Below are 1,153,433 nucleotides of genomic sequence, written 5' to 3' on the forward strand. Positions count from 1 at the left end.
CCGGCGTAGAAATATGCTGCCGTGCGCATCAGACACACTTTTGCACCACACTGCAAGGGTGTCTTTGTGAGTTCAGCAGTGGTTTTGTACTGGAAGGGATCCCTTCCAGTACAGAATACAATGCTTAGACTAACTTGAAACCTTTTCCCACTTTGGCACAAAAGCCACATATTTGTCCCTCAATCCTCATAAATTCTTTCAGGGGTTGATTATGCTGGGGAATTTGAGGTTAGAAAGAGGTTAGAAAGAGTATGGAGAACTCGAGTTTAGAAAGAGTCCACGTGCTAAGCAGCAATGATTAGGAATATGATAGAATCTTCATTAATAATACTTGAATAAGTTAAAACACGGATAGTGACTTTTCACAAATAAAAGATGGAGTTTTTTTAGAAAATCCAAGAAGTCTATACACGTTGAAAAATAAGGAGGATGGGAGCACACTGCCTGACATCCCAGCACTCAATTTGCCCCAATGCATCATGGTAAACATAGTGCATGATAACACTTACTTCAGTGGTAGTCTTTCATTTTTCACCCTTGTTAGTGCAGCCTGTGCTGTATAACTCTAGACGCATGTTTCTGGATCCATTCCTTCATCAGTAAAGAGCAACAAGTTATTTTGGGGGTGCTAAGAATACTTCCTAAAGTCTTCTCAGGTCTCTGTACCACTCACTGGGTGCAGGTGAATCAACACAAGCTCATCAGCTCAAGGGAGCCTTTTCAAACAGAAGGAGGGTGAGAGCACACTGCCTCACATCCCAACACTCAATTTGCCCAAAAGGCTTTATGGTAAACGCAATGCATGATAACACTTACTTTAGCAGTCTTTAATTGTTCTTCTTATGTCTATGTACAGGTCTATGTACCACGCATTGGGTGTGTATGTGTGTATGTATGTGTGTGTGTGTGTGTATATATATATATTTTTTTTTAAATATATATATTTTTTATATATATATATATATTTTATATATATAATAAATATATATATATATTTATATCAATATCAAAACAATCACCTTTTAGGCTTAGAGTGCTGCATAATTGATTGCAAAAATTAAGCTTTCTAGCTCAGTATGGATGGCACTGTGCTAATCCTTATTATGCTTAAAATCTTTGCTTAAAAAACAGACATTTGAGGTGAGCAGATTCAGAGTGTTGCTGGTTGGGTAGGCTGCTCTATACGGGAGCTTTTCTTCACCTAAACTTAGGAACTACCCAGAGTTCTCTTCTTCTTTTTTGCATAACGTATACACCGCTCTAAGCCTGAAAGAGTATTGTTTTGACTTATACTGAGTTCTCCCTTGTGTCTGGTCTAAGCTAAACCTCTCTGAAGAGGTATAATGATAGGGAAACTACCTGGAGTTCTCTGCTTCTTCTGAAGGTCAGGACTACATTTCCCATAATGTACTAGACCAATTACTTTTCAGCAATTTCTTCAGCAGGCTCGATGGCCAGTGATTCTTTGGGTCCCGGACTGCGCTTCTTGCCTGCAGGCTGCAGGGTACTGGTACCTCTAGTCCAAGGGAGCTCTGGATTTGCCTTTGGCTTGCAGAGGTGTTCTTCTTTCCTTTGGAACTGGGCTCTGGTCCAGGACAAGGTGCAATCGTGCAGTTGCAGGGTGATTGCAACAGGTTCAGTCTTTGGTACCTTTTCTTTGTGCAGGTCCTAAAGTCCCAGACTCTGGTCTCTTCTTTGCCCTTTGGTTGCAAGGCGATCAGATCTGAAGTACTGGTGCCTGAGGGGCCCTTAAAACCTAGATTTATGGGGGTCATGGGTGTGGGAGCTAGTAGCCAATAGTATACCAGCCCTAGTGGCTAATCTGCCCCCAAGGTGACCACATCATGTGGACTGTGGCACCTTTTCTGCCCAGAAGCCTTTATTCTGCCACTTTTTAAATTGGCTACACAGACCAGGTAGTGTAAATAAAAGGACCGCCTGTTACTGATAGACGTTCCTAGGATAGGGAGAATACAATCGTTCCTTAAGAGTTCCTAGGCAACTACTTAGTCAAGGACGTGGTAGACCATCAACCCACGATGATAGCTATCAACTCAATGTACCACTAAGAAATTATGAAAAGTACATTTTATTTAGTAAAAAGCTGTGGTTAAAAATAGCTACAAAAATACATGACTTCATGGGGTTCAATTTCAATCAACACTGAATATAGATAAATAAACAATACAATAAAACACAATGTCTGACAAACAAAATCATGAAACTATATTACAATAAACATAATGAAGCTATCGATGCCTTGATAGGAAAGAAATACCTCATCTCAATATGTAAAAACATATCACAAAAGACATGAAGACAATACAATTAATGGAATACAAAAACACAATATTGGTCAATAAAAACCATGCAATGTTGTTTCTTCAATGTATCGACACACGTTTCGGCAAACTTTTCGCCTTATTCAGGAAAACCATATTGAAAGTTATATGCCTTAAAGGTCGGGAAAGATATACTTCAAGGCAGATAGCTTGAGAGCATCCAGCCGTGCCAGGAAAATGAATGTCTTGAAATGATACAAACAGAGTGAGCCTTTTTGATTAGACGAATGACCGCAAAGAATGGGTTTTTATAGATGTCTGATCCAATAGGTTAACAGCGAACACTGGGTCATGATCTACAAACTTTAGAATGTTTGTGTATGTGGCGTGGTAGTTAGAACCCCATAAAAGAGCAACATGCGAGAATACCCGTGGGCTGGGTGCCTCAACGGGTGCGTGAATCCGTGAATGATGTTTCGGGAAAGGCACTCACACGTTGATGCTAATTTGAAGACTCCCCTGTCTCTTCTTGGTTAAAAATAGTTCACTGAATATAAATCGAAAAAGACTACTCTTTTATGGTGTTCTAACTACGACGTGCGTGGAAATCCAGGATGCGTCGGCGATCGATGCGGCAGCATCGAGCGGAGCTACGTAGGTTTCTTCAGCCAGGATCCCTCAATGCGTTGGTTCTTGCAGCAGCAACAGGCACTGCGTCAGTTTTGGCAGCGGTGCACTGATGCATGGAGATTTTTCGCGCACAGCTGTACTGCGTTCGGAAAAACAGCCGCAAGAAGAGCGATTCATTGCTTTTCTTGTAGTTGTGCTGCTTTTCCAGCTCCCAACAGCAGCAACAACCTCCAGAGGCCCAGCAGAGTCACAGGCACCTCTTGGCAGGTCAGAAATCCCAGCAAGGAAGTTCAAGGGAGTTAGGGGTGAAGTATTTGTGTCCCATAGACTTCAGAACAGGAGGCAAGCTCTACTCAAGCCATAAGAGATCTTCCTCAAGCCGGGGGACACAGCACACAGCAAAGTGCTTGTCCTTTCCTTGGTAGAAATAGCTACTCCAGGCCAACCCCAGACATCACACAGCAAAGGGGCAGTACTCCTCCTGTAGTTTCTCCAGCTCTTCTCCTTGCAAAGGTTCCTCTTAATTCCAGAAGTAGTGTAAAGTTCAGGGGTCTTAGGTCTAACACTTATACCACAAAATGTCTTTGTTTTCCTTGTGCAAGGGTCTCTGAGCCCAGTCCAAACCAATTCTGTCCTCACTGGTGCAGCATGACCGCAGGGGGTGGAGACAGCATTGTGCAAAGGAGACAGGCCCTATTCAGGTGCAAGGTAATGTCCTTCCACCACTCTAAATGCAGAGCAGGCCTATTCAGGTGCTACTGAAACCTCCTCCCATCATTCTGAATGCAGCCCAGTTCTATTCAGCCCAGCCCTGACTCATTCAGGAAAGGAAAGACACTCATCAAACCCCCCCTCACCCCGGTGGCTGTCTGAGAGAATGCACCTTCGCAGCCCCTGTCACTCCAAAACCAGACAGTCAATATACAAACAGGCAGAGGCACACAGAATGGTTAAATAGAGAAAAGGCCTACTTTCTAAAAGTGGCATTTTCAAACACACAATTTAAAAACCATCTTTACTAAAAGATGTGTTATAAAATTCTGAGTTCAGAGAGCCTAAACTTTATTTCTCAATCTTGTCCCAATGGGAAGTTATACTTGTAAGATGTTACAAAGCATTTCCCACTCTACCCTATCTTTCACATACACTGCACCCTGCCCACAGGGGCACCTTTGGCCTACCATATGGCACTGATCAGCAGTAGTAAAGTGCCCAGAGTCTCTAAACCAACAACACCAGGTCAGGAAAAATAGGAGGAAGAAGCAAAAAGTTTGGGGATAACCCTTCAAAAAGGGCCAAGTACAATAAGGTATTTTCTTTCTTAGCCATCCTGTGTGCCTCTGCTGGGTTTGTGGATTGATTGTCTGGCTTTGGAGTGACAGTGTTGGGGATGTGCATTCTCTCCAGACAGCCACTGGGGGGGTCGAGGTGTGTCCTGTCTTTCCTGGATGAGTCAGGGCTGGGCTGAATAGACCTGGGCTGCATTTAGAGTAGTGGGAGGAGATTTCCTTGCACCTGAATAGGCCTGGTCTGCCTTGAACATTGCTGTCTCCACCTCCTGCCAGAAAGCTGGGCCAGAGAGGACAGAACTGGTTTGGACTAAGCACAGACACTCTCTGCCTGAGAGAACAAAAGAATTTTGAGTATAAATATTGGGCCCCAGACCCCAGAACTTAAGAACTCGCGGAAATCAAGTAAGCTGCCAAAAAGAAGAGCTGGAAGAACTGCCAGGTGGAGTACTACCCCTTTGCTGTGTTGTTGCTTTGCTGGGTTGGCCTGCAGTTGATGCTCCTGCCTTGGGCAGTAAAAGGACTGGACTGAACTTTCTTTACTTGTGCAACTACCGAGCCGCTGCATGCAACGTGACCTGTGGTGACCGCACTCCGCACCGCCTTGCTTCACTTCACCATCCTGGTCTCACCGACGCCGGTGCTGCACGCGACTTCCGTGACCACATCGTGAATTGGGGCACCGCTTGTAAGTCTCACAATGCACCGCCCCATCCCACACCGCTGTCCAGACCGACCGATGCCAGCTCTCTGCAACTGGCTCTGTCACCTGCACAGTGATCTGTCAGCACCACAACGAGCACTGCCTTCACTTCGCACTGCAGCCCATGGCCTCTCCGACGCCATTGGACGACCATCACCGAGCTGCTGCCTGCACCACGACTTGAGGGCATTGCATGTTGCACTGCTACGTTTCGCATCACAACCGTGACATTTGCCACGACCGGCCCGCACCAACGTGTTGGCTGCAACATAGAAGGTACTGTTTACGAGTCTGTCGACGCCCCTGACCAACGTGGTCAGACAGAACTTTTGGATTCTGTTGTTTACAGCACCTCAGTAGCCCCAGATGGAGCTACTGATTCGGAAGAACTGTGTTTTCAAGTTATTTTTGTAAACCTGAAGTATTCTTGCAAAATGCATATTTTTAAGTAACTGTGTGTTGGATTGTTATCGTTTTGGTCTTGTTTTGGATAAATAAAAATATTGGATATTTTTCTAAACTGGTGTGGTGTCCTTTTATAGTGTTTTCACCATATTACTGTTGGTTATTTGCAAATGCTTTACAGACTGCCTTTGAGATAAGCCTGACTGCTCGTGCCAAGCTACCAAGGAGGTGAGCCTGAATTATTTTAGGAGGGTAACTCCCTTATTCTAACTAGAAAGAAGGGTCCCTACTTGGAGAAAGGTGCAAACCATTGCCAACTAGAGACCCCATTTCTAACACTGGGACATTAAAATACTGCTCATGCCAGGAAAAGACAACCAGGTGGAAACTCTGTTTGTGGCTTTTTGGCATGCGGTAACTTTAGAAGTGTACATTGTGAATAGGAATGGTCTTAGTCTTTTGTCAGAAAGTTTGAATTGGCATGTACTTCTATAAATCTCTCCTTACACTTCCCTAGATTCCTCCTAATTTGTATTAAGTATTTCCCATTTTCCAGCCACTCCCACTTTTATCAAAAGGGTTTGATTTTGAGTTTATCTCCTTAAATGTGCTATTTATCTCAGTTGATAAAATCTAAAATTCCCGGATTCTGAATTTATCGGGTGCAATAAATAGCAACTCTTGTGAGGATTTCAGTACTAACAGGTGGATTTTGATGCTTACTTTCATGTTGAAATTATTCTATTGCGCGGTAGCAAGCCAGTATATTTCATTGTGGGGTTTTCATATGATTGAAGTTCTAATCCCAGTCAGTTTATTCTGGGAACCATACCTGAATTTGATGCATCTTATTCTATTTCTGTATAAAATTTCACTTACTTCAAATTGGACGCCACAGTTGCTGTACATTTTACTGCAACACAATCAGAAGGTCTCTGATGGCTGCCAAGTTCTCACATTGCTTATGTGTGTGATTTTTTTTGTTTTTCGTGAAATTAGGAGTGGCATTCTATTGCTAAATCTGTGACACTTTCTCATGAATAAAACTAAACAATGGAGCTTGCAAAAGGATGCCACGCCACCATTGACCACCTGCACCCCAGCCCGGGCCCTTGCGATATTCATGATCTTTGAGTCATCAGTTAAGTTCTATCTTTCCCTGTATTGAGTTGTCTCACCTGCACCAACAATCAAGTGCTGCCCAGGGACTGTCTGCCAGGCTGAGCCAGGGCATCTTTTGGACGGTCATAGGTGCCACCGGGTGGTGCTGATTAAAGCCTGAGGTGGAGAGGCTACACCTGGCCTGCCAGGCCTGGCTTCAGACACTGCTCTAGTAGTAGTGCAGCTGAGAGCTCTACACTAGTCCTCTAGCTTACTGAAAACCACTAACTGCATGGCACTCCCTCACACTTCTTCATTCATCACCAGTTAACCGCAAAGACAACAGCTTTCTAACCACACACCCTAAGTGGTGTAGCATGCTGCTCATGGAGGCAAGTGCTTCAACGTCCCAAATGGGGGTAGTAAGTGCAGTGCTTAATTTGTAAAATACTAAGTGCCAGGGCTCTGACCAGGTGGCCACTGCAGCTTGCATCATCCATCGCCCTTGTCATTGCTGCCAAAACAACTACTAACCATCTATCTTGCCTGCAAGTGCGACAGTTCAGATTATTCCAGGTTCCCAAAGCTAAAGGAATAGCTGGGGAGGCAAGTATTAGCAATTTTAATCTATATTGTATTCTTAAACAACCATTGTTATGCTAATCTCTAAAGTAGATGAGCAGCGCCACCATGTGGTAGATTGTTCTATGTATGGTGTTGACAAATAGGTGCCAATGCCGAGCATTGGAAACCAATTAAGTGCCGGTGCTTAGCACCAGAAAGCACCGGCTCAAATTATGCACTGAGTAAGTGCTATGTAATTGTTGCAATACAATACAAAAAACAGTTACAGTAAATGTTGTTCTTTTCAGCCAAGTGTCTGATCACACACCCACGCTCAATGGCTTGACTGAGCTCAGGATCACAGTTCCCATACACCAAAGAAAGAGACCATGTTACAATAGTTGCATTTCCAAATCTCTACAACAGAAGTTGCTAGGGACACGTTTAACTAAAGCTTACAAAAAATGAACAGCATCCATTTGCTTTTTCAGTACAATCAATGACTAGATAAATATGAACACTTCTTTGCGTATTTAAAAAAATAAATGCATTCTATTTCCCCAGGGGCATTTAAAACTGAAGAAAATGTGTACTTCAGAAAGCAAATACTTTTCCAAGAAGGCTGTCATGTTTATACATTTCCATATCTTATTTATAGTGCCAATTCTGTGACTATACACTTAACGGGCTAAAAATGACTATTTAACAGGAGGCTTATGCAACCCCTTGTGCTGTAAAAGAGTTTATTAATCGTAAACTTGTACATCGTGGTCAGATTTTTCAAAACATTGAATACTTTTTAAACAGTACAAAGATTACCTCACCGTGAATATGTGTGATATGTGCCCAAAATATGTTTCACACCAATTGTAAATGCCCTTAACGTGCACACAGATCGCATTTCGTTCCAACCCTTTAAAGAAATGCACGCCTCTTAGAACTTTTCTGGTGGTAGAAGCATAAACCAACCTGTTACTCTTGGCTTTATTCCAATTAAAACAAAGTGTCTGCTGTTATTTCTCTGTTGTGAAACCAAAGGTTGTTCTTCAAGAGATAGATTGTCACTCGTTCTTGCTGCTGGGACCGACATGGCATTATGCCGCTTGAAGAAATTTGGAGAATGAAGTGAAAAGTTGACCCTCAGCAGCAATATCTCTAGCAAGGACCCTGTCAGGCTGAAGATGTAGGGGGCATGGCCCGCTTGCACGACTCAAGACGCAGGTAGAGGATTGGCTGTTAGCCCAAGAAAGACAACCTCCTGCAGCCAGCACAACTCCTCCACTGTGTGGGCACCACTGAGGGAATCGTGCACAAGTTCTACTCACGGGCTACTCATTGATTGGCTGTGGGTGCGTAAGTAATGAAACAAAGCTGCCGCCATCCATTTCTGTGTCTTTCAGTGGAGTCACTCATCTCCTGCATGCAGTCACCATGGGTGGTACCTGCTGTGTTGTGTTGAAGAGGTAATGGCACGCCCGGCAACCGGCTTATGGTGATTGAGGAGTTACGGGCCTCGAGGGTAAATAACGACACGGCAGTCGGGTGGCTGGTTTCACTGGTTGCGACGTCGTAGACCTTACTGGCTTACGTGCGCGTGTGACCCTCTTTTATTTACTTGGGGTCACATGACTCCCACATTGCGCGCCTGTTGCATCACAGGCGCAACACAACATTCATCCCCAACAAACAAGAAAAACAACAACACTAATCAACAGTCTGAGCTGACCTACAGCTCCTTGCATAAAGTGCTTACTCTGCGAGGTTTAGCAAGTATAACATAAAACAATCTTACATAAGGTAGTCCTTCAATCGGCAGGATGGTGCTGGGTTACCCCGGAGGTGATGCTGAGATAGTCCCCTGCTCTGGGAGTCACGATCTCTGGACTCCAAGGTCTCTTCGCCGGGCTGGGTCTCAGGACAGCGATCCAAGTTATCCAGCGCCACGTCTGAGGTGCCTGGACCCGGGCTCGACGCAGGACTCATCGACTCCCAGATGTCTCCTGTGACCGGCGCATCTGCTACTCCACTGGAGCTGGCCTCCGCCACAGGTGTGGTCTGGGAACCACGTTCAGACTGGGATGGTGAGGGTCCCGACCATTCTGGATGATACTTCTTGAAGTGTGACACATTTCGAGTTATGGTTTCTCTTCCTCGCCTGGCAACAATCCGGGTTCCCTTGACATGGACTACAGTTCACGGGTTCTTTTCATATGTCAACCTGAACTTGCCGCTTGTGATTCGATTCTTGAGAAGTACTTCATCGCCTCTTCGCAACTGGGGTACCTGGGCCCTCCGTCTGCGACTGACCTGTGCATGTGTCTTGCATCACCGGGCATCAATCTTTGGGTCGTCCAGGGCCTCCGGCTGCCACTCAGGGTGATGGGGAATCGAGTCAGTGACTACCCGCCCCATCAGAAGATGGGCTGGGGCTACACCGGTGGTGGTGTAGGGTGTTTGGCGATAACTCCTCAGAAATGTAAAAATGGCCAACTCAATAGACTGTCCTTTGTCATGCACAATCCGGATTACCTTATTCAAGGTCCGCATGAATCTCTCTGCCTCGCCATTTGCTTGAGGCCCCCTGGATGTGATTCTTCGGTGGTGAATGCTGAGAGACTTCAAATACGAGGCGAATTCTTGCTCTTGGACGGGGGGACCGTTATCTGTCCTTAATTCTTGTATGAGGCCATGCGTGGCCATTATCTTTTCAAGTTTTGGTATTACCTCCACGGTACTGGGCGCCGATATGATCTCAACTTCGGGGTACTTGGAGTGGTCATCAATAGCCACAAACGTGTGGCGTCCGTCAGGAAGGCTACCGAAGTCCAGGCTGACCCGGGACCACAGAGTTGACGGCCGGGGTTCTACCATGATCGTGGCCGGTCGAGGTATCTCCCCCTTCACTTGATAGGCCGCACATGACCGGACAGTGGCTTTCACAAGTTTGTCCATCAGCGGGAACCACACCTTGGTTCGGAGTCTGGACTTAGTTTTGACGATGCCCTGATGTCCGACGTGTGCCAGATGGACAACCTGCTCGGTTAGCGACGTCGGGATTACCAGCCTGTGTCATCTTAGGAGGCACCCAGTGTCATCTTTGGTCAGCTCCTCGCCTTGTGCCAGTTGCCACTCTGTAGAGCTGCTCTGGCTCGTTGTAGGCATTCGTCCTTGCTGGTGGCCTCACGGAGGCTGTTCATGGAAGGGGGAATCGGACAGGAGTGAGCAGTGACGCACCTAATGTATTCTTCCGTGTCGGTCGCGTCCTCCATCTCTCGGACCGTGGCGGCTCGGGGGTGTCGAGATAAGTAGTCAGCCGGATTCCGAGAGCTGGGCTGATACGCCACTTTGCAATTGTAATTTTGGAGCTGCAGCATCCACTTCTCGATTCGAGGCGGAGGTTTAGTGGAGGTCCCCGAGAAGAGTGCTACTAGTGGCTTGTGGTCCGTTGCTACCACAAATGGTTTTCCATAAATGTATAAGTGTAAATGGCGGCACCCCCAATGAATTGCTATGGCTTCTTTCTCAATTTGGGAGTATCGTAGCTCCGTCTCGGTGAGTGATCGGCTAGCAAAAGCCACGGGGGCCCTGCCTCCTCCTGGCTCCGTCTCTGCAGCAGCACTGCCCCATGGCTCATGGGGCCCGTATCCACTGCGACCAGCGTTAGCTTCCTGGGGTCAAAGAATGCAAGTGTGGTGGCATCAGAAAAGGCCTCTTTAATCTCCTCGAACGCCTTGGCTTTGTCAGAGCCCCATTTCCAGGGGGTGGACTCCTTGGTGAGCTAGCTCAGTGGTAGGGTCAGGTTGGCAACATCCCGGATGAAGCTCCTGCAGTAGTGCACCATACCGAGGAAGCTGCGGACCTCGTTGACATTGGTGGAGGCGACGGCATCCTTTATGTCTCTGACCTTTTCGGGGTCCGGGTTGACTCCGTCCCTGGAAAACGTGTACCCAAAGAACTGTAGCTTCCTTCGCAGGAACTCACATTTCTCCCTGTGTAGGGTAAGACCTGCCTCCCGCAATCGTCGGAGCACCTGTGTGAGGCGAGTTTTATGTTCGGGAATGGTTTTTGCATGTACAATGATGTCGTCACTGACATTGATGACGCCAGGGAAGTCTGCAATGAGTTCCTGTATGATGTTTCGGAACACTTCCGCTGCGCTGGACACTCCAAATCTCAATCAGGTATATCTCCAGAGCCCCACATGTGTCGAAAAGGTTATGATGTTGCAAGATGCCTCATCTAGCACCAACTGATGGTATCCTGACCTCAGGTCTAGTTTGGAAAACCAGCAGACTCCGGCCATTTCCCCGATGAGGTCGTCTATCGTGGGGGTGATGTGGCGTTCTCTCTTGATGGCAACATTGAGAAGCCTCATATCAACACAGATCCTTACCGCGCCTGGCTTTCAGGTGACTACAATCGGGGATACCCACGGGGTGGGGCCTGTCACTTTCTCGATTATACCAGCGGCCTCCAATTTCTTGAGCTCTTCCTCGACCAGGGGACGCAGGTGGAAGGCTATCCGCCGGTGCCGCAGGGCCACTGGTTGGACAGTGGGGTCAATGTAGAGGTGTATTTCCTTCCCTTTGAAACATCCGATCCCTTGAAATACTTCAGAGAATTCCATTAGAAGATGTTGGACGGACTCCTGGTGGACCCCAAAGGCGAATGTCACTATTCCCAGGTCCTCAGCGGCTCTGCACCCCAAGAGCATTCCTTGACCATCTTCGGTAACATAGACGTTGGTGGTGATAGAATGGGTACCGTGCGATATGGATGTTCGGAATCGTCCTCGTATCTTCAAGGGTGTGTTTTGACCATAAGCGAACACGGTGATGGTCGAGGGGTGTAGAACTGACATCGGATCTATGGTGCGGTGTAGGGTTGACGCCATGATGTTGATGGTTGCGCCGGTGTCGACCACGGCTTTGACGTCTTGAGACCCTACCCGGATGCTGCACTGGGGCAAGCGTCGCACCTTCCGGGTCATGGTGTCGATCATGTGGACTTTGTGCACCACCCGCTCTTCCTCTTCGTCGTCGTCCATGTTGCTGTGTCCTCTTTCTTCTTCGGGCAAAGCATTTACCACTTAGCGGGGTTTGCGGTATCCTTTGGACCTGCAGACTTTTTCGAAGTGATTAAACCGTCCGCACCCTGAGCATCTCTTGCCTTTGGCGGGGCATTCCGCCGCTGGATGAGGCGAGCCTATGCAATATCCACAGGTTTTGGGTTGCCCTGATGTGGATGTCCCGGGTCCCTTCTTAGCCCACCTCGTCGTGGGTTTAGTCGTTACAGTGTTCACTGGCTCGGCCTTCACAGGTACTTGCAGAGCTGCTTCCATGTGCGCCACTCGCGCTTTTGATAATTCTTTGGTCCGCCCTAGGATCAGTATGTCCGCGAGGGACTTACCGGATTCTTCAAGTATCCATTCCCGGAGCTTGGTAGAGGCACAACCTTGAATTATCTGTCTCCTAATTTCTTCCGTTTCATCTGGGAAACCGCAAGTTGACGCTAGGTTTTTAAGCCTGGCATGGTACGTATCTAGCGATTCTTCTGGGATCTGGCACGCTTGCCTGAATATGAACCTTTCATAGTCTTGATTGGCCATAGGTTCAAAATGTCCGTTGAGGGCGTTTATCAGTGTGTGGTGGTTCTTGGGCGTGGCTTCAACTATAGTCTTAGCGATATTATGGATGTCTTTGCCCCGCAGATGCAACAGCATTGCTCTTTTCTGGTCCTTATGGACCTTGGTGGCCTCAAAGAATATGAGTAGGCGATCCACCCAGTCCTTCCATTTGGGTGCCAGCGATGAGGGTGGCCCCTCAACAATGAACGGCTATATGGGGGGTATCGTGGCCATATCCACCGCCTTGACTGATAGCTACGTCGGTTTGTTTTTCCTGGAGGCGGTGTGGTTTTTGTTTTTTTGTTATTGGTTTTGCCAATGCTTCGTGAATACACACCACTTGCCTGGGCTCCCAGCAATCAGTTCAGCCACTGCTGGCTGTGCACCCCTCCTTCGCTGGGCCAGGGCCTGTGTTTGCTGTTCCTGTTTGCTGGTGGGTGTTGGGGTCTGCACCCCTCCTGCTGAGATGCTCACTCCCCCTGGGCTCTGCTATGTGCCTCAAGCGTGTGCACTCTTCCTTATCCCCTTGTCTTGCCAGTCCGGCTTTGCCTCCAGGGGGGTACAGTGGCCTGATCCTCCGTGTGCAGCCAAAGCGCTTGGAGTAGGGGCCTGCAGCACATGGCCGGTAGGCCAGAGCCTCACGCGTAGCTCACAATGAGCAGGGGAGGGGCAGCGCAACCGCGTCTCACCTCCAGGGCTCGCGCTGATGAGGACGCGCCTCTCCGCTTGTCGTGCCGAGTTGCAGGTGCACCAGGGGTCACGCCATCGTCGGGACAACAGCGACCACACGCTGGGGCACAAGCGCCACGGGCCGATGGCAGCGCTCGTGGCCACCACACCAGCGTCCACTGACCAGCGAGGGCACGCCCACCCTCGTCACCAGTTGTTGTGTTGCCGAGGCAATGGCACGCCCGGCAACCGGCTTATGGTGATTGAGGAGTTACGGGCCTCGAGGGTAAGTAACGACACAGGAGTCGGTGACTGGTTTCACTAGTTGCGACTTCGTAGCCCTTACTGGCTTACGTACGCGCGCGACCCTCTTTTATTTACTTGTGGTCACATGACTCCCATGTGGCGCGCCTGTTCCGTCACAGGCGCAACACAACACTTCTGTACCGGAAAACAAAGAGCAAAGGTGCTGCCCAGATGCCTGTGTGCTGCAGCCTGTCTGACAGCTGACTGTGCTGTTTATGTATGTTTCACTCTGCTGAGAGAGCAAGTGGTCTAGGTACACTCATTAAACTTAGAGGCCGGGCTCCGGCTCAATCTGAAGCCCCAGGGCAGACCACTGTGACTGTACGCATACACTGAAGGTGACCAGTATGATGATTTGTGACACGGTGAGACAATTAAATTGTCAGAGACGGGCTGTAGAGCAAGGCAATGTTAACTCTCTGGCAGGCTGCTTGGTATGGTTATTAATGGATCTGAGGTTGAATTTGTGCCTCGCCGTGGTGAGATCCCAGGGGCGCTCTAATGCTTGACTAATGCATTTTAGTGCTGTGATGCAGACACCAGAGCTAAAATGTGTTAGTCTAACCCCTGATGCGTGGTACTTGGCAAAGCTGTCTTCATAGCTGCCGAGGTTTCAGATAGCTATCTGTGACATTTTCATAATTTCAGATTATGAATCACATTTCAAAGACTACGAGTGACACTTTCTTGCTAGCAAAATCAAGCAATGAAGAAGAGGGAAACATATAAATAACAAAAATTACACACATTTGAGCAACGAGAAACTCTAAGAAGATCTTAAAATTGCTGTAAAGCACCAGAAATGGAAGGGCACTTTGAGTCACTCACACCCAGGCAGCCAGGGTGCTGTAGTATTATTTCTCAACCCTCATAAAAATGTCCCCGCAGCCAAGCAGTCCGCCCGGTCGGTGTGCCAGCCCCAGCCCTGCAGCCAGCGGCACAGATGCCAAAGTCAACACACACACACAACTGCCGGACAGCCGTGCGACAGCCCAGGCAATGATTGAGGGGCAAGCCTCAGGCTGTGGCACATTTAGCTGGTTATATATTTATAAGGAACAGTGGTCCCATTCAAAAAGAGTAGATAAAATACCGCAATTAGTCCAATGAAAAATTGGGTTTATGTATAAAGTCATTGCAAAGAATATTAGTCAATACGAAACAATAAAATGACAACCATTTCTAAACTCCTCAATACTTATTATTCAAATGTTGGAGTATGAAATGCTCAACTGACTTTTTGTTACTGCTTATTTACCTGCACTAAAAAGTCACCTTTTAAGTCACTTGCCTGGGTTCTGGAAATCAGGTGATTTCCCTTTTACCCTGCCACAGCAAAAAAACTCACTCACTGTTTTGTTATCTTTTTTGTTTACTATTGTTTCGTATTGACTAATATTCTTTGCATTGACTTTATACATAAACCCAATTTTTCATTGGACTAATTGCGGTATTTTATTTACTCTTTTTGAATGGGACCACTGTTCCTTATAAATATGTACCTACCCTTGGTCCCGTCTGACTCCTAGGGTCTGCTTGTCTCTTACCTCGTACATTTAGCTGGTGGCAGCCTGAGAGTGAGCCAGGGCACTGTTTACGTCAACCGGCTTGCGAAAAATACAGTGTGAGTGCTAGAATCATGAGACTGAGGGTGTGACTGCAGAACTTCAAGTTCATCTAACACAGAGCAGTCAGCTGATTGACCGCACGCTAATCGGCTATAAAGCAAATTTTTGAGGAGTCAGTGAGAGATTAACAGAGAGGCACACTGTCTGAGACTCACTTAAATTTAGTTTTCCGGCTGCCTGCCTCCTCATCAGAGTCCTGGCCGCAACTCCGCCTGCAAAAGAGCCACCCGGGCATTCAGACTGAGCATCAGCTGCATAGTGTGTGCTCTGGGCTCCAGCGGCTGCTGTGGTCCATGGGGTTGGGTCTGGCGGTCGCATGGATGATCATTCATTGTTAAAATTTAACCATGTGGTGGTGTGAGCAGCACTGCCATTACCGCAGCCTCACAAACTTTATCCAGCTGCAGCCACCCGTTTGCTGTGCCGCAGGCGGCAGACGCCCTGCGCCTACTAAAGTCACTGTGTCACTCTGACTCACAACCTTCGTTGGCTTATGTTTTGGTATTAGCGATTGGGCACTGCCTCTGAGTAAGTCAGAATAAAAAAAATTCTAGCTTACGCGTCAAGAATTTTCAATTCTATTAACGACACGGAGGCGAGGATTATGCTTCTCTTTCTTTACTGAAGCAAATACAACAGCCAATTAAACTTTAAACTACGTAACCCGGAACCTCATCTCCCGGGTCTCATTGACCCTGATCAAGTGGGTTTTTTTCGTCACCGTTAGGGTGCAGACAACATCTGCTGGATGGCCCATCTAGTGGAGAAAGAGTGATTCAGAAATATCCCTGCCTGTCTGGTGTCCCTCGACGCAGAAAAGGCATTTGATCGCGTGGACTGGGGCTTTCTTAGGGCGGTCCTCCATAAGTTGGTCTGGGACCTGGGATAATCTCTAAACTGATGGCTCCATATGCAAAGCCCACCACTCGCATTCATTTTAATGGACATTGTAGGAGAGTAGGGTCTGCTATCCTATGGTCACCCCAAATTTTTGCTTTTTGCTTCACTGGTTTTTGACATATTGAGGCTGTGGGCCTGCCAATCAGACCCCCAGCCTGCTGTTCTCTCTACTAAATTAAAACTATGCACCCTAGGTGCATAACCAATTGGAAGTGGATCACCCTGTCAGCCCCTGTACCAGTGTACACTAGGTACCCAGGGCATTGGTGTACCCAAGGCCTGCCAGGGGCTGAAGCATGTATTATGCCACCCCAGGCTTGGCCTAACAATCTGACACAACTGGCTGATCACTCAGCTGGGGTAAGTTGGTGTAATCACCTCTTACTTAGGTGTAGTATACCTATACCTAACCTTAAATGGGACACCTGGTAACCTATAAGTCACTCCTATGGCAGGCCTTAACAATCCTGAAGGCAGAGTGCTTGGTTCCATGTGAGATGGTGCTCTGGCATGAGCTGAGCCTGTCTGCAGTGGTCGGAACAACTTCCTTCTACTGTTTCCAGATATCGTCATACCATATACTCTTAAGTGCATTATGAACCTCGCGGTTAAATGCTATCTTTGGTTTGGCTTTATCAAAACATGTCGAGTAAGGTGTCATACGAATTGGAATACTAACCCCTCGCCAATTCTGGCGACGGGGTTAGCATTCCACCCTTCTAGAGGGACACGACATGTACAGTACCTGAAACCCGGGTAAAATCAGACATAGCCTCAGCTCCACAAAATGGATGCTGCCACCACAGACACAAGTCTGCCCTCCTGCTGCTGGGAGTCCTTCCAGCTTGGGAGGTGTGGACAAAGGGTTTCCTGCCAGGGGAGGTGCATGCACCACCCCAGACAGGATTTTGTGTATTGGTCAGGTAGGGCTTGAAAGAAACCAGACATGCCTGTGGCTCACAAGGAGCCTCGGTGCATATGCCAGTTCAAACCGGTCCTGGGGCACACCAGTCCCGGGCCTGAGGCGAGCTGGACAAAGGATTGGGGGTGTATCCACCCCCCTTCCTGGTCCCACCCATAGGGAGGGACCTAGCAGGTAGTCCGGCCCCTAGAATCCGCTTAAAGGTAGGAGCTGTGTCCTAAGACTTCAGACATCCTGGAATCAACTTAACACTAAGAAGAAGACGGGAACTTCGACGCTCTGCCGCACAGAGGACTGAAGCCAATCTCCCCTGTGGTCAGGGAGTGACCACCTTGCTAACGCAAGCACCATCCAGCGAATCAACGTCTGCTTTGCCGCCGCCTCCCGCCGGAGCCCGAGCCCAGAGACTGACAAGACCTGGACCTCCAGACCTCTCACCGCCCGATCCACAGTCCCTGAAAAGAGGAGACCCGTGGAGGCACCGAGACACGTGGAGCCAGCCATCTTGGAACGACTACGACAAGCTGACAAGTGCAACAACCAAGGCTCCCTCCAAGTTGTGCTTTGGGATCTGAGAAGCCCAACTCTCGAGCAGCATCTGCACCAAAGGTGAGCCCTCCAGCATCTCCACGATCTGCGTGGGGCCCTTCTGCATTTTGCCACTCGACGCGCCTAACCGGTTGCTGGCCCGCTGGCTAGTAGCCATCTTGGCGACGAACTTTACAAAATACACCGCTGGTCTGGTTGCTCCAGACTGGCCCTTGCTCCCCTCCAAAGGAGCAGTCCTTTTGACCTTGCTGGTCAGAACCATCAGCTTATTTCATCTCCTACAACAATTGCTTTTGCCAAGGCTTGTTTGCTTCGATCAAGTCGCCGACACTGCCGACAGCGAGAGCCTGCGTGGGACAGCTCGTGAACTGACTCCTGGACGTCGTCGACCTCCAGGGACCACGTGGCTGCAGAGACAAGCTACACCTTTCTTCCTGTTTGCACCCGACATTGCCTGGTACCCACCTGGTGCCACGCTGGTCACTGGCTAGTGACTGTGAACACTGTCCCCTCTGCTTACAGGTCTTCAACATCTCCGATCCACTCTTGGATCCACTGCATCTCTCCCGGACCGACCGCCTGCAGCATCTTTGTCTTCAAGCTCCACGGAACACATAGAAGAAACCCGACGCACTTCGAGGCCTATGCACCCGCTTCCTGTGGGTGAGGTAAAGCTGGCACACCTGTGCCCAAGTGTAGTATTACATCTCTAGTGCCTGTGTTCCAAATCTTGAGTTCCTAGTCCATCCGGAAGATCCTCTTTGCAGTAACTTTGTACTTTTTACGCACCCATTGAAACCTATGGGAGCACGCGTGTGACTATTTGCTCTGCACACGCCACCCGTGGACCTCCTGGTCACTAACTGAAGTTAGCTCCTTGTAGGCCCAGCGATTCTAGAGGCCCTAGGCCTTTTCCCTTTTCTGTTCGTGGTACTTATACCACTATTTTAGTATATGGTTTGAGCGGCCACCAGGGCCTATCCATATAAAGTGCAACTTCTGTGTATTCTACTGTAATCTTGTTTGACGATTTGTGCTCCTGTGCTCATAAAGAGACTAGGGGTTACTTTGAGAAATAAATACATATATATTTTGAATATATATCTGTGTGGTGTCCTTTCATTGGTATAAAAGGGGGTTACATTTGGTAAAACAGCTGGCTTAACACGCTTCACGAGTTTAGCCTCAAAGACTGCTTAGCCTACGCTACCACTAGGGCAGCTAGTCCGAAAAGGTTGACTTACAACCACACCATAAGGGTTGCTTGGCATGGTACAAGGTGATCACTTTAACTAGTGAGCATCATATACCAGGCCAACTTCTCACATTGGTGAGCAGCGGTTGGATTTGAGCTTGCTGTGTTTTACCATTGTAATCTCTTGGTTACCAATTGAAAGATCACATAGGTACCTGTAGGTACATATAAAACAAGATTAGATATACATAAGTTCTACTGAACTTAGTTGTTGTAGAGCAAAGGGAGTAGCACACCCTGACTACAACTACTAGATAGGTTTAGTAGGTAAACCCAAGTGTAGGTAGATTGCAACACATCCACCCACACTTAAGAGCAATGGCCGGGGCAGAGGGGTCCACTGTACCCATCTCTGTTGAGAGTGACCCCCAGAGGGCACCATCCAGCTTTGCTACCCTTAACCAGAATGAGCTCAGGCATTTGGCAACTCTTAGAGGCCTTAAACAGCCCAAGAACCCTACCTCTGCTGAGCTCAGAGAACTCTTGCAAAATGATGAGAATCAGAGAGAACTCAGGAAAGCTTCCCAGTTAGCCCCCTTAGGGTCAGGAACAGGAGGCCCCCCTTCTGAAGATGCTACAGAGGTACCCAGTTCCAATAGCCATCCCTTAGATGAGAATCATACTACAGGGGAGGAAAGTGGTGAGGATACAGAAAGTAGTGAGGATGAAGGGAGAACTAGCCCAGTGCCAAGTGTTATACTTGGCCCAGCTAAACTAAGGCTATTGGGGATTGACAGTGGGTTTACCCCATTGGATCTCCCCAGTGGACTTAACACAGGGCTTGGGAGGCAAAGGAATCGCTCAGGTGACTCCAATGCTTCCCATGGCTCTAGAGGCTCTCAAGGTCACTCCAGGAAAAGGATGACCACCCCTCAGAGGAGGGAACATGAGGCCAGAATGCAGGAAGCCCAGCTGAGGATCAGGAAACAGGAGCTAGAGGTAGCCCTGATGGAAGAAAAACTGAACAAGGCTAGGCAACCTAGAGAGAGTGGGTCTATACCCACTGGTGGCAGCATTGTCCCTAAGGACAAAGATAGGGTCTTTGATAATAGGAACCTGTCTAAGGTTGTGCCCCCCTACAAAAGTGGGGATGACATCCACAAATGGATAACTGCTCTTGAGAGAGCCTGCAAAGTACAGCAGGTTCCTGAAGACCAGTGGGCAGCAATCCTCTGGCTCTCCTTTGAAGGAAGAGGCAGAGACAGACTCCTCACTGTTAGAGAAGAGGATGTCAGAAATTACAGAGTCCTGAAGAGTGTTCTGGTAGATGGGTTAGGCTTAACCACTGAACAGTACAGGTTAATGTTCAGAGACACCCAAAAGACACAGACTCAGGACTGGTCTGAATATGTTGAATGTGCCACTAAGGCTTTGGAGGGTTGGTTGCTGGGAAGTAAGGTATCTGATTTTACAGGATTGTATAATTTGATGATGAGAGAACAGATTTTAAATAACTGTCAAAACCAGCAACTGCATCAACACTTGGTTGACTCTGATCTGATCTCTCCCCAAGAATTGGGAAAGAAGGCAGACAAATGGGTCAGAACCAGGGTTAAGCAAAAGAACCAGAACCAGGGCCAAGGGGGTGATAAGAAGAAAACAGACCAAAAGGGTGGAGATCAGAAATCTAAAGACCAGAAGTCTTCAACAGGGCCCCAAACTACTGCTAAGGAGGGTGGGTCCCAACAACAGTCCAAAAAGAAGAAAGAAGGTCAAAAGAAACCCTGGTGCAATCATTGCAAAAATACAACTCACTGGACTAGTGATTGCAAAAAGGGTGGAGCCCCCAACACTGTTGCCCCTAAGGCACCTGCTCCCAGTACTACTGTTAGCAGTGTTGGTCCCCAGACAAAGGGTGTAGTGGGAATCACTATGGGATCTGAAGGAGATTCTGACTTAGACAGAACCCTGACACAGGCAGTCTTGATCTGTGATGGGGACATTGATTTGTCCCTGACTGTGAGCCCCAGTAACCTGGGCAAGTACAGACAGACTCCTTTAATTAATGACAAAGTGGCTCAAGCCTACAGGGACACATGTGCCAGTGTCACTATGGTGACACCAGGCTTTGTGGACCCTGGACAGTACATACCAGGTGAGAACTACCTGGTGACCAATGCCAGCAATGCCACTACTTCACATAGTGTGGCAGTTGTTAACTTCTCATGGGGAGGGGTAACTGGCCTCAAAAGGGTTGTGGTTAGTGCAGACCTCCCAGTAGAATGTTTGTTGGGCAATGACCTAGAGAGTTCTCTATGGTCAGAAGTGGAGTACAGGACTCATGCAGAGATGTTAGGTATATCATCACATGTCCTTGCTGTGACCAGGTCACAGGCCAAAAAGTGCCTCACTGAACCTCAGGTCTTGGATCCTGGAACAATGGACCAAGCACCTACCAAGAAGAAGAACAGGAGGGTCAAGGCTGTGCCTTCCCCCCGCCTCAGAGTGATGATCAGCCTTCCCAGGAAGCTGATCTAGAGGACCCTGAAGGAACTGTCCCTGAAGAGCTTGAACCTGATCAGGTTGAGTTTCTGGGGACAGGGGGACCTTCAAGGGCTGACTTGAGGCAGGCTCAGTTATCCTGTCCCTCTCTTGAACCCCTCAGACAGCTGGCTGCTGCTGAGGCTGCTGGGAATGCTCAAGGTACCCATAAAGTGTATTGGGATGAAGGGCTCCTTTATTCAGAGGCTAGAGACCCCAAGCCTGGTGCTACCAGGAGGTTGGTTATACCTCTGCAATTTAGGGGCTTCCTTCTTACCTTGGCCCATGATATTCCTTTAGCAGGACACTTAGGCCAGAATAAGACTTGGGACAGGCTTGTCCCTCACTTTCACTGGCCTCATATGAATGAAGATACAAAGGAGTTTTGTCGCTCCTGTGTGACCTGCCAAGCCAGTGGCAAATCAGGTGGCACAACAAAGGCCCCCCTAATACCACTACCTGTGGTGGGGGTCCCCTTTGAAAGAGTGGGAATAGATATAGTGGGTCCCATGGATCCTCCCACTGCATCTGGGCACAGATTTATACTGGTGGTAGTGGATCATGCCACCAGGTATCCAGAGGCAATTCCCCTTAGGACCACTACAGCTCCTGTTGTGGCCAGGGCCCTGCTGGGAGAGTTCTCCAGAGTGGGGTTTCCTAAGGAGGTAGTATCTGACAGAGATACCAACTTTATGTCAGGATACTTGACAGCTATGTGGAAGGAATGTGGTGTCAACTACAAGTTCACCACCCCTTATCACCCACAATGCAATGGGCTTGTTGAGAGATTCAACAAGACCCTAAAGGGTATGATCAAAGGATTACCTGAAAAGCTCAGGCGAAGATGGGACATCCTTCTACCCTGCCTTCTGTTTGCTTACAGAGAGGTCCCACAAAAAGGAGTTGGCTACAGCCCCTTTGAATTGTTGTTTGGGCACCCTGTAAGAGGCCCACTGTGTTTGGTGAAGGAAGGATGGGAGTTACCTCTCAAAAAGCCTAAGCTAGACATAGTGGACTATGTACTTGGTCTCCGCTCCAGGATGGCTGAGTATATGGAGAAGGCATCCAAAACCTTGAGGCAAGCCAGGCCTTACAGAAAGCTTGGCATGACCAAAAGGCTGTCTTGGTTGAGTTTCAGCCAGGACAGAAGGTATGGGTGTTGGAGCCAGTGGCCCCAGCAGCACTCCAAGACAAATGGTCTGGACCCCATACAATCCTGGAAAAGAAGGGAGAGGTCACCTACTTGGTCGACCTAGGAACTCCCAGGAGTCCCCACAGGGTACTCCATGTTAACAGGCTTAAAGCATATGTTGACAGGGCAGACATGGGCTTGCTCATGGCTACAGATGAGGGACAGGAGGAAGAGAGTGACCCTCTCCCAGACCTGTTGTCTCAGAACCCTGAAGATGGCTCAGTTGAAGGAGTGACCCTTGGAGGCAACCTCACTGCCCATCAGCAGACTGAATGTAGACAGGTTCTACAATCATTTTCACATATGTTTTCCTTGATACCTAGTCAAACTGACTGGTTTACCCATGTGGTGGACACTGGTGACAGTCTGCCTGTAAAGAACAAGCTTTACAGACAACCTGACCACGTCAGGGACTGTATAAAGGCTGAGGTACATAAAATGCTGGAATTAGGTGTCATTGAACCCTCAGAGAGCCCCTGGGCTAGCCCAGTGGTTCTGGTCCCCAAACCTCACACCAAAGATGGCAAGAGAGAGATGAGGTTCTGTGTGGACTACAGGGGTCTCAATGCTGTCACCAGGACAGATGCACACCCTATTCCAAGGGCAGATGAGCTCATAGACAAACTAGCTTCTGCAAAGTTTTTGAGCACATTTGACTTAACAGCTGGCTATTGGCAAATCAGATTAGCTGAGGAGTCTAAGGCCAAAACAGCATTCTCAACCCCAGGTGGGCACTACCAGTTTGTGGTGATGCCCTTTGGTCTGAAGAATGCACCTGCCACCTTCCAAAGGCTGGTGAACCAAGTCCTTACTGGGTTGGATGACTTTTGCGCAGCATATCTTGATGACATTGCTGTCTTTAGCTCCACCTGGGAGGATCACCTGATCCACCTGAAGAAGGCTCTTGAGGCTCTGCAAAGGGCAGGCCTCACTATCAAGGCTACCAAGTGCCAGATAGGGCAGAGTAAGGTTGTATATTTGGGCCACCTTGTAGGTGGAGGCCAAGTTCAACCACTGGAGAGTAAGATACAATCCATCAAGGACTGGTCCCCTCCAACCACCCAGACTCAAGTTCGAGCTTTCTTGGGCTTGACTGGGTACTACAGGAAGTTTGTTAAGAACTATGGGTCCATTGTGACTCCTCTTAATGATCTGACATCCAAGAAGATGCCCAAAAAGGTTCAGTGGACAGTAAGCTGTCAAAAGGCATTTGATGACCTGAAGGAGGCCATGTGCTCTGCACCTATCCTGAAAAGTCCTGACTACTCCAAAGAGTTTATTGTCCAAACAGATGCTTCTGAGTTGGGTGTGGGAGCTGTGCTGTCACAACTTAATGTAGATGGTCAAGACCAACCCATTGCTTTTATTAGCAGAAGGTTGACCCCCAGAGTGAAGAATTGGTCAGCTATTGAGAGGGAGGCCTTTGCTGTGGTGTGGGCCCTGAAGAAGCTGAGGCCATACTTGTTTGGCACTCACTTCAAGATTCAGACCGACCATAAGCCCCTCTTGTGGCTAAATCAGATGAAGGGTGAAAACCCCAAACTGCTTAGGTGGTCCATTTCCCTACAGGGGATGGACTTTACAGTGGAGCACCGGCCAGGTACTGACCATGGGAATGCAGATGGTCTCTCCAGGTACTTCCACTTAGGACATGAAGACGAGACTGGTCAAGGCTAGTTTAATGTCCCAGCGTTTTGGGGGGGGGGGGTTGTGTAGGAGAGTAGGGTCTGCTATCCTATGGTCACCCCAAATTTTTGCTTTTTGCTTCACTGGTTTTTGACATATTGAGGCTGTGGGCCTGCCAATCAGACTCCCAGCCTGCTGTTCTCTCTACTAAATTAAAACTATGCACCCTAGGTGCATAACCAATTGGAAGTGGATCACCCTGTCAGCCCCTGTACCAGTGTACACTAGGTACCCAGGGCATTGGTGTACCCACGGCCTGCCAGGGGCTGAAGCATGTATTATGCCACCCCAGGCTTGGCCTAACAATCTGACACAACTGGCTGATCACTCAGCTGGGGTAAGTTGGTGTAATCACCTTTTACTTAGGTGTAGTATACCTATACCTAACCTTAAATGGGACACCTGGTAACCTATAAGTCACTCCTATGGCAGGCCTTAACAATCCTGAAGGCAGAGTGCTTGGTTCCATGTGAGATGGTGCTCTGGCATGAGCTGAGCCTGTCTGCAGTGGTCGGAACAACTTCCTTCTACTGTTTCCAGATATCGTCATACCATATACTCTTAAGTGCATTATGAACCTCGCGGTTAAATGCTATCTTTGGTTTGGCTTTATCAAAACATGTCGAGTAAGGTGTCATACGAATTGGAATACTAACCCCTCACCAATTCTGGCGACGGGGTTAGCATTCCACCCTTCTAGAGGGACACGACATGTACAGTACCTGAAACCCGGGTAAAATCAGACATAGCCTCAGCTCCACAAAATGGATGCTGCCACCACAGACACAAGTCTGCCCTCCTGCTGCTGGGAGTCCTTCCAGCTTGGGAGGTGTGGACAAAGGGTTTCCTGCCAGGGGAGGTGCATGCACCACCCCAGACAGGATTTTGTGTATTGGTCAGGTAGGGCTTGAAAGAAACCAGACATGCCTGTGGCTCACAAGGAGCCTCGGTGCATATGCCAGTTCAAACCGGTCCTGGGGCACACCAGTCCCGGGCCTGGGGCGAGCTGGACAAAGGATTGGGGGTGTATCCACCCCCCTTCCTGGTCCCACCCATAGGGAGGGACCTAGCAGGTAGTCCAGCCCCTAGAATCCGCTTAAAGGTAAGAGCTGTGTCCTAAGACTTCAGACATCCTGGAATCAACTTAACACTAAGAAGAAGACGGGGGAGGAGCCAAGATGGCGACCGAGACGGCAGCGTAGATTCCCGGCTCCGTGAGCCTCCGCACCCCGCACGGATATCCTGCAAGAGATCCTTCTTCTGCACCACGAGAATGTGTCCGTAAGTGAACGTGGCAACCGACCGCGTGACTCCGAGGTCTCTGACTGCCACACACCCGGAGAAATCAGCGATCGAATTTTGCGGCCCGTGCGGTCCCGAAGCCGGGACCTCGAGTGGGCACCTTGGCCGGGTGGCAGTTGAACAACAGCGGCCTGTGGTGCCTGGGTGGAGCCGGTCCACCGGAGTGGAGCCCCCCTCGGCCTGCATTTTGCCGTGGCCGCTCCCCTCTACTGAGCGCTGCGGACTGAGGACATGCCCGGGTGTACGATTTCCGGATTCTGTGGCGTTTGCCCCTGCCTTTGTTGGTGAGCTGCCTGGGCGCCGTCCCTGGCCCGCCTTGATCCTTGCGGGCTGCTCCCGGCTTTTTGCGGGAGATGGTCCGTGGCGGAGGCGACTGTTGCCTGTGACCGCGCAACGGCTGGATCTGTGCCTGTCCCGGGATCTCTGTCTCCAGCGACGTGGCCCTCGAGGCGTTGTTCCCTTGGTCCTGGCCCCTATATGCGTCGGGCCTTCCCAGCGGCCATCTTGTCATTATGCAGCCGGCCATCCTGTCCGCTGGGACGCAGCGGGACTGGGGGTGTGTGACTTTCGGGAGTGTGGCGGAGCGATCGGAGGGAGCCGCTCTGGGATATGGCGACCTCCTGGAGGCCCTGGGTGCCCTTCATTACTCCTTCGCTCATGGCGCCGGGGTCCTGGGGGGGAAGCTAGATGGTGTGGTAACAGCGTTGGGACAGTGGCGGCATGCTGGTCCACGGATACGCAGTGGCTTTCCACACTGCCCACAAGAGAAAGATGTTGTGGCCCCCCCCGCGCTTAGTGTACAGCCGGACACTTCGGACCATATGCTACCGTGGGATCGGCCAACGGTGAACTTGATCTGCTCCGGAGGTATTGGACCTGCGCGGAAGATGGTGGCCTTGTCCCGTGCGCGGTCTCTGGCGGCCCAGGGACACTTACAGCACCGTGTATCTCATTTGGCTGCTCCGGCCTCTCAGGTCCTTGTGGGCAGTGCAGATCCTCGGGCAACACTGGAAAAGATGCCCCTCCATGAAGCGGTCTGTTCGGATGCCAAGAGACTTCCACCCCACCTGTGTGCGGCGTTTCCCAATTGTTTTTGGACACTTCTATACCTTGGGACATTGGACATGGTGCTGGGTCAAGGGGCAGGTATGGGCAGAATCGCAAAAAGTGGTCAAGGCTGAGGCTGATCCTTCGAGGGGGGTCACTTCATAGATAGGCGGACTCATGGTTGTGCGCTCCCGGGGTCATTCGAACAGTTGGTGTGTAATGCCTCCCATCCCCCCCCCCCTCCCCTATTTTTGTTGATATAATCGGCTTGGTGCCGCTGCTTGTTTGTTGGGGGGAGACCTCACCGTGCGGGAGGGAGAAGCCGGGGATATGTTTTGATGGCCCTCCTCCAACTTATTATGTTCTCTCCGCCCACCCGTCTGGGTGGGCCCTTTCTCACTCTCTTTTTCCCTGTCTCTTCTATATTTCGGGTCTAGTTCCAGGGCGACAGGCACACTGCTGGGGGGTGGGGCCATACTCATTTGCAGAGGTGCAGGGTGGGGGGATGGGGGAGGGGACTCTTTCGTCTTTATCTTCTTTTCCATGGCCTCCTTTTTCTCCACTGTCTCTTTTTGCCTTTTTTTCTGGGATCAGTGCGATACACCACCCTGCTTGTGAATCGTTTGCTTTTCATGTGTGCCACAGTTTCTGGGGGGTTCGCTGGGCTTTAGGTACGGGGACCAGTAGGCGCAACTCTCTTTGATGTCTTTCCCCATCCGTACTTTCTTGCGCCTGCACCATCGCCTAACTGTATTGCTGCTAATTGTTTGTCTCTTATCCTGGCCCTTCTCACTGTTGGTAAATTGTTTGGCACCTGATCCTATTCTTTTGTTTCATCATAAAATGAAAAACCTTCTCTTTCCTGGTGCCCTACCTGCGCGGCTTATTGGCCGGACTATATTGAACTTAAGACTTCGCTCTCCGAGGTGCCGCCTGTGTTGACATTCGCTTTTTATTATCCTGATTATTTAGCGGCCGGCCCCGGGGGGTTGTAGGCCCATACATGTAAATGTTTGAAACATCAATAAAGGTTTTTCAAAAAAAAAAAAAAAAAAAAAAAAAGAAGAAGACGGGAACTTCGACGCTCTGCCGCACAGAGGACTGAAGCCAATCTCCCCTGTGGTCAGGGAGTGACCACCTTGCTAACGCAAGCACCATCCAGCGAATCAACGTCTGCTTTGCCGCCGCCTCCCGCCGGAGCCCGAGCCCAGAGACTGACAAGACCTGGACCTCCAGACCTCTCACCGCCCGATCCACAGTCCCTGAAAAGAGGAGACCCGTGGAGGCACCGAGACACGTGGAGCCAGCCATCTTGGAACGACTACGACAAGCTGACAAGTGCAACAACCGAGGCTCCCTCCAAGTTGTGCTTTGGGATCTGAGAAGCCCAACTCTCGAGCAGCATCTGCACCAAAGGTGAGCCCTCCAGCATCTCCACGATCTGCGTGGGGCCCTTCTGCATTTTGCCACTCGACGTGCCTAACCGGTTGCTGGCCCGCTGGCTAGTAGCCATCTTGGCGACGAACTTTACGAAATACACTGCTGGTCTGGTTGCTCTAGACTGGCCCTTGCTCCCCTCCAAAGGAGCAGTCCTTCTGACCTTGCTGGTCAGAACCATCAGCTTATTTCATCTCCTACAACAATTGCTTTTGCCAAGGCTTGTTTGCTTCGATCAAGTCGCCGACACCGCCGACAGCGAGAGCCTGTGTGGGACAGCTCGTGAACCGACTCCTGGACGTCGTCAACCTCCAGGGACCACGTGGCTGCAGAGACAAGCTACACCTTTCTTCCTGTTTGCACCCGACATTGCCTGGTACCCACCTGGTGCCACGCTGGTCACTGGCTAGTGACTGTGAACACTGTCCCCTCTGCTTACAGGTCTTCAACATCTCCGATCCACTCTTGGATCCACTGCATCTCTCCCGGACCGACCGCCTGCAGCATCTTTGTCTTCAAGCTCCACGGAACAGATAGAAGAAACCCGACGCACTTCGAGGCCTATGCACCCGCTTCCTGTGGGTGAGGTAAAGCTGGCACACCTGTGCCCAAGTGTAGTATTACATCTCTAGTGCCTGTGTTCCAAATCTTGAGTTCCTAGTCCATCCGGAAGATCCTCTTTGCAGTAACTTTGTACTTTTTACGCACCCATTGAAACCTATGGGAGCACGCGTGTGACTATTTGCTCTGCACACGCCACCCGTGGACCTCCTGGTCACTAACTGAAGTTAGCTCCTTGTAGGCCCAGCGATTCTAGAGGCCCTAGGCCTTTTCCCTTTTCTGTTCGTGGTACTTATACCACTATTTTAGTATGTGGTTTGAGCGGCCACCAGGGCCTATCCATATAAAGTGCAACTTCTGTGTATTCTACTGTAATCTTGTTTGACGATTTGTGCTCCTGTGCTCATAAAGAGACTAGGGGTTACTTTGAGAAATAAATACATATATATTTTGAATATATATCTGTGTGGTGTCCTTTCATTGGTATAAAAGGGGGTTACATTTGGTAAAACAGCTGGCTTAACACGCTTCACGAGTTTAGCCTAAAAGACTGCTTAGCCTACGCTACCACTAGGGCAGCTAGTCCGAAAAGGTTGACTTACAACCACACCATAAGGGTTGCTTGGCATGGTACAAGGTGATCACTTTAACTAGTGAGCATCATATACCAGGCCAACTTCTCACAGACATCTTATGGCCCCTATTCCTATCCACCGCGGCACTAGACAGGGGTTCCCGCTCTCCCCCTTACTATTTGCACTCGTGGTGGAGCCCCTGGCTATTGCTATACGTCGCGATCAGGATATACGGGGTATTCCCATGGTTGGCTATGAGCATAAAGCCTCTTTTTTCACTTATGATCTCCTCTTATCCCTGTCCTCCCCACCAACCTCCCTTCCTGCAGTGGCTACACTCCTGGGGTCCTTCGAAGCCTCCTGCTATCGGATCAATCTTGCTAAATCCCACACCCTTAATCTTACACTTTCGGCCTAAGAAGCCCAGGAACTGCGGGACTCGATTCCGGTGCAGTGGACTGATGTGACGATTCGATACCTGGGCCTGGATCTGACTCCTACACTTTTGTCTTGGACTTCATCTAATTGGCCCAGGTATAGGAAATCCATACGAGAGGAAATGCATAGATGGAAAGGACTTCCCCTGGCATGGTTAGAACGAATCAACACCATTAAAATGTCTCTTCTTCCTAAAATTCTCTAACTTTTTCAAACCCTCCCCACCCCCATACCACAAGCGGATATCCTGGCACTGCAGCGGGACTTTACCAAATTTATATGGGGGAAATCTCGTCCTCGCTTCTTTAATAAGATCCTTATACTTCCCAGAAACCGGGGTGGTCTTGCCTGCCCCAATCTGTTGGAATACTATTGGGCCTGTCACCTTCGGTTTATATCAGAATGGATAGTTCGTGAAAGCGAGAAGCATTGGTACCACTTGGACAGGGCGGTATCCTGTAGACCCTTATGGGATCTAGCTTGGCTCCAGCGTGGAGCTCGCCCCTGCAGCACTTACATAGCTAATCCTACGAGAACGGTCTTGGAGATCTGGGATGGACTGACAGTACCCCGGGGCCTCACGGCGTTACCCTCCCCCAACACATCTCTAATGCATAACCCTATGTTTCCCCCGCCTTAGAACCTCAGGCTTTTGATGCATGGACAGTAGAGGGACGGCGAGTTATCCAGGACTTTTTTCAGGGCACCGCCCTCCATACGTTTGAACAATGCAGACAAACCTTTCACCTCTCAGAAGGCACACGTATGCAATATTGCCAGTTGCGGCATTGGCTTAGCTCCCCGACATAAGTCCAGGAGGCTAGTTGACAACTCACCCCCTTTGAATTTTTGGCTCGTAGGTTTGAGGGGTCAAAGGGTCTGAATTCTAAAACCTATTCTGTTTTACAACACTCACAACAACCCACGTCCCATGGCTATCAGACACGTTGGGCCTCAGACCTGGACGAGGACATCCTCCCTGTGGGGTGGCCCCACCTCTATAGGGACATCCCTAAGGTTTACCGCAGTACACCACAGTGCGAATCAGCCTACAAACTGATGACACGATGGTACAATACCCCCACTCGCCTCCATCAGATGTTCCCAAACTCCCCTTCGCTATGCTGGAGGTGCCAGAGCGATAGAGGGGACTTTCTGCGCATTTGGTGGTCTTGCCCCGGTCTCACGGTATTTTAGAAGGAGGTCCTCAGTCACATTAAAGAAGTGGTAGGTTTCCCAGTACCTTCTACCCCGTCATTGGCGATTTTGGGCATTAAACCAGGCACGTTGAAAGCCATGACTAACGTGGAATGCATCTGATCCTCCATCTACTAGAAGCGGCTAGACAGTCCATAGCCTTATGTTGGAAGAGGCCCCACCCTCCCCCCCATTGTCTCTTGGTTTCTTCGGTTGTGGGATGTCCTGGCCTTAGAATTACTTACAGCCCTTATTAACCACACGGACACACGATTAAAGCGCATTTGGCAGCCACTTATACACCACCTCACCAAGACTGAGCACTCCCGACTGGTACCCCACAAACTGCACGCCCTACAGCTGTTCGAAGATCCCTTGTAGCCTTTCTCTCGGGGTCAGAAACCTGAATCCCCGGAACGACCCACTTGAAATAGCAGGCAGGTCTTTTTGCCCCCTGGAACCCCTCACGGCCCTCAATTTGAGCCCTAGCTCCCCACAGCGCATCCGGCATCTACACATATGTTTATCAGGTATATCAGGAATACAATTAAGTGCATTATGAGATTTAACAAATGAGATTTGGCGTTGGGGTTGTGTCAAAAAAGTAGCGCAATCCCAACGCAAAATCTGGGCCTCAACGAATACATTCATTTTTTTAAAACCCTGCCACAAAGAAATTGGCAACAAGGAGAAGCATGGTAGTAGATCTGTTATGCTTAATTGGTTGCAAAGTCTACATTTTTAAGTATTTGTTTGGGTTAAGGCATCTGGTGTGAAGGTGCCCAGTAAATCTCAGGGAATAGAAATAATGGTGAGATAACTGGAATGTAACACATTTGTCTCATGTAACTCATCTTGTACATTGATTTACTCATGTAAATGATTAATTCTCAATGTATAATGTGCATGTTAAGTAAAGAGCTCTGACACCCTGCATTGGGTTGCATCGCGCTAGCAAAGAAATAAAAGAGTGCTATTTAAATTGTTATTTGTGTAAATACTGGGACAGACCAACCCATCTGACATTCTTACAGTGCATGCATCTATTATATACAGGAGCTGAACAAAGGCAAAAAGCTGTTTCTCTTAAGAACCTGTGAAGAGATAGGCTGTGTGCCTTTGTTTCCCCTCTGTGGCATTTAAATTTAAATGTAAGGTACCAGGCCGCGTCCAGTCAGGATATTAAAACAAAAGGAGGCCTGATGGCCCCTTAAGTTCGGGCCAGCTGGAGGTGTAAAAAAGCCTCCTCCCTGCCTGCACCTTGCTGCTGGCAATCGAAAGCAGACAAGGTGCAGGCCTTGCTGAATGTGTCCCGGTGTCTGAAAATGACACCGGGACAAGTTCATCATATTTCTGTGGGGCCCAAGTTCTTGGCAGGAGGATGGCGTCCACCCTGTGAAAAGAGTGGGTGGACGCCGTGTACCTGCGTGTACCCCCGACTCGTGCCCTGCCCGGAAGGACATCCCCTTTCTACGTATGCACCAATCATCATACCCCCCAAAGGTATAAATGTCTCTGGCCCCGATGTCCGTCCTCTTTGCGAAACCAACATTTAGTCGTTTAACTCGAACCCATGAACTTGAACTCCGTCAACTAACTTCATCAACTTGAACCGGAACTTCCATAAAGATGTTTCTTCACATAACTTCGACAGCAATCCTTCTTAAGCCTTCAGGTCGCTTTCTTTTGATCTCCTGAAAAGAGAACAAAAGCCGTAATACACCATTCCTTGTGTAAATTTCAAATATTATAACATGGGCGAGTAAACCAACAATATCTTATACATGTATTCCCTTTAAAAAACATATTAGTCATAAAGCATTTAACATACGCTGACCAAAACAAATCTAGAGTGGGATAATCCTTGCCTCCGTGTCCTTAATAGAACTGAACATTCTTGACGCGTAAGCTAGAATTTTTTTTATTCTATCTTCGTCCACGGAGGCTTCGTATTATGCTTATTTAAAGTTGAGCCACCACCGTAGTTGCTACATCAACAATTGGTTTATGATAAAACATTTTGAAAGTTGACTCAGACAACCAATCTGCCGCAGTCATAATGTCCTCTAAACGATAACCAGTAGAAAAGCTTTAGAAGTCATTGCTCCCTGTTAGAAATGGGATTTCTGGTTGGCTAGGGCTAGCGCCTAAGCCAGGCAGAAACCACCACTCTAGTCAGGGCAAGGGAGTTACACGCTGAAGATAACCCCTGCTCACTCCCTTGGTAGCTTGGTACAAGCAGTCAGGCTTATCCCAGAGGCAATGTGTAAAGCGTTTGCGCAACACACACACAGCAGCAACACACTAGGCACACCACAAAAGAAACTCTACACAAGGTTATATATAAAAATGGCCTTTGTATTATCCAAAACACATTAGAATAGTAATCACACAATATACACTGTGCCAACTGGCACTAGGCAATATTTACAGGGGATTATATACACATGACAGGGCCAATTGGGCCACTGTCAGAACCATCACAAGGCACAAATAGTGAACACAACCAGTAACTACTGGCAAAACACTGTACTCAGCATTATATACTGCAACATAAATCATATTATGCAATCAGCATCACATTAGGCGTAAAACACCATATGCGCCAACCTCTTAAGCATAACCACATTAGGCAATAATATCCTCACCAGAATAAACACATTATGCAATAACCTCATACGCAGAAATCACATTAGAGGCATAAATCAGGGTGCATAAATCACATCTATCATAGGCACCACATAAATCACATTAGGGCCTGGCGCCGTACCAACCTAACACTGACCCCTTGGCCAACTGGCCTTCTCAGAGGGCTCAAATGCCCTATGTCCCAAATGTCAGGGCTGGCTGCCATTGCAACAGAATCAAAAGTGCGCAATTGCACTGGCACCATTGTGCCTCCTGGGTCCCCACTGGGACTCCTCAAAATGCTCTGGCCTAAACGTTGCAGCTGCCGCAAATTGCGGTGCAGCTGTAAAGGTAACTGTGGGCATTGGCACTCACTGTGCCCTCTGGGCCCCCACCGGGGCTCTGCCAACCAATGTAGCCAAACGTTGCAGCTGCCCGCTATGGCGGCACAGCTGTGAGCACAAATTGAAAAGGGGCACTGGCACTTCTGTGCCCTCTGGCCCCTACTGGGGCCCTACAAACAATGTGCAACCAAACGTTGGAGCGGCCTGCTCTCCTGCGGGCCTGCTCAGAAAATAGGCCCCGGCAATGTGCCTCGATCTGCACCAATGCTGCTAGCTGGGAGCAACACTCACCGGGTCTGCTGGAGGACTCTGTTCCTCTCTAAGCTGGTCACGGCAGCCTGAGGAGCCCGCGAGGCTCCCCCTTCCCTTTGCCTTCACCCGGTCCCTCCCCTGGGACACGAGACTTCGAAGGAGAGCCCGGGAGGCTCCGGATGGCTCCAGCGGCGGGCGTGACTTCGTTTTCCTGCTCCGTCGGACGGCTCTTTAAGCCCCGTCTACAGTCAGGCGGACTCTGCCTGGCTCCCGGGTCGGGCCGGCAGCTCCTTTCTCGGCCGCAATGCCGGGTGGGCACCCGCTTGACAATACTCACATAAGCGAGGTGGGCACCCGCCAACAACACCAAACACGGGGTGGGCACCTGCTAGAAACCACCACAATGCGGGGTGGGCACCCACTGTCAGAAATATGCAAAAAGCGGGGTGGGCTCCCGCTCCGCTTGGCAGAATGTGGGGGAATCTCCACGTCGGGATTCCCTCCAAATAGGCGGTAGCTCCGCGCTGCGAAGCCCAAGCTCTTTTTAGAAAGAAAAGCAGAGTGCTCTCAACTGGCTTAAAGTCCTTTAGAGGGGAAGGGGGGCAAAGCTGGGCCCAGGCAGGCCAGCACACAGGGCCCTCCAGCAGAGAGGCAGTATCTCATGGTGGTTCCTCCTGAGACCCAGCAGCAGCAAGCCCCCCAAGCACGGGGGAATTGGAGCCCTTTGTTTACCAGGCTCCTCTTCCCCTTTGTCAGGTGGGGGCTCGTCATCAGACACACCACAGGGGGCGGAGCCAGCATTCACTAGGGCAGGCACAATCCTATTGAGGGTCAGGGGACTACCCCTCCCACTACTCCAAATGCAGATGTCCCATTCAGCCTAGTGCTGATTCACCCTGCCCCTCCTGGAAAGACACACCTCACCAGCCCCTGTCACTCAAAAGCCAGACATGCAATTCACATCAGGCAGGCAGACACATAGCACACAGAAATGTCAACATCTAAGAGTGGTATTTCTAAAATAGCTATGTTAAATCTGCGCACACCATTGTGCAGCATTTATCATTACCATTCTAAATATACTAAACTTGACCACGCTGCTCCTCTCATAACAGGAATTACCACTGAAACACTTATCAGGGAGTCCCCAATGCATTCCTATGAGAGGGCAGCCTCACAGTAGTGAGAAACCAAAATGGCTGTTTGTCACGACCAGGACATGTCACACACTTAAGGTACATGTCCTACCTTTGACCTACAATGCACCCTGCGCATAGGGCTAGCTAGGGCCTTCCTTGGGGGTGACTGATATGCAGAAAAAGGTGGGGTCACAGATATGGCACACACTTTAGGTGCCACGTCACAGCGGCAGTAACACTGCGCGCACAGATCCTGCAATGGCAGAGGCCTTAGATAGGTTTGAAAGGCTACTTTGGTGGGTGGCGCAATCAGCGCTGCAAGCCCAACAGTAGCATTTAATTTACCAGCCCTGGATATATGATATACCACTTTACAAGGGACTGACAGGTAAATTAAATAGGCCAAACAGGTGTAGACCAATCTTACCATATGTAACACAGAGAGCACACACACTTTACAATGGACAGCAGTGCTAAAGTGCCCAGAGTCCTAAAACCACCAACACCGTGTCAGAAAAAAGGCTAGGAGAAAGGCAAAAAAGTTTAGGGATGACCCTGCAAAAAAGGACCAAGTCCAACACCCCCCTTACAGAATGGGTGCCAAATGCCCCGGTATCAATACCTGCTCGATTCACCAACCAAGTAACCCATCTAGCCAAAGCAGCTGAAGTGACTGGGTTGAAAGGTCTCTGCAAGGAAATCAACAATTGACCCACTACATCAGTCCTAAATTCCCTAGTACAATCCTCATAACATTTCAAACACTGTACCACAAGATAACTTGCTATGGTGTGGAAAGGCAGGATACGAAATACATTTAGAATTTGTCTTAGTTCTTTTTTAAATTGTAAAGGAAACTCCCAAAGGAGTAAATACTCTACCTGCAAGGTCCAATGTTCGCAAGTCTGACACCCGTCTACAGGATATTAAACACAACAGTGATGTAAACTTTGCAGATAACTGCTTGCGAGATAATCTATCATTTGGGGGCCAATTTCTAAGAAACCTCAAAACCACATTAACGTCCCACAGAGTGGAATATCTGGGCTTTGGAAGGTTCACCAATCTAATGCCCCTTACGACCTTACAGACCAATGGATGTTGCCCCACCGGTTTACCATCCACTTGGGGATGTCCTGCGGAGATCGCAAATGGAAATTGTTTACCATCCAATAAGCCATACCTGAGCTCGTCAATTCTGACAAAAAATTAACGATCATATGTATTCCGGATCCCACGGGATCCCCTTGCCGTTCACACCACCAACTAACCCATCTATGCCAAGCTGACTCATATCGTTTAGGCGAAGCGGGGGCCCCGGACTGTGACAAGAAAAACAGTGCTTCTTGCGAAACTCCTGGCATTTGCCAGCGTCTCCTGAAAGTCTCCATACCATGAGTGACAACTGTTCCTGCACCACTAGTGGATGGGGAAGACCCAGGGGGTCCACAAGCATCTCTGGAAATGACAGTAGACGTATTGCGGAGCACAAGACAAGGCTAGAGTCACTGGAAACCAAGCCTGTGCTCTTTAGCATGGTGAAATCAGTATCACCTCTTCCGTTTGCCTGCGGATCTGCGCTAATACCCTCAGTATCATGTCGAACGGGGGTAAGGCATATAGCGCACTCGTCGTCCACGATTGAAGGAATGCGTCCGAGTTGATCGCCAGCAGATATGGTCGCCAACTGTAGAATTGAGGAAGTTGAGAATTTAGCCTGGACGCAAACAAGTCTATTAAACATGGACCCCATTTGTTGTTCAGGGCTCTGAATAGTCTGGAATGTAACCTAAAATCGCTGGAGTCCCTCAGGAACTGGGAGTTCCAATTTGCCACCACATTGGATTTACCCGGAATGTACTCCGCCATCACCGATATGTGGTGAAGGAGACAATAATGCCAAAAGTCTTTGGCTATCTCCACTAATAGTTGAGATCTCGTGCCACCCAGGCAATTGATGCATCTCACTGCCGACACATTGTCCATCCTCAGGAGAATATAGCAACTCGCCTTCCACGGGGAAAGTGTTCGGATTGCAAATGAACCCGCTAGTAACTCTAAACAATTGATATGGAGTTTCAGCTCCTCTGATGACCATCTGCCCCCCGTTTCAACTGACCCGCAATGGGTTCCCCAGCCCCAGGACCTCTGGCATTGACGCGAAAATGGCCTTGCCATTCCACGTGTCCATGTGTTCCAACCACCAGTTGATCTCCGTCTTGGCTTCCAAGCAGAGCAGGATCTGTTCCGCATAACTCAGACCCTTGCGTAAATGCAAGATTTTTTGTCTCTGAAGTGCTCGATAATGAAGGGGTCCCGGGAATATTGCCTGAATTGACGACGCTAAAAGACCCACCAATCGAGCTAAAGTCCTCAAGGATATATTCGGAGAGGCAAGTGCCACAATCGAGTTCACCTGAAAACCCAGAAATTCAATCAATTGTGCCGGTATTAGGATAGATTTGTCTGCATTGATGTTGAATCCCAACTCCTGTAGGAGTCGGATCGTCCAAACTAGATGAAGACATACTGTATTCGCACTCTATGCCATGATGAGGATATATAATGAGTCTGACCCCTCTCTCTCTCAGGTATTGAACCACAGGTTTGAGCAACTTGGTGAAACACCAAGGAGCGGACGAGAGTCCGAATGGCATTCCCGAAAATTAGAACCATCGGTTTCTCCATTGAAATTGTAGGAATCTCCGATGTGGAGGGGAAATGGGCACTACCAGATAAGCGTCTTTTCTAAGAGATGGTCTCTAATAAGTGTATGCCCTCCATCTTGAAGTGACGATACACTACCCAAGAGTTGAATTCTCTGTGATTTAACACCAGTCTGAAACCTTGATCCTTCTTTGGCACGAGAAAAATTGTGTTGACAAAGCCGTGAGGATGTGGAGTCGTTTCCATTATTGCTCCTTTCGCTATTAATGTATTCACCTCTTTGTCTATGAAAGACATTTCTACATTGGAAAAATGTAGAGGAGACGGGACGTGTGCTTGTTGAGGGGAGGAGTGAAACCCTATCTAAAAACCCCGTACCGTCTGAAGTACCCTGGGGTTAGGCGTTAGATTATCCCACTTGTGTAGAAATAAAGCAATCCGACCTCCCACCATAACATCCCTTGCTTGCACCAGATTTAACTGATTAGGAGTTAACTCCTTGGTTGTTCTGTCCCTTGTATCCTCCTCTATTCTGCCTTCCTCTGCCACCCCGCTGGCGATTTGGGTTGAAGTTGGAGCGCTGGGCTCCACCTCGGCCACGTTGTTCGAATCCTCTAGAGGCCTGGTTAAAACCTTGGCCGGTCGCTCGACCCCTGACGTTTCCGGCCCTGTTAAAAAGGCCAGTATGAAAGACATTTTTAATGTTGGCCTGAACTTTGTCTAAGGCCGAGAAGGTTGCCACATACCTTCCTAATTCCTTCACAAATTTATCTCCAAATAAACAGCCATTTGCTAGAGTTCCGGCATCAGTCGTGGCCATGTTTGTCAGTTGCAGATCAATTTGCATCAAAAAGGATCTCCTCCTTTCTGTTGAAAGGGCACAGATTGCGATGCCTAGGAAACATAAAGCCCTCTGAGCCCATTTTAGAATTTCCGTGGGGTCTAGTGGTGTCTGTGAATCTTTAGCCATCACCGCTGCATCGAGAATCTTGGTGAGTTGTCCTGAGATGTCAAGCAGTTTGTCCTGACAACCCTTCCACGCTCTATCTAGGCCCTTCTTGGGGTCCTTTGAAAACTTCTTCAATACAGGTAAGTGAATTTATTTGTTTTACATTAAGTTGTCACTATTATTTTATTTGGGGGGATGGAGGCATGGGGGCAATTTGGAGGGGGTGGGGGGCTGGCTAACTCTGCTCCACTGCGGAGTCGGAGATTCTTTCCCTAATCCGCGTTCTCAGCGGAGCGTGGAGTAGTGAAATCTTCCAACACGAGGTCTGCCCGCGCCTACAGTAAATACTGCCCATCTCGGAATTCCTTCACCTGCGAAAACGTGTTAGGCAGGGTTTGAAAACTCTAACAAATTTCGAATCAGGGAATAAGTGGGAGATCTCTTTGTAGAAAAGATAGAATAGATTGACATTTCCAATGGTAGGTTTGTGAATTTGATGGCAAGCCCGGAGGCTCATGTTATGCTTTTCTAATCTTGCTTTATATGAATAGCAGCCAAGATAAGGAACACAAACTACAGTTCCCAGCAGGCCAAGCGAGAAACTGGCCAATGGGCAACAAAAGAATCAACAGTGTCAGCCAATGAACAGGCAGTCTAGGATATAATGAAGGGTCAGACTGCGAACAGCCCTCTTTTCTTGCTGCTCACAGTCAAGATAAGTACCCTTTCATTATCTCCTTGTGCTATTTATAACGTTGGTATTTTATGCTTAATTGTTATTATATCGCTGAATTTAGTGGGCGCGCTGCGCTTTTATTCACCTTGTAGCTCTTTCGAGCGTCTTCCTTTTCCCGCCTTCACCGCTTCAGTTTATCTCCTCACGTGTCACCTGTGCCTCGCGGCGGCCATTTCCAGCGCTTCCTCACAGTGCGCTCTTCCCGCTGGCCGCTCCGCTCATTCTGTCGTCTCCTCAGCATCTGAACTTGGTTCCCGCCCCTGGAAGGGGTTTTTCCTCGACTCCCAGTCAGGTTTTCCTGGTGTTTGTATACGCTCCCAAGGAAGGGCTTCTTGCTGCACAGTTTTAACCCCTTGTTGTCTGGTTTTTCAGCGTGCTGAACATGGAAATAGATAGCTCTCAGAGCTCTGAATTTAATAATGAGGAAGGGGAGGCATTTAAGACAGATTTAAATACTTTCATTGATAATTCTGTTGAACATGCAGTTGAGGCTTTCTAGAAGCGTTTTTCTAAAGATATGGAAAACTCAGGGGCGTAACACAGGCATCCGTATCCCCCCGGTGCAGGGGGCCCCCAAGCTCCAGTAGGCCCCCTCAGCACTGCACTTCGGCCGAGGAGCTCCTGAAAGAGTCCGGAGGGGGCCCCTCCACGTACCTTGCAGGGGGGCCCCCTCAATTATCGTTACGCCACTAGGAAAACTCCTTACTGTCATTAATGTCCAAAACTTTGGCCCAGTCTGTGGGGGATAGCAGAAAAAGAAAATTGGTACCTTCCAGCTCTAAAAATGTTTCTGTTACTGCGTCACATGGATTGTAAGAGGTTTCCTCTCGCAAGGTTGAGGACTTGGCGCCTCCCAGGCTTCCTGTCAAGGAGGGGTTAACTCTCTCTTTTACCAAACGAAAAGCTAAATTAAAACATGATGAGGTACCTGAGAAACTGGTAATTTCTCATATTTTGGACACTGACGACAATTTGGGTGACGCTGATGATAATTTTGATGATCTTGATGCCCATGATCCTTGTTCTCCTCCTAAGAAATCAAAGACTGATCCTTTTTCTTTTGACCCTATTCTGGATTCTGATGGTACCCCTATGTTTGATCCCGCCACTATCCGCCATCCTAATTCTACCGAATGGTTTCCTCTTTCCCATGTTGGCGAGTATATTTCCGCCAGAATGCGTTTGCCTTTAGATAAGTCTGTTAGATCCAAATTAAAATCAGAGTCTCCCAAACCTTCTCTTACTTCTAACGTTGCTACAACTCCTACCATTGACCAGCCTCTATTGACTTTCTTTTGCAAGTTCGGAAAAGATCCATGCAAGGGTGTGGATAAGGCTTGGTCCACTTGCCAAGACAAATTGTTGGATGGGGTCGGTCCTTTGGCCCGTATTTTCGACCTGGCTGAGTCTGCCTGATTGGACGGCACAGATCTTGATCCCCAAGACGTTTCTCTATGGGTGCAGAGGGCCTTTTGTCTGTTAGGCAATGCCAATTCGGCCATCACACTTGAACGTCGCAAAGGCCTCCTAATCAAACCGGAACCCAAATTAGCCAATTTAGCCTCATTGGATCCCGGTATCAAAGCCGATGGTCTCCTGCTCGGAGATTCTCCTGTCAAGGATCTAAGTAAATTTGTTTCTACGTTTGCATCCATCGACAAGGCCCAGCAGTCGATCAAGAAGGTGTTTTCCCCATGTGTTTTTGGAAGGGCCAGCAGAGGCAGGAGTCGCTTTGCCAGCCGTTCCTCCCACAATCAAGGCTCCAGAGGTTCCTTCAATTCCAACAACAACTACCAAGAATTCAAGCCCAAGTTCTATCCACAAAGGGGAAGAGGTTTCTGTGGCCATGGCCAGAAAAACTACAGAAACAATTACCAACAAGGTAAGTCTTCCAGTTCCACCTCCTGTGGGGGGTTGTCTAAAGCTTTTTCTTCCAAAATGGCGGTCTCTGACTGCAGACCCTTGGGTCCTCAATTCCATCCAAGGCTATCTTATACAATTCTACGCTCCTCCTTTCCAGACAGTTTTTCCTCCTCCTCTTGCCTTCTCAAAAGAAATGACAAATCTCATCTCACTAGAGGTTCAGTCTCTGCTCCAAAAGTACGCTATCCAAGTGGTGCCCCTAGATCCTTCAGGTTTCCTAAGCTCCAACTTTCTAGTTCAAAAGAAAACCAAAAAGATGCGTCTGGTCATAAACCTCAAATGGTTCAACCAGTTTGTGGTCTATCGCCACTTCAAAATGGAGACCATCATTCATCTCAGAGATTCTCTTCGTTTGAACGAGTGGATGGTCAGAATAGATCTCCAGGACGCATATCTCACGGTTTCTATTCACCTTTCTCACAGGAAATTTCTTCAATTTCAATGGTTAGGAGTGTCTTACCATTTTTGTTCTCTCCCCTTCGGACTGTCTTCAGCCCCACGGTGTTTCACCAAGATCATGAAACCAGTAGGGATTTATTTGAGGTCCCTCGGTATCCGTTAGATCATTTATCTCGACGACATCCTATTGATGCATCCGGGCAGACTAACTCTGCTATCACACTTACGTATTACTCAGTCTCTTCTTTCTGACTTGGGTTTCCCTCTAAAGCCTGAAAAGTCTATGCTGGTTCCTTCCCAAAAAATCGATTTTCTAGGCTTTCTGGTCGACTCCTTCACTGGTTCCCTTCATCTTCCCCAAGCTAAGGTTTCCACAATAAAGTAAGAGATTTCCCAAGTTCTCAGAAACAACTCCATTTCTCTCAGATCTCTTGCAAGAGTTGTTGGCCCGCTTTCTGCTTCTATCCAGGCTATCTTTCCCGGTCCTCTCCGCTATCGGGCCCTTCAGCGCTTAAAAATTCGACATCTTCATCGAGGCCTGGCATATTCCGACCTCATTTCAAGAATCCCGATCGGAACTTCAGTGGTGGATAGACTATTTAGATGCCTGGAACGGCAGAACCATCTTCGCCTCAGTCCCAGATCTTAATTAGAGTCTGATGCAAGCTTGACAGGTTGGGGCGCCCGATGTGGCATGATTTCGACTGGAGGTACGTGGTCTCTAGAGGAGTCGAGATTGCACATAAACTGTTTAGAGATGCTTGCAGGCTCCTTTGCGATCAGAAGCCTTGCCAAAAACAAGGTGTGTTGTTCTATCCTTCTTCACATGGACAATATTTCTGCAGTGCGCTACATCAACCATCTCGGTGGCACAAAGTCCAAACCCCTGGCGGTGTTAGCAAAATGCCTATGGGAGTTTTGCCTCCTCAACAAGATCTCGCTCAAAGCAGAATACCTTCCAGGCAACCTCAATTCCATAGCAGACTGGCACTCTTGTTATCTACGAGACTCCAGCGACTGGAAGCTTCTTCCATCCGTTTTACACTCTCTCTTTCGAAAGTGGGGCCCTTTGCATATCGACCTCTTTGCTTCTCGTCTCAATTCTCAACTTCCACGGGTCTTCAGTTGGCGGCCGGATCCTTCGGCCCTTGTGACAGACACCTTTCTCCAGGACTGGTCTTCTCAGCTCCATTACGCATTACCTCCTTTTCTTATGATCAGCAGAGTGCTAGCTCAAGCATCTCGGCAACTAGCCTCCCTGATTCTAGTAGCTCCCTTCTGGCAATCCCAGGTATGGTTCCCATCTCTTCTGGAGATGGCGATGGATTTCCAGGTCCTCCTTACCTCTTTCAACAATCTTCTCTTGAATCCCTCGGGACTTCCTCACCCTCTGATTCTAGACAATTCTCTGACTCTGTCCGCTTGGAAGATCACAGGCCGATCCCATCTGACAATGTCATTTTGCAAGAAGCTTCTCTCTTCATCAGCAGGGCCTGGGCCCCAGGAACGACTAAAGCTTACAAGTCAGCTTGGTCTTTATGGGCAAGCTGGTGTCTGGGAAAAAGTGTTGATCCCTTTTCAGCACCTTTAACTTACATTGTCATTTTCTTGGCCTCCGAGGCCTGCTCAGGTAAGTCCTATAGGACAGTCAACCTCTGCCATTTCCCTCAATCATTCGCCGATTGATGGTAAACCAGTTGGTGAGAACACCCTTATTTGTCGCCTCCTCTAGGGTGTTAAATTTTCCAAACCGCCTTTAGCTAAATACTCAAGACTGTGGGATGTGAACTTGGTTCTTAAGCTTTTTGTCGATTGGCCGGACAATGCCGATCTTTCCTTAAAAATCCTTTCTGCTAAGCTTACCATGCTCTTATGTCTGGTTTCCATTAAACGTGTTTCCGACTTCAAAGTCATGGATGTGTCCTTGCTGGAGCGAGGTTTTCCCTAAGAACTGTATACCTCCTCCATTTCATCATTTTGAACTAACATGAAAAATTGATTAACATTAATAGTAATAATTGTTTGCTGTGTTTAATTAATCAACATTACTAATTAGAAAATACACGTGGGAAACGCATTTGCATGGCTTGATTGATACGTAAACTAATTTCGTACGCATACTAATGGCAGATACTTAGAATTTGCATGTTATATGTTACTTTTGTGATGTGATTTGTGAATCGTGCTTTAAATTGTGAGTATAAACTGCAATGCGTGTTGCTTTTGCTAGATAAATACACACACATAGAGGGGTTAGTGAGGGAATAACATTTTAATAGTCATTTCCATGTATTAATTACGTTTTATGTTTCTTTGCTTAAGTTGACCTTTCTGGAGTGGCCACAAAATGGCTGCCATCCCTATTCTGACGCCCCGACAAGACACAGAAGTGACTGAGTGAAGTGCGCCTGCGCTAAAAGATGAGCAACAATAACCTCGTCCTGACCCCAGGCAGACTGTATCCGTGAAGGACATCCTGGGAGGAGTGCCAAGCATCAAACAAAGGACTTACTTAAACTATGTACTGTTATAATTGATGACACTAAGGACACAACCCCGCATGGGAATCAACATGCCCTGAATGGACTAGAAACTGTTGCTAATTTACTCACAAATTGAGAGGCTGCATCTAATGCAACATTTAATGTATGAGAATCAGGAAGAATGATCCTGGTTTAACCAATTAAATTTGTTCTGAAAAATGTATTGAAACATTTTGTCGATAAAATTTACTATAAAAGTAGACTAGAGAGGGTAGGACATTATTCTATTCTATTCCATTGCGAGCCCACCTTCATTTTACCAGATTGCCCGACGTTAGTCTGACGGAGAGGACGGTGACACTGCTGGACAGCTGCTTACCAGAGACTCTGATGGACTGATCAGATGCCCTATTAACTTACGAACTGATTCTTTGATTTATGGGCATAGAGACGAAAGATCTGAATTTGACATAGAGGACGCCATTTAGCCAGATTCGGTAAATATGCAAACCAAAATATTGAATGCTATATGATTTCCTTATGCTATAATTAGATAAACATATTATTCATTTAAATAACTGTGTCGGGTTATTATTTGAAGTATTTCAATGTATATTGTTTAGAAGAATTAAGTGTTGCTATTCCCAGCAACTAGCTGATCCATGGCCAATAGTATGGGAGGAACTGCTAGGTTATAATGTATTGAGATCCTGGTGAGGTAGGGAGGTATAGGGAAACTTGTCGTCACTCATCAGGTGATTGGTGCACTCTTCATCCTATTTCCAGCGCATGGAATAAAGAAAGAAACTCCCCTCTCTCTCTCTCTCTCTCTCTCTCTCTCTCGGACCATTGATACTGAAAGTAGAATGAATGATTGGTGTTATGGGCCCCACCAGTGAATGAGTGAATGAAATGTGGTCCGGTCTGTAGCGAGGGGATTTGTGGTATTCAGCGCTGGAGCAGTTTTCTTGGTAGCAGAATGATGGTTAGCTATTGTTTTGGGTTTAGCGACGATTGCTTGTAAATAGCTTATTGATTATTGATTGGTATTGATTTATGTACTAACACTCTATGTTGAGTTGTGTCAAGTTATATGTTGTTTGCATGACTTCTGGGATGTAGGAAGTCGGAAGTTTAACAGTTCCGTAGTAGAGCAGAGGCAGATGCTGCTCTCAGGAAAGACGGGATTGTTATAGCCCTGTAGGCACACAGGGGAAACGTGTGACAAGTGAAGTTGCACGGCGCATTGTCTGGGTTCGATTCGGTGACATCGTCGTGTGTTGCCAATAGAGAAATTTTCTGTGTGGAAGAAGTGTGTATGATAGCGAAGGTTACCTGTGAAATTTTGGTCTTTAAGTATCAGGAAACCAATTGGCATACCGATAACGCTTATCACTGAAAAGGTAGCAGGTGTTCTCTGAGCTTGGTAGAAGGACAAAGTAGAGGGAAGCGCTGCATTGTTAACGAGTGTCATAATTCTGTAGTAAGACAGACTGTTCGCTGTTCTCGGGAAAGACTGGATTCTGAGTGTATGTACTACATATTCTTGTATAAACGAGTGTGAATGAAAAGGCATTTGGGTTGATTGCGAAACTCTAGGTTATTTCTAAAATACCAGAGAAACAATTGGCTAATGCTTGCTAGAAGGGTGAAGTAGAGGGATGTGCTACTTTATCAACGGAAGTAACTATTCCGTAGTAGGCCAATTGTAAGCGCTGCTCTCGGGACAGACGGAATTCTTGTGAGATAGGTCTTTTTGCTGTTCTTTGGTTAGCGATGCAGACAATGGAGATGTTTTAGTGTTGTTACTAATCGAATCATAAAAGTTACAGTAAAAGTTCACGGAGCGGTCTTGTAAAGGAGGGGTAGACGAAAGCAGAGCAGAGCGAGCTGCTGCAGCGGCTGCTGATGTCAGAACGACCACGCTGGGATTGGATAGTAGGTTAGAGACGTAAAACGCTCCGGATTGGTGCGTTCGTGTAAAGCCGCTCTAGGAGTGGAAGAAATACAGTGTGACGTAAACGCTCCCTGATTGGTGCGTTAGTGTGAGTCGCGCTGAGACTGGAGGATTGGGATAGTGACGTAGATACTCTGATTGGTGCGTTAGTAAGAGTCGCGCTGTGAGTGGACAGAATAGCGGTACTATTGTAAAAGGACTAAACAGGACACAGAAAATGAGAAAATGTTTTACCAACCACCAGAAAAGAAGAAATCGTGGTTTGGGAAAATTAAAAGATGGTTCAAGAAAGATAAAGTAGTTGACACTAGGGAAGGACAGTTACTTCTACCACTGAAAACCCCCGCATCTGCAATGATTGCGAAATATGGGTATCATACTTGTATTTGGTTAGACAATTGGGTAAAATACACCAAGGACGAAGGAGTCCTGGCGTTTCCAGAACATGGTTCCTTTAATTTGGCTGTTTTGAGAAACCTCCGAGACAAAATGATGAACTTAGAACCGAGACCTAGACCGACGCAGTTTGAGGCATTGACGGAATGGGAAGATGAAATGCATGAACGAGAGAAACAGAGAAGTGGTAGGGGTTACCGATATATGTTCGGTAGATCATACGGACATGAGACACGTGACGACAGGATGAAAAGGTGGCGGAATGCAAGTATGACTGATGGTCTGTATCCCGTGAGAATGATAGGAGAAAATGAAGGGAGAAAGTGTACTGAGAAAAGGCGGAATACGGATTCGAGTGGGTATGGGGTGAATGAATCAGAAGATGATGTTCTTGATGAAGTGTTTTACAAAAACCCACCACCGTATCGACCAGAACTAGAGGCATTGACACCAAGTGCCCCAATGAGAGAAACATTACGAATAATTAAAACAGAGACCATGTCACCAGAACTAGGGAAAAGTAACTCTGCAAGAGAGATAGAAAAACAGACAGGAAGTAGGGTAAATGATGAGAATTCAGTAGAACTGGCCAAAACGACCCTAGAATTAACCGAGAAAATAAGAGAATTGACCAAGAATCTAGAAGCTGTAACAGTTCCAGTAACGATAGGTCCAGTAATGCCCATATTTGAGAAACAGAAAGATACTGAACATTGTTTGACAGTGCCGTACAGAAGCCAAAATACAATTGAAAATACTGAACGGAGTAAAATTGACAATCCATGGAGACCGACAATGAATATGTTTGAACCGAATGTTTCAACTAATCTATTTGTAAATCAGATTTATGTTGAAAAGAGCACAATGTCAATGGAAACAGTATTAGAACCACAAAAGGCCCCAGAACAAAATAATGTAAACAATTCAGTGGGACCTTCGGTAGATGAGTTAAACGAATAGATCAGAGAGTTACAGAAAAAGGATCAAGAATTCCAGTCAATAGATGTGGCAAATTTACGAATGGTATTGGAAGAATTAATAGTAGGAACAGTAATAGTAATAGTAATCCAGAAGCATGGAAGATTGAGGAGACCGATTGCATATTACTCATCAATGCTTAACCCAGTAGCTGTAGGCTTACCTGGATGTCTGAAAGCAGTGGCTGCAACATGTCGAAGTTTGGAGCAGAGTGAAGGAATCGTGATGGGATATCCTTTGAAAGTGTTTGTACCTCATGATGTGGCGATTCTTTTAACAAGGAGTCGTACTCAGTATATGACACATAGTCGGCTGACTAAGTATGAGAAAGTCATATTAGGTGCAACGAATGTGAGCCTTGCAAGATGTGTGAATGTGAATCCAGCAATGTTGTTACCTGATGGTGAGAATGTGGAAGTAAGAGATGAAGCAGATCATGATTGTTTGGATGTGCTTGAGTATTGTACGAAACCACGACCAGACATTAGAGATGTACCTTTGGCAGAAAATGATTAAGCAATGTTTGTTGATGGGTCATGTTTGAGAACAGAAGAAGGAGTGCAGCATATGCAGTGTGTACGGTTTCCACAGTAATGGAAGCATCCTATTTGAAAGGAGTGAAATCTGCCCAAGTAGCAGAGTTAGTGCCTCTGACTCGAGCATGCAAAATTGAGAAATGTGTGAGAGTGACTGTGATAACTGACAGCCAGTATGGCTTCGGAGTTGTCCACGATTTTGGCCAGTTGTGGCTGCAAAGAGGTTTCCTAACCTCAAGTGGAACTCCTATAAAGAATGCTGAAGTGGTTGGAAAGTTGATTGAGGGGATACAGCTGCCTAAACAATTGGCTGTGGTGAAATGTGCTGCCCATAACCAAGGGGAGGATTATGTTACTGTCGGCAATCGTTATGCCAATGACATGGCACAGTACTGTGCTAGAAATCATCATTCAGTCAATCGGGCAAAGGAGAAAGAAATGACTTCCTATTCCTTAATGTTTACTAACGTTGTAGGGACATGGGAAGAAGTGGGGCAATTGCAGGAGGAAGCAGGAGATGAGGAAACAAGGCAGTGGGTAAAAGCAGGATGTGCACCAGGGGAAAAGGATCATGTGTGGGTCTATCGAGATGGAAGACCAGTCATGCCTGATAGCATGTTGTCTACCATGGCACGGATGTATCATGGCCAGGGACACATAGGGAGAGATGCTATGATCAGGTCGTTTAAGCAGACCTGGTACAACCCAAAATTCAGAATTATATCAGAGAGCCTATGTCAAAGATGTTTAATTTGTCAGCAGTACAATCCTGGGAGAAAGACAGTGGTGAGCCTGGGAACTATAGGCCGAGAAGGAGGGCCTTTTACCAGAATGCAAATAGATTTTATTGAGATGCCAACATGTAACAGATTGAGGTATGTTCTGGTCATAGTCTGCCTATTCTCCAGGTGGGTTGAAGCATACCCGACAAGGAGAAATGATGGATTGACAGTAGCAAAGCTGCTTTTGAGGGAATTCATCCCCAGGTTCGGGTTCCCAGTGACCCTTGAATCAGACAGAGGAGGGCACTTCTATAATGAGATTGTAAAATTGGTCAGTGAAGCATTGAATGTACAACAGAAACTGCACTGTGCCTACCGACCAGAGGCTTCTGGTGTGGTTGAGCAAATGAATGGTACAATCTCGAACAGAATTGGGAAAATGTGTTTAGCCACAGGAATGAAATGGCCTGATGTCTTGCCTCTAGTTTTGATGACCATACGTACAACCCCAGATAGAACTACAGGGCTAAGTCCTCATGAAATAATCATGGGACGTGCAATGAGGTATGCTTACCATACCAGTCAACAAGCTGATGACAATTTCTGATGACATGGTGTTGGAGTACTGTAAAGGCCTGGCTGACGCAGTTAATTCTGTGTTTCATCAAGTTGGAGCGGATGCCACCACCCTTGAAAAGTAGCAAGCCCATGATCTAAGCCCAGGAGATTGGGTGAAGATAAAGGTCCACAGAAGAAGAAACTGTTTGGTTCCCAGGTGGGGAAAACCAAGACAAGTCATTCTGACTACGACGACAGCTGTGAAGTGTGCTGGACTGAAAAAACTGGATCCATGCCAGCCATACTTTGAGAATACCAAATCCGGTGGATTGCAAGGAGAAAGAGTACTAAGACGAATCAGAGTCAAGTACTGAATCAGATCACGAAGAACCAAAAACACGTGAAGATCCTGAAAGGGGGGAAAACGAACCAAAGCAGATTCTGGTCCCCAGAAGTGTCTCTCTGAGAAGAAGATTGCAGATTTCTGACAGCTCAGATTCTGAAGACGAGCAGAGAAAGAAAGGTCCCAGCAAAGAACCTAAAAAGAAAGAAGGAAAAGACAAAGAAGAGGCAGTGAAAGAAAGAAAAAAAGAACAAATTCCAGATGAAAATTCAAGAGAAATTCCACCTGAACTAATAGATTTGAATGAGGAAGGGACAGTTACAGAGAGAGAGGGACAGATTGCGGAAGACCCCCGAGGAGGTGTAGGGAACTGCAACATCCAGCTAGGTGAAGGGACAAGTAGTCCGCAGGAAGATTGCGTGCCAGAGATCCGAGGAGGGAAAGAAGTAGGGAAATCAGAACAGGTGGTTGATAAAGAAACTGGTGAAAAAGAAAAGCAAGTTGGGACAGAATCAGAAGAGAGTGGGTACGAAATACCTGAAGGTCGAGTTCTGAGAAAGAGAGCTTGGAGAGAAGAAAAGAATGAAAAGAATGTCAAAGAAAGTAATTTGAGAAAAACAGTAAAACCAGAAGTTTGGCCGAACAAAGTTAAAAGACTAAGATATCGACTATCTCGAGTGAAATCACCAAGAGCTGAACAGGTGAATGAAGTCACGAGTCAGGAAAAATCAAAGGAGAAAGAAACAGTTGTAACAAAAGAATCCGGAAGAACAAGAAAACCTAACCAGAAGTATAAGTCGCCGGAATGGACGGATGTGGCCCTGCCTGAAGAATCCCAAGAGGCAGATAGTCAAGGAAATCCAGAGGAGGCTTTACTGAAAGTGGTTAAAGAAGAAGAAGAATCAGAAATGCTGAGAGTTCTCTTGTCCGACATTGGAGAAGAAGAAGTGGAGATTCAGGAAATTCTGTATCCTGATTGGGTGAAGGAGGCAAAGGACGATGAGATGCCAAACTGAATAATCAAAGAAGCTGTTGATGTGGAGAACAATAATAAAAGAGAAAAAGTAGAAAACTAGTAAACTAAGTAGAAGCTTAGAAGCTTTGGGGTAGAAACTGGTCACCAAGTAGAAGAGGCTAAGTCAAAAGACAGAGTCTATTTTAGAAAATGGCTAACACAGATGGTAGTAAAAGTAGATGTACATTCATGAAAAGATGGTGTAAAACATGTTGCTGTTGTACAGGATTATTAATGCTTTTATGGAGCATCCTAGCTCTTGTAATTTCATTTAAAGTCACAATAGATACAATAGAAGGAAATGGTCAAAACAAAACTAATATAGGTAAACTTTCAAAGGTAATACCGACTGTAGAAACAAACATTCATTTGCATAAAGATAGGTCTATTAACGATTTTTCTAAAAATGTATTTTCAAAATTATTGTATGAATATGTAAAGACTATGGATGTAAGGGACTGCTACGTCTGCATGCAGTTACCTGCTTCTGTGGCAGAGGGAGTGACTTATCATCATCTTCCAGCTACTTATGGAATAACATGTAGTGTAATAGCTTGTTTGTATTATGAGATTGGGAAATTAGAGTATTATTTTTCAGATGTAGATAACATTTTTGCATTAGTGCCTGCTAATAATAAGTTGAATAAGATAAGACCTGCAAAGGTTTTAGGTCAATTTTTCCTAGAGACTAGTGAACTAACATTAGAAGCTGTGTTTAAATATAATTTGACATGCAGTTTGCAGAAAGAAGAAAATACATTTTTGAATATGGTTGAGGAAAGAAGGCATAAGATGCACAAAAATGCATCAGAAGGAAAGGTTGAGAAAACAGCTTGGGACATAGAAATGGAGAAACACTTGACAAAAGGAGAGTCAACACCAACAATAGCTTTAGATAGGCCTCAGAAAGGAAAACTTTGTATAAGAAGGAATCAAACTGCATATGATAACTTGTTTTTAGGAAATAGTGAGTGCCATGATACATACCGAATCATGGGTGGATGGGGATTCAAAGGTGGAAGAGATCCAGTATTTCCTGGAATATATTTTATCTGTGGGAACAGGGCATATTATTGTTTGCCAGACCATTGGTATGGCACATGTTATGTAGGCCTGGTATTTCCAAAAATCTTTCACATGGACAGAGAAGAAGGTGTAAATAGTTTAAATAGTCATTTAGCGCGAAGAAAGAGAGAATCTTGGGCAGAAATTGTGGGTGACATCTTTTGTGCATTGATACTGGCAGTGGGAATAACTCTGAATGCAAATAAAATTAGAAGATTATCTACAGTAGTGGATCGCTTGTCAACAAGCACTGCTCATGGATTCTTATTGGTTAATACTGAAATGGTTGCCATGCGTGCTATGGTGATGCAAAATCGACTTGTCCTTGACATTCTTTTGGCAAAAGAGGGTGGAGTCTGTGGAATGCTGAAAGTTCAACATTGTTGCACTTACATTCCAGACGAAAGTAAAGATCTAAAAGTTTACATTAAAAATATTACTGAATTGCACGATGAACTTGTACCACTGGAGGTTGAAGATGTATGGACAAGAATGGGAAAGAAAATAGCTGCTATTAAAAATGTCTTAGTTAAAATAGGTAGCACTGTTATAGGTAAAATTCTATTTCCATTAAGATGTGTGATAGTTGCAGTTTTAGTGATAAAATTAGGATGTATGTGTTGCAGGAAAAAGAAAACAAATAATAAAAAGAGATAAACTTAAGAGAAAAGGGAAAGATCCAGAAAATGATTTTGAAGAGATATCCTTAGATGAGTGGAAAGACAAAATGTATGAGAAGGTAAAAAGAGACGAATATGAAGAAACTGAATTTTAAGCTATGAGTAAGAAGTCATTTCAAGTTTCCGTAAAAGAATACTAAATTTGGGTGTTTTGTGGTGATAAAACCACCAAAGGGGGGATTGCTGGAGCGAGGTTTTCCCTAAGAACTGTATACCTCCTCCATTTCATCATTTTGAACTAACATGAATAATTGATTAACATTAATAGTAATAATTGTTTGCCGTGTTTAATTAATCAACATTACTAATTAGAAAATACACGTGGGAAACGCATTTGCATGGCTTGATTGATACGTAAACTAATTTTGTACGCATACTAATGGCAGATACTTAGAATTTGCATGTTTTATGTTGCTTTTGTGATGTGATTTGTGAATCGTGCTTTAAATTGTGAGTATAAACTGCAATGCGTGTTGCTTTTGCTAGATAAATACACACACATAGAGGGGTTAGTGAGGGGATAACATTTTAATAGTCATTTCCATGTATTAATTACGTTTTATGTTTCTTTGCTTAAGTTGACCTTTCTGGAGTGGCCACAAAATGGCTGCCATCCCTATTCTGACACCCCGTCAAGACACAGAAGTCACTGAGTGAAGTGCGCCCGCGCTAAAAGATGAGCAACAATAACCTCGTCCTGACCCCAGGCAGACTGTATCCGTGAAGGACATCCTGGGAGGAGTGCCAAGCATCAAACAAAGGACTTACTTAAACTATGAACTGTTATAATTGATGACACTAAGGACACAACCCTGCATGGGAATCAACATGCCCTGAATAGACTAGAAACTGTTGCTAATTTACTCACAAATTGAGAGGCTGCATCTAATGCAACATTTAATGTATGAGAATCAGGAAGAATGATCCTGGTTTAACCAATTAAATTTGTTCTGAAACATGTATTGAAACATTTTGTCGATAAAATTTACTATAAAAGTAGACTAGAGAGGGTAGGACATTATTCTATTCTATTCCATTGCGAGCCCACCTTCATTTTACCAGATTGCCCGACGTTATGCTGACGGAGAGGACGATGACACTGCTGGACAGCTGCTTACCAGAGACTCTGATGGACTGATCAGATGCCCTATTAACTTACGAACTGATTCTTTGATTTATGGGCATAGAGATGAAAGATCTGAATTTGACATAGAGGACGCCATTTAGCCAGATTAGGTAAATATGCAAACCAAAATATTGAATGCTATATGATTTCCTTATGCTATAATTAGATAAACATATTATTCATTTAAAGAACTGTGTCGGGTTATTATTTGAAGTATTTCAATGTATATTGTTTAGAAGAATTAAGGGTTGCTATTCCCAGCAACTAGCTGATCCATGGCCAATAATATGGGAGGAACTGCTAGGTTATAATGTATTGAGATCCTGGTGAGGTAGGGAGGTATAGGGAAACTTGTTGTTACTCATCAGGTGATTGGTGCACTCTTCCTCCCATTTCCAGCGCATGGAATACCGAAAGAAACTCCCCTCTCTCTCTCTCTCTCTCTCTCTCTCGGACCATTGATACTGAAAGTAGAATGAATGATTGGTGTTATGGGCCCCACCAGTGAATGAGTGAATGAAATGTGGTCCGTTCTGTAGCGAGGGGATTTGTGGTATTCAGCGCTGGAGCATCCTCTCATCAATTCACTCCTTCTGGTGTATTATTTCATATTAATAGACGTACAAAATCTAATTTGAATTCTGTTTTTTATCCTTACTTTCCTGACCAACCTAAATTGTGTGTAGGTCTATGCCTCAAAGTTTACGAACAACGTACTTTTGATCTCAGAACTTCCTCCCATTCCCAACTCCTTATTTCTTTTCGTAAACCTCACAACCCTGTCTCTTCTGCTACCCTTGCCCGCTGGGTTCGTTGGGTCATGTCACTTGCTGGCATTGACGTTTCTGTCTTTGGGGCCCATTCTGCCAGGGGAGCCATGGCTTCCAAAGCCTTTTGGGCTGGCTCCCGGTTGGAGGACATTCTGAGATCAGCGGATTGGTCTAATGATAAAGTTTTTCGTATTTTTTATTGTAAACCCGTGATTTCTGCTGTGTCTTCTGTTATTAATATGCTTTGAACAAGAATAATATGAGCCTCCGGTCTTGCCATAAAATAAAGATTTTCCTAACAAGTTATGACGGAAAGTCTTTATGTTATTAAAGACACGGAGGCGAGTATTATCCCACCTCAACACTTCTAACTTGTGTTTGTTTCCCTCCCTACAGGGACTCCAGCCTTACCACCGGCTTCCTCATGATATTCCACGGTGTCCTCGCGGAATGATGCTCCTCTGCTTGGTGTGTTTCCTCTGGTTCTACGGATCCTGTTGCTGATGACATCACCAGGACCTCTCTGATGGACTTTGGTCAAGATTTGTTTGCTTGGACTTTGGCTTTATGCATTGCTTTTGCTATTATTCCTCTCATCATGAACTTTTCTTAACTTGCTCGCCCAAGAAAAGAGGGCTGTTCGCAGTCTGACACTTCATTATATCCTAGACTGTCTGTTCATTGGCTGACACTGTTGATTCTTTTGTTGCCCATTGGCCAGTTTCTCGCTGGCCTGCTGGGAACTGTAGTTTGTGTTTGTTATCTTGGCTGCTCTTCATATAAAGCAAGATTAAAAATTTGCAAACATTCGTGACAAGAATTTTCAATTCTATTAAGGACAAGGAGGCGAGGATTATGCTTTCTCATTTCTTTATTAGAAATGCCCAGCAGCCAATCAGAACCGTTTATGAAACGAAAAAACTACAGTACCCATGAGTACCCGGGTACCACGTGACCAACCATAGAGTCTCTCATATAAAAGGTACAACAGGAGAAAGTACGTCCTCTTTCTTTGGTGAGGAGCAGTTCACAGGAAAAAACATGAAATCCAATGGAAAATGAAGCATGCCAGGAAACAAAGTCCATCAGCCACAGTCGGTGATCATCCTGACGCTAGAAACAAAGCAAACGCCGAACAGAGGAAGGCAACAGATGATCCAAGCGGAGTAAGCAGGATAAACAGTAGAATCACTATTTCGGGTCAGAACCTGAAAAGAAAGTACAGCCGTAATACTCATCCAATAAAGAGAGTGAAGGCAATAAAAGGGAAGGGTAAACAGAGAGAAAATCAATGCATTGCTATAAATCAAATGCAACTGTGACAATGATAAACATGAGAATCAAACATAACTTTGGGTGGGATAATCCTCGCCTCCTTGTCCTTAATAGAATTGAAAATTCTTGTCACGAATGTTTGCAAATTTTTAATTCTATGTCAGGACAGGAGGCTCCGATTATGCTTGTTCAAAGCTGATCCACCACTACAGAAGCAATATGTTCGATAGGCTTGTAATAAAAGGTCTTGAACATAGAGTCAGAAGACCAATCTGCGGTTTTCATGATGTCCAGTAATGAAACACCCATCGAGAACGCTTTAGAGGCCATGGCCCCGCGAGCCGAGTGAGCACCAAAAATGGAAACATCAATTCCAGCCTCAGACAAGAGCCATCTAACCCAGCGAGCTAATGTAGCAGGAGTAACAGGACGAAAAGGTTTTTGCAAGGCAATAAGAAGTTGACCCTGTGTATCAGAACGTAAAGGGGCAGTACATACCTCGTAATCCTTGACACATTGAACAACGCAAAGGTTGGGGTGATGAGGAAAGGAAGGATAAGTAACCGAAGAGGTAGCAGTCTTGGTGCGTTTAGAGATTAGAAAAGTGACACCCTCAGGTGTAAATCTGCGACCTGCCAAGTCTAACGCCCGCACGTCAGACACTCGTTTGCAAGAAACGAGACATAACAGCATAGTCAATTTAGCAGAGAGTTGCTTGCGAGAAAGTAAAGAATTAGAAGGCCAAGCCTCCAAAAATCTCAAAACAATGGAGACATCCCAAAGCGAGACATATTTAGGGCACGGAGGATTCGCTAAACGAATGCCCTTAAGCAATTTGGAAATTAAGGGATGTTCACCCGCCGGTTTACCATTAATGGGAACATGGGCGGCAGAGATGGCGGAACGGAAGTTGTTGACCGTACGATAAGCCAAACCAGAAGAAGCGAGAGAAGCTAGAAAATTAATAATCAGAGCCACATCTGCTGAAGCGGGATCAACTTCCCGCTGAACACACCAGTCACACCAACGTTTCCATGAGGCTCTATATCTTTTGTGAGTACTGGGAGACCAGGCGTCACTGATGAATTTGGAAGCGTCGCATGAAAGGCCTGGGAGCGACCAGCGATCCCCGAAACTCGGCACGCCAACAGTAGGAGATTGCCGGATAGAACCAGGGGATGCGGATCGCCTAGGGGATCCAGCAACAGATTCCACCTCTGGGGAAGAAGGAACGGAACCGCACAACACATCTCCAGAAGGTCTGGGAACCATGGTTGAGCTCTCCACAGCGGAACAATGAGAATTAGCTCCGTTTGAAAACGTTTCGAGTAGGCCAGAACCCTGGGAATCAACATGAACGGGGGAAAGGCGTAACACAGAGTGGACGGCCAAGTCTGAAGAAATGCATCTGTGGCCAGGGCTTTCGGATCCGGCCTCCAGCTGAAGAATAGAGGGAGTTGAGTATTTAGGCGAGACGCAAACAGATCCAGGTGACATTGACCCCAAGTCCGACGGAGAATGCGGAAAATGCGCGGGTGAAGGCGCCAATCGCTGAAGTCGCGAAGATGGCGAGAGTTCCAGTCCGCAATCTGATTGCGGCAACCGGGAAGATATTCGGCAATAACTGTGATCTTCTGTTGAAGACAGAAGTGCCAAAAATCCTTGGCGATCTCCGCCAAAATCTTGGATCGTGTTCCCCCCAACTTGTTGACATACCAGACCGCTGAAACGTTGTCCATGCGGAGAAGAATACAACAATTGGTCTGATGAGGGGAGAAGCACCGAATCGCAAAAGACCCCGCTAGAAGTTCTAGGCAATTGATGTGAAGAGAGAGTTCCTGGGGGGACCAGCGACCCCCGGTGGAGATGGGACTGCACCGGGCTCCCCAACCCCAAAGACTGGCATCGGATTCTATCACCAGATCCGGAGCGGAGCCGAACAGGGCTCGTCCATTCCAGGCCTCCATGTGGTCCAACCACCATTGCATCTCGCTCTTCGCATCCTCGGAAAGAGGAATCAGATCTGAATAGCGAAGACCTTTTTGGAGATGACGAATCTTCAATCTCTGAAGTGCTCTGTAATGCAGCGGACCTGGGAATATCGCCTGAATGGAGGACGCCAGTAGACCGACTACACGTGCTAACGACCTCAACGACACAATCTGTCTGGAAAGAACAGACCTCAATTCTCTCTTGATGTACCGAATCTTTTGGTATGGTAGTAATAGTTGACAGGATAGGGAATTCACTTGAAAACCCAGAAATTCGATTACTTGAGTAGGATTCAAGATAGACTTCTGCGGATTGACTAGGAAACCCAGGGATTGCAAAAGGTCGATAGACCATTCCAGGTGTGTTAATACTGTGAGGGGTTTGTCCGCCATGAGAAGAATGTCGTCGAGATAGATTATCAGGCGGACACCCCGAGCACGCAGACATTCCACTACGGGCCTCAGAAGTTTCGTGAAGCACCAGGGTGCTGACGAGAGGCCGAATGGGAGAACCGTGTATTCGTACCAAATCCCCTGCCAACTGAATTGAAGAAAACGACGATGAGGCTCGTAAATGGGAATGGAAAGATAGGCATCCTTGAGGTCGAGCCGAACCATCCAGTCCCCCTCGCGAAGAAGATCGCGCAAAAGATGGATCCCTTCCATTTTGAAGTGTCTGTAAACTACACTTCCGTTGAAATCCTTCAAGTTGAGGACCAGACGATTGCCACCCCCTTTTTTCTGAACCAAGAAAACATTGCTGATGAACCCGTGAGGGTGGGGGACAGTTGACCTGATTGCCCCTTTGGCGAGAAGGGATTCTATCTCTGCCGAAATAAACTTTTGGTCCTGAAGGGAAAAATGGAGAGGAGTTGGGGGGAGGGATTGATGTTGGGTCTGATAGAATTCTATTTTGAAACCTTGAACAGTTTGCAGAACCCAAGCATCGTTGGAGATTTGACGCCAGTTCTGGAGAAAAAAACGTATTCTGCCCCCCAGAACCACCTCGGAAAAAGAAATCAAACTCACCTGAGGTATTAGAGTCTTGGTAAGCACCTTGGTTGCCACCGGAACGGCCTTTCCGGAATTGACCTCTCCCTTTTCGGGAAGGATAGAAATTCGAGCGGGAGTTGTAGCCGGAGTCCTGACCTCCGCCTCTCTGGGACTGATAACCTCTCTGGGAGGGGTTATTGGAGCCACGGCCGAACGAGCGTCCCCTATGTCGTCCGGCCCTGGCAAAAACCGGACGAAGTGCACGCTTGATGGAAGCTTGCGCCTTATCCAAACCGCTGAAGGTTGCAACAAATTTAGTGAGTTCCTTAAGGAACGGTTGGCCGAATAACAGACCTTGAGCCACCGGACCAGACTCGGAAGTAGAGAGTTCCGCCAATTTGGGATCAATCTTTAGAAGAATAGAGCGGCGGCGCTCACTTGAAATGGCACAATTTGCGTTGCCCAACTGGCAAATAGCCCTCTGAGCCCATTCTATGAGTTCATCTGGATCCACAAGGGATTCTGCTTCCTTGGCCTGAAATCCGAGATCTAGGATCTTGGTGAGGGGTCCCATTAAATCCAACATTTTATCTTGACAGGACCGCCAAGATCTGTCCAGACCCTTTTTAGGATCCTTAGCAAATTTTTTCAGATAGGAAAGCATTGTGGGGTCAATTTCAGGAGTGTCTGCCAGGTGATCTGCAAGATCCGGGCGAGGGCACTCGGAGCGGAGGCGAGCCCTAACATCCTTTTCAAAAGGTTGACGGATGTGCGCCTGGACATATTCAGCTACCGCAGGAGAAGGAAGCCATGAAGATGAATGGGGGTGATATATCTCCGAAGGTTCAAAGGTTAGGACTTGCGGGTGAGTAGGAGCGTCTACGTAATGCTCCTTGCGAGCCTTCTTGCGTGGTGGAGGGACATCCTGGTCAGAAGAGGAAGAAGGAGGACCGTCAGTGTCAGTATGACAGCCTGCCGAGGTAGAAGCGCCTACCAAAGGAATAGAGGAAGCCTTTTCTGAGGCTAGAGATTTAGCCAAACGTTTAAAATCCGCCCTATGTGGATTTATTGGTGATTTGGAAGAACGAGAAGAAGGCAACCAACCTTGCTGCTTGGCATATTGCGTCAAATGACGCTTCAGCGGATTAATAGCGTGGACCAGGGCTTTGTTAACGGAGTGCTGAACTCCTTGGTCCAATGCTTCTACTAAATCCTGCTCAAGGAAACTTGAGCTTTCATCCTCAAAGGAGTAATCATCCTCATCAAAATAATCCTCCATTTTACTTAGCTTCACTGGAAAAGTGAAAGTAATGCCCACAAAATGACACTTTAATGTCAATAAATATTACAATGCCAAAGGCACAATTCAGGGGGAGTGAAAAACCCCACAGCAAGCCAGTTAAAGGACAGAAAAAAAGCTGACCAAAAAATAAATAAATTAATTAATTGTGGAGGGAGGGCTTGCTGAGTCACTCTAGGCAGAGCCTATGCGTAATTGTACAGCCCTAGGCCTTTAAACAGCAAAGGGCGTCGATGGGGCTGAAGAGAAGCTGAGGCAGTGGGCAGCGGTGTGAAGAACAACCGATTCTTGAGCTCCGTGTGAGAACACGCTTTGTAAACAAAGAAAATGGCCGCCGCGCATGCGCGGAAACGGCCGCCTCAGATTCGAAATAAACAGAGAAGCACGAGCGCTAGCGCGAGCTTCTCAGCCCCTGTACTCCCACTCCACTAAACTCGGACACCGACGCTCGAGCGAGCGTCACGCCCTAGGGAGGTGAGACCACGCTCCCTGCATGTGCGCCGCGCGAAGCGGAGCAGAAAAAATAAATGAACCGCGTGAGACAGCGCGCAACAATGTATCAGTAATAAAGTACAAATTGCAAGCAAGCGCGTCCCAACAGTAGTGCACAGACAATAATGCAACAATGTAACATGAGTAAGAAGAAAAAGGCACTTAACTGGCTGCGGAGCAGCAAAGAAAGAGGCCGTACTTTCTCCTGTTGTACCTTTTATATGAGAGACTCTATGGTTGGTCACGTGGTACCCGGGTACTCATGGGTACTGTAGTTTTTTCGTTTCATAAACGGTTCTGATTGGCTGCTGGGCATTTCTAATAAAGAAATGAGAAAGCATAATCGGAGCCTCCTGTCCTGACATAGAATTAGAAAAGCATAGTACTAGCCTCCGTGTCTTTAATAAAATTAAGACTTTCCACCATAACTTATTAGGGAAATCTACATTGCATTTTGAAGTTAGTCTATTTTACATATTACAAAATGTAGCTTGCCAATCAAGCCCACAGAATTCAATGCTTCAAGGTAGCTGGCTACTCACTCATTTAGGAGGCAAGAAAGTTTACATTTTTCTAATTAAAAGGTTTGTAAATCGAGGCATCACACCCTCGATACAGAATTATGTCAGCGGTTCTTTAAATAAACAGCAATGATTTGGAAACCTTTATTCTAGTGTAGTAATTATATAAATAACATTCCTCTTTAAAGATGGCCGCCAAGGTTGTTCCCCGCTAAGATGGCTAAATTGGCTGACTCCTTTTGTCCGTCTTCAATCTCTACGAATAGCCCAGCCTAAGAAAAAGAAGCAGCCAATCACCGGCCTCGCCTGCAAATACCAACAAATGTTCGCGTGGGTGCGCTGCAGCAGGAAGTGTTCCCGCAAGTGCTGAGCTAGTTCCTGGGTGCGGACTGAGTTCAGGCCCATCAGAGACGCACTGACCATCTTGAAGAGAGTTTGCCCTGTGGATAAGCAGACAACTTGTGAGGAGTGCTTGATCCTCCAATAGAGTTTGCCCCCCAAAAGCACTGAACCATGGTCATATTTCCCCCACTGTGGATGGGGTGAGGCTGCATTGGGTGCGCCAGGACTGGCAGGACCGGGTCATGTCCCGCGGTTAACGCTGCTGTGCGGAGGAGGTCTGGGCGGCCTGCAAGGTACAGCGGCCTCGGCGCCCTCCCCAGCCCGGCAGTGCTGGCATAGGATGACCGGCGGCAGGCACTGCACAGGGGGTGGGGAGGAGCCGGCTCGGGAGCTCTTCGAGGCTTGTCGCACGGGGGACCTCGAGAGAGTCCAGAGGCTTCTGGGGACCGATAATGTAAACAGCCGGGACACTGCAGGACGCCGTTCCAGTCCACTGCATTTCGCGGCAGGTGAGGGATCTTGTATGCATGTGGGCGTTTGAATTTTAGGGCGAACTGTGTCCTTCATCCTTGTCAACTGTTTTCATCAGCTGATAAAAGGGTCGCTTAAAATCAGAGGGCACAGCACACGAAATCTTTAACCGTTCAGTACATGCCTGCATTCATTCAGTTCCTATTTTTGGCATCGGTTCTACCCAAGGCATAGCATGCTACCACCTCTATACACTTACCCCAGGGCATGTCATCCACAACTCTATTGTTTTTATGGTTATTTGCGGTACATTCTAGTAGCTTCCCGTCCGCTGTTCTGTGTTTTACTTCATCCGCTAATGGACGTGTTTTGCTTCGACCATAGTCTCGTACATTAGATACCACCAAGGTTTGCCCTTTTACAATGTTTTATATTGTTTCAGGCCCTTTTCAATGTTTTATATTGTTTCAGGTCTTTTTCATGTTTCCCTGTTTTTTTAGGTCTCGCCTAGGCAGCGCGCATGCGCTGCTCTAGGAGGTGACCTTTAGAAAATGGTCAGCTCTTTCAAGCACTCGTGCTTGTGCTGGCATCCACCTTGCGGGAGCGAGCAGCGGCGCGCGTGCTAATTGAAAACAGATGGCACGAGTGAGCAGTAGCGCCATCTGTTTTCAATTATCATGCACGCGCCTCGCGTTAATTGTAAACAGATGGCGATCGAGCTTTCACTTTTGCGGTCCCGCTTGCAGTGGCGTTCTTGAAATGTCCACTTTCCTGTCTTGTCCTGAGCTCCCGGACCAGTATGCTCCGAGGTGCTCCTGGCGGTCGTGCTTTCACTTTTGCGGCCCCGCTTGCAGTGGCGTGCTTGAAATGTCCACTTTCCTGCCTTGTCCTGAGCTTTCTGAACGGCATACTCCGAGGTGCTCCTGGCGGTCACGCTTTCACTTTTGTGGTCCCGCTTGCAGTGGTGTATTTGATCTGCCATTGAACCTCCAAGACACAGCTCGCCTGGCAGTCTTCTCCTCATGAATGGTCAGTATTGTAGGTGAGTTGTGCAGAATTTATTAAGCGCCAATGTGGCATTCGTGGTGTGAAGCAGACACAGTGGGAACATATTGTCTATTTTAAATGCATCTAGTTATTCATTTGTGAGTGTCTCGTAAGTGCTGCCTTGTCCCTTTCCTGCGCTTCACTCTTCCTCCTCCTCCTCTGTAGTTTTATCTCAGCAAAGGCTGGTGCCTCCGTCTATGCCCCTGCAGATATGTATATTGGATGTCTTGTCTAGAGTGGTGTTATGTTCCTCTTAAACCGTACTTGTGCAGCTCAAACCTGTCTGGGACCGTCTCTGTGGATACACCTGTCTCCCATCCCCATCTCTGCCAGTCTGTTCACTGTGTCTCTGCCTGTCGCCATCCTGTAAGAACTAAACACACACACTGTCCCCTCTTTTCTACGACACCCCCTCTACTAGTCTCCTGTCTCGTAGCACAAACAATGTAGCCATGGCAGATTGTCTCCTGCATGTACCATAATTCTCTCTCTCTCTCTCACATCCGTCGGTGCCTCAATACTCAGGCTGTCTGTCTAATTCTTATTCGCCGCCCCCCACCCCTCCTCCGCCGTCAGTGCCTTTTGTTTCTCATGCTATATGTCTAATGTTCTCTCTCTCTCCCTCTCTCCCCGTCCCACTCCAGCCCTATACACGTGCACCCACCCACCCACTTACATCCCACTCCGGCCATATACGCTTACATACATATACACACACTGACGCATGCGCACACCCATATAGGCCTGCAGACACTGTGGCACGAACAGGCTCCGGACTCGTACAAAGAATATACCCCTACATTCAGACACATAAAGACACAAATACGTGCACGCACTCAAACACACCTGCAACATATGTACACATATACACACAAAAACCCACATATCACACCGGTATGCTCACACATACAGTATATGCACACAAACATATACACACTAGGGCATTAAAACCTCCTTGGGAATGCATTCTGCCTATTACTTACAGTTGGCTTCATGTTTTGTAATTCACAGTTGCTTACTTTTTGTTTGCTGGCTTTATTTATTTTAGGCTGTCCAGCATCTAGCATCTTTGTCCCACCAATGGCGCATAGCCTGTTTATAATGTGCTGCATAACTAAACACTTATAAGGTCCCAAAGGCGAGACCTATTGGCAATGCCAGTGCTTGTCTTATTTAGCACAAGACAGTGCTAGCACCCAATGGCTTGCAGGTTGTGATTGTCTCCTTTTTGATTAGTGCGCGTTTATTTATGATGATACAGAATACAAACTTAAGGTAAATAGTGTAGCATGTTCTTTAGGTGCCATTAATTTTACCATGTTAGTATGTCACATTAACGTAAATAATATCTAGCTATCATTAACCACATGTTTTGTGCGCTCGGATTCAATTCACTTGTTATCTCCGTTCAGAGTTCATGCGAACAAACCCTGATATAAATAGTCAATTTTTTGCTACTCAGTCTGGTTCTCATTATAAGCGAGGTAAGAAAAGATTGGAACCTAATAATTAATTATAACTTTACTGTGTAACAAGTGATTTAGAACTTATAATCGGCCCACGTTTCTTGTTTTGATTGCGGGCCGTGGTTTAAGGTTTTAAATCATGTTTTCAGCTTCTTTTGATTTCACGAGCCAACTACTTTTTTCTGTGCCTTACTTTTGCGTCTGCTCAGGTTACAGAAGTTCAAATGTAACAAGGTGTTAGAAAAACCCCACTCCCACACCGGAAAGGGTGGTGGTAACGGGGTCTCTCCAGACATACACAGTGGTAGCTTGGCTCGAGTGGTCAGGGGTCAGGCACCGTGTTAAGCATACGTCATACCCACACAATAACCATGCGTGCATCCGTTCCAAAAACAACACTACACCTTAAAAAATTATGAAAATATCTCTGTGTTTATCTTCTTTTCTCTTAGTTGCTGATTAAATAAATAATAATACAATCACAGAACACAAGGCTTCTCCTTAAAAAGTGCAGGTCAAATAAATAGTAACACTTTACAGGTGCAATAAATAGGTTCAGGTCAAATAAATACTGTGAGGGAATAAATACTGTGCAGGAATAAGTTAGCTCAGGACAATAAATACATTACAGGAATAATTTAGATAAATACAATAAATACAGTACCCTCAATAAATAATACCAGCCAACAATGACATTTGTAAAATCAGATCACATTTAAAATACTATGGGCTGATTTGGCCCAGTCACAGCTTGTGGTTAGGTGGATGGCCTGAGGGTGTCTCACCTAGCTTGGGTAAGGCTGAGGCTAAAACTGAGGTAGATCAAGGGTAATCTAGGGATCTGGCTCTCCCAAACTACACAACCCCTCACACAGGTCACTGTATCAGTCTCAGTCCACCCCTGGCACTTCCAGGCTGGTTCTAACACCTCTTTATCCCTTAGGATGGTCTCTTAGAGCTCCACAGGGCCTTAGGCGCCCTCTATTCCACTTACTGCCCTTTTTATGAAGCTCCGACGCCGCTGGAGTCGAGTCGACGCCGTGAGGCGGCTCCGGTTCGATGTCGGCGGCCTCGGCGCAATGTCAGTTCTTGACTACGTCGATAGGCGGCTCCGGTTCGATGTTGGCGGCCTCGGCTCGATGTCGATCTCCGATTCGATGACGTCGGGCAGTCTTGGCTCGATGACGACTTCGAGCGGCTCCGGTTCGATGACGTCGGCTGGCCTTGGCTCGATGTCGACTTCCGTCGGCTCCGGAGTGCGATCTCCACTCCTGACCTCCGGTGCTCCTCTCCTCGGGTTCCGGCGACTCCGGAGTGCGACCTCCACTCCCGACCTCCGGCACGATTCTCTTCAGGTTCCGGCGACTCCGGAGTGCGATCTCCACTCCCGACCTCCGGCACGCTTCACCTCGGTCTCCGGCGACTCCGGAGGGCGGACTTCACTCCCCCGTCGACGCCGCTCACTTGACCTCAGGTGTCTTCCTCCTCGACCTCTGGTACTCTCCACGACCTCCGTCGGCGCCCTCTCTTGACCTCTGGCGGCTCCGGGTACGACGTCTACTTTCCAGTCAGCGCCGCTTCTCCACCTCGGGCTCCAGGTCTCAGGCTTCTCGACGTCGGACTCCAGGGAAACCAATAAACAGGTCAGATTCTTGCTTTTCTTTACTTCTAAGGCCTGTTCCTGCTGTCCAGGTCCTTAAGATGGTTTTTCTTGCTTTTTCCCATACAGGGCTCCAGGCTGGGCTCAGTCAGTAGGGACTAGTATCAAGGGTGGGTTTATGGACCCCACTCCAGGCACAAGTTTCCACCCCTGCTGCCTCACTCCTTCCTCCTTCAGGTTTCTGCTGCTCTCTCTTCACCAGTCAGGTGCCAACTGCCAGCTCCAACTGTCAACTCTGGCTTTAGCTTCCCAACATTCTAAACCGCCTCCAACTGTCACAGGGTTCCAGAATGTTGCAGAAGGTTCTAGTAGGTTCCAGTGGGTTCTTGCTGATGTCACAGGTGGCCACCATTTTGTGCTCCAGGCCCTCAGACAGAAGTTCCAGGGGTAGATAAAATGGCTCCCTGAATCTGCATCAATACGAAAAAGTCTGGTGGTTCCCAAAAAGGAAAAATACTAACAGGGTTTGAGGCAAAAGTGGGACAAAATAAATAATGATGAGGAGGGACTACCCAAAGGGCTGACAGGTCTAACACAAGGTAAGTTTTAGAGTAGGGAAGATTTGGGCATCTTTTATCCATGCTTTAGGATTTGTCCATCCCAGTCTCGCACGAGAGAGATTTTGTTTGTGAAATTAATGATTCCTATCCATATGTCAAATATTTGCATAAGAGACCAGATCTGTTCATTCTCCTGACTTCAGAACTGCCCAAAGTGTGTTCTACAATTTTTCACAGCCAGGATTGAGAACTACGTACTGTCTCTTCATGGTGGCACATTATATATGTGGCTCTATAGCATAGTGGAAAGGTTGTAAGATAACCATCTGATTGCCTGGTAAATTCAGCATGTCTTGCAATATTTCAAACCATAAAATTGACCCAAATGTGTATCCCTCATCGTAAATGCCTTGCAGGTTTGCCATTTGTCAAATTGGGACATGGTAAACTAAATGGATAATACATTTCCTCCTCCCACTCGCATGTGTACGCGGCATTTATATCTGCCTCTTCCAAGACATTCTGAAGGTAAACTGTTAAAGGCTCGACTGCAAAAAGAGGATAAAAAATGTTGAAAGGATGAAAACCATTTCAGCATCTTTGACCAGATACTGCATGGAGCTAATCAATCTGAAGGAGTCTGACTTCTCAGGATTATCTTTGAAAATTGTGTTTTCGATTCCCTCCATTCTAAAGAGCAAGAAATTCAAACATACGTTGGGTCACTGTGGTGGTCTGTATGTTTCTTTGTTGCCACTTTGCTGATTTTCTTTTCCCTTGTAAGCCCCTTTACTATGCAATTTTTTTTTCATTACTTTCTCCACTGTCTTCTGCAGGCACAGACTTCTATTTTTTCGTGCTCAGTGGTTCATACTTTGAACAGCACATGCTTCTCGATCCTCTCCTTTTACCCCAAAGCACTCATCTCCTTTGGTGCATAAATTAACATTGACATTTAATGACCAAGGGATATGTTGACGTGCAATATGAGTTATCTTGTAGCCTACCTGAGCAGAATGAATACATACTACTGTTCGGAAGGGGATGCGTGCTCTGCTGTGGCAAATTTATGTTTCTGATGCTCTTTATCTTATGACTTTCTCAAGCACTAGTGCGAGCAGGTTCTAAATACCCAAAGGCTAGAGTCAATGTTCAGTCTGAAGCATGCAGTATAAAAACACTCATCTTAATGTCTAGGAGTACTGGACAATCTTTTAGAACTATCGTTTTCTCGTGCCCTTTTATCAGTGGTAGCTTGTGTCATTTGAAAGGGGTGGGCCGTAAAAGTTGAGTACAAGCGTTGTGTCACAAGCATAACCATGACACACTATCAAATGATTCCCAGCAACACCATTAACTAATTGCATGATACTCTAATAACCAGTTTTTCAGGGCATTATTTGCATATTCCGTGAGACAATATTATCAAGTTTTCTAAGACACTATCACCCAATTTCTTGAGACGCTTTTAACCAATTCTATTAGGATCTATTAACCAGTTCCGTGAGGCAATGTTAACCAATTTCTTGAGACCCTATTCACCATCTCCATGTAGTACTATTAGCTAGTTCCCTAGAACACTATTAATAAGTTCCTTGAGAATCACTATTATGCAGTATTATCTATTAACCAGTTCCCTGCGACACTATTAACCTGTATCTAGAGGTACTATTAATCAAGTATGTGGCACAAAATATGCCAGTCTGTTAACTAGTTCAGACTCTATTAACCAGTTTCCTAAGACACGGTTAATTCTCTCAAAACACAATTGAAAAGCTGTTAACCAGTTCCCTGCGAGCTGTTATCCAGCTTTATGGGACACCATTAACTAGATTCACAAGGTACAATTAATCAGCAAAACGAGACTTCATTAACCAGTTCAGTGATACACTTTTAACTGGTTCCCTGAGAGACTATTAACCATCTCCATGACACACTATTGAACAAGTCTGTGACACAGATTTTTTTTTAATGTTATTTTTTATTTTGTATGTTTTATAAAGCGCTAGCTAGACCCGAGGGCATGAGAGCGCTTTACATGATCATAAAGAACATAGTATAATTAAGTTGCTTACCATGTGATGCAAGACATATTAGATTCTATAACACATATACAAAGAATAATCATCTCTATAAGATATTAACCAGCTCCATGAGATACTATTAACAAGCTCTGAGATAGTGTTCGCCAGTTCCATGATGCGACTGAAATCAACCAAACTGATTTGAAATTCTAATATATTGGTTGCAAATGTCTTTTGGAAGGGTCCAATTGCAGGGCATGGTGTTTTTACAACTTGCTATATATGTCCGTAAGAAAAACAATGGAATGCCAATAGGTACTTATGTCTGGTTCCTAGATGCAAATGGGCTGTTTTTCCATATCCGTTATTAAAATTTCCAAAATTCCATCTATGCTACCAAGTAGATCATACTAATGGAAACCCTGTGTAACTCGAATTTCCTCCAAGGATCTCTACCCTATGCTCCGAGATTAGGTGTGGATAATATAAATGTAACAAAATAGCATAGCCTTTAGGTGAGTAACTCTCCAAGCTTCAATGGATAGGGACAAAGGTGACTTTGGCACCCTAAGCAAAACACAGAGCAGACAGGCCGAGAGTGACTGTTGCTGTAAGGCAGTCAGGTGACTGTATGCCTAGAGAGAGTCAGAGCCTATGTGAGACAGGCAGAGACTGCTGAGACAGGCAGATGACTGCACTCCTGGAGAAAGACGCACACTGTGACCAGCAAGAGACAGGTCGGGAATGACTCAGCTTTGTGACAGGCAGGTGACTGCACTCGTGGAGGTGGACACACTGAGACAAGAAAGAAACAGGCACTGTCTATGTGAAACAGGCAGAGACTGCTGAGACAGGCAGGTTGCCGCACTCTTGGAGGCGGACACACTGTAATAGTTGACATGTTAGTCATCGCGCGATGCTTATGAAATGTTGCAATGTTATTTGTATTCCTTTAAATGTGTGGCTCGTGCATTGAGCGTCCACCGGGTTATGATTCGAAGACAACAGATCAGTTGCCGTTCGTTCATTTACCTGGGAGGACGCTCCGTGTGTTGGGTGGAGTCATTTCCCAATAAACTCGATCAATACTTCTCCTGGTTTATGCCTAATTCTTCAGCTGGCAATGAGCGACTCCACTCACATACCCATGCACAAGAAGGGCTTCAAGAATTTCATCGACGTACCTGATGCTACCCTCACCAACGTCTGGAACGGAGATTCACAAGCTTTACGGTGGATCAAGTTCCCTGATCACCTTCGATCATCCAAGGGTGAGATAATTGCGAGGTACGTGACTTCTTATTTCGTCTGAATGGAGCACCCAGCTGGCCCGTGCTCTCTCTCCTCACTGCAATCTCCGCCTCGAGCGCTCCCATCGTCCCTCAGCGCATCAACGTCCTCAAGTGACGCGACGCCATCTTTGAATGGAACGTTCTCACTAAATCTACGGCGATTCAAGCAGCGAGTTTAAATCCACAGGTCGGATTAATCAGAGTCAGATTTACTTTCAGCGACGCGCACGCTACATTTCACTTGGCATTATTCAAGCTTGTCCCTAATAAGTAAAAAAAAAAAAAAGACCAGCACATCTAAGAAGCTAACAGCACGTCAAGCTTTATTTCAGCGATGTGCACGCTGTAACTAAATACTTTATACACCTTTTTCTGCATTTTATGCCAACACCATCAGTCTATACAGTGATTTACATTTTGATACAGCCATTCATCTACCAAGTTCAGATGGATACATTTTACAATTCAATTTACTCTGTCATAATTTATCTTCTGTGATTCACACACTCTTATTAATAAGATCTGTAAGCCATTATTAATTTCACTGTTATTATTGCTGTTATGGTTGATATTATTGCTTGTGATTTATTATGGCTTATGTACAACAAATAACACAACCTCCCCCATTCCTGAGTAAACCAGGTAGTCCACCGATTATTTGCTCTGAATGGTACAGACTATTCGAAAATCGTTTAGTAGCCATCGATGCTGTAGATTATACATCTGCTCGCAAATTTGCTTTGCTGTTCGGATGCCTTGGTCAAGCTTCCCAAAGGATTTTCGATAGTATTGTACCTGTTCCACCTCCTGCATCTAATTCCGGCGACAGTCAATGGAACGTTTATTTGGAAGCTGTTGCTCGCCTTATAAAACTGTTTTCTGGTGAACCAAATATTATGCTGGAGCGACATAAATTTTACAAAAGGAAACGGGGAGAAGAAGAAAAGGTAGAGGAATACATATCTGCACTAAGAGAATTGGCTACAACTTGTGGTTTCGGACCACTGACGGACAATTATATTAGAGATCAATTTGTTTTTAATTGTGCTTCACGAAAAATTAGGTAAAGAATTCTAAGCTGTAAAAACCCTTCTCTGTCTGAAGTTACTGAGCTGGCTCTGAGTATCGAGCGTTCTGTTATCTCCAGCAAAGTCATGCAAGAGACGCCGAAAACCGGCATTAACCTCCTAGCATTCTCCAGATGTAGAACAAGATAACTCTATTTGTGCTGTAAATGTCAAAGGTAGAAATGTAAAATTTAATCAAAAGAAACAATTGTTATTCTGTTACAGATGTGGGTCTAAAAACCATATTGGGAATTTTCCGAGTTGTCCTGCCATTGGTAAACGCTGCGTTATTTGCAAGAAAATTGGGCATTTTCAGGGAGTATGCAGGAATGCTAGTAAACCTCTCAATGTAAACAGTATCAATAATGTTATAGATACATGCAGCAATTCCCTGAGTAATGTGGTAGTTACACTAGACTGCGGTAGTGAGTCAAATTGCATAAGAGGCCCATTGTGCTCTGCTATAATGGATAATATTCCCCTTCAGGTAATGGCAGATTCCGGCTCACCTATCACGATTTTGAGGGACACAACCTTTTATGAATTGTGGAACAAACAAGTTAAGTTGTCGCAATCTGATGTGAATCCTAAAGCATTTGGGGAAAAAGATATCAACATGATTGGATATTTTACTGGTATTGTACAATGTCTCGGGAGAGAGACTGAGACAAAGATTTACGTTGCAGAAAAAGGGAAAAATATAATTGGGTGGAAGGACTTGGCACGTGTGGGACTATATTTGGTCCCTGGGGACGAGAATCCAATTAAAGTAGGAGATTTACCTGTGTGTAACATTGAATGTTCCGTACCCGAGACTGACAACGAGACAGTAAAAAAAATAGTTTCAGAATTCAAGTCCGTGTTCAGTGATAAAGTTGGCCTGGTTAAAGGTATAGAACACCGTATCAGGTTAACACCTGGTGCTCAACCAGTTTCACACAAAGTGCGTTCTGTTGCATTGAGTGTCAAAGAGGAGTTGAAATGCACTTTACAAAGCCTGTGTGACCAAGGTATTATCGAGGCTACTGATTCTTCGCCATGGGTGGCTCACATCGTAGTTGCACGAAAAAAATCTGGCGAGATTAGACTCTGTGCCGACTTGCGCGCACTAAATAAAAATATAATTGTGGATTGCCACCCACTGCCTAAGATTCACGAGTTATTAGCGAACCTCGGAGGGGCCAGATGGTTTTCTTTGATAGATTTAAGTTCGGCTTACCATCAGGTCGCTTTGAAGACAGACTCTCAAGAGTTAACGACATTAGTGACCCCTTTCGGGGCATACACATTTTTACGCCTCCCGTTTGGCCTTGCGTCCGCTGGCAGCGTGTTCCAGAAGCTTATGGAGACTTTGTTCCATGATATTAGTGGGGTCCAAGCTTATTTGGATGATATTTTAATCTTTATGAAATCCTTGAATGAACATAACATTTTGGAAAAAGTACTTTCTATTTTGAGGTCTAAAAACATGACTGTACATACTGACAAGTGTATGTTTGCCGTAGAAGTATTGTATTATTTAGGACACACCATATCAAAACATGGAATTACAACTAAGTTTTCCATTATTAGAGCTATTGAGGATGCTAAGCCCCCTACTGATAAAGATGCATTACGGTCATTTCTAGGACTAGCTGAGTATTACACGAGGTTTGTACCTTGCTATGCTCAAGCAGTCGAACCTTTACGCTTGTTGCTAAGGAAGGGACAAAGTATCAAGTGGTCTGTTGAGTTAGACAACATTTTTGAGGATGTTAAAAAGATAGTGGTTTCAGCCCAAGCCTTGCACGCTTTCAGCGATGACTGTCCCTCTTGTATAACAGTCGACGCCAGTATTCACAGACTCGGCGCAATCCTTAGCCAGAGAGTTGAGGGTCAGGAACAAACTGTGGCGTTCGCCTTGAGGTCCCTAAAGTCATTTGAACAACAGTACAGCACTATTGAGAGGGAAGCCCTGGCATGTGTGTGGGCTGTGCATAAATTCAGGATGTATATTTGGGGATGCAAATTCGAGCTGGTTACAGATCATAAACCTCTTGTTTATATTTTTAACAAAGTGAATTCTCTTAGCATGTCCGCAAGGTTGATGAGATTGGTGTCTAAACTTCAAGAGTTTTGTTTCGAGATCAAGTGCATCCAGGGTGGCAAAAACCTCCGTGCTGACTGTTTGTCTAGGTTGTTGATGCACAAAGATGATGAAGAGGATTCTTTTTCTGAAGAATTTGAATGTGTGGCATTTGTGGATGCAGTTCAAGAATATAATTCGGTTTTGTCTGAAACCGGTTTTGTCTGAAACCGATTGGAAGTCAGCATGCGGAAATTATGTGATTTTGCAAAAAGTAATGGAGTATACCACTCATTACTGGCCTGATGCCAGGTGTTCGGTAGGGGAATTGCGTGTGTTTGCTCAGGTTTCCGATGAACTTTCAGTTGAGAACAAAATTGGCCGACGCGGAGACAAGTTTGTCCCTCCCACTTCCCTACGACCTACAATTATTAATGAGGCACCCCTGGGACATTTAGGTGTGACTAAAACCATAATGAAAATTAAACAACACTACTGGTGGCCATCGTTAGATTCGCAAGTTAAAAGAACAATTGATAACTGCCCTGTGTGTCTTTTGTCAGATAAACATTGGCGTACCATCAAAACCCCTTTACATCCTACTGAATTTCCATGTGCACCGTGGGAAAAAATCGGTCTCGAATTTTCAGATCCTTATTCAGTACTCGACCAGGATAGGAAATACGCTATATTAGCTGTAGACTATTTTTCAAAGTGGATGTACCACAGTTTTGTGAAATCTCCTGACACTGAATCAACGATTTCGTTTTTAAGTGAGATTTTTTCTTTAGAGGGATTCCCTAAAGCGATCGTCCAGATAATGGTACACACTTTGTGTCGGAGAGGATGCGTACATTTTTAAAAGACTCCAACATTAAACACATGAAAGTCACTCTATATTCCCCCACATCTAATGGTTTGGTGGAGAGAGGGAATACGGTGTGAAAAGAAGGTGTTCAAATTGCACTTGCTTCTGGTATGAAAGTTGAAGATTTTGTCAATCAAAAAATTTGGAACTATAATACCTCCCCTCATTGTACTACTGGGGTACCTCCTTTCACTTTATTAAGGGGTAGAGAGGCACACACTGTTCTTTTCCCTTCCTGGCTACAGGATATATCTGGTGAAAATAAAGTCAATCTTAAAGAAATTACTGAGAGAGTGAATGCGAAACAAATCCAGATGAAAGCAGAATTCGATAAATGTAATTTCCAGAACAAGGATGTTCTGGTTGGAGACTGGATCTAAATTAAAAAAACAAACCTAGTTAAAAAGGGGAATCGAATTTTTTTTTACTCCTGAGCAGGCATTTAAGGTTAGTAAGGGAGCTGCTTTTATTGGAAATAAAGGTTGGTGGAATAAAAGACATCTTGTCAAAGTGTCTCCACATCAAGTGAAAATTGTGCACGATAGCCACAAAAATATTGAGGATGATTTGGATTGGGAACAATGGTTAGATTCCAGAAATAAACCCGTGGGAATGAGGTCATCTATTCTTACGTAAAATGTTAACCCAGTTTCATGCGTCAACGCCCAGTCTATTGTTAAGTCATCATCCTGTAATCCTAGTACCAGTACTTCAAGAGGTCGGATTATTAGAACCCCAAAGAAATTTGATGGATTTATTAGATATTAAGTATTTTTAGTACAAGTTATTCTGTATAGTTTTATGCTCACAGTATTTTATTTTATGTAAAGGGGGAAGGTGGTGTAATAGTTGACATGTTAGTCATCGCGCGGTTAGGGCGCGATGCTTATGAAATTTTGGAATGTTATTTGTATTCCTTTAAATGTGTGGCTCATGCATGGAACGTCCACTGGGTTATGATTCGAAGACAACAGATCAGTTGCCATTCGTTCATTTACCTGGGAGGACGCTCCGTGTGTTGGGTGGAGTCATTTCCCAATAAACTCAAGGATCAATACTTCTCCTGGTTTATGCCTAATTCTTCAAACACTAAAACAAGCCAGAGATGGGCACACCCTGTGGGAGATAATGCAGAGAGTAGCTTCTGCTGTGAGACAGACAGTAACTGGAGACTGACGCACACTGAGACAGGCACAGCCTACGAGAGACAGACCAAGACTGCTGAGAGAGGCAGGTGACTGCACACCTAGAGACAGACACACATTGAGACAGACCAAGACTGCTGAGGCAGACAGGTGATTGTACACCTGGAGACGGACACACACTGAGGCAGTCACAGCCTATGAGAGACAGACCAAGACTGCTGACAAAGGCAGGTAAAGTGCAGCTCAGCAAGAGGTGGACATGCTCTACCCTGTAGACAGGCACATGATAAACTCTGCAGCAAGAGACCTACACAGGGTGCACTCTGCACAGACTGACAGATAAACACTGAAACAAGAAATAGACCTAAGATGTGCAGTACATCAAGCAACAGAACCAGTCACCTCACAGAGAGCCACAGGACTTCTAAAGATGTGCACTTCAGAGAGAGACAAAGTATTGACATTAGAGCAAGACACTGCCAGAAGGAATGCCCTACCAAAAGAGACCGACACAGGCTGTACACTGCTGAAACAGACACAGGCTGAGCACTGCAGAAAGACCACCAGCTAAACACCGCACCAAGCAGACACAGGCTGCTCCTGCAGACACAGGCAAAGGATACGAATTACATCAAGAGTCAAACACAGGTCGTGTTCTGCAGAGAGACACTGGATATACTGTGAGAGACATTAGAAGTGCAGCAAAAGAGACTGGTACAGGCTGCCACGCTAAAGAAAGACATGAGACGTGCTCGCAGAGATAGACATGGGGTGACCACTACAATGAGACACAGGCATAGGATGTCCACTTTCAAAAGAGAACCATGCAGGATGTGCTCGAGGTGAACTAGAGGTTCGAGAGAACAAAAACAAACAAGTATTGGCATAGCCAATAGGTCTCGCCTTTGGGACCTTTATAAGTGTTTAGCCATGCAACAGTTGCATACCTAAATACTTATAAGGTCCCAAAAGCGAGACCTATTGGCTATGCCAAACATCAAAGCGGCCGCTGCATTAGGTTGCCTGATAATGAGATAAAAAACTGCACCCAGATACGGCTGGGTCAATAAAGTGCAAAGTACCATTTTCCGACCTTTTAAAGCTGCTTATTAAGGCCCTGTGAATTTAAGATGTTAGTGCTAGAGTGAAGCCATTTGAACCTATCACTGGAATTACACAACAATATAGAAGTATTTTTTAAGTTATACCTCTACCCTAGTGAAGTAAAATATTGATTAATCATTAATAGCGGTATCAATACATGGTGCCCTGTATATAATGCTTTACTAAGTTAATGACCCCAGTTAAAGCTTACTATGACAGGACGATTGGTTATTGTATGTTTGAAAGCTGATTTAATAATGTTCTTGGTGCCGACATGGACGGGAAACAGCCACTACAACGCAGGCATCACATCGCGATGCCATTACATCGCGGTCGTTACTACGCAATGCCATTACTACGCAAGTCATTACATCGACTTGCATTAGATGGCGTGCTAACATTAGAAATAGTATAGTTTACTATTCCAACACCTTCCCTACTGTTATGTAGGCTGGAGTTGGAATAGTAAATTATACGCTTCTAATGTCGGCGCACCATCTACTGCAAGTCGATGTATTGACTTGCGTAATAATGGCTTTGCGTGGTAACAACGCAGTTGTTGTAACGACCGCTTTGTAATGGCACGTGTTGTGATGACTCGCGTTGTAACAAGTCCTATTCACAGGGACCATAGCACTTTATTCATGCAACAGATTTACCCCTTCACAGCACGATATTACCCCCCACCTCCCAATCCTAAGCCCTTTTTTAGCTATTTGGGGTTGTTCGCTCAGGTCGATTGTGGGGGGTTTGGGAAAAATGGGGAAAGGGTGCTGCAGAAGAAAGCTTTCCCCCCCCCCCCCCCCCCCCCCCCCCCCCCCCCAGTTTTGGCATTTTACTGGGTGCCCAGTGCAGAGTCCGCTTAAAAAGGTAAAAAGAAAAACTGCGCTTATGAACACGCATTAGTGCCCCCTCAAACTGTACACTTTTTTGGCCCTTCCCAGTCACTTGGCCCACCCACTCAAGTGTGGTATCATTCTAATCTTAAGACCGGGGGGGGGTGGGGTGGGGTGGGGTGGGGGTGTATCGCTGGGTGGTAGGAAATTTGTGCCGGCTTGATGATCCCACTCAGAAATGTAAGGAAAATGTGATTTTATTTTTAGCTAATTTGAGGTTTGCTGGGGATTCTGGGTGAGAAAACTGGGGTATCCACGCAAGTCACACCTCTCTGGACTCCGCTGGGTGTCTAGTTTTCAGAAATGTCTAGATTTGATAGGTTGTCCTAGATGGCTACCGAGCCCGGGACCAAAAACACAGATGACCCCCTTGCAAACAAGGTCGTTTTGCAATAAATCATTTTTATGTCTCCACAATACATTTTGAGCCCTTCCTTCTGGTGGGCACTTGGCCCACCCAAACAAGTGAGGTAGCATTTTTATTGGGAGTTCTGGGGGAAAATTGGGTGGTAGTGAATGTGTCGTTTCTTTCTGAGTCTGGGAGAAAATTGCCCAGCAATGCAAGGAAAATGTTTGATTTTAGTCACATTTTGAGGTTTTCAGGGCATCGCGGGTAAGAAAACGTGTTGGGAATCCTTGAGACGCACCCCAGCTTGTACTCCTCTGGCTGTCTGGTTTATGAAAATATCTAAAGTGGGTAGATTTTCCCTAGAGACAATGTACAACGTTGCAGAGAAAGACAGAAAATACACATTTTAGTGATGACCATCTAGTCCTCCAGTACACACACATACAGGTTGGATTTGGCATGAGGGTGAGTGAAAGGTTCAAAATGTATATTTAATTGAAAAGAGATTTCACAAAAATTAAATACACTGTTAATAATTGAAAGATCATAAACGGAACCAATGACTCACAGCTTATGAGCTGGAAAGCCACAACATGATACCAACCTCTCTACAGCCATTCACACACCTTTCATACGTAGGCCTATTCACAGTGCCAGCCGCGGGCCCAGCACATTGCAACACTCACATGAACAGACAGCGCCATTCAAGGGCCCATCACTTTCATACGCCCACATGACAAATGCATCCAAAAAGAACAATTCATGGACAGAATGCAGAACAATGTCATACATTCACCCCAGTACAGCGAGCTGGGCCTAAATCCATCGTTTTTCTGCTCACCATGCCATTTCAGTTTGAACTCAGCCATACACAAATCAGTCTTGACCCTGTGCCTCATGGGAACAGTCCATCCTGAACATCCCGGCCAGGTCCTCCCTGGACTGGAAACAAGCATCCTAGGACCGGTTTCGGGGTTTCACCCCTCATCGGCCAGGATAGCTTGACTTCAGTGGCATGGAGAGTACGGGACCCACTTTATTTGCATATAGCTATGTCTGAACTTGAGTGACGAAGCGAGTTAAAGAATGATGATGGATTCAACCCAGATCTGGGTGTGAGTGTCCGTCCTTCATCTCCTTGTTTTCACATGAGACACAGCAATCGAGTGTGTGCACTGGCGTTTGCCTATCAGTGTGTGTAGTGACCAGCTGCAAGTCATTACCCGCACACCCCCAGCCAAATGCCAGCTCACACACCGCCAGACAAGCGCCAGCTCACACACCACCAGCCAAGCGCCAGCTCATGTACACCTCAAGCCAAGTGCCAGCTCACGCACACCTCAAGCCAAACGCCAGCTCATGCACACCCGCTAGCCAAGGGCCAGCTCGCGCACACCCGCTAGCCAAGGGCCAGCTCGCGCACACCCGCTAGCCAAGGGCCAGCTCGCGCACACCCGCTAGCCAAGGGCCAGCTCGCGCACACCCGCTAGCCAAGGGCCAGCTCGCGCACACCCGCAAGCCAAGTGCCAGCTCGCGCACACCACCAGCCACTCGCCAGTCCACAAACATCGCCAGTATTATAGAGGGGGTGGGGGGGGGGGCACTGCCTAGCCTGGGTTTTGGAGACCGAGAAGTCATGATACGCATGCTGCGCCAATCCCTCAAAGGCCTTGGTTGGAAATGTCATTATTGTTAGATTTTCAAAGCTCCTCTTGATTCATGCTTAACCCCTGACACACCCCTTAGCACTTGGCTCCCTCTTGCTTTTGTGGGCAACAACGTCCTGGGTATCGAAGGGGTTCAGTTTATTGTCTCCAGTGAGTTAGATGACCTTCTAAGCCAGCATTTGCTCTATTTCCGGAGAGGTCAGAGTTGTTACTGTGGCCTCTCGTTCACTTTTGTATGGATTAAACTTGAATTCTATAAACGTCATGTCGGAAGATGTAATGTGTGCAAGCTCTCTTATTTCTTTTAGTAGCTTTATGATTTGTTCCTCTGGTTCCTCTGTTTAAAATGTAGAACACCCCTATTGAAGTGTAATTGGGAATTAGTGGAAGTTTGTTGGCCAAAAGGCCCATTGTTGCTGTTTGCAACTCAAAGGGATTTTATCCTTGAGAGAACATGAACTTGAACTTGCTGGCCTTCGCCTGGCAGACGATGTTGCACCTGCTTTTGGGCCCACAGTGGTATTTAATCTTTTATGATTCAATATTTCTCCACCCCTTTTCCATGACAGGCTGATTTTGCTGCTCCTCCCTGTCGAATGATCTAAACTGGGAATGCTCCTTGAAATTTTCCAGGTGTTTATCTTGGTGTATTTTTATCCTGTTGTATTATTGAGACAATACAACTGTCTGTTCACCTTAGTGCTGTGTTATGTCTGTTGAATGACTGGGCTAAGTTTTTTTTGTCGATGCGCCGTGTTCCGTACTTCCAAGCTTAAAGCAGTCCCTGTCCCTTGTGCATCCTGCTGTTTTTGTTTAATTTGGGTTCATCTTTTTTTGCTTCCTCAGCATCAGAGACCGCCAAGTTTCTGTGCTGAGAAAATATCTGCAATATGTTGTTTTGTTGTGCCACTTTACCTTTCTTGCATGATTTATTTTTCCCTTTTTGTAGGCACATGGAGTCTTCCTTCCAGTATCAGCTGTGGCTTGCTGTGAGGAACTTGCATCACTGATGTTCGCCAGCTGTCCCCTTACTAGGGGGCAATGGGGTTCGGAGTGGCTGGCACTATGAATTTCTCACTTGTCAGCAATTAATTTATGGTGTTTCTTTTGTGTCATATTTTAGGACCCTAAGCCTTTCAAGTGGTCTTGCACTACTTGCTGCTTGTGACCTAACTTCCAGCAAGCTGTCCTTATGGACTGAGGCGAGAACTTGGACCTTATCCCCTAGAATTGCGCACTGACGTGACTTACTGAGTATAATTGTGATTTTGGGCTCTCTAAATCAGCTTCTTGTCCATATCCACTATGTGTAGTGCCAAGATGTTAAGGTGATCCACCTGAAGTTCCTGTTTATCGGCTTGATGGTGAATTGCCGTGGATATTGCATCCATGGTTGACAGGAGCGCCTCCCCACATGCCGGCTGGGACCCCCAGGTCTGTTGTTTCTGAAGTTTCTTCTCCTATTATATTTATATTTGAAGCCGTTATCACTCTACCTGGTTCCACTGGGTCGGTGGAGGAGGCCACCGCTTGCAGAGATCTCTTGATTGAACTTAAGGGGGGCTTGTTGTCAAAGGTGAATTTGTCTGTGGCCATTGAGCTACTGCTGCGTGCAAGGAATGGACTTAAACTGTCTTTATTAGTGTCCATTTGACTTCCTTGTCCCTTGCAGAGGGGTTATTGGTTACACCAGCAGGTTTTTGATCTGAAATATGCTGGCTTTATGCGTAATTGATGCTATTTTTGAAAGTTCAATTAGGATTTGGTCCTGTCAATCGGGGAGATCCGGTGGTGTCTAGTGAAGAACTTTAACTGAGACAGTCCCAGATACTGAGGTTTAGGGGTTAGAATGACTATTGTGCTGGCTTTATGAACTTCTTCCCATGTTATGCCTGGCGTCGCTGGTACAAAACTTTGAGGCCTTGCGCCGGAGTCAGACTCCCCTTGTCTACATCCTTTCACTATGAGGATGCTTCCACTCTCTGCTGTGCTTACCATGTTTGCTGGCACTGGGTATATGCTGGTTATTGAGGGATTTGCTTTTTCAGAATTTTTGGAAGTTAGAAAGGCAGCGATTTTGTTGTACCCCTTTTTTTATGTGGCTGTAGTTTTTACCCTTTTTTGGAATCTGCTGTAGGGGGTGGGAGGGAGAGAGGGGTATTTCAAGTTTGTAACGTCATCCAGACATATGACAGAGTCCTGCTCAGGGGATCTTAACCTTGTTCTCTTTAACAACTTATTTCCTCCCCAGTCCTGGGGCACCCCTAGTTTTTCCGGACCGCAACGAAGTTCCTTGTAATCACTGTATTCGCAATTACTGGTGCCTGGGTTTTTCCTGGTTGGGGCATCTCCTTGCAAGACTGGTAATAGCTGGGTTTTTGTATGTCCTTCCTTGCAGTTGGTGGGTTTGAGCAGGTCCAAGGGTGGCGATTGCGCTCTCTGTGCTGGGGCCCCCTTCTTCCGGAAGGTCACCTGTCAGCCTAGACCACCTTTAGCTGTGTGAACAATTCAGGGAGGCACTAGCGGTTCCCTGCTACCCACAGTACCGGTTATTGGCGCTTCTTACTTATTTGTAGCTCTCCTGCTTGCCGGTGTCGCAGACGAGCCTTAATTGGCTTTTCAGGGCGTCTTTCCGGGCATATTTCAAGACTGCAGGATGAACCAGTTGTGGCTGCTTGACTTCTTCCACGTGCAACAAATAGCCCTTTGTAGTGTGAATAATGAGGGAGGCGAGACAGAGATGTGGTTAACTCTCAGCCGTTTATTGATTACATCCACAGTTACGGCCCACGAGGAGCAGCGGGAGACACAACCGCCGGCTCGCGTCCTCGCGCTCTTTCTCGTCCCCCGAACCGCCCCCTGACGTCACAGCCATCCTCGACACCGGATTGGCCAGTGACGTCAGGCGGCGTCCAGATGGAAATAGGACTACGGGGTTTGCCCTGGCAGACTAGTACGTTACTTCACGTACAACATCTCCCTTTCTTAACAAAATAGAGAACTATCATAACAATCATCTCATAACAAAATCTTCGAACCTTTTCGGCGCCCTGATATGCCTAGTAGGTCTGCGGGGAGTGACATGCAGGTTGGTCCCCCCCGCCGCGGTTGCCCGTACCACCTTGGCTTGCACTCATCACATTATGACTGTCACTCCTCACTGACATGGGGCTGCTGTCATCATGGCCTTCGACATCCCCTAGGCCGTGGCACGTACTCACAACATCCTCAGTGGTCCCGTCATTGTCTTCTTGAACCTGCCACTCGTACATGCTATCATCGCTCTCGGTCTCATGCACCTGGCTGCCTCTCATGATGATTTCCTCTTGACCTGCCTTGAGCCTGACAATGTCGTCCTTGCTACGCCATCCCCCTCCTTCCAAACAGACAGCTCCCTTAGTCACTCCTTGCACACGTGCAGGGGTCTGGAAAACAGACTCTCCCTTCAACACTTTGGTTGGTTTCTTCACCAACACCCAATCCCCCTGCGCTACCTCTTTAACTTTGGCTCCATTCACCCTATCAGCATACCGCTTGTTGCTCTCCTGTTTAGCCACAATTCTTTCTTTGACCCTCAACCTCTCATCGGTCACATCTTTAGGTTCCTCCCTCATGTCATACCACCTATCAAGTTTGGGGGTAAGCTCACTCATACAAAGACCCTCTTCAGCTCCTTGATCACTCGTTCAGTGGTAACCTCCCTGACGAACTTGTAGTGGATCCATTTGGAAAAGTAATCCGGGAGGACAATGAGATGTCTGCAGTCAGGCAGCAGGGTAAACGGGCCCGCGATGTCAATAGCGACCTTGATCCATGGGCCGGCAGGAATGTCCACCAGCTGCAGCGTACTTTTCGCCGTCTTCCAGTGCTTGTCGGCCCTCAAGCATGGTCCGCATCGGTCGATAAAACTGCCGACATCGCCGCACATCCCTGGCCACCAGTAGTATTGTTTAAGTTCCTTGTGGCGGTAGCGCCCGGGTGACCCTTGTGAGCTAACCGGATTAGTTTATCTCTCAACCCTTCCGGCGGCACAAACAGCTCATGCCTTTTCACGAAGCCGCCCTCGATGGAGAGTTCGGGGCTAACCTGCTGGAAACTCCTGAGCGCACCGTTCAAGTTCCGGATCGGGGGCCAACGAGCCATTATATGATCCATCACCCTACGCATAGTCATGTCGTTCTCTTGGGCCGCCATCCACTCCTCCTCCGAAATGGATCCTTCGCAAATGGCCGTAGCGTCCACCAGCGCCACCACGCACTCCGTGTCATCCATGGATCCGTCCCCCTCGCCGTTGACCGGCAAGCGCGACAAGCAATCCGCCCTGCAATTGAGGCCGCCCTTGATGTGTCTAATGACGAAATGATACCCCTGCAGCCTGGACATCAGCCGCAGAAGCCTCGAGCTGGCCTTCCCGTTGCCGCGGCCTTCGCCGTCCATCATGTAGATTAAAGGCTTGTGGTCCGTGACCAGTTCGAACTCCATGCCCCACAGATAGTTCCTCAGTTTTTCCACGGCCCATACACATGCGAGCGTCTCCCTCTCGATGGTGCTGTAATACTTCTCGGCGTCACTCAGTGACCGGGAAATGAAAGCAACCGTGTTCTCCGTCTTCCCGTGGAACTGGCAAAACACCGCACCGATACCCTTGGCGCTTGCGTCGACTGTGATCACATTCCGGAATGCCCTGTTGTATGGCTGTAGCACGGGAGCTGCCACGATGGCCTGCTTGACGGCATCAAAAGCATCTTGTTGGGCATGCGCCCACGTGAATTTTTCGTTCTTCCTCAGTAGCTTCCTTAGGGGCTCCACGATGGTCGCATATCCCTGCATGAATTTGGAGTAGTATTCGCTGAGCCCCAGGAATGATCGTAGAGCGTCTTTGTCTCCGGGACACGGGGCATCACGTATGGCCTTCACCAAATCATCTTTAGGCGCAATGCCCTCCGCGGTCAGCACGTGCCCCAAGTAGTCGATCCTGCCCTCCATGAACTTGCACTTGTCCTTGGAGACTGTCATCCCTTTGTCGTGCAGTACCCCCAGCACTTCTTCCAGCAGCTCCAGGTGCTCCTCTTCACCCGCCGTGTGGACTAGAATGTCGTCCTGGAAGGCTTCAACACCCTTCATGTCGCCGAAGAGCAGATCCATCAACCTTTGGAAGACACCGGAAGCTGAGGCGAGGCCGAACGGAAGACGGACGTACCTGTACGCTCCGAACGGGGTCACAAAGGTGGTAAGTGCCTTGGACTCCTCCGTGAGGCATACCTGGTGGTATGCGGATTTCAGGTCTATCAAGGTGAAAAACCGCGACCCAGATGTAGAAGACAGGATCTCTTGGATGTTGGGCAGAGGGTGGCAGTTCACCAGAATGTTTCTGTTCAAAGATCGCAGGTCCACACACAGCCGAATGTCCCCTGACCTCTTCTTCTTGGACACCACGATTGCGGACACCCACTCTGATGCGCCTGCTTCCTCTATCACTCCCTCCGACTTCAACCTATCTAGAACAGCCTTTAGCTCCCCCCTGACAGAGAGGGGAACTGACCTGACCTTGTGTTTTATTGGCACGGCATCCTCCTTCAATCTAATGGCGTGCACGAATCCTCTCACACACCCTACTTTGTTTTCAAAAACAGATTCAAATTTGCCGATGACCTCAGCCAAACCCTCAGGCAAGTCATCCGGCTGCACGTAGCTGACCCAATCATCCCTCAGAACTATGGGATCGTCCGCCCCCGGGACTAGCATCACCCCCAGCTTGGCCAGATCCTTCCACCCCACCAGGCTCCTCCCTTTCTCAGCCACATAGATCTTCGTTCTCACTGTTCGCCCCCTGAAGGTGAGGGAGTCCCAGAAGTACCCCATCATCTCTGTCTTGCTCCCCAAAAGCCTTCGGATTCACATCCGTCTCATGCAATTTCACACCTTGCCACTTCAACTCATACGTGGTGTCTGAAATCAGGGTAATGGGGGAACCAGAATCGGCCGTAAATGGCAGCTCAACTGCACCAATCAGGACAGAGCCAATAGGCCCTTCACTCTACCATCTTCCGCATCAATGGACAATACAATGTCCGCATCTGTATCAGCATCGCAGTCGCTCACCGAGCTCACTTTCATGCCCCCACCAGGTCTCCTGGCTTTGCATACTGCCGCGAAGTGGCCCACTTTCCTGCACTTAGAACAACTTTTGGACAGCGCTGGGCATGCCCTGCTATCCGCCAGGTGGTCCCTCGACCCACATCTCAAACAAGCGAGAGGCTTCCTGCCCCCCCCTTTCTCGCTCGCCACCCTGTCTGGGGTTTTAGATGCACCTCTATGTTTGTCCTGCACAAAGAACACATTAGAAGCCTGACTCGTGCTCGCAAGTTCTTTTGTGGACACCATGGAACGTTCAACGGCCTTCGCAATGGCCACCACATCCTTCAGCGACTGGTTCCTGCAAGAAAGCAACCGTTCCTGCACCTTCTTGGAATGGCAGTAGAACACCACCTGGTCCCTGAGGTAAGTATCAGTCATCTCCGCGAATTCAGTCTTGTGCCAAAACACGTAGACAGGCAATATACTCCTCGATAGTCTCACCCTCCTCCTGCTTCCGCAATGCGAATTTATGGCGCCCCACCATGATATTACCCTCCTCAGAGTATTGCAGTTCGAGCCGCTTAACCGCCTCCTGGTACACATCCAGAGGGGCAAGGGCCCCCGGAGGGTCCGCATAGACGGGCAAGCTGTCAAAAACCTCCTGGCCTGCCTTCCCCAACAGTCCGAATAGAAGCGACTTCTTGCGTGCAGCGATATATCCCTCGCCATCAATGGAGACGATGTAATTCTCAAATGCGCGCAGCCACCCCTTCCACTTCATACATGGCTTACCAGGGGAGTCCAGAAAGAGGGGCGGCACACATATGTTGATGGGTTGCGCCATCGCAGGCGAGCAGGCACACGTGGGACAGTGGCGCAGATCCTGGACAGTCCCCACCAAGCTCGGAAGGACACCCCGGTCGCAGGGAGGCAGGAGTACGACGCAGCAGCAAGCAACGCAGCCTCAGGGGATCGGAAGCAGCTAGGACCAGCAGAGACAGCGCTCCCTCCACAGCAGCTCACCAGTGCAGCTCACGGGGTCGTCTGGGCAGAACAGCACCTCAGTACAGCAGGCAGCACCAAACAGCACACCAGGTTCCACCAGCAGGGCCACGCGTGCAGGAGGCCAGGGCAGGCAGCAGCAATCACCAGCGTGGGATCTGGAGCACAGGAACCAGCGAGGAGAGATCAGCGTGTCTCCTCAGCACATCGGGACATCAGGCATCAAGGGAATCACTCGCGGGCCGTAACGACGTTTTTAACCCTCGTCGCCATTTGTAGTGTGAATAATGAGGGAGGCGAGACAGAGATGTGGTTAACTCTCAGCCGTTTATTGATTACATCCACAGTTACGGCCCACGAGGAGCAGCGGGAGACACAACCGCCGGCTCGCGTCCTCGCGCTCTTTCTCGTCCCCCGAACCGCCCCTGACGTCACAGCCATCCTCGACACCGGATTGGCCAGTGACGTCAGGCGGCGTCCAGATGGAAATAGTACTACGGGGTTTGCCCTGGCAGACTAGTACGTTACTTCACGTACAACACCCTTGTGCTCCTTGCTCTGTGTCTGGCTGATTGTAAGGCTTCTTATAATGGTAGGTGACCCCTAATTGTGCGTCCCTGGAGCCAGTAGCCCATAGTCACACAATATTGTCCTGCTGTTGCTGGGAGAACAGACTGAAGGCTTATGGGGGGCATAAAAAAATGTGCTACTAAATCTCGCTTAAAGCAGGAGCGAGGCTGCTTGCACCTTCTAGGCAGAACTCTGCGCGCACAGGAGCCGCTTCAGCCTAACGCTGCCTGCCTTCATGCAGTGCCAGAGGTCTGCGACCTATTACTGTCATACCTCTTGCAGCCTCAACCCTCGGTGCCTCTCCCGTTTCGTCGCTGTTCCGAATGGAGCAGACAAGAAGTGCAGCGGCTGCGGTGCAGGCCAAGCTGTGACGGGCAAGCGGGGCGATGCTGCGCAGTTTTCACCACAGAAGCGAACGGGTTCCCTATGTTTACTAGCCCAGCCTCGTACGGGGGCCTTTACACACCTTATGATATATAGGTATTCCGCACCGAGGATAAACTCTAGCTACTCTGTTCATCCAATATTTATGGACCCACAGTTGTGCGAGGAACATTTACAGGATGGCCTCACACACCATCCAGGTGTCAGGCTTAATCATCGGCCATCCCACGTTCGCCAAAGAATCCTCTAATGGCAAACATGTAGCCTTTGTGCAAGTAGTAATAAAAATGTGAATTAACATTTTTGCTAAGTTGCTTCAAATAACCTGAATTATTGGGCCATATCTCTTTACACTTTTACTGGTTTTAATGGTGCGTATATACATTTATATACTCTCTCTTCTTTCTCCCTTCTTGATCGCTTTGGAAATCCGAAGGCTGGCGAGACATATAAAGCTGCCTCTAGGCCAGAACTAATAATGAGGCGAAGAAATGCATCGTGAGGAGAGTTGGAGCAGTGACTGCTCGTGTGCATGGTGCCAAATGTTTAGATACGAGATGATACCTGGGCTGGGGCACTTCCAACGAGAAGGTGCCGCCTGATACAATGTGTTGGAATTGTGTAATAGTATATACCAATGTTAGAATTAATTTGAACCGTTAGAGAGAGGAAAAATTGGCTCCGCATTTCTCGCAACAAAGCCAAGCTGAATCTTGAACAGATGTAGATGTTCAAAACAGAGATGCCCATAAAGTTTGTTGTATTTGAAAGTAAAGAAGTAAGAGTTTGAGTTTTGCAGTTTGCTAGTTTGATGCTCCTCAGGAGCACTTCATTTGCAAGACATTAACCGTAGCTATTTTTATTACAAGGTGAAAACCATTTGTAAGACTCTGAGGCCTAAAGTCTGTGAGTTTATGTGGGTTAAGTGTGACGGCGTTTAATGTGCTGAGGATTTGGTTTAGTATACTGAAACACAGTACAGAAATATTTAGACCGCTTAAGATACATAGGAGGAAACTACAGGTTAGGTGGCTCCATTTAAAGATACTAGTGATGGCTGTGTCTAAATAGGTGAGGAAGGTGCAAGTTTCATTAAAACGAAACCACTTCTAGCACATGAACTATGTTACGTAGATATAATATAAAAGGGGATGAATACAGCGATAGCTAGTGCAGGAGGGAATATGGTGAAAAAGGATTGATGCTGTTGCTTTTTTTTGTGCGTTGATTTTCATTATGTAGCTGATTCAATTTCAGAACAGCCTTGAATTTAGAGAGAAACGGCACATCTAGTGCTTAATTTGAGCCGGTGGTTTCCGGTGCTCAGCACCGGCACTTAATGATCAACCCTGGCGCTTTTCCTTAGAACCAGTTAAGGGCATGTTCATTTATGGTAGGCACGGAGAGATTAACAGATTTGCCCAGAATCACTGGATGTTTAGTGGATGCCGAGACTTGAAACTGGTTCCCCAACTCTGAAGTCTGTATCTCTGGCCATTACGTCTCATCCTCTCCCCAGTTTCCTGGTGAGTAGTTGGTTGTGTTTTAGGCAGTGCTAACAGGCGATAAGGGCTGGTGCAAGCTGCCTCCTGACGAGAGCTCCGGCACTTATTATTTTTTTTACAAATTAACCACTGGGCGCATCCCTCAGTTTTTTCCTGTGTGAGGGATCTCAACGGAGATGAGGTATACAATGGTCTGATATCTGAATTTTTAAATATTACGATTGTAACAGTATCATTTTGTGCAGTTCGTACAGCAGGAAAGGTCGAGAGTGGGCTGAATGCACTGGCAGGTCTTATAAGTCATTGTATGGAATTGGTGAAATCATTTTTGTCAAATTTAAAAGTTTGACTGGCTTAAATAGGAAATGAGGGGGATCATGCTGATGTTGAGCAACTGTTCTGGCTGCTAGTTTTGATAAAACCCACTTCAGCCATATGTATGAGCCAAAGACAACACTGAGATTTCTCACAGAGGAGGATAGAATTAGTCTTGAACACTTCTAGGGAACTGAAGGAATGGACACTAAAAAGTAGACTTTATCAGTTTTTATGAGTACAATATGAGTTGGGCTCCCGGTTTTATGGTATTCCTTTTTTTTTTTTTAACATTTCGTCTGTATTGATCTATTTTTTTTGTCATATTATCTGTATATATCCGCATTTATTTTTGTCCAAGCAAAAGACGCTGCAGCTAGTATTTTTCCACATTTATTTAAATCAACAATGGCACGGTTGTCATAGGTTTAGCTATATTTATGTTTCCACCAAATTGGGTAAACAAAATGTATTCATCTGAAAACTTTGCCATTGTCGTACAAGCACATGCGCATTTCAAGAGACTTTGAGGACATTGAGGCTCTTTCTGGTTTGTAAATCAAATGAAGACCACTGAAAACCTGTTCAATATTTGCTGATGATACTGGAATCTGTTTTTAGAGACACTGGTCCCTTTCAAAAACAAATATATGGTAGTGTTATACAGAACTATATTGCGACCTGTGTACGTTTTTTCCAAATGGCCAAATATGTTTATTAAACAAATAATCCAAAAGAAAAACAACGTATAATTAAAGTGCAGTGGGTAAGAGTGAGGTTGGAAATCGCCAGATTTCCAGACCTCAGGCGTTTGCATCCATAGTGACTTCACATACATATTTACAACAGTCACAATTGTAAAAAAATAATCTTATGCTCCACATGAACCCTCAGAAAGCATATTTGAGTCAAGATGTGGTTGTCGACGACGTTTCGATCCTGGCTAGAATGGGGGAATCATCATCATCAGGATAGCAAAATATATGCTTGAGATTAGCAAGGAGTAGCAGTCGCTCTTGCCTGAAGAGGGGCAGTCCGAGGAAGGGCCAAGTCCAATATTAATGACCCCAACCAATTAAAACAACTACAGCATGAATTAAGGCATATTGGTCAATAACCCTTGCCAGGTGTAGCGGTCAAGTAATAGGGAACCAAGTATTGATATACGCTCCAATGTCACTTTACAGCAAGTCCCAAACCAAAATGTAAGGGAAGCCTATGTCACACGATGGGGAAATACCACGGTGGTGCTGGGATGTGCCTTCTGCCACAGAAGTACGGGAGTGCCAAGGGCATATCCCAGCACCATCCTGGTATTTTTCCATGAAAAAGCTAGCAAGGAGGGCATACTTTGAAGGGCTGAGGTTTATATAATAAAAGAGAAAGGAGGGTGATGACTGCTTTGTGTCCAGATTGTGGGACATTTTAGATCTAAAATAGAAGACCGCATGAGCAGAGAATGTAAAGTTTTTTTAATAGTTTTTCCAAGGAATTCGGAAAGAGTTGAAGATTGGGCTGTTGGTAGGTCTGAAGTTCAAGGGAGGGCATGGGCTGCTTGAAGTAGGGATGTGCAATGTCAAGAACAGTTGTAAGGGCTTTTAAGGGTAGTTTGTTTTACAACTGTTCCAGGGTTCATTATTTTATCGACCTGCTTGTCCATGGGTGGTAAGAGTGAAAGCGCAAGGGAGTTGGGAAAGTTGAATGCTCCGTAGATAGCGTTGTTGAAAAGCCATAGGTCGTGCATTTAAGAGGCTGCATGTCATTAAGTATTTGGTTCATGTATATAGGGACCTCATCAAGTGATTGTTTTGAGTGTTGGTAAGAGCATTGGCTGGCACAGCGGGGGTGCAGAGGTACCTTTGCGGTACTGGATATAATAACATGGTCCAATGGGAGTGAGTGAGTGAGCGAGCTATGGAGGCAGTGAAGGGTCTGAGGTCATGGGTGTTGCAGTGTAAATTATATTGAAAGCAGTAGGAGTATTAGAGAGGAGTTGGAAGGCCAAGGCATTTTGTTGGTTAGATTTTGTATCTGTTTAATGTAGTCTTATCCATACACAGACCCATTTATGAACTCAGCCTTCCAGATATTGGTTCACTCTCGAATTTAGAGACTTGCTGATCCACACAATTACCCACACTGTAATGAAAATTGTATTTTTTTTTATCCTGGACATTCCCCTGCTTAAACCATTAATCAAAGTGCTGAACTTGCATGATTCTTATGACACACGTTTGGTGTTATATTAATATGTTCTGCGCGCAGTGTGATAATCATGCCTACATGATTATATTTGCAAAATCTCATCTAAAAGCTTCCAACTCTACTTCAGCTCATTATCAATTCCTAGGAGTTTCTAGAAGATTAACTATATGTCTAAATTTTTGTAATTCATAGAACAGTCGTGTACAGTGACAATAATAGAAAGGGCATTAGGCCACTTGGTTAGTTCTTTCCACGAAGAGTTCTTTACAACAATATATGTTTTCAAAGTTGAGCACAGAAAGGGAAGGCGAGAGGAAAGTCTTCACACCAGGCCACACTGGGGCAGGTCATAGTCACATTCCCGGTTCGTAGTGAAGACTATTGCAACAGGAGGCACTTGGCCTTCGTGACCTGAGTTATCAGTGCACACGGTCTCATGAGACGAAAATAAGAGTCCTTGCTACACAGAACTTCTTTGTTCAAATCGGTATGAAAGAGTGTACCATCTTTGAAACTTATAAGCCGTTTTATTTTCTGTTTTGCTAGAATTTTCAGTTGGATAGTGAGTGTTTTTTGAAGTAGCAGAAAGTGTAGAAATGGTGTGGATTACCAACAGCAGTCATGCTCCAGTTGTGTAGGAAATGGGACTTTTTTGCATGGTCGACCCAGATTTTTCTGCATTTGCTGGCCTCCACTTTTCTGTGCTAGCTTGAGAACTGTGTGCAATTTACTGCTGCTTACCAGTAGTAAAGTGCCTGTGATCTTCCTTTAAACATGGCTAAATTGGCTTATTCCTTCTTGGTATATTTAACTAGCCTAGAAGTGTTGCATATCATGGGATTCTGGCTCAGGTCCACGAGGCTGTGCTTCGCTGCCCTCGGGTACATGGACTGAGTTGAGTGCACTGTCACTTGAGCGTGGGAGTCCAGGTAATTGTAACCGCACACAACCCACTGAGTACACCTGCTGGTGTAGTATCAGTGCTTTCTGGGATACCGACAGCCCTGTAAAGGGTTCATAGACTCTGTGGTAATTAAACCCAAATTTTGTTCTTTAGAATGGCGCACTCAAGCACTGCCCTGAGAAAAGACATTATATACATTTAAGTGTTAAGTTTCATCAATCTCATTCTATTGTTAGTACATGAGTGATAACCACACAGAACATAATTAAAACAGCACTTCTGGATGTTGCTAGCAGCACGAATAAAATTAACACTTCTAACATAATTAGAATGTTCCTAGCAGCCTAAAGACTACTTCTGTGAGAGCATGAAGTAGTTAACTTGCCTCTAGAATTTCTTGTGGCCCAGTGCACTGCAAACACTCACATTGAATCCGCTATGGTTGTCAGATTTCAACCAGGAGAGAGCCTTCCCTGGGAAGAAAAGTAAACGATTCGCTGGGCTCGGCTCCTCACATCTCTGTATCGACTAATGGCATAAGAGTGGGTGCTACAGCGGTTGCTCGTGGTGACCTGATACAAAGACCTCTCAAATTCAGTTGTCAATGCATGGGATTTATATAGGGTTTGCCACTGGTTTTTTGCCTACATTGGGGGACTTTCCAGTAATCCGAGACATAACCGGTCTGAACCAGCATGGTGAAAATCAGTCCATTCCAACTACATGTTTATTTCACTTGTTTAATTTCAGACCTTGGAACGTAGATTTTGTGTAGCTTGTAGCAGACCCGTCACCTTATGGGACAGCAAAGCCTTATTTAGATGAATTGACACATTCACAAGTTCTTTGTAAGATAATGAGATGCTGAATGTGGACCAAAGGCAGACAGACTAATTTAAAATGATCAAAATGCGACTGAAATCCCTAGTATATGGTGTGCAAAGCGTATGCAGGAGCCTGGAATTTGAATGACTTGTGGCCTGCAGCACCCATTGTGAGATCCACTGCCGTGGGAATGCAAGCATGGCTTCAGGCCTACCCTGTGTAGCTTGACTGTTGCAATGTAAATATGCATTGTGACTTGTCAAACCCTTTGTGACTGGTTAAAAAAAACCTTTTAGGCCGAGCCTAGCAGCGCTCATGTGCTGCTCTGCAAGGCATGCTGTATCTGGTTGGGGTGCTTAGACCATGCCCACTGCTTACCACTTGTTGCTCCTTGTGCCGTTCTGCATTCTTTTCTTATTATTGGTCAAACGGATGCTCTTTGGCTAGCCTTTAGGTGTTTTTTTTTTTCTTCTCTGCGGTGACTCCCCCTCTTACATTCCCCTTACACCGTGATTGTATATTTAGTTAGTTTGTTTGGCACACTCTTTGTTTCGCTGCATCAGTCCCATGTTGTGAACACAGCTTCAACATGGTTTTGCCTGCACAGCACCTCCAGCACGTTGGATAGTATATAGCCTTAAATTGTCTGACTCGATTAATCCATAGGGTAGTTCAAGCTTTTCCTGTGCGTTCGCTTGTAGTTTTACCGTTATGTCTACTGCCTGTTCCAGTGTTTTTTTTTTTTTTATTTAACCAATTTGTTCATTCTTTTTAACCTTGCTTGCTTCTTAAATGGAATGTGTACAACAAAACTACAACAACCCAACAAAGTGTTGAAAAGAGGAAAAAATTGGGATGTTGGTTGTGTCATATGTCTTGGGGTCAATCGATAACTGGAAAGTCATTTGTGAATGCGCCTTCAGATAGTTGCAGCTCCGGAAACTGCACCTGCGTAGTTTGTGTTGTGACGTTCTAATAATGGTCCCCTTGTTGAATCTAATCATGCGAGCTTGAACAACCCAGTTTGTGCTAACCGAGAGGGGTTCTTATGTAAATAAGAGTTGCATAGCTGCCGAGGTTTCAGATTGCTATGTGTTATAATTTCAATGTAATTCTGAGTGACATTTCAACAACTATGAGTGACACTTTCTCGCGAGCAAAATCAAGCAATGAAGATGAGGAAAAACAATTAGCAGAAATTCCACCCCTCCCGCCTCCTTTTAAATTCACAAGGGACTATTTTAAAACACTGAAAAGTTTGCTGTCATTACACATTTAATTTGGAATCTTATCAACGGTTAATACAGGCAGAGCAATCTATTTGAATTGCACTGCTGCGAGTATGTTTTTTGTAATATTGTCAGAGCTGAAGTTAGTGATTAAAAAATACTTCCATTGCTAAAGCTTGCTTTTATTTCCTCTGCAACGAGTGGTTTAGCATTTCAAATACCCCCTTAATCAATAACACTGTTCACCAAAAGGTGGTATCGTCCCTTTGTGCACATTACTATTAATGTTGTAAATTAACAATATGTCAGAAGACATGAATTATCAGACTTGAGCAGCCAACAAGTGGCCTCTTTTTACAACAGGGCACCGGAGGCAGTCGGATCTTTTGAGATCTTGCCTCAGCAGAGATGACCATAAAAGCTTGTCTGCTCTCCCAATGGTCACCATGAGAACAGCCCTCAAACTGGCCAAACACAAGGAGTGGCATTTCACAGCTGTCTGACAGAGGGGGTGAAGTAGTATATGCTGAAAACTAGGGTGTACTCGCGGAGGAGTCAATTGCCAGTCAACACTATGTACATAGTGTTCGTGGTGACAGGCTCACGGTCTGCACTCATTCACCTGAAACGCACAATTTACATTCTTCAATGTATATGCAGTCAGACAACAATCTGTGCATCGACCTCTACACATCTGAGTTTATTGACGAATGTGCACTCGTGCTTCTGGCATTGCCCCATGTGAGAATACCATGAAACCTGCAGTGCACCCACTCTGTATCTTATGAACATTGTGAGAAAGTGCCATCTTTCTTGCATGGTATGCCCCCACTTTTGCTGAATGTACTTTGACTGAGTGTGCCCTGGACTCCTGCCAATCGGGTGCCCAGGGCCTATGTTCCTTCCCTAAAACAAACAAAACCCCAAATTGGCAAACCCTGGCCACATGTCAGCCCCTGGTAAATGGTACCCTAGATACCCAGGGCCTTGTGACCAGGGAAGGCCTCGAAGGGCTGCAGCACTCATTGTGCCACCCTTAGAGGCCCTGTACCCTTTATACACACACACACACACTGCCTTGCAGGCTGAGTGTTTGGGTGCAAGACAAAAACAAAGCCGACATGACACACATCCCTGTGTGCCATGCCCTTCACTGCCATGACATGCATCAGCCACCCCTCTAGCTGGGTGCCTTATGCCAATGGTGTGGGCACAGGAGCAGGAGCCCTGTGCCCCTACAGTACCCAGGTCCATTCCTGAGCACTGTCAGTGCAGTGCTGCCATTTAAGAGTACTTGGTGCTGAGAGCTCGTCAAACACTAACTCCACAGCACCATAATGGCAACACTGAAGACTGAGAAGTTTGGTATCAAACTTCTCAGCACATTAAACCCACACTGATGCCAGTGTGGGATTTAATGTACCAAGCACCCCAGAGGGCATCTTGGAGATGCCCTCTTACAACTAACCTACAATCTACGTCTGCTCTGAGGCTGCCACACAGCAGACAGGTTGCTGGACCCCTGTGTGGGAGAGCCCCTGCTCTCCTGGGCCTGCAACAATGCACATCCTGGGCGAGGTGCTAAATCTCCTTCCCCAGGATGGGCAGGGGGAAGCTTCAAAGGCATGCCGCCTCTGTGAGCTTCCCCAGGCCACTGCAACCCCCCACTCTGGCGGGAAGCTTGGCCGGAAACCCCAAATAAGGACAGGGGATGTGCCAGCCTGCCAACACCACCCCTCAGGTGGGGGATGCGAGGTGAAGCACAACTCCGGGCTCTCGCCATCTTGAAGATGGGAAGCCCTACCCTTTCAGGACTAGGCTACTGCCCCCCCTCCCACAGGAGAGAGGCAGGATAGGGGTGTACCCACCCCTGGACAGGGACCCATTGGTCCCTGTCCTTCACCTACCTCTAACACCTCTAAATCTAGTATTTAGGGGCAACCTGAACCTTCCTTCCCCAGATTCCAGATTCCAAAATACAAAGAAGAGCAAGAAGAAAGAAGACCTGCCCTGCAGCTGTTAAGAAGAGGAAGACACCAACTGCTTTGGCCCCAGCCCTACCGGCCTGTCGACCCTCGAACCTGCTCCTGCTTCAACCCGGCATCTCTTGTGGCCAGCAACCTCACAAACCCCAGAGGACCTGGCTACCTTTTGGCTCTAAGCCCCTGGGACTTCTATGAGTAGAGGCTCTACTCAAAACCTACCTCTAATCCCTGGCAGTAGCCTGGAACCGCGAGCCCAGCACACTCTGCACCAGCCAAGCCTGGCCTGTGCCGGAGTGAACAAAGACCACGAGGATGACCCCACGGCGACTGTGACCCCGAGTCCGGCACCCAAGGACCTCCCTCGACACTCCTGAAGACGCCTGCAGCCTCAGAACAAGGTGCCCCCCCCCCTACCGCGATCAACAGTGGGTAAGATTTCCCGACACCAAAAGGCACCCCTGCACGCGGTGCCCCGCAGCCCCCTGTGCCCAATCCCGGGGTACCTACCTATCCTCCAACTACCCAACTTACCTCGAAGTGGTGGTGGCACCTGAAGAATCCTTGTCCTCGAGTTTGCAGTCTTTTTCTAAACCGAAGATTTCCCATTGAAATCAATTGAGCGCCCGAAGGCTCAAAAGCACCATGCACCCAGCTGCCCGAGTGGCCCTGGCAGCGCAACCTCTACACCTACCTACTTACCCACTTGCCCTGAGTAAGTGACCAGGAGCCCAGCTCCCACAGCCGCGTGGCTTGTTAGTCAGCAGCCACCAACCAAGGGCCCCCTATCCCTCACAGGATAACATTGGGCCTAACTCTCTCTGCACCCGGCCGCCCTAGAGTCGCTGAGGGTGAACCAACTGTACCTACCTGACCCTGGGGGACCCCTGAGTCTATGCCCAGAACCTCAACTCTGCCAGTCGAGTACTTGCCTTTAAACCAATAGCTCTATTTTCTTCATAGGGTAACATTGACTGGCTCTTTCCTGAAATTTCCTCTAAGTGTGGACTTTTCAAATCTTAAAATATTCACCAAAAATCAGCCGAGTAATAAACGAAAATACTCACCTGCTCTTAGGTGAGCTCCCAGTGCTGGATCTTGGTGCCCAGCACTGACTCTGAAAAATACTTACAACTGTACTTACCCGTAACCCAATTTTCTTCCATAGGAAATCATTGACTGTTTTTCTGTGAGATTTGTTTTTCTGTGAGATTTCTTCTAAGTGTCAATTTCTGCAATCTTTAAATATTCTTTAAAAATCGTATAATATCTGAAAACGTAATTACTTACCTGTTTTGGATAAAGGTCCCAGTACTGAGTCTAGGCACCCAGTACTGGATTACAAAAGTAACGAGAACATACTGTACCTGCAATTTGAATTTTCTTCCATAGGGAATCATTGATTGTTTTCTTTGAAATATTTTCTAAGTGTCAAATTTTGAAATAGTTAAATATTGTTTAAAAATCATCATAGTAATTAAGTCTACTTTCATCACTTGATTCTAAGTACTGACCCAGGACTGAATCTAGGATCCAGTCCTGGAATTCTAAAAGTAATCTGTTGCAAATAACTTGAAAATTCCATTGAGCTCAATGCATTTTTGTGTTTAAAATAGAGTTGCCTATTGCAAGCACTTGTAACTGTTTACAAAAGTCAATTGCATATTGCAAAAGTATTTATATAAAACATCTCATTCTGAGAAAGTATATTTTAAACCCAACTGTTGGTTCTAAAATAAAACAAGCATATATTTTTTTATATATAAACCATTGGCCTAGAGTTCAGTTATTGAGTGTGTGAGACCATTTGCTGACTGAGGGTGTACAACAAATGCTTTACACTGTCCTCTGATACTGCCTTACTGCTCGACCAAGCTACCACTTTAGAGAGTAAGGTTATATCTAACTTTAGCCTCTGTCAAACCCTTGGGGACTGTGGACTCTGTACACCCTGTACCTATTAAGGAACCGTATATACAGTGCCACTTTCTCACAAACATGCACCTGAAAATCTGACATCACCTGTACCACAATACACACGCATGGTTATCTAAATGTGCACTTGCATACCTCTGAGCCAGCATTCCCACAAGTCGCCACCAAGGCAAACCACTAGCACGCAACCTCAGGGCATTGAATTTGGGCAAGACAGCCTCAGACTGCGGTACACTCTAAAGGTCACAGCCCACAGGCTGCAGCCTCGAGCCAGAGCAAAATTAAGATAGCAGTAAGTAACCGGCAGCTGAAAACACACTGCCGCTAAAAATGTAAATTTGCAGATGATTGACACTTGGCTGACAGTCTCAAATGTGACACTTACTTGCGAGGCAAGCCATTCTGTTTATGGTCCGGCCGCCGCCTCCTCAGACTCCTGGCCTCTCCAATGTCTCACTGCACTCCGTCAGCAAACATGTATGGACGGTGCGCTGACCCCGCCTGGGCACGATGAGACTCTGGCTCAGCAGCTGCTGTACAGTGGGCACCAGCAGCCGCCGCGGGTGGTCCATGGCTGAGGGTGAGTTTTGCGGTCACTGGGTCTCCATTGGTTTGAATTTACCGCCACGCTGCGGAGCGAACAACACTGCCCATGATTTGCAGGTGAGTGCCTGGCTGTGAGCCAGTAGCAGCGACTGCTGAGAGGGTGCCCCCCCTAATTATTGACAGCAGTGAGTGTGTGTCAAACTAAGCTGTGCGGCAGGAATAATATAGTAGCCTGGAGCCAGGCACGATTGTTACATTCTAGCCAAGCGCTCTCTGCCATCAGAGCTGAGAGCAGATGGTGATTAACTATTTATAAACTAGAGCCCAGCAGCTGCTGGCACTGGCAGCACGTCTCTCTGGCAGCAGAGCTGTGCACAGACCCCGCCGGTGGCGCGAGCTGGTGAGTCGGCAAAATGCGTGACAATGCGTGAGTCACACCTGATGCGTGATACGTGGCAGGACTGGAGTTGTGCTGACTGATGTCTATATGGGTCCTGTATAGCGGTAACTTAATATGCTGGATCCGTTTTCCTTTCTTGCTGCTCTCACCGATAAATGAATTTATTGAAGTTACCTATTTTAAGTCAATCGCATAGGCATGCCAGGGGATTCATCACGGTGCTCCAGCCTACTAGTACAGTGCAGAATAAACTGTGGATTACAAATAACGCACGTAACTCATTACAGCCTAGTATAAAAGGTGAAATTGACAAACTGATTTACAATCGGATTCTTGAAACGTTTACGATTATTTTCACTACACTTAAAGGCGGATATTTCACATTGTCAGGTACTTGGCCCTGAGGACATCCAGGCCTTTGCAGTGAATCATAAACATTTGACACAAGGGCCCAAAGCGCTCAGCCCCTCCCGGAGTGCATTGTATGTGCTCGACTTTGTAGAGCGTAAGTCAGTTTGTATGGACCACACAACTACAACAACGCAACGAAGTGTGGAATAAACATGAAAAAATTGGGAGGTTGGTTGTGTCATGCGTCAATTAATAACTGGGAAGTCATTTGTGAACGTGCAACTTTCAGAAACTGTGCATGCATATTTGTGCAGTAATTGGAGAGCACCGAGACCCCTTCTTACTGAGACCTGTCATAGGTTCCCGTACTCAGACACTGCTGTGCCTCTTCTGTCGTCCAGCGATCCTTACAGGGTTAAGAAAATATTGTACTGTCTGACAAGTTTATACACAGTCACATGTAGCGCTCCTCTATAATCATGGGCGATACTCACCCCCTTACCTGGCATCCACCTGGCCCATGCTGCGTGGATCTGGCGCTCAAAGTAACATTTACTTCTTATCAAAATATTTTGCCAAGGCATCGAAATTGCTAATCTCTGCTGAAATGTACATTTAGTTCAGTTAATTTGTGTTGAATTTAGTTTTCTTCTTATGTTTTTTTTTAATTTTTTTTTAAATCTTTTATTGCCCTCACTTGCTTACTGAACCTTAACTCTGCACTAACCCTCATCCTAATTTTAACTGTGTCCTGCTGTTTAACTTAACTCCAACTCTCTCCCTGGCCCTAAAGTTTTAACTATTGGCGTTGCAAATAATAATGAAGCACAAATAGCTCATACTTTAAGTTATGTGAGACCTATTGCATCGCGGATGCTTGGTAAATGTAGTAAGTCATCTCCTTGTATGATTTGTAGCCACCGCTTTCATCTGAGTCAGTTTCCACTTTTTGCTTTTCCACTGTCACTTCAGTTTTCTCTAGTGCTGCTTCAGACTCTGTGTGTTCCCTTACAGCTTGACTGGTCCTCTTCTGTGGACTTTTGACCATTGCTGGCATATCTTCTTGAAGAGAAGCTGTTTTATCAGGGGGACACAGGACCATACGTGTGTGAGTCATGCACCCAATTTGGAAGGCCACCACATTTCACAACAGTCTTTGCCAGGATCCTTTGGAACAGGCCTTTCCCTTTCACAGCATCTCTCAGATCAAAGTTTTGGCACCATTCATTATGTAGATCTTGTGTAGCAGCTGCAATCTGGTGAGAAACTGCATGCTCCACATCAGTCAGACCTTTACAGCAATGGCTAGTCTTTTCAGCTGTGTTTTTCACAAGTGCATTTGCTTGTCTATTTTCAAGCCAATTCAGTGATGCTGAAACAGTGTTTTGCAAAGTGTAACTCTGTACTGTCTTTGTGTTGCTTTATTATGCTTGAAATATCAGGGAGATGGCTACAATCCAATGCTTGTCTAATCTGTGGTTCTGCACACATCATCTTTGAAACCACATTATGATCTGATTTCAGAGAAACTGGCAATCTATACCTGGGCATCAGTTTTTGCATTAACACATTTGCTACTATGCAGTTGTCACTTTTCTCAAAAACGGGTCTGATACAACCCTGTTGTTCTGCTTCTGAAACCATTTCTTGAGCCTCTATTAATTCACCTGTGAAGATTCCATTGAACATATATTGAACAGAACACAATTTTGTGCAGCTGAATTAGCATTTCTTTCTCCCATGACAACAGTGACTCCCATTTGAGCAACTATACTGCATGTTATAGTAAGGGCAATCAATTTTGAATGTTGGGCTGAGGTAACTACTGAAAGCCGTGAAGCTTTGACAACATAATGTATAGGAAGCACAGCATGTGCTGCTCTTAATGTGTCATTGTTACCTTTCAAATATGGGCCATCTACAAAATGGACATTGTTGGGCTGAATCAGACGTTCATCCTTAAAGTCTGATATTGGCTTTATGCATATTTTCATGACATCTAGACCCTCCTATTCAGTTTCATTGATGTTGGGGTCAAAGGTCATTGGGAAATGCATACAGACCCTTGAACACATTCTTGTTTTTGAACAGGCACTGAGAGAGAGAGCAGCCCTCCCTCTCACTGCAAATTGGTGTATTTTCTTTTAAATAAACTTTCATTCCTAGTGTCGGGGCGCAACACTTTTTCTCTTTCAACTCTAAGAATGCTCTTGTGCAATTGTTCAGATCAGACACATCCTTGTGTGTCGGCCTCAGTAAAGGCTTAGCCACTAGGGAAAGGTTTAGTTACCACTCGCTACAGCAGCTAACCATTCCCAAAAACTTCCTGACTTCTTTCTGAATTTGAGGTGGATTCATCTGGTGAATTATTTCCACTCTCTCTGGTGACACCTTTCTACCTCCCTTTCCAATTATGTGTCCCAGACATTCATCTCCTTCTTGACAGTACTCCTGACTGTTCTCATGTAATGGCACTGTGACATGTACTTGACAAAAATCAATAACAGTAAGCCATTCTTCAGCACATGGAATGTTAAAAAATATATTGGCTGGTTTCGGTACCACAGGACAACATGGAAGAGTTATGCTATAAATCTCCTGCACTAATCTGTTCTTTTCATTTAATTTCTGGGAACCTGTGATCAGACAGTTGCATAAACGTTTAATCAATTCCATTAAAAATATTTTACTCAGTTTATCTTCAACTATGGGTAAACTTTCTGCAACTGATGGTGTTCTTGAATACATGTCATCTGATTCTAATTTGAATAAGACATGTTCTACACATTTTATTAATCAGACCTCTTTCTCTGTGAACTCCCTTACTTCTGTGTTTATTATTTCTTTCAAATCAGAAGGTAATTTTTCAACTGTCTTTTCTGAAAACCATGCTACAGGTATCTCTTGTTGGGTCATTTTAAAAGTACATCCTCATCAGGAATCTGATAATTAACCTCCTCTGGTGTACAGTAATTTGTGCTGTTCAATTTCCAAAACAATTGTTTTCCTGGCAGGCCTGAGTCACAAACAACAAATTGTTAACTTTCCTCAATGGGCCTATTTTTGGTGCAAATTCTTCTAAAACTGGGTTTTGAATTTTTTTGTTTAAAACTCCTTCAACTAAGTCTGGATCTTCCACTGCTTTCACAATGGACTTGGTAAATTCAAAATTGTTGGGGTAAAACTCCCATTTTGAAATGCAGCAACCTGTTGAACTGGGTCCTGATTTTGCTTCTGGAAATAATTCACATTTGCTCTGTACAACTGATTTAAAATAATTTGAGCATTTTCCATATTTTGTGGGACCATTTGGGCTTGAAAAACTCCTGCCATAGGTAATTGTTTCTGAACTGACATTTGCATTTGCTTGGCTGACACATCTTGCACCTGCATTTCTCTCTGTCCTTGCACATTTCCAACTGCTGCATCATGTTTAAATTAAAATTTCTTCTTCCAATACTCAAATCTGTTATAAAGATGAAGAAAGAATATTTTTTCCAGCAGTGCAACATCCATACCTGAATTTGTACGAACCAAAACACCTTTACTTCCATTCTGTGTTCTTTTAACCCAATTAACATCCTTTGCTGGCACTCTGCCCTTCAGGAAAGTAATCACTGCTACGTTTTACTCCATAATAGGAAATGATGGTGCATTCATGCAAACCCTTGTTATTGTCTCCTCACCTGGCCTTTGCACAACAGCTTTATATTCAAACCACAATTCAGTCTGCATGGCAATGTCAAAGAACATTTCCAAATTAATGCACAACTCTTAAATTTTCAACAAATCCTTCAAATTGTGGGTACCACAGCATAGGTTTGTCCCTCAATTGTGGGAATGTGTTCAGAAATGCTGCAAGTTCACCTTTGTTCCGTGGCACATGAACATGCACTTCTCCCATCTTTTTTCTTAATGAGTAAGCAAAAGCTTCTCCCTCATCCGGTTTATTATTTTCCCCAACAAGGTCTGGTGGTTTCTATTCTTCTCATGTTTTCTTGCTTTCTTGCCCACTTGTCTCCTAATTTCTCGAACCCATTGCATTTGAAAATATATTTTATTATTTCTGCAATGTGCAATTGCATTCCTGAAGCATGCATGGTCTCATTTGCCTCATCATTCATATGTACCCTGAAATTTTTCTGAAATGGAAAACTTCCTGAAACATAAATTTCATAATTTGTACCCAAATCAGTCAGTCTATCATGTGTAGTTACTGCACATGTAGCGGTTTCCTTACTCAGGGAAATGAATTCTTTCTCCTGACACTGGTTCACATGTTCATGATTTAAACCGCAGGGACTCTTAATTTGTTCATGTTCAAATGTTGATTTTAAAACACTAAACTGTTTCTCTTTTTCAGGCTCTGGGTTAATTTGTTCCACCATGCTCTCTATCTTTTTAAGCACTGCTGCTTCCTCAAAGCAGGTTTGAAAAATCCCTTCTTCAAATATATTCATTTTATCCTGGGCTATTGGTGTTGTAAAGACCATTTCTCCCTCACCTTTCAGTGTTTGGACTGTCTGAGGTAATTTCTGTTCAATAATCTGTGAATTCTGAGTTTCTGAAATAAACACTGACATAGTGACTCCTTCTGTAGCTCTTTGAACCTTTTGAATAGGGGCCATATTAATTGGGACAGTCCTCATTTTTCTAGACATTGCCTGTGCATCTGCAGTTTGTAACATTTGGACTGAATCAGTCACATTTGAAGCAGTAACACCTGGAGGTATCCCTGTCAGTGCTGAATCAATAGGTAGTGGGTCAATCTGAAATGTCTGCACAGTTATCTCAATCTATCTTTCTCTCTGTTTAACAGAAGCAGTAGCCACTGTAGTACTTACTAGTACACTATTTTTAATGGGAACCACATAGTGGCAGACACTCCGTTAACAATGCAGCCATTATTTCATCCCCTGAATCCCTATTTTTATGAAGCTTTTTGTCATCATTAATTCCCTTCTCCTGTATGTGGTGCTTTACCTTTTTATCCTCACTTGCTTTGTCTCTTTGCTGTCTTTTCCCACATGTTTAAAGCCCAAATTGTGCAGCTCTAGATGGTGTCTTTATGTCACATACCACTTCCCTTAATTTGTCAATAATTTGTAATTCAAAAGTACCATCTTTTGGAAACCTCAAAGGACCTTCAATTTCAGTAATCTTGCACCATTGGTGAACCCACATACATGAATGTTGTCCCAAATTGGTAAACATAAAATGCACAGGTGTTCCTTCAGGAGCATCACCAATTAAAAACAAATTTTTCACTTTACCTCCCAACAGTTTCTTTAAATCTTCAAACGTTTTCATTTCTGCAATAGTTGAATGCAATTTCTTTTCTCCAATGCTGTCAGTTTCAATTTCAGTCAGTTTAACTCCTACTACTGACCCTCCACAAAATCTTACTGAAATATTTTTCTGAGTTTTCTTAATCAAAATTCTGTTAATAACAACATAAAAATATTCGCTACTTTGTCTGTTCCACTAAACCAAGGATAGATTTCTTTTCACTGCGAGTAACACTTTCCGCTTACTTCTCACAAAATAAGAACTTCTGTTTACTCTTCAAACACTGCGAGTAAATCCCTTCCGCTTACCCTTCACTTAAGCTCAGAATAACCTGCTACTCATTTAGTGTTACCCTTTCTAGGTGATATAACACTAAAGTTTCACCAGCAAACTCTTTGCTATCAATCACTCTCACTTTTACACAGAAAATAGTCCCTAATTTAACACTGCCAGCCCTGCATAGCTTCTCAGTGTTATTCTATCAGACAAGTAACCTCAGAGCAGTGTGGCTTCCATTTACCACCTGCTATTCCTTTCCTGGGAATTTCCAGGTATCACTGTAACTGTGCTTCCAGACAACATAAAACAAGACACTAACTTTTCATGTTAAGAACATATAATCAATAATCAAAAATTCTGTGCTATGAAATTACCAATATAATCAATGAAACCATCAAGTAAAAAATGAGCAAAATTTTCATCAACAGTCAAAACCCTTACTACTTTTTCCAACACTTCAAAAACAAAACATACCTTCTAGCACATTAACAACGTTTCACAACCCTATTGATACTCACTCCACTCCAGCAATCGCCTTCTTGCATCACCTTCCAGTACTTCTTTGCCAGTCCTCAGGTTCTGAGCATTGGAATCAGGACTTTCTTATGAGAATCTGGACATTTATCTAACTTGGGCAATTATTTTACTTCTCTCCCAAGGTCAATGGACCATTAGTCGAATAGTTGATGGTGATATTAATAATCCTTAATCACCAAACTAATCGATAATGACCATCCTCTTGCTACCAAAAACTGATCCAGCGGTAATTTCACGGTAATTTCTCAATGCAAAACCTCATTTACTTCTAATTTACCGCTGTAAAGGTGTTGGACCCTTGCCACCGTGTATTACCTTCAGGAGACTTTACATAAACATGAAAAATCAAAAATGCTATTAATATTTAAGCCAATAAAGAGTTGTGAGTATTTTAAAGGGTTTTATTTTCTAGTTAAAAGTTAAAGTTCTCTGACCCTTTATTCATTAGTCAAATATCAATCAGGTTACAGAATTGAAAATAGGAAAATAGAATTAATACAGAACATATTATAGACTGTATACAAGGCATTCCATAAAGGAAGAGAATGAGGCATCAAATGTATGTCCGCATTCTTTAAAGAGTTCAGGAAAATATAATTCAAAAGTGAATTTTGCAAGTCTAATCAATAATTAATAATTGGCAAAAATCTCCCATAAAGAGAAATAAATGCACAAGACAAATCTTTTCAAAACTAGTTAGGTTGTCAAAGCATAAACTTAGAGTTTTAGCATCTAAATCCAAACCTTTTCTATCAGCTGCGCACTCTGCCCTGGTCTGTTCAATCTGACTCTCTGTGCTTCACAGAGAGAGACAGCCCGCCCTTCACAAGACCACAGAGGAATGTGATCTGCCTTGCCAAAAATATGACGTGCAAGGACTCTCTGGAAAAAAATATCCGCAAGAACCCCCACCTCCCTCTGTCTCTCCTCGGACGCAATCTCCTCCCAGGCTCCACCCGTGACATTCACATACCTAACCCATATGATGTCTGGTCTCCTCTGCTCCCTATCCTCTCCACGCCTATCTCTTCTAGTCCTAAAGCCCTAAGCTGACCACCCCCTATGGGGTCATTATTTATACTCTAATTCTTGGCTGACTACACTAATAATGTTGCAGTTTCTGTAGAACCTCGCACTGTGATTGGTTAGCATAGGTGACGTGAGGGTCTCACCAGCCTGTTCTCTTTGCAAAACCGATTTTAACAAAGGAAGCGTTAATGCTTAATACAATCCTATATTTCACCATCAATAATTCTACAAATATGCACTATTAAGGCCGAAACATTTATCAGTCCATTTCTTCCTTCCTTTCACATCCCACAAACACTGGTACATTGGCATGATAACAAGAATGTATAGTTCACTGTGGCCTTGACCGATGTGTCTTCACTTGAGGCACTTGGCAGTATGTTGCTGGTTCTGCGCATGCTTTTCTCATTCAGCACAATTCTCAGCCATGCTGGATTCCCAGGCAGCCATTTTATGGTCGGCCAAAAACAAAACCAACACAAAAGAGTATTAATTTATGAAATAAAAACCCTATTATGTTTACCTTTCCCCATACTAGTACATTGTATTAGTTATTACCTAGCAAAAGCTATTAATTTAAAGCAGCCTTTCTATTATTTGTGCACAACATGCAAAAATGTACAATATAGCATAAACATGCACCAGTGCAAATTTTCAAAGCGCAAGCTGTTAATGCATCAACATGATCTAATGTTTTAGATAGCTTTTCATGCAAAATGCTTTTTCCCCACGTGTAGTGCATGGTTGATTGATTAATACACATTATAAAAAGATGTTATGAACGGAGTATGCATTGTCTAAATATGCAACAAAGCCAAAGTCTCTTGAGACGGAAACAGGGAGTGTAGATTATGAGGGAAAGGAGCTGAGAGGAGAGAACACATTCCATTTTATCTTTAAAGCAAAAAAGGAAACTGCAATCACAAGTTTCTCTACACTGCAAAAAGACATGTTAATTCAGCACAAGCATTTCAGAGAAAGCATTTTGACCAGGCCTCATTTCATGTCTTTTACTTTTCATGTACCAAAAGTGCCCCTTTTAAAAAACATTTGACTAGGCCTCCTTTCATATTTCATGTGCCATGTGTTTTCACTTGCACCAAAATCTGCATGCCAATTTAAATGCAGTCTGTCTGAAACACAAAACGGAGCAATGCTTAATCTTGAGAAATCTAGCTCTATCATTTGTTCATTGCTACTTGTCGCTGTGTTCCTTGTCTGTCTATATCCTGTTGTTTTCCCAAAGCTGCGTTGCCGTTTTTTCTCCCCTAACTTGATAGTTTAGAGAGGTTGTTCCATGGAGACATAGCATAAATAGTGTGTTCTCATTTGTGCACGTCTTTGTTTGCTGCTTTAGACTTTGTGTCTTTGTCGTTACTCGTGTCTATCTTGACACACCACCAATGTACAACTGAAATGGACAAATTAGGCGTCTGCTGAAATGTTCTCCTTCTGTGTATCTTGTGACTGTGTAGAATCTTACCATTCACAGAACTCCCACCTGTTCAAGCCAAAACCTAGGAATCCTCTTTCCTGCTTAGTGCTTCTGTACTTTAGAAGGGGTCTTTTCTTTCAGATTTACTTCATTACTGACTGACTTTGTTTAACAAAACAAGCTGCTGCTAATGGGTATGTTTTCTTTAAAGTCTAACTTCCAAAAAACGCGAAATATTATCCAGCATCTCAATAATGCTCTGTGATTCTACTTCGTGCAAATATCCATGAAAATATCATGTTGCAGAACCCACTGTGAGGGTGTGGAACAGAAGCTACATAAATCCAACTTCATCGTGAATTTCGGGTTGTGTGTCAGTATTTCTCTTAACTTACAAGTATGCTTCCTGAATATGCTAATTTTGTAGGCCCATTTCTAATCTGTTTTGGTTTTTCATCTTCAATACTGTCAATATTTTATACTTTTTGCCCTGTTATGTCTTATTTTTCACAATGAAACACATTCTTAGTAGTCCTATAAAGTTGATCTTGTTCATTATGTTTATTTTCTACCAGGGTTTGGACGAAAGGATGTAGTCGAGTGCCTTCTTCAGGCTGGTGGAAATGTCCATGCAAGAGATGATGGTGGCCTTGTTCCTCTGCACAATGCCTGCTCTTTTGGTCATGCAGAAGTTGTGACCCTCCTTTTGCGACGTGGTGCGAATCCAAATGCACGTGATAATTGGAACTATACCCCTCTCCATGAGTCTGCTATTAAAGGAAAGATTGACGTCTGCATAGGTATTCCCTTTTTGTCCATTTTATCTTTAATTACAAAATTCTTACTTTATAACAGTTATTCTGGTGAATAAAACAATTGGGACCATTCATTTATTGACCACATCTACTTAATAGCTTTTTCATTTTGATTAAATTGTAATTTTTCAGAGTGATTATAACAACTCTGGTGTTTCGTTTTCCTCTGTTAAAACTAGGGTCGAAAATCGGGATTGCCAACCATAAATAAACTGACTTTGAACTAGCAAAAAGCATGACTGATTTACATAATTGAATTAGTCAACAACTTCAGCAGATGTTTATCAAACAGCTATGTTAATGCCTTGTTTTGGCAGTTATGAATTTATCAACAGTATTTTAATTTTATTTTTTTTAAATTCTGAATTGGAAAAACTCTGCACTGAACATCTGACACAGATTTTTTTTTTTAATGTGTTGCAGTGGTTAAATATATCAGTTGATAGCGACTGAGTGAATGAAAATGTGCACAGCACAATAATCTGCTTTTTGATCCTGTAGTATAACAAGATGTTCTTCCAAATGCACAGTGTGCGGATCCATTTTAATTTCACTATACAAGTACCCTTATTCAATGATTGATCCGAAGTGCTCTCAGTTCATGTGAGGTTAACCATATTTCATCTTTTTTGTAGTGCTGTTGCAGCATGGAGCTGATCCAATGATCCGCAATACAGATGGAAAGACTGCATTGGACTTATCAGACCCTTCTACAATACCAGTGTTGACAGGTGAACATATCTTTCGTTTTTACATTTTGAGTGCATAAGTGGGACTTTCACATCTTTCTTTAGTTTTCCAGATTGTAACTATTATGACGTATGTGATATACTTTTCAGTGAAAATAGCAAACCATTTGGTACTCTTGAGATCCATTGGTTTGTGCCAAAACATATATGCTTTTAGGGGGCAGTAGGTCCTTAGTCTGAGCATGTGTTTATAGTGATTGGATCAACATTGTTTGTGTTTTCATAGTCACCGTTTTTATGCACACAAACATTGTATGTGCCTTATTGTTGCAGGGGAATGCTTTAAAATTATGCCTTTAAGGGTGCCAGTGGTGACTGACTTATGTGGAATTTTACTTTTGTACTGAATACAATGTGTATAGTGTTTCGTTTTTTGGTTTAGTAATTGTTTTAATTGTTGAGTTTAATTTGAGGAGAATACAATCCTACCTGTTCATGATCTGTTAATGGTATTGAGTAAGATATATATGAAAATAAATAGAAAATGTTGTGTTTTAATAACAAATGTTAAATGTCCTTTTTAAATGCATATAAATCAATGGGTTTACCTTCTAATAGCTGTAAAAAGGATTGTAGGGTGAATATTGTATAAGTTAGGCAGGGTTTTCATGAGGCTTAGGAAGACTATTAAAATAGTGCATCTTTGCCTAAACTTGCTAGAGATTTGTTACCCTACAAAAGACCTGTCAAATGGCATTTGTTAAGTTCATCAGTCTTTTTCCAGCTGCTATTGTGAAAGCAACTAAGCCGATGGCTTTACCCCAAACCACCTGCTAAGTTTGTGACTAGCATTGACATGCAAATGCAAGCTATTTGTGGACTCCTTGCTCAGCTTTGAGATGCTATGTGCACGGTCTAGTTTGCCAGCATGAAGGAATGATCCGGAATACAATGACCATTGTACTAGCAGAGGCATCTCTGGCCCATATTTCTTCTCTACATTGGCTGAGCATGCCTGGTCAGGATAGGTTCAGCCAGGGTGGATAGAAGTCTGTGAACTGGGTGAGACAAGTGGAAGTGGTCTCCTGAGCCTGTTGCCATGCTACCTTGTAGTGAATGCTTCAGTAGACCAAGCGAGTAGCTCTTGAGTCCAGCCCTGTGGCAGGTCACGAAGGAAGCTCTAAGGAGCCACTTAGTACTAATTATCTTCCTCCGGTTCCTACAGCATGCCCAACACCAGGTGCACCATCTCTCCTTCCCTGTCCCTTGAATCCTATTGGGGCAAAGCAGAGCAGCTAGTCACATTGGGGGCCAAAACACACCAGCGAGGGAAAACCCACATTACTCTCAGATATAGGGGTCCGAACGTAGGCATTTAGTTATGTGTATTGTGTATGAGAGTGCATATATGTGACTGAGCATTTGTGGTCCTGCAGGTTTATTTTTACATGGTGAGGATTCTGTGGCATCTCATGCATTGATTGAACATTGTCATGCATGTAGATATAACCTGACTTTTGACCTCTGTCTCTGAATTAAAAAATGTTTTGTCAAAATACAAAACAAGTTTAAAGGCATCCTTAATGCTTCTCCACTTAGTGAGTGAACAGAACATCTGTTTGTCAGCTTGCAAGTAGGCCATAAGCCTAGCTTGTTCTGAAAATCTGACTCGCCACCCCATAGCGAGTGGGCGAGTAGATTTGTTCAGTCTTGAATACTATTACATTTATGAGCTAGATAAGTGACTTTTTGTGTCCATTTTCATAATTCAGTGGTGAAAGCTTTTGTATTGGTTTTATTGCTTCATCTTTTTTTAATGCAGTTTATGATCCTGCATCATTTATCGTCCTTCTGCGTTTATTTTTATGCACTTTGATTAATCTCTAATAATTGAGTAACAAAGATTGATTATGAGTCTGTATTATCCAGTCGTGCATGCTCCAAATAAAACTGTCTTGCAGCATATTAATGTTACAAGGGATAGTTCAGATCATAGAGATAGTTCTAATAAAACTTTGGAGAAAATGTTTGTTTGCTATGGGAGTATAGGCCAAAATTCTAATTGTTATATCTGGTTCAGAAGGTGTTACTTATCTACATATTCCTCTTTCCTATGGCGTGGCATGTATTGTTGCATGTCTATTCTTTTGAGTCAGGACTTACCTAAAGAATTTAAAGTGGATTATGAATTTCCTTAAGACAAACTGCCTGAAATGGATAATTTGGTTCCTGCTAATGAATTTAACAGAACTATTATGCTCTAGAGTCAATATTATTAATACTGATGAAAAGAGTGTGTGTAAATTGATTATTGCAGAGGAAACGTTATTAAAGAATTTATTGAGATTAGAGTGAAAAGTAATAGGAATACTGCTGAAGGAATCGAGATTCAATTTTAGGAAGAATCTGGAATTTGTTATAGAAGTCCACAGATGCATCCTAGACTTGGGCTTGCTCAAGAGAAGACTTAGATGTGTGATGCAAGAGAAACGTGATGAAGGGCATGTTTCAGTAATGATTGCAACAAGTGAGTGTAGATATAATTATATATTTGATAGAGATATGTTGGGGGTGATCCAATATTGAGAGGTATTAATCACATTTGCAGTAAACCTGCTTATTTTAACATTACAAGTAACTGGGTAGGTAAATCCTACTTGACACTAGTTTTCCTAAAGTAGACCAAACTAATAATTTGAGTGCGTCTTAAGAGAGTGAAACATGTTTTTAATTAACTGCTTATTTGGGGTGTTGATCCCCCCCCTCCCCCCCCCCCCGTTCCCCTTGGTGTGGCATTAAATAATGTGAAAATTGGACAGTTGTCTACTTAAGTGTGTACTTAAAGTCCAGCAGTGTTGTACATGAAAACAGCATTAAAATTAATAAATATATTGATAATATGACTCCTAGTGCCTATGAACTTAACTTTGGGAGAGACTGGTTATGGTAAACAGGTGGTTTATGGTTTAGTAATATTGGGAAGGGAATTGTGACGATGGTGAATGGTTTGACGTTGGGTGATGGCTTGCTAAAGAAGATATTAACATTAATAATAATTCTTGTTCCAAGTCTAATTTAAACATTTTTAGAAGGTATCTGTTTTAAGAGTTCCTAAATGTGGTTGAGGAAAGAAGATGATGGCTAGAAAAAGAGAGATCGAAATTAGTATGATGAGATGAAAGTCTTGGAGACCACAAAGCTGAAGAAACCAAGAATGATTGAGGATGTGTTGTAGTGTAATCCTTGATAGCTCTGTTTAAGTTAGCTTAACTAGGCGGTGTTTGGCATTACTGGGCCTCAGTCTGTTTGCACTGACTTGCACTCTTCATTTATAGACTAAAAGTATTTCTTTTATTTTCTTTGTTTTGAATATGCTTTCACCTTCACGTCTCTAGCTGGTGTTCTTTTCTGTTAAAAAAAATAATTGAAATAGATTTCTTTTTCATGATGCCACAGAAGTTACTCACTAAATGCATTACATTGTGTTCCTTGAGAAGGGAACTGTTCAGGAGATGTGCTGTGCAAGTAGCAATTTTTACGGCCTGTCCAGATCACAACTGTACTTCAAAATTTTTTAACGTTTTATTGTATTTTGTTAACTTCAATCATACAATTTCATTTCTGTTGTTTGTAGGGTAGAGTGGTGAATTATAATTCATAATGTAGATGTTTTCTAAATATTTATTTTTCCAGGTAACTCAATTTCTCCAATGGTGTTTGGTTCATATCATGCAACTTTGAAGTACAGCACTATAATGGTTGAATCTCACCATGTCGAGTGTGCGGCTTTTCACTGTCTGAAATCTATAAATTATGCCCTTTCTGGGATATGTGCACAACTATTCTTTTCTTTTAAACCAAACCGTATCTATGCGAGGCTGTTATCTGACTCTGTACTTGACTTTTTGCTTACTGTCTTGAAGGTAGAGTCCACGTTGGTCTTTCAGCTGAATATACTTTGAGACTTTTCTTGCTTTTTGAACTGTGCAGTCTATGCTAGTCTATTTAGTTTATACTTAGACTTTTTGCTCTTTCCTTGGAAACAGTATTAACGTTGGTCATCTTGATGGTTTATACCTAGACATTCCTTGAACTGAGGAAATTTATGGTATTCCTTCGTTCAACTACATTTTGGTTTGGCTATTTATTTGCTGTGGTGGAAAACCTAATTTCATGACCTCTCGCAATTGGCATTATTTGATGCATTATAGATGCTGATTTAAATTTTACTAATAACATTTTTGCCTTCTGTAATGATTTCTAAATATTAATAATACTTTGTTTTTGACTTAGTGTATTGTCCTGTGAAGGTTTTCTCTATTGGCAAAAGGCCACCTTCCTGTGAGACTCACATGACCTGATATTGCGAATCACCCTTTTTAATTTATTAGTTAAAAGCTTTGACAACTGGATTTGTGAATTCAAACGTTTGACATTCATAACCACAATTGTAAGCACTTTGAACATCTTTGTAGTTCTGCATGTTCTCATTAAACTTTCACCCTTCTGAGTCTGTCCTCTAATGGCGGTGCAGGTTGCTTAGTCTCTGGAATCTATATAAATTATTGTTAAAACTTGCACCTAAAACTATGGCTTTGTCAGTGCTTGTTCTAATAACCTTTGTAATTTGTCTGACTGAGCAAAAGAGGGTGTTAGTGTGTGTAACTTCAGCATAGGAGTTCATTTTAGTAAAGTCATAATTATCTCTTTCAGGTGAATACAAGAAGGATGAAGTCTTAGAGTGTGCCAGGTAAACAACATGCCACATAAACTGCTTCATAAATGTGTACAGTCTTTTAACACCATACTTGGGCCACAAAATGATGGTGATGAGTGAAAGTCCTTTATTAGGAATATCATTTTTTTTTTTAAAGGCAATCTCAATACATGGAAAATTGTACCAGCAAATGTTCAGTTTTGTATAAAAGTAATCTCTTAGCTGTGGTGCCTATAATGGAATGGGATTGTCTCTTGAAGCCAGAGTTCCTACTCAGTACTGTACTGTATGGAGACAATCTGAGACTATCCAGAAGCCAGTGAATTCCAGAATATATTGGTGCATGGAAAAGCCAGTAAATTGCAAACTATTTTGGTGCATGATCTTGCAAGAGCTAAATAATGCCATATTAAACCAAATTATGTTGTGTTTGTTTTGCAACTCTGTCTTGGCTTAGAGAATACTTGTGTCTGTCTTCTAATTGTTTTTTAGCCACACCACTGATACAGTACTACCCGAAAGACTCCTTTTTTAGACGAAGTGGCCCTTTTTGTGTGCCAACATAGTAAATTAATTTAGCAATTGACTCAGTATTAGATTGATTGCAGGAAAAAAATTTAATTAAAAAAAGAAGTGAAAGTAATTGCAAACATGAAAATATCAAAATGTAGATTTTGTCAAATATTTACCACTACATTTGCGAACTCTTCATCTGCATACATTAACCCTAACTTATAACTCCATGCCTAAACATAATTTAACCATAACTCCATACCATACTCGAATGCTAATTTTATCACCAGTGCTAATACGAACTTCAACTCCAGCCATAAGCACAGCACCATCCTTTATAGTGTGGCTTACACCATCTCTTGTTCTAACCATAACACAACCCCTAAGGTTTACCAATCCCTTTACCCATCTCTAACTCTTCCTCAAATCCTAATGTTAGCCCATACATTACTCTCAACTGATGCACCCTACATTCTCTCATACCATACCTTAACTAACTGCTCATTAAACCAAGATGTCTCCCTCAACTTTGCTTTAACTCTTATCCTGGGACAAACTTTTTTTCTATTATCTTTTTTTCAATCTAATCTTCTAGTTTCCTTTTTAGGTCAAGCCTAGGCGGTGCGCATGTGCTGTCTTCTAGACATGCTGTATCTCCTCTGTGGGCCTTGTTCTTGCCCTTTGTTTCTCATTGGTTCCTTGTTTCCCTCGTATGATCTTGCTTTTCTATGGTCTCTTTGTTGTCTTACTTCAAAATGGAGCCTGCCCCTGTTACATGTGGTCTTACTCGTTTGTTTATTGTTTGTGTGATACACTATTTTTCTTCTTTTGGCCTGTTCATCATTATGGCCGCACCTCCCGCTCCGTCGCTTGCTGCACCCCTCCTCGTCCCTCACTCCACCTGCCACGTTACTTTAGCACTGCGTCAAACCTTGTCACTTGACTAGTGCCATAAAAGCTTCACGTAAACACTACTTTGTTCCCGGATGGCACACTTTATCTTTTATCATTGCGTCCGCTCCTCCCGCTCTGTTGCTTGTTTAATAACTGGAGTTATTGTCCAGTTGATGTCAGCGCCGAGTGTCTAGTTTGCTGAGCTATTGGCCGGCTTATGAATTTGTGCCCAAACTCTATTAAGTGCTGACTAGCTCTAGCTTGGAACCATTGGGAGCTGGTTACCTGGGCTGTCCGCTGGGTAAATCCCACATGTCGGGGTCTTGATAGCTCCCTTACGGCGGATACACAAGCTGCTTCATGCCCCTCAGCTTCTGCTTTTATGAACCCACATAGTTCCTCTCTAAAAATATACATGTGCTGTTATTCCCTTGGGAGTGGCGCTACACATTGCCTTCTAACCGTGCCCCCTATGCCTTTTAATTTTCTAAAATTGCACCCTTAATTAAGACACCTTTTAACATATTCTTTTAAAGTTATTTCCCCTCCCGGGCTATGGGTGAGCTGTTAGGGAAGTTGGATACGCTAATACGCTGTTTTTATGTTAAAGTTCATGCACACTCTCAGTTTCAACAAAAAAAAAGGGAAACCCTTTTCCTATGTACTGTGAATCAAAAAAAACAATCGTTAACTTCTCTGGGAAGGTGTGGCACCTTTTTTATTCCTCTGTAAAGCAAGCGCTTCTTCTGGCTTCCACTGCTACGAGAAGGTAAAATACCCATCATGGAGGCTTTTTGTAATTTGTAACCATTTGGTGACACTGTCCCATAAACTGAAATGACTATATGCTTCAAATAATGGGAGGGGCTAATCCTGGTCACAAAAATTGTTCTTTTGATCAACTTATTGAATTTGAGTATTGAGTCTGCCATGCTGGTTATTTTACTGTGATATAAGAATCCACACAGACCTCTCCAGCAGGCCACATCGCTATCTTCCCACCTACAGTGCACCACGTTACATGACAGAGTGTCCATACCAGGAGTTATTGACACCCTTACTCTCTCTAGAAAGCCACTTCACTCTGACACAGATCCATTTGCAGGACACTTGGAGTTGGGGAGGATGACAGGCTTCTCGGGAATGTTGTACAGTGTGACAGACGACATGCGACTTGCATTCTCAGTCCTGGGACCAGATCCTCTGCTTACTTCAATAAAAGCTTAGCTCAAACTTCTATAAAGTACAGATACCAAAAGTGCATCAGCAGTGCAAGCGTCTGACTCACAAACACTGCACCACACGCACGGGCGCACCACATCTTTCAGCAGTGCAAGCACCTGTCTCACAAACTCACCACACACGCATGGACGCACCACATCTGCTTCAGTAGTGCAAGCGTCCTCGCATGGACAACAGATGCCACTAAGGCATCAGTAGTGTAGGCGACACACGTGCATGAGCGGTGCAAGCTTTCTCATGTGTGTCTCTTGCACAGGCATCACTAATGCAAGCATCTCTCTAAATCACACATACCTTGTTCCTCTTATCACTTGGGTATTTGCGGTGCAAGCTTTCTTCCATGGATGACAGGTACCCCTTACTTGGGTATCAGTAGTGCAACTTTGGAAGTGTCTCTCTCGATCATTTGTTCTTTGTCCCTCTTACCACCACGTAGACTTCAGCAATGGAAGGTTCCTTTCCTCATACAGAGCTAGTACCACACTAGTGGTAGCAAATCAAGCCACAAATATGCAGAAAGAGAGAGACCACAGTTAATACTTGGGCTTCGGCTATATCCATCTGCAGTGGAAGCTTCCCTTAGACGTGTTGTCGTTTGTCATCCCACAGTAGCAAATATGGTATTGAGGGGTTTAAAGTTGATCAGTTGGTCAAAATTGTAATGTCTTTGATGGTCAAAGGACTCGTGCTATCAGTTCTGCTTCCCCTGGCATTGTGGCGCCTCGACATCCATGGCAGTAGCAGGGCAAGTGTCTTTCTTACACAGACATTAGAGCCAAGGCATCAGCAGTGCAATCACAAATAAACTCCACACTACACAATTCCACCCCACACAATTCCAGAACTAACCATTCCAATCCAGCCCACATAATTCCACTCCACACCACATAAATCCACTTCACTCCAAACCAAAACACATGGGTGAAAGACATTGACATTTACAACGCCGGTAGCTCTAACTCTCGCAGTTGCAAGACCTATTGGCATTGCCAATACTTGTTTTGTTTCTACTCTTGTTAGTCTCCATTTTCAATTGTTTTTTTTTTTTAAAGACAGTTTCTGACCAGCCAGTGGTCGAGTGAGTGGATTTGACTCTAGAGAGGATGTCGGAGGTGGTGTACAGTGGGTATCATAGTAGGTAGTGCTGGCTTTTATTTCCTTTAGTTTTGGGGCCCTTCAGGGGAGTTGTTTTCTTCTTTGGATGGACAATTGGATCTGTAGTCCATTTGATCTCCTAGGTGAAGAGGGTGATTTAGGACTTGAAAAAGTGTGTAAGAATTTGGTACTATAAAATATACCATACAAACATACCCGCTAGAGTTTTGCAAACTATACTTCTCAAAAGTAATTGATTTGATAGACATCTAGCCACAGATTCCCTTGCCTTTGAATGTCCCAGGCAACAGACTGGATCTGGAATATTTTCCTTTGAGTAATACCCCACGCATTGATAGGTGGCATTGGTTGGCTCCACATGACGTAGTCTCTACCGTTGACACGTCCGCATCACCTATATAGTCGCCACCTCGGTGCGCTGACGTCGGCTATTTTCTTTCCATGACAGCCAGCGCAGATCTGTGAGAGAGCTACCCTCTGTCACTTTTTGACATGCTTTTTCTGACTTTAGTCGAGCATTTTTGGTGTGTAGGTTTTTCAAGCATTTCAAAAAGAACGTCTGGATTTAAACCATACAGCGCCTGCCACTGTGCCAGATCCACACTTTGTCTTTGGTGTCTGGAACAAAACCATGACTCAAAGTTGTGCTCCGACTGCCGGTCCATGGGTCCAAAAGCTTTGCGGGAGCATATCCCTTAAGCTAATAGTGGCTCGGTGCTTGGCACCGCAACGTTCGCCCTGGAGATCTCATTCTCAGTCCTACTCGAGAGAAAGGTCCGGCCGCTGCTTTGGAAGTGCTAAGTTCTCGCCCTCCCACTCAAAGTCATCAGATAGGTCAGGTAAGAGGCATAAGAAACACAAGACGTCCAAGCAGGCTTCCACTTCTTGCCGGTCTGTCGGATGACATGACAGAGGAGTCTCATGCCTAGTTCTGTGGATCCTGAACCTGGGTTGACTCCTCGCTTCCCTGTCTTCCCAGGAGACGGAGCGACCCCCGCCCAACTCAAAGAATTTTATGTCACCATGTGCCTCATATTTGGGTGGCCTGACCCTGCCCGCGCGCCTTCGGGCCCCAGAGGCTCAGAGGAGTCTCCATCGGGTTCTGCAATGCCCCCTCTTGGATCTAGTGGTGGATCCATACTGGCGCCGGTTGCTCCACTGTGACCTTATCTGGCGTCGACCCGCGGCAAGAGATTCCTGAAACCACCGGCTATCGTGTGGTACCAGCCAGCCCCATTCTATTCCCCGATGACCCGAAGCCAGATCAGTGCCTACCGACACCGATCCCATTACCAACAGCACCCTTAGGTCCTGGGTCAGTTCCTTAGCCTTATTTTTTAAGGGCTAGGAATGGAGGAAGATAAAGAGGGGTCTCTGGATCCTTTACAAGACCAGCCAGAGCAAAAAATAGACTGGTATAAGGATTTGGGTGAGGCCAATGGATTGGACACCTCTCTAGATTCTGGTCTGCTTTCACCCCCTACTGTGGCTACAGAAGAGGAAGCTTCCTACGTTATAGCGGTCCTGGACCTTCAACTCTCTTCTGTTGCAGTCAAGACAAACATTGTGATGAAGTTCCTGAAGCCGGGTGTCTGCCTTCAGAACCCCTCCTGCCTTTCAATGAGGCCTTGACTGATGTCCTACCCGAAACCTGGTCTGAATAGGACAATTGCCTGCTGCCATCGCCCTTCACCGGGCAACCCAAATGTTCTCACTAGCCAACCTACCCTGAGAGCTTGGTGGTCCAAGCTTCTACGTCGTTCCCTTCCCCATCGCAGGGTTCGTTCCCTTCCCCACCCACGGACAGGGAATCCAAGAGGCTGGGTAGTTGGACAAGTAGATCTTTTCTTCCTCCATTCTTGCGTGCGGTTGGTGAAAACCGCATGCCTATTGGGCCATGACTCCCACTCCCTGTGTGAAACGGTTGTGCAAGTGCGGTCACAGGTCCCGGAGAGGCCCAGGCCAACTTCTCCCAAGCAGTATCAAACTCGAGAGATGTCGCAAAGTTCGTCCTTTGTTGTGGGCTTGACACCACCGACTCTCAGGGCAGAGCGATTTCGACGACTGTGGCCGTTCAGTGCCACACCTAGCTGAGAACTTCTGGCTTTTCTGGGGATGTTCAGGCTTCCCTCATTGACATGCCCTTTGATGGCACCTGGAGACAAAGCAGACATGGCCCTAAAGCTCTTTAAAGACGCACGGGCTATGGCAGAGTTATTGGGCCTCTCAGTGGCCACATGTTCCCTGTCTGCTTATTACCTCTTTCGTGGCTATGGAAGGGACTTGCAGCCGCATCTGCCATACCCCGGCCACAAGACTGCACAAATTTAGCAATCTCTGTGCGGCCTTTGGCTGGGCAGCCAGAGGTCGGGTCAGCCCCTCCCACCCGCACCCTCAGGCTTCAAGCCCTTCTATTATGGTCCCTCAAGATCATTAGAGGCCAGTTGGCAGCAGGATCAGCCATCTGCTCCACCTCTGGCAAAAAATCACGTCAACAGGTGGGTTCTTCAGATAGTCTGAAGGGGCTACTCCCTCCAGTCCGAGACTACCCCTCCCTCCATGTCACCAACTTACGAACAGCTGACGGAGGATCACTTGACCCTGCTTCATGAGGAAGTCCTGCCTCTCTTGGCCATGGGAGCCATAGAGAGGGTTCTGCGCCAGATGTTGGCTGTGGTTGCTATTCCCACTACTTTCTGGTTCCAAAGAAGGAAAAGGGCCTGCATCCTATCCTATCCTAGATCTGTGAGCCCTAAACTATTTCCTCAAAAAGGAAAAGTTCAAGATGCTCACTCTGGCTCAAGTCTTGTCTTTCCTAGACCCGGGAGACTGGATGGTAGTGTTGGGCTTGCAGGTTGTCTATTTTCACATTCCCTTCCTGCTCATCAGCGCTACCTGCAGTTTTCAGTAGTCCTGAGTAATTTCCGTTCAAGGTGCTCCCCTTTTGGCCTTGCAAGCGCCCCTCAATGGTCCCAAGGGGATGCTGGTGGTCGCGGCTCATCTGCCCAGATCAGGGTTGCTAGTCATCCTCCATCTCCGCAACTGGTTGTTGAAGACAGGTTCGCCTCAGGCTGTCATTTCCCACCTCCAGACTACAGCCAACCTCCTGCATTCACTGAGCAGCTAGATCAGCATGCTGAAGTCACAACTGCCCCCCCCCTCTCAGACACTCCCTTTCATCGGACTTCTTGAGGATACAGGGTTATTTTGGGCTTCTCCTCCCGAATGGCGAGCCCAAGATATTCAGTCTATGATACAGATGTTTCAGCCTCTGGTCTTACTTGAAGGTGTAGTGTTCTTCCATGCCTCTGGTCCAGATATACTTCATTCATCCTTTTAAAAAAAAAACAGCTTGCTTAAAATGAAGGAATGATAAATGGTTGGGTTCCTTTTGTTTATATATTTTTTTTTTTCCCCTTCTTTCTTCCTTCAAATTTTAGTATAGTCAGACCGGGTTCATCGTTTCTTGCATCCCTCTTCTCTGCTTTATTCCTACTTATTAATTGGTGCTTTGATATCTAGTGGTCACATGCTGTATGAAAAAAAAAAAATTATGAAGATGATCCTCTCTATACTGCAGCAATACGAATGACTGGTTCTCAGAACTGGTGGTACGACTCTGGCCATTTTATTCTTTAGTCAGTTCAGTTCATAAGGCTTTATTCGGAGCTTAACACAAAGTCCATAAAAGCACATACATTACATTTAAAAAACATCATTAAACTCAAACAAAAAAGATAGACCCTAAAGAAACATTCCTTAATGCAACATGGTCTAACAAGCAATTAAAATACAGTTGAATGACAATTAAAACATAATACTAGGCCTTGCCTTAATGGCTTGGAGAAGAAATGTAGCAGTAAAAAAGCAGACATCGGGTGAGGGGTTAAATAACAATTTCATGGTGTCTTTAACTGTCCTAACTCCATATTTCTTAACTGGTTTTAAAAAGGCTATACGAAGGTTGCCATAGAGTGAGCAGAACAATAGAAGGTGCAAAGTGCTTTGTACGGTAGTATAATCACAAGGGCAGGGGCCAATCGGGTGCTTTTTGATATTTGGGAACGCCACTAAATGGTGAACGATCCCAAAACGTAATCTGGTCAGAACGAATCGATGGGAAGGTCTAGTTACAAAGCTCAAATACGGTTGATAGCCTATTAAATTGCAACAACTTCCGTAGAGCATACAAGTGGTAAGGTTACTACTGGCCCTCTCACGCCGCTCAGACTTTTGGGTCATAAAAACAGATTTCATCTCGCTTTTGGTCAAACTAGAGGCGGCATGATTATCCTCAAATAGGTTAAGACCATAAATCTCCATAAAACTGCTCGTGACAAAATTAACCCATGGAATCTTTAGATGGTTATCTGTCGTAAAACAATCCTTAATAATATCTCTGTTTAAGGAGGTCTCTTCCTTTATCCAAATTGCACGCCACAACAGAAGTGGTCTAAGGGCAGCAGAATCTGAGAGATGTTGGATTCCGAACTCCCTGTGCACCAAATCCGTGGAAGCTGAAGTGGGTAAACATAATAATCTTTTTAGGAAGAGATTTTCCTCCACCTGTAGACTCCCAGTCGAAACGTGCCCCCAAACACCTGCTCCATAAAGGGCAATTGAAATACACCTCATCTGGTAGATTTTCAACATATCTCTAAGCCGCTTATCCCCAATTTTGGAAGCGAACGTAAACACCCCGTGGGCACATTTCGCCATCCCAGCCCTAACATGGGTGATTTCACTGGACCAACTACCTGTCTTGGAAAAGGTTATACCTAGATAGTTAAAAGTGTCAACCGTTTGGACCTTATGCCCTTCGATAAAGTAAGAATGCGGTTTTTTGCGGCCCATCCCACATTCCATAACAAAGGTTTTTGATTTGTTAATCATCAGCTTCCTTTCCTTAATGAACAGAGAAAACCTGTCCATAAGGCGTTGTAGGCCGATGGGGGTCCTAGAAAGAAGAACGGCATCGTCCGCATAAAGTAAAACAGGAGCATGAAAATCAAGAATTTTTGGTGCGTCTGCCACAACAGTCTTTAAAACAGAGTCAACCTCATTAATAAAAAGTGTAAAAAGTAGGGGGGCGAGCACACACCCCTGTCTGATACCACGCCTAATGAGAAACTTTGGGGTGCGCTCCCCTCCAGGGCCGTATCGAACACTTGAGCTAAGGTTAGCATATAACCTAGCCAGAAAATAAACAATGCCCTCCGGTGCCCCCATTTCAAGTAATTTCTCCCATAGGATCTTGTGGTTTACCATATCGAAGGCACTGCTTAAATCTGCAAAGCAGAGAAAGAGGGAGCCTTTCTTGGCCTTCGTATATTTCCCTATGAGTAGTTCTAGGTTGAGGCACTGTTCTACTGTCCCTCGTCCCTTCCTAAAACCGTATTGGGAATTTGCCAGAATGTTGTTCGATTCGGCCCATTCTTCTAATCTGACAAGAAGCACCCGGCTCATAATTTTCACGGAGGAATCTAAGAGGGAGATCGGACGGTAATTCTTAGCATCCCTTCTCTCCCCCTTTTTATAAATAGGAATAATAATAGATTCCTCCCAGGTATGCGGGACGCCGTAACGGACAGCTGCATTAAATACTTTGGTTAATAGCGGGCCCCATATTTCAGGTTCTTTTTTATAGACGTCTATGGGCACCCCATCAGGTCCCTGGGCCTTCCCTCCTTTACTAGTAGAGATACAATCCTGAACTTCGGATAAGGATATATCTAAGGAAATGATGGGCCAAATACCTTCCCCTGCCTCCGGAGGTGTAGCTGAATCAAAAATCAGGGAAAAGTGAGAGACCCAACTCTCCGCGCTAACGTTTGCCGTCAATACAGGTATCTCCTCGTTCTTTAAGAAGGGACAATTGACTGTCACCCAAAATAGAGAGGAATCTGATGTTTCAGCAGCCTGATCAAGCTTGTCCCATGCCTCTTGTCTTAATTCAACCTTTCTGTTGGTAACTGCAGCCTGGTAGGTGGCTCTAAGCTCCCTGATCAGGATTTTATCCCTTGGTTTGGCTGCCAGAGCCTCTTTTAGGCCCTTCAGGGCGAAGGTGCTAGCATGATCAAACCACCCCCTTTGCCGGCATGACTTACCCTTAGGAGGCTTGGTAAGTTTAGATTCAATACTGAGGTTAATTTTAATAAACTTGTGCATGATAGCATCAGTTAAATCTCTGCTCTCTATAATAAAAACGATTTCGTTAACACAATTGGTAATAATGGAGTTGGACAGGATATCCGCCTTATCCACCTTCCACCTGATTCTGGTTCCATTGGGTCGATGTGGTTCGATATTAACTACTATATTAGGTTTAGGGCCGTAATTTTCCCTCCATAGGACGGCCTCCATAGTCAGGCAGTTGTGATCACTAATTAGATTATCCACTACCAGGGGGGCTGTACACCATGGGTTGAGGCTAGAAGAAATACAAATGAAGTCGATAACAGTGTTAGCATTTCGACCCGTAAAAGTAGGGACGATTTCGCCAATAGGTCATCAGAATTTTGTTTAATGATTCACCATAGGGATTATGGGGAAAATGAGGGACGCCCACCCCCCTACAATTTACAAAACCACAGACCCTATTTGCAGAAAATGGACAAACAGAAGTATTAAAATCCCCTAGCCAGATAAAATCAAAGACAATATCATTTCCAGTGACAATGTTTGCCAGAGCAGACTCTAAGGCGAACACTACCTGTTGCCTAGTATTATCAAATACATTATTGTAAAAATTGATTAAAAGGATATTTCTATCCGGCTCCTGACAAAGCCATAGGATCTGGGAGTGGGCCCCAATCAAAACATATTTCTTTACAGTAAGTGGTACTTCCACTGAGATCAATGTCAAGAGTCCCCCCTTGGCTCTTCCCGAGTTGGAAGCCACGGCAGGCAAATGGTAAGAAACGAAACCATTATAATTGATGGGGTCCACACTCCAGGTTTCCTGAAAACATAAAATGTTAAAAAGATTGATAAAATCAAACCAACCTAAACAAGCGTCCTTATGTAAGAGTCCCACAACATTCCAGCAGGCAATTGAGCACGGGCCACAGTTGGCTGGAGGTGTAGGCTTATTTAGTACTGACCGATCCCTATCATCGGGGACCTGACTTACAGACTCACAATCCACTGGGGAATCAATAGGACTACCACAAATACCTACGATACTAGTAGGGTAGATAGGATCAGGAACCCCAGGGACCAGACTACGCCTCCCCTTCCCCAGGGAAGCGTTCTCAAATCCAGTATCAGCTAAAAGGGGAACCAGTCAGTCGTTGCAATCAAGCCCACTCAGGGGCTCGAATCTATTGAACATAGGGATAGTAGGGCCGGCACAGACGTTCCGGTCGCTTTGCCTCCACCGGTGACACTCGGCATCAGATTGAGTAACATGATCTCTATAAAAATACCCAAGAGGGCGTAGAGAAATACCTTGGTCACTTGTAGGAAGAGATGCGGCTTTAATCAATACAGTGGAGGTAAGTTGTGGGTTCCGGAAGTTAATGACAATACAGTCTCCATCACAAGTCTTACGGGATTTGCCAACCCAATTGGTTCTTCTAGTGCTTAAAATATCCCTTGATAGAGCTACAGGGAAGCCACACCATCTATGGAGCCAGTCCACAGTCTTATTCTTTAATGACGTGTGAGATTCGCCAAAGCCATAATTACTACCGGACTCTCTAACTGGGGGAACGTTTGTCAGAACTGCCACGAAAGGTGAACATGTCGGTGGCAAATCCGGTTGAGGGCTACTAAGACTGTTAGCGTTTACATTGGGGCCCAACTGTTTTCCTATTACTGGATCAAAGGGTGGATTAATGGGACCCGTCCGCTTAGGGAGAGTATTGGGGACAGCGGAAGGGACTTCACAAACATTCCCAGTACAAAAATTAGAATTTATGCTACCTGCCGTTAAAGGAATTGAGTTAGTAGTAATAGGGATAACCTCTGCCGGTTCTTGTTCATTATCATTAGTTTTTGCTACAGTACCAGCCTTCATAAGTGAGTCCAGTAAACCTCCCAATCTGCCTACTTCATCTGTAAGTGTTGCGAGTTTAGTCAAAAGGGGTTTAACCAATAAATCAAGCTTGACATCTATGGCGTTAATCATGAAGTCAAGTTGCTCATTATCTAAAGTGATCTTAGTACCATCCAATGATGCTGATTTGTCTCGTTGAATATTGGATATTATGGGGTCAGCTCTCTTGGTGGGGCGGTTCCCTCCTCGTTTAGGCTGTGTAATTTTACTATAGTTCCTGCCTGAACGTAATAATCTTTGTGGCCTTGGGGCCGTCAAGCAAGGAGTAGGTGAAGCTGCTTGGCCAGAATCCGCATCATTCGGAGGGCCAGGGGTATCACTAGCCACGCTTGTGATATCCTTTGGAACACCCAATATCGAACAATCTATAGGATCTGGAGAAATAGTAACGTCTTGGTTGGTACTAGACTGAAGGACCAGTTGGTTGAGCAGGGGGGGGGGGGGGGGGGACTCGTGCATTGTGGCCCTGAGCGTCCTAGAGACTTCCTACGTTCATGGTTGATTTTGTCAACCATCTTGACCAAATAATTATCCAGAGTGCTGGGCACAGCAGCAGGTTTAGTTTTAAGCATTGTGACTGGGCCTGGCCTATAACAAATCCTCACAGCAAACTGAAACCGCAGAAAGCGGGAAAATATTAACTTACAATAGACCAGTATGCAGCCCCCTCCTTCCCCCTCCTGTCCCGGACTGTCTCAGACTGTCCGCCCTTTGTCCGGGCTTCGTCCGGCGCGTCCCGCACGCGTATCGCGTAGCGGTTATCAGTGAGACTTTAATAGGATGAGTGGGCGGGGAAGCACAGATGTTGCGCCGCAGGGGCTGGTGGGTGACTGAGTCCCGTAAGGCTTTCCTTTCCTTTCTCCTCTCTACTTGCTCCTCACTGGCGGTGATAAGGGCCCCTCCTGGGGCGACAAGCTGCAGGCAAAGACAGCGTCCTTGGGTGAAGCAACGCAGCGGGACCTCTTTAGTCGGCTAGAAATAGGATGACACTGGGACAACAAACCTGTGCCAAAACCCACTGTTGGAGGTGAAGGATCTTGTTGTTAATCAAGCCTGCCCACATCAATCCGGCACCAGTGTATTTGAAGTCAAGTCTGAAAAAGAGAGGAGAAAGAAGTGCATGGTGTATTTGTTAATTCTCTTCTGATACCTGTGTATGTCCATATATTAACCATTCATTATATTTAACCGTTGCTGCCAGGATTTATTTTAATGACACTTACAAATTGAGCCATGTTTTATTGAATTTCCCTCACTCAGTGCTTTTAACACATGGAAGCTGCCAATAGTGGATATTATTTGGAGGCAGGCTAGCCATTTTGAAAATGATTATTTAATTGAAAACACAACATTTTATTTTTCAAGACTCATTGCAAAAATATTGCCATTAGAAGTTGAGTAGCTGCACAGAAATGCAGTATGTTTTATTGTGGAATGGGAGAGGCATTTGTAAAATGTTTTTAGTTTCTGCTTGTGTTAAAGGCACATTTGATTGTTCTCCAAAAGACCAATACCTAGCTCTCCTTCGGGAGACTTCTATTTTGGTACAATAAATGTTTATATTGAAATACTGAAAAGGGCATGTTATTGTTTTGTAGAAGTGGAAATGAAGAAAACCTTAAGGCGCTTCTTACCCCTCTAAATGTCAACTGCCATGCCAACGATGGAAGAAAGGTATGGTACTTTCATAGATGTGTGTAAATGACACAATAATGTATATTCACTTACCAGGGTTTCTTGGTGAATTATGTCCATCGTGAGGTGGAGCCTTTGAGGTATGATCTTTGTGACAATATATGCTGCTGTTTTACCATAAAGGCAGCTTGCATTTTTCCTGCTTGCCTGTATGTCATGTCCTTCACACTCAGCATTATCATTTGCTTCTTATCCTAGAGTTTAAGTAGATTTAGCACTAGTGATCTTGCCAGGGCAACTAAAGGATTGATGTAAGTTCATCCCCGGATGAAAGCTCTCCCTCAAATGCTTTGAGACACCATAAACTCCATAGATATTATGCATGAAGACCTTCACAAGGCCCCCTGACTGAGGATTTGTGTTGACCCAAGGCACCTGGACTACTCAAAAGCGAAGATATCTTTGCAAACTAGCTGCCCCTGTGGAACAAATCATAGACGAGAACTCCTGAAAGTTGAGTTGCAACCACACAATTCTATATCTTCACTGGTGAACTTGGATTGTCCAAAGCCATACTCCTCGGGTACTTCTATAAGCCTGCTCCATTCGGAGATGGTCGGCTTACATTAACAGCCCTCTTATGAAGCATGGCCCAGTTGGATGTAGCTGGCTGGCCTGATTCTTAAACAGTTTGAAACCCCTTTCCAGCTTAATCCACCCCTGCTATTTGCTTTACTGACCTAGTTAAAATGACCAAGAGAACTGATCTAAAGAGGTTTACCTTGGGAGCACGTTGATCCTAGATTGTGTTCCAGACATAGATAAAGTGAAGGTTTATGATTGAATTAAAATATATCCTCATTTTCACAACATCCTTTAATCTGGTTTCAGTCTTGATCATTTTTATTCCTGAGCTGTTTTTGTTCAGTTCAAAGATTGCACCAAAGCAGTGGAGTCCAATTGGTAAGCATGCACTATTACATTCCACTACGTTTGTCCAAAGCAAACATTTCTACTTGGCCATCTAGAAAATATGCTACGCTTTGTATGTCTGAAAGATATTTTCTTACACTGCCCAAAATAGCAGCCATCATGTATGTGCTAAAGCAGAAAATGTATACTGTGAACATGTTGTTCTTGTTGGGAAGACCAGATTTAAGGTGTTTTCTTCAGAAGCATGATGCTCAGTTTTACTCATTCTAGCAATTAGCAGGCATTGCCCACAGGTCTTGTCCAGTGAAAGATCACTTTGTAAATGTGGCCAAAAAAACCACAATTGACATCAAGATTAGTGCAGGAAATCCTGCCCCTCAGAGTAACCTTGCCACAGAGGGAAAAAATGAGGAAAAGTTGTAGGACGCTGGCTCTGTATATACTATACCAAAATGAGGTATGGTGTGCAGAGAGCCCAGTGGAACCCAATAGATATGCATAAATAAAAGTAGATAGCACCTTACTCTCTATTTGTGGTAGAGTGGGCGAGCAGTAAGGGTTTATCAGAGGGTAGTGTTAAGCGTTTGTTGTACACACTCAATCAGCAAATTATGTCACACACTCAAAGACTGAACTCAGACCAATTTGTTTGTATAAAAAATATTATTTAGTTATTTTATTTCTAGAGCCGAGCAAGGCCTGATACAGGTAAGTGAAAAATGTTTTGCAAAATCTTATGCAATGTTTTACAATTGAATGCAGTTTCAAATGCAGTTGATTGCAATGCAGGTAAGTCAAAATTACGTTTTAGTTACTTTACAAATTACTTTGGACGTTACTTTTCATATTACTTTTTAAGTAACTTTTTCTACTCCGTGTGATATGCCTAGATATCTCACTGGGACATTTCCTAGAGAAAAGGTAAGGAAATCCGTTTTTGTGCGGTTCTTCAGGTTTTCAGACAAATTAACTCAACACAGAACATTTTCCAAGGAAAAACAGTTAATGTATTCCTATTGAGAGAAATGAGGTAAGTACTTTGTTGTGGGAGTTGGTATTCTGGGGTTAGAACCATGGTTCCCCCAGGGTCAAGGATGCACTCTTGAAACACCCTGAGCGGCGCCAGGGCGGCCTGGTGCAGAGTGCTGAGGCCCAATGTTATCCAATTGGGGATGTGGGCCTCCAACTGCTGGCCGCTCATGAGCAGGCTGCAGAGTTGTGGGATCAAAGCTAGAGACAGCTAGAGTCCTGGGTGTGGTGTCCAGACTTCTGACAGTTGAAACACCATATTCTGTTGGGATCCCAACTCTTACCTTGGTACCCTGGTTTAGTTTGTGAGGTGTCTTTGGGCCCACCCTCCTGGTCAGGTTTTTGGGGGGCTACCTGGGACTCCTTACTTTTACCCACAAGGGGTTCACTCTCTTTCTTCTGGGGAGGCTTTGGGACCCCTTTGTTTTGGTCACTCCCAGTGGACGTCCTAGTCACCCTAGTCCTGACCCAGTGGTCTGCCTTTTTTCCCAATTCCTGGGGCGAAATTAGACCCAGGTCTACCAAATGCTGATGCAACTTTTCATTTGTGCAGTTACTTAATATATGTTCCTTCATGAATAAATTGTACAATCCAGTACAATCCTGCACACCATGTCCAGCTAACCAATCATCCAGTGTCTTTACTGAGAAGTCTACAAAGTCAATCCAGGACTGGGTCTGGGTTTTGTGAGCCCCCCTGAATCTAATTCTATACTCCTCAGTAGTGAATCCAAATCCCTCAATCAGAGCCCTCCGCATGAGGTCATAGGATCCTGCCTCTGGCCCAGAGAGGGTCAGAAGCCTGTCTCTGCAGTTACCAGAGAACAGTTCCCACATGAGTGCCCCCCAGAGAGGTTTCTTTACTCTTATTTCACAAGCCCTCTCAAAGGCTGTGAACCATTTGGTGATGTCATCACCTTCCTCAAACTTGGGGACAATCGCTCTGGGGATTTTAGGTTTAGAAGTTTCCTCCCTATCCTTGTTTTTATTGTTGCTGCCACCATTAATGGGTGCTAAACCCATCTCTCTCCTTTCTTTTTCTAGAGCCAGGAACCTGGACTCTAGCTCTACTCTGCTCTACTCTTTTGGCCAGCCTTGCTAAAAGGCTGTCCTCTTCACTGGTGGGTCCCCCAGTGTTCTCACTGGTACCAGAGCCACCTGTGTAGTCTCTAGGTGCCCAGATGCTAATCCTTGGATTGGAGGGTATGGGTGCCCTCTCCTCCCTAGGGAATAGTATGGGGGGGGGGGGGGGGTTATTGTCAACCTCCCATGCTTCCCCTTCCTCATCTGACAGGTCATCACCATGTTCAGATGGGTGGTCCTTAGCATACTCAGCCAAGAGCTCCTGAAGCCTTAGTTTGGTTGGATGCAGACCCATTGGTAAATTTTTAAGTTTGCATAAGGACCTCAATTCCTTGAAAGACAAGTGTAAGTAAGGTGTGAGGTCGAGCTCCTCCACCAGGTCCATGTTATTATTGTCACTAACAGCTGGGTTTGTTTGAGACATTCTAACCTGACAGTTCTAATCCTCTACCCTGACTATAGTGACTTTTATTTTTCTAAAATTCTAATGGGACTTAAGCAAGGCCCTAGCAAGACTTTTAGTAATTTTGGAAAAGACCAATCAGAATTCTTAAGGCAATTTTTAAGAGTTCTGTCGTGTGATCAGATGGTAACCAAGTAGTCCAACAAATGCAAGTTTGTATCCCACCGCTGATCCACCAATGTGAGAAAGTGGCTCTGTATATACTGTTCCCTAATAGGTACAGAGTCCACAGTCCCCCAGGGTTTGACAGAGGTTAAAGTTGGATATAACCTTACTCTCTAAAGTGGTAGCTTGGTCGAGCAGTAAGGCAGTACCAGAGGACAGTGTAAAGCATTTGTTGTACACACTCAGTCAGCAAATGGTCTCACACACTCAATAACTGAACTCTAGGCCAATGATTTATATATAAAAAAAATGTTTGTTTTATTTTAGAACCAACACTTGGATTTAAAATATACTTTCTCAGCATGAGATGTTTCATATAAATACTTTTGCAATATGCAATTGGCTTTTGTAAACAGTTACAAGTGGTTGCAATAGGCAACTCTATTTTAAACACAACAATGCATTGAGCTCAATGATAAATTCAAGTTATTTGTAACAGATTACTTTTTAAATTTACTTTTGTAATTCCAGGACTGGATCCTAGATTCAGTCTTGGGTAAGTATTCAGAATCAAGTGATGAAAGTCGACTTAAGTACTGTAATGATTTTTAAACAATATTTAGCTATTTTTAAAAGTTGACACTTAGAAAATATTTCAGAGAAAACAGTCAATGATTCCCTATGGAAGAAAATGCAGGTTACAGGTTCAGTATGTTCTCGTTACTTTTGTAATCCAGTACTGGGTGCCTAGACTCAGTATTGGGACCTTTATCCAAAACAGGTAAGTAATTACGTTTTCAGATATTATGCGATTTTTGAAGAATATTTAAAGATTGCAGAAATCGACACTTAAAAGAAATTTCACAGTCAATGGTTTCCTATGGAAGAAAATTGAGTTAAGGGTAAGTATAGTTGTAGAGATTTTTCAGAGTCAGTGCTGGGCACCAAGATCCAGCACTGGGAGCTCACCTAAGAGCAGGTGAGTAAATTCGTTTTTGTCACTCGGCTGATTTTTGGTGAATATTTGAAGATTTGAAAAGTCCACACTTAGAAGAAATTTTAGGAAAAAGCCAGTCAATGTTACCCTATGAGGAAAATAGAGTTTGCGGTTTAAGGGTAAGTACTCGACTGGCAGAGTTGAGGTTCTGGGCATAGACTCAGGGGTCTCACAGGGTCAGGTAGGTACAGTTGGTTCACCCTCAGCGACTCTAGGGCGGCCGGGTGCAGAGAGTTAGGCCCAATGTTATCCTATCAGGGATAGGCGGGCCTTGTTTGGTGGCTGCTGACTGGCAAGCCACGCGGCTGTGGGAGCTGGGCTCCTGGTCACTTACTCAGGGCAAGTGGGGAAGTAGGTAGGTGTAGAGTTTTCACTGCCAGGGCCACTCGGGCGGCTGGGTGCAGAGTGATTTTGAACCTTCGGGCGCTCAATGGATTTCAATGGGTAATCTCCGGTTTGGAAAAAGACTGCAAGCTCGGGGTCGAGGACCCTTCAGGTGCCACCACCACATCGAGAGAAGTTGGGTAGTTGGAGGATAGGTAGGTACCCCGGGATTGGACACAGGGGCGTGGGGCGCCGGGTGCAGGGGTGCCTTTTGTTGTTGGAAAATCTTACCCTCTGTTGATCGCGGTTGGGGTGGCACACTGTTCTGAGGCTGCAGGCTTCTTCAGGATTGTCGAGGGGGGTCCTTGGGTGCCGGACTCGGGGTCACAGTCGCCGTGGGGTCGTCCTCGTGGGTTTAGTTCACTCCGGCACCGGCCAGGCTTGGCTGGTGCAGAGTGGGCTGGGATCGTGGTTGTTCCGGGCTTCTGCCAGGGGTGAAAGGTAGGTTTTGAGTAGAGCCTCTACTCATGGGAGTCCCAGGGGATCAGAGTTCAAAGGAAGCCAGGTCCTCCGGGGATTCTGAGGTTGCTGGCCACAAGAGATGCCGGGTTTGGAGCAGGAGCAGGTTCGAGGTCGACAGGCCGGTAGGGCTGGGGCCAAAGCAGTTGGTGTCTCCCTTTCCCTAGCAGCTGCAGGGCAGGTCTTTTCTTCTTGCTCTTCTTGTAATTTCGGAATCTGGAATCTAGGGAAGGAAGCTTCAGGGTGCCCCTAAATACTAGATTTAGGGGCGTTACAGGTAGGTGAAGGGCCTACCCTGTCCTGGGGTGGGTACACCCCCTATCCTGCCTCTCTCCTGTGGGAGGGGGGCAGGAGCCTAGTCCTGATTGGGCAGGGCATCCCAGCTTCAAGACGGCGAGAGCCCGGAGATATGCTTCACCTCGCCTACCCCACCTGAGGGGTGGTGTTGGCAGGCTGGCACATCCCCTGTCCTTATTTGGGGTTTCTGGCCAAGCTTCCCGCCAGAGTGGGGGGTTGCAGTGGCCTGGGGAAGCTCACAGAGGCGGAATGCCTTTGAAGCTTCCCCCTGCCCATCCTGGGGGAGGAGATTTAGCACCTCGCCCAGGATGTGCATTGTTGCAGACCCAGGAGAGCAGGGGCTCTCCTACCCAGGGGTCCAGCAACATGTCTGCTGTGTGGCAGCATAGGCAGCCTCAGAACAGACGTGGATTGTAGGTTTAGGATTCAGGGGGCCTCTCTAAGATGCCCTCTGTGGTGCTTTGTACATTAAATCACACACTGGCATCAGTGTGGATTTAATGTGCTGAGCAGTTTGATACCAAACTTCTCAGTCTTCAGTGCTGCCATTATGGTGCTGTGGAGTTCATGTTTGACCAGCTCCCAGCACCATATTCTCTTAGCTGGCAGTACTGCACTTACAGGACCCAGGAATGGACCTGGGTACTGTAGGGGCACAGGGCTCCTGCCTCTGTGTCCACACCACTGGCATAGGGCACCCAGCTAGAAGGATGGCTGATGTATGCCAGGGCAGTGTAGGTTGTGGGCATGGCACACAGGGATGTGTGCCATGTCGACTCTCTGTTTTGTCTTGTATTCAGACATCCAGCCTGGAAAAGCAGTGTGTTAGGGTACAGGGCCTCTAAGGGTGGCACAATGAGTGCTGCAGTCCTTAGAGGCCTTCCCTGATCAAAAGGCCCTGGGTACCTAGGGTACCATTTACCAGGGGCTGACATGTGGCCAGGGTTTGCCAATTTGGGTTTTGGCTGTTAGGCAGTTTTTAGGGAAGGAACACAGGTCCTGGGCACCTGATTGGCAGGAGCCCAGGGCACAACAAGGAAAAGTGCATCAGCTATTAGGCAAAAAAGGGGGGGTTACTGCAACAGAAACCCACTTTCTTACACCCTTCCCCCCCCCCCCCCCGCCCCCCCCCCACAAGAGAGGTGGGGTTGGCTAAGGTGGGCTTCATCACTTGGTCCACCTGCTGTTTCTCCCACCGAAAGTGGTGGTCAGCACCGGTGGGGTCAGCTATAAGCCTGGGAAGCTCACAAAGGCGGCAAGACTTTGAAGCTTCCCCTTTGTGGACCCTGCCCATCCTGGGGGAGAAGGCTTGGTATCTCGTCCCAGGATGTGCATTGTTTCAGATCTGCTAGAGCAGCGGGCTCTCGAACCAGGGGTCCATAAACATGTCTGGTGGTGGCAGCTGATGAGCAGCCACTCAGCCTGGACAATAGTGTAAAGTCGTTTTTCAGGGGGCATCTCTAAAATGCCCTCTGTGTGCTTTTTTCATTAAATCCCACACTGGCATCAATGGGGGTTTAATGTGCTGAAAAGTTTGATACCAAACTTCCCAGTTTAAAAAAAAAAAAGCCATTATGGTAGTGTGGAGTTCGTGCTGACAAACTCCCAGCACCAAATACTCTTAATGGCATTTTTGCACTTACAATGTCTAAGAATTGGCTTAGACCCTGTAGGGGTACAGGGCTCATGCACCTGTACCCTCACCACTGGTATAGTGCACCCAGCTAGAGGGGTGGCGGATCTATGCCAGGGCAGTGCGTTGTAGGCATGGCACACAGGGATGTGTGCCATGTCGACTCTTCACTTTATCCTTCACCAAAACACGCAGCCTGCAAAGGCAGTGTGTGTGTGTAAAGGTACAGGGCCTCTAAGGGTGGCACAATAAGTACTGCAGCCCTTAGAGGCCTTCCCTGCTAAGAGTGCCCTTGGCACCTGTGGTACCCTTTACAAGGGACTGACCGGTGGCCAAAAAGTGCCAATTGGGTTCTGTTTTAAATGCAGTTTAGGGAAAGAACATAGGCCTTGGGTACCTGTTTGGGATGTTTAAGCCCCCCTCGACTAGTATGGCAGCATCAGTAGTCTTTAGGACGGGTTCTTGGTGCTTGTTAAGTGTGTATGTATTTGCCAGGGTACAGGGGAAGGTGCTAAGTCATATTATATATGCGAGCAGTCATCCTTTGTTTTCAGTTACTTTAGCCACTATATCCCCCATAAAACCCCTTGAGAAAAGGATAGATACCCCCCCCTCCATCATGCTTAGAGCAGTTGGAGGACCATAGCTGGCGGGGTAACAAGCAGGATTGCATACAGTGAACGTCTTTAAACAATAAATGTGCCTCCTGGAGAAGACAAATATCGCTACTTGGGCCTTGCATATCGTTTAGTAGGATTATTGAGGCCTCTTACTTTGTCCTGGAACTCAAAAGAACAAGCCTCCGTCAGTCAGAAGTGTGCTAAGTCAGGGCAAGTAGAAGATTAGGGAGAGATGTGGACAATATTTGAACCAGGCAGGAAAAGCTTTAACAGGACCAAGAGCAAAGGTGTTCCAGTCAGACAACGTAAAGTGAAGATATAATAACCCCACAAACAGATTGCAAGCAATAACATCACAGTCAAAACAATTATTTGTAAAAGTCCAATTACATTGGTGATCTGCATAACTGACTAGGTCAGGAGTGGAGAGGAAGAAGCCAGATCTCCCTTGGTGATATGACGCCATCGGGCGGTGGGATGGCTCCTCAGTTTGGAAGATGTGCCGGGTTATCAAAAGTAAGCAAGTAGTGAGCAACCAATGTGGGACGTTGTCAGGTGGTCATGCTTCCCGTACCTGATGACAGTCTATTCAGGACAGCTCGAAACTCCTGAGCATGTTATGGTCGGCATGGGCAGGGGTGCCGTCTGAGTTACCCTACTTTCTGTCATGCCAAAGCCCTTGTCGGGGAGCCAGAGTTAGCAAGGTGAGGGAGACTCTGCTGGTTGGCCCAGCACATGGCAAGCTTCTTTCAGTGACTGAAGTTTGTGGAGCTGTCTCTCACAACAAAAGATCAGCCTGAAGGGAGGTCCCTAGCCATAGGACACCTCCATAGAGCACAAAAAAATCAGTCACTGGTTTGAGCATCTCTATGGTGCTGAAGGTTCAGAAGCGGGTGTCTTGGAATTTCTGGAAGAGACCTATCGTGTGGCCACTAAAACTGATGTGTTTGGATCTGGCAGCTCCCAGGATGACCTCTTTTACCTGGAAAACATGGACGCCAGCTAGGATGTTCGATGACTTGGCTACAGGTCCCCTGATCCGGCGAACCATATGGACTCTATCCAGCGGCAGGTCCGCATCATCTTCCCAGTCTAGGATGTGACGAAAAAGTGCCTGCGTGTATTATTTAATGTTGGCGCCTTCTGCCCCCGATGGGGGCCCCCCTGTATCAAATGTTATTACTGCAAGATCTGTTTTCAAGGTCCTCCACTTGGAACCTTAAGTAGTCCTGTTGATCATGGAGGTGTATGATGTCTTGTCACAGTATCTCCACTTCCTGCCACTGTGAGGTATTGGTGTCCTCCAATGTAGAGACAAGATCTCCGAGTGAGGTCAGGTCTTGGCACAGTTCAAGCAGGTCTTACAAGAGGTCCTTTTTTTAAGGGCCTAGAGATCCACCTTCAGGGAGTTGAAGAGCTAGGCTAAAAATCCCTCCGTTACCGGGGCTTGATCGGCATCCGACAATCCTTCTGACTCTGGGCAAGGACGTGGCATCTAGCTTTCAAGCCCTCATTGACCCAGAGCTGGATGAAGAGCGGGTGAGCATATCCCTGACTGGACCCTCTTTCCCTTGGAAGACGCCATCACGAGGGCAGAGTGAGTAGGCCGGGAAAAGGCTAGGATTGTATGACTGCGTGCAGCTTGGAGTGGTGCGGAGTGAAGGGTGGTATCAGGGTGGTCCGCAGTTAGTGTTGGAAGTAGGAGGGGGTCAAGGCTCCCCGTCAACAGCTGGGGCCAGGAGCCAAAGTGGGCGAGTGTTGTAGCAGGCTCCAAGTCAAATGCTGGGTATTTTTTAAATGAAAACTGTTCTTATAGAGGTCTCTAAGGTTGACGCACAATCAGATCTTAACATTCGCTTTCCGTGCAACTACCAAAGGTTCAACCCAATCAAAGGATTCAATCTGTTCAATCTTGCCAGCCTTTTCCAGGTTGTTTAGCTCTGCAATTACTTAATCTTTTACTGCTAAGGGAATATTACGAACTTTGTGCACTGTTGGCCATGCATCATCCATAAGTATGATTTTATGCACAAACTCCTTCAACTCACCTACTTCACCCATAAATACGATAAGAAAATCTTTAGTAATCCTTTCTGTAAAGTCATACTCGTTCTCCATAACTAAAATGGGCTCTGGACTATTTGGGTTAAGTTAAATTACCAACTTTCCTTAGTCCCACCATCCTAATACAGAAGGACTATGCTCAGAGAGACACAGTTGCCACAGCAGATCTGTCTTTGAATTCAAAGTTTAACTTAGGAAACCTTAGTAATTTGAAGGGTTCTCCTGTAAACGTGTAGCAATTCATTGCCCACTTTGTCTTTAAATAAATCGTACCAAACCTGTTTGTTAATAATGGCTTAAGGTGAACCAGAGTCCACAATCCATTTAACGTTCACCCTACCAGCAACAATCTCATTCACAGGTTTCTTCCTACGTTGAGCACAGATCTCAAGAACCCCCTCATGCTCATGAATACTCAGAATTGTGCATGTTCTTTCTCTGACTGAGAATGTTCATCCTATAGACATGAGTTATCCACTATACATTTCACACGCCTAGCAAAGTGCCCTTTTACATTGCATTTAGAACATTTCTGGTGCAGAGGTGGGCACCTTTTGTCTTGTGCTAAGTGATTGAAGCTACCACAACTGTAACATCTTCCCTTTAAGTCTCCCATTCTGCGCACCCCCAAATGTACTTTGTGGTGGTTTCTTTCTTTTTAGTATGCTCTAGATTTGATTTTACTTCAGTTCTTTTAGCGATTGCTTACTGCATTCCCAGCACCTTCTTCATTGCTAGCAGATATAATAGCTTTATCACATCTAGAAGTAAGCTCAGCCTTGCTTGCAATAGAAATAACTTCCTTTAAGGTGGAATCGCCCTGAACCCATAATCTATCTTTAACGCGGAAACTGAGGCAATGCATCATGACCTGATCTCGAATCAGTCATCATAAATGCCAAACATGCATGTCACAGCAAGTTTTTTTTAGTGCTGGCACATAATGTTCAATTTTCTCTCTGCTACCTTGTTTCCTATGGAAAATATTGTAACAGTCTATAGCAATACACACAGTAGGTAAAAAAAATGCATCCATATCTTCCAGGGCATGAGAAAATACATCATCCGACCTAGGTTTTTTTTCTATACGGCTGTATACTTGTAGTGCCTCAGGTCCCAGACAATGAATACAAATCTCCTTTTTTTTTTTTTTTTTTTTTTTTTCTCTCTGGTGTGAACTCCACCTCATCGAAAGTAGGCTAATAGTTACTAAAACACTCTCCATACCTCCCATTTCATAAAAGGTTCACCTTCAGTTATCATAAATAGTTTAAGCGAGGGAAGATTCAATGTGGACATATTAACTAAGACTGGTAACCAGAAAGCAATTAATATACAACGTCCCTAAGCATAGGATCGATAATAGTGCTTCTAAAAAAACCCAAAAAAACTGCAGACCACAGTGGATGCACAGCGTATCCACGTAATTCGTAAAATCTGGAGTTGCACAAAATATTCTTTCTCAAAGATTTGTATTGGTAATTTGCAGTTGTATCTACTCTAATGTAATGTTATCCAAAATGGCTCCCCTGTTGCAGGTAGCTGCATCCAGTATGGTCCATGAAAGGCAGGTCAGTCCTAGCGCCGCTGGTGCACATAGCTGCATTCAATAATATCAATGAAGGATTCCAAATCAAACCAAGGCTGCCGCAGTTCATTTGGTCTTTCCCCTTTACAATACTCGCTGGGCAATCCTAGCTTGGATACCTGAACCAATCCAGAGCTGGTGGAAGAATGACACACGCAATGTGCACCCAGTGGGTCACGCAAGGACCACCAGGCACACAAAGGAGCATGGGTACACGCCCCAAAGTTTTCTTGAGCACAAAATGTTTCCCTATGTGTAGGGAAAACAAACTTACCAGGTGCCGAAGACCAGCGGGCTGCACTGCAATCAGTGAAGGCACGTCCCGAAACACCAGAAAGAATGCTTCTGCTCCTCCAAGGCGTCACTCGCAGACAGAGGTGGCGAAAGCAATCCAGCATCATGTGTGAGGGCTTGATTAGAATAGTCGGCTTGTCGCCACGTTTGTTATGTTGTTTCTCAAATAATGCTTAAACAAGTTGTGTGGATGGTTCGAAGATGTATTCATAAACTCATGCCCCGTACATTCGTGCTCCGCCTTCCAGCTCCATATGCTCTTTCCATCTGACCCCGAATCAGAGCGTTGCAACCTAGTACACGGAACACGTTCAGTAATACACAACAATAGCCGCATATTTTGGCGTATTTTGCGTTCCTTCATTCGATTTGAGCAATCGGCATACTATTGGTGCAGGCGGACACACAAAGTCCGCACCCCACAATTCAACTCCCAAAAAAGCTCTTATCCACGGTGGAACCCTCATACTTATCAAAACTAGAACATTGTTGAGAGCTCCATTGAGGACAGTGAAGTGACTAGAGGGCGAATAATGGCTTCTGCTCCAACATTCCAATGATTGTCTTTTCTGTATCTCCCTCTTTAATTTAGAAAATTCAACTTTTCTGCCTTGGGCTATACCTCTTGTTAGAAGACCTCTACCTTGTTATAGGCCCTTGCCAATTGCTCAGGCCTATAGCTCTGGTTTATGGCCTTTAATCACTGTTTATAGTCCTTGGCAGTGGGCTATAATGATAAACTAATAACCAAAGGTCATCAGAAATCCTTGTCTACTTGATCTCACAGTTTAAAAGCGATCATTTGCACGTTTTCCATGTTGGCCATTTAACAAAACCATGATTCGGTTTTTAGACTACTTCATTAGTACCCAGAACTATTTCTAGGTTCATATAAACATGTGACCAGCTACTTTGCAGAATCCTAACTTGTACTTTGAGTAGTTCACCCCTCCCATATGTGTTTGTAAAGTGTTTTGTGTAATGTCTTTTCTTTTTATTATTCCAAGAAGCTCTAGACATGATTTGTTTGCTTGAGCTACTTCACTGACGTTGTACATATTAAAATGAATGCATATGGTTCACTGTGAACTGATTAACTCATTTCCAGAAATGTATGCCAAAGGTATGTGCAGTGTGGTGACCATCATTACCTATTAACTTTGGACGAAGAGACTAACTGGAATTGCTGATACTCAGTCATCAGATTACACACAGTTGTAGAGCAAATGCATGAATCTAGTGTGCTATCTTAACATATTCTGAAGTGGAGCATGCATTTCCTTTTATTCAACTTTTCTTATGTTAATTGTTTCCCCTTTGAACCATTATCCATGGGAGCAGTATTCATAGTAGCAGGGTTACTGTGATGGACAGGATTTCTCACACTATCCTGATGTGAATTGTTACGTTAGCCACATTTATAATGTGAGCTTGCATCTAGAAGGACCTGTGGGCAATGCCTGCTAATTGCTACTTAAGTGAGGCACTTGACTTGTCAACATAAGCAACAATTATCCACTTTCTTTTTCTGCTTAGCAAGCATGTGATGGTTGCAGTTTCGTGCTATGTAAAAAAACCTCTTGTAACAGATATACAAAGATTAACACTTTTCCCAGATGACAAAGTAGTAATGTCTGATGTGGGACAAGTGAAATACTCTCCACTTAATCATGCAGTCTTTGATTTGTATAAAAACAAAGCTGAGGAACACAAATAATTGAGACCTGACATAAGAGCCGTTAGGGTTAACTGTGTTTCCAAACATTCTTGTTTTTTGTTCCAATTGTAGTTTAACTTTGTTTTTACCCCAGATATGTCTATAATCTAATAAAAAATACATTTGCTACCCAAAAGAAATCCTGTCGTCCCATTTCTTCAACTCAGAGGAACTTCTAATCTGGTGTTGAGATCCATTCGAGCCTCCCCGAAACTGATAAAATTTGCTCATGTCCTGAAAAAAAAGATTTCTATGTTGACATATTATCTACTAATTATTTTCTTCACAGTCAACTCCACTGCATTTGGCAGCAGGGTACAACCGTGTTAAAGTTGTGAAGCAACTCCTGCAGCATGGAGCCGACGTCCATGCCAAGGACAAAGGGTAAGATCTTTCACTTTTGATCAGCATTCTGTGAACGTAGTATGTAAAATCAATATTGCAGATAATTGCTTGTTTACCAGTTCTTCCCTAAATCTCACATTGATTTCAGTATGTGTTTAGTTGGATGCTTTCATTTTTCTGGAAAGGCTACTTGGATGGACAAGCTTGTTCCAGGAACCTTGGCATCATTGATTACATCTCGGTGTTTGTCGGCTCAAATGATTCATAAAGGTTTCCATTATTCTGAGTCGGTCTCCTCATTTTATTAATGTTTTCAGCCTTGCTTACTTTGTTTTAAGCTACTTTGTCTGCAGTTAACCTCACTTTGCTTTCTCCTCCACTAAATATTTTTTTCTCTACCCTCAAATATTGGCTTTTTTACATTTTGGCAGTGATTATCTGAGTTTGTAACTTTTTGCTGAGTTGACTAAGTTGAGCATTCTTTATTCAACATGCTGATGGAACAAGGAAAATACAATCTACGTGACAAAAAGTTAGACGTGAAGGATTACAGATGATTCACAAATGCTACTTATTTCACTCGAGGGGCACAACTAGAAAAAATCTGTAGCAAAGTAGTTTGAAGTCTAATATAGCCTTCGAGCCCGATGTAGCGGGCTCTACCGGCCATTACAGGCCTGCTCCAGCGTTAACGACCTGATCCGAAGGCGAGGGCCTTAAACAAGGGAGCGGGCCTTTTAATAGCCAGTCGGGGCCCATTACGGAGGGCTCTAAGGCTATTAGAACATTCTGCCCCTAGAGGGCAGAATGTTCTAATTTGTAAAACAAAGGCCTCACTGAGCCCAAGTGGGTAAAATCCCCTCAGGCTTCATGAGGCCTTCATTCACAGCAACAGCTGTGAACAAGGATTGAAATGCTGATTTCGGGCTTCTACCAGCCATTAGAAACCCGGGGATCTCCATTGTTGTCAGTGGAACACTCAACATTCTAATGTTCTAATAGGCCTCAAAACACCTAGACCCACCTACAACCTCCCCTCATCAAAGGGCCTTCCCTCCTTCTGCACACCTTTCTCTGCCAGACCATACAGTGAACCCTCAAATGAGCACCTCTCCCAATCTGCTCAGACAATTACCTGCCCACTTCCTTGTTAACACTATGGTTATCTTCTTTAATGACAGAGCTGCTGTCAAAGATGCTGTCAACATCCATAATCCTATTGTAACAGTCATTCGTCACCCCTGGTCCCACATCCAACTATTCTTACCCCTTGAGGCACAGTTTTCTAAATTAACTCTCCCATCTTTCTTCAATATCCCTCTAAAATGATGCTACATTATCTTCATGAACAGATGTTCCTCATGGGAAAGAGTTGTGGGCTTAGATCCATAAATCCCATATTGCTTGTAAAAAAAAATGTAGGGCTTGCTGAATAAGTCTTTCAAATCTTTAATCTGTGAAGCGTCTCTTCTGATGCTTGTACAATCATGTTCTATTTGTTATTTGTCCAGAATCCTGACATGGGACATAAACCGTAACCAGATAATGTCATAGTCCTATCATGCTCTTAATCAGTTTTCTCTGCCAGCCAAATTAAATGCAAAAAATTGTATTTAGCTTTACCTACACACAAGTACCATCATATGCCTTGGATTACCTATATTAAATTACCACCACTCTCCTGGAAGAGGGCACTTCCCTCACAAGGAGACAAGCTAAAGCAAGTGTAAATAATCTGATATCCGAATGTGTTATCTTAACTCTCATTTGCTAACAGTAGGGTATTTAAAACTGGCAATGCCTCAGAGGAGCACAAAGGCTTAGGGGCCTGTGTGCTCCTGTTTGATTGTCCTGTCAGCCATGGCCAAAATGTTTTGCCTTTTTTTTAATCTATTTTCTACACATCACAAATAAGCAAAAAAGGCAGAATGTGCTTTACCACCTTCAGTGCTGTCACTATTGCTAACTTTTTTTTTTTTTTTGGCAGTGTCTTTTTGTTACTGACCTTTATTATGGTGTACGTTAGACTGTTGTTAAAAATGATGTTGGAAGCTCCAGCATTACCCCCTGAAGATCTAATCACATCATATCGTCATTGATGCTCCATCAGGCAAGTAGAGGGTCAAAAGTGCCTCTCCAAATCACTGTTACCAAACAATCTGACCAGACACCTATCTACTTCTATAATCTACAAACATTTTCGAGGAAGGTCCCCACAGCTTTAAATTTGAATCCCTCAAAAGTGCTTATCTTTCATTTTGGGTAGGGAGGACTTGTTATATACATGCTTAAAGGCTCACCTCTCCCATGAAGCGTAAAGAAAGTACACAGACTGGACTTGGATGTGTTTTATAGCATATGTGGCTGTAGATACACATGCTCTACATACTCTTGCCATCTACTGTTGGGCTATGAATGTTTGAAATTGTTTTTCTTCAAAGAAAGCTTTTGAGAAACAAAATGTTCGAGGCATATGAGCTACAGATCACACACTGTGCATGGATCGCCATCTGGTGTTGGGCCCGGATGTTTGGACTTTGTTGTTGGATTGGAATAAGTCTTTGGAAGTCACAAGATAAGTGACTCCTCCTTTGGACAATAGTGCTCATGGGCATCGACTCCATCTACAGATTGTTTTTTTCCGCCATCGGGATCGGATGTGTTCATCGCGCTCCAGTTCGATGTTACCTTTCGGCACGCAATCCTTCACCCATTCTTCGGTATTGTTTCGATCGTGTTTCCCATTCGACGCGCATCTCTCAACTTGAATTCTTCGATTCCGGTCATCGATGCAGGCCTTCGGGCCTAGCTGCGCCATTAGGCCTTTGGCTCATGGAAAGGACTCCTTTCAAAAGTGTCCTCAATGTGGATCCAAGTTTCCACATGCCGAGCTTCACGAGGTGTGTAACCTCTGCCTTTCGCCCGAGCATGAGGCCAACGACTGTCCAGCTTGTGCCTCTTTCCGCTCCAAGAAAACCATTCGGGATCGTCGAGCTCGAAGAAGCATGGCTCGATCATCAACATCGATACCGGACGATATCTCCCAAGAAGGCATCAATGTACCGGAGCAGATCGAAGAGGGCAACATTAGCGCCTCCGACACCGATATCGAAGACATCACTCCAGGGCAGCAGGTCGTAAGTACTGATGTTGACCCCCCCCCCCCACATCAATTCACAAGAAGGCTTCGGACACACCTTCGCGCCTTGGTGCACACCGGGACAAAACGTCCCATGCCCCTCCTTCAGGCTTGGCAAAGAAGTCAATACATAAGCCTTCAGGCCACTCTGGATCGAGTCAGCCTACCGTCGATACCGAAACCCCATCCCCGGCACCAAAGAAGAAACCACTGTCTTCATCCGCACCGACACATGGATCCACATCGGCGCCTTCGCCACCGAAATCCGCTGGTACGGACATCTCGGCTCCGAAAAAATCATCGAACCAACCAAACAACCGGTTCCAAAGACCACTGAGGCTCAGTCTTCCAACCCCCCAAAAAAAGATCGGAACAAAACAAACAACCGGCTCCGAAGACCACTGGCACTCAATCTTTGGATCCGAAAAAATCATCGGAACCAAAGAAACAACCAGTCTCGAAGACCCCAACAGAACCCAGGAAAACTCCCGATTCCAATCCTAAGGAGCAGAAAACCACTCCAAAACTTGTGCCACACAAACAATCGGACCCGAAAAAATCGGCACCGAAACACACTCCTAGGAGGAGCTTTTTCGGCCTGATCCAACCCAAAAAACTCTTGAAATAGACCCAAAGATAGGTCATCTTATACTTAGTCCTTCCAGGAAAAGGAAAATGAACAAACCTGTACCAGCTCCACGCCCAAAGAAGAGAAACATTGCCTCTTCTCCTTTTGAGAAATCCTTCTCCACCTCCTCCTCCACACCACATCTCTCCTATCCCATCTCCAGTACCCTCACAATCTCCTCCACCACAGGATGATGACACCTCTGGGGAGGAAGGGGATCATGACCCTTTAGGGGAACCTAGTCGCCCTAATACCCCAGAGTACCCATGGGACGATTATGGCACACCAGATGTTCCTAATGCACCACAAGATATCTACCCATCTAGACCATCCCCTCCAGAGGACACTATAGGGTTCACTCAGCTCATACACCGAGCTGCAGAATACCACGGTGTGAATTTGCACATAGACCCTGTAGAGGAAGATTTCCTCATGGACACTTTTGCACCATCTCAAAGGTCCACTTCCATTCTCCCAATGTTAAAAGGGGTAATCAAACACGCTCCTGAAGTGTTTAATGATCCTGTAAGGGCCAGAGTCATTAACCCCAGGGTAGAAAAGAAGTACAAGTCTGCCCCAGCTGACCCTGTTTATATTAAACGGCAACTACCCTTGGATTCCTTAGTAGTCTCCAACGCCAGGAAAAGGGCTAACTCCCAAACCACAGACAATGCTCCACCTCCTGATAAGGACACATCTGGTAAAAGAACAACGTCCCAAGCAGCCAACATATGGAGAATTGCCAACACACAGGCTTGGCTGGCTAGGTACGATAGGGTACACTATGACGAGCTACAGACCCTACTACAACACCTTCCAGATCAATATAAAAAAAGGGCCAATGATCTCATCCAGGAAGGCAAGCTCATAACTAATACCTCCATTCGTTGCGCTCTGGATGCTGCAGACACAGCATCCTGAGCTATTCATACCAGTGTCCTTTAACGCAGACCTGCGTGGCTACGCATTTCGGGCTTCAAACCTGAAGTTCAAACTACCATATTAAACCAACCATTTGACCAGGAACACTTATTTGGGCCTAGTGTAGATTCATCTTTGGAGAAGATGAAAAAAGATACTGACACTGCCAAATCAATGGGAGCTTTGCAATCGCAAGCTCCCAGAAGTTCCTTTTGTCGCTCCTCTTATAGGGGCGCCTCTAGAGGCTTTACCACTGACAACCCCTCCACTTCCTACAAGATTTCCACCCAGACCTCATCTACCAGAGGCTATTACAGAGGAGGCTACAGGGGCAATAACTACAAGGGTAGAGTCAAAACTATCAATACTCGCACTGCCTCCACCCCAAACAATGACTTCCCTCCACTCCGCCCTGACCACTCTACTCCAGTCGGGGGAAGATTGTTACAGTTCCTACCTGTCGAACACCATTACCACGGACAGGTGGGTGAGACAAATCATCCAATCCAGTTATTACCTAGAACTCCCTTCAACTCCCCCAAACATACCACCCAAACAGCATCCAATGTCAACATAGCACTTAACGCTCTTAAAACAAGAGGTGCTTTCCCTCCTACAAAAACATGCATTAGAACCAGTTCCCCTGCATCACCAGAACACAGGGGTTTACTCCCTGTACTTTCTCATTCCAAAGAAGGACGGAAACCTGAGACCTATCTTGGACCTCAGACCAGTAAACCTCTACGTACAATCAGACCACTTTCATATTACTCTTCAACAGGTCTTTCCTCTACTCAAACAAGGCGACTTCCTTGCCACCTTCGATATCAAGGACGCCTACTTCCACATTCCCAATCACCCTGCTCACAAAACATATCTCCGGTATGTAGTAGACGGTCAGCGTTACCAGTTCAAGGTTCTCCTTTTCGGAGTCACCACAGCACCCAGAGTCTTCACAAAATGTCTGGCAGTGGTAGCAGCCCACTTAAGAAGACAACAAATTCATGTCTTCCCATATTTGGACGACTGGCTCATAAAAGCCAAGTTGCATACCCAGTGTGTAAATCACACACACACCACAATCCAACTACTTCACAACTTAGGGTTTACGATAAACCTCACAAAGTCTCACCTCCAACCATCCCACATCCAACAATATCGAGGTGTCACAATAGACACCTCAAAAGGCCTTGCATATCCCAGTCCAGCCAGTATAGCAAGCATGCAAACCCTTATAACAAAATTCCAGCCGCAACACTCACTTCCAGCTCGAGTGTTCATGCAACTAATAGGGATGATGGCCTCTTGTATATTCATAGTACCTCATGCAAGACTCCAGATGCGCCCCTTACAGGAATGCTTGGCATGTCAGTGGAACCAAGGTCAGCTAACAGATCTGGTATTGGTGAACGGCCGCACACATTGTTCTCTGCAGTGGTGGAACACCCAAAACCTTTCCAAAGGGCGACCGTTCCTAGAGCTGGTTCCACAGATTGTGCTAACAGCAGACGCATCACTAGCAGGGGAGCTCATCTACTTCATCACACCATACAGGGCACATGGACACCTCAGCAAAAGCTACTCCACATCTACCATTTGGAGTTACTAGCAATCTTTCCAGAAGCAGATATCCGGCAATGCTGTCTTAGTCTGCACGGACAATATGACAGCAATGTACTATTTACAAAAACGGGGGGGGATGCACTCTCTGCAGCTCTCAACTAGCACAGAGCATATGGAGGTGGGCTATTCCTCAAAACATATTCCTTTTAGCTCAGCATCTTCCAGGAATTCAAAATCACATCGCAGATCTGTTAAGTCGTCAGACACAACAGATTCACGAGTGGGAACTTCATCCACAAGTTCTTCAACCGTTTTTCCAAATGTGGGGGGGCAGCCAGAGATAGATCTCTTCGCCACACATTACAACACAAAATGTCCAAGCTTCGCCGGCAGATATCCACACCCATTGTCCAAAGGCAATGCGATATGGATGAATTGGTCAGGCAGATTTGCGTACGCTTTTCCACCTCTCCCACTCATTCCATTAGTGGTGTGCAAGCTACAACAACAGTCACTAACACTGATCCTAGTTGCTCCAACATGGGCCAGACAAACCTGGTACACAACATTGCTGGAACTATCAGTAGTCCCACACCAAAAACTACACCTCTCCCCACAGCTCTTAACACAGAACCATGGAGAGACATCTATATCCAGCACAGCTCAACCTGGCGATCTGGCTCCTGAAGTCCTAGAATTTGGCTACCTCAATCTTCCACCTGATTGTATGAACGTTATCAACAAGGCTAGGCAGCCCGCCACTAGAGCCTGCTATGCAGCCAAGTGGAAAAGATTTGTTATATACTGTAACAGCACCACCATCACTCCTTTAGATGCCTCCACTCAACACATATGTTACCTGCTGCGTCTTCGAAGATGTAATCTAGCATACACATCAATTAGATTTCATCTCGCTGCCATAGCAGCTTACCTACAAAATAGACAACATCAGTCATTGTTCAGGGTACCTGCCATTAAAGCATTTATGGAAGGCCTCAAAAGAATAAATCCTCTGAGGGTACCACCCTCGCCAGTGTGGAATCTAAACATCATCCTCACAAGACTAATGGGTCCCCCATTCAAACCTTTCCGTAAATGCGAGCTACAATTTCTTAAATGGAAAGTCGCTTTCTTTGTGGCCATTACATGTCTTGGAAGAGTCAGTGAGCTACAGGCACTAATTATTCAAGAACCATTTTTACAACTCCATCATAACAAAGTGGTTCTCAGGACAAATTCCTTCCTAAAGTTCTCTCCTTTCCATCTCAACCAATCTGTTGAGTTGCCAGTGTTCTTCTTGCAACAACAAACGTTAGCAGAAAGAGCTCTTCATTCACTAGGCATAAAAAGAGCACTCCTTTACTATATTGACAGAACAAAACCTTTTCGCAAAACAAAACAACTTTTTGTATCCTTTTCACCACCACATAAAGGCAATCCCATATCAAAGTCTGGGATTGCAAGTTGGATTGTCAAATGTATACAAATTTGCTATCACAGAGCAAAATGTACACTATCTATTCTCCCTGAAGCCCACTCTACCCGTAAAATAGGGGCTTCAATGGCATTTTTAGGGAACATTCCCTTAGATGATATCTGCAAAGCAGCTACATGGTCTACACCGCACACATTCACAAAACACTATTGTGTGGAAGTGCATGCAAAACAACAAGCTAGTGTAGGCCAGGGTGTACTTAAAACACTATTTTAAAGTACTGCAACAGATATTGGTGGTCTCCGCTAAGGAGGAGTACTGCTATGCAATCTATGCACAGTGTGTGATCTGCAGCTCATATGCCTCGAACGGAAAATTCTGCTTACCAGCATGCATCTGTTCTTGGCATGTGGAGCAGCAGATTCACACACACCCACCCGCCTTCCCGGCTACCTTTTATCTGTTCTAGTATTATCTTAATTAGATACAACATACATGGACATCTATTTCTGTTTATTAAAAAACTCCATTTCCCTTTTTGCCAAAAAAACAATCTGAAGATGGAGTCGATGCCCATGCGCACTATTGTCAAAGGAGGAGTCCCCCTATCTCGTGACTTCCAAAGACTTATTCCAATACAACAACAAAGTGCAAACATCCGGGCCCAACACCAGATGGCGATCTATGCACAGTGTGTGAATCTGCAGCTCTACATGCCAGGAACAGATGCAGACTGGTAAGTAGCATTTTCCATCTCCAATGACTCCTCTGGTAGTGAACATGCATGGGCACCGACTCCATTGTTAGATAATTTTTTCTACCATTGGTTTGGGACGTATATCAACATTGCTTCTGGTCTCGATGCATTTGTTGCTGAATACAGTGGTCCCGGAATCTATGGCTTCCTTCCTGTAGCCAAGAAGAGTTCTACTCCAACCTTTATCTGTTTCCTTTTCTCAGCTTGACCCGCTCTGGGTATCGTCACCGAAGGCTGGGCCTCCCAGTCCCCAGGGCGCTCCTGCACTTAGGAGCCCTGTACCTTCCTTATCTACTCTGGAGAATGAAGAGGCATAGAGGGTGATGGAACGGACACCCTTCAAGAGATGCCTGTATTGCTACTGAAAGTGTTTATGGCCGACCTCCATGCCATCTGTTGTTTGTGCCTCTCCCCAGAGCATGACCACACCTCCTGTGACTCCTACTCATCACTCAGAAGCAAGAAGACCCTTAGCAGTTGTGAGATGGGGGCTGGGCGCACAACAAAAGATCGCTCATTGTCTTAGACTCCAGACCTCTTGAAGCGGACCCATTCACGGCTAAAGAGGAGCCACCCGACTTAATGGCCCATCAACCCAGCCCAAAAATCATCTTTACTGATTCCTGTGAACTGTAATAGGAGGAAGTCCAAGAGGACCCAGAGTCACTTGAAGGTTGCCAGTCTACCTCAGTTGATTCCCCAGACCTCACACCAAATCCTTGCTGAAACACGTGAGGATAGTTGACACGGAAACTTACACCCAGACATCAAAAACACATAAGCAGTCGCACATCGAGGCCAAGAAAATCTCCCTTGAGGGTTGGGGGTTGAGCCCCACGCACAAATCACCACCGCTACCAACCTAGGGCTCCGGTCAGCACCTAGACAAGGTGTTGGAGCCAAGTCAGGATCCAGTCAAAAGACTTGACCCCCATCAGTCCATGAGCACACATCCACACTGAGAAGCCAAAAGGTGCAATCTGTGCTGAAATCCGTGTCTGCTTCAAGACCATCCACACGAGACTCTGATGAGAAGACTCCCCATTTATAAACTCCAACAGTAGCTCGATGAGAGACAGTGATTCATCATTACCACACAGACAAGAGCTCTGCCCCTGGAAAGACTTTGCCTAAAAGCAGAGACTTGCCTGTGAGGACACTCCACAACTGGACATTACTCTACAACTGGTGTTTGCCAAGCGAATAAAGGGCAAGACTGCTGGCCCTTCAACCCCTGCTCCAACCTCCACCGTCACGTTATTCACCTTCTCAGGGGTCACCAGAATCTCATTCTGATTGCTGCAGCCCTAGTCTGTACTCTGCAGCGGAGTACTTTGGGGTGCCCATCTACTTGCACCCCACTGATGACACTTGGGACGACTAGGAGTTGTAGTCCGAGAGGACCCAGACCTAGAGCACGCCCCTGTTGTGGCTTCCCCTCCGAACGATACCACTGTATCTTCCATTTTGCAACTGCCTCTCCGAAGGTAGATATGCATGTCACCCCGGACATCAATGACTTTCTGGTGGAGGCGCCATACGGAACGGAGTGTTGCTTATTGTTTTTCCCTATGTTGAAGGGCATGGTGAGGTGTTACCCAGAGATTTTCTGCAAGCCAATGAAATCCCCGGTGGTAACACCCAGCAATTAAAAATTGTTCAATCCGTGTAACATCTGATCCCCTGTATATCCGAGGTCATGTTCACCCAGGCTCCCTGGTGGTTTCCACTGCCCGAAAGAAAGCAGCAGCCCAAGCAACAGGTGATGTGCAACCTGATAAGGAGAGCAAGCACACTGATGTTGCTGGCAAAAGAATAGCTGTTGGTTCTGCTACACACTGGTGCATTCCAAATTCTTTGGACTTCCTCCAGCTACAACAGGTCCCAGTGGGAAGGAACGGAGACCTTGTTCCAACTTCTCCCCGAGCAATATCGTAAGAGAGTAAAAGAGATGGTTGAAGAGGGGAAAGCTAGATCTAACACCACTATACAGTGTGCACTGAAGTCAACTGATATGGCTGCCAGAGGAGGAAACCTCTCTAAGTCTTTCCTGCCATGTCTGGCGGCATATTTATGGCTTTAAGCTAGAGGTCCGCCAACATTTTATCTACCTGCCATTTGATGTAGAGCAACCTTTAGGCCCACAATTTGAGATGTTGGAAAAGAAGAATGCAGATACCACCAAGGTCATGGATGCCCTTGAAGTACCATCACTAGGGGCTGTTCTTGAAGACAGCACACAAGGGGCAGGGCCAATACTACTTTCCTTGACTCGATGCAGTTACCCCAATGACAGTAGCCAGGCCTGTTACTAACTAGGAGGTAGAGGATACACAGGCGGCATCTTCAGAGGTAATATCTTCAAGGATTGAGACAGAAGCACTGCCTCAAGGGTAGCCTCTGCCTCCAAACATTGACTTGCCCTGCATCCTCCAAATCACACTACACATGTCAGTGGGAAGTTTCAAGGATTTCCTTGCTCCTGGGAGGGAATCACTAGAGTTCGAGGCATGTGGGCTGCTGAATTCATATCTGTGCATAGATCGCCGCCTAGTGTTGGGTCCGGATGTTTGCACGTTGTTGTCCTGGAAGAGTCTTCGAAGTATCCTTGGATAGGTGACTCCTCCCCTGGACTACAGTGCGCATGGGCATCCTCTCCATCCTCAGATTGTTTTTTTCCGCCATTGGGTTCGGATGTGCTTATCTTGACTCAAGTTAGGAAAAACTTTTTCCAGGCCAAAAGGCCTTTAGTTCGCGTCTGTACTGTTCCCGATCGGTATCGATAGTATCTTTGTTAGTTTACTAACTTCCAGAACCAACTTTTTCGCATCTTGCCCGACCATCGACCTGACATCGACGATGGAATCGAGGACACCATTCAAGCGGTGTCTGGTATGCAATGCGAAATATCCCCACATCGACGTCCATCCGGTGTGCAACAAATGCCTTTCACCGGATCACGACGAATCTACATGCATGGCCTGTGCCCGATTTCGATCCAAGAAGACTCTCCGGAATTGACGAGCGGCGAGACTCGAGGCGCAGCAAGCGGCACCGGCCCCGGCCGACATCTTCAGCGCCGAGACCGAAGATGTCGAAGAAGTGGAGAACCTACCCTCCAGTCCCGCTTCCGAACATGACTCCGGATCGGAAGACGTCGACGAAACACTCTTTCGCAGAGATGAAGACGACACCGAGGTAGGAGACTACAATGAGGCCTTAGGGGCCGAAGAGAGTAGCTCCGGTGACGAGCAAGGCCTACCCGTACAGACTGAGGAAATCCCAGTGCAACAGTCTATGGCTCCGGTCGAGGGATCGCCTTCGGGCCTTACCCAAGACCTATCCCGCAGTTCTTCGGCCCCGCCCTCGGGCCCGGCCTCGGACATTCAGCGGCAGCCATTAATGCCCAAACCGGCTGGTTTCCCTTCTTCGAAACCGAAACCAAAAGCTGTATTGGTTCAACTGAAACTGAAACCGAAAGTAGCGCTGGTCGGATCGAGGCCCACCACACCTTCGACGCCAGCAAAACCCGTCTGCACCGAGCGCACCAAACGAGACTTCGGTGCCGAGCTTGAAGCGGCCGATGTCGGAGTCGACAGAAGGAAAAAGACCTTCGGTGCCACCAAACCTACTCGGCTCCCGGCACCGACGCACTCTGCTCCGACCCCAAAGGTCAAACTGCCTGCTGCGTCTCACACCGCCTCAACGGCACCACCAAAGCCACACTCATCGAAGACGTCGACGCCCATTACCGCCCCTCGACTCGATGTCTCACCGGCGCCGAAAAAAATCCACGCCCACACCTACTGAACCGGTCGGCGCGAAGAAATCGATGGCGCTCCAGGTGCGACCCGTTGCGACGCAACGCGCCAAAACCAAAACGGTCCTTCAGGACACGTCTGGCTCCGAGCCGATAAAAGCTCCAACAGCCTCTTCGGCACCAGCCAACATTACTTTTGGCCTGCCACCATCCACAGCCCCAAAACTATTCCAAATCAGGACACGGGTCACCCACACCACGATTACTCCTGCCGAACGCTCTCCTGCGGAGACGTCTCCATCACATCTCATCGACGCCGACACCGGCAGGATGATAATCCACAAACGGAGAATAACTTCGGAGCCAGCTTTGGACTCCTTCCGGATCCCGCTCAAAAGAAAGCTGCCAGTGGCGTCAGAACCAGTTCTTTATGAACCTCTCCATTCCCCCTACCGGGATCCACAGTCCTTCTCTCCCACACACTCCGACACGGAGGCTTTGGAGGACTACATGTGTGACCAAGTCCCCTACCCCGGAGACATGGACCTTGAAGGCCAACAGGACCCTGATCAAGCTTGGGATGACCCTGTAGACTCTGGTGCACCTCTGGATGCACAGGACCCGCAACTCTATGGAGCAAAAACATCTCCCACAGAGGACACTGCAGCGTTCAGCGCTCTAATTGAACGGGCTGCGGCCAATCATGGGGTGCAACTTCACTCTGACACCGCCGAGGACGACTTTCTCATGGATACTTTTGCATCCTCAGAAAGGAACATTAAGACTCTGCCCATGTTAAAGGGGGTCCTCAAACCAGCAAAGGACATCTTCAAGGAACCCACCAGGGCAAGAGTGATAAACCCCAGGATCGACAAGAAATACAGATCAGCGCCTGGGGACCCTACTTACATTAGAGGCCAATTACCTCTGGATTGCATTGTCGTTGCGAATGCTCGCAAGAGAGCACACTCGCAAACAGTTGATGCTCCTCCCCCGGACAAAGAGTCCAAGGTGCTAGAGACCTCTGGCAAACATGTTGCCGCCCAGGCAGCTAATATATGGCGCATTGCCAATACTCAAGCGCTCCTCGCTCGCTACGATCGAGCGCACTACGACACATTAGAGCAACTACTCCAACATCTCCCTGACCAATACAAAGAAGGTGCATAGATCCTCATCAGGGAGGGACAACTGCTCACAAATGCATCCATTAAGTGTGCACTGGATGCCGCGGATACAGCTGCCAGAGCCATAAACACTAGCGTCATGTTGCGACGACACGCCTGGTTGCGAATCTCCGGATTCAAACCGGAGGTACAAAATAACATCCTCAACCAACCTGTCAACCCCGACTACTTATTCGGGCCGGAGGTTGACACCACCCTAGAGAAAATAAAAAAGGACACGGACACTGCAAAGTCCATGGGGGCCCTACAGACGCAGTCCTTTCGGAGCGGCTCCTTTCGTCGCCCCGGAAATAGAGGAGCAGGTAGAGGACAGGGGTCACAGCAAACATACAACAAGGGCAACACACAAAACACCTACGATAAAAACACCCGGGGTGGATATCGTGGCTCCAGCACAAAGGGCAGAGGACGCGGTTACGGCAACACCAGGTCCTCCCCCAAGAACAAGCAGTGACGCCCTCTCCCTTCCTCCCGACCACATAACACCTGTCGGGGGAAGGCTACAAAGGTTCCTGTCCACGTGGAACTCCATCACCACGGACAGGTGGGTCAAAGATATTGTCAAATACGGTTACTGTCTAGAACTAACCTCCACTCCACCCACAATACCTCCAAAAAACCGTCCTATGTCCTCAGAGCACTTAACGCTCTTACAGCAGGAGGTGCAAAGTATGCTTCTAAAAGGCGCAATAGAGGTCGTACCCGTCCACGAGCAAGGTACGGGGGTGTACTCCCTGTACTTTTTTAATACCGAAAAAGGACGGGTCACTCAGACCTATATTAGACCTGAGACCCCTGAACCAATACATTCTTTCCGAGCATTTTCACATGCTCACTCTACAGCAAGTCCTCCCGCTGCTCAAGCAGGGAGACTTTCTGGCCACACTGGACCTCAAGGATGCGTATTTCCACATACCCATTCACCCCTCACACAAGAAATACCTCAGGTTCACTGTTCAAGGGCAGCACTACCAATTCCAAGTCCTTCCCTTCGGCGTGACAACAGCACCCAGGGTGTTCACAAAGTGCCTAGCTACTGTGGCGGCACATCTACGGAGGCAGCACATACACGTCTACCCTTACCTGGACGACTGGCTCGTTCAAGCGAAGTCAGCCCAGCAATGTGCCAGCCACGTGTCCCGCACCATTCACCTCCTTCACAGTCTGGGGTTCTCACTAAATTACCCAAAATCCCATCTCCAGCCCGCACACGTACAACAGTACCTAGGTGCGACTATAGACACTCTGGCGGCCACAGCTCAGCCAAATTTAGTGAGAATCAACAGCATGCAAATGCTGATTTCCAAGTTCAAACCACAACACTCCCTGCCAGCGCGAGTGTTCATGCAGTTGATAGGCATGATGGCCTCCTGCATCTTCATAGTCCCACACGCGAGACTACATATGCGCCCGCTTCAGGAGTGCTTAGCACGTCAGTGGAATCAGGCTCAAGGACAGTTGAAAGACCTAGTGTTGGTGAGCGGTCGGGCATACAACTCTCTGCATTGGTGGAATCCACAAAACCGTTGCAAGGGCCGACCGTTCCAAGAGCCTGTCCCACAGATAATACTGACGGCGGACGCGTCTCTCCAGGGATGGGGAGCTCATGTACTCCATTACACAGTGCAGGGACTATGGACACAACAACAAAAGAAGATGCACATCAACCTTCTAGAGCTGATGGCAATCTTCCTCGCTATGAAAGCATTCAAAGTACACTTGTGCAACAAAGTCGTGTTGATCCGGACGGACAACATGACTGCCATGTACTACATACAGAAGCAGGGAGGAACACACTCTCCACAGTTGTCTCATCTGGCTCAGAGCATGTGGAAGTGGGCCATTTAGAGGAACATGTTCCTCATGGCAGAACACCTCCCCGGCAAGGACAACCAGATGGCGGATCTGCTCAGCAGTCACAGCCACCAGATGCACGAGTGGGAGTTACACCCATCAGTACTCCAACCGTACTTCCAGCAGTGGGGTCATCCAGAGATGGACCTATTCGCGACAAGCGAAAACGCAAAATGCCAAAGCTTTGCCGCCAGGTTCCCACATCCGCAGTCGCAGGGCAATGCGATATGGATGAACTGGTCCGGCAGATTTGCGTACGCTTTTCCCCCAGCACCACTGATACCGCTGGTGGCACGCAAACTCAGACAACACTCACTGACACTCGTCCTGGTTGCTCCAACGTGGGCACGCCAGCCGTGGTACACCACCTTTCTCGAACTTTCCGTGGTGCCGCATCAAAGGCTGCGGGTCAAACCCGAGCATTTGACGCAGAACCATGGAGAGATTCAGTACCCAGATCCGCAACAGCTGAACCTGGCAATCTGGCTCCTGAAGTCCTAGAGTTTGGCTACCTAAACCTGCCACCTGACTGTATGGACATCATTAAGGAGGCCAGGAGACCCACTACCAGAGCTTGCTATGCAGCCAAATGGAAGAGGTTCGTCATTTATTGTAATAATAATGACATTAACCCGCTAGACGCATCCATCCAAAACATTATTTGTTACCTATTACACCTATACCGATGCAATCTGGCGTACACCTCTATACGTGTCCATTTGACCGCAATATCAGCCGATCTACAAACCAGGCAGCACCTCTCTATTCAGAGTGCCTGCCATCAAAGCATTCTTGGAAGGACTCAAACGAGTCATTCCACCTAGCCACCCACCAGCCCCAATGTGGAACCTCAACTTGGTCCTCACACGCCTGATGGGTCCACCCTTTGAACCTCTACACTCATGCGAGATTCAATTCCTTACCTGGAAAGTAGCTTTCCTAGTAGCGATAACTTCTTTACGAAGAGTTAGTGAACTCCAGGCACTAACCGTCCAAGAGCCATTTATACAGGTTCACGCCAACAGGGTCGTACTACGTACCAACCCCAAATTCATGCCCAAGGTGGTATCTCAGTTCCACATGAATCAAACTATTGAACTGCCTGTTTTCTTTCAAAACCCACAAACTGTCGCAGAAAGGGCACTCCATACACTAGATGTAAAAACGGCCTTCATGTATTATATCGACAGGACCAAACCCTTTAGGAAAACAAATCAACTTTTCGTTGCCTTTGCCCCACACCACAAAGGTAACGCTATCTCCAAAGCAGGTATAGCCAGATGGATCGTTAAATGTATTCAAATTTGCTATCAAAAGGCTAAACGCACTTTAACGATTCCCCCACGAGCCCACTCAACACGTAAGTTAGGGGCCTCCATGGCTTTCCTAGGAAACATTCCTTTGCATGACATATGTAGAGCAGCCACCTGGTCCTCTACACATACATTTACCAAACACTATTGTGTAGATGTGCAATCAAAACAGCAGGCAGCTGTAGGACAGGCTGTTCTCAAAACTCTTTTTCAGACCGCTGCAGCTGGCACTGGTAGCCGCTGCTAATAAGAGGGCACTGCTATATATTCTATGCACAGATATGAATTCAGCAGCCCACATGCCTCGAACTGAATGTGCTACTTACCAGTATGCATCTGTTCTTGGCATGTAGGGCTGCTGACATTCATATCGCCCTCCCTCCTCCCCGGCGCCTGTAGCAGCTGCAGCTCTCAGAATTACTGTAAAGCATGGTCATCACTTTCTGTATCTACTCCATCACTGCCACAATGGCGAAAAACAATCTGAGGATGGAGAGGATGCCCATGCGCACTGTAGTCCAGGGGAGGAGTCACCTATCCCAGGATACTTCGAAGACTCTTCCAGGACAACAACGTGCAAACATCCAGACCCAACACTAGGCGGTGATCTATGCACAGATATGAATGTCAGCAGCCCTACATGCCAAGAACAGATGCATACTGGTAAGTAGCATATTCAAACCAGTGGGTTCTGTCCTTTGTCGAGCACGGCTACTGCCTCGCGCTCACCTCATCCCCCCACCAAAAATCCCACCTGCATACACATCCTCATCCCAGAACACCTCGCCCTACTACAAAAAGAGGTCCAGGCACTCCTTCGCAAAGGGGCCATAGGACCAGTGCTATCTCAACACCAGGTCAAAGGCTCCTACTCTCTCTGCAGACCCAGTTCCACAAGAAACCATCATCACAGACGCATCACTTGCTGGGGGGTGGGGGCACTCATCTTTGACATGACAGTCCATGGTCTCTGGCCACCTCATCAACGGGATTTCCACACCAACCATTTGGGAGTTTTAGCCATTCACCTACCTTGCCGTTCCTCAAAGACATTCAGGGCACAACAGACCTCCATGTTTTACCCCCCCCGCCCCCCCCCCCCCCCCCCAACCTTCAGCATTAAGGACTCCGATTTAGACCATTGCACTATCTACTGGCTAGCTACTGCCCAGAAAAATACTGTTTTACAGTTGATTCAGAGCATGTGCATCTACAATTACACAAGCTACAAACAGATTGTTATTTACCCTGTATGCCTCTGTTTGTTGGATGTAAAGCTGTTGATTCACTTGAGACCAATTTCCTCCCCCGAAGCCAGTGTTTGCTACAGATATCTTAAACCTATACAATTATTCATACAACACACACAGTCACTATTCATTCTTACTCACAACTCTATATCTACTCTCACCTGCTGTGCGAAAAATAATGTTAGCGTGGTGTCTATACCCACTACCAGAGGATGAGTCACGGATACCTTGTTACTTGAAAGGCATCTTTGAAGAAAAGCAAGTTGCAGCAGTCTCAACCCAAAATTAGATGGCAGGAATTGCAAAGCATGTGAATCTATGCTGTACATGAAACGGACAGATGGGAACAGGATAAGTAACATAATACGTTTTATTCTTCTATTGCATCCAAAATCCCTTGCTTAATGAGTTCTCTGGATAACCTTCTGGGTGCTCTAGTGCTGTACAAAAATATTGAATAAAAAAATAGATAAATACGTTATGCTTTCACAAATGTTAACATCTCTGATACCCAGTGCTGCATCATGGGCACCTAAACTCTAACTTCCTTTGTTCCACTCAATGGTGATCACCTAACATCCTTTACCTCTCATGACATATACATGGCCTCCAGTTTGTAAGTGTGATATTTTGCTATGGCTTCTTACTTTATTATTGTAACTCCCACCATGATATTCAACAGGGTATTTGTTTTGCTTTATTACTCGTTTTTCTTGAACATCGTCTTCCACTTAAAACGCAGTATTGTTGCAAACTGAGTAAATGTTGCCACTGTTAACAGTGCATACATCTTTTTTTTTTTTTTTAAAGGACACATGACTAAAATGAATCCTAATTGCTCAAGAATTGTAAATAGTAAAATGTAGAAAATGATCACAGCAGAGACACCGAAAATACTTTTCTTGCTTAGGTACCCCTTGCAATACAGTGTATGATTTAGTGTGCTAATTTCCATTAAGCGTTTACTGTAGTTTTGGTTTATGGTAATTACAACATCTGCATTTGCAAGCACCAGAACACTTATTTGTTGTGATGTTTTCATTTTTGTTTTTCAGGGATTTAGTTCCTCTGCACAATGCATGTTCCTACGGCCATTATGAAGTAACAGAACTTCTTTTGCAGGTCTGTCAGTTCATTTTCAATTCAGAAAATGTTGGGTGAGGTTATGAGGTTTCTTTGCTTTAAAAGAACGTAGGTCTGAGGGCTGCTCTTAAGTTATTCTTCTAGTCATATTAGTGGCAGTTCTGCTTAATTCCTCCCTCTTCGAAGCCTTATCTTTGCCTTCCTCGTTAGGGACATAAGTGGCAGACGGCATAGGCTGGAGACCTGGATTTGAAATCTGGTTTCCCTACTTTACTGCCTTCTCAGTTTTATTTTTCTGCCTGCCAAAACTTGGGAGCATTTGGGGATAATTGGGTTCACCCATTGTATATACAAACAAACCTCATAAGTCCATGAAAAGAGTGCTGGTAAAACCTTTGCTCTAGACACCGTGGTTAGCCTGCAATGACATGTATCATTTTTGCCTATAATTGTTTTGTTAGGTAATGGATTGTGAGATATGAATGTTTTCTTTTCAGCATGGTGCATGTGTAAATGCCATGGACCTTTGGCAGTTTACTCCATTGCATGAAGCAGCGTCTAAAAACAGAGTGGAAGTGTGCGGTCTCCTATTAAGCCGCGGTGCTGATCCAACCCTACTCAACTGCCATAACAAAAGTGCCATAGATTTGGCTCCCACTGCTGAATTAAAGGAGCAAATGCCATGTGAGTAAAATAGTTGAAATTAAACTATAGTGATTATTGTTTCTAATGAAATAGAGAGTGCTAACTAAAATTGAAGCGAACAACTTGGCTTGGCCTGGAATTCCCAATATTGTTTTGTCCAGTCTCATATGTTAAAGCCTGTTTTTTCCTGCTTGGAATATCAACAAAAGATGAGATGCTAGATCAGTTGGAATGACAATATTTAAAGATAGAATTGTCTTGGATGTTAATTTGATTCATTTTGGTCATATGTCTAATCTGTCAACACCCTGGCAGGAGGACGGCAGAGTAATCGAATGAGCAGACAGATGCAAAACCATAAAACAGGATTAGATTCTTCAGAAATATGATCTTCAGAAATAGATTACGTTTTTTTAATAGACGAAAACTCATACAGCCATGTTAAAGCTAAGGGGCACATCTTACATAAGGTGTTTTAAGTAATGGTGTTTGAGCTACCTACTGACAGTGAAGATTGACGTGACCTATTGGTTATATACTGAAAAACGAACCCAAACTGTTGACACGTTAACAGAGAACCTGTTTGGAGAGGATGACTTTGTGAATTGGTGGTATATGGCTTGTGCAGGCTTGGCTTCATAGTAATCGCTTACTGCCTGAGAACCGAAAATTTTGTAACCAATATTAAGGTTTATTTTGGTGAATAGCATTCTAGGTAGTGCATACAGTCTTGCATACCGAACGACAGTCGAAGATACAACCTATGGGCATAAGGACAGATATGATGTACTGAAATCTTTTTGCAGACTGGCTTATGGAGTGTTGCTTTCAGGGGAATTAGCAAGGTTTAGGCTGGCCATTCTGTATAGTATTGCTGTAATCTATATGTTAAAGGAATGTGGCTTCAGTTGCCAACTTAATGTATTTTTTGGGGAAAATGACTTTGGGGTACTGTTGGAAGCTGTATCTTTATGTGATATATCCATAATCTGATATACCGTGTAGAGTCCAGGGGTTCCCTTATAAATGGACTGGGGCTTGCTCTAGCAATCCCAAGGTGCTCTAATAGGGGTAATGTGGTTGAGCAGCCTTAGGCTTAACAGAGAGGAGCGCAAGACATCTGCAAATACACACAATTATGTAATAATGACGCACACGACTCAAGAAGGAGATCCACGCTAATTTTTAAAAATAGCAAGTATCTATATATATGTTGAGGCATCATAGAAAAATCGTTCAGGTAAGTACGTTTTTAATTATGAATTCTTTGCAGTTCAAAATGAGGACACTGACATTTTTGAGTTCTGCAATGTTATACTGTGGAAGGAAGAACAAGTTTTGCAAATGGGTATAGTGCAGCAGCTTACGGGAACAGTCTCCAGGAGTTAAGGTGAGTGGTGGGCAGGGTCCAAGACCGCATCATCAGTACACCACCAGCGGCACGAGGGCGGCCATGTGCAGGCTGCAAAACCTAGGATGCTTGTTTCCAGTCCAGGGAGGACCTGGCTTGGCAGTTCGGGCTGGACTGTTCCCATGGGGCACAGGGTCAAGACTGATTTGCATATGGCTGGGTTCAAACTGGAATGGCATGGTGAGCAAAAAAACGATGGATTTAGGCCCAGATCTCTGTACTGGGGAGAATGTATGACATTGTTCTGCATTCTGTCCATCAATTGTTGTTTTTGCATTTGTCACCCCGAGTGGGAAGGGTATGCTCAGACGTGAGTCCCTTGCTCTCCATGCCACTGGAATCAAGCTATCCTGGCTGACGAGGGCTGAAAGCCCGAAACCGGTCCTAGGATGCTTGTTTCCAGTCCAGGGAGGACCTGGCTTGGCAGTTCGGGCTGGACTGTTCCCATGGGGCACAGGGTCAAGACTGATTTGCATATGGCTGGGTTCAAACTGGAATGGCATGGTGAGCAAAAAAACGATGGATTTAGGCCCAGATCTCTGTACTGGGGAGAATGTATGACATTGTTCTGCATTCTGTCCATCAATTGTTGTTTTTGCATTTGTCACCCCGAGTGGGAAGGGTATGCTCAGACGTGAGTCCCTTGCTCTCCATGCCACTGGAATCAAGCTATCCTGGCTGACGAGGGCTGAAAGCCCGAAACCGGTCCTAGGATGCTTGTTTCCAGTCCAGGGAGGACCTGGCTTGGCAGTTCGGGCTGGACTGTTCCCATGGGGCACAGGGTCAAGACTGATTTGCATATGGCTGGGTTCAAACTGGAATGGCATGGTGAGCAAAAAAACGATGGATTTAGGCCCAGATCTCTGTACTGGGGAGAATGTATGACATTGTTCTGCATTCTGTCCATCAATTGTTGTTTTTGCATTTGTCACCCCGAGTGGGAAGGGTATGCTCAGACGTGAGTCCCTTGCTCTCCATGCCACTGGAATCAAGCTATCCTGGCTGACGAGGGCTGAAAGCCCGAAACCGGTCCTAGGATGCTTGTTTCCAGTCCAGGGAGGACCTGGCTTGGCAGTTCGGGCTGGACTGTTCCCATGGGGCACAGGGTCAAGACTGATTTGCATATGGCTGGGTTCAAACTGGAATGGCATGGTGAGCAAAAAAACGATGGATTTAGGCCCAGATCTCTGTACTGGGGAGAATGTATGACATTGTTCTGCATTCTGTCCATCAATTGTTGTTTTTGCATTTGTCACCCCGAGTGGGAAGGGTATGCTCAGACGTGAGTCCCTTGCTCTCCATGCCACTGGAATCAAGCTATCCTGGCTGACGAGGGCTGAAAGCCCGAAACCGGTCCTAGGATGCTTGTTTCCAGTCCAGGGAGGACCTGGCTTGGCAGTTCGGGCTGGACTGTTCCCATGGGGCACAGGGTCAAGACTGATTTGCATATGGCTGGGTTCAAACTGGAATGGCATGGTGAGCAAAAAAACGATGGATTTAGGCCCAGATCTCTGTACTGGGGAGAATGTATGACATTGTTCTGCATTCTGTCCATCAATTGTTGTTTTTGCATTTGTCACCCCGAGTGGGAAGGGTATGCTCAGACGTGAGTCCCTTGCTCTCCATGCCACTGGAATCAAGCTATCCTGGCTGACGAGGGCTGAAAGCCCGAAACCGGTCCTAGGATGCTTGTTTCCAGTCCAGGGAGGACCTGGCTTGGCAGTTCGGGCTGGACTGTTCCCATGGGGCACAGGGTCAAGACTGATTTGCATATGGCTGGGTTCAAACTGGAATGGCATGGTGAGCAAAAAAACGATGGATTTAGGCCCAGATCTCTGTACTGGGGAGAATGTATGACATTGTTCTGCATTCTGTCCATCAATTGTTGTTTTTGCATTTGTCACCCCGAGTGGGAAGGGTATGCTCAGACGTGAGTCCCTTGCTCTCCATGCCACTGGAATCAAGCTATCCTGGCTGACGAGGGCTGAAAGCCCGAAACCGGTCCTAGGATGCTTGTTTCTAGTCCAGGGAGGACCTGGCTTGGCAGTTCGGGCTGGACTGTTCCCATGGGGCACAGGGTCAAGACTGATTTGCATATGGCTGGGTTCAAACTGGAATGGCATGGTGAGCAAAAAAACGATGGATTTAGGCCCAGATCTCTGTACTGGGGAGAATGTATGACATTGTTCTGCATTCTGTCCATCAATTGTTGTTTTTGCATTTGTCACCCCGAGTGGGAAGGGTATGCTCAGACGTGAGTCCCTTGCTCTCCATGCCACTGGAATCAAGCTATCCTGGCTGACGAGGGCTGAAAGCCCGAAACCGGTCCTAGGATGCTTGTTTCCAGTCCAGGGAGGACCTGGCTTGGCAGTTCGGGCTGGACTGTTCCCATGGGGCACAGGGTCAAGACTGATTTGCATATGGCTGGGTTCAAACTGGAATGGCATGGTGAGCAAAAAAACGATGGATTTAGGCCCAGATCTCTGTACTGGGGAGAATGTATGACATTGTTCTGCATTCTGTCCATCAATTGTTGTTTTTGCATTTGTCACCCCGAGTGGGAAGGGTATGCTCAGACGTGAGTCCCTTGCTCTCCATGCCACTGGAATCAAGCTATCCTGGCTGACGAGGGCTGAAAGCCCGAAACCGGTCCTAGGATGCTTGTTTCCAGTCCAGGGAGGACCTGGCTTGGCAGTTCGGGCTGGACTGTTCCCATGGGGCACAGGGTCAAGACTGATTTGCATATGGCTGGGTTCAAACTGGAATGGCATGGTGAGCAAAAAAACGATGGATTTAGGCCCAGATCTCTGTACTGGGGAGAATGTATGACATTGTTCTGCATTCTGTCCATCAATTGTTGTTTTTGCGGCTGCAAAACCGCGGCAGGTGCCCAATGTTATTCTATGGAGATTGGTCTCTGTGAAAGGAGGCTACAGGCTCTGGTTAGGTGGCCAGTCGGGGTGAACAAACAGCGGGACTCTGGCCTCTCGATGCTCGGGGACGTAGAGACACCTTTGGTCCTCTTCTCCACAACCCAGGGGCGACGGGTGCAGAGGTGTCCTTAGGTGTTAGGTTTTTCCTTACCGAAACAGTCGCAGTTGAAGGGGCCTGCATGCAGAGGCTGCAGGTGACCTCTGAGGCTCCGCGAGGGATGAAACCACCATGAACTCGGGCTCTGGAATGCTGAGGGAACTTGTTGGCAACATTGGCCCACTTCAACTTTGGCTTGAGCGACTGGTGCAGTGGTGGCTTTAGGTGGCCGGTTTTGGCGGTTCCAGAGCGCTTCAAGTCCTTTCTTTCGGAGTTGCTGTGAGATGCAGGGAACAGTTCTGCTGTCCCATGGGAGGTCTTGGTTCTTTATAGAAGGTAGGCAGTCCTCCCAAGTTTCTGGCGTCAACACTTTCAGAACGAGTCGACTTTGGTGCAGTGTTTGACGAGAGATGCAGAGAGGCCGGCGGGGCTGGTGCCAGGTCAGCTGCTTTTTCTTTCTTCTCTGCTTTTGCTGCTCTTTGGTGTCTTTTCTCTTCGTAGCTCATCGGGATCTGCTTCTCTGGTGCCAGAGACTCTCCTAAATACTGAATTTAGGGGCGTTAGAAGAGTGTAGGGTAGTAGCCAATGAGCTACTGTACCTTGGGGTCACTATGCCCCCTATATGACCACTTCACGTGGGAAGTGGGCATAACCCTGTCCTAGAGTTCCTAAGTATGCCATCACAAAGATGGCTACTTTTGAAAAATTGTGTCTACCTCAGTGTAGTCCAGCTTAGGGTTGGTAGTTGCCTGTAGATGGCACGCCTACCTGATTAGCCAAATGTTCTGCCTGTCCAGGTGCCAAGGGGATCCTGGGCAAAGGGAGGGGGGCGGCTTCCTTTCCTGTGAGGGGAGCCAGACTTGCATTCCAAAGGCAGCAGCTCTTTGAAGCTTGCTGGCGTGGGGAGGCTAATCAGCAGGTCATCCTGTGGGGGTGAGGAGCAGGTGCTTACACCCTGTTCCTGTACAGGCTTTTGTTCTGGGCCTCCTGAAAGCAGAGGCTGTCGCCCTAGGAGATCAGAACAGTGTTTCGATGGCAGGCTGGCCGAAACCAGTCAGCGAGCACAACAGAGGCTGTTAGGTTTTCAGGGGCCACCTCTAAGGTGCCCTGAGAGAAAGTGCCATCTTGCATGGTATGCCCCCACTTTTTGCTGAATGAGTGTGCCCTGGACTCCTGCCAATCAGGTGCCCAGGGCCTATGTTCCTTCCCTAAAACCCAAATTGGTAAACCCTGGCCACATGTCAGCCCCTGGTAAATGGTACCCAGGGCCTTGTGACCAGGGAATGCCTCTAAGGGCTGCAACGCTTATTGTGCCACCCTTAGAGACCCTGTACCCTAACACAAACGCACTGCCCTTGCAGGCTGAGTGTCTGGGTACAGGACAAAACCGAGTCGACATGGCACATATCCCTGTGTACCATGCCCACAACATACACTGCCCTGGCATACATCAGCCACCCCTCTAGCTTGGTGCCCTATGCCAGTGGTGTGGGCACAGGAGCATGAGCCTTGTGCCCCCACAGTACCCAGGTCGATTCCTGGGCACTGTAAGTGCAGTGCTGCCATTTAAAAGTATATGGTGCTAGGAGCTCGTCAAACACGAACTCCACAGCTCCACTGAAGACTGAAGTTTGGTATCAAACTTCTCAGCACATTAAACCCGCACTGATGCCAGTGCAGGATTTAATGTACAATGCACGACAGAGGGCATCTTAGAGATGCCCCCTGAACCGAACCTACAATCCACGTCTGGTCTGAGGGGCTACCTAGGCTGCCACACAGCAGACATGTTGCTGGACTCCTGGGTAGAGAGCCATCCGCTCAACTGGGCCTGCAACAATGCACATCCTGGGCGAGGTGCTAGGTCTCCTCCCCCAGGATGGGCAGGGGAAGCTTCAAAGGCATGCCGCCTTTGTGAGCTTCTCCAGGCCACTTGCTGTACTCAGCAACTGGCCCCTACCGGTTCTAAACCCCCACTCTGGTGGGAAGACTGGCCGGAAACCCCAAGGAAGGACAGGGGGTGTGCCAGCCTCTGCAAACCCCACCCCTCAGGTGGGGGAGGCGAGGTGAAACACATCCCGGGCTCTCGCCATCTTGAAGATGGGGAGCCCTGCCCAATCAGGACTAGGCTACTGCCCCCCTCCCACAGGAGAGTGGCAGGATAGGGGGTGTACCCACCCCAGGACAGGGACCCAGTGGTCCCTGCCCTTTACCTACCTGTAACGCCCCTAAATGTAATATTTAGGGGCACCCTGAGCCTTCCTTCCTCAGATTCCAGATTCCAAAACGGCAAAGAAGATCAACAAGAAAGAAGACCTGCCGTGCAGCTGCTAAGAAGAGGAAGACACCAACTGCTTTGGCCCCAGCCCTCCCGGCCTGTCGACCCTCGAACCTGCTAAATCCCGGCACCTCCTGTGGCCAGCAACCTCACAAACCCCGGAGGACCTGGCTACCTTGTGACTGAGTATCTGGGACTCCCACGAGCAGTGGCTCCGCTCAAAGCAAGTATCTAACCCCTGGCATCAGCCAGGAACCGTGAACCCTGCACACTCTGCACCCGCCAAGCCTGGCCTGTGCTGGAGTGGACAAAGACCCCGAGGACGTCTCCCCGGCGACTGTGACCCCGAATCTGGCACCCAAGGACCCACCTTGACGCTCCTGACGATGCCTGCAGCCTCAGAACCAGGGACCACCCCAACCTCGATCAACAGAGGGTAAGATTTCCCAACACCAAAAGATACCCCGGCACCCTGCGGCCCCCTGTGCCTGACTCCTGGGTACCTACTTATTCTCCAACTACCCAACTTACCTCTCGAAGTGGTGGTGGCACCTGAAGAATCTTCGTCCCCGAGCTTGCAGCCTTTGTTCGTCCTTGAGCTTTTCCATTGCAATCCATTGAGCACCCGAAGGCTCAAAAGCACCCTGCACCCAGCCACCCGAGTGGCCCTGGCAGTGCAACTTCTACTCCTACCTACTTCCCCATTTGCCCAGAGCAAGTGACCTGGAGCCCAGCTCCCACAGCCGCGTGGCCTGCTAGTCAGCAGCCACCAACCAAAGGCCCCCTGCCTCCCATAGGATAACATTGGGCCTAACTCACTCTGCACCCGGCTGCCCCTGTGCAGCTGAGGGTGTAACAACTGTACTTACCTGACCCTGGGAGACCCCTGAGTCTATGCCAAGAACCTTCACTCTGCCAGTCGAGTACTTACCCAAAAGCCGATAATTCACTTTTCTTCCATAGGGTAACATTGACCGGCTTCGGAAATTTCTTCAAAGTGTGGAGTTTCTAAACTTTAAAATATTCACCTAAAATCAACCGAGTAACGGAAATACTCACCTGCTATTAGGATAGATCCCAGTGCTGGATATTGGTGCCCAGCACTGACCCCGAAAAGTACTTACGACCGTACTTACCACTAACTCAATTTTCTTCCATAGGAAACCATTGACTGTTTTTCTGGGAAATTTCTTCTAAGTGTCGATTTTTGCGAACTACAAATATTCTTTAAAAATCGTACCAACTGTGAAAATGTAATTACTTACCTGTTTTAGATAGATGTCCCAGTACTGAGCCTAGGAGCCCAGGAGCCCAGCGCTGGATTACAAAAGTAACGGGAACATACTTTACCCGTAACTTGAATTTTCTTCCATAGGAAACCATTGACTGTTTTTCTGTGAACTTTCTTCTAAGTGTCGATTTTGCAAACTTGTATATATTCGTTAAAAAGCCCCTGTATAACTTAAACGCAGTTTCTCAACTGCTTACAGGTGGTACACTCGTGCTGGATCCAGGATCCAACACTGACCTAGAAAAAGTAACCATAACCCTACTTACCTGCTAAGTGAATATCCTTCCGTAGGATAACATTGGTAATTTGATTAGAAAAAGTTTCTAAGTGTCAACTTTTAAAATAGCAAAATATTGCTTAAAAATCACAACAGTAACTAAAACTTATTTACTCACTTGATTCCAAGAACTGTCCCAGGACTGAATCTAGGATCCAGTCCTGGAGTTAGAAAAGTAATCCTGAAAGTAATCAATTGCATATAACTTAAAATTCCAATTGAGCTCAATGTATTATTGTGTTTGAAATTGTGTTGCCTATTGCAACAAACTGTAACTATTGCATTCCAAGTCAATTGCCTTTTGTAAAGTATTTAACTAAAGCATCTCATTCTGAGAAACTATATTTTGATACCTATTGTTGGTTCTAAAATAAAACAACCATATATTTTTATATACAAACCATTGGCCTAGAGTTCAGCTGAGTGTGTACAACTAATGCTTTACACTGTCCTCTGGTACTGCCTTACTGCTCGACGAAGCTACCACTTTAGACAGTAAGGTTATATCTAACTTTAGCCTCTGCCAAACCTCTGGGGGCTGTGGACTCTGTACACACTGTACCTATTTGGGAACAGTATATACAGAGCCACTTTTCTACATGCCCTCTATGTGCATGTATTGGTAAATCCGTCACTAGAATCAGTGTGAGTTTATCAATACGAGATGTTTGATACCAAACATCCCTGTTTTCAGTCCTCATGTAGCTGGGGAACTAGTTTTCACCAGTGTCCAGCACGTTTTAAAATGGGTTCCCTGTCCATTTGCACTGGCGTTAATAGGATTGACCATTACAGGGGCATATTTGCTCATGCAGGTATGCCCTCGCATTGTAATATCCAGCACACTACCTTAGGGATATCAGGCCTGCTGTAGGGATGGCTTACAAATATAACATGCAGTGTTAGGGGACATGGCCCTCGTGGATGTGTAACATGTCGACTTGCATTTTTATCTGCACCAGACACAGCCTACCGAGAACCTTGGTAGGCTCAGGGGCGTCCGGATGCAGAGGAGCTTTTCAGCTTCAGGTGCCCCATTGGTTTCAGTGGAAGCGGTACTGGGAAAAACAGGCAGCAAGCTGGGACTGGGGGGGCAGTCTGGCCAAACCCTCAGGTAGGCTCGGTCCTAGAGATGCTCTGGCACGTAGGTACACCATCTTTCAACTTCTCCTCGGGCTGTGGGGCTCTGGTGCAGTGTTGTTTTTAGGCATCGGGTCCGTGCTTCTGGAGACACTTGTGGCTGAGGGGGCCTGCACAAAGGAACTGCGACTGGGCGTCTAATCTGGGCAAACCTGAGGTGGACTTTGAGTCTGGAGGGTCTCAGGACTTCGCTGGCAACTTTGGCCCACTTAAACCCGGGCTGGAGGTGCAGTAGTGCTTTTCAGTTTTCGGCAGTCCGGATTCCTCTTGGTTCGTCTTGGGTACCTGCAGGGAAGTAGATCCGCTACTCCACAGGAGATGCTGGTTGCTCCTTAAAGTGGTAGCAGGCCTCAGGAGGCAGAGCAGCAACATATTGAGTTGTCTTTGGCACAATTGTGTGGAGAGTTGACACCAAGTCAGTTGCTGTTCCTCAGTTCTTGTTCTTCGTTGTCGTCCTTCTTAGGTCGACAAATTCTGCTTTCCTGTTGCCAGGGACTCCCCTAATTACTAGACTTGGTGAGGAGAGTGAAGGGTGGTAGCCAATTGGCTACTTACACTTGGGGTCACTACACCCCCCGTATGACCACTTCTTGTGGTATGTGGGCATAACCCTGTCCCAAAGTTCCTAAATATGCCATCAGCAAGATGGTGCAATTGTCCAAAAGAGGGGCACATCAGGCGACTCACCGTAGGGGTGTGACTGGCCTGGTAGTGCACCACGCCTCCCTGTATATCTAATTTCCCACCTGTCCGGGAGCTAATGTTTGCCCAGGGCAGGGTTGGTATTTCCCCTGTCTGGTGAAGCAGTAGCAACATATCAAAGGTGGCACAGGCCTTTGAAGCCTTCCGCTTTGATATGCCGTTTACTTAGCCATCCTGCTTCGAAGAGGTGACAACACCTCCAGCCAGAACAAGCATTGTTTCTGCCCTCAAAAAGCATAGACTCTCTCCTAAAGGGGGTCAGAAACCTGTCTGTGGTGGCAGGCTGGTCGACACCAGTCAGCCAGCACACTAGAGGCTGGTAGATTTTCAGTGGGCACCTCCAAGGTGCCCTCTAGTTACATGTACTAATAAATCCACCACTGGAATAAGTGAGGTTACATTAATACAAGGTGTATGATGCCAAACACCATACATTTCAGTGAAGCCATCATGTAGCTGGGAAACTCGTTTTTACCATTGTCCAGCACATGTACATAAAATGGCTTCCCTGTTCACTTGTGATATCTAAGAATTGACTTGGACATGACGGGGCATATTTGCTATTGCCTATATGTCCACATGTGTAGTATAGTGCACCCAGCCTTAGTGTTGTAAGGCCTACCTATAATACATGCAGTGTCTGAAGTCATAGCACACAGGGATGTGTGCCATGTCGTATTTCACTTTTATCTGCACCAAGACCCGCAGCTTGCAATGGCGGTCTGCATGAGTTAGATGAGGGCCCCTTAGGGTGGCACAATACATGCTGCAGCCCTTAGGGACACTCTTTAGTACCCATGCTTTGGGTACTTGATGTACCATTTACTAGAGACTTACAGGAGGTCTAAAGGTATGGCCAATTGAGGGACCAATTGTACAGTTTTTAGGGAATGAGATCTGGCACTGGGGACCTGGATAACAGGAACCCATAGCACTTCTGTCAAAATTGCATCCGGTTCCAGGCAAAAAGTGGGGGTGGCCAGGTCTGTGAGAAAGAGCCTCTTTTGCATGGTTAGTCCCCCACTTTTTGCCTGGTTTTGATGTGGTTTCAGATGTAGTGCACAGGGTCCCTGCCAACCAGCTACAATGTGGCAGTGCTCCTTCCCTAAACAGACTCCCAATTGGTACTTCTGCTCCCTGTAAGTCCCTGGTAACTATACCCTGGGTACCTAGCACCTGAGAACTGAAGAGGTTCCCTTGGGACCCCCCACCTTACTGAGACAATGCCACTGCCCTTGCAACCTGCATGCCCCTGTGAGGGACAAAAACGACAAAGTCGACATGGCTAACACTGCCTGGCAGCATAGGTACGTCACCCCTCTAGCAGGCCTAACAGCCCTAAGACAGAGTGCACTAGATATTTGGGTTTCTCTGCTATCTCGTATGCAGATGATACCCAGATTGTGGTCTCAGTGACAGGTTCTCCAGACGATACAGCGGCACAGTTCCATACCTGTCTTCGCCTGGTGGGGGACTGGATGTCCTCTAATTGTCCGAAGCTGAATGCTTGTAAGACTGAAGTCTTACCTTTTGGCAACCACACAAACTTTTGGGCCCTTGCTCTGTGGCCCTCAGAGTTGGGTTCGCTACCCAATCCAAAAAACAAGGTAAAAAACCTGGGTGTCACATTTGACTCCATGCTCTCCTTTGAGGGCCATGTTAATCAGGTCACATTTGCCTCTTTCTACACTCTGAAAATATTGAGAAGGATTCTTCCATTCATTCCAGTTGATCTCAGAAAATTACTGGTTTCAGCTCTTGTTTTAGCCAGGGCGACTTTGTCGAAACTCGACTTAAAGGTCGTCTACTGCCATATTCCAACCCATCCTGCTCCTCGCAAATTTCTCAGATTTGTGGTAGTGGGTCAACATTACCAGTTCAAGGTTCTCCCGTTCGGAGTCACCTCTGCCCCCAGAGTCTTCACAAAGTGTCTGGCGGTAGTCGCTGCTCACCTAAGAAGACAACACATCCATGTCTTTCCTTACTTGGGCCGACTGGCTCATCAAAGCCAGCACATATCCAAAATGTCGCCAGCATACCCACAGAACAATTATGTTACTACGTCGACTGGGGTTCACAGTCAATGTGCTAAAATCACATCTCCAACTTGCAACTACTCAAAACTATCTAGGAGCCACCCTAAATGGAAAAAAGGCTCTGGCTTTTCCCATCACAGCCAGAATTCACAAGATTCAGGCTCTAGTTCTCCTGTTTTAATCCAATCACTCGCTTCCAGCGCGGGTGTATATGCAACTACTATGAATGTTGGCATCTTGCATTATGATTGTTCCCCATGCCAGGCTCCACATGCGTCACCTTCAAGAATGTTTAGCGAGTCAGTGGAACCAATCACAGGGTCTGTTAAACGATCTAGTGTTGGTAAATGGCCGTACTCCCCGCTCTCTGCAGTGGTGGAACACACAAAATGTATCTAAAGGACGGTCCTTTATAGACCCGGTTCCACAGACAGTACTAACAGCGGACGCATCCCTCACTGGTTGGGGAGTTCATCTTCAGCACCACACAGTGCAAGGCCTATGGAGCCCATGGCATAAGTTGCTCCTCATCAAACATTTAGAGCTGCTTGCAATCTTTCTAGCTCTCAAGGCATGTCAAACACGCCTGGTTGGCAAAGCCATGTACTACATACAAAAACGGAGGACACACACTCTCCAACAGTCCCACTTAGCCCAGGACATTTGGAAGTGGGCCATTTACCACAAAATCTGGCTCCTAGCGGAACACCTCCCAGGAGTGAACAACCAGATTGCAGACCTCCACTGCAGACAGAGGCAGCAAGTACACGAGTGGGAACTTCACCCTCAGGTTCTCCTCCCATACTTTCACAGTTGGGGGCAATCACGTCGCTAAGGAGAGTGAGTGAACTACAGGCACTAACCATAGAAGAACCATTTTCCCAACTGCATAGGGATAAAGTGGTTCTGCGCACAAACCCTAAATTTCTACATAAAGTAGTCTCAGCATTTCACATAAATCAGTCGGTAGAATTATCAGTTTTCTTCCCTCAACCTGATTCTTTTGCAGAAAGAGCTCTACACACCCTAGATGTCAGACGAGCACTCTTATACTACATCGAAAGAACACAATCATTTCGATAGACCAAACAACTTTTTGTTGCTTTTGCACCACCGCATAAGGGCAATTCTATCTTTAAATCCGGTATGGCAAGGTGGAGTGTTAAATGTATTGAAACCTGTTATGCAAAAGCAAAGAGAACTTTAACTATACCCCCTAGAGCGCATTCCACTCGTAAGATAGGGGCTACTATGGCTTCCTTAGGAAACATTCCCATAGTGGACATTTGCAAAACTGCAACATGGTCTACACCGCACACATTCACAAAACACTACTGTGTAGATGTGTTAGTGAGACAACAAGCTAATGTGGGCCAAGCAGTACTAGTACTTAAAACACTATACCAGACAACTCCAACAGCTACAGGTTAGCCACCGCTTTGGGAGATTACTGCTATATAGTCTATGCAAAGCATGTGATCTACAGCTCACATGCCTCGAATGGATAACGTTACTTTCCCAGTAAATGTCTGTTTTTGGCATGTACAGCTGTAGATTCACATGTGCCCACCCGCCTCCCCGGGTACCTGTAGCTGCTGCAGTTCTCTTTAGTATATATACATACTCTTTCTAAGGCCATTCTCAGCCTCTGTGGGAAAACAATCTAACAATGGAGTCGATGCCCATACGCAGTATCACCGAAGGGAGGAATCCTCGTGACTGGAAAAGACTTCTTCGAAGAAAAACAAACTGCAAACATCTGGACCCAACACTAGATGGCAGGAGTATGCAAAGCATGTGAATCTACAGCTTTACATGCCAAGAACAAACGTTTACTGGGTAAGTAACTTTATCCTTTTTAAGTGTTGATTTTTGAAAGTGAAAATGATTTTTAATTAAAAACTTACTTACCTTATTACAAAGACCCATGTCTTTTAAAATAAAATACAAACCAAGTATAATTTCATATAATTGGTCTGGATCTCCTTCTTGCGTCGTGTGTCCATTATTGATCATGTGTGTGCAATAAATGTCTTACACTCTTCTGTTAAACCTACGGCTGCTCGCTCACACTACCACTAATAGACCACTTTGGATTTTACATTGAGCCCTGTACAGTTTTGGGGAACCCCTGAACTCTGTGCCCTGTATTACCACCTAGTGATATCGCATACAGAGCCAGCTTCCTACAATATCAAAAAAAGAGCACTTTCCTACAGAACTAAAGACCGCAATATCAAGATATGCTGCACTAAAAATCCCAGCAGCAGCCAGGACTTTGTTCACCAGCCTTTGGAAGGTGGCAGGGGCTTTCTTCAAAGGGTATCAGAGTAAACTAGTAATCCCCATCTGAAGTGGACAATGCTGACTTCTCTTTTGCTCCATGGGTCGATCCAAACTGCCAGTACTCTGATGTCAAATCAAAAGTACTGAGAAATTTGGCTGCCCCTATCCTGCCAATGAGCTCACCTGCTCCTGGAATGTGGTGTGAATCTATCTTAGTGACAGCATTGAGGCATCTGTAGTCCACATAAAACCTCCGCTCTGGTTGTCCTCCCAGAGGTTTGGGAACTAAGACCACTGGACTGGCCCAGGGATTCTCAGAAGGTTCAATCACCCCTAGTTCCAGCATAATGCTGATTTCAGCTCTGATTCTTCAATTTACTTGGTTGGACTGTCTATATATTTTGTTTTTGACTGGTAGGTTGTCCCTACTAGTTTTTCTGACCAGGGATTAAAGAAAAGAGCCCAGCATATTGCCTTAGTACTTGGCTGCAGTCAATTTGCTGTTGGGCAACAAGGGTGTCTGAGACGACAACTCCCTCAACAGATGCATCTTGAGGGTTGTTGGCGAGGGGGTAAAACGTAGAAAGGAAGAGCTGTTTCATTATTCAGAATCTTCTCTGGAAAGAAATGTATTGTGTATCAGTCTTTGCTTGAATTATCAAAGTTTGTTTTCTGAGTAGCTTGATCATATTCATTGCCTATGAGGAGCGTAAGCAAGTCTTAACTTCCAAAGGCAATTTATCCTTGTTCCATGCTTATTTGAATTGACTTTGTTCATTTTTGCCTTTCTAGATGAATTCAAGGGTCACTCTTTGCTGCGCGCTGCAAGAGATGCAGATATAGTTCGCATCAAAAAAATTCTTACGTTGGATATTGTGAACTTTAAAAGTCCACAGACTCATGAGACCGCATTGGTAAGCATTCACCTGACTGTATTTTTCTACCTTAGTTTCTTCTATTCTGTGGAAAAGAATCAGTCTGTTGTAGCTTTTAAATAGCTGATATACCTTGACATACAACAAAGATTCAGTCTCTTCACACTGCGTTTGTTGATAGGGGGATGCCCTATTATCAGTAAATCATTGTCCATTGCACTAAGTAAAGTAACCAGCCATTAATTTGAGAAGCTGGGTGGACTGGGGCTCTGTTCTGGTTCTGGTTGTGGGTGGTACTCTATGACCGCTTGAACTTTGCTTTGCTCCTCCCATGTAGAATGATTGTTTTGTTGCCATCCGACATTGCTGATGATGACAGTCTCCGCTATTATAACTCATAACAAAGTGATATTGCATTTAATCGAGTACTTCTCAATAGACTGACCGGATGTGGTGAGACTTACTGCTTCAAACAGGTCAACATGGCACGAGAGTCTGTGGTGTTTGGAGGAGACTGAGGAACCGTTGCCTCTACTTCAAGCAATGAGGTGCTAATCTCCCTGCCCTACTAGACTGGCAGTAATCGTAGAGTACATCGTAACTCTTTGCTCATGAGCAAGGCCCTGGTGGCTACAGGTCTTAGTGTCTTTGTGAGTTGGAAGTCAATCCCTTGTCTCTTGTACAGGCTTCATCCATGTTTTCGTCGGCAAGAAGTGATGGCCACTTGTAGATGGTGGGTGTGGGATGTGGGAAGACTACTCCATACTCTATTCCCTATATACTACCCAGAATGTGTCCTGTGCTGTACAAGATGTCATTTGAGGCTCCCATCTCCTCACATACATGATGTGAAGGTATTCGTCCTACTGTGGTGGCAGTTCAGTAGATGGAGGGGGCTTTAGGGGACTTGATTCTCACCTGCCACTGCTTTAGCTCCTGTTCCTTGCTATAAGATCCACCACCTTGCCTGTGATTGACAATCTGATAGTTATGCTCCATACGGAGACTTTTGAATATATTAAAAACACAATGCCTTGTGAAAAAGATGATTCAATAACTCTGCTGATACAAATGCTCAGAACAAATTGAATTAAATGGACAAAGAACAAGTTACAAAGTCCTTTAGTTTATAAAGAATAAGCTGTCTGAAGTCATCAAATGAAACCTTTACACTTGATTTAAAAGTAAACTAATTTAGCGTATGCATGGCCTTAATTCACATATCCAAGAAGGATATATAAGCTACAGATAGAGATTGATATGACCAGTTCCAACTGCTATTTCACCAATCCCAGATCCGTAATAGAAGAATATTGTAGTTGGTTACAAGCAGCAGTTGGTACTTACTTTAATTATTGTAAAGGGCTGAAATGACACTTGTCTAGTCCACCTCTGTTTCGCTAGTATAGTTTTATCTACTGCAGGTGTTTGCAATATTCAGGCATATAAAGTCAGTGAAGCATCCTTCTAGGCGCCCTAGGGCTATATTGCTTCACTTGCCCTTTCCAAGTTTCTCAGCACACAAAGGAAAAGATAATTACCTCAGCGAACCAGTGCCAGCCACTATTTGCCACCAAAAACTTCTGTTTGGTAACCTGTGGTGAACCCGGTCACCTTGCTGTAGGGTACTTGGGATCTGGTTGTAGTCACATGCACCATGTTGGGCATCTTGCTGCTCGTGCTGAGTTCTTTGGGGTAATAATATAATACAATGTGTGTCTTCCTACACCAACGCTTCCGAAGTCAGCAGTTAACCATTGTTTGCTCTCTCATAATGTACCATTACTGCATTTGGACGTGGTTCCTGTCTGTGGAGAGTATTGCAAAAAGGGTCCTCTAAGCAGAGCTCAGAAGGAAGTGGTTGTCTCGAAAGATTCAGCAACACAGTAGATCAACTTGCATTTTTTTAAATAGACTGTGCCAATGGAATTCTTATTTTATTCTGGCTGCACCCAGGAAGTACAAGAAAGGAGTACGTTTTGCAATGAATCCAGAACCCTGCCAGGAACAACCTGCATGAAGTATGCTTTAAGTCCCACTTACATTGTGGAAGTGGAGTACACTTATTTACATGTCTCGGACAATAAAAAAGAGTGAATACACTCAGTTGGTGAGCTCCCACATGAAAACAACTATCTATTCACCCACATTCTAAACAGCTGGAAGACAGTGCTTTAGTTGACATAGACATTGAATCAGGTTAATTGAGTTCTCTTCCAGGGGATCCTCATCAATAGTCATAAGCATTAGAATATTCCCGCCCATGTGCGGGATCCCGGAAACAGTATATTATATGTGCCCCACATATATATATCCATACATATATACCTATATGTATACACAAGCAATTGCAGCCCCTAAACCCTAGAGCTGAACCATGCTGTAAGTAATTTCCACTACACATAAGAAAATAGCATTATAAACATGAGAAACAACATTATAACTTGTTTGGAAACTGTTTTAATGCTTAGAAAACAGCAGAAATTCTTAGAAAACACTGAAAGCATAGGAAGCTCCCAGGCTGCATTGCAAATACCCAGTCTAAAAAGACTGAAAAGCTAACTCATAGCTGCATAGCAAAAAACTGACACCGTGCCTTTAAGGCACACCTGACCCCCACCTTCCCATCATGCCTCAGGGGTGGCAGTTAGGTCAGTTGTTCTTTGCGGAGACTGAAAAGTCATGGCACAAAGAAAAATAATAACCTCTGAAAACTAACACACCTTTGCCCGGGGAGGCGGGAGGGTTGCTTATGACTTTGATGAGGATACCCCTGGAAGAGAACTAGGATTACAGGTAAGTAACTAATCCTTCTCTTCCAGGGGATCCTCATCAATAGTCATAAGCATTAGAATAGAATAGCGAGCCTCACCTCATCCCCCTGCGGGCAAAGGAAAGAAAAACAGAGAAGGAGCATAATGCTCAGATAGCTCAGCTACCCAAACAGGTTCCTCAAGGAGGCTTGGCCTACTTGGGCATCCGCCCTGGAATCGGATTCGAGGCAGTAGTGCCTGGTAAAGGTGTGGACCGATTTCCAAGTGGCCGCCTTGCAGACCTCTGCCATTGGAACGTCATGCAAGAAAGCTACTGTGGCCGCTTTCCCCCTAGTAGAATGAGCCTTAGGGGCCTTTTCGCCAGCTGGTAGGCTAGGGTAATGCAGGAAACAATCCATCTGGAAATGGATCGTTTAGCCGCTGGGAAGCCTGTTCTCATGGCGCCATAGTTGACAAACAGCTGATCCGTCTTCCTAATGCTTCTGGTACTGGCCAGATAGAATTTAAGTACCCTCTTGAGGTCTAAGGAGTGGAGCGACCGCTCAGCCGGGGTCGCTGGATTCGGGAAGAAGGATGGCAGAGAAATGGACTGATTAATATGAAAATCAGACACTACCTTAGGGAGAAAGGATGGATGTGCCCTTAAGACCACTTTGTGCTGGTGAAAAACTGTGTACGGTTCTTTAGTACACAGAGCCTGGATTTCGCTTACTCTGCGTGCCGATGTAATGGCTACCAGAAAAGCGACCTTCCATGACAGATGCTGTAAAGAAGATTTGTGGATCGGCTCAAAAGGTGGGCCCATCAACTTGGATAACACTAAGTTCAACTCCCACGGAGGCGAAGGGTTTCGAACAGGGGGGTAAACTTTTTTCAACCCCTGCAAGAAGTCCTTGACCACCTGCATCTGGAAAAAAGAAGGTTGACTTGGAGACCTCCTGTAAGCTGTAATGGCAGACAAATGGACCCTGATGGATGCATACTTCAAGCCTGATCTAGCTAAGTGAAGGAGGTACGGAAGGATGACGTCCTCCTGCCCCTTTGTAGGATCATGGTGATTCTCCCTACACCAAATGAAGAACCTCTTCCACTTAAACGCATAAGACGCTCTTGTGGAGGGTCGCTTCGCTTCCTTGAGAATATGCATGCAGTCAGGCGGTAGACCTAAATGTCCGTATTGCAGGACCTCAGGAGCCATGCTGTTAAGTTCAGTGAGGGAAGGTTGGGATGCAGAATCCTCCCGCCCATCTTGGACAGCAAGTCCGGCCTGCAAGGCAGCCGCCTGTGAGGTCGAACTGAGAGATGAAGAAGGTCCGGGTACCACCACTGGCGCGGCCAGTCCGGAGCTATGAGGATCATCTTCATGTCGGATCTGAGCAGCTTGGATACCACCTTCGGAATCAGAGGCAGGGGTGGAAAGGCGTAGGCAAATGTCCCTGACCAGTCCATCAAAAGAGCATTCCCCCTGGTCCCTGGATGGTGGAATCTGGACGCGAAGGCGTGGCATTTTGAATTTTCGTCGTCTGCAAACAGATCGATGTCTGGACGACCCCACCAACGGAACAGGTCCGCCACCACGTCGTCGTGCAGCACCCAGTCGGGCTGATCTTCGAAGTGCCTGCTGAGTGCGTCTGCCTTGATATTCAACTCCCCTGGAAGGTGTACTGCCACCACCGAGAGGTTCCGGGCGAGCAGCCAGTGCCAGATCGCCTGCGCCTCCAGGGAGAGGGGGCGTGACCGAGTCCCGCCCTGTTTGTTCAGGTAAAACATGGTCGTGGTGTTGTCGGTCTGCACCAGGACTGAGTCGGTCTCGATTGCTGGGAGGAACGCCTTTAGAGCAAGGTGGACTGCTCGAAGCTCTAGCATATTTATGTGGTAGCCCTGTTCTTTTGCAGACCACTGACCTTGTATTTGGAGGCACCCCATGTGGGCCCCCCATCCTTGTAGCGATGCGTCTGTCACCACCGATTGCACCGGAAGTGGCTGGTGAAACGGGACTCCCACCAACAGATTGTCCTGACGAGTCCACCATGCTAGGGAAGATTTCGCTACCTGGGAGAGAGAGATTCGATCTCCCCAACGGCCTGTGGACTGATCCCATTGGTCCTCCAGAGCCTGCTGCAAAGGTCTCATTCGCAGTCTGGCGTGGGGAATTAGAAAAATGCAGGACGCCATGGAACCATTACTTACAGCATGGTTCAGCTCTAGGGTTTAGGGGCTGCAATTGCTTGTGTATACATATAGGTATATATGTATGGATATATATATGTGGGGCACATATAATATACTGTTTCCGGGATCCCGCACATGGGCGGGAATATTCTAATGCTTATGACTTTGATGAGGATACCCCTGGAAGAGAACTAGGATTACAGGTAAGTAACTAATCCTTACTGAATACCTTTCCTTTGCCTTTTCTCTGCTGCTCCAGCTAGAAATTAAGGTTTGCTTGGCCAGTATGATATGTTACTTATAGTATGCACTTCTAGATAAATACGCGTTCGCTATACCAATAGGTCTGGCTTATAGATGAAAGTGCTTCCTCGGCCAGTGATGGGTGAAGGCATTCAATTCAATAAGTCATCATACATGCACTCACTCATCTTGAATCATTCAACCACTGACTTATTCTCGCACTCACCCATTGGTACAATCACAAACTCACACAAACTGAACAGCATGTGCCAGATAAATTAAAACAAACGTAGAAAAAGAAAACCTGCTGCGTCCTAAACATAGCGATACCACTGGATTCAAGATAGCCTGGCTGACGAGGGTTATGAACCCGAAACCGGTCCCAGGATGCTTGTTTCCGGTCCAGGGAAGACATGGCTTGGCAGTTCGGGTTGGACTGTTCCCATGAGGCACAGGGTCAGACTGATTTGCATATGGCCATGTCTGAACTGGGGTGGTGGAGTGAGCTAAAGAATGATGATGATTAAACCCAGATCAGTTGACTGGGGGTGAGTGTTTGATTTGCTCAAGCGCTTCGTCCATCATCCCCTTTAGTATCGCTGCGTCCTAAACATGACAGGCATGTGTTTGCAATAACATATAAAATTAAACATAGTTGCAAGTGACCATATTGCAGTGCTAGTTTAGATGGTGTTTGTAAGAAGCTGGCTATTTATATACCATACCAAAAAGATGTATGCTCTGTAAAGAGTCCAGGTATCCCTTATGAGTGCACAGGAGCTTCCTCTAGTAATCCCAAAATGCTCCATCCAGGGTAGTGTGGTCGAGCAGCCTTAGGCTTATTGGAGAAGAGTGTTAGACATTAGTTGCGCACACAGTCAATAAATGATGCACACTCTCAAAAAGGAGATCCACACCAATTTGGAAAAATATTGGGTATCTTTATATACATTTTGAATCCAAGAACTTCGTTGTCAGGTAAGACATTGTTCATAATAGACTTTTTACAGTTTTCGCACAGTTAACCAACAGTTCTTTTTTTACGCGTAATGCTTTCCTATAGGAGAAAGAACATTTACAGCATACATATACTTGCAAGGCATTTCCGTGGGATCCCTTTCGGTTGTGAGGTGGTGGGGGGCAAGGACCAGAGTTCCAAAAGCAGATTGTCCATGTCTGTCCTAGTGAGTCGGGATGCAGAAATGCTGGAGGGGTTGGTAGCCTCTCACGCTACGCAGTAGAAGGGAAGGGGGGCCACCTGGATATAGGTTGCAAGGCAGGACTTTGGGCCAAGTCTGTGAGCTCCCAATGGGAGGCTTGGGTCGTGAGGGACCTGGGAGCAAAGGGGAGCAGTCAGCTTCTTCAGGCCTGGGCGGCTCGGGTGCAGTGTTTGTGGTTGTAGAAAGTTGGCTCTGTATATGTTATACCAAAATTAGGTATAGTGTGCACAGACTCCAGTGGAACCCCAGAGGTAGGCAGAGGTAAACGTAGATAGCACATTACTCTCTATTTGTGGTAGTGTGGGAGAGCAGTAAGGATTTATCAGAGGGTAGTGTTAAGCATTTGTTGTACACACTCAGTCAGCAAATGATGTCACACACTCTGACTGAACTCAGACCAATTTGTTTTGTAAAAATATTAAGTAATTTTATTTCTAGAACCAAGCCAAGCCTGGCACAGGTACGTGAAAAAAATGCTTTGCAAAATCTTATGCAATGTTTTATAACTGAATGCAGGTTCAAATTCAGTTGTTTGAAATGCAGGTAAGTCAAATGCTTAACACTACCCTCTGATAAAGCCTTACTGCCCGCCCACACTACCACAAAACAGCACTCCACCGAAGAAGAAGTATGTTTCAAAGTGCCTTGTTAAACAAACACATTGTTTGGCTGTCTGCTTTGATACCACTCCCAACACGTTTCCGCTCCTCTTATGAGCCTTGATCACAGCAAGTCTGCTCATTAAAGACAACCACGAGTTATAAAGTCTACTTGATTAGTTGATTGCTCAGTCTTCCGGTCATTCTTAAAGCATGCGCACCTGCAATAATTAATATTTCAATCCTCATGCAGCGTTGTATTAAATCATTGCTAATGCTGCAGTTTAGCGACTCGTGGTATCGCAGCAGACTGCCCAACAATGGGCCCCATTTTAATGTCTGTGTGACCGCCACCGACAGGCCATCGGTTGCTGTCCATCCGACATCCAGGCCATCTGTCTCACCGCCGCATTTCGATGAGGACGGTCACACTGCAGCAGTCTGGGAGACAGACCGCTGCCTCTGATGGGCTCAAGGAGCTCGTCGGGCGGTAGTCGGACACTAATCCTCACAATGGAGGCTTTGCCTGCACAGGCATAGTCCTAGTGATTAGGATGTTGTTACAAATAAATGAAAGATACGTAGTCCAGTGATGTAGTTCAGGATCACAGCTTTATTCTTCAGATAGGATCCATATTAAGTTCATGTTAGGCCTTAATCAATGTCCAGCAATGCCCCACCAGGAGCAGCCTCCCTGCTGCTCAGCCCTTCCACCAACTGATCCCTTCTCCCCTCTCAAACACTCTCAACATTCCGATGACATCACATAGACTGAGCAGCAAAGCAAGGACAGCAACAGAGAGGATGCATCAATCACTTACTAGATCATAACACATCCCCCCCCCCCCCTCATCAAATTTGTCAAAATACAAACATGCAAGATCAATGTACTTGCATGCAATAAGACTAATTAAATAAAATGTGCGTTGATAGAGATACACACATACAAAAATCAATGAGCTTCAAGAATAACACGAAGCTTCAGAACATAACACTGAAAGGGGTAAACTTACAACCCCTGACAGGCAAATCAGAAAGCTAAAAGATAAGAGATTTCCACACGTGCGCACCTGTGATGCACAGACCAACACCTCACCCGAGGTAACCAATTCAAGGGTACAACCAGACCTGTAAATCTGAGAAGCCTCAAAATAAGGAGTCTTCTTACATGCGCACCCTTAACACACAGACCAAGACCTCACACGAGGTAACCACCAATTCAAGGATAAAACCAGACGGGTAAGTCTGAGAAGCTTCGAAAGAAGAAGTCTTCTTATGTGCCCACCCGTAACGCACAGACCAAACACCTCGCATGTGGCAAACTTAATAAAAGACGTACACTAACAAGACCAGGGACACCACACTCTCTCTCTCTCCCTCAATTTATACAGATACAAAACAAGGACACTACACTCTTTCCCCCGCTCTCATACTCCATTACAATACGCACGCACAACTGTGCAGTATACACTTGCAGGACTTGGGAGATAACAACACCCCTTCAGCATAAACTGGAGAACTTTGGATACTACCTACGTAATCCCTTTACTGCACACACTTGCAGGTCTTGCGCCTTATACTGCCGATGACATACATATGATAGCATACACTCGTCACTTTGAATACTTTTACCACAACATAGTAAAGCTTCATAGGCATGGGACACAATAACAGATGAATAAGTATGGCATTTAGACATTGAATCTAAAACATAGACTTCACATATGAGAAGTTTAACAAAACAGTCAAAATGACCGGTGAGCGACTTCTCACCCGAGGGTCATCATCCAAACAGCTTGAGAATTGTAATTTTTTCCTTGCGCTACCCCGATTGAGTCACAAAATACGTTCCTCCAATGTTGTCGCTAAAGAAGAATGCCAACGCGCTCTCCGGCGCTACCAAGCTCCTGGGTGTAGGCGCATGGAACATGGTTGGCGAAATGAACTACGGAAAACGCAGCCAATCTCAAAATGGCGGCATGCCATGACACGCCGCGCCGGATGGCTCACAGCCGCAACGTGCTTCAAAGTCCCAGCAAGCATCACAGTGGACGAAAAGGGAGAGTACGTCACAGAGAAAATTCCATGAGTGACGAGAAACATGCATGCGATCCAAACCTTCTCCCAGGTAAGCGCGTCTCTTACTTGTCACAGGCTCCTTTTGAAATTTAAAATGAAGGCTTCGGTTAGGCAACGATGCAGCATCGGGACATAAAGGCAAAGTACAAATCCATTTCAAATAACATCTGCACGTCAAGTCTCACAGTGTGAACAAACACAACAACGCAGCAAAATCCAGTCCCAGCGCATCTCCCAGTGATATCACAACAGTAGATCCAACAGGGAGGAAAGAATCTAGGCATTTCCCTCACCCAAGTCCAATTTATGAATTTTTGCGGGAGGGAGACAAAATTATGTGCACAGCGGACTGACAATGGAAAGCAGCAGTTGAAAGACACCTCCAATTTAGCAGGAATTGGCACTCCAGCAAAGGCAACACAATGCAGGCCACAGGAGGCCACAGCAGGCCAAAGTTGCGAAAAACAGGCAGGCAAGCAAGAACTGGCACCTTAGATCACTGGTAAAACGTTCCTAAAATCCAACAGGTAGCAGGAAACAACCCAAATCCAAATGTAGAGTACTCACTAGTACACGCAAATAATGTCCAGGTTATAGATAATGTTCCCTGTCAACATGTTACAGGACAGGAACAGTTCAGCAAAGACAGGCAGACTTCAAGACAATGAAGGAAAGTCTAAGACAAACTGGCACTTACTGGTTGGGGTGACCGATGAAATGGTCACTGGTGGGGCATTAGCGGTGCCAGGTGTCTGTTCAAATCCACAGGTTGTAGTTTCTTCAGTTTTAAAAGTCCAATCTCCATTAAAGTAGCACGCAGGTTCTTAAAATCGTCGCTAGTGTTACAAATAAATGAAAGATGCGTAGTCCAGTGATGTAGTTCAGGATCACAGCTTTATTCTTCAGATAGGATCCATATTAAGCTCATGTTAGGCCTTAATGTCCAGCAATGCCCCACCAGGAGCAGCCTCCCTGCTGCTCAGCCCTTCCACCAACTGATCCCTTCTCCCCACTCAAACACTCAACATTCCGATGACATCACATAGACTGAGCAGCAAAGCAAGGACAGCAACAGAGAGGATGCATCAATCACTTACTAGATCATAACAGATGTCTATTTCCCACAGCATTTTCATGGCGGTCCCACCGCCTTTAAAAGGCTGTCGCAAAGGGACTTTGGGGGCCCTAAGCAGGGCCCCGTCCCCCGTGGGCCACTGCTAAGTAGCCAGGGGAGCACAAGTGGGGTCTCCCAAACATCCATGCAGCGTGTGCTGGGCACCACATGGTGCCTGGCACATGCTACATGGATGTTTGAAAACATGCCTTATTCTACTTTCTTGTGCTGCAGCCCTTTTCTGTGCTGCAGCACAAGTTGCAGTAGAAAAATGCCGTTTCTGACCGCCTACACGGTGGTCTTATCCAAAAATGGCAGGTGGGACCACGGACTACTTGTCGGGTGGTCGCAAACTCGCTGCAATGTAATGAGGCCCTATGTGTTTGTTTAATAAAGTGCTTTAAAACCTTGGAAGCAGGCTTCGACGTAAATACTCATTTGGTGGAGTGATCTATCTCCTTCTATCTCGGGGGTAATTGACACTAAAAGCCTTGCCTGCAAGGTAATCTGTGAGATTTCATGTAACAAGATACATGTCTGCTGGCTTAACATGGTAGAGTAACAATCCACCCATAAAGGCTTATTGGCCTTAATATATGTATTTCATAATTTAAAAAAATGAGTCTAATTGCCTTTATTGTAACTTTCATAAAAACAGATCATAACTATGGCATCTGGCATAACTTTGTCTAGTGAACCAGCTAGGCCTATAGCCTTTAACATTGACATGTCATCATAACCAACTCAGACCTACTGTATTGAGCATAGGATTTCCCACAAGGCCACCATCTGGTACACAGTAATACAAGTGCAAATATGTACAAGATTACAGTTATCAAATCATAAAAAACTCCTTATATGGCTTTAAAAGGATTATCACATTGCAAATCTTCTATTACCCACAGTTGGTTAAAGTAGACCAGCAACACCAAAACCTTTGCCTATTATTGTAATCTTTGAGATTTCATTTAACATAATACTTGGCTAGAGGGTGTGGCCACAGAGTATTACCAATTCACCACTAAAAGTCTATATTGCCTTTTTCACACATGCTTTTCACAATAAGTCCGGTCTATTGGCTTACTTTAAAATTTTCATTATAAACCTCAGAAATCTGACTTAACTTTTACCAAATGAACCAATAAGGCCACTGTTTTTTTCATTGGTTTGACACCATAGCCAGCACAGGCCTTTGAAGTGCACATGCGCCAGCAACCATCATGCATACAGTTATACAATTACAAATGCATGCAACATTGCAGTTGGAAAAATCCATTTACAACTCCTCTATAAAGGCAGATGATCACAATGTAACTCCTCTATGCCCAGGGTTTGTCACAGGGCATGACCACCACCCTTTTTTTTACTATCATAATAGAAGATTTCCTGTAACAAAATCCCTTTCTTCAGACTGTAAAACATGCGTGAAAACCATCCACTGTCAATTAAAGGCTCAGTGGCTTTCACAAATTCTTTTCACAATAACTAAACCAAGCCTACTGCTTTTGTCAAAACTTTTTATTTTAAGGCAATCAGACTTACGCTTCAGACATTACTTTTTATCAGTGAACTTATCAGATCTGTACCCTTTATCATTTGCTTTACCATACCCAAATCTGGCCTAGTGTATTGAGCTTAAGGTTTTTAACAAGGCATCTATCAGGCATACCTTCATAAAATTAGAAGTTTAAATAAGATTATTGTTGGCAAACAAAATACGCAATCTCGAATTTGGGTTTAACAAGGATTATCACAGTGCAAATCTGTCAGGCTGGGTAACCAATGCTAAAACCATTGCCTACTACACTAAACTGTGAGATTTCATTTAACAAAATACCTCTCAACAGATTTTAATAAAGTAATAATCCACCCTTAAATGCCCATTACCTTTAACATTTAATTTTCAAAATAAATAAACCAGACCCACTGACTTTGTTTTAACTTTTTGTAAAAAAACAGATTAACGTGTAGCCTTGGCCATTGGCTTGCCATCATAACCATAAATGCTGTACTGTATTGAGCATAAGCGTTACCACATGGTAACCAGAGAAGTACAAACACCATAGTTTTCTAGGAGAAGATTTTGAATAGAATCACAGTGGCATTTGTGTGGAGTTTAAAGGCAAGGTCCCTTCTTTTCAATGGCATGTGTGTGCATGAAATGAAAAACAGAATGGCTTTGCTTGATAAATGTCCTGGCTTGATCAGCTGGTTAAGCAAATGCTTACAGCTGGTTGGCGAGTCAGCACCCTTTCTATGGAGCACACAGCTTTTGACTAATCAAAGCATGTATTCTCATGACCCAGCGGCAGGGTGCAGCCACAGTGCCTCTGTCCTGGAAGGTCTGTTTTTTTCACATAAGATCTGGAGACAGCTGCGCTATAACGCCATACCCAATGAGGATGCTGTGTCAAAAATCCGTTATTAAGGGAAATTGGAACAAAGTGTTGACATATGCACTTTTCTCTCTTCTTCTGACCTTGGCCAACATGTTGGTTTATCTGCATTAAAGCCGATAAAGGAAATGCCGTAATTTTGTGGGAGTAAAGCAGAGAACATGTGGTGCAAAGAGGGTTCTTTAAATCGTGTCACACTTTCTCCACTTCCCTCCAATTTATGGCTTTTGAAATGACTTCAATGTTTTTTTTCCAGCCACATTTATTTAATGCCTGCACTAAGATGTGGTTACCAGTCAAACACATTTAATGGAAGCAGGAATGAGGCGTGAGCCGGGAGCCCGAAGTAGCGTGTAGCGCGCTGTCATTGTGCTCATTATTTTTAATTTATTCGCCGCTGCAATCTAACATTGTGTGTTTTTAAAATTTAAATTTACTGGCTGGTGTATCGGAGCATATCGCGGGGAGGGTACCGGGCTGCTGTTAGGCGGTAACGGTAGTGAAAGGCTGCAGGAAAAGGGTAGCTGCCATCTTGGGGGGAGTGCTGGTCGGCGGGACAGTTGTTGGCACCGGAGCAGTTAAATGAAGGCACTGCTGCGCCCGAAGGCGTGCCTAAGTCATGCCCGTCTGCGCCCGTCCGCCCCCGACAGTCGCCAGTTGCCAGTCCCCCTGCCCGTATTCCCGCTGATTTAATCAGTTACTCGCGAGTGGAGCTTTTGTCTTTGGATACTAAATGCTCTTCGGCACACTGGGCGCCCCAGGACAGCTCCATCAACTGTAAGCTTTGTTTAATTCAGCTGCCATGGGTGGACTGGGCCCCCTGTCCTTCAGATGTTGTGGAGTTCAAGTTCCTTAGCTTGAATTGCCGGTCGCTTGTGAAACACCATGCTGAGGTGTTTGATCTGTTAGTAGATGAGACTCCGGACGACTTATTCCTAACAGAGACATGGCTTACGCAGGATTCGGTGGCTGAGCCCTGGCTGGCCCTTCCTCAGGGCTATGTGTTGAAGGCAGTTAATCGGGGCGGGGGGCGCGGGGGCGGTATCGCAGTGATTGTTAAGGATGTTTATACCTGCAGCCTTAGCAAAGAGAATATTGCGGATTGTGAAAGCGCATTGTTTAAAATTATGCTGAAATACAACTTCACCATGTCCGGTCTTCTAATCTACCAGCCTCCTGGCCCTGCTATTGGTTTTAGGGAAGACCTCCTGAGCAAAGTTGCGTTATACGCAAGTAGGGCTGCGAATTTTACCATCCTAGCGGATCTCAATTTCTATCTTGAGAACTATGAGAAAGCCGAGATTTCTAGTTTTTTGGCTGACTTGGAGGCCTTCCAGTTGGTGCAATGTGTCCTTGAGGGCACGCATGTGGTAGGGCATCTGCTGGATCCTATATTTTCTAACTTAAGTTCTTTCGCCGGCCCCACAGGTGTGAACTGACCATTTTTTGATCCCATTCTTGCTGCAATTGCAGGGAAAAGCTGCCCCTCTCTGCCCAGCCCCAGTTCTGAAACGTCCCTGGCACAAACTGGATTTGGGTTTGCTCTCTGGTTGCCTGTCTAGCCATAGGCCCCAGCTACCTTTAGACGTGGATCTAGCGATATCACGATTCCATGAATGGGTGCTATTGGGTTTTGATACCTGTATTCCAGCTAGATTGGGAGCGAAGAGTCGAGGGCCATCCAACCCCTGGTTTGACAACGTATTAATCACAGCTAAAAAGGGCTGCAAGCAGCTTGAACGTGCTTGGAGACGCTCTTATGAGGCCACAGCAAAAATTGAATATCGGGCAGCCATTAAGCAGTACCACAGGCTTATTCGGAAATCACGAGCAGAGTATGTGGCCAATAAAATCTTGGCTAGCACTAATCCTGCTAAGACTATTTTCTCCCTGCTCAAGGGTATGAAAAATGCGGTTACATCTGCGGCCTCCCCGATTTCTTCAAACCTTCAGTGTAATGAGTTGGCTCATTACTTTGTGAACAAAGTTGAGCGGATCTATCTCAATTTGCCTGCGGGGGACCTGCTTGCTAAGGTGGAGGTACTGGGGCCCTTGGGTCCCACGGCGGGTAACAGCTTGCTATCCTTTCCTCCCCTGTCACCTATGGAATATGAGGCACTTTGCCTGAAAATCAAGTCAGGCTTTTTGGCGGATCCTCTGATCTCCCCCTGGGATATTGACCTGGTCAACCTGTCCCTGGCATCTGCAGTTGTACCCAGGGCATGGAAACATGCTAAAGTCCTTCCGTTACTCAGAAAACACTCCTTGGATCCTGCGGAATCAGGCAATTACCGGCCAATTTGCCAGCTGCCTTTTCTGGTAAAGGTGGCGGAATCGTACGTCAACTCCGCCCTTTCCGAGTACATCGAAAAGAATGCCATTCTGGAGTTTTCTCAGCATGGCTTTCGAGTTCGTCATGGGACTGAGTCCGCATTACTGGCAGTGACGGAAGCTATCAGGGCTAGCCTGGACGGCGGTGATTCTGCGGCCTTGGTCCTTTTGGACCCAAGTGCCGCATTTGATACCATCTCCCATGCGATCTTATTAACTCGTCTTCAGGAAATTGGCATCGGGGATGCGGCCCAGGGTTGGTTTCGTTCCTTCTTAGAGGGGAGGTCCTTTCAAGTGTCCGTGCCACCATTCCACTCACAGGAGTTTGCTCTGCATCAGGGGGTACCGCAGGGCTCAGTTTTGAGCCCTCTCCTGTTTAATATCTATGTTCACTCCCTGGCTGCAGTAGCAAAAGATAGGGGGCTGTCACTGGTGTTGTACGCCGACGACACCCAATTGGTGATCACCTTCTCTAAGAATTGTGGCGACAATCTGGTTAAGTTCAAGGGTGACCTCTTAGCGGTGGCAGACTGGATGGCGGCCAACTGCTTGCAGCTAAATGCTAGCAAGTCTGAGATTTTACTGTTCGGGAAGGACCGCGAGTTATGGTCTGAAACCCGCCCCCATACCCAAGGAGGTTGTGAAGAACTTGGGGGTGTGGCTCGATCAGGGTCTGACTTTCGACCCTCAATCCAAAGCAGTGGCAGGGGTGTGTTTTGGGCTCTTGCGTGGTTTAAAACCTTAGGTGGGCTTTTTCCCTCCCAAGGTGCGACAAACAATTGTCCAGGCCTCCATTTTGTCCAGATTGGACTATGGGAACGCCATTTATTTGGGCGCTAATAAGGCCAGCATCAAGCGCCTGCAAAGGGTTCAGAATGCTGCTGCGCGTTTGTTAGTAGCACTCCCAAAGTCCTACTCAGTTGCTCATATACTCCCCAAGCTGCACTGGTTGCCCGTCGAAAAACTCATTCAGTTTAAGGCTCTCTGTGTGTCGCACAAGATCTTGACTCATCAGGCCCCATTGGGGCTGTCCAACTTGCTTTAGTTTTATGTACCTCGGCGCCAACTGAGATCGGCTGACCGTGCGCTGTTCTGTATTCCCTGTGTTTTGAAAGCCAGAGCAGGCAGTCGCTCCTTTCGTAGTTTGGCGGCAAAACTCTGGAATTCATTGCCTGTCCCTATCCGAGTAATCCAGAATCATCTGGCCTTCCGTAAAGCCATAAAAACCTGGCTCTTTCCCGGTCTTCTGTGCTAACATCCTATTTCTTTCTTCTTGGCGTTTGTCTTAGGGCTGGGTCGCGCTATGACGCCCCGTCGCTGGGGCAGCCATGTGCTATACAAATCTGACTAATAATAATAATAATGTGCCTTTGCCTTTCATCCTCAAAATGACTTTGTATAAAGACAATTGTTAAGCAAAAATGTAATCCCATCACCTTTATCCTTGCTGCAACCCTTTTCCCCATCCATGTTACACCAATGGTTAATAAGTCAAATGCACAACATTGTCTGTAATTGGTATGTCCACTTTGCACTCTTTGGTCTCTGTGGTTGAATGCGTGGTGCAAGGCAAGTTGATCTCTCCTTACAGTAATGTTACTTAAATACGTTCTTGTGGCTCCTATTAGCAACTATAAAGGATCAAAAAATCCAAACAAACTGGCACGGTTGCGCGATAAGTTAAAAGCTTACCATTGAACATGCTGCCATCTAAAGATCACAAGTTCAAATCCCTGTAAGACCCTACTTTCTTTCGAGTTAAATAGAATCTCAATTTATATCTGGGCTAGTCTGTATTAAGGAGCTGTATCTCCAAATAAATCTGAGAACAAAAAAATGTGGGTTCTCAATTAGTAAGTCTGTATATTGTGCGAGTCCATTATCTCTTAATGTTATTCTGAAGTGAAATAGGCTAAGTATAATGGTTCTAGGTTAGGGGCGTTATGAATCTCTCCACCCCTCAATCTGCGCCCCCATAGTAACTTGAGCGAGATGAGTGCCACAGGCTAGATATGTGTGACATTCAAATTGTTTATGCCTCAATTGATTTTGATAGGAAATACTGATGTCCAAATAAAAGCTCATGAATACCACTGAAAGAGGATAGTAAGATTAAACAGAAGGTGGGAAATTGATGGAAAGAACACAAGTGTGGTGGGAGGAGCGGATAGATGATGAGCAGAGGGAAATGTGGCTTGATGGAAGAGTGGAGAGAAGGAAGATTAGATGGATGGTAACTGAAACGTGGGGTTCGGACTCAGCAGGCCCTGATTTGGTTAACGCTCTCCCTGACGGCTATGCCATGGTAAGACAGGATAGAGAGGCCCGTAAAGGGGGGGGGAATAGGTATTATTTATAAGAACGCCTTTACCTGTCGCATGGAGTCTCTTCCTTCTCCCTATAATTCCTTTCAGGCCATGTTCTTTTCCCTTAGCTCCTCTCCCATAGAAAATTTCTCTGGTATTCTTATTTACAGACCCCCAGGTTCCAGATCCTCGTTTGGCTCCGACCTTCTGGAAGCTATAGAGCCTTTTCTAAATAGGCCCTCCCTTACTATTCTTGGGGATTTCAATTTCCACTTGGAAAATAGTAATTCTAGTGATACGCTATTCCTCGTGGATCTGCTGGCCTCCCTCAATCTTTTTCAAAAGGTATTATCTCCTACCCATGCTGCCGGCCATACGCTAGATGGAGTCTTTACGAATGACCCTAGATTGGAGTTGGGTCCTTCCTTTCCCCTCTCTTGGTCCGATCATAACGCAGTTTCTATGGAATTCACTCCTTGTGCCTCTCTCGCCCCTAGAAAAGATATAAACTGTTGGGTGCAGAAGAGGAGCTTCCGGGGGTTGACTGATCAATCCCTGGGTCCCCTCATTGCCAATATCAAGTCTCTTCCCTTTCAGGATATCGACTCTTCGGCACGGGAGCTTGCGAGCACTATCGCAAAGGCAGTGGACACTCTTGCCCCCCTCAAATCTCTATATTGTGCCAAGAAACGCCTCTCACCGCCCTGGTACTCCGACTCTCTCAGAGTTCAGAGGCAGGCATGTAGGAGGCAAGAAAGGCTCTGGAGAGCACAACCCGATGCGGAAGGTCGGACTAAGCATAGAAATCTCCTTAAGAGCTATAAAGCGGCGGTGCTGGTTGAAAAGCAATCTTATTTCTCTAACCTCACTTCCTCTCTTACTTCCCCTGGAGACCTGTTTAAAATTGTAGACACCTTATCCCTTGTCCATCACCCAGACCTCATAGTCCCTTCACAAGAACTCTGTGATCAGATTTCTTCCTTTTTCCACACCAAAATTTTAGACATTTACACAGCCATCCAGACGGACAATTTGACTCGGGCCTTCTCTCCTGATTCGGGGAATACTACTCTCCCTATCGAAACCTACCCCAGTTTCCCCCTTCTCACAGCCAAGGACCTTGATAAACTCTTGGATTCTCTTAGGTCAGGCTCTCCTCTTGACCCCTGTCCGCTCAAAGCCTTAAACTGTAGGGCAACTCTAATCCCCCCCCTGTTGGCAGTTATGAACAGGGCTATATCCAGTGGTGCTTTTCCAGCCTCCTGGAAAACAGCTATTGTAAAGCCCCTCTTAATAAAGGCCACTTTGGACCCTGGGACTTTAAAGAACTTCCGTTCCATCTCCCTTCTCCCTGCCCCGGCCAAGATGTTGGAGGCTCATCTGAATTTCCATCTCAGCGCCTTTCTTGATAAAACCTGCCTGCTTGATCCATCTCAGCACGGTTTCAGAAAGGCGCATAGTACTGAGTCAGCTCTTACAGTGGTGGTCAATAATATCCGCGCTAAGGTCGACAGGAGTCAGACCACCCTTCTGATCCTGCTCGACCTTACAGCCGCGTTTGACACCCTGTCCCCCACTATCTTGGCCTCCCGTCTCAGTGAGATGGGGGTGGAGGGTCTGGCTCTTCGTCTCCTTACCTCCTTTCTTAACAACAGGGAGCAAAGGGTTGAATTGGGTGACTTCCTCTCCACCGCCAAGCCTTTGCAGTGCGGGGTCCCTCAGGGCTCTTCTTTGAGCCCTACACTTTTCAACATTTATGTGGCCCCACTCGCTAGGCTTGTCAGGTCCTTTGGACTGGAAGTACTCTCGTACGCCGATGACACCCAAATCATGGTCTCCCTGTCACAATCTGTTGGGTCCACGGCCCTAAACTTTAGGAACTGTATGGGGGCCGTGGCAGGTTGGATGACGTCAAACTTCCTAAAGTTGAATGGGGAGAAGACTGAGATCCTTGTGTTCGGGGGAAACAAGGAGGTTTGGTCAGCGGATTGGTGGCCATCGACTCTGGGAGTATGCCCCCAGCCATCCCCCGTTGCCCGAAATCTGGGAGTCCTATTTGACACCTCACTTGCCTTTGATAAGCAAGTGAATAGGACCGTTTCCACCTGCTGTGGGGTCCTAAGGGTGCTGAGAAAGCTCACCCATTACCTCACCCCTGACGCCCGGAAACAAGTCTCGGTTGCCCTCCTATCTCCGCGCTTGGACTACTGCAACGCCCTTTATCTTGGGATGAGCAACAAACTGGTTCATCGGCTGCAAGTGGTCCAGAACGCGGCAGCAAGGATTGTCGTTAATGCCCCTAGACGCTCCTCAGGAACTGCGATCAGGAAACATCTTCATTGGCTCCCGGTGCATGCCAGAATAAAATTAAAAACCTTGATCATCATCCACCGGGCTCTTCATGACGCAGGGGCCGAGGGCATTAGGTCTCTGCTGTCGTACTACACCCCAGGTAGGGCCCTGCGATCCGCCAGTCAGAAGCTGCTAACCGTCCCACGCATTGCGAAAGCAAGGTGGGGGGGCAGGGCCTTCCTCGCTCTTGCCCCCAGACTTTGGAACGAGCTTCCCCTTGATCTCCGGAATCAGGAATCTCTTACTCTGTTTCGCAGAGGCCTTAAAACTTTGCTTTTCTCTGAAGCTTACCCTTAATGCTTCTTCCTCTCCTTATCTTGGATCTGGCTGATTGCTTTCCATCATTTGCGCCTTGACGCCTTCGGGCAAAGTAGCGCATTATAAATTCCCTATCAATCAAGAAAGGAGGAAAAAGACATACAAAGTTATGGAAGGTTAAATTAAGGGGTAAAGTGCATTTTTTGGCCACATTATCAGAATTTCTTCCAGGGGACCAAGTTCCCCAATAAATTCCTGGCCTGCCTGCCTCATTTGCTCTCAGAGAGTTGTTGGGCATATTGTTCATAGTGGAGGGGGGGGGGGGGTGTAATTATTCTGGCTACTTTGTTCTCCGGTATTCACCTTTAGGTTTCTGTGATGCTATACAGATAACCATTCTTATTTCAAATTTCATTGAAGTGATAGCCCAAAAATCTTTGTCAGCGACAATTCCACTAATTTCATGTAGAAGGCTTAAAATTCCCTCCTTGATTTTGGCTTTGTAAGTTTAGTGACTTTCCATTACAGATCGTGAAGCTTGGGCATAGGGAGCCTAGGTTTCTGTGATACAAACTCTGTAACTTCCAACTGATTTACTCTCATTTTACCATCAGTGACTCGATCTTACATGCCCTTGAATTCTTTCTATACCTGCACAAAAGTAAGGATTCAAGTATTCGTGTCTGGATTGTCTTTCTTCGCTTCATGATCATTTCCATGCTTCTGTTTGGATCTACCTTTTCTTTCGCGGGTGAGTGATGGTTCTTCAATGCTCTTTATAGGCTCTGTTTTTTCTTATCTTTGTTCTTCGTGTATGCCACACCTCGTTTAAAAAAAAATTAATATGTTCTGTGCGGCACGCTCAAAATAATGATCTTTGGGTGTGCTCTGGAAAGCTGGTGCTGATCACATTTTAGATTAGAAGAATACCACAGTAGAATAGTGACTAGTCTCCTGCCTCCAAGAAAGGCAGGAGATGTATCAACTCACTTTTGGGGTTGTTAGCGGCCCTTGGGAGCCCTTGGGACATTAGCGTCTACTTTTCCTTGGACAGACCTAAAACACGGACTGCCAGAGATTGATGGGCATAGAGTGAAGTTGATCCATTTAATAGTACAAATACATCCTTTGCTACAAGATGTGATTCAGTTTGATGCTCAGGGAGCTTAAAGTGTGTTATGGCCTTTGGTAAACACCTGACTTTGGTTATGGTAACTGTTAATAAGATTAATCGCTTGAACATGATATGAGATGTTGTGTACCCTGAGAGTACTGCTCCACAATGGTTGCCGTAGTCCTTGTGAATGCAGTAAATGACATAGGTCTACATAGTATTGTGCATTTAATTTGGATACCTAGTCAGACCCTGCAGATTATGGTCTCTGCCCTTAGAGAGGAAGGCAAGGCAAACATGAACTCAGGTTCTTTGAGGATGTAATCCTATGCCTGGAGAGTTATCAGTGGCATAAGCAAGCTCTGGGGAAGAGAAATGATGCTGGAACTCAGAAGGTCCTTTGATGCTTCACGGACTTTAGGGTCCAAAGGCATACCTTCCAAAAAGGTTATATTGTTGTACAAGGCAAGTTTCTACCATGGATGAAGAGTTAAGACCGCGTTTGTGTGGCGATGATTGGGCAGTGGCTTCCAGGCCAGAGCACTCCTAACAGAAGCAGACTGGCTCTTTTTATCCAGTAATTGCTACTGATTCCTTGATGCTTGAACCCTTGAGGACTCCCTTCCCTGAGTGACACAAACGGCTAGCGAAAAAGGGGGGGGGGGAGGGAAAAAGCAGGAGTCTAAGTTGGGGGCAGGATTGTGTGCCAGTTTTGTTAGGTGAGCCAGGAGCAGGGCAGCCACTCTGCTGTTTTGCACTATATCCATACCGCAGCCCATTTCTTACTTTGTTTTTAGCTAACATGTCTGAAGTGGGACTTTTGCAGTGGGCAGATCTTTCTTAACTTCTAAGTAGCAGTTCATCCGCAAGATGGGGATTTATTCAAATGATCCTTTTGCAAAACTATTTGCTTGTTCTAAACATAAGTAGTCATTTTTAGCAGCATGATGTTGAAGTCCTAAATATCAGCAATGTTTGTGAGCCATTTCACACAAAATGATTTGTTTGCCATCTGTTTATAGTAAGATACTGATGTTTTCTGAAGTCTCTATCTATTTGAAATGTTAAACATTGGGAAGGGTTACCTTGATGAGCCTAGCGAAGCTGTGCTCTTTCCCTGAACTCTCTACCTAATTATTTAGTTATGAGTCTGGTTAGTCTGCTCTGTGTGCTTCGGAAAGAGGAATATAAAATGTTATATGGGTACATTCTGAAAAAAGTGCACAGGTTTCTTCAAGATAAGTGATTTAGAAAACAAGCCTCTTAGTGTGAATACTTGATATGTGCGGTGTTAACGCTGTCATGCCTTGACTAGATATATTCTATCTTATTTTTTATTTTTTTTTAAATATATTTTATTAGAAACCGTTAGCACACAATAAAAGACATACAAGGGCCTACAACCACCAGGGCCGGCCGCTATAGAGCCCGAGGGCCCGCAGTGTAACGCCATACATTCAAATGAACCAGCGGCAAAGCACCCGGCAGTCCGTAGGCACCTATAACAGGCCATGGCCATAGGCCAGGAGCAGTTTAAAACAACAGTTTCATTTTTTATTAAACATAAAACACACTCAAGGCAATGAGAGTCCGAGATAGCAGCGTGCTCTTCCCAGGACGGGGAATAACATAAAGTGTCCAAAGCGATTCTAGTCCAGAAGCGGGGAAGGGGGGGCGATGGGAAAACAAAGCATGGAACACACCTCACACCCTCCCGCAGAATGCGCGGCTAGGGGGGTCAAAGCAATATCGACCTCTAATGGCAAAGGCGGGGTGCAGATACGGCCTCGATATGAATTCCACGGACCCCATACTCTACTCCATTTCCCTGGCTTACCTCTCGCCACATACACCGTCTTTTCCATAAACATACACCAGTCCATATTCTCCTTCCATACCTCAATCATGGGCGGCCTCGGGGAGCCCCATAACTGCGCAATGTTACGCTTAGCCACCATGTACCCCAAGGTCACCCACTGCGTCTGTGCCGCAGTACAATCATTCGGTTCCCAAACATTCAACAAACACCTCCTAGCCTCTGGCAACAGGGCCACGTGTGTGACCTCCTCCATAACAGTGTGGACATCGTTCCAAAATCGCACAACCTCCGAACATTCCCACAAGATATGAAGAAAGGTGCCCGGTAGGCCACATCCACGCTTACACAGTCCATCCGTCGAATAACCCATACGCAGCAAACCGGGCCCCGTGACATACACTCTATGAAGGATCTTCAGCTGAACAAACCGTAAGCGGGCCGGGATCGCTACCTCCTTCGGGGAGGCCACCGCCGACACCCAGTCCTCATCATCCAGCTCTAAGCCATCGCCCGTCCATGCCTCCCTCAGACGGAGCAGCAAGTCCGCACGATCGTTGATGAGTTTCTTGTAAATCAGAGAAATAGTGTTGTCGGGCACGTAGCCATCCAACACTCTATCCTCCAGTGGGGAATACTCTGGGATGGCAGCAGCGTCCGGAAAAACCGAACACAGCGCATGGTGGACTTGAGCATACCGGAAGTACTCTCTATCGTTCAATTTATATTCCATTTTAAGCATTTCAAACGTTTTGAAAGCTCCCTTCACCCAAAGATCACCCACCTTACATATACCAATCATGTCCCATTTCTCAAAACCTTTCGATCGCCACAAACAGCCCAACCGCCCAGAGGCATACAGCGGCGTCGCCCGAGTCAAGCGATCCTTCCACCCCATCGCGGCATTCGCCGCGTGCCACACACGCACCGCCACCCGCGTGGGTCCCGTCAGCCGCGTGTCCGGGGTCACCGAGTACAGCGCCCTATTATAATCCCCACCCGGGAGCAGGAATTTATCCATCTCGAACGCCGGGTTTAAGGCAGGACCATATATCCCGTGGTTCATCGCCGCCAACTGAGACGCCCAATAATATCGTTTGATATCGGGGAGGGCGACCCCCCCCCCCATCGTACCAAGGGAGCGTCAACTTGGCGAGAGCAATCTGCGGCCGCCCATCCCAAAACAGTTGGCGCTGAAGACCCTCAACCTCCCGGAAATAGCGGGCCGGCACGACATCAAGAGTATTTTGCAAAGCATACAAAAAGCGAGGCAGCGACATCATTTTAAACAATGCCGCCCGTCCAAGCGGCGAAAGCGGAAGTCGTCGCCATCTTGCGACGTCGGCCTTCAGTCGCTGGAGGGGAGGGAGAAGGTTTCGCTCATAGCGGACCGCGGGATCCAGTGAGATAAAGATTCCCAAATATTTGAACCCCAGGGTAGCAATCTGAACAGGGCAATCTTGCGGCAGGAGGGGGGCGTCCCCCGAGAGGACATAGACGCACGACTTGGCCCAGTTGATGACCAGGCCAGAGTTGCGGCCAAAGGAATTCAATACGTCCACCAATACCATTAGCGACTGTCGGGGGGGAAGTGAGATACAGAAGGATGTCGTCCGCGTAAAGGGAGACACGGTCTTCGAACTCCGGCGTCCATCTAATGCCTCGCAACGACGGCTCCCAACGCAACCAGGCGGCGAGAGGCTCCAAAGAAAGCGCAAAGAGAAGGGGTGATAGCGGACATCCCTGTTGCGTACCCCTCCCCAGTGCGAAGGGAGCCGACACCCTACCATTCACCACCACCTGAGCCAATGGGTCAGCGTATAGCAATTTTACCCAACCAATAAAATCAGGGCCGAACCCAAATTTCGCCAAAACGGACCAAATATATGGCCACTCCAAAGTGTCGAACGCCATAGTAGCATCTAAAGGTGCCAAGATGGCCGGCTCCCGTATAAACTCTCTATCTTATTTTAATGCCTTAAATTGCTTCCTATAATTATGTGAAATGGCAAACGCACAGTAATGGGTTAATTCCAAGTTATTTTTATCATCTGATTGACCCACTTCCAATAAACTGGTCTCAAGGGGAACATATTGCAAAAGCTACTCCATTCCACAATGTGCTGTCTGAAATTGAAAGGGTTTACCCAAGCAATGAACTGCTGTAGCTGCAGCTTCTTTAAAGAAAGGCACTTCATTGTAGACAGTCAAATGACTGAGACTATCTAATAGTCTAAGGAGATGAGTTGTGTCTGTTTCTCTGTCTCCTAGTTGGCACAGTCTTTAAGCAGATAACTGTAATGTTTCAATATAGTCCCATGAAAGCTAGCTTTATTTGTATACATCTTTGCATTTATTTTCCCAGTCCTCCTGAAATTGAGAGAAGGCGTTGATTCTGATCTTCATGGGAGTATTTGTAAAACCTTCATTTTTTACCGTATATTAGCAAGGCAACAACCTTGTCAGACTGTATTCTGTAATTTATAACCTACATCTATCCTGTAATTTGTCCATACTAATGGTATTTTAAAAATTGTAACCACGGCAAGCCCTTTTTGTTTAGAGAAAGAACTTAAAAGTACTCTAATAAAAAAAAACTCTCAAAACATTCTGCATTAGATGTATATGAAAATATGAAGTTATAGTAATGAGAGGCGCCCTTGCGTCTTAAGTGATTGAGACCCTTTTCAAGCCTGAATACCCTTAAAATAGTACTTGGTAACCATGTGACATACACAGGAAAAACTTAAGGGTGTCTTATGTAAGCGGAATCCCCTTGCAATTTTTTTTTTTTTAAAGAAAAATCTTGAGCACTGTGAAAACTGCTAAAGCACACTATATAGTGCTGCTACAGGACGCTGTAAGACTAACTCACTTTGATCAATGGATTGATTCTGTTCATATACGTGAAGAACTGTCTCTGTGGTAAAGTAAAGTACTGCATTATGAAAGGTAAAGTATCACTTCCATTTTATGTATAAAAATTGACTCTGCAACATTTCTTTAAATTCTGTTGGCCCTTTAAAGCTTGTGATATTCATTTTTCTACTGTTGACCTTAAAATGCTAAATGGTTTGGTTGTTGATGCATGTTACTAGATTTGGGAGCACTAAAACAGATATCGATGTTCATGCAACACAATTATTTATTTCTAGCACTGTGCAGCTGCTTCAATGTGTTCCAAGAGAAAGCTCGTGTGTGAATTACTTTTACGAAAAGGAGCAAATGTTAACGAGCAGATGAGAGAGTAAGCCTTCCATTTTTTATTGGTGTTTCCCATTTTTCTCCATGTTTCAAATGGAAGCACAAAGTACATTTACGTTTCTTTCTGTTTATTCTAGTCTCCAGACTCCTCTCCATGTAGCATCTGACAGCGCACGTGATGATGTTGTGGACTTGCTTGTGAAGCATGAGGCTAAGGTACGAGTAGCCACAAGTACTTTAACAGTCTTCCTTTCCACAACCGACTGATGTGTGAAGGTTGGAGTGCTCACTTAGACATACTCATCTAGATGGCCCAAAAAGGCAATAGCTTTCATCCCGGGGGACAGTTTGAGACTATAGAATAGCAATGTGTGTAAGAAAGGCTAGTGACCTACAAGGTAGTAATAAAATTGGTCTTGAGGAAATGCTTTTGATGCAATATGTTTTATAGTCAGGTCTGTTTGGTCATCGTTTTCTCAGAAACATGTTAAAAGCAGTTGTTTTCATAGCGTTTACCTTATTCTGCTGTAAAAAGTCAGGAGTTATGTTTTTGTAAGTGTTACAAATCTTGCTCACTTGGTTGAAACAGTTTACCCGGTGTTGAGTTGAAAGACCTCACACAGTTTTCACTGTTGTGTACCCTGAAAACTTGAATTAAAGCTAAAGACAAAGGTTTAAACACCTGTGAAAATAAAATAAAATCCAGTGAAACTTTTCTCAATTTTTAGGGTTGACCTATAGATACAAGAACTGTTCATTAAAGCAAACTTATACAAACTTCAACATTCTGTTCCCTAGGCATTCTGACTTAACCCTTCTCTGCTTTAGATGTTTATTAAAGTGAGTGTGAATTCGATTGTTTTATAAATAACTAAACACTGCAGAAGTTATTTTGGGGGAGGGTAATTGGGCACTTTAAAAGCACCTGCTACTTATAGATCTGACTCTTGTTCCATTACAAAGGTTCAAAGCATTTCTGAATAGCCCTGACACAGGTACATTCATATGTAGAGTTTGCCATTGAATCCAGTATTGCATTACATCATCAGTATGTTAAGTTCTTGTCAATTTTGTTTCAGGTCAATGCACTGGACAGTCTTGGACAGACACCGTTACACAGAGCTGCACTTTCTGGCCATCTTCAGATCTGCCGATTGCTATTCAATGCTGGTGCTGATCCATCTATAGTATCACTGCAAGGCTTGACTCCTCTGCAAATGGGGGATGCAAGCGTACATCAAATACTGCAAGGTATTTTACGCTCTAGGGTTCATGGTTTACAATAGAAATAGTCCCTTTAGATATTTCCATTTCCTAACTCATAGAAGTGTTTTATAAGGACAAAAATAGTACATTAAAATTCGGTTTTAGATCATTCTTTTATTTTAGATGTGCCAAACGAAAACTTTGTATGTCCTATTGTCTCCCTCCTTCCCATTACTTTTTCCTATGCTCTTGATGCTGAAAATAATTTTTGGTCCTCCCCCCTGTAAAATCTGCAATCTGCCATAATTGATGTCCTTGCTTTCCTTCGAGAGGATGTGTTGTGTAACTTGAGATTTCTGTGTGTTTTGTGCTATGAGACTTAGCATGGTCAGAGGTGTAAGGAGAAGACCTGTATATAGGCCTGCACATTATTGTGGTTCCTCTTCAGATTGCCTTCATCCTTTGGGGTCTTGACAGCCTGCATGCATTTCCTTTGTCTCTTGGTCTAAACCTATGGCCGTCTGTTGTGCTGGAGGAATATCTACATCCCTTTCTCTTCTAACCAGTTTCCCTCACTGAGTCTAAACCCACCCTCTCTTCCCTTTCGTGGGAATTTACCTCACAACCAGGAAACCTTAGCTGAGGCTCGCTGGGCCCAGTATACAAAAATACTTGACTAGTTTGGTCCAGGGTGTCTTCTACCTATATACAGAGCTGAAAGGTGTTTTCTTCTGATTTGCGGAAGAATCAACATGTTTAAGAAAGTTTGCAATTTGCTTGACTTTGGCTTCCCTGTGCGGCGCCTCTCAAGCTTTTAGCTAGCACTAGATCTGGACTTTAAAGAAACTGTGTGCCAGCCCAGAGATTTGTTCACTATAAGCTTTGATGACTTTCTCCTCCTCCAAGAACTCTAAACAAGCACGAGGAACTGGAGCCATCCGACACTTGTGACCTGGAAGGAGGAGCTGAACTGCCCAGCATGAAGAGTGAAGCTGTTCTCAAGCCAGGAGGATCCAACCGCACCACAAGGCCATATTATGATATAAAAATAATACTATTATAACTTAAGGTCATGCTCACTGAATGTCCCTGAAAGAAGAACCAAGTAGGCCTTGCAGACCAGCTTTCTGACATAGACTTAGAATCTGAAGAGAACCACAAAGTGCAAGGAGCCGGAGAAAGGCTTCCAAGATTTTGTGAGTGGTGTGTTCCCTACCTTCCATAAACCAACTCGACTTGGGAGGTGGAGGAGCGTTCCCGGTGTCTTGTTTTAGAGCCTCAGAAAAACCAGTGAGATTTTCCCCTTCAGACCCCTAGGCTGGGTACAAGGGTCATTTTGCCCTAGTTGGTTGAAAAAGTGCTGTTAGAGATGTGCTGTTAATGCTCTTGTACTTTATTCGTAAATTCCACTGCCCTGTTGACATCTGGTACCTGAAAATCTCTGTGTGCTCCCTCCCTCAAAACCATAAACTTTTTACAATAGACATATCCTTACAGTTGTGTTCTAAGCAACTAATATGAATTTGTAATTGGTAGAGTCCCAGAGTGCCCAATCGGAACACAAACGGTACTGTTTTTTCTCATGTTGATTTTAATGTTACATTTTTTTTTCCCCTCCAACAGCAGGTGTTGTGTCATGCACGTCAGATAATGATAAACTTTTGCTGGAATCTGCCAAAATTGGTGACCTCGAAGTGGTAAAAGTAAGTGCCTTATTTTATTTTTGCATCTGCTCTTTCTGCGTATATGGATTCATCATTATGTGTAACCAGTTCACAAATTATTTCTGAACTGATTCTTTTATAGCGCTGTGCTTTCTGGAGCTTTAATATAACAGCTGGCTTTTAACTACATTTTATGTTTAGAAAAAAACTGGCAGTAGGTCCTCCAATCACTGCTAAATACAAGTGGAATAAAGTAATTTAAACACTCAAATTGAAACATATTCTGCCATGGTATTTGATTAAAAAGGAGAAATGTAACAAAAAAAATAAATGGGACTGTTGGAACGGGAAATAAAGACCAGCATTTCTAGCTACAACAATGACATAAAACAGTGGATCTCTCAATTTAAATAATTTGGTGTTCGGTATATTACTATAGGAAACTGAGTTTCTGACAGTTTCCTTGGATCTTTTGTTTTGAATGTTCACCAGTACCCTTTTGTGTAATGCTTTTATCCCTGCTTTCAATGTGAGAGCTCTTTGGTGTTACTTCAGAGCTGTATGCAGAAGATGTAAGACTAGCCATGTGCCACAGAACAATTAATCTGTATTAGACTATTTGGACCAGATAGTTGGATACAAGACATTCAAGATACCATTCATAGTGCAAAACTTGGATCTTTTGTACTAAGTTGAGGTTTTTGAGTCTGTGCATGCCATTATGAGCAGGACACATGATTACCATCCCCCTCATTCCATTTGGAGTTGATCTCCCTTATTTCCTCATGGCCAACATGATAGTAATAACACAGAAGGGACAGGATCCATGGTTGAGCTGCCTATTTTCTAGTGGTTGAATGCCTCGCAGGTACTGAAGCTACTGTGATTCTAGATATGGAGGAGATTGCATCCTTATGATCAAGCAAAGGACCATCCTGCAGGAAGTGAAAAAGGTTGAGTTCCCCTAAGCACATTGTCAAAACTTTCACTTAACAAATACTGAGTTGGCACAGGAAAAGGCACATATGTAGCAAGGCAAAGCATTAAAGCGATCAGCCCTTTTGGTTTGTAGTTACTAATGCAGAATGACCTGCAGCAGACTATTCTCTCTCCCCAATTAGATCCTGCAGTTTCATAATTTGGACATTCACTGTTAATTTCGGACAGCAATATTCAAGCACCCTAGTGGTGCAAGTAGTCTACCTTGGCAGTACTCGCCCCGCACAAATCACCTCAACTGATTGTATGTTATTCAAAGTTAACTCCATGGAAAATATCTCAGAAATGAAGTTTAATCAAGAGTGTACAGCCTAATTGGGTCCTCTGGCAACTCTGCCAATGTTTGTCATCTTTCCTGGCCTCAGTCCCGTAATTGTCTTCTTGAGTGCCAATATTGTGGCTGTTAAACTCATTTCAGTTCCAAAATAAATGGTACAATTTAAATTCAAGTCCATCAAATCCCTATTGATGCCCCATTGAATTTAATGTCACAAATAACTTGACGCTCAGTGGCCATTTATCAAAACTGCCCAGTCTTAAGAAGTGCAGGTTGGCTGAGCCCAGGCAGTATCCAGATACTGGGACCTATAGTGATGGCAGTCATGGTGATGTTAAGTATCTGCACTCTACCTGAAAGTGCTCCAAGCGCAATACATTAAGACTCCAGCCACTTTGCCGTAAAATGAGGACATCTTTTCTGTGGTAGTATCATCTACTTGATACCTATTTCTGCTCTCCATAAGGTTCATAGTGTACTCTACAGGCTCAGTTACTCCAAGGACACTATTTCAAAGACTTTCACAGGAAATCAGGTGGAGAGCACCCAAGGAGGACTCTGCGTTTCTGTCTAAGAAACATCACTGCGCAGATCATCCTGTACAGAATTTACAAGGTTGATTATTCTCTAGTATTGGGATATATTTTCTAGATTTGCATGCTTGAATCATCCCCCGTCGGTGAGATGGGAGTCCCACTGTACATTTAAAAGCATTGTAATCATCATAGCTTACAATGGCATTAAGACATTGAATTTAACAGCTTATCCATTTCATGTAAAAAGAACCAAACTCCAGGTAATCAGGCGACCACACCTTTAGAACACTCCCACCAGAGGCCTCTTACCTCAGATTTTTTCTCACGTCGTGGGAGAGGGAGTCTCCCTGACCTCCTCTCAGTTTGTCTGATTTGGTTATTTCCTGTTTGCTTCAGTTGTGTTCCAGTATGTCAGAACTTGTGAAGACAGGTCTCTTTAGACCTTGTGGGATCTGCAATAAGAAAAGGCTTCACTCGGAAGGTGCCCATAGAGAGTGTATTTATTGCCTTCACCCCACCCAGAAGGTGAGAGACTGTAAAATCTGCAGGACCCTTTCCACAAAAACTCTCAAAGATTGTGAGGGAAGACATTTGATCTGTCTACTGAAATAAAAATAAAAAACTGCTGCCGTTCCTGAGCAAGAGTGTAGTGGTTTTTCTACTTCCTCACAAACATCCAGGAAGAGAGAGAGAGGCCATCTCATTAGTCCCCCTCAGAGGCTCATAAAAGCCTTAAAAAAGACCCACCCTAGATCTTAAAAAGGCTCTTATGAAGAAAAGAGAAAAACTGCTTCTTCAGACTCCAAATCTGAGCCTTCTACTCCATCTGTAGCCCTTCTGTTAAATCCTAGATCCTTGTTGTAGAAAAGTGGGGTTTTGTTGCAGTAACCCCCCCACTTTTTGCCAGAACTACTGATGCACTTTGACTTGATGTGCCCTGGGTCCCTGCCATTCAGGCTCCCAGGGTTTGTTCATTCCCCAAAACTGTACCAAACCCAATTGGCACTCTCTGGCCACAGGTCAGCCCCTGGTAAATGGTACCACATGTACCCAGGGCACTGTGACCAGAGAAGGCCTCTAAGGGCTGCAGCACTTATTGTGCCGCCCTTAGAGGTCCTGTACCTTTACACTCACTGAAGGAAACTGGCTCTATATATACTACACCAAAATGAGATGTAGTGTGTATACAGTCCAAGTGAACCCAGAGGTAGGCAGAGGTTAAAGTTGGATACAACCTTACTCTCTATTTGTGGTAGAGTGGTCAAGCAGTAAGGCCGTATCAGAGGACAGTGTTGAGCATTTGATGTACACACTCAGTAAGCAAATGAATTTGCACACTCAATAACTGAACTCTAGGCCAATTGTGTTTGTATAAAAATATATACTGTTGTATTATTTTAAGAACCAAGCAAGCCTGGCACAAGTAAGCATTAAATACTTTTGAGTAATAAGTTATTGGATATAGAACAGTTTGAAAATGCAATAGAAATTGTACTTTGTTTGATTCACAGGGAATGCAGTATGTTGCAACATTTTGCAAATACAGTACATTGGAATGAATAGGCTTTTTCAGTAAATTGCAGGTAAGTTACTTTTCTTGTTACTTTTCAAACTCAGTGCTGAATACTTACATTCAGCACTGGGACATTTCCTGGAAACCGCTAAGTAAATAAGTTTTGGTTATTTGTGCGATTTTTAAAGAATATTTTTAGATTTCAAAACTCCACACTTTGCCCTGTTTTTTTCAGTGGAGATTCTCCGGTTTGCAAAAGCACTGCAGGCAGGGAGACTAAGGACTTCAGGGTGCGATCACCACTTCGAGAGGTAAGTTAGGAAGTTAAGGGTTGGTTAGGCACCTTTGGTTTGGGCACACAAGGCCGTGGGGCGTCGGGTGCAGTGGTGCCTTTTAGGGTTGGATCTTCTTACCAGCTTCGGGTCGCGGTCCGGGGGGGCCTTCTGGATTTAGGCTGCAGGTGTCGGATGGAGGCTTGAGGCAGGTCAGGGGCTGCCGGATCTCGGGTGAGGATCGCCGGGGGGACCTCCTCGTTGTGTTTTTCCACTGGAGCTTGGGCCGGGTTCGGTGCACAGTGGGCTGGATTCGCAGTCTCTGACTGCTGCCAGAGGTTGCAGTTGAACAAATTTGGTTTTCACGGGAGAAGCAGTCTTTGGAAGTGAAGGCAGGCAGGTCACCTGGGGTTTTTGAGGTTGATGGCTGCCGGACACACCGGAATTTCGCAGGAGCAGGTTCGAGGGAAAACAGGCCGGTAGGGCTGGGGCCAAGTCAGTGGGCTTCTTCCTCTTGTTAGCTAGCTGCACGGCTGTTCGGTCCTTCTTCTTTTCTTCTTGTTGTTTCTGGATCTGAGGAAGCAAGGTTCAGGGTGCCCCCAAAATACTAGATTTAGGGGTGTTACAGGAAGGTAAGGGCAGGGACCAATGGGTCCCTTCCCTGGGGTGGGTACACCCCGTATCGTGCCATCCTCCAGTGGCAGGGGGGCAGGAGCCTGTCCCTAGTTGGCTAGGTCCCCCCATCCTCAAGATGGCAGGGACTCAGAGTTGTGCTTAACCTCGCCCACCTGAGGGGTGGAGTTGGCAGAGGTGGGCACACCTCTTTCACTCACTTGTTTTTCCCGCCGGTTCTCCCGCCCAAAGTGGGGGGTAGAACCAGTGGGGACCAGTTGCTGAAAGCAGCAAATGGTCTGGGGAGGCTCAATAAGGCGGCATGTCTTTGAAGCTTCCCCCTCGTGAAGCCTGCCCTTTGTGGGGGAGGAGGCTTGGCACCTCGCCCCAGGATGTGCATTGTTTCAGGCCCCCGAGAGCAACAGGCTCTCGACCCAGGGGTCCAGAAACGTGTTTGTTTGTGGCAGCCTAAGCAGCCACTCAGTCAGGTCACTAGGAGTTGGTCGAGTTTCAGGGGGCATCTCTAAGATGCCCTCTGTTGTACATTTTACATTAAATCCCACATTGGCATCAGTGTGGGTTTAATGTGCTGAGAAGTTTGATACCAAACTTCCCAGACTTCAGTGTAGCCATTATGGTGTTGTGGAGTTCGCAATGACAAATTCCCAGCACCATATACTCTTAATGGCAGCACTGCACTTACAGTGCCCAGGAATGGACGTGGGCACTGTATGGGTACAGGGCTCATGCACCTGTACCCTCACCACTGGCATAGGGTACCCAGCTAGAGGGGTGACTGATGTATGCCAGGGCAGTGGTTTATGGGCATGGCACACAGGAATGTGTGCCATGTCGTCTCGTCTCTTTGTTCTGCACCAAGACACGCAGCCTGCAAAGGCAGTGTGTGAGTGTCAGGGTACAGGACCTCTAAGGGTGGCACAATACGTGCTGCAGCCCTTAGAGGCCTTCTCTGGTTACAGTGCCCTGGGTACCTGTGGTACTATTTACCAGGGGCTGACTTGTGGCCAGAGATGCCGATTGGTTTAGGCTTCAATGCCGTTTTAGGGAAGCATCATAGTCCCTGGGTACCTGATAAACAGGAGCCCAGGGCACACTCAGTCAAAGAACATCAGCAATTCAGCAAAAAGGGGGGCATACCATGCAAAATAGAGGGCACTTTCTCACACTCGCACACTGCCTGTGCAGGCTGCGTGTTTTGGTGCAGAACAAAGTGAAGAGCCGACATGGCACACATCCCCGTGTTCCATGCCTACAGCCACCCTTCTAGCTGGGTGCACTATACCAGTGGTGAGGGTACAGGTGCATGAGTCCTGTACCCCTACAGTGTCTAAGTCCATTCTTAGACACTGTAAGTCCAGTGCTGCCATTAAGAGTATATGGTGCTGGGAGCCTGTCATTATAAACTCCACAGCACCATAATGGCTATGCTGAAAACTGAGAAGTTTGGTATCAAACTTCTCAGCACATTAAACCCACACTGATACCAGTGGGAGATTTAATGAAAAATGCACATAGATGGCATCTTAGAGATGCCCCCTGAAAAACTACCAGCCTCTGCTGGGTTCCCTGACTGGTACACACCAGCCTACCACCATGAGACAGGTTTCTGGACCCCTAGGGTGGGAGCCTTCGCTCCCTGAGCCCAGAAACAAAGCCTTTCCTGGGCAGAGGTTTTCACACCTCCCCCAGGCCAGGATGAGCCATCTGTGGCAGGGGAACTTCAAAGGCCTGGCAGCCTTTGTAATGCGACCCCCAGCCTCTCCTGCCATCAGGAGCAGACCCCCCTTCCTGTCTCCCCTCCTTTTTAGCTAGAAGACGGGCGGGAAAAACTAGCCAGCCCAGAAGGTGTGCCCACCTCTTCCAACTACACCCCTCAGGTGGGGGAGGCGAGGTGAAGCCCTCTTCAGTGCTAGCCATCTTGCAGATGGCAGGCACTCCCTAATCAGGATAAGGAATTATGCTCACTCCCCCACGTGGGATGAGCACACCCAGGGTGAAGTCACCCTAAGGTCAGTAGCCCATCGAGACCCCTTAAAACGCCCCCTAAATACAGTATTTAGGGGGCAGCCCTGAACCAACAAAGCAGATTCCCGCAACCTAAGAAGAAAAAGGACGAAAGAAGACGTCCAGCAGAGTAGACTGCAGAGAACAACTGACTTAGCCCCAACCCTACTGGCCCGTCTGCAGTTTCCAGAGATCCTGCGCCAAAAATAGTCTTGTGCTGCAGCCAGCGACCTCCAGAACTCCTGGGAGGACTGACTGCCTTCAACAAAGACCGGATCTCCTGTGAACAACAGCCCTGTTCAAAAGAAACTCCGAAAACAGACTGAGGCTGCTGAGGATAAAGAAACCCGACGCCTTGAACTACCACTGCACCCGTTGTCTACAGCCCGAGTTCGAGTGGCCCACCGGTCCAAGCGAGGTCCCCTAGCACTCCAGAGTCAGAGACCACCGTGGGTTTACCCCTCCAGGACTCCCCCCACGTCGCCTGCAGCCTCTGCACGGACCCCCCCCCCCCCCAACCGCGAGTGGCCCAGTAAGTGAAATCCGACCTCAAGACACCCCTGCATCCAGCCGCCCTGCGCCCTGGAGAAAAGAACCAGAGTTACACCTACGTTCCGGAGCCCTCCAACGTAGCTGCCCAGTCTGGACCAAGCCTGCAGCTGAAAACCAAAACCGAAAATCCCCATTGCAAACAGGACACCCGACGCGAAAACCGCACTCTGCACACGGCCACCCCAGCGCCGCTGAGGGTGCACCTTTTTGTGCTGGCTTGTTTCTCCATTTGTCCTGAGCTAAAGTCCAAGAGCTTTTCTTCGACAGGCAAGTGGCCTGCTAGTCAGCAGCCATCAACCGGAGGCCCCCAATCCTCCATTTGATAATATTGGGCCTTAGCACTCTGCACCCCGCTGCCCTAGTGCCACTGAGGGTTTAACAAGAGTGCAATATTGACCCTGCGGGACCCCTGAGTCTACCCCCAGAACCTTCACTCCCACTAGCAATTACTTACCTCAAAACTGATAACCATATTTTCCTCCATAGGATAACATTGACTGTTTTTTTTGGAAAAGTTTCTAAGTGTGGAGTTTGAAAACCTAAAGAAATTCTTTAAAATTACACTGTTTAACAAAATCGATTTTACTTACCTGTTTGCAGGAAATATCCCAGAGTAGTATCCAGGCATACTACTCTGAGTAAGAAAAGCAATCCAAAAAGTAACTTACCTGGTATTGTACTGAAAATCCCTTTCAAAACTATGTACTGTATTTACAAATCATTGCATTCCTCAAACAATATTGTAAGTCAAATCAAAGTACATTTACTATTGCACTCCAAACTGTTTGCAAACTGCATTACTACTGTTAACTATTGCATACCTGTGCCAGGCTTGCTTGGTTCTAGAAAATAAAATAACTAAAATAATACTTTTGTGCAAAAACAATTGGTCTGAAGTTCAGTCTATCAGTGTGTGAATTCATTTGCTGAGAACAACAAATGCTTAACACTGTCCTCTGATACTGCTCAACCACACTGCCACAAATCGAGAGTAAGGTTCTATCTAACTTCTACCTCTGCCTACCTTTGGGGTTCCACTGGACTCTGTGCACACTATGCCTCACTTTGGTATAGTATATACAGAATATAATTCTCTCTAGGCCTAGGTCTTTAGAAGGTATAATGGTCATCAAAATGTGGTTCAAAACCCTATCACTTAAGGTATTTTCTACTCCCCATGTTTCCAAATTTTGAGGTAGTCACCAAAGAATACGCCACCTTCAATTTTTAATTAATAGAAGATTTTACTTCAATCAGTCTCCCCAATGAGCCTCACGGTGTAAGTACTCATGTAAAGTACACCAGATGTTTCTCTAATCAGTTGGTTAATGAAAGAAACGTGAGGAAAAAATGTGAAAGAGACGTGATGGCACCTCACGTGCGCAACACCAATTGAGCCTGCTGATTGGTACTCATCAGCTCTGCCCACTCTTATCATCATCGGTAGCCATCACGCTCCAAAATAATAAACAAAGTGTCCACACTATAAACCCAGAAGAAATTAATGTAGGTAAGTAGTGCGACTGAATAGTGAAAAATAAAAAATGAAAAAGATGCACCCTCTATAGGTTCAAACTTTATTCTTCCTTAGAAGTGCACCCAGTTCAAAATTTAAAAAGGTTGCTAAATATGCATACCATTATGATGTGCCAACATGTTTCATCGCCAAGTGTATTTGTGGCGATTTTGTCAGGGCAACTACAGTCGCTTGGCACACGTCAGGGACACTTCTTAGTGTTTCATTCGGGGGCTGCCAAAAGTAAAAGACACACACAACTTAACTATTACCACAACCCATTCTACATGGATAAAAAAGTATCTCTCGCTTAAATCCATCAATTACCCTTGTGGAGCCATAGCCTCGCGTACCGGCTCATTCATGAAGGTCACCCAAAGGCTCCTTGTGTGAGTCCTCGTGGTGGTTCAGCATTCAGCCGTAATGCCAATCTATAGGTAGTGTAATTTCAATATACTCAGACATCTATTTTTTATATACTCTTAGCAGCAAACTAGCATCTCACACTAATGCACCGAGCCCCTTGTTTTTGCTGATCTCTTGTTTCTCTACATATTTGTCAGCGCTATACTGGGATAAATTCTTACGCAATGATATGTAATCACACATGAACCACTATACCCCATTACTGCTAAAGCACCATCAACCAGGCAACGAGAGGCTGTTTTTATAAAAGATAACTTCTGGCCCCATTCTCTCAAGATTTTCTCGATGTTGTTCCCATGGGTAGATAGCTAACATACACGGGATCAGTCTCAATATCATGCAAGACCCCTTTCCTCTCACTCAACACCTCCTTACCACCCAAAGCCTCACGGAGCTCCTTATCTCCGCCGGTCGAGTGTGTTGTGTTCCCGCGTCCGCTTATATTCCCTTCCCGTGACCGCTAATCGGCTCGCAGGATAAGTATAAGCGCCATTTTGGATTGGGGAGGTATTTGATACGGGATCGAGTTTAAGCACTTGTACGTGCCGATCAGATATATACAGAGCCAGCTTCCTACACTTGTCTGAACCAGTTTTAAAAAAAACACAAACTAACTGGAAAATCCTTACCAACGCCGTCAAAACCATAGTCGATGGTACCTACAACTAAGATTTCGACGATGGCGGGCATAGCGTCAGAGTCTGCTGTTGACTTTCACCATCCCGCCGACTACCTCGTCCACTAAAGTATCCGCATCGACGAAGACCACCTTGTCGTCTAAGACCACCTCATTGACGAGAACTGTTCCTACACCATCCGCAAAGACCTCCTCATCGATATAACAACTTGCAGAGAAGTCTTCCTCCTCATCTAAATTAAAGCAAAAGAAGCCACATATGCTGATTTTGACTGCACCATCATCACTACTGTCGACGAATGCGTTGACAAGACCTTTATTTGGTATTCGTCCTGAATGTATATCACCTAACAAGGTGTCTCCACTACCACCCAGACACTTGCACAGATCGGAACCGAAAAAGTCGGCGCCAAAGCCACTTTCGGACAATGAGGAACTTTTTCGCCCGGATCCCACGCAAAAAAGGATTTATATCGATCCAAAAACCAGACCTGTCACAGCTGTGCCATACAAGAAAAGGAAGCTGGACACAACACCTCCTCCAGCTACCGTAAAGAAGAAGGACTTTGCCACCTCACCCATTCGTCCTTCCTCTCCTATATTACCTCTCATCCCACACCCCTGCCCCCACCTCCTTCCCCTCTATCTCCTTCACATACACCACCTCCACAGGATGATGATGATGATTTAGGGGGAGACCCAGATGATCCTACTGATCCTCATGATCCTTTTACACTCCCGGACACGGCACCCTTAGACGACTGGGCTTTCCCTTTACCTGACCTTCCTGATCCCACTACATACCCTTCCAAACCCTCCCCTCCTGATGACCATTTAGGGTTTGGACAACTCATAAACAGGGCGGCACTGTTCCATGGCGTTACCATGCACACAGATACACCTGAAGAGGACTTTCTCCTCGACACCTTTGAGCAGTCGCAAAAATCTGTTCAGATCTTGCCCATGATTAAGGGAGTGATAAAGCACGCCACTGAGGATTTTAAGGACCCTGTTAGAGCTAGGGTTCTTAACCCCCGAATAGAAAAAAAAAATATAGACCGGCCCCGCAGGATCCCGCGTACATCAAAGCGCAGCTCCCTCTAGACTCTTTAGTCGTGTCAAATGCAAGGAAGCGGGCTAACTCCCAAACAGGAGACACACCGCCCCCCTAAACTCTCGGAGGCCTCGGGGGAAAAAGGGTTGCCGCCCAAGCTGCTAACCACTGGTGTATTGCCAACACACAAGCCCTTTTGGCTCAATATGATAGGGCTCATTATGACCAGCTAGAGGATCTTTTGCAACACCTGCCTGATCAGTACAAATCCCAGGCCAATGACCTCATTCAAGAGGGAAAGCTAATATCAAATGCCTCAATCAAATGTGCAATAGACGCAGCGGACACCGCCTCTAGGGCAGTCAACACAAGCGTGTTACTTAGAAGCCACGCATGGCTACGTATTTCCGGCTTTAAGCCGGAAGTACAATCAACCATTCTTGCTCAACCCTTTAATCGGGAGCAACAATTTGGACCCGCAGTCGACGCTGCACTAGAAAAGATGAAGAAAGATAATGAGACTGCCAAATCAATGGGAGCATTTCAGTCTACACAACCCCGAGGCTCCTTTCGACGCTCCTTTTACAGGGGAGCCTCCAAAAATGTGGGAACAGACACCTCTTCCACTTTCAAAACCTCTGGACAAATATCCCCTAACGGAGGATATTTTAGAGGAGGATACAGGGGAAACCATACCAGAGGACGGGGCAACACCAACACCCGCACCTCTCCAGCCACTAAACAGAGACTTACCTCCACTCCCCCCAGACCATTCCACTCCGGTCGGGGGAAGACTCCAACAGTTCCTACCTGTCTGGGATTCCATCACAACAGACAAGTGGGTAAGACAAATTATCCAGTTTGGCTACTGCCTCGAACTCACAAACACCCCCCCCAAACATACCACCCAAACATCGTCCAAAGTCACCACACCATCTCACGCTCCTCAAACAGGAAATTCATTCTTTGCTTCAAAAACACGCAATAGAACCAGTCCACTCCAACATCAGGGTGCAGGAGTATATTCTCTATACTTCCTCATTCCCAAAAAGGAAGGGACTTTAAGACCCATACTCGACCCCAGGCTACTAAACCAATACATACAATCAGATCACTTCCATATGATCACTCTCCAACAAGTCCTCCCACTACTTCAACAGGGCGACTTCCTTGCCACATTGGACCTAAAGTACGCATACTTTCACATCCCTATGCATCCCGCTCACAGGAAATATCTACGATTTGTGGTTGACGGGCAACACTATCAGTTCACAGTTCTCCCATTCGGAGTGACAACCGCACCCAGGGTATTCACCAAATGCTTAGCAGTTGTGGCAGCGCATCTCAGGAGACCACAAATCCATGTCTTCCCCTATCTCGACGATTGGCTCATAAAAGCCAATACTTTCGACAAATGCGTTCTCCACACTCACCGCACTATTCAAACCCTACACGACTTGGGATTCACCATCAACTATCCCAAATCTCAACTGCAACCCTCCCACATGCATCAATATCTGGGAGCCACCATAAATACATCCAAGGCCATAGCTTATCCCAGCACAGCCAGGATAGCCAACATACAAAATCTCATCTCAAAATTTCAAACGCAACACTCTCTTCCAGCAAGAGTGTTTATGCAACTGTTAGGCATGATGGCGTCATGCATCTCCATCGTACCCCACGCATGACTTCAAATGCGGCCCTTGCCAGAATGTCTAGCACAACAGTGGAACCAGGCTCACGGACAACTTACTGATCTGGTGTTGGTGGACAGTCGCTCACTTCGTTCACTAAAATGGTGGAACACCATCAACCTGTCCAAAGGGCGGCCGTTCTTAAAGCCTCTTCCACAAGTAGTGCTGAACACCGACGCATCTCTGACGGGGTGGAGAGCCCACCTCCTTCAATACACCACTCAGGGCAGATGGACCACTCAACACAAACTGCTCCATATCAATCACCTCGAACTCCTAGCGGTGCTCCTAGCACTAAAATCCTTTCAAGTACATCTAAAGAACAAAACTGTCCTCATCCGCACAGACAATATGACGACAATGTATTACATACAGAAACAGGGGGGGACACATTCTCTCCAACTGTCCCGACTTGCACAGCAAATCTGGAGATGGGCAATTCCCCAAAACATCTACCTGCTAGCGCAACACCTTCCAGGCGTTCACAACCAGTTTGCCTATCTCCTAAGTCGCCAGACACAGCAAATCCACGAATAGGAATTACACCCCAAAGTCCTATTCCCATTCTTCCAAAAATGGGGCCAACCAGACATAGATCTGTTCGCCACTCACGAAAACACAAAATGCCCAACCTTCGCCGCCAGGTTTCCACAGTCGAAGGGCAATGCAATATGGATGAACTGGTCAGGCAGATTTGCATACGCTTTTCCGCCTCTCCCACTCATTCCATTTGTGGTACGCAAGCTGAAACAACAGTCGCTAAAACTGAGCCTAGTAGCTCCCACTTGGGCACGTCAACCCTGGTTCACCACACTTCTAGAACTATCGCTAGTTCCACATCAAAAATTGCGCCTCTCCCCGGCTCTATTAACCCAGAGCCATGGAGAAATCAGACACCCAGATCCTCAGACACTGAACTTGGCAATCTGGCTCCTGAAGTCTTGGAGTTCGGTTACCTCAACCTCCCACCGGACTGTATGAATATCATAAAAGAAGCTAGAAGACCTACCACTAAAGCGTGTTATGCAGCAAAATGGAAAAGATTTGCCATTTACTGCGCTAACAATGACATACGTCCACTAGATGCTTCCATCCAAAACATTATTTGCTATTTACTACACTTGCAAAGATGCAATTTAGCGTATTCCTCCATACGTCTACACCTAGCGGCCTTAGCAGCCTACTTGCAAAATAGACAACACCTGTCCCTCTTTAAGGTACCAGCCATCAAAGCATTTATGGAAGTTCTTAAAAGGATTATCCCTCCAAGATTATCACCTTCCCCAGTGTGGAATCTCAATATTGTTCTCACAAGGCTCATGGGTCCTCCATTTGAACCTATGCATAAATGCGAACTGCAGTTCCTAACATGGAAAGCGGCTTTCCGTATTGCAATCACATCCCTACGGAGAGTAAGTGAGATACAAGCCTTAACTCTTGAAGAATCATTCTTACAACTACATCGTAACAAAGTGGTTCTTAGGACAAACCCGAAATTCCTCCCTAAAGTCATTTCCCCTTTCCATCTTAACCAATCAGTCGAGCTACCAGTCTTCTTCCCTAATCCAGACTCAGTAGCTGAGAGAGCCCTTCATACCTTAGATGTTAAAAGAGCCTTGCTTTATTACATCGACAGAACCAAACCTTTTCCCAAAACCAAACAGCTGTTTGTTGCTTTCACTCCACCACATAAAGGCAACCCCATTTCCAAATCAGGTATAGCCAGGTGGATAGTTAAATGTATCCAAATATGTTACCAAAAAGCTAAACGCACTCTTACAGTTCCCCCTCGAGCGCACTCCACGCGTAAAATAGGGGCTTCCATGGCATTCTTAGGGAACATTCCCTTAGAAGATATTTGCAAAGCAGCCACATGGTCTACCACACACACCTTCACTAAACATTACTGTGTTGATGTGCAATCCAAACAACAAGCTTCAGTAGGCCAAGCTGTCCTAAAAACTCTATTCCAAACTGCTGCAACGGATACAGGTGACCACCGCTAGGGGAGACACTGCTATATAGTCTATCCTAAGTGTGTGATCTGCAGCTCATATGCCTCGAACGGAAAATGCTACTTACCAGTATGCATCTGTTCTTGGCATGTAGAGCTGCAGAGCCACACATGGCCACCCGCCTCCCTGGGACCTGTATCCGTTCCAGCATTGTCTTAATTAGACACTACACATGGACATCCTTTCTCTTTATTTCTTATACACTCCATCATTTCCCATCATGGCGAAAAACAATCTGAGGATGGAGTGGATGCCCATGCGCACTGTTGTCCAGAGGAGGAGTCCCCTATCTCGTGACCAAAGGCTCCTTCCGAAGACAAAAACAACCTGCAATCATCCGAGCCCAACACCAGATGGCGATCTTATCCTAAGTGTGTGGCTCTGCAGCTCTACATGCCAAGAACAGATGCATACTGGTAAGTAGCATATTCCTTTTATACAAACAAATTGGTCTGAGTTCAGTCTTTGAGTGTGTAACATAATTTCTTGCCTGAGTGTGTACAATAAATGCTTAACACTACCCTCTGATAAAGCCTAACTGCTCGCCCACACTATCACAAATAGAGAGTAAGGTACTTATGTACTTCTACCTCTACTTTGGTATAGTGTATACAGAGCCAGCTTCTTACACCATCCAGCCGCGAGAGACTCCAGCACCCGATCTGACGCCAATTGAGACCACTGTACCAAGCCCCACTGCTCGAGGAGAAGTGGACCAATTGTTTCCCTGAATGCCCGTGGATCTCACGGGTCGAGCCCCCCTGTAAGTTCCCCGGCCTGGCACCCCCAGCTTGCAGCCTCTTTCTGACTGGATCGTTCTTCCATTGAAGTGAGTTGGACGCCCAACGCCATAACACATCTCTGCACCTGGATGCCCCAGAGCCTCCCGAGGTCACCTGTTGGTGTGGCCTTGGACCTTGCCCCATGCTCACCTTAAGTCCTGAAGAACAGTCCTTTAAGCTGCTGCTAAGTGCCCCAATGCACTACATGTTTTCCCCCATACAATAACATTACTGCACCCAGAAATTGCAACTTTTGAAAACTGTAAAATTCAGAACTAGAAAAGTAGTTACTTTATTCAGATTTTTGTATCTAAATTCATATAAAAAGTATGTTATTTTTATAAATTGGTGTCGTATTTCTTTATTGCATTTATGTACCAATAAATGCTTAGCACTAACCTCTGATATGTCTAACTGCTTGCCAACACTACCTCAAAGAGAGCATTTGGGGTATTGTTTGTGCCTCTATAATTCCGTTGGGGTTTGCTTGGACTCTTTACTCAGTGTGCCTCTTTTTGAGCCGCTATATAAAGATCCAGCTTCCTATACTCGTAACCTTCCCCCAGGTCATTTTAAGATGACAGTTGGAAAGATAGAAAAAAGAGATCTTTTAGGCTCTCCTCGGCTTGACTTCATGTCTATTGTAAAGTCTCCAATACACCTATGCTCTGACTGACTCTTATTTGAAGCCAGAGCTGGTGGATATTCCTCCACCGCTTGAGCCTCCTCTGGCACCTCCCAACGCCATCCACCGCTCCAGTGCCACTGCTGCCAGTGCTGCTTGCAGTCTGGGCTACCCTCCATTTCTGGCACCCTGGGCCGATCTACCTTTATTTCCCCACACCACTCTGGAGATGTTCTGGGATGTATCGACCTCCCCTGGATCACTGTTAGTCCTCATGGAATTGATTGGGATCTGCATTTGGGGTTGAGTCAGCTGTATCCTCTGGTCTCGAAGCATTCCCATATTTCCACTAGGCAATCTCTAGGTGCCATACAGAGTTGTGCTGACACCAGTGCCATCACTGGTTGCCCCTACAGTGTCCTCTACACCTGGAGCACTGCCTCCTTCTACAGCAACACGTATGCCTCCTCAGGACCCTCCATTGGCACTCGTCCAAATGGAGAACTTCGCTCTAAAAATACCATGACCATGCCCTGTTCCAGGTTTAAGAGACTAAAATGGGGAGGCAGTTGTTTTACCACCGAAGCCCCAGCCCTGTGGAACAGCCTACCTATAAACATCAAGGCAGCTCCAACACTGTTGGGCTTCAGGAAGCTAATAAAAACCTTGCTTTTCAATTCTTAGGTGCATAATTACTCTCAGCACCTAATACCCTCACCTGAGTGCCACTCAAACAGCGCTGAGACACCTATGGGTATTCGAGCGCTTTAGAAACATTTTAACATAACATAAAATTGTCATCCAAAAGAGAGACACAAAGGTAAATTGACGAGGGAAGATTCAAGAAGGATCGTGCTGGTTGTCTCCGCTGTTATTGGCAGACCGAACACAATCTTTTAAAAAAACGTCTAATTCAGACCCATTGCAGATGCCCAAGAGGGTGACAGCAGCAAGAAAGCTCCGCTACTGCCACAACGCCACCTCTCCTCTGACCCAGCAGCTACGTAGCACTACAAAATGCCAGTGGTCTTGACACGTCTCCTGACATTGACCCAAGACCAGGTCCAGCTTTGAAAGAGATATCATTATTCTCTGCTGTCCTCAGAAAGGTTGCTGATGTACTTGAGTTGCCTCATCTCACTATGAATTTGAAATCGTATATCCTCAACAAGGTGCTCCGGTCCGATTCCACCATAACAGAACCATTGCTTCCATTCAACGAGGCCCAGAAGGAGCTTATAATAGATACCTGGGGGAACCATCTTCTGCACCCACAGCAATTTAAACAGTGGCTAAACTTTACAGATGAGCTTTAGGCTATCTGGCGTTCTTCTCTGTCCACACTGCACTAGAGTTTTGTAGTGCAGGCCTCTTCCTGCCACAAAACAGCATCCAGGTTCCTTCCTGACCCACCTGCCTGACAGAGAATACAAATAGGTGATAGTAGAGAATGTTTTTCTCGGCCCATAGCGTGGTTACCATCACTTTGCTAACTTCCTTATTGAACAGTGTACCCAACCCTTGTAGGCTTTAGCAACCATAATTGGGCCCAGTCTACCAAATAACCTTAAAGGCCATTATGAGATGAGAAGGTTGTCGACGACCTCCAAAATGGCTCCAGGCATATTAATAACCAGAGAATGGGTTCCTCTGCAGCCCTGGGCATACATGCCTAGCTGCAGTCTACTGGTTTCTCTGAGGATGTCCAAGCCACACTAATGGACATGCCTGTTGACCGATTGCCATTCTTTGGAGACAAGGCAGACATGGCCTTAGAGCAATTCAAGGGTGTTAAAACCATGACCCGATTGTTGGGTCTCCAGTTCCCTGCCAGAGATTACACCCAGGGCTGGAAATATCCATAAAGTGGCAGAACTGCACACGTTGGAGTTCAATCCTTGCTGCCTGCTTGACCAGATTGTGTCTCCCTAGGAAATTAATTTTCTTTTTCCATGATGATCACATTTGAGAGTGCTTTCAATTCATCCAGTTTTGTATGTATGCTGCACGAAAACCTTACTGTATATGCTTAACCAGTGTACATTGTTCACATGAAAACTGAACAACCAACTTGTCACTTGGTTCCCTCATGGCCTTTTTGTCTCTTGGCCCATGTGTGTAGGCTATTTGCATGACACAGGTTTTGATAGCTCTTCATGTGCTTTGCCACTTATATTTAAGCCTGACTCCTGGCTCAGCCTTTGCTTAGATCTCCCTGTTTATTTGCTGACTTGCCCACTTCTAAGTGGATGTCTTTTTTCGGATCCACATGGCATCTGCAAACGGTGTCTTGGACCTGATCATGATGCTGCCGCCTGCGATTGATGTTCCTTGTTCTACCCCACTGCGTAAGACAGTGGGAGGCCAAGTTATTGTTTGTCAAAGGAGATGGCAAACCACTCCCTTTCTACTGGTATGTCTCCTGAACAGGAATGATTTCACACAAGTTCTTTCCACAAAAAACATAAAAAGTAAGGGTGAGTAATACTCTTGATGTAAATTTCTCATTCCTGAGACTGTACTTGCACTGGCCTTCCACAACACCATGCTCTACTTCATTCCCTAAGTCAATTCTGAAGCGCCAAAAGATTTGGTTGTGCTTTAATTTGTAGAACGCATGGCTACCCAACACAAGGTTCCCAGCCCAGTAGGCAAACTGTTGCAAAACTAATCCAGAATAGTGAACAGCCAGATCTTACACGATGAAAAACAATTCTTCAATTATTTTATAAAGAAGATTCACTGGTGGAAAGTCACAGCCTTAGATGGAGAGAATTCCAGTGCTCCGAGACCTAAGAGTAGAAGGAACATCCTCCGTCTCTGGATTCCACAACTCTGGGTGTCAAGGCCAATATACAATTGTAGGGCTTCAGTGTTCTTGTAGAGGTGTAGGATTTAATCAGCTGTCTCACTCAAGAAGATAGGGCTTGTATTGGAGAAGGGACCAAAAGGTGACCCACACAACTTCAAATTGCATGTGCTTTCCAACAGGGAATCAGTGGAGATCAGTCTGAGTGGAGGATGACTGTCCTGTGGGGTTTCGTACAAGGAGACGTGCAGCCACATTTTATATGATCTGCAGTTCAGTTATAACAAGGCCCGAGTAACACCTAAATAGAGAGCATTTCTGTAGTACAGGTGATAAGTAATCATCTCCTGTACCAATATTTTCTGTGTGGATGGGAGAAAGAGTCCATAAGATGTTCCTCAAAGTCACCACAAGGCTGAAACAGTAAACTGATAGTTTCCTGAAGTGGTGTTCAAAGGACGGCTTGTAATCAAACCAGACCCCCTTTTTTATAATGTCTACTTTCGCTGGGGAACTTGCTGGGGAACAGGCCAAGAGTGTCTTGCCACCAGGCCAAAGTACAAAACTAGATTGTTGCCTTTCTTTTCTTAGCTGCCTAGCGCTATTGCCCTAGTCCATAGATAGTGAAATGACCAGCTGAGCGTCGTCTATATAGGAAACCAGGGTAAAGCCGAAAGGTTGCACAATATCAGCTACATAGACATTCAAAAGCGCTTAGCTTAATGAGAATATCGATGAAACCGGCATGCCAGTGGGAAGGTATTGGAATAGAGGGGCTTCTTGTAGACTTAGAGACATCGCTCTTGAAAGAATGAGTCAAGCCAGACTGGTATTTCTGCCGACATGGAGTCTACCTAAAAAAATCTTAAGAGACAGAGTAAAAAGTCAGCACTCAAATCAAGAAAGGTTATAACCACTGTTAAAGGTACCTCTCAGTTCTTCTGACAAAGCGAGTCGTGCCGACTCTGTGCTTTAGTGACAGCGAAACCCGACTGACAGAAATGAAGATTATCCTCTTCAATGCAATCTGGTAGTCGATGATTAATATGTCTCTCTAGGGTCTTAGTAGGTAGAGAGAGGAGAGAAATTGGTTGATAGTTTTCCGGAGATGTCTAGGCTCATGGTTTTTTCAGGAGTGGTTTTGCCACCGCATGTTTTTACTCATTGAGGAGCACTGCTGTGGAAACTAAGAGATTAGGATGATCTCTTGGGGCTGGGTAAATAACAGATGCAGCCTTCTTGATGGCGTGAGGTGGAGTGGGTCCAGGGAAGGCAGGGAGGGGGAGAAGGTATGCTTTTGGCCCTCCCCAAGGGTAGACTTGTTCTTTTGGGTTTGGTGGCTCCGACCCTGATTCTTTCTGGCTCCATGCCTCCCCAGGATCTGGCCTTGCGCCTATAATAGTCACAGATAGAACCATACCGCCGGTTAACTTTGGAGCTGGTCTCGCCAGCGTGTCAGATTCATGTTTGACACCGCCATCGAAGCCTGTTGAAATTATTTAGATGCATAGAAGTTAAGAGCTTGCCTTGAGAAACAGTTTCTTCCTAGTGCCTAGACATTTGCCCAGATCAAGGAGTTATGCAGTCCTGACAACATAACCATGCTGTATGAGCATTAAGGGTGCACAAAAGATGCAGATTCTGAGGACGACAATCTACATCCTCCTTACTCTGGTGCAGACCTTTGTCCTTACTGTGATGTAGGTACACTTGCAAAGGAGACATCCCTTACATTTCTGGGCCCCGATAGAAGACATGGCCTCCTTTACCCCAATAATATTTAGAATTTTGGAAACCTTGCCCTCTGAGGAACCAAACACCAACATTTTGTTAGAAATCTTGCAAACTACTCGGTTATATGCAGAGCCCTTCCGCCCTTCCTCCCATTTTTCTTTTGCTTTTAGTTTTGTATAGCGCAAACTAGACCCGAAGGTATTGGAGCACTTTACATGAGCACCAGTTAAGTTACAGACACATTCATTTTTGTTGGGCACAGGGAGATCAAGTGATTTGCCCAGAATCTCAGGATGTTGAGCATCCCTGCCGAGACTCGAACCTGGTTCCCCCCAGCTCTGAGGACGACCGCCCTTGCCATTGGGCCATATCCTCTCCCCTAACAAGGTGCTGCAATAAATGTCTTGGCGTCTTAGTAAAAGCCCCTTTGGGCCCAGCAGTTTAAAGACTAATGGTTCAACTCCATAGGAAAGCAAATTTTGTCCTCTTATCTGGCACTAGAGACCATGTTAGTTTAGGCTTTTTTTCCCATACTGAACCCCAATGCCTGTTCTATGGCTGCTTTAAACTGGGGTAAACTGGACGCTATGGAATAGAAGGCTTTTGCATCAGGCAGTCTCACTCTTCTTCCAGCGAATGCCACATGCCTGCTAGATGCTGTGCCCAAGCCTTATTAAAATTGGCCAAGCTGACATCTGTTGGCCTATGAACCATATAACCACTATTTTCTCTTCTCGAGTCAGTGACTATTTGGGTGCTTCAAAGTTAAACCTGAAGTGCGGCTTGGATCCCATTCATACTGTAACCTCGTCCATGGGCACAACTGTTACACAGGGCATGCGCTCCACTGACTATTCTTGGAGATGTCCAGCACTGTGATGGACAAGATCTTGAATGGCAAGTGACTTTTCAGAGAGAAGGCCAAACTCCTTCCTTCAGTACTCAAGAAAAACAAGTCTGTGCTCCCTGCCCCACCCCCGAACAGCCCCTCCTTCCCCCACTGGAACTGGCATTATCAGCACAGTTCCAACAGCAATACAAGCTTCCATCTTCCAGTCTGTCCTGCTCGGAGGTGTAAACTGAGCTTCACCATTGGGTCTCAGCACTGCCAGTTCACAGTATTGCAGTCCAAGCTGACTATCATGCCTCATTTTTAGGACTCGCCTGGTGTTAGCAGTGCGCATGCACTCCTCTCGCCATGCAAGGGCTTCTTGGAATCAATACGGATTCTGAAGTGTTCAGAGACTGTGAGAAAGTGCCCTCTTTCTTGCATGGTATGCCCCCACTTTTTGCTGAATTGCTGATGTTCTTTGACTGAGTGTGCCCTGGGCTCCTGCTAATCCGGTACCCAGGGCATATGTTCCTTCCCTAAAACTGCATTGAGGCCTAAACCCAATTGGCATCTCTGGCCACATGTCCGCCCCTGGTAAATGTTACCACAGGTACCCAGGGCACTGTGACCAGAGAAGGCCTCTAAGGGCTGCAGCACGTATTGTGCCACCCTCAGAGACCCTGTACCCTGACACTCATACACTGCCTTTGCACACTTAGAGCTTTGGTGCAGAACAAAGTGAAGAGTCGACATGGTACACATCTGTGTGCCGTGCCCACAAACCACTGCCCTGGCATACGTCAGCCACCCCTCTAGCTGGGTGCCCTATGCCAGTGGTGAGGGTATGGTGCATGAGCCCTGTACCCCTACAGTGCCCAAGTCCATTCCTGGGGACTGCAAGTGCAGTGCAGCCATTAAGAGTTTATGGTGCTGGGAGTTTGTCATTATGAACTCCACAACACCATAATGGCTACACTGAAGACTGAGAAGTTTAGTATCAAACTTCTCAGCACATTAAACCCACACTGATGCCAGTATGGGATTTAATGTAAAATGCACAACAGAGGGCATCTTAGAGATGCCCCCTGAAATCCGACCAACTACTAGTGACCTGACTGAGTGGCTGCGTAGGCTGCCACCACCAGACATGTTTCTGGACCCCTGGGTCGAGAGCCTGCTGCTCTTGGGGGACCTGAAACAATACACATCCTGGGACGAGGTGCCAAGCCTCCTCCCCCAGGATGGGCAGGGTTCACGAAGGAGAAGCTTCAAAGGCATGCCGCCTTTGTAAGCCTCTCCAGACCATTTGCTGCTTTCAGCAACTGGTCCCCACTGATTCTACCCCCCACTTTGGTCGGGAGAACCGGTGGGAAAAACAAGTGAGGAAGGGAGGTGTGCCCACCTCTGCCAGCTCCACCCCTCAGGTGGGGAGGCGAGGTGAAGCACAACCTTGAGTCCCCGCCATCTTGAGGATGGGGGACCCGGCCAACCAGGGACAGGCTCCTGCCCCCCTCCCACAGGAGAGTTGCAGAATAGGGGGTGTACCCACCCCAGGGAAGGGACCCATTGGTCCCTGCCCTTTACCTACTGTAACGCCCCTAAATGTATTTAGGGGGCACCCTGAACCTTGCTTCCTCAGATTAGAAACCACAAGAAAAGTAGATGAGAAGGACCGACGAGCCGTGTAGAGCTAACAAGAGGACGACACCCACTGACTTGGCCCCAGCCCTGTAGGCCTGTCTCCCCTCGAACCTGCTCCTGCGAAATCCTGGCGTGTCCTGCAGCCAGCAACCTCACAAACCCCAGAGGACCTACCTGCCTTCACTTCAAGGACTCTATCTCCCGAGAACACCGAACATATTTAAACTTTAGCTTCTGGTGCCAGCCAGAAACCGCGAATCCAGCACACACTGCAATCGCCGACCCCGGCCCGAGCGAACCAACACCACGAGGAGGTCCCCCTGGCGATCCTGACCCGAGATCCGGCGACCCCTGACCTTCCTCAAGCCTCCAGACGACGCCTGCAGCCTCAAACCCCACGGCCTTGTGTGCCCAAACCAGCTGTGCCTAACCAACCCATGACATCCCAACTTACCCCTCGAAGTGGTGGTCGCACCCAAAAGGTCTTCATCCCCGAGCCTGCAGCCTTTCTTCAAACCAGAGGATCTCCATAGAAAACCAAAGGGCACCCGATATCGAAATCGCCCTCTGCATCCGGCCGCCCCAGTGTCGCTGAGGGTGCACTTTTGGTGCCTACTTGTTTCCCCCTTTGCCCTGACCTAAACCCAAGGAGCTTTGCTCCCACAGCCGTGTGGCCTTCTAGCCAGCAGCCATCAACCAGAGACCCCCTATCCTCCATAGGATAACATTGGGCCGCAACACTCTGCACCCGGCCGCCTTAGTGCCACTGAGGGTGCAACAGTGCATAACTGACCCTGGGGGACCCCTGAGTCCTCCATACTTAATGCTGGCTCACGATTGAAAAGTAGGCTTCTTAGTCCCTCCTTGTTACTGCCCTGTCCACTTTTGGCCCCGCCCACCGGGATTGGATCTCTCACTTGCGGCGTTAGTATCCTTCATTTGCTGAGACGCACTATATTTTTCGCACAACGCCGACAGCTTGTTTCCCCCAGACACAGGCTTTATGGCACTCCGCAGCATTGTTCCTGCTCTTCGGTGGTGTTTTTTTCCCTTTGCGCTTTGCCTGCTAGAGTTGATGTGTTCTGTGCTGGTTATGTTGTGCTTTGTGCAGCGTTTCCTCTGCAAATGATCCTGTTTTTTGATGCCTGTTTTGCTTCAGATGTTCTATGATGGTGGCGTGTTTCGTGCTGTCTTACTCAGCGGTTATTTCTTGTGCCTGCTGCTGGCTTTACTACATTCTGCGAGCACACGTTTCTCCCTGTGCATGTTCCTTGGTTACTGGCTGCTTGTTCTCTCTGCCTAGTAATCTCCCTGAGGATGGGGCTCAGTGGGGGTGGATTGAGACCCAGCTTCGGTAGGGTAGCCATAGCTAGTGCAAAGTGGGGTGGTTAGTGTCTGGGATGGGAAGGCGGGGCGAGGCATGCTCCGTAAGCAGCTCCAGGCATCTGCTGACCTAGATTGCCTAGTTCCCGAGGCGCTAATCTTTGAGCACATACACCCTAAGAAATCAGATTTGACTGCCGTCTTCAATATCTCTATTTAGTTCAGAGTGCCGCGAGACCATACAAATGGTATCAGGGCGCTATCAATTCTGGTGACCTCTCTAGTTGGGCATCGAAAAGGTTAGAAAAGCGATATACCAGATTCATTTCAATATAGTCCATACCAGATTCATTTCAATAGTCTTGAAACAAACCGACACAATATTCAAAGGCAGAGAAAACAATGTACCCCCGCAGAAGAAAAGCTCCCTCTTGCATTTAAACGTGGAAAATCACACAGCTAATTGCAAAAACCACGCAGTGCTTCATTCTGCACACTAAAGCAACAGCACATTTTACAAACCATCTGCATTCCGCACTGGCCACATATAGTTCTCTGGAAGTAACATAAGGTGGCATGTGCTCAAACAAAGGTGCCCCTGGCGCCAACAGAGCGTTGCTTCCCTGTTAACCCTTTCGGACGTTGATGCTTGATATTTTACAAACATTAGGACCTTCGCAATGACCAAGCAGCTTTGCACAACCCACTTTACATGTTCGAGGTCCCATTCCAGCATGATAAAATCATGTAAACTTCAGCAGACCAGTCTAAAAGCATCACTTGATACCGAGACACGCGATACTAACTCGAGTGACCCGCAGAAAAAAACATCTCGACGAACCCACTGTGTATACTGGAATAAACAGATGTGTCGTCAGTCACTCACAATTTTGCATGCTCCGTTATCTACTCTAGACTCCAAATTTGGTTGTGTGGACAGCTTGAAACTTACTTGAGAATTAAGCGCGATCAACTGGACTAACATGCATCGCCTATTAGACCTATTAGCTTGGCCAATCTTTTATAGCCATCTTGTACAGCATCACGGGTGCTGTGCGTCATGTCTATAATAAAACAAGCATTGAAAATGCAACAGGTCTTGCCTTTGAAAAGTTAGCCATTTGCTTTGCTAATGGTATTGTATAGCAAAGCAAATGGCTTTAACTTAATAAAAGGTGTGGCCTATTGCATTTTCAATGCTTGTTTTCAAATGTTTTTGCAATGTTGTGCCTTCACTGAGATGGCGGGATTGTGTGTTTCTGTACTTGGATGGCTGATTCAGATGAGGTCCTTGGCACTAGTTAAGGGGTATCTTGAGCACACAATGATTTCTCTGCACAACATGTGCTTTACCAACAGCGCCCAAATGTCCCACCTCCTTCCAACTCATAGATGGACTTCCATAGGTTTGATCTTAGTGATAACCGATGTAAACAAAATAAAATATGTACTCAATTTTTCATTTTTAAAGTATAATCCTTTACAAACTGTAAACATTTATTTTTATGCTTCCTGTCCACAGAAACTATGTAATGCTCAAAGTGTAAACTGCAGGGATATCGAAGGACGTCAGTCCACACCACTTCACTTTGCAGCTGGCTATAACAGAGTGTCTGTTGTAGAATATCTTCTTCAGAATGGAGCTGATGTACATGCAAAAGATAAAGGGTGAGCATGAAACATGTTTCAGTGGTTTGATAAAGAAAATTGATATGGCTGTTTGATATAACCTTTTTATAGGTATGGGTTGTTAATATTTTGTGACCTTTGTTGTTAAAGTACATCAACTCTTAATATTTAATCTTGAAAAACAGCAGTAATTTTGAGTTTGTGATAGAAAAGTTATGTAATGCCTCTCTGCCTAAGAAGGGATGCAAACATACTATTTACTATAATTGGTTGCTTTGATTGTTGCTTCATAACACTTATAACGACATCAGAATGCTGTGATTCAAACTACATAACACCTTAATACATTGACATTATAGCTTAAGAATTTGAATAGGTGTACAACAGTTTCTCCAAGAGCATACGTTTAAGTTACCACAAGCTGAAAGCTGCCCAAGTCATCAGGACCAAGTAATGAAACCTTGGATACACTTGAACTCCCAATAGAAGTGACTGCATTAATTTTTTAGGTGACATTGGAATGAGCATGCAGATGACTTACTGTTTAGCACGTGCCCCAATGGTCATTTATAAAACGCACAGTTTTCTTGGTTGAGAAGTATCAATGGCTTGTAATGTTCCTATAGACTAAAGGTTTCAGTAGCGATGTTCAGCTGTCGATTTCCAACTTGTGGAATTAATGACACATAGCTGATCCTGGATGATCCAAAATGTGCACTTAAAGAAGCAATAGCTCTAGGATGTACCTCTAGATTGATCTCTTGCTTTAGAGGAAGTGTTATTCTCTTTTTAAATCCTGGTTGGTATTACCCCAATCCAACAGCAAATCATTAACTGTGTCTTTGGTTCCGCAATCTGCAGTTTCCTTCAGAGTGTGACAACGTTCCTTAGTGGAACTGCTAGCATTCCCAATCTCCTTTTTAGCTTTAAAATCTCCCCATCAGTCTTCAATTTCTTATTGAGAGCTAATTTATTTTCTCTTCTTGATCCTTCTCGTATCCCCCCCTCTATCTGGCCTTCATTTTTGGTGAGCTTTACTTGGGTTATTAATTGAACTTTTCAATCTTTTATGTCTCTAAGAAAGTGTTATCAAAGGGTAAAATGTCTCCACCAGGCACTGTTATGCCACCCCATCTTTTCTACAGCCCTGTTTTTGTCTGTCAATTTTGATAAAGGAGTTACTGAATCCTTACTTCGGAGGCCATAGGCTCTTTCCCTTTTCACTAATAATTAACAGTCTATCACAATTATCTGACCACTCTACTCTACTCTAATTTTTTAAACCGTACAAACTTAATCAGGATGTTAAAACCCAGTCCATAATATGTCATTATTGTATATTTGTAATATTCCTCTTTGCAATCAAGTTTATTTAGAGAATTCCAGACAATTGCTGGCAGTGGAAGCAACTGCATCCCCTCTTTTTGGAACCATAAATGGAATTCCCCTAATGCCATGATTTTTTTCTTTTTTTTTTGCCGTTTTATATAGCGGAAACTCAACCCGAATGTATTGGAGCTCTTTACATGAACACCAGTTACATTATACAAGGACACATTCATTTTTGTAGGTGCTGAGATGTTATGTGATTGCTCATAATTACAGGATTTTGAGTCGAGCGGAGACTCGAACCTGCTTCCCCAGTTCCAAACTCATCAGCTCTGGCCGTTAATGCCACACCTTACGCAACTCCGAGCCAAATCCTACTCTGCCTCCACAAGGTTGTGTCTTGATGCTGTACTGATGCACTCTGCCTCAGTTCATTCTGATTCAGACAGAATTATGCCTCTGTCTTGAAGTCACAGTCCATCGCTTCACAAGGTTTCAGTCTGACCAGAGCCAACCAGCCCTTGGGTATGACATGGGGATGAGGGGGGAGTACTTGTTTCAACATTAGGAGGATGGAAATTTGTATCTGGATTTCCAAATTGCCAGTGAATCGGACACTTGACCTGCCATTTGATTGTGTTCTTCCCTGAACCACCGACAAAAGAGTGCAATCTGGCATGTGGCAGAGGTTTTGGGCTTGCAATTGCCCATTATGGAAGTCTAACTGAAGTTTTCCAACCTGGACAAACTTAATTGTAGCCTTTACTCTCATTTATTGAGGACCTGACTTACACTCCTATGGGCCCCTGGGCTAAGCCCTTTTCATGCTAACCAATAAACAGGTTGCCAGATGCCACAGATCAAAGCCAGGCCACCCTTATTTTTGACTCCATCCCATCCCCCAGAGTTTGGTTCTTTAATCTTACACCAAAAGGGTGAATCCTAATTATTTCCCCCACGACTATTCTGCACCCCTCACAACCCCCCCAACACACTTTGGGAAATAGATGTTGTCCTCGGCCGTACTATTCGGTCAGTCCAATGCAAGTTGCTTGCTGGCAATATACACCAATGCCTTGCCAAGAAGACCGGATTGGCATTGGAATGGTTTAACAAAAGTCTGGCCATGTTCCATTCCCTAAGCCTTTCTACTCCCGTGAGAGTGTATCCTAACCAGTTTTGCCCCTTCTTGAGGAGACTGCAGAGGATTGGTGTACCTTTCGAGCCAGGGTCACTGCCACCCCAGTTAGTATGGTCTTGGGTGGGGATTACAGAGACAACACTCGGGTCATCAAGGATAATAAACTTTGCAGTCCCCTGCTCCTCCATCTGCCTCCAAGCTGCTTTAGTCTGCCCTTGGTGGCACACGACTATCCTGTAAAAGGTAGGATTGGTTACTTTCTCCAGGAAAGCAAAATATCACATCAAGATTTTTCAACAAGCCACATTCAATTCTGACCATCTCTCAGTGGTGAACTTGTACATTTTGCTCCAAGAAGTGCAGGCTCTTTTGGCCAAAGTAGCCATAGAGAGGAGTCTGGCCCAAGAATTGGAGACTGGCTATTATTCCTGTTATTTTCTCGTGCCGAAAGACTGCGGCCTTCATCCCATTTTAAATCTCTAGCCTTTTAATGCCTATTTGCGAAAGAACACATTTAAGATGCCTATGCTGGCCCAGGGTCTATCTGCCCTGGATTCAGGCAACTGGATGGCAGCTTTCATGTACCCTTCCAGCAGTTCCACAAACGGTACTTGCGATTCAAAATGAACCATGAGCATTTTCAATTTTCTGTGCTCCCCTTGGGCTTTATTGGTGCCACTTGAGTGGTGGTCGCAATACACTTTTGGAAGTCAAAAGATACCAGTTTTCCCCCCCTACCTCTACTGGATATTGAAGATGGGCTTGACACAATTAGTTGTAAACCATTTCCAGATGATGTCAAACCTGTTCAGGTCTCAGTGGGCCCAGCCTCAGGAAACCTATCTAAGTTCATCCATGTTTCGAAGGACACTGCAAAAGACCTCAATGGTGGCTCAACCACAATTCGACCTAGTGGCAGACCCCCTCTGCTTTACCCCACCCAGAGCTAATGGTGGTCACATATGTATCACTCTTGTAATGCAGACGATTTGGGGGGAATTGGGTATTAGAGGTTTCTGATCTCCTCGGGAGACTCATCTTCCCGTCAGCGTGTTGGAGTTATGCCATTCCTACGGACCTGAAGGCCTTCCTATCGCCAATCAAGGCAAGGGTAGTTCAGGTTCTCACAGTCTATAAACAACAAGGGTGCATGGTGGTTCTAGTGTCGTGAGGCGCTCTGCCTCTGGAGTAGCCTGGCGCAACTAGGCATTTCCCTAGTCATGAACACCTGGTAGGATCTTTGAACACCAAGGCGAATTAACTCCGCCTTCCACTCCTGGCGGACCACAAACAGTAATTACACTCTGAGGTGTCCAGGATATCTTTTAGCAATAAGGAGAACTGTTGCTAGATCTTTTCGCCACCGCAGTGAATGAGCAATGTCAAAGCTTTTTGTGCACTGGACTTTTCCTCCTAGAAGGCTTTCTCACAGAGCTACATTCCTGATGAAGTAGAGCATGGAAATCCTGTACACCTTCCCAATACTATTTCTCCTGACAGTGTTCTGAAGATCAGGAGTGACCATCCCCAATTCCTCCTAGTGGCTCTGGATTGGGCCATGAGAGTGCTGTTCCAGGAACCTTTTGGCATGAGCATTTGTTCTATCAGGTTACTGCTTTGGGAGGGCCTCCTGTCATAATAGCATAGCAGATTCTGCACTCAAACCTGCACAGTCTGCTCCTCCAAGGTGTAAATTGGGCATTAGCAGTTGACTTTATTCGATCTTCCTCCAGAAATTGTGGATTTTGTCCTGGCTGCTAGGTGTCCTTCTACTAAGACTTTTCACCAGGCGCTGGGATTTGTTTGAAGCCTGGTGTGGCACCCACAATGCTGATCCATTGAATATCCTTATCGTTCTGTCTCTGACCCCAGAAGAACATGTATTTGCCACCGTTATCTGTCTGCCATTTCGGCCTTTTTACATTTACTGGAGCAACCATCCATGTTCTAATGACCTGTTGTGATGAGATTTTTAAATGTTTAACTAATTTATATCCTTAAAATAATTTGTGATCCCACAGTGGGGATCTTAATTTGGTTCTCACTTTTGTCAGGATTTTCATTTGAACCCATGCACAGCTGTCAATTAAATCACCTGGCTTTGACACATTGTTCACATTGGCTTTGGCTTATTGCATGAGTAAAAACCAAGCTTTCTCGTTGCAGTCACCTTATACCACCTCCTTTCCAGCCAATGGTACTGTGGATCTAGAATTCTAGATGGTCTTTTTGCCTAAGTTTGTTACTGCTTTTCATGTGTGACAGTCCATCACTCTAGCAATGTTCTTTGATTCGCCCCACCATTCAAAGACGAAGAGACACTACATCAACTAGATCCTTGACGAGCTTTTGGTTTCTACATTGTCACACCTAAGACTACCAGGTGGACGATGGACTCTTTGTAGGGTTATCTAGGACAAAGAAAGGCAAAGCCGTGCAGAAACACTCTGTCAATGTGGATAGTCCTGTGCAGCAAGATGTACTACATGCTGGCCTAGAGGCAGCCCCCTCAAGTTTGAGAGCCCCTTCCACCAGAGCCAAGGCTGCTGTCATTCTATTGGCATGCAGAGTGCCTGTACTTGATATCTGCCAGGCTGGGATGTGGGTTTCTGTGCACGTGCTCACAAAGAACCTCTGCCTTGACAGTCCGGTCTGCCGAGAAGAGCATTTCACTTGTTAGATTCAGCAGGATTTTTTGATTTGAACCATTCCAGACACACCACCCTGGTATTTACTTCTTTGGTATCTATTCTAATGAAGAGGAATCTGCGTTTAGACATATCTACCAGAATAACAAGTTAGTTGCTTTCAGTAATGCTCGTTCTAGTGGGTACTCTGTCTAACCTCAGATTCCTCATCGCTTTCCTATCTCCCTGGTCTGCGGAATGGTCTCCTTTGCAATCGAAAAAGACCCCAGTGTAGGAGTCTGCACACTTGTATTGAATGATTCTTGTTGGGCTTTGCATCTGAAGGTGCAGGTAGTCAAGAAAGAAACTGATGTCTGTGCGCAGGAGTGGCATTTATATGAGGCTCATTTTGTCACTTCCTGGGCTGAAAGTCAGTGTGGAGTCACATAGCGCTACTACCAGCGAGCGAGATCAATGTTTTGAAATGTTCCGGATCCAGTCAGCTGCCTTCAGATGTTCTAAAGGTCAGGAAGCTATGGTTAGAAATATTATCAACTGAAAGGAGTGTTACCGAAGGTAAGCAACTTGTTCGCTACGGTCACACACTACCCGTTAGCACAAAATGTTTTGCATTGTCACGATTAAATCTCAACTCTAACATAAACCGTTCAAACAGCTCACTCATCTACTGTTCCTCGGGTGGAAACAAGTAACCTGCTACTACAATGGTTCTTAACCTGTGTGCTGGAGACCCCCCTGGGGTCCCCAGCTTCTGCTTAGGTATTCCGTTACTACTTACAAATTTGAAACATAATAGTAGCTTCATAAAGTGTATGTAAATAAAGAAGAAACATTTCAAATTAAAACATTGTAATTGTCCTCCGATTGATTTGTGGGAGCAGTGCAAGTGTAGACTATATTATGGACAATCAGTGGTCTCAGTTGACTTTAGAATAGCCTCAACCTTCTCATTTAAGAGTACATTTAGATGGTTTTATTTGTTTGTGAGTTAAATAAAAAATTTGATAGTTTGTGTTGTTTGATCAGTGCTTGTTTCTCTATTTTGTTTGAAACCGCCAAAGTGCTTAAGCCGGTGTTAGTGACTTTCAGTAATGCATGGGGGGGGGGGGGGGGGGACGACCCCAGTTTCCCAAAATGATTAAGTGGAGGTCCACAAAAGTCGGAGGATTAAGAACCACTGTGCTAGTACCTCCAGTGCCCAAACTGGCCTGAAGAATCTGCGCATATATTCTTTTGACCTGTTGTCCAAGATTCATGTGATAAATGTGCCAGTCAGTGTTGTGGTGTTAAAGTTAAGCTGAGACACCACCAGCATGTGTCGAGGAAGCTTTGGTGCTTGCAGCTTGGGTTTTTCCTCTGGCTCAGAATCGCACTCACCACCTAAACAAGCGTGGGTGCTTACCCCTGATTGTAACTGAGAGGACTTATATCCTGGTTCAGGCCTCTACACATATGTGCTCTTGTTTATCTTTCTTGGGGACTGCTGATTGCATTCTGGTTTGTCCTAGTGACTGAATGTTTCTTGGTGCTCAGTATACACAGCGGAACTGACTAGAACCATCTATCCACTGGGTTACACCATTCTGCTTAAACTGAGGAGACACTTTGTGGACTGCAGGTCCTCACCCTTGCAGAGTGGTGAGGCCCAGCTCCTTCCTTGGTGTGGTGGCGAATGTCTTTGGCTTGTCCTATCTCTGCTCATGAGCAATGTCTACCTTGTACAAGGTCATCTCTAATACTCCTCCTTAGCAGACAAAATGCTCTGTTCTTTGAAGTAGGGTCCTGGCAGTCCCTCCAGCCGTTCTTCCTTGATTTTCTTAGGTTTTTTGTCCCAACCTTGGCATGGAGAGTTGGTGGTGAATACTGTAGGAAAGTGACCCTTTTGGCTTGGTTACTCCCACTTTTTGTCTGATATTTGATGCCATTTTGACAGAGTGCACTGGGCTCCTGCTATCCAAGTCCCCAGTGCCAGATCTCTTTCCCCAAAACTGTACAATTGTTCCCTCAGTTGTCAATTGTATGATGCCTGCTCTCTATATAGTGTACTAAAAAGAAGTACACTGTGCAGAGAGTCCAGTGGGTCCCCAATTGGCTTACAGAGTCTAAAGTAGATAATACTAACGCACTCATTTGCGGTAGTGTGGACGAGCAGTTAGGCTTATCAGAGGTTAGTGCTATGCATTTGTTGCACTGTTTTCAAAAGCAATCCGTACATGTAATTAAAGCTTTTAAAGTTGTGCGCCTTTACGCTCCATGCAATCCTATGCAAGGAAAAGTCGGAGATGCATAAAGGTAGGTGCAGTCTGTTTTGGGGGTTTACAGTCTGGGTTCAGAGTTGTAGTGGGCCAAGATCCAAAATACTACCAGCAGTTCTTCTTGAACCGCCTGGTCCTACCGGGAGCAGGGTGCTGGTGAAGTTGGTAGCTAGCGTGCTGTGGTGAAGAGGGGCACCCAAAAACTGGTAAACAGGAGGACTTGAGGGCAAGTCTGAGAGCTCTCAAACTGGTGCGTGCATCACAAGGGGTCTTGGAGCAAGGGGGCATATCCGATTCGTCGGGGCCCAGGAAAGGGGTCTCTAGTGCAGAGTGGTTAGGTCTGCTGGGCTGGGTGCGGACAGATGCTCCTCGCGGTCAGGAAGAAACAGCTGGCAGGGTCCAAATCAAGGCAGCTGGGCCACTCACGAAGGGGTCTCGGTGATGCTGACGTTCCTCAACGGCTGACCGGTCGTGGTGCAGTGGGCATCCGGACTAGACTCTGTGTTGGTGTTTGGTGCAGGGCGTCCAGTACCCCGGGGGTCCTGGTGCCTTCGCGCTCGGTAGGGAGACGGATCTGACCCTCCATAGCACTTCTGGTCATCTGCGGCGTTGGTTGGTTTGGGGAACCGGAGGAATCTGAAAAGGCGAGTCCAGACTATCTGGCCCCCCCTCAGGGTGATGCTGACTGAATGTGGGCACACCTCCTAATTTTACTAATTTTCTTGCCTGTCTTGCCACCAAAAGTGGGAGCCGGACAGGGGCATGGGTCGCACAACAAAGGCGACCGGGCCTTTGAAGCTTCCTGCCTTGGAATGCACATTCTACGTGAAGGAGGTGGGAACACCTCCGCCCAGAGCAGGTTTTGCTCCTGGCCTGAGAGTGTGAAGACTCGCACCTTAGGTCAGAAACCTGTCTATGGTGTTTGACTGGTTTAGACCTGACAGTCAACACACTAGTAATCACAAGGTTTTCATGGGGCATATCGAAGGTGCCCTTTGGATGCATTGCTTAATAAATCTGCCAATGGCATCAGTGTGTATTTATCAAGATCAGGTGTTTGGTACCAAGCACCTCGGGCACAGTGAAACCATCATGTAACCAGGGACACTCGTAACCACGAGTGTCCAGCCCATGTACTCGTCATGGAATCCCTGTGCTCTTGTAATATCTAAGGTTTTGCTTAGATATCAACGGGACACATCCACTCACGCAGATATTCCACACATTTGTTATAGTGCCCCCTGCCTGAAGGCCTGCCGTAGGGGGTTACTTACCTATACCACATGGAGTGCTTTGCTGGCTTGGCACGCAGGGGGGTGTGCCATGTCAAATTAGTTTTTCGCTGCACCAAGACACGCAGGCTTCGATGGCAGTTTGTGTGAGCTTGGTAATTGGCCCCTTCGAGGCACAATTCTTGCTGCATCCCATAGGGTCCTCTTTATTTCCAAGGCCCTAGGTACCAGAGGTACCAGTTACTAGGGACTTTCAGGGATCCTAAAGGGGTGCCAATTGTGAATGCACACTGGTACTGGGAACTCAGTACACTTTCAGTCAAACTCGCACCAGATACCAGGCGCAAAAAGAAGGGGCACTTTCCCACAGCCATACCTTTAGCACCCCTGTAAGTCCCTAGTAAATGGCACCACTATTACTCAGGACATGGGCACTAAAGAGGGTCCCTAAGGGCTGCAACATGTATTGTGCCACCCTAAGGGACCCCTCTCCTAACTTGTGGAGACTGCCACTGTAGGCTGCATGTCTTGGTGCAGATAACAGTGCAAACACAACTTGGCAACCATCCCTGTGTACTTGGCTACAGTCACTGCATGCAGTATAGGTAAGCCAACCCTACTGCAGGCTTGCAGCCTTAAGGCAGGATGCACTATGCTACATACGTGGACATGTCTGCATGAGCAGATATGCCCCAGTGATGTCTAAATCTTTTCTTGGATGTCACAAGTGAGCAGAAAAGCCATTTTAAGTAAATGTGCTGCACACTGGTAAAAACAAGTTCCACATCTATATGATAGCATCACTGAAATCTATAGTTTTTGGTATCAAAATCCTTGTATTAATAAACCCTCACTGATTGTAGTGGTGGATTTAAAAATACATGTACCCAGAGGGCACCTTAGAGATGCCCCCGAAAACCTACCAGCCTCTAGTGTGCGGGCTGATTGGTGTAGACCAGCATGCCACCACAGATGAGCTTTTTGAACCCCTGTAGGTGAGAGCCTCCGCTCTCTGGGGGGGTGCTAGGTGGCGCGCTAGCGGAATGGCCGTCACGGAGTGAGGCTCCCGCGATTCAGTGCTAAAAATCCTTTATTTATCCTGGTTCCTGGCAGTCAATTGTTCTTCCCTTCTGGGCTCCTGAGGTCCGATGTTGCCTACTTGCCCCTCATTGGAAACGGCACGAGGCTGGAGATCGGCGGAGCGGTGAGCGGACGGCAGGCGGGCGGTACATGATGGGAGTGCAGCCGCCCGGAGCTCTTGAGGCCCTCACCGAGATGAGGGCAGCGCCCTGACTGCCGGTAAGCGGAGGAGAACTCGGCGGGGGACTGCCCCAGTGGAGGGGGCTTCGGTGTTGGGCGCCACTGTGCAGCAATTGCCCTGGGCGGCAGCGGGGGCCTGCAGGAGGTGTTTGAAGGGCAAGAACGGAGAGTGACTCCTCACAATGCTGGGGCAGCCTGGAAGCCACTGAGTGTGGGGAACATAGACTGGAGTGACCTGCTGGCCATGGCAGGATGGTCCTTACGCTCTGGTTGGAATATGGCATACCTATTGGGACAGTAGCAGCTTAATTTGCCGTCATTCACGCCTGAGACTTTTCTGATTGATTGCTTCCTAGAGGTGTCCGGTGCGCAGCAGCACAAAGTGCCTTACGTTAACACTGGGGGCTGTCGGGTCTCTCTACTCCTTGGTTGCAGGTAGAAGTGCACACTACTGGCACCTGTGACTTCTGTGTCTTGCGCCGGACTGCTTTACCCCTACAGCGGTGGGTGCCAATGCTGCAATGGGGAAGGGAGATACACGCCAACCAAACTTATCTTTTGAAGGCAGAAAGCACGTGCGGCAGCAACAGGCGGAAGCTGCGGCTGAATTGGATGCACCGCCGATGGGGTCACCGGACACTACTGGGGCTGCAGTGGAGTCGGTCCTCTCTGAGGTGCGGCAGGGTTTTGCCACCATGGCGGACAAAATGGACACATTAGCGTCGCAAATTGGAAAGTCACGAAACGCGCATAACGGAGACAGAGCACAGAATCTCAGGAGTTGAAGACACCACTACTCGGGTGCAGGGTACGACGGCGCAGTTAGACAAGCTCCTGAAAATAATTGCGGCTAAGAAAAAGGACTTAGAGGCGCGCAGTCGGAGGAATAATATTCGCGTCTTGGGTATACCAGAGAGTACCCAGACCAGCAGGCTTGAGGAATACGTTGAGAAACTGTTGGTGGCAGTAGTAGGTCCGGACTTGTTGTCACCCCACTTTATTGTGGAAAGGGCTCATCGCTCGCTCGGGCCGCGTCCTCCTCCTGGTGGCACCCCTCGGCCCATTATTGCACGCCTGTTGAATTACAGGGATAGGGATGTAGCGCTGCGGGTTGCCCGGGGAAAAAAAGGAGCTGCATTACAACGCAGTGTCCTTCGCGATGTTTCCGCATTTCACTGCGCAGGTTCCGGAAGAGCGTCGCAAGTTCACCTCTGTTAAACCGAAACTGCGACAGGCGCAAATAGACTATGCATTACTGTATCCTGCTCGTCTGCGCATCACGCATCAGGGGATACAAACATTCTGCACCAAGCCCCAACAGGCGGAGGAATTTTTAAAGCAGTCGCCTGTAAAAGGAGGATCATCGTCGGCAACCACCTCGGATGTGGAGTGATCAGAGTTGTGGTAGGAGGTTCGCAGTTGGTGAAAGGGGGTTTCCCGCCCCCTTTCCTGTCCTGGGTCCAGCTCTTGTATCGCCAGCCCACGGTCCAGATATTGATAAATGGTCACTCTTCTCGGTCGTTCACCATCTCTAGAGGTACTCGGCAGGGCTGCCCCTTATCCCCCCCTCTTATTCGCCATTGCGATAGAGCCCCTGGCCTCCCAGTACGGTTGGGAGTACTTTTCAGGGTCAGTGCTGGGCACCAAGATCCAGCACTGGGGATCTCTCCTAATAGCTGGTGAGTATTTCCGTTTTCGTTACTCGGTTGATTTTAGGTGAATATTTTAAAGTTTAGAAACTCCACACTTTGAAGACATTTCAGAAGAAGCCAGTCAATGTTACCCTATGGAAGAAAAAAGTGAGTTATCGGCTTTTGGGTAAGTACTCGACTGGCAGAGTTAAGGTCCTGGGCACAGACTCGGGGGGGGGGGGGGGGGGGGGTCTCTCAGGGTCAGGTAAGTACAGTTGTTACACCCTCGGCGGCGCAGGGGCGACCGGGTGCAGAGTGAGATAGGCCCAATGTTATCCTATGGGAGACAGGGGGGGCCTTGATTGGTGGCTGTTGACTAGCAGGCCACACGGCTGTGGGAGCTGGGCTCCTGGTCACTTGCTCAGGGCAAATGGGGAAGTAGGTCGGAGTAGAAGTTGCACTGCCAGGGCCACTCGGGCGGCTGTGTGCAGGGTGCTTTTGAGCCTTCGGGCGCTCAATGGATTTCAATGGGAAAGCTCAAGGACGAACAAAGGCTGCAAGCTCGGGGACGAAGATTCTTCAGGTGTGCTCACCACTTCGAGAGGTAAGTTGGGTAGTTGGAGGATAGGTAGGTACCCAGGAGTCGGGCACAGGGGGGCGCTGGGTGCAGGGGTGCCTTTTGGTGTTGGGAAATCTTACCCTCTGTTGATCGCGGTAGGGGGATTCCCTGGTTCTGAGGCTGCAGGCGTAGTCTGGAGCATTGAGGTGGGTCCTTGGGTGCCGGATTCGGGGTCACGGTCGCGGGGGGGACGTCCTCTGGGTCTTTCTCCACTCCACTCCAGCCCAAGCCAGGCTTGGCGGGTGCAGAGTGTGCAGGGTTCGCAGTTCCGGGCTGGTGCCAGGGGTTAGATACTTGTTTTGAGCAGAGCCACTGCTCGTGGGAGTCCCAGGTGCTCAGAGTCGCAAGGTAGCCAGGTCCTCTGGGGTTTGTGAGGTTGCTGGTCACAGGAGGTGCCGGGATTTAGCAGGAGCAGGTTCGAGGGTCGACAGGCCGGTAGGGCTGGGGCCAAAGCAGTTGGTGTCTTCCTCTTCTTTGCAGCTGCACGGCAGGTCTTCTTTCTTCTTGATCTTCTTTGCTGTTTTAGAATCTGGAATCTGAGGAAGGAAGGTTCAGGGTGCCCCTAAATACTCAATTTAGGGGCGTTTACAGGTAGGTAAAGGTCAGGGACCACTGGGTCCCTGTCCTGGGGTGGGTACACCCCCTATCCTGCCACTCTCCTGTGGAAGGGGGGCAGTGGCCTAGGCCTGATTGGGTAGGGCTCCCCATCTTCAAGATGGCGAGGGCCCGGAGATGTGCTTCACCTCGCCTCCCCCACCTGGGGTGGTGTTGGCAGAGCTGGCACATCCCCTGTCCTTACTTGGAGTTTCCGAACAGTCTTCCTGCCAGAGTGGGGGTCAGAACCGGTGGGGGCCAGTTGCTGAGTACAGCAAGTGGCCTGGAGAAGCTCACAAAGGCAGCATGCCTTTGAATCTTCCCCCTGCCCATCCTGGGGGAGGAGACCTAGCACCTCGCCCAGGATGTGCATTGTTGCAGGCCCAGGAGAGCGGGGGCTCTCCACCCAGGGGTCCAGCAACATGTCTGCTGTGTGGCAGCCTAGGCAGCCTCTCAGACAAGACGTGGATTGTAGGTTAGGTTTCAGGGGACATCTCCAAGATGCCCTCTGTAGTACATGGTACATTAAATCCCACACTGGCATCCGTGCGGGTTTAATGTGCTGAGAAGTTTGATACCAAACTTCTCAGTCTTCAGTGTTGCCATCATGGTGCTGGGGAGTTCGTGTTTGACGAGCTCCCAGCACCATATACTCTTAAATGGCAGCACTGCACTTACAGTGCCCAGGAATGGACCTGGGTACTGTAGGGGCACAGGGCTCATGCTCCTGTGCCCACACCACTGGCATAGTGCACCCAGCTAGAGGCATGACTGATGTATGCCAGGGCAGTGTAGGTTGTGGGCATGGCACACAGGGATGTGTGCCATGTCGACTCTTTGGTTTGTCTTGCACCCAGACACTCAGCCTGCAAGGGCAGTGTGTTTGTGTTCGGGTACAGGGCCTCTAAGTGTGGCAGAACAAGTGCTTCAGCCCCTAGAGGCCTTCTCTGGTCACAAGGCCCTGGGTACCTAGGGTACCATTTACCAGGGGCTGACATGTGGCCAGGGTTTGCCAATTTGGGTTTTAGATTTTAGGGAAGGAACATAGGCCCTGGGCACCTGATTGGCAGGAGTCCAGGGCACACTCAGTCAAAGTACATTCAGCAATTCAGCGAAAAGTGGTGGCATACCATGAAAGAAAGATGGTACTTCCTCACACTGTGCCACCCTTGATATGTGAATAAGGCTTCCCCAGACAGGGGAAATGCCAACCCCCTGCCCTGGGCCCATTTGACACCAGGACAGGCGGGAAATTAGACTTGCATGGAGGCGTGCTTCACTGCCAGGCCAGACACACCCCTATGGTGATCTGCCTGATGTACCCCTTTAGGACAATTCCACCATCTTGGTGATGGCAGAATTAGGAACTCTAGGACAGGGTTATGTCTACTTCCCACAGTAAGTGGCCATTTAAGGGGTGTAGTTACCCCAAGTATAAGTAGTCAATTGGCCACCACCCTTTACTCTCCCTAACTCCCCTTAATTTAGTATTTATGGGAGCCCCTGGCACCAGAAAAGTAGATTCTAGTGACCTAAGGAGGACACTGGAGAGCCGTGAAAAGCAAAAACTGAGGAGCAGCAACTGACCTGGCGCCAACCCTGCTGGCCTGCTTGCTGTCCCCAACAGTTGCACTAAAGATGACTCATTCTGCATCTGCTTTGCCTCAAAGCCTGGGAGGACTGCTAGTACTTCAAGAAGCAACCAGGATCTCATGTGGACTAGCGGAGCTGCAACCCTGCAGGCACCCAAGAACTGCGTGAACTCCGGATCTCCAAAAACCTGACACTAGAAAGCACCACTGCACCCGTGCCCCCCTGCCCGAGTCGAAGTGTGCCAATGGTGCCAGTGAGGTCCTGAGACCCTCGAGTCAAACCCCAGATTGGGTTTACCCAGACTGGTGTCCTAGTCGCCGCCTGCAGCCTCTTTGTGTGCAGGCGCCCTCTATCGCAAGTATCTCCTGCAATGAAAACCAGACGCCTCAAAACACCACTGCACCCCCAAGCCCTACATCTCGAAGGGAAGTAGACCAAAGGTGACCCTACGTGCTAGAGCATCGTGAGGCCTGAGTCCCTCCTGTTCGTTCAGCCGGACTGACCCCTCCGTCCCTATGAACAGCCTCTTTGTCCCAGGAACGTTTCTCTTTGAAATCAACGTGGCACTCAATGCCGAAATGCACCTCTGCACCGAGATGTCCCCGAGCCTCTTGAGGTGACCTGTTGGTGCTGCCTTGGACTTTGCCCCGTACTTACCTTAACTCCAGAAGATTGGTCCTGTAAGTTGCTGCTAAGTACCGTATGCAGTATATGTATTTTTTCCTCATAGGATAACATTCCAACAGAAGAGACGATGCAAATATATTTAGCAGTTTTGAAGAAAACCGGTATCTTAAAAAGTACTTACCCAATAACCGATGGCACAAATGATATAAAAATGTTATTTTTCTACATTGTTGTGGATCTCCTTATTGTGGGGGCGTGTTTGTGCGCGCGTGTGTGAATGAATCATTTATTGGCTACGTGCATGTAACAAATATCTAAATTTCCTTCTTTATAAGCCTAATACTGCTCGACCACACTACCACAAAAAGAGCACTTTGGAATTGTTAAAGGAAGCCCTGCTCACTAGTAAGTGATACCTGGACTGTCTACACAATATACCTCTTTTTGGTATGTTCTATAAAGAACCATTTTCCTACAAATACTCCAACCCTGGACTTCAGTTTAACTTGTGGACTAGCGTGGGGATCCCATATTCTGCCAGAGAAATCTTGGGATACTGGCTGGATGTTTCTGCTCCCATCTTTATACTAAACTTGCAGTATTCCAACAGATCAGAGACAGATTTGGGGCATTACCAGCCTTTTTGCTTATTCCAGTTAGACTAGTCCAGCCAAATTCTTACAAAATGCTAGCGGGCAGTTGGGATTTAAGTGGGAGTCTTCTGACTGTAGGGGCCCAAAACAAGGGTATAAACAAAAAGGGTGGTTGTCCACATAATTATCTGTTAACCTGTGGGGATATTCCTTCTAATTATCAATGGACCAAAAAAGGGCAATTGAAACTCCCTAAGTTTCAAAGGGCCATTCGTTCTCCTCTCTTGCACACTTTAAAGTCTGAAGCACTACAAAGGATTTCTGTAGTGTCCAGGAGGTGACCTGCAATTAACATGTGCTGTCTTGGCTCTGTTCAACCATCCATTTTAGATAACATATGAATGTAGCACATTCAGAACTGATTTCATTACAAGACCGGAGGCTGCATTATGTAATAACTTTTATTGCTGCCCAAGACATGCAGCCCTTTAAAGTGTTACAATTACATCACAAATAAAAACTTTCCAGACAGCATAACAAAGGGCCATGGTAACCGATTTATCTTCCTCTTTTATTTGCTGCTCACTGGACAGTTAAGTATAACCTCTTCCGATCTCCTATACTTGTCTTTTGAGTAATTTATAAAAACTAACCTACTTTTTTTCAGATTCTTTGGAAGGTAGGTTAGTGTTACGATGCGTCTTCTAAGGTATGTTATGTCACTGACCTGTATAACCATCTTGGTATATTCCCCCGTATCACCCCTATTGTGAATGGTTTGTTCCAAGTCCCTGAAGGGGACCTTAGAATGTTGGTGACACAGAAGGAATGCTGGTGGAGAGAGGAGTCAGGAATAAAGGATTCTACACTTACCTTCTGGAGTCTTCGTCTTTGTATCCCTGGCGACGATCTGTGTAAGGGGACAGATGTACCCTGCTCCTCCTCTTCTGCTAGCCACTCCACCAGCTGTTCATGCAGAAGAAATACGTCGTTATCTGGTGAGGTGTCTCTTCTCATCGCTATATTGTGACTTTAAGTCGTATCCTGTGCCTGGGAATTCTTCAATGCGATGGTGATCTTCACTGCGATGAAGTATCTGCTTGCTACCGTCTTTGAGGATTTCAGCTAATCTGCACAGGCCTTTAGCGATGCAGTGGTTGGTGTGAGGCAATATGAGGCAAAGTATCCGTCATTCATGACGTCTGTCAGAAGTTTGTCGTCTGGCTCTGGTATTGGGCATCGTTCCGGTGGTTGATTGTGAGCAATCTCGTCATTCCTCATCTCCGGACGGACTATCTTCGGTTCCTGTCAGGAAAGCTTCTGATGCTTCTTCGCTTGGAACTTGCCTCAGCGAGTGCTTCCTGCGCACCAGCCGCTGCGAGACACAACGCCTCCGAGTGTCAGCGCTCTGTTGCTAGGTTTCGCCTCAGTGAGCGTTTCCTGTACACCAGCTGCTGTTGGCAGGACGCCACCGACGCTTCTGAACTTCGCCCAGTGAGTGCTTCCTGCGCATCAGCTGCTGTGGTCCGAAGGTCGGGAAGGTAATTCTTCATATTTTCGGAGATACGCACTCCATAGCGTGTCAAGTTAATTTTTCGGTGACACGCACACCATTATAGACTGTCAGAAAAGTTTGTTTTAACAGCATTTTAGGTAATTTTCGCCTCTGACACTTCACTCGATCTGCAGTTGAATTTTCACCTCAGTATTTCTTCACATGTCATGCGGAGATACGCACTCCATAGCGTGTCAGGTTAATTTTTATCGGTGACACGCACACCGTTATAGACTGTCAAAATTTATTTCAGCAGCATCTCAGGTAATTTTCGCCTCTGACACTTCACCGATCTGCAGTTGAATTTTCACCTCACTAGTGCTCATGCGCACCTGCTGGGGGGCCAAAAGTGATGAGGTATTTCTATGAGCAGCGCACTCCTCAGCGTGTCGGCTGATGTTATCGGTGACACGCACACCTTAAGTTAATGCAATTTTCTTCAAGTTGAGTATTAATATAGCTTAATTTCACTAATTGTAGGGCGTTCCACCTCACATATAACTCCTGGTTGTATGAGTTGGCAGTAATATTTGTAAGGCTACAGTATACACACTCTTATGATTTGACTCGCCACTATTATCTGTTCTTAATGTTCAAGATATCACTTAAGCTTGTATGTGTATCGTTTACACTTGACGATTGTGTGCTGTTCAATTTTAACCTATATATATGTATTTAAGGCACAAGATCGGTTATGCTCATTTAAAACTCATTTAAGCATTATTGTGTACAACGCAATTGTCTTTCTCATCATTTAGGTGTACCTTACAAATTACAGCTAGTACATTGCTATCTCTTCCATTATGGCAGCTGCAAGCATGTTGCAACCAGCGCCATTCCTGAATGAAATTGGAGAACCTACTATTCCATGGGAAGATTGGGAGAAGGTATTTGAGTCATATCTGGTAGCAATAGGAGGGGAAAAATTCAGTGCTTTCAGAAAACAGCACATATTACTACACAACTTGGGTTCAAGTGGAAGGAAAATATTTGAATCCCTACCGGAACCTGAGGTAGAGGAAGATGATGAAGATGCCTATGAAACATCGTTGTCTAAGTTGCGAAATCACTTTGGGGACAAAATTAATATAGTCTTGGAGAGGCACAAATCTTTCAGTAGGGGACAGGGCAAGCAAGAGAATGTGTCCACTTATATTGCTTTTCTCAGAGGTCTCAGCAAACTTTGTGCTTTCAATGATCTAAGTGACTCGTTAATCAGAGACCAATTGGTACGCTGTACTAACAGTAAAGAAATACAGAGGAAATTGTTGGAGAAACAACCAGATCTTCTGCAAGCAATTAAAATTGCAAAATCAATTGAACATACAGCAATTTGTATAAAAGATTAATTCATCAGTCTAGTGATAGGATATCAGAGATAGCCAATCTAGATGAAGAATCAGACGTGTACAAGATTAAAAACGAACCATCCAAAGAGAATGACAATTGGCGTACTCAGACAGCAAACTCGGAGAATTCTAAACTTAAATGCTATCGTTGCGTAAGCAACAATCATTTGGCGAATGATCTCAACTGTCAAGCCAGACACGCTTGGTGTAGAAAATGCAACAAGAAAGGGCATCTAGCAATGGTTTGTGGGTGCTTCCCGAAGAAGAAGGGGGGGATGTCAAGTCATTGAAGATAGAACGCAGGTTAAGAAAATTGTTTTACAAGTTAATGAGGTTACAATTCAGGAGCAGCAAGGCTACCCTGTATGTGATGTTTCTTTTGATGGGAAAAGTGTCAAAATGTTTGCAGACTCGTGCTCGCCTTTCACTCTGGTGAACTTCTCAGATTTCCAATCTGTCTTAGGAAGAGGGCAGGACAAACTGGAAAAGCAGACATAGCCCCCAGTGGCTATAACAAAGACCCCATACCTATGAAAGGAATGTTTAAATCTCTTATTTCTTTCAAAGGCCGTGGGACGGTAGGGAAGTTTACGTTGTAGAGAATGGGTCAAACTTATTAGGATGGCAACATCAAAGAGAGCTGGGAATTAAGTTAGACCCGAATAACCCAGAACAAGTGTTGGTGATAAATCCTTCAAGTTTAAGCGAACACATTGCAAGTGAATTTCCAGAAGTCTTTTCAGAGAACTTAGGTTTGCTTAAAGAATTTCAACACAAGATTCAATTGAAACAAAATGCTAAACCAGTAGTCCACAAAACTAGACCTATTCCACATCTTATGTGGGAACCGCTGAGAAAAGAGCTAGACAGGTTGGAGAAACTTAACATCATTCAACCTGTTGACTGTTCTGAGTGGGTCGCCCCCATTGTTATTGCTAAGAAGGGTCATAGTCCAGACCTTCGCATGTGCATTGATTTACGGGATCTAAATAATAACATACTGGTAGAGAGACATCCTTTAACCCGCATCCACGAGATGTTAAGCACCATGGGTGAAGCGATTTGTTTCAGCGTTCTGGATCTCTCCATGGCGTACCGTCAAGTGGAGTTACATCCGGACTCTAAGAAACTCACTGCCTTCACCACACCCATGGACACCTTCATGTTCTGCAGCATGCCGTTCGGATTGGCCTCTGCGGCAGGGGTATTTCAGAGAATTATGCAACATATTTTAAAAGGGGTGCCAAACGCTTTGCTTTCAGGATGATATCCTAATTTATGGTGCCAATGTGGAAGAACACACCATTTTAAGACAAGTCCACTTAGGTAAGCCTATCAACCTAGGCTACACTTTTGACTTTTTTACCCCGTAACAGGTAGTTCACTGACACCCTCCTAATGTATGGTTGGGTTCTCTTTCCCTCTCCTTTCACTACTTTTTTCCCGATTTATTTCAAACTCTATCGAGTTCTTTTCACATTGTCACCGCGCCCGCATTCATGGAGCGAATGGACAATAATTATCCACTTAATACTATCCCTGTGTACAATCAGACTGACCCAACCTCCGATTGCCTCACAACGCTCAAGTATAACCTTATTTTTTTATTTAAAAATACCTCATCTCGTTAACTCGTTTTTCCCGGCAATACGCGCTGCTCCACCGGCTTTCCCCAAGGTGACCCGCTCACAAAAATGAGCGGTGTCAACGTCACCGACCCCCTCCCCTTGGGACCCGCAAAGCCCAAATTAGAGCCTGTGAGAGGGGCTATTTCGGCTCATGCTGTGCGTCTCCATGGCAACACATAGCACAGAGCCACCGGACAAGCTGAGCACTTTTAAGGACTTTTAAAAGAATTAAAGTCCTTGGTAAGACTGTAATAAATATTTATACATTTCTAACACAAGGAATTTAATTACAAACCTTAGGGACAATAACCAGTCCATACAAAAAAAAAGGGAAATGTCTCAAAATAATATAGAGGCTACTAGCGAGACACCCCTTACAGAGAACTCTCTTATGAGTCTCTTTGAGAGACAGTTAAAATCATCTTTAAAGGAAGCGGAAGAAGCAGATCTTATTAAAAGGAAAAGGGACGTCCCTGAAGATGACAAGATAGCTTCTTCAGAGGAGGAGGATCCACTCCCTAAAAAAGGCGGTAAGGTCTTAAAGTCGAAACATCTTGAACCTTTGCGCTACAAGTGATCAGGTCCTATCCATTGGTAGCCTTTGCGCTACAAATGAACCAGGTTTCCCGAGCGGCACACAGAGAATGATCGACCTTCATGGCGCAAAGAGTGCAGGTGTCCCTCGCGGCACACAGACCAGGAGTCGTTCGTGGCACAAGAGACATCATTCCCTTTGACGATGATGACTATTTGTCCCCAATTGATGACATTGAGGAGGCTGATAAGTACGTTTTCGATCCTTTTGAAAAATGTGATGATCTACTCGATAAGGACTTAGATCAACCCACCACCTCCAAGTCCATTAAGGACCCATCAGGAATGGAGATGTTAACCTCTCAAAATTCACCCATCCTAGAGGATCTGACTGATGGCCCCTAGACTACGTAGCAACATTTATTAAGGTTTGGATCAGGAAACCCCTTGAGAGGGACTCACGAAAGCTAATGAGGTCCGAATATCCTAGACCCTTCTTAGACAACAAGGCAGGCGTGACCCCCTACCTAGATCCAGAGTTATTGACCTTCCTTTTCAAAACTGGAAGTGATCCTCGTAAAGGACTTGAACACTGCCTTAAGCAGAGTCAAGATAAGTTACTGGACACGTTAGGCCCTCTTGCCAGAATTCTAGACCTTGCTGAAGAGTCCTCCATGAATGGTACTCCAGTTGACACTGAGCTCCTAAGAGGATGGAGTCAACATGCCCTATGCCTCCTCGGCAATGCAAATGCTAGTCTTGCGTCCGAAAGGCGAAGGGGCATTCTAATGCGAATGAACCCCAAATTAGGGGACCTGGCTAATAAAGACATTGAGGGAGACCCGAATGGGCTACTCTTCGGCGAGTCCTTTATTAAGATACTTAGCAAATAAGTTTCCACCTTCTCTGCATTCAATAAGGCCCAAAGTAATATGAGACAAATGTTCGAGGGTAGATTTTTTGGAAGGGGTGACCGGGCAGGACCGGCAGCCTGCCGAGGATACAACAGGTCCTCCTGCTATCAACAGACCCATCGTGGCTATGGAAGATACTTCTCGGGGAACAATTCTTTCTTCCCTCAGAGGGGCCGCAGCTACCGCACTCGAGGAGGTGGAAACAACCAATGAAGATTCCAAGGTCAAGGAAATCAAGGTAAGGACACTTCCTTTTGGTTCTTCCCTCCCAAGGGTAGGGGGAAGGCTCGCTACTTTCAGCCAAATTTGGTTATCAATAACGAACGATGCCTAGGTACTGGAAACTGTAAAAGGTTTCAAAATAGACTTCATTACTATTCCTTACCAGACCTCACTTCCCAGAGAACTTACTCTAGGCCAAGAACAATCCGCGCTGGTCGACGAAGAGGTACGTCAAATGCTAGCCAAAGGGGCAATTTACATTGTCTCAAACACTGGCCCCGGTTTTGTGAGTACAATTTTTCTCGTGAAGAAAAAAGACCAGGGTTGGCGTCCCGTAATAAATCTAAAGCTTCTGACCTCTTTTCTTGTGTACAGACACTTCAAGATGGAAGGTATCCATCTTCTCAGGGACATCCTCCAGGAGAAAGATTGGCTCATAAAGCTAGATCTCAAGGACGCATATTTTACAATCCCTATGGATACGGAATCTCAAATATCTAAGGTTTTTATGGAGGGGCGTAACCTACCAATTTCTTTGTCTTCCCTTCGGTCTCTCCTCGGCACCTTGGTGTTTCACCAAGATCCTGAGACCTGTTGTGGCCTCCATAAGGAGAAGAGGAGCCTGATTGATTATCTACCTGGACGATATCTTACTGATGTCTCAAAGCCAGGAGGAACTACTAATCCACATGAAATGGACTGTGGACCTTCAAGAGAGTTTAGGATTCATCATCAACATAGAAAAAATCTGTCATGACTCCTTCACAAAATCTGGAGTTCCTAGGTTTTCAAGTAAACACATCTTCAGCCTTGTTGCAACTTCCTCTAAAAGAATTATCAAAGATAAAGAAGGAAGTTTCTTATGTTTTATCCAATGACTTGGTGAGCTTGAGAGAACTAGCAAGAGTAGTAGGACTCTTATCCTCATCCATTCAAGCGATTTCACCAGGACCCCTTCACTACAAAGCTTTACAGAGACTAAAATCCTCGGGGCTGAAGAAAGGTCTTTGGTACTCGGACTACATTCCCCTGTCTCCGGAGGCTCGAGACGACCTCCTTTGGTGGCAGAACAACCTAGACAGTTGGAATGGGGAAAGCGATATTCGGAAATACTCCGGATCACATCTTGGAATCCGACGCGAGAAATTTAGGCTGGGGGGCCAGATTAGGAATGTTAGAAATAGGTGGGAAATGGTCCCAAGAGGAACTTACTTTACATATAAATTGTTTAGAGATGATGGTGAGCTTGAACGCCCTAATGAGTTTCAAATCAACTCTGAAAAACAGTGTAGTCCTGATCAAACTGGACACTTTTACGGCCGTCTCTTACATAAACCATTTGGGAGGAGCAAGATTAAGGATTCTGGCAGATCTAGCCAAGAAGATCTGGTACTTTTGCTGGAGTCAGAAAATAATTCTCAGAGTAGAATTCATTCCAGGCCATCCAAACACAAGGGCGGATTTGAATTCAAGATTCCTGAGAGACTCGAGCGATTGGAAACTGAATCCTTTAGTCTTCCAGAGAATTCAATACCTATGGGGCCCATTCGAATTAGATCTTTTCGCCAGCAGACTGACCTTCCAGATAGATTGATTTTTCAACTGGAGACCAGACCCCTTAGCAATTGCGGTGGATGCACTTCTCCAACCTTGGAACATACTGAGTTGTTATGCCTTTCCTCCTTTCGCTCTAATACAGAGTTCTTTTAAAAGTTCGAACGGAGCGTTGCCGCATTATTCTAATTACTCCCTTTTGGAATTCCCAAATTTGGTTCCCAGGTGTGATGGAATTTGCGATGGAGGTTCCACGTCTTATTCCAGTGAGTTTAGATCTCCTTCAGGGTCCAGAAGGAGAAATACATCCTCTTCTTTGAGAAGGAAACCCTAACCCTCTTGCCTGGAAGATTTCAGGGGTTCAAGAAGATACTTAGGCCTTTCAGGAGAGGCTATAAGCCTATTGGATGAGTCATGGGCTCCGGGAACAAGGAGAGATCAACCGGTGCATGGAAAAAATGGTGTAGTTGGTGCCTGGAATGGGATATGGATCCCGTGGAAGCACCTGTAGTAGAAGTAGCAATCTTCTTAGCGGACCTTTTTAATTCAGGACTATGTTATAGAACAGTGAATTGTTTTACAGATCAGCAATTTCTGCTGGGCATTCTTTGTTAAATGACTTTTCTATTGGTACCGATCCCTTAATTCGTAGAGTGATGAAGGGAATAAGACTTTAAGGTCCCCCTAAACTAAATATAATTCCTTATGGAACGTAAACCTTATTTTTGGTCTTTTTTCATCCAGGCAAGATAACTGTTTCCTTACAAGGAAACAGTTATCCATTAAACTAGCTACATTACTTTGTCTTGTATCTTTTAGAAGAGTGTCTGATGTTAAGGCGTTCGAGATGTGCAACAGGATTTATTCCCCGGATGGAGTGTTGTTCGAAATATGGAAAAGGACCAAGACCATGTCTGAGAACATTTTCTAACCTTATTTTTTAGATTTTCCCCAAACTGTGTGGTTAATTGCATGAAAGTATATGAACAGAAAATGAGTATTTTTAGACCTAGAAATGAAAACCAATTACTATTTTCTTTTGTTCAACCCTATAAGGCAGTCTCTTATGCTACAATTTCGAGATGGGTCAGAACAGTGATGTTTGAAGCGGGGATAGATTTATCCAAGTTTGGCGCACTCTCTTACTGTGGTGCGATGGCCTGTAAAGTATTTTGGGGTGAAGGATCCCTTTCTGGTATTCTTAAAGCAGCAGATTGGTCAAATGCTTCAACTTTTGTTAAATTTGATCTTAAACCTGTAGAACGTGTAAGTAATATTGCATTGAAAAGCTTTAAACTTGCATAATGTAACCTCCGGTCTTGTAATGAAATGACGATTCTCCAATTATCATACAGAGAGAATCTTGATTTCATTAACGGAGGCTGACATTATCCTTCCCACCACTCCCTGGTGGATGGTTTGTTAAGGAATGTTTTTATTATTAAATGTTTATTCTTGTTGTTAATTCCTTTTTGTCTTTAGTCTTTAATCTATTGGTCTTATCCGGGAACAAGTATTACTTATCCCCCTTTTTCCTTTCAGATTCGGCTTCCATGTAAGGTTTCATAATACCGTTTAATATGGAAGAAGTTGAACCTACAGTTACTTTACCCTCGCAGCTCTAGGAGGAAGATAATAGGTTACCATGGCACTTTGTTATGCTGTCTGAAATGTTTTTATTTGTGATGTAATTGATGCACTTTAAAGGGCTGCATGTCTTGGACAGCAATAAACGTTATTGCATAATGTCAGCCTCTGTTGTCTTTAATGAAATCAAGATTCTTTCTGTATGATAATTGGAGAATCGTCATTCTAGTGTGGCAATGACCGCATGAATCATACACTCCATCCACATCCTTTGATTACGCAGATATGTTTACACGTGACATCCGCGTTCAACATAGATTGGTGGGGGAATGACCAGATTTCAGAGGACTGGTAGACTAATTTGAAAAAGGTGGGATAGCCAGTAGGTGATTCTCCCTAGCATACAGGTAAGAAGGCTTTCCTTGCCATTATAAAATGCATCACTGCCACCACCGTTGGTCTTCTATAGCCCTGCAAACTGACAGTAGTCATTCTGAATGAGGAGGGTGCATCTGGGGTGTCCCTCCAGACCACCGAGCCCTGCTCTTGGGCTAGATCAGTACCTCCCTTGCACACTTGTGATGGTTGTGTGCTCTGAAGCCATTGTTAAAAACCTACAGCTTGCTGTGATGAATTCAAGGCACAGGCACACGCTGTTGGAGGGCACGAGAAAGGTCTATACCATCCAGCCTACCGTCAACAGGAAGTATCTTACAAGAAAATTAGAAATACATTGGAAAGACATTTAGAAAGAAAAGCTAAAACCATCACTTGCAGTACAATGCAAGATTGGTTTGTGGTATGCCATTCAGTCTATTACAAACTTTATTCAACTTTTTGGGTAAAAGCCAAAGAGAAGGTCAATTTTTTTTTTTTGGATGGAGGGATTGTGTGAGAGATGGAGAAAGAGTTTTATGGACTTGTAGTTTTCTTGTCATATTCTTTTAGCGGTGAACCGATGCAAGAATTTCATTCATGTGTGATAAACAAAACTTCAATTGTAATAGTTTGTAATTCTGTATTCTATTTTCATTCTAGGGGTCTTGTCCCTTTACACAATGCATGTTCCTATGGCCACTATGAAGTAACGGAAATGCTAGTCAAGCATGGCGCCGTTGTAAATGTTTCTGATTTATGGAAGTTCACACCATTGCATGAAGCCGCAGCGAAAGGAAAATATGAAATATGCAGGCTTCTCTTAAAGGTATGCAAAATATATTATGAATATTACATACAGTTCATGCCTGTTCATTTGCAAAATTAAATTGTATGGATAGTCTTAATCATATAGCTGCTGCTTATGATCTAGACACAAAAAAATAATTACGTCTGTGAACCTACAGCTCGTTTCTTCTCTAGTTTTGGATCTTTTTTTTTTTTTTTTTTTTTCTCATTTTTTATTAAATATAAAACACACTCAAGGCAATGAGAGTCCGAAATAGCAGCGTGCTCTTCCCAGGACGGGGAATAACATACAGTGTCCAAAGCAGTATTTGTCCGGAAGCGGTAGAGGGGGGCAACGGGAAAACAAAGCATGGAACACACCTCACACCCTCCAGCAGAATGCGTGGCTAGGGGGTCAAAGCAATATCGACCTCTAATGGCAGAGGCGGGGTGCAGATACGGCCTTGATATAAATTCCATGGACCCCATACCCTAGTCCATTTCTCTGGCTTGCCTCTCGGCACATACACCGTCTTTTCCCTAAACATACACCAGTCCATATTCTCCTTCCATACCTCTATCGTGGGCGGCCTCGGGGAGCCCCATAACTGTGCAATGTTACGCTTAGCCACCATGTACCCCCAGGTCACCCACTGCGTCTGTGCCGCAGTACAATCATTCGGTTCCCAGACATTCAACAAACACCTCCTAGCCTCTGGCAACAGGGCAACGCGCGTGACCTCCTCCATAACGGTGTGGACACCGTTCCAAAATCACACCACCTCCGAACATTCCCACAAGATATGAAGAAAGATGCCCGGCAGGCCACATCCACGCTTACACAGTCCATCCATCGAATAACCCATACGCAGCAATCCGGGCCCCGTGACATACACTCTATGAAGGATCTTCAGCTGTACAAACTGTAAGCGGGCCGGGATCGCCACCTCCTTCGGGGAGGCCACCGCCGATACCCAGTCCTCTTCATCCAGTTCCAAGCCATCGCCCGTCCATGCCTCCCTCAGACGGAGCAGCAAGTCCGCACGATCATTAATGAGTTTCTTATAAATCAGGGAAATAGTGCTGTCGGGCACGTAGCCATCCAACACTCTATCCTCCAGTGGGGAATACTCGGGGATAGCAGCAGCGTCCGGAAAAACCGAACACAGCGCATGGTAGACTTGAGCATACCGGAAGTACTCTATCGTTTAATTTATATTCAATTTTGAGCATTTCAAACGTTTTGAAAGATCCCTTCGCCCACAGATCACCCACCTTACATATACCAATCATAACCCATTTCTCGAAGCCTTTCGATCTCCACAAACAGCCCAACTGCCCAGAGGCATACAACGGCGTCGCCCGAGTCAATCGATCCCTCCACCCCATCGCAGCATTCGCCGCGTGCCACACACGTACCGCCACCCGCGTGGGTTCCGTCAACCGCGTGTCCGGGGTCACCGAGTACAGCGCCCTATTATAGTCCCCACCCGGGAGCAGGAATTTATCCATCTCGAAGGCCGGGTTTAAGGCAGGACCATATATCCCGTGGTTCACCGCCGCCAATTGAGACGCCCAATAGTATCATTTAATATCGGGGAGGGCGACCCCCCCCCCCCCCATCGTACCAAGGGAGCGTCAACTTGGCGAGAGCAATCCGCGGCCGCCCGTCCCAAAACAGTTGGCGCTGAAGACCCTCCACCTCCCGGAAATAACGGGCCGGCACGACATCAAGAGTATTTTGCAAAGCGTACAAAAAGCGAGGCAGCGACATTTTAAACAATGCCGCCCGTCCGAGGGGCGAAAGCGGTAGTCGTCGCCATCTCGCGACGTTGGCCTTCAATCGCTGGAGGGGAGGGAGAAGGTTTCGCTCATAGCGGACCGCGGGATCCAGTGAGATAAAGATTCCCAAATATTTGAACCCCAGGGTAGCAATCTGAACAGGGCAATCCCGCGGCAGGAGGGGGGCATCCCCCGAGAGGACGTAGACGCACGACTTGGCCCAGTTGATGACCAGGCCGGAGTTGCGGCCAAAGGAATTCAGTACGTCCACCAATACAATTAGCGACTGTCGGGGAGAAGTGAGATACAGAAGGATGTCATCCGCGTAAAGGGAGACACGGTCTTCGAACTCCGGCGTCCATCTAATGCCTCGCAACGACGGCTCCCAACGCAACCAGGCGGCGAGAGGCTCCAAAGAAAGTGCAAAGAGAAGGGGTGATAACGGACATCCCTGCCGCGTACCTCTCCCCAGTGCGAAGGGAGCCGACACCCTACCATTTACCACCACCTGAGCCAGTGGGTCAGCGTATAGTAATTTTACCCAACCAATAAACTCCGGGCCGAACCCAAATTTCGCCAACACGGCCCAAATATATGGCCACTCCAAAGTGTCGAACGCCATAGTAGCATCTAAAGATGCCAAGATGGCCGGCTCACGTATAAATTCCGCTCTAGCAAGCACGCCGTGCAACCGCCTCCAATTTAGAGCGGTATTCCGATGGGGTATAAAACCGGACTGATCCTGATGAATCAAGTCGCCCACGACCCGAACCAGTCGGTTAGCCAACACCTTAGCCAGAATTTTGGGTTCTGCGTTCAACAGCGAAATGGGCCTATAGGAAGCGCAGCGATCTCGCGGCTTCCCCTCTTTGTGTATCACAACTATGGTGGCGAGGCGTTGGTCAGGGGGGAGGAAGCCCGCCGCACGTGCCGCCAAAAACATGTCTCGAAGATACGGCGCTATCTTATCAGGACGCAACTTATATAGTTCGATGGGAAGACCATTAGGACCCACCGCTTTACCCGATGCAATCGAGCGAGTGGCCAGAGCGATCTCATCTGACGACAACTTCGCCTCCATCAATACTGCATCAACCTCCGATAGGGTTGGCAATGCAATGTCTCTAAGCAACCGATGAGAATCCTCCTCCGAACGCACAGAAACCGGAGAGTATACCCCGCGGAAATGAGCCGCGAAGCAGTCAACGATCTCAACCGGGTCAGTCACACGCACTCCATCCCTCCTCTCCACGACGGGCACCACCCTGCTAGCTCTCTCCTTCTTATCCAACCAAGCAATCAGCTTTCCAGCCTTATCCCCCACATCATACAGTCGCCCTTGCTGCTCTCTACTCATCCCTTTAGCAGCTTCCGTGACTAGCGCTCTATAATCTGATTGTTTGAGGCTGAGAACGTGCAATTTCTCATCAGTAACTCCACGCTCCAAGTCCTCCTCCATTTCAGCTTCCAGGCGAACCACCTCTGCTCTCTCGCACCTCTTGGTATGGGAGATAAGGGACAAGGCCTGCCCAGCCACTTTATAAGCCTCCCATAGGGAGACGGCCGACGACACCGACCCCACATTATCAGTGAAGTAGTGATCAGTGGACTTGACCAGCTCCGCGCGGATCTTAGGGTTACGAAGATACCAGGGGCTAATGGGTGCCACTCTCCCCTCTGCCCCAGGGACAACCCTCAGTTGCAACCATATAGGGGAATGGTCAGAAATACCTCGGGCTAAATGACGCACCTCCCCAATCATCCCAGCTTGGATCGCCGGCATAAGCATGTAGTCAAGTCTCGAGAGACTCCCATGGGCCCCCGAGTGAAAGGTATATTGCGCCTGTCCCGGGTGCATCAATCTCCAGCAATCTACAAGTCCCAAAGTGTCCAAGAAACCCCCCAACCAGGCCTGAGCCCTAGGGAGATCCCTGGGGGGGTGACGGTCCTCCAACCCGGAGACAACGGCATTAAAGTCACCACCCAACACCAGAACCCCCCCAGGGAGTCCCAGGACCAAACGCCCCAGATCAGCAAATGTAGCAGTCTGTAACCCCGGAGGCACATACACAGCCACGAGCGAAATAGTCCTGCCCTCCCATCTCCCCACCAGTGCCACATATCGCCCCCTATCATCGTGAAGCACCTCGTCCACTTCCAACGGGAGAGAGGCCCTAACCAGAATGCCCACTCCCCTAGAGCCAGAAGTGAAACCAGAGTGAGCGGCAAGGCGATAGCCCCTCCTATTTAGGGCCTGGAAGGAGTTCCCAATCAAATGTGTCTCCTGCAGGAAAACAATGTCGGGCGAAATCCGCTTCAAGAACTGCAACACCACCCTGCGCTTGATCCTGTCCCCCAGTCCATTCACATTCCACGAAAGGATTCTCAATCCCCTACCCCCCATCCCACTCCCGCACATGATACCCACATCCCGGAGAGCACAACCCGGAGAAGTCAGCAGAAAACTTCACATTGCCTTGCAAAACAAAAAAACAACAATCCCCAACAACCCCCCTCCCCCACAGTCCCAGAACCACAACTCCCCCCTCCCTACACCCCTGCTTGAGCCCAAACAGCCCCCCCCAACTTGCAGTGTGCCTGTCGCCCTGACATATACCACAAAAAAAAACCCAAAAGGAGGAAAAGACCCCAATAAGCTCCCCACAACCCCCAGGCATTTGAAGGGCATGGTATGCCAAATTAGAGTGCAATTGAGCCAAGGTACAAAACATCGCCAGTCTAGTCTATCGCCAGGAACCAAGTCCTAGTCCTGCTCCACCACATCCCGTCCGCTCTCCGCCGTCCGACTGTCTCGATCCTGTCCCCGCGGCAGGGCATCCAACCAGTCTCCAACCGCCTCCGGCCGGTCAAAAAAGTGGGAACGACCCTGGACCTCAACCCGCAACCTCGCCGGGAATAACATCGCATATTTCAGCTCCATGTCCCTCAAGCGCCGTTTGACACCCAAAAATCCCAGCCGTTGTTTCTGGACCGCTTGCGTGAAGTCCGGATAAAAGCTGACATTGGAGTTCTAAAACTTCAGCGGCCCGGCCACCCTCGACGCCTGAAGGATAGCATCTCTATCCCGAAAGTTAAAAAGTCGGGCGATTATAGGCCGCGGGGGAGCACCCACTTTGGGCGCACCACCCGGAATCCTGTGGGCCCGCTCCACAGCAAAGAACTTGCTCAATCCCTTGGGCGCGAGACGATTGATCACCAGATCCTCCACAAAAAGATCAGCAGCAGATTCCTCCGATCTTTCCGGCACTCCGATGATACGAACATTGTTCCGTCTAGCCCTGCTTTCAGAGTCCTCAAGTCGACGCTCCGTCTGGTCACTGGCAAGCCGCAACCTACGGACCTCCGTCTGCAGGGCGGCCACATCCACAGTTAGGCTCTACGCCGCTTGAGTCAAGGAGTCGACCCGCTCGTTGGTTTTGGACAGGTCTGCCCTGACCAAATTCACATCGATCAGGACCAAGTTATGAGCCAGGGTATCAAACCGCTGACCCACAGCAGCCTTCATCTCCTCAATGGCGCCCATGACGTCCTGCAGGGTCAATTCTGACGATGGGCCCGAGACCTCTTTAGACCTCTCAGGCGATTTATGCAAGCCACTGGGGGATCCCTTTAGCTGCGCATAACGATCCATGTTGTTGGCCTGAGTATAGGATCCCCTCCGGGTTGACTTGGGTTTCGACTTGTCTCCGTCTAGTCTCGCCGCCATCGTCCGGAGGCCACCAAGGTTGGCACCCGCCAGGGACAGGGACCAGTTGGCTAATTCAATCGAACACTGCAATCGCAGACAGGAAGTCCGTGTATAGTCCGAGAATCAGGCCAGACACTCCGCCGTCCGCGCTCCTCTGAAACACCAAGGTCCCTCAGCCGATCTCAAAACACAGACTTGAAAACGAAAGTGAAAGTGCGGGGTACGTGGCAAGTCAAGCCCAGCATGCCGCTGTTGTTCACTTCGTACCCGGGCACCTCACCAACTCGAGATCGGGACCTAGGCAATAGCAGGCCGCAAACTTCGGAGGGCAACCATTCGGGTTCCCGGCGTCCGATCTGAATTTGGAAAACGGGTGGCACCTCAGCGCGAATGCATCAGCAAAAGCCCGTCAAATTTACCAGGATTTAGTCAGGATAGACGTGGGAGGTTGCGGAGGCCCTCTAGAGCCGTAAGCCTACGCGGCCATCTTGGTTGCGCGCTAGGCTCCTCCCCCTAGTTTTGGATCTTTGATAAACAGACCTGCTTGAATCATCCTGTGTCGTCGAGCTGGAAGTCCTGGTACTTTTACATATGAAACTAAACAGCAGTATTAATTTGTCTTCAAGCAAACAGGAGTATTCATTTATTAGTGCGTTAACCTTATTGAAACTACTTCAACATCAGGAAGGTCAAAGAATCTGCTCAGCACAGCACTTCTCCAAGAGGGAGCAATACCTCAAATGTCTACTGCATATAGTATTTTGGGCGTGCTTGCAGAGTTCCTTTCAGATAAGATTGTTTTTACATATCCTACCTCCTACCATGCTTTAGTCTTTTTTTACTCAAAAGAATTGTTTCTGATGGGTACTTATATTTGGAAATTTCTCATCTGTACAATATGCCCAGGCACCCGACTGGATCCGCAGATTTTTGTAGCAGTGCTTCTATGTGCCGATAAATTGTGTAGCACAGCTCTGTAGTCTCTCCATACTGTCGTAGAAGGGACGCAGTGAGCGTTGACTTCTGTTCTTTTCTTTCTGTGCCTTTCAACACGGATCCAGAATTTTGCTCCCAACTTTGTTGGTCATCCAGTGACTTCTGACGTCTTCAACTGTGTGCTCAGTAAGGATGTCTCCACTGAAACAGGATTCAAGCCATGCTGACACTGCAAAAAGCAGTTGTCAGTCGTTAATCTGCACAAGGTGTGTTTGTTGTGCTTGAGCTCCAGCCAAGACCCTTAAAGTTGTCTGGCAAGTGCGCCCTTAAGCATACAAACTCCATTCTGGAGTGGGAAGCCAATTGAAACAAACATCATGCTCAAAGTCACAATCCAGGTCACCATCCCAGTCTGGAGCCCGCTTCTGTCAAAATTTCACTTACTGGTTGAAGTGTGCCATAAAATCTAGTGATGAGCACGGTCTTGCCAAGCAAGACTCTACCTCATCCTCCCAGTCAAAGCCTACTGTGAAGGTGCAAGTGTGCCAAGCTAGAGTTTACACTCCTCCTCTGTCACCCGTATCTGACCCTTTTTCCGGTATTTGTCTTGGTGCGCCCTGAATTTCCTGAGCCTTCTTTGAACCATCAGCAAATAGCGGCCTCCAAAGTGGCTATGCCGCATCTCTTCAGTAGGATTCAGGCTGCCTCAGTGTGGCTACGGATTCTGCCCCCTTGAGACCCACTACACAGTCCACACCGACACCAGTTCTGGTCTCTACACTTTCACCTTGGCCAAGCTGGATCCTGTGTGCCAACGACAACATTGAAACAAGCATTGGCATAGCCAATAGGTCTCGCTTTTGGGACCTTATAAGTATTTAGTTATGCAGCACAATATCTTTGGTGCAACAACATCAACCGTTGCATGGCTAAACACTTATAAGGTCCCAAAGGCGAGACCTATTGGCTATGCACTATGGCCTATGCAAACAAAAAAAAAAAACTGGAGCATTTTTATGTATTTAATTATTTTCAACACAGTGTTTACTAAAATAGAACCTTTGAACATTATTTGGTGCTTTATTATTTTCGTGAACTGGTTCTGCGCCACGTGGACAGTTCTTTTGATTTTCAGTATTCTTAGGAAAGAAACATCTGCTGTTACCTGCAGCTCTACTTTACTTTAATTTCACCTTTCGAATAAACACGACGTGCTAGTCTGGTTGCTGCGTGAATGTTTCTAATGGTGGCTGCACGGCATTTGGGCCATTCACACATACTATCTGTGCTGTTGAGCAGCCAAGCAGAAAAACTATATCACATCCTGTTGTGACCGTCTGTGTGATTTATGGCTGATCTTGGGCTACAGTGATGCGGTGGCATCTCTGCAGGATTATGAGCTGCTCTTGAAGGAGGGTGTGTTGCTTTCACTGAGAACCAGGTGTCACAAACGGCAGCCCTCAGGCTGTTGCCCTGAGCAAACTGTGCTGGAGTTCAGTGACTTAAATAGAATAAATTCCCAGAAAAAAACAAGCATTTGCAATGCAATAGGTCTTGCATTAGTAAAAGTTTGAGCTATTGGCGATGCAAATAATAATGCAACGCCAATAGCTCTAATTTTCAGTAATGCGAGACCGATTGCATTGCAAATGCTTGTTTATACTTACAATCTCCATAACTCACTGAAATGGCATCACTATAGTGAGCCATGGCCCATCATTCATATGAACTGTGAAAGCGTTGGGATCTGTGAGTTTGAAATGAGATGCACACGGGTTGGCATCGAAGTAGTTCTGCTAGTGGTAGTGCCAGGAGGTTTACTACCCCTAGCACGAAGAGTAACACTAATCCCTGCTGGATTAAAGCATTTATTATCATGGCACTAGCAGCAGAATGACTCGTAGTATTGATAAGTGTATTAGCAATGCTTGTAGACGTACTTGGATTAGAACCACTAGCCATCTTTTTACAAGTAGTTGTACTTGTAGTACTGCTAGGAGCTGCAGTAGTTCTACTAATTTATTAGTAGTAGACGTAGCATTACTGTCAGTAATATAGCAAATAATAGTATAGACTTTGAAGTGCTTGTTTTAGTATGAGCAACTCTACTACTAATACTACCAATTAACCGCTTCAGTGCCCATGACGAGATGGTCTCGTCATGGAGTGCGGTTGCGCTGTGCCCATGACGAGACTATCTCGTCATGAGCCCCGCCCGCTAATGCAACGGCCGGCACAGGGCGGGGAAAGGGCGTGGCACTGAAGGGGTTAAGAGTGCTAAAAGTTACAATACCAGCAATACTTCCATTACAAGAAGCCGTCCTGTAGGTGGTAATGGCACTATCAGTAGCACTTTTACTGACACTAGAAAAGAAGTAATAGTAAATACAGCTTGAGGAGTATAGAAATGCAAGTGCAGAAGTAGCATCATTACTTGCAGCTGTAATCATACGAATGTGCTATTAGTAGTAGATTTACTAATTCTGGTGGTAATATTAATAGTAGTAAGGGACTTTATACTATCCATTAAAGTGTTAGAATATCTAGCGTAAGCAGTATCACTGGAATCTGAGTCACAGAGATCAGAGCGCGACTAGTACAACCACTAGTAGCAGATACTGCTGGTACCACCATTACTCACAGCAGTACTAGGAGTGAAAGTAACTACACTGGAGTTATAGTTTATTTAGTGAACACCTCTCCCCTCCACATGTTCAAGCAAGTGGCGCCAAGAACTGCAACTCCGACACCACAAGAAGAAAAAAAACACAGCAGAACAGACACACCCACGTTTTAATTACAAGCTAACATGAACAGAGAGTGAGCATGAATAACATACTTTGAACATATGTCATGTTGCTGGTGGCTGCTGCACGTGAGATGAGCCAAGTCTTAATCATGATTGATTCTGCAGTGCGAGGACACCCGTAAGGAGAGCAGGGTTAAGAATGGCAGTTACTCACACACTGCACAATACCAGTTACTCACACACTGCACAATACCAGTTACTCACACACTGCACAATACTAGTTACTCACACACTGCACAATACCAGTTACTCACACACTGCGCAATAGTCTGCATTTGTTGATTAGGGTCAGTTTTGATCTAATTGTGCAGTAAACAGCTAACATTAAAATGTAAACCTAGTCACCTCCTGAACAGCTCTTGTGAGAAAGTGGCTCTGTATATACTGTTCCTTAATAGGTACAGGGTGTACAGAGTTCACAGACTCCAAGGGTTTAACAGAGGTTAAAGTTGGATATAACCTTACTCTCCAAAGTGGTAGCCTGGTCGTGCAGTAAGGCAGTATCAGAGGACGTGTAAAGCATTTGTTGTACACACTCAGTCAGCAAATAGTTCCACACACTCAATAACTGAACTCTAGGCCAATGGTTTGTATATAAAAAATATATGCTTGTTTTATTTTAGAACCAACACTTGGAATTAAAATATACTTTCTCGACAGGAGATGTTTCATAAAAATACTTTTGTATATGCAATAGACTTTTTAGTAAACAGTTACAAATAGTTGCAGTAGGCAACTCTATTTCTAAACACAATACATTGAGCTCAATGCTAAATTCAAATTATATGCAACAGATTACTTTTTAGATTACTTTTGTAATTCCAGGCTTGGATCCTAGATCCACTTCTGGGTCAGTTCTCAGAATCAGCTGTTGAAAGTCGACTTTGGTACTGTAGTGATTTTTAACTAATATTTAGCTATTTAAGTGAGCACTTAGAAAATATTTCAGAGCAAACAATCAATGATTCCCTATGGAAGGAAATATAGGTTACAGGTACAGTAGGTTATCGTTACTTTTGTAATCCAGTACTGGGTGGCTAGACTCAGTACTGGGACATTTATCCAAAACAGGTAAGTAATTACGTTTTCAGATGTTATACGATTTTTGAGGAATATTTAGAAATTGCAGAAATCAACACTTACAAGAAATTTCATAGAAAAGCAGTCAATGGTTTCCTATGGAAGAAAAATGAGTTAAAGGTAAGTATAGTTGTGGGCACCAAGATCCAGCACTGCGAGCTCACCTAAGAGCAGGTGAGTAAATTCGTTTTTGGTACTCGGCTGATTTTTGGTGAATATTTTGAGTTTTGAAAAGTTCACACTTAGAAGAATTTCCAAGAAAAAGCCAGTCAATGTTACCCTATGAGGAAAATGAAGTTAGCGGTTTAAGGGTAAGTTCTCGACTGGCAGAGTTGAAGTTCTGGGCATAGACTCAGGGGTCTCCCAGTGTCGGGTAGGTACAGTCAGTTCACCCTCAGCGGTTTCAGGACGGCCGGGTGCAGAGAGAGTTAGGCCCAATGTTAGCCTATGAGGAATAGGGGCGCCTGGTTTGGTGGCTGCTGACTAGCAGGCCACGCGGCTGTGTAGTATACACAGAGCAAGCTTTATACAGAGTCTGGTTGCACTTTTGAGATCTCCTACTGCAAAATGGGCCTGAAGTGGGCAAACAACTGTTAGGTCTCGCTAAGCCAGCGAATGCGCTGCTCTGCGAGAAATTTAGTGAGTGGCTTTTGAAAGTGCTACCAGAGGCTTTTGCTGGCCTCATGCTTGCGTTCACGCGCGCAGCCGCCATGTGGGTTTCTGTAAAGGCTCGTTAAGCCTTGCGTGCCTCTCTCCGCCTTGTTTTATTTACTTTTTGCACGCGCACACACACACAACTCCTGGTCGCGGCCGAACTTCTTGCTCGCAATAACTTTCGCGTGCACCATTTGCTTGTTTTTAAAAAGGCTTCTGTCAGACTTTATGGCCCTGTCAGATCACTTTAAAGTTTAAACCCATCCTTTTACATGACATAGTTCAGTGGTTCATAGTTCTAATTTATTCAAAAACTTCCTTTCAGCCGCCCGCAAGCTAGACACGAGCAGTCGCTCTCCCAGCAGCCCCCAGGTGGCAGCAGACATTGCGAGATGCAGCGCGGGTGTGTGGAAATGGGGGCTGGCTGTCAGGCTTCCGTAGGTGGCAGGGACGCAGAGCAGCGCTGCTCTACAGCTCACCGAGAACGACCGTCAGTCCTCAAATCATTCATTAAGATATGGGCGTGTGACGTAACTAATTGCAGATTGAGAGTGGTGCCCTGCTATACAGTATGTGTAGGTGCAGGTATGCTGTGCATGCACACCACACAGGGATGTGAAGCACAACATGCATATATGTACAGGTATGCTGCTGACATGCGCATCACATAGGGATGTGAAGCGCAGTACTTACAATCACAGCATACATGTATGTACAGGCATGCTGCTGGTATATGCAGCACATAGGGATGGAAATCATGGAACTGACAATCACAGCATACATGTATGCACAGGCATGCTACTGACATGCGCAGCACATAGGCATGTGAAGCGCAGTACTGACAATCACAGCATACATGTATGTACAGGCGTGCTGCTGACCTGCGCACCAAACAGGAATAGGGAGCATGGCCCTCGATCACAACATACATGTATGCACAGGTATGCTGCTGACATGCACAGCACATACAGATGAGTACAATGGTATCAATTAGAGCAATGGGGATTGGATGCTTAGTCTGTCAATCACAACTTTAAGAAATATGCAGGCGTCGCACTATGATGAAGAACCTGCAGGCAGTGTGAGTCAAGGAAGGGCATGAGGAGAGTGTACAGTACTGCAAATCACAGCCTGGCGGTGTGTGCAGGTGCACTGGCATCAACCTTGGATGCGCCAGAGTACACAGCTACCAATCACAGCACAGCTACTGCTTGGGAGAGTGTGCATGTACCGCACTCATAGACACATCATGGGATCTGCTCACACACCAGACACCACCCTGTCAATCCCAGCCTGGCGGTGTGTGCAGGTGCACTGGCGTCAACCATGGATGCGCCAGAGTACACAGCCACCAATCACAGCACATAAGGGTGTTGAGACACATACTGCTGCCACAACTTGGGAGAGTGTGCATGTAACGCTCTCACAGATCTGCTCACACCGCTCTTTCAATCACAGCTGGTAGGAACTGTCAATCACACATTAGAGGGCAGAGCTGTAAGAAAGTGCCATCTTTCTTGCATGGTATGACCCCAATTTTTGCTGAATTGCTGAATGTACTTTGACTGAGTGTGCCCTGGACTCCTGACAATCAGGTGCCCAGGGCCTATGTTCCTTCCTTAAACCACACAAACTCCAAATTGGCAAACCCTGGCCACATGTCAGCCCCTAGTAAATGGTACCCTAGGTACCCAGGGCCTTGTGACCATGGAAGGCCCCTAAGGGCTGCAGCACTCATTGTGCCACCCTTAGGGGTCCTGTACCCTTACACACACACGCTGCCTTTGCAGGCTGGGTGTCTGGGTGCAATACGAAACAAAGTCGACATGGCACACATTCCTGTGTGCCATGCCATCACCTACACTGCCATGGCATACATCAGCCACCCCTCTAGCTGGGTGCCTTATGCCAATGGTGTGGGCGCAGGAGCCCTGTGCCCCTACAGTACCCAGGTCCATTCCTGAGCACTGTAAGTGCAGTGCTGCCATTTAAGAGTACATGGTACTGAGAGCTCGTCAAACACGAACTCCACAGCACCATAATGGCAACACTGAAGACTGAGAAGTTTGGTATCAAACTTCTCAGCACATTAAACCCACACTGATGCCAGTGTGGGATTTAATGTACCAAGCACACCCGAGGGCATCTTAGAGATGCCCCCTTAAACCTAACCTACAATCGACGTCTGCTGCCTAGGCTGCCACACAGCAAACATGTTGCTGGACCCCTGGGTGGGAGAGCCCCTGCTCTCCTGGGCCTGCAACAATGCACATCCTAGGCGAGGTGCTAAATCTCCTCCCCAAGGATGGGCAGGGGGAAGCTTCAAAGGCATGCCGCCTCTGTGAGCTTCCCCAGACCACTGCAACCCCCCACTCTGGCGGGAAGCTTGGCCGGAAACCCCAAATAAGGACAGGAGATGTGCCAGCCTGCCAACCCCACCCCTCAGGTGGGGGAGGTGAGGTGAAGCACATCTCCGGGCTCTCGCCACCTTGAAGATGGGAAGCCCTACCCTATCAGGACTAGGCTACTGCCCCCCTCCCACAGGAGAGAGGCAGGATAGGGGGTGTACCCACCCCAGGACAGGGACCCATTGGTCCCTGCCCTTCACCTACGTGCAACGCCCCTAAATCTAGTATTTAGGGGCACCCTGAACCTTCCTTCCCCAGATTCCAGATTCCAAAATACAAAAGAGCAAGAAGAAAGAAGACCTGCCCTGCAGCTGCTAAGAAGAGGAGGACACCAACTGCTTTGGCCCTAGCCCTACCGGCCTGTTGACCCTCGAACCTGCTCCTGCTCCAACCCGGCATCTCTTGTGGCCAGCAACCTCACAAGCCCCGGAGGACCTGGCTAGCTTTTGGCTCTAAGCCCCTGGGACTCCCATGAGTAGAGACTCTACTCAAAACCTACCTCTAATCCCTGGCAGCAGCCCGGAACCGCGAACCCAGCACACTCTGCACCAGCCAAGCCTGGCCAGTGCCGGAGTGAACAAAGACCACGAGGACGACCCCACGGCGACTGTGACCCCGAGTCCGGCACCCAAGGACCTCCCTCGACACTCCTGAAGAAGCCTGCAGCCTCAGAACAAGGAGCCCCCCTACCGCGATCAACAGAGGGTAAGATTTCCTGACACCAAAAGGCACCCCTGCACGCGGCGCCCCGTGGCCCCCTGTGCCCAATCCTGGGGTACCTACCGATCCTCCAACTACCCAACTTACCTCGCAAAGTGGTGGTGGCACCTGAAGAATCCTCGTCCTCGAGCTTGCAGTCTTTTTCTAAACCGGAGAATTCCCATTGAAATCAATTAAGCGCCCGAAGGCTCAAAAGCAACCTCTACACCTACCTACTTCCCCACTTGCCCTGAATAAGTGACCAGGAGCCCAGCTCCCACAGCCGCATGGCTTGCTAGTCAGCAGCCACCAGCCAAGGCCCCCCTATCCCTCATAGGATGACATTGGGCCTAACTCCCTCTGCACCCGGCCGCCCTAGAGTCGCTGAGGGTGAACCAACTGTACCTACCTGACCCTGGGGACCCCTGAGTCTATGCCCAGAACCTCAACTCTGCCAGTCGAGTACTTGCCTTTAAACCGATAACTCTGTTTGAGGCATATGAGCTGCAAATTACACACTTTTGCACTTTTGCATAGATCGCCGTCTGGTGTTGGGCCCGGATGTTTGCAGTTTGTTTTTCCTCTTGGAAAGTCTTTGGAAGTGACGAGGTTGGTGACTCCTCCTTTGGATCGTATTGCGCATGGGCTTCGGCTCTATCCTCAGATTGTTATTTTCCGCCGTCGGGCTCGGATGTAATCTTCGATCTCCGGTTCTGAACAGTTTCCAGTTCGACGATCGAAGCGTAATCCTCACCCCAAATCGCGGTATTGTTTCGATCGCGATCTCCTCAGTCAACGCACCTTCTCATCGGCAAAGCTTTGGTTCCAATCGTCGTCGACGGCGGCCTTCGGGCCTACCCAAGCTCCGGTCCCGGCTGATGGAAAGAGCTCCATTCAAGAAGTGCCTTTGATGTGGGTCCAAATTCCCCCACACCGATCTTCATGAGGTATGCAACCTCTGCCTCTCCCCTGAACACGAGGCTCGAGACTGTCCGGCCTGTAAGTCTTTCCGATCGAAAAACACTATTCAGGACCGAAGAGCCAGAAGACACATGGCACACTCCTCGACCTCCGTTCCAGTCGATATCTTCGGAGACGACATCGAAGATCAGGGACAGCAGCGCACCGAAGAGGACCTCGTCAGTGCTTCCGAGGCCGACGAGTCAGATGTGGAAGACATCACTCTGGCGCAGAGGGTCGTGAGTACTATACCCCCCCCCCCCCCCCCCCCCACACCCGCGCCAACACCCAAAATGGCTTCGGTCACACCTTCGCCTCCAGGCCTAAGCAAGTCCAGAGACACTGCTTCACACACCCCACCTTCGGGCCTGGTGAAGAAGCCAAGTAAGCCTTCCGGCGGCTCCGGCTTGAGCCAGCCTACCAGCGGTGCCGAGAAACGTACTTCAGCACCGAAAAAGAAACCGGCCTCTACCTCGACATCTAGCTCCGCACCGAAGCCCTCGGGGTCGAAACCCAGCTCTTCCGTACCCCACGCCATCTTCGGTACCAACCAAACCCCATAAGGCCCTCGGCACCGGCACTTCCAAGCCGAAGCCCATCTTGGCGCCGACCAAGAAATCGGAGGGTCACAAGTCTGGTGCTAAGCAAACTGGCACGGACAAGCCTAAAAAGACATCGGCCCGACGCCTTCGGCGCCGACGGACCAAACACTTTCATAGGAACTATTTACACCGGATCCCTTGCAAAAAACTCTCACCAAGGATCCAATAACTGGACATCTGTCACTCTCTTCCAAAAAGAGACATTTGGATAAACCGGCACCGGCTCCGCCTCCACCTCCAAAGAGGAAGGACTCTGCTACCTCAGAATACCTTCCCCACCTCCTCCACCTCCGCCCCCTCCGCTTTCTCTACCCCCACCTCATCGCTCTCCGACCCGGTCTCCAGACGATGATGATCAGGGGGACCCATATCAGGATATAGGGGATGTGCCCCAAGACCCCACCCCTACAGGATCCCCAGACCCATGGGACGACTACAATAACCCAGATATCCCCGACGTCCCACAAGATGACCTTTACCCTTCCAGGCCATCTCCACCGGAAGACTCATTAGGGTTCCACCATCTACTTCAAAGGGCGGCACACTATCACGGGGTAGACTTGCACACTGACCCAGTGGAGGAGGATTTCCTCCTCGACACATTTGATACCACACATAGGTCTACCTCCATATTACCTATGCTTAAGGGGGTGGTAAAGCATGCGCCAGAGGTTTTTTAAAGACCCATTCTGATGGATACATCTGCCAGTGGATTCCTCACCTTGTGAATATCCCCTGCGCCAGCATTCCACGGAACTTTTCTTCCCCAGCATTCCACGTCGACGTGGGCGACGTCACAATACATCGGCTCCGCACGCGACTCCGTGCGACGTCATCGGAGCCATAAGAAGCCCACGTCGGCGTGATGGCGTCAGTTCCCTTTTTTCCGCGCCGTCGACGCGCAACGGTTTTTTCCCAGTGCTCTCTAGATACTTTGTAGTCTAGTGGTGTATTCTTGTTAAAATCGGTATGTCTTCGACGAGGAAGTCGGGCTTTAAGCCCTGTAGGGAGTGCGGAGGCCTGATGTCCATGACGGATCCGCATCAGAATTGTTTATGGTGTCTCTCCTCTGATCATGATGTGGATGAGTGCGGGTGCTGTAGGAGCATGAATCCTAAAGCACTGAAGGAGAGGAAGACCAAACTCTTCATGAAGAAGATCGGTGAGGAGAAGAGAGGGAGGAAAAAGGAGAAGTCCAGGCGGGAGTCTTCGACTTCGAGGTCGTCGAAGTCGAAGAAGCACCATAAGAAGAGGAAGCATTCTTCTCGGCGTCGGTCCTCGAAGTCTAAGAGGTCGAGGTCGGCTTCGCCTCGTCGACGTCAGAGCAAGGTCTTGTCTCCTTCGCCTTCTCCGGATAAGTCTTCGAAGTCTCCCTCTCCGAAGCGGACTCTGGCTCGTTCCCCGACGCCGTCGCCGGCGCCGTCCAAGGCTTCGACTCCGGGTCGGGTGGAATCTGATGTGGAGCAGGAGCAGGAAGAGTCTGTCCCGGTGCCTGATGACTCCGCTGTTCCGGAGGAGGATTCGGAGGAGCCGACGCCGGTGGCTCCACAGGAGGATACAGGGGCAGTTCCTTATCCCCAATTCCCGGCTCCAGGTACGGATCCTTCGGGATTTCTGAATGCCATGTATGGCATTTTTCAGAGAGCATCCTTCCCATCCGGAGCACCAGCAGGTCCCGTGGGTCCGATGGCATTTTCTCTGGGAGTGCCGCAGCAATACGCTCAGGCTCCTTTTCTGCCTTTTATGCCGATGGCGCCTTCTTGGCAGTTTCCGGCGCCGGTTGGGAATCCGGCTCGACCTCGGATGGATGGTCAATCTTCGGAGCCTTCTTTGACGCCGAGGCCGGCTCCATCGACGCCGCATCCGGCGCCGTCGACTCCACCTGTAGCGCCTCCGACGCCGATGCCTTTGGCTCCACCGACGCCGCGTACGACGTCGACTACGCCGGCTCCCCGGAATCGATCGAGGCGTGAGGCCCAAAGGGTTTTGGAGGAGGAAAGATTTCGTGCTGAGGTGGAAGAAGGTGAGGTCGACTCTTCTTCGGATGAGTTTGGAGGTATAGAGGTAGCAAGTGGTTTGGATACCACCCCGGAGTGGGAGCATGCTTCTTCAAGGTCTTCTCCACCACAGGAATTGGCGCCCTACCATGTTGTGATCAAGAAGGCCGCGGAGTTGTTAGATCTGCAGCTGCCCTCTGTGGAGTACAAGTCCAATCTGCTCACAGAGGTGTTGCACTCCCCGACGTCGGCTTCGGAGCCTTTGCTACCTTTCAATGAGGCTCTCTTGGAACCAGTGTTGGAGGTGTGGAAGAAGCCTCTATCAGCTCCAGCAGTTTGCAGGCAGGTGGCAAGGAGATACAGGGTTGCGCCAGGAGACCCGGATTTTTTATCCGCGCATCCTTCTCCGGAGAGCCTAGTGGTGCAGGCTTCATGTTCTAAACATGCTTCGGGTGCTTTCCCCCAATCTCCTGCTGATAGGGAGTCAAAGAAAGTTGATCAGGCGGCCAAAAAGTCTTTCTCCTCAGGAAGTATGGCGTTGAAGTCATCAAATGCTACGTGCTTGCTGGGGCGTTATGTTCATGCCCTGATGGACTCTATAAAAACTCTGGCCCCTAAGTTACCTGAGGGGGATAAGTCGTCCTTCATGGAGGTTGTGGCGGACACTCAGGCAGCTGCCAGGCAGGTGATCCAGTCTGGGCTGGATACGGCGGACTCTGTGGCGAGGATTATGGGGTCGTCCATTGCCGCAAGGAGACAAGCTTGGCTCCGTTCCTCAGGGTTTTCTGCAGATGTCCAGGCCACGCTGGTGGATCTGCCCTTTGATGGACAAAAGTTGTTTGGGGAGAAGGCAGATTCTGCTCTTCAATGTTTTAAGGACAGTAGGTTAACGGCGAAGTCCTTGGGTCTGCAGGTTCCTGTGAGAGGTTCAACTTTCCGTAAGGCTAGGGGATTCGGAAGGTCATCCTTTCGCTCCTTCTGACAGCCACAACAACAGCAGCAACAACAGCAGCAAAATCCCCTCTATCGTTCCTATAGAGGAAAGCAAAGGGGTCGGAGAGGTTCTGGTCGTAACCCCTCTTCTTCCTCCTCCTCCTCTGCTCCAAATGAGGCTTCAGGGAAGCAGCCCTAGATCCCCCATCCCGGATCATGTAAGACCTGTGGGGGGTCGGGTGTCCTACTTTCTACGGGGTTGGAAATCTGTTACAACCGACCTTTGGGTTTTGAACCTCGTAGAGACTGGGTACGCCCTTCCCTTTCGGGAGTTTCCTCCCCCTTACCCTCCTTGCCAAGGTTATTGCTCGGAGGACCACCTGCTTCTCCTGCAGAAAGAAGTTCAAGCTTTGTTTCAGAAGGGCGCAATAGAGGTGGTTCCGGAGCAGGAAAGGGGTCAGGGATGCTACTCCCGGTATTTCCTGATCCCCAAGAAGGACGGCAGATTGCGTCCGATTCTGGACCTCAGAATCTTGAATTTTTACCTGAGACAGGAGAAGTTCAAGATGCTGACCCTTGCGCAGGTTCTTCAAGCGTTGCAGCAAGGAGACTGGATGGTGTCGCTCGACTTGCAGGACGCGTACTTCCATGTCCCAATCCTGAAGTCGCACAGGAAGTATCTCCGTTTTACGGTTGGGTCGCAGCATTATCAGTTTGCGGTCCTCCCGTTTGGTCTTACTACTGCACCTCGAGTCTTCACAAAGGTGATGGCAGTGGTGGCTGCTCATCTCAGGAGGTCGGGGATTCCGGTTTTCCCCTACCTGGACGACTGGCTTCTGAAGGCAGAGTCCCCAGAGATGGTGCAGCGTCATCTGCAGGTGACAACTCAGCTGTTATTCGACTTGGGTTTTTCGATCAATGTGCCCAAGTCTCACCTGGTGCCCTCTCAACGCAACCTGTTTATAGGGGCAGTACTGGACACTACTGTGTGTCGAGCATTCCCTCCTCCTCAAAGGATTCTCGACATTCAGGAGATGGTCCCTTTATTCCACAGTGGAGCGGTTGTTCCAGTTCTGAAGGTCCTTCGCCTGCTCGGTCTATTCGCTTCCTGCATTCTGTTGGTCAACCATGCACGCTGGCACATGAGGGCGCTCCAGTGGTGCCTCCGCAAGCAGTGGTATCAGCACAACGGGGATCTCGGGGAGTCGATCAAGATCTCCGGAGAAGCTGCAGCGGATCTGTCTTGGTGGAGCGTGGAGGGCAATCTGTCCCAAGGAAAGCCTTTCCATCTACCTCCATCGGTGGCCACAGTGATAACGGATGCCTCCACCCTAGGGTGGGGGGCTCATCTGGGGGATCTGGAGATCAAGGGTCTTTGGTCTCCAGAGGAGAGGTTGTTTCATATCAACCTTCTGGAATTGCGGGCGATTCGTTTGGCACTCAAGGCCTTTCTCCCTTCCCTTCGCGGTCAGTCAGTTCAAGTCCTGACGGACAACACGACCGCGATGTGGTATATAAACAAACAGGGAGGGGTAGGGTCTCTTTGTCTCTGCAGAGAGGCCCTGCGGCTGTGGTCCTGGGCTCAGGACCATCGGATTTGTCTGATGGCAAATCATCTGGCCGGGGTGCTGAACGTGCGTGCGGACAGTCTCAGTCGGCAGTTCTCCGCCGACCACGAGTGGAGGCTCCATCCGGAGGTGGTTCGTCACGTCTTTCGGACGTGGGGGACTCCTTGGGTGGACCTGTTTGCCACCCGAGAAAACGCGCACTGCCCGTCATTCTGCAGTCTCCAGTATCCGATGCAGGGGGCGTTGGGGGACGCGTTTCAGTTGAGTTGGAGCTCACGACTCCTTTACGCGTTTCCTCCCATACCCTTGATTCCTCGGGTTCTGAGGAAGATTCGCCAAGACCGGGCCCAAGTCATATTGGTCGCCCCGGACTGGCCAAGAAGGGTGTGGTACACGGATCTTCTCCACCTCTCCTCGTGCCCTCCGCTCCGTCTCCCTCTGAGGGCAGACCTCCTCTCGCAGTCGGAGGGGCAGGTTCTACACCCCCACCTCCAGAGCTTACACCTTCATGCCTGGAGATTGAACGGGGCAACCTGAGTTCCTTCTCTCTCCCACCTGATGTGGTGGACGTTATTTTATCGGCCAGGCGACACTCCACCAAGTCCATATACTCCTACAGGTGGTCTAAGTTTGTAAAGTGGTGTGGAGAGAGGTCCATTGACCCTTTAAAGGCTCATCTTTCTGATGTGCTTCAGTTTGCTCTTTCCTTGGCTCAGCAGGGCTGTGCGGTGGCCACGGTTAGGGGCTACCTTTCGGCCTTGTCGGCATTTCTGTGCCTTCCAGATCAACCTTCGTTATTTAAATCTCCGGTTGTTCTGAGGTTCATCAAGGGCCTTACAAACATGTTTCCTCCCACTCCATTTGTAATGCCTCAGTGGGACCTTAATCTTGTCTTAACCTTTTTAATGGGGTCCCCATTTGAGCCTCTTCATAATTGTCCTTTGAGGCTGTTGTCCTTTAAGGTGGTCTTTCTTGTAGCCATAACCTCGGCAAGGAGGGTAAGTGAGCTTCAAGCTCTTAGTTCCAAACCTCCTTTTCTTACCTTACATGCTGAAAGGATGGTTCTCAGGACCAGGGCTGCTTTCCTGCCAAAAGTTGTTACTCCTTTCCATTTGGGGCAGTCTATTACCCTCCCTGTTTTTTATCCACCCCCTCATCCTTCCAAAGAAGAAGAAAGACTCCATCGCCTTGACCCGAAGAGGGCTATGAGTTTTTATTTGGACAGGACCAAGGACTTTCGTGTTGATGACCAGCTTTTTATTGGCTACGTTGGTCGTTCTAAAGGTAGAGCGGTGCACAAGCGCACGCTGTCAAGGTGGATTATACTGACCATCAAGATCTGCTACGCCTTGGCTGGTAAGACTCCTCCTGAGGGTATTCGTGCTCACTCTACTAGAGCTAAGTCTTCAACATCTGCTCTGGCCCGGGGTGTTCCTGTGGCAGATATTTGTAAGGCCGCGACTTGGGCCTCCCTCCATACTTTCGCAAAGCATTATTGCTTGGACTCTGAGATGAGGAGGGAGGGCCACTTCGCGCGCTCTGTCTTGCAAGACTTTCTGGTATAGGAAGGTGGACACCCTCCTCCGGGAGTGGGGACTGCTGTGGGAATCTATTCACAAGGTGAGGAATCCACTGGCAGATGTATCCATCAGAAGAACAAGTTACTTACCTTCGGTAACGCTTTTTCTGGTGGATACAGTATCTGCCTGTGGATTCCTCACCAACCCACCCGCCTCCCCGTTGTCCACCTTTTGTATACCATGAAATTGGTCTTGTTTGAAATGCTTATATTTTCTCTTGTACATTTGTAGGTAATGCTTGTTTGATTAGCATTCCTTTGTTTTGTATGCTATGTATATGTATTGGTTTTTCTATATACTGTGTATACTTGGGGTTGTCGTTGGTTCACCTGTTCGCCTCGAAGGCACGGAAAAAATGGGTGGAACTGACGTCATCACGCCGACGTAGGCTTCTTATGGCTCCGATGACGTCGCACGGAGTCGCGTGCGGAGCCGATGTATTGTGACGTCGCCCACGTCGACGTGGAATGCTGGGGAAGAAAAGTTCCGTGGAATGTTGGCGCAGGGGATATTCACAAGGTGAGGAATCCACAGGCAGATACTGTATCCACCAGAAAAAGCGTTACCGAAGGTAAGTAACTTGTTCGTTAGGGCCAGGGTCATTAACCCACGCATAGACAAAAAATACAAAGCTGCCACCACAGATCCCTCCTATATCAAAGGGCCAGCGCCACTAGATTCCCTAGTGGTTTCCACTGCACGAAAAAGAACAAATTCCCAGGCGTAGGGTGAAGCACCACCACCTGACAAAGAGTCAAAGCTACTGGACGCATCAGGAAAGCTCACTGCGTCACCGGCAGCCAATATATGGCGTATCACCAACACCCAAGCGCTATTGGCCAGATATGATAGGGCACATTATGATGTATTAGAAAAGATAATGCACCACATCCCTGAAAAATATAAAACTAGGGCCAATGAATTAGTTCAAGAGGGTAAGACAATCACTAACACCTCTATACGCTGTGCCTTAGATGCAGCAGACACAGCCTCCAGGGCCATGAATACTAGCGTCCTCCTCCGTCGCCATGCTTGGCTAAGAATATCAGGATTTAAACCAGAGGTACAAGCCTGTATCCTTAATCATCCCTTTGACCAGGAACACCTATTCGGCTCAAAGGTAGATGAGGCCCTCGAAAAAGTGAAGAAGGACACGGATACGGCGAAGTCCATGGGAGCCCTACAGTCACACCCTCCTAGGCGCTCTTTTCGCCGCTCTTCCTTTCGGAGTACATCTAGAGGCTACTCCTCAGATAACGCGTCCACTTCCTACAAATCCCCCACTCAGTCCACCTTCACAAGGGATTATCAAAGAGGCGGCTATAGGGGCAACAATAATAAAGGCAGAGGCAAAACAAATACCACCCGCTCTGCCACACCGCCTACCCATTGTCCCCCCCCCCCCCGCTCCCTCCAGACCATCCCACTCCGGTCGGGGGCAGATTTCAAAATTTCCTTCTTGTCTGGGAGACCATCACCTCAGACAAATGGGTGACCCAAATTATTCGGTCAGGATACTGCCTGGAATTAACATCTACACCCCCAAACATTCCACCCAGGCAACGCCCAATGTCACAAGAACATTCCACATTACTAAAGCAGGAGGTAATCTCCCTCCTACAAAAACAGGCAATAGAACACGTTCCCGTCAATCAACAAAATTTAGGGGTCTACTCCCTATATTTTCCAATACCAAAAAGGGACGAGACTCTCCCACCTATTCTAGATCTCCGGCCCCTAAACATATACATACACTCAGACCATTTTCACATGGTAACGCTTCAGCAGGTACTTCCGCTCCTCTCTCAGACTGACTTTCTCACCACACTGGACTTGAGAGACGCATACTTCCACATTCCAGTACACCATGCTCACAGAAAGTACCTCAGATTTGTAGTGGACGGACAACACTACCAGTTCAATGTGCTCCCATTCGGAGACACAACAGCACCATGGGTATTCACCAAGTGCCTAGCGGTAGTGGCGGCACACCTCAGAAGACAGCCCATTCACGTCTTCCCATACTTGGACGACTGGCTGATAAAAGCCACTTCATACAACCAATGTGTACACCACACCGCCACCACAATCCAACTACTTCACCAACTAGGCTTCACGGTGAACCACCAAAAGACCCAGCTAACACCATCCCACATAAAACAATACCTCGGTGCCTCCATAGACACCTCAAAAGCAATTGCCTACCCCAATCCGGCCAGGATTGCAAGCATTCAGGCTTTGCGACAAAAATTCGTACTTCAACACTCCCTTCCAGCAAGAGTGTTTATGCAACTGATAGGGATGATGGCCTCTTGCATTTTCATAGTGCCTCACGCAAGACTCCAGATGCGTCCACTCCAAGAGTGCTTAGCACGCCAATGGAACCAGGCCCAGGGGCAACTGACAGATCTGGTGTTGGTAGACAGTCGCACCCATCGCTCTCTGCAGTGGTGGAACACCATAAACCTTTCCAGAGGTCGACCGTTCCTGGACCCGGTTCCCCAAATAATACTAACAACGGACGCATCGCTCTCCGGCTGGGGAGCTCACCTATTATACCTCACAGTGCAGGGCACATGAACGCCTCAACAAACGTTACTCCATATCAACCATCTGGAGTTACTAGCAATCTTTCTAGCTCTAAAATCCTTTCAACCACGGATTTCAGGCAAGGCAGTCCTCATTCGCACAGACAACATGACTGCCATGTATTATATTCAAAACCAAGGCGGCACACACTCTCCACAGCTCTCTCAATTACAGAGCATATGGAGAGGGGCAATTCCCCACAAAATCTTTCTCCTAGCTCAACATGTTCCAGGAGTCCAAAACACCATGGCGGATCTGCTCAGCAGACAGACACAACAGATCCACGAGTGGGAACTTCACCCGCAGGTTCTTCATCCGTTCTTTCAAATGTGGGGGCATCCACAGATAGACCTCTTCGCCACCCACGAAAATAAAAAATGCCCAAGCTTCGCCGCCAGATACCCACACCCATTGTCCAAAGGAAATGCGATGTGGATGAACTGGTCAGGCAAATTTGCGTACGCTTTTCCACCTCTCCCACTCATTATATTAGTGGTGCGAAAGCTACAACAGCATTCCCTCACACTGATCCTAGTAGCTCCAACATGGGCCAGACAACCGTGGTACACCACGCTGCTGGAACTCTCGGTAGTACCACACAAAAAGCTACACCTCTCACCATGCCTCCTAACCCAGAACCATGGAGAGATCAGGCACCCGGACCCAGCTCAGCTCATCCTTGCGATCTAGCTCCTGAAATCCTAGAATTCGGATACCTAAACCTTCCCCCTGACTGTATGAACGTCATCAAAGAAGCTAGACGCCCTACCACTAGAGCCTGCTACGCTGCCAAGTGGAAAAGATTTGTTGTCTATTGCCATAACACAATCAATCCTCTAGACATGTCTATACAACACATCATATGCTACTTACTCCACCTACCAAGGTGTAATCTAGCCTATACCTCCATTTGGCTACACCTCGCAGCAATTGCAGCTTACCTACAAAACAGGCAGCACCTATCACTTTTCAGAGTACCTGCCATTAAAGCCTTCATGGAAGGCCTCAAAAGAATAATTCCCCCCCAGAGCACCACCCTCACCTGTGTGGAACTTAAATATCGTTCTCACAAGGCTAATGGGGCCTCCCTTCGAACCTTTACATAAAGGCGAACTGCAATTCCTCACATGGAAAACAGCTTTCCTTGTAGCCATCACTTCCCTTAGAAGGGGCAGTGAGATACAAGCACTTACCATAGAAGAACCTTTTCTTCAAATGCACCAGAACAAGGTTGTTCTCCGTACCAACCCAAAATTCCTACCTAAAGTCATTTCCCCTTTTCACCTAAACCAATCTGTAGAGTTACCAGTATTTTTCTCGCAACCTCAGACCGTTGCAGAAAGGGCTCTGCACACGCTAGATGTCAAACAAGCCTTACTTTACTATATCCAAAGAACACAACCTTTCAGAAAGACCAAACAACTGTTAGGGCAACCCCATCTCAAAATCAGGGATAGCTAGGTGGATTGTAAAATGCATCCAGATTTGCTACCACAAAGCAAAACGAACGCTATCCGTTCCCCCTAAAGCCCATTCTACACGGAAGATGGGGGCTTCCATGGCTTTTCTAGGGAACATCCCATTAGATCTCTGCAAAGCAGCTACATGGTCAACACCGCACACTTTCACTAAACACTATTGTGTAGATGTGCAAACCAAGCAACAAGCTAGTGTGGGCCAGGCTGTACTAAAATGTGTAATCTGCAGCTCATATGCCTCGAACGGAATATGCTACTTACCAGTATGCATCTGTTCTTGGCATGTAGAGCTGCAGATCTACACACGGGGCTACCTGTAAGAGTCTATCTTATTTAGATACAACACACATGGGTTTCTTCACTGTTACTACGCTCCATCTTTCCCTGCTGGAGAAAAACAATCTGAGGATGGAGCCGAAGCCCATGCGCAATACGATCCAAAGGAGGAGTCACCGACCTCGTGACTTCCAAAGACTTTGCAAGAGGAAAAACAAACTGCAAACATCCGGGTCCAACACCAGATGGCGATCTATGCAAAAGTGTGTAGATCTGCAGCTCTACATGCCAAGAACAGATGGATACTGGTAAGTAGCATATTTCTTTCTCCATAGGGTAACATTGACTGGCTTTTCCTTAAATTTCTTCTAAGTGTGGACTTTTCAAATCTTAAAATATTCGCCAAAAATCAGGCGAGTAACGAAAACAAACATACTCACCTGCTCTTAGGTGAACTCCTAGTGCTGGATCTTGGTGCCCAGCACGGAGTCAGAAAAATACTTACAACTGTACTTACCAGTAACCTAATTTTCTCCCATAGGAAATCATTGACTGTTTTTCTGTGAAATTTCTTCTAAGTGTCAATTTCTGCAATCTTTAAATATTCTTTAAAAATCGTATAATATCTGAAAACTTAATTACTTACCTGTTTTGGAGAAAGGTCCCAGTACTGAGTCTAGGCACCCAGTACTGGATTACAAAAGTAACGCGAACATACTGTACCTGCAACTTGAATTTTCTTCCATAGAAAATCATTGACTGTTTTCTTTGAAATATTAATGTGTCAACTTTTAAAATAGCTAAATATTGTTTAAAAATCGTCACAGTAATTAAGTCGACTTTCATCACTTGATTCGAAGTACTGACCCAGGACTGAATCTAGGATCCAGTCCTGGAATTCCAAAAGTAATCCTAAAAGTAATCTGTTGCAAATATCTTGAAATTTCCATTGAGCTCAATGCATTGTTGTTTAAAATAGAGTTGCCTATTGCAACCACTTGTAACTGTTTACAAAAGTCAATTGCATATTGCAAAAGTATTTATATAAAGCATCTCATTCTGAGAAAGTATATTTTAAATCCAATTGTTGGTTCTAAAATAAAACAAGCATATATGTTTTTATATATAAACCATTGGCCTAGAGTTCAGTTATTGAGTGTGTTAGACCATTTGCTGACTGAGTGTGTACAACAAATGCTTTACACTGTCCTCTGATACTGCCTTACTGCTCGACCAAGCTACCACTTTAGAGAGTAAGGTTATATCTAACTTTAACCTCTGTCAACCCTGGGGGACTGTGGACTCTGTACACCCTGTACCTATTAAGGAACAGTATATACAGAGCAACTTTCTCACAGACCTGAGCTGGTCATCTCTGCTCTCTTCGAGCCAATGCACAGCTGTTATTTTGACTCGAAATGCACTCTTGTTCAGTGCAATTACGTCAGCATCTCGAGCAAGTGACGTGTAGGCACTTTCGATACAACTCCATACACAACCATCTTTGCAAACAAATAGGAACTGAGGACCAGGGTTCTTTTACCACAGTTTGTCACTCCCTTCCACACCGGCAGGTCAATTACTCTGCCAGTTATATATTTTTTTTAACTACTCCTCACCCCTCTAAAGAGAAGGAGAGACTCCATCAACTGGACCCTAATAAAGTTTTGAACCTTTGCATCGACTGCACAAAAGATCATTGCATGGATGATCTGCTCTTTGTCTTTGGCAAAGAAGGGAAGGCTGTGCAATAGAGACCCGATGAAGGGAGATTGTCCTCTTTGTCAAAATCTACTATGCACTGGTCAAGAAACAATAGCCTGAGATCCCAATCCACCAGGGCCATTACAGCACTGGCGTGAGAGTTGCCTATTTTACACATCTGCTGGCCTACAATGTGGCATATGTGTATACATTTACAAAGCACCACTGGCTTGACAGGTCGGGTGGGAAGGGCTTTTTTGCCAGTTGGGTTCTACTTTTTACTTTTCGGTCATGGTCCGTTTATCAAACCCACCAGGTTGGGAGGTATCTCTATGGTAACTTTTTTTAAATCTGCATTCAAAATATCTATCAGAGGAACAAGTTACTTACCTTCAGTAATTCAGTTTCTGGTGGATACTCTTATTTAACAGCATATTTCCCACCATCTCCTGCCTCCCTGTTCTGAGGAGCGACCTCTTACATATCAAATGGTAAATGGTCCCAAGTTGTAATGCATCACTTTGTCCTGACTAACTACACAGAAGGAGGTAGTTGGTAAAACTGACATCAGCACTTTGTCATTTCTGGGGTAGGTCGAATCCACCTCGGTGCTGGACAACACCAGCTTCTGAAGCTGGAGCAGTGCTGCAAAATCTCCTTGCCCAGTCTGGGGTCCATTCTAAAGATGAAGAACATGCAGTTGGAGTATACACAAGAAAGACAGTTACTAAGTGTAAGTAACTTGTTCTTTAGCGTTCTCGATCCTGGAAATCCTGAGGTGCACTATGGCTGAATCTTTCATAGAGAAGAAATCTTTTCAGCCTTTCTGTTTCATGTTCTCTCAAGATCTACTCTGACTCTTATAAAGAGTTCCTCAATTGCTTAAACCCGGAGTACTAGATGAAAAAAATGCAATTTATGTTGGAAATTCTCAGCCAAGACCCTCATCGATAAGGATAAGTAGTGAGTTTAGGCCCTTACTGGAGTCACTCCTAAGGATGCCCTTTCCATTAAGGAGGAGTTTGAGGGGTGCTCTTCCTGCATCCTCCAAGAAGGTATAAAAAAGTAAATCTAATTTGGAAACTTTTAAAGCCAAAGTTTCTGAAAATGATTGTTCGAGGCATATGAGCTGCAGATTACACACTTTTGCATAGTTCGCCATCTGGTGTTGGGCCCGGATGTTTGCAGTTTGTTTTTCCTCTTGGAAAGTCTTTGGCAGTCACGAGGTCGGTGACTCCTCCCTTGGTTGGTAGTGCGCATGAGCTTCGGCTCCATCCTCAGATTGTTTTTTTCCGCCATCAGGCTCGGATGTAATACTTCGCGCTCCGGTTCCGAATATTCCAGTTCGACGATCGAAGCGGAATCCTCGCTCTCCGCGGTATTGTTCAGATCCTGATCTCCTCAATCACCTTCTTCTTTGACACACCTTCGATTCCAGTCATCGACGGCGGCCTTCGGGCCTATCCAGGCTCCGGTCCCGGCTGATGGAAAGAACTCCATTCAAGAAGTGCCCTCGATGTGGGTCCAAATTCCCCCACACCGATCTTCATGAGGTATGCAACCTCTGCCTCTCCCCTCAACACGAGGCTCGAGACTGTCCCGCATGCAAGTCTTTTAGATCCAAAAAGACTATTCGAGATCGAAGAGCCAGACGGAAAATGAACCACTCCTCGACTTCTGTTCCAGTCGACATCTTCGGGGACGACGTCGAAGCTCCGGGACAGCAGCACACCGAATAGGACCTAGTCAGTGCTTCCGAAGCCGACGACTCGGATGTGGAGGACATCACCCCGGCGCAGAGGGTCGTGAGTGAAATACCCCCTCCCACACCCACGCCGACACCCAAAACGGCTTCGGTCACGCCTTCGCCTCCGGGCCTTGGCGAGACCAAAGACACTGCTTCGAACACCCCACCTTCGGGCCCGGTGAAGAAGCCTAATAAGCCTTCCGGCGGCTCGGGCTCGAGCCAGCCTGCCAGCGGTGCCGATAAACACACTTTGGCAGAAAAGATCGGCCTCTACCTCGACACCGAGCTCCGCACCAAAGCCCTCAGTGTCGAAACCCAGCCTCTCGGTGCCGACCAAACATCAGAAGACCCTCGGCACCGACACTCCCGCGCCGAAGCCTATCTCGGCACCGACCAAAAAATCGGAGGTTCCAAAAAAGCACGACACAGACAAGCCTAAAAAGCAATCGGCCCCGAAAAACTTCGGTGCCGACCGAACAGCCAGTGTCGCAAGAACTATCTACACCGGATCCTTTACAAGAGACACTTACCAAGGATCCAAAAACTGGACATTTGGCACTGTCTTCTAGAAAGAGACATTTGGACAAACCAGCTCCACCTCCAAATTGGAAAGACTGTGCTACCTCCCCTTTCATAGTGCCTTCCCCACCCCCTCCACCCTCTCCACCTCCGCCTTCTCCACCCCTGCCTCATCGCTCTCCGACCCCGTCTCCAGACCATGATGATCAGGGGGACCCATACTACGACCCAGCAGATGTGCCACAAGACCCCACCCCTACAGGATCCCCAGACCCATGGGATGATTATAATAATCCAGACATTCCAGATGTCCCACAAGATGACCTTTATCCATCCAGGCCATCTCCACCAGAAGACTCATTAGGTTTTCACCACCTACTTCAGAGGGCGGCACATTACCACGGGGTAGAGCTACACACTGACCCAGTAGAGGAAGATTTCCTCTTAGACACTGCACATAGGTCTACTTCTATACTACCTATGCTCAAAGGGGTAATGAAACATGCGCCAGAGGTTTTTAAAGACCCAGTCAGGGCTAGGGTCCTCAACCCACGCATAGAGAAGAAGTATAAAGCTGCCCCCAAAGATCCTGCCTACATCAAGGGGCCAGCGCCACTGGATTCCCTAGTGGTATCCACTGCACGGAAGAGGTCAAATTCCCAGGCGTCAGGCGAAGCACCACCACCTGACAAGAGTCAAAGCTCCTGGACGCGTCAGGAAAACGCACTGCGTCACAGGCAGCCAATATATGGCGTATCGCCAACACTCAAGCGCTATTGGCCAGATACGACAGAGCGCATTATGATGAACTAGAAACCATCATGCACCATCTCCCAGAAAAATACAAAAATAGGGCCAATGAATTAATTCAAGAGGGTAAGACCATAACTAACACCTCTATACGCTGTGACTTAGATGCAGCAGACACAGCCTCCAGGGCAATTAACACTAGTGTCCTCCTCCGTCGCCACGCTTGGCTGAGAGTTTCAGGTTTTAAACCTGAAGTGCAAGCCTCCATATTAAACCATCCATTTGATCAAGAACATTTATTCGGTCCAAAGGTAGATGAGGCCCTTGAGAAGATGGAGAAAGACACAGATACGGCGAAATCTATGGGAGCCCTACAGTCACACCCTCCTAGGCGCTCCTTTCGCCGCTCTTCTTTTCGGGGCACGGGCAGAGGCTACTCCTCAGATTGCGCATCCACGTCCTACAAATCCCCTCCTCAGTCCACCTTCACAAGAGGTTATCAAAGAGGCGGCTATAGAGGCAATAACAAAGGCAGAGGCAAAACAAATACCGCCCGCTCTGCCACACTGCCTACCAAATGACTTTCCCCTGCTCCCTCCAGACCATCCCACTCCGGTCGGGGGCAGACTACAACATTTCCTTCACGTCTGGGAGTCCATCACATCAGACAAATGGGTGACCCAAATTATTCGTTCAGGGTACTGCCTAGAACTCACATCTACCCCCCCAACATTCCACCCAGGCAACGCCCAATGTCACAAGAACATTCCACGTTACTAAAACAGGAGGTTATCTCCCTCCTACAAAAACGGGTGATAGAACAAGTCCCCCTCCCCATCAGCCAAATGTAGGGGTCTACTCCCTATATTTTCTGATACCAAAAAGAGACGAGACTGTACGACCTATCTTAGATCTCCGGCCTCTAAACACATACATAAATTCGGACCATTTTCACATGGTAACACTTCAGCAGGTACTTCCGCTCCTCTTCCAGAACGACTTTCTCACCACACTGGACTTGAAAGACGCATACTTTCACATTCCGGTACACCATGCCCACAGAAAGTACCTCAGATTTGTAGTGGACGGGCAACACTACCAGTTTAAGGTGCTCCCATTCGGGGTCACAACAGCACCAAGGGTATTCACAGAGTGCCTAGCGGTAGTGGCGGCACATCTCAGAAGACAGCACATTCACGTCTTCCCATATTTGGACAACTGGCTGATAAAAGCCGCGTCCTACAACCAATGTGTACACCACACCGCCACTACAATCCAACTACTTCACCAACTAGGCTTCACGGTGAACCACCAAAAGTCCCAGCTAACACCATCCCACATAAAGCAATACCTCGGTGCCACCATAGAAACCTCAAAAGCCATAGCCTACCCCAATCCAGGTAGGAATGCAAGCATTCAGGCTTTGCGTCAGAAATTCATACCTCAACACTCCCTCCCAGCAAGAGTGTTTATGCAACTGATAGGGATGATGGCCTCTTGCAGTTTCATAGTGCCTCATGCAAGACTCCAGATGCGTCCACTCCAAGAGTGCTTAGCTCGCCAATGGAACCAGGCCCAGGGGCAACTGACAGATCTGGTGTTGGTAGACAGTCGCACCCATCGCTCTCTGCAGTGGTGGAACACCACAAATCTTTCCAGAGGTCGACCGTTCCTGGACCCGGTTCCCCAAATAATACTAACAACGGACGCATCGCTCTCCGGCTGGGGAGCTCATCTACTACACCTCACAGTGCAGGACACCTGGACGCCGCAACAAAAGTTACCCCACATCAACCATCTGGAGTTACTGGCAATCTTTCTAGCCCTAAAATCCTTTCACACACAGATTTTAGGCAAGGCCGTCCTTATTCGCACAGACAACATGACCGCCATGTACTACATTCAAAAACAAGGCGGCACACACTCTCCACAGCTCTCTCGACTAGCACAGAGCATATGGAGATGGGCAATTCCACACAATCTTTCTCCTAGCCCAGCATGTCCCAGGAGTCCAAAACACATTGGCAGATCTGCTCAGCAGACAGACGCAGCAGATCCACGAGTGGGAACTTCACCCGCAGGTTCTTTACCCGTTCTTTCAGAAGTGGGGGCATCCACACATAGACCTATTCGCCACCCACGAAAACAAAAAATGCCCAAGCTTCGCCGCCAGATACCCACACCCATTGTCCAAAGGCAATGCGATATGGATGAACTGGTCAGGCAAATTTGCGTACGCCTTTCCACCTCTCCCACTAATTCCATTAGTGGTGCGAAAGCTACAACAGCACTCCCTCACACTGATTCTAGTAGCTCCAACATGGGCCAGACAACCGTGGTACACCACGCTGCTGGAACTCTCGGTAGTGCCACACCAAATGTTGCACCTCTCACCATGCCTCCTAACCCAGAACCATGGAGAGATCAGACACCCGGACCCAGCTCAGCTCAACCTTGCGATCTGGCTCCTGAGATCCTAGAATTCGGATACCTTAACCTTCCCCCTGACTGTATGAACGTCGTCAGAGAAGCTAGACGCCCTACCACTAGAGCCTGCTACGCTGCCAAGTGAAAAAGATTTGTTGTTTATTGCCATAACAACACAATCAACCCTCTAGACGCATCCATACAGCATATCATATGCTACTTACTCCATCTACAAAGATGTAACCTAGCATATACATCCATTCGGCTACACCTCGCAGCAATTGCCGCTTACCTACAAAACAGACAGCACTTATCACTTTTCAGAGTGCCGGCCATTAAAGCCTTCATGGAAGGCCTAAAACGAATAATTCCTCCCAGAGTGCCACCCTCACCTGTGTGGAACTTCAATATAGTTCTCACAAGGCTAATGGGACCGCCTTTCGAACCTCTGCATACATGCGAACTGCAATTCCTCGCATGGAAAACAGCTTTCCTTGTAGCCATCACCTCCCTTAGAAGGGACAGTGAGATACAAGCACTTACTATACAAGAACCTTTTCTCCAAATGCACCCGAACAAGGTTGTCCTCCGTACCAACCCAAAATTCCTACCCAAAGTCATCTCACCCTTTCATCTAAACCAATCGGTAGAATTACCGGTTTTCTTCTCGCAACCTCAAACTGTTGCAGAAAGGGCTCTACACACACTGGATGTTAAAAGGGCCTTGCTTTACTATATCCAGAGAACACAACCTTCCAGAAAGACAAAGCAACTGTTTGTCTCTTGCTCTCCACCTCATAAAGGCAACCCCATCTCTAAATCAGGAATAGCTAGGTGGATTGTAAAATGCATACAGATTTGCTATCACAAAGCAAAACGCACGCTATCTGTTCCCCCCTAAAGCCCACTCTACAAGAAAGATACGGGCTTCTATGGCTTTTCTAGGGAACATCCCATTAGATGATATCTGCAAGGCAGCTACATGGTCAACACCGCACACTTTCACTAAACATGGTGACCGCTGCGCCTCTCACCAGGCCGGGTCACCCCCTTGCTCCTCCTGCCGCCTCCTGCTCCTGCCTGCCAGCCTTGCCGCAGAGCCGTCCGCTCGCCAGTTTCCCGCCGCAGCTCGCCACAGGTCCCACCCACCACCGGCCCATTGGCCGAGCCGCTCCCGCTCCTGCCGCGCAGCTGACCCGCCCTCTCGTCCCCCTTCTTATGACGCCCCCAGAGCGACCGCGCAGCGGACGCGCGCAGCGGGAGCGCCGACTGAGCGCCGAAGGTGTGCCAAAGGTAAGCCCGTCTGTGCCCGTCCGTGCCTGGCCCGTGCCCAGTGCCAGGCCCCCGCAGACCCCAGCCCACCCGCCGGACGTACGACGCCGCCACCCTCAACGCACTCCACGCCGGCCGAATCCCAGGATGCTACCGAGCCACCCCGAGACGCACCCACGGACCCTTATGCTACAACGCCTGCAAGTTCACCTGCATCCGGACCAGCACTACTCCAGCACCAACCAAGACCAAGACGAGCAACAGCAGCAGCCACCTGAAATGCATCCTGCTCAACACCCGCTCCGTCCACAGACACGCCATCGAGCTCTGGAACCTGCTCGACACAACCTCACCAGACGTCGCCTTCCTCACGGAAACCTGGATGAACGCCTCTTCAGCACCCGACATCGCCATCGCCATCCCAGACGGCTACAAGATCATCCGAAGGGACCGCATCAACCAGACCGGAGGAGGCATCGCCATCATCCACAGGAACACCATCCGCATCACGACCAACACCGACGACACCCTCGCACCCGCCGAGCACCTGCACTTCCAGGTCCACATCAACCCCAAGACCACCCTCAGAGGCACCCTCATCTACAGACCCCCGGGACCACGCACACAATTCAGCGAAGACATCGCCGACTTCATCAGCCCGCACGCCCTCCTCTCCGCTGACTACATCCTCCTCGGGGACCTCAACTTCCACCTGGAGAACAACAACGACCGCAACACCACCACCCTGCTGGACAACCTCGCAAACCTGGGACTCAAGCAGCTGGTCACCACCCCCACCCACTACGCCGGACACACACTCGACCCCGTCTTCTCATCCAGCAAGGACATCGCCTTCAGCCACGCCACCGGACTCCACTGGACGGACCACAGCTGCATCCACTTCAGCTTCAGAAGGACCACGATCCACCACCACCAGCAACAGGTTGCACGCAGAAGCTGGAACAAGATCACAGCCGACCAGCTCGCGACCTCCCTGAGCATGAACCCTCCCACCAGCACAACGAACCCAAGCCAGGCGGCCACCAACCTCGCGAAGTGGATCAGCAACTGCGCAGACGACCTCGCCCCTCTGAAGACCCCGCCTAGCAGACCCGGCAGCAAGAAAGCCCCATGGTTCACCGACGAACTCAAGAGCTCCAAGAAGAACTGCCGAGCCCTCGAGAGAACATGGCGCAGAGACCCAACACCGGACAACATGACTGCCCTCAAGCTCGCCACCCGAAAGCACCACCAACTCATCCACGCCACCAAGAAAACCGCATTCAAGGAACGACTGGACAACAACGCACACAACAGCAAGGAACTCTTAAACATCGTTAAAGAGCTCTCCAACCCCAACGCCGGAAACGACATCACCCCTTCGCAAGACCTCTGCAACTCCCTCGCCTCCTACTTCCACAACAAGATCGCGGACATACACAACAGCTTCAGCACTCCACTGACGCACGCCACGACCGAACCACCGCCCCCCACCACCACGCTCCGCGCATGGACCCCGATCAGCACCGAAGACACCGTCCGCACGATGAACTCCATCCACTCCGGATCTCCTACCGACCCCTGCCCTCACCACGTCTTCAACAAGGCCGACGCTGTCATCGCACCCCACCTGCGGGACATCATCAACACCTCCTTCAACACCGCTACCTTCCCGGAGAGCTGGAAGCACGCCGAACTCAGCGCTCTACTAAAGAAGCCATCAGCCGACCCCACCGACCTCAAGAACTACCGCCCCATCTCGCTGCTCCAGTTTCCTGCAAAAGTCATCGAGAAGACTGTCATCAAGCAGCTGGCCGCCTTCCTCGAGACGAACGGTTCCCTCGACCTCTCGCAGTCTGGCTTCCGGGCCAACCACAGCACCGAGACCGCCCTGATCGCAGCTACCGATGACATCCGAGCACTGCTTGACAACGGAGAAACAGCAGCCCTCATCCTCCTAGACCTCTCCGCGGCCTTCGACACTGTCTGCCACCGTACACTAGTGCAGCGACTCAGCAACGTCGGAATCCAGGAGAAGGCACTGGAGGGGATCTCCTTCCTCGCCGGAAGGACACAGAGTCCGCCTCCCCCGTTCAGATCTGAAGCCACCGAAGTCATCTGCGGCGTTCCTCAAGGCTCCTCGCTCAGTCCAACCCTCTTCAACGTCTACATGAGCCCCCTCGCAGACATCGCACGCCAGCACAACCTCAACATCATCTCCTACGCCGACGACACCCAGCTGATTCTCTCCCTCACCAACGACCCCGCCACCACCAGAGCCAACCTTCACGAAGGGATGAAAGAAGTAGCCGAATGGATGAAGAACAGCCGCCTGAAACTGAACTCGGACAAGACGGAAGTCCTCATCCTGGGATCCTCACCCTCCGCCTGGGACGACTCCTGGTGGCCCCCCGCCCTAGGCAGCGCATCCAAACCAACAGACCACGCACGCAACCTGGGCTTCATCCTGGACTCCTCCCTCTCCATGACCAGACAAGTCAACGCCGTCTCCTCGTCGTGCTGCAACATCCTGCGCATGCTACGCAAGATCTTCCGGTGGATCCCCACCGAGACCAGGAAGACGGTCACCCAGGCCCTCGTCACCAGCCGTCTGGACTACGGCAACTCCCTCTACGCCGGAACCACCGCCAAACTCCAGAAGAGACTCCAGCGAATCCAGAACGCCTCAGCACGACTCATCCTGGACATCCCCCGTCGCAGCCACATCTCCGGACACCTGAGAGACCTGCACTGGCTCCCGGTCAACAAGAGAATCACCTTCCGACTCCTCACCCACGCACACAAAGCCCTACACAACCAAGGCCCAGGATACCTCAACAGCCGCCTCAACTTCTACGCTCCCAAACGCCAGCTTCGATCGACCGGCCACGCCCTCGCCGCCGTCCCCCGCATTCGAAGAGCCACCACAGGGGGACGGTCCTTCTCCTACGTCGCCGCCAAGACATGGAACTCCCTCCCGACCCACCTCCGCCTGACCCAGGACCACCTCGCCTTCAGGAAGCAACTCAAGACCTGGCTGCTCGAACAGTAGCGGACCCCCCTCTCCCAGCGCCTTGAGACCCTCTGGGTGAGTAGTGCGCTATATAAATGCATTGATTGATTGAACATTACTGTGTAGATGTGCAAACCAAGCAACAAGCTAGTGTGGGCCAGGCTGTACTAAAAACACTATTTCAAACCACTGCAACAGATACCGGTGGTCGCCGCTAAGGTTGGGAACTGCTATATAGTCTATGCAAAAGTGTGTAATCTGCAGCTCATATGCCTCGAACGGAATATGCTACTTACCAGTATGCATCTGTTCTTGGCATGTAGAGCTGCAGATCTACACATGCCCACCTGCCTCCCCGGCTACCTGTATCTGTTCCAGTCTATCTTATTTAGATACAACACACATGGGTTTCTTCACTATTATTACTATGCTCCATCTTTCCCTGTTGGCGAAAAACAATCTGAGGATGGAGCCAAAGCCCATGCGCAATACCAACCAAGGGAGGAGTCACCGACCTCGTAACTTCCAAAGACTTTACAAGAGGAAAAACAAACTGCAAACATCCGGGCCCAACACCAGATGGCGATCTATGCAAAAGTGTGTAGATCTGCAGCTCTACATGCCAAGAACAGATGCATACTGGTAAGTAGTATCTATATCTATATCTATATCTATATCTATATATATCTCTACTGGCAGTCGCCAGTAGATAGTTATAGTTAGGACTGTGTTTCCATAGGAAATCCGCAACATTCTATTTTGAATAACTTTGGCGCCGATTGACGAATCCTCGTAACATTTTCAAAATAGGTGGGGCGCTCCGCTCCGCTCCTTCCCTGAAAGTCTCGGGGGGATTCGTCAAGCGGGGGCTGAGAAAAAGGGGGGGTCCCAAAACGCGTTTTCCCCATGCATTTTTCCATAGGACCTTTAGTCCAAGCTGCAGCCCGAACGGCTGAACAGAATTACTTGAAATTTGGCAGAGAGGTAGTCCTCAGGTCAGGGATGTGCCTTTTGCAGGTCTGGTGTAAATCTGTTCAGTATTTCCTGAGAAAATAGCATTTAAATCAATATATATATCTAAAGGCGCGCTCCAAGCGCGTACCGTAAGCTTACCGTACGCGCACGCTGCCGTGCGCGAGAGCGATTCTGATTGGTTGTTAGATCTTAGTAAACATTCGAATCGGTCGAAACCAGGAAGTGTCGGCCACCATTTTGTCTCTCGCAGTCTGAGGGGGTGAAAAACAAAGGTGGATCACGTGAAAAGGGGGCAGGGTGGACAGTTCCTGACCCCCTAGCCTTGGTCAGGGGGTCCCAGAAGGACCCCCAAGAGCAAAAATGTATTATAATTTTTTTACGAAAAATCGCGGAGTGCGCGTAGCGTACGAGCACGGTAGAAACGGAAAAATTCCGCGAACTACGAAACGTGGGCGCGCGGTGCGCGAAGCGCACCGTGCGCGCACGCCACGCGCACGGTGAAAAAACCTAAAAAAAAAATGATTAATAAATACATAAATTAGCATTTAAAAAACCGTACAAATTCGCTGAAAAAACCATAGGTTTCACACACGTTATAGTTAGGAATTAGCATTTAAAAAACCTTGCAAATTCACTTAAAAAACCATAGGTTTCATACGTTATAGTTAGCTGGGCATTTCACTCGTGAAAAACCATTGAAATTTCCACGTTATAGTTAGTGCAGGCAACTATAACTCACGCGACCGCAATCCTCTGTTGATGCAAATACTGTATTTAGACACTTATTTACCCATGTCTTCTTCCATTAATTTTTAGCTATACATATATCACAAATATTTTTTTTTCAGAAAAACACATATGTCATCAGTTTTGTAATATCTGACGTCATCAGCAGAGGATTGCGGTTGCGCGAGTTATAGTTATCTGAACTAACTATAACGGGGGAATTTCATTGGTTTTTTACGAGTGAAATATCCACCTAACTATAACATGTGTGAAACCTATGGTTTTTTAAGTGAATTTGCAAGGTTTTTTAAATGCTAATTCCTAACTATAATGTGTGAAACCTATGGTTTCTTCAGTGAATTTGTATGGTTTTTTAAATACTGTTATGTATGTATTTTTTTATATATTATTTTTTCAATAAACTACGTATTAACATTTTTTTTTTTTTCTTCTTATGGTTTATCACCGTGCGCGCACCCCCGCGATTGTTTTGACCAAGGCTAGGGGGTCAGGAACTCCCTTTTCCCGTTCGCCACCTTCCTTTTCCACTCTCGCACTGAAAACAAACAAAATGCCGGCCGACACTTCCTGATTTCGACCGAGAACGTTGACTGACATGTAACAACATCAGAATTACGCTTGCGCACGTTAGGGTGCGCGCACGGTGTGTGGCTATAGATATGTATGAGCTTTTTACTGCAATTTTCTCTGGAACTACTTAACAGATTGACTCCGTATATGCAAAAGGCACTTCCCTGACCTGAGGACTACCTCTTTGCCAAATTTCAAGTAATTCTGTTCAGTCCCCTGCAGTCCATTATAGCTCAAATTAGAGTAAGATCCCTATCTATATTGGGAAGAGGAGGAGATGGGTGCAGGACAGAGACACCATCTTTACCTGTAGTAGAGGACCATTTCCATAGTAATATTGTAATTTGTTACTAGTGCTCTGAAGAATTATCTTGCCTCCAGAAGTCACTGGTGAAATAATGGTGGAGATTACTTCAAGCATTCCATCCATCATTCTATGTATACTTCAGTGCGGCGACTCAGCACTGCTGGCTTCATGCAAGCAGGATACACATATTCCTAAATCTGCTGAGGACAGATGCTATAGACTGCATAGCTTTGGACTTGAGAGATTTGTTCTTTGCCTAAAATACATATTGACCTCATTCAGAAAATGCTGATTGCAAATTACTTTTTTGTCCAGTACATTTAAAGCATCATCTTCAAAGAAGTGAAACCAATGCTTCTGTTGTTGAATTACTTTTAGCATCTGCTGTTCCTTCACTATGTAATTAGTATATAACCTTTCTATTCAGTTGCCATATTGGACGGCTGTAAAATTCTTCAGGTTGGAATCAGAGGCTCTGAATTACATTGGACATTCAGTTAAAAGCAGAGGAAGAGCCTTATGTGTGCCCAACACCAGAGCAAATGTGTCTTTTGTCTCCATATTAAAGCATTGTCTTTTTTTCTGATGTGCAGAACAATTGTCCTTTTTCAGATTTTGTGATCACCCTTCATGAATTTTATTGAGTGTAATTGCAGGAAAGTGCCTATTTTGACATGGTCACCCCACGTTTTGCTTGGTATTAAATTCAGTTTTGACTGGAAGTGCACTGGCTTCCTACTAACCAGGCCCAGAGTGCCTGATCTCTTTCCCCAAACTGTACAATTATTTCCTCAATTGAAAATACCTTAAGTACTCCCTGTAAGTCCTTAGTAAGTGAGACCACTGGTGCCTCTGGCAAGGAGGTTAAGAGGGTCCCTAAGGGCTGCAGCATGTATGGTGCCACCCAAAAGGACCCCTCACCGAATACATACAGACTGCCATTGCAGGCTGCTTGTCTTGGTGCAGACAAAAAAGAAAACACAACATGGCACACATCCCTTTATGACATGCCCACAGACACTGGATACAGCATTGGAAAGCCACCCTTATAGCAGGCCTTACAGCTCCCTAAGCCTAGGTACACTATACTACATGTGTCGACTTATCTGCATGAGCAGATATGCCCCTGTGCCGGTCAGTTCCATTACTGCCTGTACAATGACCAGGAAAGCTATTTTTAAGTGAATGGCCCGGACACTGATTAAAATGAGTATCCCTGCTACATGATGGCTTCACCGAAACCAAAGATGTTTGGTATCAAACATCTTGCATTAATAAGCCCACACTGATTCCAGTGATGTATTTGTTACTAGTTGCACCCAGCAGGCAACTTAGAGGTGCTCACTAAAAACCTGCCAACTACTAGTGTGCTGGCTGGCTGACTGGTCCTAGACAGCCTGCCATCATAGCCAAGTTTCTGACCCACCAGGGGTGAAGGCCTTTTTGCTCTCAGGGGGTCAAAAACAAGCTTGCTCGGGCAGAGGGTGTTTACACCCCCTCCCACAGGATGGCCTGCAAATTAGCTTTCCAAAGCAAAAGGGCTTCAAAGAGCCCACCGGCTTTTATATGCCAATCTAGCTTCCCTCCTCGATAGGTGGGAAAAGTAGTAGTCAAAGAGGCTTGTTCACCTTCAGGCTAGTTCCACCCCTAATGTGGGCGATCTGAAGTGAAAGGGAAATTCACCCACGAGTGTAGTAAGTAGACTATGCTCACTAACCGCTTTATTTATTAGCTGTCACACCGTCTTGTTTTCTCACTGATTACTATGCTTTCACTTATAACAACGCACTTATCTCTTTCCAATACGCGCCACCGGTAACTTAACCACATTGATTAGGACATTACTCGATTTCTTATATAGCGGCTCTTTACGCTATCACGCGGCAAACAAATCTGATTACTACCACGCATTGTTTTCTCATTCTGCATGATTATTTACTCTTTAAACTCATTTATGTTCTCTTCTTTCAAGAACATGCTACCTTTTTAATCACATCGTAAGATTACCATTACAAACATAACTCAGTGCCTTAACTGACATATCCTTCAAATTTTTTTACATTTTCATTTTCAGAGAACTTTTTTCCCCTGAAGAAGGGCTACGGCCCGAAATGCATTGGGCTAACGATAAGTTGTAATATGTTGAGAAGTATAAAACGTCAATGATCTAAGAAGTATTGCAATATGAATTAAATGGACTAAATAAGGTTCATTGACATGTTTCATTTTTGAAAATATCAAAATTAAAGACAAATAAAACTTTATTTGCAAACAGTTTAAAACACTTCATTTGGAAGACAACGAAATAAATCAACTGTATTTTTTTGAGTACTTAAGGGGGACGCCCCTTTTCGAAGGATAGCGCTTTTTCTATTAAATTTCAGAGTCTGCCATCTTTGTGATGGCAGAATAAGAAACTCGTTGACAGGGTTATGCCCCCTTCCCACAGGAAGTGGTCATATAGGGGGTGTAGTGACCACATAGGTCAGTAGTCCATTGGCTACCACTCTAAACTCCCCTATCACCCCTAGATCTAGTATTTAGGGGAGACCCTGGTACCAGGAAATCAGATTCTGATGACCCAAACAAAGGACTGAAAAGCTGCGAAAAGCAAGAACTGAGGAAGAAGCAACTGACTTGGCACCAACCCTGCTGGTATGTTCACCTAGTCCCAACAATTGTACCAACGTTGACTCGCCCTGCAAGCTGCTGTGTCTTCAAAAGGCTGGTAGGGCTGCCAGCACACTTCTTCAAAGACCCAGGAACTCCTGTGGAGCAGCGAAGCTGTTCCCCTGCACCCTGCAGGTACCCAGGAAAGAACTGTGAGGACTCCAAGAACATGTAAACCTCACACCGGCCAGCACCACTGAACCCTTCGCTCCAAGCCCAAGTTGAAGTGGGCCAATAGTGCCAGTGTGGTCAACCAGCCCTCCAGAGCAGAATCCCACCATGGGTCTTTTTGACCGGACCGACCCCTATTGACTAACATTGGGCCCCCAACACTGTATTGCACCTCTGCACTGGGCCACCCTAGTATCGCTGGAGGCGATTAGCTGGTGCTGCCTTGAACCTTGCACTATACTCACCTTAAGTCCTGACGATTTGTCCCGGACGTCGCTGTAAACAACTTATATGCAGTATTTGTTTTTCCCTCGCAGATAAATCCGGTCGATGGGCAATTACCGAATGTAATTATGGTGTGGGGAAAAAACTAACTATCTGCTCGGTATATGGGTGTGTTGATGATGATCCAGGTCCTTTAGAATTTCTATCTAACGAACTGGCCCATTGGCCACTACCATTGATTGTATGTGGCGACTTTAACTTAAATCTTCCTTTAAATTGGGCACTGGAGCACAATAAATTTAGGTATCTAGGTCGAAAACCGAAAGTTTTCAGAGCCCTTGAAGAACTATGTAACACACATGGATTATCTGATTGCTGGCAACTGAAGTACCCAAACAACCCAGGATATACTTTTTTCTCAAACCCACACTTTAAGTTTGCACGGCTGGATTATATATTTGCATCACACAACATAGCCACACATAGCTCCATAGAACGACTACCTAAGATACTTTCCAACCATAACCCACTAACCATATGTCTTGATACTGGTAAAATAGAATCAAAACACAATAGATGGACTTTCGAAAGGGCTCGTCTGTTGAATGAAGAATACTGTAAGGTTATAGAGAATTGGATCCCCGAATTTTTAGAAAATAATCTTGGCAGTGCATCGCTGGAAATTGTTTGGGATACTCTTAAGGCGGGAATCAGAGGAGAAACTCTGAGATTTTCTATTAAAAATAATCAAGAGGAAAAATTAAAACTAAAAAAACCTACAAAACGAATTAGCTAAAAGAGGAAGAGCTTATTATGGCAATTCGGGATAATATTAACATTGAAGAGGCAATCAGAGATGTTGCCATTACTAAAAATCTAATTGTAGAAATGTTCTCCAATAAAGCAATCCGTAAAGCCACCCAAAACAAACAAAACATTTATGAGTTTGGGGAAAATATTGGCCATCATCTTGTAATTCGGGCCAGTCAGGAACATACGGATAGTACTATTAAAGAAATTCATGATCCTATTAATGGCCTCACCCAAGATCCCAAAGAAATTAGAGATTGTTTTAAAAAATATTATTCTGATCTTTACACAGGAACTTATAAAAATCAATCTCAAATTGATGACTATTTGGATACGGTCATATGGACTCAGCTTTCCCAAACCGTCAGACAGCTTGGCTGAGGCTCTGCAATGGATCGAAATATTACTATCCATTAACAGTCTTCCCTCGGGTAAAGCAAGTGGGCTTGATGGAATTCCCTCTGAATTTTATGCCAGATTCAGAAAACAGCTAAAAGAGATACTTATAATGTTGATGACCCAGGTCTTTAACGGTGGACAGCCACCAAGATCTTGGGCACTAGCAAAAATAATTGTATTTCCAAAGAAAAACAAAGATCCAACTGAGCTAGGGGCTTATCGTCCAATCACCCTAATTAACAAGATTCCAAAATTTACTCTAAAATACTCGCCAGTCGGATTGCCCCACTCATACATAAAATTATATCGGTTCGGCAACATGGATTTGTTCCTGGCAGATCTACCCATTGATCACATACAGAGAGTCATTACACTCTTTGACATGACTGAGGTGGCAGGAGACCTTATGGCACTGATATTATTAGATGCCGAAAAAGCGTTTGATAGGGTCTCCTGGCAATATCTATGGACAGCCATGTCAAAGAGTGGAATTGGGGAAAATTTTATTAAAGCAACCCGTATGTTGTATCTTAACCCAGAAGCAGCAGTCGTGATAAATGGGGATATATCCGAAAACTTTAAAGTGACGAGAGGAACGAGGCAGGGTTGTCCCTGCTCCCCATTGCTTTTCGCTATTTTCATAGATCCCTTTATTCGGAGACTAGAATTAAACTTGGCAATAATACCAGTGAGGACCCCTCATAGAGACACCAAAACATTGGCCTACGCTTATGACATCGCCCTAACCATAACCAACCCTAGTGATGCTATAAATTTAATTGAAATAGAGGCTAATCATTTCGGTGAAGTTTCAGGTTATAAATTAAACCAAAACAAAACTCAAATAGTTATTAATCAACAAATTAATTGTGTTGATGCAAGGATTGTTGAAAATGCGACCTATCTAGGGGTAAATATCACCGCTAATCTTAACCCCTTCTCTGCCCATGACGAGATGGTCTCGTCATGGAGCACAGTCGCGCTGTGCCCATGACGAGACCATCTCGTCATGACACCCACCCACGAGGGAAGCGCTGGCGCTCCCCCCGTGAGTGGTCGATCTTTTTTTTTTTTTTTTTTTTTTTTTTTTACTGGGAAGGCAGGGGAAGACCTTCCCCCTGCCCCCCCCCCCCCCTCCCGCATCATCAATGACGTCAGCGCGCGAGCTGCTCTGACGTCATTGGAGGTTTCCCGTTTGCTCTCCGTGGCGCAGGAAGCAATGGCTTCCTGCGCGTCGGGGAGTAAAGGTGAGTTTTGGGGCTGGGGAGTGTTTTTGTTTGCATCGGTGGGTTTGGGTTAGGGTGGGGGCACTTTGGTATGCCCAGGCATGCCTCGAGGCTCGGCTTCGTTCCTGTGTGCGTGTTGTTGCTTCCCTGTGAAATGGATCCAAATTTGAAAAACGCTCGTCTTTCTAGTTGCTTCCCCGTGAAATGTTTCCAAAAATGCAGAGAAATGCCCTTCTTTTTTTCAAATCTAAAGTGCAGCAGCATGTAGAGAAATAGAATTTCTTATATGAGAATAATAGCAAGACAGAGGGGTTGCAAAGTGGCCAGATTGTTTTTTTTTACATCCAAATACACCAGCATCACTTTACAGAGTTTGCCAGTGAAGTGCTACTTTAATTTTCTCGTCTTTCTTTGAAGAGCATTGTTGTTTCTAGGTTGGGAGAGAGTACCATTCCTGGAGGTACTGCAATACCTGGTTGATGGGTGGATTGGAAAACACAATGTGTACCATGGCTCTGTGTTTATGGATGTGGTCTTTTGTTAAATGTATATGTATACAAACAAATTGTAACGCCTGTAAGCTGATGGGTGGTGGTTGGGTTATGTAAAATAAGTTAAAAATCCAATAAAGATTTGTTAAAAAAAAAAAAAATGATTGTGGAATTTTCTTTCTCTCTCTCTCCCCCTTCCCTTCCTTTGGCAGAGGTAGGGTTCTTTCTCCTCCATGGTGGTGGTATGCTAAAGGTTTCTTGCTGTGTTTAAATTATACCTTCCCGCCATTTTATGGGTCCTGTCTTCTATGAAGACATTTCTTATATGTCCTCCACACTTGTTGTGCTGTATGCTCTGCCACTCCATCGGTTACTTCTGTTGTTTGTACTGATCTTTTGGTTTTGGACCAACACTATTTACTATCTTTTAACCGCTGCTTCAGCCAGGTACCTTTTTCTGTCTGATAATCTTCTTTTAGATGGAGACTGGTTACCTGAATAGGCCTTCCCTGTGTTTGCCTTTTTTCAACTTACTCCTTTTACAGTCCCAGATAGTGGTCTTCATTTCTATAGTCTAGTGCAGTTGTTTCTCACCTGCTGTTTTCTTTTTCAGTTATCTTACAGCCGCCTGATTGTAATTATTCACTCAGTAGTGTTGTTTTATGTCTGATTGCTTTTATTTTTCTGGGGTGTGTGATATCTTCCACTCCCTCTATTCTTTTATATGGTACCATGTGGCTGTTTGCCTGGTCGCTGTTGTCACATCTTCGGTCCATGACTAATGTTGTGAACCTTTATATGTGCTTTTCTTGGGTACTCACGTGCACACACACGCACGCACACACACACTTGCACACACCCGCAACACACTTGCACACACCCGCATTTCTTAGGCGGAAGTGTGTTTTTGTTTACATTGCTGCGGTTTTCCTCGGGTCCTTGAGGCACCATCACTAGTTTGTTGCTGTGCAGTTACTTGCCCTTCCTTTTCTGTGGGTTCTATGTTGAATAGTCCCAGAGGGCTCACTTCTCTCTGTGATTTCTCTGACCACGAGTAGTCCAGGGCAAAATTGTTATTGGTCACACTTTTTTTTTTTTTTTTTTTTTTTTTATTTATTTTTATTTTGCAACAAATTACTGCACTGCTTTTTTTTAAGGCATTGATTGGTGCTCTCTACATCGTTTGTTTCAATGGCAAGGAGCTTTGGCTCAGCGGTATTAGCTATTGTCCTTGGCCTTTAACCCCATCAACTAATGGTCCTGTTACCATTGGGGGAAGATATGTAGTATTATGATTATATGACTAGTTCTATCCAACACCTCTTTATTCTTCTGCCATGGGTGTCTTCCCCATGTTTTTCATATTTGCAGACTTCAATTCTGTCGTCTTTACTCATACCTGACTGTGTGTCTCCCTCTCCCTCTTCCCTCTCCCTCTTCCCTCTTCCCTCTTCCCTCTTCCCTCTTCCCTCTTCCCTCTTCCCTCTTCCCTCTTCCCTCTCCCTCGCCCTCTCCCTCGCCCTCGCCCTCTCCTTCTCCCTTCTCCCTTCTCCCTTCTCCCTTCTCCCTTCTCCCTTCTCCCTTCTCCCTTCTCCCTTCTCCCTTCTCCCTTCTCCCTTCTCCCTTCTCCCTTCTCCCTTCTCCCTCTTCTCTCTCCCTCTTCTCTCTCCCTCTTCTCTCTCCCTCTTCTCTCTCCCTCTTCTCTCTCCCTCTTCTCTCTCCCTCTTCTCTCTCCCTCTTCTCTCTCCCTCTTCTCTCTCCCTCTTCTCTCTCCCTCTTCTCTCTCCCTCTTCTCTCTCCCTCTTCTCTCTCCCTCTTCTCTCTCCCTCTTCTCTCTCCCTCTTCTCTCTCCCTCTTCTCTCTCCCTCTTCTCTCTCCCTCTTCTCTCTCCCTCTTCTCTCTCCCTCTTCTCTCTCCCCCTCTCTCCCCCTCTCTCCCCCTCTCTCCCCCTCTCTCCCCCTCTCTCCCCCTCTCTCCCCCTCTCTCCCCCTCTCTCCCCCTCTCTCCCCCTCTCTCCCCCTCTCTCCCCCTCTCTCCCCCTCTCTCCCCCTCTCTCCCCCTCTCTCCCCCTCTCTCCCCCTCTCTCCCCCTCTCTCCCCCTCTCTCCCCCTCTCTCCCCCTCTCTCCCCCTCTCTCCCCCTCTCTCCCCCTCTCCCTCCCCCTCTCTCCCCCTCTCTCCCCCTCTCCCCCCCTCTCCCCCTCTCCCCCCCCCTCTCCCCCCCCTCTCCCTCTCCCCCCCCCCTCTCCCCCCCTCCCTCTCCCCCCCCTCTCCCCCTCTCTCCCTCTCCCCCCCTCTCCCCCCTCTCCCTCTCCCCCCTCTTTTTCTTTTTTTTTTCTCTTTTCCTCTTTTGTTTCTTGTTTTAATAGACCGATTAATCCTAGTGAAGGAATTTGCAGGTGGATAAGTTAATTACCTTTGGTAATGCTGTATCTGGTTTAAACTGCATCTAGCTGCAGATTCCATTCCAACCCACCCATCCTCCCTCCTCTGCGAACTGCTTTACCCCTTCGTCTACCATATCCCTTTCCCGTGCCTCATTAGGTTTTTAAAACAAACAAAAACAAATTCACAAAAAGTAAATTCTTTATGCACACAGTTTCCATAAACAGTTTCTGCAAGTGGCTCTGCGTTTTGGGGCGCCAAAAATAGTCACAGGAGGGTTAATATTGACACTGTCAATGTCACATCCGGTGGAAGACTTCGCTACAGAGTCACTCGATGCCCTCTACTGATGCAAGAGTTACTGCTGTAGAAAACTTTCCGATTCCAGTCTGGCGCCTGGGGATTCATTGCAAGGTCAATAAGCAGGTAACTGGAGACCCTATCTGTCCCAAAAAGAATTCCTCTAGTGCACCTGCAGTACCTAATGCAGTGGTAAGTCTCCAGATTGGATCTCAGGTGTGCTCTGACCATTTCAGAGAGCTCACTGAAGCAACTCTGGTCTCGGAGTGTGGGGTGGATGTAGCTGCCCTGGCTGTCTGGACCAGTAATCTGGAAAAGTACAGACAGCAGCCACATCAAGGGTGTTAGAGTTGAAGCACCGAGGGATACAGGTGCAAATGTGTAGGAAGCTGGCTCTTTATATACTATACCAAAATGATGTATAGTGTGCACAGAGTCCAGTGGAACCCCAAAGGTAGGCAGAGTTAACAAAAGATAACACCTTACTCTTTATTTGTGGTTGGTATAAGCCTGCAAATTAGCATTCCAACTCTTCGGGCTCCAAGAGCCCACCGCCTTTGGTATGCCAATCTGGCTTCCCTCACAGGAGAAGATGCCAATCAGCCACCCCCCTGCCCAGGGAGCATTTGGCAGGCAGGAAAATTAGGAGACTGAGAGGCGTGTTCACTTTCAGGGTAGTCCCACCACTAACGTAGGCTACCTGAAGTAAATGCAAAATTACAGAGTCTACCTTCTTTGTGATGGCAGAATTTGTATTTCTGGGAAAGGGTTATGTCCACTTCCCAGAGGAAATTGTCATATAGGGGGCATTGTGACCCTACACTCTCCCAAGGCCCCTAAATCTAGTATTTAGGAGAGATCCTGGCACCAAGAAATCGTATCCTGCTGGCCCAAATGAAGAACTGAAGAGCTGTGAAAAGCAAGAACTGAGGAAGAAGCATCTGACTTGGCGCCATCATGCCCAGCCTGTTCACCTATTCCTGACAATTATGCCAAAATCGAATCACCCTGCAAGCTTCTGTGCATTCCAAAGCCTGGGAGGACCGCCAGCACTTCTACAAAGACCCAGGAACTCCAGTGGAGTGGCGGAGCTGTTCCCCTGCAGGTACTCAAGAAAGAACTGCGAGGACTCCAAAACCACGTAAACCTCACACCGGCCAGCGCCACCGCACCTGTCACTCCAAGCCCGATTTGAAGTGGGCCAACATTGCCAGTGTGGTCCCCCAGCCCTCCAGAGAAGAAGCTCACCTTGGGTTTGCCAGGAGAGACCTCCTTGATGCCTCTTGCTGCCTCTGTGTGCAGCCCGCAGACTGTGAGTGTCTCCGATGATGAAGACTCGTAGCACCTCTACACCCTTTGCCCCTGGCCCGTGGAGAAGAGGACCAAAGGTATTCCCACTTCCCTGAGCATCGCAAGACCTGAGCCACCTTGTTAGTTCAACCTAACTGATTTCCCAGTCCAAACCTGCAGCCTCTTTTTGACCAGACCGACCCCCATTGACTAACATTGGGCACCCAATGCTGTATTGCACCACTGCACCCGGCCACCGTAGTGCTGCTGGAGATGACCTGCTGGTGCACCCATGGACCTTGCCCTGTACTCTCCTTAAGTCCTGAGGATAGTTCCCGTAAGTCGCTGTAAAGAACTTGTACGCAATATTTGTTTCTCCTCCATAGGATAACGTTGCCACCTATGAAAATTGTACTTTGTCCACTTTTGAAACCTAAATGTATTCCTATCTTGAAACGTACTTACCCGATCTTATTGGTCCTGGTTCCTCAATATATCTCTATATATAAATAAAGATGTGTTACTTTTATAAATTGGTGTGGATCTCCTTATTGACTCGTGTGTGCCATTTATGGACTGTTTGTATTTGCAGATTTCTAACACTACCCTCTGATAAGCCTGAGGCTGCTTGACCAAACTACTCCCTAAAAGAGCACTTGGGGATTGCTAGAGCAAGCCCCTCTCCACTTAAAAGGGAATACCTGGACTCTTTGCACAGGATATCCTATTGGTATATTATATAAAGATCCTCATTTTACAGTAATTTCGTATGCATGGTTGAGTGCATGTGATATTTTTGGCTAGGCTGTCCATAATGTGCTTTTGGAAATGTCTGCACTTGCAAAAGCTATCCACATGCTCTAAATCTGTTTTGAAAAATATTGCCGGTACTTGCAAATTAGAGTAGAATAAATTCTCTTCCTTGCGTTTGGAGGCTCCCTTAGTTTAACAGTGCTTGGTTTTAGGCATACATTAATCCTGGTTAAACATCAGAGAAGGTACCTAATCCCAACACCAGGAGGTGCAGTGTTGGTTAATAATTTAATTCCATGGACAGAAATGCAACAGGGGAATATTACGCAGGTTTAATAACACCTGACTGATTATGTACGTACTGTCATGTAAAAGGCATACACAACACAAAATAAGCTGTTTAAAACTTAAATCCCACACAGATTTGTGAGACGTATTGGTTGGGATGCCACAGAAGATGTTTTGAAAATAAGCGTTTCATTGGTTGCTTGCTGAGTTAATAGAAAATGTAGCACTTGAACAGCTTCGTACTTATATTTCAAACACTGAAGAGTGAAGCTGGGTATCTAATTTTGAACAATACTTAAGTTAGTGAAGCTGGTTAGTACAAAATTATGACTTTTAAGTACAAGTGTTTCCAATGAGAAACAATAATGAATACTTTGATTATCAATTGTATTCCTTATTCTGTTTTAGAAATTGTAGTTCTTTGAGACTCGTTTGATTGTTTGAACTCTTTCGCTGATCATATACTTTTTGAAGTTTTATACTTGTAGGTTCAGGTGTGGTTTTTTTTTTTCTTCATTCTACAGCATGGAGCTGACCGAACAAAGAAAAATAGAGATGGGAACACGCCATTGGACTTGGCTAAAGATAGTGATACAGATATTCGAGACCTGTTAAGAGGGGATTCAGCATTGCTAGATGCTGCTAAGAAAGGCTGTGTGGTCAGAGCAAAGAAGCTATGTTCACTTCATAATGTGAATTGTAGAGACACTCAAGGCAGACATTCAACATCATTGCATCTTGCAGGTTGGTGCTTGGTTATCTTCATTTTTGTCCTTTTTATTAGTAAATATTTTTTTTAAAGAGCAAACTAGTAAATTCTTGTAAAAGTTATACCTATTCAATCCAATTGAGTAAAAGCATTGACATAGCCAATAGGTCTCGCTTTTGGGACCTTATAAGTGTTTAGCCGTGCAACAGTTGCATAACTAAATACTTATAAGGTCAAAAAAGCAAGACCTATTGACTATGCCAATGCTTGTTTCTGTTTATTACTTCTCTGTAGTATTGGCAGCGCATGGGTGCCACCATTACTACATAGAAGTAATAAACAGGAAAAAAAAAACCTGGCTCACGGAGATCAAAGCGGCCGTGAAAGTGAGGCGCGCGCGCACATGCACTCTAGCTATAGTCTACAGTGGTAGGACTTTTTTGATCCCTCATAAAGTCTCGCCAGACCAGCGCATGCGCTGGGTCAGGTGAGACCTAAAAAATTATGTTGGCAGAATATTCTAAGAGTGTTAAACTTGGAGAATGAGCGTGTAAGTTAAGTATGGGAAATTTTGTCTCCACAGCTGGCTACAACAATTTGGAAGTTGCAGAATTCCTGTTACAGAATGGGGCTGATGTAAATGCTCAAGACAAAGGAGGCCTAATACCTTTGCATAATGCGGCATCATACGGGGTAGGTAGTTTGTGCTGCTGCATATTGTATTTATCCTGCTCAGTGGAAGACCAAATAAGTAAAAAGATGAATCCACAATCTAACGCCTGTTTATCAAGTACCAGAAAGTGCTCCAATGTGTATGCTCAGTGAACTCAAAAATGCTTTTGTAAAAAGTAGACACAACCTCAGTGAAAAAACACACTTGCTTGATGTTTTCATAAGCAATAGTCCACCTGTAAGTGGATGTAAAAAAAACTGGGTACGCAATAGTTACAAGTGAAGTCTGCTCCAATCATAGTGCTCCCTAGACAAACCAGGTTCGAGGCATGTGTGCTGTAGATACACATGCATTGCATACATTTGTCATCTAGTGTTGGGTCCGGATATTTGCCAGTTGTTTTTCTTTGAAGAAGTCTTTTCCAGTCACAAGGTAAGGTGACTCCTCCTTTCGGTGATAGTGCGCATGGACATCAACTCCATTGTAAGATTGTTTTCTTTCCGCCATCGGCTTCGGACGTGTATTGCGGCGCTCCGATTTAAAACTGTTAATCTGGATCCCTTTGGTATGCAATTCACCCTACCCTCGTCGGTATTGTATTTGATTGCGTCTCCACCTTCTTGTGTTGAAATCTGAGAAAACCTTGTCTATATTATCGAAAAAACTCTAACTGCGGCCTTTGAGCCTACCTCTTACCTCGACTTATACTTCAAGAACCAGCGTCCAGCCTTCCGCCAATGGAACGGATGCCGTTTCAATTCTGTCCTCGATGCCACTCCAACTATCTGTATACCGACCAGCATAAGGTCTGTAATCTGTCTCTCCCCGGAGCATAAAAAGGAAGACCTCGACGCGTGTCGGTCGTTCCGTTCCAAAAGGACTTTGTGGGACTGTCGGACTTGACGGAGATACATGCAGTGACAAAGTACCCAGGACACCCCTGATACCTTTGGTGAGGACCTCGAGCAGGAGCATGAAGAAATGTCAGCGGAGGAAGAAGAGATCTTCTCCCTCCAGGACTTTGATTCTGAATTGGAGATCGCACTCGAGTCCCAAGACGCTATGGCTGGACAGGGTGCTGTGAGTACCAAAGCCCCTTTGCCCACCTAACCAATCCAACAAAACAAAAGGTTATTGGGCCACCACTTCTAACAGGCCATGGTCGGCCCTAGACTCTTATTCAAACACCCCGCCATCCGGCTCGGCCCTGAAACAGCAAGTCAAGCCTTCCGGCTCCGCCCCAAACAGAGATGATACCCCTCCAGTTCCAAAACATCTTGGACGAAAGAGAAAAAGCAAAAATCCAGCTCGGCACCGGAAATTTCGGAGCTGTAACAAAAAGGCACTCCCTTACCGTCACCGTAGCAATTTTGGAGAAAATTAAGGAAAAGCTGGATCCTAAACAAAAGCATACATCCTAATACTGGACACAACAGCTAAAACAGTGATTCCTTTAAAAAGAAAGACAGACACTGAGTTCGAGGCATGTGGGCTGCTGAATTCATATCTGTGCATAGATCGCCGCCTAGTGTTGGGTCCGGATGTTTGCACGTTGTTGTCCTGGAAGAGTCTTCGAAGTATCACGAGATAGGTGACTCCTCCCCTGGACCACAGTGCGCATGGACATCCTCTCCATCCCCAGATTGTTTTTTTCCGCCATTGGGTTCGGATGTGCTTATCTTAGCTCAAGTTAGGAATATTTAGTTTAAGGCCAAAAGGCCTTTAGTTTTCGTCGGTACTGTTCCCGTTCGGTATCGACTGCTTTCTTAATTAGTTTAGAAACTTCTTCCAGGTCCAAACATCGACCTTACATCGACGATGGAATCGAGGACCCCATTCAAATGGTGTCCTCTATGCCACGCCAAATACCCACACATCGACGTCCACCCGGTATGCAACAAATGTCTCTCACTGGATCACGACGAATCGAAATGTATGGCCTGTGCCCGATTCCGATCGAAGAAGACTGTCCGGAACCGACGGGCAGCGAGATTAGAAGCGCAGCAATCGGCGCCTGCCCCGGCCAACATCTTCAGCACCGAGGACGAAGATGTTGAGAGCGTGGAAGAAGTAAACTCCAGCCCCGCTTCCGACCAAGATTCCCGATCGGAAGACGCCGATGAAGTGCTTTTTCACAGGGAAGAAGCCGTCGACGAGGTAGGAGACTACGATGAGGCCTTTGGGGCCGAAGAAGATAGCTCTAGCGAAGAGCCAGGCCTACCCGTCGATACGGAGGCCGTCAAAGTGCGTCGTTCTACGGCTCAGGTCAAGGGATCGCCTCCGGGCCTTACTCGAGATCAATCCCACAGTTCTTCGGCCCCGCCTTCGGGCCCGGCCTCGAACATCCAGCACGAGCCATTATTGCCAAAGACGACTGGTTTCCCTTCAACAAAACCGAAACCGATCGTCGCACCAGTTCCACCGAAACCAAAAGTGAAACTGGCCATCATCGGCTCGAAGCCCTCGAAGACCTCCACTCCTTCGACGCCAACACAGACCATCGGCTCCGAACGCACTAAGAGGGATTTCGGCACCGAACTCGCTGCAGCGGATATCGGTACCGACCCGAAAAGGAAGGCCCTCGGTCCCACTAAAGCGCCTCGGCCCCTGGCACCGAAACATTTGGCCCCGACCACCAAAGTCAAAATGGCCGCTCCATCTGAGTCCACTTCCAAAACGGCGGCACACGCCAAGTCATAGACTCCGACGACCGCTGATACCTCTCTTCGGATCGATGACCCTGTGGCTCCAAAGCAGTCGGCGCCTACCTCCACGGTACCGACCGGCACCAAAGAACCTTCGGCGTTCTTGGTGCGACATATCGCGGCGTCGTTGCAACGCATCAGAGAACGGGCTGCCCTACGATCCACGTCGGGCCCCGACACGAACAAGGCTCCAAAGGCACCCTCGGCACCAACCAACATCACTTTTGGTTTGCCGCCATCCACGGCGCCGAAGATGTTCGAGATCCGAACACGTGTCTGCTAGACACAGTCCCCATCTACTGGACACTCACCTTCTGAGCATCCACAGCCACAATTCATCGACGCCGACACTGGTAGACTGATGCTCCGAAAACGGAAGATCACTCCAGAGAAAGCCTTGGACTCCTACAGAATACCTCTGAAGCATAAATTGCCAGCAGAGTCGGAACCGGTTCTGTATGAACGCTTGCACACCTCCTATCGGGATCCCCAGTCCTTTTCTCCTACGCCCTCCGAAACGGACGCAATGAAGGACTACATGGGTGATGATACCACCTACCCTAGGGATATCGATCCTGACGAGCAGCAGGACCCAGATCAAGCATGGGATGACCCTACAGACCAGGGTACCGCGCCAGATGCCCAGGACACACAGCTTTACGGCGCTAAAACATCTCCCACCGAGGACACTGCTGCCTTCAATGCCCTCCTAGAACGTGCTGCCGCCAATCATGGAGTACAACTCCACTCTGACACGGTTGAGGAAGACTTCTTAGTGGACACTTTCGCCTCCTCCGAGAGGACTGTCAAAACTTTGCCCATGTTGAAAGGTGTTCTCAAACCTGCGAAGGACATTTTCAAAGAAACAACCAGAGCACGGGTGCTAAACCCCAGGATTGAAAAAAATACAAACCTGCGCCCGGAGACCCTATGTACATTAGAGGTCAGTTACCTCTGGACTCCAGGGTGGTTGCTAACGCTCGCAAACGAGCCCACTCGCAAACAACAGGTGATGCTCCTCCCCCAGACAAGGAGTCCAAGGTGCTGGAGACCTCAGGCAAGAGAATTGCAGCTCAAGCAGCAAACATCTGGCGCATTGCCAATACACAGGCCCTCGTGGCCCGCTATGATCGTTCACACTACGACACGCTAGAATCACTACTCCAGCATCTGCCAGATGAATACAAAGAGGCAGCGGAGCTCCTCATCAGAGAGAGACAACTCCTTACCAACGCATCCATTAAGTGCGCACTGGATGCTGCCGACACTGCAGCAAGGGCAATTAACACCAGCGTCATGTTACGCCGACACGCTTGGTTAAGAATCTCCGGATTCAAACCAGAGATTCAAAACAACATCCTGAATCAGCTAGTCAACCCCGACTACTTATTCGGCCCAGAAGTTGACACCACCTTAGAAAAAATAAAGAAAGACACTGACACTGCGAAGTCAATGGGGGCTCTGCAAACGCAGCAATTTCGTAGTGGCGCCTTTCGTCGCCCCGGGAATAGAGGAGCAGCTAGAGGCCAGGGGTCACAGCAGCAATACACTAAAGGGGGCACACAGAGTACCTACGATAAAACCAACAGAGGCGGATATCGTGGCTCCAGCACCAAGGGCAGAGGACGTGGTTACGGCAACACCAGGTCCTCACCCAAAAACAAACAGTGACGCCCTCTCCCTTCCCCCCGACCACATAACACCTGTCGGGTGGAGACTCCAGCGGTTTCTGTCCATGTGGAAAACCATCACCACAGACAGGTGGGTCAGGGACATTATCCAGCACGGTTACTGTCTCGAATTAACCTCCACTCCACCCAACATACCGCCAAAGCACCGTCCTATGTCCGTAGAGCACTTAGCATTATTGCAGCAGGAAGTGCTAAGTATGCTGCTAAGTATGCTGCAAAAGGGTGCAATAGAGGTCGTGCCCATCAACCAGCAGGGGACAGGGGTGTACTCTCTGTACTTCCTAATCCCAAAAAAGGATGGGTCGCTCAGACCTATACTAGACCTGAGACCCCTCAACCACTACATTCTGTCAGAGCATTTCCATATGCTCACCCTACAGCAGGTTCTCCCGCTGCTCAGCCAGGGAGACTTCCTAGCCACACTAGACCTCAAAGATGCGTACTTCCACATACCCATACACCCATCACGCAGGAAATATCTCAGGTTCACTATTCAGGGACAGCACTATCAATTCAAAGTCTTCCCCTTCGGCGTGACAACAGCACCCAGGGTTTTCACCAAGTGCCTAGCTACAGTGGCTGCACATCTACGGAGACAACACATTCACGTCTACCCTTACCTGGACGACTGGCTTGTTCAAGCAAAGTCAGCCCAGCAATGCGCCAGCCACATGTCCCTCACCATCCACCTTCTTCACAGTCTGGGATTCTCACTAAATTACCCAAAATCACATCTCCAACCCGCACACGTACAACAGTACCTGGGCGCGACCATAAACACTCTGGCAGCCACAGCTCAGCCAAATTTAGTGAGGATCAACAGCATGCAACTGCTGATCTCAAAGTTCAAACCTCAACACTCCCTTCCTGCGCGAGTGTTCATGCAGTTGATAGGCATGATGGCCTCCTGCATTTTCATAGTCCCGCACGCGAGACTACATATGTGCCCGCTTCAGGAGTGCTTGGCACGTCAATGGAATCAGGCTCACGGGCAATTAAAAGACCTAGTGTGGGTGAGCGGTCGGGCATACAACTCTCTGCATTGGTGGATGCACAAAACCTTTGCAAGGGCCGACCGTTCCAAGAGCCTGTTCCACAAATAATACTGACAGCGGACGCCTCTCTCCAGGGATGGGGAGCTCATGTGCTCAGTTACACAGTGCAGGGACTATGGACGACACAACAAAAGAAGATGCACATCAACGTTCTGGAACTGATGGCAATCTTCCTAGCCATGAGGCATTCAAAGTACACTTGTGCAACAAAGTTGTGTTGATCTGGACGGACAACATGACTGCCATGTACTACATACAGAAGCAGGGAGGAACACACTCTCCACAGTTGCCTCATCTGGCTCAGAGCATGTTGAAGTGGGCCATTCAGAGGAACATATTTCTCATGGCGGACAACCAGATAGCGGATCTGCTCAGCAGACACAGCCACCAGATGCACGAGTGGGAGCTACATCCATCAGTACTCCAACCGTACTTCCAACAGTGGGGTCATCCAGAGATAGACCTATTCGCCACAAACGAAAACGCAAAATGCCAAAGCTTTGCCGCCAGGTTCCCACATCCACAGTCGCAGGGCAATGCGATATGGATGAACTGGTCCGGCAGATTTGCGTACGCTTTTCCCCCAGCGCCATTAATACCGCTGGTGGCACGCAAACTGTGACAGCACTCTCTGACACTCATCCTAGTTGCTCCAACGTGGGCGCGCCAGTCATGGTACACCACCTTTCTGGAACTTTCCGTGGTGCCGCATCAAAGGCTGCGGATAAAACCTGCACTTTTAACGCAGAGCCATGGCGAAATTCAGCACCCAGATCCGCAACAGCTGAACCTGGCAATCTGGCTCCTGAAGTCTTAGAGTTTGGCTACCTAAACCTGCCACCTGACTGTATGGAGATCATCAAGGAGGCCAGGAGACGCACTACCAGAGCTTGCTATGCAGCTAAATGGAAGAGGTTTGTCATTTACTGCACCAACAATAACATTAACCCGCTAGACGCATCCATTCAAAACATGATCTGTTACCTATTACACCTATACCGATGCAATCTGGCATACACCTCAATTCGTATCCATTTAACCGCAATAGCAGCCTATCTCCAACAGGCAGCACCTCTCTTTATTCAGAGTGCCTGCCATCAAAGCTTTCTTGGAAGGACTTAAACGAGTGATTCCCCCAAGACACCCACCAGCACCGGTGTGGAACCTCAACTTGGTCCTCACCAGACTCATGGGTCCACCCTTCGAGCCTCTCCACTCATGTGAGATTCAATTCCTCACCTGGAAAGTAGCTTTCCTAATAGCAATCACTTCGTTAAGACGAGTTAGTGAACTCCAGGCACTAACCATTCAAGAGCCATTCATACAGGTTCACGCAAACAGGGTCGTACTACGTACCAACCTCAAATTCATGCCTAAAGTAATATCGCAGTTCCACATGAATCAAACCATTGAACTGCCTGTTTTCTTTCAAAATCCACAAAATGTCGCTGAGAGAATGCTCCATACACTAGATGTAAAGAGGGCACTCATGTACTATATAGACCGAATCAAGGACTTTAGGAAGACAAAACAACTTTTCGTTGCCTTTTCGCCACAACACAAGGGCAACGCCATTTCCAAAGCAGGTATAGCCAGATGGATCGTTAAATGTATTCAAATTTGCTATCAAAAAGCTAAACGCACACTAACGATTCCCCCACGAGCCCACTCAACACGAATGTTAGGGGCATCCATGGCTTTCCTGGGAAACATTCCTTTACAGGAAATATGTAGAGCAGCCACATGGTCCACTATACATACATTTACCAAACACTACTGTGTAGATGTACACTCAAAACAGCAGGCAGCTGTAGGACAGGCTGTTCTCAAAACACTTTTTCAGACCGCTGCAGCTGGCACGGGTAGCCGCCGCTAATAGAGGGCACTGCTATGTATTCTATGCACAGATATGAATTCAGCAGCCCACATGCCTCGAACTGAATATGCTACTTACCAGTATGCATCTGTTCTTGGCATGTAGGGCTGCTGACATTCATATCGCCCTCCCTCCTCCCCGGCGCCTGTCGCAGCTGCAGCTCTCAGAATTACTGCAAGCATGGTCATCACTTTCTGTATCTACTCCATCACTGCCACAATGGCGAAAAACAATCTGGGGATGGAGAGGATGCCCATGCGCACTGTGGTCCAGGGGAGGAGTCACCTATCTCGTGATACTTCGAAGACTCTTCCAGGACAACAACGTGCAAACATCCGGACCCAACACTAGGCGGCGATCTATGCACAGATATGAATGTCAGCAGCCCTACATGCCAAGAACAGATGCATACTGGTAAGTAGCATATTCAATACAGAGGCCCATTATACCAGATACAGATCCTTTACACATTACACCATCAGGTTCTACTAACACAAACCTGATATAGAGGAGGATGATGGCAATTCTAATTAGGGCTCCCGGTTTTATAGTATTTATTTTTGGCCATTTCCGCCTGTATTTATACATATTTATTTTGTGTTAAATGAAGTTGTAAAACTGTACATTTCCACATCTATTTAACTGATAGCCATGCACTCATAATTTGATGTCTGCCTTGTTTTAGATATTCAAGCTGCCAAATGTTGCATAACAATAAATCCACTGATAAATTCTAGCATTCTACCATAAATGTATGTTGACCTATGCCGCTATTTAGAGAAATGTCATCCTGTTTTTCAATTCCCCATGCTGTCCATCTGCTCAGCTGCTGGCCTATAATTCATGAAAGACAGCACGGAGAGTCACCTAAAAGAAGCACGATTTTCTGTATTTATCCACCTTTAAAAATAAATGCAGACAGAAAACACATTGTTTTCTGTCTATATTTATCTGTAAAAATGGAAAACAAGGAGCCTTAATTATAATCCGCCACCACCAGATCCATGGGATGACTATAGTATAGATCCACAGCAAGCTACAGACCCTGATCTATATCCAGCACACCCTTCCTCTCCTGATGAAGATACTGCACATCATGAATTAATTGCTAGGGCAGCTAATTACCATGGAGTGCCTTTACATAAGGAGGCTCTGTAAGAAGATTTCCTATTTGAAACCTTAGAAATTTATTTTAATTGTCAATATTTGTTTGGCTCTCAAGCCTACTCCACTTTGCGCCATTTTCGGGATAGTCTGGATGGAGCGTAATCTTAATACCGTATTGTCATACCGTCGTCGTCGTCTTCTCTCAGTACTCGGTTGGGCTGGGAATGGTCTCCTGCATTCCCTTCTATGTGGACTGTTATGCGGCTGTGCCAGTTGGCATCTTTTCACTTGTCCTTCCACGTGCCGTATGTGGAGTGCCATGCTCCAGTAGGTATTTCTTTCTGCGTTTTACCTTGTCAATGACTAGTTGTGGTCCCTGGCTGTTCTCTTGGACACATCTTAATTTCTGACCCTGTTGGTGTGTACACCGGTGGCTGCATAGTCTTCTTTGCTTTCTACCCAGGTTCTGATTGGGGTGTTTTCATGGTATTGTGCAGATGCACTATTGCCTTGTTCCCTGTACGACAGGGTGCTTAGTCTTTTTTTCTTACAGGCATTCCTCATTATGTTTCTAACGCCCTTATAGGAGACTCCTTATGCTGTGCTTGGTGCACTGGTGCAAGTCGGCAGATGGTGCACGGGGATCCTTCTTGATTGTTGCTATTGCTTGCAATGCTTTATCATCTATTGGTTGAAGCCCTCTGCCTTGCCTACTTCAATGGCTGAGAGTTTGGCCCAGCAGTTTTAGCTGTTGTCGTTAGCATTCCGCCTTGGTCTCTCGGACCGGTTGCCCTTCTGGGGGCTGTTGTTGTGCTATGTTTCTGTGGTGTGTTCTTTCCACTTGTCTTGTTCTTCTGCCATGCATTTTCCACTATGTCTTTGCGCGGCTGCAGAATCTGTCAGAGACCTCTGATAGAGAATACTGGCCGCAGATTCCTTCACGTAGAATTATCCCCAGGCGTGAGACTGGATCCGGAAACATTTTGCCACAGCATCCCTGCGCGCCAGGCTTTAAAGCTTGCACGTCGTATGGGCGTCTTATGTCGGCGACGAACCCTCATTGCATTTGCATGTGGTGTTTGGGGGACGATCACGGCCCAAATGAAACTTCTCTCAGCGCGTCTCTCCAGGTCGACCTCCTTCCCTCGATCAGCCTCGGCAGACCACTTCAGATACGGACGTGGTCGTCGTCCTCACCCTTCCCTGATGTCGCGAGAGCGTCGCTCACCGGTGGGTAAGCGTCGCAGTTTGTCCCCGGGGGCCGGGTTTTGGCCTGCTGGGGGCGTGGACTCTCCTCGGGTGATTCGGCCCCGCGTGTCCTCCTACCCACCGTTTCCCGGTGATGGAGCGTCGAGAGTCCAGATGGATACATACGCGGCGGCTTTGCAGGCCTCGCTGGCGTCTCCTCCTCCTTTCCCTCCTGGGGCGTCCGCGGTTCCCTTGCCTTGCGCGGGGACTTCCACGGCGCCGCCGGTGGCTCCGGCCCTGACTGGGTCAGATCCAGGGTTGGAGGATGTGGTGCTGTTAGAGTGCGGTTCCTCTGGGGTCCCTCCTTCACACCACGGCGTCTCTGCCTCGCCGTAAACTCCCGCGGGAGTCCCTGTGGTGTCGCATGAGGTCGCCGGGGCTCGGGTCGCATCCCCGAGCCCCTCTCGTCCCTTGACAAGGTGTCTAAGGCCGAGGTGATGCCGCTAGGGCGCTGGCGGCTGCTGGACCAGGCGGCGCCACAGGGGTCGGTAGACTCTCCTCATCCCGCTCTGGGTGGAGGCTGGGCGCGAACCCCTCTCCCTCCTCTGGGACTTTCTCGTCCCTCCACGCAGGCGGCTGCCTTGTCGGGGGGGTGAGTCGGAGATTGGGTCGGCCCTGGCGGCGCCGCATGGCTCGCCGGACCACCTCGGTCGTATACTGGGCCGAGGCTGGCAGGGTGCTTCCTGTCACTCCCCTGGTCCTTCTCGTCCCTCCATGCAGGCGGCTGCCTCGGCGGAGGTTGAATCGGCGCCATTCCGACACCGCCCCCTGTGACTCCGGCCCCTCTCCGGTCACCGGCGCAGTGTGACTTCGAGGAGCCCTATCCAGCGTCTCCTTCGACGCAGGCTGGCGTTACCACTCTGCCTCAGGCGTCGAGTTGCGGAGTCGTCTTCGGACGCTCCCTCTTCCCTGGAGGCTGCCTGCATATTGGTGTCGTCCTCCCCAGAGTCTGGCCGCCGAGTGGTGTCTTTTTCACCGGCATAGTCGAAGGGTGGCTCCCCGCTGCTTCTGAGGCCGCGGTGTTCACCGGAGGAGCAGCAGGTCCCCCATTCCTCGGCTCCTTCTGCCTCCCAGGTCTGGCCCCTGCCCGTTCCGCTTGGCTTGGGGGACGGCCGCCTTAGTCTGCAGCAGTCGCCCACGGAGGAGCTCCTTTCTCCGCCGCGGGGCCCTACAGAGGTGGGTGCGGCCTTTGCTCACGCGGTGTCCATGGCTGTGGATATTCTGCGCATGGGTGACCCGATTGCTCATTTTCCGACGGATCATCTCTTGGAGGTTCTCCACCAGGGCTCTGATGGGGAGGGAGATCTTGCTTCCCTTTGTGGGTTAGCTCCTTTCGTCCGTGACGGGGGCTTGGGGGCGTCCTGCCTCAGGGGATCCGGTGCCTCAGCACCTTCTACACCGGCACCTTCCGGCGCTGTGTGACCCTGCGTGTCTTTCCCTCCACCCCTCTGGTGCCAGTCCTCTCTTGCGGACTGCTTATCCCTCCCTGCCACAGCTGTTGACTCCGCCCTCCCGGTAGGCCCTCTGGCTGGACTCTTGGGAGCGCAACACCTTGTGTATCCTGGCTTGGGCCTCCTCTTGTCTGTGGGACTCTGAGTCTTTGGGGTCCGCAGCTTCTCAGGAGGCTGTTCAGGTGTACTTACGGCGTCATGCGTTGGATGGCAGGGAGCTAGCGGCGTTTATACTTCACTCCGCTCTGGACATCTCGGAGGTGCTGGGCTGGGCCATGGCTTCTTCAGTCGCTCTCAGTCGCCATGCTTGGCTTCGGGACGGCGTCTTCCCCCGAAAACATTTGGGCAACGGATCCTTGATCTCCCGTTAGATGGTAGCCTGTTGTTTCATGCCCCAGCTGACTCCGCCATCCAAAGGTTCCTGGCTTGGCTCCGTCCTCCTCCTCCCCCCCCCCCCCTTATATTCCTCCTCCTCAGTGATTAAGGAGTTGAGCTGGTTCTGGTCCTTCTTGGGAAGATCGCTCTTGTGGTGGAGTGTTTTTCTGTCCATTGAGTCCTCCTTGTGGGGACTTTGGCGCTGTTGGCTGCTGCACGGCCCTTGTTCGCTGTGTGTGTGCGTTTTTCTTGCTAGAAACTGTTACGCAGACTTGGCCCAGAGATTAGGCCTTCTGTTTTCTTTGGGCTGATTATCAAGCCGTTCACTGGGGTTTTCCCAGTGGCTCTTTTGTTTTCCTCTGTTGTAGAAGTTCTTCCAAAGAGGGTTCCCATGTCTTGGGACTTAACGTACCCTATGTGGAGTAGTGGTAGCTGTCATACAGCTTGCGCTCTGCTGGGGAGTTCTTGTGGCCCTTGGGTGCCTGTTCTCCGTGGCGTTTCTGTATGTTGCTTTGCATCTTGAGGGCATGTGCGCGGCCCCTCGTGGGGGTGTGTCCGGCCCTTTTCCTCTTCTCCCTGCTTGGGATAATTCTGTGCCCTCCCTTGTCAGGTGTTGCCCACTCGATCTTCCTGGGGGCCTGGGCTGTTTTTCTTGTTTCTGGTGCTGGTCTGTTAGCGCCGCTCTGGTTGGCCTGTGGCCTTCCGTCTGTTGTGGCTCAGCCTTCTTTTCCCTCGTTTCCTTGGGTCCTCTGGGCTCTTCCCCTGGCTTTGGAGGGAAGCTTATTGCCTTGAAGGGGTGTGGGGGTACTGCGGCCTCTCTGACCTGGCCCTTGGTTTCTCTATCGTGAGTGTGAAGGCCACCCCCCCCTTTTCTTCTTCCCCCATCCCTCTGGGGTCAGTGGTGTTCTTGCCTGGAAGGGGCCGGGTTATTGCCCAGTCCGCAGGTCTGGTCCCCTGTGTGACCCTCTGTCCTGTTATGACTGGGGGGTCCTTTCGCAGATCCTCCTTCCCCATGGGTATTGCTAGGTTATCTATTCTACGTGAAGGAATCTGCGGCTAGTAGTCTCTATCAGATGTACGAGTTACTTACCTTCGGTAGAGCCGATTCTAGCTGCAGATTCCTTCACGGCCCGCCCTTCCTCCCCGTTCTGCGAGGACCCGTGGGTTGGTCTTGGCACTCGCCTCCTGATGGAGGGCTGCGTTTCTTGTCCGTGCATTCCTTTGCTCTTTGCGGGTTTCTCCGTCTTGTTGCTGTTCCTTCCTCCCCTTGATTCTCTGGAGGATGGGGTTATGGTGCCCCTGTGCCCCGCTACTCAGGCTGCTCCAGGTTTGGGGGGGTGTTTACCTTCAACCTCGGCCCTCCCTCCCTTCCTCTTGCTGCAGGTGGTCCCTGCCCCTCTGCCGTCCTCTGTCTTGGGGTCACCTGGCCATGTCCTGCCCTTGTTCCTTGGAGGATGGTTGCCCTCTGTGCTGGGGTGGCTTGGAGGGTTGTTGTTGTTGTCCTGTCCGTTCTGGGGCTGGCTCCCCTTCCCCATTTCCTGGTGGGGGTTGTAGGCCTGATATAGGTGTCCTGCCTTTACATCTGTTCCCTGTCCCCGGGGGAGGGGGGTGGAAGGCGGTTACATGCTGGCAGGGTGGCTGCTCTGGGCTCTGCTCTGTTCTTTATTCCGCCCCTGCCTTTGAAGGCTGCAGTGTTGCACCGCTCCTTATGGTGTCGCTTGTCTCCATTCTTTGTTTCTACTCTTTCGCACACTGTTCCCCTGCTCCCACGGTTTGCCTGGTGGCTCCGCGTTGTGGCGCGGAAAAGTTCTCCGAAGAAAACGGCCGTAGGCGCGCTGGGGTGGGGCTTATGTGACCTCGCTGACGTCACGTACGCGGACGACGCCTAGGCGGAGTTGCGTGGTGTTGCCCCGCCCCCTGGCGCGCAGGGTTGCTCTGGCAAAAAGGATCCGGATCCAGTCTCACGCCTGGGGATAATTCTACGTGAAGGAATCTGCGGCTAGAATCGTCTCTACCAGATACATTGTTACCGTAAGGTAAATAGCTCGTATATCTAGCCGCAAATTCCTTATCCCCAGGCGTGAGACCGGATCCGGAAAACTTTTTCCCCAGCAGTACCTCGGCGGGGATGGCATCGCCTGGCTCCGTCCTGACGTCGTCCGGCTCCGTCCTGACATCGTCCATGAAAGTGACGTCAATGGAGCCATATAAGGCCCCCATCCCCCCTCCCGGTGTGCTGACGTCAGTTTTCCGCATCCCAACGCGGATCCGGGAGAAGCGGTTCCTCTGGCCTGTTTTTTTGTTCTTCAAACCTTCACGATGCCTTTTCGCGTCCATACCAGTGTGTCGATGCCTGCGGGCTTCAAGTCGTGTGAGACCTGTACGCGGCTGATGGCGGCGGATCCACGCGAGACCTGTATTTGGTGCTTGGGTGAGCACCATGACTCCATGTAGTGCGACGCCTGCCGGCAGCTGAAGCCGAAGTCCCTGTGGGAACGACAGATGAAGTTGATATCGACCCAGTTGTCCCTGTCCATATCCTCGCGGCGCCGGTCTCCGTCTCCAGCGGAGGAGTCCATGGGGCGCAGTTCTTAATCCCATGCTAATGTTCCTGTTTGGGACAGGTCCCGGAGTCGTTCCCGCGGACGTCGCTCGTCCGCCTCAGGCAAGCCCCAGAAGTAGTCACGGAGGTCGTCGACCTCGCGGAAGCGTGACGCCTGGGCCCACTACTCCCGGTCTTCAGCGGACATGGGTCTTCAGGAGTTGACCTCCACCTATCCACCATTTCCTGGTGATGGGGCGACTCTGACCCAGATGGAGGCCTATTCCAGGGCCCTGCATGCCTTTTTTGGGGTCACCCCCTCTCCCTGGTGCGCCTTAGGGCCCCACAGTGGGTGTAGGGAATCAGGTCGTGGGTTCGCCGGCAGGTTCGCCCACGGCGCCGAACGAGTGCCTGCACTCCGGTTTTGGAGTCGCTGTGACGACGGGACACGGCCCGGAGGGGCATCCCACTCTGACATCTGCCCCTCCTGCAGTGTCTTCGCACAGCCCAGTGGGGCTCCCTGCATCGTCCCTGAATGCGGCAGTAGTGCGGAGCTCGACTCTGAGTCGACGTCGTTCCTCCCTGCAGGTTCTCACTGGAAGTAGAGTCGACGCCGGTCCGATGAGTCTTCTTCGGGGGTCATCTACGTCGATCCAATGCCTTTTTGACGTTGGTTGACGCTGGTTCTGTCCCCGGCTGTTCCTCTGTTGGTAGAGGACGTGACCCCAGATGCTTCTCCACCCCCAGGGTTGTTTGACTGCTCCCCGGAGCAGGTGCCCATGGTCCGCTTGCCTGCTCGTCATACTGCGGAGCCTCTGTCCTTTGGACGGATTAGCCTGCAGCCGTCCCCTACAGATGACTTGCTGTCACCGCCTCGGATGGCCACGGAGGCTAGCGCAGCATTTGCAAGGGCGGTTCGCAGGGCTGAGGATATCTTGCAGATGCAACCACCCTCTGTCTCCCTGACTTCAGATCCTTTGTTGGATCTTCTCCACCAGGGCACGGTGGACGTGGAGCCCTTGTTGCCTTTTGGCGGGTCATTACATGATGTCCTTCTGGGGATTTGGCCAGGCCCTCATTGGGGGACCGCAAGGGTCGTGCTATGGCACATCGCCATCGCCCGGCTCCAGATTACCCTACCTGTTTGTCCCTCCATCCTAGGGCTCAAGGACTTGTGGCCCATCCCCTCCTCCTCCGTTGCTTCCTCCCACTCAGGAGGCTAGGTGGTTGGAGTTGTGTGGCCGCAATGTCATTGCGTCCACCAGCTCAGGTCTTAGGTCCCTGAGCACGTCCTGCATGTTTGCTCGGACTACTTATGCCCATTGGGACTCAGTCGAGCAACTCCTCCCCTCTTTGCCAGAGGGCCCCTGTGCTGACCTGGTGCGGCCATTTCGAATAAGCCGGGACATGGCGTAATTTTCCTTCCGGTCGGCCATGGTCACCACTGACTCGTGGGTCGAGCTATGGCCAGGTCAGTTGCTCTGTGTCGCAATAAGTGGCTACGCGATGGCAGTTTCCCGGAGAATGTTCGGAAGCGATTCATGGATCTGCCCTTTGAAGGGGTCAGTCTGTTTAATTGGCATGCCGACTCGGCGGTCCAGCGCCTCATGTCTGGATTCCCATGACTCCCATGGTTTTTAGTCCTTATGGCGGACTTTTGATTTCGTACGCAGCATTGTCACTGCTTTTCTGGGTTCAGTCTCTGGGTTCAAGACGTTATTTACCAGACGGGTTGTATTGCTGATCAGCCGTGGTTTTCCCTCCCTTTGGTATTGCTGGGCCAGCTGTTTATACATTTTTTTTTTTTACCTCTGCCTGTGGGCTTGTCTCAAGAGGTGCCCCTTGCTTTTTATAGGGATGTGACCTCTGTGGGGTATTCGTTAGCTATTATGTAGCTGCTCTTACATGCCCAGGAAGTTTCGGAGGCTCCCATGGAGTTTTCCTCATATATTTTCTGTTCCTCTGAGGACTTTTCCTATGGGTTATACTGTAGGCTTCTCACTTCGTTCCGTCTTCCTGCTGTGGTAGGCCGCCTTGTGAGAAAGTGCCATCTTTCTTGCATGGTATGCCCCCACTTTTTGCTGAATTGCTGAATGTACTTTGACTGAGTGTGGCCTGGACTCCTGACAATCAGGTGCCCAGGGCCTATGTTTCTTTCCTAAAACAAACCCAAATTGGCAAACCCTGGCCACATGTCAGCCCCTGGTAAATGGTACCCTAGGTACCCAGGGCCTTGTGACCAGGGAAGGCCTCTAAGGGCTGCAGCACTCCTTGTGTCACCCTTAGAGGCCCGGTACCCTTACACACACACACACACACTGCCTTTGCAGGCTGAGTGTTTGGGTGCAAGACAAAAACAAAGTCAACATGACACACATTCCTGTGTGCCATGCCCATCACCTACACTGCCATGGCATACATCAGTCACCCCTCTAGATGGGTGCCTTATGCCAATGGTGTGGGCACAGGAGCAGGAGCCCTGTGCCCCTACAGTGCCCAGGTCCATTCCTGAGCACTGTCAGTGCAGTGCTGCCATTTAAGAGTACTTGGTGCTGAGAGCTCGTCAAACACGAGCTCCACAGCACCATAGTGGCAACACTAAAGACTGAGAAGTTTGATATCAAACTTCTCAGCACATTAAACCCACACTGATGCCAGTGTGGGATTTAATGTACCCAGCGCCCCAGAGGGCATCTTAGAGGTGCCTCCTTAAACCTAACCTACAATCCACGTCTGCTCTGAGGCTGCCACCCAGCAGACATGTTGCTGGACCCCTGGGTAGGAGAGCCCCTGCTCTCCTGGGCCTGCAACAATGCACATCCTGGGCGAGGTGCTAAATCTCCTCCCCCAGGATGGGCAGGGGGAAGCTTCAAAGGCATGCCGCCTCTGTGAGCTTCCCCAGGCCCCTGCAACCCCCCACTCTGGCGGGAAGCTTTGTCCGGCAACCCCAAATAAGGACAGGGGATGTGCCAGCCTGCCAACCACACCCCTCAGGTGGGGGAGGCGAGGTGAAGCACATCTCCGGGCTCTCGCCATCTTGAAGATGGGGAGCCCTACCCTATCAGGACTAGGCTACTGCCCCCCTCCCACAGTAGAGAGGCAGGATAGGGGGTGTACCCACCCCAGGACAGGGACCCATTGGTCCCTGCCCTTCACCTACCTGTAACGCCCCTAAATCTAGTATTTAGGGGCACCCTGAACCTTCCTTCCCCAGATTCCATATTCAAAACTACAAAGAGCAAGAAGAAAGAAGACCTGCCCTGCAGCTGCTAAAAAGAGGAAGACACCAACTGCTTTGGCCCTAGCCCTACCGGCCTGTCGACCCTCGAACCTGCTCCTGCTCCAACCCGGCATCTCTTGTGGCCAGCAACCTCACCAACCCCGGAGGACCTGGCTACCTTTTGGCTCTAAGCCCCTGGGACTCCCATGAGTAGAGGCTCTACTCAAAACCTACCTCTAATCCCTGGCAGCAGCCCGGAACCGCGAACCCAGCACACTCTGCACCAGCCAAGCCTGGCCAGTGCCGGAGTGAACAAAGACCCCGAGGACGACCCCACGGCGACTGTGACCCTGAGTCCGGCACCCAAGGACCTCCCTCAACACTCCTAAAGAAGCCTGCAGCCTCAGAACAAGGTGCCCCCCCTTCCGCGATCAACAGAGGGTAAGATTTCCCGACACCAAAAGGCACCCCTGCACGCGGCGCCCCGCGGCCCCCCTGTGCCCAATCCCGGGGTACCTACCTATCCTCCAACTACCCAACTTACCTCTAGAAGTGGTGGAGGCAACTGAAGAATCCTCGTCCCCGAGCTTGCAGTCTTTTTCTAAACCGGAGATTTCCCATTGAAATCAATTGAGCGCCCGAAGGCTCAAAAGCACTCTGCACCCAGCCGCCTGAGTGGCCCTGGCAGTGAAAACTCTACACCTACCTACTTCCCCACTTGCCCTGAGTAAGTTACCAGGAACCCAGCTCCCACAGCCGCGTGGCTTGCCAGTCAGCAGCCACCAACCAAGGCCCCCCTATCCCTCATAGGATAACATTGTGCCTAACTCTCTCTGCACGCGGCCGCCCTAGAGTCGCTGAGGTTGAATCAACCCTGACCCTGGGGGACCCCTGAGTCTATGCCCAGAACCTCAACTCTGCCAGTCGAGTACTTACCCTTAAACCGCTAACTCTATTTTCCTCATAGGGTAACATTGACTGGCTTTTTCCTGAAATTTCTTTCTTTTAAGTGTGGACTTTTCAAATCTTAAAATATTCACCAAAAATCAGCCGAGTAACGAAAACGAAATTACTCGCCTGCTCTTAGGTGAGCTCCCAGTGCTGGATCTTGGTGCCCAGCACTGACTCTGAAAAATACCTACAACTGCACTTACCCTTAACCCAATTTTCTTCCATAGGAAACCATTGACTGTTTTTCTGTGAACTTTCTTCTAAGTGTCGATTTCTGCAATCTTTAAATATTCTTCCAAAATCGTATAATATCTGAAAACGTAATTACTTACCTGTTTTGGATAAAGGTCCCAGTACTGAGTCTAGGCACCCAGTACTGGATTACAAAAGTAACGAGAACCTACTGTACCTGCAACCTGAATTTTCTTCCTTAGGGAATCATTGACTGTTTTAAAAATCATTACAGTAATTAAGTCGACTTTCATCACTTGATTCTGAGTACTGACCCAGGACTGAATCTAGGATCCAGTCCTGGAATTCCAAAAGTAATCTAAAAAGTAATCTGTTGCAAATAACTTGAATTTACCATTGAGCTCAATGCATTGTTGTGTTTAAAAATAGAGTTGTCTACTGCAACCACTTGTAACTGTTTACAAAAGTCAATTGCATATTGCAAAAGTATTTATATGAAACCTCTTATTCTAAGAAAGTATGTTTTAAATCCAAGTGTTGGTTCTAAAATAAAACCAGCATATATTTTTTTTTTTTATATATAAACCGTTGGCCTAGAGTTCAGTTATTGAGTGTGTGAGACCATTTGCTGACTGAGGGTGTACAACAAATGCTTTACACTGTCCTCTGATACTGCCTTACTTCTCGACCAAGCTACCACTTTAGAGAGTAAGGTTATATCTAACTTTAACCTCTGTCAAACCCTGGGGGACTGTGGACTCTGTACACCCTGTACCTATTAAGGAACAGTATATACAGAGCCACTTTCTCACACGCCTCCTCTGAGGAGACCCACAGTCTGGTGTGACCCTCTCCTGGAGCTTCTGTGTTGCAGCCTATGGTTGTTCCGTTGCACTCTCCTGCTTCTGTGGCTGTAGCCAGCTCAAGAGTATTGTTGGGGTTTACTGCCATATCCGGCTCGCCCTAGGGGATTTCACGTTCTCCCGTCTTGCCTTGGCTACTCTTTCAGCCTTCATTATGCCCCTGGCAAAATTGGCTGTTTTCAGCATGAGTACTTGTTCATGTGGGCGCATTGTTACATTCTGCTCCAGAATGGTTTCTTTCTGTGTTCTAGGCGGGCACCACATGTGGATCCACACTGGGTGTGCACGCTGTCACGGGAGGCCCGTATTATTCCTTGCGCCACTGTCTTGGCTGCATTCTCTTGCTGTGGTATTGTCTTCTTCCCTGGTGTTGGGAATGGCTTGGGCTTTTCGCATGGCTCACGCCCTGAGGTTTGCCTATGGGCAGTGGAGTCTTTGCCAGACAGGTCTCTGCTGCATGTTGACTTGTGCCCTTTGCCCTTCCCCGACTAAGGCTCAAGTTCTTCTGTTTGTTGCCGCACACTGCTCAGTTATTTCTCCTCTTGGCCTCTGCTGTGATTTTCAGTGGATGTATTCTGTCTCCGGATGATCTCTGGCATCATCCAGTCTCTGTGTATATACTTTTATAGACACTCTGTCTGGGTATTACTGATTTCTTCTTCTTCATTAATGTGGTGGTCAGTGTCCCCGCCTGTATCGCGGAAGCTCAGTCTTTCCTTCACCGTTTGGGGGGGTTGTTGTCGCCCCCTTTTAGTGGAAGGACATTGTATCTCCTGCTAGGTTTCACATCGGTGCCGTTGGTACCAATTGGGTGACCTCCTATTCTCTAGGGCTGCTCTTTGAGTTGCCCCTTGGTTGGCACTTTCATGACTTTTTCATATATTTCTATATGCTCTATAGATGTCATGAGGTGTACACACATGAGTGCAAGCATACAGGGTTTTCCCTGCTGTGGTTTCTGGGGATTGTCCCATATTCTTTCTTTCTCTCTCTTTCTCACCCTCTCATGGGAGATAGCTTTGTGTGTGTCTGGCTTGCCGGTGACCTTTTGTCATTGCACCTGTGGGTACGGTTGGCTGGTTGACTACCTGGTGATGTGCCCGTATTTCTCTGCCGATGCGCACATGCTGTTGTTGTAACATCTCATTGGGCTTGTGCATTTGTGTGGTGTGGTTATCACGGTACACAATGTCTGCTTATGTGTACTCTTATAATCCACATCTATGTATCTCCTGGTAGTCTGTATGTCTCAACATGATGATATCTGCACCTGCCATGTAATTTGTTGGCATCCGCTGTTGTGCACGCTCCCTTTGTATCTTCTGACTCTGTCATACTGTTTAGTCCCTTCTCTTGGACTTTGTCACTTGCGGATCCTGGGATCCTATACTCAGTTTAACTTCTTTTTGCAGAAGTTCATGGCATTCTGCCATTATGCACTAACCATTTTGGTTCTGTGATTTTGTTTCGTCCCTGTGTACCGATTGACCGATTGTGGTACCTTGCTTCCCTTGCTCTTGCTTACACCCTGAGCTCATAGGTCTGATGTCAGCCACGCTGGCATTGCTGAGTTTCATGGGTCTGGTGTCCGCTACGATGGCATTGCTGTCACCTTGTTCTAGTCAATGCTATTGACTGGTTACTTCCCTTGAACTTGGTGACCCTCCTAAAGTGGGGTATAGCTTTGTAATCTATTCTTAGTTAAGGAGTCTGCGGCTAGATGTCTCTATCAGATGAACGAGTTACTTACCCTCGGTAAAGGTGTGTTCGAGGCATATGAGCTGCAGAATACTCACTCTGTGCATAGATCGCCATCTGTTGTTGGGCTCGGATGCTTGCACCTTGTTGTTGTCTTGGAAGAAGTCTTTTGTAGTGACGAAATGGGAGACTCCTCGCTTGGACGATAGTGTGCATGGGCATCGACTCCATCTTCAGATTGTATTTTTGTCCGCCATCGGGTTCGGATGTAACTTCAGCGCTCCGGTTCGGTACCGTGTAATCCAAACCTTTTCGACATGCAAAGCATATCAAACTCGACAGTATTGTTTTCGATCGCGTGCTTTTTGACGCCAGTCGGGCCTATGGCTAATGGAAAGGACTCCATTCAAAAAATGCCCCCGGTGTGGAGCAAAATTTCCACACAGCGACCAACACAAGGTCTGTAACCTCTGTCTCTCGCCCGAGCACGAGGGGAAAAACTGCCAAGCCTGCGCCTCCTTCTGCTCCAAGAAGACTATCCGTGATCGCTGGGGCCGACGACACGTTATGGGGCAACAGGCTGCAACGGTGCCAGAAGACCTCTTTGATGAAGGCCCGATGTTCGTTTCCGAGGCAGACTACTCCGACAGCCACATCACTCCAGGTCAACGAGTGAGTACAAGTGCCCCTGCACCCATCTACCCGAGAAAAAGAAGGCACCGGTCAAGACTTCGCCTGCAGGCCCCAGTCGCGACCGAAACAAACTTTCAGAAGCCCCTTCCTCAGGCCCGGCTCTGAAGACAAAAGAAAAGCCTTTCGGCAGCTCGGGACCGAGCAAGCCGCATATCAGTGCCCCCCAGACACCGTCGGCACCGAAGCCGGGAGCTCATCCTACTCCCGCAATTCCCAAAAAGCCATCGGCACCGAACACCTCAGCACCGAAGGAACAAAAAGCCTCGGATCCGAAACCAAAACATTCGGAACTGAAGAAGATTTCGACTCGACACTGAAGCCGAAAGATTCATGAACCCCTTGAAAGGCTCCATAAATCTAAACCTCGCTGGGAACCGAAAAAATATGCACCGAAAGCGGTTCCCGAAGAGGAAGAACTTTTTCGGCCGGATCCCATCGATCCGAAACAGAAACCTCTCCAGTGGACGCCAAGACAGGCCATGTTGTCAACGTTCCACACAAGCAGAGGAAATTAGACACCCCACACATCCCTGATGTGCCTGTAAAGAAAAGGAACTGTACCACTTCACCTTTAAGACCCTCTTCTCCTGTTCTTCCTACTAAGCCTTTCTCTCCTCAAGTCTCCCATACTTCCTCCATACTCACCACCACCACCACAGGATGATGATGATTTAGGGGGTGGTGGAGGGAATAATGACCCTTTCACTGACCCTGATGATGACACAGACATACCACAGGACACATGGGATAACTATGATGACCCAGTAGATTCTCCAGACCTTCCTGATCCCGATGCATACCCAACAAAGCCATCTCCCCCAGATGACAATATTGGCTTTAGTCAGCTCATTGATATTGCTGCCCAGTACCATGGTTTTCAAATGCATTCGGACCCCACAGAGTAAGCTTCCTACTAGACACGTTCACACAGTCACTAAAGAAAGTACAAACGTTACCCATGTTAAAAGGTGTCATTAAGCATGCCCCAGAGCTATTCAAAGACCTTGTAAGGGCTAGAATTCTGAATCCTAGAATTGATAAAAAATATAAACCCACCCTAAATGATCCCACCAACATCAAAGGTCAACTTCCCTTGGATTCTCTAGTAGTGACCAATGCTAGAAAGCGTACCAACTCTTAGACCTCCGGTGATGCTCCACCTCCAGACAAGGAGTCTAAATTATTAGACGCTTCGGGCAAGCGAGTTGCTGCCCAGGCAGGTGATCACTGGAGGATAGCCAATGCGCAGGCATTACTTGCCAGGTACAATAGGGCTCATTATGTCAAGCTTGAATCCCTAATGCCGCATTTGCCTGATCAATACAAAAACAAAGCCAATGCTTTGATTCAAGAAGGCAAATTATTAACAAATGCATCAATTAAATGTGCCCTCTGCAGCAGATACCACATCTAGATCCATCAACACTAGTGTGTTGCTAAGAAGACATGCCTGGCTGCGCATTTCTGGTTTCAAACAGGAGGTACAAACAACTATCCTCAATCAGCCGTTCAATCAGGAACAACTTTTCGGTCCAGCTGTGGATACAGCTTTAGAAAAAATGCAAAAGGGCACAGAGACTGCTAAATCCATTTGAGCATTACAGTCTCCATCCACAAGAGGTTCCTTTCGACGCTCCTTCTATAGAGGGGCATCCAAAAACATCAGTACAGACACTGTTGCTTCCTCCTATAAAGACACTACACAAACAACCCCCAATAAGGGATATTTTAGAGGTGGGTACAGAGGAAATAACAACAAGGGTAGAGGCCAAGGGAACAACAACACTCGCGCCTCTCCGACTAATCAACAGTGACTTCCCTCCAGACCATTCCACTCCGGTCGGAGGGAGACTCTTACAGTTCCTACCTGTGTGGAATTCCATCACTACAGACTAGTGGGTAAGACAAATTATCCAGTATGGTTACTGCCTGGAAATTGCTGCAACTCCCCCCCCCCCCCCCCCCCCCCCCCCCCGACATACCACCCAAGCAGCGTCCGATGTCCACAGAACATCCGACACTCCTCATACAGGAAGTTCTCTCACTGCTTGAAAAGCATGCATAGAACCAGTCCCCATACAGCATCAAGGACAGGAGTATACTCCCTGTATTTCCTAATTCCCAAAAAGGACGATACTCTACGGGCAGTATTGGACCTCAGACCTCTCCATCTCTACATACAGTCAGGTCATTTTCACATGATCACTCTTCAACAGGTCCTTCTATTGCTTCAACAAGACAACTTCTTTCCCACACTAGATCTCAAGGACGTCTACTTCCATATTACCATACACCCTGCTCACAGGAAATATCTAAGGTTCACAGTGGATGGCCAACACTATCAATTCAAACTTCTCCCACTCGGGGTGACCACAGCACCCAGGATATTCACAAAGTGCCTTGCGGTAGTAGCGGCACACTTGCGACGGCAGCAAAGCCATGTATTTCCATACCTGGACGACTGGCTGATAAAAACGCCAAGTCACACAACCAGTGTGTTCGTCATACTTATCAAACCATTCAACTGCTACACAACTTTGGGTTTACAGTGAACTATACCAAGCCACACCTTCAGCCCTCCTACCTACATCAGTATCTAGGAGTCACAATAGACCCTTCCAAAGCCCTAGCATACCCCAATCCAGTCAGGATAGCCAGTATGCAAACTCTCATCACCAAGTTTCAACCCCCACACTCTTCCAGCACGAGTGTTTATGCAGCTCATAAGAATGACGGCCTCTTGCATTTTCATTGTACCTCACTCTAGACTTCAGATGCGCTCTTTTCAAGAATGCTTAGCACGTCAGTGAAACCAGGCTCAAGGTCAACTTACAGATCTGGTGTTGGTGGACAGCTGCACCTATCTCTCTCTGCAGTGGTGGAACACAAAATCTTTCCAGAGGGCGGCCGTTCCTAGAGCCAGTTCCACAGATAGTGCTAACAGCAGATGCATCACTCACCGGCTGGGGAGCCCATCTCCTAAACCACACAATTCAGGGCAGGTGGACCACCCAACAAAAAGCGCTCCACATCAATAAACTAGCATTACTGGCAATATTTCTAGCTTTAATGTCATTCCAAACACAGCTACTAAACAAAACTGTCCTAGTCCGCACGGACAATATGACAGCCATGTATTACATACAGAAACAAGGAGGAACACACTCTTTGCAGTTTCACCTAGCGCAAAGCATATGGAGATGGGCCATTCCACAAAACATATATCTTCTGGCGGAACATCTGCCAGGCGTGAACAATCAGATTGCGGATCTGTTAAGTCGTCAAACTCAACAGATACATGAATGGGAACTTAATCCGAAAGTTCTTCAACCCTTTTTCCAAATGTGGGGCCAACCAGACATAGATCTGTTCGCCACACACGCAAACGCAAAATGCCCAACCTCTGCCGCCAGGTTCCTACACCCGTTGTCCAAGGGCAATGCGATATGGATGAACTGGTCCGGCAGATTTGCGTACACTTTTCCGCCACTCCCGCTCATTCCGCTAGTCGTACGCAAGCTCAAACAGTCTCTCAAGATGATCCTGGTTGCTCCCACGTGGGCACGGCAACCATGGTTCACAACACTACTCGAACTCTCAGTAGTTCCACATCAAAAATTACGGCTCTCCCCAAAGCTGCTCACGCAGAACCATTTAGACATAAGGCACCCAGATCCAGCACAACTGAATCTAGCTATCTGGCTCCTGAAATCCTAGAGTTCGGTTACCTCAACCTCCCACCCGACTGTATGAACATTATTAAAGAAGCCAGATGCCCTACTACTAGAACTTACTCTGCAGCTAAGTGGAAAAGATTCGTCATTTACTGCAATAACCACAACATTGACCACTTTGATGCTTCAATTCAAAACATTATTTGCTACATCTACAAACATGCAATCTGGCATATTCATCTATAAGATTACATCTGGCTGCCCTTGCCGCCTACCTACAAAACAAACATTTGTCATTGTTTAGAGTACCCGCTATCAAAGCTTTTATGGAAGGCCTTAAAAGGATAATTCCATCCAGATTGCCACCCTCTCCAGTGTGGAACCTAAGCATTGTTCTTACTAGACTCATGGGTCCCCCATTTGAGCCTTTACACAAATGCGGATTACAATTCCTTACATGGAAAGTAGCGTTCTTTGTCGCAATCACCTCTCTCAGAAGAGTAAGTGAGATCCAGGCTTTAACCATACAAGAACCATTTTTACAAATACATCATAACAAAGTGGTTCTTAGGACAAATCCAAGATTCCTTCCCAAACTAATATCTGCTTTTCATCTTAATCAGTAGAGTTACCAGTGTTTTTCCAAAACCCAGATTCGGTAGCGGAAAGAGCTCTTCACATGCTCGACGTCAAAAGAGCTTTACATAGACAGGACTAAAGCCTTTAGAAAGACAAAACAACTTTTTGTAGCTTTCTCTCCACCTCATAAAGGCAACCCCATCTCCAAAGCTGGAATTGCCAGGTGGATAGTCAAATGCATTCAGATATGCTACCAGAAAGCAAAACGCACATTAACAATAACCCAGAGAGCGCATTCAACACGCAAACTAGGGGCTTCCATGGCATTCTTAGGGAACATTCCCCAAGAAGACAATTGTAAGGCAGCCACATGTTCTACCACACACAACACCTTCACCAAACACTAATGTGTAGATGTGCAGGCAAAGTAACAAGCTTCTATAAGCCAGGCTGTTCTTAAGACACTTTTTCAAGCCACTGCAACTGATTCAGGTGACCACCGCTTGGGGAGACACTGCTGTACAGTCTATGCACAGAGTGTGAATTCTGTAGCTCATATGCCTCGAACGGAAAATGTTACTTACCAGTACGCATCTGTTCTTGGTATGTAGACTTGCAGAGATTCACACGCCCACTTCCACATACCCATTGTATCACATCATCCGTTGTTTTTCTGATTCAAGGTCCAGCATCTGCCCTACAAGTTAAGTCTTCATCTGATAGCATGACTTCTGCCATTACTGATAGAGTTCATATTGAGTGAAATAGAGAACTCTGCCACACTAATTGTGCAAATAGGAATGGTATGAAATTCAAGCTTCTATCAATTTGTTGATTTGACAATGACTCTTCACTAAGCACTTAGAGATAATGACCATGTATCATTAAGGTGTTCAAAACCTAGTGGACAGGCTAGTCAGGGATAACATTTGAAAAACATAAAACAATTCTCCACTAAAGTCCTTACAGGCATGCTTGGGAAGGCAGCTGCAAAGAAGTTGGATATCTTTGCCAATGCAAGAAATGCACGATTCCAAGACCTTGAGCACCTGCTCATAGAACCCAATCCAGAGTCAATGTCCTTTTGACAAACTTGTTAAACGTCTTCCTTTAACCTTTTCGAAGTTTATAATTAATATTACTCCGAAGAGGATGAACAACATGACTCTCCTTACTCCGAATTCGCCATGCCTGTGGTCCGAGGATGTGCCAGGAAATGACACTGTGACTTATTCTTTTCATTAATATAAATCTGAACTTTAATACCATTTTTTATGGTGTACACTTGTCTGTGATAATTTCATGCAAGAATACCACTCGTATATCATTTTTGATTGTTCCATCAATCAATAATTTTTCTGAATCTTGATACTGCCGGGGATTTATACAGTTATTACAAAATTAATGGACACTTCTTTCAAATTTATACATCAATTCAACCTTCAACCTCTTTTTTCGAAGGTTGCGATCTTGTTTGCTATTACATCATTTAGGTGTGAGATGAGAACATTTTACTTTCGTAAACCTTATACTTCTTATATATTCCACCATAATATTATTTGGAAATTCATCCAGGCTTTTTCTTACGTATTTCTTTCCACAGAGAATAGACTGTCTTTAGCCACTTCTTTTTCCTGCCATTATCTTCACTGAAGACATAATTTTATACATTGGACATAACAAGAGAGTTGAGATACCATGTTGGAAAAACAATATAGTTTGATAATTATGATGGTGTTTGTTGTGGGCTAACGCCCCAAAACTAATTCTCAGTGAATGGATCGTTTTTTGCAGTTCCTCTCATTTTATAATGACAATTCTAATCGGCTATACTGTGGGTTTGCTGTGGCTAAAGCAGCTACTGATGCTCTTTAGAAAATCTCCACCCACCTGTCAGATTTGTTGAGCTGCCACCTGGTTATCGTGTTGCATATTTAAAAAGCATTATTGCCTACTCTCTGAATCTAGTGCTGTAAACCTTGCAGGTTGATCCTCTGTATATTTGTGGCCCTCGTGGTTTTCCCACTGCTTTAATTGAACAAGTTCCTGTCCTGACATAATGTGTATAGATTTCAAACAGGGTGCATGATGGAAAAGGAAAAAATGCTTGTTTGTAATTCTTGTTCTCAACTGAACTAGATCCAGCCTCCCCTTTCACCCAGAAGCATAGCTTGAAAATAACAGAGATCCGAACTTTAATCTTACCAACAAAATGAACTGCCTTAACAGCGACTGCTTCGCATTAGAGGATAGTGGAGCTCCATTGAGCCTTAAAGAATAGCCTTTCAGTTCGCTCTTGTTTGAGTAATGTCTATCTGCATTCTATACTGTTTGTCCTTTTTAAAGGAGAATTAGATTTTGTAATGGATGCTTCTTTCGTCCCAATGCCTCAAATTTAAATTAAATGCAGCCTATGAAATACAAGTTTTTTTTTAAAATAGCCGTGGCTTGCACTTCTCAGCATCAATTGACTCTCCACTTTGGTAATAATGAGAATTGTCTGCTTTTCCTAAAGCAAAGCACAATGTGGGAATCAGAGAAGATACAACTTCCTGACTGAAGGCTTGATTATCATACGTCTGGCTTGTTACAGATTCAGAATTATAAATTGTTCTTGAATGGGAAGGCATAGAAAATATGTCTGATTTCTTGTACTCTGTGCTCAAGGAACTTGATCAGCAGTGGAAACTTATTGTTTAAGCTTCCTGCTATTATATTTTTCCTTGCCGAGTGCTAGTTGTGAGAAAGTGGCTCTGTATATACTGTTCCCAAATAGGTACAGGGTGTACAGAGTCCACAGTCCCCAGAGGTTTGGCAGAGGCTAAAGTTTGATATAACCTTACTCTCTAAAGTGGTAGCTTGGTCGAGCAGTAAGGCAGTATCAGAAGACAGTGTAAAGCATTTGTTCCAGACACTCGGTCATCAAATGGTCTCACACATTCAATAACTGAACTCTAGGCCAATGGTTTATATATAAAAAAATATATGCATGTTTTATTTTAGAACCAACAATAGGTATTAAAATATACTTTCTCAGATTGAGATGCTTTATATAAATACTTTTTCAATATGCAATTGGCTTTTGTAGAAAGTTACAAGTGGTTGCAATAGGCAACACTATTTTAACACTATTTTAAACACAATAATGCATTGAGTTCAACGGAAGTTTCAAGTTATTTGTAATAGATTACTTATAGGATTACTTTTGTGATTCCAGGACTGGATCCTAGATTCAGTCCTGGGACAGTAGTTAGAAACAAGTGATAAAAGTCGACTTTGTTACTGTTATGATTTTCAGACAATATTTTGCAAGTTGACACTTAGAAAATATTTCATAGAAAACAGTCAATGATTCCCTATGGAAGAAAATTCAAGTTGCAGGTATAGTATGTTCTCGTTACTTTTGTAATCCAGTACTGGGTACCTAGACTCAGTACTGGGACCTTTATCCAAAACAGGTAAGTAATTACGTTTTCACAATTTATACGATTTTTAAAGAATATTTAAAGTTTGCAGAAATATACAACTAGAAGAAATTTCACAGAAAAACAGTCAATGGTTTCCTATGGAAGAAAATTGGGTTACTGGCAAGTACGGTTGTAAATGTTTTTCAGAGTCAGTGCTGGGTACCAAGATCCAGCACTGGGAGCTCACCTAGTAGCAGGTGAGTATTTTTGTTTTTGTTACTCGGCTGATTTATGGTGAATATTTAAATTTTTGAAAAGTCCACACTTTGAAATTTCAGGAACAACCAGTCCATGTTACCCTATGGAGAAAATTGAGTTATCGGCTTTAAGGGAAGTTCTCGAATGGCAGAGTTAAGGTTCTGGGCATAGACTCGTGGGTCTCCCAGGGTCAGATAGGTATAGTTGTTACACCCTCAGTGGCACAGGGGCAGCCGGGTGCAGAGAGAGTTAGGCCCAACGTTATGGGAGGCAGGGGTGCCTTGGTTGGTGGCTGCTGACTAGCAGGCCACGCGGCTGTGAGATCTGGGCTCCTGGTCACTTGCTCAGGGCAAATGGGGAAGTAGATGGGTGTAGAGGTTACACTGCCAGGGCCACTCGGGCGGCTGGGTGCAGGGTGCTTTTGAGCCTTCGGGCGCTCAATTGATTTCAATGGGAAAGCTCCGGTTTAGAAAAAGACTGCAAGCTCGGGGAAGAAGATGCTTCAGGTGCCACCACCACTTCAAGAGGTAAGTTGGGTAGTTGGAGGATAGGTAGGTACCCCGGGGTTGGGCACAGGGGGCCGCCGGGTGCTGGGGTGCCTTTTGGTGTCGGGAAATCTTACCCTCTGTTGATCGCGGTTGGGGGGCACCTGGGTCTGAGGCTGCAGGCGTCTTCAGGAGCGTCGAGGGAAGTCCTTGGGTGCTGGACTCGGGGTCACAGTCGCCGTGGGGTCGTCCTCGTGGTCCTCGTGGTCTTTGTTCACTCCGGCACAGGCCAGGCTTGGCGGGTGCAGAGTGTGAAGGGTTCGCGGTTCCGGGCTGATGCCAGGGATTGGAAGCAGATTTTGAGTAGAGCCTCTACTCATGGGAGTCCCAGGGGCTTAGAGCCAAAAGGTAGCCAGGTCCTCCGGGGTTTGTGAGGTTGCTGGCCACAAGAGATGCCGGGTTGATGCAGGAGCAGGTTCGAGGGTCGACAGGCCGGTAGGGCTGGGGCCAAAGCAGTTGGTGTCTTCCTCTTCTTAGCAGCTGCAGGGCAGGTCTTCTTTCTTCTTGCTCTTCTTTGTATTTCGGAATCTGGAATCTGGGGAAGGAAGGTTCAGGGTGCCCCTAAATACTAGATTTAGGGGCGTTACAGGTAGGTGAAGGGCAGGGACTACTGGGTCCCTGTCCTGGGGTGGGTACACCCCCTATCCTGCCTCTCTCCTGTGGGAGGGGGGCAGTAGCCTAGTCCTGAATGGGCAGGGCTTCCCATCTTCAAGATGGCGAGAGCCCGGAGATGTGCTTCACCTTGCCTCCCTCACCGGAGGAGTGGGGTTGGCAGGCGGGCACTTCCCCTGTCCTTATTTGGGGTTTCCGGCCAAGCTTCCCACCAGAGTGGGGGGGTTGCAGTGGCCTGGGGAAGCTCACAGAGGCGGCATGCCTTTGAAGCTTCCCCCTGCCCATCCTGGGGGAGGAGATCTAGCACCTCGCCCAGGATGTGCATTGTTGCAGGCCCAGGAGAGCAGGGGCTCTCCTACCCACGGGTCCAGCAACATGTCTGCTGTGTGGCAGCCTAGACAGCCTCTCAGACCAGACGTGGATTGTAGTTTAGGTTTCAGGGGGCATTTCTAAGATGCCCTCTGGGGTGCTTGGTACATTAAATCCTACACTGGCATCAGTGTGGGTTTAATGTGCTGAGAAGTTTGATACCAAACTTCTCAGTCTTCAGTGTTGCCATTATGGTGCTGTGGAGTTCGTGTTTGACGAGCTCTCAGCACCATGTACTCTTAAATGGCAGCACTGCACTTACAGTGCCCAGGAATGGACCTGGGTACTGTAGGGGCACAGGGCTCCTGCTCCTGTGCCCACACCTCTGGCATAGGGCACCCAGCTAGAGGGGTGGCTGATGTATGCCAGGGCAGTGTAGGTGGTGGGCATGGCACACAGGGATGTGTGCCATGTCGACTCTTTGTTTGGTCTTGTACCCAGACACTCAGCCTGCAAGGGCAGTGTGTGTGTTAGGGTACAGGGCCTCTAAGGGTGGCACAATGAGTGCTGCAGCCCTTAGAGGCCTTCCCTGGTCACAAGGCCCTGGGTACCTAGGGTACCATTTACCAGGGGCTGACATGTGGCCAGGGTTTGCCAATTTGGGTTTTAGGGTTTTTAGTGAAGGAACATAGGCCCTGGGCACCTGATTGGCAGGAGTCCAGGGCACACTCAAAGTACATTCAGCAATTCAGCAAAAAGTGGGGGCATACCATGCAAGAAAGATGGCACTTTCTCACACTAGTTCCTTCACCATGAACAAAATCTATCTTGTATTAACCACACCTCACAAATCTAGAGCTAAACAATGTTTTAAAAAAATACTTGCCATTGACCATTTCAAGCTTAGGTGATCTGTGAATATTAATTTATTCAGGCATCTCCCTCTAAAATGTTGTTAGTTTTACATTTTGCATTGAATACATGTCTGTGTTAGAAGACTGATAGGACCCTGTAATGTTATGTTAAGTTTCCCCCAACATTCAACACCTGAGGGCACACTTGCCACTTTAAATGACCTTGCTGCTCATATGTTGCAATGCTGGAATTAATAATGCAGGTTCTTTCTTGTTTTACAAGATGGTCCTTTTTATGTCCACAGCATTATATATTTAAAAGACTCTTTTGCTTTGCAGCAAGTAGGCCTGTTATTTATAAGTGCTATTGACATAATAGAAATATAGTAGAAATTGCAAAGCCTATCCTGTGCAGTTGAGAGATAATCCTTCAGATTTGTCTATCTTACTGTTGACATAACAGAAGGACTATCTTATGTCGTAATGAGACCTATTTTGTTTGCTTGGGCGGCTGGGGCATGCTTACGTGTTTGCTCGTGAGCGGGCTAGTGCAAGTTTGTATTTTTACGCATCTGCTGGTTTCAATTTCAAACAAAACCTGTTTCAAAGGACATTGAAGCATATTTTACGAAAGTTAACATTGCGTAGTTGGCATTCTGAAAATTTAATGGTATGGCTAAAACATCGCTCTAGTTGCCTAGGCTTTCTGCAAATACAACTTTTGGTATTTGTTAAAGGAGAAGGTTAAGTCATTTTCTACAATGAACTTCCCTGAATCACTACCGAGCCATACAGTAATTTTCTCTCATATATGCTGCTTATGGGTTTGTATAGTATAGAAAGCTAGAATTTGAAAGAGGCATACTGCCATTGGTTGTGTTTGGGTAATAAGTAGTCTGAATCCTTGACTCCGGTTTGAGATTCTTTACTAGCGGCACCTGATCTAAGAAGACGCTGGTACATTTAGTGTAAAATTATTTTGCTGATGTAGTAACTGTTTTGCATCTGGAAGTCCTAGTAGGTTGGAGATTGCAAAGAGGTAGCACAGTGCAAACCTAATTAATTTGTATTTTGCAGCATGTGGATGTAGCTGCCTTGCTTATCAAATATAACGCCTGTGTAAATGCTACTGACAAGTGGGCTTTCACACCACTGCATGAAGCTTCACAAAAGGGAAGAACACAACTGTGTGCCTTGCTGTTGTCACACGGAGCGGATCCATCTCTGAAAAACCAGGAGGGGCAAACACCATTAGATCTGGTTACAGTAAGTTTTGGACCTTTATTTAGGAGTGTTTTTTATGATGGAAATACCAAAGGTGCCAGCCAGATGTTGGACTTCTTCGAGATCTTTTGCTGCTTTAGTGTTTCTTTTCTGTAATTTGTACTTCCCAAATATGTAATTTTAACAAGCCTTTGAAAATTGGCATTGTTTCTCTTAACTTTAGGAATTGAAAAAAAAATGGTATTTGTATTTGTTTTGTTCATGTGATGAGCTGGTGTAATAAATGTAATGCAGTAAATAATTATATCTTCGAGGCATGTGTGCTGTAGATGTACTTGCTTTGCATACTCCTGCCATCTAGGGTTGGGTCTGGATGTTTGTAAGTTGCTTTTTTCAAAGAAGTATTTCCTAGTCACGAGGTAAGGCGACTTCTCCTTTTGGTGATAGTGCGCATGGGCATCGACTCAATTGTTGGATTGTTTTTTTCCACCATTGGGTTCGGACATGTATTGCTGTGCTCCGGTTCGAAACCGTTCCTCGGGATCCCCTCGACATGCAATCCTCTCTACCCTTGACGTTATTGTTTCTGTGCGCGTTTCCACTTCTCCACGTATCGTTTTGACATTGGAATTGACCTTCCATCAGAAAGCTTTGTGGATGGCCTCCGAGGCCTAACCATGCCCGGTCAGCTCTCTGTCGATGGATCGGACTCCTTTTAAATTCTCTCATTTGTGCCACGTGAAGTATCCACCCACCGACTCACACAAAGTGTGCAACTTGTGCTTATCTCCCGAGCACAAAGAAGAAAACTGTGACGCTTGCAAATTGTTATAGTCAAAAAAGTCTCTCTGCGACCGTCTGACTCGACATCCAGAAATGCAGCGTCCAAGCATCAAAGACACGCCGGACATCTAAGGTGAAGACTTCGACCAAGAAGACATTGTGGCATCCGCGACAGAAGAGGAGTAAGCCTTCTCCAAACAAGGCTCCAAGTCGGAGCTCGAGATAGACCTCGACGCCGAAGAACTGCCCCATGGACAAGGTGACATGAGTACCGAAGACCCCTTGCCACCTCAAACACTGAAAAAACACAAAGCTTCGGCACCACCTCCACCTTCTGGCCCAGGTCGGCACAGAGACGACGTTTCCAACGCCCCGCCCTCGGGCCAGGCTTTGAAAGAGCCAGTCTAGTGTTCCTGTTCTGTACAGAGTCGCCGAAAGTCTTCCTCGGAGCCGAAACCCTCCGATTTCAAGCAGGAGTCAGGCTTAGAGGCGAAATCCTCTGTGCCTAAACCCAAGCGTCCTTCAAAGCCGAAACCTTCTATGCCGAAAGGTCATCCTCCGTTGGCACCAAAAACACAGGCACCGAAAGCTTCGGCACCGAAACACAAAGAGCCCCCTTTGGTATGCAGATAATGGGGGGGGGGGGTGAATACCTCTATAGATCCATCAACAGATTACACAATTGATCCCCCAGGTGATATTGATCCAGACCTTTACCCAGCCAAATCATCTCCTCCAGACGACAAACCATCACACCAAGAACTCCTTGCCAGGGCTGCACATTAGCATGGGGTTGAACTGAACTGTGCAAAGAATTACTACAAGAACATTTTTTGTTTGTGACTTTAGCTTCTACACACAAGTCATCACAGACACTACCCATGCTTAAAGGCATGATGCAACATGCTGATGAGATTTTCAAAGACCCGGTCAGAGCATGCATCCTGACTCCTAGGGTGGACAAAAAATTTGAGACCTCTCCTACAGATCCTATATTTATAATGGGACAATTACCATTAGATTCCCTAGTAGTATCTAATGCCTGTAAGCTGGCGAATTCTCAAACATCAGGAGATGCTCCTCCGCCAGATAGTCAAAATTAATTGATGCTTGGCAGCTCAAGGGGCAAATCAATGTCGCATTGCAAATACGCAGGGCCTCTTAGCCAGGTATGACAGGGCACACTGGGATGAAATGGAGCAATTGCTCTAATATCTCCAAGATGAGCATAAGGCTAAGGTACAAGACTTAGTAAATGAGGGTAAGCTTGTGTTCGAGGCATATGAGCTGCAGATTACACACTTTTGCATAGATCGCCATCTGGTGTTGGGCCCGGATCTTTGCAGTTTGTTTTTCCTCTTGGAAAGTCTGTGGAAGTCATGAGGTCGGTGACTCCTACCTTGGTTCGTATTGCTCATGGGCTTCGGCTCCATCCTCAGAATGTTTTTTTCCGCCATCGGGCTCGGATGTAATACTTCGCGCTCCGGTCCGGTTCCGAACACTTCCAGTTAGACGATCGAAGTGGAATCCTCGCTCATCGCGATATTGTTCAGATCCTGATCTCCTCAATCACCTTCTCTTCGACACATCTTCGATTCCAGTCGTCGACGGCGGCCTTCGGGCCTATCCAAGCTCCGGTCCCGGCTGATGGTAAGAACTCCATTCAAGAAGTGCCCTCGATGTGGGTCCAAATTCCCCCACACCGACCTTCATGAGGTGTGCAACCTCTGCCTCTCCCCTGAACACGAGGCTCAAGACTGTCCCGCCTGCAAGTCTTTCAGATTGAAAAAGACTATTCGAGATCGAAGGGCCAGACGGAACATGGCGCACTCCTCGACCTCCGTTCCAGTCGACATCTTCGGGGACAACGTCGAAGCTCCGGGACAGCAGCACACCGAAGAGGACCTCGTCAGTGCTTCCGAAGCCGACGACTCGGATGTGGAGGACATCACCCCGGCGCAGAGGGTCGTGAGTACTATACCCCCTCCCACACCCGCGCCGACACCTAAAGAGGCTTCGGTCACGCCTTCGCCTCCGGGCCTAGGCAAGACCAAAGACACTGCTTCGAACACCCCACCTTCGGGCCCGGTGAAGAAGTCTAATAAGCCTTCCGGCGGCTCGGGCTCGAGCCAGCCTGCCAGCGGTGCCGATAAACACACTTCCGCACCGAAAAAGAGACCGGCCTCCACCTCGACACCGAGCTCCGCAACAAAGCCCTGTGTCGAAACCCAGCCTTTCGGTACCAACCAAACACCATAAAGCCCTTGGCACCGACACTCCCGCGCCGAAGCCTACCTCGGCGCCGACCAAAAAACCTCTCCGCCCTCCACAGGGCTTGGTCGCCCCACTCACTGCTGCCGCTCCTGCCTGCCTTTGCCGCCTCCTGCCTGCAGATTCCTTCGCTCGCTGCTCCTGGGAATTTCCCGCTGCTCCTGGGAATTTCCCGCTGCCCGCTGCTTCTTTGAATTTCCCGCCGCTGCCTCCCTGCGGCCCCGCCCCCCTGTGATTCCATTCGCCGCCCCGCTCCCGCCACCCAGCTGCTCCTCCCTCCCGGCTCCTTACTTATGACGCCCCCAGAGCGACCGCGCAGCGGACGCGCGCAGCGGGAGCGCCGATTGAGCGCCGAAGGTGTGCCAAAGGTAAGCCCGTCTGCGCCTGGACCGCGCCCAGCGCCAGACCCCCTTGTCCTCGCCCTTGCCAGCACACCCTGCACATCTACGACGCCAAAACCCTCCACGCACTCAACGCCGGCCGAAACACCGCCTGCTACCGAGCCACCCCGACACGCACCCACGGACCCTTCACCTGCCTGACCTGCCGCTTCACCGGCCTCCGACCCAACACCGCACCTGCTAAACCGAGCCCCAGCAACAAACACCTGATGTGCATCCTGCTCAACACCCACTCCGTTCACAGGCATGCCGTCGAATTCTGGAACCTCCTCGACTCGACAGCACCAGACATCGCCTTCCTGACGGAAACCTGGATGAACGCCTCCTCAGCGCCCGACGTCGCCATCGCCGTCCCGGAAGGCTACAAAATCACCAGGAAGGACCGCGTCAACCAGACAGGAGGAGGCATCGCCATCATCCACAAGAACACCATCCGCATCACGACCAACTCCGATGACACCTTCACCTCCGCCGAACACCTCCACTTCCAGATACACACCGACCCCAAGACCACGCTCAGAGGCACCCTCGTCTACAGACCACCGGGACCATGCACACAGTTCAGCGAAGACATCACAGACTTCGTCAGCCAGCACGCCATCAATTCCACCGACTACATCCTCCTGGGGGACCTCAACTTACACCTGGAGGACAACAAGGACCGCAACACCACTGCTCTGCTGGACAACCTGGCCAACCTCGGACTCAAGCAACTGGTAACCACCCCCACCCACTACGCCAGCCACACGCTTGACCCAGTCTTCTCATCCAGCAAATACGTCACCTTCAGCCACTCCACCAATCTCCAGTGGACTGACCACAGCTGCGCCCACTTCAGCTTCAGTAAAACGACGACCCACCACCACCCTCAACAAGCCCCCCCGCAGGAGCTGGAACAAGATCACCGGCGACCAGCTCACCACCTTCCTCAGCCAGAACCCCCCCACCAGCTCAACGGACCCCAACGAAGCCACCAACAACCTCACACAGTGGATCACCAACTGCGCAGACGCCCTCGCACCACTGAAGAAGAACCCCCCCCCCCCCCAGCAGACGCGGCAGCAAGAAAGCCTCCTGGTTCACCGACTAGCTCATCACCTCCAAGAAGAACTGCCGCTCCCTGGAGAACACCTGGCGCACCAACCAGACCACAGACAACATGACGGCCCTCAAACACGCCGCCCGCAAACACCACCAACTGATCCGCGCCACAAAGAAGACAGCCTTCAAGGAACGACTGGACAACAACACCCACAACAGCAAGGAACTCTAAAGCATCGTCAAAGAGCTCTCCAACCCAGACGCCTGAAACAATGACATCACTCCCTCGCAAGACCTCTGCGACTCCCTCGCAGCCTTCTTCCACGACAAGATCGCCAACATTCACAACCGCTTCGGCCCACCAACCACGAACCCCACCACCGAACAGATGCCCCCCACCGCCACCCTCCGCACCTGGACCCCAGTCAGCACCGAACAAAACAACACGCACAATGAACACCATCCACTCCGGATCCCCTACGGACCCCTGCCCACACCACATCTTCAACACGGCCGACCACATCATCGCACCCCACCTCCGCGACATCATCAACGCCTCCTTCAACACCGCCACCTTCCCGGAGTGCTGGAAACACGCCGAGATCAGTGCCCTGCTGAAGAAACCAACTGCAGACCCCTCCGACCTCAAGAACTACCGCCCCATCTCGCTCCTCCCGTTTCCTGCCAAAGTCATCGAGAAGACCGTCAACAGACAGCTAGCCGCCTTCCTCGAGACCAACGGATCCCTCGACCACTCGCAATCCGGCTTCCGAGCCAACCACAGCACGGAGACCGCCCTCATCGCAGCCACAGACGACATCAGATCCCTAATGGACAACGGGGAATCTGCGGCCCTCATCCTCCTGGACCTCTCCGCAGCGTTCGACACTGTCTGCCACCGCACCCTGGTACAGCGCCTGAACAACACCGGCATCCAGGAGAAGGCCCTGGAGTGGGTCACCTCATTCCTCGCCGGAAGAACCCAGAGAGTCCGCCTCCCCCCGTTCCGGTCAGCGGCCACCGAAGTCATCTGCGGCGTTCCACAAGGGTCATCGCTCAGCCCCACCCTCTTCAACGTCTACATGAGCCCCCTCGCAACCATCGCACGTCAACACAACCTCTAGATCATCACCTACGCCGACGACACCCAGCTGATCCTCTCCCTCACCAGCGACCCGGACGCCGCCAGAGCCAGCCTACACGAAGGGATGAAAGACTTCGCCGAATGGATGAAGAACAGCCGCCTGAAACTGAACTCAGAAAAGACGGAGGTCCTCATCCTGGGATCATCACCCTCCGCCTGGGATGACTCCTGGTGGCCCCCCGCCCTGGGAGCCACCCCCAAGCCAACGGACCACGCACGCAACCTAGGCTTCATCCTGGACTCCTCCCCCTCGATGACCAGACAAGTCAACGCCGTCTCGTCTTCATGCTTCAACACCCTGCGCATGCTTCGAAAGATCTTCCGGTGGATCCCCACCGAGACCAGGAAGACGGTCACCCAGGCCCTCGTCACCAGTCGGCTGGACTACGGGAACGCCCTCTACGCTGGCACCGCCGCCAAACTCCAGAAGAAACTCCAACGGATCCAGAACGCCTCAGCACGACTCATCCTGGACATCCCCCAACACAGCCACATCTCTGGACACCTGAGAGACCTCCCCTGGCTCCCCGTCGACCCCCCCCCCTCCCCCCCCCCCTCCCAGCGCCTTGAGACCCTCCGGGTGAGCAGTGCGCTATTCAAATGCCTATGATTGATTGATTGATTGATAGGTTCCAAAAAAGCACGGCACGGACAAGCCTAAAAAGTCAGCGGCCCCGATACCTTCGGCGCCGACGGAACAAACATTGTCTCGGGAGCTGTTTACACCGGATCCCTTGCAAAAGACACTTACCAAGGATCCAAAACCTGGACATTTGGCACTTTCTTCTAAAAAGAGACATTTGGACAAACCAGCTCCGCCTCCACCTCCAAAGAGGAAAGACTGTGCTACCTCCCCTTTCAGAGTGCCTTCCCCACCTCCTCCACCCTCTCCACCTCCGCCCCCTCCGCCTTCTCAAACCCCTGCCTCATCGCTCTCCGACCCCGTCTCCAGACCATGATGATCAGGGGGACCCATACTACGATCCAGTGGATGTGCCACAAGACACCACCCCTACAGGATCCCCAGACCCATGGGACAATTATAATAATCCAGACATTCCAGATGTCCCACAAGATGACCTTTATCCATCCAGGCCATCTCCACCAGAAGACTCATTAGGTTTTCACCACCTACTTCAGAGGGCGGCACATTATCACGGGGTAGAGCTACACACTGACCCGGTAGAGGAAGATTTCCTCCTCGACACCTTTGATACCGCACATAGGTCTACTTCCATACTACCTATGCTCAAGGGGGTAATAAAACATGCGCCAGAGGTTTTTAAAGACCCAGTCAGGGCTAGGGTCATTAACCCACACATAGAAAAAAAGTATAAAGCTGCCCCCACAGATCCTGCCTATATCAAAGGGCCAAAAGCGTTACAACAAACAATTGATGGACGGAATACTGACAATGCAGACATTCTCCCCCAGTCAAGAGATCTGGGTTAAATCCATTGTTCTTTTGTCCACTACGCCACCCCAGTTTAGACATGGCCATATGCAAATCAGTCTTGACCCTGTGCCTCATGGGAACAGTCCAGCCCGAACTGCCAAGCCATGTCTTCCCTGGACCGGAATCAAGCATCCTAGGACCGGTTTCTGGCCATCAGCCGTCATCAGCCAGGATAGCTTGACTCCAGTGGCGTAGTGAGCACGGGTCCCACGTCTGGGAATACCCATCCCACTTAGGGCGAAAAGCGTTACAACAAACAATTGATGGACGGAATGCTGACAATGCAGGCATTCTCCCCCAGTCAAGGGATCTGGGTTAAATCCATCGTTCTTTTGCCCACTACACCACCCCAGTTTAGACATGGCCATATGCAAATCAGTCTTGACCCTGTGCCTCATGGGAACAGTCCAGCCCGAACTGCCAAGCCATGTCTTCCCTGGACCGGAATCAAGCATCCTAGGACCGATTTCTGGCTATCAGCCGTCATCAGCCAGGATAGCTTTTCGCCCTAAGTGGGATGGGTATTCCCAGACGTGGGACCCGTGCTCACTACGCCACTGGAGTCAAGCTATCCTGGCTGATGACGGCTGATAGCCAGAAACCGGTCCTAGGATGCTTGATTCCGGTCCAGGGAAGACATGGCTTGGCAGTTCGGTCTGGACTGTTCCCATGAGGCACAGGGTCAAGACTGATTTGCATATGGCCATGTCTACACTGGGGTGGTGTAGTGGGCAAAAGAACGATGGATTTAACCCAGATCTCTTGACTGGGGGAGAATGTCTGCATTGTCAGCATTCCGTCCATCATTTGTTTGTTGTAACGCTATATCAAAGGGCCAGCGCCACTGGATTCCCAAGTGGTCTCCACTGCACGGAAGAGGTCAAATTCCCAGGCGTCAGGCGAAGCACCACCACCTGACAAGAGTCTAAGCTACTGGACGCGACGGGAAAGCGCACTGCGTCACAGGCAGCCAATATATGGCGTATCGCCAACACTCAAGCACTATTGGCCAGATACGACAGAGCGCATTATGATGAACTAGAAACCATCATGCACCATCTCCCAGAAAAATACAAAAATAGGGCCAATGAATTTATTTCAAGAGGGTAAGACCATAACTAACACCTCTATACGCTGTGCCTTAGACGCAGCAGACATAGCCTCCAGGGCCATTAACACTAGCATCCTCCTCCGTCGCCATGCATGGCTGAGAGTTTCAGGTTTTAAACCTGAGGTACAGGCCTCTATATTAAATCATCCATTTGATCAAGAACATCTGTTCGGCCCAAAGGTAGATGAGGCCCTCGAAGATGAAGAAGGACACAGATACGGCGAAATCTATGGGAGCCTTGCAGTCACACCCTCCTAGGCGCTCCTTTCACCGCTCTTCCTTTCGGGACACGGCCAGAGGCTACTCCTCAGATAGCGCGTCCACGTCCTACATATCCCCTGCTCAATCCACCTTCACAAGGGGTTATCAAAGAGGCGGATATAGAGGCAATAACAAAGGCAGAGGCAAAACAAATACCGCCCGCTCTGCCACACCGCCTACCCAATGACTTCCCCCTGCTCCCTCCAGACCATCCCACTCCGGTCGGGGGCAGGCTACAAAATTTCCTTCACGTCTGGGAGACGATCACCTCAGACAGATGGGTGACCCAAATTATTTGTTTAGGGTACTGCCTAGAATTGACATCTACCCCCCCAAACATTCCACCCAGGCAACGCCCAATGTCACAAGAACATTCCACGTTACTAAAACAGGAGGTAATCTCCCTCCTACAAAAACAGGCGATAGAACAAGTCCCCGCCAATCAACAAAATTTAGGAGTCTACTCCCTATATTTTCTGATACCAAAAAGAGACGAGACTATACGACCTATCTTAGATCTCCGACCTCTAAACACATACATACATTCGGACCATTTTCACATGGTAACACTTCAACAGGTACTTCCGCTCCTTTCCCAGAACGACTTTCTCACCACACTGGACTTGAAAGACGCATACTTTCACATTCCGGTACACCATGCTCACAGAAAGTACCTCAGATTTGTAGTGGACGGGCAACACTACCAGTTCAAGGTGCTCCCATTCGGGGTCACAACAGCACCAAGGCTATTCACCAAGTGCCTAGCGGTAGTGGCGGCACACCTCAGAAGACAGCACATTCACGTCTTTCCATATTTGGATGACTGCCTAATAAAAGCCGCGTCCTACAACCAATGTGTACATCACACCGCCACTACAATCTAACTACTTCACCAGCTAGGTTTCACAGTGAACCACCAAAAGTCCCAGCTAATACCATCCCACACAAAGCAATACCTCGGTGCCACCATAGACACCTCAAAAGCCATAGCCTACCCCAATCCTGCCAGGATTGCAAGCATTCAGGCTTTGCGTCAAAGATTCATACCTCAACACTCTCTCCCAGCAAGAGTGTTTATGCAACTAATAGGGATGATGGCCTCTTGCATTTTCATAGTGCCTCATGCAAGACTCCAGATGCGTCCACTCCAAGAGTGCTTAGCGCGCCAATGGAACCAGGCCCAGGGGCAACTGACAAATCTGGTGTTGGTAGACGGTCGCACCCATCGCTCTCTGCAGTGGTGGAACACCACAAATCTTTCCAGAGGTCGACCATTCCTGGACCCGGTTCCACAAATAATCCTGACAACAGATGCATCGCTCTCCGGCTGGGGAGCTCATCTACTACACCTCACAGTGCAGGACACCTGGACGCCGCAACAAAAGTTACTCCACATCAACCATCTGGAGTTACTGGCAATCTTTCTAGCCCTAAAATCCTTTCAGACACAGATTTTAGGCAAGGTCGTCCTTATTCGCACAGACAACATGACTGCCATGTACTACATTCAAAAACAAGGCGGCACACACTCTCCACAGCTCTCTCAACTAGCATAGAGCATATGGAGATGGGCAATTCCACACAAAATCTTTCTCCTAGCCCAACATGTCCCAGGAGTCCAAAACACCATGGCAGATCTGCTCAGCAGACAGACGCAGCAGATCCACGAGTGGGAACTTCACCCGCAGGTTCTTCACCCGTTCTTTCAGATGTGGGGGCATCCACACATAGACCTCTTCGCCACCCACGAAAACAAAAAATGCCCAAGCTTCGCTGCCAAATACCCACACCCATTGTCCAAAGGCAATACGATATGGATGAACTGGTCAGGCAAATTTGCGTAAGCCTATCCACCTCTCCCACTAATTCCATTAGTGGTGCGAAAGCTACAACAGGGCTCCCTCACACTGATTCTAGTAGCTCCAACATGGGCCAGACAACCGTGGTAAACCACGCTGCTGGAACTCTCGGTAGTGCCACACCAAAAGTTACACCTCTCACCATGCCTCCTAACCCAGAACCATGGAGAGATCAGACACCCGACCCAGCTCAGCTCAACCTTGCGATCTGGCTCCTCAGATCCTAGAATTCGGATACCTTAACCTTTCCCCTGACTGTATGAACGCCATCAGAGAAGCTAGACGCCCTACCACTAGAGCCTGCTACGCTTCAAAGTGGAAAAGATTTGTTGTTTATTGCCATAACAACACAATCAACCCTCTAGACGTATCTATACAGCACATCATATGCTACTTACTCCATCTACAAACGTGTAACCTAGCATATACATCCATTCCGCTACACCTCGCAGCAATTGCCGCTTACCTACAAAACGGACAGCACCTATCACTTTTCAGAGTGCCTGCCATTAAAGCCTTCATGGAAGGCCTCAAACGAATAATGCCCCCCAGAGTACCACCCCCAACTGTGTGGAACTTAAATATAGTTCTCACAAGGCTAATGGGACTGCCTTTCGAACCTTTGCATAAATGTGAACTGCAATTTCTCACATGGAAAACAGCTTTCCTTGTAGCCGTCACTTCCCTTAGAAGGGTCAGTGAGATACAAGCACTTACTATACAAGAACCTTTTCTCCAAATGCACCCGAACAAGGTTGTCCTCCGTACCAACCCAAAATTCCTACCCAAAGTCATCTCACCCTTTCATCTAAAACAAATCGGTAGAATTACCGTTTTTTTTCTCGAAACCTCAAACTGTTGCAGAAAGGGCTCTACACACACTGGATGTTAAAAGGGCCTTACTTTACTATATCCAGAGAACACAACCTTTCAGAAAGACAAAACAACTGTTTGTCTCTTTCTCTCCACCACATAAAGGCAACCCCATCTCTAAATCAGGGATAGCTAGGTGGATTGTAAAATGCATACAGATTTGCTACCACAAGGCAAAACGCACGCTATCTGTTCCCCCTAAAGCCCACTTTACACGAAAGATAGGGGCTTCTATGGCTTTTCTAGGGAACATCCCATTAGATGATCTCTGCAAAGCAGCTACATGGTCAACACCGCACACTTTCACTAAACATTACTATGTAGATGACCAAACCAAGCAACAAGCTAGTGTGGGCCAGGCTGTACTAAAAACACTTTTTCAAACCACTGCAACAGATACCGGTGGTCGCCGCTAGGGTTGGGAACTGCTATATAGTCTATGCAAGAATGTGTAATCTGCAGCTCAGATGCCTCGAACGGAATATGCTACTTACCAGTATGCATCGGTTGGCATGTAGAGCTGCAGATCTACACATGCCCACCTGCCTCCCCGGCTACCTGTATCTGTTCCAGTCTATCTTATTTAGATACAACACACATGGGTTTCTTCACTATTATTACTACGCTCCATCTTTCCCTGTTGTGGAAAAACAATCTGATGATGGAGCCGAAGCCCATGCGCAATACGAACCAAGGGAGGAGTCACCAACCTCGTGACTTCCAAAGACTTTCCAAGAGGAAAAACAAACTGCAAACATCCGGGCCCAACACCAGATGGCGATCTATGCAAAAGTGTGTAGATCTACAGCTCTACATGCCAAGAACAGATGCATACTGGTAAGTAGCATATTCCTTCTAATTCCTTTATACGCTGTGCTCCAGATGCTGCAGACACTGCAGCTAGAGAGAATAACACCAGCATTCTGATCAGGAGACACGCTTGGTTAAGGATTTCCGGGTTTCAACCTGAAGTCCAACAATCAATCCTTAACACACCCTTTGATAAGGTACAACTATTTGGTCCTAACTTCGACCAGGCGTTAGAGAAAATGAAGAAGACTCTGAGGCTTTGAAAGAGCCAGTCTAGTGTTCCTGTTCTGTACAGAGTCGCCGAAAGTCTTCCTCGGAGCCGAAACCCTCCGATTTCAAGCAGGAGTCAGGCTTAGAGCCGAAATCCTCTGTGCCTAAACCCAAGCGTCCTTCAAAGCCGAAACCTTCTATGCCGAAAGGTCATCCTCCGTTGGCACCAAAAATACAGGCACCGAAAGCTTCGGCACCGAAACACAAAGAGCCCCCTTTGGTATGCAGATAATGGGGGGGGGGGGGGTGAATACCTCTATAGATCCATCAACAGATTACACAATTGATCCCCCAGGTGATATTGATCCAGACCTTTACCCAGCCAAATCATCTCCTCCAGACGACAAACCATCACACCAAGAACTCATTGCCAGGGCTGCACATTAGCATGGGGTTGAACTGAACTGTGCAAAGAATTACTACAAGAACATTTTTTGTTTGTGACTTTAGCTTCTACACACAAGTCATCACAGACACTACCCATGCTTAAAGGCATGATGCAACATGCTGATGAGATTTTCAAAGACCCGGTCAGAGCATGCATCCTGACTCCTAGGGTGGACAAAAAATTTGAGACCTCTCCTACAGATCCTATATTTATAATGGGACAATTACCATTAGATTCCCTAGTAGTATCTAATGCCTGTAAGCTGGCGAATTCTCAAACATCAGGAGATGCTCCTCCGCCAGATAGTCAAAATTAATTGATGCTTGGCAGCTCAAGGGGCAAATCAATGTCGCATTGCAAATACGCAGGGCCTCTTAGCCAGGTATGACAGGGCACACTGGGATGAAATGGAGCAATTGCTCTAATATCTCCAAGATGAGCATAAGGCTAAGGTACAAGACTTAGTAAATGAGGGTAAGCTTGTGTTCGAGGCATATGAGCTGCAGATTACACACTTTTGCATAGATCGCCATCTGGTGTTGGGCCCGGATCTTTGCAGTTTGTTTTTCCTCTTGGAAAGTCTTTGGAAGTCATGAGGTCGGTGACTCCTACCTTGGTTCGTATTGCTCATGGGCTTCGGCTCCATCCTCAGAATGTTTTTTTCCGCCATCGGGCTCGGATGTAATACTTCGCGCTCCGGTCCGGTTCCGAACACTTCCAGTTAGACGATCGAAGTGGAATCCTCGCTCATCGCGATATTGTTCAGATCCTGATCTCCTCAATCACCTTCTCTTCGACACATCTTCGATTCCAGTCGTCGACGGCGGCCTTCGGGCCTATCCAAGCTCCGGTCCCGGCTGATGGAAAGAACTCCATTCAAGAAGTGCCCTCGATGTGGGTCCAAATTCCCCCACACCGACCTTCATGAGGTGTGCAACCTCTGCCTCTCCCCTGAACACGAGGCTCAAGACTGTCCCGCCTGCAAGTCTTTCAGATTGAAAAAGACTATTCGAGATCGAAGGGCCAGACGGAACATGGCGCACTCCTCGACCTCCGTTCCAGTCGACATCTTCGGGGACAACGTCGAAGCTCCGGGACAGCAGCACACCGAAGAGGACCTCGTCAGTGCTTCCGAAGCCGACGACTCGGATGTGGAGGACATCACCCCGGCGCAGAGGGTCGTGAGTACTATACCCCCTCCCACACCCGCGCCGACACCTAAAGAGGCTTCGGTCACGCCTTCGCCTCCGGGCCTAGGCAAGACCAAAGACACTGCTTCGAACACCCCACCTTCGGGCCCGGTGAAGAAGTCTAATAAGCCTTCCGGCGGCTCGAGCCAGCCTGCCAGCGGTGCCGATAAACACACTTCCGCACCGAAAAAGAGACCGGCCTCCACCTCGACACCGAGCTCCGCAACAAAGCCCTGTGTCGAAACCCAGCCTTTCGGTACCAACCAAACACCATAAAGCCCTTGGCACCGACACTCCCGCGCCGAAGCCTACCTCGGCGCCGACCAAAAAACCTCTCAGCCCTCCACAGGGCTTGGTCGCCCCACTCACTGCTGCCGCTCCTGCCTGCCTTTGCCGCCTCCTGCCTGCAGATTCCTTCGCTCGCTGCTCCTGGGAATTTCCCGCTGCTCCTGGGAATTTCCCGCTGCCCGCTGCTTCTTTGAATTTCCCGCCGCTGCCTCCCTGCGGCCCCGCCCCCCTGTGATTCCATTCGCCGCCCCGCTCCCGCCACCCAGCTGCTCCTCCCTCCCGGCTCCTTACTTATGACGCCCCCAGAGCGACCGCGCAGCGGACGCGCGCAGCGGGAGCGCCGATTGAGCGCCGAAGGTGTGCCAAAGGTAAGCCCGTCTGCGCCTGGACCGCGCCCAGCGCCAGACCCCCTTGTCCTCGCCAGCACACCATGCACATCTACGACGCCAAAACCCTCCACGCACTCAACGCCGGCCGAAACACCGCCTGCTACCGAGCCACCCCGACACGCACCCACGGACCCTTCACCTGCCTGACCTGCCGCTTCACCGGCCTCCGACCCAACACCGCACCTGCTAAACAGAGCCCCAGCAACAAACACCTGATGTGCATCCTGCTCAACACCCACTCCGTTCACAGGCATGCCGTCGAATTCTGGAACCTCCTCGACTCGACAGCACCAGACATCGCCTTCCTGACGGAAACCTGGATGAACGCCTCCTCAGCGCCCGACGTCGCCATCGCCGTCCCGGAAGGCTACAAAATCACCAGGAAGGACCGCGTCAACCAGACAGGAGGAGGCATCGCCATCATCCACAAGAACACCATCCGCATCACGACCAACTCCGATGACACCTTCACCTCCGCCGAACACCTCCACTTCCAGATACACACCGACCCCAAGACCACGCTCAGAGGCACCCTCGTCTACAGACCACCGGGACCATGCACACAGTTCAGCGAAGACATCACAGACTTCGTCAGCCAGCACGCCATCAATTCCACCGACTACATCCTCCTGGGGGACCTCAACTTACACCTGGAGGACAACAAGGACCGCAACACCACTGCTCTGCTGGACAACCTGGCCAACCTCGGACTCAAGCAACTGGTAACCACCCCCACCCACTACGCCAGCCACACGCTTGACCCAGTCTTCTCATCCAGCAAATACGTCACCTTCAGCCACTCCACCAATCTCCAGTGGACTGACCACAGCTGCGCCCACTTCAGCTTCAGTAAAACGACGACCCACCACCACCCTCAACAAGCCCCCCCGCAGGAGCTGGAACAAGATCACCGGCGACCAGCTCACCACCTTCCTCAGCCAGAACCCCCCCACCAGCTCAACGGACCCCAACGAAGCCACCAACAACCTCACACAGTGGATCACCAACTGCGCAGACGCCCTCGCACCACTGAAGAAGAACCCCCCCCCCCCCCCCAGCAGACGCGGCAGCAAGAAAGCCTCCTGGTTCACCGACTAGCTCATCACCTCCAAGAAGAACTGCCGCTCCCTGGAGAACACCTGGCGCACCAACCAGACCACAGACAACATGACGGCCCTCAAACACGCCGCCCGCAAACACCACCAACTGATCCGCGCCACAAAGAAGACAGCCTTCAAGGAACGACTGGACAACAACACCCACAACAGCAAGGAACTCTAAAGCATCGTCAAAGAGCTCTCCAACCCAGACGCCTGAAACAATGACATCACTCCCTCGCAAGACCTCTGCGACTCCCTCGCAGCCTTCTTCCACGACAAGATCGCCAACATTCACAACCGCTTCGGCCCACCAACCACGAACCCCACCACCGAACAGATGCCCCCCACCGCCACCCTCCGCACCTGGACCCCAGTCAGCACCGAACAAAACAACACGCACAATGAACACCATCCACTCCGGATCCCCTACGGACCCCTGCCCACACCACATCTTCAACACGGCCGACCACATCATCGCACCCCACCTCCGCGACATCATCAACGCCTCCTTCAACACCGCCACCTTCCCGGAGTGCTGGAAACACGCCGAGATCAGTGCCCTGCTGAAGAAACCAACTGCAGACCCCTCCGACCTCAAGAACTACCGCCCCATCTCGCTCCTCCCGTTTCCTGCCAAAGTCATCGAGAAGACCGTCAACAGACAGCTAGCCGCCTTCCTCGAGACCAACGGATCCCTCGACCACTCGCAATCCGGCTTCCGAGCCAACCACAGCACGGAGACCGCCCTCATCGCAGCCACAGACGACATCAGATCCCTAATGGACAACGGGGAATCTGCGGCCCTCATCCTCCTGGACCTCTCCGCAGCGTTCGACACTGTCTGCCACCGCACCCTGGTACAGCGCCTGAACAACACCGGCATCCAGGAGAAGGCCCTGGAGTGGGTCACCTCATTCCTCGCCGGAAGAACCCAGAGAGTCCGCCTCCCCCCGTTCCGGTCAGCGGCCACCGAAGTCATCTGCGGCGTTCCACAAGGGTCATCGCTCAGCCCCACCCTCTTCAACGTCTACATGAGCCCCCTCGCAACCATCGCACGTCAACACAACCTCTAGATCATCACCTACGCCGACGACACCCAGCTGATCCTCTCCCTCACCAGCGACCCGGACGCCGCCAGAGCCAGCCTACACGAAGGGATGAAAGACTTCGCCGAATGGATGAAGAACAGCCGCCTGAAACTGAACTCAGAAAAGACGGAGGTCCTCATCCTGGGATCATCACCCTCCGCCTGGGATGACTCCTGGTGGCCCCCCGCCCTGGGAGCCACCCCCAAGCCAACGGACCACGCACGCAACCTAGGCTTCATCCTGGACTCCTCCCCCTCGATGACCAGACAAGTCAACGCCGTCTCGTCTTCATGCTTCAACACCCTGCGCATGCTTCGAAAGATCTTCCGGTGGATCCCCACCGAGACCAGGAAGACGGTCACCCAGGCCCTCGTCACCAGTCGGCTGGACTACGGGAACGCCCTCTACGCTGGCACCGCCGCCAAACTCCAGAAGAAACTCCAACGGATCCAGAACGCCTCAGCACGACTCATCCTGGACATCCCCCAACACAGCCACATCTCTGGACACCTGAGAGACCTCCCCTGGCTCCCCGTCGACCCCCCCCCCTCCCCCCCCCCCTCCCAGCGCCTTGAGACCCTCCGGGTGAGCAGTGCGCTATTCAAATGCCTATGATTGATTGATTGATTGATTGATAGGTTCCAAAAAAGCACGGCACGGACAAGCCTAAAAAGTCAGCGGCCCCGATACCTTCGGCGCCGACGGAACAAACATTGTCTCGGGAGCTGTTTACACCGGATCCCTTGCAAAAGACACTTACCAAGGATCCAAAACCTGGACATTTGGCACTTTCTTCTAAAAAGAGACATTTGGACAAACCAGCTCCGCCTCCACCTCCAAAGAGGAAAGACTGTGCTACCTCCCCTTTCAGAGTGCCTTCCCCACCTCCTCCACCCTCTCCACCTCCGCCCCCTCCGCCTTCTCAAACCCCTGCCTCATCGCTCTCCGACCCCGTCTCCAGACCATGATGATCAGGGGGACCCATACTACGATCCAGTGGATGTGCCACAAGACACCACCCCTACAGGATCCCCAGACCCATGGGACAATTATAATAATCCAGACATTCCAGATGTCCCACAAGATGACCTTTATCCATCCAGGCCATCTCCACCAGAAGACTCATTAGGTTTTCACCACCTACTTCAGAGGGCGGCACATTATCACGGGGTAGAGCTACACACTGACCCGGTAGAGGAAGATTTCCTCCTCGACACCTTTGATACCGCACATAGGTCTACTTCCATACTACCTATGCTCAAGGGGGTAATAAAACATGCGCCAGAGGTTTTTAAAGACCCAGTCAGGGCTAGGGTCATTAACCCACACATAGAAAAAAAGTATAAAGCTGCCCCCACAGATCCTGCCTATATCAAAGGGCCAAAAGCGTTACAACAAACAATTGATGGACGGAATACTGACAATGCAGACATTCTCCCCCAGTCAAGAGATCTGGGTTAAATCCATTGTTCTTTTGTCCACTACGCCACCCCAGTTTAGACATGGCCATATGCAAATCAGTCTTGACCCTGTGCCTCATGGGAACAGTCCAGCCCGAACTGCCAAGCCATGTCTTCCCTGGACCGGAATCAAGCATCCTAGGACCGGTTTCTGGCCATCAGCCGTCATCAGCCAGGATAGCTTGACTCCAGTGGCGTAGTGAGCACGGGTCCCACGTCTGGGAATACCCATCCCACTTAGGGCGAAAAGCGTTACAACAAACAATTGATGGACGGAATGCTGACAATGCAGGCATTCTCCCCCAGTCAAGGGATCTGGGTTAAATCCATCGTTCTTTTGCCCACTACACCACCCCAGTTTAGACATGGCCATATGCAAATCAGTCTTGACCCTGTGCCTCATGGGAACAGTCCAGCCCGAACTGCCAAGCCATGTCTTCCCTGGACCGGAATCAAGCATCCTAGGACCGATTTCTGGCTATCAGCCGTCATCAGCCAGGATAGCTTTTCGCCCTAAGTGGGATGGGTATTCCCAGACGTGGGACCCGTGCTCACTACGCCACTGGAGTCAAGCTATCCTGGCTGATGACGGCTGATAGCCAGAAACCGGTCCTAGGATGCTTGATTCCGGTCCAGGGAAGACATGGCTTGGCAGTTCGGTCTGGACTGTTCCCATGAGGCACAGGGTCAAGACTGATTTGCATATGGCCATGTCTACACTGGGGTGGTGTAGTGGGCAAAAGAACGATGGATTTAACCCAGATCTCTTGACTGGGGGAGAATGTCTGCATTGTCAGCATTCCGTCCATCATTTGTTTGTTGTAACGCTATATCAAAGGGCCAGCGCCACTGGATTCCCAAGTGGTCTCCACTGCACGGAAGAGGTCAAATTCCCAGGCGTCAGGCGAAGCACCACCACCTGACAAGAGTCTAAGCTACTGGACGCGACGGGAAAGCGCACTGCGTCACAGGCAGCCAATATATGGCGTATCGCCAACACTCAAGCACTATTGGCCAGATACGACAGAGCGCATTATGATGAACTAGAAACCATCATGCACCATCTCCCAGAAAAATACAAAAATAGGGCCAATGAATTTATTTCAAGAGGGTAAGACCATAACTAACACCTCTATACGCTGTGCCTTAGACGCAGCAGACATAGCCTCCAGGGCCATTAACACTAGCATCCTCCTCCGTCGCCATGCATGGCTGAGAGTTTCAGGTTTTAAACCTGAGGTACAGGCCTCTATATTAAATCATCCATTTGATCAAGAACATCTGTTCGGCCCAAAGGTAGATGAGGCCCTCGAAGATGAAGAAGGACAGAGATACGGCGAAATCTATGGGAGCCTTGCAGTCACACCCTCCTAGGCGCTCCTTTCACCGCTCTTCCTTTCGGGACACGGCCAGAGGCTACTCCTCAGATAGCGCGTCCACGTCCTACATATCCCCTGCTCAATCCACCTTCACAAGGGGTTATCAAAGAGGCGGATATAGAGGCAATAACAAAGGCAGAGGCAAAACAAATACCGCCCGCTCTGCCACACCGCCTACCCAATGACTTCCCCCTGCTCCCTCCAGACCATCCCACTCCGGTCGGGGGCAGGCTACAAAATTTCCTTCACGTCTGGGAGACGATCACCTCAGACAGATGGGTGACCCAAATTATTTGTTTAGGGTACTGCCTAGAATTGACATCTACCCCCCCAAACATTCCACCCAGGCAACGCCCAATGTCACAAGAACATTCCACGTTACTAAAACAGGAGGTAATCTCCCTCCTACAAAAACAGGCGATAGAACAAGTCCCCGCCAATCAACAAAATTTAGGAGTCTACTCCCTATATTTTCTGATACCAAAAAGAGACGAGACTATACGACCTATCTTAGATCTCCGACCTCTAAACACATACATACATTCGGACCATTTTCACATGGTAACACTTCAACAGGTACTTCCGCTCCTTTCCCAGAACGACTTTCTCACCACACTGGACTTGAAAGACGCATACTTTCACATTCCGGTACACCATGCTCACAGAAAGTACCTCAGATTTGTAGTGGACGGGCAACACTACCAGTTCAAGGTGCTCCCATTCGGGGTCACAACAGCACCAAGGCTATTCACCAAGTGCCTAGCGGTAGTGGCGGCACACCTCAGAAGACAGCACATTCACGTCTTTCCATATTTGGATGACTGCCTAATAAAAGCCGCGTCCTACAACCAATGTGTACATCACACCGCCACTACAATCTAACTACTTCACCAGCTAGGTTTCACAGTGAACCACCAAAAGTCCCAGCTAATACCATCCCACACAAAGCAATACCTCGGTGCCACCATAGACACCTCAAAAGCCATAGCCTACCCCAATCCTGCCAGGATTGCAAGCATTCAGGCTTTGCGTCAAAGATTCATACCTCAACACTCTCTCCCAGCAAGAGTGTTTATGCAACTAATAGGGATGATGGCCTCTTGCATTTTCATAGTGCCTCATGCAAGACTCCAGATGCGTCCACTCCAAGAGTGCTTAGCGCGCCAATGGAACCAGGCCCAGGGGCAACTGACAAATCTGGTGTTGGTAGACGGTCGCACCCATCGCTCTCTGCAGTGGTGGAACACCACAAATCTTTCCAGAGGTCGACCATTCCTGGACCCGGTTCCACAAATAATCCTGACAACAGATGCATCGCTCTCCGGCTGGGGAGCTCATCTACTACACCTCACAGTGCAGGACACCTGGACGCCGCAACAAAAGTTACTCCACATCAACCATCTGGAGTTACTGGCAATCTTTCTAGCCCTAAAATCCTTTCAGACACAGATTTTAGGCAAGGTCGTCCTTATTCGCACAGACAACATGACTGCCATGTACTACATTCAAAAACAAGGCGGCACACACTCTCCACAGCTCTCTCAACTAGCATAGAGCATATGGAGATGGGCAATTCCACACAAAATCTTTCTCCTAGCCCAACATGTCCCAGGAGTCCAAAACACCATGGCAGATCTGCTCAGCAGACAGACGCAGCAGATCCACGAGTGGGAACTTCACCCGCAGGTTCTTCACCCGTTCTTTCAGATGTGGGGGCATCCACACATAGACCTCTTCGCCACCCACGAAAACAAAAAATGCCCAAGCTTCGCTGCCAAATACCCACACCCATTGTCCAAAGGCAATACGATATGGATGAACTGGTCAGGCAAATTTGCGTAAGCCTATCCACCTCTCCCACTAATTCCATTAGTGGTGCGAAAGCTACAACAGGGCTCCCTCACACTGATTCTAGTAGCTCCAACATGGGCCAGACAACCGTGGTAAACCACGCTGCTGGAACTCTCGGTAGTGCCACACCAAAAGTTACACCTCTCACCATGCCTCCTAACCCAGAACCATGGAGAGATCAGACACCCGACCCAGCTCAGCTCAACCTTGCGATCTGGCTCCTCAGATCCTAGAATTCGGATACCTTAACCTTTCCCCTGACTGTATGAACGCCATCAGAGAAGCTAGACGCCCTACCACTAGAGCCTGCTACGCTTCAAAGTGGAAAAGATTTGTTGTTTATTGCCATAACAACACAATCAACCCTCTAGACGTATCTATACAGCACATCATATGCTACTTACTCCATCTACAAACGTGTAACCTAGCATATACATCCATTCCGCTACACCTCGCAGCAATTGCCGCTTACCTACAAAACGGACAGCACCTATCACTTTTCAGAGTGCCTGCCATTAAAGCCTTCATGGAAGGCCTCAAACGAATAATGCCCCCCAGAGTACCACCCCCAACTGTGTGGAACTTAAATATAGTTCTCACAAGGCTAATGGGACTGCCTTTCGAACCTTTGCATAAATGTGAACTGCAATTTCTCACATGGAAAACAGCTTTCCTTGTAGCCGTCACTTCCCTTAGAAGGGTCAGTGAGATACAAGCACTTACTATACAAGAACCTTTTCTCCAAATGCACCCGAACAAGGTTGTCCTCCGTACCAACCCAAAATTCCTACCCAAAGTCATCTCAACCTTTCATCTAAAACAAATCGGTAGAATTACCGTTTTTTTTCTCGAAACCTCAAACTGTTGCAGAAAGGGCTCTACACACACTGGATGTTAAAAGGGCCTTACTTTACTATATCCAGAGAACACAACCTTTCAGAAAGACAAAACAACTGTTTGTCTCTTTCTCTCCACCACATAAAGGCAACCCCATCTCTAAATCAGGGATAGCTAGGTGGATTGTAAAATGCATACAGATTTGCTACCACAAGGCAAAACGCACGCTATCTGTTCCCCCTAAAGCCCACTTTACACGAAAGATAGGGGCTTCTATGGCTTTTCTAGGGAACATCCCATTAGATGATCTCTGCAAAGCAGCTACATGGTCAACACCGCACACTTTCACTAAACATTACTATGTAGATGACCAAACCAAGCAACAAGCTAGTGTGGGCCAGGCTGTACTAAAAACACGTTTTCAAACCACTGCAACAGATACCGGTGGTCGCCGCTAGGGTTGGGAACTGCTATATAGTCTATGCAAAAATGTGTAATCTGCAGCTCAGATGCCTCGAACGGAATATGCTACTTACCAGTATGCATCGGTTGGCATGTAGAGCTGCAGATCTACACATGCCCACCTGCCTCCCCGGCTACCTGTATCTGTTCCAGTCTATCTTATTTAGATACAACACACATGGGTTTCTTCACTATTATTACTACGCTCCATCTTTCCCTGTTGTGGAAAAACAATCTGAGGATGGAGCCGAAGCCCATGCGCAATACGAACCAAGGGAGGAGTCACCAACCTCGTGACTTCCAAAGACTTTCCAAGAGGAAAAACAAACTGCAAACATCCGGGCCCAACACCAGATGGCGATCTATGCAAAAGTGTGTAGATCTACAGCTCTACATGCCAAGAACAGATGCATACTGGTAAGTAGCATATTCCTTCTAATTCCTTTATACGCTGTGCTCCAGATGCTGCAGACACTGCAGCTAGAGAGAATAACACCAGCATTCTGATCAGGAGACACGCTTGGTTAAGGATTTCCGGGTTTCAACCTGAAGTCCAACAATCAATCCTTAACACACCCTTTGATAAGGTACAACTATTTGGTCCTAACGTCGACCAGGCGTTAGAGAAAATGAAGAAGACTCTGAGGTAGCTAATTCTATGGGAGCACTCCAGGCTACCTCCAGCAGAGGTGCCTTTTGTTGCTCATTTTTACAGAGGAAGGTCAAAAACACCATCCTAGTTAAAAATACCTCCACTTACAAACACCCAGGCCTCTCCCTCCAGGTTTTTTTTTTGAGGAGGTTATAGAGGCAACAACTTAAAGGTTAGGGGTAACGGAAACGCACCCTGTAACCCCGTAACTCCCCTTCCCCCCCAACAAACCGTATCTCCCCTTCCCCCCCCCAACAAACAATGACTTGCCCATGCTTCCCCTCTGATTACACCAAACCTGTCGGGGAAAGACTTCAACAATTTTTCCTTGTTTGGCACGCTATAACATCAGACAAACGGGCACTTGGAATTATCCAACATGGTTATTGCCTTAAGCTTACCAGCAATTCCCCGAACATTCCACCTCGGTCTCAAAAGTTGTCTCAAGAACACATACACTTGCTGAAACAAGAGGTTCAGTCCCTCTTACTGAAAGGGGCAATAGAACCGGTTCAATACAGTACCACGGCTCATGGGTTTACTCTCTATACTTTCTTATCCCCAAAAAGGATGGTTCCCCAAGACCTATTCTGAATCTCAGAGAGCTAAACCCGTTATATGCTGTCAGCACTTTGACATGGTGACACTTCAACAGGTTCTCCCACGTTTACAAAGAGCAGACTTTGTCTACCTCAGATTCAAAGGCGCGTATTTTCATGTTCCAATTCATCCGTCTCATCGCAAAGACCTCAGATTTGTGATAGCGGGCAAGCATTACCAATTCAAGATGCTTCCCTTCGGAGTGACTACACCACCCAGAGTTTTTACCAAATGTCTGGCGGTAGTTGCTGCTCTGAAGACAACATATTCACTTCTTCCCCTATCTGGATGACTGGCTTATCAAACCCAGCACTCACAAGAACTGTCTACAACACACACAGGTCACAATAGATCTACTTCATCAACTGAGGTTCACCATCAATGCTCAGAAATCTCCCCAGCATCCATCACAGATGCAGTCTTACTTAGGGGCCAGTCTAGACACAATCAAAGCTGTAGCTTATCCCAATGTAGCCAATGTAGCCAGAATTCGCAGTATTCAGGCTATGATTCTACAGTTTCAACCCAACCAAGCTTTACCAGCCAAAGTGTTCATGCAACTTCTGGTAATGATGGCGTCTTGCATTGCAATTGTACCCCATGCCAGGCTTCACATGCCCCCTACAAGAGTGCTTAGCACGTCCGTGGAATCATTCACAGGGTCAATTAACTGATCTAGTGTTGGTAGACGGCCGTACCCATCGCTCTCTGCAGTGGTGGAGCCCACAAAACTTGTCAACAAGCCGGCCTTTCATCGACCTTATTCCACAGATAGTGCACACACTCTCTCCAACTGTCAACACTTCTCAAGCCGTTTGCAAATGGGCAATCCATCACAAGATGTATCTTCTGGCAGAACATCTCCCAAGAGTAAACAATCAAATTGCCGACTTCGGCAGAAGGAGACCGCAAATTCACGAGTGGGATCTTCATCCCCAAGTTCTCCTTCCCTGTTTTCAACAATGGGGTTTTCCACAAATAGACCTGTTAGCCACAGTCAAACGCAAAATGCCCAAGCTTCGGCTCCAAGTTCCCACACCTGCTCTCAAAGGGCAATGCCCTATGGATGAACTGGTCAGGGATATTTGCCTACACCTTTCCACTTCTCCAGCTCATTTCGTGTGTTGTTCGGAAACTTAGGCAAACATCCCTCACACTAATTATAGTAGCTCCCACATGGGCCCGTCAACCATGGTACACCACCCTGTTGGAGCTGTCAATAGTTCCACATCAAAGGCTACACCTCACCTCCAGTGTCCTTACACAGAACCATTGAGAAATCAGACATCCAAATCCCAAGGAACTAAATCTAGCGATCTAGCTCCTGAAGTCAGAGTTTGGTTATTTATGTTTAACACCAGACTGTATGAATATTCTAGAAGAAGCAAGAAGGCCTACCACCAGAGCTTGCTATGCAGCAAAATGTAAAAGATTTGCTTTATACTGCAAGAACAAAATCAATCCTTTAGATGCCTCCATACAAAACATTATTTGTTACCTGTTACATTTACAGCGAACAGAACTAGCATATACGGCTATTCTTTTGCACCACCTTGCAGCAGTAGCTGCCTACTTGCAAAATAGGCAGGATCTATCACTATTTAGAGTTCGAGTAATAAAAGCTTTCATGGAAGGCTTAAAAAGAGTAATACCACCACGTATTCCTCCTGCCCCGGTGTGGAATCTCAACATTGTTCTTAAAGGCTCATGGGTCCACCTTTTGAACCATTGCACAAGTGCCCTATGCAATCCCTCTCATGGGAAGTTGCTTTCCTCATTGCAATCAAATCACTGAGGAGAGTTGGTGAACTACAAGCATTAACTTTAGAAGGACCCTTCTTCCAGCTACACAAAGACAGGATATTTCCCCGCACCAACCCTAAATTCCTTCCCAAAGTTGTTTCTGCCTTTCACATAAACCAATCGGTTGAGTTACCAGTTTTCTGTCCTCAACCTGGTTCTGTAGCAGAATGCGCTCTTCACATGCTTGATGTTAAAATAGCTTTACTGTACAACATAGATAGGACAACAAACTTAAGCAAAACAAAACAACTGTTGCATCTGCTCCACCTCACAAAGGCAATCCTGTCTCTAAATCTGGGATTTCCTGATGGATTGTGAAATGCATTCAAACATGCTATGCTAAAGCTAAAAGAACTTTAACTATTCCTCCTAGAGCTCATCCCACTTGCAGAATAGGGGCTTCTGTGGACTTTTTAGGTAACATTTGGCTAGCTGACATATGTAAGGCTGCTACATGGTCTACCACACATTATTGAGTAAATGTGTTAGCACGTCAATAAGCTAATGTAGGCAAAGTAGTACTTAAAACACTGTTCCAAACAACTGTAAGACCTACAGTTTAGCCACCACTTTGGGAATATACTGCTTTATAGTCTATGCAAAGCATGTGTATCGAATGGATGAGGAACAGCCGATTGAAGTTGAACTCGGACAAGACGGAGGTCCTCATCCTCTGGTCTACCCCCTCGGCCTGGCACGACTCCTGGTGGCCGACCGCTCTGGGAACTGCTCCAACACCCACCGACCACGCTCGCAAACTAGGGGTCATCCTCACCCTCCACCCTCTCCATGACTAAGCAGGTCAACGCCGTCCCTTCCGCCTGCTTCAACACCCTCCGCATGCTCCGCAAGATCTACAAGTGGATCCCCACCGAAACGAGAAGAACGGTCACCCAGGCCCTCGTCAGCAGCAAGTTGGACTACGGAAACGCCCTCTACGCTGGAGCCTCGGCCAAACTCCTGAAACTGCTTCAACACATCCAGAACGCCTCTGGATGCCTGATCCTCGACATCCCTCACCGCAGCCACATCACACCCCACCTGAGACCTGCACTGGCTCCCTGTCAACAAGAGGATAACCTTCAAGCTCCTCACCCACGCACACAAGGCTCTCCACAACACCGGACCAGCGTACCTCAACAGACGACTCAGCTTCTACACCCCCACCCGCCAGCTCCGCTCCGCCGAGCTCGCCCTCGCCACAGTCCCCCTCATCTGAAGAGCGACCTCCGGCGGCAGATCCTTCTCCCACCTCGCCCCCAAGACCTAGAACACCCTCCCCATCCACCTACGAAAGACCCAAGACCTGCTGACCTTCAGAAGACTCCTCAAGACCTGGCTCTTCGAGCAGTGGCAGCACTCACCCCCCCCCCCCCCCCCCCCCACCTCCCAGCGCCTTGAAAACCGCACGTGTATGTAGTGTGCTTTACAAATGCTATGATTGATTGATTATCTACAGCACACATGCCTCGAACGGATAATTTTACTTGCACAGTAAGCATCTGTTCTTGGCATGTAGAGCTGTTGATTCACATGTGCCCACCCGCCTCCCCGGGTACCTATAGTTGTTGCAGTTCTTCATTACACATTTATACGCATGGAAATCTATATACTAGATTTTCTTACTCCATTCTAACCCTCTTGCGGGAAAACAATCTAACAATGGAGTCGATACCTGTGCACACTATCAACGAAAGGAGTAGTCACCTTACCTTGTGACTAGGAAATACTTTTTCGAAGAAAAACTACTTCCAAAGATCCGGACCCAACACTAGATGGCAGGAGTATGCAAAGCATGTGAATCTACAGCTCTACATGCCAAGAACAGATGCTTACTGGGTAAGTAACATAATCCTTTTCAGGATTTACTGCCATGGCTGTTTGTATATTTTAATTGTGGAACATGCATGACACCGATACAAAGTCCACCACATTTAAAATATGGAATCATAGTTTTGTTTACAAATACCCCACAACATGAAAGTAGTTAGGAAGTCAGCCTTTTAATTCAGTCTTTCTTAAGCAGGAACTGTTATGATGGGAAACACTGGCTGCAAGGTTCACTCTTACTTCTGCTTTGCTGGCGTCTGGTGAGGCTGATTTTGCAGAGCTCCTGCACCCCAACATTGGTGGTCACATGATGGTATTCAGTTCACCATATAAGCATGGTTGAGTGGAGTAATGAGAAATCATTTAAGCTTTCCCTGAGAGAACACATCTATCCTAGTATCAGATTTTGTCAAAGCTAACTAAGAAGGGCTAAGAAGACCCAGTAGAAATGCAGGAAATAAACCGTTTCTCAAGAAAAGACCATAATGCAATTCCTTGTAGATGCGTGCTGCTTAGTTCCTCAGCAATGAATCTTTCATAGACGCATATACTTGAATTATTCCCTGAAGTGCTGCTGGGAACCTATGATAGTTAATGTAGCAGTATCCATAAATAACAAAAGAACATTTAAACATCTATACATTATATGTAGCCAATTCACCTCATTATGTAATACGAACGCTGGCTATTTAAGTGGAGAAGCATATCGCTCCATTCCTCCTCAGGGGTTCCAACTGCCAATTGTCTACTGCATATCTGCATACAACAGGGAATTCTTGTATTCTGCTCTTACCTTCAAAGCCTCAAGTGTGTTCAGTTTTTTTTCGCCTTTGCAAACTTGTCTTACCTTCAGCTACAGAAGGTACGCAGTTTCTGCTCCTTTTGTGCTGGGGAGGCTGAGCCCTAGGATCACAGTTTCCATGATCAGTGGAATCAGCCAGTTTCTGAGCAAGAACTACGGGATACACAACAGGATATTTCTTTGTCCGTATGTTTATAGCCAGCTATAGGGTGATCATGCAGAAGGGCAAGACTGTGTGCAACAGGACACAGTGGCATGATTATTTTCTAGTGGAGAACCCAAGTCCAGAACTTGTGCCTAGGGGCTCTCAGCCTGCTGGCCTATATCATTTCCGCTTCAGAAAAAAATCAATGTCCCAGTAGCAGCCATTGAGAAACCTCCTGTTCGAGGCATATGAGCTGCAGATCACACACTAAGCATAGATCACCATCTGGTGTTGGACCCGGATGTTTGCACTTGTTTTTGTCTTGGAAAAGTCTTTGGAAGTCACGAGATAGGTGACTCCTCCTTTGGATGATAGTGCGCATGGGCATCGGCTCCATCTTCAGATTGTTTTTTTCCGCCATTGGGCTTGGATGTGTTTCTCGCGCTCCATCGGGCTTGGATGTGTTTCTCGTGCTCCAGTTTTTAACCATCACCGATTCCACTCTCGACGCGCAATCCTTCACCCTTCTCCGGTATTGTTTTCGATCTCTATCGCTAATCGTCGCGCATCTCTTCAATATCGAAGTCCTCGATTCCGGTCGTCGGCGAAGGCCTTCAGGCCTACCTGGGCCTTGGTATCTGGCTCATGGAAAGGATGCCATTCAAGAAATGTTCTCAATGTGGGTCAAAATTTCCCCACACCGATCTGCATGAGGTGTGCAACCTCTGCTTGTCTCCAGAGCACGAGGCCAGAGACTGTGCAGCTTGTGCCTCTTTCCGCTTGAAGACCATTCGAGATCGTCCAGCCAGGAGAAGAATTTCTCGCTCGTTGGCGCCCATTCACGATGACATCTTCCAGGAGGGCGTTGATGTACCAGAACAGGAGCGAATCGAAGAAGGCCCCATCAGCGCCTCCGAAGCCGATGACTCCGACCTCGGACATCACTCCTGGGCAGCGGGTCGTAAGTAAAGACGTCGACCCCCGACCCCCTCCCTGCACCATCGAAAAAGGCTTCGGTCACACCTCCACCTTCAGGCCCAGGTGCACACCGAGAGACTGCTTCCCATGCCCCACCCTCGGGCCCGGCAAAGAAGCCTACTAAGCCTTCAGGCGACTCTGGCTCGAGTCAGTCTACCATCGGTACCGAGCGGTCACCGGCACCGAAAAAGAAACTGTCCTCCTCCTCCGTGCCGATCGCTGCCTCCAAATCCAAGCACCCGGCACCGAAATCTACAGGCACCGCCCCATCGACTCCAAAAAAACACTCGGAGCCGAGCAAAAAGCAGATCCCTAAAGCTTCAGATTCACACCCTTCGGAGCCGAAAAAAGCCTCGGAACCGAAAAAACACCCGGTTCCACAAGCGGCCACAGAGACTGTAAAACATCACAGTTCCAAGCCAAAGGAGCACAAAACCGTTCCAGAGTCAGTGCCGCGCAAGTCTTCCGAACCGAAGCGGTCGGCGCCGAAAGACCAGCCTCTATCAGAAGAGCTATTTGGACCACACCCTAAACAGAAAACTCTTGTAAAAGACCCTAAAACTGGTCAGCTGACTTTAAGTACAAAGAAGAGACCATTGGATACCCCTGTACCGGCTCCGCCACCTAAAAAAAGGGACATTGCCACATCTCCCCTCAGGGTCCCTCCCCCACCTCCTTCTCCACCTCCTCCTCCTCCTCCTCCTCCTCCTCCACCTCCTCCTCCTCCTCCTCCTCCTCCACCTCCACCACCTCCTCCTCCTCCACCACCTCCTCCCCCACCACACCATTCTCCTCCACCAATGGATGATGATGACACCTCTGATGACACAGGAGGTGGTGCGGATGATGAGCCACTAGGGGATCCACCTTATTCCCCTGACCTCTGGGACGATTACAGTACGCCAGATGTCCCTAATGTTCCACAGGATGACATCTACCCTTCCAGGCCTTCCCCTCCGGAGGACACAATGGGTTTTCATCAGCTCATACATAGGGCTGCCCAATACCAAGGGGTTGACTTGCATACTGACCCTGTGTAAGAAAGTTTCCTTATGGACACCTTTGGTAACCCACAAAAGTCCACCACTATTCTGCCCATGTTAAAAGGAGTCACCAAGCATGCACCTGAGGTATATAAAGATCTTGTTAGGGCTAGGGTTATTAACCCCAGGATCGAGAAAGTACAAGGCTGACCCAGCAGACCCAGCTTATATTAAGGGCCCCGTACCACTAGACTCCCTTGTAGTCTCCAATGCTAGAAAGAGGGCCAACTCTCCTACATCAGGGGATGCTCCACTCCCGATAAGGAGTCCAAACTCTTAGACGCCTCTGGCAAAAGAACCCCTTCACAGGCAGCTAGCATATGGCGTATCGCCAACACTCAAGCACTGTTAGCCAGGTACGATAGGGCACATTACGACCAGCTAGAAACCATATTGCAACACCTCCCGGACAAATATAAGAACAAGGCCAATCACCTTATACAAGACGGGGAAACTCATCACCAACACCTCTATTCGTTACGAGCTGGACGTGGCAGATACCGCCTCCAGAGCTGCGTAGACATGCCTGGCTACGCATATCAGGTTTTAAACCTGAAGTACAAAGTTCCATCTTAATCCAACCATTCGATCAGGAATGCTTATTTGGCCCTAATGTAGATTCATCCCTTGAAAAGATGAAGGACAGGGACACAGCTAAATCAATGGCAGCCTTGCAATCGCAAGCTCCCAGATGTTCCTTTCGTCGTCCCTCTTACAAGGGCACCTCCAGAGGCTACTCCTCTGACAACCCCTCCACCTCTTATAAGACTCCCACCCAGTCTACATTCACCAGAGGTTACCAGAAAGGAGGCTACAGAGGCAACAATAACCAGGGTAGAGACAGGACCAACAACACCCGCTCTGCCTCCACCCCTACCCAATGACTTCCTACCGTTCCCCCCCCCCCCCCCCCCCCCCCCCCCCCCCCGGCCCATTCCACACCGGTCGGGGGAAGATTACAACAGTTCCTGCCTGTCTGGACCAACATCACCACAGACAGGTGGGTGAGACAAATCATTCAATCGGGTTACTGTCTAGAACTCAGCTTTACCCCCCCCAAACATACCACCCAAACAGCGCCCAATGTCGTTAAAACCATTATCGCTGCTCAACCACGAAGTTATCTCCCTCCTACAAAGCAGTGCAAATGAACCAGTTCCCCTGCACCAACAAAACACAGGAGTTTGCTCTCTGTATTTTCTCATACCAAAAAAGGACTGCTCTCTGAGACCTATTCTAGACCTCAGATCCCTAAACCTCTACATACAGTCAGACCATTTCCACATGGTCACACTTCAGCAGGTCCTTCCTCTTCTTTCACAAGGCGACTTCCTTGCCACTCTAGATCTCAAGGACGCCTACTTTCATATTCCCATTCACACATCTCACAGGAAATGTATCTGAAAGAAACACGTTAGTTAGATTCCTCACCTTAGAATATCCCCAGGCGTCAGGCTGGATCCGTAAAGATTTTTGTAGCAATAACCCTTGCGCGCCGCTAGGTGTCGTCTGTGGCTCCGCATCCGTCGTTGGCGTCGCGCGCCGGAATGACGTCATCGGAGTACTTAGACGCCGCCCTCACGCGCTGACGTCAGTTCTTCTTTTTTCCGCGCCAAACAGCGCAGATCCGGGAAGAGCTTACCCCTTAGTCAATTTTTGACTAAACTTTCTTGACTCTTTTTGGTCTTCTGTCAACTCGACTCTGGTGCCGGTAGGATGCCTGGGTTTAAAGCCTGTGACTCCTGTCATCGACTGATGTCGGTGACGGACCACCATCGCCGGTGCCTTTACTGCCTGGGGGCCGCCCACGACGCGGAGTCGTGCCCCGATTGTCAGGCCTTGACCTCGAAGGCTAGGCGGGAGCGGTCCCGTAAGCTTCTTGAGCTTCGGCATTCGGCTCCGCGCTGCTCATGGTTCCGGTCCAGGAGGAGGTCCAAGGACCGGTCGCGGAGCCGCAGCCACCATCGCTCGTCTGGCTCGAAGTCTTCGGGTAAGTCGAAGCGATCAAAGAAGTCCAAGTGGCGACACCTCTCTTCGGACTCCCCTCGCCGGTCGCTCGACTCGGTCGAGGGTCAGGGTGGTCCCACCCACACGGCTCCGTCGAAGCCGCAGGAACCGCGTCCGTCTCCGTCTCCATACCCGCCGGTCACTGGGACTGACGCGACTCCGGCGGAGGTCAGTGCCTTCCTCTCGGCCATGAGGGGCCTGGCTCTGCCGTCGATGCCTGCCGGCGCCGGTCGACCTCACGACGCCTCCTCCGCCGGCGCCGACACCGGTTCCGCCTCCGGCGTTAGCCCCTGTCCGGGCCCGGCGCCGGCGCAGCGCCGCTCAACGCAGCACCCGACGCCGATGGATGAGCGTTTCATCTACCGCCCGGCTCCGATCATTCCTCCTGTTTATCAGGAATCGGATGACGGGGGCGACTGGGAGGGGTCTGAGGACCCTATGGCCAGATAGGGCCAACTTTCACAGGACTGGGCAGACGGACTGGGGGATGCCAGTGGTCTGGACACCTACCCGGACGCTGGTTTCATCTCTCCTCCGACTGTGGCCTCGGAGGAAGGTGCAGCTTTCTCGGTGGTGCTGCGCAGGGCAGTCGAAGCCCTGGGGCTCGAGTTGCCTGCTGTGGCCGTGAGGACTAACATCGTCACAGAGGTGCTTCAACCGTCAGCAAGCTCCACAGAGCCTCTGCTGCAGTTCAATGAGGTCCTCATAGACGTTCTGCAGGGCACTTGGTCCAAGCCCTCCACAGTTCCTCCTGTGGATTGGAACGTGGCCAGGCGCCACCGCCCTGCTCCGGGCGACCCCAGTTTCCTGTCCCAACACCCCACCCCCGAGAGTCTGGTTATCCAGGCCTCCACTTCCCAATCCTCCTTCCCAATCCTCCTTCCCGTCTGCTCCTTCGGATCGGGAATCCAAGAGGCTGGAACAGTTCGGAAAGAAGCTGTTCTCTTCCCTGAGTTTGGGCCTGCGGTCTTTGAACACCGCTTGCCTCTTGGACCGTTTCTCCCACTCTCTGTGGGATACGGTGGAGGACGTGCTGCCCCTGTGTCCGGAGGAGGCCCGGACACGTCTCTCCCAGGCACTTGCTGACGGGCGAGATGCAGCACGACATGCCATACGGTGTGGACTAGACACCACGGACTCGCTGGGTAGGGCGATGTCCACCACGGTGGCGCTCCGGCGCCACGCCTGGCTGCGGTCCACATCTTTCTCGGGGGATGTCCAGAGTACCCTCATGGATATGCCCTTTGATGGCACTTGCTCATTTTAAGGACTCCCGGGCTACGGTCAAGTCCTTGGGTCTCTCGGCCCTCGGACGCAAACTTCCGCCTTTCGCCCCTTTTGTGGCCCAGGAAGGGGCGCCTCCTCACGTCCGCCTAGCCACCGGCCGCAGAACCAACCTGCACGTGGACGTGGATTCTGCCGTGGCGGTACTGGAGGACAACGTGCCGGTCAGTCCACATCCACCCCGGCAGCATCTGCCTCAAAGCCCTCCTAGTCCGAGCTTTCAGGCCCATTCCACGCCAGTGGGCGGCAGAGTTCGCCATCACCGGCTCCACTGGCGATCCATCACATCGGACAGGTGGGTGCTGCAAATCGTCCGAAGGGGCTACTCCCTCCCCTTCGATACGACCCCTCCAGCCATGCCACCGCAGTGCCACCGTATATCGGAGGATCACTTGAATCTTCTGCGGGAGGAAGTTACGGCCCTCTTGGCCAAAGAGGCCATCGAGCGCGTTCCTGGTCCAGAAGTAGGCCATGGATGCTATTCCCACTACTTTCTGGTTCCCAAGAAGGGCAAAGGGGGCCTACGCCCTATCTTGGACCTCAGGAGCGTCAATGCCTTCCTCCAGAAGGAACGGTTCAAGATGCTAACTTTAGCTCAGGTTCTGGCTGCCCTCGACCCTGGAGACTGGATGGTAGCGTTGGACTTGCAGGACGCCTATTTTCACATCCCCGTCCTGCCGGCCCACCAGCGTTACCTGCGGCTCACTGTGGGTCAGGAGCACTTTCAGTTCACCGTGCTTTCCTTCGGCCTCACCAGTGCCCCTCGGGTGTTCACGAAAGTGATGGCGGTGGTCGCAGCTCATCTGCGCAGATCAGGGGTTCCAGTCTTCCCCTATCTCGACGACTGGTTGTTGAAGGCGGGCTCGCCCCAGCAAGTCGTCTCCCACCTCCAGACTACGGCCGACTTCCTGCATTTGCTGGGGTTCTCCATCAACGTGCCAAAGTCACACCTGAGACCCTTCCAGAAGCTCCTTCATCGTAGCGGTTCTCGATTCGGCGCAGTTCCGGGCTTATCTCCTGGAACACCGGGTCCGGGATATTCAGGCTCTGATTCCCATCTTTCGGCCTCTATCCTGCGTTTCGGTCAGGTTGGTGCTGCGGCTTCTGGGGCTGATGGCCTCCTGCATCCTGTTGGCTCATTACGACAAGTGGCGAATGCGGGCTCTGCAGTGGGACCTGAAGTTTCAGTGGGCCCAGCATCGAGGCAACCTGTCCGACCATGTCTTGATCTCGGAGGGCACTGCGAAACAGTTGCAGTGGTGGCTCACGGACCGCGATTGGGTCAGGGGCAGATGCCTCTCCCTACCCCAACCGGAGCACGTAGTAGTGACAGACGCGTCCCTCCTGGGATGGGGGGGCCATATGGGAGAGGCGGAGATCAGAGGCCTCTGGTCTGCGGCGGAGTCTCAACTCCATATCAACTTGTTGGAGCTGATAGCGATCCGGCTTGCACTGAAAGCCTTCCTTCCTTCTATCCGGGGAAGTGTCGTGCAGGTGTTCACGGACAACACCACCGCCATGTGGTATTGCAACAAACAGGGCGGGGTGGGGTCGTGGACCCTTTGTCAGGAGGCTCTGCGCCTCTGGACATGGCTGGAACACCAGTGCATCATCCTGGTGGTTCAACATCTGGCGGGCTCTCTGAACGCCAGAGCGGACGAACTCAGCCGCCGGTGCATGATGGATCACGAATGGCGTCTGAACTCGGACGTGGCGCAAGGTCTCTTTCTGCAGTGGGGAGAGCCTTGGTTAGATCTATTCCCCACCGAAGAGAACGCGCAATGTCAGCAGTTCTGCGCGTTGGAATTTCCAAGGCGGCACTCGCTCGGAGACGCTTTTCGTCGCGAGTGGAGTTGCGGTCTGTTGTACTCCTTTCCGCCTATACCACTTCTGCCCAGAGTGCTGAAGATCAGGCGCGACCGGGCCCAAGTCATCTTAGTGGCTCCGGATTTGGCACGAAGGTACTGGTATCCCGAAATACTCAGTATGTCAATCGATCCTCCGGTATGACTGCCTCTTCAGGAGGACCTTCTGTCGCAGCAGCAGGGGACGGTCCTCCTCCCGAACCTGCCCAGTCTCCACCTCCATGCGTGGAGATTGAGCGGCGACAGTTGATGCCATTTGACTTGCCTCCTGAAGTCTGTGATGTGATTCTGGCACCCAGGCGTCCCTCCACAAAATCGGTATACGCCTGCAGGTGGAACAAGTTTGTGGCATGGTGCACAGCAAAGGCTGTGGATCCCCTTTCCGCCACTCTTTCTGAGGTTCTACTCTTCTTTCTTTGGCCCAGCAGGGCTCGGCTCTGGGCACCTTGAAAGGTTATCTTTCTGCAATCTCTGCTTTCTTACGGCTTCCTGATCAGCCTTCTCTTTTCAAGTCCCCTGTTTCGAGTTTTCTTAAAGGCATTACTCAAATGTTTCCTCCTGTCCCCTTCGTAATGCCTCAGAAGGATTTGAATCTTGTCTTGACCTTTCTGATGTGCGCTCCCTTTGAGCCTCTTCACAATTGTCCCCTTCGTCTTCTGACTCTTAAGACTGCTTTCCTGGTAGCTATCACCTCGGCTAGACGGGTGAGTGAGCTCCAGGCTCTGTCATCTAAGCCTCCCTTTCTTTCTGTTCATCCGGACAAGGTTGTCCTCCGGACTCGTCATTCTTTTCTTCCGAAAGTGGTGACCCCCTTTCACATCGGGCAATCTGTCACTTTGCCCACCTTCTTTCCGCATCCTTCGAAAGAGGAAGAGAGGCTCCACCGTCTGGACCCCAAACGTGCACTGTCCTTTTATTTGGACCACACCAGACAGTTCCGGGTGGACGACCAACTTTTTGTTGGATACGTAGGTGCTAAGAAGGGTATGGCTGTACACAAGCGGACCATCTCACGGTGGGTCGTCTTTTTACCTGCCATCAAAGCATTTATGGAAGGCCTCAAAAGAATAATTCCTCCCAGAGTACCACCTTCACCTGTGTGAAATTTAAACATAGTTCTCATTCTCACAAGACTAATGGGTCCTCCATTTGAACCTCTACATAAATGTGAGCTACAGTCTTTAACATGGAAAGTTGATTTTTTAGTTGACATCACTTCTCTTAGAAGAGTTAGTGAGCTCCAAGCACTAACCATTCAGGAACCTTTTTTACAAATACATCATAATAAGGTTGTTCTACGAACGAGTCCTAAATTCCTCCCTAAGGTTATTTCTTCCTTCCACCTCAATCTGTAGAGTTGCCAGTGTTCTTCTCGCAACCACAAACAGTCACAGAAAGAGCTCTTCACACTCTGGATGTCAAAAGAGCACTGCTTTATTAACAAAAGGAAAGATACAGTGGTGTGAGTTGGTGGTGCAAAGAAAGGGGGAAGTCCCCTTGTCGGAACTAGGGCTCTCACACACCCAGCAAGCTAGGTGTCATGCTTCATCATATGAGCCTTCCCCTCGTCAGGTCGGCGCTGCAATACCTGACGGGCACCCATACCGGGGCTCTTTATCGGGGATCTTTTGTTCCTGCCGGTGGGTGCAGTGGGGGTGAGAGGCCTAGTGTGTGTAGATCCTAAATCTTAAAGGCAAATGACTAGATATTATGGTATAAAAAGCTGGTGTTTTTTTAATTTTATCAGTCAAAATCGTGAATACAACTACTCTTCTGTCCATGTATGATAAACCATTGTAGCATGACCTTTCCTTTTTCCTGCAAAAGCTGGTAGATGATTGCAGAGAACATACCAAGCCTATTCTTAGCGATTGAGATTAGGCATTTTCATCCCGAATTGATGCTACCTGTGATGCTGCAATAACTGATGGATTGTTCTAACCGTAGATTCCTCACCATTTGCATATTGCTCGTGTGACAGACTGGATCCAGGAATCTTCACAGCATTACTCCTGCATGCTGGCGGGTGGCTCTGTGCTGCTTTGCATTGGCATCACTCTGCCCCGAAAGTGATGGAGCAGAGCTGCATATAAACACCACCTCTGCATGCTGATGTTTTTAAATTAATTTGATCGCCTTCTCATGCAGATTGGGCGCACTGCTCCTAACTTTTGTTGGTTTTCTGATGACACCTAAACGTTTATACAGTGTGCTAGTGAGCTATATCCTGTCGAAGCTACAGGATTCAAGCCAGGACGTTACTGCAGGAAGTAAATGCCAGCTTTTGGGACCTGGGTGACCACCACATCCCTAAGTCGTGCAGCAAGTGTGCCCTTATGCACCTGAAGGCGATCAGGATCAGCATGCTATGCTCTACGTCGCCAAACGCAAGAGGTGGTCACCATCATATCGCAAGTTCTGTCCAGGCTCTAGGTCATGGGCCCAGTCTTAGTCTGGGGCACGAGGTGGCTGCTCTGGATGGTCTGCTTATGCTCAAAGTACTCTGATAAGCCTAGGGTTCGTTCCGATCCTGCCACTCCAATTCTAAAGATAAGGCGCCAAGGCGACAAGGCATCAAGATGAGCATTGCACCTGTTTGACCTCCCTGACTTCAGAGTAGAGTACTCAGTTGATCCTGGTGTGCCCAGAGTTTCTTAGGCTATTGTCAAAGCCATAGCTGATTACTTCCTTTAAGGCGGCCAAGCTGAAAATTTTCAGTGCCATAGCTGTCCCCTTTAGCGCGCCTTGAGGTCTCAAGGAACCAGAGGGGCCTCCAGATGCATTTTTGCTGGCGAATAGTCCCCTGATCAGCCTGCCCCCTTGCGGACCATTGCTGGGCCCGTACTTGTTTTAGTACAGACTTTCACACCAGCTCTGACATCCACGTCCGTTTCTTCTGCACTAACATGGCTGATTAACGACCTGGTGGCAATAACCATGTCACATTCCGAACCCGTCAAACATCACGAGATTAAAAAAGCACAACTGGTATAAGAAAACCCCTCTTCCATGATGCAGCTACTAACGGAAGCTTTATTTTTTTTAGCTGTGAATCTGACCATGCGCAAGATCCTGGTACGGTCCCTCAAGTTACTGATGATGATGAGGAAGGAGCTCCTTTGTTACATCCTCATTTCACTGATGATGCATGAAAACTAGACCTATAGACATGTCAGTGAGTTGGACACATCCCCCGACACCGAGCTTGACTCACCAAATGGACCACCTACAGAGGCAAGTGCCTAGTTTACACAGGTGGTCAAGAGGGCATCTGAGGTGCTAAAATTGCAGTTGCATTCAAGTGAAAAAAAAGTCGGATGTCCTCAGACACGTTTTTTTTGGACAGGGCCATGACCTCTGAGCCATCGTGGCCTTTTAATATGGCTCCTATTGACACTTAAATGGCTACATCATCATTACCCAAGTTTTGCCCACCAGTTAGCAGTCCTATAGCACTGTGTTATAGGTCTGCTACTGGTGACTAAACACTCTACACCTTAGATCTGTATTATGAAGGCTTTCTCTAGCAAAGTGAACCCCTACTCTTTATCGACCAGTCCCCATGACCAGACACCCAAACAAATAGATGCATTCGCAAGAGAATGTTTTCACCTGCGAGTTTGGCCATGATCTCTGATTGCTTTAAACATATTCTACTTGCTGTGCATATACATACATACTGTTTGAGGCATGGCATGTGAGATCTTGCTGGCAGTCATAGAAGATCTCAGAGCCTCTCTGCCACCCACAATACATGGAAAACCGGATGCAGTAAAGTTTGTGAGTGGTGCTAGCCTGGATACTCTAGATCATTTTGTCTGGGCTGTTTGAACCAGCAGACTCACATGGATGGACATGCTCTTTCATGGGTCCAGACAGTTCACATAAAATATAGATTTGGCTCTAGATGTTAAGACAGCTGAGCCACTGCACTTTCCATAGGACTGCTGACACCAGTGTAACAATTTTCACTCCGGTTCCATAAGTTCATAGGTTACTATTGGGGAGATGGGGCAGTTTTTTTGCTTGTAGACAGGCAGCGATTCCAGCCAGTGAAGCAGCAACCAGTTCCACCCTTTTTGACCCAGGGCACTGTGACCAGAGAAGGCCCCTAAGGGCTGCAGCACTTATTGTGCCACCCTTAGAGGCCCGGTACCCTGACACACACACACTGCCTTTGCAGGCTGAGTGTCTTGGTCACACCTCTAGCTGGGTGCACTATGTCAGTGTTGTGGGTACAGGTGCATGAGCCCTGTACCCCTACAGTACCCAGGTCCATTCCTGGGCACTGTAAGTGCAGTGCTGCCATTAAGAGAATATGGTGCTGGGAGGTCGTCATCACGAACTCCACAGCACAGTGATGGCTACACTGAAGACTGAGAAGTTTGGTATCAAACTTCTCAGCACATTAAACCCACACTGATGCCAGTGTGTGATTTAATGTAAAATGCACGACAGAGGGCATCTTAGAGTTGCCCCCTAAAACTAACCAACAACCAGAGTCCTGACTCAGAGGCTGCCTAGGCTGCCACCTAGCAGACATGTTGCTGGACCCCTGGGTAGAGAGACATCCGCTCTCGTGGGTCTGCAACAATGCACATCCTGGGCGAGGTGCTAGGTCTCCTCCCCAGGATGGGCAGGGGAAGCTTCAAAGGCATGCCGCCTTTGTGAGCTTCTCGAGGCCACTTGCTGTACTCAGCAACTGGCCCCCACCGGTTCTGACCCCCACTCTGGCGGGAAGATCGGCGGGGAACCCCAAGTGAGGAAAGGGTGTGTGCCAGCCTCTTCCAACCCCAGTCCTCAGGTGGGGGAGGCGAGGTGAAGCACAACTCTGGGCTCTCGCCATCTTGAGGATGGGGAGCCCTACCCAATAAGGACTAGGCCAATCAGGTGCCCAGGGCCTATGTTCCTTCCCTAAAACACACAAAACCCAAATTGGCAAACCCTGGCCACATGTCAGCCCCTGGTAAATGGTACCCTAGGTACCCAGGGCCTGTGACCAGGGAAGGCCTCTAAGGGCTGCAGCACTCATTGTGTCACCCTTAGAGGCCCTGTACCCTTACACACACACACTGCCTTTGCAGGCTTGGTGTCTGGGTGCAAGACAAAACAAAGTCGACATGGCACACATCCCTGTGTGCCATGCCCATTACCTACACTGCCATGGCATACGTCAGCCACCCCTCTAGCTGGAGCCCTGTGCCCCTACAGTACCCAGGTCCATTCCTGAGCACTGTAAGTGCAGTGCTGCCATTTATGAGTACATGGTGCTGAGAGCTCGTCAAACACGAACTCCACAGCGCCATAATGGCAACATTGAAGACTGAGAAGTTTGGTATCCAACTTCTCAGCACATTAAACCCACACTGATGCCAGTGTGGGATTTAATGTACCAAGCACCCCAGTGGACATCTTAGCGATGCCCCCTTAAACCTAACCTACAATCCACGTCTGCTCTGAGACTGCCTAGGCTGCCACAGAGCAGACATGTTGCTGGACCCCTGGGTGGGAGAGCCCCTGCTCTCCTGGGCCTGCAACAATGCACATCCTGGGCGAGGTGCTAGATCTCCTCCCCCAGGATGGGCAGGGGGAAGCCACAAAGGCATGCCGCCTCTGTGAGCTTCCCCAGGCCACTGCAACCCCCCACTCTGGCGGGAAGCTTGACCGGAAACCCCAAATAAGGACAGGGGATGTGCCAGCCTGCCAACCTCACCCCTCAGGTGGGGGAGGCGAGGTGAAGCACATCTCCGGGCTCTCGCCATCTTGAAGATGGGAAGCCCTACCCTATCAGGACTAGGCTACTACCCCCCCTCCCACAGGAGAGAGGCAGGATAGGGGGTGTACCCACCCCAGGACAGGGACCCATTGGTCCCTGCCCTTCACCTATCTGTATCGCCCCTAAATCTAGTATTTAGGGGCACCCTGAATCTTCCTTCCCCACATTCCGAAATACAAAGAAGAGCAAGAAGAAAGAAGACCTTCCCTGCAGCTGCTAAGAAGAGGAAGACACCAACTGCTTTGGCCCCAGCCCTACCGGCCTGTCGACCCTCAAACCTGCTCCAACCCTGCATCTCTCGTGGCCAGCAACCTCACAAACCCCGGAGGACCTGGCTACCTTTTGGCTCTAAGCCCCTGGGACTCCCATGAGTAGAGGCTCTACTCAAAACCTACTTCTAATCCCTGGCAGCAGCCCGGAACCACGAACCCAGCACACTCTGCACCAGCCAAGCCTGGCCAGTGCCGGAGTGAACAAAGACCATGAGGACGACCCCACGGCGACTGTGACCCTGAGTCCGGCACTCAAGGACCGCCCTCGATACTCCTGAAGAAGCCTGCAGCTTCAGAACAAGATGCCCCTACCGCGATCAACAGAGGGTAAGATTTCCCGACACCAAAAGGCACCCCTGCACGCAGCGCCCCGCGGCCCCCTGTGCCCAATCCCGGGGTACCTACCTATCCTCCAACTACCCAACTTACCTCTAGAAGTGGTGGAGGCAACTGAAGAATCCTCGTCCCCGAGCTTGCAGTCTTTTTCTAAACCGGAGATTTCCCATTGAAATCCATTGAGCGCCCGAAGGCTCAAAAGCACCCTGCACCCAGCCGCCCGAGTGGTCCTGGCAGTGCAACCTCTACACCTACCTACTTCCCCACTTGCCCTGAGTAAGTGACCAGGAGCCCAGCTCCCACAGCCGCGTGGCTTGTTAGTCAGCAGCCACCAACCAAGGCCCCCCTATCCCTCATAGAATAACATTGGGCCTAACTCTCTCTGCACCCGGCCGCCCTAGAGTCGCTGAGGGTGAACCAACTGTACCTACCTGACCCTGGGGGACCCCTGAGTCTATGCCCAGAACCTTAACTCTGCCAGTCGAGTACTTACCTTAAAGCCGATAACTCAATTTCCTCCATAGGGTAACATTGACTGGTTTTTCCTGAAATGTGGACTTTTCAAAACCTAAAATATTCACCAAAAATCAGCCGAGTAACAAACGAAAATACTCACCTGCTATTAGGTGAGCTCACAGTGCTGGATCTTGGTGCCCAGCATTGACTCTGAAAAGCATTCACAACCGTACTTACCAGTAGCCCAATTTTCTTCCATAGGAAACCATTGACTGTTTTTCTGTGAAATGTCTTCTAAGTGTCGATTTCTGCAAACTTTAAATATTCTTTAAAAATCGTATAAATTGTGAAAACGTAATTACTTACCTGTTTTGGATAAAGGTCCCTGTACTGAGTCTAGGTACCCAGTACTGGATTACAAAAGTAACGAGAACATACTATACCTGCAACTTGAATTTTCTTCCATAGGGAATCATTGACTGTTTTCTATGAAATATTTTCTAAGTGTCAACTTGCAAAATATTGTCTGAAAATCATAACAGTAACAAAGTCGACTTTTATCACTTGTTTCTAACTACTGTCCCAGGACTGAATCTAGGATCCAGTCCTGGAACCACAAAAGTAATCCTAAAAGTAATATATTGCAAATAACTTGAAACTTCCATTGAACTCAATGCATTATTGTGTTTAAAATGGTGTGCCTATTGCAACCACTTGTAACTTTCTACAAAAGCCAATTGCATATTGAAAAAGTATTTATATAAAGCATCTCATTCTGAGAAAATATATATCTGAAAGCAACACGTTAGATTCCTCACCTTAGAATATCCCCAGGCGTCAGACTGGATCCGGAAGATTTTTGTAGCAATACCCCTTGCACGTCGCTAGGCGTCGTCTGTGGCTCCGCGTCCGTCGTTGGCGTCGTGCGCCGGAATGACGTCGTCGGAGTACTTAGACGCCGCCCTCGCACGCTGACGTCAGTTCTTCTTTCCGCACCAGTAAGCGCCGATCCTGGAGAGCTACCCCTTTAGTCATTTTTTGACTAAATATTTTGACTCCTTTTGGTCACTTTATCGACTCTGGTGCCGTAGGATGCCTGGTTTCAAGGCCTGTGACGACTGTCACCGACTGATGTCGGTGACTGATCATCACCGCCGGTGCCTGTACTGTTTGGGGCCCGACCACGACGCGGAGTCGTGTTCCGATTGTATGGCCCTGACCTCGAAAGCTAGGCGGGAACAGTCCCGTAAGCTTCTCGAGCTTCGCCACTCGGCTCCGCGCCCCTCTCGATCCAGGAGGAGGTCCAGGGATCGGTCGCGGAGCCGCAGTCTACATCATCGCTCGTCTGGCTCGAAGTCTTTGGGTAAGTCGAAGCGCTCCAAGAAGTCCAAGAGGCGACACCGCTCTTCGGACTCCCCTCCAGGTCGCGCGACTCGGCCGAGGGTCAGGGTGGGCCCACCCCCGCGGCTCCGCCGCAGGTGCCGCGCACATCCCCATACCCGCCGGTCCCTGGGACTGACGCGACGCCGGCGGAGGTCAGTGCCTTCCTCTCGGCCATGAGGAGCCTGGCCCCGCCGTCGACGCCCGCTGGCGCGCCTTCGGGCCCCGCAAACTCGACTGGGCGACCTTGCGCGCCGGCGGCTCCGGCCCCCGCGACGTCGGAGGCTCCGGCCCAGATGCCACAGGTCCCCGAGGGGCCCAGGCCTGGGTCCCCGTCGACACCGGTCGACCTCGTCACGCCTCCTCCGCCAGCGTCGACACCGGTGCCACCTCCGATGCCGGTTCAGCCCCTGTCCGGACGCGACGCCGGTGCGGCTCCGCACGACGCCGCTAGAGACACATTTTGTCTATCGTCCGGCTCCGATCATTCCTCCTGTTTACCAGGAATCGGATGACGGGGGCGACTGGGAGGGGTCCGTGGACCCTCTGGCCTTCAGGGCCAACTTTCGCAGGACTGGGCAGATAAACTGGGGGAGGCCAGTGGTGTGGATACCTCGCCGGACACTGGATTCATCTCTCCTCCGACTGTGGCTTCGGAGGAGGGTGCAGCTTTTTCTGTGGTGCTGCGCAAGGCGGCCGCAGCCCTTGGGCTTGAGCTGCCTGCCGTGGCTGTGAGGACTATCCTCCTCACTGAGGTGCTTCAGTCTGCCGCAAGCTCCACTGAGCCTCTGCTGCAATTCAATGAGGCCCTCATTGACGTTCTGCAGGGCACCTGGTCCAAGCACTCCACAGTCCCTCCTGTGGATAGGAACGTTGCCAGGCGCCACCGCCCTGCTCCGGGCGACCCCAGTTTTCTGTCCCAACACCCCACCCCCGAGAGTCTGGTTATCCAGGCCTCTACCTCCCAATCCTCCTTCCCGTCCGCTCCTCCGGACCGGGATTCCAAGAGACTGGAACAGTTCGGTAAGAAGCTGTTCTCCTCGCTCAGTTTGGGCCTGCGGTCTTTGAACACCGCCTGCCTCTTGGACCGTTATTCCCACTCTCTGTGGGATACGGTGGAGGACGTGCTGCCCCTGTGCCCGGAGGAGGCCCGGGCACAGCTTTCCTCAGCTCTGGCCTATGGGAGAGATTCAGCGCGCCATGCAATCCGATGTGGACTCGACACTACGGACTTGCTGGGTAGGGCGATTTCTACCACGGTGGCGCTTCGACGTCACGCCTGGCTGCGGTCCACGTCCTTTTCAGGGGATGTCCAGAGCACTCTCATGGACATGCCTTTTGATGGCACTCGCCTTTTTGGTGAGAAAGCGGACAGTGCGCTGGCTTGCTTCAAGGACTCCCCGGCTCTGGCCAAGTCCTTGGGCCTCTTGACCCCGCGGCCACAACTTTCCGCTTTTCGCTCCTTTCGTGGCCAAGGAAGGGGCACCCCCTCGCGTCCGCCTAGCCTCCGGCCGCAGAACCAGCCTGCACGCGGTCGCGGTTTCTGCCGAGGCGGGACTGGAGGACAACGCGGTCAGTCCACATCCACCCCGGCAGCATCCGCCTCAAAGCCTTCCTAGTCCGAGCTTTCAGGCCCATTCCTCGCCAGTGGGAGGCAGGATTCGCCATCACCTGCTCCACGGGCGTACCATTATGTCGGACAGGTGGGTGCTGCAAATCGTCCGACGGGGCTACTCCCTCCCCTTCGAGACGACCCCTCCAGCCATGGCACCGCAGCACCACCGTATCTCGGAGGATCATTTGAATCTTCTGCAAGAGGAAGTTTCGGCCCTCTTGGCCAAAGAGGCCGTCGAGCGCGTTCCGCGCCCAGAAGTAGGTCGTGGTTGTTGTTCCCACTACTTTCTGGTTCCCAAGAAGGGCAAAGGGGGCCTACGCCCTATCTTGGACCTCAGGAACATCAATGCCTTCCTCCGGAAGGAACGGTTCAAAATGTTGACTTTGGCTCAGGTTCTAGCTGCCCTAGACCCTGGAGACTGGATGGTAGTGTTGGACTTGCAGGACGCATATTTCCACATCCCCGTCCTGCCGGCCCACCGGTGTTACCTGCGGTTCACGGTGGGTCAGGAGCACTTTCAGCTCACCGTGCTCCCCTTCGGCCTTACCAGTGCCCCTCGGGTGTTCACGAAAGTGATGGTGGTGGTCGCAGCTCATCTGTGCACATCGGGGGTTCCAGTCTTCCCCTATCTCGACGACTGGCTGTTGAAGGCGGGCTCGCCCCAGGCAGTCGTCTCCCACCTCCAGACTACGGCTGATCTCCTGCATTTGCTGGGGTTTTCCATCAACGTGCCGAAGTCACACCTGAGCCCCTCTCAGAAGCTCCTCTTCATCGGAGCGGTTCTCGATTCGGCACAGTTCCGGGTTTATCCACCGGAACAGCGGGTAAGGGATATACAGGCCCTGATTCCCATTTTTCGGCCTCTATCCTGGGTTTCGTTCAGGCTAGTGTTGCGGCTTCTGGGGCTGATGGCCTCCTGCATCCTACTAGTGCATCACGCCAGGCGGCACATGCGGGCTCTGCAGTGGGACCTGAAGTTTCAGTGGGCTCAGCATCACAGCAACCTGTCCGACCATGTCTTGATCTCGGAGGGCACTGCACAGCAGTTGCAGTGGTGGCTCACGGACCGCGATTGGGTCACGGGCAAGAGCCTCTCCCTACCCCTACCGGAGCATGTCGTAGTGACGGATGCATCCCTCCTGGGATGGGGTGGCCATATGGGAGAGGCGGAGATCAGAGGCCTCTGGTCTCCGGCTGAGTCTCGCCTCCACATCAACTTGTTGGAGCTGAGAGCGATCCGACTTGCACTGAAAGCCTTTCTTCCCTCTGTCCGAGGAAGTGTCGTGCAGGTGTTCACGGACAACACCACCGCCATGTGGTATTGCAACAGACAGGGCGGGGTGGGGTCGCGGACCCTTTGTCAGGAGGCTCTGCGCCTCTGGACATGGCTGGAACACCAGGGCGTCACCCTAGTGGTTCAACATCTGGCGGGCTCTCTGAATGCCAAAGCAGACGAACTCAGCCGCCGGTGCATGATGGATCACAAATGGCGTCTGAACTCAGAGGTGGCGCAAGGTCTCTTTCAGCAGTGGGGAGAGCCTTGGTTAGATCTATTCGCCACCGAAGAGAACGCGCAATGTCAGCAGTTCTGCGCGTTGGAGTTTCCAAGGCGGCAATCGCTCGGCGACGCTTTTCATCGCGAGTGGAGTTGCGGTCTGTTGTACGCCTTTCCGCCTATACCACTTCTGCTCAGAGTGCTGAAGAAGATCAGGCACAACCGGGCCCAAGTCATCTTGGTGGCTCCGGATTGGGCACGAAGGTACTGGTATCCCGAGCTACTCAGTATGTTGACCGATCCTCCGATACGTCTGCCCCTTCGGGAGGATCTTCTGTCGCAGCAGCAGGGGACTGTCCTCCACCCGAACCTGTCCAGCCTCCACCTCCATGCGCGGAGATTGAGCGGCGGCAGTTGATGCCATTTGACTTGCCTCCTGAAGTCTGTGATATCATTTTGGCAGCCAGGCGTCCCTCCACAAAGACGGTATATGCCTGCCGGTGGAACAAATTTGTGGCATGGTGCACAGCAAAGGCTGTGGATCCCCTTTCCGCCCCTCTTTCTGAGGTTCTCCTCTTTCCTCTTTCTTCTTTCTTTGGCCCAGCAGGGCTCTGCCTTGGGCACCTTGAAAGGTTATCTTGCTGCCATCTCTGCCTTCTTACTGCTTCCTGATCAGCCTTCTCTTTTCAAGTCCCCTGTAGTTTCATGCTTTCTTAAAGGCATTACTCACACGTTCCCTCCTGTCCCTTTCGTAATGCCTCAGTGGGACTTGAATCTTGTCTTAACATTTCTGATGTGCGCTCCCTTTGAGCCTCTTCACAATTGTCCTCTTCGTCTTTTAACTCTTAAGACTGCTTTCCTGGTAGCCATCACCTTGGCTAGACGGGTGAGTGAGCTCCAGGCTCTATCGTCCAAGCCTCCTTTTCTATCTGTTCATTCAGACAAGGTTGTCCTTCGGCCTCGTCCTTCCTGTCTACCGAAAGTGGTGACCCCCCCCTTTCATCTTGGGCAATCTGTCACCTTGCCCACCTTCTTTCCGCCTCCGCATCCTTCCAAAGAGGAAGAGCGGCTGCACCGTCTGGACCCAAAACGTGCGCTCTCCTTTTATTTGGACCGCACGAAACAGTTCCGTGTGGACGACCTGCTTTTCATTGGCTACGTGGGTGCTAAGAAGGGGAAAGCTGTGCACAAACGGACCATCTCCCGGTGGGTCGTTTTGTGTATAAAAGCCCGTTATTCCTTGGCAAAAAAGGACCCTCCTGTTGGACTGCGAGCCCATTCTACTCGGGCCACAGCGGCTACTACTGCTTTGGGACGGGGAGTCCCTTTGCAGGACATCTGTCAGGCGCCGACGTGGGCTTCGCTGCACACTTTTGCCAGGCATTATTGCCTAGACAGCCAAGTCCGGAGGGATGGCTTCTTTGGCCGTTCTGTCATCCAGGACTTTCTGGTGTGATCTTGGTTCGCAGACCCACCACCGGGGTTGGTATTGCTTGGGTATCTATTCTAAGGTGAGGAATCTAACTAACGGGTTTCTTTCAGATAAACAAGTTACTTACCTTCGGTAACGATGTATCTGTAAGAAACATTAGTTAGTTAGATTCCTCACCGACCCACCCCTCCTCCCCGTTCTGCGAACTGACATCTAGGGTTAAGGCTATCCTTTTCAGGACCCTAGATTTTTTGGCACCAGTGTCGGTCTCTTGCATGGCTCTGTGTTCCTGGCACGGAAAGCTATGTACAAGAACTGACGTCAGCGCGCGAGGGCGGCGTCTAAGTACTCCGACGTCATTCCGGCGCACGACGCCAACGACGGACGCGGAGCCGCAGACGACGCCTAGCGACGAGCAAGGGGTATTGATACAAAAATCTTCCGGATCCAGTCTGACGCCTGGGGATATTCTAAGGTGAGGAATCTAACTACCTAATGTTTCTTACAGATACATCGTTACCGAAGATAAGTAACTTGTTCTTTAATACCTATTGTTGGTTCTAAAATAAAACCAGCATATATTTTTTATATATAAACCATTGGCCTAGAGTTCAGTTATTGAGTATGTGAGACCATTTGCTGACTGAGTGTGTACAACAAATGCTTTACACTGTCCTCTAATACTGCCTTACTGCTCGACCAAGCTACCACTTTAGAGAGTAAGGTTATATCAAACTTTAGCCTCTGCCAAACCACTGGGGACTGTGGACTCTGTACACCCTGTACCTATTTGGGAACAGTATATACAGAGCCACTTTCTCACAACTCCTCAGCCAATTTTGAAATAAGGGATGGTCCACCGTCGGACCAGGTTCAAGCATTGCGAGACCTGTCACAGGCTGATGCTTATGATGGATCTGCACCTCGTGTGCCTTTGGTGTCTGGAGCACGACCAAGACCCGAAGTCGTGCTCTGACTACCGGGCCATGAATCGAAAATATTTGCGGGAGCGGTCCCGAAAGCTCATGGAGGCCCAGCGGTTGGCTCCGCGTTGCTCCTGGTCTCGTCCGAGAGGAAGGTCTCGAGGCTGCTAGGTGGAGGTCTTCGGGTAAATCCAAGAAGAAGGTGAAAAAGCACGGATGCTCTTCGCCTTTTTCCTGCCGCTCGGCTGACGCGATGCGGAAACCAGAGCACTCTTAAGCTCCGTCTCCGGTGCCTCCTTCTGGGACGACTCCGCACCTCCCCTCATTTCCGAGAGCCGGAGTGTCACCTGCCTAACTTCGTACATTTTACGAAGCCCTCCATTGTATCTTTGGGCAGCCTTACTCTGTTGGCGTGCCTTCAGCACCTGCAGAGCCGGTCGGGGGTCCTGGGCCTTTGATGCCGGCAGGTCTGGCCCCAGTGCGGAGGGCCAATGCGGACCCAGGCCGGGATCTGGACTGAAGCTGGGCGGCCTTACCTGACAATCCCCAGCGTCGGTACCGGCGGTGACGCCCCCAGTCAACGTCGTTCCCATCCTCACCCCCTAGATGGCACCGGAGCCGGATCGACTTCGGATCCAACACCGGAGGGTACTTTTGTTATCCTGTTCATCCCTGTTGTTACTGATCACCAAGAAAGGTGGTGTTGAGGACTTGGTGGACTATGGACCCTTTAGCAGACAAGCTAGAAGAGCCAGACTGGAGAGAGCACTTGGGTGACGCCAGTGGTCTGGACACTTCTCCAGACCTTGGCATGCTATGTCCCCCTACCGTGGCTACAGAGGATGGAGCGTCCTACGCTCTGATGGTGAGAAGGGTGGCCAAGGTCTTGTGCCTTGAGCTCCCTTCAGTGGCGGTCAGGACTAACCTCCTGACAGAGGTTCTTCAACCTGCGGCATCCACTTCTAAACCCCTATTACCCTTCAATGAAGCCCTCACTGACGTCCATCACGGCACCTGGTCCAAGCCCAGCACAAGGGCCCTGGGCGACCCAGTTTTCCTCACCTCACACCCTTCTACTCCCCCCCCCCCCCCCCCCCCCCCCGACGGGAATCCAAGAAGCTGGATCACCTTGGGAAGTGCATGTTTTCTTCCTCCAGCTTAGCACTGCGGTCTGTTAATACTGCGTGCCTCTTGGGCCGATACTCCCATAACATCTGGGACTCGGTTGTGCAAGTGCTCCCTCAGTGCCCAGGCCGTTCTTGCTCACGCAGTGGCGGATGGGAGAGACCCAGCCAAATTCACAATAAGAGGTTTGCTGGATACCACCGACTCACTAGGCAGAACGATTGCCATGCCAGTAGCCCTTCGGCACTACGCCTGGTTGAGGACATCTGGCTTTTTGGGGGGATGTCCAGTCTACCTTGATGGACATGCGTTTTCATGGTCTTCGCCTTTTTGTTGGCTAAGCAGAATCCGCGCTGGAGCGCTTTAAAGATTCTCGGGTAACAGCCAGATATTTGGGCCTCTCTGCGCCTTCCCGACCACTCCAGTCTGCTTTTCCCTCCTTTCTTGGCTACGGAAGGGTCGCCCGGCAGCATCCGTCCCAGTCAGGTCACCGGTTCACACAAGCTGCCCAGCTTGGTAGTTATCTCTCCAAAGCTTCCAGCTGCATGTCTGCTTGGTAATGACCTGGAAACCTCAGCATGGGCTGAGGTAGAACTAAAAACCAATGCATAATGCTGGACATCGCTGAGATTGTGTGTCAAGACTAGAGCACAGAGCTGAAAGCTGGGTGAAAAAGAAGTGTTGGAGCCTGAAAGTATGGCCCAACCTTCCAAGAGGAAAGTCAAGAAGACTGGGAAACCAGCTTCTGTACACAAAAGTATCAGGACTCCTCTCCTCAGGTAGAGGACTTGGACACCCCAGAGGGAACTGAGCCCATGGAGCTTGACCTTCACCATGTTGAACTCTTAGACCCAGGGGGACCCTTTAGGGAAGAGCTGTGCCTTGGACAGCAGGACTGTCCACATCTTGAAAGCCTAAGGCAGCAAGCTGCTACCCAGGAAAAGGGAGATGTCAGTGGTATCCACAGTCTACTGGGAGGAGGGGCTACTGTACACTGAGGCCAGAGACCCCAACCCTGGAGCCTCTAAGAGAGTGATAGAGCCTCATAAGTACAGGGAGTTCCTACTAACTTTAGCTCATGACCTCCCCTTAGCTGGACATCTGGGCCAACCCTAAACCTGGGAAAGGCTAGTTAGCCACTTTTACTGGATCCAGATGTCTCAGAGTAAAGGAGTTTGTCAGCTCCTGTGTCACCTGTAAAGCCAGTGGCAAAACAGGTGGACACCCAAAGCCCCCCCCCTTGATCCAACTACCAGTGGTTGGGTTCCCCTTTGAAAGGGTAGGTGTGGACATAGTGGGTCCACTTGAACCTCCCACAGCATCAGGAAGCAAATTTATACTAGTGGTAGTGGATCATGCCACTAGGTATCCTGAGGCAATTTCCCTTAGAACTACTACAGCTCCTGCAGTAGCCATGGCCCTCATTGGTGTCTTCACCAGGGTAGGGTTTCCTAAGGAGGTGGTTTCAGGCAGAGGGTCAAACTTCATGTCTGCTTACCTAAAACACATGTGGAAACAGTGTGGAGTGCAGTACACGTTTACTACACCCTGTTCGAGGCATGTGGGCTGCTGAATTCATATCTGTGCATAGATCGCCGCCTAGTGTTGGGTCCGGATGTTTACACGTTGTTGTCCTGGAAGAGTCTTCGAAGTATCCTTGGATAGGTGACTCCTCCCCTGGACTACAGTGCGCATGGGCATCCTCTCCATCCTCAGATTGTTTTTTTCCGCCATTGGGTTCGGATGTGCTTATCTTGACTCAAGTTAGGAAAAACTCTTTTCAGGCCAAAAGGCCTCTAGTTCGCGTCTGTACTGTTCCCGATCGGTATCGATAGTATCTTTGTTAGTTTACTAACGTCCAAAACCAACTTTTTCGCATCTTACCCGACCATCGACCCGACTTCGACGATGGAATCGAGGACACCATTCAAGCGGTGTCCGGTATGCAATGCGAAATATCCCCACATCGACGTCCATCCGGTGTGCAACAAATGCCTTTCACCGGATCACGACGAATCTACATGCATGGCCTGTGCCCGATTTCGATCCAAGAAGACTCTACGGAATCGACGAGCGGCGAGACTCGAAGCGCAGCAAGCGGCACCGGCCCCAGCAGACATCTTCAACGCCGAGACCGAAGATATCGAAGAAGTGGAGAACCTACCCTCCAGTCCCGCTTCCGAACATAACTCCGGATCGGAAGACGTCGACGAAACACTCTTTCGTAGAGATGAAGACGACACCGAGGTAGGAGACTACAATGAGGCCTTAGGGGCCGAAGAGAGTAGCTCCGGTGACGAGCAAGGCCTACCCGTTCAGACTGAGGAAAGCCCAGTGCAACAGTCTATGGCTCCGGTCGAGGGATCGCCTTCGGGCCTTACCCAAAACCTATCCCGCAGTTCTTCGGCCCCGCCCTCCGGCCCGGCCTCGGACATTCAGCGGCAGCCATTACCGCCCAAAACGGCTGGTTTCCCTTCTTCGAAACCGAAACCAAAAGCTGTATTGATTCAATTGAAACCGAAACCGAAAGTGGCGCTGGTCGGATCGAGGCCCTCCACACCTTCGACGCCAGCAAAACACGTCGGCACCGAGCGCACCAAACGAGACTTCGGTGCCGCACTTGAAGCGGCCGACGTCGGAGTCAGCGTACGGAAAAAGGCCCTCGGTGCCACCAAACCTGCTCAGCTCCCGGCACCGACGCAATCGACTCCGACCCCAAAGGTCAAACTGCCTGCTGCGCCTCGCACCGCTTCAACGGCAACACCAAAGCCACATTCATCGAAGACGTCGACGGCCATTCCCACCCCTTGACTCGATGACCCACCGGCGCCGAAAAAGTCCACGGCCGCTTCTACAGAACCGGTCGGCGCAAAAGAATCGAGGGCGCTCCAGATGCGACCCGTTACTGAGCAAAGCACCAAAAAGAAGACGGTCCTCCAGGACATGTCGGGCTCCGAGCCAATAAAAGCTCCAGCAGCCTCTAAGGCACCAGCCAACATTACCTTTGGCCTGCCACCATCCACGGCCCCAAAACTGTTCCAAATCAGGACACGGGTCACCCATACCACGATCACGCCAGCCGAACGCTCTGCGGAGACGTCTCCATCCCATCTCATCGACGCCGACACCGGCAGGATGATTATCCACAAAAGGAAAATAACTTCTGAGCCAGCTTTAGAATCCTTCCGGATCCCACTAAAAAGAAAGCTGCCTGTGGCTTCGGAACCAGTTCTTTACGAACCTTTCCACTCACCCTACCAGGATCCACAATCCTTCTCTCCCGCACACTCCGACACGGATGCGTTAGAGGACTACATGGGTGACCAAGTCCCCTACCCCGGAGACACGGACCCTGACGGCCAACAGGACCCTGATCAAGCTTGGGATGACCCTGTGGACCCAAGTGCACCTATGGATGCACAGGACCCGCAACTCTATGGAGCAAAAACATCTCCCACAGAGGACACTGCAGCGTTCAACGCTCTCATTGAAAGTGCTTCGGCCAATCATGGAGTGCAACTTCACTCTGACACCGTCGAGGACGACTTTCTTATGGACACTTTCGCAACCTCAGAAAGAAATATAAAGACTCTGCCCATGTTAAAGGGGGTCCTCAAACCAGCGAAGGACATCTTCAAGGAACCCACCAGGGCAAGAGTGATAAACCCCAGGATCGACAAAAAATACAGATCAGCGCCTGGGGACCCTACTTACATTAGAGGCCAATTACCTCTGGATTCCATTGTCGTTGCGAATGCTCGCAAGAGGGCACACTCGCTAACAGGTGACGCTCCTCCCCCGGACAAAGAGTCCAAGGTGTTAGAGACCTCTGGCAAACGGGTTGCCGCACAGGCAGCTAACATATGGCGCATTGCCAATACTCAAGCGCTCCTCGCTCGCTACGATAGAGCGCACTACGACACATTAGAGCAAATACTCCAACATCTCCCTGACCAATACAAAGAAGGTGCAGAGATCCTCATCAGGGAGGGACAGCTCCTCACAAACGCATCCATCAAGTGTGCGCTGGATGCCGCAGACACAGCTGCCAGGGCCATAAACACTAGCGTCATGTTGCGACGACATGCCTGGTTGCGAATCTCCGGATTCAAACCTGAGGTGCAAAATAACATACTCAACCAGCCTGTCAACCCCGACTATCTATTCGGGCCGGAGGTTGACCCCACCCTAGAGAAAATAAAAAAGGACACGGACACTGCAAAGTCCATGGGGGCTCTCCAGACTCAGTCCTTTCGGAGCGGCTCCTTTCGTCGCCCCGGAAATAGAGGAGCAGGTAGAGGACAGGGGTCACAGCAAACATACAACAAGGGCAATACACAAACCACCTACGATAAAAACACCCGGGGTGGATATCGTGGCTCCAGTACAAAGGGCAGAGGACGCGGCTACGGCAACACCAGGTCCTCCCCCCAAGAACAAGCAGTGACGCCCTCTCCCTTCCTCCCGACCACATAACACCTGTCGGGGGAAGGCTACAAAGGTTCCTGTCCACGTGGAACTCCATCACCACAGACAGGTGGGTCAAAGATATTGTCAAATACGGTTACTGTCTAGAACTAACCTCCACTCCACCCACAATACCTCCAAAAAACCGTCCTATGTCCTCAGAGCACTTAACGCTCTTACAGCAGGAGGTGCAAAGTATGCTTCTAAAAGGCGCAATAGAGGTCGTACCCGTCCACGAGCAGGGTACGGGGGTGCACTCCCTGTACTTTTTAATACCGAAAAAGGACGGGTCACTCAGACCTATATTAGATCTGAGACCCCTAAACCGATACATTCTTTCCGAGCATTTTCACATGCTCACTCTACAGCAAGTCCTCCCGCTGCTCAAGCAGGGAGACTTTCTGGCCACACTGGACCTCAAGGATGCGTATTTCCACATACCCATTCACCCCTCACACAAAAAATACCTCAGGTACACTGTTCAAGGGCAGCACTACCAATTCAAAGTCCTTCCCTTCGGCGTGACAACAGCACCCAGGGTGTTTACAAAGTGCCTAGCTACTGTGGCGGCACATCTACGGAGGCAGCACATACACGTCTACCCTTACCTGGACGACTGGCTCGTTCAAGCGAAGTCAGCCCAGCAATGTGCCAGCCACATGTCCCGCACCATTCACCTCCTTCACAGTCTGGGGTTCTCACTAAATTACCCAAAATCCCATCTCCAGCCCGCACACGTACAACAGTACCTAGGTGCGACTATAGACACTCTGGCGGCCACAGCTCAGCCAAATTTAGTGAGAATCAACAGCATGCAAATGCTGATTTCCAAGTTCAAACCACAACACTCCCTGCCAGCGCGAGTGTTCATGCAGTTGATAGGCATGATGGCCTCCTGCATCTTCATAGTCCCACACGCGAGACTACATATGCGCCCGCTTCAGGAGTGCTTAGCACGTCAGTGGAATCAGGCTCAAGGACAGTTGAAAGACCTAGTGTTGGTGAGCGGTCGGCCATACAACTCTCTGCATTGGTGGAATCCACAAAACCTTTGCAAGGGCCGACCGTTCCAAGAGCCTGTCCCACAGATAATACTGACGGCGGACGCGTCTCTCCAGGGATGGGGAGCTCATGTACTCCATTACACAGTGCAGGGACTATGGACACAACAACAAAAGAAGATGCACATCAACCTTCTAGAGCTGATGGCAATCTTCCTCGCTATGAAAGCATTCAAAGTACACTTGTGCAACAAAGTCGTGTTGATCCGGACGGACAACATGACTGCCATGTACTACATACAGAAGCAGGGAGGAACACACTCTCCACAGTTGTCTCATCTGACTCAGAGCATGTGGAAGTGGGCCATTCAGAGGAACATGTTCCTCATGGCAGAACACCTCCCCGGCAAGGACAACCAGATGGCGGATCTGCTCAGCAGACACAGCCACCAGATGCACGAGTGGGAGTTACACCCATCAGTACTCCAACCGTACTTCCAGCAGTGGGGTCATCCAGAGATAGACCTATTCGCGACAAGCGAAAACGCAAAATGCCAAAGCTTTGCCGCCAGGTTCCCACATCCGCAGTCGCAAGGCAATGCGATATGGATGAACTGGTCCGGCAGATTTGCGTACGCTTTTCCCCCAGCGCCACTGATACCGCTGGTGGCACGCAAACTCAGACAACACTCACTGACACTCATCCTGGTTGCTCCAACGTGGGCACGCCAGCCGTGGTACACCACCTTTCTCGAACTTTCCGTGGTGCCGCATCAAAGGCTGCGGGTCAAACCCGAGCATTTGACGCAGAACCATGGAGAGATTCAGCACCCAGATCCGCAACAGCTGAACCTGGCAATCTGGCTCCTGAAGTCCTAGAGTTTGGCTACCTAAACCTGCCACCTGACTGTATGGACATCATTAAGGAGGCCAGGAGACCCACTACCAGAGCTTGCTATGCAGCCAAATGGAAGAGGTTCGTCATTTATTGCAATAATAATGACATTAACCCGCTAGACGCATCCATCCAAAACATTATTTGTTACCTATTACACCTATACCGATGCAATCTGGCGTACGCCTCTATACGTGTCCATTTGACCGCAATATCAGCCTATCTGCAGACCAGGCAGCACCTCTCGCTATTCAGAGTGCCTGCCATCAAAGCATTCTTGGAAGGACTCAAACGAGTCATTCCACCAAGCCACCCACCGGCTCCGATGTGGAACCTCAACTTGGTCCTCACACGCCTGATGGGTCCACCCTTTGAACCTCTACACTCATGCGAGATTCAATTCCTTACCTGGAAAGTAGCTTTCCTAGTAGCGATAACTTCTTTACGAAGAGTTAGTGAACTCCAGGCACTAACTGTTCAAGAGCCATTTATACAGGTTCACGCCAACAGGGTCGTACTACGTACCAACCCCAAATTCATGCCCAAGGTGATATCGCAGTTCCACATGAATCAAACTATTGAACTGCCTGTTTTCTTTCAAAACCCACAAACTGTCGCAGAAAGGGCACTCCATACATTAGATGTGAAAAGGGCCCTCATGTATTATATCGACAGGACCAAACCCTTTAGGAAAACAAATCAACTTTTCGTTGCCTTTGCCCCACACCACAAAGGTAACGCTATCTCCAAAGCAGGTATAGCCAGATGGATCGTTAAATGTATTCAAATTTGCTATCAAAAGGCTAAACGCACTTTAACGATTCCCCCACGAGCCCACTCAACACGTAAGTTAGGGGCCTCCATGGCTTTCCTAGGAAACATTCTTTTGCAGTTCAGTTCAAAAGCTTTATTTCGACAGTTAGTCATAAAAGCACAACAATACAACACATATCGCACAATAAATAAGACATAATACAATACAGTTACAAGATAAAATGATTATTAAATTCCATATACTGTCGGATATCTAAAAGTTTAAAAAAAAGGATATTACTGTAACAGCTGTTTCCTTGCAGATCTTATCCTCCAAGCCCAACCCAAAAATTTAGCTAAACAGCAGGCAAAGAAGGGACGAGCGTCAGAGTGCAATATGCGTAAAGCTTCCAAGTATGATCTTGTACCTAGGCTCCTACATAAAGGCTTCAGCCATCTCAACCTAGGCACAGAATAAGCATGACACTCGAACAACAGATGAGCTATGGACTCGACCCTTAAATTACAAAAGGGACAGTAAGGGACAGTTTGGTATGGAGGTTTCCAGGTAGACGTAAAAAGACCTAGAGGAAGAACACCCACCCTGAATTTAAAGTATAATGCTCTATCACCTGGGTTGGAGATTGCATCCAAATAAGGTTCTCTGAAAGGGATCTCCTTGACTAACAAAAACTGGGCGACAGATTTACAATGATTGGGGTTACACAACCTCTCATTATCTACCCAGAGCCAATAGATCTTTTTGAGCAATTGTTTTGAGGGTGCTGTTCTATTGACCCAAGCATCTCCTAAACCCAGGTCATAGAGAAGTCGCTTAACCTCCCTGAGCCAGATTACCTTATGCCAACCGGATGAGGATAAGATTTCGCTCAGGGCATCTGCGTAACTACTCAATTCAGGGACATTCCATATCCTGGCCCATAATAAAAGGGGACGTAGCCTGGCTTGCTCGCTGATTGAGCGTGTGCCTGCGTCAAACAGGAGGGGAATTGTGGGGTAATTTCATAAGGTCTTTATGAAAGTTGTTTTCAAGGTGTGTCAAAATGTCAACTCTTTGTATACCCCACAATTCCGCACCATACAGAGCTGCACTCACCACCCTTGCCCTGTATATATCAAGAAGTGCCCCAATAGGTTTTAAAGCTGAGGCACGTTGTTCCTTGAGCAGGGCCCCTGTGACCCTCTTGTGGGTCAAGAACACCTTTTGGTGATGCGCCTTCCAGCTCATATTGGCACATAGACGGATACCTAGATAGTCAAATTCGTTGACTCTATCAAGGGGAACAGAGTCCAGGGAAGGAGGAACAGCCGCTTTCCTGGGAGGGTTGAGAACAAGGAATTTGGTCTTGCTTATATTTATGGACAGGCCCTTGGTATCACAAAAGGCCTTAAAGCTAGAAAGCAACTTTTGGATACCTGCTGGTGACTTTGAAATTAGGAGGGTATCATCCGCAAAAAGGAGCGTAGGTACTTTTCTGCCAGCCAAGGATGGTGCGTCTGACGGCTGTTGGAGCAGATGTTCCACCACTCCGTTAACATAAAGAGAAAACAGAGTGGGGGCAAGCACACATCCCTGGCGGACGCCCCTATCTACGGAGATACGAGATGTTTTCTCCCCCTGGGTACCCCACCTAATCTGGGCAAAGTTGCTTTCGTGAAACTTTATAAGCAAGGCCAACAAATAGGGAGGTAAACCCAACCTACCTAAGACATTCCACAGTTGGACTCGTGGGACCAGGTCGAAGGCAGTTCGCAAGTCTATAAAGACTAAATACAAGCTGCCCCCACCCAGCACAACCACTTTCCAATATATCATTAGAAGGCGAAACGTCTGCTCGTTGGTACCCATCCCTGCTCTAAAACCAGCCTGGAAGTCTGACAGAACCTGATTTTCTTCAATCCACTGCAGAATCCTACCTAGCACCACTTTGCCCTCAACCTTTTGTGTAGAATCAAGCAAGCTAATAGGACGATAATTAGCTGGGTCGTCCCGACAACCTTTTTTGAAAATAGGGACGACCTCAGCACCCCTCCATGAGTCAGGGAGAGAACCTCCCGACACAACCTCATTCAATAGTGATGCAATTAACCTACTCCAGGGTAATGGGTATTTCTTCAGCAAGTCACCCGGGATTCCGTCCGGTCCGGCAGCCTTGTTAGAAACAATACAACTAATTGCCCTTGCAACTTCCTCAGTGCTGAAGGGGCAGGGATTAATGGAGGTCTCAGCTGATAAGCTGGCGAGAAGGCCCATGTTAGGATGGAGTACCCCACTTTGGGCAGAGTAGAGTTTAGAGAAGTGGGCAAACCAAAGATCGCCAGGAATATTGCAGGTAAGCAGGGAATCAAAAGGTTTGTCCCTAGCTCTCAGCAGCTCCCAGAACCCCTTGGTGTCTTTCCTGGAGCTTACCTCCACTAAATCCCACCAAAAACTATAATCATGGGCCTCCTTTGCCTCAGCCATAACTTTTTTATAGCGTTTCCTCGCCCATCTAATGCTGCCTGCATCCTTACTTTTCACTGCAGAAATACGTTCCCCCTTTGCGGCCCGACATTTAGAGGAATACCACTTGTTTCTTACCCTAGGAGCACTTTTCGCAGAAACATTCGCGCTGGGTTGGGGTATAATAAACAAATCACTTAACAGCGCAATGGTTTCTGTGAATAATGATGAAACAGATTGGCTGGTGGTACCCAGGGCTTCAAGGCGCGTGCCCGATGCTGCCATAGTGGTCCCTGCCTGTGCCATCCTTTCCTCATCCGCTGCTACTTTAGCCCACTTTAGGCGCCTGCCACAGCGCGAAGGAGCAAGCTCATGGGAGGTTTTCCACTTGTAGGGGAACTCAGCTATGTTCCCAGCCTGCCAGGGGGAAATCAATGTTAAGGAGAGAGGATTGTGGTCGCTATCGCAAGACGCAATAACCTCCATATCGTAATGGAGTGGCCACAAGTTATAATTCAACAGAACATAATCTATTCTAGAAGTGTGTCCCATCCTGTTATAGGTGTGCGCACCCAAAAGATCCGATTTGGATCGACCATTAGTTGATCTTAGGTCAAATTCCATACAGAGAGCATTGATGTCTACCGCGCTCTGGGACCATTTAGGGATCGGGTCTAGGGTCAGGGTGGGAATGCCTCTCCTTATATCCTCATCCCAGGTATCCAAAATATCCTCCCTGGCCAATGGCTCGAAACAGCAATTAAAGTCGCCTGCGAGAAGAATATAAGAATCAATACAGCAGGCGGAAAGATCGTTACTTAATCCTGTGGAGGATAGAGTAGAAGACCCGCCCCTAGCCCCCCTTAAGTAGAGGTTAAAGACCTCCAACTTCCTGCCCCCTGGGCAAAGGATGGATATCCTCTGGAGATCAGGAGAATGTGTCGGCTTTTGGGTTACACTTAAACCTAAAGCAATATTAACCCATATAAGAAGGCCACCCGACGGGCGGCCTTTACGTCCATATTGAAGGGAGGCTGGAACAAAGTAGGTCGTAAAGCCCACTCTGTGCTTAGGTTCAAGGCACCACGTTTCCTGCAAAAGACAGATGTTATAAGGGTCCAAAAAGGCATTCCATTCAGGGATTTCAAAGTTACGGGCGAGCCCTGCTACATTCCAATTTATAATCTTTAGCAAAGGGACGTCAGGGGTAATCTCCCTTGGAGGATTATCTAGTGTGGCCAGAATGGACGCAGGTCCTACCCCCTCCGCAGTAGATCTGTTTAGCCTAGATAGTGGCTCAAACTGGTGGTGATAGGGTGCTATTGCTACATCAGACAACCTCCTGATTGATGAAACATTTTGAATTGGCAAAACATCCTGAATTGGAGGCAAGGGGATCGTACAAGATGGATTCAGTTGATCCCCTACTACTTGGGAGTCGGAAATACATGGCGTATACAAACTCTCCTCTATAGGTAAAACAGAAAACGTTCCCTCTAGACTAAGGGAGCTAACAACCGAAGGAACAGACACTACAAGAGAAGAGTCGTTGTGCCCCAAGGCCTGTAATAAGGGGACCTGGGGAACCGGTTGGCATACGAGTCAATCTACCTCCTCAAGCCCAGCAAACCGATTCGAGGTGGAGAAACCATACCAATTTATACATGAATCTTGAACTTTTTTGGGATGGCTCCTCCAGTTATGGTGGTGTACAACAGACCAATTCTCTTCCCGTGTGTAACTAGGACACGGAGGGTAAAAAAAGGGCAATGGCCTTGGTGTAACAAGAGAACCTTCACCAGTAGGCCAGGAGCAGATGTAATGTGCCGTGTGAGGGTCCTCAAAGGTTACCACTATACAGTCCCCGGGACTAGATTTCTTTGAGGGGCCCACCCAGGGGGTTCTGCGTACCATCAAGATTCTACTTCTCTGTCCAATAGGGATTGGTCTATTCACGTTAAGCCAATGAACTGTCTTGTTCTTCAGAGACTCATAGTTCTCATGATGGCCACTTCCTAACTCAGGGACACCCGTCAGCACAACCACATGATCATTGGCCTCTGGAGGGAGATCAATGTAACCCCCTCTAAAGTTGTTCTTAGCAGGAGGGCTTTTAGATGAATGTAACGCCACTTCGCTAGGAGGGGGCCTACGCGGTGCACCAACTTTGGATTTAGCTAATAGTTGGGGGGTAGGACGCTTTAGAGCCTTAGGTATGGAGGCGGTGTTAGTAGGATCCACACCCACAGTCCCTGGTGTAGGAATCAAACGTGCAGTGGCGGGGACAGGAAGGGAGGTTTGCGGGACTTGAGGGGTTAAACCATGGGGGGGTGGCTCAACAGCAGGAAAACCCTGGTTTTCTAGACTTCTCAGGCCGAGAGTGGCCAGAGCAATGATGCTCTTTTCCATCTCGAGCAGATTATTCTCAATACGTGAGAGTCTAAGATCGAGAGGAGTAAGAAGTTTTTTGAGGGTTTCCCAAACTAAACCTATGAATTCTCCTTCATTACTTTCCCCATTCTCTACATGTAGGCCCTCAACCTCAACCTCTGACTCCGTGACCGTAGAAGCAGTCAAGGGAGCAGAGACTGGACCCTCTTTAGCTCCCACATGATGTGGTTGATCCCTGGGCACACGCCCTTCTATGGAATTTAATGCCGGAGCACTAGTCAAATTCGGGTATTGTGCAACCACAATTTTAGCCTTCTTGCGACCGTAAGCAGACCGGGAGGTGCATCTTTTTTTGGGTTGATATTTTTTGTTAATAGAGCGCCTGAGTGGAAACATAGCAGGGGTAGAATTATTAGAACTAACATCCTGCTTAAAAGGCGTATTAAGAGAATTCATTGCACTATCCTGGGTCAGTGGCTCTAAAGTGGGGGGTAATGTGGGGAGAACCGGGGTGTGATGAACATCAACCTGTGCAACTACACAGTGGGGGATAGGTGGGCGCACCGGGGTAACCACAGTAGCTATACGGCCTAGGGAAGATTTTTTTGACTGATCAATTACCTGGGACAATCTCCTAGCGGATGCCAGTTCCAGGGAAACTCGAGTCTGGAGTTTAGAAATCTCATAATCTATGGCTGTGTTAGTACGAGTAATAAAATCGTCCATAGGGCCAATGATTGAGGGGCCGCCATTTGCGGCCTTGCTCCGTGTTTGCCTTGTAGACATAGCTTGGTAAACAACAACGGCAACCCCCTGGCTAGACTGTGGGTAAGAAATAGTAACTAATCAACAAATAAGGAGCAACAGAACTGTTAAAATGATATACAAAAGAGGGTAGCCCCGACCTGACCTCGCTGACCTCGAACGGCCTCAAACGGCCCGCTCTTTGCCCGGTCTTCGCCCCGGGCTGCGTCCCGCGCGCGTCCCGCTAGCGCGAGTAGGCAGGGAGACGTTCATATAATGGAGGGCAACAGTATTGGGGGAGGAGTCAGGAAGAGGACCAGGTGCGGCTGATCTGCTTCGTGCACAGCACCCTGGTCCTCGCAGTCCTGAATACGCCGGTTCTTGCAGGGTCAGTGTCAGCACACCAGCAACAATTCCCCAAGTGACTGCAGCAGAGTCCCGGTCCCTCGAGCGGCTCCCGCGAAGCGGGGGCCACGAGGCGCGGTGTTGATTTCAAAAGAGCTGGGATGAAAGTCCAAGAAGTCCCTCCGATGGGCAGCAGCACCAGCCGAGATCACAGATGGAGCCCACGATCAGGGGGCTGCACCGCCTGTTTAAGGTGTTGGGGGAGGAGTCAGGAAGAGGACCAGGTGCGGCTGATCTGCTTCGTGCACAGCACCCTGGTCCTCGCAGTCCTGAGTACGCCGGTTCTTGCAGGGTCAGTGTCAGCACACCAGCAACAATTCCCCAAGTGACTGCAGCAGAGTCCCGGTCCCTCGAGCGGCTCCCGCGAAGCGGGGGCCGCGAGGCGCGGTGTTGATTTCAAAAGAGCTGGGATGAAAGTCCAAGAAGTCCCTCCGATGGGCAGCAGCACCAGCCGAGATCACAGATGGAGCCCCTTTGCATGACATATGTAGAGCAGCCACCTGGTCCACTACACATACATTTACCAAACACTATTGTGTAGATGTGCAATCAAAACAGCAGGCAGCTGTAGGACAGGCTGTTCTCAAAACTCTTTTTCAGACCGCTGCAGCTGGCACTGGTAGCCGCCGCTAATAAGAGGGCACTGCTGTATATTCTATGCACAGATATGAATTCAGCAGCCCACATGCCTCGAACTGAATATGCTACTTACCAGTATGCATCTGTTCTTGGCATGTAGGGCTGCTGACATTCATATCGCCCTCCCTCCTCCCCGGCGCCTGTAGCAGCTGCAGCTCTCAGAATTACTGTAAAGCATGGTCATCACTTTCTGTATCTACTCCATCACTGCCACAATGGCGAAAAACAATCTGAGGATGGAGAGGATGCCCATGCGCACTGTAGTCCAGGGGAGGAGTCACCTATCCAAGGATACTTCGAAGACTCTTCCAGGACAACAACGTGCAAACATCCGGACCCAACACTAGGCGGCGATCTATGCACAGATATGAATGTCAGCAGCCCTACATGCCAAGAACAGATGCATACTGGTAAGTAGCATATTCAATCGTCCACAAACCAATGGTCTTGTTGATAGGTTTAGCAAGACATTGAAAGGCATGAATATGGGGCTCCCTGAAACACTCAAAAGGAGATAGGATGTCCTCTTACCATGCTTGCTTTTCACCTACAGAGAGGTGCCTCAGAAGGGAGTAGGGGACCACTCTGTCTTGTAAAAGAGGGCTGGGAGAAGCCTCTCCAAGAACCCAAACAAGACATTGTGGACTATGTACTAGGCCTAAGGTCCAGAATGGCAGAGTACGTGGAAAAAGCTTCCAAAAATCTTGAGGCCAGCCATGAACTTCAGAAGCACCGGTATGACCCAAAAGGACCCCAGGTATTGGTGTTGTGTCTCTCTGATCGTTCCTGGCGTTCCCATTCTTCGAGGTGGGAAGAATCTGACTTGTAGGAGCACTGCTACCTCTTCCTGGGCCACTGCTGCGACGCCTCTCCCCGTAGGCGGCAGGTCGGTGTACCAGCTCTTGCTGCTTTTGTGCCTGTTGCTGCTGCGGGCTAGCTCCTTTACTCCAAGGATCGTCCTTTGGCAATTGGCGAAGCACTGGCAGCCCTCCAGGTTTCTTGAATTCTGTACAACAGCAGGATGACTCTGTTGCTCCATAAGGGCCGGGTGCAGCTGGCAAGGTTGGCGGAAAGTCAGTCGTACTCCTCTGGTCAGCAGTTGTCTTCTTTGTCTACTTTTTCCTTTGGTCCATAGGAATCTTAAGTCCTAAATACTCAGTTTAGGGGTGTTAAGGAGAGTGAGGGGTAGTAGTCCACGGGCTACTTACACCTGGAGTCACTACACCCCCTCGATGACCACTTCCTTTGGGGAGTGGGCATCACCCTGTCCCAGAATTTCTAAGTCTACTACACACAAGATGGTGGGATGTCTAAATTTGTGTTCACGCCCGGCTTGGTCACCCTTGAGGTGTGTTGAGCCTGGCAGTGCAACACGCCTCCTGCATAGCTAATTTTCCTACCTGTCCTAGTGCCAAATGAGCACTGGACTGGACAGGGGTGGTGTACCATTTTCTAGGGACGTGCAGGTGTGCTAAAGTCCTTAGTCAATTAGCACAGTTAGACAGCACCTTGTTTTGGGGAAGGAGCACTGACACTGTGGCCTGATTGGCAGACTTCAGTGCACTGTCAAAGTAAAAAATCTGCGTTTCGTAGCCAAAAAGGGGGCAAAAAGTGGGGGGACAACTGCAACAAAAGCTTAGTTTCCTATTCACCTTATCTGACGTTTGATAGAATTAAGGTCCAAAACCTCACTTTATGCTAAGTGTATCAATGTCATTGCATCTTGGAAAATAAATTGCTTGCTGACCTTTTTTTCCTCACCGATTTGCCCTTAGAAAAAACCCTCTACTCCTTAGACCTCTGGTGTTTACAGTTTTAAATAGGAAGAACAAAGTAGGATAATAGCTACCACATCGGCACTTCTTTCCTGAAATGTATGGAGTTTTGTCCATATTTTTACCAAGCATTACTGCTTGGAGATGCATCTTTATTCAAAACAGCAGTTGTACTGGTACTACGCAACCTGTTTGATTACGGTAAGCCAGATTTTGTAATTTCCATATTTTTCTTTCGTAATCTTAATACATACATTTGAATCTATAAAAGATTCAGTGCTGGAGACGAAAGTCCCTTATCTGTAGTTACAGTTCTTCAGCCTTGGTATCCTCCATAAATTCACGTGCGCCGTCCCTCCTCGCTGTTTATGAAGCCACTGCCATTTTCTTTGACAAGCTATGAAAATCGGTCATTTTGTGCTGTATGCACGGTTGACATGCTAATCCTATTCTCCTCATTGGCCTGAGTTCCAGTGATCTGATGAGGTGGATTGTCTCCATGAAATCTGCTTCTGGTTCAATGTTGTTTTGCTCTGTGTTGATCCTGCTATACAATTATGGACTATTTTGAGGGTTCCCAGCCTGACATCTGAGAATAATTCAAGTATGTGACTACATGAAAGATACCAATGCAAACGAACTGTAGTTATACCTAAGAAACGTTTTGATACATCTTCTGAACCTTACCTTTCTACTTCCTGTGGCTTTATTGGCAGACTATCACCCTCTCTGGTCGTACTCAAACATACTGCTGAGATTGTATTTTATAATTTATCGTTGCTAAAAGTATTTATGCTCTTTCTTTATGACTTAAAAGAGCTAGTGTTGGTATTAATAGCTGTTCTTTTATTATTATTACATGGTTATGCCACTGCTTAATATTCTTATGAATTTGTTATTGATTGAAACATGTTTTTTGTTTGTTCCTTTTAGGCAGATGATGTAAGAGCTCTGCTAACAGCAGCCATGCCTCCCTCTGCGTTATCAACATGTTACACACCTCTGATCATCAGTACAACTCATCCTGTGGCAGCCAACAGTGTGGCATTGTCTCCCATCACATCTAGCACGTCAAGTCTCTCTGCTGCTATTAGCCTCGACAACCTGCCTGAGACCTTTTCGGAACTCTCTTCTCCTAAGTCTAATAGAACAGAAGGAGCTATTGCACTAGAGAAAAAGCATGAAGGTGGGTCTTTTGGTATTAAATGTGCATTTTTTGCCTGTCTGACTTAAAGAGATTGTCATGTTATATGGTTTCTTGTCATTAATTGGTGAAAATAATAATTTAGGGCAACTTAGCGAAAAATATTACACTTTGATTTACAGATTATAATAAATAACATTCATGTGTTGTCTGATGGCACAAATAAAGAAGACCCAAAGCATTTTCTTGCTCAGCTATGGTACACATACATAGCATCTATTGTTGGTATCAAACAGTTGATGGAGAGAAGAAACATCAACAGAAGGTGCCAACTAAATGCACTTAATCCATTGTTGAATTAATAAAATAGCTGGCTTTACATTGCAAAATTTTCAAAAACCTTGATCAGTACAAGTTTAATCAATCTTTGAATTCCCGTGGCTATAGGTAAACGACAGGCCTGCCCCCTCTCACCGCTGCTGTTTGCCTTAGCGGTGGAGCCCTTGGTGTGTATACTTAGGGAGCGGGAGCCAAAGTGGGGTCTTGCAGTGCTTAGACACCCTCTAGTAGTGTCCTATACGCAGACGACGCGTTGGTCCATTTGACAGCTGACCCTGCAGTGCCGCCAGAGGTCATGGTCCTATTTAACTGCATTTGGAGCCCCGTCTTGCCTCTGTGTTAATTGGGATAGATCCTTCTTACTTCAGCTACTCCTATCCCTGAAGGCCATCTGGATTTAATGCTGTGTAAAGGACTGCATTAACAGTTTGACTCCATTAAATATGTAGGTATACAGGTGTATTATGACCAAAGCAAAACGAACAAATGATCGACGCAATGCAGAACAATGCAACATTCATCCTCAGTCGCAAAGATCTGGGTTTTGTCCATTGTTCTTTTGCTCACCATGCCACCCCTGTTTGGGTGGTCATCTAGCCATATTCAAATCAGTTTTGCACAGGGAAGACCTGAAGCACTTATTGTGCCACCCTTAGAGCCCCTGTACCTTTTTACACACACACTCACACTCTCTCTTGCCTGTTTTGGTGCAGAACAAAGTGAAGAGTTGACATGGCACACATCCCTGTGTGCCATGTCTACAATCATAGGTCAGCCACAGCTCTAGCTGGGTGCACTATACATGTGGTGAGGGTACAAGTGCATGAGCCCTGTACCCCTACAGTGTCTAAGCCAATTCCTAGTGCAGTAATGCCATTAAGAGTATATGTTGCTGCGAGTTTGTCATTAAGAACTCCACAGTACCTTAATGGCTTTACTGAAAACTGAGAAGTTTGGTATCAAACTTCTCAGCACGTTAAACCCACACTGATGCGAGTGGGGGATTTTTTGAAAAATGCACACAGAGGACTCCTTAGAAATGCCCCCTGAAAAATGACTTCACACTAGTGTCCAGACTGAGGGGCTGCTCCCCAGCTGCCACCACCAGACATATTTCTGGACCCCTGGGTCGAGAGCCTGCTGCTTGAGGGGTCTGAAACAATTCACATCCTGGGACGGGGTGCCAACCCTCCTCCCCAAGGATGGGCAGGGTTCACCAAGAGGAAGCTTCAAAGGCTTGCCGCCTTGGTGAGCTTCCCCATGCCTTTTGCTGCTTCCAGCAACTGGTCCCCACCGGTTCTGACCCCCACTTTGGGCGGGAGAACCGGTGGGAAAACCAAGTGAGGAAGGTAGGTGTGCCCACCTTTGCCAAACCCACCCCTCTGATGGGGTAGGCGAGGTGAAGCACAACTCTGTCCCCGCCATCTTGCAGATGGGGAGACCCAGCATATGCCCCCTCCCACTGGAGGGTGGTTTAATAGGGGGTGTACCCACCCCAAGCAAGGGATCCATTGGTCCCAACCTTTTACTTACCTGTAACACCCCTAAATCTACTATTTAGGGGCACCCCTGAACCTTGCCTCCTCAGGCAAGCAACGACAAAAAGAAGGACCGAACAGCCGTGCCGAAGCTAAGAAGAGGAGGAGGCCCACTGACTTGGCCCCAGCCCTATCGGCCTGTACGCACCTCAAACCTGCAGAAGTGAAACTCCGGTGTGGCCTGCAGCCAGCAACCTCAAGAACCCAGAGGACCTTCCCTGCCTTCCAAATAAAAGACTTTGTCTCCCGTGAACACCGGATTTGTTCACCAAAAGGCTCTGGCCAAATACGCCAGTCACCCATCGCCCACGGCCTGAGTTCAAATGGCCCAACACCACGAGGAGGTCTCCCTGGCGATTCTGACCCGAGATCTGGTGATCTCTGACCTGCCTTAAAACTCCCAGCGAAACCTGCAGCCTCTTTCTGGAAACACCCCCCCCCCCCCACCCCCACCCCCCCGGACCACTACCGGAGCTGGTAAGAGAAACCGACGCCTAAAGACACCCCTGCACCCGAAGCCCCGCGGCCTTGTGTGGCCCAATATCCCAACTTACCTCTCCAACCGATGGTCCCCTCCAGCAGATCTTTGTCCCAGAGCCTGCAGTCTTTGTTGAAACCACAGAATCCCCATCCCAATCAACAGGGCAACCAACGCCAAACTAGCACACTGCACCCAACCGCCCCTGCGATGCTGTGAGTGCACTTTTTGTGCTAAACATGATCCCCCCTTTGCCCTGAGCCTAACACCAGGAGCTTTGCTCCCACACCCCAGTGGCCTGCTCGAAAGCAGCCACCAACCAGAAGTCCCCTATTCCCCATTAGATACCATTGGGCCTCGGCGCTCTGCACCCGGCCGCCCTAGTGCTGCTGAGGGTGTAATAAGAGCACACATCCTTGACCCTGGGGAAACCCTTGTTACTACCCCAGAAACTCAACCCCAAAGACCGAGTACCCTGGTAACAATTAACTTCATTTCTCTCCATAGGAACCTATTAACTGTTTTTCTCTGACAAATGTTCTAAATGTGGAGTTGATGTGTATGGAACCCTGAAAAATTACAATTATGCAAAACTGATTTTACTTGCCTTTTCTTTCGGCAATGTCCTAGTGTGATATCTAGGCATACCACATTGTGTAGAAAAAGTAACTTAAAAAGTAATCGAAGAAGTAACGAGAAAGCAATCTCTACAGTAATATCTGAAAGAGACATCTAGCCGCAGATTCCTTAACTTAGAATATTCCCAGGCGTCAGGCTGGATCCGGAAAAAACTTTGCAGCAGGACCTCTGCGTGCCTGGGGACGGCGCCACATGAACCCGTCCTGACGTTGTCCACGTACGTGACGTCAGTGAGGTCATCAAGTCCCTCCCGGCGCGCTGACGTCAGTTTCCTACTTTTCCGTGTGCAACGCAGATCCGGAGTGAGCGGTTCCTCTGGCCTGTTTTCAGGCCTTGTCGACGCTTCGTGTCGGGGAACTGTGTGCGATGCCTTCGGGCTTTAAAACGTGGATTTCCTGTTCCCGACAGATGTACGCGACGGACCCGCATCTTATTTGTATGTGGTGTCTGGGCGAGCACCAGGACTCCACGGACTACAAGGCGTGCCAACACCTGAAGCCCAAGTCTTGACGCGAGCGCCGTATGAAGCTTCTATCCAGGTCGGAGTCGTCTCGCCCCCGGCTTCTTCTTCAACGGCAGGTCCCTCTACTGTCCAGTTCCGCCATCGTTCGGCCTCTGGGGTCCGGGGCCGCCGTTCGCCACTGGGTAAGTCCAGGCGCTTGTCGCTGAGGTCTTCGACCTCCCCTTCTTCTGTTGTCAGGAGCTCTAGTTCACAGAACATTCTGGACGTGCGCTCCCGGCAGTCGCCCTACCCGCCCTTTCCGGGTGTGGGGGCAACTCGGGCCCAAATGGAGGCATATGCTGCAGCTCTGCAGGCCTGGCCCTCTCCCATTCCTGGGGCTTCCTTGGGGCCTCCGCTTCTTGTGGGAACTCCAACAAACTCGCCAGTGGGTTCGCCCCCGGCGCCAATTGAGCCTCTGCCTCCCAGGGACGTCGGAGATGTGGTGCCATTAGGGCGTGACCCGTTTGGGTCCCCCTCTACGGTCCACGTGGAGTCGTTAGGGCGTGGCCCACCTGGGTCCCCCTCTACGACCCACAGCACCGCTGCCACGCTGCATAGCCCCGCTGGGCTCCCAGAGGCGCCGCAGGTGGTTGCTGATGCTCATAGCCCTGCTTTGAGCACACCCCGGGCTCCCGGTCAGGGGGTCGCCTGTCCGGAGCCGGGGTCGGCGCCGTACCGGCGGCTCGGCTCCGCCTCCGTAACTTTCTCCGGAGTCGGAGCCTGTTGACATGCCCTGGGCAGGCGGTCGCCTGTCCGGAGCCGGGTTCGACGGCGTGCCGGAGGTTCGCCATCTCGGCTCCGCCTCCGCTCCTTTCCCTGGAGTCTGAGCCTAGCATGAATAGAGGGGTCGGCCCCGGGGCAGCTCCGAAAGACTGCCTCGCCGGCTCCGGTGTCTGCTCCTTCCCTGGAAGTGGAGCTTATCATAGTCTCTGCACCGGACAGCTCCGAGTCGACGCATGAAGACGCGCGGTCAGCGCCGGCGCGTGTCGCATCTGCGCCGCGTAGGCCCAGAATTATGGACTCTTCTCCAGAGGCCTCGGGATGGAGTTCGGCGCCGTCCTCTCGCCCAGCGTCACCGGACGTACTCTTGCCAGTGCCCCCCCTTGGAATTTGTTGAGCTTCCTCAGGAGGTTCCACATCCGGCAGGCTCTTAGTCTCCCCAGGAGCCACGTCCGGATCCTCATTCTTCAATGGGACTCCCTTCCGTGGAACATTGGTCGCGCCCTATCTCTCTGGGGAGGGTCAGCTTACAACCCTCCCCCACTGATGAGTTGTCTCCTCCACAGAGGGCTACCGAGGCCAGTGTGACTTTCTTGAGGGTGGTCTTGTTAGCCACTCTCATTTTAAGCATGCAACCCCCATCTGCCCCCTTGTCTGTCGACCCCCTTGCTGGAGGTCGTTTATCGTGGGTCCGGGAATGTGGAGCCGCTTCTACCCTTTGAGGCTTCCCTTTGATACCGTTTTAGGTACCTGGGTCCGGCCGGCTTCAGGTGACCCGGTGGCTCATTCAGCTTTGAATCGCCACCGTCCGGCTCCGCATGATCCTGTTTGTCTATTTGTACACCCTGATGGGCATGGATTTGTGTTGCAGACTGCTTTTCCCTACCTGCCCCCTCGAACGCTTCCTCTCTCTCGGGAGTCCAGATGGCTAGAGTCAATGGGGGGGGGGAAGCGCTATCAAACCAAGGCTTGGGTCCTGTCAGTACCTGGCCTGGACCACTCTACTAGCAAAAACACACAAGTGACCAGATAGGATATTACACAATTACTTCAATGAACCTAGACAGTCATTTCTAAGTACATGTGGTTTAATTCACATTAAATTCAATCATTTATCACCTTTTTTTTGAAGCAGACATTTCATCATGACAAAGAGAAACACATATCATCATGACAAAGAGAGGTAAATCCAATAATTCCTTATGACCTCAATACATTCCAAAATACATAAAATATAAACAAATCACAGGACCTTAACAGTGACGAAACTTTGGAGGAAAACCAGTCCGTGTGTAAAGAACGAAAAATAAACAACAGGCAGACATAGAAGAATTAAAAAATCCTGCCTGTATACTAGGCTGAAGCTGACTAAATAATCTCAAGGGTCATGTCACAACTCGGGATTAATATCTTTTACTATTTCCCCTGTGTTGCCCAAATGTCACTAGTTGCCTTCAGCCATCGTGCCAACGCGTTTCAAACCCTACACAGTTCCCGGGTTATCCTCAGGGCGGCGACTGGAAATGTCTGGTTGGGGAAAAATGAAAAGTGTGGTGTCATTGTCATTGGACGGAACTCCCTACAAGTAATGCCAAATTACAGCTATGTTAGAGCAGAATGAAGTACCTGATGATCAAGGTGACTCCCAAACTTTGAATTGCGATAAATGGACCAGCCAAATAGAGATGTTAATCAAGCTGAAAGGACAAATACAGCTTGTGAGTGTCAATAAAGATTGTCAATGAAGATTACAGTCGACGTAACTTATGGCTTACAAAACCAGGACTGTGAAATACCTTAAAATGTAGTTTTTTTTGCTAAATTTGGAGGTCTGCGGCTCCACGGAATCATCGTGTTGTTGAAGATTTTTAGGGCGGACCGAATCCTAATGGGAAAGACTTGTTACCATGGCGGTGTCAAAGGAAATGTAGATACACTTTAAAAATATACCGCTCAACCTATACGTTTGAAACCCATAATACTATTCATAAGTGGTCTAGCGTCAGGACCGCGATGAGCGAGCCAGATTACTCACTCTTGGGGGAGGAAAATGACGGTCCGCAGTATGCACGCGCTATTCTGGTGCACTGCCCGACTTCTGAGTTAAAGCGCGACTTCCCTGGTATTTTGCCAGACAAATTCAACTTTAGAAACTGCACCGTAGGTCAGCGTGCCTTCCATAGAATGGCTGGACGGTCATCCGGGGATCACATGACGGCAGTACATACTGGTTACAACTGTGGACTGGATTACTTGCACAAGTGTATGCTGGGAACCGTAATCACTTTACAGGTTACCGATTTCAGAAAGGTCATTGAGACCGCGAATGGCTGAATCAAACTTCATAATAAGATACGCCTCCTTTTGAGACAGCTGTAGGGATGGATCCTCACCCCTATTTGATGGTTTTATTAACGCTAACACTGTCCATTTGAAATCATTTTGAGTATGATTAAATGCAACAAAGTGATCGACCAGAGGTGCAGAAGAGATTCTGTTCTTCACTCTTGATCGGTGTTGAATTATCCGATGCCTCACTTCTTGACTGGGTTTGCCAATGTATACCTTGTTACAAGGACAGATGATTCCATATACAACGTTTTTAGATTTTCAATTGGTAAAATCATTGTGGCGCCAATATTTTTTGCCATCACTGAAAAGGGTTCCTTCTATAGTTGTACTACAGACTGAGCACGTCCCACATTTATGATGACCTTGTACTGGCGGGAGATTGAAAAGAGTACCTTGTTGATTTTTTTTCTTGTGTTACAACCCAAAGCAATGATGGTGATCTGTTGGCCAATATTCCGGTTCTTTTTTAATGCAAACAAGGGAGGGCCTATATCCGGAATTGCTCCCTCCACCAAATGCCAATTATTACAAATGATCTTTTTGATCGGCTGGGTGTGCGGGCCAAACGTGGAGACGCACACAATGCGTTGTGTAGGTGGCTTATATTTTTTAGTCAGCAGATGCTCCCTAGGCATCCAACGAGCTCTTTTCAATGAATGTCTGAGCAATTTTCGAGGATAACCTCTCTCCTTGAGTTTGTTGTAGAGGGTTTCAGCATGTAGATCAAAATCCTCTATTCTAGAACAGTTTCTCCTCACTCTGAGGAACTGACCATATGGGAGATTGTTTTTAAGACTCCTTGGGTGGTAGCTGCGAAAGTGTAGGGTGTTGTTCGTATCCGTAGGCTTGGTATGCAGAGTCGATATGAGGCCATCTGGGGTAACTTTCACCTCAACATCCAAGAAAGATATTTTTTTAGAATCTTATGTCAAACTGAATTTGATATCAGGACTCCGATTGTTCGACCATTCATGGAACTCTTTAAGCAATGGTACCGATCCTTCCCAGATACACCACACGTCATCAATGTACCTTAACCATTGCTTGAGGTGGGTGCCATAGGGATTGTTCCGATATACAAATCTTTCTTCAGATTGGGCCATATACAGCACAGCCATTTCCGGCGCAAAGGGACAGCCCATGGCTGTACCTTTCACTTGCATGAAGGCAACGTCTTTGCCTCCACTAGTGCGGCCCTACGGTCCTTAAATACAATGTGTGTTTTTGCACGGGCTACCTCTGCCCTGTGGGACTCTGCAGAGTCTTTGCTTTCAGCCACCTCTGAAGGTGCTCGGGTTGATATCCTTTGCCTCCTCCGGGATGGCCGCGACCATGCCGAGTTCACAATCTGCCCACCCTTAGATACAGCGGATTCTTTAGGCCGTGCTATGGCGCATTGCTCAGGTTCTAGCTTTTGCCTGTGGGCTCTTGGCACAGGCCCCTTCAGCCTTCCTTCTATAGGCTAGTCTGCTAGGCTCTGGTTGCATCTCTTCAGGTTGTTTTAGAGCTTGGGTCGGTGTCCTCATCGTGCACCATTAAGCGTAGAGTGGTCTCTCTCTCTCCTCTCCTCTTCTCCCTCTCCCTCTCCCTCTCCCTCTCCCTCTCCCTCTCCCTCTCCCTCTCCCTCTCCCTCTCCCTCTCCCTCTCCCTCTCCCTCTCCCTCTCCCTCTCCCTCTCCCTCTCCCTCTCCCTCTCCCTTTCCTCCCCCCCCCCCCACTCCATTCTGGCATTTTTAGGAAATTTACCATCCCGTTATTTCTGCTCTGCCGAGCAACTTGGGTTCCTGTATGGCTGTTCCACCACAGTCTTCTCACGGGTTGCTGTATGGCTGTTCCGTCCCCGCCTCCCCCCTTTATCCGTCACTCTGTTACCGGATCGGATGCTTGGCGTTTTCTGTTCTGTCGCAGACCCACCTCCCCTTTGGGGTATGGCTGTGGTATCTATTCTGAGTTGACGAATCTGCGGCTAGATGTCTTTATCAGATGTTCGAGTTACTTACCTTCGGTAACGATGTATCTGGTAGAGATGTTGTCTACCCGCAGATTCCTTAACGCCCACCCAGCCTCCCCTTTCTGCAAGGACCTTGCCAAGTGGGGTTCTCCGCTGGCCCCCCGGTTACAGTTGGCATTGGCTTTTTCTCTCATGGGTGTTCACATTGTTGCGTCCCTTTGAGGCTTGCCGTAATACCACTCTCGGGGGTTTCTGTTGCAATAATACCGTTGGCTCCCTCTCAAGGGTTTCTAATCTGTGAAATGAGGCCTTTTCGATTGTCCTTCACCTGGAGATTCCTCTTCATTTTCTTCTTCTCCTGCTGTATTTCCACCTTCTCTGTTGGCTCAGGGTTCTGGGCTCCTCTAGGGTTGTCTTCTTAGGGGCTCTGTTTGCCTCTGTTTCGGACCTCTGTTGCTTTAGGGGCGGTGCCAGACTTTTCATTCCTGCGATGGACTGTTGTCTCTCTGTGCTCCCTTCTTGCTGAACGGCACAGTTCTACATGGTACTGACAGTCTATTTTTGTCTGTTATTCTGCTTGGTACTAACAGTCTATTCTGTCTGTTGAGATGTTCGCCTCTTGTTGTACTAGGGGAGGGTCTTCGCTTAGCTTGCAAGGTTCTTTCTCACAGCTTTTTCACCTATGTGTAGGTAGTTTCTAATTCTGTCTTTTACGATGGTGTCTTCCACCATCCTCTTTATTTATTCACAGATTTTCAGCCATCGCTCACTGTTCCCATACTTTACAGTTTTTTTTATTGGTGGCTCCGTGTTGTGTTGCGGAAAAGTTTCTCTGAAGAAAACTGACGTCTGCACGCCGGGGGGGACTTATATGACCTCGCTGACATCACGTACGTGGACTATGTCAGGACAGGGTCGTGTGGCGCCAACCCCCGGCATGCAGAGGTGCTGCTGCAAAGTTTTTTCCGGATCCAGCCTGACGCCTGGGGATATTCTAAGTTAAGGAATATGCGGCTAGACAACGTCTCTACCAGATACATCGTTACCGAAGGTAAGTAACTCGCACTTCAATACCTTGACTTACCTGTATTTCAAACAACTGCATTTGAACTGGAATTCACTTGTAAACACTGTATACTATCTTGCAAAGCCAGTCAGTGAGTCAGTCAGTCAAAGATCTTTATTCGGTTGAATCTCAACCATAAAAGAATACATCTTAAAAGTAATTAGTACAAAAGAAAAAAAAGTTCAAATAAGTAAAATATACAGATCTTATGATAATTCCATGACACTAACACATTTATTTCCGGGGTATCAATATCATGAGTAAGTTAATCTACAAAGGAGCCTCTTTAAAAGCATAGCACAGAATACAAATAGTTCAAAAATAAAATTTAAAAAAAATAGAAAATCAGTTTCCAACAATACCCCGCAACCGTACAGCAGAGGAAATAAATCTGTAAATCATTAAACAGGTAAATTCATCTTTTAAAAGCTGGAGATGCTATAATGCAGCCCGACATTTCCTTATATTTAAAAATATTAAAAGCTGCATTAAAAAGACACGCCTGGGATCAGTATAAAGTTTACAAAAAAACATGAAGTGAAGAGTACTCTGAACCGACTCCGAGTCACAAGGGCACACGTCCAATTTATCATCACAGTAAACTTTACGTGGATGTAAAACAAGAAAGTGTGATATACCGAACCTAAATCTTATTAAATAAAATAGTTTAGCATGGCTAAAGTAGAAAAAAAGATAAGGTTCAATGCCTGGCGTGCAGACTAGCATTGAGTGTTCAACTACCTTTTTCTTTCTAATCTCTAGTGAACTTCTAGTGACATAAAAGTGTGATAAACAGTCCTTTTTCAACTTTGCTTTTGAAACCTTAACAATGATTTCTGGCTTACGAAAAAAATCCACCAGGCCCACAGTCTCAAATTGATTTTTTATGTAATTGAGCCAAGGTATTTTAGTTGTGCACTCTAGTTTTAAACAATCTAAAATAATTGTGCGATTTAAGTCTGTTTCTTCCTTCGCCCAAATTGAATGCCACAGAATTATCGGTGCTATTTGTATTCGAAAGATCAGAGGGATCAGACCCAGTTCACTGTGACAGATGGTGGCAGAGGTACTTTTTGGAATTGTCAGCAAGCGCCTCAAAAACATGTTCTCTGCCCTTTGAAGACCCTCTGCCTTACAGGATCACCAAACTCCAGCACCGTACAAAGAAACAGCGCTTGCGCGGGCTTTGTAAATGTTAATGATCGCATTAATAGGTTTAGAACCCAGCTTTTTGGTGAATCTAAAAATACCCTCTAATTTGTTATTAAAACCACAGATCCTAGATTCTATTCAATAATTCCAGTTACTATTTTGGTCAAATAAAATACCCAGCTAGGAAAGTAGACACATAGGAAATATTTTCATTATTAATAAAACAAGTTTTTAAAATCGGAGGGCATTTTCAAATACAATAGTATAAGATTTCCCCACGTTGGTTTTCAAGCCTAGGTCAGTCATAAAATCGTTGAACATGGTTAAAAGCCGCTGCAGCCCCACACCCGTTCTTGACATTAGGACACAATAGTCTGCATATAGTAAGGCCGGTAACAGCCTACCCTATCATGGGGACATCTAACTTCCCATGTTTAATATGTTTTTCTAAGTCTTATGTATAGGCAGAAGAAAAAAGGTGCAAGAACGCAGCCATGGCGCACCCCCCGCGTCATTTTCACTAAGGTTGTGAATTCGCCACCTGCACCATAGCGAACTCTCCCCGTCACGTCTTGGTGCATAGCTGCTAAGAAATGGACAATAGCTGGTTCAATGCACATTCCCAGCATCTTTTCCCAAAGTCTGTCTCTCTGCACCCAGTCAAAGGCCAACTTCGGGTCCATAAACCCAAAATAGTGAACCTGGCTTTGCTAAGGTGTTTTTGCTTATGACCAGGTGCAGATTGAGACATTGTTCTATTGTGCGCAGACCTCTCCTGAACCCGTATTGAATATCTGAGAACTTCCGCTAGCGGATGCCCAGGCCTCCAGCCGCTCTAGTAATACCCTTCCCATTAATTTGCAGGTGCAATCAATTAAGGAGATAGGTTGATAACAATTAGAGTTCGACCTATCCCCCTTTTTAAAAATGGGAACTATTATAACAGTTCTCCATGAGTCAGGGGGACCCTGGGTCGCATAACAACTTAAAATGTTAGCAATGGAAGCCACATTGGGGGAGTAGCTAGAAAAAGGTCTGCAGGGATACCGTCCGGACCAGAGGCCTTATTCCTCACAATGCAATTTAGGGCCCTTTCTACCTCATCTAGTGTCGGACATGCTAGTGTCAATGCCCCATATTTGAAAATTGCACAGGGATGTGGGTCAGTATCATTTTTGTATAGGCCAGTAAAGTATTCTACCCAGGTTTCAGGCATGATTGTAGCATCAATTTTGCTATTGGTTGAACTGTTAAAATAATCCTGATTGACAGTTTGCAAGTATAGCCTTGGATCTCTACTCTGACATGCTGTATGAAGTAGCTCCCAGGCATCTGTATTTCTGGTTTGCGCTTCTCTAGCGCCTGTTTATATTCAATGCGTGACTGTTTTACCTCCAGAATATTACGGGGTTTTACCTTCAGAGACTTAACGAACGTATTGTGAAAATATGTACAGTCACTATTAAACCACTTTTTTTCCTTCTGACATAACTTATTAGGTTTATTAGTTAAAGCGGCATTAATAAGCTCTATTATTGCCCCAAATGATGTCAACATAGATGGAGGATTTAAGGTCACATTCAAACAGTCTAATACTTGCCTCAGATTAGATGAAATAACCTGTTGCAGAACAAGATCAGATTTTATAGTAGACCACTTTCGTAGTAGCCCCTTGTTTTTAACATAGATCATCGGTAACACTGTATACTATCTTGCAAAGCATTTATTTCACTTACCTGTGCCAGGCTTGGCTTGGTTCTAGAAATAAAATCACTTAATAATAATTTTATACAAACAAAATTGGTCTGAGTTCAGTCTTGAGTGTGTGACATCATTTTCTGATTGAGTGTGTACAACAAATGCTTAACACTGCCCTCTGATACAGCCTTACTGCTCACCCACACTACCACAAATGGAGAGTAAGGTGCTATCTACTTTTACCTCTGCCTACCTTTGGGGTTCCACTGGACTTTGTGCACACTATACCGCATTTTGGTATAGTATATACAGATCTAGCTTCCTACACTGCCTTCTTTGAAGCAGGAGACGTTTCTAGAGAGCTAACCTTTGAAGTGCTTGGAGTTTCCTACCTCTCTTGCCTTAGCTCCAACCTGGCTACATGAACAATGAAGTGGTGGGAAGGCCTTGAAGTGGAGGTAGGGGACAGCCTATTGATTTGCAAGTTAAGCTGTGCCCAGCACTACCCTATCCTGCGAGTAATGGCCCGTCCAAATATACCTAATATACCTAATCCTTCTATTGTGTGGCTGGGAGGAATAAACATAGTCCCACTGCGAGCAACACCCAATCATGTGACCCAGGGACCGGCTGAAGGGACCAAATAGAGTAGGAAAATGCTAACTTTCTAAAAGTCAAATAACTATCCAGCCGGATAGTGGGATTTAATCCAATTTTGTTTTAGTCATCAAAACAAAAGACAATAAGCAGTGGGACACAATCCTGTATCCAGAGACATAGAAGTGAAGTCGTTTGTGAGGAATTAGTGACCTGTAGGTGAGAGAACAAAACATTCAGGCAAAACAAAGAGCTTGTTGAGAATTGTGAAAGATGAAACAAGCGTAATAATTCACACAGCCGTGACACAGTTGTACAAAGATAATTCGTTTTTAAACTTCTAAATTACAATTTCTCAGACACCAAACATGAAATCCGTACCTGGACCTAATCAAACGTTGGCACATATTAAATGTAATAAGGCAACCCAATGTTATCCTTTGGTAGTGAAAAACTAATTTGCGAGTCTTTTTTTTTTTAAACCGGAACATGTAAAACTGAAAAGTACATGTCCAACCTTTTATCATTACAATTCAACCTGTCGTATTGGCTGCCTACGGCCTAACTAAGGGGTGACTTAAATGTAATAAAAGAGGCGTTTAAGCCTTGACCAGAGGGCTAATTTACAAAGTGGAAATGTCAGTTTAAAACTGCATTCAGACTGTAAAGGCAGACCTGGCACATGTTTTAGAGGGATAATTAGGTGGGTGAGACAAAACGTGCTGCAGGCCCACTAGGAGCATTTAATTTACAGTCCCTGGGTGTTTGGTATATCACTTTGCTAGGGACTTCTAAGTAAATGAAATATACCAATCAGGTGTAAGTCAATTGTAAAATGCGTTTGGGACTGAGCACAAGCTCTTTAGCACTGGTTAGCAGTGGTAAAGAGCAGAGAGTCCTTAAGTCAACAAAAACAAATTCAGAAAAAAGGTGAAGTCAGAAGGTTTGGTGGTGACCTTGCAGAGAGGACCACGTCCAACACCTACTTACTTTTCTTTAAAGAGTACCTGCTAATGCATTACCTGTGAGAAAACGCTCCTCAAAAGAACCGACATCTATGATATGGCTGCCAGAAACATCAACACTGTTCTAGCATGCATCTATCCTCCTGGCTCAAGTGTTTTGAATCCAGAATTATTGTGTATTTGTTGTCTAATGTTTGTGTCTGGAGTAGTCCAATTATCCTTGTTTTAAATGTAGGTCTCTTTTTTTCTAGTTGATGAAGGCGATTTTAACCTACACCACTTCATGAGAAACCTTGGACTTGAGATTCTCATTGATCTATTTGAGCGAGAACAGGCAAGTGTTTTTTTTAATACTTGCTATCAGTATTTGGTCATTTTTCAAATATTCCTATCCTGATTGTTTCAAATATTTCTTTACTGATTGTTACCACAGTGAAATTTTTGTATTTATTTTTATATGTTGGATTAGTAAAGATAGCTTTGTTTGCATGCAGTGGTAAGAGAACCTATCTTAATGATAAAACTGAATTACTTTTTTTTTTTTATTTACATTTTTTCATTTTTGCCTTTTTTTATATTGTCACACTCAAGTTTTTGGACTGATGCTGCTAGTGTTTCGACCCAGAGTGTGTAGTGGGCCTAATAACCAAACCTCAGTGCCAGTGACCTGACCCTAAAATGTCTGTGTCGAATTTGCTTATGCCAGATTGGCATAATCTAACTTACTTGTAAGCCCCTAGTATATGGTACTAAGGGTACCCAGGGCATGTAAGCTAGAGGGTAGAGGGTGACCCCAGAGATTGCAGCACTGGTTGGGCCAACCATAGTGTGACACTGGTAAAACAAGTCTACCAGTCCACCATTGCAGGTTGGAAGAGCAGTTTCAAGCTGCTAACCTGACTTTGCCATTTAAAGCAAAGCCGAAGTTCAACCTCTCCCTGCAATATGTGTAAGTCAGTCCAATGGCAGGTCTACCAAGCCCTAAGGCAGGGTGCAGCATATTTCATGGGCAGAACATATATTTTATACATGTAACCTTCATTTTTACTTTGGGAAGCAGGGACATCTTAAAGATTTTGGGGGCCCTAAGCCGGAAGTATTTTGGGGGCCTTATTTTTTTGGAATAGCTTTGAATTTATGATCCAGTTTCAGCTCTTTTAATGTCTTTGGTCACATCACTATGTTACACCTAATATTTGGGTATTTTGACTTTCAATAATGTAATGCAGTAGGAGCTCACTAATATTACTGCAAATAATCTGTGTGACACTCTCCCATTTTTTAAATGTGTAGTCCCGTTTTGATCTAAAAGAAATTTTTTATGGATGTTACATAAAACAAACCCATTTCTCTGCAAAATGTCTGTAATAGACTCTCACACATCACTCACAATCCAAATAAATGAAAGGGAAACCTTATTTAAAATATGTGTTCGAGGCATGTAAGCTGCAGAATTCACACTCTGTGCATAGATCGCCATCTGGTGTTGGGCTTGGATGCTTACACCTTGTTGTTGTCCTGGAAGAAGTCTTTTGTAGTCACGAGAAAGGTGACTCCTCACTTGGACGATAGTCTGCATGGGCATCGACTCCATCCTCAGATTATTTTTTTTTCCGCCATCTGGTTTGGATGTAACTTCAGCACTTCGGTTCGGTACCATGTTATCCAAAACTTTTCGACACGCAACGCGTATCAACCTCGACGGTATTGTTTTCGATCGCGTGCTTTTCGACGGACTACTCACACACTCGATTCCGGTCGTCGACGCGGGCCGCTGGGCCTATCGGCGCCATTCGGGCCTACGCCTAATGGAAAGAACTCCATTCAAAAAATGCCCCCAGTGTGGAGCTAAACTTCTACACAGCGACCAACACAAGGTATGCAACCTCTGTCTCTCGCCTGAGCACGAGGAGAAAAACTGCCAAGCCTACGCATCCTCCCGCTCCAAGAAGACAATCCGTGATCGCCGGGCCCGACGACACGTTATGGCGCAACAAGCTGCACCGGTGCCAGAAGACATCTTCAATGAAGGCCCCGATGTTCCTGAGACTGAGGATTCGGAAGATCTGGACATCGTTTCTGAGGCAGATGACTCGGACTCCGATGACCACATTACTCCAGGTCAACGAGTGATTACAAGTGCCCCTGCCCCGACCCTACCAGAGAAAAAGAAGGCACCGGTCAAGATTTTGCCTGCTGGCTCCAGTCGCGACCGAATCAAAGCTTCAGAAGCCCCGCCCTCTGGACCGAGCAAGCCGCGTATCAGTGGCCCCCCCGACACCATCGGCACCGGAACCGGGAGCTCGTCCTACTCCCGCAATTCCCAAAAAGCCATCGGCACCGAACACTGCGGCACCGAGGGAACAAAAGGCCTTGGACCTGAAACCAAAACTTTCGGCACCGAAGATTTCCTACTCAACACTGAAGCCGAAGGATCCAAAAACCCCTTCAAAGGCTCCAGAGTAGAAATCTAAACCTCGCTTCGCACCGAAAAAATCGGCACCGAAAGCGGTTACCAAAGAGAAAGAACTTTTTCGTCCGGATCCCATCGATCCGAAAACTCTCCAAGTGGACACTAAGACAGGCCATATTGTCAACGTTCCACACAAGAAGAGGTAATTGGACACCCCACACATCCCTGATGTGCCTGTAAAGAAAAGAGACTGTGCCACTTCACCTTTAAGACGCTCTTCTCCTGTTCTTCCTACTAAGCCTTTCTCTCCTCCAAAGTCTCCCATACTTCCTCCATACTCACCACCAACACAGGGTGATGATGATTTAGGGGGTGGGGGAGGGAATAATGACCCTTTCACTGACCCTGATGACAACACAGACATGCCACAGGACCCATGGGATGATTATGATGACTCAGTAGGTCCTCCAGACCTTCCTGATTCCGAGGCATACCCCACAAAGCCATCTCCCCCAGATGACAATATTGGCTTTAGTCAGCACATTAATAGGGCTGCCCAGTACCATGAGTACACAGAGGAAGACTTCCTACTAGACACGTTTGCACAGTCACAAAAGACAGTACAAACTTTACCCATGTTAAAAGGTGTCATTAAGCACGACCCAGAGATAATCGGAGACCCTGTAAGGGCTAGGATTCTGAATCCTAGAATTGATAAAAAATATAAACCCGCCCCAAATGATCCCACCTACATCAAAGGTCAACTTCCTTTAGATTCTCTAGTAGTGACCAACTCTAGGAAGCGTGCCAACTTTCAGACCACCGGTGATGCTCCATGTCCAGACAAGGAGTCTAAATTATTAGACGCTTCGGGCAAGCGAGTTGCTGCCCAGGCAGCTAATCACTGGAGGATAGCCAATGCGCAGGCATTACTTGCCAGGTACGATAGGGCTCATTACGACGAGCTTGAATCCCTAATGCAGCATTTGTCTGATCAATACAAAATCAAAGCCAATGCTGTGATTCAAGAAGGCAAATTATTAACAAATGCATCAATTAAATGTGCCCTCGATGCAGCAGATACCGCATCTAGATCCGTCAACACTAGGGTGTTACTAAGAAGACATGCCTGGCTGCGAATTTCTAGTTTCAAATAGGAGGTACAAACAACTATCCTCAATCAGCCGTTCAATCAGGAACAACTTTTTGGTCCCGCTGTAGATACAGCTTTAGAAACAAGCATTGAAAATGCAATAGGTCTCGCCTTTCATTAAGTTAAATCCATTTGCTTTGCTAATGGTATTGTATAACAAAGCAAATGGCTTTAACTTAATGAAAGGCAAGACCTATTAGATTTTTAATGCTTGTTTTAGTTTTTATAAAGAGCGAACTCGACCCGAAGGTATTGGAGCACTTTACATGAGCCCCATTTACATTACACAAGTACACATTTACTTTTTGTAGGCAGGGAGAGATTACATGATTTGCACAGAATCACAGGATGTTGATCCATCGCTGGGATTCAAACAGGGTTTCCCAGTTATAAAGTTGGAAGCTCTGCCGTAATGCCACCACTATAGCAGTTTTTGTTGCCAATTTCTTTAAGGTCAGTGCGTATAAGATGATGATAATATTTACCCCACCCAGGGATCCCAAATTATGGGTCACAGAGATGTGTTCCCATTACAAGCAGAGCGTCTCCCTTTGCCCGGGCCCAGCACTGCACCAGAGGCATCACACAGAAGAGAGGCGGAAACACAGAGCCAGTGGTGAGTGAAGACAGGCACGGAGGGCTTCACTTCAGAGGAGGTGGTGGAGAGGCGGCAGGTCAGTCCTGCACCCTCATGCAGCCAATACTAAGAGACTGTTTCCCTTTCACGGACTTCCCAGAGCTGGAAAAAGTCCCCAGTGGCCAAACAACCGGAGAAGGGCATGGGTGGGGCAGGGTAGTACCTGTCTGCAGTGGAGTCACAGGATGGGTATGAGAGTTTGAATCAATCAGGAAAAAAAAAAAGAGTGAAAAGTTATTGGCACATGCAGCCCTCCGTAGGGCCATGTCCGAAAATAGTATCTCGGCCACCTGGTGAGTTTGGGCGAGTATAGTCTTAAAACACACAAACAAACACACACACTTACTTGCAAGAGAAATACAACAGTGCGGCAAACAAATATGGCACCAAGCGCGCGCCTTGAAAGAATTAGGAGGATATTTTGCAGTGCTATGTCATCATTTTACAAGATCACCAAACCGTGGGGCGCCAGGGTGTCTGTACAAGCCCCCAAGTGTGGAGGTGTGCCGCTGGCTGTGGGGATTAGCCCCCCGTGGAGCCGCAGCACGCTGTTGCTAAAGTGGCGACCCTGCAACAACTGAAAGGTTGTGGGTGGCTTATCTCCGGGGTAGGTAAGCAGCAGTTGCCACAAAGTGCGGCAACTTTAATACATGGATTCATTGTCCGTCTGTGTGCACTGCGGTTGTAGTGTAGATGTAAGCAAGCACTGATTGTGCAGAAGTGAACGGGCCTAGCACCAGTCTTTCACCATTATAAAATGACCACTACCATCCCCACCTGTTAACTGTTGCAAAGCCAATGTGTATCGCCTCTGAGAGAACAATTGGCTTTCTCAATGTGTTTCTAGCCATGATGTACAGCAGAGAGGCTGTTGTGCAGCATGCCTGGCAAAAAGCACCGATGCTTTGAGTGAATGCCGCGCCATAGTGCTTTCTTACTTTATTGCTATGGGGCGGGCATCGGGACTGGAGGCAACAGGAAGGGAAGGCGCGGTGGCACCAAGGACGGAGGGTGTGGGGGAAGAATCACTGATGCAGCTAGCATGTTCTTGTTTATTGCAAGCGAGGGGGTGGGAAACAACAAGGAGAAAGGGGGAGGGGTAAGCGAGAGGGGGCACAGACAAGAGGGAGGTGCTCAGGGTAAGCTGACTACAATGGAGAGTGGGAGGGGCTGGGGCAGGTAGACGGGCAGCAGCTGGTAGGAGCATTGCTATAAATGTGTACACATCTATATATGCAAATAAATATACAAAGTCCGATTTAAACATTTGAGGCAACCAAGTAGACATAATGTAAAGTCCATGGCACTGTGTAGCCATCGGAGAAGACATGCCCTTGGCGTGCATCAATCTTATTTGTATTGTTATTGCATTGATATAGCGCCTACTACCCCCGACGAGACGTTGAAAGCGCTTGCAAAAGACGGCTAAGGCTGTCCTTGGCCAGACACTAGAAGTGACAATGATAAAAGAGCGGACTTTACCCGAGGGGTCATCTCTCTTTCGTTGATGCCAAGAAGGTCCTCCAGGCGGTTGTAGTCGTTGGCGGGGCCCCCTGGACTGGTCTGTGGGGGCTGGCACTGCGTGGGCTACCGCCGAGGCTAGCAGCTGGGCTCCGGTGTTCCGGGCTGCTGGCAGGACTTCTGGGGTGGTACAAGCCCTCCGCCCCCTGCCCGCTTCCTTCTGCGGGGGGCGTTAGAAAATGCATTACACTCGGAAATACCACACATGTGCATCACACAGGAGAGGCCCCGCCAGGGGACCGACGTCACCACTGAATGTTAACTAATACTCAAGCAGTGAGACGGTTAATAGCATGCCATAGAACCAGTCCCCATGCAACATCAATGGACAGGAGTATACTCCCTGTATTTGCTAATCCCCAAAAAGGACGGTACTCTACGGCCAATACTGGAACTCAGACCTCTCAATCTATACATACAGTCTGATCATTTTCACATGATCACTCTTCAACAAGTCCTTCTGCTTCAACAAGGCGACTTCCTTGCCACACTAGATCTCAAAGACGTCTACTTCCATATTCCCATACATCCTGCTCACAGGAAATAATCTAAGGTTCACAGTGGATGGACAACACTATCCATTCAAAGTTCTCTCATTCAGGGTGACCACAGCACCTAGGGTATTCACAAAGTGCCTTGCGGTAGTTGCAGCGCACTTGCGAAGGTAGCGAATCCATGTATTTCCATACCTGGATGATTGACTGATAAAAGCCGAGTCACACAACCAGTGTGTTCGCCATACTTATCAAACCATTCAACTGCTACACGACTTGGGATTTACAGTAAACTATACCAAGTCACGCCTTCATCCCTCCTACCTACATTAGTATCTAGGAGCCACAATAGACACTTCCAAAGCCCTAGCATGCCAATCCAGCCAGGATATCCAGTATGCAAACTCTCATCACCAAGTTTCAACCCCAACACACTCTTTCAGCACGAGTGTTTATTCAGCTCATAGGGATGAAGGCCACTTGCATTTTCATTGTACCTCATGCAAGACTTCAGATGCGCCCTTTACAAGAATGCTTCGCTCGTCAGTGGAACCAGGCTCAAGGTCAACTTACAGACCTGGTGTTGGTGGACAGCCGCACCTATCGCTCTCTGCAGTGGTGGAACACACAAAATCTTTCCAGGGGGCGGCCGTTCCAGCAGACGGATCACTCACCGGCTGGGGTGCCCATCTCCTAAACCACACAATTCAGGGCTGGTGGACCACCCAACAAAAAGCGCTCCACACCAATCAACTAGAATTACTAACAATATTTCTAGCGTTAAAGTAATTCCAAACACATCTCCTCAGCAAAACTGTCCTGTCCGCACGGACAATATGACAGCCATGTATTACATACACAAACAAGGAGGAACACACTCTTTGCAGTTGTCTCACGTAGCGCAAAACATATGGAGATGGTCCATTCCACAAAACATATATCTTCTGGCGAACATCTGTCAGGAGTGACCAATCAGATTGCGGACCTGTTAAGTCGTTAAACTCAACAGATACACGAATGGGAACTTCATCCGGAAGTTCTTCAACCCTTTTTCCAAATGTGGGGACAACCAGGTGAGATCCAGGCTTTAACCATACAAGAACCATTCTTCCCAATACATCGTAGCAAAGTGGTTCTTAGGACAAATCCAAAATTCTTTCCCAAAGTAATCTCGGCTTTTCATCTTAATCAATCAGTAGAGTTACCAGTGTTTTTCCAAAACCCTGATTCGGTAGCGGAAAGAGGTCTTCATACGTCTGTGTCCCATGCCTACAACCCACAATTGATCATGATATTTTCAGTCGTCCTGTGGGTTTTTACAGTCCGTCATTGAGGATGTGCTGATATTTGATGTCGACCAATATGTAATCTCATAGAACATCTACATTTCAGTGTTATTTTGTGCCAGAGTTAGTCTCGGCTACAGTACCTGTGGATAGATACGATCATGACCATTGTAAGGGTATATTCAAAAATTGCTTTTTTCAACATTGTTTTAGAAATATTTAAATTAAGAAATGAACTCGGTCGCAAAACATCTGTCAATTAAACATTTTGCCTTTGTTTTAGATTACACTAGATGTACTTTTTGAAATGGGACATAAAGAGTTAAAGGACATTGGTATTAATGCCTACGGCCACAGGCATAAAATCATCAAGTATGCTGAACGATTGATCTCTGGGCAACAAGGTACAGTACAGAAATATTTTCATGCATGTATATTTTCAGTAGCTTCGTTTGTAAGAATCTTAGTCATCAAGTTTAAGTTAAATACTCCTATATCTCCTACAGTAGGTAGTGATTGTTGGCCTGTGGGTCTCCAAAAACCATCAGAAAGTGTTGTACTTGCATAATTTGCACCCTTACAAGATACTAGTGCTGATGTAATCTAAGCCTTTCTTTGTCTTGAATAAGGTAAGTCTTCCAGCACTTGTAGCTTCACAGGAGTAGGCACAGGCTTTCAAACAGACCTTGATGATCATTTGTGCCTGCCTGTACAAATGTAGAACCTCTGGTACACCTTTGGAAGCTCCCGACATTCCCTCTGCATATGTGGCCTGTAGCAGATTGATGAAGAAATGGCAAGTATCAGGAAAATCACACTGCATAAATCCCTATTACTGTCTATACGTTTTCAGCATCAATCTCTTCTCAGTTCAAATACTGTGCACTATTCTTCCATCTAGTGTTTAGTTCCTGAAGAGTCCCTACTTTTTTCTCTGTGGGCGTCGACCAGAGGTGTTGTCAGACCCCTATGAAAAATTCCTGAGCCAAGGGAAGATCCACACGAGAATTTGAGGACGAATCACAGATAATCCTAGAGGACGAAAGCCAGCATGGGGCATGTTGGCAAATGAGGATACACTACCCACAAGAGGCAATCTGAGAGCCATCATCCTTCAAGGCAGTAACTCCAAGGGTAGAGAAAAAGCATACAATCTCTCTCAGAACACACCATACACAAAGATTAATGCGCCAGCACATTTAGGGATAGTCACTGCTGCGCACATGGGGCGAATGCACTGTCCTCTTTGGGCTCTCCTCTGGACAAAGACAACAAGTGGTTGAAGGCACTGGGTAGAGAAATGGCAACAGTGGCAGCATACATTTGAGAATAACCAATTCCAGTGATCTGCTTGGAAGGTTTGGCAACCAACAGTTGAAAGAAATAAGAAAACTCATGCAACACCTGCTTGCTTAGTTTAAGAAAAGAGCAAGGTCTGTCATACAAGAGGGAAAGACTATTGCCAACACTTGCCTAAAGTAGTCACTGGATGCTGCAAACATGACAATCAGACAATTATAAACTGGCACAATTTCGATTAGGCATGCTTGGCTTAGAGTAGTGGTTCTTACCCTTTTGACTTCTGTGGACCCTCACTTAACTATAACTGAAAGCCAAGCCAGTTCTTCGCTGAACAGAGTTGTTCTTATTGGAGCAGAAACAAGACTGATTTGTATTTGTTAGGTCTCTCCCATAGTGTCATATTGGACTAAAACGATTATATTTGATGCAGTTGATGCCTTAAGTGTGATGGCTGTGCGTGAAAGTGGTTTCTGTGCTCACTCTTCTACAAGACTGAATCTGTCTCACCAGTGAGGCCCAAGTACGCTGAATCTGGTTCCCTTATGGAGGGGCCATGGCCTTGCAGTTTGGGCAATACTGTTCCTATTGAGGTTAGAACCAAGACTGATTTACATATGGATAATCTCTGTCTAGAGTGGCCGTGCTGGTGAATGCAGCCCAAGCGAATGCCATTTGTTAAGATTAATTCAAGTGTTCCATCCATCACCTGGTTGTTTGTTTCAGCTTATAGCCTAAGTGCAATGGGTAAGCGCAGACAGGGGTCCTGTGCTCACTCTGCCTCAGGACTCACGAGTAGTTAGCAGGCAGAAACTGGTGTGGTGTCATTTGTTTTCCTATCGGGAGGGGCATGGCCTGGCAGTTAGGCTTGACTGCCCCGTTTGGAGCTGGACCAAAATGGATTATCATACACCAGGTCGGTCCAGAGTGGATATTAGCCCAAAAAACAATGGACTGGAATGTGGTGCTGAGTGATCTCAAGATACTGAAATTAATTGAAACATTCAATCTATCACTTTGTTTGGTGCAGTCAATGAATTAGTCAGGGATTTTTGCTTAAGCCTTACCGCAAATTCCCCTGTCTTAACAAGTGTTCAATAAGGGTAGAAACAAGACAGTAATACTAACAAGCCTTGCAGTGGGCTCATCAGATATGGTCTTTACACCTAATGGTGATTTTAACATTGCAGTGTAGGAAAGTATGTCACCCAGACCCGGTAAACAGCAGCTTAGCGGTTTGGCTCTACAAAAAAAGCATGGACGGAATCAGGGAGGCAAAAAAGTTCACATAAGGAAATATCATGCAGCCAAGTGGGCAAGATTTGTTCAGTAGCCCTTATGATAATGTCCTAGACCACTGTAAAAATTACGTGACAGTTAACAAGTACTGACTGCACCTGCTGGCCTCTAAACTCCCCTATACATCTACACAATTATACCCATCTGCTTAAATTGTTTCACAAAAGAACCATCTAAAAGCAACCTTTTAATTTTCCCATTAATCAAAACGTTTTTTAGAAGGAGTAAAAATAATTTCTGCTCCACTCCAGCACCTATATGGGTTCTAGCACAACTCATGAAGCATTCCTGTGAGCCAATGTGCAAATCTAACACACCATTTATTTGTTTTAATAAGCCTTCCTCGTTACAACCCCCTTGGTAAGAATAATAGGGGTTCTTCATGCTATAAGTACTCAGGAGCCACATCTCCAAATATACAGGGACAGAGTAGTTACAAGAACAAACTTGCAGTTTATTACTAGGGTGGTTTGTCACTTTCATGTCAACCAAGTCATGGCCTTTTTCTACACAGGCAGAAAGAATCTTGCACAACATTGATGTGAGGACATCTAGTATGTTCTGTATTCAGGAAATGTAATCAATGAGAAAGAGCAAACAGTTATTTGTGACTTGCTCAGCTCAAAGCTGGGGGCTTATGAGTATGAAAAGGGACAGTAGCAAGGTGGCTAGTTCATACAATCCAAACATGCTACAATGTGGCAGGAAAAGCTCAAAGCATACACCAAGTACACACTCTAGAATAAAGGTGCCACACTAGTCTCCTTATCAAATGTCTATATTAACATTGTATTTGGAAGCTGAGTTCTTATTGCAGTACCCCCCACTTTTTGCTTCGTATCTGATGCAGCTTTGACTGAAAGTGTACTGGGTTCCTGTTAACCAGATCCCCCAGCACCAGTGTTCTTTCCCTAAAACTGGACAATTGTTTCCCCCCACTTGGCAATACCCATAGTACTTTCTCTAGGTCCCTGGTAAATGGTACCCCTGGTACCTAGGGCATGAGGTACTAAAGAAGGGTCTCTCAGGGCTGTAGCACAAATAAATTGTGCCACCCTAAGAGACCCCTCACCAAACACATGCAAGACTGACATTGCAGGCTGCCTGTTTTGGTGAAGACCAAAGTTAAAACACGACATGACACATATCCCTGTGTGCCATGTCTTCTAACACTGCATGTAGTTTTTGTAAGTCACCCCTACAGCAGGCCTTACAGCCCTAAGGCAGGGTGCTTTATATTACATGTGAGGGCAAACCTACATGAGCAGATGTGCCTCTGTGCTGGTCAGTCCCATTACTGCCAGTGCAAATGAACAGGGAAGCCATTTTAAAACATGTGCTGGAGTGCCTCCTGAAAACCTTTCAGACCCTGGTGTGTTGGCTGACTGGTTTCTGACAGCCTGCCACCAGAGACGAGTGTCTGACCCCCAAGGGGGAGAGCCGTTGCTCTCAGGAGTGAAGAAACATTACTTGCTGATTAGCATTCCAATATAGGAGAGCTTCAAATGCAAGTCTGGCTCACAGGAAGGAGCTGACCCCCTTTGTCAGAGCTGTTGACTCAGCCCGACTGGCCTCTCAGTCAAAGCCTGCAGCCTCTGCCTCTTAATGTAAAGAACGATCCCCATAGATTAACATTGGGCACCGGACGCTGTTTGTACCCGGCTGCTCTAGTGACACTGGTGGTATTCTGCTGGTGCTACCTTGAACCTTATCCACCACTCACTTTACCTCCTGGAGATTGGTCCCGTAAGTCGCTGTACTGTACCTGAATGCTGTAATTGATCTTCCTCCCACAGGATAACATTGCAACTTCTAAAAATTGCACTGTTGACTTTTTGAATGCAAAAGTATTTCTATTGCAAAACGTACTTACCTGATCACATTTGTTCTGGTGTGTAAATATAAATAACATGTTTATTTTTTACAAATTGGTGTGGATCTTCTTATTGAGTCATGTATATAATTTATTGACTATTATGTGTATTTGCAGATGTCTAACACTCCCCTCTGATAAGCCTAAGGCTGCTCGACCACACTAGAAGAGCACCTTGGGATTGCTAGAGCAAACCCCTGTCCACTTGTAAGGGAACCCCTGGACTCTTTGCACTATGTATCTCATTTTGATATATCCTATAAAGAGCCTGCTTCCTACATTTGTCTTGTAGCTCAGCAACTTGGTCAGTGCGCACATTCCCTAATCATTGTGTGGATGTCTAAATATAGGAGTCACAAGGGAGCAGGCTGTTTTAAAGCATCTAGTTGCAATCTCTCATTTTTCTAGCCCAACCTCCTCGGCTGATTAAAACTGCTACATGGCCGATGCACAGCATCTGAAGCAAGAAGAGATCCACGCTCTGCAAGAAACATGTTTTCGTACCTGTAACAATAGGATTGTAGCAGGTCTTGCTGTAGATATACATGTTCTTGCCATCTAGTGTTGGTCTCGGAGTTTACAAGTTGTTTTTCTTTGAAGAAGGCTTTCGAGTCACATATTTCTTCAGGTTTGCATTGTGAATCTGACACGCTGAGTTGGAAAAATCTTTGGGGTCCGCATTTGTTTTGACAACACTTTCCAAAGACTGAGGTCCACTGATCAAGTGCCTAATTGCCAAGGCCCGATTGCCTGTTCCCATGGCCACGTGCACTCTTGCATAGACCTTTAACACTGCAGAAATACGATCTACGCAGGGTAATACAACAAAGGCCCTTTCAGTACTACCTTCGGTGCTACTCAAAGTACCTGTGGATGAATCACCATGAGGTTTGTAACTTCTATGTCCTCCCCGACCATGACAACCCTCGAGTGAAGCCTGCCTCTCCTTCTAGTTGAGGAAGACTCCATGGTAATGAAGGGAGAATCTAGTATGAAAGATACACATGCAGCCCGTTGCCAACACCTAACATCTTCGGCAAGGAAGACCCCTTTGGCGCTGATAAAGGTAAGGATGCCAGCCCTTCAGGCATCCTATAGCTTCAGCCAGCCCCCAGCTCAAATACCATCACATTCAGTGCCTCGGACTCTGAGGTGGAAAGGGATCCTCCACAGTTATCCACAACCAGCGGCCCTTGAATGAAGACCTTTGCCAGGGTCCTAAGTATGCCCTGCTCTGACACGCACACAACAAGCCTCCCAAAATGCCAAGGCAGAGCCCCGCTCCTGAGGGAGTCTGGTGTCTAGCTCTTTGTGCAAAACACCACAGGCTCCAGGCAGCAGTGAACAAAGACCTCGGATCCGAAGAAGAACTTATTAAAGGACATTGACCTTTTAGCCAATGCCACCAATAAGCCTCTACTTCACTCTAAGCTGAAGGCTCCAAGGACCTCCGCACCTAAGCCCCAGTCTACTTCGAAGCCAACCTCAACACTGAGAAAACCCTCAAACTCTGCTCTGAGGTTTCAGAGAAGGCCATCCTCCAGAAGCTACAGAAGGAGCTTAATGCAAGGTAGAAACCCTTTCAATATCCACAGAGACTCCTCAGAAGAGGAGACTTGCATTTGAGGAAGACCCTGCATTGGAAACCCCTCTGGGCCCATGCCCAAAAAGCGTAGCGAACGAGGTAGCCCCCCCCCCGACCCCTTATACTCCACTTCTACTGCCTCCCTCGCTCCACCATCACAACAATGTCCACCTCTATTCTCCCTCCATCAGAGTCACCAGAGGGATCTCTATACTCCTCTTATGACCCAGGCAGTCCTTTTGACCCTGCTGAGCTGTGGGACACATCCTTCAAGCCAGAGCTCACAGACCACCTTAGGGAACAATAAGATGTCAAGCCTCTGGGCGAGGGATCCAGTAAAGGTCAGGGTGATAACACCCAGTGTCATGATGAAGTACAAGCCCTTCCCAGAGTAACCTATCTGCATCGGGGACCATGCCCAGATCCTACTCTCTGATCATGCATACTGCCCGCAAGCGGGTTTCTGCTGAAGCCACAGGTGACTGCTTACTGGGAGAGCAAGATGCTGGACACATCTGGCAAGAGGGTGTTCATAGGCTCGGTTACCAAACTGGCACATAGCCAACTCTGTGGGACTCATCTCTTGCTATGAGCACAGTGAAGGGAAATGTAGAAGCTGATAAAGCATCTCCCAGAGGAGTTTAGTGAAAGAGGAAAATGCCATCTCCAACACTACCATCTGTTGTGCCTTCGATGCCTCTCAGAGAATCCACACCAGTGTCTTCTCAAACGCCTTATTTTTTTTCTGTGTCTCTGGGTTTAAATTGGAGGTTCCACAGCATATCCCCAAGCTGCCTTTCAGTTGTAACAACTATTTGGGCCCCAGGTTGATGAGATGCTGGAGAAGACAAAGGACACTGGCATCGCAAAATCAATAGGTGCCCTTTAGACTCTGGTTTCCAGAGGCTCCTTTCACAGTCAGCCGCCTCGAGGACAGGCTAAGGCTACTTACCTTACACCACCCACTTAGACCAGAGTCAGCAGCAGTCTTTCCACCAACAGGCAGGCAGGGGTGCATTTGGGGCGCCTGCTGGGGCAGTAACAGCAAGGATAGAGGCAGCTCCAGCAAAGTGGACTCCATCTCTAAGCACTGACTTGCCCCCACCTTACCCTGATCACATTGTCACCTGTAGTGAGATTGTAGTAGTGTAGTATTTCCTTTCCTGCTGGGAGGAAATCACATCCGGTCAGTGGGTACTCGCAGTGGTTCACCATGGCTGCTGCCTAAATCTTCTCACAACTCCTCCCAACATACCCCTCCCCACACACACATGCTCAGTAGAGAACATCTCAGCCCTCTAGAGGAAGAGGTCCAAGAGTTCTCCTTACCACCAGAGCAACAGCCTCTACTTTAAAAAAAAAAAAATCAGAAGAACGGTCCCGCAGACTAATCTTGGACATCTGGCCTCTCAATCAATACATCCTGCCGGAACATTTCCTCATGGCTGCACTGCGGGATGTCCTCTCCCTGCATCACCAACGTGACTAAATGACCGCGCTAGTCTTGAAGAACTCCTGCTTTCACCTACCTGTCCATACTGCCAACGGGCGCTACCTGCTGTTTGTAGTAAGTGGTCAACATTATCAATTCATAGTGTCTCCTTTTGTGGGTACCGCTGCTCCAAGGATTTTCACAAAGTGCCTAGTAGTGGTAGTCACTCACCTAGCAGGGGGAATATCCATGTTTTCCACTACATCGACGTTGGGCTGATGAAAAGCGCAGGCAAGCAACAATGCTTAGCTTATACCCAAGCTGCAAGATCCATGCTTCATGGCTTGGGATTCAGCCCCTCCTGTGGACAGTGCAGTCACAGACAAAGTCCACGTCAAGCATCAGAGGATGTTTGCATCCCAGCAGTTCGTACCTCTGTTTTTGCCCAATCGTCACATCACAGTCAGAACTTTAATGCGCATGAGCAGATCTACCCCTACAATATCGAAGTCTATTCTTAATATTGTAAGTGCTAGTGAAGCCATGGGATGGAAACTCAACAACTTGAGTTCTCCACCACCATGATGGCTTCACAGAACCCATGAGTGTTTGGTACCAAACAACTCCTCTTAATTAATCCACACTGATGCCAGTGTGGGGTTTATCTGAAAGAAACACGTTGGTTATAGATTCCTTACCTTAGAATAACTCCCAGTCGTCAGACTGGATCCTGAAAGTTTTTCCGTCAGCAGTACCTCTGCGTGTCGGAAAGTGGTGTCAGTTGGCTCCACGTCCGTCGTCGGCGTCGTGGTTGCCGGGATGATGTCGCGGCAGCTACTTAGACGGCGCTCTCGCACGCTGACGTCAGTTCTTTCTTTTTATGCACCAGCTAGCGCAGATCCGGAAAGAGCTGTACCTCAGTCATTTTTTCTCGACTTTTGACGACTTCTTGTTTGGAGTCTCCAACTCCAAACAGGTGCACAAGGGATGCCTCTTTTGCCTGGAGCGCGACCACGACCCCAAGTTGTGCTCCGACTGTCGGTCGATGGCGCCTAAGGCTTTGCGGGAGCGGTCCCGAAAGCTGCTTGAATGCTGACAGTCGGCTCCGCGCCATTCGAGGTCCCGGTCGAGAGGGAGGTTGAGGAGCCACCACCATTCCGGTTCGAAATCATCGAAGTCTTCGCACTCCGGGTTGGATAAGTCGTAGCATAAGAAGAAGTCGAAGAAGCATCGTCGCTCTTAGACTTCTCCTCGTCGGTCGGCCGATCCGACGAGCGTCTCGGGTGGTGGCGCTCCGCCCGCGGTGCCCGAAGGGTCGACTCCAAGCTTCCCTCCTTTTCCGGGACCCAGAGCGACCCCCGCCCAGTTTTGTACGCTCTACGAGGCGATGCATGCCATCTTTGGACGGACTGACCACGCCGGCGCGCCTTTAGTCCCCACGGACTCGGGTCCCTTTTCTACAACAGTGGCACCTGAAGGATGATTGGTAGGACTGGGAGGGGTCAGGTGACCCTTTAACTGACCAGTTAGATACTAAGCAGGACTGGAGAGAGGAACTGGGGGATGCCCGTGGTCTTGACACCTCTCCTGACCTTGGCATGTAGTCTCCTCCTACCATGGCTGTGGAGGAGGGAGCGTCATATGCAGTGGTGTTACGTAGGCGGCTGAAGCTCTCAACCTCGAGCTTCATACGGTGGCGGTCAGGACTAACCTCCTGACAGAGGTGCTTCAACCGGCTGCGAGCTCTTCGGAGCCCCTGCTGCCGTTCAATGAGGCACTCACAGATGTCCTTTTGGGCACGTGGTCCAGTCCCAACACGGGGGGGCTCCCGTGGACAGGATGATTGCCTGACGCCACCGCCTGGCTCCGGGCGTCCTCACTTTCCTCTCCCAACAACCCACCCCTGAGACCCTGGTAGTTCAAGCTTCCACCTCCAAAAGCTCCTTCACTACCGCTCAACCGGAAAGGGAATCCAAGAGGCTGGACCACCTTGGCAAGAAAGATTTTCTCTTCTGCCATCTTAGGACTGCGGTCCGTAAACACCGCATGTCTCTTGGGCCGTTATTCGCCCTCAGTGTGGGATATGTTGGCGCAAGTGCTGGCTCATTGTCCAGACGAGGCCCAGGCAGGGCTCTCCCAGGCTGTTGCTGCCGGGAAAGATGCAGCAAAGTTTACAATCTGTTGTGGGCTGGACCCGCCGACTCTCTGGGCAGGACCATTTCTATGTCGGTAGCACTTCGTCGCTATGCCTGGATGAGGTCCACTGGGTTTTCAGGGAATGTCCAGAACATCTTGATAGACATGCCCTTTGATGGGCGTCCCCTTTTTGGCGACAAAGCAGACAACGCCCTAGAGCGCTTCAAGGACTCATCGGCTACGGCCAAGTCCTTGGCCTCTCCACCCGTCCGGCGCAGTCTGCTTTTCGCCCCTTTCGTGGCTACGGAAGGGATGCCCCGCTACGTCCCACCCAGGGTCTCAGGCCACAGCAAGTTACCCAACCTTTACACTTCTGGGGACGTGGAAACAACCGGCGTGGTTCCAGGGGCCATCGGGTGGGCCATTCCACCCCCCTCCCCCTCTGCAGCAGCCTCCAAACCCTTCTAGTCTGACCTTTCAGTCCCATCAAACGCCAGTGGGTGGCAGGATTCGCCATCACCTCCCCCGACTGGCGCACTTTCATGTCGCACAGGTAGGTTTTGCAAATAGTCCGAAGGTGCTACTCCCTCCCCTTCGAGATTACCCCTCCAGCCATGCCACCAAGATACCACTGCATGTCGGAGGATCATCTGGCCCTTCTCCAGCAGTAATTTACGCCTCTCTTGGCCAAGGAAGCCATCAAGCGCGTTCCTGTCCCAGAAGTAGGTTGTGGTTGTTACTCCCACTGCTTTCTGGTCCCCAAGAAGGACAATGGCCTGCGTCCTATCTTGGATCTCTGGGACGTCAATCGCTTCCTCCGGAAGTAGAAGTTCAAGAAGTTGACACTTGCTCAGGTTTTGTCTGCCCTCGACCCGCAAGACTGGCTGGTAGCGTTGGACTTGCAGGACGCTTATTTTCACATCTCTGTCCTGCCGGCCCACTGGTGTTACCTACGGTTCACGGTAGGCCACGAGCACTTTCAGGTTACTGTGCTACCCTTTGGCCTTACCAGCGCCACTCGGTTGTTCACGAAAGTGATGCCGGTGGTCGCAGCTCACCTGCGCAGATCAGGGGTTTTAGTCTTCCTCTTTCTCGGCGACTGGCTGTTGAAGGTGGGCTCGCCCCAGGCATTCGTCTCCCACCTCCAGACTACGGCCAACCTCCTGCATTTGCTGGGGTTCTCCTTCAATGTGCCTAAGTCACACCTGATTTCTTCTCAGAAGCTCCTCTTCATTGGAGCGGTTCTGGGCACGAGGCGGTTTCGGATCTATCCTCCCGAACAGCGAGTCCAGGATATTCAGGCTATGATTCCGATCTTTCAGCCTCTATCTCAGGTTTCGGTCAGAATGACCCTGAGGGTGCTGGGCCTCATGGCCTTCTGCATCCTGCTGGTCGATCATGCCAGGTGGCATATGCTGGCTCTGCAGTGGGACCTGAAGTTCCAGTGGGCTCAGCATCAGGGCAAACTGTCAGATTGTGTCCATATCTCGGAGGGCACTGCCCAACAACTGCAGTGGTGGCTTACGAATCAGGATTGGGTCAATGGCAGATCCCTCTCCCTTCCCCAACCTGACAACTGTGGTGACGGCCGCATCCCTTCTGGGATGGGGAGGCCACATGGGAGAGGCGGAGATCAGAGGCCTCTGGTCTCCGGCAGAGTCTGGGCTTCACATCAAGCTCCGGGCGTTCGTCTTGCACTGAAGGCATTCCTTCCCTCTGTTCAGGGAAGAGTAGTGCAGGTGTTCACAGACAACACCACCGCCATGTGGTATTGCAACAAACAGGGCAGGGTGGGGTCGTGGACCCTATGTCAGGAGGCCCTCCGCCTCTGGACATGGCTGGAACATCAGGACATTTCCTGGTGGTTCAACACCTGGCCGGTTCTCTGAACGCCAGGGCGGACAAACTCAGTTGGAGGTGCATGATGATCACGAATGGCGTCTTCACTCAGAGGTGGTGCAAGGTCTCGTTCAACAGTGGGGAGAGGCTTGGTTAGATCTATTCACCACCAAAGAGAACGCGCAATGTCAGCAATTCTGCTCGATGGAATTTCCGAGGCGGCACTGTTGCGGTTTGTTGTACGCCTTTCGGCCTATACTACTTCTGCCTAGAGTTCTGAAGAAGATCAGGCACGACCGGGCCCAAGTCATTCTTGTGGCACTGGATTGGGCACGAACAGTCTGGTATCCCGAGCTGCTCAACATGGCCATCGATCCTCCGATCAGACTGCCTCCATGGGAGGATCTTCTGTCGCATTAGCAGGGGATGGTTCTTGCCCGAACCTGTCCAGTCTCCACCTCCTTGCGTTGAGATTGAGCGACAACAGTTGATGTCTTTCGACCTGCCTCCTGAAGTCTGTGATGTAATCTTGGCAGTCAGGCGTCCCTCCACTAAGACGGTATACTCCTGTAGGTGGAACACATTTTTGGTATGGTCCTCAGAAAAGGCTGTGGATCCCCTTTCTGCCCCTCTTTCTGAAGTACTCTTGTTTCTTCTCTTTAGCCCATCAGGGCTCTGCTCTTGGCGCTATCAAGGGCTATCTTTCAGCCATCTCTGCCTTCCTTCGGTTGCCAGATCAGCCCTCTCTTTTCAAGTCCCCGGTAGTTAACCGTTTCCTAAAAGGCTTAACGCATCTTTTTCCTCCAACCCCCTTCGTTATGCCTCAGTGGGACTTGAACCTTCTCCTAACCTATCTCATGTGTGCTCCCTTTGAGCCACTGCATAACGCCTTCTGACTCTTAAAACTGCTTTCCTGTTAGACATCACTTCTGCTAGAAGAGTGAGTGAGCTCCAGGCTCTTTCTTCAAAACCTCCTTTCCTATCTCACCTTCTCCGGACCCTTCCATCCATCCTTCCTAAGGTGGTCACTGCCTTTCATATCGGGCAGACCATTAGTTTGCCCACCTTCTTTATTCCTCTGCATCCTTCAAAGGAAGAAGAGAGGCTCCACCGTCTGGACCCAAAACGTGTGCTCTCCTATCTGGATCGCACAAAACAGTTCCGGGTGGATGATCAACTTTTTGTTGGTTGCAAAGCAGAGTCAGGCTGTACACAAACTCACCATTTCTCGATAGGTCGTGTTGTGTATTAACGCTTGTTACTCTCTAGCTAAAAAGGAGCCTCCAGTCGGGCTGCGCGCTCACTCCACCATGGCGACGGCAGCCACTACTGCCTTGGGAAGGGGAGTGCCTCTGAAGGACGTCTGTCAGGCAGCCACGAGGGCATAACTGCACACGTTCACCAAACACTACTGCCTGGACCGCCAAGTCCGAAGAGATGGCTTCTTTAGCCGTTCTGTTCTCCAGCACTTGTGATCTTGGTTCGCAGACCCACCACCGGGTTTAGTATTGCTGGGTTATCTATTCTAAGGTAAGGAATCTATAACTAACGTGTTTGTTTCAGATGCACAAGTTTCTTACCTTCGGTAACGATATATCTGTAACAAACATTAGTTAGTTATAGATTCCTTACCGCCCCACCCATCCTCCCCATTCTGCGAACTGATTTCTAGGTTTTAAGGACATCCTTTCAGGGCCCTAGTTTTGTGCACCAATGGTCAGTGTCTTGCATGGCTCTGAGCTTCTGGCGCAGGAAGTAGTGTACAGAACTGACGTGAGCGCGCGAGGGCGGTGTCTAAGTAGCTGCCGCAATATCATCCCGGCGACCACGACCACGACCACGACGACGACGGACGCGGAGCTGACCGACGCCACCTTCCGACGCGCTGCTGACAAAAAAAACTTTCCAGATCCCGTCTGATGCCTGGGGGTAATTCTAAGGTAAGGAATCTATAACTAACTAATGTTTCTTACAGATATATCGTTACCGAAGGTAAGTAACTTGTTCATTAAAATATGTACCCAGACGGCACCTCAGAGGTGCCCTCTGAAAACCTACCAACCCAGGTATGGTCTCTGACTGGTTTTAGGCAGCCTGCCACCACCAGATATGTTTCTGGACCCCCTGCTCTTTGAGGCCAGAAACAAAGCCCATCCTGGGCGGAGGTGTCCTACCACCTCCTCAGGACGAGCACAGTGTTCAAGAGGAAAGCTTGAAAGGCCTTGCAGCCTTTGTAATGCGACACCAGCCTCTGCTGCTAGGAGCAAATGGCAAACCCCGGTTCAAACCCCACTTATGGCGGGAGAACCAGTGGGAAGACTTGGCGAGAAAAGGAGGTGTGCGCGCCCTGCCCCAACTCCACCCCTCTGGTGCTGGAGGCGAAGTGAAGCACATTTTTCAGTGCTCACCATCTTGAAAATGGTGGGACTTATCCAATCAGGGCTAGGGCGTTGCCCCTTCCAACAGGAGGGTGGCATGGTGGGTGTAGATAAAACCAGATAAGGGGCGCATTGGCCCTTACCTGCTACTCCCCTGTAACACCCCTAAATCTAGTATGTAGGTGGCTTCCCAGACCCTGATTTTAGATTCTGACGACCAAAGAAGAGCTGCACACTACAGTATTGCTTAAGCACAGAAGGCTGCAGAAACCTACTGACTTGGCCTCAGCCCTACTGGTCTGTCTGTTGCCCTCGATGATCCTGCGCCAAACGACCACCCGTCCTTCAGCCCAGTGACCTCCAAAGACTTGGGAGAACTGCCTGCTTTCAACAAAGATCAAGATATCCAGAGAACAGCAGACTTGTTCAAGAAGTAACCAACTTTAAAAGAAAGATAACTCTGCCCTGAGGAACCGCAAAACCTCCTCCGGACCAACCTCTGCACTCCACGCCCATGACCCGAGTCCAAGTGGCCCATCTGTCCTGCGAAGGTTACCCTATGGTTCTCTTCCAGGGGATCCTCATCAAAGTCATAAGCATTAGAATATTCCCGCCCATGAGCTGAAACATGCTGTAAGGAATTTCCACTAAACATATAAAACATGCATTAGAAACAGGAGAAACAACCATAAAAATTGTTTAGAAACTGTTTTAATGCTCAGTATTCAGTAGAAATTCTCATAAACCACTGAAAGCATAGTAAGCTCCCAGGCTGCATTGCAAATACCCAGTCTAACCAAACTGAAAAGCTAACCTGTAGCTGCATAGCAATAAACTGACACCGTGCCTTTAAGGCACACCTAACCCCCCAGCTTCCCATCATGCCTCAGGGGCGGCAGTTAGCTCAGTTGTTCTTTCCGGCTCCTTCAGGAAGGATCCTGGCAACACAGCTCCACTTTTTTCTGATTTCTCTCAGAAAATCATTTCACTTTTAACAACTTTTTATACCTTACTTCGACGTTTTCCATCTGTTCAAGTAAGAAGCTGTCTTTTTTTTAATCAAATTTAGGCATTTTTTAATACCTAAAATGCCATCTCTTTTTGAACCTTGCCCTTCTTGCGGCAAAAATAAGGCCAAGACTGATTCCCATAGGGTCTGTATCCTATGTTTGCCGGAGAACCATGATCCTAAGACCTGTCCTCACTGCCAGAACCTGTCCAAACGAACTTTGAAGGACAGGGAAAGGATTCGCATATATGGCCTAGCGAATCCATCTAGAGGAAGATCTCCGGTCAGGAAGGGTTCCAAGAGGTCCAGGACGCCTTCTGGAAGTAAGTCCTTGCGTCCTTCTCCTTCAGCGTCGGGCTCGGCGCTGAAAAAAGACCTTCAGATGGGACATATCTCTTCAAAAAGACCCTCGACAGCGGGCTCGCCGTCGAGAAAAGGTACGTCGTCGATGTCGAAGAGTCATCCGCCGTCTTCAACCCGGCGACGTTCGGCGTCCAGAGATAAGACCCCTCCGCCGGCGTCAACCAGGCGACGCTCGGCGTCGAGGAGTATCACCCCTGTCGTCGAGGGCGGGCTCTCTCTCGTCGTCGCAGTTCCATCAGCGGTCGACTTCGAGAGCGAAGAAGACTCCTCCGCCGTCGTCAACCAGGCGACGATCGGTGTAGAGGTTGAGGTCTCCGTCGTTGTCTCGACGGCGTTCGGCTTCGAGGGCGAGAACTACCCCTCAGCCGTCGTCGCACAGACTGTCTGCGTCGAGAATGGACACTGCTCCGCCGTTGTCTACTCGGCGTTCGACGTCGAGAGAGAGGGTCCCTCCGTCATCGGCTTTACATCGCCGTTCGCCGTCGAGGCACCATTCTTCGCCTACCTCTCATCGGCACAGATCTCCGTCGACAAGGCGTTCGACGTCTAGCAGACGGGAGGCCCGGCATGCACACAGATCGACGTCAAGAGCACGCTCGACGTCGAGACAGGCCTCGGTGAGGTCTGGGGACTCCGTGGTTCTGGTGACGGAGTCAGCTTCGCGCCATTCATCCTCACACTCATCCAGAAGGGCTTCTCCGAGGTCAGTGACTTCTCAAAGCCGTCCCAAGGATACTGTCCAGGTCCGCAGGTCTCCTTCAAGACCACATGAGACCACTTCTGCGGTTCAGCTGTCGCACGAATGGCTGCGGCCCGTGCATCACTGGCGGGATTCAGGGGCGACTAGGAGGATGCAAGACTATGCCAGTCTGCACCATAGGTCTCCTCTCCAGAGACTGGTGGAAGAAGTGGACAGGGTGAGTCCGCCTAGACGAGCATGTGAGTGGTCACCGGTGAGACAGCGCTCTAGATCGCGCTCCCCCAGGCGAGATGAGCGTGCTGGGAGATCCAGGGGTCGAGATGATCGTGCTGAGACATCTAGGGATCATTGGTGGAGTAGGAGAACACCGTCTACTTCATCCACCCGGTCCTCGAGGCGGGATTACTCCCCCACACTTTCGGACAGCCCAGTATCCAGGGTCTCGCCTATTGATGATATCAATACATATCATGAGGTCCTGCAGAGAGACGCTCAAACTCAACATTCAAATGTCAGTTCCTCAGGTCACAACAACTGTGATTTTTGAGACTCTTCACCAGAAAGTCAGCGTCTCGACCTGCTTCTCTTGGTTCCGGGAATCCTCGAACCAGTTATGGACACCTTTTTAACACCTTCAACTGCTCGCATCCAAAAAAAGTATAAGCCGGCTGCCTCTGATCCGGTGTTTGTCAAGTCGGACCCTCCGGCGGACTCTGTGATAGTAGCAGCAGCGAGGAAGACTCGCGCAGTATCGGCATCTTCCTCTGTCCCTCCTGATAAAGAGAGCAGATCTCAAAACTCATGGGGTCGCAAAGCTTGTACGTCAGCGGCTGCATCCCTGAAGGTCTCCAGCGCGGCGGCGCTGCCTGGCCATTACGATGGGGCCCTCTGGGACTCTTTGGACCGTTTTAAAGCCAAGCTTCCAAAGGAGGACCAAAAAGACTTCAACGAAATAATCACAGAGGGATCTCTGGTGGCTAATCAGTCAATCAGCACGGCAGCGGATGGGGCAGTGCTGGCAGCTCATTCTTACGCGCATGGGGTGTGCGCCAGAGGATCGTCCTGGTTGAAACTGACAGGGCTGAAGCCAGATGCTCAACAGAGAATATTAAACCTCCCATTCTCTGGCTCTTCTCTCTTCGGCACGCATGCGGATGAGGAAATGACCCGCATGAAAACTGAGCTGGACACTCAAGGCGGTTGGGCTGGAGAAGGAGTTTCGACGCCGCTACAGACCCAACCAACGCAAAGGGCCTCAACAGAGGGTTCAAACCCCTCAGTGGACCCAGAGCAAAGCGCAGGGAAGATCGCAGTTTCGAGGAGGAAAGGCCAGCCGAGGTAGAGGAGGCCACCAGCATCAGTCCTCTACCACAGCGAAGGCAGGAGGAAAGTCATGAACAGTGGCTTCCTCTGCCGCCGTTGCCCACTCCAGTGGGAGGAAGTGCTTCACAACATCTGGCAGAGTGGGTCAGCATCACAAAAGATCGCTAGGTGCTGAATATACTGCGCAATGGATATGCGCTACGTTTTCGTGCGCTCCCAAAAGACATTCCACCAAAAATGTCTAGTCATCATTGTGGGAAGGTGGATATCTGACTATGGTTACCCCCAACTTTTTGCCTAGTGTCTAGCTGGTTTTTCGACTTAGTTGGCCTGAGATCCTGCCATTCAGGATCTTAGGCTGTCTGCTCTCTCTTTAAAATGGACTCCATGTACCCTAGGTACATACCCAATTGGTAAGGATCACCTTATTGGACCCTGTACAGTGTACCCTAGGTACCCAGGGCATAGGTGTACCCTAGGCCTACCAGGGCTGCAGCATGTATTATGCCACCCCTGGCCTGGCCTTACAATCTGACACAACTGGCTGATCACTCAGCTGGGGCAGGGTTGTGTAATCACCCCTTGCTTAGATCTAGTATACCTATATCTACACTCACAATAGACACATGTGTACCTATCAGCCACTCCTATGACAGGCCTTAACAATCCTGGAGGCAGAGTGCTTCATGTGAGATGGTGCTCTAGCATGAGCTGAGCCTGTCTGCAGCTTTCGGAACCATGTCCTTATAGCTGTTCTATTATATCGCCTACCATATACTCTTGAGTACCTTATCTTACACGGTTATGGTAACTATGGTTTGGCTTTATCGAAACATGTCGTGTAAGGTGTTTAACACTTTTGAATAATACTCCCATACCATTTCTGGTGATGAGGATATTATTCCTCCCCTCTAGAGGGAGAGACATGTTAAAATCCTACTTTGCTGTTTAACTCTGACCAAAGCCTCAGCATCACAAAATGGATGCTGCTGCCACAGACACGAGTCTGACCTCCTGCAGCTGGGAGCACTCCCAGCCAGGGTGGCCTGGACAATAGGTTTCCTGCTTGTGGAGGTGCTAGCACCTCCCCAGACAGACTTTAGTGTATTGGGGCAGGGAGGGCTAAAAGGAATGAGACATGCCTGGGGCACACAGGGTGTTCCATGCATAGTCCAGTTCAAACCGGTGCTGGGGCACTCCAGCCCCAGTCCTGGCGCGGAACTGGACAAAGGGAAGGGGGTGTAACCACCCCCCTCCCTGGACCCACCCATAGGAGGGACCTAGTAGGTAACCCAGCCCCCCCAGATTAGTATAAGAGTGGGAGCTGAGTCCCTAGGACTTTAGATTATCCTGAACCTCCATCTTGAACAGAAACTCTGGACCTTCGACATTCTACTACGGAAGAAGACTGAAGAATCCCCCTTGTGGCCAAGGAGTGACCACCCTGGGCAACCAGGCACCATCCAGCGACCGCTGCTTGCTTTGCGACTGATCCTACGAGGGCCGACTGCAGAGACTGACCAGCGCAGTGACTTCCAGACACCTCTGAACCAGATCCACATCTACAGCAAAGCTGAGACCCGTGGAGGCGACTAGGGACGTGGGACCGGCGACTTGGGAAAAATGGCTAACTGAATAGTGCGACTTCTGAGGCTTCCTCGAGGCTGTGCTTGGGGAATTGAGAAGCCCCAATCCCGAGCACCATCTGCAAAGAAGATCAGCTCCCCACACTTCACGTGTTCTGCGTGGGGCCCTTCTGCACCTGAGTTGCTCGACGTGTTGTCCGGTTGATGGCCCGTTGGCTAGTGACCTCTGTGACGACGAACCTTCAATTTTGCTGGTTCGGCTCCTCCAGACTGGCACCCGCTCCCCTGTGAAAGGGAAGCACCCCAGACCTTCCTGGTCTGCGACAGAAGCAAGTCCTCCATTCTGCGTGGGTTACGCTTGCCAAGGCTTGTTGGGGCCGAACTCGACATCGACGCCGCCGACAGCAAGATCCTTCGTGGGACAGCTCGCCTCCTGGTTCTGGTCGTCCTCGACGCCTCCTGGTACCCGTGGCTGCTGCGACAAGCTTCACCTCTTCACCTGCATCTTCACGACATCGCCTGGTTCCTTCCTGGTTCCACGTGGTCACTGGCTAGTGACCTTGACTCTGTCCCTTCTGCTTGCAGGTATCCTCTCTTCTTGATCCCAGCCTTGGGATCCACCGGACACTCTTCACTGACTGCCTGTCAGCAACTTTCCTTCAGGCATCCATAGAAGTCCACGACGAAACCCGACGCAAGTTCACACCTATGCACCCGCAGTCCGTGGGCTAGGTAACTTGGGTACTCCAGTGCTCACAAGGGTAGTGACTATCCTAGGGTCTAGTTTCCGAGTCTCGACTCTCTAGCTGCTTCAGAAGTGTCCTTAAACAGTTAATTTCTAACTGCTAGTAATTCTATCGACTTTTACGCATTACGCGTGAGTGTTTCCACTCTGCACCTGAATCCCGTGGGCCTCCCACTGCCTAGCAACTGATAGGATAGTGTAGCCCCAGCGATTCCCTAGGCCTAGGCCTAACCTGTGTTCGTGACAGTGGTTCTTATACCACTTACTTAGTATATGGTTTGCGTGGCCCCTAGGGCCTAACTGTATTACTTACCTGTGTGACTTATGTATGCTTAAATAAGACTGTGTTGTACTTACCTCGAATCACATAAAGAGTGCTGAGGGTGTTTTGCCTAGAATAAATACATTCTATTTTTATAATATATCTGTTGTGGTGTCCTTTCATTTGGTATTCAAGGGGTTGCAAATGGTATAACAGCTGGCTTCACATGCCATACAGAGTTTAGCCTAAGACTGCTCTTGTCCATGCTACCACTAGGATAGCTGGTCTATAAGGTTGACTTTACAACCAATCACCATAAGGGTTGTTTGGACTGATACAGGGTGTACACTAGAACTAGTGACATCATATATCAGGCCAACTTCTCACAATCATCAATTACTACTGCTCCGAAAGGAAGTAAGGACCCTTCTCCAAAAGCAGGCTATAGAAAGAGTTCCTCCGTCTCAAATTGGCAAGAGAGTATACTCCCGGTACTTTCTGATCCCCAAAAAAGATCAGGAGCACAAATTTCGGCCAATTCTGGACCTTCGCCTTCTGAACAAGGTCATAGTCAAAGAGAAGTTTCGCATGTTGGCACTTCATCAGATATGTCCACATCTGCAAGTGGGGGATTGGATGTGCTCAGTGGACCTCCAAGATGCGTACTTCCATATTTCCATAGCAAAGCGTCATCGCAGGTACCTGCGGTTTGTGGTCGGCCCCAAGCATTATCAATACAAGGTCCTGCCCTTTGGTCTCAAGTCGGCTCTGCGAGTCTTCACCAAATGCATGGCAGTGGTGGCGGCTGCCCTCCACAGAAGAGGTCTCTTCGTCTATCCATACTTAGCCGACTGGCTGCTGAAAGGTCCATCCCAGCTGCAGGTGAGGCACGACTTCCAGATATGTCTTCAACAGTTGCACGATCTCGGCCTTCATGTCAACATGGAGAAGTCAGTGCAGCAGCCCACTCAAACCATCCACTACCTTGGCTCCGTTCTGGACACAAGCGTGGGAAGAGCGTATCCTTCGGAGGAGAGACTGTTTTCAATGAAACAGAAATGCAAGCTTCTGCTCCAGGTGCAGAATCCGGCGGTCCGGCAGGTGGCATCCCTGCTAGGATCCATGGCGTCCTGCATCTTTCTCATCCCCAACGCCAGGCTGAGGATGCGGCCTCTACAACAGGCTCTGGAGGACCAATGGGATCAGACAACAGGTCGCTGGGAAGATCGGATATGTCTCTCCCAGGCGGCGAGATCCTCCCTCACAGGGTGGACTCAGCAGCGGAATCTAATGGTGGGAGTACCTTTTCACCAGCCTCTACCAGTGCAATCGATGGTGACAGACGCGTCTCTGCAAGGCTGAGGGGCACACATGGGGTACCTTCAGATACAAGGGCGTTGGTCGTCGAAGGAACAGTCCTACCACATCAATATGCTGGAGCTACGAGCAGTCCACCTTGCTCTGAAAGCTTTCCTACCAGCAATCGAGTCAGATTCGGTCCTGGTCCAGACCGACAACACAACGACCATGTTCTACCTAAACAAACAGGGCGGAACTCGGTCGCGTCCTCTTTCCCTGGAATCTCAGGCGATCTGGCACTGGCTTCTCGGCCGGAACCTCTCGGTGGTGGCAGTACATCTTCCCGGAGAGCTAAATGTCAAGGCAGACGCACTCAGCAGGCACTTCGAAGATCAGCCAGACTGGGTGCTACACGACGAGGTAGTGGCGGACCTTTTCCATCGGTGGGGTCGTCCAGAAATAGATCTTTTCGCAGACGACAAAAACACAAAATGCCACACCTTCGCGTCCAGATTCTACCGTCCGGGGACCAGGGGGAATGCGCTTTTGATGGACTGGTCAGGGACATTTGCCTACGCCTTTCCTCCTCTGCCCCTGATCCCGAAGGTGGTGTCCAAGCTACTCAGATCCAGCATGACCATGGTTCTGATAGCTCCAGACTGGCCACGGCAGTGGTGCTACCCGGACCTTCTTCATCTGTCGGTACTTCCACACAGGAGACTCCCTTGCAGGCCGGACCTGCTGTCCAAGATGGGCGGGAGGATTCTTCATCCCAACCTTCCCTCACTGAACTTGGCAGCATGGCTCCTGAGGTCCTGCAATACGGACATCTGAATTTGCCTCCTGATTGCATGCATATTTTGAAAGAAGCAAAAAGAAACGCCACAAGAGTGTCATATGCGTTCAAGTGGAAAAGGTTTTTTCTTTGGTGTAGGGAAAATCACCTTGATCCTACAAAGGGTCAGGAAGATGTATTTCTCCCTTATCGTCTATACCTAGCTAGATCAGGTTTAAAGTATGCTTCTATTAAAAAAAAAAAATCTATATTCGTATTAATGTGCTCTGAAAATGAATTTGTTGTCTGAATGAGTGTTTGTATGTTTGTCGTTTTGTGTGGGACCTATTTATTGATTTAAAAATAATCTGTATGCAATAGCGCTCATCTATTTTTCATGTATAAATTATTATTTTGAACATTGTGATCTAAATAAAGTACGTTTTTTATTTATTGTGTTTGTCTGCCCAGGCCCTTGGTTTTTTCCATCAAGTTGACCCAACTTTTTGGGCCTTATAAAATGTATCTAGTGTAGACAGCGGGGTTTGCTTTCTTATGAAGATTAAAGTATGCTTCTATCAGGGTCCATTTGTCTGCCATTACGGCATACAGAAAATCACCTAGTCAGCCCTCTTTTTTTCCAGATGCAGGTGGTCAAGGACTTCATACAGGGGTTGAAAAAGGTGTACCCCCGGTTAGAAACCCTTCTCCTCCGTGGGAGTTGAGCCTGGTGTTATCCAAATTGATGGGCCCACCGTTTGAGCCCATCCACAGAGCTTCCTTGCAGCATTTGTCTTGGAAGGTCGCTTTTCTGGTAGCCATTACATCAGCGCGCAGAGTAAGCGAGATCCAAGCACTGTGTATCAAAGAGCCTTACACTGTTTTTCACCATAACAGAGTGGTCTTGAGGGCGCATCCATCTTTTCTCCCTAAGGTAGTGTCTGATTTTCATATCAATCAGTCCTTTTCCCTTCCATCCTTTTTTCCAAATCCTGCGACCCCGGCTGAGCGGTCGCTCCATTCCTTGGACCTTAAGAGGGTACTTACTTTCTATTTAGAAAGTACCAAAGGCGTACGAAAAACGGATCAGTTATGTGTCAATTATGGCGCCATGAGAACAGGCTTCCCAGCCGCTAAGAGATCCATTTCGAGATGGATTGTGTCCTGCATTACCTTAGCTTACCAGCTGGCGAAAAGGCCTTTACCGTTAACCCCAAAGGCTCATTCCACTAGGGGGAAAGCGGCCACAGTTGCTTCCTTGCATGACGTCCCAATGTCAGAGATCTGCAAGGCAGCAACCTGGAAATCAGTTCATACCTTTACGAGGCACTACTGCCTAGAATCTGATTCCAGGGCTGATGCTCAAGTAGGCCAGGCCTCCTTGAGGAGTCTGTTTGGATAGTTTTTTTGCTCTATCCGAGCTCGGTTTGTTAAGCTTTCTGATCACATTTCTATGTTCTCCTTTGCCCGCAGGGAGATGAGGTGAGGCTCTTTACTCTATTCTAATGCTTATGACTATTGATGAGGATCCCCTGGAAGAGAAGGATTAGTTACTTAACTGTAATCCTAGTTCTCTTCCAGGGGTATCCTCATCAAAGTCATAAGCAACCCTCCCGCCTCCCCGGGCAAAGGATAGTTATCTTTTAAAGATGTGGTCATCTGTTTGTGCCATGGCTTTTTCAGTCTCCGCAAAGAACAACTGAGCTAACTGCCACCCCTGAGGCATGATGGGAAGCTGGGGGGGTTAGGTGTGCCTTAAAGGCACAGTGTCAGTTTATTGCTATGCGGCTACAGGTTAGCTTTTCAGTCTTGTTAGACTGGGTATTTGCAATGCAGCTTGGGAGCTTACTATGCTTTCAGTGGTTTATGAGAATTTCTACTGTATACTGAGCATTAAAACAGTTTCTAAACAATTTTTATGGTGGTTTCTCCTGTTTCTAATGCATGTTTTATATGTTTAGTGGAAATTCCTTACAGCATGTTTCAGCTCATGGGCGGGAATATTCTAATGCTTATGACTTTGATGAGGATACCCCTGGAAGAGAACTAGGATTACAGGTAAGTAACTAATCCTTCTGAGCCAGAGTCCACCGTGGGCTGACCCCTGACGGACTCTACCATGACACCTACACCTCAATCCTAAGGTTAATCCTGAACGCAACCTGCCTGGTAAATTGTTACTGACGCCAAAGGACACCCCTGTACCGGAAGCCTTGTGCCTTGGGGAACTTGACCAACGATTTCCCTACGTCCCATATCATCACTACTTACCTGAGAAGCTGTGGGTTTTCTTTGTCCGGCCTCCGGGCCAGCACCTGCAGCCTCATTTCAAAACCAATCTCTCCCTTTGAATTGCATTGGGCTCCCAATGCTGTATTAGCAGTCTGCACTTGGGCGCACTGTGCCGCTGAGGGAGTAGGTTTGGTGCTTCCTTGTACCCTCTGCCCCACCCACCCTTCCCAGTGCTTACCTTAACTCCCGGAGACTGGGTTACTAAACCGTGTTATTCACCTGTAGCATTATCTCTTCAACTACCCCCTTTCTCCATTGGATAACATTGCCACCAGATTCTGAATTTGAACCCTGAACCCAGCCGCCCTTGTGCCGATGGAGGTGCAGATTTGCTAGTTAACTGAACCTTGTCTGGTGCAAATTTTTCATCCTGAAAACCAAAACTTTTAAGTTTGATTTGATTGATTGACTGTTGGGTCATATACTTGCCTGTAAAACCTCATTCTTGTTTACCTACCATAGGTTAACATTGCTGAACTGAAATATTGCATTGTGTCCACCTTTTAAAGCAATAAGTATTTGTTGTGAAAAACGTACTTTCCTTATCTTGGAACGTATATCTTGGTCCTAAAATCAAACTGAAAAGAAGCTTTTCTCGAATTGGTGTGGATCTCCTTTTTGAGTTGTGTTATTTATTAATCACTGTGTGCCTTACTAATGTCTTACACACCTGTGTGTTAGGCCTACGGCTGCTCGACCAAACTACCACAAATGGAGCACTTTGCATTTACATTGAGCTCTGGACACTTCTGGAGGAATCTCTGGACTCTTTATACAATATAACCACTTAGTGGTATATCATATAAAGAGGCAGCTTCTTACATTAAGACAGACAACATGACCACCATGCATTACCTTAAAAGGCAGTGCGTCGTACATTCTCCCCTGCTCTCACCGCTTGTGCAGGAGACCTGGCATTGGGCTATGCCCCCCACCACATACACCTTCTGCTGAGTGCCTTCCGGGAGTGTGCCATCATCTCAAACTCAAAATGCCCACACTACTCAAGGTTCCCACAGTTCATTGACACTAAACTATAGATGAACTGGTCAGGGATGTTTGCCTATGCTTTCCACCTCTTCCATATGTGGTAAAGAATAAACGGCAAACCTCCATAAGGCTTATCCTAGTGGTTCTCACATGGGCCAGATGGTCATGTTACTCAACATTCAATACCCATGAGAAGCTTCCCAGCAGGCCAGACCTTCGCTCACAGAATCAAGGCCAAATCTGACCCCCGGACCCCAGGCACCTCAATCTAGTGAGCTCCTAGAGTTCGGCTACCTGCGTCTCCTGCCTAAACTTCCCTTCTGAATCTCGTAGGCATACCATGCAGCCTGCTATGCTGCAGTGTCAAAAAGATTTGTCCACTATTGCCTCTCCAGTCACCTGGACCCTGTTAAGCCTTGTGTCCAGGACATCATTTGCTACCTTCTCAATCTACAAAAGTCAGGCCTCGCCTACACTTCTATAAGGCTACATCTAGCTGCCATGGCCACATACATGCCAAACAGGAAACACTGCTCCCGCTTTCGCATCCCATTAAAGCCTTCATGGAGGGCCTCAATAGTGTGATCCCTCCCAGAGTCCCCTCTGCCCGTGTATAGAACCTCAACTTAGGCCTTATAAGTCTCATGGGACCCCTCCCTTTAAGCCCTTGTATTCTTGTCCTTTTTAATTCCTTTTGTGGAAAGTAGCTTCCCACGTAGCCGTAACCTATGTAAGACTCATTAGGGAGTTGCAGGCCCTCACTCTCAAAGAAACCATCATTTATGTTCACTTGAGCATGATCATTCTGAGACTCAGCCCGAAGTACCTTCCTAAAGGATTTTCTCCTTTCCATTGCAATCCAAGTATTGAGCTGCCAGTCTTTTTTCCCCTCAATGAGACTCAGTAGCAGAGAAAACAATTCATACCCTAGATGTTAAACATACTCTTCAGAAATGAGAACTATCTCTCAATGGATGAGGAGTAATCTCCTTCAGTGCAACGTGGGAAAGACGGAGATCATGCTTCTCGGGGAGACCCAATTATTATGGACCCCTAATTGGTGGCCAACTGACCTGGGTACCCCTCCCATTCCGAAAACCTGTGTAAAAAATCTTGGCGTTCGCCTTGAACAGACCCTCACTATGAAGGAGCACGCTGCTCAGACTGCCGGCTCCTGTTTTCATGTGCTGGGGCTGTTGCGTCACATCCTCCCTCTGCTCCCTGATTCGATTCGGAAGACACTGACCCAGGCACTTATCTTAAGCCGTCTGGATTATTGCAACGGTCTGCTGGCCTCCGCCAACGAGGCCGCCTTCGACAGACTGCAGGTTATCCAGAATACGGCGGCACACCTGATCGTCAATGCCCCCTCGGACGGCCTCCCGCCCTTTGCATTACAAGCTCCACTGGCTCCCTATACGGGAGCGAGTGAAGTTCAAAGTCTGTTGTATCATATATAAGGCCTTGGCCAACTCTGGTCCTACTTACCTTGGGGACAAATTAATTCCTTGCATACCTCGGAGGTCTCTCCGCTCAGAATCCAAATCCCTACTTGAGGTACCTGGAATTGAAAGGGCCAGACTGGGCGGCAAGTCCCTATCTTATCTGGGTCCACGCTATTGGAATAAGCTTCCTTTGCAACTGAGACAGTACACGGACTATCTCCACTTCAGGAAACAGCACAAGACTTCCCTCTTCTGTTTTTGATTTATAGCAGACAGTTCTCCACACGCTGCCCGTCCAAGCGCAGAGATACCCCTTCAGGGGTCGATTCTGGCGCTTTATAAATAAATCAATAAATACTCTCATTTATTAACATTGACAGGACCAAGTCTTCAACAGGTCCGATCAGTGGTTTGTAGCCTTTGCAAATCCTCGCACAAGGCAAGCTTGTTTCGGAGGCTTGTATTGCTAGATGGATAGTCAAGTACATCCAGACCTCCTACCATAAAGCAAAAAGAGCCTTCCTTGTTGCCCCAGGGCGCACTCCACATGCAGCCATGGCCTTCCTTGGTAATATCCCACTAGCTGTCACATGTAAGGCATCCAGTTGGTCAACCTCACACACATTCACCGCTTATAGTGGGCACGGCTACAGCAACCCATATTACAAATGGAAACATCTTACTTAACCGGTAAGCATCTGTTTGTAGCATGTAGTGCTGTAGATTCACGTGCACCCACCCTCCTCCCCAGAAGCATGTAGCTCTTCTTGCAGATATATTTTTTCTCATAACTTACTTTCACTATACACATGGTGCACCATAGTGCGTTCACTCACCATTCCATACTTATTCATACCCGCTGTGCCAAAGAAATATCTACCATGGAGTTGGTACCCACATGTATTCCCCACGAAGGGCAGAGTCACTGTGCATTCTATAACTTAAAAGCTTCCTCTGAAGAAAAACAATTTGCAAGCATCCGAACCCAACACTAGATGGCCGGAGTATGCAGAGCCTGTGAATCCACAGTACTACATGCTACGAACAGATGCTTGCCAAGGCAAGATACATTCTCCTTTTACAACTTGAAGCTCCTCTAAATTTGTGTGCCAACTGCCTGCGTCCCTAGTGAAGGCAGCCAGTTTTAATGGGAAAATGAGGTTTCAAGAGAACAATGGAATATCTGATTAGAAAAAGTAAAACCATCTAAAATGCAGACAGCGTACTTGGGTATTCTGGTAGAACGGTAATTGGCAAGGAGGGCAACATGACTCCCATTCTCAATTCCCTCAAACAAGAGTTGGGAATCTTCAGCATCCAACCACAAGATGGCAGAGTAGTGTGCAACACATGAATCTAATAGATCTCCATGCTGCTAAGCCATTCAGCGGAGTCCGGATACACCCTGCGGATGTTTATCGTGGGGTCTGGTGGACGCGAGGGTGCTGATCGATGACCATAGAGTGTCGACATAGCATGCGGCCCGGCGAGGTAGGCAAGACACGCTGCGGGCGTAACCGAGCTATCGGCTTACCTGCACACCTGCCTGGCAGAGGACTGCAGGGGCAGCCACGCCCCGGGAGAGGAGACTGCTGGGCCCTAGAGCCCGTGCCTTCTGGGGGTATCCTGCTGGAGGCTCTCCGGCCGCGGCATGGAGGTTTGAGCTGTGGATGGTAGTGGCACAGGCGGCCTCAGATACAGTGCAGAGACTGCCACAAAAGTATGCACACTGCCGGATGGGGATAGCGTTGAGCAGAGGTGCTGCAAAGTCTGTGTTTACCGTGAGCCCTGGAAGCAATTCGGCAGTCATTACGGGCCGCGGCCTGCATAATTAGTCGTGCTGTGCTGGGGCCGCTAGAGGGATGAGCGGTAGAGACATGCCTCCCCAGGATATTGTGTGGCGGCAGGGGGCCTGCCAAGCCTTGTGGCTTTTTTGCGGCGCGAGCCGTTTGGGGCTCGTTGGGGCCTTGGTGGCCAGATCAGGCCTCGGTGTGCGTGCCCCCCCGCCCCCCCTGGATTGGGAGTGTCCTTGGGGATTCCCTGAGGGGCATCTGGCCTTGTTCGCGCCAATAGCCCCACTCCTCGTTATCCTGTCTCCCATTGGCTCCCTCCTCCCTTGGGGATTGGGAAGTGAAGCGTGATTTGGAGCTTCCCCCTTGCTCCCTGATGGACATTGGAGCTCCTTGCTGGACGTTGTGGGTTGGCGTCTGCTCTGTTGGGGGTCACCCATCAATATCCTGCGGCCGTCCGTGGGGACTTACCTACTGGCCGCATACAGGTCTGGGGGTGTGGATCGGCTCCCATTAGGGAAAGGGAGACGCCCAGCTTGCAGGAGCGGTTGAACTAGCTTTAATGCGGCTTGTGAGCGCCGTGTTCTCCCCTGGCCGCCCCCGCCCTTCTGCCCATCCAGGGAGCCGCCTGGCGGCTTCAAGCCGACATAAGTGTAAAGCGGTTGGACATACTTGATTCGCACCCAGACGGCCTGTTACCCCGGCACTATGCATAATGGCTAATGATAAGCCACCGGGTACGTCCTCCAAGCAAAGCACAATGGACAAATACACGGAGTACGGTGGCCCTGGCGCCGACTCAGGAAGATCAGGAGGTGGCCTTGCGAGACAACGAGACGATGCTGGCGGCAATTACGCAATCCCGGGAGACTCTCGAGGCCAAGATAGGCGCCGTGGGCTCCGACGTAATGCTGCTCCGGCAAGACCTTAGAAACGCAGTACAACACATCGTCAAATCAGAGTCCTGGATTTCAACAGTGGAGGACACAGTAAATACACTGCAGAAAAAAAGTATCCACCCCAGAGACAGTCACGAGGGGCCTGGCGACACAGGTGGAAGATGCGGAGGGCCATGCCTGCAGAAACAATCTTTACTTCGTTAGATTCCCTGAGGGCTGTGAGGGCGGCAGCATGGAGAACTTCCTCGTAAAGTGGCTCACGGAGTTTTCCAAGTCCGGCGTAGTTTCCCCAGCCTTTATAATCTAGCGCGCACATCGGGCGCTGATGCAGAAGCCGCTCTCTGGTGCCCGCCCTAGACCAATAATTGTGAGGCTTCTTAATTATAAAGACAGAGATGTTATTTTGCAGCAAGCCAGACTAAAAACATCTCTTACATGTGCCTTCCAACAAATTATGATTTTTCCGGACTTTACCAAGTTGGTACAGCAGCGCCAGCAATCCTTTGTGGATGCTAAGGCTTGCCTTCGCGGACTAAAGATCCAATACTCCTTGCTGTTTCCGGCCCTCCTATGTGTGGTCTACCAGTCACGAATACACTTATTTGACAATCCGAAGGAGGTATTTGTGAGAAAGTGGCATCTTTCTTGCATGGTATGCCCCCACTTTTTGCTGAATTGCTGAATTTACTTTGAGTGTGCCCTGGACTCCTGCCAATCAGGTGCCCAGGGCATATGTTCCTTCCCTAAAACACACAAAACCCAAATTGGCAAACCCTGGCCACATGTCAGCCCCTGGTAAATGGTACCCTAGGTACCCAGGGCCTTGTGACCAGGGAAGGCCTCTAAGGGCTGCAGCACTCATTGTGCCACCCTTAGAGGTCCTGTACCCTTACACACACACACTGCCTTTGCAGGCTGGGTGTCTGGGTGCAAGACAAAACAAATTCGACATGACACACATCCCTGTGTGCCATGCCCATCACCTACACTGCCATGGTATACATCAGCCACCCCTCTAGCTGGGTGCCTTATGCCAATGGTGTGGGCACAGGAGCAGGAGCCCTGTGCCCCTACAGCACCCAGGTCCATTCCTGAGCACTAAGTGCAGTGCTGCCATTTAAGAGTACATGGTGCTGAGAGCTCGTCAAACACGGAATCCACAGCACCATAATGGCAACACTGAAGACTGAGAAGTTTGGTATCAAACTTCTCAGCACATTAAACCCACACTGATGCCAGTGTGGGATTTAATGTACCAAGCACCCCAGAGGGCATCTTAGAGATGCCCCCTTAAACCTAACCTACAATCCACGTCTGCCCTGAGGCTGCCTAGGCTGCCACACAGCAGACATGTTGCTGGACCCCTGGATGGGAGAGCCCCTGCTCTCCTGGACCTGCAACAATGCACATCCTGGGCGAGGTGCTAGATCTCCTCCCCCAGGATGGGCAGGGGGAAGCTTCAAAGGCATGTCGCCTCTGTGAGCTTTCCTAGGCCACTGCAACCCCCACTCTGGCGGGAAGCTTGGCCGGAAACTCCAAATAAGGACCGGGGATGTGCCAGCCTGCCAACCCCCCCCCTCAGGTGGGGGAGGTGAAGCACATCTCCGGGCTCTCGCCATCTTGAAGATGGGAAGCCCTACCCTATCAGGACTAGGCTACTGCCCCCCTCCCACAGGAGAGAGGCAGGATAGGGGGTGTACCCACCCCAGGACAGGGACCCATTGGTCCCTGCCCTTCACCTACCTGTAACGCCTCTAAATCTAGTATTTAGGGGCACCCTGAACCTTCCTTCCCCAGATTCCAGATTCCGAAATACAAAGAAGAGCAAGAAGAAACAAGACCTGCCCTGCAGCTGCTAAGAAGAGGAAGACACCATCTGCTTTGGCCCCAGCCCTACCGGCCTGTCGACCCTCGAACCTGCTCCTGCTGCAACATGGCATCTCTTGTGGCCAGCAACATCACAAACCCTGGAGGACCTGGCTACCTTTTGGCTCTAAGCCCCTGGGACTCCCATGAGTAGAGGCTCTACTCAAAACCTACCTCTAATCCCTGACAGCAGCCCGGAACCACAAACCCAGCACACTCTGCACCAGCCAAGCCTGGCCTGTGCCGGAGTGAACAAAGACCACGAGGACGACCCCACGGCGACTGTGACCCCGAGTCCGGCACCCAAGGACCTCCCTCGACACTCCTGAAGAAGCCTGCAGCCTCAGAACAAGGTGCCCCCTCTACCGCGATCAACAGAGGGTAAGATTTCCCGACACCAAAAGGCACCCCTGCACGCAGCGCCCCGCGGCCCCCTGTGCCCAATGCCGTGGTACCTACCTATCCTCCAACTACCCAACTTACCTCGAAGTGGTGGTGACACCTGAAGAATCCTCGTCCCCGAGCTTGCAGTCTTTTTCTAAACCGGAGATTTCCCATTGAAATCAATTGAGCGCCCTAAGGCTCAAAAGCACCCTGCACCCAGCCGCCCGAGTGGCCCTGGCAGTGCAACCTCTACACCTACCTACTTCCCCACTTGCCCTGAGTAAGTGACCAGGAGCCCAGCTTCCACAGCCGCGTGGCTTGCTAGTCAGCAGCCACCAACCAAGGCCCCCCTATCCCTCATAGGATAACATTGGGCCTAACTCTCTCTGCACCCGGCCGCCCTAGAGTCGCTGAGGGTGAACCAACTGTACCTACCTGACCCTGGGGGACCCCCGAGTCTATGCCCAGAACCTCAACTCTGCCAATCGAGTACTTACCTTTAAACTGATAACTCTATGTTCGAGGCATATGAGCTGCAGATTGTACACTTAGCATAGATCGCCATCTGGTGTTGGGCCCGGATGTTTGCAGTTTGTTTTTGTTCTTTGGACAGTCTTTGGAAGTCACGAGTTCGGTGACTCCTCCTTCGGTCCGTACCGCGCATGGGCTTCGGCTCCATCCTCAGATTGTTTTTTTCCGCCATCGGGCTCGGATGTGATACTTCGTGCTCCGGCTTCGAACTTCTACGGTTCCAGCCTCGACGGAAAATCCTCGTTTCTTCGAGTTTCTTCATCATCATCTTCATCTCTCGAAGCGGCACTTTTCTCCATCCCGTACATCGGCACCGGCCTTCTGGCCCTCCTCGACTCCGGTCCCGGCCGATGGAAAGGACTCCGTTCAAAAAGTGCCCAAAATGTGGGTCTAAATTTCTCCACACCGACCTCCATCAGGTGTGTAACCTTTGCCTCTCTCCAGAACACAAGGCTAGAGACTGCCCCGCCTGTAAGTCTTTTCGTTCAAAAAAGACCATCCGGGATCGAAGAGCTCGACGCACCATGGCGCACTCATCGTCCGCAGCTCAACCGGACATCTTCGGAGACGACGCCGAAGCTTCGGGGCAACTACACACCGAGCAGGAGGACGACGTCGTCAGCGCTTCCGAGGCCGACGACTCCGACGTGGAGGACATCACACCGGCGCAGCGGGTCGTGAGTACTGTACCCCCTCCCACCCCCGCGCCCAAAACCAAAGACTCCGGTTACACCCTCGCCTGCAGGCCTGGGCAAAACCAAGCACACAGCTTCTATCACCCCACCTTCGGGCCCGGTGTCGAAGCCTCAGAAGTCTCACGGCAGCTCGGGCTCGAGCCAGCCGACGCCTGGTGCCGAAAAACACCCTCCGGCACCGAAAAAAAGTGATACCCAGCTCGACTCCGAAGCCACCGATGCCGAAGCCTGGACTCTCGGTGCCGACAAAACACAAACACAAATCTGTCGGCACCGACGCTCCGGCGCCGAAAACTCCTTCGACGCCGAAAAAACCGGAGGTTCCAAAAAAGCATGGCGCGCAGAAACCATCGAAACCCTCGGCTCCGAAATCATCGGCGCCAGCGGACGATTCCGCGCCACTGGATCTCTTTACACCAGACCCTTTGCAAAAGACTCTATTTAAAGATCCAAAGACTGGGCTATTGACTTTAGTTGTCAAGAAAAGACGTCTTGACACACCGGCTCCTCCTCCTCCTCCACCGCCCAAGCGGAAGGACTGTGCTACTTCTCCTCTCAGAGTGCCCTCCCCACTACCTCCTCCTCCGCCTCCTCCACCTCCTCCACCCCCTCCCCCTCCCAGGTCTCCGCCACCCTTACCTCATCACTCCCCGACCCCATCCCCAGATCCGGATTACGGGGATCCAGATTATGACCCGGCGGACGCCCCAATGGACCCCACTCCACCGGGGACCCCAGACCCATGGGAAGACTATCACAACCCTGACATACCGGATATGCCTCAGGACGACCTATACCCATCCAGGCCGTCTCCTCCAGAGGACTCCTTAGGGTTTCATCACTTAGTGCAGAGAGCAGCACACTACCATGGGGTGGACATGCATAGTGAACCAGTGGGAGACGACTTTCTACTGGACACATTTGACATTCAGGACAAGTCCACGTCTATCTTGCCCATGCTTAAAGGTGTCACCAAGCATGCTGCAGAGGTGTTCAAAGACCCCGTCAGGGCCAGAGTATTGAACCCCAGAATAGAAAAAAAGTACAAGGCGGCACCCACAGACCCTGCATACATTAAGGGCCCTGCTCCCTTAGATTCACTAGTTGTGTCCACAGCTAGAAAGCGGGCTAACTCCCAGTCCTCAGGAGAAGCCCCACCGCCAGATAAGGAATCCAAACTTCTAGACGCGTCTGGCAAACGCACCGCCTCCCAAGCTGCAAACATGTGGCGCATTGCAAATACACAAGCGCTACTTGCGCGCTATGACAGAGCACACTACGACGAGCTTGAGGCTCTTATGCAGCACCTCCCCGAAAAACACAAACGCAAGGCTCATGACCTCATACAGGAGGGTAAACTAATTATAAACACCTCCATTAAGTGTGCCCTCGATGCAGCCGACACTGCTTCTAGAGCCTAAATACCAGTGTCCTGCTTCGTCGTCATGCCTGGCTCAGGATCTCAGGTCTCAAGCCTGAAGTCAAGGCGTCCATACTAAATGACCCCTTTGACCAACAAACTCTCTTTGGCCCAAAGGTGGACGAAGCATTAGAAAAGATGAAAAAGTACACAGACACAGCAAAGTCTATGGGGGCACTACAATCACAGGCCCCCAAACGCTCCTTTCGACGCTCATCCTTTCGTGGCACAGGCAGAGGCTACTCCACCGATAGCGCCTCTACCTCCTACAAGTCCCCTCCTCAAAACACCTTTTCAAAGGGCAACCAAAGAGGTGGTTACAGAGGCAACAACAATAAGGTCAGAGGCAAAACTAACACCACCCGTTCTGCAACCCCGCCCGCACAATGACTTCCCTTCACTCCCCCCAGACCATCCCACTCCGGTCGGGGGCAGACTACAAAAATTTATCCACGTATGGGAATCCATAACATCGGACAAATGGGTGAACCAAATTATTCGGTCAGGGTACTGTCTCGAGCTAACATCTACCCCACCCAATATCCCACCAAGGCACCGTCCAATGTCTCAAGAACATTCCACACTGCTCAAACAGGAGGTGCTCTCCCTCCTCCAAAAACACGCTATAGAGCAGGTCCCCGTCAATCAGCAAAATCTAGGGGTCTACTCCCTGTATTTCCTTATACCAAAGAAAGACGGGACCCTGAGGCCCATTCTGGACCTCCGGCCTCTAAATGCGTACATACATTCAGACCATTTCCACATGGTCACCCTACAGCAAGTCCTCCCGCTCCTCTGTCAGCGAGACTTTCTCACTACCTTGGATCGGAAGGACGCATACTTTCACATTCCAATACACCCTTCTCACAGGAAGTACCTCAGGTTCGTGGTGGACGGTCAGCATTACCAATTCACGGTTCTCCCCTTCGGGGTCACCACCGCACCACTGGTGTTTACCAAATGCCTGGCAGTTGTAGCAGCACACCTCAGGCGTCAACATATTCACGTCTTCCCTTACCTGGACGACTGGCTCATAAAAGCCGCGTCCTACAACCAATGTGTGCAACATACCAACAGCACCATTCAACTGCTCCACCGGCTAGGCTTCACGGTGAACTACAAAAAGTACCACCTCCTACCATCTCACACAAAACAATACCTCGGGGCCACTATAGACACCTCCAAAGGCATTGCCTATCCAAACTCATCCAGAATCGCAAGCATACAAGCCTTGCGCAAAACATTTCTTCCTCAACACTCTCTTCCAGCAAGAGTGTTTATGAAGCTCATAGGAATGATGGCGTCTTGCATTTTCATAGTGCCCCATGCAAGACTCCACATGCGTCCACTTCAAGAGTGCCTAGCACTACAGTGGAACCAGGCCCAGGGTCAGCTGACTGATCTGGTGTTGGTGGACGGCCGCACCCATCACTCTCTGCAGTGGTGGAACACCACAAACCTTTCCAAAGGGCGGCCGTTCCTGGACCCGGTTCCTCAGGTGATTCTAACAGCGGACGCATCGCTCTCCGGCTGGGGAGCGCACCTCTTACACCTCACAATGCAAGGTCTATGGACGCCACAGCAAAAATCGCTCCACATCAACCATCTAGAGCTCTTGGCGATCTTTCTAGCCCTAAAATCTTTTCAAAAACAGATTTCGGGCAAAGCAGTCCTCATTCGCACAGACAACATGACTGCAATGTATTATATCCAAAAACAGGGGGGGACACACTCTCCCCAGCTCTCCCGCTTAGCCCAGAGCATATGGAGATGGGCAATTCCTCAAAACATCTTTCTCCTGGCACAGCACGTTCCAGGCGTACAAAACACCATGGCAGATCTGCTCAGCAGACAAACGCAACAACTACACGAATGGGAACTGCATCCACAAGTTCTTCACCCATTCTTCCAACAGTGGGGGCATCCTCAGGTAGACCTCTTCGCCACCCACGAAAACAAAAAATGCCCAAGCTTCGCCGCCAGATACCCACACCCATTGTCCAAAGGCAATGCGATATGGATGAACTGGTCAGGCAAATTTGCATACGCCTTTCCACCTCTCCCACTAATTCCGTTAGTGGTAAGGAAGCTACAGCAGCACTCCCTCACACTCATTCTGGTAGCCCCAACATGGGCCAGGCAGCCGTGGTACACCACACTACTACAGCTATCGGTAGTACCACACCAAAAACTGCACCTGTCCCCATGCCTCCTAACCCAGAACCATGGAGAAATCAGGCACCCGGACTCAGCGCAGCTCAACCTTGCGATCTGGCTCCTGAAATCTTAGTATTTGGATACCTTAACCTTCCCCCTGATTGCATGAACATCATCATGGAAGCCAGACGTCCTACCACTAGAACATGCTATGCCGCAAAGTGGAAAAGATTTGTAATTTACTGCCGTAACAATACAATCAACCCTTTAGATGCATCCATACAGCACATCATATGCTATCTGCTCCATCTTCACAGGTGTAACCTGGCATATTCATCCATACGCCTACACCTAGCAGCGATTGCTGCTTATTTACAAAACAGACAGCATTTATCACTCTTCAGAGTGCCAGCTATTAAGGCCTTTATGGAAGGCCTTAAACGAGTAATTCCTCCCAGGGCACCACCTTCCCCTGTATGGAATCTAAATGTAGTTCTTACACGGCTAATGGGTCCACCCTTCGAACCAATGCATAAATGTGAGCTACAGTTCCTCACCTGGAAAACAGCTTTCCTCGTAGCTATCACTTCCCTTAGAAGGGTTGGTGAAATACAAGCGTTCACTATACAGGAACCCTTCCTACAAATACATCACAGCAAGGTCATACTTCGTACAAATCCGAAGTTTCTGCCCAAGGTCATTTCCCCCTTCCATCTCAGTCAATCGGTGGAATTACCTCTCTTTTTCTCGCAACCTCAATCTGTTGCAGAGAGGGCCTTACACACACTCGATGTTAAAAGGGCTTTGCTGTACTACATACAAAGAACGCAACCCTTCAGGAAGACTAAACAATTGTTCGTTTCCTTCTCTCCACCACATAAAGGCAACCCCATCTCTAAATCAGGGATAGCTAGGTGGATTGTAAAGTGTATACAAATTTGCTATCACAAGGCAAAAAGAACATTATCTGTTCCACCTAAAGCCCACTCTACTAGAAAGTTAGGGGCTTCTATGGCTTTTCTAGGGAACATACCCTTAGATGACATCTGCAAAGCAGCCACATGGTCAACACCGCACACCTTCACAAAACATTACTGTGTAGATGTGCATTCCAAGCAGCAAGCTAGTGTGGGCCAGGCTGTACTAAAGACACTTTTTCAAACCGCTGCAACGGATACCGGTGGTCGCCGCTAAGGTTGGGTACTGCTATATAATCTATGCTAAGTGTACAATCTGCAGCTCATATGCCTCGAACGGAATATGCTACTTACCAGTATGCATCTGTTCTTGGCATGTAGAGCTGCAGAGTTGTACACGCCCACCCGCCTCCCCGGCTACCTGTATCCGTTCCAGTCCATCTTATTTAGATACAACACACATGGGTTTCTCACTGTTATTACTACGCTCCATCATTTCCCTGTCGGCGAAAAACAATCTGAGGATGGAGCCGAAGCCCATGCGCAGTACGGACCGAAGGAGGAGTCACCGAACTCGTGACTTCCAAAGACTGTCCAAAGAACAAAAAAAAACTGCAAACATCCGGGCCCAACACCAGATGGCGATCTATGCTAAGTGTACAACTCTGCAGCTCTACATGCCAAGAACAGATGCATACTGGTAAGTAGCATATTCCTTTCTTCATAGGGTAACATTGACTAGCTTTTTCCTGAAATTTCTTCTAATTGTGGACTTTTCAAATCTTAAAACATTCACAAAAAATCAGCCGAGTAACAAACGAAAATACTCACCTGCTCTTAGGTGAGCTCCCAGTGCTGGATCTTGGTGCCCAGCACTGACTCTGAAAAATAATTACAACTGTACTTACCAGTAACCCAATTTTCTCCCATAGGAAATCATTGACTGTTTTTCTGTGAAATTTCTTCTGTGTCAATTTCTGCAATCTTTAAATATTCTTTAAAAATCGTATAATATCTGAAAACGTAATTACTTACCTGTTTTGGATAAAGGTCCCAGTACTGAGTCTAGGTACCCAGTACTGGATTACAAAAGTATCGAGAACATACTGTACCTGCAACTTGAATTTTCTTCCATAGGGAATCATTGACTGTTTTCTTTGAAATATTTTCTAAGTGTCAACTTTTAAAATAGCTAAATATTGTTTAAAAATCATCATAGTAATTAAGTCGACTTTCATCACTTGATTCGAAGTACTGACCCAGGACTGAATCTAGGATCCAGTCCTGGAATTGCAAAAGTAATCCTAAAAGTAATCTGTTGTAAATAACTTGAAATTTCCATTGAGCTCAATGCATTGTTGTTTAAAATAGTGTTGCCTATTGCAACCACTTGTAACTGTTTACAAAAGTCCATTGCACATTGCAAAAGTATTTATATAAAGCATCTCCTTCTGAGAAAGTATATTTTAATGCCAAGTGTTGGTTCTAAAATAAAACAAGCATATATTTTTTATATATAAACCATTGGCCTAGAGTTCAGTTATTGAGTGTGAGAGACGATAAGCTGACTGAGTGTGTACAACAAATGCTTTACACTGTCCTCTGATACTGCCTTACTGCTCGACCAAGCTACCACTTTAGAGAGTAAGGTTATATCTAACTTTATCCTCTGTCAAACCCTTGGGGACTGTGGACTCTGTACACCTAGGAACAGCATATACAGAGCCACTTTCTCACAGTATTCCTCTGGACAGATGAAGTTGTCAAGCTTAAGCCCCATACTCCACCCAAACTTGATTCAGATTCCTCACCTGGGGGGCTTGGGCAGGGATCCCCCGGGGCAGTTGGTAAGCAGTGCTGCCGATTGCGTTATAAGAAGTGATCCAAAACCCGCAGCAAGTCCCGCAGGAGACAGATGGACGACCAACCGGAACCTGCGGCATCTTCATCGAGACTCCACAGAGATGCATAAAACTTCTACAATATGGAGGGTAAGAACAACTGGACTACGATTGTACATATGTCCCTCTGCCATTAAACTAATCTGCACAGAGGACACCTATTGGGGATCCTTTGGCTGAATGCTGCGTCTACTCCCCGTTGGGAGTTGGGTGCACATCAAGCTGCGATAGATACTTCAATGTTTCTGAGGTATTGGGGTGGGGGGGGGGGGGGGGTAATGGGAAGTTCTTGTTTATCGTTAGTGCCATAACCAGATACTACACACAGGGTCTTCGAGTCGACCAGGTTGCCCAATTACGGACTCTCGTTCACATACCCCTACCCCGATGCCTGACACATCATCTAACCTGAGGGGATCTGGAAACCGTGAACTTTGGATCATCAGCTGGAATGTCTGTGGTCTCCTCGATAAGATTAAATGGGGGTGGGGAGGGGGCTGTACTCAGACAGCCTAAGTGCTATAGAGCGGAAGTCCTACTCGTAGAGGAGCACTAAAACACCATGCCTAGCACGATTTGAATTGGCTCAATTCTTCCACTCTGGGTTCTCTAGGGGTGTAGCGCTCCTCATTCACCACAGCGTTCCTTTCGCCCACTCTAAGACATAGTTTGACCCGCAGGGTAGATTTATAATAATTACCGGAACACTATATGGTGAACCCCTTTTCCTAGAAAGTGTATATGCCCTATCTCCTCTCATGTGGAATCCCATAGAGCTCTTGATGCCGCTCTGAGATCCCGTCTGACCTGACAGTGATTAAGGGAAGACTGTATTGACATGATATGCCCAGTGGAGGACAGATGGCGCAGCACGGGGCGAACGACAGCAGTGCATAAATCAAAATTATTGCCCTTGATTCAGGGGATGGGATGGGTCGACTCATGGAGGACGATGCACCCCACAGACCATGAATACACATACTTCTCAGGAGTGCATGAGTCTTTCTCCCACATAGACTACACATTTGTGTCCACACTCCACACTCATAGGCTAAAATCCACCGACATACTGCCCCGGGGCCTGTCTGATCATGCACCAGTATCTCTACAATTACATCTAGATCCTAGCTGCTCCCAGTTCCGCTGGCGTCTCTTGCTGTGGCTGCTGCAGGACAAGCAATATAGGCTACACATGCATACATCCATCATCGACTACTTTTCACTTAACACAGGCACGGTTGAATCCCCCTCAATCCTATTGGAGGCTATGAAACCCACACTTAGAGGGGCCAACCTCTCTTTCTGCGCAGCAAGGCATCGACAGCGCCACAAGAAGCTGTTACAGACTGAAGCCCAGCTGATCGACTTAGAACGCAAAAGCATGGGGAGGACCGCTGACAGCTGCTTAGCATACACCAAACATATGCCAGTGAGCTGCTGGTTGAGGCTAGACTATACTGGCTCGCATCTCGCAGCCGGATTTAACAGTGGGGTGATAAGTCTAGCGCCCTACTCCACCGTTTGTGTCAGCAGACACTTCGCTCACAGACCCTCCCAGATATACATGGCCCTTTTGGAACGATACTTACTAATCCAAAGCAAATTGCAGCTAGCTTTACCACATATTACAAGGATTTTTATACCCCCGAGAGACTCTACCTGCTAATACTATTTACAAGTCCATTGCAGACCTTCCTCCACGGACTCTTTCTGATGCTATACGCGATGCCCTTGACTCCCCAGTGTCGGTCGAGGAGCTGCAAACAGCATTATTAGATATGAACTCGGGCAAGGCAACAGGCCCAAATGGCTTCCCCGGTGAATTATTCAAACAATCACTCACAACTGATGGAGCCATATCTCGCGGCCCTTGCCGCAGCGGTAGATGTTGGTGGCCTCCCACCGGATTGGAGACATGCAGAGATGGTTGTTTTCTTGAAGCCAGGCCGGCCAGCGGACCTTTATACGTCATACCGCCCGATCTCTCCTCTTAATGTCGAAGCCAAACTCCTGGCTAAGGTAATCCCTAATCTCTTAGTCCCGCTTATCACAGACCTGGTTCACCCTGAGCAGGCCAGTTTCATGCCTCATCGAGCCACACAGCATAATATTCGCCGGGCACACAACGCCATTGCTGCCATTGACCAACTTTGGGAACTGGCTGCACTCCTTCTCGCAAATATTGATAGGGTCTCTGATTTGCATAGTTGGACCTATCTTTTCGCATTGCTCAGTCAACTGAATATTGCTCCAGGTCTTTCAACATTAATACGTTTTTTATTTACAGACCTCAGAGCATCGGTTTGAATGGCCGACTCCACATCGGAAAGCTTCACTATAGGGTGGGAAACTCGACAAGGATGCTCCCGTTCTCCATATTTGTTTGCGCAGGCAATGGAGCCACTGGCTGCGTGGGTCAGAATAGAAGCCCAGATCCGCGGCTTTGAATGGTCGCGGGAAGTTGTTGACTGCATAGCGCTCTATGCGGATGACTTATTGTTCTTTCTTGCATAACCTCATAGAATGGGCCCACGCCTGCTCAAAATTATGTAAATCTTTGGCGAGAACTCAGACCTCTAAATGAATCGGAGTAAATCTATTTGTAGCCCCTGCGTGGCTTAGATCAGTTGGCTGTATGTTCGCAGCAAGTGACAATGGTCCCCGTCGTCTTCAAATACTTAGGCGTGTTCCTCTCTGCTTCCCCATCTATCTCTTGGGACAGAAATTTGTTACCACTGTGGACACAGACAGGGGACCAAGTCCATTTGTGGTCACACTTACCGTTATCTTTATTCGGCAGATCTGCCATTTTTAAAATGGTCTCACTGCCCCGTCTTCTACATCGGCTTCAGAATCATCCACACCTGATACGGCTCTCTTGGTTCCGGCAACTAAATGCAATCCTCGCCTGGTTCCTCCTGTAGGGGAGGGATGGGGGGGGCACGACACGTGTGGCCTTGAGGACCTGCTTCCAGTGCACACACTAAGATATTCAGGCCTATCATGCGGCTTCGCATCTGCTTATCCTCAATGATTGGTGGTATGGAGACAGAGGAGACCCAGCTTATGCAGTTGAGCGATGGCTGATGAGAGAAGTCACTACTTATGGTCCTTTTACTCTGGTCCAACACTTGAGGAGCTGCCGCCAGCTACAAAGATGGTTTTTATGACTTGAAAACTAACACTTCGCACAATGGGATGGTGGGGCAAATTGACAAAGGAAACCCCCCTGCGGCATAATTGTCTGCTGCCACAGCTGGTGGGTGCAGTTATCTGGATTTCGGGGATGGGAAACTATTGGGATTGACACAATAGGTGCGGTTATGCATGGTCGGAACATAAAGTCCTTTCTGGAACTCCAGACAGAATATGCAATGCCCCGCTCTCAATTCTATAGGTACCTCCTGTTCCGTCATGCCCTCACCCCATAACTGGCATTTCAAACTGACATACCCGATTTTAATCCCGTAGAAGATAAAGTCTTTATGGAGGACCAGGGCGATCATAAAATTGCTAAAATTTATCGCACACTTCTGTATAACAGCCCCACCACACCTCATAAAACTAGAGATGCGTGGCAGCTAGATTTTGGTCTCCTGGATGAGGATGATTGTACGGAGGCACTGGAATCCCCGTGTGGTGCGGCGAAAGCGGACCGGTTGAGACTTATTCAGTTCAAATACCCCCATCGGGTCTACTTAACTAAATATAAGCTTTGGCGCGGTGGGCTTGTCGCCTCCCCTTGTTGCCTGCGCTGTGGGGCCGCTGAGGGTACCTTCATACATAGTGTTCAGCCTTGTTGAGGTTTTGGAGAGGGGTGACCACATGCCTTTCCGAATTCCTTGGATGAGACATCCCACTTTCGTCATGTTTGGCTATGCTGCACATTACCGAGGGACTGGGTTGCAACAGATACAAGCTCCATTTGTTATTTCTTGGCCTAACGTTGGTTAAACGTGATATTGTCAGAGCATGGAAGGATGAATCGCCACCATCTGTGGCAATATGGAAGAGGCGCTTGGACTTTTCAATGGGTCTGGAAATTCCTGTCTTCGAGGCACAGGGGTGCCCCCAGAAACACCCCAAAATATAGAGGAGATGGGCGGAGTATCAAGGACTTTATTTGGATCCTATTCCTCCCATTGCTGCTATTAAAGAACTGCCAGGATGAATGTATTGGGTTATGGCTGTGATTTTGACTGTGTATTTCTACACTGGGCGGCTCGGACCTATGGCCTTCAGACCTACTCATTTTATTTGCAAAACTAATATGGCACTGTTTGTTTTCAAGAGTTCTACTTTCACATGCTTGTTTTATTATAGCTATATTGAAAATGTTGATATCCATATCCCTGGTTGTACCAGGTCTATATCCGCTGTCAACAATAAAATTACATTGTAAAGAAGAAAAAAAAGGCTGGATACCACTTAGAAGCGTGGAAGTTAGCTGTCTCTTTAGAAACTAATTTCAGCAAAGTAGAATGTCTACTGCTACTTGGGCCAAATCAAATCATTCGTTCAATATTGGGTAGAAAAGTGCCATCTTCCTGGTATCTAACCCACTCTGGTCAATTGTGCTCCTAGAAAATAAAAACACCCAGCAGAATACTTATTTACTAGGTGCACTATTTCCACCTGGAATTGCACACCACTGAGAATATTATATGTACTCAACACTTTCTTTTTAATCTAGTCGGTTCTAGCTGAAGCCTTCCTGCTATTAATACAACAGAAAGACACTGTAGTACAAATTAGTGTGCTGTACCTTACAAACATAGCTTTCTAATTAAAGTACTGGGCGCAAATTAAATTCAGTAGAAATGTTAACTCCGAACAAATGCTGTTTTGGCCTTACTTAGAGGATGGTGAACTGATTCTCCAGCACAAACAAGATTTATAACCCACCAACCTTATTTTAAAGTCTGTGATATCCTAATGCACTTGTAATAAGGCGAATGAGACATCCATCACAATTGTGATGGAGTACCAGTCCACCAAACGAAATCAGGCGCCTTTCATTTAAATAAGCATGCCTGTAATTACTAGCTAACAAGTGTCTCCTTTTGTTTTTTCAACTTATTTCTGTGGGTTCAATGGGGAGGCTGTGGTCTGGAAGGGTTTTTGCAAGTCTTGTATTACATGAGATTTATGAATTGGCTATGTACTTGGGATTTATTTCTTGTTACATCTAAGTGACTATCTGCACCTTTAGAAGCCATATGGAAAAAACTTGAATTAGTGAAACCTCCTGCACTTCTTTTCTCCTCTACGATTTTTTGATCATATGTACTGGATCAAAAAACTTCAAGTTTGTGAGTTATTCTTTGCACTACATGTAGAATCACTCCAAATGAATAGATCAATGAAGTTAATTTAAATGTCGATGTTGATTAGGTCATATTTTACATTAGGTATACTCGTGGAGGAAGAAGATCATGTCTCAGGTTTAAATGGTTGCAGAATATTAGTGCAGCTATTTGGAAATCATGTTTACCTTTAACATTAATGGTCCTACTTTTTCACTATATCTCTAAATATACATTTTCTGTGCATTCTTGGATTAGGTTTACTGTCTTTACTTATTTGAAGAGATAATTGCATTTCTACAAGAATTATTCTAAGATTTTTATTTTGCTGCCAGTAAAATTGGAAATAATTAACGCTCTGTTTTTCTTTTTTCGAATGCCTTTACAGGTGTCAATACATATTTAAATTTGAATACATCCGTCAGTGGAACTATTCTCATCGACTTGTCTCTTAATGACAAGGAATTTTTGTCGGTGGAAGATGAGGTATGGTCTCTTATGTTTGTTTTGTTTTTGTAAAACACTTAGCTTCCCAACCAAGGCTTCCCTGCGCTGATACAGTGCCAGTTAGCTCACTGATGATGACTATTAAAACAAATGAGATTTTACCTGAGCAAAGCTCAACTAAGCTGGAGCTTCTCAGTTTTCTGTGTGGCCATTGTGGTGCTATGGAGTTCGTAATGACAAGCTCCCAGCACCATATACTCTTAATGGCAGCACTGCACTTAAAATTTCTAAGAATTGATTTAGACACTGTAGGGGTACAGGGCTCATGCGCCTGTACCCTCACCACTAGTATAGGGCACCCAGCTAGAGGGGTGACTGATCTTTGCCAGGGCAGAGGGTTGTAGGCATGGCACCCAGGGATGTGTGCAATGTCGACTCTTCAATTTGTTATGCACCAATACACGCAGTCTGCAAAGGCAGTGTGTCTGTGTGTGTGTGTGTGTAAAGGTACAGTGCCTCTAAGCGTGGCACAATAAGTGCTGCAGCCCTTAGAGGTCTTCCCTGGTCACAGTGCCCTGGGTACCTGTGGTCCCATTTACCAGGGGCTGACCTGAGGCCAGAGATGGCAATTGGGTTAGGTTTGGGGAAAGAACACAGGCCCTGGGAACCTGATTGGCACTGACCCAGGGCACATCAAGTCAAAGTGCATCAGTAGTCTGGCAAACAGTGTGGGGGGTTACTGCAACAGAAACCCACTTTCCTACAGCCATGCCTACAACCTACTGCCCTGGCATAGATCAGTCAACCCTCTAGCTCGTTGCCCTATGCCAGTAGTGAGGGTACAGGTGCAAGAGCCCTGTACCCCTACAGTGTCTGAGTCCATTCTTAGACATTGTAAGTGCAGTGCTGTCATTAAGAGTATACGGTTCTGGGAGCTTGTCATTATGAACTCCACAGCACCATATCGGCTACACTGAAAACTGAGAGGTTTGGTAGCAAACTTCTCAGCATATTAAACCCACACTTTTAAGGAATATTATTGTATTTTAAAAGTTGACACTTAGAAATTTTTTCACATAGAATCACCAATGTTATCCTATGGCAGAAAATTCACTTAGCAGGTAAGTAGTGTTATCGTAACATTTTTTCTTACTCAGTGGTGGATCCTGGATCCAGCACTGGTGAATCTCCTGTAAACAGTTGAAAGAATGTGTTTGTCATACAGACGATTTTTTAGGAATATTTTTAGTTTGTGAAAATAGACACTTTGAAACTTTTCTGGTGATAACCACACAATGGATTCCTATGGAAGGAAATACAAGTTACTGTTAAGTACGCTTAGAATTACTTTTCAGGGTCAGTGCTGGGCTAAAAGATGCAGCACTGGGTTCTCTCCTGATAACAGGTGAGTAAATCGGAATTCGTAGTTCGGCTGATTTTAGAGGAATATTTGCACAATGGTGAAGGAAGGGGGCGGGGCCTGAGGTGACATGTGTGCAAACACGCCCTGTGGCGCGTTTTAAGTTGGGTAATTAATTCCTCTTCAATCCTGAGGTCCCCTGGGGGCCAACTAGTCCACCAGGTACCTCCAGTATGTGCCAGGGAGCTGGGTTGCAGAGAGGTGTTCAGAGGCAATGCCCCTTTTTGCAACACTCTGCAACGCAGCTCTGTGGCGCTTACTGGAGGTACCTGGTGGGCTAGTTGTCCCCCAGGGGACCTCAGGATTGAAGCCACCGAGATCATCTGCGGCATACCCCAAGGCTTAACCCTCAGCCCAACGCTGTTCAACGTCTACATGGCACCACTCGCCCACGTCACACGACACCATGACCTCAACATCATCTCCTACGCCGACGGCACCCAGCTGATCCTCTCCCTCACCAAAGACCCCCACACCGCCAAAACCAACCTCCACGAAGAAGGCCGTCGCCGACTGGCTGAGTAACAGCCGACTGAAGCTGAACACGGACAAGACGGAGGTCCTCATCCTCAGATCCACCCCCACCGACCACGCACACAACCTAGGGGTCGTCCTCGACTCCACCCTCTCCATGAAGAAGCAGGTCAACGCCATCTCCTCTCCCTCCTTCAACACCCTCCGCTTGCTTCGCAGGATCTTCAAGTGGATCCCAACCGAAACAAGGACGGTCACCCAGGCCCTCGTCGGCAGCAGACTGGACTACGGAAATGCACTCTACGCAGGAGCCCCGGACAAACTCCTGAAACGACTCCAACGCATCCAGAACGCATCCGTGCGCCTGATCCTCGACATCCTTCGCCGCACCCACATCACACCCCACCTGAGAGACCTGCACTGGCTCCCCATCAACAAGAGGATAACCTTCAAACTCCTCACCCACGCACACAAGGCTCCCCACAACACAGGACCAGCGTACCTCAACAGCCGACTCAGCCTCTACACCCCCACCTGCCAGCTCCGCTCCGCAGACCGTGCCCTAACCACCGTCCCCCCGCATCCGAAGAGTAACCACCGGAGGCAGATCATTCTCCCACTTTGCCGCCAAGACATGGAACACTCTCCCCATTCGCCTGCGGCAGACCGTAGACCTTCTTCTAACCTTCAGGAGACTCCTCAAGACCCGGCTCATCGAACAGCAGCAGCCCCACGCCCCCCCCCCCCCCCCTCAGCACCTTGAGACCCTCGCTGGTATGTAGTGTGCTTTATAAATGCCTTGATTGATTGATAGATATATACATATATAAATGCATATATATGTACATATTTATATATGTATGGACATATGCATGTGTGTGTATATATATATATATATATATATATATATATATACACACGTTTTTGCATTTTATATGTGTATATATATGCATTTATATATATATTGCATACATGTATACATATATATGTACATACAGCATGTGGTGAAAGTACAGGGCACCTTGCTTTAGGCGGTGAATTTCAACGGAAAGAAGATGGTGGATACATACTTTTGCAAGACTCGCAAAACGGACAGCTAACAAATGTCGAACGCTGTGCTACAGACAATAGTGGTATTGATACAATAAATTGATGTTGAAACAAATTACTTCTATTTTCCGAATATAAAGTGCACTGCTATAATATGTATTTCCCTAAAAAGTTCAGAATAATATTCCCGTATATGTTGTATGTTAGCCAAGTAACGTAAACCACCTTAGGGCCAAGTACAAATAACTGCAAAATAAAATAATGTACAGAATGCAGAACGTTAATTTTAAGTTTATGAATTGTTGTGCTTTGGTATTGCACTGATTCGCTAAAAATTCACAACAAAGTTACCAGTTCATAACATTAAAAAAGTCAATCTCCATGTGCGCTGGAACTTGAAAACCAATACAGAACTAAATACGATAAGATATTTTACCGATGTTTGGTCCAATAATGTTTCTGAAAAATGCGTACCCTTGTTTGTTTTAGTGTAATGTGAAAATATTGGCTCAAGTCTAACGTTTTAACAAACTCTCGCTATTTATAGTAAGCATAACCAATAAGCAAAAACGTTAACAATATAGCAGCAAAGTTACAAAATAGTGCCTATCTAGTAACAATCCCTTTTATCGTATAAAGCAAGCATTAATCTTTGTGTTTAGTGTGTGGGCCGCCAGATAATATACCCATGTAAACACATTTTACAAACACAATGCCACATATTATAATCTACAAATACATTAAATGTACTGCAGCACGAACAGATAAAAAAAAGTCCAATGCGTGAGCACAAATAGAGTATAAAAATATCAAACACATTTATTTTGTTTTATTTAAGTGAGAAAGTAATGGCAGACACATTATACCGCAACGATATTTGTAATAACAGAAGTATAGACATTGTGTTTGTTCCAAAAACTTACATGAGCTACAGTTATTATGCTGCTGTTTTTTTGTTTTAAGTTAAGTAAAAGCCAACGTGTTGAGAAATGGAAGGGGTTTGTAAGAATGAGCGTAGGAATGATTAGAGGGTGTGCCTAACTGTCGCTTCAAACAGCATATTAAGTGAGTGGTAAATTGATGGCGCCGTTGATAAGGACATTTCCTGCAAATTTCTGAACGTGGCAAAAACTCACAGCATGTGCTCGAAAGCGCAGAACACTTTGCTTTACAGTGCGAATTACTATCTAACAATAAATTGGGAAAAGAGATGGTTTAGAAAGATTCACCAAAAGGACAGGAAAGAAAATATAAAGGCTTACTGATATTTTGTGCGTACTTTCTGGGTCAAGAAAATGATTTAAACATGTTCACCTTGATAATAAATAAATGTGCCTTTGTTGTTTGTGCAGAACAAAAATTCTTACATAGATACTGAACACGAAAGGTTGGGATTCCGGCAAAATAACGAATAATATAAAGTGTATATTTAGTTTAAAAAAAAACACCTAACCTTTATGCACTCGCAACAACGCACAATGCTGTTGCCACAGTTTGCTACTTAAAAGTACACAGGACGAAGCTACTTTGTAGAAAAATAAAATAATTATCACTTTAGTTTGTACCCGTCTTCAGTACTGGGAACTACATCCAGATGTAACATCCGAATTAGTAAAAGATAATATTATTTTAAACTAATCCTAGCTTTAAGTCCTATATGTTTGTGCTGGCTAATAAAAGCCCATAAGTAAGCACAAACCTGCTACATAAAAACAAAGCTAGTAGGTGCCCCTGCCTCAAGCTCCAACATAATGTCCAGAAAAGCAAAGTGCTACATTAACTCGCAATGCTACGTGCCCCATGATGCACATAAAACGCAAAGAATTGTTTTACAAGCATATTTACATAGTATCCATACACCCACAACAATCAAAAGCTTCCCCCTTCAAAACTTTCAAATGCTTGTTTATACCAAATCCTAGGTATGCCGCAACTAAAAATAGTAAGTAAGTATAACCCATTTGCAAATGTATAATACGAAAGACTACCTTTTATATCTACACCTCCAAACCATGCTAATGTTTTTTGCAGATGGAGAAGTAAGTTACACAGCTATGCGCATATTAGCGCATTTTTAAAAGAACCATAACAATGCGCCGTAAAGTAAAGGCTATTAAAATACAGGCATTTATTAAAACACATGATTAAGTACAGAACGGTAATAACCCATACTCTCAAAAACACAATTTATATGTGGCTAGAACTGTACTATTAGTCTAAGGCGCCAAACATCAACGTTAATGTCCTACAAACATTTCAAGAAATGCAATTGGAAGAAATGCGCACATTCGCAAGTCCAAAGCATAATGCGTATACGCCGTAAAAAAAAAACCACGTGCAATAAATTTCTCAAAAACACAGATTATATACAACAGTTAGCTATAACAACTATTAAATCAAAATGTATAACTAAAACAAAACCAATAAAGAAAAAAAGCCCTACCCTCAGCCCCGATACTTCCGGGCCTCTGCTTACGTTAGATTCTGTATTAACCATGTATGCCCCAACACGTTCTAAAGTAACACAGGTAGTGTCCCTAACTGCTAATACTCTAAGTGTCCCACAGTTATATAAAAGCAACAACATTTTACGAAACCCACATGAATTAAAAGCACACGCAGACAACACCATAGCAGTAACACTCCCCCCCCTCCCCCCCCCCATACATAAAATGCATGTTTCAACCACACTATATGAACGGAATTCAACAATAAACAAATCAGGCCTACCTTTCTGTATGTATGTCTGCAGCTACGCGAAAGTTTGAGCGCTGTTAAAAAATCAAACAGTAAATGCACATTCGCAAATAAAATGGGCAATATTTATGTGTACGTAATTGCACCCTAATGTTAGTAACAATATTTTGCAAATTCAAAACACATTGTATAAACTTTATTTACCAATAAACTGGGGGAAAAAAGCCTACCTTTTGTTTGTGTAACTTCAGAGCTAAGTGAATATTTAAGAAGTTGGAAAAGGAGGAGCCTAGCGCGCAACCAAGATGGCCGCGTAGGTGCGAGGCTCCCGAGGACCTCCGCGACCTCCTGCATTAATCCTGGCTATATCCTGTCTTTTTCGAGGGGACTGTGTCGGTGAACCCGAGCTGAGGCGCCACCCGTTTTCCGTGTTCGAATCGGACCCCGAACACCGGCGGGAGCGCCGATCGAAGGTTGCGGCCTTCCCCGTGCCGGCCCCCCGGATTGGAGTAGTGGGGCGATCCGGGGACAAAGTGAACAACAGCGGCGGGCACGGCTGGGCGACTCGCGTACCCCGCGCTTTCACTTTCACTTTTGCGCCCTCCTCGCCTCCAGCGAGGTAGGGTCGCGAAGCGGGGTGCGGTGGTGTGGTCTTGTCCAGGTGCCCGGCTGACCCGCCTGCTGTGGATCGTCCTGCGGTGCGGTGGCCGCCCTCCCCCCCCCGGACCCCGTGAACGGGTCTATTGGCCCTTTTGCGGAGATTGGCACGACGGTGGGAAAGCAAACATGTCCACCAAACAAGATGGCGACCGGGCGAAGGTGAAGACGACCCGCCGTGGCCCGGCGCACCAATCCAACAGTATGGACCGCTACACTCTCCAGAAGGGATCTCCGGAGACATCGCGCACGTCCCCGGCGGGCCTGACGGAGGCGCCTGCCCAGCCGGTGGACCTGACCCTCCGGGACGTCATGGGCGCCATCGCGGAGATGAAGGCCTCGGTGGACCAGCGCTTCGACACCCTAGCGCAAAAAATAGACTCGGTCCTGGTAGATGTGAGCCTGGTGAGGGCCGACCTCTCTAAGACGAATGACCGGGTCGATTCCCTGACCCACACCACAACGGGCCTCGAGACAGATGTGGTGGCCCTCCAAAAGGAGGTGCGCCGGCTTGGCCAGGCGAGCGCCCTGATGGACCGGCGACTGGAGGATTCCGAGGGTCGGGCCAGGAGGAATAATGTTCGTATTGTGGGGGTGCCGGAGGGACGAGAGGCGGAGGCCGCCGACCTCTTTGTGGAAGATCTAATCCTTACCCATCTGCAGCCCCGGGGCCTGAGTAAGCTTTTTGCGGTTGAGCGTGCTCACCGGGTCCCTGGGGGCAGGCCGAAGGCCGGTGCCCCGCCGCGGCCTCTCATTGCCCGGATTTTTAATTTTCGGGACAGGGACGCTATCCTGCAGACCTCCAGGCAACAGGGACCGGTCAAGCTTGACAACATGGATGTGCGTTTCTACCCAGACTTTACTCCGGCGGTCCAAAAGCAGAGACTCAGTTTTCTCGGTGTTAAACGTCGCCTGCGGGACCTGAACCTAAAGTACTCAATGCTCTTTCCAGCTAAGCTAAGGGTGGAGGTGGAAGGTCGCACGCACTTCTTTGATCGCCCCGAGGCGGCTGGGGACTGGTTGGACACTCTGCCTGATGATCGGGGCCGGGGGGGTGGGGGGGGTGCGGGCGGTGGAGAGGGCCTGCCGGATCAGAACTAAGGGGTGAATAATAGGCCCTGCTCGGGACAATACTTCTTTACCATTTCTCGATCGTGTGTGTTCCCCTCCTATGGAGGTCGTACGGGGTCTGTTGGGGGCTTCCCTCCTCCTCTGGGGTACTAGTTAGTCTTTCTCTATGGGGCGACAGGCACACTGCACTTTGGGGGGGCTGACTGGGCTCATGCAGGGGTGCAGGGAGGGGGGAGTTCTGTTGGGATGGGGGGGTGGGGGGGGTGTGTTGTTTGTTTGCACCGCAAGGCAAACCCTTTACTGTATTGCTGTTCTCAAAATGCTCTGTGGGGGACGACTGATTGCTTCTACGTATGATGGGGGGTAGGGACTTGGCTGTGTTGTCCTGGAATGTTAACGGCCTGGGGGATCGGATTAAGCGTGGTGTGGTCCTGCAGTTCCTGAAACGTATATCGCCAGATGTTGTCTTCTTGCAGGAGACACACCTTATAGGTAACTCCTTCCATGCCATGAATCGGCGGGGCTATCGTTTGGTGGCCCACTCGGGCTTCACTTCAGGGTCGCGGGGGGTGGGTATCATGATCAAGAACTCGCTTCCACTGGAGATTGATGAGGTGCGCCATGACGAGAGGGGACGTTACACTATCCTGGTGGGTAGAATGGAGGGTAGAGTGATTGTTTTCATGTCAGTGTACGTCCCGCCTGGGTTACAAGCTACTACATTTGCGGACCTGGGGCGCCTCCTCCTGGACCTCCCGGGTGGCCTGCTGGTGGTCGGGGGGGGACTTCAATGCGGTAGTTTCTGGGTCTATGGATCGTCACCCCCCTAGGGACCTCCCCCGCGCACAGGCGTGGCTGTCCGGCCTTTTAGACACACTGGGCCTGGTGGATTGCTGGCGACTAAAGCACCCTACGCAGCTGCAATACACTTTCCACTCGAGCGCCCATGGTAGCCTCTCGCGACTTGACTACATCCTGGTCCCGGCGGCCCACGCTGGGAGGGTAGGAGAGGTGTGCCATCTGGCGCGGGGTATTTCGGATCACTCCCCATTACTGTTACATTTTGATGTCTTCCCGAGGGGGGAGGGCAGGGTGGCCCCAATCAATGCATGGTACTTACGAGACCCCACTATTCGTGCCGACTTGATTAAATCCTTACAGCGCTATTTTGACGAGAATGTGGGGTCTGTCCCTTCGGCCATCTCCCTGTGGGAGGCCTTTAAGGTAGTCCTCAGAGGGGAGGCCCTCTCCTTTATCTCCCATGCCCGGAGGCGTGAGCGGGAGGAGGTGACCCGGGTGGAGGCCGAGATTGTGGAACTGGAGGGTGACCTGGGGAGCGGGGTAACGGATGCCAAGTTGCATGTTTTGCACCTCAAGCAGACGGCCTATAGGGCCCTCGTCACGGAGGCGGCTAGGGGCCTCAGTAGAGAGCAACAGGGACGATTGTATGATGTGGGCGATAAGGCGGGTAAATTGATTGCGTGGTTGGATAAGAGGGAGAGAGCGAGTCGTGTGGTGCCTTTGATTGAGAGGATGGATGGTACGCGTGTCACCGAGCCGGAAGCCATCGTCTCCTGCTTCGCGGATTACTTCCGCGAGGTGTACTCCCCGGTTTCCCCCTGCTCGGAGGAAGATTCCCATTCCCTGCTTCGGGACATCGCGCTGCCCTCCCTTTCGGTGGAGGACAGGGATTCGCTAGATGCTCCTCCCACCTCGGACGAAATTGCCCTGGCTATTCGCTCGGTCGCGTCCGGCAAGGCCATGGGCCCTAATGGTCTCCCCATCGAGCTTTACAAGCTGCGCCCGGATGTATTAGCGCCCCACCTGCGCGCGATGTTCCTGGCGGCCCACTCGCAGGGTTCCCTCCCGCCGGACCAGCGTCTGGCCACGATTGTGGTGATACACAAGGAGGGGAGACCCCGTGAGCGGGTCACATCCTACAGGCCAATTTCGCTCTTGAACGCGGAACCCAAAATCCTCGCCAAGGTGTTGGCCAACCGGTTGGTTGGTGTGGTGGGCGACTTGGTCCACCAAGACCAATCTGGATTTATACCCCATCGTAACACGGCTCTTAATCTGCGACGCTTGCACGGGGTGCTCGCCCGTGTCCCGTTTGTGCGGGAGCCGGCCATCTTGGCATCCTTGGACGCCACCATGGCGTTTGACACGCTTGAATGGCCATACATCTGGGCGATGCTGGCGAAATTCGGATTTGGCCCGGGGTTCATTAGCTGGGTCAAATTGCTGTATTCGGGCCCACTGGCGCAGGTGGTGGTGAATGGGCGAGTCTCGGCCCCATTCGAGCTGGGGCGGGGCACGCGCCAGGGTTGCCCCTTGTCGCCGCTCCTGTTTGCACTGGCCTTGGAGCCCTTGGCGGAGTGGCTACGGTGGCACCCTTCTATCCGTGGTCTCCGCTGGACCCCTGAGTATGAGGACCGCGTGTCCCTCTACGCCGATGATATCCTTTTGTATCTCGCCTCCCCGCGCAAATCGCTTTTTGTCCTGGTTGATGTTTTGCGCTCCTTCGGGCGTAACTCAGGCCTTGTCATCAACTGGGCGAAATCCTGCGTATATGTGCTTTCCGGGGAGGCTCCGGCCCTACCGCGTGACTGCCCGATCCAGATTGCCTCCCAGGGATTCCGGTACCTGGGTATATATATCACTCTAGACCCGGAGGCCCGCTATGAGCGGAACTTGTTGCCCCCCCTCCAGCGCTTGCGAGAGGATGTCGCGCGTTGGCGGCGTCTTCCGCTCTCGCCACTTGGCCGAGCGGCCTTGTTTAAGATGATGTCCTTGCCGCGCTTTCTGTACGCCCTCCAGAACACTATGGACTTGGTACCAGCGCGCTACTTCCGCGAGGTGGAGGGCCTGCAGCGGCGCCTGTTCTGGGACGGGAGGCCGCGTATTGCTCTGGCCAAATTGACGCTCCCGTGGTACGATGGGGGGGTCGCCCTCCCGGACATTAAACGGTATTACTGGGCCTCCCAGCTAGCTGCAATCAATCATGGCCTTTACGGGCCCGCCTTGAACCCGGCATTTGAAATGGACAGGATGCTCCTGCCCGGTGGCGATTATAATCGAGCGCTCTATTCTGGCACGCCCGACTCCCGTCTGACGGGACCGACGCGTGTCATGGTGCGTGTATGGCACGCGGCTAATGCAGCTATGGGGTGGAAGGACCGTTTGACCCGGGCGTCACCGCTATATGCGTCTGAGAGGTTGGGCTCCCTGTGGACATCGAAGGGCTTCGAGAAGTGGGACACGATCGGAATCAGCACAGTGGGAGATCTCTGGACGAGGGGGGGTTTCAAGACTTTTGAGATGCTGCAGACGGAGTTTCAGCTGCAAGGCAGTGAGTACTTTCGATACTTGCAAGTCCGCCACGCGCTGACCTCCGTCTTCCCGGATGTTGCGTCCATTCCGGAGTCTTCCCCCCTGGAGGACAGGGTGCTGGATGGCCATGTACCAGACAGCACGATCTCCCTTATATATAAAAAACTGATTAATGACAGATCGTGCCTGCTGACTGGCCTCCGCGAGGCCTGGGTTGCCGATGGGCTGGAGCTGGACGACGAGGATTGGATCTCCGCGGTGGCCTCTCCGAAGGAGGTGGCCATCCCGGCTCGCCTTCGTTTCGTCCAGCTTAAGATCCTTCACCGGGTTTACGTCACGGGGCCGAGGCTTCTACGTATGGGCTTTGCTGGTGACGGATTGTGTAAGCGCGGCTGTGGTGCGTTGGCAACTTTCATGCATATACTGTGGGAGTGCCCGAAAGTGGAGCGATTCTGGCGTGGTGTGCATGAGGTTTTGCGTGTGGTTACGCGTGTTGCACTGCTGCCTGAAGCGAGGAGATGCTTGCTGAATGTGTGGGAACCAAATGATTATTCGGTCCCGCAGACGCGGTGGGTGACTCTGGGATACATGATAGCGAAGCGTGACATTGCCCAATTGTGGGGATCCCAGAGGCCCCCGGCGGTGTTGGCCTGGAAAGAACATATGGATTGGTGTATGTTTCGTGAAAAAGTAGTGTATGTGGCGAGGGGTAAGCCTGGGGCGTGGGTGAAAATCTGGGGCCCCTGGAACGCCTACCGTGGGGGTATTTGTGAGCCGCCACTCCTACCGGCAGCCTCGCCAGCCCCATCTCCTTAGCCGACCCCCTCCCTCAGCCGTGGGCACGTGGCTCCCCAGTCCCTGCTATACTCCCATTCCCCTCTTCAGAGTTTTGCTGCTGGTTAGGATCCCCCATTACGGAGCATGTACTGTCACTTGGATCGCGGGTTGCCTTGCGGGTGTGGTTTTTTGTGTTGTTCTGTTTGACAAAAGGAAACCGTATTGTGGGCTAGGAGTGATGCGGCCTACGCTATTGATATCACCTGATTTGCCAATCTGCCCCGCCAAGAGATTCTCACTGTATGTATGTTATATGCCTTTTGCTACTCTAGCGGCCGGCCGGATGGTTGTAGGCCCATGCCTGTAACTTTTTTATCGTGTAATAAACGGTTTCAAAAAAAAAAAAAAAAAAAAAAAAAAAAAAGAAGTTGGAAAAAAGCAAACAGAAAACCCAAATTGGAAAAAAATCAATTTCAAATAGATGACACCTTAAGTGCACCTTATTTATGTAAATCATTTTAAAACACAAACACATTAAGAAAAGTTAAACTACTGGTAATTATAAAAAACCTACCTTTAGTCCGTATGCTGCTGTTGTGATACGTTCATAGAAAAAAACGCCTCCTGAAATAGCCTACCTTTTGTTTAGAAGCTACACAAATGTTCTAGATTGTTAATAGAAAACAAGCAACAATAATCGCACATGCTGCAATCAAAAACGTAATGTTTATGCGCCCCTAAGTACACCCTAATATTCGTTAATCACCCGCCAGTTAGTAACACGGGTAGTAAGGACCCCTAACTGCACCGAAATACCTAGAACCATAACTGTGAATTTAAAAACAACCCTGAGAGTGTCCGACAATTATATAAAAGCAACCACATTTCGCAAAATGCACATTAAGTCAAAGCACATAAAGGCAAACAGTAACCTCCTCCCCCCCCAAACATAAAAAGCTTGTTTGTACAACAATCCATATACGTAATTTTGGAAAAACCAAAAAAGCCTACCTTTGTTTATAGATCTCTGCAGCTACGCGATGTTCTAAAACGCAAAAAAAAGGAAAAACAGTGAGCGCACATTCGCTATCAAAATTACGAACCCTTAAGTGTGCCCTATTATTTACAATGATTTTACAACAAAAAGCACATTGAGAAAAGTTAACCCACTGATAAATTTAAAAAGCCTACCTTTAACCCGTATGCTAACGTTCTCATACAATACTGAAAAATATGCATTTGGAAAATGCTTACCTTTTGTTTATGAAACGGAGCAGATACTCAAATGTTCTAGCTCGCTGTCCAAAAAAAGGCAACATTAATTGCACATTGGCCACTACAAAACGTAATGTGTATGCATCAAACCTTGAACATGGCATTAACTACAAGAGCCAATTAAACACAGAAAATACCAACGTGAAAGGCCTTTAGGCATTCAGAAAGTTAGTAACACATAATGTCTACCACCCAAGCAAACCCCCTCCCCCTTTGTAAATGCTCACTTGTGCTATATTACAGGTATGCTCCTAAGCAAACTAAGCGTACTGTAGCCTATACCAAGGTGTAAAACGCATGTCATACATAACACAAAATGTGCTAAACCTAAAATAAATACTGTAACCTTTTTGTGGCTGCGCCCGCCTTGGTTTGTGCTCATGTTCGCCGAGGAAAGTTGAAGAAAATAACCAAGTTTGCAGATTTGATACAAAAACACGCATAATACAAAATGCAAAACACAATTGTAACCCAAAAAAACCAAGTATTTATACAACAAGATACAAAACGCTTATATTGTACAATAATAAAAGCACATGGCTAATATCCACCCATCCACCATGTTATCTGCTCAGGTTGGCCAAAGAAAATTAAAGAAAAGAACCCAAGTTGGCAGATACGATACAAAAACGGGCACATTATAAAATACAAACACAATTGTAACAGCAAGTAACAAAAGTAGTTATACATCAAAATACAAAACCCAAAGGGCAAAAAATATTTCCACATCAAAATACAAAATGCATATATCGTACAATAAAGGTAACAGATGTAAAATAAAACGTATCCTCCCTTTGACTGCGCTCCACCCTGCTCTCTGTTAGCGTTCACCTAGGAAAGTTCAAGAAAAGAAACAAATTTGGCAGATTTGATATGAAAATGCGAATATTAAAAAACACAAAAAACACATTGAAAACAGAAAGGGAAAACATGTATTCCTCATCAAGATACAAAACGCATATATCGTACAATAAAGAAAACCGATAAGTAAAAAATAAACAAACACTTACCTCCCTTTGTCTGCGCTCCGCCCTGCTCTCTGCTAGAGATTGCCGAGGAAAGTTCGAGAAAACAACCAAACTTGGCAGATTCAATACAAAAAGGTGCTGATTGTGAAATACAAAAAGCACATGCGTAACATCTATTATAAAATATAGAAAACAATCGTAAGAGAAATTAAATAAAGTAGTTATACATCAAAATGCAAAGCGCATATATTGAACAATATTAAAAACACATGTTAAACATTATCAACCTCTTCTTACCTCCCTCTGGCTGTGCTCCATCATGCTGTCTGCTAGTGTTAAAAAAACAACCTAAGTTGGCAGATTCAATAGAAAAACGCGCATAAAATAAAATACAAATAGCACACTTGTAACAAAAGAGAAAAAAACAATTTTTCTATTACGATATCAAACGCATATATTGTACACTAATAAAAGCACATGCTGAACATTAAATCCAAAAACTTACCTCCCTGTGGCTGCGGCGTGCTCTCTGCCCACATTCACTGATAACAGTCTGAATAAAGGACCAAACTTAACAGATTCGATTCAAAAACGCGCATAATACAAAACTCAAACATAACTTGAAGAAAAAAATGATTTGTACATTAAAATACAAAAGGCATATGTTGTAAAATAATCTAAAAACACATGTGACACATAAAAAAACACTCTTACCTCTTTGTAGCTGCACTCTGCCCTGCTATCTACTACTGTTCGCTGAGGAAAGTTCTAGAAGCCAACCAAAGTTTACAGATTGGCAACAGAAACAAAAACGTTTATATTATGTAATTTTAAAACCAGAATGAAAACCGAGCACATTAAAACAAAGTGTAGAAATGTATTTCCACATCGTGGGAGAAAAAAACGCATATATTGTACAATAAAGAAAACAGATAATAAACCCCCAAAAAACTTGCCTTCCTTTGGCTGCGCTCCACCCTGCTTTCTGCTAGCGATCGCCAAGGAAAGTTCGAGAAAACAACCAAACTTGGCAGAGTCGATACAAAAAGGCGCATATTTTGAAATACAAAAATCACTTTCTTAACACCTATTATAAAATACAAAAAACAATCGTAAGACAAATTAAGTAAAGTAGTTATACATCAAAATGCAAAGCACATATATTGAACACTAATAAAAACACATGTTAAACATTATAAACCTCTTCTTACCTCTCTCTGGCTGCGCTCTGTGATGCTGTGGAGGAAAGTTTAAAAAAAAAAAAAAAAAAAGTTGGCAGATGCAATACAAAAATGAGCATTAAATAAATACTAATGGCATATATTGTAGAATAATCTAAAAATACATGTTACATATAAAAAAACACACTTACCTCCTTGTAGCTGCAGTCCGCCCTGCTATCTGCTACTGTTCGCTAAGGAAAGTTCGAGAAACCAACCAAAGTTTACAGTCTCGCTACAAAAACGTGCATATTATAAAATACAAAAAGCACATTGAAAACAGGAAAGGAAAAAAAGTATTTCCACATCAGGGTAGACAACACACATGTATTGTACAATTAAAAAAAAAAAGCAAATATTAAACAAAAAAAAAGCAACTCACCTCCCTTTAGCTGTGCTCCGCACTGCTTTCTGCTAGCGTTCGCCCAGGAAAGTTGGAAATAACCAAAGTTAACAGATTCAATACAAAAATGCGCATATATCTCAATACATAAAGCACATTGGTAACAGCTAAAAAACACATGATTACAAATAAAATAAGAAATCGTACCTTTCTGTCTAGGGGCTCCTTCCTACTCTGCGCTCCATTTGCGTCGAAACCAACTGGTCTTTACCACAATCCTGTAGAAAAAATAAAGACATTACAAAAGAAAAACGGATTAAATAATCGTATAAGAAGGTATAAATAAAGAATGCTATACATTCCAAAACTGATGTTGAACAAAAAATAAAACCATACTCTTACCTCCGTGTAGGTGCGCTCCGCCCTGCTCGTGTTCGCCAAGTAAAGTTCGTGAAAAAAAGTTTGCAGATTCATTAAAAAAAACGTGCATATTATAAAATCCAAAAAGTACAATTGGCAGCATAAAAAATAATTCCTACATAAACATAACACAACACATAAAAACATAGCTTCCTATAGCTGCGCTCCGTCGTGCTCTCTGCTCGCTTGGCAAGGGGGCTGGTAATCGCGTCGAACCTGTAAAAAATAAACACATTAAACAAACACACAATTGGCAGCATCCAAAAATAATTCCCACAGACATTACAAAAGAAAAACTGATTAAATAATCGTATATGAAGGTAAAAATCAAAAATGCTATACGTTCCAAAACAAATGTTTAACATAAAAAAAATACTTTTACCTCCGCGTACCTGCGCTCCGCCCTGCTCTTTGCTCGCGTTCGCCAAGTAAAGTTAAAAAAAAAAAAAAGTTTGCAGATTCATTAAAAAAACGTGCATATTATGAAATACAAAAAGTACAATTGGCAACATAAAAAAGAACTCCAACGTAAACATAATACAACGCATAAAAACTTACCTTGCTATAGCTGCGCTCTGCCACGCTCTCTGCTCGCTTGGCAAGGGGGCTGGTAAAAGCGCCGAACCTGTGAAAAAATAAACACATTTAAAAAAAACACTCAATTGGCAACATCACAAAATAATTCCAACATAAAGCATAAAAACGTACCTTCCTATAGCTGCGCTCTGCCATGCTCTCTGCTCGCTTGGCAAGGGGGCTGGTAATGGCGACAAACCTGTTAAAAATACACACATTAACAAAACAAAATAAAAGCAGACTTCAAAGAAACGCACATATTAAAAACAACTTTTACCTTGTTGAGCACGCGATCCTCCCTCTTCCTTGCTGGCATCGGTGAACAGCTGGGGCATCCTGCAAAGAAAATCCACACATTAATGGAAAATAAACAATACTGTACCTGCCCTCCACCCCGGTTCCTGCAGTTGTTTGTCACGGGGAGCGCAATGATTAAAGTTTGCACAATCAATAACAAAAGGCGCATATTCAAATAAAAAGAGCACATTTAAACAAAATAATAAAAATATCACATCAAAATAATCCCAAAAATATATATATCCACCTACCTTGTTGTGCATGCGCTCCTCCCTGCTATCTGCTCGCACCAGTAAACAGCTAGAGCATCACTACGATCACATTCACGCATTAACCGTGCATGAAGCGTACCGTTACAAAGAATCCCCTTAAAACACTTCCAACATTTGCACATTAAAAAAAACATTAACCGCGCATCAACGTATAGTTACAAAGTAGCCCAAAAAGTAGCGTAACAAAATAGCGTACATACAACAACAAAAAAAGTAGCATAATAACAAATTAGCGTACAAGCATACAATGCATTCCACACGGAAACGCAGGTAATATTGTTTGTTAAAAAAGTGCAGCAAGTTATTATTAAGCCTACTATGTCACGCCGCCAGTAAAAGATAAAATCCTGCTGGGTGTGGCCTTAAAAGAACAGGCTGGCTATTAGGAGGGGCTACAAACCGTCCGGGACAATCAGCAAAGTTGTTTCAGAATAATAAGTGACGACAAACGTCGCATACCAATTTAATTTGCAAGGGGAGCTGAGACACTGCTTCGGAATCCGTATTTATTCCAAGAAGCCTTCGCATGGCGAGAGCAGTGCATGCGCACTGCTAACGCCTGGCGAGACCCAAAAAAGGACGAAAGAAGACGCCCAGCAGAGGAGACTGCAGAGAACAACTGACTTGGCCCCAGCCCTACGACCCGTCTGCAGTTTCCAGATATCCTGTGCCAAAAATCGTCTTGTCCTGCAGCCAGCAACCTCCAGAACCACTGGGAAGACGGAGTACCTTCAACAAAGACAGGATCTCCTGTGAACAACAGCTCTGTTCAGAAGAAACACCAAAGAAAGACTCCGAGCCTCCTGAGGAAAAAAAAAACGATGCCTGGAACCACCACTGCACCCATCACCTATGGCCCAAGTTCAAGTGGAACTACTTAATTAGCCTGGAGAGCTTATTTACTTCAGCCGAAGTAAATGTAATTTATTCCATAAATCACAATTATATCACAAACAATTTATATTTTTTCAGGCACATATGAAAAAAGTGAAGGGTGAAAAAATAATAAAACCCAGTGAAGTGATCATAGCCTACAAAGTGAACATAATATTCAGAAGGTCTTAAAAACAACAATGAAAGGCATATGACAGTATAACGAATCTTTTTTGCTCTCCCTTGGTTGGTGTCGACGACGTTTCAACCCACTCTGGATATGGGGTCTCTTCAGGACAATTATCTGGGGACTAATGGTATTCACAACAAGGAATAAGGGTAGGTGACTGGTAGCGTTTAGTCGTATCCGATGCAGCTTGAACATCTATTGTGTCCGCTGTGTCCGTAATCTCAGATTTGTTCCCAATTTCAAGACACGTAAGTAGACACGGACGAGTGAAGTGTCTGTGTAAAGATTATCACAGCCACAATGGACCGTCGTATCCGTTGTCATAGGGGATCGCTGTTCGGTTTCAAAGTCAAAACCGAAGACAGACGATACGTCTTGTGTGATGGTTTCGGTACAATTACACCATTCTTCACGAAAGGACGAGTGAAGCATCCGATCTGGCCGCATTAGTCGGTAACCGCTGAGGGCCAATGTTTCCAACGAGGGATAGGGGGCCTCCAGTTGGTGGCTGCTGGTGAGCAGGCCACAAGGTTGTGGGAGCCAAGCTCCTGGTGTTAGGCTCAGGGCAACGGGGGATCCAGTTTAGCACACAAAGTGCACCCACAGCGGTGCAGAGGCGGCTGGGTGCAGGGTGCTGTGTTGGCATCGGGTGCCCTGTTTTCAATGGGGATTTTCGGTTTTGGTTTTTAGCTGGAGGCTTGGTCCAGGAAGACTTCCGGGAGGAACCAACAGCTGGGCAGGTAAGTTGGAGGGCTCGGGGACGTAGGTGCACCTCGGGTTCCTTTCTCCAGGGTGCAGGGCGGCTGGATGCAGGGGTGTCTTTTGAGGTCGATTTTAACCTTACCGGGCCACTGACTGTTGGTGCGGGTCTCTGTGCAGAGGCTGCAGGCGACGTCCGGAAGGAGTCAACCCATGGTGGACTAGGTCTCTGGAGTGCGGGGGGGACCTCGCCGGGACCGGTGGACCACTTGAACTCGGGCTGTAGGCGACCGGTACAGTGGTGGTTCCAGGTGTCTGGTTTCTTTTTCCTCAGCAGGCTTGGAGTCTTTGTTTGGTGTTTCTTTTCAACAGAGCTGCTGTTCACAGGAGATCCGGTCTTTGTTAAAGGCAGTCAGTCCTCCCCGGGGTTCTGGAGGTCGCTAGCTGCAGGACAAGACGATTTTTGGCTCAGGATCTCTGGAAACTGCAGACGGGCAGGTAGGGCTGGGGCCAAGTCAGTTGTTCTCTGCAGTGTCCTCTTTTGGACGTCTTCTTATGTCCTTTTTCTTCTTAGGTTGCAGGAATCTGCTTTCTTGGTTCAGATCTGCCCCCTAAATACTGTATTTAGGGGGCGTTTTAGGGGTCTTGAGGTCAGTAGCCAATGGGCTACTGACCTTAGGGTAACTATACCCTTGGTGTGCTTACCCCACGTGGCGGAGTGAGCACAATCCCTAATCCTGATTGGGAAGTGCCTGCCATCTGCAAGATGGCGAGCACTGAAGAGAGGGCTTCACCTCGCCTCCCCCACCTGAGGGGTGGAGTTGGCAGAGGTGGGCACACCTTCTGGGCTGGCTAGTTTTTCCCGCCTGTCTTCCCGCTGAAAAGGAGGGTAGAGCGGAAGGGGCCCTGCTCCTGCTAGCAGGAGAGGCTGGGCTAGCATTACAAAGGCTGTCAGGCCTTTGAAGCTCTCCTGTCACAGATGGCTCTTCCTGGCCTGGGGGAAGTGTGAACACCTCTGCCCAGGAAAGGCTTTGTTTCTGGGCTCATGGAGCGAAGGTTCCCACCCTAGGGGTCTAGAAACATGTCTCGTGGTGGCAGACTGGTGAGTACCAGTCTGGGAACCCACCAGAGGCTGGTCGTTTTTCAGGGGGCATATCTAAGATGCCTTCTGTGTGCATTTTTTCATTAAATCCCATACTGGCATCAGTGTGGTTTTAGTGTGCTGAGAAGTTTGATACCAAACTTCTCAGTTTTCTGTGTAGCCATTGTGGTGCTGTGGAGTTCGTAATGACAAGCTCCCAGCACCCTATACTCTTAATGGCAGCATTGCACTTGCCATGTCTAAGAATGGACTTAGACACTGTAGGGGTACAGGACTCATGTACCTGTACCCTCACCACTAGTTTAGGGCACCCAGCTAGAGAGGTGACTGATCTATGCCAGGGCAGTGGGTTGTAGGCATGGCACACAGGGGTGTGTGCAATGTCGACTCTTCAATTTGTTATACACCAAAACACGCTGTCTGCAAAGGCAGTGTGTGTGTAAAGGTACAGGGCCTCTAAGCGTGGCACAATAAGTGCTGCAGCCCTTAGAGGTCTTCCCTGGTCACTGTGCTCTGGGTACCTCTGGTACCATTTACCAGGGCTGACCTGTGGCCAGAGATGGCAATTGGGTTAGGTTTGGGGAAAGAACACAGACCCTGGGAACCTGATTGGCAGGGACCCAGGGCACATCAAGTCAAAGTGCATCAGTAGTCTGGCAAAAAGTGGGGAGGTTACTGCAACAGAAACTCACTTTTCTACAGCCATGCCTACAACCCACTGCCCTAGCATAGATCAGTCACCCCTCTAGCTGGTTGCCCTATGCCAGTGGTGAGGGTACAGGTGCATGAGCCCTGTACCCCTACAGTGTCTGAGTCCATTCTTAGACATTGTAAGTGCAGTGCTGCCATTAAGAGTATATGATGCTGGGAGCTTGTCATTACGAACTCCACAGCACCATATTAGCTACACTGAAAACTGAGAGGTTTGGTATCAAACTTCTCAGCATATTAAACCCACACTGATGCCAGTGTGGGATTTAATGAAAACTGCACACAGCGGGAATCTTAGAGATGCCCCCTGAAAAACGATCGGCCTCTGGTGGGTTCCCTGACTGGTACACACCAGCCTGCCACCACGAGACATGTTCCTGGACCCCTAGGGTGGGAGCCTTCGCTCCCTGAGCCCAGAAACCAAGCCTTTCCTAGGCGGAGGTGTTCACACCTCCTCCAGGCCAAGAAGAGCCATCTGTGGCAGGTGAGCTTCAACGGCCTGTCAGCCTTTGTAAAGCGACCACGGCCTCTCCCGCTATCAGGAGCATTCCCCTTCCTTTCTCCCCTCGTTTTGGGCGGGAAGAGAGGCGGGAAAAACTAACCAGCCCAGAAGGTGTGCCCCCCCTCTTCCAACTCCACCCCTCCGGTGGGGGAGGTGATGTGAAGCCCACTCTTCAGTGCCCGCCATCTTGTAGATGGCAGGCAATCCCCAATCAGAATTAGGGATTGTGCTCACTCCCCCCACGTGGGGTGAGCACACCTAGGGTGTAGTCACCCTAAGGTCAGAAGCCCATTGGCTACTGACCTCGAGACCCCTAGAACACCCCCTAAACGCAGTATTTAGGGGCAGCTCTGAACCAAGAAGGCAGATTCCCACAACCTAAGAAGAAAAAGGACGAAAGAAGACGCCCAGCAGAGGAGACTGCAGTGAACAACTGACTTACTGACCCGTCTGCAGTTTCCAGAGATCCTGTGCCAAAAATAGTCTTGTCCTGCAGCCAGCGACCTCCAGAACCCTGGGAGGACTGAGTGCCTTCAACAAAGACAAGATCTTTTGTGAACAGCAGCTCTGTTCAGAAGAAACACCAAAGAAAGACTCCGAGCCTCCTGAGGAAAAAAAAAGACGCCTGGAACCACCACTGCACCCATCACCTACGGCCCAAGTTCAAGTGGCCCACCGGTCACAGTGAGGTTCCCCCAGCGCTCCAGAGTCGTAGTCCATCGAGGGTTGATCCCTCCAGGATACCTCTGTACCCTCCTCTAAAGAAACCTCTTGTAGAGGAAGATTGATTGATGCCTTTGTAAGAGGCGGTAGTATCAACTGAGGACATGGTTTTTGACCTTCCACAATAGAAGGAGCAACAAAAGAAGCCACGATTAGAAGGGGACTGCAGAGTACTCATAGACTTGGCTACTTCTGTATCCTTTTTCATTTTTTCCAATGACTTATCTACTTTGGGGCTGAAGAAATGCTTCTTGTCAAATGGAGTATTTAAAATAGACTGTTGGACTTCAGGTTTGTAGGAAGCTGGCTCTGTATATACTATACCCAAGTGAGGTATAGTGTGCACAGAGTCCTGTGGAACCCCAAAGGTAGGCAGAGGTAAAATTAGATAGCACCTCGCTCTCTATTTGTGGTAGTGTGGTCGAGCAGTAAGGCAGTATCTGAGGACAGTGTTAAGCATTTGTTGTACCATCTCAATCAGCATATGATTTCACACACTCAAAGACTGAACTTCAGACCAATTGGTTTTGTATAAAGCTATTATTAGTTATTTCATTTTCTAAAACCAAGCAAGCCTGGTACGGGTAAGTTGATAAATACTTTGCAGTAAATATACAGTTTGAAATGCAATTGTAAATGTACTTTGAAATGGTTATAGTTTGAATTACTGGTAATGCAATACTGTGAAATGCTGTACATATACTTTGTATCGACTTTGCAATGAAAATTACAGATAAGTTGCTTTTACGTTACTTTTGAGATTACTTTTTCTACTCGGTGTGATATGCTTAGATATCACACTGGGACATTTCCTAGAGAAAAGGTAAGTAAAATTAGTTTTGCACAATTGTTATTTTTCAGGTTTCCACACAAATCAACTACACACTCAAAATATTTTCAGAGAAAAACAGTCAATAGGTTCCTATGCAGAGAAATGAGGTTAACGGTTACCAGGTAAGTAATCGGGCTTTGGAGTGGAGCATAAAATACATTAAAATACAAAAAGCATATGTTGTAAAATAATCTAAAAACACATGTGACACATAAAAAAACACTCTTACCTCTTTGTAGCTGCACTCCGCCCTGCTATCTGCTACTGTTCGCTGAGGAAAGTTCTAGAAACCAACCAAAGTTTACAGATTGACAACAGAAACAAAAATGTGTATATTATGTAATTTTAAAACCTGAATGAAAACAGTGCAAAAAATATTCCCACCTCAAGATACAAAATGCACATATTGTACAACAAAGTGAACAGATGTAAAACAAAAAAAATACCTCCCTTTCGCTGTGCTCCGCCCTGCTGTCTGTTAGCGTTCGGCTAGGAAAGTTCGAGTAAACAAACAAAGTTGGCAGATCCGATACAAAAATGTGCATATTAAAAAACATCAAAAAGCACATTAAAACAGAAAGGGTAGCAATGTATTTCCACATCATGATAGAAAAAAACGCATATATTGTACAATAAAGAAAACAGATAATAAACCCCCCAAAAAACTTGCCTCCCTTTGGCTACGCTCCACCCTGCTCTCTGCTAGCGATCGCCAAGGAAAGTTCGAGAAAACAACCAAACTTGGCAGATTCGATACAAAAAGGCGCATATTTTGAAATATAAAAATCACTTTCGTAACATCTATTATAAAATACAAAAAACAATCGTAGGACAATTTAAGTAAAGTAGTTGTACATCAAAATGCAAAGCACATATATTGAACAATAATAAAAACACATGTTAAACATTATAAACCTCTTCTTACCTCCCTCTGGCTGCGCTCTGTGATGCTGTGGAGGAAAGTTAAAAAAAAAAAACAACCCAAAGTTGGCAGATGAAATACAAAAATTAGCATTAAATAAATACTAAAGGCATATATTGTAGAATAATCTAAAAACACATGTTACATATAAAAAAAACACACTTACCTCCTTGTAGCTGCAGTCCGCCCTGCTATCTGCTACTGTTCGCTAAGGAAAGTTCGAGAAACCAACCAAAGTTTACAGATTCGCTACAAAAACGTGCATATTATAAAATACAAAAAGCACATTGAAAACAGGAAAGGAAAAAAAGTATTTCCACATCAGGGTAGAAAACACACATGTATTGTACAATAAAAAAACGCAAATATTAAACAAAAAAAAGCAACTTACCTCCCTTTAGCTGTGCTCCGCACTGCTCTCTGCTAGCGTTCGCCCAGGAAAGGTGGAAATAACCAAAGTTAACAGATTCAATACAAAAATGCGCATATATCTCAATACATAAAGAACATTGGTAACATCTAAAAAAATAAATAAATCAACATCAAGGTAACAAAACGCATATGTTCTGCAATTAAAAAACACATGATTAAAAATAAAATAATAAATAGTACCTTTCTGTCTAGGGGCCCCTTCCTACTCTGTGCTCCATTAGTGTAGGAACCAACTGGTCTTTACCACAATCTTATAGAAAAAATAAAGACATTACAAAAGAAAAACTGATTAATCGTATATGAAGGTATAAATCAAAAATGCTATACATTCCAAAATTGATGTTGAACAAAAAATAAAACCATTCTCTTACCTCCGTGTAGCTGCGCTCCGCCCTGCTCGTGTTCGCCAAGTAAAGTTCAGGAAAAAAACGTTTGCAGATTCATAAAAAAAAAACGTGCATATTATAAAATCCCAAAAGTACAATTGGCAGCATAAAAAATAATTCCTACGTAAACATAACACAATGCATAAAAACATAGCTTCCTATAGCTGCGCTCCGCCATGCTCTCTGCTCGCTTGGCAAGGGGGCTGGTAATCGCGTCGAATCTGTAAAAAATAAACACATTAAACAAACACACAGTTGGCAACAGCAAAAAATAATTCCCACATAAACATAACGCATAAAAATGTACTTGCCTATAGCTGCGCTCCGCCATGCTCTCTGCTCTCTTGGCAAAGGGGCTGCTAATCACGCCGAACCTGTAAAAAATAAACACATTTAACAAACACACAATTGGCAGCATCCAAAAATAATTCCCACAGACATTACAAAAGAAAAACTGATTAAATAATCGTATATGAAGGTAAAAATCAAAAATGCTATACATTCCAAAACAAATGTTAAACCTAAAAAAATACTTTTACCTCCGTGTACCTGCGCTCCGCCCTGCTTTGCTCGCGTTCGCCAAGTAAAGTTAAAAAAAAAACAAAGTTTGCAGATTCATTAAAAAAACGTGCATATTATAAAATACAAAAAGTACAATTGGCAACATAAAAAAGAACTCCAACATAAACATAATACAACACATAAAAACTTACCTTGCTATAGCTGCGCTCTGCCATGCTTTCTGCTCGCTGGGCAAGGGGGTGGTAATCGCGCCGAACCTGTGAAACGATAAACACATTAAAAAAAAAACACAATTGGCAACATCACAAAATAATTCCAACATAAACATAACGCATAATAACGTAACTTCCCATAGCTGCGCTCTGCCATGCTCTCTGCTCGCTTGGCAAGGGGCGCTGGTAATTGCGACGAACCTGTTAATAATACACACTTTAACAAAACAAAATAAAAGCAGACTTCAAAGAAACGCACATATCACACATATTAAAAACAACTTTTACCTTGTTGAGCACGCGCTCCTCCCTCTTCCTTGCTGGCTTCTGTGAACAGCTGGGGCATCCTGCAAAGAAAATCCACACATTAATGGAAAATAAACAATACTGTACCTGCCCTCCACCCCGGTTCCTGCAGTTGTTTGTCACGGGGAGCGCGATGAATAAAGTTTGCACAGTCAATAACAAAAGGCGCATATTCAAATAAAAAGAGCACATTTAAACAAAATAATAAAAATATCACATCAAAATAATCCCAAAAATATATATATCCACCTACCTTGTTGTGCATGCGCTCCTCCCTGCTATCTGCTCGCACCAGTAAACAGCTAGAGCATCACTACGATCACATTCACGCATTAACCGCGCATGAAGCGTGCCGTTACAAAGAATCCCCTTAAAACACTCCCAACATTTGCACATTAAAAAAAACATTAACCGCGCATCAACGTATAGTTACAAAGTAGCCCAAAAAGTAGCGTAACTAAATAGCGTACATACAAAAAAAGCAAAAAAGTAGCATAATAACAAATTAGCGTACAAGCATACAATGCATTCCACACGGAAACGCAGGTAATATTGTTTGTTAAAAAAGTGCAGCAAGTCATTATTAAGCCTACTATGTCACGCCGCCAGTAAAAGATAAAATCCTGCTTGGTGTGGCCTAAAAAGAACAGGCTGGCAACCAGGAGGGGCTACAAACCGTCCTGGACAATCAGCAAAGTTGTTTCAGAATAATAAGTAACAACAAACATTGCATACCAATTTAATTTGCAGGGGGAGCTGAGACACGGCTTCCGAATCCGTATTAATTACAAGAAGCCTTCGCATGGCGAGTGCAGCGCATGCGCACTGCTAACGCCTGGCGATGGATGCAGTGGGGGAGGAACATGGCGGCAGCAGGCTAGTTGCCGCGGTACTCTGCTCTGAGCTCCCTGCAGGGCGTCGCTATAGATACAGCTTTTTTTTCCCTTTTATCGAAAATACTGTATATTATCAGCGCAGGCATGTAATCAGCGACTTTACGTACAAGAACTAACGAACCTGCCTTTGTTTTTCCCCAGTTAAGCGTTTCTTTCTTGCTGCTTGCCCATACTGATGTAAAAGTTACTGTGTTAGCGCGGTCTTCTTTCTATCTCCATGCGCCTGAGGTCGGGGGTGATACAGCCGTTCCCTGAGGTCTCGGCCCTAGTTGTGCCGTCGCCTGGAAATCAGCACAGCCTGTGGCCCTGGTTCCGGGCCGCCCTGGAGCTCCTTCGGGGGAGGAGACAGTGGAGCGGAGCGATCACCAGGTTGATGTCAGCGTTCGTCAGGGCGGCGATAGCTTCAAGCTACAAGGAGAAAGCAGCCCGGAGCATACTGCTGGTACACTCAAAGCAGCTGATCAGGTGACGGGCAAGACTTTTGAAAAGGGGGTTTTCTCTGATCGAGAGGAGATTTTTCATTTTGCGGGGAAGTTAGAGAAATCCCCCTTACAAGTGTCGGGTGAAATTTATTCCAGAGCTTGGGTGGCGGAGATCAGCAACCCTACGAGGGTCACAACGAGAGCCATATCAAGAGCCAACACGCGCGTGGTTCAGACTCAAGAGCCAGTAATACCCTCGATTCCTAGTACTAAGGAGTCCCTTACAAACAAAATCTTGGGTGAAAAATTTAAACATAACACAGAAAGAAGGCGCTCACGCAAAAGCAAATTGAGTAGGAAGTTTTCAGCTGAGGTTGCGGCTGGGGTTGGTACTATGTCTGCTACAAGGCTGGATTGCGGGAGCGCTCCCCAGGGTGGCACAGAAGGGGGGTGGGAGTCGGTTGAGCCCCCCTATAAATTAAAATCTTCTGAACCCCAGATCTCCTCATAAACTTCTTCCTATTTGCATGTTGAAGTTAAGGCCAAACATACGAAGAGGTCTGGTAAATTAGCTAGGTCTAATAAATCTACTAAGTTAAGCAAACTGCTTTTTGATTCTACCTCAAGAATTACACCTTCATTACGATCGTATTTTAAGGTCGTTCCTCAAGTACTTGATCTGGCTCAATCCCAGCTTCAGACCCCTTCTGTCTCCATCTCCTCGTTAACAATTTCCGACATGTTGGCACCTTCGGTCGCAGGGGGCCTTCCTGAATTGTCTCCTCATTCTGTAGCTTCAGGGCCTGTTGCTTCACCTTCGAAGTCACCGGCATGCTTTCCTTCTAGAGTTTTACTACCAACCCTAGTCCCTGTGGATGAGAATGATCCATCTAAGGAATCTGGGGAATGCTCTAAGCAAATCAATCTAGGCTTAACTCTTCCAATTCCCTCACTTCCGTCAGAGCTTTCAATGGCTCTATCTGATGCTACTGGTCCTAAACTTAAAGCGATTCAGGTACGGGCATTTCCTGATAGTGAAACCGGGGGTAAGACAGTGCACCACGACCCCCTAGACAGTAGTAGCAAGGTCCCAAGCGATTTTCACAGTCTCAGGGCTGAGGGTGTACTTACTGGAGAGGGTCTTGGCCAGGGTTCGGATTTTGAACTCGTAAGCTCGAGGAGTGCTGTTCTGAAAGAGCTCCCGCCTGCCACTGATGCGGTACACTTGAACCTTAACTTAGGTAATACTGTTGACTCTAACGGTGGCTTAATCTCAGACTCTCTTGCTTTAGATCTCCCAGTCTCTGCCTTACAGCTTATGTTTTCTACTCTGACGGCTGATATTAAAAGGGGTTTTGAGGAGTCTGCATTAAATCAGCGGGAGATAAGAAGCTATTGCGAATCCTTAGACACAAAGATTGATGGACTCTGCACAAGAACAGGAGTCTTAGAAGAGACAGTGGCCAGCATGTCGATACATCTTGACAAAGCTAAGGAGGAAATTGAGAGGCTTAAGAGACCCGACACCACTATGGCTGAAAGAATGGAAACCCTTGAAAACAATGCCAGACGGAGCAACATCCGTATCTTGAATGTGCCTGAGGGCAGTGAAGGATCTGACATTAAGCACTATATTATCACCCTTTTGAGACACTCTCTAAAACTGGATCAATCTGAGGAGGAATGAACATCTGAGATACAGCGAGTACATAGAGAGCCATTTAGGCGGAGTCCACAACGGACAAAGCCAAGGAAGATTCTGTTGAACTTCCATACCTACTCGCTGAAAGAACATATCCTCAATTTTGCACTTAAGCAAAAATCCCTGGCAGGGGTGGGTTTCACGTTTCAAATTCGATCTGACCTGTCGAGGGTTACCCTTGAAAACAATGGGAGCTAGGAAGCAGAATGGAGGTTTTTAGGAAGCTTGGTGCATCAGTTCAGATGGGGTTTCCAGCCGCTTTGAAAATAATGATCAATAATAAAATGCATAATATTCGTTCAGTACAGGCGGCGGATGATCTTCTGATGTCCTTAGGGGGTTCTAACGGAGGTTCTGGCTCTGGTTGAGAGTCTTGTGTTACTATCTTTGGATCCTGACCTCTCTTGGAATTCTAAAGCAGTTTCCCCTACTGTTTCCTCCTATCCTTTTGTCTTTAAATAGTATTCACTCACCCCTCCTGTATCTTGTTAGCAGGTTCCTATGTGTTTACAGACAAGTTTAAGTTAGATAGATTAGAAGAAAAAATATATATTAAGCAAATAAAAATAAAATAAAAAAAAAATATATAAAGAAATTGACAAACAAGTAAAAAAATAAGGGGGATTTCACAATGGAATTGGAGAAGATTGCTTTTTTATAATTCCTTTATTGCCCTTAGCTAGTGATGCTCTGTGCGGGCTCAGCAAAGGGTAGGGAGTACCACAAACCGGGCTTGATCTGGTTAGGTAGTACCAGGGTTCCTCATGGGTGGGGGGGAGGTATGGGTGTGAGCAGGGGAGGGATGGAATATAAGCAAAATTGTTCCTCATCTTTTTTTTGGCTGCAGGCATATTCTGTTTTTCTAATGTTGGATAATTGAGTCAAGAATTGTAAGTTTTTTTATAGACTTTATTGCCATGAGTAACATTAAGATTCTCTCCTGGAATGTTAATAGCCTGCGCACCAAGCCAAGGGCAAATAGAATCCTACAGTATCTGCATGATTCTGATGCGCAGGTCATTATTCTCCAGGAGACTCACTTGGTGGAGAGCGAGGTATCTGAATTGGTTAAAAATAATAGGTGGATAGACTTATCAGTTTCTACCTCTCAGTCGCTTAATGTGAGAGGTGTATCTATTTTTCTTAAGAAAACTATCACTACCAGATTAGTTAGTCAGGTGGTAGACTCGGCTGGGAGATGGGCAATTGCCACGGTAGAGATGGGAGGTTTTCAAATAACATTGGTAGGGTATTATGGGCCTAACAGAGATGACCCCTCAGCACTAGAATCTCTGTTTTCACAGCTTTTGCACTTTCCTGAAACCACTATTATGGCAGGGGATTTTAACATCGTGCTTGACTACGCTCTAGATAAAACGCCATTGAGTCGACAAGAAGTTCTTTCTAAGTCTAGAGCGTTTCTACTTAATTGTATGCAGCAATATGGGTATATTGACATCTGGCCGATAAGGGCAGGTCAGCAATCTGGATTTTCCTTTCGAAATTTTAAATATCGCCACCAGTCTAGGATTGATTTCTTTTTGATTAGTCGCAATTTGCAGGGCTTCACAAATAATGTTAGTTATTTGCCTTCTCATCTGTCGGACCACTCTGCAGTAATGTTAGATTCCGCAGGCATTGTGCAGCTCCCTAATAGATCATGGTCTTTTGATCGTATTTTTCTTTCGTCACCGGATGATGTTGCTTACCTCAAACTGGAGGCACGTGAATTTATGCAACTTAATATAGCCACAGCAGGTACCAACACTGTATGGGATGCGTTCAAATGCTTCCTGCGTGGAGCTATTAAAAATAAGGTCAAATTTCACAGGAGGCAGTATACTCAGGAAGTAGCGTCTATTGAAGCCAATCTTTTATTAGTACAGGCGGAATTAGACTCCTGTAGTAGTAGTACTCCCAGCCTTATATCAGCTAAACAAGAGAAACTGCTTGAGCTTAAAATGCAATCGGCTTCGGTTCTAAGTCAACGCCTGCTCCGTAGATGGGAAGTTAGCAAACTAGCCCACTTTGAATTTGGCGAAGGGGCTGGCAAATTGCTCGCTTGGAAATCCAGAACTGACCAGGTCCGTAATACAATTAATTCAATCACTTCCAGCTCTGGGACTTCAACGTCTGATGTAGAAATTAGAACGGCATTTAAAGATTTCTTTCAGGAGATCTATCAAGAGGACAAAGACATCTCCCCAGAATGCATTAGAGAGTGGCTAAATAATATATCTCTATCTTCGCTCTCGTCGGATCAAAGAGCTTTTTTAGATATGGCAGTTACGGAGGAAGAAGTGGTGGCCGCAATATGTGGAAGTAAGAGTGGTAAGGCGGCAGGGCCCGATGGCCTACCAGCTGAAATATACAAGAAGTTGGTGGAAGAGATCTCTCCTTTTGTTGTTCTGCTTTTTAATCAAATACTGCAGGAAGGGGCACTTCCCCCTAGCTCCTGGAACAACGCGTCTATCACATTGATACTTAAGCCTGGCAAGGCTCCCACAAATTGTGGGTCATATCGTCCTATTTCCATTCTCAATGCCGACTATAAAATTTTTGCATCGCTTTTGGCTACGAGATTGGGTAAGGTTGCTCCAGACATTTTACATCCTAACCAGAAGGGTTTTGTAAGGGGTCGCCAGCTCTTTGAATTAACCTATGATCTGGTGGGAGCTATAGATATGGCCACCACTAACTCTCTGCCATTTGCTATCCTCACGTTGGACGCCACCAAGGCATTCGACAGAGTCAATCGGTTGTACCTGTCGGGTGCCTTGGCTAAGTTCAACGTGGGTGAGGGCTTCCGTAGAGCTGTGCGACTTTTATATCACAGTCCATCAGCATCCGTTCTGGTTAATGGGGGCCTATCCGAGTCCTTTAACATCACAAGAGGAACACGGCAGGGCTGCCCTCTATCTCCATTGCTTTTTGATCTTTACATTGAGCCTTTTGCTCAGACATTACGGGATAATATCATCAAGCCCTTTAAGTATAAGGCATGGGAGAAGAAGGTGGCCCTGTATGCGGACGATGTTATGATTTTAACATCCGAGATTAGTACTGCCTTTCCCACTGCCATCAATCTAGCCCTCGAATTTGGAAATGTTTCGGGGTATGAGGTGAATGCCTCAAAAACCGAAATAATGGTTTGGAACTCTGATCTAACAGGATTTATTGAACCACTCAGCACAAGCCTGAGATATTTGGGGCCAAGAATTGTTAAGGATATTATTCTAATCTCATCTACCAATCTATCTGCAGTAGCTAAAGAGTGTCAGAAATTAATGGATACTTGGGGACACCTCCCCTTGTCGGTTCTGGGACGTGCAAATCTGGTTAAAATGTCTATCTTGCCAAAATTCTCGTTTTTATTTAATACAATTCCACTTTATTTTGATAAATTTTCTTTGACTAAATTACAAGCCGATATTGGTTCGTTTATTTGGAAAAAAAAGAATGCCAGGATTGCATGGAAAAAAATTAGGCGTCGTCGTGAGAAGGGGGGACTGACTGGCAGGGCCTGATTTACAGATTTATGCTTGGGCATTCCAATTATCTCACGCCCGCATGCTGCTAAAAATGCCATTTGATCAGGCGGTAGGGATGATGTTTTCGGCCATGTTGGAGGGTGAAGGATTTGGACAGTCTGGCTTTTTATTTAAGTTCGGCGATCCCAAGTACTTTAAGAAGGTTAAACTCAAAGTATTACATAGTTTGGCCAAAACTTGGTCCAAAATCAGATCATCGATTAAACTGGGATACTATTCGTACAGGGCACCCATTTGGGATCTACCGGTACCCCCGGTCTGGACAAGGGATACATTATCAGCTCCATTGAAGGAGGCGGGTATATCAGTTTGGGGGGACCTATTTGCTGAAGGGGTGATACTCCCTTGGGAACTCTTAAGCAATAAAATAGGTCCCAAGTTTTTGTAGATTTAAATTCCTCCAAATGTCAAGTTGGGCACAGGCTCTTCACAGTCAAAATCCACGTCGTAAGAACCCTCCAGTGGGGGGGCAGTAGCCAACTGGTATCTCTCTTATTGGACAAACCACCTGTCTCAAAAGAAACTTCCCTGTGGTATAATCTAATACTTGAAGAGATTGACGGGGAATTTAATCTACCTGAGCAACTTAGGGGCCCCTTGATATCCAGCTGTAATGTGCATGATCTTTGGACAAAATCCTGCACAGTTATGTGGGACATAGTTAAGCCAGCTTGGCTCCGAAGAAATCACCTATTTACTATACACAGGGCATATTACTCTCCACAGAGGCTGTCCACGTTTTCTATAGCCGACCAGGTGGCTTGTCCTCGGTGTTGTTCGATATCCGCTTCCAACGCTCATATGTTTTTTGAATGCCCTTACTTGTCATCCTACTGGGACGCCATCGGCAAGAATCTTACATCCTCCCTGGGTTTTTCTGTGGTCATCGATCTTAGGCTGGTAGTCTTCGGAATCCTCTATTTGATTCGGAGCCCAGTAAATAATCTCCTTTTTTATTGTATGCTGGCAGCTCGCAGGGAAATCTGTAAACGTTGGAAAGAACCTGATCCCCCAACCCTACTCGATTGGTGTTTATCAATCTCTCAAATTTCGAAGTTGGACCTAGCCAGGATTGTAAACCCAAAGAGGAGAGCTTTTTGGCTGTTGCTAGTTTGGATTGCTTAGCAGCTTGGGTTTTTTTTTTTTTTTTTTTTTTTTTTCCCCCCCAGTCCGATGATTATCTAGCCTGGATACAATCTCCCTGCTACTCCACGTAGCTCTTATTTGGCTAGTGGTCAGTATTGGTGTCATTGGCACATGGTCAGCAGCTGCCGACTCAATAACTGGGCATCGGGCTGTGTATGATACTGGCTGTTGCTGTAGGGTTGGGTCTTCCTCGTTCAGCCGACAACCCACACCAGCTCACTACTGAGACAGCACGCCTTTACCCAATAAGCCCTTGTAGCCTCGTTTGTATAGTCTGGCTATTGCAGCCATGATAGAGATGAGGACAAAAAGGAAAGAAAAAAAAAGAAAAAAAAAAAAGCCTACCATGTCACGCCGCCAGTAAAAGATAAAATCCTGCTTGGTGTGGCCTAAAAAGAACAGGCTGGCAACCAGGAGGGGCTACAAACCGTCCTGGACAATCAGCAAAGTTGTTTCAGAATAATAAGTGACGACAAACGTCGCATACCAATTTAATTTGCAGGGGGAGCTGAGACATGGCTTCGGAATCTGTATTCCAAGAAGCCTTCGCATGGCGAGAGCAGCGCATGCGCACTAACGCCTGGCGAGACCCAAAAAAGGACGAAAGAAGACGCCCAGCAGAGGAGACTGCAGAGTTTGTAGGAAGCTGGCTCTGTATATACTATACCCAAGTGAGGTATAGTGTGCACAGAGTCCTGTGGAACCCCAAAGGTAGGCAGAGGTAAAGTTAGATAGTACCTCGCTCTCTATTTGTGGTAGTGTGGTCGAGCAGTAAGGCAGTATCTGAGGACAGTGTTAAGCATTTGTTGTACCACCTCAATCAGCATATGATTTCACACACTCAAAGACTGAACTTCAGACCAATTGGTTTTGTATAAAACTATTCTTTTAGTTATTTTATTTTCTAGAACCAAGCGAGCCTGGTACGGGCAAGTTGATAAATACTTTGCAGTAAATATACAGTTTGAAATGCAATTGTAAATGTACTTTGAAATGGTTACAGTTTGAATTACCGGTAATGCAATACTGTGAAATGCTGTACATATACTTTGTATCGACCTTGCAATGAAAATTACAGGTAAGTAAAATTAGTTTTGCACAATTGTTATTTTTCAGGTTTCCACACAAATCAACTACACACTTAAAATATTTTCAGAGAAAAACAGTCAATAGGTTCCTATGCAGAGAAATGAAGTTAACGGTTACCAGGTAAGTAATCGGGCTTTGGAGTTGAGCTTTTGGGGTTGGAACAAGGGTTCCCCCAGAGTCAAGGATGCACTCTTGTGAGGCCCAATGTTAAACAACGAGGGATAGGGGGCCTCCGGTTGGTGGCTGCTGGTGAGCAGGCCACAAGGTTGTGGGAGCCAAGCTCCTGGTGTTAGGCTCAGGGCAAAGGGGGATCCAGTTTAGCACACAAAGTGCACCCGCAGCGGTGCAGGGGCGGCTAGGTGCAGGGTGCTGTTTTGGCGTCAGGTGCCCTGTTTTCAATGGGGATTTTCCGTTTTGGTTTTTAGCTGCAGGCTCGGTCCAGGAAGACTTCTGGGAGGAACCAACAGCTGGGCAGGTAAGTTGGAGGGCTCGGGGACGTAGGTGCACCTCGGGTTCCTTTCTCCAGGGTGCAGGGCGGCTGGATGCAGGGGTGTCTTTTGAGGTCGGATTTCACCTTACCGGGCCACTTACTGTTGGGGCGGGTCTCTGTGCAGAGGCTGCAGACAACGTCCGGAAGGAGTCAACCCATGGTGGACTCCAACTCTGGAGTGCGAGGCGACCTCGCCGGGACCGGTGAGCCACTTGAACTCGGGCTGTAGGCCACAGGTACAGTGGTGGTTCCAGGTGTCTGGTTTCTTTTTCCTCAGCAGGCTCGGAGTCTTTGTTTGGTGTTTCTTTTGAACAGAGCTGCTGTTCACAGGAGATCCGGTCTTTGTTAAAGGCAGTCAGTCCTCCCCGGGGTTCTGGAGGTCGCTAGCTGCAGGACAAGATGATTTTTGGTGCAGGATCTCCGGAAACTGCAGACGGGCAGGTAGGGCTAGGGCCAAGTCAGTTGTTCTCTGCAGTGTCCTCTTTTGGGCGTCTTCTTTTGTCCTTTTTCTTCTTAGGTTGCAGTAATCTGCTTTCTTGGTTCAGGTCTGCCACCTAAATACTGTATTTAGGGGGCGTTTTAGGGGTCTTGAGGTCAGTAGCCAATGGGCTACTGACCTTAGGATAACTATACCCTTGGTGTGCTTACCCCACGTGGGGGAGTGAGCACAATCCCTAATCCTGATTGGGAAGTGCCTGCCATCTGCAAGATGGCGAGCACTGAAGAGAGGGCTTCACCTCGCCTCCCCCACCTGAGGGGTGAAGTTGGCAGAGGTGGGCACACCTTCTGGGCTGGCTAGTTTTTCCCGCCTGTCTTCCCGCCGAAAAGGAGGATAGACAGGAAGGGGGCCTGCTCCTGCTAGCGGGAGAGGCTGGGGGTAGCATTACAAAGGCTGCCAGGCCTTTGAAGCTCTCCTGCCACAGATGACTCTTCCTGGCCTGGGGGGGAAGTGTGAACACCTCTGCCCGGGAAAGGCTTTGTTTCTGGGCTCATCGAGCAAAGGTTCCCACCCTAAGGGTCTAGAAACAGGTCTCGTGGTGGCAGACTGGTGTGTACCAGTCTGGGAACCCACCAGAGGCTGGTCGTTTTTCAGGGGGCATCTCTAAGATGCCTTCTGTGTGCATTTTTTCATTAAATCCCACACTGGCATCTGTGTGGTTTTAATGTGCTGAGAAGTTTGATACCAAACTTCTTAGTTTTCTGTGTAGCCATTGTGGTGCTGTGGAGATCGTAATGACAAGCTCCCAGCACCCTATACTCTTAATGGCAGCACTGCACTTACCATGTCTAAGAATGGACTTAGACACTGTAGGGGTACAGGGCTCATGCACCTATACCCTCAGCACTAGTTTAGGGCACCCAGCTAGAGGGGTGACTGATCTATGCCAGGGCAGTGGGTTGTAGGCATGGCATACAGGGATGTGTGCAATGTCGACTCTTCAATTTGTTATGCACCAAAACACGCTGTCTGCAAAGGCAGTGTGTGTGTAAAGGTACAGGGCCTTTAAGCGTGGCACAATAAGTGCTGCAGCCCTTAGAGGTCTTCCCTGGTCACAGTGCCCTGGGTACCTCTGGTACCATTTACCATGGCTGACCTGTGGCCAGAGATGGCAATTGGGTTTGGTTTGGGGAAAGAACACAGGCCCTGGGAACCTGATTGGCAGGGACCTCAGTAGTCTGGCAAAAAGTGGGGGGGTTACTGCAACAGAAACCCACTTTCCTACAGCCATGCCTACAACCCACTGCCCTAGCATAGATCAGTCACCCCTCTAGCTGGTTGCCCTATGCCAGTGGTGAGGGTTCAGGTGCATGAGCCCTGTACCCCTACAGTGTCGGAGTCCATTCTTAGACATTGTAAGTGCAGTGCTGCCATTAAGAGTATATGATGCTGGGAGCTTGTCATTACGAACTCCACAGCACCACAATGGCTACACAGAAAACTGAGAGGTTTGGTATCAAACTTCTCAGCATATATGCCAATGAAAACTGCACACAGAGGGCATCTTAGAGATGCCCCCTGAAAAACGATCGGCCTCTGGTGGGTTCCCTGACGGGTACACACCAGCCTGCCACCACGAGACATGTTCCTGGACCCCTAGGGTGGGAGCCTAAGCTCCCTGAGCCCAGAAACAAAACCTTTTCTAGGTGGAGGTGTTCACACCTCCTCCAGGCCAAGAAGAGCAATCTGTGGCAGGTGAGCTTCAACGGCCTGTCAGCCTTTGTAAAGCGACCCCGGCCTCTCCCGCTATCAGGAGCATTCCCCTTCCTTTCTCCCCTCGTTTTGGGCGGGAAGACAGGCAGGAAAAACTAACCAGCCCAGAAGGTGTGCCCCCCTCTTCCAACTACACGCCTCCGGAGGGGGAGGTGATGTGAAGCCCACTCTTCAGTGCCCGCCATCTTGCAGATGGCAGGCAATCTCCAATCAGAATTAGGGATTGTGCTCATTCCCCCCCCACGTGGGGTGAGCACACCTAGGGTGTAGTCACCCTAAGGTCAGTAGCCCATTGGCTACTGACCTCGAGACCCCTAAAACACCCCCTAAATGCAGTATTTAGGGGGCAGCTCTGAACCAAGAAGGCAGATTCCCACAACCTAACAAAAAAAAGGACGAAAGAAGACGCCCAGCAGAGGAGACTGCAGTGAACAACTGACTTGGCCCCAGCCCTACCGACCCGTCTGCAGTTTCCAGAGAACCTGTGCCAAAAATAGTCTTGTCCTGCAGCCAGCGACCTCCAGAACCCTAGGAGGACTGAGTGCCTTCAACAAAGACAAGATCTTCTGTGAACAGCAGCTCTGTTAAGAAGAAACACCAAAGAAAGACTCCGAGCCTCCTGAGGAAAAAAAAAGACGCCTGGAACCACCACTGCACCCATCACCTACGGCCCAAGTTCGAGTGGCCCACTGGTCCCAGTGAGGTCCCCCAGCGCTCCAGAGTTGTAGTCCACCGAGGGTTGATCCCTCCAGGATACCTCTCTACCCTCCTCTAAAGAAACCTCTTGTAGAGGAAGATTGATTGTTGCCTTTGTAAGAGGCGGTAGTATCATCTGAAGACATGGTTTTTGACCTTCCACAATAGAAGGAGCAACAAAAGAAGCCACGATTAGAAGGGGACTGCAGAGTACTCATAGACTTGGCTACTTCTGTATTTTTTTTCATTTTTTCCAATGACTTATCCACTTTGGGGCCGAAGAAATGCTCCTTTTCAAATGGAGTATTTAAAATAGACTGTTGGACTTCCGGTTTGTAGGAAGCTGGCTCTGTATATACTATACCCAAGTGAGGTATAGTGTGCACAGAGTCCTGTGGAACCCCAAAGGTTGGCAGACGTAAAGTTAGATAGCACCTCACTCTCTATTTGTGGTAGTGTGGTCGAGCAGTAGGCAGCATCCTATCCGAGGACAGTGTTAAGCATTTGTTGTACCAACTCAATCAGCATATGATTTCACACACTCAAAGACTGAACTTCAGACCAATTGGTTTTGTATAAAACTATTCTTTTAGTTATTTTATTTTCTAGAACCAAGCGAGCCTGGTACGGGTAAGTTTATAAATACTTTGCAGTAAATATAAAGATGAAATGCAGTTGTAAATGTACTTTGAAATGGTTACAGTTTGAATTACCGGTAATGCAATACTGTGAAATGCTGTACATATACTTTGTATCGACTTTGCAATGAAAATTACAGGTAAGTTAATTTTACGTTACTTTTGAGATTACTTTTTAGATTACTTTTTCTACTCGGTGTGATATGCTTAGATATCACACTTGGACATTTCCTAGAGAAAAGGTAAGTAAAATCAGTTTTGCACAATTGTTATTTTTCAGGTTTCCATACAAATCAACTCCACACTTGAAACATTTTCTGAGAAAAACCGTCAATAGGTTCCTATGCAAAGAAATGAAGGTAACGGTTACCAGGTAAGTAATCGGGCTTTGGAGTTGAGCTTCTGGGGTTGGAACAAGGGTTCCCCAGAGTCAAGGATGCACTCTCGTTATACCCTCAGCGGCACTAGGGTGGGTGGGTGCTGAGTCCTGAGGCTCAATGTTATCCAATTAGGGATACGGGGCCTCCGGTTGGTGGCTGCTGGTGAGCATGCCACAAGGTTGTGAGAGCCAAGGTTCTGGAGTTAGGCTCAGGGCAAAGGGGGATCCAGTTTATCTCACAAAGTGCACCGGCAGTGGCACAGGGGCGGCTGGGTGCAGGGTGCTGTTTTGGCGTCGGGTGCTCTGTTTTCAATAGGGGTTTTTTGGTTTTGGTTTTTAGCTACAGACTCGGTCTAGGAAAACTTCTGGGAGGAACCAACAGCTTGGCAGGTAAGTTGGAGGGCTCGGGACGTAGGTGCACCTCCGGTTCCTTTCTCCAGGGTGCAGGGCGGCTGGATGCACGGGTGTCTTTTGAGGTCTGATTTCACCTTACTGGGCCACTCGCGGTTGGGGCAGGTTTAGTGCAGAGGCTGCAGGCAACATCCGGGAGGAGTCAGCCCATGGTGGACTCGGACTCTGGAGAGCTGGGGGACCTCGCTGGGACCGGTGGGCCACTTGAACTCGGGCTGTAGGCAACGGGTACAGTTGTGGTTCCAGGCGTCTGTTTTTTTTTTCCTCATCAGTCTCGGAGTCTTTGTTTGGTGTTTCTTTTGAACAGAGCTGCTGTTCACAGGAGATCCGGTCTTTGTTAAAGGCAGTCTGTCCTCCCCGGGTTTCTGGAGGTCGCTAGCTGCAGGACATGACGATTTTTGGCGCAGGATCTCTGGAAACTGCAGACGGGCCGGTAGGGATGGGGCCAAGTCAGTTGTTCTCTGCAGTCTCCTCTGCTGGGCATCTTCCTTCGTCCTTTTTTAGGTCGAGCCTAGAGCAGCGCATGCACTGCTTTCTCGACTTTTAGTAAGGGGGTTTTCAAAGTGCTACCACTGGCCTCAAGCTAGCGTGCATGTGCGCGTGCACGCGCAGAGCCGCCATGTGGGTTTCTTTCAAGGCTCATTAAGCCTTGCGTGCCTGTCTCCGTGCTTTAGTTCTCTCTCCCTCCCCCACCACAGATCGCATCACTCTGCTGGTTTAAGTTTAAACGATACCAGATGCACTGCTGATATTACAATACTCACAAACATGGCTGCGCTGCTTCCTTCGGCGTGTGGGCGCGCATTTACGCGTGGTCATGCTGTGACAGCCTTTGTTGCTGTGAGCCCCTCAGGTCTTAATATATTTGGTGGTTTGTGTTGCAGTCGTTCCTTGCTTTGGTTAGTGCCGGTGTTCCGTCGTTCCCATCTCCCCATCGGTATGTGCTTCCTCCCCCCCCCTCCCCGGCGTTCTACACATACGGATCATCCTACGCAACAGCACTATGCTCTTTATCTTCAATGCAAGTAACATCTAGTTAAAACACTGACTGGGGGGGGTAAGACGCTTCTTTTTTTTTTTTGTACTGTTTGCTGTTTATTTAATGACGTTTGAACTTCACACCTCTCCTGTCATTCACGTATCCGGGCCAAGAGAGCTGAAGTAATGAGAATCCGTCATGGAGGCTCACTCCCATAGCGCTTCCCCGACAGAGAAGAAAAAAGTTGCGAATTCCATCTTGAAAGGCTCCCGTGGAACCGATGTCAGCGAGAAGGCCGTCGCCTCCAGCATAACCTGCAATGGTGAGTAACCGGAGGGATTTACAAGCAGCGGAACATGGAGTCATTTTGTGCGCGCTGCATTCCTTCTGTGTTGAGCGTTTGCACCTGGGTCATTGTTTGTCCGAAGCGAGTAAAGACTAAAATAATCCAACAAAGGCTTTAGGGAAAGCAAGTAATCCACGCTCTTGTTTCAAACACTTTTTTCTTAGAACATCCGAGTTTGCCCATTTTAATCTTCGTGATTGTGAAATGTATAACAAACGTTTTGTTTTGTAATTTTAGCGGGCAACTCCGGTTAGCAGTGCAGGCATTCAGGGCATTTTTCATTTCCCTGTGTAAGCTGGAGAGGGATTAGCTAGATCTATCCTTACCATACTTCTACATTGCATCAAAAGTAAAGAAATTGGAAAAAAACGTTTTTTGTTTCTTTACTTTTGATGCAATCGCGGCACCCGTGCCGTTAACGCAATTGTAAGAAAAGTAATGAAATGAAATGGTGAGCGGCCACTTTCAGCATGTAAATAAATAGGAAACAAGTGTTTATCTATTTCTTTACTTATTATGCAACTTATTTACTTGATACAATCTAAGGCTGGGTGGCCAAATGAGGGCACTTTGTAACGAAGGTCACTGGACAAATTTACGTTCCCCACTCGTACAAAGCATTGTTTTAAGATGCCCATTTGTTTTTAGCTGAAATGAACTATCTACAACTCCCAGAATGAATCAGGCTGCTGAATGAGAACCTAAGACATGAAAACACTGACGTCATTAAGTCACGTAGTTTTCTCAGTTTTCCAACACCGTCCGAAGGGATTAGGACTTCAACATGGACTTTGCAGTTAGTTGTAGATCAGATACTAAAAGCAATCCATGAAACGAGTAAACTGTGAAAATTGTGTATGTCTTAGCAAAAGAGAATCTTAGGCTTGCTAAGCTGCCCGGACCAGATGACCGAGGTCACGAGAGTCACCTTCGACCGTTCCAGGTTTTCTATGCATTAGCACCCCAAGACTTGTGTTGGGCCCTACTCAAACTTGAAACGGTATAAACTCTGAGTCTCAAACTCCTCAGTGACCTTGGCTAATAGCCAGAACTAGCGGAAGTCGATAACCCTCTTAATATGGGGTCAGGTAGTAACTGCATCATTGTTACGCTGGCAACAGATCACTGCGAACACAAGTGGAATAATGCATAAAGTTTTACATTTTTAATATAACTAAAAAAACTGCACCTATTAGAATACAAAGCGCTACGAGCTAAGAGACAAAGGCACAACACCTCTTGATAGTCTTGGAAAGAGGATGGGGGTGGTCTTGACTAATGGGTCACATTGGTGACCCTCTGCGGTGGAGAGGGAGCAAAAGCTGAAGTAATTCTATTTATTCGTGAACCCCTTAATTCAGAAACACTGCACCCAGGAAAAGAGACAGAGGCAAAATTAATAGTTGCAGGATGTGTGGCTCTTCAACTGACGGTAAAGTTAGTGAACGCTTCCTGGTTCCTGCTCGAAATAGGCAGATACGGTACGGTTAAGTTGATAAATACTTTGCAGTAAATATACAGTTTGAAATGCAGTTGTAAATGTACTTTGAAATGGTTACAGTTTGAATTACCGGTAATGCAATACTGTGAAATGCTGTACATATACTTTGTATTGACTTTGCAATGAAAATTACAGGTAAGTTACTTTTACGTTACTTTTGAGATTACTTTTTAAATTACTTTTTCTACTCAGTGTGATATGCTTAGATATCACACTTGGACATTTCCTAGAGAAAAGGTAAGTAAAATCAGTTTTGCACAATTGTTATTTTTCAGGTTTCCATACAAATCAACTCCACGCTTGAAACATTTTCTGAGAAAAACAGTCAATAGGTTCCTATGCAGAGAAATGAAGTTAACGGTTACCAGGTAAGTAATCTGGCTTTGGAGTGGAGCTTAAAATACATTAAAATACAAAAGGCATATGTTGTAAAATAATCTAAAAACACATGTGACACGTAACAACACACTCTTACCTCTTTGTAGCTGCACTCCGCCCTGCTATCTGCTACTGTTCGCTGAGGAAAGTTCTAGAAACCAACCAAAGTTTACAAATTGGCAACAGAAACAAAAACGTGTATATTATGTAATTTTAAAACCTGAATGAAAACAGAAAGTGCAAAAAATATTCCCACCTCAAGATACAAAATGCACATATTGTACAACAAAATTAACAGATGTAAAACAAAAAAAAATACCTCCCTTTCGCTGTGCTCCGCCCTGCTGTCTGTTAGCGTTCGGCTAGGAAAGTTCAAGAAAACAAACAAAGTTGGCATATCCGATACAAAAATGTGCATATTAAAAAACATCAAAAAGCACATTAAAACAGAAAGGGTAGAAATGTATTTCCACATCATGATAGAAAAAAACGCATATATTGTACAATAAAGAAAAAAGATAATAAACCCCCCAAAAAACTTGCCTCCCTTTGGCTGCGCTCCACCCTGCTCTCTGCTAGCGATCGCCAAGGAAAGTTCGAGAAAACAACCAAACTTGGCAGATTCGATACAAAAAGGCGCATATTTTGTAATACAAAAATCACTTTCGTAACATCTATTATAAAATACAAAAAACAATCGTAAGACAAATTAAGTAAATTAGTTGTACATCAAAATGCAAAGCACATATATTGAACTATAATGAAAACACATGTTAAACATTATAAACCTCTTCTTACCTCCCTCTGGCTGCGCTCTGTGATGCTGTGGAGGAAAGTTTAAAAAAAAAAACAACCAAAGTTGGCAGATGAAATACAAAAATTAGCATTAAATAAATACTAAAGGCATATATTGTAGAATAATCTATAAACACATGTTACATATAAAAAAAAACACACTTACCTCCTTGTAGCTGCAGTCCGCCCTGCTATCTGCTACTGTTCGCTAAGGAAAGTTCGAGAAACCAACCAAAGTTTACAGATTCGCTACAAAAATGTGCATATTATAAAATACAAAAAGCACATTGAAAACAGGAACGGAAAAAAAGTATTTCCACATCAGGGTAGAAAACACACATGTATTGTACAATAAAAAAACGCAAATATTAAACAAAAAAAAGCAACTTACCTCCCTTTAGCTGTGCTCTGCACTGCTCTCTGCTAGCGTTCGCCCAGGAAAGGTGGAAATAACCAAAGTTAACAGATTCAATACAAAAATGCGCATATACCTCAATACATAAAGCACATTGGTAACATCTAAAAAAATAAATAGATCAACATCAAGGTAACAAAACGCATATGTTCTGCAATTAAAAAACACATGATTAAAAATAAAATAAGAAATCGTAGCTTTCTGTCTAGGGGCCCCTTCCTACTCTGTGCTCCATTAGTGTAGGAACCAACTGGTCTTTACCACAATCCTATAGAAAAAATAAAAAGACATTACAAAAGAAAAACGGATTAAATAATCGTATATGAAGGTATAAATCAAAAATGCTATACATTCCAAAACTGATGTTGAACAAAAAATAAAAACCATACTCTTACCTCCGTGTAGCTGCGCTCCGCCCTGCTCGTGTTCGCCAAGTAAAGTTCAGGAAAAAAACTAAAACGTGCATATTATAAAATCCAAAGAGTACAATTGGCAGCATAAAAAATAATTCCTACGTAAACATAACACAACGCATAAAAACATAGCTTCCTATAGCTGCGCTCCGCCATGCTCTCTGCTCGCTTGGCAAGGGGGCTGGTAATCGCGTCGAACCTGTAAAAAATAAACACATTAAACAAACACACAGTTGGCAACAGCAAAAAATAATTCCCACAGACATTACTAAAGAAAAACTGATTAATCGTATATGAAGGTAAAAATCAAAAATGCTATACATTCCAAAACAAATGTTAAACCTAAAAAAAATACTTTTACCTCCGTGTACCTGCGCTCCGCCCTGCTCTTTGCTCGCGTTCGCCAAGTAAAGTTAAAAAAAAAAACAAAGTTTGCAGATTCATTAAAAAAACGTGCATATTATAAAATACAAAAAGTACAATTGGCAACATAAAAAAGAACTCCAAAATAAACATAATACAACGCATAAAAACTTACCTTGCTATAGCTGCGCTCTGCCATGCTCTCTGCTCGCTTGGCAAGGGGGCTGCTAATTGCGACGAACCTGTTAAATACACACATTAACAAAACAAAATAAAAGCAGACTTCAAAGAAACGCACATATTAAAAACAACTTTTACCTTGTTGAGCACGCGATCCTCCCTCTTCCTTGCTGGCATCGGTGAACAGCTGGGGCATCCTGCAAAGAAAATCCACACATTAATGGAAAATAAACAATACTGTACCTGCCCTCCACCCCGGTTCCTGCAGTTGTTTGTCACGGGGAGCGCGATGATTAAAGTTTGCACAGTCAATAACAAAAGGCGCATATTCAAATAAAAAGAGCACATTTAAACAAAATAATAAAAATATCACATCAAAATAATCCCAAAAATATATATATCCACCTACCTTGTTGTGCATGCGCTCCTCCCTGCTATCTGCTCGCACCAGTAAACAGCTAGAGCATCACTTCGATCACATTCACGCATTAACCGCGCATGAAGCGTACCGTTACAAAGAATCCCCTTAAAACACTCCCAACATTTGCACATTAAAACAACATTAACCGCGCATCAACGTATAGTTACAAAGTAGCCCAAAAAGTAGCGTAACAAAATAGCGTACATACAACAAAAAAAAAAAAGTAGCATAATAACAAATTAGCGTACAAGCATACAATGCATTCCACACGGAAACGCAGGTAATATTGTTTGTTAAAGTGCAGCAAGTTATTATTAAGCCTACTATGTCACGCCGCCAGTAAAAGATAAAATCCTGCTGGGTGTGGCCTAAAAAGAACAGGCTGGCAACCAGGAGGGGCTACAAACTGTCCTGGACAATCAGCAAAGTTGTTTCAGAATAATAAGTAACGACAAACGTCGCATACCAATTTAATTTGCAGGGGGAGCTGAGACACGGCTTCGGAATCCGTATTTATTCCAAGAAGCCTTCACATGGCGAGTGCAGCGCATGCGCACTGCTAACGCCCGGTGATGGACTGCAGTGGGGGAGGAACATGGCGGCAGCAGGCTAGTTGCCGCGGTACTCCTGCTCTGAGCTCCCTGCAGGGCGTCGCTATAGATACAGCTTTTTTTTCCCTTTTATCGAAAATGCTGAATATTATCAGCGCAGGCATGTAATCAGCGACTTTACGTACAAGAACTAACGAACCTGCCTTTGTTTTTCCCCAGATAAGTGTTTCTTTCTTGCTGCTTGCCCATACTGATGTAAAAGTTACCGTGTTAGCGCGGTCTTCTTTCTATCTCCATGTGCCTGAGGTCGGGGGTGATACAGCCGTTCCCTGAGGTCTCGGCCCTAGTTGTGCCGTCGTCTGGAAATCAGCACAGCCTGTGGCCCTGGTTCCGGGCCGCCCTGGAGCTCCTTCGGGGGAGGAGACAGTGGAGCTGTCGGCGCGATCACCAGGTTGATGTCAGCGTTCGTCAGGGCGGCGATAGCTTCAAGCTACAAGGAGAAAGCAGCCCGGAGCATACTGCTGGTACACTCAAAGCAGCTGATCAGGTGGCGGGCAAGACTTTTGAAAAGGGGGTTTTCTCTGATCGAGAGGAGATTTTTCATTTTGCGGGGAAGTTAGAGAAATCCCCCTTACAAGTGTCGGGTGAAATTTATTCCAGAGCTTGGGTGGCGGGGATCAGCAACCCTACGAGAGCCATATCGAGAGCCAACATGCGCGTAGTTCACACTCAAGAGCCAGTAATACCCTCGATTCCTAGTACTAAGGAGTCCCTTACAAACAAAATCTTGGGTGAAAAAGTTAAACATAACGCAGAAAGAAGGCGCTCACGCAAAAGCAAAGTGAGTAGGAAGTTTTCAGCTGAGGTTGCGGCTGGGGTTGGTACTATGTCTGCTACAAGGCTGGATTGCGGGAGCGCTCCCCAGGGTGGCACAGAAGGGGGGTGGGAGTCGGTTGAGCCCCCTTATAAATTAAAATCTTCTGAACCCCAGATCTCCTCAAACTTCTTCCTATTTGCATGTTGAAGTTAAGGCCAAACATACGAAGAGGTCTGGTAAATTAGCTAGTCTAATAAATCTACTAAGTTAAGCAAACCGCTTTTAGATTCTACCTCAAGAATTACACCTTCATTACGATCGTATTTTAAGGTCGTTCCTCAAGTACTTGATCTGGCTCAATCCCAGCTTTAGACCCCTTCTGTCTCCATCTCCTCGTTAACAATTTCCGACATGTTGGCACCTTCGGTCGCAGGGGGCCTTCCTGAATTGTCTCCTCATTCTGTAGCTTCAGGGCCTGTTGCTTCACCTGCAAAGTCACCGGCATGCTTTCCTTCTAGAGTTTTACTACCAACCCTAGTCCCTGTGGATGAGAATGATCCATCTAAGGAATCTGGGGAATGCTCTAAGCAAATCAATCTAGGCTTAACTCTTCCAATTCCCTCACTTCCGTCAGAGCTTTCAATGTCTCTATCTGATGCTACTGGTCCTAAACTTAAAGCGACTCAGGTACGGGCATTTTCTGATAGTGAAACCGGGGGTAAGACATTGCACCATGACCCCCTAGACAGTAGTAGCAAGGTCCCAAGAGATTTTGACAGTCTCAGGGCTGAGGGTGTACTTACTGGAGAGGGTCTTGGGCAGGGTTCGGATTTTGAACTCGTAAGCTCGAGGAGTGCTGTTCAGAAAGAGCTCCCGCCTGCCACTGATGCGGTACACTTGAACCTTAACTTGGGTAATACTATTGACTCTAACGGTGGCTTAATCTCAGACTCTCTTGCTTTAGATCTCCCAGTCTCTGCCTTACAGCTTATGTTTTCTACTGTCGGCTGATATTAAAAGGCGTTTTGAGGAGTCTGCATTAAATCAGCGGGAGATAAGAAGCTATTGCAAATCCTTAGACACAAAGATTGATGGACTCTGCACAAGAACAGGAGTCTTAGAAGAGACAGTGGCCAGCATGTCGATACATCTTGACAAAGCTAAGGAGGAAATTGAGAGGCTTAAGAGACCCGACACCACTATGGCTGAAAGAATGGAAACCCTTGAAAACAATGCCAGACGGAGCAACATCCGCATCTTGAATGTGCCTGAGGGCAGTGAAGGATCTGACATTAAGCGCTATATTATCACCCTTTGAGACACTCTCTAAAACTGGATCAATCTGAGGAGGAATTAACAGCTGAGATACAGCGAGTACATAGAGAGCCATTTAGGCGGAATCCACAACGGACAAAGCCAAGGAAGATTCTGTTGAACTTCCATACCTACTCGCTGAAAGAACATATCCTCAATCTTGCACTTAAGCAAAAATCCCTGGCAGGGGTGGGTTTCACGTTTCAAATTCGATCTGACCTGTCGAGGGTTACCCTTGAAAAACAATGGGAGCTAGGAAGCAGAATGGAGGCTTTTAGGAAGCTTGGTGCATCAGTTCAGATGGGGTTACCAGCCGCTTTGAAAATAATGATCAATAATAAAATGCATAATATTCGTTCAGTACAGGCGGCGGATGTTCTTCTGATGTTCTTAGGGGGTTCGAAGGGAGGTTCTGGCTCTGGTTGAGAGTCTTGTGTTACTATCTTTGGATCCTGACCTCTCTTGGAATTCTAAAGCAGTTTCCCCTACTGTTTCCTCCTATCCTTTTGTCTTCAAATAGTCTTCACTCACCCCTCCTGTATCTTGATAGCAGGTTCCTATGTGTTTACAGACAAGTTTAAGTTAGATAGATTAGAAGAAAAAATATATATTAAGCAAATAAAAAAAATAAAAAAATATATATATAAAGAAATTGACAAACAAGTAAAAAAATAAGGGGGATTTCACAATGGAATTGGAGAAGATTGCTTTTTTATAATTCCTTTATTGCACTTAGCTAGTGATGCCCTGTGCGGGCTCGGCAGAGGGTAGGGAGTACCACAAACCGGGCTTGATCCGGTTAGGTAGTACCAGGGTTCCTCATGGGTGGGGGGGAGGTACTATAAGCAAAATTGTTCCTCATCTTTTTTTTGGCTGCAGGCATATTCTGTTTTTCGAATGTTGGATAATTGAGTCAAGAATTGTAAGTTTTTTTTATAGACTTTATTGCCATGAGTAACCTTAAGATTCTCTCCTGGAATGTTAATGGCCTGCGCACCAAGCCAAGGGCAAATAGAATCCTACAATATCTGCATGATTCTGATGCGCAGGTCATTATTCTCCAGGAGACTCACTTGGTGGAGAGCGAGGTATCTGAATTGGTTAAAAAGAATAGGTGGATAGACTTATCAGTTTCTACCTCTCAGTCGCTTAATGTGAGAGGTGTATCTATTTTTCTTAAGAAAACTATCACTACCAGATTAGTTAGTCAGGTGGTAGACTCGGCTGGGAGATGGGCAATTGCCACGGTAGAGATAGGAGGTTTTCAAATAACATTGGTAGGGTATTATGGGCCTAACAGAGATGACCCCTCAGCACTAGAATCTCTGTTTTCACAGCTTTTGCACTTTCCTGAACCCACTATTATCGCAGGGGATTTTAACATCGTGCTTGACTACGCTCTAGATAAAACGCCATCGAGTCGACAACAAGTTCTTTCTAAGTCTAGAGCGTTTCTACTTAATTGTATGCAGCAATATGGGTATATTGATATCTGGCGGATAAGGGCAGGTCAGCAATCTGGATTTTCCTTTCGAAATTTTAAATATCGCCACCAGTCTAGGATTGATTTCTTTTTGATTAGTCGCAATTTGCAGGGCTTCACAAATAATGTTAGTTATTTGCATTCTCATCTGTCGGACCACTCTGCAGTAATGTTAGATCTCGCAGGCATTGTGCAGCTCCCTAATAGATCATGGTCTTTTGATCGTATTTTTCTTTCGTCACCGGATGATGTTGCTTACCTCAAACTGGAGGCACGTGAATTTATGCAACTTAATATAGCCACAGCAGGTACCAACACTGTATGGGATGCGTTCAAATGCTTCCTGCGTGGAGCTATTAAAAATAAGGTCACATTTTGCAGGAGGCAGTATACTCAGGAAGTAGCGTCAATTGAAGCCAATCTTTTATTAGTACAGGCGGAATTAGACTCCTGTAGTAGTAGTACTCCCAGCCTTATATCAGCTAAACAAGAGAAACTGCTTAAGCTTAAAATGCAATTGGCTTCGGTTCTAAGTCAACGCCTGCTCCGTAGATGGGAAGTTAGCAAACTAGCCCACTTTGAATTTGGCGAAGGGGCTGGCAAATTGCTCGCTTGGAAATCCAGAACTGACCAGGTCCGTAATACAATTAATTCAATCACTTTCAGCTCTGGGACTTCAATGTCTGATGTAGAAATTAGAACGGCATTTAAAGATTTCTTTCAGGAGATCTATCAAGAGGACAAAGACATCTCCCCAGAATGCATTAGAGAGTGGCTAAATAATATATCTCTACCTTCGCTCTCGTCGGATCAAAGAGCTTTTTTAGATATGGCAGTTACGGAGGAAGAAGTGGTGGCCGCAATATGTGGAAGTAAGAGTGGTAAGGCGGCAGGGCCCGATGGCCTACCAGCTGAAATATACAAGAAGTTGGTGGAAGAGATCTCTCCTTTTCTTGTTCTGCTTTTTAATCAAATACTGCAGGAAGGGGCACTTCCCCCTAGCTCCTGGAACAACGCGTCTATCACATTGATACTTATGCCTGGCAAGGCTCCCACAAATTGTGGGTCATATCGTCCTATTTCCATTCTCAATGCAGACTATAAAATTTTTGCATCGCTTTTGGCTACGAGATTGGGTAAGGTTGCTCCGGACATTTTACATCCTAACCAGAAGGGTTTTGTAAGGGGTCGCCAGCTCTTTGAATTAACCTATGATCTGGTGGGAGCTATAGATATGGCCACCACTAACTCTTTGCCATTTGCTATCCTCACGTTGGACGCCACCAAGGCATTCGACAGAGTCAATTGGTTGTACCTGTCGGGTGCCTTGGCTAAGTTCAACGTGGGTGAGGGCTTCCGTAGAGCTGTGCGACTTTTATATCACAGTCCATCAGCATCCGTTCTGGTTAATGGGGGCCTATCCGAGTCCTTTAACATCACAAGAGGAACACGGCAGGGCTGCCCTCTATCTCCATTGCTTTTTGATCTTTACATTGAGCCTGTTGCTCAGACATTACGGTATAATATCATCAAGCCCTTTAAGTATAAGGCATGGGAGAAGAAGGTGGCCCTGTATGCGGACGATGTTATGATTTTAACATCCGAGATTAGTACTGCCTTTCCCACTAGCCCTCGAATTTGGAAATGTTTCGGGGTATGAGGTGAATGCCTCAAAAACCGAAATAATGGTTTGGAACTCTGATCTAACAGGATTTATTGAACCACTCAGCACAAGCCTGAGATATTTGGGGCCAAGAATTGTTAAGAATATTAATCTAATCGCATCTACCAATCTATCTGCAGTAGCTAAAGAGTGTCAGAAATTAATGGATACTTGGGGACACCTCCCCTTGTCGGTTCTGGGACGTGCAAATCTGGTTAAAATGTCTATCTTGCCAAAATTCTCGTTTTTATTTAATACAATTCCACTTTATTTTGATAAATTTTCTTTGACTAAATTACAAGCCGATATTGGTTCGTTTATTTGGAAAAAAAAGAATGCCAGGATTGCATGGAAAAAAATTAGGCGTCGTCGTGAGAAGGGGGGACTGGCAGGGCCTGATTTACAGATTTATGCTTGGGAATTCCAATAATCTCACGCCCGCATGCTGCTAAAAATGCCATTTGATCAGGCGGTAGGGACGATGTTTTCGGCCATGTTGGAGGGTGAAGGATTTGGACAGTCTGGCTTTTTATTTAAGTTCGGCGATCCCAAGTACTTTAAGAAGGTTAAACTCAAAGTATTACATAGTTTGGCCAAAACTTGGTCCAAAATCAGATCATCGATTAAACTGGGATACTATTCGTACAGGGCACCCATTTGGGATCTACCGGTACCCCCGGTCTGGACAAGGGATACATTATCAGCTCCATTGAAGGAGGCGGGTATATCAGTTTGGGGGGACCTATTTGCTGAAGGGGTGATACTCCCTTGGGAACTCTTAAGCAATAAAATAGGTCCCAAGTTTTTGTAGATTTAAATTCCTCCAAATGTCAAGTTGGGCACAGGCTCTTCACAGTCAAAATCCACGTCGTAAGAACCCTCCAGTGGGGGGGCAGTAGCCAACTGGTATCTCTCTTATTGGACAAACCACCTGTCTCAAAAGAAACTTCCCTGTGGTATAATCTAATACTTGAAGAGATTGACGGGGAATTTAATCTACCTGAGCAACTTAGGGGCCCCTTGATATCCAGCTGTAATGTGCATGATCTTTGGACAAAATCCTGCACAGTTATGTGGGACATAGTTAAGCCAGCTTGGCTCCGAAGAAATCACCTATTTACTATACACAGGGCATATTACTCTCCACAGAGGCTGTCCAAGTTTTCTATAGCCGACCAGGTGGTTTGTCCTCGGTGTGGTTCGATATCCGCTTCCAACGCTCATATGTTTTTTGAATGCCCTTACTTGTCATCCTACTGGGACGCCATCGGCAAGAATCTTACATCCTCCCTGGGTTTTTCTGTGGTCATCGCTCTTAGGCTGGTAGTCTTCGGAATCCTCGATTTGATTCGGAGCCCAGTAAATAATCTCCTTTTTTATTGTATGCTGGCAGCTCGCAGGGAAATCTGCAAACGTTGGAAAGAACCTGATCCCCCAACCCTACTCGATTGGTGTTTATCAATCTCTCAAATTTCGAAGTTGGACCTAGCCAGGATTGTAAACCCAAAGAGGAGAGCTTTTTGGCTGTTGCTAGTTTGGATTGCTTAGCAGCTTGGGTTTTTTTTTTTTTTTTTTTTTTTTCCCCCCCAGTCCGATGATTATCTAGCCTGGATACAATCTCCCTGCTACTCCACGTAGCTCTTATTTGGCTATTGGTCAGTATTGGTGTCATTGGCACATGGTCAGCAGCTGCCGACTCAATAACTGGGCATCGGGCTGTGTATGATACTGGCTGTTGCTGTAGGGTTGGGTCTTCCTCGTTCAGCCGACAACCCACACCAGCTCACTACTGAGACAGCACGCCTTTACCCAATAAGCCCTTGTAGCCTCGTTTGTATAGTCTGGCTATTGCAGCCATGATAGAGATGAGGACAAAAAAGGAAAAAAAAAAAAAGAAGAAAAAAAAAAGCCTACTATGTCACGCCGCCAGTAAAAGATAAAATCCTGCTTGGTGTGGCCTAAAAAGAACAGGCTGGCAACCAGGAGGGGCTACAAACCGTCCTGGACAATCAGCAAAGTTGTTTCAGAATAATAAGTGACGACAAACGTCGCATACCAATTTAATTTGCAGGGGGAGCTGAGACACGGTTCGGAATCCGTATTTATTCCAAGAAGCCTTCGCATGGCGAGTGCAGCGCATGCGCACTAACGCCTGGCGAGACCCAAAAAAGGACGAAAGAAGACGCCCAGCAGAGGAGACTGCAGAGTTTGTAAGAAGCTGGCTCTGTATATACTATACCCAAGTGAGGTATAGTGTGCACAGAGTCCTGTGGAACCCCAAAGGTAGGCAGAGGTAAAGTTAGATAGTACCTCGCTCTCTATTTGTGGTAGTGTGTTCGAGCAGTAAGGCAGTATCTGAGGACAGTGTTAAGCATTTGTTGTACCACCTCAATCAGCATATGATTTCACACACTCAAAGACTGAACTTCAGACCAATTGGTTTTGTATAAAACTATTCTTTTAGTTATTTTATTTTCTAGAACCAAGCGAGCCTGGTACGGGCAAGTTGATAAATACTTTGCAGTAAATATACAGTTTGAAATGCAATTGTAAATGTACTTTGAAATGGTTACAGTTTGAATTACTGGTAATGCAATACTGTGAAATGCTGTACATATACTTTGTATCGACCTTGCAATGAAAATTACAGGTAAGTAAAATTAGTTTTGCACAATTGTTATTTTTCAGGTTTCCACACAAATCAACTACACACTTAAAATATTTTCAGAGAAAAACAGTCAATAGGTTCCTATGCAGAGAAATGAAGTTTACGGTTACCAGGTAAGTAATCGGGCTTTGGAGTTGAGCTTTTGGGGTTGGAACAAGGGTTCCCCCAGAGTCAAGGATGCACTCTTGTTACACCCTCAGCGGCACTAGGGCGGGTGGGTGCCGAGTGCTGAGGCCCAATGTTAAACAACGAGGGATAGGGGGCCTCCGGTTGGTGGCTGCTGGTGAGCAGGCCACAAGGTTGTGGGAGCCAAGCTCCTGGTGTTAGGCTCAGGGCAAAGGGGGATCCAGTTTAGCACACAAAGTGCACCCGCAGCGGTGCAGGGGCGGCTAGGTGCAGGGTGCTGTTTTGGCGTCAGGTGCCCTGTTTTCAATGGGGATTTTCCGTTTTGGTTTTTAGCTGCAGGCTCGGTCCAGGAAGACTTCTGGGAGGAACCAACAGCTGGGCAGGTAAGTTGGAGGGCTCGGGGACGTAGGTGCACCTCGGGTTCCTTTCTCCAGGGTGCAGGGCGGCTGGATGCAGGGGTGTCTTTTGAGGTCGGATTTCACCTTACCGGGCCACTGACTGTTGGGGCGAGTCTCTGTGCAGAGGCTGCAGACAACGTCCGGAAGGAGTCAACCCATGGTGGACTCCAACTCTGGAGTGCGAGTCGACCTCGCCGGGACCGGTGAGCCACTTGAACTCGGGCTGTAGGCCACAGGTACAGTGGTGGTTCCAGGTGTCTGGTTTCTTTTTCCTCAGCAGGCTCGGAGTCTTTGTTTGGTGTTTCTTTTGAACAGAGCTGCTGTTCACAGGAGATCCGGTCTTTGTTAAAGGCAGTCAGTCCTCCCCGGGGTTCTGGAGGTCGCTAGCTGCAGGACAAGATGATTTTTGGTGCAGGATCTCCGGAAACTGCAGACGGGCAGGTAGGGCTAGGGCCAAGTCAGTTGTTCTCTGCAGTGTCCTTAGGATAACTATACCCTTGGTGTGCTTACCCCACGTGGGGGAGTGAGCACAATCCCTAATCCTGATTGGGAAGTGCCTGCCATCTGCAAGATGGCGAGCACTGAAGAGAGGGCTTCACCTCGCCTCCCCCACCTGAGGGGTGAAGTTGGCAGAGGTGGGCACACCTTCTGGGCTGGCTAGTTTTTCCCGCCTGTCTTCCCGCCGAAAAGGAGGATAGACAGGAAGGGGGCCTGCTCCTGCTAGCGGGAGAGGCTGGGGGTAGCATTACAAAGGCTGCCAGGCCTTTGAAGCTCTCCTGCCACAGATGACTCTTCCTGGCCTGGGGGAAGTGTGAACACCTCTGCCCAGGAAAGGCTTTGTTTCTGGGCTCATCGAGCAAAGGTTCCCACCCTAAGGGTCTAGAAACAGGTCTCGTGGTGGCAGACTGGTGTGTACCAGTCTGGGAACCCACCAGAGGCTGGTCATTTTTCAGGGGGCATCTCTAAGATGCCTTCTGTGTGCATTTTTTCATTAAATCCCACACTGGCATCTGTGTGGTTTTAATGTGCTGAGAAGTTTGATACCAAACTTCTTAGTTTTCTGTGTAGCCATTGTGGTGCTGTGGAGATCGTAATGACAAGCTCCCAGCACCCTATACTCTTAATGGCAGCACTGCACTTACCATGTCTAAGAATGGACTTAGACACTGTAGGGGTACAGGGCTCATGCACCTATACCCTCAGCACTAGTTTAGGGCACCCTGCTAGAGGGGTGACTGATCTATGCCAGGGCAGTGGGTTGTAGGCATGGCATACAGGGATGTGTGCAATGTCGACTCTTCAATTTGTTATGCACCAAAACACGCTGTCTGCAAAGGCAGTGTGTGTGTAAAGGTACAGGGCCTCTAAGCGTGGCACAATAAGTGCTGCAGCCCTTAGAGGTCTTCCCTGGTCACAGTGCCCTGGGTACCACTGGTAACATTTACCATGGCTGACCTGTGGCCAGAGATGGCAATTGGGTTTGGTTTGGGGAAAGAACAAAGGCCCTGGGAACCTCATTGGCAGGGACCTCAGTAGTCTGGCAAAAAGTGGGGGGGGTTACTGCAACAGAAACCCACTTTCCTACAGCCATGCCTACAACCCACTGCCCTAGCATAGATCAGTCACCCCTCTAGCTGGTTGCCCTATGCCAGTGGTGAGGGTTCAGGTGCATGAGCCCTGTACCCCTACAGTGTCGGAGTCCATTCTTAGACATTGTAAGTGCAGTGCTGCCATTAAGAGTATATGATGCTGGGAGCTTGTCATTACGAACTCCAAAGCACCACAATGGCTACACAGAAAACTGAGAGGTTTGGTATCAAACTTCTCAGCATATATGCCAATGAAAACTGCACACAGAGGGCATCTTAGAGATGCCCCCTGAAAAACGATCGGCCTCTGGTGGGTTCCCTGACTGGTACACACCAGCCTGCCACCACGAGACATGTTCCTGGACCCCTAGGGTGGGAGCCTAAGCTCCCTGAGCCCAGAAACAAAACCTTTCCTAGGTGGAGGTGTTCACACCTCCTCCAGGCCAAGAAGAGCCATCTGTGGCAGGTGAGCTTCAACGGCCTGTCAGCCTTTGTAAAGCGACCCCGGCCTCTCCCGCTATCAGGAGCATTCCCCTTCCTTTCTCCCCTCGTTTTGGGCGGGAAGACAGGCAGGAAAAACTAACCAGCCCAGAAGGTGTGCCCCCCTCTTCCAACTACACGCCTCCGGAGGGGGAGGTGATGTGAAGCCCACTCTTCAGTGCCCGCCATCTTGCAGATGGCAGGCAATCTCCAATCAGAATTAGGGATTGTGCTCACTCTCCCCCCACGTGGGGTGAGCACACCTAGGGTGTAGTCACCCTAAGGTCAGTAGCCCATTGGCTACTGACCTCGAGACCCCTAAAACACCCCCTAAATGCAGTATTTAGGGGGCAGCTCTGAACCAAGAAGGCAGATTCCCACAACCTAACAAAAAAAAGGACGAAAGAAGACGCCCAGCAGAGGAGACTGCAGTGAACAACTGACTTGGCCCCAGCCCTACCGACCCGTCTGCAGTTTCCAGAGAACCTGTGCCAAAAATAGTCTTGTCCTGCAGCCAGCGACCTCCAGAACCCTGGGAGGACTGAGTGCCTTCAACAAAGACAAGATCTTCTGTGAACAGCAGCTCTGTTCAGAAGAAACACCAAAGAAAGACTCCGAGCCTCCTGAGGAAAAAAAAAAGACGCCTGGAACCACCACTGCACCCATCACCTACGGCCCAAGTTCGAGTGGCCCACTGGTCCCAGTGAGGTCCCCCAGCGCTCCAGAGTTGTAGTCCACCGAGGGTTGATCCCTCCAGGATACCTCTCTACCCTCCTCTAAAGAAACCTCTTGTAGAGGACGATTGATTGTTGCCTTTGTAAGAGGCGGTAGTATCATCTGAAGACATGGTTTTTGACCTTCCACAATAGAAGGAGCAACAAAAGAAGCCACGATTAGAAGGGGACTGCAGAGTACTCATAGACTTGGCTACTTCTGTATTTTTTTTCATTTTTTCCAATGACTTATCCACTTTGGGGCCGAAGAAATGCTCCTTTTCAAATGGAGTATTTAAAATAGACTGTTGGACTTCCGGTTTGTAGGAAGCTGGCTCTGTATATACTATACCCAAGTGAGGTATAGTGTGCACAGAGTCCTGTGGAACCCCAAAGGTTGGCAGAGGTAAAGTTAGATAGCACCTCACTCTCTATTTGTGGTAGTGTGGTCGAGCAGTAGGCAGCATCCTATCCGAGGACAGTGTTAAGCATTTGTTGTACCAACTCAATCAGCATATGATTTCACACACTCAAAGACTGAACTTCAGACCAATTGGTTTTGTATAAAACTATTCTTTTAGTTATTTTATTTTCTAGAACCAAGCGAGCCTGGTACGGGTAAGTTTATAAATACTTTGCAGTAAATATAAAGATGAAATGCAGTTGTAAATGTACTTTGAAATGGTTACAGTTTGAATTACCGGTAATGCAATACTGTGAAATGCTGTACATATACTTTGTATCGACTTTGCAATGAAAATTACAGGTAAGTTAATTTTACGTTACTTTTGAGATTACTTTTTAGATTACTTTTTCTACTCGGTGTGATATGCTTAGATATCACACTTGGACATTTCCTAGAGAAAAGGTAAGTAAAATCAGTTTTGCACAATTGTTATTTTTCAGGTTTCCATACAAATCAACTCCACACTTGAAACATTTTCTGAGAAAAACCGTCAATAGGTTCCTATGCAAAGAAATGAAGGTAACGGTTACCAGGTAAGTAATCGGGCTTTGGAGTTGAGCTTCTGGGGTTGGAACAAGGGTTCCCCAGAGTCAAGGATGCACTCTCGTTATACCCTCAGCGGCACTAGGGTGGGTGGGTGCTGAGTCCTGAGGCTCAATGTTATCCAATTAGGGATACGGGGCCTCCGGTTGGTGGCTGCTGGTGAGCATGCCACAAGGTTGTGAGAGCCAAGGTTCTGGAGTTAGGCTCAGGGCAAAGGGGGATCCAGTTTATCTCACAAAGTGCACCGGCAGTGGCACAGGGGCGGCTGGGTGCAGGGTGCTGTTTTGGTGTCGGGTGCTCTGTTTTCAATAGGGGTTTTTTGGTTTTGGTTTTTAGCTACAGGCTCGGTCTAGGAAAACTTCTGGGAGGAACCAACAGCTTGGCAGGTAAGTTGGAGGGCTCGGGACGTAGGTGCACCTCCGGTTCCTTTCTCCAGGGTGCAGGGCGGCTGGATGCACGGGTGTCTTTTGAGGTCTGATTTCACCTTACTGGGCCACTCGCGGTTGGGGCAGGTTTAGTGCAGAGGCTGCAGGCAACATCCGGGAGGAGTCAGCCCATGGTGGACTCGGACTCTGGAGAGCTGGGGGACCTCGCTGGGACCGGTGGGCCACTTGAACTCGGGCTGTAGGCAACGGGTACAGTTGTGGTTCCAGGCGTCTGTTTTTTTTTTCCTCATCAGTCTCGGAGTCTTTGTTTGGTGTTTCTTTTGAGCAGAGCTGCTGTTCACAGGAGATCCGGTCTTTGTTAAAGGCAGTCTGTCCTCCCCGGGTTTCTGGAGGTCGCTAGCTGCAGGACATGACGATTTTTGGCGCAGGATCTCTGGAAACTGCAGACGGGCCTGTAGGGATGGGACCAAGTCAGTTGTTCTCTGCAGTCTCCTCTGCTGGGCATCTTCCTTCGTCCTTTTTTAGGTCGAGCCTAGAGCAGCGCATGCACTGCTTTCTCGACTTTTAGTAAGGGGGTTTTCAAAGTGCTACCACTGGCCTCAAGCTAGCGTGCATGTGCGCGTGCACGCGCAGAGCCGCCATGTGGGTTTCTTTCAAGGCTCATTAAGCCTTGCGTGCCTGTCTCCGTGCTTTAGTTCTCTCTCCCTCCCCCACCACAGATCGCATCACTCTGCTGGTTTAAGTTTAAACGATACCAGATGCACTGCTGATATTACAATACTCACAAACATGGCTGCGCTGCTTCCTTCGGCGTGTGGGCGCGCATTTACGCGTGGTCATGCTGTGACAGCCTTTGTTGCTGTGAGCCCCTCAGGTCTTAATATCTTTGGTGGTTTGTGTTGCAGTCGTTCCTTGCTTTGGTTAGTGCCGGTGTTCCGTCGTTCCCATCTCCCCATCGGTATGTGCTTCCTCCCCCCCCCCCCTCCCCGGCGTTCTACACATACGGATCATCCTACGCAACAGCACTATGCTCTTTATCTTTAATGCAAGTAACACCTAGTTAAAACACTGACTGGGGGGGTATGACGCTTTTTTTTTTTTGTACTGTTTGCTGTTTATTTAATGACGTTTGAACTTCACACCTCTCCTGTCATTCACGTATCCGGGCCAAGAGAGCTGAAGTAATGAGAATCCGTCATGGAGGCTCACTCCCATAGCGCTTCCCCGACAGAGAAGAAAAAAGTTGCGAATTCCATCTTGAAAGGCTCCCGTGGAACCGATGTCAGCGAGAAGGCCGTCGCCTCCAGCATAACCTGCAATGGTGAGTAACCGGAGGGATTTACAAGCAGCGGAACATGGAGTCATTTTGTGCGCGCTGCATTCCTTCTGTGTTGAGCGTTTGCACCTGGGTCATTGTTTGTCCGAAGCGAGTAAAGACTAAAATAATCCAACAAAGGCTTTAGGGAAAGCAAGTAATCCACGCTCTTGTTTCAAACACTTTTTTCTTAGAACATCCGAGTTTGCCCATTTTAATCTTCGTGATTGTGAAATGTATAACAAACGTTTTGTTTTGTAATTTTAGCGGGCAACTCCGGTTAGCAGTGCAGGCATTCAGGGCATTTTTCATTTCCCTGTGTAAGCTGGAGAGGGATTAGCTAGATCTATCCTTACCATACTTCTACATTGCATCAAAAGTAAAGAAATTGGAAAAAAACGTTTTTTGTTTCTTTACTTTTGATGCAATCGCGGCACCCGTGCCGTTAACGCAATTGTAAGAAAAGTAATGAAATGAAATGGTGAGCGGCCACTTTCAGCATGTAAATAAATAGGAAACAAGTGTTTATCTATTTCTTTACTTATTATGCAACTTATGTACTTGATACAATCTAAGGCTGGGTGGCCAAATGAGGGCACTTTGTAACGAAGGTCACTGGATAAATTTACGTTCCCCACTCGTACAAAGCATTGTTTTAAGATGCCCATTTGTTTTTAGCTGAAATGAACTATCTACAACTCCCAGAATGAATCAGGCTGCTGAATGAGAACCTAAGACATGAAAACACTGACGTCATTAAGTCACGTAGTTTTCTCAGTTTTCCAACACCGTCCGAAGGGATTAGGACTTCAACATGGACTTTGCAGTTAGTTGTAGATCAGATACTAAAAGCAATCCATGAAACGAGTAAACTGTGAAAATTGTGTATGTCTTAGCAAAAGAGAATCTTAGGCTTGCTAAGCTGCCCGGACCAGATGACCGAGGTCACGAGAGTCACCTTCGGCCGTTCCAGGTTTTCTATGCATTAGCACCCCAAGACTTGTGTTGGGCCCTACTCAAACTTGAAACGGTATAAACTCTGAGTCTCAAACTCCTCAGTGACCTTGGCTAATAGCCAGAACTAGCGGAAGTCGATAACCCTCTTAATATGGGGTCAGGTAGTAACTGCATCATTGTTACGCTGGCAACAGATCACTGCGAACACAAGTGGAATAATGCATAAAGTTTTACATTTTTAATATAACTAAAAAAACTGCACCTATTAGAATACAAAGCGCTACGAGCTAAGAGACAATGGCACAACACCTCTTGATAGTCTTGGAAAGAGGATGGGGGTGGTCTTGACTAATGGGTCACATTGGTGACCCTCTGCGGTGGAGAGGGAGCAAAAGCTGAAGTAATTCTATTTATTCGTGAACCCCTTAATTCAGAAACACTGCACCCAGGAAAAGAGACAGAGGCAAAATTAATAGTTGCAGGATGTGTGGCTCTTCAACTGACGGTAAAGTTAGTGAACGCTTCCTGGTTCCTGCTCGAAATAGGCAGATACGGTACGGTTAAGTTGATAAATACTTTGCAGTAAATATACAGTTTGAAATGCAGTTGTAAATGTACTTTGAAATGGTTACAGTTTGAATTACCGGTAATGCAATACTGTGAAATGCTGTACATATACTTTGTATTGACTTTGCAATGAAAATTACAGGTAAGTTACTTTTACGTTACTTTTGAGATTACTTTTTAAATTACTTTTTCTACTCAGTGTGATATGCTTAGATATCACACTTGGACATTTCCTAGAGAAAAGGTAAGTAAAATCAGTTTTGCACAATTGTTATTTTTCAGGTTTCCATACAAATCCACTCCACACTTGAAACATTTTCTGAGAAAAACAGTCAATAGGTTCCTATGCAGAGAAATGAAGTTAACGGTTACCAGGTAAGTAATCGGGCTTTGGAGTGGAGCTTAAAATACATTAAAATACAAAAGGCATATGTTGTAAAATAATCTAAAAACACATGTGACACGTAACCACACTCTTACCTCTTTGTAGCTGCACTCCGCCCTGCTATCTGCTACTGTTCGCTGAGGAAAGTTCTAGAAACCAACCAAAGTTTACAGATTGGCAACAGAAACAAAAACGTGTATATTATGTAATTTTAAAACCTGAATGAAAACAGAAAGTGCAAAAAATATTCCCACCTCAAGATACAAAATGCACATATTGTACAACAAAATTAACAGATGTAAAACAAAAAAAAATACCTCCCTTTCGCTGTGCTCCGCCCTGCTGTCTGTTAGCGTTCGGCTAGGAAAGTTCAAGAAAACAAACAAAGTTGGCATATCCGATACAAAAATGTGCATATTAAAAAACATCAAAAAGCACATTAAAACAGAAAGGGTAGAAATGTATTTCCACATCATGATAGAAAAAAACGCATATATTGTACAATAAAGAAAACAGATAATAAACCCCCCAAAAAACTTGCCTCCCTTTGGCTGCGCTCCACCCTGCTCTCTGCTAGCGATCGCCAAGGAAAGTTCGAGAAAACAACCAAACTTGGCAGATTCGATACAAAAAGGCGCATATTTTGTAATACAAAAATCACTTTCGTAACATCTATTATAAAATACAAAAAACAATCGTAAGACAAATTAAGTAAATTAGTTGTACATCAAAATGCAAAGCACATATATTGAACAATAATGAAAACACATGTTAAACATTATAAACCTCTTCTTACCTCCCTCTGGCTGCGCTCTGTGATGCTGTGGAGGAAAGTTTAAAAAAAAAAACAACCAAAGTTGGCAGATGAAATACAAAAATTAGCATTAAATAAATACTAAAGGCATATATTGTAGAATAATCTAAAAACACATGTTACATATAAAAAAAAAACACACTTACCTCCTTGTAGCTGCAGTCCGCCCTGCTATCTGCTACTGTTCGCTAAGGAAAGTTCGAGAAACCAACCAAAGTTTACAGATTCGCTACAAAAACGTGCATATTATAAAATACAAAAAGCACATTGAAAACAGGAAAGTAAAAAAAGTATTTCCACATCAGGGTAGAAAACACACATGTATTGTACAATAAAAAAACGCAAATATTAAACAAAAAAAAGCAACTTACCTCCCTTTAGCTGTGCACTGCTCTCTGCTAGCGTTCGCCCAGGAAAGGTGGAAATAACCAAAGTTAACAGATTCAATACAAAAATGCGCATATACCTCAATACATAAAGCACATTGGTAACATCTAAAAAAATAAATAGATCAACATCAAGGTAACAAAACGCATATGTTCTGCAATTAAAAAACACATGATTAAAAATAAAATAAGAAATCGTAGCTTTCTGTCTAGGGGCCCCTTCCTACTCTGTGCTCCATTAGTGTAGGAACCAACTGGTCTTTACCACAATCCTATAGAAAAAATAAAAAGACATTACAAAAGAAAAACGGATTAAATAATCGTATATGAAGGTATAAATCAAAAATGCTATACATTCCAAAACTGATGTTGAACAAAAAATAAAAACCATACTCTTACCTCCGTGTAGCTGCGCTCCGCCCTGCTCGTGTTCGCCAAGTAAAGTTCAGGAAAAAAACTAAAACGTGCATATTATAAAATCCAAAGAGTACAATTGGCAGCATAAAAAATAATTCCTACGTAAACATAACACAACGCATAAAAACATAGCTTCCTATAGCTGCGCTCCGCCATGCTCTCTGCTCGCTTGGCAAGGGGGCTGGTAATCGCGTCGAACCTGTAAAAAATAAACACATTAAACAAACACACAGTTGGCAACAGCAAAAAATAATTCCCACAGACATTACAAAAGAAAAACTGATTAATCGTATATGAAGGTAAAAATAAAAAATGCTATACATTCCAAAACAAATGTTAAACCTAAAAAAAATACTTTTACCTCCGTGTACCTGCGCTCCGCCCTGCTCTTTGCTCGCGTTCGCCAAGTAAAGTTACAAAAAAAACAAAGTTTGCAGATTCATTAAAAAAACGTGCATATTATAAAATACAAAAAGTACAATTGGCAACATAAAAAAGAACTCCAAAATAAACATAATACAACGCATAAAAACTTACCTTGCTATAGCTGCGCTCTGCCATGCTCTCTGCTCGCTTGGCAAGGGGGCTGCTAATTGCGACGAACCTGTTAAATACACACATTAACAAAACAAAATAAAAGCAGACTTCAAAGAAACGCACATATTAAAAACAACTTTTATCTTGTTGAGCACGCGATCCTCCCTCTTCCTTGCTGGCATCGGTGAACAGCTGGGGCATCCTGCAAAGAAAATCCACACATTAATGGAAAATAAACAATACTGTACCTGCCCTCCACCCCGGTTCCTGCAGTTGTTTGTCACGGGGAGCGCGATGATTAAAGTTTGCACAGTCAATAACAAAAGGCGCATATTCAAATAAAAAGAGCACATTTAAACAAAATAATAAAAATATCGCATCAAAATAATCCCAAAAATATATATATCCACCTACCTTGTTGTGCATGCGCTCCTCCCTGCTATCTGCTCGCACCAGTAAACAGCTAGAGCATCACTTCGATCACATTCACGCATTAACCGCGCATGAAGCGTACCGTTACAAAGAATCCCCTTAAAACACTCCCAACATTTGCACATTAAAAAAACATTAACCGCGCATCAACGTATAGTTACAAAGTAGCCCAAAAAGTAGCGTAACAAAATAGCGTACATACAAAAAAAAAAAAAAAGTAGCATAATAACAAATTAGCGTACAAGCATACAATGCATTCCACACGGAAACGCAGGTAATATTGTTTGTTAAAGTGCAGCAAGTTATTATTAAGCCTACTATGTCACGCCGCCAGTAAAAGATAAAATCCTGCTGGGTGTGGCCTAAAAAGAACAGGCTGGCAACCAGGAGGGGCTACAAACCGTCCTGGACAATCAGCAAAGTTGTTTCAGAATAATAAGTAACGACAAACGTCGCATACCAATTTAATTTGCAGGGGGAGCTGAGACACGGCTTCGGAATCCGTATTTATTCCAAGAAGCCTTCACATGGCGAGTGCAGCGCATGCGCACTGCTAACGCCTGGCGATGGACTGCAGTGGGGGAGGAACATGGCGGCAGCAGGCTAGTTGCCGCGGTACTCCTGCTCTGAGCTCCCTGCAGGGCGTCGCTATAGATACAGCTTTTTTTTCCCTTTTATCGAAAATGCTGAATATTATCAGCGCAGGCATGTAATCAGCGACTTTACGTACAAGAACTAACGAACCTGCCTTTGTTGTTCCCCAGATAAGTGTTTCTTTCTTGCTGCTTGCCCATACTGATGTAAAAGTTACCGTGTTAGCGCGGTCTTCTTTCTATCTCCATGTGCCTGAGGTCGGGGGTGATACAGCCGTTCCCTGAGGTCTCGGCCCTAGTTGTGCCGTCGTCTGGAAATCAGCACAGCCTGTGGCCCTGGTTCCGGGCCGCCCTGGAGCTCCTTCGGGGGAGGAGACAGTGGAGCTGTCGGCGCGATCACCAGGTTGATGTCAGCGTTCGTCAGGGCGGCGATAGCTTCAAGCTACAAGGAGAAAGCAGCCCGGAGCATACTGCTGGTACACTCAAAGCAGCTGATCAGGTGACGGGCAAGACTTTTGAAAAGGGGGTTTTCTCTGATCGAGAGGAGATTTTTCATTTTGCGGGGAAGTTAGAGAAATCCCCCTTACAAGTGTCGGGTGAAATTTATTCCAGAGCTTGGGTGGCGGGGATCAGCAACCCTACGAGAGCCATATCGAGAGCCAACATGCGCGTAGTTCACACTCAAGAGCCAGTAATACCCTCGATTCCTAGTACTAAGGAGTCCCTTACAAACAAAATCTTGGGTGAAAAAGTTAAACATAACACAGAAAGAAGGCGCTCACGCAAAAGCAAAGTGAGTAGGAAGTTTTCAGCTGAGGTTGCGGCTGGGGTTGGTACTATGTCTGCTACAAGGCTGGATTGCGGGAGCGCTCCCCAGGGTGGCACAGAAGGGGGGTGGGAGTTGGTTGAGCCCCCCTATAAATTAAAATCTTCTGAACCCCAGATCTCCTCAAAAACTTCTTCCTATTTGCATGTTGAAGTTAAGGCCAAACATACGAAGAGGTCTGGTAAATTAGCTAGTCTAATAAATCTACTAAGTTAAGCAAACCGCTTTTAGATTCTACCTCAAGAATTACACCTTCATTACGATCGTATTTTAAGGTCGTTCCTCAAGTACTTGATCTGGCTCAATCCCAGCTTCAGACCCCTTCTGTCTCCATCTCCTCGTTAACAATTTCCGACATGTTGGCACCTTCGGTCGCAGGGGGCCTTCCTGAATTGTCTCCTCATTCTGTAGCTTCAGGGCCTGTTGCTTCACCTGCGAAGTCACCGGCATGCTTTCCTTCTAGAGTTTTACTACCAACCCTAGTCCCTGTGGATGAGAATGATCCATCTAAGGAATCTGGGGCATGCTCTAAGCAAATCAATCTAGGCTTAACTCTTTCAATTCCCTCACTTCCGTCAGAGCTTTCAATGTCTCTATCTGATGCTACTGGTCCTAAACTTAAAGCGACTCCGGTACGGGCATTTCCTGATAGTGAAACCGGGGGTAAGACAGTGCACCATGACCCCCTAGACAGTAGTAGCAAGGTCCCAAGAGATTTTGACAGTCTCAGGGCTGAGGGTGTACTTACTGGAGAGGGTCTTGGGCAGGGTTCGGATTTTGAACTCGTAAGCTCGAGGAGTGCTGTTCAGAAAGAGCTCCTGCCTGCCACTGATGCGGTACACTTGAACCTTAACTTGGGTAATACTATTGACTCTAACGGTGGCTTAATCTCAGACTCTCTTGCTTTAGATCTCCCAGTCTCTGCCTTACAGCTTATGTTTTCTACTGTCGGCTGATATTAAAAGGCGTTTTGAGGAGTCTGCATTAAATCAGCGGGAGATAAGAAGCTATTGCAAATCCTTAGACACAAAGATTGATGGACTCTGCACAAGAACAGGAGTCTTAGAAGAGACAGTGGCCAGCATGTCGATACATCTTGACAAAGCTAAGGAGGAAATTGAGAGGCTTAAGAGACCCGACACCACTATGGCTGAAAGAATGGAAACCCTTGAAAACAATGCCAGACGGAGCAACATCCGTATCTTGAATGTGCCTGAGGGCAGTGAAGGATCTGACATTAAGCGCTATATTATCACCCTTTTGAGACACTCTCTAAAACTGGATCAATCTGAGGAGGAATTAACAGCTGAGATACAGCGAGTACATAGAGAGCCATTTAGGCGGAGTCCACAACGGACAAAGCCAAGGAAGATTCTGTTGAACTTCCATACCTACTCGCTGAAAGAACATATCCTCAATCTTGCACTTAAGCAAAAATCCCTGGCAGGGGTGGGTTTCACGTTTCAAATTCGATCTGACCTGTCGAGGGTTACCCTTGAAAAACAATGGGAGCTAGGAAGCAGAATGGAGGCTTTTAGGAAGCTTGGTGCATCAGTTCAGATGGGGTTACCAGCCGCTTTGAAAATAATGATCAATAATAAAATGCATAATATTCGTTCAGTACAGGCGGCGGATGTTCTTCTGATGTTCTTAGGGGGTTCGAAGGGAGGTTCTGGCTCTGGTTGAGAGTCTTGTGTTACTATCTTTGGATCCTGACCTCTCTTGGAATTCTAAAGCAGTTTCCCCTACTGTTTCCTCCTATCCTTTTGTCTTCAAATAGCCTTAACTCACCCCTCCTGTATCTTGATAGCAGGTTCCTATGTGTTTACAGACAAGTTTAAGTTAGATAGATTAGAAGAAAAAATATATATTAAGCAAATAAAAAAAATAAAAAAATATATATATAAAGAAATTGACAAACAAGTAAAAAAATAAGGGGGATTTCACAATGGAATTGGAGAAGATTGCTTTTTTATAATTCCTTTATTGCACTTAGCTAGTGATGCCCTGTGCGGGCTCGGCAGAGGGTAGGGAGTACCACAAACCGGGCTTGATCCGGTTAGGTAGTACCAGGGTTCCTCATGGGTGGGGGGGAGGTACTATAAGCAAAATTGTTCCTCATCTTTTTTTTGGCTGCAGGCATATTCTGTTTTTCGAATGTTGGATAATTGAGTCAAGAATTGTAAGTTTTTTTATAGACTTTATTGCCATGAGTAACCTTAAGATTCTCTCCTGGAATGTTAATGGCCTGCGCACCAAGCCAAGGGCAAATAGAATCCTACAATATCTGCATGATTCTGATGCGCAGGTCATTATTCTCCAGGAGACTCACTTGGTGGAGAGCGAGGTATCTGAATTGGTTAAAAAGAATAGGTGGATAGACTTATCAGTTTCTACCTCTCAGTCGCTTAATGTGAGAGGTGTATCGATTTTTCTTAAGAAAACTATCACTACCAGATTAGTTAGTCAGGTGGTAGACTCGGCTGGGAGATGGGCAATTGCCACGGTAGAGATAGGAGGTTTTCAAATAACATTGGTAGGGTATTATGGGCCTAACAGAGATGACCCCTCAGCACTAGAATCTCTGTTTTCACAGCTTTTGCACTTTCCTGAACCCACTATTATCGCAGGGGATTTTAACATCGTGCTTGACTACGCTCTAGATAAAACGCCATCGAGTCGACAACAAGTTCTTTCTAAGTCTAGAGCGTTTCTACTTAATTGTATGCAGCAATATGGGTATATTGATATCTGGCGGATAAGGGCAGGTCAGCAATCTGGATTTTCCTTTCGAAATTTTAAATATCGCCACCAGTCTAGGATTGATTTCTTTTTGATTAGTCGCAATTTGCAGGGCTTCACAAATAATGTTAGTTATTTGCATTCTCATCTGTCGGACCACTCTGCAGTAATGTTAGATCTCGCAGGCATTGTGCAGCTCCCTAATAGATCATGGTCTTTTGATCGTATTTTTCTTTCGTCACCGGATGATGTTGCTTACCTCAAACTGGAGGCACGTGAATTTATGCAACTTAATATAGCCACAGCAGGTACCAACACTGTATGGGATGCGTTCAAATGCTTCCTGCGTGGAGCTATTAAAAATAAGGTCACATTTTGCAGGAGGCAGTATACTCAGGAAGTAGCGTCAATTGAAGCCAATCTTTTATTAGTACAGGCGGAATTAGACTCCTGTAGTAGTAGTACTCCCAGCCTTATATCAGCTAAACAAGAGAAACTGCTTAAGCTTAAAATGCAATTGGCTTCGGTTCTAAGTCAACGCCTGCTCCGTAGATGGGAAGTTAGCAAACTAGCCCACTTTGAATTTGGCGAAGGGGCTGGCAAATTGCTCGCTTGGAAATCCAGAACTGACCAGGTCCGTAATACAATTAATTCAATCACTTTCAGCTCTGGGACTTCAATGTCTGATGTAGAAATTAGAACGGCATTTAAAGATTTCTTTCAGGAGATCTATCAAGAGGACAAAGACATCTCCCCAGAATGCATTAGAGAGTGGCTAAATAATATATCTCTACCTTCACTCTCGTCGGATCAAAGAGCTTTTTTAGATATGGCAGTTACGGAGGAAGAAGTGGTGGCCGCAATATGTGGAAGTAAGAGTGGTAAGGCGGCAGGGCCCGATGGCCTACCAGCTGAAATATACAAGAAGTTGGTGGAAGAGATCTCTCCTTTTCTTGTTCTGCTTTTTAATCAAATACTGCAGGAAGGGGCACTTCCCCCTAGCTTCTGGAACAATGCGTCTATCACATTGATACTTAAGCCTGGCAAGGCTCCCACAAATTGTGGGTCATATCGTCCTATTTCCATTCTCAATGCCGACTATAAAATGTTTGCATCGATTTTGGCTACGAGATTGGGTAAGGTTGCTCCGGACATTTTACATCCTAACCAGAAGGGTTCTGTAAGGGGTCGCCAGCTCTTTGAATTAACCTATGGTCTGGTGGGAGCTATAGATATGGCCACCACTAACTCTTTGCCATTTGCTATCCTCACGTTGGACGCCACCAAGGCATTCGACAGAGTCAATTGGTTGTACCTGTCGGGTGCCTTGGCTAAGTTAAACGTGGGTGAGGGCTTCCGTAGAGCTGTGCGACTTTTATATCACAGTCCATCAGCATCCGTTCTGGTTAATGGGGGCCTATCCGAGTCCTTTAACATCACAAGAGGAACACGGCAGGGCTGCCCTCTATCTCCATTGCTTTTTGATCTTTACATTGAGCCTTTTGCTCAGACATTACAGGATAATATCATCAAGCCCTTTAAGTATAAGGCATGGGAGAAAAAGGTGGCCCTGTATGCGGACGATGTTATGATTTTAACATCCGAGATTAGTACTGCTTTTCCCAATGCCATCAATCTAGCCCTCGAATTTGGAAATGTTTCGGGGTATGAGGCGAATGCCTCAAAAACCGAAATAATGGTTTGGAACACTGATCCAACAGGATTTATTGAACCACTCAGCACAAGCCTGAGATATTTGGGGCCAAGAATTGTTAAGGCTATTAATCTAATCGCATCTACCAATCTATCTGCAGTAGCTACAGAGTGTCAGAAATTAATGGATACTTGGGGACACCTCCCCTTGTCGGTTCTGGGATGTGCAAATCTGGTTAAAATGTCTATCTTGCCAAAATTCTTGTTTTTATTTAATACAATTCCACTTTATTTTGATAAATTTTCTTTGACTAAATTACAAGCCGATATTAGTTTGTTTATTTGGAAAAAAAAAGAATGCCAGGATTGCATGGAAAAAAATCAGGCGGCGTCGTGAGAAGGGGGGACTGGCAGGGCCTGATTTACAGATTTATGCTTGGGCATTCCAAATATCTCACGCCCGCATGCTGCTAAAAATGCCATTTGATCAGGCGGTAGGGATGATGTTTTCGGCCATGTTGGAGGGTGAAGGATTTGGACAGTCTGGCTTTTTATTTAAGTTCGGCGATCCCAAGTACTTTAAGAAGGTTAAACTCAAAGTATTACATAGTTTGGCCAAAACTTGGTCCAAAATCAGATCATCGATTAAACTGGGATACTATTCGTACAGGGCACCCATTTGGGATCTACCGGTAGCCCCGGTCTGGACAAGGGATACATTATCAGCTCCATTGAAGGAGGCGGGTATATCAGTTTGGGGGGACCTATTTGCTGAAGGGGTGATACTCCCTTGGGAACTCTTAAGCAATAAAATAGGTCCCAATTTTTCTAGATTTAAATTCCTCCAAATGTCAAGTTGGGCACAGGCTCTTCACAGTCAAAATCCACGTCGTAAGAACCCTCCAGTGGGGGGCAGTAGCCAACTGGTATCTCTCTTATTGGACAAACCACCTGTCTCAAAAGAAACTTCACTGTGGTATAATCTAATACTTGAAGAGGTTGATGGGGAATTTAATCTACCTGAGCAACTTTGGGGCCCCTTGATATCCAGCTGTAATGTGCATGATCTTTGGACAAAATCCTGCACAGTTATGTGGGACATAGTTAAGCCAGCTTGGCTCCGAAGAAATCACCTATTTACTATACACAGGGCATATTACTCTCCACAGAGGCTGTCCAAGTTTTCTATAGCCGACCAGGTGGCTTGTCCTCGGTGTGGTTCGATATCCGCTTCCAACGCTCATATGTTTTTTGAATGCCCTTACTTGTCATCCTATCTGCAAACGTTGGAAAGAACCTGATCCCCCAACCCTACTCGATTGGTGTTTATCAATCTCTCAAATTTCGAAGTTGGACCTAGCCAGGATTGGAAACCCAAAGAGGAGAGCTTTTTGGCTGTTGCTAGTTTGGATTGCTTAGCAGCTTGGGTTTTTTTTTTTTTTTTTTTTCTCTCCCCCCAGTCCGATGATTATCTAGCCTTGATACAATCTCCCTGCTACTCCACATAGCTCTTATTTGGCTAGTGGTCAGTATTGGTGTCATTGGCACATGGTCAGCAGCTGCCGACTCAATAACTGGGCATCGGGCTGTGTATGATACTGGCTGTTGCTGTAGGGTTGGGTCTTCCTCGTTCAGCCGGCAACCCACACCAGCTCACTACTGAGACAGCACGCCTTTACCCAATAAGCCTTTGTAGCCTCGTTTGTATAGTCTGGCTATTGCAGCCATGATAGAGATGAGGACAAAAAAGAAAAAAAGGAGAAAAAAAGAAGAAAAAAAAAAAAAGCCTACTATGTCACGCCGCCAGTAAAAGATAAAATCCTGCTTGGTGTGGCCTAAAAAGAACAGGCTGGCAACCAGGAGGGGCTACAAACCGTCCTGGACAATCAGCAAAGTTGTTTCAGAATAATAAGTGACGACAAACGTCGCATGCCAATTTAATTTGCAGGGGGAGCTGAGACACGGTTCGGAATCCGTATTTATTCCAAGGAGCCTTCGCATGGCGAGAGCAGCGCATGCGCACTGCTAACGCCTGGCGAGACCCAATAAAGGACGAAAGAAACGCCCAGCAGAGGAGACTGCAGAGAACAACTGACTTGGCCCCAGCCCTACCGACCCGTTTGCAGTTTCCAGAGAACCTGTGCCAAAAATCGTCTTGTCCTGCAGCCAGCGACCTCCAGAACCACTGGGATGACTGAGTACCTTCAACAAAGACAGGATCTCCTGTGAACAACAGCTCTGTTCAGAAGAAACACCAACGAAAGACTCCGAGCCTCCTGAGGAAAAAAAAAACGACGCCTGGAACCACCACTACACCCATCACCTACGGCCCAAGTTCGAGTGGCCCACCGGTCCCAGTGAGGTCCCCCAGCGCTCCAGAGTCGAAGTCCACCGAGGGTTGATCCCTCCAGGATACCTCTGTACCCTCCTCTAAAGAAACCTCTTGTAGAGGAAGATTGATTGTTGCCTTTGTAAGAGGCGGTAGTATCATCTGAGGACATGGTTTTTGACCCTCCACGATAGAAGGATCCAACAAAAGAAGCCACGATTAGAAGGGGACTGCAGAGTTCTCATAGACTTGGCTACTGCTGTATCTTTCATTTTTTCCAATGACTTATCCACTTTGGGGCCGAAGAAATGCTCCTTGTCAAATGGAGTATTTAAAATAGACTGTTTGACTTCAGGTTTGTAGGAAGCTGGCTCTGTATATACTATACCCAAGTGAGGTATAGTGTGCACAGAGTCCTGTGGAACCCCAAAGGTAGGCGGAGGTAAAGTTAGATAGCACCTCACTCTCTATTTGTGGTAGTGTGGTCGAGCAGTAAGGCAGTATCCGAGGACAGTGTTAAGCATTTGTTGTACCAACTCAATCAGCATATGATTTCACACACTCAAAGACTGAACTTCAGACCAATTGGTTTTGTATAAAACTATTCTTTTAGTTATTTTATTTTCTAGAACCAAGCGAGCCTGGTACGGGTAAGTTGATAAATACTTTGCAGTAAATATAAAGATGAAATGCAGTTGTAAATGTACTTTGAAATGGTTACAGTTTGAATTACCAGTAATGCAATACTGTGAAATGCTGTACATATACTTTGTATCGACTTTGCAATGAAAATTACAGGTAAGTTACTTTTACGTTACTTTTGAGATTACTTTTTAGATAACTTTTTCTACTCCGTGTGATATGCTTAGATATCACACTTGGACATTTCCTAGAGAAAAGGTAAGTAAAATCAGTTTTGCACAATTGTTATTTTTCAGGTTTCTATACAAATCAACTCCACACTTGAAACATTTTCTGAGAAAAACCGTCAATAGGTTCCTATGCAAAGAAATGAAGGTAACGGTTACCAGGTAAGTAATCGGGCTTTGGAGTGGAGCTTCTGGGGTTGGAACAAGGGTTCCCCAGAGTCAAGGATGCACTCTCGTTATACCCTCAGCGGCACTAGGGTGGGTGGGTGCTGAGTCCTGAGGCTCAATGTTATCCAATGAGGGATAGGGGGCCTGCGGTTGGTGGCTGCTGGTGAGCATGCCACAAGGTTGTGGGAGCCAAGGTTTTGGAGTTAGGCTCAGGGCAAAGGGGGATCCAGTTTATCACACAAAGTGCACCCGCAGTGGAGCAGGGGCGGCTGGGTGCAGGGTGCTGTTTTGGCGTCGGGTGCTCTGTTTTCAATAGGGGTTTTTCGGTTTTGGTTTTTAGCTACAGGCTCGGTCTAGGAAGACTTCTGGGAGGAACCAACAGCTTGGCAGGTAAGTTGGAGGGCTCGGGACGTAGGTGCACCTCCGGTGCCTTTCTCCAGGGTGCAGGGCGACTGGATGCAGGGGTGCCTTTTGAGGTCTGATTTCACCATACTGGGCCACTCGTGGTTGGGGAAGGTCTCAGTGCAGAGGCTGCAGGCGACATCCGGGAGGAGTCAACCCATGGTGGACTCGGACTCTGGAGAGCAGGGGGACCTCGCTGGGGCCGGTGGGCCACTTGAACTCGGGCTGTAGGCAACGGGTACAGTGGTGGTTCCAGGCGTCTGTTTTTTTTTTTTTCCTCATCAGACTCGGAGTCTTTGTTTGGTGTTTCTTTTGAACAGAGCTGCTGTTCACAGGAGATCCGGTCTTTGTTAAAGGCAGTCTGTCCTCCCCGGGGTTCTGGAGGTCGCTAGCTGCAGGGCATGACGATTTTTGGCGCAGGATCTCTGGAAACTGCAGACGGGCCGGTAGGGATGGGGCCAAGTCAGTTGTTCTCTGCAGTCTCCTCTGCTGGGCATCTTCCGTCGTCCTTTATTAGGTCGAGCCTAGAGCAGCGCATGCACTGCTTTCTCGACTTTTAGTAAGGGGGTTTTCAAAGTGCTACCACTGGCCTCAAGCTAGCGTGCATGTGCGCGTGCACGCGCAGAGCCGCCATGTGGGTTTCTTTCAAGGCTCATTAAGCCTTGCGTGCCTGTCTCCGTGCTTCAGTTCTCTCCCTCCCCAACTACCGATCGCATCACTCTGCTGGTTTAAGTTTAAACGATACCAGATGCACTGCTGATATTACAATACTCACAAACATGGCTGCGGTGCTTCCTTCGGCGTGTGGGCGCGCATGTGCGCGTGGTCATGCTGTGACAGCCTTTGTTGCTGTGAGCCCCTCAGGTCTTAATATCTTTGGTGGTTTGTGTTGCAGTCATTCCATGCTTTGGTTAGTGCCGGTGTTCCGTTGTTCCCATCTCCCCATCGGTATGTGCTTCCTCCCCCTCCCCCCCACACCCCCCGTCGTTTCTACGCATACGGATCATCCTACGCAACAGCACTATGCTCTTTATCTTTAATGCAAGTAACACCTAGTTAAAACACTGACTGGGGGGGTATGACGCTTTTTTTTTTTTGTACTGTTTGCTGTTTATTTAATGACGTTTGAACTTCACACCTCTCCTGTCATTCACGTATCCGGGCCAAGAGAGCTGAAGTAATGAGAATCCGTCATGGAGGCTCACTCCCATAGCGCTTCCCCGACAGAGAAGAAAAAAGTTGCGAATTCCATCTTGAAAGGCTCCAGTGGAACCGATGTCAGCGAGAAGGCCGTCGCCTCCAGCACAACCTGCAATGGTGAGTAACCGGAGGGATTTACAAACAGCGGAACATGGAGTCATTTTGTGCGCGCTGCATTCCTTCTGTGTTGAGCGTTTGCACCTGGGTCATTGTTTGTCCGAAGCGAGTAAAGACTAAAATAATCCAACAAAGGCTTTAGGGAAAGCAAGTAATCCACGCTCTTGTTTCAAACACTTTTTTCTTAGAACATCCGAGTTTGCCCGTTTTAATCTTCGTGATTGTGAAATGTATAACCAAAACGTTTTGTTTTGTAATTTTGGCGGGCAACTCCGGTTAGCAGTGCAGGCATTCAGAGCATTTTTCATTTCCCTGTGTAAGCTGGAGAGGGATTAGCTAGATCTATCCTTAACATACTTCTACCAGGTTACGTACACCCTTTTGAGCTGAAAAACGAGATGGAATTACGTTTTAAACGTATCTAAACGTGTGCAGCTAAAAACAGCCAAAAGCTCATTTTGCCCCATATTTGCCAGCCAATACCAAAACTAATCTTGAACAAGCACAGAGAGACATTTATTTCTTAGTTTGTTTGTTTCCCCTTCCCTGCTGCACACGTTTCAAAAGTCCCTTGTTTCCTATCTCTTTATATGCTTGAAGCGGCCGCCCGCCATTTCCATTAGCTTAGATTACTTTTGTTACAATCGCGGCACCCATGCCAGTGCCGCGATTGCATCAAAAGTAAAGAAATTGGAAAAAAAAGTTTTTTGTTTCTTTACTTTTGATGCAATCGTGGCACCCGTGCCATTAACGCAATTGTAAGAAAAGTAATGAAATGAAATGGTGAGCGACCACTTTCAGCATGTAAATAAATAGGAAACAAGTGTTTATCTATTTCTTTACTTATTATGCAACTTGATACAATCTAAGGCTGGGTGGCCAAATGAGGGCACTTTGTAACGAAGGTCACTGGACAAATTTACGTTCCCCACTCGTACAAAGCATTGTTTTAAGATGCCCATTTGTTTTTAGCTGAAATGAACTATCTACAACTCCCAGAATGAATCAGGCTGCTGAATGAGAACCTAAGACATGAAAACACTGACGTCATTAAGTCACGTAGTTTTCTCAGTTTTCCAACACCGTCCGAAGGGATTAGGACTTCAACATGGACTTTGCAGTTAGTTGTAGATCAGATACTAAATCTATCCATGAAACGAGTAAACTGTGAAAATTGTGTATTTCTTAGCAAAAGAGAATCTTAGGCTTGCTAAGCTGCCGGGACCAGATTGCCGAGGTCACGAGAGTCACCTTCGGCCGTTCCAGGTTTTCTATGCATTAGCACCCCAAGACTTGTGTTGGGCCCTACTCAAACTTGAAACGGTATAAACTCTGAGTCTCAAACTCCTCAGTGACCTTGGCTAATAGCCAGAACTAGCGGAAGTCGATAACCCTCTTAATATGAGGTCAGGTAGTAATTGCATCATTGTTACGCTGGCAACAGATCACTGTGAACACAAGTGGAATAATGCATAAAGTTTTGCATTTTTAATAGAACTAAAAAACTGCACCTATTAGAATACAAAGCGCTGCGAGCTAAGAGACAATGGCACAACACCTCTTGATAGTCTTGGAAAGAGGATGGGGGTGGTCTTGACCAATGAGTCACATTGGTGACCCTCTGCGGTGGAGAGGGAGCAAAAGCTGAAGTAATTCTATTTATTCGTGAACCCCTTAATTCAGAAACACTGCACCCAGGAAAAGAGACAGAGGCAAAATTAATAGTTGCAGGATGTGTGGCTCTTCAACTGACTGGTCAAGTTAGTGAACGCTTCCTAGTTCCTGCTCGAAATAGGCAGATCCCACAGCTGAGGTACAGTAACTAAGAGGCAAATGTAATATAGGTTTAGTTTAAAGGCTGCAGGTTTCAAGAGGGCATGCACTTTTTAAAATAGATTAGATGTATTTATTTTTAATGTCTCTTTTAGTAGCCTGGCATTGCCATGCTTTTATTGTGCATTGTATTGTAACTGCATTTATACAGCGCTTACTACTCCTACTTTGTGTTTGTGGGAGATTCTAGAAGGACTCCCTACTTTACCACGAGTCGGTGCAAATTCTATGGTAGTGCTTGCATTGGACATTCTGAGTTCTTTCTATAGTACTAAGGTGCTTTCTTCGTGTTTTCCACTTTTTCGATATTATGTTTAAAATAAAAACGTTTTCCTCCCCATATTACTAACCTGGGCCTAGATTGAATTTTCGTGACTGTTAATAACAAGCATTGGCATAGCCAATAGGTCTCGCTTTTGGACCTTATAAGTGTTTAGCCATGCAATAGTTGATGTTGTTGCACCAAGGGTATTGTGCTGCCTAACTAAATACTTATAAGGTCCCAAAAGCGAGACCTATTGGCTATGCCAATGCTGGTCTTCTTAGGTTGTGGGAATCTGCTTTCTTGGTTCAGGTCTGCCCCTTAAATGCTGTATTTAGGGGGCATTATAGGGGTCTTGAGGTCAGTAGCCAATGGGCTACTGACCTTATGGTAACTACACCCTTGGTGTGCTCACCCCACGTGGGGGAGCGAGCACAATCCCTAATCCTGATTTGGGAGTGCCTGCCATCTGCAAGATGGCGAGCACTGAAGAGCGGGCTTCACCTCGCCTCCCCCACCTGAGGGGTGGAGTTGGCAGAGGTGGGCACACATTCTGGGCTGGCTAGTTTTTCCCACCTGTCTTCCCGCCGAAAAGGAGGGTAGACAGGAAAGGGGCCTCCTCCTGCTAGCAGGAGAGGTTGGGGGTAGCATTACAAAGGCTGCCAGGCCTTGAAGCTCTCCTGCCACAGATGGCTCTTCCTGGCCTGGGGGAGGTGTGAACACCTCTGCCCAGGAAAGGCTTTTTCTGGGCTCATGGAGCGAAGGCTCCCAACCTAGGGGTCCAGAAACATGTCTCATAGTGGCAGGCTGGTGTGTACCAGTCGGGGAATCCACCAGAGGCTGGTCGTTTTTCAGGGGGCATCTCTAAGATGCCTTCTGTGTGCATTTTTCCTTAAATCCCACACTGGCATCAGTGTGGGTTTAATGTGCTGAGAAGTTTGATACCAAACTTCTCAGTTGTCTGTGTAGCCATTGTGGTGCTGTGGAGTTCGTAATAACAAGCTCCCAGCACCATATACTCTTAATGGCAGCACTGTACTTACCATGTCTAAGAATGGACTTGGACACTGTAGGGGTACCCTCACCACTAGTATAGGGCACCCAGCTACAGGGGTGACTGATCTATACCAGGGCAGTGGGTTGTAGGCATGTCACACAGGGATGTGTGCAATGTCGACTCTTCAATTTGTTATGCACCAAAACACGCAGTCTGCAAAGGCAGTGTGTGTGTTTAAAGGTACAGGGCCTCTAAGCGTGGCACAATAAGTGCTGCAGCCCTTAGAGGTCTTCCCTGGTCACAGTGCCCTGGGTACCTCTGTTACCATTTACCAGGGCCGACCTGTGGCCAGAGATGGCAATTGGGTTAGGTTTGGGGAACGAACACAGGCCCTGGGAACCTGATTGGCAGGGACCCAGGGCACATCAAGTCAAAGTGCATCAGTAGTCTGGCAAAAAGTGGGGCGGTTACTGCAACAGAAACCCACTTTCCTACAGCCATGCCTACAACCCACTGCCCTGGCATAGATCAGTCACCCCTCTAGCTGGTTGCCCTATGCCAGTGGTGAGGGTACAGGTGCATGAGCCCTGTACCCCTACAGTGTCTGAGTCTATTCTTAGACATTGTATGTGCAGTGTTGCCATTAAAAATATATTGTATGCTGGGAGCTTGTCATTATGAACTCCACAGCACCATATTAGCTACACTGAAACTGAGACGTTTGGTATCAAACTTCTCAGCATATTAAACCCACACTGATGCCAGTGGGGGATTTAATGAAAACTGCACACAGAGGGCATTGTAGAGATGCCCCCTGAAAAACGATCCGCCACTGATGGGTTCCCTGACTGGTGCACACCAGCCTGGCACCACGAGACATGTTCCTGGACCCCTAGGGTGGGAGCCTTCGCTCCCTGAGCCCAGAAACAAAGCCTTTCCTAGGCGGAGGTGTTCACACCTCCTCCAGGCCAAGAAGAATCATCTGTGGCAGGGTAGCTTCAAAGGCCTGTCAGCCTTTGTAAAGCGACCCCGGCCTCTCCCGCTATCAGGAGCAGGGCTCGTTTACACCCCCTATTCTGCCACTCTTCAGTGGGAGGGGGGCAGGCGCCTTTCCCTGGTTGGCTGGGTCCCCCATCCTCATGATGGCGGGGACTCGAGGTTGTGCTTCACCTCTCTATTCCCACCTGATGGGGGTAGTTGGCAGAGGCGGGCACACCCCTTTCTCTCACTTGTTTTTCCCTCCGGTTCTCCAGCCCAAAGGGGGGGGTAGAACCAGTGGGGAGCAGTTTCTGAAAGCAGGAAAGGGTCTGGGAAGGCCCACAAAGGCGGCATGCCTTTGAAGCTTCACCTTCATGAACCCTGCCCATCCTGGGGGAGGAGGCTTGGCACCTCGTCCCAGGATGTGCATTGTTCCAGGCCCCCGAGAGCAGCAGGCTCTCGACCCAGGGGTCCAGAAACATGTCTGGTGGTGGCAGCCTAAGCAGCCACTCAGTCAGGTCACTAGTAGTTGGTCGGATTTCAGGGGGCATCTCTAAGGTGCCCTCTGTTGTGCAGTTTTCATTAAATCCCACACTGGCATCAGTGTGGGTTTAATGTGCTGAGAAGCTTGATACCAAACTTCTCAGTTTTTAGTGTAGGCATTATGGTGCTGTGGAGTTCGTAATTACAATCTCCCTGCACCATATACTCAAATTCAAGTTAAGCTTTATTCGAGTTTAGTTGTTTAAATCACAAAAGCATACATAGTCATAAAAACATTTGATATAATCATTAATCTAAAATACATTATCGATTACAAAGTGCGTATTGTGCCTTCAGTTAACTTACATAATGATAGGAGCCAGACTGTAATCATAACCAGTACATTCAATTAAACTTTTTCTGACTCTAAGTATATTTTTCAGATAGCCAGACATAACAGATATTGTTAAATAACTAGCTAAAAATTGTAAGTATAAAAAAGCTGGTCTACATTGTCTCCAACCTGCTTGTTTTAAGAAAGGGAGGATCCATCTTGTTCTTTCCCTTGCATAAAATTTACAAAACAGTGTCACATGGATGGTAGATTGTGGTGACACTTTATCGCAAGGGCAAAGTTCTCTGGACCAATCATTAATTTCTGGATGACTAACAAGTCGATGGAAGCTGTTGAACCTGAATCGAGTCAAGAGATATCTATCATATCTCTTGATACAGCATAAAAGATAGGGTTGAAAATCAAACGTGATCAGGGTCATTTGATGTTGAACTACCATCTTTGTTCATTTCAGAAGTAGCTCTAAGAGACTCTAAATGAGCTAAACAAATTAATTTGAGCTCCTTTCTAGGGATGGTACACATTTTCTCTTGTGTCAAATAATAATCAGAATGTCCTATGTCACAAAACATTTTTTTAACGTAATTTAACCACATAATCTTGCCAGCATGGTCCAAATTCATTGCATCCCTGATTATTTCTCTATTTAAACATGCGCTACTAGTGGTCCATACACGATCCCATAATAATACAGGTTGCATTTTTATATCGAAGACATAAGAGATACCCAGCTCACTATGACAATTAAAAACCGGAGAACTGGCTGGAACAGCTAAAATAAACATTAAAAAACTATTTTCCACACTTTGAATCAAAGAAACGTCATGGTAACCCCACACTCCCGCAATGCTAATACATTTAGCCTGATAAAAAGTATGGCCGGGGGCCTTTTTCCCATATTCTTGGAGAAATTGGCGACAACAGCAGTCGACTTCATACATATACTCTTAATGGCAACACTGCACTTACAATGCCCAAGAATGGACTTGGGCATTGTAGGGGCACAGGGCATATGCACCTCTACCCTCACCACTGGCATAGGGCACCCAGCTGAAGGGGTGGCTGATCTAGGCCTGACCAGTGGTTTGGTGGTAGGCATGGCACACAGGGCTGTGTGCCATGTCGACTCTTGACTTTGTTCTGCACCAAGACACGCAGCCTGCAAAGGCTGTGTGTGTGTGTATGTGTGTGTGTGTGTGTGTGTGTGTGTGTGTGTGTGTGTGTGTGTGAGAAAAGGTGCAAGGCCTCTAAGGGTGGCACAATAAGTGCTGCAGCCCTTTGGGGCCTTCCCTGGTCACAGTGCCCTGGGTACCCATGGTACCATTTACCAGGGTCCTACCTGTGGCTGGGATGCCAATTGGGTTTAGCCTTCAATGCAGTTTTAGGGAAGGAACATAGGTCCTGGGTACCTGATTAGCAGGAGCCCAGGGCACACTCAGTCAAAGTACATCAGCAATTCAGCAAAAAGTGGGTGCATACCATGCAGAAAGAGGGCACTTTCTCACACATGATCTACAAGGTACAAATTCATCAAACATTGTTGTGTAGATGTGTTTGCGAGGCAACTAGCTAATGTAGGCCAGGCAGTACTCAAAACACTGTTTCAGACAACTACAACAACTACAGGTTATCCACCGCCCTGGCACCATACTTCTTTATAGTCTATGCAAAGCATGTGATCTACAACTCACATGCCTCGAACGGATAATGTTACTTACCCAGTAAGCATTTGTTTTAGGCATGTAGAGCTGTAGATTCACATGCACCCACCTGCCTCCCCGGTCACCTGTGGTTGTTGCAGTTCTCAGTTTACATACATATGCATGGACATCTTTGCGCTACACTTACTAACTCCATTCTCACCCTCTGCGGGAAACCAATCTAACAATTGAGTTGATGCCCATGTGCACTATCACCGAAAGGAGCAGTCATCTTGCCTCGTGACTGGAAAGACTTCTTCGAAGAAAAAAAGAAAAAAATGCAAACATCCGAACCCACCACTAGATGACAGGAGTATGAAAAGCATGTGAATTCACAGCTCTACATGCCAAGAACAGATGCTTACTGGGTAAGTAACATTATCCTTGGGGGCCACCCCGAAACTTGCCTCCTCAGACAAGCAAGAAGACAAAGGATCGAAGAGCTGTGCTGAATGAAGATGAGGAGGACACAAACTGCCTTGGCCCCAGCCCTACTGGACTGTCCCAACCTTGACCTGATCCAGCAGAATCCCGGCACGCCCTGCTGCCAGCAGTACCCCCACCCCAAGAACCCGGACTTGCTCAAGAAACCGACTCTGACTCCGACCAAATCTGTGAGTCTGCACCCGACGCCCACGGCCCGAGTTCCAGTGGTCCAACACCGCGGAAAGGTCTCCCTGGCGATCTTGACCTGGGATCTGGTGATGCCCTATCTACCGCAAGCCTCCCGACAATGCTTGCAGCCTCTATCTGGAAGGTCCCCCCCCCCCCCCGCCCCTCAAACCCGCTAACACAACCTAGTCGGTATGGAAAACCAGACGCCAAAAGACTCTCCTGCATCCAGTGCCCCATGGCCTTGAGTGGCCCAACCGACGCTGTCCCGGCATCCCTTGACATCCCAAATTACCTCATCAACTGGTGGTCGCCTCCAGAAGATCTTCTTGCCCTAGTCTGCAGTGTTTGTTCTGACTGGTGCTTCCTCATTGAAACCAACACGGCTCACGACGGAGATCCAGCACCATGCACCCAGCTGCTACTGTGAGTGCACCCTGTGTGTCATCTGGGATCCCCCTTTGCCCTGAGCTCACCTCTAGGAGCTTTGTTACCTCAACCTTGTGGCTTGCTCGTAAGCAGCCACCAACCGACGGCCCCATAGGGTAACATTGGGGCTCAGCACTCTGCACCCGGCTGCCCTAGTGGTGTAGAGGGTGCTTTTTTAGTGCATCCTCGACCCTGGGGGAACCTTTCTTCTCAACTCTCGAGACTGTTTACTTACCTGCAAAACGATAACCCAATTTTTCTCCGTATGATTATAGTGACTGTTTTCCTCTGAGGGGTTTTTGTATGGAAACCCAAAAAACTGTGTTTTGAGAAAAACTGCGTTTGAGGCATATGAGCTGCAGAATTCACACTCTGTGCATAGATCGCCATCTAGTGTAGGGCTCAGATGCTTGCACCTTGTTGTCTTGGAAGAAGTCTTTTGAAGTCACAAGATAGGTGACTCCTCCCTTGGACGATAGTGCGCATGGGCATAGACTTCATCCTCAGATTGACTTTTTTCCGCCATCGGGTTCGGATGTAACTTCAGCGCTCCGGTTCGGTACCGTGGTATCCAAACCTTTTCGATGCGCAAACTCGAAAGTATTGATTTAATTTGCGTGCCTTTCGACGCGCTAACTCAAATACTCTATTCTGGTCGTTAACGCAGGCCTCTGGTCGTCAACGCCTTTCGGGCCTACGGCTAATGGAAAGGGCTTCATTCAAAAAATGCCCCCAGTGTGGAGCTAAATTCCCACACAGCGACCAACACAAGGTCTGCAACCTCTGTCTCTCGCCCAAGCACGAGAAGAAAACTTGCCAAGCCTGCGCCTCCTTCTGTTCCAAGAAGACTATCCGTGATCGCTGGGCCCGACGACACGTTATGGCGCAACAGGCTGCAGCGGTGCCAGAAGATATCTTCGATGAAGGCCCCGATGTTCCGGAGGCAGAGGATTCGGAGGATCTGGAAAGCGTTTCAGAGACAGACGACTCCGACGACCACATCACTCCAGGTCAATGAGTGAGTACAATTGCCCGAACCCACCCGAAAAAAAGACTTCGCCTTCAGGCCCCATTCGCGACCGAAAGAAAGCTTTAGAAGCCCCGCCCCTGGGCCTGGCTCCGCAGACAAAGGAAAAGCCTTCCGGCGGCTCAGGACCGAGCAAGCCGCATGTCAATGCCCCACAGACACCATTGGCACCGAAGTCGAGAGCACATCCTACTCCCGCAGTCTCCAAAACGGCCTCGGCATTGAACACCTCTGCACCGAAAGAACAAAAGAACTTGGAACCCGAAACCAAAACACTTGGAACCGAAAAAGATTTCCGACTCAACGCCGAAGGATCTAAAAACCCCTTCAAAGGGTCCAGAGCAGAAATCTAAATCCAGCTCAGAACCGAAAATATTGGCGCCAAAAGAGACTATTGAAGAGGAAGAAATCTTTCTGACGGATCCCATCGATTCGAAACAAAAAACTCTCCTAGTGGACCCTAAGACAGGCCCACAAGAAGAGGAAATTGGACACCCCACACATCCCTGAGGTGCTTGTGAAGAAAAGAGACTGTGCAACTTCACCTTTAAGACCCTCTTCTCCTGTTCTTCCTACTAAGCCTTTCTCTCCTTCAAAGCCTCCCATACTTCCCCCATATTCACCACCACCACAGGATGATGATTTGGGGGCTGGGGGAGGGAACAATGACCCTTTTACTGACCCTGATGATGACACAGACATACCACAGGACACATGGGATGACTATGATGACCCAGTAGATCCTCCAGACCTTCCTGATGTATACCCAACAAAGCCATCTCCCCCAGATGACAATATTGACTTTAGTCAGCTTATTGATGGGGCTGCCCAGTACCATGGTGTTCAAATGCATTCGGACCCTACAGAGGAAGACTTCCTAATAGACACTTTTGCACAGTCACAAAAGACAGTAAAAACATTAATGATGTTAAAAGGTATCATTAAGCATGACCCAGAGATATTCAAAGACCCTGTAAGGGTTGGAATTCTCAATCCTTGGATTGATAAAAAAATATAAACCCACCCCTAATGATCCCCCCTGCATTAAGGGACAACTTCCCTTAGATTCTCTGGTAGGACCAATGTTAGAAAGCGTGGTAACTCTCAGACCTCCGGTGATGCTCCACCTCCAGACAAAGAGTCTAAATTACTAGACGCTTCAGGCAAACGAGTTGCCGCCCAGGCAGCTTATCACTGGAGGATAGGTAATGCTCAGGCATTACTTGCCAGGTACGATAGGGCTCATTACGACGAGCTGGAAACCCTAATGCAGCATTTGCCTGACCAAAATAAAGCCAAAGCCAATGATTTGATTCAGGATGGCAAGTTAATAACAAATGCATCAATTAAGTGTGCCCTCGATGCAGCAGATACCACATCTAGATCCATCAACACTAGTGTGTTACTAAGAAGACATGCCTGGCTGCGCATTTCTGTGTTCAAACAAGAAGTGCAGACTACTATCCTCAATCAGCCGTTCAATCACAAACAACTTTTTGACCCAGCTGTGGATACAGCTTTAGAAAAAACTAAAAAGGACACGGAGACTGCTAAATCCATGGGAGCATTACAGTCTCCATCTACACGAGGCTCCTTTCGGTGCTCCTTTTATAGAGGCGCATCCAAAAACTTGAGTACAGACACTGCTTCTTCCTCCTATAAACACACCACACAAACATTCCCCAACAAGGATATTTTAGAGGTGGATACAGGGGAAATAACAACAAGGGTAGAGGCCGAGGTAACAACTACACTCGCGCCTCTCCCACTAATAAACAGTGACTTCCCTCCAGACTATTCCACTCCGTTCGGAGGGAGACTCTCACAGTTCCTACTTGTCTGGAATTCCATCACTATAGACAGGTGGGTAAGACAAATTATCCAGTATGGTTACTGCCTGGAACTTACTGCAACTCCCCCCAACACACCGCCCAAACAACGTCTGATGTCCATGGAACATCTGACGCTCCTGAAACAGGAAGTTCTCTCACTGCTTCAAAAGCTTGCAATGGAATTAGTTCCCTTACAGCATCAAGGAGCAGGAGTTTACTCCCTGTATTTCCTCATCCCCAAAAACGACGGTACTCTAAGACCAATACTGGACCTCAGACCTCTCAATCTTGACATACAGTCAGATCATTTTCACATGATCACTCTTCAACAAGTCCTTCCACTGCTTCAACAAGGCGACTTCCTTGCCACACTAGACCTCAAGGATGTCTACTTCCATATTCCCATACACCTTGCCCACAGGAAGTATCTAAGGTTCACAGTGGACGGCCAACACTATCTACCATTCGGGGTGACCACAGCACCCAGGGTATTCACAAAGTGCCTTGCGTTAGTAGCAGCGCACTTGCGAAGGCAGCAAATCCATGTATTTCCATACCTCGGCGACTGGCTGATAAAAGCCAAGTCATACAACCAGTGTGTTCACCACACTTACCAAACTATTCAGCTGCTACACAGCTTGGGGTTCACAGTGAACTATACCAAGTCACACCTTCAACCCTCCTACCTACGTCAGTACCTAGGAGCCACAATAGACCCTTCCAAAGCTCTAGCATACCCCAATCCAGCCAGGATAGCAAGTATGCAAACCCTCATCACCATATTTCAGCCCCAACACTCTCTTCCAGACCGAGTGTTTATGCAACTCATAGGAATGATGGCCTCTTGAATTTTCATTGTCCCTCATGCAAGAATTCAAATGCGCCCTTTACAGGAATGCTAAGCACGTCAGTGGAACCAGGTTCAAGGTCAACTTACAGATCTGGTGTTGGTGGACAGCCGCACACATCGTTCTCCTCAGTGGTGTAACACACAAAACCTTTCCAGAGGGCGGCATTTCCTAGAGTCAGATCCACAGATAGTGCTAACAGCTGACGCGTCACTCACAGGCTGGGGAGCCCCTCTCCTAAACCAAACAATTCAGGGCAAGTGGACCACTCAACAAAAGCTGCTCCACATCAATCACCTAGAATTACTAGCATTATGTTCGAGGCATATGAGCTGCAGATTGTACACTTAGCATAGATCGCCATCTGGTGTTGGGCCCGGATGTTTGCAGTTTGTTTTTGTTCTTTGGACAGTCTTTGGAAGTCACGAGTTCGGTGACTCCTCCTTCGGTCCGTACTGCGCATGGGCTTCGGCTCCATCCTCAGATTGTTTTTTTCCGGATGTGATACTTCGTACTTCTACGGTTCCAGCCTCGACGGAAAATCCTCGTTCTTCGAGTTTCTTCATCTATCTTCATCTCTCGAAGCGGCACTTTTCTCCATTCCGCACATCGGCACCGGCCTTCGGGCCCTCCTCGACTCCGGTCCCGGCCGATGGAAAGGACTCCGTTCAAAAAGTGCCCAAAATATGGGTCTAAATTTCCCCACACCGACCTCCATCAGGTGTGTAACCTTTGCCTCTCCCCAGAACACGAGGCTAGAGACTGCCCCGCCTGTAAGTCTTTTCGCTCCAAAAAGACCATCCGGGATCGAAGAGCTCGACGCACCATGGCGCACTCATCGACCGCGGCTCCACCGGACATCTTCGGAGACGACACCGGAGCTTCGGGGCAACAACACACCGAGCAGGAGGAAGACGTCGTCAGCGCTTCCGAGGCCGACGACTCCGACGTGGAGGACATCACACCGGCGCAGAGGGTCGTGAGTACTCTACCCCCTCCCACCCCCGCGCCCAAAACCAAAGAGACTCAGATTACACCCTCGCCTGCAGGCCTGGGTAAAACCAAGCACACAGCTTCTATCACCCCACCTTCGGGCCCGGTGTCGAAGCCTCACAAGTCTCACGGCAGCTCGGGCTCGAGCCAGCCGACGCCTGGTGCCGATAAACATCGTCCGGCACCGAAGAAAGTGACGCCCAGCTCGACTCCGAAGCCTGGACTCTCGGTGCCAACAAAACACAAACACAAATCCCTCGGCACCGACGCTCCGGCGCCGAAAACTACTTAGACGCCGAAAAAACCGGAGGTTCCAAAAAAGCATGACGCAGACAAACCATCAAAATCCTCTTTACACCAGATACTTTACAAAAGACCTTATTTAAGGATCCAAAGACTGGGCTATTGACTTTAGTTGTCAAGAAAAGACATCTTGACACACCGGCTCCTCCTCCACCGCCCAAGCGGAAGGACTCTGCTACTTCTCCCCTCAGAGTGCCCTCCCCACTACCTCCCCCTCCCCCTCCTCCACCTCTTCCACCCCCTCCCCCTCCCAGGTCTCCGCCACCTTTGCCTCATCCTTCCCCGACCCAGTCCCCAGATCCGGATTACGGGGATCCAGATTATGACCCGGCGGACGCCCCCATGGACCCCACTCCACCGGGGACCCCAGACCCATGGGAAGACTACCAAAACCCTGACATACCGGATGTGCCTCAGGACGACCTATACCCATCCAGGCCGTCTCCCCCAGAGGACTCATTAGGGTTTCACCACTTAGTGCAGAGAGCAGCACACTACCATGGGGTGGAAATGCATAGTGAACCAGTGGAAGACGACTTCTTACTGGATACATTCGATATTCAGGACAAGTCCACAGCTATCTTGCCCATGCTTAAGGGTGTCACCAAGCATGCTGCAGAGGTGTTCAAAGAACCTGTCAGGACCAGGGTCTTAAACTGTGGAAATGTGGATTTTCCTGATCGGTTATGTCCCCTATCTTGGACCCCAACGATTCTATATGCATGTTACAAGTACATGTATGTTCCCTCCAGTTCCAGTTTCCAAGACGCAAACATATGTGCGTCCACCATCAACATGTTCTCTGTCAGATCCGCCATCAATGGGCTGGATATTCGAGTATGAAGTATGAAAGGCCACCGACTTTATATGGCTAAGTTACTCTATTTTTACAGTTCAGGCAGAATAGGCCCGATTCTGTCCTCAAAGCCTTTCCCTGCTCTCTGTCTCTGACAGCTTCAGCTTGAGCTCGCATCTGTATCCATGAACTTTGTCCTACTCCCTGTGCAGCTAACGGTGCCTGCCTCGGCCAGTTTCGCCTGCCTGCCAAGAAGCTGTATTTCACCTTCGAATTATCTACTTTGCTTTTCAGCCGATGCATTCCTGTCTAGTGATTTAGGCAAACATTTCCTTTAGCTCCAAGCAAAGGACTCGGCCTTTTCATCCTCATGCAAGTAATTCATAGCCCTGTCACCATGGAATATTCCCATCCTCTCGCATTCAGTGTAGACATTTAGACGCTTGTACACACACGCACAGTCAGTATAGAATAGATTCTGTCCGAGAGTCCTTCCTTGTGGATAACATAGTTCTCTAAACATAGGATGTTAGATATGATTTGGGATTAGGTTGACTTGACCCCCCAGACTTTTCGTCTCCACATGTAGAGCTAAATGTCAAGTCCCCTTCACCCCCTAGTTGCACGTCAATTACACGTCATGCTGCTGCGCGCGCATCTATGTTAAGTATTATCTTATAGATCCACCTATGTGTGATAATCCGAGCCAATCATGTTTCTTCTTGCTCATTATTACGCCTAGTTTCGATTACGTATTTTCTATGTCATTTCTCTTATCAATTGTTACACCCTCTACATTCGCTTCATGGTAATGTATGACCTATAAAAGTTACTTCTTGTCAATAAAGTATTGTACTTCACTTCCTGAACCCTCGTGGTGACGGAACCTGAAGGCCGCCACTCGAGTCGGCCATTTTGGAATAAAGCCCATTCAGAAAACCTCTTATACCACGGATTCTGCCTCTTATTATTCTGAGCTATTTTACTTTATTTTAGATTCCGTATGAAATTCAGTCTAGGTAAAAGAATATTTACCACATAATGGCGCCCGAACAGGGACACTTTCTCATCTCACGCGCCGGCGGTGCGTTGCAGGCCCGGTCTCCTGCCACAGCTGGACGGACCATAACGCGTACCAACAGGATTTCCTGTAGCTCCCTCCGGTCAAGCGGGGGCGACTGAGGCTGCGATCAACCCAGACGAGGCGGTGAGAAGTGCGAAGTATCCCGACCAGAGCCTAGCTGAGAGAGCAAGATCCGAGGTATACAGAGGCCCACCAGGTTTTCGAAGTCCCGATGTCCAGAGGGTCCGCTGTCCGCAGTCATCGAGTCCCGTCCATTCTCTGAGGCCTTCCGTTTCAAGGAGCTACTCGGTGAGTACCATCGCCGGGGAGGCGTGTTGACGCGCACATAGGTTGTGCCGGTCAAGACGGATTTGGGTACACAAATCCGGTCTGCACTGTTTAGCAGTGTATATGTACTGTTTAGCAGTATATCAAGTATTCCGAAGTATCTAGTTATTGTCAAGAATTCTGCTTGGTGATTAGTTATGCAGACTGTCATCATTGTTGGTCATTTTTAAAGGTTAAAATGTTTAATGTTTAATGTTTAAAGTGTTTAAATGTCTTGCATATTGTGGTATGAATGATTGTTCATTGTTCACTGTTCATTATTGTGTTTTTTCGTATTAAGTGGGTTCAAGAGTAAGTATCAGATCAATTGTCAATATGCCGCTCTTCTCGAAGTTAAGACAGATTACTACTAGAAAAGGGGTGCTTGAAGAAGCAGTTCCTATTCCTCCTAGGGACACTCCAGGGCATTTTATGTATCACAAGCATGGCTTAGATGCCATATTATTTCTTGATTTATGGGTAGATTATACCAAGGGATTGCCAGAAAGTCAAAGGTGGCCCGCAGCGGGAACCTGGGATGCAGAGTGCATCATGAAAGTGGAGGAAGAGTTATGGAAAAGAAAGGTCAGACAGTCACAGAAAGACGCTGTTGAGTTATGGCGTAAAGAATCTCATAGACGTACAGAAAAAGCACGTAGACAAGAAGAGAGGAGTAAAGAAAGTTCAAAGGAAGTTCAAGAAAATCTATTAATTGAGGAGGGTATCCGAATGAAATCAGAACAAGTAGATAGACAAAGAAATGCTCTTATGAATGGTATGTATCCCCTTCTAGCCGAAGGACTACCTAAGGCTGTTCCAGAAATGCCAAAAGACTTGCCACCCCCATTATTTCCAATTAAGGTACATCCTAAAGGGCATCCCAGAACCGCAGAAGATGTTTTTTTTTTCCTCATATCTAGACGACGCAGCTCCCGAGTATGCCAACCCCGCACCACATAGACCGTCTGGCGGAGGGGTTCAACGTCAGGATCAGGTATCTGTTCCTGTGCAAGTCCCGACACAAGCTCCGGCAAGCACATCTGTTTCCGCATCTGTTTCCGCAATCGATTCTACAGTGGTATCGACACCTATAGTTGCTGTGTCACGTTCGACGAATCCATTCACACCCGACGCCCCAGATGGGGCCACGGGAGGTGCTAGCAATACTTTTACGCCACCTAGAATAAATAAACTTGTTTTTCAAGAGTCAGCGCATTCACGTACACCCAAATTCGTAAGTGAACGTACGCTTAAGGAACTCCTTATAGATTGTAGATATGACCCGGTGGTCGGTAAAGAGGACGAAATGGTCCTGGCATCATTACGTATCAGACGAGCCGCAGAGTATTTAGCGAGGTTACCAGGAATGACTGCGCATCTAGATAAAATATATCATTTTGTTCAAACAGGGCGAGATCCAGAATGTATTAACAGAGCTATGGAATTCCAGAAAGTAGAGATACAGGGGGAACTGTTACGTTTCCTCATAAACTGTATGATCAGAAATCAAGACCGACCAGGGGTAGACCCGAATGTAATGCTTATTCTTACAAGATGGAGCCAGAATATATCAGAAGGGAGACACGATAAGCAAAACTGTATAATAGCCATGTGCCGAAAAATCCGTAAAGAAATAGAACGTATTCATGAAGAAAGATTGGAAACAGACGAGTTGGAGCAAGATGAAGTGTCCGAATCAGGGAATTCCGCAAGACAGTCAGAGACCATAGCCTACGTAGGCAGAGGAAGATCCTGTAATAATACTAGATGCTTTTCTGATCCCATACACTCTGTATGTCCAAATAATAGCAGAACGTATCCGACGCCTGTAATAAATCTGAAGTCTCCTGAACATTTGTTTCAAGCCGCAGATAAAATACTACGAGAACGAAGGGGTTACCACCTCCTCGATTCCATGGATGAGAAAGAATTAGCCAGATCAGCCGTTCACTGGATTGACAGTCCTGAAAAATACGGTGATGAGACCGTAGCACACACGTTTTTTAACCTCAGTGCAGATGAACAACGTTTAGCTGGAATCTATATGATTCAGCAACTCCTTATATTATATAAGAGCCAACATGCTGACCCTGGTCCTTTACCTAATATATTAACGGAACTACTCGCGAACAGATGGAGAGGTTCTAGTAACAAGTTAATTAAAGAAATACTAGTGTCACGTAAACAGTATGTCCTTTTTGTAAGTCCGGATTCATTCTCGCTGTCCCGCAAAGAAAGAATGGCGTATTATATGGATAGACAAAATCCCTTACGAGAAGTGCACCCAATAAAAGGCGAAGACAATCAGTTTCACCGTGTATTTGTATACACACCCATAACAAAAATTGAATTGTTAGAAATGAAGAAAGTAGTACCCAGTCATGACAAAGACCCAGCGGGTTTCCACCGAGAAATTAAGGACATGTTACTGATGGGAGAGTATACCTATCCTGATATTATGACGATATTAAAGGTGCTCTTGCCTGCTGGCATTTATGAAAAACTGAAAGAAAAAGAGTGGGAAGTGGGCGACCAAAAGATAGATTGGACAGCATTAGAAACGGAAGAAAAGGCCCGAACTGCAGGTTCAGGGCTCGGGGATAAAGTTAAAGCATTACCAGGTTTACTAGTACAAGTACTGCCACGTTTATTAACTACGAAAAAGGAAGATTGGGGTGCAATCTCAGCCTGTAAACAAAAGCATGATGAAGACACAAGTGATTATTATGCCCGATTTGAAAAATGTTTTGGAATAAATAGTGGTATAAAAACAAGTAGCGAGTCGTATCCACATTTATTTGTGACAAAATTAGTAGAAAATGCATTCCCTCCAGTAAAGAATAGAATATTGAAATTCGAGAGTACCTGGCAAAGTAACACTCCGTCACAAATGCTACAAATGTTACAGTATCATCACAATAGAATTAGAGATGAACAAGAGCACGAACAAAGACGTATGAAAGATACAAAAATGAAAATGCTAGTGTCTCAGACAGTACCAGCGGAAGGACATAAAAAGGGTATGATACATTCCGATTCAGCAGGACCGGTAAAAGGGACATGCAATTATTGCAAAAAGCCAGGTCATTACGTACACGATTGTCCAGTTTTAAAACATAATATCGCCATAGGTAAAACACAAGAAAGACAACGGCCACTCAGACAGGATCAGAATGAACAAGGAGCTATGCAGCACGCCCAGGCCATGCCAGCCGCACAACAGCCAATACAGTTTGTGCCAGCTGCACCACCGTTGCCTGCTACTGCCACACAAACCACAACACGACAAATGTATCAGACCGCACAGTATGAATACCCTGAGTATCAGCGTTACGCATGAGCCAGCCTAGAGAGGGAAGTTGACTTACCCCTTATCGAGATTCCTGTAGATCAAGAAGGACCTTATGTACATAGTGAATTGTTAGGTCAAGATAGAAAATTCTTACTCGATACAGGGGCAAGTCGAACAACTATAAAACGTAGTGAAGTTCCAGGGGCACCCCTCTCAGGCTCACAGAATATTTCCCTTGGTTTTTCAGGAAAACCTATTGTTAATGAAGTGTCACAACCTCTGCCACTTACGATAGGACCTTTGACCCGAACTACAGATTTATTGCTTACTAAATCATGTCCAGAAAATCTGTTAGGAATAAAAACACTGAAAGCTCTAGGAGCTATAATATGTTGTTCTCCGGAAGGAGTAAGGTTGTTTTTACGCGATTTTAAAGGTCACTATGTGTCTAGAGACATGGATCCCTGACTACAGACTTTACCTACACATCTATGGGCACAAGGCCCTACTGATGTTGGTTGCATGAATATTACACCATATCGAGTCACACTCAAGGCAGGAGTGGTACTACCACGAATGCGACAATACAAGTTACCGCAAGATGCTGTAGTGGCTTTGCTGAAAATCATTGATGAGCTAATTGCCCAAGGAGTAGTTGTAGAAACAGACTCCAATGTATGTAATTCACCGATAATTCCGATTCTTAAACGAACTGATCCTACTGCTCCGCCAGTATACCGATTGGTTATTGATTTGCGTGAACTAAACAAGTGCATTGTGCCACAATTTCCTGTGGTCCCCGATATATCATCATTATTGACAGCAATTGATTCCGAAGCAACATTCTTTACTGTAATTGATCTCAAGAATGCCTTTTTCAGCGTCCCCATAGATCCGGAAAGCCAATATTTGTTCGGATTCAGTTTAAATGGGCGCAGTTTTAAATTCTCACGCGCTCCCCAAGGATTCACAGAAAGTCCCAGCATCTACAGCCAAGCACTGAAACGAGAACTTGACAGTATCCACATGCCAGTCAATACTGCACTACTTCAATATGTCGATGATCTACTGATCACCGCGAGAAGCGAATCCGAATGTGAAAAGGCTTCTCTGACAGTTTTACATTTTCTAGCCGACAAGGGGCACAAGGTGTCTCCTTCTAAGCTGCAATTCTGTGTCCAGCGAGTTATTTATCTTGGTCACTCGCTGTCCAAGGAGGGAAGGCAGCTTACACCAGATCGCATCCAGTTAATTGCTAACATGTCAATACCCCAGACACAAAAGGAGGTGCGGGCTTTCATAGGCCTCACTTCATATTGTAGGCAGTGGATCCCTCAATATGCATTCCTAGCAAAACCACTCATTCAGTTAACCACACAGGAGGCAGCCACATCGACTGTTCTCCCTTGGACTCAGGAACATACACAAGCTTTTGAAAGCTTAAAGAAAGCTTTATGTCAAGCACCTGTTTTAGCAACACCATGTTATAGCAAACATTTTACACTCTTTGTTACAGAACGCGAAGGTACTGCCTTGTCAGTACTCACTCAGGAACAAGCAGGATCACGCAAGCCATGCGCTTATTTTTCCAGTACATTAGATCCCGTAGCTCAGGCTTTGCCTGCGTGCCTGAAATCAGTGGCAGCAACAGCTTTAGCAATCAGACAGAGCGATGCCATAGTGTTAGGACATCCATTGACAGTACAAGTACCACATGCAGTAGAGGTTCTTGTGAACCGAACGCAAACACAACACTTGACCATAGCAAGACTTACCGGTTATGAACTGACATTGTTTCAGCCACACATAGAGATCCGACGTTGTAATACATTGAATCCTGCTACACTGTTACCTGTAAGTGGAACAGACCCACTAGCTCATGATTGTGTTGAGATTATTGAAATAAAGACGAAACCTAGACAAGACTTGACAGACGTTCCATTGTTAGATCCAGACCTGACGTTGTATGTAGACGGATCGTGCATGAGAACAAGTACAGGAGATTTAGTGGCCGCGTATGCAGTCACAACAGACACTGAAGTTATTGAGACAAACTGTATAGATACTTTGTCAGCCCAAGCAGCAGAACTTATTGCTCTAACACAAGCCTGTATTCAAGCCACAAATAAGAAAGTTAATGTATACACTGACTCACGTTATGCATTCGGAGTTGTACACGACTTCGGTGTGCTGTGGCGAGAGAGAGGTTATTTAACTTCCCATGGTGCCCACATTCAGCACGGTCCCCTCATTCATGCCTTGTTAGACGCAATACATCTACCCACTGCTATATCGATTATGAAATGTAAAGCACACACGAAGGTTACTGATATCATTTCTCAAGGCAATGATTTAGCTGACAGAACAGCTAAACAGACTGCTCAGACTCGCACATTCGACATGACAAAGCCAATAGTTCAGACACCAACACAGTGTATGACAATTAAGGATCCCGCACTTGACGTAATTGACATACAGACACATGCTACTGCAGAAGAATTAAAGAAATGGACTGAACTAGGAGGGATCCAGACAGATCAAGGATGGATGACGAAGGAGAAATCTGTATGGTTTCTTCCTGACTCTATGGTCCAAGCCATTATAGCTACAATTCACAGTCCGGCGCATTTAGGGGAGAAAGCTATGCTAGATAGCATTCAACACATTTGGTTCAATAAACATTTACGAGCAGCAGCTAAACAAAAAGTCCGTACCTGTATGATATGTTGTCAGTTCAACCCAGGAAAAAGTGTTCCCGTAGAACAGGGTGGATTTCAGACTCCTGATCATCCTTTTGAAGTACTCCAAATGGATTATATCCAGATGGAACGATGTCGAGGATTTAAATATGTTCTTGTAGTTGTCTGCGCTCTCTCCCGATGGACTGAGGCGTACCCAGTATCAGATTACACGGCCCCGACTACTGCCAAACAGTTAGTTCGAGAATTCTTCCCACGGTACGGTTTACCACGTGTTATATATTCAGATAACGGCCAGCCTTTCTCATCCGAATTAATGAAACATGTCTCACTTTTGTTGGGATATCAGTGGAAATTCCACTGTGTCCGACACCCCGAGGCAGCAGGTCTCGTGGAACGACATAATCAAATTTTGAAAATCAGATTGTCTAAAATATGTAAGGAGAAAGGTGTTGACTGGATAGTAGCCTTACCAGTTGCACTGTTTTACATAAGAATGGTAGCACACTCTCGAACAGGGCTATCCCCGTATGAGGTGATCTTCGGAAGACCACCAAATATGTGGGGGACGCCTATACCACGTAAAATAACTGATGTTAATTGTGATATGCTAACAGATTACTTGGCTTCCTTGATGTCTGCACTACAATCTTGTCGTTCACAGGTGGCTGCAGCCTTTCCTGACAACACTGAGGTGAAACCCCATGACGTTGTTCCGGGTGATCTGGTGTTTGTGAGGAATTTCGACCGCAAAACCCAGTTGGAGCCCAGGTGGAAGGCACCCAAGCTAGTCCTGTTGACCACAAGAACAGCCGTGAAAGTTGAGGGCCGCAAGGGCTGGATACATTCCAGCCACATCAAGAAATTTCATGGACTATCCTCGGATATAGACACTGTGCCCTGCACTCCCTCACAGACTGATTCAAAACTTCCCTTTGTTGAACAGAATGACTCTCAGAACTATAAATTAAAGCTTAGGCCCAAACAGTCGAGCAATTTGATTGTTTAAGTCCTCTCCAAGGTGAAGCGGTTGAATTGTCTCTGACATGTATCCCTTGGACCTGAGTAGAGAAAATACCCGAGAAATGCTGAAACGACAGGCGTATTGTAAATCACTGCGTAGCTACTGTATGAGGACATTATTAATTCTGTTTTTATTGAGTCTTTTAATAATTATTACGAGTGTGATTTTGCACATATATCATCCTATTTCTAGACATGTTTATAATGTTGCTGCTGAACATTCTTTTAGTGACCTACCACCACATGAATTATCTTATAGACTTGCGCTGCGCAATAACACTTTCATTAGTATGTTGCATCATTCCCATCAGACTAGTAATGCCACCAATTGTTGGGTGTGTGGCCGACTCCCTCCCTATCAGAATAACAAAGGAGTTCTGCCTTTCTTTCCACATCCGTTCACACATAATGGCTCCTGTGGAGCATGGTTTAGCTTACTAAATTCCATAGACCCAGACACAGCAGTTTATCAACAACATTGGATATGGGGAAATCTGAATCTAGTTTTATTCAACGTCTGTCACCCTAATAAGGAGGGTCACCCCAGTAGAACAGGAACTGATCTAGAAAATGAAGTGTATAAATTAGGTAATTTTACACCTAATCTTATGATTCTGAATGTCAAATCCGAAGTTGAAATAATTCTGCCCATTATGTCAGTATTTCCAGTTAAGGGTGAATTATGTGTAAGAAAAGTTGGTTCCATATATATGGGCCATAGCCAATGCGTTACTACAGTAGAATATAGTGATCGAGGTAAATCTTCATTTAGAGCTTCTCGCCATTCTTACTTTATATGTGGTCAGACGGCATATATGCGTCTGCCTCTAGATTGGGATGGTACCTGTTACATAGCATTCCTTTTGCCACCTGTTTTCCTAGCTCCTCCTGATTATTATCGAAATGTTCATTTAGTACACAATAGAAAGCGAAGAGATCTCCCAGTTGTCGATTATACTGAGACGGCATGGGACAAGTATGTAGATTTCAATAAAGGTATCTTTCCCTATATAGGTACAATATCAAATAGTAAGCTGATACGTAGACTAACCAAGACTCTTGAAGCTGTAGTAAACGAGACTATAGCCGCCCTAGGCAATCTGACAGAGGAACAATCAGCGATGAGAATTGTTGTTCTTCAGAATCGTCTTGTTCTTGACGTCATCCTGGCCGATAGGGGCGGAGCTTGCAGGGTCATCGGATCCAGCTGCTGCATATTCATACCAGAAAATTCGCCATCTGTATATAAAGCTATAACACGCCTTCATAAGATTGTGAGCCAGATACACGAGAATCCAGGCACTTGGACGTGGTCCGGGTGGTTTTGGAGTGTGATATCAGCCTGGGGATGGAGAGTTCTATCCTTCCTAGGAATTGGCCTTCTTATGCTCTTCAGTTGCTGTTTATGCCTGCAATGTGGACCAGCGATTTGTGGTCTGTGTGCCACATCGTGCATTCCATATCAAGGTTCTCGTTCAAAATGCCGGAAGAAGAAGGAAGAAGAAATGATGCTCCATGAGCAAATCGATGGAATAATGAAGATTGATATCTCTTGAAGGGCAAGTAGGGGACAAGGAGGGAATGTGGAAATGTGGATTTTCCTGATCGGTTATGTCCCCTATCTTGGACCCCAACGATTCTATATGCGTGTTACAAGTACATGTATGTTCCCTCCAGTTCCAGTTTCCAAGACGCAAACATATGTGCGTCCACCATCAACATGTTCTCTGTCAGATCCGCCATCAATGGGCTGGATATTCGAGTATGAAGTATGAAAGGCCACCGACTTTATATGGCTAAGTTACTCTATTTTTACAGTTCAGGCAGAATAGGCCCGATTCTGTCCTCAAAGCCTTTCCCTGCTCTCTGTCTCTGACAGCTTCAGCTCGCATCTGTATCCATGAACTTTGTCCTACTCCCTGTGCAGCTAACGGTGCCTGCCTCGGCCAGTTTCGCCTGCCTGCCAAGAAGCTGTATTTCACCTTCGAATTATCTACTTTGCTTTTCAGCCGATGCATTCCTGTCTAGTGATTTAGGCAAACATTTCCTTTAGCTCCAAGCAAAGGACTCGGCCTTTTCATCCTCATGCAAGTAATTCATAGCCCTGTCACCATGGAATATTCCCATCCTCTCGCATTCAGTGTAGACATTTAGACGCTTGTACACACACGCACAGTCAGTATAGAATAGATTCTGTCCGAGAGTCCTTCCTTGTGGATAACATAGTTCTCTAAACATAGGATGTTAGATATGATTTGGGATTAGGTTGACTTGACCCCCCAGACTTTTCGTCTCCACATGTAGAGCTAAATGTCAAGTCCCCTTCACCCCCTAGTTGCACGTCAATTACACGTCATGCTGCTGCGCGCGCATCTATGTTAAGTATTATCTTATAGATCCACCTATGTGTGATAATCAGAGCCAATCATGTTTCTTCTTGCTCATTATTACGCCTAGTTTCGATTACGTATTTTCTATGTCATTTCTCTTATCAATTGTTACACCCTCTACATTCGTTTCATGGTAATGTATGACCTATAAAAGTTACTTCTTGTCAATAAAGTATTGTACTTCACTTCCTGAACCCTCGTGGTGACGGAACCTGAAGGCCGCCACTCGAGTCGGCCATTTTGGAATAAAGCCCATTCAGAAAACCTCTTATACCACGGATTCTGCCTCTTATTATTCTGAGCTATTTTACTTTATTTTAGATTCCGTATGAAATTCAGTCTAGGTAAAAGAATATTTACCACAAAACCATAGAATAGAAAAAAAGTATAAAGCGGCACCCACAGACCCTACATACATTAAGGGCCCTGCTCCCTTAGATTCCCTATTTGTGTCCACAGCTAGAAAGCGGTCTAACTCCCAGTCCTCAGGAGAGGCCCCACCGCCAGATAAGGAATCTAAACTTCTAGACGCGTCTGGCAAACGCACCGCCTCACAAGCCGCGAACATTTGGCGCATTGCAAATACACAAGCGCTGCTTGCGCGCTATGACAGAGCACACTACGATGAGCTTGAGGCTCTTATACAGCACCTCCCAGAAAAACACAAACGCAAAGCTCATGACCTGATACAGGAGGGTAAGCTAATTACTAACACCTCCATTAAGTGTGCCCTCGATGCAGCCGACACTGCTTCTAGAGCCATAAATACTAGTGTCCTGCTTCGTCGTCATGCCTGGCTCAGGATCTCAGGGTTCAAGCCTGAAGTCCAGGCATCCATACTAAATCACCCCTTTGACCAACAAAATCTCTTCGGGCCAAAGGTAGACGAAGCATTAGAAAAAATGAAAAAGGACACAGACACAGCAAAGTCTATGGGGGCATTGCAATCACAAACCCCTAAACGCTCCTTTCGACCCTCATCCTTTCGTGGCACAGGCAGAGGCTACTCCACGATAGCGCCTCTACCTCCTACAAGTCCCCTCCTCAAAACACCTTTTCAAAGGGCTATCAAAGGGGTGGTTACAGAGGCAACAATAAGGGCAGGGGCAAAACTAACACCACCCGTTCTGCCACCCCGCCCGCACAATGACTTCCCTCCGCTCCCCCCAGACCATCCCACTCCGGTCGGGGGCAGACTACAAAACTTTATCCACGCATGGGAGTCCATAACATCGGACAAATGGGTGACCCAAATTATTCGGTCAGGGTACTGTCTCGAGCTAACATCTACCCCACCCAATATCCCACCAAGGCACCGTCAATGTCTCAAGAACATTTCACACTGCTCAAACAGGAGGTGCTCTCCCTCCTCCAAAAACACGCTATAGAGCAGGTCCCCGTCAATCAGCAAAATTTAGGGGTCTGCTCTCTGTATTTTCTAATACCAAAAAAAGACTGGACCCTGAGGCCCATTCTGGACTTCCGGCCTCTAAATGCATACATACATTCAGACCATTTCCACATGGTCCCCCTACAACAAGTCCTCCCGCTCCTCTGTCAGGGATACTTTCTTACTACCTTGGATCTGAAAGACGCATACTTTCACATTCCAATACACCCTTCTCACAGAAAGTACCTCAGGTTTGTGGTGGACGGTCAACATTACCAGTTCACAGTTCTCCCCTTCGGGGTCACCACCGCACCACGGGTGTTTACCAAATGCCTAGCAGTTGTAGCAGCACACCTCCGACGTCAACATATTCACGTCTTCCCTTACTTAGACGACTGGCTCATAAAAGCCGCGTCCTACAACCAATGTGTGCAACATACCAACAGCACCATTCAACTGCTCCACCAGCTAGGCTTCACGGTGAACTACCAAAAGTCCCACCTCCTACCATCTCACACAAAGCAATATCGGGGCCACTATAGACACCTCCAAAGGTATTGCCTATCCAAACTCAGCCAGAATCGCAAGCATACAAGCCTTGCGCAAAACATTCCTTCCTCAACACTCTCTTCCAGCAAGAGTGTTTATGAAGCTCATAGGAATGATGGCATCTTGCATTTTCATAGTGCCCCATGCAAGACTCCACATGCGTCCACTCCAAGAGTGCCTAGCACGACAGTGGAACCAGGCCCAGGGTCAGCTGACGGATCTGGTGTTGGTGGACGGCCGCACCCATCACTCTCTGCAGTGGTGGAACACCACAAACCTTTCCAAAGGGCGGCCGTTCCTGGACCCGGTTCCTCAGGTGATTCTAACAGCGGACGCATCGCTCTCCGGCTGGGGAGCGCACCTCTTACACCTCACAATGCAAGGTCTGTGGACGCCACAGCAAAAGTCGCTCCACATCAACCATCTGGAGCTCTTGGCGATCTTTCTAGCCCTAAAATCTTTTCAAAAACAGATTTCGGCCAAAGCAGTCCTCATTCGCACAGACAATATGACTGCAATGTATTATATCCAAAAACAGGGGGGGGGACACACTCTCCCCAGCTCTCCCGCTTAGCCCAGAGCATATGGAGATGGGCAATTCCTCGAAACATCTTTCTCCTGGCACAGCATGTTCCAGGCGTACAAAACACCATGGCAGATCTGCTCAGCAGACAAACGCAACAACTACACGAATGGGAACTGCATCCACAGGTTCTTCATCCATTCTTCCAAAAGTGGGGGCATCCTCAAATAGACCTCTTCGCCACCCAGGAAAACAAAAAATGCCCAAGCTTCGCCGCCAGATACCCACACCCATTGTCCAAAGGCAATGCGATATGGATGAACTGGTCAGGCAAATGTGCATACGCCTTTCCACCTCTCCCGCTAATTCCATTAGTGGTAAGGAAGCTACAACAGCACTCCCTTACACTCATTCTGGTAGCTCCAACATGGGCCAGGCAGCCGTGGTACACCACACTACTACAGCTCTCAGTGGTACCACATCAAAAACTGCACCTGTCCCCATGCCTCCTAACTCAGAACCATGGAGAAATCAGGCACCCGGACCCAGCTCAGCTCAACCTTGCGATCTGGCTCCTGAAATCTTAGAATTTGGGTACCTTAACCTTCCCCCTGATTGCATGAACATTATCAAGGAAGCCAGACGTCCTACCACTCGAGCATGCTATGCCGCAAAGTGGAAGAGATTTGTGGTTTACTGCCGTAACAATACAATCAACCCTTTAGATGCATCCATACAGCACATCATATGCTATCTGCTCCATCCTCACAGGTGTAACCTGGAATATTCTTCCATACGCCTACACCTAGCAGCGATTGCTGCTTATCTACAAAACAGACAGCATTTATCACTGTTCAGAGTGCCCGCTATTAAAGCCTTTATGGAAGGTCTTAAACGAGTAATTCCTCCCAGGGCACCACCTTCCCCTGTATGGAATCTAAATGTAGTTCTTACAAGGCTAATGGGTCCGCCCTTCGAACCAATGCATAAATGTAAGCTACAGTTCCTCACCTGGAAAACAGCTTTCCTCGTAGCTATCACTTCCCTTAGAAGGGTTGGTGAAATACAAGCGTTCACTATACAGGAACCTTTCTTACAAATACATCACAGCAAAGTGATACTTCGTACAAATCCAAAGTTTCTGCCCAAGGTCATTTCCCCCTTCCATCTCAATCAATCGGTGGAATTACCTGTCTTTTTCTCGCAACCTCAATCTGTTGCGGAAAGGGCCCTACACACACTCGATGTTAAGAGGGCTTTACTGTACTACATACAGAGGACACAACCTTTCAGGAAAACTAAACAATTGTTTGTTTCCTTCTCTCCACCACATAAAGGCAACCCCATCTCTAAATCAGGGATAGCTAGGTGGATTGTAAAGTGCATACACATTTGCTATCAAAAGGCAAAAAGAACATTATCTGTTCCACCTAAAGCCCACTCTACTAGAAAGTTAGGTGCTTCTATGGCTTTTCTAGGGAACATACCCTTAGATGACATCTGCAAAGCAGCCACATGGTCAACACCGCACACCTTCACAAAACATTACTGTGTAGACGTGCATTCCAAGCAGCAAGCTAGTGTGGGCCAGGCTGTACTAAAGACACTTTTTCAAACCGCTGCAACGGATACCGGTGGTCGCCGCTAAGGTTGGGTACTGCTATATAATCTATGCTAAGTGTACAATCTGCAGCTCATATGCCTCGAACGGAATATGCTACTTACCAGTATGCATCTGTTCTTGGCATGTAGAGCTGCAGAGTTGTACACGCCCACCCGCCTCCCCGGCTACCTGTATCCGTTCCAGTCCATCTTATTTAGATACAACACACATGGGTTTCTCACTGTTATTACTACGCTCCATCATTTCCCTGTTGGCGAAAAACAATCTGAGGATGGAGCCGAAGCCCATGCGCAGTACGGACCGAAGGAGGAGTCACCGAACTCGTGACTTCCAAAGACTGTCCAAAGAACAAAAACAAACTGCAAACATCCGGGCCCAACACCAGATGGCGATCTATGCTAAGTGTACAACTCTGCAGCTCTACATGCCAAGAACAGATGCATACTGGTAAGTAGCATATTCCTTCTAGCGTTAGTCATTCCAAGTACATCTCCTCCACAAAACTGTCCTAGTCCGCACCGACAATATGACAGCAATGTATTACATACAAAAACAGGGAGGAACACATTTGTGGCAGCTGTCTCAACTGGCGCAAAGCATATGGAGATGGGCCATTCCACAAAACATATCTTCTGGCAGAACGTCTTCCAGGAGTGAACACTCAGCTTGCGGATCTGTTGAGACTCAGCAGATACACGAATGGGAACTTCATCTGCGAGTTCTTCAACCCTTTTTCCACATGTGGGGCCACCCAGACATAGATCTGTTCACCACACACGCAAAAGCAAAATGCCCAACCTTCGCCGCCAGGTACCCACACCCGTTGTCCAAGGGCAATGCGATATGGATGAACTGATCAGGCAGATTTGCGTACGCTTTTCCGCCACTCCCACTCATTCCGCTAGTAGTACGTAAGCTCAAACAGCAGTCTCTCAAGATGATCCTGGTTGCTACCACATGGGCATGGCAACCATGGTTCACAACACTACTCGAACTCTCAGTAGTTCCACACCAAAATCTATGTCTCTCCCCAAGGCTGCTCACGCAGAACCGTGGAGAGATAAGGCACCCAGATCCAGCACAACTGAATCTAGCGATCTGACTCCTAAAATCCTAGAGTTCGGTTACCTCAACCTTCCACCCGACTGTATGAACATTATTAAAGAAGCCAGACGCCCCACTAGAAGAGCTTACTATGCACCTAAATGGAAAAGATTTGTCATTTACTGCAAAAACAACAAAATTGACCCGCTAGATGCTTCAATTCAAAACATAATTTGCTATTTGCTGCATCTACAAAGATGCATCTGGCATACTCATCTATAAGACAACATCTGGCTGCCCTTGCCGCTTACATACAATATAGACAATATTTGTCATTGTTTAGAGTACCTGCTATCAAAGTCTTTATTGAAGGCCTTAAAAGGATAATTCCACCCAGACTGCCACCCTCTCCGGTGTGGAACCTAAACATTGTTCTTACTAGACTCATGGGTCCCCATTTGAGCCATTACACAAATGCGAATTACAATTCCTTACATGGAAAGTAGCTTTCCTTGTCGCAATCACCTCTCTCAGGAGAGTAAGTGAGATCCAGGCTTTAACCATACATGAGCCATTCTTACAAATACATCATAACAAGGTGGTTCTTAGGACAAATCCAAAATTCCTTCCCAAAGTAATCTCTGCTTTTCATCTTAGTCAATCAGTAGAGTTACCAGTATTTTTCCAAAACCCTGATTCGGTAGCAGAAAGAGCTCTTCACACGCTTGACATCAAAAGAGCTTTACTTTATTACAAAGACAGGACTAAAGCCTTCAGAAAGACGAAACAACTGTTTGTAGCTTTCTCTCCACCTCATAAGGGCAACCCCCTGTCCAAGCTGGAATTACAAGGTGGATAGTCGAATGCATTCAAATATGCTACCAAAAAGCAAAACGTACATTAACAATTCCCCCTAGGGCGCATTCAATTCGCAAACTAGGGGCTTCCATGGCATTCTTAGGGAACATTCCCCTAGAAGACATTTGTAAGGCAGCAACATGGTCTACTACACACACCTTCACCAAACACTATTGTGTAGATGTTCAGGCAAAGCAACAAGATTCTGTAGGCCAGGCTGTTCTTAAGACACTTTTTTTAAACTACTGCAACCGATACAGGCGAGCACCGCTAGGGAAGACACTGCTGTACAGTTTATGCACAGAGTGTGAATTCTGCAGCTCATATGCCTCGAACGGAAAATGCTACTTACCAGTATACATCTGTTCTTGGCATGTAGAGCTGCTGAGATTCACACGTAGACCCACCTCCCTGGAACCTGTATCTGTTCCAGTGTTATCATACTTAGATACAATCATATGGACATCATTTCTCTTTCTGACAAACTCCATCATTTCCCATCAGGGCGAAAAACAATCTGAGGATGGAGTCGATGCCCATGCGCACTATCGTCCAAGGGAGGAGTCGCCTATCTTGTGACTACAAAAGACTTCTTCCAAGACAACAACAAGGTGCAAGCGTCCGAGCCCAACACCAAATGGCGATCTATGCACAGAGTGTGAATCTCTGCAGCTCTACATGACCAGAACAGATGCATACTGGTAAGTCAGTATAGTAAAGGGTGGTCCCAGTTATTACATCAAATCGTGTAAACAAAACCTATACAATTACATGCAAACAAAATCAAGCGATACATATATCATTGCCACAGTGTTATTTAATCACACTGAACACATATTCCAATTAGGAATACATTTGAGAAAAATTGTTCAAGTGCCCAGCTAGAGGGATGGAGCAAGGGTTGGGTAAGGTGTGGGTGATTTAGGTGCAGGTGATTTAGGTGCAGGTAGTGAGGTGCGTGAAGTTAAGGAATAGTGCACAATTCATTTATACTATTCCATTGGCATAGTCATTGAGAGGCAAAAAACGATAAATCAAATAATTCACACATTAGTTTGCATAGCCATATGCTGGGGGCCACGTAACTAGTTAGCATAGAGGAGTCTCGTTCATTATCGGAATTAACCAGACCAATCGCTCCACCAACTAAGAACGGCCATGCACCACCACCCACAGAATCAAGAAAGAGCTATCAATCTGTCTATCCTTTCCGTGTCCGGGCCGGGTGAGGTTTCCTGTGTTGGTAAGTATAATTTTCCTTTTCTTACCTTTTATCATGCAAATGTTCCAATGTGATATCAATGAGTAGAAAATGTAATCCTGAAAGTAATCTAAAAAGTAATCCAAAAGTAATTACAACTGTATTTGCACATTTTACAATCCTGTAAGAAAAGTCATTATTCATCCGGCTTGCTTATAAACGATCTGTCATAAAAAGTACCATTATATTTACCTGTACCAAGTCGTGCTTGGTTCTATAAATAAAATACAGCAACGAAATAGGTTTGAAACAACCAATTGGTCTGAGTTCAGACTTTGAGTGTGTGACATTTCTTGCCTGATTGTGTACAATAAATGCTTAACACTACCCTTTGTTAAAACCTCACTGCTCGCCCGCACTACCACAAATTAAGAGTAAGGTATTATCTACTTTTACCTCTGTAAGCCTTTGGGGATCCACTGGACTCTGCACACTATACCCTACTTTAGTATAGTGTATGTATGTATATATATATATATTCACTGAAAAAACCATAGGTTTCAGGTGCGTTATAGTTAGTTGGACATTTCTCTCGTACAAAACCATAGACATTCCCCCGTTATAGTTAGTTCAGCTAACTATAACTCGCGCGCCCGCAATGCACTGCTGATGACATCACATATTACATCACTCATGACATCACTGATGACATCTCAAATGACATCACTGATGACCTCATCCACTGAATGTGTGTTTTTCTGAAAATCAAATATGTTTTATATATGTATATCTCAAGGTCGATGGAAGAATAAATGGGTATAGAAGTGTCTAAATGTATGAATTTTTTTGGGGAAAACTGATTAATTAACTGACTACGTGTATCTTAGTGAATACATGGGTTAGTAAGTAATCTTTAAATATGTAAATATCTGTATCAGTCTCTCACTTTGTGTATAAGTGGCTGCATGGGTTGTTGAGCAGCTACATGAGTGTCTATCTAGGTTATTAGTTGGTTTTTTGAGTATCAGTATGAGTGTCTGCTGAGTGTCTGTATGGTTCGGTGGGGGGTATTACATAGTGCATAAATGAGTGACTCACTGTGTGTTGAAGACAGCATGTGTGCAGCACTGTATGGGTGGATGAGTGTGTGTATGGGTGTGTTAGTGAGTGAATGACTCTCTCTCAATAGTGTCTTTATGAGTAACTACATATGTTTTAAACTAGTATCTGTGAGTATTGGTGTATATAAGTGAGTATATGTGAGAGTGAGAGATTGGAAGAGTTCCTGTATAAATTAGTCTGTGTTTCTATAAGTGATTGTTTAAGAGAGTAAGTATGTGTAAGTGTCTGTAGCAGTAAGTGTGGTGGTGTGTGTATAACTGTATATATGCAATTTAATGGATGTTTGTTACTTTGTTTGCATGTGTGACTGTGTCTGAGTAACTCTATGGATCAGTGTCCCTGTGTAATAGGATGTATAGGTGTATAAATATATATGATGAGTGAGTACATGTATGAGTGACTGTATAGGACTGTTGGTGAATGAGTGGATATGTGTGTAGATCTTGGAATTACTGAACTGGTGTGTTGTAAGTGGTATTGCTATGTCCATTCATTTGAAAATGTTAGTTTCTATTTATGAGCGTGTGCATCAAAGTTTCTATTATGGTGAGAGGTCTGCCACTCTATCACAAGGATGATGTCATTAGTGATGTCATGAGTGATGTCACTGACCATGTCATGAGAGATGTAATCTGTGATGTCATCAGCAGTGCAGTGCATTGCGGGTGCGCGGGTTATAGTTAGCTGAACTAACTATAACGGGGTAATTTCTATGGTTTTGTACGAGAGAAATGTCCAACTAACTATAACGCACCTGAAACCTATGGTTTTTTCAGTGAATTTCAACGGTTTTGTAAATGACCATTTTTAAATGTATTAATTGTTATATTGATTTTTTTGATACTGATTTCCTACATTTTTAAGACTTTTTTTAGATTTTTTATGTTTTAAATTACATTATACATTACATTACAAAATATACTTTCTCAGAATGAATTTCTTTTGTTTAAATACTTTGCAAATAGGCAATCCAATTTCAAACACAATGCACCATTGAGCTCAATGTGAATTTCTAGTTAAATGCAATTGGTTACTTTATGGATTACTTTTCTAACCACAGGACTGGATCCTAGATTCAGTCCTTAGACCACTCCTGTAAACATTTGAGTAAAAGCGTTTTGGTTACAGTAGTGATTTTTAAGGAATATTATTGTATTTTAAAAGTTGACTCTTTGAATTTTTTGCACATAGAATCACCAATGTTATCCTACGGCAGGAAATTCACTTAGCAGGTAAGTAGTGTTATCGTCACTTTTTCTTACTCAGTGGCGGATCCTGGATCCAGCACTGGTGCATTTCCTGTAAACAGTTGAAAGAATGTGTTTAAGCATACAGGCAATTTTTAAGGAATATTTTTAGTTTGTGAAAATAGACACTTAGAAACTTTTCTGCTGAAAACCAGACAATGGATTCCTATGGAAGGAAATACAAGTTACTGGTAAGTATGGTTAGAATTACTTTTCAGGGTCAGTGCTGGGCTAAAAGATGCAGCACTGGGTTCTCTCCTGATAACAGGTGAGTAAATCGGAATTCGTTCTTCGGATGATTTTAGGTGAATAGTTTAAAGTTCCAAAACTCCACACTTGGAAATTCTTCTAAGTGAAACCAGTCCATGTTAGCCTATGGAAGGAAATTCAAGTTACTGGTAAGTATGGTTAGAATTACTTTTCAGGATCAGTACTGGGCTCAAAGATGCAGCACTGAGGTCTCTCCTGATAACAGGTGAGTAAAATGGAATTCGTAGTACATCCAGTACCTGCACCACCTCTCTGCAACGCAGCGCAGTGACGCTTCCTGGAAGCACCTGGTGGGCTACTTGGCCCCCATGGTTCTCAGGTTTGAAGTGGAATTTTTCCCTAACTTAAAACGCGCCACAGGGCGTGTTTGCACACATCACGTAAGGCCCCGTCCCCTCGCTTCACCACTGTGTAAATGCTCCCTGTCACTGTTCTAAGTTGAGAGATTAAGTACCCTTCAATCCTAAAGGCCCGTAGGGTCAAACTAGCCCACTAGGTACCTCCAGTAAGCGCCACAGAGCTGTGTTGCAGAGAGGTGTAAAAAGGGGCGTGGCCTCTGAACACCTGTCTGCAACGCAGCTCCCTGGCGCATACTGGAGGTACCTGGTGAGCTAGTTGGCCCCCATGGACCCCTCAAGATTTAAGAGGAATTAATTCCTCAATTTAAACCGCACCACAGGGCATGTTTGCACAATGGTAAATGAAGGGGGCGGGGCCTGAGGTGATATGTGTGCAAACACCCCCGTGGCGCGTTTTTAAATGGGGAATTAATTCCTCTTCAATCCTGAGGTGCCCTGGGGGCCAACTAGCCCACTAGGTACCTCCAGTAAGCGCCACAGAGCTGCGTTGCAGAGAGGTGTAAAAAGGGGCGTGGCCTCTGAACACCTGTCTGCAGTGCAGCTCCCTGGCACATACTGGTTATACCTGTTGGGCTATTTGGCCCTCAGGGACCCTCAGTATTGAAAGAGTATTAATTCCCCAACATAAAACGCGCCACAGGGCGCGTTTGCACAGTGGGGAAGGGAGGGGGTGGTACCTGAGTTCACATGTGTGCAAACACACCCTCTGGCGCGTTTTAAGTTATAGAATTAATTCCTCCTCAATCCTGTGGGTCCCTGGGGGCCTACTAGCCCACCAGGTACCTCCAGTATGCGTCAAGAAGCTGCGTTGCAGACAGGTGTTCAGAGGCCACGTCCCTTTTTACAACACTCTGCAACTCAGCTCTGTGGCGCTTACTGGAGGTACCTGGTGGGCTAGTTGGCCCCCAGGCACCCTCAGTATTGACAAGGTGTTGATTCCCCAACTTAAACCGCGCCACAGGGCGTGTTTACACACCTGTGAACTCAGGCCCCACCCCTTCCCTTCACCACTGTGCAAACAAAGCCCCATGGCGTGTTTTTAAGTTGGGAGATTAACTCCCCTTGAATACTGAGGGTCCCTGGGGTGCAACTAGCCCACCAGCTACCTCCAGTAAGCGCAACAGAGCTGCGTTGCAGAGAGGTGTAAAAAGGGGCGTGGCCTCAGAACACCTATCTGCAACGCAGCTCCCTGGCGCATACTGGAGGTACCTGGTGGGCTAGTTGGCCCCCAGGGACCCCCAGTATTTAAGGGGAATTTGTTCCCCCTCTCCAAACGCGCTAGGGGCGCGTTTGCAGAGTGGTGCAATGAGGGGGCGTGGCCTCTGTCCGTGACCCTTTTTTAAGAAGAGGGGGGGCGTGTAGCCCCCCCTTCTTTTTCTAATTATTGGGCCCTGGGGACCCCATCCCCCAGGGCCTGCCCCCTAATTTATTTTTTTTAAACAAAAAAATCGGGAAGGGGGCCGCATGGCCCCCCTCCCGAGGCCATAATCTGCCCCGGGGCACGGGCCTTTTATTTATTTCTTTTTGGAGGGAGGGCTACCTTGCCCCCCTCCTGTGGCCACTTATGGCCCCGGGAACCACATCCCCCGGGGCCGGCCCTTGTTTATTTATTTAAAAAAAAAAAAATCATTTTGGCGAGGGGGGCTGTGTGGCCCCCCTCCCGGGCCACTTAAGGCCCTGGTCGCCCCATCCCCCGGGGCTGGCCCACTCTGTTGGGGACCGTGGGGGGGTCCGCAATCCCCCCACGGTCCCAGCTGGCTCCCCGTATCCTGCGTGAGCCAGCATTGCTTTTCCACATGGGGATCAGCTAACATGCTGCTCCCCCTGTGGAAAAGCAATCTGCTTTGCTTTTTGGAAGAGAGAGCAGGTTTCCTGCTCTCACTTTCAAATAGCAAAGCAGTTTGCAATGACAGGGTGGGAGCCGCGAGGCTCCCGCCCTGTCATTGCAAACGGCAGTGTCCTGTGCGTGGGCACCCTGGGACACTGCAGGAGCCAGCCCTGGGGGGTGGCGGTCCCCAGGGCCTGTACAAAGCTCCAGGAGGGGGGCCGCACACCCAATGTGCCTCGGTTCTACCGAGGCACAAGTTGGCTGCCAACACTTCCTGATTTGGAGTGTTGACAGCCAATTAGAAAGCAGCTCGTGCACGGCAGGGTGCGCATAGGGTGCACGGAACCTCCCGAGTGTGTGTGTGTGTGTGTGTGTGTGTGTGTGTGTGTGTGTGTGTGTGTGTGTATATATATATATATATATATATATATATATGTAACACCAGCCAATTTCAGATCCGAAATCAAAACACGGACACCGAGGAGAATTGCAATATGAGTCGGTTTAATCGCTGCAACCACAACAACGCGTTTCAGCTTTCGCCTTGTTCACGTCAAGCGTACAGTGATTTGAATAAAGTTTAAATATCTTACAAAATGATTGACACAAAGGAAGGGCTACTCAAAACATCAAGGTCAGGCTTAGGGAGAGTGGCAGCCATCTTAACACTGTAAAAGTTAAATAAACATCGATACTGCCCAAACCATGTCAAAGGATTTAGACAGAAATAGAGGTCAAAACCAGAACCAGACAAAGGAACAGACCAACGCCCCAGTGGGCGTAATGCATCTATCCATAATGGACTAAAGAAATATATCACATAATGCCATAGATCCGTAATGTCTGCTTACAAATCAACTCTAGTTACAGATATAGCCCAAGTGGGCCAGAGCAGCACCATATTGTCCATAGAAAATAAAGTATGTACATAACAACTTGATTACTTGAAATCCACAATGACCTGTTCTGCCCTTCATGGCCACTTCCTGAAAGAATACAATAAAATGTGTCAAAATATAAAATTACAGTTAACAGCAATCACAAAACATTTACTAAATGCACAAGGCAAAGTATTTCTATTTAGTCTGCAGGTGTACAGATAATTCCTCACTGGAGTTAAGCCCTCTAGGAGACATTGTTTCAAAGTTCACTATGTATCTAGATTCAAGTTGTCTGAGCTGGAGTAATTTATTACCACCACGTACATTGTCAAAAACTGCATCAATCACTACCATCCTAAGCGCTCCCTCATCCTGTTGATGTTGCTCAAAAAAGTGTCGAGCCACAGGGTACTGCCTGTTATTATGGCGAATAGCCCTGACATGCTCAAGTACTCATTTCTTTGCACGATGGATAGTACTGCCTATGTATGCTTTCCTACATGGGCATGTCAGGGCATACACACAGTACATGGTATTGCATGTGAGAGCTTTTTTGATCTTAAATTCCTTACTCATGCTGGCAAATTGTACTCCAGTACAGTCTGAGCTATTTTTACATGCTTTGCAATTCTTGCAACATCGGAAGCCCGGGCGGCCGCCCGTATTGGGTTTAGGAGAGTCGGTAATTATGTTAGGACTAAGCTCATCTCTGCGCGATTTGCTTTTCTGAAAGGTGACTTGTGGATGGCTTTTAAGATGTTTCTGCAAATTGCTATCAGTGAGCAGTACATGCCAGTACTTGTTAAGAATATGGCGTACGTCTTGTGCTTGTCCTGAATATTTCGTGATAAAACGCAGATTATCAGGTTCCACTGAATGTTGACCAGGATGTAATAGGTCCCTACGTGCCACCTCATCCACTCTTTTGCAGGCCTCATTGATGGTTTTATTTAGATACCCTCTGTCTTTGAAACGTTGAATCATTGTCTTTTTCCTTGAGGAAACTGTCTTCGGAGCTACAGTTGCGTTTCGCACGCAAGAGTTCTCCATAGGGAATGCTATACACTAACTTTGGAGGGTGTGCACTGGATGCATTCAATATACTGTTCCCTGCAGTTTTCTTGCGATACAAATGAGTATGCATATATTGATCTTTGATTTCTACAACAATATCAAGAAATTCCACAGAGGTCTTGCTGATGTTCGCAGTAAACACCAGATTAAAAGAATTGTTGTTAAGCTTCTTGACAAATGCAGTAGCAGAGTCAGCATCACCTTTCCAAATTAAGAAAATATCGTCAATATATCGGAGCCACAGGACACAGTTGGTAAATTCCGCCATTTGCGAGACCACCTGCTCCTCCCACCAGCCCATGCCTAAATTAGCATAACTGGGGGCGAAGCAGGTGCCCATGGCCGTGCCCTGTGACTGCCGATAGATGACGTCATCAAATAAGAAGAAATTGTTCATTCGGCAGAACTCAATCATAGCCAAAATCATCTGGGAGTGATTAAGTAGGGAAATGGATCGGGTTTTGAGAAAATGTTTCACCGCCTCCAGACCAAGCTGGTGTTCAATGCTGGTATAGAGACTGCCTACATCCAATGTCACCAGGGTATAATCTGCCTCCCAGTGTATACCATCAATTGTAGTAAGAAAGTGTGTTGTATCCCGTAAATATGCCGGTAAGCTAACTACAAATGGTCGTAGGTAATGGTCGATGAAATGGGATGTGTTTTCTAACAGGGAACCAATAGATGAAACAATCGGTCTCCCTGGAGGGTTAACTGGATCTTTATGTAATTTGGGAAGTAGGTATAGAACTGGGGTCCTGGGGTAGGGACATTTAAGATAGTTAAATTCTTCCCATTCTAATAGCCCCTTCTCTCTCCATTCCACCAACAATTCTCCATAGCTACGATTAGATTGTGAAACTGCCCCTCTATTGGAGACTGAGTAACAAGCCCGGTCCCCCAATTGTCTGTAGCCCTCACAAAGATATGCAGCCTTATCCAAAACAACTACATTACCACCCTTATCCGATTGCCGGATAACGATAGTGTTATCAGCCGCAAGATTTTCTAAGGCTTTGATCTGATAACCACTGAGGTTTTTACTGCTGGTTGGAATTTTGCTATACCTCAATTTCTTCAGTTCCTTAAGAACACCCCTTTCAAAGACCTCAATGGCATCACATTCAATGTTAGGCAAGAAGACTGATTTTGGCTTAAAACAACTACCTGGGTTGACATTAGGATCAATATCGTAATCTTCCACATTAACATCAGGAATATCCACATCAGATTCAGACATAGAGGACAATGCATGTAAAACCTCAATATCATCAATATTAAGATTACTCACGGGTACCCCAACATGCCTAAATTCCTGTTTGTTGTGTTTGGTGTCAAACCATTTCTTGAGTTTGAGTTTACGAGAAAAATAAAATAGATCAATCCTAGTTTGTACAAAGTTGAAGTTGGAAGTAGGACAAAAGGACAAACCTAGGCCAAGAAGATCTCTCTCATCCTCCGATAGTACTCGTTTGGAAAGATTAACCACAGTCATGGTTGCGTTGTTTTGCCCCTTGTCAGCATTCCCATTGTCTTCCCATTTCTTTTCTTGCTCCTCTGTTTGGCCTGTTTGTTCCTCTTGTTTTTCCTCTCCCGCCTCGTCCTCTGCCTCTCTGCCCAGTTTGTTCCTGGTATTGTTCTGTCCGCCCTTGATTCAACATCTGGAATTGGGCTAAAAAATTACTTGATTTTTTGTGCACAGTTGGACCAGCATTACTCGAAGCTCCTGATGTAGATACATCCGACAGGTTACCGTCAGAGACATCACTCTCACTCATTTCCACAGCAGGTGTCGCCAATGGGAGGGAAATACCACCGTCTTTGTTGAAGAGATGATCGTATTTTTTGTGAAAGGTTAAGGTACGGCCAGATTGATAGTCTTTGTAATCCCTCAAAAACTTCCGTTGTTTTTTAGCCGTAATTTCTTCCTCCAACTTATCCATACGAAGTAGCAGAGCCTTCACAAAGGTATCCAATGTGTCTTTCGCCACCAGTTTTTCCAGCTCACCATATACCACATCAATTTCTGCCAGTAATTTACTCCGATCCTTTAGAGCAAATTTTACTAGAATACGCATCATCGTAATTGAACATGCCGCCGAGTTGTTGGACCACTCTTCCAGCATGTCTGGGTCGGGATCCTCATACGTTGGTATGGTAAAGATGCGCAGTCCACGTGGTACCCGGGCTACATCGATATATCTCTGTAGAGACTCCGCCTCCCACCACTTAGCCAGTTCCTTCTTGTGTAATTTCTCCAATTGTGTGTATAATTGCTGTATCTTAATTTCCTCAGTGATACTCGTCACTGGGTTCGCTGTATCACCATTTGCAATGCCTTGTGCAAAGAAAAGTTTGTTCGCTGTTAGCTTACGCTTAGCTTCCAAGGCTGCAGCCATAATAAACCAAGTTCTTTCTGCAATCTCCAATGCTGAAAGGAGAGACTAATCAGTTTCAATAGTCGTTCAGCTCCCTTCCCGTCACTTGGATTCTTCAAAGGGAAATATGGAAATGTCAAGACCAGGAACGGATTGTACCTCGCTCTCCGGAGCAGTTCGAGTCAGCCGACCACGAACGCAAGTCCCGTAGCAAGGAAAACCACCTGTCCAGGATGCAAAGAGTCCGCTGTGTTTCTTTTGTTTGACAAATTCCCACGAAGATCCACTGCTCCGCCGCGTCTTTTTAGTAAGCCACCAAGCTCGTATGTGGCAGTGAAGCTTTACGAAGAAGGTAGACGGGGTCAGCCTCCGTATACTAGATACAATGTAACACAATCCCGATAATAATGGAGGCTGTCTGACCGGGCGGTCCGTGCTGGGGCAATCGGCAGCCCCAAATATGTAACACCAGCCAATTTCAGATCCGAAATCAAAACACGGACACCGAGGAGAATTGCAATATGAGTCGGTTTAATCGCTGCAACCACAACAACGCGTTTCAGCTTTCGCCTTGTTCACGTCAAGCGTACAGTGATTTGAATAAAGTTTAAATATCTTACAAAATGATTGACACAAAGGAAGGGCTACTCAAAACATCAAGGTCAGGCTTAGGGAGAGTGGCAGCCATCTTAACACTGTAAAAGTTAAATAAACATTGATACTGCCCAAACCATGTCAAAGCATTTAGACAGAAATAGAGGTCAAAACCAGAACCAGACAAAGGAACAGACCAACGATGGATAGTACTGCCTATGTATGCTATATCTGTAACTAGAGTTGATTTGTAAGCAGACATTACGGATCTATGGCATTATGTGATATATTTCTTTAGTCCATTATGGATAGATGCATTACGCCCACTGGGGCGTTGGTCTGTTCCTTTGTCTGGTTCTGGTTTTGACCTCTATTTCTGTCTAAATCCTTTGACATGGTTTGGGCAGTATCGATGTTTATTTAACTTTTACAGTGTTAAGATGGCTGCCACTCTCCCTAAGCCTGACCTTGATGTTTTGAGTAGCCCTTCCTTTGTGTCAATCATTTTGTAAGATATTTAAACTTTATTCAAATCACTGTACGCTTGACGTGAACAAGGCGAAAGCTGAAACGCGTTGTTGTGGTTGCAGCGATTAAACCGACTCATATTGCAATTCTCCTCGGTGTCCGTGTTTTGATTTCGGATCTGAAATTGGCTGGTGTTACATATTTGGGGCTGCCGATTGCCCCAGCACGGACCGCCCGGTCAGACAGCCTCCATTATTATCGGGATTGTGTTACATATATATATATATGTGTATATATTACCTACTGGCGGTCGCCAGTAGGTAGTTATAGTTAGGACCACGTTTCCATAGGAAAACCTCAACATTCTATTTTGAATAACTTTGGCGCCGGTCGACGAATCCTCGCGAATTTCTCAAAATAGGTGGGGCGCTACGCTCCGCTCCTACCCTGAAAGTCTCGGGGGGATCCGTCAAGCGGGGGCTGAGATAAAAGGGGGGTCCCAAAACGCGTTTTTCCCATGCATTTTTCCATAGGACCTTTAGAACGAGCTACAGCCCGAACGGCTGAACAGAATTACTCAAAATTTGGCAGAGAGGTAGTCCCTAGGTCAAGGAAGTGCCTTTTGTAGGTTTGGTGTAAATCTGTTCAGTAGATTCTGAGAAAATAGCCTTTAAATCAATATATATATCTGAGCCCGCTTACGGTACGCTTACCGTACGCTTACGGTAAGCGTACGGTGGCGTGCGCGAGCGCGATTCTGATTGGCTCTTAGATCTTAGTAAACATTCGAATCGGCCGAAACCAGGAAGCGGCGGCCGCCATTTTCTGTGTTTCACTCTGAAAAAAAAAGAGTGAAAACAAGAAAAGGGGGCAATGAGGAGAGTTACAGACCCCCTTACATTTGTGAGGGGGTCAAAGAAGGACTGTAAAGTACAAAACAAACATTTATTGATTTTTAAAAAAAATCACGGGGTACGCGTACGGTAAGCTTACGGTAAGCGTACGGAAGAAACATGGCGTGCGCGAAGGAGATTCTGATTGGCCCATAGATCTTAGTAAACATTCGAATCGGCCGAAACCAGGAAGCGGCGGCCGCCATTTTGTGTGTTTCACTCAGAAAAAAAACAGAGAAAACAAGGAAAGGGGGCAATGAGGAGAGTTACAGACCCCCTAACATTTGTAAGGGGGTCAAAGAAGGACAGAAAAGTACAAAAAAAACATTTATTGATTTTAAAAAAAATCACGGGGTACGCGTACCGTAAGCTTACGGTAAGCGTACGGTAAAAAAAATAAAAAAAAAAAATGAAAAGCAGATTTAAGAGTTTGCTCTTCATATGTCCTCCATGTGCGCACGGTGCGCGAAGCGCATCGTGCGTTCATGGCCCATCTAGCGTAATGTGGGCACGCAGTGCGCGAAGCGCACCGCGTGCTCACTGTGCGCGCACGGTGCGCGAAGCGCACCGTGCGCGCATGGAACGAAATGCGTTAAGTGGGCGCGCACGCCACAAATGGCGTAAAGTAACTTAGCATTTAAAAAACCGTACAAATTCACTGAAAAAACCATAGGTTTCACACATGTTATAGTTAGCTGGACATTTTACTGATAAAAAACCAATGAAATTCCCCCGTTATAGTTACTGTAGGCAACTATAACTCACGCGACCGTAATCCTCTGCTGATGACATATGTGTCTTTATGAAAAAAAAATATTTGTAATATATGTATAGCTAAAATTTAATGGAAGAAGACATGGGCAAATAAGTGTCTAAATACAGTATTAGCATCAGCAGAGGATTGCGGTCGCTTGAGTTATAGTTGCCTACAGTAACTATAACGGGGGAATTTCATTGGTTTTTTATCAGTAAAATGTCCAGCTAACTATAACATGTGTGAAACCTATGGTTTTTTCAGTGAATATATATATGTATATATATATGTGTGTAAATCAAACAAAGTGCCTTAAGCATTTGAGAGGCACACGACAGTTCTCTGCCCTCCGGGCTTCTCACTCAGCATGCCTTTCCACTCCACAATCTTTCAGAAAGCCCAACGCGTTTCAGGGAACCACCCCCTTCCTCATGGGCTGCAGGAAAAACTCTCGTAATTGCACCAATTGTTTAACTGGCCTTTTATTTAATCAAGCCCCCCAGAAGGCGTGTGCTCAGTGCTACGACATTCACAGGTTTGCTGGAACTTGTGGTCCTTTCATTTGGTGCACGTTTAAATATCCCCTTATAGTAAGGTCGAGAGTTTTCACTTCTATTTTGCATAGTCTTTAATTACCTTAAGTAGGCTGTGTTTGCAGTTAGGCACGTTGTTTTCACAAAGAGTCCTGTGCTTGAAATCATCCCAAATTGTTTGGAAGCAAGCCTCGTATTGCTGAAAGCCATCCTTTTCACAGCAAGCGATGGTGCTCTCTCCACGGCCAGTCCGCCGTGTAGTAATGTAAATCAAACAAAGTGCCTTAAGCATTTAAGAGGCACACGACAGTTCTCTGCCCTCCGGGCTTCTCACTCAGCATGCCTTTCCACTCCACAATCTTTCAGAAAGCCCAACGCGTTTCAGGGAACCACCCCCTTCCTCATGGGCTGCAGGAAAAACTCTCGTAATTGCACCAATTGTTTAACTGGCCTTTTATTTAATCAAGCCCCCCAGAAGGCGTGTGCTCAGTGCAACGACATTCACAGGTTTGCTGGAACTTGTGGTCCTTTGTTTGATTTACATTACTACATGGCGGCCTGGCCGTGGAGAGAGCACCATCGCTTGCTGTGAAAAGGATGGCTTTCAGCAATACGAGGCTTGCTTCCAAACAATTTGGGATGATTTCAAGCACAGGACTCTTTGTGAAAACAACGTGCCTAACTGCAAACACAGCCTACTTAAGGTAATTAAAGACTATGCAAAATAGAAGTGAAGACTCTCGACCTTACTATAAGGGGATATTTAAACGTGCACCAAATGAAAGGACCACAAGTTCCAGCAAACCTGTGAATGTCGTTGCACTGAGCACACGCCTTCTGGGGGGCTTGATTAAATAAAAGGCCAGTTAAACAATTGGTGCAATTACGAGAGTTTTTCCTGCAGCCCATGAGGAAGGGGGTGGTTCCCTGAAACGCGTTGGGCTTTCTGAAAGATTGTGGAGTGGAAAGGCATGCTGAGTGAGAAGCCCGGAGGGCAGAGAACTGTCGTGTGCCTCTCAAATGCTTAAGGCACTTTGTTTGATTTATATATATGTGTGTGTATATATATATATATATATATATATATATATATATATATATTATACTATTAAATGTCATTTTCTCAGGAACTACTGAACGGATTTACACCATTTAAGCAAAAGGCATGAGTCTGAACTGAGGACTACCTCTTTGCCAAATTTGGTGTAATTCCGTTCAGCAGTTCGGGCTGTAGCTGCGGATAAAGGTCCTATGGGAAATTGCATGGGGAAAACACCTTTTGGGACCCCCCTTTTTTCTCAGCCCCCGCTTGACGATTCACCCCGAGACTTTCAGGATAGGAGCGGACCGGAGCTGGCCAAAAGTTGTGAAAATTTTGCAAAGATTCATCAACGGGCGCCAAAGTTATTCCAAGTAGAATGTTGCAGATTTCCTATGGACAATAGCTCCTAACTATAACTACCTACTGGTGACCGCCAGTAGGATGGATATGGATATATATATATATACACACACACAAAGCCAGCTTCCTACGCTTTCTGGTTCCTAAGCAGGTTGGTGGTCTGTGTCGGAGACCTAAGGCTCTTGAATATTTACCTTCACAAGGAGAATTTAAGATGCTTCCCCTGCTCCTCCACTTGCAGGATACTTACTTCCACATACCAGTCCTTTATTGTGACCACCTTTGTGTGGTACCTACAACTTGTGGTAGGTTTCATCCACTACCTGTTTGCCGTCCTCACATTAGGGCTGACATCAGTACCCCGGGTTTTCACCAAGGTTTTGGTGGTAGCCCTCTTCGTTCCCTTATTTCTATGATTGGCTTCCCAAGGCAGACTCGCAGCAGCTGGAGTGGGACCGCTTGTAGTTCACTGCATACTTGCCATTGGACTTGGTTTTCAATCAACGTCCCATGTCTTACCTTGAGTCGAGTCAGCATCTCCTATTCTTAGGGGCAGTACTGGTCACAACATCCTTACTGGATTTCTGTCATCCCCAGCAGATCTGGGAAATTTGGAATATGATTCTTCTGTTTGAGGAGGAGGCAGGTTCCAGTCCTGATGGTCATTTGTGGACTATGTTGTAGGAAACTGGCTCTATATATGACACCAAAATAAGGTATAGTGTGTATAGAGTCCAGGTGACCCCAGAGGCAGGCAGAGCTTAGTTAGATAGAACCTTACTCTCAATTTGTGGTAGAGTTGTCGAGCAGTAAGGCCGTATCAGAGAACAGTGTTAAGCATTTGATGTACACACTCAGTCAGCAAATGAATTCACGCACTCATGAACGGAACTCTAGGCCAATTGTTTTTGTAAAAAAATATATACTGTTGTTGTATTTTTAGAACTAAGCAAGCCTGGCACAGGTAAGCATTAAACACTTTACAGTGATCAGTTGCTGAATGTAGAACAGTTTGAAAATGCAATAGGAATTGTACTTTGTTTGATTTACAGTGGATGCAGTAGGTTGCAATACTTAGCTAATACAGTACATTGAAATGAATAGGCTTTTTCAGTAAATTACAGGTAAGTTACTTTTTACGTTACATTTCTAACTCATTGCTGGATAACTAGATTCAGCACTGGGACATTTCCTGCAAACTGGTAAGCAAATACGTTTTGGTTATTCATGTAATTTTTAAATAATATTTTTAGATTTCAAAACTCCACACATAAACTTTTTGGAAGAAAATTGTCAATGATATCCTATGGAGGAAAAACAGGTTATCGGTTCACAGGTAAGTTATCGACTGTGGGAGTTTAGGTTCTGGGGTTAGACTTGGGAAGGGCCCCCCAGGGTCAGTGATGCACTTTTGCTGCACCCTCAGCGGCCTTAGGGCGGCTGGATGCAGAGTGTTGAGGCCCAATGTTATCCAATGGGGGAATAGTGGGCCTCCGGTTGGTGGCTGCTGGCAAGCAGGCCACTGGGTTGTGGGAGCAGAGCTCCTAGGGTTTAAGTCACGGCAAATGGGGAAACTAAGTAGCACAAAAGGTGCACCCTCAGCGGCACTAGGGCAGCCGGGTGCAGGGTGCTGTTTCGAGGTCGGGTGCCCTGTTCTTTTCAATGGAGAACCTCTGGTTTGCAAAAGCACTACAGGCAGGGAGACGAAGGACGTCTGGGTGCGACCACCACTTCTAGAGGCAAGTTGGGATTTTAAGGGTTGGTTAGGGACCGTTGGTTTAGGCCCACAAGGCTGTGGGGCGTCGGGTGCATGGGGTGCCTTTTGGGGTCGGATCTTCTTACCAGCTCCGTGTCGCGGTCAGGTGGACCTTCTGAATTTAGGCTGCAAGCGTCGGCTGGAGGCTTGAGGCAGGTCCGGGGTTGCCGGATCTTGGGTCAGGATCGCCGGGGTGACCTCCTTGTGGTGTTTTTCCACTCGAGCTTGAGACGGATTCGGCAGATACAGAGTGGATTTGCGGTCTCCGGCTGCTGCCAGAGGTTGTAGTTCAACAAATCCGGTGTTTGAGATTGCTGGCTGCAGGACACACCGGGATTTCGCAGCAGCAGGCTCGAGGGGAGACAGGCCTGTAGAGCTGAGGCCAAGTCAATGGGTGTCTTCCTCTTGTTAGCTAGCTGCACGGCTGTTCGGTCCTTGTTCTTCTTTTCTTCTTGTTTCTGGATCTGAGGAAGTAAGGTTCAGTGTGCCCCCTAAATACTAGATTTAGGGGCGTTACAGGTAGGTAAAGGGAAGGGACCAATGGGTCCCTTCCCGGCGGTGGGTTCAACCCCTATTGTGCCACCCTCCAGTGGGAGGGGGGCAGGAGCCTGTCCCTGGTTGGTTGGGTCCCCCTGTCCTCAAGATGGCGGGGACTCTGAGTTGTGCTTCACCTCGTCTCCCCCACCCGAGGGGTGGAGTTGGCAGAGGTGGGCACACCTCTCTCCCTCACTTGTTTTTCCTGCCGGTTCTCCCGCCCAAAGTGGGGGGTAGAACCAGTGGGGACCAGTTGCTGAAAGCAGCAATTGGTCTGGGGAGGCTCACAAAGGCGGCATGCCTTTGAAGCTTCCCCTTCGTGAACCCTGCCCATCCTGGGGGAGGAGGCTTGGCACTTCGTCCCAGGATGTGCATTGTTTCAGGCCTCAGAGCAGCAGACTCTCGACCCAGGGGTCCAAAAAACATGCCTGGTGGTGGCAGCTGAAAGCAGCCACTCAGCCTGGACACTAGTGGTGGGTTAGTTTTCAGGGGGCATCTCTGAGATGCCCTCTGTGTGCATTTTTCATTAAATCCCACACTGGCATCAGTGTGGGTTTAAAGTGCTGAGATGTTTGATACCAAACTTCTCAGTTTTCAGTGTAGCCATTATGGTGCTGTGGAGTTAGTAAAGACAAGCTCCCAGCACCATATACTCTTAATGGCGGCACTGCACTTGCAATGTCTAAGAATGAACTTAGATACTGTAGGGGTACAGGTCTCATGCACCTGTACCCTCACCACTGGCATAGGGCACCCATCTAGAGGGGTGACTGATCTATGCCAGGGCAGTGGGTTGTAGGCATGGCATACAGGGATGTGTGCCATGTCGACTCTTCACTTTGTTCTGCACCAAAACACACAGCCTGCAAAGGCATTGTGTGTGTGTAAAGGTACAGGGCCTCTAAGGGTGTCACAATAAGTGCTGCAGCCCTTAGAGGTCTTCCCTGGTCACAGTTCCCTGGGTATCTGTGGTACCATTTACCAGGGCCTGACCTGTGGGCAGAGATGCCAATTTGGTTAGTTTAGGGAAAGAACACAGGCCCTGGGAACCTGATTGGCCGGGATCCAGGGCACACCAAGAAAAAGTGCGTCAGTAGTCTGGCAAAAAGTGTGAGGTTTAATGCAACAGAAACTCACTTTACTACATATGTCTGCTGGCTTCTACATTCTGTCTGTCACACAAACATGCTAGCATGTGAGGGCTCTGCAGTGGTGCCTCCATAAACAGTGGTTGCAACATGGGGCAATCTGTCAGATCTGTCGACATTATCAGAATCCCCACAAACTCTGCTTGGATTCTGAAGTAAGAAGGGATAGCCATTTGTTCTGTGCTGCTTGGTTTCTTGGTCTGACCACTCCTTTTATTACCTCTACTTGGGAAAGGGCACTGCTGTGGTACCTGTTCAAAAGGTCAAAAGGTGGGGAATCTGAGGTAGAAGCATTCATCAGAAGAAAAAGTTATTTGCCTTTATCCATCACAAAGATCATGAACACTCTTCCTGCAGGTTCTTCACCGATCCTTCCTTCCTGCAGGTTCTGAAGTATGGTCACAGACCTCTGTATTAATAAGCTTCCTATTTATTTTCTGCACTGCATGTTTCACATTCGGTTGAATGCTGTTCTGGTCTCCTTTTCTGAGGGTGTGTAAAATAGATGAGGAACCGATGTGGCCCCAGAATTGCATTGTTTGGCTTTATTGATAGTACACCTGTGCAGCATCTGACGGTGAAATCGAGCCAGCACACCGATCTACATGGTACAGATATTGCAAACGTTTCTGCATCCAGTTAGGGGCTTGGAATTATTCAAAATGTGACAAATTTGCAGGCACCCACCAGAAAGTTCAGTTCCAAAGGTAAGTAACTTATTCTTATGGAAATTTCTTAATTCAGAGTTGAAAATTATATGAATTAATCTATTTTACATTAATATAATTGTATTGCTTGAATATGTTCAAGTATGTATTTGAATAGGCAAAGTCTGACAAATACAGTAAAAATAGTACTTTGTTTTAGCTTTAAGTTAAAAATAATTATCTTGTCTCCTGTGGTTTTCTTCAGATGCAGAGTACAGTCCGAGAGCACAGAGATGGTGGTCATGCTGGAGGAGTTTTTAACAAATATAACATTCTAAAGGTAGAAATTTATTAATCAAGAATATTTGAATCACTATGGTAAATGCTTCCTCCACTATTCTTTGGATGGTTTCACTGTTGCAGATTCCCAAATTCTGAATTATCCCCCACCATCAGACTATATACTGTCTCCTGCATTAATGTCAGACAGGAAATCCTGAACTCCTACTCGGTGAGATGTAACAAGTCCCTAAATAAATTTGGCACTAAGCAGGGTGTATTACAACCGTTACAACTCAACAAAAGACCTGTTTTCAATTTAATGTGTAAACCATATATTTTTATAGGAACACATAACTTTACGTGTCCAAGCAGATAATACAAATTATGCTTCTGCCATTCAATTGCCTAAATCACTATTTATGAATAATTATGATGTGTGCTGTCTACTAATGCAGAGTTTCCCACCAACGTGTATGTGAATTGGGGAAGAAATTGAGAAAAAGAGGAACAAAGGTGAGGAAAAGGAGACCGTGCCTCACGGGAGCAACACCAAGGGAGGTAACAGGCTGGTACTCGCCTGCGTCCTCAGGTTCTCATCATCAGCAACTGTCCACTTGAAAATTATGAAAAATTGTGTGGAAAAAGTGAACCAAATTTAACAAGTGACCCGTAAAAAGAAAGACCGGGGTCTGACATAGAAACCCGGAATGTCTAACTTTAAAAATGGGCTAGGCACACTGGCTATATTAATTTATTCCTTGCTGTGTGTCTGCTCAAAGTAAAACCAACATGTTTCATTGCTGTGTAGATTATATGGCAATTTCATCAGGGCTAGGGTCAGCGTCCTCACTGCACCTTTTTCCTCCGTTATATATACCGAATGGTTGCCACAATTCGGCATACCTGCAACCCCGGATTGTGTTTGCTTAACAACTCCCGTTACTGCAATATGTCAGTCGATCTAGCAGGAGGTTATGGCCAAAATTCGGCCATAAATAGTGATTTAGGCAATTGAATGGCAGAAGCATAATTTGTATTCTCTGCTTGGACACGTAAAGTTAAGTGTTCCTATAAAAATAAATGGTGAACATTGTGTCTGTGTTTACACATTAAATTGAAAACAGGTCTTTTGTTGAGTTGTAGCTATTGAGTTGGGGGCGACTTGTTTTCTTCCCTTCCCCCTAAGCTCCCATTTGTGGATTGTATTACAACCGTGCCTTTTCACTGACTAGGTAGGATTTTTAAAAGAAAAGTATTTTTTGTGAACAAGTTTTAGTTATCATTTGTATAATTTCGAGAGAAAATGCGACAGCTCTTCGTGTTTAAATAGGTTTCTGATGGATACTTCTATATTTCCTTATGCGTAGAGTATCCCAGGTGTCGGACTGAATCCGGAAGCTTTTCAACAGCTCTCCGTGACAGCAGTGTATGCTGGGTCTGCTGAGGCGCCAGAAGCGACACCCTTGTAACATCACTGGAGCCGTAAAATGTCACCATCGGCACCCGGAATTGACTGTGATAGACCAATTTCCCCCATGGGCCCCCAACTATGCTTGTGGTCGGATCAGGGACAATCTGTTTATTGCTGTAGCTCGGGATGATCAAAGAGTAAAAAAGACACTCAAATCCCTGGCTGAGTTTGCTGCAGTGACCAACGCTGTTGCCTAAGTCATCCCAGAGGAAGCACGATAAGAAGCGACACCAAAACTCCCAACAGTGGCGATCTTTAAACGCAAAGTCAGCACGGCATCTCCCGTTCCTGCGTTCAGTCCGAGATAGCTGAGCTTCTTTCTGAGGGTCCGGCACCTGGAGCTCTTTAGAACCTGTCACCACTCCCTGATTCGCTGACACCTGTGACGCAATCACTCAAGCCCCAGTTTAGTCAGCAATACCCCAACTTCCTGCCCTGCCTCCTTCTTTAACACAGTGTTCAATGTCTTCTGCAGGGCCATGGTCCCGTCTGGAGCACCTTCGGTTCCCTTGAGTCCCATGGGTTATGCATGTGCTATGATGCTGGTGGCTGGTTCTCTGGCCCCAATCAGTTTGTTCCTTCTGTTGCCTCCCATAATGCTGATGCCAACAGAAGCTTCCTCTTTGGTTCTGTAATCAATGCTGTCACCTTTTCTAATTCAAGCAGCATCACACTTATCGACAGGTCTTCGCTTACCAGCGGTGCCTCTACTAATTTCACCAGAACAGTTCTCTGCCCCAGGTCCAGTGCTTCTAATGGAAATGCTTCCACAACATCGATTTGGAGGGAAGCACAACTACTCATGGAAGAGGGATGCTGTTTATTATGAGATTCTAATCCACTAGAAGAATCAAGTTAGGACACTGACACTGGTGGGCAGTCTGACACCATGGACCCAGACTTCATGCCACTCAGGCACACAAGTGAGAACTATGCTCTCTGAGAGCCTATTGGTGCAGGCTTCTTGTTCCTCAAAGCTGACACTCTCCTCTCCATTTACGCCATCTGGCAGCTAAATAAAGAACATGGAATAGTTTGCCAAGAAAATATTTTCAGCTGGAGCATCTCACACAAGTCTATTAATGCAACCTGTCGTCTTGCTAGATATGTGCATGCTCTATTGGATTCCGCAAAGACAGTAATTCCTACTCTATCGGATGACCTACAAACACTCAATGGAACTGATCCAGATAGCCAGGCTATCGCAAAGCAGGTGATAAAGTATTGCCTGGATACTGCTCATTCAGTAGCAGTTGCCATGGGGACATCCATCTTCCTACATCGACATTCCTGGGTATGACATTCCGGTTTCCCCAATACGTACAGACCACAATAATGGATCTCCTGTTCAACGGATATACGCATCTCGACTTTTTAGTGCCAAAACAGTCTCTCCACTGGCTTGATTCAAGGAGAGTAAACCCATGGCCGGATTCCTCAGTCTCTAAATGCAAACCAGAGACTACTGTCAATTTTGGACATTTCATGGCTTCAGCCTGGGCTTTTCATTTCAAGACTGTCCGCAGTTTGCAGCTCAACAGCAGCAGTGCAAACTTGAACTTGTGAACCCCCTCTATAAACAATACAGAGGAGAGCCAATGGACAAACATTGGCTAAACTGTTTCCAACCTCCTCCTCTTCTTCCTCTTTCCCAGCCACTGCAAGGAAGCAGCCCTAGTTCCCCCTTGCCTAAAACACACACATCCCGCTGGAGGACTGTTATGGTATCCTCCTTTCCACAAGCTTGGAGGGCTATTGCTTTATGGTTGGGCTTTACAAATTTTTGAGAGGGTGTATGCCATACCCTTCCAGCAAACATCTCTTCTGTTCTTCTGCCACCCCTCAACCCCCCCCCCCACTCAGCCAGATATACTCCTGCCAGATTATCTGTTAGTCTCGAGCAAGAGGCTCAGTCCTTGTTTCTCAAGGGTGAAGTGGAGTTGGTTTGAGAGCAGGTATAGGGTCAAGAGTGCTACTCCAGTTACTTCCTGGTACCCAAAACATACTGCGGTCTTTACCTGATCATAGACTTTAAGAGTTATGAACTGGTTCCTCTAGGAGGAAATATTCAAAATGCTGTCCCAGCCTCGCTTTCTCTTTGCACTGAAAGCAGAAGACTGAATGCTGTTTGTCGACCTGCAAGATGCCGATTTCCACATCCCTATCCTGCAGTCACAAAGGCAGCATCTTCGCTTCAAGGTACAATTCAAATACTGCGAGTTTGTAGTACCTACGCTTGGCCTCTCTTACGCCCCTCGGATGTTCAGGAAGGTGATGGCCGAGGCAGTGTTTGCGGCCTATCTCAGTTGAGCAGAATCCCAGTGTCTCCTAACCGGGATGACTGGTTCCTCAAAGCTACCTCTCCAGACATGGCGTCCCACCTCTTGCAGGCCAGAATTTTGTTTGACCTATGCCTTTCGATGAACCTGCCCAAATCTCACTTTGTTCCCTCTCCGCACATCCTGTTAATAGGGACAGAACTGACCACCACATTAAGTCGAGCTTTCCCTCCTGAGAATGTTCAAGATTTTCATGACTGATGTTTGAGTGGAGTGGTCATTCCAGTCCTGATGGTCTAACGCCTTCTCGGTGTGCTAGCCTCCTGCAATCTGTTGGCCAGCCATACACTCTGGCACATGAAGGCCCTCTTGTGGTGCCTCCACAGGAAGTGGTTGCAACACAACAAAGGTATCCAAAGCTGTATTAAAAATCTCCAGGGACACTACAGTGGACCTACACTGGTGGAATTTTGCAGCAGACTTACATGAGGGAAGCAGTTTCACTCTCTCCTTCCTGTGACAACAGTGATTACTGATGTCTCCACACTAGGGCCCTTGCTCCCTTTCAACTCTGGCCCTCACGGACACCTTAAAGGGCACCTGGTCAAAGCCCTACTCCTGCCCACTGGTAAATGGCTAGGTGGCCAGACGTCACAAGCTATTATTCTCACTAAACATCCTACTCCAGACTGTCTGGTTGTTCAGGTTTCAACCAGCAAGGTGAATACCAAAACATTCCCTACAGCTCTTCCAGATTGGGAGTTTGAGTCTGGTTGTAAAGTGAGAGTTCTCTTCCACTAGCCTAGAATTGACATTGGTCAATTCAGTCTTGTTAGACCTGGCATCTTTTGGCATTTTTTTCCCTGTCATTTTGCTTCTGACCTCCTTTTTTCTTTTTGGGCACTTTGAATATTATTTTTGCTGGTTTAGTGTTTCTGCGCACTTTAATACTGCTGATCAGTACTAAAGTGCAAGCGCTCCATCAAATTGTGCTGATTGATTGGTGTTTCCATGTTTGTGATATTTGATTTGCTAGTAAGTCCCTAGTACAGTGCACAGTGTGTGCCCAGGGCCTGTAAATCAAATGCTACTGGTGGGCTTGCAGCACTTGTTGTGCCACCCACACAAGCAGCCTTTCAAAGGTGCCTCAGACCTGCCACTGCAGTGGCTGCATGCAGTTTTCACTGCCATGTCGACCTGCCAAGTGCACCCACTTGCCAGGCCCATACCTTCCCTTTTCTCTCATGTAAGGCATCCCTCAGCTAAGCGCAAGTTACCTCACACACACCCCCACCCCCTGGGCAGTACGCAGTGTATGTGAAAGGTAGGACATGTACTGGTGTGTGACATGTTCTGATAGTTTTCACTATGGAAAGGCTATCTGTCCCATAGGCTAACATGGTAGTTGCTTTGTAACATCTTAAAAGCATAACTTTCCATTGGGACAAGATTGAGAAGTGGAGTTTAGGCCCCCTGTACTGAATTTAAAGATACATCTTTTAGTAAATATAATTTTTATCGTGCGTTTGAAAATGCCACATTTAGAAAGTGTACGCTCAACAAAATGCCAGTACGGATAACTCTATACCGCACTTACTTTTTCTGAATACTCTCTTTAATAACAGTGATCAGTGAATATTCATTTCCATATTTAAGGAAGTAATTCAAACAGGCCTGGTTTTGTCCTAGGGAAGCTCTGTTATGTACCAAAGAAAAGACCACAATTGACAGATTAATTTGCGTGACCACGTTTGGTGTGCATACCAACCAAGTCTGCAAATTAATAACAAAAAACTGGCATATCATCAAGAACATAGATTTGACAATCGAAGTGCCTATGTTTGCTTTCAAACGTGGCAAAAATGTAAAAGACCATCTAATCCGGTCATCCATGGAAAGCCCATTGCAAACAACTAGATCATTGCTGTCCACTTGGGGCATGCCAGAAGTAAAGGGGCATTTTAAATGTGGCAACTGTGTATCATGCGCATTTACATTCAACACCAAAACATTTGAACATGCAAATGTTAGACATACACTGGAATTTTTTGCAAACTGCAATACTAGGAATGTCGTGTACTGCATAACGTGTCCTTGCAACTTGCCCTACATTGGACAGACTCAACAACCTATAAAGGCCAGAATAGGGCAACACCGTAGCCGTATCAGGCACTCTGTAGCCAACGCCCCCCTGGTGAACCATTTCACCGAAAAAAATCACACGGCAGATGACATAAGATGGCAAGTGATCTACAAAGCTTCTGTTCCAGAAAGAGGAGGAGGTCTCACACAAATTCTACAACGACTAGAATGTTGTTGGATAGAAATAATTAATTCGATAGCCCAAGGGCTTAACTCGGCAGAGGAGTGGCGGGGATTTGTTATTTCACTTAGCAACTGATTTTTCTGGTTCATACGCGCTTACTCACTGAGTACCCTTTCCAGAACACTATATGTTAAAGAACAGCTCTGTATGTAGCTCTGTATGGATTAATTTGTATAACACTCAGCGATCAAGTACCAGCGGGCCCACCAGTCATGACTGTATCCGCTAATGGGTACCATTGGTATAACTATTGGGACAAACAGAAGTAACTAGAATAACGCAGGAACTCTGATATACTATCCACTGCTGTAGTGCAAATAAATTGGATGTCTCACTATGTTAGTATAACCATATGCACGTTAATAACAATTATGATAGTACATCATAATATAATTCTACATTTGTCATGACATGTACTGATTTATACGAATACATGATGTTCACCTTTATGTATCCTTTGTATTGGCATAATTTTCCATTTAATTGGGATGAATTCACATAGTTTTGAAATGTGTTAATATGCGTCATTATTTACTGCAATTGTACTGATGTATTATTTGAACTAAATCTAAATTATATATTGGCGTATTCATCTACTGATATATGGGCATATTTATCTATTTAAAGATGTGAGAACAGGCAATGTTTTAAATAGAAAATCGACACTGTTTATTTACATATCCACACGTAGGCTACGACAGCCAATATATCATACACCTGCTCTTAGACCCTAAGGATGAGCTATGCTCTCCTCTGCAATACAACTTCTGCACTACGCTACACATGCCCTAATTAAATACACTTCGCCATTTGAGTCCGCCAGTGTAAACACATTCGCCTTCTGTAAGTTATCCCACCACTGGTCTGTTGTTCACTTCCATTATGGATGTTAGAGCACCGAGCTACATCGACAGATGTAACTCAACAGTCAGGTCTGGTTAGAAAATTCAGTGCGGTTTTGGCGGGAACATAGCCCTTAAGTACTCCCAATTAATCACAGGCCCCTTGTCATTGAACTGAGCAGACAGACACACACTGTTCGGCTAAGAAGCCGTCGTGCAGGCCAACACAGAATTACGATTGAGTAAGGTGAGAAACATAAAGACAGTACCTGCTAATTTTTAGACAAACCGCGCCACCCAGTGAGATCAAGAATGCTCAGCATCCGATTTTTATTATGCCTTTACTTGATTGTAGATCTCCCCACCGGATGCAAGTGATATCAGTTTTCAGGGAGGCGGAGCAGCCGCCCCTGGTGCCAAACTGTACCATCGGGTTTCAGAATACAATTAGGAAGCCTGCACTTCCAGTACGCAGACACACCGTCTGGGTAAGCCTGCAATATTATTAATATTAGGCATCTACAGCGTACACACGTTATGGCAGTACTTGAAAGTATTAGCCCATTATACATGCTTCCTCTTCCACAGAGTAGGTGTCAGGACTGCACATACCCCGTGCTTTCCTGATCTGTACCCGTTTCGGATACTTCCCTGTTGTGCTATTCAGAACTGTGCCAGCCTAACTCTACCCTTACATGGGGTAAGTTTCTCATTTCTTTGTACCATCTCAGTGTAGTGTTGTATCCCTAAAGTATGGGCCTGATAATAACACGCAATCATTTTCTCACATGTACAGCGCCCGGCTGGGTCCCATGTGAGTATTGATTCCTTCACTATACTCACGGTGACACACCCTTCACACAAGGCTGCGCATAGAGATCCTTCAGGTATACATAAACAGCTCCCTCCATTTACAAGCATATCTGCTTCGTTACGAGCGCACACTGATGCTATCCCTCCATCTTTTTGTAGGTGTCCCTATACTCCTAGGTCCTGAAGAGACCCTACATTGCACAAAGGGTCGAAACGCCATCGACTGTTTACAAAAGCGAACCATTAAATACTAGCACCTATCATTGTATAAAGTGTGGTTGATACACAATATATTTTCCAATGGTCATTTTTATGATAGATAGGAAACCTTGTACATATGTCACAAATATGTCACCACTGTTTTACGGTTCCAATTTTTTCCTGGACACCACTCACTAGTGTTCAACTATTGTTTCAATATCCTGTGTGCATTTTTGTTTCAAAAATGATATAAATAACTGTTGAATTACAAATGTAAAGTGTGTTGGGCTCTCTCTCCTTTTGACATCACAATAACCAGTTGTATTGCCATTGAGCATCATTATATCAAAATTACGTTGCCACTAGTCCACAGCAGCCATTGTTTTTATTAACAATGCACCGTGGTTTGGGGCACCACTCGTAAGTTACACGACGCACCGCCCTGTCCCACACCGCAGTGTTGGCCCACTGACCTCGCATGTTCACGAAATTAATGATGCCGGTCACTGTTTGTAGGAAAGTGCCCCTTTTTGACTTGGTCTCTCCCAATTTTTGCCTGGTATTTGTTGTGTTTTTGTCTGGAAGCCCACTGGGTTCCTTCTAACCAGGTCCCCAGTGCCAGATCTCTTTCCCAAAACTGTACAATTGTTTCCCCAATTGGCAATACCTTTAGCACTCCCTATAAGTCCCTATTAAATGGTACCCCCTGATATCTAGGGCAAGGAGGCTAAAAAGGGTCCTTAAGGGCTGCAGTGCAAATTATGCCACCCTAGGGGACCTATGACCAAATACATACAGACTGCCATTGCAGGTTGTGTGTCTTAGTGCACACAAAAATGAGAACACAACATGGCACACATACTTGTGTGCTATGGTCACAGACACTGCATGCAGTATAGGTAAGTCACCCCTACACCACGCTTTACAGCCCTAAGGCAAGGTGCACTATACTGCATGTGTGGACATAGCTGCATGAACATATATGCTTCTCTGCTGGTCAGTTTCATTACTGCCAGTACAAGTAACCAGGGAAGCCATTTTAAGTACATGGGCTGGACACTGGTGAAAACTGTTTCCCCAGTTACATGATGGCTTCACTGAAACCAGAGATGTTTAGTATCTAACATCTCATATTAATAAGCCCGCACTGATTCCAGTGTTGGATTTATTAATGCATGCACATTAGAGGTGCCCCTGAAAACCTACCAACTACAGGTGTGCTCACAGACTGGTCTTAGCCAGCTTGCCACCCCAGGCAAGTTTCAGGCCCCCAAGTTTGAGGGCCTTTGATCTCAGGGGAAAGGAGTACAGGGAAAAAAGCCTGCTCGGGCAAGAGGTGTTTACACCCTCTCCCACAGGATGATCTACATGTTAGCATGCCAAGGTAGGGAACTTAAAAGAGCCCACCACCTTTGGTATGTGAATCTGGCTTTCCTCGCAGGAGAGGATGCAGACCCCCTCTGACCAGCACCCATTTGGCACCTGAACAAGGTTGGAAAATGAGTAGTCAGATAAGCGTGTTCACCTTCAGGCTAGCTCCTCCCCTAAGGTGGGCGACCTGAGGTGAAGACAGAATTTCAGAGTCTGCCATCTTGGTGATGGAAAACTTAGGAACTCTGGGACAGGGTTATGCCTACCTTCGACAGGAAGTGGTCTTGTAGAGGACGTAGTGACCCCAGGGGTAGGTAGCCCATCGGCTACTACCCTACACTCCCCTAATGCCCCTAGAGTCAGTATATAGTGGAGCTCCTGGCACCAAGAAATCAGATCCTGCCAACCAAAAGAAGGACCTAAGAGAAGCGAAAAGCAAGAACTGAAGAATAAGCAATCCTGCTGGCCCGTTTCTCTGTTCTCGACAATTGCGCCAAAGTCATCTCACCCTGCAAGCTGTTGATCCTCCAAAGCCTGGGAGGTCAGACAGCACTGCTCCAAAGAGCCAGGAACTCCAGTGGAGCAGCAGAGCTGTTCCCCTGCATCCTGTGTGTACCAAAGACCAAGTTGTGAAGGCTCTTGACTGCAAAGATCTAACACCTGAAAGCATCACTGCACCCAAGCTGCCTAACCTGAGCTTAAGTGAGCCAATGGTGGCAGTGTGGGCCCCCGGCCCTCCAGAGACAAAGCCTACTTTGGACATGCCAACTGTGGATGCACCAGCAGCGCCGCCTCTGTTTGCAGGCCCCTTTGACAACGCGAGCTCTCGTGACAGAAACCCGACGCCCAAGAACACCTCTGCACTCATCACCCCTGGGATGTGGAGAAGAGGACCAAAGGTGTCCTCATGTCCACGAGCATCATGAGGCCTGAGCCCCCATGTTGGTTCAACCCTACTGGCCTCCCAGTCCAAACCTGCAGCCTCTTTTCACGAAGACCTATCCCCTCAAACTAACATTGGGCACCCAATGCTGTATTGCACCATTGCACCCGTCTGCCCTAGTGCTGCTGGAGGTGACCCGCTAGTGTTGCGTTGGACCTTGCCCCATACTCACCTTAAGTCCAAGATATTGGTCTTGTAAGTCGCAGTGCTCTACCTGTATGCCGTATTTGTTTTTCCTCCCATAGGATAAGATTGCAGCCTTTGAAAATTGCAGCAAGTTTCAACTTTTGAAAACTTAAAGTATTTCTATCCCGAAACGTACATATATATATATATATATATATATATATATATATATATATATATATATATATATATATTTATATATATATATATATATATATTTATATATTATTTTTATAAGTAGGTGTGGATCTCCTTATTGAGTTGTGGGTATTTGCAAATGTCTAACACTCCTCTCCGATACTCCTAAGGCTGTTCACCCGCACTACATCCTAGAAGAGCACCTTGGGATTGCTAGAGCAAGCCCATGTCTACTTAGAAGGGAACGCCTGGGCTTTTTGCACACTATACCTCTTTTTGGTTTACTATATAGAGTCCGTTTTCTACACTGCCCATCCCAGGAGGTCGGATAAGTTTATCCCCGTCCTCAATGACTGGTTTTTGAAAGCAGTCTAGCCACAGTCCAGCATGGGCTACCTCCAAACGATGGCACACCTCGTTACATGGAGTTCACAATCACAAGCTTCACCTAATTCCTTTGCCGAAGCTTCCTTTTATTGGTGTGGGTCCTGGATACAGTACATTTGAAGGCATTCAGTCTATTGCAACGAGTCCAGGATATTAGAGCTATAATGCTGATATCTCAGCCTTGGTCTCGATGAGAGTAACTCTGAGACTTCTCGGCCTTTTAGTCTTGTGCATCCTCCAGCCTGGTGAATGATGCAGGCTCTGCAATGGAATCTGACGTTCCAGTATTCCCAGGACCAAGGGAACCTATTGGATACCATTCAGATCTGGGAGGCGACTGCATAGATCTGTGGTGAAGATCAACAGAAAGAATTTGTGGGAAAGCCCTTTCCCTTCCTAAGCAGAGCTGATTCTGGTGAAGTATGCATCACTGCTGGGTTGAAGAGGTCATTTGGGGGAGATGGAGATCAGGACTCTGATATTCATTGGAAGCCAGAATCCATATCGTCTTGCTGGAGTTGTGAGCCATTCACTTGGTCTTGAAGACCTTCCAACCTTCCATCAAATGGAGGTTGGTTCAGGTTCTCATGGGCAGCACAATCGCCATCTGCTATTGCAACAAATAGTATGATCTTGGGCCCTGTGCCTGGAGGCGTTGCACCTTTACTAGAGTTGGAATGGAGTGTCAGGGTATCTTCCTGATTTTGAACCACCTGCCAGGGTCTTTGAATGCCAGAGTGGACAAGCTCAACAGATGACGTCTGGTACACCACGAATGGGGACTACATCCTGAAGTGGTGCAGGGCATTTTAAACCCTGGCTAGATCTTTTTTCCACTGCCTAATGCACAGTGGCAAACATTTTATATGTTGGAGTTTCCACAAGAACATTCTGACTGGAATGTAACATGGTACTCCTGTGCGCCTTCCCGCCATTGCCCCTCCTAGCCTGAGTTCTGAAAAAGATCAAGAAGAACAGCCATTCGAGTGACTCTAAGGAGAGCATGCTTCTTGCTATGAGCACTTTTCCTTCAATCAGGCTGCCACTTAGGAAGGATTTCCTGCCACTGTTACAGGAAAGGGTCCTGCATTCAAGCCTGAGCAATCTACAGGACCATACGTGGAGACTGAGGGAATTTGAGTTTACTGTGGCTGACCTGCCACTGTAAGTTGTGTATTTCCTCCTCCCTTCTAGACTCCCTGCCACAAAATCGATTTATGATGGGCGCTGGGACAGATTTGTGGACTTTGGGGTTGCCACAAAATTGACCCTTTAAAAGCTAAGTTGTTGGATGCTCTTTTGTCATTTTGCCTTTGTTTGCTGGACCAACTGTCCTTGTTTAAATCACCTGTTGTGATGAGATTGTGTACAGGTGTGGTACACATGTACTCTCCCAAAACATTTGTGATGTCACAGTTTGACATTAACTTGCACTTCATGTTTCTCATGTGCCCATCCCTCAAGCTGATCCATAGTTGCTTGTTGTGTCTCCTGCATACTTTCACAAAGGGCAGTTGCCTTGACAGCCAGGGCCAGCGGAAAGGAAATTTTGCCAGCTCGGTTCTACAATAATTTTTAGTCTGACTCTACTCCACAGAACCTCCTCCTGGTTAAGTCCTGCTTTGGTATCTATCCTAAGGTCAGGAATCTGCAGTTAGAAATATTCATCGGTAGAACAAGTAACTCAATGTTGGTAACTTTCTGGTGGATACTCTATCTAACTGTAGATTCCGAACTACCTTCTGATCTCCACTTTCTGTAACTGGCCTCTTTTTAACCATCAAAAAAGATTCCAAGTTAGGATTTGCACACTGGTACTACCAATTTTTTCTTGTCTGAGATGCAGAAAGAGACGGGCAAGAAACTGACATCATCGTGCCGGGGTGGCACTTATTTGCAGCTCTGCTCCATCACTTCAGAGCAGTATGAAGACAACGCGGAAACACATGGCACCATCTGAAAGCGTGAGGGAGCATTGCTGCAAAAGCTTTCTGGATCCAATCTAGCACCTGGGGCGTATTCGAAGTGGAAGAATCTGGAGAAAGTGAAAGTATCCACTGGCAAAAGAGCATTACATATGCATGTTCTTCAGGGTTATTTTATTTGGGATAGTTAGAAGTGCTGCTTTGTTTCTGAAAACAGATCAACACTATACTTGGTGTGTTTCAGGATACAAACTGGGATGACCTTTTACAGGGGCTTACTGGCCCAAAACACTTAAAATATATGAGAGCAGTTGTACCTTGTGTATGTACAGAGAATAAAATAAGCAAGATTGCCATCCTTCGTGTCTGGGAAAACCTAGCTGCCCCATCTCAGATTTTCTGCAACGTTGTTGTTCTTAAACTGCCTTGTTTCATGCCCCTGATAATTCTGTCACCGAGTTCGTCCCTTCTTGCCAGTTACAAAATAGGGGCAGCTAGGGTACCTATCCTCCTGTTCATGTTCGCTATTCCCAACATCATTTCTGTGGGTGAAGTCTGATGCATGGTCTTCTTTCATCTTAGAGGAAACATAAGTGTAAGTGCACTCATGCTTTGGTTTCACTTTGTAAAGGCCTTTGGTATAAGATAACCACAGACTGTTTGTTTGCCAGGTGGCTGTTCACTACATTTCAAAAAGGAATATTTGTGAATCCCTTACTTGGGTGGCACTTTGAGTCTCTTGGCACACTATTGTAAGCATTCCCATATTTTTAGCATTCTTCGTTTGTCATGCATAGATCATGGATTGGGAATGAATATCTGGTTTTGCACAAGTGGCTTTCACTGGAAGTCTGTTTTTCCCAGACAGAAAATAGACTGCAAAAGCCAGGGAGTATGATTTGCTGTTCTAACACCCTTTCACCTCATGTAGCCCAGAGGTGCTAGTTGTGTGTCTTGAGTTTCCCTGCAAGCCAAGACTGTATTGCTGTGCTCATGAGATCCCTTTCACTTAAGAAACTTCACGGTCGTTAAGAATAACTCCACCACCACTCCACACCTGTGCACTAGTAAGGTACCACTTTCAAATAGTCAGTTTATCTCTGGTGTGTAAGGACTCTGGCAGGAGCTCACACAAATTTTCTTCACTTCTACCTTTAGGCATCAAGGAGAGACAATTGTTATGCATGTCCCATTCAAGATTTTGTAGTAGTGTTCTCTCCCATGGGTATCAGTGACAATCTATTTAAATGTGTATTTTGGCAGTGAGGGTTATTGGGTTCTTGCCTAATCTAAGATAGACGAGCGTGGTTGAGGAAAGTGCAAACTCTGAGCTGTTTTGTGCTTTGGGTGCACAGTGGCTTCCAAAGTGTATGTCATGCCAAATGTCCAGTCTGTTTTGCAGCAGCATACATATCTTTGATGAGCAAAAAATGCAGTACCTAGTGTGGAGTCATTAAGGGCCCAATTCATAAAGATATTTCTATAAGTAGACCCAAATTATTCTTGCAGTACTCCTAACATACAGTATTATGCCAAGAGTACTACAAGTGAAAATTCTTTGTCATTCATTGATATTGCGTGAATGAGTAAGAATAAAATAACCTTGCTTCCATCCAGGACCCCTTTTGGTCAAAAAGAGAACAATGTAGTATTGATATGGCGAACAGTAGAAATATCTCTTAACATGTTACCCTTTGCTCTGTAAGGTATGGTACAAGAACTTGTGATGCATGTGTTTTAAGATGTTGCTACTTCGTTTTTACTAGCTGGTACAGGTTTGCTGTCAATTTTTAATCTTTATATTTCTAGAATAAAATGTGTACTACCAGAATAGGAAATTGAATCTAAAATACTTGAAATTATTGGTATAGTTAGGAAATATTTTAATTTATTTCAGATTCAAAAAGTATGTAACAAAAAATTGTGTGAAAGATATACACACAGGAGAAAAGAAATTACAGAAGAAAATCACAACCATTCAAATGAAAGGATGTTGTTCCATGGTAAGATGTGTGTGAATTTACTTTGAAAGTTTTTTTGTTGAAGACATTCAAATTGTTTGATTTGAATTGCATCTCACACTAAATTATTTAAAACATGCAATGGGCATTTATCAAGAACCTACATACATGTTCCTGTTTGTAAATTGTGTTTGGGAGGAGAACGTTGAGATGTTAGTTGTATTTAAAAAGAAAATTTACATCACAGATTTTTTGTGGCAGAGCTTAAACTTGTTTTAACGCTATTAGGCCCTATTTTACTTCCATAATTTTGTGGTAGCACTGCCACTACTTGGTGATTTTGACATATGTGCTTGCAGCAGCCTTCCTTCATGAAAGGACGGCGGCAGGAAAAGTTGTGGTACATGACTGTTCTAGTCTTCAAGTAGCCAGAACAATAATATGTCAAACTTTGCTTGATGGAGGATTCCCTTCTAGCAGCAGCCCCATCTCCTTTTCCCTAACATAGATGACACAGATGGAGCGGTGTCTGCTCAAAAAGGGTGAGCTGGCAGGAGCGATTCCTTCCCTTAGACTAAACCAGTTATGTGTGGAATTGTATACACAAATTCAAGCCCCAGCACATTACCATACTCTGATTAAAAACTTGGCTGAGGCTCAGTCACAGCACACCAGTACACAGAAGTCATCAAACAAATAGTGGTATGCATAGAAAACCTGTAATTTGTAGAGATGGAAACCAGGTACTCTCCAGGACCTGAGGAGTGTAGCTTTATTTCTTAAGCAGAAAGAAGGGCCTCACTTGCTGGCTACTGTTTCTAAAGCGACACATTGACCTTTGAAGTCAGTATGAGGGTTATGAAAGCTAACCAAAACATCTAAACAGTAGTCTGATGGATTCTAATACCTGGAAAATCTTTGCCTCTGAATATTCCAGGCACTAGACTGAAAACATCTAACACAGTTGCCCTGCACTGGTAAGTGGTACTGTCTCCATGCCAGTGCTGAAAGTGGAGTTATGGTGACGTCAATGGAGCCATATAGTGTTCAGCCTGGTGCCTTGACATTATTTCTGTTTTAAATGTGCCTTTCATAGGGGGTCCGACACTTCTCCCTTCAATTTCTGAGGTGAGTTTTTAGTTCTCCAAAACCTTCCAGAACATTCATTCTTAAAACCGCTCCACATCAAGGTCCAGAAAAGTCACATAATTCATACAAGTCACACAAAAATACAAGAAGTCAAAGAATAACTCTCCCGTGTTCCGCCACTTGCACTGTTCAGACTTGAGCATTTCCTCGGGTTCTTGTAGAACACTCAGCGGGGACTGTTATAGCAGAAGAATTCCATTAGTTATTAGAGCTGATGAGAGAATTTTTAGTACCCCACCGGATCCTTCTGAAGTGCTTCAGGGCCCTAAAGCCGCTAACCATGCCTTCATTGAGTATGGCGCCCCCGGCTCCCGCCTAGGCAGAATGTCTGATTCCTCTTACAACGCTGCGACTGGTGGCACTGGTCTGAATTTTGGTGCTGGCACTGACGTAAAACCTGGATGTTATAGTTCTAATGGATTCGGAGGTGCAAACCATCCCAGAGCAACATTTATTTGACCAATAGTATGAAAATGATGACGATTAGAACTTTTATGAGGCGTCCAATATTACTGAAGAGTTGGAGGATGCCACTTCACCTCCCAGTTCAGTTCCCCCCTTAGCATTATGGTAAATGCAGGTCATTTTAAATGCTTACTTGAGTTTTTCCTTAAGTGTTTCACCAAAGTTGGTGCAGGTTAGTGCTGTCAATCTCTAGACATGTGTTTCTGGATATTATCCTTCATCAGTAGAGATAAAAAACTAAATTTATCTGGGGTTGCTGAGCAATCTGTCACAATCCTTTCAGGTCTCAGTACCTCCCGCAGGCACACAGGTGCATCTCCAAAAGCTCGTCAGCTCAATGGCTGGGAGGTGAAGCAGTGTGCTCCCATCCCCCTTCTGTTTACAATTGGAATGCAGTTGGATGCAATTGGTTTGTTTTCAGGTAAGTACACAGTCAAAAGTACTTTACAGTTACTTTTAAGATTACTTTGTACATTACTTTTCAGATTACTTTTTAAGTTACGTTTTCTACTCAGTGTGATATGCATAGATATCATAATGGGACATGTCCTTGAGAAAAAGGAAGTAATTTAGATTTTGTACATTTGCCTTTTTTCAAGGTTTGATACAAACAAACTCCACACGTAAAAAAAATTCAAAGAAAAGCAGTCAATGCAATCGTACGGAAGGAAATTAAGTTATCAGTTTACAGGTAAGTACTTGGTTGTGGGAGTTGGGTTACTGGGGTTAAAGATGCACTCTCAAAGCACCCTCTGCGACACTAGGGCGGCCGGGTGCAGAGTGCTGAGGCCCAATGTTATCCAGTGGAGGATAGGGGTTCTCCGGTTGGTTGGTGCTCATGAGCAGACCACAGGGTTGTGAGAGCAAAGCTCCTGGTGTTAGGCTCAAGACAAAGGGGGATCTGGTTTAGCACACAAGGTGCACCAACAGCAGCACCGGGGTGGCCGAGTGCAGGTTGCTGTTTTGGCGTCGGGTGCCCTGTTGAATTCAAGGGGGATTCACTGGTTGCAAACATTGCAGGCTCAGGACGAAGATCTTCTGCAGGCGACCACCGGTTGGAGAGGTAAGTTGGGATGCCGGGACACTGTTGGTTGGGCCACTCAAAGCTGTGGGATGTCGGCTGCAGGGGTGTCTTTAGGTTTTGGGTTTTTCTCACTGGCTCGGGTCGCGGTTGGGGGGATCGTCCAGAAAGGGGCTGCAGGAGTTGGGTGGAGACTTCAGGCAGGTCAGGCCAGATCCCAGGTCAGGATCGCTGGGGAGACCTCCTCGTGGTGTTGGGCCACTCAGGCCGTGGGCGTCGGGTGCAGAGTTGTGCAGATTTGCGGATTTGTCCGGAGCCAGAGTCTGTTGGTGAGCAAATCCGGTGCTCACGGGAGACAGTCTGGTTTCGGAAGGCAGGGCAGGTCCTCCGGGTTCTTGGGGGCTGCTGGCTGCAGGACACATAGGGATTTTGCTTTAGCAGGTCGAGCTCTGGACAGGCCGGTAGGGCTTGGGGCCAAGTCAGTTGGTGTCCTCCTCTTCTTCAGCATGGCTCTTCGGTCCTTCTTCTGGTTTCTTCTTGTCTGAGGAGGCAAGGTTCAGGGTTCCCCCTAAATACTAAATTTAGGGGCGTCACAGGTAGGTTCAGGTTGGGAACAATGGGTCCTTTCTTTTGGGTGGGTACACACCCTATTATGCCTTCCTTCAATGGGATCACCGGGGAGACCTCCTCTTGGTGTTTGGTCACTCAGGCCGTGTGGGTAGGGTGCAGAGTGGTGCAGACTTGTGGATTTGGCTGGAGCCATAGTCTGTGGGTGAGCAGGTCAGTAGGTACAGTTTGGGACCAATGGGTCCCTTCCTTGGGGTGGGTACCCCTCCTATTATGCCATCCTCCAGCGGGACAGGAGCATAAGCTGCACTCTAGTTGGCTGGGTCCCCCAATCTGCCAGATTGCTGGGACTCAGAGTTGTGTTTCCCTTCGCCTCCCCCACCTGAGAGGTGGGTTGGCAAAGGTGGGCACAACTCCCCTCCCCCACCTGAGGGTGGGTTGGCAAAGGTGGGCACACCTCCCCTCCTAACTTGATTATCCCGCCGATTCTCCTGCCCAAAGTGGGGGGGTCAAAACCTGTGGGAGTCAGTTGCTGGGAGCAGCAAATGGTTGGGGTAGCTCCCAAAGGCGGTAAGCCTTTGAAACTTCCCCATCGCGGACCCTGCCCATCCTGGAGAAGGAGGCTTTGCACCTCGTTTCAGGATGTGCTTTGTTTCAGGACCCCGATGCCGCAATCTCAATGGCACTCCAACACTGCTCCCTGTGGAGTAACCTCCTGCTTAAAAAAGCAACCAGTTGTTCTTGGCCTTCATCATTGGACTGGGATAGGAGCGCTCCTATCCCTAGCTCTGAGGCATCAGTCTGTACAATGAACTGCTGGTATAATCTGGAGCTTTGAGAATTAGTGCTGAGCACATTGTCTCTTTCAGGGTGTCAAAAGCCTTTTGACAGCTAACTGTCCAGTTTACCTTTTTGGGAATTTTCTGGGAGGTGAGTTCTGTGAGGGGTGTCACAATGGATCCATACCCTTTCACAAACCTCCTGTAATACCCAGTCAAGCCAAGGAATGCCCTGACTTGGGTTTGGGTTGGTGGAGCATCCCAGTCTAGGATGGCCTGGATCATGGGCTATAAAGGTTGTACTTGGCCTCCACCCATAAGGTGTCCCAAGTATACAACTGTTCCCTGCCCTCTCTGGCATTTGGATGCCTTGATAGTTAGGCCTGCAGTTTGCAAGGCTTTCCAAACCTTCACCAGGTGGATCAGGTGATCCTGCCAGGTTGAGCTAAAGACAGCAATATCGTCACGATATGCTGCACTAAAGGCCTCCAGTCCAGCAAGGACTTGGTTCACCACCCTTTGGAAGGTGGCAGGGGCATTCTTTAAACCAAAGGGCATAACAGTAAACTGATAATGCCCATCAGGTGTGGAGAATGCTATTTTTCTCTTTAGCTTCTGTTGCCATGCCAATCTGCCAGTACCCTGCAGTTAAGTCAAAGGTACTTAGAAATTTGGCTGCGCCCAATTTGTCTATCAACTCATCAACTCTTGGTATAGGGTGAGAATCTGTCTTGGTGGCAGAGTTGAGCCCTCTATAGTCCACACAGAACCTAATTTTTCTTTCCACCCTGTGGATGAGGTTTGGGGACTAGAACCACTGGGCTGGCTGAGGGCTTCTCAGAGGGTTCAATAACTCATTACTCCAGCATCTTGCTGACTTCAGCTCTGATGCTTTCCTTAACTTGATCAGACTGTTGATAGATTTTGTTTTTGACATGTACACTGTCCCCAGTGTCCACATCATAGGTACACCAATTTGTCTGACCAGGGGTCAAGGAAAAGAGCTTTGCATACTGCTGTAAGACTTGCTTACAGTTAGCCTGCAGCTGGGAAGGGAGGGTGTCGGAATAGACCACTCCATCCACTGACCCATCTTTGGGGCTGTAAGAGAGGAGGTCAGGGAGAGGTTCACTCTGTCTCCTGATCCTCATCTGTAGCCATCAGCATGGTTGTCAGCCCTGTCATGGAAAAGGTTAAGGTGGTTTATATGGATCACCCTTTTGGGGGTCCTGCTTGTGCTCCGGTCTACCAAGTAGATGACCTCACTTTTCTTTTGTAAGATGGTGTAAGGGACACTCCATTTGTCCTGGAGGGCCCTTGGTGTGCCACAGGCTCCAAAACCCACACCTTTTGCTCTGGTTGGAATTCCTTCAATGCAACTTTTTGGTCATACCAGTGCTTCTGGAGCTCCTGCCGGCTCGCCCCAAGATTTTTGGAAGCTTTTTCCATGTACTCTGCCATTCTGGACCTTAGGCCTAGAACATAGTCCGCAATATCTTGTTTGGGTTCTTGGAGAGGCTTCTCCCAATCCTCTTTAACAAGACAGAGTGGTCCCCTAACAGGATGGCCAAACAGAAGTTCAAAGGGGGGAAACCTTACTCCCTTCTGAGGCACCTCTCTGTAGGCAAAAATCAAGTATGGCAAGAGGACATCCCATCACCGTTTGAGTATTTCAGGGAGCCCCATGATCATGCCCTTCGGTGTCTTGTTGAACCTTTCAACAAGACCATTGGTTTGTGAGTGATAGGGTGTAGTAAACTTGTACAGCACTCCATACTCTTTCCACATGTGTTTGAGGTATGCAAACATGAAGTTTGATCCCCTGTCTGAAACCACCCCTTAGGCAACCCTACCCTGGTGAAGACACCAATGAGGGTCTTGGCTACTGCATGAACTGTAGTAGTCCTAAGGGGGATTGCCTCAGGATACCTGATGGCATGATCCACTACCACCAGTATGAATTTGTTCCCTGATGCTGTGGGAGGTTCAAGTGGACCCACTATGTCCACACCTACCCTTTCAAATGGAACTCCTACCACTGGTAGTGAAGTTAAGGGGGCCTTTGGGTTTCCACCTGTTTTGCCACTGACTTGACAGGTGACACAGAAGCTCACAAACTCCATTACTTTCTGGGACATCTAGATCCAGTAAAAGTGGCTAATTAGCCTTTCCCAAGTCTTGGTTTGGCCAAGATCCCCAGCTAGGGGATGTCATCAGCCAAAGTGAGGAAAAACTCCCTGTACATTTGAGGCACTACTACTCTCCTAGTGGCACCAGGGTTGGGGTCTCTGGCCTCAGTGTACAGGAGTCCCTCCTCCCAATAAGCTTTGCGGGTACCACTGACATCTCCCTTTTCTGTGCAGCAGCTTGCTGCCTCAGGCTTTCAAGAGTTGGACAGGTCTGCTGTCCAAGGCACAGCTGTTCCCTATTTGGGTCCCCCTGAGCCAAAGAGCTCAACCTGGTAAGGGTCCAGTCCCATGGGCTCTGTTCCCCCTACGCTTCCAAGTCTGCTCCCTGGGGAGAGGAGTCCTGAGTCTTTTGATGTTCAGAAGCTGGTTTTCCAGTCATCTTACCTTTCCTCTTGGAAGGTTGTGCGGTTCTTTCAGGCTCCAACACTTCTTTTTCACCCTGCATTCGGTTCTGTGCTCTAGTCTTGACACACACAATCTCAGGGATGTTCAGCGTTGCTGCATGGGTTTTCAATTCTACCTCAGCCCATGCTGAGGTTTCCAGGTCATTACCAAGCAGACAGGCAACTGGAAGCTTTGGAGAGACCACTAGCTGTTTGAGTGTTTCAGGACAGTAACCACCCCCTACCCCCCCCCCCCCCCCCCTGCCTCCGTGTCTAACGTTCCCGTAGCCATGGAATGGTTATTAGTAACACTGTCAGCGTTGGTGATTGGATACGATTTTGTAATCAATTATTGCTCTGGGCAAACTAGTGTGTGTCTCACCATAGTGACACTGACACCTGTATCCCTCAGGGCTTCTACCCTAGTCCCATTTATCCAGGAATATTGTAAATACTTCTTAAGTTGGGAATGCCACACAGCAATAGTGGCAAACTGAACTTCACCCTCTGTGACTACAACTGCTTCAGTATGAACCCTATTTTGCTCTGGGCACACTGTTGATCCCATCTGGAGCTTGCCTACACCAGTAGTAACTGGAGGAGGACTAGGGGGCTTCTTGCTATGACAAGTAGCATCTCTAGTTAAGTGTTCCAACTTCTTACAGGTGAAACACCAGGCCTTCTGGAGATCAAAGTTCTTCCCTTAGTACCTACCAATAGACTGGGAAGAGTTTTGGGACCCACCCCCCTGAGCAGGTTTTTGGGGCTCTTTAGAGGACTGTCTTTTTGTCTTTTGGGTTCGCACCCCCTTTCACCTGTGGAGGTTTGATAACTCCTTTCTTCTGTTTACCCACAGTGGCTGTTTTTGTTACTCTAGTCTTGACCCAGTGGTCGGCCTTCTTTCCCAATTCTTGTAGAGAAATCTGGCCTAGGTCTACCAGATGTTGATGTAACTTCTCATTAGTGCAATTACTCAAAATATGATAACGGCATTTCTTCCACTGCAGCAAGTCCGACACATAGGGGCTATGATGCCTATTTTTTTTTGGGTTCAATCCTGGTTCTCTGTGAGGATGGCTGTGCTGCTTCTTGGGCTCTTTGTCTTGCACATCATCCTTATTAGCAGTGCCAGGTGGCTCATGTAGATCCTGCAATGGAGCTGAAATCCCGTTTGGTCCAGCATCAAGGCTGCCTCTCCAACTCCATACTTGTTGCAAAGAAGACAGCCCAAGTTCTACAGTGGTGTCAAACCTACACCTGTGTGTCCTGAAGCAGACTGCTGTCCCTTCTCCACCCAGAGCGTACAGTGGTGACTGATGTATTGCTATTGAATTTTGGGTGGGGGGCATCCAGGAGAGCACCAGTTCCACAATCTATTTACTAGAGCTTCAGGACCTTTGTTTGGTCATAAAGGTTTCCTGTCATTCTTTAGGGATGCTGTTGGAGGTTCTCCATTTGCAACATGAAACTGCAACGAACAGGACAGATTGGGGTTCTGGCCCCTGAGTAAGAGACTTTGTCTCTGTAGGTGGCTGAAGCAGCAGAACATCTTTCTATTACACATCGACCTGGAAGGGTCACTAAATGCCAGAGCTGGTGCATTGAGCATGTGTTTCATGGTGGATCACAAGTGGCAAATGCATCCCACTGTGAAGCAGGACATATTCGATCAGTGGTGGCGGAGGGAGTTCCCTGGCCAGACTTCGTCACCATCGTCAAACGTACAGTGTCAATGATTTTGTGCTTTGTAGTTTCTGTGAGAGCACTTGCTAAGAGAGTCATTCCTGCTGAATGGAACAAGGGACTCCTCTAGACCTTCCTGCCACCACCTCTCATGCTCCACATTCTGAATATGATTGATTGGGTTCTAGTAATCCAAATAGCCACATGCTCAGCCAGGAGAGTGTGGTACTTGGAAATCCTAAGCATGAGTGTTGGACTTGGCCCTTTTTGGCAGGTTCACCCCTAAACATTTTGCCTTTCCTGTGGCCTGGTATTGGTGGTCCAGTGTAAAGTGCGTGCACGCTCTGAGCGCGTGTGGTGAGATTGGCCTGCCCTCCCATATGAATGCATGGGGGTTATGTGTGTCCATGGTAATTCCTGGTATGAGAGGAGTGCAAGGTCGAGTTTAGTATGTATAAACTCGTGAGTATAAATGCTGCGCAATGGTGTGCGCAGATTTATGGTGACTGGTGGAGAAATGCCACTTTTAGAAGTTGTCTTTTCTGTGTGCTATGTGTCTGCCTGCTTAATGTGAATTGCATGTCTGGCTTGTGAGTGACAGGAGCTGAGAGGTGTGGGTGGCTCCAGGAGACAGGGTGAGTCAGCCCAGTGGTGAATAGAGAGATCTGCATCTAGATGGGAGGAAGGAGTTGCACCTGGGACCTGAATAGGGCTGTGCCTTCCCTCCACAATGCTGGCTCCGCCCCCTGTGGTGTGTCTGATCACTGAGGCCCCACCTGAGGAGCCGAGCAAAACAAAGTGCTCAAAATCCCCCATAAACCAGCCCTGACTTGTATCCCCAAGCCCTGTGCTGTGACACAAATGGATTTTGTAGTATAAATATAGGGGCTGTGACCCCCATGAAAATCTGCTGTGCTGGATTTGTTCCTGAACCTGCGGGGCGTGCTGCTGCTGAGGCCCAGGGGGAGGCTGCCAGGAGGGCTTGCCTCCCTGGGCCCTGCATTGCCCCTTAATCTAAAGCCTGATGCTTCTTTCTGAAGGGCTTTAAGCCTAGCGCCTGGTGAGCGCTTTGTCTATTCAGGAGCGCTTCTGTTTCCGACTTGCAGCGCTGGGCTGTGATAGTTTTGGGAGGGATTCCCCCGCTTCTTACTGACTTCGTAGCGGGTGCCCAACCCGCGTCATGGCCGCTTATGCGTGGATTCCAAGGCAGGTGCCCACCCCGCTTATTTTTATGGTGGCTTGATGCTTATTATTTATTTTGCATGGCGGGAGCCCACCCCGCGTATTGATCATGATTGCGGGTGCCCACCCCGCTTTGTATTTTGAATTTCGAGGGAGCCTACCCCACATTGCCGCAGAAGGAAACAGCCGGACCGCGGCCTGGTTGGTGACGGGGCCTCGTGTTAGGCTGGAAGTGCAGGAAGTCCGGCGGGAGCCCACCCCGCCTTCATGGACGCCGCAAAGAGATGCGGCCGGAGCAGGCAGCGTGGGTACAAGATCCCCTACGGGGCTCCCATGGTGAAGAGGGAGCCCTGCGTGCCGCAACAGAGTGGCCAGAATCCCAGCAGGGCTCATCAGCTGAGAGAGGCCCGCGTGTTGCTCCCCCGAGGAAGTCCAGGAGGAGACCGGGAAGAGAGGAGCAGAGTCCCCACGCAAGCCCTGGTGAGTAGGGGCTTCATCCGTGTTGTGGTGCCTTGTGAGGCACAGTGTTGGGTCCCGTGTCCCGGCCTATTTCCTGAGCGGCCCCCGCCTGATAGGGGGTCGCTCCAACGATGGGGGATATTTGTTCTTTCCCCATGTTGTGCCCAGTTTTGCTTAAAGCGCCAGTGTGCTCCAACGTAGGGGCCAATTTAATTGAAAAGCCCAGTGGGGCCCCGAGGGCACATTGTGCCAGGGCCCCTTCAGTTTATTTACGCCAGCTGCCCCGTTTGCAGAGGGCAGCTGCGCCGATGGAGATTTGTGCACAGAGCCCCAGTGAGGCCCCGAGGGCACAGTTGTGCCAGAGCCCATTTGTGTCTTCACAGCTGCCCCACCAGACAGAGGGCAGCTGCAATGTTTTGCGCACATTTGATTCAAAGGGCATCAGGAGTGTCCAGGCCTCATTTTAATACTTACAGCTGCCCAGCAAGTAGTGGGCAGCTGCATCGTTTAGGCCACAGTGCTTTGGGAGCATGTCTTTTGAAGTTAGGAGTGAGATGCACTCCTTTGCCCCATACATTCACGGCTGCGCAGCACTTAGTGCCAGCTGCAATGTTTAGGTCTGCGCAATTGCGCACCCCTGACTTCTGCTGCATTGGCAGCGCACCCTGACTTTTGGACATAGGGCATTTGAGCCCCTTTGAGATGGCCAGTTGGCCAAGGGGACTGTTGGGTTAATAGGGCGCGAGGCCTTAATGTGATTTATGCCTACTATGGTCTTTATTAGGAGACTATGTGCTAAATGTGATTTATGTGGTGCTAGGAAATGTGATTCATGTAGTATGATTTACGCACCCTGTTTTGTGCCTCTAAATGTGTTTTTATGATTATGAGGTTATGTGCGTACTGTGGTTTATGCATGTGAGATTATTCTCTACTGCGGTTTGTTAGTGAGAGTATTTCCTAATGTGAGGTTATGGTCTAATATGTTTAGGCTTATGAGGTGGGCGCAGAATATATTTCTCACCTAATGTGATACTGTGCATAATATGATTTATGGTTACAGGATGATGCTGAGTACAGTGTTTGCCAGTAATTACTGGTTCTGTTCTATGTTTATTATATGTCTACATTTATTATCTTTACTAAGTGATGATTCTGACAGTGGCCCATGTGGCCCTGTCATGTGTGTATAATCCCCTGTAAATATTGCCCAGTGCCAGTTGACACAGTGTATATTTTGTGATTACTATTCTAATGTGGTTTATGATAATACAAAGGCTATTTTTAATATAACCTTGTGTGGAGTTCTGTTTGTGGTGTGCCTAGTATGCTGTTGCTGAGTGTGTTGCGCAAATGCTTTACACATTGCCACCGGGATAAGCCTGACTGCTCGTGTCAAGCTACCAAGGGGGTGAGCAGGGGTTATCTTTGGTGTGTAACTCCCTTGCCCTGACTAGAGTGGTGGTTTCTGCCATGCTTTGGCGCAAGCCTTAGCCAACCAGAGATCCCATGTCTCACAATGAGCATCTGTTTTCGAGTTTCTGTCTCAGGTGGTAAATGTCATTCTCGCTGCCAAATGTCATTCTCGCTGCCAGGCGCCCTTACATGAAATCCACTTATGCCGAACATCGGAACAAATTTGCTGCCTGCTCTGGTGTTATTCTTTCTTTTTACCCAGCAAGACTTTGCAGTGGGCAGATTGTTATTTTTCAGCCTTTCTACGTTTGCTGGACCAGCCACCCTTGTTTAAATCACCAGTTGTGATGCGGTTTATTAAAGATTTGAGCCCCAGTAGGACCTTAACTTAGTCTTGACATTTCTTATGTGTACACTCTTCAAACCTATGCATAGTCGCTTGCTGCGTCTCTTTGCACTGAAAGCTGTCCTACTCATTACGATTACATCAACATCTACTGGTTGTAATTGGCATAGAGCTGAGCGAAATCTTCACCTTGGTGAGGATCGTTGTCAGAGTCTACTAAAAAGAGATTTCAAAGAGTGTTGCCTGCCTGGTGGTAATGTGAGGGAATAAACTTCTGTAAGATTTGGTTGGTCCATCGGTCGAATTTGGACCGCGTAGAGTGGACTTCAGAAAGGACAATCAAAACCACCTCTTCAGGCAGCGAAGTCACCATTAGCGTCGAAGTACCCAGGTCTGGATTGGGTATGGACATCAGTGGTAGCGTCGATACTGGAGCCAAGGGAAGAAATGGCTCAAGGGGCCTAGCTGGCCCAAAGGCAAACCGGTCGGCGGTAATCCAGGTGGTAGGTCTCTTGACTCCTTGGGGGCCGAAGATGCACCAGAGGGGTCGGTAGAGAAGATCCAAAGAGCCGGATCATAACGGAACAAAACTCTTCGATTTGGGACAGCATGGCTGAAGACCTTAGAGATGCAGGTTGTGCCAGAACCAGCTTTGGAAATTGGTCTGAAGTCGGCCAAGTTCAGGAGCGGCTCCGTTGGTGCCCTCCATGCTCTTTATCAGAGGAGTAGCAATGGCGTGAAGGAGCAAAACTCCGCTTTGGCGACTTATGATTCCTGTGCTTTTGTGAGGTTTTGGAGCACAATGAAGACCAACCTCAAGAGCATCTCCATCAACTCTGGGAGCTGGACAGAGAATGAGCATTTGACTTGAAGCGGTCTTGATGCTGCATCACCATATGCTTGGCAATGTAGAGTTTCGCGTCATGTTCCCTGATAGCCTTCGGGTTCATCGATACACAGTCTCCGAAGGTCTTAGAGTCGTGTCTCTACCCAAGACTGCACACCTTCCGGCGCACAGTTACTACGGAAAAGGTTTTAAGATCCAGTCTGATACCTGGGGAATATTCAAAAGGTGAGCAATCTCCACCTAGATAACAAAAATAGTGTTACCAAAGGTAACTTATTCAATAATATCAATCAAGAGGAGTCTTTTAACAGCTAAAATATGTATTTTCACATTCCAGCTTGAAGTTGAATTTCAATGGACCATATGGGTTCTCCACATCTTCAATTTAAGGTGCATCATCAAATAAAAAAAACTTGTATTCTGAAAGGTGATCTATTTCAAAAGCTCAATTTTTATATTTTCAAGGTATTCATTTTCAGGAGGTGTTACAAAGGAGTTCATAGTGGAGGGTCACCTAGGAGGTAGGAATCTGGGTGCTTGTTCAAGATATGTAACCATACTAAAGAAGAAAAGGGTTACAATTCACACGACTTAAGACTGCTCAACTAGTCTCTTTCTGATGGGACCTTCTAAATAGTCTTCAGAATTCTATTTATCATATCAAATTTCTGTATGCCCTGGACTCTGTGATATTATACATTTCTGATTAAATCTCCTGTGAAGAAAATAAGAAAAAACATGGGATAAAATGTTTACATTTCAAGGTCAACTGAAACTTGATATTTTACCTCTAGATTCACCTGAGAATGACCCAAGTATCCCATCAGAACCCCGGTCCCATTCCTTCCCACATTTCCTTCACAGAGATCGGTCTGTTCTTCCCCACTGATTTTAGGTTCTGAATTTCCACAACTTTTCTTTCTCTATAAAGAATGGAGACTTCCAATGCCCACTTTCATTTCCTCGTTTTATGCAGCTGCCCTCTTCCCAATATTTCCATCATCCATCAAGCTCTGTATTGGAAAAACACATAAAGAGGAAATGATTGACCTAAAACATCTAAACGTTTCTTGTGCCTTGCCATTCTTTTTCCTCTATACCATCCAGACCAGGATTTCCATGCTGCCCTGTCTGAAATTCCTTGACCTCTCTCAAAAGGCCACAGATACTACATCTAGACCTGAAATTCTCCATGGCATCAGTGGCAGCCATATTCAGCCAATGGTTGAGCTAGACCGATCAGTTTCCTCCATACAAGAGAAGGCTAATTGAAGAGTGCCAAGAAAGCTCCACAAAAACTAGTAAATGTGCTTGAATTTTCCATAAAGTTGTGATAAGAATCATAGTGATTTATTTGAAAGCATTTGAGCTAAAACACTTGGAATTGTGTCTATTGGCTCAAGGATTAATTCAGTCTGGCTGAATTCTTACCAAACTCGTACCCAACTGAAGAGCCGCAGAACATTCAGTTGAGAAGCAAATGGGGACTCATTTGTGAATCTACTACCGCATTGCAGACACCCAGCAAGTATTCATTTTAACTGAAACCCAGTCCCCAGGTAGATCTTTTAACAAACCTCAAAAATATTCACCATCCTGAGCAGTATACAGCATTGTACCCTCTGGGATGGATGCATCACAGTATAAGCCCCTTGAACAGTTTTGTGAGGTCTGCTTACCATCAGTCAAGATCTAACCACACCAAACCCTAGACACCCAGAGCATCTGGTTTTAGACTCTATCTCTGGATCCAAATCGATGCTAAAAAGCATTTCCATTCCAAGCTTCCCTATGATCCAGCAACCAATGAAGTTCTGTCCTGTCTCTCACTGTCAGTGGTGTGTTGTCTGCTTAAGACAAACTGTGTGTGACATAACTGACCTTGAAAACCAGTTTAAATCAGCCAGCCCAGGGAAAGCAGTAGGATAGACGAGGCCGGAAGACCCACTATCCGGACCATATCTTGACCAAAGAATAAGTTGCTTGCAAGGGCTAAATAAGTACCCTTCTTATTGGAAAACATTTTTTGTACTGGAATACTCCATGTCTCATGGGTTTTGTCAATAACTTGGTTCATCATAAATTTCCCTCAAAGTCAATTTCAGCAGTACAGTTGTTGCCTGAAAGACATGCAGAAGACAAGACTCCTTTGATTGTGAGCTGAATATTGTTGTTCAGCTATGTATTAATGAACCTTTAGAGCCTCAGAGCATCCACAACTGTTGTGAGTAGATTGGAAAAACACCATAAAGCTGATGAAAGATTGAAGGGCCAGTAACAGATATTTTTTTTTCCTGCCAAATGTGTGGGTTGGTAAGTTGGTATGGCCATGTAGAACGTTTATAAATCTGGAGGTTCATTACATCACTGGGCAGCAGAATGGCTCTCGGGAGGTTAATTCCCCCATGTTGATGTGCTGAAAAGCAGCCTCCTTTTAACTGGCATAGGTTTATTACCTCTATGAGATAGGGCTCCTTTTCTTCACTGCACAATATTGCTTATAAAAGTTCTTCACCTGTGTGTCAGAGCAATTTGTGGCCTTTTCTTAGCCTTTATCCTGCCACGTGGTGTAACTGCATGACTGCCATAGAACATCGGATTGTCATTGTTGAGCAGCTCTTGTAATGCAGAGTTCTGGCCAAGTTACACCAATCGCCACATAGTGAAATATTTGTTCCTGCGAGGCTCCAGAAATGCGAGCTAGCGGCCACAAGATTTTGGCATCCCCAGTGCGATCTTGTAACGCAGGCGGTCACTAGTGGTTGCGGTCAGAGGGCTGCTTCTCTAGTAGATTAGTTGCAGCTTGTGTAGATTTTCTATATTGAGCAAGAGCAACATCAACTCGAATGGCTGTGCGCTATTGCGTAGCACAGGGTGCCACTAGCGCTGACCTAAATACACTTTGTCATGACTGCCAAGCCAGTAACTGTGTGGATTGATAGGTAAGGAGGTTAAAAAAGAAAGGGATTTTAGTAAAGAGGCTTAAACAGCCGTAGATATGTACAAGGCTGATGCTGAAATGTGCATATTTTCATATAAGTGCATTGATTTATCATCTGCAGGTGTTCGTATCACTGAAACCTGGTAGGCATGCAAGCATGACTTTATATTTATTGGTTAAATAAATGTGGGAATATACCAGTTTTGGCTTTATTTTTTCACAAAACCCAAAATAAATATGGATAAATACAGATAAAGTTGGCAAAAAATAAATATGGATAAATACAGATGGAAATGTCCAAAAAATAAATACCATAAAACCAGGAGCCCCATTCATAATGCTACAGTGGAACTTGAGTTTAGTGTTGACATTTCTTATGTGCGTGACTTTTGAGCCAGTGCAAAGCTCCTCACTATGACTGTTAACGGTCTGGACAGTCTTCCTAATTGCTTTCACCTCTGCCTACTGCATGAGTAACATGCAGTTCCTATCTGTGCACCCACCCTACACCACCTTCTTTTCAAAGAAGTTAGTGCTGAGGACACAAGAGGCATTCTTACTCAAGGTTGTGATTACTTTCCATATTGGCCTACACATCACTCTGCTAACGCTTTTTTCTCCATCTCATCCTTCAAAGGCAGATAAGAGATGCCATTGGCTCAATCCTAAAAGAGTGTTTAACTTATACATTGACTGTACAAGGGACCATTCTGTGGGTGACTATCATTTTAGGATTTTCTGGAACAAAGTATGGGAAGGGGTTGCAGAAAAGGACCTTGTTAAGCAGGGTAGTCCTCTAAATCAAAATCAAGAATCAGCCCGCTGAAGGCATACATGCTCATTCCATAAGGCCTAAGGCTGCTACAATGGCATTGGCAAGTGGGGGGTACCATGCTGGACATTTGTCGTACTGTGGTGGGTGTATTTTTGTACCGTTCGTTGAAACGCTAGTTTCTTGCCAGCTAAATCCAACAAACAAGAGCGACATTTTTCACTCTAGGTCTTAGATTACTCTATGGCGCACAGTTCAGCCTCCCCACTTTTAGGTGGTAATGCAATATTATCTATTCTTTGGGTTAGAAATATGTGGTTAGAAGTATCAAACAGAAAAATAAGTTACTGATTTCTGTAACGTTATTCATGGTTGATTTCTTACTACTCTCCCGCCTCCTTTTCTGTTGGGTGTACTCTTACACATCATCATAAGGTTCCAAGTTGGATTTTGACACACTGTCACAATTTATGTGACATTCTCTGTGCCTGAGGGCATGGAAAAAGAAAGATAAGAAATGGACATCAGTACGCATGGGTGGCGCCTCCACTCTGGCACTGCATGGGTGATACAGAGTTATTACCAAGCCTCAAGACATGCAGGAGCATGGCTGAAAAAATCTCTAGAGTCATTCTGGCGCCTGGAGATAGTCTTAAGGTGAGGAATCTGTGGTTCGGTAGAGTATCCACCGGAAAGAGCATTACCGAATGCAGGTAACCTGTTTTTCTTCTCATAATGTACAATACACAGAAGCGCCCCAAAATAGATTGCCTCTCTACCAGAAAAAGCAGGAAGAAGAGGGGCTAGTCAGAAAGTAAAAATTAAAAGTTGATACTACTCTATAATTAAGTTAAAGGGCTACTTTTTCCGAAAGCTTGTTTTGGAAAATATTTGTAACACTTCCTGCTGGTCAGTGGAATTTTACAATTGAAGATTAATAGTATCTGCCAACGTGTCTAGCCATAGAATTCTTTGATCATTTGCACTTTAATAGGATATTACTTAATGAAATGAGTAATGCATGAACATTTGCTGTGAGTTTACAAATGTTGATATGTGAAAGCATCTAAATATTTTAAACATTTAATAATTCCTGCTTTTCTTGTTATAGGGTCCCCATTTGTGAATGCAATTATTCACAAAGGATTTGATGAAAGGCATGCTTATATAGGTGGAATGTTTGGAGCTGGTATTTATTTTGCTGAAAATTCATCCAAAAGCAACCAGTATGTGTATGGAATTGGAGGGGGCACCGGGTGTCCGCTTCACAAAGATAGATCTTGTTACATTTGTCATAGGTAAGTAACATTTATTTTATTGGACATCCTGCTGTGTAATATTGTATTGTAATTGCATTTATTTAGCCTTTACTACCCCTGACGAGGTGTTGAAGCACTTTTCGTTGAGTAGCACGCTACTCCGGAACTCCAAAAGGATTAGTGGTGAATTAGTATAGGGAAATATGAATGTATTTGAGCGGTGGACCTGTGAGTCTGTTAGTTGGATTGAAAAGAATAATGGAGGGATAAAAAACTAAGCACTGAGCTCCTGAGGCGGTAGCCGGGAGCGAGACTCTGATTTTAAAACTGATTGTCACTTGTATATCTTGTTAAAAATTACTCACTTCGCTCCTTTCCCAGTTCTGCTCGCGCAGCGGATCCAGCGCTGCTGCGGCATCTTACCCAAAACTTGTTTTGCCGCCATTCCCGCGAGCCCGGAGGCCAATCATGTGCATCTTCCGGACGCGCAGCGGACGAGCGCAGCGGGCGCGCTGTCTGCGCGCCGAAGGTGCGCCAAAGATAAGCCCGTCTGCGCCCGACCGGGCCCAGGGGCCATCCATCATGCCCAGATTGTTCAATACTCTTCTACTCAGCTCCACACCCTCCAAGGCCCGTGGCCTTTGGAGGACTCCGTGATGTCGCACATAGACAGACTGGAACTGATGGCCTTGCGCCCCCCCCCTTTTCAGCTGCCCTCACCCTTCCCTCCCCCTGTCCCCCTTGCCCCCCCCGCGCCCACTACTTTGTCCGTCTATTATCTTAACACCAGGTCAGCAGTTAAGCATTGTCACAAACTCTTCATCTTGTTGGACTCGCACAAACCGGATCTCGTATTCCTTACAGAGACCTGGTTTTGTGACAACTCCCTTCTCTGTTAGCTGCCCTCCCGGCTGCTTACTATGCTCTGCGCACCGACCGACCCTCCGGCAAATCGGGAGGCGGCGTCGCCCTGATCGCCCGCAAAGAATTCTCCTTTCAGCCGTTATCCTTTCCTTTCATCGGATCATCAGACTTTTTAGTCGTCCGCTCACCTTCCTTCAGAGTCCCACTTACCTGCCTGCTCATGTACTGCCCCCCCCCAACCTTTTCCATCCTTTCTCCCCGGCTTCCAAGATCTAGTGGCCACCCTAGCGATTAACAACGCCTCTATCTTGATACTAGGAGATTTTAACTATTGGCCGTCCGACCCCGCCGAATGCTCGATTTCGAAAGACTTCTCAGATACCCTCTGCTCCTCCAACTTTGACTCTCACGTTCACTCCCCCACCCACATTCAGGGCCACATCCTGGATCAAATCTGGTCCCTAAATTGCCCTCTAGCCTCCCTGCTCATCTCCCCCTGCACCTGGTCTGATCACTTCTTGTTGTCCTTCTCCCTACACCTTAGCCTAGTCTCCAAGCCCTCTCTCCCCAAAAACACCTGGGCGCGCTCATGGAGCAAGGTGGACGTGCCCGCTCTCTCCGCCACTCTCCTTGCATCTAGTCCGGACCTACACGGCCTGTCATCCTCCGCACAGGCCGACTCCATCAACTCCTGGCTCCTGTCAGGTTGCGACTCTGTCGCTCCCCTCAGGCGGGTGTCCTCCAGACGTGCGAACGACGCCAACCGCTGGTTCAACGAGGAACTCAAGGCACTAAAACTCAGTGCGCCATGCCGAGCGGGCCTGGCGACTTGACTACTGCCCTAAACTCAAAACCCAGTATACCATCCTCCTGTCTCAATATAAAAAAACTATTTTGGCTATGAAGACGGCCTACTTCTCCTCTAAAATCATGGCTGCTGAAAACCAGCCCAGAGAAATTTTCTCTATTGTTCACGACCTTTCTTACTCCGACAAAGCCACCCTCAAACCCACCCCCTCCCAGGATCTATGTGATTCTCTTAACTGTTACTTTCTGGACAAAATCTCTAACATCAAAGCTAATATCCCTTCTCCCCCCCCCTTCCTTCGTCAACCCCCAGTGTCCATTAGTCGCGGCACGCCTCGATTCTTTCCCTCTCTTGACTGAGGAAGCCTTTCTCTCCCTTCTCCCTTTGATTGATTAAATCAGGCTCTCCTCTTGACCCCTGCCCTGCCCACATCCTGAGGCACATTTACTCGGTCTGTGCGCAGCCTCCTCTTGAATTTCTCAATAGCTCACTGTCCCAGGGCACTGTCATTCAACCTCTAAATTCGGCCATCATTGTCCCTATCCTCAAAAAACCGGGCGCCGGCCCCTCCGCTCTCGCTAACTATCGCCCCATCTCATTGCTGCCCTTCCTAGGGAAGGTGCTGGAGCGCCATGTCATCAGAGCTCTCAGTACCTTTGTGGAGGAAAATGGAGTGCTAGCCCCCCGTCAGGCCGGGGTTCGCCCCGCACACTCCACGGAGTCCGTAGTGCTATCGGTCCTTGACAACCTCAGAGAAGGCATGGACACTAACCACCCCCAGGCCCTGGTACTCCTCGACCTCTCCGCCGCTTTTGACACGGTTGATCACTCCATCTTACTCTCTCGTGTCGGAGCGGCGGGGGTCGGTGGCTCAGCTTTGGTCTGGCTGTCCTCCTTCCTGACGGACCGCACCCAGGCTGTCCGCTTGGGCGATTACTCGGCGGACTTCCGGAAGGTGCAATGCGGGGTCCCCCAGGGTTCTTCCCTCTCTCCTCTTTCATTTAATTTGTACATTGCCCCTCTCATCTTTGCTCTTCAGCAAATGGAGGTCTCCGTCTACAATTACGCAGACGACCTCCAGCTTATTTTTACTTTGTCCCCCTCCCCTGAGTCCATGGCGAATTTCCAGTCTATTATGATCTTTATCTGGGACTGGATGAATTACAACCACCTGAAGTTAAACCCAGACAAAACTGAGTTGTTTCTGACAGGTGGTTGCACCAGTCCCTGGACCCCGCTCTTCTGGACCCCCCTCCCTAGGTCCCCCCCCTCCCCCCTCTTCCTCCGTGAAAACTCTAGGGATCAAACTGAACGACCAACCCACTCTGCACTCCCAGGTCAGCTCCGTGGTTTCCTCCTCCTTTCTTTCACTCCGCACCATCCGCAAAGTCTCCCGTTTCTTTTCTTTTTCCGCCCTGAAACTCATTGTCCTGGCGATGGTAATCTCCCGCCTAGACTATGGCAACGCTCTATACTGCGGCATGCCCGCCTACAGCATGCGCCGATTACAACTGGTCCAAAACCAGGCTGCCCGCCTGGTTCACAATCTGGCCAAATTCCACCATGTCACTCCGCTCTTGAAGTCCTTGCACTGGCTCCCTATTCGAGAACTCGTTCAGTTCAAGATAGGATGTATCACCTTTCAATCTCGGGCTGGCGTAGCCCCTGCGTTCATCTCCTCGGAAATCAAAGCCTACGCCCCCGTCAGGGAATTACGCTCATCCTCTCAACAATTGCTGACAGTTTCCCGCTTTAGGCGTAATAAGTGGGGGGGCACGAAATTTTCCACACTTGCCCCTGCCTTCTGGAACTCTCTCCCCGCCCACCTTAGATTTTCCACTCAATACCCGCACTTCCGCAAGGCGCTCAAAACCTTGCTTTTCTCACAGGCCTTCCCATCATAATCGTCCTACTCTTCCCCTCCTCCCCGACCCTCTTGCCCTCTTGGGCTCAGTACCTCATAGCACCATGAAACCGCCAGGTGTACGTGCGCTCTACAAATATTTTAAACTCCAACTCAAAAGAGGGAATGGTCAAGAAAGTGTTTATTTGGAGATCATAGCAGTAGGAGGAGGTTTGGGAAGAGTAAAGGATAGATGGAGGGGGAAAGAGTCTCTAGAAGTAGATTGGGGAGAAAGATGAGGTATTGGATGAGTCTATCAGGGCTACATGAGGGAAGGGTTTAGAAAGTCTTGTTTTGGAGATCTTAATAGTAAAAAGAGGTTTAAGTTGATGCAAGGAGGGATAGAGAAGGGAAGACTCTAGAAAGGATTATTTTGGGGATCCTAGTAGCAGAGTGAGGTTTGGGTGAGCCAGAGTGGAGTTAAAGGATATATTGAGAGAGGTAACAGTAGGAGTAAAGCAATACGTATATGGATAAATAAGTACCTAGACTGTATGTTCGAGGCATATGAGCTGCAGATCACACACTGAGGATAAGATCGCCATCTGGTGTTGGGCTCGGATGATTGCAGGTTGTTGTTGTCTTCGGAGAAGCCTTTGGTCACGAGGTTGGTGACTCCTCCCCTGGACAACAGTGCGCATGGGCATCCACTCCATCGGCAGATTGTTTTTTTCCGCCATTGGGTTCGGATGAACTTTTTTCCGCTCCAGCAGAAAACTTCCAGCAATCGATTTAACTCTTTGATTTGTATTCCATCGACGTCGACATCAACTCGGACCGGTTCCGGAAGCGGCTGATGGACAGGACACCCTTCAAAAAATGCCCCCAGTGTGGAGCGAAGTTCCCCCACAGTGACCACCACGAGGTTTGCAACCTCTGTCTGTCGCCGGAACACAACGAGTCCACCTGTCCAGCTTGTTCCGCTTTCCGTTCGAAGAAGACCCTCCGGGACCGAAGAGCTCGACGCCATATTATGGCCAAACCAGCTCCAGAACCGGAAGACATCTTTGCTCAAGATGTTCCCGAAGACGACACCGAAGATCTCGAGATCGTGTCCGAAGCCGACGATTCCGATGACCTCATCACTCCAGGGCAGCGTGTGAGTACCACCCCCCCTGCCCCTGCCCCATCCAAAAAAGCAGTGGTCAAGACTCCGCCAGTTGGGCCCAGTCGCGACCGGAAATCCTCTTCAGAAGCCCCGCCCTCGGGCCCGGCTCCGAAGACATCTAAGCCTGTGGGTGGCTCGGGCTCGAGCAAACCTCACCTAATTGTGCCTTTAACACCCTCGGCACCCAAACACTCATTGTTGGCACCGAAACAGGCTCCAAGACCGAAATCTCCTTCGGCACAGAAACGTTCCTCGGCACCGAAGTCTCCACCGGCACCGAAACGTTCTTCAACATCGATGCCTAAAAGTCCATCGGCACCGAAAACTCATTCGGCACCGAAACATCAATCGGCACCGAAACCTCAGTCGGCACCGAAAAATCAGTCGGCACCGAAAAATCAGTCGGCACCGAAAAATCAGTCGGCACCGAAAAATCAGTCGGCACCGAAAAATCCATCGGACCCGAAAAAATCATCGGAGCCGAAAACTGCGTCCCCGCCGAAACAAGCTCATAAAGACCCGAAGCGGACGTCACAGACACCACCTTCGGAGCCAGATGATCTTTTTCGACCAGATCCTACTCAGAAGCGGATCTACATCAATCCTAAAACGGGACATGTGACTGCCATCCCATATAAAAAGCGGAAGCTGGACACTACACCTCCCCCAGCTCCCATACGGAAAAAGGACTGTGCTACTTCACCACTTCGTCCTTCCTCTCCTGTTTTACCTCCTAACCCGTCCCCCCCTCCTCCTCCTGCTTCTCCTTTACCTTTACCTTTACCATCTCCCTATCATTCACCTCCTCCACAGGATGATAATGATGACTTAGGGGGAGGGGCGGACCCTGATTTATTTGATGATCCTGCTGACCCAAACGACCCTTTTACGTTCCCAGACCCAGCACCCATGGATGACTGGTCTTATCCTATACCTGACATGCCTGACCCCACTACCTACCCTTCCAAGCCCTCCCCTCCTGATGACCACCTAGGGTACGGCCAACTTATAAATAGGGCAGCAACATTCCACGGCGTTACAATGCACACAGACGCCATTGAAGAGGACTTCCTCCTTGATACCTTTGAGCAGTCACAAAAGACTGTCCACATACTGCCCATGATCAAAGGGGTTATAAAGCATGCTACTGAAGTCTTTAAGGACCCTGTTCGAGCTAGGGTGCTCAACCCACGCATCGAAAAAAAGTACCGACCAGCCCCGCAAGACCCTGCATACATTAAGGCCCAGCTCCCTTTAGACTCCCTAGTCGTATCAAATACCAGGAAGCGCGCTAACTCTCAGACAACTGGAGAAACGCCTCCCCCAGACAAGGAGTCTAAGCTTTTAGAAGCCTCGGGCAAACGGGTCGCCGCGCAGGCGGCTAACCATTGGCGTATTGCCAATACCCAGGCCCTGTTAGCCAGGTATGATAGAGCGCATTATGACCAACTTGAGGACCTTATGCAGCATCTGCCTGAACCTTTTAAGTCCCAGGCCTCTGACCTCATCCAAGAAGGCAAATTAATATCTAATGCCTCCATTAAATGCGCCTTAGATGCAGCAGACACTGCTTCTAGAGCGGTCAATACTGGCGTCCTACTCAGACGACATGCCTGGCTCCGTATTTCCGGTTTTAAACCGGAGGTTCAAACCGCAATTCTTGCTCAACCTTTCAACCAAGAGCAGCTATTTGGCCCTGCAGTGGATACTGCATTAGAAAAAATGAAAAAGGATAATGAAACTGCCAAGTCTATGGGAGCACTGCAGTCTCAACAGAACCGGGGTTCCTTTCGTCGCTCCTTTTATAGAGGAGGCTCCAAAAACACATCAACTGAGACCACGTCCACCTTTAAAAATTCTGGACAAACATCCCCTAACAGAGGTTACTTCCGGGGAGGTTATAGGGGAAACAATAACAAAGGTCGAGGACGCGGCAATAACAACAACACCCGCACCTCACCAGCCACCAAACAGTGACTTGCCACCACTCCCCCCAGACCATTCCACTCCGGTCGGGGGACGACTCCAACAATTCCTGCCTGTCTGGACTTCCATCACCACAGACAGGTGGGTAAGACAAATTATCCAGTCTGGCTACTGCCTCGAACTCATACAATCCCCCCCAAACATACCGCCCAAACAACGTCCAATGTCCTCGCATCATCTCTCTCTCCTCAAACAAGAAGTTCAATCCCTGTTACAAAAACATGCGATAGAACCAGTTCCCCTTCAACATCAGGGAAAAGGGGTATATTCTCTATACTTCCTCATTCCCAAAAAGGACAAAACACTAAGGCCCATACTGGATCTCAGACTACTAAACCAGTATATACATTCGGATCATTTTCACATGACCACTCTCCAACAAGTCCTCCCACTTTTACAACAGGGAGACTTCCTCGCCACATTGGACCTCAAGGACGCATACTTTCACATCCCTATGCATCCCGCTCACAGAAAATATCTACGATTTGTGGTAGATGGGCAACACTATCAATTTACAGTTCTCCCATTCGGAGTAACAACAGCACCCAGAGTGTTCACCAAGTGCCTAGCAGTCGTGGCAGCGCATCTCAGAAGACAACAGATCCATGTCTTCCCCTATCTGGACGATTGGCTCATAAAAGCCAATACATACCAAAAATGCGTTCTCCACACTCATCGCACGATTCAAACTCTCCACGATTTGGGATTCACTATCAACTACCCCAAATCCCACCTACAACCTTCCCACTTACATCAGTATCTAGGAGCAACCATAGATGCATCCAAAGCCATTGCCTATCCCAGCACAGCCAGGATAGCCAGTATACAAAATCTCATCTCTCAATTTCAAACTCATCCATCTCTTCCAGCAAGAGTGTTCATGCAGCTCCTAGGCATGATGGCGTCCTGCATCTCCATAGTCCCACACGCACGACTTCAAATGCGTCCCTTACAAGAATGCTTAGCACAACAGTGGAACCAAGCTCACGGACAACTTACCGATCTGGTGTTGGTGGACAGTCGCTCACTTCGATCACTGAAATGGTGGAACACCATCAACCTGTCCAAAGGGAGACCGTTCTTAGAGCCTCTTCCACAAGTTGTGCTAACTACAGACGCATCTCTCACGGGGTGGGGAGCCCACCTCCTTCACCATACCACTCAGGGCAGATGGACCAGTCAACAGAAACTGCTCCACATCAACCACCTGGAACTCTTAGCAGTGTTCCTAGCACTAAAATCCTTTCAAATTCACCTAAAGAACAAAACTGTCCTCATACGCACAGACAACATGACGACAATGTATTATATACAGAAACAGGGAGGGACACACTCTCTCCAACTGTCCCAACTGGCACAGCAAATCTGGAGATGGGCAATTCCCCAAAACATCTACCTGTTAGCAGAACATCTCCCAGGGATCCACAACCAAGTGGCCGACCTCCTAAGTCGCCACACACAACAGATCCACGAATGGGAACTACACCCCAAGGTTCTACTCCCCTTCTTCCAGAAGTGGGGACAACCAGACATAGACCTGTTCGCCACTCCCGAAAACACAAAATGCCCAACCTTCGCCGCCAGGTTTCCACACCCACAGTCGAAGGGCAATGCCCTATGGATGAACTGGTCAGGCAGATTTGCGTACGCCTTTCCGCCTCTCCCACTAGTTCCATTTGTGGTACGCAAACTGAAACAACAGTCACTAACACTAATACTAGTGGCTCCCACTTGGGCACGTCAACCGTGGTTCACCACACTTCTGGAACTATCTTTAGTTCCACATCAAAAGCTACGCCTCTCCCCGGATCTGTTAACCCAGAACCATGGAGAAATCAGACACCCAGATCCTCAAACACTGAACCTAGCGATCTGGCTCCTGAGGTCTTAGAGTTCGGTTACCTCAATCTCCCTCCAGACTGTATGAATATCATAAAAGAAGCCAGACGCCCTACTACTAGAGCGTGTTATGCCGCTAAATGGAAACGATTTGCCATCTACTGCGCTAATAATGACATACATCCATTGGATGCTTCCATCCAAAACATCATTTGCTATCTACTACACTTGCAAAGATGCAATCTAGCGTATTCCTCTATACGATTACACCTAGCAGCCTTGGCAGCCTACTTGCAAAATAGGCAACACCTGTCCCTTTTTAAGGTACCAGCCATCAAAGCGTTTATGGAAGGTCTCAAAAGGATTCTTCCCCCAAGATTGCCACCTGCCCCAGTGTGGAATCTCAATGTGGTCCTAACAAGACTCATGGGCCCCCCATTTGAACCTATGCACAAATGTGAATTGCAATTCCTAACATGGAAGGTAGCCTTCCTTATCGCAATCACTTCCCTGCGCAGAGTAAGTGAAATACAAGCCCTTACACTTGAAGAACCTTTCTTACAACTACACCGTAACAAAGTGGTTCTTAGGACAAACCCTAAATTTCTTCCAAAAGTGATTTCCCCTTTCCACCTTAACCAATCAGTAGAATTACCGGTCTTTTTCCCAAATCCAGACTCGGTAGCTGAAAGGGCCCTACATACCTTAGATGTTAAAAGAGCATTGCTTTATTACATCGACAGAACAAAACCTTTTCGAAAGACAAAACAACTCTTTGTTGCTTTCGCGCCACCACACAAAGGCAACCCAATCTCCAAATCAGGGATAGCCAGGTGGATAGTTAAATGCATCCAAATATGCTACCTCAAGGCTAAACGTACACTCACAGTTCCCCCTAGGGCGCACTCCACGCGTAAAATAGGGGCTTCTATGGCCTTCTTAGGCAATATTCCCTTAGAAGACATTTGCAAGGCAGCCACATGGTCTACCACGCATACCTTCACTAAACACTATTGTGTTGACGTGCAGGCCAAACAACAGGCCTCCGTGGGCCAGGCTGTCCTAAAAACTTTATTTCAAACTGCTGCAACGGATACAGGCGACCACCGCTAAGGGGAGCACTGCTGTATAATCTATCCTCAGTGTGTGATCTGCAGCTCATATGCCTCGAACGGAATATGCTACTTACCAGTATGCATCTGTTCTTGGCATGTAGAGCTGCAGAGTCACACACGCCCGCCCGCCTCCCCGGGACCTGTATCTGTTCCAGCATCCGTCTTACTTAGACATTACACATGGACATCCTTTCTTTCTTTTCTATATACTCCATCTTTTCCCAACATGGCGAAAAACAATCTGCCGATGGAGTGGATGCCCATGCGCACTGTTGTCCAGGGGAGGAGTCACCAACCTCGTGACCAAAGGCTTCTCCGAAGACAACAACAACCTGCAATCATCCGAGCCCAACACCAGATGGCGATCTTATCCTCAGTGTGTGACTCTGCAGCTCTACATGCCAAGAACAGATGCATACTGGTAAGTAGCATATTCCATATGTATAAGTGGGGTAATATATCAATATTTAAGTTGTGTTTCATAAAATCAGACTTTCAAGCAAAACACTTTTTTACTGCAATTCAGTCTATTTGGGGCGCCCTCAGTACGTGATCAAGCGCTTACAGATGGTCCAGTATGCTACAGTGAATGTTTTGTTGAAAATTCCAAAGCATCATTAAATCTCCTCCTCCCTTGTTACCCTGAATTGGTTTCCTGTTTGTAAAATAATCTAATTCATATCCCTCTGTCTGGCCCACAATAAAAGTCCTCCTTTAATTCAGAGATTGTTAAACCTTTACCATCCTGAAATATCATTGCGCTTCGCAGACGAGAGGCTTTTTTTGATACCTACAATCATGTAAGTGAGAAGTGGTAGAGGTTCCTTTGCCTTTCTGGAAGCTAAACTCTGAAACTCCCTTCCTCTATTCTTACGATTGAGCAACGAGGAAACCAAATTCAGGAAGCTTCACAGAACTCACCTATTCGAGTGATTCACCCACGGTGCGAGCTATAGGAAGGACATGACTTCAGCGCTGGGTAGCCGGTCGGGTAACCATGCGCTTGATAAATGCCTAGCATATCATATAAAGTGTTGCTGTACTTAAAGTTAATTTATTTGTGTTTATTAAAAAAAATCCTGTTATTTAATTTAATAGTGGAGTAACTGTAGACAATCGTCATGATAAAATTAACATATTGAGATAGACAAATAAATGGGGAGCCATAAGCATCTAATCAACTAACTTCTATGAACACTTTGCAGTGACCTATATACATATTAGCATAGAATAATATAACCATAAGTAATATTTACATTTGTTAAGCAGACCTAACTAATATCTATGTATTCATAAATGTAATTATTATACACATTGATACAAAGGAATAGACCTCTAGATACAGACATATAATCAAATGATTTACGTATATACACAGGGACATGCTGTACATTTATGTTTAAGTATGGTGTGAGCGATACAAAGTATCATGAATGTGGATCTTCTGGCTACTGGTAGCCTATGTAGGTAGGGGAAATGTGAGCTTGTAGCTTTAAATGTTGCAGTAGTCTTGCAGCAGAGTTCTGAATCCATTGTAGTCTTTTCATAGTTGATAAAGATGGTCCGTGCTAGCGGCCATTGGCGTAATTGAGTTTAGACATTTTACGCGATCACATGTTTGAGCCCAGAATCAAGTCGTCATGGCCACCCTACAGAGGGAGAATGAATCTCTCTCTCTCCCTCTCCCCATATATCTATATTACCTACTGGCGGTCGCCAGTAGGTAGTTAGGACCTATTTTCCATAGGAAATCTGCAACATTCTATTTGGAATAACTTTGGCGCCTGTTGACGAATCTTCGCGAAATTTTCAAACCTTTTGGCCAGGGGTTGAGAAAAAAGGGGGGGTCCCAGAACGTGTTTTCCCCATGCAATTTCCCATAGGACCTTTTAGCCGCAGCTACAGCCCAAACTGCTGAACGGAATCACACCAAATTTGGCAGAAAGGTAGACCTTGGTTCAGAGTCGTGCCTTTTATTTAAATGGTGTCAATCCGTTCAGTAGTACCTGAGAAAATCAAAAGTAAAATCACATATGTATCTGGGCGGAGCCTAACCACACATCTCATCGTGAGATCTGATTGGCTGTCAGCACTTCATCCAAGAAGTGTTGGCAGCCATCATGGGACCAATATACATGATAGCACCTCATTAAAAAGCATTGCAGTTAATAGAACGTTTTAAGACTTTAGTTACATTATAAATCATTTGTTGATGGTACCATACTCATTTTAGGAATTCTGGTGTGTTCTAAGGTGATTTTACCATCTGAAAAAGCCTTCTGCTGGGATGTCATGAATCATGTTTGAGAGAACTATTTTCTCATGCTTTTCCCACAGAGGTTTGGAATGTGATCTATAAGCTAAACTGAGAGCATATTTTCTGTAAATTCACATTATCTTTCTCAGTCATGTGAGAATGAAGTCTGACATTCTCAGTAAAACCTGTACATCAAACAAGGGCAGAGACTGTCAGTTGATTCCTTTGTGTTCTACTGCAGCTTCCCAGAGTGTTCTAAAGAACAACTAGAGCGCTAACAGTCCTACTTATGATAAACGTATGGCACACCTGAAGCCATCTTGATTGGAATAAAGTGGTAACTCTTAAAACATTTAATTTAAAAAGGAAAAAAATGAGGGGGTTCATTTTGCCATAGAAAGTATGATTAGTGCTGCAGAAAGAAAAATTAGGGCACATTTTGAGTGACTTCTCAAATCCTCTTCTATTTCATTAAAAAATTCTGACATGCAGACTGAAGCATGCACTTTCAATACCAGCAGCAGACTTCCCTGGTGAGCAGTAGCTTTACTACAGTGATCTAATGAGCACCTAGAGAGCAAACATTCTGAATTTATGGCAAATGTGTGACACATCGGAATGCCTTCTTGATGGAATCAAAGTAAAAAACTGAAAGTATTCCTACTGAGGGACTGTAGTAAATGAAGAAATTAGGAAACTTCATAACAAATAAGTCTCCCAAGATGGCCACCAGAGACAAAAGAGCCCAAATGTAGCACAAATATCACCTAGATGTAGCCCAAGAATAGCCCAATGACAATGTCACAGAATGTTTTAAAGAACAACTAGAGCACTAACAGTCTTACTTATGACAAAAGTATGGCACACCTGAAGCCATCTTGATTGGAATACAGTGGTAACACTTAAAACATATAATTTGCAAAGGAACACAATGAGGGGGTTCATTTTACCATAGAAATTATGATTAGTGCTGCAGAAAGAAAAATTAGGGCACATTATGACTTCTCAAATCCTCTTCTATTTCATGAAAAAAATCTGACATGCAGACTGAAACATGCACTTTGAATACCAGCAGCAGACTTCCCTGGTGAGCAGTAGCTTTACTACAGTGATCTAATGAGGAACTAGAGTGCTACCATTCAGAATTTATGGCAAATGTGTGACCCATCTGAATGCCTTCTTGATGGAACCAAAGTAAACAAGCATTGAAAATGCAATAGGCCTCGCCCTCGTTTAAGTTAAAGCAATTCTGTTTGTAATTAGGTGGCTTTTTAGCTTTGCTTTTACTAGTGTTTTTCAAACTTTCATGTACATAACATGCATATATGTATATGTATGCATGCATTTATATTTGTATTTATATAGATATGCAAATTATATATATTCACTGAAAAAACCATAGGTTTCAGAGACGTTATAGTTAGAAATTAGCATTTAAAAAAACCTTAGGAATTCACAGAAAAAAACATAGGTTTCAGGGGTGTTATAGTTAGCTGGCCATTTCACTCATACAAAACCATAGAAATTCCTCCCTTATAGTTAGTTCTGCTAACTATAACTCGCCCGCAATGCACTGCTGATGATTTCACATATTGCATGATTCATGACATGGTCAGTGACATCACTGATGACATCACTGATGACCTCATCCAGTGAATGTGCTTTAGTTTGAAATTTAAACACATGGAGGACATATTATGCGCTTCGCTGTGAAATGTAAGCTTTTACGTTTTCTACATTATTGATGTGCCATGTACAAATGGTGCCCCCGCTTGACGAATCCCCCCGAGACTTTCAGGGTAGGAGCGGAGCGCCCCATTAGTTTTGAAAATTTAGCGAGGATTCGTCGACCGGCGCCAAAGTTATTCCAAATAGAATGTTGCGGATTTCCTATGGAAACGTGGTCCTAACTATAACTATCTACTGGCGACCGCCAGTAGATAATATATATATATATATATATATATATATATATATATATATATATATATATATATATACACACACATACTGGAGCAACAAAAGGTTAAAGTGACTTTATAGTTAGGTGAAAATGTCAGTTAAAACGTTAGACTTTAAACCCTAAAAAACAGTGAAATTCACCAGTTGTAGTTGACTTGAGGAACTACAACTCACCCCCATGCCATGCACAGTGGCATCAATGATGTAATTTCAGATGTCGTCAGTGCTGTTATCAATGATTTGATAGAACATGTCATAAGTGATGTAATATGTGAAGTCATAAGCAGTTCTTCATGTCATATTAACCGTTGTATATTTCAGTGAATTTTTAAGTTGTCTTTTAAATATAAAGTAAGATATTATTACACGTCACACCTGTTTCTTCCAATATCCTACTCCTCCCATCTCTTTAGCTCATTCTTACGGGGTCTTTTCCATCTGTGCTCTCTCCCTTTGTTGCTTTTTTACCATTTTTGTCTTTCTGCTCCTCTCTCCATATCTGCATTTCTCTTGTTTGTCAAAAGTCTGATAGTGAAAAATAGGTCCCAAAACTAAAAGTTTTTGCCCACCATCTTCAAACACTAGCACATACAGAACACTGCACAATCAAAGATACAGGCCAAGGGTAGACCAGAATACTCCCTTAGCCTAGATTTTTTTTTTTACTTTATGGTCGGAACCAAAGGCACACCTCCTTCTGTGCAGAACCCAAAATAGCAGCCAATGAAATTCAAGGTATCCTATGAGGACTGAGCTACAATAAAATACTTCTTTTTATGATGGACATTTTGTTGACCTATTATTTGGTACAAATGTATTTCTATACTTGTAATTTGTTCATTCCATGATCAAACTTAAATTATGAGAATCTCGTGTTTTGGAAAACTTTGTGCACTTTTAGGCTAAAAAGTAATTTTTAGTTTTAGACCTGGAGCGATTTTGCGGTTATTTTAATCTAATACAATGGTTTGGCAAGATTTTTAAAATATGTTCCAATTTAGGCAAAGGGAATACATTTCATTTTTGGAATACAGCATGACCTAACTGAATAAAATAGTACCAGCACTACTTTTACATGAATTTGATTTCAAACATGAATTTATTAAATGAGAGCATGCTTTGATGGTGTCCTACTCAAATAGACCAGTAGGAGGCCGATTTATTTTTCAATTAAGCAAGGCAAAGATTGCTCATGAGTGTTCAAAAGTAACGATAAAGGATGCATATGCTTCACCTACAAGTCTACATATTCCCATAGAAATATCTGTAACATATGCAACTCACAGAGACACAGAATCCAGTCGGTGGAAGTCAACTGTGTGAGAAGGCGCCCAGTACAATTGATGTCTCACTCTTGCTCCTCCTCCTTTATCTGTAATGTTAGGTTGTTCTATAAAAACTAAATACCACTCAATGGCTGTTTAATTGTTCGTCATACTGATGGATAATTCTAACTGCAGATTCCTTACCTTTAGAATATCCCCATGTCCCACACTGGAGAACGTCAACAGCAGTGCTCTTGTGCACCCAGGAGGTGCTCCATATTGTTACAGAGCGAAGCGGACAAACCTGCTTATGGACATCGGTTCTTTTATTTGCTGCCTACTGAAGCAGTTTCGGTTCTCCCCTCACAGCTTATGAGCTTCTTCCTACATCCTTCAAAATATAGTGTACTAGGGTGTAATGTCCCCTTCGACAATTACGTGCTTCAAACAGTGCCAATACTGCATGAAGCAGATGGTGGTCTTGGACCCTCACCTGTCTTTGGTATCTTGTCTCTGGTCACGACTCCAAGTTCTGTGATGTGTGCCCTCATTCCCCTGAAGGTTATCTGGGTCTAGGAGGCGAAACTCTACATCGCCAAACACAAGAAGAGGTCTTGCTTGAAGCACAGGTCTTCCTCCAGGTCTGCGTCCTGATGACTGTGCCGCTTTCATGAACTATTCACTTCCCACACAAAGTCTTTGGTAAGTTGAAGGTCAAGTACCAACAAAAAAAGTAGAAGCAGGCCTCAACCCTATCTTGTAACTTTAGCTTGAAAAAGAAGGCACCAGAGCATCAACGTAAACATAACACTCCTTTGAAGTCCCTGGTTTCTCAGCTTTCCCAACGCACCCCAAGTTCACCAGCAGCAGCTAGTGGCTTAACGAACCATGCTGCATATCTTCAGTAACCCTCTGGTATACCTTTAGGCCCAAAGAGCCTCAGTGCTCTCCATTCAGATTACCAGTGGCTCCCTCGATGCTATCTGTTAACTAGAGACCCTTTGCCAGACCTGCACCGACTTCAGACCTTCCCCAATATCTACACCAGTTCCAGTTGCGCTGATTCCGTCTGCTCCAGCGCCATACCTGGATTTACAAATTGCCTGTTACCTAGAGTCCCTTCTAGAAACAAAAATTAACTTTCAGCATGGGCCACCAAGTGAAGAAAGTGCTTTTTGCGGCGCGGTTCCGGAGGGCAACTGAAGTGCTATATCTGGGCAAAAAAATTAGTTCTAACTGAAATTCTCCAGTCAGAAACAACTTCGTCAGATCCCTTGCAGGTCATTTCTACATTTCCGAAAAAGATTTTCCTCAAAATTAATACAATTTGTGATGCTAGTTTCTTACCGTCACTGGCTCTTGATTTCAGTGGGAGCCTCATGCGCAAATTGTCACATATCGGAAGCTGCTAAAGCTATGTCATTGGTAGTGTAATTATATTAATGAGTTGGCCTTGCAAAGACCTGCTCTCCCCTACTGTCCAGTGGCAAGAATTTGCTTTTGGATTTTATCATGAATTACCCTTGCTCAAGACAGAGGTAATGTTTTTTGGTTCAGAGTGAAGTGATGGCTGTTAACTTTCTTTGGGTGAGAACTGTAATCTCTAATTCTTGATTAATGCTTCTTTAATCACCACCTCTGTTCTTTTTCCTATTTCTAAGTTTTCTTTTCTAGCATTTGCTATCCTATTTTCTGCTAGAGTTTTCTGAATGCAGATAGATTCCACACCTTGTGAATTTCCCCAGAATCTTAAATGCTAATTCCCTTGCTTATCAACAGGTCGCTTTGTGTGGTTTTGCGTCGGGTCTGTTGATTGCGTTGGTAAGGTTGGGGCTAGTCTAAGACGGCTACCTCCGCACATCTTAGCAACCAGAGGTCCATCAATCAAATCGATTTATGCAGGATGCTGGCAGACGTTTGTTGTCTGGTACTTTTAGCCTTCTTACATTTACCTGTCCTGTCATCCCTCTTCAAGTCACCTGTTGTGATGTGTATCTGAAAGAAACAGTCATTTATAGATTCCTTACCTTAGAATTACCCCAGGCGTCAGACTGGAGCCGAACGTTTTTCGTCGGCAGTACCCCTGTGAGTCAGAAGGTGGCGTCAGTCGACTCCGCTTTCGTGGTCGCCGGGATGATGTTGCGGTAGCTACATAGATGCGCTGACGTCAGTTATTTCTTTTTCCGCGCCAGCAAGCGCAGATCTAGAGAGAGCGGTACCCCCAGTCACTTTTTGACTGAGTTTTTTGCGTCTTTTTTCGACTTTGTTTTTGTCTCTCAACCGACTCGTGGTACATGAGGGATGCCTGGCTTCAAGGCAAGCAGTTCCTGTACCCGAATGATGTCGGTCACGGACCCGCACCACGAGTGCCTCTACTGCCTGGAGTGCGACCATGACCCCAAGTCGTGCTCTGACTGTCGAACCATGGCCCCAAAGTCTTTGTGGGAGCAGTCTCCCAAGCTCCTCGAGGCCTGGCAGTCTGCTCCGCGTCGCTGAAGGTCCCGGTCATGTAGGAGTTCGAGGGCTGATCACGGAGTCATCATCACTCCTCTTCTGAGTCTTCGCACTCTGGGTCAGGTAAGTCAAAGCACAAGAAGGGTCTACTCCAGCCTTCCCGGGACTGGGAGCGACCCCTGCCCAGCTTCGTCAATTTTACGAAGCGATGCACGCCATCTTTGGGCAGCCTGACTCCGTCGGCGCGCCTTCGGGCCCCGCGGACTCGGTTGGGGGCCCTAGGCCTTTGACGCCGGCAGCTTCGGACTCGGGACTGCAGGGCCCTCTTGGATCCAGGCCTGTATCCAGATCGTCGCCGGTCGACCTCATTACATCTCCACCGGCTCCGATTCCATCAGCACCACGTCCACAGCCGACACCCGCTGGGCCCCCAGCCGGCGTTTACCCCAGCTCCCGCCCCGATGTGGACACGGAGCCTGACCGGTTGCGACCGACGCCGGATCCGGCGCCAATGGGTACTTTTGTCCATGTGTTCCACCCTGGCCATTTTCAGCCAGATTGGCAGCCAGTTGGAGTACGATCCGGATTGGAGAGGGGAACTGGGGGATACCAGCGGTCTGGATACCTCCCCAGACCTAGGCATGTTGTCTCCTCCTACCGTGGCTAAGGAGGAGAGAGCATCATACGCAGTGGTGTTGCGTAGGGCGGCCGCGGCTCTCCACCTCGAGCTGCCTACGGTGGCAGTCCGGACTAAGCTTCTGACAGAGGTCATTCAACCGGCAGCGAGCTCTTTGGAGCCCCTGCTGCCGTTTAATGAATCCTTCACGGAAATGCTTTTGGGCACGTGGTCCCGGCCCAACACAGGGGCTCCTGTGGACAGGATGATTGCCTGATGCCATCTATCGCCCCGGGCGACCCCACTTTCCTCTCCCAGCACCCCACCACTGCGAGCTTGGTGGTTCAAGCCTCCACGTCTAAAGGCGCCTTCCCTACCGGTAATTACAATGTAAGAGAGGGACAAGGAGCAATTATTGGGGAGGTCCTGTACCGATGCTCCAAAAGTAAAGCACGAACACTGAAGGGGGTATCAGTTCCTAACAGCGAAGGTGAGTTTACAGTCTGGCAGTCCTTATCGGTGCTGCATCTAGTAGTGGGTGTCTCCAAAAGGCAAGTTCTACAATGTGTATAGAGTAGGGTAATGAAACTCCTGTGCGGGTAATCGTTGTGCCCTCAATAAAACTACAGGGTACCAACAGGCCATTTTATCTCACCACTCTTCACCTAACCCCCGCACCCACAGGCACAACTGCGGCGACTACTAAAAAAAAAAAGATCTCCAACAGAGTGCCCTCGACGATGGCCCATGAGGGATTGCAGCGCCACCCCCACGAGGAGCATTGCCCAATGATGATGCTTTGCACCCGCAAGGGTGTGTGAGGGCACGATTACCCGCACAGGAGTTTCATTACCCTACTCTATACACATTGTAGAACTTGCCTTTTCGAGACACCCACTACTAGATGCAGCACCGATTAGGACTGCCAGACTGTAAACTCCCCTTCGCTTTTAGTAACTGATACCCCCTTCAGTGTTTGTGCCTTCCCTACCAGACCACCGGAAATGGAATCCAAAATGCTGGGCCACCTTGGGAAGAAAATGTTTTCTTCCGCCAGCTTGGGACTGCGGTCGGTAAACACCGCATATCAGTTGGTCCATTACACTCTCTCTGTGTAGGATACGGTGGCGCAGGTGCCGTGCTTTCCCTTGCAGTTGCCGAGGGGAGAGACGCCGCGAAGTTTACCATTCGCTGTGGGCTGGATACCGCTGACTCACTTGGCAGGTGATTTCCACGTCAGTAGCGCTTCGACGCTACGCCTGGTTGCGTTAGACTGGTTTTTCCGGGGATGTCCAATCTACCCTTATGGACATGCGCCTTGATGGCCGTCGCCTTTTCGGCGACAAGGCAGACAATGTGCTAGAGCGCTTTAAGGACTCCCGGGCTATGGCCAGGTCCTGCGCAGTCTGCCGTTAGCCCCTTTCGTGCCTAGGGAAGGGGTGCCCCGCTATATCCCGCTCAGAGCCACAAACCTGCACAAGCTGTTCAGCCCCAGCGTGGCCGGGGACGTGGTAACCACAGACGTGGTTCTGGGGGCCAGCGGGCGGGCCAGTCCACCACAGTTCCCTCTGCAGCAGCCTCCAAACCTTCCTAGTCCGACTTTTCAGGGCCACCAAACGTCAGTGGGCCGCAGGATCTGCCATCACCTCCCCCACTGGCGCACCATCACGTCGGACAGGTGGGTTTTGCAAATAGTCCGAAGGGGCTACTCCCACCCTTTCGAAACTACCCCTTCCTCCATGCCGCCTCAGTACCATCGCATGTTGGAGGATCACCTGGCCCTTCTTCAACAGGAAGTTTCGATACTCTTGGCCAAGGGTGCCATTGAGCACTTTCCTGCCCCAGAAGTAGGTTGTGGTTGCTATTCCCACTACTTTCTGGTACCCAAGAAGGATAGAGGCCTGCGTCCTATCTTGGATCTCGGGAATGTCAACCGCTTCTTTCTGAAGGAGAAGTTTAAGATGTTGACGGTCGCTCAGGTTTGGTCTGCCTTCGACCTTGGAGACTGGATGGTAGCGTTGGACTTGCAGGATGCTTGCTTTCACATCCCCGTCCTGCCAGCCCACCATCGGTACCTGCGGTTCACTGTAGGCCATGAGCACTTTCAGTTTACCATGCGGGTGTTCACGAAAGTGATGGCGGTGATAGCAGCTCATCTGCGCAGATCAGGGGTTTCAGTTTTCCTCTATCTCGACGACTGGCTGTTGAAGGCTGGCTCGCCCCAGGCAGTTGTCTTCCCACCTCCAGACTACGGCCTACCTCCTGCATTTGCTGGGGTTCTCCATCAATGTGCCGAAGTCGCACCTGATTCCCTCTCAGAGGCTTCTCTTCATCGGAGCTGTACTGGACACGACGCGGTTTCGGGTCTATCCTCCAGAACAGCGAGTCCGGGATATTCGGGCTATGATTCTGATCTTTCAGCCTCTACCCTGGGTTTCGTCCAGAATGACCCTGAGGGTGCTGGGCCTCATGGCCTCCTGCTGGTCGATCATGCCAGGTGGCATATGCCGACTGCAGTGGGACCTGAAGTTCCAGTGGGCTCGGCATCAGGGGAACCTGTCAGATTGTGTCCAGATCTCGGAGGGCACTGCCCAACAACTGCAGTGGTGGCTTACGAACCAGGATTGTGTAAATGGCAGATTCCTCTCCCTTCCCCAACCTGACCAAACTGTGGTGACGGCCGCATCCCTTCTGGGATGGGGCAGCCACATGGGAGAGGCGGAGGTCAGAGGCCTCTGGTCTCCGGCGGAGTCCGGGCTCTACATCAACTGCAACAAACAAGGCAGGGTGGGGTCGTGGACCCTATGTCAAGAGGCCCTCCACCTCTGGACATGGCTGGAACATCAGGGCATATCCCTGGAGGTTCATCACCTGGCAGGTTCACTGAACGCCATGGCAGACAAACTCAGCTGCAGGTGCAGGATGGATCACATATAGCGTCTTCACTCAGAGGTGGGGCATGGTCTTTCAGCAGTGGGGAGAGCCTTGGTTAGATCTATTCGACACTGAAGAGAACACGCAATGTCAGCAATTCTGCATGTTGGAATTTCCAAGGTGGCACTCGCTAGGCGATGCTTTTCGTTGCAAGTGGAGTTGCGGTCTTCTACACACCTTTCCGCCTATACCACTTCTGCCCAGAGTGCTGAATAAGATCAAGCGCGACCGGACCCAAGTCATCCTTGTGGCTCCGGATTGGGCACGAAGAGTCTGGTATCCCGACCTGCTCAACATGGCCATTGATCCAGCTGCCTCTTCGGGAGGATCTTCTGTCGCAGCAGCAGGGGACGGTCCTCCACCCAAACCTGTCCAGGCTCCACCTCCTTGCGTGGAGATTGAGCGATGGCAGTTGACGTCATTTGACCTGCCTCCCAAAGTCTGTGATGTAATCTTGGTAGCCAGGCGTCCCTCCACTCAGACGGTATACGCCTGCAGATGGAATACATTTGTGGCATGGTGCACAGCAAAGGCTGTGGATCCCCTTTCTGCCCCTCTTTCTGAGGTTCTCCTGTTCCTCCTTTCTTTGCCCCAGCAGGGCTCTGCTCTAGGCACTCTTAGGAGCTACCTCTCGGCCATTTCAGCCTTCCTCAGGCTGCCCAATCAACTGTCTCTTTTCAAAATCCCCTGTTGTAAATAAATGTTCGGGGCATATGAGCTGCAGATTATACACTGTGCATAGATCGCCATCTGGTGTTGGGCCCGGATGTTTGCAGTTTGTTTTTCCTCTTGTAAAGTCTTTGGGAGTCACGAGGTTGGTGACGCCTCCTCTGGTTAGCATTGCGCATGGGCTTCGGCTCCATCCTCAGATTGTTTTTTTCCGCCATCGGGCTCGGATGTAATACTTCGCGCTCCGGTTCCGAACTTCCCAGTTCACCGATCGACGCACAAATCCTCGCTCATCGAGCTTCTTCAAAGATATAAATCATCTTACTCATCTTCTCTTCGGCACTTCTTCGATTCCGGTGGTCGACGGCGGCCTTCGGGCCTATTCCGGCTCCGGTCTCGGCTGATGGAAAGAACTCCCTTCAAGAAGTGCCCTCGATGTGGGTCCAAGTTTCCCCACACCGATCTCCATGAGATGTGCAACCTCTGCCTCTCCCCAGAACACGAGGCCCGAGACTGTCCCGCCTGCAAGTCTTTTCGCTCATAAAAGACTATTCGAGATCGACGGGCTAGACGCAACATGGCGCACTCCTCGACCTCCGCTCCAGTCGACATCTTCAGGGACGACGTCGAAGCTCCGGGACAGCAGGACATGGCGCAGCGGGTCGTGAGTACAATTCCCACGCCCACACCGAAAAAGGCTTCGGTCACACCTTCGCCTCCGGGCCTAGGCAATACCAAGGACACTGCTTCTCACACCCCACTTTTGGGCCCGTTAAAGAAGCCTATTAAGCCTTCCTGCAGCTCGGGCTCGAGCCAGCCGACCACCGGTGCCGAGAAACACCCTTCGGCACCGAAGAATAGGCCTCCACACCGAACCCGGCACCGAAGTCTTAGGTGTCGAAACCTGCTCCTCCGGTGCCGACCAAACATCACAAGACCCTCGGCACCGACACTCCCGTGCCGAGATCTTCTTCGGCACCGACCAAAAAAACGGAGGTTCCAAGGAAGCACGGCTTCGACAAACCTAAAAAGCCGTCGGCCCCGAAACCTTCGGCGCCGACCGAACAACCAGTGTCACAGGAGCTTTTCACACCGGATCCTTTGCAAAAAACCCTCACCAAGGATCCAAAGACTGGACACTTGACATTGTCTTAAAAAAAGAGACACTTGGACAAGCCAACTCCACCTCCAAAGAGAAAGGACATTGCTACCTCTCCTTTCAGGGTGCCTTCCCCACCTCCTCCACCCTCTCCACCTCCACCCCCTCCACCTCATCGTTCCCCCACCTTGTCTCCTGTCCCAGACGATTTGGGGGACCCTTACTATGATCCAGCAGATGTGCCACAAGATCCCACCCCTACTGGATCTCCAGACCCATGGGATGATTATACCAATCCGGACATCCCAGATGTCCCACAGGATGACCTTTATCCATCTAGGCCATCCCCTCCTGAAGATTCCTTGGGTTTTCACCATTCGTTACAACGGGCGGCACACTATCACGGGGTGGAGTTACATACCGACCCAGTGGAGGAGGATTTTCTCCTAGACACCTTTGACGATACACATAGGTCCACTGCCATTCTACCTATGTTAAAGGGCGTAATTAAACATGCCCCTGAGGTTTTTAAAGACCCAGTCAGGGCCAGGGTCCTAAACCCTCGGATAGAGAAGAAATACAAAGCCGCCCCCACAGACCCTTCTTACATTAAAGGCCCTGCACCATTAGATTCCCTAGTGGTATCTACAGCTAGGAAGCGCTCAAATTCTCAGGCGTCGGGCGAGGCGCCCCCGCCTGACAAAGAGTCCAAGCTCCTAGATGCGTCGGGGAAGAGCACTGCGTCACAAGCGGGCAATATATGGCGTTTTGCCAATACGCAAGCACTGTTAGCCTGATACGACAGGGCGCATTATGATGAGCTAGAGACCATCATGCACCATCTCCCTGAAAAGTACAAGACTAGGGCTAATGAACTTATTCAAGAGGGAAAGACAATAACCAATACCTCGATACGATGTGCCCTAGATGCAGCAGATACAGCCTCCAGGGCCATAAACACCAGTGTCCTTCTCCGTCACCATGCCTGGCTCAGGGTTTCAGGGTTCAAACCAGAGGTTCAAGCCTCTATATTAAATCACCCATTCGACCAATATCATCTATTTGGCCCTAAAGTAGACGAAGCCCTCGAAAAAAATGAAAAAAGATACAGACACGGCGAAATCTATGGGAGCCCTACAAACACAGACTCCCAGGCGCTCCTTTCGCCGTTCTTCCTTTCAGAGCACGGGGAGAGGCTACTCCTCGGACAGCGCATCCACGTCCTATAAATCCCCTCCTCAATCTACCTTCACGAAGGGTTATCAAAGAGGCGGATACAGAGGCAATAATAATAAGGGCAAAGGCAAAACAAATACCGCCCGCTCTGCCACACCTCCTGCCCAATGACTTTCCCCCGCTCCCTCCAGACCATTCCACTCCGGTCGGAGGCAGACTACAACATTTCCTTCACGTCTGGGAGACAATCACCTCAGACAGATGGGTGACACAAATTATTCAGTCAGGGTACTGCCTAGAATTAACATCTACACCCCCCAACATTCCACCCAGGCACCGCCCTATGTCGCAAGAACATACTGCGCTACTAACACAAGAGGTGATCCCCCTCCTGCAAAAAGGAGCAATAGAGCAGGTCCCCATTAATCAACAAAATTTAGGGGTCTACTCCCTGTACTTCCTAATTCCAAAGACGGACGAGACCCTACGACCTATCTTAGATCTCAGACCTCTAAACACCTACATTCATTCACACCATTTTCACATGGTAACCCTCCAACAGGTTCTTCCACTTCTCTCCCAGAACGATTTTCTCACCACTCTGGACTTGAAAGACGCGTACTTTCACATCCCAGTACACCAGTCTCACAGAAAGTACCTCAGGTTTGTGGTAGACGGTCAACACTACCAGTTCAAGGTGCTCCCGTTCGGGGTAACAACAGCACCAAGGGTTTTCACCAAGTGCCTGTCAGTAGTGGCTGCACACCTCAGAAGACAGCACATTCACGTCTTCCCCTATCTAGACGATTGGCTGATAAAAGCCACGTCCTACCAACAATCTGTGCAACATACCGCCGCTACGGTCCAACTACTTCACCAGCTAGGTTTCACGGTGAACCATCAAAAATCCCACCTGGTACCATCACGCACAAAACAATATCTCGGAGCCACCATAGACCCCTCAAAAGCCATAGCCTATCCCAATCCTGCCAGGATTGCAAAAATACAGGCGCTGCGTCAAAAATTCCTATCTCAACACTCTCTCCCGGCAAGAGTGTTTATGCAGCTCATAGGGATGATGGCCTCTTGCATCTTTATAGTGCCCCATGCAAGACTCCAAATGCGTCCACTCCAAGAGTGCTTGGCGCGCCAGTGGAACCAGGCCCAGGGACAACTGACCGATCTGGTGTTGGTAGACGGTCACACCCATCGCTCTCTGCAGTGGTGGAACACCACAAACCTTTCCAGAGGTCGACCGTTCCTGGACCCGGTCCCACAAATAATCCTAACGGCAGATGCATCGCTCTCCGGCTGGGGAGCTCATCTGTTACATCTCACAGCACAGGGCACGTGGACGCCGCAACAGAAGTTACTCCACATCAACCATCTGGAGTTACTGGCGATCTTTCTCGCCCTAAAATTCTTCCAGGAGCAGATTTCAGGCAAGGCAGTCCTCATTCGCACAGACAACATGACTGCCATGTACTACATTCAAAAACAGGGGGGCACACACTCTCCACAGCTCTCAGTTAGCACAGAGCATATGGAAATGGGCAATTCCACAAAAGATTTTTCTCCTAGCCCAACACATCCCAGGAGTAGAAAACACCGTGGCAGATCTGCTGAGCAGACAGACACAGCGGTACAAAAGGGGTTGGTGATGGACGGAGCATCAGAACCAATCAAACACTCACACCCAGTCAACAGATCTGGGTTTGATCCACCACCCCCTTTTGTACAGCTTTGTTCGCCATAAGCTGGCAGGGTATGCTCAGACGTTGAGTCCCTTGCTCACTTTGCCACAGGATTCAAGCAAGCCTGGCTGAAGACGGCTGAAATGCCAGAAACCGGTCCTAGGAAGCTTGTTTCCGGTCCAGGGAAGGCATGGCTTGGCATTTCGGGCTGGACTGTTCCCATGAGGCACAGGGTCAGACTGATTTGCATATGGCCATGTCTGAACTGGGGTGGCAGAGTGGGCTAAAGAACGGTGATGGATCAAACCCAGATCTGTTGACTGGGTGTGAGTGTTTGATTGGTTCTGATGCTCCGTCCATCACCACCCCCTTTTGTACCGAGCAGACAGACACAGCAGATCCACGAGTGGGAACTTCACCCACAGGTTCTTCACCCGTTCTTTCAGAAGTGGGGGCATCCACACATAGACCTATTCTCCACCCACGAAAACAAAAAATACCCAAGCTTCGCCGCCAGATATCCACACCCATTGTCTGAAGGCAATGCGATATGGATGAACTGGTCAAACAAATTTGCATACGCCTTTCCACCTCTCCCACTAATTCCATTAGTGGTGCGAAAGCTACAGCAGCATTCCCTAACTCTGATCCTAGTAGCTCCAACATGGGCCAGACAACCGTGGTACACCACACTGCTGGAACTCTCAGTAGTACCACACCAAAAGCTACGCCTCTCGCCATGCCTCCTAACCCGGAACCATGGAGAGATCAGGCACCCGGACCCAGCTCAACTCAACCTTGCGATCTGGCTCCTGAGGTCCTAGAATTTGGATACCTTAACCTTCCCCCTGATTGCATGAACATTATCGGGGGAAGCTAGACGACCTACTACTAGGGCGTGCTATGCAGCAAAGTGGAAAAGATTTGTTGTTTACTGCCACAACAACGCAATCAATCCTTTAAATGTATCCATACAGCACATTATATGTTATTTACTCCATTTACAAAGGTGTAACCTAGCATATACTTCCATTTGGTTACACCTCGCTGCAATTGCTGCCTATTTACAAAATAGGCAGCACCTCTCACTTTTCAAAGTGCCTGCCATCAAAGCCTTTATGGAAGGCCTCAAAAGAGTAATTCCACCCAGAGTGCCACCCTCACCTGTTTGGAACTTGAATATAGTCCTCACACGGTTAATGGGACCCCTTTCGAACCATTACATAAGTGCGAGCTGCAATTTCTCACATGGAAAACAGCTTTTCTAGTGGCCATCACTTCCCTCAGAAGAGTTAGTGAAATACAGGCACTCACTATACAGGAACCTTTTCTTCAGATGCATCACAACAAGGTTGTACTCCGCACCAATCCCAAATTTCTACCCAAAGTCATTTCTCCATTCCATCTAAACCAGTCGGTAGAATTACCAGTCTTTTTCTCGCAACCCCAAACAGTTGCGGAAAGAGCCTTACACACACTGGATGATAAAAGGGCTTTACTTTACTACATCCAGAGAACACAACCTTTCAGAAAAACCAAACAGCTATTTGTTTCCTTCTCCCCACCACACAAAGGCAACCCTATTTCCAAATCAGGGATAGCTAGGTGGATTGTAACATGCATACAGATTTGCTACCACAAAGCAAAACTAACGCTATCGGTTCCCCCTAAAGCCCACTCCACAAGGAAGATAGGGGCTTCTATGGCTTTCCTAGGGAACATACCACTAGAAGACATCTGCAAGGCAGCGACATGGTCAACACCGCACACCTTCATAAAACATTACTGTGTAGATGTGCAAACCAAGCAACAAGCTAGTGTGGGCCAAGCTGTACTATAAACACTGTTTCAAACTACTGCAACGGATGCCGGTGGTCGCCGCTAGGGTTGGGTACTGCTATACAATCTATGCAGTGTATAATCTGCAGCTCATATGCCTCGAACGGAATATGCTACTTACCAGTATGCATCTGTTCTTGGCATGTAGAGCTGCAGATCTATACACGCCCACCCGCCTCCCCAGCTACCTGTATCCGTTCCAGTCTTATCTTATTTAGATACAATACACATGGGTTTCTTTACTGTTACTACTACGCTCCATCTTTCCCTGCTGGCAAAAAACAATCCGAGGATGGAGCCGAAGCCCATGCGCAATGCTAACCAGAGGAGGAGTCCCCAACCTCGTGACTCCCAAAGACTTTCCAAGAGGAAAAACAAACTGCAAACATCCGGGCACAACACCAGATGGCGATCTATGCACAGTGTATAGATCTGCAGCTCTACATGCCAAGAACAGATGCATACTGGTAAGTAGCATATTCCTTCTTAAGGGCATTACTCATCTTTTTCCTCCTGTTCCCTTCGTAATGCCCCAATGGGACTTGAACTCAGTTCTGACATATCTTATGTGCGCTCCCTTTGAGCCACTACATAACTGTCCTCTTCGGCTTTTCACTTAGAAAACTGCTTTTCTGGTGACCTTCACCTCTGCATGCAGGGTGAGTGAGCTGCAAGCTTGGTCTTCCAAGCTTCCCTTTCTGGCTGTCCATCTGGACAACGTCCTCCTTAGAACAAGACCTTCCTTTCTTCCGAAGGTGGTTACTTCTTTCCACATTGGTCAAACCATCCCTTTGCCCACCTTTCCGCCTCTGCATCCTTCGAAAGAGGAAGAGAGGCTCCACCGTCTGGATCCAAAACATGCGCTTTCCATCTACGTGGAGCGCACTAAACCATTCCGGGTGGACTCCCAGCTCTTTGTTGGTTATGTTGGCACTAAGAAAGGTCCTGCCGTGCACAAATGGACCATCTCCAGGTGGGTCGTTCTGTGCATCAAAGCCTGTCATTCTTTGGCTAAGAAGGAGCCTCCAGTGGGGCTGCGCGCCAATACCACCAGGGTGACGGCAGCTACTACTACTTTGGGACGAGGAGTCCCCCTAAATGACATCTGTCAGGCGGCTACATGGGCATCGCTGCACATGTTTATGAAACACTACTGGGTGGAAGTCCGGAGCGAAGGCTTCTTTGGCCGTTCTGTTCTCCAGGACTTTCTGGTGTGAACTTGGTTCGCAGACCCACCCCCGGGGTTGGTATTGCCGGGGTATCTATTGTAAGGTAAGGAATCTATAACTGTTTCTTTCAGATGAACAAGTTACTTACCTTTGGTAACGATACATCTGTAAGAAACATAGGTTAATTATGGATTCCTTACCGCCCCACCCACCCATCCTCCCTGTTCTGTGTACTGACTTCTACGGTTAAGGTCATCCTTTCAGGGCCCTTGTCTTGTGCACCAGGGGTCAGTGTCTTGCATGGCTCTGCCCTTCTGGTGTGGAAAGTCGTGTACAGAACTGATGTCAGCGCACAAGGGCGGCGTCTATGTAGCTACCGCGACGTCATCCCGGCGAGCACGATGCCGACGACTAACGTGGAGTCGACCTGCGCCACCTTCCGTCGTGCAGGGGGACTGCTGATGAAAAACTTTCCGGATCTAGTCTGACGCCTGGGGGTAATTCTAAGGTAAGGAATCTATAACTAACCTATGTTTCTTACAGATATATCGTTACCGAAGGTAAGTAATTTGTTCTTTATGAAGAGACTGGTCCATATGTTACCTCTGACTCCATTTGTCATGTTGATTTGTCAAGCAGTCCCTAGAAAATTTGCATGCTTATTCCACCAGAGCAAAGGTTTCTACCACTGTATTGGAGTGATGTGTGCCAGTCATGGACATTTGCCAGGTTTATATGGGGGCGTCCCTCCACACGTTCACCAAGCATTACTGCCTGGATAGCCAGGTCCGATGGGACAGGCTCTTTGCCTGGTCGGTCCTGCAGGATTTCCTGGTCTCAGTCACTCCATAGACCCACCACCTGGTAGTTGCTTCTTTGGTATCCATTCAAAAGGTGAGGAATCAGACGTTATAAGTCTCTGTCAGAAGAACTAGTTACTTATCTTCAGTAATACCTTTTCTGGTAGAGACTCTATCTACCTGTATATTACTCAACTAACCTCCCTCCTCCCCATTTTGTGGAATGGTCTGATTCAGTCCAGCCTTAATAAGATTCCATCTCAAAAGGTTCTGCAAAATGTTATCTGAAAGAAACACGTTTGTTAGATTCCTCACCTTAGAATATCCCCAGACGTCAGGCTGGATCCGGAAAGATTTTTGTAGCAATACCCCTTGCGCGTTGCTAGGCGTCGTCTGCGGCTCCGCGTCCGTCGTTGGCGTCGTGCGCCGGAATGACGTCGTCTGAGTACTTAGACGCCGCCCTCGCGCGCTGACGTCAGTTCTTCTTTTTTCCGCGCCAGACAGCGCAGATCCGGGAAGAGCTTACCCCTTAGTCAATTTTTGACTAAACTTTTTTACTCTTTTTGGTCTTCTGTCAACTCGACTCTGGTGCTGGTAGGATGCCTGGGTTTAAAGCCTGTGACTCCTGTCATCGACTGATGTCGGTGACGGACCACCATCGCCGGTGCCTTTACTGCCTGGGGGCCGGCCACGACGCGGAGTCGTGCCTCGATTGTCAGGCCTTGACCTCGAAGGCTAGGCGGGAGCGGTCCCGTAAGCTTCTCGAGCTTCGGCACTCGGCTCCGCACCGCTCACGGTCCCGGTCCAGGAAGAGGTCCAAGGACCAGTCGCGGAGCCGCAGCCACCATCATCGCTTGTCGGGCTCGAAGTCTTTAGGTAAGTCAAAGCGCTCAAAGAAGTCCAAGAGGCGACGCCGCTCTAAGGACTCCCCTCGCCGGTCGCGCGACTCGGCCGAGGGTCAGGGTGGTCCCACCCCCGCGGCTCCATCGGAGCCGCATCATTCTCCATGCCCGCCGCTCCCTGGGACTGACGCGACTCGGCGGAGGTCAGTGCCTTCCTCTCGGCCATGAGGGGCCTGGCTCCACCGTTGACGCCTGCCGGCGCGCCTCTGGGCCCCGCGGGCTTGACTGGGCGACCTCGCGTGCCGGCGGCTCCGGCGCCGTCGACCACTTCGGTCCCGACGCCGCAGGTCCCCGTGGAATCCAGGCCTGGATTTCTGCCGGCACCGGTCGACCTCACGACGCCTCCGACACCGGTTCCGCCTCCAGCGCCGTCTCCGGGTGATGCCGTTCCCCGGTTTAGCCCCTGTCCGGGCCCGGCCCCGGCGCGGCGGCGCTCGACGCCGCTTCCGATGCCGATGGATGAGCGTTTCATCTACCGCTCCGATCATTCCTCCTGTTTATCAGGAATCGGATGACGGGGACGACTGGGAGGGGTCTGAGGACCCCATGGCCAGATAGGGCCAACTTTCACAGGACTGGGCAGACGAACTGGGGGGGTGCCAGTGGTCTGGACACCCTGCTCCGGGCGACCCCAGTTTCCTGTCCCAACACCCCACCCCCGAGAGTCTGGTTATCCAGGCCTCCGCTTCCCAATCCTCCTTCCCGTCCGCTCCTCCGGATCGGGAATCCAAGAGGCTGGAACAGTTCGGAAAGAAGCTGTTCTCTACCCTGAGTTTGGGCCTGCGGTCTTTGAACACCGCTTGCCTCTTGGACCGATTCTCCCACTCTCTGTGGGACGCGGTGGAGGACGTGCTGCCCCTGTGTCCGGAGGAGGCCCGGACACGTCTCTTCCAGGCGCTTGCTGACGGGCGAGATGCAGCACGACATGCCATACGGTGTGGACTAGACACCACGGACTCGCTGGGTAGGGCGATTTCCACGACGGTGGCGCTCCGGCGCCACGCCTGGCTGCGGTCCAAGTCTTTCTCGGGGGATGTCCAGAGTACCCTCATGGATATGCCCTTTGATGGCACTCTCCTTTTTGGTGAGAAGGCGGATAGTGCGCTGGCTCGTTGTAAGGACTCCCGGGCTACGGCCAAGTCCTTGGGTCTCTCGGCCCCGCCTTGGTTAGATCTATTCGCCACCGAAGAGACGCTTTTCATCGCGAGTGGAGTTGCGGTCTGTTGTACGCCTTTCCGCCTATACCACTTCTGCCCAGAGTGCTTAAGAAGATCCGGCGCGACCGGGCCCAAGTCATCTTAGTGGCTCCGGATTGGGCACAAAGGTACTGGTATCCCGAGCTACTCAGTATGTCAATCGATCCTCCGGTACGACTGCCTCTTCAGGAGGACCTTCTGTCACATCAGCAGGGGACGGTCCTCCACCCGAACCTGTCCATGCGTGGAGATTGAGCGGCGACAGTTGATGCCATTTGACTTGCCTCCTGAAGTCTGTGACGTCATTCTGGCAGCCAGGCGTCCCTCCACAAAATCGGTATACGCCTGCAGGTGGAACAAATTTGTGGCATGGTGTACAGCAAAGGCTGTGGATCCCCTTTCTGCCCCTCTTTCTGAGGTTCTACTCTTTCTTCTTTCTTTGGCCCAGTAGGGCTCTGCTCTGGGCACCTTGAAAGGTTATCTTTCTGCAATCTCTGCTTTCTTACGGCTTCCTGATCAGCCTTCTCTTTTCAAGTCCCCTGTTGTTTTGAGTTTTCTTAAAGGCATTACTCACATATTTCCTCGTTTCCCCTTCGTAATGCCTCAGAGGGATTTGAATCTTGTCTTGACCTTTCTGATGTGCGCTCCCTTTGAGCCTCTTCACAATTGTCCCCTTCGTCTTCTGACTCTTAAGACTGCTTTCCTGGTAGCTATCACCTCGGCTAGACGGGTGAGTGAGCTCCAGTCATCTAAGTCTCCCTTTCTTTCTGTTCATCCGGACAAGGTTGTCCTCCGGACTCGTCCTTTTCTTCCGAAAGTGGTGACCCCCTTTCACATCGGGCAATCGGTCACATTGCCCACCTTCTTTCCGCCTCCGCATCCTTCGAAAGAGGAAGAGGGGCTCCACCGTCTGGACCCCAAACGTGCGCTGTCCTTTTATTTGGACTGCACCAGACCGTTCCGGGTGGACTACCAGCTTTTTGTTGGATACGTAGGTGCTAAGAAGGGGAGGGCTGTACACAAACTGACCATCTCACGGTGGGTCGTCTTGTGTATAAAGGTTTGTTACTCCTTGGCGAAAAAGGACCCTCCTGTTGGGCTGAGAGCCCATTCCACCCGGGCCACAGCGGTGACTACTGCCCTGGGACAGGGAGTTCCCTTGCAGGACATCTGTCAGGCGCCAACGTGGGCCTCACTGCACACGTTCGCCAAGCACTATTGCCTGGACAGCCAAGTCCGGAGAGATGGCTTCTTTGGCCGTTCTGTTCTCCAGGACTTTCTGGTGTGATCTTGGTTCGCAGACCCTCCACCGGGGTTGGTATTGCTGGGGTATCTATTCTAAGGTGAGGAATCAAACTAACGTGTTTCTTTCAGATGTACAAGTTACTTACCTTCGGTAACGATGTATCTGTAAGAAACATTAGTTAGTTCGATTCCTCACCGACCCACCCATCCTCCCCGCTCTGCGAACCGACATCTAGGGTTAAGGTCATCCTGTTCAGGGCCCTAGACTTTTTGGCACCAGTGTCGGTCTCTTGCATGGCTCTGCGTTCCTGGCGCGGAAAGCTATGTACAAGAAATGACGTCAGCGCGCGAGGGCGGCGTCTAAATACTCCGACGTCATTCCGGCGCACGACGCCAACGACGGACGCGGAGCCGCAGACGACGCCTAGCGACGTGCAAGGGGTATTGCTACAAAAATCTTTCCGGATCCAGCCTGACGCCTGGGGATATTCTAAGGTGAGGAATCTATCTAACTAACTAATGTTTCTTACAGATACATCGTTACCGAAGGTAAGTAACTTGTACTTATAGTGTATTCTACGGCCTCAATGTCTCTTGGCACGGACCGAGTTCAGAAAGATACTGACACCAGTGCAAGCAGCTGTTTTTTATATACTTGTCCCAGCATCGCATCCGCATGGGACAGAGCAGCGTGAAGTAGAATAAAGTCACTTCTTGGCACGCAAACTGTCTGGATCCAGTCTGGTGATATTCTAAAGGTGAGGAATATGTGGGTAGAGTGTGTCTGCCCCAGAAAAGCTATTACTGAAGCGAAGTAACTTGTTCATTTTGAATGTCCAATCAGACTCCCCAAGTTGATTCTTTTCAAGTTGAGTGCTCTGATTTTAATACCCCGCCTGCCCTGCAAATCAAATCCCCATTGAAACCCTTGTCCATGAAGAACTTCAGTTGAAAACGCCTCACTCGTCTCACATTTCAATAAAGCATCACATTTAATTCATGTAAATGAAGGTTCACCTTTCTCCTCACAACAAGATATTAGACTGGGACTGCCCTGTGTCAGCTATCATTTGGTGGCAGTGTTCAGCAGTATCTCTAGTGAGCTCAGTGATCTGGTCAGGTGACTCCTGCTCTCATGAGAATCTATATAGGGCCTTGTCAACTACTCCTGAGTATTTAGAAAATGTTATGTACTGCGGTCTAGACACTATCTTAAGACTAACTCAAATTATTTTATTAATAAATAGTTCCATTGTTTTCTACCTTCTCTCCTGGGAAAGGAAAGTGACTTGAGCTCAAGTTAAAAACTTTGTGCACATAATAATGCAGCTCATACTTTGTTAGACACCTGTTTGTCTCTGATATATATTTTTAAGTGTAATCGTAAATGCAAACATTCTGATAGAGACTTCTAGCCGCAGATTTCTCACCTTTGAATATTCCCCAGGTGTCAGACTGAATCCGTAAACTTTTCAAAAGTACCTCTGCATGCCAGTGAGTGGTGCTGTGCAGCTCCGCACTGGCACGGTTCTGCTCTAGAAAGGATGTACTGGGCCTGCATAAGATCCACTCCGACTTGCTGACGTCAGTTAATTTATTTCTTCACCTCCTGACGTGGATCCTGAGTTTACTCTTGTCTCTCAGATATCCTTTACCTCGCTATTTGTTTCCTAATTTCTGCAGTGTGCAAGGGATGCCCCCCCCCCAAAATGACAGGTGTAAGCCGTGGAGGGACTGTTGCAAGCAAATGTCTGTGGCAGATCCCCATCAGGTGTACTTTTAGTGTCTTGGGTCAAGCCAAGATGCAAAGGCCTGCAGTGACGGTCTGTCTTTGCATCACCAAGCATAAGAAAACTCAACGCCAATGCCGCTCCAAGACGCAGTCCAAGTCAAAGGTCCGGTTCCATTCCCACTCCAGGAGTTGCCAAAGCTGCTCATAAAGTTGGTCTTCGTTGCCATCAAAATCGTTCGATAAATCTAACAGGAAACATAATAAATTCAAGTGGGAGTCATCCCCCTCTTGAATCCCTCATTCACCAGCAGGCCATGAGTGGCCCTATTGCTCTAGATCTCGCTTCCGGGGTTGGCCAACTTTGGAGCCAATTCCGCAAATGGTTCTGACACAACTCTAGTTTCTGAGGCAGTGTGCCTCCCTGCAACAGATCAAAGTGTTCCTCACAGCCATGCTCCATCTCTGGCACTCCTTCAGTTACTAAGGAACCAAGAGGCCCTCCTCCTGGAGTACCACCGGCGGGTGCGCTCTGTGTCAGCTTGATGCTCCAAGTCTGTTCTGATGCCTTCCGACCTCAGTCTGGTGCCCTCCTGGTCTACGCAGGTTCCTGAGACTTTGATGCCCGTACGAATCCATCAACGCCCGATGAGCTTCTTATTGTACTGTCTGACTCAGAGATAGTGCCTGTCTGACCTTGGCTGACGCAACACTTAATGACAGTAGAGATGCAGTTTTTTCCGCTTGTTCTACCACCTCCACAGAGAAGACATCACACTCTACATTCACATTTTGGCACGTACTCTGATAATGATTATGATGGGAGTTTGCTCAGCCTATCAAGATGAAAATGAGTATGGTGACCTGCAGAATGGTGATTGTTTCGATACCTCCTCTGAAATAGGCCTTCTCTCACCCCCCCGCACCAGCGACAGAGGAATCCGCTTCCTTTGACATGGTAATGCATTGGATGGCTCTGAAGAAATGTTATTATATGGGGTGGTTGCGAGACCTCAATTTATAATGCACTTCCAAACCTTTTTAGGACTAATCAGGCTTTGTTTGTCAAACCATAGCTCAACTCTGGGTAGCTGTGGCTTCGAGCAGTCAGCTTTCAACAAAGGAACATGCACCAAAACAATTGAAGAAAAAAGAAACGACGTCTGACACCAATTTATAACAATAGACTGTATTATTATGAGCTTAAGGACACCAAAATGAAAAAGATCCTCCAAAGGGTCCCGGAGTATGGATTTTAAAAGAAACAATAAATGAAGGACTTTCATTCATCAGCGAACAAGGATTGGCAAATTCAACAAATCTGACACTTGGAAACTTTTCACGAAAATGTTGAATGTGGTCACTTTCGGTCACTTTCAGTCACTTTGGGCAACCAACGAGGCAGGGTGCAGGTCAAGGGGACTAACAAATTCCCAAAGAACAGTTACCACCAAGAAGAAGCCGTCTCCAGTCCAGTCCCAGTGTTAATGGCACCATTCTTTGGCGTGTTCCTGATGCAAGGGATACAGGATGCTGAAGATGCTGTGCTGTCAACGAGACTGTCTGGGCCTACTCGGTCTGCAGTCTTGGCCCACAGTTGTCTGTCCTTCGAAGTCTTCTTTGGTCCAGCAGAATCCAGTCGACCATGGACTACGGGTTTCCAGTGACAGCCAAACTAGCAGTTCCTTTCTTCTGGTGATATTTCTCCTTCTGTGCGACTAGACTGCACTCTGACGACTCCCCCATGTCCAGCAGGCTCTGGTGCAACTTTTGAGCATTCTTACTTGGTCTCTCAGGCTGCTCTGCAGCAAGGAAAAACGATCCAGTGATCTGGGCCCCCAGCTCTCTCGAGCATCTTTGCTCAGCTGTGTGGCCCTGTGCTGCAAAAAGTAAGTCAGCCAATCGACTCTTGGAGCCTCTGCATCTGGCTGGGCTCGGAGATGACTTTTCAAGACCACAGAAACAGTCCTCTCTTCGCTAACCCAAGGAGCAGTAGGTGACTGAATGCTTCTCTTAGTGTGTGGAGCTCGGTAGCCTGCCCTAGAGGTGTGGACACCTGGTGACTGCACAACCATGGAAAAAGTTGTTTGCCCCTTCTCATAGATCTTCACCCCTTCCTCTTCAAAGGCAGCTTCCCCCTTTGCATCTCACCATTTGGGCTAACACCCCATGTGGCTTCCTGCCAGGTGGATGGAACACCTCCTCCAGAAGCAGGCCTCTATTGTTACCTGTCCTGGGAGTAGTTTACACGTCTCCCCAGGTGGGCAGAAAGCTGTCCCTTGGCCAGCATCTGCAAATGGCCACCGATTAACTTGAGCGACAGAGTGACAACTTTCTAAAAGTTACCTGTTACAAAAAGTCACATTAGACCGTAGTTGGGCATCGAATCGGCTTATTATAGCAAGCTGTTTGATACCTTGTGTAGGAGAGTAGGGTCTGCTTCCTATAGTCACCCCCATTTTTTGCTTTTGCTTTACTGGTTTTTGACTTGGATGTGGCTGTGGGCCTGCTAATCAGCCCCACAGCCCAGCTGTTCTCTCTCTAAATTCACACTATGTACTTTAGGTACATAACCCAATAGGTAAGGATCACCTTATGAGTCCCTGTACAGTGTACCTTAGGTACCCAGGGCATAGGTGTACCCTAGGCCTACCAGGGGCTGCAGCATGTATTATGCCACCCCTGGCCTGGCCTTCCATCATGACACAACTGGCTGATCACTCAGCTGGGGCAAGGTCGTGTAATCACCCCTTGCTTAGGTATAGTATTCCTATACCTACCTTATATATAGACACATGGTTAACCTGTAAGCCACTCCTATGGCAGGCCTTAACAATCCTGGAGGCAGAGTGCTTGGTAACATGTGAGATGGTGCTCTCGCATGAGCTGAGCCTGTCTGCAGCTTTCGGAACCATGTCCTTATAGCTGTTCTATGATATCGCCTACCATATACTCTTAAAGTGCCTTATAATCCTCACGGTTATGGTAACTATGGTTTGGCTTTATCAAAACATGTTGTGTAAGGTGTCTAACACTTTGGAATACTACCCCCACACCATTTCTGGCGATGAGGATAGTATTCCCCCCTTCTAGAGGGAGAAGACATGTTAAAATCCTACTTACCCGGTTAAAGTTAACCAGAGCCCCAGCATCACAAAATGGATGCTGCTGCCACAGACACAAGTCTGACCTCCTGCTGCTGGGAGTCCTTCCAGCAAGGGAGGCTTGGACAATAGGTTTCCTGCCTTGGGAGGTGCTAGCACCACCCCAGATAGGACTTAGTGTATTGGGGCAGGGAGGGATGAAAGAAACAAGACACTGCCTGGGGCACACAAGGTGTCCCATGCATAGCCCGGTTCAAACCGGTGCTGGGGCACTCCAGCCCCAGCCCTGGCGCGAAACTGGACAAAGGGAAGGGGGTGTAACCACCCCCCTCTCTGGTCCCACCCATAGGAGGGACCTAGCAGGTAGTCCAGCCCCCCAGATTAGTATAAAAGTGGGAGCTGAGTCCCTAGGACTTTAGATTATCCTGAACTGATACTAGACACGAAACTATGGACCTTCGGCATTCGACGACAAGAAGACTGAAGAATCTCCCTTGTGGCCAAGGAGTGGCCACCCTGTGCAAACAGGCACCACCAAGCGACCTGATGTTTGCTTTGCCCAAGTTCCACGAGGAACCGACTGCAGAGCCCGACCAGCGCCTTGACTTCCAGACTTCTCCGACCCTGATCCACATCCACAGCAGAGGTGAGATCTGTGGAGGGGACGAGAGACGTGGGACCGGCTACCTGGGAAAATGGGCGAGTAGCTTCCAGCGCAGCTTCTGAGGCATCCTCGAAGTTGTGCTCTGGGGATTGAGGCCCCAACCCCGAGCACCATCTGCACCGAAGATCAGCCCTCCACACTCCACGAGTTCTGCGTGGGGCCCTTCTGCATTTTCCTGCTCAACGCGTCTGTCCGGTTGCTGGCCCGTTGGCTAGTAGCCTCAGTGACGACGAACCCTTAACTTTCCACCGCTGGTTTGGCTCCTCCCGACTGGCTCCTGCTTCCGTGTGAAAGAAAAGCACCTCAGACCTTCCTGGTCTGCACCTGAAGCGAATTTAGATTTCTGCGCGGGTTGCCTTTGCCAAGGCTTGTTGACTCCAATCGGGACGTTGACACCGCCATCAGCAAGATCCTTCGTGGGACAGCTCGTATCCTGGTTCTGGTCATCCTCGACGCCTCCTGGTCCACGTGGTTGCAGAGACAAGCTTCAAGACATCACCTGTGTTCTGCACGACATCGCCTGGTTCCTTCCTGGTTCCACCCGGTCACTGGCTAGTGACCCAGACTTTGTCCCCTCTGCTTTCAGGTGTTCTTCCTTAAAGATCCATCCTTGGGTCCACCGGACATCTTCCTCCTAGCCGCCCGCCAGCATCTTTTCTTCAGGCATCCATAGGATCCAGCGACGACACCCGACACATCTTCACACCTATGCACCCGTCTCCTGTGGGTGAGGTAACGCGAGTACTCCGGTGCTCCAGTGGATATTGACTATCCAAGTGTCCAAGTCTTTAGTTGCTTCCTCCTAGTTACTTCGGAAGTGTCCTTATTCTTCCTATTTCTAACTACTACATTCCTATTGACTTTAATGTAACCTGCGTGTGTGTTTCCACACTGCACACGCTTCCCGTGGGCCTCCAACTTCCTAACTATTGGTAGTGTAGTGTAGCCTCAGCGATTCCCTAGGCCTACTCCCTGTTCGTGACGTGGTACTTATACCACTTTCTTAGTATATGGTTTGCGTGGCCCCCGGGCCCAACTGTATTTTTCCTGTGTAACTTAACGTATGCTACTTAAGAAATTGTTTGTACTTAGACCTCTGAACTCATAAAGAGTGCTGAGGGTATATGTTAGAATAAATAAATTCTACTTTTATATATACCTGGTGTGGTGTCCTTTCATTTGGTATTCAAGGGATTGTGATGGTATAACAGCTGGCTTCACATGCCATACAGATTTTAGCCTAAGACTGCTCTTGTCCATGCTACCACTAGGATAGCTGGTCTATAAGGTTGACTTTACAACCAATCACTATAAGGGTTGTTTGGACTGATACAGGGTGTACACTAGAACTAGTGACATCGTGTATCAGGCCAACTTCTCACACCTTGAAGTACCATTCAGAAGTTAGCACAGCTGTGTGTTCAGGGCATAACCCTGTACTTGCAAACAGGTCTACTAACCTCTCTCAAAGAAAAAAACGTCAATTGTGAGTATTTATTGTTAGGACATGTAAAACTTGTGTTGTCTTTTTTAACATGCTACAACCTGCCTTAGGACTTGGTAGGCCTGCTGTAGTGGTGACTTGTACCCATTAAAAAGAGAAGTTTGTGATTTGCTATTGTTTTAAATTGCAAAGTGGAATTGGCAGTTTTAAACTCCCCTACCAGTGTACAGTGGCAGGATGGGAGACATGTTTTATTTTACCTCGTCCCATTCAGGGTAGCACAACAAGTGCTGCAGTAAATTTCAACTTTCAGGCCCTGGGTACGTCCAGTACCATATACTAAGGACTTGTAAGTAAGTTAGCTTATGGTAATTAGGTATAGGCCAATCAAAAGTCAGTGCACTGGCATCGAGGTCCGGTTAGCAAGCCTCACTACACTCTCAGATTTGAAAAACCAGCAGCATCAGTCGGGAACTTTAGGAGTTAAAATGCAAAAAGAGGCATTTCCTTAAAGCAGCTGAAGTCCTTGACCTCCAGCTCTCAACCTTGGAAGAAAAGACTAATGTCTTGACAGAGGTTCTCCAGCTGGGGTAAAAATCTTCTGAGCCCCTCCTGTCATTTAATGAGGCCTTAACAGACATCTTGTTGGGGGCATGGTCAATTCTTGCTCTGGTCTGGAAGATCCATCTCAGCACACCTTCCCTGAACGTTTGGTGGTTCAAGCATCCGCAAGTAAGAAAAATTCCAACATGTTCCCAGCTACTCTTCCAGACAGTCTCAGACATATTAAAACCTTTGGCAAACTAGTATTTTTGTCTACCAGCTTGGTGCTAAGGTCGATGAATGTCTGCTGCCTGCTGGGTCTCTATTCCCAAGCACTTTGGGATTTGGAGGCTCAAGTCTGCTCAGGTGTTCCCTAAGATCTCTGATCTGTCTTTGCTCAATCCATTCATGATGGCCAGAATGCTGCTGTCAAGTTCACTATGCATTGTGGCTTGGACACCACAGATTTTATTGGGCAAGGTATCAGACCAGTGTTGCCATTCGTCACCAGCCTGGCTGCGGTCCATTGGTTATTCAGGTGACGTCCATTCGTCCCTCACGAGCAAGGACTTTCGATGGTATTCGGCTGTTTGTGGGCAAGGCAGACTCCACTCTCGAGCATTTTAAAGAGAGCAGGGCCATGGCACACACCTTGGGCTTATCTGCCCCTCCCGCCAGCCTCATCATCCTAACCATTCCTTTTGCAGTTTTTGCTAAGGTACCCTGTACGCCAACCAATCAAATCCCAGCCTTGTGCCCAGCAGTGTTACAGCCTTGGTGCCCAACGCCCCCGTGGTGAAGGTCTTCGGGCCCCCCCAGTCCACTACTTAAGCCCCACTTTCAAAACACCTTTAGAGTACCATCCATCACCCGGTGCCTTCCCCTTCTTTTCTTCACCACTGCATCTTCCATCGTCTCCCCATCAACTAACAGAGGACCATCTTTCTGTTTTGCAGCAGAAAATGTAAGCCTTTTTTGCCAAAGGGGCAATCGCGAAGGTGCCCCCCCCAGAAGAATTAAGTGTTTGTTACTCCCCCTAATTCCTGTTGCCCAAGAAGTATGGGGACCTCTGGCCTATTTTAAACCTCCATCCTCTCAAAATCTACCTAAAGAAGGAAAAAAGTAAATGCACACCTTTTCTGCCCTAGACCTAGGGTACTAGATTGTAGCGTTGGACCTGGAGCATGCCTATTACCATATATCCATCCTGCTGGCCCACTGGTGTTACCTGCGGTTTGTGGTGGAACAGGAGCATTTTCAGTTTGCTCCACTTTGGTCTCACCAGTGCCCCTCCGGTGTTCACGAAAGTGATGGCATTGGTAGCAGCACATCTTTGGAGGTCAGGCGTGCCAGTCTTCCTCTACCTCGACAATTAGCTGTTGAAGGTGGGCTCGGCCCCGGCAGTCATCAACTGCCTCCAGACTAGGGGAAACCTCCTGTCATGTTTGGCGTTCACAATCAACATACCAAAGTCCACCCTGACTCTTCAGACATTCTCTTTCTTCAGAACTGTTCTGGACACTGGTTGGTTTTGTACCCTGGAAAGAGACCAGGACATTCAGGCTAATGTTTCCAATCTTTCAGCATTGGTCCTGGATTTCAGTGAGGTTTCCTCTGAGGCTACTGAAACTAATGGAAACCTGCATACTGCTGGTCGAGCATGTCAGGTGGCATATGTAGGCTCTGCCGTGGGATCTGAAGTCTCAGTAGGTCCAACATCAGTGGGATCTCTCCGAACATGTTCGGACTGCAAAAGATCTGCATTGATGGCTGCTGGATAACGATTGGGATCCCTCTCCCTCTCAGAGCTGATTGTGGAAACTGATGCGTCCTTTTTGGGATGGAGTGGCCACTTGGGAGAGGATCACAAGTTACTGTCACATGCAGAGGTGGCACAGGGTCTCTTCTGCGAAAGTGGAGAACCTTTTCTCAGTCTACTTGACACAGCTGAGACAGTGCAGTGTCAGCACTTCTGTGGTTTGGAGTTTCCAAGGCGTCTCTCGCTCAGACTCATTGCATCTTGTGCGCAATTCTGGGCTCATGTCTGTCTTTCTGCCGTTACCACCCCTGCCCAGAGCGTGTTCGCTCTCCGACGTCCCCCCGTCGGTCCTCGGATGCGGACGAGGGGGACGTGGGCTTTGCCCCCACGACTCCTTCGGAGCTCGAGAGTCCCGCGGCCTACCCACCTTACCCAGCTCCGTCGGCGACACCCGCACAGGTGCAAGAATTTATTGCTATCATGGACTTCCTTTTTATGCCTCGGGCTCCCGCCGGCGTGCCCTCTGGCTCCGCGGTCCAGTGTCAGGATCCTGTTGGGCTGCCAGCGCCGCCAGCTTCGGTGCCACAGGATCCTTCACCGTTGTCTCCGGCCACGGCGCCACAAGGTCCATCGCTGCCGGCACCGGCCCAGCGCCACCCTCGGCTCTGCCTCCGGTTCCAGGACCATTTTGTTCCTATCTGAGATCCACCGTTCCCGACGCCGTTTGTTCCTTCTCCCGCTTCTGCTCTGCCGCCATGGTCTGTACCACACGTGGCGGAGGTGAGGACGACTGGGAGGGGTCCGAGGACCCTCTTGCCCATCAGTGTGACTCCAAGCAGGACGACTTGGAGGATGCCGGCGACAAAGAAGTCTCCTCTGACCCGGGGTTTGCCTCCCCCCCCCTCCTGCCATGGAGGAGGGCGCCTCCTACACAATGGTGCTCCGTCGGGCAGCTGAGGTCCTCTACCTTGATCTCCCTACAGTGGCCCTCAAAACTAATATCCTCACTGAAGTTCTCCAGACGGCGTCCACTTCGTCGGAGCCCCTGTTACCATTTAACAACACCCTCACTGATGTCTTGCTGGGCACTTGGTCGCGGCTGGCCACAGGGGCCCCTGTGGATAAGAATGTCGTCAGGCGTCATCGCACGGCACCTGGTGACCCCGCTTTTCTGACCACTCTTCCTACGCCTGAGAGCCTGGTCATCCAAGCCTCAACGTCAGAGTGCCTTTCCCACGGCTCCGCCGGATAAGGACTCTAAGAAGCTGGAGCAGTTCGGTAAGCGGTTGTTCTCTTCGGCCAGCTTGGGCCTGCGGTCCGTGAACACTGCATGCCTATTGGGCTGCTACTCCCACGCGGTGTAGGATACAGTTGCACAGGTGTTGCCACAGTGTCCTGAAAAAACCCAAGCTGTGCTGTCCCAAGCTGTTGCCGAGGGTAAGGATGCGGCAAAGTTCGCCATTCGGTGTGGTTTGGACACCGCGGACTCACTAGGTAGAGCGATTTCTACGACTGGCGCTTCGTCGCCACGCCTGGTTGAGATCTACCGGGTTCTCGCCAGATGTCCAAAGCTCACTCATGGACATGCCCTTTGATGGCACTCGCCTGTTTGGCGATAAGGCCGACAGTGCACTGGAGCGTTTTAAGGACTCGCGGGCCACGGACAAGTCCTTAGGTCTTTACACGAAAAGCCGAGCCACTCCTGGGTTTTGTTCCTTTCGTGGCCACGGAAGGGGCGCCCAGGCACGTTCTTTCAGCAAGCCTGTGCAGAATCCGCCTGAGCGCAGGCGCAGATGCGTTTTCTGCAGGGGCGGTTCTGGGAATCAGCGTGGGGGTCAGTCCACCTCTGCCCCCGCTGCTTCTGCCTCCAAACCTTCCTAATCCGTGCTTTGTGGGGCACCCCACACCAGTGGGTGGCAGGGTCCGCCATCATCTCTCCCACTGGCATGCTATCACATCGGACAAGTGGGTGTTGCAGATCATCCGCAAGGGTTACACCCTTCCCTTTCAGTCCACCCCTCCAGCCATGCCGCCTCAGTTCCACCGCCTGTCAGGGGGAACACTTGACACTTCTCCCTCTTGGCCAAGGGGGCCGTCGAGTGTGTTCCTGGGCCAGACGTAGGGAGTGGTTGTTATTCCCACTACTTCTGGTCCCCAAGAGGGACAAAGGGGGTCTGCGTCCCATCTTGAACCTCCGGAACGTCAACCGCTTCCTCCGGAAGGAGAAGTTCAAAATGCTGACTCTGGCTCAGGTCTCTCCCTTCCCCAAACGGAGCACACAGTGGTGACGGATGCGTCCCTCCTGGGATGGGGTGGCCACATGGAGAGGCGGAGATCAGAGGCCTCTGGTCTCCGGCGGAGTCCCGACTCCTTATCAACCTTTTGGAGCTTTGGGCGATCCGACTTGCACTTAAGGCATTCCTTCCCTCTGTCCGGGGAAGTGTGGTGCAGGTGTTCACGGACAACACCACCGCCATGTGGTAGTGCAACAAACAGGGCCGGGTGGGTCCTGGACCCTATGTCAGGAGGCTCTGCGCCTCTGGACATGGCTGGAACATCAAGGCATCACCTTGGTAATTCAACACCTGGCAGGTTCTCTGAACGCCAGGGCGGACGAACTCAGCTGCCAGTGCTTGATGGATCACGAATGGCGTCTGAACTCAGACGTGGTGCACGGTCTTTTTCAGCAGTGGGGAGAGCCTTGGTTAGATCTATTCGCCACCGAAGAGAACGCGCAATGTCATCAGTTCTGCATGTTGCAATTTCCGAAGCGGCACTCGCTCAACAACGCTTTTCGTTGCGAGTGGAGTTGCAGTCTGTTGTACGCCTTTCCGCCTATACCACTTCTGCCCAGAGTGCTGAAGAAGATTCGGCGTGACCGGGCCAAAGTTATCCTTTTGGCTCCAGATTGGGCACGAAGATACTGGTATCCCGAGCTACTCATCATGGCGATAGACCCCCCTGATACGACTGCCTCTTCGGGAGGATCTTCTGTCGCAGCAGCAGGGGACGGTCCTCCACCCGAAGCTGTCCAGCCTCCACCTCCATGCGTGGAGATTGGGCGGCGACAGTTGACAGCTTTCGATCTTCCTCCCGAAGTCTGTGATGTCATTCTGGCAGCCAGGCGTCCCTCCACTAAAACGGTATACGCCTGCAGGTGGAACAAGTTTGTGGCATGGTGCACCGCTAGGGCTGTGGATCCCCTTTCTGCCCCTCTTTCCGAAGTCCTCCTGTTCCTTCTTTCTTTGGCCCGGCAGGACTCTGCTCTGGGCACTATCAAAGGTTATCTTTCATCCATCTCGCCTTTTTGTGGCTTCCAGATCAGCCTTCTCTTTTTAAGTCCCCGATTGTTTACCGTTTCCTGAAAGGCATTACGCACACGTTTCCTCCCGTGCCGTTCATAATGCTTCAATGGGACTTAAACCTTGTCTTGACATATCTGATGTGCGCTCCTTTCGAGTCCCTTCATACCTGTCCTTTGCGTCTTCTCACTCTCAAGACGGCTTTCCTGGTAGCTATCACCTCTCCCAGAAGAGTGAGTGAGCTCCAGGCTGTTTCTTCCAAACCATCTTTCCTTTCTGTTCATCCGGACAAGGTGGTCCTTCTTTTTTGCCAAAGGTTGTCACGCCCTTCCACATCGGGCAGACCATCACTTTGCCCACCTTCTTTCCGCATCCTTCGAAAGAGGAAGAGAGGCTCCACTGTCTGGATCCAAAACGTTTGCTCTCGTTCTACCTGCAGCGCACACGACAGTTCCGGGTGGATGACCAGCTCTTTGTTGGCTACGTGGGTGACAAAAGAGGTCGGGCTGTGCACAAGCGGACCATCTCTCGGTGGGTCGTTCTCTGCATCAAGGCCTGTTACTCGTTGGCTAAGAAGGAGACTCCTGTGGGGCTGTGTGCCCATTCTACCAGGGCGACGGCAGCCACTACTGCCTTGGGACGCGGCGTCCCCTTGCAGGACATGTGTCAGGCAGCTACGTGGGCTTCACTGCACACGTTTACCAAGCATTACTGCCTTGACAGTCCGGTCCGGAGAGACGGCTTCTTTGGCCGTTCTGTTCTCCGTGACTTTCTGGTGTAATCTATTCGCAGACCCACCCCGGGGTTGTTATTGCTGGGGTATCTATTCTGAGGTAAGGAATCTATCACTAACGTGTCTCTTTCAGATGCACAAGTTATTACTTGTGTAACAATATATTTGTAAGAGACATTAGTTAGTGATAGATTCCTTACTGCCCCACCCATCCTCCCCGTTCTGCGAACTGATTTCTAGGGTTAAGATCATCCCTTTCAGGGCCCTAGTTTCTTGGCACCAGTGGTCAGTTTCTTGCATGGCTCTGCGTTCCTGGCACGGAAAGTCGTGTACAGAACTGACGTCAGCGCACATGGGTGGCACCTAAGTAGTCTCCGTGATGTCATCTTAGAATCAACACCACTTTCTGCCAATGGTGGTCTCTCCCTTTCACCTTAACCAGACATTTGAGCTTCAGGTCTTCTTTCCACAGTCTCACTAGATAGAAGAAAGAGCACTAGACAGACTTGATGTCATGTGTGCTCTTATGCATTACATAAATATGACTAAGTTCTTAACAGCTTTTTGTTCTATTTGTGCAGCCCCTAAAGGTCATTCCATACCAAAGGCATGTATAGCCAGGTTGATTGTCAAATGTATACCAAACAGCTACCTTAAAGCCAAATTGACCTAACCTGCCCTCCCCAGACATCACTCCACTCGCAAACAGGACATCACTGGCCTTCTTTGGGAACCACCCCTAGCAGACATCTGTAAAGCTGCCACATGGTCAGTTCCAAATGCCCTCACAAAGCACTATTATGTAGACGTTCTTGCAAGGCAACAGGCTAGAGTTGGCCAAAGTGTCCTGAGGACTCTGTTTCAGACCTCTGCATCATCCACAGGCTAGACATCGCTCACGGGAGTGCAGCTTTACAGTCCATGCAGAGCATGTGTATTGACAGCCACACATGCAATGAACGGATTATGTTACATACCCTGTAAGCATCTGTTTGTCACATGTAGCAGTGGAGATTCATAGGCGCCCGCACTGCTCCCCAGAATCTAGTGTTGGCTACAGATATCTTCAACCTACAAGAGTACTTGTACAACACATGTGGTCACTGTACTCTACTTACTACTCAATACCTGCCCCCTCACCCGCTGCGCAGAAAAAAATCTAACAATGCCAATGCGCATTGACTGCCAAAGCAGGAGTCACTGATACCTCGTGACTCGAAAGACTTCTTAAAAAGAAAAATCAAATTGCAAACGTAGGAGCCCAACACAAGAAGGCAGGAGTATGCAGAGCCGCTACATGCAACAAACAGAGGCTTACAGGGTAACATAATCCTTCTGATGGCCTTTGCCTTGTGCATCTACCAATGCTATGCTTGTAAATCTAGATAGGCTGGTAACTTATTTCAGTTATGCATGTTTAATGTGGATGAACCTACAGATTTGCTTTGCAAATGTATTTGCATGACACCGATCCACACTTTTCCGCTTTATTTACATGCTTTATGATCATACAGCGCTGTTGTATTCTGTGTTGGCCTCTCATCACCCCAAAAGAGGAGCTGCATATAGGCGCCACATGTGCACGCCGACATGTTCCTTTTTTCTCCACACCCTTCCTCACGCATCTGGTGCTTCACCCCCAAACCTGTTAGTTGTAAAAACACCAAATTCTGAAAAGCATTGTGCTGGTGGAAAATGGTTTCACTGCTATTGTGGGGAGCAGGTGTGGGTCACAGACCCTCACGACATTTCCATTCACAATTTAATCTTGTACAATAAATGCTACCTCATGCACCCGAAAGCCATCAAGGAGTGGGAATCTAAACTGCACATTGTGGAACATTCGTCCCTCTCACCGCTGTGTGGCAGGTGAGAAACCACTCAGTGAGACGCTAATTGGCTAAAATGCAGATGCAGTTCAGTGGCTTCTGGGTGTGCTGCAAGATGACGATGAGGAGGAGGCAGATAGCTTACTCTCTCTTCACTATACTAATGCTGATTTATACTTACACTTTTAAAATGCTAGTGATATAAAAATTCTTTTGAGACTGAATTAAATCTCCACTAGCCCAACCCACAGATGAAAATGCCCCTTTTGTGGTTGTTTGAAGGGCAGCAGAAGCTTGATTTGTGTCTACTTACTGTTGAAGTAGTAGCAAGGCTGTTGGATGAAATCTTACAGCCATGTGGAGCCTTTTCTACCATTTAAAGTGGCCTCTGGAGACACTTTGATGCCGTCTTGGACAAAGCAGTACTCAGCTCCCCAAGTTAGTCCCCCAGTGGCTAGAAGACATAGGCTGGCAACTGGCATTTCTCACCAAGCAACGAAACCTGCAAAGTTTAGTGGTCCAGGTTTCCACTAGCAAAATCAATCCTAGCTCCTTGCATTCTGCACCACCCAATAGGGAGTCAAAGTGCATAGACTCTTACAGCTAGAGTATTGTCTTCAGCCTGGCCCTCTCGTCGAAAAATGTGGTTTCCTAGGCTGGTAGACTGATAACCTTTGAGATTTGGCCTGTGGGATCTTGCCTAATTCAAGAACATCCTCACCCAAATGACAGAAATTCAGGCCGGAGTTTTCTGGGCATGGACATGCCTTTTGAAGGATCAAAACTCTTTGGAGAAAAGGCCGAAACCACACTAGGGCACGTTAAAGATAGACACATTACAACCTGCTCCTTAGGCTTGCTTTCACTGATCTGCCAGTTTCACCAACAATACAGAAAATGTTGAGACTATTCGCTGGGTATCACCTAGCGCCAGTGTCAGACCTCACAATTAGTTCCTGAGCCAACCCAGATTTTTATCAGCTCCTGAGGGTGCTGTGGTGGCTGAGGTCACCAAGAGGAGCAATCTTTCAGCTCCCTCACTCTCGTCAATGGTTTAAAGCTGCTTTGATTTCTCCTTCCAATACCATGCGCCGATGGTATGAGGCAGGATTAGATTTTTCCTACACAGCTGGCAATCGATTACTTCTGATCGGTGGATGCTGCAAATTCTCCAGAAAGGATGTCCCATACCATTCCATAAACACTTTCTTGTATCCTACCTGTTTCTACCCAGGTTTCAGAAGATCATGCGGTCATCCTCCTGTAGGAAGTGAAGCCACTTTATACCAAATGGGCCAGAATCAGAAGGGGTGAGGGATATTATTCCCACTGTTTTATGGTGCCCAAGAAGGGTTGAAGCATAAGGCTTATTCTGGATCTTTAACCCCTGAATGCCTTCCTAAGGAAATACAACTTCAAAATGCTGAATGGCCCAGACCCTCTTTGCTCTGGACACTGGGGATTGGATGGTGTCCTTTTATTTGCTGGATGCCTATATGTGCCCATCCTGCAGTCTCTCAGGTGTTGGGTATCTTGAGGAGTGGCTGCGCATATCTGTGGCGCCGGAGGGCCTCTCGCCATTCTATGCCTTAAAGAGTGCATTGAGTGCCGGCAAGGCCGCCTGTGATGGGGGTGCCGCCACGACCGGTGTTATCGGGACTACTACACTATCGCGACAGGGACCATATACTGGTGCAAGCCCGGCGGAATGGCAAAATAAAAGCCAACAACGTAGTGGTGAGCCTCTTCCCGGACTTCTCGAGGGATGTCCAAAAACAAAGGAGCTCCTTCATGACTGTCAAAGCCAAACACCGCCAACTAGAATACAAGTATGCAATGCAGTGCCCAGCGAAACTGCGGGTGTCCACCCTGGGCGGAACAGAATTCTTCACCTCTCCCCAGGAGGCATGGACATGGCTGGAGCAGCACAGAGTAGTATTGCCACCAAAAGACCTAGGTCGCCGAGGGAACTGACGCAGGAGATCTCGCAGTAAGGACGCCAGAAGAGGCACACTAGCACCGACGCAGGCATAGATGCAATTGGAATGGAGGAATGTTATGCAAGTAGTAGCTCTGATCAGCGAAAAGGAACTCACCCGAGGCAACTCGGAAGCGGGCAGATCAAGTACAGACTCTGGTTCTGAGCGGGACTCCAACATCTCAGAGGCGTCGAGTAACGAACTCCCCATCAAGACACCTGGCACTGTGGACGGAATTATCTGATGAGGAAGGTAGGAGAGCTTCAGTGAGGGGCGATGGCGAGAGAGCGACACTGGGGCACACAGATGAACTGATGCAATACGTGTGCTGAGCAGCGAGCTAGCGGGCGGATGCGTTGAAAGCGCCCATGGACTCACCCACTAACTTTGTGGACTACAGTCTAAGAACTTTACTTTTTGGTTTGGATGGGAGGGTTTTGCATACTTGTCCTGGGGAAGGGGCGTTGGGGAACTTGTTATGATGATTTTGAACTGTTGAGTAGGGAAACACGAGTTGCACCAACTACTTATTTCTGAGGTTGGGGGATGGCACATCCAGTCTGTACGAGAAGCGTAGTGGAGTTAGAGGGGTGGGCGCCACAAGGAGGAACTGAGATATGGCAGTTGACATGAAGTATTGGTGCTTAACCTGGAACATATGGGGCATGCATACAATGACCAAACGGTATAAAGTCTTTTCGTACCTGAACAGACGGGGGATACACATAGCGGTCCTCCAGGAGACACACCTCAATGCCAAAAGAGGGCCAAGCTCTGCAGAAGAGCTGGCGGGGATAAACATTCTACACTACATATTCTGTCTTTGCCAGGGGCGTCATGATCTGGGTGATGGCGTGAGTTCCATTTCAAGTCACCAGTAAACTAATAGACCTGGATTACAGATATGTAGTGTTAAGAGGGAGATTGGAGGGTAGAGAAGTGAGCATTGTCAATGTGTATGCCCCGAATGTGGACCAACCTCAATTCTTGGAGCGACTATCTCGGCAGTTAGCCCCATACCTGACGACTGCAGTGCTCATGAGCGGAGACTTTAATGCCATTGCTGATGTTAACTTGGACAGATCACACCCACCGTTGCCAGACTCCCCAACTGTCCGTCATGCACGGGCATTTCAAGACTGGCAAGGACATTGGGGACTGGTGGAATCATGGAGAACCATGCACCCCAAGGACAGAGACTACTCATTCTGCTCAGCGACGCATGAGATATACACACGACAGGACACATTTTTATGCACACCCGATATGCATGGGCAGGTGAAAAGTACTGAATACCTGACGAGGACGATATCTGATCATAACCCCTTATTGCTGGGCCTCAGATGGGTGTGTCGGGCTCCGGCGATTCCTACTTGGCGACTGCGCCCTGAGACATTGGAAGACCAGGCCTTCAAAGAAGGCACCAGAGAAAAGATTATGCAGTTTTTCCAAGACAATGCAGGGACGGCATCCTCTCCGCTTCTGGAATGGGATGCCTTTAAGGCAACCATTAGAGGCCATTGCATAGCAGAGATAACAGGGGTCAGGCGTAGACTGACCGCTGAAGTTATAACAGCAGACAAGGAGCTAAGATGGATAGAGTGGGAAAGACTGGAGCGCCCTGACCTACAGGCAGCACTCTTAGAAGCGATAGATCGAGAAACTACGAGCCTTTATCTGGACCGCGCACATGCGGAACGCGATAAATCAGGCTCATGGCTGGTGTGACTCACCAACCCACACAACAGGGGCTCACTGGCGATGGAATTGGTGGATGACGATGGGTGCAGAAAGTACACCCAAGACAATATCAACGACACCTTCGCCAAATACTATAACAACTCATACAGCAGGGTAATGGGGAGTGGAGGAGAGACACTAGGAGACTATCTTGCTGAGCTAACTCCCTCAGCTAGACCCTGGGGAAGAGGAGGAATTGGGGGCGGACATATCCTACGGGAGGTGAGAGTAGCCATTAAGCATATGGCGCGTAACAAAACGCTGGGGACAGATGGACTCCTGGCGGAGTTCTACATGACCTATGCTGAGGAGCTGGCTCCTAGACCTGTCATTCTGTTGCGCACAGCGTGAGAGCAGCACCGCCTGCCCGACACTACGAGGGAAGCCCTAATAATCCCTGTACTTAAGCCCAGAAAACCGCCCCATGATAAAACGGCATATAGGCCGCTGTCCATGCTGAACATGGACTATAAAATATTAAGCAAAATGATAGCGAATAGACTGCTCCCCCACATGCACCAGCTAGTGCACACGGACCAAACAGGATTTATACCATAAAGGAATACTGCCATTAACATCATGTACCTTATGGCCATAATGAGAGCAAAGGACTATGCCAAGGACGAGGCTGCAATATTTGCAATAGATATCGAAAAAGCATTTGACAACCTGGAATGGCAATACCTCTACAGAGTTTTAGAAGGGATGGGCCTAGGCAGGGGATTCATAGAATGGGTGAAACTGCTATACGCAGACCCCAGGGCAAGGGTGTGGACAGGGAAAGTGATCTCCCAGAGCATGATGGTAGAGAGAGGGACCAGACAGGGATGTCCTCTCTCCCCTCTTTTATTTGCACTGGCCATGGAACCGCTGGCATGTCAGGCCAGAACGGGATGGGACTATGCGGGGCTGTTGATCAACGGCATTTCTCATCGCATAGCACTCTATGCAGATGACTTGCTCCTCTTTTTAGAAAATAGATTTGCAGGGGGCCAGAGGTGTGTTAGAAGAATTTGGAGCTCTTTCGGGAATGAGTAAGCTGGCAGAAATCTAAGGTGTTCCTTGTGACGCATAACGGACGACATCCAGAGGATCTGGGGACCTTACAATGGGAATCCACAAGCCTAGACTATCAGTGACAATATGCCATAACACTGCGGACCTGGTAAAGGGTAACATGGTAAGGGGGATACCTCCATGGACTTTTGGGGGTCCCTCCTGCTGTCAGTGGCGGGCAGAGTGGGCCTCCTGAAGATGGTGGCGCTGCCCCGTCTGCTATGCATATTTGGGACACTCCCAATTTGGATCCCCTGTGTGGTATTCCATGAACTAAACTCTCCGATCATAACTTTTCTGTGGGGGACAAGGTGCAGAAGAGTGGCGCTAATGATGCCACGGGAGGGCTAGCGGTCCCTGACTTCGAAGCTTACAACCTGGTGGTGCTGCTGCAATGGTTCGTAAGATGTCTTGCAAGCAGCAGAGACCCAGACAGGGTGCCATTACCATGTGCGCATGAACCCCAAGTCCTAACGAAAATACTGTTGAGGCAGAGGCCCCATAGGAAGATGGACGAGGAGACTGTAATTGCGAGGTAGGTGAGATGGCCACAAAGATCGGGCTGCAGGGTCTCCTACTCCCCCAGACATACCCATCGACATTCTCTGCCAGCTACTGCATGGAGGGAACTGGGCTGGACTAGATGAATGGAAGGAAGCAGGGCTGAAAGTAGTCGGGTATCTCTTTAGAGAATCTCAGATGCTTCCATTCGAGGACCTCCGAGAGCAGTTTAACCTCCCGCAGGGACATTTCCTACTACATAGAGCTGTTGCGGCGGCATTCCGAAAACATTGGGCAATGTGGGCGACAGAACCTAGAGCGCTAGATTGCTGTAGATATGTAGTCCTTTCTGCGGGTAGGATAAATATATCGAGCCATTAGGCGGGATGTTCAGAGGCCCATGGAGCGACTAAGAACACACTGGGCAGAAGACTTGGGGGTACCAATTGCAGCAAAAGACTGGAATACTATTGTGGAACACACCCTGAAGGTCTTTAGAAACGTGAGGTTTCAGCTCATAAACTAATACGTGCTTCATAGGGCATACTTAACACCAGCCAGAATCAGGTGCTACTTCCACACGGAGGAAGCAGCATGCCCACGATGTGGGAATGGGGAGGCGCATATTCACATGTTGTGAGATTGCATAGGCTTGAAGGAATTCTGGGAGGAGGTACTAGCGACTGACGAGAGCGTCATAGATCAGGAAAGTGAGCACACACTGTGCCGATGTATACTCCACTGGTTCCCGCACACGGCTAAGACAAAGACTACTGGGAGATTCCAGGATTTAGCGTTTATACTTGCGAAAAAAGAAATCGCAAAGAATTGGAAGTCTACAAGAGGCCCCCAAATAGAGAGTTGGAGAAGGGAAATAGAGAAATGGGCAGCTACATGACATAGAGTCCCACTGCGTGCAGCGAACAGAGGTATGGCAAACTTAGAAGTAGCGAGAGCCTGGGGGATCCTAGTGAATGACCTACAAACACCAGACCTAGACATACAGTAGATGATCAGCCGGGTCTGCCACAATAGAACAGAGCCAATGAAATGGGGGCACTTGAGAAACGAGAGGTAAATGCCCTCAGTTGTGGCGAGAGATGTGACAGCCCACGCTTTCTCCCACCCCGCCCACTTACCACGCATGGCCTAAAGTAGGAACAGCATTGACAGACGAAAGAATAGCCCACACCGCTGACACATATAACGGACACTACGCAACTTGTTTACAAGGGGAGGGTGGGAGGGAGTGGAGTTAGAACTGGTTGAACCTGTTGAATAACGTAATCTGAACAGATATTGCATTGAATAATGAGAGAACAACGTACTGTATGGTATGGAACAATTGTTTGATACCTGAAATGTGAAATTTCAATGAGTGCTATGTGAACTAAATGCCAATAGAATCTATTTTTTTTTTTTTAAAACGGGGGCTGATCTTTACCCTAATGTCTAAAAACGCCAGCTTGCCATGCAGATACCTAAAAAGTCCCTTAAGTAAATTAATATATGTAATTAAGGTGTATATAAGCAGGGCCGAGGCACATATGAATACAGTGCCAGATGTGCTATGAGTCCCGCTGTTAAAGTGCAACTGTGCAAGACTTCTCATCATTAAAAATACAAAAATAGACAAAGTAGTTATCTGACCTTACCGGGATAGGGAGCTGCTGATTACTGAAAGGCAGCCCATCCTTAACAATTATCTATGCACGATAAGTTAACATAAGAGGTTTCTGAGTTATCACGTTTTAGAATTACATTCAGAGACCCCCTCCTGATTACACATCGCATAACCTGTTAGCTGATCATTTTCTTAAAAATGTTCAATAACTGAGTCAGTCTGATGTTCAGCATGGTGGTGTTTGGGTCCATGGACTCCACCAGTGCAGGCCTGCACAACCTAATTTCCCGTTCAAGTAACTCATGCCTTAATAGAAATCTTCCTTGGACCATCAAAACAGGACCAACACATACAATGTGAGCAGTGTTTCATTCTCCTGGTGGCATAGACGGCAGGACAGATCTTCACTTAGACCGGTCATCCTCCATTTTGGCATGAGGTCTAGCGTGAGTATTTCTCTGAATCTTAGGGCCAGAAATGACTGTCTGATCTTCCGGTAGAAAGGTGCGGCTAGCAGGGCTGATTCTCTTAGAGTGGAATATGATTTGAACACCAGCCACCCATGGCGACGTCTAGACAGGCTTTCTTTGTCTGCCACCCAACTTTGCAGTTTAGTAGATTTATTTACTAGTTTCTTAAAGGTCTGCCCAGAGATATTAGAAGTCCAAAGGTCATCCATTTCAAGCGTCCTAATGCAGTTTTCTAAGTATTTCTTGTGAGCACCATTGCCAAGTTGCAAATTGATTTCGATCCAGACTAAATTAGCGAGGGTGTTTTCAGCTGTTGCTCGCAGGTTATGACAAAGCTTTACAAACGCCGCCTGTCTAGCAAGTGTCTGTTTTGTAAGCAGGAATTCTAGCCGGATTTGCGCATAAGAGGCCAGCTTGGGGAGCCTAAAGATTTGTTTATAGGCTCTTATAATCAGTTTTTCTAACAGTAGAGCATCATCGCCCAGCATAATCTCCGTTCCGTATGCAAGGGTTGGCAACAGTTTGGCTTTCATAACTGATCCCATGGGCTTTAGATCATGGCCTTGAATAGATCTGGCCAGTGACAAGAAGCCATATTTGAGGGCCTGTGCTTTCACCCTTATCGCCTTCTTCTGGGAAACAAACGAGCCATTTGCGTCTATTTTCACTCCTAGTTTGACCTTGTCAATTTTGTTTCCTTTGATAAGCCATTTTTGTTTGATCTTAGAAGGACGATTGCACACGATCACACTTGTTTTCGAAAAATGTATTTCCAGGCCATTCTTTTCGGTATAAGCTCTAAGAGTGTTAAGCAGCCTTTGAACAGCACCAGGTCAGCGTAGAGGATATGTTACATTTGTTGTCCTCCAACAGTCGGAGCGTGAGCCTTCTGTTCATCTAGCTCAGTGGAGAGATCTGCCAAAAAAAGGTTAAAAAGGAAGGGGGCTAGGACACAGCCCTGTTTTACGCCTACGGTTGTTTGCACATTCCTTGAAACACACAAGCCATCTCCAGTTTTAATCTTGACACAGGTGTCCGAATATACCAACCTAATTGCTTGTAGGATGTTCGTGGGATGCCCCATCACTGAAGCTCGACCCATAATTTGCCCCGGGGGACAACATCAAAAGCTGCTTTAAAATCTACAAAGCACAGGTAAAGGGGTGTCCTGGTTGTTTTTGCTCTGCTGATTAGGCTCAGGGCCATAAGATTGGTTGAAGTACCTCGGCCCCTTTGGAAGGCATTTTGATTCAAGGGGATTCTTCCATTGTCGTGCAACCAGGATTCCAGATCATGCAGTAGCAACGTTGAAATATATTTTAACTCAACATCCATCAATGCTATTAACCTATAGTTGCTAGGTGAACATGTCAAGCCCTTTTTTAAAATGGGTTGAAGTATGGAGCCCCTCCAGCTATCGGGAATAACATTGTTTTCGAAAATGAAATTAAACATTGATGCTAGGAAGATCGCCCATTGTGGGGACAGATGTTTGAAATATGCCTGTGGCAGCCCATTTGGGCGCGGGGGCGCAGTCGGCCCAGGACTTTCTGATGACCTTCTCTACTTCAGTTGCTGAAATTTTCCGCTGTGCCACAGTGGTTTTATTAGGACAGTATGTACTAGCTGAAGGAGTCAAACCGCTCTTGAAGTGGGACTTTAAGTAATGTACCCATTCTGTCTCCCTGATATTAGCCTTGTTTGCAGCTGCAGGGCCTTTATCGTTACTATTGATTATCTGCCAGAATCTTGTGCGTTATAGAGGCGTGTCGTAACTGATCCCATAATGTTTCTTGTTTTGCTTGTTTATGCTTCCAGATATTTTTTAGCCGCCGTCTTTCATTGTGGAGTTGTTGTAGTAGATCCGGGTCTCCTGGATGTGGACGTGATTGCCGGAAAAGTCTGCCTGTTTCCTTTCTTATGTTCCGCATATGGACGGGCATAATTGACGATTTGCCATGATCACGTCGAGTTCCCTTCTTGTAGCTCATCTCAGTGTGGATTTTAGTTACATTATTGGCAAGAGTCTCCCATGTCACTATTGGATTGAGATCTAGTTGAGCTAGGTCCTATAAACTTGAGACTGCATCCTCTTCTAATTAGTTCATGGAGCCGGGGCTCCACTTCAGGCGTCAGGTTTTCTGAGTGTGTTTCTAATGACAACAAACAAAATGCCTCAAGTTTGTACAGGTATACGTTCACCCTGATGACCTGAGGGTTGTGATCGCTTTCCTCACAATGGCATATACTATAGTCACAAACCTGATGGTAAAGGGGCATTGAAACAAAGGTATAATCTATAATTGAAACTGTTACCACAGACCCTTGACCAAACAGGTGGAATGTCAGATGGTTTTCGGCCATTTAGTGCCAGCAGGCACAATGGTTCACAGGCTTTTATGAGTTCTTCTCCTGAGTTGTCCCTCCATAGGTTTGATGGTATTGCTTGCTCTGGGAGGGGACCATTGTGTCCATATGTTCCTCCGAGGGACAATGAAAAAGGTTGAGGTTAAAGTCACCAGAAACTAGCCATTGTGCCTGGTTATGGCAATATTTTAACATGGATAAGTGAGCTGCTATTCTCCTGGAAGATGTCGTTTTTTGCTTTGGATTGATGTACAGATTTACGACAATAGTTGGTTCTTTAAAATTATTAGCCCAACCTTCCAGATTAAATACCAGCATGTTTGGGTCATCCACGAACATTTCCACCGTTTCACTTGTTATGTTAGTGTTTATAGAAATTGCCAGGCCTCATTTTACCCTCCCATAGGAGCTCTGTCTTTCTGCTGGTTTTGTGTATTCTTTATAGCTGATGAGAGGGATAGAAGTCTGCGCCCAAGTTACCTGGAACATTAAGATATCAAAGGATCTCAGGAATTCTGGATCCGAAAGTTTTGTCTGTAGACCATTGTTGTTCCAAGAACAGACTACCAGGCAGCCCAAAACCCTTTTTTTGGTGGCCTGATGTAGGGTAGATGTCATTTTTACTATGAAACTGCAAATAGTTATTTACCGGGACACTATAAAGTACAGCTCAATACATAAGTCAGGTCTATCTGAAAGAAACACGTAATGATAGATTCCTTACCTTAGAAAATACCCCCAGGCGTCAGACTGGATCCGGAAAGTTTTCGTCAGCAGTACCCCTGCGCGTCGGAAGGTGGCGTCGTGCGGCTCCGCGTCTGTCGTTGGCGTTGTGTTTGCCGAGATGACGTTGCGGCAGCTCCTTAGACACCGCCCTCGCACGCTGACTTCAGTTCTTTCTTTTTCCGTGCCAGCAAGCGCAGATCCGGAGAGAGAAGTATCCCAGTCACTTTTTGACAGAGTTTTTGAGGCCTTTTGTCTCTATTTTTTTATTCGATCGACTCCTGGTGCCGTAGGGATGCCCGGCTTCAAGTCTTGCGGGGACTGTCATCGCATGATGTCGGTGACGGACCCGCACCGCGTGTGTCTCTACTGCCTGGGGCGCGACCGCGACCCCAAGTCATGCCCCGACTGCTGGGCCATGGCGCCGAAGACTTTGTGGGAGCGGTCCCGAAAGTTGTTTGAAGACCGGTTGTCGGCTCCGCGCCGTTCAAGGTCCCAGTCCCGTGAGAGGTCGAGGAGCCACCATCATCGTTCGTCGGGATCGAAGTCTTCGCACTTGGGGTCAGGTAAGATGAAGCATCACAAGAAGTCGAAGAAGCGCCATCGCTCTCCGGCTTCCCCTCGCCCGTCTCGGCTGAGGGTGCGGGTGGTGCCTCCCCACGGCTCCGGCAGAGCCTACGCAGTTGCCGTCAGTCTACCTGGCCTTCCCAAGTCCGTTGGTGACTCCGGCCCAGCTGCAGGAATTTCTGTCAACCATGGTTCGCCTCTTTGGGCCTTCGGGCCCCGCCGGTGCACCTTTGGGCCCCTCAGTGGTGTTACGTAGGGCGGCCAAGGCCCTCCACCTCGAGCTCCCTACAGTGTCCGTTAGGACTAACCTCCTGAAAGAAGTGCTTCAGGCAGTGGCTACCTCTGCGAAACCACTGCTGCCTTTTAATGATGCACTTTCGGACGTTCTTTTGGGCACCTGGCCCAGACCCAACACAGTGGCTCCTTTGGATAGGACGTGGCTGACGCCATCGCCCGGCCCCGGGCGACCCCCTTTTCTTTTCCCAACACCCCACCCCTGAGAGCTTGGTTGTCCAAGCCTCCATGTCCCAGAGCACATTCCCTACCGCACCCATGGACAGGGAATCCAAGAGACTGAAACAGTTCGGAAAGAAGATTTTTTTCCTCCACCAGTTCAGTACTGCGGTCTGTGAACACCGTATGCCTCTTGGGCCGTTATTCCCACTCTGTGTGGGATACGGTGGCGCAGGTGCTGCTTCATTGTCCGGGGAGGCCCGTACAGTGCTCTCTCAAGCTATTGCTGAAGGGAGGGATGCAGCTACCTTCACAATCCGTTGTGGCCTTGACACCGCCGACTTGCTGCGTAGGGTGATTTCCATGACAGTGGCGCTACGCCGCCACACCTGACTGAGGACAACTGGTTTCTCTGGGAATGTCCAGAACACTCTCATGGACATGCCCTTTGATGGCATTGGCCTTTTTGTCAACAAGGCAGATAGTGCTTTGGAGCTTTTTAAGGACTCGCGGGCTACAGCCAAGTCCTTGGGCCTTTCGGCCACTCGCCCTCCTCCGCCCTCTGCCTTTCGCTCCTTTCGTGGCCACGGAAGGGGTGCCCCAACACGTTCGCTTCAGAGCCACAAGCCTGCGCAGCAACAGTCCCAGCGCGGACGTGGAACCCGCCGAGGTGGGTCAGGGGGCCAGCAGGCAGGTCAGTCCACCGCCACCACTGCCTCCAAACCTTCCTAGTCCGGTTTTTCAGGCCCATCAAACGCCAGTGGGAGGCAGGATTCGCCATTACCTCCACCACTGGCGCACCATCACTACAGACAGGTGGGTTTTACAAATAGTCCGAAGGGGCTACTCCCTCCCCTTCAAGACTACCCCTCCAGCCATGCCACCCCAGTACCACCGCATGTCGGGGGATCACTTGGCACTTCAACAGGAAGTCGTGGTCCTCTTGGCCAAGGGCCCACTGAGCATGTTCCTGCGCCAGAAGTAGGACGTGGTTGCTACTCCCACTACTTTCTGGTGCCCAAGAAGGACAAGGGCCTGTGTCCTATCTTGGACCTTTGGACCGTCGATTGCTTCCTCCGGAAGGAGAACTTCAAGATGGTAACTCTGGCTCAGGTCTTAACTGCCCTCGACCCTGGAGACTGGATGGTAGCGTTGGATCTGCAGGACACATATTTCCATACTCCCGTCCTGCCGGCCCACCGGCATTTCCTACGGTTTATGGTAGGCCACAAGCACCTTCAGTTTACCGTGCTCCCTTTCGGCCTTACCAGCGCCCCTCGGGTGTTCACGAAAGTGATGGCGGTGGTCGCAGCTCGTCTGCGCAGATCAGGGGTTCTAGTCTTCCCCTAGCTCAACGACGGGCTGTTGAAGGTGGGCTCGTCCCAGGCAGTCGTCTCCCACCTCCAGACTACAGCCGACCTCCTGCATATGCTGGGCTTCTCCATCAATGTACCGAAGTCGCACCGGATTCCCTCCCAGAAGCTCCTCTTCGTCGGAGCGGTTCTGGATACAACGCACTTTCGGGTCTATCCTACTGAACGGCAAGTCCAGGATATTCAGGCTCTGATTCCGATCTTTCGGTCTTTATCCTGGGTTTCGGTCAGGATGACCCTGAGGCTGCTGGGCCTCATGGCCTCCTGCATCCTGCTGGTCGATCATGCCAGATGGGATATGCGGGCTCTGCAGTGGGACCTGAAGTTCCAGTGTGTGTAGCATCAGGGGAACCTGTCCGAGTACGTCCAGATCTCGGAGGGCACTGCACAACAATTACAGTGGTGGCTCACAAACCTGTATTGGGTCAATGGCCAATCTTCTCCCTTCCCCACCTGGAGCACACAGTGGTGACGGATGCGTCGCTTCTGGGATGGGGCGGCCACATGGGAGAGGTGGAGATCAGAGGCCTCTGGTCTCCGGCGGAGTCCCGGCTCCATATCAACCTTCTGGAGCTCCGGGCGATCCGACTTGCACTGAATGCATTCCTTTCGTCTGTCAAGGGGAAGAGTAGTGCAGGTGTTCAGACAACAACACCACCACCATGTGGTTCTGCAACAAATGGGCAGGGTGGGATCGTGGACCCTATGTCAGGAGGCTCTGAGCCTCTGGACATGGCTGGAACATCAGGGCATTTCCCTGGTGGTTCAACACTTGGCAGTTCACTGAACGCCAGGGTGGACGAATTCAGCCGCAGGTGCATGATGGATCACGAATGGCGTCTTTACTCGGACGTGGCGCAAGGTTTCAACAGTGGGGAGAGCCTTGGTTAGATCTATTCGCCACCGAAGACAATGCGCAATGTCAGCAGTTCTGCACGTTGGAATTTCCCAGGCGGCACTAGGGGACGCTTTTCATCGCGAGTGGATTTGCGGTCTGTTGTACGCCTTTCTGCCTATACCACTTCTGCCCAGAGTGCTTAAGATCAGGTTCGACCGGGCCCAAGTCATTCTGTGGCTCCGGACTGGGCTCGAAGAGTTTGGTATCCCGAGCTACTCAGTATGACCATCGATCCCCCGATCCGACTGCCTCTTCAGGAGGATCTTCTGTCGCAGCAGCAGAGGACAGTCCTCCACCCGAACCTGTCCAGTCTCCACCTCCTTGCATGAAGATTGAGCGGTGGCAGTTGTTTCCTTTCAACATGCCTCCTGAAGTTTGTGATGTCATTCTGGCAGCCAGGCGTCCCTCCACTAAGTTGATTTAATCCTGCAGGTGGAACAAATTTGTGGCATGGTGCACAGCAAAGGCTTTGGATACCCCTTTCTGCCTCTCTTTTGTTCCTTCTTTCGCTGGCACAACAGGGCTCTGCTCTGGGCACTATCAAGGGCTACCGTACTGCTATTTCAGCCTTCCTCAGGCTCCCGGATCAGCCCTCTCTTTTCAAGTCCCCTGTTGTAAATAAATTTCTCAAAGGCATTACTCACCTTTTCCCTCCTATTCCTTTTGTGATGCCACAGTGGGACTTGAACCTGGTTCTCACATACTTGATGTGCACTCCCTCTGAGCCTCTTCACAACTGTCCTCTACATTTATTAATTTTGAAGACTGCTTTCCTGGTTGCCATCACACCTGCTAGGAGAGTGAGTGAGCTCCAGGCTCTTTCTTTTAAGCCTCCTTTTCCGTCTGTACATCTGGACAAGGTTGTGCTCAGGACAAGTCCATCCTTTCTGCCAAAGGTTGTAACTGCCTTTCACATCTGGCAGACCATCACTTTGCCCACCTTCTTTCCGCTTCCTTCCAGAGAGGAAGAGAGGCTCCACCGTCTGGATCCAAAACGTGCGCTCTCATTTTACCTGAACCGCACACAACCGTGCCGGGTGGATGACAAGCTCTTTGTTGGCTACGTTAGCGCCTAGAAAGGTGGGGCCGTACACAAGTGTGGGTCGTCTTGTGTATTAGTCTGTTATTCTCTGGCTAAGAAGGAGCCTCCGTTGGGGCTGCGCACCCATTCCACAAGGGCGACAGCTGACACTACGGCATTGGGACGTGGTGTCCCCTTACAAGACATCTGTCAAGCAGCTACGTGGGCCTCGCCGCACGCTTTTACTAAGTACTATTGCCTGGACAGCCAAGTCCGGAGAGACGGCTTATTTGGCCGTTCTGTTCTCCGGGACTTCCTGGTGTGATCTTAGTTCACAGATCCACCACCGGGTTTGGTATTGCTGGGGTATCTATTCTAAGGTAAGGAATCTATCACTATATGTTTCTTTCAGATTAACAAGTTACTTACCTTCAGTAACAATATATCTGTAAGAAACATTAGTTAGTGATAAATTCCTTACCGCCCCACCCATCCTCCCCGTTCTGCGAACCGATTTCTAGGGTTAAGGTCATCCCTTTTAGGGCCCTTGTTTCAATGCACCAGTGGTCAGTATCTTGCATGGCTCTGCGTTCCTGGTGCGGAAAGTCGTGTACAGAACTGACATCAGGGCGCGAGGGCGGCGTCTAAGTAGCTGCCACGACGTCATCTCAGCGACCACGATACCAACGACGGACGCGGAGCCGCACGACGTCGCCTTCCGACACGCGGTTATACTACTGACGAAAACTTTCCAGATCCAGTCTGACGTCTGGGGGTAATTCTAAGGTAAGGAAACTATCACTAACTAACGTGTCTTAGAGATATATCGTTACCGAAGGTAAGTAACTTGTTCTTTAATACTCCTTTGCTGGCAGCTTACCTAATTCCAAGGATTTGTAATTCAGAGATCTGCAGCTGAGCTTGTTTATTTTTTTAGAAGTTGTTTTATTAGTCTTTAATTAATTTCCAAGTGAAATCTTCAACTTAATCTTGGTTGCAAATGGAATGGTATCGCCAGGTTCCGGCTGCATATTAGGCTGGAGATAACTGCCTTTGGTGCAGGGCGGTCTGCCACACATCTATTTATGCAGGATTGATCCTTGAAGTGTTGGAACACGTGCAAGGGGACACTTCCTTATTTATTTATTTGGTTTTCTCTTTTCTTATCCAGTTTAAAAATCTGTTAAAAGATCCTGCTGATCTGTGGGCAGTATTCTGAGGGGTTACATATATGATGGAAATACCATGATGGAGTTTTGCAAGTACAGGGAAGCAACATTTTAAGCTTTCACATTGTCATGTGCGCAAGGAACTTTGTAAGCAAGTCTAGGCTACATTTGTGTTGTGGAAATAGCCAGGGATGTTCAAGAAATTAGCTAAACAAAAGACCTTGAGACCTTGTCTTGGAAATAACCTGTGTATTTAATTTCAATGTCCTTTGCAAATGACAAAAAGGCAGCAGGGTTTGTTAAATGATGTTGCAGGTACCTGAAAATAACTAGTCAATGTTGATTTGCCATTTATTTTGACCTATTTTAAATTTACTTTTTTCCTGAAATGCAGGCAGTTTCTCTTCTGTCGCGTGACCTTGGGTAAATCTTTCCTGCAGTTCAGTGCAATGAAAATGGCCCATTCTCCTCCAGGGCATCATTCAGTAACTGGCCGCCCTAGCGTAAATGGACTGGCATTGGCAGAGTATGTTGTCTACAGAGGGGAGCAGGTACAATTGTTTTCTGTTTAAATGTCTGCATCGTACTTACCGACATCTTTCTTTTGTTGTGATTTTCTTCACAAGAGGAATTATTTGCAATGCATGCTCTAGTTCACACTGCCAAAGTAAATTTTTGGAGTATCTTCTAGATTTGCATGCTTTGCATGATTCTGCCATCTGGGTGGGTGCGGAAGTGTTAAACTACTAAAAAAGCATTTGCTGTTTGTTGAGTGTCAACTCGGGTAGAGGCGGAGTATGACTTCTACTGTGAGCCCACAGTGCTCCAGTATGTGACTATCATTTCGTATTATTTTTTTCACCATTGGGTATGGCGGTGCACCATGGGAGCTCAGCTTCTGAGGAAAACACCAAAAGACCAGTTACAAATAAAGAACTGTGAAAAAGTTTGAAGAATCATGGATCTCAATGCTAGATCGAGTTCTTTTTGGGGGAAATGGTGCATAGTGGGGGGATATCACTGGGTAAGTTCAATGCAGTCTAAAAATGTTATTGATAATAGATGGGGACCCTGAGATTCCTAGTTGCATCTTTGAGTATGAGCCCAGTTTTCAGGTTTTGCCCAAACTGCTATCAGAAGTTCCCCCTTCAACGAGCATTCAGTATATATATATTCTGTTTGCTAAGGGTCCTTAAATCTGACTACTATGCTTGTTTCCTTTTCGAACTCAAAACTCTTTCCACAGGGACATGGTAGTCTTTGCTCTCTGAGCAGCAGCAGACATAGCAGTGTTACCAGAACTTCAAAATCTCTCTGTTGATGGATAACTTTCTCAGAAGAAAACGTTAAGGCTGAGGAATGGGTTGCACCAGGAGGACCTGGATAATGCTATTATTCATCCATAGGTAACGTCACATTACAAGAAAAACTGTAATTCTACAGGCCCCCTTCCCAAACAAGTGCTGAAGCTATTGAAAGACAAGGGATCCTAACTGCCTGTGAAACTCTTGGAAGCCAAGGTACTTTTCAGCTAAAAGAAATACCTGCAAAAGTCCTCAACGCGAAAGAAGCTTGCAGCTAAAGGAGCTTGATAATCTTCCCTTGCTACTGGATCTAAAGAAAACATCACCCATATGGAGTTGCCAAAAGTAGTCAACTCACCTTCAGAGGATGTTTGAGCTCTAAGAGGGAAGGAGGGGTGTCCACTCTCGTATGACAAGTCCCAAGGCAAGAAAACCTCCAACATCGCTGACATCGAAACACAAGAAAAAAGCTATCGAGATTGTGCCCTGAAAGGAATAAAACACTGGAGCATGCTCACTTAAATTCCTAGTACCTAAGGAAGTACCCTGTTGGATGGAAAAGACAATCTGGCTGGTATAGACGTAAAAGATCTCCATTTCGTGGTTTCGATTCACCCTTCACACAGAAGATACCTCAGGGTTGTGTTAAGAGGAGTTTATTATCAGTCCAACATGTTTTGGACTTCTGGCATAAAATCGCCACCAAGTGTTTTACCAAGACACTGGCAGCGGTTGCAGCCCACATCAGGAGACAGTATGTTTATATGTATCCCTATCTAGACAACTGGCTGGTAAAGGCAAGCATATTCACTCAACGCAAAGATAACTTACTATGAGTAGTCAGCCTACTTCTCCAACTAGGGTTCACCATAAACTGGAAAAGGTCATCCCTCATTCTAGAGATGAAGAAAATCTTCCTGGAACGTAGCTCGATACCCTGAAAGCAAACATGTTTCCAACTTTAAAAAAAGTGCAAGCATTACTAAAAATAGCTCACCTGTACCACAAGTCTTGGTCCCTGTAGGCGTGGACAGTGATGAAACTGTTGGGTATGTTGGTCTCTTGTTTACAACTATTCCTGAATACAAGGTTATACATAAAACCCTTTCAAGACTGGCTGAACAAACAGTGGTCACAAACATCCGGAAAATGGGAGGATCAAGTGATTGTTACGGAGAAGGAGAGCAAAGAGGTAGACCAGTGAGAATATGTTGAAGGGAAAATTGTTCAACTCACCACTACGACAGCTTATCAGAAGAGATGCATCACATGTGGGCTGAGACCCACACGTGGTACAGCTGAAAGTGAAAGGGTTATGGTTGAACCAGTAGACAATCATATCAATTACCTGCAACGGAAAACTATTTTTCTAGCACTAAGGGCAGCGCTCCAAAATCAGATCATGAGGAAGAGAGTACAAATCATAACAGAGGCATTAAAAGCTGTGTTCCCACCTGAACAAGTGGTGAAGCGATGAGGGAAGGCGATGTCTTAAACACTATCTAAGCTAGTTTAGTCTATCTGCGAGTGGTGAATAGCAAGACCTATATAGCTATTGGCAAACCATATCCCAGGAGCAGATAACACTCATGCATGCGAGCAAACCTTTTCCCAAGAATGGGAATTAAAGCATGAGCTTGAAGGTTCCTACAGTGGGGAACACCACAGGTGGACCTGCTCGCATCTGCAGACGACACAAAAATGCCAGCCCTTTGCATCCAGGAACTATCATCGACTGTCACTGGAGAATGCCTTTTCAGTTAACTGGTATGTAAGATATGCCTACGCTTTACACCCAGTACCACTGAAACCCCTTGGTAATACAGAAGTTCTGAGCTGACAGCGTGGCTCCTAAGACACATGGTGGCCACATCAGCCATGGTTTTCTTAAATAGTAAATATAGCACAAGGGAGTTGTCAGGATCCTGTAGGAAGCTGACTTTTAATGTGGTAGTGCCAGTGTAAGGACACACCATGCAAAAAGTACAGACAACCCTTATTGGTTTACTGGGCTTAAATTAATAATCTCAATCAGTTTTTATGGTAGTGTGAAGAGGGTGCAGAATAACGCTGGACTCAGTCTCCCAGAGGACAGAGGGGCTCACTCACCTGGTTGCTGATTGGAACTCCGCCCGCACTGCCTTTAAAACAACCTAGCGCTTCCCGCTTCGCGGGAAACGCGTCATGAAGAGGGTGCAAAATAACGCTGGACTCAGTCTCCCAGAGGGCAGAGGGGCTCACTCACCTGGCTGCTGATTGGAACTCCGCCCACAACGCTATATATTACGTAGCACGCCCAGCTACGCGGGATGCGCGCGGGCGCGCCGGACAAAGGGCGGGCCGTCTGTGGCCGTCGGGGGCCGATGGAGGCTTGGCCACTCCCTTTGATCTTGACTGTTGGTTGCTTAGTGAGTTCATATGGTGTTTTAAGCCATAGTAGTTTCGTCCTGGTGGTTTTTTATTGTTATATACTGCCTTACTATCTGCTGCAATGGTGAAACGCAAGTTTGTTGAGAGCAATGGAGGGGGTAGTGAGGGTAGCACTGCACCAAAAGTCGGCAAGAGGAAGAGAGCTAAAAGGGCTGCTAAAGTTCCTGACCCTGAGGGGGCACTGGAACGTATTAGTTTGCTGGTGGGGGAGTGTGAGACTATATACTGGAGTCGGATGAGGAAACTGCTGGAGCTTTACCGGGAGTGCCTGCAGATGCTCGGGTGCATACTAATTCTAGTCTGTCCCCAACTATTCCGGCTATGTTTTGCATTAAGTCGAAAAATGTACCCAGGGCTCAAAGTTGTGCGGATGCGGTTGTTGTGTCTGGTGAGGTGATAGATCCCCCTTCTGGGGTTTCTATGTTTTCTACAGATGCTGCTCCCGCGGTCCTGTGCTCTAATAGATTTGCACCATTATTACATGAGCTGGGGGAGAACAATGTAGATTCCATTGACTCTTCCTTATCCTCACAATCAAGCCCCTCTTGTAACATTGTTAAAGTGCATGAACATCCTCTTCAAACTCTTGTGCAGTTAGTTTACTCACTTCAGGAGGAAGTGTGTGCCTTGAAAGAAGTGATCAAAACTTTGACTGTTGCTGTTGGGAAATGTTCCTTAGAGCGGCCTCCTCCTTGTTCTATCCCCAAGAAAGATTGTATGCTATCCGGGGATATAAGGTCACATTCTCAGGGTACCCCTGTGGGAATGTTAAAAACTGGTTCCCAAGGTAAAAAAGAGGAATTGTATAGTGATGTGGCTGGGGGGGTAGGGGGGGTAGTGTACGCCACCCTGGGGGTATCCTTGCTGGTACGCCGCAGTCTAATTTGAATTATAAGAGGAATGAAGATATGAGTGAGGTCGCTAATAACAACTTCCAGAGACCTCGTGTAAGAAGAATCGTGCAAAGAGCTCCCCACTTTTTCTGATAACAGTTTTACAAACAACAATATTTTTATGACTAATGTTCCGAAATTGTGTAATACCCAGGGATACGAGAATGCTGATTCATTGAAAAACAAGGCGATCCATTGGCTTAGACATGTCAGAGGTTGCCGCTCTGTCATTAGAGATGATATTATTAAAGCAACTAGGTTGTCCTCCCCATTGTCCCCTACTGATTGTATTGAATTAAGGTTAAATACTACCGAACTTGTGGAGAATCTTTTTACCTTGGAGTTTAGGTCATGTCCCCCTAATGGCTCCCCTATCCAGTTAAGGAAATCTATACAGCATGGTTTAGGGTGGGTAAAGCGGGATCAACAGAGTAGCTATAGCAGAGGGGTTTGGTCTTCTCTGGATGGTGTTGATTGACCGAATGCCTTGGGAGAAACAGATTCTAGTAGCCCTACTCCAAGGGAACTAATTGATGGGTCCCTTTGCCATAGTATTGTCAACCCTTATATTGGCTCTTGCAATGTCTTTGTCCCACTTATGGCTTCAGGGCCTAATATTTGCTCTTCTACTATGGCCCCAGAGCAGATTTTGGATTTTATTCTCACGATAAATCCTGTTGAAATTGCCCCTCAACCCCCTACATCTATTAACACATTTTTACCAGTGAAGGGTGGTTCATTAATATCCTGGAATATAGCGGGATTAAATGCCAAGTTGTCCATTGAAGAATGGGTAGCATTTATTAATAACAATAACATGGATATTTGCTTATTCCAGGAGACTTGGTTGCTGGAACCAAGGTTTTGTGTAGGGTATTTAAATTATCATATTCCAGCTAAAAAAGGGGCCCATGGCCGTCCATCGGGGGTGTTAACGATATGGCTTCGACAAGATCTAAATTTAAACAGTAAGTCTATCCCTACTGGGTGTTCCGACATACAATTCCTTAGATTAGAGCTAGCAACCGTGGGTACAAGATCCCCAGTCTTTGAGTTATTGAGGTTGCTTGATTTTCATTCAACTGGTTCCCAGGTGATGATAGTAGGGGACTTTAATGTTACCTTTGATCCCCTGATATTATTTGCGGGAGACGAATTTGAAAATGAAGATACGTTTTGGGGAATCCCCACTACAGAATTGCCTCCTGTAAAAAGATGGACAGAAATAATAATCCAGATTAACTCTCTCTGTATGGAGAAGACTTTGAGGGCACTGAATGGTAGGATGCCTAGTGATCGCAACGGTGCATACACATTTAATAATGGATAAAATCGGAGTCGCATTGATTATATACTTGCGGCTGGGAGCCTGTGGCATGCCCTTGTTGACATTTTGTCTTTCCCATAAGTTATGGAAGGGGGATCCTGAAGTACGGGCGATGGGTGAGTTGTCCGCATCGAATGTCGTGCTATCTAATGATATGCGACGCCTGAGGTGGTCTTGTATACTCGAGAATTCTAATACTCTCCAGAGTATCTCAAGGGAGGTTAACAGTTCTATTCAAGAAATGGAATAGATTTTTTCTTCAAATGGGGAGGTAGGGGACGTAACAACTATCCATACAAGCCTCTTTACTTCCCTAAGATCTTATTTTATAAAGAAAAGGATTACCGGCCAAAAAGCGCTTAAGAGGCCTAGTTAATTGGTATAACGAGGACTGCAGACAGTCAAGGTTATTACTGGGGAAAGCTTTAAAGGACGGCGATGTAGGCGCTGTCCGAGTTAGTAGAAATAACTATAAAAACAGTATTATTAGGGCTAAACGTCAATGGGATGAACTTAAGTGGTTGGATCTATTGGAAGCAAGTACTAAGAATAATAGTAAATTGTTTTGGGGTATTGTGAAGTGGGGTAATGGTGGCCAACCAGAGAGGCCGCAAAATAATGTTGCTCTAGAGAGGTGGGTAGAGTATTTTAAACCCCAATATGCTTCCCACCAGGTCACAACAGCTAGTGTAGATACTGCTGCGGTGATCTCCACAATTCCTGAATTTAGTACTGCAGAAGTGACTCTGGCCCTTATGGGTGTAGCCCCAGGAAAAGCCCCTGGTCCAGATGGGGTTCCTGCAGACCTCCTTCTGAATGATAAAGTTAAGTGGGGGAGGTACATCCAATTGGTTGTTAATGCCCTGGTGCATGGTGCTCCCATCCCCAGTGCATGGAAATTGGCGGAGATAATTCCGGTCTTCAAAAAGGGGGACCGATCGCTCCCGGAAAATTACAGGCCCATTAGCCTGATTGATGCTACCCAGAAGATTGTAGGTAGACTGATTTTAAATTGTGTCCACTTGTGGGTAGCCTCAAACAACATTTTGTCCCCATTCCAAGCGGGTTTTCGTGAGCACATAAGTACAGTGGACCAGGTATTTCGCTTTGTCCTCCTATATTGGAAGATTGTGATTTTGGGTAAGGGGAGTCTTTATGCGGTCTTTGTGGACCTAAGGGCAGACTTTGATTTAGTCCCTCGCCTCAAGTTATGGAAGGTATTGAATGATTTGGGACTTCATCCAGGACTGTTATCTTTAATTGAGAGGCTCCACGAGGATAATTCCGCCAGAATAAGGTGGGGAGGCCAGGGCGAGATAACGGAGGCTTTCCCGGTAGAAAGGGGGGTTCGTCAAGGGTGTGCAATGGCCCCTACTTTATTTTCTTTATACATTAACGGTATTGCTGATCGTCTTTTAGCTGAAAACATAGATGCTCCTTCTCTCGCGGGTGCTAAAATCCCGATTCTAATGTTCGCGGATGACACGCTTCTAATTGCTAAGTCTCCAAGCGGTCTACAGCGAGCGTTGGGTATTTTTGTCAGGAACGGGGTCTTGAAGTAAATGTCAAGAAAACTAAGTTCATAGCTTTTAATCCCCACCGGCATTTTAAAAATTCCTTTCAATTGTTTAACCATTCCCTAGAACAAGTACAGGCTTTTACTTATCTAGGGGTCAATATCCAAAATAATCTTAAGTGGACCAAACAGAAAGAACTGGCAGCTCCAAAGCATAGACAGCTCACTGGAGTAATAAGTGGCGAATTTAAGAAATCACTAACGAAACCAATTAAGCCTGTACTCCAGGTTTATAGTGCCAAAGCAGTTAGTGCATCATTATATGGGGCTGAATTGTGGGGCTTCGAAGGCTTGTCCTCTTTAACCATCTCTGAGAACAGGTTCTTTCGAGGCATTACATCACTTCCCCAAAGTATGATCTGGGTAAGAGTGCCATTGCTGACATAGCTAGATTAAGACCAATTTTATACTGGCGCAGATTGTGGACTACGCCGGCATTGTCCAAGTATGCAGCTGGTTTCAAGGATGTTTTGTCCATGATTGGATCTCGTGATATTGGGTGGTTCAAGGATCTTAGAAAAACCCTTGAGGCGCTGGGTATGAGTGACTTATGGGTAAAGCCTTCGGTTGTTTCTTTTCCGACAAAATCTTATTTGAAAGAAAAATACTGGAAAATGATTAATATAAAGATATTGACCGATTGCAAAACCTCTTCTTTAACTGATGACTTTCTGAATATAAAATTTGTCCCAAGGTTGGAGTTCTTTTGGGACCTTGTCACCAAAGTATTAGACAGAAAGTTGTACTTCCAGTTGCGGGTAGGATCTTTGCCCTTGAATTCTTTTACTGCTCGATGGTCTAATGCCCCCGTGAGCCAAGCTAACTTATGCCCACTGTGCAAGTTTCAAGAGGGAACATTAAACCATATGTTTTTTGTATGTCCCGCATACCTATCTCCTAGGAGGGTGTGGTTGAGACCAATCTGTGAGCAATTGGGCACTAGGTTAAGTGGTGGGGCAATGAGGATTTTATGTACTAGCACATCACCGGTCATTGTTGTAGCTGTGGCAAAGTTTCTAGGATGGGCTTGGATCATACGCAAACGCAGCATTGATGATTAATGTGTTACTGGCCCCTGGATACTAAGTTGCATTTTTAGTGAGAATGTTTGTAATGCTTTTAACCTATGTACATATTTTAATGTTTGCTTTTTTAAACTTATATGTTAATTAAGTTGTTTCTAGGGATTTTTAATGATTTTTTTTGATTTGTATATATGCTGCTCCTGTACTTGTTTATTGCTTTTATGACAAATGTCGAATAAAGCTGTTTTGGATTGGATTGGATTGGATTGGTAGTGTGGTCCAACAGTTTAGGCTTATCAGAGGGTAATGTTAAGCACTACACTGAGTCAATAAATGAGAGAGACACTCAAAATCTGAAACCAATTTAGAAAAACAACACAGATTTTTATATATTTTTAGCCACCAAGATCATCAGAATCAGGTAAGTACTTTTGGAGTGATAGATTTTTGTAGAAATAGAAAATGCAGTTGAATAACGGTTTTGAGGCATAAGCCTTAAAAGCGGTAATAAAGTCATGTGCGAGAAACATTCACTGCATAGATATACGCGTTATTAGACGCTGCTCCGTTCCGGTGTTGGACGCCTGCAACCTTGCTTATCGGCAATTACTTACATACGAACCTTGGAATGATGTTTAATATAAACATGTTGTCCGCCTGAGATCAATTTTGACTGTGGAACCCCTGGGATTATTACCCCCCAGATTTTGGCAGCTACATTGCTTACTTTGACGTGGCGGTCTTTTTAATAATCTCAAGCCCTGTCAGTACAACACTTCCATCTAATATAAGAGGCTATGGAATGATACATATCCACGAGGAGCTTTTCACTTGCTTTTGACGCCTATATCTGATAGAATCATACACCGGACCCTTGTTTACTCTTCACAAGGATTAAACTAATCCATAAGGACTCTGCCATTTATGAACTACATCATCACTCTATGCCCTGAAGAAGTCCTGTTTCAGGACGAAACGCGTCGGCTGGACTGTTTACTAAATCACACTGATGGATTGATTATATGTTTTGGAATTTCTATTTAAATGAAAATTAAAAATGTTTACAATAAGTGACCTCTGAAGAAAATTGTTATTTACAAAGGACTTTCTTATTCTTATATTGTGTATGTGGTGCACCTTTGGGTTTTTTGTTATATACTCTGATTCCTACGGGAATAGGCATTGTTGCGGTGGGTGCCACAGAGTGTGCACACGTCTTTCCCAAATATATAGGGCATTGATAGGGAGAGTGATAAAGGGTTAGGTGCTGACTTAGTGAAGGTTCCACTGTGAGTGTTTGTCTTCCATACTTGTAAACCTTTTTGGACGATGCCCTCTATGACTTAAGGTGCTACCAGCAGTTCAATTTAGCCCGGGTTCAGAAGTGCTGGTTGCGTTGGTAGCCTCGAGCATTACGTTTTAATGTCAATGAAAGAAGTACCTGCAAAAGAAAGCCTACAAGTGAGGACTTGTGAACAAATCCAGCAGAACCCAAAGGGGGGGCTTGCCTATTGAAGGACTCTGGAGCACAGGGACACAGTTGGTTTATGTGAACCCGGGCTGAGGGGCTCAGGTGCAGCAGTGTTTTGTTGCTGTAGTTAGCACTTTGCTTTGGTGACCTTGAGAGGGAGAGAAAACAGGGCAGCAGAGCCACTCTTGATGAAGGCCTAATGGATTCTGAATTCCCTCGTCGGCAGGTCGGTGTTGATGGTGTCCGGACTAGACATGCAACTAGCCTTGGTAGATGCAAGGCCTCTGGTACCCAGGGCATTAGTGCTGAGAGGCTCCTTGAGGCATCAGCATCTCAAGACTTGGGGAAAGTGACAGGGCTGACTTCCTGGACTCACGACTAGCTCTTTCTGGCAAGTTACTCCCTCAGTGGTTCTGATGGCCAGTAAGATGAAGTACCGGGTTAATTTGGTCGGTGTCTGTAGATGCAGGGGGGTGGCTTCTCCACCCCTAGGGAGATGCTGCTTGGTTGTTGAAGGGGAGATCAATCCTCCAGGGATTGTGAAGGCTGTTCAGCTTCTGGACAAGTCAGTCTTTGTGATTCTGGCGCCAGCAGCCAGGCAGGGTTAGGCACCAGTGTCGAAGCTGGACCTCTGTTCTCACGACTTCGGCTCTTATTTGTCCTTCCTTCAGTTCTCAGGACATGAATCTGAATTCCTGGAGCCAAGGGAATCCCTAAATGCTGAATTTTGAGGCTTTTAAGGGAGTTTAGGGTAGTAGCCAAAGGGCCACTTAACCCTGGGGTGACTGCGCCCCCTATATGACCACTTCCTGTGGAGAGTGGTCATAATACTGACCCAAAGTTCCTAGTTTCAACAAATTCAAAATGGTGAAAAACTTTCTTGGCTGTCTGCTTCTGGTGGCCCACCTTAGGGGTGGACCTAGCCTGAAAGTGTAACACGCCTACGGACTATCTAATTTTCCCGCTGCTCTGGTGCCAAATGGGACTCAGGGCAGGGGTGGCGTTCCCCAGGTCTGGGGGCAAGCCAGAGTCTCTTATCAAAGTCTACAGAGGCTTTGAAGCCTCTGGTCTGATATGCTAAAACACCAGCAATCCTGCTGCTGGAGGTGTGAACTTCCTCCAGAGCAGGCACTTTTTCTGACCTCTGAGTTATGCGGACTAACCTACAGGGGGCCAGAAACCTGTCTGTGGTAGCAGGCTGGACGATTTCAGTCAGCCCACACACTAGAGGACTAGTAGTGCTAGTCTGGGTGCCTGTTGCAATAAAACTGATACTGGCATCAGTATAGATTTATTGAGAAGGTGTTTGATTCCAAACACTATTATTTTCAGTGCAGCCATTATGTAGCTGGGTAACTCATAATGACCAATGGCCAGTAAATGTCTATAAAATGGCTGCCTGATCACTTGCAATATATACATAGCAATCACGGGCCTATATGCTTTACTAGAGACTTAAAGGAGGGCTAAAGTCTTTGCCAGTTGGGTTACAATGAGACATTTACCTTGTTTTAAGGGTAAGATCACTGTTATGTTATGTTATTTGGCATTTATAAAGCGCGCGGCTACTCCCAAGAGTGTCCCGGCGCTAGATGGAAAAGCCACGTAACAGCAAACAGAACATCGCAGAAGTTGGTCAGATCGTAATGTTGGTAAAACCATGTTTTTAATTTCCTCCTGAAAGTAAGGAGGTCCGGTATCTGTCTAAGAGAGAGAGAGGTAGGCTATTCCACAGCCGAGAAGCCACCACTTGAAAGGATCTACTCCCTACCCGGGAGAGCTGGACCTTCGGAGTGGAGGTCAAGAGCTGGGCAGAGGAACTCAAGGTCCTTTGAGGTATATAGGGTTGAAATCTTTCCCAAAGGTAGGGGGCTCCAATCTTATGAAAGGCTTTAAAGACCAGAACTAGCGCTTTGAAATGGATTCTTTTCCGCACCTGAAGCCAATGTAGGGAAGACAGAAGATGGGTCATCAGAAAGATGGCCCTGGCCGCCACATTCTGGACCACCTGCACTCGGCCAAGTAAGTAATCAGGGAGGCCCAAATACAGGGAGTTTACGTAGTCCAGTCTCAAAACCAGCAGGGCCTGGACCACTGTTTTCCTGTAAGAGACTGGGAGCAGGGGGAGAAAGTTCCTCCGCATTCTCATCACCCCAAAACAGGCCCCGGCCACTGATTGGACTTGTGCCTTCATAGAGAGAGAAGCATTCAGTTTGACCCCCAGATTTTTCACGGTGGTAACTGAAGAGGTGGGGGGGAGGCATGTCCTGCGGCCACCACGTGTGACATGCTTCTCAAGGATGTGAGCCAAAGAAAATAATCTCTGACTTTTCGGACTTGCACTTCAGTTGGTTTTGTCTAACACAAGAAAATACCTCTGAGAGGCAGGTGTTGATCACATTGCCTTTAAACTCGGCACTCTTCTCGCACGTGAACAAAAATTGAGTGTCCACATACAACGCTATTTTGGCACCGTATTTCTCAACGAGGAGTGCAAGGGGGGCCATATACAAGTTGAACAATGTTGGGCTTAAAATTGAGCCCTGTGGAACCCCAACATTCATGGGAAGGATTGCGGCGGCAAAAGGCAGGGACCAGATAGTTTGTGAGCGGTTATTTAAGAAGGAGTTGAACCATCTAAATACCGTGCCTCCGATACCGCCCTCCTTGAGCCTTTGCTGTAATCTGTTGTGGGGCACGGTATCGAAGGCCGCGGAAAGGTCCAACAACATCAGAACCGCATTGCCTCCTCTATCCAGTGTGGCTTTTGTAAGTTCAGCGACTTCTAGCAGGGCAGTTTCCATTCTGAAATTAGCTCTGAAGCCTGACTGGCTCGGTTGCAGAAGATGGTTGGCCTCCACGTAATCCCTGGTGACTGTGTTGACATATTTCTCCAAGACCTTGGAGAAGAAAGGCAGCAGGGATATAGGCCTGTAGTTACCGGCGACCTCAGGGTCTGCTGTGGGTTTCTTTAAGAGCGGGAGAATTTTTGCGTGTTTCCAGGTTTGCGGCATGTGCCCCTCCCGCTGGGCGGTGTTCAAAATCAAGTTGACTACAGGGTTTATCACGTCTGCAATGGAAGACAGTACTTTAGCTGGACAGGGATCTGATGGTGTGCCGGACTTAAGAATTTTCATGTGCCAGGGATTGCTCCAAAGTGATAACGGGAAACTTCATAAGGGAGAAAACAGTATTACAGCAAGCGTCAGGGGGCAAACCAATTTCTGCCTCTAGCGCTGGCGACTGAACTTCGAAGGAATCCTGAATGTTTTTAATTGTATCATGGAAGAAAAAGTCCAAACGACTGGTCCAATCGCTCATGGGAACAAACGGGCACCCAATTGCAGTGGGAGAAGAGAAACATTTTACAATATTGAAAAGTTCTCTGCTTTCATTACCCGCCTGATCGATTTTTGTGGAAAAGAAGAATTTCTTTCCCTCAGACTTTCCTATAATGGTCTTTCAAAGCCTGTTTTTAAATGGACTTATCAGTGGGTCTGTAATTCATCCGCCACACTCTTTCAAGGCGTTTACATGCACTTTTACTTTTCCTTAGGGCTTCCGTTAATCAAGGGGCAGAAACTCTGTTTAATTTAGCTGCCCTTGAGGTGGAGAGGGGGGGGGGGGGAGCACGGAGTTGGAGCCAATGCTCAAGAGAGTGCACATCCCTCTCGAGATTACCGCTGAGGGGAATAGGGAAGCGACTCAGTACGCATCTCAATGCCTCTGGCGAGATAAGATTTAAGGGCCTAAAACTGCTAGCACTGGTTTTACCCTTTGGTTGCGGCCTATCTGGCTCCCTACATACTCTAAAACCTATTAAGCAGTGGTCCGACCAGGTTAAGGCGAGGGGGACATCCATTTCGATCCGATTTGATGAAAAGATCTGGTCCAATGTATGACCTTTTTCATGGTGGGAAGACAGACATACGGAGTTAGATTAAGTAAGTTGAGGGATTCACGCAACCTCATAGGCTCAGGCTCCAAGGGGTTATCCATATGGATATTGAAATCTCCAAGGACCAGGCAGTGGTGATGGACTGATGTGCCGAAACGGTCAGAAGGAAACCCATGCTCTCTGCCCCCTCTGTCTTCATGATCGGTAAAGAAACGCAGCTGAGAGAACCCCTAAAGATTAAGGCCACACCCCCTCCTCTCCCCGTAGGACGATCCTTCCTTTTGACCTGATAACCCGGGGGAATCGCGATAGCGATAGTGGAATTGGAGGCGTCCATAAGCCATGTTTCAGTTAGGAACATCAAATCGGGAGTTGTCAGCTAACAGGTCGTAGAGTTGAAGCTCATGTTTTTTTACTGAGCGTGTATTCAGAAGGAAAGCCTTCAGGTAATTACCTGCACCACCCTGTTGGATTCTATGTATACCGGTGTTGAATTTTACATGGCGTTCTCCAGGATTGGGGGAAGCTACCCAGTTGCAGTATTTACACACAGGAAGATCATCGCACAACTGCATATGGAGGTGAGGTCTGCAGTTCATACGTCTACCGATGTTAAGAAGGCAATCTCTACCATACCTGATCAAGTTAAGCTGCTCTGAAGGTGAACAAGCAGCATTTCCGGCCCCGGCCGCCTCCGGGATGCTGATGGGCGCAGACAGGCTTGCCTTAGGCACCCGCTGCGCGCTCGCGCAGCATCCCGTTTTAAAGTGCCCAGCGTGCAACAACTGGACCGCACCGTCCTTAGAAAAGATGGCAATGTCGGTCCAAAAGCCACCTAGAATCAGGGTTCGATTCCCCTTTCCTCTCCAATCAAATTCCCAGTTTCAACACACTCCAATTCAACAGCAGTGCTGATTTAAAAATGGTTATAATTGTTTAACAAGCATTGGCATAGCCAATAGGTCTCGCGTTTGGGACCTTATAAGTGTTTAGTTATCCAGCACAAGTGTTGCATGGCTAAACACTTCTAAGGTCCCAAAGGCGAGACCTTGTTCCGTTTCAATACCAATTTATAGAGACCCACTATACGCAGACACCGTCTGCTGCAGGCTTCAGAGTGGAATCTGCAGATCTGTTAGTGAAGAGTAAACACCAAGTGATTCCCTTCCATATAAGGAGAACGCACGTTACGTCAGTTTCATAAATACAACCGCCGCTGACATAGTGTACATCACTTGCCAATCATAGTGTATGTGCGATTCTGCTTGTCGTATATGTGTGTGAGTATTTTCATGTTTATGCACATAATAGGTGCGTGCTCACATATATTGGTATGTGATGGAGAGATGTATACTGATGTGTATTTATATATATATATATATATATATATATGTGCACACATACATATTCACAAACATATATTGACATGAATGTTTGTGTGTATGTGTACATATACCCATATGTATTTATGTCACATATTTGTATGTTTCTAAAATATGTACGGTGCACTAACATTGTGCATAAAAGACGTGTGTTTGCATTCTATTTTAGTACATTACGTGTAGCCATGTACACGCGCACACACACATAGTTTGAGCGCCATATACTGACAGATGCTAAGCTATAAATGAGTGTAAAAAAACGAAGTATCGCATTTAAACGATATTTACAGGGGCTTATCAACATATACGCAGAAGCGTCTAATGGAACAATAAGAATGATCGGGAAAACACGGATGGCCAAATAAATGTTTTGTACCAACTTAATTGAAGCCATGCAAGGAAACCTCTTCAAATCCGCAAACTGTTTAATGTTCCTGTCAACTCCTTAATAAACTGTGGACCAAAAGCGCTCATCTTCAGCAGGAGCAGCCTCGGCAGTATATGAACAATATATCGCTTAGTTTGCGGCAGTGTGTCCTTTATGTGCGTGTGTTCACGAGATGCAAGGACGTTCGCTCTGTTTACTTCTCTGGGTTCGAGAGTTTGCGCGAGCACTGTGCCCTCTTTTTTTTTATTCCCGCCTTTGATGCATTGGTAACATTTAATTTATTGGCGCCTATTAATTTTTAACCACAAAGAACTGCGGATGGAAACATGGAGAACGTTCGGGCTTAAAGGCTCTGCAGAGACAACCACAGGGGTGCGCTACACACTCTTTCAGCCTTTCAGCTGTTTCAGAAGGCGAAGCTTTTCTGGTAAACACTGGAACATGCTCACCTGTAGTAGTGAAGCGGGGTACGTGATGTGGAGTTTGGGAACTCGGGAACCACCCGTTCGATTCTTGGTGTCAGCTAAACATCTTGTGATTCTGGGCAAATCACTTAATCTCCACGTGTCTAAAACCCTTGTTTAATGTATCTGGGCCTCACGCTCCAATACCCCCGGGACCAGTTCGCTCAATATACATCATTTTGTCGTTCATTTGCGCTAAGAAGTAGGGATTGGCTCAATTTGGGAACTGTATGAACTGAAAGTGCTCAATTTGGGCAATATAAAAAATATAATGAAAAAAAGATCACTAACTGAACTAGGAAGAACTGATAATTGACTAATTCACTAACATTCCCGTCGGACTACCTAAATGTCTCACTCACTCCCTCATCCCGCTGCTCACAATTCCCCTGTTCACATATTCCGATGCACATTATTTTGCCAGGGATCGCAGAATCCTTATAATACAGCGAACACACTGGTGTCGGTATTAGTGTCCCAAATAAAATGATAATTTAAGAAAAGTTACAACAAAAGAAAAACTCAAGAAGCCCAGTGTGTTTAGTGTCAAAAATGGTAATACTGATTTAGACACCCAAGTAGGCTTTTTGGTATGTCACAAACCAATCGACTTCTCCGAATCCTAGAGAGAGTAGCAATATTATAGTCACACACCAAGCAGGTTATATTCACTTTGCTTCATTCTTTCACCTCTTTAAAGCGCATGTCCACGTTTTATAACCATTAGGCAACTTATGCTGGGGCTTGATCGGGGCACACGTGAACTGTGAGGCACAATCACCAGTATACAATCAGTCAGCAGCCTCTCCGGTCTCTGCAGAAAGGAGAGGCGAGGGAGGGAGGGAGGGTGGGCGTCGGCGGGGTTTGATTAACAAAGCCTCCTGGGATCTCCTCACCAAAGCACCGACACCCCTTCCTGCATCTCACCCTACAATGTGCCTGCAGCGCAGAGTTTACCTGTCAAGGATCAGTCGTACTGTCTGCTTCATCTCACCTCACAGGAAAACAAAGCATCCACTGCAAGTGTGTCTGTAAACAGAGGGCCCGGGCTCATCAATCAATAGCACGTTCGAGCCAGCTGAGGAAGTGCCTTGAATTGACGAGTACATGCTACGCTCGCGCACTCACGCGCCCTCTCTGATGTGACGTCCGCGATAACGCAACTGGGGTACATGCCGAAACGTCTGGAGCTGCGGAATTCTAAAAGCAACTGCAGGGCTGAAGAGAGGGACTGAGAGACATAAAACGCAAACACGGTGGACCACGGGGAGGGTATTGTACTGTACTGGGTCATTGTTTGAGATTTCATGCACGTGGTGACAGAATAATAAAGAGACAGCTTCAGGGAGGCGAAGAAAAACAAAGACCGCTTTAGAGGGATGGAGGAACAACACAGACAACTGGCGAGAGAGGAATGCGGGGCAGAGAAGAACAGAGTCCGAGGAAACCGAGAACAAGCCCGGGAGTGGTGCACGTGCGTGCGCTAAAAGGAATTTAACAAGGAATGACTAGAAAGGGGAGGAGTGGTGGACACAGGGATGAAACGAGATGTGGGAGCTGCTGGTGTGCGCGTGCGGTCGCCACACCGAGACTTGTGTTTTGAATTATCGCGCACGCAACAGTGCACGATAATTCAAAACACATGGCGCCCGTGCGGGTAACTGCAACCAATAGGCCATGGGCGGAGCATAGCGCTCGCCTTTGACCAATTGTGTGCTGTCTTTGTTAAAAAGACACACACAAAGGCCAATAGCCTCGGACAAAACAAAAAGCACACACACAAGCGTGTGCGGGCGTGAGGTGAGATTTCAAAAGCCCTTACATAAAGTCTTCGCCAGAACAGCGCAAAAGTTTCAGGTAAAGTGCAAAATAAGCAAAGTTATCAGCGAGTTCAGCATGGGACATGAATGTCTGTTCAGTTACGGGGTCTGGCACTGGGGGCCTGGTTAGCAGGGACCCAGTGCAGTCAAAAAAGCATTAGTATTAGGGCAAAACTTGCGGCGACTGTGTAAAAAAAAGTGAACTTTACTACAGATCCCCACCCAAAAGAACACATTCACAGCAAGAGGGGTGGGGGGAGGGATGTTTCACCCATATCATTGGCAACTGCGATTGTTGGCCTGACATAGCAGAATGTGTCCATCTAAAGCTACTATACAAAACACTTGACACCATTATCAAAGAATGTGGACGTTCCTCAAGAAAGTGCCGCACTTTATGGTGGAAGAAATAACTCGTATATGGTGTCAGATAGCTGACATGTTGTAGTGGACTGGAAATTAGCATATGGATCATTAAGAGTTTGTCTGTAAGCAATTACAGCATTAGGGGCGTACACAATAAACACATTTTTGGTATTCCACAAATCAAACTGTTCATGAAAGCAGCAAAAATGCTTTTTCTCCCATGTACAGTTTCCCCACCACGGTGAACCCTAAACCTAGTATTGGGTGGTCTGATGATGCCACGCTTTGAGCCCATAAACAAGGTTGCACTTAAGTTTCTCAATGTAAAACAGCATTCCTTGTAGCAGTCACATGATAGTAAATAAACTACAAGCACTCCCTGCACATAATACCACTACATAATCTATGCACAACTTGTGAATCTAGAAGACTTCATGCTGCAAAAGAAACCAGTTACTTACTTGTATTTATGGTTTTGCAGCTTAAAGATCTTTTAGATTCACTTGTGATCCTCCCCAATATAGGAGAGCATTGGAGATTTAAAAAAGAAATTGAAAATGGTGATCATTGTGTGCTTGGCGTTGACGGCCTACTTGGGCTCCTCCTATGTAAAAAAACAAAGGTAGGAATTTTTTTTTATAGTATAACACTTACAGTCCCACACACTAGATAGCGGGATTATAGACAACAAGTGAATCTAGAAGATCTTCTACCTGCTAAACCGTAATATTTCTGATTGATACTTCTAACTGCAAATGCTCACCTTAGAATACTCTCAAATGCCAGCCTGAATCTGTAAACTTACCTCCAGCAAACCTCCTGTGCATTGCTAGTTGGCGCCGTGCGACTTTGCATTGGTCCCATACCACCTGGAACTGACGGAGTGTAGCCACAAATAAGCACCACCCGAGTGCACTGATGATAGTTTTTGTTTCTGAGCCTTCTTATGTGGATCCAGGGCTCTGCTCCGCTCTCAGTTTCAGCAGCCTCCCTACAATTTCCAGATTTAGTCCATTGTGCTAGGAAGAGATGTCCCCTCCTGAAGTGATAGGTTTCAAACCATGCCATTACTGTAGGATGCAGACCTGTATGAGATGTCTCAGTTGCTTCGCTCATGACACGTCTCGAAATTATGCAACATATGCGCTCTCATGCACCCGGAGACGATCCAGGACCGAGAAGGGACGTTTTTCATTTTCGAACATAGGTAGTAGTCACGGCCCACGTGTAAATCGCGCTCTTTTTCAGAGTTGCCGAAGGGGACTATATCTACATTTATGGTCTAAGTTCTCCTGTAAGTCAAAATCAAAGATCAAACACAAAAAAGCAAAGCTGGATTCGACCCTATCCTGCCACTCTGTATCAAAAGAGAAGGTGCAAGGGCTTCATGATATTAGTCAATCTCCCTGTAGGTCCTCTCTTGCGGAGCAGATTCTTCAACTGATTCCAGTGCGCCTGAGTTTCCCAGGCCATTGGCACTGCTGTAGCAGATGGATGCCTTCAAGGAGGCCATGCTGCAGATTTTTGGTGCACTTCCAGCTTCCTTGGTCATGCTTTTGTGCTCCATAGAACCACAAGGGTCTCCTAGCGCATCAGTTTTCTCTGCTCAATGACACCATGGGGCCTGCTCTGGGCCCTCTACCGACTCTGGTACAGACATTAACTCCTGCCCCAAGACCTGTCTTGGACCCTTCCTCGTCAGCACCAGTACCAACGCCACTGATGCGGATTCCGATGTCCAAACTGACCCAAATTCAGACTGATCTTGACAGATGTTGTTTTACAAGAATACAAATGTGCAGCTGGTCATCATACAACCGGACTCTGAACGAGGGACAGATACACCAGTAGAGGCTCTATTATATTTTGGCTCTGATTCGGAATAAGGTACAACCCAAGGAGGAGGATGGTGGGGAGGAGAAATGATTGTCTCGTGTATCAGTGTACACATGGCAACTTTTACATGGACTTACAAGAGGCCAGTAGGGTTGATACCTCCCCTAAAACAGGATTTGACTCTAGCTCTGTATATGATATACCACTAGGTGGTTACACCATGTACAGAGCCCAGATATTTCCCAGAAATGTACAGGGCTCAATGTAAACCCAAAGTGCTCTATTAGTGGTAGTGTAGGCGAGCAGCCTTAGGCCTAACACAGAAGAGTGTAAGACATTTATTGCACAACATCGACCAGTAAGGAGTACCCGACTCAAAATGGGGATACACACCAATTTTATAAAACTAAGCTTTGTCTGTGTTTTATTTTAAGAACAAGATCTTCACAATAAGGTAAGTGCATTTTTAGGTTTAAAGCATTTTTATTAAGACAAAACAAAACATGGGGGAGGGGGATAGGAGGTTAGGGTTACATACAATACAATAAAAGAAAAAGGTGCAACTCAGGAGGGTTGGCGAAGGGTAGTTCGGTGGTCCAGAGGGAAAGCACAGAAAATGAAGGCAAAAAATACAATCTATTGAATCCCCGCGTGCATATCCAACACCCCAAATCTGAGCAATGAAAGCCAGTAGCAACTCAACAAAGCACAATCCAATCCCCCCCAACCCCCATCCCCCCAATAAAGGCAAAAGAAAAGAAACAATACCCCAACTCCCCCGTCCAATGGCTCCGCACTAGGTTTATCCGCCCCAAAAAGCCCGCACCCCCCCCATCCCCCCCCCCCCCCCCCCCCCCGGAGGATCCCGTCTCACGTTTTAGTCTAGTCCGCCGGGATCACCGGTGGCGTCAGCCTAAGAAGCCTAAGATACCTCGGGCAGGTGAGCTCCCGGAATTCGGTGGACAGCAGCGCTAGGAAGGGTTGCCACAGCTCTTCAAATTGGTCTATCTCCCCCGCCACCGTAAGCGACAACTTCTCCATTCCCAGCACATGCCAGAGCCTATGCAACCAACCCGTAATGGAGGGAACAGTGGTGGTGCGCCAGTGGATGAGGATGTTCTGGACCGCAGACCCCAGCGCAATCGCGATCTGCCTACCCCTGCGGGACTTCAGTGGGTACATTAGGTCATTGGGGAGGCCCAGCAAGACATACGCCGGAAAGCGCGGCAGCTCTATCTCAAAGTGCTTATCCACCTCGTCCAAAACTTCCTTCCAGTAAGCGGTCAGCACGGGGCAATCCCAAAGAATGTGTGAGAGGGTACCCTCCTGCCCGCAGCCCCGCCAGCACCCCCCGTCAGTGTGTCTATGCATTTCATACAGTCTCTCCGGGGTGTAGTACCAATAAGTGGACACCTTAGTAAAGGTCTCCGTAAGGCCCGTATGATAAGCAGAGTGCCGCGCCCGATACGCAATTTTGTCCCATTCCTTGTGGCTGAGTGTCCTACCCAATTCTCTGTGCCAGCGCTCCCTCCCTGGGTTATAATAGTGAAACGGCGGGGGTTGTAGGAACTTGTACAAATCGGTAATTAGCTTAGCATCGGAGGTCCGGGTAACCAACCACCTCTCATACGGTGTAATTTGACGAGCAGCGGTGTCCCGCACCTGGGGCTGGAGGGCCCAATGCCGAACCTGCATGTAGCGCAATCTGTCCAGCTCCGTCAGGCCGAATTCCCGCCGAAGTTGCTGAAAAGGAATCGCGCCCTCCGGTCCATAGATCTGGAAGAGCACCCTGCAGCCTGCGTGCACCCAATGGGAAAAAGCTCCCGGCTCCATCCCTGGGGAGAAGTCCGGGTTACCCACTATGGGTGTGAACGGCGAAGGGAAGGTGGTGAGGCCCCGAACCTCGCAGACTGCATCCCACACCCTCAGGGGGACCCGCGTAACAAAAGAGGCGTAAAGGTTAGGGTGGCGATGCGCGCGGCGCAAGAATGGAACCTCTTGTAAGGTGCTGCCCGCCACTGCCTGGTCTTGAAAAAGCCAGTGTTTGTCGGACTCCCACCTGCTCCACTCCACCAGATATCGCAGCTGCGCCGCCTGAAAGTACTTACGGAGGTCCGGGATACCGAGACCCCCCGCCTCCGGGGCAAGCGTGGAGAGAACCCTCTTCATCCGCGGCTTTCGGCCCTGCCAGACAAAGCGGGAGATGTCAGCCTGCGTTTGTCGTATCCAGCCCACCGGGGGCTGGAGAGGTAGGGCCCGAAAAAGATACAGTATCTGGGGCAACACCGTCATCTTGACCGCCGCGATTCGCCCCAACCAGGACAGTAGGCCCTTGCTCCAGCGGCCAAGCTCCTCCTTGATCTTCCTTCTGAGGGAGGTATAATTGGCCGCAACCATCTCCGGTAATGCGGGCGCCAGCAGAATCCCCAGGTATGGCACCGTGGACGAGGACCACTGCATGGGGAAGAGCCGCTGAAGGTCCCTCCTGGTATCCGCAACCAGGGACACATCTAACGCCACCGACTTGCTCATATTCATTTTGAAGCCGGCCACACGTGCAAAGGTGTCCAATTCCTGGATGCAAGCAGGCAGCGACCTCCTAGGGTCGTCCAAGGTCAACAGGACATCGTCCGCATAGAGGCTAACCGTGTGGACATACTGGCCCATCTGGACCCCAATAGCATCCGGGTTGTTGCGAATCCTCTGAGCAAACGGCTCCATGTAGAGGGCAAACAGAAGCGGCGAGAGGGGGCAGCCCTGCCTCGTGCCGCGTTCGATAGCAAATCCACCGGAGCTACACCCATTGACCCGCACCGACGCTGAAGGATGCTTATAACAGTTGAATACCATGGTCCGGAACTTATCACCGATTCCCAGTTTCCTGAGAACCAGCTCGAGATATGGCCAATGAACTCTGTCGAAGGCCTTCTCCGCATCAACTGACAGCAGCATCCGCTCCCCCGGGATCCGCGAGGCCTTCTCCAGAACATGCGTCACCCGCTTGGTATTGTCAACCGTCTGTCTGCCGGGTACAAAGCCAGCCTGGTCCGCCTCCACCAGTCCGGGGAGGTGCAGGCCCAGCCTGGACGCCAGAATCCCCGTATACAACTTGAGGTCGACATTTAAATGCGAAATGGGTCGATACGAACCGCAGAAAGCCCGGTCTTTCCCAGGTTTCGGGATTACGGAGACCGTCGCATTCAGGAGATCCGGTGGGATAGCTCCCGGTTCGGAGAAGGAATTAAATAGCCGAGCAAGGACAGGGGCCACAGCCGTGCAAAAAACCTTATAAAACAGAGACGTGTACCCGTCTGGGCCCGGGGCCTTACCATGCTTCAGCCGCGCTATAGCGGAAATCACTTCCTCAACATGGATATCCCGCTCCAGATGGTCCGCCTGAGCAGGATCCAGCACCGGAAGGGCCACTGACTCCAAATAGTCTTCGGCGTCCCGCGGCGAGGAGGGCTCCTCAGCATACAGCGCCTCGTAGAAGCTGCGGAAAGATTCCGCTACCTCTGCGTCCCCAGAAACTACCCCCCCGTCCGTACCCACCAGTTCCTTCACGACGCTACGCTGCCGCGTGACCCGGAGCCGGTGCGCCAGGAGCTTACCACATTTGTCCCCCCCAGTGTAGAAGGCATGCTTCAAGCGCAAGGCGGCATACTCCGCCCTATCAAGATCCAGTGCCGACAGGAGTTTCCTCGCAGCCTTCAACTGCCTCCACACCCTTGGGGCCCCCGTACGACGGTGGACCTGCTCAAGCTCCCGGACCTGAACGGTCAGCTCGTCCCTTTTCCGTTGCCGCTCCCTATTTTCGGCTGAGGAGATGGAAATAAATTCCCCCCGGAGGACTGCCTTCAATGCCGCCCACTGTGTCGCCTGTGAAGTGTCGGTGTTGCTATTGTGAGTTAAGTAATCCTGTATGACCTCCCCAATGCGTTTCACTACAGACTTTTTGTGTAAAAGGGTATCTCGAAGGCGCCACACCCCCCTAGCGGGAGAGGCCGCCGGCCACTTGAAAACGCCGGCGACTGGTGCATGGTCAGACAGGGTCAGGACCCCAATGTCCGCCGCTGTGGCGGCGGCGCACATCGGTCCACTCACCAGAAGATAGTCCAGGCATGAGTAGGTTCGGTGTGCGTGTGAAAAGTAAGAGTAGTCCCTATCAGTGGGGTGCATGGAGCGCCAAAGGTCGTGTAAGTCCATTTCCGCAATCTGGGCCTTCACAGCCTGGGACAGTTCCCCCGTCTGCGGTTAGCGCTGCGCCGACCTGTCCATCACAGAATCTAAGACAATATTAAGATCTCCCCCCAAGATGACATGGCGGTCGGGAGAAGCAGTGACATCCACCAACACGGAGTCCAAGAAACGTTCTTGGTGGTCATTTGGGCTATAAACGGAGCCGACCGTGAACGTTATGCCTCCTAGGCGCATGCGATACACAAGAAGCCTCCCCTTCTGTTCAGCATGCTTATACAAAACCTCCCCCCTAAAGGAGCTCGCTAGAAGAATGGCTACCCCCGCAGTCTTGTTCGCTGCCGAGGAGAAGAACTGGGTGGGGAACTTAGCAGAGCGCAGCCTATGGCAATCCCGGGACAATAAGTGGGTCTCCTGCAAAAGGTATATGTCCGCCTGCGTCCCCTCCAGCAAAGATAAGATCGCTCTGCGCTTCACAGGGTTATTCAGACCCTTAACATTAAGGGTCACTACCTTTAGGGCCGACATTCCTCCCGGGGGTCAGGAGCGCTATGCAATGGGCAAGGGATCAGCGGGTGGGGCGCGCGGGCCAGTTGCGCGGGACAAGCCAAAGCAGACCAAGCGTGGGCACGGACGACATCGGACGGGACTTCCCCAACCCCAAAACAACCCCTACACCCACCCAAAACACAACCATGGCAACTAGCCAAATGCGAACTTAAACACCCCATTGTCCCAGTCAAGCCCCAAACGGGCAAGTCCGTAGAAAAAAGCAAAGTGGACGTTCAGCCACTCACCTCCATCCGCTCCCCCCCGACCCCCCTGCCCCATACCCAGCATTAAAGAAGCTGAGAGCATCTCCCCCCGGAGTGAGTGTTAGGCCGTCATGGCCACACCGGTGGAGCCGGCCGAGTCCCTGGCCGCCGCCCTCAAAGCGTCGGCCATGTCCGCCCTGATAGTAGGGGAATCGGGACGCCCTGCGCTGGCCGCCGATTGTCTCCTCGTCGACCTCCGCCGGCTCCGTCTCTCTGAGCGCCTCCACGACGGTGTAGCCCCTTCCTCCTCCGCCGCCGTAAGCCCCAGGACCCCACAAGTGTCCTGCAAGGAGCGTAGCTGATGCAGCACCCCATTCCACCGGAAGATCAGGCGGAAGGGATGTCCCCAAGAGTACGGCGTCTCATGTTCGCGCAGAAAGTCAGTGGCAATCCTGAAGGACCTGCGTTTCTGCAGCGTGATGGCGGATAGGTCCTGATAAAGCGCTACAGGCCGCTCCCGGAAAGTCAGGGGCTGTTTCCTGCGGGCCTCAGTCATGATGCGTTCCTTCAGCGGGAAGTCGGGCAGGAAAGCCAAAATGTCCGGTGGGGGTGCCGACGACTGGCGCTGCCGGCCAACCCTGTGTGCCCTATCAATGCGAATAGGGAAGTCTGCAGCTTCCCCCAGGATCTCCCGGAACAGGTCTTGCAGATAGCCCTCCAAGTCGGTCCCTTCGTCCGTGGACGGCACACCACGCACTCGGATGTTGTTCCTCCGTGACCTGTTCTCAAGGTCCTCAGAGTGGGCCTGGAGCTCAACACACTGCTCCCGGAGGCGGAGAACGTCCTGTTGAAGATGGACTATCTCCTCGTCCCGACGTTGGGACTCCGTCTCCACCGTCTCAACTCGCTCGCCAAGGCCCTCCACTTCTCTACGCACTTCCCGGACCTCGCTGGCCACTTCCCGCTTCAGCGTCTGGAAGTCCTCTTTGAGGGAGCTAAACAGTTCTTCCATAAAGGACCTCGTGACCGGTGGCTCCCCCCCAGTCACATCCGCCAAGGCCCGGGAAGACCCCGGCGAGGGTTGTGTTCTGTCCCGCAGTTGCTGGGCCCTGCCAAGCATGTCCGGCAGGGTGCGGTCCCCCTTCCTCGAGCCGCCTCTTCCAGTCATCGCAAACGCTGCGGTCGATGAGTGGGCACAGGTCCAGCCGCCTCAGGAATGCCCAGCCGCTGGCAGGCGCTCGACGTGGGGATCCCCCTGCAAGCAGAGTCGCTGCGTCGCAGGCGACAAGATGGCGGTGCAGTCCGGGCGCCGCCAGCCGCGGGCGCCCATACGAGACAGCAATGGAAAGCTATAGTAGGGGGCTCCTTATCAGCACGTCCCTCAGAGAGTCAGCCCAGCAGCGGTGGCGGGCACATGCATCCGCCAGCAAAGGCTCCGGTGAAGGCCAACAACGTCGATCCCTCGGGGACAAGATGGCGGCAGGGCGGGGCAGGGCAGAACGGCCAGGCCCGGCGACACCACCGGGGCCCCCTAGAAACACAGCAGTCTGAGAAGTTCCACAGCCGGTTTCACTCTGTCACACACAAGGGCCCAGATGGTCCGACCCCAACAGGGAGTCCGCCGTACTTCGGCCAAGGGGCCGGGGCCCACACAGTGCGGGGTGTCGTCGACACAAGTCTGAGCGCCAAAGCCCACGTCCAAAGTCCTCCACGCCGCCGGGTCCCAGCCCGCAAAGCTCCTTTATCCTCCGTCGAGCGACGGGTCAGACTTCCTCCAGATCGTCAGCTTTCAGCACCAGGCCCAGCCGAGGCGCCCGGACATCACTCCGATGCGTTCCACCACCCAGGCCCTCCGTCGCTCCTCGAACTTTGATCGGACTTTTGGGGTACTTTCCCCGGGGCGATCAGGGCCAAAGCTACATCAACGTGCGCGCCAGGTGCTCCGCCGCACTCCTCTCACACGCTGAGCATCAGCGGGGGGAGAAAAGCGTACGAAAAGGGCTCGAGCTGAGTCGGGCCGGAGGAGCTATGGGAGGAAGCGTCCGCTCACCCCGCCATCTTGGCCACGCCCTGTAAGTGCATTTTTAAATAAAAATACTTTTTACTTTCAAAAGTCAATCTCTAAGCAGTTCAATGTTATCCTATGGAGAAAACAATGCGGTTATACAGGTAAGTACAAGACTTACAGTTCCACTCTTCAGGACCAACGGTCAGCAAGGGTCAGGTGAGTACCAAAACTGCACTACCAGTGGCACAGGGGCGGCTGGGTGCAGATGTTAAAATTGGAGTTCGGCCCAATGCGTTTCAATGGAGGCTGGAGGTGCTCGAAGCCACACTGCTTGCAGGTAGCTAAATTGGTTGCTGGGGCCAAGCTTTGGGGGTTAGAGCAGTAAGTAAGTAAGTAATTTTTATTAGCATAGTTACTTAAAACCATTGCTGTACAAAGTTGATTAAGAACAGGTATGATAAAAATACAAAAATGACAATTCTAAATAAAACAGAATATAATTTGCACGCTTCATGTTAGTAAGGTAATTTCTTCTTTCTTTATTCCCCTCATGAGTTCGTATGGTCAGTAATGTCAGTCGACAAGCAGTGTTGAGTCAGTGATACAAGGACCATTATAAGATAATTTTTGGCATCTTTCTTTCCACTGCCTTCATAAATTTTACAAAGCTGCAGTTCATGCGAGGATCGTGGGAGGAAAAGCAAGCCAGAATTGCCTTTCTACGTGTACGAATCCCTTGCTGGTTGAAGTGATGTTTCAACAGGAGTTTTCGTTCGTCACGTAGTTTCTCACAGGAGCAGATCAGGTGCAGCATATCCTCTTGCCCTGATCCACATAGCCGACAGAGTGGCTCGATTTTTTTTTTTTTGATCCAGGTTGGAAGATTTTGAATGCAGGGGAGCAGGCCTAACCTGTACTTTAAAAAGCTCATTTTGGTGGATTTAGGATATCCCTCGCCAAAATAGTGCTGTGGTACCTTCTTTAAATACGAATTTAGGATCATCCATCCATGCGTTCTTTTAGAAAGGGCGGCCTTGTCGTGAGTCCATGAAAGCTGTTTGATCGATTTTTTGACCAGTTTTTTGAAAGTTGTATGATTTGATGGGGTATCCCAAAGCTGCTCTAAACCAGTATTCTTCAGGCTGTCCCGTAGGAACTTGGCTGCCGCCGAGGACGGGTGTTGGACTAACTCCTTCCACAAGTATTCATTTAATGATCCTTGTGTCGATTTCCTCACTTTATCCCAGGCTATCATGTAGGCTCCCTGCCTTGCTAGGATCTGTTGGTCAATGCCAAATTCAAGCCTAATTTGAGCTGGTGAGGTTTGCTTGGGCAAGCTGAAGATGATCCTGTAGGCAGCTGTTATGGTGTTATCAAGGGTCTTGGCGTCTCTTCCTCTAAGCACCTCACTCCCGTAGGTAATTGTTGGGAGAAGTTTAGCGCGGATTACTTGCGTCAAGGGCAGGAGAGACGGGCCAGAAAGTTTGTTGTTTAAAGATTTTAGAGAAATTGCCAAAGAAATCCCTTTCCCTCGAATACTTGTTTTTTGGACTGAAAACTGCCCTCCGTTATCAATCTTCACTCCTAGATATTTGTATGTTGGCGTGTCTCCGATTCTTGTTTTATCCCAATACCATGATGTTGATTTATTTCTTTTCTTGCTGATGGTCATTGACTTGGTTTTCTCCAGATTTATTGTGAGATCGTTTTTGCTTGAATAGCATTGTGTTGCGTTCAGGAGGTGCTGAAGTCCCACCTTGGTGTGGCTTATAAGGACGATGTCGTCAGCATAAAGTAGGCAAGGTAGTTGTAGTCCTCCTAGTTTGGGGGCGTGGGAGTTGCAACCATTTAAAATAGGGACAAGGTCACTTAGGAACAGATTGAAAAGGGTGGGGGCCAGGACGCAGCCTTGTTTCAGGCCCTTGTTGGTCGGTATGCGCCTGGACAGGACGGAGCCATCCCCTACCTTTATCTGTATCCAGGTCTCTGTGTGGAGATTAATCAACAGGTTCAAAAGGGGTCTAGGTATCCCCCAATCATTTAGTTTAGACCATAGAAGGTTCCGGTTTATGTTGTCAAAAGCAGCCTTGTAATCAATGAAGCAGAAGTGTATGGGCATTTTGTTGGATTCTGCCTTATCTATTAGCAAGCCCATGCTCAAGATGTTCGTCGTTGTCCCTACTGCTTTGGCAAAACCAGTCTGGTTTGTTGGGATTAAGGATCTCTCTGTTGCCCAAGCCGTCAGCTCTTCTAGTAGGATGCCTGCAAAATATTTTGCCTCAATGTCAATTAGGGCCACCAGTCGATAGTTTTGGGGGGAAGCCTTATCTCCTGCCTTGTGAATTGGGGAGATAATAGATCCCTTCCAGGAGCTTGGCAAGATGTTATTGTGACTTATCTCCAAAAAAAGTGGTTCGAGGGCTGTTGCCCAGCCTGCCACATCTTGTTTGTAGAGGATTGGCGGAATACCGTTCGGCCCTGGTGCTCCCTCTCTTCTTCCCTTCTTTATTAAACGCTGAATGGTGTTTTGTAAGTTCGGCAGATTCTCTCTATCATTTTGAGGCTGCCCTTCTGTATAATTTGTGCTGTCCCTCATTAGTGGTTTTTGCGTGACAAGCTCATGGTCCTGGTTGTGACCCGCAGCCTGTTGAAAGTGGTTGCCAAGATAGTTTGCCCATTTGTCCTCTGAGATGTTAGATGAGACCCCATGGTGCATAGGTCTTATGAATGTGTTGATTGATTTCCAGAACCTTGCCCCATCGTTCCGTTTGATATCAGAGTGTAGTCTCGCCCATAGGTTGTCTTCAGCGGATTTGTTTGCTTCCCATTTTGATTTTTTCAGTGTTAAAGCAAGCACAGGGGGAGCCACAAAGCAGCACCAAACATACACCATCAGCGGCACCGGGGCGTCTGGGTTCAGGGTGAAAACACTGCGTTGGGCGTCCAATGCTTTTCAGGCTGCAGGTGTCTCTCACTGGAGGCTGCAGGAGGGAGACCAGTGACAGCAGAGGTAAGTAGAGGTGTAGGGGGTTGTAGGGGCACCGTCAGTTCAGCTCACCATGGCCCAGGAGCTTCGGGTGCAGGAGTGCTTTTAGCCGTCAGATTCTTCTTACTGAAGCCGGTCAGGGGGAGCCTCTAGATTCAGGCTGCAGGCATGGTCGTGGAGTCCAGGAGGGGTCAGCCAACACTGGACTTGAGGTCAGGATCACTGGGGAACCTATTCTAGGTTGGTGGGCCACCTGGACATTGGTCGTAGGTGTCTGGTGCAGAGCGGGCAGGACTTGCGGGGCCAGAGGGCACTGGAGTCCTTTCTGTAGGTTTCTTTGTGGATAGAACCACTGTTCTTGGGAGTTCTGGTCTTCTTCAGAGGCAAGCAGTCCTCCCAGGGTTTGTGGATGTTGCTCACTGCTGGACAGGCATTTTCTTTTCAGTATTTACAATGGCTGCCGCGAGGACAGTAAGGGTGGGTCCAAGTCAATAGGTGTCTTCAGTCTTATTCCGCACGGCGTCTTCTTTGTCCTTTTTCTTCTTTAGTCAGCACAAATTACTTTCTTAGTCTGGGGGAGCCACCTAAATACTATATTTGTGGGTGTTTTAGGGGAGCAGCAGGTAGGACCAATGGGCCCTTACCTTGGGTGACTACACACCCTCAATAATGCCACCCTCCTGTGAGAGGGGGCATAGTCCTAGCTCTAATTGGAGGGGTCTCCCCATCTTCAAGATGGCGGAGACTGAAAGATTTGCATCACCTTGCCTCCCCCACCTTAGGGGTAGAGTTGGCAGAGGTGGGCACACCTCCTATTCTTTTAAGTTCTCCCACCGGTTTTCCTGCCCAAAGTGGGTGTGTCCCCTATTGACTTCCATCTGCTGCTAGCAGCAGAGCCTGGGTGTTGAATTACCAAGGAGGCAGGCCTTTGAAGCTTCCCTCTCGAGCACTGTGCCTATCCTGGGTGAAGGGGTGTGACACCTCCACCCAGGATGTTCATTGTTTCTGGTGTCAGAGAGCAGAGGCTCATGACCCAGGGGTCCAGAAACTTGTCTGGTGGTGGCAGGCTGCTTACAGCCAGTCTGTGACCACACCAGGGTTCGTAGATTTTCAGACGGCATCTCTGAGGGGTCTTCTGAGTACATGGTTAAATAAATCCCACACTGGCTCCAATGTGGGTTTGAGAGGAGTAGTTTGGTACCAAACACTCCAGGTTCCAAAGAAGCCATCATGGTGCTAGGAAACTTAAGTTGTTGAGTTTCCAGTTCATGCCCTCTCTATAGTATCCATGGCACTTACAATATCCAAGAATCGACTTAAATATTCTAAATTCTTAAATATTCTAGGGGCATATCTGCTCATGCAGATATGCCCACATCTGTAGTATATTCCACCCTACCTTAGTGCTGTAAGGCCTGCTAGAGGGGTGACTTACCTATACCTTAAGCAGTGCAAGTTGGCATGACACAGGCAGAGTGCCATGTCGACTTTGTATTTCTGTCTGCACCAGGCCATGCATGCTGCAGTGGCAGTCTGCAGGGACTAGGTGAGGAGTCCCTAGGGGACCCTCTTCAGTCCCAATGCCCTAGGTAGCCAGGTACCATTTACTAGGGACTTATGGGGGCCTGAAGGGCCAATTGAGGAACAGTTTTATGGCAATAACACTGGTACTGGAAACCTGGACAGCAGGGACCCAGTACTCTACAGTCAAAGTTGTTTCAAAAGCCAAGCAAAAAGATGGAGTGTACTGCAACAGAATCCCATTTTCTCCCAGTCACCACTTGGGCTATAAAATTAGTGCATCATTTGCAGCAGTGGCCTGAAGGACAGCCGAGGTACTGGGTTTCCAGCTGCATTCATATGAAACCAAATTGAACATCTTTGCAGAACTTTTGAAACTTGGACGAGCCATATCTGACTCCTTGCTCCCTTTTAACAAGGGCTTCACCAATACCTTGATGTGCAGTTGGTCAATTCCTTGTCCTGCCCTCCAGCTACTGAGGCATCACAGACCGGCTCCTATCAATCAGGATTTTCTCATTAAGCATTCTACTCCTAAAAGCCTGGATTTTCAGGAATTAACAAGCAAGGTGGATCCCAATTCATTCCTCACGACTCCCACGGATTTCAAGAGGATTAATTGATTTGGATAATAAACGTTCCCTTCTGCTAGCCTGGCATTGAGAATGATTTGTGCTTTTTATTTGTAGGTCGTTACACATGCTCTCCCGGACATGGCCAGCAAAATCTTGCTGGGGGTTACGGAAGATCTTAGGCAGTCTCTGGCTTGGACAAATCATAACAGACAATTATCCAGTATTAGGGTATCTTTCATAGATTCACATGCCTGAATCATTCCCCGTCGTCGGGATGGGAGTCACCGGTAAATAACAAAGCAATGTCTAGAAGACATAGAGTAACAGGCCCCAAAGGGCCTTAGCTTAGCAAGCTATCCACGTCCTTATGTAAAAAGGACCAAAGTTTGGCCAGTAGCCAATCAGCTAGCACCACCCTCTAGAACCCTCCTGGAAGGAGCTCTAGTCCCTCAGATTTTCTACCGCACGTCGTGCTAAGGGAGTCGCCACTGAGCTCTGCTCATTGCTTCTGGATTTCCAGTGCTTTCTACTCAAAACTTTCTTGATTTGTCATGGCTGATACTCCTAAGAAAGGACTCTTTAGATCCTGTGCTTCCTGTGGGAAGAAACGGCTTCACGTGGATGATCAGCATAAGGACTGTCTTTATTGTCTGTACCCCAGCCACAGCACCAAAGACTGCAAGGTATGTCGTACCTTTTCAACTAAGACCCTGAAAGACAGAGAAGGGCGCCTTTTAATCTGGCTGCAAAGGCTGAAGGACAAGGACTCTGTGGTGTCCTCTGAGGAGAGTGAGAGTTCTATTATTTCTTCTCACTCCTCACGCAAACGACCAAGGGCGTCATCTCCGGGCCCTTCGTCGCAGCCACCTCTTAAGAAGACACACAAAAAGTCTTCAGAGGTTCTGGCCTCGCCTCTGCCAGGAATTTCCTCTCCTCCAGATGTCCAGGTTACTTTTAAAAAGCCAGTTTCTGCCCCGTCGCCGACGATAACCTCGTCGACGGTGGCTCCATTGACGAAAAGATCGACGGCAGTCTGTGTAACCTCGTCGACGACGACGATATCGACTGTCATGTCCCATTCAATGACCACGTCGACGACGACGACACCATCGTCGACGGCAGGTAAAATGATCTCGTCGACGCTGAAGATCAGAAAATCGTCGTCGACAGCTAAGCCGCCGACGACATCGTCGACAGCAGGATCGTCGACGTCCGCTTTGTCGACGCCCGCCTCATCGTCGAAGAAAACATCGTCGACGAGACCATCGTCGTCTACGCCATCGTCGACGAAGAAACAATTCTCATCCTCCTCGCTGACGACGACACCGCCGTCGATGACTTCGTCGACGCTGTCTCACATGCCTATTACACCGCCTACCATCTTGACTCTGAGACACCCAATACATATGTGCACCTCAAAATCACCAAACGAGCACTGACTCCGGCCCTTACATCGCCCAGTAGGGTCTCCACCTTACCGCCTGCTCAGCTTTTTGAGGAGGAAGATTCAGGGGACGACAGTATGTTCCCAGCTGCAACAAGCCCTTCACAGCTACATGTGAAATACCAAGATACCTCAGACTATGAGGACATGGACCAGGATTATCAACAGGTTCCACCTCCACAATACGTGCAGCCACCACCTTCCATGGTTTGCCTGCCTGCATCTCTGGTCACGGATCTCCAATTCCTGATCACGGACTGCAAACAGCGGTTTCCGACGCCGGCGCCTCCTCCGACGCCAGTTGCGCCACCAACACCAAGGCCAAGACCGCCGCCATTGGAACTGCAATCAGAGCCTACTCCAACGCCACTTCCTCCCACAACAGATGAGGAAGATGAGGAAGAGCCTGAAGAGGGAGAACTTCAGGAGGTCCATTCTCATCATGACGAATGGGATGATTACATCCTTCCCTGCCCGACTTCTCCTGCCCCTACCACGGCCGACTCGCCTCCAGAGGATATTGGCGGCTTCCATAACATTATAGAGAGAGCGGCCCAGCGCTTTCAAATCCCAATGCCCTCGCATCAGCAAGACTGTTTCCTTTATGATTTTAAGGAACCCTTTAAGAAGTCCGTACAGGCAATTCCACTTATAGACTACATTTGGGAACAAGGAATTAAAATTATGCAACATCCTTCCTCTGTTCCTCCAGTGTTACCACGCCTGGACAAAAAATATAAAGCGCCAGACACAGCTCCGGCTTGTTTCACGGGCCATCCGAAGCCGGATACGGTCCTTACGCAGGCCGCACAGAAGAGGTCAAGCAACCCGGCTGCTCTATTGACAGCTCCACCTGATAAAGAGGGCAGGCGCTTAGACACCATAAGCAAACGTTTTTCTTCAATGTCGGCCTTAACTGTGCGGGCCTCTAACGCCCTGGCACTTTTGGGGCGTTATAATCGTCAAATGTGGGCAGACATTGCACCATACATGGCAGACCTGCCAGAGGAATCCAAAGAAGATGCAAAAAAGATCTTGCTCGAGGGAGAAAGATCTGCCTCTGAAATAATAGACTGTGCAATGGATATTGCTTCCACGGGTTTCCGACAACTAGCGGGCGCAGCAGTTTTCCGACGCAAGGCTTGGCTAAAGGCAACCTCCTTCAGACCGGAGGTCCAGACCAAGGTGTTGGACATGCCGTACGATGGGCAACTTCTGTTTGGCACCCACATTGATGAGGCATTACAGGGGATTAAAAAAGATACGGATACTGCCAGGGCGTTGGGTACCTTACAATTCCAGAACCCTTCCTTTCGGGGTTCCAGGGGAAGAGGTCAATCCTCTGGTAGGAGAGAATTCCACCAACGCTCTTCATTCTCCTCCTCCCAGCAACACCGTCCGCAATATCAACAGCGACAACAATCCGCATACACAAAGTCCTCCTTTCGTGGTAAAGGTGGACGCCAAAAGGGAACCGCCCGACGGCAATGACTTCCAACTACGGCTGGTCTGCACCTTCTCGCCACCCTCCAAGATTGGCGGCAACATTTCCCACTTTCTCCACAACTGGCAAAAAATATCCACGGACCGTTGGGTTCTACAATTAATACAATTCGGCCATTCCCTGGAATTCATACAAATCCCTCCTTACACCCCTCCCCGCCCAACACTTCACAAAAACCTACGTCTGTTACTTTTGGAGGTGAAGACTCTGCTCCAAAAGGGAGCTATAGAGCGAGTTCCCCCAAACCAACGGGGAAAAGGGTTCTACTCCCGCTTCTTCCTCATCCGGAAAAAGGAAAAAAAATGGAGACCAATATTGGACTTACGGAATCTAAACAAATATCTGAAACAGCAGTCGTTTCGTATGGTCACCATTCAGGAGGTATTACATCCACTCAATGCGAACGACTACATGGTGTCGTTAGACCTGCAAGACGCCTATTTTCATATTCCGATACATCGCAACCACAAGAAATTCCTACAATTCGTGGTGGCCGGCAGACATTACCAGTTCCGGGGTCTGCCGTTTGGCCTCAAATCTGCGCCCCGCATTTTCACCAAATGTCTAGCTCCAGTGGTGGCCTACCTACGCCATCACCATCATCAGGTCTTTCCTTATCTAGACGACTGGCTGGTCAAGTCTCCATCTCTTCAGGGCGCGTCCAGGTCTTCCACCGCCTGTCTAACGCTCTTCGATTCACTAGGGCTAACTCTCAATCACGAGAAGTCCGTCCTTCAGCCGTCTCAGCGCATGAACTTTCTGGGCGCTACTCTGGACACGGTACTACGGAAAGCTTTTCCATCGCAGGAACGCAAAGACAAGCTGCAGTCGTTAGCTCTCCGGATAATGTCCGAAAAGACGCTGTCAGTGCGTCTCTTCAAATCCCTTCTCGGGATGATGTCTTCTTGCATTCTCTTGGTTCCGCATTGCCGTCTCCATATGCGACCCCTTCAAGAAGAACTGTCGGATCAATGGGTACAGTGTACAGGGTCCTTCGACGTCATCCAGGTCACCCCTGTAATCAGGAAGGCTCTAGGATGGTGGGTGTGTCCCCAGAACCTTTCAAAAGGCTTGCCTTTCTTGCTTCCTGCAGCACCTCACATAATCACCACGGATGCTTCCCTGGAGGGCTGGGGGGCTTTCCTTCAGGAGCTTCAGATAAGCGGGAAATGGTCCCCGACAGAGAGGGCACTTCATATCAATCTCCTGGAGCTGCGCGCAGTCTACCTGGCTCTGGTAGCTTTCCTCCCAAGGATCAAAAACTCCATGGTGCTTGTCAGAACAGACAACACGACGACAAAGCACTATTTGAACAAGCAGGGAGGAACACGCTCACTGACACTATCTCGAGAATCACCAAAAATTTGGAGTTGGCTACTCAGTCACAACATCTCTCTTCGAGCAGATTATGTGCCAGGTGTCCACAACGTGTTGGCAGATTCCCTCAGCAGAAGGCAGTCAACATGCCACGACTGGGAACTGGACCAGCAAGTCCTCAACAGCATCTTCGATCAATGGGGCACCCCTCTTCTGCACCTATTCGCCACCCAGAACGCCAAATGCCAACACTTTACAAGCTGGCATCCCCAATGAGGGTCTCTGGGGAATGCCTTTTCGATAGCATGGTGCAACGTCTTTGCGTACGCCTTTCCGCCGTTTCCCCTGATTCCCAGGGTGCTACGGAAGATGAAAGCGGAGCCCTGCACTCTGATATTGATAGCCCCAGCTTGGCCACGCCAGCACTGGTTCACGGAGCTTCACCTCCTCTCCCTGGAAGCTCCAATCAAACAAACGGTTTCCATCTCTGCTAACGCTCCACAATCAACAGGTTCAGCATCCGGATCCGGCATCTCTCAGGTTATCTGCATGGCTCCTGAGTTCAGAGAGTTCCAGGGCTTAGACATTCCTCCGGATTGCAGACAAATCCTAGCTCGGGCTCGAGCGGATAGCACCAACAGAACATATTCATTGAAATGGAAACGATTCTGCATATGGTGCAAAACAAACGGGTTACACCCTCTTTCTTCGACCCCGGAACAGATTTTACTGTACCTCCTGCACCTCGCAAAATCTGGTCTAGCTCATGCCTCCATCAAAGTACATCTAGCAGCGATATCTCGCTTTAGGAGATCCTCTACAGGTCCATCTTTGTGGTCTCACAGACCTATCAAACAATTTCTTAAAGGACTGTTCAGAACTTTTCCTCCAGTAAAGCCTGTACCACCGGCTTGGCATCTTAACACGGTTTTGGCTCAGCTGATGAAACACCCGTTTGAGCCAATCCACAGAGCAGACCTTAAGTATGTATCCTGGAAGATTGCACTTCTACTGGCCCTTACCTCGGCAAGACGAGTTGGAGAACTCCAGGCGTTCTCAATCCAAGACCCTTTCATTCAGTTCAAACGGGACAGGGTCATTCTTCGAACAAATCCGAAGTTTATTCCTAAGGTTCCGACGCAGTTCCACCTCAATGAACCTATCATACTACATTCATTCTTCCCGAATCCACAAACTGGGGCAGAAAAGACTCTTCATTCATTAGATGTTAAGCGCTGTCTCAAGTTTTACATTGATAGAACTAAAACATTTCGGAAGTCTAATCAACTTTTTGTGACATACAGTAGGCCTAGAAAAGGGCTTCCGCTCACCAAGCAGAGTATCTCCCGCTGGATCTCTTCAGCCATCACCTTCTGTCACCAACAGGCAGGACGTCCACTGCAATCAGCAGTTTGTGCCCATTCCACAAGGGCGATGTCTACTTCCATGGCACTGTTTGCAGGAGTGCCCATTGTGGACATTTGTAGAGCGGCCACATGGAAGACGCCGCATACATTCACCAGGCATTACTGCCTGGACACGGAGATCATGAAGGATGCTGCAGTGGGTCAAGCGGTACTCCGTCATCTATTTCAATAAAGGTGAGCCCTTTCCTTTTTTCAGCCCGGCATCCTAGTCTCTTTACACACATTTCGCACTGTTATGTTTACATTACCTGAGTCATGGTTCTCTGATACTTTATCTTTCACATGGATATGTTATTATCTAGTGACTGTATATTTACTGTACCTGCCGAAATGTGCTTTGTATTGCTTACTATTCTGATTCAGGCATGTGAATCTATGAAAGATACCCTAATACTGGATAAGGAACGCGTTACTTACCTGTAACTGCGGTTATCCAGTATTGGTATCTTTCATAGATTCACACGCAACCCACCCACCTCCCCTGGAAGGGCTCTCTTGGATCTCTCAGTGATACAACTACTTAGCACTGTGCTTACGAAAATCTGAGGGACTAGAGCTCCTTCCAGGAGGGTTCTAGTTTGTGGTGCTAGCTGATTGACTACTGGCCAAACTTTGGTCCTTTTTACATAAGGACGTGGGTAGCTTGCTAAGCTAAGGCCCTTTGGGGCCTGTTACTCTATGTCTTCTAGACATTGCTTTGTTATTTACCGGTGACTCCCATCCCGACGACGGGGAATGATTCAGGCATGTGAATCTATGAAAGATACCAATACTGGATAACCGCAGTTACAGGTAAGTAATGCGTTCCATCTGATGGAGACTTTTAGTCGCAGATTCCTTCTCTTAGAATTATCCCCCCGGCTTCGGACTGGATCCGGAATCTTTTTTGTGAGCAGTAACCCTGTGTGCCGATAGGTGGCGTCCTTCAGCCCTGCTTGGCGTCGTTCAGCCCAGTTTGGCGTCATCGGCATCATCCAAGCCCGAAGTGACGTGCACGGTGCCTATATAGGCACCACCCCAGCGCACTGATGTCACTTCTTTTCTTTCTGCACCAGTCACAGCAGATCTGGAGAAGAGCAAGCCCTTTGTCATATTTTGACTAACTTTTTTTGATATGTCGCAGTCCTTTTGAGGTTTACCTCCTGGTGTGGCAGGGATTTCATCCAAGAAGGCCGGCTTCAAACCCAACTGGCCCTGTTGTCATGTGGCTGGGTTAGGCCCAGGAAAAAACACTGCCATTTTACATGCACACATTTCTTAAGTTGCCTTCATTACTACTCAATGACCTTTGACACAAACTTGCTTGTGTGACAGTGCAGGATTAGTTTCTGTAAAACCACAATGCTTACATTTCCACTTCGTAGGCACACTATCATGACACCTAAATATTTAGTACAAGGCCTAAACGTCCATTGTACAAATATTGTTGTTTGTCCAAAAGGTGGCACAGCTATCACAAGATGATAAACAATGACAGTCTGGTTGAGACCTCCGCCTCGAAGCATGGATGCTGTTATACACACACATTTCCATGTTCACATCAGAGGAGCACTCTGCTGTCACTGCAAGGTCTCTGTTTGTCGGAATCTCAGCCCAGAGGGTGCATAGAATTAGTCAGACACCATCCCAAAGTTTATGTTGTGCAACAAACGCACAGTTCCTACGATACTGTCACCGATCGATGTTGGTGACTGGAACCACACCTTATATGCCTTTGGTGCCTCAAGCTTGGCCATGATCCGAAAATCTGCTCCAATTGTCGCACCATGAACTTGAAGGTCAAGAGGAAGGGATCTCTCAAGTTCCTGGTGGCTTGACAGGTGACGCCACAACGATCTAGATCCCAGACAGGATGAAGGTCCTAGGATGGGGTCACAGAGCCAGAGATCCTCGTCGCACTTGAAGTCACCTGGACATTCGGGGAATTCTCACCACAAGAAGAAGAACACTAAGGATTCTTCAACTTCACCTCATCCATAGGCTGACGAGAGAGCGTCGATATTCGAGGCCTGGCTCCATGGTTGTGCCAGCACCTGAGCTGTCTCTGCTCCTCCTCGATTTTCGGGAGCCGGAGTGACCCCCGCCCAAGTACAAGAAATTTATGAGGCCACACACATCTTATTTGGGTGGTCAGTTCCCTCTGCCGCATCTTCAGGCCCTGCGAGTTCAGGAGGGGCCACTGCTGGATCCATGTCGGCTGCTCCGACGCCAGTCGGCCCCTGGGATCCACAGATGGATTCGAATCAGCACTGGTCATGCCACCTCGGCATTCCCCGGAGCTGATCCCGATGCTGGCCTCATTCTGATGCCTGACACAGAGTCAGAGGGTCGTCCTCTGATTTGGACTCTGACTGGGGCCCGGCCTGCCACGCCAGAGCACAAGACTTTTCTTTTGGGCTAGGACTCACAAAGTACCACCTGTCCCTTCTCCACCAGGAAGTGATGCTTTCTTTGCAAAGGGAGCCATAGAGGAAGTGCTGACACCAGAAGTAGGTCATGGTTGCTATTTCCGCTACATTCTGGTGCCCCAAGAAGGACAGAGGCCTTCGTCCTATCCTCAACCTGCACCCTCTCAATTTCTTCCTCAAGAAGCTCAAAATGCTCACTCTCTCTCAAGTACTATCTGCCCTAGACCCAGGTGAATGGATGGTAGCGTAGGACTTCCAGGACCCATATTTTCTCATCCTCGTCCTGCTTGCCAACAGACGTTACCTGCGGTTCATGGTAGGTGTCGAGCACTTTCAATTCACTGTGCTCCCCTTTGGATTTATTAGCGCCCCTCGGGTATTCACCAAGGTGATGGCGGTGGTTGCAGCTCATCTGCGCAGATCAGGGGTGCCAGTCTTCACCTATCTTGATGACTGGCTGTTGATGGCAGGCTTGCCCCAGGCTGTCGTCTCCCACCTCCAGACTACAGCATACCTTCTGCCCTCGCTGGCTGAAGTCACACCTGACTCACTTTCAGATGCTCCATTTCATCGGAGCTGTTTTGGACACTGTTCAGTTTCAGGGCTATGCTCCTGGGTGGTGAGTCGAGGATAGTCCAACTAGGATACTGAAGTTTCAGCCTCTATCTTTGATTTCAGTGAGACTGACTCTGAGGCTACGGGGCCTCATGGCCTCCTGCATCCTGCTGGTGACACATGCCCACTTGCATATGCAGTCTCTGCTGTGGGACCTGAAGTTCCAGTGGGCACAGCATCAGGGGAATCTCTCCGACATGGTCTAGATCTCCGAGAGAATTGCAAAGGAACTGCAGTGGTGGCTAACGAACTGCGATTGGTTCAATAGCAGACCCCTATGCCTTCCCCAACCAGATCTCACAGTAGTGTCAGATGCATCACTCCTGGGATGGGACGGTCATCTGGGGGAGGTGGAGATCAGAGGTTTGTGGTCTCCAGCAGAATCTGGATTCCACATCAACCTACTGGAGCTTTGTGCAATCCGACTGGCATTGAAAGCCTTTCTAACCTCCATCAAGGGAAGGATAGTGCAGGGTTTCACAGACACCACCACCGCCATGTGGTATTGCAATAAACTGGGCGGGGTGGGGTTGAGGCCCCTTTGTCAAGAGGCCCTGCACCTCTGCACATGGCTGGAATGTAAGGGCATGTCCCTGGTGGTTCAACACCTGGCAGGCTCTCTGAACACCAGGGCGAACAAAGTCAGCCTAAGATGCTTAGCGGATCACGAAGGGCGCCTCCATCCAGAGGTGGTGCAAGGCCTCTTTTAGCAGTGGGGAGAGCCTTGGTTGGATCTATTCGCCACTGCCGAAAAAGCTCAATGTCAGCAATTCTACACGCTGGAGATTCCAAGTCGGTTCTCACTCGAAGATGCTTTTCTTCCTGAGTGGGGCTCCTGCCTCCTGCACGCCTTCTCGCTCATACCCCTCCTGCCCAGAGTTCTCAAGAATATCAGGACCAACCGGGCCCAAGTCATCCTTCTGGCTCCAGACTGGGCATGGAGAGTCTGGTATCCTGGGTGTTCAGCATAGCATCGATTCTCCGATCGGGCTGCCCCTTCGGGGGGGGGATGTGTCATCGCAGCAGGGGAGGGTCCTCCACTTGACCCTGTCAACTCTAAGCATTCTTGCGTGGATATTAAGCGACGACAGTTGACCGCTTTCAGCCTTCTGCTTGACGTCTGTTGTGTTTTCTTGGAAGCCAGGCGTCCATCCACCAAGACAGTATACGCATGCCGTTGGGTAACATTTGTGACCTAGTGTACAGAAAGACAGTGCCGTTCCCATTCTGCCCCACTTTCGCAGGTTCTTCTATTCATACTTTCCATTTGTTCCCACTTTCTCCGTTCATTATGCCCCAGTGTGACCTCAATCTTGTCCTCACTTTTCTTATGTGCACTCCCTTTGAGCCTCTGCATTATTGTCCACTCAGGCTCCTTACCATCAAGAAGGGCTTTCACATGACTATAACATCTGCCTAGAGGGGCAGTGAGCTTCAGGATTTTCCATCCAAGCCTCTCTACTTGAACATCTACCCAGACAAACTGGTGCTTCTTACGAGAGCTTCCTTTCTACCGAAAGAGGTCACTCGCTTTCACATGGGCCAGTCCATCACTCCGCCTACTTTTTACGCTCCACCTCATCCTGCCAACAAAGAAGAGCGACTTCACCATCTGGACTAAAACGAGCATTGTCATTCTACCTCTACCGCACACAAGAGTTCCAGGTGGACGACCAACTCTTGGTGGAATATGTTGAAGCGATGAAAGCATGGGCTGTGCAGAAGTGGACCATCTCCCAATGGATCATGCTCTGTATCAAAATCTGCTGTGCATTGGCCAAGAAGCAACCCTCTGAGGGTTTGCGGACTCATTCCACCAGAGCTACAGGACATCTGCCAGGCAGCAACGTGGGCTTCTCTGCACACGTTCACCAAGCACTTGTGCCTGAGCAGTCGGGTTCATGGGGATGGGCGCTTTGCCGGTTCAGTCCGGCAGGACTTCCTATTGTGAAATTGGTCTGCAGACCAACCCCTGGAAAGGTATTGTTTGGTTATCTATTCTAAGGTACGAAATCCCCGGCTAGAAGTTTCTACCACATAAAGCTTTACCAAAGGTAAGTAACTTGTTCGCAGCCACATATGTGATTCGTTCTGGCCCAGATACAACTGAATTGGAAGGGCAGTTGGCACCAGTGTTGTGCTCTGCTGACATATGTGGATGCTCTTCACCGGATTTTCTCAAGATGTACAACCTCTCTCATAGATGCACCCTTAGAATGCTTATGCATTTACGGTGAAAAAGCAGATTGTGCCTTGGAGCGCTTTACGCAAGTAGAGATACAGTGCACTACATGACTCTGTTGATCCTTGTCAAGCAGTTCCTGCATCATTTCAAAAACTTCAGAGGCTATTTCAGAGAACCAGAGCCTCCCCAGCCACTTCAAAAGTCACCCAGTTTTTTTGAGGCTGGGTACGTAGGTCTGGCAGACAAAGCACCGATCAGCAGGGGCATCAGTCCTCCCAGGCTCCTGCTGCAGCAGCTACATCCACCAAGCTGCTTCAATGTGCCCTTCCTCTCACACACCTATTCTGTGATGGGCAGGATTCAGCAATTCATTCAAAGTGTTGATCCATCCCATCCTACAAATAGTTCAGCATGACTGTTCTCCACCCTTTCTTTTTGCCATTCCAAATCTTCCGCCCCACATCAAAGTGACTTTCAGAGGAGCACCTGTCCATTCTTTTACAAGAGGTGCAAGTGTTAATCTCCAGTTGTGCTATTGAGTGGGTTCCACACTCAGAAAGAGGAGATGATTGTTACTTTTGCTATTTCCATGTGCTGAAGAAAGAGAGTGTCTCTGACATATTTTGGACCGTTGACCTCTAAATGCCTTGCTGCAGGAGGACAAATTCAAAATGCCCACCCTGACCCAGATCCTTTCTGCTCTGGACTCTGGGACTGGACATCGTCCTTGGGCCTCCAAGACGCATATTCTCAAATATGCGTCCTATAATACCTTAGACATTACCTACGGTTCAAGATAGGCCAGAAGCATTTTCAGTTTGCCATTCTCCCCTTTGCCCTCACCAGCACCCCTTGGGTGTTCATGAAAGTGTTGCCGGTAGTTGCTTTTAGTCTTCAGAGGTCAGGGATATCAGATTCCCTAATCTTAACGACTGGCTGTTAAAAGCGAGCTAACCACAGTCAGTCGTAGACCACCTCCAGGAGTCGACAAGCCTCCTTAGTCAGGTGTCCTGGATACAGTCCAGTTCAGGGCCTTAGCTCCACTGTAGTGTGTCCAGGGCATTCTGGCTATGATCCTGATGTTTTAGCCTCTGTGCTGGATCTCGCAGCTATTCACAGATCTTAATTAGCATCTGAAAGGGACAGTTAGTTGTAGCTTCTTTACCTTAGAGTTACCCCCAGTGTCAGACTAGATCTGGGGAATTTTTTCTTAGCAGTACCTCTGTGCGTCGGTAGGTGGCGTCGGTCGACACAGCATCCGTTGACTTCGTGGTCGCTGGGATTACGTTCCGGTGCCTACTTATGCACCGCCCCTGCGCGCCGACATCAGTAATTTCTTTTTCCGTGCCAGCCTAGCACAGATCCGGAGATAGCTACCCCTTAGTTATTTTGACTAACCTTTTTCAATGTTTTGTCGACTTATTTTTTCAGTCTTGGACTCCTGGTGTCGATGTCCCAACGCCGGACCGGGTTCAAGCCTTTGCGACTCCTATCACAAGCTGATGTCTGTTACGGATCCTCACCTTGTGTGTCTTTGGTGTCTGGAGCGCGACCATGGCCTGAAGTCATGCTCTGACTGCCGGGCCTTGAATCCAAAGTCTTTGCGGGAGCGGCCCTGAAAATTATTGGAGGCCCGGCGGTCGCCTCTACGTTGTTCCTGGTCTCTTTAGAGAGGAAGGTCTTGAGGCCGCTTGCAGAGCCCCCACAAATCATCGCACTCCAAGTCTTCAAGGTCTTCGGGTAAGTCGAATAAGAAGGCTAAGAAGCACTGGCACTCTTTGCCTTCATCCCGTCGGTCGGCTGATGCAAATTGGAACTCAGAGCGTCGTTGCTCTAAGGTTCCGCCTCCGGTGCCTACTTTAGGCAGCCTGACTCCGCAGCACACCTTCGGACCCCGTGAAGCCAGTTGTGGGCCCTGGGCCTTCGATACTGGGGGCCCCGGCGGGCTCCCGCGGATCCATGCCTGGATCCGGATCGACACCGGTCGATCTTACTCGACCTTCCCTGGCAACGACGCCCCCAGTGCCGGCCGTGCCTCCAGCCTGCGCCGTCCCCATCCTCACCCCCGAGATGGACCCGGAGCAAGACTGACATTAGATCTGATGCCGGAGGGTACTTTTGTTCAACTGTTCATCCCTGGTGTTCCCTACCGCCCAGAAGGTGGTGAGGAGGACTGGGTGGGGTCAATTGACCCTTTATCAGACTAGCTGGAAGAACCGGACTGGAGAGAGGACCTGGGTGACACCAGTGGTCTGGACACTTCTCCAGACCTTGGCATGCTTTCTCCCCATTCTGTGGCTACGGAGTAGGGCACGTCGTATGCTGTGGTTGTGCGAAGGGCGGCCAAGGTCGTGGGCCTTGACCTCTCTTCAGTGGCAGTCAGGACTAACCTCCTGACAGAGGTGCTTCTGCCTGTGCCATCCTCCCCTGAACCCCTCCTTCCCTTCAGTGAAGCCCTCACTGACACCCTCCTGGGCACCTGGTCCAAGCCCAGCACAGGGGCTCCTGTGGAAAGGACGATTACCTGCCGCCATCGCCTGGCCCCAGTTTTCCTCACCCAACACCCTTCCCCTAGAGCTTGGTGGTCCAAGCATTTTCTTCTAAGGGCGCATTCCCTTCTACTCCTCCAGATAGGGAATCGAAGAAGCTGGATCACCTTGGGAAGCGCATGTTCTCTTCCTCCAGCTTGGCACTGCGGTCCGTGAATACTGCGTGCCTTTTGGGCTGATACTCCCACACCATCTGAGATACGGTCGCGCGGGTGCTGCCCCAGTGCCCGGAGGAGGCCCAGGCCATTCTCTCCCAGTCAGTGGCAGATAGTAGAGACACAGTCAAATACACAATCAGATGTGGATTGAATACCACCGCCTCACTGGGCAGAACGATTGCCACATCAGTAGCCCTTAGGTGCTACGCCTGGATTAGGACATCTGGCTTTTCAGGGGATGTCCAGTCAACTTTGCTGGACATGCCCTTTGGTGGCTGTTGTCTTTTTGGCAACAAAGCAGACTCTGTGCTGGAGCGCTTTAAAGATTCTCAGGCTATGGCCAGATCTTTGGGCCACGCTGCGCCTTCCCAACCACTCCAGTCTGCTTTTTGCCCCTTTCCTGGCTGCGGAAGGGGTGCCCAGCCACGTCCGGCCCAGCCTAGCCACTGGTTCACGCAAGCTGCCCAGTCTCTGGTCACGGATGTTGGACCAAGCGATCGCGAGGGTCTCGGAGCCAGCAGGCGGGCCAGTCCACCCTTCCCCCTCTGCCACAGCCTCCAAACCCTCCTTGTTCAACCTTTCAGGCTCTTCAACGGCCAGTAGGTGGCAGGATTCACCATGATCTCCCCCACTGGCAATCCAACACGTCAGACAGGTGGGTTTTGCAAACAGTCGAAGGGCTACTCCCGCCCCTTCGAAACTACCCTCCCTCCATGCCACCGAATTTCGATCGCATGTCAGAGGATCATTTGACGCTTCTCCAAGAGGATGTCTCAGCTCTCTTGGGCAACAGAACTGTCGAGAAGGTCCCTGCCCCAGAAGTAGGTCGTGGTTGCTATGCTCGCTTCTTTCTGGCGCCCAAGAAGGACAAAGGCCTGCATCCTATTCTAGACCTCCGGGCCCACAACTGCTTCCTCCGAAAGGAGAAGTTCAAAATGCTCACGTTGGCTCGGCTCCTGTTTGCCCTCGACCCTGGAGACTGGATGGTGGCGCTGGACTTGCAGGATGCCTATTTCCATATTCCCGTTCTGTCAGCCCACTGACGCTATCTACGGTCCATGGTAGGCCACCAGCATTTTCAGTTCACCCTGCTCCCTTTTGGCCTTACCAGTCCCTGTTGGGTGTTCACGAAATTGATGGCGGTGGTCGCAGCTCATCTGCGCAGATCAGGGGTTCCAGTCTTCCCCTATATCAAGCGGGTTCACCCCAGGCTGTCGTTTCCCATCTCCAGACTACGGCGGACCCCCTGCACTCGCTGGGGTTCACTATCAACATGCCGAAGTCACACCTGACTCCTTCTCAGACGCTCCCTTTCACCTGAGATGTTCTGGACACAGTGCAGTTTTGGGCCGACCCTCCCGAATAGTGAGTCCAGGATATTCAGGTTATGGTACTGATGTTTCAGCCTCTATCCCGGATTTCGGTGAGAATGACCTTCAGGCTACTGGGCCTCCTGGCCTCCTGCATCCTGCTGGTGGATCATGCCAGATGGCATGTGCGGGCTCTGCAGTGGGACCTGAAGTTCCAGTGGATGCACCATCAGGAGAATCTTTCCGACCATGTCGAGATCTTGGAGGGAACTTCACAACAACTGCACTGGTGGTTAACGAACCCAGCTTCGTTCAGAGGCAGATCCCTCTCCCATCCCAACCAGACCTAACCGTGGTGACAGATGCGTCACTTCTGCGATGGGTCTGCCATCTGGGAGAGGCAGAGATCAGAGGCATCTGGTCCCTGGCAGAGTCCGGGCTCCATATCAACCTGTTTGAGCTTCGGGTGATCCACCTGGCACTGAAAGCATTCCTTCACTCTCTCAAAGGGAAAGTGGTGCAGGTGTTAACAGACACCACCACTGCCATGTGGTACTGCAACAAACAGGGCGGGTGGTGCCGTGGACCCTATGTCAAGCGGCTCGTCGCCTCTGAACATGGCTGGAACATCAGGGCCTGACCCTGGTGGTCCACCACCTGGCAGGTTCTCTGAACGCCAGGGCGGACAAACTCAGCCGTCGGTGCCTGGTAGATCACGAAGAGCATCTTCTCTCGGAGGTGGTGCAACGTCTCTTTCAGCGTTGGGGAGAGCCTTAGTAAAATCTGTTCGCCGCCGAAAAGAACGCGCAATGTCAGCACTTCTGCGCGTTGGAATTTCCAAGGTGGCACTCACTCGGCGACACTTTTCCTCACGAGTGGAGTTGCAGCCTCCTGTACGCCTTTCCGCCTGTACCACAGCTGCCCTGAGTGCTGAAGATCAAGTACAACCAGGCCCAAGTTATTCTGTGGCTTTGGACTGGGCACGAAGAGTCTGGTACCCCGAGCTCCGGAGCATGGCCATCGATCCTCTAATCAGACTGCCCCTTCTGTAGGATCTTCTGTCGCAACAGCAGGGGACGGTTCTTCCCCCGAACATATCCAGCCTCCACCTCCTTGCATGGAGATTGAGCAACGACTGTTGACAACTTTTGACCTTCCACCCAAAGTCTGAAATGTAATCTTTGCAGCCAGTCATCCCTCCACTAAAACGGTTTATGCCTGTAGATGGAACAAGTTTGTGGCATGGTGCACAGCAAAGGCTTTGGATCCCCTTTTTGCCCCTCTTTCAGAGGTTCCCTTGTATATACTTTTTTTGGCCCAGCAGGGCTCGGCTCAGCGCACTCTTAAAGGCTATCTTGCAGCTATCTCTGCTTTCCTTCAGCTGCCAGATCAGCCCTCTTTACTCAAGTCCCCTACTGTAAATAGATTTGTTAAGGGCATTACTCATGTTTTTCCTCCATCTCCTTTCATAATGCCCCAGTGGGACTTGAGTCTTGTTCTTACCTATCTCATGTGTGCTCCCTTCGAGCCCCTTCGCAACTGTCTTCTCAGGCTCCTCACTCTGAAAACTGCCTTCCTTGTTGCCATAACCTCTGCTCGCAAAATGAGTGAGCTTCAGGCTCAATCTACCCAGCTCCCTTTCTTCACTGTGCATCCGGACAAAGTGGTGCTTAGGACAAGGCTCTCGTTCCTTACTAAAGTGGTTACACCATTTCACATAGGACAAACGATCACTTTGCCCACCTTTTTCCCACCTCCGCACCCTTCCAAGGAGGAGGAGAGACTCAACCTTCTGGACCCTAAACGTGCGCTGTCCCTCTACAATGACCACACAAAACATTTCCAGGTCGATGATCAACTCTTCGTTGGCTATATAGCTGCCAAGAAAGTTTGGGCTGTTCTAAAGCGTACCATCTCTCGACGGTTTGGCCTTTGTATTAAAGTCTGTTACGCTTTTGCAAAAAAGGAACCTCCAGTGGGGCTGCATGCTCATTTCACTAGAGCTGCAGCAGCAACCACTGCATTGGCACGTGGAGTCCCACTTCTTGACATCTGCCAGGCGCCATGTGGGCATCCTTGCACACGTTCACCAGACATTACTGCCTGGACAGCCAAGTTCTGAGGAATGGCTATTTTGCCGGTTCGGTCCTCCAGGACTTTCTGGTGTGAACTTAGTTCACAGACCTACCAACCGGTGTTGGTATTGCTAGGGTATCTATTCGAAGGTAAGGAATCTACAACTAACTGTCTCTTGCAGATGAGCAAGTTACTTACCTTCGTTAACGATATATCTGTAAGAGACATAGGTTAGTTGTAGATTCCTACCCATCCTCCCCGCTCTGCGAACTGACTTCTAGGGATAGAGGATCCCTTACAGAGCCCTAGTTGTGGAAAGAACTGACGTCTTCGTGCAGGGACGGCATCTAAGTAGGCACCGCAACGTCATCCCGGTGACCACAACGACGGATGTGGAGTCGACCGACGCCACCTACTGATGTGCAGTGGTACTGCTAAGAAAAATTCTCCGGATCCAGTCTGATGCCTGAGGGTAATTCTAAAGTAAGGAATCTACAACTAATCTATGTATCTTACAGATACATTGTTACTGAAGGTAAGTAACTTGTTCATCGATACCACAGGGCATCTTCCTGCAGTAGTGTGAACCCTGGCTAGATTTTTTTTTACCACTGTCGAGAACACACAGTATTAAATGTTTAGCTTGTTGGAGTTTCCACAAGAACACTACCTAGGAGACACATTCCGACTGGAATGGAACACAGGACTCCTGTACACCTTCGAACCTCTGCCCTTCCTTCCCTGAGTTCTAAAAAAGATAGTAACAGTTGGGGGACAAGCCATCCTGCTGACTCTGGATAGGGTGAAGTACCCAGAACTTCTGTGCATAAACATCTGCCTTCCAATCAGGCTCTTACTTTGACAGGCTCTTCTGTCGCAGCAGTTCAGGGTCCTCCACTGCACATTCTACACCCCCATGTATGGAGACTAAACAGAGGCAATTGACTGTGTTTAACTAGCTGCCTGAATTGGTGGATATGATCCTCCTGTTCAAGAAATCCATTTATGTCGGGTACTGGGACAAATTTGTGGCCTGGTGTGGTATCCGCAAGATTAACCCTTTGCAAGCCAATCCTTTGCACATTCAGTGCCTTTTAAATCTGATTAAATTATTCCCCTTGTCTCAAACATTGTTTCTCAGTTGCCTTGGCCACCTCTTCAGTCTCTCTTTTGTACACCCTGTTCGTGTTGGGGCATGTATTTTTAGGACTTAATTTACAGACAAAACTAAATGAGCATTCATTATGCATAGAAATTAATCATGAGCCATTTTGTGTTCTTGTGCTGTTTTTTCCATTTTGTCTGTGGTCTTTAAGCCTTTTTTATGCCTATTCCCTCTTCAGTCAAAAATAATTTTTCATTTGCCCTAGTGACATAAACTGCTAAAATGATTAGTGTTGAGCATGGTGTACTGTCAAAATATAATTTTAAACTTCGAGGTGTTTGTTTATGGCTAACTATTTTCTCAACCAGGGATTTAAACCATCTTCATGGAAATAATAAGTTGTTGAATAATAAATAATAAGTACATTATGAAGGAAAGTTTGGAAATGGTACAAAGAGCACAATCATCCCGACAAGACTCAAGTAACCTCCATGTGTTACTAACTTTCTAATTCATGTTTGTTTAGTCAGTTTGTATTTAAGATTATATTTATTTATAATTGAGTTGAGTCTCCTATGGTTATGGAGCCGCCGCACATGCGACTACCATGAGCAGTCAGGAGAATAAGAGTTGCGTAGCAAACAAACTTTCTGGAAGCTGTCCTTTTCAGTGCAGGTCAGGTTCCAAAAAATGATTTTTGATTTCTGATGCTTCAAGAATTTTCTGTTTCTCTATTATTATTTTTTATATATATTTGTTTTTTTTAGCTCCCTCTACTTCCAGACTGTTTGAGAATATCTTTTTTTCTATATTTAAGTATAAACAAAAGGGTATGCAGTTCCTAAGGTTAGCGCAGTGTGTGTTAGAATCACTCCAGGTACCAGGGTGATGCTGTGAAAACGATGGAATGGATAGGAGTGGATAGTACTCCTTCTGGAAAAGAAGACCCTCACACACCCAACAAGTGGCTGTCTTGCTTCATCACCGGGTCTTTGCTCCTTATCGGGCCGGCGGTGCAATGCCCGATCAGGCACCCAATGGGGCCTTCCTGTCGGAGATCTTTATTTCCAAACGCCGATGAGTGAGGTGTGTGGGGGGGAAAGGTTAGTTATGATAAATGGTGTAGGTGCAAGTGAAGTGAAAGGTAAGTGTACTAAAACAGGGGTAGGTGATCCACTTCAAACAATTTTAATAAAGTATGGTCACCACCCTGATTAAAATCAAATAATCCGCACATCTCTCACCATTAGGTATGTGAGTAAACGTGCTAAAAGGATAGAGAGGTCGACATGTTTCTTGTCTTGTATTATATTAAATGGCAATTCTTCAGGACCAATAAACAAACATATACGGCTACCTGCACCTTTTTGGTGGTGGCCACAACCTCTAAGAGGTATCAGTGGTGGACACACGTACAGCACCCTAAAAACGTGTGGTACCGTGAGTAACAAGAACACACAACCCTCTTAGGCTGTGGAGAATGAGGCCAGGGTAGGAAGGCACTAAATTTTAGTGTCGATTCCGTTACGGAGGAGTTACCGTGTACCTAAGACCTCGCCAGCCGCTCAAGTTCTATATTTAAGTGTCAATTGGTCAACGGAGGAAGCCTTGAGTATTTAGTGTAGTTGCATGGATCCCCGCAATAGTAGGTACCTGAGAACAATTCTTTTCTAGAGTGATTTCATCAGTGGATTTTAGTGTTACGCTTGTTTACTACTTAGTTTTGTAATTGGTGTTCCTACTGAAACTTCAATTGCTTTTAGGTATTTTTCTGTCTCTTTAAAATGGAGTAATATTTAGCAGTAATTGAATTGTGCTTCCCATTATCAACTTTTACAGGCTTAAAAACATTTCAAGGTTTGAAAACTTATTTTAGGGGTCCCCCTTCATGGCAAAAAGAATGTGTATTCTTAACAAGATGAGTGTTTCCAAGCACGGGGGGGGGGGGGGAGACCAGTGCTTGGAAACACTCCTCTTGTTAAGGGAGGGGGGGGGGGGGGTAGACCAGTGTGTACATCCTAAATGATGGTATCCGTGAGAAATATGATGCATTTCTTTTATTTTTTTCACAGGCTTATCCAGAATATTTGATCACGTACCAGATTGTAAAGCCCGAAGTCACAACAGAAGAGTAGATTGTAAAACCGATTTGGAAAACAAGGCTGCATCTTCTTCAATTTTAGATCCCCTCATCTGAAATTGGTAGTAGTTACTGTAAACAGGTCTACCATGTAGAAGTTGTAACACTTTGAATCTGTGCGTTTTCTAATAATTCAGCACTTTAACATAATCCATTCCATACTAAATGGGTTTTGTCTGTATTAAATAAAACACAAACTTAACTTGAACATTGCTTTCTTTCAACATGACAGGCATCAAGTCAAATGTGGAATTTCCTATAAGGAAGTTAATTTACTAATCCCTTGTACCTTAAGATCATCATTTACACTGAAACCTTATTTAATTTGTAAATCTGTAAATAAGAGCATTTCTACTACCATAGTGTTTCTGTACATTGTTGTGTAAGTATATTGTTTAAATAATGTTATATTTCATTTCATAAGGCACAATGATGGGTGGTCATTGGATTCTAGGCTCTTAAACATCCTCCATCAGGGAAATGTGTTTTCAGATGTCAAATAAGGGAGGACTTTTATTTGAATATGATGTTAAGAACTTTTTATTAAGAGCATATATTTTATTATAATGTCACTTTATTTGCCTGTGTTGATGTTTTCCCTCAACTCTGGGTATGTTTTAAAAGCTCTTTATCAAAAATGTGTGTTCATAACAATTGCTGCAGTAAAACAGATACTTGAGAAATTGCTCTAAACTATTTATTTAGCATTTCCCAGTGGCATTTGGCCTCCTACAGACTTGTTAAATATTAATGCACCTTGGTTTTAAAACAGATGATATGCTGTTGTTACTGGGCATACTTGTATAAAGCTTATAACCCGTAAAAAGACCCTGAAACTGAAAAATATCTGAAATTCTCACTATGCATTGTTTCGTGATCAATAATGTGTAGGTATTGTGAAGTATCTGTGCGTCAGTTTTCATTTTTGTAAGTTTGCTGCAATATATATGTATATTTTTTTACTAAACAGTAATTGTTAAAGAGTATGTATATTTAACTATGTCCAAATCTATATTGCATCTACCTGCCCAAAAGAATAGCATTATATCGGTGGAGTGCAGTCCGCTTAACTGTGCTAGTCTTGGAAAATCAGAAAACATATTGTGCACAAGCAAAAAAGCCAATGCTGACTGTTGCTTCATTTGCGCATTATTTTTTTTAAATTGTTAGTGTTCTATACGACACCACTAAGTTGGAAGCAAATCTCCTATTTTAAAATGTTTGATTTCATCTATGGTTGCAGAAGAGCCACATCTTTCATACATGGGCACATGACATTCAATGGATTTTTGGATTACGCACTGATTGACAAATGATTATACGAATTATGTTCTAGTATCTGTTTTGTTCATATTAGCCAGAAATTATATTACCAATGTACTGGCAACTGAGAGCAGCAACAGTGAAGCATAATTCAATGAAAGTGGACTTTCTGCATATCTTTTTTTCTTATTATTTTGCAGTAATTTAACAAGATTGAAAACTACCCAACATTTACTACCTGCTATCATTTTAGTATTCTTCCATGTAGGTGTGGGACCTTGAAATGCCAGAATGCTGTCACTTTTAAACCCACCTGAATGAAACGATGTTAATAGAGAATTAAGTTGCAAGGATTGTTTTTTTAAATTTTATTTTTTAATTAATGCTAGCATACTATGTGTCCCATTAAAAACTGTTATCATGCTAGCCAAGTTATCTGTTTATTTTCAGATGAAAAATGTTTCCAGTACAATTCAATACATCCTTTTATTAAATGCAATAAATAAATGATTAATTGCTCACTGTATTGGTTGTGCGTGGAATTTAATATTTCTTTTCATTATTTTAATTTTCCAGAATGTTTTATTTATTTTTGCATGACTTACTTGCTCTCTAAAGGTTAAAAAGTTAAAAAAAAGTCTGTCTGACCTTTTATGTATTGACTGATGTATTTGAAAATGCATTTGTACAATATATGTGACTAATTTACAAAAATTCTCTATGTACTGTTACATTCCGTACCTGTTTAATAAACATTAAATATTTTATAATGAATTGTCCTTTTAGATTTCTTGCTTAACAATTGATGGCTATGTATTAAACATCCTAAATAAAGCATATAAAAGTAAATTGTATTGCCTGTTTAGAGTAAGCCAAAATAGTCGGAGTGTGAGTAAGTCATTTGAAGCAACCATTGTTCCACCTATTAATGCTGAAATCCTGACCATGCAGAGTTGTCCGTTCTCGGGTTGTCTTCTGTCAGTGGTTACACACAGTGCTTGGAATGCCATTTAACATTTACCATTTAGTTAGTTATTGGGTGCCTTCAGACCTGAATTTTAACAGTGTCTGCCATATTGGCTTAGCATAACTCAGTATGAAAAAAATTATGTTTGACGTCGGGTGCTGTACCTTGGGGGTGAGGTATATCTAACTGTGATGCTAAAAACCCATTGTTTGTGGTCAAGGACGACATTTGTATATTGATTTTTCCACTAAACAAGCAGGCTCCACCCCAGCAGCATAAATCCTTTTGCTTCCAGCTTATATTATAACAGAGTTGTGGGAAAGAAGAGTGTCTGCTGCTGGGATAAAATGCTTTGCATGGATACTTCTAACTGCAGACTCCTTACCTTTGAAATATTCCCCAGGTGCCATGATGTATCTGGAAGATTTCATAGTAGTGTTCTTGCGCCCCACTAAGTGGCATCGTGTGGCTCCATGTTGTCCTCGTTCCACCTTAGAAGTGACGGAGCCTTATATAAGCACCACCCCTACATGTCGATGTCAGTTACCTTCTTTGCATGCCATTGAATGTGGATCTGGAGCCTCGCAGCCTTTTTTTTTTTTTTTTGTCCGTTGACTAACTCTTTCCAATTCTTTTTTCAGTGTGCAAGGGTACAATGTGCCAACTGAAGACTACAGGGTTCAAACCATTCCGTGACCGTCGGAAATCAATGTCAATAGACCTGCTTTACTTGTACCTCTGGTGTTTGGGCTCTGGGCACAACTCCATGCCATGCGTAGAATGTGCTCTCATGCATCCAAAGGTGATCTGGGACTGTGAAGCAAAGCTGAATGTCACTGAACACAGACGGAAGTCATGGACCTCATGTAAGTCCGACTCCAAGTCGAGGGCTCAGATCTGTTCCTGATCTTGACACCATTACTGCAACAGGTCTTCACTGTTGAAGTCATCAGTAATTTGAAGTCTAAGTTGAAGAAGGTAAAGAAGTTGAAGTACAAGTCGCCACATTGACTAGAGAGAAGTTTGGAAGGTGTTAATCGATCTCACTACCGATCCCCAATTGAGAAGCCAATCCCACAACTGGTCCTGTTGCTCACTGAATTTCCCAGTGATCCATGACACAGCAACAGGTCGAGACCTTTAAGGAGGCCATGCTGCCTCATATTGGCCCTCTTTTGGCTTGCCTCTTGGCATCAAGAATCTGCAGGCTACTCCAGTAGGGTTCCTGCCAGCAAGTCCATTGTTGGTGCCGTCTGAACCCTTGGAGCCTTTCTCTGGTTCTGCACCAACTCCACTGCAGACTTCCAATCTGGCTCCAAGACCTGCTCTAAACACTCCTTTATAGACGCTGATCCTGATGTCTCCGGCAATTGAAGGTGAGCTCCTGCCAACTCCGGTGTCTGACCCTGACCCTAAACCGAATCAGTCTTGACCCCCAGCCGAGATCACACCTTGAATTCACTCCAGCACACCCAGTTCCCATGCGTTCTGATTCAGACAAAATGCTTTCTCTACCAAGGAGCCTTCCTGAGAGACCCCATCATTGTTTTGGCTCTGACGCTGACCAGAGTTTGCCACCTCTTGATAATGACGATTGTGAAGATGAAGATGGGAGCAATTTAACCCATATTATGACAGTTTTTATATGGACTTGCAGGGGATCAGTGAGCCTGATACAGTGTTGATTTTGCCTCTTGGATCCCCAATGCAGAGGAGTTCTGCATTTGCTGCGGTGATTAGACGTGTAGCTGAGTTCCGGGACCTACAGCTGCCAGCTGTAGACATCAAGACAAATGCTCTGAGGTTTTGCATCATGGGCAAGTCTCATCTGAGCCATTACTTTAATTTGATGAAGCTGTTAAACCCAGTGGTTTTTGGCTGGCTGGCTGGCATGCATCAAAGCCGATTGGAATTCCCTGTCCTAGATAGGAGAATATGATATACGTGTTCGTTAACCTGTGCTCACCCTTGGGCAGCTTGAGGGAGAGCAGTCAGGCTTATCCTCAGACTCAATGTGTACATTTTCTTATTAGCAGCAGAACGGCACAACCATATATACCCTATTCAGAGGTAATCAACAAACACGACATTCCCAATATCGTATACCCCAACATTTGCAATGGTCAAGAAATCACAGGTCATTAACTACTCCTCGTGGCCCAGCCTCTCCAGTCACTCAACTACCCAAGCCAATGATGCTCATTGCCCCTGTTGGTGACACATTGATTAGAATGTCGGGGGGGAAAAAAGCAGAAAGAAAGTTACTTAGTTTTGTCCATCCAGATTTGACCTCCAGGCTCCCGACGGCATCTGCACAAGTGCGGGATTTCTACCCCCTTTCCCCTCTTAAAACAAAGGTTCCAAATCTGGACAAGTGTTTCCCTCAGACGGAAGAGCAAGCTGCCATAGCTTCCGATAGCCCACTGTAGGTGCCCACAAGGCACAACGAAACCCCTCCTGGTCCTGTCAAGATGTTCTTGACAACAAAGCACGTTGTGCCATTGGTCCAGGGAGAGTGATATCAAAGAAAAGGAGGGACCGGGAGCTGTATTTAAACAGGTCTTGCACACAAGCTCCAAGGTAGAACTGTGTATCAAGAGGGTGTGCAGTTCCTAATAGGAGGTGCGGGGAAAGGGAGGTCTTTCTACGTGATGACCTCACACACCCCGAGGTATGTCATGCTTCATCATTGGGCCATGCTCCTCGTTGGGCGGGCGCTGCAGTGCCCGACGGGCTCCCGTAAACAGGGCTCTTTGGCGGAAATCTTTTGAAGAAGCCGTAGGTTGTGTGCAGGTGTGAGGCTGGGTAGTGCATAGATAAGTGGGTCAAAATAAGTCTCGAGCAGTCGTATTCTGGTCTGGTTTTATTACTTAGGTAGCTCAAGCTTAATTTAAAATGTGTGGGTGCCCTAAGTGGATGAAATGTTCCTATAGGGCTGTCGCGGTGTAATGGGTCAACATGTTTCGTGCCTGATTTGCCCCTAGCTGGTCAAGTAGCACTTCATCAGGACCTAGAAAAGTGAGTGGTGCACTACCATCGGTCTGGTGCCCTAGATATGGTTTGATGTCCAGACCCGGTAGAAAAGTACCCTAGTAGACTTATACTGGGGTGATAAAGACCCCCAGTATAGGAGCCTCCAGCTTACGGGGGAGGCAGAGCACGTCGTTGCTCTGAGGGAAAGGGTGGCATACGACTATCGTGGATCCTGCCCTTGCTCCGGGCCCCAGGGACAGTGAGCCAGCAACCTCAGATGGAGGCTGCGATGTCAAGCACTGTTGTCCGTTCCTATCTGGACGTCTAAGACCGTCTCAGCTCCCAGCTCAGGTCCCCCAACACCCCTCGAACACCACTCTCCAGCGTGCAAGTTCCCCTGGTTGCAAGACAGGTGCCTTGGACTCTGCAAGCTTCCCCAGCACTCCTTAAATGCCTCACGTCTTGGCACCTCAGGTGGGCTGCTGATCTTTGTCCCAACCGATGAACGCTTCCACCAGTTTCTGCTGCATCTCTGCACAGTCCTTACAATCTTGTGGAAACGGGAAGATCCTTTTTGGCCCTGGGATCTCTTGGATAGGAGGCCAGCCAACTGGCCCTTAGAGTGTACTTAGGGACCTGAGTCACGACAGTTGGCACTAGCTGCAGCTAGCAACGTCCACTCAAAATCCACAAAGTGATAGTCGCCTTCCTGGAGCACGACAAACTCCAAGCCATCACGAGTCTGTGGATAATCCAGTTGCAGTCCCCCCTGCCTTAATGGTTCCTCTTGCCAACGTCCTACCGTTGAACCAGCGTAGTATGGTTCCAAATCCAATAGCATCTCTAACGTCCGAGGCCAGAGCCCCAGTAGTTCTACACACAATGGCCTTTGAAGATTCAATCAGTTCAAAAGGCCACTTTTGAAATGCACAGGCCCTCTCTAAATGAGGTGCTGTCTGCCATCCTACCACAGGAGGTTAGGTCACTATCTTTAGTTGGGCTAAGACCCTACCCCTTGGAATGCAGGTGCCAATTCAACCACCATGTAACGGTCCGAGAGGCCCCTCAGAGTCTGAGGTTTGCAGTTACCCTTTAGTCCCTAGTTTATAGCCTTCTATCAGCAATGCACATCTAGCTGTAGCTGTCCCACCAGCACCCAGATGTGAAGTGGAGACAGGCCGACAGGCACACAGAGATCTGAGCATCGAAAATGCTCGCTTTCCAAGTAACATTTCCACACACGTAATGTTGAATCCACTTGCACTACCGGAGAGGATTCGCCATTATGAACTCATTGATACCAAACACTATATTGTTACTATTCTGGCCATAGGGAATTCTGCTCAATAGCCTTCCCTACATTCCCCCATGAGATTCCAATGCGAGAAGCAGTCCCCGTCGTACCAAACACACCAGTTGGCACCATTCAAGACCCTAGCTTCTAATGCACAAGCACACATTTCCTTCCTCTTCCCGACACCACACCCTGTTCACAGGGAGAATTCCAATATAGTAAGAGACGTCCAGAACCTTGGTACATAGCCTTTTAAATGCCAAGGCGAGTAACAGTAACATGTGCATACCATTGCAAGTGTTTGGGTATGCAATATTGGGAATGTTGTGTTGGTTGATTATCTCTTGAGGCTTTCCAGAATCAGGAGCTGCAGGGATGGGGTGTGCCCCCCCCCCCCCCCCCCCCCCCAGCAGGAAGCAGTGTTGCCTCTAAGTGTCAGTCCTCCAGGGGATTGGGGGACAGGCAGGGAGGGGGCTTGAGGTGAACCCAGTAGATGTCAATGTGATCGGAGAAGTGCAAGGGCAGAGAGAAGGCATGGAAAGGGATGTTGGGGAGAGGATATAACCTTACGGCTAGAGCAGTCGACCTCACACCTGGGGAACCGGGTTTGAGTCTCAGCAACATCCTGTGATCCTGGGCAAATAACGTAATCTCCTCGTGCCTAACAAAAATGTATGTGTCCTTCTGTAACAAAACTGGTGCTCAAGTAAATCGCTCTGATACCCGATTTTTCTGGTCTAGTCCGCTCTATATAAATCTTTTCAAAATAAATAAAGCCAGACCCGAAGGTATTGGAGCGCTTTACAATATTTATCATGAAGCAATCAAAAACACAAAAATTCACAATAATAAACACATCGATTCTTGACAAATCCAGTTCAGGGAGGGGGGGACAGAATAGCGAGACAAGAGGTAGGTGATGTAGAAATCTTATCAAAGCGAATTTATGCTGCAAGGGGCAAGATTTTACATTAAGCAGCAGCTATCCATTTTGGAAGAGTTCGGTTGAGGAAGAGGTCTTTGAGCTGGCTTTTGAATTTTAATAAGGAGGGGTTAGTCCTGATATGGACTGGAGTTCCAAATTGTGGGCTCATTTCCAGAGAAGGAGCGTGATAAAAACTTTTGTTTGAGAGTTTTCGGAGGAATGAGAAGTAGAGTGTTAGTACTCCTGAGGTTCCTTGTCTGACCGGCTTTATTGAGTTTGGAGGTCAGGTATGCAGGTTTACCAGTGTGCAGAGCTTTGTGTGTGAGACAGGCAGTTCTGAAGTTGCCACGCATTTCGATTGGGAGCCATTTTAGCTCTCTGAGAGCGGGAGAGATGTGTTCGTATTTCTTTACTCCATTGACCATCCTGGCTGCTGCATTTAGAGTTGATCTGAGGGGAGCTAAGTGAGATTTTGCTGTGCCGGTGAGGGTTGCGCTCCTGTAATCCAATCTGGACAACACCAGGGATTGAGTAGCCTGTTTGAGGTCATTGGGAGGGATGAAGGGTTTTATTTTGTTTAGTAGTTTAGGCTGAAGAAAGCGCTCTTGATATGTTTGACCATGTCTAAGTTAGGGTCCAGAGTGATTTCCAGTGATTTTACGGAGTCGGCCAGGGTGAGACTGCAGTTGAGAGCATCAATGGTTTTTAGCCATTCTGTGATTTGGGGGTCTGCTCTTTGTTGGAGATAAGGATTTCTGTCTTATCTTGGTTGAGTGTCAGGTGGTTAAGGGATAGCCAGTGTTGGACTTCTCTTCGAGTGACGTTTTAGTCTCTGAATGTCATCAATGGAGGAAGTTTCTAGATAGATCTGGGTATCGTCCACATATAGGTGGAAGGGGATGTTGGCTTTTTTGAGTATGGTGGTGAGGGGTCCCATGTAGATGTTGAACAGTGATGGGGAGATAACTGATACTTTAGGGACACCCCTGCTTATGGGGAGTAGGTCAGACGTGCAGTTTTGAATTTGTATTCTCTGGGTGCGGTTCTGCAGGAAGGAGGTAAACTACTGCAAGACCACCTCTTCTGCTCCGACCTTTTCTCAAAGTAAATTGATGAGCATTTTGTGGTCTACCATGTAGAAGGCTGGCGATGGGTCCAGGAGTATGAGTAGACAACAATGGTCCATGTCCTGAGACCTGACCATCGCAAATGCTCACTTTCCCAAAGTAACATTTCCACACACGTAATGTTGAATCCACTTGCATTACCAGAGAGGATTCACCATTATGAACTCATTGATAACAAACACCATATTGTTACTATTTTGACCATAGGGAATTCTGCTCACTAGCCTTCCCTACATTCCCCCATGATATTCCAATGCGAGAAGCAGTCCCCTTCGTACCAAATACACCATCTGGCGCCATTCACGACCCTTGCATGTAATTCACATGCACACATTCCTTTCCTCTTCCCAACACCACACCCTGTCCGCAGGGAGAACTCCAATATAGCAAGAGACATGTAGAACCTTGGTACATAGCCTTTTAAATGCCAAGGCGAGTAACAGTAACATGTGCATACAGGCCCCACCAGGGTAAACCTGTGGCACTATTGATGAGTTACCTCCCTGGATGGCACAACCAATGCTGCACACACAAGGAGGTGCATTCTAGTTACATGCCCTATCTATATGTCTTACGCCTAGGCAAGGGGCTTACTGCTAACTCGAATCAGCCAATCATGTATACACCAATCACCAGTATGTATAATATGAGCACAGCACTTTGGCACTGAATGGCAGTGTCAACCGTACTCAAAGTCCTAAAGCTAGTACCTAGATCAGCCGAAAACTGGGAAGGAGAAAAGCAAAAAGTTAAGGGAAGGCACCCTAGAAAGCGCCATTTCCAACAGAAGCGCCAACTGACAGAATTATGGGTAGTGGGTTTAAGCCATGTTCTTGTCTACCAATGGGCAGGGAGCTGGCCAGACGCCACAGACAAGCGCCTGGTGACCCAGATTTTTTTAAGCAGCATCATTCTCCTGAGAATTTGTTGGTCCAGGTTTCCACTAATAAAGTAAATCCTAATGCATTCTTTATGACTCTTCCAGACAGGAAGTGGAAAATCATTGATGTGTTTGGGAAGCAAATGTTCTATTTGGTCCACTTGGCCTTTAGGTCGGTCAGTGGAGTATGTCTCTCTGGAACATGGCCAGCATGATCTTGCAAGTGGCCCCAGAGGTATTTCAAGCCTCTTTTGCTCAAACCATTCAGGTTTGAGTCAAACTATCCCAGCTGATTTCTCATCAGTTTGTATACTTCCTAGGCTACTCCAGAGGGTCGCATATAGCATATGCCAGGCCTCTCAGCAGCTGTAACAGTCCTTTTGCGGCCAGAATGGGGAATCAGACACAGAACCACCTTGTGGGGAGGCAGGATCTGAAATTTTCTCCTGGGGTGGTAGTCCATGACATCTAAGAGATGGGTCCTCCAGATCGTCCAGCAGGGCTATGCCCTTCCAACCCGCCACAGCTTCCTCCCACCTCAGAGCATTTTTCAGAGGAGCAACTATCCAGCTTGTACAAGTGGTGCACACTTTACTGGCCAAAGCGGCCATCTAGAGGGGCCGGTTTCAGAAATATCTATGGGGTGTTTCTCCTGTATTTCCTTGTGCCAATAGAGGATGGAGGCCTTAGTCTTGTTTTGCTCTTCACCCTCCGAATGCCTTCCTATGGAAGGACAAATTTAAAATGCTCAAACTTGCCTAAGTTCAGTGTGCCCTCAATCCGTCTGACTTGTTGGTTTCTGTGGACCTACAGCATGTGTACTTTCATGTGTCTCACTGACGTAACCTGCAGTTCAAAGTCAGCCAGGAACATTTTCAGTTTGCCAAACGCTACTTTGTCCTTACCATCTACCCTCTGATGTTCACGAAATTGATGGGGGTAGTGGTTGCCAGTCTTCAGATGTTCAGGATACCATTTTCCCCATACTTCAATGCCTGACTGTTGGAGGCAGGCTTGCCAGTCAGTCTTTAACCACTTCCAGGTGACTGTGAACCGCCTAACCATGCTGGGGCTCTCGATCAATGAGTCTAAGTCCCACCTGACTTTTTCACAGATGCTTCCTTCTATAGAAGCTATTATGGAAACTAATGGTCAGGGCCACTCCTCTGTTGCAAAGAGTATTGGACACTCTGGCTATGATACTGATGTTTCAGCCTTGGTCATGTATCTCGGTGAGAGTAACTCTGACTTATAGGCCTGCTGGCCTTGTGCATCTTTCTTTTCGACCTAGCCAGGTAGCATATTCAGGTTCTGCAACCGTATTTAAATTCTCAGTGGTCCCAGCACCTAGGAACCTGGTGGATGTCCTCCAGGTTTCAGTGGAGAGTTCTAAATATCTGCAATAATGACTGTGTTACAGCAACCTTCCTCACGCAGAGCGGATGGTGGTGATGGATGAATCCCTGCTGGGCTGCAGCGGTCATCTAGGAGAGGTGGAGATCGGAGGGCTCTGTCTCTGGCAGAAACTCTACTCCACATAAATCTATTAGATCTGTGTTCCTTCTGCCTATCACTGAAGACCTTCCTGTTTCAGGTTCTAATAGACCACACCCCCACCATGTACTACAACAAGGAGGGCAGATTTGGGCCTTGTGCCAGGAGGCACTGCACCTTTAGGGCTAGCTAGAGTGTCAGGTCATAGTGCCAGGTCATATCGCAGATTGTGAACCACCTGGTGGTATCTTTAAATGCCAGAGTGGACGAGCTCTGCTGGCAATACCGTGCAGATGCTAAATTGCATTTGCATTCTGAGGTGGAACAGTGCATCTTATGATGATGGGGAGCTCCCTGGCTGGATCTTTTGTCCACCACCGAGAATGTGTAGTGTCAAAACCTCTAAGTTGGAGTTCCTCGGAATACTCTTCAGACTAGATTGGACCACAAGACTCCTGTTTGCCTTTCTGGCCACTGCCTCTCCTGCTTCGACCTCTGAAGATGATCTGGAAGGAACGGGCCAAAGTTGTCCTAGTGATCCAGGTTTTGGCCAGGAGAGTGGGGTATCTCAGAACTTTTGGGCACAACCAATCTGTCCTCTGGGCAGGCTGCTGCTTCAGGAGGCTCTTCTGTTGCAGTAGCAGGTCAGGGTTCTGTACTCAAACCTGCGCATTATACACCATGTGTGGAGATTGAACAACCACAGTTGACTGCATTCCTCCTACCACCTGAGACTGTGAACATCATACTCACAGCCATGTGTCCTTCTACAAAGTCTGTTCACACTGGACGCTTGACAAATTTGTGGCCTTGTGTCTTGCTTTACACTCCCAAATAAAAGAAATTCAACACTCCCAAGCAGAGGCACAGGGTAAAGCAAGAGAAAACACCTGAAAAGGGTTTCAAACAAGAAAACGTTGGTTTTATTAGTGCAACACTCCCTAACAGAAACACTTTCTCAGATGTCAAATGAATCGGGTAAAACATGTAAATGTAAATATGTAAATATATATATATATATATATATATATATATATGTGCAAGCAAATTATAATTAAACACAAAATAATCAAATGCATGGTATAAAACGCAAGCAGATAATTATGGTAAAACACATGCAAATAATAAACACTTACAAATTCGATCATAATGAAACATTCACAAGTGAAATGCAAGGGAGCAAAACCTAAGCAGATAATAATGGAGCATTCACAAGTGAAATGCAAGAAAATAGAACACAAGTAAATAATACTCATACTGGAACATTCACAAGTCAAATGCAAGGCAATAAAACACAAGCAGATAATAGTGAAACACGTGCAAATGATAAATGAATGTGCAGACTAATCCAAAAACACATATAAAGATAACTATATATCTATACATATATCTCAATACTAATGATCAGAGAAAATACCTCACTGGCTAAAATATCTTCATCCTGACCCTCCTAAGATTGGGGGTCCCAGATAACAGTCCTAGGGTCAAGAGACTCCTCGAGCTTGAAATGCAGCACTGAGCAGATGAGTCTTCCTCTCAGGAGAGATCCCATCGAAGAGCTTAGCCCCCCTAGTTTTCATAATATTTTCGATGCACAAGAAGTTTTGAGAAGACACCCTCCAGGTCAAGGAAACTCAACTCACCAGAGCTGGCTAGGCTCCTGCAGGCATCCAAGACAAAGTATTCCTCATGCTTTTTCCTTGCTCGTCCCACACTACATGTTCCAGACCCTTATCTTGGTGAAGCTTGAGAAAGTAGAAAACCTCTCCAAAAGTACAAAAAACACCCTCAAAGAGGAAAATAATCTTGAATGCAAATATCCGGAATAACCAGGAGTAATCTGGGGTCCTGCTTGGTGGTGCAGAACTCAGGCCAGACAGAGTCTGAATTCAAGATGGAGTTTAAAGCAAGTTAAAGTCAATGGTCAAAACTTAATTTCTCCATGTACAGTATAATGCACATGTGTGCACCATTGCCTACAGCATTACACCTGGTGTGGAATCTGCATTTTCCGGTTGTGATGCGGCCCATATAAAGGTTTGCCACACATGTTCCCTCCCAAACAATTTGTGATGCCCCAGTGGAATCTTAACTTGGTCCTGATGTTCCTCATGTGTACCACTTTCGAGCCAATGCACAGCTGCCTAGTGCATATTTTGACTCTCAAAATTCTGTTCCTTTTTGCGATCACTTCTGCTCATTGTGTGAGTGAGTGCTCCGTGCAATTACCCTACACCACCCTTTTCCCAAACAAACTGGTTTTACGACTAGAGCAGACTTTTTGCCTAAATGAATGAATCCTTTTCACGTTGGGCAATCCATCACGTTCCCAATGTTCTTTCCCCACTTTATCTCTTGAAAGAGGAGGAGAGACTCCATTGACTGGACCCCAAAAGAGCCTTGTGCTTTCACACCGATAGCATCAAAGACCTTCAGGTAGACAATCAGCTTTTTGTGGGGTTCTCTGTCTAAGAAAGGAAAGAGTGCAGAAAAGGGTTCTGTTGCAGTGCATAGTTCTCTGCATTAGGATCTACAATGTACTGGCTAAGAGGCAGTCTCTTAAGGAGTGAGGGTCCATTGCACCAGGGCCAAGGTTGCATCCACTGCGCTGACACAAGGAGTGCCTGTCCTTGAAATATGTCAGCCAGGCATATGCATTCACAAACCACTGCTGCCTTGACAGCCAGGAATGACATTTCGCCCATTCTGAGTTTCAGGACTTTTTCGTCTGAGCCTACTTCACAGACCCTCCACCTTTGGGAGGTAGTGCTTTGGTATCTTCTAATGGTGAGGAATCTGCAGTTCGAAGCATCCATCAGAAGAACGATTAAATTACCTTCAGTAACACTCGTTCATATCTAACTGCATATTCCTCACTGTCCTTCCTGTGGAGTGATCTCTTTATACCAACTTAAAAAGTCCTAAATTAGAAATCTGCACACTTGTACTGCCAATTTATGCCTGTATGTGGTTCCGTTCTGTCACTTCCAGTGCTGAATGAGGCCTGCATTTAGCTGCTCAACAGTACCTATTGGCATGCTAGAATACTGCTGTGAAAAAAGTTATATTTCAGTCTGGCACCTGGGATTATTCTAAAGGTGAGATGTCTGCGTAAAGAGTTACCAAAGACTAGTAACTTGTTCATTCATATGTTCAAAATGTTCTATATGGTTCATTAACACAAAGCCTTTACTCTTGGGTTGTGTGTTCTTAGAAGAACTGTTAGGTGTATGCTCAGCTTGCATTAATGGCAGGACTTTGGATACAAAAATAGGTACATATAATTGAAAAATGTACCAATTTCTGGCTGTTTATAATGTTCCCACGATGCTAGTTTATTGTGTGCAAATGCATGCTGAAGAATGGAAGCAATGGTAGTGATTTTATTTGCAAAGCAAACATTGTGCTCAATATGTATTTGTAATATCAAGAAAATGGAGACACATAAGCTGGCCTGGAAACCAGTGACACTTGAAAGTTTCCAGGCCTGCTCCTAGCAAATACTTGTGAATTCCATTTTTGAACAAGCAAATATATGTTTGCAAAAATCCATAACATGTGTCGATTCACTTGTTAAACTCTTATTTCTTTTTCTTCATTGGAAACATACTTCCCTCCTTGGAGAAACTCCACACTAGGCACAAAGTTACTCTTGCCCTTGTCAAAAATAAATGCTCACAGCATCTGTGGCTGTAGAAACACGTGCTCTGCATGCACTTGCAGTCTAGTGTTGGGCACAGATGTTTGCAACTGTTTTTCTTTGAAGAGGCTTCAGTCACAAGAGGTCTTGTGTCTCCTCCCTTATCTCAGAATGCATCAGTGCACTTCACCTCAATTTCTTTTTTCCCCTTCCATCTGGTTCAGACGTTACAGGTCCAGGACTATCGACAATTTCTCCGGGATCTTTTCTGGAAGTTGTTGAGAACTTTGCCTCCGAGACCGAAAATTTCTACCACATCGATGACAGCCTAGGTTTTAGCTTCAAACCGAAGTGACACTGCTTGTTTAGAGGAAACAGGGCATATATTGAGCATGACTGTTGGGGAAGTATGTTCTGGATTAAAAATGCTTTCATTTTTTTCCTAAATGCAACAACAAATTTCCATGGTCCAATCAGCATCAGGTCTGTAACTTCCGCCTATCCGAGCATGGAGAGTCGACCTGCTTGGTATATAAGGCTTTTACGTGCAAAAAATACTACCCAATCTCGCAGTGAATACTGCTTGGTCCACCACTGAATGTAAAGTCGAAACCTATCAGGACTTGAGGTCCAGAAGAGCACTGAACCCGAATAGGATGGTCCTTCTGGTATCTAGCTAGCACAAGGTGACCAAACCTTGGAGCTCTTCCCCTCTGATGCTCCGGGACTTCTTATTGCGTTTGAGCGACTGAGCCAGATAGAACACATATCTTAGAGCTTTCATTCCTCCACACTCACTCAAGGATCAACTGCCCCCAGGGAACAACCTCAAAAGCATTCCCATGTTGAGACCGAGCACCTCTCCTCTATAGGATTCAGGCTTAGAGCCATGAGATGAGCCAAAACAGGTACCAGCCTTTGGCTCCGGCTTGAGAACCGGGACCTCTTGACCCCAAGAGGCCCCTTTGCTCTAGAAAAAGAAAAGCCTCTGCTGAAGGGCACCAAGCCTTGGCAACCATCCGCACCACATTGATCCAGAGTATCTGAGAAACAATCCTCTGTGTCTAAATCAGTTCCTATGCAAAAAGGAATGCTGAACAATGTCACTCACTCACCCCCAGTGCAGACATCTGGGCCTAAATCCATAGTTTTTTTGCTCACCACACCACCCCAGTTTATACCCAGCCATATGCAAATTAGCCTTGACCCTGCTCCCCCATTGGAACACTCCAGCCTCAACTGCCAGGCTAGGTCCTCCCTGGACCGGAAACCAGCATCCTAGGACTGGTTTTGGGGTATCACCCTCATCAGCCAGCATGCCCAAATCCAGTGGCATGGCTAGCATGGGACTCATGTCTGGGCATACCCATACTGCTTGGGGTGTCAAATGCAAAAATAATTGATGGACGGAATACTGAACAATGTCATACACTCACCCCCATTATGGAGATCTGGGCCTAAATCCATTGTTTCTTTGCTCACCATGCCACCCCATTTTCGACGCAACCATATGAAAATCAGTCATGATCCTTCTCTCAATGGAAACAGCCCAGCCCGAACTGCCAGGCCAGGTCCTCGCTGGACTGGAAACATGCATCCTAGGACCTGGCTTTGAGACAGGCCACAATCTGTTTTGATGCTAAAACTGTCTCTTTTGTAGCTGCCATGCAGGAATTCTTTCCTATCCCCCCCATCTTTCCCTCTACCCAGACTTGTATTGACTATAGATGAATTCATCAGGAGCATTTGCCTGAGGAAAATGAGGAGAGCATCGATGACCCTCATCTGGTGGCACCAAATAGGCGGGACAGCCTTGCATTCGATGCTGCTGGAAATGTCTGCTGTAGGAAAGTGCCGCTTTTTGCATGGTTATTTCCCACTTTTTGCCTGATATCTGATGCACTTTGACTGAATGTGCACTGGGTCCCTGCTAATCAGGTTCCCAGTGCCTATGTTCTTAACCAAAAATGTGCCTTTGTTTCCACAGTTGGCACCTCTGTCCCACATATAAGTCCCTTTTAAAAGGTAACCTTGGTACTAATGGCCTTCTGACCAGAGAGGGCCTCTAAGGGCTGCAGCTTGTATTGTGCCACCCTCAGAGACCCCTCACCTAACACACATCCACTGTTAGTGCAGACTGTGTGTTTGGGTGAGATAAAACGTGAGTCAACATGGCACACATCCTTGTGTGCCATGCCCACAAACACTGCCTGTAACATAGGTAAGTCACCCTTCTAGCAGGCCTCACAGCCCCAAGGCAGAATGCACCATACCACAGGTGAGAGCATAGCTGCATGAGCAATATGCCACTACAGTGCCTTGGTCCAGTCTTAGACATTGCCCCACTTTTGGCGGCAAGGTCAGCTGGAAAATTAGTAGCCAGGGGAGGCGTGTCCCCTCTCTGCCAGGACCACACCTAAGGTGCCCTGGACCGCGGTGACCCCCCTCCTTAGGAAATCCTCCATCTTGAAAGGAAGAATTCTGCCCAATAAGGTTAGGGGAGGCCCCCCCAAACAAAGTGGACATACAAAGGGTGTAGATACCCTGAAGGCAATAGCGCATTGGCTACCATCTGCCAGTACCTGTAACACCCCTATATTCAGCGTTTAGAGGCACCCCTGAACCTTGATCATCCGATTCCTGCAACCTACGAAGGAGGATAGAGACAACACCATGCAGCAAAGCCTGAAGACAACTGCTGACTTGGCCCCAGCCCTACCGGCCTGTCTCCAGCTTAAAAAAACCTGTGAAGACAGTGCCTGTCCTGTGGCCAGCGACTTCCAGAAACCCGAGGAAGAATGCCACTCTTCAACAAAGACCAGATCTCCCGAGGACAGCGGCCCTGTCCAGAAGAATCCAACTACAAGGACTCTGGATCCAGCTGGAACTGTGACTCCTGCCCACTCTGCATCAGATGCCCACGACCCGAGTCGGAGTTTCTCCCCTGTCTATTGAAGTCTCCCCAGCGATCCTGATCTCAACACCATTGGTGATGTACCTCTCCTGAACTACACTAAGACACCTGCAGCCTCATCACAAAGGGTCCCCCTGACAGAGACCGGCTCCAGTAAAGAAAATCAGACTCATAAAGGCACCCCTGTATCCTCCGCCCCCGACTTTGAGGAGCCCTGCCACGGTGCCCAGGTATTCACTGACACCTCTACTTACATGCCTAGCTGTTGGTCACCTTCGTCCAGCCTCCTGGTCCGAGACTGCAGCCTCTTTGTGCGACTGAGATTCCCATTTGTTTGCATTGGATGCCCGCTGCTGATTTGCACCCTGCACCTGGCCGACCCTGTGCCACTGATGGTGAATGGCTGGTGCTGTCATGGGCCCCCGTGCTTGCTTTAACCCCAGGACCTGTGCCCTGAACCAAGGATACTTACCTGCAACCAGCACCTCCTGTGGGTGCCCCCGTCTCCATTGCCTAACATTGTGCCCATCGACCTCTGCACCCAGCCGCCCCAATATTCTGGTTGGTATCTGACTCTTACTCAGTGTTGGTCTAAACCCCCAAGTACTGGGTGAGTAAGTCGTGTACTTACTGGTAAATGTACATACCTGTTTTCCTTCCATAGGATTGCATTACATTTCTGCCTATTGCATTAAATGTCTAACTTTGACATTTGCTAAGTTTGATACTGTTTAATTGACATTACCAAAGTATTTTTATTACTCCTCAAAAGTGCTTCTATGCCTTTACACCCAATACCTACTGTATTTGAAAAGTACTCTTGAAACAGTTACTTACCTGCAATTGAGTTCCTCTTGGTTCTAAAATAAAATAACAAAGTAATAACTTTTTATACAAAACAATTGGTATTGTATTCAGTCTTTGAGTGTGTGTAATCATTTCTTGCCTGTGTACAACAAATTAACACAGTCTCCTAATAAGTCTGACTGCTCAACCATACTACCACGAAAGAGAGTAAGATGTTATCTACTTTAACCTCTGTAAAGCCTCAGGGGATCCACTGGACTCTGTGCACACTATACCTTACTTTGGTGTAGTATATACAGAGCAAGCCTCCTACATCTGCTCATCCTCACAAAAAGCTAACTGCTGGGATCACTTGGCTCAATATTTGTGTCAGCTTAGACATACACAACTCAGACACTTGAATCTAGCACTCTGGCACCTGAGAGTATGCTTACCCTGGTAGAGTGTATTGAAATTCTTCCTAAGGCATGTGAACCCACCAAATGTGCCTGCTGTGCTGCAAAGTAGAAAATGCCTGACTGTTGGAGGCAGGCTTGCCAGTCCGTCTTTAACCACTTCCAGGTGACTGTGAACCGCCTAACCATGCTGGGGCTCTCGATCAATGAGTCTAAGTCCCACCTGACTTTTTCACAGATGCTTCCTTCTATAGAAGCTATTATGGAAACTAATGGTCAGGGCCACTCCTCTGTTGCAAAGAGTATTGGACACTCTGGCTATGATACTGATGTTTCAGCCTTGGTCATGTATCTCGGTGAGAGTAACTCTGACTTATAGGCCTGCTGGCCTTGTGCATCTTTCTTTTCGACCTAGCCAGGTAGCATATTCAGGTTCTGCAACCGTATTTAAATTCTCAGTGGTCCCAGCACCTAGGAACCTGGTGGATGTCCTCCAGGTTTCAGTGGAGAGTTCTAAATATCTGCAATAATGACTGTGTTACAGCAACCTTCCTCACGCAGAGCGGATGGTGGTGATGGATGAATCCCTGCTGGGCTGCAGCGGTCATCTAGGAGAGGTGGAGATCGGAGGGCTCTGTCTCTGGCAGAAGCTCTACTCCACATAAATCTATTAGATCTGTGTTCCTTCTGCCTATCACTGAAGACCTTCCTGTTTCAGGTTCTAATAGACCACACCCCCACCATGTACTACAACAAGGAGGGCAGATTTGGGCCTTGTGCCAAGAGGCACTGCACCTTTAGGGCTAGCTAGAGTGTCAGGTCATAGTGCCAGGTCATATCGCAGATTGTGAACCACCTGGTGGTATCTTTAAATGCCAGAGTGGACGAGCTCTGCTGGCAATACCGTGCAGATGCTAAATTGCATTTGCATTCTGAGGTGGAACAGTGCATCTTATGATGATGGGGAGCTCCCTGGCTGGATCTTTTGTCCACCACCGAGAATGTGTAGTGTCAAAACCTCTGTAAGTTGGAGTTCCTCGGAATACTCTTCAGACTAGATTGGACCACAAGACTCCTGTTTGCCTTTCTGGCCACTGCCTCTCCTGCTTCGACCTCTGAAGATGATCTGGAAGGAACGGGCCAAAGTTGTCCTAGTGATCCAGGTTTTGGCCAGGAGAGTGGGGTATCTCAGAACTTTTGGGCACAAGCAATCTGTCCTCTGGGCAGGCTGCTGCTTCAGGAGGCTCTTCTGTTGCAGTAGCAGGTCAGGGTTCTGTACTCAAACCTGCGCATTATACACCATGTGTGGAGATTGAACAACCACAGTTGACTGCATTCCTCCTACCACCTGAGACTGTGAACATCATACTCACAGCCATGTGTCCTTCTACAAAGTCTGTTCACACTGGACGCTTGACAAATTTGTGGCCTTGTGTCTTGCTTTACACTCCCAAATAAAAGAAATTCAACACTCCCAAGCAGAGGCACAGGGTAAAGCAAGAGAAAACACCTGAAAAGGGTTTCAAACAAGAAAACGTTGGTTTTATTAGTGCAACACTCCCTAACAGAAACACTTTCTCAGATGTCAAATGAATCGGGTAAAACATGTAAATGTAAATATGTAAATATATATATATATATATATATATATATATATATATATATATATATGCAAGCAAATTATAATTAAACACAAAATAATCAAATGCATGGTATAAAACGCAAGCAGATAATTATGGTAAAACACATGCAAATAATAAACACTTACAAATTCGATCATAATGAAACATTCACAAGTGAAATGCAAGGGAGCAAAACCTAAGCAGATAATAATGGAGCATTCACAAGTGAAATGCAAGAAAATAGAACACAAGTAAATAATACTCATACTGGAACATTCACAAGTCAAATGCAAGGCAATAAAACACAAGCAGATAATAGTGAAACACGTGCAAATGATAAATGAATGTGCAGACTAATCCAAAAACACATATAAAGATAACTATATATCTATACATATATCTCAATACTAATGATCAGAGAAAATACCTCACTGGCTAAAATATTTTCATCCTGACCCTCCTAAGATTGGGGGTCCCAGATAACAGTCCTAGGGTCAAGAGACTCCTCGAGCTTGAAATGCAGCACTGAGCAGATGAGTCTTCCTCTCAGGAGAGATCCCATCGAAGAGCTTAGCCCCCCTAGTTTTCATAATATTTTCGATGCACAAGAAGTTTTGAGAAGACACCCTCCATGTCAAGGAAACTCAACTCACCAGAGCTGGCTAGGCTCCTGCAGGCATCCAAGACAAAGTATTCCTCATGCTTTTTCCTTGCTCGTCCCACACTACATGTTCCAGACCCTTATCTTGGTGAAGCTTGAGAAAGTAGAAAACCTCTCCAAAAGTACAAAAAACACCCTCAAAGAGGAAAATAATCTTGAATGCAAATATCCGGAATAACCAGGAGTAATCTGGGGTCCTGCTTGGTGGTGCAGAACTCAGGCCAGACAGAGTCTGAATTCAAGATGGAGTTTAAAGCAAGTTAAAGTCAATGGTCAAAACTTAATTTCTCCATGTACACTATAATGCACATGTGTGCACCATTGCCTACAGCATTACACCTGGTGTGGAATCTGCATTTTCCGGTTGTGATGCGGCCCATATAAAGGTTTGCCACACATGTTCCCTCCCAAACAATTTGTGATGCCCCAGTGGAATCTTAACTTGGTCCTGATGTTCCTCATGTGTACCACTTTCGAGCCAATGCACAGCTGCCTAGTGCATATTTTGACTCTCAAAATTCTGTTCCTTTTTGCGATCACTTCTGCTCATTGTGTGAGTGAGTGCTCCGTGCAATTACCCTACACCACCCTTTTCCCAAACAAACTGGTTTTACGACTAGAGCAGACTTTTTGCCTAAATGAATTAATCCTTTTCACGTTGGGCAATCCATCACGTTCCCAATGTTCTTTCCCCACTTTATCTCTTGAAAGAGGAGGAGAGACTCCATTGACTGGACCCCAAAAGAGCCTTGTGCTTTCACACCGATAGCATCAAAGACCTTCAGGTAGACAATCAGCTTTTTGTGGGGTTCTCTGTCTAAGAAAGGAAAGAGTGCAGAAAAGGGTTCTGTTGCAGTGCATAGTTCTCTGCATTAGGATCTACAATGTACTGGCTAAGAGGCAGTCTCTTAAGGAGTGAGGGTCCATTGCACCAGGGCCAAGGTTGCATCCACTGCGCTGACACAAGGAGTGCCTGTCCTTGAAATATGTCAGCCAGGCATATGCATTCACAAACCACTGCTGCCTTGACAGCCAGGAATGACATTTCGCCCATTCTGAGTTTCAGGACTTTTTCGTCTGAGCCTACTTCACAGACCCTCCACCTTTGGGAGGTAGTGCTTTGGTATCTTCTAATGGTGAGGAATCTGCAGTTCGAAGCATCCATCAGAAGAACGATTAAATTACCTTCAGTAACACTCGTTCATATCTAACTGCATATTCCTCACTGTCCTTCCTGTGGAGTGATCTCTTTATACCAACTAAAAAAGTCCTAAATTAGAAATCTGCACACTTGTACTGCCAATTTATGCCTGTATGTGGTTCCGTTCTGTCACTTCCAGTGCTGAATGAGGCCTGCATTTAGCTGCTCAACAGTACCTATTGGCATGCTAGAATACTGCTGTGAAAAAAGTTATATTTCAGTCTGGCACCTGGGATTATTCTAAAGGTGAGATGTCTGCGTAAAGAGTTACCAAAGACTAGTAACTTGTTCATTCATATGTTCAAAATGTTCTATATGGTTCATTGACACAAAGCCTTTACTCTTGGGTTGTGTGTTCTTAGAAGAACTGTTAGGTGTATGCTCAGCTTGCATTAATGGCAGGACTTTGGATACAAAAATAGGTACATATAATTGAAAAATGTACCAATTTCTGGCTGTTTATAATGTTCCCACGATGCTAGTTTATTGTGTGCAAATGCATGCTGAAGAATGGAAGCAATGGTAGTGATTTTATTTGCAAAGCAAACATTGTGCTCAATATGTATTTGAAATATCAAAAAAATGGAGACACATAAGCTGGCCTGGAAACCAGTGACACTTGAAAGTTTCCAGGCCTGCTCCTAGCAAATACTTGTGAATTCCATTTTTGAACAAGCAAATATATGTTTGCAAAAATCCATAACATGTGTCGATTCACTTGTTAAACTCTTATTTCTTTTTCTTCATTGGAAACATACATCCCTCCTTGGAGAAACTCCACACTAGGCACAAAGTTACTCTTGCCCTTGTCAAAAATAAATGCTCACAGCATCTGTGGCTGTAGAAACACGTGCTCTGCATGCACTTGCAGTCTAGTGTTGGGCACAGATGTTTGCAACTGTTTTTCTTTGAAGAGGCTTCAGTCACAAGAGGTCTTGTGTCTCCTCCCTTATCTCAGAATGCATCAGGGCACTTCACCTCAATTTCTTTTTTCCCCTTCCATCTGGTTCAGACGTTACAGGTCCAGGACTATCGACAATTTCTCCGGGATCTTTTCTGGAAGTTGTTGAGAACTTTGCCTCAGAGATCGAAAATTTCTACCACATCGATGACAGCCTAGGTTTTAGCTTCAAACCGAAGTGACACTGCTTGTTTAGAGGAAACAGGGCATATATTGAGCATGAGTGTTGGGGAAGTATGTTCTGGATTAAAAATGCTTTCATTTTTTTCCTAAATGCAACAACAAATTTCCATGGTCCAATCAGCATCAGGTCTGTAACTTCCGCCTATCCGAGCATGGAGAGTCGACCTGCTTGGTATATAAGGCTTTTACGTGCAAAAAATACTACCCAATCTCGCAGTGAATACTGCTTGGTCCACCACTGAATGTAAAGTCGAAACCTATCAGGACTTGAGGTCCAGAAGAGCACTGAACCCGAATAGGATGGTCCTTCTGGTATCTAGCTAGCACAAGGTGACCAAACCTTGGAGCTCTTCCCCTCTGATGCTCCGGGACTTCTTATTGCGTTTGAGCGACTGAGCCAGATAGAACACATATCTTAGAGCTTTCATTCCTCCACACTCACTCAAGGATCAACTGCCCCCAGGGAACAACCTCAAAAGCATTCCCATGTTGAGACCGAGCACCTCTCCTCTATAGGATTCAGGCTTAGAGCCATGAGATGAGCCAAAACAGGTACCAGCCTTTGGCTCCGGCTTGAGAACCGGGACCTCTTGACCCCAAGAGGCCCCTTTGCTCTAGAAAAAGAAAAGCCTCTGCTGAAGGGCACCAAGCCTTGGCAACCATCCGCACCACATTGATCCAGAGTATCTGAGAAACAATCCTCTGTGTCTAAATCAGTTCCTATGCAAAAAGGAATGCTGAACAATGTCACTCACTCACCCCCAGTGCAGACATATGGGCCTAAATCCATAGTTTTTTTGCTCACCACACCACCCCAGTTTATACCCAGCCATATGCAAATCAGCCTTGACCCTGCTCCCCCATTGGAACACTCCAGCCTCAACTGCCAGGCTAGGTCCTCCCTGGACCGGAAACAAGCATCCTAGGACTGGTTTTGGGGTATCACCCTCATCAGCCAGCATGCCCAAATCCAGTGGCATGGCTAGCATGGGACTCATGTCTGGGCATACCCATACTGCTTGGGGTGTCAAATGCAAAAATAATTGATGGACGGAATACTGAACAATGTCATACACTCACCCCCATTATGGAGATCTGGGCCTAAATCCATTGTTTCTTTGCTCACCATGCCACCCCATTTTCGACGCAACCATATGAAAATCAGTCATGATCCTTCTCTCAATGGAAACAGCCCAGCCCGAACTGCCAGGCCAGGTCCTCGCTGGACTGGAAACATGCATCCTAGGACCTGGCTTTGAGACAGGCCACAATCTGTTTTGATGCTAAAACTGTCTCTTTTGTAGCTGCCATGCAGGAATTCTTTCTTATCCCCCCCCATCTTTCCCTCTACCCAGACTTGTATTGACTATAGATGAATTCATCAGGAGCATTTGCCTGAGGAAAATGAGGAGAGTATCGATGACCCTCATCTGGTGGCACCAAATAGGCGGGACAGCCTTGCATTCGATGCTGCTGGAAATGTCTGCTGTAGGAAAGTGCCGCTTTTTGCATGGTTATTTCCCACTTTTTGCCTGATATCTGATGCACTTTGACTGAATGTGCACTGGGTCCCTGCTAATCAGGTTCCCAGTGCCTATGTTCTTAACCAAAAATGTGCCTTTGTTTCCACAGTTGCCACCTCTGTCCCACATATAAGTCCCTTTTAAAAGGTAACCTTGGTACTAATGGCCTTCTGACCAGAGAGGGCCTCTAAGGGCTGCAGCTTGTATTGTGCCACCCTCAGAGACCCCTCACCTAACACACATCCACTGTTAGTGCAGACTGTGTGTTTGGGTGAGATAAAACGTGAGTCAACATGGCACACATCCTTGTGTGCCATGCCCACAAACACTGCCTGTAACATAGGTAAGTCACCCTTCTAGCAGGCCTCACAGCCCCAAGGCAGAATGCACCATACCACAGGTGAGAGCATAGCTGCATGAGCAATATGCCACTACCGTGCCTTGGTCCAGTCTTAGACATTGCCCCACTTTTGGCGGCAAGGTCAGCTGGAAAATTAGTAGCCAGGGGAGGCGTGTCCCCTCTCTGCCAGGACCACACCTAAGGTGCCCTGGACCGCGGTGACCCCCCTCCTTAGGAAATCCTCCATCTTGAAAGGAAGAATTCTGCCCAATAAGGTTAGGGGAGGCCCCCCCCAAACAAAGTGGACATACAAAGGGTGTAGATACCCTGAAGGCAATAGCGCATTGGCTACCATCTGCCAGTACCTGTAACACCCCTATATTCAGCGTTTAGAGGCACCCCTGAACCTTGATCATCCGATTCCTGCAACCTACGAAGGAGGATAGAGACAACACCATGCAGCAAAGCCTGAAGACAACTGCTGACTTGGCCCCAGCCCTACCGGCCTGTCTCCAGCTTAAAAAAACCTGTGAAGACAGTGCCTGTCCTGTGGCCAGCGACTTCCAGAAACCCGAGGAAGAATGCCACTCTTCAACAAAGACCAGATCTCCCGAGGACAGCGGCCCTGTCCAGAAGAATCCAACTACAAGGACTCTGGATCCAGCTGGAACTGTGACTCCTGCCCACTCTGCATCAGATGCCCACGACCCGAGTCGGAGTTTCTCCCCTGTCTATTGAAGTCTCCCCAGCGATCCTGATCTCAACACCATTGGTGATGTACCTCTCCTGAACTACACTAAGACACCTGCAGCCTCATCACAAAGGGTCCCCCTGACAGAGACCGGCTCCAGTAAAGAAAATCAGACTCATAAAGGCACCCCTGTATCCTCCGCCCCCGACTTTGAGGAGCCCTGCCACGGTGCCCAGGTATTCACTGACACCTCTACTTACATGCCTAGCTGTTGGTCACCTTCGTCCAGCCTCCTGGTCCGAGACTGCAGCCTCTTTGTGCGACTGAGATTCCCATTTGTTTGCATTGGATGCCCGCTGCTGATTTGCACCCTGCACCTGGCCGCCCCTGTGCCACTGATGGTGAATGGCTGGTGCTGTCATGGGCCCCCGTGCTTGCTTTAACCCCAGGACCTGTGCCCTGAACCAAGGATACTTACCTGCAACCAGCACCTCCTGTGGGTGCCCCCGTCTCCATTGCCTAACATTGTGCCCATCGACCTCTGCACCCAGCCGCCCCAATATTCTGGTTGGTATCTGACTCTTACTCAGTGTTGGTCTAAACCCCCAAGTACTGGGTGAGTAAGTCGTGTACTTACTGGTAAATGTACATACCTGTTTTCCTTCCATAGGATTGCATTACATTTCTGCCTATTGCATTAAATGTCTAACTTTGACATTTGCTACGTTTGATACTGTTTAATTGACATTACCAAAGTATTTTTATTACTCCTCAAAAGTGCTTCTATGCCTTTACACCCAATACCTACTGTATTTGAAAAGTACTCTTGAAACAGTTACTTACCTGCAATTGAGTTCCTCTTGGTTCTAAAATAAAATAACAAAGTAATAACTTTTTATACAAAACAATTGGTATTGTATTCAGTCTTTGAGTGTGTGTAATCATTTCTTGCCTGTGTACAACAAATTAACACAGTCTCCTAATAAGTCTGACTGCTCAACCATACTACCACGAAAGAGAGTAAGATGTTATCTACTTTAACCTCTGTAAAGCCTCAGGGGATCCACTGGACTCTGTGCACACTATACCTTACTTTGGTGTAGTATATACAGAGCAAGCCTCCTACATCTGCTCATCCTCACAAAAAGTTAACTGCTGGTATCACTTGGCTCAATATTTGTGTCAGCTTAGACATACACAACTCAGACACTTGAATCTAGCACTCTGGCACCTGAGAGTATGCTTACCCTGGTAGAGTGTATTGAAATTCTTCCTAAGGCATGTGAACCCACCAAATGTGCCTGCTGTGCTGCAAAGTAGAAAATAGGTGCTCATTGCTGTTTAGGGAAACAAATAGGCCCCCCTCAAGCCATCCTTGGGGGGCCTACGGATGGCTTAGGCCCCCCAAGGCCTAAGCCATCCTTAGGCCCCCAAAGCTTAAGGATGGCTTACTGCCATCCTTAGGCCTTGGGGAGGCTACTGTTTGCTACTTACTGCATTTGCAGCCAGCTGGATTGGTAGTACACTTCTATCCTTTTACATATAGCCACTGTGGGAGTTTGCATATAGAACGGAAAACAATGTCTCTCTTTAAAACTCCTGTTGTCAAGGACTCCGCCCAAGAATGCCTTCAGCGCCAGCTGGAGTTCAACTATGGTTTTGACATAACTCATGGGCTGTCCTTTTGAGCCTTTAAACTCCTGTGGCGCGCAATGTCTGTCTTGGAAAGTGGCCTTCATTGTTGCTGTCACTTCTTTGAGGAAAACCAGTGAGCTGCTAGCGAGCGACTAGTGGTGGAGCCTTATACTCTGGTTCACTGACTGTTTTGAGAACAAACTCAAAGTTTCTCCCCAAAGTGGTTTCCTCTTTTCTTGTAACCCTAACTTTCTGATGGATAAGTTTAAATGCAGATCCTTAACCTTTTGAATATTCCTGAGGTGCCAGGCTGTAGCTGGAAAGCTTGACAGCAGTGGTCCCATGATCCGGTAGGTGGCACTGTATGACTCAGTTTTGGCTGTGCACCCTCTTGGAAGTGGCAGAGCGGGGCCTCATACAAGTGCCCACCCTTGCGAGCTGATGTAAGGTCCTTTCTTTCTGCACTTTCCGACATGGATCTGGGTTTTTTCTCCCAACATTTGTCAGTCTTCTGACCTCTAAATGCTTCTCCAGAATGCAAGGAAACTGTCCCCACTACAAATTGCAGGCTTCAAACCATGCTACAACTGAAGGAAGCAGGTGGCTATGACGGACCTGCACAATGTGTGTCTTGTGCCTGGGCTCCAGCCACAGATTAATCGTATTAAAAGTCCATCGTTATGCACCCAAAGACAATCCAAGCCAGGTTGCGGTACTCTAGATCAACAGACGCAAGAGGAATTACCTCTCCAAATCGCAGGCCCGTCTCGGTCCCTATCACATGGTCACTCCAGCGTAAGGTGTGCTTCCAGTCCAAAGTACCAAGGTAAGTCTAAATGCAAACATAAAATGGGGTACTTAAGCCTCCCCCCCCCATCCCACTCTAGTTCTAAACAGAAGATGTGTCAAGATGAAAATAGCACCCATTTGACCTCCCCAGCTTCAGAGCCAATACTATAGTTCATCCCACTACGTCACAAGTTTCCTGGGAAGATGCAGCAGATTGCGACCTACAGGAAGGCCATGCTGCATATTTTCTAATGGATACTTCTAACTGCAGATTCCTCACCTTTTGAATGTTCCTGAAATGCCAGCACTGCTCCTGGCCGCTGGGACGTGGCGCTGTGCGGCTCCATACCATTGTTGTTCTGCTCCAGAAGTGATCAGCAAAGCCGCACCTTTCTTTGTGCCTTCAGACGTGCATCCGGAGCTTCTCATTAGTCTTTCAAAACTCAAATTCTATCAAGATTTACAATTGTGCAAGTATAAATGTCACCTTCTAAATTGACCAGGTTCAAACCGTGTAGAGACTGTTACAAATAGATGTCTGTGATGGACCGTCATGAAGTATGCTTATGATGTCTGGGGTTGCAGCATGACTTCAGGGTTTGCGATGACTGCACGCTCAGATGGCCCAAATGCCATATAGGACTGTGAGGCCAAACTGTACATCGCCAAACACAAGAAGACTCCATGACGTGACCGGTCAAAGTCTAAAGTGGTCCTGTTTCTATTCACGAAGTCATTCCTACAGCAGACTGTCATCGTAGTCGAACTCTTCAGGTATGCCCAAGAAAAAACAGAAGAGGTTGAAGGCAGGTGACTCTGCCTCCTCCTACCACTCTTAGATTGCATAGAGAGAGGGAGGGCATCAGCAGACCTTCCGGTCCTGCTTCCTATCTCCATCAAAGCATCTGGGCCCGGTGAGTCGTGAATTTCCAGGTCCGTCTTCAATGTTGCAGCCAGTAGAGGACTTCAGAGAGGCCATGCTGCATATTTTTGGCACTTTACCATCTTCTGCTGGCACACCTTTGTGCTCCAAGGATTTGCAGAGGCCTCCAATTGGATTTCTGACCTTGGCACTATCTGTGTCCTACGAACCCATATCTGATCCAGCACTGACTGTGATTTCGACATTGTCCCTAGTACATCCCCTGCATCAGTTTCCTTCGCATTGAGGCAGGTACTGGCAATGCCGGAGAAGGAATTGCTGCCTCCGAGTAGAGTCAACCACGACCTTGAATGAGATTGCGCACTCAGCCGATAGGCAATCCTTCAGATTCCAATAATTTGCCCTTACCATGTGGTAGCAACCAAACTTTACACAACTGTTATGGCACTGAGTCTTACAATGACAACTACAATGAGTGGGACGGCTATGTTCCCCAATATGGTGATGAAAAATGATATGGGAAACTTCTGGATGCCAATAGTCTGGATTCTTCGCTAGATACTGGCCTCGAGTCTGTCCCTGGTCCTGGCACAGTCCAAAGCACCTCCGTCGCAGTGGTTATGCGAAGGGTGGCAGAAATTCTAGACGTACAGCTTGCTATTATGGAGGCGAAGACAAATGTGTTAACTGAGCTACATCAATCAGGCCAGGCCCCTACAGAGCCCCTTTTACCATTTAATGAAGTCCTTATGGATACCCCTTTGCTATGTGGCTGAAACCATATTCAGGCCTGACTATTACTAGGCAGGTCGCTCATCATCATTGTTCTGCACAAGAAGACCCTGCCTTTCTTACTCAACATCTGACGCCAGACAGCTTGGTGATACATTCATCCACAAACAAAGTAAACCCCAAATGCTTTTCCTTCTACTCTGTCTGATCGTGAATCTAAAAGATTAGAGACACTTTGAAAAATGGCTTTTTCCTCCATTAGCCTTGCCCTAAGGTCTGTGAACAACCGCCTCTAGGTGGCTTGCTCATGCCCTTTGTGATACAGTAGAAAGAAAATAGGGCAACCCAATAACCCCTTGTGAGCTTGGGTATCAAATAAAGTACTGGTAAATGGCCAACAAGGGTATTATTTACTAAAAGGTAAAAAATTGCTTGGGTGCATTTATATTTCCTAAAAAGTGACATATAGAGCCAATTGTATGGAGTAAAACAATGACAATGATTCACACAGATATTATAAGAAAGACAAGGCATACATAATGAACATAATAAGTATGTATATGATATGAAAAGAGAACCATGGGGTACATGGTCAGTGGGGTCTTGGACGATGGTCTCAGGAGGCTCTGCCGCTCTGGAAGTGGCTGGACTGCCAAGACATTTCTCTGATGGTAAACCACCTAGTGGGTGCTTTAAAAGGCAGGTTAAATTAACTCTGCTGCTGACCCTTAGTGGACTACGAATGGCAGTTGCTCCCAGTTGTTGCACAGGGCGTCTTCTAGAAATGAGGAAAACCCTGGCTTGATCTTTTCATCAGCGCCAACAACATGCAATGTCAGTATATGTACTTATTGGAGTTTCCAAAGCAGCTCTTTCCCAGAGACTCCTTCCATCTAGAATGTTGCTTGGGACTCCTGTATGCCCTCCCGCTACTGCCTCTCTCCCCCGAAGTTCTGAAGCAGATCAGGAACGACCAGGCCCATGTCATTGCTCCAGCGGAAAGGGCAAATTTACATATCCTCCCTGTGTCACAGACCCGTCATCACACTTACTCATTCATACACGCATTCATTGGTGAGGCCCATAACACCAACACGTCTCACACGAATCTGCACACAGGAGGAGACAAGCACTGGACATGTGGGGGGGTACCTTGTTACCTAGCAGAGGAAATTCTTTACATTATATACATCCGTACCTATAGAATCCTAACTTTAGCATCAAGGCACTCCTCCACTTGGTCGATGGACCAATTAGTTGGACTGTTTTTTTTTTTTTTTTTGTTTTTTTTATTGAAACTGAAAATGTCTTACAGTATTAAAGTTCAATACAGAAAATACAGAATTACAGAAACCAAACATCTCTCATACAGCAGACCCAACTCCCATCTAATATGACAAAGACAATTTTAGAATTCATAACTAAAAAAATATTCAAAAAAATTTCCCCCAATTTTTTCAAATTTTTTCACCCCTCCAATCCTCACCACGTAGCTACACTCACTTATCTTAACTCTTCGCATTTTAAGTAGCCATTCGTGAAAGGATAGAATCTGATTAGTACGCCAGTTCTGAAGTAGCAATGATCTGGCCACTGCCATGCAAATATAGAGCAATTTAGCGAGTGATACAGAAAGATTAAGATACGCATCAAAGCCATAAAGCATCAGTTTAACGTTTATAGATACCTGGATATGATAAATAGAGCGTAAAAAACCAAAAATGTCTTCCCAGAACACTTTCACCATACTACAGTCAACTATTACGTGTGTACAATTAGCTGGGGCGAAATTTCGACAACGAAAACAGATTGGTATATAATTACAAAACATTTTAGCGATTGCCGCCGGGGTATAATACAAGAGCCATTTCCCAAAAAATAACATTCTGCGCCAGTTAGCTCCCCTTAATGTGGAAAAGTTAAATTTATTAATAGTCCGCCACGTCGTTAATGATAGAACATGTTTTTCTTGTTCCCACCATTTTTTGACAGCTTTGAAACCTAGATCGTCTTGTTTAGACTGGGCGAGATAACGTTTCCACTCTCCGGGTTTCCTTATTAAAGTGTTGTTGAAAAAAAGATCATTATTTAAAGAGGAAGTCTGGGAAAAGGAAATGGGAGCAAACCGCTGCAGGAGTTTATAAATTTTATTATAAGACCCAGCTAACAAAAAATTTTCTGAAATTAATAAACGCATCTTGGGCGTAGTTATCCACCTGGAATATTGTAAAAAATCGCCCACTTTGCTAAAGCCGGCTTTGATCCAGTAGCTCATTAAATCAGAGTTTACCCCCTGCCCTCTTGATGAAAGTAAATTAGTCAACAAGGAAGAAGTATTGAAAAGAGAGAGAGAGTATCTACTAATCATGGCCGAACGCTTCCTAAAAAACCATGCTATTATTTTATACCTAACCAATTTTGGAGATTTAGGTACTTGAAGGGGGGAGGGTATTTGACTATCCGAAAAAATGAAATCGAAGAAAAAACTGATATAAGCATTTGGGTTCGGAGTTGGGACCTTAAATCTGGTCAGATACTGAGCAAAATAGGCATTATAGTAATCTCTAATGTTAGGAAGTGCAAGGCCACCATTATCTAAATCATCATAAAGAGTAGTCATCGCAATACGTGGCGTTGTATGTGACCACAGAAAGCTTGAAAATAAAGATTCTATTTTCGAAAAATATGAACCTGAAAGGAAACACGGAGTCGTTGAAAACAAAAAATTAAATAATGGTAATATAGACATTTTAATCAGGGCAACTCTACCCAAGATTAATAATGGTAATTTATTCCAGCGAGTTAGCATTGAACGAACCTTTTGAAGAAGGGGAACAAAATTCAAACCGAAAAGATCTTTAACTGAAGATGAAAAATACACCCCCAGATATCTCTTAGGTTTATTATTAATACAGCCACGTAAATCCGGATATAATTCGGGAATGTGATTGCCACAGATCAATATTTCTGTCTTTTTTTTATTGATCTGATAGCCCCCAAAAGTCTCAAATTGCTCAAAAATCTGAAATGCATGAGATTGAGACTGCAAATCAGATTTAATGAGTAACATAATATCATCCGCATAAAGTTTTATCTTCGACATTAATGGAATCGGGGGTAAGATCTCTGCACACTTCCGAATAGCTATTGCAAGGGGTTCGATAAAAAAAGCAAAAAGAATCGGTGATAAGGGGCAGCCCTGGCGAGTTCCACGATTGACTAAAACTGATCCAACCGATTGTGAATTAATAATAATATTAGCTTTAGCACCCGTATAAAGATTACGAATAAAGTTAATAACGTTTGATGGTATATGAAAGTGCTGCAAAATAATAAAAAGTGTCTCCCAAACCACCAAATCAAAAGCTTTTTCCGCATCAAATAACAAAATAAGTGCAGGGATCCTCCGTGTCTCAAAATAATCCAAAGCTTCTGACAAATGAGTGTTAGTCATGAGCTGTCTACCGGCAATAAAACCGTTTTGGTCTTTATGAATCCGATCTGGAGAGATTCGATTAAATCGAATAGCCAATAATTTAGTGACGATCTTATAATCCGAATTCAAAAGAGTAATGGGACGATATGAATTAGGATCGGTAGCATCTTTCCCCTTCTTCAAAAAGCTAACCACAGTGCCTTCGCGGAAAGAATCTGGGATCGAAGCTCCTGCCAACATAGAGTTAAGCAATAGTAAAAACAAGTTTGAGAAGGAAGGAAAAAAAACTCTAAAAAATTCTGCGGGTAACCCATCCGGACCGGAGGCTTTCCCCGATGGAAGATCTTTCACCACCGCCTCTATCTCTTCTAAAGAAAATCCACCTGCCATGTTTGATTTTTCGGATTGGGAAAGAGAAGGAATCACAGCCTGCCTCAAAAAAGAATTTAATTTAGGCTGGTTGATTTTAAGCTGATGGCAATATATATTTTGATAATGACAATGCATTATCTTACCTATCTTATCCGAATCAGTTATAGATTGATGCGTGACAGGACATTTTAACTCCCAAATTAAATTAGATGCTGCTTGTTCTTCAGCCTGCCAGGCCAAGAATCTTCCAGTAAAATTACTTTCTTCGTAGACTTTCTGATATTGATTACGAAAAAATGCCTCGCCCTGCTCATATAAAAATATGCTGTATTCTTGTTTGGCTTCATTTAATTGATCTTTAACCAATCGTGAGGGATTTTGTTGTCTTTGAACACTGAGAGTGTGTATACGAAGTTCCAGTAGTTTTATTGCAGCCCTAGTTGCAGTTGCAATGGCCGTGTCTTTTCCAATGATGATTCCGCGAATAAAGGCCTTTAAAGCGTCCCAAATAATACTTATAGGGGCAGTACCAGTATTATGAGTTATAAAGTATCTGATCTTATTTTTTAATTCAGAAACCCATTTTTCATCATTAAGAAGAGCTTTATTGAGAACCCATCTTTTGGGAGATCTCTTAGTATCCCCAAAAATGAATTCCCTAATAAGCATAGCATGGTCGGAAAATACATTAAACACCGTATTGTAGTAGCCAAGCTTAAGTTTACGTGAAGCTAGAATAAAATCAATACGGGATGAGGATTTAAATCTACCTGACCAACAAGTGTATTCTCTTTTAGAAGGGTTATCTACCCGCCAATGATCGGAGAGATCCAATAGTTTGATATAATGAGAGATGGTTTGGGAAACTTTCGGTTTGAGTTGTTTTGATGATTGAGATGATGAATCCAAGTGGGGATCCATCAAAACATTAAAATCCCCACCCATCACAATATCTCCTGACACCGTTAATAGAGATTGGAACATATCTTCATACAAACTAACATCGTCTGTTAGAGGTCCATAACAACTTACAAAAATAAAAGGTCTCTGCCTACTTTTAACTCTGCATGAAACCCAGCACCAACGTCCTGAGCCTCCCTCTTCTGATTGAATAATATCAGCACATAAGTTCTTATTTAAGAATATCGCCACCCCTCGCTGAGATTCATCGCCTCATGCAAAACACCGAAACGAAGCCCATGATTTGAACATCGAAAACACATCTAACTTAGAGGAAGGAATATGAGTCTCCTGTAGCAAAATAACGGAAGGATTTTCCGCCTTTAACCAAACTTCCATGGCACGCCTTTTCTTAATATTATTTAAGCCATTGACATTAAGGGAAAACAGCTTCAAACTCTCCTTATTAGACATTGCGATCTAGATTCAGCTGACTGAAGAGAATTATCCCCAGACCACTCCTTACCCATTGAATACATTGAATACATTCTGACAAATAGAACAAAAATAAGTGAATATAATCTGACACCATCAATTTTCTTTTTGTTTCACCCCGCCCACCACCAACAACCCACCCCATCCCAACACCACCCTCAGCTCCCCCAACCCCCCCCTCCAATGGCCCAACTACCTCCTTCCACGCGGACCATAGGATCCTACACCACTTTATTGGGGCGACCTGTTAACACCCCCTAGGCCACTTGAGTTATGCACTCCTGCAGGCTCAACTGACCCCCCCAACCCACAGACCCACCTCTGACAAAAGACCATTAACATCCTGTGAGCAAAATAGACAAGCCTTCAAAAAACAAAAAAACAAAAGAAATCTTAACAAGGAGGTTGAAATCTCCTTAAGCAGATCCTGTGCCGCTGATATGTCGGAAATCATAAAGAATTTGCCTTTTACTAACACTTTGAGCTTGGACTGCTGTGCTATCGTAGCTTGTGCCCCTTTAGCTTTAAACAGCCCTAACATTTGAACAAACTCTTTTCTTCTCCGAGCAGCGGAGGCAGACATATCTGAAAAAATACGACATTTGACAGTTTCAGTAACAAAGAATTGTCTTTTCTGAATTGCCGTTGAAAGAATAGTCTCTTTGACCCGTATATCCGAAAAATTTAGTAGAATTGTTCGAGGAAGAGAGGAATTTAGAAAGGGCTGAGCGGGGACACGATGAGCACGTGTAATAGTTAAATCGCCCTCATAATTGGGGATCACTTTAGATTAGTTGGACTGGTTGATGGTGATTTTAGAACCTTAGGTTGATCAATACCTTATTAAAGAATCACGGACTCGTTTTATTAATCAACGTTTAGTTTATCTAATTAATTCACCTTCATTAACTTTGTCAAATTTCAATCAAATCACAATTTCAATGAATATCTTGAACACAAATTGACATGACAAATATATTTACCTAAATTTGAATATTGGCGACCATTTCCAGAAGAACCCGTCAACCCACAGCTTAATCCAATCCCTTCAGATGAAATCGTCTGGTTAAACTCAAATCAAGACCAAATCAGTCCGAAAAGCTCTCTCCCTCAGCACGACTCAGTCGCAACCATAGCCAAGGGACCAGACTGTCACGCTAATAAATCGATTCGTCACACAAACAGTCACCCACGGAAATTTGGAACGAGCTTTTTTTTCCCTTCTGAATTTTCCCTTCATATATTCTTTTTCCCCTTGCGTCTAGGACAATATGCAAAATTTTCTAGTAGAAGTGTTCCGATTGGCTAAACACTCTGAATTTTGCTATGATATTTTATATTCCCAGGTTTTCTTGGTTCCCATGGGATCGAACATGACATCTCCAAATTGTATTCTTTTGGCCAGTTCTCATGCGAAAAGTTCTGAAGTAACAACATGTAGACCTCCGGGTACAGGTCACCATTGTCTTTTCAGTCATTCACACTAGCTGGGTCCTGGCAATCCTCCACGTTCCTATCCTTGACAAGGAACACGTAGTCTTGTTGTTAGAGGTCGCCTGGAGATCTTTAGAGCCATCCGAGTCTGCGCAGTAGGCATCGCGCTCAAATGACGGTGGCCACTTCCTAACTCCATTTTGAATACTGCGGCCTAGAAGGCCCGAATGCCAACTTAAGCAAAGACAAACATAAAGTCAAGTAATATACGGAAGTGAAGATTCTAATGTTTAAACCCACACTAATCCCAATATATATTAGTATTTTCCTAGCTTGTAGCAACATTTAAAGCAATAATACTCACCATTCCGCAACACTGGGAGCACATACCATCACATAAGCAACATAAATCATGCAATTCTCTGTCAACACATTCTACAGTTAGTTTGCGTATCATGAAACTTATTAGCCATGCAATTAGCAATTTAGTCCCACGTGTATCTTGTGTTTATCAAGGTGCATATGTTGGTTAATCATAACACTACAAACGATTAATACAGGTTAATATTTAGAATGATTACGTACTTAGTATTTTTCATGCAAATAGAGTAGGTATACAAAATGTTGCTATACCTGCTCCACCAATCCTCCTTTGGTGATTGTTAGCATCACCACTGATCCCACAAAATTTCATAACATTTTTGTTTTATGGAAATGATTTCTCAGTTCCCTTCCATTTGGTTACGTTACATCATAGTTTCTCCCATCTCATCCTCTCTTGTTTTCTTATGCATACTTTCTTTCCATTCTTCTAATTCTATATCTCCTACTTTTCTTTCTCTCGTCTTTTTCTTTTCTTTTCATAGCTTCTCTTTTTATTTTATTTTGTAACTTTCGTCTTTTTACGCATACACATCCTAATCTCAAAATCAATATTAGTATTACCACACAAGTTACTGGCATTAGAATCTTACCTACAAATGAACTACCTAATTTGATTAATAAACTCTTTATAGTAGAAAACCCTTTACCAAGCCTTCCCCACACACTTTCAACCTCCAATGGTACAATTTATTCATGCAAATCAGTTATATTCATAATATATTTCCTCAAATTTTGACTCACGTCAGGAATGTAAGTACAGCAGTGCTGTACCTTCAGCATTCTACAGACTCCTCCCTCTTTTGCTAAAATAATATCAAGGGCAAGTCGATTTTGCATAATCATGGCTCTCATGGCAACCATTTCGGTATTTACCACTAAGAACCGTCCAGCTGTGCTTGTCGATAAGCAATCCACAACTGTAGACAATTTTCTAATTTTATGTGCATTCAGAGATATTCCAACGGCTGGTATCAGTGCTCCAAAGATATCACCTACAATTTCTGACCAACTTTCCCTCCTTCTACGTGTTAGTTGTCTACCTATCTTGTGCAAACCGTCCTCTCCCTTTTCCACATGAAATATTTTTGGGAAGACCAAGCCTAGGTAGCATGTACCATACCAATGGTCCGGTAACCTATAATAAGCCCTGTTCCCACAGATGTAATATATTCCAGGGAATACCGGATCATTTCCTCCTTTAAATCCCCATCCTCCCATGATCTCATATACATCATGGCATTAACTTGCACCTACAAAATAATTATCATAAACAGTGTTATTTCTACTGATGCACAATTTCCCTCTCTGAGGCGAATCCAAAGCCATTGCAGGATTTGTTTCTCCCTTTAAATGGTTTTCCTTCTCAGCATCCTAGAATGTTGTTTCCTTCTTTTCCCCAGATACCTTTCTTTGCATCTTAATTCTCCTCTCTTCTACCATGTCCAAGAAAGTCTTCTCTTCTTTTCTCAGACTACAAGTAAGATTATTCTTAAACACTTCTAAAGTTAATTCTCTAGTTTCTAAGAAGAGTTCGCCTAAAGTTTTTCCAGGAATCACCTTATTTAATTCAGGAACAACAGGTACTTGTGAAAATACATTATCTACATTAGTATAATAATATTATTCTAATTTCCCTGTTTTATAAAATAAGCTTGCTACCACACTACATGATATTCCATATGTCAAAGGAAGGTGGTGATAGGTGACACCCTCCGACACCGATGCAGGTAACTGTATACAAACATAGCAATCTCGAACATCCATAGTCTCTACATATTCGTACAGTAACTTTGAAAAAACATCATTAGAAAAATCAGTTATAGACCTATCCTTATGTAAACCAGTTCTATCTACCAGTTTAGTCACATGAGTATCATAAACTTCTTCTCTATTAGTCTTATTATCAGGGTGATTCTATACCCTTTCAAATGTTACTCTAAACGAAATTATGATTGCTAATATGATCCATAGAAGCATTAGTAATCCTGTACAACAACAACACACCTTGCACCATCTTCGGAGAAACCCACATGTAGGTTTTCTACCTTCTGTGTTTGCCATTTCGGTAGTGATCAGTGTCTTTTGACTTAGCCTCTTTTATTCACAACTAAATTTTTCTCTAAACCCAAGGCTCTAAGCGGCTACTTGGTTCTTTCGGTTATGTGTCTCGTCCAGTATTTCAATCTCTCTGCATCTGCTCTTTGCTACGTCAATCTGGCATTTGATCGCCTTTGTCCTCTTTTTCACGGTCTTGGTTCAGAACTTCCTGATCATCCGTCTCTTCTCTCATATCAGATATGATAACTCTCAGGATTTCCAAATCTTCTTCTTCAATCACTTCCGGTACAGTCACTCCTAAACTTCCTTGGCTGTCTGCTTCCTCTTGTATATCAGGAAGTGCCACATACCTCCAATCCGGTGACTTATACTTCTGGTTGGGTTTCTTGATTCTCTTTTCTTTCTTCAAGTGTGCATGATCAGTGTCTTCTGATTTCTCTTGACTTGACACTTCATTCACTTGTTCAGCATTAGAAGATCTCACTCTCGTCAGTTGGTATCTCAATCTCTTTATCTTATTTGGCCAAATTTCCTCTTTCGACGGTCTTTTCAACCTATTTCCCTTCTCACCTCGCTCGGGTTTCCAAGCTCTCGTCCTCAAGACTCGTCCTCCTTGGCCTTCTCCTTCACTTTCTTCAGATTCTGTATCGGTTTGACTTTTACCTTCCTTGGATTTTACCCTCAAGACCTCAGGTTCCCTAGCTACAGTTTTCCCTCCTCGTGTTTCTTCCACGCAATTTTCCTGCTGACTAACTGTCCCTTTTTCTACCTGGATGTGTGTTGTCCCTACACCTCCTCAGGGGTCTTCCGCAACAATCTTACCCTCACTCTCTGTATCTAATTCCTCACCTGCTAGTTCTATGACCTCAGGTGGAATTTCCCTTGTGCTTGCATTTGGTGCCTCTTTATCAAGAATTTCTTGATCAGTTTCCTCAAGGGTTTCTTTTACCTTTTCTTGTATTCCAACCTGTTCAGTGTCTGATTCGGAGCTAGTATCGGAAATTTCCAGTCGTCTCCTTAATGGTAAATTCTCTGGCTCCGCAACTTGACTCTGCTCCAATTCTCCCCTTCTTGGAGTCTGACTTGTTCTTGATTCTTCAGTTTCTGACTCAGAGCTGGTATCAGACTCTTCCAAATATTCTTCCTCAGGTCTATTTATGGGACTAGGGATTCGAAGAGTATGATTACCATGAATCCAATTCTTTACTCTGGCACACTTCACAGCAGTCGTCGTGGTCAGAATCACTTGACGTGGTTTTCCCCAACGTGGGACCAGACAATTTCTCCTTCTATGCACTTTGATCCGCACCCAGTCTCCTGGACTTAAATCATGAGCTGGCTTCTTTACAATGGTGGTTGCATCCGATCCAACCTGATGAAACACAGAATGAACGGAATCAGCCAACCCCTTGATATAATCCAAAACAAAGTCATCAGATATAGGTAGTAGTTTGTTGACAGGAATGAATACATGTCTCATCGCTCTACCCAGAAAAATGTCATGGGTGCTCAGGCCAGTATTCCTATCAGGAATCGATCTAATAGTCATGAGCACTAGAGGCAAGACATCAGGCCATTTTAAACCTGTGGCCAAACACATTTTCCCCAATCTGTTTTTAATAGTGCCATTCATCTGTTCCACTACTCCAGAAGACTCTGGGCGATAGGCACAATGTAGTTTCTGTTGTACATTCAATGCTTCACAAATCAATTTTATGATCTCATTCTGAAAATGCTTTCCTCTATCTGATTCAATCGTCACTGGAAAACCAAACCTAGGAATAAATTCTCTCAATAGGAGTTTTGCTACAGTAACCCCATCACTCCTCCTGGTCGGGTACGCTTCCACCTAGCATGAGAACAGACAAACAACTACTAGAACGTACCTTAGCCGATTACATGGGGGCATTTCGATTAAATCAATCTGCATTCTAGTAAAAGGACCTCCCTCTCGTCCTATTGTTCCCAGACTCACCACTGTCTTCCTTCCTAGATTATACTGCTGACATATAAGGCATCTTTGACAAAGGCTCTCCGCTACGAGCCGGAATTTGGCATTATACCAGGTCTGTTTGAAAAGTCTAATCATGGCATCCCTGCCTACATGTGCTTGTCCATGGTACATCCGTGCTATGGTAGAGTTCATGCTATCAGGCATTACTGGTCTTCCATCGCGATAAACCCAAACTTTTTCTGTCTCGCGTGGTGCACATCCTGATTTTATCCACCGTTTCCTTTCCTCTTCTCCTGCCTCTTCCTGTAACTGCCGCACCTCCTCCCAATTACTCACAGTGTTAGTAAAAAGTAAGGGACATGAGTTCATTTCCTTTTCCCGTTTCCGATTTACTGAGTTCTGGTTGTGCGCACAATATTGCGCTATGTCATTTGCAAATTCGTTACCTGCTGACATGTAGTCCGTACCCTTGAAGTGGGCTGTGCATTTTACAACCGCTATTTGCTTAGGCAGCTGTATTGCCTCAAGCAACTTGCCAACCACCTCAGCATTCCTTATGGGAGTTCCACTCGACGTCAAGAACCCTCTTTGGGACCAAACCTGCCCAAAGTCATGCACCACTCCGAATCCATACTGACTGTCAGTAACAACAGTCATTCGCAGATTCTTTCCCAACTTGCACGCTCTGGTTAATGCAAACAATTCAGCAACCTGAGCTGACCTCACTCCTTTCAGGCAAGATGCTTCTAACACAGCTGCTACAGTACATACTGCATATGCCGCACTCAAAATTCCTTCTTCAGTTCTCAGACATGACCCATCCACAAACATCACATAGTAACTTTCTTTCAGAGGCACATCTTTTATGTCCGGTCGTGGTTTAGTGCAAAAATCAAGCACCTCCAAACAGTCATGATCCACGTCATCCTTCACTTCCACATTCACAGCATCAGGCAGCAGTGTTGAGGGATTTACATTAAGACATCTCACAAGGCTCACATTTGTAGCACCTAGAATAACCTTTTCATATTTCGTCAGCCGAGTATGCGTCACGAACTGCGTTTGGCTCCTTGTCAATAGGATTGCAACATCATGGGGTACAAACACTCTCACAGGGTATCCCATCACGATTCCTTCACTCTGCTCCAGACTCTTACAGGTAGCAGCCACTGCTTTCAAACAACCAGGCAACACTACTGCTACAGGATCTAGTACAGCGGAAAGTATGCAATTGGTCGTCTCAGTTTTCCATGCTTCTGTACTAACACAAAGTGCACACCCATCTCTCTCACTGCAATAGAGCTCAAATTCCTTTTCATAGTCAGGCATTCCAAGAGCCGGTGCTTCACACAAGCTATCTCTCAATTGTCTAAATGCCTTCATCTCCTCTTTGTTCAGTTCTAGGGGGTCTTTCACATCACTTTTTGTCAAGCGTACCAAAGGTTTTACAATCAGTGAAAAGTTGCTGATCCACTGGCGACAATATCCCACCATTCCAAGAAACATTCTCACTTCTCTCTGCGTCATTGGTGCCCTCATTCCTGTTATTATTCTGATTCTGTCTGCAGTCACTTTTCTCAGTCCTTTCTCAATCTTATGACCTAGATACTATACTTCCTTGTTACAAAATTGTAATTTCGATGGGGATACTTTAAGACCTCCATCCGCCAAATGATTCAACAATGCAATTGTGTCCACCACTCACGCCTCTCGTGTCCTCAACGCCACTAATAGGTCATCGATGTATTGCATGAGTACTGAACTTTCGGGCATTTTAAAATCTTCCAAGGACTTCTTTAGAATCTGATTAAATATCGATGGACTCTCTGTATACCCCTGTGGGATTCGGCACCATGCCAAAGTACGTTCGCCGAACCGGAACGCAAAAATCTGTTGGCTGTCGAGGTGCAATGGGATAGAAAAGAAAGCATGACACAGGTCAATGAGAGTGTACCGTTCTGCATCATGGGGGATCTGATATAGGATCACTGAAGTGTTTGGTACAATGCGACACCATTTTATTCACCTTTCTCAAATCTTGCACTATCCTGAAAGTTCCATTAGGCTTCTTCAAACCCATGATTGGCGAATTACATGGACTACTCATTATTTCTCTCAAAGTTCCCTGTTCAATCATTTTGTCTATTACAGGGGTCACTCCTGCAATTATTTCTGGTGTCAATTTATACTGGGGAATATTTGGGTAACTTACTCCTACTTTTACAGTTATCTTCACAGGGTCTTCTCTTTCATCAGTCCCATATCTTCTCCCGTGAAAACCCATACCTCGGGTTTCACTGTTTTCTTCAATTCTTGAGGCAATGCCTCTGGATCAAATACAACAAATCACTCAGTAATTTCGGGTTCCAGATTGGCCATTTTCATTCTATACAGTACATCCTCATCAGGAGTTTCAAAAGCTATGCCGTCAGGGGTACAGAAAATCGTTCAATTCATATTACACAACCGATCTCTTCCTAACAAATTCACAGGGCTAGTATCGCACACAACAAATCGATGCATATCGGTGAATTTCCCTATTTTAACTTTTACTGGATCAGTAAGATACGTTTTTATCTGTCTATTTGAGACTCCGACTACTTGGATTGTGTCACCCGAGAGAGGAAGATTTTTAACGTCAGCCGACCTAAGAGTTCAACGAGTAGCACCAGTATCTACTAGAAAAGTAATGTTCTCATCATTTACCTTTCCATCCACAAAGGGTCCTGTCTGGTCTACCTCTAGAGTTGCGCCAAGTTCGCACTCCTCTTCCTCTCCTAGGCACCGTCATTAACTCTCCTCTGACTCACTCTCATCGCGCTGCAGCCAATACTGCCAAACAGCACTAGCGCGCGGTAGCTTTGTTACCTGTTCCTCGGTGTAGAATCCTGTCTCATTACTGTATCTCGGAGGATTTACGCTCTGTGGAAAAGGTGGCTTTGGCACCTGACACTGTTGGGCAACAACTTGCTGCTGTAGTGGCGTTTGACAACTCACCTCATTCTGCACCTGTGGATTCAATGATGCATTATCACCATTAGCAATCGGGGGCAATTTACACTCGGATTTCCAATGCCCTAATTTTCCGTAAATATGACATGGCCAGTTCTTTTTCGCTTCCTCTAAGCTAATTTGTCCCTTTCCTTTTCCAATATTAGGCTTTTGTCTCACGTGGCCCATGCCATTTGCTTGTTCAATCAGCTGGGCTTCTTGTCTCTCCGCTAACTTAACCTGTGCCCACATCGCCTTCTCTTTCAGTTTACGTTGTTTGGCTTCGATTTCATCACAAAAATATTTTGCATGTCGTAACACTTCATCTCTCTTTTTATTTTGCCAATCCACTGTATGCTGTTTGATCATCTCGCTTACTTCAGTTCTTAAACCATAAACAAATCGATATACAAAATGACTCAAATCCTTCTCACTCAATTTCTCATCACCACTGTATTGCTTAAAAGCTAACAGCAATCTTTCATAATAGGCATGGACAGATTCCTTAACCTCTTGGTAAATTCTATCAATTTTTACCCAATCGGTTTCTTTTGGTGACACTTTATTTTTCAAAAAAGTAATTACCTGCTCATACTTTCTCATTACCTCTGGGTCAGGGGCTCCCATCTTAGGATCTCTAGGGTACTATTAAGATGGCCATCCTACTGTAATTTTTACATTCTGCCCATAAGTCTGCGGGTACAATTATATCGAACAGACCATTTAAGTCTATCCACAATACTTTTGATAATTTAACAAATCTTTCCACCTGTTGACACCACTCGACGGGTTTCTCTCATAGCCTGGGGAAATCATTTGTAAATGACTAAATGTCCTGTCTAGTCCAGGGAACATGCACATAACCTCCTCCTGGGATCTCCCTCATGGGGCATTCCATGACTACTGTCTCTTTTTCTCTTACCGGAAATGCTGAAAAGGTCTTATCTGTCATATCCTCTCTTTCGAAACCACCTACTTTTCCACCTGTCTACATCACCCCATTTCCTTAACAAGGCAATTAATTCTTTAATCTGAGTCAATCTTCCTGCAGTATTTACATTTTCAATATCCTTTTCAGAAAAGTCTACTCTATATGGCTTCTGCAATGATCTTATTTTCTCAAAGTCAATGCCCATCTCACTCGCTGTTTCTTCAAGTTTCTCATGCAAACTCCTTGCTCTCCAAGTTATACTCTTGCAGAGAAACATTAGCTCTTCGTCCTGATATGCTTTTTAATTCTTCAGTTGGGTTAGTCCCTACTATTAAGTCCTCCAATGTTATCTTTAATTTTGCCACATCTAAAGGTTGAGGTTCTGTATCTTTTCGCTGTAAACTCCTTAACCAATCACTTAACTCATCAGAAGTGGGACCTACAGGGATTATTTCATTTCTTATTCGCTCCGTATTTCTTTTTGGGGTTTCTGGTGCCGATTCTGTTGTCATCCGCGTCTTACTGGCTGGACTTTGATTTATTGTCAGATTCTTAGGAGTACTTAACACCGATGTTCCTGCCAATTTTCCCCAGATCCACTTCTTTCTGTCTCGATTTTTTTATTACTATTGTAAGGAACTGTTAAACAATGCTCACTATCATTCTGTTTGTCAAAGACAGGCCTCACTGGCCCTATAGTTACAGGTACAGTTACGGCTTCCATATTCTTGGTTAATCCCCTAATTTTCTCAGTTAATTCCAGGGTAGTTCAAGCTAGTTCAGCCGAATTTTCGTTCCCAGTCCTAACAGGTTGTGCCAATTCAGAGTCTCTAAATAGATTACTTTTTCCTAAATCAGGTGGCGTTTGCTCAAAATTTTTATTTCGCAGTGTTTCCTTTACTGGCGCACTCGGCGTCAGCAACGTAGAATTTGTTTGATACGGGGAGGGCTTTTATAAAACATGTCCTCTAGCACATCATCCTCCGACTCATTCGCACCATACTTCTAACCTTCCGACCCTGTATTGTTTCTCTTCTCTGTACACTTTCTGCCACTTGTCTCTTCAGTATTTCTCAATGGAAACATACCATCAGTCATGTTTGCACTCCGCCATCTCTTCATTTGGTGATCATGACTTTCCTGCCACACGATCTACCAAACATTTAACTATACCTTCTTCCACTCCGATGCCATTCCCTTTCATACATTTCTTCTTCCCATTCTGTCAAAGCTTCGAACTGAGTAGGTCTAGGTCTTGGTTCCAATCTCATCATTCTTTCTCTTAAGTTCCTTAACACAGCTAAACTAAATGAACCACTTTCTGGAAACTCTAAGACTCCATCTTCTTTTGTATACTTTGCCCAATTATCTAGCCAAGTACATGTATGGTACCCATATTTCGCTGCCATAAAGGATGCAGGCGATTTCAGTGGAGGAAGCATCTGTCCTTCCCTAGTCATAATTGGCTTATTCTTTTTAAATAGACTTTTAATTTTCCCAAACCATGACTTTTTCTCCTTCTCCGGTGGATCGTAATACATCATTTTTATTTTCTCTAGTTCTGAATCACTAGACTTCTCAAATCACTTCTCTTGCGACTATTCCGTATGTTCCCCAATCCCAGCGCGACTCACTCTAACGCTCCAATCCTGAGCGTCTACGTCACACTGATGCTTTCCAATCCCAGTGCGACTCACACTAACGCACCAATCCTGTGCGTCTACGTGACCCTGAAACTCTCCACTCCTAGCGCGGCTCACACCTCCGCACCAATCCGTGAAAGATTCGTCTCCCTACCGCTGGCCAATCCCAGCGCGGTCTTTCTAACGTCAGCTTTTCTCGCTACTCCTGCTGACCCCTCCTTTACAAATTTATCGGGAAACTTTTCTTTTGTTTTCTCAAATCAAAACCGTTAGTAACAACATAAAAACACCACCATTGCCTGTTTCGCTAAACCAAAGGGATATTTGTTTTTCATTTACACAAGAATTCTGTATTTCCAGTAGGCAGCACTTACCTCTACCCTACCACAGAATTATTCCGTTTTGCCTATAAAGTAGCACTTCCCTCTACCATACCCTTCTAACAAGCAAAAAGGCTAACCGTTTCTCTGGGGATAAAACACATGTGGAGACTACACTGCTCCTGAGAATTAAGGCCAGAGTTTCGCAAAAGAACCTGTTGCTATTGCACCCACGTACATTCACACAGAAATGTCCCTAACGATAACACACGACGATATTACCAACTCGAAACCAGACAATGCATTGTGCGACTTCACTTGCCACACATTTCCCCCGTGTACCTACAGGGCAACCAGACAATACACTGTGGAACTTCGCTTGCCACATGTTTTCCACGTGTACCTACAGGGCATACAACTTCCTACATCCCGTAAGTCTTCAAAAACAACATAAAACGCGACACGACTCTACATAGAATGTTAATACATAAATCAATAATCAATAATCACCAAATCAATGCAATAAAACCTTAACTCTGCTACCAGAAAAACTGCTCCAGCGGAAAGGGCAAATTTACATATCCTCCCTGCATCACAGACCTGTCATCACACTTACTCATTCATACACGCATTCATTGGTGGGTCCCATAACACCAACACTCATACGTCTCACTCGAATCTGCACACAGGAGGAGAGAAGCACTGGACATGTGGGGGGGTACCTTGTTACCTAGCGGAGGAAATTCTTTACATTATATACATTATATACATCGGTACCTATAGAATCCTAACTTTAGCATCAAGGCACTCCATCACTTGGTCGATGGACCAATTAGTTGGACTGGTTGATGGTGATTTTAGAACCAGCTAAAACGCATTTAAAGTTCGAACCTTAGGTTGATCAATACCTTATTAAAGAATCACGGACTCGTTTTATTAACAATGTTTAGTTTATCTAATTAATTCACCTTCATTAACTTTGACAAATTTCAATCAAATCAGAGTTTCAATGAATATCTTGAACACAAATTGACAGGACAAATATATTTACCTAAATTTGAATATTGGCGACCATTTCCAGAAGAACCCGTCAACCCACAGCTTAATACAATCCCTTCAGATGAAATCGTCTGGTTAAACTCAAACCAAGACCAAATAAGTCCGAAAAGGTCTCTCCCTCAGCACGACTCAGTCCCAACCATAGCCAAGGGACCAGACTGTCACGCTAATAAATCAATTCGTCACACCAACAGTCACCCACGGAAATTTGGAACGAGCTTTTTTTTCCCTTCTGAATTTTCCCTTTATATATTCTGTTTCCCCTTACGTCTAGGACAAAATTGCAACATTTTCTAGGAGTAAAAGTGTTCTGATTGGCTAAACCATGGTTACTCCTAGTACGGCCCGCGGGCCGCCAGCGGCCCGGCAAGCCTGCCTTGGCGGCCCGCGGACTTTGCAGACATCGTACCTGTGTTTTAAAAAAAATTAAAAAAAATTAAATAGTGTTAGCAAACACTGCCGGGTGTTGCAGCCCGGACTCTGAGACTCTGCTCTGTTGGGGCCGGGGGATTCCAGTGATTGTCAAAGTGGAGATGCAGGGGCCTAAGAGGTGAAATACAACAAAGCTTTATTAACATGTAAATGGTCTTTTAAAGACCTGTGAAGTACTCTGGTGCGGCTGTGTGTGCGCACTGGGAAGCTGTCTCAGTGTGGCTGTGTGCGTGCTGGGAAGCAGTCTCAGCCTGGGCTGACACACACACGGGGTGAGATGACAGAGGGTGATGGAGGGAGGGAGAGGGAGACAGAGGGAGAGGGATGGAGACAGAGGTTGACAGAGGGTGACAGAGAGAGGGAGACAGAGAGGTGCAGTCTGGGGGAAACAGAGGGAGGCAGAGAGGGAGACAGAGAGAGGGAGGGAGGGAGAGGGAGACGGAGGGAGAGAGGCAGGGAGAGAGACAGGGAGAGATAGAGGGAGACAGAGACGGAGGGAGGGAGACAGGGAGGGAGACGAGGGAGACAGAGGGAGAGAGGGAGAGGAAGGGAGACAGGGTGGGAGACGGAGGGAGAGGGAGACAGGGAGGGAGACAGGGAGAGAGAGAGGGAGACAGAGGGAGGGAGAGAGACAGGGAGAGAGACAGATGGAGGGAGGGAGACTGAGGGAGGGAGACGGAGGGAGAGGGAGGGAGATGGAGGGAGAGAGACCGAGGGAGAGGGAGGGAGACGGAAGGAGAGAGACAGAGGGAGGGAGACAGGGAGGGAGACGGAGGGTGACAGAGGGAGGGAGATGGGGAGGGAGACGGAGGGAGGGAGAGAGACAGGGTGAGAGACAGGGAGAGATAGAGGAAGGGAGACCGAGAGAGAGACGGAGGGAGACAGATGGAGGGAGACGGAGGGAGGGAGACGGAGGGAGACAGGGAGGGAGGGAGAGAGGGAGATGGAGGGAGAGAGAGGGAGACAGAGGGAGAGAGAGGGAGGGAGACAGAGGGAGAGGAAGGGAGACAGAGGGAGAGGAAGGGAGACAGAGGGACATAGAGAGACAGGGAGGGAGACGGAGGGAGACAGAGACAGGGAGGGAGACGGAGACAGGGAGGGAGGGAGAGGGAGGGAGACAGAGGGAGAGAGACAGAGTGAGGGAGACAGGGAGGGAGACAGAGAGGGAGACAGAGGGAGGAGGGCAACAGAGGGAGGGCAACAGAGGGGGAGACAGAGAGGGAGACAGAGCGGGAGGAGGATGACAGAGGGAGGAGGGCGACGGAGGGAGGGAGACTGGGGGAGAGAGACAGGGGGAGAGAGACGGGCAGAGAGACAGGGGGAGAGAGGGAGGGGAGAGGGAGGAGGGGAGAGGAGAGGGGGGGAGGGAGAGGGAGGGAGAGAGAGAGATGTGTGTATGCTTGGTCTGGTGGCTCAGTGGACGAAGGCATCTGCTGCAGGGACCTGTGTTCAACCTCATGGTCACAATTCGTTTGGTTTAGCCCTGCCCCTCCCCCTCTGACCCCACCCCCACTGGTGCGGCCCTCGGCCACAAACCACACTGTAAATTTGGCCCCCTGAGAGTGAGTACCCATGGGCTAAACACTCTGAATTTTGCTATGATATTTTATATTCCCAGGTTTTCTTGGTTCCCATGGGATCGAACATGACATCTCCAAATTGTATTCTTTTGGCCAGTTCTCATGCGAAAAGTTCTGAAGTAACAACATGTAGACCTCCGGGTACAGGTCACCATTGTCTTTTCAGTCATTCACACTAGCTGGGTCCTGGCAATCCTCCACGTTCCTATCCTTGACAAGGAACACGTAGTCTTGTTGGTAGAGGTCGCCTGGAGATCTTTAGAGCCATCCGAGTCTGCGCAGTAGGCATCGCGCTCAAATGACGGTGGCCACTTACGAACTCCATTTTGAAAACTGCGGCCTAGTAGGTCCGAATGCCAACTCAAGCAAAGACAAACATAAAGGCAAGTAATATACGGAAGTGAAGATTCTAATGTTTAAACCCACACTAATCCCAATATATATTAGTATTTTCCTAGCTTGTAGCAACATTTAAAGCAATAATACTCACCATTCCGCAACACTGGAAGCACATACCATCACAAAAGCAACATAAATCATGCAATTCTCTGTCAACACATCTTACAGTTAGTTTGCGTACCATAGTTAATCATTAAACTTATTAGCCATGCAATTAGCAATTTAATCCCACATGTATCTTGTGTTTATCAAGGTGCATATGTTGGTTAATCATAACACCCCAAATGATTAATACAGGTTAATATTTAGAATGATTACGTAATTAGTATTTTTCATGCAAATAGAGAAGGTATACAAAATGTTGCTTTACCTGCTCCACCAATATCATTGTGACACTAGATTGCACCAGGAGAGTGTGATAACCGGAACTCCTAGGCATGAGCTTTTGTCCTTCGATCACGCTGCCGCGTCAGGAGGATTTTCTGTCGAGGCAGCAGGGTAGGGTACTGAAAATGCACCATTTACATCTCCATACTTTGATATTGAGCAGCAGCAGTGACCTTCTTCAGCCTTTCCTCAGATGTTGTCATCTTGGCAGTGAGACGTCCAGTTAATGCTATTAACCTCAATTCTTCTGTTAAGCCTGTCAAGAAAGCTTTTAAAGGTAATACAAACAATTTAAGCAAGTCTACCAAATCTGGCACATCAAGTAATGGGGGATCTATTGTATGTTTATGATGTGTCAACTCACCTCATTCTAAAGGATCACTTTGTCCTGCATCTAATGTTACCTGCAATTATTGTAAAAAAAAGTAGGACATTTCGCTAAAGTTTGTTTAAAGTTGAAAGGGCAAAAGAGTTTTAAGAAAGCTGCTGAATGTTTAATTGACTCTGAGTCTTCTTCTGACTCTGAAGTAGTTTCAGTTGTTACTGACTCTACTGCTAGCGATGTCATTGAAGGTGATCCCAAATCCTGCGTTGACCCCATCGTCAATTTTTCTGTAGGAAGTAAGTGCATTAACCTATTAGTTGACTCTGGTGCTAAAATAACTATGATCACGCTGAAACTTTTTGATGAAACTTGGAGAGGTCGTCAACCTCTTCTTCCTCCCGATCGCACGCCTGTGTCATACGAGGGTCGGAAAATTGACCTTTTGGGTTTCTTTGAAGAGGGGTTGTGCTTCAAAGGGAGGAAAATAAAAGGGAAGATCTATGTTGCGCTTAAAGGACAACATTTTCTAGGGTGGTTTCACTAAGGACTTTTTGGTATGACCCTTAAACCTGGAACCATAGAGCAAGTCCTTGTTGGGTGTTCCGATGAAGTTCAAATACTCAAAGATACATTTCCCTCTGTTTCCAGCTCTGATTTAGGTAAGATTCAGGGTTTTAAGCACAGAATCATAGTTAAAGAGGGGTACTTCCCGGTCAAACACAAACTCGGAGGGGTACCCTATAGCGTGAGAGATGACCTGGAAAAAGAATTGTTGCAACTGTGTGAGAAAGGTGTTATAGAGCCAATTGAGTCCTCCCTATGGCTTTCGCCTTTGGTTGTCACTAGGAAGAGGTGTGGTCAACTCAGGGTCTGTGTTGATTTACGGTCTCTCAACATGGAGATCTGGGTTGACTCTAATCCTCTTCCGAAAATCAACGATCTTTTTACGTCTACCAAAGGGGCTAAGCTCTTCACCAAGCTTGACCTTGCCAGCACATATCACCAGGTTGAATTGCATCCCGATTCCCGTCATCTTACTGAATTTGTGTCCCCTCTACGCACGTTTCAGTATAGACGCATGCCCTTTAGCTTGGCATCGGCTGCGTCGGTATTTCAGAGGGTGATGTGTAACGTTCTTAAGGGAGTTGATGGAGTGTTAGTCTTTCAAGACGATGTACTCATTTTTGCCATGGATGTTTCTTCACATTACCTGATTTTGCACAAAGTGTTAAGTCTATTTCAGGAACATGGTGTTGTACTGAAACTAGAAAAATGCAAATTGTTTTGTACCGAAGTAGAGTACTTAGGTTATGTTCTCACTCATGATGGTGTTAAACCAAGACCGGGTCTCCTGGGGGCCATTACCAATGCTTCTACTCCCACTGACAAAACTGGAGTCAAATCTCTACTGAGTCTCTATGAATATTATTCAAGGTTTATCCCTCATTATGCCACAATAGTTCGCCCCATTAGTAATCTCCTCAAAAAGGGGACAACATTTGTTTGGAGTGATGAATGTGTGTCGGCATTTAAAGAAGTTAAAGATCTCCTAAGGAAAAGTGCGGTCCTCAAACCTTTTGACCTCAGTTTACCATGCTTCTTAACCGTTGATGCTGGCCAAGTAGGACTAGTTGCCACCCTGACACAAGTGGAGGATGAAGTTGGGTCTATTGGGACTATTGGGTTTGCATCTAGAGTACTAAGGTCTCCTGAGTTGCAATACTCAGTCATTGAAAAGGAACTATTGGCCTGCGCATGGGCCATTGAAAAGTTTCGCCCATATGAGTGGGGAAAACGTTTTTTACTCCAAACAGATAACATGCCTCTTGTCAATATTTTGGGTGGGAGTTTGAGTAAGTGTTGCACTCCCAGAATCATGAGAATGGTCACTAAGTTACTCCAGTATCAATTTGATGTCAGACACATCTCTGGTGGTAAGAATGGTAGGGCAGATTTTCTTTCTCGTTTTCCTCCTGATGATAGGAGGTTTCCTTTTCTGATCTTATTGAAGACGATTGTGAGGATTGTCTCATTGCAGGAGTAGACATTCCTGAGCTCAAGTTTTGTTCTGAAGATGAATGGAGATCAGCATTTTGCAATGACTGCATACTTCAAGAAGTTTGTAATCTGGTTAGAAACGGTGGCCAAGAAGGAAAGTTTTGTCTCCTTCACTGCAACCATTTGCCAAAATTGAGGATGAAATTTCTTTGGAAGATGGGATTTTGCTGCGTTATGACAAACGTATTCCTCCACATGCTTTCAGTAAAGGGATTATTGTTAGAGCTCATGAGGGACATTTAGGTTCCTCCTTTACCAAGCGTCGCATTCTTGACACATTTTGGTGGCCAGGAATGGGTTCAGAGATTGATGAGTTTGTTATGGATTGTTGTATTTGCAGGTCACCAGACAAATCCCTTAAAGTTCCTGTGCCTCCTCTTATACCTGTTGAGTGTCCAGACCGTCCTTGGGGAAACTTGCCGTGGATATCATGGGACCTTATAATACGCTTAGTGGTAGTTCGAGATTTATTTTGGTTCTCGTTGATTATGCCTCTAAGTGGCCTTGAGTACAAGCTTGTCAAGGAGGCGGACACCAAAAGTGTTATGGATTTTCTAAGCGAGGTCTGGTCTAGGGAAAGATTTCCAGAAATACTTGTTTCAGACAATGAAACAGTTTGTCAGTAAAGATTTTGAATCTTTTTTGTCTGTTTTTGGTGTAAGGCATATACAAAGTTTCATTTATCATCCTCAAGGGAATGGACTTGTTGAAAGGATGAATCAAATGATTGGGGATTGCGTGAAATGGGCTAAAGCCAGCAATCATGATATTGTTAAATCCCTTAACAGCATGATATGGTTTTATAGAACCACCCCACATTCATCCACCAAAGTTTCTCCTTTTGAATTGATGAGGGGAAGAAAGCCAAATACATATTTTCGTCCACGGTGGATGTCCAAGTGGATTAATGCTGAGTCTGATGTCATGAAATTGATGTCTATTGTAAAAGGTAATGTTTCTTCCACTCAAGCTAAGCAAAAAGCCTGTTTGACACTAAGAGAGGTTCGAAGACTACTATCCTCAAGGTTGGGGATACTGTTAAAATCAAGAAGTCTGTGCATGTCAACAATTGTGAAAGTAAATTTGGTCCACCGGTCAAGGTAATTAAGATTGTGGGCAATGCTATTCAAGTCGAAGGTGGATTTTGGTGGAACCTAAGCAAGGTTGCCAAAGTTCAATGTCCAGCTCAGTATTCATCCTCCAAGCATGATAGTAGCTTTTCTGTTGGGATGGAATCTGTCCCAGGGAATTCTAGGAAGAGTTCCGGTGTCGTCGTTAAACCTGCTACGTATGGAGATTAATGTTTTTTTTTTTGTTAGAAGAAGGGAAGGTAATGCAGTAATCTGTTTAGTCAATTAATGGTTAACTCAGTTTTATATATTTATTTATTTATTTTATTTATTTATTTATGGGCTTGTAACGCGCCGGCATCACACCCGAAGGTGTATCTCCGCGCGGTGCTGTGAAGGAACAGGTAGAGCAGCGCTCCAACTAGAACAGGGTAGTCTTAAGGTGTTTCCTGAAGGCTAGATGGCTAGGGCAATCTCTGAGGGAAAGAGGAAGACTGTTCCACAGACGTGGGCCCATGATGGAGAGGGAGCGACCTCCTTGTCTGGTCTTGTTATGTCTAGGAACCTGAAGTAATAGCTGATTGCTAGACCTAAGAATGCGGGAGGGGCGGTGGTATACAAATTTCTCGGCCAGGTAATGTGGACCGAGGTTGTGAAGACTTTTGTGCACCACACAGCAAATCTTGAATTCCACCCGTTTCCGGATGGGAAGCCAATGGAGGGCCTTAAGGAGGGGCAAAGATGGGGTTCTAGGGGGGGCATTGGTCACCAGGCGGGCCGCAGTGTTTTGAACCACCTGAAGTTTATTAAGCACTCCTTCGTTGGCTGCTAAGAATAGGCCATTGCAATAGTCCAGGCGACTCAAAACGAGGGCCTGGACCAAGGTCTTTCTTGTATGGTCAGGTAGAAGGGGGAACACCTTACGAAGGAGGCTAATAATGTGAAAGCAGGAACCCGCCGTGGTGCTGGCATGATGAGCAAGGGTGAGATCATGATCTAGACGGACCCCCAGATTTTTCACCACCTGTTTAGGGGATGGGGCCTGACCCAGGCTGGGGGGCCACCAGTCAGGGGTCCACAGGGTTTTTGCCCCTCCGAATAGCATGACCTCAGACTTTCCCACATTACACTGGAGAAAGTTCTGGGCCATCCAGCTGGCGATCGCAGTCATGCCGTTGGAGAAAGCTTGTCTTATCTCCGGGGTAAAGTCTTTAAAAGTGAACAGCAGCTGCGTATCGTCAGCGTAGGAGATAGGCATGAACCCGAAAGACCTCACAATGTTAGCCAAAGAGGAGACATATACGTTAAACAACGTAGGGCTGAGACAGGAGCCCTGCGGGACTCCTCTGGTGATGCTGGCCGAGGGGGAGCTGAAGGAACCCATATTCACCTTCTGGGTACGCTCAGAGAGAAAGCTGGTGAACCACGCCAAGGCGGCTCCATCAATACCAATCTCCTTTAATCTGGTAAGGAGGATTGCGTGGGATATGGTGTCGAAAGCTGCGGACAAGTCCAGCAGCACCAACACCACTGACATCCCTCTGTCCAGGGACAAGCGTATAGCATCCGTGACGGAGAGGAGAGCCGTCTCGGTGCTATACCTGGGCCTGAACCCCGACTGAGAGTGGTCCAGACAGCCGGCCTGCTCAATAAAGCTGGAAAGATGGTGATTCACATGCTTCTCCATCAATTTGCTGATGAACGGCAAGAGGGAGATAGGCCTCAGATTAGTCATATCAGACCAGGGGATGGAGGTGTTTTTCCTGATAGGCTTGACCATGGCCTCCTTCCACTCCCTGGGGACCAGTCCCTCAGAGAGAGAGCGATTGATCACCGTCTGAATGGAAGGACTGAGGACACTCCCAATGAGGTGCATGACACGGGCAGGAACAGGATCCACTGGGCTGCCTGATTTAATAGTCCCGATCAGGGAGTTGACTTGGTCCAAGCTAATCTCGGGAATAGAGGACAGCGTAGCGGAAGCAGCACCGACTGTTCCGGGCTGGGGGCTAAAAGAGGGGACCGTCTCCTCAGTAGGTGGGCTTATTTGGAAGATGTTACGATAAATGGAATCGATTTTATTGGCAAAAAACCCAGCGGTATCCTCACACAGTTTTTGGGTCAGCATTTCAGGACTGTCACAGGCGACGGGCTTGGTAAATGTGCAAAGAACCTGGTATAGTAGTTTAGGGTCGTTGCCAGCCTCAGACAGTTGGAAGACAATGTGGGATTTACGGGCAGCTCTGATGTTTTTATGATAGAGTCTCATGGCTGAGCCATAGCGATCTTTATCGGTCATACTGCGTGAGATTCTCCAGGCTTTCTCCAACTTCCTGCAGGCCTTTTTCTCCGCACGCAATAGGTCAGAGTACCATGGTTCCTGCCTGCGGTCAGAGCGCCGATTACAGCGTCTTAAAGGGGCAATTAGATTGACCGCCGTGATCAAGGCATCATTGTATTTAGACAGAGCCGAACTGGTGGAGTCAGAGGGGAGAAAATCGGGAGGTACGAAAGTAGATTTAAAAGTGTCAGCGGACACCCTATACCACTGCCTGCGCCATAACGGAAGGGGAGCAGGTTGGGGACGTTCTGTAAAGAGGGCGGGGAGGGAGAAATTAATTACAAAGTGATCGGTCCATTCCACCTGCGTAGAAGGATAACACGACAGGAGGTGCGAGTTGGACAGGATTAAGTCGAGGGTGTGACCGGCCCGATGGGTCGGACCCTGGTTGCACTGTTTAAGACCAAGGGTAGATAGATCAGCCAGCAAGTTGCGCGCATCTGCATTGTCAGCCAATTCACTGTGGACATTGAAGTCTCCAAGGAGTACAAAATTAGTCCCTATGCTGATATGAGGAGCTAATGTCTCCAGAAGGAGAGTCGAAGCCTCCCCACAAGGGCCAGGGGGACGGTACACCAGTGCTCCCTTCCAGCAAGCTTGTGACAAGGAACCAATTCTGAAAACAAGGATTTCAATGTCCCTAGTACAGCATTGGTCGAGAAAGGTGACAGTAAGAGGAGTGTCTTTATAGATTACTGCGACCCCGCCGCCGGTTTTGACAGGGCGGTCGAGCCTAAGAATCTTGTACCCCATAGGGATCCCCAGGGTGATGGCAGGGACCAGATGGGGTTTGAGCCAGGTCTCTGTACAAAAGCAGAAATCAGGGCGGGCCGAGTGGATTAAGTCCCAAACCTCCGAGTGATGCTTCGGGAGGGATCTTATATTGCATAATATGCTATTGCCCCTAGGAGACCTGGGACACAAGTCCCCAGGGGTCAATGTGCCTGAAAGGGGAGGGCATGGGTATGACTGGTAACGGCAATGCCTACATGAGAAAGGGCCCTCTGGACATAAGTCAGGGTCCTGAGCGCAACCTTTCAGCGGCGGGTGCCACAAATTACGTAGGTCATTGGAAGAGTACCTAAGTCTGTCGGAACCGCCAGCGGGAGGAGCCTCGATGACAGGGGTCATGGCCCCTAGCCCCGTGCGGTCACGGACGGGCACAGACGGGCTCCTCTCTGGCTCGTCTCAGGCGCGACTAAGGCGCCCCCTGCGCGCAATCGCTGCGCGCTTGGGCGACGAGAGGGCTTAAATGCCCTGCCTGATGCAGTCAGCTAGAGCGCTAGCAGCGCGATAGTGTGGGTGGGGTCACTGGCTCTTCCTGTCCCGCCCTCCGCTCAATCGGCACTGGTTGCCGTGTCGGACCGGGGCGGGGCAGGGGAAGAATCGAGCACAAGCCCTCAAGCAGTCAGAACGTCAGCACAGTCTCACAGTAATGGCAGTAAGTATGACAAACGTTTTTTAAAATATCGTAGTGACAAATTAAAAGCTAGACTGTGCAAACACACACAAACAGGTACCGGCTAGTGGGGAGCGCAGAGCGCTGTCACAATCACAGCAGATAGTAAAGCGGGTCGGGGAGACTCTGCCACCGTCCTCCCTTCCGCAAGCTCCCGCTGCTCCTCGCCGCCTTAAATGCCCTGCCTGATGCAGTCAGCTAGAGCTCTAGCAGCGCGATAGTGTGGGTGGGGTCACTGGCTCTTCCTGTCCCGCCCTCCGCTCAATCGGCACTGGTTGCCGTGTCGGACCGGGGCGGGGCAGGGGAAGAATCGAGCACAAGCCCTCAAGCAGTCAGAACGTCAGCACAGTCTCACAGTAATGGCAGTAAGTATGACAAACGTTTTTTAAAATATCGTAGTGACAAATTAAAAGCTAGACTGTGCAAACACACACAAACAGGTACCGGCTAGTGGGGAGCGCAGAGCGCTGTCACAATCACAGCAGATAGTAAAGCGGGTCGGGGAGACTCTGCCACCGTCCTCCCTTCCGCAAGCTCCCGCTGCTCCTCGCCGCCTTAAATGCCCTGCCTGATGCAGTCAGCTAGAGCGCTAGCAGCGCGATAGTGTGGGTGGGGTCACTGGCTCTTCCTGTCCCGCCCTCCGCTCAATCGGCACTGGTTGCCGTGTCGGACCTCCTCTTATTGTTAGCATGTAATTATGATGTATTGAATTCCTTTAGAATGTTCTCCTGCTGCTTAGTTACTTTAGAATGTACATGAATTATTCTTGAGGTGGTGTCTGTTGGAGCTGGCTGCTTCCAAGCTAGCTCCTCTTCCATGTAACCTCACATTAAATCTACTCAAGATAACTCCTGTTTCCTGCTTCATTACTTCAGTCTTTCTACAAAATCAGTGTAAGCTAGTCATTGGAACAAATTTGTGGATTGGTGCAGCACCCTGCAAATTGACCCATCATAAGCAAAGCTTTCTGAAGTTTTGTTATTTGTTTTATCACTGGCATAGCCATGACTTGCTTTGGGTCATTTTGAGAGCTACTTATCAGTTCTTTCAACTTTTTTGTGGTTACTGGATCAGCCGTCTTTCTTTAAAGCACCTGTTGTGATGAGAGTTTTGAAAGGTATGTAACATATATTTTCACCAAAACCTTTTGCAGTGCTGCAGTGGGACTCAGTAGTTTGATGTGCACTCCTTTTAAGACTCTGCAGAGTGGTCCTTTGAGACGTCTGACATCGAAGATTATCTTTCTAACACCATATCATTAGCTAGACGTGTAAAATAGCTGAAAGCTCTTTCTGTCAGCCCACAGTATACAATGTTTTTTGGGGGGGATTAATAGGTGTTGAGAACTCATGCTTCCTTTCTACCAAAAGTGGTCATTCCTTTTCATGTCGGCCAGGCTATCACCCTTCTGCCATTCTTTGCTCCACCTTATGCCTCTAAGAAAGAACAGACTCCATAATTTGGACCCTAAGAATGTGTTAAGCTTTTATATCAATCGCACAGAAGAACATTGAGTGGACAATTAGCTCTTTGTAGGGTTTTCTGGAGCAAGGGCAATACAGTAGAGAAACAGACCATCTTTTATGTATTGTCTGCATAAAGATCTCCTATGCATTGGCATAGAAGCAGCCCCCAGGAGGCATACAGGCTTATTCCACCAGAGCCAAAGCTGCTACTACTATTTTAGCTTGTTGAGTGCTTGTTCTGGACATTTGTCAGGTGGCTACATGGCCATCAGTGCACACATTCAGCAAGCAATACTATCTTGCCAGTGTGACCCTGCAGGACTTTTTTGGTCTGAGCCAATCCACAGACCCACCACCTGGGGAGGTACTGCATTGGTATCTATTCGCAAGGCATCTGCGGGTTGAAGTATCCTCCAGAAGAGCAAGTTACATTGGTAACAATTTTTCTGGTGGACTCCCCACCTGAAAATTCCTCACCAACCCCATCCTCCTTTCCCATTCTGTGAAATAGACTCTTTTCCAATCTAAAAAGGCCCTAACCTAGAGATCTGCACTCTGGTCAAGCCAATTTGTCGATGTCCTTGGTTTCAGAGGGAGTGGACAAGCCTTCAAAAACAACTGATGTCACTGCACCCGGGTGGCACTTATATGTGGCCCGCTTGTCACTTTTGGAACGAACAACATTGATGTGGAGCAGTGAAATGCCACCCTACTGACACACAGGAGTACATCTTTTTGTGTTCTCAGATACCGTCTGATGCCTGAGGGAATATTCACAAGGTGAGCTTGTTATGTTAGGAAAATTTATACGAAAACAAAAACAGGACTGAACCCATTATCCCAGTTGAGACCGGGCAAGTGTAGTAGCAAAAAGACAATGTCTCAACTGGTCAATCATGTAAAGGGACCATTAGGTCATATCAAACAGGAAAAGGACAAAGGAGACCAAGGAGAGGGTAAAAGGTTGTTATTTGTAGATAGAAGCACATAATACAACTAAATTACAGTAACCATAACAACCATGTGAGCACTGGGGGTGTAGTGGTGAGTGAAACGGCGCAGACACATGTGTGAGGGAGCAACGTGGGGCGGCGCAGGGTAAATGAACAATGAGGGTCAAACAAGGTATTTACAAAATGTTAACAATTACAAACATCATTTCATTATTAGAGAATGACCCTTTTCAATGCCGCAATTGGCGTTGTAGAGTCGACGGTGTTGCGACCTCTTTAGCTTGAGGTCATCATCAGGACTAAGGTTACACACGAATCAATAGGTACTTCTATAGAAATAGGAGGAAAGGAGGGAAAGTAAATGGTAGTGGGACCCAGAGGAATGAATTTCTATATACAAGATTGTGGGAGAAGGGTTACCTGCTGGTGTGGAGGAGGGTAGAAAAATCCAAGTTGACTCAATCAATAGGGAGCAGAGGCGTCAGAGCGACAGTAGTAGAATTACTGTGAAATTTGTCTAAAGGAGGAAGGCAAAGGTTATCCATAAACCCGAGTCAAGGGGACCAAAAAACACTTGAGGAGCGGCGTTAGGTGCTTACCAATAAAGGAGGGTTAATGGGCACTTGTGAGGAGCCAGAGCGTGGGTTGAAGTTGGCGGCGCTCTGAAACGACAAAGACTGGCTCCGTTAGTTACCTGTGTGGAGTGTCGGGAACTCTAGCTATCATCCACGCAGCCTACGTGATGGACTCCCGTATGGACAATTCCTCCGGATCCGTCGTAATTGCAAATGGCGCAAGGATTATTTCCAGGAGGCTGCTATCCTTTCTGAAAAATTGACCACAAGAGGGTACCCCAAACATTTGGTTAAAAGAGCTCTCAAACGTGCATGGTACAGTCACAGGGAGGTTATCCTGGCACCGTCCATCAGACGCAATAACACTCGCATACCTTTTGTCTCAAACTATAGTCCGTCTAGCACCAAGGTTGGGAAGATAATCAAAAGAAACTGGACATTGCTCCGTACCTTCCCACACTTCTCAGATCCCCCCCTACTCTCATACAAAAGGGGCGACAACCTTTTGGATAAATTGGATCACGCCATCACATGGCCCTCTAGGGAAAGACATGACCAATCAGTAACAACCCTGTGGGGCCTTCCACCTGTAATAGGCCATTTTAAATGTCAAGACTGCAATGTCTGTGACCTCACAAGTAACACCAAAGTCTTTGTCACCACAGATCGCACATACCCACTCAAACAATTTTCCAACTGTCGTACCAACAACGTTATTTATGCGATCCGCTGCCCTTGTAATTTACTCTACATAGGTCAGACTACACAAATGATCAAGCAGCGTATCTCACAACACAAGAGCCGCATCAGATGTAATGTCACTACCGCACCACTGGTAGCACACTATAAAGAACGCAATCACTCTGAGAATGACATGACATGGCAGGTCATAGACCGCCCATTACTACCCATCCGCCATGGAAACCTTCAACTTCTACTGTTGAGACATTGTCATTTTGCTACTAGGAAAATTTATACAGCTCACAGCTACTCTAAAAAGTGTCCCAGCACTAGAGACGAACAGCAACAGCTTATGAACTTATACAGATTGTGTGAAAAGCCAGGCTTTCAATTTCTTTTTTTAAACTGGAAGGTTGCATACTAGGCGCAGATCCCTCGGGAGCTTGTTCCAGTTGAGCAGCCCTAAATAAGAGAAAGATCTGCCGCCAGTTCTAAGCCGGCAGATACGAGGGACTTTAGCCAGATGTGCTCTAGAAGAACGCAAGGTGCGAGCTGAGATGTAGTCATGAATCTTCTCTCTTAGGTAGCCTGCTCCTAAACCATTCAAGGCTTTATGCATTAAATCCATGGCCTTATATTGTATCCTCTTTTTCTTTGGGAGCCAGTGAAGAGCCTCCCGATAAGCGGTCATATGAGATCTAGTGGGAAGTTTGAGTAAGATCCTAGCTGCCGAACTTTGTACCACCTGAAATCTGCACAGAAGGTACTTTGGGAGACCAAGGTTAGAGGCTTTACAATAGTCCAGTCTCTAGGCAATCAATGCTTGGATGACCTTTTTCCTAGCAGACTTGGACAGAAGCATCCGGAGTATTCCAAATCAGGAACTTGTCAGAGCCTGGATCTGAGGTTGAAAGGAGAGAGCACTATCAAGTTTAATATCCAGATTCCTTACAGAACTCGGTTGGGGGCCCGGTAGCGGGGCCTTCTTTGGCCAGTAAGTTCGCCAAAGATTAGGGGAAGATGCCCCAAAGATAATGATCTCGGTCTTGTCCGGATTGCATTTTAGTTGGTGCAAAGCCAACCACTGAAACACCTTGGAGTGGCAGTTTGTGATGCACTCCCCATCTAGCTCCTCTTACTTTCCACACTAAAAGAGAAGCTAGCTAGGAGTATCTGTTAAATCAAAGAGAATAGAGTCAGATTGTACATTTTTGAGGAGATTAGCCTGAATAGTAGTGATCTTCTCATGAAAAACAAGTCCAGCTCCTCATACCAATTAGCTGATGGTTGACAATCTCTTGAGATAACAGGTCTAAGAAGTGATTTTACAACTTTAAACATCTTAGTTTCATTACCGGCCTTATCGATCTTCCTTCCAAAATAAGGCTTTTTTTTAGCTAGAAACACCTTAGCGTGATAGTTCTTTAATGCTAACTTTTAAATCGCTTTATCCTCTAGCTTGGGGTTATGCCTCCATACCCTTTCGAGATGTTTAAAGTTTTTTTTTAACATTATCTAAGGTCCTCGTTAAACCAGGGGGCTGTTGGTTTAGTGCTGGATGAAGGACGTATCGAGAGAGGGGCTAATTCAGTATTGGTCTCTGTAAACTGCGGATAGAGTCTCCACCAGAAAGAGCAGTACTGAAGGTGAGTACCTTGATCTTTAGGAAACCCTATTTATAAAGGTGGTTTTGCTAGATGTTTTTTTAAATGTATGCTGATGTCATACTAATGCTAAGAATAGATTCTCTGTAGTACCTAGAGCGCATTCCATTTGAAAAAGCCAGCTACCATGGCCTTCTTAGTGAAAATTAATCTAGCACAATTTGTAAGACTGCTATCTGCTTAACACCATACACGTTCACCAAGCAGTCTAATCATCTGAATATAGCTTGTAGTGCTGTACCATCACATGCACCCTCCCTCCTCTCCAGAAAGGGGAGATGATCCAAGAAGTTTTCCCATTTTTCAGCCCTTACAATGCACAATACATATATACTATCTTGCTCTACTACAGTCCACAAACGTGTTTTGTCCACTGAGGGAAAATAGCCTGAGGAGCAGTCATTATCCGTGTGCATTCTGTCCTAAGGGAATAGTTTTGTAACTGAACCATCTACGAAGGGAAAAAACAATGACTTTCAAGTCCAAAATACTTGATTGTAGGAGTATGCAGACACAAAGTAGGAGACAAGGAAACCCTAGAAGTCGGACAGGACCAACGGTAGACATATATTTTAAGAAACAATGGTCCCATTCACAAAAAGTAGATAAAGTATCACAATTAATACAATGAGAAATTGGATTTATACACGTAGTCAATGCAAAGAATAATAATAAATGCAATTAAATAGTTTTTCACAAACTACAGGTAACCGCAGATAAGCCTTCCTTCCCAGCCACTATGCCACCTGCTTATTCCCACCCGCTCCCCCGCCGGGGTCCTCTTAACCTGACCGTCTTCCCCTCTTGCAGGTACACTGCGCTCTCACAGCGCAATCCATTCGTGATTTCAGGTCCCGGCCGGGACCTGCCCGATATTCTCTTGATCCCTCCACGCGCTGCCTACTTCCACGGCCGCACGACTACCTCCGTATTCGCAACATGGCTACCTGCACTTCTCCATCTAGACCTCATTAGGTCATCGTGCCTTCGCGCACTCGCCGGTCACGACCACGGGTCGCTTCCGTAATTCATATTGTAAGTCGCTTCCCTGACTCCGCTCTTGACTATCCTATCCTCTTTTGATTCTACCTCCGTTACACTTCCATGCTCTCCCTCATTTGCATCTTGCAATTTCATACACCTCTCTTCCTTTTCTCCCTCTTTCACCCCCCTATTATTCTGTTCTCTAATTGGGACATTCCTGAGTGTATCATTTCGCCTTCTTCCTCCTTTTATATTATTTCTTCGCATAACACTTTTTATCTTCCCCACCCCCCTTCCCTCCTCCCCAAACCCCTTGTATTTTCTCTTTAGTTTCTCCCCATTTGGACATACCTCTGTTACCCACCCTATGCATTCTTATTTTTCCTCTTGTATATCACCTTAATTGTACCTATATCTTGGTTCTGCTTTGACCCTTAACTAATTTTATCCGACCTCCTCCCTTTTTCCTTTCTTTCCCCCCTCCTTTTTTCCTGCATCTCCCCCCCCCCCCCACCCCCTCTTACCTTTTTCCTTATACCTACCCAGGCTAACTTCCCAGGCATTTCTGTTATCATTTTGTCCTGAAGAGATCCCACTATTTCCAAGGGGATCGAAACGTTGTCGACTTCCATCTCTAAACTCTATATTATTTGTTATCCAAATGTTTGAGTAGGAGATGCCGATCTGACTTTTTGTGTTACTGCCTATTTTCATGCACTAAAAAGTCACCTTTTAAGTCACCTGCCTGGGTTTAGGAAATCGGCTTATTTCCCCTTTTACCCTATCACAGTTAGCTCACTCACCGTTTTGCTTATTATTAGTTTGGGAAAAACCATTTAATTGCATTTATTATTATTCTTTGCATTGACTACGTGTATAAATCCAATTTCTCATTGTATTAATTGTGATACTTTATCTACTTTTTGTGAATGGGACCATTGTTCCTTAAAATGTAGGAGTATGCAGAGCATGTGAATTTGCAGCAGTACAAGTTATGAACAGATGGTTACCAGATAAGTAATATTTTCCTTCCAACCTTTCCAGGGTTGAAATAGATGGGAGAGGATTTGGTGAATAACTTTCAGCATGAGTGTTTATGGGTCTGCACAACTTAATAGGGCATTCTAGCCTTGCCACAGCCACTTTTTGCCCATCCATTTCCAGCCTCTATGAGTAGATTTCCTCACTTGAAAAACTTTGTGAATAAGTCCTTTTTGGTAGAAACAAAACTTTTGTGTGTAGACCAAACATGCATGCGAATATAGCCCATTATTGTTTGACTTGCACAAGAATTTGCAGGGCTTATCAAGTTGTAAAATCAGTCAGGTCACTGATATAGCACTTAGCATGTGCTCATAATTATGACAATCAACGTGGCATGGCACAGTGAGATAGCTTTATATGGGAGCGAGTTACTGAAAGTGGTCAAGTTGAGAATATCAGTCCAGGGACAATCTCCTTGATCCATAGTTGGCAACATATGCACTGGGCCGCATGCAGAATCTAAGTTTAAAGAAACATTTTATGTAATTGTGTGAATGCTTACAAGTAAACTTGCCAAAGCAATTCACAAAATGCTTCCTCAGAAACAAAAGTAAGAAAAAGATATATCCTCATCTCTGCTATAATCAGCTCTCTGGTTAATAAGCGCACTAGCATAGTTAAAGCTCTCCTACAATGACAAAGCTATCCAGCTGTGACTAGTCTGAGATCTGAGATAAATTAAGTCCTGCCATGTTTGGAGCCCGGCATCACAGAAAGGTGTACAATCAGAGGCTTTCTAGATTACATAACCATGACCTAACATTAACCCCTGCATAATCAGAGAAGCTATTATCATTGCTCTGTTATATTAGGAAAGTTGCCATAATTTGGTACCTGTTTGCAAGGCACCAAATGGGCCAAGTGTTTTTTTTTAAAATAATTTACAGGGCAAGTAGGTTTCTGAACCATCTAGGTTTTTTGGCAATAGATATTTTATAGAATTCCACACCTTTGACCTTAATCAATATATGGCTGGTGCTGTTGTAAGCATCCATGTAGGTGGGGGGAGGGGGGTTGTGTGTGTGTGTGTGTGGGGGGGTTGTGTGTGTGTGTGTGGTTTTGTGTGTGTGTGTGTATATATGAATGAATGACATACAGTGGTGAAGCAGTGTGGTACATTTTTACTTATCCACTGCAATATGTAAATATGATTTTAATAATTGTATCTAAAAGTGCTTTACTATTGAGGGAAATAAAAAAAAACTTATACATATATTCACTGTAAAAAAACTGAAGGTTAAAGGGACGTTATAGTTAGGCTTAAATTTGACCCCACAACAGCATAGAAACTTAGCAGTTCTAGTTACCTGAGCTAACTATAACTGACGCCCCCGCAATACACTGCTTATAACCTCACATATTTACATCACTCATGACATGGTCATTGACATCACTGTTGATATCATCCAGTGAGTGTGTTTCCTGAAATGTTTGGAGACTTAAAGATATATACTAAATTTGTATTCTTTCTGTATCAATAATGAGTGATACTATTTGTAACACATGCCATCTGATGTATAATCCTGTTTATAAAGCAGGTGTGCTATTTATCAGTAAACTAGCCTCTACACTGAGAAATGTCCCCTGCTGCTGTTTATGTATGGTAGTGCTCTGCGACAGTCTATGCTGTTCATTGAGAGTTCACTAAGTGATGGTTGAGTATAGTTCTGTATTATGACATAGTGACCAGTTTCTTTAACCTCTCTCCTTTGTGATGAAGGAGTGTAGTGGTAGATTGCTGCTGGACCTGGCTCTCTCTGCAGGATTTTCCCCAAACATTTTGCCTTCCTTCTCTTACTTTTTTACCTTCTTTTTTTGGCTTTAGGACTCTGGGCACCTTACCACTGCTAATCAGTATTAAAGTACTTGTGCGCTCTCCTCTGGTATGATTGGTCTACAACCGTTTGGCATATTCGATGTACGTGTAAGTCCCTTGTAAAGTGGTATCCAATATACCCAGGATCTGTAAATCAATTGATAATTGTAGGCCTGAAGCACTGCTTGTACCACCCGCAGAAGTATCCTTTCAAACCTACCCCCGGCCTAAGTATGCAGTTTACTGGCACTCTGACTTGATATTTACAACTACTTACTAAGCCTTAAACTCCCCTTTTATTACACATAGGGCACCCCTAAGGTAGGCTAATATAACCCTGTTGGCAAGGTGCTGTGTAAGTAAAAGGTAGGGCATGGTGCCTTTTTGTGTGGCATGTCCTAGTAGTGACAAACAGCCTATTTCTTGTTTCACTGCTGTGTGGCTTACTTCTCTCATAGGCTAGCATTGGGAATTCCCTTATATATTTTTAAGTGGGAATTCATGATCAGAACGGAGTGGTGTTGCCATGTTTGGTATGCTTATAATAGTGGTGATAAATCCTACTTACTGGTGTAGTTGGATTTTACATTGCTATTTTAGAAATACCACGTTTATAAAGTGGGTATTTCTTTGTGCTTTGTAGCCTGCCTCCAATACACGTCTGAGATAGGTGACAGCTACACTTGGTGCATACTTTGCAGCCAGGCACCACACAGGAAGGGCTGGGTTTACAGGGGATACATCTGCATTCATGCATACTGATAGTCTTCCTGGGCTGGGAGAGGGAGCGGTGGCTCACACTCCCACATTTGTATAGGTTGTGTTTTGCCCTCACACAAAGGGCTGATTTACCCCCTACTGATCTTCTGGTGCCGAGGCTAGATTGAAAGGGATTGTAGTGCACTTCTAAGGCTTCCTTTGAAGTCACCCCTTCATCAAAGACATTTTTTAATATAAGTACTGGGGCATGTTTTTAGACACTGCTTGGGACTTGTATCCATACACTGCTGGCTCTACAATCTGCACATTGCCAAAGGACTGTGGTGCTGGCAGGAGAAACTGCCATTTGAACTACTTGCTTGATGTGCTGGCCTGCTGGGCTGCAGGAGGGTCTGACACTTTGCAATCTGCCTTATGTTCTGGCCTGTTGCCTGCCTACCTGCTCTTGTGCCTTCCAGTGCTATCCATGGGGTGGTTGACTTGCCCCCTCTTCAATGAAGTCTCGGGCCTTAAAATACTTCATTTGTGCCACCTTATTGCCTTGGCACACGTCTGTGCTGTGTCCATGAGGATTGCCATGCCTGCTGTTTTAATTTGGCATCCGCACATGTTTGTACTGGGTACAAATCGAGAATGCTAACTTCTTTCATGCTAGCACACAAAGACCAACCACAGACTTCTCCTATGAGGGCGAGAAGGGAGTATTACATGTAACAACCCCCTCCCCTCCGCATCTTGGAAGCTCGGATTCATTGGTCAGATCTTGGCATTACCTTAAAGTGCATAATAGAAGGGAATTTACTTTCTAGTTAGTACTTCAATACTTAACAACCTGCATTAATTACAAAGCATCTATTGATTTACAATGCATCTATTGATTTATGTTATTTTGATCTTGTTTTAATTAGGATAACAAGTACTATCTGTGCATAGATAAGTATATATACTGCATTCCAATAGTTGTGGTCCTAATGTGCATTTAATATAGAAGCATACTTTTATATACACTAGTATGGAGTCTCTTTTCTGTGTATTCATTGATTGTGTTGCTATGTGAGTGTGTTACACAAACGCTTTACACATTGCCTCTGATGATGAGCCTGTCTGCCTCCGCCAAGCTACCAGAGGGTGACAACAGGTTATATTTGGTGTGTAACTTACTTACCTTAACTAGAGTGGTGAGTTCTGCCTGGCTTAGGTGCATACCCTAGCCAACCAGAAACCCCATTTCTAACAATTGCAATGAATTCATCTGTTCACTAAGACCTTTCTCTAGGTTGAAGGCACACGGTAGTAAAGATTTACAGCAGACTCCCCTCAATGCTCTCACCTTTGTCTAGGATGAAGAATAATTTGACTAGTGGGTTGCGACACAGTGGCCTGTCCTCTAAGACCTGTCTATGCATCTTGCATGACCTTTATGGGAAAATCATGAGAAAATAGTTTTTGCTCAAACATAATTAGTAAAATCCCAGCATAAGGCTTTTTCACAGGGTAAAATCACCGTAGAATACACCACAATTCCTAAAATCTTTATGGTACCATCAACAAATGAGTTATATAGTAACTGAAATCTGTTATCACCCTTTAAACGTTCTCCTTTTTTTCACCCTCAAAACCTGCCATTCACTACAATGCATGTCAATAGGGTGCTAGCATGTATATTGGGTCCCATGATGACTGCCAGCACTTCCTGGTTGAAGTGCTGACACCATGAGATCTGTGCTTAGGCTCTGCCCAGATATGCACATTTGGATTTCCTTTAATATCTCGAAAACTACTTAAAGGATTTACACCAAATAACAAAAAGAGTGCTCTCTGAACCAAGAGCTACCTTTCTGCCAAATCTGTCTTAATTTTATCAGGCCATTCGGGCTGTAATCGTGTCTAAAATCTCAATGGGAATTAACATGGGAAACACAATTCTTTTCTCATTCCCCTTCCCCCACTTTTTCTCAGCCCCTGCTTGACGAATCATCCCGAAATTTTCTATGCAAACTAAAATCATCGGGACACCTTTTTGGGGGAAAATCATCAAACAGCGCCAATGATGTAGGCAAGTCAAAAAAAGCTTTTCCTATGGAAACACAGTGCTAACTATAACTGCCTACTGGCGATTGCCGGTAGGTAATATATAGAAAAAACAAAGGTTACAGGGACGTTATAGTTAGGCTCAGGTTTCTCTCATACAATGCCATAGCTAACTATAAATTAGGCCCTGCAATGCACTGCTTATGGCCACACATATTACATCACTCGTGACATGGTCAGAAACATCACTGGTGACATCTCAAATGACATCAATGATGACATCATATAGTGATTGTGAGTGTTTTCTAAATGTTTGAGTTTTAAACATATATACCAAGGTACCACAAAAGTTATATTAGTATACTTTGTATACTGCTAATGAGTGATACTATTTCTAACATATATTATGAGTGACTGTGTGTATCTGTGTGTGAGTGGATGTCTGAGTAGCTGTGTGTGAGAGTGGCTGTATTGGTGAGTCAGTGGGTGTGTTAATCACTGTATTGGTGAGTGAATGGCTGTATGGGTGTGTGAGAGACTGTCTTTGTGAATGAGTGGGTGCCTGAATGGCTATATGAGTGAGTGTGTAAGTTGCTGTATGGGTGAGTGAGTGGCTGCTTGGTTAAGTGAGTTGGTCTGTGAATGGCTGTATGGGTAAGTGAGCAGATGTGTGAGTACTTGTATGGATGTGTGAATGGGTATTTAAGTGGGTGTGTGAGTGAGTATTGGCTGTTTTGAGAGGCTGTAAGGGTGAGTGAGTGGGTGTGTGAGTGGCTGTATAGTTGGGTGCATGAGTAGCTGTATGTGTGAGTGTGTGGTTGTATGAGTGGCTCTATGAGAGAGTGGGTGTGTGAGTAGCTCTACGGATGAGTGGTTATGTGAGTACTTGTATGGGTCTATGAATGGGTGTGTGAGTGGGTGTATGAGAGGTTGTATGGGGAGTGAGTGGTTATATGGATGTTGTCATCAGTAATGTCATTTGAGATGTCATCTGTGATGTCTCTGACCATGTCATTAGTGATGTAATATGTGAGGTCATAAACAGTTCATTGTGGGGGCATAAGGTATAGTTTGCTAAGGTAACTATAACTGCTTAATTTCTATGGTTCTGTACGAGTGAAATCAGTGCCTAACTATAACATAACCTTTAGTTTCTTTAGTGAATTTCAACATTTTTTAAAATGTTATTTCCTAACTATAACGTCCATGTAGCGTTTTTTCCTCCAGAACACACACACACATATATATATATATATATTTACTACTATAGGCTGGTAGGCCATTCAACCTATGGGCAAAGTGCCTTGAACTAGGTTAACTACTAGACAATGTTGCAGAGACAATCTCGCTTTTTGATAACTATTCAATCACATTTTAATGCAGGGAAGGCAGAACTGTGTGTATAAGATACATCAAGGAGTATGATCTATAGGATAGCAACACAAACATTGAAATGCTATTAAACACAACAGTAGCCACATACTTTATTCAATTTAAAAATGAAAACCCCTTGACCGGCATTCACCATGGAAGGCACCACATTTTCTATGTTTTGATAATTATGATTTTTCTATGTGGAGAGGAAAAATCGCCCACTATGAGAGCAAACTACCATGAACTTAAATGGAACGTTTATTTTATTTATTTATTTTGAGTTTTATAGAGCATGAACCAGACCCGTGAGGGTATCGGAGCGCTTTACAGGAATGATGAGAGGTAAACACAGGGCTTAGGAGGGGAGGAAACAGTTGGGATGGAAAAAGGGAGATACATTATACAGAAGAATGTGGTTTCAATCCTAGGATACCTGTGGGAAAAAGCAGGTGAAAACATTTAGAGGAACAGTCTCCGTGTGGGTCAGAATCATCCAGAAAGACCATGGATAATGCCGAAATAGAGGGAGGAACAGGGTCACTGAGGTGCATGTAATGTCAGCGTTAGGAGAGGAATTCGCCCATAAGGAAAGTTTAGGCCTCTTTTTTTAAGTGAGCCAGAGTGGGAAGTCTTCTGATGGCGGGTGGAAGAGAGTTCCAAATTCTTGGAGTGGCCCCAGAAAAGGCCCGATTGTATGATTTTTTTACGCAGGCGTGCCAGTTGGAGTAAAAGGTCTCTGGCAGATCGGGAATATCTGGCCCCTCCGGATATCATGAGTTTCTGGGTCAGAAATGCCGGGGAATTGATGTATAGAGCCTCGTGAGTGATGCAAGCCAGCTTGAGTTGGATCCTGGCCTCCAGAGGAAGCCATTTTAGAGCCTTCAAGTGGGGAGAGATGTGGTTGAATTTCTTTGAACCTGTTAGAAGTCTGGCAACGGCGTTGAGGCAGGCTTTCAGTGGGGCCAAAATGCTGCTGACTGCAAAAAGCCTGTGCCTTCAAAATATGCTGCACAGGAACAAATAATCAACCAATATTAAAACAGGTTTCCAGTCTAGATTATTAGAAAAGCGAGTTGCAGGACGAAAGCAAGAATTGATTAAACCTAGTCTTGTAAAGATGCGGAAAAAACACCATGAAATAAAGTAAAAAGTCAATGCAGTTGTAAAGCCGTGGAAAAGCAAGCGGCAACACAATAGGCAAAGGTTCAGGCAAGGCACAGGTGGACCCTGACTTATCTATTGTGTGCCCTAGCTGACAGCACCCCATAACCTCCGAAAGTCACTGACTGACCCTCGGCAGTCAGTAACCCCTGCAAGCTTTGCAGCCTTATAAGCTGGCACAAAGCATTTGTGCATTCCATAGCAAGCTGAGAGTGATAAGTAAGCTCCTTTAACACACACTTTTCCTTGCGAATCATAAGAGTTCAAAGGATCTATTGCGATTCGTAATGACAAGTACATGCAGGGACATTTTAAGGATTTGGGGGCCCCTGGGCCAAATGTATTCTGGGGTCCCCCGTTTGGAACTGTTATGAACTTATGATCCAATTTCAGCTCTGTCATGCCCTCTTTGGCTAGGTCACTGACAGTGCACAAACGCACTAGTTCAAATCCTAAATGTGTTTACATCTAATATTCAGATACAGTGATGTGTTTTCAATATTATAGCAGAACAGCAGTGTACTAATAGTACTTCAAATAATCTCTGTGACACCCTCCCATTTCTCATATGTGATATCCCATTGTCACCTAAAAGAAAGTTTTTTATGGATGTTGCGTGAAACAAACACATTTCTCTGCAAAATATTTGTAATAGACTCTCAAACATCACCCACATTAAAAATACATTAAAGGAAAATGGTATTTATAACAATTTGTTTAAGAATTATTTAAGGTCAACAGGACAAGACTCTCTGCAGAACAGAGCTGGCTCTATCAGGCGGTGGCCCTGAAAGGCCAGAGACCACTTTGCCCATGCCATAAAACATTTCTGAATACATGTCGAAGGCACTTCTGTGCACAGCAGTTTCAGGTACATATCACACATACAACCCTTGTATATTTCAGTGGGTTGAGGGCAAGCTGCAGAAATCTGTATTTTATTTGCTGGTTACAGATCCAAATCCCCGCATGACTGAGTTAGCCGTTCATTCTGCCTAGGCGGATATAATGTTATTAGAAAACCCAGAGTAAATACAGAGTGGATTGTGTGCTACATAAATTGACAATATTACCAAAATCATTAATTCAGACCAAAAGGAGATTAACTATTCTTTCAAGAGCCTAAGACTTCCATACAAGCATGATAACCCATACCAGGCCCTTTTTGTGCCATGAACCCCAGTAGAGCACAGCAATTCTTGGCTCTCAGCTCTTATTTCCGATGCCCTGATCAGCCTTTTCTTAGGACCTGGTGCAGCTGACACAACAAAGGTTCTATTCTCAGGGTGCTCGGTGTGAACCATGACACCACCCATCCCATGCGGGACCGGTACCCACAACAAAGTGTTTGCCAAAGAAACTCCTGCCCGGATAGTAGGCACAGGTGTCAAGGCACAGCAAGTAGGGACTGATTTATGGGACGGAGTTAACCGTAAGACGGGACCAAGACGTACCTGCAGGGACTCCCGGCACTGTAAGGCACATACTTCGTTCTATTTACTTATTACAGGGGTTTCTATGATGCAGAAAATGGCAGGAGACAGAGTAAAATCAGGCCACAGCATGGTCATGCAACACAGCATCCCTCAGGACAATATTCACATTGTGAAAATCACTTGCTTAATCCCTCCATGCAGTAATAGTGGGTAACGCACGGACACGCACCTTCAGTTCAAGGACATCCATTAGAGCTCAACTAGAGAAGGAAGGTCCACAGGAAAAGTCATGGATAACAGCTGCTTCCACTGACCTCAGGCTCCAAACTTGGCAACAATGTGGGGCATGCTCCCGGGACCTGGCCCACCTGGGGGCTGGATTATAAACAAGCATGGGAACCCGTGGTTGGTCTTTTTGTTTTTTTGTTTTTGTCGGAGTCATTAATCCTTCGCAATTTATGCCCAAAAAATCAAAAGAAATGCTTTTTCCCCCTGGCAGGGTCCCAATGGGACCCCAAAACCAGGACTAGGGGGTCAGGATATTCCTATATTGCCTCCTTTTCTTTATTTTTTTACACTTTTCTTTGGGACTTGGCTGAGTCCGAGTCCCAAGATGGCTTCTAACACTCAGGGCCGGACTGGCCGTAGTGGGCACCAGGCAATCCCCCAGTGCGCCGCATGGGTGGGGGCCGGTTTTTTGCCCCTGGGGTTCCTTTTTGTTACAGGGCCGTTTTTGCAGAATCGGCCCTATAACAAAATCAGCCGAAAACCGGCCCTGGCAAAGAGCTCGGCAGCACCCCAAACCCCCTGCGGGGAGGGGAGGGCGGCCGAGCACTTTGCCAGGGCTGGTTTTGGTTCCCAGTCTGGCCCTTCTAACACTTCCTGGTTGAAGTGTTGTCAGTCTTTCAGATCTCAACACAAGCTTGAGAGGGATAAGGGAGGGTTTGCATCCCTAGATATATATATATATTTTAATGTATCCAAAACTTCTCAATGGATTTACACCAAATCACAAAAAAGTCACTCTCTGGACCAAGATCTGACTTTCTGTCAAATTTTGTGTAATTCAGTTCTGCGGTTCGGGCTGTAGTTGTGTCTAAAATCCCTATGAGAAATTGCATGGGCAAAACACGTTTTAAGACTGCTTTTTTTCTGCCCCCACTTGACAGATCATCCCAAAGTTTTCAACACAGAGCGTCATACTATTTTTGAACATTTCATGAAGAATCGTCAAATGGCTCAAAAAGAACCTAGGTCCTAACTATAACTACCCCCCAGCGACTGCCAGTAGGTTATATATATGTATATGTATATATAAAATATCAAAAACACAAACTAATAGCTTTTACATACAGCAGCACCTGAAAGATTGAATTTCAAACTATCTATCCATACCTACACTTATGGAACTTAATGCAATGCAGTTTTGTGTATCTTTTTAATTTCCTTTATACATGTATACCATTTCTATGTAATTATGTATCTATATCTTTTATTACTTTACTCCTACTGTAGAAAGAAAAATGGAAAAACCCTCAACTCCCTCCAATGCATTACTCTGTCTCATCCTATACCTCTCTCAATATATCCTTTACCTCCACTCTCTGACTCATCCCAAATCTCATTCTACTACCATGATCTCCCTAAGATCCTTTCTTGTCTCTTACATGCTTTATCCCTTCTTGACTCACCCCAAACCTCAGTCTACTACTGTGATTTCCCATATAACCTTTTCTAGACTCGTCCTTTCTCTATCCCTCCTTGATGCAACCCAAACCTCATTTTACTACTTTGATCTTCAAAATAACACATACTAGACTCTCCCCTCCTCTATCCATCCTTTGAGTCATCTCAAACCTCATCTAAATAATAATAGCTTCAAAATAACACTATCTAGACTCCACCCTCCTCTATCTCTCCTTTATCTTATTCAAACTAGCAAACAAACTCACATGTCCACTGCTCAAATTAACATCTTATATTTCACTGTACTAATCCACCACTAATCCTTTGGATTCTGGAGTAGCGTGCTACTTGCAAAAATGTGCTTCAATGCCTCATCAGGGGTAGTAAGCGCTATATAAATACAATTACAATCATCAGCATGAGCGTGCCGCATGTCTCCATGGTCGTTGCTGCCTCCTCTCACAGAATCCCCCTCTCCATGCAGCTGTGCAAAATGACATCCAACTTATGGTGCCTCTCAAGTGTTTGTTTCTTTTGACTGCTTCTGCCATGCAATTATATATTGGGAACACATAACTTCAATATTTGTTTTATCCTGATTGGAAAGTGCCCACAACCTGCTTTCGACTGCACTGGCTCCAAATGGATCTCATTGCTCTGTTGTATTCTGTTGCTATGAAATACAGCCCAGGATTTCTGGTAATCCGCATATATTGCAGTGAGCAGCTCTTGATTCCCTGAAGTTTGCAGCTCTTGATTCCCTGAAGTTTGGTGTATTCTGTCAGAATTCTGACTAATGCCTTGAACTCTAACAGTATGCTACAGGATTTTGCCAGACATTTTGCCACACTAAATCAATGTTTCTGTTGGAGACGTTTACTTGCAGATTTCTCCCCTTGTGAATACCCCCAGGCACCAGACTGGATCTTGAGATTTTTCTCAGCATTGCTCTTGCGTACCAGCAGGTGATATCATGCAGCTCTGTGTCGACTCTGTCTTGCTGCGGATGCCACAATGAACTTACCGGCTCTTTGTTCATTCTTCTGGTAGGTTAGTGGCTGCACCCGTAACCATGCCCATGTCACAAAGGTAAACCAAATTAAGGGTATAAACCTTCAGGAACCAGGACAGGTATGATAGCTTAAGGCCTCATCACGTTGCATGGACTGAGTGCCCAATAGACAGGATTAGTAGAGCCTTGATGAAAGCAGTTGGCCCTATGGGAAATATATAAGGCTGATGGATGGATGGATGGATGATGCATAGTTTTAATAAAATATCCACATATTACACGTTTTTAGCCATATCTAGGCTGCCCAAGCATTGTAAGGGAAACCTGATGAGTATACGCTAAGATATTTTAGATAAAGGTCTGGATCCCTGCAGTTATCCAGCAACACTTATTAAGAACTCCTGACCAGAGGTTGAAACCACCAAGGTAGAATCTATCCACCTTGGTGTGGATGGTTCTCCATAGATGAAGCATGACAAGAAAATAAGTGGGTGAGGTGATGTATTTAAATATCATTGGATACCTGTGGTGCTTATGAAATGAACATGCCTTTCCTTTTTCTTGGACCTTAGTGCTCTTAGTGTGATATATCTATCTTCACTGCCATCTAGAACGTGCAATGTCAACACTTTTGCGCACTGGATTTCCCAAAAAGCAGCTGTCTTGGACATACAGTCTACCTAGAGTGGCGCTCGGGATTTCTGAATGCCATTCCATCTAGATGGAGCTCAGGACTTCTGCATGCCTTCTGACCTCTGCCTCTCCTTCCCAGAGTTCGGAAGAAGATCAGGAATGACCAAACCCAAGTCTTCTTAGTGGCTCCATACTAGGCCCGGAGAGTGTGGCACCCAGAACCTGTGGACATAAGCAACTGTCCTTCGATCAGGCTGCCACTTCTTCAGTAAAAGCTGTAGGGCAGGGTCCTGCACCCAGGCCTGCGCAATCTACACCTCCATGCATGAAGATTGAGGGGTGACAGTTTACTGCCTTTGAAATCCTTCCTGGACTAGCAGATGTCATGCTAGTGGCCAGGAGTTCATTTACGAAAAGTGTCTATGCACGATAGTGGGATACATTTGTGACCTGTTGTAACTCATGCCATGCAAACACATTACAGTCAAAGTAATGATGTTCTGCTTTTTGTGTTGTCTTTAGCCCAACATGGCACTGTTGAAGGTTATTTGTTGGCCCATTTGTCCTATTTTTCGTTTACCGAACCAACCGTCCTTGTTAAAATCACCCGTTGTACTGCATTTTCTTAAAGGTCTCTTTTATATGTTGCCATCCAAGCCATTTGTGATGCTGCAGTGGGACCTTAACATAGTTCTCTTTTTCCTTATATGTACCCCATTCGAGCTGATGCACAGATGTCCTTTGTGTCTATGGCCTCTCAAAAGTCTTTCTAATAATACCTTCAGCCGTCGCAGGACTAAGCTACAAGCTCTGTTGGTTCATCTGGATACCAGCTTTTTCTCAGAAAACCTGTTCTTGTGGACTAGTGACATTCTTTTTTTGACCATTGTTTTGTATTTATTTAGTCATTTAAGAAGGTGATACAGAAGCACATTTGTCACTGTACACAGATAACTGATGCACGAGTGAATACAAAGAATAGACAGAAAACAAAGAAAATGTCCATGTTACATCACGTTTGCTTGACCTTTTGTCTGGGTACCATGCAACTAGGGATGAGAAATGCTGAAAAAAGGGATAAAGAGGATTGGCCATGGGTAAAGGTATAAGCAGGCCTGGGGGAAGGGAAACTGGGGAAGGGGGGAAGATATTGCGGGCCCAGCGAAGGGAGTGTAGTGGCCTGATATCATCCCCTGGATCAGCATCTGGAGTCATTGCAGCTTTGACCAACACATATATGCCCATCAGCCATCATCGGTTGTCCTGCAGGAAGGGCGATCCTATGTCAAGAAATGTCTCAGCCTTGTCTTGTGGATTGTAGATGAGTTGCTTGTATGAGGCTCTTTTATAAATTTCTACGAGCCATTCCTCACGGGTGATTGAGTGTGGGGAGCGCCAGCGTCCGAGGACACAGAACTTCACAGTTGTTGGCGCCGTATGAATTAGCCGGCTTTCATGGTGGGATAAAGAAGGAGAGTCTACTGTATAATGGAGCATGATCAAGGAGCACAGCATCGGGACAGGGATCGCTATGGTCCCACTCAGCGTGGTTCCAATGTACGCCCAGAAGATTCGGACGGCGGGGCTCTCGTACTGGATGTGTATCATGTTGCAGTGTGTATGGTTGCAGCACCAGCAATTGGACTGAGGCAGTAGCCCTGCAGCTTTGAGTTTTGCCAGAGTCCACTGCCAGTCATGTATCATTTTGAAGAGGCTGAATTTCATCCTGGTCTGTCTTGCCCGTCGACTCAGGTTGTCCAATAGCTCATCCCAGTATTCCACCTCGTATTCCCTCTGGATCAGAGTCTGACACTTTATCCTTAGTTTCCCCACCTGCGGTTGAGAGTACAAGTTCCAGATCAAGAGGTTAGAAAAGCCCAACATCGTTCTTTTGCAACACCCCTTTGTCTTGAGATAGGAGAGCACCGTGGAAGATGGGATGACCCAGGGCTGGGGGCCTAGTCGTCTAGTGAGGCAATGGTGTAACTGGGTATATTTCCACTGCTGGTGGGGAGGTAATTGGAATTCGTCTCAGACTACCTCAAATGGCTTGAACACACCCTGGGAAATTACATGATGAGGAGAGAGAGGATCCCTGCCTCGCGCCAAAGACTCCTGTTGAGCATTTTACCGCCAATAAGAATGCTGGTGTTGCCCCATAATAGCGCCTTGTCATGGAGGTGGGCGTCCACGGAAAGAAGCTTATGGACATGTGCCCATGTTTTGGCCATAGCCTGGATCATGGGGTTCACCGGTCTGGGCTCTGAGGCATCATATTTGTACAGCCAGTGTAGCCCCTGGGGACTACCCATTATGTTATTCTCAATCTGTGCCAGGTGCAAGGCCATGCAATAATGCTCAGTTGAGGGGAGTCCTAGGCCACCACATTGCCAGTGGGATTTAAGTTTGCTTATGGCCAGCCTAGGTCTCAACTTCCCCCAAATAAAAGTATTGATGCCATTATTGTCCACTAATCATAATGTGTTAAGGGGTAGCAGCAGCAGAAGCATTCCCACCACATAGGTGAACCTCAAAAGACTCACAATTTTTACAGTGTGTGTCCTACCTCGTAACGAGAGAAGGAGTTTGAGACCACTTCTTGTAGTCAAGCCTCGTCCTCTCAGTAGCATCTCTATGTATGAGCAGAATATTATCTGCGAAGAGATAGTATCGAGGGGCCTCCTGAAGTGGAGATGCCTACTATCTGCTTTGATTATTGCAGAGCCACGACCAAGGGTTCCATGACCAGGAGGAAAAGTAAGGGTGACAACGGGCACCTCTGTTGTGTTCCACAGCAGACCGGAAAGGCGTACAAAAGGAAATCACCACAATTGACCTGCTCTGAGGGGGACGATTCTTAAAGATGAAATTCTCTTTCAGGATGATTTTGTGGAGTGTTGCAAAGAGATAGCTTAATTCTATTCTGTCAAATACCTTCTTGGCATGGAGCTAGAGGGTAAGAGCTTCTTCTGGTAGATCACTGTCTAGCCACAAGGCATGGGATGGAATGTGAAGATAGTTTCGGGACAATCGCCCTTGGACAAACCCCACTTGGGTGTAGTGAACCAGAAAGGAAATTACCTTCCTTACGTGGCTGCCAGAATACCGGCTAGCATCTTAATATCTCCATTAAGTAACTGCTGAAAAGTATGGGGATCTTCCCGGGTTTGGGGAGGACTGTGACCAGGGCCTTGTTTGAGAGAGGACCAAGAGTCCCCATGTGTTCCACTTCCAGGAACAGAATTACAAGGAGTCCACAACTTCCTCATTTGTTCACTTGTTGAATTCAGTTGTGTTAGACCTGACAGTTTTAGGGTGCCCTCCCAACTGTTTGACTTCCTCCTTCACTTTTCTGACTTTGTTTTTGTTAGCATTAGGACTCTGCACACTTTACCAATGCTAACCAGTGCTAAAGTGCTTGTGCTCTACACGGTAATATTGGTACCTCTCCAATTGGCATATTTAATTTACTTATAAGTCCCTGGTACAATGTACTACATGTGTCCAGGGCCTGTAATATAATGATACTCGTGAGCCTGCAACACTGATTGTGCCACCCACTGAAGTAGCCTTCAACCATGTCTCAGGCCTGCCACCCCAGAGCCTGTGTGTGCAGCTCACACTGCCACTTCGACCTGACAAAATAAACTTTTTGCCATGCCCAAACCTTCCCTTTTGATACCTATAATCTCCCCCATAAGGTAGGCCATGGGTAACCCAGAGGGCAGGGTTCAATGTTTTTAAAAGGTTTTACATGTCTTGGTAATGAGAAACTCTTAGATGTGTTTTTCACTACTACAAGGCTTATATATCCCGTAGGATAACATTGGGATCACCTTATTACATTTTATAAGTATAATCTACAAATGGGAAGATATGACTAATTCAAGTTTGGTGTCTGTGGAATCCTAATTTAAAATCCTAATTTATGGTGAGGTCGGATTTGAAATTACAATTCGGAAAATGACACTTTTAGATAAATTAACATTTTCTTGATTCAGCCATTTGGTGCCTGCAGCTTGTCTCTGAGCAAATGACTGGGTGCAGCTGGCAGTTGGGCTTTGTGTATTCCTCCTCGACAGCGACACACAATGGGAGCTTAGGTGTTTCGCAATGGGCCATCTCTGGCAGGACAGGAGGGAGGAGCTGGGCACAGCTTCACTTACACCTGAATAGGCTGTGTCTTGTTCACATACAGAGGGTTGCTTGTTCCCCTGTAGTGAGTCTGGAGCCAAGGCAGGAAGGGTGGACCTCTGTGCACTTCGAAAGCATATCTTTGAAGTCTCTTCCACTTCAAATGCACTACTGGGTATGAGTACTGGATGTCAGACACCACCACTTCTGTACATTTCTGGACTTATGGATACTACTCCAGGAAGAAGGACTGTTGTGCTGCTGAAGGACTGCCACTCTGCTGGACTGCACTCTGTTGGACTCCTGCTTTTCTGTGTTGATCTGCTGCCTGCTGTCCTCTTGCCTGGGAGAGAAGGACTGGACCTTTATCACTTGACTGCAGGACCCATAGTAAACTCCAAGGGCTAGCTGGCTGGCCTTCTGATCTGAAGCCTCGGGAACATAGCAGACTTCCAACCACTGCACCTGGACTTTGTCAACTGTGAGTCTTCCTTGCCAAGTGGTGCTACCCCCACCCGACCCATTGGAAGTGGGTCTAAAATGCTTTCCAGTGGGACTGATGCATCTTCCCTGCTGAGCGATGCATCTCAGAGCGGAACTGACTCATCTCCTTGGCTGAGTAGTGCATCCCCCAGCAGAACAAATGCATCACCGCTGCTGCGTGAATAGGACCAGTTGCAAAAGACTCCCATTGACACTGCCTCCTGCATCTTGGGACCAACACATCGCTTTTGGAACTTCCACTGCTTGATGCTTTTCTCAGTGCAAGCTCCTCAAATCCCTCGTCAACGGCAGCCATGAAGAAGGCACCGAAACTCCACATCGCAGGTTCACCGCTCTCAGAACTGATGCATCCCCTCAGCAGTGCCTCGCATCTACAACCCCGGACTTCGTATCACAAGCCCTGTCAACAGGATCCTTGACGTCAAAGCAACAGGAGCTCGCACAGCAGGCTAGTTGCATTTTGGAACCAATGCATCGGCTTGGCTGCGAGACTCATCTTTGGCACGGATCCACGTAATGCTCCGCTACCAGGTTTTAAGGTGCTCTGTTCAGCGGGCCTAATTGGGTCCCTGTAACAGGCCCATGCAGCCAGCCAGAACTTTGAATTAGGCCTGGTCCGGCACGACCAGATATCTCCAATAGAACTTCATGGCACCATTTAGGAAGCTGGCTTTGTATATACTATACCAAAGTAAGGTATAGTGTGCACAAAGTCCAGTGGAATCCTAAAGGCAGGAAGAGGTAAAGGTAGATAATACCATACTCTCTATTTGTGGTATTGTGGGCGAGCAGTCAGGCTTTATCAGAGGGTAGTGTTAAGCATTTATTGTACACACTCAGGCAAGAAATGATGTCACATGCTCAAAGACTGAATTCCTACCAATTTGTTTGTATAAAAAAATATTATTTAGTTTGTATTTTATTTTCTAGAACCAAGCCAGGCCTGGTACAGACAGGTAAGTATATTAATACTTTGCATGAATTATGCAGTGCAATACAGTTTGAATGCAGTCGGATTGGGTTACAGGTAAGCTAGGTGTTTAGAAAACAGTTTGAATTACTTTTCGGATACTTTTCTGATTACTTTTTAAGTTACTTTTTCTAGTCAGTGTGATATGCCTAGATATTACACTGGGACATTCCCTAGACAAAAGGTAAGTAAATCAGTTTTGATACATATGCAATTTCTTAGGGCTTCCTACAAAACAACTCCATACTTAGAAGATTTTTCAGAGAAAAACGGTCAATGCAGTCCTATGGGAGAAAACAGTGTAATCGGTTTCTTGGCAAGTACTTAGGTTTGGGAGCTGGTTTTATGGGGTTAGAACCAGGGTTCCCCCAGGGTCAAGGATGCACTCTCAAAGCACCCTCTGTGGCCCTAGGGCGGCTGGGTGCAGAGTGCTAGGGCCCAATGTTATGAAATGGGGGATAAAGGGCTTCTGGTTGGTGGATGCTCACAAGCAGACCACAAGGTTGTGGGAGCAAAGCTCCTAGTGTTAGGCTCAGGGCAAAGGGGGATCCGATTTAGCAAACAAGGTGCACCCACAGCAGCTCAGCGGTGGTCAGGTGCAGGGTGCTGTTTTGGCGTTGTGTGCCCTCTTGATTTCAATGGGGATTCTACGGTTGCAACAAACACTGCAGGGTCGGGGACGAAGATCTTCTGGAGGCGACCACCGGTTGGAGAGGTAAGTTGGGATGCCTGGGGATGCCTGGACACCATCGGTTGGGCCACCCAAGGCCATGGAACGTCAGGTGCAGGGGTGCATTTTGGCCCTTTTTGTTCTGTTTTATTTTACTGGCTCTTGCCCCGGTGGTGCGGATACTCCAGAAAGGGAATGCAGGCGTCAGCTGAAAACTTGAGGTAGGTCAGGGATCACCAGATCCTAGGTCAGGATTGCCGGGGAGACCTCCTCGTGGTGTTGGGCCATTCAAACTCGGGCCGTGGGCGTTCAGTGCAGAGTGGTTCAGAATCGCAGATTTGGCCAGAGCCAGAATCTGTGGGTGAGCAAATCTGGTGCTCACAGGAGAAAAAGTCTGGTTTGGGAAGGAAGGGAAGGTCCTTCAGGATCTTGGGGGCTGCTGGCTGCAGGACACACCGGGATTTTACTGGAGCAGGTCGAGGTCGGACAGGCCAGTAGGGCTGGGGCCAAGACAGTTGGTGTCCTCCTCTTCTTTCAGCATGGCTTCTTTGGTCCTTCTTCTTCTCTCTTCTTGAATGAGGAGGCAAGGTTTAGGGTTGCCCCTATATACTCAATTTAGGGGTGTTACAGGTAGGTACAAGTCGGGACCAAAGGATCCCTTCCTTGGGGTGGGCACACCCCCTATTATGCTACCGTCCAGCAGGAGAGAGGCATAAGCCTCACTCTTGTTGGCTGGGTTCCCCCATCTGCAAGATGGTGGGGACTAAGAGTTGTGCTTCATCTCGCCTCCCTCACCTGAGTGGTGGGGTAGGCAAAGGTGGGCACACCTCTCCTCCTAACTTGGTTTTCCCACCGATTCTCCAGCCCAAAGTGGAGGACAGAACCAGTAAGAACCAGTTTCTGGGAGCAGCAAATGGCTGGGGTAGCTCACAAAGGCAGCAAGCCTTTGAAGCTTCCCCTTCGTGGACCCTGCCCATCCTGGGGGACGAGGCTTGGCACCTCATCCCAGGATGTGCTTTGTTTCAGGATGAGAAACATGTCTGGTGGTGGCAGCTGGTGAGCCACCACTCAGCCAGGACACTAGAGTTAGGTCGCTTTTCAGGGGGCATCTCTAAGATGCCCTCTGAGTGCATTTCTCATTAAATCCCACACTGCATGAGGATTTAATGTGCTGAGAAGTTTGATACCAACTTCCCGGTTTTCAGTAGAGCCTTTATGATGCTGTGGAGTTCATAAAGACAAACTCCCATACCATATACTCTTTATGGCTTTTACTGCACTTACAATGTCTAAGATTTGTCTTAGACACTGTAGGGGTACAGGGATCATGCACCTGTACCCTCACCACTGGTATAGTACACCCAGCTTTAGGGGTGGCTTACCTTTGCCAGGGCAGTAGGTTCTAGGCACGGCACACAGGGAAGTGTGCTATGTTGACTCTTCACTTTGTTCTGCACCAAAACATGCAGCCTGCAATGGCAGTGTGTGTGTAAAGGTACAGGGCCTGTGAGGGTGGGACAATAACAGTGCTGCAGCCCTTAGGGGTCTTCTCTGGTCACAGTGCCCTTGGTACCTAAGTACATGTGGTCTGAGAGTTGCCAATTAGGTTTTGCATCAGTGCAGTTTACGGAAAGAACATAGGCCCTTGGTACCTGGTTGAGTCAGAGTACATCAACATTAGGCAACATGTGGGGGGCAACCATGTAAAAACGAGGCACTTTCCTACACACTATTTTTCATTATAAATGGTATAATCAATAATAGATATTAAAAATCAATATCAAATGTTGTCGATTTGGTCTTGTTTTATTTATTAAAGTCAGATCTAATTTTCAAACTTGGTATGGAGTCATTTTGTTTGGTGTTTTCACTGTTTTGCTGTTTGACTTGTCACACAAATACTTTACACAGTGTCTACGTTAAGCCTGACTGCTCTGTGGCAAGCTACCAGATAGTGTGCACAAGTTAATTAAGGGCTTGCCTGCCCCTTACCCTGACTAGGCCTGTGCTATCTCCTCCTTGGTATTTTCCCCCTAGAGGAGTTCACAACCTGTCTCGTTAGGGGTCCCTGTAAGTGTATACTGGCAAAGAAGACATTACACCGGGTAGGGTCAACGGACACTTCAGAGGTGTAGAGGTCCCCATAGAAGGCTGCAAACGTGTTTGCAATTTCCTATGGGCAGCTGGTGATGCGGCCGGTGGCAAATGTTTTTATGGTCGGGATAGCTATCTCTGCTTCCCTCTGCTACAATTGCACCGCCAGTAACCTCCTCGCCTCATTCCCTTGCTCATAGTGGTGGTCCTTCAATTTTTGTAGTATGTATTCTGTTTTGAGAGTGAAGAGCAAATTAAGATCCATGTGTGCCTTCTGCAAGAGGCACCTCGATAAGGACAGAGGGATGGGTGATATAGAGGTGGGTTAGTTCTCCTATGGTACCCTCTAGGGCCCCCTGTTTTTCCACCTTCTGTTTATTGGATAAAGCGGCATCTCTCATCAGTTGCCACCTGCTGGTTGCCTTGGCTTCCGCCCATAGCATGTGTGCTGAGGCTACTGACCCTCTTTTGTGCTCTAAGTGAGTGGTGACATGGGATTTAAGTCTATCCTTGCCCTGAGGCAGCTTGTAAGGGGAGAGGTTGAGATGCCAAGGTTTGCAAATTGGCGCTGCTAATCCCACGTCCTCCGAAATGTGGATCGGGGAATAATCTGAGAGTGCACCCTCAGGAATAAGAGCATCAGTTGCCAGGGTGGCAATTGGTGGAGAGGCGTGGAAGTAATCTAGCCTTGATTGGGTGCCGTGCACTGGCGAGATGCAGGTGAATTCCCTATTGGTGGGATGCAGGAGGCACCCAGTATCAGTAAGGCCATGGTCTGGGATTATGTCACCCAGGACAGCTCGATCTGTATTGTTACCCACGTCAACTGGGCCGTTACGATCCAAGATCGCCTCCTGATATAGCTTCCAATTGCCCCCTAAAAGCAAGTGAGTGATCCCTATCTCTGTTAGCAAGCAGTTGAGCTGTAGGAGGAATAAATATTTCAGCCCTTTCGGTGCATAGAGAGTGCCCACACACAGAGTCTTGTCACCAATTTGTATCTTGACAAATGCGTACCTCTGGGTCAGTCCACATCTTAAGCATAGTGCATGGGAGCGACTTGTATAGCAGGATAGCTACCCCACATTTCTGAGGTGTCCTGGTCCCATCAGCCGACTATGTTGGGCGGCTGCTGTCAATGACCCTGCCCAACCAGTCATGCCATAATTTCTCTGCGTTCCTGAGGTGGGTTTCCTAAAGCAGTGCCACGTCTGCATGTTTGGAGTTAAAGTATATGAGTGTTTTATTGCATTTTGTGAAGTGTGTGAGGCCATTCATATTCCAGGATATGACGTTCAGTGCCCTCGGTGGTCACATCGCAGTATGGCGCATCAAGGGCCAGCAACAGAGGCGCTTGGAGGGGAGGTGTGTTCTGTCATGTTACGGCCAGGGAATGGCGGAGGTACGGGTAGAAGATGGGTCTGTCCTGCGAGGAGCATGTGCGGGTCCAGGGTGGGCCTAGACCCATACTGACAGTCCTACGGGAGAGCAATGGGTAGGGAGATGGGAGGGGGAGGAAGAAAAGGGGAAAAATGTGAGAGAGGGGGCCAAATAGATATGAACAGGATGGGAGGAGGAATGAGGAAGAACAAAGGCTGTCAGAGCAATCCGATGCTAGAACTTTAGTCCACGGGTCCAAACTTGTGGCGCCCCAGAGCCCAGGAGAGCCATGGGCAGTGGGCAACCACAGTGAGTCCGCAGTGAATAGGCCATAGGAAAAACTGTAATGGTCATGGGAGGGTTTCCCAGCTCAAGATAGGCATGGGCGAGCTGAAGGCCATAGGTGCTGGCTTGAGAGAATGGTGTAAAGAGTGAGTAAAAGCAGTAAAGGTGTGTGCCACAGGCATGAATTTCTATGCCAGGTGAGGAAGGCATCCCATGAGAACTACAGAATATTATAACCTAAGAGCATGAGAGCGTAAGAACAATTGGGCGGGCAATGAGCCTCTCTCTGGGATAACAACTAAGAACCACAACAACCAGTTTACAGTTGAATAGTATACAAACAGGCAATTCTTATCTGCCAACAAATAGGACGCAGCGAGTCAGTAGTCCATGAGCACTTCCGTCCAGCGCTGGTCTAGTCTTTAAAGGGGATCAGGATCTGTTTTTTTTCCTCTGTCCTGTGTAAGTCCATCACTGACCTGATTGTCTTGTCCTTACCGCTCGGCGACTTGATTAATCTGTCCTGATGTCTGCCCCTGTGGGGACACAGGCCCTCTACAGAAAACAACTAGAAAAAGGTACTAAGTCCAACAACACAGAATAAGAAGCCACTCAGAAGCTATAAACAAAGTGAGAACCTCACCGAATAGTTAATACAGCACTGTGTCAGAAGTTAAGAGTCCATCAGCCCACCCTCATTGGCGGAGCTTCGTCATCTGAGACTCTAAGGGGTTACGGTCTGGGCCCATACTATCGAACCAGCCGGCTCTACTGAGTGCCCGACCTATTGATCCCAAAATACAGAGACTCCTGACACAGTGTGTAATCTAATTTGTAAAGACTCAAAAACGAAGCTGAAATGTGTGTGCAGTGCTATAACGTGAAAGAGTATTAAAAATGACTACGTGGGCAAAAAGTATGTTTATTAAGGATTGACCAGGTGTCATATCTAAAAAAAACAAATAGTCTTGAAAGGATAGACTATTTCCTGATTTGGTCTCATAAGGTCGACATGTTTCAGCCGGAACGGTCAACTGACCCGGCTTTCTTCAGGACCTAAATAGATGGAAAATAGGGCTACTGCAGGAATAACATATCTAGTGAGTAATTGGTGATAAACAAAAAATTCGTAAAATCTTATGTGGCAACAGCCACCCTACCAGACAAGCAACCTTTTTGCTTGGGTATAAGAACTTGATCTTCTTTCCTAAAAGATAGGGAAAATCCAACCATAAGAGAGGTATATCATCGACTTGCGTACAGCCTCAGTGACCATCATTCTACAGTGACTTTTAGACACTGTGTTACTCATCGGAAAAAACCCAAAACGTGGTAACCAATAAAGGAAAACATATATGATAATAAGTTCAACTCACCCAGCTTTTTGTGGGAGGACAGCCTCACCTCACCCGGCTGACTGCTCGGAGAAGGAGGCACCGCTCTGTTAACAAGTAGGGAAAAAAAGACAAGTTGTGCATGGATACTTGTCTATCTACACCCCTTACTCTCCATTTAACACCACCACACCAGTAAAAACCATGACTCTAAGAAAACCGCTCTAAAAGCGAAACTGGCCAGATATACGGGAGAGTCGCTGTGTTCCACATCTAGACCAACCAGATGTTCTCATCCCGGTATGCCAATGAACAGAGGAATGAACCACTGTGAAGACTATAAACGGTGCAGTCAAACAATGCACCACCCTTCATATGGTTCTAAAATCACAACCTCTCTCTGCATACTTGCTACTATCAAGTCCAGAGAGGGTTACTACACCTCTATTAGTTGTTCAACATCAGGTGGTTCCATTGTACTGACTACTACCCAAATACACACATCAAACAACATACATAGACCAAATGCCTATGTCTACTCTGTGCGGAGTCTCAAATTCCTCTCTCCTTACCTGTCCGTCGATACCTCGGTCCGGACTCCGCGCAGTCTGGGAGGTGACGGCAGGAAGGGGAGGGCTCTTTAAATACCCGCTCTGATTGGAGCGATCATTAACTCGAGAGACAGGTGCAGGTAATCATCGTCTTTATAGGACCGCATATCTGTAACGAACATGAGCCGGTCTCGAGACACATGTCTCTAGCGCATGCGCAGTCCTAAATATAGCGCGAGAATGTATACAGCGTCTCTCTACTGCTCATGGCTGTGCACTTAAACAAGGAAACCAACACGAATGGGAGCGTGAGCCGGTGTCGGGACACTAGTCTCTATTCCCGGATACTGCAAGAGAATCAGTCACGTTCCACGTAGACAGATTCGGGTCTGTATATAAAAAAAAAAACATAAGCACATGAATAGTGCACAATACACTCCATACACAAAGAGCTAGAACAAACATCAAGCATCCTGTTTGCAAGAATGCCGATGGAGTTGGGCGGGGCTAAGGCTCAGGACAGATCATTCATGCTCTGCGAAAAGAAAATTAAAGCATGAAGAGGGGGTTAACACTGGAAATGTGCGGACTCGTACGGACGCCACACGTCAAACATGTAGACTGCGGTATCGATAAAGTGAGCCAAACGCTTATGATGAAACCCCTGTGGTCTGCCATAAGGCGAGCAAATAAGCATGATAGAAGAGTGGGGAGCTCAATCCGGGCTAGACCCAAGAGAACAAACGTGCTGTGAATACTGTCACAATATCAGCAAGGGGTCATTAGGTGAACCAACCCCTGTTTGTAGGTAGAAAAGATTGCATAAATGCCCAGTGGATACATATCCCATGCACAACTCGTGAGCAGGCAACAACAATCAGAGGTCCTTATTAATGATATAGCTCTATCGAAAGAACGTTAGTGGAATTAGTAGACAATAAATATGTTGGGGAAGGGTACCGGGGGACCACAACCCCTGTCTACTCGATGACCAAAGAACAACCACTATAGAGGTCTCCAACCAGAGTAGGATAGACCACGAGACACTGTTATTATCTTATCCATATCTCGAGGGAAACATATGTAGCATGCTCCTACAATTGAATCCTTTATAGATGTGACATCATAAGGGTACATGCTGGTCAGCAAAACGGGAAATCGTGAGCTGTCGGAGACCCAGAAGAGTAGCTCATGATAGAGTCCCCAAATGCTATAAGAGTATCAGGGAGTAGTTGGAGATATTAAGGACCGACAAGTTAGATGGAGGTCCATGGAATGTTGTCATTAAGACCATGCATGTCTGTTTTCATTTTGAAAATCCAACGTTGCTCTCGCAGAAACAGAAACCGAGTGATGTCTGTTACATGTTGAGGAATCAAAGGTCGTTCCAAAACGACCCACCTCAAATCATCGGCTCTGTGTTGTTTAACCAGAAAGTGATCTGTGAGGCAAGTGGACTGTTTCCTGCATCGGATCGTGCTCTTATGCTCACTTATGCGGAGCTTGACTTTGCGTGTAGTATGCCCAATGTAGTGTAAGGTGCACGGGCATGTGATCATATATATCACACACTCGGAATTGCAGTTTGTGTGGCTGTTGAGTATCCAAGGACGACTAGTGCCTATGTCGACTGATGTAGCCTTGGTTGTCTGGGGACAAGCACTGCACGAGCCACAGGGGTAGTGACCTCGTACTGGGGGTAATGACCACAGAGTGTTGTCAGTGCGTGCAGGTCGTGTTGGTGGTCGTGTGTGTACCAGGCTATTTCGTAGACTTGGACCCTTTTTAAATGCAAACAAAGGAGGTGGAATGTTATCTGAGGCTACATTAAGGATGTGCCAGTGTTTGCGTACGGTTTTCTGTAACCTATTAGATAGAGTAGAAAAAGTGGTTACAAAAGTCATCCTGTCGTTAGAAGTCCTAGAAACGCTGTTGTCCAACAGCGCATCTCGATTGTTGTTGGAAACCCTCTTCCACGCCTGACGCACTAATCGCTTGGGATACCGGCGCGATTGAAGTTGAAGTGCCAATTCTCTGGCAAGTTTGTCAAAGAGATCCCTAGTGGAACAGTTCCTCCTAATCCGTAGGAACTGGCCCACAGGGAGATTCTCTCTGAGGGCCCTGGGATGATAGCTGTCAAATGAAAGTAACGAGTTTCTTGACATAGGTTTCTTAAAGAGTTCACAGTGTAAAGTATCTCCAACAGGAAAGATGGAGATATCCAGAAAAGATAATCTCTGTTTGCTATGCTCAATAGTGAACTTTAAGAAGGCGTTTTGTTCATTGAGCCAAATGTGAAAGGCCTGGATCTCTTGGATAGTGCCCCGCCAAACCACCAGTACATCGTCGATGTACCTCTTCCACAGCACCAGATGTTTAAGAAATGGGTTGCTATGGTTCAGTACATGATGTTGCTCGAACAGATCAACATAGAGGTTGGCGAGGCTGGGCGCAAAAACGCTCCCCATGGATGTGCCAGAGATTTGTAAAAAGATCTGCTCTTCAAATCTGAAAAAATTCTCAGTCATGGCTATCCTGGCACACTCCATGATGAAAACAACGGGGGTCATACTATTCAAGTTACGTGCTTCTAGAAGTCCTTTGATGGAATCCAGAGTTTCAACTTGCGGAATGCAAGTGTAGAGTGACTCTACATCAAAACTTACCAAAATATCGGTACTGGTATCGAACTCGATATCTGGTAGCATCCGCAGGACATCAGCAGTATCCTTGAGGTAGGTAGGCATTTCTGAGACCATTGGTCGTAGAAAGACATCTACAAATTTGGATAAGGGCTCCAGCAGTGAACCTATCCCAGAAATGATGGGACGTCCTGGAGGAGGCCGTTGGCTTTTATGAATCTTAGGTAGGCAGTAAAAATAGGGCATCACCGGACTGTTGATCACCAGGAAACGAGCTTCCTGCGGCGTTATCCACCCTTCTGCCTCTCCTTCCTCAACCAGATGTTTTATCTCCAGGGTTAGTCTTGGAGGGGGATCTGTTTCTAAGATCCGATAGGATTTGGTGTCCATAAGTTGCCGAAGGCACTCAGTTCCATATACGACAGTGTCTTGTAGGACCGTGGCCCCCCTTATCCGCTGGCTTGATAGTAACGGACGTGTCTTTGGTTAAATTCTGGAGGGCCAGTTTGTCCTTTCTACAAAAATTTGTAGGTCGTGTATCGCATAGCGCCATCACATCAGAGATCACCGCCTTTTCAAAGGTGCACACCTGAGAGGGAACCTGGTGTGCCAAAGGTGTGAAATTACTTTTAGGGCGTAACCCCGTGTTGACAAGGCTTGGATCTTGAGTAGATGCGATGTCGTCATCTGACACAGGCCCTCTACCCCAGAGGTGGGCAAGTTCATGGGTTGTGTGACTGCATTCAGGGAGTCATAAGCTGTGTTTGTATTCTCGTCCTGAACGCCTTCTAAAACGGACTGTCTCTCCTCCGGATTCTGAAAGCCTTTAGATTTCCCATCCATCATAATCCAACAAATGAATCTTGTAGCCGTCTTAGTTGTACAGCCCATGCATACAAGCCACTGATTTGTTAATCCTGTTCATGAAGGTGGAAACATGCTATAATGGGCCTCACCCTAACCAGTGCTGTTGGTTTTTGCGTCCTAGTTCTGTGGGCCCTCTGAATCTCGAGGGGAGGGGAATAAACAAGCACCATGACATTAGGCAGGAGATCCCTGAGAAAGCTGAATACATCAATCCCCTCTGCCTTTTCTGGGAAGCCGAAAAAATTGCCATTGTCACTGTGGCTCCTATCCTCCAGGTCGATGATCTTGTTGCAGAGGTGCCAGAGTTCAGTGTCTCTGCCTGGGATGTGGTCAATTTTCATTTACAACACTGTCAGGAATTGTTCCAACCCTTCCACTTTGTTGTGGAAGCAGGCAATGTACGTCCCAATGGACCTTGTTTCTGCCGAGATGTCGGACATTTTTTAATCCATGACCTCCAGTCTGTGCTCACCTCTGTAATTTTCTTTAGGAGCAGGTCCATTGTGGGGGTACGGAGAGTCCACAATTGGGGCGGATGTGGACTTGCTCTGGGAGACAGCCTCTGCGAAGAGCAGCTGTCATGGCATTTTCCCAGAGGCCATCATATTCCGAGCGGGATGTCGGTGAGTGTATCCTCCCTGTAGTCATGGGCTGGGACCTCGTGGTAAGCATGATGGTCCCACCAGGAGGATGAGCTGTAAGGCACAAGTAAGACAAAAAAAGGGAAGTGCATTGTTTCCCACTGCCCCTTCTTCCCACAGTGCCCCCACAGCAGTAGTCCTTCTCCAGAGGGTCCCCAGCATCCTTTGTGCAGCCCCCCTAAGTATCTTCAGTTGGAGAAGGAGATGTAGAGGTAGTGGGGGGATAAGAAGAAGTTGGGGGGTTAGGGCTTTTGTGACTCAGGGTGCTGTCTATGATCCGGCCATCAGGTGGCGATCCCCCTGATATGCGCTGCCCCCCTTTTGTTTCACATGGCATCTGTGACAAGGACATGGGGGAGGCACGCTTGATCAAGGTTTTCAATACTCTGCCACTGGTGGGCGAGGCATCAGTCTCCTCTGGCAGAAAAAGGTGGGGCACGGAAAGACTAACCTCCTCTTCATTGTGTTCAGGGCCAGCTGCTGCTCTCCCACCACAGGTCCTCCTGTGCAGGGGTAGGTGGCAGAGTAAGGGTCCAGTGGAGGGTTTGAGCAATACAATGGACAGCAGAGTCCTAAACAGCCCGCTAACTGGGACCTCTCTGTTTCGCCTGGCGCGGAGGAGAGGTGTCAGGCTGTCCCCCTGACAAAATGAAGGAGCGGGGCGAACGGACATAGGCTGCCACAAGGGCTCAGTTGGGCAGGACTCTCCCCCGTCGCAAGTCCTTTTCCATGGGGGCAGGCGTTAGGGTTAATGCGCCAGCGCAAGCATCCAATAGTCCAGCAGGTGGTGCAGCCATGTCCCCACATCCTTGCCCGATTACACAAAAGAGTCCGCCACTGGTCTTGTTCCTAGGGAGGCCAGGGTCTCTTTCGGCTGCCCGGTCCATGAGCCGGATCATTCTTGCCCTGCCACGGCTCGGCCACGGTGGTCTCACCAGGCCACATGCTGCTGCACTCACCACAGACTGACACCGCTCCTTCACCCGATTATGGCCACAGTGGTGCAGAGAGGAGATCCATAGGGCCCTGATTAGGACACAGACAGGTCTTGGGGCCCTCGCGGACTCAACAGCAGCTGCAAAGTGCAGCATATCGGTGCTGAATCCCCCAGGGTCTCCCATCTCAGCTAAGCTCTCGGACGAGGCACCCATCTTATTCGGCAGCCAAAATACACCCCCTAAAGTGGCATTCTATCCAAAGGTTGTGATGCCTTTTCATGCTGGACAATCCATTACCACTTCAGGCATTCTTTGCTTTAACTCACCTCTTAAAAGAGGAGAGAGGCTCCATCATTTGAACCCCAAAATACCTTTGAGCTTTTTCATGGATCCTATCAAAGACCATTGTGTGGACGAACAGCTTTTCCTCGGGTTCTCTGGGCCAAAGAAGGGTAAGGCAGTGCAGAAAAGGACCATATCAAGGTGGATAGTCCTCTGAATTAAAATCTTCTACTCACTGGCCAAGAAACAGGCCCTAGAAGATCTGAGGGCTCTTTCTACCAGAGCCAAGGCCGTTACCACTGCATTGTTCTAGACATCTGCGAGGCCATGATGTGGGTGTGAATCCACACTTTCACGAAGCACTGCTATCTTGATAGCCAGATTCTGCAGGCGGGGCATTTTGTCTGTTCTGTCCTGCAGGATATTGTAGCCTGAGCCATCACACAGGCCCACTATCTTCAGAGATAGTGCTTTGGTATCTATTCACAAGGTGAGGAATCTGCATTTAGACGCGTCCATTAACTGCAGATTCCTCACTGCCCTACCACTGCCCTGTTCTGTGGCATGCACACTTTCTTCTATGTTAAAAAAAAGTCCTAATTAAGAAATATGCACACTGTCCTATCTGGTTACTTTACAAGCTCTCTGTCTGACGGGGCAGACAGAGTCAAGAAAGAAAGTGATGACCATGTGCTTGGGTGGCACATACATGTGGTTCAGGCATCACTTCTGCGTTGGGGCAGAGTCCACGCAAAGCAGCACTATGTCGCCTGCAGGCACTCATGATCAATGTGGAGAAACTTCTACAGATCCGGTCAGGCACCTAGGGGTATTCACAATATGAGGAATCTGAGGTGAGGCAAAGAATGCCAGAGTGGCAATGGAATGTCTGACGTGAAAAGGTATCACAACCTTCAATGCTGCACTAGTCCTCAACACCGGTTTGTCTGTGAAAAGGATGAACAGACGGAGCTTGAAGCTTGTAGCTCACTCAGGCAATGAGTAGCTACCAGAAAGAGCAGAAGGTAAGTAACCTGTTCTTCACCTACTCTTTGGGTGTTGTGGTGACATGGGGGTGGGGGCAGGGGAGCGATTTTAAAAGGAGGGACCCCCAAAGCTAATATTGGTAGTGCTTCATAATTTTTTTATGATCATGATGAAATATATATAACAACATCGTCGCTTCATCCAGGCCATCGAACCACGGCGGGTGCCTTCGGACGGAGGATGAATCTGCCTCTGTTGTACAACAACTACGTTAAGAAAAGGTCGAAACACTCGCGGGAGTAATGAAACGGTTTATTGCTGCAAATGCATTTCGGCATGGGCCTTCCTCAGTGCAGATAAAACCTGACCTTCAACACAGCCGGTGTCCATTTTAATGTACAATGTCTTTCCTTATTGGTGGGATCTCGATGAATTGACGGGCGGCATGTCCTACGTCAAGGGAGTATGCTTAGAAACAGACAGGCATCAATGTCCCACAATGCATTGTAAATGTAAGATTATTTTCCCACGTTGGTTTTAATTGTATTGCCCTGTGTATTCCAGTTTCTTTTCGCCACCGGTTATGGTCATCCCTTTCCTCTTGTTATGCTCACTGGCTGTGTTTGTTTCCCCCGCCTGCTGCATGATGTCCTTCCCAGTATCTCCGCAGGTATCTCTCCTATGGCAGGGCACCATGGATTTGTATAACCCACGTCCTTTGGTCAACGGGGATCCGGTGGCACCGGTTCTGACGGCAAATATAAAACAACATCGTCGTTTCATCCAGGCCCGACAAATACCCATAAAAGGGTGTCCTGGCACTAATTTAGTTTGGGCCTAAAGTGGCGCAGCACAGACCACAAACAGCTTGATAGGTATGAAAAAGGCCGCTTTATTGAAGACAGGTGCACCTTACAACAAATATCCTTGGCCTGTGCCGTACAAAACTAAACCTCACTAAATAATTTCTTCCTGCCTTACCCCCCACCCCCACCCCTAAAGTTTCCCCATTTGCAACCATTTATAAACCCCCAACTCTGTCTTCCCTGCTGACTCATTAAACGTGTAACGTCTTATCATTTCCTAAAATAACTATCTCCTTCCTGCGTTACTTCCCCTTCCTGCGTGTACCCGTAGTGACATTTTCCAACCAATCAACTTAAACTGTGAACCGATCTACCACTATTACTAGGGAGAACGCCCCCTCATAAACCGTAACCCTGGTACAAAAACCCCGCACCTGCTTCAAGCGACAACCAAACCATACATGTTTCCTGACCCGGTGCACCTGTTCCCAACAAAAACCGAACCTGAAAGAAAAACCCCCCGTACTCCCAATAAAAACCCCTTGAAATGTATCTCCTCCCCTCTTCCATTTAACACGGGGACGGAGGGCGGGAAAAATGTTCTCACCCAGCCCAAAAACCCCCGGCCGGCTGCCATAACTCCCCACTGGAATGGAGGCTGGTGCCTAAAATGGCCGCATACCTATCCCCCCAGCCCAAATATAGCCCAACCCGCCCAAATGTAGCCCAACAAGCCCAATTGGGCTCTGGACTGCACCACCGGCCCAAAATTCCCCGGGGGTGGCAGACCTCCCGTTGGTCGGCCGCCTCCCCCAAAGCCCTATTGGGCCTAAAGTGGCGCAGCACAGACCACAAACAGCTTGATAGGTGTGAAAAAGGCCGCTTTATTGAAGACAGGTGCACCTTACAACAAATATCCTTGGCCTGTGCCGTACAAAACTAAACCTCACTAAATAATTTCTTCCTGCCTTACCCCCCCACCCCCATCCCTAAAGTTTCCCCATTTGCAACCATTTATAAACCCCCAGCTCTGTCTTCCCTGCTGACTCATTAAACGTGTAACGTCTTATCATTTCCTAAAATAACTATCTCCTTCCTGCGTTACTTCCCCTTCCTGCGTGTACCCGTAGTGACATTTTCCAACCAATCAACTTAAACTGTGAACCGATCTACCACTATTACTAGGGAGAACGCCACTCAGAAAATCTGGCCCCCCAGACTTTTCTGACCCCCCCACTAGGGACACTTTTTTAAAAAAAAATTTTTATATCTATGCCCCCTCCAACCTCCTGGATTTGTTTGCGGACTAACTCCCGTCCAGAAGCGTGACCAGTGTGCCCCCCATCTTTCCGATGAAATGAACCGCGGCCTACTTAAACCCTGGAAAATCTACTCTCCCTATGCCCCCTCGTCACCACGGCCCGCTGCACACCCCCCCCCCCCCCGGCCTTATCTAGCGCTGCTGTCTGCCCTACCCTCCTCTGCCAGCTGAATAAGCAACCTCGGGACGAATATCACCCTGAATCATTCTGCGTACGTACGACATAATTCGTGCCACCGCCATACCCCCGTACCCTGCCAGCAACAATGAACCACCATGAAACGAAAACCCCAATCCAAACCTTCCCTTCGAAATTCATAACGCTCTGCCCATATGACGAGGGAATGTCCCACGATCCATCTGGAAGAGGCCACCCCGGCAGGCCCTGCTACCGCACCTGAAAAGACACATATATGAGACCCAGAAATGAGCGCTATGTTACCCCTTCCCCGGAGCCCCGCAGCTTAATGTATGTTATAACGTAGCCCGACTTCCCACGCACTGCCGCATAAGGTACAAGATAGAATGCACACTGGTATTCTGGGAGGCTGGGGCATAGGAAACACAAAGGAAGGTCTAGTTACCACAAGTGGCCATCTTGTGTGTAGTACAAGTATACTACATCAACCCACCAAACATACCGGGAATGAGGCCCAACCTGGCGAAGAGACTGTTACTGCTTGTGCGCGCTGCGCTCCCCCCCCCCCCGCCCCTCAAGGCCACCCCCTCCGCCCCTCCATTCTGAAACCGGAAATGCCCTCCAAGTGCATCCCAGACCGCCACGTGACCGGCGACCCCCTTCCTCTGCCACCCGGCAGACTGCCGCAGGACCCACTACGGCCGGCCAGCAGCCCGATATACCCAAGCCTGGGGCCCGCCTCCCCTTTTACACGCCCGACCGTCGTTACGCAACTGCCCCATTGTCCCCTCGAAGTCCCTCAACTCCCCCATAATTTGCCCATGCAGGTTATGCCCGACAGCCTACCTGCCATAGATACCGTAGGCCAACCGTCGCCACTCATGGACAACACAAACTACCCCACCTGCTCCTCCCTTTCCCCTGCCCCCAACCTGCTCTGATGTCCCCTGTGTGGCCGCGTCCATTGACCCCAACCCCAACCGCGTAACCCTTTGACTCCGACGTATCACATCCCCGCAGGGACTGGCGCCCTGCCCTTTTCCACTCCCGTGACTAGCATATGCAGCCTTCACCACCTATAGCGAGACCAAGCGTCCACTGTGCACGAGCCCACTCCCGGCCCATGCCTGTCCCGGAACTGGATACCATGGTCCAACCTCGCCACACAAACCCCCCCCGGCCTCCGCGCCCGGGCCTCCCAAGTGGATGGTCTCTGTGCCCCAGTATTACTGCCATGGTGTCCATCACTGACCACCCTACAGCTAAAATTGTGGCGCCCAACCGAAACCGTACTACCCTACACCCCCCCAACTGACACCTCCAGTGTGGCCCGCGACCCATCGATTCCCCTCCGCCTGTGCAGTTGCCTGTCTCTCCGCAAGCGGGCTTGTATCGCCCCCACCACCAAATCCCTACCAATAAAGTGGCAGAACTGCACTAGAACCTTGTGGCAATTCTGCTGCCAAGTGCACCCCAGGTGACCCATGGGCTCTAAAAACTTGCCAGTTGCTACCGACAGTCCGCAGAACCGGGCCGCCCCCCGCTGTAGTGTGGTCTATAAAGACGGAAACACCCCCTGAATGCCCTCCTTGCCCGGGGAAGAGTGGGCCCACCCCGTAATGCCCGCGACGGCCTGTGGTGTCCCCTTAAGTGTATATCTGCGCAGTTAACCAAAGGGACCCCCACCAAAACGGGTCCCCCATGCGCCCTTCCCGGGGTTCCTGGTTCCCCGCTGCTCGCACCACGTCCCCGCCGAAATGCATCTTACCAAAGCCCACAGGCCCCCCCCCCTTCCTGTGGCATGCCACCGCCCCTCGTGTACCCCGGTGCCTTACCTGGCGCCAAGGTCGGCGTCCTGCTGTAGCGCGCTGCCTAACCAGTGGTGAAGCGGGGGAGGCCGGCATTCCCTCCGCCACTGCACGCCATCTGTCCTGTCTTCTGCAAAATTAGACATCACATTAGTGCCCCCCACCCCTTTCCTGCACCACAGCAATGGGCCGTCCTCTGTGGACTCCAGCCCGTGACCCCAGCGCAATGGGCCGTCCCCCGTGGACTCCAGCCCATGATCCCAGCGCAATGGGCCGTCCACCGTGGACTCCAGCCCATGATCCCACAGCAATGAGCCACCCTTCGTGGGTTCCAGCCCGTGATCCCCACCGCCATGGGCCGTCCTCCGCGGACTCCAGCCCGGGATCCCCTAGTTTACAATAACACATTCTGGCTCAGGGAAGGGCATTGCCATCAGTTTTGGTAATATGTGCAGCCAGCCAAAGCGGATCAATCCCCCTACTACTCCACACTCCTGCAGCAGTACCGCAAGCCCATCCGTTGTATCCTGCTGTTGTTCAGTACCTCCGTGCCCCCAGAGGCCGCAGCGACCCACTGGGCCATATTCCTGTCTAGTATGTCCCACGCTGGGGCAGGCCGCCCGCACGAGGCAGAGCCTGCCCATCCGCTCGGTGGGTGGAGCCGCATGTAACTCACCCGAGTGCCGCACCTGCTGCCCCTGCAAAGAAAACGAGGAGTCCGACATGCCGGGGTTATTCTCCCTGTCTGTCCCTGTCCCCCTTGGCTACCCTCACCAGGGCCCTGTGAATACATTTATATGAGTAAGCCCCTTTTACGAGCGTCAACCACCTTGTTTGTGAATCCAAACGATGGGTTTGGGCTTCGGGAAAACTAGTTGTGCCTATATATGCATGCCATACTTACACAGCCACCCACCCCGAAAAACTTTTGCCAACTGTCCCCCACCGAGGGAGATGTAGGCCTCGTGCCCCAGCGCATTCTCAATATCGGCATGTATACTGAAATAACTGAAAATCGTCATGTTAGGAAAGCAAACACCCGTGTTCTACATAATATTTTTATTTTACAAGGTGCATACTTCCTAGATATCATCCTAAAATGAACACATCGTGTCAAAATTCTCAAAATAGAAATCACTGTCCTTAAATGGAACACAAGAAATGAAAATTAACTGCGCTATACACCACCTATGTACAAACATATAGACGATGCAATTGTTCTTATACATCTTTTCTAGTGCAGACTATATAGCCCAAATGCCCAGGCCAGTTAAGTTATCGAGTGTTTTAAATTCTTTCTGGCGACGTAAGGATATTTCAATCTCTTGGTTCAGCTATAAACCTATGCCCCATTCTAATATCAGATGGGACTGTGACGCCTCTCTGGGCACTTGAAAGCAGGCCAGAGCAGAATTCCTATGGAGAATACACTACTACAGCACAGCGCACGCTGAATATAAATACAAGACTCTACTACGTTCGACAGAAGCTACAAATAAAATGATCATCAGCACCAAACGGCACCTTTCAAAACAGCAAAAGAAAAGAGGCGAAGGACGGAAACCGGAACAAAACGTCAGACGTCTGAACGCCCAGTGGAGACATCTGTGACTAACCTACAAGCACGGGTTCGAGTTGGTTCGAGTTACAACAAACCCGAGTCGATTTCAGCCTGAATAGTTGCAGGGACACCTGCTGTTCCACGTATGTAGTTAAAAAAATCAGCATGAAGTACGTCTAATAGGGCTTTGGGGGAGGCGGCCGACCAGAGCGCCCGGCGCCGTCTTGAATTCCTACTTAATTTCCTCACGAAATCCAAGTTTTATGTTACCAGGTGCCTTTCACCACCCACGCTATGAAGCTGTCAATCTGTTTACCTTACATTAACCTCCCGCACTCCCAGCACCAGCCCAAAATTAACAAACCAAATTTTGCGCAAAACCCCGATCAACTAAAATGGAGCTTTCCTTAGCAGGCGACCACTTCACAGTTCGCACCAACTATTTTTAAAGTTGCGGTAGGACGTCCGTAACCATGTATTTAGAAGTAACAGCCGACACGCAAACTGGCATTGTAAGCAAAATGCTAACATTTTTAAAGACGTGAATAAATCAATCCACAATTTAAGCCTTTCATGTTCCCGTTAAACAATTTCCTCACCCCATTTTAATTAACACACCAACAGCAGGAACAAAAGCTGAAACTCACGAGGCAGAAACAGGGGAGCCAGCGGGACTTACTTCCACGGTGCAGCGAAGACTCACGACGCTACAGTCTACCGATATCTTGGACGAATTTCTGTGACACGCTGCAGTTTTCCGATTACCAATTACAATCTTACAAATAGCGCCCTACTCTCCGTAAAGCGCTTCAACGGCTCGTCAGGGGGAGCAAGCGCTATATCAAATCCATTTACAATTCCTCCTTTTATTTCCTAGTAACTACGCAACGCATTTGCCATCCTTTCAAAAATGTTCTCACCCAGCCCAAAACACCCCGGCCGGCTGCCATGACTCCCCACTGGAATGGAGGCTGGTGCCTAAAATGGCCGCATACCTATCCCCCCAGCCCAAATGTAGCCCAACCCGCCCAAATGTAGCCCAACAAGCCCAATTGGGCTCTGGACTGCACCACCGGCCCAAAATTCCCCGGGGGTGGCAGACCTCCCGTTGGTCGGCCGCCTCCCCCAAAGCCCTATTGGTAAACTTATTTCAATAGATAGGTTTTCAAGCTCTTGCAGAACGTCCGAAGATTGAGTTCAGCATGCAAATATAAAAAGATCCTATTCCATAGCTTAAGGGTCAAAAAGGGGCGAGCTTTTCTACGCTACGCTCCTAAGATTTGATGGACAGCAGGTAGCAAAATATCAGACAATTTTAACCCTCTATTTGGAGTGTATCTTTGGCATTTGGGAATAAAAGACCTCTGGACCTTCCTTAAAAACTTCTATGTGTCACGCTAGCTATCTTGAACAACACTTTCTTTTCCAATGTTAATCAGTGCAGGGCTCCCCGTGCCTGTGAGATAGAATCATAATGTTTCATCCATTCAGTATTTTACCTGCACAATTCTGCGCTCCTGGTAGGCCAGTTATAGTTTTGGATGGGAGACCAAAAAACAGTGCACTACAGTAGTTCAGGTAAGATAGGATAGTAGCCTTGACCACAATCATGTGTGCCTTTATTGGCAACAGCGGAAGTACTTAGTGGAGCATTCTCAAATAGAACAAGAATTGGTAAATGCAATAGGTTTTGCCTATGTGATTATTATTAATAATTTTTGTTGTTGTCAGTTTCAGCAACCTGGCTGGAGGAAGGGAGAATAAGGAGGGGTGAGGCTGGAAGCGCAGTAGAAGCTATACAAAAGTGATATGTATGAAAACAGGTACAAGTTATGGTAAAGGATACAATACTGTTAACATTCATGGAGAAATAGATACGAGAACCCCTTGAGTAAGTGGCTTTAGGTTCAACAAGAGTAGATCTTTCTAAATGTGGCCTAATGGATGGACATAGTAGTGGATATGGGTAAAGAGCTAGAGGAGACATGGATGCCTTAGTTTCTAACCTAGTGTGTAGTAGGGTTTGTGTTAGTTATTAGTTTCAAGTGGAGTGACTACAAAAGATTGCTTAACTAAATCTATTCATCATCATCATCATCAAATAACTTTATTCGGTTATTTGTTCCAAACCATCAAAGTATACAAAATATAAAACCATTTGTCTATTTACAATCTAAAAAATATAAAAACGAGTGTATTCCAAATCACAATTAAGAAAGGGCAATAGGAATGGCCGACCAGAGCCCACATCAAAATACATAAAAACAGTTTTAGTACAGCCTTCCTGCTGGCAGCCACGCTGCTTACGAATATATTAAAAAGAAGAGAAGCTTTCCTACAATACACAGTGCATAGATTACATTGTTCAACATAATACAATCAGGACAGTTAATATTACAATGCAACCTATGGTAAAAGCTTCTGTCGAATTATCCAGAAGGCAAATAAAAGACGGCCAGCAGCAAAAACTATTCGCCCAGGTACGTCCACTTTTAAAATTCTATACGCAATCTGGTATTGCCTTGCTCCTAGGTTTAGGCAAATTGGTCTTATCCAACTCCTGTGTATCTGTCGATATTTCGGGCAAAAGAACAAGACATGTTCTTCAGTTTATTTTGCTTCTGTACAAGCAGGACAAGAATCTAATAATAGACCAACCGCCTCCTTTCCAGGAAATTTCAGGAGCAAATTGCCATATCTAAATCTAACATATAAAGTTTTAGCAAGAGGGGGCCAGATTTGATCCAGAAAGGGTTCAAATTGTGAACATGATTTTATTACTAAAAATGTGGATGTTAACTGATCATTAGTTAATTTATTAGCATAATGATCTCCCACCACCTCCCACCTTTAATCTCAGTAAATCACCTCTTGTGGCCCTATCTGGGCGTTCCCATAGGTCTGAAATATTCATCAATTTACACCAATCTGCAATATGTTTAAACCACGGTCTTTTTTTGCACCATTGATCATCAGTACCTCCCGTAAGGACTTACGATAGTCAATGAGTTGGGGGTTATCCATAATTGCAGCCAGTAGATTAAAGGTTTCAGCACGGCCATATCACCAACTCTCTTTATCCCTAGATCACAAAAAAGGGGAATTAAAGGAGGTGTAAAAGGTACAGAAATGAGAGACCTAACAAAGATATTTTCACAAATCGTTAATTTATTAACGGTAGTGTAGCCCCAGATCTCTGCTCCGTACAGGGCTCCACTTTGGGCTTTGCACGGTAGATTTCCAGTGCTGGGGATAGGGATTGGGTGTATGATTGTGAAATCTTAATATAGATTTAGATCTTTGACATAGGACTTGGTAGTTCTTACTTAACTGATGTTCCCAACTGAGTGACTCATTCAATCCTAGGCCAAGATAATCAAAATGTTTTACCCGTTCAAGGGGTTCGCATGCGATCTTGATCTCAAGTAGGCCTCCCGGTACTTTCCCAAACACCATATATTTCGTCTTAGAGGTGTTAAGTTCCAGTCTCCTATCCCTGCAAAATTCTAGAAATCTATCCAGTAAAATTTGAAAACCCATAGGTGTTGTGGATATTAATAGGGAGTCATCTGCAAAAAGCAGGATGGGGACTTTCTCACCATTCAGGGAGGGGGAGTCGTTCCTGAAGCCCATTAAACGACTCGCCACATCATTAATGAACAAGGAAAACAACGTGGGGGTGAGGAGACACCCCTGGCGCACCCCTCGCTGAATTGGTATCTTATCTGTTAATTCACCATTTTTCCCCCATCTGACCTGGGCGTAGTTGTCCCTGTGGAGTTTGACTATCAGTGTTACCAAATATGCTGTACACCTAGATCGAGCATTATCTTCCATAACAAGTCACACGGTACCACATCAAAAGCAGCTCTCAGATCCACGAATGCCACATAGAGCTTCTGTTTTCGTAGTAGCACATATTTTCATGTTAGTAAAAGTCGCGGCTAAATCTATTATTTTAACATGTCATTTGGAATTTATGCTATTGTAATTGGCCTACTCAAATGGAAATGTCTAAGGCAAGGCAGGATCACATAAGTCAGTTCAAACATAAGAATAAATAAGTCAAGTTTATTGTTTCTGTCCGACAGTTCAATTGATAATTACAAAAGGGTATGAAATGTGCTATGTATCTGCAAAAAACAACAAACCTAAATGGAAAAAAGCAAGAAGAACCTGATTACAATCAAAATATCAGCTCCCTAACTATACAGATCATGGCACAAAATAAACAAGCATTTGCAATGCAATAGGTCTCGCATTTACGCAAGTTTAAGCTATTGGCATTGTAAATGGCACTGCCTTTTATGTTTAGAAAACAAAAATAAAAGGCATTGTTATTTGCAATGTCAATAGCTCAAACTCGCGTAAATGCAAGACCTATTGCATTGCAAATGCTTGTTGAACTCTGCTTCAGGCAAGCAGCAGACATACCCACACACCACAGGGCTGAGAACCCAGGGAAAGCAAGAAAAGGAAATACAGGAAAGCAGCAGGCACCCACACTACGGGGCTTAGTGCCCGGGGAAAGCAGAGAGAAGGAGGGACAGGCAGGAAGGAGGGACAGGCAGGAAGCAGGTACGGAAGCAGGTACGCACACACGACGGGGCTTTGAGCCTGGGGAAAGTGGCAAGAAGGAGGGACAAGCAGGCAGCATGCATACACATGACAGGGCTGAGATCCCGGGGGGAGCAGTGAGAAGGTGGGACAGGCAGGCATCAGACACAAACACAACGGGGCTCAGTGACTGGGGAAAGCAGTGAATCATTCATAACAGAAAGGCAGGCACGCATACGATGGGGCTGAGAGCCCAGCGAAAGCAGTGGGAAGGAGGGACAGGCATTCAGCAGGCACGCACACAACTTGGCTTAGCACCCGGGGACAGCAGTGAATCCTTCATAACACAAAGGCAGGCAGCATTCACACACGCAAATGGATTGAGAGCACAGGGACAGCAGTGAGAAGGAGGTACAAGTAGGCACGTACACAATGGGGCTGAGACCTGGGGAAAGCAGTGAGTAGGGACAGGCAGGCAGCAGGCAAGCACCCAATTGGGCTGAGAGCCCGGGTAAAGCAGAGGGTAGGATAGACAGGTAGGCAGCAGGCACGCACACAACGGGGCTTAGAGCCTGGGGAAAGCCGTGAGAAGGAGGGACAGGTAAGCAACAGGCACACACACAAAGGGGCTGAGAGACCGGAGAAAGCAGTGAATCATTTGAACAGAAAGGCAGGCATCAGGCATGCACACGATGAGGCCGAGTGCCTGGGGAAAGCAGTGATTTATTCATAACAGAAAGGCAGGCAGCATTCACGCACGCAAAGGGATAGAGAGGACAGGGAAAGCAGTGGGAAGGAGGTACAAGCAGGCATGCACACGACGGGGATGAGAGGCCATGGAAAGCAGTGAGAAGGAGTGACAGGGAGGCAGCAGGCACTCCTGAAACGGGGCTGAGAGCCCGAGGAAAGCCATAAGAAGAAGAGGCAGCAGGCGCACACACAATGCAGCGGTAAGACTGGAGAAAGCAGTGAGAAGGAGGGTCAGGCAGGCAGCACACATACAGACAACAGGGCGGAGAATCTGGTACAAGAAGTGAATCATTTATAACAAAAGGCAGGCAGCAAGCACGCACACAACGGGACTGGGAGCCTGGGGAGAGCAGTGAGAAGGAGGGACAGGCAGGCACGCACACAACAGAGCTGAGAGCTCGGAGAAAGCAATAAATCACTTATAACAGAAATGCAGGCAGCAGGCACTCGCACACTGGGGTTGAATGCCCGGTGAAAGCAATGAAGGGACATCAGAGAGGGAATGCACCAAAGTTCAAATGTAAACCCAGAGAATAAATGGGTAAGCAAGTTAATAGTCCTTGGAATTAACATGCTAGTTGGGGCTGAGCAACACCATCACTGCCGTACCAAAATGGTTAAAGGGACTGTAAGAAGGGGCGGTGCAAGGAAAACAAACTGCGAGGGGCGGAAGGAAGGAGACAATGTAACTAAAAAAATTCAAATGAAAAGAAGCCGGACAGGTAAATTACAACAAACTGGTGTCCAGCACCATAGCATTTACATTGGAAATGCTGTGCTTCTGTCAGAGGGTGGACAGAAGGCGGAAATAGCAAGGGTCCGGGACAGAAAGCAACGTTTAAAACAAGCTTTGGCAACGCGGCCGCGAAAGTGACGCGTCCGCGAAAGTGAAAGTGATCGCAATCGCGATTACGATCGCGTGCAACGGAGGGCGCGCGTGCACGTTCACGTGCACTGTAGCTTTAGGCCACGGCAGCACTTTCAAAAAGCCTGTTTACAAAATGTCTCGGCCAGATCGGCGCAAGCGCTGAATCAGGCGAGACCTAAAAATGGCTTGCTTATAAAAAAGTTTTGGTCCTCAACCCAAATATTGACATGCAAAGATTTTGCAACAAAACTATTAAGCGTCTAAGCGCAAAATCCTATGACCGGTGTTAGAAGGACAAGTTAGCTGAGTACAGTTAAAACTGTCTTTTTTGAGACTGTCAAAAATGAAATCAATAAATGATGCCATTTAAAGAATATTGCAGCAAAGCTAGGACCCTACACAGTAGGAGATAGGGCAGGTATTAGTTTGAATTGTCGAAATTAATACTCATCTCCCAATTGAACACGTGAGTCAGGCAGGAATTTGGGTTTAAGTACAAATAGATTGGAAGAGGGGTTTACCAGCATATTCTGGCAGCAGATGGATTAAAACAGTGATGCATTCTTACACCCTGCTTATTTATTCTTTTCTATAGCAGACCTAGTAGATCAACTACGAGATGTTGTCAGCTATGTCCAGAAATGGAGCACATATCACTACTTGCTTACATTGACAATTTAATTTTAATTTATTGGAGTATAAAGGCTAATTGGCTTATAAAAGATGCTAGACTTCTTAGTCAAATAAAATAAAAAACTATCTGAGTATGAATGAATCAAACACAAAAGCTTTGTCTTTAGATACGTCAGGTTTTGTAAATTCTGATACATGAATGGGACCAAACCTGAGATTGTCTCACAGTACAAATATCTTGGTATTAAGTTTGACAGATAGGTGAGTTGGAAACAACTCTTCAAAAATATGTATGGAGGTGTTACAAATGTGTGTGAATCAACTGTTTCTACAAACATGTAAGATCACCCCTCCCCCCACTGTTGACCATGTATGATGCAAAGATAATTTCTATCTTACCCTACTGCTCTTTTCTCATCAATAACCACTCTAGTAAGTATCTAAAAAACCAGAATGTAATAGCTTATGAAAATGCTGAATGTACACCCCACAATACCTCGATGCTGCAGTGAAGAAGAAACTACCCAAAATAAACAACAGACATGGGGTGGGAGATCAGGGAAACAACCAAAAGGGGAGGAGGGTGAGAGGTTAGGAGACAACGGACAGTGCAGGGGGTGGGAAAAACAAAAACATGACAGAGAGTGGGAGGAGGGCAGGGGTGCATGTCTAGAAGTAACATGCATGCTAGAAATGCGTGCATTCATGAGAAGATTATGTAAACAAGCACAGCTCAAGCAAAACATTGAAAAAAGTTCCAAAATGCAGATGAAAGCAGTACTTGGGCCTCGGGGACTGATAAGAGAAGCCCACCAGAAAACAAGAGGAAATCGTATGCTACAGCCAATAGAAACAGAGGAAAATTAAGTGACAAGCACCGGAACCAATGAAAAGAGAGGGCGGGATGTAAGCACCTTTTAAGATTTATATTAAATACAATAGATTTCACAAGCACAGTGCAAATACTGTGCAGGCGTCCATCAATTGTGTGTTTTTGCTTTCTCGCCCTAAGTGCGCCAGATATGCCCAGACGTGGGTCGTGGGCTCAATGTGCCATTGGAATCAAGCTATCCTGGCTGAAGAGGGGTGAAACCCCGAAACCGGTCCTAGGATGCTTGTTTCCGGTCCAGGGAGGACCTGGCTTGGCAGTTCGGGCTGGACTGCACAGGGTCAAAACTGATTTGCATATGGCCAGGTCTAAACTCGGGTGGCATGGTGAGCAAAAGAATGATGGATTTAACCCAGATCTCTTGACTGGGGGTGAATGTTTTGATTTGTTCTGCATTCCGTCCATCAATTGTGTGTCTTTTGCTTTCTCGGCGAAACCTAAAAAGCAGGATGCTGAAACTACATTCACCTGCTTTGCTAAGTTCAGTCTGTTGTCTATTATAAAACTCAATCTTTTGGCATAGGGTACCACTATAGAAGGGTTTCAAACTCAGTGAGCCCCCAATTTGAGCTATGAGAAATAGATGTGGGGCCAAAACGTAAAAGTTCTTTCTTCTCCCAATTTAGTTTAAGTGCATTCTTGCACATCCATTGGGTAACTGAAACCATAAAGGTGTACACATTGATTGCAGCTTTTGTCTACGGCATCTACAATTTGAGTGTCATGCACATACAACATAAGGGAGTGGCCAAAGTTCTGTATTAGGCTAGCCACAGGCGTAATATACAGATTGCACAATGTTGGGCTTATAATTAAACCCTGGAGAACTCCGCAGAACATCTGTTTATAGATGAGTAGGATTAAGATAATATATTCACTGTCTGTGCATGGTTTGGTTGAAAGGAGGTGAGCCAATCCAGTGCTTACCCCTTAAATCCCCATTGTACGCAATCTTTGTATCAAGGTAGTTTGAGAAACTGTGTCGAAGACAGTGCTGAGATCCAACAGTACCGACTCCATACTATGGCCTTTATCCCCATGCAATGTATAGGCCAGAAACCTATTTGAGTTTCATCAAGAACGTTATTAGCTTCTATACTTATTCTAAGTTGTCTGTCAACTTCCCTTTCCAGACTTTTCACTGGGAAGGGAAGTAAGAAAACAGTCCTATAATTGCTCAATTGCTGAGGATCTGCAGAGGTTTCTTTTTATTTAAAGAACTGGATAGGTCTGCGCATCCCTCCTTCCTTAAGGGAAGCTGTAAAAAGTAGATTTTCTCAAGTTGTTTAAACCAGGAATGGTTTATTAGGTTACAGAGATAATTAAACCCCATCCATCACCAACTCCTGCAACTGCCAATCGCTAGTTGCTTACATTCTACCCCACCTGAAGTTCCACACATTCCAAGTTCTAAATCCAATGGCATAGCAACCTAGAACCAATGCATATGCTAATGTAAGAACACTACATCACCTCCCTTCTCAACAAAACATATAGAAAATATAACCAATGTCAAACAAAATAAAAGAGAGAGTTATACACTAAAAAGAAATAACAATCAAACAAAGTCATTGAACTTAGCAGGGTGCCGAACAACCCTATGAGGTCTAACAAATCTTTGAGGTGTACCACTTCCTTGAGATGAACCCACATCAGAACCTTCTGAAACCTCTCTGGGTTGACACTTTGCAACCCTGTTTATTATTTTATTTTATTTTTATTAATCATTTGTAAAGCGCGACAGCTACCTCCAACGGAGGTGTCCCGGCGCTAGCATCCAAAGAGGGAGGGGGGAGAGACGGCAGAGAGATCGAGGCGCTAGAAGGAAGACGAGAGGTCAAACAGCCAAGTTTTGAGGGCCTTTCTAAATGGCAGTTCCGCTTTGATCTGTCGCAAGGGATTAGGCATCATATTCCACAGCGTAGCCATTTTTACTGCAAAGGCTCTCCCTCCTATCCTTGCTTTCCTATAGCGTGGAATGGCAAGGAGGTTCAGGTTGCTGGATCGTAGAGTTCTGGCATTCTGATATTTTTGAAGCCTCAGTCTCAGATAGCGGGGGCCAACCTCTCTGAGCGCTTTGTGGGCTAGGACCAAAGCCTTCAACATCACTCTTTTTTTTACTGGCAGCCAGTGTAGGCTTTGCAGATGGGGAGTAATGTGATACCTTAGTGGCACATTTCTAATCACTCTAGCAGCAGCATTTTGAATTCTTTGAAGTCTCTTCAAAAGATAGTCAGGGAGACCAATGAAAAGGCTGTTGGCGTAATCTAACTGGGAGGTGATAAGCGCATGAACCACCATCTTTCTGCATTCCATAGGAAGGAGATGAAGACACCTGCGTAGTGCCTTCAATTTCCAAAAACATTGCGAGGATATATAGGCTATTTGAGCCTTGCCTGTTAGTTGGGTATCCATTCTGAAACCCAAGTTCCTTGCTGAATTGACCGGAATTGGTGGGGGGTTAAGTTCTGATGGCCACCAGAGCTCGGATTGAGGAGGGATCGGCTGATTAAAAAACAATATCTCGGTCTTGTCAGTATTTAATTTCAGGCAGTTATCAGTCATCCAAGAGGAAATATCACGGAGACACTGCCTGAACTTAGTGAAAGCATTCTCATTTTGCTCTTTGAAGGAGAAGATAAGTTGGGTGTCGTCAGCGTATGAAACGACACGTACACCCAAGCCTTCAACAATGGATGCCAGGGGGGCCAGATATACGTTGAACAGGGATGAACTCAGGGCGGATCCCTGAGGGACCCCCTGCCGTAGTGTCTTAGCGCTCGACACGTGCGGGTGAAGGAAAACTTGTTGGGATCTATCTCCCAAAAACGACTTGAACCAGCGTAAGACGGTCCCTGTCACACCTAGTGAGTGGAGCCTATTGAGCAGAATCTTATGGGAGACCGTGTCGAAGGCTGCCGACAGGTCAAGCAGTACCAGCATGGCACTGCTTCCATTATCCATAGTCTCCCGAATTGATTCTGTCACTTCCAGCAGTGCCGTCTCAGTGCTATAGCCCGCCCTAAAACCTGATTGTGAGTCATGTAGGCAGCTATTGGATTCGAGAAAGTCTGACAGCTGCCTTTGGACCTCCTTTTCCAGAATCTTTGCGGGGGCGGGGAGTAGGGAGATAGGCCTAAAATTCTTCAGTTCCGTGGGATCAGAGTCTTCTTTTTTTAGAATAGGACGGACAAAGGCTTTCTCCATTCTGTAGGGAAAATTCCTGTGTCAAGTGAGGTGTTCCAGACATTGTTCAATGTGTTGTTCACTGCAGGGGCTAGGAGTTTGAGAATTCTGGCCGGGCAGGGATCAGAGGGGCAGCCAGACTTGACTTTCAAGAGATCCCTCAGAGAAGCGTCCTTTTCATATCGATGGAAATCAGACCATTTACCTGAATGACCCGTCAGGGGCCTCTCCTGCTCATCCGTAGTCGGGAAGGCAGAGTAAATGGCCGCAATTTTGTCATGAAAAAAAGAGGCTAATTCCTCTCACAGCGGAGGGGTTGACGGAATAATACTTTTAAGGGGTTGAGGTTTCAGAAAACTCTCTACTACCTTAAATATCTCCCTAGGGGAGTTCTCAGCCTCCATAATTTGTTTGGCAAAAAAATCTTTCATGGTTTTACGCTTGAGGGTATGGAATTTTCTCAGTGCTTCCTTATAGGTCTCCTTAGCTGAGATTTCATATTTTTTTCTCCAAATGCGTTCCAGTTTTTTACAATGACTTTTTGCCATTTGGAGTTCGGTGTTAAACCACGGCGCTGAAGGCTTGCTCCTAGCTACTTTACAGGATCTGATCGGAGCAATCTTGTCTAGGGCAGAGGTCAGCCATGTATTGAAAAGGGAGGAGTCTCTGTTAGGGCTACCGGAAGGAATAGGAATGGTCTTAGCTAATTCATATCTCATTGCGTCAAGAGTAACTTTCCTCCAGTTTCTTCTTTTTTCTACAGTGGGTCCATAGTATTTAGCAGGGCATAGTAATCCCAGCTTAAATGTGACTAGCATGTGGTCTGACCAGGTTACTGGTAGCGGTTTTTCCACACTGATGGCCCTGTCATTAGAGAAAATGAGATCTAGTGTGTGTCCCGCTGAGTGGGTGGGGGAATGAACTAATTGCACAAGATTTAAACCTTTTAGTGCATCATCTACTAAGGAGGTTTGAGGGCACATAGCAAGGTCCATATGTACGTTAAAGTCTCCTAGTACCGTGTAGCTGGCGTAGCATAGTGATAGATTGGCAATGCAATCAAAAAGTGGCGACCAATAAGAAGTCGGAGTACTAGGGGGTCTGTAGATCAGAAGTCCTGCCATTGACTGGTTTTTATTGAGCTTAATTTGAAAAGACAGGGCCTCAATAGGACCCAGCTCCGTTATTCTTTTATATGAGATTTCCCAGTTTTCTTTCAGAATTATTGCCAGACCTCCTCCAAGTCTGTTGTCGGCTCTGTTGGCAATAACCATTCTGTAGCCTATGGGAACAGTCAGGCAGATGTCTGGATTCGATCCTTCTCGCAGCCAGGTTTCAGTCAGGAATAGCAAATCCAGATTTGAGGTTTTTAAGAGCAGCCACAGATCATCAGCATGCTTAGGCAGCGATCTGCAGTTTATCAGGGCTGCTTTGATGGATTGTTTCTCCTGACAATTGTCCAGTCTGTTAGCCTTAGGAGTTGTAGAGATATCAGGGGACTTTATAGGTATCGGTCTAGGCAAACGGAACTTACAAGATTTGCACTGTGACTCGCAGGGATTTCTACCCTTTATCAGCATTCTGTCTAGTGAAAAACAGGTCGGAATTGCACAATTCGGTTTTGATAAATAAAGCAGTTGTTTCCTAGACCAAATTTTTCTCCCCCCGGGAGGATGGCAAGCAGAATGTCCGGCCCCGGGCGCGGGACGAGCGCGGACGGGCGCAGACGGGCTTGCCTTTGGCGCGCCTTCGGCGCGTCAGCGGTGCGCCCGCTGCGCGCGTCCGCTGCGCGCGTCCGCTGCGCGCTCTCGCCATTCTGCCGTTAAATACCTGTTAGTGTGCTGCGATTGGCCTAGGCCCCACACACCCCCTCAGCTCACCGTGTCAGTGCGCATGCGCCAAGCGCAGGCACTAAATCATCACAGCTGCGCTGTCAACAGGGATCGTAACGGGATGCCAATAATAAAAACACAGTAAACACTTTAAAAGTAGGCAGACAATTCAAAGTAAAACAGTTGTTATATTAAAAAGATGCTGTGCAAAATAAGCAAAATGACCAATCAGTCGCGTCTCTCCCGGCTGAGCCTCAGGAGGATGCAGTGACGCGCGCTCGCGCCATTCTGCCGTTAAATACCTGTTAGTGTGCTGCGATTGGCCTAGGCCCCACACACCCCCTCAGCTCACCGTGTCAGTGCGCATGCGCCAAGCGCAGGAACTAAATCATCACAGCTGCGCTGTCAACAGGGATCGTAACGGGATGCCAATAATAAAAACACAGTAAACACTTTAAAAGTAGGCAGACAATTCAAAGTAAAACAGTTGTTATATTAAAAAGATGCTGTGCAAAATAAGCAAAACGACCAATCAGTCGCGTCTCTCCCGGCTGAGCCTCAGGAGGATGCAGTGACGCGCGCTCGCGCCATTCTGCCGTTAAATACCTGTTAGTGTGCTGCGATTGGCCTAGGCCCCACACACCCCCTCAGCTCACCATGTCAGTGCGCATGCGCCAAGCGCAGGCACTAAATCATCACAGCTGCGCTGTCAACAGGGATCGTAACGGGATGCCAATAATGTTCAAATTCCATACTTTATGATTACTGATTTTCACTGCATTCTTGAAAACCTTGATCACTCTGAATGGGGCACTAAACTTTGATTTAGACTTGCCTAAACGGGGAGATTTTATTTTCACCCAATCTCCTACAGAAACTACTGTGTGCTTGACAGCTCTCCTTTCATCATACCATTTCTTCCTTTTTTCCTTAATCTCACACTCTCTTTCTTTCCAGCCCGCCACACTACCTGCATTCTCATCAATTAACAGTCTCTTAGAAGACACCCATGAAGGACACACTTCCATGTTAGCTACTCTCCTCTTGAACAAATGAAATGGTGAAACTCCTGTGGAGGAGTGAGGAGTAAATCTATACTCCCTAACCTTTTTCATCATAGCTACCTCCCAGTCCGTTCCACCTGCCACCGCATGTTGTACCGCCTCTTTTAACACTTTCACAAATCTCTCTACCACTCCGTTGCTCTCAGGATGATAAAGAGCTGCCTTCTTATGTTTAATGCCCCTAGAAACCAAATAGTCCTCGACTACCACTGAGGTGAATTGTACACTGTTATCAGAAAGTATAGACTTGGGAAATCCTTCCCTTTCAAATAAACCATCCAAAAACTCAATCACCACTGAAAATTCTACAGAAGTGACAATCTTAATCTCAGGCCAGCGAGAATACATGTCTAAACAAACCAGAACGTATACGTCCCGTGATTTTAATCTAATGGGGCCCAAAATATCAATAGCTATGTCCATCCAAGGCCCATCTGATTGCTCCCTCACCACCATGGGTTGCGTTCTACATTTCAAAACCTTGTCACTGCAAGCACACTCTGAACAATTCCTGACTTCTCTCTCAATCCACATATCCATGGCAGGCCACCAATAAGCTTCTCTTAGCCTTTCCTTAGTTTTCACTATTCCCATGTGACTGGCATGTGCACTTTTCAGTAACTTCTCCCATAAGAGACGAGGAGGAATCAATCTACTGCCTCTTAATAGAATACCCTCTACCACAGACAAATCATCTTTAACTTGCCAAAACCCAGTGAGCTCTTCACTACACTCTTTCCTGTCACACCACCCCTTTGATACCATATAAATCACTTTTTGCAGAAGTTCATCCTCAACTAGGGCCTTTTTCCAATCATCTTCAGATACAATTCCATCACTCAGCAGACAAACGTCAACCTCCTCCTCAAATTCTTCCCCACCAAACTGATCATGTTCTTGTGGTTCCTCACGCACTGTACCCAGTCTTGACAGACAGTCTGCAAGTATATTAGAAACTCCTGGGAGATAAGAGACACTGAAACTAAATTCTTGAAGTGCAACCACCCACTTGCGTATTCGATGAGACACGAAATCAATGCCTTTTTTTGTAAAAACCTCCTTCAACGGTTTGTGATCCGATAGGACTTCAAACCTGTTGCCCCAAAGAAATTTTCGTAATTTGCGAATAGACCAGTATATAGCCAGAGCCTCTCTTTCTACAACGGAGTAGTTCAACTCTGCTCCTCGCAAAGGCCTGGACATAAACAAAACCACTTTGTCTTCGCCCCCTGACCTTTGAAATAGAACTACACCTAAACCTTTAGAGCTAGCATCAGTCATTAAATAAGAAACCTTTTTTGGATCAAAACTTCTAAGGTCTTGTGCGTGATTTAAACAATTCTTAAGGTTCTTAAACTCTTCTTCACAAGCAGTAGACCATATAAATTCACAACCCTTTTTTAAAAGTTCACGTAAATGTCTGGTGACTAGTGCAAAATTAGGGACGAATTTATGGTAAAATTCCGCCATTCCTAGAAATTTTACCAGTTCATCTTTATTCTGAGGAGAATTTAGCTTGTAAATAGCATCAACTAGAGATGGCTTGGGCTTAATTCCATTACTAGAGACTAGGTGACCTAAATATTCGATTTCACCCACATCAAATTTGCATTTGTCCGCTCTTAAGGTTAGTCCTGCCTCACATAACTTTGTTAAGACCATCCTCATCCTTGTATCATGCTCTTCAGAACTGACCCCAAATACAAGTACATCATCCTGATATATTTTGATGCCCACGACACCCTGCAAGACACGTTCCATCACTCTTTGGAAGACAGAAGCAGCGGAAATTAAGCCAAAAGGCATACTCAAAAATTTAAATGTGCCAAAAGGCGTGACAAACGCAATTACATCTTGAGAAGAGGGGTGCAATCTGACCTGATGGTAAGCAGAAGAAAGATCGAGAGAAGAGAAATGCTTCGCCTTCCCAAGTGAACACAGCATCTCATTAATATTTGGCAAAGGGTAATGATCCACCACCACAGCCTTATTGAGTTCTCTCAAGTCAACACAGAGCCTGGCCTCTCCATTCGCCTTACGAGCCAAAACTATTGGAGAAAGCCACTCAGTGGCCTCTACCTCTTCTATGATTCCATTGCTTTTTAATTTGTCAAGTTCGACCTTCATAATCTCTTTTGCCACTAGTGGAACATTGCGAACTTTAGCCACCTTACGTACAGAGCCAGCTTTTATTTTTATTTGGTGCATGTAATTTTTAAGACACCCTAATCTCTTGTCAAAAATGTGTGGAAACTCTTTTACCCATTTATTACATCCCGCAGTAACCTGACCGACAGTAGGCATGTCCTTTAAACACACCGAAGGATTTTGATTAGGATCCAAAAAAACATACAGGTCACGTTGATGGAACCAACTCAACAGTGAGTCACCCTTCATTGAAACATACATTTTTGCAGGAACAATTCTTCCTTTATAATCATTTGTCCCCCAAAACCATCCTAGAAGATCAATAGTTTCTCCACTGTACCCCTTTGGTCTTATATCAGGTCTCACCAGGGAGACCTTGCCTTTTAAGAATTGATCAAAAAAATTCTTTGGAATCAACGTGACCTTTGCCCCTGAATCAAACAACATTTTTACAGGTGCATCATTAATTAAGACAGAATCTATGGGTCCGCCAGACCCTTTAATTTGGCATATCTCATTTTGATCACCCTCATCCTCAAATAAATAAACCTCTCTAATTTTCTTTTGGTCTCTAGTAGACCTACAGCACTTGGTAAAATGACCTTTGCGACCACACATTTTACAGATAGACTTCCATCCAGGACAGTCTTTAAAATTTGCAACATGACCTACATTGCCACATCTAAAACATTTAACTTGAGAATACTTTGAAACATTAGATTGATTGTCAGACTTATATGAATTTAAATTTGACTTAGCCATAGGTTTTGAAGTTTCATGCAAGTTCTTGTCTTTAGTACTATCCACTTTCAAAACAGCACTTTGCCCTTTGCTAATAGAAGAGTCCTTATCCTTTTGAATCGCTTCAAGACACACTTTTGAGTGTTCGTATGTTTTAGCAATTGTGACGACGTCATGCAAAGAAGGATTATCCTTCTGCCATAAATTGTCTTTAGCTTTATCAACACTGCATCCTAGCATCATTTGGTCCCTGAGACGTTCTTCAAGTGAAGCTCCAAAGCTGCATGTAGAAGCTAACTTGCGTAGTTCAGTAATGTATTGTTCAACTGTCTCTTCAGGTTTTTGCATACTTCTTCCAAAGTGGTATCTTTCTAAAACCATGCTCACTTTGGGTAAATAATGCAAATCAAGTTTTTGTATAGCAATTTCAAATTCATTGAGTCCTGATGCATCACCGGCTGACAAATCAGGAAGATGCTCGAAGACTTCCTGCCCCTCAGGACCCAAACAATGCATCAACAGGGAGGTTTTTCTCTCTGCACTGAGTGAGGTTCCACAAACACGCGCATAGTGACTAAAAACCTTTTTCCACTTCAACCAGGGTATTGCAGGGTCACCAGGTGCAGATAAAAAAAATGTTGGAGCAGATACGTTCTGCATTGTCAGATAAGTAAGAAGAAACCCAGCAAAAAGTTGCGTAGGGAAAGAAGAAACACTAGTGGATATGTAAGTTCAATGTGTGTCTCTGGTATTGCGAACAAATAAATAAAACAAAATTAAACTTTGATAAATGTGAGAACTTCACTACAAGAGACTTAATTGGCACTTCACATAGAGAGATAATGCACCAGAAAAATCAGTCAATAATGTTCATAGAGGTGTGCGCATCACCGATTGAGTAATGAGCCAAGGCAACACGTGGCTTTTAATAAGGTGCGCGCATCACCGAAGTAATGCGCTGAGGATGTGTTTTATAATAAGCTTGTACACGCTTATTTATCAATTATAAGCACACAGTTGAGTGAAACAAGAATGCAGGTGTGCGCATCACCGAATCCGTAATATGTAACGCGCTGAATGCCAAGTCTACACACCTATTTGTATTTTAATTTGATCAAAAGCACACAATTGAGTGAGTCACGAATGTAGGTGTGCGCATCAAAGACTCCGTAAAGCGTAACGCGCTGAATGCCAAGTCCGAGCGCAGGGTGTAACCAAGGTTACAGATAATACTTTGAAAATCCAAGATGGCCCCTCTACGTAACGTCGTTGCGTTGCAGAGGCCCTGTTTGCAGGGGGAGAGATAGAGTCAGCACAAGCGCGCGAGAGCAGGATTCTTCAGAGTCTCGAGAAGAGAGCGCGAGGGACTCGGGTTTATTTAAGAAAGTTTTGCGGATTTCCTCGCACCGGGAGGCTTATAAATGGTAGAAAATGACTCACTTCAAATCCAGAGACCCCCAGGAACCTGCCTCTCTTCAGGAAGTCATCGTTTGAAACACAGGAGACAGAACGGCAGCTCAAGTAAGATCCGATGCTTTTATCGCTTTGGATTGATGTGTTGAGGTTGATCTCTGAAGCGTGGGAAGTTCCAAGCATCGCCAAATGTAAAAAGTAGATTTTCTCAAGTTGTTTAAACCAGGAATGGTTTATTAGGTTACAGAGATAATTAAACCCCATCCATCACCAACTCCTGCAACTGCCAATCGCTAGTTGCTTACATTCTACCCCACCTGAAGTTCCACACATTCCAAGTTCTAAATCCAATGGCATAGCAACCTAGAACCAATGCATATGCTAATGTAAGAACACTCCAGAAGCATTACATAAATTTGACTTCACATGTCATATGAAAGCCATATGAAGCTTGCCAATGTGCTCCGACAACAGTCCAATGGCGACACAGATTGAATGGCTGAAATAGTTGCTTCCACCAGTTCAATCTTCAAATACTCAAAGCTAGATAATGTGGATTCAATACTAGACAGGAAGTCTTCTACTTCTCCATATCCCCCATGTTTAAATGTTTGGGTGGTTTTACTTCTTTTTTCATTAGAGAAGTTGATGGATTTCACATTGTCCGTCTGAGACAATCACACCATCTTGTGTAAAGGATGGTGACAGATTTTTAAAACTTCATGCTAAAAATGATCTGCTTCTAAGATCATCTGCAAGAAATATGCCCTTTTCTCTTAAGTCTACATGACCACAAACCCATGAATGGCTCTTGCCCTGTTTCTTAGCCCATATCACAAACGCCTGCACCTTGCCCTCCATGGGCTGCCCGGACAGTCCCAAGGCATCCGCCACTTTGTTGAAGGAGGTCATATGGGCTAGGTATTGTTTCCTCATACCTGGGGCCAAGGACCATTCCCCCAGTGCTCTCAACTGTTGTTCCACTCCAAAAGCCTCCAGAGGGTTGCTGGGAAGGAGGTCATCTCCTCTCTCGCCTGCGGCCGGCCTCCCGGAAACGGAGCCACTGAAAACGAGAGAGAGCGTCAGCAGCTACGTTCTTGACCCCCTCGATATGTCTTGTCCTACACTCCAGGTTGCAACGCAGGCTCATGCGGGCTAGTTCCCTGAGCAAGCGGAGCACCAGCGGGCACTTGGTTGTCCGCCCATTGATGGCCTGCACCACAGCCATGTTGTCCGACCAGAAGAGGACCTTTCTGTCTGACAGGGTCTCAGGCCACAGGTGGAGTGCAATGACGATGGGGAACAGCTCCAGGACTGTGATCTTGGCAGTAATGCCATGCTTGCGCCAGGCGTTGGGCCATTCCTGTGTGCACCACTGCTCGCCCAGGATTGCCCCAAAGCCCTCCCTCCCTGATGCATTCGTGAAAAGGCTAAGCACGGGACTGTCCGCCCAGGGGGCCCTCCAGATGACGGTCCCGTTGAAGTGAGACAGGAACTCCCCCCACATGACCAGGTCCTTCTTCAGGCCTGCTGTCAACCTAACCAGGTGGTGTTTCTTAAAGACTTTTGCAGTGGCCCTGGCTAATCTTCTAGCGGACACTCTCCCCACTGGGATGACTCTGGCTGCAAAGTTGAGCTTGCCCAAGAGGCATTGGATGACACCCAAAGGAGCCTTGTCTTTCCCCAGCAATGACTGGATGTCCTGTCGCAAAGCCTGCACCTTCTGAGCAGGGAGTCTAGACACGCCCATAACCGTCTCCAGCTCGATGCCCAAAAAAGTGAGAACCTGCGCAGGGCCTTCCGTCTTGCCAGGTGCTAACGGCACCACCAGGTGTTGGGCCATGTCCTGAAAGCATTGCAACCCCCTGCTACACTCCTGCGTACTTACAGCCCTGATGAACAGGAAATCGTCAAGGTAGTGGGTCACCCCTCCCATGTTAAATCTCCCTGAAAGTGCCCACTGCAGGAATGAGTTGAATGCTTCAAAGTATGCACAGGACACAGCACACCCCATGGGCCTGCACTTGTCGTAATAGAATTCCCCTTGCCACTTGAACCCAAGGAGGTGCTGGTTCTCTGGGTAGACTGGTAGTCGGCGGAATGCTGACTCGATATCAGCCTTGGCTAACCACACTCCCCTGCCTGCCCTCCTGACCATGTCCATGGCCATGTCGAGAGAATAGTAGGAAACCGAGCAGGAACCCTCCTCGAGCCAGTGGTTCACTGAATCCCCATCTGGGTACGACAAGTGTTGGATCAACCTGAAAGCCCCTGGCTCTTTCTTAGGAACCACGCCCAAGGGAGAGACCACAAAATTCGGGAGAGGCGAATGCTGGAAGGGGCCCGCCACCCTTCCTTCTTAATCTTGTCCCCTACGACTTCGGGATGCTCCCTGAAGGACCTAAGGTTCTCTGAATCCCGGCTTACCAGGGGCCCCTGGTAGGGAATTCTGAAGCCTTCCAAAAACCAGTGGGCCTGTAACAATTTATCCTTGGCATTAGGATAGTCCCTTAATAAAGGTAGCAGGTTGGAAATGACAATGGGGGAAGGACCTTTGTCCCGGCACTCCCCGGAAGGGGCACCCGAGGTAGGCCGAGCAGGGATATCCAGGGAGGAGGGGGGGGAGGACCTGGCCATGGATGGCCAGGCCGAAGGCCTACTTGTCATGTCGGGCAGACCCCGAGGTGGGCTTGCGCTTGTCGCAAGAAGTGGCTGGGTGTGTAGCGCCACACTTGCTGCAGGTGTGGGCGAATCTACAGGCCTTGCCCCAGGAGCATGACCCCGTGTTGTACAGTCTGCACGTCCCACTGAAGGCTCTTCTGGGTCCCTGCTTCTGCCCCCCACCACGGCCTCCCCGAAAGGGCTGCCTGAACTGACCCTTCCTGTCCTGCCTCTGGGCCTTGCTCGCCTCACCCTTCTTCACGTTAGTGCTTGACTTCTCGCCTGACTCAACCCTGCCCTTGCCCATGTGCTGGACCCAAAGACGCACCTCCAACTGGTCCCACCCCAGTTCCGGGCATATCGCCATCTTTTTCCTAAACTCACAGTCGTACTTGTACCAGCCCATACCACCATTGGTCTCCGCCTCATCGGTGATGATATCGGCATATTGGAACAAACCAGGCCCTTGCTCGGGGTATCACTCCATCACTACAGCTGCCAGTATGGCAAATGCCTGCCCCCATCTCTTAATTGTTTTTTCCGGCCATAACTGGAAGCGAACCTTCTTGTTTTCTTCCTTGCCACCCATTCTCCTGGTGTCCACCCCCTCGGCCCCCATGCATCAGCAGGGTAAAAATATCGAAGAACTCCCACCTCCATATTCCTTCCTTAGCCACAAGTGGCACCTCCCACGCTAGGGAGCACCGGCCTGACATAAGGGGGGCCAATGTGACTAGCGGCACGGGCGTAGAGAGCGCAGGGTGCGACGCAGCGGAGGGGGTGGGAATATCTGGTGCTGATGGCGTGGGCGGTGGGGTCACGGCGGAGGCAGTTGCAATGGGGAAGCATGTTGCTGTGGGCAGAGGGGCTGACTCTGCGCGTTGCTGGCTACATAGATCAGATGTGGTACCCCCTACAGCTACGGCCACCGTAGGTGTGATGTGTGTACTCAACTGCACTGCGCTGTGGCCCTGTAACCCCTTGCTGCCGACTGCCATTTGGCAACTCCGCTCGTCAACTACACCCCCCTCCCTCCCAGACCTGCGTGATTGATGGGCAACCCTGTGCCAGCGCGGGTGGTGCTGTACTAGCTACCCCCATGCCACTGTTTGTGATGGAAACCACTCTGGGGTTGCTAGCCGCTCGGAGGCCAGCTCTGACCTCCACCATGAAGTCCGATAGTGTGTCCGTGAGCTTACCCAGGTCGTCACGTGGAAAGTCCTTAACTGTGGGCCTGCGAACCCTCTTAGATCTGGTGGGCCCGGACTCATCGGCAGGCTCCTGCCCCATGCGTAGGACAGACATGGCGACACCTGAATCGTCCGGACTCTGTGCCATCAATAGCTCAGTGGCCCAAGCCACTCCTTTCGCCCTGACCAACTCCATAACGGCTGCCAACTGTGCATTTGGGAGGTTCCTGGCATGGAATCCTCCACCTGGCTATTCATCTGGTCAGTGCGGAAACAGTTCACCTGGAAAAGACATAGAACTGTAAGCCCATGACCCTGCTGGTGGTGATGATTCTACGTTCCTGTCCTGGCCCTCGAACGCTCGATCCCCAGCCCGACCCCTTACTTACTCCCGCTGTTAGCTGCTGCTCTCTTGTCTTGACGGCACTGGTGTTGTAGTAGGTGGGGGGAGGATCTCGGTGGACCCTGCGTGCGGATGAAGAAGAACATTATTATCCATTCAACACCCACTTGCTACCGGTCGCTGGCACGGCGCCAATTCTCTGCCAGCCCATCCTGACACCCTCTCCCATTCAGTGGTGAGGCTCTTGCATCCCACACAGCCCTACACTCCCCGCCGTGCACACCCGCGTGTGTTACCTCAGCAAACGTCTCTCGCGAATCGGCCTGAGCTGCACCCGCACGTCGAGGTTGCTCCGAGGATGCGAATCGTGGCTGAAAAACAAAACAGCGCGGCGTGAGACAGGCAGATAAACAATTTCCACATATGGCGTGCGTCCTCTAAGATGACAGATTTTATGAGACTGGAGACATCAGTGAGACCTAAAATCATGCCGGGCTAAGCAGAATCTGCTGAGGGCACCCGCGCCCTGCGTGCACTGTGCTGCGAGGCATCTAAAATGCCCTACGTGAAACCTTGTCCCTCGTGGCTCCTACCCTTTACCTGCTTGTGCGTTTCCTAGTGAATCCTTGGGAGTGGGGGGTGATTTGACATCTGTCCCTTGCCTGCATAGACAAAACAAAACAACATTAATACATTGAACCCATCCGTTTTGTCGCATTCGTGCCGTTGAGTATGTCAGTTGCAAGGTCCCCTGTAATACCCCCACACACCATCTCTCAGCATGTCCTGCATACTCCCACGCGTTAGAGTGGGACATCGGTGCTGGCTTAGCCCTGCCTGGTACCGTTCGAGGGACCACGCCAGGGTGGCAGCGCGACCAGCTGGGGCTCCCCAGTCCGCAAAATCTCGTCATCTTCGCAACCGAAGGGAGGGTTATGTCCAGGGCAGAGCACATGGGGACCCGGTACTGGCCCAATTGGTCAGAAAACCATCGCGAGTTCCGACCCCAACCCCAATCCCAGCAGAGCGAAGCGTACGCCCCCGCTGGTGTCACGCTGAAATGAGTGGAGCCCAGGTGATGTATTTACTGGTTCAGATCCAGGGTCACCTTTCCATGCAGGCCCTGTAGGGTATTAGCAATATAAGGGTGGTGGGGGCGAGGGGGGTGTCAGAACTGTATTCAGCTCACACGTAGCCTTCTACTGTGTCCATTGCCCGCCCTGCCTCTTATGGTCCCGTCTCTTAGCTCGCGCTCTACTCTTCTGCTGCCGTTTTATTCACTAGAGACGTTTCGGCCGGGAGCAGGGCTATAGTAATACTACAATGAGGCTCTATCGGCGAGTTCTGCCAGGGGTTTAACATACACAAGTGCCTTGTTGCAGGTATCGGGCCATCTGGCTTACAGTGCCGATGAATAATGGATCTGAGGTATTTAACACCGGCATGCATGCGTAATCATGGTAGTAATCATGGTAGTAATGGACACAGCCATGGACCCTAGGGCCCTGAGACTCGCCTGCCGCAAAGGGATACGGGCGATGTGCAGCTCATTACCCGGTCCCGCTGCCCTAGGCTGGAAGGGCAATGAGGCCCTGCGGGATGCGGGACCGGGACCAGCCGCCCCCACCTCCGGGCCTCAGCGGCGAAAGGGCAGCTATGCGAGGCTTGCGGTGGTGAAGGAGCCGGGGTTCGTGAATGGGGTCCACGCTCTACATATCTCGCGCAAAGTCAGTGCAGCAACCACCCGGGCAGTACCGTGCGGTGCGTGCGCAGCACGGTGACCCACACGCCACGCCCGCATCCCCGAGTCGGCAGCTGCGAAGCAGATCCAACCCGGGTCAGGTAAGCTGCCATTCCCCACCCCCTCACTTGACAACAGAAACACGGGGGCCCAAACACACAACCTTCTTAGAACCTTTGGGCCACAGTGGCTCTCGCCAACACCTCCGGGCGAGCAAATCCCGGAAAGTCCAAGCTCCACCACCCATGGCCCCCGACACCGATGCTCCCTCCCCGACGGTCCGGACACTCTGCAGTGGCGGAACATGGGCTGGGATGGCCCACGCCTGCTGTGTGCAGGATGCACCAGGCTCCGAGCACCATATTTACATTACACATTAAGGCACGGGGAGATTAAGTGATTTGCATAGAATCACAGGATGTGGATGCTACCTCGAGGCTCGAACTCTGGTTTCCAGCACCAGAAGTCGTCAGTTTAGCTGACGGACCACATCACATGGGGGTGTGCCCGACAGCTGCCCCCTTCAATATGATATCACGCAAAGACCGGTTCTGTGTGAACCGGCCACCGCGACCCTCACGAGGCCCCGCTTGCGGCTCATAGGAGTCAAGTGCGGCCAGAGGGCATTCCCCCACTACACGCCCGGCCGTGGACAAACCCCGAGTGGACAGGTCCACCGTACCTAGTGCGGGGGCGAGACACACGGGTACAACGGCTCATAAGCCTCCTTGTGAAATGTCCTACGCGTGCCTTGGCCGGCGGTGGGAGGCCCCAGAAGCAGGGGGCCGTGCCCCCGAAACCCCCACCGAGGCATGGCCCGGGGCACCCCAGCAGCAAGACGGGCCTGCCACGTGGTCGACCGACGACGAGCCCGCAGACCCACGCGCCCACACCCGGAGCTGCAGCCAGCTCCCCCCGTCCCCGGCAGCCTCCAGCCTAGGCTGGGCCACCCCACCCTGAATGCAACCCCGCATGGGGATATCAGGCTTGGGGGGGGGGCAATCCATGCACTCACCGTGCAATGTAGGTGATCAGCTCCTGAGACCAGACAACAGCGTGTCCAGTAGCGTGGTGTCCGCGGTGCGTCTGGTGCAAAAGAGTCAGCAAAATGGTGGGGGGGACTTAAGTACCCCACACCCTGCCCAGCGCACCAGACGTGACGCGGCACACTCGCGACCCTGGTGGGGACTCCTCCCCAAGCCCACCCCCCGAGGAAAGGGGGGGAGAAAGGTCGGGGGAAGCCAGAGGCTACTATAGGGCCTCCCTCCTGAGTGGACCCCTGCGGTGGCCTCGGGCAGCCGCAAATATGCCCTTTTCTCTTAAGGCTACTGATAAGTTCCTCCAAGTATGCCTCTCTCCATTTACGTTCCAGTGCTTTGCAGCATCTTTTTGCAGCCCCTCGTTCGATGGAAAACTAAGAGGCTCATGCTTTTTTTCTTTTGTTCTTTATTTGAAGAGGGGGCAATGGTGCCCAATGCTTCACTGACCCAGGAATTAAATATGAGACGGTGTCGTGGCTTTCTTACGGTTGGTTTCAGGTGGAGGTAATTCATGAGGGGCTTTTTTTGGAGACTGCAGTGTATTTTGACCATGAGCTTCCTTTTTTATGTACCACGTTTGCATTTAAATTGTAACTTTTGTACTGAATACCGTAGTGATCTGACCACATTGTCTTATTCTGTTCACCAGTTTTAATTAAGCCTTTCGTTGTAAAGATAAGGTCAATTTAGTACCCCTTGTCATACATGGAGTAACCATTCCAAATTTAGAGCTGTTAGTGAGTCAATCAGGTCACTAGTATGACTTCTCTTTGGGGCATCACATCAGATGGTAAAGACCTCCATTAAACGGAAATTGGTTTATTTTCAACAAATATCGATCAATAAAATATGCTAATGAGGAGCGAAAATTAGTACAATATCTTGGGAAAGCTAGTAGCTCTTGCATTCTGGGATGAGCTGTACTAATCGTAAAAATCATAGGTTCGACTAAATCAAAATGTGACTTTCACATTAGCTTAAGTTGGCGATATGAGCAAAAAATCACAGCGAGACCACCATCTGGAAAGAATATTAGTAAGAGTTAGCCAAAATAAATCAGATTTGATCTTTTCTTGAAGGCTAAGACAAGAGACAGAATGCATTCTGTGATCACTACACAGACTTTCACCATGTGAGAACCGATAATTTAGAAAAGTATTTCCAACAGTTCAATATTATTTTAAAGGCAATTGCAATTAAGTACCCAAACAAACGAGGCATATTAGTAAAATTATCAATATCATTATCTATGCTAGACTCACACACACAACCTAGCACTAAGGCGCTAAGGTTGTGCGTGGCGCACGGCAGCTGTAATCAGCACCTGTGCAAGGGAAAGGGGAGGAGAGAGCCAAATCTTTGATAATATGGAGCTCTCCTGCTCCTGCCCTGTCGCGCAACGTAGCGCAACCTTGCGGGTGGCTGCGCTGCATTACCTGGAGATTTGTAAATCTCCCCCAAGATGTCTATATTTTATGTCTCTAAGAGTCATGCAATTTCATCTGCATGACTTTTTACCTATTGGCAGCATACAGTTTTGCAATTTGGGGTCTGTTCTTTATAATAGAAAGTTCCTAATTCCATGAGTGCCATTAAAACAAAGAAACAACTCATTACCCCCTCATTGGCCCCACCTTCCAGTCCACAAGTTATGGGGTGGCCCTTCCACCACAGGCTTATACTACACAAAGTCCTACTTCTATGTCTATGATTAGTAGGGACTTATGGCTAAGCTCCTCCCATCTATTCTATGTTTCTTCATGTCTTTGAAAAATAAGGTACAGAGCTTTTACTTTTTTTAAACATGTTTTCACTATAATTGGAATTTCTTTCTTGCAAGTGAGCTCGGTGGCTGTTCTGCACCGCTCGCGGCTGCAACTTCATCCATGTGCGAGGCTGGGATGGGGAGTAGAGCACAGCGCATGTGGGGCCACATCAGGACCGACTAATTGTTTCCTGATCTTTGCAGGGTGCACGATAATAAATAGGAAGTGTAGCTGGGCTCAAATTCCCGTTCTTACTATGAGCTATGGAGTCTGCTGGCTCAGGGAAGAGCAACGAATGACAAAGAATAAATGGTTTGCTGTTGTAACCCGACAGAACCGGGGATATACCTACAAGAAAAACATAGAGCGGAAAGCTGTTGGGAAAAATTTACATATAATTATTTAAATCTCAATAAAACTATTAATTATCTCTGAGTTTTCAATTTCTTTAATGCCTAAAATGACTCAGATAAATATATTATGCAATGCCTTTGCTTCTGTAATCATCTCATAAACAAAAACAAGCTCAAAGGCCACTGACCACCTCTTGGGTCATTGGATCCGCTTCGAACAATTATTAGGTGGAGGTCCCAGTAACTCAGGAGATAATCCAGGATCTCAGTTGGTGGTTACACATTCTGATGTTGGAAAGGAGAATCCGCTTTCAGATGCCACTTCCACTTCTCTTGACAACAGATGTAAGTTAGAGGGTGTGGGGTGCATGGGCTGGGAGTGCAAGGGGCAGTGGTCCGAGGAGGACAGATGTCGATCTTTCAACTAGAAAGAGCGACCTGCAGTCATGAAAGCAGTGCAGTTTTTCCAATCTCAGAGAGAAAATGCCTCTTAGTCTGGATAGAAATTCAAGTTCCTTAATCTCACCTTAATCAACAAGGTGGAAGTGTCCTCTACTGAACTGGCAAGTGACTGAGATCTGTTCTTGGTCAGGGACCCATCTATTGTCTCAGAGCGACATACATTCAGGGGGCTCTGGATTTTTATGTGGACAGTGAAAGTTGCAATTTGCCCTCTTCCGTTTTTTTCCGGACTCCTCTTCCAATAGATATGTCAACTGTTTGGGTATCCTTAGAAAGACATGTTTGCTTCTACTTGGAAATCCGTGCTCCCAGTGTTTTGTACAGAGGTCAGTTGTCCACAGGACTGGGCAAATTGTTTTTGTAAATGGGGAGGGGTATGGGGCTCCATTGAAAGGTCCAGGTCCCCCATCTTCGGGCACAAAAGCATTTTTAATTGGGGATTGGGGCATGGGGCCCCCTCCCTGAGCCATTCTATGGCACTGAGGACCCCAATACCCAAGGTGGAGAAGTGTGGCTCAATGGTTAGAGCGGCAGACCCTGATGCAGAGATCTGGCCCGGGACCAGGGTTCAATTCCCCGCCTCGGCGGGTCTTGGGCTCAAAAATTCCACGGACCTGATAATTCTCGCCTCGGTGCCTATTCCAATCATGGAGTCCCACTCTGCAACTCTGGGCAATAGCTTGCTTAATCTCCACAACGGCCCCCACAACGTTAAGGATGCCTGGCCTCCACCTTGGGGGTGCCCAGGAGTAGACGCCTCACAGGGAAAGCCAGGATGGGTTCCACAGCGGTATTGGTACAAGCGCCTTGAGACCCTTGTGGGTGAGTAGTGCGCTATACAAGTATCAATTTACAATTTACAAGGGCTGATGACAGCAGTGTCCCAGGGATCCCATCCCCCTGAGAAACTGCTGTGTCCCCTGCCTGGGAGAGTTGGGCAGGGAATACAAATGTAATGATTTCTCTGTTGTGGGTCCCCCAGGTTAGCACCGGGCACCCATAGGAATATAATGACCGGCTCCTGTTGGCACCCACTATGGGTACTGGCTGGGGAGCCAGGGAGGGCCTGCAGTCCCCAACCTTAATTTAAAAAAAAAATTGGTTGCCCCAGGTTGAAGAGTTAAATAGCCGACTCCCTCCAGCACCCACAATGGGTGCTTACTGGGGAGCTCTCACAGACAGCAGGTGCATTGGGGCTCTCCCCACAGCCCACAACTTAAAAAAAATGTATGGGGTTCCGTGTGGGACTGCAACTCCCAAAAATAAAATATAATAATAATAATAAATGAGCGGCATGAGCTGCTCATTTGTTATTCACTGCTCTGGGCTTTTAAATTATATTTTCCTGGTGGTGTCCCTAAAAGGGGCTGAGGCACCACTAACGCTTTTTTCTGTTGTGGGAGCTGCAGGGAAATATGGCGACATAATGTTTAATATGCTTGATGCGTTAGATGCTGTATTAAACATCTCGAAGTAATAAAATCTGTGGCAAAAATGGTTCATTTCCTGCAGTTCTGCTTGAATAAAAGTGCCAAAGTGACTCTGGAATCTTTATATTAAGCTAATAGTGTTATTTTTACCCTTGCTGCTACAACTTTCAAATAAAGCAGGGACAGCACATGTGATAAAAAATGCTTGTTTACTTCTTCCTGATAGGTCCATGCTATAGCGACTATCGAAAGTTATGATTCATATTCTTAAATAGAGAAGCCGAACAACTATATAGAGTTTCACATTGTGCAAATTCAAAATTTACCACAGAACGATCTCTTGTTTTTTTTTAGATTTTATTTTGGGGAGGGGGAGTTCTCTCCCCCTTTTAGGGACATTTAATATAGCAGCATATCAGATTCAAATGAAATTTTTGCAGTGTAGATTATCATGCTTGACCATCACTTTTGTTTGGTTTAATAATTTTTATTTGGAAACATGATAGCAATTTATAAACAGAATAAGAGTAAGAAAAGCTTTATTATAAATGAAAAATAGTGATTGAATAATATTTGCTGCATGGGAAGGTATATATATTTTCAACTGTAACATCCCACAATAGAAAGGAGAACAAAACAGTGAAATATTCTTCTTAAAGGAGTTCATCAGTTGTAATCGGAGTATGAGATAATAGACATACATAGGAGCAGCCATGGGAAGAAATCCATTCCAAATATTATCAAAATATACATTCAGTAAAGTTAACAAGGAGACAAAAGTTGTAGAGGACTTTAAATAAAATTTTGCAGAGTCAAGAATTTGATTGTATTCAGCTACAAATGAAGTATGCACTTAATACTTCTTCTGAAAAAAATCAAAATAATGTTGTTCTCATTTCAAATTTGATAAATATGAAAGATACTTTTTTCTTTCCAATGTTGAAAATAAAACAATCTGCTAGGTATCTTTATAAACTTATTATATCAAATTGATGAGTTCATAAAACGTTGTTTGGTATGAATTTATCATCTAACACTCTATTTAACAGGAAGTCAGAATATTTTTAGATATCTCTACAGTTAAACATAAGAATAACATCCTTCAAAGAAAAGTCAGTAAATAAAGATTTTTCAATAACAATCCAGTTATCATGAAAGTATCATAGCACAAGACAGTCTAATCATAAAAGATGAATGGTATAACTTTAAAACTGAGAATCTGACAATACCATCAGTCTTTGGTCTCTTTAACTTAGAAAGAGCAATGTGGGGACACTTATTATTTCAGAGGAATATCAAACAAATAGAGTCAATTTGTTTGAAGGTATAGTTTTGAATTTTAAAAGGTAGCATTGAGATATTAAATGCAATATATGGTACAATCATTTCAATAGTATCTAATTTGTCCCACCAAGATAAATATAGATGAGACCAAGCAGAAGGTAAATTCTGCATTTCAGATTTCAATAATACAAAATTATAATAAGTTGTTTCTCTATTATTTGATGAAAACCAAGTGTCAAAATATTTGATCTTGGAAGAGCACCATGCAAAGTTAGAATTGGTATACATATACTGAAAAGATATGTGGGCATATTCTCAAGGACTCATCGACGATTTAGCAGCACTTTTCCGCCATGAAAGTGGCGATAGATATATTGCCCTATTCACAAGCCTGCGCTGACAGCCAACATTGTCAGTTTACCTTCGATAGCTGCTGCTAAAAACATCGCCAAGTCTGACAGTGACAACTAACGCTAATCAAATGCAGAGTAGGCATTCCCATGCAAAAACTCACGATAACACCAATTCGCGATATTCTAAATGACCAGCCAGATTGGCGATGCGGTCCCAAAACAGGCGATAAGGCACGTTAGCAGCAGGGACTTAAGACCTGCTTTTTTCTGGTCTTATGTAGGACGGAAACCTGCAGTATAAAGGGAGCCCAGCCCAGAGCCACATCTAAAGACCAACAGATGCCATGGAGCTACTAATCATGCAGCTTGTAGACCCAAGAGGGCCACAACACCCACCACCACCACCCCCAGGATCACTCCTACCCCCAGGACCACCCCCCCGGACTACCACCGAGGCAGGATCTTGTTTTCCTGTGGACTGAATCGAGGGTTCCTCTTCTTCTTCTCCTTGTCCTTCTCCTTCCCCGAGGTCCCTGGCTGGTCCTCCGGGGGGTTTGTGGTGTTCTGGTTGGCCTCTGTAGTTGCTCCAGCTTCCTCCATGCTGCTTCTCAGTTGTTTGTGTTTTGTTTGTTTTTTTTACAGCTTTTATGGTGATTTTTCCCACCTGACGTGGGAATAGCAAGCCTGGCACTGCTTATCGCTGATATTTTTATCGCTATTGGGCCCATCACCACTTTTTTCACGTTCGGGTTTCCTTTTTTATCCGCCTCCCGGTAATTTTAACGTGGACATTTGATGTGTTATCGGGAAACTATCGCCTGTTGCCGGCGTGTTGAGAATACGCCTTTAACACGGCATTAGTTTCCCGCAATAGACGGCGTTAGGTAAAATTGCGATAATTATCTCCCGTTCTTGAGAATATCCCCCAGAGGGTTCAAACGAAGTGTCTCAATCTTAGTACAATCTAGTTTATATCCTGAGACACTGGAGTACACTGGCTTTGGGGTTCGAGTATAATAATTGGACAGAAGAAATTAATTTAGGGCCAGATCCAAACCATTGGAGTGTTTTTAAATGTATTACCAATTTATATGGTCAAAAACTTTCTCAGCATTAAGCGAAATTTCGTATGGGTGGATTTCAATCTATTAGCTTGACAGATAATGTTAGAAAATATTTGTGCATTCCCAGCAGCAAGTACCCTTTAATAAAAGCAGACTGGTGAGATTTATCAAGAAGGGGAACAATAGAATCTAAATGAGAATCTAATATATTAGCAAACATTTTACAGTAATAATTAATATGTGATATCGGTCTGTAATGTTTACAAAAGTTTGTCTCTTTATAATGTGTTGGAATTATGGTCATTAATACTTCTAGAAGGTGCCACTAGCCTAGAATTAGAAATAAACAAATACAAAAGTTCCAACAATTGAGGTCCAAAAAAGGGGATATTGGAGAAATAATTTCAATGGAAAAACAATCAGCACCTGTCATTTCTGCTTTTTTGAGAGATTTAATGGCAGGCAGTATTTCTTCCAATGCAATATCTGCTTCTAGATCTTCAAATATATCAGTTAAAGAGGATACTTTGGGAATACTATAAGAAAACTTTTATAAAATCAGTATCACAAGGGTGGATATCTTCAGTATGTAATGATTTATAAAACTTTTGAAAGGAGTTTTAAATGTTAGGATTAGCAATTGTAATAGTATTATCAAATTAATTAAAAATAGAATGAATAGCTTTATTTTCCAGTCTAACTTTTAAATAATTAATAAGCTTCTTTTCTGCTTAAATATGACAACCATGAAATTTGAATTTAACTCTTAGTAAAACATTGCAAGCATCAGTGGTAGCAAATTTATTTAATACTGACTTAGTTGTACTGAAATCATGGAGCATAGCAGGAGTTCATAGTTACTATATAAAATCTTTTTCTTAGCTGAGAAGACAATAGTAAAAGCTCTAAAAGAGGCCTAAAAGACATCACAATGATAACAATGTATATATCTGAGGAATTATTACATTGTAAAAATTATTTAATAAAAGTAGCAGCTTCAGCGATATTCGTTTTGTCTGATAAAAGCTGATAAATATATTGCCATCTACAAATGTTTGAATCAATACTGGTGATATCTAAAGAACCCTAAGTCAGAGCATGGTCAGATAGAAAAATAGAATCAATCTCAGCAGAGTGTAAAATAGATAATAACTATTTTGTAACCAAAATATAAGCAGTTCTGGAAAGGTTATTATGAACATTAGAAAAAAAGAAAATTTGGGTTTGTCAGGGTCTCCAAACATTAAATAAAATTCTAGAAGAGATTGCAGATTTGACCACCTTATGAGATTTGTCACCTTGAATTTAAACCTGGATATTCTATCAGTAAAGGAATCTATTAGCTGATTAAAATCACCCACCATAATGACATTTGAGTTATAAATATTAGCGAGTTTTATTTTAATAGTATGCCAAAAATCAGGACAGGCTTAAACAGAACCATAAACATTAATTAAAGTCATATGCCTATTATTAATAATAATATAAACTAATACCCATCTACCGAAACTATCACATTCTACAGATAAAATTTGCAGTATTAAAGACTGATGATACATAATGGCAACTCGACCTCTGCAATCTATTGCTTGAGAGAAAAAAACATGACCTACACATAGTGTCTTCAACTTGGCGGATTCTGAATCATTGCAATGTGTTTCTTGTAAAACAAAAAAAAATCGCATTTTAATTTCAAGTCCAAATAAACAAGAAAATACATTTGGTGTTTTAGACTAATTTCCAAATCCATCAACATTCAATGCCACAAAATTAGACACACTTTACCCAAAGGGAGAGGGATCAACTGTGACAATCTAAAAAAATTTAGCAAAAGACATAATAACACCAGTATCTATGATATACAAAGAAGATACAGTAGGAGAACAAACAGTATCTTACAATGAAGTAGCACTCTAAATAAAAAATAAGAAAGAGAGAAAAATGAGAGAAAAACTGTACAAAAAGGTAAGAGACAGCAGATTAAGTAAGAAACAATAAAACCACTTCAGAAGTAAAAATATATTTCTATAGTTTTGATGTGGCAATCTCCATTGCATGAGAAACAATATTCTGAAGGAATGTTTTAAGTTTAACATGGTCATCAAAAGATTTAGTGGGGCCCTCGTGAGTTATTTTACATATGCGAGGATGAAGAAGCCCTTATCTGATATGAAATTGTCTCACCTGTTGTGTCATGGCAAGGAATGTCTTTCATCTGGATTGCTAGCATTAGAAACATCTTACGAAACAAACAAGTTGTGTCCAGACCAAACAATCCTCTTTTTACCTTTAGCTGCTCTCAATACACGGAGAAGATTGATAAATTCCAGAAATAGCATGATAATGCCTCAAGGTTTAGAGGAGTGAGAACAGAGCTTTCCCAAGCAATGAGAGCTTTGTATGTTGATGGGTGGAGAAATGGAGATGTTTAGATGCTCCGGAATGAACTTCTTTTAAAAAGTCAAGAATGTTATAGCCTTCAAAACCCTATGGCAGACCATACAGTTGTAGGTTGTTGCAACAATTTCTATTTTCTAAATCCTATTTATGGAGTTTTAGTTATAAAATTTCTTGTTTGAGCATAGTAAACTTCACAGAAACATCTTGAATTGAGCTAATGAGATGCTCCATTTTAACCATCCAATTCTCCATAATGATCCATCGGTTCTCGATCAGTTGTAGTTTTTCCTTGGTAGCACTCATGATGGGTTGAAGGGCTCTTACTTCATCAAGAATGGATTCTACAATTGGATGTCTAGATGAGGCAATAGGAGATGGAGCATCATTCGTGGTTGTCTTAGATTTTTGCTCCAGATAATAGCTTTATCTCTGACAAGTGTATTGCTGTCTATTTTTATATTTTTCTTTTGCCCTGTGTGAGCCTCCAAAAAGATTTTGTTCTGCCCAAATACCAAGAAATGTTAGAGCGACCAGCGGTATATAATGATAAACTCAGAATAAATATATCAATGAGTCACGTCATAGGGCAATCAAAATTGAAGAGATAAAAATATACAAGAAGAACCTTAAGATCTGGCAACAGAGGGCAGCATCTGAGTGGGATGTAACCTTTATTGGCTCAGTGGGGAATTATTTTGAGTAACAAAACATTGCCATAATCCTTTTGATGATGACAGCATGCACCCCAGAGGGTCATTAGTGAAGGAAATGATGAATAGCACAATATGTAAAATGAAAACCTGAAGAAACACTAGGGTATATCTGGGAGTAGCAGCCAGGAATTTCTTAGAGGAAACAGTACCTTAGTTGCACAAAATGGAGAATTGAAATATATAGTTGATTATCAGGAGAAGTTGGAGTGAAAGAGGAGCATTGTGAGAAGAAGGTAATTGTGAAGTAAAATTAGCGCGGCACACAAAATGGCTGCCGTGCGCCAAAATACGCGGCTCAAAAGAGGTGAAAAGCACATCAAAAATGGTGTGAAAACAAGTCCCTGAGATTCTCATTATTATTAAGGAATTCTTTTCTGGTCATGTCATCTTCCAAAACCTCTAAACCACTAAACCCTGTTCAATTTACCACCGCAAATATCAATGACAGATGCACTGATTGTCCGTGGGGTGCCATGACACAGGAGGTAAGCTCTATTGTTGCATCCTACAGCCTAACAAGGATTTTTATGGCCTTCCAGATGCGGTTCCCCATTAAAAAAAAACATGCACCATAAGAGGCATAAAATCACAAGAGAGCCTTCTCTTCCCCTCCAAATCGTCCAACCAATAAGCAGGAGGAACGCATAGAAGTGACACAGACTACTAGTACTTACTCTAGAAAAGCTGCAGTCTCAGGTAAGCTCCCACTCCAACAACTGCCGCCGCCACCCCTCCTCCTCCACAGCCAGGGCTTCTGCTGGATGAATTCAGGGTTTTCAGTGAGATAATTTGTCCATTCCTACTACACAGAGGCTGAAACCCTGTAGCACTCAACTCTGGAACTGATAAAGATCCTGCGGTGTTTTTAGGCACCTTCGGGCCTCTGCTTGGTCCCAGCAGCTTAGTCATTTCAAGCGACGCCTTCCTTCCTCTCTGAACACTGACATCAGACCTAATAAAAACAAAGGGGCATATTTACTAGGAGTTAACGCCACCGGAACGTCACTTTTTCCGACGTTCTGGTGGCGTTAAGTCATTCGCCTTATTTACAAGGCTGCATTAATCCACTTAGTGTGGATTAACGCAGCCTTGTAAATAATGTCACTATTACACGCAGTAGTCAGCGTTAAAGGGGCGTGCAATGGGTGTTGCAGTTGGCGATCCGCCACAACACCCATTGCTTTTTTACGTTACCCCATATTTACAAGGTATGGAGCAGCACCAAAAATATTGCCAGGGACTACCTGGTCTTAAGCAGGCGATACGAGGAGAAATGTTTCATTTCTTAGCGCAGATAGAAACAGTAAATCGCCTGTAAAGATTTTTTATGTGCAGGAAGGTCCCCCTGGACATTAAAAAGGTTCCACGCCGGACTCAGAAGCTTTACACTTTTCATATCCCTTCCCTGTCAGCTCTAAGGATGACGAATGACAGGCACAGAACACGACTCTTCTGTGCATCTAAAGGCGCAAGGCAGGGAAATTCACAAAGAAATGAGTAAATCTGCATCTATAAATGGATGCCTACATATGGCTAGAGAGTTACTGCATTTTCCAATTCAGACTCTTTCCCAATAGTTCTCCGGAGGAACTGTTCCACGCACAGGTTTCCAGGTGTACCACTGGGAATTTCAAGTAACATCTCGCCCGGGGTACAAGTACGTCCAAGGGGAAGGATGCCCGCTCTTCTTTTTGTTTATTTTTTCTCTGACGAAAAAACTATTTTTTCACCAAGGAGACTGCCTCCCCTACACCCCCACCAAATTTGTAGATGATTCGTTCCCCTCCCCATCTTGGAAAGGAAGTTAGTAGAGTCTTTGGTTAGAGTAAATCCCAGGCCATTGCCATTGCCATGGTGGGAAAGGACTTGGGAATGCCCACAAAAGTATAAGGTTGTGTGCGTTCACAGACTTAAAAGGCTATCTATCCCCCTTGTAAGGCAACTTCCTCTTCTGTGGGATTTACTACTGCAGATTTCCCCCCCTCCAAACGAGAATTTCCAATCCAGGACGAAAATGTCTTGGAGTAACATAGTTTATATCTATGCAGTAACGGTAGGTATTTTGGGGCATATCATCAAGGACCGGCGATAATTATCGCTAAGCGCACTTAGCGCTAGGATAATTATCGCCGGGTAACGTGGAATTTTATTGCTGAGATAGCGTGCTATTAGCAACGCTTATCTCAAAAGTGATAATATTCCAAGCGCTAACTGCCAAATGTGAGATTATTGCTGGAAATCCAGCGATAATCTCACAAAGTTTGGCGATAGCTTGTTGATAGGGCAAGGCATACTTAGAAATGATATCCACCTTACATAGGATATCATGGCTAAGTCAGTCTTGAAGCAGGCGTAAGGAACTGTCAGATCCGTGTAGCGATCTCCCATAGGAACAGATGATAGGTCCCAAAACCCTCTCACCAAAGTCAGTGACAGGTGTAAACAACTGCCTCCGAATTCAGCCAGGGGGAAAGGGGAAGTGGAGGACAAACAAGAGAGACTGCCTCTGGTTTCTGTTTCTTCTTCTGGAATTCAGTTCTAGTGAGGTTCCTGAAATAAATAACAATTATTAGCTTTTTCCCTATCAAACTCTGCTTAGTATACTTTTACTATTTAACTACTCTTTACCTCTTAGAGCCAGAGATCTAGCCCCTCTCTTAGTGTTCTGTTATTTGATTTTATTTGATCAGTTGGTTAGGATCTTTTGAGGGAAATTGAAAGTTCGTTGCGGTAGAGTTAGGAAATAACGCTGCTTTTAGTTCTTCGCTGCATTAATTGCCAATAAATAGACTTGCGAAATACGATAGAAATAAACACGCTTACTTCTGTGAGTGAGAAGGCTTCTCTTCACAGAAGACTCTTCTGTTTTACAAAACAGCTCGAACTTCTCACTGAGCCTTCCTCAGTACTTCACTTGACACACTGGAAAGTTTGCTGACTGAAAAAGCGCTGCAATTTAAACGGAAAAGGCACATAAAGAAATGCTCAAGCTAAGCACAACAAATATCTCCAGTACTTTCCTCAAAAATAGCCTCGGTGGAACTTCAAGAAAACGCGCTCGTTAGTCAGGTCACTGCGCGCTGTAGAGAAACGTGCGTTCAGGTTTCTTCACAGGTTGAAGTGCGCCGTGCAAAGCTTGCGCAGGCGCATTAGCACAGAGAGAGAGTCTCGAATCGAAAAACAACTAGACCGAGAACTCTTCATTAAAATGGGACATTGCCTGGATGTGAGGAAGTGGAAACTCTTAGTCCAAGTAAAATGGACTTAAGAGTTGTTTTCCAAGTAGAGCCCAGTTTAATCCAACGTGGATATTTCATTGGGGACAACTTCTCTGGGTGGCAAAGTGTTTTCCCCATCTCAATGTGAGCGCAAGTCAATGGCGTCATGACAGGAACGTAGCGATAACAGAGGTTATAGCTACTTTGCTTGTCGCTCTGCAGGTTAGCGTGCCCATTGATAATTGGAGAAATGTCGCTTAGCGAAATTATTCCAGTTATGTCAGGGCAGGAACGCCCACTTTGCATCTCATTAGAGATGCAGAGATGGGCGTTGGGGGAAAGGGCGATAATGCAAGGATTCACGCGATAGCGTGACCTTGCTGATTAGGCGATAAAATTATCGCCGCTTTTCGTCCGAGAAAAGGCCGTAAAAGCGGTGATAATTTTTTAGCGCCGCCTTGATGATATGCCCCTTTATTCTTAAGTTAGCCATGAACTTAGTGATTGGTCTTATCCTTCTAGACATTTTTGTGAGGCACATATCTGAGATTGGAGTGGACAGTCAATCAAATAAATATCAAATGTTTTTGCGTGTTTTTTTCTTTATCCATCTATGTTATCTTCTATACTAGAGGGCAATGTTGAACAACAAATTTCCATTTTCCACTCTAACCAGCCCTAGTGGCAGGTTCTTCAACACTCCTCCCAACTTACAAACAGTATCCATTCAAAAATATTTATAACAACTAAAAAAAAACTAAAACAGGTGTATAGTTTATCAATGAGGGACTCATTCTCTTCACAGTAATCAGTTATTTAAAGGTGCCTGTCCTTACTGGATTATTTTTTATCTCTAACCAATATACAACGGGAATATTACATAATATTACATAAAACGACGAAAACCTAGAGTTCATATAATTATTGGAATATTATAAATTATTTAGACGGTGTACATTTAATATGCATAAATAAAAAAACACGAACCAATGTCGTGCGTCCTTTTATACGTGTTGCATGCAGATGAAATACATTACAAATGAAAGTATTTCTGTGAGTTTTTACCCCCAGGTCCCTTATGTCCTCGTCCCATTCATTGACAAAGTGGAGATAAAAAGACAAGAGGAATGCTGGGACCCTAATATTGCCCCCCCCCGGGAGTACATAAGCAGTACTTACCCAGCATCCCGCCTGTTCTTTTTTTCTGTCTGTCGACAGAATGGACGTGGTGTGCTGGTGCTGCTCCTGTTGGGCTGGAGTGGCGATGCTTCTCTTCTCCCCCCGCTTGGCTGCCTGGCTGTGAGGTCGCAGGGTTCCCTGGGCTGTCTCCTGGCCTGCTGGGCTTGCTGGAAGTCAGTCTCTGTTGGAGCCGGTGTCCTGCTTGACCTCCCGGCCCTTTGCGGCTGGGGCTTGGTCTCCTGGTTTCTTCTGGCTCGCGTGCTCATCTTCCCGAGCCTGGATCGGTGGGATGTGCCGCGCTTGCTGTGTTCCTGCCGGTCTCCTGGAGTGCTGGACGTTTGGGGTGGGGGCCTTGTTCCTGGGGTTGGCCCCTGCTCCGGGTAAGTTCTGGTTGCCGGGTTTCGTTTCCTTTGTTGCTGCTGTGTGTTCAACATGCTCCGTCTCTTCTCTTCTGCAGGCTGGCAGGCTGTCTGTACCGGTTGACGTTTGGGTTTTCATGTTTCCCTTCCTCTGGTGCATGCATTGCGGTGGTGGGCGCTTGCAGTGTTCCTGCTGTTCCCTCTGGCGATGGCGGTGGGGGCCTTGTTGCTGGTGGTGGCCCCCACTCTGGGCGAGTTCTGCTTCGCGGTTTTCTTTCCCCGGCCTTTTGGTGTCCGTTTCCACCTCCTTCACGGTGGTGGTTGCTGCGCTGCCTCTTTTTCTTTCAGAGCCACAGCGAGCGCCGCCAGCGCTGTAGCCGGCCCTGGACTCGCCTTCAGATTTGGTGGAGGTGTATGGGAGTGGTTTCTAGATTGGGAAAATATCTTCCACGTGGAGGTAACGAGACCTGTGCACACTTCTTCATTATAAGTTGCGCCTGCAGTTGCTCCGGTCTCTGGCTTCTGCCCCCGCCTGCGGAGCGCGGATGGTGGGGGGGGTCACAACGCTTTCAGTGTTGCTGGCGGTCTGTCGCTGCTGTGGGTTGCGGTTCGATATGGACTGACTTTCTCTGCTCGTGCTCCTTTGGGGGTGGCTCCGGGTGCTGAGCGCTGCGTGGTGGGGGTTCCTGGTGCTGCTTCCTGCGGGAATTCTCACACAGGGTCGCTGTCTTTGTGTGGTACCCCTGTTCCTGGCTGCTCGTGCTTAGGCCAATGCAGTTCTGTCTTTTGGGGCTCTGTTGGGGGGGTTCTCTTCTCCGTTGAGCTCGCTTGGTGGCTTGGTTTCCTGTGTTATTGGCATTCGCACTTTGTGTTTGGTGGACTGTCCTGGGCTGGCATGGGTTCCTGTCCCTGCTGTGGTGGCGGGTTCCTTTTTCACTGGCTCCCTCTGTGCTTGCTCCTGGAGTTACCTGGGTTGTTGGGGTCCTCCTGTGTGCTTGCTTGCATTCTGCCCCCTGCTGCTTGCTCTGGAGTCGGGTCGCCGCACGCTCCTGGAGGCCGCCGGTTGCTTCTGCTTCTGGTATTCCTCCCTGCTTCCGGGCTCCGCTGTTGCTCCCGCCCTGGGCTGCTGGTGGGGTGGTGTTCGTGCTCCCCTGGTGTCTGCTTGGGGGGTACTGCAGTCTCGTTTTGCCCTCTTCTGGGGAGGCAGTGGCCTGGTGGTTCTCGTGCGGCCTTGCCTCTGCTGTGGGCAGCCTGTTCGGTTGTGGCGTGTGCTCTGCTTGGTTGTGCTGTGTGTTTGCCTGCTTCCCTGGCTTCTGCGTGGCTGGTCGGGGTTCTTGCTCGGGGGCTCCCAGTTCCTGTTTGGCGATGCGGTGTTCGCTTCCTCCTCTGGTTTCCATGGGCTGCGCCTGGTACCTCTCGGGGCTTCCGGGTTTTGTGCCTGGAGCTCTGTGTGGCGTTCCTCCCCTGCTGCTTTTGGGTCTGGTTTGTGCTCTTGGCCTGCCGCCGTTCCGTTCTTTGGGCTGGCCTCTCCGTGTTTCTGGTGTTGGCTTGCGTGCTGCCTCTTTTTGTGGCTGTTCTCCCCCCTTTTTAGCTCCAGCCTGGGGCTGCCGGTGTTTGTCTTGGGGCTTTCGGTGTGTTTGCGTTGCTTCTTGGGGGTCTGGCTGGCTGGAGGCTGTCTCCGGCTGCTTTCCTCTGTCTGGCTCTGGTGCTCCCCTTGTGCTTCTGGGGTTTCCTTGGGGTTGTCCTTGTGTTCCCCTGCTTCTGCTGCGCCCCTTCTCTGTTTCCGGTGCTTGCCTTTGGCTTGCTTCTATGGGTCCTGGCCGCCCCTCCTGGTCAGCTCGGTCTGGTTGGGTGTCTGGCGGGCCTGCGGGGCACTGTGCCTTGTTTTCTGGACTGCAGCTTTCTCCTCACTGCCGGCTCCTGCTCGTGTCTGGTCTCTGGGGTTTGGTTGGTATGGTTGGGCTCCTGCTCTTCCTTTCCTTGCCCTCCCTGGTTGTGTCCCCTGTGGCGGTTCTCCTGTTGGGCCCCTGGGGTTTTGCCGCTGCTGTTTGGACCTGGCTGTGTTTCTCTGCTGCCGCTCTTCTGTCCGGTGGTTCTCCCGGGTGGGGGTCTGTCTGGGCTCTGGGGGCTGTTGTTCCCTGGGGGTCTGTCAGGGGCTTTCTGGCTCCTATGGTGGCCTTCTTCGGTCCTGCGTTCTTGCCTGTGCTCTCTCGGGGGGTCTTGGCATGGCGCTCAGTTGGTTTCGGACGTTTCCTGCTGTGTCCTTCTGGGTCTGCTCCTGTCGGCGGTTCTCTTCCTGGGCTTGGTTCACCTCTGGTTGGGTTTCCGTGTTTCTGCCCAGTTATGGGTGTCTGTTGGGTGCTGTTGGTCTTCGGGTTTCCCCTGTTGTCCCGGGGCTCCTTCTTCATTGGTTACCCTGTTTACCCTGGGTTGTGGCTGCCTTGTTTGCGCCTTTGTGGGGTCCTGGTGTTCGGTGCTTCTGGGTTGCCGTGTCCAGGGTTGCCTCCTGTTGCTCCTGGTCTGCCGGCTGCTTGGTGGTTCGGCATGGCCTCTGGCTGTGCCTCCTTGGGTGTGCTGACTGTGCTGCCGGCTCTTTGTTGGCTCTGGGGTGTGTCTTGCTGGGCATTCCCGGTTCTTTCCTGATTCCGGTGTCCTGGCTCACCCCTGTCTTCCCTTGCTTTCCCGGGCTCTGCTCCCGGTGTGTGCCTGTATGGGGTGCCGGTACCCCCTCCCTTTCTGGGTGGGGTGCGGTTCTGGGGTTCTTGTTTTACTTCTCTGGGGTCCGGCCTCCTGCTTGTCGGCTGTCTGAGGTCTCCTGCTCCGGGCCCTCTGGCTTCTCTGCTTCCTCTGGTTTCCGCTTTGGCAGTTTCCTCTGTTTGTTTTTCTTCTGGCCCCCTGTGTGGTCCAGCTGTGGTGTGCTGGGTGTCTCGGCAGGCCTCCTGGACCTTGGCTTCGGCCTGGGAGCTGCATGGGCCCCTTCTGCCACTGGTTGGGCCTAGGGGTCCTCCTGCTTGGGCTGGTTGCTTGGATTCGGTCCTGGCTTTCTGGTTCCTTTTGCTTGTTGACCTGGTTCTGGCCGTTTTCTTGTCCCCTTCCGGTTCCGGTTGGGGTGCGGTGCACCCTGGGGCCTTTCCGCTCTTGCCCTTCTGGCTTGTGGGGCCTGGGTGTTGAGTGTCCTTTGGCTTCTGCTCCTTCTTTGGTTCCTCTCTGGTCCTCCGCCTTGTTGGCTCCTGTTCCTGTCTTCCCTCTGGGGTTCGGTGGGTTGGTGCCTGGTTGGTTCCTGGTTTGGGGTCTGTGGGAGGCCCCGGTTGCCCTGGGCTTGTGCCCTGCGGTGTTCTTCTTTCCCTTTGGGGTTGGGTTTTTTTGGGGTTGTGACCGTTGGCTCTGTCCCCGCCCTTGCGGTGCCGGTTCGGTTCCGGGTTGTTGGTTCCCGGTCTTTGCTGCCCTTGGTCGTTTGGTCGGCTGCCTGCTGGGTCATTCTGGGGGCGTCTCTGGCCTGGGGTCTTTTGGATGGGCCTCCTCTGCCCTTGTGCTGTGGCGTTTTGTGTCCTGTCCTGGTTCGTTTTTGCAGCCTCCCTCCCTGTGGGGGCTCTTGGCCTCCTGGGGTTTCTGGTCTTTGGCTCCTTCCATGTCCTTTTCTGTTTGGTTGGTGTCTGGTTCCTGGTCGGCTCCTGGGCTCTCGCTGTGTCTCCTCCCCCTGGGCTCTGTGTGGTCTTTGGCGGCCCTAGTGGTGTTATCCTTTATTTTCTGGGGCCTGGGCCTCCTCTGCGGGCTTTCTGGGGGTTGGTTCTTTTGGTGTGCTTCCCTCTGGCCTTGTTGGTCTGGGTGCTTGGGTTTGCGCCCTGTTGCCCGGCCTTGGCTTCTTTCTTTGGCCTTCTCCGGGTTTGCTCCTGGTCTGTGCGGCTGCCGGGTCCTGGGTGTCTTCCTGGTGGTTCTTGGCTGGTCGTCCGTGTCCGGTGGGTTTCCTTGGCCTTGTACTTTTTTTTTTTTTTTTTACCTGTTTGCTCTGTCTCCGGTTTTTCTGGTTGGTGGCCTCCTTGGGTGGTTCTGGCCTTCTGTTTTTGTTTTCTGGGTTGTTTCCGATCCTTATTTGTGTGCCTGCGGTCCTGATCTGGGGTGCTGGCCGGTTGCTTCCTGCGGTTCCCGCTTTCTGTGCTCCCTTGGGTTGATGCGTTTGGTGTGGTTTCCTGAGTGCGCTGGTGGGTTCGGAAGGCCGGTTTTCTGCTTTGGTATTCTCCACTTTGTCAATGAATGGGACAAGGACATAAGGGACCTGGGGGTAATGCTCTATTACTTACCGGTAATCTTCATTACTCTTGGTCCCGTTGTCCTCATTCCATTCATACGCCCCTCCCTCCCTCCTGGCCGGCCGGCCTTCCTGTGTGGGCTTGGTTGTTCAGGCGGAATGCTGGGTAAGTACTGCTTATGTACTCCCAGTGGGAGGGGCAGTATTACGGTCCCAGCATTCCTCTTGTCTTTTTTTCTGTCGGGAGATGTTATCTCCACTTTGTCAATGAATGGGACGAGGACAACGGGACCCGGAGAAATGAAGATTACCGGTAAGTAATAGAGTATTAATCCACTTCTCATGTTGTCATTAGAAACCGTAACGAGAACAAGCCACTATATATCCTGCTTTTCATATCAGGAAATGGCAGCAAAACTATTTTCCAAACTGCTAGCCAAGTCTGACTGGCCTACAGGGCACTCTGGCAGCGCCAGAAGGGTTGGTCTGACAGGTTAGTGTGTGTTGCAGTTTTTTGGGCTGTTAGTAGGCCTGTTATATAGTGTATTGGGACGGTTTTACTGTGGTTTCCTTGATATTAGCACAAACATTTCCTGCAGCAGCCCAAACGCATGCAGTCTCCCATACCTTGCAAAACACCTAAACAGCATGCAGGCACGGCTGGTACATGTAAGAGTGGTCAGGCAGTGGGGCGTGGTGGGGAAGTTGACGGACGACGGAATAGTGTTTTATTTATTTTACTTTCTCTATCTTGTCATCTGTCCACACCCCCCCTCGCACCTCCACCCCACTCGACTGCCCCACTGCTCTTACCTGTACCGGAAGCGCCTGACAGCGTATCTTTAGAAGTGCAGAACTGCCTCGATTTGGAAATGTGAGACACTCTTTAAGTAATTGGGGTCAGTTTATTTTGGTGCCCTGACCTATTTTGTGTCCAAGTTAGTTCCTGCTGCTGGCTTACATTGGACCAGAATCACAAAGATATTTGAGCATTTAAGTGTAACTAGTGCAGAAATAGCAGCATTTTGGAGAGCAAACCTGTGTGGAATTTTCTGTTATAAACGGATTTACTCTGACTTAAAATTCCATTAATGTGCCAGAATTGGCTGAGTAAACTTGTATCTGTGCATTCCATTTTGAGGACAAAATCAAAAGGTGGCGAACATCCACAAAATTCGAAGGATTATTAGTAACCACAAGAAACTGGAGAAGGGCCGCCCTCTGAAGCCATTCCACACCCTAGAGTAAGGCAATACATTTGAAACCTATGAAGAAAGGTTTTAACTATAAATATTTGTCATTTTTCAGTAGCGGCCAGTGTCCAAGCAAAGTGATGAGGCGGGGGGTGGAGGGGCCTGGGGACGAAGGACAAACAAAAAAATACATTTAAAAAGTACCTGCTGCAGCGCAGATCTTCCACTCCACTCTGGCTTCAGTTCACTGTAGGCACAGGCCCCAGACTCCCCTGCGGCCAATCCTGATGCTGCTCTCATGCTGCTGGCCGCATGACAGCAGCATCAGGATTTGCCTGTGCACCCTCAATTTGTCCTAGTGAGACTGGGGGCCTGTGCCTGCTGTCTTAAATCTGGCAATGCAACTCAGGTTGGATGCAGTTTCAGTGCGCATGTCGGTTTGGCCATCCTGAGATGGCCGGCCAAACCCACATGTGCACTGAAGGCAGTGTGTGAAACCACTTCCCTCAGTGCCTGTCATCCCACTGGTCCCGCCCCCAAAAACTTGGCCGGGAAACAAAATAAACGATAATAAACCCTGGTTTGTTTTTCATTTTGTTTTAGGCTGCTGGCGGGGGTGCAATGCGGAGGAGCCTCTGCTGTCTTTTTTATTACAAAAATAGGATACTCCATGTTTTCTTTAATACATGTTAACCAGGGCAAATCACGGTTAAGTTGTCGCACAGAGCACTTAGATTAAGGAAACCTACGGACGGTGGTGACATGGAAGACTTGGAGGGATGATTTTAAGTAATCAGGTCATTGAAGTTTCATTCATCTTCCCTGTCACAATCCTAGCTCTTTGAGGGTGAAAGCAGCATTACCCAGGACATTTGAGGTGGGACCACCCCAACGATATACAATGAACACCAGGGTTGCTATTTTTCTCATAAAAAAATCTAAAAAATAAATGACCATCTGTGTATGTTTTGCTGTTCTGGAACAGGCAAGAGCTGGTAAATGAAAAAGAATTGTGTCAAATTGGCAAGATTCTTTTGTTACATGGCAATAATCCATTTGTTTGCTCCAGTAATCATTCTGAAACGATAAACACAGCTCTCAAAAACTTTTTAACTTACTTCTTCGTGTTTGCAGTTTTAGGATAATGTCTCAGAAGTGAACAAATACCGCATTTCTTGCTTTTTGCAAAACGTTTACCAACCGGGACATAAAAATACGGACTACCAGATACTACTGAAGGCTTTGAACAGGCCTAACCTCAAGAAAAGAATCACAGAGAACAATGATGAGATCAGGAAAATGAGAACAGAACTCCGTGTCCTACTCTATAGATGGAGAAAATCCAGGAGGAGAAAGGCAAAGTTCTTCTGTAATAGAGCTAAAAGCAGCGCTCCAAACTAAGCAAATGCAACAATGCTCAACATGCATAACGGATGCAGGATGCCCATCGAATTAACCATAATTGAACCGGACAGAATTATGCAACCCAGACTGCTGCAACTCATACATCCCATGTTCTCAAGCCTTCTGCAATTAAAAAGAGTACTCACCTGGAAATCTAGAGACCCATCTTAGGACAAAAACAGGTAGTACTCTTTTTTAGAACAACATGGCCAACACAAAGACAGATGAAAGTGATCAATCGTCTTTTAAACCTTGAATTAGAATTCCGTAGCCTTGTTAAGGCAAACAGGCTATCTGGATCACCACTAAACAGCCCTCCTACCCCTCCCACAAAAATATTTAAAAATCTCGGGCCCGATTCACAGAACTAACTTAAGACAAAATCCTAAACTTACTACAATTTTGGTATTCACAGAAGGCACTTACTCAATTTGGTATTCAGAGAAGGCAATGAGTAAGTGCCTTCTCTGAATACCAAAATGAGTAAGTGCCTTCTGTGAATACCAAAATGATAGCAAGTTTAGGATTTTGTCTGTGAATCGGGCCCATGCTTCTGAAAACCTGTTTCCAGGCAGTAGACAGGCAATTACTAAATAAATCCTTACAACAAGGATCTGTCCCATTTGCGTGCAAGTATGGCTTTGCTCCTGCAGCACTCTAATTTGCATGCTAATTACCAATATTGCCCTCCGGTGGACCTCCCAAGTGAGGTTTACATTTCAAATGCATGCTAAAATTTGTGGTGCTGTGGCATCACATATTTCGCCTCAGTGAGTATGCGCTGTCATACATTAGTAATTCACAATGTCAATAGCCCTCAGGTGGGCTTCTCAATGTCAAATGCCAGATATATATTCACTTTGCTTTGCCGAACCTGCCCTTCCGCTGCTTGGAAACAATCAATAACGTTTTAAACTCTAAAAACCACTGAAATTCACCAGTCGTAGTTCCAGTTAGCTCACATAACTATAACTCGTGCCTTAAGGTAACTATAACTCACGCACGTGCCATGCACATTTTTCTCATCAATAATTTCACTGATAATGTTGCAGTAATGTTATCAATGGTGTTATAGAAGATGTCATGAGTGATGTAATATTTAGCACTGTATGGCGAAGGCTTGAGTCACAGTTACCTTATGGCATTAATGGCTCAGGGAGGAGGGTCGCGTAGCCCACCTCCCATTTTTAAAAGTTTAGCGGCCCTGGGGGAAGTGGTCCTCAGGTGTGTTCGGGGCATTAGGGAGGGGGGCCATACCGCTTCCCGCCCCTTTAAAAATACAGTGGGCCCTGGAGGATGGGGTCCCCAGAGGCAAATACTGCCTGGTGTCGAGGGGTCACCACATGCCCCCATCCCCTCAAAACAGACTTCGGCCCAAGGATGGGCGTCCTGGGGCCGAAAATGGCCTAGGAAGGGGTGTTGCATGTCCCCTCTCCCTAAAAAGACTTCATGCTCAAGGGGATAGGGTCCCCACGGCTGAAATCGGCCTGGGGAGGAAGGCCGGATGCCCCCTTCCCTAAAATAGACATTGGGCCCGGGGAATGGAGCCCCCAGGGCCGAAATCGCAAACTCTCAGGAATATAGGGAGAAATTTAAAAAAAAGGCATTTTTGGCAAGGGGGGGGAGGGGGGGAGTTGGTATGTCTTTTTTTTGCCACCCCATTCCTGGTTGAGATAATGGCAGCCAATCAGATCACATTAATAGATATGTCAGATCCATGGAGACTCCACGTCCCTAAATGTACAATGTTTTTGAGCATTAATTCCTGAAAAGCTACTGAACTGATTTATACCAAATCACAAAAATGCTCTCTTTCCAGACCAAGATCTAGCTTTCTGCCAAATCCATTCAGCGGTTTAGGCTTATGACCTCACATATTACAACACTAATGGCACGGCCAGTGACATCACTGATGATATCACTAATGACATCTCAAATTACATCACTGATGACATCATCCATAGAATCACTCACACACACACTCACACCACTATGCAACATCTCATACACACACTCACACACCCATGCAACCACTTACATATCCATTCACAAACCCCCCCACAAATACTCATGCACCCACTCACTTTATTTCCTAACCATAACCTGTAACCTTTGAGAGTGAGTGTCTGCATGAGTGAGTGTATGAGTGTCTCAGTGGGTGTGTGGGTGAGTGTCTGAGTGTGTGTGTGCCTAAGGGGGTTTGTGAGTGGGTGCATGATTTTCTGAGTGAGTGTCTCACTGGGTCTGTGAGTGGGTGCATGAGTGTCTCAGTGGGTATGTGAGTGGGTATCTGAGTGGGTGTGTGAGTGGGTGCCTGAGTGGGTTTGCGAGTGCCTCCATGAGTGTGCCAGTCAGTCTGTGAGTGTGTACATGAGTGTCTGAGTGGGTGTGTGAGTCTCTGAGTGGGTCTGTGAGTCAGTGCGTGAGTCTCCGAGTAGATCTGTGAGTGGGTGAGAGAGAATAGGAGTGATTCTGTGCATGGGTGCATGAGTGTCTGAATGGGTCTGTGAGTGGCTGTGAGAGTGTTGAGTTGTTCTGTGAGTGGGGGCATGAGTGCCTGAGTAGGTTTTGCTCATATTTTGCCTTTTTCTGCTCCTTTTATTTTGCCTCTTTCTGCTTGTTGATCACTGGGTGTGTGAGTGGGTGTGTGAGTGTCTCAGTGGGTCTGTGAGTGGGTGTGTGAGTGTCTGAATCGGTATCTGAGTGGGTGTGTGTCTGAGGGGGTCTGTGAGTGGGTGCATGAATGTCTGAGTGAGTCTGTGAGTGGATGCACGAGTGTCTCAGTGTGTGTGTCTGAGTTGTTCTGTGAGTGGGTGCCTGAGTGGGTTTTGCTAATTTTCTGTTCAGTTTATTTTGCCTTTTTCTGCTCGTTACTGACCTTTATTTTTCTTCTTTCTGCTCTCTTCTGATCTTTATTTTACCTCTTTCTGCTTGTTTCAGAGCACTATTTTGCCTCTTGCTGCTTGTTTCTGACCTCTATTTTGCCAATTCTCATTTCTGACCATTAGTTTGCCTCTTTCTGCTGGTTTCTGACCTTTTATCATCATTCTGTTTGTTTCTATCTTTTTAATTTACTTCTTTCTGCTTGTTTCTAACCTTCATTTTCTGTCATGCTGCTTCACTGGGTGCCCTGGAGCCCGCATGCTCATTTCTGTCCTTTTTTTTTGCCTCTTTCAGCTCATTGCTGACCCATATTTTGCCTCTTTCTGCTCGTTTCTCACCTCTATTTTGCCTCTCTCTACTCATTTCGGATCTCTATTTTGCCCCAGTCTGCTTTTTTTACTTTTGTTTTGCCTCTTTCTGCTCTTTTTGGACCTCTATATTACCTTTTTTTGCTTATTTTTTTACATTTGTTTTGCCTCTTTCTGCTCATTTCTGATCACTATTTTGCCTCTTGCTGCTTGTTTCTGTCCATTATTTTGCCTCTTTCTGCTAATTTCTGACCTCTTTTTTGCGTCTTTCTGCTCTTTTCTCACCTTTATTTTGCCTTTCTGCTCAATTTTGATCTCTATTTTGCCTCTTTCTGCTTGTTTTTTACCTTTGTTTGACCTCTTTCTGCTATTTTCTGACCTCTATTTTGCTTCTAATACACATTCCTGATCTCTATTTTGCCTCTTTTTGCTTGTTTTTTTACCTTTGTTTTTCCTATTTCTGCTCATTTCTGATCTCTATTTTGCCTCCTGTGCTAGTTTCTGACCTTTATGTTGCCTCTTTCTGTTTGTTTCTGATCTCTATTTTACCTCTTTTTGCTCATTGCTGACCTTTATTTTGCCTCTTTCTGCTTGTTTCTGACCTTTATTTTGCCTCTTTCTGCTTGTTCCTGTTTTCTCTTTCTGTTTGTTTCCATCCTTCTTTACCTCTTTCTGCTTGTTTTTGAACTTTATTTTCCCTCATTCTGCTTCACTGGGTGCCTTGGCACCCAGTGAGCAGCGTTAGGGACCGCGGGTGAGCCTCAATGCCCCTGCAGTCCCTGGCATTGCTCCTGCATGCATGGATCTGCTAAACATGCAGCTCCCTGTGTGTGTTAGCAATGCTTTTGTCTGTTTCTCTGCCTACATTACATGGGGCAGGGAAACAGACAAAATCCTTGCTCCCAGCAAGCTGGAACGTTTTCACAGCTTTGCTTGCTTGGGTTTGCTTTTACTCGGTGGGAACTGTCACAGCTCCCACCAAACAAAAGCAAACTGCTATCTCCCATGGGTGGGCACCTCAGGAATTAGTAGGAGCCGGCCCTGGGGGTGGCTGTCCGCAGGGCCAAATATGGCTCCAGGACATGGGCCTGCCCTAAGGGAGGTGGTGGTCCCCGGGGTATAGGGGGTCCCTGGGTTATATGGGATGATTTGGTATATGGCTGGGGAGGGCGTGCTCAACACCCCCCTCGATGAGTAAATTTTGAACTTGGCCCTGGTACGGTTGTGCTCCCCGAGGACGAGGGTCTACACAACCCCCTTCATTTTGTTTTATTTAGCATCAGGGAGGTGGTGGCCCGCGGGCTTCTAAAAGCCCTAGGAGGGTGGGTCTGTGCGACTCCTCTACTATTTAAAAAAAAAATAGCCCTGGGGAGGTGGTGTTCCCTGGGGTCCCATGCACCCCCCTATGTGTTTATATAGCTCCAGGGAGGAGTTGGTTCCTGCATACAAATGCCCTTGGAGGGAGGCCACATGTGCCCTACTGCTTTTAGATTTATTATACAATGCGTGGCCCCGGTACCTGGCCCACCTGGGGCTTTTATTAGAAACAAGTGCTGGAGACCATACTTTTTTTTTTTAATGTTTGCTGCGAATTCACCACTCCGTGTTTCCACAGCAACATTTTTTTTAAATGCTTTTTTGCCCTAGCGGGGTCTCTCTGGTACCCCAGGACCAGAGCTGAGGGGTCAGGGAATTCATAACCTACCACCTTTTCATTTTTTATATGTTTTTTCTTGGACTTAGCTAAAGCCAAGTCCCAAGATGGCTGGCAACCCTTCCTGGTTGAAGTGTTGGCAGGCTATCACATTTCAGCACGGGAACTATCAGATACTCAGAGGATCCACGTCTCTAAATATAAACAATTATTTTTCCCTTAATGTTTCCAAAACTACTGAACAGATTTAAACCAATTCATAAAATGTTTTCTTTCTGAACCAAAAACTGCACTTCTGCCAAATTTGGTGTAATTCCGCCCAGCAGTTCAGGCTTTAGTCGAATCTAAAATCCCTATGGGAAATTGCATGAGGAAAATGCGTTTTGGGACCGGCACGTCTTCTCGGCCCCCCACTTGATGGAGCGCCCTGAAACATTTAAGACAGCAGCCCAATGGAGCAGCAAACTAGGTATGAAAATTTCGGGAAGATTCATCAAACAATGCCAAAGTTATTGCCAAAAGAAAAATGCTTTTCCAATGGAAACTAGGTTGTAACTATAACTACATACTGTGAACTGCCAGTAGGTAATATATACATAACCTGTACAAAACCTGTGCTAGGCTCAGGCATGCACCCTAGCACTATGGAGCTAAGGTGTGTGCCTGGTGCACAGCTGCTGAAATCAGTACCGGAGCTAGAGAGAGGGGAGGAGAGAGTCATATCTTCGTGAATATGGTGCTCTCCTGCTCTCTCCCTGTCATGCAACGCAGCGCAGCCTCTTTGGGTGCTGTGCTGTGTTGTGTGACACCTTTCAGAATCTGGGCCCTGGAGTTTAGCCATCAGGAAAGAAGATTCATTAGTAGTCCAAATACTAGCACATCAACAATATACCCCTTCAAATTGATGATGTTTGTTCTATAGGGATTATCTTCTGACAGAATATGTCACTGTTCAATGTCATAAGCATACAGTATAGCCTGATTTGGTGCACAAGTGAAATAGAACACTTTCTCAAATTGAAAAACGTTTTTTTATCAGGACAAATCTTGGAACTCCATCACAAAGTTTATAGGAACTCTTTATAGCGACTCAGATTGTTTTGGAACTGCTTCTATAACCTTGATCGTTCTATTATGGATGATGCTAGTGTATCACACTTCTATACATGCCCACAAACAAATTACTTTTATGATCAAATGGCATCTTTTTGAGAAAATTCAGCATAGCCGCAGTATCTTTGATCAATGTAGAGGTTCTCTCACTCCAGAGACAATCAGTCCTCCCGGGAGTGGAACTGGTATTCATTTATTGTTGGGAGCATGTAAAACAGAGGGATTAGTTGCTATCAAAAATGTTCACTCTAGTTTACTATTCCAATTTTCATGTACTGCTTCTTCAACTAGTATTACATTTTAAGAACGTAAAAGTTCTATCAAAAGAGGAATCCTCGCTAAAAAGTTGATGACCCATGTAGGATTTGGGGATATTCTCTGGAGTGTCTGAAGTGGACTGTATTGCAAAAAATGTCTCATGTTTCTGAGAAGAAATTGTTTAGACTTGAGCAGAATTCGTTATTTAGATTACATACTGACTGAGATGGTCTGAACGATTCTGTTGAGTAGCTGTGTATAACCTTGAATCTCCTTAACAAAATACAACTGTAACTAGCCATAATTTATGTGTAGCACCCCCCACAATTGCATTTTGTAAGACAGAATGGGCTCTTTGTTTAAATTAAAACATCAGATCATAAAGCCATGAGTTTCTAAGAAATAGCACACACTCTCTGATTTGGTTAAAACAAAGATTTATGAATGATATTCCTGCAATGACAGAGTTTGTGTGTCTGATGGAGCATTGTTGAGCCCATTACAATAAGGAAGATAATGCACAAAACTGCGCTTGATTGTCCAATATAGTTATAAGGTAGGGCCATGAAGTAGGGGGTTGGAGTACCTACTGTCAGATGAGTTGTATTCAGGTTACCCCAACAACTTGCGTTGTGATGCGAGTTACGTGTACATGCGGTGATGTAATGACATTCAAACATCATATATGCGTGCATCTGGGTCTGAATAGGACGTGCTGCTTGTTCTGAGAACCCCCCATGAGTTGTGATCCAAAGCTGTGGGATTACAACTTTTGTTTATGTATGTTATTCAGACATTTGGAGATGAGAGGTCACATTTCATGAAATTGGAGCATGGGTTTTCTACCAGCGGTATGTCAAAACAATCCTAGTTGTTGAGGGATAAATTCTGTTTGACTACAGTAGGATTAAATACTTTATTCTTGAAACTAGTGTGTACGTTAGTCCTATATGTTGTGTGATATGTTTGTTCTGCGGGTCTTATTATTGTCTTTTACTGCTTTTAGCAGCTTGCCACAGATATGCAATAGTGGTTTTCTCTATGCAGACACATGCTTATGTGTATACTTTAATGAGGGCTTACAATATGTTTTTATTATTATCACACATTGTTCATTGGTCCTGAACAATGTGCTTCACTTTGATGTAATGCATACTCTACATGTATCGTGTCACTAAATAACCATTAAAGTCTGTGAGGTGACATCTGTTTCCACACATACCATGAAATATATATATATATTTAAAACTGGTGTAATGTGCCTATACGGATTAACGTTTTTATGGTACATGTCTGTTTCAGGTCTACATATATTTGTCAGCATGTTGTAATGTGTCTGGATAGCTAGAGGTGCCCTCAGATTTCTAATGTAACACAACAGCAATACAGCCAACAAACATGGTTGCACACAATAAGGTTGTAGGAGCTAGATAACATTTGATTATGAGATTTTTAGAGTGGTAAACATAGCATCATTGACAAACTAACCCTATGAGAAGATCTGTGGGGGATGTGACTCACATGTCTAAAGATTACCATACAATGAGATTTGAGGGTCCCTTTGCAATTTGGTTGTGTACAAGTATATTTTCAAAAACATTAAGAATATTTCAATGAAAAAGCATGTGGGAGATAATGACTGGGGTGATATCCCTGTGTTATATCCGTAGTGAGATTTTCTTGCATGTGGTATTATGTCTTATTTGTTTGTGATTAATAGGAATGCAACTAATGTCTCTCCTGGGGATGAGAGCAAAAGAGTCATACTGTATGTCATGAGTTAAAGCCTGACATAGCTGCTTTTCTTTATAGGGTAGCAGTGAGAGATTGCCAATTAATTACAGAGATAAGTAATAAATCTCTTCGGGCAGCTAATTGCAAAAGAATGCCATTCTTGTCAAGATGGTTGACATTTTATACACCGGAAATTCTCAATACGATGTATCCTGTGGTATCTAATAATTGTTTTCGGTGTCATCGAGCAGGCGAAGGGGGTGGCTCCATGCGCTTTTTGTATGGACACATCTGAAAAATGTCTGGTGGCAAGTGTTTGAGGCTATTGGTCATGCTATTAATTGCTCGCTGTTGCCTGATGCTACCCTAGTTTTTTTTTGGTGCTTCTAAAGTTAGCCAACAATTATTGAAGGGGTCAACAATATTTTATCTATAGCCTTGACCATCGCGCTCTCATTTATTCTCCAGAATTGGAGGATCTTGAAGGTCCCTAAAATCTTAGACTGGAAGAATAAAATGGCCCGTACTATGAATTTTGAAGAGGAATATGCAAAGCGAGTAGTTGGACTGAAAATGTTGTGGCTCACAGTAGAGCACTGACAGTCCGTGGGCGACATACCCGAAGTAGACGGGAGTGAAGAAAACTACATGTCCCTGTGCGCACTGCGGGCTGACGCTCTGACGTCATCACGCACGGCGCGAAGACGAAGAAAAGGAACATCCGGCATCGAATGGGTGCCGGTTATTTTGGTTTCCAGGTTCGAGTGCGGAAGAGTGTGGCGTTCTGGTAAGAACTGTGTTAGGAGACTTGAGTTAGTAGCGGTACCGCTGCGGTTCCGTTGGAAGCCTCCCCAAGGCATTGCGGGATCGCCAGTACTGTGAGACTCTTGTATGGTGTAATTTCAGTAGCGCGAGCAGGCGACTCTAGTGTGCTGAGCCGTACCTAGTTCCTAACGGACCGAGTGTAGCATTCAAGTGGTACGGTGGTTGGCACACCTGCCGGTGTGGTTTGGAAATTCCTCCGAGACAATTTTGATATCCTATCATATACTTAGTTCGCTCTACCCCAGAAGCATGGGAGTAGCGCAAGGGGTTCGTGCAGAATCCGTGAAAGGAGTTGCTGGCAACTAACAGGTTCACAAGCTTCGCTGCACCTCAATTGTTTATTTGTATTCTAACAGGGGCGGAGGGGTGACTTCTGGCATACGTCCTTCCCCTCCCCCTGTTCTATCCGAGACCCCGGATTTGTGGTAGGTCCGATTGTTCAGGGAGTGAACACGTGTGGGGGGGAATTACCAAGGTTGGTAACCATCGGCTAATCAGTGTCATTTCCGTAGGTTCACAAACTACCCTGATCCCCGGCTCTCCAGGTCTCCCAGTTCAGGAGTTCTTTCTTTCTTTTACAGGTACAGCAGGGGAAGTAGGGGAAACATTGTGTACAGGAGTATAGGGGTTGTCCTAACCATAGCGCATTGTTATTTCTCTTTCAGGTCTCCCTCCCTGCAGTCCCCTTCCTTTCCTTCCCTCGCCTGATCACCCTTCTGTGTCTGTCATATATATACCAGACCAAGGGGTTATCGGGAGGTGGACCCCTTACAGCGTTGTGCGACCGTGAGGACGTTTGGACGGGGACAACATAACCGGCCCACGAATACCTGTCCTCCCAGTCGCACGGTGGGATGGCCACCTTAGAGGACGTGTTGGCTGCTTTGGCCCTGTTACAGGCCGAGGTAGTCGCTTCTAGAACAGAAACTGCCACACTTCAGGCGCAGGTAGACCGCTTGGAGCGTAAACCCTTTGACGCTGGCTCCCCCCGCTCTATCCCAGCTGCCCCTGTGGTGGTAGAAATCCCCACGCCAGTTCCGTTAGCCACCCCCGAAAGGTTTAGCGGGGAAAGTGGGAAATTACAAGTCTTTCTCACGCAGGTAATGCTGCATTTTACCTGTAAGGCCAGAGCGTTTAACACCAACCATTCGAAAGTCGCCTTCCTGCTCTCTTATTTATCTGGGGACGCTGCACAATGGGCCGTTCCATTGGTGAGAAGAGATGATCATCTACTGTATGATTGGAATGCCTTTTTGGTAGAATTCGAGAAGACATTTAACCTAAGAGCGGCCACACTCTCGGCCGACAGAGATCTGCTGGAGTTGCGACAGGGCAATAGGGACGTCATCTCCTATCTTAACGACTTCAGGAGACTGATCACGGAAACCGAGTGGCCAGAAGGGAAACATGTGGCCATCTTTCACCAGGGTCAAAGTGAAGAAATGAAGGATGTGTTGGCACAGATTGACCCACAACCCGCCTCCTGTGAAGCTCTCATTAGTTTAGTCCTGCGGCTGGACCATCGTATGAGCGAAAGAAAAGGGGAGCACAGAAGGAGGGAGAAACCAGTGCCTAGTGTGGAACACTCTCGGTCTACAAACACCGCGGTGCAGAATAAAACAGAGCCCATGGAAATTGGCGCGGTTCGTTCCCCGCTCTCATCAGAAGAAAGAGATTACCGGAGGAAGCGAGGGTTGTGCCTGTATTGCGGTCGGAAGGGACATTTCATACGAGAATGCAGCCTAAGGCCGAAAGTTCCCCGACCAGAACAAAAGGCTGTGGTAACCCGAACAAACGTCTCCACGGTGGGAAACGACTCGGCTTAAAGGATGAGGAAGGGAGTCCTTTGAGCGCAATGTATATCCCTTCTTTGGAAGACCTACAAATGCACAACAAAAACCACTTCTATGTCGAAGTGCACATTCTGGTGGAAGAGGAGTGGATTCCGGTCAGAGCATTGGTGGATTCGGGGGCCACGGGGTGTTTTATGGATCAGGACCAGGTAGTACGGCTAGGAATCACCTTACAAGAGAAACTCACGCCAGAGATGGTGTTCGCAGTGGATGGGAAGATGTTGGATTCCGGTCCGGTGAGATTTCATACTGGACCATTATCGGTGAGACAGGGGAATGAGCACCAGGAACTTCTTTCCTTCAATGTCATACCGGCACCCCATTATGGGTTAATTCTGGGGTTGCCTTGGTTACGTCTCCACAACCCTCTTATCAACTGGCATGAGAAGACCTTACTATATTCCTCAGCCTACTGCTTGGCTAATTGCAACGTCTCACCCAAGAATCCAGCCACGTCTTTGGCTATCTGTTATCAAGTGGCGACTGCAGTGGAACACGCAGTTACCTTGCCAGACGCATATAAGGAATACGAGGACGTCTTTAATGAAGACAAGGCAGAAGTCTTACCACCGCACCGGTCGTATGATTGTCAAATCGACCTAATCCCCGGAGCGGTCATTCCCGCTGGACGCGTGTATGCCCTAACTGAGCCAGAACATAAACACCTCAGGGAGTATTTGGATAAATACTTGAGCTTGGGTTTTATACGAGTGTCTAAATCTCCCGCTGCATCGCCTCTCTTTTTTTATCCCTAAGGCGAATGGCGAGCTGCGCGCGTGTGTGGCTTCAGGGCCTTAAACGCCATTACTGTGAAGAACCGGTATCCCCTTCCCTTAATAAATGTACTGCTGGAGCAGGTAAAAGAGGCAGTGATATACACGCGCCTGGACCTCAAGGCGGCATACCATTTGGTCCATATGAGGAGAGGAGACGAATGGAAGACCGCGTTTAAAACGCGCTTCGGTCTCTATGAGTACTTGGTTATGCCGTTTGGGCTGTGTAACACCCCAGCGGCCTTTCAGTTCTTCTTAAATGATGTCCTTCGCGAATACCTTGACCACTTCGTCATAGTATACATAGACGACATCTTGATCTACTCTAAGGACACCAGAGACCATACACATCACGTTAAGACCATTCTTCAAACCCTGCGACGACACCACTTATTTTGCAAGATCAGTAAGTGTGAGTTTGGGGTAACATCGGTGGAATTCCTAGGAGTAGACCTCACCCCCTGGGGCCAGGAGATGTCGGAGAGGAAGGTATTGGCAGTAAAGGATTGGCCAACCCCACGTAACCTTAGGGATGTGCAGTGTTTCCTGGGGTTTGCTAATTTCTATCGTTGTTTTATCGACCGCTTCTCGGACGTGGCAACCCCTCTCACGCAACTATTGCGTAAGCAGTCGACGTTTCAGTGGACTGCAAGAGCCCAAAAAGGATTTGAAGAGCTAAAGGAGGCATTTTCGACGGCCCCGGTGTTGGCTCATGCTCACCCGGAATACCCCTTCATCGTGGAGGCTGACGCTTCCGACACAGCGGTGGGAGCGGTCTTGTCCCAAAGACATTGCGAGACAGGACGTTTACATCCGGTGGCTTATATGTCCCGAAAATTGAACCCCGCTGAATGCAACTACAAAATTGCAGAAAAGGAGCTGCTCGCCATCAAGGATGCATTCAGTGAATGGAGGCATCACTTGATGGGCGCAAGACATGTGGTTACGGTCTACACGGACCACAGAAACTTACAGTTTATGACTGCAGCCAGACACCTCACACCCCGTCAATTGAGGTGGACACTCTTTTTCGCAGGATACAACTTTCTTGTCACTTACAGACCCGGAAAGGAAAACAAGAAAGCAGACGCATTATCCCGGCAAGCATCCCAGAACATCACCTCCGCTGTTACTAAAGGAGCCATCATCAGCCCAGAACATGTAATAGGGGCGACGTGCACGGATCCATTCTTAAGGAGTGTATTACAGAACGTTCGAACACCAAGATGGAAGGACTGGCTGAAAGATAATCCTGATTGGAAATTGGTGCAGGGACTGCCGATACGGGGAAAACAACTGCTCCTTCCCATCCGGTCATTAAGGCTGCAAGCGTTCAAGTGGTGCCATCACCTGCCCAGTGCCGGTTACAACGGCAGGGAAAAAACACTTGACAGGATCCTGAGACAATTCTGGTGGCCTTCGGTTCAGAAAGATGTGGTCACATGGGTACAGGAATGCAGAGTTTGCAGTCAAATGAAGGCATCTCATACCAAACAAGCAGGACTATTGCAACCTCTTCCCACACCCGACCTCCCTTGGGAAAACATCTTGGTAGACTTTATTGTGGGCATGCCTCGTGATAAGGGATGCATGGTGATCACGGTGGTGGTGGATTATTTAACGAAGATGGCGCACTTCGTCGCTTGTAAAGCTCTGCCCTCGTCAGGGCAGTTAGCGCACCTGCTCTTGGAGAATGTGGTACGCTTACACGGATTGCCAAGGAAGATTGTCTCCGATAGAGGCGGCCAGTTCACTGCCCATTTCTGGAAGGCCTGGTGTTCAGCCTTGGGAATCGAATCCAACATATCCACCAGCTTCCACCCGCAGACGGACGGACAAACCGAACGGGTTAACCAAACCCTCAAGCAATACCTTAGGTGTTACTCCAGCGCTTCTAATAACGAGTGGGTGGATTTACTATGGTTAGCGGAGGTAGCCCATAATAGCGCTTCGCACACGTCCACCAAGCTTACACCTTTTTATTGCTCTTATGGGTTCCATCCTTGGTTTTCACCCTTCCTTAATCCGGCGCATATTACGAAGGTACCTGAGGCGCAGGGTAGGATAGAACGCATACAGACAAACTTACAAGTAGCAAAGAGCAATCTGAGGGCCGCGAAGCGCAGTTACAAGGCATCCGCAGACAGGCATAGAAGGTCAGGACCTGTCTATAAAGTTGGAGACTACGTGTGGTTGTCCACAAGAAACATATGTTTTAAGCGCTTTAGCGTTTTTAATCCCAAATTCATCGGTCCCTATCGGGTGATTAAATTGGTAAACCCTGTAGTTGTGAAGCTTTCCTTGCCTTCCACATTACGAATCCATCCTGCATTTCATGTATCCCTAGTGAAGCCCGCTCTGGTGGGGCCCAACCGTACGCCTGCCCCAGTCGTAGTACATAGCGAGGCGGAGTACGAGGTGAGGGGTGTGCTAGACTCCAAGATCTACCGCAACAGGTTGTGGTATCTCCTTGCATGGGAGGGATACGGGGAGGAAGAGAACTCTTGGGAACCTGCCTCCCAGGTCCACGCCCCTAAACTCGTTGCTCAGTTCCACAAGAAACATCCCATGAAAGCGTGCTTATGTCAGTGCTCTTCGGGGGTGGGATGTACTGTTGTGGCTCACAGTAGAGCACTGACAGTCCGTGGGCGACATACCCGAAGTAGACGGGAGTGAAGGAAACTACATGTCCCTGTGCGCACTGCGGGCTGACGCTCTGACGTCATCACGCACGGCGCGAAGAAGAAGAAAAGGAACATCCGAGCGGGTGCTGGTTATTTTGGTTTCCAGGTTCAAGTGCGGAAGAGTGTGGCGTTCTGGTAGGGGTGCACAGCACCAACCTTGATTCTTCGCTGACTTTGTTTCGCACTGCCTTCCTTGATACCCAAGTCCTGCCTAAGAACTGTGTTAGGAGACTTGAGTTAGTAGCGGTACCGCTGCGGTTCCGTTGGAAGCCTCCCCAAGGCATTGCGGGATCGCCAGTACTGTGAGACTCTTGTATGGTGTAATTTCAGTAGCGCGAGCAGGCGACTCTAGTGTGCTGAGCCGTACCTAGTTCCTAACGGACCGAGTGAAGCATTCAAGTGGTACGGTGGTTGGCACACCTGCCGGTGTGGTTTGGAAATTCCTCCGAGACAATTTTGATATCCTATCATATACTTAGTTCGCTCTACCCCAGAAGCATGGGAGTAGCGCAAGGGGTTCGTGCAGAATCCGTGAAAGGAGTTGCTGGCAACTAACAGGTTCACAAGCTTCGCTGCACCTCAATTGTTTATTTGTATTCTAACAGGGGCGGAGGGGTGACTTCTGGCATACGTCCTTCCCCTCCCCCTGTTCTATCCGAGACCCCGGATTTGTGGTAGGTCCGATTGTTCAGGGAGTGAACACGTGTGGGGGGGAATTACCAAGGGTGGTAACCATCGGCTAATCAGTGTCATTTCCGTAGGTTTACAAACTACCCTGATCCCCGGCTCTCCAGGTCTCCCAGTTCAGGAGTTCTTTCTTTCTTTTCCAGGTACAGCAGGGGAAGTAGGGGAAACATTGTGTACAGGAGTATAGGGGTTGTCCTAACCATAGCGCATTGTTATTTCTCTTTCAGGTCTCCCTCCCTGCAGTCCTCTTCCTTTCCTTCCCTCGCCTGATCACCCTTCTGTGTCTGTCATATATATACCAGACCAAGGGGTTATCGGGAGGTGGACCCCTTACAGCATCGTGCGACCCTGAGGACGTTTGGACGGCGACAGAAAAGATGTAATGATATTTGGCAATACTGGAAATAAGCTGGAAAAGCAGTGAAAAGTTTTATATCTATTCTGTAGAAAGTGTCCCGGGGTGGGGTGGGTGGGTTCCCTTAGCCAACACCATTAAATTGAAATAAATCATATACATTCTGGGATTGTTTGCTCTACTGTATATTAAGGCATCCTGAATCAGAATCTCCCCTGTTCTCGAAATTTCACTTTTAAAGCACTTCTGCACTTTTTCTTGGCACATTATATCCACACATAATCGCACTTTGGGAAGCACTAATGCACTTTTCTTGTTCAATGTATTTATAAAAGGAATGGAATGGTATAGTATTGTTTACAGTATTGTTTACAGTTGAACAGCATTCTAGCACTTTTCAATTGCTCTTTTGCACCTGCTTTCGATCAGGATCTGTGCTTCGGATTGAGGGCAGAGCCGACAGAACAGAGGAAAAAAATTGTTTGAGTACTGGTTTTAATTAACTGTATGCACTTTATTGTTTCTTATAGAAGCGCTCAGAGTCATCGCCTATGGTTATAGATACTTAGTGTGAACTCGAAATCCAGGTCATTTTAATTAACATGCATTATGTACAATCTAGAATTGAGTGCTGTTAGCAGCTAAGTGCTATATCACCATTACCGGTATAAAAACTGTTTCTGCCCTTTGATTATAAGTCAATTGATGTTTTTATGTTTGTTCTTTCTGCTCAATGACAAATAAATAAAAAAAGAGTTAAAGTATGTGATTGATTGTAAAGATAAATGCTATTTATTTTGCCCACAAATAAAATGGAGCTCGGTTATCGCATAGTTGCTGAGAGTAAGCAGGTACTATTGGAAATGTGGATATTTCATGAATTATTTTAAAGGATTATTTATGTTTGCTGAGGACGTTTTCCATCCAGTGTGCTTCAAATAGTTCTTGGGTTGTCTTCAAGCTTTGATTTCTAAGTCTGTTTTTTGTCTAGAAAATAATTGCTATACCAACATCGTGAGTAATATATATACATTTACACAGTTTAGTCACTAACCCATGCATTCACTAAGACACGTTTAATCACTCACTTATACTGTCAGTTACACACCTACTAAATCATCCATTCAGATACTCATACACCCACTCATTCTTCAATACACCTTGGCATACATATATAAAACATATTTAAACTTTACAGAAACACACAGTCACTGGATGATGTCATCAGTGGTGTCATCCATGATGTCATTTGAGATGTCATCAGTGATGTCACTGACCATGTCACGAATGATGTAATATGTGACGTCATCAGCAGTGCATTGCGAGGGCGCGAGTTATAGTTAGCTGAACTAACTATAACGGCCGAATTTCTCTGGTTTTGTACGAGTGAAATGTCCAACTAACTATAATATCCCTGAAACCTATGGTTTTTTCAGTGAATTTCAAAGGTTTTTTAAATGCTAATTTCTAACTATAACGTTGCTGAAACCTATGGTTTTGTCAGTGAATTTCTAAGGTTTTTTCAATGCTAATTTCTAACTATAACGTCCCTGAAACCTATGTTATTTTCAGTGAATTTCAAAGGTTTTTTAAATGCTTATTTCTAACTATAACGTCCCTGAAACCTATGGTTTTTTTTCAGTGCATTTCAAATGTTTTTCAATGCTAATTTCTAACTGTGCAGAAAGAGGAAGAAAGGCACAGAAAGAAGCAAGAGAAATGCAGAAAGAGGCAACAGAAGTCCAGAAAGACGAAGAAAAGTGCAGAAAGAAGCAAGAGATATGCAGAAAGAACCAACAGTGGTGCATAAAGAGGCCTTGTTGCAAAGTCATCCTGTGCCCCCAACATTTTGCTGACTGGTACTGGTGGTAACTGATTCAGACTAACAAGGCTCGGAGACAGTGCTATGTTGAAAGACACTTAGAATACAGTGAAAACACCTACATACACTAGGGTACACTATGGGTTGGGGTACCCTTGTGATTGGGATGACCTCCCCTGTAAGGCCCAAGTACATAATAGGGCAGGGGGATTAAAACTACCTCTAACTCAGAGATGAAGAAAGAGGCAAGAGAAGTGCAGAAAGAAGCAACAGAGGTGCTGAAAGAGGCAAGAGAGGTACAGAAAGAAGCAAGTGAAGTGCAGAAAGAGGCAAGAGAGGAGCAGAAAGAGGCAGGAGGGGTACAGAAAGAAGGAAGAGAAGTGCAGAAAGAGACAAGAGAGTTGCTGAAAGAAGCAACAGAGCTGTAGAAAGAAGCAAGAGAAGTGCAGAAGGAGGCAAGTGAGGTGCAGAAAGAAGCTAGAGCAGTACAGAAAGAGGGGTGCAGAAAAATGTAGGAGTGGTGCACAAAGAGGTAAGAGAGGTACAGAAAGAGGCAGGAGGGATGCACAAAGATGCAAGAGAGGTACAGAAAGAGGCAGGAGGTGTACAGAAAGAAGGAAGAGAAGTGCAGAAAGAGGCACGAGAATTGCAGAAAAAGCGGGTGCTGAAAGAGGCACAAACAGGCAAAAGCAAGAGAAGTACAGAAAAAAGCAACAAGGTACACAAAAAGGCAAGAGAGGTGCAGAAACAGGCGGGAAAGGTGCAGAAAGAGGGAACAGGGGTGCAGAAAGAGGCAAGAGGGGTACAGAAAGAGATAAGAGGGGTGCAGAAAGAGGCAAGAGGGATGCAGAAAGAAGCAAGAGAAGTGCAGGAAGAAGCAACAGAGGTGCAAAAACAGGCAAGAGAACTACAGAATGAACCAACAGAGGTGCAAAAAGAGGCAAGAGGGGTACAGAAAAAGGAAGGAGAGGTGCACAAAGAGACAAGAGAGGTACAGAAAGAGGCAGGAGGGGTACAGAAAAAATGAAGAGAAGTTGCTGCAAGAAACAACAGAGGTGTAGAAAGAAGCAAGAACATGGCAGAAAGAGGCAAGTGAGGTGCAGAAAGAAGCAAGAGCAGTGCAGAAAGAACCAGCAGAGTTGCTGAAAGAGGCGCGAAGGGTGCAGAAACAGCAAGAGAAGTACAGAAAGAGGCAACAGAGGTACAGAAAGAGGCAAGAGAGGTGCAGAAAGAGGGAACAGGGATGCATAAAGAGGCAAGAGAGGTGCAGAAATAGACAAGAGGAGTGTGGAAAGAGGCAAGAGATCTACAGAAAAAAAGCAACAGATGCTGAAGTAGGCAAGTGAGGTGCAGAAAGAAAAAAGAGAGGTGCAGAAAGAAGGAAGCGAAGTGCAGAAAGAAATAACAGAGGTGCTGAAAGAGGAGCGAAGGGTGCAGAAAGAGTAAGAGAAGTGCAGACAGAGGCTACAGAGGTACAGAAAGAGGCAAGAGAGGTGCAGAAAGAGGGAACAGGGATGCATAAAGAGGCATGAGAGGTGCTGAAACAGGCAAGTCAGCTGTAGAAAGAAGCAAGAGAGGTACAGAAAGAAGCATCAGAGGTGCTCAAAGAGGCAAGAGAAATGCAGAAAGAGGCAAGAGCACTGCAGAAAGAACCAAGAGAAGTGCAGAAAGAAGCAACAGAGGTGCTGAAAGAGGCACGTAGGGTGCAGAAAGAGGCAAGAGAAGTACAGAAAAAAGCAACAGAAGAGGTACAAAAAGAGGCAAGAGTGGTGCAGAAAGAGGGAAGAGAGTTGCACAAAGAAGAAAGACGGATGCAGAAAGAGGCAAGAGGGGTGCACAAACAGGCAAGAGATGTGCAGAGAGGCAAGAGAATTGCTGAAAGAAGCAACAGAGGTATAGAAAGAAGCAAAAAAAGTGCAGAAAGAGGCAAGTGAGATGCAGAAACAGGCAAGAAAGGTACAGAAAGAGGGAAGACAAGTGCAGAAAGAGACAACAGGGGTACAGAAAGAAGCAAGGCAGGTACAGAAAGAAGCATGGAAAGTGCAGAATGAAGCACAGGGGTGCAGAAAGAAGCAAGAGAAGTACAAAAAGAAGCAACAGAGGTGCAGAAGGAGGCAAAAGTACTGCAGAAAGAGGCAATAAAGTTGCAGAAACAGGCAAATGAGGTACAGAAAGAGGGAACAGAGGTGCAGAGAGAGATAAGAGAGGTGCAGAAACAGGTAAAAGGGGTACAGAAAGAGGCAAGAGGGATACAGAAATTTGCAAGAGAGGTTCAGAAAGAGGCAAAAAGGGTACAGAAAGATGTAAGAGGGGTACAGAAAGAAGCAAATGAGGTACAGAAAGAGGCATCAGATGTGCAGAAAGAGGGAAATAAGGTGCAGAAAGTAGAAGAGATTTGCAGAAAGAGGCAAGAGAAGTGCAGAAAAAGAAAGAAATGTGTAGAAAGAAGCAACAGAAATGCAGAAAGAGGCAAGAGAGGCGCAGAATGTAGCAAGAATGGTTTGCACACAATTAGTACCAATTTAACACCCACATTTAGCAATAAGTAACAGGTGACCATTCTAGGTTTCCAAAGGGCTTTCCACCACGCTGTAACACTTGTCTCAGCATTTTTGGTAACGTTTGAGCTAGTAACAAGGCTTTTTTTGTTCAAATCTGAAGATTAGGGAGCAGATGATGAATTATTTGGCTAATGCAGAAAATGTATAATTGTGCGAAAGTCGGTGCAGCCAAACAGTCGCACAATTCCAGTGGCCCTGCTCATACCTCTGAGTAGGTCCACAAGTGATCCTCAGTGATTCCTTCTTTTTTTGTCTCACTCAGTTCATCGTTGAGCTTCTATGGAAACGAGGAAGACTAAACCTGACATTTCCACTCCACAACACAGACTACCATACCACATAATTACTCTCCATAACACATAATCCCACTCTACATAATTCCTTTACACTAAATACCACATACTTTCTATCCACATCATTTCACTGCACAACATACCACATAATTCCACTACACACAACATACATCCACTCCACTCCAAAAAACATTAGTAAAAAACGTTTGCATTTACAACACCAATAGCTCTAATTCTCTCGAATGTGAAACCTAGTACTTTGCAAACACTATTTAATTAGTAGTCACATTTGCAGAGTGGTGGAGAAAGGGTGCTGGGCCTCTGACCAGCGCTCAGGAATTCCAATGCGTAGGACTTACAGGAGGTACCAGGAGGGCTTCTTGGCCCCCAAAGTCCCTCAGGAGTAAATTGGACTTCATCCCCTATCCCAGTGGTTCCCAAACTTTTTCAACCCACAGCTCCCTTGACCTATTGGCCGCTGGCCGCGGCTCCCCATTATGTTACATTTTTTGGGCGGCTGGAGGGATGCAAGAGCTGCCTCATGCCGATGAAGGTATTATAATCATAGATGTAACAAAATAAAAATATAACAGCTGTTTAATAAAAAATCTTTAATTGGTCAGTTAAGTCAGAAACAATACTATTTAGCACTGGAGCATCCATATGGAATTTTTAAAACATGGCCTCTAGCATGTTGGAGGAGAGGACACTTTTTTCTCTTGTTGGTAATTAGAGTGAGGATAGAAGGCGTGTTACATTTTCCAGAGGCGCCCAGTCCTATTCGTATTACTATGTGTAAATGTATTGATTATGCCAATCTTACAACAGAAGAATTGTGAGTCACCTTCTGAGGATTCAAACGTATAATCTGCAAATTATTCTATGATCTCTACACAAATCTAAGCCTCTGAGCTACTTTAATGGTATACTTTCCTGAGAATATGTTACTAGCAGGGTGCAACTCTGCTGCAGGCATTGTAACATTCAAGCTATCCATCAGTAGTTAAAGCACGCTTGTGGCAAACCAAGTCCTGTAGTAGGAACACTAGTAGATAAGATAGTAAGCCATCTTTCCTTTGAAAGTGAACATATTGCTTGAATCCTTGGTTACAAGTGCTTAGTTAGTATGCTCTTCTTTGCTCTAAGTCAGTAGGACAGGAGAAATCATAGATATGGTACCTTTATGTAATTTCCAGGATACAGTGGTGAACATTAACCTAATTCTAAGATGCATATATGCCAGATAGCGGCAGCCATAGTAGAGTGGTACCTCCAACTTTATTTACCACAAGAAATTGCCCAAAATGATCACAGGGACCTAATTTGTGCACACACCTAATATTTGTACTCCGTCAATGGCATGAGTAGAGGAACACCACTCCATAATGCACAAAAGGAAACATTTGAAGATCCTAGACTTACCTGTGGCATTTAGACAAGGATTGCATATAAATGTGTGTGCATATGCTGCTGCTAATCAAAATATAATATATAAATCATAAATAGTATATTTGGGACTTTGTATGGACCCAGCTGCTTTGTTAGCACCAAGTCACATGCTAAAAAGTCACAGCTGACAAAAATAAAGTTTTAAACAATGTTAGGCAATGCAAGAAAAAATATACACACTCCCCCTCCATAAAAAGCCAATAGTAGTGGCTGTATGCAGCCAATTTATGGTGTCCTGTTTATTAATATGGGCAGGACAACGCTAACCAGTGTTACATTGTATGAGAAGTGAATGCTATTTTAAAATGAGCATACAGAGGCTAAGGCCTGTTCAGTAGGTGCCAATAACTGATAGAGGTAAAACATCGAGGGCGTCCAAAAGTAAAAATTATGGGGTACAGCTTGGGCAGAAGGGATTGTAGAGAGCACATCTACATAACAAAATATGACAAGTCAGTATTTCATGTCTCTTTAACAATTACACACCCTCAGTAGATCATGCCTCATTAATAAGACATATTAATAAAAACTATCTGTTTTCTGCAGCAAACTTGAAATTCGAAATGCTAGAAGACATTACTCTGTTTTATGTTTCTACCAGTCTGCGTACACCATCCTCATATTTTACTGAAGTTATCCTCTTCCACTGCGCACTGCTACAAATAAACATACTCAAAAGTGAAAGCGGAGATAGCCACTTGTGAGGAAATAGTTCAAAAAGTCATTTGCATCTTTAGGATTCCTCGTGTCCATGGCATTTGTTTCTTCGAAACAGACGAGGCTGCATAAGAGTAATTTCCGGACCCAGGCAGAAAGAGCCCCACGTTTAATAGATGCAAAGTAGCAGCATTTTCTGAGGCTAGGATTGGACGCTGCTGAAATCTTCGTGTGTGTGCCCAGTGACAGCAACAGCTGTAAGTCTTTCAGTGCTAGAGATATCCGACATCACAGGAGTGTTCACCTACCAGTGGTTCCCAAACTGTGTGATGGTGCTAATCTGTTCATGGCGCCCCTGACTAGTTTTGACGGCGCACTGGGGTGCCGCGGCGCACAGATTGGGAACCACTGCTCTATCCCGTAGCCTGCCAGGAGGCGCGTTTGCAGAGTGGTGGAGAAAGGGGGGCATGGCCTCCAAAGATGTCTTTGCAATCCCACTGTGTGAGACTTACTGGAGGTAACAAGACGGGTAGTTGGACCCCAAGGACATCTTTGGAGTGCTAAGTTTTCATAGCAGGCCATGACCCCTTTGCCCACCACTCTACAAACGCGCTGCTCTTGGATGGGGATTGAAGTTCCCTTCTCTGCTGGGAATCCTTAGGTGCCAACGAGCCTACCTCTTACCTCCAGCAAGCCCCACACAGTGGGATTGCTGAGAGATGGACACAGGCCATGCCCCCTTTCTCCACCACTCTGCAAACGCACCTCCTGGCACGTTCTAAGTTGGGGTATTAAGCCCCCTTCATTCCTGAGGGTCCCTGGGGGCCAACTAGCCCACCGGGTACCTCCAGTAAGCCCCACACAGCTGGATTGCTGAGAGTGGTCTGAGGCCACGTCCCCTTTTTACACCACTCGGCAAACACGCTCCTGGTGCACTGCTGCTCGGGGGATCAAGTCCACTTGTGTCCTGAGATCCTCATGACCCAAGATGACCTCATGACCCCACCAGGCAACCCTGGGGAGGTGGCGGTCCCCGGGGCTGTGGGGCGGGCCCCCGCTGGCCCCCACTGGCCCCCACTGGCCCCCACTAATTAACTGCTCATTGCCCCGACACCTGGCCCACCCGAGGGCTTATACAAAATGAAGCGCGGGAGCCTGTGGTTTTTTTTTTTTTCTCGGCCGGATTTGTGCACCCAGCATGAATTCGGACGTTTAAAATGCTTTTTTTGGTCCTGAGCAGCCTAGGGGGTCAGGGTGTTTCTTCCCTTCTCCCTTCTCTTGTTTTTCACCTTTTTTTCAACTGATTTCTTGTGACTCGGTTACCGAGAGGTGTAAAAAGGGGCATGGCCTGGACCACCTCTCTTCAACGCAGCACAGTAGCGCTAACTGGAAGCACCGGGTAGGCTAGTGGGCCCCCAGGGGCCCTCAGGATTGAAAGGGAATTAATTCCCCAACTTAAAAGGCGCCACAGGGCGTGTTTGCACACATGTCACCTCAGGACCCGCCCTCTCCCGTCAACACTGTGCAAACGCGCCCCGTGGCGTGCTTTAAGTTGGGGGATTAAGTCCCCTTGAGTCCTGAGGGTCCCTGGGGTCCAATTAGCCCATCAGGTACCTACAGTAAGTGCCACAGAGCTGCGTTGCAGAGAGGTGTAAAAAGGGGTGTGGCCTGGACCACCTCTGTGCGGCTCCCACCCTGTCATTGCAAACTGCTTTGCTTCATTGAAGCGAGAGCAGGGAAAGCTGCTCTCGCTTCAATAAAGCAACGCATATTGCTTTTCCACACGAGGAGATGCATGTCAGCAGGTCCCCATGTGGAAAAGCAATGCTGGCTCCTGCGGGACGCGGGGAGCCGGAGGGACCGTGGGGGCATTGGGGCTCCCCCCAGGGTCCCCAACGGATAGGGCCTGCCCTGGGGGATGGGGTCCCCGGGGCTAGAGGTGGCCCAGGAGGGGGGCCATGCAGCCACCCTCCCCAAAATTAAAAAATAAGAATAAAAAAAAAATGCCGGCCCCGGGAGATGAGGTCCCCGGGGCCAATAGAGGCCTCAGGAGGGGTGCCATGTAGCCCCCCTCCACATAAAAAACAAAATAAAATGTGCCAATGCCCCAGGGGATGGGACCGTTCATTTTTTTCTTCTTTTTTAAAAAAAAAGGGTTCAGGCCCTATGGGATGGGGTCCCCAGGGCCCAAAAAAAGGGAAAAGAAGGGGGGCCACACAGAACCCATTCTAAAAAAATAAAAAAAATAAAAAGGCTGCGATCGTGTCGGAGGCCCCGCCCCCTCCCAGGAACACTTTGCAAACGCTCCCTGTGGCGCGTTTTAAATTGGGGAATTAATTCCCCTTCAATACTGGGGGTCCCTGGGGGCCAACTAGCCCACCAGGTACCTCCAGTAAGCACCACAGGGCTGCGTTGCAGAGAGGTGGTCCAGGCCACACCCCTTTTTACACCTCTCTGCAACGTAGCTCTGTGGTGCTTACTGGAGGTACCTGGTGGGCTAGTTGGACCCCAGGGACCCTCAGGATTCAAGGGGACTTAATCCCCCAATTTAAAGCGCGCCACGGGGTGCGTTTGCACAGTGTTGATGGGAGGGGGCGGGGCCTCAGGTGACATGTGTGCAAACACGCCCTGTGGCGCCTTTTAAGTTGGGGAATTAATTCCCTTTCAATCCTGAGGGCCCCTGGGGGCCCACTAGCCCACCAGGTGCTTCCAGTAAGCGCCACTGTGCTGCGTTGAAGAGAGGTGGTCCAGGCCATGCCCCTTTTTACACCTCTCTGCAACGCAGCTCTGTGGCACTTACTGGAGGTCCCTAGCGGGCTAGTTGGACCCCAGGGACCCTCATGATTCAAGGGGACTTAAGCCCCCAAGTTAAAATGCGCCACAGGGCACGTTTGAAGGTGGGGAAGGAATTAATTCCTCCTCATTAATTTTGAGGGTACCTGGGGGCCAACTAGCCCACCATGTACCTCCAGTAAGCGCCACTGCGCTGCGTTGCAGAGAGGTGGTCCAGGCCAAGCCCTTTTTTACACCTCTCTGCAATGCAGCTCTGTGGCGTTTACTGGAGGTACCTGGTGGGCTAGTTGGACCCCAGGGACCCTCAGGATTCAAGGGGACTTAATCCCCCAACTTACAACGTGCCAGGGGCCGCGTTTGCAGAGTGGTGGAGAAAGGGGGCATGGCCTTTGTTTACCTCTCACCAATCCCAATGTGTGGGGCTTACTGGAGGTAAAAGGTAGGCTAGTTGTCCCCTAAAGGACCCCCAGAAGTGAAGGGGACTTCAGTCCCCATCCAAGAGCGTGCCAGGGAGCGCGTTTGTAGAGTGGTGGGCAAAGTGGGCGTGGTCTGGTATGAGTACTTACCAATGCTGCTGTGTGGGAGTGACTGGAGGTAATAGTTTGCATAACCAAATTTTGTCGTAAATTGTCCGAAAAAAACAGGCCAAAGCTCAAAGTCCTCTGCTCAGCACGTTACAGTCCCAATTTATCAAAGGACCAGAAATCGTGCAAGCATCTATCATAGCACCGTGGGTTTAGAAAAGTTTGCTGTCATCAAGCGATCGGGCAGCATCTGGATCATCAGGAAAGGCGTCACAAACATAGCTTTGAACAAGGAAAAGATGAAGTAGTTGAGAGAGTACCCCTCCTTATTCTACTACGCTTTTTATAATAAAATCAAGTTAAAGAAGACACAATTTTATGCTTTAGAACAGTCGTTATTGGTTGGTTGGGATCGTACGATTTATATTCCCAGATTTTCAGTACACTTCGAGGGGTGAGATCATTGGTCAGCGAAGTGTCGGCTTGTTCCGGTTTACTGTAAGGTTGATTGTTCCCCTGTCTTGGCGAACGTTCCGTTTTGTATCCTTGACCGGGGACACGTTGTGCAAAGGTCGTTACGAGGTTTAGGAGATTTCTTGCACATGCGCAGCTCACTCTGCGCCTCATGAGACAGTGGCCACTTCTGCGTGTGGTGACAGCGGCCATATTGGATTTAGGCCCAGATGCCAACTTAAGCGAAACAAACACAAAAGAATAATTAATTCATAGAAATGGTGATTCTAATGTTAACCCCTTGCTAATCCCTCTATGTGCTTGTATTTATCTAGCATATAGCAACATTTAAAGCAATTATATTCACCTTTTTCAATCCTCCTCGAGGGTGCAACATCACAAAGCAACATATTTCATGCAGTATTCTATTACCACATATACTATTGTTAATATGCGTACATATTTTAGTTATAAGAGTTATTTAGCCATGCAAATAGTAAATCCCATGTGTAGTTTAAGTATTAATAATGTTGATTAGTCTGCATGCAACACTCATTTAATAATATTATAATTAATAGATTATATAGTTAGTATTTTCATGCGAAAATAGAGAAGGTATACAAAATAGAGAAGGTATACAAAATTTTGCACTACCTGCTCCATCACAGTCTTACTTATGACAAAATTATGGCACACCTGAAGCCATCTTGATTGGAATAAACTGGTAACACTTAAAACATTTAATTTAAAAAGGAACAAAATGAGGGGGTTCATTTTGCCATAAAAAATATGGTTAGTGCTGTAGAAAGAAAAATTAGGACATGTTTTAAGTGAGATCTCAACTATCTTCCTGTTATATTTCAACAGGAGCAGCCTGTCAGTTGATGCCTTTGTGTTCTACTGCAACTTCCTACAGTGTTCTAAAGAACAACTAGAGAGCTAACAGTCTTACTTGTGACAAAAGTATGGCACACCTGAAGGCATCTTGAATGGAATAGACTGGTAACACTTAAAACATTTAATTTAAAAAGGAACAAACTGCCATAGAAATTATGGTAAGTGCTGCAGAAAGAAAATTCAGGGCATGTTTTAAGTGAGATCTCAAATCCTCTTCTATTTCATTAGACAATTCTGACATGCAGACTGAAACAATCAATTTCAATACCAGCAGTAGACTTCCAGTTAACTCATTGGTGAGCAGTAGCTTTACTACAGTGATCTAATGAACAACTACAGTGCTAACATTCTGAATTTATGGCAAATGTGTGACACATCTGAATGCCTTCTTGATGGAATCATAGTAAAAAACTGAAAGCATTTCCTACTGAGGAGACTGCAGTAAATGAGGAAATTAGGAAACTTCATAACAATTAGGTCTCCCAAGATGGCCACCAGAGAAACAAGAGCCCAAATGTAGCACAAATATCACCCAGATGTAGCCCACATATAGCCGACATATAGCCCAATGACAGAAGTGTGCAAACCCCTTTTTTTTTTTGTTTTTCTGCAGTTTTATATAGTGCAGACTTGTCAGGTATTGGAGCGTTACATCTTACTTGGACCCCTGATTGCGTATTTTGCACGAAGTACATGAGATTGATTTTGCAAAACATTGAACTTTACGATTATGTTAACCTGAAGTTGCTCTGAACCGGGCTTTGTAACACCTGTTTTTAGCTACTGGTTTTAATTAATTCTCACTGTATTGTATTAGGAAAGAGGATTTCCTGTTTTTATGTATATCTTTATGATCTATGTTTCTGAATCAGATCGAATAAAGTTTAATGAATTCTATGGCAGGACGGAGGCGAGGATTATGCATATCTTTCCTCACTTCATTTGCATAGCAGTTCAAAGACACACAATCATTATACAAAAGACAACACATCACATGAACCATTAGGGGGGTAGTCTCCAAGGCAACTATAGTCCAATCATATCACAGTCCATCGTATATAATATCATGACGTCCCTTCACTGCTCATTGGTTAAGTGCATGTCTTACATTCTTGGCTTAATCTGACGTTGTTGCTGTTTGTATAGCGGTTTCTTGTACACGTTATTAGCATTATTGCCTTTGTATTGTTTCATATTCCCTGCGCAAGCAGGCTCTTGCCCGAGAGCGTTCTCCTGCTGTGCACTCTGCGCACGGTGAGATCCTGTCAAGCGCGTTTGCTCCGAGCGAGGCAGCTCCGTCGAGCGCTCCCGCTGGTCTTTACACGCATTTGGGAATCCGGTCACTCCTTTAGTGTCCGCTTGATTCCCGACCAACCCTCGCCCAATTTTGACACCGCTATGCAGTGATTTTCCCACAAAGCCACGTTAGTAATTGGTATTGCACCTCAGTCTATTCTTATAACAGCTTTGGGGAAAGCCCAGCTGTTGGAGCACCGGCGAGGGGGCTGCCTTAAGGTTTTTAAGCGCATTTGTTCTGTGGGCACACCCTCTGCTATCATGTCTTCTCCAGAAGACCATTTTTACACCTCCTACCAGGAAGTGGAGGAGGAATGGCCCCCCAACTTCTCCCTCCAGCAGTGGACCAAGCCGACTCTCTGGCTATTTCTAGGGCGCTGGCTCCTCTTAGGGATCATGTTGATAAGCTGGTGAAAAGTATCCCTGGGGTGTTCAGTGACCCAGATCTGGAGGTGGCGGGTCCCAGTAGCTCCCAGATGGGGAATAAAAGGGCCGTTAAGCATAACGCGGGGCACTTGGAAGGATTTGATAAACTTACGGAGACCTTCCTCAAGAATGCGCGAACGCTAAAACATGCACCCTGCCGGGAGGAGAAGGAGTCCGGAGAAAATTGCGACGCTGTCACCACTATTGTAGACCCCAACGGCGGGTTTCGCTTAGAGGGAGAGGGTGTATTGGAGGACGATTTCTCCTCCGATGAGTATAAGGACTCGGGGCATCCCTGGCATCCAGAGTCCCACTCCTCTCAGTCCCAGGTTGGGGACGGGGTCCACTCGGACATGTTTGAGCCTACCCAAATTTACCATCCTAGGTCGGCGGAGTGGACCCCTGACACCAAAGGGGCAGAGTATGTGGTGTAGAAAGTCCATCAATCCCTTGAAACACATGCCTGAAATTGATGAGAAACTATGTACCCTTATCTCCAAGTATATGAGGGATCCCAAGAAAGGAATTGATAGGTCTTGGACGTGGTAGGGCCCTTGACCCAAATTATTCAATTGGCGAAGCGTTCAAAAGAGTCAGGATCCCCTTTGTCCACGGATATTGTGGCTGGTTGGGCGCACTACCCTAAACCCTAAACCACTACCCCCTCCACTACCCAAACACCACTGCACTACCCTAAACCCTAAAACACTACCTCCAGCAGGATCCCCTACCCTACCCAAACATAACTGCACTACCCTAAACCCTAAAACACTACCACCAGCACAACTCCCTACACTACCCAAACACCACTGCACTACCCTAAACCCTACATCTACCCCCAGCACACCCTCCTACACTATACAAACACCACTGCACTACCCTAAACCCTAAAACACTATCCCCAGCACGACCCCCTTCACTACACAAACACCACTGCACTGCCTTAAACCCTAAAGCACTACACCAGCACGACCCCCTACACTACACAAACACCACTGCACTACCCTAAACACTAAATCTACCCCCAGCATGACCCCCTACACTACACAAACACCACTGCACTACCCTAAACCCTAAAACACTACCCCCAGCACGACCCCTTCACTACCTAAACACAACTGCACTACCCTAAACCCTAAATCACTACCCCAGCACGACCCCCTTCACTACCCAAACACCACTGCACGACCCTAAACCCTAAAACACGACCCCCTACACTACACAACCACTGCACTTCCCTAAACCCTAAAACACTAGAACCCAGCACGACCCCCTATAGTACACAAACACCACTGCACTACCCTAAACCCTAAAACACTACCCCCTACACTACACAAACACCACTGCACTACCCTAAACCCTAAAACACTACCCCCACCACTACTCTAATGAGGTAGGACTGCTCTTAAATATACCTCTGCCTTGTTTTGTGTGTGAATCCACTCCTCTGCTTATTTTGTATACTTAGCCTTTTATATTTTTAACGTGGTGTTAACAAGATATCCTTTGTCCGCATACCCGCACTTTAAAACAAAATACTTGACGAATTTGCTACTTTGCACATTGCCTTCATTGCCTCATTGCACACCGCGCTTCCGGATTCCCGCTGGTGCCGCGAAGTGCCGCCATTTTGGTTAGTTGGCGGTCTAGCTCTCTCGCACCAGACCTTACTTAGATGCGCGCCTTCCGGGAGCGCAGCGGACGAGCGCAGCGGGCGTGCCTAAGGCAAGCCCGTCTGCGCCCCGGAGGTGCCTAGGGCCAGTCATGCTGCCAATGGATCTGCCGGCCGTTGGAGGAGGTATTCTGCGTCCTCTCTGCTGGCTCTGGCCCCCGTCCACAGTTGAGGGTCAGAATGCTGGGATGCGAGCAAGTTCGATAATTATACTTGCCACACTTGCGGGTTAGTACTGAATTCAGCCCTGGTATATGATATGGGGTCTGCTACGGGTCGGGTACTACAGCCTTCGGCGGGCCTGGTCAGGGCAGCCTCCATTAATGCCCGGTCCCTTAGAAAACACCATGCTGAAGTGTTTGATCTACTGGAAAGCCATTCTCTTGACCTATTGTTCTTGACAGAGACTTGGCTTGATTCCTCTTCCAATCTTATTGTTACTCTAGCTCTGCCCCCGGGATATATATTTGTATTTTTTTTTTTTTTTTTTTTTTTTTTGAAACCGTTTATTGCAATCTCAAGTATATACAAGTATGGGCCTACAACCTTCCGGCCGGCCGCTAGAGTGACAGGAGCACCTGACAAACTTACAAAAGGGCACTTGGCGTTGCAGAGAAGTAAATCAGGAGGCATCAACGATGTGGGCCACATGACTCTAAGCCCACAATACGGTTTCATTTTATACAAACACAACAACATAGAAAAACCACACCCGCAAGGCAACCCGCAATCAAAGGTAACCACACGTGCTCCTCAAATGAGGGACCCCAACCATCCACGGAAATCTAAAGAGGGGGAAGGGAAACAAGTCCAGGACTGGGGGAACTCTGTGCCCGGGGCTGGGGGAGGGGGTCAACTAGGGGGACGGAGCCGGTGAGGCAGCAGGCAGCAACGGTGGCTCGCAGATACCCCCGCGGTAGGCGTTCCAGGGGCCCCATATTTTCACCCACGCCCCAGGCTTGCCCCTCGCCACATACACCACCTTTTCTCGGAACATGCACCAATCCATATGTTCTTTCCAGGCCGACACCGCCGGGGGCCGCTGGGATCCCCACAGTTGAGCGATGTCACGCTTAGCTATCATATATCCCAGAGTCACCCATCGCGTCTGCGGAACCGAGTAATCAGTTGGTTCCCACACATTCAGCAAGCATCTCCTCGCTTCAGGCAACAGCGCGACATGCGTAACCAGACGCAGGACCTCATGCACACCACGCCAGAATCGCTCCACCTTCGGGCATTCCCACAAAATATGCAAAAAAGTCGCCAAAGCACCACACCCACGCTTACACAACCCATCCTCAGCATAACCCATACGCAGAAGCCTTGGCCCCGTCATGTAAACCCGGTGGAGTATCTTAAGCTGGACGAAACGAAGGCGAGCCGGTATGGCCACCTCCTTGGGAGAGGCCACCGCGGAAATCAGTCTTCGTCGTCCAACTCCAGCCCGTCGGCAACCCAAGCCTCGCGGAGGCCGGTCAGCAGGCCCGAGCGGTCATTAATCAGTTTTTTGTAAATGAGGGAGATCGTGCTATCCGGAACGTGACCATCCAGCACTCTATCCTCCAGGGGGGAAGACTCCGGGATGGAGGCGACTTCTGGGAAGACGGAGCTCAGCGCATGACGGACCTGCAAGTACCGAAAGTATTCACTGCCCTGCAGCTGAAACTCCGTCTGCAGCGTCTCGAATGTTTTAAATCCCCCTCTCGTCCAGAGGTCCCCCACTTTACTGATGCCGATCGTGTCCCACTTCTCGAAGCCCTTCGAGGTCCACAGGGAGCCCAACCGCTGAGGCGCATACAACGGCGACGCCCGGGTCAAACGGTCCTTCCACCCCATAGCTGCATTGGCCGCGTGCCACACCCGCACCATGACACGCGTGGGCCCCGTCAAGCGGGGATCCGGCGCGCCAGAGTAGAGCGCTCGATTGTAGTCGCCACCGGGCAGGAGCATCTTGTCCATTTCAAATGCCGGGTTCAAGGCGGGCCCATAGAGGCCGTGATTAATTGCAGCTAGCTGGGAGGCCCAGTAATACCGCTTAATGTCCGGGAGGGCAATCCCCCCGTCATACCACGGGAGCGTCAACTTCGCCAGGGCTATACGCGGCCTCCCGTCCCAGAGCAGGCGGCGCTGTAGACTCTCCACCTCACGGAAGTAGCGCGCCGGGACTAGGTCCATAGTGTTCTGGAGAGCGTACAGGAAGCGCGGCAACGACATCATCTTAAACAATGCCGCCCGGCCGAGTGGCGAAAGCGGCAGGCGCCGCCAGCGCGCGACGTCCTCCTTCAAGCGCTGGAGGGGGGGAAGCAAGTTCCGCTCGTAGCGGGCCTCCGGGTCCAGCGTGATAAAGACACCCAGGTACCGAAACCCCTGCGAGGCAATCTGGATCGGACATCCCCGCGGGAGGACGGGAGCCTCCCCGGAAAGCACATAGACACATGATTTAGCCCAGTTGATGACAAGGCCTGAGTTACGGCCAAAGGAGCGCAGGACATCAACCAGGACAATCAGTGATTTGCGCGGGGAGGCTAGGTACAAAAGGATATCGTCAGCGTAGAGGGACACGCGGTCCTCATACTCGGGGGTTCAACGGAGACCACGGATGGAAGGGTGCCACCGCAGCCACTCCGCCAGGGGTTCCAAGGCCAATGCAAACAGGAGCGGCGACAAGGGGCAACCCTGTCGCGTGCCCCGTCCCAGCGCGAATGGGGCCGAGACTCGCCCATTCACTACCACCTGCGCTAACGGGCCCGAGTACAACAATTTGACCCAGCTGATGAATCCCGGTCCAAATCCAAATTTCGCCAGCATCGCCCAAATGTATGGCCATTCGAGCGTGTCAAACGCCATGGTGGCGTCTAAGGACGCCAAGATGGCCGGCTCCCGCACAAACGGAACACGCGCGAGCACCCCGTGCAAGCGCCGCAGATTGAGGGCCGTGTTGCGATGGGGGATAAAGCCAGACTGGTCTTGGTGGACCAAATCTCCTACCATGCTGACCAGCCGGTTGGCGAGCACCTTGGCAAGGATTTTGGGCTCCGCATTCAAGAGCGAGATAGGCCGATAGGAGGTAACCCGGTCTCGGGGTTTCCCCTCCTTGTGGATCACCACGATTGTAGCCAGTCGTTGGTCCGGCGGGAGGGAGCCCCGCGAGTGGGCCGCCAGGAACATCGCGCGGAGGTGGGGTGCCAGTACGTCCGGTCGCAGCTTATACAACTCGATAGGGATGCCGTTCGGGCCCATGGCCTTGCCAGATGCGACCGAGCGTATAGCGAGGGCAATTTCGTCCGAGGTAGGAGCAGCATCCAACGTCTCCCTGTCCTCCACCGAAAGGGAGGGCAGCGCGATATCTCGAAGCAGGGCATGGGAATCCGCCTCTGAGCAGGGAGAGACCGGGGAATACACCTCGCGGAAATAATCCGCGAAGCAAGAGACAATGGCTTCTGGCTCGGTGACACGTACACCATCCATCCTCTCAATCAGCGGGACCACACGACTCGCTCTCTCCTTTTTATCCAACCACGCAATCAATTTACCAGCCTTATCACCCACATCATACAGTCGCCCCTGTTGCTCTCTACTGAGGCCCCTGGCTGCCTCCGTGACGAGGGCCCTATAGGCCGCTTGCTTAAGGTGTAGAACATGCAGTGCAGCATCCGTCACCCCACTCCCCAAATCACCCTCTAATTCAGTAATTTCGGCCTCCACTCGGGTCACCTCCTCCTGCTCGCGCCTCCGGGCATGGGATATGAAGGAGAGGGCCTCCCCCCTAATAACTGTCTTAAAGGCCTCCCAAAGGGAGATAGCCGAAGGGACAGACCCCACATTCTCCTCAAAATACCGCTGCAAGGATTTAATCAGGTCAGCACGAATGGTGGGGTCGCGCAGGTACCAGGCATTGATTGGAGCTACCCTGCCCGCCCCCCTCGGGAGGACACCAAAGTGCAACAGGAGCGGGGAGTGATCTGAAATACCCCGCGCCAGATGGCGCACCTCTCCCACCCTCCCAGCATAGGCCGCAGGGACAAGGATATGATCAAGCCGCGAGAGGCTACCATGGGCACCCGAATGGAAGGTGTATTGCAGCTGCGTGGGATGTTTTAAGCGCCAGCAGTCCACCAACCCCAATGTATCTAGGAGGCCGGACAGCCACGCCTGCGCCCGGGGGAGGTCCCTAGGGGGGTGACGATCCATAGTCCCAGAAACCACCGCATTGAAATCCCCCCCAACCACCAGAAGCCCCCCCGGAAGGTCAAGGAGGAGGCGCCCCAGGTCCGCAAAAGTGGTAGACTGTAGCCCCGGTGGGACATACACTGAAACAAAGACAACCACTTTGCCCTCCATTCTCCCCACCAAGGCAGTGTAGCGTCCCCTCTCATCATGGCGCACCTCATCTATTTCCAGCGGGAGCGAGTTCTTAACCATGATGCCCACCCCCCGCGAGCCAGACGTGAAGCCCGAGTGGGCCACCAAACGATAGCCACGCCGATTCATGGCACAAAAGGAATTACCAATAAGGTGTGTCTCCTGCAGAAAGACCACATCTGGCGAAATTCGTTTCAGATACTGCAGGACCACACCTCGCTTAATCCTATCCCCCAGTCCATTAACGTTCCAAGACAACAAAGTCAAGTCCCTACCCCCCATCACATACAGAAGCCATCATTCGTCCCCCCGAGAGCACCTCAAAAACACCAATACAGTAAAGGGTTTGCCTTGCGGTAAAAACGAACAACACCCCACCCCAACCCACCCGTCCCAACAGAACTCCCCCCTCCCTGCACCCCTGCATGAGCCCAAACAGCCCCCCCAAAGTGCAGTGTGCCTGTCGCCCCATAGATGAAAACACTAACTAGTCCCCCAGAGGAGGAGGGAAAGCCCCCAAGAGACCCCGTACGACCTCCACGGGAGGGGAACTTACACAATCAGTCAATGATGACAATAATGTTATCCAGAGCAAGGCCTACTATTAGTCCCTCAGTCCTGATCCGGCAAGCCCTCCCCACCAACCGCGCCCCCCCCACCCCCCCGGCCCCGATCCCCGGGCAAAGTGTCCAACCAGTCCCCGGCCGCCTCGGGACGATCAAAAAAGTGCGTGCGGCCATCCACCTCTACCCTCAACTTCGCTGGAAAAAGCATCGCATACTTGAGGTTCAGGTCCCGTAGGCGACGTTTGACTCCGAGAAAACTCAGTCTCTGCTTCTGGACCGCCGGAGTAAAATCAGGATAGAAGTTTGCCCCCGGGATATAAAACTACCCGGGTAGACCGGACGGGTGGAAGAGGGGGGGGAATTGGCGATTATTTACAAAGATATATGGAACCTGCATAGGACAGTGGCCTCATCCTGGAGCAGCTGTGAAGTATTAGACTTTAGTATACAGATGTCTGCTCACTTCACTCTCGGAGGGTCACTGATTTATAGACCCCCATGACCAGCAGGGTCCTTTTTACAAGAATGGGGGGATGCTATAGCATCCAGGGCTATTCGATTTTCTAACCTTTTGATCCTTGGGGACCTTAATATACATCTGGACTGCACTGACAGTAAGGATACACAGGATGTGCTGGATGGGTTGCTGCTGGCTCAACTCAAGCAACATCTTAGCCTCCCCACACACCAGGCCAGACATGTACTCGACCCTATTTGCTCTAATTTTCCCATCTTAGAGGTAGAGACTTGTCCGGGGACCTGGTCAGATCATTTTATAACATATTTTTCCTGGGAGGTAGCCAGGACTGAACCCGTAGTCCTCAAAAGTCAGAACTCTCTGATTGGGAAAATTGATCCTGTAGCGCTCAGCACAGCCTTGGTAGCTTCTAAGCCTAGGTTGGTCGGAGATCTCAACACCCAGGTGGCAGAACTCTCCAGTTGGGTCTCGACTGCGGTGGCAAGGGGGATTTCCCCCTGGCCAATTAGGCTGTCAAGAAAATCTCCATCTAAACCTTGGTTCAATGCCCTTTTAAAGGGATTAAAACATGACTGCAAGGTTTTAGAACGGGCATGGAGAAAAGGTGGATATAGCCTGGAGGATAGGAGAAAGCTCAGGGACAAACAGAAGATACATTATGCTTCAATTAAACGGGCCAAAGGGCTCTTCTATTCTACTCGTATAGCAGCGGCAAATAATAATGCCAGGGAACTATACACTATCGTCCAGAGCTTCATGGCTCCTGTGGCGCAATCTAGTTTACTGCCATCTTCCTCAGCTTGGTGCGATACTCTTTCCCGAGCCTTTAGAGACAAGATCGTAGGCATTCAAGCATCTTTTGCTTCTCAGGTGACCCAGGTAGTGGATGTCTCTGTTGGCCCATCAGAAGGCACTGCCCACATCTTTTCTGATTTTGACCCGGTGGCCCCTGATGAATGTCTTAAAATACTAAAGGCCTTAAAATCTGGATCCCCATCTGATCCATGTTCTGCCAGAACATTGGCAATAGTTTCTGAGACCATCCACAAAGAGGTTACTTCCATCATTAACCTTTCCCTGAAGGAAGCGGTTGTTCCTCTTCCCTGGAAGGAAGCAATAATCCGGCCTCTTCTAAAAAAGCAAACGCTTGACCCTCTCTGCCCTGGGAACTATCGTCCCATCTCTCTGCTTCCGGCACTAGCAAAAATCTGTGAAAAGGTGGTAAATAAACAGCTGACCAACTTTGTGGAGAGAGAGTCGATTCTACACCCTGCTCAGTCGGGCTTCCAAACAGGACATAGCACGGAAACTGTGCTGGTTGAGGTGGCAGAGGCCATACGTGACTGTCTGGATGCGAGCGGGAGGGCGGCACTTATTCTGCTTGACCTCTTGGCCGCGTTTGACACGGTCCCCCATCCACTGCTCCTATCTCGCCTGGCCAGGATCGGAATATCTGGGGCGGTGTGGGAATGGTTTCGCTCCTTTCTGGAAGCCCGGACGAAGCAGATTTCGATACCACCTTTTTCCTCCTCTCCACAGAGGGTCTCAACGGGAGTCCCGCAAGGGTCTGCCCTTGGCCCCCTCTTATTCAATATCTATATGACCCCATTAATCTATCTAGCGGAAGGATTGGGAGCTAAGGTAATGGCATACGCAGACGATACCCAGCTACTTTTCACCTGGAAGACAGAAATGGTCTCGGTATCTCAGGCACAAACTTGTCTGGCCTCAGTATTTCATTGGATGGCGGATGCAAAGCTTAAATGTAATGAAGGCAAATCGGAGGTTTTACTTTTTGGTAAGTTTCCCCTGCATTTTAAAGAGCAACTTTGGCCACCTGAATACCCCTGTCCAACATCCTCTGAGAAATCGGTAAAGAATCTTGGGGTTTGGTTTGATGAGCGTCTCTCGTTCGAGACGCACATCAAGAAGGTGGCGGGGGGCTGCTTCGGTCTACTCAAATCATTTAGAAGCTTTTTTCCTTTGCTACCAATTGCTGCAAGACAAACACTCGTATGTGCACTGATTATGTCTCGTTTAGATTATGCTAATGCCCTCTTTTCTGGTATTCTGGCCTACATGCTTAAGAAACTGCAGATAGTCCAAAATACTGCTGCTAGATTGTTATTTGGACTGTCCTCTAGGGACAGTGTACAGAGCCAGCTCCGGCTGTACCACTGGCTACCAGTAGCCGCCAGAGTTAAATTTAAGCTACTGATTTTGGCCCATTGGGCACTGCATGGCAGCGGGCCCTTATATCTTCAGAAGCGGATTGCCTTCTATGTACCAGGGCGGGCCTTGCGCTCCGCGTCCTCGTATTTGGTTCATGTCCCTCTCTTCCAGCGACAGTGGATTGGAGGTGATTCTTTCACGGTGAAGGCAGCCATTGCATAGAACACTCTTCCACTCAGTTTGCGTTCCATCCAGGATTTGGGCACGTTCAAAAAAAAGTTGAAAACCTTTCTTTTTGACTGAGGATGAGCATCTTACTTCATAGATTCGCGCCGGGACACTCCCGAGTATCTGCGCGCGTAATAAATGGATATAACATAACATAACTACCCCCTACACTACACAAACACCACTGCACTACCCTAAACCCTAAAACACTACCCCCAGCACGACCCCCTACACTACCCAAACACCACTGCACTACCCTAAACCCTAGGAAAAAAAAAACCTCATGCCCAATTCCCCTTACCTCTCACTCCTCGTGGTTCCTCTCTCCTCGTGGTTCCTGCTTCACGTCGTCTCTGAGGGGCGGTGCACGTCGTTGTGAGGAAATGGAACAGCCTCTGTTTCCTTACAATAACGTGGATCGTCTACATGTTTTTTAGAATGCATGGTCATTTACCATACATACCTTTACAACAAAATTTGTTGTAAAGGCATGCGTGGTAAATGACCATGTGTTCTAAAAAAAAGTGTAGTAATGACTTCGCGATGTACAACGCATGCGTGGTAATGCATGCGTTGTAATGGTATCGCGAAGTAAAAAAGTTGTTGTAACGGCTGTTTACCGATCGAAGCTGGCCCCTGTTCTTCAGTGAGACATTTATTTGATTAATTAGGAGGAAGGAATGTGGATTTTTTACCGAAAAGTGCATTCCCAGCTGTTGTATTGTGAACGTGACCACGTGGCCTGGTTTCACTTCCGGTGAGAAAGTGGAAGAGTCTGTTTGGATCTAAAGGAGTTCTGTTGTTGGACGGGGCTGGCGCGACACATCATCAAAAAACATAGCTAATGGAAAGTGTCCTCCCTGAGGTGTGGAGCAGTGCCATGAGAGGTCAACGAGTGTGGGTCCCAGCGCAGTATGACCGTACTGCGTGACCCATGTGCCGCCTCCAGGGTACGGGAGGCAGAAGCGGCATTGCAGGTCCTCTTGAAGGCCGTTGTAGCACTAATTCTACATTTTGGTACTAGGACATTTTAACTTTGTTGTTCCTGCCAGATACAAAGAGAAGATCCTGTGTTATTCAGTGCCCTTATTACCTTTTTTGTTGGTTGTGGTGCTTGTCACTTCACTGCCCCACTGGTGCTCACGACTGGGCACCCCACCTCGTGTACCATCTGCAGGGCCTCTTCCCTCAGATCACTGGTTTCGGTTTCTGGAGTGGCAACATAAACAGTTGCTCCCAAAGGACTAGCCTGAACATTTAGATGAATATCCCCTGCACCAGCATTCCATGGAAATTCTTTCCTAGCTCTCCCACGTCGACGAGGATGTCATAATAGCACGGCTTCGCTCATGACACCGGAGCCATAAGAGGACCTCTTCGTCGTGCTGACATCAGTTACACCCATTTTTTCTGTGCCACCGAGGCAAACAGGCGGACCGAGACATTTTCACATGTATACATAGTATAATAAATATATATATATTCACTGAAAAACCATAGGTTTCAGGCACGTTATAGTCAGAAATTAGCATTTAAAAAACCTTAGAAATTCAACTGGGCCATAGAGTTGTGATCTATTGAATGTCTTATTATAGGGAAACATCCCACACTACCATCACCCTCTGAAAAACACTAGACCATGAACAGAACTTCCTGCCGATATACAAAGCTGCACCATTCTACAATACATTTCCTACATTTCTCAATGAATATATACGTGCAATGACTATCATTGGCACATTGTTGTAGAACCATACAAGCTCTCTTTAGGTACGTATTCACATTATTTGCATACAATACTGTAACTTGTATCCCTTTTTGAATGGTATTTTTCAGCCACACAGTTTTAAATTATAATCATGACTCTCCCATTGTAAAACACTCAGCAAATCATTAGAGGTAAAGTACTGTATTCAATATATAAACAAATCAGCATTTCTGAATATTTTTTAGCAAACGCTGGTATTTTCAACCTTACAATTTCTAGTTACACTTTGTGGCTTTCTCATTTGAGAACAAACATAGAGATAAAGATCTTCGAACTAAAGTACTCTAACAAGGTATTCATATTCGATGCGTAATTACACAAAGCCTTTCTTTTTAGAGGGTCCCACTTAAATAACAAATTAAGTAATATCTTGGGGCCCGTCTATTCATATTACAGTCTTGTACCAACAGAACCTTATATGGGCAATCATATCAAAGAGGTCTTGAACATCTGTTTCGTTTCCTGTGCATTTTAAGTAGTTCCGTTCTCTTTGAAGGAGATACAGTCCCATCAATTCATCATTCTTACCACAGTCATTATTCCAGTCTTGCTTGTCAATTACATGTCCCTGAACTTTCTCTTCTCCATGATGTGATCAGCTACTAATCTTTAGTGCTAAATCCCATCTGAATCGTGTAATTGTTCTAAAGAACAGTGCAATAGTTTCCAAAGGTGCTATTTAAGAAAGTGCTAATGTGCAGTGCAATAGTTTCCTAAGGTGCTATTCAAGAAAGTGCTAATGTCTTATTACCCCTCTGCTCACATCTACATACTTTACCTCTGACCAAATTAAAATATGATATTGTCAAACTTTTATAACAATCTGTACATTTTTCAATATGCTATGGTCACTTGACCTTTATAAAGTGCAATGTGAACAGGCTCTTTAAAGTGCACTTGAGTAAAATATTGAATTGTGATCCCCTTCGTATTCCCTTTGAGGGTCTCATAACCAGTGCATTGAGGTTACACAGTATGATTGATCAAAGTGCTAGTTGCTAATACCTCCCTGTTAAGGGTTTGTTTAACATTTCTTAATCAGGGCGATTAAAATTAATCTCAAGATAAAAGGAGCATGCACTCCTGGTTTATCAAAATGAATCCGATTGTACTCAGCTTGTAGCGTGCAGTAGGGTTTCACTCGTTGATCATTGAGTGTGAGAAACAATATTTTAAGATGCGTTCCCCAATTGGGGTTCATCCCCTTTTGCCCTACTTAAATGTCCCAATCAGCAAGGATTCTATAGAGTTCATAAATGTTATTCACAATTCATGAGTCAAGTTTCAACAATGAATGTATCCATTAAACTTTCAATAGGTTGTATTAGGTAATCTTCGTTCTTCCCAACACTAAATTGTATATCTTTCTTGACACGGTTTTCAAAAATTAAAGAGCTTGTTTATAAACAAATGTAAACCATCCCATCCTAATGAATTTTGGGCCGGATTAGCCCTTTGTCAGGGGATAATAAATCTGCAGAGAAATTAATACATAAGAGTCACAACAATTGCCAGCCGACCGGATGAACAGTAATAGTTATAATAAATCCAACACATGCATCAAGCCATTTCACACTTTAACCGCAGAAGTAAATGACAGCCTCATCCCAGGGGGTGTAAATCTTATGAAGAATATCGATGTTACAAGTTAAACCAGAAGCAAGTCACCCAAATTGTGTCATCCGCGGTGTAAAGATAATACTGAAACTGGTTCCACTGGGTAAACAGTATTTGTGCGTTACTGATGTGCCATCTAAAACCAGTTATATTCGTGCTAGTGCATCATGCTCATTGTTTTGTGGGAATATTAGTGGGAATGTAACAAAAAGACGAGGTTGGCCATATGTAGTCCTGGTAAGCGAATGGTTAATGTGCTGATTAGATGAAAGTGCCACGTTGTCCTATGGTAAAAAAAAATGAGTGTTGACCAGGTAAAAAAGGTTAAAAACAAGCGTGAAGCACAGTGAAATGTCATGCAAATTCGTATAAGCTATGCTCGTCTTGAAACCTGATGAAAATACACCCAGTGCTTTAATAAAGCATATGTGCCGGTGTAAACATACAAATCTCTCAGGTCGGTGAAGGCACATGTGAACGCTTCCTTCCATCAATGGTTGACCAAACAATTACCCAAATGCCTTTAAACTTGCAATGTCAACTAGACCTAAAAGTGAAACTTACGTTTATCATGGCGGCCAACTTAGAACGAACTTGTGTGGGTGATGGGTGCAGTGTGAGGCATGCTAAGTGAAAGTGACCTGCGCTAATAAGATGAACGAATGAATACCAGAATCATCCCAAGTCAAGTTGACAAGGTGCGTAAAGTAATAATCGAGATATAAACAACCGGAATCCAACTCAAAAACATGTTAACGTCGAAGTACTTGAAACCGGCAGGGGCCATCTTGAAGTGTCCATTCCCACATAGTATGTCAGTGTGACTATTAATTCCCCCCTGTAGGAGGATTCACAGTTCTGGTAGTGCATTTATGAATCTCAAGTAAATTAATACCATTACTTTGCTTTTTCCAGCAGTTCTTAAGTGTCCTCTGCAAATATATTCCCTCCCCTGTTCCTCCCAAATTAAAGCTCTCTAATTTCCTTTATTAATGTATATAAAGTGGTTGCTAAAATCCACTGAAAGAGAAAAGAGAGGGCCAGAGAGTAAAGAAAGATGTATGGACAAATGTGAAAAGATGAACAACTGGGGGGATTAAGAAGTGAAAAGATGGGGGGGAATTAAAACAGGCACATACATCTTGGAAGAGGAACAGTGTGGTGGAGCCATACTTTCAAACTATAAAAATTTCTAAAGCTGATATGGAGCTCATAACGTCTTCTACTGATTGAATCTAATAGGACACTGAAACACTTTTCAGGACCTCCAACATAGTAATGCAATTAATCACCTCACAAATGTACATATACCTTGACACCAGTATTTAGTGCCCTGGGTATTTCATTCCCTACTGTGATCATTCATTTGGATTCCGACCTCCTAAGTGGCAGAGTCTCCACCTCTGGGTTTGGCACGTATATGTTGGATTGCAGAATAACAATGCTTGCTTTGTCCCCTTGATGCTCCTCCCAGATATACTTTGCCATCACATAGGTGTATTCCATGTTACAGATTGTTCTCAAATGCTGGAGTATGTGGGGCTTTAGCTTGTTGACTGTACTTTCGACATACTTTTTGCCACATCCATCTTCCTGTATATAAATCACATATGTTGTTTCACAATGTATCCATTCTTTGATATTCCTAATCCTGCCATCCGATGACTGAAAAATTTATGTTTTATTCTGACCATATTGGCAGGCCTTACACTTCTGGCATTTAAAGAAGATCATTTTTGTTTCGGCGGTTCCTACTGTCAATCTTGCAATTAGACAGATAGCTTTGGACCAGAATATCCCCTAGTGATAGCGCTTTTCTATCTGTGATATTGTGCTGATCAGAAATCCATTCTTTTAGATCCTCATCCTCCTTTATGATTCTCTGATTATTTTTCAACAACTTTTGGGTTTCTCAATCTGAAAGATTAAAATCCATGATATATCTCATAGTTGTTTCCTTCACTGTTCCTCAATCTCGCACCTTTGAGTGCATCTCCAGCACTGAGACAGGATAGCCTTGTCTCTTGAATCTTTGAAATATCTCTTGCCCTTGAATCTCAAACCAATGTGTTTCTGAGCAATTCTGTTTCGCTCTTAGGAATTCTCCATTAGGCACGCTCCATTTTAGTGCCTTAGGATGTGTACTGTTTGCAAACAGAATACTATTACAACTGGTCAGTTTTCAGTGTATTCTTGTGCTTACCATGTTTTTTTCTATGTACACTTCAATATCCAGATAGTCTATTTTGCTGTCACTTATTCCATAAGTTAATTGTAGTTTCTGAGAATTGTTTTGTAATGACTGTAAAAATTTCAGCTCCTCTCTTCACCCCTCCCAGATTAAAAATGAGTCATCAATAAAACGGACCCACAGGACCACCTTTATGAGTATTTCCCTGTTTTCCTCCGTCCACTAAGTAGATATAGTTAGTCTGCTTTTCCATAGAAAGAGCTTTTTTCGGTTTGCTAATTACTTTGCACCCGTTTGATGAATCTTCACAAAACGTACCAAAAAACAAGTTCATTCACCTCAGTTCCTTTTTTGGAAAGTTTCAGGGTGATCTGGGAAGCAGGAGCAGTGAAAAAAGGGGGGGTTCCCAGAACATAAAATCTCCATGTATTTTATATAGACTTTTTTAGGCAGTGCAATAGCAAAAATTACTAAAGGGAATTATACCAAATTTGGCAGAACGTTAAATCTGGGTCTGTAGATTGTGCTTTTTGTGATTTGGTGTAAATCGGTTCAGTAATTTTTGAGAAATTAAGGGTAAAACATAATTGTATATTTTGGCAGTTGGGCTCGCAAGAGTCCTACAAGCCTCCGGCGACAATGCAAAATCAAACGTTTCTGATTGTGTTTGGTTGAGAGATCCATATTTCCCATGAACCTTTCCGTTCTCCCGGGAGCATGAAGGCTCCCATTAGAGCGAGCGTTCTGATTGGCTGGCTGTTAAAATGTTGAAATGAAATGGCCGCCATTACTGTTTACTGTGAAAAATTGGAGGTGTTGTGGAAATGAAGTAAAAAAGCTATATAAGGGGGCAGCAGAAAGTCATGCTGTCCCCCTAGATTTAGAGAGGATGTGTCTAAGGGATTACTACTGTGAAGAAATACATGTTTATTGTTTTTAACTAATTTTTATGACTCTGCAATACACTCATGACATGAGACCCAGATGGAAAATTGCTGAGCCTGTCACAAGGTGTTTTGTGATCCTGCAAGGCTCAACCAATAGTTATCATTCTTATTACATGGTTGAAGAAATGCTGTGATGTAGAACCAGCAACAGCTCAGTTTGTCCTTGGTACTATGGAGGAGAAGGAAGTCTGTTTGAGCTGTGCTCTGCAGATGTGACTTAATTAGGAGTTGAAAGAGACTAGTGTATTTATCTGCATTTAAGAAAGAACTCCAAGTTCAGGTATTTGAAAAAATATTTTATAAAGTTTGTTGTGAAGTGTCAGTAAAAGTACTAATGTTGGTAAACTTCTATGCTATGTTTACACAGTGAAAGGCTGTTTGAGGAAGTGTAGATGTGTAAATATAGCCTTTGAGAGGTACACATCACAATGTAGAGAGATATGAGCAAGGTTTGCAGATTGTGTTGAAAAATTAAGTGTTACCATCATCATCATCATTTTATTTCGATCAGAAAGGATCATAAAAGTACACTGCAAATACATCATGCAAAACAGGGTCGAAGCAATAAAATATAGATAAAATCGACTCTATATCAGTTAATATAAAACCACATAGGTTAAGATTCTACATGTATCAGTACACAAGGGGGGATATTCTCAAGATTTAGCTTAGTGCAAACTTGGCATATCGCAGTCTATCGCGGGAAAACAATGCCGTATCAACGTAGCATTCTCAACATGGCGGCACCATGCCATAGTCACACGATAACGCGTCCACGATGCAATGCCGCAAAAATGCAAAACAAAAACGCAAAAAAAGTAGCGATACAAAATTTTGCGATAACCAGCGACAGGCATGCAATACCCACTCGTCATGCGGGAAAATGCGCCGTAAAAGCACCTAAACAAAAAAAAGGAGAAAAAAAGAAACTGCGTAGCACCATGGATGCTCCCGGACCGAGTGCAGAGGCCAACACGAACCCCACAAGCCCCACAGACCACCACCAAGGAACCTTGGGGTCGGGGAAGGGCAAGGAGAAGAGGAAGACGAGGTGCAGTCCGCAGGAAAACCAGATCAGTATCACGGAGGTGACAGAACACCACCATCCACTGAACGTCAACATGAGAAACATGAATGCAGTCGGAGTGTGGAGGAGGCCTATGGAGGAGGACAAGAGGCGCTGGCACGATGTGAAAAGCCAAACCAAGTACAAACCCGCTGCCAACAGGAAGGCAGCAAAGGCGACAGGAGGTGGGAGTCCTGTGCCTCTGGAGGAATTGGAGGCCACAGTCATCAGGGTGGAGATGGCGCCAGAAGTTGGGAGTCCGGACACAGCTCGATAGGAACTGACACAACATCCACCGGGTGAGTAACGACCAGGGACTGGGGAAACGGGGGTAGATGGGCACAATGGTACACATGCACACAATGTGCAGCACACTGCACAACCACAATTACCCTGGAACATGTCCCTGATCCCCATGGCACACTGCAGCACACACACATAGCAATAACAGCACATCCAACGACAATGTGGTACAAAGTGCAACACCGACACTGCAGAACAAAGGACACAACTGGGTCCGCTAATGCGCAGAAACAGGCCAATCACATGTAACATAGTAGGAAACTGCGAGATGGAAACACATGTATACATCCTCACTTACGTCATGTACTCCAAATGTCCACTGTCCCGCATCAAACATACAGCACCACTAAAACAGTCACAATGTACATCGTCATACAATCTGCATGTTAACCAGAATAATGCGCCAACACACATGTCAACACAATGTCAACATGCATCTCCCCTTCACATTGCAGAGGGGCAGACAACACCTCCAGCAGAGCAGACCAGACAGCTCATTAGTGATGCTGGAGAGGACCATCACACCTTCGACACCCATGCCCTACAAAAGCCCATGAACATCTTAGGCGACCCACCCCCAGGAGCAGTGCAGCCAAGCCACACAGAGTAGACACCAACCCCTGCACAGACCACACAGCAGAAAGCACCCGCCTCCACGTCTGGCTCCCAACACTCCACCTCAGCACACATCGCATTCCAACGCCAGGTGTCAGAATGCCAAAAGGAGGCGGCCGAACAGGTGCGGGTGGGGTCAGAGCACATGGAACCTGAACGAGATCACACACGTGGGTGTTCAAGTCCCACCAGGGACCACCTACACCCCACAAAGAGACCCACACCTTGACAGAGACACATGCATACTTACTGCAATGAACCACGCCCAGACCCCAGGAATCATCATACACACCCCCACGCAGGACCTCGGTATGATGGCCCAGTCCACTCCTCCCACGTATTGAGCGGGTTACGACGAAGCTGCATGTCCAAGATCTTACCCACTGCCAAAGGTAACATGGTTGCGCACGCTGTACACAGCACAATGTAATGTTGTAGTCCCAGGGACCCTCATGCATACATCATGACCACACGGACACACTGAGATAGTTTGTGGAACTGGCTACAGGCACGAGCGCCCTGCTCCTCTATGGGCAGGGACATATCTACAGTGACGCCTGTGATGAATGTGTGTAGGGTGAGTGTAAGCCAGCACGGTACTGCTGGTGCTGGCAACAACTTGAACAGTGAACACTATGGAAATGAAAACAGTAAATACCGGCATCGCAGAGACTACTGCGGAGCATCATGTTGGTATCCGGAGCAAGTACAGAGGTCAACCAACGTGCAAACAGATGTGTCCGTGAGTTGCAGTGCACCGATGTAGGGGCTCTAGAGCTGAGCTCGTTCCTGTGAAGAAAATGTCTAGGATTGTGTCCGTTCGAGAAATACTTGATTTAGCTGCAGTGGGGTGTGTTACACCTGCATCATCTTCCTCATCATCGTCCCAGGTCTCCCACACTTCCTGAGGTGACATTGGTGTGTGAACTCCCCACAGCACACAACTCAATCAGAAATGGTCCGTGAGTCGTGGTGCTCTGAGTCAGTGGCACCTCGAGTGCTGACCAGGGTATCAGACAGATGATGGCATTCACGACAGGTGAGACCAACTCTGATAGTCTAGCAGTAAGACACTTACAACTCTGGCTGTTGTCGTCTGGAGGTGGTCCTGGCGGTGGTGGTGTGTGCCTCCTGCGGTGATGAGATGTCCGGGCAGGTCCGGACTCAAATTTATGTGTGAGCCCTGGTGGACCGCTGCTGAGGCCAGAGGCAGTGGACAGCGCAGGGCCACAGACACATGGCATTGGGGACCCAAGGCCACCGTCTCCCAGGACATCCAATATCTCAGCAGACAGGGTCCCTGACTTGAGCTGCACAGAGTTAGTGGCCCCGGATGCACTGCGGCCGGCACAGGGATACCCGCAAGGACCGGTGACTTATGGTGCACTGAGATTGGGCCACGCGAGCTGAGCGGGTCCTCATCGATGTCCAAGGTGAACGAGGCGTAGGGTTGTGGGAGACAGTGGAAGGTGTCCTCCAGGGCATGATGCAGAGGGTACAAGCTGTCCGGTAGCGGCAAATGGAGGAGTGGAATGCTACTGCCTCTTTTTCGCCACAAAGTCAGTATGACAGACATGATGATGACGACAATCCCTATGCCATAGACCCATTCGCCACCAAAGTTCACCCTGAAAGTGTCCATAGATGTTGTGGAACAGACTTAGTGGCAGTGAGCGGGAGTTCAGTCAGCGTCGATGCCGTGTCCTGCCGGCTATGGGCTGGATTGTATTGGTGTGACGCCTGCTGGACCGCAGTGTAGGCCGGAGGCAGCGGTCCACATGGGCCCACAGCCATGTGTCGTTGGGATGACATGCAGAGTTGCTGCCACCTGATTGAAGCGTGTACAGTGAAGTAAGGCTGCCATGTATGTATGGCCTCGGACATCATGTAGTCAAGACACAGTTCCATATGTGTGACCTCCTGCACCGCAGTGTAGGCCCGAGGCAGCGGTCAGCAGGGGCACATAGCCACGTGTCGCTGACCCGCGATGCACAGAGTCAGTGACAGCAGAGCAGTTGTTGGCAGTGTTCGATCATTTCCGTAACGAGGATCCTTTTCTCCTCCAGACTGAACCGCGTCTTCCTCTTATACTTCTCCCTGCATGCAATGATATGAACTATGTTATACATGAATCAAGACTCAGTTCGAAGTGTGTTACCTACTCGGACTCAGTGTAGGCCAAAGGCAGTAGTTAGCAAGGGACCACAGACATCTGTCGTTCGGGGTCCAATGGCCTGGGGTACAGCATGCGCACAGGATCACAGGCAACTCCGCTCATGACAACGGCGTCGGCCTCGTGGCGGGGTGAGTGGTGCCGCCCTGGCAGAGACGTTGGGCATTCAGGAAGAGAACCACACCCAGGGCGACGTGCTTTTAATTCACACCCCTACGCTGGCCTGGTGTACGCCGGGCCAGCCCACTCCGTACATGCTTACGGGGGGCGTAACAGGCTACATTTCCGTGAACTCCCCCACCGGCGGTGTATGTCGCCATGGATATGGGTGTGTTCTGCACACTGCAGTCTGACCAGCACATCTCCCACCACTTGGCATTGTGTACTTTCCCATTCAAGGGTCACTTGCCTCCTTTACACATGCCTGGTTCCCACCTCTCCCCACATTCTGCTATTGTGTGGCTGGGGTGCCATGACATTGATGGCTCATGTTCATGGCTAGCCCAGGTTACCATGGTAAGTTGTGCTGTCGTGTCTGGTGGGTGGGCATGTTGTTAGGCATGTTGTATGTGAATTTGTGATGTGCGCATTGCCAGAGTTGTGAGTTGCATGGTTGTGGAGTTGAGGTGTGTGGGGTGTTCATTTGGAACTTGCCAACGGGCTGTGCATTTGCATTGGTGCCATCCTGGAAGTGCTGGTTGATGTAGGACTGTCGGAAGTTGTAGGTCTCATGCACACTGCCTGGGTAGTTGGCGACGACGTTGGTGGCGATTCAACAGTGTTAGGATGTTGCCTGCACATTGATGGGAGGCGTGTGCTTTCTGTTGCGGTACTTGTGTGCTGTGTCAGCTGGGGGCACAAGTGGGGCAAGTGTGCTGTTGATTGCCCCCGACACGTGCGTGCATCCAGCTATGGCATATGCTCCTTGCTTGGTCTCCAGCGGTTCCTGCGCATTGTGGTGGATGTATAGGTATTGGGGTACCTGACTGATGATGGCATCCAGGACAGGTGTGAGGGACTTTGATGTGGCTGGCTGTGAGACTCCTCTGACTCTGGTGGGTGTTGGTTGGGAGGTACCAGTGGCCAACAGGTGCAGCAGATGTCGGTTGTCCGTTGTGTTGGTGCTGTCAGCCTGTTGGGCGATGATGGTCAGGATGCATGGATGGTTGTCCTTTTGAGCCTGTAGTGAGCAATGTCATTGTCAGATGTTGAGTATGTGAAGCTGCTGTGTTTCCTGGAAGTCCGCTGTCTTTGTCCACGTTGCCTCTGTGGTGGTCCGGAGGGGTGGGTCCGGGTTGGGGGGGTGGCTGCAGTGGGTGTTGTGGCCACGTTGCGGCTCTGTGCTGCATGATCCGTGGCTCCATGGCGTTTGTTGTTCTTCAGGTGTGGCTGTGGTCTGGGCTCCCTTTTCTGTTGCCGGTTGTCATCCGACTTTGCACCAGGTCAGAGCAGGTGTTAGTTTCCTGCTGCTATCGCGCCTTATCGCATGTTTTGGGATCTTATCGCTGATCTGGATGGTCGTTGAGAATGTTGTGGAGTGGTGTTGTTGAGTTTTTTTTATCGGGAACGCCTACTCTGCACCTCATTAGCGATAGTTGCCGGGGGCATCTGTGGTGATGGACAGCGCTCTATGACGCACATAATGACAGATAGGTCAGGAATCCTGACTTATCTGTCTACGCTAAAGTCACGCATTGCTGCAGTCCTGTCACAACCATGAGGGAACTCCAGGAATGCATGGGGCCTGCCTATCCCTGTGGCAATGCGTCACCCTCACGCCTGCCATCAGGCAGGCGGAAGGTACTGACACAGTGCCGTTCATGAGGGGTGCCCGAATGTCGGCACTGTTGGAGATCCATCTGTGGTGGTTGCGCGCTGCGGTGTCATCGTTTGGAAGCATTGGTGGAGTGTTGGTGTGGAGGGAGTTGATGAGAAATTCTTCGGTTGCCTTGATCCAGCTGAGAGGGGGGCAATGGCGGTGGTGGCATCCGGTGGGCAAGGTGAAGACGTGATGTTACCAATGATTGTCGGTCCATGAGAGTTCGGTGTTGTGGCTGTAGTTGAAGTTCCCGCTGGTGGAGGTGACGTGCTCAACCATGTGTCCTGCTATGTGGCTTATTGAGGTGACTTGCTGCTTGCATCAGATGTAGGGGAACTTCCCCAGGAGGGGGGGTGTCCTGGTCACTGGGGTTGTCCAGTTGGAACTTGAGTTCACCGAGTAGGATGTCGTCGGTGGAGGTCTACAATGGTATTGGAGAATGGGGTGCCATGGCCTGGGGGGCCTGCACAGGAGGGTGCCACAGAGGATGTGTTTGGGCTTGGTCTGGATCTTGGAGTTGAGGTGGTCCATGGTCACCCTTGGGTCATTAGAGTGTAGTCATTCGGACTGTGTTTCTGTAGGTGATGGCAATGCCTCCTCCTTGATGGTCGTGGTGCTCCTTGTGGGTGATTCTGCAGCCGTCAGTGATGGCGATGTCAATGTCCGGTCCAGGAGCAGAGGTTGGTCCTGGCAGGCGAGGTGGCATCCTGTGTTGTTGGCGAGGAGGGTGCTGGCGTTGTAGTGGTGGAATGTCCAAAAGGAAGGCTCCTTGGTGCTGAGCGCAGTCCAGGTGCAGACGGATGCAAACGGCGTAGCCTATAGGTTGCCTTTAGCACGGGAGAGGACCATTACAACGCAGGCAGTACATTGTTAACAACGCAATTCCAACAACGCATGTGCCTTAACATCGCATTTGATTACAACGCATTGTGAGGTTAGTAATGGGGTAATTTTAAGTTTTTCGGGTGTGTATGGGTTTCGGTAGTAAAATATGAAAACTGGGGTGTGTTTTGGGGTAAGATATGGAATTTGGGGGGGTGTTTTGAGGTAAAATGTGAAAATTTAGGTGGTGTTTTGGTGTAAAGTATGGAAATTGAGGTGTGCATTTGGGGTAAAATATGGAAATTGGGGTGCGCATTTGGGTCAAATTTTATTTTTGGGTGTGTAATGGGGGCTCAAAAAGGAATTCCAGGGTTCACGGTTGGGTTTGGGGTGCAAAGGTTAGTTTTGGATTGCACTATATACTTGTAAATAAAGGAAGCAGAGTTTGCTAAATTATAAAACAAGGAATGTAATAATACAAGCTCTACTGTTCATATTAACAAACTGCCCATTGAAAATAAGAACTTAGTGGAAATGATCGGTAAGGAAAATGACAAAAAGCAGAGTGAAGACTTGAAATAAAATATGATGAAGTGGGAATAGTGATATGAATGTCTCCGCTATGCAACACCTACTCTACTGTTGCAATGTGCCTAGTATTAGTATGCATTGGAATGGAATACGATGTTATGGCACGTGTGACAACCACGTATGTGCCTTTGGCACATGAGTGGTACACCCACTGTGCATGGGCGCACAACAGCCGCCATTGAGAAATGCTGGGGGGGGCTGGACAACTGTGAGTTGGTAAATGCTGGAAAGAACACTGGATGGGGCATGGACGCGGGGATGTGTGTGCGAGCGGGTGTTGTAAATATTTAAATAAGGGAAGTCTTACCTTGAAGCATGTCCTGTGTCTTTGTTGCTCCTGCTCTCCTACATCTGCTTCCAGGAACAGGAAGTAGGCAGCCAGACTCCCTCCAATGAGCCAATCACAATGCTATGATGCGACGGTGGGATTGGTAATTGGCAACGAGACAAAGCATGCATCCAGGGCCTGGAGGGGTGGGCATGTTCTACATGCAGGCTGTAATGCAGCCTGCATTACAAACTGGGAAGTGCGCATGACTGCTTTGGGCGTCCTGAGTGGGCAGACCAAACAGTCATTGTGCATTTGAGTGGGCATGCCAATCCACCCATGCCTTGCCCCATGCTTGGAGCAGTCCTACCCATCCTCTCACCTGCAAAGGAAACATTGCACGGTTCATCAGTAAGTTATCATCATGTGATGATTGGTCTTCTTCTGCTCTGCTTGAAAGCAGTGGGGCGACGCTCTTCCGCCATAGCGGATGAGCAGCCACTGGGGGTGCGTCATCTACGTGTGCTAGGCCTGGGCGACTCGACCCCCAGGCGTCCTGCGCTACGCGTCCTCTCTTCTCCTTACCTGGACATTTACACCGTGACGCAATCTGCTGTACACTATCCAAATCTGTGACTCAGCCAGCAGGAGCCTCAGACAGGTGAGATTTCACAAGCCTGGGTACAGCAGTTGCCGCCAAGTCTGTTGGTTAACCTCCCCATGCAGTTGATGCAGCAGGCCCCCCTTAGGCATGAAGTTGCAGCGCTCCAGCCACACAAGTTCGACGCACACAGGTCGGCAACGTGTCTCCATGCAACCTGCCAGTCTTCACAACCAGGTACGGGCGATCATCACGCCTCTATGTCTACTGCCATGGCTTATCGACTCCACAGCTCCTCTGCATCCCACTCCAGGCACAGGTCCTACGAGGCATCCAGGCTCCAGACGCAGGTCCAGCGAGGCATCCAGGCTCCAGACGCAGGTCCAGCAAGGCATCCTGGCTCCAGATGCAGGTCCAGAGAGGCATCCTGGCTCTCTGCCTGGCCATCCTGGATGTTGGGTGCTTGCAGGGGTTGTTGATGTGTGCTGCACGTGGCCAAGGCTGCTCCATTCTGCATTTTTTGGTTGTTTATGCCTATTTTCTATTGGATGTTGACTGATAGGCTATTTTTTGCATTAGAGGCAAAAAAACTCACGTTGGGTTGACTAACGTGAGTTTTTTTTGCCACTAATGGGCCTATCGGTAGTTTTCGACCGCTAACACCAGATTTCCTATCCCCTTCGCGCTGATGTTAGCGGCAGTTTTCACCGCCGTTCTCTGATACTATCGCCATGTAGCGACGGCTTGTTAATACGCCGCTAACATGGCAATCATTTTCAGGGTTAGGCGGCGATATAAAAGCTGCCGCAACTGTCCTTTGAGTTAGGTATCGCCGGTCCTTGTGAATGTGCCCCTCAGTGTTACAACTGTATATACTTGTAAATAAAGGAAGCAGAGTTTGCTAAATTATAAACCAAGGAATGTAATAATACAAGCTCGACTGTTCATATTAACAAACTGCTCATTGAAAATAAGTACTTAGTGGACATGATCGGTAAGGAGAAGGACAAAAAGCAGAGTGAAGACTTGAAACAAAATATGATGAAACGACGTAAGGAATATGAGGCAGTGATTAGGATGCGGAAACAAACCAAGTTCCAAAGGGACGAACAGGACTATTTAACTGGCAGAATAATTACTTCCGCACGTAAATATGATCCTCCTAGAAAGAAGATGGGACAACAAGGGGGGCCAACTCATTCAACCAGAGACACTTCCGAATCAGAAGTTGAAACTTCTGAGAACGAACAAACAACAGGAGAGGATGAACTACCGAGTACCAGTGAACCAGGGTATTTTCAGGATTATAAATTAATGTGCGAAACAAGACAGAGACCAGCACAGAGAACCCACCCCCCAGAACAACATCAGGGAAGAAACACAAAACAAGGAGGGGACAGAAACGAAGGGGGAAAAGAATCCTTCCAGAGAGTTACACGCAGTCGAGGAAAGAAGGGGAAATGGTAACTCATCAAAACACAATGACGATTATCAACTTGTCCAAGAGAATCTTGACACCAGACGAAATTAAGGTGCTACAATATGGTCTAACGTTTTGACCTACCATGGAACCGGACTATACACAGATCAGGATTGATCTTTTCAAATATATTCGCAAGCTGAAGCTGCAGCAAATCCATCTGCTCCACCCAAGCACGACACCTACAAGCTTGACTTGCATGGGAACAGACTGACTTAATCACTGAACATGACTTAGAAACATTGGGAGTTGTATTATCCTTGGAAAACGACAACACAAGTGGGAAAAACAACACCCAAGTAACTTTAGAAAGTCATGAAAGAGAGATGGGGATCACTCAAGTAGGAGGGAAAAGTCAATTAAAACCTAAAACTAGAACTATACCCAAGACCCCACATGACGCTATAGATGTCTTTAATGAAGCTATTATCACAGACTTGAAGAAACTGATGAATAATAAAACCCCTAGTAAAAAGCAATACAATATCACCATTAAAGAATGGGAACTATTACAAAAACTAGAAGAAGACGCAACTCTAATCTTTAAACCCTCCGACAAAGGAGGCAACATTGTTGTTTTAGATAAGGAACATTATTAAAGGGAAGTGAAGAGACAACTGGACGATCTAGAGTGTTATATCCCTATACTGAAATCTGAATACCTTGACTGCATCCGCACCTTCCATCAATTTCTATCTCAATGGGAAACTAAAGGAATGATAACTCATGATGAATATCTTTTCCTATACTTTGAGAATCCTGTCCTTCCCACATTTTACCACCTACCCAATGTTCACAAAGACCTTGTAAACCCCCCAGGGAGACGATTGTGGCATCTATGCAAATCTTTTAGAAAATTGCTCTATCTACATTGATCTGTTTTTATCACCGATGGTGAGGGACCTTGCATCCTTTGGACAAGATTCGCAGGATTTCCGGAGACTTATTGAGGGGATAGTAATGGAAAAAGACATGATGCTAATTACATTAGACATCACTAGCTTATACACATGCATCCACCATACTCAGGGCCTACATGCCATCAAGTGGTTTTTGGGGAAAAGGCCACTAACATTCCAACAGCACAATGAAATGCTCCTTGACATGACGAAGTTCTGCTTAGAGAACAATATCTTCATCTTTGCAGGACAGTTGTATAGACAACAATGGGGGGACTGCGATGGGCACGTGCTTTGCCCCCAGCTACGCAAATATTTTAGTCGGCTGGTGGGAGAAGCACGTGGCCTGGGCAGGTAGGAATGAAGAATGGGTGGACAACATCACTTTGTGGGCCAGGTATATAGATGACCTGTTTTTCATTTAGCCGGGCGACCGTTCCTCGGCTGCGGAGTCTGTTGAATCTCTTAATGACAACGGGTTGAATCTATTTTTCCTTGCTACAATTAGCAGTGAGACAGTCTGCTGTCTAGATTTAGAAGTATACATTGAAAACAGCAGACTTTTACCTAGATTGTACAGAAAACCTACATCAGGTAATTGGACTCTTCACGCAGGGAGTCACCATCCCAGGAGCCTAATCTCCAACAGACCATATGGAGAATTTCTGCGTCTCAAACGCAACTGTACTAAAGATGTTGAATATCACCAAGCAAAGACAGAAGCTTTTGAACGCTTCACTGGCAGAGGTTATTCCATCAATGGCCTCCGTACTGTGGAAGCAAAAATAAATATGGTGCCCAGGACACAGTTACTAGTGGCCAAACATATAAACAAAAAGAGAGAAAATCCTGAGAGTAGGGAAAAAGAACCGGTTAGGATGATCACATAATTCAACAGTAGATCTGCCCAGATCATGCAGATCTTTAAGAAAAATTGGAAAATCCTTCAAACAGATCAAATACTGCATAGAGATCTACCTCCTAGACCTATGATCACCTATAGAAGAGGAAAATCTATGGGTGACTACCTCATGCACAGCCATTTTCAATCCATGCCCCCCAAAAAAGATTCCATCACAGGCTTCTTCCCTTGCATGTGATGTGAAGTATGCAAATATAGCAAAAAAGTCTCTAGCTTTAGGATCAACAACAAAAATCCCAAAAGTTTACAGAAGATAAATTTGCTTCTTAATTGCAATTCCGAATATGCCGTCTATTGCTTGGTATGTCCATGCAATAAGCAGTATATCAGAAGTACTATACATCCCGCAAAGAAGCAGATCCTAGAGCACATGTGGGCGATTAGTCATAAAGACACAAACTACCCCACCCGCCACTTCGAAGAAGTCCATCAAAGCAACAGAGATTTACTCCGCTTCTTTTGCTTAGATCAAATACAAAACAATGAGAGGGGGGAGCGATAGGACCAGGAAATTATGGGTTCTGGAGTCAAAATACATCATCAAGATCCAAACGACGACCTCAGATGGCCTTAATGGGGATGAAGAGATGTGGGTCCACCTAGAGTAACTGCTCATGAACGGCCTTATACCCAGTGTAGTAACATCATGTCTGCAACTACCCTAGACTCTCCATTTTCCACATACCTGTAGATATAAACCACTTACACCATACTTAGGAATTTGCTAAAAGTAATTCAGATATACGGTTTAGCTATTGCTCCGTGACTCTTGTAATACATGCAGGACAACTGAAGGAAATGCCTAGCTTTCTTTTTGAGATTGATGTATTTGTGTAAAGATGGTCGTAAACACAAAATGTGGAACTATGAATATATCTAAGGGCTCAACTACAATAAGTTTTACTTGGTTGAAAGCCCATTCAGGGCGCAATTATGAGGGGAGACATGAGATTTTGTATATTTATTATGCAACATTATCGTGCATTTTTCGAAAATGACATCTTGTATATTTTTCGTAAAGTCCAGAATAACAAGATTAATGTGCACTCTATCAATGTTTTCCCCTAATTTGTATATACTTCATTTTCGTTTATTTATTGTTTAACCCCTTCGCTGCTAGGCCTTTTCCCCTCCTGTGCTAAGCCTTTTTTGGGCTATTTGGGGTAGTGCGCGCTTAGGCCCCTGTAACGTTTTGACCACATTAGGTATCCACGCCAAATTTGCGTCCTTTTCTTCCAACATCATGGGGATTCTAAAGGTACCCAGGGTTTGTGGATTCTCCTAGAGGGTTCCCAGAAATTAGTCAAAATACAGCAAAATGTTGTTTTTTTTGTGAAAAATGGGGAAAAGTGGCTGCAAATGAAAGCGTCTGAGTTTTTCTCTGCAAATGATATCAAAAAAGGGTTTGTGGGGCTGACATCACAATTTCTCCAGCTTTTAGGGAATGACAGATTTTTGGCAGAAATCCAACATTTTGTACACAGTTTTGACATTTTTCTGAGACATACCCTATTTTTGCTATTTTTTGTGCTTTCAACCTCCTTCCAGATAATGGTAAAAATGGGTAGAAAAGAAATAATGGATCCTGGAAAGCTATACACTTTTGAAAAGTAGATAAAATTCTTAATTCAGCAAGGGGTCATTTGTGTAGATCCATCAAGGTTTCTTTATAGAAACTAACAGGTAAATATAGGAAAAATTAAACATTTGTTGAAAAAAGCAGCCTTTTGAGTCAATGTTTTCACCTGTAACTTCTTCGAATTATGACATCTCTTTGAAAGCAATGTACCGTTACATCCGGTGGGCTTTCCTGGTTGTGGGGATATATAGGACTTGTTGGTTCACCAAGAGCCCAACGAACCCAGAGTAAAAAACTGAGCAGCATTTTGTAATGGTTTTTTTTTTGTTCCGGGTATATAGCAATTATTGTGGGAAAATGTATACATGGAAAAATTGGTATGAAAGACACCTATGCATTTCTGAAATGGGAACAAATTACAGAGTTTAGAAACAGTGCATATTTGGACATTTTCGAAATTGGGAATACTCATACTTGCATGACAATTATTGGTCATTTTTCAAAATGACTTTTTTTTACACAATGTCTTTCATTTGGAAGGGAGAAATGCATCACAAATCAATAGGTAATAACAGTTGCTTTACAAATCTGAACTACCCTAAGTCTCCCGATAAAAATGGTACCTCACTTGTGTGGGTAGGCATAGTGCCCACGACAGGAAGTGGCTCAAAACCTAAGGTGAACACACCACATTTTCACACTGAAAATTTACACTTTTTTTGCGAAGAGTCTAGCTGTAGTTTTTAAACCCTAGCCCTGCCGGCACCTAGGGAAACCTAGCAAACCTATACACTTTTGAAAACTAGACACCCAGGGGAATCCAGGATGGGGTGACTTGAGTGCCTCCCACCATGGTCTGTTACCCAGAATCCCTTGCAAACGTAAAAAATTGACAAAAAACCACATTTTCCCCACATTTCTGTGATGGAAAGTTCTGGAATTTGCGTGGATCCACAAATTTCCACCCACCCCGCATTCCCCAAAGTCCTACGAGAAAAATGGTACCTCACTTGTGCGGATCGGCATAGTGCCCGCGACAGGAAACGGCGCAAAACGCATCGTGGTCACACCTCAATTTTGCAGTGAAAAATGACCCTTTTTTTTGTAAAGTTACTAGCTGTAGTTTTTTAACCCTACCTATGCCGGCACCTAGGGAAACCTAGCAAACCTATACATTTTTGAGAACTAGACACCCAGGGGAATCCAGGATGGGGTGACTTGACTGCCTCCCACCATGGTCTGTTACCCAGAATCCCTTGCAAACGTAAAAAATTGACAAAAAAAACACATTTTCCCCACATTTCTGTGATGGAAAGTTCTGGAATCTGCGTGGATCCACGAATTTCCACCCACCCCGCGTTCCCCAAAGTCTTACGAGAAAAATGGTACCTCACTTGTGTGGGTCGGCCTAGTGCCCGCGACAGGAAACGGCGCAAAACGCAACGTGGTCACACCTCAATTTTGCAGTGAAAAATGACCCTTTTTTGGCAAAGTGACGAGCTGTAGTTTTTGAACCCTAGCCCTGCCGGCACCTAGGGAAACCTAGCAAATCTATACATTTTTTAAATTTAGACACCCAGGGGAATCCAGGATGGGGTGACTTGACTGCCTCCCACCATGGTCTGTTACCCAGAATCCCTTGCAAACGTAAAAAATTGACAAAAAAAACACATTTTCCCCATATTTCTGTGATGGAAAGTTCTGGAATCTGTGTGGATCCACAAATTTCCACCCACCCCGCGTTCCCCAAAGTCCTACGAGAAGAATGGTTCCTCACTTGTGCGGGTCGGCATAGTACCCGCGACAGGAAACAGCGCAAAACGCAACGTGGTCACACCTCAATTTTGCAGTGAAAAATGACCCTTTTTTTGCAAAGTGACTAGCTGTAGTTTTTGAACCCTAGCCCTGCCGGCACCTAGGGAAACCTAGCAAACCTATACATTTTTGAAAACTAGACACCCAGGGGTATCCAGGATGGGGTGACTTGACTGCCTCCCACCATGGTCTGTTACCCAGAATCCCTTGCAAACGTAAAAATTGACAAAAAAAAACACATTTTCCCCATATTTCTGTGATGGAAAGTTCTGGAATCTGTGTGGATCCACAAATTTCCACCAACCCCGCGTTCCCCAAAGTCTTACGAGAAAAATGGTACCTCACTTGTGTGGGTCGGCCTAGTGCCCGCGACAGGAAACGGCGCAAAACGCAACGTGGTCACACCTCAATTTTGCAGTGAAAAATGACCCTTTTTTTGGCAAAGTGACGAGCTGTAGTTTTTGAACCCTAGCCCTGCCGGCACCTAGGGAAACCTAGCAAACCTATACATTTTTGAAAACTAGTCACCCAGGGGAATCCAGGATGGGGTGACTTGACTGCCTCCCACCATGGTCTGTTACCCAGAATCCCTTGCAAACGTAAAAAAGTGACAAAAAAACCAAATTTTCCCCACATTTCTGTGATGGAAAGTTCTGGAATCTGTGTGGATCCACAAATTTCCACCCACCCCGTGTTCCCCAAAGTCTTACGAGAAAAATGGTACCTCACTTGTGTGGGTCGGCCTAGTGCCCGCGACAGGAAACGGCGCAAAACGCAACTTGGTCACACCTCAATTTTGCAGTGAAAAATGACCCTTTTTTGGCAAAGTGACGAGCTGTAGTTTTTGAACCCTAGCCCTGCCGGCACCTAGGGAAACCTAGCAAACCTATACATTTTTTAAAACTAGACACCCAGGGGAATCCAGGATGGGGTGACTTGAGTGCCTCCCACCATAGTCTGTTACCCAGAATCCCTTGCAAACGTAAAAAATTGACAAAAAAAACACATTTTCCCCACATTTCTGTGATGGAAAGTTCTGGAATCTGCGTGGATCCACAAATTTCCACCCACCCCACGTTCCCCAAAGTCTTACAAGAAAAGTGGTACCTCACTTGTGCGGATCGGCATAGTGCCCGCGACAGGAAACGGTGCAAAACGCAACGTGGTCACACCTCAATTGTGCAGTGAAAAATGACCCCTTTTTGGCAAAGTGATGAGCTGCAGTTTTTGAACCCTAGCTCTGCCAGCACCTAGGGAAACCTACCAAACCCACGCATTTCTGAAAACTACACACCCGGCGACTTCCAGGGAGGTATGGCTTGCGTGGATACCCCAACGTTTCCTTACCCAGAATCCCCTGCAAACCTCAATTTTAGCTAAAAAAAACCCTTTTTCACACATTTTGGGGTGGGAAAGTTGTGGCATCACCGGGCTCACACAAATTTACCACCACCCAGCGTTCCCCCAGGTCTCCCGGTAAAAATGGTGTCTCACTTGTGTGGGAGGCCCAAGTACCGGCGGCAGGCAAGGGCCCAAAACGTAATGAGGCGACATCAAAATGGCCTATCGCAAAACCACCTGGTTTTGCAAGGGGGGTCACTTGGGTTTTTGGCCCGGTGCTCAGCGGCCATCTAGGGAAACCTACCAAACCCACGCATTTCTGAAAACTAGACACCCGGGGGCTTCCAGGGAGGTATTGCTTGCGTGGATCCCCTAACGTTTCCTTACCCAGAATCCCCTGCAACCCTCAATTTTAGCTAAAAAAAACCCTTTTTCACACATTTTGGGGTGGGAAAGTTGTGGCATCACTGGGCTCACACACATTTACCACCACCCAGCGTTCCCCCAGGTCTCCCGGTAAAAATGGTGCCTCACTTGTGTGGGAGGCCCAAGTACCGGCGGCAGTCAAGGGCCCAAAACGTAGTGAGGCGACATCAAAATGGCCTATCGCAAAACCACCTGGTTTTGCAAGGGGGGTCACTTGGGTTTTTGGCCCGGTGCTCGGCGGCCATCTAGGGAAACCTACCAAACCCACACATTTCTGAAAACTAGACACCCGGCGGCTTCCAGGGAGGTGTGGCTTACATGGATTCCCCAACGTTTCCTTACCCAGAATCCCCTGCAAACCTCAATTTTAGCTGAAAAAATCACTTTTTTCATACATTTTGGGGTGGGAAAGTTGTGGCATCACCGGGCTCACACAAATTTACCACCACCCAGCGTTCCCCCAGGTCTCCCGGTAAAAATGGTGCCTCACTTGTGTGGGAGGCCCAAGTACCCGCGGCAGGCAAGGGCCCAAAACGTAGTGAGGCGACATTTGGGATAGGCAATGTTGATGTCGCCTCACTACGTTTTGGGCCCTTGCCTGCCGCGGGTACTTGGGCCTCCCACACAAGTGAGGCACCATTTTAACCGGGAGACCTGGGGGAACGCTGGGTGGTGGTAAATTTGTGTGAGCCCGGTGATGCCACAACTTTCCCACCCCAAAATGTGTGAAAAAAGTGATTTTTTCAGCTAAAATTGAGGTTTGCAGGGGATTCTGGGTAAGGAAACGTTGGGGGATCCACGCAAGCCATACCTCCGTGGAAGCTGCCGGGTGTCTAGTTTTCAGAAATGTGTGGGTTTGGTAGGTTTCCCTAGATGGCCGCCGAGCACTGGGTCAAAAACCAAAGTGACCCCCCTTGCAAAACCAGGTTGTTTTGCAATAGGCCATCTTGATGTCACCTCACTACGTTTTGGGCCCTTGCCTGCCGCGGGTACTTGGGCCTCCCACACAAGTGAGGCATCATTTTTACCGGGAGACCTGGGGGAACGCTGGGTGGTGGTAAATTTGTGTGAACAACACCAAAGACTCATCCACTGCAATTTCTTTCCCAGGGGCATAAATCTCAGAAAATCGATTAACAAAGTGAACAAGGACAGGCCTAATCTTCAAAAGACGGTCACAATCAGGGTGATCTCGTGGCAACGCTAAACCATTATCAACAAAATGCATCATCCGAAGCAGAAGCAAATACCTGTCACGACTCATGACTGCCGGAAAAATAGACGTTTCCATCAAGGGACTGCTAGACCAATATGAAGACATTGATGGCTTCCTTAGCAAGCCCATCAAAAAAGTTAAACCCAAGAACTTCTTCATCTCTTCAACATTTGTGGGAGTCCACCGGGTTCTGTTGTCCCTCAAAAACTGTTCGGCATACAAATTAGTCTGCTCAACAATCTCTGCCAAAAACACATCGTCCATAAACAACTGAAAAAAATTTACCGGCAAAAAGTTTTCAGTATTCACTCTAGACCCTGGAACACCAGTAAACTCTGGCAATGCCGGCTGCACCATGCCAGAGGCAACCCAGAGGTCATCACTTTCAAAGGGAAGACTTGCAGCCCCAGCCTGCAGCCCAGATGCCTCTTGCCGCACTACACCAACGGGAAGCCTTGCAGCCGCAGGCTGCAGCCCAGAAGCCTCTTGCCGCACTACACCAACGGGATGCCTTGCAGCCCCAGGCTGCAGCCCAGATGCCTCTTGCCGCACTATCAGCACATCAGTCTCCTCCTCTAACACAGGCACTTCATCCGCACTAAGAGTATCTTCATCATCCGATGACTCCATACGGAGAGAAAACTCACTGCCAGAATCGTCCCCTGCCTCCTCTCCCTCAGATGCAGAGTCAGTCTCTGAACCAATATCAGAGGAAGACTCAAACAGCAAACCAACAACCTGCTGAGCAGTAATCCTGCGGCTAGCCATTATACTTACTAAGATTGAAGACTGCACAAACAAGTCAACAACAACCAACAATGTGCAAACCAAGTAAGTAAAGAAATGTGTACCTTTATCACAATGATCAATGTACTCAAAAACAATAGAATTCAATTACAAGAGACAGCTACACTCACCAGAACCTACTCTGCAGTGACACAGCAAAAACCAACGATATCCAACTAGAAAGAAGAAAGAAAAAAAAAATTACTCACAAGACTACAAAATACACATCGAGCACAAATGCAAACAGTTTTTGCCAAGGGGTTACTTCCTCATGCAGAAAAATACATCCCTGGTGTCTAGTGGGCTTTTCTGCCCCCCCCTGGGAGCAGAAACGGACAGAAAGACGACCGATCTGTCCCCAGGGGGGGGCAGAAAAGTCTTCCCATTATTTATGCCCCAAAGGAAGCGACCCTTGCCCAAGGGGTCACTTCCTAAATTAGGAAAAAGACATCCCTGGTGTCTAGTGGGCTTTTCTGCCCCCCCTGGGGGCAGAAACTGGCAGAAAGACGACCGATCTGCCCCCAGGGGGGGCAGAAAAGTCTTCGAAATAATTTGGCAGCCGAGGAAGCGACCCTTACCCAAGGGGTCGCTTCCTAAATTAGGAAAAATACATCCCTGGTGTCTAGTGGGCTTTTCTGCCCCCCCCCCCTGGGGGCAGAAACGGGCAGAAAGACGACCGATCTGCCCCCAGGGGGGGCAGAAAAGTCTTCTAAATATTTTGGCTGCCTAGGGAGCGATCCTTGCCCAAGGGGTCGCTTCCCAAATAAAGAAAATAACATCCCTGGTGTCTAGTGGGGCATCCCTGCTCCATGATCGCGATGCTGTGCACGATCGTGGAGCAGGAATGCCCAGCATTGAGACATCAGGGGAGAGGAAATACTCTTTCCTCTCCCCCGATGCCTCAAGGCCTCGCAATTCCGCCCCCCCCGCCAAACACCTACCTGATCCGTTGGACGCGCTGGAAGAAATGAATTCCAGCGCGTCCAACACTTCCTGACTACGTCGGCGCGCGCTGTGCGCGCTGACATCATCAGGAAGTGTGGGGGGGCTCGGGGGTGGCAGCGGAAGCTCTTCCACTAGGTCCATTAACCACTCCACACATCACCTACCTAGTAGCAGAGCGCTTCGTATCCAGGGCCGGACTTCACTGGCGCTGCTTCGGCTGTTCTGTAACATTTCATGGTTGTAAAATGGTCCGTGCCTGCCTCGAGAACTGGGAGCTACAAGGCAGTTGTGAGGCTACTTAACCTCTTACTGGGCGGCGTGCATTGACATCGCTACCCCTGCTGAATATGTTCCTGTGACCCGGGGCTGAAGCGGTGTGGGGACCCAGGGGAGCGCCTGATTGCTACCACAAGCAGGACAATTTGGCTCACGTTCGTATCAGAACCTTGCATTCCGCCCGACCACTAGGTCCATTAACCACTCCACACATCACCTACCTGGTAGCAGAGCGCTGCTTTCTAGGATTTGGAGTTTTCGACCACTTCGAACACTGCAAATAGGTGGAGTCATGTTTCAGAGGGCGGAGCCTTTTTGTACAACTACATAAGGCGGCAGGACTTTCATCTTGTGACGATGGAAGCCACCTGAAAACTTGGGCGCTGAGGAAGGCAGCACTATGCCGAAATGCATTCGCCATGACATCTCTGTATCAATTAAACGCTTCCATGTTCATCCCCCGCTGTGGTCTCTGCTCTTTCGTGAGGAGGAGAATCGTGTGATGTTGTCTGCGTCAGCCAGAGACGCATTTCAGAGACCCCCGCTTTGCATCCAGGGCCGGACTTCACTGGCGCTGCTTCGGCTGTTCTGTAATATTTCATGGTTGTGAAATGGTACGTGCCCGCCTCGAGAACTGGGAGCTACAAGGCAGTTGTGAGGCTACTTAACCTCATACTGGGCGGCGTGCATTGACATCGCTACCCCTGCTGAATATGTTCCTGTGACCCGGGGCTGAAGCGGTGTGGGGACCCAGGGGAGCGCCTGATTGCTCCCAAAGCAGGACAATTTGGCTCACGTTCGTATCAGAACCTTGCATTCTGCCCGACCACTAGGTCCATTAACCACTCCACACATCACCTACCTGGTAGCAGAGCGCTGCATTCTGGGATTTGGAGTTTTCGACCACTTCGAACACTGCAAATAGGTGGAGTCATGTTTCAGAGGGCGGAGCCTTTTTGTACAACTACATAAGGCGGCAGGACTTTTCATCTTGTGACGATGGAAGCCACCTGAAAACTTGGGCGCTGAGGAAGGCAGCACTATGCCGAAATGCATTCGCCATGACATCTCTGTATCAATAAAACGCTTCCATGATCATCCCCCGCTGTGGTCTCTGCTCTTTCGTGAGGAGGAGAATTGTGTGATATATATATATATATATATATATATATATTCACTGAAAAAACCATAGGTTTCACACATGTTATAGTTAGCGGAAATTTTACTGATAAAAAACCAGTGAAATTCCCCCGTTATAGTTAGTGCAGGCAACTATAACTCACGCGACCGCAATCCTCTGCTGATGCTAATACTGTATTTAGACACTTATTTGCCCATGTCTTCTTCCGTACATTTTTAGCTATACATATATAACAAATATTTTTTTTTCATAAAGACACATATGTCATCAGCAGAAGATTGCGGTCGCGTGAGTTATAGTTGCCTGCACTAACTATAACGGGGGAATTTCACTGGTTTTTTATCAGTAAAATTTCCGCTAACTATAACATGTGTGAAACCTATGGTTTTTTCAGTGAATTTGCAAGGTTTTTTAAATGCTAATTCCTAACTATAACGTGTGTGAAACCTATGGTTTTTTCAGTGAATTTGTACGGTTTTTTAAATGCTAAGTTACTTTATGCCATTCGTGGCGTGCGCGCCCACTTAACGCAGTTCGTTCCGTGCGCGCACGGTGCGCTTCACGCACCGTGCGCGCACAGTAAGCACGCGGTTAGTGCCGTGCATGCATGCACGGTGGGCACGCGGTGCGCTACGTGCACCGCGTGCCCACGTTACGCTAGATAGGCCATGTACGCACGATGCTCTTCGCGCACCGTGCGCACATGGAGGACATATGATGCACTTCATTTTGAAAGGTAATATTTTAATTTTTCGTAATTTTTATAAGCCATGCACAAATGGTGCACTTCGGGCACCATTTGCACACGGGGTGGAGAGAGTGTGGATAATTTTTTTTTTTTTTTTTTTTTTTTTTAAATATTATAGTTTATCACACCTCTTATAAGCAATGCACAATTGGTGGCCTTCGGCCACCAATTGCACACGGGGTGGGGAGAGTGTGGATAGTTTTTTTTTTTTTATAATTTTTTACCGTACGCGTACGGTAAGCGTAATCGGCGAAATTAGCGAAAAAATAAAAATTACATTTTTGCCCTTGGTGGATCTTTGGGGACTCCCTCAACATGGCTATGTGTTTGGGAGCTGTCTAAACAGCCCCTTTACATGTTTTTGGGCTTTATTTTAAAACCTAACTCTCAGTGCGAGAGAGAAAATGGCGGCCGCCGCTTCCTGGTTTCGGCCGATTCGAATGTTTACTAAGATCTAAGAGCCAATCAGAATCGCGCTCGCGCACGCCACCGTACGCGTACGGTAAGCGCACCGTAAGCGCACCGTAAGCTGGCTCAGATATATATATTGATTTAAAGGCTATTTTCGCAGAATCTACTGAACAGATTTACACCAAACCTACAAAAGGCACTTCCTTGACCTGAGGACTACCTCTCTGCCAAATTTCTAGTAATTCTGTTCAGCCGTTCGGGCTGTAGCCCTGTCTAAAGGTCCTATGGAAAAATGCATGGGAAAAATGCGTTTTGGGACCCCCCTTTTATCTCAGCCCCCGCTTGACGAATCCCCCCGAGACTTTCAGGGTAGGAGCGGAGCGTAGCGCCCCACCTATTTTGAAACATTCGCAAGGATTCGTCGACCGGCGCCAAAGTTATTCAAAATAGAATGTTGCAGATTTCCTACGGAAACGTGGTCCTAACTATAACTACCTACTGGCGACCGCCAGTAGGTTATATATATATATATATATATATATATATATTCACTGAAAAAACCATAGGTTTCACACATGTTATAGTTAGCGGAAATTTTACTGATAAAAAACCAGTGAAATTCCCCCGTTATAGTTAGCGCAGGCAACTATAACTCACGCGACCGCAATCCTCTGCTGATGCTAATACTGTATTTAGACACTTATTTGCCCATGTCTTCTTCCATACATTTTTAGCTATACATATATTACAAATATTTTTTTTTCATAAAGACACATATGTCATCAGCAGAAGATTGCAGTCGCGTGAGTTATAGTTGCCTGCGCTAACTATAACGGGGGAATTTCACTGGTTTTTTATCAGTAAAATTTCCGCTAACTATAACGTGTGAAACCTATGGTTTTTTCAGTGAATTTGCAAGGTTTTTTAAATGCTAATTCCTAACTATAACGTGTGTGAAACCTATGGTTTTTTCAGTGAATTAGTACGGTTTTTTAAATGCTAAGTTTTTTTCCCTTATAATAAGCCCTGTACATTTGGTGGCCTTCGGCCACCAAAAGCACAGGGGGTGGGGTAAGTGTGGATAGTGTTTTTTGCCCTTAACAAAAGCGCTGTACATTTGGTGGCCTTCGGCCACCAAAAGCACAGGGGGTGGGGTAAGTGTGGATAGTGTTTTTTTTATTTTTATTTTTTTACCGTACGCTTACGGTAAGCGTACGGTAAGCGTACCCCGCGAAATTGCCGAAAAAAAAATAAAACCGTTTTTGCACTTGGGGGATGTTTGGGGACTCCCTCAACATGACTATGTGGGAGGGAGTTGTCAAAACAGCCCCTTTACATGTTTTTGGGCTTGATATTTTAAAAATCACTCTCAGTGCGAGAGACAAAATGGCGGCCGCCGCTTCCTGGTTTCGGCCGATTCGAATGTTTACTAAGATCTAAGAGCCAATCAGAATCGCGCTCGCGCACGCCACCGTACGCTTACCGTAAGCGTACGGTAAGCGTACCGTAAGCTGGCTCAGATATATATATTGATTTAAAGGCTATTTTCTCAGAATCTACTGAACAGATTTACACCAAACCTACAAAAGGCACTTCCTTGACCTAGGGACTACCTCTCTGCCAAATTTTGAGTAATTCTGTTCAGCCGTTCGGGCTGTAGCTCGTTCTAAAGGTCCTATGGAAAAATGCATGGGAAAAACGCGTTTTGGGACCCCCCTTTTATCTGAGCCCCCGCTTGACGGATCCCCCCGAGACTTTCAGGGTAGGAGCGGAGCGTAGCGCCCCACCTATTTTGAAAAATTTGCGAGGATTCGTCGACCGGCGCCAAAGTTATTCAAAATAGAATGTTGAGGTTTTCCTATGGAAACGTGGTCCTAACTATAACTACCTACTGGCTATCGCCAGTAGGTAATATATATATATATATATATATATATATATATATATATATATATATATATATATATATATATATATATATATATATATATATATATATATATATATATATATATATATATATATATATATATATATATTACCTACTGGCGGTCGCCAGTAGGTAGTTATAGTTAGGACCCCTTTTCCATAGGAAAACCTCAACATTCTATTTTGAATAACTTTGGCGCCGGTCGATGAATCCTCGCGAATTTCTCAAAATAGGTGGGGCGCTACGCTCCGCTCCTACCCTGAAAGTCTCGGGGGGATCCGTCAAGCGGGGGCTGAGATAAAAGGGGGGTCCCAAAACGCGTTTTCCCCATGCATTTTTCCATAGGACCTTTAGAACGAGCTACAGCCCGAACGGCTGAACAGAATTACTCGAAATTTGGCAGAGAGGTAGTCCCTAGGTCAAGGAAGTGCCTTTTGTAGGTTTGGTGTAAATCTGTTCAGTAGATTCTGAGAAAATAGCCTTTAAATCAATATATATATCTGAGCCCGCTTACGGTACGCTTACCGTACGCTTACCGTAAGCGTACGGTGGCGTGCGCGAGCGCGATTCTGATTGGCTCTTAGATCTTAGTAAACATTCGAATCGGCCGAAACCAGGAAGCGGCGGCCGCCATTTTGTGTATTTCACTCAGAAAAAAAAGAGTGAAAACAAGAAAAGGGGGCAATGAGGAGAGTTACAGACCCCCTTACATTTGTGAGGGGGTCAAAGAAGGACTGTAAAGTACAAAGAAAACATTTATTGATTTTAAAAAAAATCACGGGGTACGCGTACGGTAAGCTTACGGTAAGCGTACGGTAGAAAAAAAAAAAAAAAAAAAATGAAAATCAGATTTAAGTGTTTAGATATTAGGGGGCTCTAAAAAGAGCCGTTGTGTTTATGAAATGATTTTTTAGTGGTACCTACAAGTAAGTACCGATGCAGAGTCTAAGGTTCAAGAGGAAGACTCTGTTCCCTTCATCATTGAAGTGCACACCATCTCCTCTATAAATGTCTTGCATGTCATAACGCAAGTTGTTGTGGTAAATGGCACCCATACCATAGTCACGGAGGAAAGCAGAAACAGATTTGTTGACGTGCTTTCTTGCTTTGTCATCGCACCGCGTGCCCACCGTGCGTGCACGGCACTAACTGCGTAAAGTGGGCGCGCGGTGCGCGAAGCGCACCGCGTGCTCACTGTGCGCGCACGGTGCACGAAGCGCACCGTGCGCGCACGGAACGAACTGCTTTAAGTGGGCGCGCACGCCACGAATGGCGTAAAGTAACTTACCATTTAAAAACCCGTACAAATTCACTGAAAAAACCATAGGTTTCACACACGTTATAGTTAGGAATTAGCATTTAAAAAACCTTGCAAATTCACTGAAAAAACCATAGGTTTCACACGTTATAGTTAGCGGAAATTTTACTGATAAAAAACCAATGAAATACCCCCGTTATAGTTAGTGCTGGCAACTATAACTCACGCGACCGCAATCTTCTGCTGATGACATATGACATATATGTCTTTATATATCTGAGCCCGCTTACGGTACGCTTACCGTACGCTTACGGTAAGCGTACGGCGGCGTGCGCGAGCGCGATTCTGATTGGCTGTTAGATCTTAGTAAACATTCGAATCGGCTGAAACCAGGAAGCGGCGGCCGCCATTTTGTGTATTTCACTCTGAAAAAAAAGAGTGAAAACAAGGAAAGGGGGCAATGAGGAGAGTTACAGACCCCCTAACATTTGTAAGGGGGTCAAAGAAGGACAGAAAAGTAAAAAAAAAACATTTATTGATTTTAAAAAAAATCACGGGGTACGCGTACGGTAAGCTTACGGTAAGCGTACGGTAAAAAAAATAAAAATAAATAAATGAAAAGCAGATTTAAGAGTTTAGATATTAGGGAGCTCTAAAAAGAGCTGTTGTGTTTATGAAGTCATTTTTTTAGTGGTACCTACAAGTAAGTACCGATGCAGAGTCTAAGGTTCAAGAGGAAGACTCTGTTCCCTTCATCATTGAAGTGCACACCATCTCCTCTATAAATGTCTTGCATGTCATAACGCAAGTTGTTGTGGTAAATGGCACCCATACCATAGTCACGGAGGAAAGCAGAAACAGATTTGTTGACGTGCTTTCTTGCTTTGTCAATCTGTGGACATAAATGATTGGACCAGTTCCATTTTTGCCTTTGGCATATGTTGGAAAACACAAAGGCAGTTTTAGGGAAAAGTGTAAACAGTTGTGCAAAGGTGTCCTTCATAAGCATTTCCAGACCTACCCCAGTCAAAGTGCCTAGGTCATTGCCACCACAGTGCACTATTATGAGGTCAGGGTGTTGGATTTGAATGAAGGATTTCACTAATGGCATCAATTGGTGCCACTTTAACCCTCTCTGACCAATCCATTTAATGTCTACATTTGGCAAAGCAAGGTCTCTCACCATATCTGTTTTCTCTGCAAACTTTTCACTCCAGAAGACATAGCTGTGCCCTACAATCCACACTGTGAACATCTTCAAAGGAGAACTGGATGCACTCAGGAGGTGTCTTTCAGTAGAATGGCAATATGAAAAGAAAGACAGTTTGGAAATGGAGGCATACATATTTTTTAGAAAACAAAAAGAACTGATTGGCTGTTTCATACCATTCTAGAAAAAAAACTAGGCTGTATGTGAAAATTAATACAAGCATGTTTTGTATTGGTTCAAAAAAATGTGTAACCAAAGAACAGTACTATGGATTTGCTGTTAGGTTTGAAAAGTCAAGCACTCTTGCTCTGTGGAATTGAAACATTGTGTGTCGAACTTCTGACCTAACTGAACACAGCAGTGTTCCATGAGCTGTTGCTATGGTAGCAGGCAGAAGTCAAGTTGGGGGAAGGGTACTAGGCAGAAGTCAAGTTGGGGGCAGGGTACTTTTGGAAAAGGGTTGGTTTTCAACCAATAGAAATGTGTGATTACATTTAAAAAAAAGGGGGAAGCACTGAGATTTGAAACTTACATGTATATGTGTGGAAAAATAGAGGGAAAGTTTGCCATTATCTGGTTCTGCTGAGAGGAGACAGGTGAACAGAACAGAGATCCTGGCTCTGATAATCTGCTGTTTGAGTGTCACATTTCTTTCAGAACTAACTAATTTTAAAGGTGAGTTTTCAGTTTGAGAGGGTATGTATGTGGTAACTTAAGAAATGAATAATAGAAATGGGAATTGTTTTTGTTGTAGTTACACATGGTGGTTTCATAATGTGTCAGTGTGTAAAAGTGATTTACATTTGCCCCTGAAAAAATAAAAGAGCAGTAAGTGTGCTTTGAAATTGGCAAAGAAATTTCGTTTTGGCACTAATGTGAAAACATGACTCTGTGTGCATAGAAGAATTATAGACAGAGATTTATTGCGTCTTGCTCTGGTGATTTCACAGTTGCATTAGATGGAAAGGGGGAGCGAATTTTTGGGGGAAGAAGCAGAGGCTTAGCACACACCCATGTCCTTGCCGTGTATAGTCATGCACAGTATGTACAAGCCAGTGGGGTTTTCAGGTTTAAGTCTGTAATGCAAATACATTCAGCATCACTAAGGCTGGTTGCCCTTGGTGGAGTGTAGGCAGTCACACAGAATGCACATGGTGGTGGTCTGAAAAAAAAAGAGCTTGGACACGTGCAATTAAATAAAGCAAAAATAGTGGTTTCATAATGTGTCAGTCTGTAAAAGTGATTTCAAATTGTAAAAAGAGATTTTCACTTGCCCCTGAAAAAATAAAAGAGCAGTAAGTGTGCTTTGAAATTGGCAAAGAAATTTCGTTTTGGCACTAATGTGAAAACATGACTCTGTGTGCATAGAAGAATTATAGACAGAGATTTATTGCGTCTTGCTCTGGTGATTTCACAGTTGCATTAGATGGAAAGGGGGAGCGAATTTTTGGGGGAAGAAGCAGAGGCTTAGCACACACCCATGTCCTTGCCGTGTATAGTCATGCACAGTATGTACAAGCCAGTGGGGTTTTCAGGTTTAAGTCTGTAATGCAAATACATTCAGCATCACTAAGGCTGGTTGCCCTTGGTGGAGTGTAGGCAGTCACAGAGAATGCACATGGTGGTGGTCTGAAAAAAAAAGAGCTTGGACACGTGCAATTAAATAAAGCAAAAATAGTGGTTTCATAATGTGTCAGTCTGTAAAAGTGATTTCAAATTGTAAAAAGAGATTTTCACTTGCCCCTGAAAAAATAAAAGAGCAGTAAGTGTGCTTTGAAATTGGCAAAGAAATTTCGTTTTGGCACTAATGTGAAAACATGACTCTGTGTGCATAGAAGAATTATAGACAGAGATTTATTGCGTCTTGCTCTGGTGATTTCACAGTTGCATTAGATGGAAAGGGGGAGCGAATTTTTGGGGGAAGAAGCAGAGGCTTAGCACACACCCATGTCCTTGCCGTGTATAGTCATGCACAGTATGTACAAGCCAGTGGGGTTTTCAGGTTTAAGTCTGTAATGCAAATACATTCAGCATCACTAAGGCTGGTTGCCCTTGGTGGAGTGTAGGCAGTCACAGAGAATGCACATGGTGGTGGTCTGAAAAAAAAAGAGCTTGGACACGTGCAATTAAATAAAGCAAAAATAGTGGTTTCATAATGTGTCAGTCTGTAAAAGTGATTTCAAATTGTAAAAAGAGATTTTCACTTGCCCCTGAAAAAATAAAAGAGCAGTAAGTGTGCTTTGAAATTGGCAAAGAAATTTCGTTTTGGCACTAATGTGAAAACATGACTCTGTGTGCATAGAAGAATTATAGACAGAGATTTATTGCGTCTTGCTCTGGTGATTTCACAGTTGCATTAGATGGAAAGGGGGAGCGAATTTTTGGGGGAAGAAGCAGAGGCTTAGCACACACCCATGTCCTTGCCGTGTATAGTCATGCACAGTATGTACAAGCCAGTGGGGTTTTCAGGTTTAAGTCTGTAATGCAAATACATTCAGCATCACTAAGGCTGGTTGCCCTTGGTGGAGTGTAGGCAGTCACAGAGAATGCACATGGTGGTGGTCTGAAAAAAAAAGAGCTTGGACACGTGCAATTAAATAAAGCAAAAATAGTGGTTTCATAATGTGTCAGTCTGTAAAAGTGATTTCAAATTGTAAAAAGAGATTTTCACTTGCCCCTGAAAAAATAAAAGAGCAGTAAGTGTGCTTTGAAATTGGCAAAGAAATTTCGTTTTGGCACTAATGTGAAAACATGACTCTGTGTGCATAGAAGAATTATAGACAGAGATTTATTGCGTCTTGCTCTGGTGATTTCACAGTTGCATTAGATGGAAAGGGGGAGCGAATTTTTGGGGGAAGAAGCAGAGGCTTAGCACACACCCATGTCCTTGCCGTGTATAGTCATGCACAGTATGTACAAGCCAGTGGGGTTTTCAGGTTTAAGTCTGTAATGCAAATACATTCAGCATCACTAAGGCTGGTTGCCCTTGGTGGAGTGTAGGCAGTCACAGAGAATGCACATGGTGGTGGTCTGAAAAAAAAACAGCTTGTACACGTGCAATTAAATAAAGCAAAAATAGTGGTTTCATAATGTGTCAGTCTGTAAAAGTGATTTCAAATTGTAAAAAGAGATTTTCACTTGCCACAGAAAAAATAAAAGAGCAGTAAGTGTGCTTTGAAATTGGCAAAGAAATTTTGTTTTGGCACTAATGTGAAAACATGACTCTGTGTGCATAGAAGAATTATAGACAGAGATTTATTGCGTCTTGCTCTGGTGATTTCACAGTTGCATTAGATGGAAAGGGGGAGCGAATTTTTGGGGGAAGAAGCAGAGGCTTAGCACACACCCATGTCCTTGCCGTGTATAGTCATGCACAGTATGTACAAGCCAGTGGGGTTTTCAGGTTTAAGTCTGTAATGCAAATACATTCAGCATCACTAAGGCTGGTTGCCCTTGGTGGAGTGTAGGCAGTCACAGAGAATGCACATGGTGGTGGTCTGAAAAAAAAACAGCTTGGACATGTGCAATTAAATAAATTTTTAAAAAAGGTTTCATAATGTGTCAGTCTGTAAAAGTGATTTTCACTCGGCCCGAAAAAAAAGAGCAGTAAGTGTGCTTTCAAATTGGCAAAGAAATTTCGTTTTAGGACTAATGTGAAAACATGACTCTGTGTGCATAGAGGAATTATAGGCAGAGATTTATTGCGTCTTGCTCTGGTGAAAATAAGGCAAAAATATTTTTTTGAAAAAAATGTAAATATGTATACTGTATTATAAATTGTTAAAAAAATATTAATTCTTTTTTCTTTTTTTTCAGATCGATATAGAAAATTTTCGAAAACTACAACCATTTTTAAAACTATTTTTTAAAATAACAAATGAATAAATATTTTTTTGAGTGAGTATGGTAAGTCAATAATAATAATTGTAGTCTCTCAAGGACCTTGTAATGTGATAATTGATTTTTAGTGTTTTTTTTAAAAAATAAAAAAAAGGTACGCGCACCGTACGCGTACGGTAAAAAAAAAAAAAAAAAAGGTTTTAAAAAACATATGTAAAAAAAAGATGAAAGATAAGGTTGGCTCTTAAAAGAACCGTTGTGTTCATGCAGGGACAGAGGAAAGGAAGCATGGGAAAATCATTCAAAGCTACAAATGTGCTGATCTATTTTGTTGTTCACTAGGGAAACACTGGTCTCCCTATGACAAATTAGACCTTTACAAAATGTGCAATGAATATCAACCTTCCGAAATCGAGGGTTGATTTCCAGAGGGCCAGCAAAAGGAGATTCTCCCCCCACAGATGAAGGGCTCACCTGACCTGCAGAAGAAGGAGTCTGCCCTGCAGATGATGGTCCAGGCTGAGCTGCTGTGGATGTACTGGCTCGTCTTTCTGAAGAGTTACCTCCAAAAAGATGACCATGTGTCCTTCTGTGTACTTCCTGGAGGTGTCTCTTCATGGTGTGATTCCCAAAGGAATACTTCCTGTTAGGATTACCTCTAGAAAGTACACGCTTACACAGCTTGCAAGTAACTAAGGGTGCATTCACCTTTTGCTGGCCTTCTGGAAAAGTAAAATACTCCCAAACGTAAGAAGGCTTTACTTTCCTCGCTCTCTGCCTCAAGACAGTGCTGCTGGTGCTAGCCTCACTCTCAGAAGAGCTCTGCTGTTCTGCCATCGTATCCCAAAGACAAACCAGCTCCTTCTCCCAAGGGATCACAAGCAGAAATGAGGGGAGTGTGGTGTAGGAGAGTTCTAGAACTGAAAGTAGTTTCAACCAATCAAAAGTTGTGTTTCAAGATCACATGACCTACCGTACGCTTACGGTACGCTTACGGTACGCTTACGGCAAAAAGTACGCGTGCGCGTAAAAAAGACACGCGCTTGCGCGCATGCGCATAACAGTCATTTCCCGGCACTTCCGCGTAACGTGCGCGTGTTGCGTAAGCGCGCACGCGTCCCACGCGCAGTACGCGCGGCTACGCAAAGTACGTAACTATGCGCAAGCAGCGTAGATAGATTACGGACGTTGCGTAAACCGTACGCTTACCGTGAGCTTACGGTACGCGTACTATAAAAAAAATAAAAAATAAAAAAAAAAAAATCTGGAAATACATTTTACATGTTTATTTTAAAAAATATATATAAAAAAAATATTTAAGGATTTTAAAAATTTAAGCATAGTCTTTATAAAAGATAAGAAAATTAAATTAAAAATATGTTTGAAAAAAATGAAGAATAAAAGAAAAAAATAGCATTTAAAAAACCTTGCAAATTCACTGAAAAAACCATGGGTTTCACACACGTTATAGTTAGGAATTAGCATTTAAAAAACCTTGAAAATTCACTGAAAAAACCATGGGTTTCACACACGTTATAGTTAGGAATTAGCATTTAAAAAACCTTAGAAATTCAGTGAAAAAACCATAGGTTTCACACATGTTATAGTTAGCTGGACATTTTACTCGTAAAAAACCAATGAAATTGCCCCGTTATAGTTAGTTCAGCTAACTATAACTCGCGCGCCCGCAATGCACTGCTGATGACGTCACATATTACATCACTCATGACATGGTCAGTGACATCACTCATGACATCACTGATGACATCTCAAATGACATCACTGATGACATCACTGATGACATCATCCTTGTGATAGAGTGGCAGACCTCCTCTCACCTTAATATAAGCTTTGATACACACATTCAAAAATAGAGACTAAAAATTTCAAAACAATGGACATACCAATACCAGTTACAACAACCTCTTCAGTAATTCTAAGATCCACATACACATCCACTCATTCACCAACAGTCCTATACAGTCACTCATACATGTACTCACTCATCATATGTACTCATACATCTATACATCCTGTTACACAATGCCACTCATCCATAGAGTTACTCACACACATAGTCACTCATGCTAATAAAGAATAAAACATACATTTACTTGCATATACAGTAATACACACACCACCATACTTACTTCTACGGAAACTTACACATACTTAGTCTTTTAAACAATCACTTATAGAAACACATACTTATTCATACAGGAACTCTTTCAATCTCTCCCTCTCACATATACTCACATATATACACCAATAGTCACATATACTAGTTAAAAACATATGTAGTTACTCCTGAAGACACTATTGAGACAGTCATTCACTCAATAACACACCCATACACACACTCATCCACACATACAGTCCTGCACACATGCTGTCTTCAACACATACAAACAGTGAGTCACTCATTCATGCATCTATGCACTACGTAATACCCCCCACCGTACCATACAGACACTCAGACTGATACTCAAAAAAACAACTAATAACCTATATAGACACCCATGTAGCTACTCACCAACCCATGCAGCCACTTATACACAAAGTGAGAGATACACTTAATCAGTCAGTAACACAATCAATTTTTCAAAAACAAATCATCCATTTAGACACTTATATACACATTTATTCTTCCATCGACCTTGAGATACACATATATAAAACATATTTAATTTTCAGAAAAACACACATTCACTGGATGATGTCATCAGTGATGTCATCAGTGATGTCATTTGAGATGTCATCAGTGATGTCATGAGTGATGTCACTGACCATGTCATGAGTGATGTAATATGTGACGTCATCAGCAGTGCATTGCGGGCGCGCGAGTTATAGTTAGCTGAACTAACAATAACGGGGCAATTTCATTGGTTTTTTACGAGTAAAATGTCCAGCTAACTATAACATGTGTGAAACCTATGGTTTTTTCACTGAATTTCTAAGGTTTTTTAAATGCTAATTCCTAACTATAACGTGTGTGAAACCCATGGTTTTTTCAGTGAATATATATATATATATATATATATATATATATTATCTACTGGCGGTCGCCAGTAGATAGTTATAGTTAGGACCACGTTTCCATAGGAAAACCTCAACATTCTATTTTGAATAACTTTGGCGCCGGTCGACGAATCCTCGCAAATTTTTCAAAATAGGTGGGGCGCTACGCTCCGCTCCTACCCTGAAAGTCTCGGGGGGATCCGTCAAGCGGGGGCTGAGATAAAAGGGGGGTCCCAAAACGCGTTTTTCCCATGCATTTTTCCATAGGACCTTTAGAACGAGCTACAGCCCGAACGGCTGAACAGAATTACTCAAAATTTGGCAGAGAGGTAGTCCCTAGGTCAAGGAAGTGCCTTTTGTAGGTTTGGTGTAAATCTGTTCAGTAGATTCTGAGAAAATAGCCTTTAAATCAATATATATATCTGAGCCAGCTTACGGTACGCTTACCGTACGCTTACGGTAAGCGTACGGTGGCGTGCGCAAGCGCGATTCTGATTGGCTCTTAGATCTTAGTAAACATTCGAATCGGCCGAAACCAGGAAGCGGCGGCCGCCATTTTCTCTCTCGCACTGAGAGTGATTTTTAAAATATCAAGCCCAAAAACATGTAAAGGGGCTGTTTTGACAACTCCCTCCCACATAGTCATGTTGAGGGAGTCCCCAAACATCCCCCAAGTGCAAAAACGGTTTTATTTTTTTTTCGGCAATTTCGCGGGGTACGCTTACCGTACGCTTACCGTAAGCGTACGGTAAAAAAATAAAAATAAAAAAAACACTATCCACACTTACCCCACCCCCTGTGCTTTTGGTGGCCGAAGGCCACCAAAAGTACAGGGCTTATGTTAAGGGCAAAAAACACTATCCACACTTACCCCACCCCCTGTGCTTTTGGTGGCCGAAGGCCACCAAATGTACAGGGCTTATTATAAGGGAAAAAAACTTAGCATTTAAAAAACCGTACTAATTCACTGAAAAAACCATAGGTTTCACACACGTTATAGTTAGGAATTAGCATTTAAAAAACCTTGCAAATTCACTGAAAAAACCATAGGTTTCACACATGTTATAGTTAGCGGAAATTTTACTGATAAAAAACCAGTGAAATTCCCCCGTTATAGTTAGCGCAGGCAACTATAACTCACGCGACTGCAATCTTCTGCTGATGACATATGTGTCTTTATGAAAAAAAAATATTTGTAATATATGTATAGCTAAAAATGTATGGAAGAAGACATGGGCAAATAAGTGTCTAAATACAGTATTAGCATCAGCAGAGGATTGCGGTCGCGTGAGTTATAGTTGCCTGCGCTAACTATAACGGGGGAATTTCACTGGTTTTTTATCAGTAAAATTTCCGCTAACTATAACATGTGTGAAACCTATGGTTTTTTCAGTGAATATATATATATATATATACACATACATACATACATACATACATACATACATACATATATATATATATATATATATATATATATATATATATATATATATATATATATATATATATATATATATATATATATATATATATATATATATATATATATATATATATATATTTTGTCCGCATAGTCCATTTCTCCATACCGGTTTTCTCCGCCGGCATTGAGCCACCTCTCCAAGGGCGACGGATCTCTGGAAGGAGTTTCTGTGGGTATATATATATATATATATATATATATCCTGTTTTGCTGCTTACTTCGCTCCCCAATCTCCGAGATACAAAGCAGGCACGGACCACGTTTCTGTGCAAATTAGTTTATGTTGCTAGTCGGCCATGACGCGTTTCGGTCCCTCCTGGACCTTGATCAAATGACAACGCTTCTTGGCTTCAGCCGCCATTTTATAGTATTCAAAGTGCAAGTGCTTAGTGCAAAAACGAAAACGAAATAGAGAGCAACAAAATCCACATCATCATGAAAAGTGAAGAAATACTTAACATGTAAACTTGTATGCATAATTTGTTTTTCGCTGGGCATAGCACAAATTGATCTAATTCCAGTTTTAAATATTCTAAAAACATAAATGCATAATATCATTTAGTTAAAAAGCATTAAAAACACATTAATAAATAATTGTACGTAGGTACATCAAATTCAAATGTGCTCAGTTTGCTTTAAAATTTCCTAATAAAACATTATATGAATATACAAGTCTGATGTTAACGTTTCAAGACTAATACTATTAGATTGAACCATGATTGCATCAATGCGTATTGTCATTATTGTAAGATTGAATAACTTGTGGAATACAAGAAACGTTAGCCGAAAGATGTTGCTTAACTTTTCATTGATGCTGTTACATAAAGTGCAGTGTAACACACGTGCTGGATGAATGAAATAAAAAATAAAAAAACATAGACCTATTTAAGAATATTAAAGTGTAGCCTATTTTGCTTAATTTTCTCTTATTGGTGGGGCATAGGCTGAGACTCAGAGTTTGTGAAAACGGGCAACAAGCGGCAGTATCTGGCTATTCCCATCAGTTTTCCATATGTGCTGCTGACTCGATCTTGATAGAGAATAAAAGGAGACCTTTTTTTGCTGAAATTAAAAAAGATATTTAAATATTTTGTCCATCGGAAATCCTTTTGGTGTTCTCTTCATTGCTATACCTTTTTGGAGCATAGAGATTGTTGTATTTTTACAAAACATTTTAACATATCTGACACTTGAAGAGGTATCGACCAATTAAATGCAGGTATAAAGATCCTCGGTGGCATTCAGGCCTCCCGGTATTTTACTGTCTAAGTTTAAAATGTACCGGGTCTCAAGTTTGCGTAAAACACCTTCTCTGTCGCCTCCTCTTCTATTTTTTGGTACCGCATCAATGAGGTAATATGACAGGTGTTTGGGGTCGCTATTGTGGGTTTCTGGAAAATGTCTAGCGACTGGGTAAATTTGCTTCTTAATTGCAATTCCGAATATAGCGTCTATTGCTTGGTATGTCCATGCAATAAGCAGTATATCAGAAGTACTATACATCCCGCAAAGAAGCGGATCCTAGAGCACATGTGGGCGATTAGTCATAAAGACACAAACTACCCCATCGCCCGCCACTTCGAAGAAGTCCATCAAAGCAACAGAGATTTACTCCGCTTCTTTTGCTTAGATCAAATACAAAACAATGAGACGGGGGAGCGATAAGACCAGGATATTATGGGTTCTGGAGTCAAAATACATCATCAAGCTCCAAACGACGACCTCAGATGGCCTTAATGGGGATGAAGAGATGTGGATCCACCTAGAGTAACTGCTCATGAAAGGCCTTATACCCAGTGTAGTAACATCATATCTGCAACTACCCTAGACTCTCCATTTTCCACATACCTGTAGATATAGACCACTTACACCATACTTAGGAATTTGCTAAAAGTAATTCAGATATACAGTTTAGCTATTGCTCCGTGACTCTTGTAATACATGCAGGACAACTAAAGGAAATGCCTAGCTTTCTTTTTGAGATTGATGTATTTGTGTAAAGATGGTCGTAAACCCAAAATGTGGAACTATGAATATATCTAAGCTCAACTACAATAAGTTTTACTTGGTTGAAAGCCCATTCAGGGCGCAATTATGAGGGGAGACATGAGATTTTGTATATTTATTATGCAACATTATCGTGCATTTTCGAAAATGACATCTTGTATATTTTTCGTAAAGTCTAGAATAACAAGATTAATGTGCACTCTCTAAATGTTTTCCCCTAATTTGTATATACTTCATTTTCGTTTATTTATTGTTTAACACTTATTAATTTTGCACGTTTCAAGATGGCCACCATGAATTAATGCCGGTAAAATCATTTTCTATTTTCATTTAGTGATTATCACATGCAAAAATGGGTCTGTCGGTGCGGGGGGGTCCGCACAATAAAGAAAAACTTTAAAGAATTGACCCGCGAGTGCGTCTTCTTGTTGCTTCCACTACACTGCTGTGAAGTAATATATCTCGGCTCACCACCGCGACGACAGCACCCAGGACAAGTGGTGTGGTGGCGGTGACTCCTGTGATTAAGAAAAAAAAAATATATATATATATATATATGTATATATATATATATATATATATATATATATATATATATATATATATATATATATATATATATGTATGTATGTATGTATGTATGTATGTATGTATGTATGTATGTATGTATGTATGTATGTATGTATGTATATATATATATGTTTTAGCTACTGGCGGTCGCCAGTAGGTAGTTATAGTTAGGACCCTGTTTCCATAGGAAAACCGCAACATTCTATTTTGAATAACTTTGGCGCCGGTCGACGAATCCTCGCGAATTTTTCAAAATAGGTGGGGCGCTATGCTCCGCTCCTACCCTGAAAGTCTCGGGGGGATTCGTCAAGCGGGGGCTGAGATAAAAGGGGGGTCCCAAAACGCGTTTATCCCATGCATTTTTCCATAGGACCTTTAGACACAGCTACAGCCCGAACGGCTGAACAGAGTTACTTGAAATTTGGCAGAGAGGTAGTCCTCAGGTCAAGGAAGTGCCTTTTGTAGGTTTGGTGTAAATCTGTTCAGTAGATTCTGAGAAAATAGCCTTTAAATCAATATATATATCTGAGCCAGCTTACGGTGTGCTTACGGTGCGCTTACCGTACGCGTACGGTGGCGTGCGTGAGCGCGATTCTGATTGGCTGTTAGATCTTAGTAAACATTCGAATCGGTCAAAACCAGGAAGCGGCGGCCGCCATTTCGTGTGTTTCACTCAGAAAAAAAAGGGTGATATCTTGAAAAGGGGGCAAGGGAGAGAGTTACAGACCCCCTAACATTTGTAAAGGGGTCAAAGAAGGACAGAAAAGTACAAAGAAAACATTTATTGATTTTAAAAAAAAATCACGGGGTACGCGTACGGTAAGCTCAACGTACGCGTACGGTAGAAAAAAAAAAGAAAAAAAAAGAAATGAAATTCAGATTTAAGAGTTTAGATATTAGGGGGCTCTAAAAAGAGCCGTTGTGTTTATGAAGTGATTTGATTTTTTAGTGGTACCTACAAGTAAGTACCGATGCAGAGTCTAAGGTTCAAGAGGAAGACTCTGTTCCCTTCATCATTGAAGTGCACACCATCTCCTCTATAAATGTCTTGCATGTCGTAATGCAAGTTGTTGTGGTAAATGGAACCCATACCATAGTCTCTGAGGAAAGCAGAAACAGATTTGTTGACGTGCTTTCTTGTTTTGTCAATCTGCGGACAAAAATGATTGGACCAGTTCCATTTTTGCCTTTGGCATATGTTAGAAAAGACAAAGGCAGTTTTGGGGAAAAGTGAAAACAGTTGTGCAAAGGTGTCCTTCATAAGCATTTCCAGACCTACCCCAGTCAAAGTGCCTAGGTCATTGCCACCACAGTGCACTATTATGAGGTCAGGGTGTTGGATTTGCATGAAGGATTTCACCAATGGCATCAATTGGTGCCACTTTAACCCTCTCTGACCAATCCATTTAATGTCTACATTTGGCAAAGCAAGGTCTCTCACCATATCTGTTTTCTCTGCATACTTTTCACTCCAGAAGACATAGCTGTGCCCTACAATCCACACTGTGAACATCTTCAAAGGAGAAATGGATGCACTCAGGAGGTGAAATTCAGTAGAATGGTAAAAAGAAATGAAAGACAGTTTGGAAATGGAGGCATACATATTTTTTTTGTAAAAAAAAAGAACTGATTGGCTGTTTCATACCATTCTAGAATAAAAACTAGGCTGTATGTGTAAATTAATAGAAGCATGTTTTGTATTGGTACAGAAAAATGTGTTACCAAAGAACAGTACTATGGATTTGCTGTTAGGTTTGAAAAGTCAAGCACTCTTGCTCTGTGGAATTGAAACATTGTTTGGTGAACTTCTGACCTAACTCCACACAGCAGTGTTCCATGAGCTGTTGCTATGGTAGCAGGCAGAAGTCAAGTTGGGGGAAGGGTACTAGGCAGAAGTCAAGTTGGGGGAAGGGTACTTTTGGAAAAGGGTTGGTTTTCAACCAATAGAAATGTGTGATTACATTTGAAAAAAAGGGGGAAGCACTGAGATTTGAAATTAACATGTATATGTGTGGAAAAAGAGAGGGAAAGTTTGCCATTATCTGGTTCTGCTGAGAGGAGAGAGGTGTAAAGAACAGAGATCCTGGCTCTGATAATCTGCTGTTTGAGTGCCACATTTCTTTCACAACTAACTAATTTTAAAGGTGAGTTTAGAGTTTGAGAGGGGATGTATATGGTAAATTAAGAAATGAATAATAGAAATGGAATTCCTTTTGTTGAAGTTGTGTTTATCATTTTCTGTTTTGGGAGAAATTTAAATGTGAGGAACATGTAAAATAATATGGACTATGTTTTCACGATAAATTAAGGTGTACTGGTAAAAATAAGGAGTACTTTAAGGGTTTGAGGTTGCACTCAGTAATGCAAATACATACAGCATCAGTAAGGCTGGTTGCCCTTGCTGGAGTGTAGGCAGTCACCCAGGTTACAAATGGTGCTGGTTTGAAAAAGCAGTTTGGACATGTGCTGTTTTCAGAATCTGAAAAGTGGATTCAAAATGTGTCAGTCTGTAAAAGTACTTATCACTTGCCAAAAAAAAGAAAAGTAAGTGTGCTTTCAAATTGGCAAAGAAATTTCGTTTTGTGACTAATGTGAAAACATGACTCTGTGTGCAAAGAGGAATTACAGGCAGAGATTTATTGCGTATTGCTCTGGTGATTTCACAGTGGCATTAGATGGAAAGGGGGAGCCATTTTTTTTGTGTAGAAGCAGACTCTTAGCACCCACCCAGCTGCTTATCCTCTGGTATCATGCACAGTATTCACAACCGAGTGGGGTTTGAGGTTTCAGTCAGTAATGCAAATACATTCAGCATCACTAAGGCTGGTTGCCCTTGCTGGAGTGTAGTCAGTCACCCAGGTTACATATGGTGCTGGTCTGAAAAAGCAGTTTGGACATGTGCTTTTTTAAGAATCTAAAAAGTGGATTCAAAATGTGTCAGTCTGTAAAAGTGTTTATCACTTGCCAAAAAAAAGAGTAGTAAATGTGCTTTCAAATTGGCAAAGAAATTTTGTTTTGTGACTAATATGAAAACATGACTCTGTGTGCAAAGAGGAATTACAGGCAGAGATTTATTGCGTATTGCTCTGGTGATTTCACAGTTGCATTAGATGGAAAGGGGGAGCCATTTTTTTTGTGTAGAAGCAGACTCTTAGCACACACCCAGCTGCTTATCCTCTGGTATCATGCACAGTATTCACAACCGAGTGGGGTTTGAGGTTTCAGTCAGTAATGCAAATACATTTAGCATTTTATAGTGAAATGCAATATATTCTGAAAACAGCAAAAAAAAGGCAAAAATTTTTGGGGAAAAATATGTAAATATGTGTACTGTATTATAAAATGTTTTATTAAATATTAATACTTTTTTCTTTTTTTTCAGATTGAGATAGAAAATTTTCGAAAACTAGAACCATTTTTAAAGCAATTAAAATTAAATTTAAATTAATAAATATTTTTTTGAGTGGGTATGGTAAGTCAAAAATTTCATGGTCCCTTTTTTCCACTTCTCCACAATCACATTTTCAGTTTTTCATTGTAGTCTCTCAAGGACCTTGTAATGTGATAATTGATTTTTAGTGTTTTTAAAAAAAAAAAATATATATATTACGCGCAGGTAAAAAAAAAATCAAAAAAAAGTTTTAAAAACATATATAAAAAATAGTTGAAAGGTAAGGTTGGCTCTTACAAGAGCCGTTGTGTTCATGCAGGGACAGAGGGAAAAAAGAATGGGAATATTAGTCGGTACGACAAATGTGCTGATCTATTTTATTGTTCACTAGGGAAACACTGGTCTCCCTATGACAAATTAGATCATGACAAGTGGCGCACCGTATTTCAACCCTCACAAACCGATGGTTTGTTTCCAGAGGAGAAGAAAAAGGAGATGCTCCCACTACAGATGAAGGGCTCACCTGACCTGCCGAAGATGGACTCGGCCCTGCAGATGATGGACCAGGCTGAGCTGCTGTGGATATGCTTGGTTGACTTACTGAAGGGTTACCTTCAGTATGTCGAGCATGTGTCCTTCTGTGTACATCTTGAAGGTGTCTCAACATGGTGTGATTCCCGAAGGAATACTTCTTGTTGGGATTCCCTCTTGAAAGTACACGGCCACACAGCTTACAAGTCACTAAGGGTGCATTTACCTTTTTCTTGTTCTCTGGAAAAGTAAAATACTCCCATATGAAAGAGGTCTTTTGTTTCCTCCTTCTCTGCCTCAAGGTAGTGCTGCTAGCCTCACTCTCAGCAGAAGAGTGCTGTTCTGCCATCGTATCACAAAGACAACCCAGCTCCTTCTCCTAAGGGATCACAAGCAGAAATGAGGGGATTGGGTGTGGTGTAGGAGAGTTCTAGAACTGAAAGTAGTTTCAACCAATCAAAAGTTGTGTTTCATGATCACATGACCCACCGTGCGCGTACGTTACGCTTACGGTGCGCTTACGGTGCGCTTACGGCAAAAGTACGCATGCGCGTAAAAAAGACACGCGCTCGCGCACATGCGCATAACAGTCACTCCCCAACACTTCCGCGTAACGTGCGCGTGTAGCGTACACGCCTACGCGGCCCACGCGCAGTACGCGCGGCTACGCAAATTGCGTAACTATACGCAAGCAGAGTAGATAAATTACGGACATTGCGTAAACCGTACGCTTACCGTAGGCTTACCGTACGCGCACTACAAAAAAAAAAAAAAAGAAAAAAAAAAATATATTTTCAAAGTTATACTAATATATCTTACCTGTTTGGTAAAAAAAAAAAAAGAGAAAACTTGAAATATTGCAGATTTTTTAGAAAAAAATCATAGTGTTTTAAGAGAATAAAAAGTTAAAAAAAACTTGTTTTTTTAAAAAAAAAACACATTTAATATAAGAATTTATAATAAAAAAATCATAAAAAATCAATAAAAAAACATATGGGAATCACATATGTTATAGCTAAGAATTAGCATTTAAAAAAACATACAAATTCACTGAAAAAACCATGGGTTTCACACACGTTATAGTTAGAAATTAGCATTTAAAAAACCTTGCAAATTCACTGAAAAAACCATAGGTTTCACACATGTTATAGTTAGGAATTAGCATTTAAAAAACCATGCAAATTCAGTGAAAAAACCATAGGTTTCACACACGTTATAGTTAGGAATTAGCATTTAAAAAACCTTGCAAATTCAGTGAAAAAACCATAGGTTTCACACACGTTATAGTTAGCTGGACATTTCACTCGTAAAAAACCAATGAAATTTCCCCGTTATAGTTAGTTAAGCTAACTATAACTCGCGCGCCCGCAATGCACTGCTGATGACGTCACATATTACATCACTCATGACATGGTCAGTGACATCACTCATGACATCACTGATGACATCTCAAATGACATCACTGATGACATCACTGATGACATCATCCATGTGATAAAGTGGCAGACCTCCTCTCACCCTAATATAACCTTTGATACACACATTCAAAAATAGAGACTGAAATTTTCAAAAAAATGGACATACCAATACCAATTACAACAACCTCTTCAATAATTCTAAGATCCACATAAACATCCACTTATTCACCAACAGTCCTGTACAGTCACTCATTCGTGTACTCACACATCATATGTACTCATACACCTATACATCCTGTAACACAATGCCTCTCATCCATAGAGTTACTCACACACATAGTTACTCATGCTAATAAAGAATCAAACATACATTTATTCGCATATACAGTTATACACACACCACCACACTTACTTCTACGGAAACTTACACATACTTAGTCTTTTAAACAATCACTTATAGAAACACATACTTATTCATACAGGAACTCTTTCAATCTCTCACTCTCACATACACTCACTTATATACACCAATAGTCACATATACTAGTTTAAAACATATGTAGTTACTCATAAAGACACTATTGAGACAGCCATTCACTCACTAACACACCCATACACACACTCTTCCACCCATACAGTCCTGCACATATGCTGTCTTCAACACATACAAACAGTGAGTCACTCATTCATGCACTTATGCACTACGTAATACCCCCCACTGAACCATACAGACACTCAGACACTCATACTGATACTCAAAAAACCAACTAATAACCTATATAGACACTCATGTTGCTGCTCACCAACCCATGCAGCCACTTATACACAAAGTGAGAGACTGATACAGGTATTTACACATTTAAACATTACTCACTTAGCCATGTATTCAATAAGATACACTTAATCAGTCAGTAATACAATCAATTTTTCAAAAACAAATCATCCATTTAGACACTTATATACTCATTTATTCTTCCATCGACCTTGAGATATATAAAACATATTTAATTTTCAGAAAAACACACATTCACTGGATGATGTCATCAGTGATGTCATTTGAGATGTCATCAGTGATGTCATGAGTGATGTCACTGACCATGTCATGAGTGATGTATTATGTGACGTCATCAGCAGTGCATTGCGGGCGCACGAGTTATAGTTAGCTTAACTAACTATAACGGGGAAATTTCATTGGTTTTTTACGAGTGAAATGTCCAGCTAACTATAACGTGTGTGAAACCTATGGTTTTTTCACTGAATTTGCAAGGTTTTTTAAATGCTAATTCCTAACTATAATGTGTGTGAAACCTATGGTTTTTTCACTGAATTTGCAAGGTTTTTTAAATGCTAATTCCTAACTATAACATGTGTGAAACCTATGGTTTTTTCAGTGAATTTGCAAGGTTTTTTAAATGCTAATTTCTAACTATAACGTGTGTGAAACCCATGGTTTTTTCAGTGAATATATATATACATATACATATACATATACATCATGTGATCAAGACCGGGGAAACCCGGTCGAAACGCGTCATGTTGCTGTTCGTGCAATAAAAGAAGCACTTTATAAACATTCTACTGCGTGGTGGTCCGTTCCTGTGCTTTTTGCTGGAGACGGACGTCTTGAAGTCAGGATTCGGAGCTCATATATATATATATATATATCCAAAGAACCCTCCTGTGCAGAAAGGAAGAGGCCACACGGGGAATTGCCTCCGAAGCGCCTTTATTAAACCCACAAATTGGCATAATGCATTTCGGCTTACTCAAGCCTTCTTCGGATGCCTCTGTTAGTTCAGGGTGCTGCCCCACCCACACTGTTATAGTGTCCTGCACCTTCCCATTGGTGGGAGTGCATAAGGTCCCTGATCACGTGGTTGCCCATCCGTAGCAGTGTTGTAAATACTACAACTCCCAGAAGTCATCATACTGGGACCGATGTTGCACGGGGAATATGTTGATAATTTCATCCAAAAACGTATTGTGCTGGGCAGGACAAACGCAAGGTGGCCAGTTTGAAAGTGTCCTGAATGATGAATTTGTCCATAAAAACGACTTCCTTCGGCCCTCGCTTACATCCCAGCCTTGTCGAGTAGAATTTCAGCCAGGCTGTGAGCAGGAAAACAATGTGACCTGTTACTCGTATAATCCCGAGCTGTATTACACAGCAGCCCTGAATGTTTCTCTCGTGAAGGCGGGCTGAGCAGAATCCGATACCTCGGGGCCAAAACAACTGCAGAAGCAGACTCCAGTAATCGCTCAGCCGCTTTGCGGGATGGTGCCTCTTAGCACGCCACTGGCCGGCGTGAAAAACATCCAAAGAACCCTCCTGTGCAGAAAGGAAGAGGCCACACGGGGAATTGCCTCGGAAGCGCCTTTATTAAACCAGCAAATTGGCATAATGCATTTCGGCTTACTCAAGCCTTCTTCGGATGCCTCTGTTAGTTCAGGGTGCTGCCCCACCCACACGGTTATAGTGTACTGCACCCTCCCATTGGTGGAAGTGCATAAGGTCCCTGATCACGTGGTTGCCCATCCGTAGCAGTATTGTAAATACTACAACTCCCAGAAGTCATCATACTGGGACCGATGTTGCACGGGGAATATGTTGATAATTTCATCCAAAAACGTATTGTGCTGGGCAGGACAAACGCAAGGTGGCCAGTTTGAAAGTGTCCTGAATGATGAATTTGTCCATAAAAACGACTTCCTTTGGCCCTCGCTTACATCCCAGCCTTGTCGAGTAGAATTTCAGCCAGGCTGTGAGCAGGAAAACAATGTGACCTGTTCCTCGTATAATCCCGAGCTGTATTACACAGCAGCCCTGAATGTTTCTCTCGTGAAGGCGGGCTGAGCAGAATCCGATACCTCGGGGCCAAAACAACTGCAGAAGCAGACTCCAGTAATCGCTCAGCCGCTTTGCGGGATGGTGCCTCTTAGCACGCCACTGGCCGGCGTGAAAAACATCCAAAGAACCCTCCTGTGCAGAAAGGAAGAGGCCACACGGGGAATTGCCTCGGAAGCGCCTTTATTAAACCAGCAAATTGGCATAATGCATTTCGGCTTACTCAAGCCTTCTTCGGATGCCTCTGTTAGTTCAGGGTGCTGCCCCACCCACACTGTTATAGTGTACTGCACCCTCCCATTGGTGGGAGTGCATAAGGTCCCTGATCACGTGGTTGCCCATCCGTAGCAGTATTGTAAATACTACAACTCCCAGAAGTCATCATACTGGGACCGATGTTGCACGGGGAATATGTTGATAATTTCATCCAAAAACGGATTGTGCTGCGCAGGACAAACGCAAGGTGGCCGGTTTGAAAGTGTCCTGAATGATGAATTTGTCCATAAAAACGACTTCCTTCGGCCCTCGCTTACATCCCAGCCTTGTCGAGTAGAATTTCAGCCAGGCTGTAAGCAGGAAAACAATGTGACCTGTTCCTCGTGTAATCCCGAGCTGTATTACACAGCAGCCCTGAATGTTTCTCTCGTGAAGGCGGGCTGAGCAGAATCCGATACCTCGGGGCCAAAACAACTGCAGAAGCAGACTCCAGTAATCGCTCAGCCGCTTTGCGGGATGGTGCCTCTCAGCACGCCGCTTGCCGGCGTGAAAAACATCCAAAGAACCCTCCTGTGCAGAAAGGAAGAGGCCACATGGGGAATTGCCTCGGAAGCACCTTTATTAAACCAGCAAATTGGCATAATGCATTTCGGCTTACTCAAGCCTTCTTCGGATGCCTCTGTTAGTTCAGGGTGCTGCCCCACCCACACTGTTATAGTGTCCTGCCATGGTATTTTTGCAAACAGGGCCGCCCGACTCCCTTGCTCTCAGCAATGTAGGTGCGCCGATTGCGTGGACGAGATCGCAATCTAATTATCGAGAAACACCACGTCTTCAACAAAGAAAACGTGCAGCGCACTCCTGGCTCAATCAAAAATCCATTTATTTAGTAGTTTCCGTGAAAGCTAACACACGCGTTCCGGCACCCTGACCTTCGTCAGTGTTAGTTTGTTTACTCATTAAACACCTTTAAATAACAAGTTAACTCATTGGACCACAGGGCTGGCTAGCGAAACAGACAGAGGACTTGCTGTTGCAATTGCAGAAAGTCAATGTTACCACAGCGGCCATTTTAGCCTTGTCATTGCACATGAATCTATAATAGAAGCATTTCCAAATAAACGGCCATTTCGACCGCATCAAACAAAATGCAGAAATACAAAAAGGGGAAATGCAAGAAACGCAATTGCAAATAATATAAATAAACGTACATATAACAATTTATCATTGTTGACTGTACTAAATTAAAGCACATTCTCTTTAGAACAATCGCAGAAAGCCGCATTCTTACATAGGCCAATTGGGCCCAATTTATCGACATCAAAAAATTGTTATAAATAGTCGCTTATTTGACAGGTTCTCATGGTTAACTGTCTACACCAATTCATTATGGACATTGCTGTGTTGATGAGAATCATTCTACAAAATTGAGCCCACCAATATTTTGTCCGCATTGTCCATTTCTCCATACCGTTTTTCTCCACCGGCATCGAGCCACCTCTCCAAGGGCGACGGATCTCTGAAAGGAGTTTCTGTGGATATATATATATTTCCTTTTCCCATTTGTGGCCGAACTAGTTAGTTAAATCCTATGTGAGAGACACGAAAGACTTTTTGGGTAAAATTTCAACCATAACCTGGGATTCAACATATGTAATGATGGTGCTGGATATCACCAGTCTGTATACTTGCATTAACCACAAGGATGGTTTAACCCCTTCGACGCTTATGACAGAACTGTTCCGTCATGGCCCCGCCCGCGCTCAGAACCTTCAGCACCGCGCGGAAATCCGCGCAGCGCTGAAGGGGTTAAAGACCTTGCAATACTTTCTGAACAAAAGACAGCTAAGATTTGCTGAACATAATGACATGATTTTGGAATTTACAAAGTTCCGTTTGACGAACAATATATTTTTGTTTGAGGATAGCTACTTCAAACAAGTATCAGGTACGGCGATGGGCACCTGTTTCGCCCCCAGTTATGCGAACTTGTTCGTAGGCTGGTGGGAGGAACAGGTGTCCAGAACCTCTGAGTGTGGCAATGTAACAGGAAAGGTTGTTGAATGGTGTTGTTATATTGAGATCTATTCATAATATGGCAGGGAGGAATTGAATCTGCCAACAGATATATTAGTGATCTACATAACAATGATTTAAATTTACATTTCTCGGGTGTGGTGAGTCCAGTGGCAGTGGACTACATAGACCTGAAGGTATTCATTGTAGATGGGCAAATACATACTGCCTTATATCGCAAGATCACGGCAGGAAATTCAACTTTTTTGCCACAAGCAATCATCCACCGAAATTGATACAGAGCATTCCTATGCGGTTAAAACGCAATAGTTCTCAATCATGTGATTTCGAGGAATCAGGCAAAGAATGTATACAGAGGTTTGCCTAAAGGGGGTATGATCCAATACTTTTACAGAATACACTTAAAAAGGTGGAAGGTATCCCTAGACAGCATTTGCTGACTAACTATTCAATGTCTGAAAATAAGTCAGCTGCATCCCATGAAGGTAAATTCAGCATGGTGACAACCTATTCAGCAGAAGCCAACTATCTAAAACGTATGTTTAAAAAAAACTGGCATATTTTGAAAAGAGTGTGCTGAATGAGGATATCCCCCCATACCCACTAGTGACCTTTAGAAAATCTCGGTCCTTGAAGGATAAACTAGTGCAAAGTCATCTTGAGAAAGAATCCCAGTCTGGGGGCACCCTTAAAGATATGAAAGGTTTTTACCCTTGTGGTAAATGCAAGGCGTGCTCCAATAGCAAAAGAGTTCTTTCCTACAGTACACCAGATGCACAGGTAAATAGAACCATCAATAAATTCATTACCTGCAGCACTTCTTATGCGGTATACTGTCTAGTCTGCCCGTGTGATCTATGGTAGAATGGTGCTGCCAATATAAAATAGGCCGCACAGACAAACAAGGCAATAGACTGCATAAGAAGTGCTACAAGTTAAAAACTTATTGATTGGTCTTTTTAAGTTTATATTAGGCACTGTGTACGTTAAAACTCTCTTGCTATTAGAGCAGGCCTTACACTTCCCACACGGAAAAAAAACCCTGCATGTCTTGCAAAGTCCCCTGCAATGGAGGTTCCTTTACTAGATGGCTACTGACTAGCCTATCCTTCAGTGACCTGGCCTTCTTGAAGGTTACCATTGGATGGTTTGGAATGTCTTCTCCTATAATATTGTCAGTTTTTAAAATGTGCCAGTTTTTCTTAAGCATTCTTTTCAGAAAGTTGGCTTCCGCAGAATACGTTGTGATCATTCTGAATTATCCGTCATTAGAGTCATCAGACTCTCGTCTCTCTCTCTTCTTATCTTTTAGCAGGTGCTGTCTAGGGATCCCCCTGACCTTTACCAGTGTTTTATCCAATTGGGCCTGTCCATAACCCCTTATGCGGAATCTCGATATACAATCTCTTGCCGCTGCTTCAAAGTCACACACTCTGGAACTGTTCCATTTTAATCTCAGGAGCTCTCCATATGGGATGCTTTGGATTAATTTAGGAGGATGATTGCTAGTTGCAAAAAGAATAGAATTGCCCGCTGTACTTTTGCGGTAAAGAACAGTTTCTAGCTTGCCTTCTGATACAAACACTTTCAAGTCCAGATAGTCCACTGCCACTGGACTTACTGTACCTGAAAAGTGCAGATTAAGATCGTTATTATTGAGATTTTCTATATAACCTCTAGCTGACTCAGTCGTGCCCTCCCAATCGATGAATAGGTAATCGATGTATCGATACCATGCTTTCACCTGACCCTTGATGTTGTCCTTTTCATAGGTTCTGGGCACCTGCTCCTCCCACCAGCCTACAAATAAGTTGGCATAGCTGGGTGCGAAGCAGGTGCCCATCGCCGTCCCTGAGATCTGTTTGAAGTACTGATCCTCAAAAACAAAGATATTATTGGAAAGGCAAAAGCTTGTGAATTCCATTAGCATAGAGTTGTGTTCTGCAAATCGTAATTGCCTTTTGTTAAGATAAAAGTGGACAGCTTTCATACCATCTTCATGCTTTATACATGTGTACAAACTGGTGATATCCAATATCATCAGTTTGTATCTGGATTCCCAGATTAGACTACTGATCTTACTCAGAAAATCTTTGGTATCTTTCACATATGATTTTAGTTGTGACACAAATGGGAACAAAAAATAGTCAATGAACATAGACATATGTTCTGTTAGGCTGCCCTGAGAGGATCCTATTGGTCTACCCGGTGGTCTCTCATTATCCTTATGAATTTTCGGAATATGATAAAATGTTGCCACCACAGGAATAGTGCTCCTTAAAAATAAATGTTCTTCCATTCCCAACATCAATCTGTCATACCATTTTCTGATCAGAGTCTCGTAACTTCATACACTTGCTTGGTAGATCTCCCGAGTAGATTTTACATAGTATTTTCTGTCCGACAATTGTCTCAGAGCTTCTCCACAGTATTGTTCCCTGGTTTGTAGCACTACGTTTCCACCTTTGTCAGAAGGCTTAATTATGACCGATGTATCTCGTAGTAAACCATCAAGAGCTTGCTTCTCCTCTTTTGTCAAATTGTCACGGGTATTGTGCCTCTGATTGCTGCATCTAAACTTTAATAAATCACTGGCCATCACATCAGAAAATACGTCTATGGTATCAAAAGGCATTTGTGGTACAAACGTGAATTTTAATTTGAAAGGACTTACTTCCAAATCTTGTTCGATGCCCACAGCTATTGCCCTCTGAGCCATATCCTCCATGATATTTTGGGTGGATGCTTCAGTATGTAAATTATGCACGAGTTCAACTCCTGACAGGTCATTGCAGGTGAGTATGTCCGTTGTGGTCATTCTTTCTTCTATCGTTGTAGTTTTCTCTGAAGTAGGTCTCAATTTAAAGTACTTGTGTAGCTTCAATTTACGTATAAAATCGATCCTTGTTTGTGTAAACTCTAGTTTACTGGTTGGGCAGAATGTTAGTCCCAAAGTGAGTACTTTAATTTCATTGGCCGATAAATGTTTAGGAGTAAGATTGATAACTGTTAGGTTGGTGTCATTTATTGGCGTTTGTAATTCCTCTTCTTGCGTGACATCCAGGCGGGTGTTTTTCCTCTGCCTCTTCCGGCCCCACCCTGATCGACGTGTTCTCCGGATGGATTTTCGGGTGGTTTGTTTTTCCCACCCCGCAGCCATGATTGCCTTATTATTTGGAACTCGTCGTGAAAAGGAGTCGACCTGCTGACCCCTTCCAATGTTGGCCTAGTACGTTCATCACCTGATTCATTCTCCGTTAGGTCAGATTCAGAGGTTATATATATATTCACTTAAAAAACCATAGGTTTCACGCATGTTATAGTTAGCTGGACATTTCACTCGTAAAAAAACAATGAAATTCCCCCGTTATAGTTACTGCAGGCAACTATAACTCATGCGACCGCAATCCTCTGCTGAGGACGTCAGATATTACATCACTGTATTTAGACACTTATTTACCCATGTCTTCTTCCATTAATCTTTAGCTATACATATATTACAAATATTTATTTTTCAGAAAGACACATATGTCATCAGTGATGTAATATCTGACGTCATCAGCAGAGGATTGCGGTCGCGTAAGTTATAGTTGCCTGCAGTAACTATAACGGGGGAATTTCATTGGTTTTTTACGAGTGAAATGTCCAGCTAACTATAACATGTGTGAAACCTATGGTTTTTTAAGTGAATTTGCAAGGTTTTTTAAATGCTAATTCGTAACTGAACGGTAAGCTTACCGTAAGCGCACCGTAAGCTGGCTCAGATATATATATTGATTTAAATGCTATTTTCTCAGGAACTACTGAACAGATTTACACCAGACCTACAAAAGGCACTTCCTTGACCTGAGGACTACCTCTCTGCCAAATTTCAAGTAACTCTGTTCAGCCGTTCGGGCTGTAGCTGTGTCTAAAGGTCCTATGGAAAAATGCATGGGAAAAACGCGTTTTGGGACCCCCCTTTTTTCTCAGCCCCCGCTTGACGAATCCCCCCGAGACTTTCAGGGTAGGAGCGGAGCGTAGCGCACCATTAGTTTTGAAAATTTCGCGAGGATTCATCGACCGGCGCCAAAGTTATTCCAAATAGAATGTTGCGGATTTCCTATGGAAACGTGGTCCTAACTATAACTACCTACTGGCGACCGCCAGTAGGTAATATATATATATATATATATATATATATATATATATATATATATATATATATTTATTACCTACTGGCGGTCGCCAGTAGGTAGTTATAGTTAGGACCACGTTTCCATAGGAAAACCTCAACATTCTATTTTGAATAGGACCTTTAGAACGAGCTACAGCCCGAACGGCTGAACAGAATTACTCAAAATTTGGCAGAGAGGTAGTCCCTAGGTCAAGGAAGTGCCTTTTGTAGGTTTGGTGTAAATCTGTTCAGTAGATTCTGAGAAAATAGCCTTTAAATCAATATATATATCTGAGCCCGCTTACGGTACGCTTACCGTACGCTTACGGTAAGCGTACGGCGGCGTGCGCGAGCGCGATTCTGATTGGCTGTTAGATCTTAGTAAACATTCGAATCGGCTGAAACCAGGAAGCGGCGGCCGCCATTTTGTGTATTTCACTCTGAAAAAAAAGAGTGAAAACAAGGAAAGGGGGCAATGAGGAGAGTTACAGACCCCCTAACATTTGTAAGGGGGTCAAAGAAGGACAGAAAAGTACAAAAAAACATTTATTGATTTTAAAAAAAATCACGGGGTACGCGTACGGTAAGCTTACGGTAAGCGTACGGTAAAAAAAATAAAAATAAATAAATGAAAAGCAGATTTAAGAGTTTAGATATTAGGGAGCTCTAAAAAGAGCTGTTGTGTTTATGAAGTCATTTTTTTAGTGGTACCTACAAGTAAGTACCGATGCAGAGTCTAAGGTTCAAGAGGAAGACTCTGTTCCCTTCATCATTGAAGTGCACACCATCTCCTCTATAAATGTCTTGCATGTCATAACGCAAGTTGTTGTGGTAAATGGCACCCATACCATAGTCACGGAGGAAAGCAGAAACAGATTTGTTGACGTGCTTTCTTGCTTTGTCAATCTGTGGACAGAAATGATTGGACCAGTTCCATTTTTGCCTTTGGCATATGTTGGAAAACACAAAGGCAGTTTTAGGGAAAAGTGTAAACAGTTGTGCAAAGGTGTCCTTCATAAGCATTTCCAGACCTACCCCAGTCAAAGTGCCTAGGTCATTGCCACCACAGTGCACTATTATGAGGTCAGGGTGTTGGATTTGAATGAAGGATTTCACCAATGGCATCAATTGGTGCCACTTTAACCCTCTCTGACCAATCCATTTAATGTCTACATTTGGCAAAGCAAGGTCTCTCACCATATCTGTTTTCTCTGCAAACTTTTCACTCCAGAAGACATAGCTGTGCCCTACAATCCACACTGTGAACATCTTCAAAGGAGAACTGGATGCACTCAGGAGGTGTCTTTCAGTAGAATGGCAATATGAAAAGAAAGACAGTTTGGAAATGGAGGCATACATATTTTTTAGAAAACAAAAAGAACTGATTGGCTGTTTCATACCATTCTAGAAAAAAAACTAGGCTGTATGTGAAAATTAATACAAGCATGTTTTGTATTGGTACAAAAAAATGTGTAACCAAAGAACAGTACTATGGATTTGCTGTTAGGTTTGAAAAGTCAAGCACTCTTGCTCTGTGGAATTGAAACATTGTGTGTCGAACTTCTGACCTAACTGAACACAGCAGTGTTCCATGAGCTGTTGCTATGGTAGCAGGCAGAAGTCAAGTTGGGGGAAGGGTACTAGGCAGAAGTCAAGTTGGGGGCAGGGTACTTTTGGAAAAGGGTTGGTTTTCAACCAATAGAAATGTGTGATTACATTTAAAAAAAAGGGGGAAGCACTGAGATTTGAAACTTACATGTATATGTGTGGAAAAATAGAGGGAAAGTTTGCCATTATCTGGTTCTGCTGAGAGGAGACAGGTGAACAGAACAGAGATCCTGGCTCTGATAATCTGCTGTTTGAGTGTCACATTTCTTTCAGAACTAACTAATTTTAAAGGTGAGTTTTCAGTTTGAGAGGGTATGTATGTGGTAACTTAAGAAATGAATAATAGAAATGGGAATTGTTTTTGTTGTAGTTACACATGGTGGTTTCATAATGTGTCAGTGTGTAAAAGTGATTTACATTTGCCCCTGAAAAAATAAAAGAGCAGTAAGTGTGCTTTGAAATTGGCAAAGAAATTTCGTTTTGGCACTAATGTGAAAACATGACTCTGTGTGCATAGAAGAATTATAGACAGAGATTTATTGCGTCTTGCTCTGGTGATTTCACAGTTGCATTAGATGGAAAGGGGGAGCGAATTTTTGGGGGAAGAAGCAGAGGCTTAGCACACACCCATGTCCTTGCCGTGTATAGTCATGCACAGTATGTACAAGCCAGTGGGGTTTTCAGGTTTAAGTCTGTAATGCAAATACATTCAGCATCACTAAGGCTGGTTGCCCTTGGTGGAGTGTAGGCAGTCACAGAGAATGCACATGGTGGTGGTCTGAAAAAAAAAGAGCTTGGACACGTGCAATTAAATAAAGCAAAAATAGTGGTTTCATAATGTGTCAGTCTGTAAAAGTGATTTCAAATTGTAAAAAGAGATTTTCACTTGCCCCTGAAAAAATAAAAGAGCAGTAAGTGTGCTTTGAAATTGGCAAAGAAATTTCGTTTTGGCACTAATGTGAAAACATGACTCTGTGTGCATAGAAGAATTATAGACAGAGATTTATTGCGTCTTGCTCTGGTGATTTCACAGTTGCATTAGATGGAAAGGGGGAGCGAATTTTTGGGGGAAGAAGCAGAGGCTTAGCACACACCCATGTCCTTGCCGTGTATAGTCATGCACAGTATGTACAAGCCAGTGGGGTTTTCAGGTTTAAGTCTGTAATGCAAATACATTCAGCATCACTAAGGCTGGTTGCCCTTGGTGGAGTGTAGGCAGTCACAGAGAATGCACATGGTGGTGGTCTGAAAAAAAAAGAGCTTGGACACGTGCAATTAAATAAAGCAAAAATAGTGGTTTCATAATGTGTCAGTCTGTAAAAGTGATTTCAAATTGTAAAAAGAGATTTTCACTTGCCCCTGAAAAAATAAAAGAGCAGTAAGTGTGCTTTGAAATTGGCAAAGAAATTTCGTTTTGGCACTAATGTGAAAACATGACTCTGTGTGCATAGAAGAATTATAGACAGAGATTTATTGCGTCTTGCTCTGGTGATTTCACAGTTGCATTAGATGGAAAGGGGGAGCGAATTTTTGGGGGAAGAAGCAGAGGCTTAGCACACACCCATGTCCTTGCCGTGTATAGTCATGCACAGTATGTACAAGCCAGTGGGGTTTTCAGGTTTAAGTCTGTAATGCAAATACATTCAGCATCACTAAGGCTGGTTGCCCTTGGTGGAGTGTAGGCAGTCACAGAGAATGCACATGGTGGTGGTCTGAAAAAAAAAGAGCTTGGACACGTGCAATTAAATAAAGCAAAAATAGTGGTTTCATAATGTGTCAGTCTGTAAAAGTGATTTCAAATTGTAAAAAGAGATTTTCACTTGCCCCTGAAAAAATAAAAGAGCAGTAAGTGTGCTTTGAAATTGGCAAAGAAATTTCGTTTTGGCACTAATGTGAAAACATGACTCTGTGTGCATAGAAGAATTATAGACAGAGATTTATTGCGTCTTGCTCTGGTGATTTCACAGTTGCATTAGATGGAAAGGGGGAGCGAATTTTTGGGGGAAGAAGCAGAGGCTTAGCACACACCCATGTCCTTGCCGTGTATAGTCATGCACAGTATGTACAAGCCAGTGGGGTTTTCAGGTTTAAGTCTGTAATGCAAATACATTCAGCATCACTAAGGCTGGTTGCCCTTGGTGGAGTGTAGGCAGTCACAGAGAATGCACATGGTGGTGGTCTGAAAAAAAAACAGCTTGTACACGTGCAATTAAATAAAGCAAAAATAGTGGTTTCATAATGTGTCAGTCTGTAAAAGTGATTTCAAATTGTAAAAAGAGATTTTCACTTGCCACAGAAAAAATAAAAGAGCAGTAAGTGTGCTTTGAAATTGGCAAAGAAATTTCGTTTTGGCACTAATGTGAAAACATGACTCTGTGTGCATAGAAGAATTATAGACAGAGATTTATTGCGTCTTGCTCTGGTGATTTCACAGTTGCATTAGATGGAAAGGGGGAGCGAATTTTTGGGGGAAGAAGCAGAGGCTTAGCACACACCCATGTCCTTGCCGTGTATAGTCATGCACAGTATGTACAAGCCAGTGGGGTTTTCAGGTTTAAGTCTGTAATGCAAATACATTCAGCATCACTAAGGCTGGTTGCCCTTGGTGGAGTGTAGGCAGTCACAGAGAATGCACATGGTGGTGGTCTGAAAAAAAAACAGCTTGTACACGTGCAATTAAATAAAGCAAAAATAGTGGTTTCATAATGTGTCAGTCTGTAAAAGTGATTTCAAATTGTAAAAAGAGATTTTCACTTGCCACAGAAAAAATAAAAGAGCAGTAAGTGTGCTTTGAAATTGGCAAAGAAATTTCGTTTTGGCACTAATGTGAAAACATGACTCTGTGTGCATAGAAGAATTATAGACAGAGATTTATTGCGTCTTGCTCTGGTGATTTCACAGTTGCATTAGATGGAAAGGGGGAGCGAATTTTTGGGGGAAGAAGCAGAGGCTTAGCACACACCCATGTCCTTGCCGTGTATAGTCATGCACAGTATGTACAAGCCAGTGGGGTTTTCAGGTTTAAGTCTGTAATGCAAATACATTCAGCATCACTAAGGCTGGTTGCCCTTGGTGGAGTGTAGGCAGTCACAGAGAATGCACATGGTGGTGGTCTGAAAAAAAAACAGCTTGGACATGTGCAATTAAATAAATTTTTAAAAAAGGTTTCATAATGTGTCAGTCTGTAAAAGTGATTTTCACTCGGCCCGAAAAAAAAAGAGCAGTAAGTGTGCTTTCAAATTGGCAAAGAAATTTCGTTTTAGGACTAATGTGAAAACATGACTCTGTGTGCATAGAGGAATTATAGGCAGAGATTTATTGCGTCTTGCTCTGGTGAAAATAAGGCAAAAATATTTTTTTGAAAAAAATGTAAATATGTATACTGTATTATAAATTGTTAAAAAAATATTAATTCTTTTTTCTTTTTTTTCAGATCGATATAGAAAATTTTCGAAAACTACAACCATTTTTAAAACTATTTTTTAAAATAACAAATGAATAAATATTTTTTTGAGTGAGTATGGTAAGTCAATAATAATAATTGTAGTCTCTCAAGGACCTTGTAATGTGATAATTGATTTTTAGTGTTTTTTTTAAAAAATAAAAAAAAGGTACGCGCACCGTACGCGTACGGTAAAAAAAAAAAAAAAAAAAGGTTTTAAAAAACATATGTAAAAAAAAGATGAAAGATAAGGTTGGCTCTTAAAAGAACCGTTGTGTTCATGCAGGGACAGAGGAAAGGAAGCATGGGAAAATCATTCAAAGCTACAAATGTGCTGATCTATTTTGTTGTTCACTAGGGAAACACTGGTCTCCCTATGACAAATTAGACCTTTACAAAATGTGCAATGAATATCAACCTTCCGAAATCGAGGGTTGATTTCCAGAGGGCCAGCAAAAGGAGGTTCTCCCCCCACAGATGAAGGGCTCACCTGACCTGCAGAAGAAGGAGTCTGCCCTGCAGATGATGGTCCAGGCTGAGCTGCTGTGGATGTACTGGCTCGTCTTTCTGAAGAGTTACCTCCAAAAAGATGACCATGTGTCCTTCTGTGTACTTCCTGGAGGTGTCTCTTCATGGTGTGATTCCCAAAGGAATACTTCCTGTTAGGATTACCTCTAGAAAGTACACGCTTACACAGCTTGCAAGTAACTAAGGGTGCATTCACCTTTTGCTGGCCTTCTGGAAAAGTAAAATACTCCCAAACGTAAGAAGGCTTTACTTTCATCGCTCTCTGCCTCAAGACAGTGCTGCTGGTGCTAGCCTCACTCTCAGAAGAGCTCTGCTGTTCTGCCATCGTATCCCAAAGACAAACCAGCTCCTTCTCCCAAGGGATCACAAGCAGAAATGAGGGGAATGGGTGTGGTGTAGGAGAGTTCTAGAACTGAAAGTAGTTTCAACCAATCAAAAGTTGTGTTTCAAGATCACATGACCTACCGTACGCTTACGGTACGCTTACGGTACGCTTACGGCAAAAAGTACGCGTGCGCGTAAAAAAGACACGCGCTTGCGCGCATGCGCATAACAGTCATTTCCCGGCACTTCCGCGTAACGTGCGCGTGTTGCGTAAGCGCGCACGCGTCCCACGCGCAGTACGCGCGGCTACGCAAAGTACGTAACTATGCGCAAGCAGCGTAGATAGATTACGGACGTTGCGTAAACCGTACGCTTACCGTGAGCTTACGGTACGCGTACTATAAAAAAAAAAAAAAAAAAAAAAAAAAAATCTGGAAATACATTTTACATGTTTATTTTAAAAAATATATATAAAAAAAATATTTAAGGATTTTAAAAATTTAAGCATAGTCTTTATAAAAGATAAGAAAATTAAATTAAAAATATGTTTGAAAAAAATGAAGAATAAAAGAAAAAAATAGCATTTAAAAAACCTTGCAAATTCACTGAAAAAACCATGGGTTTCACACACGTTATAGTTAGGAATTAGCATTTAAAAAACCTTGAAAATTCACTGAAAAAACCATGGGTTTCACACACGTTATAGTTAGGAATTAGCATTTAAAAAACCTTAGAAATTCAGTGAAAAAACCATAGGTTTCACACATGTTATAGTTAGCTGGACATTTTACTCGTAAAAAACCAATGAAATTGCCCCGTTATAGTTAGTTCAGCTAACTATAACTCGCGCGCCCGCAATGCACTGCTGATGACGTCACATATTACATCACTCATGACATGGTCAGTGACATCACTCATGACATCACTGATGACATCTCAAATGACATCACTGATGACATCACTGATGACATCATCCTTGTGATAGAGTGGCAGACCTCCTCTCACCTTAATATAAGCTTTGATACACACATTCAAAAATAGAGACTAAAAATTTCAAAACAATGGACATACCAATACCAGTTACAACAACCTCTTCAGTAATTCTAAGATCCACATACACATCCACTCATTCACCAACAGTCCTATACAGTCACTCATACATGTACTCACTCATCATATGTACTCATACATCTATACATCCTGTTACACAATGCCACTCATCCATAGAGTTACTCACACACATAGTCACTCATGCTAATAAAGAATAAAACATACATTTACTTGCATATACAGTAATACACACACCACCATACTTACTTCTACGGAAACTTACACATACTTAGTCTTTTAAACAATCACTTATAGAAACACATACTTATTCATACAGGAACTCTTTCAATCTCTCCCTCTCACATATACTCACATATATACACCAATAGTCACATATACTAGTTAAAAACATATGTAGTTACTCCTGAAGACACTATTGAGACAGTCATTCACTCAATAACACACCCATACACACACTCATCCACACATACAGTCCTGCACACATGCTGTCTTCAACACATACAAACAGTGAGTCACTCATTCATGCATCTATGCACTACGTAATACCCCCCACCGTACCATACAGACACTCAGACTGATACTCAAAAAAACAACTAATAACCTATATAGACACCCATGTAGCTACTCACCAACCCATGCAGCCACTTATACACAAAGTGAGAGATACACTTAATCAGTCAGTAACACAATCAATTTTTCAAAAACAAATCATCCATTTAGACACTTATATACACATTTATTCTTCCATCGACCTTGAGATACACATATATAAAACATATTTAATTTTCAGAAAAACACACATTCACTGGATGATGTCATCAGTGATGTCATCAGTGATGTCATTTGAGATGTCATCAGTGATGTCATGAGTGATGTCACTGACCATGTCATGAGTGATGTAATATGTGACGTCATCAGCAGTGCATTGCGGGCGCGCGAGTTATAGTTAGCTGAACTAACTATAACGGGGCAATTTCATTGGTTTTTTACGAGTAAAATGTCCAGCTAACTATAACATGTGTGAAACCTATGGTTTTTTCACTGAATATATATATATCAACCACCAACTCCAATCTTCAACAAAAGAAAGGACACCGACACCAACGACTTTACTGGATTCACAGGTTTTAATGATTTAATTCCATTGCTACGCGTTTCGTCATCACCTGCCTTACTCATGCAATACATACATATATATGGTTACAAGGGCGTCCTAGTTAGGATATAGAATTTAAAGTAACAATAGAAATTCAATGAAACACCCAAAGGTTACATGGACATTATCGTTAGGGTCAGATTTCACTCATACAAACCACAGAAAATCAGTAGTTATAGTTACCTGAGCTAAATATAACTTATGCCCGGCAATACACTGCTTATGACCTCACATATTGAATCAATCATGACATGGTCAGTGACATCACTGATGACATCAATGATGACATCTTAAAAGGTAACTATGAACTGCTGAATTTCTATGGTTTTGAACGAGTGAAATCTGAGCCTAACTATAACGTCCCTGTAACCTTTGTTTTTTTCAGTGAATATATATATATCAACGCTCCAATCCTCCTTATTCAGAGAAATAAGCACTCACAGGAGACGCTCAGAGGAGATTTTATTCCGATGCAAACAAACGCGTTTCGGCGAACTGCCTTCCTCGGTGTTTGTCAACTTGCCGAGAAGCCGCCATTATTTGTACAGGCATAACGTCAGTATGTCAACATGGAAAAGGGGACTGCGCAAAGCATCCTCACAGAATGCGCCATTTGCAAATGTGCAATTTAACTGTTTTCGACACACTTTATACAGAATTGCAATACCAATTTTGAGAATAATACAGAGAATGCTTAACGATAATGTTAAACTCAATCATGAATCTTTTCAATTTTTATAAGCATCCAAATATGCGAGTAACTTACCATGAGTAATGCTCATGTTATCGCTAGCCACCAAATAACACGCAATGGATTGGTCCTATCTGGTGTTCTCATATTTTCTCAAATAAATATAAATCTCGCCGTGTATCGGCTTAAGTCCCTCAAAACCATGGACATACTTGTACTGAGACAAAACTAATAATTCTCTGATTATTCCTCTCACTTAATCATTAAAGAATATATCAAAAATTAGAATCCACATTTCATTTACACATCGCTATAGCCTTCCTTAGTCAGCCGTAATCAATTTCTGAAAATTCATGCATAATCGTTACAATCGTTACAAGTAATACAGTGCATTGTCTTGTTGTTACTAATGCTCATCAATGATCCTTCATACAGTTCTATTAAAGTGAAAACAGTGCTAATCAATCCTACATCTAAGTTGATTATGAGCCCAAATGCGACGCTAATTCTTCCCCACTATTCAGACCCTTAGGGGATTTCGTCTGACAATCCACTATGTAGCGTGATTCAAGTCTACGCAGTTTTTTTAACCTATCGCCCCCTCTTATGTTATCGGGTACGTGATCTAGACCATAAAATCTCAATAAATTCCTATTACTGGAATGCCTCTCTGCATAGTGTCTCGCTACAGGGTATGATACATCTTTTTTAGTAATTGCTCTTAGATGTTCTAATATTCTGATCTTAAGTGGGTGTATGGTGCTCACCATACTTGAACACAGGAGGGCAATAGCAAAATGTGATCCATCATATCCTGTAGCAAGGCACTACGATGACAAACATTCTAAAAGTAAAAACATTTTACAATTTTTTGGCCTTGATCACGTCCCAGAGAATATTAGAGGAGGTGACCACCTTAAGAAATTACGGAGGTTAGAATCACGTTACATTATTGTTTTGCAAACCAAGTTTCCCTTTGGCCTGAATAGTAATGAAGAATTATCCGTTCATTTGGGAACTTAGGGAATCAGTCTGGTAATGTAGGTAATGATGAATTCATGAATAAGATTGTGTATTAATGCAAAATGACTGTTATGTGAGCACCTTTCTTCTTTTTTTCCCCCTTTATATATGTGTAAGCTGGAAACTTTTTGGACTGCTAGTCGATACACGGCATGATTGATGGAGATAAATTGACTTGACACCATGGGCATTATGAGTAATATATATAAGGGTACCTATGGCATCAACTTTGATGCAAACGGTGAACATTTTATTCAATGTGGTTACCGTCTCAATTTGTTTAAGTTTGTTCGGTTAAATAATCAATAACTTTAAACAATGTGTACCATACTACTCTGGCCTATAGATTCTCTGGTTAGTATTATGTGTATATATGAAATTGTTATGTTACAAAATGGCGTCACTAAACTCTGTAACATTCACGCTGTCCTCTGTCGATGTCTATATTTATGACACATGGTGACGTTTAAATAATGGCGTCTCACGGTGTGCCGATAACACCGAAGAAGGCAGTTCGCCGAAACGCGTCTGTTCTGGGAATAAAAGACCCGTGGATACGCCACCTGTGAGTGCTTTCATTTCTTTATTCAACAAAGAAATTCTGGAGCGCTAATATATATATATATATATATATATATATATATATATATATATATATATATATATATATATATATATATATATATATATATAAATATTCACAGAAAAAACCATATGTTTCAGGGGTGCTATAGTTAGCTGGCCATTTCACTTTTACAAAACCATAGAAATTCCTCCGTTATAGCTATGAATGATGCAATATGTGACATCATCACCAGTGCATTGCAGGCGCGCGAGTTATAGTTAGCAGAACTAACTATACTGGAGGAATTTCTATGGTTTTGTACAAGTGAAATGGCCAGCTAACAATAACACCCCTGAAACCTATGTTTTTTTCTGTGAATTTTTAAGGTTTTTTAAATGCTAATTTCTAACTATAACGTCTCTGAAACCGATGGTTTTTTCAGTGAATTTCAAAGCTCTTTTACATGCTAATTTCTAACTATCTTATAATAAACAACAGGAGCATAATTGGTGAAACAGAAGGCCATGTTTGAGAGTGAGACTGGAGGGTCGAGCAATGTCGAGTGCTTTCCCAAATGCTTTGGGCATCTTGCTGAACATATATATATATATATATATATATATATATATATATATATATATATATATTACCTACTGGCGGTCGCCAGTAGGTAGTTATAGTTAGGACCCCTTTTCCATAGGAAATCCGCAACATTCTATTTTGAATAACTTTGGCGCCGGTCGATGAATCCTCGCGAATTTCTCAAAATAGGTGGGGCGCTACGCTCCGCTCCTACCCTGAAAGTCTCCGGGGGATTCGTCAAGCGGGGGCTGAGATAAAAGGGGGGTCCCAAAACGCGTTTTTCCCATGCATTTTTCCATAGAACCTTTAGAACGAGCTACAGCCCGAACGGCTGAACAGAATTACTAGAAATTTGGCAGAGAGGTAGTCCGTAGGTCAAGGAAGTGCCTTTTGTAGGTTTGGTGTAAATCTGTTCAGTAGATTCTGAGAAAATAGCCTTTAAATCAATATATATATCTGAGCCCGCTTACGGTACGCTTACCGTACGCTTACCGTACGCGTACGGTGGCGTGCGCGAGCGCGATTCTAATTGGCTCTTAGATCTTAGTAAACATTCGAATCGGCCGAAACCAGGAAGCGGCGTCCGCCATTTTGTCTCTCGCACTGAGTGTTATTTATCAAACATGATGCCCAAAAACATGTTACGGGGCTGTTTTGACAACTCCCTCCCACATAGTCATGTTGAGGGAGTCCCCAAACATCCCCCAAGAGCAAAAACGTTTTTTTTTTTTTCGGCAATTTCGCCGAGTACGCTTACCGTACGCTTACCGTAAGCGTACGGTAAAAAATAGAAATAAAAAAAACACTATCCACACTTACCCCACCCCCTGTGCTTTTGGTGGCCGTCGGCCACCAAATGTACAGGGCTTATTACATCAGTAAAAAAACTATATTTTGGCAACATCAAATTATAAAATCGAAATAAAAAAAACACTATCCACATTGACCCCACCCCCTGTGCTTTTGGTGGCCGAAGGCCACCAAATGTACAGGGCTTATTAAAGTTGATAAAAACCGTGCACGGAACGCACTGCGTTAAGTGGGCGCGCACGCCTCGAATGGCGTAAAGTAACTTAGCATTTAAAAAACCGTACAAATTCACTGAAAAAACCATAGGTTTCACACACGTTATAGTTAGGAATTAGCATTTAAAAAACCTTGCAAATTCACTGAAAAAACCATAGGTTTCACACATGTTATAGTTAGCGGAAATTTTACTGATAAAAAACCAATGAAATTGCCCCGTTATAGTTAGTGCTGGCAACTATAACTCACGCGACCGCAATCTTCTGCTGATGACATATGTGTCTTTATAAAAAAAAATATTTGTAATATATGTATAGCTAAAAATGTATGGAAGAAGACATGGGCAAATAAGTGTCTAAATAAAGTATTAGCATCAGCAGAGGATTGCGGTCGCGTGAGTTATAGTTGCCAGCACTAACTATAACGGGGCAATTTCATTGATTTTTTATCAGTAAAATTTCCGCTAACTATAACATGTGTGAAACCTATGGTTTTTTCAGTGAATTTGCAAGGTTTTTTAAATGCTAATTCCTAACTATAACGTGTGTGAAACCTATGGTTTTTTCAGTGAATATATATATATATATATATATATATATATATATATATTACCTACTGGCGGTCGCCAGTAGGTAGCTATAGTTAGGACCACGTTTCCATAGGAAATCCTCAACATTCTATTTTGAATAACTTTGGCGCCGGTCGACGAATCCTCGCGAATTTTTCAAAATAGGTGGGGCGCTACGCTCCGCTCCTACCCTGAAAGTCTCGGGGGGATTCGTCAAGCGGGGGCTGAGATAAAAGGGGGGTCCCAAAACACGTTTTTCCCATGCATTTTTCCATAGGACCTTTAGACAGGGCTACAGCCCGAACGGCTGAACAGAATTACTAGAAATTTGGCAGAGAGGTAGTCCTCAGGTCAAGGAAGTGCCTTTTGTAGGTTTGGTGTAAATCTGTTCAGTAGATTCTGAGAAAATAGCCTTTAAATCAATATATATATATCTGAGCCAGCTTACGGTGCGCTTACGGTACGCTTACCGTACGCGTACGGTGGTGTGCGCGAGCGCGATTCTGATTGGCTCTTAGATCTTAGTAAACATTCGAATCGGCCGAATCCAGGAAGCGGCGGCCGCCATTTTCTCTCTCGCACTGAGAGTTAGGTTGTAAAATAAAGCCAAAAAACATGTAAAGGGGCTGTTTAGACAGCTCCCACACACATAGCCATGTTGAGGGAGTCCCCAAAGACCACCCAAGGCCAAAAATGCAATTTTTATTTTTTCGCTAATTTCGCCGATTACGCTTACCGTGCGCGTACGGTAAAAAATTATAAAAAAAACAAAACTATCCACAATCTCCCCACCCCGTGTGCATTTGGTGGCCGCATGCCACCAATTGTGCATGGCTTATCTGAGGTGTGATAAACTAGAATATTTTAAACAAAAATAATAAAAGAAAAAATTATCCACACTCTCTCCACCCCGTGTGCAAATGGTGCCCAAAGGGCACCATTTGTGCATGGCTTATAAAAATTACGAAAAATTAAAATATTACCTTTCAAAACGAAGTGCATCATATGTCCTCCATGTGCGCACGGTGCGCGAAGCGTAAAGTGGGCGTAAAGTGGGCGCACGGTGCGCGAAGCGCACCGCGTGCTTACTGTGCGCGCACGGAACGAACTGCGTTAAGTGGGCGCGCACGCCACGAATGGCGTAAAGTAACTTAGCATTTAAAAAACCGTACAAATTCACTGAAAAAACCATAGGTTTCACACACGTTATAGTTAGGAATTAGCATTTAAAAAACCTTGCAAATTCACTGAAAAAACCATAGGTTTCACACATGTTATAGTTAGCGGAAATTTTACTGATAAAAAACCAGTGAAATTCCCCCATTATAGTTAGTGCAGGCAACTATAACTCACGCGACCGCAATCTTCTGCTGATGACATATGTGTCTTTATGAAAAAAAAATATTTGTAATATATGTATAGCTAAAAATGTATGGAAGAAGACATGGGCAAATAAGTGTCTAAATACAGTATTAGCATCAGCAGAGGATTGCGGTCGCGTGAGTTATAGTTGCCTGCACTAACTATAACGGGGGAATTTCACTGGTTTTTTATCAGTAAAATTTCCGCTAACTATAACATGTGTGAAACCTATGGTTTTTTCAGTGAATATATATATATATACATATATATATATATACATATATTACCTACTGGCGGTCGCCAGTAGGTAGTTATAGTTAGGACCCCTTTTCCATAGGAAATCCGCAACATTCTATTTTGAATAACTTTGGCGCCGGTCGATGAATCTTCGCGAATTTCTCAAAATAGGTGGGGCGCTACGCTCCGCTCCTACCCTGAAAGTCTCGGGGGGATTCGTCAAGCGGGGGCTGAGATAAAAGGGGGGTCCCAAAACGCGTTTTTCCCATGCATTTTTCCATAGGACCTTTAGAACGAGCTACAGCCCGAACGGCTGAACAGAATTACTAGAAATTTGGCAGAGAGGTAGTCCCTATGTCAAGGAAGTGCCTTTTGTAGGTTTGGTGTAAATCTGTTCAGTAGATTCTGAGAAAATAGCCTTTAAATCAATATATATATCTGAGCCCGCTTACGGTACGCTTACCGTACGCTTACCGTACGCGTACGGTGGCGTGCGCGAGCGCGATTCTGATTGGCTCTTAGATCTTAGTAAACATTCGAATCGGCCGAAACCAGGAAGCGGCGTCCGCCATTTTGTCTCTCGCACTGAGTGTTATTTATCAAACATGATGCCCAAAAACATGTTACGGGGCTGTTTTGACAACTCCCTCCCACATAGTCATGTTGAGGGAGTCCCCAAACATCCCCCAAGAGCAAAAACGGTTTTATTTTTTTTTCGGCAATTTCGCCGAGTACGCTTACCGTACGCTTACCGTAAGCGTACGGTAAAAAATAGAAATAAAAAAAACACTATCCACACTTACCCCACCCCCTGTGCTTTTGGTGGCCGTATGCCACCAAATGTACAGGGCTTATTACATCAGTAAAAAAACTATATTTTGGCAACATGAAATTATAAAATCGAAATAAAAAAAACACTATCCACATTGACCCCACCCCCTGTGCTTTTGGTGGCCGAAGGCCACCAAATGTACAGGGCTTATTAAAGTTGATAAAAACCGTGCACGGAACGCACTGCGTTAAGTGGGCGCGCACGCCTCGAATGGCGTAAAGTAACTTAGCATTTAAAAAACCGTACAAATTCACTGAAAAAACCATAGGTTTCACACACGTTATAGTTAGGAATTAGCATTTAAAAAACCTTGCAAATTCACTGAAAAAACCATAGGTTTCACACATGTTATAGTTAGCGGAAATTTTACTGATAAAAAACCAATGAAATTGCCCCGTTATAGTTAGTGCTGGCAACTATAACTCACGCGACCGCAATCTTCTGCTGATGACATATGTGTCTTTATAAAAAAAAATATTTGTAATATATGTATAGCTAAAAATGTATGGAAGAAGACATGGGCAAATAAGTGTCTAAATACAGTATTAGCATCAGCAGAGGATTGCGGTCGCGTGAGTTATAGTTGCCAGCACTAACTATAACGGGGCAATTTCATTGGTTTTTTATCAGTAAAATTTCCGCTAACTATAACATGTGTGAAACCTATGGTTTTTTCAGTGAATATATATATACATATATATTCTGCTCCAAAGGTTGTCCACCAGGTGAGCAGCACTCGATCAGCAGCTTTGTTTATGATAGGCATGGACGAGGATCCGCTTGTAGAAGCCGTTCCGTAGTGGAATTGCCTGACGCGTTTCGAAGCTCCATATGCTTCTCTTCAGAGGCTTTAACGGAGACGGTGTGTGCAAGCGCTGAACCTACTTCGCCATTTTCATATTGCACTCCCACCAATGGGAAGCTCGAATGAGACTGTGCATTGTGGGAAATATGGTTCAGATAGGGAGTGCAATATGAAAAGGGCGAAGTAGGTTCAGCGCTTGCACACACCGCCTCCGTTAAAGCCTCTGAAGAGAAGCATATGGAGCTTCGAAACGCGTCAGGCAATTCCACTACGGAGCGGCTTCTACAAGCGGATCCTCGTCCATGCCTATCATAAACAAAGCTGCTGATTGAGTGCTGCTCACCTGGTGGACAACCTTTGGAGCAGAATATATATATATATATATATATATATATATATATATATATATATATATATATATATATATATATATATATATATATATATATATATATATATATATATATATATATATATATATATATATATATCAGTTACGTTTGCTTAGCAAAAATGAGAGCGCACTCGAACAGCAGCTGACCACAAAGAGTCTTTATTCTCCACAAACGGATACTCAGCACTCTGAATTTCAATTGGCCTGACGCGTTTCAAAGTCCTTAATCTCCTTCCTCATAGGCTGAAATAGTTCAGGGTTCCCGCCATCACACAATCGATAATTAACTGTCTTCCAATAGGCTGCTCAGATGAGCTTTATTCCTCGTTGCATCATGGGATTTGTAGTGTGTGATTGGCGACCCTGATAATGTTACCACAGCAAACGTAACTGATGTATTCTCGGCAGCTTGGGCCGTGGAGAGCGCACCACCCGATGGATGTGAACGGGGCCATGGGGTTTGGAATCTGCCAAGCCTCACTTATGGAACAGCAGTCCTTGGAGATTTGAACGGACCAGCGCCCAGAAAACCCATTGGGGTAACATTATCAGGGTCGCCAATCACACACTACAAATCCCATGATGCAACGAGGGATAAAGCTCATCTGAGCAGCCTATTGGAAGGCAGTTAATTATCGATTGTGTGATGGCGGGAACCCTGAACTATTTCAGCCTATGAGGAAGGAGATTAAGGACTCCGAAACGCGTCAGGCCAATTGAAATTCAGAGTGCTGAGTATCCATTTGTGGAGAATAAAGACTCTTTGTGGTCAGCTGCTGTTCGAGTGCGCTCTCATTTTTGCTAAGCAAACGTAACTGATATATATATATATATATATATATATATATATATATATATTTTACCTACTGGCGGTCGCCAGTAGGTAGTTATAGTTAGGACCGTGTTTCCATAGGAAATCTCAAAATTCTATTTTGAATAACTTTGGCGCCGGTTGACGAATCCACGTGAAATTTTCAAAACAAATGGGGCGCTCCGCTCAGCTCCTACCCTGAAAGTTTTGGGGTGATTCGTCAAGCGGGGGCCGAGAAAAAAGGGGGTCCCAAAATGCGTTTTCCCCATGCATTTTTCCATAGGGACTTTAGTCGCAGCTACAGCCCGAACGGCTGAACAGAATTATGTGAAATTTGGCAGAGAGGTAGCCATAAGGTCCATGAAGTGCCTTTTGCAGGTTTGGTGTAAATTTGTTCAGTATTTCCTGAGAAAATAGCATTTAAATCAATATATATATCTGTAAGCGCGCAGCGTGCGTGCACTGAGCAAGTCCTGTGCGCGCACCCTGCCGTGCGCGAGCGCACTTCAGATTGGTTGTTAGATGTCAGTAAACATTCGAATCGGTGGAAATCAGGAAGCGGCGGCCGCCATTTTGTCTCTCGCATAAAGAGGGGGTGATAAACAAAGGGGGAGAAGGTGAAAAGGGGGCAGAGTGGGGAGATATTGACCCACTAGGCATTGTAAGGGGGTCACAGTAGGACCTTGTAGGGCAAAAAAAAAGATTTATATTTTGAAAAAAAATATCGCCGAGTGCGCGCACCCAGCGCGCACCCGAAAAATTTTTAAAAACAAAAAAATAATAAAAATTCGCAATTAATTAAAAAGATATAAGGTGGCTCTAAAAAGAGCCCTTGTGTTTATTGTGTGTTTTTTGGTACCTACAAGTAAGTACCGATGCAGAGTCTAAAGTTCAAGAGGAAGACTCTGTTGCCTTCATCAGTGAAGTGTACACCATCTCCTCTATAAATGTCTTGCATGTTGTAACGCAAGTTGTTGTGGTATATAGAACCCATACCATAGTCTCTGAGGAAAGCAGAAATAGATTTGTTGACGTGCTTCCTTGTTTTGTCAATCTGCGGACAAAATTGGTTGGACCAGTTCCACTTTTGCCTTTGGCATATGTTAGAATATACAAAGGCAGTTTGTGGAAAAAGCGACATCAATTGCACAAAGGTGTCCTTAATAAGCATTTCCAGACCTACCCCAGTTAAAGTGCCTAGGTCATTACCACCACAGTGCACAATAATAAGGTTAGGCTGTGGGAGATGTGGAAAGATTTTCACCAAAGGCATTAATTGGTGCCACTTTAACCCTCTCTGACCAATCCATTTAATGTCTACATTTGGCAAAGCAAGGTCTCTCACCATACCTCTTTTTACTGCAAATTTTTCACTCCAGAAGACATAGCTGTGACCTACAATCCACACAGTGAACATCTTCCAAGGAGATCTGGATGCACTCAGGAGGTGTCTTTCAGTAGAAAGGCAATATGAAATGAAAGACAATAGAAAAATGGGGGCACACATAGTTTTTTTTATAAAAAGTACTCATTGGCTGTTTCAAACCATTCTACACTAAAACCTAGGCTGTATGTTTAAATTTTAAAAAGCATGTTTTGTATTGGTTCAGAAAAATGTGTTACCAAAGAACATTACTATGGATTTGCTGTTAGGTTTGAAAAGTCAAGCACTCTTGCTCTTTGGATATGAAACATTGTTTGCTGAACTTCTGACCTCTCTCCTCACAGCAGTGTTCCATGACCTGTTGCTATGGTAGCAGGCAGGAGACAAGTTGGGGGAAGGGTACATTTGGAAAGGGGTTGAAGTTTTCAACCAATAGAAATGTGTGATTTCATTTGAAAAAAAGTGGGAAGCACTGAGATTTGAAATTAACATGTATATGTGTGAAAAAAGAGAGGGAAACATTGCCATTTACTGGTTCTGGAGAGAGGAGAGAGGTGTGGAGCTCTGATATTCTGACTCTGATAGTCTGCTGTTTGAGTGGCACATTTCTTTCTCAACTAACTATTTTAAAAGGTGAGTTATGAGTTTGAGAGGGGATGTATGTGGTGATTTTTGAGATAAATATTAGAATTGTGAATCTTCTTCAAAAGTTATGTTTACATTTTGAGGTTTGCGAGATATTTAACTGTTTTGAACTTGTAAGATATTATGGAGTATGTTTTCACAATAAGTTAATGTGTACTGGTAAGAATGAGGAATACTGTTTTGTGCCTACCATCAAACCATGAGTCTGTGTGCAGAGAAGAATTGTTGACAGAGATTTCATTTGCGTTGCTGTTGAAAAGTAAGACTAGCAGTTGAAAGGAAAGGACAGCTTGTTTTTAATTGTGATGGTTAGGATTTAGCAGAAATCACTTTGAAAGAAAAGAGAGGAAAATGGCAGCACATTTGAAATTAGCATTAGTTCTGTAAGAATTGCAGACCCAGGAAAGGGGCAGCCTGTGTTTTGTGCCTACCAACACAGCATGAGTCTGTGTGCATATAGGAATTGTTGTCTGAGATTTAATTTGTGAAGTTGTTGTTCTGTAAGGATTGCAGACCCAGGAAAGGGGCAGCCTGTGTTTTGTGCCTACCAACACAGCATGAGTCTGTGTGCATATAGGAATTGTGGCCAGAGATGTATTTTGTGTTGCAGTTGTTCTGTAAAACATGCACGTGCAGGAAAGGGACAGCTTGTTCACTTCAAATGTGGTGGTGAGCAGTCAACAGAAATCACTTAATCTGAAATGAGAGGCAAAAGCTAAAACATTTGAAACCAATAGGGTAGATTTTCCATTCAAAATAGCAAAGGCACAGGTAGTTGCCATATGTTCAAAACTGAAAATAACCCTTAGCACACATGCACTGTTACATACATCGCAGCAGTCTTCATGCAGTTTTGGAAGTCTCTTTGCTCATCTGTCTTGTACCAGACAATACACAGTCTCAAGAAACACACTCTTGGCACACACGCAGCAGCTTCTCTCACACTCCCATGTGTAGTACTCAGGTCTGTGTGGTGTTTCAGATAGCACTGTGTAACGCAAACACATTCAACGTCATCAAGGCACATTTTGTTTGCTCTAGTGTAGTCACTCACCCAGATTGCACATGCTCATGGTATGATGTAGCTGTTAGGACATGTGGTCTTTTCTGCCTCTGTGATCTAGAAGGAAAATGTGTCAGGCTGTAACAGTAATTATCACTTGTTCTACCACAGTAGTAAATGTGCTTTGAAATTGCAAATCAAATTCTGTTTTCTGCTTAGACGCACACTATGAGGCTGTGTGCGCACAGGAATTGTGGCCAGAGATGTAATTTGTGTTGCAGTTGTTCTGTAAAACATGCACTTGCAGGAAAGGGACAGCTTGTTTTCTTCAAATGTGGTGGTTGGCACTCAGCAGAAATCACTTAATCGCAAATGAGAGGCAAAAGCTAAAACATTTGAAACCAACAGGGTAGATTTTCCTTTCAAAATAGCAAAGGCACAGGTAGTTGCCATATGTTCAAAACTGAAAATAACCCTTAGCACACATGCAATACATCCCAGCAGTCTTCATGCAGTTTTGGAAGTCTCTTTGCTCATCTGTCTTGCACCAGACAATACACAGTCTCCAGAAACACACTCTTGGCATACACGCAGCAGCTTCTCCAACACTCCCATGTGTAGTACTCAGGTCTGTGTGGTGTTTCAGATAGCACTGTGTAACGCAAACACATTCAACGTCACCAAGGCTCATTTTCTTTGATCTAGTCTAATCACTCACCCTGTAACACATGGTCATGGTCTCAAGGAGCTGTTAGGATATGTGCTGTTTTCTGCCTCTGTAAATGATAAGGAAAATGTGTCAAGTTGTAACAGTAATTTGGTACTATTCAGGAACACTGTTTTGTTCCAAAAAACATAGCATGAGTCTGTGTGTATACAGGAATTGTGGGCAGAGATTTAATTTGTGAAGTTGTTGTTCTGAAAGAAATGCAGTCCCAGGAAAGGGGCAGCCTGTGTTATGTGCCTAAAATGACGATATGAGTCTGTGTGCACACAGGAATTGTGGGCAGAGATTTAATTTATGAAGTTGTTGTTCAGTAAGAATTGCAGTCCCAGGAAAGGGGCAGCCTGTGTTATGTGCCTAAAATGATGGCATGAGTCTGTGTGCGCACAGGAATTGTGGGCAGAGATTTAATTTGTGAAGTTGTTGTTCAGTAAGAATTGCAGTCCCAGGAAAGGGGCAGCCTGTGTTATGTGCCTAAAATGATGGCATGAGCCTGTGTGCGCACAGGAATTGTGGGCAGAGATTTAATTTGTGAAGTTGTTTTTCAGTAAGAATTGCAGTCCCAGGAAAGGGGCAGCCTGTTGTCTTTACACAAATTATCCCTTAGCACACATGCACTGTTACATACATCCCTGCAGTCTTCATGCAGTTCTGGAAGTCTCCTTGCTCATCTCTCTTGCACCAGAGAATACACAGTCTCAAGAAACACACTCTTGATACACACGCAGCAGCTTCTCCAACACTCCCATGTGTAGTACTCAGTTCTGTGTGATGTTTCAGATAGCAGTGTGTAACGCAAACACATAAAAACATCGTAAAGGCCTCATTTTCTTTGCTCTAGTCTAATCACTCACCCAGGTTGCAGATGCTCATGGTATGAAGTAGCTGATAGGACACGTGCTCTTTTCTGCCTCTGTGATCTACAAGGAAAATGTGTCAGGCTGTAACAGTAATTATCACTTGATCTACCACAGTAGTAAATGTGCTTTGAATTTGCAAATCAAATTCTGTTTTCTGCTTAGAAGCACACCATGAGGCTGTGTGCGCACAGGAATTGTGGGCAGAGATTTAATTTGTGAAGTTGTTGTTCAGTAAGAATTGCAGTCCCAGGAAAGGGGCAGCCTGTGTTATGTTCCTAAAATGATGGCATGAGTCTGTGTGCGCACAGGAATTGTGGGCAGAGATTAAATTTGTGAAGTTGTTGTTCAGTAAGAATTGCAGTCCCAGGAAAGGGGCAGCCTGTTGTCTTTACACAAATGATCCCTTAGCACACATGCACTGTTACATACATCCCTGCAGTCTTCATGCAGTTCTGGAACTCTCCTTGCTCATCTCTCTTGCACCAGAGAATACACAGTCTCAAGAAACACACTCTTGACACACACGCAGCAGCTTCTCCAACACTCCCATGTGTAGTACTCAGTTCTGTGTGATGTTTCAGATAGCAGTGTGTAACGCAAACACATAAAAACATCATCAAGGCCTCATTTTCTTTGCTCTAGTCTAATCACTCACCCAGGTTGCAGATGCTCATGGTATGAAGTAGCTGATAGGACACGTGCTCTTTTCTGCCTCTGTGATCTACAAGGAAAATGTGTCAGGCTGTAACAGTAATTATCACTTGATCTACCACAGTAGTAAATGTGCTTTGAATTTGCAAATCAAATTCTGTTTTCTGCTTAGAAGCACACCATGAGGCTGTGTGCGCACAGGAATTGTGGCCAGAGATATAATTTGTGTTGCAGTTGTTCTGTAAAACATGCACTTGCAGGAAAGGGGCAGCTTGTTTTTTTTCAACTGTGGTGGTTAGCACTGTGCACAAATTAGTAAATCACAAATGAGAGACGAATGGTAAAACATTTGAAATTAATGAAAAGCTTAAAAAATATTTTAATGAATTATAATTACAAAAAATATTTTTTTTTAAGTTTCTTGCAGGTATTGCTGAGCAACAGTGAAAAAATAAAAAAATGCCTTTAAGGACAAGAAAGAGGAAAGAAAAGCAACAACAAGTATATCTGGACAAAACTGGGGAAAAAAAAATAGGAGGAGAAGCTGGTGATGGCAAAAAGAATAAGTCTACTGGTAAGCAGAGTAGAGATTTCTTAAAAAAGATCTTCAAAAAACAAAAAAATGGCAAAAATAAATGTAAAACAAACAGTGTTTTATGTACAAAGCAACAACAGAGTCAACAGCAAAAAACAAAAGCTAATGTACAATCAGAAGTATGTAAAACTGATTTAACACGTAAATTAGATTTTAAAAACATTCGTCGAAAAATGTTTCAGAGAAGAGTGATTTTAAATTTGCTAAAGGATGTGAAAACATATAAGAAAAATTCAAATTTTATTAAGAAAATATTTTTTATAGAAAATATTGTAAGTAAGGCTTTGGAAATAAAAAGAAAACTTTTTATTCTAATTTTGAATAGGATGCGTAGATTAGATAAATTAGTCAATGCAATGAAGTCACAAAGCAAAAGGAAAAGAGAAGTGAAAAAAAGTAACTTTTGTAAAGTGTTCTTGGGAGAATGGAAACACAGTTCAAGTACTGAACCATTTTTTAATGAAGAGAGTTATCTTCAAAGTAATAGTTTGTTGCATGCAGTTGACACCAATGGTAGAGCATATGAAGTTAAGGATGGTTGTGTGATGGAAAAAGAGAAAATGGTCCCAAGAAATGAGGAAGAAGTAATGGCTGCTGAGGCTATGGGGAGACGTCCAAAAGCCCCAGTGTACACTTGGAACTGTAGTAGTATTTGTACTGTACGTCAGGAATCTATTGATAAATTACGTGACTTTCTAAGAGAATATAGTAAAAAGAGTGTAAAACAGAAGATGAAGGTGCTTCAAACACTAGATCCATGCAGAGTGAGAGAGAATACTGGTTTGCAAGGACATTCTCTGGCTTGTCTATCTAGAAAAGTGTATAAAAGTGTTTTTCATCATTTTAGGATGCTGGCTGTTCATCATACTGAAATGAGAAAGTTTGTGAGAACATTGTATTTTGCTAAAAGTCCAGCAGTAAAGTTGAATGAGTTGAATAATGCTCTGTTCCGTGGATCTGTATCAGATGTAGTGAAGGTTACTGATGAGATTCAGTTTTGTTACTTTGGTCCAGAACAAGAAAGTGCAGAAAAGGACACAGTTAATGAGGAAAATGAGGAACAGAATGTAGAACTCATTATTACTAAAAATTTTGAGGATGAAATGACAAAATGTACTATCATCTCTAATGAAAGACCAAATATTACTTGTATTTGTTGCCGCAGAAGCCATTATAAAATTCAAACAAGGAATGTTGATCTGTATAAAAAAAGCGAAAATGAAGATAATTATAAGTGGAAAGATTTTGCAACATATATATTTCTTGAAAATTGTTTTGAATTGGGTGAAGATCAGCGTATTTGTAAGTACTGTTATAACAAGTTAGAAGAAAATAGAATGCCGACCAGAGCTGTACATAATAATTTAGAATTGGATACTATTCCTGCCGAACTTTCTGATTTAAATACATATGAGTCTATACTCATTCAATGTGTTCATCCGTTCCAGACCATAGTACGTATGGAGCCCAAAACTGGTAAATTACCTCCTTCAGATTTACTGAGAGGTTTAAAAGGAAGAGTGGTGTATTTGCCCTTGGATTTGAAAAAAAATATGGAAACTATTGATGCAGATACTTTGGAAACTGAACCATTAGTTATTCTGGTTAATGGTGTACCTACAAAGAATAAGAAGATTTGGCAGGAGCTGGTAGATGTACGGAAAGTACAAAGAGCAAATTTATATTTGAAAAGGAATAATAAATGGTATGAATCAATTTATATAGATGAAGAAGAAGAAGATTTACAAGAAGACACAGAAACACCAACTGGTCAAATTGAAAAAGTGGACAAGTCAAAGGAAGAAGAAATTTATGAACATTTTAGCATACATCCTCTTCATTCAAAAGAAGTTATGGGAGACAATATTGATCTGTTTCAGATGAAGAAAGCAAAAGGAACTCCCGTGAGTGTATGGGAGAAGAGCTTGGAAGCTCGATGTTTTCCTCAGCTGTTTCCTACAGGAAAAGGTGGACGATACGATGAACGCCCAGAACAGATTCCAGCTTCTGAGTATCGGACTACAAGACTATATGCTGAAGATTCAAGATTTCGTCAAAGTATTCCTTATTTGTTTCATCTTTTATTTGAAAGCGACTTGTCTGCATTATCTTATGCAGTAAATCACATTTTAAAAAGTGGAGTACATCTACATAATGTGTCTGCTAAGGATTTTATGGTGAAAGTGCAGCACCGAGATGATCATTTGGAAACACAACTGATCAATCTGATGGCTTGTCAGCGTGGGACAAATGAATATTGGTACCGACGCCATGGTGAATTAAAATGCATGTTACGGAATTTAGGCACTCCTACATGGTTTGTAACCCTAAGCTGTGCCGAGTACGCTTGGGATGATTTATTGGATTTTCTACGAGAGGCAAATTCAAACATTAAAAACATTGAATACAAGACAGCAGGAGAACTGTGCTCATTGGATCCGGTTAATGTTTGCAGATATTTCAATCATAGATTTGAGGCTATGATGTCCTTCATCTGCAATAAAAAAAATCCACCTCTTGGAGAAGTAGTGGATTTCTTTTGGAGAAAAGAGTACCAGGCAAGAGGTGCTCCTCATATTCATATGCTGTTGTGGATCAAGGATGCCCCAAAATTTGGAACAGATGCTGATGAAGCAGTGTTATCTTTCATTGAAGAATATGCAACATGTGCTATACCTAATAGCACAGAAGAGAAAAAGTTAAAAGAACAAGTTTTACGTTTCCAAAGTCATCGGTGTGGAAAATACTGTCGACGGAAGTACAAGACGAAAGATAAATTCTACACAAAGTGTCGATTTGGATTTCCTAGACCTGTTCTTTCAAAAGGAAGAGTCAACAGTTTTATGTCAGCTGTGCGACATACTATAACCAGAAAATCTCCCAAAAATACATACAACCTAAAAAGAAAAGAAGAATCAAAATTTATAAATGACTTCAACCCAGTCATTTTATCCATGTGGAATGCTAACATGGATATTCAGTATGTGGCAGACAATTCTATTGCTGTTGCTCGGTATGTCACATCTTACATCACTAAATCTGAGAAAACAGAATTGAAGGAAATGTGGGAAGAGATTTCTCACGAGAAGACTGTCAGTAAGAAGCTGTACAGTTTCAGTTTAAAGATGTTATCGCATCGAGAAATTGGATCCTACGAATGTTCAGATAGGTTATCATCTGCAAGTCTTTACTCGAAATCCAGAAGAATAATTTGGGTAAGCTTAGGCCTTGCAGGAATGAGAAATCGGGTACTGAAATCTGTTGGAGAAATTGAATATTTGGCCGAGAATGACCCAGAAAGTACAGATATTTTGAAACCAAACATGTTGGACACATATTACCCAAAAAGAAGTCATCATCTTGAGAACATGTGTCTCTATGAAGTGCTGCAGAACTACATTTTTTCACGGAAAGCCACAGAAGACATCAACAATGGAAAATATAAAGTCATTGGTGAGGAAGGATGTTTGGTGAAGCAAACAAAAGGAAGTTTGATAAATCACAGGAAGCTGAGTTGCGACACTACTGACAAAAAGGAATTTTACTACTTGGCTCTTTTACAGCTGTTTAAACCATGGCGTTCAGAGGACGAACTACTGGGAGAATTTCAAAGCTATGAAGATTCTTTTAATGCTAGCAAAGATAGCATAGAATGCAGTACTTTCACAACTTATGTCCAAATGTTAAATGAAGAAAATGAACAGGAAGCAAAAATTGCAGCTGAAGTAGCTAGAGACAGTTCTCAAGACAGCCAAAGTTCAGGAACACTTAGTCAAGATCCCCTAGGACAACCAATCATAGAAAATGAAGCTGCAGTAGCCATGACTGAAGTAGAAACGGCTATGAATCAAGCACAGGAAGATTCAATCGACTTACTAAATCTGGAACAACAACTGAATGAAGAACAAAAACAAATTTATGAAGAAGTCACAAAACAAATTGATCATGGATTACTACATGAAAAGAAAGAGTGCTCCTGCACATCATTTGAACCAATCAGGATGTATGTGAGTGGACAAGCTGGAACTGGTAAACGTTTCTTAATAAAAGTCATCAGAAGCTACCTACAGCAAAAAACAGCTTCAAATTTGTCTTGTGTGGTAACTGCTCCAACTGGGTTAGCAGCCTATAACATAAAAGGAATTACCTTACATCGCTTGCTAATGTTACCAGTGGAGCATGAGAACAAAATAGAATACCACAAGCTAACTGGAGAAGCATGCTTCGAAGTTTCAAGAGTGTTGAAGAAGATGCAAGTTCTCATTATTGTTGAGGTGAGCATGGTTTCAAACTTAATGCTTGCCTTTGTGCATTTAAGAATGCAACAAATTCTTAAGAGAGACTATGACGTGTTATTTGGAGGTAAACACGTCATAGTTTTTGGAGATCTTTTACAGCTCAGTCCAGTTAAAGGACAACCAGTGTTTAATACTGTGACACATGAAGACACGAAGAAGTCATTAGGAAGCATTGGTAATGCGAATATTTGGTCGTTCTTTGAGTACAAAGAACTCACTACCAATATGAGACAAGCAAACGACGAAGATTATGCAAGTATTCTGAAAGATATCAGAATTGGACTACTCACAGAAGTTGGCAAAAAAGCATTACAGAGTCGGTTGCTACATAATTTATTTCCAAATGAAGAAATAGTTGCAGAGAAAATATACAAGAACATTGCTGAAAAAAATACTGTAATCTGCTTAATGCCAACACTACGTGAGTGCTCAATATTCAATGAGGAACTTTTGAAATTGGAAAAGGAAGAGATTAAGAAAATGGAAGCAGAGGACAAAATTCAGCATGTAAGAATTACTTTTACATTAACAGGCAAACTGAAAAATAAATTGGATTCACTAGAGAAGAACATTTCCAAAACAGCTGGATTAGAAAAAAATCTATATGTTTGCATGAATTGTCGAGTGATTTTAAGGAGAAATTTGGATGTAGAAAAAGGTTTAGTGAATGGAGCTATGGGAAGAGTTGTGGGTTTTATTAACTATCAGAAAAAAGAAGGAATTGAATGTTTAAAAATAAAATTTGATCAGATAGAAGAAGTTAAAGACATTTGTCGTTGTTCAGTTCGTTTCATGCTTGTGAAAGACTTATATGTACGTAGGAAGCAGTTTCCATTTTCTCTAGCATATGCTGTAACTATTCACAAGTCTCAAGGATTGACTGTAGATAGTGCTTTTGTAAACATTGGTTCTACTGTGTTCAAAGAAGGTATGGCATATGTTGCTTTGTCACGAGTGAAAACATTATCTGGTTTATTTATGATAGACTTCGATGACTAAAAAGTTAGTGCTGATACAAACTGTGTAAAGGAGTATAATAGATTAAGAAGAACCTATGCTCCTCATTTAGGTCAGTAGCCTGTGATTGAAAAACATGTTGTTTCTCGGAAAAGGAGATTTGAAAATATCTGTAATGTGGATGAACAGAACAAAACAAAAAAGGACAGTGATGTGATAGCAAGGAAAAAGAAAAAGGACAGTGTTGAAGAGGTTGTTGGTTGCCATTTTGAAAATAGCTCTGGTGTCAACTGCTATGCAAATGTAGTGCTGAATGTTGTATTTTATCTTGAAAAGTTGCTAGAACAGATAATAGTAAATCATGGAAAAAGATTGTGTTCTCTGCTGAGTCTCCTTTATGAGAAGCTGAGTAATGATAAAACTGAAATAGAAAGTGCTACTGATGTTAGAAATCTTTTAGATGTATGTTGTGGTTCTACACAGTTTAAAGAAAATGTCCAGCAAGATGCACAGGAAATCTTAATATATATTTTGAGTGTACTTGAAGATGAAGGAGTAGAAGTAGAAAACTTATTTGGTGTCTCTTACAAATGGGAACATTGCTGTGAAAACTGTATGAACACATGTAGTAGTAATGTTGATTCAGAAAGGTTCATATTTTTACCATTACCACAAAGTAAATCAGTGACTTTTAGTAAATTAGTTAAAGATGCCAATCACAACATGGAATGTTCTGAATGTAAATCTGACATGTTTTCCACATTATTTTTACAGAAATATGGTCAGTATGTAATTTTAATGATGCAACGTTGTAGAGCTGATGGTTCAAAATTGGATACTTTAATAAAGAAGTTTACAGGACAACAATTATCAATTTCTGGAAAAACTTTTGTTACAGTTTCAATAATTTTTCATGAAGGACCTACTGTAACTTCTGGACATTACACAGTTTTTCTTAAATGTGAAAAAGGCTGGACACTGTGTAATGATTCCCAACTGATTTTCAAGCAACGTTTGCCTTATGATTTACCCAATTCTTATTTAATTTTTCTGAAACCTAAATTTTGAAAACTAAAAACTGCATCTGAAGAAAGCATTTTTTTGTAATTTTAAAGGATTATAATTGAAGATATCACTTAAAAAGGATTTTGAAATTACTATTTGGCCTAAAGGAAAAGTAATAAAAACATTTGTGGACTCCTTTGACAGAAATTATTTTGGCAAGTGTGCTTTTGCGACAAGGTTTAAAGACGGTTTATCTAGAAATTTTTTATTCATCTAGAAAAGTACTTGTACTATATATGTAATATTTCAAACAAGGTATATTTTAGTGAGGATAGTTTTTGGGCTTTTTTTAAACAATCTTTCAGATTGTTTTTTTTTTGCCCGCTGTTAAATGATGAATACAATTGTTTTCACTATTTTAAGTGAAAATTAAAAAATTCTGAAAACAGCAAAAAAAGGGCAAAAAATTGCTTTGTAAAATATGTAAAAACATCTAATGCTTTTTGTAATGTATGATTGAATATTAATACTTTTTTTCTTTTTTTGCAGAACTAGAAAGAAAAAAGAAAAAAGAAAATTCTGTTCCCTTGCAAAATACCAAATTTTTTTTTTTTCAAAATAATTTATTTTTTTTAAAAAATAAGTGAAAAATATTTGTATTTCTCAATCCTCCCTTTTCATGCTTCTATTTCTTCACCTCTTTTTGTACATTAAATTTGTTTTTGTTTTTTAAATTTTTTTAAAAAACATCCTTGGGTGCGCGCAGGGTGCGCACACCCCAATAAATAAATAAATCCCCCAAAACATTTTTGGGGTTTAGTTTTTAAGTGGCTCTTAAAAGAGCCCTTGAGTTAATGGAGGAAAACAGGAAGAGAAAAACGAAAAAAAAGAAAAACATCTATGGCCTACTGCACTCATGAGCATCAAATTTTCTCTGAATGAGATCAAGACTGGTCTCACACACAGAAATAAGTTGACCGCAATCAGTGCAGCGTGTGGACAACCTCGCAAAACAAGGTGGTCCAAAACGAGGTGTGGAAGAAGGCAAAGGCACCACTGCAGAAGAAGTGCTCGCCTGAGCTGCCGAAGATGTGCTCAGCTGAGCTGCTGCAGATGTCGTCTGTTGAGCAGGTGGAGGGTTTGCTCCAGAAGCTCGACGAAAAGTCACTGGATGCATTTTGTCAACATCCCTCAACATAGTGTGAATGCTAAAAGAATACTTCTTGTTAGGATTCCCACGTGACAAGACTTTTTGACAAAGTACACAAGTAACTTTAGGTGCATTTACCTTTTTTTGTCCCTCTGGAAAAGTGAAAAACTGCCATATGAAGCTGTCTTTCTGCTTCCTGCTCCTCTGCCTCTCAAGAGTGTCCTGGTCACTGTCTGAAGATGGTTGCTGTTCAGCCATTGTCTCTCAACAACAGAATAGCTCCTTCTCCAAAGGAATCAGAACTAATAATGAGGGGAGTAGGTGTGGTTTGGGAAGAATTTGGAACTGAAAGTACTTCAAACCAATCAAAAGTGATGATTCTTGATCACATGACTTGCCATGAGGGGATTGGGTGTGGTGTTGAAACAATCAGAAACTGAAAGTAATGATAACCAATAAGAAGTGTTGTTTTATTAAGCATATAACCCGAGGTGCGCGCACTGCGCAAGCTCCGAGCGCGCACCTTGTGATTACGCATGCGCAAACGCAGAGGAGCGCATATGCATACGTCATATGCGCATACGTAACGCGCATACGTTGAACACGCGTAAACGCGAACGTTATTGCGCGTAATTTAAGCGTATGCGGAAGTGAACTGCGTGGAGCGCGTAGGACGCACGCACGCATGCATACGTACGTACGCATACGTACTGGGTGCGCGCTCCCAGCGCGCACTATGACGTATATAGTCGTACGTAAATAACGTACGACGATATTCATAAAACACTTACGAAATTGTACTAGGAGCGCGCTCAGAGCGCGCACCCCAAGAATTTATATAAAAAAAAAAAGTGGAGCAAAATTAATTGCAAAAATTAAATAAACTGTTCTACTTTATCCTAATTGAAATTTAAAAAAAAGAGCAAAAACAAATAAAAGGATACAGATAATATATAAATGAATACATAGGAATTTTATTTTTATTATTAAAAAAAAATTATTTAATTAAATAATTCAAAAATTAGCATTTAAAAAAACGTACAAATTCACTGAAAAAACCAAAGGTTTCACACACGTTATAGTTAGCTGGACATTTCTCTCATACAAAACCAATGAAATTCCCCCGTTATAGTTAGTTCAGCTAACTATAACTCGTGCGCCCGCAATGCACTGCTGATGACGTCACATATTACATCACTCATGACATGGTCAGTGACATCACTCATGACATCACTGATGACATCTCAAATGACATCACTGATGACATCACTGATGACATCATCCTTGTGATAGAGTGGCAGACCTCCCCTCACCCTAATATAACCTTTGATACACACATTCAAAAATAGAGTCTAAAATTTTCAAAACAATGGACATACCAATACCAGTTACAACAACCTCTTCAGTAATTCTAAGATCCACATACACATCCACTCATTCACCAACAGTCCTATACAGTCACTCATACATGTACTCACTCATCATATGTACTCATACACCTATACATCCTGTTACACAATGCCACTCATCCATAGAGTTACTCACACACATAGTCACTCATGCTAATAAAGAATCAAACATACATTTACTTGCATATACAGTTATACACACACCACCAAACTTACTTCTACGGAAACGTACACATACTTAGTCTTTTAAACAATCACTTATAGAAACACATACTTATTCAATCAGGAACTCTTTCAATCTCTCACTCTCACATATACTCACTTTTCTACACCAATAGTCACATATACTAGTATAAAACATATGTACTTACTCATAAAGACACTATTGAGACAGTCATTCACTCACTAGCACACCCATACACACACTCATCCACCCATACAGTCCTGCACACATGCTGTCTTCAACACATACAAACAGTGAGTCACTCATTCATGCACCTATGCACTACGTAATACCCCCACCGAACCATGCAGACACTCAGACTGATACTCAAAAAACCAACTAATAACCTATATAGACACCCATGTAGCTACTCACCAACCCATGCAGCCACTTATACACAAAATGAGAGACTGATACAGATATTTACATATTTAAACATTACTCACTAAGCCATGTATTCACTATGATACACTTAATCAGTCAGTTACACAATCAATTTTTCAAAAACAAATCCTCCATTTAGACACTTATATACCCATTTATTCTTCCATCGACCTTGAAATATACATATATAAAACATATTTAATTTTCAGAAAAACAGACATTCAATGGATGATGTCATCAGTGATGTCATCAGTGATGTCATTTGAGATGTCATCAGTGATGTCATGAGTGATGTCACTGACCATGTCATGAGTGATGTAATATGTGACGTCATCAGCAGTGCATTGCGGGCGCGCGAGTTATAGTTAGCTGAACTAACTATAACGGGGGAATTTCATTGTTTTTTTACGAGTGAAATATCCACCTAACTATAACATGTGTGAAACCTATGGTTTTTTAAGTGAATATATATATATTTAAAAAATATCATGTGTTAAGTCTTCTATGATTTACGGTATTTCGATTAATCAACTTGTTCAACCTACCCTATAAGAACCATGAATGTAAGGGTCATCAGACTTTGTTTCAATCATGCCTTTTTCTGACTACTATAGTCTTTATCTCATGAACGACATTGAGGACCCTTGTAAACAACTATCTTGTTTGCGATCAAGTCTGTTTTATTGTTTATTAGTGCACGCTGCGACGTGCCGGAATTGAAACTTGCATTTATACTTCCTGGTTCAAAGACGAGGTCATGTGACCAAGGCTGCTTGTCAGCCAAAACGCATCTTCTGCCGTTGGTGTAATAAACTTTACACTATTTCCTGCAAGACTGGTGTGGCTCGTCTTCTTTCCCTATGGATGTGCGGAGAGGACTTCTGTGCAATATATATATATATATTATATATATATATATATATATATATATATATATATATATATACATACATATATAAATATATAATCTGCATATCTATATAAATATAAATGCATGCATACATATACATATACATATATGCATGTTATGTAGATGAAAGTTTGAAAAACACTAATACAAGCAAAGCTAAAAAGCCACCTAATTACAAACAGAATTGCTTTAACTTAAACGAGGGCAAGACCTATTGCATTTTCAATGCTTGTTTGCTTTGGTTCCATCAAGAAGGCATTCAGATGTGTCACACATTTGCCATAAATTCTGAATGGTAGCGCTCTAGTTGCTCATTAGATCACTGTAGTAAAGCTACTGCTCACCAGGGAAGTCTGCTGCTGGTATTCAAAGTGCACGTTTCAGTCTGCATGTCAGAATTTTTTAATGAAATAGAAGAGGATTTGAGAAGTCAAAATGTGCCCTAATTTTTCTTTCTGCAGCACTAATCATAATTTCTATGGCAAAATGAACCCCCTCATCTTGTTCCCTTGCAAATTAAATGTATTAAGTGTTACCACTTTATTCTAATCAAGATGGCTTCAGGTGTGCCATACTTGTGTCATACGTAAGACTGTTAGTGCTCTAGTTGTTCTTTAGAACACTCTGGGACATTCTGTCATTGGGCTATACTTGGGCTACATCTGGGTGATATTTGTGCAACATTTGGGCTCTTTTGTCTCTGGTGGTCATCTTGGGAGACTTATTTGTTATGAAGTTTCCTAATTTTCTCATTTACTACAGTCTCCTCAGTAGGAAATACTTTCAGGTTTTTTACTTTGATTCCATCAAGAAGGCATTCAAATGTGTCACACATTTGCCATAAATTCGGAATGTTAGCACTCTAGTTGCTTATTAGATCACTGTAGAAAAGCTACTGCTCACCAGGGAAGTCTGCTGCTGGTATTGAAAGTGCATGTTTCAGTCTGCATGTCAGAATTTTTTACTGAAATAGAAGAGGATTTGAGAAGTCACTCAAAATGTGCCCTAATTTTTCTTTTTTCCGCACTAATCATAATTTCTATGGCAAAATGAACCCCCACATTGTGTTCCTTTTAAATCAAACTACTCACTCTCTAGTACTCACTCGCTACTACTCTTTACTACTCACTCTCTACTACTCACTCTCTACTACTCTCTACTACTCACTCTCTACTACTCTCTCTCTACTACTCACTCTCTACTACTCTATCTCTACTACTCACTCTCCACTACTCATTCTCTACTACTCGCTCTCTACTACTCTCTACTACTCACTCTACTACACACTCTCTACTACTCTCTCTACTACTCACTCTCTACTACAAACTCTCTACTACTCACTCTCCACTACTCATTCTCTACTACTCGCTCTCTACTACTCTCTACTACTCACTCTACTACACACTCTCTACTACTCTCTCTACTACTCACTCTCTACTACACACTCTCTACTACTCACTCTCTACTACCCTACACTACTCGCTCTACTACTCACTCTCTACTACTCTCTCTACTACTCACTCTCTACTACTCTCTACTACTCACTCTCTACTACACACTCTCTACTACTTGCTCTCTACTACTCACTCTACTACTCACTACTACTCACTCTACTACTCACTCTCTACTACTCTCTACTACTCACTCTACTACTCCACTACTCTCTACTACCCACTCTCTACTACTCTACTACTCCCTACTACTCTCTCTCTCTACTACTCACTCTCTACTACTCAATCTCTACTACTCTCTACTACTCACTCTCTACTACTCTATCTCTACTACTCTCTACTACTCACTCTACTATTCACTCTCTACTACTCATGCTCTACTACTCTTAACTACTCACTCTCTACTACTCTCTACTATTCACTCTACTACTCATTCTCTACTACTCTCTACTACTCACTCTCTACTACTCTCTACTACTCACTCTCTACTACTTTCTACTACTCACTCTACTACTCACTCTTTACTACTCTCTACTTCTCACTCTCTATTACACACTCTCTACTACTCTCTACTACTCACTCTCTACTACTCTCTACTACTCACTCTCTACTACTCACTCTCTACTACTCTACTACTCTCTACTACTCTCTCTACTACACACTCTCTACTACTCTCTCTACTACTCACTCTTTACTACTCTTGACTACTCACTCTCTACTACACACTCTCTACTACTCACTGTCTACTACTCTACTACTCTCTACTACTCACTCTACTAATCACTCTCTACTACTCTCTCTACTACTCACTCTCTACTACTCTCTACTACTCACTCTCTACTACACACTCTCTACTACTTTCTCTCTACTACTCACTCTCTACTACTCCCTATTACTCACTCTACTACTCACTCTCTACTACTCCACTACTTTCTACTACTCACTCTCTACTACTCTACTACTCCCTACTACTCTCTCTCTACTACTCACTCTCTACTACTCAATCTCTACTACTCTCTACTACTCACTCTCTACTACTCTCTACTACTCGCTCTCTACTACTCACTCTCTACTTCTCTCTACTACTCACTCTCTACTACTCTATCTCTACTACTCACTCTCTACTACTCTCTACTACTCTCTACTATATATATATGCCAGTAGGTAGTTATAGTTAGGACCTATTTTCCATAGGAGATCCGCCACATTCTATTCCCAATAACTTTGGTGCCGATTGACGAATCTTCGCGAAATTTTCATAACTTTTGGCCAGCTCCGGTCCACTCCTATCCTGAAAGTCTTGGGATGATACATGTAGCGGAGGCCGAGAACAAAGGGGGTCCCAAAACGTGTTTTCCCCATGCAATTTCCCATAGGAGCTTTAGCCACAGCTACAGCCCGAACTGCTGAACGGAATTACACCAACTTTGGCAAAGAGGTAGTCCTCAGTTCAGACTCATGCCTTTTGCTTAAATGGTGTCAATCTGTTCAGTAGTTCCTGAGAAAATTACAGTTAAAAGTACATATATATCTATGGCCGCGCTGGATCTGCGCACCCTGAGTGCACCCTCCCGATCACGCACTGCATGCTAATTGGCTGTCAAGTGTTTGTCAACATTCAAAACCATTAACTGTTGGCAGCCATTTTGTGCCTCGGTAGAAGTGAGGCTGAAGAAGTCTGTGGAATAAGTGTGCAAAACGTATAAAGGGGGCAGGGTAGAAATACCCTGACCCTCTAGACCTGCTTAGGGGGTCCCAGAAGGACTCCCTGGGCCCCACAATTTTTTTTTTAAACCGCAAAGTGCGCGCAGGGTGCGTGGATCCTGCCGTAAAAAAATAAAAATAAAACAGAGCTTTTTTTATAATTAGTTCCCGGGGGGGGCCAAATCCCGGGGGCCAAATTATTAAATTTAAAGGGGGCCCAGAGGGTCTACCCAGCCTCGCGGACCTCCACCCCCCCGGGGCTACAAAATAAATTGGAAGGGGCTCGAAAGCCCCTCCCAGTATAATTTGTGGGGGGCTCAATGGCCCCCCAAGCCCCGTGGACCACCAACCCCCAGAGCTTTATGTATTGAGGGAGGGGGGCTGCGTGGCCCCCCTCCTGGAGCCCTCGAGGGCCCTGGGGACCGCCACCCCCTGGGCCGGCTCCTGCAGTGGCCTGGGGTGCCCACTCCCAGGACACTGTTGTTTGCTATGAGAGGGCAGGAGTCTCCCATCCTCCCATAGCAAACTTGGATTGGATTTTGAAAGCGAGAGCAGGGAAACCTGCACTCTCTTTTAAAATCCAAACCATGTTGCTTTTCCACACGGGGAGCTGCATGTCAGCAGCTCACCATGTGGAAAAGCAATGCCGGCTCCCGAAGGACGCGAGGAGCCGGCTGGGACCATGGGGGCGTTGGGGCTCCACCCACGGTCCCCAACATTATTTTATATATATAAAAAAATATATTTTTTTTGCGGTAAAATTAGGAGTCGCGCATCCAGCACAGCTCTCAGCGCGGTCCCCTGGTGTGCACGCGTTGGATGCACGAATACTAACCTGTAGGGTGCGTGACCCAGCGCGTTTGGTGCAAGACTTCTATGCGTCGGATGCACGATTCTAACGCGTTGGGTGCGCAACTCCAAAAAAAAATAAAAAAAATAAAAAAATAATAATATAAGTATATTTAAAAGAATATAAAATAATTTAAAAAAAATATATTTTTTTAAAATATATGTAGTGTAATTTAAAATATCAAACATCACCAAGTTGCCTGCTGTGGAAGACGCCGCACCACAGGTAAGTATTTGCCAAAATCTGTTTATTGATGGAAGCAGCAGCGTGAATCACAACTTAGTCCACCAAATTCAAAAGTCCATTCCCGACGCGTTTCGTGTATCACTTCCTCAGGGGCATAGGGCTTGAAGGCAACAGCAAGGCATTTTTGGCGGCATCTTTATGAATTCCAAACACCCCGCCTCAGTGGGCGTGGCCCTCGAAGTGGCCTGCTGGTACTTGTAGTGCCCACCTTCTTCCTCTAGTGAGTTGCTTGCTGTTGGCAATCAGAATCAATGACATCACAGTGGATCGTGGCACCAGATTGTAGTTCACTGCCAACGCTTGTATTCCCCTCAAAAAACGGCACCCGTGCCATTCGCAAATCCGCCGGTTGACGGGTTCGCAGGAATGCTGTGAACAGCATCGGGTCGTCTTCCGCGGCTCAGGCAAGCCGCTAAACATCAAACATCACCAAGTTGCCTGCTGTGGAAGACGCCGCACCACAGGTAAGTATTTGCCAAAATCTGTTTATTGATGGAAGCAGCAGCGTGAATCACAACTTAGTCCACCAAATTCAAAAGTCCATTCCCGACGCGTTTCGTGTATCACTTCCTCAGGGGCATAGGGCTTGAAGGCAACAGCAAGGCATTTTTGGCGGCATCTTTATGAATTCCAAACACCCCGCCTCAGTGGGCGTGGCCCTCGAAGTGGCCTGCTGGTACTTGTAGTGCCCACCTTCTTCCTCTAGTGAGTTGCTTGCTGTTGGCAATCAGAATCAATGACATCACAGTGGATCGTGGCACCAGATTGTAGTTCACTGCCAACGCTTGTATTCCCCTCAAAAAACGGCACCCGTGCCATTCGCAAATCCGCCGGTTGACGGGTTCGCAGGAATGCTGTGAACAGCATCGGGTCGTCTTCCGCGGCTCAGGCAAGCCGCTAAACATCAAACATCACCAAGTTGCCTGCTGTGGAAGACGCCGCACCACAGGTAAGTATTTGCCAAAATCTGTTTATTGATGGAAGCAGCAGCGTGAATCACAACTTAGTCCACCAAATTCAAAAGTCCATTCCCGACGCGTTTCGTGTATCACTTCCTCAGGGGCATAGGGCTTGAAGGCAACAGCAAGGCATTTTTGGCGGCATCTTTATGAATTCCAAACACCCCGCCTCAGTGGGCGTGGCCCTCGAAGTGGCCTGCTGGTACTTGTAGTGCCCACCTTCTTCCTCTAGTGAGTTGCTTGCTGTTGGCAATCAGAATCAATGACATCACAGTGGATCGTGGCACCAGATTGTAGTTCACTGCCAACGCTTGTATTCCCCTCAAAAAACAGCACCCGTGCCATTCGCAAATCCGCCGGTTGACGGGTTCGCAGGAATGCTGTGAACAGCATCGGGTCGTCTTCCGCGGCTCAGGCAAGCCGCTAAACATCAAACATCACCAAGTTGCCTGCTGTGGAAGACGCCGCACCACAGGTAAGTATTTGCCAAAATCTGTTTATTGATGGAAGCAGCAGCGTGAATCACAACTTAGTCCACCAAATTCAAAAGTCCATTCCCGACGCGTTTCGTGTATCACTTCCTCAGGGGCATAGGGCTTGAAGGCAACAGCAAGGCATTTTTGGCGGCATCTTTATGAATTCCAAACACCCCGCCTCAGTGGGCGTGGCCCTCGAAGTGGCCTGCTGGTACTTGTAGTGCCCACCTTCTTCCTCTAGTGAGTTGCTTGCTGTTGGCAATCAGAATCAATGACATCACAGTGGATCGTGGCACCAGATTGTAGTTCACTGCCAACGCTTGTATTCCCCTCAAAAAACGGCACCCGTGCCATTCGCAAATCCGCCGGTTGACGGGTTCGCAGGAATGCTGTGAACAGCATCGGGTCGTCTTCCGCGGCTCAGGCAAGCCGCTAAACATCAAACATCACCAAGTTGCCTGCTGTGGAAGACGCCGCACCACAGGTAAGTATTTGCCAAAATCTGTTTATTGATGGAAGCAGCAGCGTGAATCACAACTTAGTCCACCAAATTCAAAAGTCCATTCCCGACGCGTTTCGTGTATCCCTTCCTCAGGGGCATAGGGCTTGAAGGCAACAGCAAGGCATTTTTGGCGGCATCTTTATGAATTCCAAACACCCCGCCTCAGTGGGCGTGGCCCTCGAAGTGGCCTGCTGGTACTTGTAGTGCCCACCTTCTTCCTCTAGTGAGTTGCTTGCTGTTGGCAATCAGAATCAATGACATCACAGTGGATCGTGGCACCAGATTGTAGTTCACTGCCAACGCTTGTATTCCCCTCAAAAAACGGCACCCGTGCCATTCGCAAATCCGCCGGTTGACGGGTTCGCAGGAATGCTGTGAACAGCATCGGGTCGTCTTCCGCGGCTCAGGCAAGCCGCTAAACATCAAACATCACCAAGTTGCCTGCTGTGGAAGACGCCGCACCACAGGTAAGTATTTGCCAAAATCTGTTTATTGATGGAAGCAGCAGCGTGAATCACAACTTAGTCCACCAAATTCAAAAGTCCATTCCCGACGCGTTTCGTGTATCACTTCCTCAGGGGCATAGGGCTTGAAGGCAACAGCAAGGCATTTTTGGCGGCATCTTTATGAATTCCAAACACCCCGCCTCAGTGGGCGTGGCCCTCGAAGTGGCCTGCTGGTACTTGTAGTGCCCACCTTCTTCCTCTAGTGAGTTGCTTGCTGTTGGCAATCAGAATCAATGACATCACAGTGGATCGTGGCACCAGATTGTAGTTCACTGCCAACGCTTGTATTCCCCTCAAAAAACGGCACCCGTGCCATTCGCAAATCCGCCGGTTGACGGGTTCGCAGGAATGCTGTGAACAGCATCGGGTCGTCTTCCGCGGCTCAGGCAAGCCGCTAAACATCAAACATCACCAAGTTGCCTGCTGTGGAAGACGCCGCACCACAGGTAAGTATTTGCCAAAATCTGTTTATTGATGGAAGCAGCAGCGTGAATCACAACTTAGTCCACCAAATTCAAAAGTCCATTCCCGACGCGTTTCGTGTATCACTTCCTCAGGGGCATAGGGCTTGAAGGCAACAGCAAGGCATTTTTGGCGGCATCTTTATGAATTCCAAACACCCCGCCTCAGTGGGCGTGGCCCTCGAAGTGGCCTGCTGGTACTTGTAGTGCCCACCTTCTTCCTCTAGTGAGTTGCTTGCTGTTGGCAATCAGAATCAATGACATCACAGTGGATCGTGGCACCAGATTGTAGTTCACTGCCAACGCTTGTATTCCCCTCAAAAAACGGCACCCGTGCCATTCGCAAATCCGCCGGTTGACGGGTTCGCAGGAATGCTGTGAACAGCATCGGGTCGTCTTCCGCGGCTCAGGCAAGCCGCTAAACATCAAACATCACCAAGTTGCCTGCTGTGGAAGACGCCGCACCACAGGTAAGTATTTGCCAAAATCTGTTTATTGATGGAAGCAGCAGCGTGAATCACAACTTAGTCCACCAAATTCAAAAGTCCATTCCCGACGCGTTTCGTGTATCACTTCCTCAGGGGCATAGGGCTTGAATTTAAAATATATATATATATAAAAATAAGTAGAATAAAAAAAATTTGTTGAGGAATATAAAAATAATTAGAACGTGAAAAACATTTTTTAAAAATATCATTTAAAAAACCTTTGAAATTCACTGAAAAACCATAAGTTTCAGACTTGTTATACTTAAGAATTAGCATTTAAAAAACTTTTGAAATTCACTGAAAAAACCATAGGTTTCAGACATGGGATAGTTAGGAATTAGCATTTTAAAAACCTTTGAAATTCACTGAAAAAAACATAGGTTTCAGACGTGTTATAGTTAGGAATTAGCATTTAAAAAACTTTAGAAATTCACTGAAAAAACCATAGGTTTTAGGGGTGTTATAGTTAGCTGGACATTTCACTCGTACAAAACCATTGAAATTCCTCCGTTATAGTTAGTTACACTAACTATAACTCGCGCGCCCACTATCCACTGCTGATGATGTCACATATTACATCATTCATGACATGGTCAGTGACATCACTGATGACATCACTGATGACATCTCAAATGACATCACTGATGACATCATCCACGTGAAACACTTCATCACACAGTAGTATAACCTTTAATCATTCAGTATAAAATATAGAGTACCATGTTAAACCATTGACACACCAATACAAGTTTGTAAAAACCCACTCAGTCATTTATAGATCTACACATACATCTAAACACTTACCTATACATTTACTCATACATGCTGCGAAAGATCAATAGCACACTATTAAGTATACTTATACACCTATATCGACATTAGACACCAGCACACATCCTATTCACTTATGCAAGCATCCTACTCACTTATGGAAACAATTGATCATACTTACATCTACTCAGCTACACACTTATACAAACAACACTTTATTTATTCATATAGATAATAACTCATACTTCGTGTGTTATAAAATCACTATTATAAGTATATAGTTTTCCATACAGTCGCTCAAACTATCAATCAGTATCATGTATACTTATTTATATACAACTGTCACATACATTGCCTTTTATATTTCTAATTTGTTGGACATCTATCATTGAGAAATATATTTACTCATCAACACAACCATAAAGACATTCACTCACCCAAACAACTGTTTTCACATACAGTCTTAACCTCATATATCTACTTAATCAATTATTTACACATCTTTAGACAGTTACACACCTTCCATCTGATTACACACACATTCACTCTCTCTTACATATACTCACTTAACTAATAAAAAACTAATATAGAGTTGCACATAGTTAGTAACCAACTTATACAATAGTTTTCAAAACAAGACACAGAGTGAAACAAATATTAATACAGTTAAATCACTATCCCATATATTTAGTGAGACTCTTTAAATTACTCACTTACACAGTCAATCACATTAGTACTAAATCCTCCATCCAGACCCTTCTACATCCACTCAGTCTTCAATGTGGATTCCTATATATATAATACTTATTTAAATATCGAACCAAACCACATTCACTGGATGATGTAATCAGTGATGTCATTTGAGATGTCATCAGTGATGTCACTGACCATGTCATGAATGATGTAATATGTGACATCATCAGCAGTGGATTGCGGGCGCGTGAGTTATAGTTAGCTGAACTAACTATAACGGAGGAATTTCAATGGTTTTGTACGAGTGAAATGTCCAGCTAACTATAAAACCCCTAAAACCTATGGTGTTTTCAGTGAAAAAAAAATAAAATATATAGGAAATACTGGAAAAAATAGGGGCTGTAGATCCCCTAACAGCCAGCGACAAAACAGTAATCAATCTAACTGACGTAACCCTCAACACAGCAGAAAAGCAACTTCTTGCCCTAGGACTGTCATTCTGTCCCGAGAGTTCTTTCAACTACGCCAAATCACGGGTGGATATTTATAAAAGCGTCAGAAAACTTAAGCTTTTGAAATATCATGCACAAACGAAAAAGAAAGAAAAAATTGCCGTAATACAAACCAAAATGGATAAACAACTCGTAGAAAAGGGTCCTCAAGAACCAACCCCAAATGAATCTAACAATTTGGTGGACACTATTTATGACCTGATCCACGAGAATGATCAACAGGACGGCAACACCAGTGGTGAAAACATGACAAATAACAGCCAACTATGTCAAACTCCCTTCAAGCCACCATCAAAATTCTATCCGCTTATGATAAAAGACACAATAGACAGTTTTCAGGAGCAAGTCATCAAAGACTTAAAACAACTTAATAAAACCACAATCAAAGAAAGAAATATTAACGTAAAAAATAAAAATAAAAAAGAGCTCCAATATCACCAACTAATGACCAAGATAAAAAACAACAAAGAAGTGGTCATCAGAAATGCGGACAAAGGTGGCAACATTGTACTGTGGAAAAGAGATGACTACCTGGCAGAAGCGATGCGCCAACTTAATGACAAAACCTGCTATGGCAACAGCAACAGAATGACCTTCAATTCAATACAGACAATGTTCAAAATGAAACTAATGGGATGGCGTGATACTGGCCAATTAACAACAGATGAATATAAATACTTATGGAATGCGAATCCCACTATTCCCATTCTATATTTCATTCCGAAAGTGCATAAAAACGAAAAAATACCACCAGGAAGACCGATAATATCTGCAAGGAATAGTATATTTGAAAACACCTCAATTTACATTGACTTCTTCCTACAGGAACATGTCCAGAAACTAGCATCGTATATCAAAGACACAGGAGACTTTTTGGCAAAAATGGCGAATTTTTCTTGGCACAATGACTACTTATTGATCACCCTTGATGTGACATCCCTGTACACCTCAATTAAGCACAAGGATGGTTTACGAGCATTACAATATTTTCTGTGGAAAAGAGGAATTCAATACTCTGACCATACTAAAATGTTAGTAAACATGGTAGAAATGTGTCTATTGAATAACATATTTATGTTTCAAAATATATTGTATCAACAATTACAGGGAGTAGCCATGGGAGCCAGCTTCTCCCCCAGCTATGCCTGTCTACATATGGGCTGGTGGGAGGAGCTGGTTCTCAGAATGAACTATATGGAGACTCTAGAAACCCACGTGAAATGTTGGTGGAGATTCATAGATGACCTCTTTCTGGTATGGCAGGGCACAGAAGAGTCAGCATTAAAATTTATCGAATCTATCAACATTAATGATCTAAACCTTAATTTTACCGCCAACATCAGCAAAACCAATGTAGTGTTTCTTGATGTTGAACTTGTTGTTAACCAAGATAAATTAGATACCAGACTCCACAGAAAACCCACGGCAGGGAATGCTATTCTCCATGCGAAAAGCGCACATCCAAAACACTTAGTGCAAAGCATTCCCTATGGGGAGTTACTGCGAATCAAACGTATCTGCAGTAACACCAACGATCTTGAAACAGCACAAATGCAATGTTTGACTAGATTCAGAGAGAGAGGTTACAGTAAAACTTGTCTGACTAAAGCTCTAAATAAAAGCAACTTGAAAACAAGGGATAATTTGCTTAAGCTAAAAGACAAAGACAGTAAAACAGATATTTCAGACAGTAAATTCAGATTTATCTTGGAATACAACCAACAAGAGTCAAAAGTACGTAAAATCATCAATAAGAATTGGTATCTAATCAAACAGGATCCAATTATAGGGGATACAATCCCCAAAAAACCTTCTATAACTTACAGAAGGAATACCTCAATGAAAGACATCTTGGTGGACAACGATCCTTGTGGCCTTACAGCCAAGGGATCGTGGCTAGCCCAAAGGACAGGATTTTACAAATGTAAAACATGTAGGGCTTGTCAATTTGGGGTAACAACCACCGAATATGCAACTCCTTTCGGTGGACCAAACAAACAAATTACCAAGGCCCTCAATTGCAAAACCGAATTTGTCATTTATGTGTTGGAATGTCCTTGCAAGTTAAAATACATTGGCAGTACCATCTTGCAAGGACACAAGCGTATACTCCAACACATAAGAGCCATCAAAAATCATGACCAGGCATATCCGGTGGCCCGTCATTTTCAAGAACAACATGACGGAGATCCAAAGGATCTTAAATATTTTCTAATAGACTCAGTCCCCAAAAACAAACGAGGAGGTAACAGGGAAAGAACCCTACGTATCCTGGAAATGAATTACATTCTAAATTTAGATACCAAACAACCGAATGGACTCAACAGCTCTGATGAACTGCATGCTAGTTTATAAGATTAACTAATACGGTCCGCCAGCATTGACACCAAACAAATAATTGAAGATGCTCCACACTTAGACAACACGTAACATATCAAGCGAATTAGACCCCAGTGACCAGAATATTGGTCATGAGAACCATTATTTAAATTACCGTCACTACCCCAACCATTTTAGCTACTAACATTTCCCTCTCTATGTGAACTGTTTTTAACCACTTTTTTTAGATTAAATTTTAGGCACTCAGCACTTTTTAGTACCAACACTTAGGTTTTAGACACTTATGGGTGTTTTTATTTAATAAACACAGCAAAAGTCAATTTGATTAGCAAGTAAGGACACCTGGCAATGCTTAGAATACAGCCTCCAACTAAGGTGCATGAATTACCAACGTTCCGGCACAAAAAAATATCCTTTAAGAACATTGGCAAAAGCAAACCGTCATATGCAAATGATAAAAGGCAAATCATTTATCCAGTCCAACCGACACTCAGTACAAATTCCAATATAATGGATAAAATGAGTATTTTAGGCGGAATGAATAAATAAGGATTTATCCTGAAATGTTAACCTTTTTATGCATAAATCATTTTATCATGTAAAGTGACGCATTTTATTTATCATGCATAACCTTGACGGACTTTTATTAATAGGATGTATTTTAAACATAAAATTGTGTTTTAATTGCAGTTTTTTAATATTTAACTATTTATTTATTTATTTATTTATATAATTGCAAATTTGTACACATTGCCTTGCACCTTATGTTTATCATCAAAAGAGACTGTAACCTCAATTTAAACGATTTTAAATTGTGACAATCATCCACAAGCAATGTACATTGGTGCCATTTACAAGCCTTTAACTATTGTTATCAAAGAGTGCAAGATACTAGCACAAATGTAACACATAAAGTTAATGTGGGTAAAAAACACTAAAAAAAACTAAGCAAAAAGAAAAAAAGTGTGTATCCTATAAAAAGCATTTCCATTTGCACAGGCGCGTCATGTGATCAAGTCCCCAGGGAGGGACGAAACGCGTAATGGCTGCCGCTCCTGTTGTGTGAACTTCTCAAATAAACTGAGCGGTATTACAAAAAGGATTCTGTGGTCCGTGCTCTTTGTTTCCAGTATCCAGACGGAAGGAAATGTGGAAAAGGAGTTATTAAGGTGATATATATATATATATATATATATATATTCCGCATAGTCCATTTCTCCTGACCAGGTGGGCGCTTCTATGGTGGTGCGTCCCGAGTACGGCAGGACCAAGCTGTTTCGATTATTCCCACGCTTTCCCTGATAGGGATTTACTCACCGCACTCACTGCTCTGCGTCTTCTTAAATCGAATAACTACAATCTATTTGTTTGTTGTAGTTCAAGGGTGTTTAATATCAAAGCTTGCAAACACACCCCAACGCGTTTCAGTCTCAGCCGAGAACTGGTTCACGGGGAAAAAAACGACAACACAAAGCAGCATTACATTTCTGCTGTATTTGAACAAGAATGACATCACATCCTGTTAATACATCCACTGCATTGTGGTACTCGTAGTCTTTACACTTCAATAGTTGTCACTTAACCTTTTAACTACATTATTAGATAGAACACATTTCAGCAATGAAGGTACCTCATGACATTGTATTTGCCTAATTTCTTCAGCTTTTGCATACAATTAAAGAGAACGTTCAATACATTGGTCAATGCCATTTCTTATCACTCCTTTTAAGTCATCGCATTATCATCTGCGGCTACACAGGAAAAAATGAATACTCGGTAGTCTACAGCGATTCCCCATTCTTACCAGTTTGTATTAGTTGCTACTGCCTATCCGGGGCTCGAACCCTTGCTGCATAGCTATGTTTCAGATGCCTGATCACGCTGCGCAATTCTAGTCTCACAGTTTTGCCTGCCGGAATTATTCAGCTCGATGGATTCCTTATTGCTGCAGCACCGTCATTATCTAAACTCATTAATCTTTTGCCTCAGGCAAATGGGACAGTATCCTTTTAATTACGGATGCCTTCCATCCGGATTTATATCCTAATCATGGCTATCATTAATTGATCGCACATACTTCTATGTGACTTCACTTTAGTGTGTCATTAAACAGCGCGGAGGCATTTCATTTTGTGTAAATTTACACACTGTCCATCTAGCCCTCTAGTGGGCCATGGTGCATCCTATAGAATGTACATTTCTCTGGGTTGTGCTCATACACTCTCCCTTTCTTATAAACTACCATTATCAAACCAGCATAAACAATTCTTCGAGGATACACTCGTGACCAATAATTTATGTAGACTAATTTGAACTTCATTAATCATCTGTGCATTCAACCAAGTCATGTATAGGATATGACTGCATTGGGTTAACACAATACTGTGACCACAGTAAATCTTCATTGCCCATTATTTACAAATTAAAATCAAATTTAGGGAGGTTAATGTTCATATCAATGTTATTATTTCATTGGATGTCATATTGGGTCTGGTTCTTCAATGCCCGATTAATTAGACGTATATTTTATTTGTTCAATGTACGCTCGGGTGTATCATAAGTGTGAATGTAGCTCCTCATCTTGGTTCAACCCTCTTAGGGTCAGTGTTTGGAAGTTTAATATGTGTTTTGATTCCTTTTGGCGCAAGATTTTTTCTCTATCTCCGCCACGGGCCTGTTGTTCCACCTGTTCCACAGCAAAAAAGGTAAGTTACTTCCAATTCCCACCATGTTGTTTTTCCTTATGTTTTGCTATGGCGCTACTGCTGTCTATATTGACTGTTGCCCTAACATGTTCAAGTATTCTTTTCTTCAAGTCACATATTGTACTGCCCACATATCTGACAGGGCATGGGCACTCCACCATATAAATTACGAATTGACTTTTACAAGTTATGCGTTGTTTAATTTTCCTCATCTTTTTGTTGGCCATCTCAATTTCTTTTGTATGTGTGGCTATGGTACAAGCTTTGCAGTTGGTACATTTATAAAATCCCGTGCTTTGTAGCCACGTTGTCTGTTTATTTTTGTTTCTGAAGTGGCTATGTACCAGTAGATCCTTCAGATTTGTGGCTCTGAGGAATGTCACACTGGGATTATTCCCCACGATATTGGCAACTGTGGGATCCAAAGTAAGGATATTTAAATTATTCTATAGTATGTTTCTAATCTGTTTGTTTTCTGTGGACTATGTAGTGATCAGCCTTATTTCCTGAGTAGTCCTATCAGTGTTCAAAGGGGGTTGTTTTTTAGAAATCAATTCTGACCGTGCTAGCTCGCTGTTTTGTGTTGACATGCTGCAACCGATTTTTTATTATAGTTTCTTCTTCTGAATCTTTCAGATATTAATCTGCTGTTTTTTTGGCACTCTGATTATTGTGAACATATCTTTCTTGCCCTTAAAAATTCACTGTATGGTATGTTGTTAATTGGGCTCATTTGGTGACAGCTTTCAGTGTGAAGGACCGCATTAGTGGCAATTTCTTTTCGATGTAATGTGATATGGACTTCATTTTGACTAATGTAGACCTCTGTGTCCAAGAAAATCACTCTTTTATCAATAATCGGGAACGTGAATTTGAAGTCTGTTTCCGTATTGTTGAGGATGGCAAAGTACTCGCGAACTCCTGTTTAGTTCCATCCCAAATGATAATCAAATCGTCGATGTATCGTAATTTGACTATTTTGTTCATATGTCTGTCATTATTGGAGTCCCATGCTATACTGCGTTCCCACCACCCCATTGTCAAACAGGCGTAGCTTGGGCTAAAAGAAAAGCCTGTGTAACTGCAGATGATAATGCGATGACTTAAAAGGAATAATAAGAAAGGGCAGTGACCAATGTATTGTACGTTCTCTTCAATTGTATGCAAAAGCTGATGAAATTAGGCTAATACAATGTCATGAGGTACCTTCATTGCTGAAATGTGTTTTATCTAATAATGTAGTGAAAAGGTTAAGCGACAATTATTGAAGTGTAAAGACTACGAGTCCCACAATGCAGTGGATGTAATAACAGGATGTGATGTCATTCTTGTTCAAATACGGCAGATATGTTATGCCGCTTTGTGTTGTTGTTTTTTTCCCCGTGAACAAGGTCTCGACTGAGACTGAAACGCATTGGGGTGTGTTGGTGAGCTTTGATATTAAACACCCTTGAACTACAACAAACAAATGGATTGTATTTATTCGATTTAAGAAGACGCAGAGCAGTGAGTGCGGTGAGAAAATCTCTATCAGGGAAAGTGTGGATATATATATATATATATATATATCAAGGCTCGTTGGGGTGACCAAAAGGCAAGCAGCACTCGAACACAACACTCTTTTCCCCAGTAAAAGCATTTATTTGGTATGCTCAGCTTCGCTTCTCAGTCTATTAGCATACGACTGCCACCTGACGCGTTTCGTAGTTCACTTCCTCAGAGGCACCGCAGTCGAAGGAAGCAAGCCGGGCCACATCCTCCTTTTTAATCCAATCATTCGCTGATATGCAGCTGCTCTGGATGAGACAAAACGCAATGATTAATGGGAGATGTAGTCCGTAATTACTTATCCATAGATCATTGCTTCCTTAATAATTGCCAAGTTCATAGTTCTACATTGAGCCCCAAGGAGTGAAGCCGCGCTCAATCCACGCGCCGTGCTCCACATTGAGCCCCGTGCTTCGGAACTCGTGGACCCCTTCACATGGGGTGGTGCTCGCTCAGCGGCTGGTCTGCCGCTAGTTACATCAAGGCTCGTTGGGGTGACCAAAGGGCAAGCAGCACTCGAACAGGACACTCTTTTCACCAGTAAAAGCATTTATTTGGTATGCTCAGATTCAGGCTTTTTCCTGTGAAAACCCCATGTGGCCCCTTCATTCTGCTTCGCTGGAGGTTTCTGTGCATATTTTCGCATCAACCAGAGATGCGTTAAGGGGCACCGTTCTGCAAAGTTGGCTGGAGGCTTCACTGGTGTCTGCGCAAGCAGTTTGTTTTTTGCCGAGGTATCGGACTGCTCCAGCACACCTCTTTAAGCACTGGCAAAGCAAGGGACACTGCCACCCGACAGATTGTGATTTCACAAAGTGGCTGGGGTTATTGAAGTCAGCCCATCAACCGACTGAGCTGTGCCACGGAGGTTGGAACGTTTGTGGGGACTCGAGGAGGCCGGAGGAAATTATTTACACAAGAGACAGCGCGCCCTGTACTGCAGCACACTATTTTCACATGGATTCTATTCATGAAGTTTCCCCTCGTATCATCGGCCCAGAGAAGATGCATGCTGGGAGCTGTAGGACTTACCGTTATGCAGCAGGTGAACGAGCACATGACAGGGGAGGTGTGGCCTTCCAATTAAGAGGACTGCAGATTGATTTAAAACTGAGGCGTGGGGCTGTTTTCAGTGTGGCGGCGGCATCTGAGGAAGACGATTCTGTCGAAATGCATTATGCCCAAATCCGCTTTACCAATTAAAGGCTTTTTCCTGTGAAAACCCCATGTGGCCCCTTCCTTCTGCTTCGCTGGAGGTTTCTGTGCATATTTTCGCGTCAACCAGAGACGCGTTAAGGGGCACCATTCTGCAAAGTTGGCTGTAGGCTTCACTGGTGTCTGCGCAAGCAGTTTGTTTTTTTGCCGAGGTATCGGACTGCTCCAGCACACCTCTTTAAGCACTGGCAAAGCAAGGGACACTGTCACCCGACAGATTGTGATTTCACAAAGTGGCTGGGGTTATTGAAGTCAGCCCATCACCCGACTGAGCTGTGCCACGGAGGTTGGAACGTTTGTGGGGACTCGAGGAGGCCGGAGGAAATTATTTACACAAGAGACAGCGCGCCCTGTACTGCAGCACACTATTTTCACATGGATTCTATTCATGAAGTTTCCCCTCGTATCATCGGCCCAGAGAAGATGCATGCTGGGAGCTGTAGGACTTACCGTTATGCAGCAGGTGAACGAGCACATGACAGGGGAGGTGTGGCCTTCCAATTAAGAGGACTGCAGATTGATTTAAAACTGAGGCGTGGGGCTGTTTTCAGTGTGGCGGCGGCATCTGAGGAAGACGATTCTGTTCCTGTTCCTCTCATCGAGTGACTAGATATTCAATCTTACATGGCATCTCTTGGGTATAGTTGTTACACTTTTTTAAAAAGACACCTTTATACAGAGTCAAAGGTGTTTTGATACAGCACCCACCTTTGTGCTGGAATACATGGCTCTCTGCTGACCTGTCTCTGTATTTGGCCATTTTTTGTCCCTGGATAATCTCTGAAAGTCCTGTTTGTTCTGATAGGAAGTCTCATAACGAAAATACAACAATGAGCTATCTACTGGCACTTAATCTGGGAACGGGTCCTGCTAACGCTAGTCATCATTGGTTCATCTTTTTTTCCCCCCTCTTTGTTGTAACCAAGGCGGCAGTGCTGTACACAACATGAATCAGAGAGGACGAAGTGATATGCTTCTCACAAGTCCTGTAAGCAGGTACTGCCCGCCACTATTTACATCGGTGTGATTGTCCCAACGAGGCACACATATTTATATTTACCCTCTTCTAAATACACATTTACAGAAAGGGATTGCAACTTTACGGGCTGTTTCCAGTTGTGGTACTCCACATATCTTTGCCATTTCTAGGAGGAGTCTGAGATACCCCTGGATGGACACTCGTAACAATAATAATTGGGGAAATATCTCCCTTAATTGCAGTTTAAGTGCATAATGACTGATGTCATCTCCCGAAATGGCGACCCGTAATAAGGATTGAGGTTTTTACATCTTTACTCCTCTTATTGTAGTGCCGGATGCAAGTAAACCCCGTTCTGCACTACGCATGCGTTGTTAGGTGAAACTGACAACTGGCGCCTGCGCATTAGGTTTGACGAAGTGTCCACCCTTGGCGTGATACATTTTGTGTCCTTGGCCGTGTATGTCATATGTCTCTGCTTTCACCATATGGCCACCCGTAATAGGGATTGGTAAAGGTCTTTACATCTTCACCTTTCTAATCACAGCGCCGGAAGCAAGACATGCTTTCTTCACACTGCCCTGCCTTAAAGGGTTCATTACTGACGCTTGCGCACTAGGTCTTGGACTGTTGCTCGTCTGTGGCGACATGCATCTCAGTTATGCGCATGCGCTTTTCGTCCAAATGTTCACGGGGTGTATCTTGGCCAACATCCACACCTGAATTTGATTGATAGTAATCACGTCAATCGCGACCTCTACAAAAAGAACCCTCCCCTTCCTGCCAATACCTCCCAGACAGCTCGTGGGCCAGTCTGAGGTATCGACGGACAGGTAAGGGTGGAGGGTTTTTGTCAGAGGTTTATCTCCTCAAAAGTCTTGAATTTAATTATGACGAAGTGGTTTCTTACGTCCTAAATGTTGGGAAATTCTGTGACTATGTAGAGTAAGAAACTACTCCCCTGCAAGTTGGTCTTTTTTAAGTCTGGCCATAGCCCTGTTTCAATGGGCCATTGACCCATTTAGAGTACAATGAAAAACACCTTTCCAAACCACATAGGCAACAATGAATTGTAGCTCTGCTTGTAGTCTGGTTACACCAGATGATGACAGGGTCTTGTAAATAGATTTCATCAACTAACAAATGACACACTTGGGTAGTCTCGAGGTCTTTGACTTTTTATTATTGAAGGTTTTATGAAATGTTTAAAGGTATATGTGTTGAGTCCTAAGTAGATAGGTATCAATATGCAATCTGTCTGGCTTTTTCTCCACGTTTAAACAGAGCGGTGCCTCCTTCTCCGACCAGTCAGCCGGGTGAGGTGAGGCAGTTCTCCCACAAAAAGCTGGGTGAGTTTTTTATTTTTATATTTATTTTTATTATGATTTACACACTGTTGTATTTGCAAACATCGTTTTGAGTTTCTCTGAAATAAGGGCAGTGCTGAAATAGCTCTGCTGAATAGCGACTAGTAGTGCTGTTCTGTTGTGCATGATGTCTACTTCCAATGATTTATTTTTGGATTCTTTTTCTAGGAATGAAGACATTGTTCTTACGCTCAAGCACGAGACTGTTTGTCTGGTAGGGTGGCACTCGCCACTGTCTTACCCAACACTCACATTTGGCTTGCATGGGTTTTTGATTTTTCACTTATTATTAGTTTAGCAGTAGCATTTTAGCTGTGTTTTTCGGTCCTGAAGAAAGCCGGGTCAAGTGACCACTCCGGCTGAAACATGTCGACCACACCATAATTGAACCAAGAATTAGTCTGTAGAATTTTAATAAGACTATAGGTTCTTTTAGATATGAAACTTGGTTAATCCTCATTAAACATATTTTTTGACCAAGTATTCATTTTTAATTTCACATCACATATAAGCACTGCACATCACTTGAGTCCTCGAGTCTTGGGTACACACCCTGGCAGGAGTGTGTTTTCTTTCTGGGTATCACTGGCCTGCGCACCAAACAGAGTCTTTGGTGACCCGCGACCCTGGGCTCAGACAGTGATTCCTTGGAGTTCCAAATGACGATGCTCCGCCAATAAGGGTGGGCTGATGGACTCTTACCTCCTGCTAGGTGGTGTCTCAATTACCTGTAGGATTTCATGCATTCCTCCACAGTAACTATTGGTTAGCTATTCTTCTTTATATGGACTGTGCACCTTCTGATGGTTATTTGTAGTGTCTAGCTGGGATTGGAGGTGTTTTAGTCCTTAAACTAAGTCCCTTTTTTGACCCTCTTATAAAATAGGTTTTTTGGTTATTGAGGTCAGCCCATCACCCGACTGAGCTGTGCCACGGAGGTTGGAACGTTTGTGGGGACTCGAGGAGGCCGGAGGAAATTATTTACACAAGAGACAGCGCGCCCTGTACTGCAGCACACTATTTTCACATGGATTCTATTCATGAAGTTTCCCCTCATATCATCGGCCCAGAGAAGATGCATGCTGGGAGCTGTAGGACTTACCGTTATGCAGCAGGTGAACGAGCACATGACAGGGGAGGTGTGGCCTTCCAATTAAGAGGACTGCAGATTGATTTAAAACTGAGGCGTGGGGCTGTTTTCAGTGTGGCGGCGGCATCTGAGGAAGACGATTCTGTCAAAATGCATTATGCCCAAATCCGCTTTTCCAATTAAAGGCTTTTTCCTGTGAAAACCCCATGTGGCCCCTTCCTTCTGCTTCACTGGAGGTTTCTGTGCATATTTTCGCGTCAACCAGAGACGCGTTAAGGGGCACCGTTCTGCAAAGTTGGCTGGAGGCTTCACTGGTGTCTGCGCAAGCAGTTTGTTTTTTTTCCGAGGTATCGGACTGCTCCAGCACACCTCTTTAAGCACTGGCAAAGCAAGGGACACTGTCACCCGACAGATTGTGATTTCACAAAGTGGCTGGGGTTATTGAAGTCAGCCCATCACCCGACTGAGCTGTGCCACGGAGGTTGGAACGTTTGTGGGGACTCGAGGAGGCCGGAGGAAATTATTTACACAAGAGACAGCGCGCCCTGTACTGCAGCACACTATTCTCACATGGATTCTATTCATGAAGTTTCCCCTCGTATCATCGGCCCAGAGAAGATGCATGCTGGGAGCTGTAGGACTTACCGTTATGCAGCAGGTGAACGAGCACATGACAGGGGAGGTGTGGCCTTCCAATTAAGAGGACTGCAGATTGATTTAAAACTGAGGCGTGGGACTGTTTTCAGTGTGGCGGCGGCATCTGAGGAAGACGATTCTGTCGAAATGCATTATGCCCAAATCCGCTTTTCCAATTAAAGGCTTTTTCCTGTGAAAACCCCATGTGGCCCCTTCCTTCTGCTTCGCTGGAGGTTTCTGTGCATATTTTCGCGTCAACCAGAGACGCGTTAAGGGGCACCGTTCTGCAAAGTTGGCTGGAGGCTTCACTGGTGTCTGCGCAAGCAGTTTGTTTTTTTGCCGAGGTATCGGACTGCTCCAGCACACCTCTTTAAGCACTGGCAAAGCAAGGGACACTGTCACCCGACAGATTGTGATTTCACAAAGTGGCTGGGGTTATTGAAGTCAGCCCATCACCCGACTGAGCTGTGCCACGGAGGTTGGAACGTTTGTGGGGACTCGAGGAGGCCGGAGGAAATTATTTACACAAGAGACAGCGCGCCCTGTACTGCAGCACACTATTTTCACATGGATTCTATTCATGAAGTTTCCCCTCGTATCATCGGCCCAGAGAAGATGCATGCTGGGAGCTGTAGGACTTACCGTTATGCAGCAGGTGAACGAGCACATGACAGGGGAGGTGTGGCCTTCCAATTAAGAGGACTGCAGATTGATTTAAAACTGAGGCGTGGGGCTGTTTTCAGTGTGGCGGCGGCATCTGAGGAAGACAATTCTGTCAAAATGCATTATGCCCAAATCCGCTTTTCCAATTAAAGGCTTTTTCCTGTGAAAACCCAATGTGGCCCCTTCCTTCTGCTTTGCTGGAGGTTTCTGTGCATATTTTCACGTCAACCAGAGACGCGTTAAGGGGCACAGTTCTGCAAAGTTGGCTGGAGGCTTCACTGGTGTCTGCGCAAGCAGTTTGTTTTTTTGCCGAGGTATCGGACTGCTCCAGCACACCTCTTTAAGCACTGGCAAAGCATGGGACACTGTCACCCGACAGATTGTGTTTTCACAAAGTGGCTGGGGTTATTGAAGTCAGCCCATCACCCGACTGAGCTGTGCCACGGAGGTTGGAACGTTTGTGGGGACTCGAGGAGGCCGGAGGAAATTATTTACACAAGAGACAGCGCGCCCTGTACTGCAGCACACTATTTTCACATGGATTCTATTCATGAAGTTTCCCCTCGAATCATCGGCCCAGAGAAGATGCATGCTGGGAGCTGTAGGACTTACCGTTATGCAGCAGGTGAACGAGCACATGACAGGGGAGGTGTGGCCTTCCAATTAAGAGGACTGCAGATTGATTTAAAACTGAGGCGTGGGGCTGTTTTCAGTGTGGCGGCGGCATCTGAGGAAGACGATTCTGTCGAAATGCATTATGCCCAAATCCGCTTTTCCAATTAAAGGCTTTTTCCTGTGAAAACCCCATGTGGCCCCTTCCTTCTGCTTTGCTGGAGGTTTCTGTGCATATTTTCGCGTCAACCAGAGACGCGTTAAAGGGCACAGTTCTGCAAAGTTGGCTGGAGGCTTCACTGGTGTCTGCGCAAGCAGTTTGTTTTTTTGCAGAGGTATCGGACTGCTCCAGCACACCTCTTTAAGCACTGGCAAAGCAAGGGACACTGTCACCCGACAGATTGTGTTTTCACAAAGTGGTTGGGGTTATTGAAGTCAGCCCATCACCCGACTGAGCTGTGCCACGGAGGTTGGAACGTTTGTGGGGACTCGAGTAGGCCGGAGGAAATTATTTACACAAGAGACAGCGCGCCCTGTACTGCAGCAGACTATTTTCACATGGATTCTATTCATGAAGTTTCCCCTCGTATTATCGGCCCAGAGAAGATGCATGCTGGGAGCTGTAGGACTTACCGTTATGCAGCAGGTGAACGAGCACATGACAGGGGAGGTGTGGCCTTCCAATTAAGAGGACTGCAGATTGATTTAAAACTGAGGCATGGGGCTGTTTTCAGTGTGGCGGCGGCATCTGAGGAAGACGATTCTGTCGAAATGCATTATGCCCAAATCCGCTTTTCCAATTAAAGGCTTTTTCCTGTGAAAACCCCATGTGGCCCCTTCCTTCTGCTTTGCTGGAGGTTTCTGTGCATATTTTCGCGTCAACCAGAGACGCGTTAAGGGGCACCGTTCTGCAAAGTTGGCTGGAGGCTTCACTGGTGTCTGCGCAAGCAGTTTGTTTTTTTGCCGAAGTATCGGACTGCTCCAGCACACCTCTTTAAGCACTGGCAAAGCAAGGGACACTGTCACCCGACAGATTGTGATTTCACAAAGTGGCTGGGGTTATTGAAGTCAGCCCATCACCCGACTGAGCTGTGCCACGGAGGTTGGAACATTTGTGGGGACTCGAGGAGGCCGGAGGAAATTATTTACACAAGAGACAGCGCGCCCTGTACTGCAGCACACTATTTTCACATGGATTCTATTCATGAAGTTTCCCCTCGTATCATAGGCCCAGAGAAGATGCATGCTGGGAGCTGTAGGACTTACCGTTATGCAGCAGGTGAACGAGCACATGACAGGGGAGGTGTGGCCTTCCAATTAAGAGGACTGCAGATTGATTTAAAACTGAGGCGTGGGGCTGTTTTCAGTGTGGCGGCGGCATCTGAGGAAGACGATTCTGTCGAAATGCATTATGCCCAAATCCGCTTTTCCAATTAAAGGCTTTTTCCTGTGAAAACCCCATGTGGCCCCTTCCTTCTGCTTCGCTGGAGGTTTCTTTGCATATTTTCGCGTCAACCAGAGACGCGTTAAGGGGCACCATTCTGCAAAGTTGGCTGGAGGCTTCACTGGTGTCTGCGCAAGCAGTTTGTTTTTTTGCCGAGGTATCGGACTGCTCCAGCACACCTCTTTAAGCACTGGCAAAGCAAGGGACACTGTCACCCGACAGATTGTGATTTCACAAAGTGGCTGGGGTTATTGAAGTCAGCCCATCACCCGACTGAGCTGTGCCACGGAGGTTGGAACGTTTGTGGGGACTCGAGGAGGCCGGAGGAAATTATTTACACAAGAGACAGCGCGCCCTGTACTGCAGCACACTATTTTCACATGGATTCTATTCATGAAGTTTCCCCTCGTATCATCGGCCCAGAGAAGATGCATGCTGGGAGCTGTAGTACTTACCGTTATGCAGCAGGTGAACGAGCACATGACAGGGGAGGTGTGGCCTTCCAATTAAGAGGACTGCAGATTGATTTAAAACTGAGGCGTGGGGCTGTTTTCAGTGTGGCGGCGGCATCTGAGGAAGACGATTCTGTCGAAATGCATTATGCCCAAATCCGCTTTTCCAATTAAAGGCTTTTTCCTGTGAAAACCCCATGTGGCCCCTTCCTTCTGCTTCGCTGGAGGTTTCTGTGCATATTTTCGCGTCAACCAGAGACGCGTTAAGGGGCACCGTTCTGCAAAGTTGGCTGGAGGCTTCACTGGTGTCTGCGCAAGCAGTTTGTTTTTTTGCAGAGGTATAGGACTGCTCCAGCACACCTCTTTAAGCACTGGCAAAGCAAGGGACACTGACACCCGACAGATTATGATTTCACAAAGTGGCTGGGGTATTGAAGTCAGCCCATCACCCGACTGAGCTGTGCCACGGAGGTTGGAACGTTTGTGGGGACTCGAGGAGGCCGGAGGAAATTATTTACACAAGAGACAGCGCGCCCTGTACTGCAGCACACTATTTTGACATGGATTCTATTCATGAAGTTTCCCCTCGTATCATCGGCCCAGAGAAGATGCATGCTGGGAGCTGTAGGACTTACCGTTATGCAGCAGGTGAACGAGCACATGACAGGGGAGGTGTGGCCTTCCAATTAAGAGGACTGCAGATTGATTTAAAACTGAGGCGTGGGGCTGTTTTCAGTGTGGCAGCGGCATCTGAGGAACACGAATATATATATATATATATATATATATATATATATATATATATATATATATATATATATATATATATATATATACCGCCAGTAGGTAATATATATATATATATTCACTGAAAAAACCATAGGTTTCATACATGTTATTGTTAGCTGTACATTTCAGTCGTAAAAAACCAATGAAATTCCCCCGTTATAGTTAGTGCAGGCAACTATAACTCACGCGACCGCAATCTTCTGCTGATGCTAATACTGTATTTAGACACTTATTTGCCCCTGTCTTCTTCCATTAAATTGTAGCTATACATATATTACAAATATTTTTTTTTCATAAAGACACATATGTCATCAGCAGAAGATTGCGGTCACGTGAGTTATAGTTGCCTGCACTAACTATAACGGGGGAATTTCATTGGTTTTTTACGAGTGAAATGTACAGCTAACTATAACATGTATGAAACCTATGGTTTTTTCAGTGAATTTGCAAGGTTTTTTAAATGCTAATTCCTAACTATAACGTGTGTGAAACCTATGGTTTTTTCAGTGAATTTGTACGTTTTTGTAAATGCTAAGTTACTTTACGCCATTCGTGGCGTGCTCGCCCAGTTAAAGCAGTTCGTTCCGTGCACGCACGGTGCGCTTCGCGCACCGTGCGCACACAGTGAGCACGGGGTGCGCTTCGCGCACCGCGCGCCCACTTTATATATATATATTACCTACTGGCGGTCGCCAGTAGGTAGTTATAGTTAGGACCACGTTTCCATAGGAAATCCGCAACATTCTATTTTGAATAACTTTGGCGCCGGTCGACGAATCCTTGCGAATTTTTCAAAATAGGTGGGGCGCTACGCTCCGCTCCTTCCCTGAAAGTCTCGGGGGGATTCGTCAAGCGGGGGCTGAGATAAAAGGGGGGTCCCAAAATGCATTTTTCTAATGCATTTTTCCATAGGACCTTTAGACAGGGCTACAGCCCGAACGGCTGAACAGAATTACTAGAAATTTGGCAGAGAGGTAGTCCTCAGGTCAAGGAAGTGCCTTTTGTAGGTTTGGTGTAAATCTGTTCAGTATATTCTGAGAAAATAGCCTTTAAATCAATATATATATCTGAGCCAGCTTACGGTGCGCTTACGGTACGCTTACCGTACGCGTACGGTGGCGTGCGCGAGCACGATTCTGATTGGCTCTTAGATCTTATTAAACATTCGAATCGGTCGAAACCAGGAAGCAGCGGCCGCCATTTCGTGTGTTTCACTCAGAAAAAAAAGAGTGATATCTTGAAAAGGGGGCAAGGAGGAGAGTTACAGACCCCATAACATTTGTAAGGGGGTCAAAGAGGACAGAAAAGTACAAAGAAAACATTTATTGATTTAAAAAAAAATCGCGGGGTATGCGTACGGTAAGCGTACGGTAAAAAAAAAAGAAAAAAAGAAATGAAAATCAGATTTAAGTGTTTAGATATTAGGGGGCTCTAAAAAGAGCCGTTGTGTTTATGAAGTGATTTTTTAGTGGTACCTACAAGTAAGTACCGATGCAGAGTCTAAGGTTCAAGAGGAAGACTCTGTTCCCTTCATCATTGAAGTGCACACCATCTCCTCTATAAATGTCTTGCATGTCGTAACGCAAGCTGTTGTGGTAAATGGAACCCATACCATAGTCACGGAGGAAAGCAGAAACAGATTTGTTGACGTGTTTTCTTGCTTTGTCAATCTGCGGACAGAAATGATTGGACCAGTTCCATTTTTGCCTTTGGCATATGTTAGAAAACACAAAGGCAGTTTTAGGGAAAAGTGAAAACAGTTGTGCAAAGGTGTCCTTCATAAGCATTTCCAGACCTACCCCAGTCAAAGTGCCTAGGTCATTGCCACCACAGTGCACTATTATGAGGTCAGGGTGTTGGATGTGCATGAAGGATTTCACCAATGGCATCAATTGGTGCCACTTTAACCCTCTCTGACCAATCCATTTAATGTCTACATTTGGCAAAGCAAGGTCTCTCACCATATCTGTTTTCTCTGCATACTTTTCACTCCAGAAGACATAGCTGTGCCCTACAATCCACACTGTGAACATCTTCAAAGGAGAACTGGATGCACTCAGGAGGTGTCTTTCAGTAGAATGGCAATATGAAAAGAAAGACAGTTTGGAAATGGAGGCATACATATTTTTTTTTTTAAAAAAACAGAACTGATTGGCTGTTTCATACCATTCCAGAATAAAAACTAGGCTGTATGTGTAAATTAATAGAAGTATGTTTTGTATTGGTACAGAAAAATGTGTTACCAAAGAACAGTACTATGGATTTGCTGTTAGGTTTGAAAATTCAAGCACTCTTGCTCTGTGGAATTGAAACATTGTTTGGTGAACTTCTGACCTAACTCCACACAGCAGTGTTCCATGAGCTGTTGCTATGGTAGCAGGCAGAAGTCAAGTTGGGGGAAGGGTACTAGGCAGAAGTCAAGTTGGGGGAAGGGTACTTTTGGAAAAGGGTTGGTTTTCAACCAATAGAAATGTGTGATTACATTTGAAAAAAAGGGGCAAGCACTGAGATTTGAAACTAACATGTATATGTGTGGAAAAAGAGAGGGAAAGTTTGCTATTATCTGGTTCTGCTGAGAGGAGAGAGGTGTAAAGAACAGAGATCCTGGCTCTGATAATCTGCTGTTTGAGTGCCACATTTCTTTCACAACTAACTAATTTTAAAGGTGAGTTTAGAGTTTGAGAGGGGATGTATATGGTAAATTAAGAAATGAATAATAGAAATGCAATTCTTTTTGTTGAACTTGTGTTTATTATTTTCTGTTTTGGGAGAAATTTAAATGTGAGGAACACGTAAAATAATATGGACTATGTTTTCACAATAAATTAAGGTGTACTGGTATAAAAAAAGAATAGTTTAAGGGTTTGAGGTTGGACTCAGTAATGCAAATACATTCAGCATCACTAAGGCTGGTTGCCCTTGCTGGAGTGTAGGCAGTCACCCAGGTTACAAATGGTGCTGGTCTGAAAAAGCAGTTTGGACATGTGCTTTTTAAAAAATCTGAAAAGTGGATTCATAATGTGTCAGTCTGTAAAAGTGATTATCACTTGCCAAAAAAAAGAGCAGTAAGTGTGCTTTCAAATTGGCAAAGAAATTTCGTTTTGTGACTAATGTGAAAACATGACTCTGTGTGCAAATAGGAATTACAGGCAGAGATTTATTGTGTATTGCTTTGGTGATTTCACAGTTGCATTAGATGGAAAGGGGGAGCCATTTTTTGGTGCAGAAGCAGACTCTTAGCACACACCCAGCTGCTTACCATGTGGAATCATGCACAGTATTCACAAGCGAGTGGGGTTTGAGGTTTCAGTCAGTAATGCAAACACATTCAGCATCACTAAGGCTGTTTGCCCTTGCTGGAGTGTAGGCAGTCCCCCAGGTTACAAATGGTGCTGGTCTGAAAAAGCAGTTTGGACATGTGCTTTTTAAAAAATCTGAAAAGTGGATTCATAATGTGTCAGTCTGTAAAAGTGTTTATCACTTGCCAAAAAAAAGAGCAGTAAGTGTGCTTTCAAATTGGCAAAGAAATTTCGTTTAAGGGCCTCTTGTGAAAACATGACTCTGTGTGCAAATAGGAATTACAGGCAGAGATTTATTGCGTATTGCTCTGGTGATTTCACAGTTGCATTAGATGGAAAGGGGGAGCCATTTTTTGGTGCAGAAGCAGACTCTTAGCACACAGCCAGCTGCTTACCATGTGGAATCATGCACAGTATTCACAAGCGAGTGGGGTTTGAGGTTTCAGTCAGTAATGCAAATACATTCAGCATCACTAAGGCTGGTTGCCCTTGCTGGAGTGTAGGCAGTCACCCAGGTTACAAATGGTGCTGGTCTGAAAAAGCAGTTTGGACATGTGCTTTTTAAAAAATCTGAAAAGTGGATTCATAATGTGTCAGTCTGTAAAAGTGATTATCACTTGCCAAAAAAAAGAGCAGTAAGTGTGCTTTCAAATTGGCAAAGAAATTTCGTTTTGTGACTAATGTGAAAACATGACTCTGTGTGCAAATAGGAATTACAGGCAGAGATTTATTGCGTATTGCTCTGGTGATTTCACAGTTGCATTAGATGGAAAGGAGGAGCCATTTTTTGGTGCAGAAGCAGACTCTTAACACACAGCCAGCTGCTTACCATGTGGAATCATGCACAGTATTCACAAGCGAGTGGGGTTTGAGGTTTCAGTCAGTAATGCAAATACATTCAGCATCACTAAGGCTGGTTGCCCTTGCTGGAGTGTAGGCAGTCACCCAGGTTACAAATGGTGCTGGTCTGAAAAAGCAGTTTGGACATGTGCTTTTTAAAAAATCTGAAAAGTGGATTCATAATGTGTCAGTCTGTAAAAGTGTTTATCACTTGCCAAAAAAAAGAGCAGTAAGTGTGCTTTCAAATTGGCAAAGAAATTTCGTTTAAGGGCCTAATGTGAAAACATGACTCTGTGTGCAAATAGGAATTACAGACAGAGATTTATTGCGTATTGCTCTGGTGATTTCACAGTTGCATTAGATGGAAGGGGGGAGCCATTTTTTGGTGCAGAAGCAGACTCTTAGCACACACCCAGCTGCTTACCATGTGGAATCATGGACAGTATTCACAAGCGAGTGGGGTTTGAGGTTTCAGTCAGTAATGCAAATACATTCAGCATCACTAAGGCTGTTTGCCCTTGCTGGAGTGTAGGCAGTCACCCAGGTTACAAATGGTGCTGGTCTGAAAAAGCAGTTTGGACATGTGCTTTTTAAAAAATCTGAAAAGTGGATTCATAATGTGTCAGTCTGTAAAAGTGTTTATCACTTGCCAAAAAAAAGAGCAGTAAGTGTGCTTTTAAATTGGCAAAGAAATTTCGTTTAAGGGTCTAATGTGAAAACATGACTCTGTGTGCAAATAGGAATTACAGGCAGAGATTTATTGCGTATTGCTCTGGTGATTTCACAGTTGCATTAGATGGAAAGGGGGAGCCATTTTTTGGTGCAGAAGCAGACTCTTAGCACACACCCAGCTGCTTACCATGTGGAATCATGGACAGTATTCACTGGCGAGTGGGGTTTGAGGTTTCAGTCAGTAATGCAAATACATTCAGCATCACTAAGGCTGTTTGCCCTTGCTGGAGTGTAGGCAGTCACCCAGGTTACAAATGGTGCTGGTCTGAAAAAGCAGTTTGGACATGTGCTTTTTAAAAAATCTGAAAAGTGGATTCATAATGTGTCAGTCTGTAAAAGTGTTTATCACTTGCCAAAAAAAAGAGCAGTAAGTGTGCTTTCAAATTGGCAAAGAAATTTCGTTTTGTGACTAATGTGAAAACATGACTCTGTGTGCAAATAGGAATTACAGGCAGAGATTTATTGCGTATTGGTCTGGTGATTTCACAGTTGCATTAGAAGGAAAGGGGGAGCCAGTTTTTTGGTGCAGAAGCAGACTCTTAGCACACACCCAGCTGCTTACCATGTGGAATCATGCACAGTATTCACAAGCGAGTGGGGTTTGAGGTTTCAGTCAGTAATGCAAATACATTCAGCATCACTAAGGCTGGTTGCCCTTGCTGGAGTGTAGGCAGTCACCCAGGTTACAAATGGTGCTGGTCTGAAAAAGCAGTTTGGACATGTGCTTTTTAAAAAATCTGAAAAGTGGATTCATAATGTGTCAGTCTGTAAAAGTGATTATCACTTGTCAAAAAAAAGAGTAGTAAGTGTGCTTTCAAATTGGCAAAGAAATTTCGTTTTGTGACTAATGTGAAAACAAATGTAGTAATATATTTAATTAAAATAAAGGAATTTTTTTTTAGTTTTTTTCAGGTATTGCTGAAGAGCAGTGAACAAAATTTAAGATGCCTACAAAATCCAGAGTAAAAAAAGACCCACAAAAAAACCTATATTTGAAGACAACTGGAGGACCTAAGTTAGTTGAAGATGCTCATGTTGGGAAGAAGAAAAAATCTTCTGGTAAGCAGACAAAAAATTTTCTAAATAACATATTCAAAAAAAGGGAAAATTTACAAAATGTCTGTACTGGAAAGAATGATTTCAATCGAAAAGCACAGGAAAAAATTGAGAATTTAGTTAATGCAAATATACCTTCTGCAACTAAAAAGATAAACTTAAACAGAAAAACAGCGTTTAAAGAGATACGTAGAAAAATGTTTCAGAGAAGAGTTATGTCCAATTTGATAAAGGATGTGAAGAAATATAAGCAAAAGGCTAAGTTTTATAAGAGAAAAAAAGAAATTGAAGCCATTGCAGCAAAGGCATTAGAATTAAAAAGGAAACTATTCATTTTAATTTTGAATAGGATGCGTACATTAGACAAAATGGTTAATGTACTGAAATCACATAGCAAAAGGAAAAGAGTAGTGAACAGAACAAACTTTTCTAAAGTGTTTTTAGGAAAATGGATGCATAGTTCAAGTAGTGAACCTTTTTTTAATGAAGAGAGTTATTTTCAAAGTAATAGTTTGCTGCATGCAGTTGACACCAGAGGTCGTGCTTATGAAGTGAAAAATGGTTGCATAATGGAGAAGGAGATAATGGTTCCAAGAGATGAGGTACAAGTGATGGCGGATGAGGCTATGGGGAGACGTCCTAAAGCCCCAGTGTACACTTGGAATTGTAGTAGTATTTGCACTGTGCGTCAGGAATCTATTGATAAATTTCGTGAGTTTCTAAGAGAATATAGTAAAAAAAGTGTAAAACAGAAGATTAAGGTGCTTCAAAGTTTGGATCCATGCAGAGTGAGAGAGAATACTGGTTTGCAGGGTCATTCTCTGGCTTGTCTATCTAGAAAAGTGTGTAATAGTGTTTTCCATCATTTTAGGATGCTGGCTGTTCATCATACTGAAATGAGAAAGTTTGTGAGACGGTTGTATTTTGCTAAAAGTCCAGCAATAAAGTTAGATGAATTGAATAGGGCTCTGTTCCGTGGAACGGTATCAGATGTAGAGAAGGTTGTTGATGAAATTCAGTTTTGTTACTTTGGTCCTGAACAAAACAGTGCAGAGAAGGACACAGTAAATGAGGAAGAAGTGGAAGAGAATGTAGAACCCTCTGTAAGTAAGACATTTAATGATCACATAACAAAATTTGCAATAATCTCTAATGAAAGACCAAATGTTACTTGTATTTGTTGCCGCAGAACTCATTATAGAAAACAAACCAGGTATGTTGATCTCTACAGAAAGAGTGAAAATGAAGATAATTATAAGTGGAAGGATTTTGCCACATATATATTTCTTGAAAATTGTTTTGAATTGGGTGAAGTTCAGCGTATTTGTAAATACTGTTACAACAAGTTAGAGGAAAATAGAATGCCGACCAAAGCTGTACATAATAATTTAGAATTGGATGCTATTCCTGCTGAACTTTCTGAATTAAATACATATGAGTCTATACTCATTCAATGTGTTCATCCGTTCCAGACCATAGTACGTATGGAGCCCAAAACTGGTAAATTACCTCCTTCAGATTTACTGAGAGGTTTAAAAGGTAGAGTGGTGTATTTGCCCTTGGATTTGAAAAGAAATATGGAAACTATTGATGCGGATACTTTGGAAACTGAACCATTAATTATTCTGGTTAATGGTGTACCTACAAAGAATAAGAAGATTTGGCAGGAGCTGGTAGATGTACGGAAAGTACAAAGAGCAAATTTGTATTTGAAAAGGAATAACAAATGGTATGAATCAATTTATATAGAAGAAGAAGAAGAAGAAGATTTACAAGAAGACACAGAAACACCAACTGGACAAATTGAAAAAGTGGACAAGTCAAAGGAAGAAGAAATTTATGAACATTTTAGCATACATCCTCTTCATTCAAAAGAAGTTATGGGAGACAATATTGATCTATTTCAGATGAAGAAAGCAAAAGGAACTCCCGTGAGTGTATGGGAGGAGAGCTTGGAAGCTCGATGTTTTCCCCAGCTGTTTCCTAAAGGAAAAGGAGGACGATACGATGAACGTCCGGAACAGATTCCAGCTTCTGAGTATCGGACTACAAGACTATATGCTGAAGATCCCAGATTTCGACAAAGTATTCCTTATTTGTTCCATCTTTTATTTGAAAGCGACTTGTCTGCACTGTCTTATGCAGTAAATCACATTTTAAAAAGTGGAGTACATTTACAAAATGTGTCTGCTAAGGATTTTATGGAGAAAGTGCAGCACCGAGATGATCATTTGGAAACACAACTGATCAATCTGATGGCTTGTCAGCGTGGGACAAATGAATATTGGTACCGACGCCATGGTGAATTAAAATGCATGTTACGGAATTTAGGAACACCAACATGGTTCCTTACCCTAAGCTGTGCGGAGTACGCTTGGGATGATTTACTGGATTTTCTACGAGAGGCAAATTCAAACATTAAAAACATCGAATACAAGACAGCAGGAGAACTGTGCTCATTGGATCCGGTTAATGTTTGCAGATATTTCAATCATAGATTTGAGGCTATGATGTCCTTCATCTGCAATAAAAAAAATCCACCTCTAGGAGAAGTAGTGGATTTCTTTTGGAGAAAAGAGTACCAGGCAAGAGGTGCTCCTCATATTCATATGCTGTTGTGGATCATGGATGCCCCAAAGTTTGGAACAGATACTGATGAAGCAGTGTTATCTTACATTGAAGAATATGCAACATGTGCTATACCAAAAAGCACAGAAGAGAAAAAGTTAAAGGAGCAAGTTTTACGTTTCCAAAGTCATCGGTGTGGAAAATACTGTCGACGGAAATACAAGAGCAAAGATAAATACTACACTAAATGTCGATTTGGATTTCCTAGACCTGTTCTTTCAAATGGAAGAGTTAACAGTTTTATGTCATCTGTGAGACATACTATCACAAGAAAATCACCTAAGAATACCTACAACCTTAAAAGAAAAGAAGAATCAAAAAATATAAATGACTACAACCCAGTGATTTTATCCATGTGGAACGCTAACATGGATATACAGTATGTAGCTGACAATTCCATTGCTGTTGCTCGATATGTAACGTCTTACATTACGAAATCAGAAAAAACAGAATTGAAGGAAATGTGGGAAGAGATTTCTCACGAGAAAACTGTCAGTAAGAAGCTGTACAGTTTCAGTTTGAAGATGTTATCGCATCGAGAAATTGGATCCTACGAATGTTCAGATAGGTTATCTTCTGCAAGTCTCTACTCGAAATCAAGAAGAATAATTTGGGCAAGTTTAGGCCTTGCAGCAATGAGAAATCGGGTACTGAAATCTGTTGGAGAAATTGAATATTTGGCCGAGAATGACCCAGAAAGTACAGATATTTTGAAATCAAACATGTTGGACACATATTATCCCAAGAGAAGTCATCATCTGGAGAACATGTGTCTCTATGAAGTGCTGCAGAACTACATTTATTCACGGAAAGCCGCAGAAGACATCAACAATGGAAAATATAAAGTCATTGGTGAGGAAGGATGTTTGGTGAAGCAAACAAAAGGAAGTTTGATAAATCACCGGAAGCTGAGTTGCGACACTACTGACAAAAAGGAATTTTACTACTTGGCTCTTTTACAGCTGTTTAAACCATGGCGTACAGAGGATGAACTACTGGGAGAATTTCAAAGCTATGAAGATTCTTTTAATGCTTGCAAATACAGCATACAATGCAATACATTCACAACTTATCTGCAAATGTTAAATGAAGAAATTGAACAGGAAACTACAATTGCAGCAGAAATAGCTAGAGACAGTTCTCAGGACAGCCAAAGTTCAGGAACACTCAGTCAAGATCCCCTAGGACAACCAATCGTTGAAAATGAAGCATCAATAGCCATGAATGAAGTGGAAACGGCTATGAATCAAGCTCAAGGAGAATTTATAGACTTACAAAATTTGGAAAGACAACTGAACGAAGAGCAGCAACAAATTTATGAAGAGATCAGAAAAAAAATTGATCACGGATTTCTACATGAAAAAAAAGAGTGCTCATGCACATCATTTCATCCAATCAGGATGTATGTAAGCGGACAAGCTGGAACTGGAAAAAGTTTCCTAATAAAAGTCATCAGAAGCTACCTACAGCAAAAAACGGATTCTACTTTGTCTTGTGTGGTTACTGCTCCAACTGGGTTAGCAGCATATAACATAAAAGGAATCACTTTACATCGTTTGCTAATGTTACCAGTGGAGCATGAGAACAAAATACAATACAACAAGCTAACTGGAGAAGCATGCTTGGAAGTTTCAAGAGTATTGAAGAAGATGCAAGTTCTCATTATTGATGAGGTGAGCATGGTATCAAACTTAATGCTTGCCTTTGTGCATTTAAGAATGCAGCAAATTCTGAAGACAGACTATGATGTGTTATTTGGAGGAAAACACTTCATAGTTTTTGGAGATCTTTTGCAACTTACTCCAGTTAAAGGACAACCAGTGTTTAATACTGTGACACATGAAGACACGAAGAAGTCATTGGGAAGCATCGGTAATACAAATATTTGGTCCTTCTTTGAGTACAAGGAACTTACAACTAATATGAGGCAAGCAAACGATGAAGAATATGGAAGTATTCTGAAAGATATCAGGATTGGACTACTCACAGAAGCTGGCAAAAAAGCATTACAGAGTCGGCTACTACATAATTTATTTCCAAAGGAAGAAATAGTTGCAGAGAAGATATACAAGAACATTGCAGAAAACAAAAGTGTCATCTGCTTAATGCCAACTCTACGTGAATGCTCAATATTCAATGAGGAGCTTTTGAAATTGGAAAAGGAAGATATCAGGAAATTGGAAGCAGTGGACAAAATTGAGGATGGAAGAATTACTGTCACATTAACAGGCACACTGAAAAATAAATTGGATTCACTAGAGAAGAACATTTCCAAAACAGCTTCATTAGAAAAAAATCTATATGTTTGCATGAACTGTAGAGTATTTTTAAGGAGAAATTTGGATGTTGAAAAAGGTTTAGTTAATGGAGCTATGGGAAGAGTTGTGGGTTTTATTAATTATCAGAAAAAAGATGGAATTGCATGTTTAAAAATAAAATTTGATCAGATAGAAGAAGTTAAAGACATTTGTCGTTGTTCAGTTCGTTTCATGCTTGTGAAAGACTTATATGTACGTAGGAAGCAGTTTCCGTTTTCGCTAGCATATGCTGTAACTATTCACAAGTCTCAAGGATTGACTGTAGATTGTGCATTTGTGAACATTGGTTCAACTGTGTTCAAAGAAGGTATGGCATATGTTGCTTTGTCACGAGTGAAAACATTATCAGGTTTATTCATGATAGACTTTGATGATTCAAAAGTTAGTGCTGATACAAATTGTGTAAAGGAGTATAATAGATTAAGAAGAAGCTATGCTCCTCATTTAGGTCAGTATCCTGTGTTGGAGAAACGTGTAGTTTCTCGTAAAAGGAGAAATGAGAATATCTGTAATGAAGATGTAGAGAGGAGGAAAAAAAAGAGGAGTGATGTAATTGCAAGCAAAAAGAATAAGGAAAATGAAGAACAGGTTGTAGGATGTTATTTTGAAAATAGCTCTGGTGTCAACTGCTACGCTAATGTAGTGCTGAATGTTGCATTTTATCTTGAAAGTTTGCAAGAGCAGATAATAGTAAATCAGGGAAAAAGATTCTGTTCTGTGCTGAGTCTCCTTTTTGAAAAGCTGAGTAATGATAAAACTCAAATAGAAAGTGCTACTGAAATTAGAAAAGTTTTAGATGTATGTTCAGGACGAACACAGTTTTCTCAAAATGTACAGCAAGACGCACAGGAATTCTTGATTTATTTTCTTCAGGTACTGGAAGAAGAAGGGGTTCCCATTGAAAATGTATTTGGTCTCTCTTATAAATGGGAACATAGTTGTGAAAACTGTTATAATATATGTGGCTCTAATGTTGATTCTGAAAGGTTTATTTATTTAACATTGCCAGAGAGTAAAACAGTCACTTTTGCTAAATTAGTTAAAGATGCTAATCATAGCATGCAATGCGGTGAGTGTAAATCTGACATGTTTTCAACATTAATTTTAAAGGAATACAGACAGTATGTAATTTTAATGATGCAACGATGTAGAGCTGATGGTTCAAAATTGGATACTTTAATAAAGAAGTTTACAGGACAGCAATTATCAATTTCAGGAAAAACTTTTGTAACAGTTGCAATAATTTTCCATGATGGACCTACTGTAACTTCTGGTCATTACACAGTTTATCTTAAATGTGAAAAAGGCTGGACACTGTGTAATGATTCCCAATTGATTTTTAAGCAACGTTTGCCTTTTGATTTAGCAAATTCCTATCTAATCTTCCAGAAACGTAAATTTTAGAGAGATTTGGCAACATCTGGACAAAACAATTTTGCAATTTTATTGGATTACCATTTGGAATTTACAAATAAAAAGATTTAACAAATTATCATTTGGCCTAATGGAAAGGTAACCAATTGTAATGTGGAATTTTTCCATTTTTTAAGGAAACTTTGGAAAACCAAAAATTTAGAAAAAATCGGTAACATCTGCACAATTTAAATTTTGGAATGTTATTGGATTGCCATTGGAAATTTTTTCAAAAAAGATTTTTAAAATTACTATTTGGCCATGCGGAAAAGTAAACAATTCTATTGTGGACTTATTTAATTATTAATTAATCTTTCGGAAACCAAAATGTTACAGAGAATCGGTGACATCTGTACAATTTAAACTTTAGATTTTTATTGGATTACCATTGGAAATTAAACAAAAAAAGAATTTTAAAATTACTATTTGGCCTAAAGGAAATGGAACCAGATGTATTGTGGAGTTATTTGAGATATATTATTGTGATTATACTTCTGAAAGAAAAATATCAGACGGTATTTTAAAGAACTAAGTATTGATATTAGATGATATTTTTTAAGAATATTATGCATTTCTATAAAGTTATGTTTATGCAAAAAGAGATTGTGGGCTTTTTTAAAACAATCTTTGAGATTGTTAATTTTTTTTTTGCCTGCTGTTAAATGATGAATGCAATTGCTTTCACAATTTATAGTGAAATGCAATATTTTCTGAAAACAGCAAAAAAAAGGCAAAAATATTTTTTGAAAAATATGTAAATATGTGTACTGTATTATAAAATGTTTTATTAAATATTAATACTTTTTTTTTTCAGATTGAGATAGAAAATTTTCGAAAACTAGAACCATTTTTAAAGCAATTAAAAAAAAAATTCAATGAATAAATCTTTTTTTGAGTGGGTATGGTAAGTCAATAATGTCATGGTCCCTTTTTTCCACTTCTCTACAATCACATTTTCAGTTTTTAATTGTAGTCTCTCAAGGACCTTGTAATATGATAATTGATTTTTAGTGTTTTACGCGTACGGTAAAAAAAAAAAAAAAGTTTTAAAAAAAATATATAAAAAATAGATGAAAGGTAAGGTTGGCTCTTAAAAGAGCCGTTGTGTTCATGCAGGGACAGAGGAAAGAAAGATTGGGAATATTAGACGGTACGACAAGTGTGCTGATCTATTTTACAGTTCACTAGGGAAATACTGGTCTCCCTATAAGTAATTAGATCGTGACAAGTGGCGCACCGTACTTCAACCCTCGCAAACCGAGGGTTAATTTCCAGAGGACCAGAAAAAGGAGATGCTCCCCCCACAGATGAAGGGCTCACCTGACCTGCAGAAGAAGGACTCGGCCCTGCAGATGATGGTCCAGGCTGAGCTGCTGTGGATGTGCTTGGTTGATTTACTGAAGGGTTACCTTCAGTAAGTCGAGCATGTGTCCTTCTGTGTACATCCTTAAGGTGTCTCATCATGGTGTGATTCCCAAAGGAATACTTCCTGTCAGGATTACCTCTTGAAAGCACACGCTTACACAGCTTGCAAGTCACTAAGGGAGCATTTACCTTTTGCTGGCCTTCTGGAAAAGTAAAATACTCCCATACGTAAGAGGTCTTTTGTTTCCTCGCTCTCTGCCTCAAGGTAGTGCTGCTAGCCTCACTCTCAGAAGAGCTCTGCTGTTCTGCCATCGTATCACAAAGACAACCCAGCTCCTTCTCCTAAGGGATCACAAGCAGAAATGAGGGGAATGGGTGTGGTGTAGGAGAGTTCTAGAACTGAAAGTAGTTTCAACCAATCAAAAGTTGTGTTTCATGATCACATGACCCACCGTACGCTTACGGTGCGCTTACGGTAAAAGTACGCATGCGCGTAAAAAAGACACGCACTCGCGCGCATGCGCATAACAGTCACTCCCCGACACTTCCGCATAACGTGCGCGTGTAGCGTACACGCGTACGCGCCCCACGCGGAGTACGCGCGGCTACGCAAATTGCGTAACTATACGCAAACAGCGTAGATAAATTACGGACATTGCGTAAACCGTACGCTTACCGTAAGCTTACCGTACGCGCACTAAAAAAAAAATAAAAAAAAAGGAAAAAATGTATTGCTAATAAATTTTACCTGTTTATTTTATAAAAAATGTAAAATAAAAACATATTGTAGAATTTTAAAAATTTAACCATAGTCTTTAAAAAAGGATAGAAAATTAAAATAAAAATATGTAAAAAAAAAAAAGAAGAAAAAAAAATAAATTAGCATTTAAAAAACCTTGCAAATTCACTGAAAAAACCATGGGTTTCACACACGTTATAGTTAGGAATTAGCATTTAAAAAACCTTTGAAATTCACTGAAAAAACCATGGGTTTCACACACGTTATAGTTAGGAATTAGCATTTAAAAAACCTTAGAAATTCAATGAAAAAACCAAAGGTTTCACACATGTTATAGTTAGCTGGACATTTCACTCGTAAAAAACCAATGAAATTCCCCCGTTATAGTTAGTTCAGCTAACTATAACTCGCGCGCCCGCAATGCACTACTGATGACGTCACATATTACATCACTCATGACATGGTCAGTGACATCACTCATGACATCACTGATGACATCTCAAATGACATCACTGATGACATTATCCTTGTGACAGAGTGGTAGACCTCCTTTCACCCTAATATAACCTTTGATACAAACATTCAAAAATAGAGACTAAAATTTTCAAAAAAATGGACATACCAATAACAGTTACAACAACCTATTCAGTAATTCTAAGATCCACATACACATCCACTCATCCACCAACAATCCTATACAGTCACTCATACATGTACTCACACATCATATGTACTCATACACCTAAACATCCTGTAACACAATGCCACTCATCCATAGAGTTACTCACACATAGTCACTCATGCTAATAAAGAATCAAACATCCATTTACTTGCATATACAGTTATACACACACCACCACACTTACTTTTACAGAAACTTACACATACTTAGTCTTTTAAACAATCACTTATAGAAACACATACTTATTCATACAGGAAGTCTACCAATCTCTCACTCTCACATATACTCACTTATAAACACCAATACTCACATATACTAGTTTAAAACATATGTAGTTACTTATGAAGACACTATTGACACAGTCATTCACTCACTAACACACCCATGCACACACTCATCCACCCATACAGTCCTGCACACATGCTGTCTTCAACACATACAAACAGTGAGTCACTCATTCATGCATCTATGCACTACGTAATACCCCCCACCGCACCATGAAGACACTCAGACACTCATACTGATACTCAGAAAACCAACTATTAACCTATATAGACACTCATGTAGCTACTCACCAACCCATGCAGCCACTTATATACAAAGTGAGAGACTGATACAGGTATTTACACATTTAAACATTACTCACTAAGCCATGTATTCAAAAAGATACACTTAATCAGTCAGTTATACAATCAATTTTTCAGAAACAAATCATCAATTTAGACACTTATATACTCATTTATTCTTCCATCGACCTTGAGATATACATATATAAAACATATTTAATTTTCAGAAAAACACACATTCACTGGATGATGTCATCAGTGATGTCATTTGAGATGTCATCAGTGATGTCATGAGTGATGTCACTGACCATGTCATGAGTGATGTAATATGTGACGTCATCAGTAGTGCATTGCGGGCGCACGAGTTATAGTTAGCTGAACTAACTATAACGGGGGAATTTCATTGGTTTTTTACGAGTGAAATGTCCAGCTAACTATAACATGTGTGAAACCTTTGGTTTTTTCATTGAATATATATATATATATATATATATATATATATATATATATATATATATATATATATATATATATACTCATCACTCTTGACATAGAAGCGCTGTATACAAGTATTGAACACCAAAAAGGATTGGCTGCTGTGCAACACTATTTAGAGACTAGATCCCTCAGTTATTATAACCACAACAAAATGTTAATTGAAATGATCAATTGGTGTTTGAATAACAACTTTTTTATGTTCAATAAGAAAATGTATAGACAGTCTAGAGGTGTGGCGATGGGAGCTTGCTTCTCTCCCAGCTACGCATGTTTACACGTGGGCTGGTGGGAGGAGCAGGCTCTCAGAGGCATCTTTAGTGAGACAGTGGACACTCATGTTAAGAGCTGGTTTCGTTACATAGACGACATCTTTATCATTTGGGAGGGAAGTGTTGAGAGTGCTGAATCGTTTATATCCAACATTAATGTCAATGAAATGAATTTACATTTTACATCATGTATCAACAAAAGTAGCGTTGACTTTTTGGACACCACGGTCTATGTTGAAAATAGGACACTTCACACAACTCTACACAGGAAGTCCACCTCAGGCAACTCCACACTACACGCCACCAGCTCACATCCATACCATTTGATAGCAAGTATCCCATTGGGTGAGATATTAAGACTTAAAAGAATTTGCAGCACAGAACAGCAATTCAATAAATGCAAATTAGAGTCCCTTGATCGTTTCAGAAAAAGAGGGTATAGCGATGACATTTTACAGAAAGCCATTCTCAAAGCTACTCTTAGATCTAGGGATTCATTGTTAAACAGAGACACTGTCAGTAAGGACACTAGTAGTGGAACTGAGGCTAACTTAGAAGTACCCAGACTAATTACTACTTTTAGTCAACAGCAAAGACAAGTAAAGGCCATTATTGTGAAAAACTGGCCTATTTTACTTACTGACGCTGTTTTGGCACCAAGTTTACCCAAAAAACCCACCCTTACTTTTAGAAGGGCTAAATCTATGAGGACGGAACTGGTCAAGAACAGTCCTGAAATTCTTACCAATACGACATGGTTAAAGCCTCAATCAGGTTTCTATAAATGCTCAACATGTAGAGCCTGTAAATTTGGTAAGAATACTACTCATTTTACGGTGCCTTTCAGTCCCTATAAAAGAGAAATAAGAGGACATTTTACATGTCGCACAGATTTCGCTGTTTATGTCCTTACCTGTACCTGCAATTTACAATATATAGGCAGTACCAAATTACCAGTTCATATGCGTATTCTGCAGCACCTCCGTGCTATAGTTAACAATGACACAAATTATCCTGTAGCGCGCCATTTTAAGACAACACATCAGAATGACCTTAACTGTCTAAAGTATTATGTAGTAGCAGCAATCCCTGTTCCGACAAGAGGTGGTGACAGGGAACTCATGCTGAGGAAACTTGAAACGCATATGATAATGGAGTTTGATAGTAAGTCGCCCAATGGACTTAATACAACAGAAGATCTGCACTATTATTTATAATCTATTTCCGTTCGTAATACTTTTTCCACCATCAGGTATTATACCACGATTATTAATACAGCATATCCTTGGTTAGGCATATTTATTAAGGTCTATGCACTTGGCCTTATCTCTGGAGGTTTCTTTTTACACTCGCTAGCCCCAGTCTTTCCCAGTAATATTACCATCTTACGGTCACATACATGGTTTTATAAATAATCAATTAGAAAATTATCCCATAAAAATCAACTTAGTTAACATATATTTTAGAGTGTTTAGATGTGTTTTTAGATAAGGGTTTTATTATATATGGTATTTATTAAGCACTAGAGAAGCACTTTTGTACTAATAATTAGGTGTTTTTAGGCGTAATTTGCACAAATTTTTTGATAAGAAACAACTGGTATTTTAATTTAGATCTGACAATACGACCATGGGAAACTATCAAAATTGTTCACAATCAAATAAGTGTTTGCAATATAGTTTCAAGAGAGGTACATGTGAGATTTTACTGTGGGTTTGTAACAACAGGATTTTAGTACTAAAGGATGTACCCCATTGCTGGCTGGAATTTTTTTGCATTTGAGCAAAGTATTTAGGCATATGTTTATGCGGACAAACTTTTGTCTTGTAGAATATTATTTTTTATGACAGCAATTTAATGGTATCCACTCACATATTTATGTGTTTTATTTCTGCATAGATGAATACAGAATCCGGCCCACAGTATTATGTACTTCACCAAACTCCATATCTTGATTTCCATGGATCTAGATGTATTATTTATGGATTTATCCGATTAATATTGGAGAGATTGTTTTAAATAATGTATTTATTGTTGTTACCTATTTATTATAATATTAGCGTTATTTTGCACATGTGAAAGTGGAGAGAAAAAAACACTTTCATAGTATGTTTTCTATGTCCTTTGGGAGCACGTGACACTAGTAGGTGGTATTTAAAAAAGCTATGGTATACGCATTTCTCCATGTGATCAAGGCTGCTGTGTCAGTCGAAACGCGTAATGACATATTGAGTGAGCAATAAACATCCTGTCATTCCAACTAAGAGGAGTTCGTGCTGGTTCTTTTCATCGCCCGTGGGGAAGTTGGAAGGCAGCAATTCAGTCATATATATATATATATATATGTAAAATGAAAGGTTGCCCTCTAAGGAAAGGCACACACCCGGGAAGTAAAGTCCTCCTTTGTGAGGACAGCAGCAAAGCCAGCCTCCACCTCCAACCAAGCGCCAAACATGTTTCGGACGTTAGTCCTTAATCACTGGCAATAGAGGACAGACAACAGCAAGTAGTGGGAAGTGCCTCTTTATTTGATAAAGTCCCGCCCCAGTGGGCGTTGAGGTCTCGCTTGTAGGCGTGTGCAATGTTGCACCCTGGTTATCGTAGTCCCACTGTTAATATATCCATGTAGGTGCTCTTGGACGCCCTCCATAAAAACAATATTCACCCCAGTGGGTTTTGGTAAAAGAAAAAGACTGCCTCCTCTGCCAATAACAAAGTCACTCACGTTTGGGTACAACCCGTTCCAGTCAGGTCTCTGAATCAGCAACCCTGGATCCGCTGTATGTGCGGCGGGGCCCTTCCGCGACCGAGCAGGCCGCTTAACATGTAAAACGAAAGGTTGCCCTCTGAGGAAAGGCACACACCCGGGAAGTAAAGTCCTCCTTCGTGAGGACAGCAGCAAAGCCAGCCTCCACCTCCAACCAAGCGCCAAACATGTTTCGGACGTTAGTCCTTGATCACTGGCAATAGAGGACAGACAACAGCAAGTAGTGGGAAGTGCCTCTTTATTTGATAAAGTCCCGCCCCAGTGGGCGTTGAGGTCTCGCTTGTAGGCGTGTGCAATGTTGCACCCTGGTTATCGTAGTCCCACTGTTAATATATCCATGTAGGTGCTCTTGGACGCCCTCCATAAAAACACTATTCACCCCAGTGGGTTTTGGTAAAAGAAAAAGACTGCCTCCTCTGCCAATAACAAAGTCACTCACGTTTGGGTACAACCCGTTCCAGTCAGGTCTCTGAATCAGCAACCCTGTATCCGCTGTATGTGCGGCGGGGCCCTTCCGCGACCGAGCAGGCCGCTTAACATGTAAAACGAAAGGTTGACCTCTGAGGAAAGGCACACACCCGGGAAGTAAAGTCCTCCTTCGTGAGGACAGCAGCAAAGCCAGCCTCCACCTCCAACCAAGCGCCAAACATGTTTCGGACGTTAGTCCTTGATCACTGGCAATAGAGGACAGACAACAGCAAGTAGTGGGAAGTGCCTCTTTATTTGATAAAGTCCCGCCCCAGTGGGCGTTGAGGTCTCGCTTGTAGGCGTGTGCAATGTTGCACCCTGGTTATCGTAGTCCCACTGTTAATATATCCATGTAGGTGCTCTTGGACGCCCTCCATAAAAACAATATTCACCCCAGTGGGTTTTGGTAAAAGAAAAAGACTGCCTCCTCTGCCAATAACAAAGTCACTCACGTTTGGGTACAACCCGTTCCAGTCAGGTCTCTGAATCAGCAACTCTGGGATCCGCTGTATGTGCGGCGGGGCCCTTCCGCGACCGAGCAGGCCGCTTAACATGTAAAACGAAAGGTTGCCCTCTGAGGAAAGGCACACACCAGGGAAGTAAAGTCCTCCTTCGTGAGGACAGCAGCAAAGCCAGCCTCCACCTCCAACCAAGCGCCAAACATGTTTCGGACGTTAGTCCTTGATCACTGGCAATAGAGGACAGACAACAGCAAGTAGTGGGAAGTGCCTCTTTATTTGATAAAGTCCCGCCCCAGTGGGCGTTGAGGTCTCGCTTGTAGGCGTGTGCAATGTTGCACCCTGGTTATCGTAGTCCCACTGTTAATATATCCATGTAGGTGCTCTTGGACGCCCTCCATAAAAACAATATTCACCCCAGTGGGTTTTGGTAAAAGAAAAAGACTGCCTCCTCTGCCAATAACAAAGTCACTCACGTTTGGGTACAACCCGTTCCAGTCAGGTCTCTGAATCAGCAACCCTGGATCCGCTGTATGTGCGGCGGGGCCCTTCCACGACCGAGCAAGCCGCTTAACATGTAAAACGAAAGGTTGCCCTCTGAGGAAAGGCACACACCAGGGAAGTAAAGTCCTCCTTCGTGAGGACAGCAGCAAAGCCAGCCTCCACCTCCAACCAAGCACCAAACATGTTTCGGACGTTAGTCCTTGATCACTGGCAATAGAGGACAGACAACAGCAAGTAGTGGGAAGTGCCTCTTTATTTGATAAAGTCCCGCCCCAGTGGGCGTTGAGGTCTCGCTTGTAGGCATGTGCAATGTTGCACCCTGGTTATCGTAGTCCCACTATTAATATATCCATGTAGGTGCTCTTGAACGCCCTCCATAAAAACAATATTCACCCCAGTGGGTTTTGGTAAAAGAAAAAGACTGCCTCCTCTGCCAATAACAAAGTCACTCACGTTTGGGTACAACCCGTTCCAGTCAGGTCTCTGAATCAGCAACTCTGGGATCCGCTGTATGTGCGGCGGGGCCCTTCCGCGACAGAGCAGGCAGCTTAACATGTAAAACGAAAGGTTGCCCTCTGAGGAAAGGCACACACCCGGGAAGTAAAGTCCTCCTTCGTGAGGACAGCAGCAAAGCCAGCCTCCACCTCCAACCAAGCGCCAAACATGTTTCGGACGTTAGTCCTTGATCACTGGCAATAGAGGACAGACAACAGCAAGTAGTGGGAAGTGCCTCTTTATTTGATAAAGTCCCGCCCCAGTGGGCGTTGAGGTCTCGCTTGTAGGCGTGTGCAATGTTGCACCCTGGTTATCGTAGTCCCACTGTTAATATATCCATGTAGGTGCTCTTGGACGCCCTCCATAAAAAGAATATTCACCCCAGTGGGTTTTGGTATAGAAAAAGACTGCCTCCTCTGCCAATAACAAAGTCACTCACGTTTGGGTACAACCCGTTCCAGTCAGGTCTCTGAATCAGCAACCCTGGATCCGCTGTATGTGCGGCGGGGCCCTTCCGCGACCGAGCAGGCCGCTTAACATGTAAAACGAAAGGTTGCCCTCTGAGGAAAGGCACACACCAGGGAAGTAAAGTCCTCCTTCGTGAGGACAGCAGCAAAGCCAGCCTCCACCTCCAACCAAGCGCCAAACATGTTTCGGACGTTAGTCCTTGATCACTGGCAATAGAGGACAGACAACAGCAAGTAGTGGGAAGTGCCTCTTTATTTGATAAAGTCCCGCCCCAGTGGGCGTTGAGGTCTCGCTTGTAGGCGTGTGCAATGTTGCACCCTGGTTATCGTAGTCCCACTGTTAATATATCCATGTAGGTGCTCTTGGACGCCCTCCATAAAAACAATATTCACCCCAGTGGGTTTTGGTAAAAGAAAAAGACTGCCTCCTCTGCCAATAACAAAGTCACTCACGTTTGGGTACAACCCGTTCCAGTCAGGTCTCTGAATCAGCAACCCTGGATCCGCTGTATGTGCGGCGGGGCCCTTCCGCGACCGAGCAGGCCGCTTAACATGTAAAATGAAAGGTTGCCCTCTGAGGAAAGGCACACACCCGGGAAGTAAAGCCCTCCTTCGTGAGGACAGCAGCAAAGCCAGCCTCCACCTCTAACCAAGCACCAAACATGTTTCGGACGTTAGTCCTTGATCACTGGCAATAGAGGACAGACAACAGCAAGTAGTGGGAAGTGCCTCTTTATTTGATAAAGTCCCGCCCCAGTGGGCGTTGAGGTCTCGCTTGTAGGCGTGTGCAATGTTGCACCCTGGTTATCGTAGTCCCACTGTTAATATATCCATGTAGGTGCTCTTGGACGCCCTCCATAAAAACAATATTCACCCCAGTGGGTTTTGGTAAAAGAAAAAGACTGCCTCCTCTGCCAATAACAAAGTCACTCACGTTTGGGTACAACCCGTACCAGTCAGGTCTCTGAATCATGTCTGTACAGCCAACTGCCTTTGGCGTACACGCGGTCCAGCCGAGCTCACAATTCAAATCAGGTCTTGATTGCCAGTATAGCATATTGAGGCCACGCATCATTGCAGGCTGCACACCGCTCAGCTCTGGTGGCACTAACTCAGTGCAGCTCAAGTCATCGCCAAGTGGCGGGAGTCCCATGTCGGCCAAAATGCCTTGGCTGCCACCAACTTTGTGCACCTCAAGTCTTCGTCACGTGGCAGGAGGCCAGTGTCTGGCAAAGTGATTTGGCTGCCACCATCTCTGTGCACCTCACCTCATCGCGACATTGCGGGAAGCCTGTGTCGGTCAAAGTGCCTCGGCTGCCACCAACATAATAAGCACATGGATACACCCGATAGAGATTGGAAATGGCGTCGAGCACGTGCGCCTGGCCCTTTTTATTGGCAGGGTCACATGTCCTGTGACGCCTGTGCTGCATGGGTGTGGTGTGGGTGTAAAGCAGCTGTGAGGGAGTGGCTGTGGCATGCTGACAACTAGACCTGTGATCAGCAGATCACTACAGGGAAGACCTGGGACATGTAGCGTTGTAGTTCCCTTCCTGTAAGCGAAAGCGGAGTGGACTGGATGAAACACGCATCCTTCATGACTTTACCAATATAGCGGTTTGAATCCGCACATCCAGCGAGATAGGTACATGATGGGTGCGCGACTCCACTTTTTCTCAACAAAAAAAATATACATATATTAATATTTAAGAAAACAGAAGACATTATATCATTTTAATACCAAACAAAAAAAAATAACAAAACTATTTTTGGATATTAAAGTTACAAAATATCACACAAAAAATTCCAAAATTACTGAAAAAACCATAGCTTTAATGAACATTATAATTCGAAATTAGCATTTAAAAAACCTTTGAAATTCACTGAAAAAACCATAGGTTTCAGGCACATTATAGTTAGAAATTAACATTTTAAATACCTTAGCAATTCACTGAAAAAAACACAGGTTTCAGGGACGTTATAGTTAGTTGGACATTTCACTCGTTCAAAACCAGAGAAATTCCCCCGTTATAGTTAGTTCAGCTAACTAGAAGTCATGCCCCCGCAATGCACTGCTGATGACATCACATATTACATCATTCATGACATGGTCAGTTACATCACTGATGACAACACTGATGACATCTCAAATGACATCACTGATGACATCATCCACATGAAAATCTGATACACCTCCTCACACTCTAATATAACCTTTGATACACCCACTGTAAAATACAGACTACCATTTTAGAAAACACAAGACACCAATGCCAGTTACTATATACCCACTCACTGATTCCTTGGTCTCCAAACATATCCACTCATTCACCCATACAATCACTCATACATGCAGTCACTCATCAATAGAACACTATCATACGTACTCATAAACCTATACAGACACTCACACACCATCACTCATCCAGAGTTTCTCTCACACCTAGTCATTCATGCAAAGAATCCACCACACTTCCATTTACTGATCTATAGTTATACACACACCACATCACTTATTCAAACAGAAACAAATGCATACTTACTCTCTTCTACAATCACTGATACAAGTACACACTCATCCATACAGCCACTCTCACAATCACTGACTCTCACGTATAGTCATTTATATACTTCTACTTTCACATACACTGCCTTTTACATATGTAGTTACTTGGACATGTACCATTGAGACATCTATTCACTCACCAACACACCCATTCACATACTTACACACCCATACAGCTGTTTCCACATGCACGCTTGAACCCATACACACAGTGAATCAACCACTCAAACATCTATGCACAGACTCACACACCTCCCACCCACCCACACATACACCCAGGCACCCATACAAATACTCAGGCGACCAATCGATAACCCATATAGACACTCATGTAGCTACTGACCAACCCATGCAGCAGCTTATACAACAACAGACAGACTGATAGAGACATTCAGGCAGTTTAGTCACTAACCCATGCATTTAGTAAGACACATTTAATCACTCACTTAAACAGTCAGTCATGCACCTACTAAATCCTCCATTCAGACACTTGTACACCCACTCATTCTTCAATACACCTTGGCATATATATAATACATATTTAAACTTTAAAGAAAAACACACTCACTTGATGATGTCATCAGTGATGTAATTTGAGGTGTCATCAGTGATGTCACTGACCATGTCATGAATGATGTAATATGTGACGTCATCAGCAGTGCATTGCGGGGGCGTGAGTTATGGTTAGCTGAACTAACTATAACGGGGGAATTTCTCTGGTTTTGTACGAGTGAAATATCCAACTAACTATAACATCCCTGAAACCTGTGTTTTTTTAGTGAATATATATATATATATATATATATATATATATATATATATATATATATATATATATATATATATATATATATATATATATATATATATATATATATATATATATATATATATATATATATATATATATATATTACCTACTGGCGGTCGCCAGTAGGTAGTTATAGTTAGGACCCTGTTTCCATAGGAAAACCGCAACATTCTATTTTGAATAACTTTGGCGCCGGTCGACGAATCCTCGCCAAATTTTCAAAATAGGTGGGGCGCTGTGCTCGGCTCCTACCCTGAAAGTCTCGGGGGGATTCGTCAAGCGGGGGCTGAGATAAAAGGGGGGTCCCAAAACGCGTTTTTCCCATGCATTTTTCCATAGGACCTTTAGACACAGCTACAGCCCGAACGGCTGAACAGAGTTAAATGAAATTTGGCAGAGAGGTAGTCCTCAGGTCAAGGAAGTGCCTTTTGTAGGTTTGGTGTAAATCTGTTCAGTAGATTTTGAGAAAATAGTCTTTAAATCAATATATATATCTGAGCCAGCTTACGGTGCGCTTACGGTGCGCTTACCGTACGCGTACGGTGACGTGCGCGAGCGCGATTCTGATTGGCTGTTAGATCTTAGTAAACATTCGAATCGCTCGAAACCAGGAAGCGGCGGCCGCCATTTTCTCTCTTGGACTCTGAGGGGGGGATGAAAAACAAAGAGAATAAACATGTAAAGGGACTGTTTAGACAGCTCCCAACCACCTAGGCTTGCTAAATGTGTCCCCCAAGAACCCCCAAGGCCAAAAATTCATAATAATTTTTTTACGCAAATTCGCCGATTACGCTTACCGTACACGTACGGTAAAAAAATTTATAAAAAAAAAAATATCCACAATCTCCCCACCCCGTGTGCAAATGGTGCCCGTAGAGCACCATTTGTGCATGGCATATAACATCTAACTTAAACTGTATATAAATATTTATCTTTCACAACAAAGCGCATAATATGTCCACCACGTGCGCACGGTGCGCGAAGCGCATCGAGCGTACATGGCCCATCCACGGCACTAACTGCGTAAAGTGGGCGCGCGGTATGCGAAGCGCACCGTGCGCGCACGGAAAGAACTGCGTTAAGTGGGCGCGCACGCCACGAATGGCGTAAAGTAACTTAGCATTTAAAAAAACTTACAAATTCACTGAAAAAACCATAGGTTTCACACACGTTATAGTTAGGAATTAGCATTTAAAAAACCTTGCAAATTCACTGAAAAAACCATAGGTTTCACACAAGTTATAGTTAGCTGGACATTTCACTCGTAAAAAACCAATGAAATTCCCCCGTTATAGTTAGTGCAGGCAACTATAACTCACGCGACCGCAATCCTCTGCTGATGACATATGTGTCTTTATGAAAAAAATATATTTGTAATATATGTATAGCTAAAATTTAATGGAAGAAGACATGGGCAAATAAGTGTCTAAATACAGTATTAGCATCAGCAGAGGATGGCGGTCGCGTGAGTTATAGTTGCCTGCACTAACTATAACAGGGGAATTTCATTGGTTTTTTACGAGTGAAATGTCCAGCTAACTATAACATGTGTGAAACCTATGGTTTTTTCAGTGAATATATATATATATATATATGTATATACATATACATATATATTCAATGAAAAAACCATAGGTTTCCCACACGTTATAGTTAGGAATTATCATTTACAAAACCTTGCAAATTCACTTAAAAAACCATAGGTTTCACACATGTTATAGTTAGCTGTACATTTCACTCGTAAAAAACCAATGAAATTCTACGTTATAGTTAGATCAGGTAACTATAACTTGCGCGCCCACAATAAACTGCTGATGATGTCACATATTACATCACTCATGACATGGTCAGTGACATCACTCATGACATCAATGATGACATCTGAAATTACACATTGTGGATTGCGGTCGCGCAAGTTATAGTTACCTGATCTAACTATAACGTGGAATTTCATTGGTTTTTTACGAGTGAAATGTACAGCTAACTATAACATGTGTGAAACCTCTGGTTTTTTAAGTGAATTTGCAAGGTTTTGTAAATGATAATTCCTAACTATAACGTGTGTGAAACCTATGGTTTTTTCAGTGAATTTGTACGGTTTTTTAAATGCTAAGTTATGTATTTATTTTTTATTTTTTTTTCTGGTTTTTCACTGTGCGCACACCCTGCGCGCACGGTGCGCTTTGCGCACCGTGCGCGCACTGTGGGCGCTCGGTGCGCTTCGTGCACCGAGCGCCCACGTTGCGCAGTCCATGCCGTGCGCGCCTCGCCTTTTTTTACACAGTATCATTTGTTTTTTTCTCCCTTGTGGTTCCTTTAAATTATTTAATAAATGTGATTGTTACTTCTTTATTTTTTTTTATTTTTTTTTTTCCCGTGCGCGTACGGTAAGCTTACCGTACGCGCACTCCGCGATTTTTTTTAAAAATTATTAAATGTATTTTTCGTACTTTTCGGTCCTTCTGGGACCCCCTGACAAACACTAGGGGGTCTGCAACTCTCTTCGTTGCCCCCTTTTCACGTTCCCCACCTTTGTTTCTCAGTGCGAGAGACAGAAAATGGCGGCCGACACTACCTGATTTCGACCGATTCGAATGTTTACAGTCATGTAACCACCAATCAGAATTGAGCTCGCGCACGGCACCGTACGCGTACGGTAAGCTTACGGAAAGCGCACGGAGCGCGCTTACAGATATATATATTGATTTAAATGCTATTTTCTCAGGACCTACTGAACAGATTTACACCAGACCTACAAAAGGCACATCCTTGACCTGAGTACTACCTCTCTGCCAAATTTCAAGTAATTCTGTTCAGCCGTTCGGGCTGTAGCTCGGACTAAAGGTCCTATGGGAAAATGCATGGGGAAAACGCGTTTTGGGACCCCCCTTTTTTCTCAGCCCCCGCTTGACGAATCCCCCCGAGACTTTCAGGGTAGGAGCGGAGCGTAGCGCCCCATTAGTTTTGAAAATTTCGCAAGGATTCGTCGACCGGCGCCAAAGTTATTCCAAATAGAATGTTGCGGATTTCCTATGGAAACACGGTCCTAACTATAACTATCTACTGGCGACCGCCAGTAGATAATGTATATATATATATATATATATATATGTATATATATATATATATATATATATATATATATATATTTATATATATATATATATATATATATAATCAAAGAAAAGGAAAATTAGAGAAACTGCCGGCGCAAATTCTCAGTTCCCTGTTTTCCTCTCAGGGAATATTCTGTACATTAAGTCATGTACTGAGAAAAAAGACACTTTGAATCTTGAGTATCCATGTGCATTCTTTTATTGTGCGTTCTTTTTATGGACATTAGAAACAGTTCATCTTCAAATGACAGAATGATAATTCTTTTCAGAGAACATCATATATTGTCTTATAGATCTTCATCAACTTCTAGTGAATTTGACAGCCAACATGTGTTTCACGAAATTATTTTGATTCTTCAGGGCTTAAGAAATATAATTCATCCAAGGAAAAGTTTATATCCACAATCTTGATTAGAAGTTCCCAGATAATCTTTGTGGCAAAATATGGTATCTAATAGTAGCTTCCATTATAATAATCAGTGTACGTAGTATCATCTCAGAGATAATAATACGTACACTGATGTGAGGCTACTACTGGATTATTTTATCGTTATAAATATGCATGCATTTATACATACTAGCCAGTGGTTACATTTATTTATGTCTTGTTCATACTACTCCTGTAGATTCTTGTGTTGAAAGTATTGTTATCTTATATGAAAAAGCCAGCTCTTGACTAATCTTCTGAAGCAGAGATGGTTCTCAGTAGACCTTATTTTTGATGATAGCAGATTTCATAGTTTAGCCGCTTGCACAGAGAAAGGTATGGCACCTATGCGTTTTCCTTGTATACTAGGATTTTGAGATTGGTTGCCAGTCTAGAGCATAGGCTCCTATGTTGAATGGATTTTGTGGTTTTTTTTTTCAAATGAGAAGTGGTACATTGCTATGTATTGCCTTGTGGTGATATAAAGCAGCGTGAAAGAAGATCTTCTGTCAACTGGTAAGCAGTGGGGGGCCTTTAAGGCAAGCAAGATAAGGGCTTGTGAGTTTACATATCTGAATTGCGAATTCTCTGTAATCTTCTCATGGTTGATAAAAGTGAGCTGTGATACAAACCATTAGTGTAATCTAATTTTGATAGGACAAGAGAGATTGATTTTTGGACCTTGTTGGTAAATTCTACATCAGGAAACATACGTGTGTATAGCTTACCCACTTGGGCATTTATTGTAAGCTTGGAGTCCATAGTAGTTTTAAGGTTAGTTACCTCCTTCGATAGTGTGGGTGCCACCACAAGCAAGTATTTCAGTTTTGGAGGCTCTCAGTTTGAGGTGGCTTTGTGTCATGAATTGGTCAATGGCCCAGTGGCAACTGAAGATTTCTGAGTTTCTAATGTCCTTGGAGGTTTCAAATTCAAGATGTTTCTGAGTATCAGCTGTGTACTGATTAGTTCTGGAAAAAAAATTATGTAGATGTTTAAAAGGAGATGATACAGCCTTGCAGGACCCTTGCTTTTATACTGTAGGGTTTTGATAAGAAAGGAGGAGTATGGACCACATTTGTTCTATTGTGTAGCTAAGATGAGAACCAAGTATGAGCAGTACTCTCTACGCCGGTATACTTGAGTCTTAGGATTTATATATCAAATATCGACTGTGTTAAAGGCAACTGAAAGATCCAAGAGAAGTAACATAGCAACCCCATTCTGGTCCACTGTGTTTTTGAAGTCGTCAGAGATGGAGATTATGGCTGATTGTGTGCCTTTTCCTTGATGGAATCCCGTTTGGAAGTTGGAAAGTAGAGAGTTATCTCCAATTAATTTTGACAACTGAGCGAAGGCAGCTCTTTGTACATGAGTGCCTAGGAATGGTCGGATTGCTATTGATCTGTACCTTTTGGGGTCTCGAAGGTTCAGGTTTGCATTATTTAATAATAGGTGTATATATGCCTTTTTTAAGTCTTCTGCAAAAACTCCTATCGTTAGGGAGTTGTTGGCCAGTATTCAGACTGGGATGGCTACCGAAGTTATTAGAAAAATGTTTTTGAAGATTTGTGAGGGACAAGGGTCAGAAGTGCTATCGGCTGGCTCGCTAGCTTTGACAAAATCCTGACATTTAGTTGCAGAAATGTTTTTGATAGAGAGCAAAGTCTATGTTAATCTTCCACCGGAGGGGATTGTTGTATGTGGGTTTGTGCCATTTGTTTTTTTAATGTAAGGTATGAATGCACTATGTCTGCTTTATTTGTGTAATAAGTTGCAAGTTTTTGACAAAAATCCTGAGAAATAAGATACTTTCCTTTGGTGCAATTTGGATCGCAAAATTCATAGTGTATTTTCAAGATATATTATTATTGCAATTTGTGTGGTTGATTCTGCTTGAGTATTAGGTGTTTTTTCTGTGTAGGTGTATCTTGAGGGTTGTTTGTTTTGAGCCAGGTCCAATAAGGCTCTGTGATTTGTTGTTTTATCTTTTTTATTCTGCAATCATCAAAGGGGCTTTTTCTTTTTTTTATGCTTTGGTGTTTTCTATGGGATCGATAAATCAAAAGCGTGAAGAAGCCATGTATAGATTTTTTTTACTGCGTTTATTGTGTCCAGATCTGTGTTGAAAATGAGGTGAGTTTTAGGTGCTTCAAATTCTGTTTGTTCCAAGGTCAGTATGTAGTTGCGGATAAGCTAAGTTTTGCTGAGGTGAGTTGTGGTGACTTGTGTTCAAAGGTGACAAGATGGTGGTCTGACCACATATCCGGAGAAATCCTTTGGAAAGGGACTAGAACTGGATTGAAGAAAATAACATTTATGGTGTCTTCTGCAATGTAGGTTGATTTGGTAATGAGCTGGGTGCAGGTTGAGTCTGTTTAGGCCTCTGGGGAGACTGTTCTGGGGTGGGGCATATTAGGTTACTTAAACGACATGTTCAGGTCACTAAGGATGCATCGGTTTGAATATTTTATAAGAAGCTTTGAAACTGTGTCTAAAAAGGTGTCTTTGAATGTTTCACTGCTAGGTAGTAGTCAGTAAAGAAGAAGAAAGCTACAGATAAAGGTTGGGGTATGATTGCATCTGGCATGGGGGGGGCCTTCACAACCTTGTAAGGAAACATACTCTGATGAGAGTTGTATCCTTAAATTATGACAGCTAAGCTGCCTCCTCTCTTACCTAGTCATTTTTGTGTAATGGTTTGATAGCCTGGTTGAAGGGCATCATACAATACTAGATCATGTCTTCCCCCAGCCATTCTTCAGTTATGAAGAGTAAGCAAAGTTCTGTCTCTGTCAAGGTTCACTGATACAATACCGATGTAACAAACATTGATGTTCTAAATATATTTAAAAATGACTGCAAAAATATTGACTCCAATACTTTAACAGGTAAGTACAAAAATATTGAATAAAAAATATAGATGTAAAAAATATAGATGTAAAAAATATTGCTTTAAAAATATATATAAAAGAATATATAGTAAATGTATTAAATATTAATATTATGTTTAACAAAATTAATTACATGCAATATACATTTTAACTAAATATAACAAATAAACTTAATTTTTTTAAAAAACACACACACATAAAAATTTATACATTTGCAAATCTTTACTTCAAAATAATTTAAGCATTTTATTTTTATACTTTAAAATTATATAAAAGTAAAATATATATATATATATATATATATATATATATATATATATATATATATATATATATATATATATATATATATATATATATTTAAATATATATCAATACCTTAAAATAAAAAACTAATTCTATAATAGATTAAAACATTAAACTATTAAAAAAACCTTACATTTCCAATACAATAAGTGCAACAGTAGAAAAAGTGTTGATTAGCGGAATAATTAAATTTACTATTACAACTCCAGTGAGTGCAACAGTAGGAAAAGTGTTGGATAGCGGAAGGTTAAAGATTACTAATCCCACTCCAGTGATAGCAAATGTAGGAAAAGTGTTGTATAGCGTAGGGGAAAAATTTACTATTCCTACTCCAAAGAGTGCAACTATAGGGAAAGTGTTAGATAGCGTAGGGATTAAAATTACTATTCTCACTCCAGAGAGTGAAACAGTAGGGAAAGCATTGAATAGCGGAGGGGTAAAAATGAATATTCCCACTCCACAGAGTGCAACAGTAGGGAAAGTGTTGGATAGCGGAGGGGTACAAATGACTATTCACACTCCAGTGAGTGCAAAAGTAGGGTAAGTGTTGGATAGTGGAGGAGTAAATTTACTATTCCAACTCCACTGATAGCAACAGTAGGAAAAGTGTTGTATAGCGGAGGGGAAAAACTTACTATTCCCACTCCAAAGAGTGTACAGTAGGGAAGGTGTTGGATAGCGAGGGGTAAAAATTACTATTCCCACTCCAGTGAGTGCAAAAGTAGGGTAAGTGTTGGATAGTGGAGCAATTAAATTTACTATTCCCATTCCAGTGATGGCAACAGTAGGGAAAGTGTTAGATAGCGGAGGGGTATAAAATACTATTTCCACTCCAAAGAGTGCAACAGTAGGGAAAATGTTGGATAGCGGAGGGGAAAATATTACTATTACCACTCCACAGAGCGCAACAGTAGGGAAAGTGTTGGATAGCGGAGGGTTAAAAATTACTATTCCCACTCCAGTGAGTATAAAAGTAGGGTAAGTGTTGGACAGCAGAGTAATTAAATTTACTATTCCAACTCCAGTGTGTGCAACAGTAGGGAAAGTGTTGGATAGCGGAGGGGAAAAAATTCCTATTACCAGTCCAGTGAGTGCAATGGTAGGGAAAGTGTTGGATAGCGGAGGAGCAAAAATTACTATGCCCACTCCAGTGAGTGCTACAGTAGGGAACGTGCTGTATACCAGAGGGGTAAAAATAACTATGTCCACTCCAGTGAGTGCAACAGTAGGGAAAGTGCTGAATCACGGTGGGGTAAAAATAACTATTTCCACTCCAGTGAATGCAACAGTAGGGAAAGTGCTGGATAGCGGAGAGTTAAAATTACTATTCCCACTCCAGTGATTGCAACATTAGGGAAAGTGTTGGATAGCAGAGAAACACGAATTACTAATAACACTTAAACAATTGACAAAACAAACAATACTACAAAATTTAAAAAAGTCATAAAAATAATTAAACACTATTATAGAAATATAAAATCTAATATATTAAACATATAAAAGGTCCACATATTATAATATTATTTACATATAACAAAAACCTAACAATAATATATCTAATAAATACATTTATAAACAATAATGATTGAATAGTAACAAATATTAACACACAAAAAAATTATTTAAAACATAAATTTAGTTATTTTAATTCCTACCTTATAACACCACACCAATAACAAAACACTTCAACATTTTTAATTACATGTATTTCCATAGTTAACATAATTAATAATCATTTAAAACAATCTTATTCATAAAAATAAAAAACATCCATTGAGTACACATGCTTTAACACTATATCCACAACACACACCTAAATTAAACTATAAAATAATAAAACACAATTAAATATCATTTTTAAAAGAAAAACTATTACTATTAACAACTAATAATTAAATATTTACAAATGTATTTAATACCGACCTTTACCCCTTTAAAAGTAAAAACAACACACAAAAACATAAACAATTCCACAAAATAAATATCAAATAATTAACATTAATTAACAACTATATAATAATTAATTCAACACAAAATACTTACCTCCCTTTACTCCTATAAACACCACAACACACACCTAACATTAATTACACAATTACCATAATTAATTACTAATTAATGAATTAAAATAAATTAGTAACTAATTATTAATTCATCACTTAAAAATAAATTACTTCCCACCCTTCCCACCCTTTACACCTAAAGCACCACAACACACACCTAAAATTAATTACACAATTACCATAATTAATTACCAATTAACTAATTAAAATTAATTAACAACCAATTATTAATTAATAAATAATAAATTACTTTACCCATTTAACACTATAATATCTCAATTAAACAAATAATAATAAATACAAAATAATCAATTAATTTTATATAATTAAATTACTTCCCACCCTATTCCCCTGTAAACCACAATCCGCTACAGAACTAAAAATGCAAAAATCTAATTAAATAAAATGAATAACTACTAAAAATGTAAAACATATATTAAAAATACAAACAAATCTTATACAAAAAAACATACATCACATACATATAAAATATATACTAAAATACATAACGTTTATAAAAAATTGATATTTTTAACAACTATATTTTTGCAAACGATATTTTACACTTCGATATTTTAAACATCGATATTACTTACCTATATTCGATATTCTTGACCTCGCGAATTCGTATTTTGATTTTTCTGACCCACAATATTTTCGTCTCGATATTTGTGTAAATCAAAATGTTTAATTTTATATTTTGTCTCTGAACCGTCTGGCAATAGGTAGAACATTTGTTAGTTATTTTTGGACATAGAACAAGCATTTATTAGTAGGCACTGTAAAGGGACTGTTTTGGAGAAGGTGTGATTTGGTGCAGTGGGAGTGTAAGCATTGTCCTTGGACGATGTAGGTGATGTACTATTGGTGATTGTGTTGGTTCTGGCCGGAAAGAAATTGAGTTGTTTTTGGGTACTGTTATCGTCTAATAGGTATAGAAGGAATTCTGGAGGATCTGAGTAAATGTGTTTATGGAAGAGACTGGGTGAACTTGAGGTGTAGGCTTTGGAGTTGTCTTTGAATAGTAACGTTGCTGTGTGGTAGAAATGGGGATGTAAGGTTATGAAGAGTGCTGTGGAATGGCTTTCTTACATGTATATTATATGTTTAAATGGCATGAGTGGAAGGTGTTATGTTATGTGTATTTCTGAAGGGCACTATCACCCGGGAGGGTATTCTGGCACTGAGCAGGGATGTGTGTCTAGCGATACCTATGGTAGGTTGGTTTTCAGCATCTTACAGAATTTAAGAAGATAGGAGGAGGCTCTGATGTGGAGTGGTAAGCCGGTCCACGCTTTAGGAGCTATGTAAGAGAACTCCTGTCTTCCTGATCTGCTTCTGTGTATGCGTGGGATGCATGTGAGGAGGTGTCCTGCAGATCAGAGGTGTCTGGGTGGTGGGTGGAAGGAGATGTGACTGTTCGGGTAGGTGGGGTCTGAGTTGTGTAGAGCCTTGAATGTGTATGTAAGGAGTTTGAATTGATTGAGTTTGTGTATCAGGAACCAGTGGAGTTCCCTGAGGTGTGGAATGATGTGAGTTTTGTGTGGGAGGTTGAGGCTGAGTCTGGCTGCCAAGTTGTGGATGGTTTGTAGTCTTCTAATGAGTTGCTTGGTGATCCCCGCATAGAGGGTGTTCCTATAGTCCGACTTGCTGGTGACTAGAGAATGAGTGACAGTCTTACTAGTGTTGCTTGTGGGCCATTCAAAGAGCTTACTCAGCATCTTCAGGGTGTGGAAGCAGGATCCAGTGACAGCACTGACTTGCATAGTTATGTCCAGGTTTCTGTTGATGATTGTACTGAGGTTCCTTGCATGGGTTCTGGGTGTGGGTCCAAATTCTGGGCGGCCACGGGTAGAGAGAATGTTGATGATGTGTGCTCGGATGATGTTGTCCAGAGGGATCATGTATGAATTGAAGAGGATGGAGCTGAGCTATGAACCTTGAGGCACTCTGCAGATGAGTTTGTGGACATTCGAGGCGTAAGGTACCAGAATGAAAACTTGCATTCTATCCTTTAAGAAGAAGCAGAGATAGCAGTGAGCGGGTTCTTGCAAACCAAGCTCATTCAGGCGCCTGACATGGATGTGGTGTCAAATGCGGCAGGGAGGTCCAGTAGAATGAGGACTGCCATGTTGCCCCTGTCAAGGATCATGCAGATGTGAACTGTGGCGGTAATGTGTGCTGTTTCTGTATTGTGGTTGGGCCTGAATCTGGACTGCATGGTGTTGAGGAGATGGTGGCTGCTGAGATGACCGATGAACCTTTAGTTGATTAATTTCTCTAAGACCTTTGAAAGTATGATAGGAGGGAGATGGGTCTGTGGTGGGAAAGCATAGCTGATTCAGGGGATAGTTTGTTAAGCAGAGGCATGATGATGGCATGTTGATGGAGTCATTTAGAATAGGTGTTAGTGCTTCGCTGATCCATAGGTGTCCTTTGGTGAAGGCGTGGTGAGGGCAAGAGTCAGATGGAGTTCCCGAGTGGATGGTCTTCATGGTAGCAGCAATTTCACTGATGGTGATGGCAGGCCACAAGATACGGGATTGTTCATCGGCTGTGATGGGAAATTGAAGTGCAACGGGGACTGGTTGAGGGTTGAAGTTACTGTATATGGAGGTGATTTTGTTACAGAAAACGTCAGAGAGCTTGATGCAAAGGTCTTTTGAGGGGTGATGTTGTAGGAGGCGGCAAGAGGAGCTGTGAAATCTTTAGTGATGGTAAAGATTTCGTTGGTACTGTTATTGCTGGTATCAATGCAATCTGCAAGAACTGTGCGCTTTTTGTTCCATGTCTGCTAATGGTAGCCTCTTAGGGCTGATTTGAAGATGTCTTTATCCGAGATGTCTTGACATTTTCTTCATTGGTGATTCAGTTGCTTGCAGTGGCATTTTATTAGCTGGAATTCCTTTGTCTACCAGCTGGCCTGTGGCCAGGCTCTTGTCGTTGGGTAGCGCTTGAGGAGAGCAAGGGTGATCCAGCTGTTGAGGTTCTTAATGCCTTTTGCTGGTGTACTCAGGCCGGTGCATTGAGAGGGCAACATAAACAAAAAAGGTAGTGATGGTTTACAGGAAAGCACATCAATTGCAAGCAATATATAGTTACTGCTTATCGGTAAGAAAACGGACAGTATTGGTGCCTCTCAAGGTAACAAAGACGAAGACACCCCACTACCACAGATGTCGCCACACAGATGTTCCAAAGAACTCCTGTGTAATACTTAACAAAACCACTGTACCTCGGCACTCTCCAACAATTATATTGTAATCGTCACTAGTGTGGCACAATTATAATTCATAAACAGTGTGATTACTCACAGGAAACCAAACCATTCAAGTAAGCTTCTGCAAAAGGTCATTTAATATTAGTTGATAATGTTTCATTAAGATCGTAAAAAGCCAATAGCCAAAGTCCAATCCAAAACACAAACAAATATTTCTTTACAAAGATCTTGATATCGCTAGTTGATCCACGGAGGTCAAGTTCGTAGGCTTCCCTGTTGGCAATGATGATAACAGCCGACATTATCAACTAATATTAAATGACCTTCTGCAGAAGCTTACTTGAATGGTTTGGTTTCCTGTGAGTAATCACACCGTTTATGAATTATAATTGTGCCACACTAGTGAAGAGTAGAATATAATTGTTGGAGAGTGCCGAGGTACAGTGGTTTTGTTATGCATGGAGAGGGTAGCAGCCCACTCCTCTAATGAGATGCTTCTCCAGCTGCAGCTGGAGGTTCCAGTGGTGGTAGGTCTGTGGTGGTGTGGTATGGGTTTGATGAAACTGACAAGGGCATGGTCTGTCCAGCTCATGGTTGCTGACTTGTCGACTGTAATTTTGCTGATTGAGGAAAATATTTGGTCCAATAGGTATCCGGAAGGGTGGGTAGTTTTGGTAACTTGATGCATGAGGCCATGAAGGGATGTACAGTTTGGGTTGGTGCAGTCTTCTAGGTGAGAGTAAGGATCACCAAGGAGGATGAAGGTGCTAGTGTTGATGATGAGTGGTGTGACGAAGCCTGTGATGTCACTGGTGAAATTGGTGCAGGGTTCTGGTGGGGTTTATACAAGGGTGTCGCCCTTGGAGAAGATGGGAGAGAATTTGAGTAATTTGTGTTGACAATAGTTGCTCAGTGAAATTGTGTTGGTGGAGAGGAATGGGGGGGTTGGGAATATCTGAGATGTTGTACAGAGAATGGTTGTGTGGGTATTGGGGGATTGTTTTTGGGGAGGTATTATGGTCTGAGATTGGTGTATTGACTTGAAATGCAGGATTGAAATGGGAAGGTATGAGGTGGTGTGGATTTTGAAGGGTATAGGGTAAGGTTGTGTGCTAAAGAAGAGTTTCTGGGGAGCATAAGAAGAGATAGACGGGTTAGGAGAGTGACTTGTAGTGTAAATTGGGACAGAGGTAGGCTTATTGGTGGAAAAGAGTGCTGAAGAAGTATTGTCATGATCTTCGGGTGGGAGATGGTTTGACAGAGAGTTGAGTAGCAGGTTGAGAGGACTCGCATGGGCAATATTTAGAGTTGTCAAAGGGTAGTGAAAGAGTAAGTAGGGAAAAAGAGAGGGTGTGTTAGATTGAGGGGGAGTATAGTTATGTACAGTGTGAAGTAGTTGCATTGTGCCGATAGGTATGGTTGGACTGGGGCTTAGCACCGAGTTGCAGTCTGTGTAGAAATGAAGAGACCCTTGTGTAGATAAAGGGGTAGAAGGGTGTGTAGAAGTATTTTGTAGCGGTAGATAGTGATTGGTGAATGAGTGTTGGGGGGAGTGACCTTTTTTGCTGGAGTGGGTGGTTTTGAGAGATTGTGTGCATGTTACTTGTTATGAATGACTTCCGGTTAATTTGTACAGTTACAAAAACAGGTAGCATTTCTGGCCCTCTGCCCGACCAGGCTAAATAGGCTCAAACATGGAACATGTTATTTTCCTCTCTGTCCTATGCTGAGACACCCTGGGCCAGATGTACGACTGTTTTTTGCATGCGCAAATGGATTTGCGACTGATTTGCGCATGCAAAAAACTAATGGCCCATGTACTAACCCTATTTAGCGAGTCACTAATGATTTGCGACTTGCTAAATAGGATTAGCGACTCGCTATTAGGAAGGGGCGTTCCAAGGGTGTCCCTTCCTAATAAAGAGTCTGAACCCTATGTAAGACTGTTTTACGACTGCAATTGGGGTTGCAAAACAGTCACAGTTTACCATCCTAATCAGAAGGGTGATAAAGCACTCGCAAACGGGAAGGGGTTCCTGGGGAACACCTTTGTGAATGCAGGGGGAAATATTTTTTAGGGGTGGGCAGTGGTCCCAGGGACCACTACCTGCCCTTAAAACATTTTACGAAAATGTTTCATTTTTCTTTTTTTAAATGCATCCCATTTTTCCTTAAGGAAAACGGGCTGCATTTTTTTTTTTTAACTGCTTTATTTAAAAGCATTCCCAGACATGGAAGTCTGCTGAGCCCAGTTGGCCACCATACCTGGGAGGGCCAGCCATTCCCAATGGGGTTGCAAATTGCGAGTGCCTCATTAATATTCATGAGGCATGCAATTTGCGACCCCATTGGGAATTGGAAACAGTGTCTGAGACACTGTTGTACATTGTGATTTGCGACTCGCAAATTGCGACTCACAATTTGTCGCAATTTGCGACTCACAAAATCACAATGGTTGTATATCTGGCCGCCTGTGAAGAGGGCATGTGACCTTGCCTTGTGGCAAGGTCACATGACCCTCTCACAGGTTCTTAGGCTCACCTGCACTCCCAGTCTAGTGGCTGCTCAGCACCCACCAAATGAGTGCAGTTGAAGAAGGTGTATTTGGATTTCGAAATCACATCCCATGTCTGGGAGAGGGAAATGGAGGAAGAGGAGCAAGGTGAGGAGGAAGGCAGGAATACTGGGTCTTGCAGCAGTAAAGATTCTGCAGGCAGGCAGAAGTGCACATAATTCACAAACTTTTACAGCTGACAGTAGCAAAAGCTGGTCTAAAGCAGTCTTCCCTTCATTCTACTGTTCCTCTAAGGATGCTTTTGGGGCCTCTTTGACTGGATTCAATTGAGAACACAGCTATTGGACTAACAGCAGACAGCACTCAGTAGGGCCTGTGAGAGGAGAAGGAAAGAGCGCAGGGGCGAGGAGTGTGATGTGATGAAGGAGGTGAGTGAAGAGCGAAAGAAGAGAAAACGTGCAGAGTGGAAGGCACAAGAAAACAAAGGCTCCAAAGAGGAGTAATTGACTGCGATACTGATGTTTGATTTGGATGAAGATGTTCTGTAAGACCTTGTCCAGGTGCCAATTTGTCCAATATAGCCTTTATAACATTAACTTTGTGTTAAATTTATTGTGCACCCACATCAAATGAGTTCTCTTGCTCTTGTCTCTTTGTAGTTTCTATATTGTATTGTGGTTGCTGAACCCTCAAAATCCTATCACGCATTGAAAAGCTATATTGTGCGTAGCTATATTACCACTACATCTCCAAGGAAGGTAAAAGTATTCCACCCAACACTGTGGATAAGGAGGCTAACAAGAATCAGTTGCAGCTCCTGGAGGGAGTGCTGCGGCGGTGGAGCAGGCTGGGGGAGGGTCAGGGTGGGGGGTAGTAAACGCTGGCATATGGCCGACCAAATTTAAGTACATAAATAAATAAGTAAAACGAATTACATTGCGCACGCTGCAAGGCCATTTGTGTTGCAGCGCATGCAATGTAATTCATTTTATTTATTTATTTATTTATTTATGTACTTAACTCCGGTCGGCCGTATGCTGCAGTTTACTATCCCCCACCCTGCCCCTCCCCCCCCACCCACTGCTCCGCATCACTCCCTCCAGGAGCCGCGACTAAGTGACCTGCAATGATGCAAGGAGCATTATAGTCATGACTGGTCTCCTCTGTATCTCCATCTTATACTCTCATTAATATGTAAGCTGATGGGACATTATCATTAAGTGATAAGGTCTTACAGGTGCAAGTTGAATTTATTCACTACCATTTCGAGTACCAGACCAGTCATCAAGTGTAAAGATTCCCGCTCTGGTCTACATTTTCCAGCTTGATAAAGCTGTTCTCAACGTTGTGTCGCCTCTTCCTCCCCCCTGTGTGCTACACTGCTTCCCATACACCCAGGGCTGGACTGCGAACTCAATGCAGCCCTGGCAGTTTTGTTGGACCAGCTCCCTGGGAAGGTGGGGCACAAGTGTGAATCACTGCTGCTTTTGTCATTGGGGGACAATATTGCAGTACCACTGAAAAACCACCCCCCAGTAACAAAACCGGCCCTCACTACTGTAAAACCGGCCCCCACCCTTCCAGACTCCCGGGGAAACCCCTGATGCCCGCTATGGCCAGTCCAGTCCTGCACACACCCTTTCCAAGCCCTGGCATCGAGGGGAATCTGAGCCCTTCTTAAGGCCACACTCAGGCCTACAATTACGTTTGCACCTCATTTCTAACTCTAAATGGCAGGGGCGGCTTATGCGTTGGTAGGGCCGGGTGCCACATTCTTTGTTCGCGGGACGCCAAGACCTCCTTCGCTATAGGTTCCCTCAATACCACCCTCCAGCGGGGCCCCTCATTGCTCCATAGCCGATTTCTCTCAAATTCATGTATTTTACAGCGCTACTCAACCCAGTGTAGGTTGCCGAAGCACTTTACATGACACACACAAATATTATACAGAGACACTGAATAATAGAAGTAAGTAAATCAGTGTATAGGAAACGTTGCATAAAAAAGGAGGTCTCCAGATTGTAGGAGTCACATGCCATCCATACTGGTAGGCATTGTATATTAAGAGTGCTTGGTCTGGAGAAACACAGACTCTGGATTTAAAAGGTAATGCAGAGGTTCGGGTTCTCTGTACAAATAAGACTTTATTAGTACCCAATGAAACCCTTTTTTAGAAACCTAGAGTGACGAAAGATTATGAAAGATGCCATAAGGTTTTAATCCCATGTCTTGCAGTTTGCTTGCAGCTGTGTGATATGGGTTTAAAACTTTCTGTGCCTTATTAGAAAGATTGTAACATAAGAACTGCCAGTAACAAAATGACCTCAGTGATAAAAGCAGTAACTCACTAAACTATCCACACAAAATACCAATCAACGATCTGTTGAGCTTTGCAGCAGACACATCAACCCTCTGTGGTCCTTTATGATGAATCCAAACAGTAACTTAGACAAAACACAGATCCCTCCAGGAAGTACACTAACTTCCAGAGTTATCTTGGCCTAATAATTAGACCCCAAACATTGCTGGGCACACAAAGATCTCAGGCGAGGGCTCTTGTCTCCCCTGTTTATTGTATACAACCGATGACAAGGCTGGGTCTCACACGTTTCAAGATTGAAAACGGGAGTTGCACCCAAGACGTCCATTCTGTGCATACACATGTGCCTGTGGATCACGATGGAATAAAAGTGCACGGTCGCTTGTGGAAATAGTTGCCACACTTTTAACCACACTCGGACCACTTTGGACATGCACAAGCATGCACGCGCGCGTACACACACACATAGAAACAGGCAGAGACAGACACAAGCACGTGCAGAAAACCAAACACAGAAACGTATAACAATAATGAAACACTCACAGCCACACATAAACAGAAGCATGTTCATGCACAGGTACACACGGGTAACATCACATGGAAACACACACGAGCACCGACATCTCTTCAGATTAACCAGATTTCTACTTGTCACATCTTGTAAATCTTAAATCCTCTCCATGCTAGAATCCAGGCACCGGTTGCAGTGCCCGCTGGACTCTAAACAAAGTAAACATATTCAGCCAATGAATGATTGGGGCTAACCCACACCAGCCAATTGCTGAAGATACCTCAGCAAAAATATTTTCCATGTTATATATGTAAAAAAACATCAGGTGTGTCTGACAGTTAAGGCTGTCCGTAACGAGAACAAAAATACACACACAACTTAATGCCGTCACCAAAATCTAAGGGGAAAACAAATGTGACAAGGTAATCATCCTCAAAATGACATTGTCTTGACTGACAGCCCATCTAAGCAAATGGAAAAACAGAAGAAAACTTATGAAAGCCAATGGCTGAAAGGCCCAAAGCCCACCCACCCTCACTCTGTAGTTCGTTATACTTTTTTTGATGCTTTGAAAACAAGAGCTATCACCACAGACATCTATCTGTAGCAAGACTTGAAAACCAAGGATGAAAAGTAACTTGAAAAATCAGCTAAAGAGACATGAAGTGTATTGTGGTGAAAGAAAGAGGAATCAGGTGGATTCAAGACTACACAGCCTTGGGGTCAGCAACCCCAGTGTTACGCGCCACTGGCAGCAGGCTCATATGAACCTTGGGCCACTGCACCTATTTTTTTTCCAAATTAAGCAGAGTTTGGTTGGTTTCTTAGCTGGCAGAGCAGTGTTCCAAACCTGAGAGATTGTTTCATGTTATGAAGAAAGAGTATTTGTTACTAAGGTCCCACTGACCACTAGAGCTATTAGGAAGACTGAGCAGACATGGCTGCTTTTCCAGGTGGGTGGGTTTAATGTGAGGTAGCGCAGGTTAAATGTGATCCTTGCCTCCACCAGTAACCAGTGGAAGTCTCTGAAAATCAGGGATATGAGGCCATATGTTCTCTTGTAATAGATGAGCCTGGAAGCAGTGTGAAATATGGCTTCAAGTGGGGCAAAAGAAGATTGAATAAGACTTGCCAGAATGGCATTGGCAAAGTCTAAGTGTGAATTGATTAGAAAAGTAGCTGCTACTTTCAGTTGAGTTAGAAGATGTATGATTTCTTGAGTGAATTTAGGCAAAGGTAACATTGGGCAAGCCTGTTTACGTGAGATAGCAGATGTGTGTCATCAAGAGGGATTCCGCCGCCTCTTCACCTTGAGTCTGTAAAAAAATAATCCCCAAGGTCTTTCAGCTTTCCTGTTCAGCAAGGATATAGATTTCGCTGTCTGTCTTCCATCCACCTTTATGCTGGGTCACCAAATTTTCTCTTATCCCTATCTCCATGGATGTCAGTTCAGCGGAATGCTGGGTATGGTGAAAGTGACATCACACACCCTGTGACTCCTGATGACATCACAGGAGTTTTCACTTGTCCAACCCGAAGCTCTTTATCCTATGTGCTGCTGAGAAAGTCGGCGCATGGCAAGGTGCATAAACTACCAGGGGTAATGTGGTTTACTTTTTATTGCTGCTGCTGCCTTCATGAGCCCTGAGACTAAGGGTGGCAACGACAGTGAGAGGGGACCATGGTGAAAGCTAAGTGTAGCTCCTACCATCCCTCGCAGCCCCTGACAAACATCCATGATCATCTTCCCACAAGCACGCAGATCCTGCCTTCACAGCAACCAGGAGAATGTACAAAAAACACAAAATAAAATAACACCTGAATAAACCCCAAGTCCTAGAAGAGTAACAGGAGGTGCTCGTAAAGTTCTACACTTCAGCACACACACATTTTTGGAAAAGTGTCTGTTAGAGAAAAAAAAGTGCTACAAGTGTCATGATCTATTCTGAAACATCCTACTGCCAATGAACCCGCCTGCCACGCTGACTGTTTCCACGCAAGATATTAATGTTTAGAGCTGCGGGTACCCTGTTTGCTGTCTACAAACGCATAATGATGGAAAGTCATTGTAATTCATGTTTATTAAAAGTGCAAAAAGTACACACTTCCGCATAGAACAGTGAAGATTTTTTTTTTTCGGAAATAATGTTCCTCTTGGCAGTAAAGTGGCATGGAATTCACGCCTGTTGCTAAATCATATATTAATTAGGCGCTTTTTTGTTTCAGTAATCCCTGAAATTCGAAAAGCTATACCAACTATGTTTTTGAAATGGGTGCAAAGCACACAGCTCGGTGTGCAGGACTGGGCACAAGGGGGACCACCAGCTCAGACAATCGAACCCTCCCGTTTCCCACTGTTTTGCTCTTTTGAAGGCCTAATGCGAGAAGCTTCACTGGGGCCCACACACGCGAAGCCCTTTCTTAGTTACTGAGGCATGATGCGAGCATCAGTGTGAGGCTGGCAGCCTGAAAGGGGCTCTGCCTAACGGCATCTGGCACCCTAATCTTGAGCCGACAGATTTATTAGCTGTGAAATATGGTCAAATTAGCATCCCAGCAATTCTTGAAGCGATCAAAGAATTCTGGAAAATCCAGAATTTGCATACTGTCTTGACTTAACCACTGCTTCAGCTTGTCGAATTCTAACATCTTTTGGTCAAATCTTTTGGTCAAATCCTATATTTTTACTTTTGAGGGAGTATAAAGATTCGAGGACTCATTGGGCGGAACTATTTTGCTAGGGCACCTTTTTGAAAAAGCGAGGGATGCCACAGCAACCTAGTTTATCTGGTTAGGCAATATTTATGTGTGTGTTTATGTAATGTAGAAGAGCAGCGGGTGTGCAAGGGCTTCCTATATCCTTAAAACTAGCAAAAACAAGCATTTGCAATGCAATAGGTCTCGTATTTATAAGAGTTTGAGCTATTGGCATTGTAAAATTACAATGCCTTTTATTTATGTTTTGGTTTTAAAACAAATAAAAGGCATTGTCATTTACAATGTCAGTAGCATAAACTCGCATAAAAGCAGTGTGTGGAGTGCAGCAGTGTGCGGCGTGCAGCAGTGTGCAGCGTGCAGCAGTGTGAGGCGTGCAGCAGTGTGCGACAAGCAGCAGTGTGCGGCGTGCAGCAGTGTGCGGCGTGCAGCAGTGTTTCGTGTAGCAGTGTGAGGCATGCAGCACTGTGACGTGCAGTGGCGTGCAGCAGTGTGCTGCGTGCAGCAGTGTGCGGCGTGCAGCAGTGTTTCGTGTAGCAGTGTGAGGCATGCAGCACTGTGGCGTGCAGTGGCGTGCAGCAGTGTGCGGCGTGCAGCAGTGTGCTGCGTGCAGCAGTGTCGTGCAGCATGCAGCAGTGAGTAAAGCAGCAGTGTGCAGCAGTGTGTGGCGTGCAGCAGTGTGCCGGTTGCATCAGTGTGTGCCGTGCAGCAGTGTGTGGCGTGCAGCAATGTTTCGTGTAGCAGTGTGTGGCGTGCAGCAGTGTGCGGCGTGCAGCAGTGTGCGGCGTGCAGCAGTGTGTGGCAGTGTGTGGCGTGCAGCAGTGTGAGGCGTGCAGCAGTGTGTGGCGTGCAGCGGCATGCAGCAGTGTGAGGCGTGCAGCAGTGTGAGGCGTGCAGCAGTGTGAGGCGTGCAGCAGTGTGAGGCATGCAGCAGTGTGAGGCGTGCAGCAGTGTGAGGCGTGCAGCAGTGTGTGGCGTACAGCAGTGTGAGGTGTGCAGCAGAGACACGTGGAGGGTGAGGAGAGACACGTGGAGGGTGAGGAGAGACACGTGTGGAGGGTGAGGAGAGACACGTGTGGAGGGTGAGGAGAGACACATGTGGAGCGTGAGGAGGAGACACCTGTGGAGGGTGAGGAGGAGACACATGTGGAGGGTGAGGAGGAGACACATGTGGAGGGTGAGGCGGAGGGTGAGGAGACACGTGTGGAAGGTGAGGAGAGACACGTGTGAAGGGTGAGGAGAGACATGTGTGGAGGGTGAGGAGAGACGTGGAGGGTGAGGAGAGACATGTGTGGAGGGTGAGGAGAGACACGTGTGGAGGGTGCGGAGAGACACGTGTGGAGGGTGAGGAAAGACGTGTGGAGGGTGAGGAGAGACACGTGGAGGGTGAGGAGAGACGTGGAGGGTGAGGAGAGACATGGAGGGTGAGGAGAGACACGTGGAGGGTGAGGAGAGACACGTGGAGGGTGAGGAGAGACACTGAGGGTGAGGAGAGACATGTGTGGAGGGTGAGGTGGAGGGTGAGGAGAGAGACGTGTGGAGGGTGAGGAGAGACGTGTGGAGGGTGAGGAGAGACGTGTGGAGGGTGAGGAGAGACATGTGGAGGGTGAGGAGAGACACGTGGAGGGTGAGCAGAGACACGTGTGGAGGGTGAGCAGAGACACGTGTGGAGGGTGAGCAGAGACACGTGTGGAGGGTGAGGAGAGACACATGTGGAGGGTGAGGAGAGACACGTGTGGAGGGTGAGGAGAGACACATGTGGAGGGTGAGGAGAGACGTGTGGAGACGTGTGGAGGGTGAGGAGAGACATGTGGAGGGTGAGGAGAGACACGTGTGGAGGGTGAGGAGAGACACGTGGAGGGTGAGGAGAGACGTGGAGGGTGAGGAGAGACACGTGGAGGGTGAGGAGGGTGAGGTGGAGGGTGAGGAGAGACACGTGGAGGGTGAGGTGGAGGGTGAGGAGAAACAGAGTTGGAGGGTGAGGAGAGACGGAGGTGGAGGGTGAGGAGAGACGGAGGCGGAGGGTGAGGAGAGACGAGGTGGAGGGTGAGGAGAGACCGAGGTGGAGAGTGAGGAGAGACCGAGGTGGAGGGTGAGGAGAGACCAAGGTGGAGGGTAAGGAGAGACCGAGGTGGAGGGTAAGGAGAGACCGAGTTGGAAGGGAATCAGAAGTGGAGGAGAGAGAGAGGTGGAGGGTGAGGAGAGACAGTGGAGGAGTGGGGGGGAGGGGAGGATATCACTTTTACTTCCTCTCCTAGTGTAAGGTAACGCCCCCACCCCACAGGCCCTGCCGGGGCCGAGAGCAGATCACTGTTCGCATCAGCCGTCACCCGAGACCGCTCCGTACTTGTTGGCAAATAGAGGTTCACTATCTGTTGATAATGGGATTCACTTGGGGGGCTGACTTACCTCCTCCACCCCCAGGGCCAACACTGAGAAGGCATCAGAGACCTGGTGCTGCCTATGCTGCAGTACTGCGAGAGAGAGGGATGGGGGGGCAGGCAGAGGAAGAGGAGTGGGGTTAGAGAAGGGACAGGTGGGAGAGAAAGAGGAGAGAAGGGACAGAGACAGAAAAGGAGCAAAAAAAGAATTAGAGAGAGTAAAGAGGAGAGTTGGGGAAAATGAAAACATTACGAGAGAACATGTAGCAAAGAGGTGGAGAGAGAAGATGGGAGAGAGTAAGGACGCAGCCAAGAGATAGGGCAGAGACAAAAAGAATCGAAACAATACAAAAGTATTTTCCAAACTCGTAAATAACCACGGGCCAAACAACTGATCTTCAATGAAGCATCCGAATCCGGTATATCATGACGTTAACCATGCAATAAAAAATTAATTAAAAAAAAATAAAAAAACACCCAAAAACACGTATACACCATGTTGACCCTTTTCCATGCAACGTATTCTAAAACGCCATTCTCATTCATACATTCACAGCAAACCTGTTCACAAGAGTGACAGAAAATGTGGTATTAGTGTTACATTTTTGTTTACATCCATACCCGCTCACTTATGCAATTAAAGGATTCATGACCACATGGTTAAACAAAACGTACTGACACACACTCCCGATCTGTGAAACGTTCACCCCACTTTCTCGAAATTGAAACCAGTGCATGTTTCCGACGAACTTCCTGCCGCTTATCTGAATGCACCAGTGGCAGAAGATAGTCACCATCTTGCAACAACACAATTAAAGGGAGGCATGTCTGTCTCTCCCCACCGCCACATGTCTCTGAGTCTTACTGTCTCATGCGAGATCTCCCTCTAGGAGACAGCTGACACCGACTCTTTCCCTGAGACAGTACGGGAGATGCATGTGTGTGCATAGTGTGTGTGTCTATATGTATATATCTGTGTGTGTATGCATGTGTGTGTGTTTGTATGTGTATATGTTTGTGTATGCATGTGTGTGTTGGTGTGCAAGTATGGGTGTGTCATTGTGTTCATTTGTCTTCATGGATGTGTACACATATGTTTGTGTGTATACCTATGTCTGTGTATGCATGTTTGTGTGTATGTATATGTGTTTGAGTATGTTGGTGTGCGTGCTTGTTTATATGTGTATGTGGAGTTGGTGTGTTGGTGTGCAGGTATATGCATATGTTTATGCATGTCTGTGTGTTTTTGTATATGTTCATATGTGTGTGTAAATGCATGTGTGTGTTTGTATGTGTGCATAGTTGTGTATGCATGTGATCAGAGGGAAGAGTGCACTTGAGGGCAAAGAGGAAAACATACAGGGAAGAGTATGTGAGGGCAGAGAGAAAAATACAGAGGGAAAAGCACGCGAGGGCAGAGAGAAAAATACAGAGGGAAGAGTCCATGTGAGGGAGGAGAGAAAAATAGAGAGGGAAGAGCTCATGTGAGAGCAAAGCGAAAAATACAGAGGGTAGGGCGCATGTTAGACTGGAGATAAAAACATAGAGGGAAGAGAGCATGTGAGAGCAGAGAGAAAAATATAGAGAGAAGAACACATGCGAGGGCAGAGAAAAATATACAGAGCGAAGAGCACATGTGAGAGCATAGAGAAAAATTCAGAGGGAAGAGTACATGTGAGGGAAGAGAGACAAATACAGAGGGAATAGCATGTGTGAGGAAAGAGAGAAAAATGGAGAGGGAAAAGCACATGGGAGGGCAGAGTGAAAATACAGAGGGAATAGCACATGTGAGACCAGAGAGAAAAACATAGAGGGAAGAGCATATGTGAGGACAAAGAGAACAAGTACAGGCTATGCCAAGCGGAAGTGATCGGGTTTGCGATCAAACATCAAAGCGGCGAAAGTGAAAGTAATCGAGCAGAGCATCAAAGGGCTGGGTGAGAAGGGAGGGGGGAATGCAAGGGTCAAAGCTGCTAAAGTGAAAGTAATCGAGCAGAGCATCAAAGGGCTGGGTGAGAAGGGAGGGGGGAATGCAAGGAGCAGAGGAGCAGCTGTGCACGTGCACGCCATCGTGCACTCAAGCCCTAGGCCAGCAAAACCATGTGGGTAGCACTTTTGAAAGCCCACTTACAAAATGTTTCAAAGAGACAGCTTTCGCTGTCTCAGCGAGACCTAATGAGAAATCCAAGCATAAAGTGTGAGTGTTTATATAGCCAAGCGTGCAATGCGCTCATGAATTTTAAGTATGTACATTGTTTGGAAAGTTTGTCAGTTATCTTGTTATAGGGACGGGCAGCTTGGGAAGAAAAAGATTTACCTCCTAAACATGCTTTCCTTTTGCGTGGAATAACTGGACACATTAGACCTGATTCACAAAGGTAAATTTGCATGAATAGATTTACGAATGTGCAGATCTACTTCTACACCTAGGTGTAATTATTGTTTTTTTGTGATCTAGCATTTTTGAGTGAAGATTTACACCCAGGTGTAGACCTATGTGACTCCACCATCTCCAATGGGGGGGGGGGAGGGAAGGTTGGGCATTCTAAGACTGAATTTATGAAAGTGATGTAATTTTACATGTCACAATTGATGTAAAATGCAAGGTTATAATCAGTGCATGGCCGGCTCACAAGTTATAGTTAGCTCAGTAAACTACAGCTGGTGAATTTCAGTGTCTTTAGTTTTTAAACATTAGTTTTTATAATTTTTTTAACACCTAACTATAACGCCACCTTGACCATTGTTTTATCAGTGAGTTTCTAGGATTCTTAATGTAAGCTAAATTCTTATTACCAATCCTAGTTATAACATCACTTTAACCTTTGGATTATTCAGTGAATTTCTGAGATTTTTTTAAATGTAAAATAAGATTTTATTAACATACCTAAATATAACAACATTTGAACCTTTCTTTATTTCAGTAAACTTTTTTAGGTCCCGCCTGAGCCAGCGCATGCGCTGTCTAAGGCGAGACATTTAGTATATGGGATTTCAAAGTGCTACCAGCGCTGGCCTAACCATTGCGTTCACGCGAGAGCGTGAACGTGCACAGCTGCCAGCTTTCAGCGCCCGAGGCACCAACTGTAGCGTGATTGCATTGCTTTCACTTTTAGCGGTGCTGCGCGCACACCACTCGCGTGTTTGCCGGAACGCGCGCGCACCCCTTTCAATGCTTGTTTGTAATTATGGTGGCTCAAATACAATGATTAGAAATATTGCATGCAATGCAACAGGATTATATTCCCCTGGATCTGGAGATTTCACCAAAAATGCTATTCTGTCTGTTTGTAATTTTTGCATGATGTTACTCATTATAAAATCTCATCTATTTTGCTCCTACTTGATTTACCCTAATCCTTTCACATTGTCGACCATTGTTCTTGCCATTTCTTCCTTCGTTATCTCTAGAAAAATGTTGCATTTATTTACATCTTATTTTTTATGTGCCCTCTTGTCTTATAAATGGCCTTACGTTACTTTGGCGCTGTCATCTAAATTTTACGTTTTCACTCTAAAAATTCTATTTTCATTCTTATTTCTTTATTTAGAAGCAAGGCTCAATATTTATGAAGGCGTTTCACAAATATGTTTTTTTCCTAATTATCTGCTTCTTTCCATAATAATATGTCAGCTTGATTGTCTTTGATTGTGTCCTGCTTGGCATCTTCTGTTTTTCAACCTGAAACCGAAGAAAACTGATATGCTCTTTTTCTTGTCTCTATGAATATATTGCCACCAGTTTCTGTTCTATTTTTTCCAGCTCTACTGTTTTTTTCAGTGTCTGCTCATAGTGATGGTTTTGTCTTTAATTAATTTATGAATATATTTCTCTTTGGTTACTTCAGTTGAGAATGTTTTACCAAATCCCATTTTATTTGCTATTTTGCCTCGGATCCCGTGTTTGCAGCAGCATGCTGCGTAGGAAGATGAATGTACAAAAATGAGCTTTACTGATATTCTTAGGGACTTTATCTGTATTTATATTGAAAAGGGGAGTTGCTTCAGAGTCATTAGGGTGCCTGTGCCTATTTTCTGTGGCAGTCCAACACTGGCCCCATCATGTAACTGAAAAGAGGGGTCATTCAAAAGGTATTAATATGGGATTTACCATCAAGAATGGTGGCCTGTTACACTACACTCTCCTCATGGTCGACATACACATATGAACTTCTTTGGTCCCTTAGCATATGTCAGATTAATTCAACGTGCATCTGTCTGATCCATGCAATGCAATTCATTGAGCTAATCCGGATTCATTATTGGGCTTCCTCTCAAATCTATGCTGGGGGTAGCTACAAGAAGGGTCCTGCGAAAGACCCCTTTGAATGCTCTTGAAACGTCAGTGATTTTTGTTTGCACTGACTTTACAAAATAGTAAAACTAAAAACAAGCATTGACAAAGCCAATAGATTTCACCTGTGCGAGACTCAGTGACTTTCTCAATGTTTTTTTTTAAATGTTCCACAGTAGCCCATGCTGCAACATGGCTCAAAATAAATAAAAACAAAATGCTATGGCGTCCAGCATTGATGATTCCATAGCGCTTTGCTTTTAAGCCATGTTGCACAACAGCCCGCGTTGCTGTACAACATCTTTAAACAAGCATTGGCATAGCCAATAGGTCTCGCCTTTGGGACCTTATAAGTGTTTAGTTATCCAGCACAGTATCCTTGGTGCAACAACATCAAGTGTTGCATGGCGAAACACTTATAAGGTCCCAAAGGCGAGACCTATTGGCTATGCCAATGCTTGTTTTATTATATAGTGTTCAACCTTGGGTGACCAATGCCCATATGCACACAGCCTTCATCCATGCGCAGTGGGGTTTGGGCACAGGGCTTGGCAGGTTCTGGGCGCAATGCCGCTGTGGGCGGCCAATCCCTGCTGCGCCACTGCCTTCGACTGTGTACAGCCAGTGCCTAGCCGCAGGGTCTGCCCTCCTGGCAGGCCCTGCCCCAACCTCCTGTTGTGGGCAGACATCCCCTACTGTGCATTGCCTTTGACGATGTTCTGTGCTTAACACTCCATTGGCAGCCAACCACAGCTGTGCGGTGCCTTCAGCCATGCATAGCTGGAGTTAGCTGCAAGAACTGCGCCCACAGCCACTACTGGCAGCTACTTGGCCATGCGCAAAGGGTGGTTGACTATAGGACCAGCCCTCAGGCCAGGTGCTTTGGTTATCTCCTGCCATTAGCAGTCAGCCCCCACTGTACATGGTCTATTGCCAGGCAGTGTAGCCAAATCCCTGTGGGCGTCCAACCCTGCGCATGACCTATTGTTAAGTGAAGGTGTAGGTTGGCCACAGGGCCTGCTGACCTCCAGATAGGCCCTGCCATGCAGCCCAAGGACACGCGCAGTGGGGGATTGGTAAGACTCTGCCTGATGGCTGACCCTCACTGTCGACATTCACCCCCCTGCCGCACATGGCTTACACCTAGGCCCTCCACCCAAACCAGCACTGGGAGTCAAATGTCTGCTGTGCACACCCTTCCGCAGACCCTCCTGCACACTCTCAACTGTCAGATGGATCTCTGGTCCCCTACTTACCCTCCATTGTAAGCTTGCTTTCCCAGCCCTTCCCGCCTGCCTGCCATTGTCTGTGTATTGCAAAAGCCCCTCCCACCCCAGCCCCTCCCGTCTGCCCTCCATTTTCAGTTTGCCCTTCAGCTCCTCCTGCTCCCTCTCTGTTGTCAGTCTGCTTCCCCAGCTCTTCCAACCCACCCTCTATTTTCATCCTGCTCTCCCATCTGGCCTCTGTTGTCAGCTTGGTGCCGCAGCTCCTCTGCCCACTCTCTATTGTACATGTGCTCCCCAGCCACTCCTGCCCACACTCCATTGTCAGCTTGTTGCACCACCCTTCCCTCCTCGCCATCCATTGTCAGACTCCTGCCCCAGCACCCCTACCCACCCTTCATTGTCTGTGTGCTTCCCACCCCTCCTGCCTGCCGTCCAGTGTCAGATTGCTGCCCCAGCCCCTCCTGCCCCTCCTGCATTTTCAGATTGCTCTCCCACCCCACTGTTGTCAGCTTGCTCTCGCAGCCCCTCCAACCCAACCTCCATTGTCAGCTTACCGAACCACCCCCCGCCCACCATTGTCTGTTTTCTGTCTCAGCCCCACACGCATGCCCGCCATTCTCCATGTGCTTCCCCAGCTCCCCATCCTGCATTCTGTTGTCTTTATGCTCCCCCAGCTCCTCCCACCCCACTCCGTTGTCATCTTGCTACTCCAGCCCCTCTCATCACTTATTGATAGAGCTCTGGGCTATCCCCTCCATCATGCCCTCCTCTCCCTCCCACTCTCCATTGTCAGCTTGCTCCTCCATCCTATCCTATCTGCCCTCCATTGTCTGTGACCCTCCCAAGCTCCTATCCATTGTCAATTTGCTGCCACAACCCCTCCAGCCCACCATCTGTTGGCTGTGTGCTACTCCAGTTCCTACTGCCCACCCTCCATTGTCCTTGTTTCTCCTCCTCCCTCCATTATCTGTGTGCAACCCATCCCCTACATCCACACTCCATTGTCAGCTTTCTGCACCGAATCTATGTCGTCATACCGCAGCCTGTTTCCCCGCAGGGAATCACAACGCGGGCGTTACAACGACCGCGTTGTGATTCCGCATACCATTACTCCACAAGTCAGAACAACGACGCTGGATGTTGGAATAGTATAATTTACTATTCCAACTCCAGTCTGTTCGGACACGAGGGAAGGTGTTGGATTTTAAATCCAACAACTCCCCCCCCCCCCCCCCTGCAAGTCATTGTTCCAACTTGCGGAGTAATGGTATGCGGAATCACAACACGGTCGTTGTAACGACCGCGTTGTGATTCCCTGCGGGGAAAACTTTCGCGGTTAACGTTGTTTACCTTCTGCACCATCCCCTACCGTTCACCATCTGCTGTCAGTTTGTCAGCTTGCTGCACCAGCCCATCCCTCCACACTCTGTTTTCTCATGCCCCCCAAATCATCTTGCTTTCCAGCTTGCTGGTCTCTTGCTGGGACAGTTATATTATTTTAAGGATCTGTGGTACTATGGTACAGCTGCTAGTAATGCCGCACCAAATGGGGGTTCATACTAGGTACCGTGGTACTAACTGTTTGGTACCACAGTACAAGATTCCCTAATTGTTTTAAAAAAAACTTTTTTAACATAAGGAGGGGTCCCTTTGGACCACCCCCCGCATGGCCCTGGGGTTAGGGTGTGTGAACCATTCCCCAAATGTTTATGTATTGTGGATAAACTGTGAAGCCTTATGAAAATCCAACAATGACTGTAATTTGCTTGAGAAATATGTCACCACTATCAAAAGATTGTATATAGGTAGGGAGTTATGAATACAAACAGATCTCTGTAATAATTCGTTAATGGAAACATGAAATGAGATATGTTCTTTTTGTTTTGTGCCATGTCTATCTTGCTTAGTTTGATTGGAGGTCTCTTAAATCTTATGTTGCACAAGAGTAACTAAGATACATGTTTAATTGTTTTTATAGCCCTGAGGTGGTCCATGTGGGACGAAACGCGTTGGCTGGGCTGATGTATGCATTCATGAACTTTAATTGCGAATAAAAGAAACATTTGATTACAAGACCTTTCAAGATTCCCTTCGCTATACTTTTTTGCAATTGTATGGATTGAAAGACATTTACTGTACTTGACTTATGAATGTTTCAGATTTGTATGCTTCCTTACAACATTTTTGAACATTGATGGAGGAACAGGTTTTCTTTGATATATGACTTCTAAGTACTGGGGTCACGCCAGGTTGAGCATTTTTGCAGCATAAGTTAGACTGAGAATAACTATACCGGTGCAGCCGACTCTTGCCCACACTACTGATCGTTTTGACTTTATTCTGCAATACAGAAGGTGAAAGAGAGTAGAGGCCTGCAGCAAGAGCATCCAGAGAAAAGGAGCGGAATGGTATCCCGGCGGAACTGCAGTAGGAAGTGGTATGGAAATACCTCTTGTCTCTTGAGAACCGGTGTTGGAGGAGGCATTCAGCAGTGCTAGGCAAGCAGTGAATTCAATTGCACCCCACTTCTGCAAGAATAAATAGCATTGAAGGCTCTGGAAATACACCACATACAGCCTACCAAAAGAACTCATGTTGCTCTGAGGTTCTCAGTCTACTAATTCTGGTTTACCTCCACACCCAACTCTCCTGCTCATTAGAAGCTTTAATCAACTGGCGTATCTAGCATTTCTCTCATGGTGTGCACCCACAAAGGTCATTGCTCTTAGGTAAACCCCCTTGCTCTCTAACCCCCAAAAATGGGTTGCAACTGGAGAACGCTTCTCAGGAGGCTGGGGGGGGGGGGGGGGGTTCTAGTTTGAGCCAATACATTTCATTCATTTCGTCACCCAGGACATATATGCATTTACTCTTTGCATTCCTTTGATGAATGATTGTGCTCTTCTGATGACGATCTTAGCCCGCTCCTTGCTGGAAGCCCTTCCATTCACAGCACAATTGAGGTCAGGGAGCTCTGCTGATCTACGGATAGTAGCTTCTGCTTTACCAGCTCTGATATTGTGGGTGACCTGTTCCGAAGAGGAGGGGAAATTGGAATTGATTATTGAAATTTTAATGACATGTGCATTCAATTTTTCTTGATTGTTTGCACATGGAAATTTTTATGCACTTATTCTATGTGCTGGGGCCCTCAAATAAGAGGTGAGTTGAAGGGCAGCGGTGGAAGCTGACTCCACTTAACCCTGTCTCTGTTACCAGTAAGGGAATGTGTGCACGATAAAATGTTGTCAGATGCTAGGCACCATATTTCTTTGCAGTTTTATATAGCGCAGACTTGACCAGAAGGTATTGGAGTGCTTTATATGAGCACCAGTTACATTACACAAGGTCATATTCATTTTTTACTGGCATGGGGAGGTTAAATGATTTGACCAGAATCGCAGATGCTGGGTGGATGCCAGGGCTCCAACCTGGGTACCCAGTCCCAAAGTCGCCAGCTCTGTTTAGGAATGGCCTGCGGCTGAATGTGGTGCCTCTTAAAGGCTGTGCATTGGAAGTTTTAACAACAGATGAGGATCGTTGAGTCCCCCACCCAATGAAAATGAAAATGGAACCTACACCACCTCCTCTCTCCTCCACTTGAGTCAAGCCGCTCTTCTATGGTGTACAGTTATCCCATGTTTACAGCTGGGTTTACGTTATACACGTCTATATACGTGTATAGATGGGTTACATTAGGCGCTTGCAAGTAGGGTGACAGGGATGTCCTATCTATCCTATCCGTATCAGTGAAATAGGCGGGATTCCAAAATTAACGTGGAAAATAAAATGAAAAAATTCAGTGGCACATATTCCATGGTTCATCTAGAGCACCTGTTAACAGTAGCAGTGGTCTTAAGTCTTAAACTGCTGCTGTTCATATGTTTTTAGGTCTCGCCTGACCCAGCGCATGCGCTGGACTGGCAAAACTTTTAGTGAGGGCTCAAAAAATGCTACCATGGCCAGCCTAGAGCTACAGTGCCTGTGCGCGGGCGCGCGCTTAGGAGCCGAGGCACCATATGGCAAACCTCGTCATGCTCATTAAGCACCCGCGATGACTTTCACTTTCGCCTGCGATCACTTTTGCGGCGCCCTTTTGATGTTCTCGTTCAAAGAACATCAAACATCAAAGAACATGTTGTTGTGTTAATGCTTTGCTGCGCCCGTTTGACTTACAATGTGCTTTCTCTTTCCACAAACTCGATTTTTGTGTTCCTTTATTTTGAGATGCTTTTAGTATTACTGTTTTGTGACTTAAAGAACATTAAGGAAATGTTACTGTGAAACTGGACAACGTTCACAGTGTTTATTTCTGATCGCAGCGGCTGCTTCATGTCCTTTGCACCTTTAAGGGAGTCCTTTCGTTGGTGCTTTTATGAGGACATGATGAGGAAGCTGGAAACTTTTGGCACATTCTCTTTAAAAGCACAGCATGTTGGCGACTGGTTAGTCGATTACACCTATGTAGCGCTTTAGATTTCAAAGCACTATGGTGGGTGCAGCAGTTATAACTCATGAAATATGGAGTGCAATTCACAAGGAGAGGGCAGGTGAGTGCACATTGGCTGCAATCAAACTCTTAAGATGATGGGCTGTGTGTATCCATTATCAGCACTCAGTCTTCGCTAAGTGATCTTGTTTTGTTGTTGTGTCAAAGCTTTGCTGCGCCCGTTTGACTTACAACGTGCTTTCTCTTTCCACAAACTCGATGTTTGTGTTCCTTTATTTCGAGATGCTTTTAGTAGTACTGTCACACACACAACCACACACATAACCACAACCACACACACAACCACACACACACACACAAACCACAACCACACACACACAACCACACACACAACCACACATACAACCACACACACAACCACACACACACACAACCACACACACACATACAACCACACACATACACACAACCACACATACACAAACACACACAACCACACACACAACAACCCCACACACAACCACATACACACAAAAACAACCACACAACCATGCACACAACCACACACACAACCATGCACACAACCACACCCACAACCACACACACAACCACACATACACACACAACCACACACAACCACACACAAACACACACAACCACACACACACACAACCACAACCACACACACACAATCACACACACACAACCACAACCACACACACACAACCACACACACAACCACAACCACACACACAACCACAACCACACAGACAACACACACAATCACACACACAACCACACACACACACAACCACACACACACAACCACACACAACTGCACACAACCACACAGACAACCACAACCACACACACAACCACACACAACCACACACACAACCACACACACAACCACACACAACCATACACACAGCCAAACACACACAACCACACAACCACACCCACACACCCACACACACAACCACACACGCAACCACACACACAACCACACACACACACACAACCACACACACACAACCACACACACACACACACAGACAACCACACACACACACAACCACACACACAACCACACCCAACCACACACACACACCCATACCCGCTCCCACAACCGCACCCACACACAACCACAACCACACACACAACCAGAACCACACACACAACCACAATCACACACACAACCACACACACAACCACACACAACACCACACACACACACAACCAAACACAATCACACACAACCACAACCACACACACAACCACACACACAACCAAACACACAACTACACACACAACCACACACACAACCACACACACACACAACCACACACACAACCAAACACACAACCACACACACAACCACACACACAACCACACACACAACTACACAACCACACACACAACCACACAACCACACACACAACCACACACACAACCACACACACAACCACACAACCACACACACAACCACACACACACACAACCACACACACACACACAACTACAACCATACACACACAACCACACACACAACCACACCCAACTACACATCCACACACCCACAACCGCACCCACACCCAAAACCACACCCACACACACAACCACACACACAACCACAACCACTCACACACACACAACCACACACACACAACCACAGACACACAACCACACACACACACACACACACACACACAACCACACACACAACCACACCAAGCATTGGCATATCCAATAGGTCTCACCTTTGGGACCTTATAAGTGTTTAGCCACACAACAGTTGATGTGGTTGCACCAAGGATTTTGTGCTGCATAACTACATACTTGGGCATTTAACTTGGGCATTTGGTTCGACTCCGACCTGACCTTCGGCCCTCAGATCAACCGGGTGGTCGGATCATGCTTTGGGACCCTCAAAAGTCTCAGGAAGGCATTGAAGTTTTTACCTGTAAAGGCCCGTCAAACCCTTGTGCATGCACTAGTCACCTCAAAGATGGACTATGGCAACCTCCTCTATCTAGGGACTCCGAAGAAGAATCTGAGCCGTTTACAGGTCCTACAGAATGCCGCTGCTAGGCTAGTACTTAGACTACCCAGAAGAGCCGCATCCTCGGTGGCCCTTCGGTCCTTGCACTGGCTCCCGATCAGAAGTAGAGTTGATTTCAAAGCACTCTGCATGTGCCACCGGATCATCAACGGGAGGTCTCCTCTCCCTTTGAAAGGACTGCTGACACCTTATGAACCGTCCCGCTCCCTCAGATCTTCTGGCTCGGGACGCCTTGTTGTCCCCAAGGTGTCCAGAGCACGGATGGGCGGAAGATCCTTTAGGTACCTTGCAGCCGTCAGATGGAACACATTACCCTTAATATTGCGTCTCGAACCATCTGAACTAATCTTTAGAGCCAAGCTCAAAACTACACTATTCGAATAGTAAAGTATTCCACTTCTGTAGGTTCCAGTTAGCAGCCGCTCCTTAGCGCGGGGACACGCCGCTGTGCGTCACCAAGCGCTTTACAAAACTCCCTAAATAGAAAATAGAAATAGAAGGTCCCAAAAGCGAGACCTATTGGCTATGCCAATGCTTGTTTTATTGCCTGACCCGCTCCAGGTTTAGGGGGTTGCGGGGCACAGTATAGAGGGAAGCTAGCTTCTTTATTCAGACCGACACACATGCTACCTGCAGTGCGCAACTTCGCTCCACCAGTCGCAAGGAAGGGTAACTGGAACCCCGGAGCAGAATGGCATCTTACAGTTAAAGCAGCGGGGAAGCAGACATCTTAAGTCTGCGTAGTGTGTCTTCAAAAGTAATGGTGATAAACTGTGCAGACTGAATTTCTCGGCTTCCTGCCTGCAGTCCCTACCCCACCCTTTCCAAACTCTTTACAGGGTCGGAACCCACCCCACCCTGCGACGAGTTGGGAAAGGGGGGGTTGACAATGCTCTCCGCTGATTAACGTGAAGCCCCAGCACCACAGCACTTCAGTCTGAAATGCCTGGGGCTATCATTACCCCCACATCATCAGGGGGTGGAGAGTAGTCTTTGAGGTTATGTTATTGCCGAGCAGAAGTCCTCACAGGCCTCAGGGCTGTGAGATCGTCAGCCCAGCACATTCTCTAGACTTTGGACCTCGTGCAGGTGGTGGGAATGCTGAAGTCATTCAACAAACAACATGCACGACTGGGGTGAGTTGCAGTGTGCAGCAGCCCCCATACCAGCAATATTAGATCGAGCATGTGGGTACATTTTATTTTTTTCAAATGTAATAAGCACTATAGCATTATTTCATGAACAAATTGGTTTTATTCTTCAGCTCTGACCTGGGGATCAGAAATTGAGTGGAACCCCTACTCGCTTGCACAGAAACTGCTGCTGACAATATATACAGACGTGTACAGCTAGGGACAGCTAGTGACAGTCAAATCTGCACAAAATCAACTTTCTCTTTGAAAAGGCTAGCATGTTCCCAAATCAAGTCAAAGGTTTAACTTTTATCGTCAATATACTGTGTTCTAGCATGGGTTAGAACAACAAAAGAAGCCCAAAGAAGCCAAGCGGTTAAAACTCAGTCAATGTCTTCAACTATGCCAATTGTAATGCATATTTTTTGCTGCCCTATTAGGTTTAATGGGTTAAATGACACCAGACCAGCAGATAATGTGTTCAGAATGACAACATCAATAAAAGTGAGTTTGTGCCATGTGGTCTCATATCCAGTAATTATTGGCTGCCTTCTTAGCACAAAAGGACAGATTAAAGTTTATGAGTTTCTGTTTGTAAAAATAAAAAAATGTAAAAGCAAGAGACCAAATAATCACCATTATACACTAGAGTGTCATTTTGCTTTCAATAAGGGAACTGTGTGAAGCTATTAGCAGTCAGGACAGAAACTTGAACAATCAGTTCACATTTTTCGTCACCATCTTGGGGTCTTGAAATGCACTAGTGTTCCGGCTAGTCCCTACAAACGGAGGACTCAGGGCGGACGCATGTTTGAACAGTCAGTTCATGGGGGAAAGGAGATTATTTGGAGCATTATTGTTATAAGAGTGTGTAACATATTCAACCTTGGTTTTAGGTTTGTGACTCATTTTGGAGTCTTCACGCACACTAGTGTTCCGGCTGGTCCCTAAAAATGGAGAACGCTGTGTGGATGCACCACTGGTGTGCCAAAGGCAAGCCCACCTGCACCCGTCCCCGCCCATCCAGGTTCAGGGACCAGAAATTACGGTTCTTCTACCCAAAATAAGGTACTTTTGCCTGCTAGTCAACTCCAGGCATTGCAAGTCCACATAGATGAGTCATGGGTTCACTTTTTTGACCCAAATTTCCCTGTATCAACTTGTGATCACTGTAGGTTTTCGCCTCAGCTTGATCTCATTCAGCCATTGGCAATTTCCTCAACCTCTGTATATCGTATATCTTTGGTTAATTGTCGTTCTTTGCTGGCTTACAAATTAGACATTTGCATCCTCTTATTGGACTCAGCACCAGATGAGCTTTTTCTTACAGAAGCATTATTACATGATGGCTGTGCTCCAGATGTAGTCCAAGCACTACCTCCAAGCTAGTGCATTTTTAGGATAGACCGACCTGGGAAGGGTGGAGGAGGCATTACCGTCATATGTTAAAAGTTATGTTCTCTCCCCTCACGACTGAGAATTGTGAAAGCCTGTTATTTTCGATAACATTTAGTCCCACATTTACTTTTTCAGGGATTTTATCATATAGACCGCCTGGTCTGTACTCCCATTTCTCACAGATCTTCCCTGACCTTGTAGCAAGTTTAGCCCTAAACATGGCTAATTTTACAGTGTTAGGAGATTTCAATCTACACTTCGATGAGCCTGACAGCACAGCCTCTAAGAGTCTGTACAAGACCTACCGTCACTTGACCTGTTGCAGCTGGTCGACGGGCCTACCCATGAGAAAGGTCATACCATCAACCTAGTCTTCAGCAATATCAGCAATCTTCAGGTGCAGAATCCTTTGGCTTGGTCGGACCACTTACTGCTTCCATTGGTGTTAAAAGTGCCTTTTTCTCCCACCAACACACCTTTGGTTAAACTGGGCGGTAAACTCTGCTCCGTGGGTGGAGTTCACTGAGTTTTTGCAACTCCGTGCTTCACTTGGAGCACGGAGCTCAGAAAAACTCAGCTACTGCCGCGTAGTGGAGTTTACCGGTGCGGCATCCACCCGATGTGGCCAAAGAAGGGCAGAACACAGAGTGTGTGCATTACTTATGGTTTAACAATACAACCTCCTCTATTACACGTGCATGTGAGCCTATTTGACACTTATTATGCATCATGCAGTGCACAAATATGGCATGCAGAGCTAGTTACTAAGGGTAATGTGCCTGTCATTAATAACAAAGAAGAGGGGAGCAGAATGATTCCAACTGTGGCTCCCCTCTGCTCTCATGGATATTTTCTGCATCCATTCACCTACTGCCTGAAGTCCCCTCACTGAGTTACATCACCATGTACCCGGTGAACACTTGTGTATGCCGCAGTGAGTCCTGCAGTGCCTACCTGCTACTCTGGCATGCCAGCATGTGTTTAAAGTTCAAGCACTCTAGGTTTTACAGACAGATTAGGATGAATTCACTTAATTTTCCAAAAGGGACTAGCGCTTAGCTTGCCTTAATTACCATATCACTTTTGTTTCTATCTGCGGTCAATTTTTTTAAAATCATAATATTAGTCTAACTCCTCATTCCCCTAAATGCTATTCTCTAAGGAGATCTTCTTTGCAGACACTTTATATTTGTTAATAAAGCTGTCTTTATTTTTTTTTTAATGCTTAGTGAAGTGGCAACTGTGCCAGTGTGCTGACAAACTGCTGCAGAAAGGGAAATTTTTTTATTAAGGGGGAAGTCAGAAAACATACTAGCGAACCTGTGGAGCGAACTGTGCTGGGCTATTATTCTGGTCTTTTATTAGATGCGGTGTGCAGGTCCATCAGTAGCATGACAGGGGCGGAGGAGTGGGAACACTACACAAAGCGAGCTCAAGCTAAGTTGATTAATGAACTGTAATAAGGGGAACATTTTGAAACAACATGGCGCCTCTATTTTATCCAGCAAACAGCTGTGTCATGGCTAGGGCATAAATCATATCGGGTTGCCTGCTAAGCCCCCGGGCACACCCCTTTGTCACCTGACAGCAGCCAGTCCTCCTCTCTACTACTCTACTCCCTGGTGGTGCTTTTCTGTGGCATGGCAAGTGCAAGTGGCAGCAGTTTAGGGTCCGATGAGAAATAGGTAACCCTGCTGCTGGTGGACCTGGTAAACAGAAAGGTAGGTAGGTAGGTAGGTGCATGCAGCTTTCATTACTTGCCTCGATTATAGAGCAACCCACAAGAAAAGCACGCCCTTTTTCAAAGTAACTGGGGCAAGAGTTGAGGATGAACTGTATATCAGGAATTTACACTTCACTTTGGCATTTCTGCACTGGCGTCCCACAGCTCACTTTCAGATGGTGAACATCCTGATGCACTAAAGGCTGACACATGTAATAAAGCAGGACTTGGAACTCTACCCGCTCGCGGAACTAAATGAAATCCCACTGAGTTTTTCAGGAAGTCTGTAGAATTCCGTGGAGAGAAACTCTGCAAGTTACACCCAGGCCTAACCTTTGAAAGATGCTGGTCTAAGCTAAAGATGGAGGATTGGTCCACTACCTTGCCAACTCTGAGACCGGTCTTGGAGGAAGGTATTACCCCATCACATCGGTATTACCCCATCACATCTAATTTTAATGAATGGATCACCAACTCCCTAGACTCAGTTCTACCCATTAGGTGGCACAAGACCTCTCAATGGGAAGAAAAATGTCCCCTTGGTCTAATGCCAAGCTGCTTGCTCTAAAAAAGAACTGCAAACATCTTAAATGATGTTGAAGAAAAACATATGATGAAGTCAACAAACTTAATTACAAGAGCGCAGTTACAACATATCATGCAGAAGAAATAAGTTGTTCAATTGGCCTATTTCTCCTCACAAATTGAGGAATCCACCCACTCTCCTAAGGGGCTCTTCCAGATTCTTAAGGATTTATTTAAAGCAACCTAAGTCATCCAGCCCCACCCTGAAAGCATCTGCTGAGCACAGTAAAAAACTGACCCTCTTCTTTCATAAAAATATTTTAGATATCTATTCTTCCTTTCCTGCTGGCCCTAATTGATGAGGAGTCCTGGAAGTGGATCTTCCTTTCTTCAGCCTGAAGCAATGCTCTTGGTCTTTCCTGATCTTACTGTAAGCTTGCTTTTAGATCTTTTAAATGCAGTAAAATCTGTCTCACCCCTCGACTCTGCTCCTCTTCATATTGTGAACCAAGGGTCTGACAGTATTGCCCCTACTTTGGTGGATTTATTGAATCTTTACCTTACCTGTGAGCAAGTTCCCCCCGCAATGGAAGCATGCAGTGGTCAAGTCCCTCCTAAAAAAAGCCTGGATTAGATCTTCTCTGCCTGAGCAAATATAGGTCTATCTCCCTGTTACCTGGCCTCTCAAAGCTCCTGGAGAAGCATGTCAACAATCATCTTTCTGCCTTCGTGGAGTCCAACATTGTTTTTCAACCCACATAAATGGGTTCAGACCACAGCACAGCACAGAAACAGCTTTGCTGGTTGTGGTCAAGGAACTCAGATCTCTGTTAGACAAAGGAGGCTCTGCAGCTATCATTCTATCGGATCTGAACACGGCCTTTGACACAATAGATCACTCCCTACTTATCCATAGGATATCTGAAGCGGGCCTAGGCGGCCGTGCTCTGACCTGGATCGCTTCTTTTTTGACAGACAGAACTTTCCAGGTGCTTGATCACTCTTGGTACTCTTTCCCCTAGGTTGTGGGAGGGCACAGGGGTCTTCCCTCAGCCCCACTCTTTTTAACCTTTATCTGTATCCTCTGGCTGAGATTGTCCATTATGTTGGGCTGTCATTGGTCTCTTATGCTGATGACACCCGTTTGGTGATTTCAATTTCTCAGGACCCTAGCTCCAGTCACCTCAGTCTGGACCCCCTTGTCTTCGGGAGGTGGGCAAATGGATGGACAACTGTAAACTGAAGCTCAATGAAGACAAGACTGAGATGATGTTATTGGGCAATAATTTTAATACAAAGCTCCCATCCTTTGTGCCAGATTGCCTGTCGAGACTCACCTGTCCTAAGCAGATTTTAAAGAGCCATGGAATGTGGCTAGACTATGATCTTAATATGGATTGGCAGGCAATGAAACTCACGCCCACCTGCTTCGAAATCCTGAGACTGCTTAGAAAGGTGTTCAATCTGCTCCCTTTCCTAGCTCGAAGATTAATTGTCCAGGCCCTTATCCTTTCCTACCTTGACTATGGCAATGTCCTCTATCTTGGTTCACCTAGCTATGTCACAAAGAGACTGCAGATTACGCAGAACGCCACTGCTCGGCTTCTTATGAATGTCCCTAGGTACCAATCTGTAAAAATAGCCTAAAAGACCTCCACTGGTTATCAATCGAGCAGAGGGTCCAGTTTAAGACACTCTGGGGCATATTTACTACAAAGTGGAGGAGTGGGGCATTAGCCTCCTTGGCTTAACGCCTCACTCCGCCACTTCTGAAATGCAGTGCTGCACCATATTTACAACAATGTGGTGTGGCCCTGTATTTTCCCCTGTGCTGGTGCTAAATTTGGCAGCCTAGCACCAACGCCTGCACCCTTGCACCATAGTGCAAGGGTGTCTGCATTGAAGGGGAGATTGTTTATGTGCAGGAAGGTCTCCCATCCTGCACATAAACAATCTTTAAAAGGCGTTTTGTAACTTCTATGTGTGCTGCTTGATGCAGCACACAGTGAAGTTTCAAAATGTCATTTTTTGTATTGATCGTTTATGTGCAGGAAGGGTCACCTTCCTACACAAAAACAATTAATGGCCTTTTGCTGTTCCTATGTGTGCAGCACAAAGCAGTACACAAAGAAACAGCAAAAACGAGGAGAAATTAAACATTTCTCCTCGTTTGTGCCTGTTTAAGACCAGGTCTTCCCTGGCCTTAATTTTGGCGCTGCCCCATATTTATGCTGCCCTTGTAAATATGGGGCAGCGTCAAAATCAATGGGTGTTGCGGTGGAACGCCCACCGAAACACCCATTGCCCACCCCTTTCATGCTAAGTATAGATTGAAAGGAGGCCTTATTCACAAGGCGGCGTTAAGCCATGTTAAGTGGTTTAACGCTGCCTTGTGAATAGGGCGAAGCCACTTCAACGTCCGAAAAAGTGTTGTTGTGGTGGCGAAAGGGACATTTAAATATGTCCCTCTGTATCCTGTACAGGACGCTTCACAAGAAAGGTCCTGTCTTATTAAGACCGTTAGCTATCCCCTACACTCCTAGAAGGCGACTTAGAATATCTTCAGCACATTTCCTGCAGGTCCTTAAGTTTAACAGATCCCGTTGGGGTGGCGTTCTATCTCCTTCCGGGCCCATAAACTTTGGCACACTCTTCCTATGGAACTACGCCTGCGCTCCAATTAACTCACATTCCGCAAGGCCCTGAAAACGTGGCTAATATGATCTGTGAGCTCTTTTCTGACTCTTCTAGCACTGAGAGTCCCCTGGGTAGCTATGCGCTATATAAGACCTACAGAATAGGGGAGAGGGTGTGGTCTGATGGCTAGATTGCCGACTTTGGAACTGGAAAACCAAGGTTCGGCCTCAGGGTCGACTCCACATCCTGTGATTCTGGGCAAATCACTTAATCTCCACTTGCCTAACAAAAAAATTAATGTGTCCTGGTGCAACATAACTGGTGCTCAAGTAAAGCGCTCCAATACTTTCGGATCGAGTTTGTGCTATATGAATCTGAAGAAAAAAAAATAGAATAGAATATATTGCAGACTGCTGAGCACTAACAAGCGAATGATTTGTTGTGATCCTTCACATTCTGGGGCAGATTTACGAGGAAGAGCAGCAGTGCGGCAACGCAAGCCCTTTGGCTGCGCCATGCTGCGGCACTTCCAAAGCACAGGAATGCGACATATTTACAATAATATGTTGCATTCCTGTGCTCTCCCCAGCGCTGGCGCACAAACAGTTACCATGTGCCAGAACAGGGACCCTTGCACCATGGTTCAAGGATGCCTGCGACATGGGGAGATTGTTTTTGTGCAGGAAGGAGCACCTTCCTGCACAAAAACAATCACTACAGGCATTTTTCTCTTTCAATGCATGATGTAGAATGCAGCACGCATTGAAAGAGGAAAAAAAACGAGGAGAAATGAAAACATTTCTCCTCGTTGCGCCTCCCTATGCCTCTGCTGGGGAGGCGTAGCATTCACACGCATTTCCAGATTCACGATTCCTCGTAAATCTGGAAATGTGTCTTGTTCCATGGGTGTTGCCAGGGAACACCCACGGCAACACACATGGAACGCCCCTTTCACGCAAAGTGCTGCGTGTAAAAGGGGTCCTATTTACAAGGACAGCAAAAGCCACGCAGGGTGGCTTTTCCTGTCCTTGTAAATATGGAGCAGTAAATTACACCACCAGTACGTCACAAAAAGTGATGTACTGGTGGCACAGGGGGCTTATAAATCTGACCCTGTTTCTTTTAACATGAGATGTTGCGGTATTGCGTGGCCGCCTTTGAGATTTCTTTCTGGCAACAAGCTACTGAAACTATAGGCAGTGGATAACATTTTGTGAGTGTGCCTAAAAATGCCACTCAGGCTGCCATGAAGACTTCACGCATAAGCCTCGAGCCGAGGGTCACCAAAATCCTGAGGTGCCCCCGTTTTACGGCTGCAAAAAATACTGGGGCTTATTTACAAGCCCCTTGAGCCACCGATGCCTCACTTTTTCCCATGTTAAAAGGTAAGCACCTGTGACGCAAGGGGCTTGTAAATAAGCCCCACCGTTTTTAAACTGCAGTCTTCTGGGATTTCAGTCCCTTCACCGAAAAATCTAAGACTTCAAGTTGACAAAGTAATTAAATCGAAAACCCTGACCTTCAACATGTTTGTAAGAAACTAAAGAATTGTAGCCCTAAATTATTTATCCAGCCGGAACGCACATTTCCCCAACAGTGTAGCTATCAGTAGAGCAACGGGTGCAGTGACGTTCGGAGGTGTAAGGGGCTACTCTAGTTCATTAGCGTCTGTTTTTGGCAATGGGGATCCGATATCAATACTCGAATTGTGGAGCCCAAGGAACCCCTGTTATGCCAATGGCTTACTGCATTGTTATTAATGAGTATCTCAAATGTTGTTTTCTCTGTCTAAAGAAGCAAGTTTACGTGAACCCGTGGGAAAATACCCTGCGACATACCATGTGTCCCTAGCATGAGAGATAGGCCGTCCTTCGAAAGGGGCGAGGTCGTGGCCACGCCCCGTCACGCCACTGACATCAGACCATTCCTTCTATTTAGCAGTCCCGGGGGTGGGCGGAGCTACGGATTGACGTCCTGTCCTCTCCTCTTCGCAACAAAGGAGCACATGCATGGCTAACCTTCAGAATGCGGGATTGGCGACATAGTTATACCCCGCGAGCAGAGCGGAAAGTTCAAATGTGACAAAGAAACTCTTTTACTGCAGTATGATCAGACTTCAAGTTCTGGATAAAATAATTCTTTTCAGTATTTATGACTGGGAACTTATTAAAAAAATTCCCTTAATGTAAGAGGATTGGCAGCTTTTTTTTGCTGAAAAGGGCAGACTTCCAGGACTGTGTTGCTAGAGGTCAGTTTTTGTTTTTTTACACAAGAGTTCAATTAGAAAAGAGAAACGTTTTGCATTTGGGTAAATTTGATTTGGGAGTAAAACATTAGAATTTCAGATGGCAGCTTTTAATCGACTGTTTTACAAACATGAGTTATTGCACACTAGCTCTTCCACTTTCCTTGTTACTAGTGGTGGGCGAGCCAACGAATTAACAAGTAGAGCCGAGCCTAGGAAGTCATGGCTCGACGAGCCCAGCCACAAAAATATATGGCATGGTAATCATGCAACAAACAGAATGTAGAAATATCTTAAGTCTGTAAAAGTGAATTTCTTTAATATGCAGAAGCGTTTCACCTTGGTACATAAGGTTAAATTTCTTCATTGAGAGGCTTTTATTAAAGTTGATAATTTTTAAACATGAATTTAGAAGATAGTCCTGCCCCCCTCGCCCTGAACACAATACCATTGGTGCAATAAGGCTTAAGTAAGTTGTCCCGTGCGTCCTATATGTGGCCTAGATTCGTGTAATACATGGAACAACATTAGAGTCTTTAAATTATACAGGAGAGGATTTTGTACAGAGTCATGAAGTCACAAATTTGAAGGTTCTCTCATATTTGATAAAGACAAAAAAGGACGCTGGGTGAAATAAAATATTTGCCTAGGATGACTCAATTTGGCCAAGTGGGGAAGCCGGGATTAGGCCCAGAGTTTTTGGTCACATTGTGCAATTCAATCACTCAATGGGTATATCATTCTCTTTCTTTTTTTACATCAAAGGTGACTGCTTTGTCGTTAATGCTTTGTGCGGAAGGATAGAGTGTGGGTTGGAGGCAGAAGTCAAATGAAAGGTCAGCTTGTTTTGGGTTGAGGGTCCATGAGGGCCTCACGCTGAGCCAGAGTCATGCACACGACACAAGCCTGGCTCGAGCTTCCAGTGGCTCATCTACCTCTACTGCTGACTGATCTCAAGGATCTGTTCTCCCAGTCTGGTTTCCGATATGATACTGGGTCAGACTGCTTCAAATCAGTAGTCTCCAGCTCTACAATTTTATTGCAACCCTAATTACATTTCACATTAATAGATAATAGAGCTGGGATTAATTCCAGTGTATTAAATGGCCTTTACCAGCATGATGTCCTAGGTCACGAAGTAGGACTGTAAATTCTGTTCACAAGCCAGCCATTTTCTATGTCATCTTCTCCGCCAAGCTCCAAAATAATGGGGACGTTTGTGGCCAGCTCAATAATTGCAGGGTTCTACGAATAAGTGCGTGGTTCGGTGATGGCTGTCATTTGTAGCTATCTTCCACCGAAGCGGAGCAAACGGAAATGATGACTTTAGCATCTTTCCGGAATGTCCACCAAATGATGATAAACCATACTGCTAATCACTTAGGACTGTTTCATCCTCATTATCAGTTACGCCTGTTACCCCATACTTTGTAATTGTGAGTTTTTGACTGAGTATTGGCTGCTCATAACAGGTGCTAAATATTTCACCTAATAGTGTCCAACTCATAGTGGAGTAATTTGTGGTCTATGTGTTTTGTGATCCACAGACTAATGTTGGTCTTGGACCCCATACCTTGTGACTTCTAGTGTTTTAAACAATGGAAATTCGTTTTTTTCTGTTTGTTTTTTAATGGACAGGTTTATTAAAAGTCTTGCCCACGCAGAGGCGCAACTAGAGTCAAATTTCGGGGGGGGGGGGGGGGCTAAGAAAAAAATTCGGGGGGGGCTGAGTCTTTTAAGCCATAGGCAGAGTGGAGCTGCAGGGGCTCTTAGAAGGGGTGAAACAACAGCGAGGCCTCATTAACATGCAAATGGTATTTTAAAGACCTGTGAAGTGCTCGGGTGCGGCTGTGTGTGCGCCGGGAAGCCGTCTCATCCCGGGCTGCCACACACGACGGGGGGGGGGCTGAAGCCCTGTGAGTCCAATGGGTGTTGCGCGCCTGTGCCCACGTGTAACTTGGGAGTGGAAATATAGCAATTGAAAGTGAAAGCTTAGTGGACAATATACAGGCCACTAAGAATATCAAATGAAATACCATAAAGGGACCCGCAGACCTGTTTGTAGCTGCCAGCGGACTCAAAACCATAAACTTCATGCCTATCTCTTACACTTCTTCATCCACCATGCTGCTAAGTGCTGTGTCCCCCTAAAACGATAACCACACCTTGTGGTCATCACACACAACACGTGAATACTTCCCACATACGATCAAACCAAAGACAACGCATGCCCAGCCACGCACCCTACACTGTATAGAATGTTATTTCTATAGGCAAGCGATTAAGCGTCCCCCATAGGATAGTAAGCACTATATAAATGTTGCAATGCAATACATAATGTCAGATTTTGTTGTTCATGTCTGGATACATACAAGTGTGTGTAGGAGTTTTTTTTTTAACTATATGTATTATTTAAATCGAAAAGCAAAGAGGGATTTGCATTACTAATTTATGGGATAACCAACAATTTGTTGCTTTCTATATAGAAAATAATTGTATACACGGACACATTTATGGACATTTGAGTACACCCACAGGTAAATAGAATTGATTAGCTGTGCGAGTAAAGTTAGAGGGTATTCTGCCCAGCACTCAAACCATTTTGTGGTTGTGGCTAGGCCTGGGCGGCAAATTCCGTTCCGTTCGCGGAATTTGCGGAATTTGGGTAATTTCGCGTTCTGCGGAGAACGCGAAATTGCCCAAAATTCCGCTTTCCGCGACTTCGCGAAATTTTGGCTTATTCGCGTTCTCAAAATGCGTGTTCGCAAGATATTTCTCCCCGAGCACGCAAACAGCGATTGTGAACAGGAAAAAAGCATCGCGAACAAGCAATTCCGCATGTTCGCGGAATTTCTGCGTGTTCGCTGAGATTTTTTACCGTTCCGCGGAGATTTGCGTAACGCGATTACGCAAATTCCGCCCCTGTTGAGCAGAGTTGACGTGATGTTGCTCCTTGGTCAGCATACACTCCAAGTGACCATATCTCAAATCAAATCACATCAAAGAAACTTTAATCGGCCAGTCATTGCCATAAAAGACAGAAATTGATACAATACAATCATAGTACAAAAAAAATCATGCACAATTGCAGAGCTCAGGTATTCAAGACCATATGTAATTTGTGATGCCTTCTACCTCACTCGGCTTTTTAGCCAAGAGCAATACTGCATTCCAGGACTTATAGTTCAGATGTTAACATTGTAAGTGTGAGCTCAAAAGGCTTGTCGGCGCAATACTACTGACAAAAATCTAGCATTAGATGAAAATGACAGGGCCAGCGCCTGTTGCATTAACCCCTTCGCTGCTGCGGACATTCCGCTGCAGCGCTGGGGGGGGCAGGGGGGCAGCGCGGTGGGCCTGTGCTCATGACGGAGCCGCGCCGTCATGAGCCACAGTTGAGCTGTGCTCATGACGGAACGGTTCCGTCATGACTCCGCCCATTTGCGTTGTCCCCCCGCACATGCGGGGAAACAGCGCCGCGTAGGCAGAGCGGCCGCCAACGGGCGTGTCATGACGGAACCGGTCCGTCATGAGCACACGGCAACCGTGGCTCATGACGGAACGGTTCCGTCATGAGCGGGGAAGGGGTTAAAGAGCAAAGTAGATGTTTTGAGATTGAAAGCATTTAAGTCCTTTTGGTTAATTTTACTTTCCCACTTTTATGGGATTCCATTCTACTAGTTCCCATGATCAGGTGGTTCTGTTCTCGCAGTGTTATGTGTCCTTCGCTCAGAGAAGGGGGCAGAGTGTAGCAGTTTACAGAAAAAGCGCAAACCCACGATTTGCTGCGGAGCTGCGTCTTGTACAAAATTCTATCAAAGTATATATATCGCTGTGTGGATCCCCCCCCCCCCCCCCCACGTCAGAGGAAGGAAGTGATATAGTGGCATAAGGATAGCCCCCGCAGACCCTGTGGTGCGGGTGGGTTGGGGGTGGTTGCTTGCTTCAGGGGGCACTGTGCATGGGCGACGGGTTTGAATGGGTCCGGAGCTTCGGGAGACCCCTCCATGTAATTTGGAGGGTGGGGGGGTGCTAAAGTTTCGTTACACCACTAGGAAGCAAGGCCGGTGTTCTAACGAGCTGTGCTCCCCCATCGGTATGTGTACACCGGCATTAAACGAAATGCACAGCAATGCCCAGTAGGACATCTTCGACTGAGGGCATTTGATGGACTATACCACTGAGTAACTGCACACAACCCGACCTGGTACCAGGCAGGGTACTTCAGAGAACCCAGGTTTCCTTCAGAAACAGGGGAGAGCTGCCCAGATTGTAGTCATTGTATAGAAAGACAAAAGCACATATTGATCAAAGACCTGTCACTAACCAATGAGGCTGTCACGGACCACCCCTTCCCGTCTTTGACGCAGTCGCTTTGCACATGACCTTGAACCCTCGCCTTTCAAGGATCAGCCCGGAAGCGCCGGCCTCCAGCTGCAATTTGCATTCCTTTAACATTTCAAGGCCTCTTAGGCGCTGCTCGGTGAAAGGGGCGGAGAAGCAGAAGGCATGTTTCAATGTACTTCTAGACAGTGGCGTAACGCAAAGGGTCGGGATGCCCTTCCCCCACCCCCCCAGAATCTGATAAAAAGCCCCCACTCTCCAATATCTCACAGATATTTATAGCCTGTGGGCTGAATGCCCCCCACCCTCCCCTCGAGGAGATGGGGGCCATCTGAGGTGTTGAGGGCTCCCTGCAACAAAGGGTTGCACGGGCTTGTGCTATGTCCCTGCTTCTAGAGCGAGCGAGACGTGCAGGGAGGCCAGGGAGATGGAAGGGGGCGGGGGGGGGGGGTGAAGTGTGTGTGGAGGGAAAGTGACCGAGAGATGGAAGGAGGGAGAGAGGGAGAGATAAATGCGTGTTGCCTGGAAGTGATGTGGGGGGGGGGGCGTGTTCGGCAGGTAGGTGACAGGGAGATTCAGGTGGGGACAGAGAGTGTGGTGTATACGGACTGCCGAGAGGAAGTGATGGGAATATGGAAGGCGTGAGACAGGCGTATGGAGTTGGGAAGTTATGGGGAGATGGACTGGGGAGAGGTAAGAGTGTGTGGTGGGGACACAGAGGACAAAGGGTGGGAAATAAGAGAGCGACAGAAGCCCCCAGGACAGATTGAGCAGAGATAGAGGGGCGTGTGGGGGAACTGTAAAGAAAAGTCTGAAGCAGGGAAAAAGGAATGAACAAGAGGTTATTAATTTGTTTAAAAAAACATACGTGCACGGGCCTGTAGTTTTCCACCAGTGCTACTGAATGACTGGGTTGCCAAATGCCAAGAGTCCACAGTCCTGATTTCACCCCATACCTCTTTCCTCCACCACTTCATGTTCCGTTATGTCACTCTTGCAAGTTACTTTTCATCCCAGCCTTTCTCCCTCTGTCACTGTTTTCCCATGTAGCTCGTCCTGCTTCTTTCACCTTTTCCTGACTGTCTCTTGATCTGGTGAAAAGTGAGAGGAAGAAAAATAAATTCTGGCGCTCAAAAATGGCTACCAGTGTCCAAAAGCTTCAACCATCGGCACAAATTATGCACTAGAGAAAAGATTCCGTAGAATACTGAAGTATTTTCAGAGGTAGCCAAAGATTGAGAAGTTATGCAGCGAGAGGTCTGGTGAAAGAAGGGGGGGGGGGGACAGAGTAACGGATGGAGAGATAAAAGAGTGAGAGTGAAAGGCACATAAGGGGAAGAGAGCTGGGAAAGTGAATGAAAGAACGAGAGAGATGAGCAAGAAAGGGGAAAGAAAGATGGGGATTAAAGGTGGGGGTAGTAAGAGAGAGAGTGTGTGTGTGAGAGAGAGAGAGAGAGAGAGAGAGAGAGGGGGGGGAAAGGGCCATGAAGGGAATGAGAGAAGTGGGAAAGCAGGAGGCATTGCAAAAAGACATGTCATGCATCGGTAAGGCAACATGTGTAGCTTGGTGAGGAAGAATGCTGTGTACATCCCTGTGGTAGAGCGTCTTAAGAAACTATCCCTTGGATGCATGTTAGGTCCTTGGGGTGCATTGCAGTATGTTAGGTTAATGTGGACAGCATGGACTGTGGTAAGTTAGTGTCCCTTGGGTGCAGCACATTAGGATGCAATAGGGTCCAAATGATGCGATGTGGTGGTTCGATATTGTGCTGAAATTCCACTCCAGCCTCAAAAGCTGTATCCTGCATTCTAATTTACTTGATCCTGCACAGGGAATTGCTTTCATCAGTGACTTAAGGAGCGCTCCTCATTTTCTCTTTATGACTGAACCCCAACAGAGTGCTAGGCTCTGCTGGAGAGGATGCATCCCAAGCATTTTCCCATCATTAGTGGAGGATGGCTACTGATTAGGTCCAGATCTCTGTACTGGGGTGAATGTTTGACATTGTTCTGCATTCTGTCCATCAACTGTTGTTTTTGCTACTGTCCCCTCAGACCTGTGTCAGTAATACTCAATTGCAGGGGTGTACGGGCCTTCTCTGCATCCATGGTGTGAGGAGACCACTGGCTTCTCCTGATAAATCCACCTGTTCTAGATAACTGGAATCCCTCACTTTCCCTGGAGCATTGCATTGAGGCCTGGTGTGCTTTTGTGTGTACATAACGGGATAGGGTGCTCTTTGCAGGGATCCCATGCGACTCTCAACCAGGGTCCAGAAGGATGAGAGCTGGCTTGCCTGGAGAATCTTGGTCTTTTTTGGGGATTCTTATACGGCACCATCATCCTTGCATTTCAGATCCACTTTCAAGTCCTGTGCTGTTTTTTATCATGATTTAGATCTCGGCTGATGGGTTACTCCATCACAACAGTGACGCATATCCCGTCCACCGAAATATTAATCCCATAGCATATAATGAGATTTAAAGTTTGGAGGGTGGGATATCCATTACGGTTGTGACAGAGTAACCCGTTCACCAAGATCTAAATCAGGCCCCATGGTTTGCTGGGAATCCACATGAAGTGTGACTGAGAGGAGAACTCCTTGAATCATAAGAAAGAAGATGACGGGGCTGAATAGAATACTTGTTACCCATTATATTTAATGTAAGGATGATCAACTTAATTTTATGGATATGTAATGCTAAAGAAAAGTTTTCTTTAGAAATAGTCCACCAGAAGCACCTCTAAACACTGAGCAGATCTCTATCCCATAGCAATAAAATGTTTCACTCTGGGTTCAGGAACTTCAGAACCCTCAAATGAACACAACCTTCTTTTATACAAGACTAAATCAGTCTTCTACATCTCATCATAGATGGTTCACCTGACTGGCAAATATTTTCTTTATTTTGAGTTGCCCCCATGAATGTCTCCCGCCTTTATTTCTCTTGCACATGCTGTTGAAGCAGCTCGGTTGAAGGAGACATACAGACACAGGCACAATACCATGTACACATGCATGATCAGAGACTTGGAGTACTGCTGTGTACAGAAGGCCATATTTATGAGTCCAGTTGTGTTGCGCTTGCACCATGCAACATGGTTCATGCACGATCAACTCAAAAATGCGATTTATGAAGCCATGCAAGACCACTTTGTGTGGCTCTGAGTGGCTTCATAAATCCGGAGTAACGCCGCAGAGAACAATTTGCTTCATTGCGTTGCTCTGCCCTGGGAAAGCATTCCATGGGCATTGCGTGGGTGCTCCCACACACCTCCCATGGTTGTTGATGCAATCATGGATTTACCAGAACTGGTAGACCTGGGAATGCAATGAGAAGCTACACCTTCTCAAAGAGGCATAACGAGGAGAAATGTCTTTATTTCTCCTAGTTACTTCCTCTTTCTACGTGTGCTGCAGTATGCAGCACACATTGAAAGATGAATGTGCCTCTCAGGATTGTTTTGTGCAGGAAGGTGCCCCTTCCTGCACAAAAAAAATCCTTCATGCAACGGAGGCACCCTTGGGCCATGGTGCTAGCACACCTGCATTGACTCAGGCAGCTCATTGTGCGCCAGCGCCGATAAAAGGACAGGAATGCACCGTATTGGGACAAATACAACGCATTCCTGCCCTTTCCCTATCATGCAGCGCTGCAAGGTGACTTGCTGTGATGCGCTGCACCTCAAAGTTATAAATATGCCCCAGAGTATTTAACAGAGCCACTGGCTGATGTACACAGTGAAGTTACACCCACAACACCCGTTGGGCTGGTAGTGAAAGGGGACTTCAAAAATCAGCAAATCAAACGTTTTCCTCTGTCATAATATATAAATTCACCTTGAAACTCTTTGCCCGGACCAGATTACTGGCTATTTTATTTATTTATTTATTTTTTCTTCTACCTTTTTTTTCGCTGAAAAATTGGATGCTGATTATACATGCGATTGGTTATCATGCCGCTACCGAGAACTGTGTGATCTATAGATATCCCATGACCATTGGATCTGAATCTTATGAACTTTTAAGGAATACGTTGTATGCCATACGTTTAAGCCCTGAAGAAGTCTCGTTGGAGACGAAAAGCGTTGACTATGAGGCTATGATATGTGGAATGTAAAGAACATCTACTTGTGAAAAATAAAGAAGAAAATTTCACTAAGAAACATACATCTTGACCTGGATGTCTTCTTTATGCGCTATTGTTGTTTAATATAATGCAATGATCCTTAGCCAACTCACGTTAAAGCTACATTTACAAACAGGGTATTGAAGTACATAACAGGACTTCCTGCCCATCCTCTTAAGCATTTAAGGTTATAGGTTAAAAGTAAGTGGTAAGTTTTTCTTCGACCGCCCTCTCTTTTTTAATTTTATTTTCAGTCTCTTTTTCTTTCCTCTTCTTCTTACTCATTTCTTCCTGCACATTTCTCTGTTTTATCCCACTTCTCTTTACTCTTTTATGAAAGCTTCTGGTAAATAAAAATGCAAGATATTCAAATTAAAACATAAACCAATATGTTTAGAATCGTACCCTATGTAAGTTTTACATCTCTTGATGTGCTACTTTGAGATGTTTCTTGTCCTGAAGATGGCTCTCTGGTTATTATTAAGGTGCAAATGTATTTCGAACAGGCAGACATTAAGCAAGTTTTCATGATGTAGATTTCACTGAAACTTCCTGTTCCCAGATTCTGATCAAGAAGTGATTTATGTATTGTTGTCAATTATTTCAAAATGTTTTTTAAAAAAACAATTAAATTTATTACATGAACATACTCTTTCAGGTATAGGATAGGTATAGGATCCTCTGTCTGCAGAGGACAAAGGATTTGCTAGTATAAATATTGGGGCCCAGACCCGAAGATTTCAGAACTCTTTTGGATCAAGAAGACTGAAAAGAAGAAGAGCTGGAGAAGCTGTGAGGAGGAACTACCACTTTGCTGTGTGCTTTACTATGTTGGCCTGCAGTGGCTGCTTCTGTCTTGGGCAGTGAAAGGACTGGACTGAACTTTCTGCAATCTACTTTTGTGAGTTTCTCCAAGGGCTTGAGGTAGAGCTTGCCCCCTGTTCAAGAAGTCTCAGGAACAAACTTCCAGCTCGATGCCATCTACTACGCCACTGCTGACTCTGTGACCTGAAGGCACTGCAGAGGGTACCGCTGCAATGCAGCACCGTGACCCTGGTCGCTCCGGGGCACCGCTCGTAAAGTTACACGACGCACTGCCCTCATCCCGCACCGCATCCTTGGCCTACCGACGCCAGTGCCATCGACTCCAGTTCGTCAGCCGACGATAGCGCTTCAGCAACGACGACGACGCTGCTGCTTGCACCGTGACCTGCCAGCACTGTGACGAGCACTGCCTTCATCTCACACCGTTACCCTGGTCTCACCGATGACGCCATCTGACGCCGCCACCGAGCCACTGATTTGAATATGACCAGTCTGAACTGGGGTGGCGTGGTGAGCAAAATAACGATGGATTAAACCCAGATCTGTGACTGGGGGTGAATGGTTTGCCATTGTGCAACATTCCGTCCATCATCTTGTATGTTTTGCTGTTCGCCCTATGTGGGAAGGGTATGCCCAGCGACCCTGGTCTCACTGACGACGCCTGCTGATGCTGCCACCAAGCCGCTGCTCGCACTGTGACCTGTGGGCACCGCACTCCGCACCGCCTTGCTTCACGACGACGCCTTGGCATCCCCGAGGATGCCGCTGCATGCTGAAATCGACTACGCTGCTTGCCCCGTGGTTCGAGGGCACTGCTCGTAAAGTTACACAACACACCGCCCTCATCCCGCACCGCAGCCTTGGCCTACCGATACCGGTGCCATCGACTCCAGTTCATCAGCCGACGACAGCACTTCAGCAACGACGCCACCGCTATTTGCACCGTGACGAGCACCGCCTTCATCTCACACCGCAACCCTGGTCTGACCGACAACGCCATCTGATGCCACCACCAAGCCGTTGCTCGCAACGCGACCTGAGGACACTGCACGCTGCACCACTGCACTTCGCACCGCAGCACCCGACGCCGGCCGATGCCAGCGCTCCTGACTTCAACAAAGAGGAGTTCGATCTGCAACGTGCGTGACCTCGAGGGCCCTGACGACTGCTGCACCAACCTCCAGAACCGACGCCTGCAGACACCGTGTGCTCGGAAGCTCAATGAGAGTTCATTGATGCCCTGCAATTCTGAAAGGTACTGTTTGCGGGTCTTCCCGATGCCGTAGCTGGCCCGCGACGCTGCGGTCAGCCAGAACTGTTTGGATTTCTTTGCTCACAACTCCGTAATAACCCCGGACGGAGCTATCGATATCAAGGAACTGTCCTACAAGGTTATTTTGATAACTGAAGATTTTTAAGTACTGTATTGTGGATTTTTATAATTTTTGTTCTTGTCTTGAATATATATAAAAATATAAGATATTTTTCTAAACTGGTGTGATGTCCGTTTGTAGTGCTTACACTGTATTACTGTTGGTTATGTGCAAATGCTTTACACACTGCCTCTAAGATAAGCCTGACTGCTCATGCCAAGCTACCAAGGGGGTGAGCAGGGGTTACTTTAGGAGTGTAACTCCCTTATCCTGACTAGGAAGAAGGGTCCCTATTTGGACAAAGGTGCAAGCCCTTGCCAACTAGAGACCCCCATTTCTAACACTTGCACATCCATCATGACATGTGTTGGCCATTTTTAATTTACCATTCTAACATGGTCAATGTAAATGTTAAAACTGTATATTAAATGTTAAAAAAGTGAAAAACAAGTGTCCGTGAATCATGAAAGACCTTTCACCTACCAAGCCCTCGTAATATATAAACAAGCATTGGCATAGCCAATAGGTCTTGCCTTTGGGAAATTATAAGTGTTTAGCCATGCAACAGTTGATGTTGCACCAAGGATATTGTGCTGCATAATTAAATACTTATGAGGTCCTAAAGGCGAGACCTATTGGCTATGCCAATGCTTGTTGTTTGTGTAAGCACTCCACAAGAGTGCAGGTGTGCTTCTTCCTGACCTTCATTGTAATCTGTTCGCCTACATGGTGTTCTCTCTTATCTGTTTGACTGCAAACTATTGTCCAAGAGGAAAAGGGGGTGACTTGGGCCAGGCCTCTGTAAGCCTTTGTGGGGGCTTTAAGAGGAGGGTTTCAGTTTTTGTCAGGGCACGAATGTTGGGTCTTGTCTCAGTCATTTACCTCAGTGTTGTCATTGTAAACACACTCTGGCCATATAGACCAGTCCGAGCCAGTGCAAAGAACACAGTCCAGCCATCTACTGCTAGTATGTGTTCAATGATAACGAGAGGAGGTCTTTATTGCAACTTATTGCATGAGACTGTGCCTGATGTTAAAGTAAGAGATAGGCATAAGGGTCCACATAAGGAGTAGGGGTGGGATAGAGTAATGGTAGGATTAATGGTTAGGGTAAAGGGTGGACTAGTGTAGGGATAGAGTTAAAGGTTAGTGTAAGAAGTGGGCTAAAACAAGGGTATGGTTAAAGGTTAGGGTATGGGATGGACTGGTGTAAAGGTAGGGTTAAAGCTTATAGTAGTGTGGGCTAGAGTAAGAGTACAGTTAAAGATTAGACTAAGAAGTGGGCTAGACTAATTGTAAGGTTAAAGTTTAGGGTAACGGTAACGGGTGGACAGGAGTAAAGTTAGGCCTAAAAGTTATAGTAAAGCGGGCTAGAGTAAGGGTCAAGTTAAAGGTTCTAGGGTAAGGGATGAGCTAGGCTACTAAAGGTAGGGTTATAGCTTAGGGTAAGGGGTGGATTACAGTGAAGTTTAGGGTTAGGTTACATCTTCAGGGTTGAAGAAATGGCTAACATGTAGGTAATGTATTTAGTACAAGATGTAGGTACTGCTCTTTTGATAAGAGTGTGGTATGGTTAAAATGCAATTTTTGCTTTTCTTTGAAATTCTATTCACACAGTATAATGACCGGTGTTACACACCAGCATGATTTGTGTTTTTACATATCTTTGCCATGCTTTATACTAAATGGTCTACTTTGGGTCCTGAGTAAGTTGATGTTAGATTTTGAGTGAATGTTCACTGTTGTTTGCCCAGAATGCCTGTGCTGTATTGTAGAAGTAGACCTCACCAAGGCCTACCAGTGCTAGGGGTTTGTCAAGGGTTCAAGAGTATTCTTCCAGTATCTTGCACAGGAACAGAGACGCTGATTCCCAACTCCCCTTCAAGGATATTTCTGCGGCCCAGTTTAATTTCTAGGCCCACAAATCTACCCCCAAGGGGGAAGGGGGAGTGGATAAAATAATAAACAAGAAGAGACTGGTCCTGAAGCTTGTCTTCTCTCTTTCGTCTACTTCTTCGTTCTATCTGCAGACTGCGTGTCAACTGAGAGAATCTAAGAAACCAAGCATTAAGTTATTATTTCTTACACTTAGCTGAACTCTATATTCTATTCCGCTCCCTTGTTCTTTACCTACCCTTAGCTCCAAGCACTGTGCCCCTCTTCTATTATTCTTGTTACTATCTCTCTTTCTGTTCTTTCTTTTTCTTGAAAAAAGGCACCTCTGGAATTTACCTGTCAACAAGATATCACTTAATGTATTTATTTCCTATTTACCCCTTGAAACTCTCTTACACTTTAGGTAATCTAATTCACTTACTTGAGTGTGTATGCCTTTATCTTTGTAAGGACTCTTCTTAATAGTATTTATTTTCTAACGACTTTTCTTACTGTTCTGGAATTCCCTTTTGACGACCTTTTCCTTCTTAGCAGGATTTTGCCATTAATCTAGATTTTTTCTGGTGAGTACTGTCTTGTCTCTAACTATATACAACATTTTATTTTACATTTCATTCAGAATAATTCTATAATTTTCTTTGTGACTTAGCTTATGACTTCTTTCTTCCTTCAGGTTCTGGTAGCGCTAGGTATCCATCGACGAGTTGCTTTCACCAGCTGAAGCCGAGAAATTGGGAAGAGGCGCCACAAACTGTTACCTCAGCAAACTTCTCATTCTCAATCTTGCTACGAACTTAGACTGCTTCTGACTACTTCCGACAGAGGTAGCGGACGAGAAACCGGGCGAAACCCGACGAGGTTGCTCTCTGACTAAATCTGAGGAGCCTAAGAATTAACCTGCGTGCTCTGAAACTTCCTCAGTGAAGTGCGCGTTGGTTCCAGCGCGCGCGCCTTAAGCTGCCTCTGAACACCTGTGGGGAATAAATAAACTAGACCGCTGCGTTGATTAGAAAGCGGCGGCCCTTCTTCGGTTCCATTTCTGATTCAGCCTGGTCCAGCCATTGCCTCTGGCCCGCATTCTTCTTCCTGACCCATAACTTCTGCCCAACACTGTACCCGCTATTGTCCAAGCGCCCCTAGGAGCCCTGACAGTACCCCCCAACAAAGGAGGTCCTCTCAATCGTGGCTTAGTAGGAAATCTTTGATGAAAGGATTTTACTAATCTCGGAGCATGCACATCGGACTCCAATTCCCAAGATCGCTCCTCTGGCCCATAGCCCTTCCAGTCCACCAAGTAGTACAATTTGCCCTTTACCTCCTTCGAGTCTAAAATCTCCTTGACTTCAAATTCTGTTCCAGATTCTAATGGAATGGGTTTCGGAGGTAAGTTTTTTCGCAGTTCTAGTGGCGCCTTTTTCAACAATGATACGTGAAACACTGGATGAACCTTCAATTTGGTGGGTAGTTTTAACCGATAAGTAACCGGAGACATCTTTTCTTCTATTCGATAGCGCCCTATGAATCTTGGTTGAAATTTCCTGTTACCTTTTAACCTTAGGTTCTTTGTACTTAACCAAACACAATCTCCTGCCTCTAAAGGGGGACCCTCTCGTCTTTTTCTATCTGCATAGGTCTTGTATTTTTTCTTAGCATGTTCTAAGTTTTGTATGACCGTCTGATGGACTTGTTTCAAATGAGATACTAGGTCTTTCACTGCTGGGACTAGAACATCAGTCTGCCCTATGGTGAAATTTGGGTGTCGGCCATAGTTCAAGTAAAATGGGGAATAGCCTGTGGAAACATTCCTGGCATTGTTGTGTGCAAACTCAGCTGCCCATAAATAATCTGCCCACTCTCCATCTTGTTTCAAAAGATACAACCTTAGGTACTGCTCTAATTCTTGGTTCACCCTCTCTGTTTGCCCATCTGTCTCTGGGTGATAACTGGTTGAATACCTAGCTTCGATTCCCAGACCTTCCAGAAAAGCCTTCCAAAAATGGGATACGAACTGTGTACCCCTATCTGAAATGACAATCTTCGGAATTCCGTGAATCTTCATAATTTGTGTACTGAAGTGTCTGGCAAGTTGCTTAGCTGTGGGAACCCCTTTTAGAGCCCTAAAATGTGCCATTTTAGAAAATGTGTCCACCACCACTAGGATGGTGTTGTACCCTTGACTAAGGGGTAAATCTACAATGAGGTCTAACGTAACTGTATGCCATGGAAAGGGTGGTGTAGGCAAAGGTTGTAACAATCCCTTAGGAGCCTGCCGTTCTGATTTTCCCTGAGCACAGATTTCACAGGTCTTGACATACTGCTCCACGTCCCTGGTCATTTGAGGCCACCAATAAAGTCTTTTAATTAATTCTTCGGTTTTAGCTTCTCCTTTGTGCCCAGCTAAAAGAGCATCATGGCACTCGTACAGCGCTTGATCTTGTAACTCTTTGGTAGGCAAATACAAAGCTCCTTTAAAATATGGCAACTGATGTTGGATTTCCCTTCCAGCGCCCTCTTCGGCCTAACCTTGCATTTCTTCTGGACTCATGATTTCGATTATTTGTTTCTTCAGGTCAGTTGAGGTGGTGGCGCCTATGATTCTGGTACTTGGAATTATGGCTTGATTTTCCGTGTTACTTTTTTGGTTATTGGTTCCTAGTCTGGACAAGGCATCTGCTTTCCCATTCTGTGCCCCAGGTCTGTAGGTGATTACAAAGTCATAATCGGCAAAGTACAATGACCATCTAAGTTGTCTTGGTGTTAGTGTTTTACCTGATTTTAGAAATTTTAAATTTTGATGATCTGTGAAGACTGTCACGATATGCTGAGCTCCCCTGAGGTAGTGTCACCACTCTTTAAAGGCGTCTTTAATGGCCAATAACTCTTTTTCCGTTATAGTGTAATTTACTTCAGCTGGCGTTAGTTTTCTCGATCTGTAAGCTACTGGATGCAGCTGACCTGTTTCCTTGTGTCGTTGAGATAGCACTCCCCCAACTGCTAAATCGGAGGCATCAGTCTCAACATAAAATGGTTCCGAGGGATCTGCATGTAAAAGTATTGGAGCAGTGGTAAAGTCTTTCTTCAGAGATTTAAAAGCTTCTTCGGTTTCTTCTGTCCAATCAAAGCGAACTCCCTTCCTGAGTAGTTTTGTTAGAGGAAGTATTTTCCGTGAGAATTCACTTATGAACCTTCTGTAGAAATTGGCGAACCCTATAAAGCTCTGAACCTCCTTAACACTTTCGGGGGACTTCCAGTCGACCACTGCCTTGATTTTCCGTTCGTCCATGTTTATTCCGGTTGGTGAAAGGACAAAGCCCAAAAACTCCACCTGGGAAACATTGAACACACATTTTTCTAGTTTCACAAATAGCTTATTTTCTCGGAGCTTCTGTAAAACGCCTCTCACTTCTCCTCGATGCTTATTCTTGTCGGATGAATAAATCAGAATATCGTCAATGTAGACTATTGCACACTGATCAATGTATTCATGAAGGATGTCATTAATAAAATGTTGGAAAGCTGCTGGAGCGTTGCAGAGACCATACGGCATAACTTGGTATTCAAATAGCCCAAATCTTGTTCTGAAAGCTGTCTTCCATTCATCTCCTTCTCGCATTCGGACAAGATGGTAAGCCCCTCTAAGGTCGAGTTTTGTATATATCTGTGCTCCTTTCACCTGATCCAAAAGGACGGAAATAAGTGGAAGCGGGTACCGATTTTTCTTGGTGATTCTGTTAATTGCGCGATAATCGATACAAGTTCTCAAATCACCTTCCTTCTTCGGCACGAAGAATAGAGGCGAAGACACTGGAGATTGCGATGGCCTGATGAAACCATTTGCCAGATATTTGTCTAAGTATTCTTTTAAATGACGATGTTCTTTTTCTGTTAAGGCATAAACTCGACTGCAAGGCAGATTTGAGCCCGGTTCCAGGTCTATCTTACAATCATACACCCGATGTGGTGGCAATTGTTCTGCTTCCGTTTCATTGAACACATCCTCAAAATCTCGATACTCTTGTGGAATTTCTTGAGAATTGATGACGCAAACAGATTCGGCAGTCATACAGAAAGAATGAGCTGGATTACACCCATTGGTTTTTTCTTTTGCTTCAAAACAATTCTTCTTACAATACTCTGAATCCATTACTATTGTCCTGGAGCTCCAATTAATTGTTGGGTTGTGTTCAGTAAGCCAGGGTAGGCCTAAGATGAGTTGAAACTGGGGTGCGTCAATTAAATTGAATTGGATCAATTCTTGGTGTCCGTCACTGGAAATCAGCTGTACTTGCTCTGTATGGCTCACTATGGGTCCGGAGGAAAGATTCGTTCCGTCCACTGCCCGGACGGGTTCGCTCCTAGATTTCAATATTGCTCGTAACCCTACCTTGGTTGCAAATTTTAAGTCGCAAAAGTTTCCAGTAGCTCCGGAATCTATCATTACTGAAACCTCGGTCAATGTTACTTTCCGAAACTTAATTACCATTGACAAAATCAAGTGTGGGGCCGATGACTGCAGGGTATTTGCTACTTGATGTTCAGTTGGAGTTGATTTTTGATTAGCATCCACCGGTCCAACTCCCGCTACTGGTGGTGCTGCAAGTTTTCCTTCGGCTTGAAAGAAGTCTTTGGTTTCTTTGGACACCCCCTAACGAAATGTCCACTGGAGCCGCAGTACATGCATAAATTGCCTGTCCTTCTCTTTTCTTTCTCCTCCTTGGTCAAAGGACCCCTTATAGTTCCTATTTGCATCGGTTCTGACACCACTTGTCCGTCCGCAAACTTGACTCCTTCTGACCGAGCCCTGTCAAATCTTGGAACTATTGGTTTAAAATCTCTTCTCTTTTCTCCTTTTCTCTCTCCTTGGCGGAAGTCTATTTCTAAGACCAGATCTACCAGCTATGAGATTTGGGTGGGTCGATTTGGAATATGCGCCAACACATCTTTGAGTTCGTCTTTTAGCCCTCTATAGAAGACTGCTGCTCTTTTACTCTCAGGCCAGTCAGTCTCCACCACTAGTTTGTTAAATTGTGCCAAGTATGCCACGAGATCTCGGTTTCCTTGTCTTAAGTCAAGTAATTCGTTATCTACCGCTTGAGAGATTCTCCGTCTGTCAAAGATCCGAAGAAATTCTTGTTTGAATGCTTCGTAATTATGCAGTAGGGGGTCATCACGGGAGACCAAGGGCATTGACCAGGACGTCGCGTCTCCGCTTAAGTATGACAACACGAAGGCTACTCTTGACTGTGCATCTGGGAAAATCGAAGGGCGGCACATGAAATGTAGTGAGCACTGAGTGATGAATATCTGCGCTTTTTGTGGGTCTCCGCTAAATCGCTCTGGGGAAGCTAACGGTATGACTGGGGACAGAGAATGAATTACTTGTGTTGCTATTCTACTTGGACCTTCAATAGGAGGGTCTCCGGTTTCTCGTCCTGTACTAAATGGCTGTCTTAACCTCTGAGCTACTTCTGCTGTCTCCTTCCTAGAGTTGACCACCTCCTGTCTAAGACTCTGATTTTCCTCCCTTACTGCCACCAACTCCTTCTGTATTGTCTCTAAAACTGTTCCTAAGGTTTGCAAATTTATTCCTTCAGCCATCTCTGCTCAGGTGCAAGTTTTTAAACGTGGGCACTTCACTCTGTCAAGGATTCAAGAGTATTCTTCCAGTATCTTGCACAGGAACAGAGACGCTGATTCCCAACTCCCCTTCAAGGATATTTCTGCGGCCCCGTTTAATTTATAGGCCCACAAATCTACCCCCAAGGGGGAAGGGGGAGTGGATAAAATAATAAACAAGAAGAGACTGGTCCTGAAGCTTGTCTTCTCTCTTTCGTCTACTTCTTCGTTCTATCTGCAGACTGCGTGTCAACTGAGAGAATCTAAGAAACCAAGCATTAAGTTATTATTTATTACACTTAGCTGAACTCTATATTCTATTCCGCTCCCTTGTTCTTTACCTACCCTTAGCTCCAAGCACTGTGCCCCTCTTCTATTATTCTTGTTACTATCTCTCTTTCTGTTCTTTCTTTTTCTTGAAAAAAGGCACCTCTGGAATTTACCTGTCAACAAGATATCACTTAATGTATTTATTTCCTATTTACCCCTTGAAACTCTCTTACACTTTAGGTAATCTAATTCACTTACTTGAGTGTGTATGCCTTTATCTTTGTAAGGACTCTTCTTAATCGGATTTATTTTCTAACGACTTTTCTTACTGTTCTGGAATTCCCTTTTGACGACCTTTTCCTTCTTAGCAGGATTTTGCCATTAATCTAGATTTTTTCTGGTGAGTACTGTCTTGTCTCTAACTATATACAACATTTTATTTTACATTTCATTCAGAATAATTCTATAATTTTCTTTGTGACTTAGCTTATGACTTCTTTCTTCCTTCAGGTTCTGGTAGCGCTAGGTATCCATCGACGAGTTGCTTTCACCAGCTGAAGCCGAGAAATTGGGAAGAGGCGCCACAAACTGTTACCTCAGCAAACTTCTCATTCTCAATCTTGCTACGAACTTAGACTGCTTCTGACTACTTCCGACGGAGGTAGCGGACGAGAAACCGGGCGAAACCCGACGAGGTTGCTCTCTGACTAAATCTGAGGAGCCTAAGAATTAACCTGCGTGCTCTGAAACTTCCTCAGTGAAGTGCGCGTTGGTTCCAGCGCGCGCGCCTCAAGCTGCCTCTGAACACCTGTGGGGAATAAATAAACTAGACCGCTGCGTTGATTAGAAAGCGGCGGCCCTTCTTTGGTTCCATTTCTGATTCAGCCTGGTCCAGCCATTGCCTCTGGCCCGCATTCTTCTTCCTGACCCATAACTTCTGCCCAACACTGTACCCGCTATTGTCCAAGCGCCCCTAGGAGCCCTGACAGGGTTCGCCCTTCTTTGCGCACTAGTCCTCAGACCAATAAAGAGAGATTGGCACGGAAGCTGTAATATCAAGAAATCAGTTTATTAAACCTCATGAGTGGAACTACATCTATACACAACCCTCAGGCAGTGTGTGAGGTAGCACAAGGAGTACAGAAACTGTGGGTCTTTTATACCCACTCAAGAGCTCAAAAGGAGGTGGTACAAGTACACACAAGAAAAGCTATTCACATACATGGACATACAGAAAAGGCTCAGTCAACAAAGTAGGAGGAGCAATGAGTTGCTGACATCAGTTAAAACAGCCTGACATTTACAGACTAAGACAGGTGCAAGAGCAGCTACAGACTTTTCTGAGCATGCTCAGTGCTGCAGAAGCTAAGTATAGATAGTTATTCTAGTAAAGCACAAGGGTAGGCAACAGCAAAGAAGGAAGGAGCACATGGCGAACACATGGTCAGTCAAAATGGCTGCCAAAAACAAAATGGCTTCAGCTCATGCTGACAGCGATCTCTGCCAAATTCCCACAGACTACACTTTGAGCATTAGCTGAAGACATCTATGGTTTAGAAGGAACAATAAAAACATCTTGTAGGTCGATTTGCATCATGTCGTTAACTTCTTGGCCTAGTACATATTGGGCATTCACTTTCCCAACATTATGTTTGGTAGGTATACAAGCAGAGGCACAAAGGGAACAAAGCATTGGACCATATTATAGGCACAGGCAGCATGTCAGCAGAATTGCAAATAATATACATAATATTGTCAACAATTTCCAGCCCCGGGTAACAAATAATGTCCACAGCCAACCGATTAAAGTCCATGTTCCGGTATCGGGGCGAATCTCAGCAGCGATTTTATGCGGTTTAGAGATTGTATCAAAAACTGAAGGGGCATGATCAGGGATATAAACACAACAACTGCTCCCGATGCAACTTGCACCACCTCGATCGGCCAAAACAATGTCCAGGGCCATACGGTTTTGGAGCACCACAATTCTCGCAATCTGCAGCTCTTCTGTGATATTTCCAAGTGCCATAACTGTCTGGTTGGTCACAGCCTCTACAACACGTGTCAAACGCCTGATCTTTCTGCTGTTCAAGGCATCACCAACAAAGAAGAACAGCCCAAATTGAAATCAACATATTGCTGCAGTGTAGTATCAGTCTGATCCACCTCATCATGATTTGTAGTCATTGAACATTTTGTAGTCCTTGTGATATGACGCAGGAGCCAAAAACACAGGTGGTAACAAAAAGGACATAAAACAAGTACCGGGCCAGCCAATGGGTAAATTATAATATCTCTTATTTCCACATATAAAAGAGGTATTCTGCAATGACGTTAAACTGCTGTTATTTACTCCAGTAATATTTCAAATCAGAGTACAATCGCTTTTTCCCACGGGAATTTTGCCAACACTGTTCACACACAAGTCTGCTCTAGCCCTAGTAACAGCTATAACAAAAGGTCCATTACCCTTAGCAGTTCGAGTATTTGGGAAAACATAGTGTGTAGAGGTATTTCCTCGGCGATACTCCTCCATTTCCCATACAGTTCCTTTAGCCTGCGGATCTCTTTCCTCATCAGGATAGCACACTTTATTTAGCTGGTAGTTCAGTCTTCCTACACCAAAATCAGTGATATTAGCAACATGAGTGGCTCACAACAGAGCAAACCAGAGAGAATGGCAGAGGAATGAAAGGTGTTCCTCCCTTTTTCTGATGAGTTGGCATCATTCCACACACCCAACAGTCGGTAATGTTCATAGCATTATGTGTGTGGTGCAACATCTGGATGAACGTGTTGTTAAAATAAGACTGTCTATGCTTCTGCTCATGATAAGGGAGGGTGAAGTAGTGGTGCTCAATAGGTGCTGGAGTAGTGGCAGTCAGTTTTTGTTCAGCAGGAGCCACTTCCTCTACAACCCAAGTTATTACTGCCATAATGATCACAGTGACAGTAAACCCAGCAATGCACATAGTCTTCTTGTTGCAAATTCTTGCAGCAGTCGATGTCTTTTCCCTAGGCATGTTTATCTTGACGTTGAAATAACAAAGCAGATGGAGCTCTAAAGTCCTAGACAGCTGTTGGTTTCTTCACTGAGTTTAAGACGGGTGTCACTAATAGATCCCCCCCCCCCTTTGCAGCCCAGTCTTTCACTAACCCAGGACGGTTGCTCAACCAGTCTTTTCCAGCAATGCAGTTTCTCTCCGGGGCCGCAGCTGATTTTGAGATGCACCAGGGATCGTGTGGTCCGGGAAGACTTCCTCAGGTTCTTCAGGTGATAGGGCATGGCCTCTCTCTGTGTCCAGGATGTCTCGATGGTCGGTAAGTGCAGCAGGTTCCACCAGGGAAGACGGCACCTTCTTACAGTGCGTGGAGTGAATCCAATTCTTCCGATTGGTCACTCGGACTGGAGTTCTGGTCGCCAAGAGCACCTGCTCAGGACCTCATCACCTCGGTTCCAGGCTATTCGACCTCTGGAAGACTTTGATCATCACCTGGTCACCGGGCCGCAGATCATGGCCATCACCTCGCGACCTGTCAGGAAGAGCTTCTCGAACCTGTTGATGAATAGAAAGCAAACTGTCAGTCAACTGTGGCAGATAGTCACTCATCAGCACACAAGGTACATCATGTATTGGGCGTGGCTTAGGAATCTCCCAGATATTCATTGGCTTTCCAAAAACCACCTCATACGGTGTAAGGCCAGATCATGTATGTGGCACCGATCTAATGGACAATAATGCCAAGGGTAGTGCATCACGCCATTTCATAGCTGTGGAGGCCTGGATTTTTGCTAACTTAAGTTTGAGAGTAGAATTGTACCGTTCAACTAGCCCTGCTGATTGTGGGTGGAAAGCAGCATGAAACCTCTGCTTGATTCCTAATCCTTTCAAGACATACTCAACAACTTGCCCAATGAAATGGGGTCCGTTATCACTCCACAAAAGTCAGCAAACACCAAATCTGGGGAAAAACTCCTTTAAAAGCACCTTTGCTGTAGTAAGAGCTGTATTGTCTTTCATAGGGTACGCTTCTATCCACTTACTGAAGGCACATACCACTACTAGGACATACTTTAAGTTATTACAGCGTTCAAGCTGGATGTAATCCATTTGCAGAACCTCAAAAGGTGCAGTTGGTGTGGCAAACCCTCCTGTTGTAGTTTGTGTTCCCTTTCCGGGATTATACTGGAGACAAATCAAGCAAGACTGCACTATCTTTTTAGCTGTGCCGGCAATTTCTGGATGATCCCAAACTTGCATAAGCAACTTCGCTATTGAGGAAGCTCCAACATGTGCCGGCTCATGTGCCATGTGAATCATAGGATGTAAATAGGCTGTGGGCAATCTACATTTAGTCATGTCTTTATTTCTCCAACAGCCCTCATCATCCAATGTTCCCTCCATAGACCATTGCTCTAGCTCATCAACACAGGCAGATCGCTGCATATCCAGCACTTTTCGCCTGGCATCATGCTAACGTTCAGCCTGAGACTTAACCACATACATAGATGTAGTGCTTCGCTGCATTGCAGTCTCACGGGCTGTGTGATCTGCAAAGGCATTGCCCTGTTTTATCAGTCACTTTCTTGGGTGCACTACACTTAACAATCACTATTTTCTTTGGATATGTCAAGGCAGTAAGGAGATTATGTACTAATTCTCCATGCACTATTTGTGTCCCATGTGATGTAAGAAAGCCTCTCTCCTTCCACAGCAGCCCAAAATCGTGAGCCACTCCAAAGGCATAGCGGCTATCGGTATAGATGTTAACAGACCAGTCAGTACTAAGTTCACACGCCCTTGTCAATGCTATCAGCTCAGCTGCCTGAGCTGACTTCTGTGGAATGCGAGCTGTCTCAACAACCATCTGAAGCGTTGTGATTGCATATGCAGCTGATGTCGTGCCATCCGGTAATTTCAAGCAGGACCCATCAACCCATAAATACCCATCAACATTTGAAAGAGGCGTATCTTGCAGGTCAACACGACCCTTTGTCTGTTCCTCAATAAGGAATATACAGTCATGAGATTCTTGCAACTGAGGCTGAGTAGCTGGAGATGGCAATAGAGTAGTCGGATTAAGAGTCGAACATCTTTTCAAGGTGATATGAGGGGCCAAGAGTGTCAATTCATAACCTGTCAAGCGAGCACTAGTTAAATGCTGCGTTTTGGTCTGGTTCAAAAGGGCATCAACTGCATGGGGTACTAACACAAGCAATCTATGTGACAAGACTATCCCCTCACTCTGACGTATGGACACAGCTGCCGCTGCCACAGAGTGAAAACACCCAGGCAATGCACCTGCGACTGGATCGAGGACAGCTGAAAAATATTGCACAAGGACACTGCTTATCACCATGTGTCTGTACTAAAACTGAGAGTGCGCAACCATCCCTCATGTGTACATAGAGTGTGAAGGCCTTGGTGTAGTCTGGAGTGCATAATACTGGAGCAGAACATAGAGCTTGACGCAACTGTTGGAAAGCATTCTGACATTCAGTAGTCCATGGAAGGGGCATTGGAGTGTCTTTAGTCAAAAGGGTCAACAAAGTTTAACAATATGTGAAAAGCTAGGGATCCACTGCCTACAAAAAGAAGTAGGTCCAATCAATCCATGAACATCCTTCTGAGTACGGGGCACAGGCGTGTCTAAAATAGCTTGGATGCGATCTGGTGTGAGTGCACGTCCCTCCTTAGACAGGAGGTGACCTAAATAGGTAACCTGCTGTCTACAATATTGCAATTTCTTCCGAGAAACCTTGTGATGGTGTGATGCAAGAAAGGAGAGCAAGGACAATGTTCCTTCTTCACATAGGTCAGTGGTGTCTGCAGCCAACAAGATGTCATTAACATATTGTAAGAGAGCTACCCCTTTTGGCACAGGGAAAGATCAAGCTGTCTTTTCAATGCCTGGCTATAAATGCTAGGACTCTCAGTATACCATTGTGGAGCTCTACAAAATCTGAAGGATTGATTATTCAAAGTGAAGCCGAACAAATATCGGCTGTCACGATGAAAAGGTATGGAAAAGAAAGCGTTCTTCAATTCAATCACAGAGAATATAGTTGCAGTCGAAGGAACCATGGTAAGGAGTGTCGTGATGTCAGAGACTACCGGGTATTGGGGTACTACGATCTTATTAACCTCTCGCAAATCAATGATAAACCTGTATATTTTAGTATCAGTGTCTTTCTTCAAGATAGGAATATAGGGCTGTTGCAAATATTGTAAGGGACTTCTTCCACAACCCCTACTCCAATCAGATCTTGAACAATACGTATTAGTGCCTCTTCACCTTCTCGAGAAATGTTATATTGAGGCAGTTGAGGCAATGAAGCACCTTCCTTCACCTGTATATGAACTGGTGGGATAACCATTTGACCCACATCAGTATCTAACGAAGCCCACAGAGTACTAGGTAGGGATGCCAAAGCAATATCTTCTTTAAAAAGACAAATCCTCTCAACCATAGGATAGTTATCATTCAGAATAACACGCACACCTTCTGGGGAACAACGTATCGTAGCACGAAAATGTTTGAGCATATCGAGACCCACAATGTTGTCCGGTGTGTTAGGGGAAAGCAAAAATGGACATGCAGCAGAGAATTTATCAACATGAAATGCAAGTGGTTGAGACAGTGGGCTAAGGGAAGGTGTCCCATTGAATCCTATCGATGTGATTGTTAAGCCAGACAGGGGAGCCCTAGGAACCAATTGTTTATACAGGGCGCTACGGGTAGCTCCTGTGTCAACCAAAAAACCGATCAGTAGAACCCAAAACGTGTGCGTTAACATAGGGACCCTTCTGATCTACTGGGACTTCAACTGATTCCTTACCCCATTCTAGGCATTCCGATGCATAAGCAGAATCCTTCAAATTAGCGGTCAAATAATCGGACATTTGATATTGGTTGCGTCTGTCAAATGTGTTAGAAGAATTCTGAGTATGCTCTACTGCCTCAAACCTAGTGCGATTATTCATACCTCCCATATTTCCTGAGTTCCCTGGGCGGCTTCTCATTTGTCCTCTCCCTAGCTGATACTGCTGATCTTGCAAAAGTGGACACTCAAAACGCCATTGTACAATCTCCTTGCAATAGGCACACTGATCAGAAGACAAAGTAGCTCGAGGAAAAGGGGGCGCACTAGGGCGGTACATGGCACGTCCGCCCCTACCACTACCTCTGTAAGATGGACCTTAAACCTGAGCTAACATAACCTTTGTTTTTAAATCCTTAGCCTTTTTATCCTCGTTGCCCTTAGGTTCCAAGTCCTGACGTTCATAATACTGAGCCATAGTCAAAAGAAAGACTGGGCAAGAAGTAGTCCATGAACTCTCGCTGGCCTTTAGGCGACTAGCTAGTCCTGGCAACATGTTCGTGACAAATTTGTCGAAGAGCAGATGCCTGCCCGTGTCATCTGTCAATGACTGGCCACTAAAGTCATGGAATGTCTCCTCAAAATGTGTAAAGAAATCAGAAGTGGACTCATCTGGTTTCTGCTTACAAGACGCTAGCATAGTCCAATCTATCTTTTTAGGAGGTATGAGAGTTTTCAACTTAGTTATCATAGCCTTTGGGAGGTCTAATATTTCTTGTTGCAGTTTCTGTGCAGGATCCCTTTCTGCATCTTTCCTCTCTATTTCCTTCCAAATATCTCCAAAAGCTGCACGATCATCTACTTTATGAATAGATCTCCACATATCAGGGGGTAAAATAAGCCAAAAAAAGCAGACAGATTTTTCTGCGGATCAGGCAAAGCAGCTTTAAGAGCCATGACATCCGCTCTACTCCAAGGAGTATAGACCCAATTATAAATAAAATATCGCTTCGCATCAGTTGAATCTTTATCGTCTTCTGTTCCCGCACCCCTAGGAGGGACATACAAAGGCGCAGCTTCACGCATTGGTTTCCCATGAACTACAATATCCTTATCAGCCCCTCCATCCTGTGGCATGTGGGTCTGAACTGCTTGTTCAGCTGTAGCAGCTGCCTTTGCCTCCTCTCGCAAATGGAATACATCAGTTCGTAGTCTAACCACACGTTTAATTAAATCGGCCACCTGGGAAGGGAGAAAAAGACCGTCACTCAATCGTTTATGATCTAATTCTTTGGAATGTTTCCTGAACCCTTCAATTACTTCTGCAGTAAATGTCTCTGTAAAATATAACTGCTCTGACTCTGGCCATTGCTGAACTTTTGCTATACGGTCTGGAGCAGAAGTGTCATCATGAGCTGCTTTACGAGCAGTGGATCTAAGAGTGGCTGCTCGGTCAGCCGTCATAAAAGAGCGAGTCTGTCGTTTAGTGTCCGATCCTGACTTTCCCTGATCTGAGAGAGAGATGTCATCCTCAGAATCAACCTTGGGGGCAGAGGGAAAAGTATAAGGAGGCGGAGATCGATCTAATAGAATTGAATCGTCCTGTGGTTTATTAAGTAGAGGGTAAAGGGGGCGCCGAACAGGGTATTGGCCATTTACCTGTAAACTACGCTCCGTCTCCACTCTCTCTTTTATTTCCTTAATTTCTTTATTTTTCATCTCCAGCGCTTTCACATAGATATTTTTGCGCTGTTCTTTTTCTGCTAAAACTTGCTCTTTCCTCACTCTTTCACGCGCTTCTTTCTCCCACATTCGTACACAGTCAAACATATCTTATCTACTGTTGCGCTTAAACACACATTGTTCCACATACTGAATCTTTCTAAGATCAAATGACCCATTTATTGGCCATTGCAGATCAGGATCCTTTTTGGTGTATTTATTCCAAAGTGTGCTATACATTATGAAAAAAATACAGTTTTTAATGTACATATACCTATTTGGTGTCCTCTCAGGGGGAGCCGGCTGATTCTGTGCTAGATCCTTATTGGTACCTCCAAGAAAGGAACACATCCTACAAAGTGTGCGTGAAACAGGCATGCCAAAAATATTATAGCATACAAAGTAGTACTTAACAGAATTTGTACCGTTCAAGAATTCAAAAATTAGACAAAAATCGCCTTATTTCCTTGCAATTTATATATACCCAAACAAATCCAAGATTTTGGCCAAACAAACAAGAAGTGTCGCATCAAATGACCTTACCAAACAAAAGTCTCCAGCCTCCAGCTGCCAAGCTCTGAATCAACCAAATGGTCTCTGCACGACGAACGCCAGTAGGGATCTCGGTCGAGGACCGGCACCACCTCGAGGGTCAAATCGGGAAAATTGGAAAGGCACTTCGGTCTGCTAAGACAAGGGTCTCCTCATGCAGTGTACATCCTTAGCGAGATTCCAAACCTCCGTCAAGACCACTTCTTCGGGCATCCGAGTCGCCGAAGAGCCCCACGTGACGAGCGCCAATTTGTAGAAGTAGACCTCACCAAGGCCTACCGGTGCTAGGGGTTCGCCCTTCTTTGCGCACTAGTCCTCAGACCAATAAATAGAGATTGGCACGGAAGCTGTAGAAAACAGTTTATTAAACCTCATGAGTGGAACTACATCTATACACAACCCTTAGGTGGTGTATGAGGTAGGTACAGAAACTGTGGGTCTTTTATACCCACTCAAGAGCTCAAAAGGAGGCGGTACAAGTACATACAAGAATAGCTATTCACATACATGGACATACAGAAAATGCTCAGTCAACAAAGTAGGAGGAGCAATGAGTTGCTGACATCAGTTAAAACAGCCTGACATTTACAGACTAAGACAGGTGCAAGAGCAGCTCCAGACTTTTCTGAGCATGCTCAGTGCTGCAGGAGCTAAGTATAGAATCATTATTCTAGTACAGCACAAGTGTAGGCAACAGCAAAGAAGGATGAAGCACATGGCGAGCACATGGTCAGTCAAAATGGCTGCCAAAAACAAAATGGCTTCAGCTCATGCTAACAGCGATCTCTGCCAAATTCCCACAGTATGTGCGCCTGACACTCCATCTCATCACGGTTAGGGTTTACACACAAAACGAGTCTGTGAGTGACGAGCAGTGTTTACACCTGAGAGCTCCTGTCGGAGGTGGCCTCCCTTCCACAAGGGTACTTTGGAGTTCTCTCAAATTGTCACAGGGCTCCCCACCTGACCGATGCATCCAATCCCAAGCCTTGCAGAGGAGCCGAGGATGTGCTGTTATGTTGGCTTTTATTGGGCTACATAGGGGTGATCAGATTTCATCCTACGCTACTCCATAGATCAAAATATCAGATCTCTTCTTAATTTTCTGTAGTGCGACTGCTCGCTACCTACGTTGCCATTATTTGCCTTGATTGCTTTACCAGTCACTCACTTTGGGAGGTGAAGCACATTCCAGAGGTCGTAGAATGAATCACCGGAGAGTGGGGAGGTTGGGGAGGTTGAGTACAAAAGCAGTGCTGTGAGGGAAGTAGGCGAGTAGTCCAGAGGTCAGGGGCTTGGCACGGTTCTCTGAAAGCTGCAGGTGTTTGCAGTCAGCTGAGGATGCGATAGGAGAGAGCTGACGTCACCCGCCTGTCAGCTGCTCTGGGCCACAGTGCACGTGAAAAAGACCTGCCTGTGAGGTGCTCTGGGCAGCAGTGCACATGAAAAAGACCCACCTGTGAGGGGCTCTGGGCAGCAGTGCACGTGAAAAAGACCCGCCTGTGTGGTGCTCAGGCCAGCAGTGCAGGTGACCCCCCCACCCTCCCCACCTTGACCTGCTCTGGGGCACAGTGCACGTGAAAAACACCCGCCCGTGAGGTGCTCTGGACATCAATGGACGTGAAAAACACCCACCTGTAAGCTACTCTGGGCAGCAGAGCACATGAAACACACCCGCCTGTCAGCTGCTCTGGGCAGCAGTATACATGAAAAAAAAACCACCCGTGAGGTGCTCTGGGCCGCGGTGCACGTGACCCACCTCCCCACCTTGAGCTGCTCTTGGCGACAGTGCACATGAAAAACATCTGCATGTGTGCTGGTCTGGGCAGCAGCAGTGCACATGAAAAACGATACGCCCGTGAGCTGCTCTGGAACGCAGTGCACGTGAACCCCCCTCTCACTTTGAGATGCTCTGGGCCGCAGTGAGCGTGAAAAACGCCCTTCCTCCCGTGAGCTGCACTGGGCCGCAGTGCACGTGAGCCCAACCTTATGCTGCTCTGGGAAGCAGTGCACACGAACCCTCCTCCCACCTTGAGCTTCTCTGGGCTGCAGTGCACGTGAACCCACCTTAAGCTGCTCTGGGCCTCAGTGCACGTGAACCCACCTTATGCTGCTCTGGGCAGCAGTGCACGTAAACCTCCCTCCCACCTAGAGCTGCTCTGGGCTGCAGTGCACGTGAACCCACCTTAAACTGCTCCAGGCAGCAGTGCACATGAACACCCCTCCCACCGTCAGCTGCTCTGGGCAGTTGTGCATGTGAACCCCTCTCCCACCTTCAGCTGCTCTGGGCAGCAGGGCACGAGAACCCCCCTCCCACCTTCAGCTGCTCTAGGCAGCAGTGCACGTGAAGAATCCGACAGCCAAGATGACCTTCACATCTCAAGCCGGGGGCCACGGTACCACACAAAACAGAATAGTCAGAGCCTTCTTTAAGAAGACTGTAAAAATGGAGCTAGCTTGGCACCAGTCCCCGCATAAATCATTAGCCTCCATAAACATGGACTTATTCTGCAAGTGAGGACGTGTGCACATTAATATTTGTATCCAGGAAAAAGCATTAACCAAAGGGGCTAAGTTTCACATTTTAAAATCATTTTCTATGCAGCATTTCCAATGCAAATAACAATTGAAAATAAAAGTATAAACAACAGCATAAACACACAGCAATTAGTACATATCACAGTACTGATTTACGTGTGAACAAGAGCAAGACGCAAACCAGTTCCATAAGTACTCGGGGCTTATGTTTTCTGTTCATAAAGTCTTTGCTTTTGAAAATCAAAACACGTACTACATCTAGGCCACTTTTCTGTATTGTGAGCGAGGGTGTGTGCAAAGGGCTAACACAACTCGAAAAACTTCATCAGCAAAACTCATTCACAACAGACCCCCTCAGTCTGCAAACTAGAATCCATTAGCTATTGCCACAGCGTGCTGTTCCAAGTAAGGAGGGTACAGTGGCACTGAAAAAGTGCAATGAGCCCTATGCAAAAACAAGCCCACAAGTGGTGCACGAGCGTGCTTGTGCCTGCAGCTTCAGGAGAATACCGCCATCTGTTTCCAATTAACGGGCACGATAATTGGAAACAGATGGCACTCATGCTCGCTCCTGATCAACCTAGGCCACAGAACAGAGAAGGTGGAATATGCACCCCCCTTGGGCCAATTGTGTGCTGTCTTTCTTAGAAAGACAGCACACAAAGCCCAATAGTAAGTGATAAAAAAAGCACACGCACGAGCGTGTGTTTGGAATTTAAAAGCCCTTACTAAATGTCTCACAGAGCAGCGCATGCATGCTGGCTCAGGCGAGACCTAATAAGTAAACAAATAATTCTAACCGGGAAGCATATTAGGGGCATCATGGAGTAGGACAGGGGAGGGGTGGAAAGAGCATGTAGTGGGATTCATAGGAAAAAGCATTGGGAGAGCAAGGAAACAAGTTTTGCAATGGAGTGCCCAATAAAAAATAAAAAAGTGTCCCCAAATATGTAGTGAAAGGATGCAACTCAAACAATCAGAACACTGTGAGGCCGAAATGAAATAGAGAGGATTGCTACTGAATCAAGAGCAGATAACTGAAAAAGGCAGCAAAGCCATCCAATCTTATCCAAGGGAAGACCCACAGTGCACTCTAGGTACATGGTATGAATTGGAAACAAAAGATCTGCTAACAGGTAGCTAATGCTCTCTGTAGCCAAGACTTAGAAATCTTCATGCTGTCTCCTTTGGTATCAGTAGATATTTAAACTTTGGTGCACTCTAAATTTGTAATTTGTGTCATCTGAGAACTAGAACACATCTCCAACCTTTTCAGTTTTTCCTCTTTTTTTTTTTAAAGAAAAGTTCCAACTATTTAAACTATTGGACAACATCTGTTTAAAAAAATGCAACAAAGTGCCTCCTGACATCCATACCACACCAAAGCAGAACTGCATGGTGTAACAGAGGATCATACATGCTCATGACTGAATGTTACAAGCGAACATCCTACCAGGCAGGGTTGTGTGACTGATTGTACTTTGGTCACTTTAGTTCTCTGATTTCTGTTCTGTCAGGGAAGACCAGTGTCAGGTCGGTGCTCTCCTCGAATGCACTGGAGCAGAATGTCGCAAGTTCCCAATGCCTCACTTCGATTTCTCAGCAACACGCATATAATAGCATGTATGACAACGAAACCCCAGGGGGGAAAGGGGATGGGACAGAGAAGAGACAGTCACACTGCGTCTGATTCTTTCATCAGCTTCAGACGTTTCCTTCTTGTCTTCTTCTGGCTAGCACGAGTATGTATTTAACTGTAAAAGAAATAACTCTCATTAATACCTTAACACCTCTTATTAAAGTCTAAATGAATCTACGACCATTGTTCATCTACCCCGTCTTGATGTGACCTATGCTTCTCTTCTATTGTAATATTTCTTGGCTTCTGTATGCTGTAACTAAATGGCATCAAATTGTTAATTCTTGACTCTAAGTTTTTTCCTAATCAAACGCTATCTTTGTATTTTTGCAGATTCCTCACCTATCTTGATACAGAGGAAGTGTTAACTGGAATCTGTTATTTGGTAAGTATTATTTAAGCTGCTATAGTCTTGCTTCACCTTAAATGTAGTTTGTTTCCATGCTCCGTAAATTATTTGCAGCCTTAGAACTAATAAATGGTTCGAAGTTAATTCACTCCGAAACGATATGCAGAAACTTGAATTTCAAACTAAGTATCTTTTTAAACTAAATATCTAGCAAGTCTATTCTTCACCGGACTTGTGCTGTCACTGAAAATCTCTTACTGTGAACTGCAGCATTTAAACCGGGCGCATGCTCAATACTTTGGTTTCTAACTGAATGCGCATGCCTCTAAGTGCGACATCTCCTCCACAACATGCACATGGTCCAAAGATAAGAAAAATAGAACAGTCTCACTGCGCTCTTCCGTAAGTCTCCTCCGAAACTCGAACCCTGCCGAAAATATTTAATTGAAGCGTGTTGAAGTTTCCCTAACTAACTTCCGCACCGCTTCACTCCAGGACGTCTTTCTCTCCTCCGAGTTCAGGTGAAGTGCGCCACAGAACGGACACTGCACCTGGATCATGGGGATTGCCATCGAATGCTAGAGTGCTAACTTGCTGCTCTAGCAGTCGACTCCTGGCGGCCATTTTAGAGACGATACTTGCCGGTGATTTGTACTGCTTTTGGACCTTCTTGATTTTACCACTAGATTTAAAAACAACTGTGCTTATTGAAAGTC

At 46.3% G+C, this 1,153,433-nt stretch overlaps 1 protein-coding gene across 2 annotated transcripts; it reads left to right on the forward strand.

Moving 5' to 3' along the window:
* The first annotated feature begins 61,274 nt into the window (after positions 1-61,274).
* TNKS2 (tankyrase 2) lies at positions 61,275-750,875 on the forward strand. Of its 2 annotated transcripts, XM_085605833.1 has the most exons (27): positions 61,275-61,834; positions 108,322-108,546; positions 109,197-109,292; positions 113,964-114,000; positions 127,390-127,465; positions 141,382-141,476; positions 160,300-160,366; positions 160,825-161,011; positions 176,216-176,337; positions 202,228-202,319; positions 202,414-202,492; positions 203,356-203,527; positions 205,106-205,185; positions 230,546-230,691; positions 256,556-256,721; positions 308,303-308,522; positions 309,071-309,180; positions 342,143-342,331; positions 409,288-409,540; positions 423,746-423,828; positions 431,282-431,402; positions 475,883-475,980; positions 600,117-600,191; positions 614,913-615,018; positions 632,287-632,473; positions 696,777-696,933; positions 748,775-750,875. In XM_085605833.1, the coding sequence occupies exons 1-27, from the start codon at positions 61,666-61,668 to the stop codon at positions 748,835-748,837; spliced, it is 3,471 nt and encodes a 1,156-aa protein (XP_085461959.1). In that variant the 5' UTR covers positions 61,275-61,665; the 3' UTR covers positions 748,838-750,875. The 2 variants fall into 2 exon arrangements, with proteins under 2 accessions (XP_085461959.1, XP_085461967.1); XM_085605841.1 differs by lacking the exon at positions 342,143-342,331 and having other exon boundaries at positions 61,325-61,834.
* Positions 750,876-1,153,433: the final 402,558 nt, after the last annotated feature.

The sequence above is a fragment of the Triturus cristatus genome, chromosome 1_2 (assembly GCF_964204655.1).
Source record: "Triturus cristatus chromosome 1_2, aTriCri1.1, whole genome shotgun sequence".
Classification (NCBI taxonomy): Eukaryota; Metazoa; Chordata; class Amphibia; order Caudata; family Salamandridae; genus Triturus; species Triturus cristatus.

What these genes read in the sequence shown, in the direction of transcription:
- TNKS2 (XM_085605833.1), top strand. Translation starts at nt 61,666, where the DNA reads ATGACCGGCGGCAGGCACTGCACAGGGGGTGGGGAGGAGCCGGCTCGG. An exon ending in TACAATACCAGTGTTGACAG is followed by an intron (nt 109,293 to 113,963) that starts GTGAACATATCT and finishes TATCTCTTTCAG; the next exon opens with GTGAATACAAGAAGGATGAA. An exon ending in GTTAACGAGCAGATGAGAGA is followed by an intron (nt 202,320 to 202,413) that starts GTAAGCCTTCCA and finishes TGTTTATTCTAG; the next exon opens with TCTCCAGACTCCTCTCCATG.